Source organism: Lathamus discolor, chromosome Z (genome assembly GCF_037157495.1).
Source record: "Lathamus discolor isolate bLatDis1 chromosome Z, bLatDis1.hap1, whole genome shotgun sequence".
Taxonomy (NCBI): domain Eukaryota; kingdom Metazoa; phylum Chordata; class Aves; order Psittaciformes; family Psittacidae; genus Lathamus; species Lathamus discolor.
The window spans coordinates 102750936-103904368 of NC_088909.1; the positions used below are offsets into that span (position 1 = coordinate 102750936).

General features: G+C 40.5%; 1 protein-coding gene across 37 annotated transcripts; it reads right to left on the bottom strand.

Annotated features, from left to right (window-relative positions):
• Nucleotides 1-69370: 69370 nt before the first annotated feature.
• On the bottom strand, nt 69371-756150 carry CELF4 (CUGBP Elav-like family member 4). Of its 37 annotated transcripts, none has more exons than XM_065663974.1 (15): nt 755871-756150; nt 661472-661554; nt 349401-349449; nt 201894-201920; nt 163257-163259; nt 147915-148040; nt 143417-143496; nt 127188-127328; nt 116548-116695; nt 111409-111558; nt 99320-99382; nt 99053-99058; nt 97563-97643; nt 91412-91495; nt 69371-69498 (listed from the first exon to the last, which is right to left on the bottom strand). In XM_065663974.1, the coding sequence occupies exons 1-15, from the start codon at nt 756148-756150 to the stop codon at nt 69371-69373; spliced, it is 1449 nt and encodes a 482-aa protein (XP_065520046.1). The 37 variants fall into 37 exon arrangements, with proteins under 37 accessions (XP_065520046.1, XP_065520045.1, XP_065520040.1 ...); XM_065663973.1 differs by having other exon boundaries at nt 127185-127328; XM_065663968.1 differs by lacking the exon at nt 99053-99058.
• Nucleotides 756151-1153433: the final 397283 nt, after the last annotated feature.

Genomic DNA, 1153433 nt, shown 5'->3' on the forward strand with positions numbered 1-1153433 from the left:
CAGGCATGGACTGAATTTAGCTGCTAGCAAGGGATGGTGTTGTGGACGTAGGTGACAGAAGAATGTGAGACTGGATATAGGAAGAATCTGAATAAGGGAGAAACAAGCAAAAGAAAATTTGCAGTAACCCCATGAGCTGTGAAGGTTTGCTGTTAAGGAATGAGAGGAAAAGGCTTAGCTATGCTTGAGAAAGATTGAGCCTGAGATATCTAAAAGATATCCGTTGAAAGCACACATGAGCCCGGGGTTAAACTCTGAAAGTTGCAGAAGAGATTTTCTGAGATACGCCCTGTAGGCAGCGTTTGAATTTGTACCATCCGAGGGGGACAGAGCACAGCCAGGTTGGTTGGAAACCTCCATTTTCACCGTTACCAAATTTATGAAATTGTGTGCTAATTAGTGTGTGATTTATAAATTTACATAACTGCGTGCTACATGAGACAGCACAGAATATCAAACAAGGTGATTTAAAGCAGCAGAAGCAGGGGAGTCTGCTCTGGCTTGGTGCCTCTCCTCTGGATAATGCCTCTCCCAGTCCGTAGCTGCGCCCTGCATCTCTTGAAGGCTTATCTGCGCACAATGACAATAATACAACATTGTGGATCCATGTAACTGTAAGAAAACAGGCTACCTTGAGCACCTGTGGCATGGTTGTGTGGCAGAGTTTTCAGTGTGATCCTTGGGAGGATGAAGCCCAAGTCAGCTGAAAAAGAGCAGGAAACCCCGCTTGGTCTGGTAAGTGTTGGTGCTTGATGTGATAAGGAGCTTGTTGGAGGTTGATGACTCCCCAAGTTGTTCACAGGGATGTAACTGCATTACAACTGCAGCAAAATGATGGGGACATGGGAGAACTGAATTTGATTCCCAGCTCTGTGGAAGCCACTTTGCCTCCCTCAATAGCATCCTTTGGGTTCTGCTGGTGAAGCGTGTTTACTACCGCATCTCAGAGGGGCTGTGACTTTACTGTTAGTGTATGCAGCAGAAGCTGCTGGATATACCCAGGAACAATTTGCCTGTGAACTGTAAGCTGCAAGAGCAGAGGCACATTGGCCAGTCATTCCTATCTAAAAGAAGACTAAACTCTCAGACTTTATCTATTTTCAGGCTTGAAGGGATGATTCTAGGCACTAGGGGACTAAACTGGAGAAGCTCGCAAGTCGGTGACAAGTGAGGCCCTGATGTACATGAGTTGAGAGATGCCCACGCAGTCCCACAGACAAACCAATCCACAAACGGCTGTGGGAGCCATACATTACCAGCTTCCTTGATTCGGGAGTCAGCCTGTGTATGTGACCAAAAAACCCTCTATTCACTCATAACATTCAATAACCAGTCTCAAAGTGTAAGTTCATTCTTTCTGGGCTCCTGTCTGAAGTCAGAAGGAAAGTGAAAAAGTGGAAAACAATATCCTTCCTGGTTGTTTACTGGCAACTCAAAACCTTGCAGCGCAGATCGGATCAAAGCCATTGTCCAAACACAAAGTGTCATGAGTTTTAACAACAATGTGGGAACTCCTCTCCTCTGCTGGACCTGGTAAGGAAGGAAAGGACAAGATGAATTAACAGGCACAAAAGCTGGTTCATTCTCAAGTTAGAGCTGATAGTGAGAAAGTTGCATTAAAACTTTAACAGCACCTTGTAACAAGTCTGTTAGCATTTAACCATCTCTGCTGCTATGAAACTGCCTTATTTTGAGGCTGAGTTTGTCTGATTTTGCTTCCCAGCTGCTGGATTTCTTTGTGCCTTTGGAAGCAGGATGCAAGATTCCCCTGCTGCCAGTACCCCAAGCACAGAGATAAACTCAGCTTAGCCTTCTCTTTACTGAGGTGGAGCCCTTTACACCTTGCATGTTTGTTTTCCAGCCCCTGGATTATTTTGGGGGCTTGTTTCTGAGCTTTCTCCAGCATTTATGCATCTCAGAGTGTTTACACTAGAGCAGAAAGCCCAGTTCCAGGTGCTGTTGCTGTGAATGGTGCAGTGTGGCCTCATTCTGCACAGCATTTCCCTTTTGACGCTTCCAGGAGCCGTGTTTGAAGGTGTTGGGCTGGGTACTTGGTCTTGTTGCAGTTCTGTTTCTTGGAAGCAGAAAGTCTGTGAGTGAAACCAGGAGACCCTGTTATTTGGAAGAGTTGAGGAGGAAGAAATGATATGAAGTAGAAATACCAAGCAGGAAAAATGCCCAAGATTGAGAGATTCAATTTAGGATGGAGCACAAACCTGGGGTGTAGCATCTGTGAACTCAGCCGCCTTGAAAACAATGTGAAAGACACATGCTTGATGGGATGGGGGAGACCCAGACAGCAGAAACTCTCTGAAAGGGAAAAGTGAACAAAGCAAGAGGCAATGATGTCTGATAGCAACAAAAACAGACAAGAAGGCTCTCGAGCTGCAGGTGAGGAGGTGATGATAATGCAGGGGAAATGGCTCCTTGTCAGTGGGTCTGGTGCCCTTCTATTTGCAATAGAGCCTTCAGCACAGGGATCTCATTACCAGAGAGTTTACTGGCAGATTGGAGGGATTTCAGTGAGGAGTAATAAAAGTGATCAGGGACTGCTAGAATTGACATAATGAGGAAACAAGATGAGAACAGTCAGATATTTATAGCTTGGGTGAGAGAGACAATTAAAAGGTGGGGCGGGAGATGGACTGGGTAACCTCAAAGCCTTGTCTGCTTCTAATAACTTCTCGTCATCTGCTGTACAGAGGACTTGAATTTACCAAGGCTGTCAATCTGACTCCTAACAGCCCTAACTTCACATGTTGAAAAGCTCAGGTGGGTGTTCTGTGGCTGTATTGACACTGTCAGAATGTCACTGGTACCGTACTTTGTGTAAAGAAAAAATAGTCATCAGCCATGCTGTGGGGAAAAATTGACACACTGACAGTAAAGGGAAAGAAATTAGACCTTCATAAAGCAAAAAGGCATAGCAGACCGCGCTGAGAGCAGGGCTGACTGGGAAGGGCTCCCAGGTTGTGATGCTGACCCTTTCTTGCTTGGTCCATGCAGAAGGAGCAAGTGTGAGCTGCCTTCCCTGTGGGGTCAGTGCTGGTGGCACCCAGCTGTGCATGCAGCTGCACAAGTCCACTGCTCCCCAGTAGGCACAGATGTGCACAGATGTGCACAGGCTGCTGTCCCCGACTGCTGCTGAGTGCCAGGGGTGGCTCTTGGGCAAGTGCTGTGCCAGCCACAGTCCCGATGGTCTCACTAATGGCTATGGTCATGCGTGGGGTTTCGCTTACCTCCCTGCTGCCCCTGTGCAGCCCCTTGGCATGGGCTCACCTATGGGGATTCCTGCACCTGCATGCAGGCTGCTGTTCACACACAGGTTTTCTGTGCCGATAGTTCCCCTGTAGCTTTGCACAAACCCACTAAATACGTGTTTTCACATGCATCCTGCAAACCTGAGCAGCTATGGCGTTGTTCTTACCAAGCTGGAGACCCCTAAGAAGAGGGAAGGTATAACATGCTATATAATTACACAGCAGCTTCTGATGAGGGTTATTTAAAGCCTTAGGCTCGGACCACGTCTGTCTGAATGTTCCCCAGCACTGCAGAGCAGAGAGCCCCAGGTTTGCTCTAGACGTGAGAGACCGCGGCAGAGCTGGAGGCAGCCAAGCTGGAGACATCTCAGTTCCTGCAGTCAAATTAAAACACCGCTACCAACAGCAACGGGGCCGTGCGTGTTAGAGGCACTTGGGGAAATACCAGAGCGGTGTTTGTTGAGTCTGGTGGCGGAGTAGCCGCTCTGTTTTAATGATACCTGTGTGCAAAGGCCACAGCTGCTTCCATCCATTTCACATGAGTCTGACTTTCACAGAACAGACATAGCCTAGGGTGGTGGAAGGGAGAGAAAGGTGACCAGAAAAAAATAACCCATCCATTTCTCGCTACTTTCTGCATCCTTCTGAGCTGTGATACCGGGCTCTAGCTAAGCAACAGTAATCTTATCCAGCATACTGTTGATTTAAGCCTCTTGGATTTATATAACTTTGGAAATGGTAAACTATATTAATTTGCTGTGTTTTCAAGAAAAAATTATTTATGAGAGACATTTTTAACTCAAGTGCCAGGAGCTTTAAATCATTATAATAAATTCATGCTATTCAGTGTTTCTTACATTGTAATAAATTTGTTTTAAACATGAATGAGGAGATCCATGATTTCTTTAATATACTGTTATGTATTTCCTTTCAAAATGACACAGCTCACTATATCAAGTGGGAGAATAATAGTGAGAGATTTACAGTACTTAAGAATAACACAGCCTGGGAATGTGACATGTGAACCAACACAGGGCAGGGGGCTGGAGAGAGCAGGGAGCCCACCACTGCTCCCAGTGGCACAGCCAGGAGTTATACCAGTGACAACAGGTCAATATCCATGCGCAAAACTGATAACTGGGTGGAAAGCTCCCCACAGGGTGGGAATCGCAGTGCAGCCTTATATTCATAGGATGGTTTGGGCTGGAAGGGACCTTACAGCTCATCCAGTTCCAACCCCCTTCAATGAGCAGGGACCCCTTCCACTGGAGCAGCTTGCTCCAAGCCCCTGTGTCCAGCCTGGCCTTGAACACTGCCAGGGATGGGGCAGCCACAGCTTCTCTGGGCACCCTGTGCCAGCGCCTCAGCACCCTCACAGGGAAGAGCTTCTGCCTAAGAGCTCTTCTCGATCTCCCCTCTGTCAGGTTGAACGCATTCTCCCTTGTCCTGTCACTACAGGCCCTTGTAAAATGCCCCTCTCCAGGTTTCTTGTAGCCCCTTTAGGCACTGGGAGCTTCTCTAAGGCCTCCCTAGAGCCTGCTCTTCTCCAGGCTGCACCAGCCCATTTACCATGCAACACACAATCAAAACACCCAAAAGGTGATGCAGAGCATCCTCTGTGAGCCGGTCGGGTGGCTGCTGAACTGCTTCCTCACTGGAGCAAGACCTGAGCCAGGGTTTGCTTCCCAGCCTGGGGCCATCCTCCCCTTCCTGACCTCCTTCTCCCATGGTCCTCATCATAGACAATGGTGTATGTGGAGCAGATCCCAGCAGCACACTGATGTGTGGCGAGGAAGTGTCAGATAAGCAGAAGTAAGATAAATTCCAGTCTCTGTTGTTAATCCTTGACCCCTCATTAAACCTCTGCTGGCGTTGCTGCTTGCTGCTACACACGTGGATGGCTCCTAGTGCAAGAGGATAAACCCTGCGGCTGGCTTTGCATCAAGTCCTCCCAGCTTCACAGGCAACCTGATGGGCATGGAGTCAGCCTCAGTGATGCCAGTGTCTGTGGTATGAGGCAAATCTGCTTCTGCAGCACAGCTGTGGCTACCTTGGAAAGAGGGACCCGTCTGCCCCGTGTAAACAGCCGCTGAGTGCTTGTGTCCCAGCCACTGCATCTCCCTATGGAGCACTGGATGAACGGGATCTCATGTTTGCCATGATCTTGGGATTGGGGTTGACAAAGCACCACAGTGCCCAAAATGGCAAATGCCAGTTGACTCCTTAATATCTAATGAGAGCGATTACCCTCCCTGAGATACCTAAATCCTTCCAGCTCTGCAGTGCACAGCTTTGATGTGGAAAGATGAGGAGTTTTGCAGTGCCATCCCGCTGTGCTGTGAAAGTCTGACCTTCCAGGACACCCATGCACGGAGACACGAGCATTTCCCTGGATTCAAAGAGTTAAAGGGTCCTTGGTGGACGTGGCTGCATCAGGGGGTAATTAAACAGCGCTGGTTCTGTGTTGGGGAGCGCAGCCCTGCTGCTGCCCCTCGCCTGGCTGCAGGTGAGATGTAGGACACCCGCGGAGTTCATCTGCACAGGAATGGGGATGGCGGAGCACAGACGATGTCCATGGGCTGCCACATCACGAGGCTCGAGGCTCAGGAGAGGGGAGGAGGGACGGGAGAGGGCCCTGCATGCTCACAGAAGTGATGGCAGGACCTCATCTGTCAGCGCAGAAAAATGTCTGGCCAATAAACTTGCCAAACGTCCCTAATAAAGGGCTGGATGTGTTATCATGTAGAATGGTTTTATAGGGGATGGCCATAAAACGTGCACATTGCCCTTTAAAATGCCAGGACAAGGATTGATTCCAGCAGGGCGGAGGGAGAGGAGGAGGGGGAAAGAGGCTAATTGGAAAAGGGGGATAAATCCAGGGGCTCGTGTCTCTGCTGTGGGTCCCCAGGGTGTCAGGAAGCAGTAACAGAGCGGGAGGAGTCACTGCCTTGCTAGCTGTGCCTGGACCTGGGCTTCCCCACTCTCTGGCTTCCAACCTGTGTGTCCTTTCTGGCTCAGTCCAGCCCTGCTTTTGCTGCTGATACCCAGCCCAGGGGAAGCTGTGGAGATGCCTCCATCACCCTCTCTGCTGGTTCCTCCTCCTCCTGCTTCTCTTTTAATCCCAGGGGTCTAACACCCACTTTCCTCCTCCTTGTCAGTTCTGGTATCCATGTCCTGCCTGCCCCATCTCTCCTTCTCTGCCTTGTGAATTCACCTCACCATTCCCTGGCTGTGGAAGTCCAACACTGAGAGAGGAACCGGAGGGCAGCAGCTATGGGTCCCCTTATACATGGACAGTATCTCACCCTGAGGATGCAGGAGCTTGTGTGTGCTCTGGGCTCTGCTTGAATAAACAGGAGAGGGGGAGCTGGAAGAAAGTCTGGGGTGTGTTTATTAGTGATCAATAAATTTATTGCACTCAAGCTCACTTTAAATGCTGCAGAAAACAGGCAGTGATTTCACTTAATAAATGTAGACAGTCTTGCAGAGCTACACCACCATCTATTCTGCTGGACAATTTCTATACAACAGGACTGCACATGACACAGTGCCCAGTGTTACCTACAGCTCAGACTCATCGGCTGCCTAGGGCAGAGGGGCCTGCCTGTGGTTTTCTTGTTTTAATTTCCCTGATCAGGGATATTGGGCAGCAAACCCCATGAGATCTGGTACAGGAAGAAATATAAACAGTCTTCTAATTAAAGTCACTGAAAGTGGAGTGGATTTAGGCACTGGGTGGGAGGTGGGCAGATATTGGAGAGGTAGAACAAGAAAGAGCCAAGAAAAGTCAGGTTTGTTGGTATGTGCCAGATCTCACTTGTCTGCCTGCTCTGTGCATGTGGTGCTGCCCAGTTTCCAACGTGCAGTGGCCTTGGCAGTCCCCATTGGAGCTGATGGTGGCTCTGGTGGAAAGGAGGGGTGGTGCAGGCTGTGTGCCTGGGCTGGCAGCCTGTCCCTCTGCCCTGAAAATCCTCCTTGGCCACCCTTGGTGACCAAACACAAGCAAAGCTGGTGTTTGCTTCCATCAGGAGTACGAAACATGATGGCACTTTCCCCATCAAAGTTGGAGGTGAGTCAATATATTATGGTGCAGACCCACGTGCACCAACGTGATTAGCGGAGGTGATGTATCATGAATCTGGATGAGAGAACACTTTGCTATTCAACTGGTTCTTCAGGAAAGCAGATGATGCGAAATGCAGCCAAAGCTGAGTGTCTCATTGGACTCTTTCGTACCATGGCCTCAGCTCATGTTGGAGCAGTTTATCTTCATCCAGCTGAGCAGATTCAGAAGTGTCAGAGGCCGTGAGTTCTCCAAGTGCTCAGGTCCACATATTTAAGTCTTGTTACACAGTCATGACATTTGGACCAACGTGCAGGCTCCTGAAGTCCGTATTTGCTGCTTTTCTACATTTTGGCTCAGGCCCATCTCTGCTATACCCACCATGGTGAATTTTTCATTGAACGCAGTTTTAGTTCTGGGTTTCTAATTAAATTTAAAGGCTGGTAAATTTTTCTAAGAACATTTTTCTGGCTCCATTCCTAAGCATTTGGTCTATTCAACTAGTACGTGGTGTTTTGCAGATGCTATTGTATGTTACATTGCTACCCACAAGTATGAAAAAAATGTGTGATTTAGAAAAATACCAATACATTTGAGGTCTTGTTTTTGCTTTTATGATCACACTTCAGAGGTTTTTTCAATGTTAGAGCTCTCAACTTGTGAGGCAGGTGGGAATCTCATCCTACCACTTGACTGCAAGAGCTGTGACCTTTCTAAGTCATCATCAGGCTTATGATCAAACCGTGGTCATGACAATACTTTCTGAATTAGAACATTTCCTCTGACATCCAGCAATAAGGAAAACGAATCTTTTCAGGTAGGGTTTAGTAGCTCACCTTGAAAGAATTTCACTTCATGCTAAACATTAAGCCATGTAGTGATGTGGGGCACTACTTTTGAGACCCATGGGAGAATTAACTCAAGTTCATTTTAGAGGGGATTAATTAAACTGCATCAGGACTCTGTTTCAACACTCGGAATTAAGATAAGTTGAAGTAAGACCCCTTTAATTAACTGAAAGAGATGAGAGACCTCTTTGACATCAAATAAAAGTGTCTGAGGAGCTGCTGGTGCGGTTTGACTAGTCTGGTTTACATTATACCTTATTTAATTCAGACTGAATGACCTGGTGCAGACAAGCCCTGAGATGTTGAGACTGGATATGGTACTGGGAATATCTGCCTTCCCAGCTATTTTGTAAGGGGATAGGAGTGGTGTAAGAAGTAGGATGCTCTGTAAAATGAGACAATCCATCTTGGTCTGTACAGAGCCATAGTGATGCTGTGGAACTTTCACAGGCTGAGTAAATGCCCAGACATACCCTTAAAAAACACGAAATTGCAAGTCTTTCATCAAGGATAGGAAATCTCAATGAAAGAGGTAAACTGGAGATAACAGCCCCACAATGTTTCCTCTTCTGACCAAATTTTGTCCCATATCACTTTCATTGGGGTCTCTTTATTTTTTTATATAGGTTGTTTATTTTTTGTTTATTTTTTATTTATTTTTTTGTTGCCTTTTTTGAAAATTGGGAAAAGTTTACTTTTGAGTGAAGACTCGGGCTCATTTAGCTAATCAGGTAAATGGCATCAAGGTGATGCGTGCACTATATATGCTTCCAACAGTTTCTCATTCTTTGCTATCAGTTGCTTGGCTGTGAAGTCTGATGCCTGCAATCTTGACAAGATTTCTGAATGGAGTTACAGTTGTGGGATTTCTTCACCGTTTTGGTTTCCATTTCAAGACAAAAGAAGTTTTATGTTTACTTTTTTTTTAATTTATTTTGTTTTACCCCTTTCTGTTTTCTTCAAACTGGGGAACTGAGATTGACCCTCAGCATCTTGGGCACAACCTGTAAAGTATCCATGGACATTTCTTTTTAAAAGGCCAACTCACTTTTTTGAGGCAGAGGGGTTCAGAGTGTGGTGAGAGTAAGGGATGCTCATGAGATTGTTCCCCCTACCGTTGTGCCAATGCATATCTGTATAGGATTCTCCTAATATTCAGACAAAGCTGTTACTGAGTTTGAGTGCATGTGGGGCATCTGAGGAGCATACTGAGGCTTATAGAGGAGCTAGGACAAATCTATTTATTCTGTTACCCTATCACGAGAAAGTCTTCATCAATGACTGTAATGATAGGACAAGGAGTGATATGTTTAAACTGAATCAGGGCAAGTTCAGGTTGGATATAAGGAAGAAGTTCTTTACTGTAAGGGTTGTGAGGCACTGGAATGGGTTGCCCAAGAAGTTGTGAATGCTCCATCCCTGGTGGTGTTCAAGGCCAGGTTGGACAGAACGTTGGGTGACATGGTTTAGTGTGAGGTGTCCCTGCCCATGGTGGTGGGGTTGGAACTGGATGATCTTAAGGTCCTTTCCAACCCTAACTATTCTACGATTCTATGATTCCTGTTGCTACTGGTACAGTGCTCCCCTGGCACAAGACCGAGCCTGGGATTGAAGGGCACATGGAAATGTTAAAAGATGCAGGTTAGCTGCAGGGGAAAACCTCCCAAGAACAGCCTGGGAACGGTGGTTTCGCTGGTCCTGGGCAGGGAGGCTGTGGACCTTTTCTATCCCCTCGCTAAAGGAACACAGCACAGAGTTTTCTGAGCTGGAAAATTAAACTATTTACATCAGGCAAAGCCAAAGCCAGGAATTCATTCTGGAAGAAAGGCTCCCTATTTTACAGACTCCAACTGCATCCAAACAGGTTCACTGTGGCTTTGCTAAATGCTTTTCTGAGCCCTGACAATCTTTGAAAGAGAACCCCATCCTCCCCGCCAGCTCCCTGAGAAGGTGAGCATCAGTGTGGGATGCAATTTCTACAACCTCTGCACAAAGCATCTTAGCAATGGGCTCAGTGGCTGGTGCAAAAAGCTCCTGGTGCTCCACTTCGTGTCTCTTTCCTGAATGCCAGTCATGACTTCACAGGGAATAGCTTGCAAAAAGGCAAATGGGCACAAAGAGAACATAGTAAACGTAGCCTTGCATTATAGTAGGGAGTTTTAGGATGAATGTACTCCTCCTAATATTAGTACTGCTTTGTGCAGAGTGTGCTTTGGGCCATACACTTTAAGAGCAGCCTTGTATTTTTCTCTCTTCCCATCACCAGGCACATCTACCCTTGGATGGGGTAAAATTGCTTGGTACCTGGGACTGTAGCAATATAAAGCAGACATCCCGTATCTCAGTGCCAGAGACATGTTCTCACAAATTAAACTGGAGCCAGAGTCTGTTGTTTTTGCTTTCAAATGCTAATGGTATTTTCTTTTCTTTACAGAAGCAGTTGATTGACCAAAGCCTGAGTTGGCTTTGGGGGAAGAAAGAAAACAGAGAAGGGCTGGATAGGGTAAAGAGTTGAGAAGAAAGAAGAAATTCTTTAGGCTTTTGCAGCTTGGTACATGAATTACTAAAGATTTAAGCTGACTATGCAAATGAGGGGATAATCTGAGGATGTTTCATTTTGACACGGAGCAGGAAGAACATACAGGCTAATAATTATAATAATAATTATTCCCAATTTTGGTTGTCACAGAAGTCCTCAGTAGAAAAGAGCTGTATGATTCCCAGGACCATCAGGATGTTCGAGTGGACAGAGATGCCTTGGCTGAGTGACCTGAGAAGAGAGACATCGGCATCTGATATGGATCACAAGATAATTCAGGTTGGGAGGGACCTCAAGATGTGTTTAGTCCAATATGAGATTAGACCAAGTTGCTCAGGAATTTATCCAATTGAGTCTTGTCAGCCTCCAGGGAAGGAGATGACAGGCTCTGGGATGTCTGGTTGTCTAGGCTGCCTTCTCCAATGCTTGACTGACTTCATGGGGAAGGAGTTTTTCTTATATCCATCTAAACACCTCTTGTCTCAGCTTAGCTCAGACTGCCCTCCTGATCTGGCATCATGTGTAAAGTCTGTTGCCTGCTCTGAGTTGTTGTGGAAGTCAAACCAGAACAGACCACTGCAGTACTCCATTTGTCACCGGCTTCCATGTAGAGCGTGACCCATCCACTGTCACACTCTAAGCCCAGCTGTTCAACCATCTTTTTACCTCTCTGGTTACGTACCACCCAGACTGCACATCCTAGCTCGCATCCAAGAATACTGACATGAAAGGCATCTACTGCTCTCTGGCTGGGAGAGCTCAGAGTTGATAAGGGGAGATACTCAATCCAGGCAGGTAGATCTGAGCCAGTGCAGGACCACCTACGGGGCCCCCAAAGCAATCCTAGATACCTGCTGGAGAAACCAGTTTTTCCTACCCCTCTATATCCCAGGACATGGGCTGTGGGGACAACCTAGATGTTTATCACATCATTTGTCCAAAAGCTAGAAGATCCCCCTTTCTTTTAATTAATTAGTTTCCATAAGAGCCAGCTAAAGGTAATGGCTATTTTCAGCAAATATTTCCCTCTCCTCCCTCACCATTATTCCCTCTGCAAATGAAGGGAGATGAAATGCTCATAGGATACCAGGTGGGGAAAGCTGGGCTGAGCCATATTTGGGTGAGGCAGGATTTATTGGGATCAGAGGGTTATGAAAAACGGAGCGCCAAAATGCTAAGAGGAAATTACAGTTGTTCCCTTCCCACCACCCCTCTTTTCTTTTTTCCCTCTTCCTCTCCTGTCACTGGTTTTCCTGCTAGGTGTTAGGGTATTTTCAGAGGCAATCGTTACTGTTAATGATTTTAGCTTGTTGGCTATTATCACATTTGTGCCTGGGGACTGCAGGTGGCTATCTGGGCTCTGGCAGGCCTTGACAGCAATCAGCTCCTTCCTGCTTCACACTAATTTTCTCAGGGGAGCTCAGAAGAAAACACTTTTTTGTTCCCCTCCTTTCCCTGTGTCCCTCCTTTTCGCCTTCTCTGTATCTGGCCTCACATCTCCAGGAGCTCTGCCATAGGAAGAGTCCACACTGGGGAGGCTGGTGGAGAAACCTAGAGCAAGGTGTGGGGCACTTGGATGCAATCAGGAGAGGAAGCATCTCCTGGGAAGAAGCACCCTGGCTTTTGTTATTCATGCCGTGTTTGGACCGTCTCTGCATTGCTGCTGATACCCCAGCTGTTACAGGGAAAAGAAGGGATCATTGTGGTTATTTTATGAAAAGTGTACGTGGATCTTTTTCAGTGGCTGAAGCTGAGAGCGGAGCTTTTACAGCTTTGAGTTTAATATTCTCTTTTTTCCCTCCATCATCATTTTATATTATTCAAAGCAAATCAGACAGCCTTTGAAGAAGAGCTCAAAGCTTTTTTTCTTTCTTTTTTTTTTTTCCTGTTTTTTCTCTCTCTCTTTTTTTTTTTTTTTTTAAAGGTGGGAAAGAGTGGGAGCCACCTGGTACATTTCCTTTCTCAATTCTGTGATTTTATTCACTGGGGAAGAGATTGCTTTGCATCTCGTTCTTTAAAAGAGTGTAAAAGGCAGGTAAGAGCTGTATTTCTAAAAGTCTCCAAAAAGAGTGTTTTTCTGGAAGGGTAACCGGCATATTTCTTGCACTGAATCAGCCTGGCCGGTGGAATTGTGACTCCTCATGTGTGTAAAAGCTCTGGCCTGGAACCACTGTTGTGCTCAGAGCTGCTGATCAAAATCATTGCTCTGAGACACTGCAGTGGCAATCCAGACTAATCTTGCAGTCTGAGAGGCTCCAAAGACCACTGGATCAAGTGAGGTTGCCATCAGGAAATAGGTTGTCCTGCTGCAACTTACTTTCTGGAGGGCTTTTGGTGCTGGGCAGTGCTTTGGTGAGCTCTTTTAGGGGAAGGTCTCTCCCTCTGCAAAGAGAAGTGGCTTGGAAGCAGAGATCTCAGGTTGTAGCTCGGAAGGGGTCAAGGTAAATGCTCCATAGAAGTGGTAAATGCCCCATCCCTGGCAGTGTTCAAGGTCAGGCTGGACAGAGACTTGGGCAACATGGTCTAGAGTGAGGTGTCCCTGCTGATGGCAGGGGGTTGGAACTGGATGATGAATGGAACTTGGTCTTTTCCAACCCAAACTATTCAATGATTCTATGATTCTAAGGTGTCAACTCCCACATTTGTCCTAGGACCCACCAGGGTGGAGGAGGAAGTGTGAAGATTTACTGGTTTTACAAATGTCATCCTGTTGCATTGCTCCCCACCTTTTACAGGTGATAAGAGCCCCATCACCAGAGGATGTCCTACCTGCTTTTTTAGTTGCCACTCTCCTTTTGCCTCAATTTTGGGGAGTAGACAAATTGCTGACAAAGAGAAGTGCTCCCTCCCTATCTTCTCTATGTCTGTTTGCCCCCAGTTAAGGGCTGCTGTCTGGGGCTTTCCAAGGCTCACTGTGGTTCTGCAATGTGCTGGGGTGAAAGCACTGATACCCCATTGCACTGGAAATATGAACATGTAGAGATGTGGAGCTTCCTCTGGCTCTTCTCTCCATGACTCAGGACCTTCCAGATCTGCCCGTCTCTGTTGCTTTCACCACTGTGAGAGAAGCATAAAACAAGTCATCAACCCCAAAGGTAATGGCTTCTCTGGGCAGGTTGCCAATCATTTAATATCTTTGCTAACCATCTAGAAGTGGAAGTAAACAGCATGTTAATCAAATTTGTGGGTGAAGCTAAACAGGGAGGAGCCAGAGGGGATGGTTTGGACAGAGGAAATAAAACAAAAGGATGTGGGGAGGCTGGAAAGAAAAGCAGGGAATTACAGCTTGATGTTTGGCTTGGGAATAATTTGCCTGGGGGTGGACGCGGAGAACAAATTCAACTTCTATCTGTTATATAGCTCAGTTGTAAACTGCTGAAAGTGTCCATAGGGTGATGGACAAAGGAGCACACATCTGGAATAGTGCCTTTGGCCAGGAAGGTATTGGGAAGGCTGGCAGCGAGGTGCAGGAGAAGAAAATTTGTAAGTAATGTCATAAACCACTGCAATAATAGGTCTGTGTCCCAGATGAGTGGCCTTTGATGGAAGACCTTTGAGTGAAAAACACTGCCAACCCTGCTTGAAATCGCAGCACATCAGGGGAGAGCAACTTGAGCAGAACAGGGACACTTAGAAGCAGCTGTATAAAAAGGAATGCGACATGTCAATTCCTAACGCAGGACCTGCTATTAGGAGAGTCATGGTACCTCGGGTAGAGAGGGTAAAGAATTTAGTGTGCTTACCTTAACTAACTGGGGGACAAGAGGGGATCCAGTGGTTCTCCATGAGTACCCTCGTGGGCAGAGTGGAGTAGAAAAGGTTTGTGGCAATGCTAGAGCAGAAACAAGCTGTTGTAAATGGGTCATGAGTTAAGTGAGGATCCTAGATGTAGTTTTCTAGCCCTTTAAGGTGATGGTTCAGAGCAGCCTTGTCTTGAAAAGAGAAGAGTGAAGAAGGAGCATGTTCTGAAGATGACTCAGAATTAGCACTGGAAATCATGGGTCCCTGCAAGACCCATATGGATTGTACTTTCAGGCTAGGTGTGCAAGGAGAAGATGGCCAGCAGCCCAAGGAGCAAGTGTGACAGCAGTGGAAATATGAACAGAGATGGTAAAAATCCTCTGAATTAGAATTTTCCAATGACTTTTCTGTTGACCTTTTTGGTAGATATTGGAAGACTTTTAATGTGTCAATTTCCTTTCATATCTCCTTTCCTCCTGCTTCTTCTGGCCAAAATCACCCAAAAACCCCAACCCATATTAGAAAGAAAAGGATGAATATTTAATGATTTAATGTAAATTTGCAGCCAGTTCTCTGCTCTGTTCACAAGAGAAGAGCTGTTGCAGGGTGTCAAGCCCCTTTGCCCCTGTCTAAGCTTCATCCTTACTCCACAGATTGTCTTGGATTCATTTCATACACGGCCTGGATTACTAAAAGGATTTTCTGAGTTCCTGAGTTAAACCTAAACTTTTCCTGTATCTCTGCGAAGATCCTTGGAGGAATTTGCCTAAGGGAAGGATATGGAAACCTCAGGAGTTTGAGTTGTGGAGGTGAGTTTTCCTGCAGGGAGTTAAATCCTTGAACCAAAGCAGGTTAGATGATGATCTGAAACTGGTCAGTGAGTTTGTTGCCTCAGCTTTCAGCTGGAAAGCAGCAGGGATTTGTGATACAAGGAGCCTGGAAAGAGGTTGCCCTAAAATTCCGTCCTACGTATGGATTCATTGACTCCAAGCCATGGAATTTTAAGGGATTGAAGACCTGGCAGGGGCTTATTTTAAGAGAAGGGTCCACATAAAGGTAACAGAAGCACGTCTGTGACAGGAGGACCTGAGTGAGGAGTTTCAAGACAAAGCAGAGAGAGTGATTTAGTAGTAAAGGCAAGCACGACGCCTCTCTCATCTCTGCTCCTGGCTCAGTCCTTTCCACGTCCACCCATCTCTGCTGCTTTTGCTGCTCTCTCAGGGAGGGAAAATAAAACAAGTCATCAACCCCAGAGATAGCAGCCTCCCGGGCAAATTGCCAGTTGTTTAATATTGTTGCTAATGATCTACAAGCAGAAGTAAACAGCATGTTAATGAAATGAGTGGAGGAGGCTAAACTGGGGAGAGCTGCAAAGAGCTGGTTTAGAGAGAAAATTAAACACGAAGGTTTGGGGAGGGCAGAAACACACTGGGAATAATTAGGACAGGATTGTTTTGGGGATGGGAAGAAGGGATATAACAGTTTTAGGGCTGAAGTTAAGGAGGGTAAAGCAGTGCCAGGCATTTGGGCTGCAGAGGGTAGCTGGTGAAGGCCCTTCAGTAGGCATGAAGAGACAGCTTTTGGTAGAGAGATCAGATTGTTCATGATAAGCATAGCTCAGTCTGTTGCCTCCTCTCCGTTGTGGTGACTACCCGTAAATTTTCCTCTGGCTCACAGGAAAGAGCGTGAATCTGAGCAGTACATAACGTTGCTCTAGCCTAGTGAGGAGTGCCTCTCATTACAGCCTTTGCAGCAGCATAAATCACTGTTCAAAGCCCTTTTCAGTAATAACTAACCGAAAGGAAATGTCCTTGCCCAATATTGTCTCCTGGGATTGAATCAGGGACTCTTGAGTCTCTAGCCCAGTGAAGCTAGTTGTGAAGATGGCAAGCTTTCTACAAGCAGATCTGGGACTAACTGGTTTTATGCTTGTCTTGAGTGTGCATAGTGGGAGATGGAAGCTTTCTCTCTTGCCACTATCTGAGCCAGCAGTGGGACGGGTTTGTTAGCATCCACTTCTTGTGTGGCCTACAGGGATGGAGAGGTCATTTTGGATAAACGCCCTCCCCAAGCATTTCATTTCCCTTGTTTTTTTACCCCTCCCTCCACCTCATTTGAAATTCATTGGCTCTAATTGCAGAGGTAGTCAAACTTTGGCTGCATCTGAACTGCAGGTCTTTGAGGGGACTCGCCCGCTAGACAGTGAGATGAATGATTTATTATTATATTATTATTTATTCATTTAAATTCATGAATGCTTATCCAAATCCAAAATTGCCCAATTTCATCCAGATCTGAATTTATAGATTTTCAGGCCAGATGGGACCGTTCTGATCAGCATCCTGACCTCCGGCATTGTGCAGGCCATAGAATGCCACTCGACAATTCCTGCAGTGGGGGGAAGCTTTACCACTATGTAAATCAACATTATCAAGCCCAGTGGCTTGTCTGGAATGGTCTCTAGTGAAATCTGTGGAAATTGCCCAGTGGTTTTCGGCTCTGCTTCCCAGTGTGCATCCCTATATGCAGCTCTGCTTCCTTGTGTGTGCTACAGAAAACAGCTTCAGCCCTTCTCTGTCTGGAAGACAGCTGTGGAGAGAGCTACCACCAGCAGGAATGGGCCAGGGGATCAGCCATGGTCCTTCCCTACAGCCATGGGATCCAGGCTTGTTCTCATATAATTACTGCAGCAGGAAAATAAACTATTTTGGTATCAGCTCCTACAGTGCTAACATGAAAAACATTGCTTTAGCTGTAGAAACTTATTCATGAGACCATGGGAGGTGAACCCACCATGCCAAGGGGAGTTCTGCCAAGTCAGGCTTGCTGGCTGATTGCTCAGGGGAGGCCTGCATGGACATCTCATTTGAGGACAGATAGCTGTGGGCTTTACTGTTCCCATTTCCTCCATCTCTTCAGGAAAATCCTTTTCATTTTCCTGACTTGTTTCCCTGCCTGTGTTGAAGTCCATGGAAGTGACACACCACTGAAACCTCAAATGGCAGTTAGTGATTTCTGTGGGTTGACAGTTTTGAAGGAGTTTAGGGTTTGGGGAAGAAGTTGGGAAGTCACATACAGGCAACCAGTGAGTAATTAAAGGCAGACTAACTTATTAGGAAGCAAGCACAGAATGGGATTGAGAGTGCCCTAAAGAATGGGATAAGCACCCTATCTCCAGAAGCTCATTAAAATGTGCCTGTGCATATCTCAAGGAGGGGTTAGAAATCAGGAAATTACCTCTGGCAGCAAAGAGAAGATAAAGGAAACCCCAGAGAGATTATCTCCATTCTGTTTCCACAGACTTTGTGCTTTTGCTGTAAACCAGCTACTCGGAAGAATTTCCCTCAGTTTCCAGTCCCTGAAACACCAGTTCTCCTCTCCTCTTTGCAGAAGGGCCTGGGATGAGTTTGTGTCTGCTCACCTTTACTGCACAGGTGCTGCAGTCCTCCATAGCAAGTGGAGACTGTGAAGTGAGTAGGAGGGTTGGCAGGGAGACCCATTCTGCATTCAGGCAGTGGTCCCATGCAGCCAGCACCATGGTTTATTGGGCTTTAGGTAAGAGGAAGCCCAATACTGGACAGCTGGGTTTGCACACCAAAGACACCACTGGTGAGAAGACCGTATTTATCCTCACAAGTCCATTAGGGTTTTTTTTCCCATCCATCCAACTTGTGTTCTTATAATTCATAAGCTGTAAAGACATCTGTGCTACCATGATGCAGGCTTGTAGGTTGTTCTTATCTCTCCAGCTTGGGTAGGATTTGTTATCTGCCAAATTACAGTAATGATTCTAATTGTTGGTTCTTTGTGGTCTTTAGGTGACTAGGGCTGCCTTTGTGGGCTCAACAAGAGAGACGCGCCAGTCTTGCAAAACAAAGTATTGTTTTGCATATTTTAGCACACATAAAACAAAAATAAGATAGAAAATAAAGGGACTGAAGTGGTTTATGCTGCAATCATATCTCCTGTGGCCCTTCAAAGGAACCCCAAACACTTCTTTCGTTCCTTAACTTGCAGAAATTCAAAGATCACCTTATCCAGGATCAAAACCCAGAAACATTTCAATGGTACACAGAAGCAATTACAGATTGGAAGCATTGTGGCTTTGTTTTGCATTTCAGGTCGGTGGAATTGAAAGGAGGATGCAATCATCAGCTGGATGCTGTCCAGGATTCTGAGGCTGCATCTATACCTGTAAATTAACTGTAGCTAGGTCTGCTCTCTTGCACAGAGGCCAGCTGGCACAGGATATCCTGCATCTGTACTATTAAATTCTCTCACTCTCCAAAAAAGGGGGAGGGGAAGAGGCTTTGCATCCAAATTGCCTACTGAGAATGTGCACTAGTCTGTGCTAATTCCCAGGCTGTGTCTAGGCATCATTTGGGAAAATGCTAGTTAGACTGTGCCAAGAACATGCCAGGTAGTGTTTTAACAACTTACAATACAGAAGATAAGTTCTAATGTCCAGGGACATTTTTGCAACTGTTCATTCTGGTGGTAAAGATGTAGTCTGGGACTTTATGTTACAGCTCGAGCAAGAGTACCTCTGGGTTCTTTGTGAGTACTGCTGATCAGTTTCATGTCCTCAGGCCCCCTCTGAAGGTCAGTGCACTACTGGGACTCTTCCCATTACCCATTGCCAGCAGGTTTTTCTAATCTCTTGTTGGCAGTCACACGTATGGTTTTGCCATGGTGTGGGCAAAGCAGAGGCACTGGGGACTCAGGATTGAATCTGGCGTTGCAGAGTTCTTCGCAATAGCACTGGGGCCGTGGGAGTTGTTGGAAGTTGGTTGTTCATGTCTGCAGTGTCTGTCCAGGCTGATTTATAGAGAGGCCTGGGCAGTGCTGAAAGCAATCCTAGGGCATAGGGGCTGCATTGTGGCTAAGCGCACCAAGGAGATGGAAAGCAAACTTGCACAGGCTATGGACAAAGTTTATCCCATAAAGCTGTCCCTTGTACAGATTCGCATTTGCACTTTTGTGTGCTAAGAAGTCTCCCATCCCAGAGTGTTTCCTGTGCTACAGGAAAAGATGGCACCGTGGTGCAGGATCTGGACTGCAGTGTGCTGTGAGCTGATGACATCTCCCTGCTCCAAAGCTGGGGTGAAACGAGGGAAGGGTCACAGGCTTGACTGTGAAAGCTGTGACAGTAGCTGTTAAAGGCTTTTTGGGAAGGAGCAGAGGGTGAACTGACCCCTAACACCCTCCCTGACATCCCTGTACCCTGCTAATGGCAGCCGAGATGACTTTCTGCTAATGCAAATGTTCACAGCTGTACACTGGATGTTGCTGAGTGGATAATGGCTGATGAGGTTGCCTGTAGACAGTCACTCCACTACCAGTGTGTAATTAATTGCTATGTAAAGTGCTCTGAGATGCGGTGCTGCTGAAACATAGGGTGTATAAATGCCATCCCCACACAAAAGGGAACAACATGCAAATTCCCTCAATATATTTTTAAATATGAGCATTTTTCAGCTGTTCGCTCTTTTGTAAAATTTATTAGGCCCCCTCCTGGGAACTGGAAGGCAGCAAGGGCAGCGTGCATGGATGAGCTGGCTTCTGGGGGCTCCTACTGCTCCCGCTGCTTGGCCCCAGACTCTGGGGTGTCATCTGTTTTTCATTCTCCTATTCCCTTAACCTCCGTTTAACTTCAGGCTCCCCTCTTGCTTGCATGCTCACATGGTGAAATGCTGCCTGCCTGCCTGGGGAGGGCAGCAGGGATGAAGGAGTATGCTTCTTTACAAAGGGCAGAAGCTTGCAAGGGCTCCAGCCTATGTTTCTTTGTGAATCAGAGGTTTCTTGTCCTGCTTCCAAAGGAAATGTGTTGTCCCAGCCGGATGCAACCCAGATAGAAGCAGTTGCAGGCCAGCTGGAGCTGGAAAGGCAGTGGGGTGGGATGGCAGCCCTGGCTGCAAGGAGCAGCGTCCTGCTTGTCTGTCTGCAGGGGTGTAACACCAGCTCTGAGGACCCAGTGTGAAGGACAGACTGTCTTACCTGGGAACAAGTCTACAAGGTGATTGACAACTCTCAGCAAGGTGACGTGCATGGAAGGCAATGAAATCTTGAGTGCTACAGGTTACATGAAGAAGGCAAGATGACCCAATGCTTCCATACTGCAGAGAGGAAGGGACATCCAGAGGAAACATCATACTAGATATGAGAAGACATACAAAGAAAAAAGGTACTGTTCCTCAAAGCATTCAATCCTTAGAGAATTCACCTTGACAGTGAACAAGTAAAATGTAAACAGGTTAAAAAGAAGCAGACTAATTGAGGCCCACTGGTGGCGGTAGGACACAAAGGTTTTATTGCTACCACTGCTACAAGAACTCCTAAACCTCCCGCTGTCACAGGGTGGAAAAATATGTGGGGGAGTGGGTGGATGTTCTTGCAGTCATTTCCTAGACGTCTGTTGCTGTTAATGGGTAGAAACAGGACATAGAGTTTATATGGACTGGAAATCTATGGGGTTTTAATGTGCTAATATTCAATAGATTAAGCAATGGGTAGTTGACAGATCTTGGACAGAAACCTTGAGCAGGAAATCTGTTTAATGAGCACTTTTTTATGGTGTTCCAGAGAAGGCATAAGTCATAGCTTAGATGCAATTTAATGTTTCCATCAATGGTCTGGAAATAAATAAAAACAGTGCTGCTGGCTAAAATAGATAGATAGCCTGAAGTTTGAAGGAGTGCTTAATATGGTTTGAGAATGTGTGGAAAGGACTCTGGGTCCCTCAGTAGCCCAGGCACACAGAGCGTACATTTTCACAGCATCAAACTGGGAAACAGAATAGGAACCAGGAGGGTAGGTTGAAGCTACAGAGTGGTGGACAGCAGGATCACAGAGCAGCTGAAGTTTGATGCTAGGTGGCCCTGCCTTGGCAGGAAGGCTGAACTAGATGACCTCCAGAGGTCCCTGCCAACCCTAATGATTCTGTGATTCTGTGATATCTCTGGAGATCATTTACTCTGACTGCTTCTGCTCAAAATAGAGTCAACCAGAACAGGTTGCTCAGGATAATGTCCTGCTCTGTTTTGAATATTTCCAAGGATGGAGACTCCATAATCTCTCTGGGCAAATTGTTGAAGTGTTTTAGCACCCTTGGAGTAAAAGAAAAACAACAGCTTTTTCTTTTCAATGGAATTTCCTATATTTCAGTTTGTGCCTCTTGTCCTTTCACTGGCACCACAGAGAAGACTCTGGATCTGTCTTCTTTACGTGCCCCCACCAGATATTCATACATATTGATAAGATCTCCTGAGCCTTCCCTTGAACACACAAGCCAGTCTCAGCTCTTGGTCTTTCCTCACATGTCAGATGCTCCAGTTCATTCACTGTCTTTGAATGGCCCTTTGCTGGACTTGCTCCAATATGTCTTGTACTGTCTTATACTGGGAAACCCAGAACTGGACACTGCACTCCAGATGTGTTTCACCAGTGTGGAGAGGAGGAAAAAGATCACCTCTCTTGGCCTGCTTGAAGTGTTCCGCCTTAGGCAGCCCAGGAAGCTGTTGTCCTTGTTTGTGACAAGTGCATGTTGCTGGCTCATGGTAAACTTGGGGTCCACCACAACCTTCAGGTCCTTCTCTGCAGAGCTGCTTTCCAGCTGACCAGCCCCCAGTGTGCAGTGGTGTGCATGAGTCCCTCTGGAAGGCAATGTCTCCAAAGAAGATCAAGAGGTCCTGAAGAAAGGTCTTTCATCTGACCTGTATTCTCAGCAAGGTGGTGGGACCAACTAATGCCACCTTGAAAAAGACTGATGAAAGGACTAATTTTAGCTCAATGTAAGTCACAAAGGGACAGATAACAGAAAACCATCTCCAGCTCTGGGACATGTGCTCAGTGCACATGAGAAATTGGAGAGGATCAGAAACCCACATAAGTATGGGCTGGAGAAAATGCTTCCAAGAGAGCAATTTGTTCAGCTCATCAACAAGCTCAAGTGGCAACTTGCTGTGTGCATGCACCTGCTATAAAAGGACTTCTAAATCTAACAGAGAAAGAAAGGCTCAAGACAGACCAGTGCCTGCAAACTGAACACAAATAGATGTGAGCAGGAATCCAGGCACTTGTTTTGTTGGTCATTATCTCTCGGAATAAGTTGTCAATGACCTTGGCAATGATTTCATCTCCTGATGTCTTTGAGTCGAGACTTGTGACTGCAGTTGAACCCCACTTTCCCTGTGGCTCACTGTGGTGTGGTTTGTGATATCCAAGGTTGCAGGCTGGGCTCTTCTTGCTGTAGTCTTTACCTTTGTCTAAAGTGGTCCCTGGAGTGGTCTTGAGCTCAACACATGACATGATGACGTTTCTCTGCTCCCCATGTAGCTGACAGGCTGTGGGTGCCCTCTCTCACTGCATTTTAGTCTGCATAGGCTAGGATTTCAGGTAAAGCAGAGGGTGAAATTACAGGGGAGATTGGTGCAGAGGGTGGATGTTGCAGATGTTACTTGGGAATTGAAGAGGTGCCTTCATTCACAGGAGGGCAAGAACCCTAGAGAAGGTTTGTAGATCACCCAAGGGGACAGATGTCTGGCTGTAGTCCGTCTGTCCCTGGGGACAGGAGAGATCAATTGCAAGAGTCCACCATTAACTTTAGGCTTTGATTGGGCTGCTGAACTTAAAAGGAAGAATCTCTGGAGTCTTTGCATAGCGTAAGGATCACTGTATGGTCACTAATGGATTTCTCAACTCATGCCTCTATTGCTCAAGTTTTCCTTGGGATCTCAGCTTTTGTTAACAATACCAGTATCCATGTCTAGTAGCAGTTGTCCTCTGCAAGGAAGACCATACACTCAGCGATGACCGGACTCCAGGTTTTCAGCCAAGTGTGTCTTTAAACCAGCAAGGGCCACTACCCATTGGTACTGCTGTGGCTTCCTGCAAATGGAGCAAAAATAGAGCTACAGATGTATGATGTGAAGAAATCTATAGGCAGAAATGTCTTTTCCTTTTCCTGCGATTTTACTCATCACCTACAATAACATCTAATTCTAACCTGGTGTTAAAAAAAAAACACAACACAAAACAAACCCCTGAAAGTCAATATTTATTTTTCAGGCTCCTTCTCCCCTGCTGTTCATCTCTGAATTTAATGCTTTCGAAAGGTGAATGATTGACGATTTACTGAAAATGAAGTTAAAATATAAATAATTCCACGATTTGGCTGCTGTATTAAGCAGGCATATAAGAAAAGCCCAGAAGACCAAGGTTGGCTTTTATTATTAACAAGGAAAAAAAATTAAATTTAAATAAATGTAATATTTATTAAAATTTCCTTTCACGCTGTTACCTGAGGTTCATAAAACTTTTGAGCTGTGTCAGCTTTGCGCTCCCCAGTACATTGAACTCCAGGGAAAACTATAAGCAAATTCTTAAGATCAATGCAAACTACTTCTCCATTACTCAAAAAAGGGAATTTTAACTATTTTTGAAGGCCCCAGGACTCCACTAATCCAGATATAAAGACTTTTTTCACCTTCAAACTTCACAGTTCCAACTCCCCTTTCACCTTCTCTCCTCCCATTGCCACCTCAACACACAGCCCTTTATAAACTGAGGAAAGCGAATATACATCCTTCAGCTCATTTTCTGTCTTCCTCATGGCCAATCAGCATTTGCCAAAATATGGAGAGAGTTGTGTTGAGGCTGCTCCTGTACCCAGCCTGGCCCCATGTCAGTGCCAGTGCCAAGGAGAGGTGATGTAAGGCTGTTCTAGGTGAGGATGGCAGGAAGAGAGACCTGTTCTGGGATGAAGAAACTGGAGTGACAAAGCCAAGTCATGTGCCGTGAGCATGACAAAGGAGAAGAGTTTGGGGATGAAAGCTTTCTTAACATCCAGCTGGGATCCAGGTTTGGATTTTAAAGACAGTGAAAAGATCCTGTATGTCTTGCCTTGGTGTTTTAATGATAACACACTAGGACCTGTGTGAAGCAGTTTTGTCTGGAACACAGTTACAGATCAACCCTGGGCTTAAAAAAAAATCTTCCTATCTATACCATGCAAACACACTCATGCTTCTTAAGTTTGATGGAGCATGGCTGAGCTCTTCCTTAACATGGAAAAATACAAGGGGAGAAAGAGTAGGATTAACTGCAGATACTCAGCTTTGAGAGGATGGGACTAGAGGCTCTTATCCTTGGGTGCAAGTTTGCCTTCATATCAGTGTGTAGACACATAATCCTAGATTGTCACTTGAGGAAGCCTGATGACCCAGATTGGAAGGAAACACATGGTTTCAGCACCTTCAGCATGCACTAGCCATGCCCTGGAATGAGGATAGGCTTATGTGTGCTGTGCTTGGTCATGAAATTGGTCTGGAAGGCCTTGATCATTTCTTGCCTTTATGGGAGAGGAGACCTGCAGGTTACCCAAGCTCAGGCTGCATGTGGGGCAGTGTGGTGGCTGTAGGACCAAGCCTTAGGCGTCTCTCTGGTGATCTAGTTCTCTAGCACAGAGCTAGAGAACTGTCTGGGATGAGCATCCTGAATGCAGCCTACAAATATAACCCGTGCACACCTCAGGCTTGACTGGGAAGGCAGGGAAAATTCGTGGATGGGAAAGCCATCAAAATTTATTCCAGGCACAGAGAGATGCAGGAGTACCTAAACCAAATATTCTGTCTCTGATGAATTCACCTAGAATCTTGGTTCCTGCATTCGGATGTTGATACTGCCCAGAATTTGAAGGAGAATTCATTCACAGAGGCAAGTTTTCCTTTTGGTGAGGTTTCTGGGTGTGGAGAGAACAAATAGTTTGGACATTGCAAGAGTGGATTCAGAGGGAAAAACTGAGCTGTACGAGAATGTGCTTTGATGTTGATAAACGTGCCTTGTGGAGGCGTTAGAAAAAAGAATAAGCGAGGAAAGAAAGATGTTGAAAAGGATGATAAAGCAAGAAAAAGATGCATGGGATTTGGAAGCATTTGAAGAAACCTTTTTATAAAGCTGTGCTAGGCACATCCCATCAAATCTCTCCTGCTGTGAGGAATTTTCATGTTACTTTGCAGATAAACTTGTTGAGAGCGTGCTGTCTGCCTCCATGGTGACAGAACAGCGCCTCTAAGGAAATGGCCCTGCATCATCATTTCTCCTTCAGTTCCAGGCAGCATCTGTCACTGCAGAGCTGGGCTGTGAGCTGAGAATTAGACCCATGTCCTCCCTGGCCTTGGGGAGCTAAGTGAAGCAGCATTTAGTTCATTTTAGGCTGACTTTGTTGAGGTTTCTTTTGGGCTTGGTTGCGCAAAGTATCTCTTGTTCATGAGGGGCTAGTTGCTCTGGTCTCTGTTCCAGAAATGGTGTCCTGATAATCTTTTTAACTGCTGTTTTATGTCTCTGGTGGCTTTTGAAGGGGTAAAAGGGAAGGGAGGAAGCTGATATAAGATAACCCAAGTTTGGAGGCAGCAAGGCAGAATACATGAACTGACCATCAGGGAGACAGAAGAGGCTTCTAAAGGATGGAACGGTTAATGCAGTTGTACTGTGTGTGGTGATCTGCTGCTTGGGGCCCCACTCATGTTAACTTTTAATCCACTTAAAGAAGTTCTAGGTAGGGGAGAAAGAAATCTCAAAGTTATTAAGCTCCTGGAAGTTTTGTGAAGAGAGGAACCTTCATGGAGGAAGAGTGTCCCCGTAACTGCTGCTATGCTCACAAGTATTATCCCCTCAGTTTCTTCCTGCTGATGGATAGGAGATGGAAAGCACAGAATTCCCATAAGACAATGCATGAAAGACACACACACACAAATATACACATACACACACAAAAGATCTTTGCCTTGAGTCATGGGAAATCAGTGTTGGTTGTTCAATTCACAGAAAATCTTATTTTGTGTGGTTTGCATGATGAGGAGACACAGGAAGAAGGAAAAATGAAAGCGGGAAGGCAGGAATGTGTAACTGAAACTGACACAAATGGGGAGAATATAGAATCATAGAATCAGAATCATAGAATAGTTAGGGTTGGAAAGGACCTTAAGATCATCTACTTCCAAACCCCCGGCCATGGACAGGGGCACCTCACACTAAACCATGTCATGCAAAGCTCTGTCAAACCTGGCCTTGAACACTGCCAGGGATGGAGCATTCACAACTTCCTTGGGCAACCCATTCCAGTGCCTCACCACCCTTACAGTAGAGAACTTCCTCCTTATATCCAATCTGAACTTCCCCTGTTTAAGCTTGAGCCTGTTATCTCTTGTCCTGTCACTACAGTCCCTAATGAAGAGTCCCTCCCCAGCATCCCTATAGGCCCCCTTCAGGTACTGGAAGGCTGCTATGAGGTCTCCACGCAGCCTTCTCTTCTCCAGGCTGAGCAGCCCCAACTTCCTCAGCCTGTCTTCATACGGGAGGTGCTCCAGTCCCCTGATCATCCTCGTGGCCTCCTCTGGACTTGTTCCAACAGTTCCATGTCCTTTTTATGTTGAGGACACCAGAACTGCACACAATGCTCCAGGTGAGGTCTCAGGAGAGCAGAGTAGAGGGGCAGGGTCACCTCCTTCGACCTGCTGGTCACGGTCCTTTTGATGCAGCCCAGGATACGGTTGGTTTCTGGTCTGCGAGCGCACACTGAAGCCGGCTCGTGTTCATTTTCTCATCGACCAGCACCCCCAAGTCCTTCTCCACAGGGCTGCTCTGAACCTCTTCTCTGCCCAACCTGTAGCCGTGCCTGGGATTGCTCTGACCCAGGTGTAGGACCTTGCACTTGTCATGGTTGAACTTCGTAAGGTTGGCATCAGCCCACCTCACAAGCGTGTCAAGGTCCCTCTGGATGGCATCCCTTCCCTCCAGCATATCAACCGGACCACACAGCTTGGTGTCATCAGCAAACTTGCTGAGGGTGCACTCAGGCCCACTGTCCACTGGAGTAGAAAATATCTTTTACCTTGGAAGAGATTTACAGCTCAGGGTTTTTCTTGCTTGTTCTCATCTCACACGGAGATACCTAATAGGACCAGCAATTCAGTTCTCCATGGAGTTGAATTACAGCGTATAAGGATGCCTGTCTTTATCAAGGAGCAGTGCAAGTCAACTGGATGTGTACCTGGGAGGAGAAGGCAGCTCACAATCGCCTAGCTGCCTATTTCCTGTTATATCCATGTCTACATCCTGGCACTGCACTGCCTCAAGTTCTTTCTGAGTTCTATCTTTTCATAAGATCCCATTAAAGACTCTGTTACTTTCAAGTTACCTGCATGGAGTCAGCCAAGGCATAGCTGGCTGAGAGGCACCTATTTGATTTCAGTACTGCACCCATGGGTTGTTCTCCTATGTTGTCTGCTGTATCTGTGGGATCTTGTTATTGTACCCCCACCCCATTACTTGTTACACTCAGCTCTTCCCAAAATGAGACCCCAGATCTGTGAGACAAAAATTGCTTATTGCTCCTTTGCACAGTGTCTAGCACAGGGGATGTGAGCTGGGGCATCAGTCAGAGATTGAAAGGCAAGAAACAACTGACAGTCCTGACTGAAATGAATCCCCTGAAAATATTTCTCATCAGAAAATGGGCTTTTTCATTAAATTGGATCTTTCTATAAAACACTATCAGTTCTGTAGAAACTTTCCATTTTTTATTTAATAAAAAGTTGTTTATCTTTTTGGTTTTCTGTTGGCATTTTGAAAATTATTTATGTTGTTCAGCTTAAACCAGGAAAAATCATACAAAAATGTCTAGCTGACAGAAGTTTTTAACGTTTTTCTTACTTCAGATTTGAAAGTAAAGTAGTGAATAGGCCTCTAGTACAAGACTAGCCAGGCAAAGATGAACTCATCTTCATCTAGTGAATGTCATGTGCTTAACGTAAATGGATGAAACTATCAGTTCAGTAGAGCTCTACATGGTTTTTGAGGAGATTAGTTTTGAATTTGTGGGCTCAGGTAATCCTTTGGACTGCAAGATATTTGAGCTTTGCATCTCTTCGGAGTTTAAATCAGTACCCTGAAAAGGAGGAAGGGGAAAGGGAAAGGAAAGGGAAAGGTCATGGAAAAGGGAAAGGGAAAAGAAAGGAAAAAGGGAAAGAAACAAGTGTGTGTGTGGAGAAAATCCATTGCCGGTTTCATGATTCCTATAGCTTCTTGACTTTTAAGGGATCAAGTCTTCCAGTTCTCGCAGGATAGTTCCTGAGGCTATGTTAAGTCACCCTTGCAATTACTGTCTTTAAAGAGAAAATTTGGAGTGCTTTAGAAGCAGATTCCCCTATATTAAGGGACTGTAGAGGTATGAAGCAGTGTGCTCCAGTGAGCTGGAGTTAACTCCCCATTTTTCTACCTCTGTGCCTCTGGTACCAATATCTGAAATTTTGCTTTAGCGGCTTGGTTGCGGAGTGTTAACTTCTGCTCTGTGTGGTGAGAATACAGGGGATATCACTGCGGACCATTGTGCTGTGCTGCCTCGCAGATATGCTTGGCTGGGAGGGACTGCAACTCTCCCCACATGTCACAAAGAAGCATTTCAGGCAAAGCCTTTATGATAAATTAGGGAATGTGGTCAGCCAGAAACAGCCGGAGAGCTGTTTTATTAATCTGCGGGTGGATAACAATAAAAATGATGAAAGATCTAATCAGCTACATTATTAGCTTAGAGGTTGGTGGGGCCAGGAGAGGAAAGTGATGTGTGGGTGATGTGGGTGCTGGGGAGGGTTCAGACACAGTGAGAGACGAGAGCTTTGTCTGCAAGCACTGTCAGCCAGTTAAACTGAGAGGTGAAAACATTGCTGGGGATGATACCTCCAAAATTTCAGTCTTCCATATCCCTTTCTCATTTACCATTTCCTTTGACAGCTTGTTACATCTGGGAGCACCCACATTTTCAGCAGCCAAGTTTCCCGTCAGTGCCTGATGCTCTCTGTCTCAGATGCACCTTCCTGCAGTCCTCAGCATCTCCTGGAGTAAGGCCATGAAAGGATAACAAGACAACATTCCCTTCCTGCTCCCTGGTGGGGAGATGTTTCCTTTTTGGACTGCGTTGTGGCATGAGCTGATTTTTATTGGTGTGTTTTTATCTTTTCCAGCAATACCTAGGAGACTTTGTTCATAGAAATGACGGAGGAGGGCAACTCAAACCCCTTTGGCATTCAGCCTTTGCTTCTGGTGGTAGATAAAGGCTTCTGTGTATTCTCTGTGCCCTCTTTCAATCTAGATCCTTTTCTCTTTCTTTTGGCATAATAAGGTATGTAAATAAGATATAGGAAAGCCCTGTCTAAGTACGTGGGTATGGAAGAACTGGAAGGCTCCAAGTATTCATTAAAGGTTTGATTTGGCAACATCACAAAGTCCTGCAGTCAACACACCTGTATGCAAATGCATTATGGGCAGTTAAAGAGCCTCTGTTCTTCCCTTCCTCTGACATATTTTGCAATGCATATTATTTGCTTACAATTCAGGCCTGTCTCATAGTCTCTGTGGTAAGAGCATATTGAGGAAAGTCATCTCCTTTCCCAGCAATTTTCTCAGTTTCTCTTGATCATTAACATGCTGGAAACCACTTGAAAGAAACACTGCAATTTTTTAAGGGATTTTATTCATTTATTCATCAAGGTTAAGGACCCTGAAAAACTGCTGTCTACATCTTTTAGCACTTACTTCTTTCAAATCTCATATACATTATAGCCTTCAATCTGGAGTTCTCTTTTGCTATGAGGTTTTCTCTGCCTGTATCTTTTGTTGCAGTCTAAATGTACAATAAACCCCTTTAAAATTACTTATACTGCTACAGTTGTCAGGAGAACTCAAGTGATCTGATGAATTTAGTAAGAATTCCAGGCTGTGAAACAGACACAATGAAATTCTCTCCTTCAGCCTACTTGCCTCATTATTAAACCTCCAGTTTATAGCGTGCAGACAGTCGCGCACTATAATTGAGGTTGAATTGCCATTCTCATTATAAATCCGCTTTCCTCGCATGCTCATAACTTCAGCCAACATGTGGGCTGAAACTGTTCATGCTCACTTTTAGCCCACAGTAGGATATTTAACTCCATGATCTATGGGCTTTAGCTCTGCTGCCATGCTCTGCTGCCCTATATATTTCACCATAACACCAGCTTGTGGTGAGGTTAAAATACAAAAGCTGAGCGTTAGCAGGTCTGCCTGGCTCAGGCCCTGGGCTGACATCTGTATTTTAGGTGGCTAGTGAAGCCATTGCCCTTGTGGAGGCTCTGGCATTTGTTAGCCAGCCATCTGCAAGGGTGTTTTTTCAAGAGCCTGCCTGCCAGCTCAAGCAACAGAAGTCTTTCTGAAGCCTTGAAAAACACCTATCCCTCCCCATTGGTTAGGAGGAAATTTAGTCATTTCTTTCATTCACTGCTCAGAATTCGGGTGCAGGTGAGTCCCAGCAAAACCATTCCCCTGCTTCCTTCTTCTGCACCAATGAAGTCTGTAAGTTCAGTCTGAATTTCAGAAGGGGATATAAAGTTGTTGACTGGATCCTATTGTACCCCAAGCAATTCTGTTAAGCCCTTGATGCCAGGGATGAGGACCTCCTTTTCTCTCTCTGCACGCTGTACTTGTTCTGTGTCCCCTCCACTACCAACTCTGGCATTTAGAGGGAAGTGCTTAGATGCAGACTTACATCCAAGAAGAATGGCTGCATCACTCAACAAGGATGCAAATGTTTGAGGTCTGGAGCTTTTTCTGCTCTTTGCTAGAGGTTTTGTGTGTGCTATCGAATGAAGCAGCTAGGTCTGTTGACTAGAGCTCTGCTGACCCGAATAGTAGTGTAGCCTCAGGCTCAGATGTAGGCACTGGAAGCTACATGGGACTGTTTTCACCATAACTACTCTTGGAGGAATGCATGCATTAGAGGAAACCAGAATGTCTATAAAGACTGTGCTCCTTGTCTGATGCGTTCTCCACAGGCAGCGGAAGTGTTCCTCTGCCCTAGCTTCAGCACAGTAAGTTCTCCTGAGGTGCTTCAGGAAGAGGACTTTGAGAGCTGAGAGTCTGCAGAAGTCTTACTGAGAGTTTGTGGAGAGGAGAGAGGTGTGAGGAAGAAAGAAAAACTAGTGCATGTTTGTCAAGAAACCAGAGCCAAAAGGATTTATGTCAAGAGATTTTTATTTTTTTTTGGCAGTTATGAGAGATCACATAAAAAACAAGAGACACATACTCTTATATTTATAATGGGCAGAAGGAGGTGGAGGGAAGAGATTTGTGCTAAAAGGAAATTGTTGAGTGGGGAAGTATGAGGTAGAGAAATGAATGACACCCTACAGCAGACAAACTATGGGCCAAGACCGGTCCTGTCTGGAGGCAGCTGGCATAGGGGAGTTTCTGATGCATGCTGTCAGAGAGGCCATAGCTGTTCACTAAATCCCTCTCTCTGCCCTAGCTGTCACGGTCCAACAGCTGCTCATGGAGTAGGCAGCAGCAGTGATGGAAGGTGCTGCCATTTATCCCCAGCGGTTTATTACCAGCCCTTCATTCCTGCAGCAGACAGGGAAACCTCTGCCCCTAGTCAGAGGAGCAGTCTGACTCCAGGCAGTCTGGCATCTTATCAATTTGCTTTGGTCAGCACTCCAGGACATGCCTCCACCACCCTTGATGTGTGAGGGAGCCCATGATGGGGCCTGAGTATGCAGGAGCACGTGGCAGGACTTGTGGACACCGTGGCAATGTCTGCAGAGCTCATCTGCTGGTGCCCCAAATCCTTGCTCTCCTCCAGGCATATGGCTCAGCTTTCTCACACCTCTCCCCCACTTTCTTTGCATTCCAAGTGCCACTTGTAGGAGTTGAAAGTGAAGTGATGGAGCCTGAGGGAAAGGGGAAAATGCAGTCTGTGTCTCTGAAAATGTAAAAGGGACCCTCCTGCATACTTCATTCCTTTCCTGATTCCCATCTCTGTTCCCAGCTGAATTGCTGTGACCAATTGCACTGAGAATTTTGCTCCACGAGTGCAGCGGAGATGAGGAAGAAACTAAAGAGAGGTAAGCAAAACAACTCCTACGTTACCAGCATGGGGGATTTTGTTTGACATAACCTTTATTTTGGGTGACAAGGCTTAACATGTTTATTAATGCCATTTCCTGCATTTCAGGTCCACCCACCAGAGCCTGTGCTCTCTGGAAGCTGCTGGTGTTTCCCACGTGCACTGAGGCAAAGCACTTTTGAGTGCTATTTTCCTCCGCTGTAATGGCAGAAGGGGCTGAGCGTGAGCTCTACAGGCTGCTCTGTATCAGTAACCTTAATAACTCCATTCAAATCCTTTTCCTGATAAGTGCTTCTGGCAATCATGGTTCACATGTGACTGGACAGAGTTTTAAGAAATAGGTTCCCTGGAATAATGTAGCTCTGCGCTTTGCTGGCGGAGTTATCCCTGGGAACCGTGTGAAGAGTTTATTCAGCCTCCAGAGCTGTTCTGAATTTGTAATGAACTTGAAAATCATGCCTTGTGCCTGGCCTGCTCCAGAGACAGTGTTTAACAAAGAGTCAACTGCAGCTAACACCAGGCCCAGCAAATGAGATCGGGCACTTTGGGTAAGTCCAAGTTCTCCCCTGTTTAAACATTGTCACAAAGAAAATTCTGCTGCTCCCAAGTTTTGACCACCTGCAGGAAGGCTACACCCAAAACAACTAAAGACACACATTTTAAACTAAGTGGTTGTTCTATTTCCAGCAAATGACTGGATGCTAGATTGGCGTATAAATTTATAGATGCACAGACATAAGAAATACATGAAGATAACATATGGATCTAGTAAGATAAGTCTCATGGAACTTGGTTTACCCATTTCCAACTCATGATTGTGCTCCTCGGATTCATCCTTCCTTCAGCAAACTAACCATCCTCTGTAGGAATGTGGTAGCAAACAGGCAGGCAGCGTGTTATATCTGTTATTTGTCAGGCACAGTCACAGGGTTTTTCTCTGTTGACCTGAATAGTTGGTATCTATTTTTTTTGTTCTTGTTACTGCTACTTGGTTAGATTTTAAGCTTTGTGGTCTTTATTCCTGCAATGAAGGGTTTTAGGCACCCTTTACAGTGTGATGAGTGAGATTATGGCTGCTAGAGAAGGACAAACCTTTCTTGATGAAATACTTTTCACAAAGAAAGGTCAATCTTGATTCCCTCTCCATCCTTCACATCCTTGGGAATTTCTAGTAAGAAAAAAAATCCCAAATTTAAGCCTGCTGGACTTAAAAGGCAGTGGTATTTGTTGCACATGTCAGGGTCCATGTGTACTGCTGCAGTACCTGACAGGAGACTCAGCTTGTGCAAGCTGTGCTTCCATCCTCTGACACTGGTCTTCCTCCCTCAGTGAATGCTCTTTCCCATAAAATACTGAAATATCTTGCTAGTTGGCAACTTTTCTGGAAAGTTTTACTGCTAGTGAATCAACAGTTTACTTCATTAAAAGCTTCTATATTTTGAATGTTTTGGCTCCATATGGGCTGAAAAATGTATGTTTTGTAGGCTGGAATTCGATCTTTTTTCCAGTGAGGTCTGCTAGGGAGACATGTGGGAGGGTCGGCTCCTTTCTTCCTTCCTTCCCCACAAAGTTCAAGTAGGTCAGATGCTACCGTTGATGATCTAACTTTAGCTTTACTCCTTCAGATCCCCACCAGTCTCCTGGACTTGACTTTACAAGTCCTTTCATGTCACTTCACACTGTAGTGGGAGGAAGTGAAAATTACAGGCCACAGGCAGGGTTCCAAAAAGTGCTCTGTCTCAGAAAAGGGCTGGCATCTTTCCACAGGCCTTCATTGTATTTTATAGCCATACTACAGTATTTAACAGCATAATTTAGTAAGTGTCGATACTCCGTCGCAGAGTGTGGAGAAACCGTATTATTCAACCTCTGGCGACGTGCACTGATTCAAATAATGCACTGTGAGGTAACATTAATGTTTTCTGGAAACGAAATTGGAGTCAGAAATGCCCTTATTGGCCACCAGCATAAATACTGGTGTCATCCTGATCAGCACAGACAATTCAAGACCTTTTGCCCTTAAGAAGTGACTCTCTCTTATCTTTTCATTAATTTCCCAACAAATTAGGAACCCCAAGTACAGACAGACATTCCACTGGTTTATACCTTGTACGAAGACAACTGGGTTTGTGCTGCTGTTTGTGTCACACCTTCCCCAGATTTTGAGCAGCACCAGACCATTTATTCACTATTACTGCATATGGTTGTATCTGAATTAGTTCTTCTCATTTACAACATATATGAAATGATTCATGAAAATCAAAGCCCTTGCCATGGATTAAAAATGTATCTTAAAGATGTCTGCAGAACACAAAATCTGAGTGAAACTCTTTCTCACCCTGACAGCTACGGTGCCTCTCAGTTTTTTGCATGCTTTAAATGCTTGGGGCAAGATAGGTCTGGCTGAGATCCTAGACTGACATCTGATTTAGGGAGTTCCAAGCATACAGAGATGGGAAAATAGTGACTCTTCCAGGCTATCACAGCGACCATTTCATGTTTACCCCAGCTGTGCAGCCACCATCTGTATATTACCATATTATCAGGGAGGTCAGCTGTCAAATGAAATATAAAGAGGCAACAGTTGCATCAGAAGCTGGTCAGATATCACCTCATGAAGAGATTTTAACGTATTCTCCAGTCCAGAAAGCTGTAATAGTCCATCATAATTTCTAGCAGCTGTACCAGATTTTGTACTCAGCATAAAAAAAAACCATTGAATCCATGTAATATCATTCTTCATGCTTGCAGTCACAATGTCAGGCCCTTCCTGAAGGACTGGTGCAGTTTGATTTATGCTGTATTGATTTTTGACTTGTAGCTGGGTCTAAGTTGAAGCTTCTTCTGTGTGTGAGCCAAAGGATAGTGACAGTTCCTCAAGTCACCCTTCTCTTAACTTAGAGATGAATTCTAGTATCTGGGCTGTGCATGCAATATGTCCTGGATTCAATTCACAGGTAGTGAGGTTGGACTTGGCCTGATGAGGGCAGCCAGTGATAAGCTATCCAGTGAGCACGTGGGAAATCACTTATTCTCCACTGGGTGGAACTGGAATTAGTATGTGGGGCAGAGTAATTCCACAGTCTGCACTGAAGTCCTTGCCCTTCTGTACACCCCAACATTTGTTTGGGTAAATCCTTTGTTCTCACCACCCTTTCTACCCACATTGGTTATCCTTGTAAAGAAACACAGTCCAGAAAGGAGATGTAGCAAACCCTGGTAGATCTACCAGGTTGGACAATGGTGAGAACACGCCAGCATGGGGTGACTGTCGCTCAGCATAGGTATAACTGCAGTTGTGCGGATCTACCTGTATAAGCTTTGATACTTTTATTTCATGAGAATAATAAAGGACATGGCCAGAAGTCTGATCTGCTGTGAGTAGGAGACTGAATGAGAAAATCACAGAGTTCCCTTTCCATCAGCATTGCTGTGGTTTGCTATACCTGCCCTGTTGGATAGGTATGTTGGGTGCTGCCTGTAGCAGGAACACACCCATAGATTTACGCATCTCTACAGCAATTATAGAGCTATAGAATCATGGACATCCCACATTGGAAGGAACCTTGAAAAATCACCTGGTTCAGCCTTTTGTGGGAAAGAGAGAATAAATGAAATTATCTAGCATCCTGTCCAATTGCATCTTGAAAATCTCCAGTGATGTGAATCTACCACATCCCCGAGGAGGTTGTTCCAGTAATTGATTGTTCTTACAGTAAAAAATGTTTTTCTTATGTAAAAAATGAAACCTTTCTTGGGATAACCAGTGCTTTTTTCCTCTCATCTTCTCCCTGTGGTTCTTTATGAAGTGAGAATGTCCATCCTTTTTGTAGCCACACTTTAAATTGGTAAGATATTTCTCTATAGCCTTCACGTGAAGTTATCAAAACAGGTGAGGTTGCATCTTAACAAGAATGAGCTGACTAGGCGGTGGACTCTCTTTTGTATTTTTAAAAAGCTCGTTTATGAACCTCAGAACTAATATTAGGCAAAGGTACAGGTCGTTTCACAAATGGGTATAGTGAAGTGATGCAACCCAGAAATGGTGAGGTGTAACACTGCCATAGGCTAAGCACCGGTCCATATACACCTTTCAAGATGGCATGTGGTTTGGTAACTGTCCAGCCCCACCGTCTGCAGAGACTGAAACTCAATTGCTCTTAATGAGAATGAAATTATGGTGATATTAGCATAATTAAAATGAGAAGAATCCTAGTTCAAGGATGATTGATGCCCATGGAAAGCTTTGGAGGGAAGCAGAAAAGGTAGGTCCAAGACTGTTGGCTCAGACTTCATTTACCTGCGCAGTTTCTCCAAGTACAGGAGGATTGTCCTCAAAAAGAAAAAAAATGTTTAATGTGGCTACTGACTGGTATTAAATAAGTTATGCATGTTGGCAGAGCGATAGATAAGAATAGCGGAAAACACATTGTGAGAGGAACGAGAAGAATTGCTGTCATAAATCTCGCCAAACTATTCTAGTCAGAGAGAGGCTAAAAACTAAGCAGGTTAACGGGAGCATTAGGAAGGGGACTTTGGAAGAAACCCATAGCTCTGTAGCTTTGCTGACACGAGTTTTGCCCATGTGTCCACCCTCTAAGAAGAGGAGCAATGGATGGGCAAGGAAAAGAATGGGTTGTGAAGATGTGACATTGCAGCTTAGGTTGTTTGGCTTTTGGGTTTTAGTTTTTATTCGAGGGAGGTTAAAAGGACTCCAGGTGTTCTCTCTAGAAAAAAAGAGATTAGAAGGCAACATTAATCAAATTTGCAACATATTCAAACAAGTAGATAAAGAAGAAAGAAAGAAAAAAATGCTCTCAAATTTTTTTTCTAATGAATGCATATTTTAGCTGAAGAATTCACAGGGGTCAACATGGAAAAAGACACGTATATATGCAAAACTAAGGTTAGAAGGCAAAGTGGGATTATTTTCAAAGCTTATGAATAATTTAACTGTTGGAAGAAAAATGCAAAGGTTTCTGTTGATCTTATTGCCAAAGGAATGACTTTAGGCCTGATAAAGTAAGGGGCTAAAGGGGTTTTCACACAGAAGAATGGCAGAGTATAGCTGTTTGTCTGGTACAACTTGTCACAACAGTCATGGTTTTTATTGGGTAAAAGATGGGCATGTTGGGACAGGATATTCTGGCTCCTGTGACACACTAAAATGCCTGTATCCAATGCTAAATGACCTTTACATTGGAAAGCAATTGCGGTTTCTTGTTGACTTTTGTAAAGTGTTCACTGAAAGCAGTTGTTCAGTGTTCCTGTTAACTTTTTTCTGCAGAAAGAGGCCATTTCTGAATGCTTTTGACAACCCCACTTGCACAAACCTGGAAGGAGCTTTACAAAGGACCAGCCACTGGAAAAAAAATGAGAGGCAGCGTGCTTTCTTCATTGCATTTCTAGTTACCATAAAAACTGTGCAACTTGACAGTGATAAGGACAGGTCACGTAAGAGCTTTGTATCTATTTTACACACCATGATCCATGCCACCACCACACCTCAGTCTCTGCATCAGTCGCTTTGTACAGTTTAGTCATACAGTCAAGTGGCTGCAGTTCTCAAACTCCCTCTTTCATATCATTTCTATTTCTGCCAGATGACGATGACCAATAACTGCCCCTCTGGCTCATATTACAGTTTTGTTTTAATTAACTGATCTGTATTTAAATGTACATTTCCAGACAGTGAGAGAAGCTGGATTGACTGCCCTGAAACCTCCTTTCTGTGAAGCTATAGTCTCTTTCCCTTAACACTGCTCAGGCCTGTTGACTAGAAGTCACTACTGCTCAGCTCAGGGAAGAGATGTGTGTACTCTCTGAGGCTATTTCAAACTGTAGGTACAAACCATGGTTAATCTGTTTTACTTTCCACTGCACTTGGTTTCTTTCAGTTATTGCCTTCCAGCTGACATTTAGTGGTTTCCATCTGTACCAAAAGTGTTTCCTAATTCAGCCAGGTGTAATGCTCGGCCATGACCAACCGTCCATCACCCTGGGACAGGCAAGACAAGTCTGCTTGCTTAAGCCTTGTAAGACTAACCCCTGAGCAGTGAGATCTCACTCACTGGGCTTGTTTAGCCTGGAGAAGAAAATGATCTGGGGAGACCTTGAGCAGCTTCCAGTGCCTAAAGGGGCTGACAAGAAACCTGGAAGGGGCTTTTGACAAGGGCCTGCAGTGACAGGACAAGGGAGGATGACATTAAACTGAAAGAGGGGAGATTGAGATGAGCTCTTAGGCAGAAGTTCTTCCCTGTGAGGGTGCTGAGGCGCTGGCACAGGGTGCCCAGAGAAGCTGTGGCTGCCCCATCCCTGGCAGTGTTCAGGGCCAGGTTGGACACAGGGGCTTAGAGCAACCTGGTCTAGTAGAAGGTGTCCCTGCCGATGGCAGGGGGTTGGAACTGGATGAGCTTTAAGATCCCTTCCAACCCAAACCATTCTATGATTCTATGGTTTATTTCTTGGCTCCTCTCCTGAAAGACCAATGAAATCACCAGGCAGGCTCATGAACAATGATATAGACCCATATGATCTAGGACCCTCAAAAGATTTCACATAGGAAGGCTTACTAACCAGCTGAAAGGCAAGCATCTGTCACTAGTGACCTGGTATAGAAGCAAAGCAAGGTCCAGTCAGGCCAAGTTTGTCCTTTCATCCCAGCTGCACAGACCTCTGCCCACTTTTCTTCACCACCTACAGTCATCTTTAAATCTGATGGATTAAGACCCCTCCTATAGGCTGGATTAGGTGGCATCAACCCTTTCACAGAAGGAAAAATTCCCTAATCTTCAATTAAATTGGATCTGGACTGTAAGTCTTTCAAGCAAATGTGTTACTTTGTGTAGATTTTCTACCTCTGAGAAAATAAAACACCTTAAGTGTCCAGTATTTCGCTCAAACTCAGCTCTCTGTCTCCACTGCAAAAGCATGGTAGTCAGGGAGAGAAAATATTTGCTTGGCGAAGCTTTAAGATCAGGCTTTTGGACTGGAAACTGAAAGGTATAAATAAGCCAGATATAGGGAAACTCCTCCTTAAACTGCAGAGCTTAATCTGCAAAGCCAGCTTTTTCTCAAGCTCTTTATCCTGTTTTGGCTTGGATGGCACCGTGCAGCCCAGTCACCAGGACAGGAGTTTTGACATTCACCTACCAAGCCATCTCCTGAGTGGGATGCTCAGACTGGGCAGGGGAAGCTAATGACTGGTCCCACGCATAGAGCCAGCCTGCTCTTCTCTGGTTGCAATGTGTCTCAAGCTAATCACATGCTTCTTCTCATATCCAAAACTTGGCTGCTTCCTGCTTATCAGCTAGCAGAAGTGTTCACAGGGACTCAGACCCCCCATGTCTTTGGCATTTGGGCTGCGGAAAGCTAATACAAATGCTCTGGGTAGCTGTCCCTTGGGGCTGGGAGAATATCTCTTTGTCATCAGTCCCCTGGTTACCTACCCTCAAAACCAACCAGGCAGCTCCCCAGAGCCAACTCTAGTGCACTTCTATGAGCCATGATACAAAGTGCTAGCTCGATGATTATTGTGCTAAATCAGAGTGAGAAATACTCTTCAGAGTGTGCTCTGATTGCTACAGAAAGCAGCAGTAACAGAACAGACCAAGGAGAAGGAGTTAAAACAAAGAAACATTGGGCTGACACTTTTCATCTGTGTTTATATGCCATTGTAACAGTGGCTGGGGCTTCTCTTGTCTCGGCTTAAAAAAGCTATTGCGAATATCTAGCAGTTGATGACAGATGGTTCACCAATACTGCAAGGACCATTGTCTCACTTAATAGCTCTTTGTTCTAGCTGAAAGAAGTTAATCTTTCGTTGTAGGAGGTGGTAGGAGGACCTGTGTACAATGTGCCTTCTGACAACTGTTCCAGTTTTGGAGTTTGTTCTGTAGCTCACTGAACTGGAATCGTCTCCCTTACCCTCTGGAGGAGGGACTCACAAAGGAGGCATCACAGTCATCACGCCTAATTTGTGGGTGCTTTGCTATTTGCTAGGACTGGCAACACTGAATTAAGTAATTGCATTCTCTGTGCTAAGTATGGAAAAGTGAAACACATGATGCGATGTGCTTCAAAGGATGAGGGAAAGTTTAGGGCCTCTGTCTCTCCCAGGAGGAGAGGTCCCCATTTTTGGGATGCCATGCTGTGGCTCTCCACTGGGGAGAGTTAGCTCACCCACTCACCAGCTGCCTACAGACTTGTGTGTTGTATCTCTTCTTTTTAACACCTAAAAGCAATAGCTGACACCCAGCAATGCATACATCCCAGGAGAGTGCCATGAGCAGCAGGCTAAGGTGTACCAATGGGGGGACTCTGTGTCCTTCGCTACTTCAATGTGGCCTGTGTGATGTACATTCATAGGAGCACTGTTAGGAGCCTGGTTCTCTTAGGAGAGATTATGGGGTCATTCACTCCAACTTTCCATTTCTATTTCCACCTTTTAAACCAAATGAGTAGTTATGAATACCTATCTGGGCTGCTCTGCAGCTGTATAATCAGGGCCAGCTTTTATGTTATGGGAGTCTCAGGGGACAAATCCCTTCTTCCAGCTGGGCAAAGGAGAATCTGAACCTATGCTCATCATATTTCATGTGCATTCATTGCATACCATGAGGGTGTAGCTTACAAGAAGAGGGAATGCTTACCTGTATGTGTACAAGGAACCTCCTTCCCCAGACTCTGCTTGCTTAAGGTGACCTGTGCCAAGTTCAGAACTTATCAGATTGAGACCCAGAATTGAGAATGGTTTATGAATGCCATGGTCAGAGGATATGTGCTCCCAAGTGTTTCTTTCCACCAGAACCCAGTGTGTGTTTACCAGTAACATTGCTGTACTGGGTATGTTTAAGGTTGGATGGTCAATAATACAAGCGTTTACAATAGCAGTGGTGAGTGTGAGTGTGCAAAGGGACAGGGGTTTGTGCAGCTGGGTCTAGTAGCAGGTGTCCCTGCCCATGGCAGGGGGCTTGGACTAAATGACCTTTAACGGTCCCTTCCAACCCAAGCCTTTGTTGATTCTATGTTTCTATGAGACATTGGAGTGATCTCATTCCCTTACTAAATGGAGAGCAAGGGCTCTGATTTGGCACCTTCTGAATATTTTCTTGGGATGTGTTTGCTCTATTGTGCTCACTGCCATGAGAAGGAAGCTGTGCAATTGAAAATCTCTTTCTCTCGACAGATTTTAACCAGCAAGTAGGACAGCAGTGCTATTCCAAAAGGCATTTTCAGCCTCTGCAGCAGGCTGACTTGAGACTGTGGCCTGTTCCTGTTTCATTAGCTCTGAAGCAGTAGGACAAGCCAGATAGTTTCTAAAGAAGTTTGTTAAGAGACTTTCCTAGGCCACAGCATCAGCAGCTTCCTTTTCCAAGTGATTCTGTGCACAAGCTTGCACCAGCTGCTTGGGCAGTGTCTGCTCAGAAGCACCCAGTGATGTGCATTTCCCCATCTGCCAACCCTCTGTGATGTGTGAGTTCTTCCTGGGAACACACATGTGAGCACTGCGCATGCTTCTAAACCCATGGGGTGGTCACTGCCCTGGTGTATTTGGGATTGGAACAAATATGCTGTTGGAAACAGGAATATTCAAGGAGTAAAAGTCCTCACCCTGCTTCACAAGGACATCTCTGAGTGGTATCACAATGTTAGTTACATGAAGGGAAAACAGGCAGAGCTCAGATCATCTTGTAATAAAAGAAAGCTGTCTCATGGACATCTGCCTGGAGTGGGGATGGGGTGGAAGTGGGGAGAGGAATTTTTTCCTCTTGTGTTTATTCAAAGAAAGAGTGGCTATTTCAGTAAATGGTGGTATGAAGAAGTGACTCAAGGAAGGCATTTACAGCTTTCTTAGAGACACAAAAATGTGATTAGTGGCTGAGATGTCTCCATGGGACTCCAGAAAGAATGACTGTAAACCCTGCCGTGTCCTTGTACCAAAGGTTACCCCCAGCTATTCATGGGGGTGGCATTGCAGTTTACTGTAATCATACTGATACCAAAGAGTGCTGTGGCAAAGGATGGATGTTTGGCCTTTAACAAACCTTTAGTTTCATGTAATGGGATTTACTCGCCTCAGATAAAAGACAGGAGCCAGCATCAGCCAGCCAGTGGCTTTAGAACCTCTGTCATAGAGTGCGGTGCCCAGTCTGCTGTATCCTGGTGCACATGGGCAGGCAGCTACAGGCTTTCAGGTTGGCTTGGCCTCTTTCTTCATTTGCATTACTTAGGACTGAAGGTTTTTCTTGGCTGCTTGCTTGGCCCTGCAGGTACAGTCCCATGTTGACAGGGGCCTATTGCTTTGCTTTACAGAGCCTACAGTGTAAAGGGATGACCTTTCTTTAGTAAGGAGCATGGATTGTCCGTATGACAAGTAGTTAAATCTTAGAACAGGGCTGATATGTTTGTACAGCCCAGAGAAGGGTGCTTAAACCAACATAAGACCATATCTACATTTGTGCTTCAGCCCACCCTGTTTTGGTCCATGTGATGATCAGGGGACTGGAGCACCTCCCGTATGAAGACAGGCTGAGAAAGTTGGGGCTGTTCAGCCTGGAGAAGAGAAGGCTGCGTGGGGACCACATTGCAGCCTTGCAGTACCTGAAGGGGGCCTATAGGGATGCTGGGGAGGGACTCTTCATTAGGGACTGTAGTGACAGGACAAGGGGTAACGGGTTAAAACTTAAACAAGGGAAGTTTAGATTGGATATAAGGAGGAAATTCTTTCCTGTTAGGGTGGTGAGGCACTGGAATGGGTTGCCCAGGGAAGTTGTGAGTGCTCCATCCCTGGCAGTGTTCAAGGCCAGGTTGGACGTAGCCTTGGGTGAGATGGTTGAGTGTGAGGTGTCTCTGCCCATGGCAGGGGCGTTGGAATTAGATGATCTTAAGGTCCTTTCCAACCCTAACTATTCTATAATTCTATGATTCTATGTGTCTACCATAAATGGAGTTTTGAGTGTGGCAAACAAGTTCAGGCAGCAGTGTGGCCACAGCAGTGCTTTATTCCCCAGCACACCAGGGTAAAAGAACCTCCAATGGGCTAACAGCAGGCCCCCTCTGTTTTTAGGGACTGGACTCAGAGATATGCCCTCTCTTGGAGCTTGCATTTCAATTCATGGGGAAGTGCTGGGAGAAAAGTGAACACTGTGCATGCTCCCTCCTGTGTTACCGGTTGTCCCCACTGGTCCCCATAGTCAGATCCTCCAATTCAGTAACGCCAGTGGTGTTTCTGAAAAGTCAGTTATTTTTTGGGGTACCGACCTGTGCCATAGAGGCAGCTTTAATGGTGTTTTCTAGCCTCCTCTTTGGAGATGGTTTCTCCCCTGCACTGGGTATTTTGTCTTTCGTGTATTGAAGGCTACCTGAAACAAGACTCTGAAATCTAGTCTCACAGTCATCAGCCCCCAGCCCTCAGCTGTGTCCCAGTGGCCAGAAGTGTACCCAGCTGGATGCCCCAGGGATGCAGCGCATCCTGCTCAGACCCTATGGCCATCTCCTTGCAGATGCATCAGGATATACCTCACAGTCCCAAATCCACTGCAGAGGCATAGCATCTACCTCAAAGCAGGCAAGGAAGGGCTCTGGGGAGTGTGAGAGTCACAAGGGAAAGTGAGGAAGGCAGCCTTAGAAATGAGGAGCGAATCAGGCAGCACCTTCTAATGGTATGTTTGCTGTGCCACTGTGGGAAATAGAGCCTTCCCAATTTGTTGTGGGGTTTTCCATCTTCAGAGGGTGATCTTCTCCAGCTCCACCTCAATTCTCAACCCAGACCAGTCAGAGAATGTGTCTCTGTTCTCTTCATCCCCACAGCTCAGGGCAGGATGCTGAATAGCTTTTGGAGCAGAAAACTCTGCTTCCTGGAGACTTAATCCTGATTTTCTGGCTAAGTTACATTTGATGCCAATTCCCACATCTTTAGCCTACTCAGCCCTCTCCAGAGCATCTTGTCTGCCGAAAAGCAGAGATGCCAAAAGGCAGAGATGGGGTTGGTGTGTGTGCTTTTCTGTATTTGCCTTTACCTTCAGATGAAAAGAAAATACTGACCATATTATCTCCTTGTATTCACCACCTGATTCACATTTCATTTATTTCTATAGCCCTGAACAGACATTAGTAACTCGTAATAGTAATAATAGGAGTTTCTACTAATAGAACTCCTTCCATCTGTGGAGTTCAAATTATGGACAAGCACCATTAGCCCCATTTAGAGATGGATTTAGCTGGTGCAACTTGTCCAAATGCAGATGTGGCTGCAAGAATCAGGAAGAAAATGCAAAGGCTTCAGCTTTCAGCCTCAGCTCAGCTCATCTGGTACAGCCATTTGGGGAGCAGGGGAGAAATATAATCATTCAAAAGACAAGATGTGAGGGATGCTCAGGAAGAAATTGAACCTCATCTCTGGAGACTGCTGAATTTCACAAGGTATTCCCAGAGCAGCAAAAGGAGCAATGTCCTGAGCTTTGGCCTCTATACTTATCAGCATGAAAAAACCATGAGTGTGAAATCAAACAACAGGCTTCAAATGGGAGCTACAATGACTCTAATTTCTATGTACCGTTATTTGATCTTCTAACCTACTAGGTTTAAGGTAAACCACAGTGGAATATCAAGCAGATGTTAAATGAAACAGTGCCATTAATTCAATCCAATGAGATACGTTTCATATAACAAAGGGATTTGTTCTGATACTCAAACAATGTATATTAATGAAAGAGTCGAAATGGATTCATTTTGTTCTCAAAGCAAACACATTAAGGAAAGCCATCAAGAAGTAAAGAACATGCCTTTTTTTTTTTTTTTTTTTTTTTTTTTTAAACTGTGCTTTATTTAGGGCTAAGCTGGAAAGCGTCATTCAATAATTACAGAAGATTACAAGGAGTTTTAGGGAATTGAGAGTGAAAGAGCAGTTGTATGGAACTGCAGCTGCGTTACACATCTGTACTTCCTAGCTGTGGGCTCAGTCTGACTGAGTTCTTACTCATGTAGAAAACCCTCTAAATCCCCATGGGAGTTCTGACAGGAGAAGGACTCGTAAGATGAGGCCCATTAGGGAATTAAAATTAAAATAAAAATAACATAAAATAAAAAAAAAAAAGAGAAAGGAAGAAAGTTTGAGATCAAGATAAAAAACAGTAAGGAAACCAAACAAGAACATTAAAACAGTAAAACCATATAAAGGATCAGAAACAGTTATCACACTGCTCAATCAATGCAACAAGTGTGAGAATGATGTAAATCAAGTTTTAAGACTGTGAAAATAAATTATAATAAATATGATATACTTTAAAATATATGTGTTCTTAAATAATTCATTGTTTTTCTGAGTCAGATTTTTTAAAGCAATGTCTTATTTTTTAACTGCTCTAAAGTCATTTACCAAAGATAAATATCGTGCTTTCATTAAATAGTTTTCCTTGTTTTTTCTCTATCATTACAATTAAAAGTCCTACAAAATATGCAAATTTATTTACAGAGAAACAGAGCCAGCATCTTTATTTTTTTTAAACATCCCCCTGTTTTTTCAAAATTCCTTGTAAACAGTTTCAGAAGTTCTTCAAAGAGATTGTTTCCTTATGTTTTTTTTGTTATTTTTTTCTTTTTTTAATTTTTTTTATTATTTTTTTTATTTTTATTTTTTAAGATTAAGGTTCTAGGCTAACACCTTGCCCTGAAGGTTTCTAGAGCAAATATGGAAGCTACTAAAGCATAGGATGATGGGAATTTTGCGGACAGCAGATCATGAAGACATGAAGCGTTTAGCTGTGTTTCATTGTTCAAGTTAGAACTAACGTCTGATAAAAAGACAGCTGTTTTTTTTTTCTTTTTTTCCCATTTGCATTGTCTACAGAATTGAGTTTCGTTTCGTTTATTTTTTTTAATAGCTGGAATGCTTGCAGTTAAAAAAGCTGCCAAAATAGCCATTTCTCTCCTCTTTCTCCTCGATAAATAACAGCATCCAACAGCAATTGGCAGAGAGTAGGAATTTATGCTCAATCTAAACTCTACAAAAAATTACAGTTCTACAACATCTTTGTTTTTAGCAGTAACGCTAACTTCTATGTAGTTTTTTTTTTGCTTTTTTATTTTTTTTCTTTTTATGTTGTCTAATTTTTTCTATTATATAGGTATTTTAAACTTTCTTTTTTTAAATTCTGTACAACTATTAGGATTTTAAATGGGGAGAGTTAGAAGCATTTACAAACCTTTTTTTGTTTTCCATTTAATATCAACCATCTTTCCTTTCTCTTCTCTATGCCTTTTAATGTATTTATTTATGTATTTATTTATTTACTTTTTTGCTTTTCATAGATATCCATCTTACCTGCCTTTAACAGCGCGATCCTTACGTATTATACAGAAAACCATATGAAAGCTTCATAGACTCTAATTAATGTATAACCAAAGAACCTCCCAAAGTATCAAAGAACTATTATCTTGCCGTTTTAAAAGCATTTAAGCGTTATTATTAATTTTTTTTAATTTTTACATATTTCTTATAATCGCTCTCAAAAACTGTTTTAGGAACAGCTCAGAGAAAAGGAAAGAACTTCCATATTTTACATACAGCTACAAGTCTGCGGTAAAAAGTTTTGTCCTTTGGTCCCCATATAGCTAAGGAATGACAGATAAAGATGCTCAGTGACTGTTACCATGGGTCACACATGATAACCGCATCCTTGGTGGCAAACAGGCACTCCTTTGCCAGTATCCAGGTTTGCATCTCCTGTTTGAAGAAAAGCCGCTGTGGTGATATCAGTGTCTCTTCAGAAATCCTGGTTGATCTTGATCCTGTTCTGATTTTACTTATGTGTTTGTTTGTTTGTTTTCAAGCGCATGTCCTTCGAAGTCAGCAGATGTGATACTTTCCTTGAAGAAATGTTACAGTCTAAACAATCAAAGAGAGAATAATTCTGAAGTCTTCAGCTTGATTGATATTTGCTGATATGTCAAAGGTGTAATCCAACAGTTCCTGTTTTTTTTAATATATATATACTTTTTTTTTTTTTTCTAAATGTAGCCCATTCAGCTGCTGCCCTAAAAAATGAAGCAGATCATTGCAAATTAAATCAAAAAGGGGAGGAGGAAGTAGGGAAGGAGGGGGGATATTTGGAACTGGGGGAAAAAAGACCTAAAATGAAAATGAAATTTTAAACAAGCCTGTTCTTTTGGGCCCAATCCTGCTCCTTTTGAAAGTCATGGATGTTTTCTTCTCCCTTCAATTGGGACAGGATGGGGCATCTGGTTTGGTGTTTTGCTTTTGGAGGCATTGGCTCTGATTCTGCTCCCACTCAATGTCAACAGAAAGATTCCCCTTGACTTCAGTGAGAACTGGATCAAACCCAAAGTGAGCAAGGTAGTCGTGATCATGATAGAGAAAAATACAATTGTTCCTAATAATTGCAATGACAATAATAAATCAAAATAATAGTAGGGCATGTCTACTTAAATCTGTATGTACAGATAGCTGCATTTTAATTATTTTTAAGTGACACTTTACAATGCCAGATCACCATCTCACTTGGTGAGCTTTTGCAGTGTGAAAGGCATTGACAAAGAATTGTTCTACATTTTAATGGGTGCCATCTATGACAGTGTATGAGCTTTCTGTGGAGACATAGCTGCCAATAACATCTACTCCTTTGTGAATGTCAGAAAGTAAGACTTTGAACAGGCAATTTATAGGAGGTTAAATAAAAAGAAGACTGTTGGAATAAACTTTTTTTTTTGAAAAAGTAAAGCTAACATTTCTTAAATAAAAAAGTTATTTAAAAAAATGTAATCATGATCCGACTAGGCTTGACATTTAAGTAGGATGCTTAATCATTAAGGATTAGCTCTTATCTCTTTCTAGCAAGCAGGTTCTTCTTATACACTTGGTGATTTATTACATCAAGAAACTTAGAAACTGCAAAAGGTCCACTCTGGTGGAAAAGTGTCATGCGGAATATCAATCCATGCTGGCAGGTTTTCACACTGTTGGTTCAACAAACAGCAAACCGTACACAGCAGTCTAAACAATTACAACACCAAAAATAATAATAGAATAAAAAAATAAAAAACACTCGTCAAGGACCCTTTTTCAGTTGTAAACAAAAAGATGCATTTTGCTTTTTGATCTGTATGGGTTTTTTCCCACTCAAAACCATCCCTCCCTCCCCTGAGCGATTAATTTTGGCTGGAGTTGCTGTAATATGGAACCTTAGAATTAGGAATTCTTGAAAAGACATACAATGAGGCTTTTCTTGGGGTTGCTTTTTTTGCATTGCTATAGTTTTCAAACTACTGTTACTATCATTACTTATCATTACTCTTTTTTTTTTTTTTTTAATTTTTAGAGAGCGATTTGAAATACCCTAAGGGGAAAAAAAAAATGGTGTCAATTGAAAAAGGCCCCCAATTATCCGGAAAAAAAAAAAAAAATTAATCACAAGTTTTTCAGTGCAAAAAAATTAACCACGCATTTTTTTCTCTCTCTTTTTTTTCCAAATTATCTGTAGTTACAACAATCCCATTTTTTCTAAATAATTAGGAATCCATCTTTTTTTTTCTTTCTATGTGACATCTAAAGAAGCATAAAACGCTGACGAGAAATCAAACAACAAATAAAGAAACCACTGCAAGCACCAAAAACGAAACGAAAATGAGCACAGCAAAAAATTGTGGCAGCACAAAGTCAAAAAAGGCACATGTGATCATGACTGGCCAATCATCAACTGATACAACATCCAAGAAAAATGCTTCAATCACGGCACCTGCACGAAACTTGACGGCATGTCATGCAACCAATTCTTAGCTTGTTACATGACGCCATCATGTCACACTTTCAACTTCGAGTTGATTTGAACTTACGGCCTGGGGGACTGTATTCTCCACTTTCATGTCATTACGTGAACTTTTTTCCTAGCTCAGCGCGAGACTGTGGTGGATTTGACTGGCTCTTGGTTGGTTTTGTTGGAATTTGATTGAATGACAAAAGAAGAAAAGATTTTTTTTTATATATATATTTATATATAGTGTGGAACAGGGGAAAGGTGGGGAAAGAAGATATATATAAAAATAATAATAGAAAAAAAAAGTTACAAACACAGCATCAGTCAAAAAGATCTAATGGAAATACTTGGCATTAAACTATAGAAAATGAAAAAAAGAAAAAGATAGCAAACCAAGCTAACTGAAGAGAAAGAAAAGAAAAAAAAAGAAGAAAAGAAAGAAAAGGGAAAAAAAAAAGGATGGAGGAGGCCTAGCCAGAGACACACACATAAAACACACGCTTAAATGTAGACACACGATCAACAGTGAACAGTTATGCAGCGGCTGTTGAGGAGAGCATGCACTGAATGAATGAGCGCAGACACAGATCGTTTTGCAAAGTCTGGAAAATAAATACATTTGCTGGCAACCAGAATGCTTTCGTTAGCACCAGCCTTTCCCACACCACCCCCAGCATCCTGGGCTTTGCTGGACAGCTAGCCAAACTCCTCCAGGAGCCTTTCCACTTCCTTGGATGGACTCTGGAGCAGGTACCGCTCTAATTCGATTACATCCCGAGTTTTAAATGGGGGAGTAATAGACCAAGAGCTGCTTTGGCTACTGAGAATAATAATAATAAAAAAATAAATATCAAAAATAAAAGTAAAACAAAAGAAAAAGAAAAGCAACTGCTGCTGGTCGCTGCATGTCCATTTAGCAGTTCACAGGACGGCGCGCTTTGAAACACAGCAATGCTGGTATGGTGTGGGAAGCAGACTTGTAGGAGGACTTGGATGGTACAATGGTCCCTAAATCAGCACCATTAATAGAAGAACATTTACTCCTTTGGTGTTTGGCTCTGGCCTGAATTTAAAAAATAATGGAAAAAAAGGAGAGAAAGGAAGAGGAAGAGGGAGAAGGAGGGGGAGGTGGAGAGAAAGGGAATGTGGAAAAGAAGAGATAGAAGAAGACAAGTCAGAGAAGAAGAAGGGAAAGGAGAGGAGAGGAGAGGAGGAGAGAGGAGAGGAGAGGAGAGGAGAGAGGAGAGGAGAGGAGAGGAGAGGAGAGGAGAGGAGAGGAGAGGAGAGGAGAGGAGAGGAGAGGAGAGGAGAGGAGAGGAGAGGAGAGGAGAGGAGAGGAGAGGGGAGAGGATAGGGGAGAGGATAGGGGAGGGGAGGAAGAAACGCAATAAAAAGTAAAAAGAATGTGCCATGGGCTGGTTGCTACAATCTCCAGAAATACCCTGTTCCTTTCCTACAAAGGAAAATATCCCTTCATCGGCCCAGTGAGTTTTGCCTCTGTAAATACCAGAAATCACTGCACACAACGGTACACTTGTCTCAGTCAGTAGCTCTACACCCTGTTCTTCAGGTATTGCCTTTCTCTCCCCTTGGCAGGGCTCATATCTCTCCTCCCAGCCTATTTCTGAAAAGTCACTGCACACGACTGAGATTTCGCCTTGCATTGGGGTGTTACAAGAATCCTGTTGGCAGTTCTCAGCCTGAAGTCATGCACATTGGCTAGAGAAGATTCTTTCTCTGGCTTTCTATTTTTTACTCTTTCTATACTTTGTTTGAGATGAAACATGCTTTCTGGCTACTGCAGTTGTACTCAGCCAACAAGAGATGATGCTGAACTAAGCCCCAGCTCTGAGCACTGGCTTCAGCTCCGCACTTTTCCCACAGTTGGCTGCTGTCTTCATTGGAGCCAACTCCTTCTTGATGGCCTAGCCCCAGTGACCTGCCCTTTGATGGGCTCTAAGTGTCAGCTTGAGCTTTCTGGAGTTCAAGCGAAGGAAGAAGACTGGAAACACCAAGGCAGATGTAAGGAGTGGGTCTACAGTTATTTCACAAGACAAGAGGGAGAAAACTGTCTTTTTGAAGATGGCCCAGGGTGGAGCTGTTGTCACTTGTGTTGCTGGGTACCCAAGGATAGGTAATGTCAGCTGTTCAAGTCCAGACTGTGCATGAGGAAGAGAAAAAGGCCTGTGTAGCATTCCTCTTATCCTTCAGGTTTTTTTGGCTGTGTCATACCACAAGAAACAGCAGGTTGGGGAGGAAGGAAAGCTGTCAGCACCATCATAGGAAGACCTGTCTCTTTCCTTACCTTGGCCATGCCAGGAACATGGATTAGGATTTATGAGGAAAGGTGCTAACAGGCTTTGCTCCCCTGAACAGAGCAAGGAGGCAGCAGGAATAGGAGATATCTGGCAGAACAAATAATTTCCTGCTCTATCCCCAGGAATTGGCAGCAGCACACATCTCCAGTCTGGGACTGGAATATGTGATGGTACTGGCTGCAGTGCCAGGCATAGCAGCACCATTGGCAATGGTGTATGCAAGCCCCAAGCAACTACCAAGATGAGAAGTGGTTCTTTGACATAATCTTGACCAGGGAAAGTATTTTCCCTTATAGGTGGAGCAGGAAAGACCAGGCTGGTCAGCCAGGCACCACTGGCTTTGGAGAGGTTACTATCATCCCTCTGCCTGTCTTCTGCACACACCTTCAGACACTGTGAACGTGACATATGTACATACACACAAACATATATATAGAGGTGAAAGATTAGGACTTGATCAAGCTAAAAGAACAACAACAACAACAAACCAGAAAATGTAGTTTCACATGAAAGCCACATGTGATCATCTTGTCTGCCTCACTTGTGTCTGTATTTCAAACACCAAATGCAGCAGTCCTTTGAAAACATGGGACTACAGCACCTACCTAGTCAGTAGAGAGAAAACTCTATGATGGTCTCTAGGGACACATCCTGCCCACACAGCTGTTGTACCTGAGTTTAAGCAAGGTTTGTAATAAACGGCAATATATGTAGGTCGATTAAGTGAGCTAGATGAAACAGGATTTCAAGTACACAATCCCTTTTTCAGGCCTTAAACTTGGGCAGACAGACTTTCTTTCTGGAAGGCTATAGAGGCAAATGCATTTCTCTGTTGACTAGGCAGAGGAGTTAGATACCTATTTTATGAGGACTGCTTCATCAGTGGCCTGAAATTGAACAGCAAGTTAGGCATCTGTGTTAGATAGGCTGAACACCAGCCAAACTTATCTGTTAAAGGAAAGCAATTCACTTTTCTGGGAATAGATATAACCTTTGGGTATTGCTGAAGTAAATTTGTGGGTAAAATTGTTAAGGTTATGAAGACAAGTATATACACCCTAGTTCATAAGTGGTGCCTCAGAGGTAAAGAAGCAGCATACTTCCCAAGCAGTTAGGGTTTGTGCACAAAGACAGATTAAGAAAAGTATCTTTGCTGCAGGTAACACTGATTAACAAGTTGCTTCACTGAGTAAACCATAGCCAAATGCATCTGGTAAATGCCAAAGCTCTTCCAAGCCAGCTTCTTCTTTGAAGCATATTAATGAAGCCTGAAACTATTCCCCTTGAACCTTATATTGAGGTCAAGGCTTGAAGTCCTAATGGTGGAATTCAAGATGCAGGTATCTCCATCTGAGCAAATTACTGCCCAGCTTCAATGTGGGAAGGATGGCTATTCTTGTTAGTGTGGCAAAGCCAAGCTGTCACATGGACCAAGATTTGTGTCCATATGTACAACAAACTTTTGAAAGCAAGCGGTCAGGTTTTTCCTGAAAGCTTTATGAGCTAAGAAAGTGCAGACGATCTCCTTTGGAACTACACAGCTCCTGTGCTCTGTGACCTTCACCATATAGCATAGGGACTGCTGTGTGCATGCAGCATCTAGCACACACATCTCAGGTCATCTACCTGCTGTCAGGATATGAATGTATGTGCTAAGCTTGCAGATACAACCAGCTACAGCTGCAGGGTTGCTCTTTGTCTTTGCAGGACCACAGAATTGGCCCAACACTGCCTTCATCACAGTGGGCTACCATGTTGAACTTCTTCCACCGCAGAAATCTCCTACCTCCTAATACTCTTCCTATTACTGTGCCTTTCCCCCTAGTCCTTCCTGGTCAAGTCTTCGTGGATCATCTTCTCTATCCCTTTTAATGTGCTGTCTTGGGGGCAAGGAGTTTCTTCTCCCTCTGAAGAAACTCAAAGGCCATCACTTTTTCCAGTACTAAACTAGCAAACTCATGTGCTCTTTTCCTGTGCTTAACATTGCTCATGTGCCCACCACATATGTAGACTTCTTTACCTTTATGCTCTGTTTATACACATACACACATGCATGTGTGCTTGCAAGCCCATCCAAACCTGCAGTCAGGACCCTATCCTTACATCTGCTGGAGTCTGTGCCCAAGTACACCTATAGCCAGGCTGTGGAGATATTTTCCCTGCAGGTGACAGATCTTTACAGCTATTGCATCTGAGGCTGATCAATATTATTAAAATTCCAAGCAATGTTTTCCTCCCTTGCCTTTTCCTTGTTTCTATAGCAATTTCTCTCTCTGTTTTATGCCTCTGCACCAACTTTCTTCCAATACTGCACTGTTCTGCTTTCCTTCTGACTCAGTCCCCCTCTTCACCATACCCTAATACCAATCTGCACCCATGTCCCCTTCCCAGGTTCCTGCCTGACTGCTGGGCAGAGGTGGAGTAAAGAGGCAGAGCCCTCTAAAACAGGCTCCATCCCTGTGGCAACCACTGCAAAGGCTGTCATGGGGAGTCCAAGATCAGGAGCTCAAATGTCTTAGAGTGGGAAGGACAATGTAGTGAAGGGGACTTTGCATCCATGCTAGGATTAAATGAGGGCTGCTCATAATCAATACATTTACCTGAACTCTTGGGATGCTATTTTTAGGGGGGGGGGGAAGAATATTTTTGTTGGATGATTCAGTTCTAACATCTGAAGGTTAAAAAAGAGACAGATTGTATATATGAATCTTTATATACATGAATATGCACACATACATATCATACATATGTATACATACAGAGGTACTATACATACATATTAACAGAGACAATTAAACATGTACAGACAGAGAAGCTATTGTGATCTAACAGGGAGATGGGAGTCCAGCATTTCAAATGCTAATGTTTTCTGGGGTGTTTTTTTAGGGTGATGATAAAAATTAGCTCTTAAATGGCAATGCCCTTTCTTCAAATAATCATATGACTTACTTGCTGTGCAGTGTTGTTACTAGGATTGTTCTCATTTAACTGTGTTACATTAAGAGCTAGTTGAAAAATGATAATTATTTTCCTGGGGAAAATTGTCATTATTTTGGCTTTCTTTCCTGTGAATACTTAAGTTAAAACCCAAAACAAATCTGGGGCGGGGGAGACGGCCAGAGGAACGGATTAATTTTTGTCTTTTTTTAATCAATCTGAAACCCAGTCAATTTCTAACAGGAATTTAGTGTTTTTGAAGGCCAACATTTTTAATCAAGACAGTTTTGTTTTTTCTGCTGTTGGCTTTTTTTTTTTTTTTTTTTTTTTTAATCTGCTAGAATGTAAATTTGCTGCAGAAACATCCAGTTTGGTCAAAATGTCACTTTTTGGTCACCCTCCCCTCCCCCAGCCATTTTGATGAAAAAATGTCAAGCAGCAATAGCCATGTCATCTCTGATTTATCTGTTTTTCTAGAGCCATTAGTCTCAAGCAGCAGATGAAAAAGCACCACAATGAAGCAGCCACTCATGGAGAAGCCAACCCGGACAGTCAGATAATGTCTCTGGTTCACCTCGTGGTGTTGTTTTTTCTCACCCTGTCCCTGATGGTGGCAAGAGTGTGATGGGGATTACAGATTGTGGAGACACCCCAAAAGAGATGTGGGTTGGGAGGAAGAGCTGGGCTGCAATACGACAGAGCCAGGATGCAGGGTGGGCTGGTGCAGGAGGGAGTTCCAGTCTGCCCAGAACCGGGGTTGCAATAGGGAGCAATGGGAAAGGGCTGAGCATTCACAGCCCCAGTTGCCTTCCTCAGCGATATCCAGGATTTACTTGCTCATGCAAACATACCTATGGCTTCCTATTGCTCTCTCAGCTGTGTTTTACCAACCAAGGACTTTGTAGGCAAAGGCCAGTGCAGTAAACTCAGGTCATTTTGGGAAGCAGTGATGGTAAAGTTCAAATGTATGTTACGTGGCTACTTTTCCAGCAATGCCTGTAGCTTCTTTCAGTCCTGATGGCCAGCTTGGTGGGTCTTACGCCCCAAGGAGCATCTGCCCTGACTCATATAGAGTGCTTGCTCCTGTTTTTGCTGCTGGTGAACATTAGGTGGGAGAAGAAATTAAGCTTCGTAGTAGCTACCTTTCTGCACATAATGAAAGATTCTTTATTACAAGGGGGCCTCAAGGCGTTTGCTATCTCCTGAGCATTGTACAAACAGTTTAATTAAAAAAATGTACATGGTTGAGAACCAAATCTAATTGGGAAGCTGTAAGTGAGCTTCTGTGCTGAGTATCCTCTGATTCTGCTTTTTCCCCCTTGTAGATTGACTCGAGCTTATCAAAATGCTGATGAACCCAATGCTTCACTCTCCTGTTCTTATTGCTGAGAGTTAGATAGAGATGCTATACCCATTCCCCCCTTCCTTTTCCCCACCAGACCACAGCACCTCCCAGGATGATCTCAAGACTGCTAATGAAGCCCATCATATGGATCTCATCAAGTAGAGTTATGCTGCCAATGACCTCCATGTAGGTTGCCTGATACAGCCTACCTGGGTCTCAAGTGCTTACCTTGAGACACTACAGCCCACGGGTATCTGCCAGGATGGGGATGAGGAGTTGGGTCTGTAATTGCTCACCAGGAGCAGGAGTTTTTAGGGTGGTGCTTCTGTGGGGTTGCATCCAGGAAAAGAGAAGACCCCAATTCTCCCAGCTGAAAACCCTGGCAGGGGTCCTCAGTGACTCCCAGAGCCAGTGGCAAGAAGATAAGAGATACCTGGCCTGCCCATAACTGGAGTGGTGGGGTCACCTTGTCCCCCACTACCATGCAAGACTTCTCCGAGTACATCAAATACTCATCCACAAGCATTACTGTCCTGCATGTCAGTATGTGCACCTTGCACCATCTCCGATGAGAAGCCTTTCACTTCTGGGTCTGCTTCTGTAATGGGACCATTCCCCAGGGGTGAGATTTCAACCTTTTCCTGCCAAGCCTGTTCAGCACCTCCCCTAGCCTCTACACCCCTCTAAATCAGAATGCAGCTAGGAACGCATACTCTCAGCTTGCAACACTCAATTACTCCTTCTGATATTTTATTTTTTTTGCCTGCAGCTTCAAATTACCTTCAAGGTGCACAGTGCAATTAGCTAAAAATATTTCCTGCTTTATTTTAATTGCACTAAAACTCTAATGTACCTCCAGTGAGGAGCAGTAAGGTAGAAATCAGTGCCCCAAGTATTTCAAATTGCTTAAAGCCCAGGATGACTTAATAAGCTTACATAGTTCTATTAATTATTAAATGTTATTAATTTTTTTTTTATTAAAAAAAAGCCTAACACCTTCCTGAAGCTACATTCTGTATGATGTTTGTGAAAGAAGATACTTTTGCTAAGGAGATGATAACTCTTTCTGAGTTTTAGAAAGAGATGACAAGAATTCCTCCATGTAGTTGGAGCAGTTTCCATCTCTGAAGTATTCACAGCTCATGGCAAATTTTAGTATCTCAGAATTTGATTTTGAAAACACTTATGTGTGTGACTTATGTATGTGACTCATTTCACTGCTATAGCTGAGGTATTTATATGGTTCTAATTTAGAGCTAGATCACATTTTTGTTCAAAGCCTTTCTTGGTGGAAAATGCAGGTGATCAGTCAAACATTATGATTGCTTTAAAAATAATCAAAACTTTTTGTCTGAGAATTTAAAAAGAAAACCAAAACAAAACGATTTTTTTTGTTGTTGTTTTTAAAGCACTGAAAACCAATGTGCTGATTCCTTCATTCCCATGATGGTGAGTTCATAAGATTACTTCAATATGCTTTGAAAAAAGTATTGAAAATAAGCCCCAAATTCCATTTGCATCCAGTGGAGTCTGATCAGCCTCTGTCCTCTGGGTTTCTGATTCATCATCAGCCTGTGCTTATGAAGCCTGTCCCCTTGTGCTTGCAGCTGTGCTGGCTGGATGTGCAAACATTCCCTGATCATACATGGATGAACCCCAAGGCTGGACCCCTTCAGCTCTGCTGCTGAGCTTTGCTTTGTAACCTGTTTTAATTCCAAGAAATCTGTTCACCTTAAATGGCTGATACAGTGGGTCACTGCTGGTCTAGCTGTCTTTAAACTCATCAGGAAGCTACCACACAAACTGTTCAGCTGACAGAAGTGAGGTGGTGGGGGAGACACTGACCATCTGGAGGTGAAAACCACAGCTGATCTAAAAGCCGAAGTGTGGCTATGACCTTAAGCTGTAGAGGGGTGTGTGATGTTCCGGTTTCATGTCCACAATTTCACTTCCTAACGCTAATATTAATGGTCTCGTCGGTTTGAGACTCAGGAAAATACTGTAGTCACTTGAGATCCTGCAATTTTCTCAAAAGACCTCAAAAGAACTGCAGAAAGGATTAATACCTGTCCTCACAATTTCTAAGACTATGATCTATATAATGTAAATTTGGATTGTTTTATTTTGCTTTGTTTACATTTTTAGTACCAATATGACAAAGAAAGATGGCTATGGATAGACTTTGGCAGTGAGAGCTTTCAATGGCTTATGTGCCTAGAGAGGCTACCCCAGGGGTGCAGCAGGTTCTCACCTCTCTTCCCTCTTCTAGTCTTCAGGTCTCAAATGCCCTCGCCAACTTGAGTAGCAGTCAGGGCTTACATGTTATAGAGATGTGTTTAGGAGGAACCAAGGTGAGACCCCAGAGCTCATTTCACCCAAGCCATTGGTGAGATGTCAGTTGATGTTTTCTGTGCTGCTATTAATTCAATGAATTTTTCACCAGTCTCCTACAAAGGACAGGGTCATGTTAGCCTAAGCCTTTATGTTCCTCCCTGTGCCTATGGGTTAGGGATTTACCTGACTGAGGGGGTAGAGGTGGGATCGAGTGCAGGTCTCACCTTCTTCTATAGCTGTGAATGAAGCCTGCTAGTGATGGTGGGGTCCATGGCAAATGTCAGAAATATGCTGTCAGTGTCTGCAACTCTCTCCCCTTCTCCTGCACTCTCCAGAGCAAGATAAACCTTTGACTGTCTCCAGAGCAACTCATGTCTGCAAATTATTCTTAGACAGTTTCAAGGGAAATTGAAGGCATTCAGCCTCTTGACAAAGGACACATTGAGAAGATGAGCCTCTGAAATAAACCAGACGAGCCCTCACTTCTGGTGTGCAGGTCCATTCACTTGCTTCCTCTGAAGCAGAACTCCAGGAAGGCAGGTACTGGCTCCTCCTTCCCCATGGGAATAGAGGAGGCAGATTATAGAGAAGGGGGGAGAAGAAATAATTTCACATCTACTCTGCCCTGAACAAGAAAAGGTTCCTGACACCAACAAACTAATCAACGCTGAAAGCTTATGAGGTCAAGGTTTCCCTTTTCCTCTATTATTCTTTTGATTTTTTCTGACTGGCTCGGACTTTAGCGCTGCCCTGGCAAGTCTATAAATATAAAAGCCTTTCTTGCCTTCCTCTGGGGTACACCAAATACCATTTGAATACCTGAGAGGAGAAGGTAAAACTAAACAACACCAAAGCAACTCACAAAACCCAGGTTGTCCAGCTAATCTTCAAGTGCTGACCATAAATTTCTGTAAGTCAGGCCCAAGAAACCTGTCTCTGCTCAATGGGAAGTGGGGAAGGCAGCTCCCCCTCCCAGGGGCAAGCCCTCTAGATTCGTTGTTTCCTGTGAAGCCTTATGGCCAGGAATAGTAATGCCAAGCAACAGGGTGTGAGCTGTGCTCGAAGGAGGTGGCTTGACGGATGAACTGTGAACATGTGAGCTGCCTGGAGCACCTCAGTGCCTGTGTCTCCTCTCCTGTGCTCCACAAGTTGATGCTGAGCCATCTTGGTCAGCCACCAGGGCACGGCTGCTAGGAATTTCCCTGACCTGGCCGCTGAGAGCATCTCAACCTTTGCAGAGTCTTTTCCACTGGCACCTATAGAGTGTAAAATGCTCCTGAAGGCAAATGAGGAGTGTTTCTAAATCCCCTTGGTATGAAGGGAAAATGGCAGAGGATCTGAGAATATCTACAATTGGTGCTGCATGGGTAATGTCAAGTGTCTTTGTCCTGATGTGCTACCGGTGTCCTCTGCACTGCAGCACAGGGAACTTTACTCCGTGGTCTTTTCGTGGCAAAAACAAGGGTGCTCTCTCCATCTTTCCTGCCCTTGGGCTCTCTGCTGGGCTCTGTGCTCCATCAATGCTAGGTTTGATTGAAAACAGGAAAAGAAAAATGCCCCATTTCCTACCAAGGTCTGACAAACAGGAATCATAGCTGCAGCATAAGCTTCTCTGATGGATTCTGCCTCAGCTAAATGAAATTAAGATTTCAGCAAACAAGCCCCAATTCCGTGGTAACAGTAGAACAAATGACATCTGATAATTGCTAACTTCTTTTGCTTATTCTTTGCTCTGTTCACCCCATCAGTCTCTCCAGATTATATTTTCAGCTGAGTTTAATGAACACCATTTATTAAACTAACACCAGGGTTCTGCTCTGGCCTCAGACAGATGTGCCTGCTAATATGAATCATTTTGTTAATTGGATTATTCTGATGGAGAGCGGATCCCTGCCACTCCAAGGAGCACAAACAAATGGGGAACAGCTCGCCTCCAGTTGTGACCAGCCGCTCCCGTTCATTAGGAGGCAGCTCCAGGCTCTGCAGGCAGCCTGGCAGGGTGCTGTCCCTACCGATCCCATCAGCTGGCACTTCTGCTCCGTTCCCTTTCCCCCTCATGTACTGAGAGAGCCCAGATCTCAGTGTGGCCCCCAGCCTGGCTTGTCGGTGGGACATGAGCATCGCTGCTACCCTTCCTGTGTTTGCCACATGCAAGGGATTTGCTGCCTTCTTTTTCATGGTGAACAGTTCTTTATCTGAATGCAAATCAGAACCCCCTAACAGCGTATTCTTCCCAGTGTGCCATGTCTGACCTCCTTTTACATTGACACCTGAGAAAATGAAGACTACTTATCTGTTCATGATCCTTCTTTACTCTGATCTTCTGCAATTATTTGGGCAAAGGGACAGGGATGATACACTTCTAAAGGCTTATATTAATCAGAAAAAAGAGACAAAATCCATCTGAAATCTCCCAGAGATACCCTTAGTCTATCGTTTGGGATTTTAGTGTTGAAAATTTTGGGTCAATCTCTGTAATACATTGTGTTCAGGCACCAGACATCCATCTATCTGTCTATCTCAATACAAATCCTACCTTCTGTGAACCATAAAACTCCTAGCAGAGTGACATTACCACTTCTCACATCGACAGAACACACTGAGCACACATAACTTGGGGAAAAATTACAGAGGCAATTTGAAAGATCAGAAGAGAAAAAGCAGAAGATTTCTGCTCCCTGAATGTAAGTGACCAAATCCCACAACAAGTCTTTAGCTGGCACAAATCATCATCACTCCATTAAAGCCTGGTGTTTTTTTTTCGCAGGTGAAACACAGGCCCGCCACTTCGCCAGCTAAATGCGATCCTCAGGACAACTTGTTTCAGGGCATTTCTGAAGGAAGAAATGATTTGCATTTTAATCCTCAGCAGCATCCTGGAGTTACTTCCAGGAATCACTGGTGAGTGCCAGAAATCAGTCAGAATGTCTGGCTGCACTAAAAGAGAAAAGACCCCAAAGCCAACCATGGTGCCAGTCCAATGCCTTTACTAACAGCTCTTTAATATGCTCTTCAACAAAGCCATCTACTGAGAAGTCCCACATTCAGGTTAAGTTTAGGAATGCTGCTCCAGGAACGAGGTATTCCTGTACTCTTGACCAGGGTCTGTAAACCTTTCTCTAAATCACATTACACTGGTCTTCACGGGGAACAGGAGAAAGACCTTTAAGAATTCCTGATGGGATTTTCTCTAACAAGGTCTGTCCAGTTTGTACCAAGTAATGTCCTTGTAAGCTAAGAGGAGAAGACAGAAAACACTCGTATTTACCCCCTGCAGAAAGCACCAAATCTTTCAAGAACTGGCATGTTAGAGCCCAGTTTTCCAATCAGGTGTTGAGCTGCCTGCTTGGCTCCCTCTCCCAGTGCCCAGTCTGTCATGATGGAGCAATGTGTGCCATGCAAGCAGAATGCACAGAGAGTAATAGGGACCATGAGCATGGAAAACATTTGCTGGTCATATGTCACAGGAGAAGGGATGCAACCTCTCCTGATGAGTGGAGATGCTTCAAGAGAGGAAAACAAAAATAGTATCTTATCCAGGAAAGGCTAATTTGCAGCTGACTGCACAGCCCATGGGTTTCATTGCCCAATCATTTCCAAATCCTTAGTAATGAACGCAATGAAAACCTATTTCTTTTACAACAACCTGCTTTTTAAGACTCCGCCTTGACAACCAAGGCCCTGGTCCACACCTAAATCAGCCACAAGATGTCTGTGAGCTTCAAGTACTGGCCTCATATAGCCAGAAATCTTAAAAGTAGACATCTTGTTGCTGTGAGGCTGTTAGTTATCCTGCTCTGCGTAGAATGGGTGCTTCACACAAACCAGTTCTTAGATCTGTCCTAGGAGGAAAAAGGGGACATCTGAAGAGAGTTGAGGAGGGAGAATATCTCTCCCAGTAATGGGAGAAATCTTTCAAAGAGGATCACTTGAGTGTGCAACTGCAGCTTTCCAGGGATGCAAGAGAATTTCTGGTCTTTCTAAGTCATTGTTGTATAAAGAGATTTTTAAAATAAGCCATAGTGATGTGTTTGGAGACAAGCACGTTCATTCCTTAGTCTCTCTGCTCTAAAAAAGACCAGAGGATCCAGAATGGTACCATTGTGTCTCCCTCCAGAACCACAAATAATTGAAACATCTCTGCTAGGAGAACATTTAGAGCTGAATAAGTAGTAGTGAGCCTGAATCCTTGGCTGCCATAAATCAGCGTCACTTCACTGACTCCAGAGGAGCAGGTGATTGACGCTGCCTGAGAACTTTGGCTGATCATGGCTGTGGTTAGTACCTTTCCAGGCAGAGCACTGAGTTCTCATTTAGTGTGCTTCTTGGTTGGGAAATGACTTGACTGCTGTTCTCCTTTCCCCTCCAGCTCAGCCTTCTACCAATATTTCAAAATGTTGGATGAACCTCAGCTAAGTGGAAAAATGAACCATTTGAAATAAAACCTGTCTTTTCTCTAGCTGCAGTCGCAGGGCAGGATGAAAGACACATGAGAAACAGGGTTTGCACAGTAAACCTTCAATTCTCTGCTACAGCTGAATCAAACACTTCAGAGACCAGAGTTTTGATATTCACTTGTATCTGGCCAAAGTTACTGTACCCATGAATTATTCAAATATGCAATTATTGCATTTGATGTATTACTGGGTATAACGGTGGGAATGAGAAACAGTGTTCTAGTGCAGCTGATTGTATATGCCTTCCAAACTATAAGGACATCACTTTAAGGTGCTCACAGTGATGGAGCACTCTGCAACCCCTTATTAAGATTCTTGCCAACTCTTGTAGCAGTTTTCCCCTGCAGAGCAAATTTCATGGAGTTTTTTAGCCTCCCATTTCTTTATACCTACAGTGTAAGTGCCAAACACTACCCCATACAGCCTCAATTCATGATTCTGCAGCAGCTCTCAAAGGTCAGTGGCAAAAAGATCAGATAATTTTCAGCCTACTGATCAATGATGCACAAGTGACCTGTGTCCTGTGAACCATGTGTTGGAGCTAACTTATAATGTTAACTTTATTGAGAGTTTCCAGTTTCCTGCATTAACCTTCTCTGCTAATTCACTTTTCCTTAGGGCCAGAGGGCTGTGCCCTGCCTTTGGCCTATACTGTCCATATCATCTTTATTTGGACAAAAAACCATGCTCATGACACTGATGTTTTCTTTTGACTAACCACACCAGAGACAGATTTACCATCTTGCAAGCATATGAAGCATAGGGTCATCTTAAGAAGAATATCTCTTGCCTGAAGTCCTAAGTCCTAGACCTTTATGGTTTCATACACTGAGCTTCAAACAGCTTGCCCTTTGCTCTCTCCCTAAGTACTTGCATTTGCAAACTGGTAACTTGCTGCTTTCCTGTCTGCTCTTTTTGTGTACTGCTCTCCCCAGTGTTCCAGTATCAAACGATTTTGCTGACTCTGCTTTTATTCTAAGGTCCTGTAGGAAAATGACCACACTTGTTTTTAAATCTCACCCGGGATTATCACTAGCCTCTTATGTTGTGGGTCTCTCCTAGCACAACCTCCCCCCCCCACCCCAGTTCTCTTTCTACCTATTTTATTTAGCAGAGGATTCATTCAGTCAATGTTTGCTTCTGCTGGAACAAATGTTTTAGCTCTGGGTGTCTCCTGTGTTTTTCCATTTCTTGGTTCTTATTTCAAATCATGGCTGCTTAAAAAATCTACCCTCTTTTATTTTATTTCCTAGCTTTTCTACAAGTTGCAGTCCCTTGTGCAGTGCCCCAGCAAATCTCTGTGCTGGATGAACCTAATGGAAAAGTTCCTTCAAAGGCTACTGTTTTCAGCTTACTGCTGCTGCCCATTAAGTGACACAACCAAAGTTCACACCATTTAACTCAGAAGGGCTTTAAATCTGACCTTCTCTGGTAACTTATGTTACATGGCCCATATGAGATCCCATAGTAATCTTGTTGGTCAATTGGCTGAATGTAACATTGCCACCCTCCAGTCAACCCTGGGGCTTTGGAGCTTTTGCTGTTGGAAGCCTTCAGACGTGGCACAACCATACCAAGCTCATGGTCCTTTCACAGCAGGGACAACTCAGCAGGCTGTTTGCTGGCTGAGTCATTGGAAAAAGTTCTTACAAGCCTATGAAAGTTTACTTTAGAGCATTAGAACCAACAGCATCACAGTGGGATGAGAAATGAGAGACTGCTTCTTATCTATTATTTAACTCTGAAATAATTGCATTATCTAACATTTTGAAAAAATGGGGACATGGGTTTTAATGAAGAATTCATGCTCTGAAGTGAAGGAAAGTGTTATGGCATTGCATTGTGCTGCTCTATCACTCTCATGACAAATAGTGCGGATCCGTTAGTGACCTACATGGACTCATTTAGATGCAAACACAGCAATACTCCTGAAAAGCTGCCCTGCTTTGAGGAAGAACAAGTTCCAAATATTGCTGAATAGAATTCAGTCTCGGAGCAGTAATTACTGATTGTAATTTTGGAGTAAATGCAGTAATTAATTATTGTCGTTTTCCATCAGTGCATTATATTGTGTGCCAATCTTAGAATAACTACAATAATTAGCAAATGGGATTTTGCATGCTCTGGTATGGAAACTGTGTTTTATAGAACAGACATGAGAATTTTACTATAATAAAGTTATTAATAATTTAAATGGGCAGACAGGTTAAAATTGATCAGCCAGAGAAGAAGAGAGTTTCCTTGTCAGTTTTGCAAACACCTTCAGTAGTTCCGTTTCAGCCTTCCCCAGTAACATTCACTTCCATTCTTTCATGTATGAGCACAATAGCACAAAGTTTAGGCTACAAACACAGTGAAGGATGTTAAATTTAATCACAATTGTCAATGGAAATTAAAAGCAAAAGTAATCCAAAGAAAAGCAAAAAGTATTGGCTGAGTTGATGTTTTTCCAGTACCTAAACAGACTTTCCCAAACGAAGCTGTGCTGATTTTGTTCTCACTTTATTCACTCATACTAAAGCTTGTGCTGGATAACTGTTTTGATGTAATTATACTAGTGCAGATTTCCATAATGTAAGCAAGTCCTAAATGATCTAAGTGATGACTAAAGGAGGGAAACGACTATAATTTGTACAGGGGGAAGAGAAATTGGTTAGCATGACCGTAGGAGCATAACTACAAGAAATGGTATTAGATCCTGATAAAGGATATTTAATGTGAATCTTAAGACAAACAGCCTAAAAGAAAACAGTGAGATCAATGCAGCTGCAGAATAGCCTCTCACTGGAAGTAATGCAACCCTATCTGAGAGGTACAAGCAACCAAAAATTCAGTAAAAAATACTCTTTCAGTAGGCTTTGCATTGAACTGATCAAAAATGACAAAAAAACCTCTGAAATTCTCCATTCACAACCTTGTTGTTTATGGGCATTTTGATTTTTCTTGCTTAATTTTGGCTGATCATGTCTGCTTACTTTAAAACAAGGTTGTTTGGTTCTTTTCTCTTATCAGAACACAGAAAAAGGGAAATGGAAAGTTTTCCAGTCTGGTAAACTATACATTCCAGTAAAAAGTAAAGAAACCAAACATTTCCTCTGGGAAGAAAATATCACCTATTCCAGCTAGCTGCAGAGATGAGCATCTCACACCATCTACAATAACCCACACATAAGCTCATGTTCAGGAAGGTGGGAAGGTGCGAAGGAGGACCTGAACTTTGGGGTTTTGCATTTGAGCTTTGGCCTGTTATTTCCCCTGGCATTTTGGAGAAGCAAGTTGCCTGGACAATGCATTCTTTTAATGTTTTGGCACTACTCATAGAAGCACAGCTGAAAAAAATATATTACTATTGATAATTTTTTGCACGCTTCACTTTTGCCTCACTCAGTTTTCTTCACTCACACTCACTTTGTCTCACTGTTTCATGCCAGTCAGTGCTCCAGGTCAATCCCAAACAAATTTCTCTCCATCTTCAGCTTCAAATGAATCCTCAACAGCCAAGTATCTATCTGAGGTGGTAAGTAACACTTTGCTAATGATCAGTCACTGCAGTGTAGCTGCAGAAGGGGAATGGTCAGGATTTTTTCTGCTCTTCTGTGCAATGTTTTTTATCGATCTATCAGCTAGATGCTTCTGTGCTGCTCTGTGAAGTCCTTAACACTGGAAGAGTTATGGGGCTTTCTAGGCAATATTGTCCTATCATAGCTCCTACTGGCTTAGCATGGATGTGGCACTGGGGAAATAGCTTCAAGACCCAGTGTGGAGGGCTGGAATCACATGGATCACTGCTGCTCCCATGGGGAGGATCAGGGGAGCTCATCTTTCTGCCTGTCCTAGTAGTCCTCCATGGTGTTTGCCATGCAGAGAGAGGGCTCACACATGCCTCTTGGCACATCACAGAGACCCTTTCAATGTTTGACAGCACTTGCAATGAAAACAAAGGACTTCAAATCACTGTGGCCAAGACTGCTTATGTCACAAAAGTGAGATTTATAAGTTAAAAAAAAAAATGCATATAAAATAAAAATTGAGTGAAGATCTTTCTTGGTTAGGGAATAACATTCTGGTGGATTACATAAAACTGGGTGCTTCTTTTTTTTTTTTTTTTATTGGCATCTTCTTATTTTTTGGAAAGAAATTCAATAAAATAAAGCTCTTTCTTAGAAAAATCACAGTTAAAAAGTTTCTTCAGCATCCTCTTGAAGCACATGAGTAATTGCCCTGATGTCAATATGGTTATGTGCGTGCTTCAAATTGGCATCAAGGACCCTGAAGAACTATGACCAAAGTAAAACTAGATGAAAAACATACAGGAGTTATTGTGTTTCTGCCAGGTAAGGGAGCTGCCTGCTATCAAGCTTTGTAATAGCTATCTGTTCTGAACCCATGGGACTAGCTGCCTTCTGTCCTAGTGTTTTTAGGAGACTTCTTGTTGCAATAATAATGCTGAGTGGGCAAGTCAGAAACTTCCGATAGTATTTTGGAGGCTGACTGGAAATTGCACATCAGACCAGCCATGAGGGCACAATAACACTGTGCTGAGCCAAGCTCCTGCAGTGGGCTGACCAAGGTGGGAGTCTACAAGAGAAGAAGGACCTATGATCTGCATTTATTCCATTTCAGTAGGGACTGTACCTCTAATAAAGGCTCCTATAAGCAGAAGATGGGAGTGATCTGGTGGTAACACCTTAACTGATTTTGCCGGATAGCAAATTACTAAAATCCAAGTAAAATCCAGAAAACCAAAAGGACTTCCTATCTAAGAGGCAGCAACAGAAGACTGTTCTTGTGCTGTGCAGAAGCAAAGAAAACAAATGCTCAAAGGGAGATATGGAATTTTACTGCCATTTTACCAGCTGATTCCTTTTTTTATAATTTACTAGTGAAAAAAACCCACCCAAAAGCCAAACAACAAATCTTATTTCTACTACTGAGTCATGAAAAGGTAGAGACAGAGCACTTCATAATGATCCATGATAATGAAAACACTGTAGACTTATACCGGTGAATCTTTAACAAGACATGAGTCTACAGCTCTGCAGTTTCTTACATGACCATAAGAAACAAGCATATTTTCAGTGATTACAGCTATGCTATGCTATAACATTATTGCTTGGCACCAGACTAGGGAGGCACTTCTGTTCCTTGATCTCTTTGCTTGTGTCATTGAAAATCTCCCCGACAAAGACAGTCCCTGCTGTAACAAAATTGTATGCATGCATCTCCCACTCTCCCCCAGCAAAACCTGCAATAAAAAGCCAGTGTGATGAAGCAAAAAGCATTTGGATATAGAAACGCATTTTGGTTTCAAGCTTCCAAAAGGCTTTGTCATGAGCAAGGAAAAGAGAGGTATTTGAAGAGGAATAATGCATTAATAGTTATCGTCATGTATAAAGGAGAGTCTGAACTATAGAAGCTGTATGTTGCATGTGCATCTAGTAGGTTTATTAAAAGATTTCTTCATGCTGCTTTCAGGACAGCAATTTTTCAAACATATTTTCATCCCATTTTTAATTCTGCATGGAAAGGGTACTGCTCTGAAGACTGAAACAGTACAATTTAGAAAGATACTGGAGATATCAGTGAAAAATTAGAACACTTTATAGTTCTTTTGGAAGTTTGAAAATAGGGATTTTCTGCCTACACCTTAGATGGGTCAAAAATGTTCTGAATCAAAATCACTGAATCATAGACGTTACAGCTCTAATGGCCCAGGAAGGTCACCTAACCCATATCCTTGTCACTAATTTGGGAGTACAAACTGCTTGTTGGAGTTTATGGTCACCCTGGGTACTTGGGTTTCTTGTGAAATCTTTAGTCTAGACAGTTTTAACAACAGGGAGAATTCCTGTCTCTGTAATAAAAACATGAAATTTTATATTTCTGTTTCTCAAACAATTTTCTAATGGAAAATCCAGCCAGTAATGGAAAATATTTCCACTTTTGGAAACATCTCCATTTTTATTACTGGGATTCCAACACAACAAGCTGGTGCTTCTGATATTTTTGACACCGTTAAATGTATTAGAAGTTCCCTTGGAGCATCAAGCTGGCTCCTTTCCAATAATACAAAGTACATGAGTCTAACAATAAGACCCTTGTTCAGATTTGTCTAGGTCCTCCCTCACTCAAGCAAATATTCCTTGCCTTTGCTTGGGTTTTGTCTAGACAGCAAAGTTAACGTTAACTGAGGAACAAGTAAGCATGGATCCTTCTATTTATTTCTTGGTCTTGGGAAGAAAGAAATCAGGGGTTATTTAGTTGTCAGGGAGACATATTTACATAAAGTTATTATGCTGGGATGAAATTGGATACAGACTATATCGCATGAAGAATGAGGAATGCTTTGAAACGTTTGCAACACAGAGCTGTTGAGACAGACACTGTCCCAGACCAGTCACCTGGGATTAAACTGCAGCTCAGTCCCATCTCTTAATTGCAGATTTTCTTCAGCCACCAGAAATGCTGTCTTTGGCTGAGTGAGTGGAATCAAGACAGCTTCTGGCTCTCCTCTAGTGACCAGGAAGACTTTCTAGAGATGTAGGATGCCCTTGGGTTGGGGAACTTGGCTCATCCCTTGTTAAGCATCCTTCCACCTCTTTCTCTAAAGAGGCGCACACACAAATGGTTCCTGGTTTATGTGTGCATGCGTATTTGTGGAGTGTGGCTCTAGCCAGAGGCCTAAGTGGAAAAGGTAGAAGCTAGAGAGTCACAGAGTTTTTTGAGGGTCTACAACACAAAGAGAGGCTACAACCATAGCTGACACCTCTTCCCCATGCAGTTACCTGTGCTAGTGCTTTGTATCCAGTTGTTCCCACAACTCTTCAGTAGGGACGATTAGCATCCTTTGGCCTCTTCAGCTGCACCTTCAGCCTCTTCATGCCAATTTGGAAGCCATTCATAGCCTGGATAGCAGCTTGGGCACTGGCAGGATTGTCAAAACTCACAAAACCTGTTGAAACACGAGGCAAGGCAGGGGGCTTAATGATCTGAAGGGAGCCAAGGCAAGTACATGCAACGACCACTGAGAATGAACATGGGGAAGGGGTGAGGGTGGTGGGAGGGAGGGATTAAGCAGGGAGAAGGGTGGGCAGGAGAGTGAGGAGAGGATGGTTGCCAATGAGGGACAAAAGGTAGGAGGGGTTGTGACAGATCAGGGTCCCAGGACATAGTGCTGGTCTGAGTGCCAGTTTGGACACAAGATTATGTGAAGCACAAGGATCCAAATGTTGGTGCCACAGCACCAGAACACACAAGATTTGGGTCACATTTGAGCTGGGGTGTCAGCAGATATGATGAATGGTCTCAAGGAGCTCTGTCTTGTTCTTTTTCCCTCCATCATGACTGGGGTAAATCTCTATACCCTCCTTCACTCACCAGCATAACCTTTCCTTTGCCTTCCGATACTCACTATGAGGGGAACCTGATACACCTACTGCTACATCTTTATTATGGCAATATAAGTAAAATGTGAATTTAATAAGTTCTCCATTATGGTGTTCATTGGCACGAATAGTTTGATTGTTGGCCACTTAAGCAATATGAGGAGCTTTATTAACTGGCAATTTCTGCAGACTTTATGTTGACTCTGCAGCTGAGAAAGATGAACACTGCTGCTTTCCTAACATGGTTTCCATAAGTAGTTTCATATCCTGCCAGCAAACCATCCAATCAGCCGTGGAGTGTACCCAGCAGTAGAAACATATAGTGACTGAATATTGTACCTGCAGGCCACCTGAAATGACATTTTTTTTCTCAACGGAAGTCTTGCTCTCTGGAGATCAGAAGACCGAAGACAGGTCAGGACCACACAGGATGCAATGCACCCAATCCATGCAGCTTTGGGAAGGGTGTTTGGTTTGTTCCTTTTTTGTTTGTTTTGTTGATTTTTTTCTTTTTTTTATTTTCATCTTTTTTTTTTTTTTTATTTTTTTTTGTCCCTGATGCTAGCTCCAGAAAAAGGCCTTATTTAGCCAGACTGTATATAACTTTAGCTAGAGTGACCATGGGTCTGAGTTATTAGTAAGGCAGGGGGGCATCATGTTGTAAAAGAATTGCCTCTTCTACCATTGCCAGAAATGTCCCTGTGTGCCAACAGTATTTCTGAGCACAAACCCTGGTAAGACTAACCTAGACCAGCCTGTGCTCCAGACAAAGCCATATGTTTTCCCACCCCTGCAAAGCTCTGGCAGCACAAATCAACCCTAGGAACCCAGTGTGTCTCAACAGACAGGCTGAAATGCAGAGAGTTTGAGAGTCCTTCACAAAGCTAATGCTGAGCATTTGCTGCCAGGTATACACCTGCTCCAGACAACCGGGCATGGCTTACAGCCTTGGGCTGTACTGCAAATGCACTCGGCAGCCCCTCCTCCAGCACTTCCTCCATGGTCTAGTTCCTCCTAGTCTCACAGACGACACAGGGTAGCTTCCATTTGCAAAAGACACCTCTCACTCCTTGCTTTGGCTAATAGCATAAGTTTATGAGAAATCATAATACTTATGGTCCTAGCCTCAAAGTGAGACAAAGAGTTTTACTGAATATGGCGAATGTGGCTTTAAAAAGGAGGCTCATGGGATAAACAGGCATCCCTCTTTGTCCTCTCCATGAGCCAAGGCTCCAAGTAATTGGCTGTCCACGCAGCTTTCCTGCCAGCCACCTGGATGAGGAGGTACCAACAACACTGCAGCTTGAAGACGTGAGCAAAAGTGTTGCTCAAGCCTCGCAGCAGTCATCCATCTCCAGACAGAAAACTGGAGAGTTATTGTGAATAATGAGCTGTAGTATTATTCAATGGCAATGGATCTGCTTTTGCAGTCACTTTTTAGCCAGTAAGCACCTGGTAATGTTCCCAGTGTACAACTGACTAGCTGAATAATCTATTAGTCAACAAGGTTCTATGACTTGATCTCAACAAAGTAATAAACTAAACACCTCCTGATTTCACTTGAGTTGATTCAGTCTTTAAATACTGCTGGAAGCATCCTTGTAAATGTTTTACTTGTATTTAAAACTGAAATTTGCTGTCTATCTACCCCACATCTCTCAATATAGGATGTTGTGAAAACCAGTTCTTTTTGAAAACACCTCTGGTTTGCTAATACTCCTGCCCAAGACCTATCAGCTACATCTATAAAAGTAAACTAAAACTGTGCCAGGAAAGTTCAGATGAACTGGAAACAAACCATTTGTATGACTGAATTTTTAAAAAGGTCCTTGCCATAGTTTTGGCTTGTGCCTAACTATAAACAATTCCTGGACAAAGTCTGACTGTTGAACAGAACAGAGGCTGCTTTCAGTAGTTAGCTTGGATGTGGCCATGATATTCTGGAAAGTGAGAGAATTTAATAGTTTGGGTGTGGGCTATTCAGTGCCAGCTGGCCCCAGTGCTAGGGGAAAGTGCCAGGTATGTTTACTTTACTAATATATACACAGCTATCAAATATCAAAGCAGAGTTGGCTGCAGTTTATATCATGTCTATAGGGAGCCTAGCTTGCCTGGGAACTTTGATTTTTACTCTTCGATTTCTACAGGTCCTGTTGCAAGGCACCTCCTACTGACTGAATGTGCACATATAGAGTGTGTCTACACATGCTTCCATGTGTGAGCAAGTCATCTTGGGATCCTAAAATAATGAGCGTAGGTCTAGCCAATATAGTCAGTGGAGTATAGGATATGAAGTAGCTGAGCAGCTGCTCTAGGTTTTATGACAATTTCTGAAAAATTCTGAAATAGTGAATGACATTTATTAAATGTCATACACACATTTTAAAAGACAAAGTGAATCCAGGCTTTTCCTACAAACTCACCTTTTAGGCATGTACAAGGAAGAAGACAGTGGCAATACTGGGGTAATATTTGGATGCGATGATCTGAAAGGTCTTTTCAAACCTACTTGATTCTATGGTTCTATGATTTCTTCCTTTTTTCAGAACACTCCTAGATGTGCCTAAATGAATCAAGTTCCATTGGCTGTGTAGCAGGGACCAGTGTTGACTGCAATGAAAGCTGGCATCTAGCTTAAATCTATTGTGGGACTTACTTGTTTCTGTAGTTGGGAGTGATGTCTCAAGGTAGTAATATGCTGTTAGCTGACTAATGCCTAGGTGAGTCAGTCCCCAAAATGATGTTAATTGCTGAATCAAACTCCTAATGCATGCAAACCCCACCAGAAATGCTGCTAAGTATGATAAAAATCCACCTTTGCCAAGACTGGACATTTAGTTGGGTCATGAGCCCTGGTGCTGGGATGCTAGTACAGCTGTATCTTTGCAAGAACTTTGCCTTTATGTAAGCTCACAAAGCTAAACTAGTTTTTATCACCACTGCTTTCGAGATGGAATTCTAAGGCCATTTCCTTACACTGTGCAAAGCTGTAAATAATACAGCATTTTAACAAATGGGGCTAATAAGAGAGATCAGAAGTGCATTTGCTCACTATATTTCATTTGGACCAGATAATGAAGCTGGGAGTTGTACTCTGATGCTATTGGTATTAGTTACCTACGGATTAGGACGACATTTGGATTGTTATTTTTTTTCTCCATAGTTGTCCTGATATCCACTGCTATAATATAAAAATCCCCACTGGCTAGCTGCTGAGGTTTGGGGGGGCTGGGGTGAGAGGGCAAATGCCAATAATTGTGCATCTTTCTTGTGAGCACATCCTAGGGACAGAGCAGCTAATTCCTGTGTCCTCATACCACCGTTTTAGTTTCAAGAGTCTTGACATGCTCAGATGTTGTTGGTGCATTTGGCTCTCCCCCTTTTCCTGTCATTTATGTGGAGCTGTATTTCATATTATTGAAGGTATTTGGATGGACTCCAAAAAGAAGAGCTATGCCTTGTTCTGAGAGTTGGGATGTCACAGTAATAAGGGATATGCAGATAGGTAGACAGACAAGCTGTGCTGGCAATATCATATTCCTTTCTCTTTACAGGTCAAATACCTACTGGTATATTATATATCTTTGTTGTTGTGATATGCACTATTGGCTGTTAACCATCTTTGTTTCTCCATGTCAAAGTCAGCACTGTTAATGGTGCTGTGCAGGTTTAAACACGTATGACAAGGAACAGAATGTAAGTAGTGGGAAAATAGCTTAAATACTTGCTTTCTGAATGGCTTTAATGTTTGAGTCCATGAGTATAGGGCTCAAAGCATGTTGATAGTACTACAGTTACTCAAGATATTATCTGCATTTTGAACACCGCCGCTGCATTGTTATCTACCTCTTGAAGGACAAAGAGAAAGGGAGAGGTTAAAAAGCTTGAAGCTGTTCCTGTGCATCAGTTAATTAATAATCAGAGAAATATATGTGCTGGTCTGAAGATGGTTGGTAGGAGGACAGGATTTTGTGATAAATCTATTTTATGGGGGGGATGTTGTGTTTTTTTTTTTCTCTCCACCCCGGGATTATGTAAAAAGGCTGTTCTAATAAATGATTTATAAGAGCAGCAAAGAATGAAGAAATCTGCTAGGACTGCAGCTCTGGGTATCTGATCTTACTGATTCTGCAAAGCATATTCCAGGAAGCTACTGACGTTGGAGTCCATGGCATCTCCTGGCCTGTCCTTTTCCTGCATGACCGTATAAATGATTACTGAGCGGAAATTGGGGTAGCATCTTAAAGGTTGTTTTCACCCCATTTCTTCCACAGGAAGTCTTGGTCATGGAGCCTGCAGGCCGTTCTCATCACTTCAGCATGATCAACAATGGGTTTATAGAATCAAAGTAAAGTGTAACTAGGTAACTGATATTACTCAAGGGCTGTTTTTCTGTTTTTAATCAACTGAGATGATAAAGGAAGGAATTAGCCGTCTATCTCAGAGTGAATTTGAAGACTGTTTTGCAACTGTAAACTTTCCATTCACAGTAAGTAGTGTCTCTGCATGGCCATGAATTAGTTTGTGTACTAAGTGCAGTCCTGAATGAGCACATCGTTAAGTTCCCATGGATCCTTAATCGGTCTTTCTGGGTTTGCTGTTTCTCTTTGCACACAGCAAGGAGAATTAGCGGTTAATGTGCGAAACAGCCTTTTGATGATCTGCTACCAGGTTAGAATAACATGTTGCCTCTCTTCAGCAGAAGCTTTTGTCTGGATGAAGCCCAGATTCGTAAGTACATTGAGCATTCCCTAAATCAAAAGTCAAGACCACAGTGGATGGCAGGTCCAGATGCAAGCTTTTGACCCAGAGTCCTGAACTGGGGGGCAGATGGTCCTACAGCAGGCCCACTCATGTAACTAGGCTGGTCCCAGGCAATGGAAAGGAAAAGAGGAACCTCAAAGAAGCATTTTACTTATTTTAAAACTCAGAAGAGTTTTTTGATTCATGTTCCAGATTCTTGCTGCATACATGTTCCAGATACTTGTTGCAGATACTGCCACCTCAGAGAAGCACTTTGAAAGAGATTGCAACAGAAACAAGTCAGTGCCTACTAGCTTTTTTTCAGGCCAGAGATGTATTTTCTGATTCTGTCAGTGTATTTGCCCAACTGCTAAGAGGGATCTTTCTTGGCACTTCTTGTTCCTCCAGTTATCAAAGTCACTAAGGAGAAGGTCTCATTCTTCTGATTTTTTCCCTCTTGACATTCAACCCACGTTCATTTCACTAGAGGGAAATAACAGAAAAGCAGGGATCTTCCTATCAGCCTGTGGAAGGCAAATTCCCACATGATAAAAGAGAAGAAATGCCATTCACAAGGGCTGGGTGCTAGCACAGGAGAAGTCCATGCCTCTTGCTTCCCTTGCATTTGAATTACTGCTACCCAGGACATAAGACGGGACCTCAGACAGACTACTGAGATGGACTAAGCTGCAGAAAGTCCTGGAAATTGGTTATACCTGAGGCTCCACTCCTTTCTTTCCCCAAAACATTTAAGTTAGCAATTAAGTAATTAGTTATTAATAGAATTAGTTACTAATATAACTGCCACTTTAGTGGATGGCTTCCTTGCTTTTGTTGCTAACTTGTGAAAGGTGAGATCTAGGAACATCAGGGAGGTATTGCTGAGAGAGCAATGAGAAGGTGTTCAAATCCAGGATTCTCCTCTGCTCCTGCCTTTATCCCCCCATCAGAACCTGGCCAACTACCCCTCCGCACTACCTTGATATTTCAGTCATTTTATTCCAAAGACTGCTCATTTCTTTTACTCCATGGTTTGGGTTTATTTTAGTTTTATCAAAGAATGGAGGTTTTCCTTTAATTGCCTTGCAAGGTCTTTACTGTGCTGTGCTCTTTACATGATGTACTAGCTGCTGTCTTGCAATTTTCTAGTGCTGTAAAGAATTTCAGGATACAATCTGTGTGTAAGTAGCTCTATAATGTATGTGTGCATTGAGAGGTATTATATTGTAAGGTGATTTATGGGTACTGCAATACTCAATAAAGTAGTATGTCTGCAGACCTACGGCATAGCACTTCAGCTGTTTTCCAGTGTCTATTAGGGTTGTATGACTTTTTGGAATATTTAACTTCCCACCGATGTTTCATCACGTCCAGGCAAGATCCACCTATCCAGTTATCCATCCATCCATCCATCCATCCATCTGCCCTTTTTACTTAACGTAAGAACAGTCAGTAACTGGTAACTATGCTAAACAACTATTATTAAATATTTTACATCTGTGGGATGAGATAATTGGAACCTTAGACTATTCATATAATTGGTTTAGAAATTTACTGAACCATTAATGTTCGTTTTAGAAATCTATGGAATATTAGAAAACCCTCAGTGCTCCATAAGAAAAAATCTATTATTAATTTTTAAGGATGTGAACTAGATGACCTGGTAAACTTATTTAATGTTTCATAAACCTAAGTAAAACTATGAAAATTTTGATATGAGATGACATGGCAAAGAATTAAAAGGTGTACAATGAATCCAATCACTGTGGTTTCATGGAAAATAACATCTATCAAATGAAACTGATTGCATGAAATTGCAAGTTTGGTTGATAAAGTAGGTTTTCTTAGAGTATACTTAAACTTTTCTGTAGTATTCGAAGCTTTCTTTACAGAAAATGAAAGCAGCCCACACCAAATTTCTTAAAAATTGTATAATAGATCATAAAAAAATTGAAAATTGTGGCTCACAATATTGGCAAATTTCTAGTAGGTTCCTCCAGGACCATGCTGAAAGCTCTGTGTTTTTCAGTTTCTCTAGCATTACTCAGAATCCATCAAAAGTAATTATAGGTGAAATTTGCCAATCATACAAAAATGGTGAAGAAGTAAATTATAACAGTAATAAGTCATGTTGACCTGGGTCACTGGGGAGGATGGACTCAGTGTTCATTTTAATCCAACCAAATGCAAAATAAAGTATGCACAGGAGAAATCAAGTGGGTCACTCATAAGAAGGGGAAATCTTCACTAGAAAACAGTGCTTCTAAGAAGAACATGGGTGTCATGATAAGAGCCAAATGTGAGCTCTCAGGATTATGCTGAAATATTCAGCACAGCCTTGGGATGAAGGCAGTCTGTGGGGAATGTTCTCTGTAAGTAAGAAGGTAATGTTACCTCTGAGTATGGCTCAGGAAAAATCCTTAGTGGAATTCTGCATTTAGTTCTGGTGGTTTTAAGAATTATTCAGAGCTATAAGAATAATTCTAGATCTGAAAAAGTAATGAGTTTATCGACGAGTATGTTAAACAATCTTCTGACCATAGTCCATATACTATAAATGATTTCTAATAGAACTTGTTATTTTTTTTTTAATATAGAAAAAAAAAAAAAAAGACTTGGTAATTTCTTCTGTATGGAAGCAGACGTTTGACAAATTTAAAATGGAAATAAGACACTGAGTCTGCATTTTTTAAATAGTGAAGGTAATTAACTATTTTGGAACATCTTGTTTAGCAGTAGGGGTGGAGCACCTATCAAATGAAATCTTGATTAAGGTATTTTCTAAAAGGGATGCTATGACTCAAGCAGAAGGTTTGAACCTGTCATATGAGCTGAGGTATCTGGCATATGTTATTTCAGAGTTCAGTCCAAAGGATCAGAATGGTCCCTTCTGATCCTGCATATCTGTCTGTCTATTGTTCGTTTCACATTTCAGATATTTAGAAAATCAATTCTTGCCTACTAATCTGGCGTGGACTCTAGTAACAGTCATGATAGAGGTGACAATTGATGTTAATGCCTTATAATAAATGGCCCCAAAGTGTGGGCTACAGACCACTGAGACAGCTGACTGGTACTCGTTCTTCATCTTGCTTCCAGCTGAGACAAACTGAACAGATGGGAAGGGGAGATTAAATGAAGAGTGAAAGTAGATGGCATGATTAACTTTCTCTAAAGGTCAGAACACCCAGTGCAGAAGGTACCTTGATATACACTAGCATCTTCCTTATGTCACCTTCCCATCTTCCCATGCATCAAACTACTTCTATAGGTTAAGGCAGGGTGAGCTAGAATGTGCAGAGAAGTGGTCCCTGTTATTGTGCAGTGTCAGTTGGAAGTTTTCCAGATAGAGCCTCAAACAAGCAGTATCTTCTCTGAAGAAGGTTGAAGGCTGTAAATGCTGACCCTGAGCATGGTGGTTCAAGCCAAGAAGGACTTTTCTTCCTATGAGTGTTGTCTTTCACAAACTGTTTTGTTTTTTTGGGTGTTTTTTTTTTTTTGGGGGGGGGGGGGCACGTAATTTAGTTCTTTTTTGTTGGTTTTTTTTTTGTTTTGGTGGGTTTTATTTGTTTGTTTCTTTGTTTTTACACAGAAATTACTGTCATGACTCACATTGAAAGTACAAGACTGAGACTCAAGATTAGGCCAGAATTTTGACAGTTTAAATTACTGTATGGTCAGATCTAAGGTTTTGATTCACATGTACCTCTGGAACCAGGGCTCCTGATCAGTAATAGCTTTTTCTAAAAAGTCGTAAAACCAGAAAAAGTCTGATATAGAAAACTACAACAGATTTCACATACTAAGAATGGAGTTAACACTAAACCCTCATCTTTTTGCTTTAAACAGGGCTTGTTTAAAGGATGAGCAACTATTTGTCTGATTCTGTGGACTGTGGTTCTACCTGTTCTGCTAGGTAGGAGTTGAAGTAAGTCATCCATTGAATAAATCTAATAAGTGAAGGAGGACAAGTTCCTGTGTGATGTACTGTAGGTTACCCTGCTCTTGCAGGGGGGTTGGACTAGATGATCTTTTTAGGTCCCTTCCAACCCTTGGGATTCTGTGATTCTGTGACTCAGGTTTCAGCCATTCTTTGGAAACCCCATGAATCAAATGTTGGACCAACATGTGCTGTGGACAAGAAGCATTGCGGTTCTTCTAAAGAAAGCATAATGTTCCAACATAGATGATAGAGATGGTCTTCCTCACAAGGAACAAACTAGTCAGTGAGGAATTACTCATAGATAAATGAATAGCATTTGGTCTTCTTTGAATGATGATTAGAACTGAAGCGATTTCCTACCTGTTTTCAGAAATGGAAGGAGCTCTTCTTAACTTGATTTCTGAGCCTCCCTTGTAAATATTTGGCATCACCATAGGTCAATCTAAGGTTTATGGGGAAAGTACATGGTTGGAAAAAGCAGTTGAGCTTTTGATGAGACAAGTCCATGTCTTTGTCAGTGTAAAACCAGAAGAAAAGATTGAGCTTAGTGTGCTTTTTACACAAGTTAGGAGTGGGATTTAAGTAGGTGCTCTGTTAAGGATGCCCTGCTGAATCAAGATGAAGATAATTTTTTCATTGTTTTTGTTGAGCTGTATAATATAAATAAAATGAAAATAACTACTGAAGCTCCCACCAGTCGTGTCACAATCCATTTCTTATCTTACTATCTTTGCTCCCAGGTTCCCTCTTGGATAACACTCCTTGCTATTTGTGGCTTCTTGAAAGAAGCCATGTAGGAGCACTTCAACTACAGAAATGACTGGTCGTCCTTCTTGGTCTATAAGAGACAAGCATCATCAAAGGTGACCTTCTTTTTCATAACATTTTATAGTGGGGAAGCAAATTCCTTCCTCGGCTGATTAAGGAATAAACAAACAAAACAGCCATAAACCCCCCCCAAGGAAACTAATCACTAAGATGCACTGTGAATTATACTGCTGACTAGTAACTATTTTTTTTGTCAGTTCTTTCATGGCCTGGAAAGTCTCTGAAATAGATCCATTCTTAGTGTGGCAAAGTACAGAATCTCCCCACTTTGCTCCTGGTGATCATTGCTTAGATGGATGACTAACCACTTCGTGTTGTGGCACAACTGATACCTCATTACGGGTAGGTTGGGGCAACCCAATAGATATAGAAAGACTTGAAGCTTCTCTTGTGGGACAGTCTGGAAGTTCCTGTTCAGAAGCCAAAAATAGTGATGAACAGTTTTTGGCCATGTTTTTCAAACCAATGCTTAACTTTCTATAAAGGCCACTGTATGAAAACCTGATAACAAAACTAAATGTAAAAGAAACTTCTCATACATTGTGAGTCATGGGGAAAGAAAAAGAGAAAATCTATCTATTCCAGGAGGTTGTGAACTGACACTGAACTATGCTGGGTACCAAAAAAGGAGAAAGAAAAGAGTTAGACAAATGCTTTTTAAGCTGGAAGGTAACATACTGTTCCAGATCTAACCAGCTGTTACATCTGTGGTTCTTTCAGCATGAATGTTTTCAACTACCCACAATAGACAGGGAAATGATTAGCTGGCTTCTTCTGTTATCAACATCAATGGGAATGAAACACCTTCATATTACAGTGTGGGTGTTGATAAATTCCTGTGGGTCTGCCAGCAAAGCAGTCAAAAGCATATCCTAAATCCTTCAAAAATGTATTTTGAACCCTAGAGATCTCCATGAACTTCTGCAATCCATCAGAAGAGTTATGTTTAGTTTGTGGGACTTGAATCTTATCACAGATTGACTAAATCTTGATCAGATTCTGTCTTCTAGACCCCCTGCCCAATGACCTGCCTGAACTCTTGATCCAGCCTTGGGTGGGAGGAAGGAAAATTAACTTCTGGTTTAGTCGCTGAAATAGAGCTCAGTAGAAGTATAGCTGGAAAAAACATTTATGAAAATGCCTTTGATTAAAAAAACTGAAGACCTGAGAAAGGCAGGGACAGGGTTCTTAATTTGAAGAGATGGGGTGAAAATATTAATTGCCTCCCCAAAAGCGGCTCTTGCATTGATTCCTAAAATCAACTAGCAAAAATTCTTTTCTCGTAAGCATTTTCAAAAGCCCAATAACATAATAATCTTCTTAGAGCCTGTTCAGCCATGCCAGGAGGTCCACAATGACGGAGGTAAATACTTTAGAATTTCTGGAAAACCTTCTAGACAAGGATTGTAAAGGGTAATGAGAGATCTGTCTTTATAAGAATCATATAATTTCACCTTTAAATTGTCAGAACTCAATTAGATTTCCAGGTCATGTTGCCAAAAAAGGGAGGAAACTTGTTGCCTGTGAAAGAGCAGAAGACCGCAGAAGCTCTTGTATGTTAGGTACACTGCCTGCCTTTTACAATGATGAACATGCCTGGCAAAATATTTGGGCACTGGAGGTCAGCTGGTGAAACGGTCATAGTCGCACTGTCTCTAGGTTTTCTATGGCTTACATCACTGAGGATGTCATTAGAAATGTTAGCTGGCCTGCAAGGAAGACCGACAACATCCTGAGCTCTATTAACAAAAGAACAGCCAATTAGTGAAGCGACTACTGTTTTCTACTCGGCACTCATTAGATCACACCTGGACATCTAGTTTTGTATATCCCTTCTCCCCAGCATAGAAAAGCCAGTGACAAAGCAGAGTGAGCTCATCGCAGGGCCATGAGGATGGACAAGGAGCACTGTGAGAGTAAGTAGACTGAGATAGCCTCTTCACATCAGGGGAAGTTCAGATTGAACACTAGGAAAAGGTTCTTCACTGAGAAGGTGGTCAGTCCATGGAACAAACTCCCTAAGAAAGTGGTCATGGCACCAAACCTATCAGAGTTCAAGTAGCATCTGGATTAGCATCATATGGATTAGTTTTAGATAGGACTGTGAAGAGCAAAGAGTTGGACTTGATTCCAACTCAAGATATTCCATGATTCACAACTTGAAAAAGGAGAGACTGGACATAAGGAAAAGCTTTTCCACCTTGAAGGCTAGCAAGCATTGAAGCAGGTTGCCCAAATTCAAACTACTTGCTCAATTGTTTTCATTGTTTTTAATAACTTGCAGACATATTGGTACTGCAGAAATATATATAATACTTATATAATGTACACACCTATACATACGTGATATATTACAGATGAAGACTGAGGAGAGTGGGGATGATTTAAATCTAGTTGGGGATTTGAAACAGATGAAAACATATATGGTTAAGAAAGGCATACATATTTTTAAGGGGATCTGCAAGTTGTCACCCTGTTTACAACCTTTGAAGATATCAATATATTCTATCTGAAGATGTTAATCTCGTCTAGGGACTGGTTTTTATGCCGGTGTGCTTACTTGAAAAGGGAAAATATCACATGCACCAGTACATTAAAACAATGCTAAGGTTGCAAATTGAAGCACTAGACTTAGAAATGCAAGGAATTATGTTACCTATAAAATTTTAATTCTGTATTGTTTTGTATATGCATTAAGGCGCTGCTTCTAACTACACATTTCTGTATTTTTCTTCTTCATGGCATCCTTGTTTTAATTACTGTAGAGAATGAATAACATAACAGGGTGAGGAAAATGGCAATGTATCAGACTCATTATTCCATGTGTTGGAATGTAGACAGTAAATAAGGCAGGGAAAGGATGGTTTTGTAGTTGTACAACCAAATGCTGCCTTGGAGAACTGGAATTGATCCCCATTTATGCGATGACAATCCCAGTTTTGCTGGGTATATCATATATCACAAAATTCCTTTCATAAGATCTAGGCTTCTTTTATATTAGTAAATAAAATAGTGCAGGCTCTGAGTGCAAATTGTACATCATGGCTTGAATCTACATGACTAAACCCTCTTATCCCTCAAAAGAGTGGCCTTATCTATACAGCTGTCTAAGGACAGTCCCAGCCCTTGCCACTGCTGAGCCATGCCCAAGAAATGTCCAGCCGTGTGTTAATTGCCATGACCCAAATACAGCCAATGGCACACAATGTTAAAAAGATGCAGCACGGTGTCTGAGCAGATGTGTAATGCCTCTCTAGTTTGCCAGAGAAGACGAAGCTTTAGTGTGTGTTTCTCTTCTTGGTGCTCAGTGCACTGTCTGAGATTTCACTGATGAAAAAGTTGCTGCCCAAACCTGCATCTGGAGTGAACATAAACATAGCATGCCCTGCGTTGTGCTGAATACTTTGAGAAAACAAGCAAACAGACTGATCAGGCTCATGCATCTCAGATTAGTCACTCAAAATTACTAAATAGTTTTAAATATCTTTCTATGCCTCATCACCCCCTTGGTGAAATGAAGACACCATGAGCACTGTGAAAATGCTGTTACTTAACTCTGTGAACCTCTCAAATGCTCTGCTGGGAAGGATGTTAGGAAAACAGATGAGGAAATAATAATAAATTCATATTCATAGCAGGGTTTGAATATTGTGCAGTAAAGAGGGCCTGGGGCCAAGCACAGAGCTGTAAGGATCTATTGAACAGCTTCTCAGTTACTAGTTAGCTGACAGACTTCAAAATGCTAAAGAGCAGCCCTGTGCAGTGAATGAGACAGGATAGATGGATATAAAGAAGTTGAAGATAGATATACGGGGGGAGGGATGGATGGGTGGATGGATTTGTAGAGACTCATCCATTCTACAGCTTGAATTCACCTTTCTTCAGAGAGATCTTGGGGGAAAGAAAATAAAACCAGATCCAATGGGTAACCAAAATGCTGTGGTGGGTCTGCAGTCTCACAAAAGCAGGATGTGGTAAGTTTGCGCTCCGCAGATGAAACACCCTGAGTTCAGAAATGGCCCTGCTCATTATTTCTGACTTCTGAACCAAAACTTCTGGCCTGAGTGAAAGTAGCACTAGGGACCCTTCTCTGTCACTTTTACACACATGTGTGTTCATGTTTGAAACAATCGTAGCCTTGGAACACATATAGGACCAGATGCATACGACCTGGGTTCATATACCCTATCGAACATCAAAGGGTTTTTAGCTGATAGCAGCAGATAGCAGACTGTGTAGGCACACGAGGGATCAGTCAGGTTCTTTTCCTAGGTCCCAGAGCTGATGGACTGATTTGAAACCCAGAGCATTAAGATTTTAACCTCTTTAAAAAGTCTTTTCATTTTGTCTTATTTTTCACTCCTCTCTTTCTTCTGGCATTAACTCTTAACATCAGTCATTTCTATTAGTCACATAAATGGCCATTCCTCCTTTTGAAGGGTCTTAAATGAGTGGCCACAAAGATCCTACAGTAATGAGCTCCTCCATCTAATTACCCCATAAGTAAAAACATTTATAATGATTTTGTAAGTGTACATGTGAGTAGGTATACACAAACATATCCGTAACCTGAAAATATTCTGGATGGACTCTGTCTATCACTTGTGTGGAGAGATGGATAGAACTGTGATAGACACATGGACAGAACTGTGATAGACACATGGAAAGACAGAAAATAGAAGACAGATTCTGAAAACATATTCTTGTCTAATAAATTGTTAAGCTACAAAAGAAAGCAGAAGTCCCTGTGTACAATCTATAGATTTTCTTTACTGTGAGTTATTGGGGAAAGACAGAGCTGTTCCTTTAATGCGAGAGCTGCAAACAGCTGTTCCTTATGCATACATGCTTGCTTGGTCTGAAAGTTTTGGTAAGTCAGTGCATAACTGACAGTTAGATTTATCTCCCCAATAAGCAGTCAACATTATAATAAAGGAAAAATGCTTTCAGTGCACCTTTGAGAGTGCATCAGAAATTAATCTAAACATCAAATTAATTATAGTTTGTAAATGAATAGTGGCTCACAGCCCTAATACTTCTCCTTCTCCTCCTCCTCCCTCTAAAGCCTCCCCCAACAAACTGCAGTGGCTGGCTGTGCTGTGCAGCAAGTTTGATGAACAGCTCCTTCCCGTTTTTACTCACACTACTCTTCCTTTATCAGCTGGAGAATGGTCCTATCCTTACTCTGCAGAGCTGAAGTCTCACGGTGTGGCTGCTTTGGAGTGTGACAGAGGGCAGCTAGCAAATAATAAACTATTGTGCCTTCTTCCCCTTTCCTGTGGGAGCATTAAGCACCCCTCTAATGCTTCCTATAGGAGCATTAAGAAACCCCTTCCTTTCCCTTACTTTCCAGCTAAGCTGGGCACCTCATTAGCATCTCCTTGGCTGTCTGTCTATGCCAGGTGCTTCTGAGTGGAGAGGACCACAACAAGTGCTGATCTGACAGAAACATCCCAGTGGGCAGGCATGCCTAATGCGCCTGGAAAATTGTTCCCATGTTGCCTCAACTCAGACACTCAAATTAGTGGCTTCTTCCATTACATCCTGAGTTTTGGTCCATAGCCTGTAGCTATAAGGGGATGACAATCTGACATTGTTCAGGCACCTGAAGCAAAATGTGTTGCCACCAGATCAAGCAAAGTAAAGGATATAGTCTAATTTGGTGGGCTACAGGGAGAAACGCTCAGGTAGAGACTTTTCTTAGGAAATTTGCAATCAGGTTGAGAGTAAGAAGAAGAAAAAAAGTACAATTTAATTGTAGTTCTGGTAACAGCCACCATCCTACTTTCTCCCAGGTGTTTCCTCATAATTCATCTATCTGATGTGAATCTTCCTATTTCACAAAAGAAGAATCAGAAAAGAAACCCCGAAAACCTTTGAGATGATAAATAACTCTCTTCATCCATGGATCCTAAATCTCTGTGAAAAGAGTCAAGAGTCCTGCTACAAGAAGGGGAACCCAACAGCTAGGCTGATCCATGGTTGCCCACATGAGGCCGCTATTTCTTACCCTTATACCACCTTAATCCTGCATCCGCTCATTTCCCTCGATGAATTTAAGGAGAGATTGTGGTTTTATTATTAAATGAGAAACTGCCAGCTTTGGCAGGGCATGTTGGAGGCACGTTGTGAGCAGGTGCTGAACAATATTTTTCTGATGTACCTCAGGGTCTGTTGTTCCACTCCTGTGTCTTATGGAGTGCTGCCAATGCACTTTAGACCTCATCTGCAATGCCCCTGTTCCCAGGTCCTGCATAGCTTTGCCAGTGTCCTGGTCCCTTGATGTTCCTTTCTTCTTTCTGTTTCAGCTTCCAGGCTGAAACTCTGTAGACCATCATGACCTGCCTGCTGCCTTGCGTCTCCCACTCCACCACACTGCAGTCTTGAACTGTCAGTATGTTTTTAACAACATGATACAAGCTCTACCCATGCTTCAGCCATTCTCCTGAGCTTCACAACCTCCTGTGTCCAGTCCTCATTTCTCGCTGCATTTCTCACCTTTAATCTCTCCCCTCTGGCTCTCCTGTTTCTTTCATAAGCTAGGAGCCAGAAGAATTTTAGTGGGGGAATTAAAATATGTAACAACTAACAAAATTTAATACTATCCACCAATTGTTGTTATTTCCTCTCTTTTGGTGTCTTCAGAGAAGACAGGATGTTTTTCCAAATGGGGTGGCCCACTAGCAGCTTTCAAGTGGACTCCATACAGGCATCTGCGATGAAACTCGATGTCCATGTTGTACCAAGAGCCAAACAGTATATTTCCTTTAGGCCATATAAATCTATTGTCCTAAGAAACCCACACAGTTTGTAGTCAAAGCTAGAGTACTCTGTGCTACTTTTGATGTGGGGCACTTCAAAAAGGGGTGGGACATCCCTCTGCAGTGTGAAAGTCTATTTGGAATTCATAGAAAAGGAGAACATAACACCAGTTGTGGCTGCTCACACCTGGGCTGTCAGACCAACTTGAGTTGAAGTAGAGGGAAACCAGCTCTGTGATGGTGCTTCTGTGGGCATAAAGGAGGTTCTTCACAGCCTCCCCATGGGGAGAAGCTGAAGTTGCCACACCAGCGGGCATTGGGAACAGGCACATGCCAAGGAGGCACATGTGGGAACAACGTAAGCGTATGGTGCAGAACTGTCCTGACAGTGTCTTCTGCTTGATAGCGTGCAAGGAGCCAGCAGATCCAGGTGCTCACTGCTCTCAGAAAGTGGAGGAATGAATTTCCAAGTGCACGAGTAAAGCAATTTCACCAGCTTTAATTTATCTACATCCTATTTGACACCTTGGGGTAACCAGTTGGCCTCTGCTGCTCCATCCATATCTTCGTTTTTCTAATTTCTGTCATGTCTTCCTAATTAATATTGCCCAAACCTACGCTTTTCTCTCTCTTCTCTGTTAAAACATTTTCCTAGGACACATCTGTCTCTGTATTTCACTAGTTTAATGTCTTCAAATGTCTTCTTAAAATGTGTCTTGTGTGACAACAGGGAGTGCTCCTGAAATTAGGACTGTATTGTAGCCTCACTCTAACACAGGTAGAGTTAGCCATGACTGGCCAGTGTGAAAAGCCTTCCTCTCACATTGACTACTTGCTTTAGCAGCCTTAACAGTGTCATTTTACTGGAATTTTCTGGGGTTTTTTTTGTTTTGTTTTGTGGGTTTTTTTATTTCTTTTTTTTTTTTTTTTTGCCTTGCGCATAAACTGGTCACATTTATATTATTTGCATAACTGGGCTGGGAATTATCACCAGAACCATTGAGATCAGCACATACGTGTATGTCACATCCTCTGATATTTAGCATACCTACACACAGCAGAGCTTACACACATGCAATGGGAAAGTGAGAGACCCAGTGCAGTCTCTGCCTTGCACAGAGGGTGCCTTGCTCCAGGGTCCTGCAGAAGTTAATGTTCAGGCTGTGGCACACTAAGCCTGTGTGCAAGACTTCCTAAACCAGCATCCTGAGAGAATGGGAGTCTTCAAGGAGTGTGTAAGTGTAATTTTTGCTGGAGTGAGACAGTGATTCCTTGCTGTGATCCTGCCATTTCACTGGGAATGATCAGCATCACCCAGTGGGAGAAACATGCTGGCTTGCCCTGGTTTCAGCTGCGATAGAGGTTACAGGTGTCAGCTGGGCACTGAGTGAAGGACTAGTGAAAAAGGAGAGAGAAGGGCAGAACAGTGAATAGCTGTGAAGAAGAACTTATTGAGTCTGAATATGAGAGGGTGTATAAGGCAGTGCGTGAGGACAAAATGCAAGGAGATGCTGATATAGTTGGTGTGATGGAGGCTCAGGCCATGGAGATAGACAGGGTGCTAGTGAGTGGGAAGGAGTGAGTGTGATCTGCACTTGGCCATGTTACAGCTGTGTCAGGATAGGGAGGGAAATAAAAGGCAGAGGTTTAAATATTGTAAAAGAAAATGAAGGATTTAGGTCTAGCCTGGGTGTGTGCAGCAGAAGAAAAGTTGAAGGCAAAGAAGCTTTAAATGACTTTTTTAACTTAAGAAGTCGGGGTTGTTTCTAAGCCAGTCTTACACATTAGAGCAAGCTGTCCTGCTATGAAAAACAATAGACATATTTTAAGCATTTTCACATTTATACATGTAACTAGTGTTTGCTGTAGCTTGCATTCCTTGCTCCTCCTTCTCAGCCAGGAGGCAGCAGCATCTGAATTGGGAAAGTCAAAGGCTTCATAACTACAGCCTGGTTTCTTCAGCACGTTCAGGTGCTAGGTTCTCTGCAGGATCATGGACTTCAGAAACCAGGACAAAGGCCTGTGGCTGATCTTGCTTCCTTCCTAACATGCTGCTGGCTGCTCCTACACTATCCTGAGAGCAGTGGTCAAAGGAGATCATTCTGAGCTTGAAATGCAGGGAAGAATTCAGAACCAACAGAAAGGAATAGAAGTCCTTTTTTGAGATGCTGCTGTACTGACTCACTCCATTTGGACCAGCTGCTTACAGCAATCCAACAGTGAGACATGAGCAGCAAATGAAATACTTTCTGTTCCCATGGAAAAAACATGGTGACATTTTTCTCCATAGAATTTTTAAGGTTTGTCTAAAGCAGGACTTCTTGACAATTTCTCAACAACCTGGGGCTAGATTCTGTTATGGCAATTTACTTGGGATCTGCATAGCAGATACATTTTAAAAGGTCATATAATGGTGGAATATCTTTCTGGGGCCAGACAGAATTGTCCCCCCAGGCTACCAGTTGGAGAGCAGTAGCTGAGTTTAAAAAAAAAACTGAAACAGAATGCAAATGCTATGTTTTTACATGTTGAGTTTTGGAAAATGTTTAAGCAGAAAGGGAAAGAGTTTTCTTACTTTCAAAGTTAATAGAATCCTTTCAAAGTTAATAAAATACCTTTAAGAAATGGTAATCTTATTTTTTTGAATTGGCTTTCTGAACAAAAAGTTATATTAATTGGTATTTTCAGGGGACTCAGCAAAACAAACGAAAGGCCTGATTTTCTGTAATACATGTTTTTGAGTTGCTTTAAAGTTGAGGGTCAGCTGGGTGCAAGGGTTTGAACAGCAACATGGCATGCTACCTGTACTTCTGCTATTTATGTACTTCTGGAGGTGGTGTACATGGCAGCATTGTCAAAATGTTTGTCTGAGACCAGCAGTCACAGCAGGCACTACAGGAAATTAAGCTAAAGCCAGAGAAAACTGGGGCTTGATCCCTGGGACCCCAAAATGACTGTACTTGGATATTTGTGTCTCTAAAGCTAACATGGGGTGACTAAGATCTACTAGCAACCTTTAATTCCTGCTTTTTCTTGCCTATGCAATTGAGTCAACACATCCAAAGAGCCCCTTCCCGCTTTTGGGCTGGAATATCTCACCATTAGTTTTTGAGTTTATTTCATCAAGCAAACTGTTTAGTTTCTTCCAGTAAGATTCCATGTCAAGAGAAATTTCTGCTAAGATCCCATAATTCCTGCTCAGCTATCAATCACAATCTCCAAGTACCCTGAAAACAGCCATAAAAAAGCCCCACAACGCTACCCAACAAGCTAGATTTGTGTTGCTATCCTTGTGAATCCTTGAAGCTAGAAAGCCGTGAGCTAAGAGGAGGTAAGGTGAATACCTGTCCAGAAGATACTCTCCCTTACTGGAGTTGACTCTTAGCTTGTGTCTCTATTTACCTGTGGTCTTCCCACTTGTCAAAATGTGGAGAACCAGGCTCAGTAGTCCCCTAAACATTTATGATAGGAATGGCGATTTCATTGCTGAAGGTCCAACTAGCGGATATCCTGGAAACATTAGCTCTCAATGTCACCTAGAGCTTTGCGGGTCTGCTTATATTGTTACAAGCTTTCATGCGGTTAAAGCTCTGAAAAGCAGGAGGGCTCTGGAGAGAATGGAGCTAATAATGTCCCACTTGAATTTCCCAACTGCATCTTCACACCAAACTCTTTGCTTGAATTTCCCAACTGCATCTTCACACCAAACTCTTTGTCCTCCATTCATCTAGTGCATGAAAGTGCAGCAACCCAATGACTACTGGCGGAGAACGCTGTGTCGCCTCACATCAGGGTACAGAGCTTTTTCAATCAAAGGGAGAAATAGCCTAACCAGCCCCTCTGTGGGTGGGCAGGAGGAACTGTGGATGGGCAGGAGGAACTATGGATGGAGAAGGCACATGAAACAGTTGGAAGTACTGTCTGACATGCACCATAGCTAGCAAGGAATGAGGTAGTAGTCCTGGGGAGTGAGCTGTTCAGGAGGGGAAAGGGGAAGGCAGCATGGAAGGGAAGCATAGTGTGGAGACTGAGAGTGGCTTTAAAATCAAATGAAACTCCAGTGGGTATGAACTCTGGAAGTTTGAGAGACAGAGTCCCAGTTAGCTGCAAGTAACAGGAAAAGAAAAGCAATAGTTTTTCTGGTTGCACTTCTCAGGGAAGGTCTACAAAGAGATGGCAGAGGTAGAGAACCGGGAATTGCATATCCCAGTAGAGGGCACATGGATGGGGGAGACCCACTGTCCACCAGATGGAATGGGATCCAGAGCATCAGGGTCCCCATGCTGCCATACTGCCACAGGGGACCCGTTGCAGCAACACCTTCGTAGACAGCAGGATCCTACTGAGACACCGTGGATACGTCACCACATGGCTGCTGGCCGGCTGAGCCCTCCTATGGGTAAGCCACCAGCTAGGGAGCATCCCTAGCTGGTGGTTCACAGATGGCTCTTTCCATTCTCCAGCTGGTAGGGTTGAGCCAGCAGCAGGGCCAGAGATGTGTGAGCATGGTGCAGCTTTCACACCCAGCCTCTTAGCGTGGTCTATCAGCTGAGGCACAGGGTTAGCTCAGTCTGTCTGTATCTGCTGTGATGCTGACTGGGGTCCATGTCTACTTGCAGTCCACCGAGCAGCCATCGCCCCAGAAGACTAGGCTTTCAGCTGATGTTCAGCCCTTGTCCCATTGTGGTCTAATGGAAGCTGCAATCACAGCTCTGTATTCCCTTCAACCCCATGGCCTGTTTTTCATTTTGATTAGGTATAGAAATTCCCCTTCTGTACATGCTCCCACTGCTGACCCTGACAGCACTTCACTTACCCCTCCATCCCCCTCCATTTTGCTCCATACACTTTAGTCTTTTCTATACCCTCCCTACCTCCCCTTCCAAGGGGGGTACATTTTCCACCCCACCACCAGCAGCCTCAACACCTTGCTGCTGGTGAGATGCCAGTCCTTCACTTCTAAGCAGTGCATACAACTCTGAGCATGAGACAATTAGGAGAGAAAGAGGGAAGGGGGAAAGTATTGACAGGAGTAAATTGAGAGAAATCATAAAGCTTAAGCAGAAAGAAAGCAGTTTGAAAGGTAAAGTATTTAGAGAAAGCCCCTTCCTGGATGAATCTAATTGTTTTGTTATCTTTACCCACCAAAGCATTTACTTTGGTTTGTCGCCCGATCCACAAACACTTTCGAGGAGATGACATTACCGAAAGGCAGGAACATCTGCATCAGCTCAGCATCCCCAAACTCCTGGGGCAGATGGTAGATAAACAGGTTACAGCCCTCTGGTCCTGTCAAGAGAAAAAGAAGACACATGAATGAAGAGAAATAGGATATGAGAAAGTACATGGTGATTTATGTTATCCACTCTCTCTGATGGATAACGTGTCACCTCTAGGAAGCAGTGTGTAGGCTCCCAGAAGAATGGACAAAGCAGAAGACCAGCAGCTCAGAAAGTCACCCAGAGGCTATGCTAACTTCATTAACCTTCCCAGGACAGACACTAGGATAAAACCCAGAGACAGAGGAATGCAGCAGCACATGTGGCCATGGAAAGACAGAATGGAGGAGCAAGAACTAAAAGAATTCAGTAATACCATCCATAGTTTTCCTTTGCTCCTCACAATCTCATTTAACCCATAGAATTTTGGGTGACCCACACTAACCTTTGCCTCTTCTCAGTGTCTGCATGCAGAACTTTCTTTATCTTTGTCGTATCTGTGTGAGAACTGTGTAAACAAGTAGACAGATATGCACAAACCCACAGGCTTATTTTGTTCTGCAGAATTTTACATTCAACCCGTCAGCTTGACCCAGCCTGAAGATTCACCAAATCTGCACAGTTTGAGCATGCCTCCCATTATAAAGGGTCTCAAAGAGAGATTACAAATCTTAATCACTGGACAAGAGGACTTGCCTTTTTTGCCTCAATGCTGCAACGTATACTCTTACAGACTTCAGGGAGTGCATGAGAAAATATTCAAGCTAGAATATTCAGTTATGTTAAAATACAGACCTTCAGAAAATATTTGGTGAAAATCGTATTTTGGGGCAAAAAAAAGAGAAAACCTGGCTCTGATCAAATAACTAAGAATGAAGTTTTTCAGTGGGAGTTTTATTTTTAAGAAAGTTGTACTTGGGGAAAAGTCAAAAGCAATGGGAGCCTCCAAGTGTTTCTGTTGACAAAAATAAACATTTAAACCCCTTGCAGTGTCCACTAGCTGAAAACTTTATAGTTTGAGGAGGCAAGGATTGGTTTCTTTCATGGTCTAATTTTCAATGGTACTTACAGCTGCTGCCCAGCTCTGCACTGACCTGAACAGGTAACTCCATCTCTGCTTTGTTTGGGGGTTAAGATGAAGGGAATATGGTATGTGCTTATTGATGCAAGGATAATAGGGCAGAGGGAAGGAGGATTTCCTCCTTAAACCAGCCCTTGTGCCTACAACCCTGTGACCTGGCTCATCCAGCTTCCCCCCATTTACCTCTGGGACACAGTGTGGGGAAGGAAAAGGTTTTTTAATACTGTCGTTTTCTTCATCAGGGCACAATTACAGTGTCATAACACAGCAAATTACAACTTTGCCTTTCCTGTTAGGGAGAGGAGTTCGCCTAGATGCTCCCACCTTTTATTAGCCATTACTCATCCCCCCGCCTGGCAGGAGAAGTACAGCGAAGTCAGGATTCTGGCAGATGCCCATTTAAAGCTCATTAAAATTCCTGGGCCTCAGCGTGATTGAAGTCACAGGCTTTCCACATTTCCTTTTGGATTAATGGAAAATGAAGCCCTAATGAATATTTGCTAAGCACAATTTTCCCCACTAATTTGCTAAAAGGACTGTCACGAAGGAACAGCTGATCCTTTGCATCTTGTGCATTTCCTAGAGGTCATGAGGATGGTAACAGGGTTTCTTCCAAATGGGGGGGATAGTGGGATAATTAACTAATTAGGCACCCGGTCATCTGCTTAGCTAAATTACTTTTGAACCTCAGTGGCCCACAATCAGGCTCCCCTATTTCATGCCAAGTTTTTCCATCCTCCTCCTCCTCCTGTCCGCCTCTTCCTTAGCCTCCTCACAGAGCAACTATCCCTTCTCCAGTCCTTGCTGCAGTTTATTTCCACAAAATGTGGAGTTATTGGCATGGTAAACTAGATCTGAAACAGTCTGAAAGTGTTAGACAAACATCGACCCCCTTAGGTGTCTGTTAGAATTGACAAAATTCTGCCCAGGAGAAGACCACAGGCCAGAATAGCAGGCAAAAATTCATTCCTTCATCTGAACATGCCCCAGAGCACTTCTGCTGTGGGATTTGAGATGCACATTATAATAGAATGGGTAAAATCTTGGCTTTGTTGTAATTAGTGGCAAAATTCCCACCGACATCACCAGAGCCAGCAGTTTGCTCTGTAAAACTGGCAAATTCTTTCAAAAATACCAGCTGCATTTCCTGGGGTCTTGGATGTGTTGTGCATGAGTAGGGATTCTGCCTGTGTGTGCTGAGAACCACCTACTAAGGCATAAGGTAGACCAGGAAGCACACAATTTCATCTACACTAGGTTTAAATGTTGGTCTCAAGGAGAGAACAACCCTTAGTTCACCTTGAAATCAGCCTTGTTTCACAATCCTTGGAGACCGAGAGGAAGAGACCAGGGAAGATGTGGAAAAGCAGAGACCACCCTCAAAGCCCAGTTCAGCTCTGAAATGTGTCTGGGAAAGCCATACTGCGGCTTCCCATATAAACTCAGACATTCAAGGCCAAACTTGCTCTGTTGCCAGCTACAGAGGGTTTTCAGTAATTTTAAATGCTGAAAACTCCACTTGCTACTAAGAAAAAAACATGGGATAGTTTGATTTGTTTTACCATCCTCACATATGAAAATTCTGCCATTAGAATTTAACAGGCAATTTCTTGTTAAATCTATTCATCTATAACTTACCTACCATAGACTCCTTGATAAAGAATGCACAAAACAAGATCTGTCTGCCTCAGCTCTTCTATGTTGTGTTTTGGGTTTTTTTTTTTCCTAACTCAAGTTAATCTGGGCACTCTGTGGAAGACTATGTGCTTATGTGTATGCCAAACTCTTCATACATTCATATATATTTTTAAGAATTTAAAGGCACGAATTGTTCACCTCAGAATGTTGTGAAGAACTAACTTAGCTCTCAGTGTACATATGCAATGAGTTTTAAAGGACTCTGTTAGGGTCACTAAGGCAAGAGGAAGATCACAGCTGGTGTGGCAAAACCTTAGTGACAGAGTCCAACTATCTTGTTGGAGAGAAACGTATTGTTGAGTTCGAGGCCAGGTTGGATGGGGCTTTGAGCCACCTTCTCTAGTGAAAGGTGTCTCTGTTCATGGCATGGGGGTTGGAAGCAAATGATCCTTAAGGTCCCTTCCAACCCAAACCATTCTATAATGATTCTGTACTTCTCAGAGACTGGAATACTTGGCAGTTCTGTGCTGAATACAGTACTAAAATTATTTACACATACTTTGGTTTTCAGAAGGGATGTAAGTCAGCTCTAAACCTAACCCACATGACACATCATGAGAAGAGTATCAAGGACCATTTCTACTCTGACACCTACAACAGCTCTTGGTTTTATGGCCTTTACTTATAGATATTACTGTTCATTAATACATAAGAAGCACAGGTAGACTTGATTCAGACAAAAATGAAAGAAAAGGTTCAAGGAATATACAATATAACAAGGAATATATCAATAGTCTGTAAATTACAGGCAGACCATACTCTGTCTATGCTCTTCACCTTTCAGCTCCTTGTTAGTTTGTGGGGGGTGTATGGTGGACAGCCGCAAACCCAACCTATCACCGGCATGTCCACTGTCAACATGAGTAAACTCTATACACATACCTGTGCTGACATCAGCTATCTGTTACTGCATCCTCAAGACCAAGAATCAGTGTTATAAGGAAAGACTATGACTAGACTGGTCTTCCAACAGTAATAAAAAATGGGTTGTCCCATAAGGTTGCATGAAGTTGGTCTGTAGTCCTTCAGTCAGCTGCATACCTCACCTCTACAACAAATACTCAGAGGCTGGAATTTCATTGCCTGTTCTGCATCTGCTTGCTGTTCGGTCCCAGCATGTTTGAGCATAGAACTTATGGGAGTCGAAAGCCTGCAACACTTTATTTTAATATCTAAGTGTACTTAATAGTTTCAGAAGCTATGTCAAGATGAATAATACCATTCAGATTTAAAATTAGACCCAAGTTTTGTCTGGTTGATATGGCCCAAATCAAGACTTCATCTCTGTGGCTTTGATTGTCCTGAATCTGTTCCACCCTATGCGTCCCGTCAGCTGCTGGCAGCCTCGGTGCTTCTATGGAAGTAATGACTAGTCTCTATAGGAATGTTGCAGCAGCCAAGTGGCTCTGGGCTTGTTATCCAACCGGGATCTGGGAGCGGAGAATTAGCGTTGTTATTAACAATGTGATCATTGATGTTATTGTTGTGGTAGGGCTGGTTCATTAACGAATCAATGTTTGTGCACATCCTTGCAAACACAAAGTACTCTTCTCAGCACTGAGCATTATTATTATTAGAGTTCCCTCTTGCTGTGTTTTCCTGTTAAGGGTTGGAGATGCTTAAAAATCTCTGATAAAAAAGAGTGTAGTGCCTTAGAGATTCTCCCTTGAACAACCAGCAGAGAAAGCCACAACATCTAAACCCTGCAGGAAAATGGAGAATGCTGGGAATGGCGACCTGTATCGGACTGGTGGTTCATCTCGTATGTCTGGTCCCAACTATCCTCGGTACCAGCTGCTTACAGGAAGAACTGAGGAGTTATGAGACAGCTTGTCCACTGGGTGACACTCACTGTCAACCCACCGCAGCACACCATGCACTGGAACACAGGGGGCTTTGGGGAGTGGGTCTTCAAAGTGTTCACAGCACTCCTTTGCTTCTGATGGCTCCTGGTGCAATGCTGCGCTGAGCAATGATCTGCTCACCATTTTGTCCTGTGCTTAATCTAACTCCAGTAAGTAATAAAAAGCAAAGTCCTTCAGCATGGGGGAAACATCTCTGTAATGATATGTTAGGTCTGTGCATCTGTTCTCACAGCAGGGACATGTACTAGAGCTAATCAGGAGCTGGAAGTTGTGTTCCCCAGGAAATTCTGACATCGGAAAAAAATTAATTCCAAATTAGATCGAAATGCTGACATTTCTAATTTTCTTACAAAATGAGATTTTTCCCGCAAAGTAGTTCTAGTCCACTAGAATATTTTAGTTTGATGGTGTAATCCTGATTCATTTCATTCTGTTACACTACATTAAAATATTAGATGTCATTATGTATATGTAGTAACACGTATATCATAGAGTATATCTGAATTAGAGATCTACTGGAGGATAAAAGTTGAAATGTAATTATTTAAAATGAGGGTCTCTAAACTGAAGCACCTGACTTAAATGCCTCACTTAGGCAAGCAGGGTCCTCTTGTCCAAAGGGAGCAGTGATTCTCTGGAGGATGACTGGGACCACCTGAGCGGGTTGCCTTTGAGGATCCCACTGCTCCCCACTGCCTGTAAAGGGAACATTACATGTCATGGTTGCCCCCAAAAGTATTTATATGCAGTAGTGGGAGATTCACGTCTCCTTATATTTCATGTCTCCAGTGAAGCCATCCAGTCCTGCGGCCTAGATAACCCAGCTCCTTTTACAGTCAATGTAGAGAAATAGGTACTTTCACTACATGATTGTCCTTTCCAACCCTAACTATTCTATGATTCTATGATTCTATGATTCTATGATTCTATGATTCTATGATTCGTCTCCTCCTGATGTAGAGATTTTGCTGTAAAAGGGCTTATTGGTGTTTCCAGATTATCAAAGGGTGCTGAAAGGACCAGATCAGCTCCTCTAAATAGCATATCCTTGTTCTCTGAACAGCAGGTGTCTGAAATCATGTTACTGGTTTCCAACAAAAGGCCACCAGGGCTTTGTTCCTTGTTAAATTCTTTATTCTAATAAAATTGTTTTTTTGTCTACATTCTTGTCACTTCTCTTGAATAAAGACCCCCACTGGACATTACTGCCTATGCTGCTAGCAGGTCTTTCCATGGCCCATGCACATCAGCATGCTCCCCTTCTTGGGGACTGAGGATATCTCAGATACAATTGCCCATGAGGATGTTCCTGCAAAATACTGTTAGTGCCAATGATATTGTGTCACATATGGAAACAGCGAAAGGAGTCAGTGGGCCAAGGATTCAAAGAAGTTGAGTGTTTAATGGATACTCCTCTAGGTGTATGAGGAGCGGAAACCATGTGGAGAGGATGGTGTGTTGTGGCCAGAAAGGAGGACAGCCTGTTTACTCACCTTCTCTCTGTTGCTGTGGGATCATGGGAGGTGGCTGTGGGAAGGCTTGGCTAATCTGGCCATAAGCAGCAGGATAAGCAGCTATAGGGGAGAGAAAGGGAGAGAAGAAAAAGGAACAGATTTCAGTGCTGGGATGCAAGGAGCTTTCATTTTTCATTTCAAGGAGTGTATGATGGCTTTGAAACCGTCATATCGAGCTAGAGGTGGGCTTTTCCCTGCATTTTCTCTCTGCGAAGGGTAGCCTGCAGGAGAACTATGGTTGTGCTCCAGGAGGTGCCACATGGCCCTGAGCACCCACCCTCCCTTCAGTTTCATCAGAAATAACACTGGGGACAACCATACCATGTAAATAGGGGTCTCTGCTGAGTTCTTTCCCAGCAGAGTTGTGTAAGCATCCCAGATGGTACCACAAACACATTCATTCATGAGCTCAGTGTGTCGATGCCCATGCTGACAGCCACGCAGAGTGCATGCACACTTTTCTATGTCTAATCTCCCTCGCACCCTGGTTAGTTCATATGCTTATAAAAAGAGTTCACACATGTGTTTCCTCCTTTACTCAAACCTCCGTATACCCACATCGTATAAGCGCAGTTGCACATACGCTCTCAGACGTACATTTTCTTTCATGTCCACAGAGACTTCCTCTCTCCAACACAAACACGGTGGAAACAGTGTGCAGCAATTAAACAATTTTCCCCATCTCAGCTCCCCCACCAAGAAGACAAGGGGAGCCATTCACTACCACAGATGGTAGATGATGTGCCTTGCTGCTAAAAATACAGAGTACAGGTCGCCTGTGAGCCCAGAGAGGGGGGATAGGGGCCATGTGTGTGCAGAGGGGTTAATTAGCAGCTCAAAGGGTTGAGCGGCTTCCCATCTATCAAACCTCACAAGCAATAAATGACAATAACTAAAACACTGGCAAATGAAGCCCTACATGAAGAATTAAATTAAGTTTCCAGATACAGTGCTGACATGAGATAATAGCCATTCCTCAGTGGGAGACCACGATTGCTCCAGTTACCACAGGAAATAATGACTTTGGGGTGGCAGCTTCCTTGCAACGCTGGCTATGGACACCTCATGAGGGGAGGCTGAACACAGTGGGGTCATGGTCTGCACCAGGTCACTTTGGCTGGTGTCAGCCCATCAACTGCAAAGGATCTGCTCAGCAGACAGGGTGATGCGAGTGGAAGCTGACTTACTGTGAGCTGTGGAGAAAGCTGCTGAGAAGCAAAACGTATGTCTGCATAGCTCTTAAGTAAGCCTCAAACTACATAGCTGGGGTATGACTAATGTAGATGCACCCTGAAACATGGTTGTATGTGGAGATACCATGTCCTGCCAGGCACAGCAGCAGTGGCTTTGCAGGGTCTGGCTGCCCATCTCACCTACTCGCTGCAGTACGAAGGAGACCTGTTACAGAAAGTGGCCTCCAAACCAGTGGGCTGACTTGGCACTTGTGCAGTGTTCTAAGCAGACTGGACCTGGTCCTGCCAATGAAGCTGCACCAAGATACAGGTCGATGGAAGCCATCCCCTGAGGTAAAAGGGGAGGTTGACCCCACTGGGAGAGAAGACAATGGGCTTTATGTTTTCACAAGAAGTGCAAATTTAACCTGACAGTCTGTGGCCCCCAGCTTGCCCCTGTATCACCAAACACCTCCCTTTCCCCAGGCTCCTTGGGTGTGTTCAGAGATTAAAGGCTTTACAGAAGAGAAAAGTTTATTGAGAGAAAGTGTTAATACTAACGACCTGCGTACTGCTGCACTCCAGCGTAGGCTTGCTGCAAGGGGTCTGCTGCAGTGGGGCTTTGTGCTGTGGAGACACAAGAGAGAGAAGGAATCACCGGTTAAAACATGACAGGCATTGTCCTTTTCCCCTCCCTATCAGTATGTGATGTGAGACAGACAGACCCCGGGCTGAAGGTCCCAGAGTGGGAGCAGCTCACTCACCCGACAGACAGGACAGCACAGAGCCTCCCCATCATATCCAACAGGGCTCTGTCACCCAGCCACCAACCACCCTGTGACATTTGGAGCAGAGGACACACAAACCTCTCCCCTCCGTTCACAAGCTTAAATTACAGAGCCCACCTCTGATCATGTGCATTTTTGGCGTGGCAGTGATGAACCCCAAAGAGCCCTCATCTTAAGCCAGGACTGATGCTGTGCTAGGTGCTGTGCAAACTCAGATCTCAGTGACAGCTATAGTCACATGGAACTTTCAATCGGAGCACAAAACAAGAGGGGCATAGCAGGAGGAAGGAGAAGAGAACAAAGCAGTGGCTCCTGCCATCCCAACATCCCTTCGAAGGATGGTGTTGCTGTCAGGCAGCCCCCCATGAAAAAGGAAATGCTGCTTGGAGGGGAGGAGGATGCCACTTGTCTGCTCCAGGGAGGATGCTGTGAATTGCTGCATAAGGCATGAAGTCCCTTGCTGGCTTCAAAGTGCATTTTCTCTCTTTACAAATGTACATTCCTCCCCCTTAAAAACTGTTTATTTTTGAGAAACTTTGAAGTCTAGCTCAAATACAACCAAAGCTAGTTAAGATTTTTGTTTTCCTTTTCCCCTTTGGTTGATAGGGAGAGAAAGAGAGAAAGGTGTTGTATGAGCTCTTTCTTTATCTGCAGCAATAAAAAATTTAAAGCAAAGCTTGGCTGAACCTCCAGTCCAAATGTCACCTTGGCCCTAATATTTCACTTCTTGTTATGAGTTTAATTTGTATTTATTGGTGCTGCACGGCTCTACATTTATGTGTTCCCTCCAGCTTCTTACTTGGAGGATAATCCCTTAGGGAGTTACTACTTTCCCCCCCTCCACCCCACCTTTTTCCTTCCTGCTAGCACAGAGGTGTGGCTGGAGGGAAGGGATTGGAGGATGCAAAGGTGTGGGAATCATGGAAGGGAATCTGGTGCATTGATCTACCCAAGGAGAGACCCTGGCTGTATCCAGAAATGTGGGGGAGGTTGGCACGAGTGTTAAAAGACCCAGGGAACATGGATAAAGTTCTTTCTTACAGATGTAAATGCCAGCGTGAAGCTCATTTTCAAAGACCACCATTGATCATGATAGAAGCTTGTAAGGTCCTGCACTTTTCTCCCAAAATATGAGGAATTTTGGGAAGACCAAACTTTGAGGGGGAAAACCTAATTAGCTGGCTAAGGCTCAGAGGCTCCTGCTCGTTAGGGCATAACTGAATCGTAAGGTCTTTGAGGATGGGGAAGTCACAGGAAGAAATAGGTGGGGTTGCAATCTTAGGGAGCCTGTGGGACATCAGTGAAAGGCATAGTAGAGGTGCAAAGCTATATCTTTAAAGAGTAGATACTCCAGGAAACTGCAGGAAATTCTTAGAAAATGTAAAAAACCATTTCCACTTATTCCTGTCATCTTGAAACAACTAAATCCTGCTCTTTTTAACCTCTGCTCTAAACTGTTTTCCTCTAAAAAAAAAAAAAACCACTGAGCATATTGCTCCAGAAGAAAACTGAATGGCTATGAAAGGTTAAGTTATATACCAGTTCTTGCACCCTTTTGGGAGAATGGATCATAATATCTTGAACCCCCAAAGTGACCAAGTCCTTCCAAGGTAGAAGATATCTCCTGAGGAAGGTGAGGGGATATGAGGTAAAGGGAACAAGTCTTTTCAAGACTATGTTTTTTTTCAGTCTGCAGTAAAGGAGATGATCTGCTGTATCTGCCCTGAAAGCAACTGCCTTTCCTTGGTTGCACTCTATAGAGCTAGCAGAAGAAACTGTCTCTGCTGCTTGGGAGATACACTCACAGCATTTCTCCCCTTTCCAGCTGTGGCTGGATCAAGCATGCTCATTCTCTGCCTGATATGCTAATGATTAGCAGCGATTGCCTCTTTGTTGATATGGATAGTCACTGAGCAGTACCTGTCAGACTGTGGTCCTTTCCCTTACTCCCTGCCTTAGCGGGGCATATGTAGGAACTGTTCAGTCTCTCAGCCATAGCTGAGTCTACGTCCTTAATAGGGCTGCTGGGCTCATGACCGAGCTCCTTGCCTTACCCCATCTATTTATATCTCACCTGCCTTTGGAGCTATACTCTGTCCATCATAACTAAGCCATTCTGCTTAGGAAATATACACTGAAAATCACCTTTAAAATTAAATATTAAAACTGGACAAATGCTTTATTTAAAGGGTTTACGACAGCAAGGCTTTAAATGCAGCCTTCTTACTCTCCCACACAAAGCTTTTAGATTTCATTATTTTCCTGCATCTTAGGAACTTGTCAGCAAGGGTAGTATCTAACTGGATGTTTCCTTCTCAGGAAGCTGCCTTGTACCCTAGACCATGTAGGAAATTTCTTCCTGGCTCACAGCACGCGCATGAATTTTCCCTGGCTTTAACCAGCTTTGCTCCAAGCTGGGAATCACTTGCTCATAGGTGAAGAACATCAAGGTGGCTGGTCTAACACAGAAGACCCTAGCACTGACACAATTGTTCCTTGGTGCTTGTGAAAAGGAGCAAATAGAAAGCATCCCAGGGCTGTAGGAACAGACAGCACAGGGAGACAGCAACCCTGGTCTGGGGCTCTGTGTTTTACTTGTAGTCTCATACCCTACCTTGGCTGTTTAGGAACAGAAGTTGTGGTGAGTCACCACCTGCAGGAATTTAACTTGGCAGCTCTTAAAAACAGAAGTGATGACTTGTTCTCACTGAAGAACTTGCCTTCCTTAGCTTGAGGAGTGCATTTACTCAGCCAGTGAAGATGTGGTTTCAGTACAGTAGATGTGACCAACAGATGCTGACCAACACAGCCTGTGAAGGTGCAGGGACACAGACTTCAGTGCCAGCTGGGTACCCCGGCATGAAGCCAAGGTAGCTTGGGCAGCCGTGAGCATATCTTCATGCTGCTGCTCACTCTGCCAGATGAATTAAACCTAGTGAAGGGCATAACTGCCTGCGCTCCCAGCTGTAGTGTGGATGAAGCCAACGGCTGGTATTGATCCAGAAATCTCAAGACACAGATTAAAGGTTTGAGGAAGTTGTGGCCATGCTGTGTTCAGCAAAGTGACAGTCCTCCTACATACTAATGACCCATAAGAAGTTCAGCAAGGGCTCAGATGTATGAGGGACTCATGATCCAGAGCCAAACTGCCCCAGGGATTATGTGTGGCTGCAGGATGGAGCAGACCGTGTGCTAAAATTCAAAGTGATGGGTAGACATGAATCATTTCTGTGTTTCCACACAAGGACATGACGAGGGAAGGTGGCTTTATTCCTCCATATGATACATATAACCTAATAGGGTTTGCACCCCTGTGGCCTTCACACAGATCATGCTTTAGTAAGGTAGGAGTTACCCTTCTTCAGCTACCCTTCCTCCCCATCCAGCTGGCCAGTCTTCTGTACTGCAAGTATTAGTTGAACATGGGCATGTGGGGCTGGGAACGGACCCCAGCTCCTCTGCATGCTGTCTGTGCCAGGGTGTAAGCCCACTGTGACCCAGATGTAAATAGCTGAGTACGGGCTGGTACCATCTATAGGCATACAGAAGACACCAGATGAGGGACATGGATATCGTAAAGCACATTAAATGTGTTTTTGGACCAAAACTAACATGTATCTAGTTTTACCATCATCAAAAGACCATGGATATGCTGGTGATAATCTGCGCAAATATGCCTATAGGTTGACATTTGAAATAGCTTTCCTTGTGGTCAGACTCATGAAGATCTTATGTCCAACATACAGGCATTTAAGAGATTAAATATGATATAAGATGTGCACTGAGGATCAGCTGGTGAAGTGAAAGAAGGAGAAAGGCTGCTCAGTGGCCAAAGGACAGCTATCAATCACATCAGTCCTGCCGAAGTTAATGTAGCCTTGCTGCTTTGCAAAAGCTAAGGATCTGGCCTTGCCAGGGCAAACTAAAGGTGTACTGTGAAAACAGATGCTAATAGTAACTTCATTTGGCAGCTCAGGGCAAGAGCTTTATCCCTGGACATCACGTTTATATTAATTTGATCATTTCCATATCTCCATGGGAAAAATCCTGCTCAGATACAATTGTCTCTTTGCAAGACGATTCTGGCCAAGATGCCACAAGGTGACCATGGCAAGATAACCTTCCATAAACCTGGAGACATAAAACAAGCCAATGACCTACTATACGGCCATAAATATAAATTTAACGAAGGCAGCACTTATTCATTAGGCAGAAGTCAAGAAATGACTCCCTAGTCCTTCAAAGAAAGTAGATCCGTTAATGTCACTTTCCAAATCCTCTGCCTGATGCCAAAACCCAAGGATGATTTCCCAAGTCAGCATGAAATACCAGTGCTTTAAAATTAACACCAGGAAGCTTTCCTACTACTGATATATCTCAAGATTGAAATCAAACTTTTAAAAGGGGCATTCAGCTAGTGTTAGACCTGACATTTAACTTTTGTCAGAGAATGAAAGGATGGAGGTAGCAGAATGAAGCACGTTGTTAAAAATAAATAAAATCAGTTTAAGTGATGTTCTATAAAGAATCCCTCCTGAGATGCCTGTAACCCAGCTACAGTGTCTGGCCAGAACAAGCTGTTATATGGGTGCTCAGGTGATAATGGCAGTAGGCGATAGAGGGCTGTTATGGGCAGGGGTGTAAATCAGGAGAAGCTGCACTGAAGCCAGCGGTAGAGGTGAGGTAAAAGGATGATGATTGCTGTCCAAGCCATCAAAAAGCGGCCTTGCATCCACCTCAGTGGGGTATGAGATAGTGTCAGGATATGAGAAAGCCAAAGAATCAGAGAGGCCCAGTGCTTCTGAGAGACAAAAGCAGTGTCTGGCACATTTTCAGCCCCTAAGATCGTTGGGTCTTCCTTCACTTTGGTGGAAGGAAGCAACAAACCTTACACCTACATGACACCCTCTTTGGTCCTTGCTTCTGATTGCCTATGCGGTTCCCAACAGACATGTTTTATTCCATCAATATCATTCTATTTTGTAGCGCTGCTTGCTGCACTGGTCTACAAACACGTTAACACCCAGATCCACAACTTTGTTCTCTGCCCCATTTATTCTTTCCTCTCACTGCCCTGGAGGTATTTTACACTTCTCCCAGGAGCAGCAGCTTGAACACTATCACCTCTGGGAGGGTGGATGAGGTGGAGGGTGGTCAGAGGCCAGGCTGTTCAGTCAGTGGTGAGGAGAATAAAAAAATGATAGGAAAGAAAATCTATGTGAAGGCCAGGGTTAAAATAAATAAATAACTAACTGAGTGGGAGGGGTCTATTCACCTTCTCCTTAAATCCAATTTAAATCACTTTCTACAGCCCTAATCTATATCCATAATTACATCATTTCGTACAACAAGCTTGAGAGAGGTCTTAAGAAATTTATGTAGATTAAAATTCATGGGTGCCATAGTACAGATTCCATATTATTAAGATTGATTAGGACAGCTGATGCTGTGATTAAAGAAGCCAGCGTTTACTGTTGTAATTAATTAGGTATTCAGACACAACAATAACTGCAATAACAGAAAGAATGTGCTGATCTGGCAGAAAACAGAGGCTGATCCTGTGTTTTATAGTCTTGTTTCGCCATTTAGAGGCTGGACACCACTCAGTCAAAGACATGTTGTCCCACACTTTCTTTTCCCTTACCTCAAAGGAACAAGAAATCCAGGGCATTCTACTCCATCCTGTTAGCTGGAAAAACCCTTTTAGTAGCATCCAAGGTATTGTAGTTGCTTGTTTGGGACAACATATGGGCCTACTATGGAATTCATACAGTCCATTCCTGGAAATCAGGATTATGTTTATTATTTTCTTAATAGTCCCACCTCCAAGCCACATCCTTAATAAAACCCCTGCTGAGACGGATGCTTCGCAAAAACATGACAGGGGTTGTGTCTTTCAGTGAAGGGATTCCAGTGGGCAAAGAAAGAGACGGAATACTCAGAGATGCAGACTGGCAGAGGTGGCTGGCCAAGGTGACAAACTAATTCAGTGTCAGAGCCAGGACCATGACCATAAAGACATAAGTCAGGGTCAGGTTTTAAAAGCTATTAAGGCACTCTAACACCATATTGTTGGGGAGCTCAGTTTAAGTCACCTTTAAAAATAAAGCTCAAGGTCTTAACTCACTTAGATGCTTCTGAAAACATCAGCACAGAGCCTGATTTGTGTTTACACCTTCTTCCAGATCGGAGGAGAAAACACTTTGGCTCTGGAAAGGCTCACACAACTGCCTTAAACAACCCCATTCATTATGGCTGCAGCATGATCGTTGGAAGTACATGGCATCATTAAAGTGGCTTAGACTACAGTTGAAGATGGCAACTTGCTATTATGCTTTTAATGAGTGCATTCCTTCACTTATTTATTTTACCAGTACATTGTGGTTTATGGCATGTGGCAGATTGCTGCAAATAGGTCAAATAAATGCTTCCCGGTCATAATGATGTTTCAGGTGCTCACTGTTGCAGTTTTGGAATTGCTGATACAAAATATGAATTGGAAAGCTCCCACACAGAGATTTAGGGCAGACAAACACAACACAGCCAAAGATTTCCAGTAGTAACTTAGTCTCAGGACCACTCTAAGTCTTCTACAGGAGCAGGCAAGCCAATCTTTTTCTGATCTCCCGTTTCATCTTTTCTTTAAACTCTTCTTGTCTGACATAGAATCATAGAATGGTTTGGGTTGGAAAGGCCCTTAAGATCATCCAGTTCCAACCCCCTGCCATTGGAAGGGACACCTTGCACTAGACCACGTTGCCCAAGGCTTTGTCCAGCCAGGCCTTGAACACTTCCAGGGATGGGGCAGCCGCAGCTTCTCTGGGCAACCTGTACCAGGCACCTTACCACCCTCACAAGGAAGAACTTCTGCCTAATGATTAATCTAAATCCCTCTCTGTGAGTTTAAAGCCATTCTTCCTTGTCCTGTTGCTACATTTCCCCTTCTCTTCCTGCACAAGTGAAGATCTGATCTTGCCGAGTGCCCCCGGATGGTGCCTGTCTTGATCAGGACTGATCCTGGGACGGACTGGTCCAGAGCAGCACCCTGCCCATCAGCAGCACTGCTAGCCAATTGAAAAGCTAATAGGTAAGCCTGTCATATTAGCCTACCGGCAACTCCTCCCCTACGAAATAAGCTTGTGTAATGATAATAATTACAGACGGAGTTTGAATCCTGACTCTGCTGGCAATGGGTGAAGTTGGTTGCTGCCTGATAGCAATTTGTTGAGCCAAGGAAAATGAATTGATGGTCTCGGTTCAGTTCCTAAGACATGAGTTTCTACAGCACAGGAATTCACCCGTGGGGGACACCTTCACTGCCAATCTCAGCAGTGGCCCGTAAATATGTGGGCATAAACGCTTGGCTGCCCATTCGTACTGACAGCTAGTCCTCACCTGAGAGGGCTGAACCCCAAGTAGGGCATGGAGTGGAGCTGGCTGTCTTGCTAGCCCAGATGTACCCACAGTGTAACCAAAGAGGAGTAGGGGAACCTCTGCTGTCTCTGTAGAGAGGACAGACAGAGCTAGTCCTGGCAGTGGTGGGCAACCACTGTGTGCCTGTGAACAGTAAAAGAGATGACACGTTTTTAATGTATTATGAGCAACTGAGGGAACTGCTTTTGTTTTCCTCAGCAAAAGCACTGAAGCACTCAGCATCCTGGACAGCATTCCCTGTCTGAGCCTTCACAAAGCTGTCATACTACTGGTCCATCCATGGCTTGGGTCAATCTGGACATCCCTTGGCCCAGGAGGAATAATTTTGTATGGGAGCTGTTGGATGCTATGGGCACATCAACAGACAGAAGACCACAAAGCAGTGCTCACACTTTTCTGAGGAGCCTGCTTTGTACCTCCTTCCAATTCCCACTTTTCACTGCTCCTTTGACAGCCAATCCCTCCTCTCTCTTGCTTGCTGCCCTTTGGTCTCTTCATTGTTTTTCATTTCTCCCTCCCCTTCCCTTTCAAAGGAGGCTTTATTTTTGCAGCGAGCATTTCATCCAGTCTCTCACAATGCAATCCAGTAGGGCAGAACCTGTTACTGGAGAGCAGAGTGCTGATGGTGCGAGACACAGCACAAACCAGTGCAGATGGTCTCCACTGTTATTGTATATCACACACTGTTACAAGAGAGGCACTGGGCAATGGGTGGGTAAGAATCTTTGGCAGAAAAACACAATCCCTGTTACTATGGCTAATGTGGAAATGGCAAGCACTCTTGCGCTGCTGCAAAGTGACTCACAAGATCATGGCACAACAGATTATGCTTTTTTGTCCCAACTATATGTTGTGACACATTGCCATGTTCAATAGCTCTGCAAGCGGAAAGACTAAAGGGTTGGCGTTAATACACAAAAAGGTCAGCTCTCCAAAGGGGCTTAGACTAGTGGAAGGTGAAATATCTACTCCCTTCTGTTCATGCCAAAAGTTGCACTATGAGGCATTATATACTGGCTGAGCTTGGAGAAGGTGAGATCATGGCTTGCTAAGAGTATGCCTGCAAGGAATGTCTTTCTAATGCTACTGCATGGACCCATAACCTCACCAGAGAAAACAGAAAACAACACAGAAAAATCTGATTCCTGTATGGACAGGGGCTGTGATCAGAGACTTAGTGAGTGGGGACTTTCAGCCTACTCTTGCCTTTGCCTCAAAGCCATGGATGGTTCAGCAATCAAATGCTACCATGTGTGCCCCTGCTCCAAACAAAGGGAACCTTAAAAAAAGAGCTCAGGGGAAGACAGGGGAAAAAAAAAAAAAAAAAAGTAATGAAACTACAGAGTAAATACAATTACATGATATGGACCTGTTTTTACAGTGCAAAGACTGTGCAGTTCTGGAGTCCTTTAGATGCAGCACCAAAAATATTATAGCTAGACACAAAGGTGGATGTGTAGACAAACTGCACAATTAATAGGATTTATTTGGGTCTGAATTATGTGTATGTCATTCCTCTATAGATTTTGATAGTTCTGTTTTTGCTATTTTCAGGCAGCAAAGAACATTCTGTTACAGCATAGAATGGTGTGAGCCCACATTTGAGATTTTTGTGGAGTATGAAAGAGTATCTGAGAACAAAATTCAGGCTTTAAACAATATATGGCAAGCCACAATCATAGCAAGACTATGGTTATGTACATAATACTGCAACGCTCTTAGCCACTTTCAAAATGAGAAATATACCATAAAATAAAGTTGTTTGGAAGATGCTGACTTTGGATGGGGACTGGCATGGTCTTTTGTTCTTTATAATGTTAGTGCCATTGCATACTGAGCTTTAATATTTTATTCTACCCTTGCATTTGGAAGCACCCACAAGCAGAATCACAGGGCAGTGCCAGTAACAAAAGCTACAGAGGAAAGTGTGAAAAATCCCGTAATGAACAATGATGGAATAAGCTGCCCAGTGATGAAAATTTCTTTCTAGCCCCAAGCAATTAGTGGCTGTCTTATATCATAAAGCATAAAGGTTTGTGTCCTTCCTACATTTTTATCCAGTCTAATATGGCTGTGGATGCTCTCATTACCCATGTAAATGTCTAATTTTTTAAAATGCTGCTAAGCTCCAGGCCTCAATAAAGCTTGTAGCAAGGAGTAACGTTTGGGAGAGTGCATAAGTGATCATGAGAAGGAAGTAAGATGGAGCAAACACATGATGCTCATGAGCTACACCCAGACTGCTACAAAGGCGCTTGCTTTCAGGGTTTCATTGCTAGTGTGGACTGGCAGAAGTAAACTGAAAGGTGAGGGAGAGAGCTTACCACTGTTCCTTTTACACCTCTGCTATAACTTCAGTTGTCATTAACTTATAGGGAAGCTGAGCACCGAGAAAGACCAATATGTTGCTGAAGACACACTGGGATAAATTGAAACTCTACACAAAGCAGACTGTTTGGATGTCAGCTTCACTGGTAGAAAGGGACCTCTCTGCCTGCAGCAAAGTGGAGCAAGACTGATTGTCACCTTTCAGTGTGTTGAGCTGCTTGTATTTGTGCAGGGATGTACTGTGAAATGCTGGCTGAGCAAGTCCCTCCACAACTCAGAGAGAATCAGACTAAGGCCATTGACTTTTATATAGCCATGGATGAAATACCTAACTGAAAGCTTGCTTTAATTATAGGGGGTAGTTTGAGATAGTAGCAAAAGCTCAAGTTGTTAAGATTCATCTAGAATTACCATCTTTTCTCTGATACCTTCAGTAATGGATCATGCAAGATTACCTAAAAAGAGCTAGATAAACCAGGAAAAAGCCAGAAATGGATGAATAAACAGAGAGACGATAGACTGGCAAACAGACAGATTAATAGTTGAACAGATTGTTGTAGAACCTTAGAGACAGGCTACCATGGTTGAGCTCAGAGAGCATAAGGGCTCTAATATGTTCTAATGCCTCCATAAGCCTCCAAGAGCTCCCCATCCCTCTAAGCTACTACAAACATGTATATACATGCCTAACTTTTAGCAAAGTAAGGCCCTTGATTTTAATTCTGCTTAAAGCTGAACTCATGGCTGAATGTCTACAAAGTGTATGTGGGCAGGATGGTAATTATTGTACAGTACTCTTGGTATATCTGGACTTCGTTGCATTCACAGGGTGGCTTTCTTTTCATTGACAATGAGCTGTAACTAGACTGTAACTTTTGTATTTCTATGTTATGTGGTATTTTTCCTTGCAGCTCACAAAGTCCCCTGTGATATCGAATCTTCTGAGTTTTCAGGACTGGTGAGATTGAAAGAATTCTTTTTCTTAGGGGTTTTGTGGGCTTTTTGGCTCAAGAATTTGAGTCAGTATTTGATTTCCTAACAAATTAGATCAATCTATGTGTCCCTCAGAATAAAACACTCTTTTGCCAGCTGGTGGGTAGGATAAACTAGTTACATTTACTTAAATTTTTACTGTTATAATTGTTATCATTATTATGTGTACAGCGATAGCGAGGAATGTCTTCCTAGCAGAAGTACAGCTTGGAGTAAATGGCTACCTCAAATACTGAGGATGCTGAAAAAATGTAGTTGTTCATTAAGGTCTTGTAGACTACTGAGGTCTTCGTTATTACAGCATCACAGTGTCCATATTATAAGTATGGGTATAGAAGCAGGTATGTATCCTTTAATGTCCCTCATTCATTTCTGACTGCCAGGGCTTGCAAAATCACTCCTTCAGTGCTGCCATCTCTTGAGCTAGTTGCAGTCTGTATCCCAGGAGCAGTTCTGTGGTGGTGTCACAAAGAGGTGAAACTGAGCCCATTCTGTGGCTTCAGTCTCCAGGCCAGGTAAGGCAATAGGGTTTGGATGCAGTGAGCATTTCGGAGACCAACACGTGCTACTTGCACACATAGTCTGAGGCATGGAGCAGTTTTGGTCAGCAGTCATGTGGACTCCCTGGAGTCAACCTCTCAGAGCCATCCAGCTGCAAAGGGAATCCCAGTAGGAGATACTGATGGTGGGTGCTAGGAGATGCAAACAGGCTTAGCACAGCTCTTTCAAGGTGAGTCAGGAACAAGACCTTTGGGAATGTTGCTGGGAGATCTGTCAGTATGAACTGGTCAGGCCTCAGACTGAATTTTAGCTAAAGCAAAACATGCTGGGTGTCCTGATTGTATTCAGGCAAGTCATCCAACAGATGAGAGCTCGATTCTTCAGCATGAAATTTTTCCACCTACAACATGCCCTTGATGCTTCTCATCCAGACTTAAGTGTATAACAACTGCAGCTGGGTAAGATCTAACTACACCAACGGTAAAGTAAGCCGCAGTGGTGTGGGGTATAATCCTTCTGAGGTGGATCATGCTAGATCAAGCTTGTGGATTGGACAATCTCCCTAAGACTGACAGAGCAGGCTGTGGGCACAACACTGGTCTGACTTACCTGGGTAAGGGTGAATGCCATTAGCAAACACGGCTTCGGCGGCGGGTTGCCCATTAGCCTGCGGCGGGAGGCCAGTGAAACCATTCACCCCAATTGGAGATGGGATGCTAGGCACAGCTGGTGCAGTTATGCCAGGAGGCGTGCTTCCACCTGCAAGCGGGGAGGACACAAAATCAGAGCTTGTGAATACTGGAAGCAAGAACTGCATAGAGAAAATACACAGAAACCTTCTGATAATAAATGAAAGATCTCCCAAGCTGTTGTGCAAAGAAAGGGACTTCTTGCCAATTGTTTCTCTGTTTGGAAAGCACTTAAGAAAGGCTTGCAAAACTTTCTTCAACAGAAGGAAGGTTTTGCTTGGTGATCAGTCTCTCTAGGCTAGATCCACAGCTAACATCAAGCAATAAAAAAGTATAGAAACATGACCCTTCCTCCTCAACTTTCTCCCTAGAGTATTACCTGTTTAAATTGTTAAATAAGCAGATGTTTCTTTCCTGGATATCATTTAACACCAGAACCAAATGCTCAGTCCCACCTTTCTACAACAATCCCTCTCAGTTTCTCTTTGGAGATCTCAGCTTTGTGGGTGTACTGATTTCCAGGACTACTCTGTCTGCATTCCCTCATGAATGTGCATTTTATGCACAAACTCATTCTGAACTTTCTCAGCACCAGGGATTTAAAAGGTTTGGCAAGTTGACTTGTAGCCTAAAGGCAGCCAGTGATACATTAGTTTTTGTCAATGTTTGGCCATAACTTGACTTTTGTAGAGTTTTGCAGAGATCTCCCACTCAACAGGGGCAAAATTTGGGCTAGATTTCTTTCTTTCATGGAATACTCCTCCTCTCCCTCTTCCCAGGCACATCCTGTGGGGGACTGCAATGCTGCTATTCAGAAGAAAAATGTAGTCTTTGTGTTTTGGGCAGGATCCTGTCACCCACTGGTAGAGAATTTTTGCATTTCTGAGGGGAGAATTATATCCCTCTGCTACCTCACTGCCTGCTCCTATGTATGTTTAAAATGACTGGACAGTCTGTGCTTCTTGCAATGTATTCTGGATGTTTTTAGGGACCTAAAATGAGTTTTCAATGGGTGAGAAATTGTTTTTCTCTTGCTAGCTGTGAGTGGGAAGTTAAACTACCTTATCTCCACCAACGTCTTTCTGTGTCAGGGTATACTACTGATTGAAAGCACCGTTTTTGCAGTAACCCCTTTTTAAAACCAATTGCAGAGATTTTCTTCCCCATAGCAGTGCTCCATGATAGGTTAGTCCAATAACACACTTTAATGACTACCTAAATCTGTGTTGGTGCTTTAAGAAAGCCAATACAGATACATGGTATGCTTTAATATACTCTGATTTGAGTAGCCCCAAAAGAAGGCAATATTTCAGCTCTTTTCCTATACCCTGAGCAGACAAGCTGCTGCTTCCCCTTTGCTTATTTAAATGGTGTTGGCCTTTAAAAATGTCCTCTGTGGAGATACAGGGAGCTAGCGGTGGCAACTGGAGTCCAAAGGCAATGCTCTTAGCATATGCCATCGGCTTGCAAATCACAAAGGCTAGTTAAAATTTCAGTTGCTTTTCTAGATCTCTCCTTTATTTGCATAGACAATGTAAGTATTTTTTTCTAAAATCACAGCAAGGGATTTGTGCTTGCTATTTTCTGCATGTCTAAGGAAGTTTAGGCATATTCATTGGAATTCTTTAATTTTCTTCTTATAAAGAAAGATCCCCCCTGGAGAGGTCAGATCTGTAGTAGGAGTTAAAACTGGCATAATGCCACTGCAGGGAACAAATGGTGGTGGTGCATGCCAGTTGTGGATTTCACCCCTGGTTTGAGGTCTCTTGTTGCAGCTACACCAGATGCAGATTTACAATATGGAGGGAGAGAGAAGATAAGGATGGAGAGATGCTTAAACGAAATACCATTTCTAGTGTCTCTGTGCAGTTAACAGAGAAGCAGCCCCACTTTTCACCCAGATTATACCAATGATGGGAGAAATGCAAAACTTCAACCAAACTTTCAGAGACGTCAATTTAATTGCCTCACAATCACGGGCTGTTGTGTGAGATAAACCTGACTCTTGATGGGAAACCTGACCCTTGCTGTCTAGATGCCAGCAAACGGCATGCAATCTTTATGGTCTGAATTACCCACTGGGACTACCTACTGCACTCCACTGACTGCAAGCAAACCCAGTGACTAGTTTAAACTAAATGTCTAACTTTTGTGTGGTTAAACCGGGTGAGATGGATCCTGTCTCTAGTCTGTTAGGTTTGCCTGGAACCAAAACTCTTTCTTACGTACCATGGGAACTCGTGAGCCTGAATGAACTCATGGCCATGTCCCAAGGAACCCACTCTCCTAGAGGCAGGACACACAGAAAAACAGCTGGATTAGGAGGCCTGAAGATAGAAGCACAGAGGCACTGTGCTCAGCTCCAAAGCTTCTAGGACTTCTGGGTTACCAGTGTCCTTTTTCTAGCACAATTTTTCTTTTGCTTAGGAAAGATCAAAACACTTCAATTTTTTTCAATGTTCCAAACGCTTTTTCTAATGTCTGTTTTTCAGAGACCTTTGAAATGTTTCATTTTCATTCCAAGTCAGAACAAAGATACACTTCAATGACTGGAAATCCTGCTATGAAGCAGAATGATCATTTTCCATTTGGCTTTCTGAATGCTAACAAAAGCCAGCAGGAGAATTCATGTTAGGCTTCAGATATCTCCTGGCTACTCAGAAATCGCTGCTAGTGTTGTAGGCTTGCTTGCTCAGACGTTATGTGAAACATTTTCTACGCATCTTATCACAAGCTTTGTGAGTGTTGTACTAATACAAGGAGTCATTTCAAAGTATAAACATTTCACCCAAGGAATAATTGTCAATGGACATTTCCACAACCCATTACAGAGGTTTTTCGTGAAAGGAGGTACCCATTCAACATAAATCTTCAATAATGCCAAAGTGTGTAGACTCCATGACTGAAATTATGTCATGAGGAGGCTGCAAAATCTGCCACCATGAACAAGATCAAGGGATCTTATTTACAGTAATGACCAGTCATGGGTGCTCTGTAAAGCATGTAAAAACCATGAGCTTTCCTCTCCTGTGTTCTGATTATAAGAGTTTAACAGTCCCCAAAAGGCACAAGGCACACCAGAAGGGGAGAAAGGGTTTAAAACAAAGAAGGGCTGGGATATTTTTCATGTCCTGGATATCATAGTAGGCACAGGATTTGGCTGTTGTACTGGTATTTCCACAGCTATTTCATAGAATTTGCTAATCCTCAAGACATTTATATGCACAAGAGTTCGTGCTCTTTTGTGGTGGGGATATCGTAAACCATCGACTGGATTCAGTTCTCCCGGCCCTGAGAACATTTGAATTCCAGGCAGTCTTTGTTTGACGTTCTCTCTGCTCCCACCAACACAAAACAAATCTAGCTAATGCAAATATGATAATCTTTCAGGCAGCGGGTTTAAAGGGTGCACATATAATTAAGCCACTTTTCTATTTGGATTTGCAGTAGCTCCATCGACTTGTTGTTTATACATTTATCGTTGTGTAAACATATATTTTGAAATGTGTGGTATGAAATTTTTGAGTCAAGTGTTTTTCCTTGGGTCTTCATAAGTTTGTGTGGAATTAAATCTGTCTTTCTTTCTCTCCCCTTTTCCCCTCTTTATATTCTAATACAAGCAGAGGAAAAGACAGGTATCTGATCCAGTAGCTTCTGACATTGTTCCCAGCCACCCATTGCAAAGAGGTGCTAAGGGAGGTTTTCTTCGGCAGATAAGTTAGCAGAACTCAGTTGGTCAGGAACAGCAGCCTAACCTGCACTGCTGTGATGCTCTTGCCCTGCCATCCAATGCATCTTTCCTGGCTTCTCTGGGATAGCCTTTTCCTACTCCAGGGCTGCTGCAGAACTCTTTATCTCTGTCTTCAAGCTGTCCCATCCTCTCTTACTGCTCTGCTCTGGAGTCCCAGATCCTGCTCTGCCAGGGCTACGTGCACACAGCTGGCTCAGCCAGAGCTAGCTCACTCCTCCTACATCCTATCTCAAACCTTTGTCAAGCTTATCCCATCCAGGCCATCCTGATGCTTCGAGGTTCACACAAAGGAATTGCTATGCCACATCTGTCTAAACACAGTCTCATTCCTAGTGCCTCTCCCAGGAGCAACCTGCATCACCCCAAGGGACCCTTTTATCCCAGCCTGTCCCTCCTGGGTTGTTGACCCGTTCCTGCTCGTATCATCCTGTTGCTCTTCAAGCCCCGGGAAAGCCACTCCTCCTTCCATCTCATCTTTATTCTCTGTCCACTGCAGCTCCTACCATGGGTTTCTGTGACACCTTGCAGCCTAGCCAGATCCTGGCAGCACTTCGCTGACTACCTGTCTCTGCTTCAGCAGCCAGAAATACTCTCTCCAAACACTTTCATTCTAGAGATCTTCCCTGAGTACCTCCTGTTCTATTTCACAGCAGGAGAAATGCTTATGTGTCCCAATGACATAGTTCATCTTGTTAATGATATTTCAGCTCACAACTAACCTTATTTCCTTTGTCTTTGTACCAGCCTGGTTGTGATAGCACCAGCACTGACACCTTGGATACCTATATGCACTGGGGGATGTTTTGTGACATTTGAAGGTACTCAGAGCTAAAGGAAAGTACTGTAAGGGGTAAGGCTGAAAGGAAGGGTTATGTCTGAGGGCCTTTTCCAGTGCCTTCCCTGTCAACACCCTTTCTCCTCCCAGCAAGCCCACTGTGTCTTGGTTCTGATGGGTTTCAACCCTCTTCTTCTCCTCACCCACCAGTAAGAGCCATTCAGCATGGGGCAGATAACCCAACAGCCCACTGCTGGTGAGCCGTTTGTCTTTACCCTTACAACTACTTCACAATGCAGAAGCTGACCTCCAGCTTGCCCAGCCCTGGAGGAGGCAGTGACAGCCTTCCTCTGCCACTTTACTCTTTTTCCAGACCACAAAAGGATCTGATCGGCTCCACTCCTCACTTCTGGTGGCCTTCACCAACAAGACCAACTTTTCAATAGACAACCACTGAGGGAGGACCTATCAGTTAACAGGTCTCTTCTGGGATTTTCCCACCCTTTCCCCTCTCCATCCCACTGCCCCCTTACCTGAGGTTGGTGTCATGGGAGCAGCAGCCAGCCCATTCATGTTCAGGGCTGCCATTTGCTGCATCTGGGCTGCAGCAAAGGCTGCCATGGGGTTCAGGTAGCCGCCCTGCGCCACTGACGCCATGATCGCGGCTTGCTGCTGCATCAGCTGGAACAAAGAGAGAGAGCAGGGAAAAAACATCACGCGGTCACCGGTAAGATGGACTATGGCACCGGCACCAGCATGGGGACCAGGGCAGGGTGTGAGGCAGGCTCTGTTATGAGATGCCAGCTCAGCATGCCTGTGGTACACCACAGCCTTGGCCTTCTTTCCTCATACAGGAAATGGAGGCAAAGTGCATCTTTGCATCTTGGCATCTTTATACTCCCCAACCCTATTATGTGTTGCCCAGTGTGGAGGTTTCCTGTAAATTGGACTCAACCCTCTGAGTCCATGGTACTTCCCTGAGAAAAGCAGAGAAAAGCCTTTATATGATCATGAGCAGAGAGGTTTGGTGGCTTGTATCAAAGCTCTGAGAAAGCACTGGGGCTGACGATGGGAGACCAGTCTATGCTGAGTGATGGGGAGAAGAGATAGTTTCTCCAGAGCAGCAAGCTTAGCTCGATCTGTAGGGCAAGCTTGATTTGTATTGGTCTGTCAGTAACAAAAATAGTTTTCTCATATATTGTTGGGAAGTCTTTAGAGGGCACTAGACAAAAAACATAACCAGAACTTCCAACAAGGTTACAGCACCTATTTCCAACACAGCCAAGCAGAGGATCCTGGAAGAGCTGCTCAAGAGAGGGGAGCTCTCCTACTTTAGCAAGATTAACACTGTGTAGTTGGAAAATCCTTTCCTTGTGATTTTGATCTGGAATGACTTCCCCAATTATTTTAGTTTTTCCAGAAAGTGGTGAAAATGCTGCCTTTTTTTAGGACAGATAGACAGAAATAACGAACCCAGGCTATATTTGTTTGAATGGAAGGATAATGAATGGCTATGCATGCTGGAAATGCTTCTTACATTAAAACCAGACTTTGCTGTCATTATCTTACTCTCTGAACCTAGTACATAAGTCAGTGCAGTTCATGTGTACGAAATGACTGAAGTGGGCTTGTAAAATGCTCCTGGTGTGAAGGAGACAGAAGCTGCCTCTTGTCTTCCTCCCTGGCGCTATATGAAGACCCAAAAGAAGTAAGTCTGAGTCCATATACCACCTCCACTAGTGACCAGTAGTGGATCCTTAGAGAAAGTGTGTGGGAAAGAGGATCAGCAGAGAGGAAAATCTCTGTTCATTTCCAAGCCTCTGGTAATGCATGACTTGATGATAATTGTGGAGAAGGAAAGTTTTTCTGCAGTGATTTTAGAAGTGACTTGTGGCAGTGTTGGGTTAACGGTTGGACTTGATGGAATCAGAGGTCTTTTCCAACCTAAATGATTCTGTGATTCTATGATTCTATGTCTGCTATTTCCAGAATTCTAGTAACTGTTTTTGTGCTCTCTGTGGTTTCTCTCTCTCATCAGGAAATTATCCTCTGATGCTGTTGTTTAAGCACACAAGACATGCTTCTCAGCTTTAAACAGCCCTCAAAAGTCATGGGGAGGAACAGACTGTTCCCTACTGTTCGCTTTAATGTTGAAATATTATCTAAATTAGCTGTTCATACACATACACACTAAAACAAATCCTAGAAATCTCTGTGCTTATTCTAATGCTGAAACTGTCCTTGTCACCATCGGTAAAGAGACCAAAGTAAAGGATGCTCTGCCACTGATCTGCAGTATAACTGTGCACAAGTTGTGTAAACCTGTCTTGGTTTCTTATGTGATATAAGAGGACAGAGGATAGCTGCTTCCCCACTGAGGAGTGCCTTCAGATCTACAGATGGAAAGTGCTATACTAGAGCTGAGTACTATTATTTTTGAAGCCTAATACAGATCGGTGGCAAGGTGGTGGCTTTCCCTTTGATTGTTAATTACCCTTTTTTATTATACCCTGCATAAGACACTTTCACATTTTAATTAGTGATATCCTGTTCTTTGTAATTACTGATGGAGAGATTAGACAATCTTTTCTATTATAGCACAATGCTGATTCCCTTTTAAAGAGTACATTTGTTTCTAGGCATCATTTGCGTTTACTCTCCAGAGGAGGCAATAAGCAGGTGATTTTAGTAAGTATGCCAATGCAGGTGAATAAGGAAGGGAGATTCCAACCATCTTTAATGCTGGATTGATGCCAGTGTTGGGGGTCTGGACTCGTACCTCATTTTCTGTGCTGGGTATCTTCATCTGGGGACAGCTGAAGAAGTAAACAGCTGGTTGCAGGAATGGTAGCCTATAGCAGAAATGGTAGCCTATAGGAACTGTTCAGAGCTGCTGATCAAAGAAGCATGTCTCTGAGATGGACATGCTTGCAAGGGCTGGGAACAGCCTAGTTTGGTCTTTGTTGACTTTTGTTTGTGTTTCTGCAAGCTGACTAGAGCTGCATGAAACAAACCCACCGCAAACCACGGAGTGACATACATCTGGTCATGTGTGTGCCGTGGTCAGTCTCACTGTCAAATAACAGTCTGGTATTTGTACCACAAACCTTCTAAAACAGGCAGGAGACTATTGTTTTGTCATTTCCCACCACAAAATTTAGTAAACTAAATACACATGAGGTTTTCTCTGAGCTGGACACCTATTATGGTTGATGTGATAATGGGCAAAGGATTCTAGGCCAAAACTCATCTCTCCCTTTTGTACACTAAAGCCTCTGGGCAGATGAATTGCAGCATTGTTTATCGAGAGTATGCAGAGCTCCAAGTGATTGGTTACAATGCACATGGCAGCACAGTCAGATGAAATCATTCGTACGCCTTACCTGGCCCTCAGCAGATACTTTTGGACTTTGTTTCCCAACCATTTAAAAGAAAAGTGTTAATCCTTTTTTTGTTAGAGAGTTTCATATGTGCTGCAAAAGAAACAGGGCTCTATCTAAAAGATACCACATTGCCAGTAGTATTACAAATGATTGTGGTGCTCTAAAGACAGTCTCCATTCCGTACTAGGAAATCACTTGTGATATTATTGATGGCTTATGCAACTTCTTCTCCTCCTTATGGATATCTCTAAACTGTTCAGAGTTAACTCCACAACAGAAGGTGCTCCTCCCGGTTTGCAAACCAGGGAATCTGAATATGCGACTTGTGTGTTCAGCAGGCTTATAAATTTGCACTGGAAGATGCATGTTTGTAGAATATACCTTGGCTACATGCGTGCTCCTTTTTGTAGTGGAATGTCGTTCATGCAGTCCTGCCACAGATCGTCAGAAAGACGAACATATTTTCTCTCTCCTTACGGGAGGAACTAGATAATCCTCATCTCATTATTAGTGCTGAAGGTGCAGGGTCTCCAGTCTAAAGCCTGGTGAGTTTTGGTGAAATAGTCACTTAAAACTGGTTGAACTCCCACAGAGACTGACTTAGGAACTTAGAGGGAAGAAGTTAAGTTTAGCTTGGTGTTAAAACGCTAGTGCAGTTAAAATAAGAACCTAACCTATGATTTGGAAAACAAGATTCAGTTGCTTCTGTTACAGCCACCCCATTTCTGTCATGCTTAGTGCTCTGGGGTTGTGCACTCCAAGATGCCCTGGAGACCTGGCAAACCCGTTGGCATGTTGAAATGAGCTGGAGCCCTACACTTTATGACCCGGAGGATGTACACCCCTCTGCAGCCTTCAGAGCAAGCCCTTGGGGTAAGCCAGGTTGTCCTCCAGAGCTGGAAGGATTATATCATCCCATACCTGAACATAGCCATGTACCCCAGTTAACTGGCTTTGTTTCTTTGGCTCAGAGGGGACCCAAAGCATGTACCAAACGTGTCTGGACTCCACAACCTTTGTACTCCTGCCACGTTTTTGCAGTCACGTTTCCCATTCATACCTTTCCTAATGGGGTAGAGAAGGGAGGTCCTTCCCAGCCCAGCAGCTGATGGCCACAGCTTGGCCAAGTGCAGCGGTATCACTGAGATGAGAACACAGGGACTCGGTCACCTTGAAAGAAGCTGACAGGACAGAGCTACCTCCTTCCCCCCAGGGTGGCTCTGAGCAAATTTGCAAAAGGAAGGCAAGTCCTGTGAGGGTCACCAGTGTCCCTTATAAAACCTCCAGGCATTCCCTATAAAAGTCACCCCACTCCTTCCCCAGCTCCCCCTGACGACAAATGTCCCATCCACTCTCCTTTTACTTTGAAAGAGGCCCAATGTATGGTCCCAGTTAATAAAGCTGTAGAAAGTGAGGCAGTGACCCCGCTGGAGGCAAATCAATAGCAGCAGGGCCCCTGGGTATTGTGTTCTTTAAAATATGCCATTTGAAATGCAGATTTTCCCTGCCTGGGCTGGGGCCACAAAGCACTAATCAGAAAGGCAGCAGCCTTATTATCTAAGACTGGTCCAAGGGGATAGAGAGGAGCTTTTCAGCTTCCTCAGCTGAAAGGATGTATTTCCTTTTGCTTCTCTTACTTCCTTGGCATGATCTATACCTCAGTATTTAGAGCTTTTTCCCATCCAATTTTAAAGATTCATTTCCTCTTTCCTCCAACCTGGACTATACTATTGCTCAAATATTTAACTTCTCAGGAGACCAAGAGATTTTAACAAACTGCTTCATGCCAATGGACAGCTCCTCAAGAGCTAAAATCCTGCAGTCCCCATCCTAATGCTGGAGAAATGATGGAGCAGCTGGGGAAGCACGGGTAAGGCCATCCAAAGCATGGAAAGGAGTGGTAGTCATGGACTGTCAACAGAGAGAGGTAGAAGGATTTATCTCACACACCTTTTTGCTACCTCAGGTTGAGGTGATTAAACTTCAGGCATCTCTGCCACCAGTGAGTAGACAGATACCTCCAACAGGCTTATCCACTCTATCCTAGCATGGAAGATTAGGACAAAAACCAGAAAGGGGCGAAGTTTTACAGCAGAGCTGCACCAAGGCAAAAGCTTGCTGATGCACAGCTCCTTCTCAACATGTTGCATCAGGACAGATGCACGCCTGACTCCAATGAGCATCAGCTGAGGAACACCAATGTTGCATTAACCATACAACACAAAAGTGGCGCTTACTGCCAGTTTTCTTCCGAGAAGTGGTCTCTGAGTGGCTACGGGGAGTCTAGTGGTGTGGGTTGAGGGCATGTGAGGGCTCCACATGTGGTGGCTGTCACACAAGGAATATCCTTTTCTCAGAAGACGAATAGTTATATGGAGAGATGAAGAAACCTTCTCAAAGCCCAAAACTCCTGCTAGAAATAGGACAAAGATGCTACTGCTTGTTCTCCCCAGCCACTACAAGAACTGCATGTGAAACTGAAGAAAGAGGAGATGACCCTTTTGAAATAGCATGATCATTACCCTTGCAGAAAGCTGACTCTGAATGAGCTGATGTCCTTCTCATTTTTTGAGAGTTATTTTCTGTCCTTGTCTATTATATAATGTTTTTCTTTGACTTTTCATATTCTTCATTCAGTAATAATAATAAAAATAATAACAACGTCCCACACTTCCCACCTCTAACAATTTATACAATCACTTAGCTAATTAAATCTCACGTAATCCCAGCTATAGAAAGAGGTAAGTAAGTGATCAATCAAGCAGTAAGAGGACTCATATTTGGTAAAATAACCAAACTGATGGATTCATGTCTGTTTTACTTAACCGGCCATTGGGAAATATAATAAAAAATACCTCCCAAGCCTTCAAGCAAACAGAAGATATTCTGTAAAAAAATCGTACTGTTTTTTCAGATATTTTTTAATGTCTTTGGGAAACAGAATTTTCTGTTTTGAAAATAATATTTAAAGTTAATATTTTTAAAAAACCTAAACAAATGAGGAACACGTAGATTCCTGTGTCTTAGTGTCTTTACGAAGCCTGATACACAAGAGTTTGGAATTCTAAGTTCCTGAGAACTCTGGATAAATACAAAAAGCTATGAAAAAAATAAAAGGTATAAAAAACCTAAACCTGAGTGTTCATTATTTCTGAATTACCAGGGAGCTGACAATCAGAAATATGGTATCAGCCCTGCTGCAAAGTGTTATGGCTTCAAAATAACCTCCTCTTCTGGAACGGATCAGAACAAGTGATTTGCATAACAGGTAGTATACTGTCCCATTTTGGTCATTTAAATATAATAGCTATTATATGCAGAAGACATATTGAGTAAATTTTCCCCGATTTCATAGGGCTAGCTGGATTTTTTTAAGTATCTTTCCAAAATAATTTCATAGTATGAATTGAAAAAATATTGGAGGAAGCGATTCTTCCCTTCAGCTTTAGCAGAAATATCCTTTCATCTCCACAGGAGCTGGTACAGGGAGGCAGAGGGGGGCACTGGGGTTTTTATGGTCAGCATGGTGGTTGCTTCTGCCCTAGCTTCCCAAGGTGACCACTTAGGATGATGAGTGAGAGCTTTCCTGTGCTGGATGTTCCCATATTTGTTGCAGTTATTGTCTACAGTTCACAAACTGCAGCCATTTGTACTTTTTCAGTGAGGGGATTCACTGATGGGAAAGGACTTGCTCCAGGCCAAAGAGCAAATGTTACCACTGCCTATGTTGCCTCTGTATCCATCTGTCTGTTTTTACTCACTACCTCTATGCCTGTCCCCTGCTGCAGGATGCAATCAGTCCACAGCTGGAATGTGGCCAGGAGACCATGGCTAACACTCCCACCCCATTTTTTATGCAAACTTGATTTATGACTTTGATCTTATTTTAAATAATTTAAAAATTAAATAATTTATACAGTATCTGTCACTTTCCAAGGCTCCTTCCTTTGTTCTTGCTTTGCTCTTCTGCATTTTCCCATCTGCCCAACCCTTTTTGATCTGTGCACATTTCCTTTACTGCATGGTGGGGCAGCAGTGGCATGAGGCAGCAGCTAACTTCTTGCCACTCTCTTCATAGAGAGAAGACCTGAAAGAGGTTTTGCCACTGTTGCTTATTTGGACCAGGACTATACTATCACCATTCATAATCTGTATTGATTTTTACGGCCTGTGATTTTGGCCTTGGCCACCCCACTTACTAGGGTCTAAGAAGATGTGCTGCTCTGAGCTGGAGTGTGTGCCTCCAGGTTCATTCTCTACTGGCAGCAAATCAAGGGTAGTACCAGTTAACATCAGTCTCCTTCTATCCAGGCTGTGTTCAGATCTATACCTCAAGCTGGCTGTAACCGAGACTGCAGAAACAGCTATCAATACCCAGCTGATGTACATCCACAGCAACCTGACAAAAAAAAGAGTTGGTGACCTGTATATGTGTGAACCAAAATAAATAATAGCCCACTAAAAGGGGAAGTTAAATGAGTATGGGAAAATAGTGCTGAAAAGGAAGAAAAACCCACTAAACCAATCCAAAAACCCTGAAACAAATTAGTATAGGGGCTCTGGGAGCTTTAGGGAGCCATGAAACCTGACTTGCCTTAAGCTGCATACAAAAGAGGTGAGGTGAGTCTGATGTGACTTTCTGTGTCACTTGAACAGAGCACAGAGTTGGTGCCAAGCAATGTCTGGTGTGCTTGCAGGTGGCACATGAGGAGGGGATGTAAAACCACACACTGAGGAGAGCTCCCTTTGCTTCCCAACTTTAGTTTTACCTCTGGATCTGAGGCCATATGGCTGCTGAACCCAAGGACCCTTTGCTTAGCTGATGTGATGCCGCTGCTGCTCTCAAGGTTAAAGTTGCTCAAGCTGAGGTTGAGTGGCTTGGCAGCGAGCAGCAGCAGGGAATGAACTGTGACATGGCCATTTGCTGAGCTGCAAAGGAGATAACTTAAAGAGGACCTGGGGCCCAAAGCAGGCCTGGTGGCAACACTAACAACTATCAGTCAAACACTGATGGATGGAGACCCTTGCTACCCCTCAGTGCTGCTGTTGGTTTGCAAATCTATGGCTGCCCACCAGTCTCTCAAACAGCTGCACTATGTGGGTTCCTGCTGCACAAGCTGATGCATGAAGACCTTTTTCCAGGAGCTAATCCAGTGCTGGTGGTATGCATTATGCATCTCTGGGGGACAGTCAACAAGAAAATGCTGCCTATGGGACTTGGCAGCTTTCTCCATGGGGACGGACCATTAGAAACTCTCATGGGATTGCTTGAGATATCTTATACGGAGACCTCAGTGAAGCTTAGACTGCAGTGGGATAGCTGGGGGGACAGGTTATGAGTACAAATCAGAGAACCTTATGCCTCATGCTAGTCTTGGCCTTACTACTGAGCACTGAGGCAGTTCCTAAACTTGCGTCACTGTCATAACCGCATGGAGAGACAGCACAAGAGAGAGCTGTGTCCCTGAGGGAGAAGGGAAAATAAATAAATCTGATCACCAGCTTTATTTGGACATGGGGAAGTGAAACCACGGGGTCAAACAATTCACCCAAGGTCGCACAAGTTGCTGGTGGCAGTGGCATCAGCTGTCATCACTGCCCTGCTCTTGATGTTTCACCTTCCCTCCTCTTGACTTGCCTTAGCTCTTCAACTTCAGTTCGGGCTGAATAAAACTACCCCCCCCCCCGTCCCCCTATCGATCGCTCCATCTCCTGCTGGCATTTGCAAGGTGCCAATCACCCTGATATCTAAGAGCCAGCAGTCCGGGGTGGATTAATCGGGACCGAGGGAACGTCACAGAGCCACAGTGCTCCCTTCCTTCTCTTTTGTGTGAGACTGTGAGATGAAGCAGATAGGGAGGCTGATTGAGAGACAGCATCCAAGCACGCTCTGGGTGTACAGGCACCACACGGAAATGTGATCCCATCATTTAGACAGCTCTGAAGTCCCCAGGGTAATTGATGTCACCAGCTTGTCATATCCAATGGGTCAAGATCTAAAACTTATTCTTTCTTCCTTATTAGCATATTTACCATAAAAAAAAAAAAAAAAAAAAAAGAGGATGGGTCCAATTCTGCTCTCACAGAAATCAATAAGAAAAATATTCGTTAGTTTCCAGTGGAATGGAAGCAGACCCAGGAACTGCTTTCACTCTTCCTTCAGCAATAAATCCTCACTCAAGCACCTACCCTCATAATGTCCTGTGCTACCTGGTGAGAAATAGACGGAGGGTGTAAAGGTGCAGGCTGCATCCTCTTTTATATCAGTATTACACTAGGTTAGCAATTAGAAGAATTACTCTTGATTAAAAATAATGCAAGAAAGTTTTGGACCAGAGCATCAGGACAGTGGTGCTTTTACCACTCTCCTGATCAGTGCCTGTAGTGTAACACTGCAGCCACATCTCCTGCCTGACACTCTGTAGATATTTGTCCTGAGCTGCCTGTGGGTTGCATCCTGCTAGTTCCTTTGTAACATGGGGGCACAGATGCTGCATCCCTCTGCCAGGCTGCTGGTCATTGACCTGGGCTCAGCTGTGATTTACCCTCTCTTACCCTCTTCCTGCAGCTTTCTCTGGCTGGGAGGACAGTTAAAACCAGCCAGGCTGGAGAGGGACAGCTCTTCTACCATGTGAGGAGGGGAGCAGGGGACAAAGGAAGAGGTAAAGTCCTTGTGAACAAAAATAAAGAAGGCAAAATGAAAGGAAAAACAGAATTTGTCTAGTAGGGAAAGAATAAAGTGCAGAATAGCACCAGGAAGTGCAGGTGGGAGAAGAACGGGAACTTCGGTGGAGCTCTATGGCATGTCCTTAGGACTCTACACAACACATTCAAGGCTTGGGTTGTACAAAGCGTTCAGTGAGGCACAGGACACTCAGTCAAGGCCCCCAGGTTAAAAACAGATCATGTAGATGTGATGGGAAATCTATGGTGCCAACGCAACGGAAAGAAATATGTAGGCAGGAAAGCAGAGCCTTGCAATGGAAGGGAGCGCAGGTATACTGCAGTGTGAATCCTAGGCTGGCCCTAAGGCAAGGCATGTGGTCTCTGTCATTCAGGAAGGTGTCACTCTGGTAAATGGGATTAATGGCATTTCCCTCCTGCACACAAATCTAGCAGAGTACAAGAGGGACACATGACTCACTGCCACTGACTGCAAAGTCACCTGGCAGTGTTGTGTCTGCCTGCTTGCAGAGATCAATGCTACTTTCCTCTTCAGACAGTTCTGACATAGGGCAAAGAACTAAGATAAGCTGAATCCAGGCCTATTTTATCCAAATTTTCTAAGGCTAGTTGTGTTTGGATTTGACAACAGTGGCTTATGCCCCATAGGAAGCAACTTGCATAGGTTTTCGCATGATCACAGGGTGGTTACTGCTAGAATTAGCTATTGCACCTCTGAGACTTTTCTTTGAGATGCCCGTCTCTAGCCTTGATGGCATGGCTTAGTTTTCTCCCATCATGTAACCAATTTAAAGGAGAAATCTCTGTCTCCTCTGATCAGTTGTTCCTCTGCTCCTGTGCTTTGTTGCAGCTCTAGGTGCTATTCATAGAATCATAGAATCTTAGAATCATAGAATCATAAAATCATAGCGTTGTTTGGGTTGGAAAGGACCTTAAGTTCATTCATGGACAGGGACACCTTCTGCTAGACCAGGTTGCTCCAAGTCCAGCCCAACCTGGCCTTGGACAATGCCAGGGATGGGGCATTCACCACTTCCTCAGGCAAACCATGTCAGCTCCCCACTGTTCCCTTGAACATGCACAGAGCCAGTGTCTATACTTACTGCCTGTGCATAGGCGCCATATGCTCCAAACTGGATGGCCATGGGGTTGAACATGCCCATTTGTCCTGCCATTTGCTGCATGCGTCTCATTGTACGCTCCTTGTCCGTATCTGCAAACTTCACCACCAGGCTTGAAGAGGCTCCCTGCAGGACATGAAAAAAAAAAGAGACACACAAGGGAATTAGCTTGGTACACATATGCTTATGTCTAACACAGATTTAGTAGCATGGGATCCAGCTGAGACTTAGCTTCTCCATGCAACCTCTCAGGCCTTTTGAATTTGACCTTTGAAATAGGCTGAGAGCATCAGGAAAGAAGTAAAAGACACTGGAGCGTAAATAACTGAGGCCAGAAGCCTGGTTCCTAGTTTCCTCCAAAATTTGAGTTTCCAGATTGTCATTAATATTCTCTCTGCAAAAGTTGTTTCCTTATTGATTCAATCTATAGACAACCTTTTGGACCAGAAGGCTGTCCTTACTAGAGAATCTGGACTCAGTGCAGCAAAATGTAGGAGCTTTTGCTGAATAAATGTTAGGATTTGAGAACTGATCTATTTTGATGGAATATGTTAGCTCAATGCATGCCAGACACCTTGAGCTGGATCACCCCTTCACATTGCTGTGTCTTGAAACGCTGATGTCCAATGAGAAACCTGTGCCTCTCGGAGACAAGATTCAGTACACTGAACAGAGCGTATGTCTCATCATGCAGCAGCATTTCTTCAGCACTGTTAAACTAGAGGAGGAAAAATAGTACTTGATGGACCTGAGCTTCTTTTCCACAAACAGTAAGAAAGAGAGGCTACCACAAAAGAGCCCACATTTAATGCTAAACATTTCCAGGAAAGCTTTACAATGTTTGAGTTATATCTGCAGTCAACACAGGTGGAGAACTACAGATGATCATCAGATTTCAGAAGTCTGTGAAAAATACGGACCTTTTGGGAATGAAAGAAATCTCTGTTTTCCCCCAAATGAGATGAAAGGTCAGTAAGTGCAACTCTAGAACTTCTCAGAGGGGGCTGAGACGGGAAGAAACAGATCTGCTTAGGAAGGCAGGCACCAGCTTCATGGGTTGGCTGATTCCCCACAGTGCAGTCTCCCTGGGGAAGTGGGGTGCAAGGGCAGGGGGATGCGGCAGCAGCCCCAACAGCAGGCAGACAGTAGCCTTTGGAGCTGGGCCGCCACCAACCCTGGGGAGACGGGCAGGTGAGCAGGTGAGCTGTCAGGAGACTGACAAAGAGCAGCCGAAATTACTGTGCTCCCATGGTGCGCATCCCTTTTGACACGGTGATGGAAATACAGTCAGTGGGGAAATTGCCGTCGCAGCCTCCGGCTGTGGTGGTAGAGGAAGACTAGGTCCATGCTAGAGGAGCTGGTCTGTTGTGGAGCCCCTGTTTTTCTAATGGAGGTGAGATTGCACAGGAGGAGTGTTATTAACTGGCTCACATACACCCTGATGTATCTGTAACCAGAAAAATGTCTCGGTGAAAACAGAGTTGCCCTCCTACAAATTGGGAATAGCACAGTAAACCACAGCTATGGTTGTACATATATATAAGTCCTAGCTATGCATATTCAATAGCCTCTCCAGATCCTCAGTTATGAATAAAGACTTAAGGAATTAACTTGCTTAAAAAACCCACCCCAAAACAATCTAAGGCTACACAATGAGCAATGTTCCACTGGATTAGCAGGCTGTTCTGGTAGGAAGTGATTTTCATTGGCAAAGAATCTTTTTGACCTGTTTGTCTCTCTGTAATAAATCTATAACCCACTCAAACAATCTGGTGAAGAGCAAGCAGCTGAAAGAAGTGCTTCAAGAAAACAAAGGGATGGAGAGATGAATGCTCTATTCAGTGGTGGAAAACAGTCTACAGAAAGTGTTATAGGAGAAAAACAGAAAGAGGGTGAGGGGAAGAGAAAAAATCCCCAAACACTTAGCTAAAATTTTCCTGCATTTCAGCTAAAATCTGGGCAACTTTTAATTTTTTTTTTTAAATCACATGATGTAGTTATTGATCCTTCCCCAAATCACACTCTTAATTGCAGCTCATCGACAAATGAATATTTTAATGCATACATTTCCTGCTAATTATCACCTGGACCAGTCTTTAATTAGATTTCAGCACTCATTTAATTAACCCTGATCCAAGAGACTGTTTGGTAACCTGAATCTAATGATTTAAACCTATTTGCAGCTGTATTGGAGGGAGGCACTGGTCCCCAGCAGATTCAGCTGTTCAGAGCTGCTGCTGTTGCAGAGCAGAGGCTGCATTATGGTGGGCACAATGCAGCATGGAGGATTTTGAAACTGAATAGACTGAGTGGGTATTCATCTCTGCAAATGGGTTTTGAAGAAGTGACCTGCACTAGTTAGCAGGACTGAAAAGTGTATACAAGTTAGTATTTTCTTCCCTTCCCTTTTCTTTCTGTCTCTATTTGCCCTGGAAGTCTTAGTGACAGAGGACTGCCTCGGGAAATTGCTGTTTTCTCACACTGTTGAAAATCAAGATATTACTGTAGATGGCATCATGAAAACATGGGTAACTGCCACATGGAGTTCTTGCCCCTGGAGTGCTCTTCCCTCCTGATGTGAGTCACAGTGACTGCACAGCAGCCATTTGACCTGATGGGATCAAGGACTGCTTCTCATGAGATGTTTCTGCTGGGTTGCCTGTCGCAGCAGGACTTCAGACCTCTTTGAACATCACTGTCATATACAGAGGGCAGAAAGGCCATTAGCAAATAGAAGAAAGTTAGAGGCCACACTACAAAGAAAGAGGAGAAAAATTATGTGTTTTTAAGAATCCTCTGCAATGACATGTGCATGGAAGCAGTTAGAGGCATGTATCCAGTAGAGATGCTGCATTGCACTTGAATATGAAGATTGACCTTGGGATTGACGCTTTCTGTATATAGTTCCTCATGTGTATCCTTCTCTTGTGGCCCAAAGTAAATCAGGCAGTAAACTCTATCAGATCACCCAGTGCAGGATTTTTAGCAGAGGAGCCAAACAGTGCTGTTTACATGCAGCCGGACAAGACTGCTTTCTACTTCAGTGACTGCTACTAATCCACTGGATAGCATTAGAAATAGACCAGAGTGGGCCTGATTTTCTATGGGGTGAAAACTGGAGAGCCGTTCATCTGGGCTATTTATTGTTTCTGTAAGCAGTTAAACCATGGTGTAAATCAGCCATTGTCTGCTGACAAAGGCGACAGGTCTTGTCTGCTCAGTCATTTATTAGTAATACATAATCTCCCTTTTGCTCTCTCCGGTTGTTAGACTGGACCTTATATTTTGCCAACCCCCAGGAGAGTCACAGTGGGTAAGTCAATAATGTTTTAAATGTACTTTGAGATTTCTGTGTTAATTCTGCATTTTATTGAGGGAAGGACCTATTTATTTCTTTACCCTGCAGATCTACAGTTAAAAAAGAGTATCACAGAAGTGAGTATTCCTGCAGGTGCCCCTGCAATAGGTTATTTGGAATTAGCATTTACCTCCTTTCACATCAAATCAACCTCCTTTTTCAAGTGCTTTGATATCTACTGATGAAAAGAATAATATAAGGGCCAAGTATTATTATGCTTTCCCCATTCTCTCTTGGGCCAGCAAGTCTACTTAACACACCTATCTCACCTCCTGTCCCACTCGCATGTGCGGTAATGAATTGCTCCCCTTAGTCAGCAGAGTCACGTGCTCTCTAGGCTGGCAGGGAGAGGGAAAAGATGGAGGAAAAATCACTCTGCGCCACACTCACTTTGTAATCCCTAATCAGAGTCCTCTGTGGGAAAAACTAATTTCCCAGCCTGTCTTGATGTGTGAAATAAAGTCATTCTTGAAAACGGGAGCTTGACAGGTCGCTTGTGAAATTTCATATTCAACTAAAAATAAAATATCCATCCATTGATATTTAATTTAAAGGCAAAGGAAAATAAATATTTTGCCTGGTTGTTGGGACTGTTTCCCATTAGTTATGACCTTCCAAATGGAGTGCATACACAAATTAAGCAAAAGCTTTTCAGGAGACCAAATAATACTACATGGCCTCAGGGAAAGTTGTTTCTCTCTAAAACAATATTCGTAAGAAAAGTTTTGTGAAGATGTTTCCTTGCAAAATATATGTCTGAATTTTCTTTTCCTGTCATCCCTTTAAATTTCCTCTGACTCAGTAGGCTACTGATCTCTACAAATTGTTACATGTCTTTTTCTTGCAAAATGGCTGAGTCTGGGCCTAATTCGACAAAGCCATTAAACCATGTTTCACTTTATGCTTTGTGAAAGTCCCATTGGAGGTAAGTATACAGTTAAGTACTGTACACTTATACTTACCTATGGAGGTAAGCATACAGTTAAGAACTTTACTGAAAGGGTGTCTCTGTCATATAGGTGGACTTTTACACCTCGGTTATCTCAAATGGAGCCAGTTAAATGTTTTAGTCCAAAAATATTTTTTAAAGAAGCTTATTATGTTAAAGGTGCAATGAATGAAACTATTGAGTATAAGAGATCTGAAGGTGCAGATCCTGTTAAATACCTTCCAAAATGTCAGCCATACACACCAGCTAAAACACTTAAATGGAGAGGTGCTGCTGGATGCTTCTCGTTGGGGCAATCACACTACATTCCTAGGTGTCACCAGCTGAATGGGATTGCTTGTGGTGGAAATTTTGCCTTAGTACTCCCTTTGCAACTGCAAAGCGGAGCTGCGAGGATGCTGACCTTGGGCAAGCCATTCAGGGTAGCATTTCCACACAGGGATCCTTGATATAAGGGCCTTAAAGCCAGAGGAGAATTTCTTTGCTTTGGGCTCTGTCAGATCAGGATATCTGGTGTGATGCCTCCTAAGTATGAAAACAAAACCAGGTATTTTTAGTAAAATGCCTGCGTAGCTCTACTGAAAATAGGGCTGCTGAATTAACCAGTGGGGGGTTGACCCCAATGTGGGATTTCAGACAAGTGCAAAACAAACTACTGTCCAATTAAAACTGTAGAGCAGAGGGAATTTTAGCTAGGTAGAAATGTAATTACCCGTGCTGGAAGATGGCCAGAAGAACAGTACTAACATCCTTCTCCTCTTGTGAAATATGCTATGTTTTTCTGTACTCATGGCTTCAATTTCATGTCTCATCTGAAAGATGAGTACGATGGCAGTCACCAGGAGCTATTACCCTTGCACAGTCCTGAGAGCTGGTTTAGACACACTTGAGATGAGAGTGGCAGAGACAGAACAGGGAAAGGAAGTATTCGTCCAGGGCTGGAGTGACAGACCCTTTGATAATGCTGCTCCTGTAGTAGAGGGTATTCTTCATGCAATGTGTAAGCAGAGAGAGTTGCTGCTGGTACTTCCTTTCAGAAGTCTCTGGAGCTGTAATTTATTTGGAGTGGAAGCCTGATTCAGGTTTTACTTGCCCATACACTACTTAGCAGGTGTCTCTCCTCTCTGAGCTACAGTTATTGCTTTCCACAGGGCAACAGACTCATTGACTCCGGATGGCGTCATACCCTAGTTCAAATTAGAAAGAACTCAATATGTAACCTGGGTATTAGTATGCCCCTCAAATCAAAGCTAGACATTCAAACAAGCTAAGCTTCAAAGCAGAATTCCTCAAGCAGCTCTGCATTTTCCAGCTCAGTCTATGGATGATAAAAGTCCTCACAAAATCATTCGCCCTCCTTAATGCGTTATGAAATTGAAAATGTTGTTATACCAATAGACTGGAAATTCTTGCCTGCTATTTAGGAATATGAAAGCAATAAATAATTCTTTTGTGTCTGTTTGGAGAAAAACTTACAATCCATAATTAAAAAAATGTTACAGGTTTCCCTTATGCAGTAGGAGTAACATGGTTGGAAGATAAGGTGCGTTTAGTTCTGTGTTTACTAAAAATATACTTCCCTTCAAAATATTCTTAAGCAGTGAGTGATGGCTGAAATAATTTTATTTTTATAAATTACTACTACTATTGAGAAAATGTTTGGTAGCTGCAGCATAGAGCCCCATGAAAGCTAGTATCTCCTTGATCTCTCTTTCTGGTTAAATAGGCAGGGATGAAAATAGGAGAATTGGAATAATTTCAGAGCCATAAAGTGAATTGTATATTGTTACAGCAAGGAAATACCACAATCAGGTATGGAGCCTCTGATAGTTCAGGGTGCTGCTCACATGAGCTTCACTCTTCCTTAGCGTTTGAGAATGAGATGAAAAACCTAAGATGACTTGGAAAGAAACAGATGTTGAGAAAGGGCTGGCAAGCTGGGCAGATACATTTCAACAGTGCATGTGACATAAAGGAACGTTTTAGCAGCACTGTGTTCCAAACATGCTGCATATGACTTGGCATCCCAGACCACTGTCATGCTCTATGACGTGGTGTAAAGTGTGTTGCTGATTGGCATAGCAGGGTATTTGAATTTTTGCAGCGTATTTAAACTGAAGATCTCCTAGCACTGCACAGCAAATTAAAGGTTCATTAATGGATAAATGATTCTGCCTGCAGCGTGGTATCACTCATGCTTTAGTGCGGTGAAGCAGGTGGTCAGCTGAAGCTTTAAGATAGTGTAAACTCAGAAAGCTCTGTTGGTTTTAGTGGAGCAAGAAGCTGGTTTATGTTGAAGGATCTGCCCTTACGGTATTCCACACCACCAAGACTGAAATGTGCCTCCTTGCTGCTAGCTAAGACTTTCCTGTGAGCACCACTCAGACCTTGGGGATGGGAAGTCAAGCTTATTCACCTACCTGATTTTACTCGCCAGCAGATATCCGAGGCAAAGATATTAGTGTCTGGTATGTTGCTTTGAATTTGTGGACTGTGGACTTCATTGTGGACTTCAACCGAGGGTATTCTCTGAAAGTTGATCTTAATAGTTGCAATTTCAAAACTTGTTTCAACTTTTACAGAACTGATTTTGATAACCACTTAATGTTGTCTGTGTTCTAGATAAGGATAACAATCTATCCATTGCTGTGGTCTTTCTGTTTTCCTTACAATATGTGTTATAAATCCAGACCACACACTTGAGGAAGGCTGGGAAGGAATGGATTAAAGGGAAACAAGCTGAAGTATCCAGAGTGATTTAATGTTGGTACAGGGCCCACTTGAATCAAAGGGAAGATCTTTGGAGCAAAATATGGACAAAGAGGGGGCAAGAAAGAAGCCCCTCTGAAGCAAGCAGAGCAGCAAAGACCTAATGCTGACATCCTCATTTCTCTCTGTGGTGGGAAAAGCATGTCCCTGTTAGAGTGAGTGAGTAGTGTTGTCCAGTGAAGGGTGATGCTCTCCAGTAGGGCTGGAACACTCCTGCACTCCTGCTAGGCTGGGACTGGTTTATGCCTCCCAAGCTTATCAATGTCTCTGGTATCACAGAGAGGTCAGTTCTTGTGAATTATTCTAGCCCTACAAGTCCTAATGTTACCCAAATGAGATGAGTGTTGAGTGTAGTGAGCTTTGTGGCGGCTGCTGCTGGCACCAGTACTTGGGCAATGCTTGGCAATGGCACTGTCCTGCTCCCACTTTCTCCTGTCCACCTCCATAACTATTGATTTAGTTCCCAAGTTCCCTTGGACTCGTAAAGAGACATTACAGTGCCAATTAAATCCTTTTGTCTAGACTGAGGCCATCTGCCTCATAAGCAGTTATCCTTCTTATCCCATTTGGAGGCAATGAATGCCGCAGTTCAGGGGGAGCAAGGAAGCCCTTGGAAGACAACGAGTGAAGCCTGTCACATCCCAATGGTCTCTTTGCTGTCCTGCTGGATGCCTGTGTGGCTATGATGTTGTGGCTTGAGAATTAAAGAGCATCTTCGGCGCCAGTATGATTCATACCCCCTGTCAGGCAGCCAGGCTGCCTGTATTTCTGTTCTGGGACCCTGAGACATGTGATTTATTAGTTCATTTATGCAACAAGGGAAGAGGCAGGGAACATGGTCTTATGATTTTTTTTTTTTTTAATGGAAAGAATTAAGGGAAATTGGGTAACCTCAGCAAACTGCTGGCTCAAATGTGCTAGAACCTGTCGTCTTGGTGGCAGCAGTTGGGTAGGACGGCCTGCGAACCTTAGTCCCCTTCCATCCAGAACCCAGTGACTAAAGGAAAACAAGGTTGAGCTATCAAGAGCCATTGGATTTTTGTGGAAGAAATTATTTCAAATTAACATCTAGATGTTCATAACCATTTCCTTTGTCATCCCAAAGGATGAAAGAATAACTCGCGACTTCTTAAATAGTGTTTAGGTATCGTATTCAGAAAAGTCATTCATTGCTGGAAGGAGGGCCAGTTCTGCTGCTGCTGAGCTAAGAATGGGTTTCTGATGTATTATTTTTTGATAGAAGGAATGTGTGTGCTGTGCCTTAGTCAGAGTTAAAGAAGCCAGCCTTTGTGTTACACAAAGGCATTGCATAGAGTGTGTGTTCTTTAAGACAGAAGATCAACAGTGAAGACAAAAAAAATGGGTCTGAATTGGCATCTCTGTTCTCTTCCATTAGTTTCTCCAACACCAATAAATGTAAAACAAGGCCTCAGCCTTCTGCATTAACTTGAGCAGATGGACGTGCATTGATGATATTCCACTGAGCCCTAGGCTTTATGACTTTGGGCAAGTAACTTTAGAGCAAATTCAGCTGTAAGGCATGAAGGGCAATTAGATGCTGGGCTCTAATCAACTTTCATCTGGAATTACCTTTGAAAATCCTCCCTTTATGTTTCTGTTATCACGTAAAACTGAATTCTCATGACTTTCCCATTTCCTATTTACCCCGACTGCCTGAGGGGGTCAGCGACTCTATCTACTGACTGTCACAATGAGGCTTTTTATTAACTGAGAACTTGCACCCATGCTGGAACCTCAATGTGAGTAAATTTTGTGGGTTAATTTATACTCTGAATCATGGTTTGTTTAATGGTTATCTATTTGTATTACTGGTTTGACTAAGGTTCTGTTGACGTTACCTGGATATTTTGAAGACATCCATGGGAAGAGAGGTGATGGACTGATGGCTTCGCGTTTGACCTCCTACGTTTTCTAGATTTAAGTAAATACTAAGGTTTAGACGATCAGGTATTCACTGGTTGTTATTTATCGAGTGGGATTAGGAATAAGAATTGCTGTGACTGATTACCAACTGGATAAATATACTGATTAACTGTGTGTAAGACCAGTTTGTTCCCAGACATTGTGTTGTTGCTTCTTTTGCTTATCACTTGTGTCTTGTCCCTTAGAGACACTCTTGGATGACCTAATTGCCACCATTTGGGGCATCTGTTCTAAACTATCAATTAGTTTAGACAGATATGTGTCTATCTGAGCTCCTAATCTCTCTCCATTCAATGTAAAAGAAGTATAGACTATGGTAAACCCAGAAGTTTTATACTTTGACCAACAATTTGATGTAATTCAGCAAGGTCAATCCTGGCCTTTAGCTGGTAAGCTGCTGAGTCTGGGAACTTTGCTGTAAGAGGTTTGCATGGTGCTTAGCACACCATACTTCCATGTAAGATCAGCAATAACCACTGAACACTACTGTTTCCAACAGCAGTAGGGTGAGAGGAAATCCCTTTCTAAGAGGGTGAAGAGCATGTTCGTTTTGAGGTGAGACCTGCGAACATGACGTTGTGGCTCCTCACATCCGGCTCACAGATTTGCTGACTTCCTGAAGATGTGTCTTACTGCAAGTGGAATATGCTGCAAGTTTTGAACTGGAGTCGAACTCCCCCAACTTTGTGGAAATAACAAACCTTTCTTACGAGCACTAAAGGCTGCCGTGAGCCTGAAGGGAGAATGGGAGTGTGCAGCTGGATGTGCATGCATATTTGTGAAGAATGGAGGAGAGACAAGGAAAGTTTCTCCTATGAAAGAAATGATCTAATTTAAAGCAAGTCCCTCATGGGAAGAGCTGTGACAGAGGCTGCTCTGTTCCTGTTAATTTTCACAGTGCAGCTGTCAGCGGGTCTGTAAATAGTACTCCGCGAAGCCAACACTTCCTATCCACACATCAACCATTCAATTAACAGAAGAACAGAAGAAGGAAATAAAGTGCACCGCAGCCTTCTATCACGGCTTTGATGTTTCCCAGCAATTTATGAAAGTGTACACAAATCTAATTACAAGCCCCACTGCTTCCCATTTACATGGAGCTCCTCAAGTTCAGAGCTGTTTATATCAAAATAATTGTTAAAAATACCTCAGCTGATCCACGGCATTGTGGCCCCCCACTCACCGGAGCTGCCACGCTGCTCCTCTCAGGGAGTTTCTGCCGACTCAGCGCTTTGGTGCCAGCCTGCGTGCATCATAACAGCCGCTTCCCGCCGCTCCGCAAGCGAGGCGCCCAGGATACAACTTCATCATGCCCACAAAGGCCTATTTTCCTTCTTTCCTCCACCTGCTCAGAGCTCCTTCTGCAGGCTCTCACTGCTTTCCCTCCCATCCCTAATTCACCTCTATACTCCTCCGCTGTGTTGACAGGGGGTGAGAACAGCTGCTCAACCAAGTTTTGTGATGAGACTGTGTCTGAAGGCAGCTTTGTGGTGCTTTGCAAAGTTGTAACTGCACCATAGCAGTGCACAGCAATAATAACAGCAGTCACAAATGAGAGCTGGGGCTGCTCCCTTTGCCAGGGTGACTGAACGTTCAAGCCAGGAACATGAGAACTGGTGCCCCTTTTTTGCCCCTTTTCCCATTAGTTTGAAAGAGGGCCACTGCACATGATGTTCTGACAATGACACTTGTTTCCTGGGGTATTTTTTTTGATCACTGCATATTTAAGTCACTCCCACTTGGTAAACAGGTGAAAAATTTCCTCCAGCTTAATTAATGGCAAAACTTTCTGATGGTATGAGAGGGTAGATAGTGCATTGTATAAGGCAAGAAAAGAATCCTTTCATCTGACCAGAATCAAATTTCTCTGGGTATTTTAGTGCTAGTCTGACTTCCGAAGAACATGGTGGGTGGAGGCTGAAAGTCAACCTTGTTCAAACTGTTGTGTCATTCATACTCTCTTAATTAATAAAAAAAAGTTAGGTACAACAATTAGAGATCTAATCACTCTGTAGCCTAAGAACACTGAGCCATAATTGCATAATTCGATAAAGGTGGTCCCTGAACAGAGGCTTGAAGTTGGTTTTGTCATTTGTGTTGATAAGAGCTGCACAGAAAAATGTTGAGATGAAACCCCTAAGTTAACAAAGTTTTGGGTTGCAGACTTTTTTTTTTTTTTTAAGTTCAGCTAAGTGGAATCTTTCTCTGAAAAGCAGACATCTGTTCAGCGCTTGTATCCAAGTCCTTCATTTCCCTTTCTTTTCACAAAACCAAGGATAAGGATTCCATTCGAAAAGTAATTTTCATGGAAGATGTTCAGCCAGGCACAGATAGACTTGGGATGCTATTGCCTGAGCGCAGAAGAAATGCTGTGGTTTGACCAAGATGCTGCAGACTTCTATATAAAAAACAAAAGAGGGCTTGGCCTGTGTGGCGTTGGAAACCACTTTACAGGGTTCTGGAGGTCTTAATGGCATTAAATGTCATGAATTGAAGAAAGATATAGAACGAACGTAGTGCTGACAATTAGTGTGTCAGACAAGTCAACAGTACATCTAGCAGATCAGGATTCAGAAGACTTAGATGTGGGATGCCTGTTTTCTGAATCCCAAATTGTTTTGCTTGGGCAGCAAGCACTCAAAGTAGGATTCAGCTCCCCTCACATTGGATGTGAAGTTGGGTGTCCACTCTAAGCTGCACAATCAGTTCAGCTCCTTCCATACTCAGCTGGGAGACAGATGCCTCCATGGCTCAGTCAAGGCAATCTCAAACTACATGTTTGAGCTACGTGTGAGGAATCACCATCAGACAAGAGGCCAAGTCAACAGCTTTAATATCTGACTTGTAGGTGGCTAATATCTGCTGGTATAGAGTCACCTGAGGTCTAGAGCTTCAGCTCTAGCTGTGGCAGTGACAAGTACAGCAGAATAATTTCAGGGTAGCAAAGGCAATTGTAGGCTCCGAGACAGCTGCAGGAAACAAGTATTTTTAGCTTTTAAGAAGTATGGGTCCTTTTTCATTCTAAGTTGCACTTTGGATGAAGAACACTATTTTGGAACTGCCAGACCACAGGAATCTGACACCTCAAGTTAGCTAAAAAACACACTTCTATTTGGGTTTTGGTATGACAGGTTTCAAAATGTATTTCTGTAAAATAGAATTTCTCCAGAGGTATCTATTTCTCTCTGTTGATTATAGTAGAAACTTAGATGACAAACGCTTAGATGACAACCTCAGACATAGTTCCTTAGCTTCTGGAGGTTTCAAATTAGGTGAGATGAGTCCCACCTCAGCTATTCAGTGTAATGCTGTTATGGAGCTCTCCAATATAATTAATGAAAGGGACAGGCATGCCCAGGAGGTGATTTAGCTTATCCTAGCACAGACAGATAAAGGGAAGAATGCACAAATATATAGAAATGTCTCTCTCTCTTTCCTTTTGTAGGAATGCTAGATGATGTCTAGAATAGATTACAAACTTTTAGACTGTTAAAGGTAAATCAGATGAATCACACTCTTCACTTCTCACCTCTGTGCAGAAAAAGTAGATAAACAGTAGTGTTCTACCCCTTCCAGGAGTGAATTCATAACCAAAGAAATTCCGAAGTGCCACAGTGGGAGAGATACTGAGAGAGATGCAACAGTAGCATAGTTTTTAACCCTGTGTACCTTCTGGGTGCAGGATAAAGGCTACTGTGATTTAGGAATGTATGATGACGTGTAAAGCGGAGTTTATTCTGTGTGGGTAGACTGACAAGGCCGTATCTTAGACGCTTTAGATGTGTTTTACGGAACAACTCTTCAACATCTGGCTTAAGCTTATCTACGAAGACATGGAGAGAAACAGAAAACCAAGACGAAGATGATCTAGATAGGAGCATGACTGACAGGTAGGATGGTAATGTTGTCCACATTGTTTGAGAATGGAGGCAAAGGAGAGAGGAGAGAAGCTTGATCTGACAGCTAGACATCCATTAGGAGATGCTGGAAAGACAGGCCAAGATTTTAGTTCGGTCAGGAGTCAGTCTCGCAGTGGACAAGTTGGATCTGCAAGCTGTCACTATAGACTAAAGCTGAATTTGTGCTGGTGGACAAGGCTGCTAGGGACATGGCTTGGATGAAGAAGGGAAAAAAAATCACATGAAGAGACCTGTATAAACAAGCTCCCATATTGCTGGGGAAGAGAGACAGGAGGTGACAGAGTGGCCAAGCTAAAAATAAAAGTTATTATAAATAGATGCAAAAGTACATTATGATCTCTCATAAAGGAAGACATGGAGGTTATGTAAAACACTATTATAAAGCCAATGAGTTGACAGGCAATATGATTGAAAAAAAAACCCCCAAAGCTCTTTTGGCAGGTAGATATTGAAGGAACTTTGGGCCTGCTCAAAAGCAAGGGGTTTGGGGAAAGTTATATTTAAAATTAACTGATTGTGTGAAAATTGTAAAGCTGTAGATCTGTTTGGTCGGCCCTTAGGAGAAACAAGTGCCTTACACAGAATAGTGGCCTTGTGATGGATGGTGGTCAGGCACCTGTCCAAGGAAAGGTTAATTAAAAAAAGAAAAACAACCCCAAAAAAACTTCCACAAAAGAAAGTTGCCTTTTGAAACTATTAGGCAACATATGTTGTGTGAACAGGAAGTCACAGTAGAGCAATAATCCTGACAGCTGTGGAGAAACAGGAGTCTGCCGCAGGAACGAACGGCTCGAGACCTGACAAGAATGATGATGGATGCCCCGTTGGTAGTACACAAGGACACAGCAAGAGACGTTTAAATTGGCTGAACCACAGGAACAACTTTGAGTTGGCATCGCAGCCGGACAAATGAGGCCAGTCCTAATGGTGAGAGAAATGGGAGGGGGGACTGAAGGAAGATGGCAGCAATGCACCCCTCCTTTCCAAGGACGAGGGCTACATCGCCATCTCACCACGAGGTGGCTGCATTTCCCTGTGAACGTTCAAGCCCTGAAAGAAGCTGTATACCCTGAAGCACCATGAAAATGAGCATGGGAAATGAGTTCTGCAGGATCTGGCCCATCTCATTCAAAACGTCTGAGAAATTTTGAGGTTCTGTGAAAAAAAAAATGCGTGTTGCAAGTCTTGATCAAGTGGTGGTCATTCAACAGGTCCTCACTAGTCTGCTGCACTGTGGTAACTGCCCATGCGCCTGAATGTAGTTCATGGGAGATACAAGGCAACACGACATAACTGAGCTTATAATGAAGAGGATGAACTAAATAATTTTCTACTTGCTTCTTCTGTGAACTAAGAGTAGGTTTGCGGACTTTTTGCACAAATTCCAAAATTTCCATGAATTGCTGAGGTTCAGCCAATTCATGGGAACTTGTTAAACCATGGAAACTTGCTTGTGAGCCTGGGATGTGTGTCTGGTAAAGAGTTAAATTGTGATACTTTTCCAGATGCTCATATCTGGTTATTCATGATCATTTCTATAACAGGTATTTCAGCCAAGTAAGTCAACAGTAAAAATGGTAACATAAGAACCCAACCCACGAGATGGCCAAATTCTTCATTGTTTTGCACATTCTAAGCTCAGCTGGTATCAGCAGGATTGAACAGAAATTTGCTCCCAAGTTGTTGAGAGTTTTTTTTTTTTTTTTCTTACACAAAATGTGCTGAAAGTAGGATGGGTAAGGGCTGGGGAACGATAAGGATATTTTGGGTACCCTAGATCTAGACAAAATCTTCAGCTCTTTTTGGGTTTTGTCTGATTTACCATGTCTTCCTGCCACTTCTGTCAGAAGAGTTTGCAAGATTTTCAGGACAGAGACTGGATTTTTCTTACTCCTTTCTGTGTTACCACACCCAATGGAACTCCAATTCCTTATCTGCCTTTATAGACATCACCACTTTGTGTCAAAGTCTGAAAGAAAGTCATTAAAAGTAGCTCTTTGAACTGTCTCAGGAAAGATGTCCATTATATTTCACTATGGGATGTCAACATCAAGCTCAACATCTGGTTCGGCTGGAAAGAATCTTTCAGAAAGAGAATCCTAAAGGTATCGCTATGCTTCCAAAAACTGAGACCCCTATCATTAATGAGATTTTTTCAGTACTACCACTGGTAAATATGTGCAATTTTTAAACTGATTTGTCTAAGATGGGGTTCCAAAATATGAGAACTTGATGATTTGCTGCATTTAGAAACATTTTCCCTTGAAAAGAATATTACATTTTCGTCCCTGCAAAGATCTAGAGACAATCTGCAAGGCCCACTTTAATCTTATTTGGATAAATTAATGAATTTATGTTAGAGTCTTTTACTGAAAGGGAGATTTTACACTGTTAAATATCCTTTATTGAGTTTTCCTGTGTCTTTTCCAAGTTGTCAACACGCTTCTTAGTCTTTCATGATTTATGCTGTGAATAATTAATAATAAAAATAATATACTATTATAATAAACCAAAACATATTGCACCAGATTGTCCTTCTAGCTGACAGTGGCTTGTCTTACATTCCTCTGGGTCTGTGTGATGGTGCTTAAATATCTTTTTGCATAGAAAATACATCTTCATTTCTACTTTCCTGAAGTATCAGGCTCAAACCACATATTATTAGATATTTGTCCAAGTGGAATGATCCCTCAAATGTTTCCTGGAAGATGCATTAGTTAGCCTGACTGTCTTTCAGAAGTTGAATGTAGGGACCACACTTATACTACACTTTTGCAGTAACAGTGAGAGGCACCCATTACTGTGTGATTTGTCTCTAGCTTCTAGTGAAAAACCTGCTGTCTGCTGAATATATTGGCAAAAGGCTGTCTAAGCTTCACATAGAGGCAGGGATTCTTTGGGAAGGGAAAAAAAGAAGCTCTTAGACAAAGGTTTCTATTTCATTCATCCCTCTGCAACTTGGAAGGTTATACATAGACTGAGTTTTCCTGAAAGTTTTTGACATACGTGAACCATATATAATTTTTTCTGGTCATCAAAACTGCAAGTAGCAGAACACAACACCCCTTGGTGTTCTGCACCTATGCGAAACAGTGACATCCCGGCCTTTCCACTGATAAGTTAAGAACACCTAAAGCCCTACATGCCTGAGCTGCTACCCATCTTTCCTGGAAGATGAGTTGCAGAACACAGATAAATTAGCCCTCCTCCATCAGGCCACAGGGAAGCAAAGGCTGGGCCAATCCTCACTTGCCCATGTCACAGAGCTACTCACCGGCATTGTCTGGCTGCCATGCAAGGCATTGATGGCTGCTTGGGCCTCTGCATGTGAAGAGTATTTCACAAATGCACACCCTGGAAGAAGAAATAGAAAGACATAAGAAAAGTTGCATGGGTACCATGAAAGTCCACCTAGCTGAATATCCTGACCTCAGAACTGGACAATAAAGATGGTTGTGGAGAAGGTATAACAAGTGAATGTGCCTCTGGTTATTCTTTTCCAAAGTCCAGTCATTAGCAGCCTGAGAACCTGTTAAGGCAAAGCTGCGTCCAGAATTCCCACACTTTGTATAATGGGCATTGATGGACACAAACTTAGCAAGTACATTTTGAATCCACTCATGTTTTGACCTCTGCAGGTTCCCATGGCACATTGCTGCACAATTTTACCACTTATTGTGTGAAAATGAGTTTTATTTGTATTGGCCTTAATGCTGAATGCTTCTCCCTCTGGGGTTGTGAGAAACAGCAAGGAAGTGTATAAAAGTTGTCAGAAAGCTAAACATACTTGTTGCAAACAAACACAAGCCAAATATGCAGAAGGCATTCAGGTTACTCCAGACCCACAAGGGTCATACCACTGTCTGGTAAAGCTTCATGACAGAGTGGTCATAGTTTGTCTTGGCTCCAAGCAGCTTTCGTCTGACATAGTCTAAGAGCTTCTAATGGAGACGGAGGGATGGGGGAGATCTGTATATGATAATTATCAGCTCAGCATCACCAAAATTTGGATCTTTCATTGCTGCAGAGCCAGTGTCTGTATACGTGCTGTCTTCTGGACATTAGAGAAATGTAGGCAGTGCATCCCCAGCCTGCATGTGAGGTACTTTCATACTGAACTCTTACATAAGGTTTTGGGGCAGAAAGATGCTTTTAGGAATACATGCTAGTGTGCAGAAATGATCAACACTTCAAAGGGTCACATGCACCACTGGAGTGGGGGAAAGCATTGCTAACACTCTTAGCTACAAGCAAACTGACTCAGAGAGAGGAAGAGTAATTTCCATATGCTAAGGCGGTTTTTGGAACAGATTGGGAGAGATCTGAGAAGTTCTGGCTTCCATCTCCTTCTATTACTACTAAAGACGTTTGAGCTTTTAATCAATTTGCAAAGCCCTAGCTGTTTCCCTGAAGGGGTGCAGATCACTGCAAAGGGAGTGCCAGTCCTAACAATGGGACAGCTCTCCTTTATCCCCGTTGCAGACTCTTTAGAAGGTCTACACACCCTCATGGAACCATACAGTGCGGGGTAAAAGCTGAAGCATTAGAACACCCCACTTGCAAACACGAAGAATGAACTCCGAAGGTCCCCAACATCATCACTGCAGGCTGATAGAAGTGAGATTTAAAAAAGCAGTGATCGCCCCTTCTAAAAATAAGCAGACATAGAAAATTAGCTTACAGTCAGGAGCCCTTCACATTGCATTACTCTCTCAGCGCTGTGCTCAGACTGCATTTCAGGAAAAGCACAATGATTGTTGCTAATAGTTGGATCTAATTTATAAGGAGCTGAGAGGAGACAATCATGAGAAAATGAGATAGATAAACTTCAGCTGGAAACAATAGGGATCAATTATGACATAATCGCAGCCCAGCATTCCCGGGCTCCTGAGATACTGTGCCTTCCTCTTCATTAATCAGAGATAATCCAGAATTAGGGTGTTTAATTATTTGCAGAGATTCTTTTGTACTTTCTGCCTCTAAAAAGAAGATGCTGATTAGCAAATATACAAAAGCTTTCCAGCTCCAGTCACCCATTGCATTTAGAGCAGGATTTTTGGCTGCAGTGTTGCTGTCATGCTGAAGGCTTCACTCTCATCAGGTGAAATTCATCCCTGTGCTGAGGAACCTGACAGATCAGTGGAGCTGGAGAAAGGTGGGAATAAAAGGAGTAGAAGGCATTTATCTTCTTTAATGGCCAAGATGCTAATGATCTCCCTCCTACTGCTTCCTCTTATTGCTTCCAGTAAGTTTTGAGGTAGCTGGACAAAGGAAAATTCAGCTTTTACTAGTGAATGGTGGCAAGTTAATAACAGAGATCCCAACTTTTTTTGTCCTTTTGTTTGCGCGTTCAGTGTGATGGCTTCTGTACACAACACCAAATATGCACACAATCTCCTTCCTTCCCACTGACTGCAGGACTCATGAGCCATGGGACATGAGTCATGCCACTCTCAGAAAAATGGTGTCTCTTTTTCAGGAGCAGCTCTGGCCTTTGAAGGGGTTTTGACACACAGATTTATAACCTGTGCAGAACAGGGACATATATGTGCTTAAGTTTTTTTGTTTCCTTACTTCCAGATTATAGAGCTGGAAGGACTGTTCTTACTGTCTTGTCAGCTTGGACGAGACTGCAGAGTCAGGGCCTAAGGTTATAATTGCAAAGGGTGTTAAGACTCCTCTTGTGGAACTTCTGGGAAAATCGTTGCTTTCTGAGTTACTGAACTAGACAACTGCTGAATAGAGGGGAAAAAAGGGTGATTAAGGGAAGATGCTATCTAGATAGCAGCAATGCAGGTCCTGCTGGCTTGCTGAACTGGATCCACTTCAGCTTCCCCACCTGAGGACTCCTTCATAGAATGGTTGGGCGGGATTGTGGTCTATGGGATCTGATTTCTCCCTGGCACTTAGACAGTCTCCTTAGATATTAATTTAGGTAGAATTTAAGCCTTATGGGCTTTACTCAAAATAAGTAGCTCACAAGCCATGTGTGTCACATATTGGTTTCTAGCAGATGGAAAACATTACAGACTGGGAATAACTTTGTGGGAGTTGTGGCTTGCCCGACTGTCTTCTAAGATAAGGGCACTAGCCTTAAGTTTTCTGTTGGATTGACTGCTCCGTGTGCGTGTGTGCGTGTATGTAACTCTGTGTGTGTAAATTAGGAGCTTCACATTCTCAGTAAATAGCACCAGCAAATGGAAGCTGGTAATATTAACTCTGTCAAGGCTCAGTATTGATCCTGAACAGCTCAGTGAAATGCAAGCCTGAGACTGCAGCCCGCTAGCACTAATAATTAAACTGGTTAGCAATATGGAGCTGCCACTCAGATTCAGGCTTGTAATGAAATCGTTTAAGAAAAGGATAAAAAAAGATAGAGCAAGTATGAATACAACTCTGTGGGTTGGATTTACTTTGAAATCTGTTTCATACAGATCTTAGACTTTATTGCCTTTATTATTACTCTGTTTAACTCCTTTGTCATTAGATTTTGTTCTGTACAATTCTAAGCGGAGGCAGAGAGATATACTTTTTTGCTCTTCTCTAATTTACTGATTTGTTCAGTGAATGAAGTGTTTAGCTGCCTGCCGCTATGATGGTTGGAGGTCTTCTAGTCCAACCTAGCTTACTGCTTTCCAGTGGGGCAGCCCCTGTCTTTGGGTCTCATGGGAACTAAAGTAGCTATCTAATTGAAGGAAAGTGCCCATGGTTTATTTTCAGCCATTTATATCAGGAAGGCTGAGCTTTACTGGTGTATATCAAACAGCTGCCCTGTAATGCTGGCGTGAAGCCTTTTTTGTCCGCCAATGATTCTATGGAACAGCAATACCGTTTTCCAGTGTATCACTGTGATTTGGATTTTTGCCTTCCCATTGCAAAAATATGCTGGCTGATGTTGTCACATGTCAAAATATCTATTGAGATATGAACTGCACCTGCAGAACTGGTCTCTTCTCTGGTGCTGCACATTCCAACACAGCTTATGATATATGATACGCAGATCAATATTTAATGGACACATTACACTGTCAAGAGAAAAGGGCTTCCTATTCAAATTGAAGTTACTTTGTCTAGACTGATGGGGAAAAAAATGACCCTCCTATTCAAGACAGAAGCCTCATTCTTACACTTTGGCTCTAGCAGAGAATCCTTTGTGCTCTCCAGATAGCAAGTGAAGCCAAAAAGTTGAAGGAGATACGGTACCTAATTTTGCAATGAAGAATTTGCTTGTTTCACATGGTAAATGTCTGCTGGGTGTAATATTTAAATAGGCACCTATACCTTTGCAGTTGTGATCACCAGCTAGCATGTGTCTATGCAAAGACCAAAAGAAAGAAGGGGGAACATCTGGGGCTGGTGGGTGAGAAATAAGCAGAGGTAATGTTTGAGCCATTGAGTCAATACGTAAAATAACAACCCTGGCTTTGTCTAAAGAAAGAGCTGACTTCTTCAACAGAGTGGGAAGAGCACATCTTGAGTAAAGGTAATGGCCCTGTGTTCAGAGTATAGGCTCTGTCCTGCAAGCAAGTAGTAGCCATCAGTTTGCACATGACAAGACGTAGCTCATAAGGAGCATGTATTTTTAAGTGCAATCAGTTTTTAACTCTCACACAAAAGCAGACAGCAACCAGCAAAGTAATGGCTTCCCTTGGAATATGTGACCATTCTTAATGTAAGAGATGATTCCTGGCAGCTAGACAGTGACTTTGTCATTCCAGAAAATGATATATACCCTGAAACTGGGTCAAGCTTGACACAAGCCATCACCTTACCTTTGCTGTTGCCATCGGGTCCCCGAAGGATCGTGCACTCTTCGATGTTGCCAAACGCCTCGAATAGCCTGCGCACGTCATCTTCTGACTGCTGCTTATTGAGCATGCCCACAAAGAGTTTTCTGTCTTCTGGAACAAAATAAAGAGATGCTTACCATATTTCAGGAGGGATATGAAAGCCAAGATGGCTCAGTATCACATGCAAAACAAATGGTGATTTCATTGAGGTGACATGTTTAAGAAGCTGCTAGTCTTTTCAGGTGGCTGGCTCAAAAACTTTAATAGCACTTGACTTTCAATGAATACCTGAAAATAATTTGGCAATTTAAAAATGCAAACAAATAAACCCCTGAAAGATTTACTTATATATAAAATCTCTAACTGCTTCTCAAAATCTAGGCACTGAAGTCTTCCAAATCAGCTTTTTCTGATCAATTTTTGCAGTCAGCTTGCAGTAACTGAAATGACAACATTGCTCAGACTGCGATCCAAGAGGAATGTGGATAAAGATAGCATATAGGAATAAAGTCCAAATGAAAAATAACATAAGTTAGTAGCCCTCGCAATACTAAATAAGTTGCAGAAAAAAAAAAGTCAGATTTAACATAAGCTGTTTATAATCAAGATATAAATCAGGAAGCCACAGCCTGTAAATGGAGATTTGTCATTCGTACCCACTCACAGACATATACATACGAGTTTGGATGAGGTTTTTAATATATTTTTTTAAGTTATTTGAAAAAAGTGAAAAGTTTTTGAAACATAAAGTAAACTTATATGATTGCTAATATCTGAGATAGCTCAGGCAGGTGGTATTTCATGTCAAAACAAGACATGGTCTGCTAGTAGATAGATAATTGTATTTTGAATGAGGAAGCTCAACGTGACCCAGCAGTGTGCGCTTGCATCCCAGAAAGCCGACTGTATGCTGGGCTGCATCAAAAAGAGTGTGACCAGCATGTCGAGAGAGGTGATTCTGCCCCTCTACTCTGTTCTCATGATACCCTACTTGGAGCACTGTGTGCAGTTCTGCTGTCCTCAACACAAGAGGGATGTGGAGCTGTTGGAGCGAGGCCAGAGGAGGCCATGGGGATGCTCTGAGGGCTGGAGCAGCTCTGCTCTAGAGCCAGGCTGAGAGACCTGGGCTGGTTCAGCTTGGAGAAGAGAAGGCTCCTTAAGGGGAGACCTTACACATAGTTTCCAGTGCCTAAAGGGACTACAAAAAGCCTGGAAAAGGACTTTTGACAAGGGCCAGTAGGGACAAGAGGAAATGGCTTTAACCTGACAGAGGAGAGATTGAGATGAGCTCTTAGGCAGAAGCTCTTCCCTGTGAGGGTGCTGAGGAGCTGGCACAGGGTGCCCAGAGAAGCTGTGGCTGCCCCATCCCTGGCAGTGTTCAAGGGCTTGGAACAACCTGGTCTAGTGGAAGGTGTCCTTGCCTGTGGCAGGGGGTTGGAACTGGGTGAGCTTTAAGGTCCCTTCAAACCCAAACCACTCTATGGTTCTATGATTTATACCTGGTCTTACAGCAATATGGGGATCTTCAGTCCAGAATGAAATACATTAAGAAAATGTTGGTGAAAACAGATTAAAGTAATGATTACTGAGCTGGTAGAAAGATTTCAGAAGGCACTGAGTGATACCTTTATATTAGGTTTATGTTCAGAGACTAGTATCATTACAGCAAGAAAAAAAGAAATTTACGTAGGTTACATCGTGTATGTAAACAGGCCATTTGCACATGATTCGTAAATGTCGTATTTATCATTCATTAAACACTATGTAAATGTGTGAACCAAGATTTTTTTTTTCAGCTTACAGAGCAGATGTAACCAATTTGAATAAATACATGTAAATAAATAAATAGTTTGGTTTTTAAAAATTTATTTATTTTTAAAGCTCATGTCACACTAGAGCTTAACAAAACATTGGTTTGCAACAAACCTTTCCTGGCTGACTAATTGGGTGATTTATGTCACTTTTGTTCACTGAGAAATCATTCATGTAAGCAATCTGTCCTGATTCAACTAGTGCTTGATCAAAATTCCTCTCTCCATGATGCACCTGTAAATTGGAAATTACTTTATAGCCTTGGATGAGGATAATCTTTCATGTAGTGGATACTGAGTGAGGATATTAGGAATTTTCAATCCTGCAGCCAAGTTATCTGCGTGAACTTAGAGTTCACTGCCCACAGAAAACAGAGTTATGTTGCCTTCAGTTTGGCTGCAGAAATGGTAGGAAAAATAGGTTGAGGAGGATACATGTGAGTTTTGATAGGGGAGAAAAACAAGAATAGCCTTGTGATAGACATGTTAAAGTAAGAAATATGCCTGCTTTATGCTGGAATTGATTAAGCAAAGGGACTTTCTGAGGTCCTTGCTCACAACAAGAAGTTCAGGATTTACTGATGCACAAAGCCCTAACTGACACTGTGTACATTATCCCCTCTCAAAAGAAGGTGCTCTGGACAACTAAGAGGTTTGTTTTCTTGATGGCCAAACTGACCTTCAAAAGAGACTCTCTGAGGTGAGGTACAAGCCTTAGAGAAGCACCTACTGAAACTGAAGGTGGGGACACATTTGTCTTTCAGTGTAGGCCTAGACAAAGCCTCGGAGAAAGAGTTCAGTCCAAGCTCCAGTGGTTGTTCATACATTGGAGGAAAACCCACCCCGTAAATGAGACCAGCTGTTCTGGAAAAATGGGAGGTATTTTAGGAATGAGGCAGAGCAGTGGGAACAAACTAGGAACACCAGCAGCAAAAGGTTTTGCCTAGGAAGACTGTGTCTAGTAAATACTTCCAGCACAGAGGAAGCTGTTATATTGTACTTCATACAGTTTTCCCTGTTTCAAATAAGCTGCATCAGCAAAAGCACTCCTATAGCTGTGTAACCATATTTTCACCAAGTTTTTTTTGCTAATATAAATGTATCATTAAAAAAAAATCACATCCCTCCTCTGTCAGCAAAACTCTCTAGTGTGGAACTGTCCTGAAACTGCCTTGTCTGGTTTAGTTTATGCAAAGCTACAGCCAGGTGTTTTAGGGATCTTTTCATTTTACATTCTATTTTACTTAGTTTAGATTTTTATCCCCCTTTTATACATCTCTGCAGGACACTGGGAGTGATGATGCCTTTCTACAGCGCTGGCTGGCAGTAGATGTGGTTCTTTGTTGAGCTGCCTACGAGGTGGCCATCAGACCACCAGGAACAGGCTCTGCCCATGGTGTGGATCACCTTTGCCAGGAGCTGCTGGTCCAGCTGCTCTAAGGGAGGGAGCATGAAGAGTGGCCCCACGGCTAGCCAGAGCTCAGCACTGCGTAGACATCACCTCCAGCCCCGTCTCCAAATCAGCACCCTGTCTGTCTCCTGAAAACCCATGCCTTGGGTTGTCAGGGGAATCGTTTGTCACATCTGCCATCTGAGAAATCTGCACTATCACACACTCAGCTGATAATAAATGAGTCAGTTTAACAAGCTTTTTTGTCTCTGAGAGCTGCTTCTAACAAAGTGCTGCAGTTACCTTCCACATCCCAGCCCTGCCAGGGAGCTCAGCAGTGTGTTTTAACAATGCTCTTCACATATCTTGGGTGGGAAGAGAGAGGCAAGTATCCAGCAGACTGGACCTTTCAGCACATTCCAGGTCTTGGCTAATGAGTTTATCCTCTAATGGACTTATATAAGCCTTTTACACCGTGAGTGCTTCCATACACTGCTCTTCCAGGTCCCAAGTAAAAAGCTGACATATCACGGAGCAGGGCAACTACTCCTACTTTGTAAATATGTCTGAACAAGGCCATGAGATGACAGAATAAAATGATGATAGGATGCGCTGGTGTCAGCAGCAGCCTGAGCAGTGCCACTGCCCTGCAGTGTGGGGGCTGAGTGTGGTGTCTATCTAAACCTCTGCTCCATTTTTGTTTTCCCCGCGTGGTTATCAGTCTTTCCCCACAACCTGAGTCCATCATACCTGCTCGGCTCATGGAAATAAGCATGGATGGCTACTTCTCTGTGCTGTGGCACTCAAGAAAGCTGAGGAGGCTTTTGATGGTGCACCACAAGGCCCTCACCATGAGTAAACTGAGGCACTCCAATGATGTTGAGAATTAAATTCATCCCAAGTCTACCCCATTTTGCCATAAACAAGCTACAGCAACAACAGGAGCCAGCACTTCCCTATTCCTCCTAGGAGAGCAGGTAAGTAAAGAAGGGCCATCACAATGGCATATGAGTTCCTAGATGTCACCCCTTGGTGATAATTCCAATACCCCCATGAAACCAAGATTCCCTCTTCTTGACCAGCAATGGGGGTCCGTACCCATAGGAAAAGCTGGCTGCAAGGCACAGTGGTAAGAAATGTAACTTGTCAGATAAATATACAGCATCTATAAATCTCCCCGCCTGTGTTTATACAAAGCCTCGGCACCTTCCCCAGTGCAAATAGGGGTTAAATTATTCCCTGTTCTATTTGTATTTAAATGTTATGTTTCTATGATAAGTGTAAGGCAGAGGTGTCAGATGGGCCCGGGCGAAGGAGACGGCACGCATGAAAGGTGAAATAATAGAGCATTGCAAACCAAGTGCTGAGAGGAGATGGGAAGGGGGGACACGGGAGTGAGGGGGAGAAGGGGGAGGGCGGGCACTAATTAAAGAGACAGAAGGGACAATGAGATGCAGGATGTTTGACCCTCTGCTGAGCAAGAGGACAAGAACAAGAATCACAGCAATTGTGAAGGGAATGGGAGGAAAATTAGGGTCACTCACAGAGAGACATGACACAGGTTTGTGTTTATAGCTCTCGCTAATGTATGTGTGTGCACGGGGGTACATTTAGATGAGAGTATATAAATACACTTGTGTTCTCGTATTCTTCATGCAAAACAAAGAGGTTGAATCCTTGTATCAGGAAAGCATAAGCCGGCTTTATCATCTAGAACATCGCATCCAAGGCCTTGGAAATAAAGAGGGACAGATCTATCACCTTCATGGCCCAGGCTAATTAGGAGGGCAAACCAAAAGACGGCTATGGTCTCTTCTAGCCATGAAACCCCTTATTCTAAAGCCCATGAGTTTCTCTGTTTCATCCTGAGTTCATTGCCAGGGCACCACACATGGATGGTGTGTGTGCTCATTCATGCAAGAGCAAAACGGGTATTTGCATATTTCTGTATGGGAACAACCATCTTCTGTATGCACGCGGTATTCAGCAGAGCAGCTCTCTGATGTTACTTGGTGCCTTTGGCTTTCTAAGCTTCAGGACCAGGTTGCTGTATGGCTCTGTTTCAGAAACCAGATGATAATTAATTCCATTATTTATATAGCTAATAATTATTTGTCCCTGCTGCTATTCCCCTCCTTCCCAAACACTGCCTGCACACACAGTGAGGGACCAGCTGCAGTGCCTCGGTCCAGGCATTGGGAAGGACTTTAAGCTTATCTCCTTGGCACCATGACAGAACAAATGAACAGTGCAGAGATGTTTTTTGTGCAAGTGTGGGTAAGAAGAAAGTGCTGGTGCATAAGACCAAGTACCACATCTACCACAGAGTATGCAAGAGGCAGAGTGAATCTTCCTTACCCGTTCTTCTGACTGGTCTTTGTCAGAGAGGGCAGAGGAGGTAGAACTGAAGGTGTTCATCATAGAATAATACAGGATCATGGAATGGTTTTGGGTTGGGAGGAATCTTTAGAGGTCATATAGTCCAACCCATGCTGCAATGAGCAGGAACATCTTCAATTACATCAGGCTGCTCCGAGCCCTGTGCAATCTGACCTGGAATGTTTCCAGGGATGTGGCATCTCCCATCTCTCTGGGCAAGCTGTTGGAGTGTTCAGCTGTTGGAGTGTTCAGCATTGTCATGGTAAAGTGTCTTCTTAGTATCTAGCCTGAATATAGCTTCTTTCAGTTTAAAACCCTTATCCCTTGTCCTGGACAGGACAAGGGATTCAAAAGTCTGTCCCTATTGTCTTAGAAGTCCCCTGTAAAGAAAAGGACTGAAAGGCTTCAGTAAGGTCTCATTGGAGCCTTCTATTCCTCAGGCTGAACACCCCCAACTCTCTCAGTCTTTCTTCACATAAGGTGTTCCACACCTCATATAAGTTCTGTGGCCATCCTCCAAATCCACTCCAACAGGTTCATGTCCCACAGTGTGATCAGGAATCTGCCAGAGTCACAGTGGTGGAAAAAAGCTATAAACCTGGGTTTTATGGACAATCATGGACAACGTATCCTTTCGAGGCCAAAGAAGAAAGGAAGAGCTATAGAGCAGAGGGGTGATCTGCAGGTGTCCCAAACATTATGAACGTTTGTGTTGAGTTCTGAACTCAAATCTACAAGCTCAAGCTGGATCCCCTCTTCATCCAGAGTAGCCCAGCACCACTCTCAACACATGCTAATCCGGTGGATCAATAGGCTAAAAGCAGGGCATTTCCTGGGGCCTGGGCTGCGCACTCCTATTGCCATTTTCACAGCAGTCCTACAACACCATGATGATGATTACAGCCCTTTCCACAGGGGAAGCAATTAAAAATTCTGTTGTAGTTAATTGTAAATTAGCTAATTATCTTCTTCGTGGTACCTTGCTAGAAAATACATGAACCTTGTAGAACGGACGTGTTTCAGAAATTAAGACGGGGATAAAAAACCAACAACAACCAAAAAAGCTCAACCCAATCTGGAAAGAACAGAAACCTACTGCTACCTAACTCTAAACAATGGCAAACGAGCCCTCCTTTAGTCTGCACAGGCTCCTGTTCCCCCCCCCCCTTTTCACTCCTCCTCCCCATATCAAGCAACACCCACAAGGGGCTAATTCTGCTGCAGGCTTTAAAATGTTTGCTGAGTTCACCTGTTCCTTGCAGCTGGGTGTTGTGGGGCATCCCTAATCACATCTTAGCAGGAGTGATTTCTTTGTGCTGATCTCTTCCCCTCCTCCCTCTCCAGTTTGGTTTTACTTAACAGATTCTTTATATCCCATACGTTAGCAGATATGATTGCACAGCTGCTGGTCTCCAACTGCTGGAAACAGAGGCTCTGAGACACCCGGGCTAGGGAGAATAGCAGCTAATCTGAACATCTGTGTGATAGGGACAAGCACAAACGAATATAAGACCAGGTGTGGGAACATAATTCTCTTGCACAAAGAAGGAAGCTTCATCCCACAGGTGCGCTACTCTCTACTGTTACATCTGAAAAACTTAGTTTGAAGGATTTCACTTATTTAATCACTTGGCTTCACTGTAAGACTCAACTTGGACATGGATCCTGCATACAGAGTGAAAGAACAGCTGTACAATAGACACCAAGTCTAACTCAGTGTGCTGCTTCTGGCAGTAGCCACTTGTGGATGTCTTATGGAAAGTCTACAACAGGGGAAGAAATTTCGTTAATCCCCCCAGATATTCTCCTATACCCCAATGATCTGCAGTTTAGGGACTTACAGAGTCTATTGTTTTTTCTTCATATGTAATGGTTTTTAAAGTGTCTTTCTTTAATGTAATTGTTCAGTTGTCTTCAGAACCCATGTGAACTGTATGTATCCAACATCCTGCAGCAAGACATTCTGCAACTTAATCATTCGTTGAGTTAGGAACCTTTTACTTTTGTGTAATTTGAACATGCTACAACCTATTTTCAGTAGGCAGGACCTAGACCTTCTTTTAGAGAAGAGTGGAAATCACTCCTGATCCAGTTATGGAAGAGTGGACCCATGAGGATAGACAAGAGCTTGGCCAAAGTCTGTACATTCCAGACTGGTGTTTCAGACTCCTGAGTCCCATCTCAAGCAATGATCTCAAATATTGTGGAAGGCAAAATCACTTTTCCCTTAGAGTGATTTGCTATTCCTTGTACTAGTGAGATGGATGACCATGTAGTTACTGTTATTAAACACCCACAATACATCTCTGCCAAAGAAAGTGGCCTCAGTGGAAACATGAGCTACATAAATAAACTAGTGCAAAAGACAGCCTCAGTTTCCCCATCTGCAAAAAAGAATTATTGGTGCTTACATGAAGCAAAATTAAGCACTGCTGAGGTTCCTTGGTGTTTGCCACAAGGCATGAATACAAGGAGATCTGGCAGTAATAATGAAGGGCACCCATGAGGCTGGTGCTGATTTAACAATCTATGGCTGAACCATCTCATGGTTGCTATCAGATTGGAGTGGCTGGAACTTCTGCAACATCTTTTTCTTACAGGAGGAGTCCATGGTGGGGCTGTAAAGGCAGGGTTTATTCTGAATGGAAAACCCTGCTTTTGCAAATGACAATTACTATAGATCTCGGAGTCGTCTTCCAGGAATAAATTTTCATGTCCCTCAGTGGTGTGATCCCTAAAGACAGTGCCATGATCATTTAGGTGCATGTGGCCATGAGAACACGGGTATTGTTTGCTGTTGACCCTAGGAGTATCTGGGAAGATACTTAATGTATTGCCAATTGGTTAACCCAATGTCTAAGTTTATATTTTTCAACTAAATGTGTCTGGGTCTATTCTCTACTTTTGGGGTCCTCATCTATACTACAGCCCTACCCTCCTGAGCAAAGACCTGCTTGGCAGGAAACTGGAAGAGGTTGTTGGTCTGCATGAACTGCTAAACCATATCTAAAAATCGTTTGGGAGAGAGCAAGCATGTGAGCAGGATGGATAAGGTGTGGAACCAGGACAAAAAATGAAAGGAGATGTGAAAGGTGGTTCAGACCAAGAGGATGAATGCTGTTTGGGCTTGACTGGCCTGGGCTCCTGTGGTCCTGATCTGCTGTCTACCTGCACTGATGTTAAAAATCAACCTTAAACCTAGAGCCTCATCTGGACAGTTCAGATGAAAAAACACTTAGGCTCCTCTGTGCAGACAGGTTATGGACAAAACTTGGTCAACAGGCCAAGCAAACCCTGCCAAGAAAACATAACCTAAACAATTCTTTTAATTGAAGACTCTTCTTGTACAGCTGAGAAAACTATAACCCCAAGACAAATATCAGTAGTTCTGACTTGCTGAACTGCACCGTCACAACTGTCCATTGCCAAGAGATGCTATTCCCTGTGCAGATCGTAAATGACAGGTTTTATGGTGTTCGACAGTGAGCTGGGAAAACAACAGGCAACAACCTGCTTTATTAGTAGCCATTGCTTGGATGGTGAGAGCCATCTAAACCTGGTGTCATGCAAAGCACAAAGACTGCCTGATTTGTGCCTGGCAGATCATAATTCTTCCACATTTATTCATTATCTGAAACAACCAACTGGAATATTTTTGAGAACTATTCATAAGGCAATGCTTTTTAGGAAAAGACTCAAGAGTAAAAATCTAATCTTTCTAAATTCAGTTTATAGTCCAATCACCCACTTTCTCTTCACCATCCCTACACAATAAGACGAATATCTGAATTCAAAACAGCCTTCCAATCTTGAGGGAAGAAAAAGCCCCACAAAACCTCTTTCCCTAGATATGAGTAGCCTGTGCTTATAGTTCCCATTTCCTAGGAACAACCCCTGGAAATGTTCATAGGAGAAAAGCACCTGAAGAGATCTAACACTGAAGTGCAGATGTATAAAGCTGTACTGTAACTAAACTCTGAAAGATTTTCCAAGAATGCTTGGGCTTCTTCCTCCTGGAAATCTATGGATATTTTGCTGGTCCAAACTTTACGAATTTCCTGAAGAAGAAGGAGGTGAAGGAGAAGACTGTCTTGTACTATCAAATGACACCTCAAGTGAACACTGAATCATACTTTTACACTTGTTTTTTTTTTTTGGAAGCAGCTCGGATTTGAATACAACTCCTACCACCTTTGGTTCTAGGGAATTTAACACATCTTAATTCCTATGTGTAATATCCCCTTTTCACTCTGTGGCCACACAAGGCTGAGGCTGAGCCTGAAGGGCCGTTTGGTTTTCACGCTCACTCAGAGTAAAGCTTAGAAGCTTCTTGACAAACTCTGCAGGGTCAATGGTGTCAAGGCTGGTATGTCAGGAAAATAAGTTTCAGTTCCTAAACTCATCTCACTGGTGACCTGTCAGGGCTCTGAAACCCTTTCCAGAAGCCTAGAAGGCCAGGACATTAATCCATGGTAACACTCCAGCCTTGAGCACCGAGGACTATTGAAACAGCACAGACATGGGCAGGAGGAGGGTGGGAAGGACATATTTTCTCTTGCAGGAGATGGGACGACATTTCAGATCAAATTAAACTTCAGTTTTTAAAGACTTCAGTGGAGGTAATTGAAACACTTCCTCACAATTGCCTGAACCTAAGTGTTATCTCTCTTTTCCTCTGTATATCATCCCTTTTCCCCCAAGCCTGAGACAGCCCCGCATGGCCACAGCCTCCTTAATATTAAACACGGTGATTAAATGGGATTCGCCAAAAGACAAAGGGCTGAAACCCTGCCAATTGTTAATCCCTCTTTCACTGTGCTTAAAAATTCCATTTCCTTCATTTGAAGAAAGGGGGGTGGGGGGAAAGAGAATTATACGCCTATGTCTAATTTAAATTCTGGTGTCGCGGGTCCTGTTCCCTTCTCCCTCTCTTGACGTCTGAATATATTCCTTTATTACCATTATTACAGCTTTCTGATTGCATTAAAATTCATCCACACGCTTCTCTCCACATTCCACTTTTCTTTTGCCAGTTTTTTTGCTAATTCCCTTTTTCTCTCCCCCTTCCCTCCCCACATTCAAATTATACAGAATGTCATTAAAGATCTCCACAAAATGCCTCAACTCCTTTTTCTCTTGCTTTTATAAACTTGCTGGCTTTCTTCCTCTCCATCCCCTTGTCTACAAACAAAGAAAATGAAGAGAGGCAAAAGAATATAATAATAATAAACAAATCCAAGCAGCATGTCTTGTAGGTCTCAGTAACACCTTTCCTACATCATACAGCTCCAGGCCTAATGCTCACTTCAGTTATGAAGCTGTATTTCACACAGAAGTTTTGTGTATTATTTGTTTGACGCTTGTACCTGGAATGCTCAGCTAAAATCAAAAGTGGAGTGTGCCAGGCTATATATGTAAGTGTGGAAAGAGGCAGTGCTGCTGGTAACCAAGTTTTGTAAGCAGAAAAATAAGGAGGTTGGAACAAAAAGATGATTTCACCCTGCTTTACAGAGGAAGACCTGAACTCTTGTAAGGATTTGCGTATGGATATAAGCAGTGGAGCTGGGCATGCAGTGGATATGCCCAGTTGCAGGTTCAAGATATGAACTTTGATGGGATCTACAGATTAAATCCTTCAGACATCCTACTGACTGCAAGAAGACATTAAAAGTTATGTTTTTTTCCCCACAGGGCAGATCACCTAAAAAGAAGGCCTGTCTTTGCTTAAACCAGTCCCACTTTATCTAGGTGTAAGTCCTAGTCTGTCAATTTTAGAGATAAAAATGAGGGTAAGAATTGGACTCCTCTCCTACATGGAATGTCATGTGCCTTATTTCATCTATAAGGTGAGGGTGTGACATAGTGCCAGTGTGATGAGGCTGGGGTGACTGATCCCCCTAAACTGTCCTTGTGACGTTCCTACCCTGGCATTAGGACGAAGCTGTTGTTGAGAAACTTCCATTCATTCTTGCCAGTTCTTCCTAGGGTCCTTAAGTACATTTGTTGTTGTTTCTTTTTTTATTATTATTTTTGTTGCTGTCGCTCTTAATTACTGACATAATGAAATGACTGAAACCGACATGAAAACATAATTTTCTTTCTATGGGAAACACTGATGCCTCAGAAAATGTGCTTCCACTTTTAATTGGAGAGGCCAAAGTTCTTGTGAAATGGAAATTCTTCAGTTGTGAAATGTTACAGGGCATTGTCTCAGAGGAATAAAAATCCGTTTGTCTTAATAGCCTCAAAACATTAAATATATAAAGCAGAATGGCTGTGGTTGTCAGCCAGACAAAAGAGAGTACATTTTCATACACTTTATGAGTAACTGAAAAACATTTCTGCTATGGGATGTTACTGAATGTAAAAGTAATAAATTAGCTTCAAGGAGAATGAGACAGATTACTAGTGGTTGTGTCCACTTGCTGTTATTAAACATGAATATCCAGATGCGAAATATATCTAAGTCACTAAAGCTCTGCCTGCTGGAAGCCAGAGGATATTAACGGTATTAAGGGAAGGGTCATTTTTATGAAAGCCCTGTTCTTACTCTTTCTAATGGGCACTGCTGGAGCAGAAGATGCAGGACTAGACAACCCTTTGGTCTTACCCAAAATGGAAGCTCTTATGTTCTTAGTGGTTTAATACAATGCAGACTTGAAACAAAATTAATCAAAAAGATCCTGTTAAAATGACAGGTTTGTACCTCCTGAAATGAGAACTCAGTGCATTAATTTAAAAAAATGTCCCCTGGCAAAAATCTCATTGAAATAGACCCATTCCAGGGGAGCTCTTTGCCTTTTACAAAACCACACATTCAGCTAGATAACTGTTCCTTTGAAATGCTTTGGCCAGCTCAACAAATGACCCAGGAAATGAATGGGTCTGCTTCAGGATGCCACCTGGCAGGATCTGGCTTGACTTACGCACATACTTATTTAGACTGTTACCCTAAGGTAGACGGAACATTATATTCCAGTGATGCTACACCAGTGCTTGAAATAAACATCAGGGATTCAGGTTAGAGCTGAAGCTTATTGAAGTTAATGAAAAAGAGTGCCACGGAGCTGTGGCAGGCTTTGGATCAAACCCTCAATTTGCTGAACTACTGCTCTGTATGTCCCTACTGCTGCTGGGAATTGCAGGCTCTCCCTGATGCAGAACAACATATTATACCTGTGCCAGGGGAGGTCTGGTGGGGACCGAGCAGAAGTACAGCAAGAGCCTGAATGGTGTCGGTCACACCTATGGTGCGTTAAGGTTTGGGGGTTTGTATGCATTTCCCACATTTGGCCTGTTTTCTTAGCCTACTTTCACCACTCTGCTGCAATAAGGAAAAGAAAAATAAAACCCTGTGAAATTTCCAGCAGAGGCAAAACTCATCCTTGCTCTGAGTGGAAGACTTTCCTGCAAGCCTGACCCCAGGTTTTAAAACAGATGTGCAGAGCAGTGAGGGAATACAGGAAAACTGTGACAAGACAGTGTGGCCTGAAATACCAGGCAGGAACAGCAACACTGGGGTTGGATGGGTTGCAATAAAATTTATAACCAAATAACCAACACACTCACGGAAGAACCTTCTTTTGGAGAAAACCATATTCGACACCCACTTCGCTGGAAGTCAGGTGTGATGGGCCCATCAAGAAATTGCCCATAAATGTGGATGTCCGGTGCTCTGGTCTGGAGACCCCGAGGCACTTCATATCCCTGTATTTGAGCTGGTTTCAAGCTCAAGGAGGACTTGTCTCACTCAGCACACTGAGACAAAGATCTCTCCTCTAGCTGGGGGAAGTGAGACTCCTTTGATGTCACTTAACATCTCCCTGCAAACGTTTTATTGAAGATTATTTCTTCCACCCACCCACCTCCCCAACCCTCAACTCCGGCTGGCTTTAAATGCCACTGTCATTTCCATCCGCTGACAGAGCTCTTTAACTGCTGCGCCAAATGGCATTCACTAAAACCAACTAATAGAGGGAAATGAGGTTAACCTTTAAGAAAGGTGAAAATGAGCTGGGTGCTATGCTCATTCTAAAGAATAGTTCATAAACAGCTTCTTGCTTCAGAGGCAGCTTACCCTAGGCACTGCCATTGCTGGTAGCTCTGTTTGCAGGTGGTTTCAGGGATGAGGTTGGCCAGGAGAAGGCACAAGACCTCTCTACTCACATAGTTTAGTCAGTTCTTGCCTGACAGGTCTGTGGTGACAGTCCCATGACTCTGATCTTGCTTGCTGTTGTCTGAACTCACAGCAAAAATGCATGGGCTGTAGTGGATGAGTACGACGTAACGGTAACTTGCACCAATGGAGGTTTTCTCCACCATTTTCCTTCCTAGCATGCAGGGAATTGGGAGTGCTCTTGGCTAAATCCGGCCTTGTCTATCTCTTTGATGAATTGCTTCTTTTCCCTGGTCTTTTTAAGTCTTTCACAACTCAGCCTAACACTGGTACTGCTGGGTGGCCCTGCAGTCTCTGAAGGACCATTATTAACCTTCTGTTTTCCTGCAGGCTTAATGAACCCGTCTCCTTGCTCATCCAAGAGTTAGATAAAATCTTGGCTTTAAATCACAACTTGGTCCTACTTATGCCATTCCGAAGCTCATACCTGATACCCTGTGCTGTTCAACTCATGAAGGAGAGCAAAGAGGGAGAGCTTGGGAGAGACCATGTACTTCCATACAACAACTGCAAGAAGAGGGATATCACTTAGTTTGCACAGAAGATTAATAGCAGGTGAGTTTTATAGAAAGGAACTCAATACCCTACCAGTTTGGGTACCAGAAGAAGGAGATGCAGCAGAATGCCATGATAGGAACAAGACAAATACTTGTTAAGTAATTTTCTATTGTCAGCACTCTATTTCATCTGGTTTTAATTAGACCAGAGAGCCTGAAGCATGCATATACTAGCAGCTATATTAACAGCAACTGTCAGTATAAGAATGAATCCTTATGAAGTGGGGATGTTGGTGTCCTGTTTTGAGTCAATTTTCTCCTTTCACTTTTTTTTGTCTGTTTTTACAGAAGTGGGCTGAAGTTGGTCCTTTGTCTTACCCCTACACAGTGCTCACCATGCTATTGTCTTTCTCCATGCCAAAAGTATTTGAAACAGAAAGTTATACACCTAGACCAAAAGATCAGTAAGAATAAACCTAAAAAGCTTCCTGAAACAGGGTCTTTAGTAGGTATAAATGAACAATACACGCACACATCGTCAATGATAGAATTATTCTCCTACCAACACAGTTACGGCCAGCTCAGTAAATATAAAAACAGTTGACCCATTCCTACCTGAAGTCAGTACCTGGAGAAATTCATCCCCTGATTCAGCGTAAAATCTGAGTGTCAGAAACACAAATTTTCAGCTGCTAAAGTTTCACTGTCCACATGGGAAAACATAACCCTCAGTAGGCTCTTTCCACCTCAGATTTCATCACTGTAATAGTGCTTTTTGGCTAACAATGCTTTTTGGGGTCTATGGAGAAAGCACGGCTATGCAAGCCAGGTTTGAACCTGGCTCTCATCCCTATTACTGCAACAGTACTGTAACTGTGCTAAGGGGAGTCATCTCTTCTCTTCATCAGTAGCCAGGACTCAGAGACACGGAGAGAGACAGAGAGCGAAGGTGCTGTTTTATAGCAAGCCTTTTCTGAGCTTGAGAGCTCACTGTGCTATTATTTCCCCCTTTTTTCCCTCATTTCAAGCCTTTTTTGTGTTTCATGTTTGGCCCTCGGCAGGCTGAGAGACGTGCTGACAAGTTGTAACTCTCACTCGGCTTTGCAAGGGCTTTGTTCTCTGCGTGCGTGGCACAGACTCGCTTCCTCTTTCTAAATGTGACAGTGAGCGATAACATTGACACAGAGAGCCAGCGCGTGGTCTCGGCATGCTCCCCATGCTAAAGACCCTCTCCAGTGATCTGTGGCATCAGTCAGGAAGCAAAGATGGGCTTCATACAGGGAAAAATATAGAAGCGACAACCCCTTCTTCCCCAAAACCCCTTAACCCTGAGCTGGTCAGAGGCTTGCATAGCTTGTCATCAAAAATGGATTTTCAGCGGTCTGGTCTCTCTGCCTCTGTACTGGAGATGCCCACAGAGCTCACCCCAGGAGCTTCCCAGCCCACAGCTGAACCGACTTGTTTAACCATTCTGCTGCTGCCCCACAGTTATCCTGTAGACTGTTTTTTGGACGTGTGTCCTGGTGAGGGGCCAAGCCTTACTATAAGGGCAACAGGCAGAACAACTGTCAGCATCATAGTTTGCTTTGATGAGCATTCTCTTGCGACAAGAGCCTGTCTCTGACTTCTCACTTTAATGTGTTTGACGCCATGTTCAAATTAGAAAAGTTTTGGAGAAAAGTTCAGTCTCTCTCCAGCTGATTAAAGTGCTCTTTAATAGATGGGCTTTTTTCCTAGAAAAGATACTTCCATAAAGAACCAAGTCTCTTGGAGGTCTCTCAGGCAAGGACAAGCACAACTCTTTAAGCCTGACACTTGGAGGTATCTGTTTCATTTATACAGGTCTTTTAAAAATCTTTTACAGTTTTCAAAAGGTGAACACCGAGAGGGAATAAGTTTGCCACAGTACTTTCCCCATCAACACTGCCTGCTAAAGAACCATCTTTGTCCTCCAGTTTCCTTGTTGATACAGTAAGAGGTCCCATTAGATAGTTTTGCCCAATACCACACTGAGAGCTAATGTTAACTTCCTCAGCCATTCTAAACACTTTCTAGGTCATTGCTTAGGTGCTTTTCTAGGTCACTGTCTTATGAAATATAGCCCCTCATTCTTTAGACCTGTATTTAGCCTTATTCCTCCATGAGACAGCTTGGATTTGGTCCTGCAGAAACACGCAGATAACGCCCCAAGCCAGCCAGAGTTTGTTCAGAATGACCTAAGTGACTCAGACGACTCTGTATCAGAGACCTGTCCTTACAATTTTCCATTTTGTGTTATCCACAGATTTTATCAGCCAGGATATTTAACTCCACATCGTTCATGACAATGCTGACTAGCATCAGAGCTGGTACTGATTCGTGCAGAACCCTGCTGCAAATGCCCTCACTCTATCATGCTTTCTCTTTGACAACTACATTTTGAGATTTGTTCATTACCCACTTCTTAATCCATTTAATGTCTGCCTTCTTGAATGCTGTACTCAGCAGAAACTACAAGGAAGTTCCAATTCTAGAGATCCAACCTTTGCAGCTCACGATAGCTTCTACTGATAAGGAAAACACAATTGGTCAGTTTTGCAGAGGGGAAGATAGGATCTCAAAGACACATAGCCCCTCTTCTTCCTTCCCTTGCCTCCTCACCAGCTTGCACAGCAGGCCTTCACCTCTGTTTCAACACAGTTCTCTATCATTTAAGGAATACTGTATTTTCCTATATAGGGGCCATGTTCTCCAAATATTGCCACAAAAGCTGGGCATAGACCTTAGTTATTTCTGTTCTTTGCTGTCAGCTATTACAGCTTATTGTTAATGCCTGGTTCATTAACAGGTTTTGTTTGCCATGCAGATGTAGACATTACCTTTGCAAATACAGTGACACATCTACTGTAAGAAGGACCCTGCTCCTTTTTATCATGCCTTTGCCACTATTACTTCTGTAGGACCCTGGGATGAAGTAGCTTTTACAAGTTATGCCCACAGAAGGTGTGAGATCTGGAGGGACCAGCAACTAAAAGAGAACAAAGTCACATATCTGGAAAATGTTTCATGCAATGGGAAACACAAGGAAGTTTTTCCTTTCCCTATCTTAACATCTTTTTCCTGGAGCAAAAATAATTGTATTGAATGAACTCAGAGATTTCCCTGCATGGTGAAGCAATGTAAAGGCAATGGGATTCTTATCATTCAGCTTCCCTGAACATTTCTCTGAGCCAGAAACAAAACAGTCCCAGTTCGGATGACATTTATTTAGCGTATGTAATGTTAACCAAAAGAAAGTCAGGGAACCTACCCTGAACCCTGCTTTGGCTCTTCCACTTTTTAACTATTGGCTTGTCCTGCCTCATTTTTGACCTGTTCCAGCCATTTTGTCCCAGACTGAGGAATGTCTTGCCCTGGTATTACAGGCACCTACTGGCCTTGTCTTTCTTTCAGGTAACAGCATGCACCTTGTCTGAGTGGAAGTTAGAACCCAGAGAACAGAGGATTGAAGGATTTGGAGCTGGCTTTCCTTAATTTTAACAAAAACAATGAGAATTCACCCATCAATAACCCACTCACGAGTAAGATACAACAGCTCCTCAGGTAGTGGTCTTACAAGCAAGAGAAGCCTTTTATCTCCCTCTTATGCTATTAAACGTGAGACTAGTTATGGGTAAATCTCTTTATTTTCATACTTTCACCTCTCCATCTCCAGTCCAGGGGAATTTTGGCTTTGGTTGTTTTGGCATCCAATTCAGAAAGCACATGTTGTCACAGAAATTATAGCAAAGCCATAATGTTGTTCTAACATATTCTTTCAAATATTGCCCAAGTAATAGTAAGTTATGGTGCTGGCCCCAGCTCAGGTTCAGTGAAACTGATACATAGTGAAGTTAAAGAGGAAAGCAGCCTGGAATAGACTCTGGGACTTGTGACCATTTGCCTTACAACACAACCTGGCAGAAAGCACAATCCTTTTCTCTGGGTCTGGACATTTCTGTAGCGCTTTCAGAGCACTAATCCATTATCTGGACTCCAGAGAGCTCTGCAAATTATATTAAAGCACAAGATTCAGAGTTCAGTTCACTCAGAAAATGCGTGTGTATGTCTGTGTGTTTGCATATGGATGCGCGCAGTGTGTGGGCGTCACTCCCTAAATATGAGGCGAAGTGCCTATCACAGAGAATAGACTTTAAAAGGGGTTTCTGAGATGTGAGAAACCAAAGCTGGGAAGAAAAATAAAGCAAAAAATGCAATCTTCCCACCTCCACCATCAACTCAAATTAAAAATCAATTGTGTGTGTAAGAAAAACTAATCTTTGGAAATACGGGTATAAATGACATTTGTTGTGAAAAGCCTCCCCCACTCCTGTCCCCGAGTGATAAGGAAATGATCTGGATGCCAGGCGAACTTCAGGTTGGATTCAGGCAGCAGAAACATTTTCAGGTCAAGCTTCATTTGGCGTTAGATTGAGTTCTCCCATTAACTGCTATTGGGAGATGGTACCACTGTCATTGCTTCCCCATCCTGTGTGTCCACACAACTTGATGGAGATGCAGACAGGTGCCCATGGGTAGGCAGCCCTTTCATGCCTTCCCCTCCAGCAAACACTACCACAAAAATGCCACTCCAGCCTCTACTTTACATGAGGTCCAGGTGTGTGGTGGCATCCCAAGATCCTGGCACTACTTCAGGGAGCAAAGCTGCAGGAGGGCTTGGGAAAGAGGAGAAACCGCTCCTTCCCAGGAAAGCAGGTGTGACCCAGGACGCTGCCAGGACTCTTCACTGCTCTTTACGGAGGAGCAGGGAGCCAGGCTGGCAGTGCTGCCAGCTTCTGAGGATCCAAGGTAGCTGATGGTTCTAATCAATGCTAATACAAATGAGAGACACCCAACCTAATGGTACACCAGCAAGCATAGTGGCTGCCTACCATATACAGAAGAAAATCAACTGATGTATTTAAAATGGCAGAGGGAGTGTGAGAGAGGATGTTTTCCTTGTCTTTGGTGGAGTTGAGGTCACTGCCTCATCTCCATTCCCATCACCCAGTGAGTGCTCAGAAATCTCTGCATGGTGTCGGATCCAGCCCAGCACTGAGCACTGCCTTGGAGGTGATGAAGGTCTGGCAGGATGGGGACTGCTGCTGATTTACTTCCTCACTTCTGTTTGCATGAGCAGCAAGGTAGGAAGAGGCGGATGATTGAAGGGAGTGGGGAGAGAAGAAGAAAGAGGGAAGAAAAGATAATAAGAAAGCCCCCACTGCCCTCTGCCATTGTGCTGTTCACTAGAAGGCTCCCTACAGAATTACACTGTCGTCTTGCAGGAAAGCATGTAATAACTGAAAATACAGTGTCAAAAGGAATTTTTCAGGCTTTGACAGCTCATAAATTACAGTTCGTTGACTTCTTCCTGGGTCTAGATTTAAATTAATAGGCAGGCAGATATATATTTCTTTTTGCTCCTTTCTCCTGAGCAGTAGCAGTTGTGGAAGTGACGCAGTTTCTCTCATTTCTGTCTCCCCCTTCTCTCCCTCCTTTCCTCCCTCCCTTACAAGCAGTCTCAACCCTATGCAGATCAGCTCAAGTCTCCCAGACCCCAGGGTCTGGCAGAGCAGTCCTCCTGACACCTCCTCTCACAGGCAGAGAAAGCAAAGGCAAAGAATTTCACTGTTTCTTATTCAAATGGTGTTTTTGCAAAATCAAGCCCTTTCAGATGAGGTATTTGGCAAAAAATGGTCATAGGCAGTAAAGGTCAGAGATGCTCAGGTAAGTCAGTGATGGCTGCAGCATCCAAAGTGAATGCAAGTAAAGTGAATGCAAGGCCTGCCTTCTATATAAATCAAGATGAGATGGCTATCGATGAACAAATGTGTATTGCCCTTTCCACTAAACCGTAGGTGCTCACCTATAGTGAGAGTAAAACTAGCTGTGTGGATGGATAGGTAGATGGATGGGTGGATGGATGGATGGATGGATGGATGGGTGGATGGATGGATGGATGGATGGATGGATGGATGGATGGATGGGTGGATAGACAGGCAGTTGAATATAATGGCAAACAGACTAGACAGGAGATCATAGCTCCAAAAGGTAGTCATGTTCTTAAACACAATCACACTCTGCCTGACTGACATCTCTTGCAGATATTTCCTTTTGGATGTAATGTTAGACTGGTAAGTCTGCAGGTCTCAGTGGAACAGTTACTAGCATTTTGCTGCTAGGGGAAATGATCCAGGAAGATGGAAGTTTGCACACAACTTGCAATGCTCTGGTGATCAGAAATGCTCAGCTTGGCTCTGTCTGCACAGATCTGGAGTTGTCTGGTGGTGCATTAAAGCACAGTAAGTAGCTGGAGTGCTGGAGAAGACCTGGTTTTCTTTTGTATGGTGGTGCATTTATGAGCTTGGGGTGGGACAACCTGAAGTCTCTGTGTGCTCTTGCTCTGCACTTCCAAGTAACTCAGCCTGCATCAGTGATGGCTATGAAATTCCTAGGAGGATGCATAGTTGCAACATGTAGGTTGTAAAATGAATCAAGTGATTTTGGGTCCTGAAATTTGAAAAGATCTCATGTAAAAGGGGGTTATTAATAGTATTAATGGTTCCTGCTACAAGTCGTAGTCTGTAGCTGCTTAAGAAGCTAAGGTGGATACTGGGCTGCGTGCTTGTCAGTTCTTGTGAAAGAGCAGTCCAGGACATGTTTGTCTTTGGGAAGGCGGCAATGACTCAGAGCTGGGAGCTAAACATCTCCCTTGTTTGCCATAGTAACACAGCGAAAGGGAGTGGAAAGCACAGAGCCAGAAGGAACATGGATCCTGGCTGCCCTTACGGAGGTGTGTGAAGGGACGAGTGCGATAATCACACATTTAAGTCATTTGAAAGGTCTTTGCACTCTCACTACTGGCACTCACAGTGCAGGCGCTGAGGGGTGGTCACGTCCCTCTGAGGGAGCAGCTGCTCGTGAAACACTGCGGGCTGTGCATTGAGCTGCCTCCTGGCTCAGCGGTCCCTGTGAGATGCTCTTTGCAGTGGGGGTGGATGAGCATAGGAGGTGAAGAAGGGAGTGAGGGGCTCTGGGGGTCTTCCTCAAGCAGCACACAGCAAGGGAAGGAAAGCCGGAGGTGCCAGGGGTTTGCCCTTTGGGGAGGTCTCCTGTGTGGTGACACAGGGATGTTCCTCACTGTGGGTTCTGGTGCCATGACTGCAACGATGCAGGAGGGGCAGAACTCTATTTCACTTAATCCATGAGGGAAATGACCTTTTTAGTGCTAAAGTCTCTAAGTAACTGCAGCTACCTTAAGCTCAAGCTTGACTGTTTAGAGGGAGGTGGTGTTTGCGTGTGCTGGTGTATTGAATGGGGAAAGTATTAGGTCTAGGTGCTTAAATCTGTTGGCTTTATTTCAAGACTTATTTCAAGAAAACCTATTCTGAGGAAGACACTTATTTTCAGTGCATCATTCAAAGGAGTACTGAGTACTCCAGAAATGCTCATCCTATCTTACTGGGGGAAGGGGGGATGATGGGTGATATTGTGCATTATAGATGCCAATTTGTGCAGCAATGGATATCCATCAGCCCCTCTCTCAGCCCCACATGTGACTGTATCAGCACTCTTTCAATTGGAATTACTAGGACAAAAAGTGCAAATCAGTTCCAAATAAGTAAATGAATTCTTCGTCTGTTTCACAAACCCGCTGAAGTCCCTTTTCTGTGGCTTCCAGACCACCATAGACCACAACAGTGGACAACCACTTTCAGCTAATGGATAACACTGCCAAAAAGACTGCACTGATGTCCAGCCTATGTCCTTTTGTCTAAATTTCAGCTCACAACTATTTCCCATCAGCTCTTGCTCGTGCCCCTCACTGGGACTATCCAATATGTTATGCCCCTACAGCCTTCTGTGCCTTACTCTGATGAATAGTTACTGCAATCCCCAGCTTTATGATTTGCAAAACAGCATTTTGCAGAGGACGCAAAGGCAGAAATGGCAGAGAAATAAGGCAACCTTTCAATCCATTTATCAAAGTCCTTGAAGTCCCCATTTCAAGGAAACAATCAGAAACAGGGAGCATAAAAATTGAATGTGAAATCCAGGGCATTTTAAATAAATGGAAACGTTAACAACAAAGCAGACTCCCCTTGATGATAATAAGAGAAAATCAGTCTTGAGACCTGTTGATCCTGAATGGATCTTGTTTATTAGGAAAAGCCAATTGAATGAAATCATGGAAGAAAGACACAGAAATAAAATGTTTATTCATTTCCTGTTTGTGTTTTCTTAATTGAATGTTTTGCTTTGCAAAATGCAAAAAGAAATAAGGCTAATATGCTGTAGCCAAGCGAGATCCATTTAATCACACTTGATGTGTCAGAGTCTACATTAAGCCGTGTGCTGTTAGGCTGCACCTGTATTTCCTTTGCAAAGGCATCATTAGCTGGCAAAGCTCATCCTGACATTGCTGAAGACAGAGCAGCATCACAAACTACCCCGCCGTCGCTTAGAAATGGCATGAGTTAAAGCAACAACTAAGCAGGAAGCTCACAACTGGACTTAGGAGCTAAGAAGTCATGGCCATTAATTTACTGCTGCCCATAAGACTGTCTCCTGGCTAAGGAGAAGTTGTTTTCATGATAGTTGTCTGGCATAATTATTGTCAAGCTTAGAAAATTTAAAAAATGAAGCTCGGAAGGCATGATTTTTGAGCTGAAATCTCGTCTATTTGGGTGTTTACAGCACACACGTCATGATTGTATCTCGGCTTCAGGCTTAATGAACCAGTGAGACTTTTAAGAGGTCCTGTCTTCCCTTTGCTATGAAATCTGCAAGGTTTCTTTCATCTTCTTCTAGAAATTTTGATACAGTCTGTTCTAAGGAAAGTGATGCTGGGCAACAGGATAGCAGGACAACAGGTCCCACCATCTGCTCATTAGATGTTAACAGCTCCATGCTAAGATGAGGCATGGATGGAGGAAGCCCACACATATCTTCTGGACAAGGAACTTGTTAAACAAGAGACAAACAATTAATTTACCCATCGTGGATTTGCAAAGGAGCCTATAGGGAACATGGGCTACTTCAGGAACAGCTGAGTACCAAACTTTCTCAGGCTGTGTAGGAAATCTCTGATGCTTTTCAATATTTGTCTCATGTAATATTGATCACAGTCTCAGAGCTTAGTGCCACCACTTTTTTCGGTGACTGCAACGATGATCTTCAGGAGCACCTCAGCCACTTAGGATCATGTTTCTCTTTCTCTTCATCTGGATATCCTTCTCCTAATTTCCCTTGGTAACCTGCACCATTATTTCCCCTACTTGCTGCCGATGTTTAAGGTTGTGTTGCCTGTGCTCAGTCCTTGCACATATTTGCTTGCAATGGCCTCAGCCAAGCATCTGAAAAGTGAAAGTCTGAAGGATCCTGAGCTCCTTTTTACCCTTTGGTTTTGGGTCCTCTGGGTCAGGCCCACAGAAGACTTGTGGGTAAATTACTCTGCCTATCTTGTGGCTAGGCAGAGAACTGTTATGCCGAGGGCACTCAGTCTGACATCTCTTACCATCATGAAACGTACTAATTGGGCTTTTGTGTGTGTGTTTTTTTATTTAATGGTCCTCTAGGACACTGAACCTGCATTATGATCAGAGGCTGATGAGATAGGGATATGGGGAATTAGGCTCAGCTGGGCATCTCTGCCAAGGGCTACAATAGCTTATGACAGTCTGTACAGTATTTCCAGCAAAATGCTTTGAAATCCTAGAGCACCTTCTGTGTGAGGGACAGGGAACTCTTTACCATCAAGAAGGCAATGTGGAAAAGAAAGCAGGAAGCTTTTAACCCCTGTCAGTCAACTGTCTGCTTGTCAAATCAAGGCCCAGCAAATCTCCCCCTCTAGCTGATGGGATGCCTTTGCCATGACGTAGTCCTGACAGCTCTGCACTTACCCAGCAGTGAAGTACCCTGACTGCATGCATCTCTCTGTGTGTATTTGTGTGTGCACTTAAACCCAAGCTGTTCAAGCAAAATCTGGCATCACCTACTGAGCATCCTTTTGGTAACCAAATGAAAAACCCAACCCCCCCCCGCCCCCAACATGTATTAATGTCCTACTAACCCCCTACTTCCCCACCCTGCTTCGCAGAACAAGTTATTTACCTTGGCTTGTAGTGCAAAGGAGTTTTCTCTGCTAGATTTTGTTCCACAAGGACTAGCTGTTTCTGAGACTTGGGAAGAGACACATATCTATTACACAGGATGAAAGCCAACTTCTAATTCAGGAAAACTGACAAGAAACTGGTTCGTTGTAAGGATATCTTAAAACTGCCTTCTGCTTCTTCTAGAGCACTAGCACTTCAGAAAGCTTGATCAAAAACAAACTACTAGATCCAACTTCTGTTTTCTTTATCCAGTGTTGCTTTAACTATTTCATGTAATGTGCTCAGCTTCATTTCTCTTTCTCAACCTAACGAAGCATCTATGACCTGAAAAGGGGATGGCTCTGTTGGAGGGGATGACTGAGGTTCTGCCCCAGCAAAGGACAAGGCTGTGACATCAGGCAAACGTAAAGCCACAAAGCTGTGCATGTCATCTGGCATCAGATGAATAGCCCCACAGAATTTAGTGAGGCATGATTAAAGCAGGAAAAGGAGAACTGGAAAGAAAGCAAGCAAGGGAGACTGAATGTGATTGTAGTGCTCAGTCCTGCATTTCTCTTTTAGTACGGTGACAAGCATCGTGAAGATGTCTGAGTCTGATAAAGTGGACATACAGAGTCAGGTCAGGGAACAACTGTTCTTTAATCCCCTTGCTTGTCTGCTGGTCCACTGATTCAGGGTCAGGCTCTGCAGAGACTGAGGGCAAGTCTTGGGCAAGAGCAGGAACTCCTGTGTCTCTCTACATTTAGTATTCTTTTGGCTGTAGAATAGGTGATACCCTCTAGCAAACTAGAAAAACTCCTTTCTTCCAAGAAAGTAAGGAATAGGCAGTGTATTTTGAAACATACTGATTTTCTGTGTTTTTTCCTCAGAGTCCTTTTGACTCCTGAGGTCCCTGGGGAGTAGGAGTCTTCAGAGAAGCCAGGTCGTTTGAGGGAATGTGGAGCAGCATAGAGACAATAGCTATGCAGCAGGGTCCAAGCACAGCCTAACAATCAGTCTAAGAAATGCTCCAGTGCTGTGAGTGCAAAGATGCTTTCATATTTATTAAGAATTAATTCAGGTGAGTTGCTCACGTAACTCCTGTACTGTATCATCTCACCGCATGCACACAGACACAGGCTTGTGCCATCTTGTAAAGGGACTGCAAAGGTTTATGATAGTTGCAGCACCCTGGTTTTTATTGAACAGATATGGCACATTGCACTGGATTAAGTCATTTTCCCCCTTCGATCTTGGAGGGTCAGAACCAATTAGCATAGTCCTTCCTACCTTCCTTGAGGGCAGGATAGAGTGTAATGTAGCCAAGGACTGATCTTGCCATGCAGTATCATTGGGGGTGACACAGCTGAGCCCCTGATGAGATGTTTGCTGACATGTGTCAGGAAGGATCATGACATGCTTCCCTAAGTGTCCAGCTGGATTGTGGGTATGCCAAAGGAGGCAGGGGGTTTGTAACATTTTCTAATATGGCATTTAAGACAAAAAAGAGTGAGCTGAGGCAGAACAAGACAAATTAATGTAGGATGACAACTGCCTTAAGGAATATCAGATGACCAGAGAAAAGCAAAAGAATTCTTCTCCCAAAGACACCAAAGTAAATGTATATATGTATCTGTATATGTAACCATAAATACGTACATCTATGTGTGTATGTGCGTATAAAGGCAGATCGTCAGCTGGTAGTCAATGGTAAAGGTCCAATGAAGTAGGTAAGGTATATGAGGATGCTTAAACATTCATTACTTGTTTGTTTCCTGCATGTATGAATTGAACGCATTGACTATATATGATTTGTGTAAATAGGTGCGTGCATGTGTAAATATTCTTTTCACTCTGTCATAGATCATGAATAAAGAAATTTCTCAAAGGTGACTGGAGTTGGCGAAGATTAGGAAGAAAGCCTGTGAAAGTACGGATGTGGCAGTTATCTGGAGATGTTATCTCTAAGCATCAACAGATGGAAGAATTGAATGATGTGATTCATAGCAGTTTGACTGCATGTAAGAGAGAGAAACTAAGAAAGAAAACTTCCACTGAATGCCTTCTTGGCATTGAATTCCTAAAACTGAAGAACTGTCTTTAAAGAAAGGGGGTGGGAATACCACAGGCTGAGAACTTTAGACTCAATACAAGTAACATGCACAGTTCTGGAATGGCTGAAACAGGCAGAGATAAGATCTGGTTCTTTGAGTCTGATTTACAAACACTGAGATGCTTACAGACTACTCAGTATTGCAGAAGCCATTGCTGTTTAGCTGTAAGAAGCGTGCACATCAGCCTGTGTCAAATAACTCAGTACTCATCCTTTTAATGAAGCCATACTTCTGGAGTAAGATTTAAATCACAGGTTAAAATAATACCCACATTTATTTCTACAGATAGATTGTCCATTTAGGTTGCCATAGACAGTGGAGAGAGAGTTGTACAGTTAGAGGAGCTTAGTATGCTATTCCTATATTTGGTTAGCTGCATAGATCTCTAGACTCAGTGCTGCACCGTCAAGATCTCCAATGACTGCAATAGGAAACATCAGCTCCTAAGCCAGCCAACCAACCTCTCTTTCAGTGTAATGCTGCTTATTCTGCCAGGGCAAGGAGTGTCTCTAAGGTCTTCAGAACAGGATTTAGCCTTTTAATATCACAGCAATCTAAATCTAAGTCCATCACCCCCATATTCTTTCACAGTCAACAGAGGTATTTGTGCCTCCAAAGGCTGATTCATCCTATCAACACTGTCACCTAAGAAAGGCCGGGCAAATTGCTCTGGGGAAGTGCCCATCTCTTTCAACTCAGTATGAAGTAAGTTCAAACAACAACTTTAGACTTAATGGTTAATATTCAAATAGCTAAATTTAGGCGAGATCAATCCTGCCCATAGCACATAAATTAAACTCATGTAATCTTCAGTCCCTAACTGTGCCTCCAGGTATGCTCTTGCTAGAAGTTGTACAGATATGTATATATCACAGTTTATCTGACTGATCTGACAAACAACCAACACAGCTGGAACAGCCAATATCAAGTAAACACAGGGATTTTCTTAGTGATAAAATCTACAGAGGTATAAAAAATTCTCAAAATACGTGCCTTACTAATGACCTGAAATTACTGCTTGATGAACCCATAATCTGCTTGCACATCGTGCATGAAGAGAAAAACAACTCAAAAGGAATTGCGAAAAAACTGTTATTCGCAAAGCATTCCACCATTAACACAATATATAATTGCTATCTGCAAAACAACTTTCTTAGACAAAGAACAAAAGCATTTCAAATTGTGGTGATAGCCAGCAAGACTCTCAGCTCCTGAGGTTTCTGAGATATTTTAGAGAAATACTTTGCACATATGCAGCAGGTTTCACCTGAAGATCTCAAAGCACTTTGTAAATATATATGCGTTAATTAATCTTCACAACAGCTCTGTGAGGTAAGCACTGTAAATATAATTATCTTGATTTTACAGATGGTGAACTTGAGACTCAGAGCACTGAAATAACTCCCGCAAGTTCACACTGTGAATCAGCAGCACTGTAGTGACTGCAATCCAGTGGTTCCACTGCTACTCCACTTTGCTAACCCAGATAATAAAAGTCCCTTTGCTTATGGTAACAATAGACTCCACACGGAGAAGAGTACTGCTCTGGGATTTCACATTTTCCTGCTGGTAAAGCATTTTCTACCCTTTAAACGAGGGACATGATAAATGCACAGAGTATTTATTATTAGGAAGCTCATTAACATTTGGATTGTTACCACTGGATGAACATTATCAATAGACTTTGCTGGTCAGCAGGTGAGATCCTATCCCCACTACTAAACATGGACAGTTCTGGTGACTTTTTGCTCCTTAAAAGGATGATTTCTCTAATAAGCAGTTCTTAAGAAGGCTCAGACAGTAATCATGCTTCCTGCACATCATCTCTTGTCTTCATTTAGTGTGATATTCGTGGTGTATCCTGTAAATAATCTGTGGTTGTCCTCACTGGGGAGAAACACAATTTGATATAATGTCAGCCTGGTCTGAAACTGAGAAAGTTGAGTTTGCTGTGAAGGGGAGGGTCTCTCAAGCACCCACATCTGAAATCTTTAACCTGTTCTTACATTAATAAAGTCAACCTGCCAGCATGTAAGTGTCAGTGAACAAAAAGGGATGGCATATGGCAAATACCAGCAGTAGCCAGTGCTAACGCTTGTATATGATGGAGGCACTTGGGCTGCCAGAGCCAAGGGGCTTCTGCAGGGGCAGCTGGTAGTCTCCTTTCTTCTTAGAGTAATCAAAGGACTTTTTGGGTGGGTGATGCATTTTGAAAGCATGTAAAGAGGAACACTTTTACTGTTTTCGTCAAAACTAAATTCTATCAGATCACAAGATCTGATACGTTCCTTACATGGAGTTTATCTCCATGGGCTACCTTTGTTTATGGCAATCTGCTCTCCAACAGTGTGTCTGAATTTTCTGGTGAAAATTATCTGTATTCTTATATCATAATATTATGTCTTACTGCCCTGTGATTTGGAAAGTTATTTTCACCCAGTAAGATCTCAGCAACATCACTGCAGAGCTGGGGTGGATCTGGGTGTCTGTCTGGCAAACCTGAAGGTTCATACTCTTTCAGACTATTCCCAGTATTTTCTTGTTAAATGGCACTAGATTTCACCCATTTCCTTCAGTGTATGGCAGCTCAACCTCCATCAGAGTGTTATTGTACTCTCCTTTCTGATGTGGCAGAGAATGAAGAAAAACCATATACCCCAAACCACCAAGAAGGTAATTGGACCTTGCAAGGGTCATCACATAGGGGCATTTTGGGTTGACGTTGAAGTTCACAGCTAGTTCCCTCTTAACTCTAGGAAGGCATCTCCCCTGCAGCTCATAGACAGCTAGAGGTTCCCTAAGGCCACTTCTGCAGGGGACTGCGATGACTCCCTTGCCCCCATGCAGACACTTGGCCCTTATTGAGGAAGTCAATGGGCAGAACCTGTGTTCCTGCATTTTCTCCTGGGCATCTAAGTCTAAATGAGGAGACAGCCAGCTTTGCTGAGAAGGTTAGGATATGTCCACCTTCCTTGTAAATAATGAGGAAATTGGGTTTGTGTGTGGCAAGCCCTGAGGACAGAGGGCTGTGAGAGTAATTCAAAGCCAAATCCTGGCTTTGGCTGTGGTCAGTTCCACCCTTTTGAATGTGTGCTCTTTACTCTTCCAAAGACGAAAATTCCTCTGGATATGAATTAGTCTTCTATCAAATCCACTTCTCAGGTGTGGCTGCTGGGAGTTCCCATTTGAGGCCAGTAGTGGATGTGTAGGCATATCTAAAAGCAGGACATGTCCCTAAGCTCCTTCCCATACACCATCCCTGTGGGGATGGACCTTGACTGCTAGGCATCACACAGGCTCCCTGAAGACATCACATGCCACTTTTACTCATTTATCTTTCTGGAAAGATATGTAGTGGAGAAGGTAAGAGAAAAGAGAGAGAAAATGCAAGAGAAGCCTCCGAAGTCAGGTGAGAGATATCTGGAAGCTCTGTTTGAAGCATCATGTGATTCATTCCCTTCCATTTCTTCTCTAGGTTTGAAAGATCCCTGAGTTAGGTTGCCATATTTGCACAGATTTACATGTAAAGAGAAAATTCTGCTACTGCACATAACCCTGTTGATTGCCACATTGCTGTGGGCACCTGGGGAGTCCATAGTGAAATCAAAGAATAAAATGATAATAATAAAAAGTTTAAAAACAGCAGACAACAAAAGCCATATTGCATTTCCCAGGAAGCCCTGAAATAAGGATGTTTCAGAGAGGAGGCGCAGGAGTAAACCCAGCACACAAACACAGCTCTTGACATAAGAAACAACCCCAGATTTGCCTCCTATTCTAATCACCATCTTTGTTTGCAAGTGTTATCTGCTTGTTCAGATCCTTCCAACTATCTTTCATTTTAGTGCAGATACTGATCGTAAAAAGCAGTTTGAAGACTGAGCAAGGGAAGAGAAATAGGGAAAAAGAACACCTCATCTCCCAGCAAAATATGATAACTACCCACCCCTTCTTAAGAGAAGAACAATTTCCTACCTGTGAGCTGGCATACTGCTCAGGAGGAATGGGCACAGCCTGCGATCTGTATAGCCAGCATTGCCCACCAGCTATTAGAAAACACTGCATCTGGACAACTTGCACATGACAAAGGTGCCACAGGACCTTCTGAAAACCTCATCCTCTTTGTCTTGTTGCGAGTCACAAGAGAGTCACATGTGGCTACAGACAGCTTTAACTCTGAAGGATGAAATCAGTTCACCTGTACATCCACCCAACCATGACTTGAGGCTTCCCCTGTTGCAGGGCTATTGCAGTTGTTCATGCAATAGATGTTGATCTCCTGCAGGTTACAGCTCTCCTACAAAGTTTAAACCATCACTGATTTGGGATTCCACCTTGGGCAATGACATCCAGTAAGCATCATCACCCTCTGCAACCAGGACCCATGTCTCTTCTCTCTGAAACTCTCATACTATACATCTACGCTCTAGCTGCCAGCACTTTGGAAACTGAAAAGAGGCTTCAGTGCATTATTTTGTGATTTTGCAAGTTTCCAGTCTTGAGGTTATTTGACTAACTTCTGCCTTTTCCATGGACAAATTGTCCTGCTGAAACAATGAGAAATGGCACTGGGGCAAAACCAGCATCTAAACCATAGAATCATAGAATAGTTAGGGTTGGAAAGGACCTCAAGATCATCTAGTTCCAACCCCCCCATGAACTCAAAACCAACAGGACAACACATGGAAGAAAAATCCATTGAAAACTACTCATACAAAGAAAGTGCCTCTGGCTCAGGAAACCACTTAGCTGCCAATTGCAGGAAGCTAGGAAACTCTAGCTCTTCTAATTTTTTCTCCTTTCTATGATTGACTACTGTAGAAGATGGGATATGTGTGAGAGTGACTGTTGATCTGACTACAATTGTTCTTATGTTCCCTTGGAAGAGTGATTCACTGCTCTTGGGAATAGCTAATTACTGCAGCACCCCATGGAGATTTTTCCCTAGGAGAGGATTTCACCATGGTAAATTTATAGCTGCCTCCTATGACTGTCCTATCTCACACTGCCAGGAACAAGGAATGGGAATAAGGCGTTCACTTGTAGGACTAAATCAGGTGCAAAACACAGATGGTCCCCAGGATGGCGCCAGTATTTGTTTGGGAGGAGGAGTGGTGGAGAAGTGGAAGAAAAGAGGGTTTTCTTTCTGACCTTCTCCTCTCAACAACTGCTCAAAAAGTTTCCATGAAGAATATTTGCGGAGAAAGCACCAGGCATTTAGACTAGCACACAATATGTCGCAGAAGTGTCTCTTTCCCAGAAAAAAATCCGGAGATTTATTTGTTTTTTTAAAAATTAAAACTCAAAACCCAAAAGTCTTTCCAGCTGGAAGTGGAAAGCAAATAACTAGTTTTATAGGAATTCGTTGGGTCCACAGGAAAAAATGTCCCATTTTGCAAGCCAGTCTATTTGCAGCACGTGTCAGTGAACAGGAAAGGTTGCTGCAAGATTGGAAAAGCACGTTGTTGAATGATTAGATTGTCAGCATGTTAATCTGGATTTGTACCAGAATGTGCTCAAAGACCATCAGAGGGACAGAAATTTCTGTATGTGGTCACTAGTTTTTACAGTTCCTCTAGTAAACAGAAATGCTATTGGAGTAAGTTAACACCACCCTCCAAACCCTACAAAAACCCTTCTTGCTTTAAAAGCCTTCAAATTGTTCACCAAGTTCTTGAGCACCAGGTCACAGTTAGTTTTTTCATACACACTGGGTACAAGGATGTTACTAGAAGCAAGGAACAGGCCTCTATCCCCAAACCCCAGTCTTGATTGATTGCAAAAAGCTGAAACCCAGCATTTTAAAGAAGAGGGTGGTTTAACTAAGGAAAGTGAGCCAAAAGATGAACAGATAGAGCTGGAGGTTGTTGAACTGATGTCGGATCAGGGAACTGCATAGATGAAACCTGACTTTTGAAGTCAATAACTAGGTACAGACTTAGCACTGTAGACAATTACTAAGATAAGATGCAGTTTTACCAATTGTACATCTGTATGTCAAGCAGAACAAATGAAATCCTTGACAGTCTCTTATAGGATACCAATCCAATTTAAAGTGCATGGTACAGGGACGAGAGCAGTAGACACAGGTTAAGATAAATCTTGCCATTTTCCTGTATTTTCCCAGATAATTTATTCAGTCTCTTTATTTATTTTTTCATACTACGGAAATTTCTGTGCATGCTCCTTCAATAAATTTGGGCAAGCTGTCGACACAAAAATGGGGATTGACAGATTGATTCTGCCTTTTATGATGAGCTTGTTTTTTACTCTGAGGAACAACATGCAATTTGTTGGTAGTCCAAAGAATTGCTAATTTGATATTAATTTATACTAATTTTATATCAATTTACACTGAAGTTATACTCCCTTGAAAGCTGCAACTGTTAGAGCAAAAGGTTAACCTCACTGCACAGCTCAAGAAACCGAAACAGAGGCTCACAGCACAGACAATGTCCATAGCCAAAATGCATAGGGGTATTAGAGAGAGTGTGTTTGTTTCAAACTTTGCTTTTCTGCTGGCTTCAAGTGGACAGAGTTGGGAAGGAACTGCTAAAATGAGTGTCACTAAAATTGCTGAAGTTTCGGTGCAGGAGAAAGTTATTTCCTGGCTCCGAGTTTGCTGTAACACAAGATGTAGTCTAAAAGCAATACCCTAATTGCTAGCCATCACTCCAAGGTCTTAATGAAACACAACCTTGGCCAGGCTTGTCAAAATTTTAAATTAATTAGCCAAGCTCATTCCCCCCACTGGTGTAAAATAGTATTTTGCAGTATTTTTTTTCCAAATCAGGAGCTCTGCACTACTTACTACCACCGCAGAAATGGCTGCTTGCTACTGGTGTATGACGGTTGCTGAGCTCTACCCCAAAGGGACAGTATTTAAGAGCAACTAGGTGTTATGTCGCAGTTTCTCTCCTACGAACATTCTGTATGTCTGAGAACTTGCCGTTTCATAGTAACATTTTCTGTTCCTGTTTCAATGGTTCTTTGGAAAAAGCTTCTCAACTCTTTTTCTCCCTGTTCTTTTCAGGAACAAGTTAAGTCTTATTTCAATAAGAACATACAACTGCCTTCCACTTGGATGAAAAACAACTCCCATCTAGGTTATTCCAGATGAAAGTACTTTCCTTTGGGTTTCCACTTTCCCCTCAACAGCCATTAACTCTCACTGTTATGGAAAGCCGAACGGATGGAAGGGGAGGCTGGAACTATCAACTGCATTATCAGCTACCCTATACCAGCTGTGGTCATTTGTATGACACCAAAGCCTCCTTCTAGTCTTCACCTCAAGCTGTATTAAGTGAAGGTAAGAGGGTAAACCCTGCTGATTGCAGCTATCATCTGTAGGAAACAGTGTCCCAAGTGCCAAATGCTGGAAACTCACTTTAATGTTTAATTTCGTGTTTAATTTTTAAAATTTGATTTTAAATTACCATAAACATTAAACAATATTTCCTGTTTAAATATGAAAAGGCTGCATTATTTGATTGAAATGAGTGTTCAGATGGCTAATGTGTTTTATTATGGCCATAGAATTTTACTGTTATTTCCCCTCCAGCTGCTGCTGTTCCAGGGAACTTGAAGAGATTCAGTTTTCAATAGGACAGGCTCTATCGGATGGCACGGTGTGGTACACAAGCTTGCCAAGAAGAGTCTTCCCCAGCCTGGGGATACTTCTCCTGGTAGTTTCATAACACTGATGAGTGGCTGTTATGGTTCAATGTCCATACAGGGACCTCTGAAATGCTCTTCACAGACTATCTTCCCACTACCTAACATCTCTCATTTGCCGCTGAAATGCCAACCCCCATTTTTGGTTACCCTGTCATAAGATCATCTATCATTCAGTAATTGAAATTTTCAGACAAGTATCTCATTGTTTTCTCCCATGCTGCCCCTTCATTGATGGTAGAAGCTCCTTAAAGAGAGTTGTAATCCCATCTCAGGATGTGCCCTGAAATTTCTCCAAAACCTGTCCCCCTTGCTATGATGCTCACATATGACTTTGACAACACTGAGACCAGGAGTGTGTTGAAACCGTTTCCCATCTTGCTACGAAAACTTGTCTCTTTTTTTTTTATCTCCACTCTATTTTCTGATTTTGTCTCAATCTTCTCTTTTACTAACATTGTGCCATAGAAAGTTTGTAGCTTGGTGTGCTCTTTACTGGTCTCCGTAAGGGCACTAGGAAGGCAGTCCTTCCCCATGACAAGCATTTCTCAGCACTATCTTAATTAGGATGAGGTGGAAAACAAGAATTCTATTTAGCAGAAAATGTCAAGTTTTCATATGTAATTTTTGTTCTGGACCATGACCTTTAAAAAATGTTTGGACTGACATCATCACTCTTCCCTCTAGAACAAGCTTGGGCACAAACATAAGGATAATGCAGCAGCGCTAGTGTCTCCTATGCCATCAGAGTATGGCTTACATGTGGGAGTGCTTGCCACTGCAAAAAGTCCATCCCGGACCTCAGAAATCTGCCCAGTAAAAGCTATATCAAATCCACGGTTTTTGTCCCCAAAGTCTGAATCATGAAAAATTAATTTTTTTTTGCCTGAAGAATTATCTCCCTCAGCACTAATTATCATGTGGATAATAAGTACTTAAGAAAGTAGCTTTCTAGGAGGATGTTTCAATACATCCAGACCAAATTTTGCTGGCAGAGAATAATGGTTATTGGAGCTGGAAATCAGTAACAGCTCATTTTGATTAAGAAAAGAGCATATCCAACTTTTCTAGATGAAGGTATACTCTGGTTCGTTTTCTCAAGAAGGATTATAATAAGGCAACAAATCCTTACTGTAAGGTCATTATGAAACTCCACCAGAACAGATGAAGCCACTTCTTATGTCAGGAAGCATGATTCTGTTCTATTTCTCAGCATTTACACATGAGAAAAAATTAGTTACATATTTTAAAATCCAACATCTTTATTAAAGGGAATTTTTCAATTGCTTTGACATGGAGTAGAAATAGATATTAAGGGAGGTACTCTTCTCTAACTTTTGACACCTAGGAATTTACTTAATATGGGCTGGCCAAACTCTACTGGAAATGTGGAGAGATACACTTCCATAAGGGAAGTGAACTTCCATAAAGGGATTCATCCTCACCTGTTTCAGGAGTGAATGAACGACCCTGTGGGGCTATCCTTTACCCCTGTATTTCCTAGGATTAATTACAGGCCTCTAAATTGTCTTATTGCAATAGCTCACATGCACGTCTCATTCGATCTTGTGTTTGCCAGCGATGAAAACCACATCTTAAGCAATCAGAGATGCTTGCAGCAAAAAAGGACTTTCCTCCTGAGTCTCTGAAGGTACTAAGTACTATTAATAAATAGATATGATCTACCACACAAAATCCAACACAAGAAAACTAAAGGCTGAGACACTAAAGGTTTAAAGCAGATGTCTACCTGTGGACATGTGTAGTCCAGATTGTATTTGGTAATCAAATCTGCTGCTCCACTCTGGTACTGTACAGCTGCTAATTCAGAATGAATATAACAAATGGGTTCACTATTTTTTAGCGCACTCCTTGATTTTTCCCTAAACCCAGTGTGAAATACTGCTGGTATATATGATCCAGGAAGCATTCCCAGAGCCAAGATGTTTATATCTTGGGATATGAATGGAGATTATTGGGAGAAATAGGATTAAGTTAGTGGAAATCATTCCCACTTGCATTCTGAAAGTATCTTCTCTTCCATCTAATGCGTAGTATTTTAAAAAGAACTGATTTCCCTCTTTCTTTCTCCCTCCCCTCCTCCCTGCTTTTTCAGCATGTCTATTACAAGGATTTTAATAGAAAGACATTCACATTGTAACACTCAGCAGCCCATGAGAATCAGTTATTATTTTTTTTCTGTTACCAGTTACCATATTATTTTGTATAATTGTTGATGTCTGTCGACTAAATTATCTCACCTCAAAAGCGATCACACACATAGCAAAATAAGAATAACAATAGCAATAAAAAAAAGCCTATCAACCCTTCACAACCCAGACTCAACCTTGAGTGAAGGAAAACATAAAACAAAAGAGAAAATAATAATAATAATCGTAAAAAAAGAGACCAGCCCATCTAACTAATTCATCTGCCCAGTAAGTGAATGTGTGTGGTGGATCAGATAGGCTTGATGGCAGGTGATGGGGGTCGGGGCATTGCACACACTCTGAAAGGGTTTTGATGATTGCAATTATTCGCCCACGCTTTGACATAGCACACAATGAAAGACTACAATTAGACAACTATTATTCCTAACTGCTGATACCAACGATGTCCATACAAATGCAGCTCACTTTGTCATTGCATTATTCACACTTGAGGTGCATTTGCTTAGAAGAGTTTGTGAAGGGAGAGGGGTGGCAGTTGTTTGTATTTGTGGCATTGTATAAATTATACAGATCTATGCACACTGTAAATCTCTGTTCAAGCACACAGTTATGTACATCGTTTTCCTGCCTCTATCTTCGGATTCACACACAGAGGTGCAGCAGGATCCTTGAGATGGCTCTGGTCTTGCACTCAGAGCCCACAGAAGGACTTACACTGACATTTCTGGGTTTTGGATGAAGCCCTGGTTAGGTACGTGGGAGATGGGGGTGCAGTTTTCAGTCCTTAGCTTGTGCCTTTTCAGGCTCTCTAATTCTCTGCACCACATATCCCCAGTGTTGCTGCACGCTGAGCAGTGGCTTCTGGATATGGTCTTGTTACAAAGAGTTTCACTTTCTCTGCAGAAGGTTTTTAAATTGACAGAAGATTAAGGCAGAAGATTTTAAAATTTATTTTAAAACTGGAATTACGACCTCTGCACAGCAGACACAACCCAGTGCTGTTGGCAAACTCTTTAAATTGGGAGTGTGGGGACTTTCACTGAAGTCGGAGCACACTGGCCATTGTATGTCATTGGAGACTCTGGGATATAACTGAATGTGGGGAGTTATTCTGGAATCATTAATTTCTAATAACTAGTATTAATAATGTTTAATAATAAGATGAAGTAATAGCTAACAAAGATACCCGAAGTCTACTAATCCAATTTAGGCTACAGTAGTCTGACTAGAAAAAAAAACCACTCAGACAGGATAATTAATTAAGAAAAGCTATTCCATGTTAAATGTACACTATACCTTAACCTGAATCAACATATCTGTGTAGGGAGCACTTCTGATTTATTTTATCCTCTGGTAAAGGGGATCCTAGTCAAATGTTGCCATAAGGAGTTAAATCACCAGTGGGACAAGGATTCTGTGCTCTGTGTGGGAGCAGAGCTGCAGGATATGCTGCGACTGGGTTTAGTCCTTGCTCTTGCTTTAGCTGCGTGCATAGCAGTTCTCACTGTAGATACCAGCAAGACAATCACTCCATGAGTAAAACATTGTTATACAGCCTAACTCAGGTAATGTGAAACCCAGAGGTAAAAGCCAGTTTGCCTCTATTTTACAATCAACCATGTATTTAATTGATTTACTGCTACATCGTCAGGATGAAAATATCCATACAGCCCTGCAACACACTCACGCCTCCTGCCAGTAAACATTTATTCATGAGCATTCTTGGGCTGCATTGAGAATTCCTCCTAGGAAAGTCAGTCACAATGAAATGAAATGCAAGTGTACCCGTTAATGACCAAATCAGAAGGCATAAAATAATACAAAACAAGAGTAATAACCCTCTCCAGGGAATTGCATCATTGTTAACGAAGCAAGTAATCAATAGACCATTGTTTGAAAGCGTTGCTTATTGCATGACTGCTTAGATGGAGACTTGAGTGACAGCAGCAGCCTGAAAAATTGTGTCCTGAAAGTAATTGCTCTGTGAAGATTGTTTGGGAATCATGAAATCTAGGAGATTTAGGAGGTCTTTTGCTGGTGTTGAAGATTTGCAAACCTACAGGTTTGCTTTCCTAGAACAGGCAACACCCAGCCTTCCTTCTCTAACCCCTAAATTCCAGTTTGTGATTTAGCAGCAGGAAATAACAGTTTTGCTACCAATAGCAATGAAGAACCAGTGGGCTGGGACCCTCTTGTGTTGGCATGTGCTTCCATGGGTCCTCCTTGTGGTTAGAGGACACAGGCCAGGGGAAAGCAGGAAAAGCAACACACAGGGAGCCACGAACAGGGGTGACGCAAAGAACTGCAGTGGCTCATGCTGCTCCCAGAGTTGAGGGGGTCTCAGCCAGGGGTTTCTCTTCTCTCAGGAGGAGAAGGGAGAAGGAGGAGAGTTGGGATGACTACACCAGCACTGTCTGTCTTTCCCTTTGTCTGTCTGCTTGCCTTTCCATGTTGTTTTCATCATGCTGTTTCACCCAGGGAGCCAGCTGCCAAGGTTTCCTAACACAAGTGCATTTGCCCTGAGTCAAGGCAGTTCCTTGTCGTAAATCTCTGGGGCTTTCTTTTGGGAAGCTGGAGTTGTTAATAGCATGTGTGGCTTTCCCAGCTTTCGGGGTGGCCACATCAGGCGGCAGGTGACAGGGCTTGTCATCAGTTGTAAGCAGGGAGGCCACGCGTCAGAGTTCAGGGCCAGGTAAATGTACTTTGCCCCCTGCCTTCTCGTAAACTGTCCAGGCTTCCTTCATCTGCCCAGCGGGGATTCCAGCCGCAGATGTCCCTGAGATCTGACAAAGCGGTGACAGCCCTGCTGCAGGGCCAGGGGATGCACAGAGCAGTGGAGAGGTGACTCGCAGGGATGTTTTTGCATCGGGACTGGGTGGAAATAGGGGACTGGGGATGTTTGCATAGGGTTGCTTTGGCAATGCAGGTGGCACCCTGTACAGTAGCATCCTGCACCACTGGTACCTCTTCCTAAGCTGGTTGTTTCCAAACAGCCTTTTGCTTTTACAGTGCCAGGATTAGAGCTTTGTGAAATATGTATCTATCCATCTGAAAAGTAGCGTACCACGTTTTCAGTGCCTGCTCCACAAGAAGGAAACTTTCAGGCTAAAATCTCCAGCACTCCAGAAATGAGTGAAATTTCATTAGCGAAAGTTTCATCCCAAACACCCAGATCCCATTTTGGGTCCCCATCTGGAAGCCACATGACAGCAAGGACAACTATTCCCCAAACTGAACATGTGGGGCACTTTTTCTTGTCTAAGGGAACACTTTTGGCTTTTCAAGACCTGAGCATGGGAGTTCTGAACAAAGGAACTGCCATAGCAGATTGTACCTTGAACCTTGAGCAGCTTATGGGCATCACAGTTTGTGCCCCATAATTATACACCTTCTTTCAGAGGTTAAGGTCCCAGCACTTAAGCCAGGTATGCCAGTCTTAAATACAAGAACAGTTCCCTTGGCTTTGGGGAGATGGCACAGGATTTAAACTGTGCATGTGTTTAAGCACCTGGCATACGAGCCTTTCTCTTCAGTGCACTTCTCTCTCCCCTGGGCTTAATTTCAGCTCCTTCCACTTTATAGTCCCTGGTCTCTGCTGTAAATTCAGAGACCCAGGGAACTGGTTTTTAAAAAACACTTTCTGCTTGAAATATTGCAAGCTAAGAGCAGATGAGAATATATATCAGTTAAATGCATTTTTAAAGGCATATATGACAAGACATGACACATTGGATTCTCAAATTAAGTACAGTAGCAAGGAAGCCCCAGCTGGAATTTCCCAAAATACTGCTTTCCTCCTCTGAAACCACTTTTAATTTTAAGTGCTGACTTTCCTGACCCAAAATACAGTTACAGGCCATGTTTACTAGCCAGCATAGAAGGGAATTGCTCCCTTATTGCATTCCAAGCATGCAAGCCACTGAAAATCAATATAATGAAGTAGGAAAGAAAGCATAAGATTATACCCACTCATCTGCCCCCCTCCTTCACATGCAGAGACAGACACATCCATAGCCTTGTCTTTCTCCTCCGCACCATGACAGGTAATGGCCCTCTCTAACCTTAGAGGCTGGCAGTGAAGAAAGATGAAGTTTGTCACAGTGTTCCTGAGCAGTGAGTTGTACAGCTAGGTCACCTCCGATTCCTAGCAAGTCAGTCAAGGCTACCTTTCTACGAGCAGCGCACAGCTGCCATTCCCCAACAAATAGTGAAATGATGAGTCCATGTCACCACAGAGGACACCATCTAAACTGCTGGTATCCCCTTCAGTTCGGTAACATGATGGAAGATGACAGGGACATGAGATGGGGCTGATGCGAGGCAGGAATCTCCATAACAGGTCTCCTTGTGGAGGCAGTGAGGGGCTGACCTCTGGACATTTCAGAGACACAGGGAGATGTGAAGAGGTGGGAGGTAGTGTCTAAAAACTGCTACTCCAGGGCTGGAGGATGGAGGAAGGGGGCTGATCACTCTTTGATGCCAGACCCTGAAGGCAGACAAGATGCTACAGGAGCAGCAGTGATCCAAGGAGATGTCTTCTACGCGTCTGGCTTTGTTAATGTACTTCAGTGCCAACGCGGGAGAAAGACGAGAAGAAGGAAAGGAGGAATGACTCACTTGTCGATTCTGCACCAGATGCTAAACTTTCTGTGGAAAGTCCGTACTGCTCTTAAAAGGGGTCGGATCTTGTCTTTGGCAACAAGGGTCCTTTTGATTTCTGTATACCTCGCAGACTTGTTTGCAGAAGAAACACATGGTCTTATCTGCTGCTTTGAGGTCTATTTAAGTGCTGCTCTTTCAACACCAAAGTAGGCATCCAGTGCAAAAGTGATACTCTCCTCTGTCTCACAACATCATGGTGTAACGGGGGGTGTGCTTTTAAGAACAGATTTTGTTTGCTGGAGGGGGCCTGAAAATGCTTTTGAACCACGGTGTCCTGCAGGGCAGATGTCTCGAGAACCAGACATCATTTGTGGGGTTAGCAGCAATCACTGCATGCTGAAGTTAGCGTAAGTGGCTCTGTCATCTCAAAAGTCTAATGCAGACGAAGGAGAGAAATGCAGAGCCCCGATTATTGAGTACTATGAACTTAAGACTAATGAAGGATGAAGTGTCTGCAGGATCAGCAAGCCCACCCTATCCTGAGTGTCTTAGATCTGCCCTTATGCCCTTAAAATACATCCCAAGACGTATCTCTCAATGACACAATCCCTGCCATTCCTCAGTGGCTGTAGCCTTGCCGACAGCCTGACAACTTTATCACCTCTCTCCCTCCCTCCTGCTTTCTCTCACTCGTCCTTTGGTGCATGGAGTATTCAGGGTGATGGCTAGTGCCAATGTTAATGGGAATAACACTTGGAGGCTGCTGGAGGGAATCAAGGCCTCTGCCTTCCCCAGCTACCACTGCTTTGCAAGCTCTGGCTCTCACCTTTAATGTGGAGTCAGCTTTCTTGGCACATGGAGGATTCACCCTGTGGGATACTTTGCTGACTTTTCTCTTCACCTTGACTCAGACATGCACAAAAGAAATAGCAGCTGCGGACTCCTATGGTTTCAGACCCTGCCCTGTTTCAATTAGAGAACACAAGGGTTTGCAGAGGAGGCTTTCAAGGAGGATGTGTGGGTTTGCTTTTGAGTCTTAATGCATAGGAAAAAAAGAGTTGCACTGAGCTGCCTGTTTCTCCTGAGCACGTCCAAGCACCTGGCGAGCAGTGAGTGGTTCTGCTATCCTCCCTTGTCTGATGGAGGAGCATAAAGTGAGCTCAAAGAACATTACTGCCTCTTCATACGAACACAAAATGGTTGCATACTGGGAAAAAAACATCCCCACACCTTTGCAGTGAGTTCTCCCACAGAGGAACTTGGGGGCAACACCAAGAGGTGAAGGACACCAGAGGGAAGAAATGGTGTCTCAAAGGCAGTGTTTTACACCTCCACCCTTGTAACTCCAGGCAGTCTGCATCACAGCCGTTGCAATGAGGAAGTCACTTCTGTGCGCAGCTCAGCCCTGGGACTGGCAAAGAGGTGGCTCCATGGCAGTGAAGAGCATCCTGCCAAGGTCTGCAGGAGAGTAGCATTTCCCAGTTACCCTGCTGCATACTCAAGGCAATAATTTCCTAGCCCTGGTACCTCACACTCCTGGTGTGGAGCTAGGAAGAAGCTAATTTGGCTGCTGCAGAGGATATGGGAAACTGTTGCAAGGGCAGTAAGTGATGCCCGATAGCTGACCTGGGCAAACTCACACCACAGCATACTCAGCCTTAGGATATCCTTGTGTCCTGGAAGGTCTCTCAGAAGCACCCAGTACAACCCAAGAAGCACAGCATCATCCCAGAAATGAAACCACTGCTATGTTTTTTCAGAAGTGTTCTTGTTACTGAAGTAAGAGCCTCTCCATGCCCTACTCCTCAACATCCCTCACTAGTCTGGAGGGAAATACAATAGATCACCTTCCTCACTAAGCACATCCTTAGCCAGGAGAGAGCGGAAGAGGAGGAGATGCTAACTGCAGAGATGTGGAGCTAGGGTAAACTCAGAAACTGTTCGAGCAGCAGAGAGAATTAGTTTTGTATTTAGTTTCCCTTCCTTATTTCTTTATGTCTTTAAAGAATTTTATATGAAATTGCTCCTAAGAAACTCAAACTAGCATCTTCCCTGAGACAGTCACCACTCTGCCCTGGGGAAAGGATGCCTGCTCTGCAGCCTCCCAGAAGGAAAGTAACCTGCTATGAGGGGTACTGCCTGCTAGAGGGTTGTGGCAGTGTTAGGGCTTAGAAACCAATCAGGATTTTCACAGCAATCTCAAGCTGTTTGAGGCCTTGCCCTCTTCTGTCATGTTCACGCTTGAGGTTTTTTTTCTTTCTTGTTCGATAAATCCCTGGTTTTCTAGACCTCAGGAGTGTACCAAAGTTTGAAAGTGACCCAAGTTCAAGCTAAAGGCTCAGCAGGAGACAAATAAAGGAACCTCAAATCTATTATTAAATAAGTAAAACCTCAAGACATCCTTAGGTCTGACTTACATTTTCTGAGTCCTTGAAGTTACTAATAAAACACCAAGAAAATGTCTGGATCTTTGATACTCAGCTCTGATAATACTTGGAAAATAACCAGAAACACACTCTTCAATGTTTGGAGACTTTAGAAAATTCTCCATATTTTCAAGTCTGGGCAAGCTTGTGTACAGTAGGGGCTTTGCAAAGTTGGAATGTATTGGGTTTGCATAGAAAGTGTTTTGCAGTGGAGGGGTTCAGGGCTGGCTTCTATGAGAAGACGCCAGAAGCTTCACCCATGTCAGATGGAATTAATGCAGTTGACTCCAAGCTGGCCAAAGCCAAGCCCATTGGTGATGGTGGTAGTACCTCTGAGGTAACATAAGAAGGTAAAAAAAGCTGCTGTGCAGCTACAGCCACAGTGAGGATATGTGAGAGCAACAGCCCTGAAGACACAAAGGTTAATAAAGAAGGAATGGAGGAGAGGCTTCAGGTGCTGGAACAGAGATTCCCCTACAGCTCATGGTGCATGGCTGTGCCCCTGCAGCCGATGATAGTCCATGATGGAGTAGATATCCACCTGCAACCCATGGGGTATCCCGCTCCAGAGCAGGGAGATGTCTGAAGGAGACTGTGCCATCGTGGGAAGCCCGTGCTGGAGCACATTTGCTGCAGGACTTGTGACTTTGTGGGGGACCCACACTGGAGCGGTCTGCTCCTGAAGGGCTGCAGCCATGGAAGGAACCCACGCTGGAGCAGTTCATGAAGAACTGCAGCCTGTGGGAAGGGCTCGCATTGGAGAAGTTCAAGGAGGCATATCTCCTGTGGGAGGGACCCCACAGTGGGAGGGCAGGGGAAGAGAACGAAGAGTTCTCTCCTGAGAAGGAAGGAACAGCAGAGACAACGTGTGATGAACTGATTGCAACCCCCATTCTCTGTTCCCCTGCACCACTCAGGGGGAGAAGATAGAGAAATCTGGAGTAAAGTTGATCCTGGGAAGAAGGGAAGAATGGAGGTAAAGTGTTTTTAAGATTTGGGTTTAATTTTCATTATCCTGCTATGATTTCATTGGCAACAAACTAAATAAATTTCCCCAAGTTGAGCCTGTTTTGCCAGTTACTGTAATTGGTGAGTGATGTCTCCCTGTCCTTATCTCTACCCACAAGCCTTTCATTGTCTTTTTCTATCCCCCATTCAGTTGAGGAGGGGGAGTGATTGAAGGGCTTTGGAGAGTTCCTGGTGTCCAGCCAGGGTCAGCCCACCACACAGGCCTTGATATGTGTATTGTTTTTCATATCTCAAATATGGAGTCATTTGAAAAGAGAAACAAAGGAGTCTTAGGCAAAAAGACTGCAGCAAGGTTAAAGAGAAGATTTTCCCTAAACCACAGCTCTATTTATTGTTATTATTTCAGCTGTTGTTCAGTGATTACAAAGAAAAGTTCTCCCTCGTAGTCTTCAACACAGCTTTACCTTGCAATCCACTTTCTGAAATGGCCTAAATAAAACACATAGTCGTGGTTGCATAGAACCTTGACCTACGGATATTCAAAAAGCAACTTCTAGTCGGAATTTGCTCCCTAAAGGGAGGGATAAATTTAACCAAGCAGTCCTCCTGACTGAGTCTCAACAAGGACCAACGCCCCTTTTGTTAAAGGTATCAGAATGACAATGTTGTAAAGTAATCATGGCCAAATACAAACTCTGAGAGTCAATTAATTGGCTTTCAGCCTATTGAAGTATTTTTCACATATTAATTAAACTTTAGATCACCTGGCTTAAATCAGAATAACGGAAATACTTCAAAACTAACTCTGAAGTGTGCCTGCTGTGAGCAGGAGGCTGGACCACTCGTCCTCTAGAGGTTTATTCCAACCAAAGCAACATGATTTCATGCAACCGACACAAGACTATTGTAACCTGGAAAGTCAATTGCTGAGACAGAAACACTTGAAGTTTCTAACCACAGGCCACTCTATTCCTCAAGAGACTGAGTGCCATAGAACTGCCTCACTGTTGGCCATCCTCATCATTCAAACGCCAGACAGTGCCCTCAGCACGAGCCTGGGGACTCAAGCTGTCTCTTTGCTGAACAATTGCATTTCTTTCAGAGGAAGTAAAAGCATGAAGTGTTTGAAGGTCTCTCTGTCTGAGCAGATTTGACTGACCAGCTCTGTTAGCAATCATGCATCTCTGGCATGCCTGGTTAGTTAGATGCTCTTCAAAGATTTGCAGTGGGCAGTTTTAGCCATGCATCTTTTCATCTTTTATAGCTACACTCCTTATGTCGAAGCCATTAGCAATATCTCTAAACTCCCTTTCAATCGTGTTTTACGGTGACTGTGCAGTACATTGAGGTGCCTTTTATGGTTGAGATGACGCTTTCATTATAAGCTGCTGTTTTCAGTGGCTTGTAACTTTCCCCCCAAATTACCTTTGGGGGTTGAAATTTTCTCACATTTTCTTATTCAGAGACCAGCAGTGAATTTATTTAGAAGTTGGAAGATAATCTCTGCAGTAATTTGTAAGTTATCAAAACTTAGGGGTGGAAAAAAAACTACAAAGGGAAAAAGATTTCATATATTTGATCATCAAAAAGAAAAGGTAGGCATGTACTTTCAGCATCCTGTAACACAAAATCATAAAGTGAATGCAGGTTCCATAAGACTCCTGTTTATTGTGATTAAATTTGGGCAGAGGAAAAAATGAAACTCAATGAGGAATTGTAAACCACTCAGATACATTGCAATCCTAATAGTAAGAGATGGAAAATTTATTTATGCCCATTGGAGGTTGAAGAACGTTTTTTGCTGGCTTTAGCATTTTGAGTTTCCTGAGCTTTGTGTGGTCAGCCCTTACAACAGCATCAATAAATGCCTTTTGAATTCATAAGCTAAACAGTCATAGTCACTCAACAAATATATAGCCAAATGCAGCTAAGGTATTTGCCCACTCTTTTGAAGGTATTTACTCACTTCTCAGTACATGTGTGCTATAGCACACTTGATAGTTCTCGTTGATTCCCATGAAAATACTTGTTGATACCAAATAATTTCAGACCTTATTTTGGCTAAAGAATAGTAGTTACAGTCTGGGCACATGCTGTTTTCAGTTGTGTTTATTTTTCTTTTCAGGGAAATAAAATGTATATTGTCTTGTTTCCTTCTCAGTGCTTAAACCTGCTCTTTGGATATGTTTTTTTTTTTTTTTGTGTGGCATTGGCTTTTATATGAAAACCTAAACACCATCAGAGCAAGGCTGCTGGGTGAGATGGACACCTGCTTTGATGTAAAGGTGAATAATCTTCACCACAAACAGGTAGATATTATGGCTGCTGCAGATCTACCTGGGCTTCTTTTAGATATATATCAAGAGGAAAATAAATATGGAGACAGATTCAGTTCAGATTGTTCTCTGTGGATCTGCTCCAATGTTGGCTCCAGCCAGTGGGTCCTTTTTCATTGGCTTTAATGGCTTTCCAATCAGGCTCTAGGGTCTGATTTTATGTTCAATGATCCTGTTATTCATGATGAGGTTTCAGCAATTTCAAAGTAACTGGAGTTGCCAAACAGTTTCAGATGTGAATGGTTCACTTCCCTCATAAATTTTGCAAAAGCAGCTCCACCTACAGGATCCCCAAAATTAGCAAGAGTTGAACAACTCCTGCAAAAGGAGCTATGAAGCCTTGCCTGAGCTTTTGCAATTTGCATTAGCCTTCTGTTAGGATTCCCCTGTGCATTTTAACTTGTGCAGGACTGTCTTATCAGCATCTCCTCTAGACTCGCAATAGTACCTCTCTAATACAACTAAACCTGTAAATCACCACTTTGTGTCTAATATTTTAATTGAGGAAACTCTTAGCTACACCCCCTTTGAGCAAAGTACTTAACTACCCCACTTTAATTTTCAATATAAAGAAACCTGAGCAAATGCCCTCACTTAAATATTAGGTAGAGCTGAATGGTTTCAGCAGTCTGATCCAAAGAGAATGCAGCAAAAATCTTTCCCCACATCAGAGGTCACAACCAAGATGATGTTTTCTACTTAAAGGTGAGTTACTTCATCTTGCAGTATGATATGCTGTATTTAACGCTTCATTTTAAGCTGCTTTGGCTCAAATGAATACAAATACCCAATGGCCATTCTCTTTATTAAACCGGAGCTACACAAAGGACTAATAATCTGGTTGTCTTGTTGTTCAGTCTAATTATAGTAGGGAGTGTGAGGAATCCCATGTGCCTCCTAACTTTGGATGAAAACAATTAGTCTGCAGATTTCCTCTTTTTTGGCTTTTATTACTATCATTATTACAATTAATAAACTTCATCTTCACTGCCACAGTCTACCGAAGTGTGCACTGCAAACCAGGAGAGAAAAGCAAAATGAGGCATTCTGTCTTTTTCACATGATTTCTGTCTTGCTTTCCTGGGTAAGATTCGCTTTGTATATCACGGCAGTGATCTCAAAGGCTGGATCCTGGAGAAGTACGTTAGAACAAAATGCTCAAAAATGCTTTTGGTAATGGAAGCTGCTGTCAACATTTCTCAAGAATATGCCAAGCACAAACCTTGAAGAGGGGCCCTGGGGAATGATTTATACTATGGACTGATACAGTAAACGCGATTTGTTTTAATTAAGGTGATGGCTTATTGCATAATTTACATTGCGCTGGCTGAAATGACCACACCAGGCAGTTTCGGAGAATCACAAGCCGTTCACATAAATTCCACTAACAGTAATACAGCAAATGTTGCAGGAAACAGTTTCATCAAGAAACATAAATGCAACGTTCCTCCTTCTCACAAGTTTACACCAAAACTAATTCTGCAGTATGTCTTCAGCTTTTAGCTCCTATATATTATGAAGTATGGTGTTGCACTCTCTTCCCCTGATAAACTTAACAAACCTGCAAATACGATCAGCATTCAAAACACCCTGCCAAAGCAGCAACAAAAAAGCCTGCTGCAAAGGAGGCAATCATATCTCTAAGCCCATCTAGCTGATCATGGCCTCTAAAGCTGCAGAGGATGTTATGCTGATGTACTGCAGCCTACAAGCCACCAGTAACAGCATAATTTTGAAAAGTGATTGCTGTTTTTATTTGAGAGAGGGTGTCCAGCACAACCTGAGATATCTGTGCTATTCAGAATGAGCACACCAAGCTGATTCACTCCAGTTTTGGCTTTTGTACTCTCAAGCTAGTAGCCCTCAAAAAAAACCCCTTGCAATTGCACAATTAAAAAGTGAGTCATGAAGTAATGAAACAGAAATACAATTGAGCAGAATTAAATTTGCCTAGGTCAGCCTAATATTGACATAGTCAAATGTCTTCAGAGACAATTTTATAATATTTACTTTCTTTTCATGTCACTTTATACTTCTAAGACAAATATAAATAGATATATTGTTCCGCATGTATATGGTAGAGAGCATACATAGAGACACTGTAGTATTATATGTAATATAAATAGAACTAGAAAAAGCCTAGGGATCTGGTAAAAAAGGGTACCATTTTATTGTTAAATATTTACTGTATCAAATGAACCACTCACGCACTTCAGTTACCACAGTCCCAGAAAACTATAAAAATCATGCGCTTAAAAGAAAACAACAACAAACATCTTACCACATTAGTGAGGTAATTAAAGAGAGAAGGGAAGGAAGGAAAGAAAAAGGATCTCAGATCAGCACTGGAATTGATGATTAAACAAAATGACTGTATATATTTTCTCAGAGAAACAATGATAAGCCACATAGAAGAGTGAATCTGATTCCTACTACGCTGTCATAGATTTAGCTCACTTAACAGCAGCTACCTAAAACTTGCATGCCTATTCTGTCTATAAGCAATAGCAGTAGGTTTCCAGAAATCTATTTATGATCTGAGGATAGGGGTTTAAAATAAACAGGATGAGCCACTCATGATAGCAAAGAAATGACTTTATATGTGATCTACTCCCAGTCTATTGCATGGGGTTTGGGGCAGAAGAAAGCAATGGGGTACATGTTGGAGTGTCTGAATCCCTCTTTATGAAACCAAGCAACAGAGTTGTTGCCACCTTGTTCAGGCATCCAGTGGCACTGCCAGCCCAACACCATCTGGCAGTGGGTGTTCTATGGGCACACCTAGCAACTGCCTTCTCCCAGGGGTAACTGAATTGCCTAGAGCCAGCCCCAGGACTCTCCTGGAGACTGACCGCACTGGCAAATGGAGAGCACGACTTCAACACACCTTTGAGTCTACGACTGTCTAAACAGAAAGGTTTCAAACAAAAATCATAGGTTTGCAGTGCTCGTGTTCAGCTGCAGTTTCCTTTTGCAGCTGCCGAACGAAACAACCCTCCTTACTGTGTTGCTTTTTTCTTCAGTGCTTGCTGTATCTATTTATTTTGTTCTCTGCTGGAGGACACAGGCCTTTTCTTTATGTTTGGGCAATGCCTCGATCTCAATTTGAGGAGGCAGAAGAGGCAGATCTAGGTGCTGCCCGGCTACAGAGGAATGTCAAATTACAATATGTTGGTAGATGTGCTCTTTCCTCCCCCTCCCACTCTGCTGCCTGTGATGTGATGTTATCAGTTTGCCTCCTGTTTTTCCTTTTGGAATACCGTAAATATAACAGCAAGCCAGAGCTGGTTTTGAGCAAAGTTCCTCACTGCATTATTCATGAGTTTGAAAACAAGAGGAGTTTGTTCTGAATCCCACTTAGCCTCATGAACTTTCACAGGTGAATTTCAGGCCTATTCGGCTAGCTACAGATGAAGTTTGAATTATGAAACAACAGGGGAGGTGCTTTGAATATCTTCTGCCAGGAAGACTGAGGGAGACAGCATTTTATTTTTCAGCCTTATTAAAACTTCTCTATAGAGAGGAAGTCGATCTTTTCAATTGCTCTTAATCTCCAGAGAAATCTCCCACTGATCCCTAAAATGCCGAACTTGCAATCCTGGAGCAGTTTTTAACCTGCAGTGCTGGAATGCTTCTAATATTTCCAATACTGCTTAAATGCATCTCCCTTTGCCAATTACCATGCTGCGGCTGGATGCTTCCAAAGCCTTCTATGGTGCTAATTTGCACAAAGACAATACTTGTTGTCTACAGACTTCTGGGACCACCTGTGCCAACCTATGCAAAGTGCTGGACCCTGTGATCCCAGGTATTTGAAAAGGATGCTGAAGGATGAGCCTGCAACTCAATTTCAGTCTCATTTCTGAGAAATGAGACTGGGAATGTAATTTGGCTCTAGCACATCTACTTTGGACAAATATCTTTGTTTTTATGAGGCTGTCTCCAGGTTTTGACAGACAGATCAGTCACATGTCCTACAGCATGGTGTTATGTTTGTCTGCAAACTGTTGTCTGGACAGGAACCCCTGTGCCCAGCCAGATGGAGGGGCAGAGAGACAAAGAAGCAGCACTCCTGCGAGAGCCCGGGAACTGTGAGAAAACTTCCTGTGATGTGGATAGGATTTCTCTCCTGCCTATGAGCAGGAGAGTGGGGCTGAGGCAGCAACTGCACTGGGATGAGATGTTCTGCCTGAGGGGATGGATGTGGGAGAGGAAAGTGAGGGAGGGAGCGAGTTGTCAGCATCTGGATCAAAATTGCTTTCTTGAAGACAAAAGACAACATCCAGTTCAGTAATCTGAAAGCATCTGCCGAGTTTTACCTGCGTTTTTACCCTGTGCTCCTTAAAGATGATGAGGGTGAGATTAACAGCCTTTGTTTTCAGATTTTAGCTGCTTCTCTTCCCTGGCCTAGAGTGATTCTTTATCTCAATTGCCAGCTTTACATGTCATTCAGTTCAACTTAATCGCAAGGATCCACAAATCAAGCGATTTCAGGCTGGGGGCTCTGACTTACAAAACCTTTGCGCGTCAGCAAATAGGATTTTCTTGCACTTCCTCATGGTCTTAACAAAGACATTTGCTCTCAGTTTACAAAATTTACATAGTGCAATTTGGGCATTTCACACTGCTGTTTACATGAGGATCCTTTTGAAGTCAGAGAGCTTGGATGGCCTGTATGAATGAACAGGGATTAGTACTTCATATACAAGTTGCTTCCAGGCTGGAAAGCTCCTAATTTAATAACCAAGCATTTAAACCAGATTCAGAGTCAAGATTTTCAGCTGATTCGAATTAGTGAAAATCTTGCACGCTTAAAGTTTAAATGAAAAATTTCAACAACAGATAATTACACCCTAATATTAGGTTATTAAACTGAGTTATTGTGCAGCATTCTCTATGGTTGTTTCACGTATGCTCAGACCTTCATGCAAATAGCTAGCGCACCTCAGTGCACATGGATTACCAGAACATTCAGATGTGGGAGAAAACCTGGATGTAAGAACATTGTGAAGTTGGACTTGGTTGCCTCTCAGTAGTCATCATACAGTAAGAACACTTCAATAAGATATGAAAACCCAAGGATACATTGATACATATCTGGCTGAGAATTTGTGGGGTTTTTTTTTGTCAGCTACCACATTCAATGGGAAGCAGAGCTTTGCATGAAAATTAAAATTATGTGTGATTTTGGATCAAGGAACCCTGACCAGTCTGATCTTTTCAATATTGCCCTTTTTGGAGCAAATGTCTGATTCTGGGACAAAGCGTAATTGTTGGTGAATTCTTTTTTCAAAGAAAAAATTTTAATTTTTATCTAAAGTTTGACCTGAATTCTAGAAGGACATGAATGGGTTAAATAAACCCTGATTAAATAAAAATGTATATTTAATGTAAAAAGTACATTTTGGGTTGACCCAAAATTGAATTTTTTTTTTTTTTTTTAAAGAAAGTAAAAGACAGACTCGCTCTAGAGAGCACTCTGTAATGTTCAGGGGATTTATATAATTTTAGCAGAAATAAGCAGAGAGATGTAAACCACAAAGACTTTCAGGCCTTCTGATCCAGCATTATTATGTACCCAGCAGAGATCAATGCCTCAAAGAAAAGCGTAAAATCCCCTGCAATGCCCTATTAAAGACTATACATTTGATAGTGATTAGTATATGGATGACTGAGGTTCCACCTCTTCTCCTTGTTATTAGCTCCATCTAATGTAATGTTCCCTATAAGGGCTGCTGTGATCACATGAATTTGTGCAGAATTGCACTGGAGGAAAGCAGAGAAGAGTCTATATCACAAAAACCTGTAGGTCATTTTGCTGTCAATCCAGTCGATGCCTTATTCTTCTTTCAGGATTAATCACTCTTGCCTAAAAACTCAGTTCCTTCTGGGGGAGTTGTGGTAATGCTTTGCACCAGCATAACCGAGTGTTTAGAGTGGGATGTGAAGTGTGATTTTGCAGCCAGTTGCTGTGGTTGTGTGGTGCCGAATGGGTATGTAGGTAGGCATAACGGACCCTTCAAATTGGAATTTGGCTCTGGAAAAGGCGTTAACTATTGCAGTCTTCCCCAAAGTGCCATGTTATCTGTAATGGCCACAGGCTTATGGTTATAGGCTGCAGGCTGTGCCAAGGAATTAGGCACTGAGCTGTTTCACTGGAGCTATGAAAACTGATTTCTACAAAGTTGGAAGCTTCATTGTTTGCAATCATCTGGGATCAAAGATAGAGAAGATGGGTTTGTTGTTGCTTCTTGGTATCTTTAAGAGTCCTAGCATTTTATTCAGATAGGCTGATTTGTCTGTCCTTGCTGATGTTTACATAGCTCATCAAAACTGGTACTACACTGTGTAAATGAATGAAGGGATGATACATGAAACTTCTGTCAGGATGAGAAAGCCCAGCATGTCTGAATATTGCTGTTCCAGCCTCATCACCCCTATCACAGATAGTGGATTGGCAATGGAAGAGGAGGTACAACACTTGTTTATGTGGATCTATGGCAAGCGAAACCTCCTTGCTCCATCCAGAGCTTTAGAAAAACAATTGTGGCCACATCACTGAGGAAGAAGACGTTTGCTGTAAGAGGCTGTGAGAGTTGCAGGACTATTCTACCCAGGATCTATAAAAACATGAAGAAGAGAATCCAACCCCAAGCTGACTAACCCTTCAAAATGGAAGAGAGCATAGTGAAAGGTGGGAACAAAGATGCTTTGCAATGACCTCATTTCTGAACACACATCCCATGTTCCCTGGAGAAGGATGTCAATCTTTTCCTTCTCCTTTTTGCTTGCCAAGTGATTATTTCCCTCCTAGTGCAATAAATGTGGATGCAAAAACCTTTCATAACTGATCAAGTCTACAGGCTCCATTTCATGGCTGCTGAAGTAAAAACAGTGGCATTTCTTTGCCCCAATCTCCCCGCAGAGACAGCTGAAGCCTCGGTGGTCCCATCGCACCATCAGGCTTGTCAGCATAAAATCACATCCCTCAGCGGTTTCCACTCACTCCGTAACTGAAGCAAGCTGAGAAAAACTCTTGTTTCCCAGTTGAGAGTGGTTTTGCCAGGCAATCTGAGCATATTTGGCATGAGCTGTACTGAAGCCAGTGCTTCCTGCTCTATGAACACAGGTGAATTCACGGACACTACAGGAGAAGCTGCTGGCAACTACATTGACGCTGTTACCATAAAAGAGACATTCCACTCTGAGCCGCAGAGCAGCCTGTCATGCGGTTTTACTGTATGTTTGCTTTTCCATATCAGCTGTAAGGAAAGGCAAAATTAAACATCACACAAGGTGCAAACATGGAGGCATGCTCAAACATGTAAACCCTGCATGCAAAAATAGCTACACACACGCACACATACATACTTGCACACGGTCCCCCTTGCCGAAGATGGTAGCGTAGACCATTTTCCGAGGCATTTAAATAACTCCTAGTGCGAAGACTGTTTTGTCTTTAGGAAAAGTTGCTTTTCTTTTACAAATAGAGGCTATCCGTTTAAGCTGTTTTTTGAGGTGTCAAACATAAAAATGAGATGAGACGTCAATCAGGGCCCAGGGGGATGGGGAGACAGAGAGCCTGAAAAATGCTTTCGACGCAAGCGGCTTGTTTAAGAACAAGAGCGTGTTGCAGCTAGCTGTATCTTTGGAGGAAAAGATGAATTTCTGCCCATTTAAACATGAATAAGGTGAGATGAAGGGAAGAGGAAAATCCATGAAGGTGAAGATCCTCTTTTTTTCTTCCTTTCCCCAGTTGTGATGGATGATTCCAGCCTAAAGTGCTGAGACTCCCAGTGAAGAAAACATGGACAGTGATTTTGATAAATAAATGTGTAGACCTTGCTGTTGCCACCTTGATGTTGGAGGGAAAGATGTTTGCACTTCATAGTGGGGTTTTTTGTGCATGGGTCTGAGAAGGGGCTAGGCTGGGGCAGTCCTACTGCTCCTGCGCTAAGAAGAGGGACTCAGGCATCATTTCCCACTGTTTTTAAAATTGCAACACCCACAGAGGCTGGTCGTCCAGATAACAACTTATGGCAAATTTGGGATGGCATATGAGGCTGCCAAGTGCTTGGAAAAGGGAAGGAAGTGGGCCATTCTGTCATGTTGACCTCCAGTGCTGTTTTCTCTCTTTACCTGTGTTAGTGGCATGATGCTATGCCCTGGGTGGTGTGCAGGCTTCCTTCATGGAGCTGTGATAAAGCACCTTTGGAGCAGAAATACACTCCCAAACCTCAAAATATTTGTTAGTGGAGACATATGCATATATCACTCACATGGATCGAGCTTGCAGAGTTTCTGAAGTGCAAGAGTTCCCTGCCACGGAATGTGGCTGCATTCACATGTTGTATGAGTCAAGGCAGTCCTTGAACCTTTTCTTCCCTTCAGACTGTAGCCCCTTACTCAGAGGAACTGTTTTGCCACCTACAGAATGTGGCTGCTTCTAAGAGTATCAGGGGATGCACTAAAAACTGTTGTATATCTGTATGGTTTTGAAGGGTAGTAAAGAAAAATATTCAATCCCATTGTACTTATGATTGGCAAAACACAATAACCCAAATTGAAGTACAGGTCATGTCACAGTGAATCAACTGCACATGTGAAAAGAGAAGCCTTTGAAGCACTATTGTTTTACAGCCCAGCAATGTTTCCAGGGCTGCTCTGCAGAAGTGTGCCAGGGAAGTGGTATACAGTCATTCACCAACTCTGATTTCTACATCAGCAGTGTTTCTCCCCTGAAGCACTCCCAATTCTGTCTTGGCCAGATTTAACACTGTTTTGCTGATGAGATGTGAACAGACCAGAAGTGTCAAACTTGTCTTGGAGGAACTAAACTCCGGTGCTTCTGTCAGTCCCTAAATTAGAAACAAGCATTGCTGGATTGCCAACCCAACCTTCATTTAAAAAATAATAATGAGAGTGGTAATGAAAGAAAAAAAAACATTCCTTAGCTTTCAGCATACTGGGAATCTGCTCGCATCGCTTGTACCCCGACTTCAGTTTCCAAAGCCCATTGAGATAGTATCACATCAGCACATGGGAAAGGGCAAATGAGGACAAAGACATATTCAACTGGAGCATATACCCAGTCCTTTCATTCACTTCCCCAGCATGTGGATTCCTGATGAGGACAGCCACGGTCCTACAAAAGGCAGTTGTAATTCCTCTCTCCCATTCCTGCCCAACAATGAAGGGTTTGAGCCTGCTCAGCTTGCGTGTGGAGCTACAGAAAACCAGACAAAAAAGACTGAGCTAAATAGAGAACACAAACACATCTCTGAGCTACACTAATGAGAACATAACTAATATGTTACATATTCCCAGCAGCACAAAGGAAACCTAAGGGAAGCACAGGCAGTCAGAGGTATTTCACTAGCTGTAAGCTAGTTTTATTCACACAAAGGTCCATCTACCCGTGTATTTAAGTTCCTCTACTGGTTTCTTATACCCTCAGAAATGCCTTAAACTTTGAATCTGAGACTAGCTTGGCTGTCTGCGCACAGCTACATCAAAACCCAGGATCCAAGGTATAGTGGGAGGGGTGAGCTTTGGTTCAGTAAGGGTGTGGAGAAACTCTTGAAATCCTACATGACCCCTTTTATTCCTTCTGAAGTTTGCTCAGTTCAGTTAGTAACCAGAGAGCTTCTGAGAGGCTCCAGATTCACCCATGCTGCAAGATGAAAGGAGGGTTAGAAGGAAGGCTATAAACAAGATATATATCTAATTTTTTCTCCTCTGCAGCAAAATGTGGCAGAGACAGCAGCAGATAAGAATGCAGATGTCCATGTCGTTTGCTCCCCAGTATATCAGAGGAATGACAGGTCAACACTTGGGTTTGCAGTGATTTGCATTTCTGAGATGAGCAGGTTTGAGGTGACATGACAGCAGGAAATGTTTGTAGCTGTATCAGCCCTTAAGAAACTGGGGACAGGACAGGCAATGTGACATCTCTTATTGGGCCAATGGACGGACCCATTCAGGGGAATGTTTCCAGGAGTGGATGCTCATCCTAACATGTGAAAGAGATGCAGTTAAGCTTTTCTATTGGACTTGTCACAGGGTTTCCTTGTTTTGTTTCCTTGTTGCCTGCCCTCTCTTCCACATTAGTGCAGGCCTTGGTGCAACAGAGTTGTGCCAAAAAGCCGCTGTCACAGGGACTTGCTGGCAAACACTGTGTGAAGTCACTGTTCTGAGGCTTGTATGTTTCTATTCCCTTTCCACACAAGTGAAGCTGATTTGCACACTGGGGTCAACTGCCTCCACCAGTGCTTTCTGCAGTAGCAGCTACCTTGTGTTAAATAAAAGGTTTTACTGAGGGACGGGTGGGTGAAAGCAGCAGGGAGAGGAGTGAGACATCGGAAAGAGACAGCAGGCTTCTTTCGTCACCGCTCTCGCCTGCTCTCCCTTGCAGATCCTCCTGATGTCTGATGCTGCTCTGCAAACAGCCAAGTGCAGCTCATCAGGCTTCCTGGGTTTTGCATGCTCTTTTTGGAGGACACTTACCCTTAAACAGTGCACCTTAAGCTGGCTGAAGGACAGGGAAAGACTGAGTGGCAATGTGTCTTGGGCTGTGAGCAGGGAGATCAGAAAAAAAGCCAAGTTTATGCCTGTGAGAACTTCTGTCAGAATATTTCTCCAATTTCTAATTGGAACACAAGCTTTTCAGAGGAAAATATTAATCAAAATTGTGAAAGTTTTCCTACCAACACTAGCCAAGGTGGAAGATGCTGTCCAAATTGAATCACAAATCCCCTCAGGCCTTTTGGCTGGTCTGCTAGACAGGTGGGTTGCTGTCCAGGAATACAAAAAAAAAAACAAAATGCCCTTACTATGTAGGCTGCAAAGGCTTCCCTGCTTTGTTCTTCATGTCGTGTTTAAGGGATGCCTCCTCTGCCCAGTGGAGCATCTCCACTGACTTACAGCAGTTGGAGAGCAGACGTGTGGCTTTCCCTTGCTGAAACAACTGATGTATTTCATCCCAGAGAAAATTGCCTCCGAGTACCTCATAAAACAAAACCAGAGTGTACATAGCAGCATATTTTGAAGTCCTAACTCAAGCAAAAGCCCATGGCAGGGAAGAAAGATTTAGCTGAATGGGAATAAAGAATCTGTTCTTTGGAGGTTGACAAGACATTTGGGATGTGCTACACTGAATGCTGGAGTGGAAAGGACTAGGCAAATGTAGGGTGTTGTAACTACTATTCGAAAAAATCTGTACTGGAAAACCCAGCTCAGCCACTAACTAAAACATGAGCCAAGAGTTTCACAGAGCTTAGCGCTGTTGGAATTTGGAAACTCATGGTCCAGCTCTTTCTTAAGCCGTGTTAAGCACATTTATTTAGTGGTTTTATGTGGCACTGCAAAGGAAGTTGATTTACCAAGTTCCAAAATTATTTAAAACATCTATTACAGAAAATAACATTGAAGAGAGAAGGAAAGGAATCCAAAGCAAAGAGCTTAACATTTTAGATTTAAGTGACTGAGTCTCTCTTTGTGCTGAAAAGAAAGACTTTAAGATGAACCATTGACTGCACAGCAAACCGCTGGGCAGTTTTGCATCTTTCACTGTAGTTTCTCATGGATTTGTCACTATGTGATTTTGGAACAACAGAAAAAAAGAAATACCTTGCCAGAGCTGGGCTTCTGTGGGTTAGAATGTGACTGCAGCAGAGGTCCTGCATTGCAAGCTGGGACTTCTTGAACCAGAAGAGTGGTTTGCAGGAGCAAACCATGTAACTTTCTCACCATGTAAGGGTGTATCAGACCTCTGCTCCTACATTTTACAGTGCCCCAAAATCACCTGTCTCCACCACTTTTACTCATAAATGCATAGAACTGTTCAGTTTCTGTCATGGAACTGTAGAAAAGGCTAAAAATGAAATTAATCCCACAGCTTCTCTCTAAAATGTATTTACTGTCTAGTATTACAGGTAAGGAGCAGGGACAGACAAACTTGTCAGCCAGACCAAACACATCCTTTCTAAGGCTTCCTAGGATACCATACACCATTCAAAGCCCATCCTGAATTTCATTTCCCATGACATAACCAAGTGCTGGTGGCTGTAAATCTGAAACACCACTACTGATTTCAGGACAGCTGGGATGGATTTGTACCAGCCTAAACAAACTGTTCAAAGAAGAATGTATCCTTCAGAGGTAATTTTATGCTATATAATAGCATATTTTCCATCATGTTGCCCAGTTAATTAGATAAGTGTGATAACTGTTCATGGTAGGGGGATCTGCCAGGTTCTCAGGCTGACTCAGTGCAAGCAAGCTCAGGGGCCAAGACTGCAAGACTCCATTCACTGACAGAACACTTACTGCTTGGACTACATGGCAAAAAGCACTGGTCTAATGGAGAATCTGTGTTAACCCAAAAATGGCATGAGGCTTGTATGCCTATAACTCCATTTAATTTTCAAGGGATAGCATTCCCAAAATTATTAGCATATTAGCATCTTTCTGGTCAGTCCCAGCAAAGAGGACAAGAGCTAAGATTTGGCTTCATCCATGCCTCTTCTTACTCTTCTGTACTACCAAGTAGTGCAGGTAAATTGGTGGGAAATATTGCAAAGGAACCACTCTTCTACTTCTCACTCAATGTATTGATGGAGGGCATCAGTCTGCTGGGGCTGGGTGTTCACATCATGGCTACTCCCCACAACAAGGAAGGGCAGTTTGAAGCCTGTTTGTTTCTGCTTTGGAAAATTAAGTGGCATCTGTGCACACATGCACTTGTGTATGCATGTTCTGTATGCAAATGCATGCAGAAACACCCCTGGTGTTTAGTTTGGCAGAGCCCAAAGATGTGACTCTATTTCTGAATGGTTTTTTTCCTCCAGAATGGTGGCTTTTTCCGTGCATATCCAACAGTTATATTTTGGTCCTTTCCAGCTGGAATGAAACTTACAGTCCAAAAGAAATGAAAAAGAAAAAAGAGAGATGGGAAGAGTAACCGAGGCAAATATGAAGAGCTGAGTGCCAGAGGCTGCCATCCAGAGATTTCTTTTGGCTCTCCCTTTTCAAGAAAACAAGAGTGAAGCAGTGTGCCAGTGCTGGGCTTCAGATTCCTCTGGCGCAGAAGGACTGGCTGCTTGGGAAAGATGTCTAGGAATGCCACGAACATCTACGTAGTCCATCTAATTTTTAGGGAAAGGGGTTGATTTAGGGTGAGCAGAACATAACTTTCTTCATCCACCTTCCACCTATCCTATTACAGGCCAGGACATTTAGACATGCTCAGTGTTGGTCACAGTCAGGCAGCATGGACCTTTTCTGTTGCAAAATCTGTTCTTCCTATGAGGTATGGCAAAATTTGGGGATTTTGGAGGTCTGGATTTAGTCTCTGGCTCTGCCAGAGATTTCTGTGGCCTGGAGCAAGCCACATTTTTGCTTCAGCAATCAAATTTTTGCGACCAGCTTTGCTTACTTTTCCTTGGAAATCAATAGGATTTACCCTAGCTCTGTAGTGAAGTATGTTTATACATGCTTGGCTAGGCTAGGCGAGATTTGTTCAGCATCCTGTAGCCTTGAAGCTGAACTAGAAACAAATTGTTTTGGAGCAGGTTCTATTTGAAGATAACTGTTTCAGATGGAAGTTGTGCTGAAGCAGGTGCACAAAAGCATCTCCTTTACACCTTGCAGCACCTTTCTTCCTCATCTTGGAATCACTAAACATGCCAAGATTAAGAAAATGCTTTCCTAAAGACCACAGTGAAACTTGGACCCAAAGGGTGACAGTCTTCACAGTTATAGAAAATCTATGAAAGTTCCTTTCTACTTTGAAATCAGGCAGTGTGCTGTGCTTCATCACACTTCCTGAGCTAGTTATCCAATAACAACTTCTGGTTGCAGATAAAAATAATTCTTTGTCTATGCTTGTCTGCGTACTTTCATCTACCCATCACAGGTAGATGGAAGAGGGCAGAGAAGAGGGAGAACCCAGTTCTTAAGGAGGGCAAACACTGACTGGATCTGGAGCAGGAAGTCAGGTAATGAGGGCTATGTTAAAGATTGCAATCAAGCAGGACATACAACATCAATGTGGTCCAATTCTGAAGGTGAAGCTGAGGGATTTCTGACATAGTTGCTTGGTGGATATGGACTATGAGTGGCCTTACAAGCAATGTTATATACTGAAGAAGTCATTGTCTGGTAACCAAGAAGTACAGATGTCTCATCACTGTACACCATTTGAACTCCTTACACTTTGGTTTTCCCTGAGTATAAAAAGTTCTGAAACAGTCAGATGGGTGGACAAATAAAGCCTTTTACTTTACTTGATTTTCTAGGTTTCATTTCATGAATATTTAGTGGGCTAATTCACTCTGTGATGCCTATGTATATAAATGCATTTTTGCCTCTGTAAATATACACAAAGAGCCTATTCTATGTGCACATGTTCACATCTGTATGCAAATACATACACAAAGTACAGAATTATGTTTTTTCATGTTACATATATGTATATACACACAGAGGTCTGTCTGTCTGTCTCCTTGAAACACTTGTATTACAAGCATAATTTTCTTCCTTACCCCTTATACAAGTCCTTTTTTAACCTCCTCTCAAAACACCTCTAGTGCCTCATTCTAGTGCCTAATTGGCCTTATCATTAAGATTTTTTCTTTAACTAATGTCTAAGCTAAATGTTTCCTTTTTAGGATCCAAGCCATTGCTTCTTGTTATGTCTCTCTCAGTCACGTCTACATAATGTGGATTGATACGCTAGTCAGGGATGGTTTCAAAAGAAGCAAATAACATCCATTAAGAAATGGTAATATAGGAATGACTCATATAAAAATATCCATCTATCTGTATATATATTTCTTTCTGTGTGCAGGACACACAAACTGTTTCAAGTATAGGCACACACACACGAATAGGACTGCTGCATTTCAAGGATTTACAACATTTAAAATCCACAGACCCATAAGAGTATGTTATCTCACCCTCTGAATATCCCAAACAACTACATGCGCATGTCCTTGCAGAAGCCCAGTAAGTTGTGACTGACTGTTGCACAGCTTGTCTGTTGTTAACTATGCCAGTCATGCTAATTTTGCAACCTTGTGATCCCTGCTTTTAGATAGTGAAAAGTTAGGTGAGATAAATCCCACCCAAAACCTTTAAAACTGTAGGTCTGAAACTCCTCATTGTTTAAATTATACAGGTTTGTGGGATCCAGTGAAAGAGGCCTCTGGGCCCTGATTAAGATCTCTATTTGCTGCTCTAATTCAAAACAGTATTATTAATAGTGCTAGTAATAAGCAGTACAGAATGCAAATCCTGGGAACACATGTTATCAAAGCCTGCACAGACTTTAATAGTTGAATGTTTGTAAAGTACTTTTTGATTTAAAAAGAAATAAAATGTGCAAGCAAACTGACATTATTATTATTATGTCTTTAACTTCACTAACCTTGCGGTTTTCCTTCACTTTTCTAATTATTTACACAGTGAATAGCGATATGCTGGTGATGGCACCAGAATTTCCTCAGACAGGATATGATTGTGTAAATACTGATAGTGAGCAGTAAGGGCTAATTTTAAGATGGATAATGTAGCTATTAAGATCAGAGTTCACTCTCCATTGTAGGTGATTGGGGTGTAGAACGGAAAGGACAGAGATAGGCTAACGTTGCTAACAGGACTTTTTCTTGCTGGTGCTCAGAAATGTTTAAGTATAATGATTAGACAGAAGTTGTTACTATTTTTAATGAACAATTTGTTGCACAGTGCTGCCCAAACCGAAAGTCTTTGATCATTACAGTAGACTCTTCCCTCTTTCTGTTCCCAAAGCCCATTAGAATAATTTAACTAGCCTCAAGTTTCAGCACAGCTTGTTGTTGCTGGAAACTAGCTACTTTGTCCAATCCAACTTCAAATTAGACAACATAATTAGAAGAGCATCAGCCACTTCATTGGAAGGACCATACTTTCACCATCGAAAACATCTCATCATTCCTATACTCTCTCACGTTTTCTTCATTTTCAGCCTTCTCTTAATTGCCATTTGTTTGGACTTCACAGGAACACCACAGCTTAAATTTGCCCCTTCATGCTCATAGAAAGTTATCATGTCTTCACTGCTTAGAGTGATAAGTACCTCTCCCTGAATACTTTTGCTATGCCTTTCTCTGACTTGTCCAGACAGTTATACTTCTTGTTTTTTTTTTGCCCCAAAAAGAGGACAATCTTTTACACACTGTGTCATATCACAGCTACACATAGCTGGACCTTTATTCTGCATCTGCCACATATTTACAACAGAGATCTTAAAATCTGGGGGAAGCTTTTTCAAAACCATTTCATTGCTTTGTGGCTCACAGCTGGTGTGTTTCTGAAATAACAGAAGACAAATGGACCTCAAAGACTGGACCACGTGAAAATGAAATAATAAGCAGTATCTTTTCCTTCTAATCTTAGACTCTTACAGAAGTGGAAACAAGGTGCTTCTTGCATCTGACATAAGAGGGATACAAAATGAGCATTCAACAAACTTCATTTCTGAAGATTACCTCCCACAAATCAGAATATGAGATCTTAACTCTGCTGCTGTAAATTGATAAAAAAGCCCTGTAAGATCAAGCCGTATCTGCTATAATCCTCCAGTAAACACAATTTCACTCCGCAAAAAATCCCACAAGTGAAAAGTGTAACAAAGGAACAGAATCCCAGGATGAACCTAACTTTGGGCCAGAGAGATACAAACTTTGGCAGTACAATAATCACGTTGGGGGAAAATCCCTCTCAAACCCATGGCAGAAACAAAGAAATTTATGGTTGTCTGGAAGAACACGCAGAGCTGAGGTGCTGTAAGTCAGCACTGCTTTCATCAAGAAATTCTCATCCCATTGGTTAGGCTACTATTAAAGGTTTCATTCTAATACTGTTGAGTATATTGTGTGGTTTCTTTTGTTTCTTTGTTTCTGGATGGAGACTTAGTTATCTAATATTGGAAAAAGGGGAAAGAAAAAAAACACCCTGTTTCTACAGTGTATTATATCGACATATTGGGATTTCATTTTGCATAGCTGAACCATTTGCATCTGACAGGTTCAACTACATGGAAGATGTTGGACTTCACAGATAAATTAATTCTAAGGAATGTTTATAAATCTAAAGAGCTGCACCCGTTGACTTCTGCTCCACGCTGAGGCAGAGTAACCACATTTTCAGAAAATGGCTTTCCTGTTTCTGTGACAAAAGAGTTTTTGGTGGAAGTCATTCACTTTTTGTTGCTTGAAGAAGACTGTGCCAGGGTGAAAAATTTCAGTGTAATGGTCATGATATTAATGAACATAAATCAAAGAGTGATTTGGCCAACTGTAGCATCTCTGGGAAGGCTTTTGTTAGCTAAAGGGATGTGTTGTGCTTTTGGCATCATTTGCTTCAGAGGACAAAGAAACAGGAATCAACCTTCTCCCTTCACCGTGTACTGAAGACCAGGTGCTCCTGCTCTTGGCTAAGGGGGATGAGTGAAGGAAGAGCAATGGAGGTAGCAATGATGCTGAAAGCGAGCTGTAATAATAGAGTTGGAAACTGCCTTTGATTTGGAAGGTTTGAACTCAGTCTGTTTTGACTGGAATCATCTAACTGCCTCTAGTCATGGTCATCTGCCTACAAAGTGCCTAACAGAACCATTTGATAATTGATGGGATAAAGACTTCCCTGGGCTATAATTCTATGGTTTACACTAAGTAACAATGGAAATGTAATCGCTGAACTCATGTCTTTGTTCATCAGTCTGTGGAGCTTGAAGAAAAAACAGTTCAAATCTAAATCACTTCTTAAAAGGAACGATAGGTGTGAGAAAAGGGAAGGAAAGGGAATTAGTGCTATTAAACCATGCTATATATAATTTGTGTGTTTTCTCAATGACATATAATTACACTCTTTCCTGGTAGGTTGGAGCTGCAGCAGGGTATTTCTGATGTTTTATTTCTATTTGAGTTATGTCAACTACATTAGTGCATATGTGCACACACATACATACTTCCTTTTTTGTACAACTATCCATTCCTTCATCAAGTCCATAATCATTTCTTCTACAAAATTTTCATGTCCTGGAAACAGTCAAAACAAAGATTTTGTCAAATTAAAACCTGTGGCTGAGAATCAAGCTGAGTATGAAGAAAGAGAATGAAAGAATTGTAAGGTACCTTTTATGGTCTACTAGCTAAACTACGTTGTCCCTCCAGCATTCTGGCAAAATCAATGCACAAATCAGCTCTTTTCTTATTTAACTTACTGGTGAATGTGGAAGTGTTTCTGTGGTCACTGGCAGCTCTCCCAGAACTAAATTCTCTGAACATGTCCTATAGAGCCAGAGAACTGCCTCAGTATGCCACAGTGTCAAGCGTGAACGTAGACTAGAGGCAGGTAACAAGGAGAAAAGACAGAGATAGGTAAATAAATTAATGTTTCTCTTTTTGGTGTATATGGATATGAAGGTGAAGAAATCTCATCTTTCTCCATGACCTAATGCTAATCTCTTTCCTTAGACAGGAGCAATCATTGGTGCATAATGCTTTCTAAATTGTGGACCTCACCTGTGGAATCTTCCCTTGCCTGATCCTCATTAAAATCATTTCACAAGTAGATCTGTTCTGCATGCTGCCGTGTTCTGAAGAGAACAATTTCAGCTAGCTTGCATTAACAATGGGGTCCAGGTTGTGGGTTAAGAAGGTGGGTTAAGATTTCATGTAAGTCAGTCCTGACCTATGCCTAGGACAGATTTGTGCGATGATGCTATTTAGTATCAATGGACTTTGCATTATGCACTGGGGGGGGGTGGGGGGGTGGTAGAGATGATAACCAGAAGACCTTTATCTAGCCCAGGAGATAACCCTAGCAAGTTGTCTTGAAGGTAGTTGTCCCAAACGAGTTGAAAAGAAAAGCCAAGTCAAATGGCATGACTGAATTTACCTAGAGGCCAACAACAGTGTCAAGTATCACAGACCATCGAAAGTCAAGATACCCAAGGAGGTCAAATATCTCTTCCAGGCTCCAATATAGAACTGCCTGTATTTCTGAACAGTCACAAGTCATTGCAGAGGTGATGGTTACTTCTACCTGGCAGACAAACACTTGAGAAGTTCCCCTTGTTCCTGTGGTAACTCTTTACATAACTGGACAGAGCAGGAGATAGATTTCCCAGAGAGGGAACCAGAACTTTTAGAGTATCTTTGTCTCCCTATCCCCATGCTTGTCAGTCAGCCCATAAGATTTCACCATCGGTGGACACCCTCCACAAGAGATACCTGCCTGGAAGTTTCCCTGAGGTGAAGAGTAGGCAAAGGACAGACAAATGGTGAAGAACAGATAAGAAAAACAATCATCTTACAAAGTGTAGAGCTACCTTCTCAGAAAAGAGAGCAGTGAGTAATATTCAGGAAACATGACTGCAAGTGCCTCAGGTGCCTCCTGAGTTGGCAGGTTTTACTGAGTGCCAAATTCCCTCTCTGGCTAGACAGTCACCTACAGGAAGCTCTTGGCTAAGGCAGTGTTTCTGCTGGGCAGACAGAAATCAGCAATGCTGAGAGGATGGTCCCACAGACTGGTAATGAAATGTCTTGCTAATGAGATATGAGTTGGGCTGGGTACAAAGATCATTGCAAGGTGCTGCTGTATATGAGGACATCTGTCAAGTGCAGTTTACCTGCCAGAAACAAGCCATTTTAATTGGATGTGACTCAAACTTCCTCTGTCTCTACATGATATTTGTATGCTTTATGGAATAAATGCTTCTTGTTACCTTCGTTAGCATGTGTCATTGAATATATAATGTCCTGTCACTTTCGCTAGTATGTTCTATTGACTATATTGCTGCTTGCAAAGCTCATGTTGAGTTAATGTACACGATTTATTTATACAATTCATTTTGCTTTATTTCCAGAGACATGCTGTGACCATACTGTGGTGCAGATCCTGTGAGAGTGACTGTAATAAATAAACCCAGTGAACAATTATCTCCCAAATACAGCTTCACTGACACAAATCAGTGGAGTATAGTTCTTCACTTACATTTAAGAGCTGGTGGTCGCATACCAAATGTGGAGTTTAACCAACAGGGAGTACAAGCAATGCATTTGTGATCAGATTTGGAGGGGCAGAAGGAAAAAACAATGAAACAGCTCCACTAGTAATAATTTGGAGGGGAAAATCAGTTTTTTGGTTTGGGTGTACTAATAAAAGCAATCTTTCTGAATATCTATATTTTTCCCAGAGTTTCTGGTGCATTAATAGATACACAGATAAATGGATAGATGAATAAATACAAGGATAGATAGATTATTTTTTTAAATGGGATTTTTGTTTTACGGTGCGTGCATTTGGAATTGAAAAACACCTTGTCCTTTGGCAAGAAAAGTACACTGTTTTTTCCTTCTGGCTGCAAATCTTCTTTTTGACTGTGTAACATTTCATTTTCTGTATTTATTTCTTTTTTAACTACTCTTGCAGTGAAACTTCTCTATATACCAACTGAACCAGTATTATTCAGTCAAAGGAACCTCAGCCCTTGTTCTGAACTAAGTAAAACTAGAGAAGATGAAGCTTTACTATGCAGTCTTCATTATCATCATCATTATCATTATTACTATTATTATTATTAAATAATGACCATAGTGGGGAGTCTTCTTTAGTCCATGACTTAGCAGTTACTTTACATTACCCACATTAATGCCTGTAGTTCCTCTAGGCCTCCTGGTGACAATACAGCATCAGTGAGAAGACAGCAGCTTTGATTGCAAGATTGCCCCAAAGCCCTGAAAAGCTAACAAACGTCTTATCCACTGTCATTCTTGTCACTTTGGGCTTTGAGCTCTGAGATATTTAACTCCCACTATGCTGTTCTGCCTTTGTGGAAGATCTGTTAGGAGAATAGTGATATCTTCACATGGGCATCAGCTGCCACCTAGGTGAGACCTACAACACTATTTCAAAATGAGCAAATTTCCTTTCCCCTGATGTGGCTCCATTCATTAAGTCATGTTGTGATAGAGGAAAAGAAGAAAAGTAGGAGTATATGAGAAGTGGGGAACAACCATACTTGGAGAAGTTTTATTCTGTTAGGGCTTATTTGGGTGATAAACTCAGCCACTGAGAGCTAAGACTTCTCCCCACACACACTGACCCCACACATCCAGAGTGTGGGTCATAGCTCAATGTGTCCACCTGCATCAGAGTATTCAGGATCATGGTGCTAAAGGCAGTGGTACACCCTCACAAACATGGAAGGTAGGTCCTGGCCTTAATCAGGCTTGGAAGAGTGGACATTGAGCATCAAAGCAAAGTCAAGCTCTGACCCTCAAGCTCCTGTTATCAGCCATACTGTGGCTTGCTGATACTTGAGCTGCTGGCAGGAACAAAAACCCTGTTTTGCCATGGCAGTCATGCGCAGCGTGTCTCCTGAAAAGCCAGAGTACAGCCGGGCAGAGGGAGGCTAGGATTTCAACCTTCGCTCCAAGTTGCCTCGCTTTCCTGGGTTTATGTCAGGCCCTTAGCGTTATTTGAACATAGTTTTTGTGGTTTAATTTGCATAATTGATGAGATGGAAAATTATCTCGATGATTGATGGATGTTCTGCATGCACCAGAGTTTGTCGCAAAATATAATGCGTCTGTAAGATGAGCCTGCTGCTGCCATGTTATTTCCCAACAGGGCTATAAAATTCTAACTTAACCCTGCAGGTTTTTAGGTTTCTTTTATTTTTAATCTTTTACAATATAATGTGCAACACAGTAAACAAACACAAAGACACAGCATCAACTAAAGTTACCATCTTTCCTCATTGTACTCCAAGGACATGCAATAGTAAATGGAAAAAAAATAGTATCACACTTGTGGAATTGCTCCAAGACTTTCATACACTTATTCTCAGTAGACTTGCACTATAGCTATACCTATACCTATACGTTTCCACGTTCTTGAGTATGGCATATCTCTGATATCTGCATTACTAAAATTATCTTTTAATTTTCAGTTTGCTAACAAAGTTTAGACCACAATTCATGCCAAGAGTGGACTTTATTTTGGTAATTGCTTGTTATAGAAATTTTTATAATCAAAAGAAGAAGCCAAGTGCAAAATTACTCTTCAGTAACTAACAGTGTTTCTTCCCAAGGGAAATGTGACTTGGTCCATTCCTGTTCAGCAGAGCACTGACACATGCATGACTTGAAGCCTGTCTTCAAGTTGAGTGTGAAGTAACAAGTACTTTATGTCTATCATGTGTTAAAGTTCTCTGTGGAGCAGAGATGGACTCGGGGCACAACCAGTTTCTTTGCTGAACAGTGAATTTGAAGACATGAAGTCTCTCCTGTCTTGTCTGCAAATTAGTGGCCAGGCAGAGCAGCGAGTTATACAGTTTTCGTACATCAGAATTATATGGTGAATAGAAGCGCTTTGTGGTATGTGTTCTGTGTAATTGTATCACCTATTAGAACAAGGCAGCAATGATCTCCTACCTACACTAAATCATGGACTAGACCCTCTGGGCAGTCTAAGATGGCAGCCTGGGACGAGCCCTGACACCCAAAACCACCATCCTTCAGGGAAAACAGAAAGTGAGACACCTTTTAGTCCTACATGAGCTATATTCAGGGGGGATTTATGAGAAAAGAAGGGGGAGAAGGAGGAGAGAAAAGATTTTTCTTGATCCTCAAATTGATCATACCCAGAGATCATGAACAACGTTCCTAAGGCACTTTCAAATTATTTTAGCAGGCTAAAAGCATAGGCTAAGCCTAAGATTATCACAGCTCAAAAGGACAGTTTTGCTGTGTCAGGTGAGTTTCCTAAACAGCTCTAGTTTTGGTATAAAGACTACACAACTGCACTGGTGTCAGAGAGGCTGTGGAAGATGAACAACACTGGCAGTCCTCCCGCCACCTAAGAAAAGGTACCAGAATGAAGGATTTACCCCAGGAACTCTTTACTGTGTCAGCTTGTTGCGCTGAACAAAAATTTTCTTCAATGGGAATTTGTTCTCTAAGCTACATATAGATGCCTCCAAACTGTGAATAGGCCTAATCTGCTTTTCGCAGTGATTTAATTTAATACACTTTAATGCATGTTTACAAGAGGATAAAAACATGTGTGCAGTATTAAGCCTGTATGTGGTACTATGCACTTTTCCTATTGTCTAGCACACGTCATTAACATTCCCTGAAGAAAAAGGATAAATCAGACAAAGAAAGAAAGCAAAAAAAAAAAAAAAAAAAAACAAAACAAACAACCCCCCAAAACCCCAAAAAACTAACAAAAAAACCCCACCACCTAAGAACTGGGGAGGGCATTATTGACGACATTATGTGTGTGCCCTTAGAAAATGACTCTAAAACTGAAGCTATTCAGCTTCTGATCACTGAGGTAGAGAAATCATACGGTATCGGCCACGATTTTTTCCAGCAAGGAACTTCTTTACCAAGGAAAATGAAAGACATTCTTTCCATCCCTGGTCCATGCATGATGCTGCTCCAGTTTGAAGTGACAAAGGGTAGATTAGTTATGATCGGCTGCTACAGCTGAAGCGATAAAGAACTCCAATCAATTCCCCAGCAATCAATTTGTTACACCAAACTCTCTTTTCCTCCATCTGCAGCTGCCTGACATCCATCAGGGCCCCCTTCTCTTGCCTGCAAGTCCTGGTGAGTGTCTGAAGATAGCTCAGTGGGCTGAAATGGAGATCAGTTGCTTGGCGTGCTGTTGGGCAGATAGGCTGGCGGCGTTAACCCTCTGGAGCTGAGCAGCTCAGCTGTGCACTTCAAGTTTCCACGGTGATATTATATTTGACATTCAATTTGAAACCCTAAACTCCTTTAATGCAATATCTCAGCACAATGATAGTAATAAGGCAGCACCACTTGCTTTTGATTTAACTACCAAACACAAAGTGGAGAACGGGAGAAAACACCCCCCAGTTATGTTAACCCCTTCACTGCCAACTCAGTAGATGACTTGCTTTATAAGTACAGACTTCCTTGTTAAAATAAACTGAGGAGAAAGGCAGGAGTAGTGGGTTTTCAGATAGCAGCTAAAATGCTTTCTTTTACTATGTTTTGCTCCCTGAAAGTGCCAAAGGCTGCATTTTGCTCTGAAAACTTCAGTAAAAGAGTGTGGAGATGGTACTGGTTCCCAGTAGAGCCATCACCTTGTATATTTGGCAGAAAATTAAGAGTTAAAATCCTACTTTCCTTAATTCATTACCATGGTGCACTCTGATGGGGGCCCTCGCCAAGCTGCCTCTGATGATTCAGAAATCTGCCTCCATGGTTTTGTCATCATCCCACATCAAACTAGATGATAGCAGTACTTTAAAGCTCTCTGAGAAATTCTCCAGCCGAGGGAATGGGTGAAAATCAGCTCACCAGCCCTCAATATCTCTATTTTATAAATGGGGAAACCTGTCAAAACTGGGGTCTGTTTTTGATGGAAAATGGAGAATTTGTTCACTGTTCATGCTGAAATACTGACTATTCACCTCTAGGGTTTCTCAAGGCTCAGATTTGGAGCTGTCAGTTCTGGAGAACTTTGAAAGACCATTTCTAGCCCAAATTTGCCTCTAATCCTAAGGCAAAGTAGCACTGTCACCTAAATTTTTGTCAAGTTTCCAGGCTGAGAAAATGCAAAGTCTGGTTGTCTTACACCAAGTTTTGCTCAGCGTTTGTTACTGGTGTTCAGCATCCATTGGACTCAGCAGATCTAAGTGCAAGTCAAAACAGGGATCAGAGTGTAGGAAAGGGGTCATAGACCTAACAAATCAAGTCTGAAGGTAGTTAATATTCCTACTATGCCTGGGCTTGTAAAGGTTAGCTTTTTTCCTTCTGGTAACTTCATTTCTTTCTCTTCTAGTATTTTCCCATCTTTTTTTCCCCATGTATAGAGCAGTGTTCTATAAACTCTCTTTGACCATGTTTCTGTGTGCATGATCTGCACTGTAGTGGATGACATTAAAACTCGCCCTGTCTGCCTCTTCCCATTTTGTCCTTAGACACCAAGTGAATGTCAGAGATCTCAATTCAAAACTATTTAAAAACATTTAGCCAGCTTTACACAGCAACTCTTCGGTCAAACTTTCTCTGCTTTAGGAAAGGACATGTCGCCCCTCTTGGCAAATCAATTATTCAGACGCTGTGATAGTCCAAGGCATCGTATCAGTAATAAAGTAGTGAATTATTAATCACGGCTTGTGCCATTTCGATTAGATTTGGGAAATTCAGGATTAAATTTCTGGCACCCTGTGTCTCGGATTGAGCTCAGCCCAGCTGGCCTGACAGGCATGAGCTGGCTTTGTACTTCAGAGGAGGCTGGTGGGTAAAAATTACTTGAAAAGCCTCAGAACTTCAATTATTATTATTAGTATTTTGGAAGGAACTGGGATGACTGAAAATAGATTTCCAATCTGCAGGGCAGTTTTCGTTTCACACAAAACTTGTGCTCAGTAATTTTTTTTCTTCCCCCAGTTCCTCTGAGCTCATCTGCTTGCTGCAAGAAAGACTAACTTGGCTTGAAAGACGAGGCAGTCTGGTGAGTCTGTGTGTCTGCGTACAGTATTTACAATTTCCACATTTTATCTGGGCTCTGAGTACACTCTGGGAGACTGAAATCATTAATTAGAAGCACAGGACCAGCACTCCTACTGCTCTGGCACTCTCTGTTGAAGGAGGGAGAGTCTTAATGTAGGAAGTGCGAGCCTTGGCATCCAGGAGACTTTGCTTGCACCCTGCTCAGGGCCAGTATAAACGGGGTTTGACTTTATCCGCCCTGTCCCCAGCAGAGAGCCATTCCCTGCAGTGCCCTGTTGCATAAATTCAACCTGGTTTCATTTAACTGCTATTGTTTAGCTCTTTCCTGTGCTCATTGCATGCTACAAAGAGCCTGCTCTGAAGTACTGGTGAGCACTGCCTTCACTGGAGATGGGCTTTCTGTAAGTGTGCCAGCTACAGAGAGGGGAGAGAAAAGTAGGAATGGGAAAGGCAGCAGGGAGAGAGGATGCTGTTGGGAGCATGTGGGAAATGCCAGCTCTCCAAAATGTGGCTGGAGAGAGTGTAGAGAAATGCTGGGAGGCAAGCCAAGGGCATCAGTGTTAAAGTGGTATATCTGAGCTTGGTACTGGGCAATGCTCTGTGTGAGAGCTTGGTACTGCAGGGTGTCAAGTGCATGAGCTAAGAGGGACCCTAGACCTCAAAACCACCTGTGAGAACTAGGGGAGGAAGTTCTGGGGTGCCCAAATTGGAGCAGTTTATGTGCCACATAGTTGTGAGGAAGGAGCATTTCCTCTCCAGTGTATTTCATCCATGGATGTCATCTATTTTTTTCCATGTTGCCTATAGGCATAGCAGATTTTCAGAAGTTAGTAACTTCTCCAGCAGTTAGGCTGGAAAGTTAAGTGACTTTGTCCAGGCCTTAAGGAAATCAAAGAAAAAACCCAGGTGACCTGACCCTATGCTCACATCCTTGTCAAAGTGAACTGATAGCACAGGTCTGAAATGAAGCCTACTGGGTTTCTCTCTATGAAGTTGGCCTTTTGCTAGACATACAACTGAGGGAACAGCTTTTGCCACAAATGTAGTCCAATTCAAACCCTGAACAGGACTCAGAAGTCACCGAGTTGAAAACCCTTGACATGAAGGAAATAACATTTCACTTGGTACAGTTTTAATTTCATCCCTTTGCCCTGGAGTCAGAGGTTTCTGAGCAGAACAGGGACTGTGGCGTGCATGTGCATTGTGGAGAGGAAAGTGTGTGGGGAGATGCTTCATGTAGTTAGTTTCTTACTCTTAGAAGCCTTCATGACTTTGGGGGAAAGGAAAAGCAAAAAGAAAAAAAAATAAAAGATTTTTTTCGAAAGGGGAGCTGAAAAAGACATCAAAACAGATCAAAGAAACTCATGGAAGCGGGGAAAAAAAAAAAAAACGAAAGAGGGGAAAAAAAAAGATGGAAAAACTCCTGCAGTAACATTGGATGAAAATTAAGCTTCTCAGATCTGTTTAAAAGATATTCTGTTTGATCTTTTATATCTTCTGCTCTGATTATCCAGGTTCTTTTTGATGTTGCTGAGCCCTATAGAACTGATATGTAAAAATACACATACATATGTATTAATAGTGGGTACACATGCACATGCACGCACCCTCTTATTCTGTCTTTGCTGCCTATGAATGGGAGATGTGGAGCCAATGGAGATGAGGCCTTGTAGGAGTGAGGTTCTGTGCCCTGACCCTGTGTTGCGTGTCCCATGCCGTGATATTCTGGGGAGAAGGAAAAGCCTCTCTGCTCCTCTCCCTGGCAGCACCTACCAGGAGAACCTGTCCTCTGAGATGCACAGATTAAGGGTGGTGTTGGTTGGCATTTTGAGTTAGGAAATTGTAATTTTTTTCTGGCACACCATATCCTAATCTGTGCACCTCCCAGTCCCGTGGAAGACATGGACTGACAGTCATGATGATGCATATCCATGAAAAAAAGCCTTTCAGAGACTGTTCAGGAAGACTTCCACAGCCAAAATGTGCATAAGACATCTCTGGTCAGTTTATGCCACCCCACGGTCCCCAGCAGAGTTGTCCCCCTTTGGCCTTTCCTGGTTCCATACTGCTCCCTGTGCATTCCCACTGAGACAACTCCAGACTCCTCATCACTGTAGGAGAGTGGTGTTTTTCCTACCCTTCCCTTAAGGTACCGGAACAGGGCCAATCCTAGGATGGGTCACTGATGCTATCATGAGGATGGGGAAGGATTTTGCACAGAGCAGCAGGGACAGCCCAAGCATGTCAAGCCAGCTGCTGTTTCTGAGGTTGGAGGAGGGAGGTGGATAGAGGCTGCATTAAAATCCCCTTCTTGGCCAGGCAACAAGCCAGCTTTACCTCAGTGCCACCACCTGCAAAGAGCTACTCATGCTGCATGTGAAACATGGACAGTTTGGATTCAGCAGGACCGAACACCGTGGGGATGCAGTAAGACCCACGTTCCCCCCTTCCCGAGCCCAGGATACTCTGCTCTGGCCTCTGGTCCCCACTAACAAGGTGCCCACTCGCTTCCAAACCTTTAATCTGCTTACCCTCAGGAGGCCCTGGGAGGCAGGCAAAGTGGTGTTAAGCTCATTTTACAGCAGGAAACACAAGTGATTTCCATACTTATAGCAAGTTGACAGTAGAGGTGGGACAAGCACTGCATGTATTGAGGCTCTTGCTCTGGGCCGGAGGACAGCTCTCCCCTCCCACCTTCATCTCTGTGTGCTTGACATATCTTACAAGGAGAACTCTGTCCTTCCCGTTCCCCCCACTCAAGGACCAGCTATTTCCAGACCACTCATTCCCCAGTCCTCCCGTGATGGTGATCATGACGAAGCACTCCAGTACGAATTTGGGCTCAAAAGCCTGCTTTCCTGCAATTTCAATACACCAACATGCTTTTAATCATTATAATTGTTTGGAGAGGAGTGTAGGCAGCTGGGACCAGTAGGCACAGCATTTTGGGTTTTCTTAGCAGGGGCTCGTACACTTGGTTGTTTCAGCCCCTGGGTGCTGACAATGTGATCCCACCTCACTGGCTATGGTACTGTGTGTTAGTCTCATTTCTCCTCAACCTGTTCTCTCCCTTACCCTCACTGGGATGTTTCCCAAGCAGATCTATCTATTGCCACTCCCCTTCTAACATTCTCATTAAAAAAAAAAAAAAAGAAAAAAAGAAAAAGAAAATACACAGCAAAATTATTTTAGTTTTACAGACAGCAATAAAATGATCAAAGGCTTATTTGTAGCTAGCAGCAGACATACACCATTCATTGAACTAAGATCGGGAGGGGAAACATTTTCTTCATCTCCCTACAAATGTGCTCCTTTTAAAAAAAATCAATGGAGGCAGATTTTTTAATTAAAGCAGATGCTGATCCTGCCTGCCCCTGATGCTGCTACATGTTTTGTTGTTGTTTTGGCTGTTATTATCTAATCTGGGCCTTTACTTATTTATTTATTAGCCCCTGACAATAAGAGATTGTAGCTCTGATTTCCCTGCTAGACCTGGGAGAAAAGAAGGGAGATGGGCCTGTTGGAGGAAAGTGTTTTTGCATTGTCTCCAATATTTTTGCCACCTAGGTGAGGGTCAAACACCCTGTTCCCAGGGCCTTAACCTCCTCCAGCTCCTGTGATGGATACAAAGGCTAAGCCTTGCTGTATCCTTCTCTCCATCCTTTTTACAGATGCAAATCCCCTCTGCTCAACCTCAAGACTGTCTCTGGGAATAAAACATTCTCTGTGGAAATGCCTTCATTTGAAAATATTATAGAGATATGCAGCTGAACTGCCATTGATGGCTTTTCTTTGTTCTTTTTTTTTTTTTTATTATCTCTCTAATTTTTTTTTTTAATAAAACCCACCAATTTAGTCTCTGATGAAATGATCAAGAAAGCCACTTCCTAAAACGTTCGCCTTGCATCCTCACCTCGTAGAACTGAATCTCCAATTTCCTTTCTCCTTCAAACCCTTTCTCGATGGCTCCAATTACATAAGATGTCAAAGGTTCCCTACGAGGTTTTCTTAATGAATGTCCCAGCAAACATGTTTGCCACAAGTGTGCTGCAGTTGGACTTTGTGGGGCTGGGCAGGAATTAGCACATGATCCATCTCTTCTCCCTTACTATTTCTTTCCCTAATGTCTACAAGGGTCTGGTCTTTCATTCATCAAATTCACACAAGTGCATAGAGGTGGGGGTTCACGAGCTATAAACAGCTGGCAGTACCTAGCTACTTCAATCATCCTAAAATCCAAAGCAGAGAGCTGAAACCTCAGAGAATCTAAATTAAGGATAGATGCATTCTCCATTTCAAGAGCTCTTTCTGAGCACTGATCATGCGTGATGGAAGGAGATGGCCCGAGCCTGTGCTATCCTCCGCTGCAGACCCTTCCTGAAGGCCATATACAAGTCCCCAAAGATGCTTTTTTCCAATGGGACTCCTTGCCTATATCCATGGGTTATGCCTAAGCTCTAGACTAAGGGGCTCTTTAGACTAAAGAGTTGTATTGTTTCTCTTGACTCCTTGCCTCTTGACTTTGCAGGTGCAAAGATGACCTGCATCAGCCAAAGATTTAGCCAGAGCTTTGTCTTTATGTGTGTCAATAGGATGTAAGTTCAGTGATGCAGGGCCTCAGGACAAACTTGTCCTTTCTGCCCCCCACCATTTCATTGGCCAGGTGCTACTTCACACACACCAAGCACAGACCGCTGCTGGAGGCATGGTACCTGGCTGGATGGATCACTGGTCCCATCTGCTATACATTTGTATGTGAAAGGAAATGGATAGTTAAAAGTATCCAGGGAGTGCTTTTTCTTTTCATCTTATATCTATCCACGTAGTATATACCTGTTTAAGACTTCCCAGGCTCCCCCCACCCATGACCTTCCCTGATCTTAAAGGCTGCTCTGGGCAAGCAGGTCTTTCCCGAGTCCGTGGGTAGCTGCTGCAGCGGTACACATGGGTTGAGAGATGTGTCTGAACACCTAACAGTTTACTTCAAAATACACGTCAACAAAATAACTTTTAAAAATTATTTTCCAGTTTGCAAGAGGGGCTCTTCTGACCCAAAATGGAACTTTTTTTCATCTTATTATGTCTTGTTCCTTTTTCATTAAATGCAAGCAGATTAATAAAGGAAATTGAGAAAACGGAAAAGAACAAGCTTTGTTTAAAAAATACCATGTCAGCAAAATAGTAGTTCACAATTTTACTCAAATGAATAGATTGTTGTATCTTATTATTTGATAGGAGCATGCATGTATTTCCATTGAATATTTAACTACTTTTTTTTTTTTTTTTTTTCAGTGAATAAAATATTTGACCAAAATCCTTCCTCACTTGTAATCCTTAATAGCATCTTCTGGTATGCCTACAAAGAAAACTAAATATTGACTTCAAGAACCTGCATATTTGGGTACTTGCTTTAGAAAAGGTGCGATCCACTTAGAGAAACTTACATATTTACAACAAAGTATACCTACATCTGAGATAATCACTCTCAACTTTGCAGACCAGATGTAGCCAACATCTGTTGGACATAAAGAAGACATCTACTTCCACCCAAGTCACACCTCCCCTAAAAAAGAACTTTTCCCTGTGTGTTCCATATTGCAAATCTTGATCAACTGGCTCATGGACATGGACAGTGGGATTGAGTGCACCCTCAGCAAGTTTGCCGATGACACCAAGCTGTGTGGTCCGGTTGATATGCTGGAGGGAAGGGATGCCATCCAGAGGGACCTTGACACACTTGTAAGGTGGGTTGATGCCAACCTAAAGAAGTTTAACCATGCCAAGTGCAAGGTCCTACACCTGGGTCAGAGGCACAGCTACAGATTGGGCAAAGAAGAGATTCAGAGCAGCCCTGTGGAGAAGGACTTGGGGTGCTGGTCGATGAGAAAATGGACATGAGCCAGCTTCAGTGTGCGCTCGCAGCCCAGAAAGCCGCCCATATCCTGGGCTGCATCAAAAGGAGCATGACCAGCAGGTCGAAGGAGGTGATCCTGCCCCTCTACTCTGCTCTCCTGAGACCTCACCTGGAGTATTGTGTGCAGTTCTGGTGTCCTCAACATCAAAAGGACATGGAACTGTTGGAACAAGTCCAGTGGAGGCCACAAGGATGATCAGGGGACTGGAGCACCTCCCGTATGAAGACAGGCTGAGAAAGTTGGGGCTGTTCAGCCTGGAGAAGAGAAGGCTGCGTGGAGACCTCAGAGCAGCCTTCCAGTACCTGAAGGGGGCCTATAGGGATGCTGGGGAGGGACTTTCCGTCAGGGATTGTAGTGACAGGACAAGGGGTAATGGGTTAAAACTTAAACAGGGGAAGTTTAGGTTGGATATAAGGAAGAAATTCTTTCCTGTTAGGGTGGAGAGGCACTGGAATCAGTTGCCCAGAGGGGCTGTGAATGCTCCATCCCTGGCAGTGTTCAAGGCCAGGTTGGATGAAGCCTTGGATGGCATGGTTTAGTGTGAGGTGTCCCTGCCTATGGCAGGGGGATTGTAACTAGATGATCTTGAGGTCCTTTCCAACCCTAACTATTCTATGATTCCATATGGAAGGATCTACATTTTAACTAGAATGTCTTAGATAGAGGTAAATTTAGGGAACATCAAACCTGCCCAACTAGTTTAAAAGAGAGTTCTTTCTTTAAAGCTGTTCAGGACACTAACACGATTACGCAGAACCTCGTAGGGCTATGGTTTCCCTAAAGCTGGCTCTGCACCAGCACATAGAAATAACTGTTTCTAATTTCAGATTGAGTGCGTATGAGTAGAGGCACCAAATGTGCACAACAGTGCACGATTTGTTATTTGCAAATGCAAATATTCACTCTGTAATGGAAACACTATTAGCTGTATCCTTTCTCTACTGAACCCTTCTTTTTCTTAATATTATTAAGACCTTAAAACACATAGAAAAATTAGAAGTAGTGAGATATAAACAGCTCCCCTTCCCCCACCACCCACACTTACATAAGCATGCACATTCAAGAGAGGTAAACTATATATATGTATCTGCAAAAGATAAAATCCACTTAAAAATGCAATCTGTAGATCCTTTCCAGCTTTTGCCTTTATCAGGTGGCAAGTAAAGACTTTCACACCAGTGGAGTGTAAATTCTGTTAATAAATTCTGCTACAATATCCTTGAAAGTGTGAACCAATAAAGTGTTATACCTGGAGATTAAATTATACCCAGGCTCAGTAGAACAGCAGTGACATCTTTTTGGTGGACCTGAGTTAAGGTAAAGGGGGTTTTAAGCATCTCGCTGTACCTTTCAAAGTGATCTGAAGAAGCATGCTCCAGTCATGGTACCTTGGGATAGATGTATCTTTCACTACAGCCCCTTACAGCTATCCATGTTTGGGCGCTATCATGGGAGTAGCTGCCTTGCTGTATGCATCTTTTCTCAATTGCATGGTATCGATTGACAGTGCAACAAAGTTTTTGAGTGATAGCTCAACAGAGGAGAAGTTCCAGACTCCCTTTCTCTCTTCCTCTGTCAGTGGAAGGGAAAATGTCTCATCCTCAGCATTAATTAAACTCTGTGAAATCTGATTCTGCTATGGGAGACCTGTCTGTAGATACAGATTGTCTGACAACATCTTAAATTCACTGACTGGCATTTAATAGGTAAATAAAAAAGAGGATCAACCTGGCACTACTGTAGAGAGATCAAGCAAAGTCTTTGGTCATTTTACGAATACAGGGGCCAAGTCACCTGTTCTTAAAAGCCACCAAAGTTGTAGCTTACCGTAGCTTATTGATTTATGCCATGAAAGGGCGAGCTTCTGTAAAAGATTAGCAGCTGAGAGAAGTCTGAACCAAAGAGTGTCTAAGAGTGAGATAACCAGAGGGACCAGAAGATGCAGGTTTAAATCTTGCTTTGGAAAACATGTACTGATCCATATGAGTCCTAGGACCATTTTATTATCTATACCTTTTTCTTTATGTGTTCTGCCTTCCTGTAGCACTGTTTACCATGCAGCAGATGGTGTACAATGCTACATGTCTAAATGTACTTTCAAGTCAGACTTTCAGAGACTTTACCCTCAAATTTCCAATTCTTGGCCCATCACCATCATTCTGCCTAAAGGTCTGCTTTTGCCTGCATGAATTTCACAAGGATGTGAATGGAGGTCTCAAGGTAATTAAAAGAATGACTACCTATGTTATTATTTAGATTAATTGTTTACACTGGACCAGAAAATAGGCTAAGGCCCATGATTGTCAAAAATCTCGTTTTGCCAGCACAGTGGACAACACTCTTCTGAACCTCTCCAAAGCAGGGTCCAGGAGAAAGCCCAGGCGAGAAACTGTTCCCAGTCCACAGTATGGCTGTGGGCACACTTGTCATTGGTGAAGAAGAACTGAGCACTCTAAATGTGAACATAAAACAATTTGTCCTTATCTACAGGGAATGCACTTACAGTGATACAGGTGTAGCTCTTGCCTACATTGATATATATTACCTGGGCACTCAGACTTTCTCTGTTGTGTGGATGCAGTATCCATATTATAAGCTCCTTAAACAAAGAAGACATATCTCAGAATGCTTATTATATTTTCCCTGATTTTTATATAGTTTTGCTAAACATCTACTGCTGTCCACAGCTTGTGAAAGGGTACTGGATTACATTTTATTTTGATCAGAGGCACTGTGACAACATTTACATCCTAAAATGTCTTTGCTGTCTTTAAGGACGAAGCACTTTTGAGTTATTTTTTAAAACTCTTCCATCTCCATATATACATTCCCACTTAATCAGCCCATTCTAACCACTGCGTTTCTCCCCCTTAAAAACCAAGGGTGACTTTCAGCTCTCAGCATGATTGGAAAAAAAAAGTCTGGCAGAGAATAAAGCAAAGAGTTGCTTTTCCCTTTCAGAATCTGTGTGGGAGTATGAGATTGGCATAAGCTACTGGCCAAAATATCACTTATGAGTGGCAAAGCTCTTCCTAGGACAGTCTCTTTCACATCCCACTTACAATAACAGTAGCCTTGGTATTATTTTAAAAGAGAGAGCAGAGAAGGAGTGGGGGTGGGAAGGGCAGGAATTACAGCCCTTATATTAATCAGATAGAAAAGCTCTGTCTCCCACAATTCTTTCATTAGCTGGCGAGACAGGTGCCCTCCGACCTCCAGCATCACTTACTTCCTTCCTAACAACTACTGCTGGCAGATGATCCCTCTTGTAGACTTCATCCATATTCAAAGAGTTGTCACATCCAACTGATGCTAAGAAGCTAATCAAGTGGAATTTTCTTTTCCTTTTCTTTCTCTTTTTGTTCCCCATTTTACTCCTGCTCTCGTGCTAGAAAGTTACCTCCCCACCACGCAAGTCAAGTTCTTTTGAACCCTGGGAAAGGGCCAGATCCATGGAGACAATCCATTTTCTGTTCACACATGAAGTTTCTGATGATTTTTCCCTTTTCACATGTCAAGCATACAACTGTTTTTCATTCCTATTAACAGCATTTAAGAATGACCAACTACAACAAGGGGCTTGACTAAAACAGCATCACACTTGCTGTTTCAGGGAAGGTTGAAAATTTCCCATCAAAACATTTTGAGATAGAAAAGTAAGTTTCCAGTGCTATTTTTTTTTTTTTTTCAGAAGAACATGGTCTTCCTAATGCAGTTGATTTTGCAACAGATAGATAGAAGATGAAGGAAGTTGAGTTAAAATTACATTTTTCACAAAGAAGGATAATATTTTCACTGATGTTTCCATTTTGTTTGCTTTTTTCCCCCACAGCAGGCCCACCAGCTATGCTGCGCTTCCTTCCTGTGTTCAGAACCAGACTTGTCAGTAGGCTTCTGAAGTATCCAGCAATAACTTATATGAAAATGTTTAGAATAGAATGACTTATATGAGACTATTTTATGTGCATTTGATATATTTTGTACAAAGAAGTATTTTTCTGACAAAGACTTCATGGTGATCTCTTCTAATCACATGCAAAGACTGAGAGGTAATTTCAGACACTGAGGGTGAGAATGCTGATTCTAAAACAGCAACAACATAGGAAAACCTGACATCGTTGATGAGGAAAAAACAAACATAGGAATAGTGAAGATACCATTTTTGCACTTTTCCATTCTGAGATTTATGGGTTTCTGATCATTTGAATATTCATTTAGAGGAAAATCTGAGGCCAGTGAGTTTATGTATACAGTGAATCTTCATTCAAAACTTCATATCAATGGGTGTCAGTCAAACATGAGGGAAACGGAATCAAAGTCAGAAATTTCTGCTCCAGAAAATAGAGCTCTTTATTTCAGTGAGAAACTCCTGAACACCTGAAATACCTTATTTCCAACTTTTTAATGTATCATTAGTTAGAGAGAATTACTAAAATGGTCTCAGAATTTTCTGCAAAATTTTTATAAGCAACTGACCTGAAGAATCTCTAATAAAACCCCATCATCTATAAACAATAGCCCTGTTACAATGCTACTGATTTGTACAATTCAGAGGAAATGCTGACATCCTCCATTCAAGCACTATTTTCAAGCTACTGAAAATGTTTTAAATCCTGATGGCATCTGTTCCTCTTCCATGAGTTAATTCAAGGGGAATAAATGTGCAAAACAAAGGAAAGAAGGAAGGCAAAGGCACACTGGTACCAGTCAAACACTGCTCCCACAAATCTCCCTTATTTTTACCATCCTCTGCCAGGTTTCTTGTTAAAATGTGCAATGCATAATTTACTCTTCATGTCTTTCCTTTCGTCATCCTGTGAATACAGATTCTTCCAAAGGCATCCTTGGTGTTACTGCCATTCCTGTCACTGGTGCAAACTGAAGCTGGCTGGTGGGTTTACTTACATGAGTGTGCACTCTGCGGGATTGCTGCTGCAACTCCTTAGCAGCCTCTGTCTTCATGACACCTCCCTCTCACTCTCTCTTGTCTAGCAACGTCTCGTCTCATGGAGACTGAAGAGCTAAGTTCATTAAAATGGAATTTGGTGGGTTATTGCACAAAATTACCTCTATTTACATCTGCTGCCTGTCACTTTCAATGCTCTATGCCTTTTATCACTTAATACTTCCACTACCTGTCCATGCCAACTTCCAGTGGGCAGCAGTTGTAAACTCGAGTTAGCATTGCTTGCTGAGCGCATTTCTTCCTACAGAAGCTGCCTTTAATGGGCTGTGTGAGCTGGTGTCTTGGCCAAGAATATTTGTTCATGGGTAAGACAGAGCTACAGCTGTGCTGATATCCAGAAATGCCAAGAATATCCATAAATTATTTTTCTAGGCTGAATTACAGCTCCTACACTGTTATTAACTCTTTGGCTACTGCAAAATGTCTTTTTTTGGGGATCAGCTGGGAAGAAATAATAAAACTGAAAGTAAGCTTTTGGCTGGAATGAGCGCTGAACCTGAATCTTTCATATCTCAAACTGGGCTGCAATATTACAGCTAAAGTTCTGAATTTTTTGCTCATGGAACACAGCTTAGCAGTGAGTCAATGAGTGACTGCTGAACAAAACTCACACCTGTGAGACATTCAAGGGATGGAGACCCAGGGCCTGGAGTTAAAAAGCCATACCTGCTTCCTGATTAGGCACTTGGCAGACTAGTGGCCAAGTCACAGCCTACAGAGCTGTGTGCTACTGGAGTCTAGTACACAGTGCTGGCTGTGCAGCATTGCCCTGGGCACTAGAAAATCTTGAAAACCAACCCATTTTCCTGTTTTAACATGCCACATCCATCACTTTCATCTCTGTTTACTTGTGTGAGCAGTTCAGCAGAGGTGCTGAAAGGGTGAGGAGAAGCAGAGTGTGTTTTTTCCACAGACCTCAGCAGGCACTGTCTAATGTCCCACATCTGCAGTAGCTCAGGCAATTACATTTTTCTTCTTGCTTGCTGTTAGCATGACACACAAACACCTAACTCGCTACCACAGCAGAGCCAGGAAATCCGCCCTGCCGTGAAAATTAGCCATATACCAACATGGGACAGCTCAGATCTGCATCAGAAACAATGGCTTTAAAGGCTTCCTTACTCCAACTTTCTTACTGCCTTCTTGTCAGTGAATTAACATGGCATCAAAGTGTCTGCCATCCTGATCTTTGACCACGAGCCTATTAAAATTGCATTGGAAGTTAACAATGAGGACAGAAAACAAAGATCGAATGAATAATGCATAAACAAGGCCCTTCAATTAGATATTGAAGAAAATAATATAAATATATTAGATAGCAAAATATCCTGAATTATAAAGTAGATGGAAAATTATTTTTTTTTTTTTTTTCCCCACTGGGGGAAAAAAAGTGAAAAGAAATAAAGGGATACGTAATGTTTGGTTGGCTGATGAGAATAAACTGTAGGGATATTTATACTTCTCTGCTGTTCAAGTTTAGTAATTTCATGTGTTTTTTGCAAGATAACACTTAGGTCATGTGATTTCATCAACCAATCAAGCTGCCAGGCTCTTCGCTGACACTCAGTAATGAAGTGATATGGTAGGGTAGGACACAGTCACCTTATCTTTTTATAAATGCATTGAGTGGCATTTGGGATGCCTTCCTACCTTTACGGTTCATTTGCATTACACAAGAACCCTCTAAATGTTAAAGCTTTCACTCGCGGTGAAAGTTTGACGCTTCCAACGGCATTCAAGGATATCTGTCTTGGAGTGGCATAAAAATAATGATGTGCAGTTGTGTGTGCGGTGATGGGGCTGCGTACGCGTGTGCGCAACAGCCGGCTGAGAGGCTCCAGAGCTGTCTCCGGCACCAAAGCAGCGCGTGGCGTCCATCCAAGTTGACAGGCCTACCCAACCTGAAATCATCTGAGTGCAGTTTCTGAAATCGTTTGAAAGTGGAGTGTCAGGAAGATGTTTGCATGGCGGCTGACATCTCCTCCCGGCGTGGTTTAATGACATCCCTCCCTTGTCATAACTCTCCTCACGCTTCACAAATAATAACAGCAGTGGAAGGACTTGGCAAGACAGAGTTGGGAGCAGGAATGGGAACTGTGGGGAAGGGCTGGGAGGCAGGCAAGTGCAAATCACTGTAGACAAAACTACTTGAAAGTGCTTGAACCAGCCCCAGCTTTCGTATCTGGGAGGGTTGTGGGTATTTCTTGCTTTCCACATCATTCTCCCATCTTGTTAAGCAAAAGATATAGATTTACCTGCATTTGCCTATTAGCCAAACACAGAGGGGCAGGCAAGGATGAAATCTCTTTGATATGGAGGGATGTCTATAAAGGTGCTAATTGTCTCTATGTATTTATTACAATATATTTTTACAGGGTACAAGGAGGGAGAGGAAAGAGAGCATGCTGCTGCCTGCAAAAGTTTTCTCCTACCCCCACTGTGTTTCTGGCTCTGGTGGGACTGTCAGAGTATAGAGAAATTAAAATAAGCACAACAAAGCTAGAGCTGGGGGCATCAAAGTGCTTGAGTTGAGGGGTTTGGACTCCTGACTTCTGAAACAAGCTCTGCCACCTTCCCATGCCTCTACACCTTAGTTTCCCTATTTGTAAGACTGGAAGGAGAAAGCAGTGCAAAGATGGAGGGATGAAGATTAATCCCAAAGCAGACCAAACACATCAAGATGACATGAAACATGTTATAATATTGTCACATAGGGGATGAACATGGTTCTTTTAAAATGCCTCATCAGCACTACATACTCTCAATTAAATGCAATTACAGCCAGGAAAATGATGAAGAACTAACTGACAGAGTCTATACTGATTTGATATTTCCCCCCTTTCAAAGAAGACTCAAATCTTCCAAGTGTCCACTAATTAGTATTGCACACTTGTCAGAGTAAGATTGCGAAACCAGACTTCTGGCCCTGTTTTGGTCAGCTCATTGCGTGCAGGAAAAGTGCTGCCTCTGTATCTCTGGCAGGGGATGCACCCAGCAGAACAAACCACACCACCCACCAAGTCTGTGTGCTGCCAGGCAGAGGAAAGACTTGTTTCTGTCAGGCGTGAAGACAGTGAGAGAGTTGAGGAGCTGGGGAACCAGGTATGCTCCTTCCCGAGTCTCCAGATGGCTGTCTCAGCTGTCTCTGCAGCAGTAAGAGGCAGTGCAGGAACTGAAAGCCTGCACCTGCTGCTGAAAGAAACATGATGTTGTAGGTGCTCAGTGTCTGACGATTTCAATGTGCAATAAAAAGATAATTTATAGTAATCATAACAATCATGGGTGAAACCTTGAGGCCTTTAATAGTCTTTTGTAGGGCAGAACGACCACATAAGCTGATGACAAGTTTGGTTGCTCAAGGACTAAGTAAATGACTGAACCGCAGTCCAAGGACTATCTCAGTAATAATGTGGCAAAAGGAATGCAAAAAACTTCTCTTGCTTTAGCTCAAGAGCCTGAGAAAAGGCTTTTGTGTGCCCAGATTTTGTCATCTCCCCCTCTCCATATGAAGCTGTCTTTAGCATGCAGTCTAATAAGAATTCATGAATGGGTTTTTTGCTTATTAACTTTGTCTAAAACACAGACATGACTGTGCTTTATAGAAAACACAAAAGCTTTTTGGGCCAAATGTGTCTCTGATGTAATGCATTTGAGAACAGAACAGACCCATATTAACCACCGTGTCCAGCTATGCAAGGGTATCTGAGGCATGCGTACAGCTCCCCATTGCCCCTTGGCAACAGGTAAGTGCAGAAATCTCCCAAGCCCCTTTTTAAAGGTATTTCTGCAGTGAGCTGGTTCCTCTGAGGATGGAAGGCATCTTCTGGAGGACAGAAGCCTGCATTCCTGCCTTTGGAGGGATGAATGACACAGTGGTATCCTCTCAGGCTTACACGTGCTCTGCCAGACGTTCAGGAGTGACACACTTGTAAGGCGGGCTGATGCCAACCTAAAGAAGTTTAACCATGACAAGTGCAAGGTCCTACACCTGGGTCAGAGAAATCCCGGGCACAGCTACAGATTGGGCAAAGAAGAGATTCAGAGCAGCCCTGCGGAGAAGGACTTGGGGGTGTTGGTCATGTTGGACATGAGCCGGCTTCAGTGTGCACTCACAGCCCAGAAAGCCAACCGTATCCTGGGCTGCATCAAAAGGAGCGTGACCAGCAGGTCGAAGGAGGTGACCCTGCCCCTCTACTCTGCTCTTGTGAGACCTCACTTGGAGTATTGTGTGCAGTTCTGGTGTCCTCAACATCAAAAGGACATGGAACTTTTGGAACAAGTCCAGTGGAGGGCCACGAGGATGATCAGGGGCTGGAGCACCTCCTGTATGAAGACAGGCTGAAGAAGTTGGGGCTGTTCAGCCTGGAGAAGAGAAGGCTGCGTGGAGACCTCAGAGCAGCTTCTAGTATCTGAAGGGGGCCTATAGGGATGCTGGGGAGGGACTCTTTGTCAGGGACTGTAGTGACAGGACAAGGGGTAATGGGTTAAAACTCAAATAGGGGAAGTTTAGATTGGATATAAGGAAGAAATTCTTTACTTTAAGGGTGGTGAGGCACTGGAATCGGTTGCCCAGGGAAGCTGTGAATGGTCCATCCCTGGCAGTGTTCAAGGCCAGGTCACACAAAGCCTTGGATGGCATGGTTTAGTGTGAGGTGTTCCTGCCCATGGCAGCAGGGTTGGAACTAGATGATCTTGAGGTCCTTTCCAACCTTAACTATTCTATGATTCTATGATTTACAAAGTAAATGAAAGAGACAACAAGTTTGTTCAGCTAGCATCCTTCCTCTTGTTTCTCTTGGTTTTCTGACGGATGATAAAGGATCCCAGTGCATTTTCCTTATCTAAAAGATTTAGTCCTACCACTGTGCCATCATCCCCTAGCTCTGCAGAGCAGACTCCCCTCTCCAAGGCTGTGTGTGGGCAGCTATATAGTGCATAGAGATTAACATTTGTCCCAGTCTGCACACTGCTCTTCCAGGTTTCAGAGTTTACAAGGAACACATGGTCACACCAGTGAGCAGAGCTGCAAACCAAAGCAACCTCTCCTGTTGGAGTAGGTGTCTGTGCTGGTACAAATGTGTCCCCTGAAAACTCTGGGGGTGGACATAGCCCCTGGTTGCTTTTTTGTGCCATGAATGTGGTCCAGGTTTGAGGAGGTGTTTGTCAGAGTAATGGACAACTTGGAGAGGAAACTGAATCTGAAGTTGCTGAGGGCTTAAATCAAGTCTGATGTAGTTAATAGAGCCCTTCCCTTATCCTCATTGGAAAGAAATCTCCATACTCTTCACTGAGAATCTCTGGTACTCATTTCACTTGAATTACTTGAAAATTTTGAGTAAAGGCAACAGAACTATGCAAGCTGTCTCTACTATCAATGGAAAAATACAGACTCTTCACTCTGGAGGGTGACTCCTGCCCCAGATATGGAGGCATAATTCAAACTCCATGCCAAAAATTTATTCAGCAGTCTAGAGGAAAAATGCACAAAACATCAGTGTGAGTCTACCAGAAGAAGCATTAGTAGATGCCAGAATATTCAGGTAAGTCTTGAGGTGAGACAGATAGACATAATGCAGTAAGTCAGCTAATTTTAAGCATTACTGTTAAGTGCAGAATGACAGCTAAAAGTAAGGCTTAAGTGGAGATCCCTGTGAATTTCTTACGTTTCATATGGCTTGGGTCCCTTAGATGTTTCCATGACCCCAGCTAATATTTCCTGTTCACCATACAACAGCAATATGAAAAGTAAAGTTTAACTGTTATTGCCAGGGGGCGTTTAAGGTAAATACTATGCAATTCCCCATATTTAACTAAGTGGGTGAGAAGGGATAACACATCTATCTTTACCAATATTTTTAACAGAGGATATCCAATTCCATTACAGATATTTTGGATAAAGTGCTGAAGTGACTTAAGGTGAATTTTGGTGGTATGTGTACTTTCTCTTTTTGTTTTTGGTTTCTTCTTAATATAAAATCCTCATAACCAAGGAGGGATTGCAAACAAGATGATAGAGCAACTCTCCATCAGAGGTGTTGCATATAAACTAGGAGCACAGTTCATCTAGTGATGTTCTCTTCACCTCCTACCCCGCACCCAGAGGACACTGCGGTCAATGCTCTACATGGGCATACAGAGACTCAGTTTTACTTACACTATCTTTTCCACCAGAACTATCTCTGCTTGGTTTTGAAGCAACTCTGCAGGAGGACTTTGGGAAGCTAAGGTGTCTTCCTTCTGCAGCCGGATCTGCCCAGGCACATTGAGCCTTGTTGTGGGCTCAGTGAATCTGCTCCACAAACCAGGCAAGGGAGCAATCCTTTCCGCTATTGCACCATAACACGTACACTATTGGGTATTTCTTTTCTCCTCCCCACCCCCTGCCCTGCCACATGTGAAATTTCTAAAACTTTTTTCATTTACGAGGAAAATTAAATAAACAAATAAATAAACCCCCAGAACCCAAAGAGTTCTTATTAAAGTTCTGAACATATGCTACTTAGGAAAAAAAACCCCAACAAGTGAAATTGGCTGATAAAGTAAGAATCCCACAAAGGGCTGTTCTTCCAATCATCCAGTATTTCTCTTATAATTTCCTCAGAGATTGTGGAATGATTTTCCAGATGTCTCCGCTCCTTCCAGGTGGCGTGTTCAACATGATTTGGATCAAGGCCAATCTTATGCTTCTTCTTATACAGGGGAGATGATACTGCACAAGGTACATATCTGCACACTTCCACATTTTTGGAAACATAGTGTGTTTTCTTAAGTGTCCAAGTAAAGCACAACTCTGAGGAAGGGTTGTGTTCAATTTGCGGCTGACAAAAATGCCCTGTCTAAGAAAAGTACCACCTTTTATGATCAGGAAGAAGAAACCCAAGAGCAGTTCTTGCTAAAGGAACATTTACTGGTCAGGAACTGGCACAGTTTGCTATCGCTCTTTAATTTGACTCACATAAACCCTGTTTAGCCTCAAACCTATTTTGATTCCTTCCCAAATGCTGTACCTCCTTGCTTGCCTGTTGAACATAGGCTGGCAGCAGAAATATGCAACCACAGAGCTATGGATGTAGGGGATGATATTTCTCCCTGGCTAAGAAAACCTATGGCAAATTAAAATAGCAGCAGTAAGTCTGGGTCAGTATATAGATCAGGCCAAAAAACGTTGCATAATATGCCTGTATTCAGTATCCTGACAGTTAGGGCAAGGAGATCTGTTGATATCTCTCCTGGAGGGCCTAATGTTGTGGTTGGTTTCTGCACTAATGTTTACAGGAGCTGTAGGTGTGCATCTGCTAGTGGGAATCTGCATCTTTCTCAGCACCTCCTAACCTGTGAAAGAGCAGACGTAGCTGCAACTGGGCAATTCCTCAATGGAGAAGTCTGCTCTGCTTTTCACCCAATACACTTTTCACCTGGCAAATTTAACTGCTTCTCTGTAAATGAGAACTTTATTTTTTTTGGTACCAGCTCACAGCTCTGCATCATCAGAGAGATTAAGCTGATCAGTTCTATCAATGGTCCCTGACTTCCTGTAATGGACAGATACAGCAGTAATGTAAATGCCATGGGTGCATTTTAATGCTTGTGATTTTCAAATGATGATGAGGATCCTCGCTGGGAGGACAGGCAGAGCTGGACTTTGTGTCAGAGAGAGCTGAGCACCGCCCTTGAGCAGGACTTTCGTTTTGCCTCCTCCCAGCACAGTTGTTAGTAAGAGCAATAACAACCTTGTGGGTTTTGAGACCTTAAGAAGGGAAAGCACTCCCCCAGTCCTTATTGGCTCCTGTGATTTATTTAAATGCCTCCAGCATGCCAGCATCACAAGCCAAGTGTAAGTGATGGGCTTTGGGTCTATGTCGCTTCAGCTCTACAGTTCACTATTGCAATTCCCTCAGCTTGGACTCTATGTACATGTTTTTGCCATTTTCACTCATGTTTTTTCAATCGAAGCCCAGCCTTTTAATGGGCAAGTTTTCCCATCAAAGTGCCCAGATGTTGTGGAATAGACATTTCTCTTTCTCCAGAAAACAAGTGTGATTTTCAGAAAAGCTCCTTAATCTTGTGCTGTCAAAAAGACCTTGATTTATTTAAAAATTTGTATCACCAATGGGAAGCCAAATACTCATCATCTATTTGTAATGCCTATCTATCTATCGACCAGGAGTGTTCTATAAAGCAGTGAGTCTTCAACTCAGTGGAGATATTATTATCTTTGAAAGAAAATCAGGAAAATTATGAGTGGTGTAAATTCTAGAAATTTCAAAATTTCTTTATGTATCGGGGTCACACGCACAGTATTTTTTCTGAACTTCTCTAAGAACAAAACTGAGGAATAAGAATGAACTCTTTCCTAGCTTAGGCCCACTGAGACTTTTCATTTCCACAATTATGTGAATACTGGAAGACTGTGCTATGATTTTAAGCTTTTACATATTTTACATCACCCCTATGTCCCTATGTTTCAGTATGAGGTGTCCCTGCCCATGGCAGGTGAGTTGGAACTTGATGATCTTAAGGTCCTTTCCAACCCTAACTATTCTATGATTCTATTTGATGATTCTATGTCAAATCCACTGATATCTGCTGACTCCTGGGCATTGTTAATGGGCAAATGAGACCATGTCTTTATATCTGAGAGCAGTGTGGAGAGTACCAAGGGATGTCACCTGCAATACATAACTTCCTTAGAAGTGCTGCTGAATGGCCAGAAAGTTTGGAGACTGCTTTGTACCAAGTCATCAAAGAGAGGATTGGAAACAGACTATATTTGTCTCTAAAAATCCCTTTTTCATTTGCACCTCAGGTTTATTTCCCCAGAGTTTGCAACAGCCGGGTTCTAATTTTGTATACGTGACTATCTTTTACTGAGACGATCACCAAGAACATGAGATTGACAATAAGTTTTTGGATGTGGGAATCAGCCAGAAATTACTTTTTGAAAGTAATTTGAGCAACTCTGAGTAGCTGATAGATTCAGACCACAAACTTGAAACAAGACAACCTCCAAAACAAATACACCAACCTCGAAGAAAAGAGCCTTCTTGTACTGGAGGGATGATTGGGTCACCTAGTATAGTGGTACTCATTACAGATATAAAAATGTATCAGGAGGGATAACAAGGGAAATCTTCTGTGGTCTAAGGAGAAGGGAGTAGAGGGAAGTGCTGAGGATGCTTCAGTTATTCTAGCCTGTAGAGATCTTAAACAAAAACCAAAAGGACGTCTGGAAAGATGAGGGAAAAGAGCAGAAAATACAGTGAGTTTGGCATCTCTGATCTCGGCTCAGTCTGCAGTGAGTCTGAAAATTACCTCAGGCTGGAGATCTCCAGCTGTGCCTCTGGTGCCGATGGTCAGCCTTGCCATCAGTGGAGAGAGGACAGAAAGAGTAATGGATAGCATTTCCACCCATGTATTCACTCCTTACTTAAAAAAAAACCAACCCCTCTGCCCTAAGGCAACAGTAAAATTTGCCCTTTCCTCCTGCTTCTGCAGAAAGGGAGGAGCGACCTTGTGAAAACAGACCCTTGAAGGAAAGGATCTCATGCTTTGAGGCCTATGGGATCATTTTCTTTCCCAAAAATACCCTGTGCTGACCTGATCCTGCTCCGAAGGAGAAGGATGATAACAGTCTCTCCTGACTGGAGCGAGGATAGACTGGCCAGCTTTGGAAAGCACTGACGATCTTATGTACAGCTGCCCAGCAGGAGACGGCTGTCTCTCGGCAGGACCTCTGTGGCTACATCTACATTACTCTGAAAGGGCACCATCTGGAGCAGCAGGAAACATGGCATACTGCACCTCCTGCAGACTGCCTGCCTGTGGAGAGTTTGTTTGGGCCTGCCTGGTAGCGCACTAACCCTCCAGGTATCCCTGGGCATGTGAGGTCTTGTGCAGTGTGAGCGAAGTATACTTGACACACCTTAGGCCATTCTTGCAGGCTCATTATCTGCACAGAGGGTGATTTCCTGGTCTTGAGCACTCGGGGCTACCCTTAACAGCCAGTGTAGACATCTAACATCAAGTGTTATTCAATTCCACCTGTTCACAAGCAGTTCTTCCTCTCCTTTGGACAAGAAAGCATTTTACATCTCTGTCTACTTGGGTCATTTCTGCCCCTTTCACTCCACCCAACTATGCAAAACTGCTCACAACATCAGAGAAGGAAAAGCTGGTTTACTATAACAGATCAGAGTGTGGGTACATTGCATAAAGTATGCTGTTTGTGACAGAGGGAGCCATCCACCAATTTGATAGCTCCTCTCCCAAGGGATTAAAATACCTCCTTCCTCTCAGCAGAGAGCTTGAGTATGGAAAGAACCTGAATTAAAATCTACCTTTTGCTTCAGAGCCTTCAAAACACTGCTGCCTCTCATGAGCAAAGCCAGATATAATCCTAGTTTCAGTGTTCAATCTCAGTATTGTCAATTTGTTATCTTGTCTTGTTATTTGTTCCATTCACTTGTTGTGTACCCCTGACATGTAGATAATCAAAATCTCTGGAGGGGGTGAGCATCTTTCTGGCTGTAACGAGTGGACCTCTGCCTGCACCCTGATGATCCTAGGCAGCCATCAGTTTCATGTGGCTAATGGGTTTGTGGTGGTCCCCTAACCACAGCATCTGAACACTTTCCCCGTCTTAAAAGACAGCTAGCTCACACTGAGCTCTGTCTTTAAACTGGCTAACATTAGGTAAGGTAAATAAAAGTCACCCTAATTGACTGGATCAAGTTAACCCAGGTAGTCTGTGATAAAATAAACCATAAAATTTACACCAGAGGCCAATGTCCTCACCAGCCTCAGTTCATGCCCCTGAAGTGAAATAAAAATACATCAATACATTGTCCCTTCCCACGGCAGGGTGTTCGAATTGGGTGATCTTTAAGGTCCCTTCCAACCCAAACCATCCTATAATTCTGTGATCAAGGGCTACCAAATACAAAGACACTGCCTTTGGCTCGGAGATCTTTGAAATACAAATCATGGGAGATAGAATGAATATTTTAGGGAAGAATCACTGCCTGATTTTATATTTTTTTCTGAGGCATATACTCTTGGCCATACTCAAATACAGGGTGCCAGGCAAGGCAGATATTTGAGCTACCAGCCTTGCCATTACTGTGTTCCTCCCTTTGTCAGACTTCGAATTACACCTTTGTAGTGGTGACATTGTTCCCAACTTCCTTGACCAAAGTCACTTTGGAAGTCTGTAAAGTGTCTGAGAATTAATTCCAAATTGCTCAAGTGAAATTACTACACATTGGACTGTCCACCCCCTGATTCATGGCTGCTACAACTAATTTCAACTACAGACTATCAAGCCTTTTCAGGAGCTGTCTCTCATCAGTTGGTAGTGCTAAAAAAAAAAAAAAAAAAAAAAGAAAAATAAGAAAAAATAAGAAGGGGGAACACATCAAATAAATTCAAACAATAAATAAGCCAGCTGAAATCGAGGTCTGCTCATGGATATTCAGTAAGCTGCAAAAGAATCAAAATCTGTTGGATAAATTATTCATTGCAAATTATTTGTTCATCTTGACAGTCATAAAATTATACAATCCATTAAGAAAAAAAAAAAAAAGTCTAGTCACAGTATTTGACTCCAGCCCTGTGCTACAGAGAAAACTCTACTAAGTCAGTATTTGGGATGAATGACATATTTGCACCCCTGCTGATGGGGTCTGGGGGTGTCTAGAACCTCCTAATTCAGCCTGGGAGATGGACTACCACATAGAGAGACATTCATCACCTTTGGGAGGAATGGTTTCCTTTGTTCTTAGGGGATCTGAGGATATTCCTCAATATTCCTCCCCATTAAGCAGAAAAGAGAGGGTGTGGAAACCACCACTCCCACATGTCTCAAATTCACTCAAATCCAAGTCACACAAATCCATTTCAGCTTTGTGCCAATGGGCTTTGTTCAAAGAAGGCTGTGTTGCAACACTTCCTGCATGGACACATCTTTAGCCTTTCATGCCACCTTAATACAGGTGCTAGAGGAAGACTGTTGTCATTGTTGTCACCCCACAGGGTTCCTATTTTATAGGTGGATCCTTGGGTTTGTTCCAGCAGACAAAAAGGAGAGCTGGAGTATGTTACTCGACTTCTCTCTCTGGCCTCCTCTCAAATACACACCTGGGACCTTTTCTCTGCACAAGACAATAAATCTGCCTCTACACAAGTAAGGGGCATTGAGCTATGCAGATAACTCATGGCCAGGCACACTCTTTGTGTTCACTTTGCATTGCCAAGTGTAGAGGGGTTGGACTCAGGTTGATAAGCACAGAGGCCATGTCAGCTGTCACTTTTGTGTGATTCATTCTACTTCTTATGGCCCAAACACTGAAAACACCCTTTATTTTCAAAATAAGAAATACAGCAGAGCCCTTATCAACATCCAGCAAAGTGTACCAGAGGAGCACACAGTTCAGTGCAGTGAGCCCCACACCAAGCTCTTACATTCCACACATGGGTTGAAGCAACTGGAAATGCCTTTGATTATTTTTACACAGAAACACAAGTTCACAAGCACATACTTTTATATATCTATGTATACAATTATATAAATAAACATATATTTCTGTGTGTGTGTTTACGAAGACTAGTGTGATCAGATTATTATTAGAAAAAGCAGAAAGAAAATAGATGCTATTAATCTGTTCTATCCAGCATCTTACATACTACATTCATCACTGTGGCATTTATTTCTGTCTCTGATTTTTCTTCTTTTTAAGGTTTGATCTGAGGCCAGGTTTTCTAATGAGTTTAGTGAAAGGATCAAAGGGTGAGAATCACCATCTGCCTAAAGAAAACAATAGTATTTCCAATTGCATGATGGTATCTGGCAGGGAAGGCAGATTGTTGGGCTCCTCAGCTACATCATAGAAGAGAAATGGGAAGAACATTAGAGAGAAGGAAACCTTATCTAACCAGATGCCAGAAAAATTTTGAGTCCTCCCAAACACCTGCCAATTGTTTTATTTTGGCAGCAACAAAGAGGAAAAATAGATTGGAGGATAGAAGAAGGCAGTAGAGGAGAGGAGATGAAAGAGAAAAAAGGAAAGGACAAAAAGAAAACAAAAGAGAAAAAGTAAAAAGAAGACAAAAAGAAAATAAAAGAGAAAAAAACAAAAAAGAAAAGGAAAAAAGAAAAAAGAAAAAAGAAAAGAAAAAAAGAAAAGAAAAGAAAAGAAAAGAAAAGAAAAGAAAAGAAAAGAAAAGAAAAGAAAAGAAAAGAAAAGAAAAGAAAAGAAAAGAGAAGAAAAGATAAAAGAAAAAAGAGAAGAAAAGAGAAGAAAAAGAAGAAATAAAAAAGGAAAGAAAAGAAAACAGAAGAAAAAGAAGAAAATAAAAAAGGAAAGTAAAGAAAACAGAAGAAAAGGAAAAGAAAAGACAAGAAAAGGAAAGAAAAGAAAAGAGAAGAAAAGAAAAAAAGAAAAGAAAAGAAAAGAGAAGAAAAAAGAAAAGGAAAGGAAAGAAAATAAAAGGAAAAAAGAAAAAAAGAAGAGAAAAGAAAAGAAAGAAAAATAAAAAAGAGAAAAGAAGAAAAAAAAAGAAAAGAAAAAGGAAAGGAAAACAAACAAACAAAAAAAAAAAAAAAAAAAAAACAAAAGGCAATCGATGTGGCCATAAAACTGCATATGTCCATACTACCAAGCACCCAGAAATCTCAGAGGAATGTCCAGACACCTCAGATTCTTTTTCCACACAGAAACGAAGGAGATTTCTGAGGGAAAATATGTATGTATGGTCATCCTATATAGAAAGGGATGATGGGGTTTCTGCTTTCTCCTTTTTGGCTGCTTTTGAAAAGACCACCAGACATCTATGCTCCTCATTAGGAGCTTCACGCCCTCTGGAAACCTGGACCAACGTGGTCTGTGCATGAGGTGTCATCTGAGCCCATTCTCCATAAGAGACAGTGAAGGCTGTGTCCCCAACCCTAGGTATTGGAGATGTGTTCTATTCAACCATCTCTCTTTAAGAGTATAATACTCCATGCTAGCAGAGTATTTGTATATTTTAATGTTTGTGTCAGCCTCTTCCTTCTAGGCAAGTTATAGGTACAGAAGGGTAAATAAGCTAAGCAGTCATGGCATGAAGGGAGAGACATCAAATCCACAGCCTTAGAGAACAAGCTAAGCAAAGGGGGACTTGCTCAGGCCTTTAGAGCAGCATCCTCTCCCCAGCCAGCTACTTGGCATTCCAGGAGGGTGGGTTAATCCTTTGCCTTTGATGAATCTTTAATCTTGGCACCTTGTGGCTGAAACCGGCACTAACTAGCAGATCCTGGCGATCAAAGTGATGCACTTAAATATTTCATTTATAAATAAAAAATAATAAAATAAAAAATAAAGACCTGGCTCCATAATAGCAATAAAGCAACTCCAGGGGGGTTGTTAGGGCCAATTAATCACACCCTTGGGACTGAAGTGGAGCTCCAATGCTACTTGTAACTCTAATTGCCCTATGGGTGCAATTATCCATACCCCCCTCTTCCTCTGCCTGTCCAGCCAGATCTTATGGCTTAATTTCAGTGTAGGCTTTCCAGTTTTTAACCTCTGTTGCTCTAAGCCACCCTCCCCATGATCCAGGCTGCAGATGGAGAATGATAAGACTAATTCTTCTCTTGTGCATATCCACTCTGGCCAGCTGTACTCACACCTCCTTCCATGCTTAGAGATTCAGGTGGCCAGAGTGGATACCCAGAGGAAGTCCTGTGCTGCAGAAGACAATCCAAAAGCACTATCTTCTCGGATAGCCTCTTCAGCTCACGTCCATGAAAGCACTTAATTCTCACCTCCTACTCAGGACCTCAAGCTTCCCACAGAATCTGTAGCCTTTCCTCATATGTCAGGGGCTGGACCCGAGCCATGAATTTTTCAGCATGGAAAGGAGCCTCCTCGTTCCTATTTGTGATAATTTGAATGCTTGGCAAATACTAGAACTAATCCTGTTAAAGACACATACCCTTTTCTTCATTATCTATTATTGAAGCATTTCCCAAATTGAAGCTTGGAGCTGACCCACAAAGCATCTAAACCTACACATAAACGAAAGCACATGCAAAACTGCCATGGGACTGGCAGGAAGAGATACTTGCGGAAAGCGAAGAAAACAGGGTGAGGGTAGCACATCTAATTTTTTGGCTTTTTATGCTTTCCGCAGAAGGGAATTTTACCACCTGACTGAGCTGTGTTAAAAATGAACTTCCCTGGGTCCATTTTAAGTGTGCTGTCCGCAAATTTCCGATGGCCCCAGTTGTTAACACCAGGAGGCAGGGGATGACTATTCTCTGTTCATCTTCCCTGAGATGCTCAGTTTTACATACATCTGTCATATGCCTGTTTTCTGAGAGATTAAATGTACCAGTTAGCTCCTCAAAGAGAAAATTAAGAGCTGAGTTAATCACTTTCTGTGGAACAGAAATGTGAGAATACAGGGCTCTTTTTGTTAGCAGATGGGGATGTAGAAAGAACCAAATCCTAGAAGATGAAGCCTGTCATGCAAAGAGGAAATAAGGTGCCCCTATAAAAGAGTAATTAACTGCTGGAAGTCTTTACCAACGACTATAGAAGGTAACCTGTCACTAGATAACTAGCTACTTTAAAACGGGATTGGATGTTTCTCTAAAATATGTATTTTAATTTGACAATAGCTCTTGGACTTGAAATGGGAAATAATTCAGAGAAGTTTGGAGGCTTGCTTTATGTATCAGGCTAGCTTAGATTGTCACACCAGTCTCTTCTGGGCTTAAAATTCATGAATTATGGAGGTCTGATACTGAGTCTCCACGTCAAAGGTTGCTTTTTCTGAAAAGCTCATGCCTTTAAAGGTTCACTCGTAGCTTCTTGTAATGTTCATCACCCGCTGTAGTAGAAGCCTAAAGCTTTGAATTCAGGTCTTAAAGAAAAAAAAACAAGGACTGGATTCAGACTGTACGTGTTCTGTGGCTGATCTGAAGTTGGTCACCCTGCTATGCCTAACCATGTGAATTGAGGGCTGCAAAAAAGAGCTGTCATACTGCAAGTTCAGAACTCACTATTTCCTTAAAGAAACCTGGTCTGTAACAATAAAGTTTTCCTCATATTTTTATTCTTTAATATATCCTCAGCTGGTATAAAGGAACAGAGATTCCTTAAATTCAGCCAAGCTGTAGGAACACCAGAGAAAATGTCTCATGTCACCTCTCCAATGGTGAAACTTCTTGAGAGAAGAAAAAGGAGAATTTAATTCCCATTACAAGTTCATTCCTTGCTTTCACTGCTAAGGCAACAAACAATTATCGCTGATCACATGCACATACACACAGAGCTTTGCAGAGTACCGCTGCTGTTCTCCTGTAAAGACAATGCCCTAGCTTTTATAAAAATCAGAGATTGAACTGCTTCTATGCCTTTTCCTTTCCTCTAGCATTTAAGGCCCAGAAAGCTTGCTGCTTGTGTTGTAATCTTACCCAGCTACAGGATATGTGACTATGTTGCTTATTCCTCCCTTGTGTAATGTAGAACTCCATGCCTCACATGAGCCAGAGCCTTGTATGAGTTATACGGCTATTATAAGTAGGACTGATGTATTACAGAATGCTGCCATAGATCCTATTAATGGCACTTGGGCTCCATTTTTTTCTCCCTGTAGTAAATTCTGCACTTTTTTGGAAGTGGACAGCTTCACAGAGATGCAAAGACCCAGTGCCTGGGAGGGGCTTCGGCAAAGTTAGAGGTTTGCAGGGTTAGATGTTAGCAGAGCACCTCACTCCTATGCAGTGGAGAATTCTATATTGACACAATCAGCCCCTGCTGATAAACTAGCGCCTTGTGCAACCTTGAGCAGCACTGCTGCAGGGAGGTTCCCACACATTTCCACACACTTCAGTCCATCCTCTGAGTTGCTTTTACCATGATAATGTTTTCCCTTGTTCTGAATTTACAGTTACCTCAGCCCCTCGCTACCATTCATTCTTTTCTGATGATTAACAGATTTGCAGGTATCTCCACTTTTTCTAGCACTCTTCTGCTCAGGAGTGAGATGTAGCGTGATATTCACATAGGGTGGTTTTTTTATGCAGGGTGATCTCGATAAGAGATCCATTTTTCAGGCTGAAACATCTCTGATCTTCGCTAGATACACATATTTCTGGGCTGCAGTCCCATTCTGTTCTAAGATCTTTATAACAGGAAAAAACCGTAAAGCCCAGGATACACGTATGTAGGGACTTCAAATCTCTATCTAGATATAAGTTAGGCTCTGTTCTGGTTTTCCTCTTGGAACTGTCTTTTGTGAAGTTTAGGTTTTTCTTGAATTTACAGATAGGTACTCTTGGAGGGATGTTAGCAGATATGAAAGGTAATTGGGTGGGCTTTTCCTCCTCTCCCAGATTTTGAAATCATGGACAAAAGCTTAACACCGTGGCTTTGTCCATACCTATCAGTTAAACCAAGTCAAGGCATGTACCATATCACTGTAACATGGCCATACAGATTACCATAGAACAGGCATTCTTTCCATGAAAAAATACAGATTCATTCAACATGTTCTGGGTGGGAGAGAATTTTAGGTAGGTGGATGAAAGCTTTAATGTGGCACTTGTTCCTTGGGCCAGAAAATGGGCCTTGGTTAGTTTAATTTACTGGAGTAGATATGTGTTTTAAGATTGCATCATGTGGTAATGATAACAGGACAGGAAAACACGAAAGTTTAAAGATAACAGTATCTGCCTCAGTCCTGCTAACAGCTCACTGTGACTCTCTTGTATCTTTCAGTTCATTTTCTTATTTCGTACCCTATCTTCTCTCCTTCCTAAACCCAACCGACATGCTCTATGTAATTTCTTACTGGATGCCTGGAAATGGGTTTGAAAAGAACCAGGTTCTTTGCTTAGAGGAACTGTGGGACTTAAGTATATGCGGCGCTGCTGCTGCTCCAGCCTAACTAAATGTTCAACTGCACGGCAAGTGAGTGAAAAAGCAGTAGTAAACCCATGATGCAATCCCTGCCTGCCACATCTGATTTAGCAAAATGAGATGGTCTACAAAAAAGAAGAAAGAAAAATAAGCACAACCAGGTGCTGCTGTGCTGGATCTGAAACATTAACAGTCAGAGACAGCACTGAAGCAGGGCAGCCAGCATATTTGTGTTAGGCACATCAGACCAAATAGTGATCCACTGCAAACAGATACAAGAAGCCTAAATACCTCAGTATCAGTTAGAGAAACTCAGACTGATTATGGGGAAGCTGGTAAGATACAGAACTGGGGTTGTAAAGCTGGTGTGCATAGTGTGAAGAAAGCAACTCTGACCAGTGGTTGGGATTCAGGACTGGTTTAGCTGACTAAGACACAAGGGATTAAGAAATGCAGATCATCTAGAACACTGAATTTAACACTAAATGAGTCAAGATATTTTTTTCCAGAGCTCCTATGTACATCTTATTGCTACTGAAATAAACTATAACGTGTGGGGAGAGTTCACTGAAGGGAGAGAAAGGAGAGGTAAATGAGACTGAAAAGTATTTGCATTCATATATCTGCAAGTGACTCACATTGGTGGCTGGGAAGAAGCCCTCCAAGTCCAAGTGAGTGTGTAAAACACAGAGCCTCAATCAGAGCCTCAATCAGAGATGTGCAAAGGAGCATTGATCCAATGACTTTTATCCACTTGCCTGGTATCAGATAAAAATCTCACAAAAATTGCTAACCTCATCTGATTGCCATCATGATGTTGGGAAGTTTCTGTCACTTTGGAAGACAATTTATAGGATCTTGGCAATGTATCCTTCTTAGGAGTATGCTTGTTGTGTTCAGGTTCAGCTTTGATCCTGACTCCTGCGTTTGGATATGGTTTAATTCTTAGTTGGTGTCTGTTTTACATGTGTTTTACCCTGAACACAACAATCTCTTTTTAATGAAGGGAGAAAAAGACAGATGTAACAGGGTAATTGGTACTTCTGTGTTTGTCCTCTTGGGTCCAGAAGGGAAAAGATGACTGGTGGAGTAGAGAGAGGGTAGAAAAGAGGAAATCACAGCCAGTTTGTCAAACTAGCCTTTTTCTCCATTATTCTCAGGTCTGTTTTTTTCTCTCTTTTTCTTTATTACTAGGGACATTAAGATGAAGGCAGTGTTCTGAGTGTCTCTCTCATGGCTCTGGCTTGCAGAGCATCTCTGAATGCCTCACTGACACGACCGCAAGAATCTTCACAACACCCTTGTGAGACAAGTCAATATCATTAAGGATGATTGTACATTACGATACATTTTCTAAAGCTCCATCTATGTTACAATTAATCTCCAATTCCAATCCAGTATTTGGGCTTCCAAGGTACACATTTACTTTTCATCGTGTGCAGTAATGATTTTCTGTCCCTGGTCCCAACTTTCCACTGGTGTAAATCTATACAGAGACTGCTCCAGCTCATTTTACACTGGCCCATCATCTCAGACTCCCTCTGATATTTGTTGTCTGGTGGTGTTGTGGGTCATTAAGATAGATGCTTGTAGCTACCTCGGGACTGGCAGATGTCAGTGTTGGGAAGATGTGTTTCCTTATATATGGTTTGCTGCCCACAGTGGGATCTTTCAAGGTGGGGAAAACTGCCTGAATGCAAAGTGCAATTGAGCGCACAGACTGTCACAACTGTTGGGCGAGAAGGCACCTAGAAAGAACTGATTTTTCTTGTGAGAAGACAGGATCAGCTATTATCTGTGTTGTTTCAGACAAAAGTTTGTCTATCCTACACTTGCAAGTCTGTGGTCCTGGAAAGGCTGTGTGAGGATTTCAGCTTTTCACTGATTTTGCCATTGTAGAGTGTGTTGTTTGAAGTACTAAATTTTACCTCATCATAAATTTTATGAATTTTAGCAAACTTTTTTAAAACTAGCACCTACAATCCTATAATGAAGTGAGCATTATACACTTTTTTTTTACAGTAAGTTTCAAAACATCATAATCACTGTTGGAGGAACAAAAAGAAATAATGAATAGATAAGGCAAGACGATGCAAACTCAAAGAATGACATATCTGCCTGTTAAAAAACACCTCATGATTTTAAACAGTTTCTGTGCTTCTGTAAAGCTTGACTTTTGATTTTTAATGTTGGGGATCTGGAATACTACAGGGAGAAGCAGGAAAGAAAAGCATGGGGCAATTTACCTGCTGGCTGCACATGAGAACAGAACGTTTCAAACTGGAACAGGACAAGCTGCACAAGGTATCGTATCACAGGAGATGAATGCAGCTGTCACTTGGTTAAGAGGGCATGGAAGGGGGACAGGACACAAATGCTCTTCTGCAGCTTTTGGCTAAGTCAGTGATTCACCCATCTAGGGTCACATCTTCAGTCTCTGGAGGAACATCACAGCTTATATCGTGATGCTGGGGAGCCCATCACCTATGTCTGAGGGGAGAACAGGGCTTTTAATTGCCTAGCACGTCTGCATGAGAAAGGTGTATGGTAATAATAATGATGCAGTAAATGAGAAAACTGGCTATTTGAATATGACATCCTTTGTCAGCTTTATTCCTCTTAATAATGTGACATGGCTTGGGGAGGGAAAAAATTATTAACCTTGCCATTTTTAAGCCTGAATTGCTGGGAGTTTTTCCGCTGAAATTCACATCCTTAACTACCTCTGATATTTAACAAATTCCTAGTTTTATCACCATGGTAGCCTGTTTCAGGAAGGGTAAGAGCTAGATGTTTGGGAAGGGGAGTAAGGAGGGGAAAGTGTACAGCAAGCCACCATCTGGGAATTGGGTGTAAAGTAGCATGGTACTGATTAACATCGTTAAAAGAAAGTGGGAGGGGAAGCGTACTGAAAATGAGTGAAAGAGCGGTATTGTAATCTGCTTTATTGCGTTCCCGAGAAGCTTGACTTAGCCTCATTGTCATAGCAAGATGATGTGTACCCTATGAGTGTATAAAAATATATGAACTCCTGGGACAATATAGTTCAATCTGCTCTGCTATTACCCATCATGCTCATCTGAGCACACTACAGCTATTAGATCTGTTTGTGAAACAGCTGAGCCCATGGATGGATCTCCTGCAAACGGAGCCTGAACATACAGTTGAGACAGGGTCTGAATGTACAATACTTGGAAGGAGAAACAATGGAAATAAATGTACAACAGGGATGGCTTAACAATGGGAGGTGCAAGAGGAATGAATCTGCTCCAAATGTGGATATGTAATCGTGAAATAGATTGTCATGTATAATTCAGGGTGTTTGCTTCCCCCTTCCCCTTGTCAGATAGCCCTCAATCAGTTTGACTTACACAACATATTCTTCACTACTGAAAGTTGTTAATAAGTTGTCGTGCTTAACCCCAGAGGAAGCTGCATTTAAAACACAGAAACTGAGCTATGTACATACAGAAAACCATGTCCTGTGCTCTTTCCTTTTCCAGAGGGGCCAAAGTAGGGCTACCTCTGGGCGAAGAACAGCACCACGAAAGCAGCAACATCAGAGCAGCAACATCAGAGCAGCCCACTGCAACACACATACAAAGGCAAAACAGAACAGCATGCAGGAAACCAAGCTCCCTATTAAAATTATGTTAAAGGTTAAGAACACATACCAGAAACTTAACATTAATATTCTTAAAAGGGTTTAATCATCCTAATAGCAATTTAATTTTTGTGTCATACCCGCTACTAACACCACTAACACTGATGCTTGGTCGTCAGTGACACCATGAAGGAACAGAGTCATGTTCCTCTAATCCCATATTAAGACAGTTTTAACAGATATGTGAGTTTTTTTTTTTCTAATGATGGCATTGCTGAGCAAACTGAAAATACTAAAGTGTCACACATCTGTATCTTTGTAACTCCGTCTGTAAAATAATGTCCTGCATTCTTACTACTTCAGTTTGGAAGAGCTGTAAAATGCTCCAAATGCTTTTTCTTGTCTATTCCTGGGATGCTACTCTCCAGCAGGAGAGGAAAGGGAAAAAAAAAGGCAAATAAAAAAGCTTGTCTTGTTATTTCCTTCTCTGGGTAATTGCATTTTCCATACCTCTCCCTTCAGAGGCATTTACAGTGAGTTCTGCCTTCCAATGCTTCTATTGATTTGTAGCTCTGCAGGGTGAAAGCCAGACCCTAGCAAAGCCAAAGGGAGTTTTGACTTCATTCTTTAAGAACAAATCCACTGGTGTGCTGGATCAATGCAAAGAGTCAGAGCGCTGGCCTGTTAAACTGGATTTGTAACTGCTGCTCAAAGCTACAGCCATGCAGGCAGGCAACCTGTACTGCTGAATTTAGACTTTACTTTTTGACTGCCTTTTTAGCAACTGGGTAATGTAGGTAAGTGGCAGTTGAATGTCTGCAACATCCCTTTCCACTCATTCAGTTAGTTTGTGCATTGAGATTTGCCCACTTTGTTTAGCCTTACAGGTAGAGACCTGGTTCAGACTTACCAAAAGATGCAGGATGCCCCTGCCTTGGGCAGAGTTCAGAAACTGCTGCAGTGCTGCCTAGTGGTGGGAGGTGCAAGGACATACAAAGTCTCTTAAACGCAGATTTCCACACTGCATGCAGTGGTGGACTTTGCATGGTAGAAGGTAGATTTGGACTGAATAAAGTGACATAACTCCCAGTACAGCCAGCAGAACTCCAGCAAGAAAATTCATGACAGAGGAAAGGACAGAGTCTTTTGCATCATCTCTGAGATCACATCAAGATAAAGAGCAGAATAAGTTGTTGACCTTGGCCTGTTTGTTGTCTATACCATCAGATCAATTAGATACAACTGCTAATACCATAGCCTAATTACTTCCTAATTTCTTCAAGAATACCCCAAGCATAAGAATTCAATTAACTGCAACTATACAGGAAGTTTGAAGTCTGAGCTATTCTTTTATTGACAACATTTGGATGAATAGAATGTGAGCACAGATGTTAACGTTTCTTAAAGAATCAAATTTTTAATTAATTTTAACTTATAAGCTAATGAGTAGGTTTCTCTCATAAATTCTCTGAAAATTACTTCCATTCTCCAGAAGTAAGAACACTAAGTTTGATAAGGATAAGCTGCTGTTTTCTTGCAAAACGACGAGATGGAATCCCAGCCTTCACTGTAAAGCAGAAAATTTAAAATTACTAAATCAAGGCTATATTCCTGCTTTTATTAGACTTCCTTATGCTATATGCTCTCACCCCAAATGAAAAATATAAGGCTGTCAGCAGCTTCTAGAAAATCTATGTTATTAGGCAGTGTTTTGCCAGATTTTCCTTTTTCTTATGCTCGCTCCTCTTCCTTAGTGGCTTGTTAATGCAGCTTTCTGTTCATGATCCCTAAAACACTCAGAACACTGCTGAAATGCAGGGCACTATCATAAGATACCAGGAAAGGGATCTCATCCAGTGTGTGTGGTGGAGTTTGCCTCTGATGATCAAGACTTGGTTTTGGCAGGAAATACGTGGAGGTGAAGCAATGGGAATATGCAGTAGGCAGGAGTTAGAAAGCAAATGGGCTAGTCACAGAACCCCAGATACTGGTAAGACAAGCCTTACCATGGGTGACATCATCCGCTGGTATCACTGCTTGGGGAAATCGCTCACTGAAGGTCCTGACAGGCAAGTAGGAAAATTGGCAAATTCACCCGTTGTATGATCATTGGGGGAAAATCTCATTCAAGTCCAGCTCCCCTTGGACACCACACTGCGGTACTCACATACACAGGTACACACAGTGCAGACAGGTTATAAATAGTGGTTACTTCAGCTAAGACTCAGCGTTACTCCTTAGTTTGAGTAAATTCACCAAAACATAGAGGCTGTAATTGCTTCAATGAGGATCAAAGGTGTGTGGTTATTTCTTTTTAAGCCTGGGGATGTTAAGAAGCATCTATGTCTTTCCCTTTTTTCAGTTTCATACATGGGCAGGTATTTGGAGAGGGTTCTGATTTTGTTAGCACTGGTGTAATAAAGAGGTACTAGCTTGGAAGTCTTTCATACTCTTGTCCCAGCAGAAGCTTGTGCTACTTGAACATGCTGGAAAGTAAAGGCAAAACAACTTTAATGTGAAAAGAAGGCTCTGGGATTGTAGGATACACTGCTGCCAGCAATACTTGTGTGATGTGGTGGACAGTAATCTCAGGTGTACCCACACAGACTGCACCCCTGCGCTGTGGGCAACTACTCAGCTTAAGCCTGACCTGTGTGGTGCTTTCAGCACGTCTTCATTGTGTGACCCCGAGGCTCGAGGTTCCCTGGGACCTGTGAACAGATGCTCTCCATCTCCAGCTTGCCAAAGGAGGCAAGAAAAGGAGGATTCAGGTATTTGACCTTACTGAATTTCTGTAACACACTTGTGAACTCTGTAAATTCCATTCATGTACTCTTGAGACACAGCCAGACCACTGCACTGTGAACCCAAACACATGTGGGTGACAACCTTTCTTTGAAGGGACCAGAGACCTTTGTATATCCCTTCCCACCAACACTCCAATGATTTCCCTGCAATATTTAAGCTGATATCTCCTTGTCCTGCAAGGCAGGGGCCAGATCTGCTCTGGTTTGTGTCCATGAGCTGGCCATTAATCCTGATGCACTGACATCCTCCAGGCAGGAGCTCAGTCCCATAATGTGCTGTTCAGCACGTGGCATGAACGAGTTTCATTTTGAAGGATAATATCCCTGTTTATTTATTTTCTCCTGTTTTGCTAGATTTGAAGGTTAACATCCCTGTTTATCTATTTTCTCCTATTTTGCTATATTTTAATATAATACCTTTAGTAATTTTTTACTCTAGTGAAGAGTGAGAAAAAATAATCCACCTTTTCTATTTGGAAAACTGAATCATGTTTGCTTTTAGGGTTTGCTACAGAAAGAGAAAGCCACCTGGCATTTGAACCCTGACATAGAGGCAATTCTCATTGAAGATGGGCTGGTATTTTCACTAGATTGCAGAAAAAGAAGGCAGGAGGAGGGGCAAAGACAACATTTCAAAATGTGGTCATGAAGATGCTCACAGGAAAAGTTTTACATCAGTAAATGCACTCTAATGGCATTCGCACTTATTTAACATCGCTTTTACGCATCCAGTATGGCTTAAAGGAGCCTTCGTACAAACACAAATTCGGGTCATATAGAGAGAAGCAGACACAAGGAAATGGGCGCAAACTCAGAGCGATGCTCTCAATGGGGATGCATTGGCGTAACTCCGAATGTATGTTAGGTAAAGACTCGGCCATAGAGAATGCTCCAAAACTACAGATGCAGTCACACAGATGCACGCACTTTTCCTTAAAAATAGCAAGCTTTCACTTGGCCCCACTTCCCATTAAAAAGGACTTGCATCCTATGAAAATTCATAAACTCTGCAGGCGTTTCCACGGCGATTTGACGGAGTAATCTCCCGTCATCTCAGCTTCTTGGTGACAATGACAAGAGGAAGATGGATTTATCAAATACACAGTGACATGTTTATGACCCTGTTTTGCATAAGCAGGAACCTGAGCCAAAGGCTGTGCAGCTTGAGATAGCAAGAGGGTTTTTATAAATATTGTGACAAGCAGAAGTGATATTTGGAAGAACATGAAAAAAAAAAAAGAAAAATCTTTCATTTTTTTAGAGGCAGACCGCATTTTGTGTTGGGGTGCAGGAAGAAAGCCTTTTTCCCCACTTCTTCACAGTTCAATTTCCCTGAAAGCATGAAGGCTTAGCTCTCCTGCTCACCTTGGAAACTTTTTCTGTTAACCCTTCTCCTGCTGTGCAGGATGCCCTTTTAATAAACGTGCTATTAGGAAAGGGGATGGGGGAAATGCTTTCCATCTTTTTGTGATACAAAAATAATGTGGAAAAGCCATAGGAACACAGATGGCACCAATAACTCCACTTATAACAATCATGCAAACGTGCCAGGTCCAGCTTCAGACACACTGTTACCTTCATCAGCATGGCTTTTACATGGGGAGCACCACCAGAGGGCCAACAAACCATTTAAAGTGGTTTAACCCTATTCTTGCACTCAAAACCTTACTATTGAGATTATTCTTAAGGCACGGTCAAGGCACGGCTACAGACTGGGCAAAGAAGAGATTCAGAGCGGCCCTGCAGAGAAGGACTTGGGGGTGCTGGTCAATGAGAAAATGAACATGAGCAGGCAGTGTGCGCTCGCAGCCCAGAAAGCCAACCACATCCTGGGCTGCATCAAAAGGAGCGTGACCAGCAGGTCGAAGGAGGTGATCCTGCCCCTCTGCTCTTGTGAGACCTCACCTGGAGCATTGTGTGCAGTTCTGGTGTCCTCAACATAAAAAGGACATGGAACTGCTGGAACAAGTCCAGAGGAGGGACACGAGGATGATCAGGGGACTGGAGCACCTCCCGTATGAAGACAGGCTGAGGAAGTTGGGGCTGTTCAGCCTGGAGAAGAGAAGGCTGCGTGGAGACCTCATAGCAGCCTTCCAGTACCTGAAGGGGGCCTATAGGGATGCTGGGGAGGGACTCTTTGTCAGGGACTGTAGTGACAGGACAAGGGGTAATGGGTTAAAACTTAAACAGGGGAAGTTTAGATTGGATATAAGGAGGAAATTCTTTCCTGTTAGGGTGGTGAGGCACTGGAATGGGTTGCCCAGGGAGGTTGTGAGTGCTCCATCCCTGGGAGTGTTCAAGGCCAGGTTGGATGAAGCCTTGTGTTGGATATTTTGGTGAGAGGTGTCCCTGTCCATGGCAGGGGGGTTGGAACTAGATGATCTTGAGGTCCCTTCTAACCCTAACCATTCTATGATTCTATGATTCTATGACAAGCCTTTGAGTAACTTGGTCTAGTGGAAGGTGTCTCTGCCCATGTCAGGGGGTTGGAAGTGAATGAGCTTTAAGGTCTCTTCCAACCCAAACTATTCTATGGTTCTATGACAGCTCACAGGGTACTGCACAGGGGACCCTCTCAGTTTACTTGGGGCTGCAGAACGTTTTTGTCCCTTTGGCTAGATCAGTGGTGATGTGGAAAGGTTTTAGTGCCCGGGTTAAGCAGGGTCTTGCAGAGGCACCATATCTTTACCACCAAATTCTCCCATTCAGTATCCCAGGCTGGGCAGTAAGACATGAGGACAGTCTCCCCTGTTCAAACTTAGGGGCAGACAAACTGTTTTGCTGCATGTCCCCTTAGAAGCCCTGCCTGCATGAGAAATAGAGCTGTCAAGAGATGGAGAGACAGCTTCAGCCTGAGGTCTCTCCACCAGAGGCTGTGGAGATGCTCCAGACTCCGGAGTCTGTGTTGCACTGAGGTTTGCACAGCTGTGCCATGCCCGGGGGGGCGATGCGCAGCAAAGACAGGAGCAGAGATGAGTGATGCTGCAGAGCCGAGGACAGAGCCCCACAGCTTTTCATCCACAAGTCCCACAGCAGGGGGTATCCTGGGCACTGCCAGATACTCTTCTGGAGGCTGGCAACGAGATAATAAAACGTTTGAGCTGCCTTTCAACTTCTCTTAAAACCAGGAGGGCTGGTTGAAAATTCAGTAAATGAATCACAAAGAGCTAAAGAATGAAAACATGAGTAAGAAATGCGCTTGGATGTGTTTTTCCTCTCTGGATTGCATAGTTTTTGTGATAATTTATACACCAAATTAAAGGATGAAGCTAAGAGAGCAACTGTGTAGAAGGAAGGGTTGTGGGTTCCCAGAGAGCACATGTGCTAGACAGACTAATCCAAGACCTCTAATGCTCAATGCAAAATACAATCTTTGTTTTAAGTTTGTTTTCTTCTTATTTTTATCTTCCTCCAGATAAATATATTAATTAAATGACTCTTCTTTAGAATTACACAGAAAAAAAGAGTTCAGGAACTTTTATTGAACCAGCCTGTAAAACTAGAGCAAAATCAGCTTCTCTGTTGTTCTCACTAAATGATTTTTCCATTGCATTTCACATCTTATCAGGGACTTGTTTGGGCTCGAAGCTCTGAAGCTTTTTCTGTAGGTCAGTTCAATAAGGCACTCAAAGCTGCTTTTCTCTCAATTGATTGGGTTGCTGGGTCTGGTTTTGGGTTTTCTAGGGGCTTTTTCTGAAAATAAAATAATAATTAATTTTCTGTGTTTTATTTCTTGTATCTTTAAAGGAAATCAGACATATTCTCATCCTTGGTCCACCACAAAAACAATCCCTTTCTTACAATGAACTCATCTCATTTCTTTACTTGATATTGAGAAAGGATTCTAGTGTGTCTATTAACACTACAGTGTTAAAAATTTGGCTCATAGTTTTGGATTCAGATATTTCACCAAACAAGAGAGAGGAACGAAACAGCAGCTTCACCAGCAGTTCTACCCCCAGGTAAATTGACTCTCTCTGTATCAACAATCTATAGCCTGTTGCCGAAAAATTTCATTTGTCCCAACTTCTCTTTTTGGTGTCATCACATCTAAGGAAGAGGTGGACACATGGGCTGAGATGGGGTGGAAGAGACAGCAAGTGAAGACTTTTAGGCAGCCTAAATTAAATAATAGCCAGGGATGGACAACACAGTGGCAGATGAGGATAACTGCACAAGTCTGACTCACGGCCCATGAGTCCCCAGGATTTTCTCTGTTTCTGGGTAGGGGAAAGTGTTTAGAGAAGTGTGGAGCAGCAAGACCTTTCTCTTGTACCTCACCAGTCTCCATCTGACTTTACAAACAACAGTCCGCACAACAGGGTCAGAGGTGGGCTCCAGACACTCATATGACCCTTGATGCTGTTTTCCTCTGAAAGCCCTTCTTAATTTCTACCCCTAATTCATAAAATCGTATAATCATAGAATAGTTAGAGTTGGAAAGGACCTTAAGATCACCTAGTTCCAAATCCGCTGCCATGGGCAGGGTCACCTCACACTAAACCATGCCACCCAAGGCTCTCTCCAGCCTGGCCTTGAACACAGCCAGCAATGGAGCATTCACAACTTCCTTGGGCAACTGTTTCCAGTGCCTCACCACCCTCACAGTAAAGAACTTCTTCCTTATATCCAATCTAAACTTCCCCTGTTTAAGTTTGAACCTGTTACCCCTTGTCCTATCACTACAGTCCTTAATGAATAGTCCCTCCCCAGCATCCTTATAGGCCTCCTTCAGATACTGCAAGGCTACTATAATTAGTCTTATTCTTAAATGACGCACCACCAGAGCACCGCATGGATTCAGACAGCCCAGCAGCCCAGCAGCTTTACAGCAATGTGCAGGGCCACCTGAAACCCCACGGCATCACTGTGACACCAACAGGGGCTTCTGTGGGAGGATAAAATCTGAAAGCCCCTCAAAAACCAGCACTACACACACACCCCAGAGCTCCTCCCCACAGCCCTTGTTCCATCTTGAGGCAGCATTATGATATCCCAGGTGGCCAGATTCAAAATTGCTATAGCTCTATGTAAAAGTCACCTTTCTTGCTAGGCATTAGTAAGAATTTCCTATCTCCAGTTGACTGATTACACATTTTATCTGTTACATTATATTTCTTCTTCCTCCCCCTTCCAGCCTCTCCCCCCTCACAGCAAACAGTTTCATGCAAACCTTTTAAGATTTCTGTGGGGAACGGTATGCAATAGAACTCTGTTGTCTAATGGGACTTCCACCGGCATTTGGCATCCTTCCTGGCATTTCACCCTTCATATTATAATTTATAGTGTAATGTAATTTTTTTTCATATCACGCTATAACATAAATTATTGCCTGTTTGTCCTTAACACTCAAGGAGACAGTCTAGGGCTTTTAGAACCAGGAAAAAGAATGAGAGGAGGAAAGAAAGAGAGAGAAGGAGAAAAAAGAGATGGAGGGAGGGACGGAGAGGAGGGAAAGTAGTGAATGAAGAGACGGGAGGGAGGGCAGGTGGCAGGGAGGAAGAGAAGGAATATGGGAGGAAGAAAAGAATGAAGAAAAGAAGGAAGGAGGGAGGGAGGAAAGAAATATATTTACAGAAGCAAAACCCTCAAAACCAAACCATTTCCTCCAAAGACAAGCTTACTAAATACAATAAAATAAAAAGGACAACTTTTTGTCCCAATAACTTATTAAAATGCTCTACTTCAGCCTAGAATATATTGATGAGTCCTCAGTGGATCAGACAGGAGACAGTCTGAGGAAGAGATCATCAGGCTGAAAAATAATAAATTTTAAAGTTTCCTTATCTTCCTCACTAGTATGTCCCTTAAATTATTAAAAGTGAAAGACATTTTAATATCACTTGGAGGCTGTTTGTTCATTTTTGGCATCTCATTTAGCCTGGAGAATAACATTATAGAAGACAGTTTTACTGTCTATTTACTTTATTACTATATGTTATTTCTATTATGGTTGCAGTTAGAAGCCCCATTGGGTTAGGTGCTGCACAGATGCATCCCAAGGCATGAGCAGCCTGTTTAGCTAAGGAGACTGCAGGGATGTGCTCATGTACCCTCCCCTCCAAGCTGGCACTGCTCCATGGGCAAAACCATGCCCTGCAAACAGCAATGCTGGCAGACGTCTCCTGCATTTGCATCACACTCCATTGGCTAAAGAATCAAAGAATCACAGACTGGTTTGAGTTGTAAGGGACCTTAAAGCTCATCCAGTTCCAAGCCCCTGACACCAGGGATACCTTTCACCAGATCCAGTTGCTCAAGGCCCCGTTCAACCTGGCCTTGACATGCAGTCCTTCTGCTCACATATTCTGAGTCTCCTGCTGGAAGCTCCACCGAAGCAGTCAGGGAGAACAGCAGAGGCCCTCTGTATTCGTCAAGCACTTGGGGACACTCTACGGGTAAGTCCCAAGCTCCAAAATGAAGGGGCAGAGTGCTGCCCTCTTCCATCATTAACTGGGGCCCACACATAAAGTGTGCTGCTATGTGCCAGGTGGACCTGGTTGTGTGCTAGAAGAGCTGGAGTTAAAAGCTGTAGCCAGCTCCTGCTTGCAGCATCGTGGGACATTTACACACACCCTGTACATGGAGACATCATGACAGTAAAGGAGTTTTTGAGCCAGTCACTGCCTCCTTCCCCCTTATTTTAGACAGTGCTTATGAGGCACAAAATTCTGGGAAATTCTTTGGGCTTTCGGATGAGGATTTTTGCTAGAGGACAGCTTTTCTCTTCCTTTACCTTCATTTCCTCCCCTTCCTTCCCAGATTTCAGCAGCTGAAGCAGAGCTGAGAGGTTACAAAACCACCGAGAGCACTCCAGCTGCAATAATCGCTAGGGCTTGCGTAGGATTTACACTCTGCAGTTGTAGGATTACACCTATAAACAGCTCTAAGAAAAGAAAATGAAAAGAAAATATACTTCCCCATCTCCTCATCCCTCTCCTGTCTCCGTGCTCCGAGATCCACACTTCCCTGGCCTGGACCTGCAACCACCCATCTCCGCACTGGAGTCCAGTGATTTTTCTTTCTCTCTCCATCCTTACCTTCTCCCGCACCCTTGCTCAGCTACTTGAGCACAGTCTTTTAGGGCAGCACCTCACTCAGGAGTGCTCTTGGGATGACGAGTATTTGCCTTTTCCTCACATGGATGCAGTGTGGAATGCCTGTGGTTTAGTAAATGTCTGTGGTTTAGTAAAGCTGAACACTTCAGTATGTGACAATCAGCAGATACTGAGTTTGCCACCTTTCTGATGGGCTACTCCAAGGTTTATACACCTTTTATAGGATTCATTTTTTAAATATCTTTGCAAAATTGCGAGGTTCTTTGAGCCGTATCAGAATGCGACGTATTCACTGGTTTTTGGGAGAGAGAATATGGATACCTCCATTAGAAACAAAAGCAATGAGGGTAGGAATTCCTCATCAATTTTATACTTCTGATTTTTTGAGCAGGAATTTGTAAATTTCACCTTTCTTTTCAATTTAACAAAAAATACATAAAATCTGTCTCCCACTTATACCAAATGTCATATTCCTGGCCACAGCTGGTCTTCAAGCCCTGTTTCTCAAGGAGGGAATACAGGTAGAATCCTGTTGAATCCTGTTCTCATTCTGCTGTTTAATCCATGGATTTTTCTGGGTTTCACTTTCTGCCTGATTGTAGATGATGTTTGTCCATCCTAATCTTCTCTGGGGGCAGCTCATGAGAACCACAGATGTTTTCTGAGCCTGTAGAGATTCTCAGAGGAAGGATTGTGAAGTGGAGCTGCACTCTTGAGACAGAGTCTATAGAAATATACACACTTGTATTAATTACTTTGCAGAAACCACACACATGCCTCAACTGATGCTCACTGCATGGACCCAAACAGCAGTGGTTCTCTTTCTTCCACCACTTTACTAATATTTTTTCACTCTGTAAGTCCATGTCCAGGTTTATTTCCTTTGCTCTGTCTTCAGACCCTGAGCAAAATTTAACTCAGTGTGTTTGCTTAGGCATTTTTTGTCCGCCAGCTGAGCAGAACCACTACATTATAGAGATGCATGCCAGCCCCTCTTGGACTTAGCCCACTCCCTGTGTTTTTGACGCAATGCTTTTGACTTCAATCGATTAGTAAATTGCTAAATAGTGAGAGAAATTGCTTTCTCTCATTACTCTGCATGGCTGTGTCATTACCCTTTAATATTGCATTGTTATTGACTGATGCAGCCTGTCAAGACATGGCCAGCGGGATGTAATGCAGTGGTAGAGATGTGCAAAATATTTCATTCAAAGTTTGATCCTCTAATGGAAGGCATATGTATGGCTGACAGAGGGACAGGAGGAGAAGGTGTGAAAATCCTAGCCACCAAAATGGACAAGCCTGCTGTACAGCTTGGCCGGGGGTTCAATCTGTGATGAATGCTGTGGCAGAGAGATAACCCTGCTCTTTATCATAAGGAGTAGATCGTATCTAAGCCATTCCATTAAGGCTGGCTATCCCCCAGGCTCATTCTGCCCCTGACATGCCTGTTCCTTGATGTAAGAACTCTGCAACTTTTCCCTTTAAATGCTATTATGGCCTGATGTGACCGGTTTGATGTTGCTGTGTCTCAAGCCAGAAAAACAAGATAGTTTTCTATTCTTGTTGAGCTTCCCAGGTCCTAGAAATTAAACAAAAAAAAAAAAAAAAAAGAAAAAGATTTCTTCTTTTTCTCCTAATCTTTTTACAGCACAAGTGTTTTGAAGTTGTTTGCTACCTGGGTTTGACTGCCAAACTCTGTGTTTCCTGCCTCACTCACACACAGAACATGACTTTGGTATTTGGAAACTTCTGCAAAATAGTCTCTTTCCACTCAAGACTCTAGTTTGCTGCCTCCATGTCTGAGCTATGCGAGATGTCATACACAAGTGAGAGCTGCCAAACACAAATAGGGGAAGACTAAAAAACCCAGCCCAAAATAACACTACAAAAGAAAGATGAAATAACAGAAAGTGACAATATGCCATAAATATAGTTATGAGCTCACCTGTCCATGCTCAAAAAGTATCTATGATTGCTCATTGCCTACTAAATGTAGTAATCTCTAAATTAACCCCCAAATACTGGTGTTGTGTGGGTATGCTAATGAACACCAGGAAAACACTGTTCACTAATCCATGGAACCTCTTGCTGCAGGGAATCACAGAATCACAGAATCCCAAGGGTTGGAAGGGACCTAAAAAGATCATCTAGTCCAACCCCCCTGCAAGAGCAGGGTAACCTACAGTACATCACACAGGAACTTGTCCAGGCGGGCCTTGAATATCTCCAGTGTAGGAGACTCCACAACCCCCCTGGGCAACCTGTTCCAGTGCTCTGTCACTCTTACAGTAAAGAAGTTCTTCCTGATGTTAACGTGGAACTTCCTATGCTCTAGTTTACACCCATTGCCCCTTGTCCTATCACTGGATATCACTGAAAAAATCCCAAACACTAACAGTTTATATGGGTGCAAAAAATTACTAGAGAAATTCATGGGTGAAAAATCCACCCTGGAAACTAACTGCAAGGAAATGCTGAGCCTGTATCACAAAGAAAGTAGTGCAGTATGCCCTTATTCTTATACTCCTAGCTGCGGACGGCTCCTGTGGGTAGATGGTGCTGGGTTAGATAACCTGGCTTGATGCAGTGGTTCTTATTTCCTTGTGTTCATGTAGAACATGCATTTTGAAATAAAACATAATATAGATAAAAAGACAAAAGTGTGAAAAAAGAGATTTGAGCTATCGCTTAAGAGAGAAAGAAACAAAGGGAAAATATATATATTGTCAGTGGGCTGGCTGTCTGCCCTACTGCTCTGTTTCCCATCCCCCTTGCCATCTCAGCCCTCGTTTGGGAAAGAAGACCCGTCAAATTAAAGATGGATAAAAACTCATTAAGAAACAACAGGCCTAGATGAAATTGCCACTGGGATTACACTGATGGGATGGTTTCCCTCCACCCCTTCTTTCATTCAAAGATTACAAAACCTTTTCTCCTCCAGGGCTCTTGCCTCCATCTTGGTCCTGGCTAAATCCACTCCTTCAGGAACCCCTGGGTTTGAAGAGTCCATGTGGGTAGAGAGGAGCAGAGAATGGGGGTTGTTTGTTATTCTTCCTTTTGTTTTTAATTAACCTCCGGTGTTTTCTTTGCCTAGAGAGTAAATCCTCTCACCCTGATTTTTTACACATGCCTGCATTCAGACTGAAGGAAAGGTTGATGTAGAGAGAGAAAACCTGAGAAAGTTCAGGGGGAAAAAATGCTTCTCCGCCAAAAGTAAGAGCTTTAGATGGAGAGGGAATTGCAATCTGTGTAAGCTTTACAGGCCAATCTTTGCTTACCAGTCCTGATGTGAAACAAGCCCAAGAGGACAACATCACTCACAGGTTGATAGTGAGCTACCAGGCTTCTACAGCACAGGATTCCTGTAGCAAACCCTCACTTCAGGGGCTTGCACAGGAATATCTGGACTGGGTTTTAAGACAGAGATGTGAAACATAATTTGCCCTCTTCTCCCCCACCCAAGATTTTTAGCTCTTTGTCTCACACAATTATTAAAGGTGGTGATGGTTCAACAAATCATAGAATCACAGAATTGTTGAGGTTTTGGGGTCGGAAAGGACCGCTGGAGATCATCCTTTCCAACGCCTTGCCAAGGCAGAGTCACCTAGAGCAGGTTGCACAAGAACATGTCCAAGCATGTTTTGAATGTCTCCAGAAAGGGAGACCCTCCAACACTCCTGGCAGCTTGTTCAGTGCTCTGACACCCTCAGTGTAAAGAAGTTTTTCCTCCTTTTAGGTAAAACTTCTTTTGTTTTAGTTTGTACCTGTTGCCCCTTAACTTGTTGCTGGGCACCACTAAAAAAAACTGTCTTCACCCTTTGTCACCTGCTCTTAAGTTATTTGTATGCATTGGTAAGATTCTCTCTCAGTCACCTCTTCTTCAGGCTAAGCCGGACAAGCGATCTCAGCCTTTCATCATAGGAAGGATGCTCCAGTCCTCTATTCATCTTTCTAGCCTTCCAGTGCACCCTCTCCATGAGCTCTTTGTCTTTCTTGAACTGAGGAGCCCAGAACTGGTCACAGCACTCCAGATGTGGCCCCACCAGGGCTGGGTAGGGAGGGAAGATCACCTTCCTCAACCTGTGGGCAAAGTTTTCCTAATGCATCCCAGGATACCATTGGCCTTATTGGCCAGAAGTGCACATGGCTGGGTCATGGTTAACTTCCTGTCCAAGGTCCTTCTCTGTAGAGCTGCTTTCCAGCAGGTCAGCCCCCAGCCTGCAGTGGTGTAAAAACTGAAGCAAACACATTCAGTAAATTTGCTTTCTCTGTATCCTCTGTCACCAAGGCACCCACCTCAGTCAGCAGCAGGCTCTCATTTTCCCTAATCTTCCTTTTGCTATGAAAGTACTTGAAGAAGCCCTTCTTGTTGTCCTTGACATCCCTTGCCAGATTTAATTCCAAATGGAATTAGCCTTCCTCCTTGCATCCTTGCATACTCTTGACAACATTCCTATATTCCTCCCAAATAGCCTGTCCCTTCCACATTTCATAAGCGTCCTTTCTTTTGCGTTTTGCCAGAAGATCCTTGCTCATACCTGCAGGTCTTTTGCCCCCTTTGTGGAGTTACCTTCTGAAATACAGTAAAAATACGAACGTCAGTTTGTGGATGGACCAGCTAGAGCCAAAGAAAGGTATAAAATACCCAAGATGCCACTTGAACAGGAAGATAATCAACTTGACTAACTAACTCCTAGTCTGACTGCGATTAGAAAAGAAAAAGGAATATTTCAGATATGTGTTGAAGCAGAAAGATGGATGGAGGGCAGGACACGGGGAATTTTGCTAAGCAGATTAACACAGGTATAGTCAAAGCCTGGAGTCGTAATTTATATTTAAACTTTAATTCTATGCAAATTTAGATTGAACATATCTGAAGAAACTGAAAACCAGGTTTCCCTAAAAACCCATTATTTGCGTGGACTTGTTCAACAGCAGCACAACGTCACACTGTGAAGAGGTTGCTTGCTTCAGCACTCTGAACCTTTCCATGTGTATTAGTGTCCCCATCTTTTTTGGTCTCTACTTTGCTAACAGTGCTGTTACATAAGGGAACATACCAAATAACAGCTTTCCTGTGAAAAGCTTTATCTTTCCAAGGGAGGGACAACCCAGCAAAAAGCTTTCTGTCACTTTCAATAGGGACTTTGGGCTAAATTCTCAGCTGATGTAAATCAGTGTAGCTCCACTGAACTTCAAGTTGATGAAGCAGCTTGAAAACACCTGGTGTTGATCTTGGAAAATCCACAGGAGATGTTGGCGCACAGGCTATGTATTAAAATAATAATGGTAATAATGACAATGACATAAATGGAATTTGCTACGGGGCTGCTGGAACAGCAAGTTGAAAATATGGACAGTATAAACATTTGAATATGAGCTTCCTATTCTGTAGATCAGACTTGGGAATTCAATGCTTTGTGTATCTTCACTGAGTAAATAACCATTCCACTGCTGTTTCTGCTGTCACTGCATGACATTTGGAAGTAAGATGAGTTATATGATACAATAAAAATGAAACTATTTAAAATCTTGTGTAATTGAATCCGAAACTCATTCACCGTGTCTGCTATGACAAATTCAGTGTAAAGTTACATGTAAAGTTATCACGCATGCATACACACTATACTGAATACCTATAGAAAACAATGCTGAAATAGTTAATTTTCACTTCCCCAAACCCGGACTTCTTCCCCTTGCCCTAAATTGGGAAATCCAACCACTGCTGATGATAGCAGGATCTTTGCTACAGCCACCACAGTACAAGGTTACTCACACACCAAGCGATGCAGTGCAATAGATTACATGAAGTATGTAAATGGTTATGGTAGCCTTAAATCTTGTGAAATTGAGTACACTTCCCAGTCTTATGAAGCACTTGTAAACTGTTCCTCCTATTTTTCACTTCCTTAAGGACAATTTCATGGCATCCCAAACTCTCTGCTCTTTAGATACCAAACAGACCCTGAGGGCTATGAGGTTAATAAGCTCTTCACAAAGCATTGGGTGTGTTGCTTATGGAAGGAGGGTTAGGATCCTGGAGAAGCTGTCTATCTCAACTTGCACAATGCAGGACTAGCTTCAACTGTGCTATTACTGACACTTGCATTTCTCTTATTTTAAATCTACCTGTAGTGATGGAGAGCCTCAGCCTCCCTAGACAACCAGTTCTACATCTTTTCTTTCCTCACCATTAGAAAAGATTTCTTTTAGTTAGAATCTTTCTCCATTCAATTTCCTGCCTCTTTCCAGTGGCAATAAGGAAATGAATAGATCTTCAGACAAACAACAGAAACCCTGTTACGTCCAACGTAACATCTGTTAAATGACTAGTGCCATGAGATGCAGAGATTGATACAGGGCAGCAAGTTATCCTGAAAGGGACAAAGGGAAGGACATGTCCTTCCACTTTCTTTTCCAAAACTTCATCAGGGCCAGTCTTTGAAAATTCAATATTCATTCTGAGCTCCCTCATAACAAACTTGGCAAACCTGACATTTTTAAAACAAAACCATGCTGTTCACTTTCCCTTTTCATTCTTAATTGGCCCATCTAAAAGCAATCAAGTGAACATTTAGCTGTGGTAGAAAGAACTGCAGGAGACCTCTCCTCTGAGTGCCATTATTCAGGAGTGTGCAGGAGTGTGGATATGTTTACGGAGAGTGGGAGGCACTCTGCAAATTCTCTCTCAACAGTGACAGTGAAGCAGGAGGATACCCAAGGCTGGAACCATGGGGCATGTAGGAATCAGTGTTGCAGACTAACTGTCCAGGGGAAGTCATAACCAGCTACGCCTGTGGCTTAGGCTTCCTCAGTGGTGGCAGGGGAATTAAGACATTAAAGTATAAACAGCACACTGAATAGGTAGCTGCTAAAACTTGCCAAAATGAAATACTACAGAGAAAGGGATCTCTTAAACCCCAGGTCTCAGATACCAACCTTCACTATGGGATCAACGGGCTGGGTTTTATTTAGGTAATGAGACCCTTTGCTCCCACCCAGAGGAGGGCCCCCTCTCAGCCAGCTGCTCAGTGTAAGGAAAGGTAAATACCAGGCTCTAGAGCAAGAGAGAATGCATGAAGCATGGCTATAAGCCCCTCTCTCCCATTGCTAAAAATGTATGCTTGCTAAGGCACTTAGTGTGTCTCATGTGGTAATGGTATTGGAGGTGCAGCAATCTTGGCTAGGCTGCTTGGAGCGAGTGGTAAAATACATCAGGTGTAGATCAAGTTAACTTTCCACAGCAGGTAATACAGTTTCTAGAAATACACACACAAGTGTGTCTAGGGCAGGAATCAGATTTCAACTGTGGAGCCATACAGAACGTATAATTATATTTTGCATTTTTAATAGACTCATTAGCATAATAATGCATTAGTCTAATAGAATATTAATGTAATGCAGAAATATTAGCATATTACAGATCCTTATTCATTAATATATTAGACCCTTATTGTATTAGTGGCACAATCTACTAGAGAAAATGTTGCTTTGTGTCTGATATTGCAATCCAAGAAAAAATTGAGATGGCAAATAGAGAGCCTCTCCGTGTCACAGCCATGCCTGAGTCTAGGTGTTCATGCAAGATCTGAGAAGAAAATGCTTTCACAGACAGAAAACAGTTAATATTTGAGCAGTTTTTCCACTTTCTCTGAATTCAACCTAAAAACTTTTCATCAAAAAAAAGTTCATCTCAGGACTGCACAGTGGGGATAAGCAACATGACTACCTGTTTATCTGGTTTTCTGACATTGCCCCACTTTCTATACTTCTCAAGAGAATTGAGTAGGCTGTCCAGATAAAAGCTGGAGTGGAAGTGGCAATGACCTATGAAAAGACCTGGAAAATCTTAACGAATTAAGGCTTCCAAAACTCTGTATCTTTGCTAAGACATTGTCGGATTGACATCAGTCCGAGAGTCCTGTCACTGATCCATCCACTCCTTAACAGGATTTGAGACCTCTGAGCTTGTGTGCAGGGCTTCTGTACTGGTGAAGCAGAGGGCATTTTTCAGGCATGCTCCTAGGACAACCAGAATGTTAAAACAGGATCCTTTTTTGATAGAGACTCAACATCCCCATGAATGGGACTGTATAATGCGGTTGTCTGCCTAAGCTGCATACTGGGCTGCATGACCCCCATGTCCTTATGACAACTGAATAAACATTCTCTATAAGCTACGGAAAACAAATATCATCTAGCGACTTAATCCCATGTCTCTCATTCACAGACATACTGACAAACAGGACTAACTCCTCTTATTAATACTTTGAGTATAGGCAGCAGCACTGATCAAGATGACTCACAGGCTGGATTATGTGCTTTTAGCAGAGTGGGAAAATGTGCTAAAAAAGAAAAATGAAGAATGTCAGCAGGGATGCAGAGTTTTTAAGTCTGTTTCTTTTTTCTATTTGAAGAAATGCAGTAGAGTCCTTCTAGAAACATTCTCCAAACTCCAGGCAACCCTCCCAAGTAAGGACACAGAGAAGGTGAAAATCATAATGCTTACTCTCTAGAAATCTTTTATATCTACCCAGCATCTCTGTGGCTTCAGGCTTCTCTGACATTCCTTCTAAGATGCTCAGCAAAGTAGGTATTTTGCTTTTAAAAATAACATACTAGATCCCAAATAAACAAAGCTGTAGAGCTGAACTGACCGTAGTGCAATTTTTTCTTACTTCAAAGCCAATGGGCTGTTTTCCTGAGTCTTTTTTTTTCTTTTTCCTTTTTTTTTCTTGATGCATTTAAACAGCAGCTTTTCTCTTCTTCTTGTGATCATGTTAAATGTTTAATTGCTCTTTGCATTGGCTGATGCACAACATAAGCCCCTGCAGTAAAAGAGATTTGTGCTAAAACTCAAGTGCTTAAGAAATAAGGAAACGGGTTATGTTTTGGGTCAGTTCAATTATCTCTATTTTTTTTAATTATATATTAATTTTAATATAAGCTGCAGCACAGAGGTACAATTAGTATTCAGACAATGTGAGAAAGTCTTGCCTGAAGTTAACTACTGTGTACAATCCATGCAAGGGATTCAGGGAGGTTAGACAGTGCCGATCATAGCCATAACATAGCTAAGTCAGGTCCCCAGATGGTGTAAATCAGCATCATCAATGGAACCACTCTGATTTACACTGGATAATTATGTGCCCCCACTGCTGTTTGAGATGGGCTCAAGATGACGGCATTGGGGTCATCACTAGGATACAGACTTTTTCCAAGTTACATTAAAGCCACCCAGTTAGACTGAGAGCTAGCCTTTTATTAGCAGGCAACAAGCTATTCAAAACCAATGTCAGTCAGTCCAAATAAGCCCAATTTAAGTAATAAGGAAAAAGCTTTGCCTCCCACTTTCCCAATAGTCCAAGACAGATGCTTTGATCCCATTTTGAGTTAAATTGCTGCATTCAGTTAAAATAGGAAAAAACGCAGTGCTCTTAATCCTAAACCCTCAAGAATCATTGAGTATTGTGTGCACGTCCAGCATAAAAGGGATGTTGAGCACAGAAAAAATGAACTACTCTCCGGTATGACCCATTTCATCCCAAATTAATGCTTCAGGTAGTAATTGGTAGATATTTACCCTCTTTACCAAGTCTGGCTCCTCATATCTGAATCCACTGTAACCCCTCAGCAGTGCTGACCTAAGTGTTTTGCTGAGTTAAGACCCTTGTCTGGTGAAAAAACGAGCAAACAAATCCCCTTTGTTTCTATTCTCAAAACTCCCAAACAATTCGAGCTGGGAGGTTTGCTCAGCAGTTTTGTGAAAGAGTCTTGACTGACAGAACCTCCCTAAACTCAGAGAATTAATGAGCTTATATTCTGTGATGGGCTGGGAAAGGAAACTAGCCAGAGAGACCCTCAATACAACTGTTAATGCTGCTTTGTTACTGTTCTTTGTTCAGTGCTTGTATAGAGCCCAGCAGACAGGGGCTCCACTGCCTTGTGGAGAGGGGCCCAGGTGATCCTGAAATGCAATTAATGCCTAACAGCTTCAACCAATCCATCTAATTTACTGCCTGCATTTCTCCTGGGCTTGCTTTTGCCTTTGTTTTTGCCTCTTACCATGAAGAATAGCCACTCATCTTAGAAAAAAAAAAAAAAAAAAAAAAAAACAAGTGAAAGGGGGAAAAATAAAAACCAAATAATACCCAAGAAATAACTTCTCCTTTTCTGGATTTGCCCTGCTTTTTCCCTTACTGAACACTGTTTGGGGACTCTTTTATTTAACAAAATAAGGTCAGCTCATCAGCACAAAAACTGAAGTTTTCTCTGGGTCCAAGACTGCTTCCATCTACGGAATTACTTTTTAACACATTCTGAGTTAAATTATCCCCACTGAGCCAAATGCAGATTGACAGCCAAACACCAAACAATCACATTTTGTTAATCCATTTACAGAGGTGCAAATGCCTAATCCAACACTGGTTTGCTCTGACACCACAGCAGTGTTGTGGGTTTGTTTGTTTATTTGGAACAGACGCACACAGATTTTGGGAAGGAGACTCTTGTTACTTTTTAGGGAAGAAAAGAGGATCCTGGCAACCCCACCTAGGGACTGTGTGATTTCTTGCCACCATCTCAAGCCTCTTTTGCCAGTTTATAGTTTGGACTGTAGCTTCTGTGTCAAAACCTGAAGCTTTTAGCATTTTCAAAGCCTATCTTCCTCTCAGCCATGGTGTACATGCTGATGGAGCTAAACAAGGGCACCCAGAGTTCAGTTGCTCTTATAATTGGACCTAAACTGATTTCAGTCTAAGGTCAATTTGAAAAGGAGGCTTCAGGTGTCATTCAGAAATGACAGGAGAGCCCGATGTAAGCCCTAATATTGCAGGAATAATATAGCACTGGTCTGCTAGAAATCCTTGCTGGAAAGTTGCTGTCGGGATTGTCTTGCTTGCACATAAGCTACGGATCTAGATCATTTAGACAGAATGATAGACAGACAGATATAGGTAAGGAGGTGAAAATTCATCCGTGCCACTCAGTGATCCAATTTAGCCTGATTTTCTTCTATTTAATTTTGTGTGCCTTACTACAGAGGTGTCTATAACCTCATTATCTAAGCATGCGAAATATGAAATTGGACTAATCGGTAATAGAGATAAATAGTTATACCATTCAACAGATGTGCATTTATTACTGCATACATAACTGTCCTTGCATATTCTTCTATTTATGCATGCATCTTTCAGTTTTTATGCTGTTGGAAAGAGAAAAATTCAAGGCTTAATATTTGTCTGCAGTTTTTTCCTAAGCAGTCGATACACACACAGACACATACACTCACAGCTCTGCAGCAAACTCAGCCTTCTTGAAAATGGTTCACTGAGCACCTCTAAAACATCAGTGTGAAAGTATTAGATCACACATGGGATACCCAAAAGCTGTGCCTAATGCTGAAAATTCACCTACCCTATTTTCTCTGCCTTGTCCTGCACATAGAAAAGCCTCCAGCCCATAGCCTGACCTTTACAAAATAGCTGTTTTCCACTGTAGTTTGAAAATACATGTGCTCATGTGGGGGCTATTGCTTTTGAGGATAAATAACAAGGCTGGGAAAAAAGAGGGAAGGTATATAATGTGGCCTTTTTACAAACTAACAGGTGGCTTGGTTGACATCAGGCAAGGTTAGAGTGGTGGAGCTGAGAATGGTGTCCCATGTCTTAAGCAGAACCAATTTTTACCTTCCACTTCATCTGTCTTTACAGAAGAGAAGGCTGAAAGGGATCTGCTGGCCACCCACTGTCCCAAGGACTCAGGAGCTGAGTTAATCCCATCACACTAACAGAACATAACAATGTGTTGAGAGTACTTACCACATTCCTTGAAATTGAAGAAAGTTGCCATGGTTATTAGAAGCTCCTAATGATATTTGCGTAGATTAACAGACTTTAATGCAATCATGGATGCTACAATCCCGGAGAAAATAATGAAGAAATCCATTATGAGGTAATAAAGTAACTAAGTCAATACAGTAATAATTTGATCCCATATTAGTAATAATTTCATCTCCTGCTGCAAGGCAATTTTAATGCACATACCATTTCTGGACAGTTTTATAAATATCACCTTTGTTTGAGATAATTAATTAGCAAAATCAAAAAATATATTGCTGGTATTTTGTACAATAAATTAGTCATTAGGTTTAAACTGGCAGGCTGTAATAAAACATATTAAGATAAATGTGCTGGGATTCTTAACACTTCAGAGAAGCTGTTCTCTGTCTTAAGGCTCTTCTGGTGCAAAACTATTATCACTGCTGGGTGGTTTCTACATATGTTAAAACCCAATTATGAAAATCATGTTTATAACCCTGACTAGCTTAGCAATAGGAGCTGAATGCATTAGCCCATATGTGCCCAGTGGAAGAGCCTATGGTGAGGGTGAGTTGCTGAGGGCCCTATTATCTCGCTTCCCATCATCAGTCAGAGCCCAGAGCCTCCTGCAAGCCTGAACCAAGCTAACTTCACTTCAGAAGAACTCAGGTCCAGGTCATTCTGCTGATATTGCATTCAGAAGCAGGAGAGAGGGAGCACATTAATCATTAGGAGGGTGGTTACCAATTCTAGTTTTCTACTTCTGCTCTTATTTCATGATTACTGAATAATTTCATGCTCTCCAGAAGTGCCTGGAAACCACAATGGACTGCAGCAACATCTGTGACAAAGTGGCCACTGGAGCCCAAAGCTATTACACTTCACAGTGACCACCGCTTCCAGCCTCTGAAATATTCTCTCCATGTGGCTGAGGCTCTGAGAAAGACTTCGCTGTGAGTCTGGGGAGCTGTCCCAGCCAGATGGCACAGGCTGGCTGAGACTGTCAGAACTGGATGGGGACCAGCTTCTTGCAAGGAGTGCAGATCTTGCCATCTAATGAGCGGGTCTTGGCTCCCTGGAAGACTGTGCTGTGTGGCCAAAGCAAAGATTGCCATTCTGGTCTTCATAAGACCACTATTCAGGTACAGGGGTATTAAATCATTCAATTGTCTTTTCAAAGGGCATAGTCTGGGTCTTGCTTAGGTATCCCCTGAGCCAGTTTGCTGTCATCTTCCCAAGGCATTACTTCCCACTCTGGCCAAACTCGGCCCTGTCCCCACAGTTCCCCGTATAGCTGAGGTTTCCAAATCCATGTCCATTTGCATTTGGAATGGTAGTAAATGATGTAAATTGATGATCCATCAAATTCTAGTTTTCTGTATGGGCCAATTCTCAACGTAAAATAGGAATGTCCCCAGAACTTCATTCTCATTTATAAAAAACTCAACAGAGAGTTCAACATTTAGCTGGGAGCAGGCCGTGAGTGCTGCTTAAATCTCCTATTAAGCCAATATTGTAGCCAAGTAAACAGTCAAAACACAGAGCAAACCCCATTGTTCCACCATTCAGAAAACCACTTCTGGTATAACATCATTAGGGCAGAACAATACTTTACAGAGGTAAGAAACTCACTACTCCCTTTCCTAATACACCATGGGCATCATTCTTGAAATGAAATGATAGAATCAATACTTTGTCATAGTTGCTTAGCTTCTTTGGGGAGAACAAATGTTTTTCACCACCAAGTAGTAATGCCTTCCCTTCATGGATACCTTCTCATTGATACACAAAGCACTTTATGTATAAGTTTGGTTTAGGAATCCCATAAACTCTGGAGTGCTGGAGGCTGGAAGAGCAACTGGGGCAAAAAAACATTGTACAGGCACTTTGTTCTGACAGTTTTTCCTAAGCATGCTGTACTGTCCAATGTCAGGGAAGGCTATAGGACTACATGGACCTTCGATATGACACAGGATGGCAGCTATTATATAATCATGTCACATCCTGGTGACAATTGTCATGGTCCATCGCATTCAGTCGATAGGCTGTATGCTTTGCTTTTCAATGAGACCTTATTAGACTTGAATTTCCAGTCCCGATATTGGGCATGTTAATTGGAAAGCTGTTTAAAAGTGTTGTGACACAAAGAAGACTGCAAGGCTGCAGAGATTATTCCACTTGCTGTTACTTGTGGACACATGTCAACCCCACTGTACTTTCTGTTCTGTCATCACATGTAAAGACAGGCTAAGAAAATTGTGTCTGTTCAGCCTGGAGAAGAGAAGGCTGCATGGAGACCTCAGAGCAGCTTCCAGTGTCTGAAGGGGGCCTACAAGGATCCTGGTGAGGGACTCTTTGTCAGGGATAGGACAAGGGGTAGTGAATTTAAATTGAAACAGAGTAGATTTAGGTTAGATAAAAGGGAGAATTTCTTCCCTGTGAGGGTGCTGAGGCCCTGGCACAGGCTGCCTGGAGAAGCTGTGGCTGCCCCATCCCTGGCAGTGTTCAAGGCCAGGATGGATGGGTCCTTGGGTGATATGGTCTAGTGGGAGGTGTCTTTGCCCACAGCAGGGGGTTGGAACTGGATGATCTTAAGGTTCTTTCCAACCCTAACCATTCTGTGATTCTATGATTCTATCTCTGATTTGGTGCTTTTGAATACACAACTGCTCTCACTCATCAAAGGGGAAGGCATGTTTTTTTGGACCAGCTTTTTGGCTCTGAGCACTTTTGAGCAAGTGTTCTGAGTTTCCTAGCTCTCCCTTGGAGCTATTACTTTGGCTGATCTCTGTTTTGCCTGCTGTGTGATGGATGTATGTGAGAGAAGTATTTCTCCATGACTGTGAACCACAAGTGATCTGGCCCATCCAAAGTGATGTTTCAGTAATGTCTGTTAGGTGTACAGTGACGTCAATAGGGGTAGTACACTTCTATCCCCTGCTTTACTTGAAATATGGGACCATTTTTGAATTGCTGCTTGAAACTACTGATCTACTGGGGAGAATTGTGGCTTATTATCCCATGCCTCTCAGTAAGGCCTCCTGGCTACATAAGGTGAGGTGACAGAGCATTTAAGGACTGCCTGAGTAGTCCTGCGGTTTCTACTCGATTTGGCCAAGTTGGAAAAGCTCTTATGCAGTCGGCAGTTTTAGGCTTATTTGGTTCATGTGTGTTTTTGCAAGCCTTGATGCTCAGACATGCTTTGCATCAGAGATCCTCAGCTCTGTGGTTGTGCTCAGCACTGTTAAATCAGACAACCTCAGAGGTGAGGATAGGGAGGAAAGGGCCTAAGCATAATCCCTTCAGCATCTCCTGTGGAAAACCAGCTTTACCGACAAGTGTCTCACAACTGCCATTCCCACAACTGTTCCCCTTGTCGATACGATGACCTTTCAGAGGCAGAAGCTCCTTTTCATTACTCTGTACACTGGGGTAAACCAGGCCACGCTGTGTTATCTACCCAATTTATCAACACTATTTACAGCAGGTCCATTCCACTGTCTGGCTTAACTCAGTGCCCAGAGACCCAGCATTGAGAGAGGAGGCGGCTGCTGAAGAGAAAGAAATGTCAATTCCAGCCTAGTCCCCTAAAGTGAAATAAAAGAAACAAAGTAAATAAGGAAGGAAAAGTAAATACAGTATCTCCAGGGTGATTACGTCTATCTAGTCCAATACAGGCAAGCATGAAACCAATAGAAACACCATCTTATCCTCTTAGTTATCACCACACACAGAATGTCATCTCTTGGTGGCCTAAAAAAGAAAGAAGCATGCCACATCCATCTTTAATGAGTATGACATATCTCTCACCTGCTTGTATTTCAGCAACCCCAACTGCTGAGAAATGAGATAGGAGAGTCTGTTCTCCCTGTTTGCCCTGAGTCACAAGGATGGATAAAAATAGGTTTTGTTCTGCTTTGTTTTTTAAGGATTACTTCGGGTAATTTTATTTCGTTTCTGCTCTTTTATGCTTTAAGAATTCAGGTTTGCCAGGAGCTCTCCACAACTCTGTGATCAAGATGTAGTCTTTTATGCTTTTTAAATGAAAGTAAAACAGGTTGTCATACACACAAACACTTGTAAAGGCTGAGGTTAATTGGAAAACACCAACTATCATGAGACACACTGAAATCACAATGGTGGCAATCTGCTCCCTCCACCAAACTCAAATAATCACAGCCTTGGGCCTGCCTTTCTAGCAGGTTCAAATTTGCTGAACTGGCAAAACAGGCCATACCCTTTCACCTGTGGTACCAGTGCCTGGTCTGTAGGATGTTTTGAGCCATACAATGAAGAGGATGCTGCTCTGATACTTCACAGCATGTTTCATCAGGTCTTTTTAACATCATGTCCTCTGCCATGTGATCTAAACTCCTCTCTCCCTTCAACAAGGATCATGCCATGGCCATTCATATGTTCTTCAAATGAGTTAATATATTTATTATATATTTCTCTGTCTTACTCCCTTGCACCCTGGATTGATACCAGTCGTTGATAGCTACACTAACTAAGCAAGGTAGCCATCAATATCTTGGTTTTTGTCTTGTATGTTTAGACCAGTGGATGGTTTAGACATGGATGGTTTAGACATGGATGGTCCATGGAGACTGTGTCAAAAAGAAAAGGAATTAATTTGTTTCCCTACAGTTAAAATATGGCCCTCACAAACCCCACAGCAGTGATGTATCAGAATGTCTGGGCATAGTCAGAAATCTAACTCAACCGTGTCCTCACAGATTTACAAATCAGTCAGAGCAAAATTAGGAGACCTGGTGGAGGCTGCTTTCTCAAATCGTATTTGAAATGTGAAATTAAGTGAATAGCAATAATAAAGCATTAAAGGAAACATATGCATATAAAGAAAAATTCAGAGAGGTTCCACTGAAACTAAGGGCTCTGTACAAGTTTCCTGTTATAATTACACTTTATTGTTGCCTCTGTCTGATGATTGCCTAGGAACCAGCCTTTGACAGACCCTCTTCTAAAGCAAGCCCTAGTTTATTGCTTGCTTGGAGTTCAGAGCCATATTTGTCTACTCCAGACACCTAAACCAAATATCTGGCTGAAGCCCTAAAGAAGCAGTCTGCTTGCACATGCCTTCAGGTCAGAGCTTCATTCTAGCCACCGTAGACTTTGGCTATGGAGCTGATACAGCAGATGACAGGACAGAAGAAGAGAGTAGATATCAAGACGACATTCATGTTCATCTTTATAAGTACTTCACCAGCGGAGAAAGGATTCAGATCAAGATAATGTCTCATAGGGGAAAGGCCCCTGTTTATCCCCTCAGGTTCCCCATAGCAGGAGCATTAAGCCCCGGGTGCATCCAAAGACAAGACAGAAAACATTTAAGAGTATTAGCTTGCACCAGTTCCAGAATACCCATTGCTCTTGTTATTCCTTTTGTAACTCCCTCCTTATTTACCCTGGAGAGCAGAATGCAGCCCATCACTAGTGATGAGCTGTTCCAGCGCCACCATCATTCAGCTTTTCCTAGCTGTCTCCTAAAAGCCTCATGGTCATTTGGGCACTGCCAATGCTGTGAGCTACCTTTAGCACTCCTATCTGATTGGCAGTGAAGTGTGACACCACTGAACTTTCTGCAGTGCCTGTTGAAGATAAGGTGGGGAAAAACTTGAATAATTTATGTAGTTAGTTTAAATTAAATAATTTATATGCTAAGCATTGCAAACAGAGCTGGAGTTGATAATGAGTCTGAGAAGCACATTTTGAACTCAGTTGCAGATTCTACTGCATTGTAATTCTTGCAGGATACAGGATTTCCTAGCAGTATAAAGGCCGGGGAGTGTAAACAAAGTAGTTGCTTGAAGAAGTGTCTCTACAGACTCCTTCCTTACCAATTACCACCAGATCGTCTTACGTTCTCTACAGCTGGTACTGTTTGAACCTCCTGAATATATCAAGAGCTGCATGTGTTTCCACAAGCCTCAGAGAGAAGCCTGGCTCCACTGTTTGACAAATAATGGTTTGTAACTGGTGTAATCCGTAATCAGAAATCAATTAAAGAGATATCAACAGGAAAGGAAAGATAAGGGAAAACCAGGAGAAAATCAATGAACAACATAAGGGAATTGATCATTCAAAGGGTCTTTCTTAAGCCACTGGGTCCTTTCAGAGGACTCTTTGCTGCATGTCGCATAGGCTTTGTCTTTTCTTCTTCAGGGTTTTTTTGACCCTCTTACATGAGGAAACCTTCTCTTTAGCAGTGATGTGTAGTGGAAATATATCTAAGCCCTCCTGTGCTCCAGGTTCATAGAGTGGCCACTGCCTTTTACACTTATAATGCAAGTGAAATACATCCACAAGGTTGCTCAGAGCTAAAGAAAATTGGTGTTAAACTTTGTGAATTCTTGCATGAATTCACAGCGAGTATCTCCAGGAATACTTTAGAGGATGTGCATATCCTCCTCCGGGATGCAAGCATCAAAGAGATTACTAGCACATACCTCATGAAAAATAATTTTCCACAAATCCTTACACAGCTTAAGAACCATCTTTGCCATAGTAGAATGGTTGCTACTGGCTTCTTTTAGCTAGACTTTTTCTTTTTTTTTCAGCTTGGATTTCTAACCTCCTTAAAACATACTTACTGGTTTCAAAGAAACAGCAGTAATGAATCCATATTGCCAACTCCAGAAACTGCTTTGACTGTCAGGATATTTTATGTTGATCCATGACTCCTCCCAGAGTTCTGGTGTTATGTGTGCAAATCACAGGTTTCAGTTAAAAAATGCTGTTCGCAGTATTTTGTTGTACTGTGAACAACAAAAGCTTGAAAGTGAGAACAATGTCCAGAGCCCTGAAGACTTGAATACCTCAATAGAAGCCACAAATCACGAATCTAACCATGCAAAATGAAAAAGAAAAGAAAAGAAAAGAAAAGAAAAGAAAAGAAAAGAAAAGAAAAGAAAAGAAAAGAAAAGAAAAGAAAAGAAAAGAAAAGAAAAGAAAAGAAAAGAAAAGAAAAAAGTAATGTATTTTAAGCTGATCAGTGTTATGATTTTTAGGAGGTCCTATTCATCGCTTTTGAACATCAATCTGCAGGTTGGCACAGGTGCAAAACTGTAAAAGGTTTTGGAGCTTTTTCTTGTAAAATGCCAAGATTTGTGTAATTTTCCCTTGTCAGTTGTACAATAGTTGGGAATTCACATGCCCAGTGAAAGCAATACAGATGGTAGAGCACAGAACTTGTTTCAAGGGTTTTCCAGGATACCAAGAGGGTCAAAGACAGGAGCTTAATGTGAGGAAGCCCACAGGTCACCTTTCTCCTCAGACTGCCAAGGAAGAAAAAGGGAGCCCATGTGGAGTTTGAAAAGGTCACACAGGTACAGAAGACATGGCTGTGGGAATAGCTACCACAGATGAAGGACCTAAAAGTCATAGAAGTTCCTAAAAGTACAAAAGGCTTTGGAAAGCTGAGGTCACCATCTCTGGCACCAGCTTTTGCTAACTGCCAAGATGTACATCTTATCGTATCTCAGTCAATACTTGACTTGAGCAAAGCCAAAATGAGGAGTGTGTATTCAGAGATGATCTCCTGCAGACCACACCTCATCTTTTCCACTGAGCCCTCTACCCTTACTTCAAAAGCTATGTACTTCAGTACCTAAAGCGATCAATCTACTGTTGTCCGCCACTGAGTTTTAGGATCCCACATTTGACAGGAATAGGAAGGTATTTTCTATTTTGGTAAACCCTGCATTTTTCTTTTCTGAACAAAGTGCGGGATATGCGACGAGGAAACTTTTTACTAACCACAGATAAAAGCAGCAAAGCGAGGCTGTCTCACATCTCCTTAGTTCTGGTAACTTATACTGTAAAAATAGCTTCAGCCCCTCTTGGTGCTGAACTGGATGATCTCCAGAGATCACTTCCAACCCTGACCATTGTGTGATAAACTGAACCTAGCTTACCAATCTGTAGAAACTGAAGGGGAAAAGGGAGGACCGGAACTAGGTTTGTTTCATAGCATTTAAAAATGCAAAGGTAGCTAGAAATAAGATTTATCATTTGAGTTAATTTCTTCTCCAATTTGCCAGCAAGCATTCTCAAGAATTGGATTTACACTACTGATCAGATTTCAACCTAGCCAGGGATGAGATAAAGCCTGGCAAAGAACAGTATAGTTACCTACATTAACATTAAGCATTTTAGGGTTTGGTTGATGTCTCTGCAGATGAAATATTGTGGTTATTAAAAGAGACAACAGAATTTGCTGTACTGAGCTGTACAGTGTTGGTCCCTCTCTTTTGCCCAGATGGTGCTTGCTGCCTTGGGAGACAGTCATCTCCTCACCTCACCCCATAATTCACAGGGTCAATAATGCAAAGGCAGTCAGAGAGAGCAGGAGAATTGTTTCCTGACCCTATGCACCACCAGCTGAGAGATTCCTTTACCTGTAGCTGGTGATGCCTTTATACCAGCTGATGATGATGGCAAATAAGGGCATTTAAACTTCATTACAGCAACATATGTAATGGGCTTTTTTTCCCAACAAGTTCCCTTTGTCATGTTGAAAACACAAACAGGGATGAGCCTTTCTCCCGGTGGTGGGTGTTACTGGTCAGAGGTCCTTTGACCTCGCATTTGACATCCCTTTCTCTGTGCTTTATATGGAGGAAAAGGTTAAAGGTCACCTCTGACTGTTTTGCTTCCTTCCTTGTTTCTTTCTGAGAAGGAAAGACCTGAAATTCATATCAGTGACATCAACTACAGGGTCTGCTCTGCTACCACAAATTAACAAAGCACCAAGATTGTCTCTCCTCCCATCTCTCCTTCTTTCTCCGCCTCTTAGTTTCTTTCTTTCTCCTTCAAAGCTAAGCTGACCAAGTATTGCCTTTGCCTGATTTCCATCTAGGACCGAGTATCCCTATGCTGCCCTCCCAACAGCAAGTGCATCTTTCCCTTTCCTCACTGATGATGGGACTTTAGCAAAACAGTGGGAAGGAAAGATGTAGGGGAAGCTGGGCATGTCTGTGTCTCTAGAAAACCCACATGCCACCACACAATACTTCTTTCACTTTAGTCTGCAAATCCATGTTTCTAAAATGATTTCCAACCCACCCAACTCATTCTTTTCTTGCCTTTCCCGCTTCCTTAAAATGCCTTCACACAGTCCCTACTCACTTGCTCTGAGGATCTAGAGAAATGAGGTTGAGTTCACCAAGTTGTCTACTTAATTCTTTTTCTTTCTTCTTACTGTATTTCTCACCGCCACCAGCACCACCATCATCACCAATGTGGGTGAGTGATGTTAAAATCCTGGCTAAGCCAGCATGAAGAAGGTAGAAGAGGACAATGCACAGCTCAGGGTCACCATGGCAGTTTTCTTTAGCAATCCCTCTCAATGTTGGAAATAGCAAATGAAAAGAAATAGACAAGGAATTTGAAGGAGGCATAGAAAAGGTTCCTCTATAAAGGAGGCATAGAAAAGGTTCCTCTATAAAGGAGGCATAGAGAAGGTTCCTCTATAAAGAAGACAGGTGTTTACCTAGGCAGATGATGCGATCCACTTGAAATTACTGATCTTTTGCTGGATATAAGAACCACATAGATGTGAAATATAGCTCCTTCCTTTCTCCTGAATGCATTCAGGACATGTGCTTGCGTACGTTGTACAATTACAACTCTGAAGCTCCTCGCTTTGTAAAGAATACCCATTACTTCCCTTTCCTGGACTACTCTTGCCTACCTTACTGGTGAGATGTAACTCAAAGCACTTTGTAAAAGACATCTGAGAGACTTCAGGGTATTCTTGGTTTTTATTTAAAACAAAGACTTACATGGAAAGTCTAAACAAAGTAACCTGAATTACTCAGGTCACTGAGTTTGCTCAAGCCTGAGAACTGCATTTAATTAGTAATAACACATCATCATAAATTATGCAACTGAAAATAAGTTGTGTTCACTGCCATTAATGTCTCAAAACCTAGTAGACAAAATGTTTTATGGAAGAGCACTGGTCAAACAAACTGAAAACACAAACATCACATCAGATGCAGCAGTGATGGTTTTTTTTTTTTTTCTTTTTTCCTCCTCTTTCTTCAGAATTATGCACAAAACACTTAATTCTACCTTTTAAGAATGTGTTTTAGGTCAAATGTCTCCTTTTCTCTGCTAAACCCACAGATCATTTTCTCCTTTAAATGGGGGTAATTTTCTGTTGTTTGAAAAAAGATAATTGTAGGACTTCTGATGAAAGCAGAATCTTCCCACAATTCAAATAATAGTGCTGAGAGCCATTTCTTGTGAGAGCAATAGTTTAGCTGTCTCACATCCCCATCCTTCACAGGGCTGGGCTCCCCTGCCAGGCTACAAATCCCATGGTGCCCCCCATCCACAGCATTTGCCGGAGGCACTGCGACAGCTCAGGTCTGGCTGCCTGGAAATTGAATTTCAATTTGAGAAAAGTCTAAATGCTCTTCTTCAATCAAAGATGTCAGACTAAAAAGTTTCAGTATTTCTGAAACTGCTTGTGCCAAGATGGGTTTTGATATTCTGCCTTTTCATTCCAGTGCAGGACAAAGCCAAATGTTGACAAAACTGCAATTTCTTAAGTCAGCTTTCTTATTTAGGTTCGTTTGGTTAAAGCAAGGCAGAAGATTGGGAGGACATTTCTACTTCTGCTTAGCTCATTTAGGAAGTCTCAAAATAAGGTGGAATCAGTTGTCTGCTTAAAGGAATAACAGTGTTTGATTTAGCTATTTTAAGTAAGACCCTGGTTAAACGGTACGGTGATCCAGGTATATGGCACCAGCTAAAAGATTAGAAAAGCGTTGGGCACATGAAATAAAGTGCTGATCTTATATGCTGCTGGTTCAAATGTCTTTGATGTTTTTGATGTTTTAACTGTGTTTCAAAAAGTTTCTGATTGAATCTAAGGTTCAGATAGAATCTGAGATTAATGCCCAGTTGCAGAAAATCTATTCTCTATTCTCCTATGGAAAAAAACAACGTTAAAACTTGAAATCTGCAGCAGTGCTAGCTAGCTCACTGATGTAAATGTATTATGTGCTCAAACCTGATCTGGATATATTAACGCTGCAGTGTTTTATGCATAGTTCCTGTATTAGGGATTTTGGCACCATACATAATCAATTGCCCTGTGTCAGTTAGCCTGATATAACTCATCAGATAAGTTTCTTTACCTTTGCTACCCCTGCATGCAAAAAAAAACACCCCAGGAGAAGCCCAAAAGGTGGATGGCAACATATAAGCACTGGTAGCTGGTTAACTTTGTACTGTGTGACCATACTTCAATCCAGTATGGTTACACTAGTATGAGTTGCAGGTGAAAATCAAGGTTCATTCCTGATTTTAGAGCCATGGATGAAAATAAGTACAATACTACGTAACTGTGAGATGGCACCAGTAATGTTTAGTCATCTCCAAGTTAAATATAGATTTTCTTAACTGCTAATGCTGCCCAATCCAATTGTGATCTGAACACTAAAGCACCTGGATCAGCATTTGACATAACTATAAAGAAATAAAGATGCCATGCTTCACAACCCGCAAATGGCTATGCAAGGGGAGACATCAGATGCAGGTTAGCACATCCTATCTCTGACAAAGGCCAGTGGTGGATGTGTGGTACTGATACTGCCTCAGGATACCTTGAAACTTAATTGATAAATTTATTGATAAGGCGCATGATGCAGAACACCATCATCATGCACCTTCTTACAGGGAAGCGGCTGAAGTGAAACTGTGATCCTTCTACCAGCGATGGACTTGGCAACACTCATTCAGCAACCAACAGTCAGTCTTTGGGCTTTCACATCACAGCAAGGGAAGGAAAGGCATTTTAAAACATGTTTGTGAGACAACAGAAGTCAGCAAAGGATACTCAAGGGCAAACATAGCACCTGAAACTACTTGTAATTCACATTTTGCTCCTGAGGAGATAGTGCTTGTTGGCAGTGCCCCCTTAACTGAATTGACACCACAGAGCCAGCAGCAGCAACAGATTTCTGCTGCCAGTAACGAGTCAGTGACTATTCAAAGACACTCTGGACTATGGCAAATGCAAGCATGCTACTTTCAGTGCCTTTTCTGAAATAGCTCACTCTTTAATACTATTCCTTTTCAGTCCCATGTTTCTCAGGGCACTTTGTGTCTGGACTTTTTCTGGTCTCACAACAGTCGTCACAGCGACTAACCCATTTCCATGTGGAGGAATGAAAGCAGGAGGAGATCAAATGCCTGTCCTCAATGCACCTGAGACCCAGCAGCAGCAGGCGTACATCTCCAGGATAACATGGGCTTGAATAACAGACACCTCCTTTTTTTTTTTTACTTCTTAAGAATACCCCCGTGTACAGCTTAAATAGTGCTCCTATGCATTATCGTCACTTAGTTGATAGTGACATATGACAGCTGCTAATTAAACAAAGTAACATAGGCAATAACACAAATAATGTCTTTTAAAACCAATCTAGGAACTGAACAATGAAAGCAAGGCCTTGTTGCATGGGTGATTATACTGAAGCAGAATGAATCAGGGAGAACCTACCTATACTGCCCAAAAGTTCAGCTGATCTGTTGTGTCAATCAAAACTGTTCAGCTGTTCCTTTGAATACCTAAAGTTGGTGAGGTTAAAGTGCACTTACAGTTATACTTCTGACTCATGTGGAGAAACTCATGTTTCCAAGTTATAACAAAAAACAGAGCAGCTAAAATATATCTTCCCATTTACTCCAGTGTTTCTGGAAGATGCTCAGCAAGAACAGAAATGACCTTTCCAGAACTGCACAATGTGACTGCCTAACAGCTCTCTCACACCTCACTGAAGGTAACTCTTGATTCTGTGTGGCAGGTATCCTCTGTTCTCTGCAGACCACCTCAGAAATCACCTGAACCCACGCACAAAAAAGGTGACATAGAGACAGTGCCACCTCCAGTCTGCTACTCAACATGGGGAATGACAAAGCAAGGCATTCTCCTGCCCTCGACCTAAGGATAGCTATGCACTGGACCCTAGTGAAGAGATGCCTTCCCATACAGGATGAGCATTAGGATGGAGAAATTGGCTATGTGTTAGCACCAAGGACATTTTAGAGCAATTTACTTATCCGTGGAGACTTTGGGCAATTCTTTCTTAGAAATGCCAAGGAATGCTTAGCTCCACTACTTCTCAAAATACCTATTAAAATAAACCAGAGACTGTAATGGAGAAGTGAGAAATAATCCATGAGCCATGTACTGACAATGCACTGGCAATAAGCACCAGTCTCAAGGCAGTCATTCTGTTTTGGGGAGACGTTTACCTTCTTTCCCACTATAACTAGGACCCAAAGTGTGGCCAAACAGCCAAGTGGCATGGTCCCCATTTGAGAAGGGGCCTTCACAGCCCAGTCTGGATAACTATGGTGATAGAGGAAGATGTTAACCACAAATTAAACTGTTACAGTCAAAAAGGCCGAACTTCCTGTCAAAGTGAAGAATGGATTGTGGGCAGTGTATTGCTTTCATTAGGAAAAGGAAGTCAGTTTTCTGACTGCCTATGAGTAAAAATCCGGTGAAACCAACAAAAACGAACAAACAATCAGACTAATCCCAGGGAAAGAAAGAAAACGGGTCCAAGTGCGATGGTAAAGTGTCTCTGTCCCTAGACACATAAGCACCCAAACCTGTCTTCTGAACCAAAATCCTGATGTTGGAAGCCATGCAAGCTCAGAGGAAAATAACTATAATCTGTGTGAAAAGGGCATTTGCAGCAATTCATTATAATTCCTTGCCTGTTGTCACCCGTCTCTAAAGTCACTGGCAATGCAGTATTTGTGTGAAGTTATTAAGGCCAAACTCTCTTTAGATTCATGGCAAGTGCTGAATGACAAGGCGAGAGCCCAGGCAGTGATAAAGCGAAGTGACATGCCATACCCCCTTCCTCTCCTGCACCCCATCACCACCATGCCACTATGGATTTTGTAAATGAGAGCCACCTCTCCCTGCCCTGTGCTGGGCTCTGCCTGCCACACAAACATCTCCTTGAAGCAGGCACCTAGAGGAGGGGGCAGGAGGGAGTGGAGGAAGGCAAAGGAAAGTGTGCTTTTCCTTACTTCCGCAAAGATCACAAAGGTTTCTCTCAGAGGTTTCCAGATAGATGGCGTGTGTGTGAGAGACAGTGATAGGCAGGCTGTGCAGAAAGATACAGGTGGGAACTTTTCAGCTATCTGAGATAAAGACACCTCTTTAAAAGATATAAAAAAAATTATGTATCTATATATACAAATCGATTGCTAACTTATCTATATCTAGGCTTATCCCTCTTTCTGTTTTTGCTGCTCATTTCAGTACCCAGAAACACTAAGAGAGACAAATCTCTTACACCTGTACAGAGTGAAAGCAAATAAAATATGTAAGCAAAAGGAGATCACTTTAGAGATCAGGGCTCCTTTCAAACTGCATTTCTCTGTCCCCTCCATTTTTTCTTGCATCCTTGGCCTCTACGTTTTTTTGTTCCTCTGCCTCTCCCTTCTTTTCCTAAGCTGGGCAGAAAAATCAGCTTAAAGGATAATACTGCTCAGCTTTCAGTAGGATAACATAGCCAGCCCACAGGGAAGAGAAAACCTCAAACCCAACCAGAACGATGAAAACAAGCGGGTTATTAAAGGTCCTCCTAAAGCAACAGCTAAACTCGTGTTTGCAGATACTCACAGGCTGTTGCTCAGCAGTGAGGATCTCTGGTTCAAATCCAAGGGCTTGCCAACAGCAGGATTGTAGTGGAAAAAAAAAAATCCTCTTCTCTCTCCTAGCCCCTTACACTGGAAAAGGCATATGCTATTTCAGCAGTGTAGGATGCTCATAGGCTCTGAGCATAATCTGTCAGAAGTCAAAGAGGAATCACCTTGCCCAAAAGATTTCTACAAGTTAAATTAACCTGTAGTCAGCTTCGGCCCATGTAAGATTGGAAACTGCAGTAAAACCTATACTGTCAAAACTTCAAACAGACGAGCAAGGCTATTACTTGATGGGACTACATATTTAATGGCAGTTCACTGTGTTCTCACACACTGGGTCATGTCTATCCCGTATGTTATCCTTCATGTTATGGTACCAGTGGACCATCTCACCTTCCTTTAGGAAGAGTACATAGACCTTTAGAAGTATGTCTGAAAACTGGACGCATCCAAAATTTTGGAAAAGCGAGTTTGCAGAAGTCTTTGTAATCAGTGCCTGGGAAAAGTCTATCAGGAGCCACCCCTCGCTGTTCTCCTGGGAGGAAACACCAATGCTATTGACTTTTCTGATCTTAGCACAGGGAGAGAGGTTTGCCCCTCCAACACCTGAGGCTTTCAGATGAAGTCACCCACTTGATTGAACCAAATAAGCCGGTGGGGCATGGATGCTCCATGACAAGAAAGGAGAGGGGCCCTGACTCTACCGAGGAGCAAGGCACTCTTAGTCCTGAAGGCAACAGGAGGTGGGTCCTGAAATGTATGGAGGAACTCAGGAATAAGGTAACTCTGGGCAAAGATTTAAAGCTAGGGCACAGCATAAATACACCAACTTGTTTAAATTAAAATTGCCCATAACCCTTTTATTTCCTTGCATCTGATTCTTCCCTGACAAGAAATTGCTGGTCGTTTGTGGTTTTTCTTGCAGTGAAAAGCCACAATCAATCACACTTCCTTTTGACCCTGCAGTTACAGGGAAACAGAATGACTCTGGGCTATATTTTCAGACTCCACAGGTTACTCTGACTCCGTATCTGGTGCCCCCTCCTCCCTCTCTGCCTCCGTGTTATAAAAGATCAGGACTCTCTTTTATAAAATAGTTCTGGCATTTCTATTATCACACATGCCTGAGAACAGGGATGAGATTGCACTGAATGGTGTGAAAAAAAGAAAGGAAAGAAGAAAAAAAAGAAGAAAAATCAAAGCACAGCCGAGTTGATTATTTAAAGAGCTGGGTGAAATTTGCCATCCTTTTAAGGCATCCTGGGCTCTGGAATATCACTGTGTCACTTAATGTTTGCAGTTAAGTATTTACAGATCTGTTTCCATGGCAACCGATTCTTCAAAGTTACTTTTACAATTCTGTTTTCTAAAATGTGTTTCTTTGGTTGATTGCACAGGGATATTTGGAAAGCAGCCAGGTCTAAATCATGATTTTTTTCCCATTAAGGAGAGGTCCTTTCTAATCATGTTTAGTTAGTTCTTTGATGGCTTTATCTTGATTCGAAAATGTATTTTGTTTTTTGTTAGCAGGTGGGAGAGGGAAGGGGGGAGTATATGAACAAGCATCGTGGGGCTTCAGCTTAGAAAAAAAGGTGTTGGAAATTAGGAATGTGAAATAACCTTGTCTGAGTTGATTTTATTTATCCTCCCATTGTTTAGAAGAGTGCGCCTTTAACAACAACAAAATAAATAAATAAATGCCCCACTGACAGTTTGAATGCATTTCAAGGCCACAAGAGAAGATGACTCACTTATTAATTAGTCAGGGAGATGGCAGCATGGGGAGGGATGATGAATACCAGAAACAGAGCAGAAACTGAGACAAGCAAATCCAGTATATGCGAGGGTTGGTTATCCCCAGCTATGCCAAGATACACACATGGGTCCGGAGAATACTGACCCCACCACCAAGGTAAACCCCTTGTGAAGCAGTAGCAGGGAAACAGTCATGGGCTTGTACAGCTTTCTTTGAACTGTAGAAAAAGTCATCTGAAGTGTGTCTTTGTGAAGGCATAAAGAATGTGTGCAAGTGCCCTGAACCTACCAACCTATGCCCCTCTCATCACAGCAGCACCATCTCCTCATCTGTCCATCTGGGACCCAGTCCATCCCAAGCACACAAAAGGGAGCACAAGAGCTTAAGCTGGAACGTAACATGTCAGGAGCCATATGAGCACTTGGGATAGAAAGAGAAGGGATGTACGTCTTCTTGTCATAAAGAATTGTCCCTACCTGAAGTCAGAGATACATTTAAACCTGTCAGGATATCTGGGAAGTAAGTTAGCTTAGCAGTGATTTAGGAATGGTATAAAATTTGGGCATATGTTGGAGGGAAAATCAGGTCAAATGTGCTTGTAAACCTCACCATAAGCAAGGAGTCCTGCAATGCTCAACAAGTCACTTCCCAGGCAAAGATGTCCCTGCTGATGAGTAACTTTAAACAGGGAAATGACTTACTTGGCCAGACCCCCTAGTTGGGGTAGCTGAAGGTGGGCCTTTAATAATCATTAATAACCCACTCCTGTTTTCCACCATGCTATAGCAGGCAGGGGCGTATATCTCAAGAGAAAGGATAGGATCAGAAGGCAGAGTATTAGAGAGTAATCAGAGTATTGCAGAGCATTAACCAGAAAAGACTGGTGGGGAATCTGGTGTTGTTAAAGTAGATTAAATATGGATAGATAATTACAATAGGGTGAGGAGTGATGGGGAGAGGAGTAGCCTGATCCATATTTTCCTGTGCCTTGTGTGAGAAAACTTCAGACAGTCAAATCAAGGAATGAGGAGTCAAGACACCTGGTCTCTCTTTCTAGCTCTGCCACTAATTAAATATGTGACCATTCAGGCACTCTGTGCCTCCACTAACCTAAACTTCCAGGATTGTCATCAGGTTCAGTTAATTACTGTCTGCAAAGAGCTTAGAAACCTACTCAGGAAAGAGGCTAGACAGGTAGCATGGTTTTAATGTTATAGTTCAAATTCTTATAATTGGAGAGCTGAAAAACAGTGTGGATCTGAAACTTCAGCAGCAGAATTACAGGATAACTTATAATGTGAAGGAAAACTAAGGTAAAAAGTAACTAGAAGAATAAAGAAAGGAAAATGAAGACTCCTAGGCAGGTAAGAGGCAGGGAAGATTTTGGCTGAGGAAATCAGCCATTCTTGAAACCTTTTTCCTTTTCCTTCTTGTTGCAGGAATGCTCCATTAACTCTGAGGAAGATGATTTACCATTTGCCCTTTATAGACAAAGCTGAAATAGCAGGAACTTCATAGCAAAACGTATGACCCAGCTTTTGGCACACCCTGTGGCTCCAAAACTTTAATGCACAACACAGAGTCTTGGCATCTGAAGGGACATGATAAAGAGACATTGCCTTGCTATGATGTTTATTAAATGGACAACAGCTATTAAGAGGACAGGGAGAAGTTGCAGGTGGCAAATTCCTTACTTGAGGGGAATGAAGAGACTTGATTTCTCCTGATTTATTTACCCTTTGGTCTATTGGGTGAAAAGAAATCTTCATGATGCCTGACCTTGAGGACAAAGAAGCAATGAGGGACGAGCACATTCACCTCAAAGAAAATTCAGGAAGGAGAATGAAAGAAGAAAAACAGAAAATAAAAGTTGAACATAATAACAGCAAAATTTGGCAGTGACCTATTTTATTAATTTTAGCTGGCAGGTGGGTGTTTATAGCTTCATAAAATGAAACCCAAATCACAAAACCAACAGGTAATTATAGCTGCTCTTACCAGCTCTTCTTTATTTCCCTTGTTATTTGTTGGCTGGTCCAGCTGAGTGGCCTGTAAGTAAATGGTTGCTGTATGAAAGAAGATGATCTAACTAGCTCTGGGTAACCAGCTCTTGAGCCTTGAGGTTTAAGATCACAGTTGGAGAAGGAACAAAAGATCTTCTTTATGCTCATAGATGCAGATATTTAGCTGCTGGAAACTAGTCCTTACCTCCTAAAGGCAGCTGAGGCACTGGGTATGGCTGCATGGCTAAATAAAACAGGGTTAGGGACAGTTCTTTAACACCAAGACCACTGATATAGTCTGACCACACTCACAGGTGTATTGTTCTGTATGGTCTCTGCTCAGAGTAATGGGAGAGAGAGCTCATAAAACAGACCAAGGTTTTCAAAGCCTGAAACTGAGGGAATGTGCTAATTCCATGAGCTATGACATAAGGATGTGTCAGCGCCCATGAGCATAAGAAGTCTCCTGTAAAACAGAGTGGAGGACAGAATAGAGTGAAAAGAGACAGACCTGGTAGAAATTAATCCACACTGCTTTTGGGAATGGTCCTTATCATGACTTATGCTCTCATGTAGAAAGGCCAAAACTGCCAAAGTATGTACTAACGATTCAGTAGTGTGGAAAACTGTACAGCAGGGCTCATGCCAACATCCTGACTGGTTTATTTATAGGTAGCGATGTAGGCATTGTTGCCTATAAAGACAGCAACCTGTCAGCCTTCAGTCGTGCAGCTGCTCTTTGCTTTACAGTCTGCTGAGAAATGTAATCCCAAAACATACTAAGATGTAGATTTTCTGAAGCTTTCTTTAACATTGTATGTTATGATTTAATTATGATACAAGTAAAATTTTGTTTATATGGGAAATAAGTCGAGTCAAGAGAAGCTAGGTTTTCCCTCATAAACCATAAGCTATATAACACATTCATTAGTGTTATGTAGACATCTTGGAAATAAACTTTTCTAAGCTTGCAACTCCTTAAGATTTTCATATACAGTATAATAAGTCTTTGTCCAGTCCTTCTGGAATGAAATGAGCCGACTTCACTAATAGTCTATTGAGTTCTTGCATCTCTATTGTAAATAATTTTAGTTGCAGACATTTAATTAATGTTATAAATATGCTATTTATGATGTGCTTTTGCAAATGACTAGTTCTCTCAATATACGTCATGTTTTGGTTTATTGTTTTACTTTGCCTTGCTGCAGTGGCCGGGTGCATTGTGGGTTCCCAAGCAATCACATTGCCTGTGCAATGGGGGGGCTGTGCCTTCATATTCACTCCTTCACTGTAGAAATGGGACTTTACCATCTTCTTGGAGTTTTTAGGCATCTAACTTACATGCAAATGGGAGCGTTTGGGGTGAGTATCATACAGATAAGATTTATCTAAGGATTAAGTGCCTAAGAGTTAGATGCCTACCCTGAGCTTGTCACTTGTCCTCCCTATGTAGTCAGAGAATAGCAACAACCTGGATATCTGCCTAGGACCAGCTGAGTGACCCCCACTCTTTGCTTGCCCATTTTTCTCTACCGGTGTTAAAAGAAAAGCAGCTCAGACTTCTTCCACTGACTTGTAAATGCTAAAAATAAAGGAGACGAATCCCACCCCTGTATAATGAACAGAGACACACAGAGGCTTCCAGGTTTTGCAGGATTTGCTTCAGATAGCTACAGCTAGACAGTATTAACACTCCCCTCTGTGCTCAGGCTCTGATCCATCCCTGTGGCTGTTTCCATCTTAGAAATGTGCTGTCAAGCTTGGATTTCCAAAAAGAAGCCAGACGACTGAGAAACTTTGATGGGATGAAAGTGCCCATCTGTACCAGGCTCCAGTGAAAAGTCTAGCCTGAGTTTTTAGAGTAATGCCTTTCCTGAGAAGTAGGATTGCATCCAGCAGTGCGGTTTTTGTAGGGAAAAAGTTTGTTGGCTACTTTGAGTAAGTTCTCACCATGCTTTATGCATTGATTTCCATCAGAGGATCTGAAACATCTGACACATCTCACTCTAGCAGAGCTCAAAACTCATACGATAACGTTGTCATGATTTGAGGCTTTCTTTTCAGAATAAGTAAACTGAGGCACATTAAATTTTCAAGCAACAAGGAATGTACAGTGACCCAGTAAAACATCTGACACAATAGAAAGTTACATACATTATCCTGTGGTTAAAGTACCCACCCAAGAATTAAAAAACAGTTAAATAGATTTGCATTTTGCATAAACACCCATTATAAAACATTTCAATTGCTCTAAATGCATCTCTAATTCCCCTCAAAGTGCATGAAAAGTCTCACTTTGTCTTGACTAAATAAATGTGTTTGAGTGGTTTTACAGGTTTTACTCTGGCTGTACAGCACCTTGAACACTGTTCTGGTTCCAGCTGATGTTACTGTTGTTGCCATTAAATGAAACAGGAAATTGGCAATAAGGAATCCCTTCCCAGGACTAAAAGTACAAACCTGTGTTCAGTGCAAGTGTCCTTGATATCAAGTTTTATACATGTACAAAGTGCATTGGTGTTCCTTGCATTTGTGAAAGCTGATGTGTTGCTGGAGCCTGTAAGCTCCAACACGTGCAATATGCGCGTGCATGCATGTACACACTCACTCACACGCACACACGCAAGATAGAGTCTTCTGCCACTTTATGTCTGGCAACATATTAATCTTGTGTTTCACATTCTCTAAAAGCTTCACCATTATAACATAATTACTGCTGAAATTGACCTTTAAAATATATTCCAAATTTCAAATGTCTTTAAACCCCTCAGTGAGCACCATTTTTCAATTTCACATATTGTTTTCTTTTTTAGGAGAGGCGGGACAAAAGATAAGAAAGAGCATTAGCAAATGAATGTCAGCATGTAACATATGCATATAGTAATGAAACAAAACCTTGCAAAAATTTACCTGGCTGTTCTTAATACCCATCCAGTCTTCAAGCAGGTATGATTTCCCTTAAGGAAAATGAAATTGTAACAAGACTAACTAAAATGTTGCATTTGTGTCTCACCCTTCCCTAAAGTAATTCAATCAATCAGTTTAGCTTCACTAATATTCAAATGTATATCTGATACCAGCAATATAAAAGTTCAAGTACTCCTCAGCCTCTAAATACATTTAAACTGTCTTTATTAGAACACTCACTTTCCTAAATTTGTATTAGTACCTAAAATTGGTTGTGTTTCTAACTATCCTTAAAGGAAAACATAACCTTGCCTGCAAATGAGATGCTGAACTGTGTGTGGAGGAAGATTTCTGTAACACAGCACCTAAAGCTGAAAAAGTGCATATTGTGATGCACACAGATGAATTTGTGTATGCCCACATTACTGTGCAAATGAGAAAGTATAAAAGCATCTGGTACAACTTCCATGCAACATCATTCGTATCCAGCTTCATTCCTTTCATCTCCCTAGCCCCAAGAAAGGGAGCGCATAGGGGTGGAGGAGAGGGGAGGAAACTCCTATCTCCTGCAGGAGCTCCTCCGCTGTGATGTGTCCCCGGATTGGGGCATCAAGGAAGAGTGCTGTCCATTTGGCCAGTAAAAAGCTGTTGTAGGTTTATTCGCATGGTTCCAGCTGTAGGCTATCCTAGGAATATCCCAGGTGGAAAAGACAGTTCATGGACCTCTCTGTCTTCTCTCACAGAGGGAATCATATGGTCTGTACACTGGGACCACTTATGCACATGCGCCTCTGCTCACACTTGGAAGTACTCACTCAGAGGATGCTTTGCAGTCTCACGCTAAGAAAGCCCATTTGGGCTGGGAGGGAGAGGGATAAAAAGCGAAAGGGAGCTGTACTCACAGAGGGCCCCGGTCTGTGAAGCACATGCTGCGCTTCAGAGGTCGCTTTGAGTGCACCATTGGTGCAGAGTGTCTGAAGCCAAGCATAGCTCTGGCTTTACACTCAACTTCTCAGGCCCCTTGTGGTGTCTCAGGTCCTTCCTGTTGGCAGAGCTGCCTGCATCCTCCAGCAAACTGATGGGCCTGAACAGCAGATGAGCCGAGCTATTGCCTGCACGCTTTACAAACCTTCCCTAGTGTGTTTTCCAGACCCTTTCCTAACTGGCCAAGCGCAACACCCCAAAGCAATGCAAGTTCAGAGGACCAGCTTCAGCCCTCAGAGAGATGCACGCAATGACAGGCAGGCATTACACCACTAAAACATGGGTTGGGCAGCTCCCCAACAGAGGTAAAAGTGGACGGCCTCGCTGAAAACACAGGGTTTGTGTTCATTTACCCCAGCTGAGGATCCAGTCCATTATTTCCAATTAGGTTTGATGGAGAATTAATCCAATCTCTAGTGTCAGTTCTCTGCCCCCTGACAGATGCTTATGGCATGACGTGTGCTGTAACCTGCTGTCCCACCTTACCTTTCACTTTATGAAAAAATGCCATGCAGAGTCAAGCTCGCTAGGAATGAAGACAAATGAAAATCATCAGAAATCTCATTAGTGACCATCCAACAGCTTTGTTGAAAGGTAGAAAGCTTTTGCTTTTCCCTTGCGCACACCTGTTTTAGGCTGTGGGGTTTTTATTATGCGTGTTTCCCCCCCCCCCCCCCCCCTTAGTCCCATCTATGGGATGGTGAGATAATGCAAATAAATTGCTTTGCCTTCTTTGCACAAAGGTTTACATATTGTTCTGTTCACAATATTTCTGGTATGCCTAATAGATGTAAAAGAGAAATATCTGTTTCTATCACTTACAAAGTTTATGTATTATCTAACTAGAGTTTTTAAGCCCTCCATAAGATGTCCTTTTGCCTGTGAATCTTTTATGTTACACTTAGGTGTCCTCATTATAAGGGCTCTACTATTTGACAAGCAATGCTTGTCTCTACAGTCGGTGATGAACACAGCATGACAGGCAATGTGTGCCTCTGTCCAAGGCACTGAATCACAATAAAATGGTAAATTACTGTCTGTCATAGCTAGAAACTGCAGTGACTAATATCCAATTCCCTATTCTACATAAGATGAGGTATGTGGAGGGGGAGGGTGCACTTGTTTGGTGGTGGTGGGAAAAGCGAGTGTTACATTCTTTTTTACTGAGTCCTTGCAATTGAAAATGTACCTGGGCACTGAGAAAGCAAGCAAAAGAGGGATTTTAGCAGGAAGAAAAGGATGAATTGCTAGCAAATGGCATTATTGCTGGAATATTTTTGGACAGCTCAGAATTTGTTCTTGTTTGGGGACCATCAGGATACAGATATTTGCAAATGGGATTCACTCTTCTCACTCTCTGGCAGAAATACGGAATTCAGTTTTGATTAAAATGCAGTAATAATTGTGAGTTGGACTGTGTGTCACTACTGCTCAGAAAGGCCTCCATTAGAGAAGCCTCTATTTTAAAACAAGCCATTCATCATTGGAGTATAATTTCCAGTAAATATATTGTTTGTTCAACTGTAATGCTAGAGATAATGTTTAAAATTCTTCCCTCATATCTCATTATGAAATAATTGATAGCAACATGGCCATTTCTTTTCATTTGTGAGGCTTTTTTGTTGTTGTTTTTTCTCCCCTTCTTCCTTTAAGGCAACCTCTTGAAACAATCAATATCAGCAGTTTCAAAAGTGTGGTACAATAAATAAATCTCTTAGACAATGACAGAGAACATACTTATTGTAATATATTTACCATAAATAAAATTGTGTGTGATATTCCTAAGAGCCATTTTACATGAATGCCTTCAAATTTTGTGCAAGGAAAGAGAGAAAAACGATGATGAAGGAAGAGAAGAGGAAAAATGAATGTATTAAAAAAATTACTTCATTCTCAAACTATATTAAATTTGGCTTGCTATTTGGTGCGTACAGAGTAAAATCCTCCCCCCCAGCAGAAATACACTGCATGGTTTGGTGTTGTTTAATTAATATTTGCCTTGATTGTCATATATATATATATGGATCCTCTGCAACCTTTTAAAACAAACTACACTGCTACAGCAGAGATTGTAACTTATCTATTGTCTCACAAAACACTTTTGGAGTATTTTTAATGAAATATTGTAATGATCAAAATCAATAAGACCAGCTGCTTTTACCACTGAGGTCTAGCTTTGGAGTGACTCAGCAAGAACATAATGAATGGGTTTAAATACCAACACAGGTATGAAATGTAGTTTATACCCTGCTTGGTACAGCACAAAATTTCCGATTTTGTAGTCTTTGCATCTAATTTCATACACTGCAATCCAGCATTCCATGTGATATGGAACTTTTGGAGAAAATATATCTTCTCCCACTCTTTCACATCTCTGCTGTCTTTCAGTAAAACTGGAGCTCCATTGAGAACGTGGCACGCAGCTTTCTCAAGCCTAAAGTGTGTACTTGGAGTATGTGCGTAAGTGATTTGCTGAAGAGGAATCAGGCAGATTGCTAACCTTACAGAGATGCCTTCTTTGACTTTGAACAGAGATGCTTCAGGTGTCTACACAAAAGACCAGAAGAAGGAAGGGCGGATTTTTATGTAAGACTTGCAGTCTGCTAGGATTTGATACTGCTATTGGGACACTGTGGTATAGAGGTGGTAAAATACAGGAAGACAAGCAGAAAATGGGCTCCTCTGAAATTTTGAATTGCTTAGATCAAAATACTTCTTTGCTGGAAGTCTTGTGTTTTCCTACCAACTTTTCCTGGTGTTATTTGAACTTCAGAACTATATTACTTAGGGAAAAAGAAGAAATAATACCTGGTAGGTGGTATATGTTTTGTTATTAATAGTAATGCTTGGCACTCAGATGTCACTTTTCATCTCCAAAGTGCTTTACATAATTAACTAATTCATCTTTACCATCCCTGCATGAGATGGAGCTTGTCACTGAGGCAGCACAGGAGCTCATGCATTCAGGACTGATGGTGCTCAAGAGCAATCAGGCTATCCAGATAGGACCACTTTTGGCTGAAAAATAGCTGACCTGTCCTAAGGACAAGGCTGTGTTAAAATGTGCATGGATATGTGTTAAAATGTGCATGGATATGTGTTAAAGGATTATCTACTTTGAAAATATTGGCATGAGCTTCCCCAATACTCACTGCTAAGCTCTGCATACCCATGAGGAGAGGGATGCTGTACAGAGCCTCTCCTGAGGACTCCCCTTTCCAGGGCTGTCTCTGCATCCTGTTAACTCCCCAGCCCTCTGGGTACTTGAAGGGCAGTTGGGATGTGTTACCAGTCTCATCAATGTCTCCACATCTATAGGATCTACATATCCATTCAGAGCCATCTTCTGCCTTCAGTGGTAGATGGTAGATAGAGGGTACTGCTTGGTCTAGGTCTGTTGGAAGAACCCTCATGGGAGGAAATATCATATGAAATCTGCCTTTCCTCGTGTTTAGACTGGCACCAGTGTTTCAAAGCAGATCACAGCAGCGACAAAGTACAAGACTTGACTGGAGGCTCCTTGCTCAGCAACTGTATTTGCCATTGTGATTATGTTATTTCCTTCTACTTTTTTTTTTTTCTCTATGGGATGACATAACTTTTGTATAAGGACCTAATCCCAAGCACCTCGAAGTCTGTTTTCCTACCCTTTATTCAATGATAATATCTATGGGTCAAATACAGATACCTCTATTCTCTCTGCAATTTAGGAGGCCTGTTTTAATCCTTCAAAAAGCCCAGGCATGCAATAATGTCCTTGGTGACACACGTCCTGACCCTGCACTATAGATCATAAGAGGCATCTCCCACTGTCAAGCTCAGGGGAATAAACTGAACAAAACAGTACAAGCTAGTTTGAAGGGACAACACAGAACAGAAACCCCATGCAGGCACCCTGCTGTTTTCTCCTTCTTCCCCATTAATGTAGAAAGCTCTAAAAGAAATTACTTTTGTCACACGCTCCCTGGTGTGGCAAAAAAAATAGGCTGCACGATCTTCCCATGGGTTAGGCATGTGCTCTGCTGAATGTGGGAAGTGATTAGGTTTTTCTTTGGTGCATAGCCATTCACATGTGCATGGGAGGAGCTCTCTGCAGACAGTGATTTGTCAGAACTTGCAATGAAAGTCAAACCCTGCAATTAGAAGGAACGGCTGTACTTAAAAGAGAGATGTAGAACATCCCAGTGTGCGCTTGGATTTATCATATTGAAAGAACATAGTCCTCTTTCTACGCAGTTGCAGTTTTTGATAAACGGCCTACATTAGGACACCTCAAAGGTGCACTGCATCATTAATTACCAGGGTATATGCTGAAGAGGAAGTTAATAAAACTTGTCTCTTGTATAGAAGTGAGAAATCTTACTACCTGATGATTCCTGATGAAAGAAGATGTTTCTGAAGCCACATGTGCAACCTTGTACAGGTAATAATAGCAAAACACTCAGGGGAGTCTTTTATGTTTGAGGATGTCATTTTTCTTTTTGATGTATAGGATACTAATGGCTTTTCTCTCTCTTTTTTTTTTTTTTTTTTTTTTTTTTTTTGAGCCAAGAGCCATGGTAAAAATCAACTGATGATGTTCAGATTCAGAGAGAAAAACAGAAAAGAGAAAACAGAACAGAATAAAATGGGACAAATACGAGTCTCTCTGGGAGGAATGCCAGCCGCTAGCTTCACTATTATTATACTGGAGAATCTTATAAAACTCTAGCCATTAATAACAGGCTGCTGCCAGATATTGATAATTTATTCAAATTGTAGGTCTGGATTTGAGCGAGCAGATGTTCCTCATGCAGACACTTTCAGAAAATGAATTCCAAAGAAACAAAATAACATTCCATGCTATCCGTAGAGAGGAAAGGCACTATTTTAGTGTGCAGTAAACATCTGGACTGCCTTCTATTTTTATTGTCTCTCACCCCTGGTTCTTTCCTACCTATCCACCCTTACCACTGGATGATTCTGTTGCTCCTCTTCTTTGCTGTCAAATAAATAAATAAATACTCTGTTTAGTCTCCTGCTTGTGTGCGAATATGCCGTGACCAACTTTAAATCACTTTGAAAAGGAACAAAGCCTCTAAACAACCACCTATTAGGAAGAATAGAAATTAATTTTGATCCAGCACAAATTCCTCTAGTCATTTCAATGTTTTGAGGCTGCTGTACCCAATATGGGGCTTAGTTTTACCCTCTAGCAAATTCACAGATGTTCTTTCTTTCTTTCTCTCTTTCTCTGCCTTGATAAGCTGGAGGTAGACTGGGTATTCATAACCCCAAAATCTCACTGACGCAGATGCTCCAAATTGAAGCAAGCTGTTCTATCATCTTCTCCAGTTGTTGGCTGTTCCATTTGAAACCATCCTAGACATGGTGCAACAGAATGTGCTGTGTGTCCAAAAACTGTTAAACATATTTCCTTGGGCACAGTGACAACCGTTGATGAACACTAAACTGCAAAGCTTGCTACCAGTGGTCCTGTTCTCTCCAAAAGAGAAGCCAACCTCTAGGACCAAATCCAGAGGTCATAGTGAGATCACATTGGCCAGATCTTATCCCTAGGAGGTCACTTTGTTTTCTACAGATCTGTGTGGTTCTGCACTGCTCAGAAAGTTAAGTAGGTCCAAGACAGCCAAGGGAGCTAGGATGGTGGTCTAATTTTCAGCACTTTACAAATGACTGTATAGACTTACATTTCCAACCAGTCTCATTTTACAATTCCCTTCCATTTCCAGCTAATCTCATGCAATAATTTGTCTTCCAACCAGTCACACATTGCCATCTGTCTCTGCTCCTGACTGATCCCAAGTTGCCATCTGCCCCTGGCCAGCCTTTTTTAGCTATACCCCATTTGCAAAGGTATATTAACAATGATGTTCAAGGGCTTCAGTCCTTCAGACTGTGTAGCCTAAGCCTCTGTCTGACACCTGGCTTTCACAGCATACAGAGTCTGAAGGACACCCTCTTGACCCCTCCATCACCACTCACATATACAGCTTCCCCCTTCACATTGCTACATAGGGCTGTTTGTTTGCAAACAAAGGGAACCAAAGATGGATTAGTCCAGGGCACTACAAAACAGGATGTGAGATATACCAAGGAAGGGAAAGAATGGTCACAAGCAGTTTATTTGCAAATGGTTTGCAGATGCAGTTATGGGTCAATGCACACGCTGAATAACCCTAAGTCTGATTAAGAGTCTCTCTTTGATCCTTACTGCCCATTGTCTGTAATGACCGGCATCGAGGGAAGGCTTTTGCAGAGTAAGAGGCTAAAAGTGATTGCGTCTAATTTCCCCCCAGTGCTTGAAGTATGAGACTTCTTCACGAAGAATTTCCACTACTTCTGAGGCTTTCTTGCCTGGAGGTCTGTTCCCTTTGTGGGAAAAACAGAGTGTAGCTGTCACAACATTCCTCTGGGGCAAATTGTCTCCATTTTGTCTTCCCTGTGTTTAGATGGAAGCAAAACCCTCAAAGTTTCACTCTGACAATGACAGCACTTCAGAGTTGGATAGTAGGAGGGGAATGGAGTTGTTAACTCGTTTCCTATCTGCCTTGGCCTCCTATGCTGTACTTCGAATGCATGACATGTGGAAAAGAGTGGAAGGATCAGGGCTTAAAACACCTCTTAATTTCCCTATGCCCAGTTATCAGCTGCCACTGACTTTGCAAACTTTATTGACTAGTGCTATGTCTGGTGCTAAGTATCTTCAGTCTTCATTCCAAGTAATGGGGAAAAAAACTAAGGGGCAATCAGCTAGTTCCATGATGAATGAAGCCCATGTCACTCAGAGAAAATGAATATTTCTTTGCAATAATGACCAGATGGTAGCGAGACTCAGATCCAAATTAAAACATGCATGATAAATGCCAAGAAAACACAGAAAGACAAAAACCCAACCTGGAGTGAAATCTCTCTATAAATCTTCCCCCCCCTACAACACAGGCACTTCTAATGGGAATTAAATTATTAAGAGATGTTGCAAGGAGAATACAAATGTGAGAGTCTTCCTCCTTCTTGGAACTTTTTGAAAGAGTATTTCAGCACAGCCAGCTGGCTTTTCTTCTCCATATGAGACAGCACTGGGCTGAATGTGATCTTTTCATGTAAAAGCACAGGCAAAATACTAATCCAGAAAATAAATTATACATTGGAGTTGGCATAGATCAAAATATATCTTGCCTCCTGCAGATCTGACCTATGGAACTCCTTACTGCAAGAAATTGTTGCAGCTGAAGGTCTTCAAGGTCTTAGAAATTTGGTAATATTTGCAGATAGTAATACTATTCAAAATTATACTAAACTGAACAGATATCAATAGTGGTTTTACAATATCTTAGTTCCAGGTGGATGCCAAAATAAATTAACGGTATTAGAAAGAAACGCTCTTATAAAAACTTTAGATTTCTTCTGATACTTTTTCATGAGCTATGTGATATTTAAAAGTGCTATGATCGTGATAAAGGACAACAAGGACGGCTGTAGCTGATCTTTCACGGCATTTGCATAGATATCTGAAGGAAGTCTGTGTTTTGGCGTCTTCCTGGACAACTGCTGGATGAACTAAACCTAGCCTTTCATTGTCCAACCGACCCTCAGAAACCTTACTTTTATCTGTTTATTTCAGATCCTGCAAGAACCCCTCTATGTCTCCTTCCTCCTATTTGCAAATCTCATGGTGATACAAAATGGATGGTGTCTCAGGGGGCTGGCTGGCCCCTCCTTGTTGGCACTGACACCTTTCCCCAGCACTAAGTTAATGAGAATTATTAAATTACAGAGGCACATGCACACCTTGGAAAGAAACATGATGTTTGATCCCCCCCCCCCCCCCAAACTGCCAAGCTCTACTTAAAACCAATAACAAATGTTCTTCCCCAGCAAGATGTGATTAGCTTTTATACCTGTGCAGATTGTACAAACACACAGGAGGGAGCTTTTAAATATCATTGATTTGCCTATTTGAAATTATTAATTTCAAATTCGGCTGGAACAACCTTTGCTAAATTACACTGTGCCAGTGGGAGTTAGAGGACCCACAAGTCTAAACTTAACTTAAGAATGTGAAGGGGGAGGGCTAAAGAAGAAAAAAAAAGCCCTGAACCAACTAAAAGTCCATTTAAACTCAGTAGGTTTCCAGTTAATTACATTTTCACACCTATCCTAGTAGTTACAGATGTATTTATAATGTATGCCTGCCTCAGTGGTTACTGAATACTGCATTCTCCATGGACTCTATGAGGCAGGATTTAGTTCCTACATCTAAAAGACCTTCCATTTTAATTGCAGTCACATCCAAATACTGCCTGGGTTCAATTGTAATACTCAAACTAATTTCCTTCTCTCCCCCTTTCTCCCCCCTTTTGCTCCACTCTTCTCCCCTGCATAAAGGGAAAAACCGGATGCAATATGTGGAGACATCACTGATGACTGGAGAAGCTTCTTTGAGGATATGCCCATAGTCTGGCTGTGCGGTGGAACAGATCCACATGACTACTCATCACAGCATTCCCACCCCATCCTCACAACATACCCCATCTCTCTCATGTACTGATACACTAATTCATCCCCTCTACGCCTTCTTCCCAGGATGGAAATGCACCCTTCTCCCTCTGAAGGATTTCTTTTTCTTCTTAACCCTGTGTGATCTGCTCTCCATGTTGTAGGTCCCACATGAGGGGCCATGCCTGAGATTTAGCCCTTCATTACCAAGTCACAGCCGGTGTTCTATGGCTCCTCCAGAAGACAATTGCTCTATCCTATGTTCTAGGTGGAGACCTATCACCCTTTGGACTTATCTTTTCCTCTCTGCTGGCTCTAAAGGGAGCCACATGTGACTAGCTTGCTTATAGCTCAGTGACAAATAAAGTTTCACAATGCTAAACCAAACCCAGATAAAACCTACATTAAGGGATTTGCCAGAGTCATTTGAGAAGGCTGTTACAGAGAGAAGGACTGAACGTCAGTACACCATAGGAGACAAACCAGTGTTACTGAGCCCACTCTGTATCTGTGAAGGGTTTCTGCACCTTTAGTACGGAGGAACGAGAAGTGGAGGTAGACTTAGTTCTGTAAATGCTCTCCACCCCACTGTCTCTTCCTGTGGAATGATGAACTATTTCTGAGGTTGTCCCCTAAGGCCAGAAGTCCCAACTTTCCTGAGGAATACTGGAGAAAAACCTCATTATTACACCTCTTAGCCTGTATGCATTTGGTCTCCTTCAATATCCAGCATATTCATCTGGAGCCATATGTACAGCATCTTATCACTGAAGTAAGAAGCTCTAAATGACAGTGTCAGCTCTGAAATACGAAGGCTTGCAGCATCGTCAAAAGTTTCTCAGGGTCTCTATAGAAGCAGCTTCCACAAAAACTGTGGCCATCACAGACTGCAGCCATCTTTCAATTGTAGAACTAGGGATGCTTCCTCAGCTTGCTTTCCTGACTGCACACCTCAAGTGTAGACATAAAGACAGACTTCAGAAAAAAACCCAACAAAAACCAAAGCGATCATGTACCTAAATTTGCCCCCCTGAGAAGAAAATGACAGAAGAGGCTGCACTGGAGAGAAACTAGTCATATCACTTAATGCATGACTAGAAGGCACTCTGCTATGCTGGTGTTGAGGATGGGATGAAAACCTATTTGGAACACAACAGCACTCAAGAGATTATTCACAGCCACAGCATAAACAGCGAAAATTTACTGGACTATACAGACCACCCAAGTGTGCAACTAAATGAGCTTCATAGTAATGAAATTGCCATATCCCCCTGAATTGTACCTCAGTACAAACCCTGCTGTTTCAAAAGCAAATTTAGACTTGATGATAGGAGACCAGGTGATTAGAATACAAACCATAAGGAGAAGATAAACCATCTAAGTTGATAAGGATAGCGTGGACTACTCTGACTGAGAAGAAGCAGTGTGAGCATTAAAGGAGACAAACAGGTTGTAGAAATATGGCAATGTTATAACTAAGGTTGCAGAAACACTCACCTGAAGCAATATTGTACTATCTGAAAAACCAACCAGTGATTGCTGCAAAAGGCAGCTATTCATCTGGTGTCAATCTGTATAGCTCCATTGATGTCAGCCTCTTTTCTCGGTAGTGTAATGTGCCATTTCTTCACTAATATAATGCAATATAATTTCACACTTTTTTAAACTTCAATGGAGATACACAGGCTTACATCAAGTGAGGGTTTGGTTCACAGCCTTGTGATGCACATTCAGAAGAAGGCAGAGTTATGATTACAGAAGCAATCTTAACCTCCTTCCTCCATGCCTGAGTGTTTGACTGCAGAATCACAGGATAACTGTGGTGTGGTTTCCTCCTAAAACACATTACCCCTTTCTAACCACTTCCATTTACAGTCCTCTCCCTTCAGGTCTCAAAGAGCTTTATGAATGCAACCAAATGCAGCCTCCCTACTCAACTATCACAGCTGATGCGCAGGTGGCAAAACTGATGCAGTAAGGTGCTGGCTGGTTCACAGAGGTCACACAGGTTGCCTCTTTTTCTTATTGTTTTTTTGCTTTGTCCCTGATTACACTTTCATCAGCAACAGTCAGCATGAAGCCCTATCCAGCAGGTTATTGCTCCTAGGGGTAGTTCTAGAGGGTGGATAACGACAAAACACCATGCTTCTCTCAGTGTATGAGGAGGGAGCCTGGGTAAGGTGTTATGCTCTGGTTGCACTATTGTTTTGCTGCCACTGTACAGACTGTCATGGTGCTAGCCTGGCCAGCTAGCACACTCATAGACAATATCTGGGCACATTTTGGGGGATAACACAAGCCAGGAACCTTTCTATTAGGAAGAATAGATGATGCCATCTGGTTTTAGGGAGAAAAGTATTTCTAGATGCATGGGCATGAGTTATGCTAGTTCGCTTGCCTGCAGAAAAAGAGGGCTCTGGGGCTACCGCAGAGGTAGCTGCTCACATATCCTTCCTCTGGCACTAACTTTAATACAGTGACTCCACCTTTTTCTAACCAGAGCTGTTCAAGTAAGGCACCTCTACTAAGACACAGGGACAAAGTCCTACAGAGCGGTTTGCAAAGTGGGGGGTGCCTCTTGATCCTGAGAACAACCTGCTTCTGAGATGCTGGTCAACCAAAGGTTGAGTTTCTCATACCCAATGTCAGCTCATAACTCCTGGGTGCTGAGGCCAAGAATGGCTGAGCAGTTCCCTCAGGGAACAAGTCTCAGTCACTCTCCCTGGCTGAATGCCTACTCAGCAAAGGGGAGAATGGGAGGAGGGAAAGACAGCTAGGAGAGAAAGCAAAAATAAACCCTACCAAGCCAAACAAAAATGTTTTCAGTTCCTGCCAGGAAAAGAAAGATTGGAAAAGACATCAAGTCAACACTCATTGATTCTCTTTCGCTATAACCATTATATAGAGCCTTCCAATTCCTTATGTTTTCCTGACTGGCAAATGCTACCTGAGCACGTTAATCCAAAGTCTCTGGGCCACCCTCTTCCATCTTTTCTTTTAAGATTATTATTATTGTTTTTTTTTCTCCTCATTGTTTTTAAATCACTCTCTATATAACAGTTGTTTTTCACATTAAATAACATCAGATGAGAGCTCGCCATAGTCAGAAGAATGAAACTGTCATCTCTAATTTGCCTGGCAGAAGCCGTGTTGACAGGAAGTTGTCTGTTGTTTAGAAATAAAATAATGCTCTGAGGAGAAGTGCAGAAACTTAATAGGACTTTAAAAACAACAGGAGCCATGGGGACTGCAGATGGTTCCTAGGCCTAAGGACTAAATAAACAATGATTTTATAGGCAAGAATGTAGCCTAGGGGAGATGGCCTCTAAAGAGATGTTCACACATATTGTGTCCAACATCATTAGACTACCCGGTGGGAGCACACGTTCGGCAGTGAAAGACATTTTGAAAAGGAAAAATCAGCCTCAAAAGATGTTTTAAATGAACAGGAGGTGGAAGAGCAAACTGTCTGAAGAACTTCGTGCAGCTAAATGACTCACCAAACATCTGTCTTGGGGACCAATAATTTGAAACTGATTGACTTACTGGGTGTAAAATATATAGATAAATGTAAAGGAAAAAAAAAATAAATCTCAAAGTGAAAGTGGGATTTGCTGCAGGAAAACAAGAGATAGGCTTGGTGAGGGAGGGGGGTCAGGAGAGGGAAGATTCATAAATAAGTAGTGATAAAGGCAGCAGGGATGCGCTTTTCCAAAGGTCCAGAGCACACGCCTCCCATTTGTTCCCTCTCTGAGGTTTCATTTAAGCCTGGCACATCCGAGTGCAAGAGATTAAGAAAAAAAAAAAAAAGAGAAAGAGACAACCTGATATTCACTGATTGAAAAAGCAAACAGGGGGACTGGCTTCGAAAGAGCTCCAGCGCTGCGATTTTGAAAATAAGGGCCTTGGAACACCAAGTGCAATCTTCTACCCAGGGCTGCTAAACCTTTTCTGCCAAACCATTTACATTTATAAGACCTTCAATCATATGTGGGGTTTTTTCTTTCCCTGTTCCCCTCTTTTCCGCCCCCCACCCCACCTCCTTCTCTCCCTCTCCTTTCTGCAGAACACTCATTTCAGACTCTTTTGTTACACCTGTTTGCAAGTGGGTATTTTGCAGTTAACTTCAGCTGGCCTCTTTATATTTATGGCTTTCAAGACAGGCAGAAGGTGGGGTGTACAGGGAGAGCTCAGCCAGGCTTTTCATAAAGAGGTATGGTAAATTCTATGTCTAGCATTTTCTGGCTGGAGGGTTTGCTGCAAAGAAAGGAATACCGATGTTGCAGCTGCTGCTGGAGAGGCCTTTTTCTGCTACGGATTGAGAAGAATGGTGAAACTCTCATTGTGTTAAAGCCAGACCCTTATTTTTTAAACTTGATAGCTGTAAACATAGATCTATTAGATCCCAAACATTTTCTTACATTAATTACCTGGGAACAAGCTCTCATTTCTAAAGTACTAAGTTATTTTCTAACTGGAAAGATCAGATTTTTTCTCTTAGCAGCAATGTCAAAATACAACATCTTTACAAATTTCTGAGATTTCTTTCTGGATCCCCCCCCTTTCACTTCCAGTTGAGAGGCTCTTTTTTCAATGATCTGCCCTTTTCCTAACAAACTTAGCAACAAAAGGAACCATCCAAGCCAAGCAAAATACAATCTAGTGGAAAATTTGTGACCCTCTCACTGGGCAAGGTCTGCTTTTGTTACCCAATCTTACTTTTTAGCCTTCCCCTGGAGTTGGCAGTTTAATTGATATGAACCAGGTTGACCTGTTTTTTTGCTCATTTGAGGGTACTTGGATCATATTCTATGTCCCTTGAAGCAGTAGAAAAATAGCACCAGTGCTCTTGAAACTTAACAGGATGCTCATCACCTTGAGTTTGTAAGACGAACACCAGATAAAGGGAATCAATAATCTATCTCAGAACAGCAAAAACATCAGAGCAAGCCCTTCCACACAACCCTCAAAGGCTCACAGTGAGTCACCATCAGCAAATGCGGATCTTGTTTATTCCTCTCACGCTATCAGGATAACATGCTAGAAATAACAGTGCTATTTAGATCTCACGTAGCATTTGTAGGAGAGAAAACAAGCTTCTCAAAGCTCTCAGCAAAGGTGGTGGAAGCATCACTCTCCCCACTTCACAGTCTGGGCAAAATCAGGACCCTCAAGAAGGGGCTGGGAGTCAAGCTGGAGACTCCTAATGAACAGCTTTGTGCCCTACCACCAGCCCATGGGCCCCTTTACTGTCCATGTCACCAAAGGCATTGGTGGGGAATCAAAGTCATCGGTGAGGAAACCAGCTTTGGCTGCAGGCACTTAGGGTGTACAGCCATTTCCAACACTCACTTTTGAAAGCACCTGACCTGTTTCCACAAGTACTCTGTTCCAGTGAGCCAGCCATAGCCATACCGAGACAGAAAGGGTGATTCCTAACGCTGAAGGTCTAGGACGTCGCTAGAGAGGGAGCAGGTGAGTACTGGTTTGAATAGGCATTGAGGAGCAGGCTTGGCTCTGTCCCTACTGTTCAGCCACCATCTCTACATGTGGTCTTCATTTCCTCTACTACACTAGCGCTTTCAAATGTGGGCCCCTGAAATTAAATGCCTAAATCCTTATACAGACATCAAAATAGTTGTCTTTCATCTTAAAGTTGCTAAACAACCCTTGCTCATTCAGGAGCCAATGGGATCTGCAAATGCTCAGTGGTGCACACCACCTCCAATGAGCAGGTCACTCCACTGGTCCTTAAGTGCTGGAGAAGGTTGTTGCATTTAAGCAATGGAAGAGGAACTTTCTGATTTTAGTTCAATTGTGCCTCAGTGTTCCTTTCTGTGAAATGGTTATTGCACCCCACTGAGCATGGGGATCATTCCTGCAGTGTGTTTGCAAACACCTCAGGCTGCTGTGGTAAGGGAAATTACAAGCAACAGTGTGGATATGAACACTGTGGTTTAGAAGCTAAGACTTTGATAACACAAAGTCTCCATTTTAGTTTGCATTAGTGATTGAGAGAGGTCCCAACACCATTTATTTTAGCAGACATGAGAAAATTGAGAATCCGGACATCTTTCATCTTGTCCAATCTCCTGAATAACCCAAACTGGAATATTTCACCCATCTGTTTCTGTCCAGTTTTAACCAGAGCATCTCTTTAGAAGAACACTTAACAGCAAATTTTGTCTACGGTTTCTTTTGTCCCCTGCACTGCTTTCAGAGATATTAGTCAAGTGAGCTTCGCAAAAACACCAGTGAGGTCATCTGCTGCGTTTATAAGCATTTCATAAGCATAGGAGAGGGAAAATGTTCCACGGTCCCGATCAAGTAGAACCTCAGCAGAACCAGGAGCAATGATGAGATGCAGGGATTCAGAGTCTGCTCTGCAGCACATCTCTGGTGGATGAAACTCAGTCCTGAGCTGGTGAGGAGGGTGCTGTCTGGTACAAAGCAGTAGGGTGGAAAACTGTAGACAGTGGGGTACACCATGGTCAATGGTGAATAAACAGAAAAAGCATTGTATCAAGAAAGGAAAGGAGATGAGGGGGTATGACTATGGCTGTGCCTAAAGAGAAATCAGAGCACTTGTTCTATCCCAGATATCCCTGGCCATTTCCAAGGAATTATTTCTTTGCTCATTCAGGACTCTTCCCAAACTCAGAAATTCCTCCCTTTTTATTTTCTGTCTGCCTTTGCCACCTCTATCTTAGACTGGGTTTAAGTAGCGCAGGAATTTCAAATAAATGAATACCCCACTATTTCGAAAGCACCAGATGTAAAGGAAAAACTGGGTTTGGTGAAAGAATTTGAGGCAAATTCTTACTATTTGCAGACTCGGAGAGAGCAGTGTTCAAGTGGTTCCAGCTCTCTGGCCTGACCCCACTCCTCCTTCCCCTCTTTTATAGAAAATAAATAAGGAGAGATTCTGATGAGCAAGGACAGGAAGAAGCTGTGACATATAAAATGGCAGTTTCTGCTAGGCTGTGCTTGCACAAACAACCCCCTGATGCTCATGAGGGGCGAAAAAATGCAGGAAGAGAGAAATCAGAAGCTATAAGCAGCGTGGCTATTTTCAGGTCCCGTTCCAGGCAAAACTGGTACTAAATTATTTACCAACCAATTGTGTGAAAGAATCAAATCCAGTGGCATCCACATGCGGCACTCATAACCTACTAACTGCATTAACGCAGCTGAGGATTAAGGGAGATTTGAATCAAAGTAATGGGAAAGAAATCATGTGCTGAAGTATTTAGATGTAGTCACTTTTCATGCTGCTTTGACGCTTAGGGATCCATCTTCCCCCTTCCCTGGCAAGTGGCTGCAGCCAGTTACTAACCATTGGTGCTGACAGCTTCCAGCTCAGCCAAGCTTCCATTTTGGAGATCGAATTTGCAGAGATGCAGCTGGGGCCAGGAGGAAAAAAAAAAGAAAAAAAAAAAAAAAGGGAGAGAAAAAACAAACCACAAGAAAAAAGACAAAGAGAAAGCAAAATAAACCAGCAACGCTTTGGGGATTATCTGAATTAGTAGCAGGGTGCTGGCAATGGGAAGTGGAAGTCTATTAAGGTTCTCCCAAGTTTTCCCAGATGATTCTGCTAACCAGCAGACATCTTCTGCTGGATTCGTGCCTGATGGGATGGGGAAAAAAATCTGAATAGCAATAAGGCAGAGAGCTGGAGCAGTTAGTCTGTGAATGAACAGCAAAGTGCTGCAATTGTAAAGACAAAAAGTTTTCTCCTTGACTGAGGGAGGAGGTGGAGGGGAAGGATTTTATGATTTGGGAAAGAAAAGGGGGAATTGGTGACTGTCCCTAAGATGCCATCTCTCCTTTCACCAGTACTAAGGAGCTGCTATACCAAAGCAGGCCTGCAGAGATTCAAATTTAATAGCCTGCCTATGGTACTGATAGGCTATATCAGTGTTGCATGGTGAATGAGAAACCTGAGCATGGCACATTCCATATCTTTGCTTTCTGCTCCAGAGCTCACCCATGCTGAGGAAGAGCTTGATGAGTGAGGATTAGTCATAGGATGAATCAAACACATCCAGCAACAGAGGTAAGATTTTTACAAAGACATATAGTGACAGGGCAAAGGGGAATGGCTTTAAATTGAGAGAGGGTAGATTTATATTAGATATAATGAAGAAATTCTTTAATGTGAGGATGCTGAGGCACTTGCACAAGGTGCCCAGGGAAGCTGTGGCTGTCCCATCCCTGGCAGTGTTCAAGGCCAGGTTGAACGGAGCTTGGAGCAACCTGTTCTAGTGGAAGGTGTCTCTGCCCATGGCAGGAGCTAGATGATCTTTAAGGCCCCTTCCAACCCAAACCATTTGGTGAGTCTATGATATAGATAAATGCTGTATTACCTTGTATATATACCAGCATCCCATTTATTTGTTGTTTTCCTTTTCTTTTGGGCAGGAAGAAGTCTGGAATTTGGGATCATGCGACATCTTAACACACACTGAATGCAAAGGATTTGGTAATAGATGTCAGAGAGGTCTGGCTTTGAGAGCAGGCTTCATCCCATGGATCACCATCCAGACACTGCATGGAGGGTTGTTTGATAACACTGTCACTGAGGAGGGTTATCTCTGCAGAGCCTGTAAACCAAAGACACAGTCTGGCTCTGCATAGTTAAACCCTGGAAGTCATCATGCACTCAGCTCACACACGGGCCTTGAGTTACAGGGAGAGTGAAACATTAGCAAAGACACTGAGGTGACATCTCTTCTGGGAAAGTTACACTGGGATCTTTTTAAGCTCTTTTTGGACAGCAGCCACTAGAGATGGGCAGGACAAGGGAGCTCTGGTGAACTGCTTGTTTGAAGGACACCAGTTCTGAGCATGCAGACCTCCACTCCGAGGCACCTCTCACTGGGCCAATGTTAACTGCAGGCTGTGTAAATCTGAGCCTGAGATCTTTACTCGCTCCCGATACATTATGCAATGTGAGATTTTTACACGGCAATCAATGACACAGTTTCCATGGGTTGTTTTTACTTTTGCCTGTAAAAGGTGTCAGGATCAGACCTTAATGGTGGCAGAGGAAGGAGCCAAGAAATGCATGAAGGAGTTGAAAGCTGCGAAAATAGCAGCAGTCTGGACTTCCCCCAAATCCAATAGTAAATGAAATCCAATGGGACTTTTCACTCATTTAATCTTGCAAATGCTTCTTTTCCTCTATCTTGTGAAAACTCTGTAAGTCAGATCTATACACTTCTTTTGTTCTTTGCATAGATCAGGAAACTGAGGCATGGACAAGAAGGAGGGGGACATAGAATCATAGAATAGTTAGGGTTGGAAAGGACCTTAAGATCATCTAGTTCCAACCCCCCTGCCATGGTCAGGAACATCTCACACTAAACCATACTACCCCAGGCTTTGTCCAGCCTGGCCTTGAACACCGCCAGGGATGGAGCATTCACAGCTTCCTTGGGCAACCCATTCCAGTGCCTCACCACGCTTACATCATATGACTTGTTCTGGATAGTTTGTGTTCAGACAGGCACCTTAACTTCAACCTTGTCTCAGGAAAATGCCAAATGAACTGAATGAAATCTCTAGAGCTGGTCAGTGTTAGCTGAAAACAGTACTGCTTACAGGATAAGATAGATGCATTGTAGAAACTGGGTGTAGGAAGAGCTGTGAGAGCTGAGTGCATATACCTTTACATAACTATATGCAACACCAGCTATAACAACAGATTTTCCAAACCACCCAACACCCTTCAGCAAATCCTGTTTGAAAACTACAGTCCATTTCTGTCTGCGTGAATGATTAATGCTATGGCCTTGCACGTAAAGACAGAGGCTCATCAATTTCTTTAAATGGCGATGGCTCTCGAATGTTTCACCTAATTTCAGTGAATTTGCAAACCCCATTTCGTTTTACTTGAGCCTGTCCCCTAAGGGCTTGCGTTGTGCAGTTTCTCTGAAAATGTGTATTGCTTTTGATCTGAGCTTCGTAATCAGTTAACCACATACTTAGTAGTGCTTCTCATTTGGGATTTTGGTTTGGCCTTTTTTTTTTCCAAGTCTTAAATCTGATCAAAACGTGAGTCCTAAATAAAATTCCTTCTGCTAACTAGCAGTCATGGAGTCATTACCGGAAAGGGCAGCTAGTGGAGGATAGCAAAGCTGAGCTCAATGCTGCTATTTGGAACAGAGAGCTTTGTACTCAAATAATAAAAGAAGTCACTGAGTGTTTAAACACTGTTTTTCTATATCTCTTAGCATGAACCCTGATTCTTCTCTAGAATGAAACAGCTGATTCAAAACCAAACACCTTCTTTGGTTAATGGGAATAACACGAAATTCATGGGCATCTCCTTAATGAAAGAAAGTATGTAATTTTGTGCACGAGTTATTACATTCCTTTAGGCCCACACTTTCTGAAGCAGGCTATAAACAATCAAACCCAAAATATTAAAGCAGAACATACTTTTCATATATTTAAACTGCTAACCATCTTATCAAGCTGATTAAATAAACAAAGAAAGCAGAGATTTGTCTGAATGAAAAAGGTAATAGGGAAAATTTGAATGCATTCAAGGATCTGATGTGGTGCCAAACCAGGAGTCAGGTAGAGAAGGAGGTATAGTTTAGTCTTTCCTTTGTACTACCTGGGTCTCAGCTCACCTGTGGCACATGGTGAACAAACATCAAATTCACAAATGGCACAAGGTTTAGCTCGCAGTATAAATTAACCATCTGCCTACTATCACACTTTTGAGGTGCTGAATCATGTCCAAAGAATGGCCACAAAGCTGGTGTAGAGTCTGGAGCACAAGTGTGACAAGGAATGGCTGAGGGACCTTAGGCGTTTAGTCTGGAGTAGAGAAGGCTCAGGGGGGACCTTCTCATTCTCTACAACTACCTGAAAAGTGATTGTAGTAAGGTGGGGTTCGACCTCTTCTGCCAAGTAAAAACTGATAGGGCAAGAGGAAACGGTTTCACGCTGCACCAGGGGAGGTTTAGACTGGATATTAGGAACAATTTCTTCACCAGAATGGTGCTCAGGCATTGGAACAGGCTGCCCATGGCAGTGGTGGAGTCCCTGTCCCTGGAGGTATTTTAAAGATGTGTAGGTGTGTTGCTTAGGGACACTGCTAAGTGGTGGACTTAACAGTGCTAGATAAGCAGTTGATGATATTGATGCTCTTAAAGGTCTTTTCCAACCTAAACAATTCTATGCTTCTATCCTAGCGTGATACCACTGAGGCTGACCCTGGAAAGAAAGCCTGGATTAAACCTAGCAAGAAAGGTGCAAATATGAGTTCCTATTTCAATATTTTTGCTGTTTTGGGCCCATATCTCAGCATCCTAAACACTGTCACAACTTAGAACAAGAGCTTGGGACAACCTTTACTCTTCATATTATTAAATTTCCATCTGCTGTCAGATATCACCTTTAATTTTGTTTTTACCCCTTGCACTTGAGAGTTACAGTTTGAGTAACAAAGGCTGTACAAAACAGAAATGAATCATAGAGGCAGGTTAGGGTGAACAGCTCTTGTATTAGTCACAAAATCCTGAAGAACAAGATGAATTATGTGCATGCCAGTCGTTGGGAGAAGATTCATTAGACCACTAGGCCTTGAGCTTGGTTAAAATCACACTCTTTTAAATCACCCTGCAGAGGTTTTCGGGTGCAGGGGATAACTCACGAGAGAGAGAGACTGAGAGAGCTGGGGTCTAGGCAGGCTCTGACACGGTCAGTAATATGACCTTGGAAAAGTCATTTTCACCTCTGTGCCTTCTTCTCTGTGCTTCCCCTCTTATCTTCTCTGTATGGCCTGGCAAAATCTACAGATCAATAACTGCTGTATCTTATTACGTATAAATATGTCACTTGGGACCCTCAAACCACTCGCAGAGAGATCCTGGAGTTGCTACCAGAAGGCAAAACCAGTGATGCTGAGCGCACACATGCACAAATTGGCAGAGAAAGCACAGTACTAAAGCATGCTTCCCATTGCAAAAACATTTCAGAATGACAAAGCAGTGAGGGAATTGTACTTGTCTTAGTCATGAACACCAGGATTTACTTAGTCAAGCCAAAACTAACTGGAAAGATGGAGGTAGTGGAACATCGAAGAACTGAGCCGTTACCTGCCATATGAAAGTCAAGGCTGGCCTGGTAGCTGCAGAAATTTTACAGAACTTTCAAGAAGAAACAGATAGACAGGCCAGAGGCTGCATGTAACCAGTAAGATGCGAGGAGCTTATTAAGCGTTAAGTATAAACAAATACAAAATGAAATTAAAAAGAAAAAAGATCTGAAATCAATACTCTCTCAAATACCTGTCTTATCAAGCCTGGCATGTTGATTGCAGCCCAACCAAAATGACCTGCTCTGAATGATTCCCAATCCTTTTCTCCTTCATTTTTATTTTTTCATTCCTGCACTCGGATAATCTTTTATTGATATGATACACGCTTGTAAGAACAATGCTGCAGAGATAGTGGGCTTGCATCATTTCACAGACAATGTCATCTTCAGGACTTGTGCATCCTGTCTACCAAAAGTACAGAGGGACACAGGCAGGATTTTCAATGGAGCCTAACACAAAACCAAATTTAAGTAGGAGTTGAGAAACCCAGGAAGGCAATTAAATTTGCTGTGCAAAGGCTGCTTGGAAGCAGGCTAGAGAGGAGGTTTTGTGCTCAGTAGTGTTAATTTATATCAGGGGATGATCTGGCTCTTTGTTTATTACTTCCATTTTAACAAAGGTAAAACTGGAGCTCAGAGAAACTAAATTCAGGAGGAAAAAAGAACCCAAACTCAAAGCCATCTTGTTGTAACTGAAGGGAACTAGTGAACATAATTAACCAGTGAGGGTAATTAACCATTAAGACTAAGGATGTGGCAACTTCTCCATTGCTCTGAGGCTGTTCAAGGTGACTAGATACCTCTGGCTGAGCCAGAGACTGTGGGACGGATGTAGGAGTCACTAACTGAAGTTCTGCACTGTGTGAAAGGCCAGGTAGAAGTGTCAAACCAGAGAAGAAGAAGAGTAAAAGTGGGAAGAACTGTCATTATTTGTACCAGCCCTTTTCTTTATGCTCCCAATACAAATGTCCAGAGCTTATCCATACAGTTGCAGCTCGGTCTCTTTTCTAAGAAGTTACAGCTTCTGCATATACCTGGAATTTCTGAGTTTTCCATCCAAAGTTTCTCCATTAACATAAAAATAATAATAATAAACTCCTCTCTGCTTGCCTCACGTTTGACTCTTCATCTCAAAGGAATTCACAAAGGAATGCCAAGTGTATTTAATGGCATTATTTGGAGATGACAATCAAACTGATTAAAATTAAATGATTGCATGAATGCCTTGCATGTATCCAACAACCCATGAGCTATTACACCCTCTAATTGTATGACTTTGGTGTGCTGGATGTTATGAGGTGACATCACTGAAAAATCATGGAGCTGAACAAGCAGAACCTGAGGTCTGAAATACTTCAGAGCTATATGATGTTTTGATTTGATTCAAAATCACACTCACTAGCCATGTTTAGGGAAAGCCTTGTCCATTCCTTGGTCACATGGATGAAAGGGTATTCAGGCAGAGATGGTTTTTATGCTGTCCAAGCAGCAATATAAAGTCATTAATGCTATTTGATTCCAGTTGATGTCTTCCACATCTGCTGCTTAGTAAGGGGTCAGAACTAATCTCTCCACTGACTTTCCTGTCACATCTTTGGACCCCTTGCCCCAAATTCTCATAATCTTGTCAGTCCCTCATGCAACCTCTTTTCCTTACCAACTATCATCCCTTCCTCCTCTTCAACTTCACTATCAATGTGCTCTCTCTGTCTGCAACTTTCCTTTAGCTCCATTTCTTTCCGGGGGCCTTAAAGCCTCCCTCAGTCTTTGATATGAGGCATTTTTTTGTATCTGCAGCTGCTCAAGGTTTACTCCAGGGCACACACATGTTTTTAGGATTTTTTAAAGAGGTTCTGAACCAGCACATGCTTTTGAAATCACCCACGCTATAAGCACCTCAACCCATTTAGCAGCCCATTACTTGCCAAATGGGATCTGTGGGCTCCCACACATTATTTGTTGTCCTTAAGTGAAGCATTTTGGGCCTGCAGCATGCAAAGCATGCTGAGAGACACAAAGGACAAACCTGACGACTGCTGGTCCAAGGGAGACAGATTTTCCTTTCCAGTGCTTTCCCTTGGTGTTTTTTTTTTTTTCATGCTTCTATCCTTGTCTTCTTTACATGACAAAAGAAAATAAAAAGGTCCACAAAAATGTGGAAACTTGGAAAGTATCCAGAGAAAGAAGATCAAGGAAGAACCTGATAAGGATGGTGGGGTCAGTCTAGGAAACCACCCACAGTAAGAAGTGAGGGACAAGTCCCAGAATATATGCCAATTAATTTCTGCAGCATCAGTGCATGGGCTTCTTTTTGCAAGAATGGCAAATGCAGAGAGGTTGGGATCACACCTGGATCTGTTGCTGGGAGTTGCAAATGTTCCTGTCACTGAACAGAGCTAAAATGGGATTATCAGTTTACATTACCATCCTTGAACAGTGGACTGGATAAGGTCCTCAGGAGCAGGTCAATTTCAAACACGGCCCAGAAACACCACCCAGCTCTCAAGTGCATGCACAAAGGATAGGACAAGAGCACCAGCCTTTAAATCACTGCAGACCAAGATCATATCATCCTGCAACCATCATCCTTCCAAATATAGAAGGGGATTCACTGACAACCTCAATTTCTTATCTTCGCTGCTGACCTTTACTGAGTTACACAATTGGTTTCCTTCACTGAAGAGGACTCAGATTCACAGTTTACTATGCACCGGCTGTCTCCACTTTTATGGTTTGCACTTTTACTTTATTATCTTTAATTTTCTTCTTCCAACTCTTGAGTGGGTATTAGAAAGTCAATACAAAACCTATTCCGGCCTTTTATTCTAAAATAACAGCACTAAGCTTGTTTATTTACACTGAGACAAGATGATATTTGTGACAGCCTTGTCAATAGTTCAATGGCATGGTGCTAACTTTTTTCTTTAAACTCAAATGTGCTTTATTTATGTGTGTCTGTCTGTCTCTCCAGATTAACTCTTGTTTTCCAGAATCAATATCAATATTCTCCAAAGTGTTGAAAAACTGCTCAGACAACAGCTGCTGAGCAAAGCACGTGGCCTTGGAATGCCTCACTCTAGGTTACAGGTGTGCTGATTCCCACCAATGAAGGGTCAGCTACTCATGCACTGAATTTACAGTTCTCAGCTTTCTTGGTGTAACAGGACCACTTGGCAGAACTTGTTTTTACCAGATAATGGGGAGTAATTGGGAAATTATAAAGTACCCATGAGAAGGATCCCCAGTGTGCCCTCCTCTCTGCAAATTCAGGCTCTTGGTCTCCTTCCACAACGTTCTAGTGCCCCCGTTGCTGTCGACTGAAATCTCTTTTCCTGGGAGACGATGAGAAGGAAAGACCAAGCAGGCGATACTGCCCAGTGGTCCCTTTGGGAAGAGGTGAATCATTCATCCTCTCCTTGATAGAACTTGGTGTCCTGCAGCAACTTAAGAAAAAAAGCTCTGTCAATTCTGATAGCATTATTTTTCAGTCCTACTATGGGTGGACATCTTAAGCCAAGTCCTATGCCCTTCTGTGCCTCAGTTTCCCACTTACAAAATAGGATGGATGCAAACAATGCTTTGGTTGGTTATAGATAACTACATATATTTTCAAATTTTAAGTCTCAGAATGAAAGGTTTGACTTTTAGAGGAAATGCACACCTACTTTTCCCACAAAATCAAAGTGAAATGTTTCATAGCAGTGTCAAAACCCCAAAGCATTAATAGTTGTAATAGTTTTCCTACAAATGTTGGGGTTGGGGTTGGAGCCATCAGGACCAGAGCACCCCTTCATCAAAGGTCTTACCCACTGCACTGCAGAAGTAGATGTTTCTCAGGTGTAGAACTGCCACCACTGGACGCTTTTTCTGCTCTCTTTTGGGGTTGGTGTAAGGTGCTTAGCTTGTCTAGGAGTCACTGAAGAGAGAGGCAGTCCCCCAGGGTACGACTGTTTTTCTCCTGAGAGGTTTAATGTGGATGAGATGCAAAGGCACCTCTATCTGCAAACACTAGTAAAGCACATCCTCCAGACTGGCTAGTTTAAAGGTGACTATCCCCTTCTCCACTGCTGGCAGTGGAAGCTGGAGGAGACCTATAAGCCCACTCAGCCTGGGGCTGTTTCTAATAACCCTCTGGGAAGGAAAAGTTGACAGGACAGCCTGGCCAGAGGGGAATTCATTCAGATCAAAAGGTTTGACTCAGATCAAAAGCCAGAAGTGAGGTTGCTCATCTGAGCTGTGTGAAATCCTCAAGCCTGAAGAATGGGTGTCTGAATTGAGAATGCGCTGTCAACCACCCTTTGTTACCTGATATCAAGGAAGTCCCCAGCATATTTCATCTCTAAGTCCCAGGCAGCTGTGAAGAATAGTAGGAGGTTCTCTTATGGTTGTGTTATCCTTTCCTAGATACGGGTTATCTACGCCTTGCAAATCCAGACAAATGGGCTCTTTGCTTTTGATTTAGACCTGACTACTCTTTGAGTCACCAGCTATGGCTCTGCATTTTGTTGCCATTTTGTGGAAGGACCATCATCTGACTTCTTTCACGTTACTATGTCTGAAAGACACAAGTGCTGACTTCCTCAAATACACAAAACCAAGGGCTCTGCCTGCAGGTTTCATGAGATGTGGTCTGTATTACCTGGTCTTTCAGATCCCTCTCACCAGCTCTGAGATAAAATGCAAAAGTGAGGGTTTGTCACGTTATGGTGCAGATCTTTGCCAATGGAAATGTGTTAGCTGCGATTCTACAACCACATTCTTCTTGTAGGGTCTGGGGCGGACATGTGCATTGATGATAAGGGGGTTATAAACTAATCCAGCCGTTTCTTGTGATAACGTCTGCAGCTCAAGACTTATCAGAAAGTGCCAATGAGGTAGGCAAGGTTATAGGCCTCCCACTAAGTCTGCTGCACCTGAAGTAGTTTGTGCCTGTGCTACACTGACTTAGCTTTCCTATTCCTGGTGAAGCGTTTGCCTTTGTCAAGTGTTATCTATGTTTGCAGAACCTGGAGCCTTGTCATCCTTTAAAGCATGACTGTCAGAAAAGTTTGACCCCCTTTCATAAGGCCCAATTCTGATGCATTTTCATTTAACTTGGACTTTGGGGAACAAATGAGCTCTGTAATGACACAACACTTATTCTAAGTCTTTAAAAACACCTGATGTTCAGCTTGAACATAAGCTATACCCTCAGAATTGCGCTTGTCCCTGCATACTTTTCAGGTTCTACCTAGCACACTTATCTGTCTTATCTGCTAGTCCAGGGCATCATTGTGCCTGAAGCTTGTCTCAGACCTTGGATGTGCTCTCAGAACTTACTGGATTTTCTGTACTCCAGAAGTAGCTGCCTTTTGGTGCTGGGTACAAAACAGGAGTCTGCCAGTTTCTGTAAGGACACTGTGGAGAGAAAGCTTGCAACGAGGGCAGAGGTGGGTCATGAATTATTTTTGAACTCTGATTAGCGGTAAAGTGGTGCCTGGGAGTAAATGCTAAACTGTGGAATTCAGATGTGGATGGCTGATTATTTCCCATCTTCTGTTGACCTTAAAAGTCAATAAAGCTCCCATAATGCCCTGCTTTGAGATTCCCCTTTCCTCCCTGTAACAGTGTGATTAAAATACCATAGTTCAGGTCCAGCATATTTGGATGGTGCCATGTGCCTCTTCCCCATGGATTTCTTCACTCTGGCTGTCAGCCAATCAAGGCTTCAGCAATCTGATCAGCTGCATGATTTAAGGAGCCCTCTTTTCGTGGAGAAGGGCACATTCCTTTATAAAAACTGGTGAGATATCACATTTCACAGGATGACCTCAGCTTTCATAAGATGATGGGAGAAAATTGGTTTTGGAAATCGAGGAAAATTGCATCTTGTGAAACAGAATCCAGAGACTGACACAGAGACCACCTTTCCATTCCAGTCCATTTAATTTTCAGGGTTTGGTTCTGATGGGGACCTAAATATAGTTTGGGTCACTAGACCAGAAACACAAAAAATTAACAACAGAAGAAACCCCTCTCCCACTCCCCTTTATTCCAGGAAACTCTCACAGCAAATGAACTATGCTCAGAGCTGAATAAAGAAATGGAGCTTGTCCTCCATGCTACAGCAGCAATCTTTGAGGGAGAGGTATACTTTTATTAACAATATCCTGCAATATTGTTCTGCTGCCATTGCTCTGCCCAAAAGGCGTACTTGAAGAGGCAAAATGTAATGGTCTAGACACTAAGGCCTTCACCCAGAGGTGTTTTCTGGAGTCTGAAGTGCTACGTAAACCTGAAGAGTTTGGCATCTATTTAATTTCCAGGGCCTTATCCTGAATGCTTGAGGAAAATAACAAAAATAGTCAATGTTTATAATAAGTAGAGATTAACTTTGAGAGCTGTTTGGAGAACATAAGAAAGATTCTCTTTCATGAGGTCATAAACTTGATGCTCTAGGCTAAATAGAGTCTGACAGGCATGTTTGTTCAGAATGCATTTATTACTGAACTATCAGGGACATCCACAATTACTGTCATGAGTCGTCTGATGATTAAAGAGCAGAACGAGCAAAATGGAAGATTAAAGACATAGTACAAGAAGAAGCAATGTCTGTCTTCACTGAGAGTGTCCAACTGACAGGAAATTTTGAGCCATTGAGGAATTTGCTTGTGTGTGTGTATATGCTGAAAATTGCTGTACATTTCTTAGCCAGTGCTCTGCTTGCATAACCTTTTATATGTATAACATACCATCAAATGGCACAGATCTTATACTCTGCACATTTAGGTCTTCAGAGGGCCCAACGTGCGGAATTTGGACACTAACAGGGATGTGCCAGTGCTGCTCACACTAACAGGGATGTATCAGTGCTGCTCAGTCTTGTGCCCCTTCAGTGATGACTTGTAATCCCTAGTACCTACAAAATGCTTTGCATATTCCTTCCACTTTCAGTATTCCTGTCAGAAGACTGGACGTGGCTGAAGTTCCACTAGTTTCTACAACCTTGCATCTTTCCCCAGTGTCATCTGGATTCCAGTTTACCCTCTATGAACTTAACACTTTCACTGCATCACTGGGTGAAACCTCTGCAGGTGTATTGTGGTAATACCTGCTTTACAGTGGAAGCGCAATGACTGACCCCAGAGGTGGATAGAGAAAGGAGGACATACCAGATTCCTTCTGAAATTGAGGACAAAAGGTTTTCCTTGTGTGCCCCTGTGTCATGAATTTATTCACTCCTTCTGTTGCATCAGACCTGCCTGGACTTTCTTCTCCTGTGGAGCTCCCTGGAGGTGACTAACAGTGACAAAAGCTTGTTGTAATTTAAGATGTGATTTGATCTGAATATGTATAAGGGACAATAAGTATGCCAAGCCCTACGTAATCACTGAGGTCTTTCCTGAATAAAGAGAGAGAAAATATAAGAAAATATAAAATAAGAACAAATGATATTCAATCAATGAGGTGTAGGGAAAAATAGGGTGTCCCAAAAGTTTTACCTCTTGAAATGTGGAGATGACAGTAGAAGAGAGCCGTTCTATAGGACAGGCTATAGTTGGGACAATTCAGCACAGTTTCATCTATTCCTTCAGAAATCCTTCTCTAAGTGAATAGAGAGGTCCATATAGATACATCCTAGAAAATGCGTGGGGACACCCATGAAATGGCCCAATCAGAACAAAGTATATGAAGGGCCAGATTATATGATTGTCTGCTAATATCTACCTTTTCATTTCTTCTTTCCCCAAAGAATATTTTCCCATTTTCCTTACCTAGAATGGGCCTGGAGAGCACCCTGCCTGCAAATGGGATTGAAAGAAACAGAAGAATAAAGAAAAAATAAAATCCTTGTCCCCGGAGTGTCTTCACCTACAAACACTTTTCTTTCTGTGCATGCACAGCTACATGTACTGCAACTTTACGACTCTGCTGGGTTCCCTTGGGGAACTTCAAACTCTCTTAATGCTTATGACCCCCAGTCAATTTCCATCCAGAAATATCCTCCATAGAAAAGATGTGAAATAGGCAAGGAGAAAACAAATATTCATTACTCCAGGAGTTAAAGTAGCATCCATTTGGATTGCACATCTGTAAAAGGCCAATAAATTGAAGGCAATGCTCATAATTACATTGCAGGCCAGGCTGAAAAAATGATGCATTCCTCCAGAGCAATTTGCTATTGTTCTGGATTAGGAAACTTCTCCCTCCTTACTGCTGCCAAAAGGGAAAAAAAAAAAAATGAAAGAAGAAAAAAAAAGATACTTCTTTTCTTGGATGTTGATGATTAAATAAAAGAACGCTGAATGGCAATAGTCATTAGACCAGCAGGAGGAATAAATAAGGAACATCATTGGTAGTTGTAAATAATAGATGCCGTTTTGAGCACAAAGCAACACATCTGGTAATTATTCTCAATTCCACTCCAATTGCTTTGATTTGGCGACGTAAGGTGCCACAATGAATTCTGCATTTATTTATTTATTTATTTATTTGCAAATCAGTGTTTAATTGTAAATTGTCTTGGAGGAATCGATGGGATTTATTGCTTCTGCCTTGTGAGGTGTGAAATGTTTGCCATTACTGAAAAATGGATTATTTTTTAATAATCTCTGCCTAACTTTCTTTTTTGCATGTAATAAGGTCATTTTGGCATGGGCAGAAGTTTCTCAGATACTTATACTTTTCATCTCTCTGCTTATACTTTTTTATAGCAGCTCATTTGATATCTTATTAACATCACTTCCTTTATTAAGCAAAGCTTAAACAAGACTATTCTGCTAAGGTCTCTTTATAAGACCTGCCAATTACTTTTAGGCAAAATTTTTAGAGGGGCATGTCTGGACCTAACCAACACATGGCTCCTTATCTATGACATGGTAATAATGGACACTTTTTGTCTGAATCATCTGCTGAGATTATAAACATGCCATGACTTCTCTTTTATGACTGTGCTTACAGCCCTTAGCAGAACATGGACACAGTCACAGTTGCTTTCTCCAGATGATATTGTAATTACCACATTAATTTGTATAACAACCTTCAATCCTCTGTCTGGGACACTCCTTCCCCTGAGCCACACTTATTCCTGTACTAGACTGACAGATTCTCTCTCTTAAGGAGAGGACTGAGTTTGGTTAGCTTTTAATTGGAAAAGCAGAGGGGGAGAGAAAGATATATATATATATAACATATATATATATATGTATAATTTTAATTAAAAGCACTGATTTTAATGAAATCAGCTTTACTTTAAACAAAGAAACAATCCTCAATCACCAGGCCTATAGTTTGAAGCTGATGATGGTATCTGTGGAGGGCCAGAGCCGAGGCGTTTGCAGGGACAAGTCTCCAGACTGGACTGCAGCTCCCCAGCCTTCAGTGGAGCCCAGCAAGGTCCAGGAACAGTCCTAGAAAACCAAGGGGAAGGGGAGGACCCCCCTCTCTACCTACTGTGAAGACTCTGCTTCCCTGGGGATGACTAGAAAGCTGCCTCCTTGAAAGCCACTCTTTCGCAGAACAGCAAAGCAACTGGAGCTGGGCACAAAGTCCCTTCTCTTCCTCTGGTGACAATCTCTACGTGTTTAGCTAGCTATGGGTCAGAGTAGGCAAGTTAATTAAAGCAATAATTCAAAAAGATATGGTGGCAGTGGAGAAAATGGAGCTGTGTGAGCTGTGTTCGTACCTTGTGCACTCCTTTTGTCGTGAGACCCTGGATGCATGATGAAGAATGACAAGTGTTAACCCCTCCAGTCTAGCTGTCTCCGGGCTCTCCTGCTGCAGTGGTCTCATCCCATTTTCTTTCTCAGAATTACAGCAATTAGCAACAGAAGAGACTTATTAGTTCATCTGTCCCACACGCTCACTCTTCTCCTTGGATGGAGTGAAATGAATCCCTTATATTCATGCAGTTCATTGTCCAGCCAATTTTTAAATTACTTGAACAATGTGGATTCCTTCAGAAAGCTGCTTCATCGACTAATGTCTCTCTCTCAGATTGATAAGCTCCCATACTTGAAAGAATAAAATTTATTTGGGGAAGAGGTGAAACTGAAACATTCCTCTTATGGAGCATTCACCAGATGGCTCCATAGGGCATGAGTTAACCCTTTAACCAGCAATCATATATTTCCAGCAGTCTCTACTTTGCCTGTGGGTTACGTTTTGTACCTAGTCAACACTTTCAGAACTGTCATGAAACTTCTTTTGAAACACAGAAATCAATCTGGAAGTCACATTGCAGAGAATGGAAATACACAGTCCTGATGATGTTCCCTCAGCATGATTAAGCTGGGTTCCGGGCTGAGTATGGCTCAAAAAAACACACACAGAGTCACATTTTAGACGTAGTTTCTTTTTTTTTTTTTTTTATGGATTGCAGTACTTGAGTGTGTGGGAAAAGAAGGAGGGAAAAGAAGAGAGGAGAATGGAAGAAGAAAAGATTCAATATGTTGATCCAGATCCTCCAAACTCAGTGGCTTTCAGACCCTTATTTCCTCCTTGCAGGAAAAGAATAAAGATATTTCCTATAAACAGCTGAATCAGAGGATCATCTTTGATATTTTGCCTTTTTTTTTTTTTTTTTGTTGAAGTGAATGTGCTTGTTAAAATTCTATGAAATAGTATAATTGAGGACACATAGAAAAGCCAGGTAAATTCCAAGCACCACAACCCTTTGGGAATGAATGCCGTTTTCAAGTTGTATTGGTTTTTGCATTTGTTTTCCTTCTTTATAGCTAACAGTGCTTCATACTTAAATATCCCCTGCAGGGAAAAAATATTAAAACCTACAGAACAGATGACATAAAGAAAAGGACTGAAAAGAGCACCTGACTAAAATGGTTATTATTATTCACCCTGATACACACTCTCACACATACACAGACATTAATCCCTAGCAACCTCTTTACTAACAACTTCTCGTACAGTTAAGAATGTTACACTTCAGTAGTAAAAATTTATTGTAGTTTATCAATAACAACATCAAAATTGCCCAGGAGAATCCCTTCAACTCCAACAGATATGTGTGCACCCAGACATTCTGTAAAACTTAAGGGGTTCGATACAAAGCTTACTGATATCCACATTGTGTCAGCATAAACTGTACTGGGTGTCAGATGAGATCTTCAGGTTTGTTTTACAGCCTAACTCATAAAAAAAAGAATAAATTAAAAGAATATTGAACATTGAAGACTGATTCTGGCAAATGGGAAAAATCCTCAGCCCCTGGATGGGAACTTTTTATTTAGTGAATTATAGAAATGGGACAATTTGAGGGAAGGAGGGAAGGAACTGTGTTTTTTACATAAAAATTAAAAAAGAAAATAAACTCAAGATGATCACAAGAATAGTTCATACCACATATTCCTGTATCTAATTCCTGTATCTAACTCATGGCTTATACCCCCAGAAGATAAGCGAATCAGCCATCCACATCAAGAAATGTTGTCCATCACAAATTCAAAGTGCTCACTGTTTCTAGAGCTTACTAGTGGGTCTGAGCAAACCCATCAAATCGCAAGTGAGAGGAAGAATTGTTTCCAAGTCACAGCTGAATTTAATCCTTAATGAAGGAAGAGACCTGAAGGTGGGCATAATCTTCAAGTGCAATGATGCTGTTATATGTCATTACATAGGAATACGGAGACTCTGGGTATGCAAGCCAGGACCTCCACCACTTGAGTGAGAGAACAATTTCTGCAGAGCTTTCCAGGGTTGAGGAAGTTCTTCAAGCAATCTCAGTAATATTTCTCGAACATGGACTTAATGTCTAACCTGTAAAAATCAGTCCCAATTACTGTAAGGGTTAATTAATCTTGGGAAATATGTACTCCCACTAACAATATGTGCTTGATCTGTCAGAACAGGTATAATAAACACGGACTGAGGGAAACTGGTCACTGGAGCATTGCCCCTGGTTTCCTAGCTTAGCAGTGTATTCAAAGGCTCAGTGTAGGATTGGGAACAGGGAAGGGGAACTTGTATAAAAGTGGAAAGAATCTCTACAAAACTCCCCCAAACCCCCAGACATTTTTTGCCCTGTTATTTTCAGAAAGCTCTGCCAGGTACTGGACGACATAGAGATTTTGTCTGCTGTATGGACTGTGGTGTCTTTATAGTTCTGTTCTTTTACCATAGAATGTCTCGCAGGGGCTGGTGGACATTATCTTTGCAGCATATCAAAGAACAAGACAAGTAATATTACTGTTTTAACATCAGCTGAGTGCAAAGGTGGTTTTCCCTTGTGTTGGCTGCTCTGCTAAATGGCAAAGGCTATAATCCGGTGCTACTTGGCTTGGATATTGCTCTGAGGTAATTCTCCCTCCAGTGGGGCTAAGTTAAAATAGATAATCATAAGGTTTAGGCAACTCAGGAGCAGCTCTACAAACCTCTGCCCTCCTCCTGACTTGTTTCTTCAGTCAGGAAGCACTAGATATACTCAAGACAGACATTCCTCACCTAATTCCTAGCTTGATGTTTCAAGTGAATATATGAGATTATTAGGTATTTAGATAATTAGAAATAATTAGAATAATCTAATTGTGAGGATGGGTGTTAGTGGTGGCCACAGAAAGTGGCTTACCTTCAGCAAATAAACGTTGGCTACTGCACTGATGGCAACACCTGCAGCCAAGCTGCTTGCTTACGTCGGGTTCATTGTTTCACACACAACCACTTATAAAGAAGGTGGTCCATGATGTGCAAGAGCACCATATTGAATCCTTGCCACCAGAAATACCCTCTTTAACACCTGGTGGAATTGCCTTCCCTTCCTTTCCTTTGTCTCCTCTCTTCTCCCATTTTCTGTTTCCATGCATTGAGAAGGGATAGAAACTAGCTTTTCTTTCGCAGTTTCATCCTGTTGGCCTTCCACACATATAAACAACTTCTGTGGCAGGATAATATATACTAATGCCTGCTCTAATGTACCCCACAGTAAATCAAACTGACTTTTAAGAACTTTTGTGGAGTTACTGCTTAGTCACTACCATTTAAAAAGAAGAAAACCTTGTCCTATTCTTTTGCCTGCTTGTTATTGCTTCTAGAAATTATAGTGATATTACCTGAGAGAGGCATTCAGGCAGGCAAGCAGGCAAAGAAAGGAAGGAAAGGAAGGAAGGAAGGAAGGAAGGAAGGAAGGAAGGAAGGAAGGAAGGAAGGAAGGAAGGAAGGAAGGAAGGGAGGAAGGAAGGAAGGGAGGAAGGAGGGAGGGTGGGAGGGAGGGAGGGAGGGGGGAGGGAGGAGGGAGAGGGACAGTGGGAGGGACGGAGAGAAGGAGGGAAGGGAGGAAAGGAGGAAGGGAGGAAGAAGGAAAGGGGGGAAGGGGTGAAGGGGGAAAAGTGGAAGGAGGAAGGAGGGAAGGCAGGAAGGGAGGAAGGGAAAAGGGAAAAGAAAGGGAAAAAGAAAAAAGGGAAAAGAAAAAAGAAAAAAGAAAAGAAAAGAAGAAAAAAGAGAAAAGAAAACAAAGAAAAGAAAAAAAAGAAAAGAAAAGAAAAGAAAAGAGAAAAGAAGAAAAAAGTAAAAAGAAAAAAGGAAAAGAAAAAAGAAAAGAAAGAAAAGAAAAGAAGAAAAAAGAAAAGAGAAAAGAAGAAAAAAGAAAAGAAAGAAAAGAGAAAAGAAAAGAACAGAAAAGAAGAAAAAAGAAAAAAGAAAAGAAAAGAAGAAAAAAGAAAAGAGAAAAGAAAAGAATATAAGAGAAAAGAAAAGAAAAAAAGAAAAGAGAAAAAAGAAAGAAAAGAAAAGAGAAAAGAAGAAAAAAGAAAAGAAAAGAAGAAAAAAGAAAAGAAGAAAAAAGAAAAGAAAAGAAGAAAAAAGAAAAGAAAAGAAAATAAGAGAAAAGAAAGGAAAAAAGAAAAGATAAGAAAGGTAAGAAAGAAATAAAAGAAGTTATTCCTACTTCTCTAAGAAAAAAAGAAAAAGAGAATATTCTAAAAAGAAAAACACTTTTGCAAATTTAAAATGAGACTAATAATTCTTCTGTAAAATTGTTACTTTTAAAAAATCTAAAAAGACATAGGACCTGAACAATGCATGTGCACACACAGCCCACATAGGACCTAGTTATGTGCAAATTCCGCATATCCAAATTCGTATGATTTTCTTTAAAAGGAAGAATTAAGCTGACTTTTCTTTTATGCAGGAAGCTACAAAGAGAACAAATAATATATGTATGCACTTAAAACTCCCTTGATCTAAAGAAATGAGGGGAGGAAGCATTTTCTGATGCTCATAAAGAGAAGTAACTCTATAGTATATATATATTTATGGTTTCTAAGTCCACTGATTCCTTGCACTTTGTAGCCCAGGTATATCAACTCTACATCAAAAATCTTTTCTGGAGAGTTTCACCTATAGGTTGCCTGTAGTACATTGCACCACATACTATGAACACCTCCGTCTGCATATCTGTGTCCAGAGTTATGCTTAGGTAATGCCCAGAGATTTGACTTTCGTCCAGGAACATACGGGGATTTCAGAACTAAAGCTAAAGCACCGTCTTTCGTGAAGCTACATATACTGGCACACATCTTGGGCTTTGGAGGTCTGCTTCAGAATATGTTTTCCTTCACTTTGTGACAAACAGAGATGTTTTGATTAACAGCTCAGATTTGTTTATTCCACATGACAAACAGACAAAATTCAACACTACTCATGCAAAAGGGTTTGGAAGAAGAACTGATACAGGCTGGACCTGCAAGAAAAGAAAGATTTGTTCATACACTTTTCTTAATCTTCAAGTCCTACACAACGTGAAGATGTGATTGAATAACAGATGCCAGTTTGTTTGAACAGTACTTTTTATGCTGATATACCAGCACAATTTCATAAGACTGTGTTGTTTTTCCTGTTACCTCCTCACTGAAAAGCAGCCACCCCTGAAGCTGTGCTAGCTGTTTAACAATGCACAGGAACCTTCCCTGGTGGCTTTGGCTGGGGAGGGAAGGGAAATGCAACAAGCAGTCTTGACTTTTCTGCTGTGTGAAGAGCACTGTTGAAATCAGCAGAAAGGAGCTAGGAAATCTGTCTGACATCCTGTTAAAACCAAGAAGCTGCTACTACAGGAGGCCTCTTGACAGGGTATCAGAGTGCATACACTGAAACAAGTTGCTTATGGGCAGCCGAATGTGTAAACCTTATTCCAATGCCCCTACCCCCATGAGATTATTGATGTCTAATAAAAGATGGGCTTATAAGCACTAATGAGAACTCTCTCCTCTGCCTAGCTGACTATTTTAACGAAATTTATAAGAACACAATAGGTCTGGGACCTCTTCCACCCTATCAACAGTAGGTTGAATTATCCAGTGGGTTCAAAGCTCAAAGGAGGAAGCCTTGACAGATTGACTGGTAGATGGGCCCAGGCACACACTTACAAACAGCTTGATTGTACAAGTCTTATTTCCTCTGGAATGAAGGAGCAGGAGTCTTATTGGTCCCAGCCAATAGACGGTATAACTTAGAGCAAATTGCCTTCTATTTCTTGCTTAAGATGTTGCTTTAATGACAACTCAATGGCAAAGCATCTTCTGGATTTTGAAGATGTCACTTTAATGCCTTCCTAGGCCAAGTGTTCTTTGAGAAGCTGCGATACCATCACTGAAGGTGGTACAGCTGCAAGTGTGCCGAAAGCAAAGGTCTGAAAGAGAAGGAGAGTTTTTCAGAAGCATGCCCTTCATTTTAAAGGGCAAGGCCGTGGCTTTGAGAAGCTGAACAATTTCTCTGAAGCACAATTTTGTTTGTGCTGCAGGGGTATTTACTGTTCTAAGATTTCCTGGCATTTGGGTTGTGTAGGTAGAACAGATTTACATAAAAAGGGGGGAGGAGGGGATCAGACCTTGAAAGGAGCTTTAAAAGGACAATATCCTAACCCACTGTTTGTCTGGGGGATTTTATTTGGACAGAGCTGTTGCTGAGCCTTTTGTGACCAGACATTTTCACGTGTTTTACTGCATGTTTGAACGGCTGCACGCAAGAGATAATATAACTGACAGGCTAGTGGTGACAGAGTCTTACAGCACAGAGGATGCAGGGAGACTTGGAATGGGGTTACAACCTGTCCAGTACGGTAGCACCATCTTTCCCTTCTTTTCCTGCAATGCCAGCAGCAAGATGTTCCCCATCCACAGGGAAGAGGAACATGGACGGGTGCTAAAGTCGTAACAGGCTGGGCCCAGGGAACTCCCTTCCAAACTATCCGCAGACGCATGCCTATGCCCTCTGATTCACTTTCTAAAACAGCTATAAAAGCCAGGAGGCTCTTGCAAAGATGAGATTGGGAAAGAAGACAAAATGAATAAAGAAGGCCAGATATAAGCAAGGCACGAAATAAGATTTAGAAGACATGACTTCTGCTCCAAGCTGTGTAATGAGGTGCTGCTCCCAAACCACAATGACTCACTGTTCCTTAGTTTCCTTGTCCATAACTGAGTAAGGCAAAGAGGCGGATTTCATCTGAAAGTGTCTTTGAGAGCCACTGACAGAGCTGCAGAAGGGCTCAGTATTGACTACATCGCCCAGCAGAGTAGCACCCATTTTAAAGCCATCTTTCTGCCTTCTTCACTTTTGGGGTAAAACTGAGGAACTTTACATTGCTGGTTACAGGAACAGGGAAATGAAGGAGCTGCAGCTTCAGTTTGCACTCCATCCTGCTCTTTTCTATGGTCAGGTGTTTGCAATAAGCTTACGATTTGAGGCATGTCCATAGGAACCAATGTCTAAGTGTGGAAAGCTACAAGAAATGAAGGACAGAAAAAAGAAAAAGAAAGAAAATCCCCCAAACAGTTGGAAGCATACACACATACAGGGAGAAGCCTTTCTGCAAATTTCTGTGCCAGTTTCTGCAGCCCTCAACCTATTCTTTTCAACACCAACTTGCCAAAATAAACAATAGTTTGCATTTTCAGTGGTTGCTTTTTTGGCTGTAACTTTTCCTATGCTCACATCTCAGCTCTAAATAAATTTTCAGGAGGGGAAACGAATGTGTGCCCTTCCTGGTAGCAAATCCACTAACTGTCTCTGCACTTCATCAGGCTGTGAAAGGCAGACTTCACACCGTGAGAAACAGCGCAGGATAAATCAGCCCATTCACTCTCTTCATTCATCTTTTAAGTGTCTTTTGCATGTGTTCAGATGTATCATGGTGTAGATAATACTGAAACACTCTTCAATATTCGCTTTTAACTGTTTATTGTTACAACATTCAGCTTTCAGGGAGGGAACATGATAGGTGAAGAAAATTCGAAGAAGCCAACACCAAACTGATAGGAGAAGGATACATAAGGCTCAGGTATGTGTACCTCCAAGGCCTCTGGAGTCTTAGTAGGCTTTGGAGCAAATCTTGAATAGATTCATTAAGTACATTCTGGTTTCAGACCTTGTCTTTGTATCTCTGAACACTTGTGAATTCTCAGAGAGTAGAGAGAAAACCTTACCCCTATTCAAGATCAGACTGCTTCCCCTGGCTGCAGAAAGCCCTGATGGCAGTGAAAGAAGTTGCTTACATGGACTGCTAAGAGACTAGTTCCTGCATTTCACCTGTCCTTTAATGAGTGGAAAAAGAGACAGGCACAATCATGGAAGTCAGTGCACATTACACCCTGTCAAGAAACGCTACCAAATCTAAGCATTTATGACATGCTTCTGCAGACGTAATTGAGCAATTGGTTTGTGGACACCCAAACTGTAATTTTTCAAGGACATCAACTGGTGAATATGAGGATTTCCCTGGATTTCCATCTTTACTGTAAAAGCAAAATATATGTGGTTTATGAGCTCTTATGTGATTGCAATGGGTTCAACCAAGGGCCATGTATTTGTTTACGATTTGCCTGGAGCCGGTAAAGAACTATCTTCTGATATAAAACCTGCAGAACTACATCCTGTGCCAACATGTCTTTCCCTTTTTCTAGGCTGCAGGGGAGGACAGTCTTATAGCAATCTGCCTGTTCCAAGCTTCATGTCCTTTAGAGCAGCCTGTGGGTTTCCCTGGGCCACTGTGAGGTGCTGTCAGAGTCCTGCAACGTATTTGCTGGTTTTCCTGCACTTAATGGTAGGATCTTGAAGACAGCTATGAGGAATAATGAAAACCTCAGGGTGGAACTGGCTTCAGGACTTTCCTTTGAACACTTTGCAGGCTGGAGCACCAACTTACATAAACAAGAGTTAAATAGAATATTCTACCCTGGCACTGCTAAACTACACTGCCTGTGAGAGTTCCTTCCCATTCTGCTAATTGAAATAGCAGTTATCAGGTACATATGTATGCTCACTGGTGTAAACCCTTCTGCTCTAAGCAATGGGAAAGGTCTCACACAGCATACTGCCTTGCACACTTAATCTTCACTGCACCCTGAGCTATGGGGAGGTACAGCTCTCCCTTGCTCCAAAGAAGCCAAGAGATATGGCCAAGGTGACACAGGCTGACAGAGACAAAGCAAACACTTCAACAGAAAGTTCAGGTTGGTCCTTTAACTTCTGGGCTGTCCTTTTCTGCTCAAAATGAAAGCAAGTGACAGAAGGAGCCCAGCAACATCTACCAGCTTAATAACAATCATTACTATGCTGGGAGACTGGATGGATAATGCAGTCCCAAACCATGGACATGAACTAATGTCATCAGCATTGGTATAAATAGGGTGTCTGCATTTAATTAATAAATAATAGGCTGCAATGCTAATCTCCTTCTGCTAACTCTTTTCTAAAGGTGCAATCTATTAATCACATGTCACTGCCAGCTTGGTCACTTCTTTTTTTAGATTCAAGACAGAAAAATATAGCTAGAAATAAATGGATCCTAAATACAGCAGGGCGATTGAATAGCACAGCCAGCTTTATGATCCACTGCTGATTTCAATCCTTAGCTACAAGCTTTTCCCCTAAGGACGGATATAATACTTTAAAGAGAGAGTGAAGGTTTGCGATGTTGTTAAAGGTCAGCATGTTACTAATGTCTGCAAAAATGGAAGGGTTTTTTTTTCCTCTGATTATTTGCCCATGGAAATTCTGTCACTCTACAATGCCTATGCGCAATAAGACCCATTTCTATGGGCACTGGACAAGTCAGGTGAGAAATTCCTTTAGAGAACAACAAAACTTGTAGAAAAGCACTGGAAATGTCTCACCTTTTTGGCAAAAGATAAGATTAGGAGTCTAGAAACTCAAGGAGAAGAAACATTTGTATTAGTATGGAAATGTGGTAAGAGGTAAACAACAGCATTGCTCATCTGGGACCATATAGAAGGAGCCGTGCAAATTGCTTCCTCTTCATTGTGACTATCCACTTGCCTGGAAGCTTCCTTCTCAGTGCTCTGAATGAGCTCCATTTTGTCCATAGATACAGTGAAGATTTTCACTTGTTCAGCTTTGGGATTATCACCCTGCTGTGCCTTTTCTAGGGTCTTTGTAAAAAACCTGGAAAACTTTGCCCCAGGAAAACACTGAATATGGTTTTGTGTGCAGAAGGTGGGGGACTTCTGTGTATTTAGGTCAAAAATCAAGTTTCCACTCAAATTATTTTGATTAGAAAATATATCCTGCTATCTTCACTTGTTACATATACTTGATTGTAAAAATGTATTCTTACTAATTGAACAGATTTTCAAAATTATTAAAAGCTTTTCAGAAAGTTCATCCTCACAATTCCAACCTGTTTGGTATCAAAGTTGTGCTGAAGCCTCAAAAAAGTTATTATCTGACTAAATTTCTCTATTCTTCAATCAAATGCAAGTCAGAAGTCTCAGCACAGAACATCTGGGTGAAATTTTACAGTCAGTTTATGCAGAGGTTAAATGAGATCTAAAGATTCATTCTAGATCTAAACCCTATTCATTTCCCTTTAATCTAGCCAGAAACACCAGGAGAATGGCCAGTGCTCCAGTGTTTTGGACTTACCTCTCAAAGTCCAGACTTCAATAAGGGAACATTACAGGTTCTAATAAAAACCACATTGCCTGTAATACCAGGGAAGAGTGCTGGATCACACATTGAGATCAAGGAGAGGCAGGGATAAATTCAGGTTATTGCAAACACTGGATAATATACTTGCATCAGGTTTTGAATTTCTGTTGTGCGACATGATGTTTGACCCCTGTTTTTCTCTAGGTGGCTCTGGTCCCTTTGAAGAGTTCCCTGTAAAGACATAGTTGGTATTCATGGTCCGTTACATCCCAGTTTCCTCAAGCACCCCTGTTTCTCCCACAGTATGCACTGACCTGCCACAACAGGCTCCATCAGCGCAGCGTGTCTCTCAGGCATCAGCTGAACTTCACTTTCCTTTCCACTGCCAAACTTGCACATCAAAGACAGCTGCTTGGCCTTAGCTGTGACCAAATTCTCCAACCAGGACCATGCTGTGTGAGTGTGTGCAGAAAGGGAGGGTCCTTGTCAAGAAGGAGGTCATGCTATTAGCTTAAGGTCTTGCATGTGTTATTCAGGATGCCACTTGCTTTGTTTTACAGAATGTGCCCCCCCACCAAAAGTTTTACTTGTAAGCCATTCTTAATGTTTTCTTACCCCAGGTAGACTGTAACTCCATAGCCCCTGGCCTGATGTATTAGTTTCACTCCCAATTGTGCAAACCACCATCTGGGAAGACACTATACGACAGGTTTGCATCCAGACACTGTATCTGGTCTTATCTTTACAGAGTAAGCTCTTGAGAAAAAAAGGGCTTCTGTCTGTTCTGTATTGTACAATGAACCTGGTGTGATGATTCATAACTGGTCTTCCAAGCACTGCCGCAAGATAGATAGTAAATAATTAGATTTCTGATCTAGGGATCGGAGAGACTGCTTTGGTTTAGTCCAATCTCTGAAGTCATTATATTTGCACTGTCTTCATTCCCCCTTGCCTGAGGTTCTGGCCCATTCTCCCACATCTCTTCTTCATTAGCTGTTCAAAATAATATTAGTCATAGTCATTTTGGAAAAAAAAAAATCCAAGAAAGCAAGTCATCCAATGTGCTTTACATTGTGGCAACACAATTTCATGTTAATTGGATGGCTGTTTGGAAGTGTTGGCATTTTGTGGTTTACAATCAATGAATCTAGTCATTCATCAATGACTCAAGAGATGGATAAGATAAAGACTTGGGGGAATTAATTACCATTCGTGTGGCAGTTCATGGACAGGAAGTATTTTGCTAACTATGAATTCCTGCATGCTAGGTTTGGTGCTACAAGAAAAGATCCTTCCTTTAAAGCTGGTCCCAATATACGTGAGTTACTTATGCCTTATTTACAACATACTTCTAGTCCTGGTTGTTGGGCAATCTTGACTTGCGTTATGAAACAAACCTGTCCTGACAGGGGACATGTCATGCTGCACTTCCCACAAGCATGAGCAGGCAGCGTCTCCTACAGGAATGAGTCTGATTTGACTCCCCTGTAAAAGTGCAAGGAATCAGCCCCACAAAGGTGGCTCAACTATTCAACACTATTATATGGGGAGATTTTCAAAGGGAAAATTTAGACACCCAAGGCCCATTGACTTTATGTGAGATCTGAGCAGTGAAACACATTTAACACTTTCTAAGATCTCTATTTATCTAACCAAACTACTTCCATGGAACAAATTAGAGAACCTGAGCACTTAATAATCTTTAATGCATGCATTCTTGAAACACCAATGCTATTTTACAGAAGGAAACTGGAACATGATGTTTGGCCAATTTTATGTCTATATTCAGACAGTGAAAGACAGTTATTAGTCACCAGATAGAAAAAGGATGAGAATAATAACCTGACCCTAAATAACCTTTTCAAGGTCAAGGAGAATATCTATAACAAGTCAAGAAGTTAAACTTCAGTCTTCCAAGCTGCAGTCTATTGCCCTGTGTAGAGCTTTCCCTTACTCTGTTCAGGATCAGGCTGCAAGACTGTCTTTAAAATTGAAAAGAAAGGAACCAGTCCCTCACTAATTGAACTTAACTGTTTATCTTCCCCAGGGAAAAATGTTTCAGTGCAATGTTGCCTTGAAACTTACCTCTCTACAAATGATTTACAAGGGCCACATCAATTTTCCATCACAGATTCCAAAGCAAGCAGGTTTTAAAGATAAAAATATATTCCTTAATTATGAAAACACATTTTGAAAATACTGATGTCACACATCGCTTTTAATTTGAAGCCCTTTTTTTTTTTTTTCTTGCTTGCTTTTTCTTTTATTTCATTTCACTTTCTGCCCTGAGAATGGGAGTGGTAGCAAGCCAAAAATACAAAAATAAAAATGGAATTTGACTTTCAAGAGGAATTAAAATTGATCAGATTATCTGTATTGCTTAGGCTGATTGGGATGCAACCCCTCTTATTTTTCCTCTAACATTATGAAGCAAACACATTAATGGAGAAAACTACCTTCTGTTTTTAGGACAAAACCCAAGCGTCTCCTATAATCCATAGGTTTTATACAGCAATTTTTATTCATAGATCTTAACTAGGGTTTCAGAAAAGTCAAGTACCATCATTCATACGATACAGATGGAAAACTGTGGCATGAAAAGGTGAACATTGCGATTCATCTTACCTCTCTTCAGGTGTCTAAAAGTGAGATATCTAAATCTGACTTAATTGCCGTAGGTTCATTCCAGATTCAGTGGAGAGAGAGAAGGGAAACTTTTGACCACCATCTATCCCACCTGTTTTAGGACGGGATTAATCACAGTTTTGAATCACCTATCTCCCTTCATTGTCCATAGGAAGAGCCTAGGTGACTTCGACTACATGCCTAATATTTAGTGGCTAAAGGTAGATAAAGTGAATTCTGCTTAAAATAATATTTTAAGGACAGTGGCATAGAAGCCCTGTCTAAAAATTCTTCTATCCCTAAATCCACCGCTCTTAAGAGGCCCAGTTTCTGGGTAAAAGTACTTGATACAGTATACTGAGAGAGCTTAATTATTTACATGGGGATTTTCTGCCTCCAGAAGTGATTTCACATACATACTGCAAACACTATATAGAAATTGCAAAATGCTGTGTATGTCATGGAGAAAAGTTTTCTTGACCTCCAGTATCTCCTGAGTCTTGAAACTTCTTGCAAGCTGTGATACTATAATCTGGGATGTCAGCAGGCAAGGGGCAAAACCCTTCTTGCTGAAATTCCCACCCAGAGAAGATAGATAAGTTCAGTCTGCATCAAAACTGCAGGATTGAACCAGTCTTATTTTAAATTGCCCAGTTGTAACCTCTGTATGCCAACTGCTGAGGTTACTGACTACAGTCCAGACATTTCTTAGCTCCTATGTCACACTAAAACTCAGTTTCCAGAAAGACCCTGGATTACTCCAGAGCCAAAGGTCTTTGCAAACATGCAATAAACAAGTGGCAGTCATGAAGAAACAGGCTGCTAAATGCTGGACTCACTTTACACCCTGGCGATACTTCAGGCAACAGTATAACTGTATGAACAGTACCAGATCTGGAAGCAACACTTATTTATCTGGACCCAAGGTATAAAAGTGCTTAGGTACATAAATGACACAGACTTAGATGAGTAAAAATATACACATTAATTACATGTGTATATCAGATACATGCAACAGTTAAGTTGCCTGAAAGAACTGAAATTAAGACCTAGAGAAATTATGGGAAACAGGTGAATAACTTTGGATACCTTCTAGCATTTTCTGTTGTTAACTATAAAATGGGCTTCTTTCTATCCCAATTTTAAGCTGTCTGTAACCAGTGAGTTTTCTGCCAGATGCCTCAGTTTTCTTTCAGAGTCATAAAATCAGCTAGGTTGGAAAACAATATTTAAGATCATGAAGTCCAACAGTTCCCCAAGGACTGCCAAGTCCACCACTAAACCAAGTCGCTAAGGTCCTCATTTACATGTTTTTTAAACACTTTTAGGGATGGTAACTCCACCACTGCCCTGGACAGCCTGTTCCAATGCCTGAGCACCCTCCCTGTGAACAAATTGTTCCTAATATCCAGACTAAACCTCCCCTGGTGCAGCATGAAGCCGTTTCCTCCTGTCCTATCAATTGTTACTTGGCAGAAGAGGCTGACCCCCACCTCACTACAATCTCCTTTCCGGTAGTTTTAGAGAGGGATAAGGTCCCCCCTGAGCCTTCTCTTCTCCAGACTAACCCCCCAGGTCACTCAGCCGTTTCTCACCACACTTGTGCTGTAGGCTCTGTACCAGCTCTGTTGCCATAGACCTGTATATGTAGTAATTCTTCTCTTTGTCATTCCTCCTTACATCTCATTTTGCACCAGACCTCTGCTAATACCTCTGCCTTCCTGGCACAGCAATAAGCAACAATTCTGGCATGGGAGAGAGACTGGACATTATGCATTACAGGTCTTGCCCAGGGGTTGCTTGCGTGCTTTCATTGAAGAATCACTTGGTAAAACTTGGTAAAATACAGGAAAAGAATCCACACAGGAGTAAGAACAACATTAAACTTCTCATACCTAACTCACTGCTTACTGTATAGGGGGTGCTGCTGAATCACCACTCCAAGAGCTGGGTTTGGACTCAGTGTGAGAACATTTTGATCTTTTGTGAATGTCAGACCAAACACACAAGGAAGAATCTTGGAAAACCTTAACAAGCAAATGAAATCTGTAAGGCGTGCACCTCAGTTATCATTTATTCATCAGGCAGAAAAATGTCCTATATGTTCCCTTTCCCCCAAATGTTTCTCTGAAAGAACAGCAAAACACGCCTTCCATTTTTAAAAGAAATGCCCATGTAACCATAACTACAAGTTCGTCAATAGAAAAATACATAATAAATGGCTTGCTATTTCGACTCTTTTGTGAGACAGTTCATTAGAAACTTCATTTGTCTACATGGATTGCACTTATTCAGCTATATTCTAATAAAATGCACATTGCTTCCAATAAAGGGAATGCATTTGCTATTGATGTGCTATAAACTACTATACAGAGAGGTGTTATTATATCCTAGTGTAATAACAAGCCAATTATAATGATCAGCAAAACCTTTACAATAAAGTCAATGCACAAGGAGTGATTATCATAATGCATTCTAACTGTTCAGTACCATAAATGCTTTGCAATTAATTGTGGAGAGTATCTATAAATGTATTATTAATGCTGTATAAAAACCCATTGACAAGCAACCTTTACATTAAAAAAGATACTAGGAATGTAATGTGTCCCTGAGTTCACCTAGGAGGTTGAGCTGTATTTACAAAGACAGATTTTTTTTATAGGATTGCATTTTTTGTTTCCTCTGCTCTCCTTCCCACCCTTACTTTTCCAATTTTTGCCCTATTATTAAAAAACCTCCAAATATCACTCTGCAGTGTGACAACCCTCGATCATCCACCTTACTTGATTTTTGATCCTGTATACATCATTTTGGGCACAGCTACAGGCTTTCACTAATGTCTTAACCCCATGACACTGACAGCCTTAGCCCTATGACACTGACAGCCTGACATGCATGAAAGCCAAAGGCACTAGCCGCAAGAAATAAGCAAATAAAAGCATATCACAACACAGGCAGGCAAGACAGGAAGGGTGAGAAGCAGAAGGGGAGTGAAGTTACGTAGCTGATCAAACGTCGCATGGTAGCAGAGAACAGAATGGATACTGAAACCTCAAGGCAATGAGCTCCCCAACCTCTCCCCAGGCTTTGCTCTATACTTTCCTCCTTCTTGTCAGTAAACTATTAGGTTACAGATGCTTTATGAAAAATGTTTGTGGTTTTTTTTTTTTTCCCTTTACTACTTGATTTCAAAAGGTTGTCCTTAGGACATATGCTAGAACGCAATGTCCTGTGGATCTTTTCCAGTTCCTATTGATAGGCACACTTCCATCAATTTCAACCACAATGGAAAGGGCAGATGTGAATAAAAGTTTGATGTCACTTACATTCTTTCAGCAGGGGAGGAATGGAGCATATCAGCCTTCAACAGAGTCATCCAATATAAAACACTACACATAAGGATCTGTTGGAGACTTTTTTCTCCCCCAGAATTAAGTTTTACCAGACAGTGGAGAGCACAAATGGAGTCATCCAAGGCCACTTTGAATTATTCGATTCATTTTCATGCTGGTACATTCTGTCTGCTTGAAAATACAGCTTTGTAAGGACAACAGGATGTCAGCTGTCAGTAGGGATATGCAATCCTGAATTTCCACAATAAACCAGGAGATTTTAATTTCCTAATGCCTGTAATCAGGACCACAACAAGACACAGCTAGAAGGAGATTTTTGTGAGTACTAAATTGCTCTTTCTAAATCAGGTTTGTCTTAGGGCTGAAGTAAAAACATTATTGATTTTAACAGATTTTCGGACCTGGAATAAAATCCAATGGACTGATTCCCTTTGGACCCAGTGGGTTTGGGCATTGCTGTAGAAGGGTCCATCACACACAATGGGGTCTAAAGCTCATCCCTGCTTTTCAAAGACCTGATCTGAACTGAGAGAAAGGAAGAGTGTCCGAATCTGGCTGAGTTTCTTGATTCTGCCCTGGAGTTGATGTGTCCCTATTTACATGGGAAGAGAAGCAGGACATATAGGCCAGAAAGGGCCAGAATGATGCTCAAGACTGTGGGATATCTAAGACGGCCTTCATGGTCTTAGGTGCAGCTCACAACTAGACAGGCAGAGAGGAGAATACCCTTGGAGGCACTGACATATCTCCCTCCCAATACTACAGCACTTCCAACAGTCACTCCTCAGAAACCCAGCCTGTCAATAACACAGATTTTTTGTTGCTCCTCACACTTCTGCAGCCTCTGATGCAAGAAAGCTGCCTTCCGGTTTAATATCAAGCGCTTTTTGTTAGGTTCTGGATTTCAGTTTTTTCCCTTTCACTCATGAACTCCTCTCCTAGTTGGCATTTTTAATGAATATTAAAGATATAATTTTTAATCAATTATTCCTTCTTTTTACCCTCACACTGAGATGCTGCAACTCAGCACCAGTCTGTTGTTTAATATTGGATATGTAAGCAATAAACAAAAGATATTTAGATTTTTGGCTGGGGTTGTTTTAAATAACTTTTTTATTCATTTTTCATTCTTCCTGCAAGAATTGTAAAAAAAAAAAAAAAAAAACAAACCAGTGGATTAATGATGTTTGGGGCAAATATTAGGATGAGGAGATATATGAGACTTGGGAGGAGGATCTGGCATGGAGCTGGAAATCTCCTTTCAAACAACAAGGGAAGATGAAGGGGGAGAGAGATGTTGTGGGCACAGAGGAAAAGAAAGAAGAATATAAGGCCCAGAGCGTGGGCTAGAGCCTCATTTCTCCAGAGTTCTTGAGTTCAGGATCTCCTTACATATCCTTAACTCCCTTCTTCACACCTTCCATAATCTGAAGGTCTGAGCAACTCTACTCTTTCCACTTCCAAAGAAGAAGGAAATAATTCCATCTGGCATTGTTATGCCAGTGTGAAGCCAAACTAAGCTGAAGGGAACTAGTCTTGCTTAATTGTGGCACCTAAACAGGCCTGGATCTGGTTAGTTCCTGGACAGGAAGCTTCCTGAGAGATTTTGGCCATCTGCACAAGACACAGAGTTCTGATCAGTTAAATGGAAAACAGCTAAATGCCAAATAGTTACTGGGACCATGGGCTGTGTTTGTCACAGTAAACCCTGCCAGCTATAGCAGAGAGCTAGTGAAAGTTAGAAATTACCTGGATGAAATAAGACTTTAGTCCCAAAGGAAAATAAGGCTTAGAAATTGAGGAGAGGCCATTCCAGCCCTATCATCATTGCTGAACTGATGGAAGGGAATAAAAAAGAAAAGATCATAGAGCATGAGCAAGGCACCACTTTTTCGCTGTTTACTGTAAATAAGTGCTTGGACTCTGAAGCTGGAATAAACCATAACCAAGCAGATAATTTCAGAGCCTGCACACTGAGTAATGGGTAGAGAAACAATGCAACTCAGCTGAAATATGAAGTCCAAACTTTCCAGCTGCTGCTATCATACCCTCCAAACAGCAGACAAAAAAAAGACACAATGCACATGCCTTCCCCCAAACATGCACAACAAAATCTGCTTGAAAGCACAAACACAGGCAGAAGTGTTGGTAGATTTGTGATGTCTGTCATGTAGAAAACACTACAATGTGATGAACTGCAGACCCTCCTGGAAATCTCTCAACACCATCTCTGCACCCTTTCAACTCTAAACCGCTTTGGACTTTGCTTTTTCACATTCTTTAGTTTAGGGACCTTCTGTATCTCTTCCATAAAATGCAAGAGGGCCCCAAACCCACTATGAAGTGTTTCTTGGTAGAGATATTAACACTGGGCCAAGGTAGCACACTGTGCATCTTTGCATGCCTTCCTTTATGGACCTTGTTCTCTCCTTTGAGAGGAATGTGGGAGCAATGGAGCATCTAAGCATTACTAACGGAGTGCAAGTAGAGCAGCAGGAGAGTCTTTTCCTTTTAAAAAATGTTTCTCCCTGTACAACCTAGTGGGACCTCGGGGCTGTGTTTATCATGGGTTAACCCTGACAGCTGCAGAGAGAGTTGTCTAGTGAGAGCTAGAGATATTGTGGATAAAATAAGAAATGGCTCCAAACTTTTGCCCCAAACCACAAAACAGGCTTGCAATCTCTCCCTACGTTTGCAAAACTTCAAGTCACTGATATCTTCAGACTATTTTTAGAGCTGAATATGAGACCAGGAACCAAGAAAAATCTTGAATAGAATGCAAATAATAAAGTTCTCAGGTTAATTGAGATTGGGCATGTTCAGAATTTAATGTGGAGCTATAATTTACAACCCTAAAAACATACTGGACTACCTAATCTGCAGCAAAGTAGCTTCTGTATCTTCAAGCTAAAATTTGAACAAAACAAAGGCCAATGAGAGTTTTTAAGATACCCTTAATAGAGCTAGAGTTACACTCTGACTTTTCAGAACGAAATACAGATTTGTTGCCTTTATATCACATTCTATCAATTCCATCACTGCTAAAGTCTCTATAAAATGTCAAAGGACTCTGACCTTCTGATTGGGTATTTGAAGATTCATGAAGCATTTTGTAGTAGGAATACCCCTATATAACATTTTGTAGCTTGACTATACACACACGCATACAAACAGGAACATAAAATGCAAAATTTTCCCATTAATTTAGGCTGTTTCTCTAGAGAAATGTACTGAGGATACATTCATTTCTAGTTCCTGTGAGATTAGGCAAATGTAAATAATGCCAGTTTTTATTGAAAAGGATTGCATGCTTTGTCTTGTTCTTAGTCCAATATGGGGATTAACAAACAAAATAATAAAACCAGCACAACTAATAAGGGGCAGTCAGCATTTCCATTTTGTTGTGTTGAGTGTGATTTGTGCCAAGCAACATTTTGAATTCTTCCTAAACCTGATAGTCTAAATTCTCGCTCGCACACACTAAATGCTAATATACCCATTTTCAGTTCAGCTGAGAATAAAGACACATGAAAGGTTAAAGACCAACAAAATCCAGACTCCAGAACAACAGGAAAAAATGGAATCTTATTGAAGGAGAGAGTTAAAAAAAAAAAAAAAGGAGAACTTGCTGGAAATTTTGAAGTTTTGCATTTTGGCAAAATGCAGGTATTTGCTCCTATACAAACCACAATCTCGCTTCCTCAAGAATATTGCTCACCATTTCCAATAAAAGCCTCCTTGTAAAGTACGGATTGAAAAAAGGCTACATTCATTACATTCTTTCTTTAATACCTTAACCTCACACCAAAATTACCCATAAGTCAGAAGATAGTATTCTAGGTGTATTCAGGCTGTATTCAGGTATTCTTGTGCTATGCGGAAGAGCCGCTTCATCTTCCAAGCCCTATTCTTCCCTCACATCGCATCCTAATATAAGGATGGGGTATAATAAGCTACAACTTAAGTTTCTTTGTTGTTGAAGCTGACCTTTATCTTCCAGCCCTAATGAAGTCTTTTGATGTGTTCCTAATATACACAGCCTCCTTTTTAGCATTCTGTTTGCCGTGCCTGCTTTAACCGGTGGGCTCACGAAGAACGTAAGTTTTCATACAATGCTTCCCTTGGGTGCCAATTGTTCTTTTCTCCCATAGTTGCCCTTGAGTCATACCAACCTGAAACATCACCAGCCCAGAAGCATCTAGTCATTGGGGAATTAGGACAACATGCCTTTCACGTCAATGATGAGTGCACCCGCTTGACTACTGCATTGTGATCACCACCAGTAGGTGCAATATGGGATGAGGAAAGATGATGGTTCTTTGTATTGTGGAGATAATTAGCTAAAATACAATGGCAAAGGGACTGCTGGTGTGATGGATATTGTGGAATCAAACCACCACCGGAATCCTTTGCGGTTCAAACCACCTCTCCTGAAAGCAGCTGCTCTTAGCAAAAGAGGTTGAAAACCCTTCCCAGAAAGCCAGGCATGTGTTCTCCATTAGTGATTTGCATTTTTTTTTTTTTTTCCAAAAAGAGTGATTGGGAGCTATATACCCTGTAGGCGCACTGAACAAATTGGCCAGCCTAATTATTATTTTTTGGTATGTCTAATTAAATAGACAAAAGGCCCTCCCTTCACTCTCCCTGTCGGCACGAGCTTCACTGGAATGTGCATAATGTCCCCTCATTTACCCAGGCAGCTGAGCTTTTCCTTTTTCCCCTAGGAGACTGGCATTGACAACTGCTCATGGCTTACCCGCTCCTACTCAGACACAGAGCCAGATCGTCAGAGAGGAAGGGGAAAAGGGTAAACTGACCTGGTTCTGTTAAAAACCACCAATGATGCTGCACGATGTGAGATGCGTTCGCTGTGACTTAGACATGTGCCATGGCCCTTGATAGCAGAACTTGCCATTGCAGAGCCCATCAAATACTTTCTGCCCACTGTTGGCCAAATTCCCTCGAATCTACTTTACGGAAACACTAAAAGTGCAATATTTATCTTTGAGCTTTCTGGCAGTTTTCCAGTACTCAGCTCTTCTCCTGCTCTGCAATTACACAGCACCACATCCCTTCCTCGCAGAGTCTGTGTCATCCTGCTGGTTTCACCACTCCGTAACACCAGCCCTTTAACTACAAGCTACGTACAAAGTCTTCCAATGACTTGAGTCATTGGAGAGTTTCAGCCTCACACTGATGCAGTCAGAGCCTCTGGAATCCAAAGCTTTCAACTGAAAAAAGAACATAATTTCAGTGCCCTTTGTGTGTGAGGCATTTTACTCCTTTAAGTACTTGTTGCTGGAGATTTCCACTAATGCCAGCATATAGACAGTTGTCCTATAAATGAGGAAGAGTTTACGTCTGTGGTGGAAATTAAAGAGTTTTCACACATCTAAGAGCCACCTCATTACTAGATGACAAAATCTACTCCTACGTTTACAAGATACATAAACCTCAGGTTTTTACTGCATATATGGTTAAAAGTCTCTCTTTTACTTCCCAGAAGATAAGGATAGAGAGTAAGGAAACACCACACCATTATATATGTGTGTGCATATGTATATATATACAAATATATATAAATGTATAGATACAAGAAAAAAAAAGACAAGAATATCCAGAATAATGGGCCATTTCACACTTTTTCAGTGAGCTCTGTTTTTGGCCTGACAAACAGGCCCCTGTTAGAAGAGTACAGTGAAGTATCACCACATCAGTTCTGGCAGAAAGCCTTTTACAGGAAACATCTTATCTCTGGTGATCTATTGAACAGTCACTTAGCAAAGCCTTCCAAATCCACTGTGCAGGATGGAAAAGCAAAAGACCAGCTCCTGATTTCAGCTACACCTGTGCAAATCCTGAATAACTCCCTGGGAATGAGAGAAGTCTTCAGTTTCCACAACAGGTTTATCCAGATAAGCTGATACAGGTGCAGAAAACCGTTACCTCAGAATTTGCTTTTTCCAAAAGCAGAGGTGCTTCAGCCCAAGCAGAAGCAACACAATCAGAGAAAACGTATCTGCTTCATCCTAACAAAATTAAACATTTCTGCAGCTCAGTCCAACATGGGTCAGAAAAACCCACATTGCCGTACTGCTGTTAAACTTTGTTAAATCAGGGCCTGATGCTTCACTTCTTAACGAGGCAGATATTTGTTTCCCAGGCAATTGCTGGCACCTGTCTGCCTTTTAAAATCAAATAATAATTGAATATGAGGAAAGTGAGACGAAGTGAAGGAGATTTAATAAAGAGAATCTTTGCTGCAGAGGGAATTTCTTTGGCAGTGATTACGTTACTAATTGATCAGCACATTGCCTGAGAGAAGCCAGAGACAACAATTATACTTAGCACAACGGCTGAAAGCAATGCAGTCAACTACCTCCTCGGCTTTCGCTGTCCGCTGGTTTCACCTGGATCGGTCTGTTCATCTGTAAGAAAAAGCAAAGAGAGACACATAATTAATGGTTGAATCAAGCATTCATATACTGAGGGTTGTTTTGTTTTGTTCTTTTTTTTCTACCATGCATCATAGTTAGCAATAGAATTTGCACCATGACAGGGGAAAAAAACAGTAAACAAGGTAGTAACCACCGAGTACAGGCTGCTTCTTGGTCTGAAGTAAATCAGTGTCACCTCGTTTACCTGACAGGGGCTCTGTTGAATCATGCTGGGAGAGAGACCTCAGTGATTTCACACAGGTCATGAAATTTTAAACATAATTTTTTAAATTTCTAATAGTTTCCTCTGGAAATATTACTGTATCAGAACAGAAATGCTTTGTCCGGGTGTTGGAACCAGTGAAACGTTGATTGCAAAGATTTCTTGAGGTTGGCATGATGAACAGAAAATGGAAAAGTGAATTCCACCTCCACTGTTAGCTCATTAGGATAGTCACCTGTAAAACAGCAGACTCCGTTTCATACTTGGTGAATGGGATTTGGATCTGATTTGTCCACATACTGCAGGAGTGCTAGTGAGATTTTTTTTTATCTGGAGAGGGTAGGATATGAGTCAAAACTTCTGATGTTTTGTCAAAAAATCTTTTTCCTTTCTTACATCAGGACAAAAGCAAGTACCAGTGCCTTGCCATTGTGATGTGAATAGGATTTCTGTTCTTTAACTTATCTCTCTCTCACTCAACAAAAGCATTGGGGACCATAATTTTCCCCAGAGCTGCTCACTCCTAGGAGAGAGGGCAACAGATGTCCATAATCTTCTTCACTGATAGTGCCTAACATGATGTGAGTATCTAATGAACAGGGGTCAGGATATACCTCTACTGTTAGTAGCTGGAGATGCAGACTGGATCAGAACCAGCTGAGATTTTTGAGATTTTCATCTGCAAGCCTTCCCTCCCTCTTCCTACATGTCACTTAGAGCAATCCATGCACTGTGTAACAGACTGTACAAAATATCTTTCTGTGTGTGACCACCTATGAGTGACATGAATTTATCACTTAGATTTAGCAGCCAAGGAAAGTGCAAACAGGCATCACAAGGAGCAGGAAGTCAGAAGGCACTGGGAGTCTCCTAACATGTTGCTTCCCAATGATGTCAGACCACAGACTGGCTGATGAGTATCACAGAGCACCTTCAGGTTGATACTGTCCCCCCCTTATTTGTTGCTATCCCTGGTACCCTTCGTGGGTAGCAAGGCTGGTAGGTTTAGAGTTTCCTTTTTTGTAATTTCTTGGGTTTGTTCTTTTTTGGGGTTTTTTTTTTGGGTTTTTAGTTTTTTGTTTTTTTTTTTTTTAAAGCAGTTAATAGTAGTTTAGATTTATTTTAATTGCTCTGCACACATATTTAGCAATAAAAGTTGTCATGCTGGCTGACAAGTAGGTTAAGACGATGGAGAACCTAATAGATCTTGCTGCATTGCTGTCTCAAGAGGAAAATGTACTTAACCATAAACTGACTACAGTTCGACTCACACTTGGGAGAGAAGGATCAATGGTTCCAGACGCTACTGAGCAATTTCTGCTCCCCTGTATGCCTGTATCATCCAACAAACTCCAGACAGATGAAGTGTTAAAATCAACAAAGAATCTGGTACTGGGTAAACCTTGCATCAGCCACTGCTTCTGTGACTGTAAAGACCTGTCGCTCACACGCTTATTACAGTACATTACCAGGACCAGAGGTGATATACTTAAAGGCAGCAGGATGGACATCCTGTCAAAGGGCTCCTGTAACCACATGCGAGCAGCTAGCTTTTACAGGCATTTAAAGATCCAACATCATGCAGGTGAAGAGGGTAATTTATGTCATGTCCAAATGTCTAAAAGGTGTAATTTTAAGGCACTTTTAAGCTTGGTGTCTGAGATGGCAAGGATGAGTGGTCTTCTGTAATGGCTATTTCTCTCCACTGGTCATAAAAGTAGTCTATGCAGTTAGAGTTAGGTGACGTAAACCCCATCTTGTTTCTCATATTCAGGATAGTGAAGCCAAACTACCCAGTTAGTGTGCTTTAACTTCTGCCAGCTACTCAATCACTGCATTTGATTTGCATTTACAGCAGGTTGGTATTAACGCCATTTATTTACCAAGGACTGACTTGATACTTGTTCACTTTTGGAGCTGCACTTACACTGTATATCATGGGTTCCTATGGTGGACAAAATGGCTAATCTAACTCCACTGGCCAGAGAAGGGTGGGCAGAGGTCCCTGGTACCCGCTCCAAGAGAGTTGAAACCCCAAACCTAAGCAGTCACTAAGAGCAGCCAAGAATTTATAGGAGGTATGCTGCATACAGCCCTGACAGGCAATGCCTGGAATCCAAAACGGGTACAGCTTTGCAATGCAGAACACTCCATAAATCTACCAATGTACATACTGATCAGAAGCTTGCTAAAGACCATGAAAATCCACACTGAATTTCAGTATACTTTAGATTCAGTCTTTATTGAAACTAAACAGAGCCCTTCCTACATGTAGAGTTGCATGTGGTCAGTTTGCAAAAGGCAGAGAAAATCATCAGACCCATTAGCAAAACATTTGCTTGAGTGTCTTTTAGGGTTTCTTTTGTCTTTCTATCTGAGATTTGGAAATGAGAAAAAGTAGATGATTCCCAAGAAAAGGTAAAAAAGAGAGCGTGAATGGGCATCTAATAAAGAAAGAAAAACCTGGGGAAATTAATAAGTAAAAGGCTAGTGTAATTTAATGTACACTATGATTTATACACTTGACAATTTCTTTATAGACCAAAGAGAAAATGCTGCCTGCACGGACCCCATAATAAAAATTGAGATCATCTTGACATGAAAGACACCAGCTATAGGAAGAAACACTGAGAGGAAAATAATTATGTTTCCTCTCTTCATCTATGGAACAATTTTTTATTTATTTATTTTTTAAACATAGACATTCTGGGAGCAACTAGGTGTCACAGGGAGCAGAAAAAGACTAAGTGCGAAAATAAAATGGCAGAATGATGTACCTTCCCCAGTCTGTGGAAATGCCTTTTTAGGGAGAAAGGAATTTAGGGGTTCAGGCTCACTGCTAGGAATTGTCATGGGTTTAGTACTTGTCCTGTCTTGATGGACTCTGAGACTGTGATAGGAGGAATAAGATTTGCCAGTCATCAAATAGGATTAATACCATGGGTATCTGCATGAGATCACTGGAACTACAGACACAGCTGTGAGGTTTTATTCATCCCTATCACTAGAAGTCTTCAAAAGAGATTTGGCAACATGAGGAAAGACCTTGGTAGGCTGATCCAGCATTGAACTGATAGACAGACTGGATGTATTTGGTTAGGCTCTTCTCTAGGGTGTGCTATACCTCTGTCCGTTGCAATGGTCATTCTTTCCTCTGCCCACGGGTGGTCTTTGTGCTCTCCTTTGAAATATGATCATGATTCCTTGTTCTATATTTTCCCTGTTGGGCTGCCACATTGAGAAAAGTATACTGATTTACCATTGGTTAACCCAGAAAGAGTTTATCTCCTCCCTCCTATTATCTAAAACCTGACTAAAATTGTTTATTCTCTATATATACTACGAAGATTCCTGATACCATGGTACCAGAGTGCTTAATAGTCATAAACCTATTGTAAATCAGGACAACATATTTATCCTCATTCATGATTCAGAATCCAAACCAGCCACAGATTTACTCTGAAGTGCCTCACTCAACAGTGATGCCATAACAAAGGTGTGATGAGGACAATGGAAGCACAAAGATATTTAGGCAAGAGACAAAAAAAAATAAATAAAGAATTAAGTTGGGTTTCTGGTTACTTATGAAAGATCTAATTTTTAAAGAAGTGGCAAGTGAATGGCAAACCAGAGTTTCACTCACCGCTGCGTTCCCAGTGTTGCCTCAGGCAAAGCTGGTGTCTGAGATTCCCTGTCTGTATTGGAACTATGGGTACTGCATACCACTACATTTATGAATTGGCCCCATAACAGGAAAAGGGGTTGCCACAAATGCCATGAACAATTTGGTTCTTGGAGGATTTAGGACATCAGGTTCTCATTTTTTTTTGATCCTTTGTACATTCTTCCCTGTTTAAAACCAACTTTACTTTGTGACCTTTGCACACGTGGGACAAGATGATTGTACTTTACACTTCATACCCTTCATTTTGGATTTTCCTACCTTTTGCCTAAAACCAACCCATTCAAATAATGCCAGATGTCATCATCTCACACCAACTTGCCACTTGCCCCACCTACCTCCACCCCAATCCTCCCTGCAAGTAGAAACACGACATCATTTTTCATGTCCAATTACAGCCATTGTGGTGCCACTGTTAAAAGACAGCACAGGTACTCCTGTCAAAAAGGGTTTGAGTTACAAGAAGCAATGAATTACAGCAAGCCCTTTTTCAATTCTCCACAGAAATGAAATGTCAGAGCTTGCCACTGTATTTTTCTCAGCACCATCAGCTACAGGCCACTGCAGGAATTAGACAGGGGACAGACGCTTTTCTGCATCATGATTTTTCTTTTCCTAAGGTTGTCATTTTCTCCCCCAGCAACCTTTTTCTGCTCCCTCTGGCTTTGATATTAATTTAGAGCAGGTAGAAGGATCACCTGGGAAAGAAGAGTAGGAAGCAGAGACAGCTGATTCCTCATTGTCTCCATCTTTCTTCCTCTCACTGTTCCTACTACACTTTCTTGTTTTACTCACTTTTACATTTGTCATTAATATACCTGGTGCTTCTACCCAGGACTAAGGCTGGAGAATGGACAAACACAGAAATAAATAGCAGAAGAAATGAAAAAACAAATAAGGATAGAGACATCCTGAATAGCTTCAAATATGATCTGAGAAAGGAAGAAAAAGTGAGGATGAGACTGATGAAGATCAATGAAATGCCGTTAATGGTTAGGAAGATGATGTCCGAGGCAGAAGAGAACCATGTTGAAGGTAATTTGCTGGTTGCGCTTAAGGAAGCTTAAGGAAGAAGTCACTTCAGAAGAAAAAAATGTTATTCTAGAGCTTGCATGATCTATAACGGCATGGAAGATGACCACATGGATCATCTATCTCATAATAGTCTTTCCACTTCTCATTAGAGGGCTTAAGAAGTTTGAACGCTCTCTAAAAACAGATTAGGAGAGGTGATTAAGGCTTTGTATTAAAAACTGTGAGGAAGGATATTCTGTTGCCCATGTTTCCTGAAGTTCCCAAAGATCCATTCTGGTAGAGTGTAAAAAATAGGTGTTAACCTTAGGGGAGGCCTCTTTCCAGCTCCATATTGCCCTTCTGGATGAGTCTGGATGTATCACTACAACTACATCTGTTTCTTTCTCAGCCTTCTCATCTGCCTTTTTCTCAGCCTTCCTTTCTGTGCAATAAAGATAAAAGTACTCTGAAGGTGGTTGATGAAAAAAAGGTATCTAAATGTTGGAGTTAAACAAACAAGCAAGCAAGCAAGTAAACAAACAAACATACATCCAGTCATTTCTATGTCTGGATTAGGTAGACAGATATAATGTCAAATAACTAACTCTTCTCGTGTACGTCTCTAAATCAATGATGAAACACTTCTGTGACCTCATCAGAAAGAATAAGATGCTGATGTGGTCTAGAAGGTCTTAGCAAATGCTTATTGGGCACTCCTGCATCTTTGAAGATGCTGGCTAGCCTCACAGAAGAAAATCCTATCCCAGATCACCCCCTTCCTAAAGAAATTTCCAGAAAATAGTTACTTATTTCTTCAGTGTGAGAATTTTTCTGTTTAAAGTCTCCCCTCCAAAACACTAAAGAGAAATTTCATTTTACCACTTTTGCCAACTTTCTGGGGGTTTGCCACACACACAATTTTTCTGAAGCCAACACAGCTATTTATATGAGTGGCAGCAGGAACGCGTTTGTAGGATCAGGTCATAACTTTTAAAACAGTAAGTAAAACCTGCTGTGATTGAAGGCCCTAAGGAAATGCAAAGTATATTAGTGTCAAAGTTGGAAAGGCCAAGAAAATCACCTACACACAGAGGCCAAGAAAATCACCTACAATCGAATTGTGTGTGTAATTGCAAAGTTCAAGTAAATCACTCTGTACCTAATTCTGAGCGACATAATTGAATTACAGTGATCTAAACTAGATAGCCATAAGAGTGAATCCAAAGCAATCTCCTCTCTCAGAAGGAAAAAATAAACCAACCCGAAAAGCAAAGTCAGGGCCTCATCTCAGGGAAATTTCTGTGAATGTCACAGAATCAGGAAAGCTGCTTCAACATTATTTTGCTGCACAACCATCCTTCTGCATATTGCAACTGTAAGGCATAGAGCAAAAACCTTCCTCCACAGGAATAGAGGTAAGTGTTGTGGCCATATGAATTACCATGTGATTACACATTAAGCATACATTTGTGTGGGCAGTACAAACTGATACGGTGTTGGATTAATGAAGGAGCAGATAGAGGAAATATTCTAGGACATTTGGTGAAAATCAAGTCTGCTTGCCTTGTGGGAAGCACTCACTAGTAACACATTGCATCTGGAATGACTCTATCCCAAACCCTTTCTGGGTAGCAGACTCTTAATTCTTACCTACCACCCTCTTTTCCTGCCTGATGAGATGTGTGCCATAGACATGTACACAAATAGATGAGAAGACCTGAAATGGGAATGTATGAGATACAAAAAAAAAACAAAAAAAAAAAAAAAAAAAAATCTTGAGGGGTCTGACCTTTACAAATCAGTCAATGCTCTGGTGCCTACCCTGAGAATGATTGCTGCCGGCCATCCCTGAACTCTGAGAGTATTTTCTATATATCATATAAAAGACATTATAATCCATCCATCTAACTATCGATTTATCTCTCCACTTGTCTTGCGTGTATAGATGAACCTTAAATTCAGTTCAGGTTTGTGTGTAGAAGCCTATAGTTTCAAATCCAAAACTTTCTCCCTAGAAAGCAGTTTGGGCTTGAGTTAGAAGAAACAGCTGATTTTTTAATAGCAAAATAAAACCATTCCAGTACAACAAATACTTTGTTTCGTATGTGGGGAAGCTGGGTCTGTAGCAGTCAATGTCATGGTGCCTCTGGTTTTAAATGAAGTGTGGAAGGGTAAAGGGAGACCTCAACTTGTGGCAGGTTTGAGGTCAATAGGAGGAACAAAACACAGGATGCTTGGAACAGCAAAACCTTATTTTCCAAAACAAGAGAAACAGCACTGCTTATAAATACCATTTTCAATTACAAATCTGCGTGTGAAAGAAAAAGCAGGAGATCCCCTTTGAAGCTTTGGGCAGCCACACAGTAAAAATGGTGTTTCACCTGCTAGACCATGCCACCACACACACTGTATGCCCTAAGGTAGTGATACCCTACCCATCCAGATGGGTATTTATTTGCACTCGTGGATCTTGCTTGGTTTGTGCACTTGACCTTTCTTTCTTGGGAAGAAGTGTCTTGCTGGATGCTGACTTTAGTTTAGGAAATGTGTCTGAAGTCCCACACTCCTTACATATTTGAATTGTTCCTGGACATTGACTGTACTTGACATGTAGAGTCCCAGGATTGGCCCACTGGTGATGGTAAGCTATATAAAGGGTCTATTTGTCTGTGTATCCTGGCAGCAGAGTGTAAGTTCTCAAGGGGCACCCTGCTCATTAAAGCCAGTTAGTTGCTGTTACCATGGACAATCACAATGTAAAATTCTGTTCATAAACACATGAAATTCTAATATAAAATTAAGTAAGTCTTTTGCTGTCATTTCCTCCTTTCTTCCCTAATATCAGTAGGGATAAGCTATTCTGCAATCTCACCTCTCTTCTAATTTCCCACTTGAATTTATTTCAAGATAATTTACATTCAATTTTAATATGTGCCCAAACCACCTTTATCTAAAATAGTTCTTCTATATCCTTGGCATTTTCTATTAGCAAACTCTAAACGCACTTAGTAGAAAGAAACCACATTCTATTTTAGGCTAGATATTGTGCTCCCAAACTCTTTCATGGCAGAGCAACACCATAATCCACACATATGAAAGTAGCCACAACCAAGATAGCCTTAACCTGCCCAGCGTGTCTAGTGAATAAGTGTATCTTGGTGACAATGTAGAACTGAAATGAGTCATGTGAGTATGCGCCAAGGTCCCAGACTGGTTTTGCAAGGTGTGCTCAGCTTGGGTGTTTGTGGTTGTAGGTTTACCTATGTCTAGTTAAAATCTTGCTCGCAGACCTTGTATCCGAATTGTCTCACAGTTGCTGTCTGCGTTGGTCTGCTCTGAGGTTCCCTAGCCTTGACTGCAGTTTGGAGTATGCTCAGGAGCTGCCTTGGTGAGGAATTTGGATAAAGGCACAGGTGAAGTACCCTCTGTGTGTGGAGCAACTCAATGTTCTGTGCATGTTGGGCACACTGCACAGAGGCCTCTCCAACATGAATGTGAGTGGGGCAGGCAAGCAGGCCAGAGAGGCAGATGTATTACTCAAGGCATTATAGACATAACCCATACCCCTTCACTTAGAGATGAACAAATGTTCTTGTCTTTTACTTATCCTGAGCCCATGACCTCTGGCTGTTGGCGCTTCCCTGCTGTGCTCTTCATTCTGTAGGCTTTATCACTTCTTCTGAAGCAAGACCCAAATGCCGCCTTTGCCACTAATGGTTGCTTGGCTTGATTCTGCAGACTTCAGGCAAGGCCAAGCTCCATTGACTTCAGTGCTTTGAGTGCAAAAGGAGCTTGGCCACCGTCCATCCAAGAAGATTAGACCTTCTGTGCTTGTGGATTTGTATGCCTGGCCACAAAGATAAGAACCACAGCCAGCCCTTTTACCCATGGAGAAATGCTTTCCACAGCACTGCCATTTAACAAACAACTGAGTAAGCAGTGTAAATTAACTAGCTGCTTTCACCCACTGCCAGAACCATGAAATAAAGGCTCTCTTTGACATAAATGTGCAGATAGCCCCAGGGCTAGAACTGAAGCATAACCTCCCCGGGAGCTGGAATTGGCTATCACAGGGTTAAGGCTGAAAGCAGGTTTTTCCTTGGTACTGGACTATATCCACTATGAGCCAGAAAGTGGTTTTCGCCCCCCCCAAAAATGGTCCTGCTTTCAAGGGTGAAGTGTTCACTGGCTTCCTCCTCCTCATTTCCTTTCTCTCAAGGGTCAAAGTCACCTATGGGATAGTTTGCTTCAGTAATGGATTACCTAGGTCCATTATTGAAGTTCATTCCTCAGTCCTCACCCCAGGTGGACCAGAGTAATCCTATTCCAAGTAAGACATTGTGGCATTTCTGACTCTCAGGGGCTTCCTTCTCAAGTCGTATCCCTATCATTATACACGTGGTATGGTTGTGCTCTCCTTTCACTTCTATTAATGAACAAACACAGTATAACTATTTTAAGATAACCAGAAATAAGTCCCATTTGAACAGAAAAAAGCCCAGCAGCCATGCTACCTTCTACACTCGTTTCTCTAAACTGATTTGAAATAACACCTCAAATTAGATGTGTGAAAGCCTTGCCTAAAGATAAAACCCTTAGCTGTGTACCGGAAGAGGGCTGCAGTTCCAGAAGGAGCTGGCAAAATGAAAATAATGTATAATAATAAAAATCCCCAGAACAAACCAAAACCAAAACAAAACAAGAAAAGACTCAGAGCAAGAGTAAGATTATCTTAATCTTGACAGTGCCCCTTTAAAGAAAATCTTTTGTGAAAAGGCTTACAGCATTAACTTTTTCTTCAGTCCCCTTTCACATCTAGGAAAAACATAGTGGGGGGATTTTAAGCCCAGCCAGCAGCCCAAGTTAGTCCTCTGTTCTTTACAGCAAAATAATAAGCACAAGCAGGAATCTTGCAAGTATTATCATAGCTTTCAGAAAGAGGTGAAAACAAAAAATCTTAGCTTCCCAAACATTTTCTGAGTTGGGAAAAGCATGGAAGGCTTAAAAAAGATCCCCAATCTTTCCAGATTTGAGATTCTCAGAGTCAATGCAATCCCCTATACTAGTTTCTGTCTGTACAGAATCAGGCCCTCCAATGAAATAGGAGCTGTCCCACACCCTCATCTATGTGTAACTGGTATCATCTGGTCCTATGTTTTGACAATTATCTATAACGTAATTGCCAGACTGATGAGTATTGCTGATTAATTATGCCATCCTTCAAAGTTAATCTGGATACTTACAATAAACAAACACCCTGGTTGGGTAACTAGGGTGATTTTCTGTGTCTGTTCCGCACAACAAAGGCTAGCAGTCTCATTCCACCATGTAGGGATGTGGCTGGAGACTCCCAGGGATTCGTTTCTGATCTGTCATTCATGTGGAGCTATTTCTCTTCTGGTCCCTGACCGCACGCTCATTTTCCCCCTCCTGAATGATAAATATTTCCTCTCTGCTGAGAGCTATCCAACAGGAGTGATGTCTGATACTAATGAATCACTGATGCTTTCCTCCTCTAATTATGCCTAAACATTGCCTTTCTTTCTTTTACACCCTGAACATCCACTTTTTTTCTTTTTTTCTTTTTTTCATCAACATGTACCAAAGCATTAAACAAGACATTCCATTAATTTCTTCATCATCATAACTTAAGCCTGGGACATACCCTTTAAATATTCATTCAGCTATGAAAACTGGGCATTAAAATTTTAATAATGTCAAGCTCATTTGAACTGAGCTCCTGGGGGACTATTACGATACAATTAGAATAAATATGATGATTGATTTGGTGTAAAGGTTCACCTGTCCACATCTGTTAGTGGCCAGAAGCAGCATGCCACCTCTGGCATCACAGCCAATAGCTCCAAGTTATTTACTCCCTTCTTCTTCACCCCCATTTGCTTTTCACTTTCCTGCAAGTTTGACCCCCTCACTTACTTTTGTGTTCAGTTTGGATAAAGTTGGAAGAGGCAAACCAGAGAGGCCTCATTGAGAAGAGACAACTCGTCCAGCTACATTTTCCTTCCTCCTTCCTCTTCTTCTGCTGTGGCATTTGATTAAAGACAGAGCGTTGATCAGATCCACTAGAAGTTCAGCTATAAACTTTCTGGTGGTATTAACCATTAACCTTTTTACAGTGTGTGTCTGAACTCCCAGGGACTGATATTTCTGTGTGGATCAGTATTAAGCCTAAGCAGCACTGGCATGTTTGAACCAGCGTGGAGGAACACAAGGCTTGCTGCTTTCTGGCAGCCTCCTTTCAAAATCACGGCAGAGAAATATTCTCAAGATGTGACACAAAGCAAAAAAAATTCAGAGAGGGAAACCGAGCAAGAAATCACACTACTTAAGAAACCTTCTGTTTCAAACACAGGATGTTCTCAAATACACAGACAGATAATTAAAAGATTTTGGTCCACTGGGTGATAAGCATATTTGAAAATTTGGGCCAGATTGTACTTTCTCTCTCTGCAGTGTGAATTGGGTGCTACATGGTATAAATAAGAAATGAGATAAATTGGAGCCATGACCACTGAGAACAATTATGTTTGTTTTTTTTTTTTTTTGTTTGTTTGTTATTTTTTTTAATTATCTACTTTAAATAAGTTACTTATTAATTCTTTGAATTAGGGCATAATGCAAGCCTCTCTGTATTTAAAAATGGCCCTGATCTAGCTTTTCTTACAAACACTGCCAATGTTTTTAGCTTTTGAAATTTTACCCCACATATATGTGCTTTCCTTAAATCCTCAAATTCTGGACTCAAGCAAGTTTTAAAAACTAATTTTAATTCCAAAATAAAAGAAATTCTTAATGCTCAAAACACAGCTTAAAGAAAATGAATATGTGAAAATAAAATCTCTGCTATTTGTATTATCATACATGGTTGCTCAAGATAATTTAGGATTGATGTATCCTTACAGTATGCAGCGGTTATTGTTAGAAGTATTATTGGCTTTTCACTGTTTTAAGCTGTTTCTTTCCTCTCTGTAGTTTGCTTAAAGCAGATATTAATCCTAAATCTGTCATTTTGTTTCTCAAACTCAGAACAAGCCTAGTTCTTTTTTCCTATTCATCCTCTCTGCAATGTTTACTATTAAAAAACTTGTAAAAATATACATAATTGTCCAAAAAACCTTTTTCTTATAAAAAATAAAGAAAACAAAATAAATCTTTTGCTAAATTTTATAGAACAAAAGCACATGTACATAAATCTTTAGACAAAATCCTTACATTTAGGATCTGTTCTTGATGTCAGCAGGTCATTGTTCTGGTTACAAATCAAAGGGGTTTAATTTGTGTCTTTAAGGAAATTAAGCCAAGGTTGGATGGGGATCTGAGCAACCTGGTCTAGTGGAAGTTGTCCCTGCCTATGAGATTGGGTGGAACCAGATGATCACTAAGGTCACTTCCAACCCAAACCATTCCAGTCTAATTAGATGAGCTCCTGCGATCATCCTCCTTATTTGCCTTCAGATCACATAACTGAGGTGACACAGGTGAGCTTGTGGGTGTTTCTGCCCTGAGAAGTGAAAAGTAGAATTTCCTGGGTTAACACAGCTGTGGGAAATGATGGCCATGAATTGGCACTCACTTTTGAAACTGTATCTGATTCCCAAAACCACCCAGAAGCCCAAGACAACCATAGGGAGTACTAACACAGTTACCAAAAGTGCTTATGTGTAATGGGTGTAACTTCTGTAAGATTTCTATATCACGCTGGGGTCCCCCCCCCATTCGCTTCACCCCCAAAAAAGGAAGAGATGTTTTAAGACAAATAGCCTATTATACATTAGGAGACAAGAAAGGGAGGTAGTGGTCACTTGATGTTGATCTCAGAAAGAAAGCAGTTTGGAATTCTAAAGTCTACTTACTGTAAATGCAAAGTGTGGAAAGGTATGGCCTTGAACTGTTTTTCAAAGTATATAACCTATCGTCTTCTTCCCCACTTAGTTTCCTCCACGGAGAAAGGGGTTAGACAGTAATCTTTACCTTAAGGGCCCATTGTAAGGATTAATAAGGTATTATTCCTACAAAATTGTAAAGTTCTAAAATGCTATATAAGCTCTCAGTGTTATTATAACGTGCCATAGTCTGCATAACATATACCGCTGCTATATTACCCCTTGGTTGTTCAAGACTACAGAACTGCTGCTTCTAATTGAGTTAATGGCTTCATAGGTTGGTAATTTAATAAAACAGACTGCTTAAACCAGCAAGGTTTTGATTAAATGGGGTGTGTGCAAAGGGGAATTTATATTTGTTAGAAGCTCCATAAATCCAAGGTATCAAGGCACAGATAATGCTGGTATAATAGTCAATTATAGAGGGAGGAAGGAAGGACAGAGCTGGAAGCCATAGAATTGTAGAATCATAGAACATCTTTAGTTGGAAGGGACCTATAAAGATCATTGAGGCCTCCTCGCAGGACTTCCTCACCCTAATCATTTGACTGAAAGAGCCTTCCAGACACTCCTTGAACTCTGACAGGGCTGGTGATGTGGGGAGCCTGTTCCAGTGACTGACCACCCTCTCAGTGAAGAACCTTTTCCTAATGTCCAATGGGAACTTCTCCTTCATTCCATCTCCTCATGTCCTGTGGCTGGTCACCAAAGAGGAGATCAGCTCCTCCTGCTCTGCTGACCCCCTTGAGAAAGTTGTAGACACATGTCATGTACCACTGTTGTTAGATATTTTGGTCTGTTCTAAGGACTATGCACAAGTAAGCAACAGCGTGCACATACAGATGGGACACTGCATTTCTCCCACTGCTCGCACTGATTTTTTGAGAGACAAGGGTCAAGCTCCTTGCCCGACTTTAGAGAGAAACTCAGTTGTTTCTTTAAAGCTTGCCTTACCCCTTAGTTTAGCTCTAATACGATGAAAAATTGGAGATTTTTGGAGAGATCCTTTTTGCTTAGTGAAAAGACTTAACTTGTACTTAAATCGCAGATCTCATGAAATTGGCTTTCAGAAGTAAGCACCTGGCCTTGCCCATGAAGAGAAACGGGCTGCTTAAAGACCTCCAGAGGGAGCTCTTGCCTGCCTAAATTTAGACAACTAAATTATGCAGACCCAATTTCCTAGACGGAGAAATTAAGGATTTACTCCGGGAAGCCTGCTTCATTAGGTACTTAAAATGTACTCAACAGTTAGTTACTTCAGTACACAGACCTTCAGTACACCTTTGACTCCAGCGATTGCCTGTCTGTAGTGATTTTGATCTGTGGAAGCAGCTCCAGGAACCTCTACTGCCTATGGAGGCAGTAGAAAAATATGCCATGAATTTAGAAAAGCAAGGAAATTAATCCTTGCATCTCGACACTTTTTTGTGCTGTAAATGCCGATTCATAGCGGCTTCAGCACCACAGATCAGCACCACTGAGAGTTAAAATTTTGTTCTTGTATAATCTCTCAGGAACTCCAAATAGACAAATCTGAAACAAAAGCAATCTTTTCTTTGTCCATCTGAACCTGAAATACAAAGTGAACAGTGAGTCTGGCTATTTTGTATATAAAGAACAGCACCCACAAAACTAATGAAAAGCTTTTATGGCTGTCTGTTGAGCACTGATAGATAATCAGGAACAGGTCCAAGCTGCAAAGTTTCATCTGTCAGAAGCTGGGCAGAAACTTTCCATAACAGGGGCCAGCCACAAAATTCAGATCCTGACACAAGCGCAGCCAGCTTAGGAGGGCATATGGCAGTTGTGCTAGCGGCTGGGATTATATCTGATTCAGAAATCTGGCTCAATTAAACAGTTACTCACTCACATCTTTATCTGACCCAGCCAAGCTCTCCAGCCCAGACATCTGCATTTCTACAGGGCTCCATTCAGGCACAGGAAGCTGTGAGGGTTTCAGGGATGCCTGACCCTGCAGATGCAACCAGATGATGGGGACCTGAGGGCAGGTGTGAGCCCTGAGCAGGACTTCTGGCAGGACAACCAACATTTTGTGGCTCCAAAGGCGCTGATGTCAGCGCTTTCACTTTGGAGGGGAACAGCTGGCTCAGCAGAAATGGAAAATAATAGAGTGGGAAGTCTGGCATCAAATCTGGATGGTTTTCCTTCTCCCTAGATGCTGTGCTCCTGTTCAATGACAGGTTATTGGTCCTGCTAGTTGTTAATCTCCAGCCTACCATAGGGTAGGGGTCAGGCTGCTTGATGAAAATTGTCCTCCTTGGCCCTAAAATCTGTGAACTTTGCTGTAGTTCAGGAAAGGTTTGTGCCTTCACAGAACTTTAAGTAAAGACTCAGGACAATTTGCTTATGGCTCCATGTGTTATGCTTATTCCTCACAAGAATCTTATTAGATTGACATCAGAAATGTTGTTCTGATTAACATTAATTTCTTGCCTGCTCAAAATGTCCCTCTCCCCTGCCCTGTGATAAGATCCACTGAGCCAGTACTGGACAAAGGGAGCTCAAAATTCAGCTCCTCCACATGAGGTGGTGTGTCTGTGTGTGTGGGTGTGTGTGTGCTTTAACTAAATCATTTATGGTCAATAATGCCAGGTTATTATAGGTCAATAACTTTCCATTATTCACTAGCTTTGCTGTGCTCCCACTGTCAGGCAGCACACCGGCATGTCGGCTCTTGAGAAGCAAAAAGCTCATGATGGGAGCTTTGGAAAAGCAAGCACGAACACAGCTTGAGCATAGAAAAAAGAAAACAGAGTCAGGAGAGAATGTGAAAAGTTCTAGTTGCTCTCAAGATTATCTTGGGGAACGTGTGTGTGACATCCTCTCTCTTTCTCACACATGCATGCACACTCAGCCACAAAATTCATTATTCCTGTGCTCCCAGCTGGTCAGATGTGAGGCAGTCCAGATCTCAGGGCTGCGTGACCACAGAGCTGGTCCTGGGTGTACATTATCTCTCATTAAGGTCTACAAGCTTGGGCTCAATGCCACAGTAGCCTGTGGGTTGTCTAAGCTTTGTGTGTTTATAGTTAATGCTCACAGCTGCTTGCTCTGCACTGGGTACCCAAGAGAGGAAGAGTATCAGTTTTTTTTTTTGCCAAGTCAGGGTGCAAATATCAATAAAGAAACAAAAATGAAGAAATCAAAAACTGCAGGACAACATGAAAATTATATTTGCCCCTGTCTGTTGTGCATTGGTACTAATGTGTTAGTACATTGATACCCTGTGTTTCACGAGAAAAGCGGTCAGGAGCCTCAAATGGCAGGCATATATAAATAATAGCCTGTCCCTGTGGAGACTGCAGGAGGCAAAAGCCAGCCCTGTGATTTGGCAGAGACTCATTTTTCCCCTGCACAGGGTCTGAGCATGCTGCTCGCAACCAAACATTTTGGGATGACAAGACGAGATGCGGGAGTTGTGGGATGGACTCATCTCTTGTAAAGGGTGGTGAGTGGAAAATGAGCTTCTGTGTGGAAAGTGAAAGCAGAAAGTAAGTCAAAGCCTGGGACAGGAGACAAGAAGAATAATTCTGTTTTTTTTCCTTGAAAGCAGGGTATGTGTCTAAGCTATCTGCCTAAAAGCCTTTTGGCTTTCTGCTGAGTGTTTTGTTGACCCTATTTCCATCTAGCACTGAGAAGGTGTGTCCTCCATGAAACAGCTTGGCACTGATAATACTCTGTACATGGAAAGTGACTTGGCTTTGGGGAAAAGTGTTGCCTTTTCCTCATGTCTCAGGTAGCAGCCACTGCTAAGATAACAACCCCAGCAGCCTTAGCTACCATGCCTGCACAGCTCCCATGGGCAAGGAGGAGTTAATAGGAGCTCTGAAGATCTGGTCCGTTTTGAATGTGAATAATGGAAATACTCTCCTTCAATCGTGTATTCAGCGCAGGGATGTACAGAGCTATAAAGTTAATCACTATCTGGGCCACCCCTATTTCCAGAAAAAGAACTTTAATACCTCCTTTATCCAATGAAGTACCATTGTTATACCTGCATATTATGAAGGGTTTATTAAACCGGTGATAATCTATTCAAGATAAAGTGATCTGTATGGCCAACTGAGCACAGATCAGACAGAATGATGGGAGGTTATTGTTAAAATATGCAAATTCACATCCTATTGAAATGCAAACCCTCCAGATAAGATTTTTTAATAAATCTGGTCTTTTTTCACTGCATGAAGGTAACCTAATGTTTATTGACTTCAAGACCATATAATGGAACGTAATATCTATTAGTCAGATCCTTGCCTCTCTTTTGATTACTGGAAGTACATGTTCTGGCTCCCGAAGAATTTTTGTTTTATGGTTTGGTACAAAAGAAAAGATTAAAACCCCCAAAATTAATTAACTTCTTTCTACCCAACACCCCCCTTTCTCCTCAACTGCTGTCACTAGTTACTCAAGTAAAAGGAAGCAGTACCCATCAGCTGAGAAACTGTCCACTATTTTCAGTGTTAGGAAAAACAGCCAGAAGAAGAAATGCTGCTAATGCAGAGCAGCTCTGTACAGCATAAAACAGAAATTAAGACTTTTGGGTGCCTTCCTTGGGTTTGCTTATTACTATGCCAGAGAGAGTTGAATAAAGTTTTACTTCACCCTTCTGTAAAACAGGCCTATGAAATAGCTTGACCTGACTTCTGTGTGTGTGTTTCTGTGTGTAAGACTTGTTTAATGCATACATTCATTGTGATTTTATGAACTGTGAGGGACAGGTGACTGCAGAACCAGATGCAGCTGCAGATACCAAAGAAGCAGCTGAAATAAAGGCTTTTGGTTTAGAGAAATGCTAGTGCTGTAATAGCAAAAGTTGAGAACCCATTTCTGCTTAAAGGTCCCTTCTCCTCAAACCGTGTAAAATCTACATGCTGATGTGGATTGACAGGAGATTTGGCATGTCTTTCTGGTGGAGGTGGAAGGTTTGTTTCTTACTAGAAAGCAAGGGTCAATGGAGTGGAAATATCCTGAAATTCAGCTTCCTAGCTCCTTGGGAAAGCCCTGCCCATCTCAAATAGGTTTCTTCATATTGCTGATAGGCTCTCCCAGCTGTTTTGCGGTCAAATCAGTATAGCGATCATGTCTGAAGAGGTCTCATCCACTCAATATTTAACCCAATTGGAGCTAGTGATCGCAGTGTAGACTCAATGAGAGAGAGGAAGGGGCTGGGCAGGGGCTGCTGTCACTGCAGGGGATGGGGCTGTTAGCTGCTCAGCTCTCAGCATGTAAAGGAGGTATTCCATAAGCAACCAAAGATGTGCAACCTGGGATGTGTGAATAGCTGCCTGCAGTTGGTTTTCTGAAGCAGCTGCAGCCTTTTCTGACCCATGCTGTCCTGCACAGGCAGGGCTATACAACAATGCAGGGGCACATTATTCAAGTACGGTCAAAAACCTTTATAAGACTGGTCCTCTCTCTCACAGCAGACCTTTGCTTCTGTCACAGCTGAAGAACAGCTGAAGAAACGAAACCTTTCTGGACAGTTCACGTATTAGGCTGACGGGGATGTGCATAAAATGTGTTGCCTGCCTGCATGTCTGCAGTGGAAACAGCACTTCCCATCCCCAGTCTGCATCGTTGCAAAAACAGACTCTCTGCCCAGGTACCCTTCTCATCAGTCACTTCGCTGAGTATACCACCAGTTACAAATTAGCACTTAATCAAGATAAATCCCATAGGAAGGATATGGATAATGTGCAATGAATTAAGCCTGCAAATTAAGATGGTCTGATTTAGCCCTGGCTTTAAAACTCCCAAGCTTGCATTAGGACTAATGATGAATGGATGTACGTCCCTGGATGGACAGGAGCTCTGTCAGGACGATGTTGCCCAGCAGTGACAACACCAGTGCAGAGCAAGTGCTCTACTTAATGTTTATTAGGCCTTCTACACTCCGCCTGCTTGGGAATGTGCTTTCCCTTGCTGTGGATGGTTGCAATAGTAACACTTCTCCAGCATCTATTGACTTAATGGTCCTGGAGTTCTTTAATAAAACCTCAAGGCACTGGTTGCTGGCATCATTTGCCCACTGATCAGAGTGGGGAAATTAAGGCACAAAGGGCCATGTTTGGAAAGGTTGAGCTGTCCAGTGCTCAGGGCTTTCTATTCACTGGCTGTGAACAGGAACCTGTACATCTTCTTGCTTAGGCACTCTAAATCACACTTGGGAGTCTCTTGTTCTTTCACTAACTAGCTGCAGGGATGTAGGTGACGTTTCAGCTCTCTAAGTGTGGCCCAATGTAGTTAAAGCTCAGTGGCCTGAATTCTCCTAACACATTAGTGGAGGAGCACAGAAAGGAAAGTCCTTCCCCTTCCGTCTAGTGGGCTTCAGTATGGATGATGGAGCAAGTCCTGGTGCTTTTTGTCCCGGGTACAAATACAGTTGTTTCTAATGAGCTCCATGGTGCACCACACTTTGCAAATAATGCAGTTGGATATTCCATTCATGTGTGACTGAGCAGCCACAAAGCTCTAGTTAACCTCTCTTCTTGCCCCAGCTCTTGCAAGACCTGAAAGAAGTTTGTTACTGGGACTCCCATCTACTATATATAGTCCATAAACTAAACTCTATTTGAGATCAGGGAGGAATAAAACTCCTTAGCAATTTGTTTACCCATTCAGGGTCTACAACAGCTGGAGTACATGAAGGTGTGAATTCTGCAAAATGCAGGGGAGCTGCTATTATAGGGGAGGATATCTGTGACGGAAACTTCAAGAGAAATCAGCTTAGTCCTGGTGCTGGTGAGCATCAGGAACCTGCCACAGTCTGCCAGGGGTTAAGGGGCTTTATTCTGGCTGCAGAAGTAGTTTACGAAAGAAAAATCCTTTAAAATAACAAGCATAGCAACATCTGTGGTTTTAAATGTACTTTTCTTCAGATTTGCACTAGTGTGCAAGCTTGTCACAATAGGGTACTTTCCTGGATGTCATACTGCACTTATTACTGGGAACGACTACTTTCTACAGTGCATCTCTACTTTATGGCTTTTTAAGATATGGATGCTGTCATCATATTCCCCAGCGATGTGTTCTGGTTCATGGAGAGGCTGTTTTATATAATCTCCTGTGAAAGATTAAAGCAACAGCAGCAGGAACAATAATAATGCAACAAACTACCTCCTGAGGAAAACAACAAAGTAGTGGTACAGGCAACAAAACCTCATCTCCTGCTGCAAAGTGGTAGGCTTAACTAAGCTCACATGGCCATACTTGTCTTTCCATAGGAAGGTTGGATTACATTTATCCCCAAGAGGACCAGCCCTGTCACCCTGTCCTGGGAAGAGTTAATATATATTACTTTATCAAATGACATCAGAATTTTTCACAAGATCCAGGTAGCCTGGGACTGAACACAAAGGTCATGATTGCATGTGATAAAAACAAGGCTCCAGCAAGACTTAATGCCTGTTTGATTGCCTGTTGTGTCCACTATGCTCTATGTATGCACTATGTATGTGTCCACCTGGTGCTCCTGGTGCTCTGTTAGTTGTCCTCACCTCTTCCCAGTCCACCTCACACAAATGAAGGTTTGGATTTGCTCAAACCAGTTGAGTGTACAGTAACAAGCACACTACTGATGTACAATAAAGCCTTAATGCTACTGAGTGTGCGAGTATATGCAAACAATGGAAATCCTGCCTCCACCAAAGTGTGCCATCTCTCCACTGCTCTTTTCCCCTCCAGTATCACTGGTCTGTTCTGCACTGCCATCCTCCCTGATGTGCCTCCATCCAGCAGCTCAGACCAGGTACCAGTGACTGCAGCTTTCTGCCAACCAGTCCAGCTCCTGATGATACCGTTTCTTTCCTAGTCAGAAAATGTTAAATTTCAGAGTTTGTGACTACACTTCTTATGCCTTCCTCTGCTCCTTGCAGAGCAAACCCCAGTCAAAGCAGAGATAATAGCAGGAGAGAAACAGAGAGAGAAGATCCACTATTAATTCATAAAACACTACTAATGAGGGCAACAGATTATCCTGGGGTGCCTCACCCTGTGATCCATGCTGTCAGCGTGTGCCAGTCTAAGCAGAGAGAGAAGCTGTGTCCAGCCAGAGATGCACAGCAATTTGCCAGGAATTGCCAAGGCCAGAGTTCTTCTTATCACTGTGACTTTTCCATTGCCAGACAGCACTTTCACCACATATCAATAACAAGGAAGTTAGTGTGCAGCTTATGCAAGAGGGGAAAGGTGTCTTTTTTTCTTTTCCCTTTCCTTTATTTAGTTCCTGTCTAAGATATGAGGCTGGTAGCTGCCAGTCCACAGGAAAGAAGAGGGCTTGCAATGGGGGATAAGGATTAATGTGGCTTCTTGTTAAGTTTGATAGTGACATTTTGAGCTGAAGGAACAGCATATGGCTGTGCCATGAGGGTGTGTATTTGTATTTTTGTGTGCATGTTTGTCCAGCTCACAAGCTAGAGAAAAAGAGGCCAAGCATGAGAGATCTGTGTGTGCTTGCACTTGACTGTAACATGTTTCTGGCTTTACTTCAAATCCAGATTAAGACCATGGATTTTAAAGTTTGACCATGAACATGTGAATTAAATACTCAAGGAAAGCTGTCCCAGGCAGATAAACAAATTGAAATTGCAAAATCGATGATGGAGGAGCAGGAAATGATGTAAAAACTGGAAGAGATGAAGAGCAAAAACCAAAGACCTGTGGTATAATGGAGCTGAAAGCTGAAGGTTGAAAAAATCTCATAAAAAAAGAAATATAACAAGTGCTGTCACAGATGATTATAAGGGTTTGAACCTGTCACCTACAGCAACAAGAACACTGGCCTTTCTCAATTGACCTGAGGAGATAATGCTGTTAGCTGAGGTTAGAGAGGGCAGGTGATGAGTTGCTATTCAAATACCAAATAAAGATGTCCTTTCACTCCAGATAATTAAACCAAAAATGTAAGCAAACACGGCCTGAAGTTCTGGAATTGCCTGGCAAAGTCCCTGAAATCCCTTAAGTAATGCTGCTAGACCTTTTTACCTCAACAGCATCCACCCATTCTTATGAAATACCATCACCTTGCGGATATGCCGTTCCCTGGTACCCATTTAAAACATACCAGTCTAGACACAACCAAACTACACCCACAGACACATTCCAAAATGTCCTGTGGTACTTTATAATAACACTGAATTCCTGCATGACACTGTTGAAATGCAGCCATTTCTAGGAGGTAACACAGATGTCATTTAACCACGCACCATTCTAATGTGCAAGACAGTAAAAGTGGTGGGAGAAGGTAAATTCTGTCTTTAAAGGTCAAGAGCAAATTGCTTATAACTTTTTCTTTACCTATTTTGTTCACTTCCTATGAACATTTGAACAGTTGTGTTCTATAACAATGAATATTCAACACTCCCCCAAATTTCCAAGACACATATATACAAATATTAAGAAAGCTGAGTGCTCCATTCTCACAGATACACGTCAGCTTATTGAACCAGGAATATGAAATAACATCATATAATTTCACTGATCAGTCACAAGTCACTGACAAAACCTTGAAGAGTGAATATTGTAGATAACTATCAAATATGCAAAAAGGGGCAGAAAATACAACTTATAGTTAAGAATAATTACAAAGGATGAATTAAAAAGAAAATGAGCCAGGCATTAATATAAATTCTTTGGGATGAGGAAATATATGGACCAGCTATGAATAATTTTACCGTAGAAATTAGGAGCAGGGTTATCTCCCATCAACAGTATGAAGTCCTAGACCAGTAGCCCCACAGGACAAGTAGGGAGCAAGGTTTAAGAAGTTCTAGATGGACCTTGACTAGTTCATGCAGTGGCAATTGATTAAATTTGTTGATCCAGGAATCTTTTTCCTTCTTTTCCTTTTACTTTTGATTTTATGCCAGTGCCATCAAATCAAGAGCGCCTCCTGCAATACAGTTGCCAGCTCTGAGGCTTGACTTTGAAAATGCTCACATTTGGAATTTTTCTTGATTTGAAAGAAAATGTTGAGGTTTTCTACAAATACTGATGGATAGAAACTTAAGTTACATGTAATAATTGTTAAGGTGAATCAGCACCAATGAATATGACTCCAAAGGCAAGCCATTTAGGAAAGAGATTAGCAAATGTTGTTGTTGTTGTTTTTTAATGACAAAAATATTGTGAGAACTGGCAGAATGGCTCAGGAGTTTCAGTTTTCAAAACCAGTTTCCAAAAACCTGGACAAAGATGTTTTGATTATCTCTTCATCTGTTCATGATACTTAAAAGTCAAATAAACCAATGTCATTTGAAATGAGAGACACTGCCAGACGCATATGAATGGGAGTCAAGGATTTCTGCACAGAGTGGTTCAGAAAACTGCCAATTTGTGTGTGTGCAAGAGTAGTCACCACCCTCTTGACAAAGCGACTGAGTCTGAATCAGGGACCTCTGGAGAGGTGGGCTCTAACTCCACAGCTTGCCTTGAAAAGCTGGCAGATGCCAGCTGGAGGCTTTAAAAACTCATATCTTCTCAGATCCATAAAGGATGGGGTTCACAGCACTCAAGTTTCTGATGCTTTTAATTTCTCACACATATTTTGGTAAGGAGCAGAGAGGAGGCTGAACAGGAGAAGGATTCAACAAAAACTACAATGTGCAAATTATTTTTCTCCAGTTTCCTGCAAACATTTAAATTATTATTATATCTATAAAGAATAATAACATTTGAAAATACAAAGCCCTTATTTTTTTTTTTTAGTTGAAAGCTGTTGTTTTTTTTCCCTGAAGTCCCTTCCCCTGGTATTTCATCAACACCCAGACAACTTAAATAAAACAGCAGCAACAAAGGCATGCATTTCATAGTGTTTATTTTGGCAGAAAAGCTGGTTTTCAAACCCATACCCACACAATTTCAATCATCATTTTTGCCAATGTTGCTCCTGTGTTTATATCTCAACTCTATTATTGTCTTTTATACCTCAGTTTCCCTACACAGAGCATCTTAATTACCTTTCCCCTTTTCAGGTATTAAATGAATCATTTTAAATTGCTTTGAAGATGAAGAGCAGAGATGTAATCTTGAACCCTGGATATTTACATCTATTAACTTTGGGAGGTGGAATCTCAGTTTTGAAGTGTGGAATTATATAGGATGCTGTAAGTAACATTTCAAATCCAGGGATAGAGATTTGTGGTGGAGAAATAATCTAGTGAACAATACAGTGCAAAACAAAAATATAGGCAGATAGAGAGATAGTTCCTGGTCTAAGGATTCATAAGACCTTTTTTTAAAAAAAAAGAGGAGACATAAAAAAAAAATCAGAAAAGAAATACTATTGAGATGTGCAACAGAACTGACTGCAAGTAGAGGCTTCCCAAAGACGTCTGGTTAGGCATGATTATTTCTGGCTGGGAGAAAAGCCCCATTAATAAGTATTTCTGCTTCCTCCCCTGGTTATGGGACATCATCCTGAAGACAAATCGTTGACAAGCCTGCCTCTTTCTAAAAGTGTTAGACAAGTAAATAGTCTTTCTCACCAGACCTCCTCTAATCACTTCTGCCTTTTTGCTTTTCTCTTTTCTTCTAGTTAAGAGTGAACATTTTGGCACATTAATTAAAATATAGTAATAGTCACAACAGAAGAAAGAAGACGAGGGTTAAGGTGGGGAAGCTGAAGAGGGATGGTAACTGCAGCCCTAATTAATAGAATTACTCTCTGTTGAAAGCTAGTCTGATGAGGACTCTTGTCCTTGAATAAATACTCTGTGTGTCTGCGTATGTATATATATGTGCATATATATAGATAAATGTACACGCAAACAGAGCTACTCAGTTGTTTAGCAGCCAATAGTGTCCTTTCATAAGTAAACAAAATATATTGTGACAAACTGCCTCAAAACCATGAAGTTCCATGAAAATAATTATTTTCTCGTAGCTATTCAAAGGTAGAGAGTGGCCCTGAAATTAATGTCTCATCCAACAGACAAAGGCAGAACTAAGTTAATTGAATTCCCATCTGTTCCAAACATAGTCTCAACATCACACAATAATAATAAATAATGTAGTAATCATGGCTAACAATTAATCTTTCAGTTTGGATTTTTATAGGGTACTGAATGGATCCTAATTTCATACAAGTACAGATTGCTGTCTGGACATATCGTCTGGACAAAAAAAAAAGAAAAATAATCATGGTCTGACCATGCACAGTTGTGTCAGATCTTTGGGAGAGCAGAGGCTGACTAATTTAAAAGCCTTTTACAGTGAAAAACAAACTGGTTGGCCCAACTACCATCTCCTGATCTATACCAATGTAATGGTGGCTTCAGTGCAGGACTTTACAGCTGTAGAGGTAGTAAAGAAAGATTAAAACCTGAGCAAATTAGCCTTGTAATAAAGCAGCGAGAGATTACAGAACTGACATCCCATGCTAGAATAGAATCATAGAATCATAGAATAGTTAGGGTTGGAAAGGACCTTAAGATCATCTAGTTCCAACCCCTTGCCATAGGCAGGGACACCTCACACTAAACTGGACTCATGTCCAGTTACAAGACACTGCCCAACTAAGAAGCCCTTTTGCTGAGTCCTCTGTGTGGACCTTACAATAGGAAAGCTTCCAAGGGCACCCAAAATCCAGCTGTGATGTAAGGGAGACTAGGTCTGCTGAAAGTAATGTCCCCAGAACCATTGCAAATCTCTGTGGCATAGCTGGGTGTGGAACCAGGATTTACCACGAACTTGTGAGCTTCTCCACGTATCTATTAAAACTTTAAACATCTGCAACAGCTGGTTGCAATGAGATGCCCAGCTCTGCATTGCTATATGGAAAATCACCTCCTTGTCTTTTTTCACCTGGTTCCTTAGGTTTGTTTGATACCCCCTAGATTCAATTCACACCAAAGTCAACAGAGATACAGAAGAGAAGCAGAGCTAAGCCATGAAGTTGTTACTCCACATTGATGTGAGCTCTTAAACATCTGTTACATCCCAAACCCAAAATAGCCACCCTTTAGTGGTGAGAGAAATGCTCTCTATATGGCTATAGCTGTAAACAGATGGATAGATACAAGGTGATATGTGGAGCTGGAACAACCAGTTAATAAAGTTTATAAAGTACTTAGGGGGTCCATCTGGACGGATGGTACTTCATAAATGTAAGGCCATTATCAGTGCCTCCTAACAGCACCCGACTATCACTCAGCAGTTTCTGGATGGACAGTTAAAGAAAACACATAAAATATACTCCTTGGTAGATATTTCACCCGGAGTCTTTTACTTGCAATAACAGAGATCTGGGCTTTCATCTGTACAGACCATTCCCATTTGCAGTCGCAGGGAAAAATCCACAATAGCTCAACTCATGAAGCTGCTGGATTTATTATGTTTGAAGAATGAAGCTTCACAGCACAGCCCTGGAAATAAATGAGTGGTTGGGGAATTTGCTAGTGGCAGGTCTCTTGCTGCAGTAGGGGACTGGATAACTAAAGGGATAGTGATGGGAGAGGTATAGGGTTTTTGTTGTGGCTTTTGTTGTGGTTTTTGTTCTGTTTTGTTTGGCTTTTCCCCCCTCAGGGGCACTGCCCGGAGTTAAATTTAAGTTGGTAATGAATGAAAAAATAGATCACCTTTCTGGTGACAGGAGGGATGCTGACGTTGGACATCAGCAGAAGTTATCCAAAGTGCTCATTTTCCTTGTGGTCTCCCTGTGGCTGGGGAAGAAACTGGAAGATAATGCTTCTGGATATGACTTGCAGATGTATATAAAGATCCCAAGGATCTCACTGGGACTTTTCAACAAGACTGGGACACTCTTACTCATCATAGCACTTCTTTGTCTAAAAGAATCTGCGGGGAAGGTGGGTGGCTGCATTTTGGAGGAAGCCTCTCGTCTTGGATCTCGATCACCATTTACTGTGAAATCAGGCTGCATTTTTCGGAGAAATTTAGGGTTTGAGCTTTATGGCTTTTTCCATGAAACAAATCTGGTATCTATGGAGAATCTCTTTTTCTCTTCAGATCCTGAATACCCCAAAGAATTCAGTCTGGAGATGCTGCCAGAGGAAGTGTGGTTTCATTTCTTATGCTGCCATCAATCTCTGTTTTGAGATGGCTTCCACGTACATATCAAACCTCTCAGGATACTTTGTAGGCAAAATTTCCAATGATGAACTGTCTTTCCCACTAAGACTAGAGACTATTATACATCCCATATCCACATCGTCTGATTTAGGATTACAGTTTATGGAAGAAGATATAGGAATAAACTGCCAAGATTGCTATTCACAACATGGTGGCCTTTTCAAAGATAAATATTTGTTTATGCATTCACCTATTATTTGTCCATGGAATCCAAATATTCCATGGATAATTTTAAGGACTTTATATAATTGGTTTTGTCAATATTTTTTTTTTTCCAATGGGGAAATGGAGCATAAACTGAGCTGTGTATATTTTTACTACAGACCTAATTTATCTCTATTTGTGTTGTTACTGATGTGTTATTTAATCCCTTAAATAACCAAAGTGAAGATGGTAACTTCTCAGAGGTCTGCCATAAGAGACCAGCATGAATTTATCATTTGATTTCTAAAAACCTGTCCATCTGCCTTTTATTAGCCTTGACTTAGGGATGGAAAGGAGAAAAGCAGACCTATTTTGATAACGGGGGAGCTTCACAGTCCTGTTGGACTACTGACATTTATGAGGGTCTTTACATTTGACAGCTAGGAGACTGGATTACAAGCAAGTAGACAGATGAATAGACAGATAACAAGTGTTATTAGTTGCATGATAACGAAGATGTACACAATCAAAGTAATAAAGCATGAGGAAGGTAACACGTGGTGGTCCAATGCTCACAGGTGTAGAACCACAATAGAAACCATTATCATGTGAACATTTACAAAACACACACATAACAATAGTAGTATATAGATGTTGAGTGGCGTGACGAGTCAGTGCAGCATTAAGGAGTTTGCACACCCAGGAAAGTTACACTGATTACACAAGGAACTGCAGGAGGAAGAGTGGCAGACTATATACAGGATATGTACTGTATGAGTAATTGCCCTCAAAGAGGACTGGACAACGAGATGAGAGAGAATGTCAGGGTCAAATTATTATTCGTTATTTTTACTACAGCAGCCAGACAGCTCTCAAATGGTTGATTTGACCAGCTCTAATTGAATAATGTCATTAAAACCCAACAGCCAGTGCCCAGGGAACAACACTGCTGAGTTGCTACCGATATCTTGCCAGGTGGATATGAAAGTTCATGCCATTAATGACTTGCATTTGTAATGACTGCTTTACTTGATTTCAGCACATGCTCCTTTTTCAAAGGACCCCCAATATAAGGATGGGGAATTGAATCATCATATATTTTAGGCTCATACAAACCAGCAGCCTTTATCTTGGTCCCAGGAAGATTAAGAAGAGACCCTTTCTACATTGTCACCCGTCCGCTCTCAACGTTGTTATTTCAATGACTTTCACATCTGTGTCTTTTCATCTTAATAACACTCAGTGTTTGCATTGTGAAATGGATTCTGGCCCCCACTTGTAAAGGGGCCATTGCCTGCACACCATCGGTGGCATGACCTAGGTTCGAGATTCAGCAGAAGGCTTCAGCACATGCTTAATTTCAAACATACAACCTATTCAACTCAGCAAGCCAGGAGCGTGTATTAAACCTGCAGCATGGGTCAAGGAGAAAGCAGATGGGAAATTGGCACAGCAGGGCCTGACACGTCATGGTTAGTTACATGGGGTTTGGGTTATTTATGCATGTAGGGATGACTGTGGAGGGATGGAGGGAGAAAGGAATAAGCAGGCATGCCAACAGCAAGAATAGAAAAGGAATGAAAACACATTACTTGTCCAGGTAGAAAGACTGAGAAAAGTTCTCTAAAGAGACAGATTCCCCATTCAGGTTTGGGTCCTTTTGTTTTTCCTTACAAGGGTGTCATTCAAGCAGCACAGTTGGATGCTGAGGCTGTTTGCTAATAGACATGCAGAAGTTTGGTCACTGGAGTTAGACACTAAAGAACAGGAAAGATAGCGTGTGTGTCTTATGTGAATGACAGTGTTCTAGCAAAGCTAACTAAATTCTGTGGAATAACTCACGTTTTCCAGCAAGTACCTGCTAGCAATCAGTGAGATAGATGCTCAGACTGGTTTGTGAATGTCTTGCAGAGAGCTGAGTGCATAGTACTGTGCGTGGAACAGCTAGCTCCACATTCACCATTGCCACTGGTGCAACCTGATTAAAGTGTATCTCTTAGCAACACACAAGAGGAACTGTAATTGTTTGCTTCATGATTCCTCTATGACCTTCTCTGTGCGCAGCTTTTCTAGGTCTAGGAGAGAGATAAAGCCTTCAGTGGTCTGTCTTTCCAAAAGTAGCTGCTTACTTCAAGACACTGGGAATGGATACTGATCCCGTGCCACGTAAAGGCATGGTCCCGAGTCAAGCCAGCATAGGTTTAATGCTGATATCATCATTGATAGCTCACCTGCTTTTAGAATCAAAGGCACTTCTCACTTTCCCTATGGAAAACAAGAATTAGTACTGAGGAATTAACTACGACAGATAGGAAGGACCTCTTCCTCAGGGTTAAGAGGCAAGGAATGTCCTGCTATGCTAGCCTGTAGCTCTTTTTCTCCTGGCGTATGCAGAGCACTCTCTTCTGAAGGCACTTTCTGATGGGATTGACCCATGCAGGAGGACTGTGCCTGCATTATGACTGTGCCCTAAGGACAAACTCCCACCAAGTCAGTGCACGCCGAGACCTATGTTTGAAATATAAGAGTCAAACATGAATGCAGAGTCTGTAACCTACATATGCAATAGATGGGAAAAGGGAAACGTGAGGAATACAACAGACCCCTTCATAGCCTTCACTCGTTGTGGTAAGGAAAGGAACTGAACCAAGGACAACGATCCACAGTTTAACACCCTCCCTGGTAGATGAGGATGGGCATTTTTGAGAGACCCATGCCAGGGGCTTGTTTGCAAGGTACTTCACCACTGACACTAAAAGCCTTTGGGAGTATGCTAGGTACACTTCAGAGAGCCCTGATGGTGCCTAATCTCTGCATGAAACCAGCTCTGATAAAAAGCATTCTGGTAGCCAAAAATGCCGCACCAATTTTCAAGCAGACTACAAACTAATCCCTAGGATCATGATTAACATGTTTGTTTTGCTCAGTTAAACAGATTCTAATGTCCAGGGCTAGGTGTAAGCATTGCTAAGAACACAGTCACTAAGCTGCCAGCTTTGGGCTGCCTTTGGTGATCTAGATGGCCACCCCTGAATCTATAATAACCCTGAGCTACAGAGTGGAGAAGTGGGTTTCTTTCCTTTTTTTTTTTTTTAATTTCATTTATTTATTTATTTGCTTATTTATTCATTTGATTTTCCAGACCTAAAAGATCTCTGGTCTGCCATTGATCACTCTTCCTAAATATAAGGCCATTATTCTTTTTAATTAGTCTTCTCTTGTCCTTGGTTTAGGCAATATATTTTTCTTTTCATTGCTCATCTAAACAAATCTTCATAGCTTGGAAAAACCATTCTTCTCAGAAGGCAATAGAAGAGAGGAAATTGAGATAGTTGGAAAAAATAGCTCTCCTCTACTTGTCCAGATGCTACCAGGTTCTCCAGCCAAGGTTTCCTATAAGATGAGAAGTGAAAGGAGCTTGGTCTCTTGGATGACTGTTTGCTTTTTGCTCTCAGAAGAGCAATTAAGTCATATGAGTAGGAAATAATAATAGCTTTTGTGATTGGGGGAGTGAAGGGAGGAGTGTCCTTTACTCTCCACTTTCTCCCACAAGCATGTGGTGGAAGAAGAAGGGATAAAACACGAACCAGGTGTCAGGCAAAGGGCACAGCAGTGTAATATCAAGAAAACCAGACCTTAGCTGGAGATCATGAAGTGCAGAACAGGAAATTTTCTCTGGTGCTTTCTGCAAAACACCATCCTGCTACTGACATAGTCCAGATACCTCAGAAACTTTCTGTGCCCTTTGGATACCTTCCCACAACCAGCAATTGGTCTGTGTTGTGCATGAGCCATCACTAATTGCATCAGAGGAAATCTGAGCTTAATTCAAATTGGACTTGCAATGCCAGATCTTTTCTTCTCATCTTCCGAGATCTAGTCAAGCCAACATCTCTGTCTTCTCATGGCATCTGGTAGTCACTGACATGCTTTGTGGTATTTAATTTCCCCTGTTTTCCCAGACCACCATCTTTCTTTAGATGACAGGGTTTCTGGAGTGGGGAGCACAATGTGTGTTCACACCATCCTCAGCATTTTTGAACCTGAGTCACAGAGATGTCTATTTAGGGATAAGACCCCGCATTGGTGTAAACACAGAAATTGCTCAAGAAGACCAAGGAGATGCACAGCTTCAGCCTCTGTTCTACACAGACTTTTTATGTGGTCATGGAAAAATGGATTTCATGTGCTAGAGACAAGCATATAACCACATGGCTCTTCAGCACAGCCAGGGATGTCCGCATTGTCCTCCTGTTAGCCTCTATACTGGCTATGATGTGGGGCAAGCAAGTGTCTTTCCAGGCAAAGAAACTACTGCATGAACCAGAAGATTAGTCCATAGCAGTGGTCTGCTCACCTGAACACCAGTGGCTAACACCTGCACACTGAAATTTTGAGCCCAAACTCAAATAGTTTGAGTGGCCCTCCTCAGAAAGGGCAGCAGTCCAATGTCACTGAGGGGCTACATACACTCAAATTGCAGTATGCTGACACCATGGTAATAAGTCAGTTAAATGAATATCTGGGTAGATGCTTCTTCATTAATCAAGCATATGACTTGGAGAACAGTTGTTGAAAACACCTAGACAATAATGGAAGTGTACAGCTATTAGCACTGCATACTGCATTATCACCACATATTCAGATTGTTATTAAGTGAACTTTAAGTAAGGCATTCTCCATTTGTCATTTTCCCCCTGGTGAATTCAGCTACCAACATTGACTTCTTTTTTTTTTTTTTTTTTCTTTTAAATCTGAAAATTTGGCTATTAACTTTTCAAAATTTATTAACCTGTTTTCACTCCATTGGTAGCAGCTTCCCCCCACCTTGAACTTAGCTTGTTAAAACTCAGAGTTGATTAAATATGACACAACAGTAAAATATTACATAAGCGCACAAGAAAATTTTTATTTCATTACTGGCACAAAGTGAGTCATCTTGAACATGACACTGGCTTTGGCTCCGTTTTCTCTCACTTTCTTGCTCTGGTTTTATATTTAATCACAGCTTTTTTCTCCCTCTCTCTGCACATATGATTTTATTTTTCAAATCCACAGCAGAATGATCCAACTTTGTTCTTATGCTATTAATTAACACCACGCTCTAGTTTCCAACATACTTAAATGATGAATAAGGTTAAATTCCAGACAACGTTCTGTACATTGCCATCAATTAACAATTTTCAAGGCAGCGCTTCATTAATAAACACTGATCAGCAGAACCCGTGTGTGGAGTGCATCGAAGCTGAGCATTTGTAAGAAAGCATCTTTAATATGTGTGCTGGAGTGTGTAGTGTGGTTGAACATGTGCACAAGCGTGTACGTGTGTGTGTGTGAAAAAAGAATCAATGCAATATCTTAGGAAACTCATCAGCACATCATCTCCTTAAAGGTTAATTAAGAATTTGAGGAAGAACAGAGGGGCTGAAGCAGAGGTGATGGACATCCGTGTCTCTCCAGATCATTAAGTACTAATTAGGTTTGGAAAGTCTATTGAGCTTCCTTGGTTTCATCAAACCATGTGATGGTCCCTGGATACCTCAGTGTGAAATGCCGTCAGCACTATATCTCCCTTTATGAACAGGATGCACTTCAGTCTCAGGTGTGCCTGCTGTCTCTCACTCTGTGTGTGTGTGTATGCCTCTTTCTGTATGTGTCTGATTAAGTTATTTTATATGCTGCATAAAACCTGTGTGGAGAACACAGACTGTTTCAGAATCATGTGTAATGCAGTGCATTTGCTGGAAGGCATACAAGTTTGTTTTGTTGTTTTTTTTTTTTAAAAAAGGTAAAAAAAAAAAAAAAAACCCAAAAAAAAAACCCACCAAAAAAAAAAACTAAGAATAGTTCCTGTAAGGTAAAAATTCAGAATGAGCAGGGGGAAAACTTGCAAATCCATATGAACCCTCTTGCTGTGCTAGAAGTTTACTTAGGGAGAACTTCCAAACTGCCTTCTTATTACTTATGCTTCCTAAGCTTGAGATTGAAGTGGGAGAAGACAGGGGCTCCACAGTAGAAGTTATCGTAGCAAGACCCCACAATGAAGCTTCCAAGAGACCATAATATGTATTTTGTTAATTACCTCTTTCAAAACTCTAGCAAGAAGTGCTGCACAGCTAAATCCCAGAAGAAGTGATGACAGTTTTTAAGAAATGGCTTCATGGAAGGTGAGATTCTGCTTTTAACTTAATTTTCTGGCTTTTCAGTATTTCCCAGTCTACAGGGACAGGGACAGGCTTTTCTCAGGATGTTTCCTTTAAATTGAATTGGAAACACAAATTTAGATGCTCAGCTATGGACAAGGATCCAGCAAGCAATCCAATCTGTGCCTGGAAAAAGCCTTTGAGGTGCCCAGGGACTGAGTCAGCTCTCATGTTAACGTGCAAAGTAATTCAAACCAGATGCCAGTGACCAGATAGGTTTTTCTGGCAACCAGCCTTGATGGTGCTATTAGAAAAAAAAGCACAGCTGGCTCTCTTATGAGGGTTCCCTGAACTCTGTAACTCAATAATATTTGTTTTTTCTCATTTCCAGGCAGTCTTAAACCAGTCAGATGGCATAAAACTGCTGAAAAGTAAAGGAAGAAGGGACATGGTAGCACTTTGGCATTATCAGTCAAAAAAAAAAAAATCCTTATTTGGGAATAAGTTAGAGGTGTCTTACTTATACATAAAGAGCTAACCCACACCGAGTAACACACGTATTCCCTTTGTTAGAATGGAGAAAACAATACTATACCTTAAGATGTTAGCACTCATTTAGTAAAATGATATTGGAAAGGGTTTTCCTCTGAGTTGGGGACTTTCAGAGAATACCCAGTATAAAGGAGGATGATGACACTGGGGATAGTTGCCATTGCCTTTTTGAGCCCGCTGAACTTTGACTTTGATTGCACCCGATGGAATGGAAGTTGATGGTTCACTAGCTCAAACTGCTGCCCTGTCGATACTCTGCTATTAACATTTTGGTATGAAGAGCAAGTACAGTTGCATTAGCAATATCCCAGGGGTGAAGGAAGCAGTCTGGGAACCACTAGGATGTGGGTTCCCTAGGAAGCTTCTGGAATTGGAATCAACTGCCTTCCACTCCCACCACTACTACCACCCAATTTTCAGCAGGAGATGGCTGAACTGAGAAGCTACTGATAATGTTACAGCGTGCATGTCTGCTCCAGAATATCAAGGACCCCTTGATAAACCCACTGCAATGCCTGGAGCACTTCATCTGCAGGCGACTTGCTCTCTTCAATATGGAGAGGATTGCCACTAATCCTGGTGCATTACTGTTCACTTGACAGAAGTTGCCTGAAACAACTTGCGTCTGTTCTTGTCCTGATTTGCTGTCGGTATTTATTAAGAGCACTGTGTTTAAAATGGCACACAATGTAGCCTGCAGATAACATCTTAAGCTTCCTGGCCATACCAACAAAAAAATAAACACCCCCTCCCAATAAAATCTCTTCCAAACATTGTCACTCCCCACTTTGCTCAGCCATGTCGCTCTGCAGTTTCCTCCCCAAGAGCTCCCGGAGAGAGTGGTGATGGTAGCAAGAGGCACCTTATCTCTGGTTTTACTGATAACCATTCCTGAGCTGCCATAAAATATAATTTTAAAACCTGGAGCAATATAAAATGAAATATTTACCACTCAAATCAGCTATATTTTCATTACTTCAGCAGAGAAACATATTAGATTGACAGTACCTGTGGTCTTCTATTGGCTAATGAGACCTTCATGTTACTCCCCTTTCTTGTATAACTGAACATAAAACTCCAAGGGTGTAACAGCTTCTCTGAACATTCAATCTTAACCATTGTGCTTAGAAGTAAACAAGAATTACTGTTGAAGGTTAAATACAGTGATGGTTATATGATGTGGGCATTTATTTACCAAGAATGTGATTAGGCTCAATGGCACTGCTTTGTCAAAATGACTGGATCTATGTAGCTTACCTTTTTGGATGGTAAAGGCCATTAAACATCTCCACTAATTCCTGTGTGGATTCTGATTTGTCTGGACAAGTTTGTAGAAGTACAGTGAGTCCTCTGAATTAAAAACAATGCCTGCTATTATGTGGCTCAGCAACATACATTTTCCAGTTTCCAGCAAGTGTCCTACAGTATTTCCAGCAGGGTTGCTTACAACCATTTCTCCTAGCTTTTGATATCTCTCGGTTTCAATATCGTCATAGACTGAGAAACATTATCAGTTTGAGTAGCAGAATATGGTTCTCAAGCACACTGGCAGAGAGGATCTACTTTTCTGTGTCTCCTACACAAGAACTGTGGTTCTACTGCCAATTCAACTGTCACACAGAAAAATAAGTCTGGGAGGAGATGGATAATCAGTTGGGTTTTTTTAAGTAAGCGATACATTAGAGAACCGAAAGGATATGCCTGTGTGTTTCCTTTACTGGTCCTGGAAGATTTTCTTTTGCTAAACTGACACTACGTTGTTAGTGGATGAAATTTCCAGTCCTGTTAGGTCCTTAAAGACCTATTTGTTTTACTTGGTGCTTAAGGATTTCGCGTCAAACAAGATTTTTCTTGTTCTTTTTTGGTCCCACCACATTGGTCTCGTGAAAAATTTCAACACTTATGCGTGAGAAGGATGTGTGTGCATGTGTGAGGGTATGCATATGTATCAGTCTAGCATAATTCAAGCAATTTTATATACATATGTATATATATACATATTTGTGGAGAGGACATGTATGTGTGAAGAGGGAATTCTGTCATATCTGGTTGGATGTTTCTGTACTTTAGGCAGTGTGTAGATACAGAACACTGTGAGTTAAAGGTTTATATTGTGGTTAGCATCCTAGACAGCAAAAGGAGTTAATATAAAGTGTAACTCTTCTGATGTCAGTAATGTATTGGAAGTCAAACCAGTGGAGTATCTTTCCTTCCACACTTAAAATAGAGGTTTTCAAAGCAAGGTCCTGTACATCAACCTAGCCCATACAGTATCTTGACATTTGTCTGGGACAAGCAATATTACTCATGGCAGACAGTAACAGTGCTTTCAAATATGGCTGTTCAACACTGACACGGCAGGTGTCTGAGACTTTCAATTCGGTTTCATTCAGTAGACCTTTTGCTCTCCAGTCCCTTGCTACTGCTGTCAGGCTTTTCCAGAAGCAAGAAAGAGTGTAAGGACAATGTGGTAAAATTATGCAAGGTAGTAGAGCCATTTATTAATCAGTCAGAGAAATCAGTCCATCAGACAACATCCTGCTTCACAAACTAGATCTCTGGGAAACGGGCATGGGTACTGTTTGTGTGTATCTGCAGGGTGGTGGTGGAAAGCTGTGGATGCAGGAGAGGGGACACAGAAGGGAATTAGCTAGCAAGCTTTAGGGTGAAAGGTGAGGAAAATGACAGCCAGACCCTGACAGAAAATAACAGCGTGTCTGAAGAATAAAACACAAAGTGTGCTGCAATCCAGCTTCCTATTGGTTTTGTTTGAAAACCTCAGTTCAGAGAGGGACACAAGTTCTCTGGCATCAAAGAGCCTCATCTATCAATGTCCTTGTAGGCGCCAGTGTGATGAGATGCAGAAGAATAAAGGCTCCCTTGTCCTTTATTTCTTTATCCATTTCTGCAATGAGTGCAGTACTCGGAAGATTTAAGCACTTAAAGTTACAGATAGGGATGTCCCTACCAGCACCAGGCAAAGTCCTTGGTAAGCCTAGCTCTGGCCCTGTGAGTGGAAGCTGCCGTCTGTTACTTCTGTGCACTGCTCACCTTTCATTGTGATGGTCCTTCTGAGAACATGAACCTGCCTGCAGCTGAGTGTTTTGGGAGCCCTCTATGACAATAGGTACTCTTCAGCTAGCCTGATGAAAGTTCAGGGATGGAATAACCCTAAGCAACATTTCCTCTTGGCTAGTTCTAGGTAGACACCATGTAACCCTTGTATGAAAAGAGACAGGAAGAATCTGCCTTGTCTGGCCAGCCATAGCCTTCGCAGAAAAAACTTCTGTGAGCTCTGAAGACAATGAAGCCTGGCTTCCTACTGGATTGTACCATGAGCCCTGATCCCATTTGGATTTTCTGGTGTCTAGTGAAGGGGGCTCTCCATGTTGCCTCTTTCTGTACAAGCATGGTGCTCAAAACCGCACGTTACAGCTCATTCCTCTGTGTCAGTCCTCAAAAGAATCTCCTTTGGGAAACAGGGTAGCTGGGCTGAGAGGAAGAAGGAGCTTGCTTTATGTATCTGCTCACTTCTTCAGGGATACCAGCATTGTGAGATACAGTTCTCAGTCCAGTACTATCAGGGTCAAAGTCTGTCATGTTACAGGTTCATAATCTGCATGGGCTATAGATCTAAATCACTGTATGCATCTACCATCACTGAGGAGAGGGAGAGGAAGAGGAGTGGAACCATAATTGATACCTGGGCATGTTGATTATTTATAAGGAGGAATCTACAAAAAGTATTTTCCCAACTTTTAGAGAAACACCTTTCTCCAGAAATCAGAAAACATCAAAATAATTTCGGAAGCGTCTTACTAAAGATAGGTTTGTTTGGAAATGTGTTTTCCATTATAAACCAATATTGCAAATGGTCACTTTTGACCATCTTCTTGACACAGCTTACATAGAGTTGCAAGTCCTGCTTCACCTTTGATGGAATGACATGAACTAAAAAGAGGTTTTATTTTAATTCCCTAAGTATAAGTGTACTTCATTATCCTGGCTGCTGGGGATGTTAAGCTGTCCTGCTTCTCCAGAGACCGGCAATGCTGCAGGGGTATATTCCCACCCATACAACCAAAGTGCAAACCATCCTTCAAGCACTGTTCAGGGAAATTGCATCTAGCATTTTGACAAGGCAAGTTCTTAACACTACAGATGAACTAACTCAACTTTACATCAGCAGTTTGTTCATCATCTCTGCAATTTCTATATATATATATATATATATATATATACATTTATTGGATGAAAGGAGTCAAGATTTGGTAAGATTTGAAAATTCAGATGCTTTTTTACTTTCCTGCATCAGAAGCAACCCCTCTGCCCCACTCCAGGCCTCACCACTTTTGCCTGTCTTTAGCTGAGGTGAATAGCCTGATTCAGATTTTTGTACATACACTTCAGCTGGTCTCTGAGAGGTTCTCCGCACTGCAGAGGTATGAGTCACGTTGTTGCTTTCACTTTTACACTGGGGATACTGCTCCTGCCAGGATCTTGCCATTTACTTGGAGAACTAGTCAGCGCTCCTTTCGCATTCCAGATTGTCATCCTTCCCTTTCCTTCCCGCCCCCCCCTCCCTCCACCCTCTGGGAGCTGCATCTTTCTATTGTCCTATGAAGATAGACCTTGGTAAGTGATGTTGCCTGATCTCTGAAGGAAGGAAAACAAAACCCCAGCAAAACAAAACCTGTTCCCATTCACACCCCAAACTGTGAGAATGGTCCCTTTGTGCCAGCTGCACCATCTCACTGCTGTTTTCTATCTTGCCTTGATTTTTTTTGGTGAAAGCTGCCTATGCAATCTGTGAGCACTGTTGGAACAGCCCAATTTTACAAGCATAAAGTATTATGATTGCATTGATTTCCATCATAAATCATATTTTCCATCCTCTGTCTCTCTTTCCTTGCACTGACTGAATTAAGCCTTGGTGTTTTCTTTAGCTGCTGCCAGAGATGAGGCTTGAGATGATATTAGGGTAATGATGATAAATTTTAGCCTCAAGCCAAACCATTTCCACATTACAGATAATGTTTTTTTCCAAATAAGTTCTGTTATTGGAATCCAGGATCCACTACATCTGCAGGCTCGGAGGCTGCTTCAACACAGTCTCTTTGCTGTAATGGGTTTATAGATTTGAAAATTTGCTCTAAACAAATAAATGAGAGAAGGGAGGAAAGAATGAATGACGAGACGGAGAGGGAAATCAGAAGGAAGAGAAAAGGAGGGGGAGAAAGGAGAAAGAAAGAAGACAAAAACAAGTGAAATAAGAAATAGAACAATAGGGTAGAAGCAAATAAGGAGAAAAATGAGCCGATGCACAAAGCAAAGTACTAGTAATCCAGATGCTAGCTTTGTGTGTGTGTCTGGGAAGGAGTAAAACTGGCCTTACAAACAAGCACAAGTGCCACGCAAGCATGCAGATCCACAGCTATGTGTTTCAGATTTCACCCCTGCCTTCTTAAGGGACCATTCCCTAACATCTCATCTCAGAATGGCCTTCGACAGACTAATGTAATATTACTGCAAAATCTCAGCTGCCCTCACAGTGGACTGGGATGAAACTGAGCTCACCCTGACCCAATATTAGCATCTGCAATATGGCCTCAGACTCAGGTAGTGTCTTACTGGTCTAAGGTTATTCTCATTTTTCTAAAACTACTGCAAAGCAAGTCATCTTCTAGCTTTTGTTTGAGGGGAATTCAGTTTGTGTAATCAGGCCTGAAGGACAGTGTCCTGTGCTCAGCAGAATATAGATTATGGGCATGGTGACCTTCAGTAGAGCAGCTGAGGTAGGCCAAATCCATTACTTAGTTGTTCTTCAGTCACTATAAACGGAGGCAGTTCACCATGGCATTTCACAGGAACAATCCTGTAACCCTCACTGGTGTTCTACCCCTGATTTGGAGCATGGCTCAGTAAACCGTATGCTCCATGTGTGGCTGTTAGGCGCCTATGTGCCTCTCTGCTCTGCTCTTCGCATTCACCACACCATACCTGCTTGAGTGAATGTTACTCTACTGAATGAGTGAGGTCCCACATGGAGGAGCACAGGCAGAGTTGTCTGCTTCAGCAGCAGGCAGCCCTTGGAAATCAGGCTTGTTCAGAGCTACACAGAAGTTCTGAGGAGCTCTGGTTTGGGGAATCACCTACACACAGAGACACTCCCATGGGAAGAAGCACACCTTGATTCCTGCTCTATCTTTCTCATGGTTTGTCCTGCCAGGTGAGACTTTCTAAGGAAGCTGCCTTGCATCTGCCACCCTTTGTGCATGCAGAGGAAGAACAGTTTCAGATTCCTAGTTCATCCAGAGCTGTAAAATTGCATCTCATTAGCTTACACTGTGACAGTGGTTTTCATCTGAACAAAAGCAGGTATCTGTGACACAGGTGTCTCCATCAGAAAGAGCCACGCCAGACTCTTTTTAGAGTCAATGGATGCAAACATGAAGTCCAGCTTGCAATTGGTCTCATCTAATCATGGACATCTAAGTCAGATGAATCCCCCACTAGCTCTAAAGGGAATCTGGGATGACTTGCTTAGATATTGCAACCTACATCTGAGACCAGATGAGTTGAAGGCAGCTGTATCTTACTTCTTTCTGGTCCAGCTGCTTACAAAGAGACTTGTGCTGTATTTGTGTGGCTTACATAAGCATCACAGTGTGATTCAACCTGGCAAACAATACTACTGCACGATGAAATAGGTATACTGCACAGAAGAAGTGAAGAGGTGTCTTTCTCAGGAAAATTAATTTAATCACAGTGCTGGAATATGAAATGAAGGTGGAGGAAAAGTGAGTCCCACATGGTTTGCTAAAGATATTCCTTGTTGTGTTCTAAAGGAGGCATGGCCTCACAGACAAAGGCTGACTTGGCATGACAAGCCTCTGGTCTAAATTCTCCTGAAAAGGACAGAGCAGAGCCAGTGGTTTTAAGCTCCAGAGGGGTGTGGAGTCACAGCTCACTGCACTTTGCTTTTAAATGCTGGACAATTTTATGGGTCTTCAAACTACCCCAATAGCTCTTTGCTCTGAACCCACACAAGTATTTCAACACAATCTAATGAGCTAAGGGGAAATAATCGACTCAAGATTTTTGTCTGAGCATTCTGACACTGCAGAGACATCGGAGTAGTCTGGACTTTACTCTCAGTAGAACAGAAGCAAAGCTGGTGATGTTGGCTCTACGACAAACCTTCTCCTGAGGTGTCTGGTATCTCATGCCACAGTTCCAGCAGTAGATTAAATAGGTCTGGGCACAGGTTTAGACACTGCACTGAGAGCACCCAACCAGTTTTATTGTTAGCATGATACTTGGCACGATATTAGTTGGTGCCAACTAGTGCTCTCCCACACAATGCTTTGATAAGAGGGATAGCTCACACTGGGAATGATTCCAGATGAAGTCTGGATGAGGCCACTCCATTTTGAGAGTATGGGAGTTTAGCTACATGGATGAGGTTTGTTTTGTGTTGCTTGCGCTTGGGTCCAGAAAATAGGTTCTGGCCTGTCTGACTTAGCTGTGTATCTGTTGCTTTATTAATTCTGCCCAGTTTAACCAGCAATCTATCTCCTGCAAACTTTTTTCTTCCAGCCTCAGGTTCCAGAAAAACAGAGGAATATCTGATATCCTGATTCATATTCCTTCCTTTGGAGCTCAGAATTATTGTTCTTCTCAGCCATAAGCCAGAAGCCCTCACTGCAACAAGCCTGGGCAATGCTGAAATACAACCTGGTGCAGATGGCAGGGGCCAACTCTGATTCTGGCCAACATATTTACAGCAGGGAGAAGGCAAAAAAAAAAAAAAAAAAAAAGAACCTGCAGGTAGGTAGGCAGGTGGCAGGCAGTTTATTTCACTGGCAGTGCTGGAGTGCCTACTTCACGGGATGCTAAAGGCAGTAAGTGGGGAGGAGAACAAATTTAAGAGGGAAGAAGGAGGGGGTGAAGCAGCCAGTGCTCTTCAAGGTACAAAAGGTACTTCCTGTACTTCCAGAGCAGTCTTAGAATAAGAAACTGCCCTGCTGCCTTTGCAGGGTCCATGTCTTTATTATTCATATCAGCCCCTGGAGAGGGGCTCTCTCTGAGGACATGAATCATCTGGGGAAAACAACAGCCCTACCACGTCCCTGCTGCAAGTCAGGGTTGGCACAGACAGCAGGTCTAGGCTATGAGTGCCAGATGATAAGTCCTTAAAATTGGGCTAAACCATTTTACTTGCTTACTTGGATGAATCAAATTGTGATCAGTTTGACTTAATCAGACTGTCTGGCAATCCTACCAACACCCTACGACAAAAACTTACCTGATATCCTGCTGCTTCAGCCAGAGCCATCAGAAATCTATGCTATCCTCCATCATTCCTCAAGGCTAACTGCTTCCTGTAGTGCTGACTAGCCAAATTAGACCTCCACTTTGAATCTATATTCCTAGTACCAAGTCCAAAAACTCTCTGAGAATGCTGCAGGATGCCAACACACAGTGCAGGGCTCAGTGATTCATTTTCCTTTATCCCTTTCTGTCCCACAGTTTACAAAACCAGCAAAGGCTTTATGCGTGTCCTTTCACCAGCGGAGTGCCTCCTTTTTCACTATACTTATTGCAGGAAAGAAGGGATCACAGCTGAAATGCGGAATTTAAGTTCAATAAAGCACAGCTTACAATGCAAGGCTCCTTTCAATGAATGGATTGACCACACGGGAGGGAGATCAGCAAGATGAACAATGCAGCCAGTGAACTGCATGGCAGCTGCTGTTGTAGTTGTGCAAACTGAAGCAGCCAGAAAGGCAAGCAGCACTTAGGGTTTAAAGCACAAAAGTATGAACCTTCAGACACCCAGAATGACCACCTGAAGGGAGTTGAGCTTGAAGCCAAGCGTCCAGAAGCTTCACATCCCAAAAAGGATTTCTGCACAGTTCTGCCTCCTCTGCTTCCGGAGATTGACCAGAAATAAAGGCACTGCATTGCCAGATAACTACACAGCAGCAAAGGCAGGAGTTTGATCACCATTCCTAGGACCTCACAGACAAAGTATCTAAGAGGACAAAGTCACTCTCACATTTACTAACAACCAGTATTGCTGCTGGCAGGGACACCACAGGGAAAAGGATTAGATAAAGCACAGAGAATAACCGCATCTTCCACCTTATAAAGGAGCATTTATAACCAAGTGCAATAGAGACATATAGTTACTATGGCTATACCAGACATCTTCAGCCTGCTGGGCAGTGATGCTAGGCCTGTTTTTGAATTAAAAGTAATACTAAACTGGATTCAGACTATTTCATGGGTGGTATTTTATTTTATTCCATTTAAACAGTGTTTTGGTTTGTCTTGCATTTAATTTGAAAGATTGAGCAGTTTCCCAATAAATCCCATAGTAAGATCTACATGAGAAATACATTTAAAAAAAATCCCAACCCAACAACAATAAAACCCTTTCTTCTGCTGCTGCTGATAACAAGGCCTATTACTTCCCAGCCTGTGTTTGGTTTCAATACTGTATAATCTCTCAGCTGCAAACAAGAGAACAAGACAGCTCTGACTAGAGCTACCCTATAAATGATTTTGTCCTTGATGTTTGTTCTCACTGGAGAGGTGCCAGACTCCCTGCCACATGTTTAGGTACAGGTGGTAAATAGGCTTTTTGGCTGGTTCATAGGTAATTCACAGGTAGCTTGTTAGAGAAAACCAGGTTTGCTCCCAATGAGAAAGTAAAACAGTTTAAAACCCCCTGTATCCTGAGATTAAAGCTTTGGTATGAAGCTCCTCACTTTCCCCCCCCCAGTTTAGACACAGTGGATGACGTCACCACCTCATGGTCTATTTTAAAGCAAATCACCTAACCTGGACAATAAAACATTGCCCAGGCAATGTTCTTTGTGTAGCACACAAGGAGCCACACTTATCCTTTATGGTTGCCTCTTCCAGGCACTTTCTAACATTTCCCTCTTGACCTGCCCCAAAGCTGACAAAGGCTGACAGCAGCCTGCAGCTATTTGACTGCCCAAAATCATAGACTTATTTGGGTTGGAAAAGACCTTTAAGATCATGAAGTCCAACTGTTAATCGAACATGGCCAAGTCCAACATTAAACCATGTCGCTGAAAGCCCATATGCATGTCTTTTAAATACCTCCAGGGATGGTGACTCCGCCACTGACCTGAGCAGCCGGTCCCTGTGCTTGGCAGCCCTTTCAGTGAACAAATTTTTCCTAATATCCAATCCAAGTCTTCCCTGGCACAACTTGAGGCCATTTCCTCTTGTCCTATCGCTTGTCACTTAGAAGAAGAGACCGACCCCACCTCACTACAACCTCCTTTCAGGCAGTTGTAGAGAGCAATAAAGTCTCCCCTGAGCCTCCTTTTCAAAATGAGTGAGAGTGTTGCTGTTTAAACTAATGGATATGGACTGACTATGATTAAATTTAGGCAAGAAATGAAGAGGAGATAGAGATGTGGAAAATCCTTCCAAAACAGAACAAAGAATGGGAGCGATCTGAACAAACGCTGATGCCTACAACTAAGCCAGGCCCCTTCTACTCAATGGAGAAAATTAAGCAACGCTTATGAATCATCTCACTCTAATGAGGCATCCACTGCAGGTCAGATTGGAAAATTCTTGCAACAATCGGTTAATAAAAAATTACCTTGATGAAAACTGCTCACAACCACTGTCATAAAAATCCAGATATTTTCCTTTGAAACTAATGCAGCGCTTGGTTTATATTTGGATAGTGAGGAAGTGTGTCTTCCCTGTTAATTTGAATTTAAGACCTAAAGACTACAGTGTTTCTTTTCTCTCCTCTTCCCTCTTTAATTAATCTATTTTCATCCAATATTCTTGTAATGAACAGAGATGAATCAAGGCGTTGGTTTAAATAAGGAAGCAGAGACTTACTCAGTAGTGAGGGTTCTCTTTGTTCTCTTTTCCTCAAATTTGTCTCAAATGCCACCTTTCAAGACTCCTTTCCCCTTGAATAAAACCAACTTTCCACATGGTTATTTCTGCTAAGATTGCTGCCTCAAATCTCATAAAAAAAACATTGTTTATGTGAGGTTTCACTTGCCAAAACTAATGGGAAATGGAGGGAGCTGATGGAGAGGAAAGATGGAGATTTTGTGTTCTGGGTACCTCTCTTTAACAAAAGAACAGCAACTGTTTTTAGAAAAGCCCCAATGTGCCTTTGGCACAGGGTGGATCCATGGTACAGACAGAGGTGCATCCCAGCAATGCATCTCAGCACGCACACAAGTTAACTGAGACATGAAGGGAGCCAGCACACATGTTCTTAAAGGTATTGGTAGCTTCTCCAACCCAAGATGTAGTCCTGCCTTCCTGCTTTTGCCATGAGTTAATAGGATTAAATCACACTTCTGATATTAATGGGGATTTTTTAGTTTACTGGGCAAGGAAGCATCTCAGATCTGGCAAGAATATTCCCCTCTTGGTGTCCTTGTGTTGAATATAATGATGATGGGCTCTAGTTCTTGCTTTTAGTTTGGAAGTGAGGGGTGAGTTTTTTGAAGCAGCACGAGAACTGTAATAATGAGTTTCTTCACGTTGATTCACAAGCCACACCACAACCACACATAGAGGACCCCTGCCACAAGCCTACATAGGACACTAGGTCTGAACCTAAGGCTGCATGCTTTTGCTCAGAATTTGGCCTAATCACTCAGGTAAACAGATCCTGAACCTGGTGTGACTTCAGACCCTGAGTGATGTGATTTCTTACCATGCTTGTTCCTTTACTCACATATTTCCCTCACTTTGTTCTGTTTCTAGTGTTAACAACAAAATCTGTGTATGCTGTCCAGCTTGCCCAGCATTTCAGGTGTCCTGCAGGTTCCCTCACAACTCTTTCATCTTTCACAACGGTGGCCAGCACACTCTGAGTGTGGTTCCTCTCTGACTGCAGCCTGTTTTGAAAGCCCCACAATAGTACTGCTCCTGCCTCGTAAGAGATAAAACTGAATGCCACGTTTTCCATTTCTTCTTTGGAAACAGGATCTCTCTAGACTCCCTCTCACTACAAAGCTAAATTATCCAAACATTTTCTAAATAATAATAATAATTAACAATAATATATTTTTATTATATCAGCTGGCACTCTAGTTGATGTGAAAAATGTGTCAGAGAAGTCTGCTGAGATTAGCTGGATGTAGGTGGTTTCAGAGCATTATTTGGGTCCCTTATCAGTGTAAGTTATTGTATGGGGAGAAAACCACCACCCACAGCCCTCCGTGACCCTGACACAGGGGGGGATGATCGTAACTCACTCCTTTTCCCTTTTCCTCCATCCTTGCTCATCTCCACCTTTACAGGGTAATTGCCTCATTTGGGAATGAACGTAACAAACAACCGACTTCATGAGTCAAAAAGCCACAAGATGGCATTACAGAGCAATTAAACGGGAAATCTGTGCTGGAATCTGTTTTTTCCCCTTGCCGGTGAAGCAGGAATTACGAGCAGCAGAGCAAACGGTGCTCGCTGTAAGAGGGGACAGGTGTTTTGGAGCAGCTTCCAACACAGCCACTGTCCCTTCTGTTGACGGTCTCACCTGGTTAACTCTTATTAACATTTCCAAGATTTCAGATGAAAGCCCTTCAGGAGGCAGAGAAGAGCACTGCTTCTCCATCTAGCCTTTGTTAGTGTTATTTTCCTCTTAATGTATGTTTTTTTTCCCTTTTCTCCCTCATCCATAGGTGTATGTGCTTGTCTTGGCTTTGAGGGGTGTGTGGTGTACCAGTTTGTAGTCCCCTGAGGCTGTGTTTATGATAGAAACTTCATGTCTGAACACATCATGTGCTGCAGATATAACTATGTGCAGGCATGTGGATTGCTGTAAGGCCTGATGGACCAAAGGAAAAGGTAAGCAAGACAGTGTGTAAGGTGAACACACGTGTGAACGGTGTGACACACGTTAAGTTACGTGAAGCTCTCAAGGTTTATGCAGCTGAAGCACATGTGTGAACAGTGCGGTGGTATGTCTGCAGTGTGTCTGCCTGCCTGTGAAATAGAAAACACTTTTGATGGAAAGTTGTCTTGGGAAATGGTTGTAGGTGCAGTGTGCATTGTTTTTGTTGTGCTGTGGCAAGTGACATCACTATCAAAGCACATTGCGAGTGCATGGGCATCTCTTGTGCCTTGTGGGCTCTGTGGCACAGAGTAGGATTGTGCCTGTGTGGCGGTGGGGTGTGAATTATTCAGGCAAACAGTGCCTGTGCGGCCATCCTGTCCATAGCCATGCTGTCTTGGCTCTGCGGTGCAGCACACAGCATGTGTGCACCAGCATGCCTGTGGTTTATGTGTCTGTGGAATGTGTGATTTACACATGTGTGAATGCTGCGGGGGGGCACATGCAGCTGGTATTGGATGGTCACAGCCCACTGCAGGAGTGCTATTGAGGAGGGGGAACTGTTAACATTCGGTTTGGTCCTCTGGTGCTTGGCAGCATTGAGAGGGAAAAAGCAAGGGTGAAAAAAACATCTACGCAGTTGCTGACTTTCCCTGCAGTTTGGCAGAAATTGCAGCACCCGCAGAGCTGATCCCCAATACCTGACACCAACTAGCTTATTTTTGCAAATAATATAAAATCTCCTTTATTTCACATCTTGCACTGTTATGGGCCAGGCCAGGGAACGCATTAGGGCTGATTCCTCAGAGCACCCTGCAAATGAGACAGAGCTCAGGGTGAACACGCTTCAGAAATCAGCAATTTGAAATAAAAGCTGGGATCACCAGACCTCTCCAGTGTCTTCTTTCTCTACCTTACAGCCAGTAAGGGTAGGTACTTTACTTGTTGGCTGCTAGTGAACAAAAGGCACAAATGTTGCTGATTTATGTGCAGTGCTGTTCAAAGGAGTGTGTGAAGAAACTATTTCCCTTTTTATTAGACGTCATCTTAGTATTATAATCTTTATTACTCCTACCACCATTTTTATAATTGTTACTATTATTAAATAATTTCAATTATTTCTTAGTCAAATTGGCTAAGGGAATCTTTGATTTCTTTTTTTTTTCTCCTTTTCCTTTTTTTTTTTTTTTCCTCAGCTAGAAAAGATCTAATAAGTTGCTGCACTGGAGCTCCAAGGAATTGATGCAAGATTATTCCCTCTTGGATTACTTTCTTGGTGCTTTGTCTGGCTTCATTTAAGTATTAGCCATCATTGTTTCATATTTGTATTGTGCTCCAATCAGGGATCATTTCAGCACTGCATTCCCTTAAACGTGAAACTCCCCAAAGCCTAAAGGCAGAAAAGAGCACAGGGGCAAGGTGATAGTTTTCATGGCAGTCTGTGTCACAGTGTTGTTCTTTTGATTTTATTTCTGAACTTCTCTATTTTAGAGGGACACTGGGCACTGGAACTCAGCCTGTGTTAACAGCTACCTGTCCCCCACCAATTTCCCTGTGGCCATGTGGTCCTGCCACCCTCACCTAATCCAGTTTTGGTGATTTTTAGACATAGAGACTTTTGTCCATACTGTGATCTGCCCGTTTGCTGTATGCCCAAATGTGCCCTGCTCTCTTGTCTTCCGCTGAGCCTGCTTTGAAAATCCTGTCTAATCCCAACCACACTTGATGAAGTGCCATCAGCTTCCAGGAGACTGGTTTCTGAAATGGGTTATGAGCATAGGTGGCTGAGGTTGAGCAGAAGGGTCATATCAATGCCCCTGTTAAAGGGTGTTCACTGAGTTCTCGTGCCATAGGCATGAGGGCACTAAAGAGTCAATACATGATTGGCAATGCAAAAACCTGTAGTGTACTACTGCAGATGGAGCAAATTGTTTAGTCTTTTACCCCCTAGCCCTTCCAAACGCAGAAGTATCCAGGTCCTTACACCAAATCCCAGCCTCTGTGTTACTACTGCTATTGCTACAGTATTGCTGCTGCAAAACACAGACGTGAAGCAGAGAATCAGAGCAAAAGGGAGATGTCTGGGGAGCTGAGATCCCAGTAAAATGATTCCTTGGCATAACTAAAAGAGGAAGGCATCTCTAACACTAAGAGCCCAATGTCACGGTTATTCATGTGATATGAAGAGACAGCTCTGCACAACGCCTTAGAAAAGAAATCCCCTCCCAGGAACACTGAGGTCCTGATTTAGCACAGACTTAAAAATGCATTTGAGTCTCACTATCTCGAGTGACGCTTACTTCTGTGCGTACACCACAGCTTTCAAAAACCACACCAGGGCACATAACAGCTTACACCCAAAGAGAAAGCAGACGTAGGCACAACACAATTATTGAGGCTGCGGATTTAGGCTGCCTGAAAGCCTTCTCTTTAGTGGCTATCCATTTGCTGTACATGACACAGGGAGACTTTTCTGGTAGGGTATCATCTGCTTCAGGCTGAAACAACAGCCATTACGAGGATGAGATGATCACCCTCGTATGGACGATTTCTGCTGAGTCTCTTTCTTGTCTCGAAGGGACTCAATCTTTACTCTTGGGAAAAGTTCCTTTCTACCAGGCTATAAGCTACATCATAAGAGAGGGGAGAGAGTTGCACCCTCTACATCCTAACACTGTGAAATCTGTGAAATAAAGATAGAAACATATATGGAGGAGAAGAAAGGGGAGTGAAAAGGGTATATCTCCAAAGCTCGGAGATTAGAGATCCCACCTTTGAGTAGGAAACTTAATGAAACTGCTTTTTATCCAGTGCTAATTTAAAATAAAATATATTTAGAGATTTATTTAAAAAAATAGAATGTGAAATAGAGGCTGAGCTATTCTTCAAGAGCATACCCTATGTAGATGGTTACAAAATAAGAAAGGAGTATTTTATGCAATTATTATGGAAGACAGTATGATTACACAGCAGGGAAAGATTCAGCAGACGGGCTGAACTATAAAAGAAAAAAGTGGGAGAGCTAGATAGCTGTTACGAAAGCTGGGCATTATGAGAAATTATTGTGTAAAGTAGTAGCCGTGTAGAACAATAGATTAGGGAGAGAGAACCCTTAGCCTGTCATTGGAAAGGAAAAGTAGCGCAAGTTCAGGATGCAGTGAAGCATCCAAAGGATGGTTGAGTGGGTTAATAATGTCACAGAGACATAATCAAATTAGTAATGCTATCTTGGTGATGTGGTCTAGTCTATCAAAGCATTTACCTGGTTACATTGTTCAAAACAATACTACTCGAGAGGCAGGGTAGTCCAGATGTCCTTCATATTATGCATCCTATGCAGGCACACGCCATCCACTCTTACGTAAACCTCACTGAGGGAAAAGGGAGTTAATGGGGCAGAAATTGCTCCCCATCCTCCCTACCTCTAAGCCCCATGCCCTGTATGCCAGCTCCCAGCAGCCTCACTGAGGCAGAGGTTCGGGGTTGAGCAGCCTCACTGGCACAGCAGCATGATGCCCTGCCCAAGACAGCTCTGTGGAGCAGTGCTCGCTGCAGGGAATGGCATCAGCCTCCAGGCATGGGTAAAGCCAAGGCTAGAGGAATGAGTGTCCTTGAAATCCTTCCTAAAGGAAAAAGATCTAGCTGGGGAAAGATTAGAAGTTTTATTATGTATTCCCACTGCTCTCGCCCCAATTCGTACCAAGCAGTACAACCCTACTAAGGCTGCAACCCCCCCTTTTCTTTCCCTATTATCCTCTGTGATTCTCTGAATATTCACTACTGTGGGGCTTCGAGTCTGACAGCAAAGTACCCTGATAGGAAGAGACCTGAGCTAAGGTGAATCTAGGTAACCAGGGGAATGAGATAGGAGTAATGGGATAAGGACTAGTCTGAAATGGTGTGTCAGAGCAGAGACATGGAAAGGATGAACCAGAAGAAAATGTAAAGGAATGGGTCGGTGGGATGAGCACATTTCACAACACTGTATATGTCCAGGCTAGAAATTTTCATAGAAAAGGGATAAGCAAAAACACATCTTACAAGAACAGTGATATGTGAGAGGGGTGTAGAAATATTTACAGATTCAAAGACCTCATTTGGGCTGCTGCTTTGTAAGAACAAATTCCCACATCTCACTTAATCAGATTAAGATTAGAATTATATAGTTATCTTCCACAAAGATGCTGCATTTAAAAACATGTCTGTAGTGTATATGTGTATGTATATGGGAATCAATAGGTATAAGGGTCTTTTCTTCAAATCCCCACAACCTAGATATTATTGTAAAGGCCATTGATATCTGTATGAGAAAAGACCTGTCCGCAGCCCCTTCCATCTGCTCTTTTCTTCCAGGACAGCAGGAGGAAATGCAAAGAAATGCAATTCTCCCTGTTCCACCTCAGTGAGGAGGAAGCAGCACAAAGAGTCCCCGTGTCTGTCGGCAGGACTTGGAGACGGGCATGGGACTCTCAGGGAAGGAAATAGAAAATAAAATCAAATGAGCCTTAATCCGAAAAGCAAACGTTTGCAGGGACAAAGCCACCATAGGGATTGTCGTTTCACAAATTGTATTAATCTGGGCAAATAGTGCTTCAGAAACAGTAACCGTGGTGTTTATGCTCAGTTCCCCCTCCTGACCTTATCTCGCCTTCCTTGCTCCCCTCAATATGGGGCAAACCCTTATCACTGTGCCACAAAGGCCTCTTCTTCAGCAGTGCAATCATGCAAACCTGGAATGTGTGCATGGATCTGATATGGAAAAGAGATGACTGAAATGTGACTTTTTTACTTTAGTTTAACAAGTAGTGGGAGAGATTAGTGATGCAAGACGACAAAACAACTGAGCACCCAGGTCCCCATGGAGCAGTTTTTGCACTTTCTAGGAGCTGTGTGCTTGTAAGTAGGATTGTTTTTATCACGCTCTGCATCTTAGGTCCAAATGAATGTGCAAGATTGAGCAGGTAGAAGGGTTGGAAAACTAAACCATATGCAAGTGAAACAGGGTGAGCAGGAAAGAGCAAGGAAATCATTATAACCAGGCTGGCAACACTTCCTACGCTCCTTTTTGGTCCAGCCAACACATTGGCCACCTGTTTGCCTTTCAAGATGCTTTGCTGTAGTCCTTCTTTTCAGAAAGGAGATGAGAGGACAGGTTGTTTTTCTTCTGGAAGCTGATGGAATCTCTCTCCACTTGCCTATCTAGTACTTCCACTGATCACTTGCCATCTGGACACCTACAGATCCAAGAGTTTTCTATGTACAACTTTTGCTGTGAGGAAAAGGAAAGGATAGCGGAACTTCAGTTCTATGGACAAAGCCAGCATAGAAACAATAAAAGAAAAACAACCTTTTTCCCTGATAAATACTGACCGAAAAGAACACTGGGAAAAGAGCTTTTTGGCTCGTTACATTACAAAATCTACCAGACCTGCTCATGAGCTGGGGAGGTGGAAGCAATTTGGTTTTGCTTAATTTCAAAGCCACTAAAACATCACGGGTTTGAACACTTCAGTTCAATCTCTAAAGCTATTGAGTTCATGTTCTGATTAAGAGAGGCAGTGAACAAAGGAGCAGAGAGTGTGTGGGGGAAGGAAGTAAGAGTAAAAACTAACATGGTGAAAAATACATTGAAACTGTGAAAAAAAAAAAAGAAGAAGAAAGTGTTAGAAATGTGGAAAGAGAAAAAAGTTATAGAAGAAAAAAAAAGCTATCCCCTGTATCTACCTAACAGTTCCCCCTAATCTTATCTGTCACACTAATTGCCAGATATAGGTGTTTGTACATTATGCAAAGACGAGGGTGTGTGTGAGCTCATGTGCATGACTTCTGACAATTCACACGTACAACCTTCTGATTTCCCCCTTTAGCTGGAGGAAAGATTTCTTTATTACTTTTTCAACTGAATCACCGTCAGAATGAGCTGAATTACAGGAAAGACGAGGTTAGGCAGCTTTTGAGAAATCCAATAAAAAAATCCAAAGGATTCCCCAAACCCCTGAACTCCAGGAAATGTGCTAGTTCCTGTGTATTACATTGTTTCCTTCCTAACATATTAATGTCCAATATGCGGCAATATGCTATGGCATGCTCTGGTTTACCTTTTTTGCTAAGGCTTTCGTTCAGCCTGCAGTTCTATGCAGTTTTCTGCATTTGTCTAAATTTGCACTGAGTTTGGCATCCACTTTTATCCCCTCTATACCCCCAAAATCACTATACTTTGCTAAACTGTGCTTTAGGATGTAAATGGAGCTTAAGCAGTGGAAGGTGTGCAGAGGGCAGTTGATGCTGGCTTAGTAATGTGGTGAGGTATGCTCAAGTGACAACTACTCATCAGCAGCTAATCCAATCACTCCTGCTAATCCAATCAGCCTGAGTAGCTAGAGTCCTTGCTTTGCGAAGGTGGACGTTTTGCTCTCTGAAATATCCCAGGAAGTTAAGTGAGGAGTAAAGGCAAGACAAGCTGGCCCAGGGCACACAGCAGGTTAGATCCTGATGTTGGAGACATCACCTGCAAACTGGCCTTGGAGCCACATGGCAAAAGAGCAGCAAGCCAAAAGTCAAGGCACCCCTTACAGTTTCTTTGCAACATCACAAACAAGCTTCTCACTAGCTCACTCCGAGTGCTGGGGGCTGGAGGCTGGCTGGGGTAAGGAGAAGAAGGAATGGGTTAGCCTACTGTTATTCCCTCCCTGCCCACCCCCACCCCTGGCCCTGAGCAAATTGCAATCCCATACTGAATTCTTTTAGCAGCCACATTAATATCATTCCACCACACCTTCATTACCTCCTGATCTTTTAATAAGGGCCATTTGGGCTCAGAAAACGTTATGTGGTGCTGTTACAACTGATATAAACCACCAAAGCAGCCTTTTGCCGATGAGAACGAGCAGAGAACGAGCAAAAACTCCGCAAAATCCTCTGCAGTTGGGTTTAAACGAGGGCTGTAACTTCTCACACATACCCAGTCTACAGGAAGAGGCTGATTAATCCTGCGTTAGGCTGGAATATTGCATTACTGGAAGCAAAGTAACCCCTTAATCATATTGCTGGTTATGCCAGAGGTCTGTTTTCTCTCAAGTGCATCACATTAACAACCATCCCTGGGCTACAGTACAGTCCCAGGCTATTTTTCAGGTTGCAGCACTACACACAGTCTTTTTTATTCTGGTTTTGTTTTAATGGCTGACTGTCTGGTCTGTCGTTAACCTTTAGGTAACCATGAGTAGCAAGGAAGTTTTCCAGGGGAGAGGAAGAGGGAGTTTTATCACCTCCCATCCCAAAAAGAGATACTGATTTCCTAAGAAGAGCCTTGCTCCTAACTTCTTTTTGTTGTTTGCTCTAAAAGCAGGGGAGTGAAAGAGCTAATGCCACATACAGGAATGGAAGTGGTGCTCCTTCTGTCTTCTATCCTGACCTGAAGAAACAGAGGTATTGCTCAGGGAGGACTGTTATCTGCACCTTTATCCGTTTCTGAGGGCACAGTTCAATCCTGATTAGGCATGTGTAGACTGACAGGGCATCCTCCCAAACCCACTCCCTTCCAGTGCAGCAAGGCTGGTCATTAGCAAAAGGAAAACAGACTTACTGAGACCATACTCACTTGGGAAATATGGAGCTTAGGGAGTCTGTAGTTTGCTCCCAGGGCCATGATAGGAGTGTACAGGGAAAGAAAGAACACTGTCTTGTTGACACAGTCCCTCCCTAGAAAGCACAGGGGAGCTCATGAGAAATGCAGACGTCTTCTGGGGTGACACACCATGCACCTGATCTCAGTTCTTTCTCCTAAAATATCCATGCAGAAACACTTCCCTGTGCCAAGGAATACAGGATTTTCTTCTGATACCACAGGAAAGTTCTTGTTCTCCCCCACCCCCCCTCCCCACCCCCACCCTTAAATAATCCACTGCTAGGTCCTTTCCAGAGATCCAGCAACCAATATATAAACATAACCGGCATGGGAAGTCCTGGCAGCAGCTTCAACCATTACAACACATAGACAAGACCTGTGGCAATAAACAATGTCCCACAAAACATGACACTAAGAGGAAATATCTTTGGGGGTGTCTGATTACTACACATAACCCCAGAGAGGAGGAGGTGACAGAAGGAAAAGAACCTCTGTTTGTACATGCTGCTTTGGACTTCCCCTTTGAACAGGGCGCAGGGGCACTGAGTCTTACGGCCTTTTTAATAGGAGCATCTGCTCTTCTTCCCATCCCAGCTGGATGGCATCTCTGCATGTCTGCTGTTAGCTAGATGTGCCATGTGTCACGAGGAGGAGCGTATCCTGGGCAGGGAGCACACTCACATGGCTTAGAGGCCTTTCCACCACAGCATCAGGTCCATTTGTTTGGCCTGGGTGCTTGCTTAGGGGAAGCAGCTGCATTCTCTATCTACTGTGGAATTTCCAAATGGTAAAGCCCCCAAGGTGGATGTCAGTATCAGAGGAATGCGTGTGCAAGCAAGAGTGTGGAAGGAGGGGGCTTCATGGGCAACTTCCACTTTATCTTATTTTATTTTACTTTATTTTATGTTATTTCTTCCACTGACATCTGGAAATGAGAGTCGTCTCACTCCACAGACCCTCTGAACTCAGGCCATCTGTGGGAAACATCTTTTCCTCCCCCCTCAGTGATGACCTGCCCTGCAGGAGATTGATGGTGATGGAGATGGGGTGTAGGAAATGTCACAGAGATGTCCACATGGTCAATAGCAAATTTGCCAAAATGGGAAATTCTGCCTAGTTCAGAGGCTTATTACACAGCTTTAACACTTCAGTAGGTGTTCACAGGGACAGAAATGCCAAAGCCACTCTTTTTATTTGCCCTGTGCTCTCCTTTATCCATCTATGCCCTTTCCTTATGGAAACATCCAGCAGCCATTTTTAAAAGGCTGTTCTTTATAGGGTAAGCAGGGGCAGATTAAGAAGTTCATTCAATCCTATCCCTTGCAATGGACTTCAGGGACACCATGGAAACCTGCAGCAGTCTCTCTCCTCTGCCTGTCAGAAGCAAATTTAGCTGCCCCATCTGCCACCCCAGCCCTCCAACAGAACGTAAAGTGGGACAGCCCTTTCAGCTAAAGGACTGATCATACACAAGCTACCATATGCAATGGATTTTACAAGGTTTAGTGCAAAGGACTTGCACGCGGGAGTAGTCCTAGCCTGGTCAATCACTGAATTTGAAGTAAAAGCTGCCAAAGAACAGGGGAGAGTTTGTACTTTGTAAAGGAATCTTTCCCCAGGAACGCTTACTATGAGGTTTGTAAGAGGAGACTGCATCGATTCAAGCTGGGTGTTAATAATAAACCCAAAGAGCTACAGCACTGGCTCCCTGCCACCCACCTCGGCGAACCTGGCTGAACCCAGCAGACGCAAATACAAGTCGAACTCCGTAGGCTGGATACACAACAAGATACTGTTGTCCCATCTGTAGCAGTGTACATGCCAGTGGATATCAGCCTAACACAAGGCAAGGAGATACATGGGGAAGCGGTTGCTTTTCTCCGTCCTTCCCACTTTTTTTCTGCTCTGAGCTGGGAGGAGAGCCTGGAAGTAGGTGCCATGTCCATGGTGTTCCCAATAGACTGGCTTTGATAGGGCAAACAGAAGAGGATGTTCAACATATGCTCTGCTTGTGCTATGACACAGGGACAGACTTTATGGGACACATGTAAGCGCTACCTGCGATGGTGACACCCCAAATTGTTCACTGTGCCTTAAGACACTGATTAATTGGGCTCCTGCTTTTTAAACTTCAGGGGTGCATTTTCCTCAGGAACCCCCAGCACCCACACCAGGATCAACACCCTTCTGACGGCCAGTGGGGAATTCATTGGACATGACCTGGTTAGTGTCTCCGAGGCCTAATTGGCATCCTCTGCAATCAGTCTGCCTTCAGCTGCCAGAAGAGAGTAAATCGTCTCCTCCTTTCACAGATGGGATGGGGGAAGGGGTGACCACCGCCTGTCTGTGTGTCGGTGTCAGGGGATGGCAACAAAGGATGTCAAGAACATGGCGCTGCCAAGGCGCTTGCATATTTGGCTTATAACCTGATGAGTACAAGGCAGGTGGCAGAGTCTATGTCATGCCCTGTGGGGAGTGGGGAGGGAAGGGAAAGAAAGGAGGAAAAAATAAGACTGGTGCAGATGGGAAGTGCCAGCTCTTCTCACTGGAACCGAGCTGTTCAATTGGGAAACCCAGCCAGAGAAACTTCAAAGGACCAGGAGGGAAAGAGCTGGTCAGCATCAGCAAGAATCTCCTGATCCTTTCCTACAGCCTTCTTTGTTGTTGTTTTAAAGATCTAATTTTAGAAGGAAAATAAAATAAAAAATGAAAAAAAAAACCACAATTAAAAAATGGAAAATGAGGAAAATCTCAGGTATTTCAAATATATGGGTATTTAACATAAGTGTATGTGAGAGGAAGAAAGAGAGGAAGAGAGAGATGGAGATTTGGGAAAGGAATAAAAGAAAACCACAAAAAACTTCTTGGAACAAAATATACACGAGGCAATGCCAAAAACTTGAGAAGGAGAGTGGTTACACACTAATTTAATTCTCTAATCCCCCTACTCCTGTCACTGTTTACTCACTGATAAATGTGCAGTAGCTTCAGCAAGACAGCCACATTTGCAGAAACTGACAGCCTGACTCAGAGACTATTTACCTAAAGACCATGAATATTAAAACAGGTTTCCAAAAGGGCCCTGTCTTGAAGGAGAAGATTAGCATGGGGCCTCTTGCTGACAGACTCTTCCCTCTTCACCCCTCCTTCCCCCACTCCGTGATGCATCTCTTGTGCAAACACTCGAGAAGTATCACCTAGCTGAAGAACTGAAATGTTGGAGCAATGCCCTGGAGCTGTGCATTCAGCTTTATCCTGGCAGTGAGAATACCCATCCATCCAAGACAGAAGTTTGGGTTAGCTTTGGGGGCAGTTTTGGTTTTGCTTTTCTCCTTATTTTAAATAATCAATAATTTTTAAAAACCTTCCACAATATGTTTTGTTATTTTTTTCCTCTCCCTCTTGAAGGTGAACTCTAAGCATAAAGTCCATTAATAGAATTGAAAATGCAACAAAATTATATTCTAAAGTCCTGATCCTTAAATGAGTTTGGCTCTGTCTCCTAGGATGGTGCATGGAATTCACCAGAAATCTGGAAAAATAATAACGTAGAACTAGAAAGGGCAGAGCAAAGGATGGCTGATAAGATCTGAGAGAAGGAATATTTTACATAGGATAGGGAAGATGAATTGGTCTAGATACCTCAGCTGGAATGAGACAACAGAGTGGAAATCAAATTGATGCACACAGAAAATACGAATGCAATGTGTCAAAGGTATTTTTAAATGGAGAGTTAACAGTCATTTATTTGTTTTAAAAAAATACTATCTGAGGATAAGTCTGAAATCAAAGTAAGAATTTTTGTTTGCTTATTCATGCAATGTATATTTTGCTGGAGGAACTCTTAGCCACACAACATTGTGGGGACCAATATTATACATAGTTTCAAGAGAACTTCAAGAAATTAGTGAAAACAGTGTAAAAAGTGCTTTTAAAGGCAGTTATGCAGAAGCAAAAAAAAAAAAAAATAATCACAGATTGCTGGAAGAGGAGAGGCAAATTAGGCTTGTCCTATAGCTATTTGGCAATGGAGTGGGAAGCAGAATTTATTTACATGTACTTCTGTTTCTCCCTATCCTTATTACCCCTTCTCTCTTCTGTATATGAGGAGCACTCCCTTTCTGGAGAGAAAGCCTTCACACACATAGAAACGGTGGTGTGCACATACAAGCCATGTGGACATTGAGTATAACTGCTATCATACAGCCTGGGATAGCAACGCATAGCCTACTGTCTAACCCACCCTGGTCAAAGCAATATGATCCATGTCTCCTACAATGGATGACAATGCTACAGTGCGACGGATTTGCCCTGATACAGGCAGTACTGCTCATCCTTGGAAATGGGTAAATATCCTGACTCTGAAGACAATGACATTCAGCCTCTCTCTTAGGTCAGTGAACTATTCAGACAGAATTAGGAGTTTGCGATTTTTCAGCCTCTTAATCCCGCCTAAGATGGCTTGATGTAGATGCTTAATTGGCACAAAATGACACAGCTCTGTTAAAGTCAGTGGAGTTATTCTGCTGTTTTTGTCACCAGCTGAGGATCAGGTGTTTTGAATATAAGTCTTTGGGAACATTACTGCCACTGCATGATGGACAAAGCTAACAAAAGGTCGAGCATATTTGGCTTACAGGGAAAAAGGGCTAATAGTCAGCCTGTTTGCATTCCCTGAGCATCTCTGGACAGCTTCTCCACTGCAACCAGCCAGTCCATGCCTAGAAATCTGCTGTCAGTAAGGATGCTCCTCAGCTTTGTCTTTAGCAGGAAAATGGATTTTAGTAGATCAGTTCCAGGGACTGCTTGGTCTGAAAGACTATGAGAGCACTTCATGACTGAGCATGTGAAAGGGTTAAACCATGAGACCACAAGGCGCATGGCTCTTCTCTAGCTAATATCAGTCTTCTAACTCAACGCCAGTCCAGGAACAACCCTCAACCCCTTCAATATTCATGGTTCCCAGCTGCAACAAGGCTAAAAGTATATCTAGACACAGGAAGACGGAGTCTTCTTGTGGATATACTGAAGGCTACTGAAAGACATCTCTTATCCTAAGAGGATGGGGTGAGGCAGGAGTCAGAGTAAATGGAAATGTCCCCTGGAAAACCTTTGATGAAAACTTCTTGCAATCTGGACTTGGTATATCATTAAACGAAGAGTTTAGTTATAACCAGAGCTACAATAATGAGCAGGCAAAGGTGGAATACTAAGAAGGTCTCCTGGAAGCAGAAGTGCACCATGAGAGTGCAGATGAAGTGAGTCACTCCAGCCTTGGAATTTGGCCCCAGGACAGAGTGGATTCTTCCAGTTTCTCTTTAGAGCCCCTCACTCCGCAAAACCTTCTCCCACTACCTGAATGTGCATCACTTTCTTTGCTCCCTACAGGCTTTTAGAAGCTGAGAGCTCTGTCCTTACTAAGGATATTCTTGCATGGATGAATAAAGCCTGCTTCAGGGCCAATTTTAAATGAAAACTTTAGTCTACTCTCAAAGGTTAAAGAACAAACGCTATGTAGGTTAAAATGTATAAGCAGTGTTTTCTGATCTCACAAGATGTGTTTTCTTCTCTGGGATACCTTAGGCAGAAAAGGTGTTGGATGCTCTCTGGTTTGGTGATTGTCAGAGCCTTGGAGTGGCTTAATGCAGGCAAGCATCACTCCATGCCACATTTGTTTCTTAAACGATTCTTCTAAGCATTCCCTTTTAGATCATTGAACAGATGGGTCTTGGGTATGTCTCTCCAAAGGAGGCTGAACAGGTATGTTTTTCTGTATTGATTGATAGCTCATTGTGGACTTTATTATTTGGGGAGCTTTTATCTGTATGCTGTTTTCTCTCCATTAGATATACATATCTACACATGGAGAATTACAGCATCATGGTTTTATAGGCAATGTCCCCATGATTTAGGAGGGTCCTGCAGTCTTTATGAAGTAGAGCCATGCCCTGACTATCAAAGGGTAGACAAATCTCTGCCCGGGTGGTTCATCCATCTCACTTGCAGTGGGTGCTTTCCTGTTGCATACAACATTGTGCCTGTACACCGAAGTGCCACAAACCCTTTTCAGCTCAGTGTGCCCATGTGTTCTGTGTTAGACAGACCTACTGTAGGCCCTGGGGTGTGTGTAATCTGTGTGATGTGCAAGAGAACCACTGCATGGTGGTGTTACTCCTAAACTGGCTCCTTGCTTGGAGGAGATCCTGCGATAGGTATATTGCCCAGTAACGATGTGCACAGGCCATTGCTCCATGATGCGCCTTAGAAGAACAAACATACATCCTTCTGCACATTTTTGTGTTCCTCAGGCAGTTCTGCACCCCTGACACATGACAAGACCCCATGTAGAAAACTTAACACACTGGGAATGGAGAAACTGAGCGATCTGCAAAGACATCCAGGTATCTAACTTCTATTTAGATATTTTAGTCCAATAAAATAAAGGAAGATTAGGGTCCTAAGGAAGAATTTAAACACATAAACATTTTTATGGGTGTAGGAGTCTGTCAAAGAACATACCTCCAAGACTCTGAAGAAACAGTTTCTGCTTTAACACCCGCAACCACGCATTCATCACCCAGTAGACATGTAGACAGTCCTCCTCTTCCCTCTCCTTTCCTTCCTCTACAGCAAAACCACACTATTCAAAATTTTCCACTATCAGTAAGAGAAGCTGCCATTTACACATTTACAGAGCAGTAGACACAACACCAGTTTAATGATATAAGGAGGGAAAGAAATAAGGAGTGATCTGTATATAATGTATACACATATATTTTAAAGACTCAGCAGGAGAGACTCTGCTGTCATTTTAGGTTATTGAGAAATAGCTAAATATTAAAGAGGGCCAGGACTGATGGAACTGGATGGAATGTTGTATCTCTGAATTTATTTGTAATCACCTGTGTCTCTGCTTCTTTTCTCATAACACCTGCAGAGACATGACATACTGCTAGTTACCCCTGGAGTATCTTATAAAGAATGCAAGGGTTTTCCGGCTTCTGGTATTAAGGTGGTGTTGGACTGGAGCACATGTCGGTCCCCATAAGGCAGGAGAGATCAGTTCAGACCAGGCGCTTGCAGCATTTGCTCTGAGAAAGAATGTGTGATGGCTACTCTGCAGGAGGGATCACAGTGTCAGCTGCTGCGGTCTGACTGAGCTGTGTGACTGTAAAAGACCTTTAAATCTCTAGCTCTTGTGCTATGATCCACACTTGCTCTTTGCAGCTCATGTGCCTGGACAAATCCCAGTCTCATGCTCTTCCAAGCTCTCCATGTGTACGCACCATGTGCATTTCCTTACCTCTGTGTTCCAGCCCTATATTTATTCTTTTATAACAGCTCCAGATGGGTGTGATTAGCAACACATAGGCCTCACACACCTTCTGTGGGAAGAAGTTTCCAGCAAATTTCCCAAAATTGCCTTAATTTTACAGGTAGGCAGAGGGAAAATGAATAACTGAAATCATGCAACACGCCCAATGGAAAACATAATGGAATCAGAATCCAAATTTCTTTTTTCTTAGATTTTCTTTCTACTACCAGGTAACACTGAGTCCTATAGTACATGCCTCATTTTAAAAATCAGTCACAACTGTGGGGTTGAGAAAAAGACTGAAAATGTTCTTTGAGTTTTTTTTTCTCTGATATACATACTCCTACCGAATTATTTTTTTAGTAGCTACTGACTCCATCTCTTTGTAAAAACTATCCATGAAGGAGCATGGGAAAGACATTTCTTGCACTACAGTTGGATTGCAGCCATTAGTTAGCAAAGCAAGACACTGGGTACCCCATTGAAGTGGATGATTTTGATAACACAAGGACTGCAGCTGGAAGAATGGATACTCAGCTTTAGAATCATAGAATTGTTAGGGTTGGAAAGGACCTCAAGATCATCTAGTTCCAACCCCCCTGCCATGGGCAGGGATACCTCACACTAAACCATCCCATCCAAGGCTTCATCCAACCTGGCCTTGAACACTGCCAGGGATGGAGCACTCCCAACCTCCCTGGGCAACCCATTCCAGTGCCTCACCACCCTAACAGGAAAGAATTTCCTCCTTATATCCAATCTAAACTTCCCCTGTTTAAGTTTAAGTCTTAGTTCAATTCCCAACTCAGCCATGTGACTTGTCCTGTCTCTAATTCTCCATATTTGAATTAGTATTTTCCTGCTTTTCCAAAGATTTTGGGGCAGTAAGTCATGTAATGATCTGGTGGCACTCCACAGTCTGATGTGGGAAGTACAAGCACTTAGGGCAGGCAGATAAATTGTTTCTCTTCGCCTGGGAAAGCACAACTTCTGCAGTTGTGTGTTTCCAGTAGGAGCATTCATAATTATGAATTCAGCAAGTCACTGCACTGGGCATATTCCACAGCTGCTCATGGAGAAATCATTGTCTGTGAGAAATGCTGCTGGTTAACGTGTGTGCTGCAACAGGCATAAAAATTGAGTGCAAACTGGCCATGAACAGGCAGAACAAATTCAATTCAGGAGTCACAGGGCTGTTTTGTCCTGCACAATGGTCTGTTGTCACAGAGCTCTGCACAGGATCCAGACACAGACATAGGAAACTTTGACTCAATTTTCAAACTATTTTTAGTTTTGTTTCCTAAAGAAATGAGGGATTTGGGGATTATTCTGTAACATAATGTCTATTTACATATCTCTCTCTCTTTTCTTTTCCCCTCAATAACTTTGAACCAATTGGCATAGGAGGTTTCATTTGCAGCTTGATAGATATGAGAGAAAGTAATCACAAGATGAAATGTGGGATAATGGGCTCTGTTTTGTTTTTCACTCTCCAAGGAAGGCATGTTTTATAAAAACTTTCCCAGGGAAGTGATGTTTTGGAATATTGTCCTCTCTCGCCATTAAAAATGTAGTGAATAAATGAGGTCCTTGTTTGAAGTAATTTCTGAGCTGAGACAGCTTCTATTTACCATGCTTACATAGCACAGAACTGAGATCATCCAGCCCTGTGCTGACAGTAAGCCCAAAGTGTCGAGCAAGTGTTGTCTCCAGTACTTGGCTTTAACAGATTACTCCTTTAATTTCCCATTGCTCAGACTGATGTTGAGGGATCTTAAAGGCAACAGACTCTGAGCTCAGTTTTAGGAACCACTGGCCTAAACTCATCTGGAAATCACCAGTCAGCCAGTCATGTCTACTGCTCTATTGCCTGTCAGTGAAAAAAATTTGTCTGGCTTCAGATATAATTCTGTGATTTAGGGCCAATTTTTCAGTCATCCTCATAACTTTCTCAGGCTTTCCTGTGTCTTGTCAATCCTTAAGGCTAATATAAATAACGGTAGCCTTCATGCTATTCTGACTTTTACGGAGCAACAGATTCAGCCAGAGCCCAGTGTAGAGGATGTACACAGCCCATCTCCTCCCTGTCTCTGTAAACTCTTCACTGACAGATCTGGCCTGACCTTGCAGCAGAAAGACCCAGAGGGTAAATAACCAGCATGGGACTGAGCTGTGGGCAAAATATTAGCTGTTTTCAGCTGCAAGCTCATTAATTTCCATAGATGCCTAAAAGCTTTCCAACATCTGGACTTTTATACAGGTTACTTTGGTTTGACACCTACGAAATAGGAGCAGACCCCACTGGTCTACTTCACAGGAGGACTGATTTCAATAACGAATTCCTATCTTGTAGTGCCCAGGTACTACAAAGATGGCAGTGCTGCTTAGCGCTCGTAGCAGTGCACTTAATTCCTTGTAGACACTCTCTTTGCTCCATAGGACAAAATTCAGCAAGGACGTAGCATGCTAGGCTCAGTCCTTAGCTGGAGTACGTTGTTGTAATGAACTACCATTCTGCACCAGCCAGAATGCCACCTGCTTGGCTCTAGAGTAAGATGATGAGCTGTATAAGCTGGGTGCTTCTCCACGCTCCTAGCAAAACCAGTCAAGCAAGAATTCAGATTAAGAGGAGTGTGCACAAATGTTTTCTTAATAATAATTAATACATGATTAATAGGAACAAATTCTGAAAATAAATGATTATAAGATGTCTCTATAGCATGCCACCAGGATGATGGGGATAAATGATGCCGAGGCACCTGAAAGTTGAGAGCCCATTACTAAGCATTTATAAATGGGAATGCATAAAAATATTTATCCACGTCTTTCTGAAACATGCTCTAATGTGTCTTCGAGCAATTTATCAGCTAAAAAGCTAATTTTCATTAATCACTTATTAATTATTAATAAAGTGTTTGTAAGTGTCACCTTAATTTAAAGTGCTTCTGACTCAAGGTGCACTTCCAGACTTTCTTTCTTGAAGATCATCTTGACTCCCAGACCTGAGTCCTTCAGACTCAAGTGACCTTGGTACATCCTCCTTCACCCAATCTACTCTAGGCCTCCACAACTGTTAGGTTTGGAAATGGGACTAAGTCATGTTTCTGGAAATCACAATTTGTCATTTCAGAAGGAAACTTGATCAGATCCTCTCTCCCCACTCACAAAGCTGAATGCCTAGGCCTGGAAACGCAGCATTCAAATGTTTCAATTTATCATTACAGTGGAACCCTGAAGAGATCACATCTGCTAAGACCATAAATTGGACAGAATCCCACTTCAGAAGGAGCAGGCTCAGCTCGATATTCCCATTCTTGAACAAGGGTCCAATTAGGCAGGCGTATTTACCTGCCATAAAATGAGATGTTAGCCAGTGGGAGAAGTCGCTTAAGGACAACAACAACAAAAAGTCTTTGTGATCTCTCTGTTAGAAATGGCCAGCTTAAGAAACAGCAGTTCTTCACAGTCTCACTTCAGACTCTATGTCTTCTGTTCCTCCTGTTTCTTCAGTCCTCCTTTCATATCAGTCCCTGCCCCTCTCTGCCTTTTCCCCTTCATCTTACACATTTTATCTCCATCTCTGTCCCCTCTCTCTCTTTTACCGTCTTCACTCTTCCTTTACATAATTTTTCCTCTTCCTCTTCTGCTCTCATTTTTTACACATGCACACATCCAGATAAGATTTAATTTTGAGCTTTAGTACTGAACAAGCAATCAGAAAGGTCTTACATCTCTGAAGAGAACCTGGGAGACAAAATGAACAAATTGCTCACACTACCTTCCCTTCATAAGATTTTACAGTGAGGATCAGATCTCCCACTTGCCAAAAACTAGATTTAGGCCCCAAGAGACAGCAAGACGTAAATCTTCAGGCTTAAAAAGTTATATTTTCTGCTTCTCCTCATAACCTTAATTCGGCTTCTTCACTAGACGGATAATGGTGTGAGAGCATCCAGAGTGGAAGCAGAGATAGGCAGACACACATCTGTCAGGGATGGTCTGTGTACATTTATCCTGCCTCCATGCTGGGGGATGGATGAGATGACCTCTTGAGGTCCCTTCCAGATGTACTCGTCCATGAGTCCGTGATTAATTGCCTTCATGATCTGCAGTTTATCTATCCAAAGAAATAAGCCTCAAAATCTCCTCCAAATACATATCGGGTTGCCTGAGGATATAGCCTCTCCATCCCTCGAGTGCTGCACCCTAATTTAGACTCCACAGAGTCTCCTTGCTGATCCCTGCAGAAATATAGCCCCTTTCACATTCTCTAATAGCAAAGGAATTAAAGAATAAAGCTGATTTATCTCAGAAGAGAAAAGAAAGGAAAGTCAGACACTAAGAAAATTTCTGTAGTCAGCTTTCTCTGAAGACAGAGAACTGAATCTTGGTGGAGTATGTTGATGGCATATCCTGGTTTCGCAGTACTGCCTCCCCTCCACCGTAGCAAGATTAATGTGTGGCTGCCTTCCTGGAACAATAAGATGTGGTGTGACACAGAACACTACCATCCCTACCAGAGGGAAACCACAGGAGAGAAGCCCCGGGACTCCTCTTCTCTGCAGTCAGAGGGTGTCCTTTGCTCACACTGAAGCAACGTTCATCCATTTAAGGAAGAGCATGGAAAAGGGAAGACGGATTTTGCCAAAGTGGGCTATTGGGAAGAGAAGTGAAAACACTGAAAAGGAAAGGAAAGATGACAATGAAGAACAGGCTGGGCAGAAATCTACCATGAATGTCTAATGACAAACATATATGAAGGATGGGAACCTCTTCCCTATCTGAAGAGATACAATTGAGAACGCCTCCACATGAAATATTGGACATCTCCAGGTGATGTATTCCAGGTATTTATTTAACAGTGAGATATATTTAACCCTCAAGTCATCTTTTTCTTGTCATAGGCTGTTGTGGACCAACTGAAATGGATATTGCTGTAGTATTGCCATTTGGCCAGATACAACCTACCTAAAGAGAATTTAAACTGTCTTAACTATGGCAGGTAAGACTTGTAAGTAGAAGAGTGGGTCTTTTCTGGCTGCTGGGTCTTTTCTGGTTGCTGGTTATATGACACAAATTTACTGAAAAAGTACCTGGTTAATGAATACAATGCATAATAAAGATATTAAAGGCTTAATCTTGCATTTTCAGGCTGGCCAGATCTAGGCTATGAGGAATTTATATTAGCTTACCCTTTCAATAATCATAACAAAACTAATAAAGGAAATTAGTTTGGTATCACACTTTCTGTGTCTTCTGAATAATCAGAATTCAAACTGAGTTAAAAATTAATAGGGGTGAGATCCAGCTTATTAAACATAGATACCTACAGTAGTTGTGTATATCTGACCTAGTCACTCTTAGCCTCCTTTTTAATCAAAAGAAAGAATTAGACACTTCCATGCACTTCAGCAATTAATTTCCTCCTACGGTACATATCTAAACCAGAGATCAGAGGATTATATAAAAAAAAAATCTTATTTCCATCAATTGACCATAATAGGAACTTACAGGACACAGTTCAGATGCAGATTTCTAAAGGTAGATGGGACTTCTGATTTGTAAATTCCAAATATTTATTTATTTTTTTCGCAATAAAAAAAATGTCTAAATTGACAGTATTTTCTGTTTCAACAGTCTAGCAGAAAATAGCATCATCTCTGTGGAATCCCCTCTTTAAGAACTATAGATAAAAGATATGATTTTAAACTGAATGTTTCCTGGTAATTAGACAAGCCTCAAAGTTTTAACTTCATGGTTTTAATTCAACTTTCCTGACCAATTTTTCATTACTTTTCTGTATTCCTTTAGTTTTCCCTGTCTCCTTACAACAATCTCACCACTTGTTTCTTTACTTCCTTTTCATCTTGAGTACAAAGAGCAGGTTGATCCCAGCTCTGGCCCTGGAAATGTCAGGCTGAAAATGTTATTCTTGGAGTGATTTGCATGCATTACAAAGTGACAGGTGACAGGAGCACACAACCTCGGCTAATAGATGATTAATGATGTGATGCTGGCCAGCACTGTTGACTCGTTTTCTTGCTCTTCGGGAAACTTCAAAGGCAGCTGGCATTTCTATTGCCTTGTGACAGGCTCATAGGTGAGTATAATTGTTTAGTCCATATGTGCATAGCATAGGAATAACTATGAGCATGTTTAGGGAGCGCATTTGTATGTGTGTATATGAGGGAATGGGAAGAATTATATGCATGAGCTCCTGTGTGTTTCTGTGTGCATACGAGCTCCTCATATACAAGCTGCCTGGTTTCTATGGGTTGCTGAGAGCATCATTATCCAGCTACTATAATCTGGATAAAATTCCATGGCCCATTTGGGGTTACAGTCTAAAGGAATGAAAGAAACTCACTGGAATTTTAATCTGAATGGAGAAAAATCAGCCCTAAAGTAAACAGTATGTTTGGAAGGGAGCCCAGTAACTAGCAATCAGAACAGGATTAGAAATAGGTCAAAGCTGTAAAGTTGGATCTTTTCTTCACACCCCTTTATTTGTCAGCAAAATCTGGGAGGGTTTAGGTCATTATAGAGACTATGGATAGTGAGAAAATACGAGTTTCATTTCAATTCTACCCAGAATTCGAGGCATAGGCTCACTTCAGATGCATGCATTATCAGTCTGGAGTCCGGCTAAAGAAGCATTCTAGGAGCATACCTGTAGGCAGCATCCTCCCAACACATACAGATGTCAACCTCTGGAGTTAAAATCTTTGTACTTGGTAAAGGTGAAGGAAATCTTATTTCCTATTCCGCACATGAAAACCTCTGACTTCTGCCCTGCATTTCCAACCCTCCAGCATGCCCTATTCAGGAATCTCTTTCAAAGAGCTCAGCATTAGTGGAAAAGCAAGAAAACGGAAGTTGTAGACAAGAGTTAGGGTTTGCAGTTCTGAACAAGGATCAGCTAAAGCATCCTTTTTTAAACAGAAATTTGTAGATAATATTCTGAATATTTGTAGATAATTTCTGAATAAAAATTCTGCACCTAAAGTGTGTGGGGTTTTGTTGTTGTTTTGTTTGTTTGGTTTTTTTTTTTTTTTGTTTGTTTGTTTGTTTTTTTAATTATTATTTCATATGGAAAATAAAAAATGTGAAATCTGGTCTCTCTTTAAAAAAGAATAAATTCTGAAGTTGCAAAATAGCATGAAGTTCCTGTAGCATAAAAGAAAGAGATCTTAAAAGAAAGCTTAAAAAAGACACATTTTGTCTTTGTCCTTGCCACAGCTATCATTTGGAAAAGCATAATGCAGATGCCAGAAGTTAAAAATACATTCCTAAAATCAGAGACAAAGGGCCAGAGGAGCCCTTGGAAGAGTTTTATCTTCTGTTTGAAATGGGAACACACGAGTCACTGACCATTGATTGAGATAAATCTTCTGCACAGAATCACATAAAATTGAATTTGAAAGGTCCTTGAGAAATCAGCTGTATCCTAGGCAAGAAACCTGTCCTAAGCAATCGATGCCCATGTCTGAGCTCTGAGTGAGCCCCTACGTAGGACACACTTGACAAATCAGCTGGACTCAGGACAGACTTGGACCTGTGTGTGTCTGCCTGAGCCCATTCACATTGTGGTTTCTCACTTCTTTAGCTTGGCCACAGATGGGAAATAGGCTTGCTAGCTACTCACAGCTTGAAGCAGAGGCTGTGGTGTTTCTGATGCTATCACTTTTTCAGTTCCCCTTGCCTCACAGATCATTCAGTTTGTTAACTCAATCTGAAGACTTGCCATGTCCACTTCACCTTTCCCAGCCCTCACTAACCCTGCAATTTACAGGACATCACCCACTCTAACTCAGACAAGTCTCCAGACAGGGCAAGACATTAAGTGTCAGGACTCCAGAAAGAAGAAAGAAAGCAGGGAGAGCTTTGATCTATTTCAGACCTGTCAGATTAAACAGGTCTGGAGGTTTGGGTGATGGCACTTGTGCTTCATGCTTTCTTAAGCTGAATTGCCTTGGAGAAAGATAAGCTTTCTGTGTGGTTGATGGAAGAAATTTGGTGGGACCAGATTAGGTCAGCCTTTCTGAATCCTTCCCCCCACCCCAATTATTAATAGTCTTGTAAAGGAGTTTTTCATCCCAGTCCCAGATATAAAGCTGGTCTGCCTTGAGCTAGCTGGCAGATGAAGATATCCCTTTGCTGCTTAATGTAGAAGAAGCCAGATCCAGGCTTACTGAGGTGATAGTCTTTTTTACCAAAGGGAAAGCTTATTCTTACTTCTGTCCTTACTATGCTTGGCTTTCCATCATAGTGAAGTCTGTGTCACTCTAGCTCCTCCTTTAAGCAGCAGCAAAAACATCTTAGCACTTTAGGCTTGTGACAATACCAGCTCCTAATTTGTGACATCCGTGTCACAGACTTTCAGTTAACTTCATTGTATAGGTTTTATTCAAAGTCTATTGAATAACATGCATACACAAGATTTTCTGTGTGAATGTGTCAAAGGGGGACGTCAAAGTGACAGAAAAAAGAAAGGTAAAAGTCAACCCACAGAACTAAATGTTTTTACTTTTTAACATTGTTATGACACATGAAACTATATGTATTTTCATGGTAGAGATGTAGATACGTATACATGTATAGACTAAGAAATATCCTCTGTGGAATTAAGATTAGATACTTTTCTAAAATAGCAGCCAAGTGCTGTAGAAACAGTAGTTTCCTTTAAAGTATTTCTAAGTCTGCTTAGCTTAGAAAGTTCCTGGCATGCTCTAAGACCAAAAGGCTTTCACTCCAAAAGCTTTCTGCTGCTCTGTTGGACAATCCCAAAACCAAGCTCCCTTCCCTTGGCTGGTACAATTTCAAGAGTGGAAGTGTCAGTACCATGAAACAATGGAAGAAATTACAAGCTCTTGAAACATTTCACTCTTGTGAAAAGTCAGAAGTAACATCCTGAAGTTTGTCCTGTGATCTCAGTCATAATTTCATACTGTTACATCTGCTACAACCCAGCTCCAGAGGGCTTGCCAAAATGCTGCTCATTGCTTTTAGACGCTCAGTGTGTGTATCTGATCAATCCATTTGATTTGTAGGTTAGGATTAAATCTTACAGTCAGACCCAATGATCTCACTGCTGCTGGTGTGAATACAAAATACTTTGAGAGAAAACAAGGGGATTGATCTAAAAGGACACAGGTAATTTAGAACAAAAGTTGGGCTTCTGTGTATTAATTAAAAAGTTAGCTGTGACCTATGGGACACATCAGCTCTCTTGCAAAGGTTGTCATCTCTGCGCAGCCAGCCATTTGTTTTGCTTTCTTCCTAGAGAAACTTGATTTTCTTGATGGGCTATGCCTTTTGCTACAATATCCTCTGGGAGAGAGGTCTGGTCAGATGATTAACATTATCTTCTCTCTTAAATATTGTATTATTAAAATCAGGCAGGTTTTTTTTATGGCAGCTGACTAATTAGCCCCACGTCTCATCTCAGCTGTCAAAAGTCTTTATTCATTGACAGTTTACTTTAAGTGGCTCAATTAGCATAACAAATGACTCACCAAAAGTTCTGTAGGCATCCTGTTGATTAATGTCATTTATCTTGCAAACCAGCAGTGGATGCCTGAGTTGCTCCTAACAATTATTATATACATTATGTGTCACTCTGAGAGAAACAATACAACTTAAGAGTTATTTGCAGATATTTAATAACACTAAAGAGCCTTCATCAGCTGCAAGATGGACTATTTCTCAATTAGGAATCAGATAGAGGATGAGGCCAAATTCCATTGCACATCACCCTGCATACACCCGCGAAATACAATAAACAGAAATTTCTAAGAGCATTTGATAGAGTTGAGGAGGAAAGAACCTGATCAGAAGCCTTAGCTTCAGTCTTTTTGACTTTTGCTTACAACTGCATCTGTCTTTTGGCACAGTGGCCTGGTATATAGTACCTTTGCTCATGCTTTACTTGCTCCATGGGTAATGCATAAAAAAAAAAATGGCTGGGTTCTTCAGTTCCAGCTTCAAAGACTTGAGTTTGGATTTATGCTCCTAAAACTCTTATGTGATTTTGAAAGCCCGGTGTCCTAAGCCCCATGGCCAGAGCTGATAGCAGATCAAGGGGCACAGTACAGCAGCAGGGCAGCTAATTTCCTATCAAAACAGGATCCTCAATGAGTGACAGTGCGGCAGTACTGGGCAAAGAGTGGAGAAGAGGTTTTTCTTTTCACTCAGCTCTGCCACTCACCTTTGGCGTGGCCTTACTTAACCTCCTTTCTGCCTTTTTTCCCTGTACACTTTGATTTTATCTGCACTGCTCAAGAGGGCTATGCTGTTCTTGCCACAGCGACTGTCACTCCCTGAATGTTTACGCAGTGCTTTACCCTAGCTAAGGTCAGGGCCTCAGAAATCCACATTGTTTAAAATACAGCATTTCACCGCAGAGCAAACTCCAGGTATTTACCACTGTGGGGGAAAACAGGCTTATTATCAGCTCCCATCAGATGGTGTCTATGAATAGATGACATTCTTCTGATTCAATTTTTGCAGATAGAGGTTTTCTGCCAATGAAATAAGAGATGGCCATGTCTTATGCTGAAAGGCGTTAGTATGGGTGCCTCTGTAATAATTATGAAAAAGTATGTGTGGGTTTCAGTTGTTTCACAGTAATTCTCCTAGAGGAAGAAGCTTTTATCACTGAACTCTTTAATAAGGGCTCTTTCCCCCAGCCTCAGGAGGGACTGTGCAATCTTTAAAGAAAGTACAGAAAGTGCTCTCACTACTGAAACCACTAGGAGTATATTTTATAAAGCAATATTAAAGAAATACTGAGAGCAGAATAATTTAATCAGATTCATGAAATCAAATACCCCCAAGGCAGCGATGAAGATGCAACTCAACAAGTGCCAGCATTTCATTCCATAGGAAGCAGAAAATTCACCAGTTCTTTTTTTTTTTCCCCCTTTTTTTTTTTTCCTTTCTCCTTATAGAAGTAAAACTTGACACTGAGTAAAATTAAAGTCAAATAACCCTAGGACATGAGGATTAGTGCAAAGGCACCTTGGGCCTCCACTCACTCACATTCTTCCTAGTCTTTTCTTGTTTAGGAGCTGGAAACTATTCACTGCTAGGGAGTTGGAAGGAAGGCTGTCAAGTGTTTCTTTAAATGGCATTTTTCTCCTGATCACACAATCAGTCACTAGCGTAATATTTCATCACCTTCTATCTCTTGTGTCATGTTGCCATGAATATATTCACTTCTAGCAAACAGCAGCACAGCAGACCTTGATCCCAACCTGGGGTATTGTTATGCTGTGGAGAGGTGTACTAATAATATATGAAAATCAGATTGAAAACACCCTCTAAATCTTGAAACTTATGGTGCCCATGTGTCCTAAGTGTAAAACAATCTCTTTCAAGGAAAAAGCCTATAATTTTTGTTCTTTTATGCTGTTACTCGTACCTTCAGCTGATGGCTGATGGCCTTTTTGGGGCTGATGCAGGAGCAGTGTTTCTGTAATTTTTTCAGTGTAAGCTATGAAAACGAAGAGTAAACTGACTTTGATGGCTAACTTGTAGAGCTAACTAGGCCTTGGGAAAAACTCCTGGAGGCAAAAAAAAGGCATGGTTCCTCAGCACCTACTCTGGCCCACTGAAATACTAAATAAGCAACAATTATGAGTGTATGTGTTTGAAACACCTATGGAGTAGTCAGTTTTTTCTCATTTGCAGGGTACACAATAGAGGCCAAGAGAGAAATTCATTCCACTTAAATGTAACCATCCAAAGTTGGACATAGGGTTCATTCCAGGCATCTCCACTTGCCATATCATTAAGAGAGAGTCAGATGTCCCATGCACTGAAATATCCTGTGCTGCAAGAAGTGGCATCCACTGCCTTACAAGGATGCCTATCTTTCCATGTTATCTATACAAAGAGCCAAGAATAGTAGCTTAGACCGAACATGTTCCTTTTACAAAGCTAATATTAGCTGAGAAGATTCCTATCTAGCTGTCTTCTCCAAAGTAACACAAACGAAAGCAGATAGGAAAGTAAATTGTGCCTTCAATTCACCAGGCACCCATGTTGTGCAGGGTATCACCCTTCCTTTATATATGGCTGTCAAACCACCTCTGCAGTGAAAAGATGGAGTTGGAACATCAAATATATGTACCTGAGGTCTGGGTAAATGCAGTCCACAAGTACTAAGGCAATTTGGAAAAGCTGAGTGAGTACAGAAAAGCAAAATGTTTAGGCATTGCATGATCCTGACAAGTGGCACCAATATACCTAGGACAGACTTTTTAAGAGTATGGAGAGTACAGCCTTCAGTACACAATGCATATTTAACAACTAAAATATAGCAGCACTATTGTCTTGTCCTGTCTCAACAGCTTATTTTTCGACAAGGCCATCATAAATTCTGCCTTGAGCAAAGCAGAAAATTTATTCTTCTTTAAAATACACACACAAACACATTCACCAGGGAAGGATATAGAAGTTCCAGGAAAGAGCCGTAACTTAATTGCTATTATAGAACAGAAAGATAATTGAGTAAATGTTGGCAGGGGATAGTGCTGAATAACTTTAACAGAATGAGTTCTTCTTTGCTTTGCCCTTTGCAGAAAGTATACTGCAGTCTCCAGAGACCCCACCCTAAATTGCTTTGGATAGCTTCCTTTCCCTGAAGGAAATCAGAGAGAACAAGGCTGAAAGGGAACTCCAAAGGTCAGTTTCCCTACTATAAGGCATGATCAGCTCAAGCTACTTTAGCAAAAATGCATGGTTTTTTTCTGCAGGATGTGGGCAGGAGGTTTGTCTGTTTGTTGCTTGGTTATGAAGCTAACTCTTCCTGTATCAGCTACATGGAACTTGGGGAGATCCAGGTAACATCTGAACCATTTTGATCCACAGTTTGGAGCAAATGAAAGATTTTTAGGAGTAAGTGAATAATAAGTGAGACATAAGTAGACATCTTGAAATATAACTAGGTCCTGGTTGTGCCTGAGTACCCAGAGTACAAGGAAGCATTGAGCTGCATTTACTAATTATTTCCAAGGGCAGATAAATAACAACTCTGTTTTTTATTTGTCCCATGTGGTGATCCACTGGGTTTGTAGACTTTGGCACATTTTATGTCTCAAATTTATCATGAGTTTATAGCTAGCCAGTAAGTTAACAGAAGAACAAAACCCCCATATTGTAAATCTTGTAAGACAGTACTGTTTTTAACTAGAATATGAAAGAGCACATGTAAGAAGAAAAGAAAGAAAACAGAACAGTAAAATGCCAAATTGGCAAGTCTGAGTTCACTCTCATTGAGGCAGGCTGGTTTCAAGTAAGATAGCTTCTCTTTGATGTCAATCAGTTTTGGACAATGAATTTGTTGTTTTTCTCTCTGAGTTCATTGAAATAATTGTATATAAAATGCTACGCATGTGTATGTGTGTATGTGTATATGTACGCATCCACTTTTAAAATAAATTTATTTAAGCAAAAATCTTAGAAATAATTTATCTCACTTTCTATCATGGCAGATTATTCACACTTCTTGGTAATGAATCTTGTCTAAAACATATTCTGCAATCTTTGCATAATCATGTCACTATGTTTCATGGACTACACCTTCAAGAATCACCACATGATGTGTGAAATGAAGCAAAAATAGCAGATATCCTTAGATTTACTTTGATACAGCAGTGCTAATTTCTCAACCTTCAGAAAGACCAACATAATCTCAAAAGTTTTAAGCATATCAACAAAAATATCTTTGGGGAGAGGGGGAACAGAGATGTACAAGTGGGCTGTTTTCATTAAAAAGGAAAATTGACAAGAAGAAATTTTGGGCTGTCACCACACCTGAATTCTATGATAGGCTCAGGATGGGAAGAATGTTTCATGATTTCAGAGTCACAGGTAGTTTCCCCCTTGCATGACACGTTTACTGCTACATTTTGTATCTTAGGTCTATTATGACAACACCTGTTCAGAAAGCCTCATTTAAAAAAATTGTACTCCCAACAATGCTGCCCTGTACTTATATGGGAAAGAGAAGACTATCAATAAGAAAAATACATCCTACTGAATCAGCGAAAAAGCAGCAGGGTTGTGCTTATCCAGAGCATTGAATAAATAATTAAAAAGTATACCCAGTATACACTCTAAACAGTGTAAGTATTTAGCATATGATTTGTTTCATCTCAGTCAATCCTAAATTTAATGGTATAGCATTTAGTTTGTCCTGATCATTCCAACTTCTTTCATGATCAATGCGAAGCACATACCTCCAAAGAAAGATGCCTGTGTTCTTAGGCATAGCTCGAGGATATAGAAAACTTCCTTTTGCAATAGTCCTCTTTTTCCATTGGCTATAGAAAGAATCTAGACAACCAGATTAGCCACAGCACCTGACTTCTTGGCATCTAAAGGCTGTGTGTGTTGAATCTAACCCAGTAAGATCCCTCACCTCAGCCTGAAGTGGCTAAGATAACAGTGGTTGAAAAGGAGCTGAAAAAAAGTAGATGTTTTTGTTTAAATGCAATATTGAAGAGCATGACCTGATTATAATTTATGATTTGTATTTTAGTGCTACCAGGAAGCTTAAGCTGCATAAAGGCTTTAAAATGTAAGCAGAGATGATGGATAGAAAGGATGGAAAGTTACAGGAACTCCAGCACTGAGATTAAGTGACTTCCTAAAGGTCATAACAGCTATCTTGTCCATGGAAAATATGGGAATTGGAGCAGGATTTACTGAAACTTAGTGCAGGGACCTAATTGCAAAGTTCTTTTTCCCTCTTTATATCCTGCTAAACTTCTTAAGGTAGAACAACAATTCCTCACATATGAATTGTGAATCAGAGTGGCATTAAAACACTTGTAATCATGATCAAGATCTTTAAAAAAATACATTGCATTGTGGCTGGAACCTGCAGTTAACCCACAAGGTTGAAAGTGAAATCAGAATGAGAAAAGCCTCTCAAATGGGAACAGCATCAGCTCCTAAATCAGCAGTATGTGTTGGTTCCGATGAGTAGTTTTTCCACCTCAGTACTATGAAGCCATAGAGACATTACAGCAAAGAGGAGCTGGAGAGGAAATGGAGAGCATTGGACACATCCCTGTGTTTATTCATAGAACCACAGAATGGTTTGTGTTGGAAAGGACCTTAAGATTGTTCAGTTCCAATCCTCTGCCATGGGCAGGGATGTGTCACATTAGACCATGTCACTCAAGGCTCTGTCCAACCTGGCCTTGAACACTGCCAGGGATGGAGCACTTACCACTTCTCTGGGCAACCCATTCCATGCCTCACCACCCTCACAGCAGAGAACTTCTTTCTTATATCTAACCTGAACTTCCGCTGTTTCAGTTTAAACCTATCACCCCTTGTCCTCAGTTTACACATAGGACTGCCGCCTGTTGTTTGAGCCTGGGACAGGCACCAAGGGATGAAGAGGATATTTACATGTGGTCTGAGCTTCAAATAATCCTGTAGGAGAAAATTACCAGCAGCAGATCTCTGTATCTGAGGGTTATCTGTCATAATTTCTTAGAAGAAATGAGGGAAAAAATCTGCCAAAAATATATATGATGGATCAGACAAATTGTTTCTAAATGGTACCTTAGTCAGAGATCTCTACAGGGGACCAGCAGCCAGCTGCACTACACTATAGAGTAAATGGTACTGCGTTAGAAAAGAATCAGTAGCAAATGATTTGCATTAAACATTTTTTTCTTTTTGTTGTTGTTGTTTTTGTTGCTATTTTTGGCTAAGACAGAACTGCATCAGCATGTGAAATTCAGAGAGAAAGTGCCCAGTTGCTGATTTCCAGTATATTTTTCATCTCCATATTTAGAGATTGTACTTCCAACAGGAGAGGAGGAGGGGGGAAGTAGCAGGGTGGAGGTGGTGATAGGGAATCCAAAAAACCAAGCAACCAGAGAGACCATTCAGAGCCAGAAACAGCTTTTGTTTTCCAACATTTTCTTTCAAGCTCTTGAATAAACAGAAATCTGTGAATTCAGAACACCTGTGGTTAGCTATCCTGGGAAAGAGGATCAGAAGAGGGAGAGCTAGACCTACACTGAAAGCCACTGAACTCAGGAATATGAACAGGGGGCATAGGAGTAAACGAAGCCCAGGCATGCAAGGATCTTGTAACAGGCTAGAGATGCTTTCAGCATATGGCTTGTATGCAGCAGGCTCTGGTCATTTTCCTGCTCTTTAGGCCGCTTTTGGGACTGCTGCTTTCTTGCTTAAGGTTTTATGGTGTGGTGAAATTCATATCCAAGCACTCACAGGTATACGTAGGGATGGCTGTAGCCATAAGCTTGGTTGCTTGCCCAGAGCAGCACATTGTTAAGGGCAGCAAGATGGCTCTGCTTGCCTGCTCTCATCCAGGGAGGTGTTGGATGTGTTGGGAAGAGGTTACACTCATCCTGCAGTCACCACTCCCTGACTGCTGACTTCAAAGGCAAGGAGAAAGATCAGATTTTCAGGGCTCTGTCCCCATGCTCCACTCCTTCCCTGCATGACAGAAGCATCCTGTCCAAACCCAGCCCCGCATCTGAGGAGGAGAAAACATCTGGATGCTTCCAAGTGTTAACTTTATGCATATTTTTCGTATACCCAGACACACATGGATTTATCTCTGAATATAATCACCTAAACACCTATAATGATATAAGAAAAAATACGCAGGTAGGTGTTACATTAACATGCATTATATACATAGACATGTAAAAAAACCTAAGGCAGGAAAAGAGCATAGAAACAACCCAAGAGTCTTTCTGCCTTGCATTAACCAGTCTTTATTACCCAAAGAAAGCTCTGTTATGCTGTGGAACATACTGAAATCATACAGTATGATGATGATGATGATCAACAAGAGCAAACAGTGAAATATTTAGTATCCTCTAGTGGCACTGACACAGTATTTAAGCACAGGGCAGTGCATTAACACCGTTCACTGTGCTCCTTAACTCAAGTGACTAGAACTCAACTATGGGAGACAAAAAACAGAGAACACTTTTTGCAGTCCTTCTGCAGTGAGAAACCTGAGCTGAACTGAGGCATGGACACTGTACTTGAAATATGTGGATTGATCAGTGAATTCGGAAGAGAAAGGGTTGGAAGATGATTAAAAAAACACCCACAAGAAACAGTGAAAAGAATTGTGCCTGCTTGGGGTGCAGAAGAGAAGAACGAGTAAGGATATGAAGAGTATGTATTAGAGTACATACAGCACTCTACTCAGAAAACAGTTATGAAGAGGTTTTAACTGAAGCATAAGAAGCTTTTTGTGTGGAAAAGTTATATATCAGGATAAGATAGCTTCTGTCTTCTTGAGATGTCACTTTCTCTCCACTGCCTGTGGAGCAAGCCTAGCCAAAATACCTAATTTTTGCATGTGATAATGAGAGCTCTTTCCAGGTATGACAGCACTGTCTGAAATACAAACGTTTCATGAATCAGTGCCATCACTACCAGGCTACACTTTCTTTTTGTTACCTTTTCTCTGAGTATGTGCTACTTGCCACAGTTAGACAGGACACTAGGCTGTGAATCTTTAATCTGACTCAACAGGACAGTACATATGTTCTCACATAAAAAGCCCTACCAGAATATCGCTGAATTTACTTAGGACTGATGTGCGCAGCATGAACATGAAACTATTCATTTGAGATCCTTTGCCCCGCAGATGGTGGAATTCATATCTAAGAAAAGACAGCCACATTTTAAATACTCTGCAAATTCCTGATATTCCAACACCCGTTTATAAAATTCATGAAAAGTTTGACTTCTTGGGTAAAATGACAATGCCCAAGTCTGACACAAAGTCATTTCTTACCTTTTAAAATGTTCCTAGAATCATATACAGGCTTTGATGCCTTACAGAGGAAGCTCTGTTGGAAGTATTTGTGCATTGTAAATTTTTGGGCAGTTTTGTTTTGTGTTTTTTTTCTTTTCCCCGGGGAAGTTCCAATACCCCACACCTTCGCAGTGAGATTTTTTTGGTTACCACTTCTTCTTTGCTGCACAAGAAACACGTTTACAAGTCACTAAAACCAGCTAAACCCTCTAGCAAAGTACTGGTTTCCTTGGCCTGCCCAAAACATACTACTTGTGTGTATGAAAAGGACACAGGTAAAGTGATTACCAGATATGCTGTTCAAGAAGGCCTTTTCTCTTTAGATCTATTAGTCCTGGATTAGGATAGTTTGGTTTTAGATCCATGTAAGCAGACTCAGAAGAGTATGGCATTCATTGTAGCAGAGCAATCAACTTAAAATTCAAACACACTAACTCTCAGCTGATTAAAGACTCTCCTCCTGAGTACTCTTTCGACCACCCCACCTCATCTCTAAGGTATGTATCTCAAAGGCTGGCAGGAGCTGCCATGCACTCAGAGCAAGTTTGGTAAATGAGATCCAGTGCTTAGACTGCAGGTGAGCTAATTTGGTGCCATTAGCTGCAGCCAGGCCTTCATCTCCTCATTAGGAAAGAGATAAATTATACAAAGTGTACTCTCGGTACAAGCAGCAAGAGCCAACAAAGCCATAGGAAAGAGAGAGATGGAAGGAAAAAATAGTCTGCAAAGCAGGGCAGAGCAAATGCAATGCGGCTTTGGGAAAAATGAGAGAGAATCCTCATGCTGCACCAGCACCTGGCTTTCAATACATCTTGAAGCAAAGGATTTTATCTCCCTTGGTGCCCACGTCACACCTCCTAGCTGCAATGATAGTCAAGCTGAAGCAAAGACTCTCCTCTTCTATGCTTGCCCATCGTCCAAAGGCCCCTCACTAGTTACTTTTAATGTAGCTTTAATGAGAAATTGAGTTACAGAAAACTCCTGATCCCATGAGGGAAAAGCTTTATCTCTTATATCCCAAGCAGACCCTCCACAGGCAGCTTCTTCCCTGACACCACTTTGCAAAGCCTGTTGTTTTTTTTTTTCTGATGGCTGTCCCTTGAAGCATAATATCAATGTGAGTTCTTTTCTGGGGTTTTGTTTATTTTATTTGCAGAAAAAAAATACAGTAGTGAAGAAAATGAATGTGTGAAATATCCTACAACCACCTGAGCATGATAAAATATACAAGGTATGGGCAGGAAAAAAGATGGTTGACATTAATTTAGATACCAGACCCTTCTCAATCCTGGCCCATGCAGGAGCAGACTTTGGCCTCTTCAGGAACCTGCTTAGTAAGGTTTCATGTGATATAGACCTAGAGAGCAGGGGGGCCCAAGACTCTTGGTTGTTAGCCAAGGATCACCTGCTACAAGCTCAGGAGTGCTGCATCCCAACTATAAGGAAGCACAGCAGGAGGGCCAGGAGACCTCCTTGGATAGATTAGGAGCTACTGAGGAAAATTCAGATGAAAAAAGAGGTGGAATATATATTATAAAAGGTGGAAGCAAGGACAGGTGGCCTGGGAAGAGTACAGGGATCTTGTCCGGGAAGCTAGGGACCAGCTTAAGAAAGCTAAGGCCCAGTTAGAATTAAACTTGGCTAGGGGTGTTAAGGATAACAGGAAGGGATTCTATAAGTACATAGTGAATAAAAAACAGACTAGGGACAACATAGGCCCCCTGAGGAAGCTCTCGGGAGAACTGGCTACGCAGGATTTGGAGAAGGCTGAGGTTCTGAATGACTTCTTTGCCTCAGTCTTTACTGGCAAAGGCTCTGACTGCACCACCCAGGTCTTAGAAAGTAGACGCAGGGACTGTGAGAATGAAGACCTTGGGCCCACTGTAGGAGAGGATCTAGTTCAAGGCTATCTTAAAAACCTGAACGTGCACAAGTCCATGGGACCTGATGAAATCCATCCGCGGGTCCTGAAGGAGCAAATGAAGTTGCTAAGCCACTGGCCATCATATTTGAAAAATCATGGCAGTCAGGTGAAGTTCCTGATGACTGGAAAAAGAGAAATATAACCCCCATTGTCAAGAAGGGGAAAATGGAAGACCCGGGGAATTACAGACCAGTCAGTCTCACCTCTGTGCCTGGCAAAATCTTGGAGCACATTCTCCTGGATGGCATGCTAAGGCACATGAATAACAACAAGGTGCTTGGTGACAGCCAGCATGGCTTCACTAAGGGGAAATCCTGCCTGACCAATTTGGCGGCCTTCTATGATGGGGCTACAGAACTGATGGACAAGGGTAAAGCAGTTGATGTCATCTACCTGGACTTGTGCAAAGCGTTTGACACTGTCCCACATGACATCCTTCTCTCTAAATTGGAGAGACATCAGTTTGATGGATGGACCACTCGGTGGTTAAAGAGCTGGCTGGATGGCCGCACACAAAAAGTTGTGGTCAATGGCTCGATGTCCGGCTGGAGACCAGTAATGAGTGGTGTCCCTCAGGGATCCGTGTTGGGGCCAGTCTTGTTTAGCATCTTTGACATGGACAGTGGGATTGAGTGTGCCCTCAGCAAGTTTGCCGATGACACCAAGCTGTGTGGTTCGGTTGATATGCTGGAGGGAAGGAATGTCATCCAGAGGGACCCTGACACGCTTGTGAGGTGGGCTGATGCCAACCTTATGAAGTTCAACCATGCCAAGTGCAAGGTCCTACACCTGGGTCAGGGCAATCCCAGGCACAGCTACAGGTTGGGCAGAGAAGAGATTCAGAGCAGCCCTGCGGAGAAGGACTTGGTGGTGTTGGTCGATGAGGAAATGAACATGAGCTGGCTTCAGTGAGCACTCGCAGCCCAGAAAGCCAACCGTATCCTGGGCTGCATCAAAAGGAGTGTGACCAACAGGTTGAAGGAGGTGATCCTGCCCCTCTACTCTGCTCTTGTGAGACCTCATCTGGAGTATTGTGCGCAGTTCTGGTGTCCTCAACATAAAAAGGACATGGAACTGCTGGAACAAGTCCAGAGGAGGCCATGAGGATGATCAAGGGACTGGAGCACCTCCCGTATGAAGACAGGCTGAGAAAGTTGGGGCTGTTCAGCCTGGAGAAGAGAAGGCTGTGTGGGGACCTCAGAGCAGCCTTCCAGTATCTGAAGGGGGCCTATAGGGATGCTGGGGAGGGACTCTTCATTAGGGACTGTAGTGACAGGACAAGGGGTAACGGGTTCAAACTTAAACAGGTGAAGTTCAGATTGGATATAAGGAAGAAATTCTTTCCTGTTAGGGTGGTGAGGCACTGGAATGGGTTGCCCAGGAAGGTTGTGAGTGCTCCATCCCTGGCAGTGTTCAAGGCCAGGGTGGATGAAGCCTTGGGTGAGATGGTTTAGTGTGGGATGGTTTAGTGTAAGGTGTCCCTGCCCATGGCAGGGGGGTTGGAACTAGATGATCTTAAGGTCCTTTCCAACCCTAACTGTTCTGTGATTCTATGATTCTATGGTGACCAGCCGTTCTGGCACCCTTCCGTGTGAGAGAAATCCTGCCAGCAGCTGGGCTGGGCTCACATTAATTTTCTCCTGGCCAACCAAGACTGACCAGATTGCAAAGACTGTGAACTCACAACCTTGATTTTTTCCCCCTCCAACAGCTCCCTGGAATGTCTGATTTCTCAGACTCCTTTCCTCTCTGCCTTCTCCTCTTTGCCTAGAAGCCATTATGAGGGCAGATAAAGCCCTGACAACAAACCCTGGTAGCAAACTTGCCCCACCGGGGTGCAGGAGCAGCACTGGATGTTAAAGTGGCCAGAGTCTGTCATTCGTCCCCCCAGCACAGGTGGGACTGGGCTGGAAGGACGGGACATCAAAGACAGACTATATTTAGCTTGATCCTTTCCTTCAATCACTGCATTAGCTTGTGCACATTCTATAGTTAAAAACAGATATTTATTCTATCACTACACCCCGCCAAAGATATATTGCACCAAGTCAGCACCTACAATTATTATAGTACAGAAAACCTTTGCTGTAGCACGTTCAGTGCTGTTCTTTGTCAGACACAGCTATTACATCCTGGCTTCCAACAAAGCTATACAATTCTGGCACCCAGGAAGACAGCAGGTGCTCTGAATTAAACTAGAACCCAAAGACTTTCTCTTCACCTTCCTCTGGCCTTCCTCAATAGTCTAGCAAGGACTGTGGTTTATTAGGAAATAAAAGGGTTGCAAGAAAGCACTGTTTATCTGACACTATGTCTTGCATCATGAAATATCATGTGTAGGGGGGAGAGGTTTGCTGTGCTGTGAGAGAAGTGATGGAGTCTCTAGAACTCAGAGAAATCAGAAACCAAGTAGGTTATACAGTTCGTCAAGGTGCCAAAACCACAGCATTTAATTATAGTAGAAATTTCTTTGTGAAATGCTTATCCAATACTACCTGATACACACAAATATTACACATTACAGTTCACCTGCCTATCCAGTCATCAGAAAGTGTGCTGATACCACTGCTGCTCCATTCATATGCAAACCCAGGGCTCTGGACATCTGTCTGGTATCCTTCCTATATTCCTGAAACTTTTCCATTATTCCAAGCAAAACTACTTTGCCAATGATTTGCACTTCAGATTATTTTTTTTCATGACTTCCATCAGAACAGTATTTTAGAGGGTAATTCTTAAAGAATCCTCTCCAATTTTTGAACTTCAGGGTTGCTAGTAAACTGAAAATTTGCCTCACAAAATATACAGATTTATTGTAATGGTAAAAAAAAAACAAGGAGAGAAGGAAATGCTAGAGAATAGCTGGCTGATCAGCAAAAAGGGAATTGTTTGAATACTTTCCTGAAAGTTTGCCATTCCAGAGTTCTCTCTCTCCCATTGCCACTAATACTCAAATGAGATTCAGACCTAAATCTGAGACTTCCCTGATGACTTTTTCTGGGGAAAAAAAAAAAATAAAACCAAAACAAACAAACTAAAAACAATTAAAAAAACCAAAAACAAACAAAAAAAAGAAAAAAAAGGCTTTTTTTTTTCAAGCACAATTTTCCAATAGAAAAATGTTGCCTAAATTACTTTGACCAGCTCTTGTCAACATCCTTCCAGCCCAGACCTGCCAGCAGCTACATGGAGTAACTTGGGCATGTAACCTGGGTGTGTTCTCTGCGGAGCTGCAGAAAGCACAGTTGCAGCACCTACACGTGTTTGAAACTCCGGGCACTCCATGCCCGTCAAGTCCAAATGTTTGTAGGGGCAGAAGTAAATCTTGAGAATTTCTAAGTTCTATAACAGGGCCCAAAGGCTGAGAAGAATGTATTGGAATAACTGGATGGGAATCAATACCCAGCCAGGTACACAGGACTAAATAATAATTTTCACTGTGGGCTAGATGCAGAGTGCTTTGGGTCCCTGCTGTCAAGGATGTTTTCCTTAAGAAGTTTTGAGGATACTTTGAGACAAACAGATTTGTCTTTGTTCTCACCACCTTCCTGCCAATGGAATCTTTTCAAAGTTGCTCTCTAAAGCCTTAATCTCCCAGGCCTTCTATTGGCAAGAATCATGTTGTCATCTGAAGGACCTTGTCATCATATTACGGGGCTACTACTGACCAGAGCTGCCTGATTGTTTTGGTTTTGCAACATGATAGAGGTGGTTTATGGGATTTTGTGTGTTTCTTTTTATTTAGGTTTGAGATTTAGCTCTGAGACATTTTGGTAGAATTAAAAAATTAAAGGAAAAAGTTATGTGACAAAGGAAAAGGAAATTAAAATATTCTCAATAATAATAGCAATATTAATAACTAATGCAAAAGGAAGATTTTGCTTCTGGCCATCGTTGCTGATGTACAAGACACACATATTGAGTGGATCTATTGACCTGATATTCCTGCTTACTGTGCAAGTGTTACTAATGTTAGGGTGACTATATTTAAGAGACAGCAGCCCTTAAGAGGCATCTGCTGATGGAACTTCAGGCACCACCAAAGATTCATGCTACTAACTAGGGGAGGGACCCAGACAGTGGAAATAATTTGCTTAAAAGCATGTTGATTTGGACATCACTAATCTCAGCATTGATCTCTGCCGGCATTAACTTTGCTGTTAATGCAAATAACTGAACATAAGTATGTCATTAATTGTATTGATATAATGGGAGGCATTGCCCTTGACTTCAAGGCCCCCCTCCTTGATTTAGTGCTTGCCAACGACTCAACATTTTTGTCTTCTCTCCCCCTTTCTGCTTGTCCAAAATGATGTCTCATTCTTTTTTTATGTCCCTGTTATGCTTGGAACATCCTGTCTCCACATTCTGCTCCTCCAAATTCTCTTTTCTTCCTGAAGGTCCTGCAGTCACCTTCCCTCCTTTTCCCAGGTGCAATCACACAACTATAATGAAAAGAAAGCAAGACTCTATATCTAGAACACAGCAGCAGCAACACACTAAAAAAAATTGAGTAGTACTTTTGCGATTCCCCGGATCAAGACGATTGTTTGTTGAAGGAATGAAGGCTGAAATTGTGACTTATCTGAATGGCTTTACTGAGGGTGCTACTTCAAAACAGTGTTTTTTTCCTACTGCCCAGTTTCCAAACTAAATGCTAATATAAAGTGGTGGCTCCAGAAAAGTTAAAAGAAGAGTTTTGGACTTAAAATCCTTCCTTCAAGAATGGATTTAGGGATTCTACATATGTAGCTTCTACAAAGCAAAGTTAGGAAAAGTTTATTGTCTTTTATTATTGCCTACTTGAAGAAAAAATTCTGATGGCAAAGGGCATTTTATTTTAGGAGGTAATGACACAACAAAATATCACACCAAGTTTAAAATTACAATACAATTAATTTTAACTCTGAACCAACTTTCTAAGTCTTAAAATCTTTAAGTCAACTTTAGTTTTCTACAAGGCATGTTCAAGATGCAAAATAATAATAAAAAAGAAATGTAGTAAGGGGAAAGCTCTTTTTTTTTCCCAGCAGAAGTGCTAATTTAAACCAGAGGTTTACCAAGTACACATGAGAATCACTTTCTCTGACCCAAAGATTTTTCAGTGCCAAAAGGCAAGACACAGGAAGAGAAATACTATTGAAGATCTATCATGGGCAATTACAGTTTTTATTGAATAGTAAAACAAGCATCAAACTTTGCATTTTTCTTAGTCATTATTAATTGTTAGATTTCCTGAGGGCTCCATCATGATAGAAACTGGTATTGAGTAAATCCGAAGAAGTGACGGAATGGGGAAGATGTCATATGTGTAAGTGGCTTCCTGGATCAGGAGGCCTGCAGGCTGTTTTTTTCGACCAATCACCACAGCTTAGTTTAAAACAGGGTTGCTGACTGTTTGAAATGCTGTCAACTTTGAGATAATCAGAGGCACAGCCTCTGGAAACTAGCACATTGTGGGACTGTAAAAGGAAGCCCCTGCAGGGAAGAGTAGCAATAGTGTACGTAGCAGCATTAAATTGGCATCTATTTGTCAAAAACATCCTTTTCTACCTCTTTTCCATAGCAAAAAAAAAAAAAAAAAATCCACTGCAAAAAAGCCCACTCATTCTCTGGTTCCTCAGTTAACATCTGAATTATAATCAACAACTTTGCAGCCCAGGAATCTTTGAAGAGATGGGAAAATAAAGGCTGTTTTTCCAGCTGAACCTGAAAATACAGTGATAATAGTGGGATTATACTGGATCTGCATAGACAGTAGGAACCTTGAAGGGGGCTTGATCCATTCCAAATCCAAACCCCTCTTGGTCCCTTAATCCATAAAGTTTACCAAAGAAGTATGTTATTGTGAAATAGTTAAGTTTAGGATTTGCAGCTGGATTTTCATGTACAATTTTCTACCATCATACATCTGTAAATGCATCTTCAATAATTGCTTTGCACTTGCAAAACACTTTTCTCTTTTCAAAGTAGTAGCACAAATGTTAATTTTGAATAGCAGATCTGAATGTGGGAGATATTTATCAGCTCTACTTTGTGGATTAGAAAACTAAGGGGCAGTAGGATAACTCAGCCTAGTTAAATAAAAAAAGCCTTAAATTATTTGTGTCAAAAAAACACATAGAGATCCAGAACTGAACCCAAACCCTTTTATAATCAGCACTGTAAAGGAAAAAAAAAGAGAATTCCTGTCTCAAGTGGCTTTCACCCTAACTATTAGACTATAGCTTATAGACAGGCAGTTTATCGTAAAAATAACAAGAGCAAAAGTTTTGTTGTTCTTTCTGCTTGTTTGGACTGCATGGTATCCACATTGGTCTTAATCTTTCCTGGTTTGGTGAAAAGGGAGGAATTTCCTGGTAAACTGGTGAAACAGGGGCATGCCCTGAAGTTTAACCTTAACTTACTTCAATGTGGCTAATGCTACAGTCACCACTCATCACAGATTTTCTTTAGAGTCAGCTATGAGGAATGTAGTCTGGGATGGTCCTGCCCAGCAAATCAGCAGGATCACGGTAGCTTCTACTCTTTCATTAGCACATAGATTACAACATGATTTGCATCTCTCTCAAACTAAGGAGCAAGCCAAGTCACTCAGAAGGACCAAATTTCATACTGCTTTGGCTCCACAGACTTCAAAATCCAAGACCTAACAGGGAGACCCCAAACACACCACAGATCAGTCAGATTTTAGTGATTCCACAGTTCCTGGAGGAGGAACAGATGGACAGGAACACAAAGAGGCTGATTGCATAATTACTGTTTCTTAAGAAAATGGACAAAAATTAAGTGGTTTAAAATCCAGATCAAGGGTAAATTTTGTTTGCAAGTACGCGCCTGAATACTATCACATATGTCTAGGACATAGTAGCTGTTACTGTTAATATAAACCAAGTTCTTATATACCACATTCAGTTCTGATATATCAGACTGCTATGTTAAAAAATGGCATAGCTATGTATATCCAAGTAGGTAGGTAAGTAACCTTTATGGTCATTTCCACTTCAGATATGCAACCTGTTAACAATAACTTCTGCTTTCAGTCAATTACTTTATAATTGTTTTAAAGTGTGGTGTCTGATTTGAGCCAAACACTTGGCTTTTATCCTTGCCAAAAAGACTGCAACATGAAATTGCAATATTAAAAGCAAAAACTCTGCCACCTATACTGGTACTCACAATTCAGTGCTATATTTCTATGCATGAGTTGGAGCATGGTTCCACAATAGATATTCTTCCATCACAGAGCCCTCAGAAAAAGTTTTAACTTAACTGTTTGTGAAATGATCCATTGGCAAAACAATAAGTATTAAAATAAAATAAAATAAAAAAAAAAAAAAACAACCAAAAACCTACACCTCCAAAACACCCAATACTAAATAGGAAAGTGACCACCAATAGATTTAGTTTGAAGTTTAGCCAAACAAGCAGTTTTGTTGGTATAGATGAGAAAGAAAGTAACCCTTCATATAACAGTGGTGAGGACAGGAGGCTCTAACACAGGATGTGTATGATGATAATGTATTTAACCCCTTTCTGAGAGGCCAGCAAATGATTATCTATTCTGACACACACCCATATCTCTCAAAATGTCACAGAGACTCCTTGATTTCCTTTTGTCGCCTACCCAGAGGAAAGGTTTTGGCCTGTCATGAATTCGCACAGAATTATGAAGAAGGTGAGCATCTCCAGTGCTATCCCGGAATATCCATGCCATGCAATAGGGTCAAAACCTGCTGCAAATCCTGATGCAGCTGCTGCCTTCCAGGGCTTCCACAAATTTTACTCCTGTCACTTCCCCTAGAATTCCCCACCACATGCCCTAATATGAAGCATCCTTCACAGTAGGAAAGGAAGATGCTGACATCACCTAAATATACTGGTTTAAGGACTGGAATTGTAGTTCTGAGTTTATTCTTCGTTTGCACAAGGCCAAAACACTTCATGCTGAATAAACCGTTAGGATTCCCACTACCTGTGTATTCATGGCACGCATATGCATCTCAAGTCTCTATTGTAGCTTTGAAAAACCTACACCCAGTGTTATTCCAACACAGCTGCTTGTCTCCTTGTGAACTTGTAATGATAATAAAGATAATAACGATAATAATAATGACTGACTTTTCGTAGAACCTTTCATCCAGAAGGATCCCAAAGTGCTTTGCAAACTGATTTACAGACAACCGCATACCCATATTAAACACGCAGTCCCTAAGTTAATGCAATGTTAACATTGCAAACGTGAGGCAGCAAAAAAACGGGAAATGCAAAGGTTATAGCTTCAGGAACAACATGCCGCACATCTTGCCTGTGAAGGTCTACCATTCACAACATCACCTGGCAAATGCTGTGCAACAAATAATACTTCCTGAACCGAGGGAAAGATGCTCAAAACCCTGTGCATCTGGGCATGAAGGTAATTGGATGACTGAGGTGGAAATTTCACTCAGACCCCTTCCTCAGGGGCTGACGTGGAAATCTAAGTTCTCTAATTTTCTATTTTCACATGCTGCAATTGAGAAGACAATACTAGATGTAGATGCCCAACAGTCAGAAGTAATGTGGCTAATGGTGCTGCAACTGGGCAAGGGAGGGAGTGGAAAGAATCATGCTGACTTCAGTGAATGCTGGAACAAACATTTGTTGAATTATCTGAACAGTAGCAAAATTTCACTCTCTCTTCCCTTCTTCTACTTATTATTGATACTACAAATTGCTCTGTTTTCACAAACAGGAAATAATTATTTTCTTTTTCACCCCTTTATTCTTCAAACTACAGGGAGGATAATCTATTTTGGAACCAGATCTCACACAGCAAGTTTCAGCTGAAAGGCGCTTTACATCTATTTGAACTATGTTCCTCTGTTGATAGAACAGATGAGCCCAACGTTAATGGTGCAAACGGTGCTGTTTTCAATGCACAATTAACCAGGTCAACACCGTGATGAATGAAAAATAGAGCTGGCATCAGAGAGGATTCCATGGAAGTTGAAATTAGTTGTTTAGGTGCTTATGACTCCCAAAATATCCTCATTTTTCAACTGACGCTTTCTTTTTTTTCCACATAATATCAAATCACCTGCATCGAAGGACTGAGGCAGAAGAGTTTTAAGGAGAATGGTCTATGTTTAAGAGTGAATGGTTTAACAAAAACAGCAGCTCCAACCCTTTTGAATACTCCAACCAGATGTCAGTTGCTTTTTGGACAATGTGGACAGAAAAGGATGGGGTTATTTTTTTTTTTCTCTATTGCAAGATGGCCTGGTGAACAGGGCAAAAGTGCATAACCAAACACAATAGAAAGTGACTGTATGTACAGGGCAAACACCCATCAGCTCAGTGCTGTAGCCTCTTAAAAGCAAATATTAAAGTTAAATTATCTGTTAGGACAGCCATTTCTCACAAAAAAAGGGTGAAGTAAATTATGACTATGTAGGTCACTTAGTTGCTCTGGCATGAGTTTGGCTTAATTTGGACTTGTGTGTCTGAGCTCCTGCCATACCTTTGTTTTCAGGTTAAATCTCTCAGAAGAGTGGGGAAAAATAAGTGCAATTTTATCTATCAAGTTCCTCAAGGCTTTTCTTGCTCTGTTTTGAGAGGATATTTCCTGCCATCTCTGTGTATCTTCACATAGTGATGGCACCCAGAGGAAAAAGGAAAAGAAAGAAAAAAGCAAGAGTAATACATAGAATACAAATTATTTACTTCAAGAAGGACTTCAAACTGTGTTTGTTTCAACATCCTTATTGGTTCACAAGGGTTAAAATTCACTCCCCATCAATCTTGAAATGAAATTATGTGGCAGAATTGCTTCTTAAACCTTTTGCATTTACCCTGCAGGTGACTTTAGCTTATCGTTTCTGCACCGTGTCATGAAGATTTTCACCCCATTTTAGGTAAGATTGTATGGTGGCTGGCTTTGCTCAGCTCTGGGAGAAGGGTGGTTAATTTTGGAATAAATAAAATGTCATTTTGGAATTTCTTATTAACAGGCCACAAAACCTGCAAAGTTGACAGTGCTATTAAATATAGCAAAGTCTTCTTTAAAACACTGACTGTTTGACTGGTGGGAGAAAAAAAAGGATACCAAGGCATGATTTATACCTGGTTGTACGAGTCACAGACTCTCCTTTATATCTTGTGTCCAAGGAATGATTGCTCATCTACAGTCTGCAATGTCCTCAAACAGCTCATCACAAATGGCTCTTCTTGACCCTATAACATTGAAACACGCTTGTGTGTTGCCCTGCAATTTACTTGGACTAGCTACCCCCTTTTGGCTCCTAACCCATAGGAGGGTTTCCTCCCATATTGAAGCACTTGTAATTGATCCCTGCATTGGAGAGCTCACTGTTCAGAACAGGAATGTCATGTGTATAAGGGTAACATCAGTCTTTGGGTTGAAGTTTTCATATCTGGATTGGTAAGGTGGGGGGGTGTCTCAAATCAGAAGGGCACTTTCAAATGGGATTGAGGAGTTTATTTAAAAAGACTTTATGCGTATGCTTGAGACTTTTTGAGACACACAAGAAAAATGCATTAGGATTAGTTTAGATGAGATTAGAATACACATAATAGTAGACCAGATCAACAGCCATTCCTAGTTCAATAGCTTGTCTCAGACAGTGGTCAATACTATGTTCTTCCCCTATAACAGGCAGAGCACCCTTCAGTGGGCAGCTGCGGGGATAACATACTCATAAGGACAACGTCTTCCTAAACCCCATTAATTAGAAGTTGGTTTAGGCACTGAAGCAAGAAAGCTTTTCTCCACTCTGAAGCTCTGGGATTTTTTATTATTATATTTTTTTAAATCCTCACAATTGTAAATCTGGATGTTCTTGCTACCTAATGGAAGTCTAATCCCATTCTTCCCCTTCCCCTCCTCCTAAACTGTCAAAATCTTGGTTTCATAGACTAGGAACATTTTTTTTATTATTATTTTGATTATTTAAAACTGAGTTGTGCTTTTTTCTTGGGCAGGATTAAGAAACCTGTGTAACAGCATGCAGCAGCTCTTTCCAGCCTTGAAGAAACAAGGGAAAAGAATTATTTCAGTCACTGAAATCAGAGGTGACTGATTTTGTGTTATCTGGCTGTAATCGTTAAAGCAGCCTGAAAAATGTCCTTCCATGTAGTTTCACATTTCCTTTATGAACTAAACCAGCTTGGAAGGGATGCAGGGGACATGTTTAGCATTCTGTATTTTAGACATAATTAAGTGTATGTCTCTTGGCTGGGCCTCCGTTTTTATGCCCCATTTGAATAATACAAGGTTTTACTGAGAGGAACAGGAAGAAGTATTATGCAAGAGACTAAGGAAAGATATCAGCTTTGCCTCATTTCAAATGACAGTCTAGTGTCTCACTTTACTGGATGAGTTGTGTAAGGTCAAGACCACAAACACTGGTCTCAGGAAGAAAGGATACTGGCAGTATTTTTCTGCACGAAGCTTCAAAAAGATTTAAAGACATAACTTAATATCTTTTAGGCAGTATCTTACAACTGTAAGTGGAGGTCTTGTAACTGCCAGTAGAGGTTTTGTTAGTTTGGCCAATGTCGCCTGTTCGCATTTTCCAAAATCTTTGAAGTGTGTGTGTAGGTTCAATTTTTGGTGAAGGAATCTCTAAAGAAATCCTATAAGCTACTTTTCTTGCACTTTTTGTGTTCTTTGAGGTACTACATTTCTGGTTGATTCAGTTATTGTAGTATGTCCTTTAATTTGTCCAGCCATTCATCTGGCTACATATAAAACCTTATGAACAATTTGCCTCCTAAAGAAAATATTATTTTGGTTTTGAACCCCTGAGTTTTTACAAAAGAGACAAAATACTCTGATAAAGGTCTCATGAGCTAGTGGGCAATTGCATGAGGTCTCCTTTCCACTCTGTGGGCAGTTATCTCCAGATGTACTTCATATCTGTCGATGAACTGCTACTTTTAAAGCAGAGGAGACAAGAGATGCAACCTAAAGACAGAGTTGAGCCTACAGAGGTAAATGAGAGTATGAGTCATTCCAGCTCCCACCAGATGTTGCTTTGGCATTCTTTAATAAGAAATTGCAGCTTTCAGATGAAAATCCTTATTTTTAAACTGTACTTGTACATTAAATGTTATTTTTTTCCAGGTGAACGGAGAACACATTTTGAGTATGCTTTAGTATTTGCCCACTGAGTCCCAAATTTAAAAGGCAGGACTTCCCCTGTTGCCATCCAATCATGAGGATGTGGATAGGATTTAGCAGGTCAAATCCAAAGTGGTATAGAGGTCCTGGGAGACAGCTGAAATATCTATACCCAGAAACTGTATGAAGAATATGCCTCTACTTGTGTATATGTTTGCATGTTTATGTGGGACTTTGTTTTATTTTATAACAAGATGTATTGACTAACTGGGAGGATTTTATTAAAGAGAAAAGTCTGGGTAAAGCCAGCAAACTATTCACTGCCAAAATTTACCCAGAAGTTTCTGTGTAATTGAATTTGGCTGGCTCTAGCAAGATATTTGATTTTCTATAATTGGATTGGCTAATGGGGGGAAGAGGGTGGGGAAAAGGAGGAACTAGAAAGTTATCTATCTCCCTTGACAAAATGATCCAGTGACTTGGGAAATTTTTTTGCCCTCAGGGAAGGAAGAGACAGATAAAAACATGAAAACAAAGAAAGTGATGGACTGAAGCAAGAGGTAGGGCTAGACAGCAAGGGTTAGTCCATGGCTCAGCTACAGACTCTTGGGATGCTTGTGGGCAAGTCACTTAATCTTCCTGTGCTTAAATTCTCCACTCTGTGCCTGTCTTATTTCATATTCTGAGTGCTTTGGAGGGCAAGTGCATTGTGTGCTATAGTGCAATTGGATAAGAACTGGACCTTGCCATATTACATAGCAAAACCAGTCTCTCATTGAATAAACAAAAGCCAGTAAGTAAATGAGGATGTAGATAATGGTTTCTGAAGGGCTACCACATCTCCTTCATACATCTGTTTCTACCACATTACTGTAGACACACTGGATTAGAGGAGCTGGGACATTTATTTTGGGGCATTTAGTAGTCCTGGACCTATTCTCTGCATGCGAGTCTACTGTGTGTTTTTCATGAAGTACCCTAAGGTTTCTCTTCATCTCATTTCTATGGTGATAGATGCCATTCTGCTATCACAGGAGACTCATAATACTGAATGCTATTAGGTATTTTTTAAGGAATAAGAGCAGCTCTACCTGATCAGAGAATAGGCCCATCCGGCTAATGTTTCTCTCTTCAGCCATCCCCAGTAGCTGGTGCATAAAGCAAATGTAGGTAAGAAAGATCACGTTTATCCTGAATAATCTCCTAAATGCCAGCAATTTTCAGGAGATTCCTGAGATATAGAAACTGTATAGAGAGTAACCTTCAATGTATTCTCATATCCATCCTGGTCCATGTTGACCCGTGAAAAACAAAGAGAGCCAATCCCATCTTATGCTATAGATATCTGATTGACAAAACCCTCATTTTTAGAAATATGGAGACTACAGTTGTTACCACAACAAGATCAGACAGGATGGGAGCAAGAATTTTACAAAAGGTAAAAAGACAGATACCAAGAGTTTACCTAACCCCTTCTCACCTATGTATAATGTAATACTTTCATTCTGGTGGTATGAATATATTATGTTTGGCAGTATTGTGGCAGTTTTTGATAACGGTGTCAAGAAATACTCTAGTGCTATCCTTATTCTTCATTAAAAATGCAACATTTTCATTTTAAAGGATCTTAAAATGTCTAATCAATCTTCTCTAAGACACAAGACAGATTTAAAGCCAAGATGGAATAAAATCTTTGGTTCTTGGAGACAATTGTGGTTTGAAATGAGTGCAAGAGTTCTTTTTTTAGTAGGTAAAGTTCAGTGTTCTAAAGAAATGAAGCTGATGTGTTCAAGTTGTGTGTGCGATAGTCTATGACTCTTTCCCAATTGCATTACTGTATGGTTCAGCTGAATGTACATCAGGCTAGAAAAAAAGAAAAAGCCTCAAACAATGAAACACAAGCTAGCAATGTCACTGAGGGGGAAGGGTTATGTTAGTAGTTCAGTCTTATTAGATACCAGAGAATCCAAAATATTGAGAATCATCACGAACATCTTTTGTAACAAGCAAAGATTCAGCCACTGCATGCACCTTTTTAGATATCTGAAAAATCTAATAAACAGAAACAAAGTCAAAGGAATTCCAGGTTCACATATGCATGGCTTACAGAATAAATGCTATTTTATTCTGCAGATAGATGCGCTGTTACACTGAGGATTGTAAAATTTTTTTGAATTAAAATAGAGGAGGAAGAAAGAAAAGGAACACATACCTAAATCTTTCTTTAAGATTTAATGTCAGTCTACTTCTAAGAACAACCTGTTGGGAGGGCAGGTTTTATAGCCTCACAAAACTGCAGTCTAGGCTACCCTTAGTATACCGTTTCTTCCCTGCCTGCTCTTTGTAGGAAAATGCACCCTCCACTATCAATATACATGAAGTAAACTTCCTTAATCAGTTTAAAAGCCTTCTGAAAATGCATTTTGTGGTGTCTCACTAGCTGAATCTTTTATTTATGGGCTTGTACTGGGATGGTCATTTGAATTTTTGTTGTGAGTCCGTATTTTATTATGCATTTTATTTGTTTTTTATTGAAAGCTTTCTGAAGCACTAAGAAAGATGCTGGGCAAGTGATTGAATAAAAGCAAACTCATTTCAAAACCCCTTCCTGATCTTTCTGCTTCTTCCCACTGCAGATATGCACTCACCTAGACTTCTGCCCTCTATTTCATAGCACACATCACTACTTTCTTTTATTTTCATCTATGAACACTAAAGCAATTTGTGCTATTTCTAAACCAGCATGAGAATGTTAATAGATGTGATAGAAACTTCAGTAAGTTTATTTATTCTGAATTAGACCTTCAGATACAGAGGAGTCTCCTTATTTTCCTAAAATTTTATTTTTTTTTCTTTTCCTTATCAGGTGTTCCCTTTGTGAAAGAAGTTTCATAAACAATGAAGTTAAATATCACCTAAAGATTTTTTGGTAACTTTTCAATTTTAAAGAAGATAATTTTGAGATCATTCTTTCTCCCTTCTTTTGTAAAAAGAAATCCTTAATATCACTACAATATTTTTGCTGTGAGGAAAATACATTTTTCTTGAAAAGAGAATGAAAAAAAAGTATGTGCTGTTTTCTGATTTGCTTTGTATTTCCCTTGCTTCCCAAATACTGGTAATCTTTCGAAACAGGCTATTCCACAGACAGATGAAGTCATGGCATCTAAATCCATGAAGATACTTCCCACTCAGATTTTTGGTTTACTCTCACTTTCCTTTAGAAAGTGACAAAAGAGAAAATCTTACAAGAAGTTAGTGGTTTCTTTAAGAGCTTTTGACTATTGGCTGACCATGCTGCAGGAGTAAACTGGTGCACCATGTTTCAAAATGCCATCAGTTTTGAACAGAACATCTGCTGATAGTGTTACACGCAAATATAGAAAGAAAAATGAAAGATGTAGATGAACACCAAGGAGAATTTTCTTAAATTAAAAGTATGTTAGGTTGTAACTACCATGGAAAATAAAGAAAGCCTTTTTCTTTGGGTTCTTGAACACTCAATCAGACAGCTCAAAAAGAAACACATAACAGAAAATAACTGGCAAAACTGCATCCTATATCACCTGATCTGTTGCTCCAGCTCTTTTTCTTTCTTTTTTTTTTTTTTTTTTTTTTTCAGGAATATTAGGATACCTCCTGAATGTGGCATTCCACAACCATGTTATTGAACAGTTACTCATTAAGTGCCTCTTCACGTATCTCCACTTTTATTCTAGATCATCCTCCTTTGAGATAAAAGGAGCCCCTTTATGTTTGTCTTTTACTTAAAATGTTAACAGACCTTAGCATGTTAGGCTATAAGATATATACCCAGCTTATAAAAAGCCAACTTCATAGGAACATTTTTTTCATTTTAGGACTCTGCTACCCACATTTCATGGATCTTTAGCACCAATGGCCTGCAAGTTTGTCAATAGATTTAGAGTAGAGATCTTATATATTACACAACCACATGATGAAGAGCAGAACTGATGATTAACTGCATTAGCTACACACCTTTGACCAGGTCATCTGCACTCTGTTCACTGATTTATCACCTCTGTGTCAGAAAACCAAACCCAGGATTTAAAGAAAACAGTAGAACTGCTGACAGGTCAACCCCCAAAGTTCTCATACTAGTATTTTCTTCAGCACTTGTGAATGAGAGTCATATGCTGAAGCTAGGCAGATGAATTATTGCACTTCATCATCACACAATCCAGCTGGACACAGATCAACACATATACAGTTCATGTGGGCTTTTTTGTTTTATTTTGTTTTAGTTTGTTTTTTTGTTGTTGTCTGTTTTAACAGGGGTAAAATTCTGAGACAGCTTGAGAGACTGAACACCCGTAAAGAAAGTTGTGATGCTTACTTTGTACAAAAATAAATGTTTCAGTCTGACTGAGCTAGAAATCTTCTAAGAACATATTTCCCCTAAGTCTTTTTTTGCATAAAACTCAGATCAGGAGGAGCTTTTCATCATGCTGCTATGTAAAGGCATGAAGAAGGTACCTGGAGATTAAATATTGTTTGGAGCAAGCACCTTTGACCTGGCAGGGAAGGCGGTGTTGAACTCTAAAATGACAATTATATTGTTACTACACAGTCTGATGTTCTTTCCAAGAGGAGGGTGCACTCAAACAAAATATATCCAACCCCTTTTGGTAAAGCTGAAGCCAGAGAAGCACCTAGGACAGGTCTACATGATTTTTCATATGCAGATGCAAATGCACCTTCACTAAACTCTAAGTACACAGGAACTTATAACAACATGAGTATCACAGTGTTGTAATGAGATAAGGAGTGCTGCTGAAGTGTAGCAGATAATTGTTTGGGTTTGGTGCCTCTAGGACATTTCTCTTTTAGAAGGCCAGAGTGAGTTCAAGTTTATCCAGCCAGATATGGTCACTGGACATAGATGACTCCATCTGAGCTAGTCACTTTTGATTTTCTTTATAATCAACAAAGAGAAATGAATGCTTCTGGGACACAATTCATTTGACTGATTTTAGATTTCAATATTAGGATGAAAGGCATCACATCATAAAAGAGTGTACTTCTCTCTACTGACCGTAACAGAAGCTCATGCTGATTAGCTCAATATATATAAGTAAAAATCTCTGCAGCTACAGATGCTGTGTAGGACGTTTGTATAGAGAGGCTATAATGGGAGTTCTAGTAAGAAAAGGTGGGACAAGGGAGTAATTAAATAAAATTTCATCTTTTCTCATTCAAAATTTAAATATAGAATATGGTAAAGTGGACTAACAACAATTAACTGACAGAGTCAATGAGATGGGGGGAAAACACTCCAAACAGAATGAGCACCAGGTTTGGTGTATCAGGATTCCTGTGAGTATCTTGCAAATTTACAATGTCAAATTGACATAGTTTGAAGGAGATGGTGGGCATTATCCTAGGGGAAAAAAAAAAATAAAAAAAGAAAAAAATGCAGCATGTTTGCAATTTGCATATGCATATTTATTTATTCAATATAGCATCAAATTCTGCTGTTCTCTGAGTGGCACCTTTGCATCTTACAAATTTCTCCCCATTTGCACAATTAGTGCTGGCAGATAAATGTGCTGGCTGGTGAAGCATTCTTTTCTATCCTCTCCCCTGCCAGGTGCACAGGTCTCAGATATCTTGCTGAAACACAAAACAGGAGCATTATCATTGGCAGGTTACTCTGCAAGCTTTGGATCATAAGTCAGCATGAAGCTGTGGGTCATGCAGAGCGTGGAACCTCTAATTTGCACTCTCCAACAAGGTGGACATACAGGCTATAACCTGCATGAGCTACAAAGAGGTATGTGAGGCCACAAAACACTATCTAGGACAAGGTGAATGTGGTATGGATAGTGGTTAGGGTTGCAAAGAGTTCCCTAAGACATCAACAGCCCAACTGCTCAATAGTCCACAAATCAGAACTTCTGTTTGAGCTCTACTTCCAGTTTTGATCTGTTCTGTTAATTTGAGCGAAAGACCTGTTTTCCTCAACAGACCTGTTTATTCATTGGTACAGCAGTTGTGTACTGTATTACAGCCTGTGAAGCTTAATGGTTACTAATTGATCCTTACTGCACTTTCCCAAAAGAATCAAGCACAAAATATATATGTATCTTCACATAAGACAAGTTTGAGGCTTTTTTTGCTCTTTCTCCCATTGCTGAGCATTCCCAGAAATATGAGTAAAGGAAGAATAGGTTAATGGAGACATCATCTGTAGGGGCCAAGATGTACCCCTTTGGCTACTTTTCCTAGGCCACACAGACCTCTCCGGAATAAGGAATGGATTTTCAATTGGATATCAAATTAATAAGGCACTTCTGATGCTCCATTCCTGCAGGAAGACATTAGTAATTTGTTTGTTCCAAAGGCGCCACTCATATTCACACAAAATGGCATTTAAATGTTAATCTAGTCAGGGGATGGGGAGTGCTTGCCAATCACTACGCAACTTAAGGTCAAGGTTTTTGTCTTAAAGGAGGACTCAATGTTAATTTTAAATTTAAAATTCTTGACAGATAGCAGGTTTTCAAATGCCTGCTACAATCTGGCCTGTTTGATTCATTTTAATAAGTAAGTAACTCCTGGCAAAGTGAAGGTTTCCCTATGTCTTCAAGGAAATGGAAGGGCAAAGAGTCACAGTGGACTAATCCCGCATCCACTACAGGGAACAGGAAGCAAAACCAATTTAGACGCCCATTCATCTCCTTGCTCCCCACATAGAGACCAAAGAGAGTAATTTGCATTCCTACGAACACTAAGCAATTATTGGGGTTTTCTGTTTAAAAGGGGGGGAAAAAATAATAAAAGAGTTCTCAATATTAAATTCAGCTTTGACTCTGTGCAGGAGGAACATTTTGTGTCTATGTCTGCTGCTTGTGTGCTTCATACTCTTTGATAGGTTTGGATGGGTTTTTTTGTTATGTTTAGTTTTTGTTTTTTAACCTTCAGACTGTGACTTTTAAATAGCATAAGAAACCTGTGATCTTCTCTGCCTTTTTTTCTAAATATGTCATCCCCCAGAAAGTGCCAGAGGGCTTTGCTGTATTTACCCCTGGCTGTTGCAAGCTGGGGATAGGGCTGACATCCCTCCCAGGCAGTTTTCACCACCACTGCACAGGTACATGACAGACTGTCATATTTCCTAGGCAGCCTTGCAGGGGGTGATGGATTCAGATTGCCACTAACTCAAACTTGTGACCTGAGTCAGGTAAGAAGATACAAGGACTACCTGTGTTGATTTCCTCTCTGAGAGAAGCAAGATCGGAAGGGAGTGAGTAAGGCTGTGAGCGATCAGTAAAATCAGTGAGATATCAGAAGTTTTGCAGATGTATTATGAAAAGGGGTGAAGTTAAACTGTGTGTTTCTAAGATACAGTGCATGCAATGGTAGATAAAGGAGGACACATGGATCTCTTAAATGAAAGAGGTCATAATAATGTCACTCAAAATGACTTATTTCTTTCTGTTGATGAGATCTTCCATGCAATTAACTCAGATACACAGATTGCCATTAGCTGAAATTAACTCCACACTATTGATAGGAATAGTAGGAAAGAATTTACTTTGATCTCTTCCTAGATCAATGAAACTAACTTCTACCCTTCCCTGGTTAGAATGGACTGTCACATCTGTTCCACTGGAACTGAAGTTATTGATGTACAGATATGTAGGCACAAAACTCACGGACCTGGATACTTAGTGCTGTCTAAGCTTCTGTGGATCAGTCTTTCTCTATTTCATTCTTCCCCTCACTCACTATAAAATAAATGAACAACATTTCTATGACTCACCAGAACATTTAATGATGTTATGATGCTCAGATTAAGCAACTGCAAAATAGCTTTAGGTAGATAGTACTTGAAAAATTAAAGGTTTTGACTGGTTTTGCCCCACCCAATTAAGGGTGACAAGACTCCATCATTTGCCTTTATAGAAAATCGAGAGACATGGGTGGAGTTAAGCCCCTCTAGGGAGCTCTTCAGTCCAGGATCTGAATTGACCTCCAAGAATGCCAAGACTCCTCGCTTAGGTGGAATGAATCTGTACATTAAAAAGTGTTATGGGGATGTCCATTATATAACTATATAGTACTCAACAGAGAGGGCTCTGAACTGTAATCTTGACCTCCACTTATTTCAATAACATTTCACAACCCCATAACACACATGACTGGCTCATTCATATGCCATCACCTTAGGCATATGCCCTTTTCGAGATTACACTGGAAAACATACCTTCTCTCAATGAGCTGGCTTGCAATTGTATTGAACTGAGCTGTTGACAATCTCCCAGGTTTCTTAAAATTTGCAGGGCACGAGAATGCTAAAATCTCCTAAAACTAACCAAAATTTAGCAGGTGGAGTCAGAAAAAATCTCAACAAATCCACCTGAAGTCATGTTGTAGTCCAGCCTTCAGCTAATGCAGTAGTTTTCCCCAAAAATTTTCTGTTAATTTTCAAATTAACTGCTTAATTTTCCGTTATTTCAAAGCAACCAAAAAGCTTTGGTAGTTCTTGAGCTGTGTGATGGTGCTAAGGGAGAACTTTCTATGGATATATATAGCCCCTAATTATTGGATTTTATTTATTTATTCATTATAATTCTTTTTATTTTTCCTTACTGTGTAACTCATTTTGAACATTTTGTGTAACTTTTCATTCACATGCCATCACTTCTTTTTATGGAGTCACCTAAATTCTTATAATTGTTCAGGAGAGAGATTGATGAAATGAGTTTGCCTTTATCCAAGAAATGGGTAAGTTCAAACACAGAAATAAATTCCTCATTGGTCCTGAACACTTTCAGTTGTAAGTGACAGGTCACTTACTTTTTATGCAGAGTAAATACCAGTAAGATGGTAAGATACAAAAGTATGGCACTAGTAGATGTCACCACTGCTATCTTTTCTTCATTTCTCATTTAAATAAGCTAAAAGAATATCTCAGGAGACCAGGCTGCCAAACAACAATACAAAACTCATTGCTTAAGGCAGTAGTAGAACAACTGCTTTGAATAAAATGAGATCAGTTATGTTTTTCCATTCCAGGAAAAAGGAGATTTATAGGCTCCATCACATTTGGTTAGTTACAGAAGCAGTTAAGTCGTGTCCAGCTATTAATACAAACTGCAACCTAGCCCCTGTGAGTTACCCACAAGAATTTCTAATCGACATCTTTCCTAGATGACTGTTTATATAATAATCATGTCTTTGAATAGGTCTATGTCAAGACTAGAACTAAACTCAGAACTAGAGTGGAAATGGAATGAACAAAGTTCCTATCCAGTTTGCCAGTAACCAACCATAACCTTGGAAAATAAATTTAATTTCTCCCAACTTCTGCTTTTATTCCCTGACTTAATGATTGTTAGCTTTATGGGATTGGACAGTCTTTCAGTGGGGACTATATTTGAATGAGTATATGTGTACCACTTGGCACAGTGGCATCTTCATCTTTGTTGTGACCACTGGGCACTACTGAAATACAGATCAACAGTAACAGTCAAAGCAGCTCTTCTCCCAACTTCATTCCACCTTCCTCCAGCAACAAGGAAATAAAAACCAAACCAGGAGAAATAAATGCATAAGTGAAAAAAAAACAAAACCCAAAAAACTCAAACAACCCACAAACCAAAAAAAACCCTTAACAAAACTGTAAAAAAAAAAAAAACAAAATCCATTCCTTTTTCAGATTATTATACAAGAAAAAGTATTAAAAAAAAAAATAGGAGTTCTTCAGATACCAAGGTCAGAGAATTTAAAATTCAAAGAGAGACAGAAAACATCAAATTACCCTCAAAGAAGAAATTATTCTTTATCCTGACAGTTTAAACTTTCTGGAATTTGGTTTTCTGCTTTCTTTCAGTTAACCATTTCGTATTTAGAGTGAAGGCTTTGTAGGGACAAAGCCAGCCATGTTTTTCAATTTTTTTGGAGCAAACTAATTTGTGTAGTGTCTTATAGCCTGAAATATTATCACTTCTTGGTAAATGCAAAATCTAGGGCATTTCACTAAGTGTGGGAAAAAAATTTACTTTTGCTTTGTCTTGGAAAGCAGGAGAAGGAGTTAAAGTTAAGATGAACCGAACACATAAATGCACTGTGCCCGCTGGGGTCTGGCTGTATATTCATTATACAAGGTCAGGGTCTCACTTCCATTCCTCCTAGTGTAATTTAGGTAAAGCCACCACACAATGCCTGACCTTTCCATGGGACAAGCTCCCTGCCTCCCACCTGACATGCTGCAGTAAATTTGTGTGTAATTAAACATAGTGTTCCAACACGCTGGGTCTCTGCGGCTGCCTGGCCTCCCCTCTCCAGCTGACCTTTCAGATTGCATCCAGCACAGACCACCATACCCGGGAAATGGCTAGCGTTGGAGTGCAGCGCAATAAAACAAGGATGTCTGTCCAGATTAAAACACGGTCCCTGTTTCCCCCTCCACTTGGGCCAGCTGAGCCTGCATCGCATTGCATGATCCCTGTTGAATCATGGCAGAAGAGTAGAAAGGCAGTTTTGCTCCTTAGTGATGCTTCACCTACCCATTGGGCACAAGATACTTTCAGGTCCCAGCCACAACAAGAATCCAACAGGCAAAACATTAAGTATGTAGGAAGACCAGGACCTTCTCTAAGGGTTTCCTGATCTGAACCGTCTCTGGAAGAACTGAAAGCTTTTCACAGCAGGGCCGTCACAAGGTTACACATGTTGTTGCTGGCCTGGGCTGATCTCCTTATTTGTCAGACAACATAATAGCTCAAGGGTATGAAGGTGAGAGGAGATGGGGATTGGCTGGATTAAATATCTAAGAATTCAGTGCAAGAACCTCCTCTAGTCCACAGAAGTTCACCTAAAAAAAAGGACTTCTGCTTGTAGGAAGCTATGGGAAAATAAAATGATATGGTGCCCAAAGGTGCATGTTTCAAAATACAGCTGCTTTGAGAAAAGCCCCAAACACAACTACATGACAATACCAAGCATCTAAAGACATTCTGTAGATGCTGGAGATGCCTTTCTGAAAGGACTACAAGAGAAAGTAGTTGGACTTTGTTACAAAACTGTGAGTCAACTCACTTATCTTCATTCATCCATATCAGTATTTGAACTAGTCTTCTAGTTTTACTTTACAGTCAAAGGAGAGAAATTGAAAATTCCATGCATCTGACCAGCCTAGACAGCTACCAGCTGAAACCTGGGTAGAAGTTTTAATCACTTAGATTTATAAAAATCCATTGGAGAAATCCCACCCCAACTTCTTCATTTATGTGCTGACCAGTGAGCACCGTTGTAGTGATATAAGAGGATCTCGAAGGTACTTTACAGCCCTGAAAGTCGGACTGTCTGTTCCCAGCTATATCAACCTCAGTATATTCAAGTGAAATGACCTCTTCGTGCTTCATTTTTTTCTAATAAATAAAAGACAGTGTAACAATAATATGAAAAACTATATTCCTCTAAATTACAGTAGTATATTACCACCAGCTATGACTAGCACTGTCTAGAATAATCTAAAATGTGAGAAGCCTAAAAATGAACACTTTTGAAATAACAGTCCTTCAAGCAAATGGCACTGCAAATCTGTATACATCCCTTGGAAACATTTCTGTGCCATGACAGGCTTTTAGGACTAATATTAACTTCCTGTTAGTAGGAAACATCATTATAATGCTGGTTCTTTTCTGCATCAGGAACAAAGGCACCAGAAGGGAAAAGGCATTGCAATATGCTTTCAGACCAGTATCCATTATTAGAAAATCTGCTGTTTATCATCACCTTCTTTCACAGACAGTCCTAACAGGGAAGTGGTGGTACCTAAGATGTTTAAATGACCTTTTTGTTGTTTCAGATACGCTATATCAAACTTATTACTAAAATCCTATCACATAGCCTTCCCTCCACATTTACTTTACACTCTGATGTTACTAATTCTCAACCCCATCTTGCTCGCTGCTCATGATCCCACCGTCCTCTAGAAGCTTCATTATATTTTCTCCGTCTCTCCATTCCATTATATTTCGTTGCCCAGGCAGACAAGGAGGCCAATGACATCCTGTGGCCAGAAGGGCGAGGGCAGTGATCATCCGCCTGCACTGGGCACTGGTGAGGCCGCACCTTGAATCCTGTCTTCAGCTCTGGGTCCCTCACTTCAAAAACGACATTGAAGTGCCAGAGCAGGTCCCGAGAAGGGCAACGGAGCTGGTGCAGGGCCGGGAGCACAACTGTGATGAGGAACAGCTGAGGAACCTGGGGGGTTTAGTCTGAAGAGAAGGCTCAGGGGGATCTTACCACTCTCTGCAGCTACTTGGAAGGAGGTTGTAGTAAGGTGGGTTCAGTCTGTTCTCCCAAGTACAAGTGATAGGATAAGAGGACATGGCCTCAAGCTGTGCCAGGGGAGGTTTTGATCAGATATTAGGAAAAATTTCTTCACAGAGAAAGTGCTCAGGCACTAGACCAGGCTGCCCAGTGGTGGAGTCACCATCCCTGGAAGTGTTCAAAAACAGTGTAGATGAGGCCCTCAATGATATGATTTAGCTGTGGACTTTGCAGTCCTGGGGTAATGGTTGGACTTGATGACCTTAAATGTCTTTTCCATAGTTTATTCTATGATTCCATAATTATTTTAAAGAGAAGTTATATTTATAGGATGGTAATTACCAGGACCAGAAGTAAGAAAAGACCTATTTTTTTGTTTAGGTCACCCAGCCATTTCCCTTGCCAGTGTCTGAATGCTCCTTCCTGCATGTGCTACTCTGTTTTGCCCAATGTGTCTGCTAGTCTTAGCTATGGATTTTCCATCCTTTCCTTTGAGAGACCATGAGTTGATATACTTCAATGACACTAAGTGTTTTATTCCTGATATTTATTGTGAGTATTTCTTTGCTTAATTGTTTCCCATTACTCTTAGTTATGTCCCCATGGACCATCTTAAATAATTCCTTCAGTCATTGGCATCTTTCCCCTTCAAATTTGTGTATTTATTTCTTTTCCTGTTAATCACCCTTCAAGAAATAAACAATCTTTCAGCACCTTCATCCTTGAGATATAGAGGAGATTTCTCTACCTCTGCCACTTAAGGTCGTGTTTCCTGTTATGAAAATCACAGAGATATGTAGGTAATTTCCTCTGCTTATAAACACAAAGTATACTCAAGAGAAAATGGATAAGCTTTGCCATATAGTGAAAGGGGAAGTGTTAGAAAAAAAAAAATCTGAAAGAAAAGGATTTACACTGAAGTGACCATATCCACCTAGTAATCTTGAAACCATAACTGAGGCAATTGTCTGGTACTATTTCCTTGTGGGGTCTTAGGAAAAGTGACCCACATTGAATTGGTCCCTTTAGTAACCTTTACTTTATCCTGCATGGTTAATGATATACTGCAACTATACTGCCTAAAAGATAAAATAAAACCAAAGACCAAAAGAAAATGCAGCATTTTGGAAATATCAAAGCAAAATATCTGGGCTGAATCAAGTATTTTGGCTCTTCTTGTGCTGCCCCCCTCTGAAAATTAGTGGCTCATTAACTTCTTTTATATAGACTCAGAAAGAAACAAATTTTTTCTGGATGAAAAATCTGTTTCCTGCTAACTTTGAGTTTTAAGTCTATATTTTACAATTTCTAATGATCTAAAATACAGGATTTCAATTCAATTATGTGGTGCAGATTTGGTTTCAAAGTGTATTTTAGTGCTAGAGAGTGTCAATACCACCATCATACTTCTTATATCACCAAGGTGCAGGGAGGATTACTTAGTAAATGGCTAGGAAGTGCTGTTTAAATGTTATTTTTATGAACTCTTCAAGTTTTGGGGCTGGTTTCATTTCTGTTGAAATGATCACTAATACTTCCTTGACCTTTTGATTCAGCTGTAGCACCTTTGGCAAGAGAACTCACTTTTGAGCTGGTGATATTTCATACCTTTGATTTACCCCTGATCCTGAAACACACTTACTTACACTAAGAATTAAAACACGGAATAGGGGATATTGAGCTATTTTCCAGCCCTGGCCAAAAATCTGTAACATAAAAATTATCAAAAGAGACGGCAGAAAATCTGTAACATAAAAATTATCAAAAGAGACGGCAGAAAACAGAGACAAAGTGTGTCTGTGTAGAGTCCCTCTTGCCAGCATCCGTCTTTTGCAGTTTTTGAAGTGGGAGGAAAAGATGTAAATCAAATCCAAGAGAATGTTAGATAGAGTAGGACTGACATTTGAAGCTGCAATACCTTAAAGTCAATATCATTATCTCTGATATTTACTGTAGCATACAATGCTTTGATGAAATGGTGAAGTTCACCTATTTTTCCTGTACACACTACATTGTTATATATGCTGTTGCACATAGACTCACACAAACGTAACACAAACACGGACACACATATGGAGAAATCAGAATAAGTTTCACCTAAGCAAGCAGTATGCACTTCCATTAAAGGACATCTGCTGCTCAGACTCCTCAGAAGTGTTGTGTTGATGGGTGAGACACTTAAAAGGTGATAAAGCTTATGTGCAGGTTATCTCACTTAAATGCTTTTTCCAAGCATAAATACTGGTGCTATTTGACATCTACAATGAGTGAAAAAGATTAAAATTACTAAAGACATAGTATCTGAAAGGAGCAAGCTTTGTGAATCATCGGGTAGGTGCAAGTTAACAAGAATCTCACCTGTACTGAGACATCTGCAGTTGGACAGTTGGTACTTTTTGTTTGTAGTCAGTGGAAAGAAGCAAGCAAGCCTTGGAAATGGCTGAGTTATCCAAGACGTGTATCTCAGGATGTGATGAATTATTCTCAGGAGAGGACTGTTTCCCTCCACTGACAATCCAGGGAGTCTAGAATAACTAGTCTGGACTTAGATGTCTCACTTTTGGCCTTCAAGGATAGGACAGATGGATCTCACCCCAGGTGAAGGGAAGATTATAGATCTTTAATACAGGGCAATTTGAGAGCATGGGACCAAGGACTCCTGCGATATATTATAGAATCACGGAATCATAGAATACTTAGGGTTGGAAAGGACCTTAAGATCATCTAGTTTCAATCCCCCTGCCTAATCCCCTCACACTAAACCATCTCACCCAATGCTCTGTCCAGCCTGGCCTTGAGCACTGCCAGGGATGGAGCATTCACAGCTTCCTCTGGCAACCCTTTCCAGTGCCTCACCACCCTTACAGTAAAGAATTTCTTCCTTATATCCAATCTAAACTTCCCCTGTTTAAGTTTGAACCCATTAACCCTTGTCCTATCACTACAGTCCCTAACGAAGAGTCCCCCCCCCAGCATCCCTATAGGCCCCCTTCAGATACTGGAAGGCTGCTATGAGGTCTCCACGCAGCCTTCTCTTCTCCAGGCTGAACAGCCCCAACTTTCTCAGCCTACCTTCATATGAAGATGAACTATTCTTAGTTCTTTGATGAAGATCTGGAGTCGTCTTCTGTAAACTTATGAAAATGGTGTGGAATCTCATTCACCCAACTTAGGCATGGGAAACATTGAATTATTTCTAAATATACTCATCAATTTCCTACTTTACAGTGGGGTCTGCTGCAGCCTCTGAAGACTTCCAGAGAAAAAGCTCCATTAATTTAACCCCTGGACCACTGCTAAGTGACCTGCTAAGGTCATTATACTATTTATGGTGGAATTGAGTCTAAGGTATTATTTGGTTGTCCTTCTAAAAATAACCTTTCAACAGTATCCTGAATACTATTTTATGTTTATTTAACTACCTGTTATGATGTGACATATATTCCTTAACAAAGGAAGACGAGAACGGATGCCCAAATTCCAAGCGAACTCTACATCTGAGTCCTTTTTTCAGTGAATCAGTACATCTTTCTATTTCTTTTTCATGTCTGTAAACGGCATACTATGCATTGTCATCTGTCTAAATGCAAATCTTACCTCAACACCAATTGTGCCAAGCTGAGCTGCCCCACACTGAACTCAAACCTTCCTCCTGCAGCCATGCAGAGTACAAAGATCTCACTAAGCTTCTGGCATCTCAGACACTCACACCCTACTGTTACCACATAAAGGACCCAGAAGCTTGGAACAGTCTAACAGAGGTACCTGAACTCTTAGTGGTATATCTGACTACTGCTGCTGGCAGTGTGTGAAGGCTATGTGGAAACTCCTGGACCATAACAGGTGCAGGGTTTCCACCTCCTACATGCTCACCTGAAACACAAGAATGTTGTAGGCTGAGAGCAGATTCTGCTGGTGACTACAGCGATTGACTGAGACAAGAATGGTTTTGAGCAAATAGAAATTCCAGTGTTGCTTCAAGGGGGACCAGTGCTTCTAGATGCCAGAATACTCCATACTCCAAGTGCATTTGGTTGTTTTTCAGAAGAAATGGAAAAAAAAAAAAAAGGAAAAACCCCCAAAAGAACCCTCCCTCCCCAATTCTCAATTTCATTATTAATAAGCCCAATGTTGTCTCCCTGAGAAATGACCACCAAGATGACGTCAGCGGTCTTGACTTCAAAAGGAATCCTGCTCATTTTCATGCCTTTGTAATTCTACATGAATTAAACACTTTAATGTGATAAAGAGATGCATTCATCATGTTTGGCATTTCTTGAGAGATGAAGGTATTTCCTTTTTCCCTGTTTTCTTGACCGAAATATTCTTTCCACTATTTTGGAAATTTGTTATTTGAACATTTGGCCTTCAAGAATAAGCATTCTTATTACTACAGCACCAGCCAAAGTGAAAATAGCAAAACATAGAAAGAAACAGAGAAGATAACACTGGAATGAACAAAAAATATCCTGCAAAGCATCTTCAATTTTTTAAAAGGGATTTGAAAAGCTGTCAGTTTTCTGCTGCTAACTGATTAATTCTCTGTTTCTTTAGCCACAGCAAACAACAATAATGAAGCTTTCCACTTCTTATTTCTTATTTCTTTACCCGAGCTTCTCAAAACTCCTGGCAAAATCTAAATTTGGCAATCTGGCGTTTAGGAAAGCTAAGTAGGCTTTGCTATGAGTTCTTTTTCAGATGCTCTTAGGATTCATTATTCAAAGACATGCGCTTGGATGGCAGGAGTTGAGTTTTTATAGGACAGAGGGTCAGTGATGGACTAGGTTTGTTTTTCATGACAGGGAGAATAACAAACTCTAGTGAGAAATGGTATTTCCTGCCTCAGACACATCAGCTCCAGTGAAAAGAAAATGATAACATCTCCTTTTCTTTTTTGGTTATACCAGGGCTTACCCAGATGCCTTCCCACAGACCCTGGATCTCAGCTTTCCATTAAAACAGCTTTTCTTGCTTTAAGTATGTGCTGGTATCTGGACACCAGTTCATTCCCACTTTTTTTTTTTTTTTTTTTTTCCACTTGTCTATTTACCAAACACTAACTGGTTTTCTCTATTGATGAAGAAGCCTTTCTCACTTCAGCTCTTGTTCTCTGAACAGCAGAGTTTCTCTTACTTTCTGCCTTGTGGACTCCCTTCGAATCACACGTGTATTTTTGCTTTTCTCTATAATAGTGGGTCTACACCTGGAGGTTCTGAAGGTCAGTTTATGTTTTATCTATTAATGCTCCACTTTCTCACTATCCCCATCTTGAGGGAGCTGATATTTCATTCACCTGGAGTGTGACAATTTTCAGCTCTTCTGGGACACTCATTCCTCAGAAGCTGTTCTGCAAAGTGTTTGTATGTTAAAGTGCAGATTAATGTTTTCCTTGTAAGAGCATCAGGTCCCTTAACTAAGATCATTCTGCTTGTGCAGACTGCAGTCTTTTTTTACTGCAGTAGGTCTATGAGGTCCAACTCCTGCCGATCCTATCGATCCACTCTGGCATCCTGAAATAACTTTACACTGGATGGAAATCACTGAAGGAGAAATCCCTCAGACCTCTGATAGGAGGAGGAATGTAGTGTGGCTATACAGCTCTTCTTCATGCAGCTCCTGATGGAGGTATAGGAAGTAGAACCTAAGTTACGAGCCATAGCAGGTTTGTCTAGACTTGTCCAGGAATGTTTCAGCCAAGTCTCAAGCAGTTAGACACACAAAGATAGACAGCTTTTATCCTACAATCCTCCTTCTCTATAGTCTCTCTTCTTAACAGGGGAATAAGATAAAAACAAGAACCAGGGCTTTTAATTTGTGTGCTGAGACTAAAGTCCATGCCTAATACCAAATCTTTTGGAATCACTTGTCCAAAAGCTTCAACTGTATTTTCTTCAGAACTTTCCCAAAGCCCTGCCTGCTTTCCTGATCAATAAGGAGAATGAATGGATCAGATCTCCAGTGTATTGTTAGATCATCCTGTACATCTATTGTGTTAAGTTAAAAGTTTTGGATAACTCTTCCCATTCTTTTTTATTGGATGTCATGTTTGATTTTGCCAAAGAAGAATGACACAACATAAAGCTGCAGGAAGGTTCCTTGCTTTCTACTGCCAGTGAACAGCTGAACAGGAGAGAGCAAGCACCCCAGCTGTCTGTTGGCTGGATGCAGGCGAGGGCAAAGAAAGCTAAGAGACTCACCAGTGAACCACGATCTAGTTCACAAGGGCATCTGGCTTAGTTAATAGTGTTCTGAGTGACCTTCACATTTTGTGACCCAGTTGCCCTCCCTAAAAAAAATACCAAACATAAATTGAGACAGTTTTGCTGCTTCAAGAAAAATAATGTTGACTTCCTTTGGAGTCTGCAGTTTGGGGCTTTCTTGCTGGACAACATAGCTGCCTCAGACCAGATCCTAGTCTTGAGGAGGATACCATCAGTTCAACAGTTCCCAATACCATGAAGCCTTGACCTCAATTAAACCCATATCTTATGGAATTTAATGGTAATAGCATGGGTGTGCTTTATATGGAATTCAATCATGCTTATAGCTTAATAAACAAATCCAGGTGAAAAGGGGCTAATAAACAAGAGAATTACTGTAAGAACAAGCTGCCTTTCACAGACAGAAAAGGGCCCTAAAACAATCCAGAATTTTAGTTATGATGGCTACAAAAAGGATTTTTTTTTTAGGTAAAAGCAAAAATGCAGCTTTGACAGCGTTTTATTTACTCCTTTAATTGATATTCACTCTCTGAGCTGACGCATTTTTGCATCAGAGGGGGATGATATATTACTTAGCAAACAGAATGATCTAAAGTAGAGATGGAAGAGATCTATTGGGACAGATTTTCAAGCAATTTACATACACTTTTATATATAGAAAATATGAGCACCGTTGCACACATAACTACACATGCAAGTCTCTATGAATGCATATGCAAATTAGGCTATTGTGCTGTGTATTATGCCCAATCAGCGTTTCAATTGGTGCAATTAACCAATTTCTAAGCAGAACTCTTGTAACCGGGCATGCAAATTAATGCAACTGCATGCAAAGCTTACACCAGCATTTGTGTACCTAAATGTTCTGTGTATCTGGCCCATTAAATCAGGGCCTGTTTTAATTAGAGTGTGTAATTCAAGCCAGACCAGATCACAATGTACTTGGAAGTCCAGTAAATAGAAACAAAAACGTATTTTCTGATATGTTCTATCTCTCAAAGACTCCATGAACCCCCCACTACTTCTCTTGGATTATGAAATTGCAATCAGAGCCTATCAAACCTCAACATGGGAAAAACATTTCTCCTGATGTTCCATCTTAATTTTTTCCTTGCCTAACTTAATCTTATTTCCTCTAGTCATCCTCCCACTCTAAACACCACCTCCCACAAAATCATAAAGTGGCTGCTGTGTTTGCTTAACTCAATTACAATATTTCTAGGAAATGAATTTTGTCTGTATGAAAAAACCCAAGAGATCAGCAGATATAAAAGAGGGATCCTCTTCTGTGGGTCTTGCTGGTGAAAACAGCCTTATTTTGACGAGTCTTGACAGTGTCCTGCTCTAGGAAAAGTAAACTTTGAGTGGTACTCACTAAGCCTTGTATAATAGTGCTCTATGCTTTTCCTTAGTTCGTCTCAGAGCCAGGATCAGATAAGGCCTTTTCTATGAATGGAGAAGGTAAAACATGGAAGTAGAAACAACTTTCATGTGGTCTCACTGTGAATCGGTAACAGAGCAAGGGTAAAAGTGTACATCTCTTGAGACTGCAGCCAGCAACAAAATCCATGAGTGGAAGGATTTTCCAGAAAAACATATCCAAAAAACATTTCCAAAAAAACAAAGCCCTGTTTTTAAATCTGGTAGATTGCTGTGACCTATGTATGTACATACCTACCTACCTACCTAACAGGAAGGTCACTGCAAGCTTAGGCTGTGTCCAGAAACAGTGGGCTGATATCTGAATTCAGTGGAGGAGCATTTAAAATTGTACAATTCTGCCCTCAGCTGCAAAATCACAGGGTCATTTATATTGGAAGGGAGGCGGCCATCTGATCTAGGCTCCACTTGAAGCAGTGCCTTCCTGAATACACATATATCTATATAAGAGTTAGTTTTATACAGTTTCATTCCTTTGATAAATGTGCTTTCTGTAAGTTTGGAATGATTATTTTATTAATGCAACTGTGACATGACAAAACTGGGAAAAAATAAAGCCTTTAAAGATAAAAATCTTGTCTAGCTAAGTTACAAATATGATGCTTATCTGTGGCTTTTTTTTGTATGGGTGATGGTACTAAACCAGTATAAACTCCTGGTACACCAGTGAGTTAACCCCCATTCTTATAAAACCTGCTCTGGCTAATGACATAAAAACATTCTTCTTTATCAGACTTAAGTAATATTATACTTTGCAGATCACATATCTTACAGCTATACTAGAAACACTTATTCTAGGTTCAAGGTCCCCTTTCTTATATATCAAACAGCACAATAATGAAGAGTTATACTGAGTTGCTAAAATATTAGAGAAAAAGAAAGAGGGAGAAACACATTTTTATAATGTTTTGAACCCAGTGTCACTTTTTTTTTTTTTAATGCATAAGAGGCAGAGTAATTTTGCTCTAGATCCACATTAATTCCTGCACAATATGCATTGGGGATATTATTTTTTTACAAGACATTTTAAGACCGGGCCTGAAAACAAGCAAAATCCATTACTGACTTACAGTAAATTCCTAAAGGATTCTCTGTACTTCTGTTGCTACTTCAAAATGGCTATACACACACACACACACAAACAGATTCAGCAAATGCAGCAGTATATTTTAAGATTCACTAAGCTGAAGAAAATACAACAAGAAACAGTAGACTCTATTCAGCAAATTTAGTGCTTTTTCCTAATTTCCAAACCTCAAAAGCACACTGGGCACTTACAGTACATGATCATTTTTAATTCCTAGAAAATGTTTAAGGTGGGAACATTCCTAACAGTGACTTCCAACACACCATTCAAACATGTCCCTGTTCCTAGCTTTGAATGCTCTGGTAAGGCTTGTAACCTTATTGATACTTCATATTTAATATGAAATAAACTCTAAAAGACTACTTTTTGCTATGAAGTCACGAAATGTTAGTAGCTGAGCTACAAATCTATGACCATATATATTCACATATATATACACACATGCAGTATAATACTGCACTAATGGAAAAGACAAATGATGAATATGCTTTCCCTTGAAAAAGAGAAGGGAAAAATGAAAGAATAGATGCAGTGTTCTATTTCCTAATGTTATACACATAAGGAAGGAAAACTGGAGAGCCTACATAGAAGCCTGAAAAAAGTGTAAAAGCATGTCTATTGAAGATATTCCTTGGGATTAAAGGGTTTTGGACAAGATCCTAATGAAAGCTGTGGCTGAAGAACTGGGAAACAAGTTGGAAGACTGATGAAGGAACCTCGGCCTTCAAGACTGAGAGTGAGGAGCTGAATTTGCATATCTGAAGGCCTGGATAAAAAAAAAAAAAAAAAAAAAAACAAAAATCCAAAACCCCCGCAGAAACAAAAACTAGCTAAAGAAATTACAAAAGTTTCTATTATCTGGCAATAATAGTTTTACTTATGACTTTTGGAAGTGCTGTAATATCTAGAAACATATGTACAGGTGAGAATGAAATGGCACAAGTGTTTAATGTCAGCACTGTCTAGCTCTTACCCTGTGTGATTTGGCTAAGGTTGGGGGTTAGCCAGGTGACAGAACTAGCAGTCAGACTGCCATGTCTCTGCCTGTTGTCAGTAGTTGGGATAGTGAGTAGCACATTTTACCGTCGCTGCTCATGCTCACAGAATGAAAAGCATGGTAGATAAGTGCATTTCAGAAGCCTGCTTTTGAGCTTGCAGATAGGAAGGCAAGATAAAGAGAGATGATATTTTTCCAGGTTTTGACTGTAGTTCTGGATGACCAGTTAGAGACTTCTAGAGTAAGGTTACTGTTGTCCTGATGTCTCTCTGAGCCCAGATTCCTGATGCTTCTCAGCATCTAACAATGTCTTTTCTATGCATCAGCTTTAGCTCTGTTCTTTTCACCTCAAGAAACCCACTTTAAAACCACAAAACCAGAGCCCACCCTGATAAATATTGCTCAGAGTCCTGAGTGCCCCAAACACAGGAAAATCTCCAGGGCTGGGGTTTTAATTAGGAACCTGACAACTTTTGTTGCTCTGTCATCTACAGGTGCCTAGGCATGACAAATGTGGCAAGATGAGGCCTGATAGGCTCTCCTGAATCCTTCATCACTTCACTTCCCCCATAGTCAATGCAGGGGACTGGAAGATACTAGTCTCTCCCTCCATTGCACATTCCACACTAAGCCAAGGGTTTGGAGATTAGAAGCAGCAGCTGCCAATTCAAGTGGAAACAGCAGAACAGAAAGGCATTTGTTGTCACAGGAAAGATTTTTTGGTCTCTCTCCTACTACTTCCCTGTAATGTTTTATTAATGTATAAGCAAAATCTAAACAGCCACTGAGATTTCCTCATCAAAAGCAGGGGAGGAGGAAGACTTCAATTCAATTCTATTTTTAAAGAAAGAGAAGGAGGGGGAGAATGGTTTTATATTTAGACTTCCAGACAAAGAAAGGGAAGATGGAGCTAGTAAAATGGTACCTCCAGAGTATGTTTTGGGTTAATGACATGCTGATATTGCAAAACCTCAGCCTTACAAAAATAAAAGATCACTGGCTTCTCCTATAAATTGCTGTGTCGTTTACATATAAATGACTCCCCTCTATTTAGCCCCCTCCTCTTTTTTCCTTTGGACATTGTATCATCTCCACCTATTCTGCCAGACAATAAACCAGCTGAACTTATCACCAGAATTTATAGGCCAATGATCTGCTCTGGTCACCAGCCTAGGGCAATGCAACACAAAGAGGTTCAGTCAGGTCTAAAGAGAAGGCAACGGCATGTGTACATAAGCATGTGACAGGGGAAATATAGGGAATCATTTTCAGTGATAATTCTATAAACATTAGAAGATATGTGGCTTCTATGTGTATGATCATGTATATACAGCTGAATTTGGGTTTGTTGAGTAGGAGATTCCTGAATGTCCTATATCCAACTTTCTTGTGCAATAACAAATGTAGCCTGCATGTAGAAGTCAGGTATAAGTATATAAACTGCACACATTTCCTGTTGGAGGTGTGATCCCCATTCTACCTTGTCCAGTTGTGTGTAGGGGCTAGGAGGCTTTATTCTGGAGTCTGGAGACCATCTGTGTGTATGTTACAGCTAACATCTGTTAGCATGTTACGACATGCTGAAAAAAGTCTTTGAGGACTGCCTGCGAGTACAAAGTCTACATGCTTGGCAGAAAGTCTGTATGATCATTAGTGTGCGTATCTGTGTATTCAAGCACGTATTGGTACACTGACTTGTATATGGTTATGTCACATTGTGCGAGTGCGTTTTGCCTTGTTTGAAAGTCTCGGTGAGAGTGTATATATCTGCCTTTAAAAATTGCATTGCCGCAGCATATAAATATTTATATATGTAACTGTCATAAATCTGTCAGCTTGGCAAATGTATGAGTCGCCAAGGTAACTTTGGGAGATTTTTATTGAAGAACTCATAAGCTGGAGTTGAGGAACAGCTGAAAGAAATGAGAATTAATGGCTACTCAACATCACTATCATAAAGTTAGTTATCCCAAGTTTCAGAAAATGAAGCAGACAGCATGTTAGTGACTACAGACGCAGTTTAAGTACACCAGCTTTGCTAAAAGCTTAATACTTTAACTAAATCAGGCTATTAGGTCAGTATGTTGTGTGTACCGCTGGGGAACCCTGGGCAGCCAAACTTGGAAACCAAAGGCTCTTCCTCTCCTATGATATACTAATATTGTTTTTGGAAAAGCCTACAGGATTTTCAAGTGCTGTTTGAATATGCGACCACTTACACATAATCCTTCAAACAGAAATGCTTTTTTAATTTAAACATCACTTCTATACAGGCAAGTAATCTGTCATTTTGCAGTTATTTACAAGCATTTGGTTATGAAGTTAGCTTTGCAAAGTTTTAGTTAAAGGACTAAGTGAAGTGGTTTAATATTACAGAGTTGTTATTAGAAACTAAAACTACCTTTCCCTTATGGCTTGTCTAGACAGGAAGGTCTTTCCAGAGTAAGCGGAGCAGTATTTCTTCACTTGTAGGCCTCTGGCTTCTGCTGGCTCCCATAAAAAGCAGTTCAGAATATAAACATAATTTTTTTAATGCGCCAGTTCTCCCTTTAATTCCCAGTCCAGCTTCCCTGCCTCACCAGTTTCCCAGTTCAGACAAACCCTTTGGCCATGCTCATTCACAAGGTACCTTGCTGTTGTAGGCTGAGATCATGTTATATGTTTACCATACCTGTTTTCAACTGGATTTGACTAAAATAAGAGAGGCATGTTCTGGTTTGCTACTAGTGGCTGCTGCTGCCTCTAAGATCCAGGGGTTATTTCTGGTAGTATTTTGATATAGCACTCCGATAGCATAGAGTTACAATATATATTTAGTTCATTACTTTGCATGTACATGGTAGTTTCTTAAATATGGGAATGCTCACAAGTCTTTATCTTCCACTGATTACTGTCTTGATAAATACTACTACTACTGCTAATGACACTACTACTACAATATCCTTGTGCATTCTGTGGGGGGGAAATAAGGAGGGTGAATTTTTAAAACTAAACAAAAATAAAATTAAAATTAAAAGTTGTGCTTACACTCCAGTACACTACCTTAACAAACACACCTTAAAATCTGCCAGCACAGTTGGTGTTGGGTTGTCTTATGGCTCTTGATTCAACAGTACGCACACAGAGCCACAGGCCCTGTTCAAATAGGAGGGTTGATATAAATTTGGAGCGTATCCTCTAATATTTGCAAATTAGCATAAGGATGTTCAAAGCTGGGACCGTTTGCACCCTGTGAAATAGTGCAGGGACTCATGTCTCCAGAGACACCTCTGTGTTTTGAGGAGCCCTCTGCAATGCTGCTGATACTGCTGTAATAACATTTAAATATAGTAGGCAACCTTTCATTTCTATATAATTAATTTAACTTCTATTGCTATTATTACTTTTATTAGGTATCCACTACAACTCCTGTTTCACGTCTCATCTTAGGACTAAGCACTGCAGTGTCTTGCAGGCAGCTTCCACTTTTTCTCCTAAATGCTGCATCAACTTATTTATTTTTAAGTACATATTCTTCTGAATGTCTGTCTTTAGGTAGCAAAAGAAATATCATGAAACTAAGTTGTTATCTCTCAACACACACAGAAAAAGCACACTTAAATGATTTTACATCTGAGGAAAAGGCTTTTGGTGGCCTGGAGAATTGTTTTCAACTAGTGAGAGCCTTCCCCATGGTAGGGAGCAGGATGAAAAAATGGTAAGCTCAGGGGTGTGTAAAATCTTTCCCTTTCCTCCCAGCAGGTTCCTTAGTTGTAGACAGGTTCACACCTCAGGCAGTAAGCTTACCCGCAGTACCTGCTAAACCAAAATGCAACATCAAGGGCAGGTAGCAGCGGAATGCCAGAAGCCGATGGGATTGTGGTGCTGCTCTCCACTTGTGCTTGCAGGGAACAAGCACCTTTCCCCCCTGCTTGGTCTACCTGGCTGAGCAGAGCCTGCCTTTTAAGGCGCCACTGTGGGATGCCTCACATGGGGACAGCTAGCCATATTTAGCAGCAATAGCAAATAACTTATAGAGCTCAAAGGAGCTTTCAGCTTATTTTCCATGTAAGATGGTAGATAACTATTCATCAGACCCGACACCCTTCCCTCCTTCTCTTGGCATAACTAGCCAACATTTTTTAAATATGGTGGAGATACCCTGCTTACTGGGCAGCGTGGCAGAGTTTGGATAGCAAGGAATGGATGCTTCCTGCCTGTACTTTTCCCATCTCACAAGCAAAATGTGTCTGTTTCTTTACGGTGAAAAACAAAACCAACCTCTCCAAGTCTCGGCCCCCATCTCCCCAAACAAAAACCAGCAAAAGCTGAGGATGCAAGTTTTCAGACAGGAACTGAATAGTGCAGCACTATATCCAGCTGAATTAATGGCATCCCAGAGTACAGGACAATTCCTTAAAACACACTCACAGTCAGGAAAGTGACTGTATAAAACACCATCTGGGCTTTCCATATTTTATTCTCTCTTTCTCTCATAACATTTCCAGGTTGAGTTTGTTAAGTCAAAACTGTTTTTTTAATTCCAATTCAGCTCTGGCACACTCCCCTACAGATGGGTCATGTATTATTGAGCTCCTACATCATCTTAGAAGAGAAAGATTCTGCCAAAAAAATGCAGTTAGATCGTTTTAATCTTTACACCTTGTCTGTCACCTTGCAAACCTGTGGAATATCTTTCAAAGAGCAACAAGAGTCTAAATACACCAATGCTTCTCTGAACCTCCTTCGCCTTGGGAAATCTATTTTAACTAAAAAGGTAGAGAGTGAACAGAAGCATTGGATTTTTTTTTTGTTTCAGACCTTTTACAGCTGAGTCATTGAAACTTTTCATTTTGAAATTTTTAATTATAAGTAGCTCTCTGAAAGTATTTAAAAATATTTAAATCAGAAAACTGCAAGGATCTATCACAGCTTAATTGAAATATTTATTTTATTGTGCCAAGAAAACAAAGAGCTGTTGTGCTAGGAGGACCACAAGATACCATTTTGGTCAATCCAAAAATTTTTATCATATATTTTCTTTGTCACTAAAATAAACACAAGAAAAAATAGCTAATTGTTCCTTGCTACTTGTAGTGCTCCAATTTGGAACCGTGTGAAGAATGAGAAGGAATCGATGTTACAGACCAGAGGGAAAAAAAAAAAAAAAAGTAATTTCTTAATTAAAAATTATGAATGTAACTTTTGTTGTGTATAATTCCCTACAGAATAGCTTAGATCTTCCTCACTGTGACTTCCAATACCTACTTAGAAAGCTGGCCTCGACATCAGTACAATTATGATCTTGTTGGCTAGCTAAAGTGAAGGGAGAGGCATCTCTTTGTGCATTGAGCCTTTAATTAAGCAATAATAAATGAGATCTACCCATAGTTCTGTGTGTCAGGCTTTGACTTAGGAAATATAAAGACTGAGGAGCTGTGATTCATGTTCAAATATAATGCATGGTTAGGTAACATCCAAACTTATCAGAGAGGGGAGCCAAGGTCCTGATATAATCCAACCATTCATCACTTATGAGCTCTAACCTCTTGACTATCAGGGCACCCCTCCCTCCTTTGGTAATAGGTTAATTAATTACCAATTTAGAAGTAATCTTACAAATCAGCTGTTGTCCTTGATAAGAATTAATTGCAAATACTTTTTGGGGAGGAACAGATTAAATGGACCTTTCTTTAAAAGAAATTATCATCAGAAAGCAGATGAGGAGCAAGACTCCTAGAGAGGTTCCAGAGATAGGAGAATTATCTGAATCCTCTTCAGTAGGGATGTGGGTGACAACAGAACTCATTAATTTTATTTATTGAGGAATTACCAAGATAGTGATAAAACTGTTCTAGGATCATATACAAGCCTCCTTAGCCCACCCGTGCTCAAATCCCTCTGAAACAGAAACTTCACGTACTCTTCCTTACAGAGAAGGATTTAAATGCACCCCAGCTCACATTGCATTGATATTAGTTAAACTTTTTAATTATCTCGGATAGGATTCCTGTCACTTAAGTTTAGGTATCTGAAGGTAGATGTCTGGCTTCTCCTGTAATCAGTGGAAATCTCTTCAGTCTATTCACACAAATGAAATAAGAGTGTCCACTTGGGGGTGAGGTGAACTGTGGCCTAAACTTCAGTAACTGTCCTGTCTACCTACCCACTGACTTTAAAATCTTGGATCAGTTGTTCAGATGGACACACACATATTTTAGGTAAACTACTCTTTTTAGACAGCACTCAACTTGAACCCTTTACCATATCTACACTTTTTTGTTAGTACTGGTGGCATTTGGCTTCCTTTAGCAGCATTAAAGAAAAACAAGTATCTTCCAGGGTGGGAAGGATTCTACATTTTAAAAATCTGCTTTGGTATGAAAATCGTCTTGTAAGTGCTAACTCTTCTCCATGGAAAACAGAAGCTTTTTAGAAATATAGGTGGTTATACTACATGATGTCTGTATTTGAATCCCGATCTACAGTCTGGTTACCATCTATCTCAATGCCACATTTTCTTTAATGTAATAAATATGCTACAAGACTCTTCTCCTAGGCAATTTCATTGAGACTCAGCTCTCTTCATAAATGACCATAGGCTGAGGCTGATCTCAGCACAAGATTTGAAATATAAGATAATCATGACAATAGCTGATGTCAGACTGCAGTACTGAATTCCAGAGCCAGATTTTAAAAATACAAGGCTTTTTCAGCTTTCAGAGGCTTTGAAATCTAAGATGAAACCCGTTAGAAAAACAGGTACCAGCTATAAAGAGTTCAGTGAATCTAGATCTAAAGTCTTCCAGAGTTGGAAGGGTTTTTCACTAGTAGTATTCTCTAATAAGAATTCAAACTCCCTGGACCTCCTGATGTTTATCCATTACTAGAAAAATATATGCTTCATTTCCCATTCCCATTAACATGGATAGCTGTGGCAAAGGTGCACGAGAACCAGCAGGTTTATAGATCTGTAGCCATATGAATTATCAGCAAGATGCTTCAAAACCACTGGGGTCCTATATTTACATCTCCTGCATAGAGCCGTCAGGAAGTCTCTGCGTCACTTGAGTCCTTCCCAAGCACTCAGCTGAGCTCTGCTGTTTCATATCTTGTGCTGCAAAGTGTTCAACCCAACCTATTGTAAACATCAGCAATATCTGGTTTAAATTTTCAGGAAGAATTTGAAGATTGGTTTTTATTTTATGGTTGAGTTTACTTATTTTTCATGCTAACATGATAAGTAAGTAATTAAAACAGAGTGGCATCTAACAGTCTTATACCTCAACATTATATTGTCCTATTGGATAATTATTAGACTGATGATCTGATTTTTCTTCCCATCATTTTTTTGAGTTTTGTTGATCAGAAAAAATTAAAATACCTGCAAGAAAAATTACTAATGAAGAAAATCTCCCAACCTGTGCAGAGAAAACTGGAAGGGGAACACCCCCACCCCCGAACACCAAAATCCGACAGCAGAATGAGAAACCTCTCACTTTTACATAATTTAAAATTAATCATGATTCAATAATTTTAAGACAAGAAATGCTGGTAAATGTCACTAGAAAATTACTTTTTGCTTTGAAATTGCAGTTTGTACCTAAAGGACTAATAAACATAAAAAGTAAATTAAACAGTTAAAAATCACAATCTTAAAATATATTCTCCTGATCTAATCTGATTTTCTAAAATGTTTATTTGCCACACTTTTTTTCCTAATTTTACTTTCCATCACCACTAGATCAGAAAATACTATATAAAAAGCAATATCAAAATGTCTTCTCTAATGGAAGAAACAATTCCTGTCCAGCTCTGATGCACCACTGCCCTGTTTTGGATATATAATTAGAACAACATCATTTAGCCATCCTGTTGCTAATGAAGATTCTCCCTGAAGTCAGTGGTAAGGGGGGAGCATTTCTGACACAGACAAACCTATTTTTTGAGCTTTTCTGTCACGATGAAATTCTAAGTAGCTACAGAAAGAAGTGTAAGAAACACCACAGAGTCACAGACACCAACGGCTGTGTTACAAAAGCATTTGCTGCTAGGAATATGAACAGCATTGTTTCTATTTCTAACTTCAGCACAGTTCCTAAAATGTTTTCCCTAGAGCCATGCAAACCTGTTGTTGCAAGAAAATGAGTGGAAACTAGGTTTCTTAGGTATTGGGTCTGTTTTATTTTTGTTTATTTGCTTAGTTTTGTGTTTTTTTTGTTTGTTTTTTTTTTTTTTTTCCTGATCAACATATGGGGTTGAGATTTGGCCCCTGTTGGTTTATAAGACTTTTGAGCTTGATAAAAAAAAAAGAGTTGGTATCAAATCTGAGCAAACCATTTATTGTTTTTTTGGTAAGATTCAGAGTTTTGTTTCAAATTGAGAAAAATCTGCCAGTGAAACCCAACACCTTTATGAGTGTCAGAGTAAACAAGGGTATGAAATTCAGAAAGAGATTGGGTTTTTTTCTGTCCATGAACCTGTCCGAAACTGGAACATGTCCTCCTCTGAATGGAATCCCTAGAGATTCACATTCCCTGCTAACCCTTCAACCCTGCATTCCTCAACAAACAGATGTTATACATCATTTCTGAAACTCAAACTGCAAATGGATGCATTTCCTAGAGGCAGGAGTAGATGATTCCTCTGACATCTCTTTCTCATATATGTCGTTCCACCACCTATTGTCCACTCCGTATGCTTCCTTCTGCCTGGTATTACCCCCAAGAGATGGTTGATGTCCCACAAAATAACCAGAGAATGCATCTTTAATTGGGTCCAGAAGAAACTTTATTACCCTGTAGCTAGCTTCTTTGGTTTTTTTTCTATAACAAATTATCCTAATGATCTGACCCAGGACCAGATGTTAATTGCAATGGAAAGTAATCAATTTCCTTTACTGAGCGTGAACTCATTTGCAAGGTTAGTCAGTGAGCAGATATGGAGTTCTTAATGAGGCAAGAACCTAGCAGACCTTCTGGGTTCCTCGTGTCGATTCCAGGTTTACTGCATTGCACCCATTTTCACTCTACCCATCTTTAGCCAGGCCACACTATTAAAAAGTAGCAATAAGAAAACCGCAATCTATCTCTAATAACTTGGAAAAGGGTGGAAAAAAATAATAATACAACAACCACAGCCATCTGAGAGCGGTAGATTCTGAGAGACAAAATCACCCTCTGTATATATATAAAAAAATAAAAATAATAAATATGTAAATCACACAGGAAATTATGGCTAACGGCATGTTGTTTAATAGAGGGCATTATTATAAATATGGGAGATGCTCAAACAACAAATTAAGCCTGCAGTATTCCGAAAAAGAGCTCAGAGGACTCAACCTAAATTCTAACTTGGCTGCTGTCTTCGGTGCTTTTGTGCTTTCATCTGGGTTTTATATTACCAGGGAGCACAGCTTTAAGAGAGAAAGGTTGGGCCATCCAGAGAGATAAAAATATAAAAAGGGGAGGGTGGGAGCAGAAGGAGGTACTTAATCTTCCAGTGAACTTCACAAAAAGATGATAGTTTTGTAAGAAAAAGGGCTTTCAGCATAGTTGGGTGTGAAAAGAGTTTTCTGTCCTGGGGAGGACAGGGTGAGGAAGTTTATCTGTTCAGCAGCCACCAGGACAGCTGTAACAGTGCAGCCTCTAGTGTATTTGCACCAGTGGAGCTGAAAATTGGAGTAAACACCATAGTTGTGAACAGCAGTTTAGCCTGCCTACCTAGGGGTTGCAGTGGGGCAATTACACCCTACCGCTGCTTATTTTAAGTTTCTAGTCTTCACTGGCTCTATGAAACAAGACTTTTCCTTTTTTTATTTAAGAGAAGATAACCTTCCCTTCCAGCTTGCTCTCAATTCCTAATTCTAAAACAAGCCCTGCTGCTTTTCAGCCCAGTTTTTGGTGTACAAAATCCCATATCCACATTTTATGTGTGAAAGGGGACTGTAAATTTAAAATCAAGGACTCTTATAGCTTTGGTTTTAAATATTTAAGAATTAGCCCCACTGCATCAGGATTGAACCTCATATTTCTGTTTATTGGGAAACTTTGGATACAAAATCAAGTAGTTTTTTTCTTACAAGGTGTTCTTCCACAAAATCCTCCAAGGTATACCAGCTGTCAGAACAATCTCTATCCCAAGGATCTATCTGGACAGGAGGAAGAAAAAAATGCTACCAAGTATGTGATAACAATGTCTAGGACCATCACTACCTTTCAGAACAAGGTGTCTCACATCTACAGTCCCAGCAAATCATTCTGTGAAATTCACAGTTTTGGGACTGACAGTATCACTCGGGAGGTGCACAACTCAGGTGAGTTCAGACATGAGGACAATGTGCTATGGAGGCAGATGAGCAAGAAAAATCTAAGAGAACAAAGATTAATTAAAAAGGAGGAGGGAAAAAATATCCATCTCCATAATACATTTTTATGCATATATATTGTAGCAACTAGTAACAAAAAATTAAATCTTGGTGGCCCCCAATGGAATTACATAAAGCAGTAGTAATTTTCAGTGTATTCAGCTAGAAAGAGGTATCGGAAAGTGCATTCTACATCTGTCTACGTTAGTAAATAGCAGTTCAGAAGGAGACTTTCTCAGTGATGAGGTCACAGCCATGTTGTGCCTCTATTAGAGACATTTTCAAAGCACACACAACAGGTTGTTTTGCTATGCCAAGTACAGTGTTTGACGAAGCATAGTGGCTTCCCAATTTGTTTGAGGTGAATATGCACTCTGGAGATGAGGGGGGATGTATCCATGGCTGAGGAGGAAAACGTGATTATCACTGTTATCTCTGCATTTTCAGGTGCAAAATACGAATAAGGGATTTAGCATAGGATTGCTATTAATTGAGTTAATTGGGAAGGATGCTTAAGGAAGAAAATATATCATTGCTCTGGCTGAGGGGAGAGAGTGTGCATCAATTCTGCTCATAGCCCTCTGTATGCCCCAGAGTTACCTCAACTCAGGCAACAGTAGCAAATGTACTTTGTAAAAGTCCTTTCCTAACAGTCTTTCAAGCTCTCATCTGGCCTGTTTATACATTTAAAGTGGAAATCAGATGATCAAGTGACTGTCACTGAATTTATGAGAAAATGGGCCTGATAATTACTTGTGGTGTTGTGCAGACGAAGAGTTTAGACCATTGTGCTGCAGAAACAGCCCTGGCCATAGCCAGCCCAACACCCCATCACACCCCTCTCTTCCCTCAACAGGGAAGGAGGAGCTGTCCCTGGGGCTATTTGGCACTGAAATGCTTTGGTAAAATTGATAACAGCACAGTGAAGACCTCAAACCTCTTCACCTGAAGTTTGATCTTATCTACTCACAGCTCTGTGAGCCCTAAGACTGTTCATCTGCCTGTCAGACGCCAGCCCAGATATCTGCATGAGTAATCACTGCAGATCCAAAACACTGCATGTGACTTAGATGCCACTTTCTCCCTCGTTTCTCCTTTCCCCATCTCGCCTAAAATAACAATGACATGACTGTTATTTTCACTCATTCCCCAGAAGACACATCCAAAAGCACTTCCCTGTCTACTTATCATGTCTCCTTTCTCCTCAGAGTCTTTGTATGCACCAAGAAAGAAACGTTTTTTGCTGGACATTCAGCAGATATGCCTTTGTTTTTGTGAGGTTTCTTATGAAAAACTTTTCGTCAGACGATGCAGAATGTTACCAAGGAATGCATTAAGCCCTTAAAATAAAGCTGCAAAGAAACTGCAGGAAATATCATGAGTTCACAACCTGAACCATGAATCCCAGGCTCCACACAAACCCATTTTCTTTCTCAACAAAGGGTCAGCTTTTGACAGACTCCGACAATTTGAGTGAAGTCTTATTAGCCTGGGCTCCCAGCCAGCATTCTGGAGCTTGTGGCAGGGTGCAGAGGCAAGGTGTGGGCAGTGTGGGAGGTGGGAAAGTTCAGATAGCATGGAAAGAGGGAGGTGGAGGCAGAGGCAAGAACCTGGGGTGCAGAGTGAGGATGCAGAGGATGCTCAGGGAATGAGGAGGAGGGGTGCGCCAGGAGATGGGGCAATGCAAAAGCAGCAGGAGCACATGGAGGAAGAGGAGATGGCAGCAAGAAAGAGACTGCCATTACACTGGGCTTAGTCACCCATTCCAATGTAGCCAATGTGCTGGTGTCCCAGCAAAAACAACTCCCCTGCATACGGCACTTAGCCAATTGTGAAGTGCTGCGTGTGGGGAAAAAGAAACTTCTTCCTGACCCCTGCAGGCAATCAGTTTATGCCCTGAAGCATGAGATTTGATTAGCCTCATTATCTCAGCTTACATAACTGTAAAAGTTATTAATGGTAATAAAATTATCTAGCCTGTTTTAATAATACAGCCACAGTATTTGTCTCAATGACCTCCCGTGGCTGTAAATCCCACAGGGGACTAGCACACAGCATACTGGTTCTTTTTATTTATTCTAAATTTACCAGCCATTAATTTCACCAAGTCACCCTTTATTCTTCCATTATAGGATGGAGTGAGAAGAAGCCGATTAGGTCTCAGTGAACTCTTCCTAATGCGGAACACAAGTAGCTCCAAGTCTGATTAATAAGGTTTGAGTAGACACCACCAGGCTTTCAAGCCTTGGGATTAATCCCCTCTCCCCAGCTGTCAACTAATGTATTCCCATGATGTTGTGGGAGTTGGCCAGGCCTCTTTAAAGCTCACCATGCAGTTAAGGCAATTTAGTATGCTAGATGTGAACTTACTGTTTACTTGAAGCCTACACTGCTACTTTGGCTTCCCAGTATCCTGAAGTAACACAACTGCCCTGATCTCTGCAGAAGAGGTCTGGCCAAGAGAGCTGCGACAACATCAGATTTCAGTCATAATCTTACTCCATCTCTGACGTTCTGCTTTCTGCCTCTGCTGAAGCAAACAAGCAACAGTGCAAATCTCCCTTGTAGGTTTTCCCCAGCATGTACTCAGGAAGTGTTCAAGAGAGGAAAAGCTGGAGATGGCCATAAACTCTTTAGGTGGTGCATGCTTGCTCCATACTATGAGAGGTGAAGGAAACTCCTGCCTTGTCTCATCCTATGCAGAGAAGTATCAGTTGAAGGATGAGAGAACAATCTATTTCTTGTCTTCCCTGCAGCATATTGTACTGCCTGCCTATATATTTTTACAGAAATGCCGAGAATCTGCTCCCATACCACACTTTTAAATGTAAAGGATAGTATTATGGGACAAAGTTAGGGATAATTTGGAGGGTACAGGAGCAATAAAGAGTAACTATTTCACTATGCTTCTGTGTACATGCTGTACTGAGCTCTCACATAGGAACAGTTTTTCTTTCAAGAGTAAAGATACAGTGATGTAATCCATATTCTCTGGTTGTTTTTATTTTAAAAAGAAAAAAACCTAGGTTTTGCCTGCTTGTTAAAAATATTTTATGTAAACATTTGCTCATCCTCCCAAATGAGGCTGTCCCTAAGTGACTAAACCAAAATGAACCTAGTTGAAAATAAACAGTAAGGTCAACATGGAGGTTGTGCTGTTGGTTAGCCTAACATAATTCACACCCTAGTTTAAAACCTTACATTTCTTGTTTCTCCATTTTTAAAAACCATTTGTAGAGCCATTTTGATCCAAGTGAGAAACTGGGGTAAAGAATTTTTCTGGTCTGTAGGGAAGAGGGTAATTCTTCAGGGACAGGGAAGCAGCAGTGTGGTGAAGGATGAATTTGCTCTGCACACCTTGGCTGCAACATTTGTTCAGCTATAGGATAGACACACAGGGCTCCATCACAGAAACAGTTGTGTGCTATTCCCTCCTGAGGATACCACGGGTTTTAGAAACAAAAACTGTGCAAGATCCAGATCAGTCATAACAACACCCCTGACACATTCATCTACATACCCCCAGTAGTTCTGGGAGGAGGGAGTGTAGGGTCCTGCCTGGGGGCACAGCTGCTAATATTGCCATTGCGTTGCTTCACGTTCACCTGTTTGACCAACAGCTCTTTAATGTTAGATCTGAATCAAGCCAGTGTCCTCAGGTCAGGGTGAAGGAGAGTCCCTTGTTTCAGGCAAGAGCAGTAACAGCAGCAAGAAGCAGAGTAGTTCCCATGAACCCCATCAGCTTTCAGAGCAAAGAGCAGGTCCGAGTTAGCCTTATGGAAAGCCGGTGTCCTCCAAGCTTTCCCCATGCAAATACTGCTCCTCAGTATCACAACAGCATACATCTGTGTAGCTAAACTCTCCAAACTGAAGGCAGAGATGAATTCCCAGTCCACGGCATTGACCTACTAGTTAAGCACTGCAGTGCCGTTTTCTGGATTCCCAATGCAAACATATGCTTTCAAACACAAATTGGGATTCTTCGAGCAGATTAAAGCTGTTTTCCTTCCCTGGAAAACAGCCTGTAAGGAAGACAGCTAAAGGCTCGGCTGCCTCACCATGCTCTGTGGCTCAAGAGGATTTAATATTCAAGTCGCTTGTCTTCTATCCTCCCCTACCCCCCTTTCTCTTCTCCCCCCCTGCAGACCAGCTCCACGTCTGGTGCCTTCCTCCTACCGATTTCCCTCAGGTCAGAAGAACTCTGTCATCAATCCCCCACTGAGACTTATTTCCAAAGATCAGCACTGACCCAGAAGTCACTTGGCACCGCACCATCAGAACAGCGTGTGCCGGCGCTGCTGAGAGGAGAATCTCACGGAGACCGGATTCAGGATGTCGGGCCGTCTGCTAAGCACTTGTCAGGCTCCCATATTTCAGAAAGAAGTCTTTATGCGGCTGACCTGGTGACTGGAGAATGTATTTATAAAACAACACACGAGGGCCAGGCTGGTTGACCCACTCGTAACACTCTGCACTGCTGAGCAGAAGGGCCTGTGCTGTATTCCTAGTTCTCATTGGTCTCACTGAAAGGTGGGAGCAGAGCAGGAGGAGGCTGTTCAGAGCTCCGAGGCAGGGATAAGGAGGGCTAAAACTCTCCATGCTGGGGTTATATTGTGGGATGAAGGCCTATGATGAAGATGGAGAGAGATGCACGTGAGGTACTTTTTTGAATTCTGCATCTGATTGTGGGCAGAGGGCTTCCATGGGGTCATACAAGAAGAAGGACTGCTGTCTCAGGGCTGGTGTGAGTTAGGGATCAGGTAAAAAGGATTCTTCAGCTCAAGAGCCCTCTCTAGAAACCTTACACAGCACCAAGTCATCTTTCCTACTCTGTTTCTTAGTGGACCACATGCTCATTAGACACCTCCATTTGACAAAATCCAAGGACAAGGGAGAAGCAACAGCACTGTCCTGAAGATATGCTTGGTTCAGAAACCAGCAGGACAGTATTTATATGAAAAAATGTTAGCATCAGCCAAAAGGTAGCTTAGACGTTGTGGAAGAAAGAACAATAAAACTCTATGTTGTAGGTTAAGTAGAACTTTCCAACAAAATAGACAATGAAAGGAGATACCTTGGCATGAAGGAGCTAATCTTTCTACCCAGAACTTTGTATCATATTGGGATTTCATCTATGGCCTGCAGCAAGTGATAGCCCCACCCAGTTCATGATCCCTCCAAGCAACAATATCCCTGCAAAGGAAGGAGCCTTCTCCACATGACCATCGGTAGGATTTGCCGGCATCCCTCCCACAGCCTCTGTGGTCAGAGCCTCAACAAACATACGTTTTTCACCACAGCCTAAATACACCCCTTGGTGTTTGCCAGCACAGAAAACACAGTTTCCCAAATCTGGGCCACTGGATTGCATCCTGCACGCAGATGTGGGACAGCTGATCCCGCAATCAGAACAGGACAGATGGAGAATCGTGCCTTGCTTGGATACATACATGCCAATCATAAGGGAGCCTTACAATAAAAAATGATTGCAGTGACTGTGTTCAGAAGCTATCTGGGACTAGGTTTTCACTGCATAAACAGAACCCATGCGAAGGAGCATCAGTGATGACTTTGCCACTGCTAGCTGGTATTTCCGAGCAGGCAAGCACCTAACAACAGTGATGTTTATTCAACCAGTTTTGGAGATGCAGATCTGAAATGTGAACCACAGCTTTCCACTGTGCTTGGTCAGAGTATGACACATGCTATTATGGTTCTGTCTTCCGGAGTGAAGGAAATACATTTTTGTGGTGATATTTCAAGTTGTCATGCTCACAGCTTTGAATTTTGCATTCTCTGAATACTGTTAAATCCTCAAGGGCTTAAGCATTCAGAATAAAGGAAAAGACCACTAATGGGAGATGGAGAAAATTAAAAGGAGACACAACATAATGCACAGCTAAACACAGGCATACACAAACACACACACACAATCAACTCAGTCCTACTTTGAATGGAATTACTCTGGGAAGAACAATTCCTTTCACTCCAGGAATTACTGGGTGAATTTCTCCAGCCTATGTTATGTAGGTCAAAGCAGATTATCGCAGTAGTCCTCAGGGCTTTAACATATGAATATACCCAGCTTATTGCTGAGCAGGCCTTTAGAGTGGCTTGGTGTAACGTGTGCTGATACTGGTCAGACACAGAGGGTGAGTGCGTGCCTGAGCTGAGAGGACTGTGATTTCTTACTTATAACTCATGTTTTTCAGTGCTGAGATTCACATCCTACTTCACTTGCTTTCCCAGCCTTCACTTTGGTTTCTGTGCAGTCTGTGAAAGGGATATGGGAGTTCAGCTGTCACTGCAGACACACAGGACAGATTTTTCTTGGTAAAATCTGATTTTCAGGAGTTAAAATCTCTTTTCTTAGCCTTTTCTCAGGATGGCACTGGTGTTTGTCTGACTTCAAATGGGTCCTACACCAAAGCTGGTCAGAGCAGCTACATGACCTGATTCACCTCAAGCCTGATGAATGCTGTGCTGGTGCAGCAGAGAGAGCACAAACACGCAGCTAAGGGCAAGGAAACAACATTGCCCCTTTTTGTGGCAGCTCGCCATTGGAGCTATTTACTTATATCATCAAAACCTGTCCTTTGCTGTCGTGACTTAGGAGCTCTGGTGATTTATGCAGGGCTGACTTCAGACATCACTCTCCTCTAACCCAGCTAAGTGGCTCAATAGCAACAGCATGAGAACCAGAGCTTCCCCTTTTCCCAGTATCTCAGCAGAGGACAGCTCCGGCAGGAACCAGACCTGGCATCTGTTGCATGTTGTGTTAGGACCCCGGGCTGTGAGCTGTAGCAGCATGGAGCAGACATGCCTTCTGCTCCACCGCCTCGTCTGTGGGGAGCAGCAGACGCTGGATAGAGAGGGAGACAGGCACCGCTACAGATTCCTTATCATAAAACGCCAGGAGTCCTGAGTCAGAGCAGGGGCCAGGTCTCAAGGCATTTTAATCTGCACTCTCCCAAACACTGGTCCAGCTTTCAGGGTCCTCTTCTCCCCCTCCTCATCCACATAAAGACTGAATTATCAGGACCTCAGTGTTCATCCCACAGCACAGGTAAAACCAGCATTCATTCTTTGTTGTGCCATCTCACCATTTCTATTTTGGGAGCTCTTGCTGCCTTGGGGTGCAGCCCTTTTACTCTGAGTTTAGCCCACAGGTAAATCCTCAGAGATGGCTGTATCTACTTTTTCTATGCCCATTGCCTTAAAAAAAAAAAAAAAAAAAAAAGATACCCACATTAGTATGCAGAGAAAGCCAATTTATACAGGGCATTAGACATGCAGTATAAATGAGGGTACAGGAAGAGCAGAGTGGATGGTGAATGTTTATGGAATAAGTTAACAACTGGGAATGATGTTGCATTTTCCGTGCAAGCAGACAGACAGATATAACATGGTCCCAACAGGGAAGAATAAATCCCTGTAGTTTGTGGCCTACTTTCAGCTTCATTAATGGAATAAAGGCCAGGAGGCATGATGTCATGAAATTAGCTTCCTAATTAAACATTGCCTTTGCCTCTCTTCTCCTCCCCTCTCTGAATGAAGTCAGTGGCTTTGCTGGCTCAGATAGCTTGCTATTTGTCAAGGGTTGAAACTCCTTCTGAGCAGGGTGTTTAGATGCCTTTTCCAGTATCTTACAACAGCATGATCTGCAGTTTGGAGCCCAGAGGCTGGCATCCCATCTTCTGTTTTCAGGATACCTTGGAAGCCAAAGGCCTCTTTGATTCTCAGACAGACCCATCTTTCGAACACGTGTCTGTGACACATTCTCCAAGAACTTCTGAAGAAATCAAGTATGTTTAGCCATTTAGTATCCTAAAACAAATTGCCAGCTGGGACATTTTAGTCATATATTCCTTGCTCTGAATTAGTTCTTTCACCGCAGTGTTTCACATGAAGAAGAATGAGAACACCGACTGTAACTTTGGACTGTACAAGCTAAACTGAGTGATGAACCTGCTTTGTTAAATAGTGGGAGATTGGCTCTTTGTTTTCCTGTCCTTTCCTTATAACTGCATGCCCATCACTGCTGAAGAACCAGCCTGATTGCCTGAGGAAATGGAAGCAGATTAAATAACATTTTCTTTTCTTCCTTCTTTTTTTCCTTCCTTCTGCAGGCATATACTATGATGTTGAGGAGCTGAGTCTCTGCTTTGTGAAAAGAGACTAGAACCAGGTCATACCCACTCTATCCAACCTTGATTAAGAGCAGTGAAGAAGTAAACCCAGAGGGCACGCTAGGAAAGAAGGGAAGTTCTAGCCTTTTCCTCTTATTCTACTTTTGCAATATATTAATTGGCAAAGCCACTGTTTTAATCCACAATTTGTTCTTACTGTTGATGACTAGTACACAGGAAAAAGAAAAATTATTTCCCCCCCCATTGTACAAATTTCAGTACTATCATTAAAAAAATTGGTCACAGACTTTCAAACTAATCCAAAGATCGTGGTAGCCTGGTGGGTTCTTTCAGTACAACGTCCTTAAATCAGATCCTTAGCATAGTTACAATCATAAGCGAACTAGACTTCTCCCGAGTTTCTGCACATCCATCACTGCCAGGAACATGTTTGTTACTCTTTTCTGAATGTACAATATCGGGGGTGCACTGACCTTTATCCCAGAAAATGCCCGTGGCTTTACTTTGTCCATTCAGCTAAAAATGCTGCAAGTACAGTATGGCCATGAATAATAGAGAGCCCAAAAGTTGATGTTGCCAAGAATGGGGACTCAGGAAGTGGTTCAGGCATATGCATGAGAACATTTAGCCCTATAATTCATCAAATGTGGATGTGTTGCTCATATCTATTATTTTTATTCCAATACCAAAGCAGAATTTACTGTATTATTAAAAAAGTAACAGCCCTTGCAGCAAAGCAGTTCCCTGAAGATAAGCATACACCAGCATGAGGCTAAGTTCCTGCTCTCTTTGTCTTCCTCACTCAGGTTGCAAGATGGGGATACACATGTCCTGATACACTCCTGTGTTAGGGCTCATGATGTGGGACAGGAATATCCTGAGTAGTTTCAGAAGGGATAAGGTTCTAGTTTGCTCATAGTAATCTCTGTATATAGACCCCACAGCACTTTCACAGCTTCAGCTTCTAAATTATCACCTGTGGGTGCCCTACAACTCCTTAAATCCTATGTGTAATAATCTGGGGGTTCAGGTATGAGCTGAAGTGCTCTGTAAAGGTGAATGCACCACTGGAGTGTGCTGATATTCAGGGACTCAAAATCCTTTTTCCTCAGCTGCCTATCCCCACTGATACTGGCAAACTGAGGCAGAAAACAAGAAAATGAAAAGCACAAGGTCGTGAATGGAAAGGCTAAATGAGTCTGTGTGCCAGTGCTCCAAAACACGATCTATAGCCTTAACCCCAAATCAAATATCCTATCTACCCTGCACAGCTCCTCCCTTCTCCCCCTTCCTGCTCTGCCATACAACTCCCAGTGTGATACTACTACAGGGCATCCCTGTAATGTATGTTAAGTAAGTGTGTGTCTCCGGGTGCGCTTGTCTCCCATCGAGATGCAGCTATTTTCTCTCACTCGGCATCTTTTGTGCAGGTGCATGCTTTACAAACAGAAAAATCAGCACTCTGCAAAAGTGTTTCTGTTAACATTTATCACCCCTTCCCTTAGTCATCACCACAGCAGCCCTCCCCAGGGAATGGGAATGCTAATTCAAGGGAAGATATAATGCTAGTCCTTTGGGAGCCCTGGATTAGAACAACACCACAAAAGAGAGAAGGAGAAAAAGAGACACAGAAAGGGAGAAAGAGTCCCAAAGACAGAGGCAGAGAAAGAGTTGAAGTCTTATTCACTTTTATTGCAGCCCTATGCTTTTTAATTGTTCCGCCTGAGTAAATCCTTCCTCTGTGATCCTGTTGCTAATGAAACAGTCCATTGCGGTCATTCTGCTGGCTTTAAGCTTATGCTTGTCCAATGGTTTCTTGAATCCCAGAGCTGTTAATATATCTGGAGTGGAGCAGCTGCAGGGCAACCTATTTCTATGATAATGTGTATACAGAGGTTTATCTTTTTTTTTTTGGGGGGGGGGGGAGGGAGTAGACAAAGGAGGAAAGTGATGCTTAACTGTTATCCCCTCTCCTCACCTCTGATCTTACTCCTAAATATTTCTAGAAGGTCTACCCAGAGCCCCAGGTGCTACAATAAACTCCAGTTTTGATAGGCCACTGTTAGGGGCTAAGACTTCGTCTATAACTGAGTTGTATAAGGATCAGTGTTGCCACTGCAAAATCATGTGTACAATGGTTAATCTCTATAAAGAACTAGGCTGGTAAAATGAAAATCCCAACCTATTCCAGAGTGCTTTCAAACTGCAGAAAAACTCTGGTTTAGCACTAAAATTATTTCATCCTCCAAGAGTTCCCATAGATACATGGTTGAAGTTGAAATCTGGACTTGCACCCTATAAAACTGTAAAATGCTAAAACATGAAGCTAAATAATTTTTCAGACTCCATCCAAAACTTCTAGTATCTGTGTATGAGGCATCTATGTGCCGCAGTACCACATGGAAAACTATTATAATTGATGTCTACACAGTTAAATTTAGTGCTTATTTCCTTACTACACAGGGTGGTCAAATAGTATGTTCTCTTTTCCCCACTGTTCCTCTTTCTGATGAAAGTTTTGAAAATTCACATGAAGCAAGAAGCTGAAATCTTCCAAAACATCTCAGATGTCTCAAAAGACAGCCACAATTTTGTTTGGGAAAATATCCCAAACTTTAGCTAGTTTTCTAGTACACAATATTCCTATTTTTAGCAAGAAGTGTAGTAGAGATTGCCCTACAAAGCTAAGCAAGGCATGTAAAAGTAATCATCACATCAAGACACAAAACTTTGATGTATAATCTGTAGAATTCTTTGAATCTCATCTATATGAGAGAGATTTCCTTCAGTTTTATGGATCAAGACTGTAGCACACAATATCTTCCTTAAAGCTCCGTTAAAACCAGAACTACCTGTGCGGGCAATGAAGAAGCAGTAATGAACTCAACTCTTCCTCTTTTACTTTTTAATATTGCCCAAACCAACCAAGCCACAAGCTTTTTATAACTGCTGGTAGCACAATCTTAACCTGGGCTAAGGGTGGCCAAAATGCAGTAAAAAATCAAGCTGTTTCCTTTTTGTTTTCTACCATACTATAACATGGATGATTGCTCTATCTTCCTCTCATCCCCACCCCCCAGTAATTATTGTGATGATATCATCACAGAATGTTCAGAGAATGGAAAACTTGACTCAGTCTCTCATAGATACGTTGGGTCTAAAAAGACTAATGGCACTTATGTTCACTGAAGAAAATCTAGAGATCTTACTCAAAGGCTTTCGGGATACAAAATACATTGACTTATAACACAACCGTGTAGCAATGTAGACTTTTACTTTTTTTCCTGTACTTCTATATTTTAAGGCAAATACTCTTCTGATAAACCCAGGAAAATTACTAACATCCTGCAACTTTTCATTTTTCTTGATCTAAAGACAACATTATGCAGTAAAAGGTCCTGTTTAAGCAGCTGGAGACCTGAAGATTTACATTTTTTGACTGTGTAGAATAGTTTGCCAATAAGAACAACTTTAAAGGTGACCAGAAAATTCTATCTGAAGCTTATTCAAATCCTTGGCCTCCATTTAACTGTAACAAATCTAATGATCTTTAAGAGTGCTCTACCTGTCAGGTTGTTGTGGGTTATACTCTACTAATCCTTCCCCATACTGAAATAAAATGATGCTGTATTTGCAACTAAAAATAAGTGTAAGAGAGCCACAAAACAAGAGGAACCCCTTTGCCAAACAGCCAATGATTCAGTTGCAATCTCATTTATCAAGCACACCGCCTTTACAGTAGTGACAGGTGCTACTCAGTCAAACTTCTGTTGCCATGTTTTGAGACAATTCCTTTCTTCAGGTTGTTTGCTCGGTCCTAGAATGCATGAGATTAGAGCTCTGCTGTTTTGCACACTGTATAAGCTCCTATTAAGGTACAGTGTCTGGTCTCCAGAGGACTTACATTAAAACAGACATGACAGAGAATAGGAACAGTAATAAAAGCAAGGACAAAAGTTGAAGGGATAATTTTCAGAGAAGACAAATACTAGAATCTTTAGAGACCATTTCTTTTGATTGTTGGGCAGAGTACAGTGGAGTCTGGTAGAGACACCAATTCTGGATGAGGGGACAGGACAGCTGGGTTTGCTGCTGTGTGGACATACCTCCTGGCTCCAAATGAGCTCAGGCATTTGTACCTCAGAGCTCTCCTCTGGTGCAGACATTGCTTGGAACCACTCTGAAACTCTGAGGTCATTTTGTTGCTTTTGGAAGCCTTATTAAAACACTAATGCACAAGGTTGGCTATCAAAATCCCATCAGAACGGGGATCAGAGTGGAGGTTTCCAATATGTTAGGCCAAAATCACACATTAGGGGAGAGAGAAGGAAGAAAATCCCTACAAAATCACTGTGGTTTTTAAAAGGTGATTTTCGTCACTAAAACTATGGCTGGTGAATAGTGTGAGGTAGAGCTGAACTGCAACCTGCACTGCAGGTTTGAAGCTATATTTGTAACTCAGACAGCTTTCTCCAGGGATTGATTTTTAATGTTCCCTATCAAAGGTGCAGAATTCACTTCTAAAGTCAGTATTGGAAACCAAAGTCTTTTGATTTTAAATGACAAAACCCAAACAAAAATCCGTCATGGATCTGACTGAGGCTAATATATCTGGCTAGTTAAAGGGCCAGGTCCTGGCACCTTAACTGGATCAGATGGATTTGGAAAAATATCTGTGTTTTGTTTGCCTACTTCTGTGTAAGCCTTGAGTTGGAATGATGATGCTTCCAGAAGAGCTGCATCTGTGTGCAAGGGGAGGAACCACTAACTCAAGCCCAGGATGGTGATTCCCAATGTACTGAAAAAAAAAAAAAAAAAAAATACATTTTTTAAAAAGTAAAAGGAAGCTGGACCAGCACCAGCTCAGCCTTTTCAAAATCCAGGCTTGGCCTCTACCTTGCTGCAAGACAGAGATGAACAGAGCAGTTCCCTCTCCAGAGGGCTCTACCAGTGCACATTGCAATGGTACCAGCTGAGATGCAGATGCTTTGTAGCAGGTAGCCCTTAAGGACCTGGGAAGCCAGCCCACTGTCTTATTGAGCTATTACCTCCTATGCAAACACTACATTTACTATCCACATCCCTACCAGAGGCATGTGGTTTCATTCTGGCTTGCTAGCCACAGTAACTGCTGTTCCCCTCTCAGTTCTCCTTTTTTGGGTTTCCCTGCTTCATGTTCTTGCTGTCCTCAGGAAGCGTGGAATCTGGGACACTGCTACTTGAAAACCCACTGCTGTCTACTAATCAATGCAAAACTGTAGATACATGTTTCCATTTGGTCTTTATTGTCTGCTCTGGATGAGCAAACCAGATTAGCTTTTCTACTGCCAGTAACTTTAGACCTTGAGAAAGAAAAAGCATTCCTGCCTTTAGTTTAGAATTGCAGTGAGTATAACTTTATACACTCATTGCAAAGCTATACTGAAGCATCATGGCTTTTTAGCTACTGCAAGGAACACCAAATAATAATGAAGCTTGCAAATTATAATTTTCAATACAGTAGTTGCTGGCTCAGGCAAAGCAAGTGTGGGGGGGGGGGGGGGGGGAAGGGGGCAGAAAATCCAAAAGGATTCTGGGTACTTTTTTCCTTTTACCTCATTAAGCTTTGCTTCCAATTACATTTTAATGATGCTTGATGTCTTCTGTATGCTAGCATTTACTGCAGTCTCTTTAAATTTAATCGTCTTGATAATGGGTTACTCTGACACTGCAAATTAGGGGCTGAAAGAAACCTTTTGCCACATCCAGAAAAAGCTGCATGTCCATATGCAGCCTGTTGTAGGCAGCCTGTTGCTACACAGCAAGAAATAGAAAGCTTGTGTTGTGGTGGTCTTTCTGCCTCATGTCTTCCTCCTTCCTGAATGATGAAATCAGGATGAAGAAATCAAACAAGAGAGAGATTTCTGGAAAGCTGAATGCTATCAGCATGTTTGAAATCACTTTGGGGCATGGGGCATAACTTCAAGAAGCTAATTTTCTCCAAATTTTGCCACCCTCATTAGGAGCTCCAATTTTTTTTGGCTGTAACTAGTAGCTAAAGAGAATTTAAAGAATTATTTTTGAAGATAGACTTATGTTTTTCCAGCACCTCTCATTCTCATACAACAGGCATCTAGATAATATCCAGGCAAGCTGTAAACTCACAACCTCATATAGAAAAATGAAAAGAATAAAATTAGAGGCTCATCACCCACATGTTTTCACACTTACTTGGACTGTATTTTGGATACTGCTTTCGTTATCAGTTTATATGACTTACCATCATCAAAACATCTAAGCACCTAGCAATTGCTGGGTCAAAACCCTTTCTAAGAATTGAAAATTTTCTTCTCCTTTTTTATTCTAAGAGCACAGTGAATGGAATAATATCTGCAGGAAAAAGACAGAGGCAAGGAGAAAGAACATTTATTAGAGAAACGGAAAACCCAACTGCTACAAATCATAAGTTATTTGAGTGGTGTACTGGGATTTAGGTCAGGTCCAGGTTCTGTCAAGATCTCCCCTTCCTTAAAGTTTAAAATATTTATTGAAAAAGCAATTCTGAGCAAAGAGTGTTTCAAAGGACCTTAATGGATTTGGCTCTTGATTCAGAAGTTGGTTTCATTTCCCAGTTCCATTTTGGTAACATTTTACTCTGCCAAATTATTATTTCACTAGAAAGTGGCAGCACCTCCCAATAGCATGACTCTTTGGTGACTCAGTGGAATAAGTCCCTCTTCAGCCACAGGAACAGGGTAACAGCACTTCATTAACACATCTGGTTTGCCATTATAAAAATGAACCTATAGCTTCAGCCTGATCCCAACCTTCCAAGTGTTTCTCTACACGTAACTCACAAATCGCACTGACAGTGATGCCAGTGTGCTCAAAGAGAGGGGAAAATAGGGCAAAGACAACAATTTTTTCACAGCTGTCATCTCCCACTTATAATGGAGCACAGTAGTAGAATAGAAAGTAGTGGTGGAATCAATTCCCATAGTCCATCTCCTAACAGTGTCTCTTCTGCAAAAAGAGGAATGCCACTGAGATGGTTACATGATTTTGTTCATAAGGCAGGCTGGTGCAAACAACGCAGATCCTTCTCATCATGTTTACAGGAATTAACTAGTTCACTTAATGGCTGTCCCATTAAAGACAATAGTTAAATAGATTATGGAAGCTGAACTAATCTAACAGCCTCTATGACAAAGACAAACATTTATTCTCTTAGTCTGATGGATCATTTTTTTCTTTTTGTAAGAAATTACTCTCTCTTGTCTCTCCTGTCTTTTTTGCCTGAGGGAACTGTTCTGGTGTAACAAAGGCCATAATTCCAGTCAGCACTGGAGGTCATGGTTGAGGACTTCCACCTCCGAAGGAATGGAAGGGATGACTCCAGATGTCCCCGTAGAAACAGCTCTTGTGGCTACACGCTAGAAAGAACTAGTTTATATTTACATTATGGTTCTCATAAGTGATTTTTATAGTTGTGAATTTTATAAATTCTAATCTCTATAAAGGTAATCAACTGGATTACCTTATTTTTCTCAAACAGGGAGAAGGTCTCTGATCCACTACCCTCGCACCTCCCTGGCCCTGCTTCCTTGGAGGACTGTGAAAGCACAATGGGATGACTGTGAATAAAAATATGTTTATGCAAGTGTTTGAAATTTCTAAAATGAGCATGAATTTGTCCCTGAAATTTGGCAGTGTTTCAAGTGTCTTCATCCCTAAACTTTTCCAACACATAATTTTTACCTCTATTGCTTTCATTCCAAGCATCACTTTTGTGCTAAAACAAATATAGAAAATAGAAAAAGACCATTCAGAGCTCACAAACCTTCTGATTTTAACCTTATAAATGAACTTGAAAGAAAATAATATCTGTTACTGCCAAGATGTCTCCCTTACAAGCAAGCACTACTATTTTGGGAGGCAGAAGGAAAATCCTGGCTATATTCTCAGCCCTAAAATAGCCCTTTATATATTTTTTATTTGTTGTTTTTTCTTTTTTTTTTTTTTTTTTTTTTTTAAGGGTTGATTTTGTGTTTTTAAGGATCTGATTTAGGTTAAGTACGGTATAAAACCCAATCAATATCTCAAGGAAAATGTCTCACTTCAAACAACGCTCAGCCTAACACATCTCCATTTGTTCAGCTTCCTTTCCATTTCAGTGCTATTTTAATGGGGTCTCCTCCCTTTTGCTCTAAAATAATCCCCTTATGTCTTTAGAATCAATTTCTCAAAGGCCCCAAATGCCTTCCTGTTGCTTCTCCAAAACCCTCGGAAATGGACTGGAAACCAGAGAGGGTCAAGCTCTCTCTCCAGAGGTTTCAAATGCCCACTGATTCAAGCAGGCATTGCTTTATTGAGGAAGGCTGTTCTCCTCAGCACATTTTTATTTCTGCTTAAGTGCTACCCCAAGAAGTTGCATGAAAGCATAACAGTGCTTGCCTGCCTCCAACCCTAAAAAACAGGTTACGTTTCTGGCTTTGGACAAACATGACTCTAACGAACGTGGTTTTCATCTGGGCCAGGTTCAACATTGATATAGATGTGAGAAAAGTTCAACCGAATTCAAGAAAGTTTTGCATTTACATCAGCTGCAGAATTTGTGCTTACTTGTGCTATCTACACTTGTTTTGCAAGAAAACAGCTACATCCTGCTATTCACAAGGGGCGAAGTTAAAGGATTTGGCAGCGTGCATTAAATAAATCCATGGCAAAATTAGGACTAAACCTCCATCCTCTGTTATAGTCTTTTCTCTGAGTCTTGCTAGGTAATAAATTGATCTCCTACCACCAGTTGATCTAGGGCATACATTCTCTTAATTATCAGCTGAGCTCATATTCCAGTCTAAAATAAATAAATAACTAATGAGGAAAAAGGATTCTTTCTTCAGATTCCCACTACCTTTAGTCTCATTTCACTTTTCACCCTCCCATTTGTCATTCAGGGAACATAAATAATTGAAAAGAATAGTACATAAAATTAATTGTAGAAAACACAGGCTTTTAAATTCTCACCTGCATTAAAAAATAAAACAGTAATGCTTGAGCATTCCATTTTGTAAAGTCACTTCCAGCAGACTTTCTGCATCTGCACAGAATGAGCCGCAAGACTTAGCAGCACCATTCATCCTGTGAAGATGTTCTTATCTGACACCCATAGATCTTTATCATAGGAAAACATTAATTGAATATTTATTGACGAACACCAGAGAGAGGCGAGAAAGAGAACTGATGGAGTGGGGGTGGAAAGAGACAAAAAGAGGTGAAAGTGTAGTTGGAGAAGTGGGAATGAAAGATTATACAGCTGTTCTTTTTATAGATGGCCCTGGCTGGTCTCCCTACTGCTATACTCATGCACTGTTTGATAGCAAAGGAATAACATTTTTGCAGTGAGTTTCTGTTCCTCCAAAAGACCTTACTGTAGCAGGACAAAAGAAATGTTATGACTTAAAAAAGGACCTGAAAAGAAAAGCTACAATACACTCAGATGTTCCTCTCACCATATCCAGACAGAATGGAGCTGTCCAGGACACAAATCACCATGATCACTTCCATTTGCCCTCCATACAAGAATCAGCAGGGGCAGTCAACAAGCCCACCACAGGACCAGGCTGAATCCTGAGCATCCTTTTCTATCCAGTTTTCCTAAGGAAACCGTGCTTACAGAGCCACACTGTTTATTACCTATCTCCTTGTCCCACTCTTTGTCAACATTTCTTATAGCAACTGGGCAGTTTTAACCAAATTTGACAAAGTGAGAGAAAGAAAATTCTTCAAGACAAAAAAAGACATTACTTGCCCTAGATGCTTATGAGACTAGGCAGCTGAGTGAAGGAAAGCTCCGTAAATCTCTTTTGAGAGAAAGCTGAAGTATGTTCACCTCTTTATATTAGACATTGGAGAACCCAGAAAAAAAGAGATGTGATGAGAGAAAGCAGGATAACACTGCTTTGGATAACACTGGAAACTAGGCTCCATTCCTTCTGCTGCACAAAGATAAGTTATTTTTGTCACCAGCACTTAACTGCCTTCCAACCATAAATAAAGTGACATAACTGACGTCTGTCAAAAATATTTTGTGCCCTCTCTCTTCTACCTCCCCCACCCGAGGGAGAGGCTTGTGTTAAGAGCAAAGATTTCAGTCTGAAGATTTTATGGTAAAAGTGTTTTGTGGGTTGCTGTAGAAGATGGGCTGGTGAAGGGCAGCTGGAACAAAACACTACAGGGTACTCTGGAAAGAGCAAAAGTACAAAGGCAGGTAGAAATTGTGGTAAAGCAGGAAACAAGGAATAAGGGAAAGATAAGGAAGCAAGGTTTATAAGGAAATCCTGTTTGGATCAAATAAATTGACTTTAGGATCAGTGAAATCAGGGCTGGCAAAAATACATAAGAACCTGCTGTTCTGTCACAAGCTCAGTATGGACATATAGTGTCCAATTTCCTCATCTCTCAGGAGCTGTGGACATGAAAGCATATACCTTTCAGACAAGTAGAGATGGATATTGAACTTGAGGATACAAGCACTGGGGTGGTAGAACCCATCCACAAGAATGTGGCTCAGAAAGGGACCTAGAACCACAACTTTCTGAAGCAATTTGTACCAGTGATGGATTATTACAAAGACTAGTGGGGTGGCATTAAAAATGGGAAAAATGAAGGCTGAATACCTGGGGGAAGACTCATGGTGATGACATGGTACAGTAGATTCCTGAGGGAAGTGGTGAAGGCTGATTTATTTGAGATTTAAAAAAACAAGCCAGATAGAACACTAGAAAATACTCATCAGGAGATACTCTCAGATTGTCCTCACTATGACTGTCCTAGCAACTTTCTAACTGTAGGTGTAGAAAACCAGATTCCTTTAACCTTTTATTTTTTATTTTTTTTTTTTCTGGAACAGCTCCCAAACTTTCTTTCAGAAGACATTTAGATTCTCAGCTGACACTCCGCTATTGACAGAAGATCTCAGGTTTGTTTGCACCTTGACTGGAAGTCAGATAATTCTGACAAAAGCATTGCACAGACACGGCAGCTTTACTTTTGCCAGCAAACTCACTGATGTGTGGCCCAAGGGTGTTTATGCCACTGTTGTGCTCCTCTTAAGTCTTTGCTTTTTTAGTGAAGGAATAGTGAAAAGACAGATGATGCCAGCATTGGCATGGGATTGCCTCTCTCACCTCCTTAACTCCACTTGGGGTCCTCCCTGCTTATAAGCCTCTAACAAAAGGACATGTCCCTCACCATGTTGCCATCCATGAGTTCACTTTTGCTCAAAAACTCTTAAAGGCTGCTAGGAGAAAAGATGGTCCAGTGGTTAAAGGCTAACCAAAGGCTCAAGAGATGTGGTTTTAATTCTCTCTGTGGTTTCAGGCAAGACACTTAGCCCGACATCCACACTGGAAAATGTCAAAACACTGTATTTCAACACAATCAGAGACAAAGTGCTTCATGGTGGAACTGCCAAAGGAAAAACAAAACCAAAACAAAACCTTTGTGTTTGGAAACTGAGTTTTTCATATCAAAATATATTTGTTAAAAACAATAAAAAATACCACCAAAAAACAAAACAAAAAGAAACCCCAAAAGCACAAACCTCTTAAATGGTAGGCAAGACCAGGGGCATTTAGAAAAAAAACACCAAAATTGCGTAACTTTCCATTATTTGTCCCATAAGAAGCAGGGCAAGAACAAAGCCTTTCAGGCTTCCCCTAGAATTATAAAGATTGCAATTCTTTATTTGTTTCACACAAAAATTGCATATCTTGATTCAACTAAAACTGTAAGCATGTTTCTCCACACTTCAAGTTGTAATTCTGCTTTGACCACAAACTTCAAGCTCCAACTCAGTATGTATAAAAGAATTTGGAAGAGCAGAGTTGACAATGGGATAATTTCAAATTGCTTTTTGTTTGCAGTTGATTTTTCAATCGTAGATAAACAAAAGTGAGACAGGAAGACAAATAAAATAGGGGTGAGAGTCTCTTTGAACATATGTTTTTGACACAGAGATTTCTGATATAAAATAGACTGGCTAACAGCCAGGTTATCTTCTTAAGACTAATGTGACAAGTAATTAACTGAAATGGGGAATATACTTTTAATGCACCAGTTACGTATAAGTTTCTCTGTTTATGTATCTGTTCCTTTCCTCTCCTCCTTCCCCTGTTTTTATGACCACTAGACTACTTGCATGAGTCACTTTGAAAGCCCATTGCTTGAGAAGATTTTGATCACAATTTTCCTGCGGTGGTGGAAGAACTCTGGGAGGGCACTCAGCATTTTATCCTCAAAGCATTTAAAGGAAGAGAGAGAAAAAGAGAGAACGGAGGACAGAAAGACAGAACTAAGGAATTCAGAGGGATGCATTATTCAGCAAGCTTGGAAATAACCCTTTTCACTGGCTCCACTAAGCCCAAATGCCCTGGAGGTTTTCACTATCTATCTTTCTCCAATGCAGCTCGGAAAAAAAGCTCACATCTGTCAAGATCACAGTTTCAAGAGTCCCAATTTATTCACTGAATGGGATAAAAGCGCCTGTTAGAAAAAGATTTGAAAGGTGGTGGGGGAGGGAGAGTGTCCAGTTCTTTCATCTATCTATCTATCTATCTATCTATCTATCTATCTATCTATCTATCTATCTATCTATCTATCTATCTATCTATCTATCTATCTATCTTTAACTCTGTGTGCATGTGTGTGTGTATAAAACACACTAATTCAAATATACACACAAGCAAAGCTGTCCGCACTTCTACAAGCACAGAATTATTTGACTGCCTTCACGCAGGGCAGTTCTGCAAATCTCACATCTGTCAAGAGCTGAGGCAGATTTACATGCATTGACCTATAGATATGCAACCTAAGCACATATGGATATGGTATAAGGAGATACAGATATATACAGGAGGCTGGGAGTGTGTGGAGAAGGAAATATAAAAGAAAAGCTTAAAAATCTTGTTGACTTTTTTTAATCTCTGCCCTTCTTGATCTGCTAAATGCTGTCACAAAAACATTTATTAATATGCAAATTCTAAGTAGCAATCTGGAGCCAGTCAGGTTGCGCTAATTTGCACATTAATATCCCTCTTCTGGTTTGCCTTTGCTCTCCAGTGAAGGAGAGGAGGCAGAGGAATCTCGTGCTGTATCCTTTTAAAAGGCTGCCACGGCGGTGGTCCAAAGTTTCATTTGAAATGCTGATGCACATTTGAAGATGAGAAATACAAACAGCATCTAACTCAGATGTGGAGAACAGGGCAGAGAGAAAGAATAGAGAGGGTATGAGAGAAACCACTGCCAGATGCTTTCCCCCCAAATCCCATCATTACACCATAAGTGCAGGCTGCAAAGAAGGCAGCACCATAATGAAATTGGTCTTAGAAACTGGCTTTGGAGTTCTGATTGTTTTCTTTTGTGAAGTGACTTGTGTTTTCTACGCCCTGGTTGCCTCCTGGGTTGGACTTCCCTATAGCTCACAGATGGAAGGGGGCAGGGGAAAGAAAGAAAGAAAGGAGGAAAGAAAAATAGGAAAAATAGAGGAAAAGAGGAATGGAGGAAAGGAGGAAAGAAGGGAAGAGTTAAGAGAGGAAGGGAGGGAAGAAGAGGAGAGAGAGGAGAGGAGAGGAGAGGAGAGGAGAGGAGAGGAGAGGAGAGGAGAGGAGAGGAGAGGAGAGGAGAGGAGAGGAGAGGAGAGGAGAGGAGAGGAGAGGAGAGGAGAGGAGATGTTACAGCAGAATGACCCCCTTTCAGGTTGGAAGAGGCATAGCTGAGGCAGGAGGCAATTCAGGTCTATAAGATTCTCAGTAGCGTGAAGAAAGTGAATGATATCAAGCAGATGATCAGTGAACGGTTGATGTTCTTTCAGTATAGAAATTAGGGTCTGTCACATCAAGTTAGCATGTAGTGTGTTCAAAATACAGAAAATTAATTGTTCCTTCACACAGTACTAAACTTATAAAATGCCTTGCTTCTGGATGTAGGTACAAAATATTTGCATAAGTTCAAAAGCTACTGGAGAATTCAAGAAAGAAAAGTCTACCCAATGCTCCTAACTACAAAGAGCTCATCTCAGAAAATACCTCTTACACCTTGACACATCTATTTACAACCAGTGTCGGAGAAGAAGCAGTTGGATGAGATGGATTTTTGGTCTGAGTCAGTCAAGCCCTTCTTAAAACGGCTGGGCTTTTGCTTAGGTGAACAAATATGAAACAAAACCTCTAAGCAGTCATGAGAGCTGACCACCAGAGTAATAAAGTGGCTGACCCTGTAATTATGGGCCCATTCCTGCAACTTGCTTAGATAAATCATGCTCCTACGCATGGTGCATTTCCTCTTGGGGAAGGTAAGGCTGGAGAAGAGTCTTGAATTAGGTACTACACTTTATTAAGGCAGTTGAATGCTTTAGATGTTTTAGACTGGCAGAGTTGTGGAACATCTAGTTTTAAAAAGTATTTGTTTTTACAGGGAAACTGAAATACTGAAGCAAGATTCTCTAACAGTCCTCCAGAATTATGCCAGACTGGGAGACGAAATAATTGTATTCTTATATATTCAGTACTGAAACCAAGAGAAGAGTGGTTTTGTGATGTGAACCTAGTCAGCCATTCTTAGTGTAACTTAAATAGATTGAGATACCCATACCCTGGACTTCTTTCTCTTGAGACTATGTTGAGACCTTCAACTTGCTGTTATCATATGATAATAGATGCTTTTGCTCCTGAGTGCCCTAAGTCAAACGGAGTCCAGAGATCCCAAGGTGAACAGATAATTTCCAACCAACTTGATCAATAGCCTAAGTCTGTTTTGCAAAATTGTCAGGCACATTTACTAGCCAGGTCACCAAGTGTACTCACCCAGACTTTCACTCATGATGTTGATTGTAAAGCTAATGGTATTTTATTCACACACTGCAAAAAAAGAAAGAGTCCCGTTATGGGCTCAAGCCTTAAAGTCCTTGTTGGTACAGGCTGTTCAGTCCCCATTACCAGCTGTAATCTTCTGGTAAGTTGCTGCAACATTATCTGCCTTTACTTTACATATATACATAAAGATATAAATAAGAATGGAAGAAATGGATCTACTTGTCTCATTTGTAAAAGCAAGGCAGAAATAATGAGGATGAAACATGTCTTAACTAATTTTAGCTACCTTGAACATGAAGTATCTACTTTAAACTAGTTGTCTATATTTCTCCTTCCTGAAATAAGGACCTCTTCTCTCCCAGAAAAGATTTATCCTGTTCTGAAACTGTTACCTGCAGTGAGTGTGAAAGTAGAGGCACCTTACTTATCACTGTCTGCAGGAGAAGCACAACAGCTAGTTTGTATTGTATGCATAATTTTGAGCAGTCTGAAATCTGATGATATGATCGTCTCTACTCCCAGTAGACAAAATGGTTATGATCTTAATTCTACCCTTTGGCCCATACGGGGAACCTGCACCTTCTGGCAACATTTAGTGCAAAGTCAGTGTAAAAATGCTACTAAAAAAAAAGGATTTTCCTTGCTTTTACTTAACAATATTGAAGCATGTTTGTAGAGAAGAGTACACCCACCATTACTATCACAGGGTCTAATGCAGAGATGGTTAGAGAGGCAGATGCCTTTCATGAAAGCTGGACCCACTGACAACTATCCCAGACAGACAAGGGAAGGTGCAAGGTCAACCTGTAGATTACTGGAAACTAAGCACTTCCAATCCATTAATTAATTACACAGCTGGAAAGAGGGAACTGTAAAAAAACAAAGGTGAACACAATGACATTGCTGTCAAGAGGAGCCCTCTATTTATCAGTCATAATGAGCTTTTTCTGCCCCCCTGCATCCTCCCTCCCCCGGTGCTACAGCTGGACTGATGTGACTGAGCACTTGGGCTCCCCTCTCCGCTCCCCAGCCCGCCCCCTCCTTGCCAATGTGAAGGTGACTGAGTTATTCATGTCAGTTAGGCCTGAGGTATCTCAGTCTATACCAGACTGCTTGGAAAGTAAACACCACCCTACCGATGTAACACATCTGCCGCTCTTTCCTTGGGCTCCTTCGTCTAACAGCTCCATTTCCTCCTCTCTCAACATCTTGTGCAATGAGCCCCTGGCTGGAATAGGAGGGTTGAAGGCAAAAGTGTCACCACCTGCTCTGAATACTTAAAGCTAATGAACTGAGAATACAAACAAGTTGAAAGCAAGGTCTTTTTTATGATTTTTTATTTTTTCTTGAGTAGTGCATGAGGTAGATGCTGAGGCAACCAACGACAGCAGCAAACTTCAGAAAGAGAGACTAAAGAAATTCACAGGTCTATCATTATCTACTGAGCACAATGACTTCAGAGCAGAAAATCCTTACAACTTCAATTTCAGGGGAAAAAATCATAGCCTATTCTGATATTATGTCCCCGATCACCTACAACTGTTTTTAAAAGCAGAATACTAAGGATAGACGAACCTGGTGTGATCCCACCCAACTCAGACCTACTCTTAAGCTTGTATGCTATGAACCCAACAGCCATAGCATGCAACACACAATTTAGACCTGAGATGGCACAAACATTTGTTCTGCCCCAAAATGTTCAACTTTTCCAGCAGAATCCTCCACTGTGCCCGATTGCTTGAGAACAGCCTTGCTACACATAAAGAAACTGAGGCAGAGATACATGATGCAGAAAGATAGGAAAACCCACTTTTTCAAGGCAGAAATGAGAGCACATCCCTTTCTGAGAAGTGTACACTTTTCAGCTGATACAATCTCTCTTTTCCAGTGCCAACTTCATTAGGTAGCTCAGAGTTCATGTTGAAGAGAGTTGTGCAACAGATCAAATAAAACTGCATATTTCTAGGAGAGGAGTTGCAAACTTGTGAGTGTTATCCCTGATGAGCAAAAGAGCAGAAAGGTGTGAACTTGTCATTTGGGAGAATGGAGGTGGGGTGCAGATGGTACAACTTTAATAATCTCCTCTCATTTGCAAAGGCTAAGAAAAGGAACAATGCCCATTACTGTCTCCTGCTTACTCCACACTAATGGATGCTTCTGAACTAGCAGAAGTCGTTCCCATTAAATTCCTGCATTATCAGGCCATTACTTGACAGGGCAAAGATTAATCGCAAACTTCCTGGGGACCATTTATTCCATTTGCTAATCTATCTCTCCCCGTTATGCTGCTTTGGTTGTGTTGTCGGTTTCTCAAGTGCCAAGGAGTTCGGACTGATCCAGTTTTCTGTCCATCCATCTGTTACACACCTATCAATCTGGTTCGATCTGAATGCGCTGTTTGCTTTAGGAAGGAGGTGGAGGGAGGGAAGGTGGGCAGGATGCTGACTGGTGTAGGAAGCAAGAGGACCATGTTTGAAAGATAAACAGAAAACAAATTAGCAGGTGGTGTTATACAGAGAATGGAGGATTCAAAGAAGTAAGACTGAAAATTCAACAACATAAATTTAACATCTCCCCTGGTGCTGCAGGCTGGCTCGTATCGTTAGTGTGAGAAACTATGAATGTGGTACCTCAAAACATACGCGGATTTATGGTTATAGTTCATTTTATTGTACTGCTCAGTACAGGGCAGTGTGTGAAATGGATTGAATGGGAGAACAGATCTTTTAAGAAAATAAACTTTTAACTCAGTGGTCTAAGTCATTATTCAACTTCTTCAGAGCTTAGCAACAGGAGTGCTCAGGAAATGTAGCAGAGGGAAAGTGAATTGTACAAACACTTGAGAGAGGAGTTAATTACCCATCCTGATTTCCTTTTAATCGGTATGCATTAAGGCAGTGAGTTTGTTCGCCGTTAGCTTGGTTTTGAAGATGACGACCTTTCCTTTCTAAGCTGTTCTACTTCACCACCAGTGTACTTGTCCCATGACTAAAAGGTATTCTCACCTCACTGGTAGATATCACAGAAGATCCTGCTGTTCAGCTCAGCTCAGAAATAACAGCCTGTGCTTTGCCATGCAGTTCATACAGATTTGTAATTTGGAAATAGTCTCGGTTCTGAATTACAATCAGGGTGAAATCCATCTAGGTTCAAAACTGATTTAATTGGACACAGTGGCCCAGATCCTTCCATGTAACTTCAGGTATTTAACTAAAATACTAAAGCTTGGAATTCAGCCACCTTAAGCTCCCAGTGTAGTCAGTGGAGAAAAAAATAAGCAATTCAAATATTAAGTGGTTGTATTCCCTCTGGGAATTACCCTCTCCTACCTTTAATGTACTATAGTTTTTAGACAACTGGTATAAGTTCCTCAGGTAATTGTCTAAAGACTAGGTGTTTTGAGGCTAAGGCACAAGTCCATCTGGGATCCTGATCTCTGTGAAATAGGAAGTCCTATTCAGGACTCTCTTGACACTCTTGTTCATTCACTTCTTCACATCAAATTTGATAGGAAGCACATGGCAGTGATTATGTTGTTTTTCCTCCCCCATGAAAATTATCCATACTTTGCAGATAGTTTAAATCCAGTCCAAATTGGTCTTACAGCCCTTGTGCTAGAAAGTTGGGGACAGCTCTTTCAACAAAGATGTCCTTATGGAACAGCATTTGGTTTAGGATCTTTAGTGTGACAAAATAGTAAGACCTAAAGTTTGCAAAAGAGTCAAGTAACTGACAACCCCAATGAAAAGATGATAAAAAATTACGGCTTACAAAAAACAGGTTCAAAACATTTCATAGCAACCTCCCATGAATCACGAATGATGTGTGAAATCAAAGGTGCACGACAGATACGCTGATCCCAGACTCGGATGAGCTGAATCAGGTAAATACCCATCCTATGAAAAGTTTCAGAGCCATGGTGTGCTGTCATTCAGAAGTACCAGGGGTGGAGGACAAATATTTATTTTTTGTTTTTAAGGTTTCTTCTTTCTTTATCTGCATGCAGCAGGTAGAAGACAAATTTTAATTTCTAAACTTGCCTAACAGTAAATGATTACCACAGAGTTTATGCTCGTGAAGATCACTGTTTCAGAATTAGCCCTTAAGGGTCTTTGCCCCTTCCTTTTTGCCTTTTCCCCATCTTTGGAACTTAAGTTTAAAAATGAGACAAAGTGGAACGATGTCCTTAGACAAGTTTGAAAAATCAGACCTTCCAGCTCTAGTCCATCGCTGTGGAGTGCCACCTCCACTTTCATCAGCCTATATTAAGAGTTCACATCTTTATTCCATTCAATCAAGGGAAAGCAGTGCAGGCAGGTGGAATAGGAGAGTTGATCTAGCATCTACAGAGTCAGATTGGAACAATCCTTCCACAAAGCCTCCATGGAGGTGGAAAACACAATAAATTAGAAGAAAAAGAGCTCCTTCTTCATTCTCACAAATAACTCATCCTCTCACCTTTCATCACTTCTATTGCATGAAGAGTCAGAGAGCAATGTCACTATTTCTGTCTTGCACTAGAAATCTTTCTGTAAAATGAAGGAACGTGCAGGGGATTTTGGAATATTTTACACTTGTTACGAAACTTACGACCATGCATTAGTTGTTTGAATGAAGCTAAAAAGGACAAACATAGCCTATAGTAATATTAAGGTGACTTATCTGGAGTAAAGTTGGCACAAGTTCTAATGGAGAGCTCTCCATTAGAGAATGGAACTTCTACTAATTCACATCACTTACAGCTGCATGAGGACTGTGGGAGAGAAAACGACTAGATGATATTGTTGAATATAGGTGCTTCAGGATGGACCTGAGATGTCTGGAATGAGGACTGGAGAAACACAGCCTGGTGAGAAAATCAGTCTCCAAAACTGATGATCCCAAACCATTCATCAACAGGGACATACTCAACGTAGGATATTTGGGAAAACAAAAGGTGTAACAGCAGAAAAACTCTAGAAATGCCCCCAGTAATATTCTTGGTGTCAAATACAGGTGAAGTCTGTAGAGCTGCCTCCTTCCCTGCCTCCAGGCTAGCACCATGAAAGATCCTGGAGAGGGCTTTCTGAACACAACATTTCATCAGGACTACCTGTCGCCCTATGCTTCTTTTCAATTTTTTCCCCTTTACTCCAGCTCCTGGTCTCCCCCTTTCTGCCTTTAAGGCGTTGTTTTCTTTTTTTTCCCAAAATGAAACATACTTCTGATATCCCCTTAATACTCACATCTTCCTTCCATTCAAAACTGACATACTGTGCCTTTCAGGCTTCTTTTTAAGTACTCACTCAATTTCCAAGCTGCTTTCTACCTTTGTTTCTAAAGCACACTCTTTCCTCCATTTATGAATCCAGGTTTCTTGTTATTCTTCCAGCAGAAATGTCAAAACTTTGCACTTTAAAGCAATGCAAGGGGGGAAGTTGCACATTTTTCCCTGCTGAATAAGGGAAAAGACTATGAGAGAGTTGTAATACCTATCAATGATTTAGGACAGGACAGGATTTTGACATTTCTATCTCAATTTTAACAAACAGATAACATGTTAAAACCCACTACACAGCTGAAGCAATAAAAGATGCATTACTACTGCATCTCTTGTACACAGGAAGAGTTAGGGACAAAAAGAGTTTAATCACCTACTTGCATACCCAAAGATGCCTCATGTCTATATTGTTCTGGCCAATAAAATGCCAAGAGAAAGCTAGATTCCTAAGGCACTGTATATCCACACAACAAACATCCAATGTAGCAACACCTTGTTTGCTTACATCAGCTAGGAAGAAGTGATGTAAACTCTGTATAGCTCCAGTATTCAGGTTTTCTGTGCACAGCATTTCAGGCATTAAGAGACAGCACTTTAAGCTGTCTCTCAGTTGTACCTTACCATCTCTCCTGCTTTCTTTCAGTGCCAAATGGCATCATTGAAAACACAGGTCAACAACTGATTGTGCAGGTGCCAAAGATGGCATGGAGTGAGCCAGAAGAGTGGGGAGATGTGGTTTTTTGAAAGACACATTTGTGAGAGGCAGGTGCCTCACACAGCAGCAAGATACTGCTGATCAGCTGCGTGTGTCTTTCAGTGGCAGCCTTCTGGCTCCTGTTGGGTTTCTGCTTGTGCATGTAACCTCTAATTTTGGAAATAAAATGCCTTACACCGAAAAAAAAACAACCAAGAAAATAAGTCAACATATCACTATTTAATGGTTTCTGATTCCATAGTTTAATTCATTATTGAAGTTTCACCTTGCTCTGAAGCAATTAGCAGCTCTCATATGATCAGTTACCAAGTCTCAGTTGGGAAGTAACAATTTATGGCTGAGAAGCTGGAGGTAAAAACTTTTGAAAGTGCCCTTCAATTGCATCTCCCCTCAGTTGTCATAAATGCATGTCATGATGTAAACATATATTTAAGTCAAAAAATGGTTGAGGAAGAGTGGTGTTATACAAGAACCATGACCAATAGTACACTCTGCTGTGTGTATACTGTATTATGTGCAGCATAGCAGACTCAAATAATTGCATGTGTTGTCAGAGAAGACAAGCACTGATGTAGAAATCTAAAGTAAGTCCAATTCTCTAGTTGAAGAAACATGCAATGTAAAACCTTTTGTAAACTGGTCATAACTGCAGACTTACATGAGGTACTGAAGAAAGATACCCCATGAAGACTAAAAATCAGTGAGAAGGGGTTGAGCAACTAAGCTAACAAGTGCCATAACATGAACACATGCTGCTAACATGAACCCATCCTTTTAGCTCAGCAGAGAGTTAAATGTGCATCAGGATGGCGCCAATAACCTTGCCCAACCACTCTTGTGTGCTGCATTCCCACTGGAAACATTAGAATAGGTTCCAGGAGGGTGGGGATGAGCAAAGAGGGAGCAGGTTGCTAGTCTTCAGCGATATGCTGTTTATCCAGCTTAGCCATAAAGCAACGTAAATCAAGCATGTCATCCTACCTAATAGCATGTTCATATAGGACTTAATTGGTAATATTCCTGCAGCCCAGCTCCTCAACCTTCATGTTGCATTGAGTTCCTTTCTGAGACTAATGAGCTTTATACAACAACAAACATTTAGGTCTGTTGTTCTAATTCATTAACATAATGGGCAATACAATGAGCAGTTATGATAATAAACACTAATAAGAGGTACTAGCAACATGCATTCCTAGCAATGCCAGAGCTGTATGGTGTGCTTGTACAGTCGCAATGGTGTGACAGATAGGGGGTACAGTCCTTCCAGGTCCTCTACCAGTAGCTACCCAGAATACTAGCTTCATATAGGCCATCTGAAAGTGACAAAACTCTATAAATAAATCCTATCTTAGATAATGAAATAGAACCAAAACATCACAAATGTATCTTTTTTTTTTTTTTTTCCTTTTCTTTACAGCGGAAGAATTTGGGAAAGGAACAGGAAAGAAGGGGAAAAGAGTTGTTGAGTAATTTTGTGGAATATATTGCCCCACCCCAATACGTACAGAGTTGCCTGCTGCCTGAAGAAATTTAAGCTGGTTTCCTGTCTGTAAATGCACTCTAGAATGAAGAAGTAAAACACTAAGAAAATTTCTAGTTTGGTTTTTTTTCTTGCCACTCAGGTCAGCCATCTTTGACCATAATTAATTTTCTGTGATCAGCTGACACTGTAATTAACTGCTGGGATATTAATGTCTCAAAATGCACATGTATGTGCACACAATCAGTTGTAAAAGACATTTTTAAGACTTCGTTAAAGATAAATCTGAATCACTGCAGCTTAGTCCACTCTTACTACCAATATCTCTTGGATTTTGGATTATGTGTAGAACACCACATTACCATCAGGAAAAAAAAAATCATTCCCCTTCTTGTTTCTCAGATAAAACCAGGTAATAATAGGAACCTTACTGTGTACTACGTGATACTGATAATCTTCAGCATAAACCCATACCCACTGCTTTGTTACATGTAAGCAACGATCTAAAGAAGTTCAGATGTTACACTATTCAGCTCCTTCAAAATTTACTAATCTCTGGCCTCTTCCTCATTTTCAGATTATGGGAGGAAATGTTTTAATCTAGTTAGGGTGGCACAGATGCACTGTACTGCAGGTAGGATAGAATCATGCTTTGCTCTTTGCGTGTCAAACCACCTTGATTTAACAGTTGCATGCTTGGGGAGCCAAGGTATCATTTACCTTTTAACTTCATTGCTAAAAATGTTACCCTATTCACAGAACTTTTTTTTTCTTCCCCTCCCTTTGCTTGTCTATGAAAGGAGACCTTTCGTTTCTACAGTCATACCCAGGTTCCCAATGACAGACATTCAATGAGCAAAGAAATATAAGGATACAAAAAATGCATGATTTCTGAAATTTATGGCCAGAACTTTATTACAATGGAAATATATTTTTCTAATTGAAATCTACTCTGCTGTTATGACACTAATTCAATTATTTCTTATATTTCATCTATCATAATTTTATCTTCTTGTAAAAGAAAAGTCACTTGTTTCCCTGGCATAGGTTGGGTTGTCTGAAGAAGGAAGGGGTGAATGTGCACTCCAACAACATAATTTTGCAATTAATTATAGGAGCAGTATTAAAATAAAATCATAGAATAATTTAGGTTGGAAAGGACCCTTATGATTATTGAGTGCAATAGTTAACAATAAAATAAAAAAGAATAAAACCATGTGGAGTAAATATTAAATATCCAAAAGTCTTCTAAGAAAACATCATGCAAAAAACACCTGACAGCTTAATGTTATATACCTGAAAAATTGATACTTCTTTGGAACAACTTAGGTCAGAAATGTATCGGAGTTTAGAGAAGGCTGAGAAACTTTTTGCTGCAGTAAATAAGAAACCATTTCAATCAAGTCACAAATCACCATCAAAGACTTCTGGATGGTGTTGAGAACCTGTGATCTGCAATGCGTGGCATAAAATATGTCTTGTGCTGGAGGGGCATCATCTTTTATAACTCTGCCATCCCTCATGGACCCTACATATGTCAGGAATCTGTACAATGACTCAGAGTTTCCACATGCTTCTTGCCAGTAAACAGTGTTTCTGTACTCATTCTGCACAGGCAATGACTTTAACTATAGTGGGAGTTAATATCTGTAAGGACATGAAATGATCACTCTGTTGACAGTCTCAGATATTTATCTTCTACACCTGTGACTCATGCATGGTGGCAATTTCACCCATATGTTTGGATATGATATTCCCTCACTGGGAAGCAAAATGCCATTGGTAAAGTTATTTTCCACATAAAATCACCAATGACTTTCTTGCTATGAATATCCTGGGGTTGGGGGTTAAGCCAAACTGAGGAGGTTGCTTTTTTCTCTTACAAGATTCAGAGAAGAGAGGGAAGAGTCTGTCATCTAAGCTATCCAGATTTTAAGCCTACTCTCTAAGCTAGTCATTTAAGCTAACACTGTAATCAATAAAAAGTCATCTGTACCTCCATGAAGGACACTCATTCCATCTTAAAATTGATGATGCCTTAGAAACACAGGTAAAGTTAGGTATATGACTTTCAGATAGAAAGACGGAATCTACTATCTTCTGTCAGCTGCAGAGGCAGCATGGATATGGCAGTCCAATGTTCAAAGATTCAAATATTCAATGCTCCTTTGAACTCAGATGTTGCATAAGCCATAGCGTTTATGTTAGGCCTCTATAGCAAATCATCAGAACATGATCATCTTGGCCTCTTTAGTAAGCTGAAAACCCAGCTTATTTCCCACAAGGAAAGATACCTACAGCAATGTTTTCCCTGAATCTCATTCCACTATGTGTCTTGTAGGAAACAAACTCTGCAAGGCAGAAGATACTTCTTCATGTGATTTGCACGATTTGCGTGAAAATTTTCTGACAGCCATTGCCATCAAAGCATGGCATTACAGACATGGATTCATCAGTTCATGTAGCCATTCACAAAGTCTGCTCATTTGAGGTGAATGCATGCCAAATCTCGCTGGGAAGGGATTTTTTCCAACCCTCTGCCAATGTTTCTCACTAACCTGCAGCAGAAGCAAGCCTGTGATTCAAGAGAGAGCTTATTTCGATTAATGGGGTATGAGGATATGAAAAGACACATTCATTTGTAACCTGGAAATTCTGAGGGGTAACTTTGCCTCAGGATCAATACTGCTGGTGCCACAAATGTCTCTGCCATCCTGCCCTCCCCTCAACAAAAATACACATAATTTTTCTTCCTTTCAGGTTTCTTTCCTGCTTTTCCCAGAAGCTTTTACAAACCTTACACCTTCACATCAAAGGGAAGACATAATGTAGTTTAGTCTTGGGAAGGGGGAAGTAGGGAGAGAAGTTGATTGTTTTAGAAAGCAAAATTATTCTCTACGTTCTCCCATTATCCTTTGTTTTCCATCTGGAAAAATACATTGTTTCTGAAAGGAATAATGGTATTTTGAAGAAAAAAAAATAAAAAAAAAATGGATAGGATTCATTGGTAACTGAAGCCCATCTTTGACAATCTCACCATCCATTTGTCTCCAGCTTGAATGTGAAAGATGTATTGGTGGCAGTTCACTTAATGATTTTAGAACTAGTACTGCTGGTGCCCCAAGCCAATTTGCCATTAAACAGCAGAGACTTGGAGCCTTTCCACTGTACAGTCTAATTTCTGGAGGGAGAGGAGATGGGAATTGGTTTCTCTGCGTGTGATGAAAAGTTGATTCTCAATAGTAAAGATTAGAAAGCTTAACAGTTCTTCAGTTTCCTGATGTATATTTTAGAGGCATTTGGCATTCAGAGTGCAAATCCATGACACACAGAAAATCTAAGCCTAGCCAAGAAGTGTTAGCTGCCACAAAATCTAGTGTCCTTTCTTTATTTATTTATTAAGGAAAAGTAAACCCTAGAGTTAGCTCACAATAGTGTTTGTAGCTAGAAATGATTTTTCTAGACTGTCATGCTTCAGAGACATGAGTATTAATTAAACCTTCAGGTGGGATGTCTCCTCTATAACTGTAAAAGAATTGGGCTTTGATATATGATTTACAAGATGTTGAACTGTTGTTAAGGTGTGCTGCTCTTCCTACATCATTCCAAAAGGACTCTGACCAAAAACCATAGTTGTGTTTCTAGAAAGTAAATGCATTCATTCAGAAATTCAAAAGAACTCTAGCTCCTTCAACTGCCACTGCAAGGTTTTCAGGCACCTCTTGCCAAATTTACTTAAAATATGGCATCGCAAACCAGCTGGTGTCAGTCCATGTCTCCACCAGTGCCAGACACAGCACCAATGCCAACAGTTCTCCATCACTGTTTTTGTCTGACCTCCTACATACACCAGGGCACTGAGTTTTCCCATTAGCTTTTATTAAGTACAATGACTTTTAAAGTTGAAATTTATCTTTCAAAAGAGCCCTTTAATATTTTTTTTCTTTTTTTAAAGGCAAACCACAAACTAATGGAATATATGCCACTTGCTTTTCTACAGCCATTGTATTCACTGCTTAAAAACAAAAATCCAGTTGTTTAATTTCAATTTCTGATCTTTATTTTCTGCAATGCTTGGTCGCTTAGATTAAAGAGTCTTTTACTGCTTGGTATTTTCTTCTTTTTGAGGGCTGGCTGCATGGGTCACATGAGCTAACAAGTGAGTGCATTATGTATTGAGTCATCACTAGGATGGGCACATGCTTTCACCTCAGACCTTTCACTTGGTGACTACTGTGCAATAATAGCATGGCTGGCTGGACGCTTTATCACGAGGGTGGTCGTGACTTCTTCAGTGGCAAAAATGTTGCTTGTGATCGTGTAATTGTGCTCTACTCCTTCCTCTCTGTCTCCACTTCCCCTCCCACTCCTCATCTGTTTGTGCATTTGGACATGCTGTTCCTCACTTTTTTCTTTCTAAGTTGGACCTCACTGCCACCATCTTCTCCTCCTCTTCCTTTCCCATACTCCCTGACCTCTACTACTCCCAAAGCCTGCTTGCCTTGCAACACCACCTCCTCAGCTCCTGTTGGTGGGGCTGGCAAGTTGTTTATTTTAAGGACTCAATGTTAATAATGGCAGAAAATCTCATTAACTTGGATTCTGTGACTTTGTTTTAGTGCCATACATTCAGTGAGCTACATTTCAACATCAGGAGCCAGTGATTAAGACTGCAAGCTTTGTGAGACAGGGTCTTTTCTTACACACAGTAATGACATCTTCTTGCTGATGATGGTTCTTATGACTTCTGGGGGCCTAGTCACAATTATAATAAGTGCTTTAAGTGATGATCTGTGTAAGTAATTAGATAGCTGTCTCTCCCCCTCACCTTTCCAGAACCTCTCTGCACATGATCCTTGTAGCCTTTGATTATCAAAATTATCAGGCCCCTTCCTTACTGTCTGTGAACTTGGGTTAATTCAGTCTATGTCTGCCTCAGTTTCTCATGGTCCAAACCATTATTATAGTTCATGCTTCAAGTCTATGATGACTAAAGTTGTGGTGTTCCAGTCATGCTTTAGGACTGTTCAGTACAAAGGCTCCAGATAAATGTAATGTCATGTTGTTACAGAATCTTAATACTGAACAACCTCATTATTTTCATTCCACTTATGTTTCCAATGTTAGTGGATTTTTTGCATTTCCAAGAGCATATTTTCAATGGCCCCAAGGAAAGGCAGAGAGAGGGCTGCCAGTGAGTTTCATTGGAAGATGGAAGTCAATAATGTTTTGTCCTTTTGGAAAGATACAAAGTATTACAAAAAGACTGGTAAATCAGATAAAACTTTCCAGCAATAATCAGGAATTCCTCTTTGAGGTCAGAGAAGGCACAAAATCCTAACAGCAAGTGGCATAATCCGCTGTGAAATGAAACACCTGAATTTCACAAAAAAAATTGTCACTACCATTTAAACATGGCCATGGTAAGAAATTCACAGGTTTATCCAATCGTAAAGAACAATTTAAGTGGCAGGATGCAAACAATGGCTCAGTCATCTTTAAAGCAGTGATACTCATTCCTGATTAACTTCTGGCATGTTGTGACTGGAACTCACTCAGATGCTCAGACTAATAATTAATTCTTAAGACCAAGCAGAAATTGCCAAGGATTTATTCTAGACAGAAGCTGGGGTTGGGAAAATCAAGTTCTGTGTGATTTTGAAAGGAAAATCCCTAGACCTGTGTTACTGTAACAGAATCTGGCTCACAGGCTTTATGTACTTTTCAAATCTCTTAAGATTTGTTTCTTTCATTTATTTTAGCTTTAAAAGAAAATTAACCCTTTAAAGTAAATAAAGGATTTATAACTAGATAGAGGCCTAAATTCTGTACATAACTGATATTTGCTTGAAGCCTTTGGCAGTCCTTTTCTAGTTTATAGGGTAATGAAATAGATACAATTTTTACATTGCTATTTCAATAATAATAGTTATCTTACTAAATTCAGATTCTGCTCATGATATCATCCCATCATCTTCGTCTAAACTCTTTGGCATAGATCATTCTGTCTTTCTAGTGTTGGTCTAATTTAACATCTGGGAAATATCTGTTACAAATCACATACAATTTTATGATTGACAGACAACAAAAATCTGGAAATGGCTGCCATGTTCTAAACAAGTTCAGAGATACTCCCAAAGAAAATTATAGCATATATCTTCAAGTAGAAATGATACCTAAATGTTAGTATTAAACATCCAACAGAGTAGAAATATCGCCTTTAGGAATGATCTGAATTGGTCTGGGAACTACTAGAGGATGACTGGGTCATCCCAATAGCTCAATTGGGTCATCCTACTAGCTCAATTCTAGTACCAGAGATGGAAGCAAGAAGCCCAGCTATTTTTAAATTTATGCAAGATACCCAAGAAATGTATATGTTTTTTATCAGCATTGCTACCCGGTTTCCCTTTACTATCCATATTTGAATTCAAATATTTTAGATCTCTTCCAGAGGAAGAAAAATGTTTCTCCTTCATTTAGTCTTTCCCCAAAACATGGTTAAGTACTTTTTGCTTGAGTAAGTGGTGTTTGTTTTTTGAGGGGCAGATGTTGGAAGGCAGAGGGGGCTGATATATCATTCAGTAATGTCAATTACATGAATTTTATTTAGTAGGTCATAAAGGTAATGTGCCTAATTGGAACATAACAACAGAAGAAAGAATCAACAACAACAACAAAAAGAAAACCTCGTATTATCCTTTATGTTTCTTTCCCTTTTCTTTTTAAGAATAGCCTATCATTAGTCATCATGAAAGCTCTCGGTGAGAGCTGAAACTGAGGAGGGACCTTTGACACAGCTTGATCAATCCTAATTGAATAGACCAGAGGGACAGCAGCCAAAAGGAGAGGACCCATTCTTTGCTTTTGACAGCCTCGTCCTTTTTAGTTTGTCAGCTGTCAGAAAACATTGGGACACTCTCAGGGTGCATGTGAATGCTTTAAGTTGCCATCCAATTTTCTGCTACATGAAGAAGATTGTTTTAAGGCTTGAGAGGTGTCTGGTCGTCTTTGAAAATCTAAGATCCTAACATATGTGGTACCTGCTGGTGTCAGTAAAATAGACAGGAACTTTGCTAGGTGAGGCCTTGCAATTTTTCCTCAAATTAACATAAGGTTCAGTTGCTTATCCCATCCCATGTATCCCAGTTCAAGTTGATCGTAATTACCCTTTTATCATTGACCCTCTGCTTCACACAGGAGTAGGATATGAGGCAGAGAAGTCCAAGACTCAGTATTTTCTGTGACACATCCTCTTTGATGATGCCTTTCGTATACTTCTGCATTTCTCTTGAAAAGCTAATAGCTGAAGAGGAAACATGAACTCTTAGAAAAACTGCATGAATGGGAGCACATATTCATTGTGTTTGCATTGCTGTAAATGGGCGACACCCTTTTGACTTCTAAGTGGCTGTCCTACATAAGGCCTAGCACACCTATCACTAGACCTAAAGAAAGGAATATAGACGTGATGGAAAAAAGGGCTGGAAAATTACAGCCTTCATTCTTCCTGCCCTTCCATTCTTTCTCACCCAGCTGTGCTCTTCTAGCATCTCTGCAGCTGAGGAAGTAGTTTCCCATGAGAAATTTTTAGCAGTAAATAAGGGAGTAGAGTAGGAAGATGTAGGGTTGGTTAAAAAAGAAGAAAAGTCTTAAACTAAAGAATGTCAGTGATGACCTTCATTTCACACTCACAACAAGCACCTTCACACTTAGCTCTGAGGTCCCTTTACTAGCTCTGACTTTTCAACCTCTCCTCTTGCTTTCTATTATATGTAATTTTGGGGGATCGGCTTTGTCCCTTCTGACTATTCTTTGCATCCAAGTGCGAGAACACTGAGGGAATTGGCTGCTTTCACATTGCTTTCACCTTGATGAGAAATTTGAAATGCTGAAGATCTCAGAAACTTCATCCTGACTGGGTCTTTGTCCCAGCTGTAAAAATCCAAACTATTAAAAATTCCTGGAGGTGCTACCATCTTCTCCTTCTATATTACTCGAGGCTCAGCCACAATTGCATTTCATTTCTTCTCACACATTTTGACAAGACCGAAACTTAAGAAAAGTCCGTACACTTGTCACTTCCTGATCACCTTCCTTACTGCATTGCTTATAAGCCACTGTCTTTTCTGCTATAAGGACTGTCTACCTCTGTATATTTGGCAGAGAAAATGCACACAAAAATCACATCTCCTCTAGCCATCAACTGCCTAAAGAAGACACCTTCTTCATGAGTTGTAGGTGAAGTGAAAATTGTCATATTGACAGTTCCTCTGGGCAAAGTTTGGAATTTTGTATCTATTTCAACAATGAAGGATTTGCTGAAAACTCTTGTTTTTTGCATTGTTCTCAAAAGAGCCCATCTCTAGGGAATTGAAGCACTGCACACCATTAGTATCATTAAACCAAAAGAGTGACCACTACAGCAAAATCGGAAAAAAGAAACTCTGAAAGGAAGAACAAATAACTTAAGAAAGGTCAAAATTATCCTTAACACTGTGATGACTACTAAGGTCTTAAACAGAGCCTGCGTGGCAATGGAGAGAGTTGACAGACATCCACAGGGAAAAGTCTGAAGCTGGGCTGTGATTGTGAAAGTTCCTGTCATATTCTAGAATATGTCTCAGCACAGAAAAGCCAGGTGAACTCAGCTGAACTGTAAGTACCATGTGAGTTCTGACAGGTAAAACTTAACTCAGTGTAAAGAATTCACAGGAAACTGCTCTCTCATTATTCAGCTTATGCTGAGAGATGTGAATTTCACCTCATTGCACTGGTTACTCCTGTGACAGCTGAATGGGGCTATGTGTCCAGGAATAGCAAAATGTTATATTCTCATACTGTATTTTCACTGACAAATGTCTCCCACTGTGGCAGCTTCACAAGATTTTAATTTCCATCCTGAGCAAATCAGGTACTGATGTTGGCCACCAAGTTCCTCTAGTCCCAGAAAGGGAAAAGGCCACGAGGGAGGTAGTGTAGACTATTTCCAAACTCGTCTCAGGTTGCAATTTAGAAAACTCAGGTCTCTGATGAATTTAGTCCTCCAATAAACAAATAAAAAAAAAAAAAAAACAACAACAACAAAAAAAAAATTGATGTGAAACTTAGGTTTCTTTGCCTTGGTGTCTCCAGCAGAAACTTTTGATTCTCCAGCTGCCCATGATTCACAGAGATGTGTTGAAAACCAATTTAAGACCCAGCATAACTGAATACTGCACCACATTCAGCCAGCTGTGGAGATTCGTGCCAGTGCTTCTGCCACAGGACAGATGATGAATGGCTGGTGGTGTTTGAGAAGATTCTGCAACCCACAGCATATTGTCTTGATCTTGAATGTCAGAGGGCAGGTCATCATACTGTTAGCAATAATGGGAATGCCTGTTTCTTATACCTTCTCTTTTTATCATAGCAAAGAGAAGTTTAATATTAGGAAAAGCAGAAGAGAAGGGAAGTGTAAGGTTTGAAGGTGGGTGGTTATAAAAAATTACAAGCATGAGGTGCCAGGGTTCCTGGCAATGCTCCCTTCCAGCTTAAACTGGAAATTCAAAGGTGCAAGACGACTCTGTCTATAAGTAACACATCTCACACTTGGCTTTAAGAAGAAAACTCATTTTACTCAACATAGATACACCTTCTGGAGAAAGGAGAAGAAAGTCATCTGCGGCTATAACCATTGATGATCATCTGTACAGTGATGAAACCGTTCCTAAATGTGCAGACTGTTCCACGTGGGTTGTCCACCTGCTGCAGGAACCATGAAGTCAACCTCTATAGCCTTTCATGAACCGAAATCTAACTAGACAATATCAGTTGTTTTTACTGACCTTGACATGAACCAAAGGACATAGTGAGACATTTTCACATATGACGACATTTTCTTTCTAGACTGTGACCATATGGGATTTCCTCCTATCTTCCCTCACATTTCTCAAGTATTTGAGCATAAAAGTGTTGGCTCATATAGAAACATTTCACAGTGTTTTAAAGGCTTCCTTGCCCCTCAGCAAGGAAAAAAGTTCCTAGTTCACATTCTCAAAAAGCACAAGAAAGAGAGAAACCATAGGAATAAAGTTGTCTTTCATACATATGGAAATATCACAGCAGGGGGTTGAGGGCAGGACAGAGAGAGTTTCAGAAACTAGAATGAGCTGGCTGGCAAAGACACATACTGAGTGATGGACAGACAGAGAGGGACTGTAGAAAATGAGAGACCCAAAACAGCTGCTTTAGAAAAGACACAGGTTAAAAAAAAAAAAAAGAAAAGAAAAGAAAAAAAGAAAAGAAAGAACAAATATAGCTTTATGGGCAATTTGTATTTCATTGGTTGGATCTATGATGTTCTAGAAACAATTCTAAAAAATTGGTAGAAAGCATTCCTTACTCATGTATTCTTTGAGTAATTTGTTTGGATCCATGATGTTCTAGAAACAATTCTAAAAAATTGGTAGAAAGTATTCCTTACTCATGTATTCTTTGAGTAATTTGGTACTGTAAGTTTTACGAAACTGGTGAAGAATTACTGAAGATTTTATTGTGAGGAGAACCTTTGATAATATTGAGATGGCCACGCCTTTAAATTTCAGCTGAGGAGCAGTAAATTTGGGTGTAAATGAGAAACAGTTGCTTAGCTCATTATAAAATCGGACGTGATTTTTTGTGGAAATTAATGTGGAGACAAGAGGAAAAGGGAAGGGGAAAAAAAAAAAAAAGACAGGAGAATCACTATATGGCTCATTACAAGTAAATTTGAGTCTGTTCAAACAACCCTGACTACAGAGACATTTGAATCAGCAAAATGAGATACATAAGAGGGGACCGGTACATCTCAGTCTTGCTGGACTGGCCTAGCTCTTCATCGCTGTAGTAGTAATCAATTGAAAAGACTCATTCATATTTCACATCTGCTTATTACAGAGATAGTTTTGTGTAGAGAGTCTAAAAGTCCTAGATATGTTAGTTCCAAAGCAGAAACAGAATAAAGAATGACACTCTTATTCTACAAAGCCAACAAAAAATCCCTGGGAGCAAGTTCTTGCTCCTACTGTAGCAAGAGGAGAATTTTTGCAATTTTTTTTTGTAGTGTTCCCTTCCCCCTCTTCCCCTTTTGCATATCACAAAGCTAGCTTTGTTTCACTCTATTTTAATGATAAAGTCAGTGTTAGTGTATTATTTCACTCATTCAAAAAAACTGGGTAAGAGTAAAATGACAGTTTTCTGCAAATGTAAGTACATTTCTCTCACTCTAGTTCTGCTGCTAACAGCAAGAAAGTCCATGAGAGGAGATTCTTAACCCAGACATCAAAACCAATACTGACAGGCTATAACTTGTAATCAAAGACTGACCTCACTCAGATTGGATAGAACTCCAGGGAGAATCTAGGAAACTAAAGACTGGTGAGTATGATTTCCATCCCTGGTAAGATGACAGAGCCTATAATAAGTAATAAAATCATAGACAACATTAATTATACTTTCTGTTGGGGAAATAGCTTGGCTCCTGTAAAGGGAAACTCTACCTCAGTAACCTACTGGTCTTCTAGCAAGGTAACAGGAAATGCACAGATGAAAGGAAAGCTATATTCAAGAGAACATATTTTTCAAGAGAAAAAGTCAATAGGGAATGGTTCTGGAAGCAATCCTGTTCAACATCTTTGCCCATGACTTGGAGGAAAAAAAAAAAAAAAGCAGATGAATATCCAACTTTGTAGATATGATAAAAAAGCCAAAATGTTTTCGTGTCGGCAAGGAATTTCAGAGAAATCTCACAAAACTATATACATGGTTGACAAATAAACTCCAATGTGGATAAACTGAAGCTAATGCAGGTAAGAAAAAAATTATACCTAAACTATGCCTAATAGTTCACAATACTAAACACCAAATTGGCAGTTACAGTTCAGGTAAGAAATCTTGGCTTTGTGTTGACAGGTGTCTGAGATCTTTATCTCAAGATGCAGTGAAAAAGCCAATAAGATATTTGGGACTATCATGAAGGTGTTGATAATGAGACAGGATACATTATTTTGCCTCCCCAGAAAGGTGTGGTGCACCCAAATCTTGAGCACTGTGTACTTTTCTGGCTTCCCACTTCAAGATAAGCATACTAAAATTAGGAAAGGTACAATGAAGGGCAAATACAAGGATCAGTGTGATGGGGCAGCTGCTCCTGAAGGGCAATTGAAAGACTGGAACAATTCAGCAATCTGAGGCAAGATATCACTGAGATTTACAAAAGGTGAAAGCACTGGATGAGTTGAATGTGGAAATGTTGTTCAACACATGTAATAAAAGAAGTGAGGGAACAATGAAAGTAGCAGTAGGTTGGTTTTAAACACACAAAAGAAAAAGCTTCTTCATGCAGTAAGTGATGAACCTCTGGAACTTGCTACCATGGGAGATTGTGTGGAAGGACAATATCAGCTGGTTTATAAAGGGACAAGACGTTCATAGCATGCTTGCAAAATGAAGACCAATAGGATGAGGCATGGGAGTACAAAAGGAATAGTCTGCAGAGAGAGGCTGTTTTAGCATGCTTTCCCTCAATAGCATCTCTTACTGCTTCTGCTGCAAACTGAACAATGAGATAGATGAACAATTAGTCTGCTTCAATGGGCATTTCTTATTTTCTTATACGTATGTGCTACTTTGATGACAGACATGATTTCCATGCCCATATTCTAAGGCACAACCTACACGCCAGTCCTGAATCAAAAGCCATGTAGCAATGGTTGATAGTCTGGAGAAGAGAAGGCTCAGAAGGGACATTATCACTCTCTACAACTACTTGAAAGGAGGTTATAGTGAGGTGGAGTTAATCTCTTCTCCCAAAGAACAAGTGATAGAATAAGAGGAATGTCCTCAAGCAGTCCCAGGGGAGGTTTAGATTGGATATTAGGAAAAAATTCTTCACTGAAAGGGCGGTCAAGAACAGGCTACCCAGGGCAGTTGTGGAATCACCATCCTGGAAGTGTTCAAAAACAATGTAGATGAGGCCTTCAGTGATACGGTTTAGTGGTGGCTTTGACAGTGGGAGTAATGGTTGAACTTGGTGATCTCAAAAGGTTTTATCAACTTGGTTAATTCTATGACTCTACAAGCTAAACAGCTATATGGAAAACCAGGGAATACAGGCCAAACTCAGTATCATACTAACGCAACTAGATTGCATAGATGACTCAGCCTAGAGATGATTTACGCTTGGCCAGCTCAAGGTTGTGTGAGAACTAAGATCTATCTGTAAAATATTTCATGGGTATATTTCATTACAATCTGATATTTCCAGGTTCAAAGGTCTAGTGACTATCTCCTGGGACACTGAGTCAAAACTTGTGTTCCTGCAAACACCTTGTTATCCATGGCTGGAGGAAGTTTAAGGGGATTATTTTTCTGAGACTTTTAAGAAGTCATTAGGATCCATACTGGCTTCTGGCTGAGGATGTATTTTGTGAAACATTAGCTCATTATTTATCTTCTCGATCTTTTATACCCCAGGTGGGCCAGTGGCATGAATATTTCAAAAGAGGCTTTGTTTATCACTCTGAACATAATACAAGAAAAAAATGGCCCTTCTCAGAAGCAGCTGCTTCTTCTGATCCAAGAGTTTAGGATGACCTGTAGCTGTCATCTTTATAAACCTAGTCAGCAAGGACACTGAAGTCTAAATGATACTGACTGGTACTATGGAAATAGCTTGTCCTTTTTGAAGACATTTTATCATAGCACTCATAATTGTAAGAGTGAATGTATAGATCCAAAGCAAAGATTCATCAGGGAAGTCCTGATTATGCTGTTAGAAAAATCTTCATCATAAAAATAAGGTAGAAGTCACAACTATTTTTGGTAACCAGCACATGATTGGGAATAAGGAATGGGAAAAATCCTTCATGAGTCTTGGAAATAGTAAGCCCATTCTTGTTCCACTGCAGCTATGGAGATAGGCCTGGCTTAGGTCTACAGAGCAGTGGACACAGTAAATTAGGGTATATTTAAACTTCGTACTTTGGTGAAAGTCATCCTTGTCGTGATCCCAGTGAAAGATTTTCAGCAGACAACAGAATTACACATTCAGCCTATTTGGCTGTGTGTAGTAACACTAGTTCCCTTTTAAATTCAGAAAGGCTACAGACTCTGCCATCTGTTACTGCTAATGAAAGCTTGAGTGGCCCAGGGTACCTGTCCCTCAGGTGGAAGTCTGTCCACAGCTTCAGTTTTGTAATCCACTGACAACAACAAATGCTCTGAGCTTGTGCTAGTCAAACTATAGGTGTGCTCCCCATTACCCTCTTCTAATGAGACAACTTCATTATGAGCTCCCCTCAAGGATTTAGAATGGCCACTGTACCTTCTTTGCTTTCATCTCCTCAGAAGTACAGGTGTTTGACCTGATTCATGCACCAGGAATGAGAATACCTTGAAGCTCCCTGTTGTCCGCATTCACAGCACTGGTATTACTTTATGGAAAGATATAGGTAAACCTCTGAATTCTATCATCTCTTCTCAAAAAAGACAGTAAAAAAATCTCCTCGAAAACATTCTAAAAAAGGCATTAAAGGGTGGGAGTGAAACAATAAACCTGTTTTCCTATAGAATTTGTTCATCACTCCCAAGAATAAAACACAAACAGGAAAGTGCAATTAGCAATAAATAGCAAAGGAGTACCTGACTGACACATTATAGTTCCATATGCAGTTTTTGAATAGTTTCTCAGGAGGACCTGAAATGCAGACTTTGAAAGGAACTTAGGGGACTAGCTTGCTACATGATTCTGCTCTATGTATTTAAGTTCAGGAGACATACTAGACTATTATGTATGTCAACTGAATACATCTTAGTTGCACGAAAAAACCTATTTCAGCTCCAGCATAGCATGTTGCTAAATCTCGTGAGGATAAAGCTTGCTATACACACTACAATTCTCATCAATAGACAGTACTAATACTTATAGTAAAAGATATTTTTAAACTGGCCATGTTCTGATGCATCCTTTCTCATATTCATTCCTCAGAACCTCAATAATGATCTGTGAGAACTCCTTTAAAACTCACCAGGCGTAAAATCATCTGCAACTGAGTTTTTCAGCACAAAGTATTCTGTAATAAATAGATAACTTCTGGGTCCCATTTTTGATATACAATCTCTGAGATTGCCTCTGCTTGCAATGATGATAGCATCAGATCAAAAGACATTAGGTTGTGGGGAAAATTTGGGTGAATACTTTAACTCTTTAGAATTATAGGTGATTTTATACTTGTCTTACGCACGTTCTAAGTTTTGTTATGATAGTGTTACTCCAGAGCCATTCATTTATCTGAAGTCTTTTAGATTTATTCCAGTGAGACCAAAAGGAAGACAAATTAAACTGACATTCAACAAATAGCCTACCAAATATGTAAATCAAGAGATATGAATCTGAAGTTATTGATAGGTACAAATTACCAGTAATTGGCTAGATGAGGTAAGAGTTTCATCCTGTTCCACTTACTCTTTCTCAAAATCCAGACAAAAGAAATGCAATGAATCAAAAAACCTGAAAGCACCTAAATACTCATCAGTCTCTTTCACTGATAATATGCATTATTACAGATAAGTCTTCCCAGTGTTATTTCTCACTTCGATAAAAAAAAAAAAAAAAAAAAGATGTTACAACCATTAAATTTGCCTGAAAATGGGTAAGAAAAAAAAAAAAATAAACAAGTCTGTGTTTGACCAGTTTCCAACTCAGCTGTACAGACCGCTAAGGTTTGAACAGTTCAGTCAAGAAGTGTTTGACTACCTGAGAGATTTGAATTTGTGAGTGAACAAGTTGAGGTTTGGTTATCTGGTCAAAAGAAAAGAGATTATTTTTTCTGATTTCAGATACTGCTTTTCTTCCTAAAGGTTGAAGTATAGAATGAATACATGAGCTGGACCATAATAAGAGCTAGAGACATACAGTATCTTAAAGCCCTGGAGAAGTCCTCATTTGAATTCTGTTCTGAACTTCTTGGCTCAGGCATCTGTCTAGATCCTCCTGTTTTTATTCTCTTTAGTTGTGCACTAACAACTTTAAGGCTCGTGCAGCACATAAACTGATTAAAGCAGAATTTAGGTTCCTACTCATAAATCATAAAAGGAAGCATAAATTCTGTGTTTTACTGGAGATTTAAATTCTTAAATGGGTTTTATAGGAGCCACACAAGACCTATTGACAATACCCCTTTACGATAAAAAGTAAATAGAAGTGACAAAGTCAGAATTCAAAATGCCACTGCTTAGTTCCCACTTGCCTGAAGACCACCAAAAATGTCTGGAGGAAATCTCAAAGGGAAACAAATGATAACATGAAATTAAATGTGTAATATTCCTTTTTATGCTGTGTGTGGGAAAAAAAAAAGCACTCACAGAATGAGCTAGTACATTTGCATAACAAAGGAAATCAACAACAACAACAAATTGCCATCGTGTTCAAAGCTGATAATTGCACAGATGACAACAAGAAAGAGCCTTTCTTCTCAGCTCTCTAGGGGACGAGCCTTGTCGAGATGAGGAAAAAAGGTGGAAAGTGACCCCACTTGCTTTCATGAAAATTAGCAAGCTCAGAAAATGTCTTTGGTGCAAGGGGGTGGCCAGTGAATGGTGTGAATGCTAATGAACACAATCAGGGCAGAAGCGCAGCCAATATTCCCATCAGCTTCATCATATGATCAACAACTGGCAGCAGTCTCTTCTTCAAGCTACCCACATCCAGCCTATCAACATCTAACTCACCTTGTTAACAAAGTCTTTTTGGAGCAGAGATTTTTTAGGGGCTTCTGGGTGGCTTTTGTTTGTTTGTTCGATTTTGTTTAAATTGATATTTGTTTCTCTGTTGATGTTTTCTTTCAGAGTTGCACTGAATCAGTATTCTTCAAGCCCTGTGAAACGCTTCTGTACAGCATTGACAAGGTATTTGCAATCACTCCCTTCTCTGAGGTTCCCAAGCCCTAGAAAAGTTCTTGCTCTGGAGAAAGAAGTACTTCTCTGAGCACCAAAAGATCACCAGTTGTAACTGGTTTTGTCAGCATGAAAATATGTTTTTGCTTCCTCTGCAAATTTAGATGTAATTTAGTTTAGCCAATGACTTTTAGAAGTACTGTGACTCCAGAAGTCTACTGAAAGTGCAGAACAGTGATAGGTTTGGTGGTTTTGTTTGTTTGGGTTTTTTTTAATTAATCAGTTGTAGTATGTCCTTGAAAAGAGCACTGAAACCCTTCAAAAGTATGTGAGTGATGCCGAAAGTCCCAGACAGAAAGACAGGCTGTAAGAGACTAGGACCAACTGATGCATCCTTATTTAACTCCCCACTTCTTCCTCACTATCAATAATGCAGCAGACAACGAAAATGAATGAAGTCACAGAGTTTTATTCTAGTGCTTCTTATTCCAGGACAAGCTCTAGTAGCACAAAAATAGCTCCCATGGGCAAGTCTCCATAGACTTGAAAGGTTTAAACCCCTGAAATCTGTCCTGTAACTTATGGAAAAGATCTATAAAATTTAACAGAGTTTCAAACATTCAATTTAAGAAAAAGTTCTTTTTGGGTCTGAAGAGATTAACAGAAGTAAAAAACAATTCTAGGGATATAAATTATTAAAATCAGTGTATATTCTGTAAGGCATGATAGGTGCATGTATTTTAATGTCTTTGCTACAGAATTCAGCAGCAGTTTTAATTTTCTGTCATGGTCAATAGGATTGATTAAAAAGCAAACAGCTCCTCCTTCCATCCCCCTCAATACTGTGGAGAAGAAAAACACAAGTGTCTAAAATCAGTCAGGTATTGCTTTGTTTTTAAATCCCATGGGATTTTTGTATTTGGTGGCTGATGTCTAATTTGGTTTTATTCATTCCAGAATAAATGGATGGCAGTCAGAGAAACCTTGAAGAGACAGCCTGTTAAGGTACTCAAATGAGATCTCTGGGTTCAAGCCTCTATCGCAGAGAAAACAGAAACTTTTGCCTGAGGCTTTAACATCCTATGTACCATAACCTGTCAGTCCTTACAGTTGGAAGAGTTTCATCTTGTGTAAATAATGAAACATTTGTAAGGAAAGGGGGTGAAGGCATGAAAGCTCTGTCATTGGGGGACTCATTTAGGAAGACTGAAAGCACAGATTCAAATTCTTCTTCACCAAAGGAAGAAAACAGCAGGTAAAAGGATTTCCTATCACCTAGACAAAAGCAGTAAGACACTGGGCTACATTCAATCTCTCTCAATCAATGTAGGTGGGTTTATCTCTCCCCTTCTTCCCCTACCCTGTGACTAGTAAATATGAGTGATCATGCAATTATTCTAAATGATAGTTAGAACACCTTGAATCCTCAAAAATCTGTCACTGGGTATAACAGCTCTTTCTTTGCAGTCAAAATTAGGCTCTATGAAAAAACCCTGAACTGTAGTAGGAATAGAAGGTTAGCTGACCAAGACAGGAATAAACACCTATGTGGAACTGCTGATGGATCTTCTAGCTATCTGCAGAATTCTGTTTAAAAACAGTCTCATTGTACTTTCTGAACATACTTAATTTGAAAGCAACTCTGGGAGGTCACTCTAAGACAAAGAAAAATTTTGTGTCTAACTGCTCTTCTAATAATCTTAGATGTTTGCAACACAGGACCATCATACTCATGCTATACAACACAGGCAGCTTGGCTTTCTTCTCTGCTCTATTGCAAACAGTCAGCTGAAAATGAAGTAAAGACCAGTTTCTCATGGGAGCCTGGGAGAAATCTGAGATATTCACTGCTGAATATTCTACATCTGTGACAAAATGAAAATGTGAATCTGAATTATCTCAATGGAATCCAGGTTGTAAAGTGTTTGTGTGTGTGTGTGTGTGTGGAGTTGAACGCTTTGTTGTTTACTCTGGTTTTGGTTGGTTACAAGAACAAGACTTTCTTGTCTGAAGCTTGTAGAGCAGCTCATGAAGATTTAATCAGATAAGTGGGTTCTTTCTCTCTGGTCTTCCTGCCTGGCTGATGGAGTTCAAGACCTGTAGGCAATGGATGAAGCACCAATTGGCACCTCTCTGGGTGCTGGTTCTGCTAGATGCATCCTTAATGTGCTACTCCTGCCAGGTTTCAGTTGAAGCAGCAAGCCTACGGTCTGCAGATAGAAAGTTTTTCTAACTGAGGACAGCAGGTGCACAGACTGGACTGCAAAAACAAGAGGGAAATGGGACTGTCTTGCATTGATCTTGGCTGAGTGCAGCAACCTGAACCAGGGACAACTCTCACTAATGGGCTGTGGGAGTTGTACCTGGAGTGATGAAGATGGGGGCAAGCAGAGGAAAGGCTTGAAATGCTTTGAAGTGATAGTTTTCAGCTTAAATCCATCACAGTGCATAATCAAGCACATATGTTAAATCAGTCTTGAGGTGCTACCTAGAGACCTATAAAATCAGTTGTCTACAGTGCTGGTCATTAGCAAAAGGTTGACTGTTAATGCTGTTAATTTTCTGTAGTGTACTTCAGTTTACTGGCATGACAAACAGAGCTGGAAGCACCTTCCTTTATATTTTAATCTGGTTCCTAAACAGAGACAAGTAATTTCAGACTTTGTGAAATTAATAAGGTCTGTTTGCTAATGGCTTGCTTGTGACTGGATTCTCTAATGCCTAATAAAGGATGAGATCAACTAGCTGTTCCTTCAATAAAAAAACTGATACTGCCTTTCCACCACCATTCTACCTGTTTCCAAAATTCATGTTAGAACAGAATATATTTAAGCCTTCTTACTCACTGATAAATTTATCTGAAATCAGCTCACAGTTCAAAAGTTGAAGGACAGACACAGACTGCGATCATATAGTCTTCCTTTCCCTTGAAGACAGATTTATAATTTTAGATTAAGTCAGAGCTGCTTAGGGATATCCATGGCAGTGTGATATAATTTGTCCAGTGAGCAGACTGAGATAACAAAATCATCATGACTACTCCTAAACTGGGCTAGTTAGGCAGTCCCTGTATGGGGGTGTGATCCCACCATGCAGGCAGACTCTGCCCATGTATATAAGGAAGTAGTCCTCTATGTTTGGATGTGTCTGGCAAACATTAAGAAGTTTCACAGTTTCACCAGTGAAGAAGCTGGGATTCAACCCTAACTGGCAGATAAGGAAATGGGGGGATGGGGAGGAAGGGAAAGATGAGTTGTGTGAGCTGTTCAAGGAATGAAGAAGATCTGTGTCATAAAACTGCCTTTATCTCCCAAATATCAACTTAGTACTTCCAATGATATCTTATCTTTTAAATGTTAGTGATCTGGTACAATACTGAAGTACTTGGAGACTTGTGTGAGGGTTTGGTTTTGTTTCCTTTGAACCAAATTACGATCTTTCAAGTGACAGCTTACAGCAGAAGCAGGGCTATTTATGTTTCTCATTAATTCATCCACATAACAGGACCATTTCCATCATACAAGAAAAATTTCAACACCTGACCTGTGTCCTCCAGACACAAACCCAGACCCATGCCATCACTGTGTCAAGTCTGCAGCAGAAGAGAGAAGGCAACCCTTTCAGATCCCATGTCCCTGTTCCTAATTCACACTGGATCTCTCTCCCTTCCATTTATTTCATTTCCTGTGCTCAGTGCGCTATGAACCTCTCCAGGTTCATTCATTCATTTCACCTTGGCAGCATGTCACTATGCAGACAATCTATTGAGGATGAGATGGAAATAGTATTACGCTACAGAACTGATAATACCTGACTTTAATATCTCTTAGCATCATCTCCATTGTGCTATGTCAGTGAAACAGATCAGACAGTGTAAGTCTCTAGTGTAAACCAAGGGGAGGGGGGAGGAAATACTTCTGCTATCAAAATTAAACTTCTAATACATCAGCAACAGCAGGTGAAGAGACAGCAAAATTGGTAGCTAACAGATCAGCTATCTTTCAAGTAGTGCCTCTGAGCAGGTAGCTAATAAACATCTGCATTTAACTCCAAGCACTTTTCCTCCCTCTCTTTTCTCCCATCTCCTTGTCTTGTCTGCTCCCACTAATACACTAGGTTGGTTATATATAGCTCATTTTAGTGACATCATAACCATTCTGTTGGTCATTATCGTGTTACTTAAACAGATTTACAGTCTGGGCCTTTGAATAAAAAAAGGACAACAGGAGGATGTTCAAGAAGCCATGAGGAAAGATATTCAGGAAGTGTGCTTAAGTCAACCTTAAGAAGACTGTGACTGTCTTCCCTGTCTAAATCAAGTCAATAAGTCTGTCTGGTAGGTAAGACATGGGGCAGGGAGTCTGGGACAACCTGAGTATTTTTCTTGCTCCTTACATTTTTTTGGCTATCTCACCTTCAAGGTTTGTTTAGCTTTTCAGTATCACTGTTCCTGCACCTCCAGCTTGCATGTGAGAGAACACCTTTTGTGTTTAATGGCTAGATGGATGTGTACAAGCTAAACATATTAAGTCCTTTGATGCCTGAAAATTGGTATGGCAGCAGTGGAGAACTTGGCTTAACTGTTGTCTTTATTAGACCCTGATCATAGGTCAGATTTGATCCTGAATGACAATAGTTTCACCTGAGGATGAGGATGGAGTTGGACAGAGGGATATTTCTAATTCATTAAATATCCTCTGCTGCCTCAGCAAGCAGTTCGTCAAGGGAATCATTAACAGCATGCAATTTTAAAATGTGTGTTTACAAATGATTCTGTAAAGAAGATGCCTGGAAGAGCCTTTCAGCTCTTCCAGGTGAATTTCAATGGCCACATCAGCTATGGATAAAATGCAGAAGGCTTAAGAGGTCAAGTCTGAAATAAGTGGACCTCTGTTTAACTCTTTATGTCCTGGTAATGCTGGCTGACTTCCTTCTGCCTCTGCAACACTCCTTAACATACCTCTCTTGTGTTCCTCTTTGTGTGCTGATAACAACTTATCCCTCCTACAGCTATAGCTGGCTGGTGTACCACTGCCGTTTGTGCCTAAGACTGTAAACTGTGAGTATGGAAATCAAGTTCAAAGAGTTAAACACCTGCATTTCTGTTCATAAAATCATAGAATCATAGAATTATTTGGGTTGGAACGCACCTTAAAATCATCTACTTCCAACCCCCTGCCATAGAGGTTGGAACACCTCACACTAAACCATGTCAACCAAGGCTCTGTCCAACCTGGCCATGAACACTGCCAGGGGTGGAGCATTTACCACTTCTTTGGGCAACCCATTCCAGTGCCTCACCACCCTCACAGTAAAGAACTTCTTCCTTATACCTAACCTGAACTTCCCCCTTGTAAGTTTAAACCCATTACCTCTTGTACTACCACAACAGTCCCTGAAGAAGAGTCCCTCTCCAGCATCCGTGTAGGCCCCCTTCAGATACTGGAAGGCTGCTATGAGGTCTCCACACAGCCTTCTCTTCTCCAGCCTGAACAGCCCCAACTTTCTTAGTCTGTCTTTATACAGGAGTTGCTCAAGCCCCTGATCATCCCCCTGGCCTCCTCTGGACTTGCTCCAACAGCTCCATGTACTTCTTATGTTGAAGACACCAGAACTGCACACAATACTCCAAGTGAGGTCTCACGAGAGCAGAGTAGAGGGGCAGGATCACCTCTTTCGACCTGCTGGTCACGCTCCTTTTGATGCAGCCCAGGATACGGTTGGCTTTATGGGCTGCGAGCGCACACTGAAGCCAGCTCATGTTCGTTTTCTCATCTACCAACACACCCAAGTCCTTCTCTTCAGGACTGCTCTGAATCTCTTCTCTGCTCAACCTGTGGCTGTGCCTGGGATTGTCCTGACCCAGGTGTAGGACCCTGCATTAGGTCTGGTTAAACTTCATGAGGCTGGCATTGGCCACCTCTCAAACATGTCAATGACCCTGTGGATCCCATCTGTAACCTCCAGTGTATCAACTGAACCACACAGCTTGGTGTAATCGGCAAACTTGCTGAAGGCACACTCGATGTCCATGCGTCATACCTGTTTCTAAAGGAACAGTCAGAATAAGGTGGTCTTGTTTGCTATATTTTAAACCTGGTGAAAAGTGTGAATGAGAGATGTGTTAAGGCAGAATAATTTACTAGAGAGAAAAAGCCAAAGGAAAGAAAACAAAAAATTAAGGTTTTTATGTGTTTCTGAACTTTCTGAGAGGCTGCAGACACAGCATCCTAGTTTTTGAGATCTATGCACTGATGAGTTTTACACTTTTTCTTTTGCTGTTAAACTTTCTCATGCAGCCAAAATACAAGTGGTCCCTCGGCACTGATTTATATTATTTTTAGAGATTTGCAGGCAGCAACAGTTTTAGGCCCTTAAAGCCTAATAATATTTTTTTCCTTTAAAGAAGAAAGGAAGAGAGAGAAAGAAGTGGTTCTCCATAGCAGATCGGAGCAGGATGAGGTGACTAATGAAAGTTGAGACTGGCAGATTCAGTGCCATACCCTAATTAGATGGGAACTTGTCATTTGCAGTGTGACTTCTGCCCTAGTAAAGCTCTCCTCTGACTAGAAAAGAGAATAAATTCAGCACCTTTTAAAGCCGTCATGGTCTAAAATCTGTCCAGCTCTGTGAGTAACCTCAAATTTAAATGATCTTGACTTCAAACTCCCAAAAAAACATGTTCTGAACTACAGAAAACAGCTAATTTTAAGGATAAGTACTGGAATAAGATTCAGGACACTTCAGTCTTATGACCATAGTAATAAGTACCAAAATTTCACAGTCACACTGGGCAAGGCATGTAACTTAAGCCACATTCATTGAACAGGAGTATTCTTTTGCTTGTCTTGTTTCTTCAGACAAAAACAACTTCGGAAAGGGGTATTCTCCAGACATATAAGTCTGTGATCTCAGACTTTAAAGCATGAACAGCCAGAAGCAACTCAGTACTGGCATATCTTCATCAGAACATTGGGAGCAGATTCATCACTACGGATTTGGTCATCTACAGTATTGACATTTACATCTGAGATAGTAATCTAGGTCACCTTCACAACCCACAAGAAATAGTCAATTTTAGAGCACGATCCATTTAATTCAAATGTAGATGTCAGGAGAATCACTCTCTGGAATTGCCTGTTTCTCTCCACTGACAATGTATAGAGTCTAGGCAATTAGGTCAGATGTGTATACATTATACACAGTTATTGAGGAATCCTAAGTTATGACCCCTTGCAGAAAATACCCTCTTCAAAGCATTGCGATAAGCCATGACTGGGATTGTGGTTGGTCCTCAGCTGTGGGATATTTGCTGACCTATGAAGACTCCCCAGAAAGCCCAGGTTTTGCCATGATCTGCTAGAGCTCAGAGGGTTACAACAGGAGCAAGATAAGTGGTGATGAAACAAGGACTAGATTTACAGACCCTTTTAGGCAACAACTTTGAATTTCTTCCTTAGGATAAAGAAAAGCAACACCCACACACCTCTAAATGTGAGTAATTCTGTTGGCAAAGGAAGCAATGAACCTTGACTTCTTGTGAAATCTTTCTTAAAGTGTGAGTGACGGTGGGCATTCTCTATGGTCTACTAATGCATCCCTTTCAAAAAGTGGGGTAGTAAAAAAACCCAACATTTCCTCTACTCAGGAGCCTGTTTTCACAAAGCTGATTCAAAACTTCACATTTAATTGAAACTGTCCAACAAGTTCAAAGGTCACAGCCAGGGACAAAGGCAGAAAGGAAGACTAGCAGATACCCAGAGAAAGATTTCTTAAGATGAACTGGAAAAGATTAAAAAAAAAAAAAAAATTACAAAGGGAATGGAGCCTAAAGAAAATCAACAACCCAGCCAGGAAACCACCCCACTGCCACAAAGGAAACCATTCATTTACATGTGCAAGGAACCCAATGGCAGCTGGAGGTGTCTGGGTACTGCCATTCCACGGATGATGTCAGGCCTGCAGAAGATTTTTCAATTAATCTCTCTTGACCCTCTGCCTTGAACCTTCATTCCTATTTTTAACAACCCCATTCTGTTGGATGACCTTGGGACCCAGTGGCCAATAACACCCATTTAAGTAACTACAGGGGTGTTGGTAAGTATGCAAGGAGAATTTGCAAGGCGCTCATTATATAGAGAGTTAGTTACCACAAGGAAAGACGTGTTCAGTCTCTCTCTCACTCTCTGTTTTTCATTCTTGCCTGTAGTCTAGTAGTCAGAGACCTTAAACAGAGACTCAGTCATGCTAACCACATGAAAGATGCTCTAAAAAAAGCCATTCTGCATGTAGACTGTTCTAGAACTCAGAGAAAAGGTGAAAGAGCATATGAATATATACCAATTGAACTCAACAATATCCTGAAGAAAACCATCAAAAACTTCATAATCCTTCTTTCTACTAAAATTCTAGATAGACAAGAATTGCAACTAAAATAAACAAAAGAAGCCCAGATGTTGTTGTGCAACACACTACGGAATCCAAGCTATTCCTGTTAATCATTTTGAAAAACTAACACAGGAAGGATATGGCTCCAAGTTCATGCATGTACATCAAATGTAGAGAACAAATGTGTGTCACAAGAGACAAAAATGCACTAACCTGCTTTGCCTCACCAATTTTACAGAACACAGCTTTATGCCCACAAGACACATGATTCAAAATGTCCTGACAGAGATTCAGCAATAAGCCTTGAATGCAAACTTAACTCTTATTCAATATAAAAATACGTGTTGTACCCTCACAACTGTTGCAAGATTATGAATGTGTTCTCTTTCCTGTCGTTAGTACATGTTTTTGGCATGCTGAAAAATAATACATTTCTCTGTTTTTTGGGGTGTTTTCATGTGGGGTTGTTTTTTTTTTTTTTTTGTTTGGTTGGTTGGTTGGTTGTTTTGTTTTGTTTTGTTTTGGTTTGGTTTTTAAGGAAAAGAATTTTCCTCTGTTGAATAATGTAATGATGATAACATGGGAATTGACACACTTTGCACTGTGATGCTATGCAAGCCTTTCTGCACTTCTTTGTAGATAGCATAACAACTCTCTTGTTCCTCACTCTAGGTCTCAACCAGCTATGCTTCCAGTAAAATTCTCTGGATCAGAGAAAGGGAATGGCAACATGTAAGGCTGGGCTTAAAGGAGAATAAATGATATCCTGATAGACTGGGATGAATTTGAAGATACCCACTGCAACTGAAAGAAGAATTTTCTTTGTAGTGTCCCCATTCTTGGGGCTCTGGTAAGTAAGAGCTGAAGAACAGGTAAGAGGATTTATAAGAGTTTTGTGGGCGATGTTGGATTAATGTGCTTAGTCATAAAGTAAAATCTGCCATCCTGGGTCACACTAAAATTCTGTAACAAAATAAGCTGTTTCTGACAGTGACCTATAACAGATGTTTGGGGAAAGTGTATAAAAAACATGGCAAATAATGACTAATCTTTTCCCTGGCTGTACTCTCGTGTCTGCAGTCAGCAGTTTACAACCTTCACAGGTTTTTGTTCCTGAAGTTTTCTGAAGGTTTACATATATCTTTCAATACAAAATCCATCAGTAAAATCAGGCATTGTTGATGAGCACTGGTGAAAATTCTTCTCTGAATGAATGAAAAGTGGACAGCTTGATAATATTACTCCAAACAGGCTTAGGTCGTTCACTAAAACCACATTTGGCATATAGGAAGAGCATGTTTTTTTCCTCTGGGATGTCACTCAAGCTCTATACCCATCTGATGATGCCAAAATGCATGAACCTAGCAGATTACATGCTGAAAGTCTGGATACACTACCGGAGCAGGAAGATTTCAAAGCTTTCTGAAAGTTAATAAATTATGATAAACCTGTTCATCCAGCATCTCTTGATGCTAGACAAACTCTTGTCCATGTAGTTGTCCTTGTACCACTCTAGCTGGGTCATCAATTGGCAAGGCAGACAATGTGCCCTGCCCTAGTAGCGTTACACAAAACTGATCCTAAGCAGTGATCAAAGGAAAGCAGAAGGGCAAAGCACGACCAGAACAAAGAAGATAAGACCCACAGAAATCCATCAAATTTTAAAATGTGTCGGATGAACTACCATCTCAGAGGAGACTCAGATAAGGACACAACTAACTCTTCTTAAGTATTCCTTTGAGGCTGAATTCTGATGCACAGCCCCACCAATTCTCCAACAGGCCTGCTCACCTCCTTCTTTGTTAAAGAGCCTTTCTCTTTTAATAGAGGGATTTCTTCTTGCTGAACTTCATTTATTATTGTTAAAAAATAAGGACTAAAAGTCAAAATGCCACTCTGTGGATTTCTCCACCATTCATACAAATTTCTCTTGCTTCTGTTTGCTCTTATCACTCTAATTTCATCCAGGACAGACCTTTTGTGTGTGTGTTTCCAAAACAATCTTGCCACTGCTATGTTCAGACTTTGTTTCTATATTCTGTATTTCCTGACATTAGGCAAAAGCTTCCTTTTTTCTTGTCTACCCCAGTTAGTTTCTACTGTAGCTCGTTCCTGTCCTTATACCTTTTAATTCCCTTTCTCTTTAATTCGCTAGCACTGTACTCGTGTTGCTTAACTATCAGGAAGTATTTTGGGACATGCTTGATTAAAAAAGGTAGAGGAGATTAAATTCAGGTAGGTCTGTATTTTTATTTTGGTACTTCCCCTTTCGTTGTCAGTATAATATCTGTAATAACTGAAATAATTATATATATAGCATTTTATCAATATATTTTTTAAGTCCAAATATCTTAACTTTACTGTGTTAAAACTAAGAGACAGGACCTTACATGGCGGATCTAAAATGGATTCTATATTTACTCCTTTAAAACATAATTTATTGTTTTAATTGGATTATTATTTATATAAGAATCCTCATGCATTCTGGAAATCTAAAATAAATTCATGTCAAAGTTACAAGATCTCTTTGATGTCGTGTGGAATGCCTAAAGTATTTTGGGTTTGTATCTCCTGTTTTTCAAGTAGAGTTTGAGACACTAATGGAATCAGCTGATTTATAGAGATGGAAGTTTCAGGGGAAAAAAATAACTATATTATGAGGCTTTGGTCATTATAAGTTTAACCCTCAGATAATCCTCATCTTCCTTAACTGAAAAAACAACTTTAATGGATTTTATTTGCATTTCATACTTTCATTTCACACATATGGAAAGGTGAGTTTTTTCGCTCCTTAAAAAGCTGCATAGCTCTTTAAACACAACCCTAGGGAAAAACAAGTCAGTCTTCCACCTGGAGTTTTGACTCATATTCTCTTTTTTTCAAGTCATATGCCTGACTTATTTGTAAAAACTTCCAATAAACATGAATTGGACAGTCAGCCTAATATGCTGAAATCAAAAGCTGTTATTGACTTTGCCATATTGATCAATGGTGACCCAAGCCCCATAATAGATTACAGCATTTCTCTCTGAACACTGCTTCTCAGCCATTCCCTCACTGCATTAAACGAATGTTCCTCTGTCAGGAAGTGTCAAAATGACCCAGTTCAGAGCCTCCTGCTCCAGGCCTTAACCTCCCATGGATTGGGCACATGATGCACTTCCACAGCCATGAAAATGCAAAGGCAGCAAGTCACTACTTCTGTTTGTGGATTTTATGTGGTTCTTTGTCATACATGCCTGTTTCACCTGCTCTTAGCAACACATCTATCCGCTTTCCCACAGCACATCTCACTAGCATTTGTGCACTTTTGCTTACCGCTGCACTGTGTGTGCTATATCCTCATTGTATTATAGACTGGGAGCAGAGCCACTGGAAGGCTAATTGACTTGTCACGCAGAAAGCTCATGTATAAGAGGGAGTTTGTGGTCATTTTTTTCATGTCAACAGTGGGCATACATAAAATATTGACTAGCCCCCTTCTCCTTCTGTTCCTTAAACTAATCTCCCAGCTCTAAATTCCAAGACAGTCACTGGGTGAAAAATACCTCTTCATCTGTTTCATAGGTATGGCAGGATGACTTTTCCATGTCATCAGCCTGAGCTCACAGCAACACCAAGAAGGACTATCATATGCCTAAAGGAGACTTACACTTCAGCAGACTGTGTACACCTGAAGACCTTATTGGTGCCCTGCAATACTTTAGGGGGGCCTACAAAAAATCAGAAGAGGGCCTTTCTACATGAGCATATAGTGACAGGACAAGTAATAATGGTTTCAAACTGAAAGAGGATAGATTCAGATTAGATATTAGGAAAAAAATCTTCACTATGAAGGTAGTCTGACATTGGAGCAGTGGGAACCACACTGACCCTTCCAATAAGCAACATCAGCAGCGATCTGGAAGGCAGACCCTTCACTTTGGACTGCTCTGGGCTGGTATTTAGGTCATCTAAGTTCCTAGTGAAAAAAACCTTTCACGAGGGGTACAAGGATTCAAGAAACACACAAAATTCTGCTATTTCTATAGCTGCCCTTTCCCTTGAAGCCAAAAAAGGAAAAAAGCAACAACTCGTGTGTTGTTGAAATATACAATTCAGAAATGTTTAACTGAAGAAGAAATGTCTATGGAAAATTTCTACTTCTCTTCTGAACAAAAAAGACGTAATCTGTACTGAACAGCCAGTTGCACAAAGTGCTTCAATATTATGTTTTCACAGGAAAAAAAATATATATAATGTTCAAGAAAAGTGAAATGAACACTTAAATGCTGTTTTCAGTGAAACCTTCTATTTTTCACAGATTATTTTCGTAAATTAGAATATTTCCTCTGGATTTAATCAGGAGAGAAGGAAAAGATTAAAAAAAAAGCAGAGCAGTTCAGTGACCCACTCAAGACAGGTCATGATTTATGAGTGATAACCAGACAGGTGAGGAAAAAGGTATGTACAGGAGGAAACACAGCATTGCTCCTCCCTTAAAGTAAGCCCACAGCCAACATTTTCAGTTCTATTAACCAACATCCTTTCATTCAAACTGGGAGAAAACAAAACCATACTGTGAAGCAAATAATGGACATCAGTATTGAAATGAAAAGGATACGGAGAACATGAGAGTTTTAGAGCAGGTGGCATCAAACCCTTCCCGAGCAAGTCAAGGGCTCGGCGTCCCCAGAGCTACTCAGCAGAAAGCTCCCCAAAGCAATCTCTTACACAGTCTTCTGTAGTATGTAAATTTATTGAAATACAGTCCCCTTTGCCTACTGGGAGATGAGTGCGCTGTGATCCGTCCTCTCAACCCACACTGACACAGGCAGCTGACATTGTGGTTTTGAAGATTTCCCTTTTGTTTTTGCTGCCAGCTCGTGGGAGGGGGGAGAGAAGGAGGAAGGGGAAAGAGGAGGGCGTAATGCACCCGCAAGTGTGTGTAGGCAGGCCAAAAGAATCTGTGCCACCGAAACACCCAGATGGCAGGAAAAAGTCACCTTTTACTAACTGGATCCAAGGCAGATTTTTATAGTGTGTGGGTGTGAAAGAGGGCAGAGGCTGTGAGGAGGATGCAGGAAAGCAGAGCATGTAAATGCACATATGTTTGCCCCAGAAAGAGGGAGAGAAGGTCACACAGCGGATAAACAAGCTTCTATCTGACTGTATAGTGACAGAGTTGCACAGGGGTACAGAGCCGAGTTATGGAGGCGTCCTTCAGGAGCAGAAATTCAGCCACCTGATGAGCCTCTCCTTTGCCCATGGGAGGTCTCTAGCTTCTCACTGCCCTTGCAAGGTATGTTACAGGACAATTTTTTCCCCCAGATCCCTTGAAATGGGATTTAATAATCGTGAAAATCTGTCTTGACCTGTACGATCTCTACACATCTCAATGGAGACACAGCTCATGTGCAAGTCCAGGGCCACATTCTGTGACTTCATGCTCTTGACTGTGAAGCTGAGACCCTCCCTCTTCATGATCTGAATTTCTGCCTTTAGAAAGACAACACACACTATTCAGGTCTACTATTCTGTGCTCCCACATATATGCTAATAAACTAAACCAGGCCATTGCCTGTTCTTTGACCCCATGAGCATGAAAGCTTTGCACATGTAGTTAAAAACACAACTCAGAGGGACAAGAAAGTTGGCTGGGACTGGTGGATCCTGTTGTGGCTGGGAGTATATGGGATACACACAAACAGTTCTCCAAAGATGTAATTAAATACCTCAGAATAAGCACATTAACTGGATGCCTGGATCAGTATTGATGCTCATCCTAGAGACAATTGCAATTGTCACCATAATAGGAGGTGTAATGAAATGCATGCAAGATCACTGAAGACCATGTCTGTCTCACTTCAGTGTGGTTTCTTAAAGACTTGTAGTTAAGACAGATCTCATAAAAGACTGACAAGTGTTTCCAGTGAGATCTCACCAGACTGGGGAAGATGTAAGGCTTTCAGTGACTGGAAAGAGAAGGATTAAAGGTATCATTTCAACCTCAGCTGGAGTAAGGATGCAAAACCTCACAAAGAAAATCTGATAAAGAATGATGTTAAGAGCCTTGCACAGAGAAAATGCTGTGATCTTACATGTCTAATGTCCACAAGCTACGGGTTTTAGGTGTTGTGCTTTGAGCTAAAATGGATGATTTTGGTTATTTTGAATCCCTGATAGCAGAATTTAAGTCAGTAGCAGAACATGCCAAGCATAAAACATTGCATCTGCAAACAGAGGTATTTTGTCTACCATCTTTTTTTCCAATAGCTAGGCAAGAAAAGTCTGGATTCCTTATTTAGCCTTAACCACCAAAGAGATGCCCTGCATTGCACTGACAGGGAGGTATATAAAGTCACCTCACACACTGGGATGTGCCATGGGAAAAATCCACTGGGCATACCTGGACAGTGAGTATCAAGACAAACCCTTTTCACTTTCCTCAAGAGAAACCAAAAAGCAAATGAAAGTGGAGAAAAATAATCCCCTCACGTCTCCTTCCCTGAAGGAAGCTGATGCTTTAAAATTCACCAGGCAAGGTCTGCAACGTATCAGAAGGTAGGGAAAAGAGAATGGCTGCTCTGTACATCTTCCTCTGCTCCCCAGGCCTGCTCCCAACCATCGCACCTGCATGTACAATTCTGGTGTTTCAATATATCTGTTTGATATGCAGATCTCTGGTATGGGGAGCTGGGTTTGTTCCCTGGCCTTCCGAGGCCCCCCCTTTGCAAGAGAGGGAACCTTGTGCACAATAAACAGCACACCGTGCTGGCTATTAGTAATTCACCAACTGGCCAGTGACCAGGAACCTCTGCAAGCAGTATTACCAGCTGACGCCAACGCTTTAATTGCTCACTCTGTCTTAAACAGAAATGCATTAGGAACACAAGGCCTGACACTCCACCCTCGCCTCCAGTGTTTTTTCCTTGACCTGGGGCAGGTTATTCCTTCCAAGAGGAGACACCTTGTTGTAGAGTTTTGCTGTGATAGCAGAAAGGGACACCAGATCATCAGCGTTAGTAATCGAGGGCATGAACCTCAACCCTCATCCCAACCTCCCATCTAGCACATGCTCCTGCTCACATTAAGTGAGAGCTGATCCTAGCTGGGTATTTCCTGCTTTCCTTATCATGAGCTGCATTTTAATAAGGGCCTGATTCAAAGCCCACTGAAGCCCATTGAGAGAATCCCCATCTTCACTATAATGCCCATAAGGAGCCATCTTCAATGCAGCCAACAGACCGGGCCATCAGCGCAACAGCACCGACTCCCATGAAGTGAAGCCAAAGGAGGAGCTCCTCTAATAGATGAAAGCAGTATTCACTGTAACAGCACAACAAAGCTGCAGTGCCTGGACTGCAAGTTCTGTCAAGCCATTCCTGTATCTCCAAGTCCCTTCCAGGAAGTTTTTTGTGCAGTTTAGATCTCAAAAAAGATCACATAAAATAGATGTGAATGTCACTTGCAGAGTGCTTATTTCTTTGCTTTTGGGAAAAAAAGAAAAATAAGAAAGCAGTTTTTGCAATAATGTAAAAAAATATGTTACAGATGCTCAAGTCAATACTTGTTTACAGATGCGGGTATGCAAAAGTCACACCTCAAAGCATTTCTTTTAGTGAAATATATATATAGTTAACTGCCTGGTCTGACCTCTTATAACACTGATTCAAGTGTCACTTACTGGGTGAGTTACTCAAGTCCACTGTAGGGTCCCCCGTGAAACATGACAGTATCTTATATCAAGTTGCTATCCTTCTTCGGCACTTGAGGTGTTGTAATAGGCTTCCTAAATGGATCATCGAGGAAGCTGCATACTGAGCAGATCCCTTCCTGCACATGCTACTTTACCAGCTCATAGTGTTAATCAAGGATGTATCGCATAATGCCAAATTCTGGCAATATAGAACAGATTTAATGAAAAATGTATTCTATACTGTCCACTTCATCCTGAACCAGAAAGCAAAAGTCACTCTTTTCCCAAATACAAGCATAGGGCCCCGCTGATATACTCTGCTGTAGGCTTCAAAATCTTTGACATGTGAACTTGAGATAGTCATCCATTACAGACAATTCATTTGGAGTGAACTGTTATGGAACCCAGGCATTTAAGACGATTATTTTAAGGTCAGGCTTTTCACACCCCACATAGACCACAGAAGAGCTGGAGATAATCAGCAGATATTTAAACATCTGTCTTTCAAACATTTAAATAAATCCTATCCCTGAAACTCAGCTTGAGTGGGAGACCTATAGGCTGCAAGTGGAGAAGTGCTGCAGATTTCTATGGACAATGGTACCAGCAGAAGACCCGCGATCCTCACCATGATGCAGATGAAGCTGCTGTAGCCAACTTAAGAGCTTGCTATGCTCATGAAGGGCGTCTTTGGCTATTCCTTTACCGCGAACAGATTTACTGTTGCATGGGTGTCTGTGCCAAGAAAACTTATCCTGGTTTCTGGGATGTGTAAAGGCTCATATCATGGATGAGACTGAACTGGCATTCATAGATTTCAAGAAAAAAAGTTATCACCAGAATATTTTAATCTCTCTCTGAATATGCTGGCTTTTGAGTCCAGGTTCAAAGCAGGATCTCCAGCATCTGAGCTCAGCCAAAAAACACAGAATGGGTTTGACAGAAAACTGCATCCAGTTTCATGTGAAACCAGCCAGAAGAAAACAAATCACAAAAACTACAAACCAAGCAAACAAATGAAAAAAATAAGCTGACTTAAAAACTAGGAAAGAAAAATACCAAACAAAGCAAAACAGCTGTGCTGCAAATAACACAGCATTTCTCGTTTTCATGTAGAAAGTTTCTTTCAGCAAAATAAAATAAAAACAAGAAAATGAGGAAAAAAAGTATTTTTCTGTGTCCTTATTCAAGATGAACCTCCAGCTTCTCTGAGTACCTAGACAAAACTCTCCATTTGGGGTTTAAACCATGGAACCACAGTAGTGTCTTTTTGTGGACATTGGCAATGAGAGAGACTCCTTAGTGCAAGACTAAACTGGACTCCCACCTCCCAGCTTTACCACCCAGATGATTTCCCCAGGCACTGATGCAAACATCTGGGTGTTTGTGTGCACGTTGACATTTATTTCTTTATTTTTTAATGCTGTTGGGAATTGCTGTGAGGATTAGGTTTGTTATTTCCACTAACCATGCATTAAAATACCTTGAGCTGATCACACCCTTACTGAGTTTCAGCTGAAGAGCACTAAGCACAGGGAGGATGACACAGCCTTAGGAAATAGTAAGAGAGATTAATGCAAACTGCAGTGGCAGCACAAACAGCACCCAGATGTAATGCATGGAATAAACTTTTTTTTTCCTTTCTTTTCACGTTGTGCTAGATAGCCACCAGAGGGAGTCCAAGAGCCCCCCTCCCCCCCACCCCCATCCCCCCCACCCCCGCCCCAAAGATAAACAGATCAGCTTTTGGTAAAATAAAGGTAATTAAACATTTTCTGCTGGGGGCTGCAGAGTTCAAACCAATGTGAACTGTCATAGGTCAATGTGATATCTGCACCACAGCAAGATTTCTCAGAAAAGCTAAATCAGACTTAATTTACAGTTTAACTTCACCAAGAAAACAAAGGGAATAAAGAAGCAAGTAGATGTTAGTATTATTGTTGATGCTGAAAATGGTCTTCTCCCTGTGTTTTTCTAATTAAATACTATTATGTGTTTACAGGTCAATGGAATGGAAAAGAAGGTCAGGAGACCAAAATCTAAAGGGCAAATGGTGTCTCATCTGTATCACTATATACTTGCTCATGTGTATGGAAATACACACAGATATTTAAACACAAGTACATTAGATACTGTTCTTATTGTTTGGTACCAGAGAATGAGACATGGGATTTCACACTGCTTTGCATCTCCCAGTCTTACCTCAACAATTAAAGAGGAAACCAACTCTCCCAGGAGACTTGGAAAGGGGAAGGATGTCACAGGCTGCTGCTTATGGCCACATCAGGTTAGAGACACATTGTCATACACAAATTTAAAACATGTACCTCCTTATGAGACATGGAAAGAAGTAACACTGGTAGGCCAGAAGTATTGGCGTGCCAAAAAACCTGGGATGTGATCTTTTGTAGAGCTTTTGTGGCAAAAAGTAGCCACATAAATGCCATGAAAAACATCTTCCCCAGAAGCTCCTACTGCTCTTTGCTGGTCTAAATTGGGACTATCACCTTAATGGCCAAAATCTTCAACACTGAACTTATGCTTAAAATTTTCATCTCTGTCTTTCCCTTAGAGCTTGTTGTCTGGAGAGTCAAAAGGTTCGTTTTTCCACCCCTCTCTTTTGTCCTACTGTAATGAAATTTTCAAGACTGAAAGGTCTGAAAACAGATGGGTTTCTGTGGAATATTGACATTTTAAGCAGGAAATGCATATATATGTGGAGGAGGAAGGGACTCTTACTATTTTAGGGTAATATGGGGCAGATTGTGTTTTCAGTATCATGCCGGTAGTGGTAGCTGAGCTGTCCTGTCCAAGAACATATAGCTGAAATAAATAAGGCAAGGGAAGATTGAAACATGAGGTAAGAAATGTGACTATGGCCATAGAGTGTATTGGTGGCAGAGTACACCTTCGTCCACTACACAAAACAGACTGTTTCTTCAACATGTTTGGGTTATCCACCTATTAATAACTCACCCATGGTTGCATTGGGTTGAATATGAAGATCTATAGAGCTCTATACAAGAGTTAATCGCTGAGATACAAGAAAAGATGTACGATACTCAGGACAGTGATTTGGGAGCAATCTGTCAAGATCAGGCTGTGGTTGGAGACAAATGAATAGTTCAGGCAACACCGCCTGGACCAAAATCCTTCCAAAGTCTGTGAGGTGACTTGTAAAAGAAGCTTGCCCTCTTTCTCCTGCACATGAGGAGTGTGAGATAACATTCCCTGGCAAGCTGTCTGTTCTCTGGTTCAGCAGATTAGTTGGAGTGATTACAAGGAAAGAAAGGATATTTTAAACTCAGTTATTTACAAATTGTACCTAATGAATTATTGATCAGGTGAGTAGCCTTCTGTATGGGTCTCTAGGAACCCATCTTTTCCAAGTCACGTTCATGGCCCCCTAGCCTACTAGAGACAGCGGAGGTGTTTCAGCCCTTACACTAATAGGTACCTGGCTGGTGAGGCCACTGTTGTTTTTCTATTGCTTTCTCACTGCCTGTCTGCAAATTAAACTTCATTAATTTAAGTGGAAAGCAATAGAAATTGAGAAAAAAAAATGAAATTTATGCATCTGTATAGGAAAAATATTATATCCGCTGTTCCAAAACAGAAAAAATATTTTCCCCATTGTTGAAGTGGATGAAGGATAAACAAAAGATTCACATTCAGGAGACCTGAGGTCCTTTCTTGTCTCTGCCACTGAAACACTGAACAGGTCACTGACTGTACTACCCAATGTAGTTAACATTAAGACCGTAGTTACCCAATGTACACCTTGTGCATGTCTCATCCATTGCTGTCTTCACAAACACTGGGGATGGGACCAAGAGCCTGACCAGTCTAGAGTGCAAGTTATCCAACTAAACACAAGTATCTGCTCAAGGCCAATGTGAGTCATGCCCTGAACCTCACCATCTGTCTTTCCTACCTTTCCATTAGCTGTGAAGGGAGATGAGAAGTGGAAGCCTATGCTACATGGCCATCAAGGTAGATCAAATGAATACCATGATCAATCTGTGTCCCAGTTCTCCAGCTGCAAATGACACTTAGCCTTTAAAGTTTTTCTCTGTTTTGTCTCTATGGCTCTGTGTAAATCCTTAGACTCTATTGTCACCTCTATGCAGATTAACACAATGCAGTTTTATCTACATCATTTTGTTTCAGTACTTCTTTGAGATAGAAGTGCGGTCTTTGATTCCGCCGTACAAAATACCGTGAGGCTCCAGTTTTCATGACTGTCCTTTAGCCTGCACACTCAGATGATAACAGCTTGAGCTGTTCCATGCCAGACCTTTTACCAGCACAAGGCAGACTATGGCTCTGAAGTCAATGGCACTGTTCTAAATTATATGGTTGAATACCTGTTTATAATCAACACGACAAACATTTATGCTTCATGTAACTTCAGCTTTATTTTTTTTTGTAAGGGAAAAGAATTACTTTTTATTTATAATCATCATTTTTTTGCATAGCTGGCAGGAAGGTTAGAGTCAGTCTCTTTCTTTCTCCACCTCTCTGAGTACCAGCTGTTCTTCATGGGGGGATATATAAGTAGTTTTATACAGTTTTAATATCCAACAGAAATTACATCTCACTGCCTTTGGGACTGAACCTTTAAAATTCAATTTCAAATAAATATAATTATAAAATAAGGTAGGAGAAAAAGAGCAAGAGAAGGAAAGACAGTAACAGAATTCAGTTTCTCGCTGTAAGAGCTTCAAGGCACAGCCAGTGGGTTGTGTTCTTTACCAACAGTAAGAAAAAAGGCCCAGGGCTCTGAGATTAGCATGTTGATATTTTGGCCACCACTCTCTGTATGAAGCCAGAGATGGCAAAATCTCATGCTGCGAATGAGCAAGGGGAACAGGAGGATGCAGGGGAAGTCTTCACACTTTCCCAAAATCTTTCGTAATTGGAGAAACACTGGCAGAAGAGAACAAGAACACAACACAAAACAGAGCTGAAAGGAAGAAAGGAAGACTGCTGCAGGGTTTTTTCCCCTGAAGATACCCAGCTCCAAACAAAGGAGAGTCTCAGAATGCACAGCTGTAATCCTGGCAAGAAAGAATCCCCAATCATCCCAAGGCCAAAATCTTTGCAGCTCGATTTCCCTCCAATATGACACAGAGGAGATGATCTTGTTAAAATGTAAGACTCGTGCAACTGTGTGGACATGCTACCCCTCAGAGAGGCATTGAATCTTATTTGCATGTGCAGAGTTTCTACCAAGCCAGCATTTTTAACTCTAGAAGACTTCACATAAAATTAAGAAAGTCTTTGCCTAACGGATCTGAACAGTCCTGAGCTTAGGGTGCTCTTGTTCAGTGAAACAAAGGGAAACAAAGTATATTTAATATTTCCCATAAGTGATTATTTATTGCTAGTAATACATAACACTGTGCTGGAACACCTGTTGGGACCCGTTGTATGCACATCCTGAGCATAACAGTCAAGTAGACACAGTTAGAAGGAGAAACAGAGGCACAGAAAATGCATGTAGGTGATGATAACGTTGTGGAGTAGGTCACAGGATTTTGTGCCCTGTCCCTCAAATGGCACTGGGTACAGGGAGCACAAACATACTGGGACACTTATTTGAATGATAAGGATGGATTGGTTAAAACTGTGGCTCGTCAGTCTAGTTGGAAATAAACTGATGCTATTGAATCGTAGAATCATAGAATAGTTAGGGTTGGAAAGGATCTTAAGATCATCCAGTTCCAACCCTCATACCATGAGCAGGGACACCTCACACTAAACCACGTCATCCAAGGCTCTGTCCAACCTGGACTTGAACACCACCAGGGATGGAGAATCCATGCAGAAATTCATGTTTGTTGGAAAAATCCTTGAATCAAAAGAATACAAAGAAGTGACTTTGAGAGATGAGGAGCTACCTGCACACACCGCACCGGCAACAGACACTGAAGGTGCTCAAAAACTTGCAAGAAACCTTTTGCATGTAGGTGCCACATTCCATGTCCAGCCCTCACCACTGTGTCCTCTCTCTGCCTCACTTACCAGGAGGAATCTGCTCTACCCAAAAGGCAATGTTAACACTTAAGGAAAGATGCACATAGGGGAAGGCATATGGTCACAGACTGTTTTGACCACGTGGAGGCTGGCCTCCAACAGCTTACTTCTGATTTTTTGAGTTAAATCTAAGAGTGTATGTTCTCTGGTAATCAAGGTAAAGGACACTTTACGGGAAGAAGTTTCCTTTTCTTTCATTTACAATTCTCAAATTTTAGGCCAACCAAACGACCTGTCTGTGAATGACTGAGCATCCCTGACGATTTCTGAGAAATCAGAAGAAAAGAGGGAAAGAGGATGCATGGCACAAGTGGAACTACTAAGTCAAGAAATTATTGGGTCAGAAACCTTGCATTGTTGCTCAGAGGCCCAGGTCTTGCCTGGAACAGATTTTGTTATAAGATCTTGGTTTTGGACCCAATAGTCCCAGGAAACATTTTTCCTGTTCTGTTTTGCCAGTCGCTGCTGGGACTTTGGCGGAAATTCTTAGAAGCAGATTTCCTCTATACTCTTTCTACATCATGATCCAAAGACCAAAGTTTCAGGGTCCAATCTGCCCAAATGCAGCAGGACACAGTCAAAAATCAGTCTGCACTTTGGGATTCCGTTCTCTTTTACCACACATTTCTCCCCGTCTGCTCCCTTCCCAGGCTTTCTCCTCTCTTACACAACTTGTGTATCATCAGATAACCAAGTAAATATAATTTCGGAGATGTGCCCCTTTTTGCCATGCATCTTAATAAGCACCAGGTTTGCAGTTATTTGTTTAGGCACTGAGCTGAACAAATTAGATTAACAGAACACATGCAGTGAAGGGAGGAGGACACGAGATGGGGGGGGGGGGCTTCTAACAGAGAAGGGAAAGGTGCTGGGGAAGTGTTGTAGTCATGGCAATTAACCCTGTCTTGGCAACGGTGTCCTTCGTTCCCCTGGAAAATCTGCTAGGTAATTCCTCTTTCTTCTTTATGTGCATTGCAGAACTGGGGCAGAGCTGCACAGGATCAAAGCTGTGTTTCAGAGCTCAGAAGGTTGTGACAGTTGCATTTGTGCGAGGGGAGATGTGTGGGAGAAGCTTCCTTCTGCTAAATTCAGTGACACACTGTTAACAAGACAATACAACAGCAGGGTTGGTTGCTGTTTTCTCTCCCTCTCTCTCCTTTTTTTTTTTTTTTTTTTACAGCCCAATGAGACCTTTCATTATATTTCAAATGTGTTTCCTTTAAAGCTGTTGTGAAGATTCCCTCCTACTGCTTCCACTGCTCTTCCTCTTCTTTCACTGCAGCTGATAAGCATCTCACTCTATCAGGTCCTGCTTTATACATGAGACACACAGTATGGGGTTGTGGCAAAACAGCTTGCTCTTCTCCTTCAGAGATGGGCATCTTACAAGAAGTCTTCTCTTACCAAACCAACTAGTCACCCTCATCTCTAATTTCAGGGAAATTCAGCATGTTATTCACCCACGGAGTTGGTCAATAACATTTCCAAGGCAGACTCCCTCTTGGTGTAAATGATTACAGCTGCTTGGAAGTCAAAGCACTTACAGTCAAGACCAGATTAAAGCATGCAAATGTGGGAAAAGTTATCCACATTTTATAGATGGCATAGCAGATTCAGGGAAGGGCGATTCACATGGAATCACTGTCCTGAGAGCAGCCAGAAATTGCCTGCATTATAAACCAACGAGTCAAAACCAAAGCATCCCTGGTATGAAACATCAGTGACCATCTTACAAACAGTGCTCTGGAAAGCCCAGAGCCTGGTCCGTTTCCCAAGACAAAATTAATAAAAAGACCATAGGGAAATTCCTGTGCAAAAATCCATTTCTAGTAACAAACCCACCTAAGATCAGAAAAAGGGCAGCTGCACCAAGGTGAGTTAATCAGATTTGTCAAAAGATAACTTTGACTGTGCTCTCCAGCTTTGACTTGGAGCTGGTACTTTATTTCAACTCTCTGCCCTTCTAATTGAAAGGTCTGGAAGCGGTGACCTCTCACTGTTGGAGACACAGCACTGAATTGTGATTTTCTGTTTTGAAGTAAACTCCTCTGCAAAGATGGAAAAGGTCCCCCCCAGCACGTGAGAACACCTCTGCGATTCCTCTTCCACCACAGCAAAGAGTGGGCAAGTGCTTAAGTAATTGGAAAGGGGATGAATCTAATTGCAAGAAAAGCTTTACTAGATTAATCAATTTCATGTCACCTCTGATAATTCTTGAAGCAATTCCATGTAGATAATCAGGATGTATAGATAATCCAAGCTAATCAAGAGGTGTGGAGAGATGGAAAAGCCTTTTTCCTTAATGTACTGTTGTTACAAAAGACACTTTTGAAAGAGTGAAACAAGAATTTTCCTCTTTTTTTTTTTTTTTTTTTTTTTCTTTTAATGAATGAAATCTATCTACAGGTAGAGAAAAACTTTCAAGGCTCTTTGTTTATCTAATCAAACTGGAAAAGTCCTATTCTTCTCCAGGTTTTTCTCAGATTTTGTAGTATTTTCTAGTGGTCTTCAAACTGAAAGAGACCTGCAGCCAGAAGGAATTAACCAGTCAACAACATTAACATCAAGAATTCTTTGTTTCTGAGTGGAAACTTGTAGGGGGAAGTAGTGGACAGGGTGGCAGAAGGGTGACCTTGGAGTTAGATAAAACCTGTAAGGTGTAGTCAGTTGGGAAGCATCGAATCTGCACCCTTATGAATCAACAATGCCAGAATGAATTTGCTCTAGGGTCAGTGAAATGACCAGTGTTGGAGAACACTGTGGGATTTTGGACACTAAGTTATGGTTCATGCCAGATTTAGGAGGGATGATGTGTGTACAAGCAATGGCAGAAAAAGCAGGGTGAAGGTAACCATTTCTCAGTGTTTTCCCTGCTGCAGGTGCAAAGCAGGGTGTTAAATGGGATGTCTGTGAATACAAAGCAAAGAGTTGACTAGCTTGTCTGCCTCTTGCAGACTGAATGGTCCTCAGAGGCACTAGTATTTAAAGAGGCTTCCAACTCTTAAGTGCTACTGCAGAGGGAGGTTCCTGAACCACTATATTTATATACAGAAAACAATACTCCCTCCCCCCCAGAAAGGTGCTGCATGTTTCTGCTTTTGCAAGAGAAGAGATCTGACAATGAGAGGGAAGATGCATACTACATGGCTGATATCTCCCTGATCTGACATTACCCAGCTGAGCTCACTTCACATACTCCCCGGAGCAGTGAGAAATGCAGCTAATGTGGACCTTTTGGGGATGGATTTACTCATTTAAAAATATTTCTGGGGAAAAGTCTTCATATGTTCAAGGTTCCCCCCTCCCACTTTATTTTTTTTTTTTTTTCAGGTATTTTCCACTGTAGCACCTCAACATTCAAACAAACCAGTTCCCTGGGAAAAAAAAAATAGGGATTTTGATTTCTTTCATGTTAGCAGATATCTTGATCTTTAAAATGGTAAAAAAACCCAAACCAAACCAGACCAAACCAAGCCAAACCAGACCAAACCAAAACTTGCTTACTGGATTTCACATGTAATTCCTTTTAGACAACTTTAGCAGAAATCCCTGCACTTTTCCATAACCCTCTAGGCTGCAAATCTCTGTTGTACTGCAGGAGAAGAGAGGGAATGTAACTGATGTTCAAGGGAGGTACCTGGAGAGCTAGACTCCAAGGTTTTGTGTCTGCTTCTGTCACCAACACGTCAGCAGCACTTTTGTCAAATCTATTATGAAAAATCTTTCAAAACCAGAGTGCTTAATCCCAGAGACCTCCATAAGTCTTGTGAGGTTTGAAATCATCAAAATTAAGGCCTTTAGGTGCCCTGTGAGTGTCAAAATATGAACAAAGGCATTTATGCTTTGTCTGTTATTAGCTTTAGGTAGCTCTGTCTTCTCCAGTTCTAAAATTAAGCTAAAAGTATACCTCCAAAAGGCTACTGTGCAGAGCTGAGATGCTTGCAATGGACTTTGGTGGAAGTGCCAAGAGGTCTGAGAAATCAACTTCCCTTCCTTTCTTTGCATTCTATGGGTGTAAAGTCCCAGTGTCCAAAACAAAGTTTTTTGCAAGGCTTTAATTTGTCCTGGATAGTCCCCAGCAAACACCATTCCCGACGCCAAAGGTAAGCAGCAACCTCCACAGCGAGAGCTGAAATCAATTTGCAGCCAAAGTAAAAAGGCCTGAATATCTGTCCCTGGCTCCTTCGCTTTCCAGAAAATCCATGAAATGAGCTGCTGCCTTTGGTTACATGGTTAATTTCAGAAATGAAAAGACCAGTAGCAATAACAGCATCTCTGGCTACATGGTGTGGAGCTCAGAAAGAAGATGCCTGTAGCCTTTGCAATCCAAGCTGCCATATACCCTCTCAGAAACAATTTATTTTCAGTTTTTGGAGACGATAGGGGTACTTCTGGGAAGAAATTAAATCTTTAAAGCATAGATTTGGGTGAGTGAGAGAGGCCTTAGATAAACAATAGTGAATACTGCTGTGGGCCAAAGAAAGGGGCCAGAGATTATAAAAAGAGTGTCAAGATTTGAGTCAGAGAAAGGAAAAGAGAAGTAATTTTAAGTTTCTGGGGAAGAGGAGAAAACCTTTTTTTTTTTTTTTTTCCTGCAAGATAAATATATTTCCTATTATGACATAAATAAAACCACTCCCCAGTGGGTCTGGAACTGGAAGAGGGGCCTTTTATTTTCCTCTCTCTCTCAGACTAAGAATGAAACAGAAAAAGGAAACTTTGTTTTCACAGTTGACTAGAACAGTCCAAATCTTCTAACTGTGCTAAATCCAGCAAGAGCAACGCCTGATCACCAATGGCACATCTGCTGTTTGACACATTCTTCTCAGAGACCTCAAACACCAGGAGTCTGCTCTCCTGCTAAGTGAACTGTTACATCTGTTGTTCGCTGTTCATGTCATTCCTCTGTCATTTTAGGCTGAAGAGGACTTGGGCTTATATAGTTTAAGGAGGAAGGGTAAAGCTTGGGGGATGTTTTGTTGCGGGGGATTTTTTTTTCTTTTCTTTTTCATTTTTGCTGAACCAGAAAATTCTGGATGGTAGGATAAAAACAAGAAAGAAGTGATATGCCTGGCATTCAGGAAGGTATTACACTTAAACATCTAATATTCCTCCAAGATGAGTTTATCCTGGTGCTGAGCACCGCAAGCAGGCCTGTACATGGAGGACATTTCCCATCTATTGGGTTGTAAGCAGGACATGGCAGGTGAATTGCACCAGCATTGGGCTTCTACTGCTTATCTACACTATCCTTTTAATGCCTGTTTCTTGGTGTCCCTACAACCAGTTATACTTGTTGCTACTTTGTACCTTAACAGCTTTGGAGAGCTGTTATTCTACCTGCTGAGCATGGAGACCGGTCAAAACACAGTGAAGCAACCTGAGTTGACTGTATGGATTTACTGTGTCCAGGCAAACATTGCTCTTTAGTGTATTAACATCAATGTACATCAGTGGTGAAACATCCTCTCACTTTATAAATAAGACCCAAACACAAAAGTGAAGGGGTACCAGATGTCCCAAATCTCATGGTGGTACCTTAACTGCAAAACAATCTAACCCTCATGGGGTTTTTCTGTGGAGGAAAGCTCTTAGAAGTTGATTTCAGAATAGTAAAACCCTAAATAGAGCCAGCTGTGTTTCAAACATGTGGTACAACAGAGACAGAACTGCCCCAACCATGTTCTAGCAGAAATACAGAGTCAGTATAAGACACAGTAAAAAAAATAAAAATATCTCACCACTGCCTCGGTCATCCATGACAAATTTGAATATATAGAGCTGTAGACTGCATGGATCCCCTACTATGAATGCTTCTTGGACTGGCAGATGAAATACTGTAACTCTTTAAAGGCTAGCCCAGAAAGGAGACTGCACTGACACTCCACTGTATTTAAAATCTTCATATTTAACTCAAACTCTGGTGCAACTTACGCTGTATATTTATGGCTGAGGTTAAACTGATTCATAATGATTTGTGCCTCTCTCCTGCCTAGTAACTTTACATTAGACACATGGATGTCTTGATAACACTGGTTTGGCTTTAGCTTGTCTTCTAACCCCACTTCTTTTCTTCACTCTCAATGCTTGTGCTGGTGGATAAGGATGCCTAAGAGATTTATTTCTTTCTGTTGCATGTGGAAAGCATTAGCTACTGAAGACTTTTTTACTATCACAGCAAACTTCCTTTACTGTTAATTCCCTCTGTAAAATTCATTAACTACAACTTCTTTTTAAAGGGGTGCAATAACTGTGTGGCTTATATTGGGCGCTCTCCTTTTCCCCACTGGAATAGCAAGCAACTAACCCCAGCCTCATGTAGGCTATGTTGGCATCATCACACCAAGAAAACTTATGCATGACTGGAAGATCTTGAAATCTTACATACAAAAGATACTACTCCAATTCCTACCCCACACATCCTTAGGATTATCAACTGCCTGTTTAAAAATGTGATCAGAAATGAAACTGAGTAAGATGGTTTTCCAGAAGTCTGGAGACTCAAGGGTCCCAAAGAATCAGTAGATCTGATCTGCGGTTTACTATAGCATTTAAATAGCCTCAGATATTTACGACAATGCTGTGCACTGACCATCTTCAGGATGGCCAGTGCCATCAATGCTGTAAGCATTGACTCTTCATCAGATGTCTCACTCATTCTTCCCCAACTTTCTACCTGGACACAAAGATTTTCCTGCCTTCCCCACTAATTTCAAAGCTCTTTAGGGCAGCTCCCAGCTCGTCCTTGATGTCTGAATAATGTTTACTGTGTTGAGGCTCTGACTATTGGCATATTCTCTGCAAACCACCACATTACATTTATGAATCAAGAAACTGTCAAAACCACACACATATACATGAAATGAACAAAAATAAAAACCTTTTTGGGATAATTTTTATCATATTGTGAAATTGTGAAGAAAGAAAATAAAATCCTGTGCTGGCAGTTCTAAAGTGTTTTGAAGGAAAACTCAAGGGGCGGAAGGAAGTAGAATGGGCCCCTGCTCTTCTGCATTATTAGTTTCTAGAACTACTTCTCTTTTCCTTTATTTTTTTCTACTGGAGGATTGGGAGTGGAGTGAGAGAAAAAGGAGAAGAAAGTATTATAAAATGAGAGTTTAACCCCATCAGGACCTCTTTATAATGCTTGCACAGCAAAGTCTGTGGCAGCAGCAATAAAAATAATGAAAGGCTTTGTCTCTCAGTTGAAATGACACACCATGTTTTGTAAGCATTTCAAACATGTTCATTGAAAAATTGTATTTCAACAGAAGAAAAGCAAAAGATGCCTCAGCAAGGTTCGCAACACTTCCATCTCAAACAATTTGCCATTTTATTAAAAAAAAAAATTGTTAAAAAGTTGTGTTGTGGTACTCATTGAATCCCTTCTAGCAATGATGGTGATGATAGGGTTTTTTAATTCTTCTTCACTATGCCACTTTCTGGATAAATCCTCCCATTCTGCTCCCCAACTGAGAGTAAAGGCATTGCCTTTGACACAGTGGCTCTGCACTGGGACCAGTATTAGTGAGGCCTGAATGTGATTCAATAAATTTTCAAGTGCTTTAATTTTGAGGACGACATCTCACCTTGGCTAACATTTCTGAGCTTTTTTCACTCTTCCCTCCTCCCCCTTCCCTTTCCTTTTAATATGGTTAATCTGCTCCAGGGTTTTGCTACAATAAACTCTCTAGATTAGTATTATTAATAAAACCCTACCATCCACCCCCTCATTCAATTAATCTATGCATCGTTTTTTTGTGTGAAGGTGTCTGGTGTCAACTTGGATGATTTAGTGGCCATAAAAAGTAAAAATAAAATAATAAAATCACCCAATAAGCTCTTAAAAAGTAAGGGGGGGGGGGGTGAAGAGAAGGAGACCCTGTGGTACAAAACTATAAAAGGTTAGATTAGACTTTAGCAGAAAAGTCTCTGTGATAATTACTGTTATCTGCTGATCCATAAACTCTTCACACAAACTGCAACAGTAAACCAAAAAACTGACACTTTAATAGCAATGTGCTTTGTAGCGCGGGGACATCTCTCCTCCTCCTTCCCACATCTCCGTGCCTCCGAATGCTCCATTTCCCCGCAGCCCTCTGACAGGCGGAGCTGACAACCGGGATTCCTAGCAAGCAGTGAGCAGCTAGAGGTCGGCACTAATTATTGCTAAACTTTTGCAGACTCACAGCGTGATATAGTTGGGAAAGGAGGAGGAGGACAGGGTGAAATGGACCATCACTATGGTAGTTTGTGATGTGTTTTTGGAAGGGAGAAGGGAATAAGAGGATGCCAAGAAGGTTTAGGAAAGAAGAGCTGAGCCTGCCTGAAGTGCAAGTCCCAACAAGTGTCTCCCATCCTCTGCTGACTCTCAACTGGCATAAAGCTGCACAGATCCACTGATTTGAGCCAGTTTACATTGCCAGCTGTGCACCAGTCACCAGTGTCTGTGGCACAGCCATTTCACGGCTCACAGTAGAAAGGGATCTGGCCACCACACAGATGGAAAGGGAAAGATCCAGAAGCATAGGAAAATCTTTCTGGACTTGGATTTTGTGACACAATATAAAGAGCAGATTTATCAATGCCAACTTAAGGATGTAGCTCTGAACATGGAAATTGAATGCTGTGTTTCTCATGTTTGAAAATTATTTTATGAGTCACAACTTTGTGCTGTTCCTGTAACTTCACAAAGTGTTAGCCCCTTGCAGACAACAAAGGAAGAACTGGATAAAGTGAGGGAATAATATAGCTATGGAAAAGCAAATTTTAAAAAAAGAATTTGAATCAGAGAGCTGTCCTAGAGGTTTGCCATACAAAGGTACTCACAAGTTAATGATTCTATAAAACAACTAAGAGAAAATTGCAAATTTGAATTATCAATAAGAACCTTATGCTAAAACATCAGCTAGCATAAATCACTAAGGCCAAAAGACCTCCACTTCCTTCCACAGTCCCCATCTTTGTATCATTTTTCAACCCATTAGAATTTAACATGAACTATCAACCATGCCTAAATATTTTGAACCACACAGTAAAATTTGAGAGAGATTCATATCAGGTTTCCCATGTCCTGTAAGAATAATGAAAACTCCCCTGAAAAGATCTTACTTTTTATTTTATGACATAAGGTTTATTGACTCATTTTCTATAGAACACTTAAAATTTGATAACATCCTACTCAGTTCAAAGGGAATTTATTCTGAACAACAACTTCTGCAACACTTTTATTTAAAATACCATTATATGACCCAAACAAACCCACCGATAAATTTCTAAGCTAATCACAACTGAGACAAAACCAACTCAACAACTTGGAACAAGAGATAAACATAAAATTGCCCTAAGAAATTTAATTAACATCAGTAACAAAAAATATTTAACCATTTCTCCTAAATTCAGAAACTCTAAGAATACAAGAACACCCAATGATTTTTAGTCTGACCTGATACACAAAACATTCTTATAGAATCTCATGCCACAATTTTTGCATCAGCCCCCTCTATTTTGTCTAGGATGTGGCACATCTCAAAAAACTATTCAATTTTCATGTGAAGATCCCCTACTGGTGGCAGATCTATCATGTTCCCAGGTACACTGCTCAGCAGCATCCCTTTTTGCATAATCTTTCAAACCCTTTTTTTTGTTTTATCACAACCTGCAACTCCAGAATCATGTTACATAAACTGAAGGTACCTAAATCTATTACTTTTTTCATGTGGTAGCAATATTCAGGCAAGCACATATGCTCAAAATTTGAAGAAACAGGTGCCCAGAAAGAAATTTCTGAGATCAGAAAGCACAGTCCTCATTCTTCCAGGAAACCATTATCCTGATCAGCAGGCTTTCTGTGAAATTCCTGCATAAAATATACGTATGCATATTTTACCAGTTTGAGGGAGACTCTTAGTAAACTGAAAGGGAGAATGCATTTAAAACAGACAAAAGATTTTTATTTATTTTTTAACTACACTGCATAATTACCCTGGGCAACAAATTGCCACAAGGTTCTATGGAAGCCAAGACCTTACTGTAATTCCAAATAGGATTAGACATTTATATGCATAATGAGAACATCCACAGTTGCACTGTGTCGGGTAAGAAATGCTAGGGAAATAACCCTCGTGCTCCTAGGCATAAGTCAACAGCATAGGAGCAAAGTTGAGAAGTAACTCAGTTTATTCTGTACTTATCTCTTATGTGGATTTTAGCACTTATTCTGTAACACCCAAAGCTGAGCGTTATCTGGAGGTAGAAACAGTCAAGCACTCCTAGCATAATTCAATTGTACGAGTATCATTTCCAAGTGACTGCTGAACACACAGGGTCCTCTCCTCACTGGGACTGACTTTTTCCACTTGCAAAGGTGTCTTGTATATTACAGATACCCATACTGTTTACAGAAAATATGAGAGGAAATCTGGGTGTATACATATCTGTAGGATTGAACTGAGTATGATCATAATAAAAACTTCAGGATGTATTGAAACATTCATAACTATCTATCCATGAAATCAAAACATTATCAAATAGATTGTATGCCCTCTCAGAGTTGTTTCTATAAAATCCTGATTATTTCATTCCTATTGAGTTTCATAAGACTTTGCCATAAGAAACTGATACGTCAAGAGTACAGTTGAATTAGTCTCATTATGCTTGTGGTAGGCAAAGAGTGTATTTTCATCAATGGCTGATAATTAAATGAGAGGAGTATTATGAAAAAATTAAACAATGCATAGATTTGAAGGATGAAATATGCTGACAACCACCTAAGACTGCACTCAGCTTCCTTGCTAATTCTATCACCTTCACTTCTTTGAGGACCAGCCACCAGGCTTATGCGTCCACTTGTAGTTCTGCTAATAAGTAACTTCTCCAATGCAATCCAGCAACACTTATGCTTTTAGATGGGGAGATCCTAGATTAAATACCAGTAGATTACAAGACTAATGACAGATACATGTCCATTGTACAGGACAATAGATGACATCTATCCCATTATCTCAAGTGTTGCTACGTTGTTGCTACGTTGTCTTAAAGAGCTCAGGCAGAAGATTCTCCAGCAATGTCTTTTCTATCTGTGCTGAATATCATGGCATGTATTTCTGACTTTTCTGCTTGGTTCTTCTAAGACTGACTTTTTTTTTCTTTACATATTAAGGTAGGGCCCAGCAATGTGGATACATGCCTTCCCTGAGCTCAGTGTACATCATAAACAAGTGAGCCGTAGCAAAGTGAGAGAGAAAGCAACACAGAGCAATTTGCCATTCAACCAGGTCAGTTTTGCGCAGCCCCCAAGACTGCATTTAAAAACTCTCATTATCAGTATGCTACTTGATTACTTCTAAATTGTGAGGCTGTAACAAAGCTGGCCTTTAAAATCGCCCTCCTTCGCCCAGCTGGTACCCTACAATGCACACAAGCCCTCAATGCAACAGTCAAATCCATCTCTGCCCTCACCATGAGCTTTCCATTACAACAAAGTCTCATTAGTCTAGACCAAGACGTACACAACAGCACCCAGCAACCAGCAGACCCCGCTCAGAGATGAATCAAAACAAAATCAGGGGAGGGAGGAGGAGTGGGTGGTTAAAAATATCTCAGTACCTCAGTCTCTCTCCCGGGCAACTTTCAATCCCATTTATTTATTTATTAATTAAAATCATTTAAGCCACGGAAACGATCTCTGGAGACATGAGTCTCATTTAGACTTTTTTACTTTTTTTTCCCGTTCTCCCTGCCTGCTTGGAGCATCCTGGAATGATCTCTGCATGCCTCCTGAGGGGAAACGTGGCACTAGCAAAGCCAGAAGCAATTTTCAGGCTCTTGTTTGGCCATGAAGGACTCACAAGACAGAGCCTGTTTTTCAAACTTTTCTGTCTGACTACAGCTTATGAAATTAGCCCTGAAGTTCTGGTTCCACTGAAGTCAATGGCAAAATAGCTACAGCTTCCCTGAAAACAAAATTATAGTCAGGGCTTCACAGCTTCGAAGATGGCCTCAGAAGCAAGAGATAAACTCTGTCCACCTTCAGCTACCCCTTGAAAAACAATCTTGAGGCATAACAGCATTAGGGTAGTGGAACTAGGTTTTGGCTGGGAAATAAAATAGAAAATATAACACCTAGGTTCAAAACACAGCATGACTTCTTGACATAGAGTTGGCCCAGCAGCCACTGACAGCAGAAACGAAAGAGCCAATAAAAAGTCAAAGACCCAAGAAGCAGTCCAGTAAATGGCTTCATACATTTAGTTTGCAGCTTCCTAATTCAAAGCTATGACCCTTCTGCATGCCAGTAAATGAGCCAGGAAAACACTGACACGATAGCTTTTGATTTGGATGCTACAGTCACACACCCCAAAACTGCATTTAGCTCTACCTCAAGTTACCAGCAAGTCTCCAAGTCCCTTATCTCAGGGAAAACATGAGGTGTGGAAAGAGGGGGGGAAAGAGACTATTTCAGTGCAAACACCCTGAACTGGAGTGGGGGGAAGGAGGGAAAGAAGGAGGAGGGTAGTGGATAGCCAAATCCAGTCCTGATGTATTCTCACAGGGAAATTAATGAATAGAAATCTGTGCAGGTATTAGCTTAAAATTACTGAGAAACAAGAAACACCACCCAGAATCTAACCCTTCTCTCCAGCTCTTTGCTCAATGCCTGGACTCCAACACCACCCCACACCCTTCCTTCAGCCAGGACACACATTTATCCATTTCTGAAAGCTACTGTAGTATGGTTTAGCTCCACTCAGCTACAGTGAGTCCTTTTCCAGCCACAGAGATCACTGCATACCTCCAACGAAAAGCTTGACAGCATCAAAGTGCTTTATAAAGTCCTCCCTCTGTCTCCATCTCTTTCTTGTTCTTTCCTTTCTCCCCACCCCCTTCCACAGCCACTCACATTATTCATCATAATCATAAAACATTCATTTGCGCTTCTGACCAATTGGAAGGCCCTCGCGGGAGGCCATAAAGGGGGGGTGTCAGGGTTATAATGAATGTAAATGCCAGGTGTTTAAGCTGGATAATGTGCAATTTGCAACTCAAGCAATCTGCACAATAAGCAAACCTAACGTTATGGTACCTGATAGGGGCACGATGGCCATTCAGAGAGAATGAAACATTTTACGACCTCTATGTTGCCCTGATCTCATGATCTAATAATAGTCCAGACAAAATTAGTTCCTGCTATAATGTCTTCGAATGCTTGTGGGGAGGCGGATGGGGAGGAGGGAGTACAAGGAGTTAGAGAGGGGGATGAAAATTATATCAGGTGGCTGAGCTGAAGTTTCAGAGGATCAAAGGGAATTGTGATCTGGATGTGCTATTTAAGACAATAACCTTCTGCTGAAAGCAAGGAGGTCAAAGACGGGTCTTTCATAACTATCTTGCACACATGTATATATGCACAGGAAGAGCTGTTCCCCAGGATTTAACTCCTGATGTTATAAAAATAGGTTTATCATTGTGAAAGGGTTGATTTTCTGGCAGTGCAGTGCTGGACAGCTTGATCCCCCAATGCCTAACAGAGTGTCATCACTCATAAATTAACTAATCTCTGCCTGGAAATAACTGAAGAGTTGTTCCATCTTGCTCACAGATCTCGAAAGCAAGTTTCATTTACTTCCTTTCCTCCCTGCAAGACAGGGCCTGGCTCAGAGAGGGAAGGGGAAAAGCAGGTTTCCATCCTCTCCCTTCTTGCTCCCCTGATCCCAAAAGCAAGTTTAATTTCAGCTTTTCTTCCCTGCAAGACTGAGTCTGGCTCAGTGAGGAAAGGGACAGGGCAAGTCTCCATCGGCTCCTCTCGCCCCACCAAAGAAACCAGTGCAGCAGCTGGAAGGGGCACCCCAAGGAAAGCCTCTCTTTGTTTCTTTGCAGTCTGTGCAAAGCTCTTTAAAGTGCTGCTCAGAGTGTGAGGAACATTGGAAGGAAAGAGAAAGGAAAAAAAATAATATTCCAAACAGCACTGAAAGCCTCAGAAAGTGTGATTCTCTTTGGGGAATTTGGTTGGGTTTGTTGCTCTAACACAGATGATACTAACCCTTCCCTGCCATGGCACAACAGCTCCAGACACTGCTTACTGTACCCCCACAGAGCTGGAGGGGAGTCAGAGGCTAACCTGCCAGCTAGGGAAAGCTGTCAATACTGCAGGACCTATCTGAACTCCACCAAACCCCCCTGCTTACCCTTCCCTATCTCCATTTCTGGGCTTCACTTTATCCACCTCAGCCCTGACTTTGCTCCTCTGGGTGAGCTTCATGACATACGCATGCGTTCCAGCATCCTGATGCTCAGGGTCAACAACTTTACTCCATTTAACCACAGCAGCCTCAGGAACAGTGCCTGGACTTTGGACATCACCATTTGTGTCTAGGAAGAAAACCCAATCAACCCTTCTTGAAGGCATCAAAACATCAAAATCATATCAGAAATGGTAACATGGATTGGATTTTTTTTCCCCAAAGTAATGTCACAGCTCAGCACAGCCTTATGAGCAGCAACCAGTAAGCTGCATATTCTCCAAGAGTCTACATCTATTTAATTTTGTTTCATAATGTCGCTTTTTTATCATTATCATGTGAATCCAGAAAAGGAAAGCTAAAGCCTGTTGGTTTGGTTTCCTTTTTCCTAAACACTTTATGATAGATTCTTCCTCTATGTCTTTTGTGCTTACTATTGAGTAGAAACTTTCCTATGTGTGGTAGGCAGATAGATATCCCACCTGCCTGACAGAGCAAGATAGCTGTATTTGTTTCAGATGTTGCAAAGCTAGGTTCACCACTGCAACTGTTGACGGAAATCTGGCATTCTGCTTTCACGAGTTTTTTTGGTTTGCTTTTCAGAAAGACCAGACTTTCAGGATATCTATACTGGACTAATATCATTTTAAAGTTACAGGTTTTTGCACCAATCCTCATTAACATTTTTAGAGTTTTAGGAGGGAAATGATGACAGTTTAGCCACAAACTCCCCCAAGAAGCTCCAATCAGATATTTCACACATACATGAATACTATTGCCAAATTAACTGGCTTGTTTGGGATTTTTTTTTAGGTCGGTTGGTTTTGGGTTTTGGTTTGGTTTGTTGTTTTTTTATCCTGAACCTCTGTGAAATCAGAGCAACAAGCTGAATGCAAAGAAGTATCTGCCATGGCTCTGATGTTCTTAATAGCATCACACTACATTTTATACCCAAAGCTTCTCAAAGTTCCCTCAACCATTTGTTCTTGCTGCATTTTTCTAAGTTGTGGATCAAGGCTCCTTTCCTCACAACTTTCCTGTCCTTCCAAAGTCTATAGATTTAGGTCTGAAGATTATTTCCTACCCTATATAGTTCAGCACACCGGCCTTCCATTCCAGCCTCAGCTTCCCAGAGGCCTTTCCACTGGCATTTAACCGCCCTGAGCATAAAAACCCTGAGAGTTCAGCTGCATGCCATTGCCCCCCTTCTACTTCAGATGCAGAGGACTTCAGCCATTTTATGGTCATAGATTGACTCATAGTGAGGTGCCATTTCACCTGAACCTCAGGGTGCCCTAATCCTCAGCCCTTTACTACCTGAAATGTCTGTCCCAGGAACTACATAGGGCTTTAGCTAGCCTCTATGAATTCACTGATTTCAGACGACCTGCAAATAATAACATTTAGTTGCACCCAGGCATCTCTCTACAGTTCTAAAGACAAAATCTGCAGGGAAAGGTGGAATCACCAAAACTATTCATCATAAGGATTTTAAATTTGAAAGAGATGTCCATTCTGGTGCAGACCAAAGTGGAGTTACTTCTTGTCCTTCTTCAAGCTCCATCACAACCACTGATGATGGAGTCTCCTTCCTGGGTCAGTATCAGGTATCTAACATTTGATGCCAAAGGGATTTAAACACTGAACAGTAAACATGACAAAGCTCAGCAACTTCTCTTGTGTTGCCCTGTCTTTCAACAAGATAGCCCTAAGCGGCTGACATTTTACCAGAAACAGGGATGGAAGGAAGCTTGCCTGATTTTCTGTTATAATTTCCTGGTTTGGATTTTTAATTGCATGCGTGTGGGGAGAAAAATATATCAGATCTTGGCAGGGCACAAATGCCCCTTCAGAACTAAATTCTGACGATTTTATTTTCTGGAGCAGATGATGGTCTTTGTTTGTAAGGAAAATTAGGCCAAATCCAACATTTTCACAGATGGAGGAGGCTGAATTATTTATCAGAGGTTCAGGATTTTTTTTCTCTCTTTTTTTTTTTCTTTTTCTTTTTTCCTTTCCCCCTAACTGGTAAATAATAAAGTCCAAAAAGGGTGATATTTATTTCAAGTCTGGGATCAACTCCACAACAGCATTTTCCTCCATTTTACTCCCTTCTCTGTTCCTCTCCCTCTCTTCTCTTGGAGGTATTCCACTTGTATAAATAATTAAACATTCTTTGGGCCAAGAAAAAAGGAGGAGGAAAGAAAAAGAGACTGATTTTTTCTTGTTGCAGTTGAAACATACAGAGAAAAAGTTTCATACAATAAAAAACAAACAAAATGGCATAATTTAGCTAGTTCCAGCTGTTTCAGCTGAGGGCGCAAGGAATACTGAAGTAGAGACTGAAGAGATAATATGTTCCCACAGAAACTTTCCTCTTAATGTCTAATCATTAAAAGGTTGGTTTAAGTAATGCATTTAGAAGCACTGCATTACTTTGTCTTAAAATATTTCCTCCCTTTATTTACCAGTTTCTCTGTGCATTTTTATCTTCTTTTTCTGTGTTTAAAGCCTACAGAAATTATTCTCATCAACTGTATTCATATGACAATGAGTTCCACTGGATCAGAGTCTAGAGAGACACAAATATCCCTGGAACTAGAATAGGGAGCATGTTTATAATAGGTCTCAAATGAATTATAGCAATTTTTTTTTTTAACCTATATCCTGTCCAAAAAACACAGAAGTTGCAGACTACATCTGGAAGTTTGAAAGAGAGACAATAATAGAATGAACGAAGGAGAAAAAAACCCCAAACCAAACAAATCAGGAGCCCTTATGAATCGAGGCTAATGTGAATTAACAAGTACTTTGCACTGAAACCTTACACTAGCATGGAGATCTGGGTTAGAGTCTACTCAGATTACTCATGAGGAAAGCTGACCAAAATCACACAGGAAAATGCAATCATTATCAGCTTGATCTATCCATATCATACTAGCCTGGAGGTTCCCAAACCTTTTTGAATCCATGCCGATGTATTTAACCATGCCTCACCAAAAAATAAAACAACTAACCAACCGACCAATCAACCACCACCACTAGCATAGAGCTGATGCTCTCACATATGGTCAAGACTAGATCCCATTAGCAAAGACCAGTTTCAGAAAGAGGAAGAACCACATAGAGATAGCTAAAAAAATAAAGAAATTATTTGTGCAAAATATCTTATTTAACTTTAGAACTCTCTCCATGATTGAAATGGATTTTATATCCAGAAGACAATAGTTTGAGAAAATTGCCGTATTTCATTTGGTGATGCTTCTTTGGCACTTGAGATAAAGAAATGCAGGACTTTCAGCAGTTTGAAGAAAGGATAATCTCTTATCTGTACCACAAGAGGGTGACATGATAGTCCTCATGCATACACATAAGTCCAGGCTTTGACAGCACCTCCTGTGAAACACCCAGTAACTTCTTTATAGCACAAAGCACCGGTAGTAAAGGAACAGTTGTGAGTTGAAGTTTAACAAAGACTTGGCACAACAATCACAAAAAACCTCGTCTGATCAATCTGCTCAAGGTCCTGCAGATGCACTCCTCTCAAAGCAGCTGAAACTAAATTGGTTTTCTCTTTGACAGGCATTAAACCTGGGTTATGCTCCTCTGATCAGTTGATCTAATGGAGAGGTCAATTTTCATGAAATGCAGTGGACTGGATGACTAAGGAGATAGGTCATTTTTCATTCAAGTATCTGTCTTTGGCTTTAAAAGAAATTGTTTTGCAAGAAAAGTGAGATAAACACTGAAAAGTTTAATGAATGTTCTAACCTCTATCCCTATAAACTTCAACTCCATCACACTATTATGCTTTGCTTAATCTCAAGGAAATAACCTCAGAAGAAACCACAGTGATGTCTGGACCAATCACAATCAAAATACAACAAATGATATGCTTGCCTATAATTCATCAACCATCCCACTTGCACTCCAGAAACTTTTTCCTTTGCTCATCTCTTTGCCAAGACCTATTCACTTCCCTGCAGAGCATGGAAGGGATGGCTCACTTGGGGATGGGTGAAGCAGGCATCTCCGCAGCAGCAGTTTTTGTTTCCCAACTTGGAAAATTTTGAATCAAAGGAAGAGGTACAGAGAGACTTGAAAAGGGTAAAAGTATCTTAAAGTCAAAGCATCTGTTAACTGAGAATCAAGTGCACTGGAAGTGTAATCCAGTCTTACAAAATGCCGAACAATCACGACTATCAATACAGCAAAGGGGAGAGGAGTACTTTGCAGGGATAGGTGGCAAGAGATCTTTTCCATCTAGATAACTGTGAGTTCTGTCACCCACGGATTAGGTACAGGCTTTGCACACTGTCACTGACCAAGGAATTTTGGCTATTCAAATGAATTTGAGAACATACTAAACAAATAATTATTCCATGTGAATTACATGAGGGTTTTTTTCAAAGATACCAGTTCAAACTAGGATATTTTATTTAGCAAGAAAGCTAAATGGGTATTCTGAGATCCAAATGACTAACAATTTGAAGTCACATTCATTAATCTTAAATGAATTTAAACAAAAAATAAAAAAACAAAACCAAATATAGGTTTTTGAAGTACTCAAATACTTTAAAATAGCATATTATTGTTAAACACACATTTTCCCAAGGTTGCCATGTCAGAAATAACTGAGTAGCACTCTTCTGCAAGCATTTCTGGTCTAGCTGACTGTATCTAAAAACCTAAAACTTCGTGAGCTTTATTCTTTGAATGAAATATCAGGAACAAACTAGGATAAAACTCAGTGTGTAGCTAAAATGCTCTTTTTACATACCATTTAACTGTCACCACTCAGTAATTGCAATTACAATTTACTGTAGCTTTACAGTCACCAATCTGAGATTAAATACTTGGGAAAAGTACTGAATAGACACCCCAAAGTAAATGATCTCGGCCCTACTTTGCTAATAATTTAGGCATTGAACTGTTTCGATAAAACAGACTGATTCAGTGGGCTGGGAAGACTGGTACAATGAAAGAAAAGGAATTTGCTAAGCAATCCCAAATCATAGATTGTCACTTAATCATCAAAGGACACATGGGAAACACCTCAAAGGTATGGGCTATGTGGAAGTGACCTAATGCTGTGTGTTATAAATTGAGAAGCTCTGAAAGCCTGACAAACTTTTTCTCCATATGTATAACTAAATTGGGAACCATAATTTTTGAGATAAATATAGTATTTTGGAAGAAACACAGCAACAAAGGAGTATTCTGTACACATGAACTTCTTGTAGCCAATTTAACCTCCTCCTTCAAATGCTCACATGGATCAGCACACGAATTGCAAAGGAAGAAACAAATGAAACCCTATCAAAACACTAGCCCACTCTGCTGGGGAGATGATGATAAAGAAAATTAGGTGACATAATAGTGTCCATCTGGTTAGGACACTATTGGAAAGTGTTTAGATACAGCAATGAGGAGATAAGAAGACTAGAACTGACAAGAACATTGTTGTGGGTAAAAGTATTCTTAGGAGGAATTTATGAGATGAATAACGTATCAGCTTTAGAAATGGTGATACCAAAATAATCCTGCTTGTAAAGCTCAGAATCCAATCTGTCTTAGAATCCTTGGTGTTCCACTGGCACTTCTGCTCCTGCCTACAGCTCAGCCACTGCACTGAAAAACTAGCCATCAGCACTGGTCCTGTGCAGCTCTGCTTTACAAGTGTGAAATCAGCATTTGTATTTGAAAGCCCTGTTCCAAAGCACCTGAAATTTGCGTCTGCAATTTTAATTGACAGAGACCCTTAAAAGGAGGGAGCTAAGCACAGCCTGCAGGTACACAATGCCTGAGAGCCAGTGTTAACAACTACATATTTAGCTTGCCTGAAGAAGAAAGAAACAAACAAGCACAGAATTGATAACTATTTCATGAATGAGTGTAACGTGTTTTAAAAGACGCTGTCAGAAGAAAGATACAAACAAACCAGCACATGTTATTGAAGGGCAGTTGCTATTATCTGGGCTATTAGAAAATGGAAAAAAAAAACTATTAAGCAGAAACAGTGTTAGAAATCTCATTCACTTTTCAGCATTAACACTATTTACTGCATCACTCTTAAGCTGGAACAGAGAAAAGGGACTAATCAATTTTCTGTCCTAGTCCTAGTACTATTTCTTAGCAATGCCTGAAACAGTGTGGTTTTGGATTGAATACTCAGAGCTTACAAACACGACAGACATGATCTCAACAGAGAAAAAAGGTTGTAATGGATGCGGGCAGTTTAGGAGGACATCGGCGGCAACATCAGGCTCAGTTGATGCCATAATTTCTGGGGTAATTTAAACTTTCCTATAATTTATAATTATTTTTTATTTTTCAGTTCCATTTAAAGTTCTAAAAATGATCAGGACTCTGGTGTGTCCAAAATGGTTCCTAAAAGAAAGCATATTCCCTCCCATTCACATTGTCTAGCATATAGCTAGACAAGATAACTAATGAATTTGTGAAGACAAATACCACCCTTCTCCCTAACTCCTCAATTTCATAAAGTTCTCCTGTCCCACTCAGGGCTCCAAAAGCAAATCTGTAGCACAGACAAAACCCAGCTTCTGAACCCCATTACTTTAGCTAAAATCTCTTTGCTTATGCTCTCAGTTAACTTTAACATCTGTGGACCTTTTGAATGTAGCAAACTATGTAAGGGGGAGAGGAAAAAGTAACATGGCATTTGGGGCACAAAGAGGACAAAACCATAAACTAAAATAAGATTTGGGAATTTTACTGACTTTTTATTTTTAAAGTTTGTAAGTGCTTCTGCAGAACTTAAGTTTGTGTAAAATCATGGGCATTTGAAGCACAGGGTAAGCACTTTAAATGCAAGCCAGAGGAAAGCAATATACCCTTAGTACTATTTCCATTCAAACTGCTTAGCCATACACTTGCAGACATGAAACAATTCTGCTGAGGTCCTCTTGTACTCAGGAAATTCTTCCTGGGTCACTGACCATCATTTAAAGGGCACATCTCAGCCCAGTGTCCAGTGTGAATTTTTCAAATTAGCCTTCAGCTGCTGCCTCTGCAGTACACATGATTGTGCTCAAAAACCCTGAGCTTTTCAGAAAGCCTTTATACCCGTTTAACAGTCAAAACCAGTTCAAGAATATATACTATATTTCACATGCTGTGCAACCACATACACACGCCCTATAAAAGTAAGATTCCAGCTCCCTTGAAGGCTCTTTATTAGGTTTGTATGACTTTCTGAGAGAGTTGCTGTGATTCAGCCCAAGTGACGGGGGCCTGATGCAGGAGTCACTGTAATCCCATGGCCTCTATTACATCCAGAAGGTCAGGAGAAATGATGCCTTCTGTCCTCAAAAGCCTCTGAGTCCTTAATATTGAGGTAGGCATGAGAGAGCCTTTTGCAATGGTTGGTTCAGATAAACATCCTAACAGCATGATAGTGTTGGCTTAACCCCAAAGCTATGTCAGCTGTTTCTACTGTCCAGAGACCTCTGTGTACGAGGGATGTGAAAGTCCTGCCAACATCAGAGGCATTTACTACAGAGTCCGCCTCGCCATCCCTCCTTGAAACTCACCTTTGCAGTGACACTTCCAAACCACTCAACACCCATGAGGCAGCCAGTGTGCTACCACTGCAACTTCCCTACCAAATCATAATCCGTTCTATATTACCCTGCTCTCCCTCCATCTGTTTGCTGTGGCCTCTCTCAGGCGTTCAGATCTCTGAGCAGTTCAGGTCAAGGACCATCTTTCCATTTTGCATATGGTAAGCACTAAGTACTTCAGGTCTTTTACCTTCAAGCAGGACCTTCTGCTTTCATGGCGGTGCACGTTATAATAAATCACCACTAACAATAGTCCTGAGGACTGACACAATTATTGAATAGGACTGGAGTAACCCATGCCAGTTTCGAAACCCTTCAGGTTATCCACTCCTTACTGGTTGATCACAGCACAGCAGATATGCTGCAGCGACACCAGGGCAGTTTCAGAAGCACCCCTCAACCAGAATCATGACACATGACTTGCAGATACAGACAGAAAACCATCCCTCCTCCTGCACCATGCCCTTGCACTTGGTCCCTTTGGACATCACTTCCATCAGGTCAGCATAGTCAGGACTGGAATCCTTGTTCTGTGCCAGGAGAGAGTGGAAAAATCCATTAAGTTACTAACGTGGATTTAAAAATAACTTTACATGTATTTCCCCCCACTGAAAACAACAGCAGCAATAAAACCCACTACTTTCATATTTCACTGTCAGATGTGTGATAACCTGCAGCACCAGCTTGTGTCCTCATTTTTCTTCTTCCTTTAATTAAAACAAAACAAACCTCTTTGACCATCAATGATTTAAAATGAAAAAAAAAAAAGTTAGGAAATTACATTGGAGAGGTTATTTTATCCTGTTCCAGTGCACTTAAAGCTCCATTTTCTCTAGAGGAATAAATTAAATTAGATATAATTCTTGTGTTTGCTTTAGAAAGATCAAGTGATGGCTTAAATCAGATGTTAAGAGGGCATCATCTTTCCCCAAAGTCCTTTAACTGGTATCCTCTTCCCTGCTCTACATCAGCCCATCTCTCTTTGCCCACTGCAGAACAGATAATACCTTTCTGACTATTTCACTTGCCTATTTTGATCCTAACCTCTCTGGAGCAGGATCCATCTCCTACGTATTTGTACTGCATCTAGTTCAGCAGATGTACCTGCAAGAAAAACTTGGTGTTTCCACATTTTTGCCTGTATCCCATGGAAGGATTACCACTGTTAAATTTAAGGCATATTCATTTTTTTTATAGCATTGTGAGATATTGAAGCAATGGGTTGCTATGGGACCTAATTTGACTTTCTCGGAAACCCTGTCCACTTTCTGGTGTATGGACCCCAAGAACTTGGCCTTATATTATGCACACAGATATCCAGATTTAGGAAAAGGTGGTAAGTACATGAGTAAATCCTTGCCTCTTCAAGACAGTATTTAAGTACATCCTTTATTTCATAAATTGTGCTGCTATTTATAAGCAGGACTATGCTATCCTTGTAATTTAGGTTTCTTTTTTTTCTCCTAAGCCCTTTGTTTTATTGTCACTGCATGTGCAGGGAAAGGCTTGCAACCTTAAAAGTATAGAGTCTCTCTCCTCTATTTCCACATTTCAATCTCATGATTTTTAAACAAGCCTTGTGATTTTAATGTCCCTGATACTATTCTTGTTTTCCAAGCCTGGGGTTCAAACATGATGACCGACAAATCTCCAGCCCAGGTTCCATGGTGGACCTACCAGTGAACCATTCAGTAACACACTTAAATCAGCCACAAAACAGGGCTCCCAGACTGCAATGGGGCACATTGGACTTCTCAAACTCTTCTCCTGAGCGGGCATAAAATTGAGTCGTGTCCACTTGAGGGTAGAAATACTGCAGGGTCTTTTTCACAAGCATGCCCCAGTGATTGGGAACAAATTCTTTCCTTTCAGTCTATCCCCCTGGATTCTATGCATGGGGTTATGACTATAAATATTCTAGGGACCTGGGAATTAGGGGCTGATGTAACGAGAAGGAAGCCAAAGAAAATACATTTTAACTAGCAAGGACAGTTGCTTCTCCTCTTTCTGTCACCTTGTGGGCTTTTGAAATAGAAGAGATATTTTATTTGTATTTAATAAAGCCCAGCGGTAGAGCTGCTTATGAATCAAGCTGCATCACGCATGGAGCTAGAAAAAATATATATTGGGATTTTCTAGCTCGCTAGAGTTATTAATCTGGCTCAAAGCCTGCAGTAGGATTTAATATATTAAGTGAAATTGCAGGCCTTTGCCCCTGTCTTTTCGCTAAGACAACAACATACATACGCCATATTAGATTCCATTTTTTGTACATTTCAAATAAGGAGTGGATTAAATAATGAATGAGATTCCCATTAGCTTGAAATTTTGCTTATTTCAGGCAACCTCCTCCTCCCCCAATCCTTTTTTTTTTTTTAATCAAAATGACTCCACAGTGGAATATTTTTGCATTGATTTGGAGGGATTGTTTTAAGTGCTCATTAAATTTGCATTTACACATCTGACAATACTTTTTTTTTTTTTTTTTTCTGTCCCAGACACTGAACACTGCATTAAAAAAAAGAAAAAAAAAAAAAAGAAAAAAAAAAGATTAAGAGAAACCCACCCTGCTTTCATCTTGAGTTGTGTGAAACATTTCTCTGGCAGAGTGTGTAAAGATCGGAAGATCTTTGGGATTCCCCATTACTTGACAAAGTCAAGTGAAAGACTCCAGTGTGGCTTTGGCAGGCATCAGATGAGGGTCAGTGTTATTGCTATGAGATGGAGAAGACACCAGTGCTTTCCATGCTACATACACTTATCAGACTTATATGGGATTGTCCCTTGCAAAGCACATCCTGGTATTGTCACCAGAATAGTGACATGCCTACCTCAGGCCCTCAGATCCTCAATAACTGGTTTTCCATCATCCTATTAAGAAGATGTGTTCCCCTGGCTGGTGTTGGGAAATTCCTGTTCAGTTCAGTGAACACTAATATGTGCGGTGAGTTGATCCCAGTTTGGAAAGCAGCGATGCTGGCTTCAGTTTATTTACCAACTAAATGGCAAGTTTTCCAATGTTATTCTGCATACCCCTGCCACAAGAAGAAAGCCACATCTTGTGCTTGAGCTGCCTAGGAAAAAGTTCTAACAATCAGTTTGTCTTTACAAATGTCAGCAATAGATGACTAACAACTGGTTTGCACAACACTCAACCAGGCAACGCAGTTAATGCCTAGACGAGCTACTGCTAGAGTACCAGAACTACTTACACATAGACAAGGATTTTTACTCATCTCTACTTCACATATTGGGTTGATAACTTTTCCTTCTCTGCACTAAGCCTTTTCTCAAACAGCAAGCCAGGCTAGAAAGCAATACTTCCCTATTGCCTAGAAACACTGGATGCCAGAATCAGCTTGCCACCGTTTACCCCATCTACCTATCAAAACGCTGTATAAGGATTTATCATTGTTATCGTACCCTTAACAAAATTCTCCTGACGTTCAGCTGAAAACTTCCTTTGCTTAATTTCCTACTACAACTTCTAGTAAATCTGCCTTTGTACCATCACAACCAGTTCATCTCCTGCCTTGGAATTTACATCTTGCAAAAATAGGGAGATAAATAACACATTCCCTTCCTCCCCCTCTCCTCAGTTACCCCTAGATGTATTTTGTTCTTTTAATCTCTCCTCATAAGTCAACTCTTCACTGGCCCTTCATCATTTTTGTGGCTCTTGTCTGAACTCCCTCCAATTTGCCCGCATCTTACTGGTGAGAAGATGTCAAAATGAAAACATGGGATGAGCTGCTTTCTATCATAAGTACTGTAAGCTCTCTACTAACAAGGATCCCTCCGTAGTCCATGGGGCAGGTATCCTGGAGGATGGTTCCTCCATCATAATATTCAGCTGACATGAAATGGTGATCTGATAGTCCATGTGAAAATGAAGTGGCTGGGAAAAAAAGAAGTGTTTTCTATGTCAAGATTCGAAGTATTAAAACACTGATGTATCAGAGAACATATTTTCATCAATATCTGACTCAAGCAAAAAAAAGGTGATCTAGTGTTAGGAATAGGAATTAACGAATGTGCTACTTTAGGTGACAATAGGACCTATGCTCTGTTCCTACCTTCTCCCCTTAAATTCCCTTTTGGTCCAGGATCATGCAACTCAGTGACAAAGAAAAAGGTCCTAAGTGGCTGTATTCCTCTGTATTTTAGGGAGCTGGAGGCTTGGTTCACTAGAGCAGATAAAGCACCAAGATCCCCAGGCAGGCGTGCAAATCCTTTCTTAGCTATTGGGATATACTGGCTTCTCTCCGGCTGCTTAAAGAACAAATGCAGTCAGCACAGTAATGACTTACTACCCAACACAATTGTGCATTTTTACTATTGCAATGTCCTCAAAATATTCCTTCTGGATCGGAAAATCTCTGTGCTGGGTGCTGTACAGACATGGCACAGAGTAAACAGCCAGCTGCCACTCCACACACACTCAAATTCTGTTTCAGCTCAGTGCCGATAAATGACAGAGGTGTATAAAAGGACAGTTTGATTCAGCTTGAAAATCAGTGATTTCCACATGGTTTGAGCTGACTGTGGTTACTGGAGTTTTATTTACCACAGTATAAGAGCTTTTTAATTGTGCAGGAAATAAAACACCAAAGGACTCCTCCCCTCTATCCCTTTTTTTGAAGAACAAAGATTTAGTTTGCAAATCTATCCTGTAACAGATCCTTTCCACTTTTATTTTTCCACCAAAAGGTATACTGGTTACTTACAAACACAATTAGATGTGGAGAGGAGGGACTGTAAATTGAAGGGAGTCAAGAGGAAGGTCTTGAAGCCAGGCCCAAATTTAAAAGCTGGATTCAGCAAGTATAAAGTGTGGCAGTTCCCGTGCACTTTCGTGCACAACTGCTTTTCAGAAACGGGGCAAAAAGCATGAAAAGTTGGGGAAAGACAGGATATCTGGGTTGTTTTCATATCCCAGTATCTGTGTGATAATTTAAAGTCATTTACCAACTTTGGTACTCAGCTCTTCTGCACCTAAAAAGCCAGATCTTCCCTCCATAGAATTTTTGGGAGGTACATCATATGCATTGTAGCAGGTAGGGTGAAAAGAAAATTAATGTCCTGTGTTTCCCAGCCTCTCTCCCTTCCTTCTTGGCCCAGATGAGGACTTTGTAAGGGTTTGGATGCATTCAGAAACATAAACCACAGAGCAAGGAGAGGATTTATTTCAGCAGCTGGGTTAAACTTCCTGAATGGACAGGTCTCTTTTGGGATCTTCATGTTTTCGCCCTCTCCTAGGGTGTCATCGCAGACTTACACCCACAGATCACGTTACTGTTTAGATCAGAAGTTCCCACACGTTTCCCCTGATGACCTACTAAGCTGGAGTTTCCAAAACTGCCATTTGGGAACTGCTGCTCCAGCATCTGTGTCATGGTGGATAAAAACCTCCGTAGTACACTGTCCAGCAAAGAAGTCCATTGTGCACTGTGCTTCCTTGAGTCCCAGTGCTCACTCCACTGATGGTCATTGCCCAGTTCTCTCAGGGCAGGCCAACTATCAAAACAAATGTGTCATGGTTTTGAAAGTAAAACCCAGAACAATCAGGTTAATATTTATTAGCCTGAGCTAAAGAGACTGTGGGTCTGAGCAAAGCATTCCTGAGATGACAACTGCAGTATCTGAAGCCAGTCCTTGTTAAGAATAACTCAGCAAGAGCAGTTTAGAAATCTAAATCTTCTGATGGATCTACTCATAGACTGCTGGATTCTAATTACCCATCAATTAGATACGTCTGGTCCTGCCTTGCAGCTGAACAGATACCCTTTCAAGATCCCTTCCAGTTAGTGCACTGTACTAGTGTTTTTTCTCAGTGATGACTATCTGTGATGTAAAGATGTTATATAGAGCAAAAAGGGGTCGACAGACATAAAATAATTATTTTTATTTGAACAAGAGCTGGGAAAAAGGTCAGTGGGAGCAACAAGGTGAGGGGAAGCTCTTTCCTATTCCAGATTTTGAGCAAACAGCTTCCCTGCATTTCTCCCTTTTCTTGCAGAAAGAGACCCCTTTGCAAAACTCAAAGGCAGCAGAACTCTTTTTGTAAGAAAACAGGAAACGAGTGATAAATATGGCTCAAAAGCAAAGGAGCTGAGCTGGCAACTACTTACAGATTGTTCAAAAACTGCTATTCACCCAAAAGAAAGAGATGGGAGGAGGGTGGGAGTGGGTAAAGGGGGAATCCACTGAAATGAAGACAAATAGATAAAAGTAACTGTCATCTGCTTTCATTCTGCGCTCATGATAAGCTCCTGTTTCAAACTCCAGTGCCCCACACTACCAGCTTGTTTTTCACTTTAACCCTAGAAAAAGTACTGCTGTCAAAACCCCCGCTGCTGCAGCACCACAGCCTTGCTGGAACATCCTGCTCACTGTGGACAAGATTTGTTTGCTCTAAGACTAGGACAAGAAAATGCATGGCTCTTCTGACATGCTCTGGGGGAGCTCTGGACAGCCCCCTCTGTGCCTGGGCCCCCCATTGACCCTCTATAAAAGTCCCATGTCTGAGGAAACAGGCAACCCAGGGATCCCTCAACATGAAGTAGGGAGCCAGTCAGCACCCAGTCGGGCTGGTGGCAGTGAGGTTTGCAGTGCTGTTTTGCTCCTGACTTGTCTGTATGGATGTCCAATCAGCATCGCCCCTGGATTCCCTTTTCTTGGCTGGAGGAGAACTGGTGGGGAGCAGTGATGGAGAGGGTGGAAATGCATCCTTCGAAAGGATGCTCCAGAGGGGTGCTGGGATCCAGGATGGAAAAATGGCCTTGGGGAGAGGCTGCATCTGGGGTACTGCCTCCCCGTTGGGACCCTCTTCTTGCTCATATTAGGTTATACAATCCATACTGTCTGGTACAGGGTTCACCACCCTTCCTTAATCTTGTCCAGGGAGTATCTGCACTTTTCACACCAATGTTGTGCTCTGAAATGTAAGATGAAGTATGCTGTACCACAGGAACAAAAATCGTCATGACTACAAATGGTACCTGGAAAAGCTGTGGGCTGGGACCACTGGATTTCTAAGGAAGCATTGGTTCAAAGCTTATAGGGAGCTGTAACCACTGCCCTTCACAGAGGTGACACAATGGGCAGAATCATTCATTTGCGTGCTGCACAGCCTCTCACTATACCGCTGATCAGTTACTTGGTGGTTGCTCATCACTGTGTTCAGCAAGTGGCAAGTCACTCCCACTGAGTTCTTATAAAAATAATTTCAGCTTGAATTTGGAAAGAAAAATATATTTAGCCATAACACTGACAGAAGAGACTCTAAACACAGGATTTTTTAAATTATTTTATTTTTTTAAAAAAGCAAACTGTGAAGTTCACCACAGACTTCTTCCAGGATGTCCTTTCAACCTTCTTTGCCTCAGTTTTCCCACTCAAGCACTAGGGAAGTAACAATTTCCACTATCTCCCCAAAGTCTTAGCAGCTTCAGTACACTGAAGATTATAAACCCTAAGGAAATCTGCTACTCTTTTCATCAAGCTGCACATTTTTTTCCTTTCTTAAGCAAAATGCTTCATATTTTCCAATACCTTGAAATTTTCAGATAGCTTTGTAGTACTGAAATATTTTATGATGTGAGAATACCTCATTACCAAGTTTTTCTTGTTTTCACAAAAAAAGACTCGGTGGAACCACAGACAGAATATATCAGAATATATCAGTGAAACTCTGCTGATGTCACTGTTTAAATAGTCAGATTGTTACACACAGGGAACACTTGGCTCTTTGGATTTAATCACTGCAGTTTTCTCTTACCCTGCTTCATTTTTGTTTAAAACACACCTTTGCAGGTCCTGCAGGGACTCTGCTTGCTGGATCCCTGGTGGAAAGTTGTCCTGCTTTTAATGAAGTGTGAGAATAACTTCTTCGCCTGCATGCTTCTCTGTTATTTGAAGCTCAGTCCTTGAGATCTTTTTAGATCAGACCCAAAGGAAAGTATGTCACCAGGAGGAAAATTTTTGCACACTTCAAAACACCCTCTAACATTATTTTTAATCTCTGCAAAAGGGTTAATGGCTTCCCTCTTGAATTCAAGGTTCCAATGCCTGTTTATAAAGGCCATCATAAATCTGGTACAACTATCAGTTTCTCACCCCACAGCAGCTTTGTCAATCTCTTCATGGCTCCTTCCCAATGAGTACTGGATTAAACTTCACTCTTTGCCGTAGTAGCACTCGGATTATCCAACAAGTGAGGATGAAACAATAACAACAGTAGTGCTAACCTCAATTAATGATTCTTCAAGCTCAGCACCTATTTCAGACAGAAATCAGGATGTGTTTGTGGATGAAGGACAAGTAAGAGCACAAGTCAAGCCCTACCAGCCACAACCTCTTATCCTCTGGATATAAGCAATTACAGAAATTTCTCAGAAATAGGTTATGAGGGTGATGGTATTTGAGATCACCATAGATTCCTTTGCTGGAAATTTGCCTAGTACAAATTTGCCTAGTATTCTATTTATCTATTTATCTATTGATTTACTTTTACATCCCACTCCAGGAATGCTTTTTGATCTTCACAATGTCCTGCAACTTGTTCCACATTTTGATTATTCCTTGGTCAAGATCTCTTCGATAGAGCAACTTCTGCCTTATGTTTAAATCTTAATGTCTACACTACAAACTCAAGGCTGACTGTACATATCCCAGGTCTTTCAACAATATTGGTATTTTTCAGGGACACCACATTTTCTTAAGCGGCACACCCTCCGTATACTGTTGAAAGCTTTGGAAATAGTAATTGCTTTCTCAAGGTATGAAGCCAAACTAATGAAGCTTGGCTTGCTACAGATTTGTATCTTAAGCCTCCCATGCTCTCCCATCTCAATAATTCACCCTCTTCCATAAGTTCTGCTATGTCCTGAATACTGCAAGCTCTGTAGCTAGCACAGAGTACTGTGCATGCCAGTTGCATTGGCAGGTACACGGGTGCAGACTGGACAGCTGCTGCCCTGGCTGAACTCTGCCCACCATCTCGTCAGCAGGGAAATGAGTTTGTATCCCTTTTCTCAGCCAATTTTTGCACAAGTGGTGGAACTGCAATTATCGCCAAAACTTCATTTTTTTTAAATCTAGTTGAAACCAATCAATAAGTTCAAAAATATCACAGGGGTGTGCAGACAGAAATGGGGGTAGTGTGGAAGCAGGTGAAAAAACAGATGTGGGTGGACTGCGTGACTGAATAAGCTGTCTTTTCTTTGGAAACAAAACAAAAAGCATTGCTCAAATCCAAGCAAACTGAAGGTTTGCCTCACTCCATTCTTCCCGCAACACCACTCCACAACTGGAGCCAGTCCGAGCATTTGCTGACTGCGCTCATACGTGTTACAGGCTACTGCAGCTCTGCGAGAGACAGCAAGAGGGAGCAGAGCTCTAGCCTTTTCCGCAATCTGGGACTAGCCCCTCACACACTGCCTCTCTGAGGAGCAAATCCTTCCTCCCCCTTATGCGTCTGGTGTGTCAGATGTCCCTTCTCTACACCCACTGTTGTTTCCTACTGAAGAGGACGAGCAGAGATGAAACTCCAGTGACAGCATGTAGCCTTACCACAAGGGTCCATCTAGAGTGGGCAGGGAAAGGACACATCTCCTTCCAATGTTCCCTGCTATGGAGGATTCTCTATCAGTGTATTTCCATTTTTAATTCTTTGTGTGGGTCGGTATTTGGGTGGGTCAGTAGGGAAAAGAAGGGGTGTGAAGAATTTAATCCTGTTTGCCAAAAAGCAACACAAAATCTGCTCTAAACAGAAACAGACATATTTAAAAATAAAATGAGAGAGAAGGAAAGTAAAGAATACTGGGAGGGGGGGATCTATTTCACAGCTACTACTGATGATCAAGTTGAAAGGGCTGCATGAAAAAAGATCACCATCAAGAAAGAAGATTTCACGTTAAGATATTGAGTGGTCTCAGCTCCTACCATGCCCAATAGTAGGATCCCATAACTTGTCCTTCTCTGAGGTTCTGCTATTTGAGATGTTTCTTTGGGGTCTAAATATGAAAATGCTAAAAACTGTTGATTATGGTGACAAAGATGAATCAGGAGGATCCTTGTCCTTAAATACTGTGCTGGACTATAGTAAGGAAAGCAGTGTTATCCCAGCAGTGGTTCTTTCTGTACCCCAAATCTTGCCTCATTTCCTTCTACAGGTTTAAAGCAGGAGCTTGCATCCTTACAGGTTTCTCCCTTCCTCTCCCACTTGCAAAATTACAGCTGGAATCAGAAGGTCCCATTTCAGATAGTCTCTGCTTCTGCCCTCCTTCCTCTTAGTCTTTCTTATCCCCTCTATCAGAAAGTGTAAAACAATGGCCCTTTAGGTCAAAATCTTTTGTTTAAATCTCTGAAAGATGAGACTCAAAATGGATTTTAAAAAGGTCAGAGATCTAAGCTTCCAATTCTCTGTGAACATGAAAAGCCTGAATTCGCTCCAAGACTCCACTGAACAGAAAGACACAAGGATGGGGAAAAATTTACATGGAACTGCTGTTCCTGAATCTGCTTTATCATTTTCCACCTCTTCCACTTAGAGCCTCCATATAAAGGCCACAGCAGCTACCCTGTGCAACTCGCAAAAATCAATAGAGAACAGAGAAATTTGTATTCTTCCTCTCCATGATGCACTCATTCTCTTTTTCTCTAGTGGCAATGCAAAATACTCCAGAGGTACCTGTTCTTGAAGACAGCTAAAGTCAGAGGGAAGGGGAGGGGGAAAGAAAAAAAAAAAACAAACTGAGAATAAAAGATAGGAAAAAAATAATAATAAAAAAAAATCTGGAATCATTCAACAGGGAATATATTTCACAAATTTTAAAGGATTCGAATCACAAGTGTACCTGATTACCACAAAGTACATCACTCACTTTGAACCAGATTTACCCACACAAACTTGGTGTTCTTTCCCTGTTTATTACTGTAAGTTATTGCCCTCTGAAATGCTGACTCATGAAACTCAGCTTATGGAAAATGTTCTATAAGTTAAGGCAGCAAATCCTCACACAATCTCTGCTGCTGCAGTTCGTGTCTCTCCTACTACAAGTGTCAGCCAGGACATAAAGCAAGGGATTTGGTACCCTTGCTTCTTATTCTTGCTTTTAACACTAACGATTTATGTGGTATGGGGCACAATACTCTAAATCAGACTTCTCCTTTATCTACCCACTTGTCTATAAAATGAGAATTGAGCTCCCACTATCCTCAAAACCAAACATTAAGACATACTGAACTACCTCCCTCAAAAAAAAAAAAAAAAAAAAAAATCTTCCTTAATAAAGACTGTACAGGTTAGGAATTTATTTCCATAAAAAACGTGAAGTGGAAACTCAGCTTTTTATATAATCCTGCTTGTATCAGGTGAAGTTTTATGGAAGGCCCAAATATCATTATGCAGGTGAAAAACATTTACAGAGTCAGAAAGGGAGAGAAGAAACAGCAAATCTGAAAGCCTGTCCTCAACAGAGGAGTTGCCAGGTCTCAACAGTTAATGTTGTCAAAAGTGCTTTAGAAGCATCTCAGGAGAAAGGTGTAAAAAAGTGTACAATGGTTGTTATTTGCTTTCTGAAAGCTAAATATCACATTTTAAAGGCCAGAAATGCATGAGTCCAGAAGGGTTTAGGCACCAAGAGGATATTTCTTCCAGCCAAGCCCAGACAAACTAGAACTGGGAAGACTTACTATTTACATCTACTTTACAATTAAGCAACAGTACAAGCAAAACAAAATACTACAGCTTGCCTTAACTCAGTGCTAAAGCTGCTGGTCCCAATCCTGGTTGGTCCTCCTGCACATACTTGGGTTTCATTGAGTTCAAAGGGATTACTCACGCATGTAATGTTATTCACACGAGTGAGTGCTCACTGGATCCAGGGAGGTGGGAACCACCCTTTTCAAAGATTCAGAATATTCAGCAGCCTTTATTACTGATTAGCGCTCTGATTTACTTTTAATTTAATATCATCCTACCTTTCTTCTTCATATTTTATAAACATGCACATGGAGGTCAGAATCTGATGATGTAGATTTCAGCAGGACCAAACCCAGTAAACTACATGAGAGTGTATTGTCTCAATTTTAATTCTAGGTCAACAAAACCCAGGAAGCCCTACAAGACGCAGGAAGCCCTAGAAATCTCTCTGAGATAGACCTTCTTAGTGACTTTTAGTCACATGGAGTCTGGATTAGGTCTGACTGAGAAATAGATTTTCCTATATACTTGAAGAGAAAGAAAGATTGAAAAATAACATGTAATTGGATTCAATCTATGAGAAACATCAATTTTTCATTGAAAATCAAAATAATTTTTTTGGCTAAAGTCTGACTTCTTCTCCACATTCCCCTTTTAACCTGTCAATGTTAAATCACTATTGTCAGGGAAATTTTCATAAATATGTTGCTAGGTCAAATACCTACTTACTCCCAAACACAGCTCTCATAAAAGGTTTTTATTAATCCTTATCTGGACACAACTTACAAATAATTCTCTGCTTTCTTTTTGAGGACTTCTTTCCAACTGATGCGTTTTCTGGTAGGAAGCTAGAAAAATCAGACTTAACTCACTTACCTTATATGGGTGATCACTGTTTTCTCAAGCATGCCTTGTTGATTTGTCACAGCTGCTCTACGATCTTACACAGGTTAGGAATAGTAGAACACAGATTTTTTTGGGGGGTAAGAGGTACTGTTTCTAATGTATATTTTCAAATGAGCTTTCTTTCAGAAATATGAGAAAATATCATTGTGGTAAACCTGTTCGGTGCCACAGCCAGTCTAAGAAGTCCTCTGCCAGCACTCAGAATGTGATGGTGATATGGGTCATCTTATAAACGACAAGGGGTAGGTCTTCCCTGTGAAAAAGCAGTTGGGGTTACTGCTTCTTCAGAGTGTTCAATCCAGACAGGTACTCACACACACACTTTATAGGAGCTTAGTTGGACAAATCATGTTCTCCACAGGAAACAACACCAAGTTTGTGCACTGAGAGCTTTCCCCTAGGAGAATTTTGAACTCTCCACTAACAGTACAGTGAAAGGAAGGACCTCTAATGCTAAGCTGTGAAAACACCCCTTCCTGATGCTCCTCGAAATGTGATTTGCCCAGGTTCATGCAGTAAGTCAGTGGAAGCCTACATCTTCCAAGACTCACACCAGTGCCTTCCGCACAGCTTTATGCTCTTCCCTCTGTTTTAGCTGATGCCCTCTAAACCGACAAGCCCAACTTCCAGAGCCCTCCTGGCCCCGTCTGTCATCCCAGCTGAAAGAAACTCCATTCAGGCTGTCCAACTTGGGCCAGCCCATGCAAGCAGAGCTCACAGATGGTTAAATGCATTTGACATTTCACTGCAGGGCTTGCAGAGGAAATCTTTGCCTGCTGTAGCCGGAGCCCCGGATAGTAGCGAATCAAGGCTCGTGCCTCCAATGCTGCGTGTGCACACTCTGCTGTGAGTTAATATTATTGGCTCGCCCCTCAATCATGCCTTTTCCAGCTAGCTGCTCCTGTCAAAGCACATCTCATTAGGCCTGAAGGCTCAATGAAATGGAAATTCATGTTTAAATTTAAAAACAACATATTGACCCTGGGAGCCAGTGATGTCTACATTTTTAATAACTTACGGAGAATAAAAGGAGTCTATGTATGGAGGAAGGGGGAGGGCTGTGTGGCAGGAGAAAGAGGAAGCGTAAATGTGGAGGGAGACAAAGTGGACAGGGTGAATAGCCAGCCAAGGACTCTGGTCCTCTACACCTTCATTTTCATTTTATTTATCCCCCTTACTTCATGAAAAAGAGCTCAGGCTTTGCTTAAAGGGACATTATAGCCTCAGCAGAGCATGTCCATTAATCGGATACTAATATGAGGAAGGGAGAAGAGCGTTGTGTAATGCAGCCTGTAGGTATACATATATCTGCAGGCATGTGCACACACGTGTGCATGCTTTTCCCCGAGCATCCCAGAGAGATGTGTTTTATTTGTACAGAGAAGTAACGTCTGCAGAGAGCGAGTAAACACAGAGCGCTTTGGAGGAGGATGTGAAGACAGCATGCTGCATGTGACTTGCCATGTGGCACCAACCCCAGCCCCCTACGCCTCGCTCCAACGTCATTCCCAGTGAGACACGTACAGCTACTTTGCTTCTTACACCATGCCAGTTAGGTAACCCTGGGGGAAGGCAGAGAAAGCATGACTTTTCCTCTGTGATTACAGGAGGAGTAATGCTCATTCTGCTGGGCTACACTGCTCTCTGCTAGCACTCAGGGAATGGGGAAAGGGGAGGTGGAGGTGGGAGGTCCCCTTATTGTGTGATCACTGTGGACCCCATGGCAGTATTTTTTGAAAGCAAGCAATCTGACAACGTCATCTTGGCTGGCATCCAGCTTGGGAAATCACAGGCTGCACGGATAAACCAGCTCTGGCTTCTGTGCCTCCAGACAGAGACAGGTTGTTGTGTTCTTGCATGGTAGCAAGAGTCTCCTGGTGCAGATTACATCTCAGCAGGAGGCGGAATTCAAGACTCCCCATTTTTGGGAGGAGCTTGGAAAGACGTTTGTTTTTTCATGAACTTTTGAGATCTTTATATGTAATTACTATAGATGAGAAATGTGTGACTGCCTACAAGGGATAGATGAAATCAGTTTCAAGAGAGCTCAGCTGTTTCTCCTGTGCTCCCTTCACTTTCTCAGCACAGTATCCATAGCCTACTGAGCAGTCCTGTGGTGATGTCTCTGGTCTGTAGCTCAGACCTATTCATCTGTTTATGTCTGAAGGATATGCTTGTCTGTGTACCAAGAACCTGAACAGAAAAGGACTGAAGACTTCCTGACGTAACATTGCTGTTCAAAGACGCTCATTGCAATTCAAACTAAGCTCTACACGTTGTAGGCATGTGAATTCCTCAGGTTTTCCTAATTTTAACACAAGGTCTCCTATACAGCTTATACCTCTGTTGCCCTGCAAATTACCCTACTATCCTTTCTTCCAGACTGCCTGCCATTAACCCTCAGTTCTGCACTGCATTTTCTGTCTTCCTTCTTTGCAGCTTTTGAATATTTTGATAATTCCCCCCCCCCCATTTTTCATTCTGACACTGATGGTTTTTTGTTTCATACTGTTGTCATTTTCCAAATGTATTCAAAGATTGTGTTCAGAGTTTAAGTCCAGATTTCTCTATCTCACCTCCTTGACCCCATACACAATTTCCACTCAATTACTGAACACTTAGCTCTTGGCTAAAGCATCTTTTCTAAGAAGGCATCCAAATCTTGATTTGAAAAGTCGAAACAATAAAAAGTGAAGTAATGACAAAGTTCAGTTGTATTCGCTGATTAAAAAAAAAAAAAAAAACATACCTTATAGTTTTTGTCTGGCTTCTTTTCCCAGAACTTAGTTCTTAGTGTCACTTTCTCGGATAAGTTAGAGAAATTGTGTTGCTCACATTGTCTAAGATATGAAACTCTTAAGCACTTCTCATTTTCTGCAAGCCTGATCCATCTGCCCCACCTTTTCCTTTATGGCTCACTGAGTAATTCTCCACTGCTAACACCTTTGTCCTGACATCCCAGATACTACCACAAACCTTCACTTACTGTTCCCCATCACCCAGGTGCACTTCACTGAGGTGAAGTGTTTTGCATACAGAAGAACCTATGGCAATCTTTCAGACTTGTGTTTAGGGGCTGTGAATCCTCTCAGTATACCAGATACTTTGGAGTCCCTCCAGACAGGAGCCTGCATATCTTACCAAAAGGCAACATAAGTCCATGAAGCTTCTTCTGTATCCCACCTAACTCTAAGGCCTCATGTCTAAGCAGAAAGAGGGGGAGGGGGCAGAAAATCTGCAGGGGTCACATGTGAATATTGTTAAATAGCCTTTGGGCTTCTATTTCATTTATTTATTAAGCTAGATGAGGAGTGCAAAAAGGGATAGAGGTACTTTGTTTCTCAATTTGTGTCTATTATCTATTGAAATTTGACATAATGTCTCCACAGTTCCCCTTAATATTCCACTGTATATAGAATGTGACTAGCTCCACCATCTAATGTGACAGCTTAGGAAGATTAAAAAGAAAAGCTAAACTAGCAGTAGTTGGAGATGAGGAAAAGTAGCACATTTATGAATAATTTCAGCTGAATTCTAACAACATTGCATTCCCTGGACAGGACACATTTATTATCTTATTCACCATGACTACTGCAACATTAGTGATTTGTTACTGAATTAATTATTAATTCATATGAGTGAATAAGGCTCTGTCACTTAACTCTTCAGCTGGTCGTGCCCGCTATATACTGATTGCAATTTTTAACTGTTTTCTCTCTTCAATTATCATACTTATGTTTACCCACCCTGCACAGCTGTAGTGAAACAAAATGATACTTTCAATTTCAGAAATACATTTGACAAAAGCCACTTCTTTTCCTTTTAATTGTGATTCTCTAACCTGCAATGCTCCTCTCCTGACACACCAACTTTGCACCTAAATGGCCAAGCAGGCAGTCTCAGAAACTGGCTGGGTAAGACCTGAAACCTGTGAAAGAAACTCTTCAAAAAGATCAGTGAAATGAAGACATCTTCCCTCAAAAGTTTCTTAGGTTATACCACTGAATTTGCAGGAGCAAGACTTAAATGGTTTGATATGTCGGGTCACTAGGATACAAAGCATGCTACAATAAAACATGTAGATGGCAGATTTTATTCTCCATTGGTGAGATACACGAACAGACAAACTCATGGGCTCAACCAAGGCCTTAAACAAAAGCAGAAGCAAAGAAACAAGTAATACCCACACCATCTGATCTTGTGCTTGCAGCTAATACACCACTGTGTCGTAGTTAGAGAAACAGGAAGCAAAATTGAAGAGCTGGATTGTATTCAAGGCTCTGTCTCTGATTTACTGCCATAGGCAGTTATGGTTACATCTGAATTTTGTTACCCATCTGCTTTTAAAAAAAAACACTAGAAAGAAAAGGGAACATGCTAAAATCTTCACCATATCAATTACAAGCAATTGAAATTACAGTCATTACTTACTCCTTGTCATGTGCAAAGCACAGCCTACGTATCAATGGTCATTAGGTAAAAGGTAAAAATCATTTTAAGAGCAACTACTGTCAATGAAATACGCTGTGATTAAGCTCTAAGCTGTGCTTAAACCTTATGTGAATGATGACAAAAGAATGCAAGGTCCAGGCCAGAACTAGTTGTTATCTCCTATAGTCCGCTGGAGCAAGCTATAAGCAAGTTATCTCTGCCTGATGTAGGTGGGGTGCACCTCTAGCTGAATTCTTGGTCTTACAGGTCAGACTGTGTCTGCTCAGGGTGGCAATTAGCCAATCTTTAGCGCTGACCAAAGCAATGGCTGTTATACACCAAGTGATGTAAATATAGCCATCTGTCCATTACAGTGACCAGCAACATTCAGCCCTAAGGACAGGAAAATGTTGCAGTGCCCCAACAGTGTTCTTGCATGTCCCAGAAGGCTTGAGTCTGTTCATGCTCATCATTCAACAGCAGAATCTTCAGACAGTGCTATAAATGATATGTATAGTCACCAAACACCTTGAGCCCCATACCAACATGTATGCTGAAACTTGCAAGTTTTGTTTGATGGAAAAGTGGGTCTCACCTCTCAAACCTTTAGGAAGGGTGAAAGGTTTTACTTTTTCTCTTTACTCTGCCATTCTTAGTCTCTCCAAGAAAAATTTCAGCAGGAGTAAGTTTGAAGACAAGGAAGAATAATTTGGTGGAAAACCTACACCAAAATCTCTCAAAGGGACTTGGGTATGTTTATTAGAACTTGATTTTCTAGAAAAAAGGTAGTTTACATGTAACACCTTCACACCAACGTAAGGCCACCCTCCAACACTGATGGCTGAAAATGGAGGGCCTTCCAATATCTACCACAGAGGGATTCAGTCTCTGATTAGTAACAGCCTGGCATCTTTTGGATTAGCAGAATTGCCCAGTAACATAGATCAGTATAAAGCTTGAGAGATAACACTGAAACAGAGATTTTCCAGTACCTAAATGGGCCTTCAGGAAACCTGGGTAGGGACATTCTAGTAGGGCATGTAGCGACAGGAGAAGGGGCAATGGCTTCAAGATGAAAGCAGGTAGATTTAGATTAGATATTAGAAAAATATTTTTCACTATGAGGGTGGCGAGACATTGGCACAGGTTGCCCATAGGAGCTGTGGATATCCCAGTCCTTGGAAGTGTTCAAGACCAGGTTGAATGCGGCAGCCTAGACTAGTGGAAGGTGTCCCTGCCCATGGTAGGGGGTTGGAACTGGATGATCTTTAAGGTCCCTTCCAACCCAAACCATTCCATTACTCTATTAATTGACTTTACTGCTACCACAAATGAAGCTTTTAGGTCACATGACTGACATGCTTACTACCATAGTGTTTCTGTTACAGTGTGCTGTACATCAAGGATCAATGTGAAATAGTGCTTAAAGATTTCCTCAAATTATGCTTCGTAGTACTTCAATGAGAGACCAAAAAAACAAGATGGCGTTTTCAGGGAGGCGATTCTACATCATTTTACTCATAGCTGGTACCTGATGGTGTCAGGTGCTACCATCTGATAAAAAGGTGAACCACAAGAAATAAAGTAAATAGCCTAAATGATGACAGGTCAATTAAAGGATAGAAATCGTGTCCAATTTCATAATCAGAAGCATTATAAGTAACACAGGCAGGATTTGTTGACATGTGTAAGAGTAAATATTTGATTTTTATCTTGACGTTGTCCTTTCAAGGAAAGTCAGAGAAGGGAACAGAGATTACAAAGAGGATACTAATGTATTGGAAAGCAAATGGTTTATGGTTAGTGGTTAGGTAGCCTAGGGAGAATGCCAGCAAGTCACTGTAGTTGCCAGAGAAAGGGACAGTAATGACCCATTCAGTCTACTAATAGAGATTAAAAGGGCCTTGATTAACCACGCCACATGGCATCAGTCTTATGCAGTCACAACCAATGACTACTGCCCCACACATCCTGCAGTCATACAAGATGATAAACAGATTAAGATTCATATGCAAACACAAATACTCATTGCACTGCTTCAAAGAGCGAATTTGCTACAGTCACATGAGGAAGTCAATGGCAAAAGAAATAATACTCAACCCTCCACAGTCCCATTTTGTCCAAAACTGGTCAAAATCTGTCTGCTTATTGTATCTTTTTCTTTTTTCTTTTTTTTTTTTTGTCAAAGTTTTGCCTCGTTTTGTTGCCTTACACCTGCCTCAATGTTCCCCAATATTCCAGTTCTTTCTCATTTTGATGACAAAAAGGAGTTATAAGTGTTAAAAGTCATTTGCAAGAGTTTTGTTCCATGCTTCAGAAACTGAAATTCACCTCTGTTTTCTATGATTCTCATTATAATTAAAGTGTCTGTGAAAGACAAGCAAGGTCTCTGCGTCAGCTGAGCTGGCTTGACATGAACCTCAGGAAAACAAAGCTACTCATGGAAAACGTTTGTTTATAAAAGCCTTAAAGGACAAAAAATGAAAAAAAAAAAAAAAAAAAAGAAAAAATCCTCCATCATTTAAGCCTGCCCATAAATCTCAGTAAGACTGCAAAGTTGCAGCTTGCTTGGTATATTTTATAGACAGAGATCTTGCTGACTTGGCTGACACTAGCTAGGAGGTGGGGGAAGCAAGAAAGTTGAGATTTGGGGTGGGTAAACATTCCCATCCATCAGGCAATTGGATTTGCAACTAAAGCTGTGAAAGCCACATCAGATTAACATTGCCAGGGCAGGAACGATGTGAAAATCATCCGTCTTTAATGCAAGTGACAGTGAGGACAGGAAATACACATGTGGGGCCACAGCAGTTCTGGCCATTCTGTACCTTCAGACCAAAGTGCAGGAAAAGACTCCTGTGCAGATCCACACCATTTCTACTACTGGAGCATTTCTTCATCTCTTCGCAGTTAGTGGGAAGCAGGGAGGGAAGGGTGGAGGACAGGATCCAACAACCAACCCTGCAATCTCCCTTCAGCCTCACATCTCTTTTCTTCGGAGCAAGATGCCCCAGTTGTGCTGAACTGTGTGAAAGAACACCCATGGAGATTTTTGTCCTCCACACTCTCTTATCAAAGGAAGGAGCTGAGACTGAAGAATTTAATTCACTTGGGAACTTTGTGTCTTAATCCACAGAGCAAGGTTTTCAATCAGCTGTGGGGGGGACAGGGGAAGGCGGCTCTACACTGGCTCCCCAGGGCGCAGGCAGGTGGGTGGAGGGCAGAAAGGAAGGCGAGGAGCTGAGCTGTGATCAGTCACGGAGCTCCCACCCAGCCGGAGAGGAGCCAACCAGGCATTACTGCATGCCAGCCTTCAGGAATGCAAAGCAGCTTTTGCGTGTAGGTTGTTTCAGGACAATAAGGATAATTAAAAGGAACCCTAAAACACACTTGCACACCAAATCACGACACGGGAAGTGGAGTCCGTGGGTGAAAAGGGAACAGGTCCAACTCTTATCTAGGGGGCAGATGGAGGACATGGAGGAAACAAATTATCTTTTAGAAAAAACGCATACAAGGAAAATCTATGGAAAGGATGAGGCAAGTAAAGAACACCCCCCCCCCAAAAAAAAAAAAAAAACCAAAAAAACCAGCAAAATAAAAAACAGAAGAAGGACAGCAGACTTCTGGACTGAAAGAGCAAAAGAGCCAAAGAAAACTGGCTGAACAACAGCCCAGGCTGGATGACTTGGGCAGTACTTCAGGGTATCTAGGAGCTACCTGCATTTAATCCTCAGTCCCTTCACATTTAAGTAGCCTTGCCAGGGCAAGGACCAGGTTGGATCTTGGCACTGAAACAGACAGAAGTCCACTGGGGTGTGGGAATGTGAAATCCAATCTTATGGAAAAGTGAACAGCAGAATAGTATATGTTTTATCCCCCTTCTCACCTGCACCCTGACTTTATATCTCCTGCTACCTAATTATCAATGCTTCTCCTCTCTGCTTACAGTTTGGTTCTGCAGAAAAAGGACCAGAGACCAAAATTTGTACAGTACTTGTAATCAGAAGCTGGCTGAGGAAACAAAGAAAGACTTTGTTCACATGTGCATATACACACACATAAACCCGCCTGCAGACATACAAAACTATTCCCCTCCACCCCAGCTTAATAAAAAGTTTGCTTCTACTTTAAGGACACAGTTCAGGAAGGGCAGCTGTTGAATCACATTTCTCCACAGAGCACACAGCTCTGAAACTAAATGTTATCATGAAAATCCCTGTGGGCCGAAGCTGGGAAGGAAAAACAGACTCCTGACCTGCAGTTGTTAAAAATGGCTTTTTGCAGATGAATAGTAATGTGAAGCGCTATCTTATAGAGGGTAAAAAAATAACACTGAGAGCTCAAACTGTGCGTACTTTTAGCACCTTGAAAAATCAAACAAAAAACCCAGCACAGCCTGCAATCACTATCAGAAAGTGGTATTGGCACAGGTCTGTGGTTTGCGGCTCCTCAGACAGCCCAACAGCAATACCACGGTTAGAAGTTGTATATTGCTATTCAGACCCTGATAGATCTCTATTGCAACATGCACATGTGGCATGGTGGTCAGGCCTACAGCAAGGTGGTGAAAGAGAGGAGCTTGAGCAAGGCAGAGAAGGAGCTAGCCCTGGTTCCTCAGGAGCTTTGAGTGCTCAGCCAGCAGAGAAACAAGAGCCTTAAAGGTCTAGATGGGTCACTGCAAATGTCTTGAAGCAGCCAAGCTTATCGGTCAAAAAAGTGACGTCAAGATTCGGCGGCAGCAGCTCAGCAGTATGTTCGAAGATCATAGGTCCAGATGCTGACACGACACCCTGTAGCAGTGCTTCGTCTGCCTCCTCCCCCTAGACATAAAACACCAGCATCTCTCCTCCTTCTCATTGGTCTTCTCTACCAGCAGCTAGGACTTGTGTAATACCTACAGGCAGATCATGTTCTCTGAAAGAAAACTTTGTAAATTATGAAATATAAGTGGCACTTTCCATAAAAGTAAGAAAGCCAGCTCAGTGTTACTGTAATCGTTTGAAATGAGTTAAATTCAAGCATTAGCAACTGTGTCTACTATTGTGGGCTGGAAGCAGAATCACTGCTTACATCAGGCGCGCACTGCCTCTGACAATCATACCAACTCTTCCTTGACAACCTGGGGAAGAGAAGTGACCGTCATCCATGGTTTTCACAGAGCAATCAAGACCCCTGTGAGCCCAGAGAGCTATCAAGAGTCTGATCTGAATTTACTGCTGCAGACGGAGGGGAAAGTAAATGGTGCTTTATGAACTCCATCATTTACTGACTTGCCAACACTGTTTGCTTTTGGGGAGGCTGGTGATGCTTTTAAAACCTATTTTTCTTCACACTGTAAAGGGAGCTGCATTTGTCTGGCTGTGCTGGCCTGATGTAGCCAGCGTCACCACTTAATGCTCCATCTCCCTTGTCCAGATACTGAAAATGGTTCCTTTCGCAGCTGTTTTACTTAAAGCCTTCTGACAACCCCTACAAAGACACTGCCTGGAAAGCCCCTGCTTCTGCTGCTCCAGGAGCAGGCTCTTGTAGGTTGAGCAATAGTAACTGGGAACACCCAGAGCTACTGGGAGCCTCCAAAGAGGTCACAGTGTCCCTCTGCAGCCTGTCTGAGTGCAGCCACAGAGAGCTGCAGCAAGCATCCACATCAGCTCTTCCTACCTCAAATGCTGGTGTAGCACAGTGACTCTGGGTTTCGGATCCTTGTGTGACCTCAGACAAACTGATTCACATGGGAATCACCTTCCCTAACTGCAGCCAGAGAGAAGTTAGGCTGTGGTGAGTTGACCCCAGCTGGACACCAAGTGCCCACCAAAGATGTGCTGTCACTCCCTACCTCGGCTGGATGGGGAAGAGAAAATATAACAGAAGTTTGTGGTCTGAGATAAGGGCAGGGAGAGATCACTCGCCAGTTGCCATCATGGGCAAAATGGACTTTGGGAAATTAGTTTAGTTCATTACAACTCAAATCATAGTAGGATAACAAACCATTAAACCAAATCTTAAAACACCTTCCCCCCACCCCTCCCTTCTTCCCAAGATCACCTTTACTCCTGATATCTCCCTCCTCCAGCCCAGTGATGCAGGGGGACAGGGAATGGGGGCTGTGATCAGTTCATCACATGCTGTCTTTGCTGCTCTTTCTTCCTCAGGAGAAAACTTCTTACACTCTTTCCCCTGCTCTAGCATGGGGTCACCCCCAAGGGTGACAGTCCTCCATGGACTTCTCAATGTGATTCCTTCCCAAGTGGGTCCCTTCCATGGGGTGCAGTCCTTCAGGAACAGACTGGAGGGGTCCTCCATGGGCTGCAGGTGGGTCTCTGCTCCTCCATGGGCTGCAGGGGCATGGCCTGCCTCAGCATTTGCTGCACCACAGGCTGTAAGCAAAATCTCTGCTCTGGCATCTGGAGCATCTCCTCTTCCTTCAGTGACCTTTGTGTCTGCAGAGTTGTTTCACTCCTTTGTCCAGCTGCGGTGATCATTACACAAGTTTCTTTTTCCCCTTCTTAACTATGTTATCCCAGAAGTACCATCATCTCTGCTGATGGGCTCAGCCTTGGCCAGTGGTGGGTTTGTCTTGGAGCCAGCTGGCATTGGCTCTATCAGACAGAGGGGAAGCTTCTGTCAGCTTCTCACAGAAACCACCACTGTAGCCCCCCTACTACCAAACCCTTGCCACCTACACCCAGTACATAGCCTCTGCTATAAGGTAGTCATCTAGCTGTTTTCAAAAGTTAATAGAGACAGCAACCTCAAGAGATGCTTTGCCCTGCTTTTGAATGGGATGGAGACTACACCCCAAGTGCTTATTCCAACAGACAACAGAGCAGTCTAGATGACTAGCTTAGACTAGATAACATTCCAGCTTTTAGGGGTTTAGAGTTCAAGGAGGCAAATCCTGCACCCCTAATCTCTATGCCTCACTTCCCTACTCAGAGAGCTCTTATTTCTACACTCTTGCTTCAGTTCAGTTAATGTAATGAAAACACAGCCCTGAATCCAAGATGGCTAGGAAATAGGTGGATAGGTGCCTATGGCAGACACAAGAAATCATTGCTAGAGCTATAGTAAAAAATTATGACTAAAACACCCCCAAACACCTTGTGAAGCTGCCTATGAACAAATAGGAGCGATGTGAAGGATGATTTAGTAGAAAGCCTCCAGCTACCACACCTAGTTCTCTCCTCCAACTCCTCAACATCTACATGAGTCCAAAGGACAACAGGGGCAAAGATCTTGGACTTGTCTTCATTGCTGCCAAAACTTCATCCAAACAAGGGTCACTGATTATCCACACTCAAAACTTCAAGGCCCAAAACCCTGCCTTGTTTCCAATGGGGCAGGGCACTAACTACTCTGGGCAATGCTTGGACTTTCCATGGCCCACATACGTGGCCAAACAAATTGGTCTTTGCATTATGGCCTCAAGGTACGAATATCTCCACAAATTTTGAACTAACAAATCCTAATTTCTAGTTCCTAAGTATTTATTCATTGGGTTTCTTGATGTTTATCAAAGATAAAGCAGCAACCAAAGCTCCAGGAGTTGGACAATGTAAAAAGCTGCTTTTCCACATGTCTGGAACAATGAAGTCAAGCTGGGGCTTGGTTTTTCTGCAGGAAGCTAAAGGATGGTCTTTTTCTTACACCAAGATGAAACATGTAGGAACTAAGCATCTTTTAAACCAGTAAAGAAAGTGCTGTCAAATTAATTAATTTCAAATTCAGCAGCAAATTCAAAAGCCATTGCATGGGAAGGGGAGGTGGGAAGAGATGGAAGGAGAGGAAGGCAAAAAGAGAGCTAAGAAGTGCTGGAAAATTAGATGTTTATTAAGGAGGATTTCTGCAGAGCTGCTGAATTACCCCAGAAAGAGGCAGGGCTGGAAGAATGACTAAAAGATGAAAACTTCAGTAACAAAAGGAAATAGTCTCAAAGCCCCAGGCACGCCCTGTTCCCCCCATGTATGCTTCCACTCTGAGGAAGGTGTGGGAGCAGTCTTGCTGGCTCAGTGCTGAGGGACATGTCTCCTGTTCAGCTCTTCAGGTCCACTCCCACTTAAGCTGCCACAAAATAACCTTGTGCTCCCCACTGTGCCACTGCACAAGGGCTGGCAGGGGAAGGGGCTTAGGGATAATGAATGAAGCTCTGTATTAGCCACAGAAGCACAGGACAGTCAAATGAAAGGCTAAAAGTATGGTCATGAAAGACAAGCAGTCACTCCGACTGTGTGCTGGAGGTAATTACTGCTATATAAATAAACCAGAGGGAAAAAAAAATCTTTTAAAAATCTAATTACCATGCAGCACTGTGGGTTTCAACCTTGGTCAAGTACAGGCAGACCTGATTTATGCTCCATCATAAAATCCTAAGCACGAGGCTGGTCTCTCTCTCTCTTTACAATATGAGTCAGGGAATCAGCACAGGACACTTCTCAGAGAGGAGCTGCCTGATAGATGGATGTGCCCATATCTGAGTGGGTCAGCATCTCCAACAAACCCAGGACTACATGAGTACACCATCTGCGCATATATTTATCACAGTTTTCCCTCAGCAAGATATGGCTGAATGAAAATCTCCCAAACTTCTGTTTCACTGGACTTTCAGTATTTCTCTGTACCCTTAGTAATGACATTTCCTTTTGGTGTAGAGCCGTCTTCTTTCACACAAGTCATAAAGGCATTTCTATGACTCTTACAATTGTCTAGGAAAGGGAAACTGAGGTAGAGGCTTAATTTATCACTGAGACTTTCAGCTCCTCCTACTCAATCAAGAGTTTTGTGATCTGCTTTTCTGAAAACCTCTATGTGAATGCTTCACCCATCATCCCAAAACAAATAATGATCCAAACTTGGATCCTTATTTTCTGTGCCTTTGCCTGTGGCAAGACAGATTTCATCCAAGAAGAGCAGGTAAGTAAAACTCAGTAGCTAACTTTAAATATATCATCATTTTGAACTTGCAGAATTCAGGCACATTCAACAGCAAAGTAAATCCTAAAGCACATCTGATTCTCCTCATGTGGAACCAAGTGCTACACTCCAGCTTCCTAACTGAAGAAGCACTTCTGACAGCGAACAAGTTCAGACTGGATTTGCAGCTCCATGTTCAAAGCTGTTGATGTAAGTGGACAGGAAGCAGACTTCCAATCATGAGTAAACAGAAGACGTTTTTGTCCCATCCCAAATTGAGAGAAATCAGAATCAATTAAGTCAATAATTTGTATATCAGTAGAAAGCACACACACACATATCTATAATGACAAATGATAGGTAAGTGAAATCTCTCTTATAAATTTCAAAATATAATATTGTGTTAAAAAAATGCTACTTTACTCACTTAACAAATTTCATACCTCAACATTGTTTAAAATCTGAAAGCCAAGCATTTTGCTTAAAGCCATATCGAAACAATATGCTTCAATAATTTCTAAACATAAACATAGATCTGAAAGCAGTAGGACACCCTAGGGAAAAAAATAATTCATTGTGTCATTTAATTGTTTCCAGCATTTCTGGAAAACAAACAGTGAAACCAGAATAACCATTAAACTGTGAAGAAAGTTAGGAAAAAATTAACAGAGTTCAAAAATAAGACAATTTCCCTATCATCGTTAATGAGATTTATTACCCAGCATCTGTTATCCTAACTTTAAAAAGTCAAAGCCCACTTTTAATAATTGCCTCTTGCTTTTATATGGTATCTGGCACTCGCACAGCTTCCTTGATTAAACCTCAAAGCAGGTAAGAACTGTGATTCAGAGGAGAGAGGATTCAGAGGTAAAACGAGTTGCTTATAGTTTCAGAGAAATCAGCACCAGAGCAAAGAATCAGAGACCCAAGCTCTCATCCTGTATAATAAACCACCCTGCAGGTAAAGTCTTGGCTACTATTCCCCACCATTAGGCATTACTCCCCACTATTATTCCTCACATTCTACCTTGATGGCAGGGAAACCTCTGTAGCTGGAGTAGTTACACACAAACAAATAGCCTCATCATAAGAGACCCTGGGTGTTTAAAAGGACACAATAAAGCAGGTGGGCGCTTCTGCTTATGGAGCTGGTCATCCATAATACCACCAGAAAAGTTAATAGGTGAAAATGGACTGCAAATGTCTTTAGGCCTGAAGATTTGCATCCCACAGAGGAATAAAATTCTTGGAGAACCTGAGTGAATTAATACACAGCTTTACCAAGTGCTGTGCCTTGGTAGCAGCACTAGGAGCGGGGAGGAGTTGGTAACTGAGATGCTCCATCTAGTCTCTTGTTAAAGATATTATGGGAGAGTGTGTGGGGCAGGCAAATAGCTCGCCCCATCTTGCACCCGCTTCTGACAATCATCTTTTTTTGCTTGTTTTTAAAGTAAGATTTTACCCCATTTTGATGAATTTCATATTAGACAAAGCAAACAGAAGCATTTGAGCTGAAATTTTACTATCAATGAAAATATTAACTGTAACAGATAGCAATCCTGTAGCAGCAATTCTTGAAACGTGTTTATCAAAACCATGACCCGTGCCTCTAAATTTTATCCAGCCTTTCCTGCAACTGTTTCAGTCAGGGAAAACGAAAGCAGAGAGTTCAAACTGTCTACAGACCCACGTACATTATATTAAAAACTAAAAAGAAAGGGACATATTAAAGTGTTTCCACACAAAGAAAAAGACAGAGCTCTAAAAACAACTGGAATAGCTCTTGGGAACAGCTCTTGTTTCTTGAGTAAATACTTTGCAGTTTACAGCTTTCTATATAAAAAAAAAAAAAAAAAAGATATTTTCTTTTTTCCATCTTTCTTTAAGCTACATGCAAGCTTTATGCTGTAAAACAATGAGTTTGAAAAGCCCGAGAATAGGCTGCTTCTCTGTGTGTCTGAATATGTGCGTTTTGAGTCTAGGTTTAAGAAAAATTCATAGAATCATAGAATGGTTTGGGTTGGAAGGGACCTTAAAGACCACGTATTTCCAACCATCCTGCCTTGGACAGGGATACCTTCCACAAAGCCCCATACAACCTGGCCTTGAACACTTTCAGGGACAGGCATCTCCCATTTCCTTAGGCAACCTGTTCCACTGTCTTATCACTTCATTTGCAAGTTTCTTCAGTACCTGAGGATGCACCTCATCAGGTCCCATGGACCTGTGCACCTTCAGGTTCCTTAGGTGACCTTGAACCTGATCTTCTCCAACAGAGGGAGGCTTTTCATTCCCCGGTCTCTGCCATTGCCTTCTGTAACTTTGGCAGTGTGGCTGGAGCACTTGATAGTGAAGACAGAGGCAAAAAAGTCATTGAGTACCCTGGCCTTCTCCATACCCCAGGTCTCCTATTTCGTGCCAGAGAAGATCTGCATTTTCTCTTGTTTTCATTTTATCACCAATGTACCTGCAGAACCTTTTATTGTTGCTGTTGACATCCCTGGCAAGATTTAATTCTGTCAGGACTTTAACTTTCCTAACCTGATCCCTGGCTGCTCAAACAATTTCTCTGTATTCCTCCCAGGCTACCTGTCCTTGCTTCAACCCTCTGTAGGCTTCTTTTTAGCATTTGAATTTGTCCGGCAGTTCCTTGCTCATCCATGCAGGCCTCTAGGCTTTTGTTTCTGTCTTCCTCTTTGTCAGGATACATCGGTCCTGAACTTGGAGAAGGTGATCCTTGAATATTAATCAGCTTTTTTGGGTCCCTCTTCTCTCAAGGATTTCATCCCATGGTACTTCACCAAGCAGATAACTCAGGAGGCCAAAGTTTACTCTCCTGAAGAAGGTAGTGAGCTTGCTGCACACCCTCCTCAACATCCTAAAGAACTCAAACTCCACCATTTCAGGGTTACTCAAACCAAGGCTGCCCTCAAGCTTCAGATTCCACACCAGCTCTTCCCTGTGGGTGAGGACAAGGACCAGCATAGCTCCTCTCCTTGTTTGCTCCTCTGTCACCTACAGAAGGAAGTTACCAACAGTGCATTCCAGGAACCTCCTGAATTGCTTATGCCCTGCTGCATTGTTCCTCCAACAGATATCAGGGTGATTCAAGTCCCCCATGAGGCCCAGGGCTTGTGAACATGAGGTTGCTCTTACCTGTCTACAGGGGCTTTATCTACACGTGCCACATGCTGAGACTGTCTCTGCTCTAAATGTTTTCATACATGCCTACAGTTCAAGGAGTGCATGACATACATGCCTTGGAGCATCACAGATAAAAGAAACCAGTGGAAGGCAGAACTGCAGGAACATTGACACTTATCTATTTTTTATTAAACTTAAATACCTACTTTTTCTTCCCCTGTTCTCTGCTTACACCTTACTCTTTCTTCTCCACTGGACTGTGGTCCCCACACTCTAGTTTTTGCAACATTCACAGTTCACTGAACTTTTCCCAAACAATCCTTTTTGCTTGCCAATAGCTATTTCATTAAAAAAAAAATATTTATGTGAACACTTCAGGAAGGGTTATTATTGCTTTAAAAATTAAATAAATTTATGGAAGCTGATTTTGAGGAAGACAGGCAGCTGTCAACTCAGAACAGAATAGCCCAATGGTCACACATGACTAACAACACTCTTTATCAGGGTGATCTCTCTTTATAGACCTGCCAATGAGCAGTTTTGTTGACTTATGTCTGATTCAGCTGTCCTCAAGCAGCCTTCCCCCAACTTGTCACAGCATGAGAATTGTCTGGTAAAGAAACTGCCCCTCTACTCTGCTCTTGTGAGACCTCACCTGGAGTATTGTGTGCAGTTCTGGTGTCCTCAACATAAAAAGGACATGGAACTGCTGGAACAAGTCCAGAGGAGGGCCACGAGGATGATCAGGGGACTGGAGCACCTCCCGTATGAAGACAGACTGAGGAGGTTGGGGCTTTTCAGCCTGGAGAAGAGAAGGCTGCGTGGAGACCTCATAGCAGCCTTCCAGTACCTGAAGGGGGCCTATAGGGATGCTGGGGAGGGACTCTTCGTCAGGGACTGTAGTGACAGGACAAGGGGTAATGGGTTAAAACTTAAATAGGGGAAGTTTAGATTGGATATAAGGAGGAAATTCTTTCCTGTTAGGGTGGTGAGACACTGGAATCCGTTGCCCAGGAAGGTTGTGAGTGCTCCATCCCTGGCGGTGTTCAAGGCCAGGTTGGATGAAGCCTTGTGTTGGATGGTTTAGTGTGAGGTGTCCCTGTCCATGGCAGGGGGGTTGGAACTAGATGATGTTGAGGTCCTTTCCAACCCTAACCATTCTATGATTATATGATTCTGTGAAAATTTGGAAAAGTTCAAAAAAACATCAGAGGTTTTGATTTGTTCTTTTGAGGAAACAGGATGTGACACACTTATAAATGGTCCTTTATGTTCCTGAAGTGCCTGACCAATACAGTAAAAGAGCAAAGTGATTAGCTCCTACTGTTATCCAGAGTAAGTGATAAGATGTTGAAGTCTTGCAGGCAGAATATCCATGTGAACAATAGAAATTGCTTAGTAAAAAGCACAATCTCTAAAGAAAAATGTACACTTCCAGGGACCTAATCTAGGACAAACAAGGCTACGTATTTAATATCCAAGCTATTACTGCTCTTCTATTACAGCATGTAACTTATCCTGTGATGCAGTTTTCCCATCCTGGAAAGAGGGTTAACATATTTTTGTTTAAAACTCACAGTAAAGTTATGTGGACACAATCCACTAGAATTTGCTAAGAACTGTGGTTGAATTTCTGAAAAGAAAAAAAAAAGAATTTTCAACAACTTTTATTCTGATTCTTAAATATTTTTATATATCTTTAATCTCTTTAAATGCACTGAATTCAACAAATACTATTGTTCTTGCTTCTTTTACCAACACAATAATGTATATTTTTAAAGAAAAATTAAATTTTACATAGTACTTCCTGACATATGCCTCCAGTGCTGCATAAAATTAATAATATAGGTTCTGAATTGCAAAACAGAGAAATAAATTCTAAATAAAAGCATAATTAAAAACGTGGAAAGACAGAATTAGGCTATGAGAATTCTACTACAAGAGCAGGAGAATGGAGTCCAAATCTCAGATGGAAACCTGACCACTGAGCCATAAAGCAAAACTCACATTTATCAAACCATAAAATGAATCCTGGTCTAGTGGAAGGTGTTCCTGCCTGTGGTAGTGGGTTGTAAGCAGATGATCTTTAAGATCCCTTCCAACTCAAACCATTCTATGATTCTATGAATATATTTATTTCAGACTTTATAGGCTACAACAAGGACAAATGTGCACTACTAAGTCTGCCATCTTTCCCTAACAAAAGATAGGAAGAATAGTTGGGAAGTGGTTCACTTGTACAGTAGCAGAGGAAAGCACCAAGCTACATAGCTAACTTCATGAGAGGACTATACTTAAATGGTTACTCAAATGCAGCAGAATCAGGTAATTTAGCAGCAGTGTCTCAGTGGGTAAAACCTTCATCACTCCATAACACAGTTTAAAAGCACCTTGCTCTGAAAGCCAGTAGTACTTAGCTATATGATACAGGCTTTAAATGTGCCCCTAAGTTTCTGTCCCTTCCTTCTGGCAAGGGACCTCCAACCCCTATGATGGCATCCCAGCATTGCATAGGCAGCACACCCTGCTATTCATGAGAGATTTACAGCTGTGTGAGACTAAAGGAGGCTGGCTGAGGGCAGCCACACAGCAGAATATTTATCGTGCATCACTTAGGAAATGCGGAATATTGCTTGGACACTTTAATAGATGCATCAGTGTTAACTGATTTGCTCTGAGGCACCATATGCTAATCAAATGGTGTGCGATGCATAATGTCACATTAATGTCGTAATAAAGGAAATCTCTATGTGTTCCATAATGTCTTTATGATTACCTTTAATTTTAGATAGCTAGTGAAGGAATGTGTGTTCAATACCTGGATCTGCTGTCTAATTACCTAGGATATAACAAGAACCAAATGTACAATAAAAGGCCAGGGTTTTTATTGGAGATCACTGGTGACAACATAAACCATAAATAAGTCTTACAATCTGCACAAGCCTGTAACACCATGGTCTTATAGGTATGTGAGATTGTTTTAGGCATATTTTGATTTCTTTTAATCTTTAGTTACCAACCTGGAAAAAGAAAATATGTAAACACAGAGAGATATAGCTTCAAAGCCGCTCCCAGGAGGATTAAATACATAGGTCCAACAGATGTTTTACATTTACTTCTACAAATAAACGTGCAGTTCTGTCATTAAATTCAAGCCACCCCTCATGCTTACGACAGTCTTTCAGGTAAAGTCACCTTAAGCCTGCTCATCTTTTTCATAAATTCTTGTATTAGTTCCTTTCTTAGCACACACACGCACAAATACACCTACTACTTTGAATGAGCTTCTGAGAGTTTTTAGCAGTACACAGACTAATCTCTTATTAACAGCATTTGGGTTTCAGGTTTTTCAGTTTATGTAGTTTGCCTGATCCTCAATGTATTCTGTTTAGGAGAATGGTAACTATTCCCCTTTTATAACAGGAGAAACTGAGGCATAGAGTTACAATAACCTGATGTGTGTTACAGTGCTTTAAAGATGGGATTAGGTGTCAGGTCTCACAACTTCTAAATCAGCATCTGAGCAAATAACAGAGTGCCTCACATCAAATAGCATGTGGTAAAAGAAAATTTTGGTCATGTCGTGCCAGGTAGGAGAGGGATTAGAAGTCTTCCACAATAGAGGAATTGATTTAAAGTCATATCCTTGTTATCAAAATTTTCACCCAAAATCTGGTGCTTTTGCGCAAATGCATAAATCACTTTTTTACCCTTCTTTTGTAGCATAATCTTTTAAATCAGGAACCCAGAGGAAAGGTTTTGCAGCTGAGGTGGTGAGACTGAGAACAAAACATCACTGAAAATTTATGGAGGAGTGTTCCCAACCAGACCTGCTCGATGGTGACATTAAGTCACATAGACAGGCTCCAAGGTGGCTCTCCCCAAGATACATTCAACAGGTGTACATGAACAGATTATTTCAGGCTGATGTTGATTAAACTAAAATCAGTATCTGGCTAGCATGACTGAAATGGAGAGGAAGGATAGGAAAGAGTGAATTCCAGATCTCTGAGTTAATCAGCTACACTAGTATATATCGGAGAAAAGACTCTACAGGCCGGTGGAGTCACACCAGGGTACAAGTAGTATAAAACCAGATGAAAACTAGGCCCAGGAATTAGAGCAGCAATGCTGCCTGGGCCCTAAGAGACAGCTAGAAACCCTTTGATAGAGCAAAATCCTGATACGCTGCAAGAAACAACCTGGAAGTGTGTTCCCTACCGGCATCATTAATGCATTCCCCAAAGCAGAAATCAGAAGACGCTTTCCAGAGGAGCAAAGCTGTAGAAAGAGGCTTCCTGTTTAATGACACCAGTGAATGTTTTGCCTGATGTGGATAGAGAGAAATTGTCTCCTGCTGACTTGTGTATCAACACAGATTTGAACTGACCTGAAATTCATGGTCAGGATGAGTGTGAGGAAGAGCAAGAAGGGGTAAGGAGGACCCATGTAAGCACTGGTCCAACTAGAGAATGGTTTTACAATTTATGGCCCCTTCTAGCCCTTTGGCTTTCTGGAGCATGGGACTCGCTTTTATTATAGTTTCTTCTTCTGTCTTCTGGACTGATGTAAAAATGTGGAGGACAATAAAATCAAACATCCCTGGAAACAGTCTCAGCCTCAGAAGAGGAAGGGATTTGAACTCTAAACTTAGGCTAAAAGTCACATTTTCAGCTGTTACAGGATTTTAAATCTGGACATTGTTTCCAGCCCTGCTCAGAAAGCATAATGCTGTTACTAGGTACAGAAGATTTCCTTCTCCTCCTCTTCTTCAAATCTTAGGTGTCGTATCAATGCTGCTGTTTCCAAACCTAGTGAACAAATCTGTGAGGAAGCCCAGAAGATTAGGTGAACCGAAATGAAAGATTAACTTTCAATCATTCATTGTCTTTAGAACCTTTACAGACTGAGACAGTACAGCAACCTTAACCAACACCATTGTACCTAATATCATTGCTGGAAAGTTCCACATGATGATAGCCTTCTGCAGCTCTTTTTCTGTGTATTGCAACTTACTATTCCCAGTAGCATCTGTAAACCATCCACACACAGAAGTTAGCTGACTCCATAGAAGCACATCTAACTTCTATGCTACAGAGACCAACAGTCTTTCTCTGTCATCCTTATTTTTTTCTAGTCCTTAACTCGAACCTTATGTTTAATGATTCTGCTTTCCCCCATCTGACTAATATAACTTGTACAATTTGCATGGGATGCTCTGATTCTTGACCTCTGTGCACTTCTTCTGTGCTGGATACAAATATATTGGATTTATCATCTAAGTCAGATAGATGTTCAAGAAGGAATGTGTCACTGGTACATCTGAACTCCTCAACGTTAACACTGGCTGGTGAGTGATTTTGGAATAATCTGGAGATAATCAACAATAGAAATGAAAGGTCCTGGAAGAAACCAGAAACACAAGCAGACAAGGAAGAGGGATTATAAAAATATTCAGTGTAATGACTAGTAACTAGTAGTTAGTTTAATTTTTTTTTTTCCTGATGCAGCACTGAAAAAACACTGGCTAATCTAGATACAGCAGTTTCTGTTTATCCTACAAATATTGCCGCACCAGAGTGAAAAATTAAAATAGCACTTCAGCCCAACTCCAGATGAAACTTAAGATGAACCTGGATATTTCTGGGTTTGCCTAACTTGTGTTTCTAATGTTGATTGTTCTACATCAGAAAGCCCTGGTTTCTACAGGGAATGTTTGAACTGAAGTCCTAATCCACATGAACAACAGCAAGAACACATAAGAGTGGGAAATATAAATTTAAAGCCTTTTATTTTATTTTTCATTGCCTGCTAGTTCCACAGCTCTAAGCATTGTGGCTTCCACAGAGGGTAACAGTTCATTGTCATCAGCATACCTAATTAATTCCTCCTTGCCTGTTCCATGTGGCTTCCTCACCCCCAATCCAGCTGACCTATTGCTTCTCTAGATAGGCTAAATTAATAACAGTGGAACTAAGGAAGAAGTGAATTATTTAACTCCAGAAAGTATCAAAGTTTACATGAGCCCAGCATTGACTAGGCCAGAAGGATCAGTCCATGCCCTTGGGATTGTTTTTCTGGGCTCCTTCCTGTCTTCTCATCAAAATCAATGGGTATTTAGCCTGGTCTTCAGTGGGTGACCTTTTGATTCTCAAGAGGTATATAACACTTGGCATTTACTCTGCATAGTGTCTTTCATGAGAAGGGCTCAAAATATCTTTCTACACCAAGTCTCACAATATCCTCAAGGGGAAAGTAAGCATTATCCTCATTTAATTAATGCATTGCCAAAGGCTAAAATACAAACTAAAGGAGACTGAACTTTCAAGGTACACCACTTGCTCCTATTCTGGTGGAGCTGGTGGGGAGCTGTGTACACTGAGCACCAAACAGGATTAGCCTCAAAGACCGAGTCAGTTTTTTGGATCAGAAATTCAGGTCCAGCATGCTTCATCCAATGTTTTAATCAATATTAAGCTTTCACCCACTACTGCATGAAGACCCAAATGACAAAACTAGAAGATATATTTTAAATTAATTTGTTTGTGGTGGTGACTATTCATACACAAGCTAGACAATGCTGAAATGAGCTGCAGAAACACAGAAACCAATATGGCTCCTTTGTCCTGTCAATCAGCATAGCACAGCAAGCATAAAAGCTCTCTAGGAAGCCACCAACCTTCAAAGGACTTGGATTCCATTCCTACACTGGCCAGGGCTTAGCATATGTCCCTGGGGTAAGTCACCACTCTCAGATCCTCTCTTCAACTCCAATCAATCACCATCACTTTGAAGATGAGTATCTTACTGTCAGCAATGTGCTGCCTAAAAGCAAGTAAGAGGGAAGGGGAACTGAGACACAGACAAGCCAAGTAATTTCTGAAGTCATGTAGGATGTGTGCTGCAGCCAGGTGGTTCAGCAGTGTTGACAAAAGTCTTTGTGGAATTAAAGTTTTCTCTGTTGGACTACAAGGGAAGTAGAAAAGTGACAACATCCCTTTGCTTATTCCAGTCTGACACCTACTATTTCCCTCTTCCTTTTTGGTCACAAAGCTGCTTCTTTTCACTACAACCTAAAGTGCTTTCAGGCTTTCTCTGTATTTGAAGCAAACTTGATGGCTTGACTGAAACTAATAACAAACGTGTCAGCAAGCAAATCCCTAAATTAGCTAAAGAATACTGCTATGAGCATGATTATAAGACAAAAAAGGGATCAATGTGGGGAAAGAAAACTTCAACATTGTACAGACCAAAAGTCAAATGCCCAGAGTTCCACCGAAACACAGCATCATTTTTTTCTGCATAGCATCTGCAAAACAGAATTAAGTTAGTGTGTCACTGAAAATAGGATCTCTCCTTTGGGGGATAATGCCTACCATCATCTCAGAGCAATTTGCTGTTCCATATTGGAAGAACTCCCAAGTTTCTACAATAGGCAGTCTAATTGCAAACATTTGGTGTTAATACTTGATGACTAGACACACAGAATAGCCAAGGTGCATTTCAAAGCAGTATATGTGCTTTCTTTGCTTCAGGGCCAGGATAAGACATCCATTAGAAGGTGATGAGCTAACTGCAATCTTCTTGGAAGTTTTTGCGACTCTACCAGTATTGAAAGAGGTGTTACCAAATACACTTCAAATAGGCCCAGGTGCAAAACCAAGCCACATGTAAGTAATCTGGCAGAGTCACTTTAAAGTGAGGAGCAAGGATTTCAAGGTCTGAAGCAAAATAAACAGGGCAATGAAGAGGAGGGACAGTCCAGTAAGTCAACTGCCAGTCATAAAACCGCTGAGCATGGTGTATGATGTAGGAGATTGCTATCAACCAGTTTTACTGAACTAGCCTGAATTTCTTCAGCACAGTCCTGAAAATGTTCATTTTGGGGAACATGATGGAGGGAAAAAAAAAAACAAACCTAAAAATCCTAAAGATGTCAGATTGATTAATGCCAAAAAGTTTCTTCGAAACTTCATTCTCCAGTTATGTGTTACTTGTTTTTCTGACCACAACTTCTGTTGCTGGTAGAATGCAGGTTCTGTTACAGCAAATTTCAGCTGTAAGAACTTGAATGTTCTTTGGAATATTTATGAAAATTTAAATTTAGAGTTTCTGGAATATTTTTTTTTAATTGAAGCAATAAAAAAATCTTTGTATAACTTGGTAATGAAAGCTATTAAAGCAAACAGAAATAAAACATATTTATATTTTGATCAGGTTACCATGTTAGTACATGCTTAATACTTATAAAAGAAAAGGACTAATGCAAATCTTCTGACAGGGCACTTTCCTTGATTGTTAGTTAAGTATTCCTTAGTGCGTGCTCCAACCAAGTGCCACTGTTATAAACCTATAAACAACCCAACCCATAAAAATTCTACACTAGCTTCTAGTTATATATTGTTACTTACTATTTTCTTTATTATATTAGACATCTCCCATGCTCCAGGTATTTTACAGCTCTTAGGATAGTTAATGCAATTTAAATATATATAGTGGCTGTACCGAGTTCTTACTTGTGAAAGGAACTGTAATCTATCAGCAAAAAGGCTAATTGCAGTTTATCCCATTGATTTATTTCTCCCCAAACCTCCCCTTCCAATTTTTTGTAAGTATCACAAACCTTAGGTTGTAATTTTGATATATGCTGCTAGATAGATTAAATACCAACTAATTCTCATATAAAACTGGTAGTTTGATCAATATAGCTAAAAGTTTCATTCTTCATATATGTATTTCTCAGTTTTAGAGCTATCAATTTTATCTCATACACTGGGATTAGGTAATAAAAGGGCCAGGAATTCAGATCCCCTGAATCCAACAAAACTTCCATTCTGCAGTCAGAAAAGAACAGTTGATCCTTCTCTGGCATAAGAAAGAGTGACTGGATAACCTCAGCAGGTTCTGTTCAGGGCTACACTCTGCTCTTCTACAATTGAGTTGCCTTCCTCATTCTCCATCTACTCTCTCTCTAAAAAGTTACCTCCTAGAAAAAGATGAGAAAAAACACCCAAACTGAGTTAGAAAAGGCAATTTCTGACATTATTTTTTTTCCCAGGCTGGAAACAGAAGAGGAGGCAGTGGAAAATCCACCAGGGTTTGCCCTCACGTTCTTCAAGGAGCTCAGTAAATCTGTTTTGCCCTTCCTGCACGATACAAATGAATTTCTTGCCGAAGTGAGTCATTTCATTTCCCAGATAGCCCCTATGTCCTTCTTATGAAGGAGGGCACAAGAGAGAAGGGAAAAAACAATAAATAAAAATCACTTGGACTCAGCAGCAATGGGTGTGATGTGGGAACCCGATTAGAATGCCGTAATGTAACCCTGATGTAGGAAGCTATACAGAATACAGTAAGCAGCCTACAAAGCTTCTGCTTTCAAATAACATTTACTATAACACACACACACACACAAAAAAAAGACAAAATAAAAGGAAATAAAAAAAAAACGAAGCAACAGAGCTCGTGCTGGATCTCTAAAAGGTTTTCTACAATAACTTTGAAGAAGGTCATGTGGAGAAGAGAGGAAACTGAAGCCCTTTCCCTCCACAGAGAAAAATAAATGGGTGACACTATGCTAATGAAGACAATTCACTCCCAGAATGAGTCATTCAGCAGCACCAAGGTCTCTGTCCTGCCTGTTGATTCATATTCTTTTCCCTCTAGCATCTAGAGGTTGTCCTAAAAGGGTTGTTTGGGTGACCTACCCACTAACAAGTTTGGGTTTGATTTTGTTATTTATTTGGTATTAGCATAGTGTCACCCCCAGGAGATTTTCCCTTCAGTGATGGAATATCCTCTGGGTTATCTGCTGTGGGATGGGACAGAGAGAAGCTTGAAGCAAGATACGATGCCAGAAGAGCTACAGCAGAAACAAGACATGAGCTGGCAGCATGTCTCTTGATGGGAAGGTCAGCTTGGCCTCCACCTTGCAGTGCAAAAATTAAGATAGGATTTTTCTTCCGCTTGAAATCTCATTGTCGCTGTATGCATAATTCCTAACAGTTCTATTTCTCTGCTTTGACACACAGGAGCTTTTAAACAGATCAGCCCCGTGGATGAGAGTGCCCAGATCTGAACTAGCACAGTGATGGGATATAGGTGCAATTATGCAAAGCTTCCTTGAGCAAAATTTTTTAAAAATAAAAATAAAATGAAGATGTCCACAATGCTTGTTGTAACAAGAGTATCAGCTGCACAAGGACTCTACATCTGACCTGACTGACTGCAGTGGAAAAAATTATAAACATTGTCCGTCAGAACTAGAGCACTTTATTTTCATTCAATGACAACTATGATGGTCTTTTTAAGCAGCAAGCAAAAATTAAAGTACTATTTTTAAGTGTGTATTTTTTAAATTTATCACTTTATAGAGATATTATTAACCAGATAGCTGGTATAAACTGTCATATTTCTAGTGGCTGAAGGCAGCTGAATCAATACTTCAAACTAGGCTCAATATTTGAATGCAGCAGTAAGGAAGGTAGTGTAATCCACTGTTATATGTTAGATAACATATCAATCCTAAATTGCACATTACAGAAGAACTTTTAGTTAGAGAGATTTTTCTGCTAAAGATAGCTTTTCTTTTCTGAATAGTAAATATTCTTTGTGCTAAGTCATTTAGTCCAAGTTTGCCTTGGTGTCGTACAATACAGAATTTGTCTCCTGCATCTATCACATTGCCAATAACACCCAATAAAACATCAAATTAATTATGAAAAAGTGTTTAAGATCAAAATCTTTGATTGCCTATAATGAGATGTCCAATGATGCTAATCGCAGAAAAAGTGTCTATTTAGAAGTAATCATCAGAAGCACATTTCAATGTGAAATAAGCAATGATCAGTATGACAGAATAATAATTAAAAAAAGAATCAATTGCACATACATTAAACAGAGGCTTTTGTACATTAAATATTCTTTCTATACTTCACATTAACACCTCTAATCTAGTAAATAAATTTTAATATTTATTGAGATTTCTTAACTTTCAGCAATGATATTTTGAGAGGAAAAGGCAAATCTGTTAAGAAAACTCTTTGAAAAGGTGACTTTCAGTTCCATAATTCAGACGAATAATTTTCCTCAAAGTTGTTAGAACACTGATAAAAAGAAATACATCTCTACATTTTACTCTTTTTGGCTTAACAGGTTGATTTTCTATAATCCAGGGCCCCAGTTCTATACTCTGTGAAATTGAAGGTAAAATTCCCCATTCACTTCAACAGAACAAAAAGAGAAGCTTGAATTCATGATCTTTCCCCTGCCCAGAGAAGCTGATGCTATATTGCTTAGACAGAGAATTAAGGGACAAATAGGCACCCAGACTCCTGTGAGATGGTTTTTCACCTTTTGCTATACCAGTGAGAATCCCAAATAACTAAATGAAAGCTCAGCTGTGCTGTACCAGGTTTACCAAGTCTCAATGGCAGCAGTTCCTGGCTCTGATATTACATATGAAGCCACTGGCATAGACAGATCATTTGGGATGGGCAGAGCCTAGGTGAGCTTTGGAAAATTCCCTCCTCTCTCATATTTGAATAACAGAGGCTGTGCTTGCCTAGAGCTGCTGCAGTAGCAACCCATGGATTGCACTCCCTTGTATCATTATTAGCCTGAAACAACATGTGATCCACACTTCAATTTACCAGTAAGGACTGGATAGATGTCTCTGTTGAAGGCAGCTATATCCTGGCAGCTTTGCTGCAGCAGCAGTGAAAAGTATCATGTGCTCAAGTTGGATCAGCATATCTGCTCTCTGTGAAGGTTTAAGATGCAGGAGGTCCAGGAAAGCTATTTTATTGTTTGGATGGGGATTGCTTGAGAAGGGCACATTGAGTGCATGGGACCTCAGTGAACTGTGTTCAAGTTAAAAGTACAAGCTTGTTCCCTTTATGGGTAGGTGCATCATGTCTCCACAAGTTCCCCCATCCACAGCTTTGAGTGGCTCGTTGGCCTCCGTCTTACACCTCTGTGCAGAATTAGGTGCTGGTCTCACACTTAGCAGAGTCAGCTCCTGTGGGAAACACTCATGCAACTACTCTCAAGTCAGCAACAGAGCCCCTGTTTATTTAAAAAGGGAAAAAGCATTTAATATAAAGCTCTAGTAGTATTTTTCTGTACCAGTAAATAGCTTGTTCCTGCTCTCCATCTCATGGAGGCCTGACAGTTTTGAAGAAAGATGCAGTGACATGCCCTGGTAGAAATGCTTGCATAAAGTCTTGGTTTGAAACCACTTTGTAACGTTTGTTAAGTCAAACTGGACATCCAGGTGAAAAGTATGAGATTCTGCCTGTAATCAGTATACAGTTCTTTTACTCATTTCTCTCTGTGGCGTTCTTTTTTAATTCATTATTTATCTTAATAATATTGCATCTCTAAAATAACAGACTGATCGAAATTATTCAAGTAGATGCAAAAATGATAGAACCAATGAACATTAATTTTCACAGCCTTCCTTCCAGTTTGGATTCCCTCGTTTCAAAATAATGTGCTTAATCCCAACTAAGACTTTACACTCAGCTGGAATTAGGCTTTCCATCCTCTATCCACTGTCTTATTTTCATTATATTTGTAGGAACTGAATACCTTCGAGAAGGCTTATTCCAAGCTCAACTGGTCACTCAGTTCAACAGTTTGAAAGAAGACAGGAATGGAAAATAGAGCTACAATGCAAAGTTTAAAACTTGTGTTCTTAGAAATCTAGGTTTAAGAATGAATCAGAAAGTATTCTGGTGATTTCAAAGTTGTAGCTTATTGACCTACCTGCTGCTAATAATATCGGCTCTCATTTTTTTCACTTGATTAAAAAAATTGCAATATAGAAAGCAAATAGATTATAAACCATGGCAAGAAAAATGTATAATCAGTTCAAACAAAAAAGCTGTTTAACTGGTTGACTGGTTAAACTACATTGCACTGTCATATCCTGAATCCTGACGCTGAAGTCTTCTGTGTCTGAAGACCTCTCTTGTGTAGTTGTCCACCTTTCTCATTATCGTACATGCTGATCTAGGTCTGGCATACTTTCTAAACAACTTCGAAGTGTTGAGCCTCGGTTGCAACCACTGGCAATGTTATAGGTAACCATGACTATTTCTGCCCTTAATTGTGAAAGGCTAGGAAACAGTATAAGAATTGCAGACACAGCAACATGGAAAGTCAAAGCATCACTAAAGCAAGGAGATCTGAGTCCTGGCTAGGATGAAAAAGACTCTGTATGCCTAAGATGGAAATCGAGCTCTTTTCAAGACAGAAAAGCCTCTGGCCATACACAGTAAGTTAAAAGTACAGACCTGCCATGCCAGAGTTTAACTTGTGGAAGGAAGCTTATTCCTGGTTTCGGTGGGAACATGCTGGGGAAGCACTAAGCCCATAGGTGTTTCACAAAAACTGGAAATGAAAAACATTGTTTCTAGCCTAGCACATAGAGAAATATAATTTTTCTGATACCTGTCTTCTCTTGGTAAAACTCTTCAAGTAAAACATTTTTCCTGCGCAGTCTAACAAAAATGACAGCAGCCTCAAAAGTTGTATTTTGTCACTCTCTGTGACATCTCCTGTCTGCTCAATTATTCAGTGACCCAAGGGACCAAGCTTAGACTGGTCTTGTTAAAATGTCCATGGTCAAAGACAACACTTTTATGCACAAGTAGTAGAACAGCGAAGTTTCTGTTGAGAGAGAAGCCACCTAGTGCTAAAAAAGTCCGATATTCTGAGAGATGGACACCCTAGTACCAGGCTGAGGTCTCCCAGATATTGTGGGAAGAAGGGAGACTGACAATTAAAAAGAAACTAAAAATGTAAATATTATTTTAGACCCTTCTGTCAAAACAAAATTACTTATTTTGAGTCAACCAGGAATATGAATTATTGACTTACTTTCAGATTGTCTTGCAAGTTTAACACTTTTAAAAGATGAAAAAAGAATGTTTCTGAAAAGAAAATGATACAATTAACTTTCTAAGTTTGCAATCATTTTGTCATCTTAAAAATGAAGCTTTTTATTATATTTCACATCTTGTTATTACCCAGAAGTTATCAAATTTGACCCAAATTAGTTCAGTCCCACACACTTGTTGAGCTAAAGATTTAACAGATATATACAAATCTGCCCTAAAATCACTGGGAAATGGGAAAATATTGGCTTTATCATTAGCTTTTTGTAAATGAGGAAATTTATTGTTCATCTTATATTAGCTTGTCCAGCCCTCTGGCTCATTCTGGAATCCCACTATGCAAGCACACTCACAATCCCTGAACAGTTTACAATTTGATTTCAGGATACAAAAGCAGAAGATAAACAGGAAGGAAAAACAATGAGACAATACCAGAAGATTGTCTCTGGCAATAACTAAAAAAAAAAGAAAAAAGAAAAAAAGAAAAGAAAAGGCTTCAGACCAGATATTGTGCCTTACAGAACCACAAACGCAACAGATCACAACACCTAAGCAGTACAGGCAGTTTCAGCTCCTGCCAATAAGGTCTTTGAAAATATATACCTGTTTCTAGATTTTGCAAATTATGGAAAATACACAAAGTATTGTGCATCGTAAAACTAAAGGTACAAGCTTTAAACACAGCAGGTAGTCTTCTTATGCCACCGTTCTTTATATGCTGCAAAGAGAGCAGCTGTTTTGTGCTGGGCATCTAATTCTTGTGTTCTGTAAATGTTTTAGGGATGTTTAGTTCTTCATCTCAGTTCTCTGTCACACCTAAGCCACTCTCTTGCACTGGACAGTATGAATCCCTAAATACGTACTTTAGTGTAAAAAAGACATTTCTCTTTAAGGGAAAACTAAGCTACTTTACACTCTGCCAGAATGACCATATTGCTAGGCGGGGCAGAACAGATGAAGGTCAAAAATTTGCCCAGGGCTAGGATGGCTGATGTACCTAAGCATCTGTAGCCAGCAGCACAGTAGGCAGTGGCTACCACAATGTCCAGGCACAAGATAGATGCAGAACATGTAAATTCATGCACTTGTTTTGCATATATTAAATAAAATTTCTAGACAACTTATTAACTCATTACTTGTTAGCTAGAATCACAGAATCATAGAATAGTTAGGGTTGGAAAAGACCTCAAGATCATCTAGTTCCAACACCCCTGCCATGGGCAGGGACACCTCACACTAAACCATCCCACACAAGGCTTCATCCAACCTGGCCTTGAACACTTCCAGGGATGGAGCACTCACAACCTCCCTGGGCAGCCCATTCCAGTGCCTCACCACCCTAACAGGAAAGAATTTCCTCCTTATATCCAATCTAAACTTCCCCTGTTTAAGTTTTAACCCGTTACCCCTTGTCCTGTCACTACAGTCCCTGATGAAGAGTCCCTCCCCAGCATCCCTATAGGCCCCCTTCAGGTACTGGAAGCAGTCGACAAATTTCTTTAGAGTTGTTCTTAAAAGGTATCTTTTTCACCTATTCCTGCCTCTTTTGTTTTTAAGTCTATGCAACTGCTATTGGAGGTGAGGAGCAAATTTCTAATCAACACATTTAATCACACTCTCTCTTCGGAGAGGCCACTATAGTGTTCACATAATCACATTTGCGTGGGTTCCTGGAAATTACTTGAAGAACAATGGTGTGCAGTTGCAGAAGTGCTGCAGGGTGAGCAGGAAAAAGAGGTGCTCCAACCTCTTTCTCAGCTCCAGCATTTCTTCAATTTACAAAATGCAGAGGATCCAATTAGCAACATTGAGTCAGGTTTCCAGAGTTATTGATGTGGCTCTGCATGGAGCTCTTCACCCAGGTAGAGAAGCAGCATATTGAATCCAAAATGCAACCCATACTACTAACACTTTTATATTGTATTGGCTAACTGGTGTCGGAGACAGTGAAGTCACTATCACTGTTGCTTAGGATTTGTCATGTGAGCACATCAAATACATGTTGGATATTTCAATGGGCAAAACTGACACCAACTGAAAGAGGCACCAACTGTCCAATTCATCTCATTAACTTCAGGCTCATAAGTAACCTGTCCCTCAGAAACACCTCTACAGATTTCATTGCCTGCACAGTGAAGGATATTAGCTCTTAACTTGACTCTTCAGCAGGAGTGAATCAGAGATCAGCAAAGACACCAGACTGTATCATCAGTTCTCTTCACAGTTGTACTGCTGGTTACTTGTGAACAAACCTTCTTTTACCCTGCTTCTCTGCCATCCCTCCCTGCTCCTTCCCTAGACTGGAAAGCTCCCAAAGGCAAAAGGATATCTGTGTGTATTTATGAGACACTAAACCCTGTGGTGTCCCAACATTCACTGGGGGCTGCAGCAATTATTGGCACATAACTTTACAATCTGAATTACTACGTTATCATGAGAACTCATTTTGACAAGGCAACAGTACACATTAAAAAAAAAACATCCCTTGAATTACATGATTCTAATGGAAATACAATCTTTTACATCTGAGTAGAATATTAATGTGGAATTGGAAACAGCATCTTAATATTAGGAGCCCAGTCCCTAAGTTCACTATATATTGAATGAACAGAGACTGGCATAACCAGATGGCAATTCAAATCCTAGGTAGGCAGAATTGACCCCTGGAAGTGTCTGTGAATATTAACAGTTCTGCTCAACAATTTGGAAAGCACGTCTTAATTTACACTGAAACCTCTAGTGTATTTCTTTTCTTTCCCACCCATCTCACAAAATATCAACAGAGAAGTCACCAAACCAGAAAATCCCCCAAAAAACTTCCAAAGATTTGCTTGAATCTTTTTCTTTTTGGAGCTGTCTATGCAACAGATTGTTTTAACCCATTTAGTTGCACTCTCTGGACTAAAACAGCGTTGCAAAATAACATTTAATAATTCTAGATTTCAAGTAATAGATCAAAATATATTTAGGTGCCACACAGCGCAACAAAAGGGCAAATTCTGCATTCATTGACACAAATGTCAAAGGTCTCGTTCTTTTGCAGGTTTCATCTTTAAATGGTAGGGCTGCTACAGCAGTATCATCAGATTTGGACTACTGTAAATGGTGAAAAGAAAAAAAAAACCAACATGAAATGAAGTTTCTCTTCAACCGATTATTTTTTTTTCCTGTTTCCACAGAGTACAACAGTTGAAGAGGGGAAATCTGGACATAGGCCTATTCAGATGAACAGCTGCTCCTGCTAATTACCTGTCGGTTTCTAAACTCCTCATCAGAAGGCAAGGGAACAGCATTCCCACCACTGGAACTATTAAAAGATCATCTGTTTCTATCATCAGACCAGAAATGTAGACTCACCCCAGCAGGATGCTTAGTAAGGAAATTTAGGAGAGAACTGTAGCAGACAAGGATTCATTTATCTCAAACTCTGCCACTGTATTTCTGTCTAAGACCTTTTCTATTCCCACTTGCTACAGTCAGAGATTCTGCTCTGAGAATACCATGACTGAGGTCCCACTAGGGGCTGCACATCCACAGGTAGCATAGAAAGAAAACAAGGCAGGACCATACATGAATGACCAGAGGCATAAAAAAATGAGATGGGAATAGCACTCTCTAAGAGGGGGAGCACAGTTCTCAGTTGGAAACTTTCCTGTAAATCTTCATCACTACTCCCTCCATGTGAGTTTCAGCCTGGGAAGTAAAATCCCAGGCCACTTGCTTTCATGGGCCAGTTACAGTTCTTTGAAGCCTCTGCCATAACTGTTTGTAGGTGGCAAGTATCTGGGGTGGTGAAAGTAGAAACACAAGGCAAAATACAATAAGACCAGTGTCATTTCAAAAACTTAAAGAAGAAAATCTATTGGGGCCAAGTAGATTTTTTTTCCTAGTAGACTGTCATCAAACCATGGAGGAGCTGTTTGGATCTTCCAAAAGCATCTTGGAGATAAAAAAAAGTGAGGTCTGGATCAAATCCATTGAAGGTAGTAACAGGATTCCTGCTAACAACAGTGAGGTTTGGAGCAGCTGCTCATTAGGCACTTGCACCAATGGCTTGTTAAGACCCTACGTTAGGCAATAATGTAATGTACCCACAAAGTCCGGAGGATTTAAGGAGATACTTCAGTCATCTCCTGGCTCAGACTTTGAATATACCCAGTCTCATCCAGCTTATGTAAAGAGCCCACATCATGAAAAATGTAATCAGCTCAGGAAAAGCTTAGTATTAGCCACTGTTCAAAGCCCACAACACTTTTGTTCATTATCAACATATAATATCAAATCTGACAGAGGAAAAGACTGGTGGATACTGCATACAGTATGTATTTTTCATGCTGCCAACAATTAATTTCTCCCACAAATGAAACACCTTTCATATTATTTTGTCAGGGAAATACCAACTTGCCATCAACTAAGGTCTTTTGGCAGTGTAATTTCTACATACTTTTTACCCATCTGTTAACATTAAGGCTTTCTGTTGTTTTGGAGATGCAGGGTTTTTTTGTACCCTCTTCCAATTCTCTTTGAAAATTGAAAGGGATTTGTTTAGAATTAGGTTAGTGGTTTAAGTGAAAAGTCACAAAGATGGATGAAGACACTTTCAAAGAGATGATACACTGGAGGTTCCTTGCTACAAATTGTCCCTAGGTGGGAGGATTTTCCATATTTAATTTCTTTAAACCTCTATATAGTTTATTGTAATTTTTTGCTGCTTCTGTCAAAGTAAACTGGTTGAGCTACCACTTAGCTTCATTTCCTGAGACCTGACCAAGGGTCAGCAATTACCTTGAACTGATGTCTGACATTAGCAAATAGACAATCTCTTCTTGTTTCCCACTTGGTGAATCAGCAGTCCCCATGCTAATCGTGTCGACAGATTTTGCTAAAACAGAGGAAGGGGAATTCCAGGTTGACAAATAAGTCTCTGGAGAAATGCACCTGTCAGTTACAGGAGAGCCTACATGGCACCACAGAGGCAAAAGCAACAGGATGGATCCATGCCACTGAAAGTGATATTCACAGGGTCATGGCTAGAGCAAGCTATGCTGATGCACACAGTTTACTGGGGCCGCATGCAACCAATAAGTATTATCCACCACAGACCCCAGAAAGAAAAAACAAAGCAATGCTTCATTTCAAAGCACAGCAGTGCAGAAACAGAAGATGCACTGGTCAACTGACCTTTGGCTCCTTTTGTTGCTTTTTTTGCTGTATCTTTATCAAACACATTTACACCATAAACATCCTAATACCCTTTAGCTCCCTGTTACCCAAAAACATTCCTCCATCTAGTCACCCCAGTTATCCCAGAGAAAAATACTAAACCTTCTAAAACTTGTTACCCTTCTACAAGGTTTCTTTTAGAAATATTTGAGAAAAAGACTCTCCACCACCACCACCACTCTCTCTCCTAATAGGGTCATTGCTTCCTCTCCCATAGTGAACACAAAACAGCTCTTGGGCCATATCCTGAACCAGAATCCACTACAGCGTTTGAGGTTTTAGTCTTGCAAGTAGGAAATTTGGAACTACTACACCATTCATGGGAAGAAAAATGTGACTACCTTTGTGACCTGTTGTGGGAAGGGTGATTCTAAAAAAGCAGCAGAATTTATGGAAACAAAGTTAGAAGATTGGAGATGGGAAGAAAGTGGCTGGGTCATGGGTTGAGGTCTCTCTTTTTTCTTCCTCCATGCTCTCCATAACCCTCTTACCCTCTGTCATACCAGGGCAAGCCTGGGGACCTGACTATACCCAGACAACTTCACGCCACAATGGGAGCTGTAGCACTGAATGTACAAAATTACTCTGCTCAGAAATCTCCATTAAGTCCCCAGTTCTGTTGCAGCTCTGGTACTGTAGCACCTTGTTAAGGAAAATGAGTACCACCATGAGCTGGAGAGACCATCTCCTGAACATCTCCCTCTCCCCACAAAACAGAAGGCCTGTATAGTCCCACAACTAGCACATAGCAGAATAACGCAGAGTGAATCACAAAATTAACAGCACCAATATTGCTATTATCACATTAGTACAGGCTGCACATCACTTTGAATTACAAGATCAGCCTGGGATCAGCCTTCTGAAACAAGTCATGGAAAAGCAGGGAATATATGTCTCCCTGGCTGTCAACTTGTGCTCTTCTCTAAAGCAGAATTTAATTTTTGCTTTTAAAGAAGTGAAAAAAAAAAAAAAAGGGAAGCTAGCATTTCTGTTTTAATAATGAAATATACATCAATCTAATTTTCCTCATTAAGAACAGAGAGTCTTTAAGAGTGCCCTGAATTTCCAGTATTCAGGTGGCCGCTGATGCCCAAATTAGCTCTGTTTCACAGCTGTTATTAGTAGTGCTTTGTTCCTGCTTCACAACTAACAAAACAGTTTTATATTAACACAGGGACCTAAATAGATTTGTCCATTAAACGCTAGTACATTAGACCCAAGGTGTCCCTTACAAGTATCCCAGTGGAGTTTTCTAAACAATCTTGGCTAGAACAACCTTGGGAGGCGAGTTTGCTGAGAAACATCACTATTAATAATAACCCTTCCAGGGCTGAATCCAGGATCTAATGCAGAGCTGTTCTGGAAGTGTGACTAAAGCCATGCCATCCTAGTGGGAAGAGGGAAAATTAAAACTGTTAAAAGTAACAAAGAAAAAGAAATTCTCAGCAGAGGATGATGCGATCAAAGATTCAGATTCAAAATTCGTTACATTGAGTAAAATCTCCACCTTCCTCCCCCACATTAACAATTATATTGCAGCAGCAACAAAAAGTAAATTCTTGACAGATCGAAATAAGATTTTTATCTCTAGAGGGGAAAGACTTGTTAATTTCTTGGTGGGCTGGGCAAAGCAATGAGACTCACATTGTTGTAATTATTCAGTGCACTTCAGTAAAGTGTGAAATCTCTGGGTACTTTACCTATTGGCTACATTTTTTTTGTATTTCCAGCAAAGATATTTAATGTTTCATCCTCTCAGAGGAAAGAAATCTGAATGGAATTTAAGGTGCATAATCACAGCTAGCAAAATAAACAGAGACAGAGGGAAAAAATTAAAGCTCTGATAATTCAGACTGCCCAGGAACACCAGTGGAAAAATGTTTTCTGCAATGCCAATTTGTACTTATTTAGGTAGATTCTTTATCCTGATCAAAGCCTTTTTTCACCACTTTGGTTGAGCCAATGAGTAGATATTGTCTGTATCAGACCAAAAACATTCTCTAGAAAGAGATACTCTTTCAAGATATTCTTTCTTTACCTAGATGTAGGGCACGCACATAAATGTACCCAGCCTGAGTACAAACATGCATGTACCTGATTTCTTCCCACAATTCTATTCTAAAAAGCAGCCACTGGTAACTTTGGGTCTTGATAAATTGTGCTAGGATAAGGACTTTGTGGCTCCGTATTCTAACCTCAGTTCTCCGCCTTCCTGAGAAAGCTGTCTTGTTACAGCCAGGGGGTGTAGGCTGGACAAAGAAAGGAAAGCTGGAAGCCATTGTCACTGTCTCTCTCTGCTTCACTCCAGGGAACAAGCCTGATGCAGTCCCCTTTGCCTCCAACTGTGACCTGCTGTGGCGATCTGTGGGAGGATGGGATCATTATGGAAGGTCTGGGATCAGTAGAACCAGTTGTTTGGGACGCACACTGGGCAAGGAGACCATACTGCAGCAATGCTTGCATCCCCCCATTTCCTAGACATAAGCAAGGCCACAAGGAAGTGAATTCGAACTCCTTTCATCCAAAGCTAGTGCTATCCTACAGAGGATAAACATATCATACTAGGCAACACCACTAAATGGCAGTCTGAAACTTCCAGCAAATATTTGAGAAATTCTCTAAGTCCCAATTAAGGAATTTGTCCATGCCTAATTTTTTTAATTTTTTCTTTTTTTTTTTTTTTTTTTAGTGCATTGAAAATGCCAAGATGATTGTGCTGTGGGACAAGCCAAAAGGGTTTTCCTCTAATATTTTCTTTTTTTTTTTTCCTCCTTTCTTCTTTTTGCTTGCTCAGTGGTATTCATAAAGCATTACCACCTAGGGACAGGTTGCAAGGGGTCCAAATGTGATGATAGTTTCCATATCAGTACTTCAGACTAGGAGAGGCCAAGGGGGAGCGTACTTCCTACCAAGCTTAATATTTTCAAGGAACAATGCCCGTTACAAACCCACAGTGCCTCTGGGCCCCAAATTCTCCTTTTATTAAGAATCAGTCAATGCAGCTCCACCTTGGGAAAAACCAGTCTCCAAGCCTCAGCCACGAGTCTCTCTCAGAAAAGGGGGCTCTTGCCATGCCTTTTTGGTTCCCTCCTTTGGCCTCACTGCAGCAGACCAGGATGTTAATTGGAAAAGCAAGGCTAATTAAAACCAGAGAAGTAAAAGAAACTGTGGGGGGAGCAGAGGGGGAAAGGGAAAAAAAAAAGAAAAGGTAAATCCGAGCACATAATAAGAACATTTTTGCCCTGCTGTTCCTAGGAGGGATCTCATAACAACGGTGCAACAGCCCAGAGGCTACAAGGAAAAAAATTAAGCTACTGTGTATAACAATGAAAACATCAAACCCTTTGTGTACCATCAAAATGGAAACCAAGAAATAAAGTTAAGATGCTAAACATGTGTTTGAGGAGCACTGAAGCATGCGGCATGTATTTGACTTCCACCTTCTGGGGAGTGCAGGGAAGCATGACTGAGATCTATTAAATCCAGTGATGGCCGAATGCTCTGCAGGTGCATGCAGCTCCAGCCAGGGCACAGACCCTGAAGTTCAGACACACAGGTTTCGAAGGGTCATGCCCCCAGGCAAGCACACTGCTTCCCTTTCCTCTTGAGAGAAGTATCCATCATAAGGTATTATGAACTTTCTTAGTGAGGATGTTTAGAGGTGCTACATGTGTTCATCCTTCAACTAGGCACATTTACCTCTCACTGTGGGAACACCCACCACAGCTGGGAAGTGCCTTTGATTGTAAGGAAGTCACATAAGACCTGAAGTTTGTGAAGAACCGTTTCCTCACAAATGTGATATCCCAGTTCCTCATCACTTCTAAAACACTGGTGTGTCCTCTCTCATTAAAAAAGACCCCTTCTTTGTGCTTATCTTCTTCAAGAAGGCTTAATCTCATGTAATGTATGAACTTTCTTTTTTTGTCCAGCAAGTCAAAGGGCAGAAAGAGGTGATGAGGGGGTGAACACCGACTGATTTCCCTCCTTGCACATCCTCTTCTCCCTTCCCTGTCAGGGAGTTCCAGATCTCCAAGTGTTCCTAGTGCTCTAATCCCTTTGCTGGCTCCATACAGAGCTCACTGTGTTTCCTGCAATTCAGTGGATTCTTCATGTCCCAGCCTGCACACCTGAAGGAAGAACTTGTGGCAGCAAATATGGATGAGGTCATACTCCAAACCACTTCTATTTCAGCAGCCCAGAGGTGACTGCCTCCTTCAGTAATATAGCTTGAGACTCATTTTAAGGCATTCGGACACAAGGAAATTTAAAATTCCTGACTAACTCCAAAGTCTGTAGGAATATATTCAGGCCTCTATAAACATGAAGGAAGGACTGGTTTTCCCCTACTAGACCACTTTCATTTCAGCTGAGAAAGAGACCTGAATGTTCAAAACACGCACAAAATACCAATATGAAAATGAAACATATAGTTCACTTTCCTCCCCTCCTCTCAAGGTAACTTTTGTTATTAGCTTAAAAAATTCCCTCATTAATTGCCAGCAAGGAACATGATTCACAACATATTTAGCTACTGGAGGTAGGAAGGAAAAGAAAAGAAAAAAGAAAAGAGAGGGAAAAAAAAGAAATATATATTGAGAGCTTGAACACTATTTTATGTCACGACGGACTTGATGGTGGGAGGGTACATTAACTTTTAGTCTGTGTCCTGTCCTGTCCCCCTGCTGCAGTCAAATCACCCTTCCCAAGCCTGTTTCACCAGCTTAGAAAGAGTTCCTGTTTCTAAGGTATTTTGACCTCACTCGCTTTCCTTCCTCATCAGGATCACAGTAAGTGCGATAGGACCTTAAGGACAAGGAGTGGAAAATAAATAAAAGCAGGCAAGGACAATTGCAGAGCGGCCAGTGTTAATGTCACCATATAAAGGGTCTGTCAGCATTTCCATTAGAAACTCCTATTTTCAAAGGTTTATAACTTGGCCATAAAAATTCACTCTGAGCAGCAGCTGGAAACTTGGCAAACAAAATCTCACTCTGCTTCGATTGATTTTTCGTTTTCTTTCTTTCCCTCTGTTCCCCATCCTCCTTCATCCTCTGTCTTCCCCCTCTACCCAAACCCCCCACCCCCACTTATTTTCTCCTTCTAGACAGTAAGCTTGGGTTGATTTAATCAAAGGCGTGCAGGCATCCTGTCCCACGTGATCAGATGTACTAACATTGCTCACATTTTGCTTTCTCTGTTTCCTACTGTTTTGTTTATAGGGCCTGCAATACTTTGAGGCTTTTGCTTTTCTTCCAGATATTTGGAATAACATGTTCTACAAAATCTTCAGGACAGACCTCTACTTTGACAGACTGCAAGTACCGTGTGCCGATAGATCAAAACCCCTCCACTTTGAAGAGAAATAATTCATTAAAAAGAGAGACGCACACATCATGAAAGTGCATGTTGCCATCAGTCCTTTGTGGCGTCGTAGCCCAGTCAGAAATGTCAGGATAGCTCAGTTAGAAACAGGAAATGCTGTGTCTCCTGGTTTGTGGTGGTTTTGACCCACCAAATCTTTTCTCCTGTCATACGAAGGGCTCATCTACATGGGATGTTTAAGTGAATATGACAGCGGCCATCTTGGCTGACGCTTGAGACTAAACTGGAGACTCCAAGCATGACGCTGAGCAACCTGAATTAAATTGCCAAGGCGGATGGACCAGGCACGAAGAGGGGATGCATAACATATGCTGAGCAGCAGGAAGGCAGCTTTGTAGGTGTAAAGAGTGACTTGAATTAAATGCAGTCTGCCCTGGTACAAGTCACTCCCCAAACAACAGCTCTGAGTATTCACGAATAAAGACAGGGAGAGGAAGGAGGAAAAGAAAGTAGATGCATCACTATCACTGGACAAGAAGATTTAAAAAGAAGTTAATGTAGGCTTTTAAGGTGATGCCAAGCAAACAAACATTGTGAAAGCAGAGCAAGGAGACTGAAAATCGAGGCACAAAATGCTTAGAGGTCAGGTTCAGAAACATCCTGGTGTTTGAGAGGCTTCTCTGAACAGCCTAGGTCAGCAAAAAGGAGATGATGATTGGGGAGGCAATGGCCTCTAGCATGAGATTTTCCATTCCAGTTTGCATTGGCAAGAGCATAAACTCATACACAAAGTATAATAAAAAGATATACTAAATGAGGAGCTAAAAAAGACAAAATAACGATGGTCTGAATTTTGGGTCATCACACACTGGGAGGTGTGTGGGATTATATTTATGCCTTCACACTGGGTGCTGAATCCTACTGAAGGCTTCTTTTTTTTTCCCCACCATGTGTCACAGTAGAATTCAAGCTGGACAAAATGAGGTGACAAGACTGAAAATAGCCACAGTGAGTATTATGGAAACCCTGAAATATTCAATACACTCTATTTTTTTTTATTAATCAAAGAAAAACAAACAATTATATTAGAAAGGCATAAGGAAATTACATCAGTACGGAAGTAGCCTCTTTATATCATGATCTCATTTTTCAGACTCTGCACACAGTATCATCTTTAGAGTGAGACATCTCCCTCTGCTTTCTGTTTTGTACATACTAAACTGCCTAAGAAGGAATTTAGGGCAGTGTCTTGTGCTTCCTTTAAGTATTTTACATTTCTGCATCTGTTAGACATGAGAATTGAGTTTAGATTTGCAGAGTTCAGATTTGAATTCAAAACTCATATACATGAGGTTTTTAATCCAAATTCCATAAAATCATGTTTGGTCAATGACCTGAGATGTAAGCCTACTTGCACAATGGCTTAGAGTTTGTCCAACAGAACATATGAACTCATCTAACTGAAATTTGTATGCCTCAATTACCTTACATGAAACTGATAACAATACCTATGTATCCTTTGGAAGAAGTGCTATAAAAATTAGCACTTTAAAGAGAATAAAAAGTCAGTATCAAATTAAACAAGAAGACGAATTTAGTTAGAACTCTCACATTTCTTTCAGATACGTAAGCTCAGCAAATGCTTGTTTTCCCTTATTACAGTAGTGGTGTCCCCTAGCAGTGAAAGAAAGGGCAAGCAAATAAAATGTCAGGAGAGAATTGGGGCTGCAAGGAAGCTCACAGAGAAAAGAAGGAACACAGTAATTAGGAGAAGGACTTAGGGAAACAGTTACACCATCCCATGGAGTAAGAGATCAAGTGGAAAGGAGAGGAACCAGGAGAGACTTTGTTTTTGATGTTTTTAATTGATGCAATGCATGGCTGATGCCTGAAGATTTGCTACCAGTTTTGTTATTCTAATTAGCGAAGTGTACAGACAGGCAAACCGACATCAAAACCCTGATCCATCGAGGCAGACCTCAGGCAGCTTCAGCAGCAACTGAGGAGATGCGTAAAGCACTGTGACACCAAACACCTACACAATGAAAAAAAGAGATTTATGGGCTAGTGTGCAAGACTGGCAGGGAGGCTGTCCATTACTGTTGCATGGAGGCACCTTTGGTGAGCTGTAGCTGCAGCAGCAAAGTAAGGCTGAGCATTAAGAGCACATACACAGGGCTAATAGCTAAAGCCTGCACTTGAGGGGGGTGAGGGGGTTTGCTTCCCCCCCCTTTTTTTTTTAACAGAGGTTCATGAATATGTTTGATATAGAGATACAGATTTATATCACTTGACAGGCTAAGTAAAGTTACTGGATAAGAGAGGCTAAGGAGGTGTATGGTTAGGGATTAGAGTGCAATGATAAATGATAATATGCTTTTGTAATTAAAGCGAACCTTATGCTTAAAAAGGACTGGAGTTTGTTTGACTGTTAGATAGGGGTTTGGGTCTATTTACAGTCCAAAGGCACATTTAAACTGCTGAATCTCCCAGTTTCAAGTAGATCCTTTGACTGTGTGATGAGCCTGTTTTTCATTTTCTTGCCGACTTCTCTCCTTATTCAGGGCACATTCTTGTTTCTGAAGGGTGAGGCTTTTCTTTGTGATTGCTATCCAGAAGTTAAGCTTGGAAAATGTGACCTAGTTCTGTAAATATTTGACCTTTCTATCCCTTGCACATCCCATCCTCACCTTCCTCTGTCTCCCCGCACAACCTGCTATTGAAACACCTTCCTGATGGTGTCATCTCTTGTGGGGCAGGACAAGGGTGACATAAAACCAAAAATTGCACACAAAATGTAGTGCTGCTGATGTTTTCCTTTAAGATTATTTGCTTTACAGTTCACAAAATGGCTACCCAACTATAAAAACATCAGTGGGGGATTTAAATGCATCATACATATCTACCAAGACAAAATAAACTTGAATATAACTGGGTATATCCCAGTCCCAAGTAAATGACTCAAAGCATTGCATCTATGTAGGAAGCTAATCTTGGTACATTATTTCTTCTGCTTCTATTCAGAGGTGGATTTTCCGGTCTGATAAAGCATATGCCAATTTGAAATTAGGAATTAGTGTTATTCAGATGTAAAAGCTGGACCTGAAAATTATTCTTTATATTTTAGTTTGGAATTATTTTAACTAAAAATTAACCCTGTTTTCATAATCAGGTTTTAGTTTTGTTGTTTGTTTCGGTTGCTTGGTTTTGAGGTCTTTTTGGGGAGCAGTATGTTGATTATACACACACAAATGAAACAAATTACTCTAACAGTGATCTCCGCCCTCCACACAGAGATTTCCTACCCCATGTCACCCCAATCTTCCCACCATTCTTCTTTTTTTTCCCCCTAAATAACTCCAGGAAATTCCATTTGGTGTTTTTGGGGTATTTGTTTGTTGTTTTGGTTTTGTATTTTTTCAGTGCTTCATATAAATACCAGGAAATGCTGAACAAATTTATCTCTAAGGAGTCCTTTAGACCATTGCTAGAGGCACATAATGGCATTTGTGTGGTTTTAGTTTCTTTGGATTCAGGCTGACTTGTGGTACACTATTCTCAAATTTACCTTGTAGCTTTAGCTAGACTATTAGTGCTCATTGTAGTATACCTGCACTCAGAATGTGGGCACTGTCGTATGCAGGTCTGAACACAATACCAAGTTACCTATGCTTCTGCATGCATGCACATGTATGCACATAGATTCAACACATTCATAGTGGATTATTAAACATCTTTTAATCAGAGTCCCTAATATATTCCTTGGAAGTCTTATGATCACCCCAAAATATCTTCCTATAGAAAGAAGGGTTTGCCTGACATGATAATTTGCAGTGGAAACAGGAACCAAGACCAGTAGAGTGCAGGACTGAAATAACTAATTTCAGACAAAGTGATTCCAGGTGACTTGCTTTTCAGCAGCCAAGCAGTTTGAAACAGAGCTGCAGAGGATTATCTGACCTCTGAGAACTGTGTCCTAGACACTGGCCCTTATGGCCATAATCACATACTGCTGGTTTATCTGCCTGAAACCTCCAACTACCCTGTCCCCAGGCAAAAAGCATTCAGAGATGTAACCCCATTCACTTACTCAGGGGAAATTTTGCATTCCCAAAAATGCAGATCACAATGAGATTCTTTCCCAAACCAGAAAGTTCACAGAGTCCCTTGGCACCTATAATTTTATACACACAAAGGGAAAGAGCAGAACACAGCTGTATTCACCAGCACAGATTATTATAATTTCAAATAAATTAAAAAAAAACCAAACAAAAACAAAAACAAAACAAAACACACACAAAAAAAAAAAAACAACAAAAAAACCCAACCACCCTAGATATCCCAAAGGCCAGCCAAACACTCTCTGGACATCCACATTTGCATGGTTGATGGCAGGTGCAAACCTGGAGGCCATTAAAAAAAGTTCAGCTTTTAGAAGACATGTCCAGAGCTTACTGTCTTTTGAATAGCACTGTTGCCTTCATTACACTGCATGTATTTTTGTGAATCATATTTCCCAAGAGCAACTCTTCATTTTTAACTCCTTATGTTTCTTCTTTTTCCCACAAATGGGAGACTTAAGCCCTTGAGCATTGTTTCCTACCAAAACAAGAGTCATCTGTGGCACTCAATACAGACATCAGGTAAGAATGATATTATGATGCTTTCCATGCTTCACTGCATTACTACAGGCAAACTTACTAACAAAGAGTTAAACTCCTTTTCTAGAAATGATGTGTAACTAAACCTGTGTGGGAGTCTAGTGTATTCACAGCCTCAGACAAGTTATGTGTGGTATCTCACAAAACCCCACGTTCTTTAACAGTCAAACTTGCAGCAAACATGTTTACTTTAAGCACAACCAACTAAACCACAGCATTATTAAGTGATATTTCTGTAACACACATGGACACAATGAAAGGTCTTCACACCATCCCAGCAGACACAGTGCAACTTCTTCAATAGGCAGAGAAAACCAGTTAGTGCAAAAGAGTGATTTCAAAGCTGACAGCAAACATATCTGCTCTGAATAGTTCTCAAAAGGGTCCTGTCCCTGTTTACTACCAAAGGACATCAACCACAGACTGGCACTTATATTTGAGTTATCTGAGTATCTATTCACCCAGATCCCATTCCCTGTCCAGTGAACTGATATCTGCAGTAATTTATGAGCACTCCTGTCCACTGCGCCAAGGACCCTGGTTCTTTACCAGGCAGAGCAGCACTGACTTTGCTTTCAGATGCAGAAGGTCCACATTCAGCCTCAAGATGTGACGCTCCAACAAGCAGTCTGTCAAGACCCACTACAGTACACACTTACTATTCTGAGTCCAGAAGCAATGTGTGTGTGAGGATGGCTGCTAGCAGGAAGAGTAACCTAAAGGTTAAGTGACTTATTTCAGAACTAGATGCATTTGCAAGAGACATTTAACACTTGGAAACAGCTCTTATTTCCTCCTTAATAGGAAGAAAAATTAATCTCCATCCTTAACCTCAAAAGATGCTGGAAAGTCTAACCCTGGAGCAGAGGTTCCTTTTCTGGCTATGGATGTTTTTACCCAACCTTCATTAAAGTGGGTGGTTGTGAAAGGAATGGCAATAGAGAAACTCCTGTGCTTCATCATTCTTCAGAATAGCAAGGACTTTCCATATTGCCATATCCAACTCAATTAATATGGATGTACATAGGGGCAGCAATTTAGGTGTGGGTTTATGTACCGCTAGATACATACAGATATCCTTATAGTACACTTCCATATAGATATATATTTAGCTATGTATGTATATATAAAGTCTTCAAGACAGTTAAATGCACACAGCTGTTAGCAGCTGAAGCAGGTCTTAATTACACTTAGGTTGTCATGGTAATGTCTGACAAGCTTTGCCTTCCTGGATGGGAATGTTTTCCTCTTGGAGTTTCAGTATACCAAGAGAGAGGTTCTAAGGAAAATTAGAATAAAACACACAACTTTCCCTGGCCTTTGTGTCTTCCTGCCAAGGCAAAAGGTCTGGGAAACAGTATTGCTCCACAAGACTAACACATCAGTAAAGTGATACAGGAATTTAAAAGATGTTGGCATTTAAAATACTTTTTTTTGCTGAGAACTAGAATCCAGCCTAAGATCTCAAAGGATTATCATCATTGTTTTTTAACATATGTAAGGCATCGTTAACGTCAATATGTCTGATACAAAAAATCGTCAGAGGTAACATCTTTTATTGCTATTATTCAAGTAAGAAGACTGATGGGAGAAACATGTTACCATTTCACACATCATCTTGTATCAAACCAGTAACACAGATAGTAAGGGAGTTTAAGTCTGTTCTAACTACAAGTCCATATTCTCTGCTTAAGGGCAGCTGGTTTAATATGCACTCATCTATGTCTCACAGCTTTTCTGAATAAATTCTGCCATTCATTGAAATAACATTAAAAAACATCCAGAGCTAAGAACAAAAAAAAAAAAAAAAAAACCCAAAACCCAAATAGTTATGGATCTGATTTAGGAAAAGACAAGAAGCCATTTGGACTGTTTATTTCAGCAGCAGATTGTTAAGAAAATACTAAATAGTAGGGACAAAACCCTTTGGACCTAAAAAGGAAGTCACAAAGCAAAACTCTTACCTTTCCCTGTGTCAGAATTAAATAATTATTTGCTTTCCCCTCAACTGCTTTGCAAACGATTATTCCTATGAATAAGATGTTCAATAATCTTCCCCTTCCTTCCTTCCCATGTGTTAAAAATGTAAATATAACCCAAATATGAGAAAATCACATATCTAAAACATCACACACTAAGACTACTTTAGTTCTTCTGGATCACATACATATTTGCCTGAAAAGATAGCAAAAAGCAGCACCATGATACACCACCCTAGTGTTAAGCATCCAGCTGCTGAGAGTGGTTTCAATACGTCTGGGATCCACAGAACGGGAGTCAATGATCTGAACTTTGACCTCAAGTTTGAGTTAGTCAACCTAGCGTTTTCTTATAGGCAATGAAGATGAAGAGGCACAAAGAGAATGTGTTTCTGAAGGTGTCTGTCCCTTTCCTGGCTGTAAAATGGGCCCCCAGGAGAGCCCACTTAGGCATGGACTTTCAGATGTCATAGACTGGGCAAGATCAGTCTCTTACAACAGTTCTACAAAAGCTTACAAAAAATATACCACAAGTGAGCACGTGAATGGCAGTTCTGCTTAAATCATGCTAACGTGGCTCAACAGCCTTACTTCACTCTTGCACAGAAGGATGCTAGTGATGCAGAATTCATGTGTTTGTTCAGCAGGCCTCTGAAAACTACTGTAATACATCTAAGAAAGAAGAACTGAAGATCCTAATGAAAGCATATTTGCATACAAATGAAAGTTATTTTTGTATGCACTATTCCCCACCTCCAGTTTCATTCTCTTCTCAGAACCTCAAGGATGCATAAGACACAAGGAATTGCTACTGGACAGAGACATTGTTTCCATTTCCCACAAGGAGAAGAAACAACAAGATTTCTCACAAAACATACTTGGCTATCTCTATGAATTGATGAGTTTATATAAAAGGGGGACAAAAAGACTTATCTTTTTTTTTTTTTTTTTTTTTTTGTAACTTAAAAAAGGGGATGAATAATGAAGTAAAAATGAGAAAAGACATAATCGTTCTGGGCCTCTCCCCAAGTTTCAAAGGCCACAATGCTCTAAAAGGTTTTATTGCAAGATGACATTTTAATATTAAAACCTCTGCTTAAAATAAAAAAAAAAATATTCTTTTTTACTGAGCATTGAATGTGTGTTATTTTGTCTCTGAAGGCTTCTCACATATTAACTTAGAGCTTTTTGCATCATCCCTTCCTAGGAACCTATGTTCCTAACTTCCACTTTTCTCTCTCCTCCACCCCCTCCCCTCAAATTTTATTATTATTTTTTTCTTTCATTTCATAAGCTCTCAGCTTTTTAATATGAGAGCCTTTTATTTCTATAAAACTGCAGCTGCTTTCATTTAGTTTTATGGATTTAATGTATTTAGAGGTTCCAAGAGAAGCTTGGAGCTGGCAGTATTATCCAGACGTTTGCTGCTTAGTGCCTTTTCTAATGACAAGACTTATCTGATTCAGAGCATTTCATATCTGTAGAAAAATTAATTCTCTCTCCCTTTGTCTTTAGGCCTCAAGATTTAATTTGTTCAGGGGATTCTTTCAAGCACCTTTTTTTTTTTCCCCTTGCAGATACCCTGATGACTTACTTTCAATGCTGAAGTTGCTCTTCCTGCTGGCATTTGAGTCTGAACCATTTGCAACTTGGTACTTATGTGCCTTGACATCACCATGGCATTTGAGCCGCTTTCAGTGTTTAATGTATTTTGTCCTCTTGCTTTGGGATGTAGAGGTTGCTATTCTCACCCTTTTACATACACGGAAATGAAGCAAAGAGGGAACTAGAGCTCATATCTACAATTGATCCATATTGATTTCAATATGAGCTACACATCTAAAATACTCTTCTGAATGTAACCCTAAGTGATTTACTCAAGGTCAAACAGGAAGTTTGCTGAAGGAGTAAAAGTGAACCTGGGCACAGTATTTAAGGTCACTATCCTTTCTACCAAAATATGTTCCAATCTGTGGTATGGTTTCCTGGTGGCACTGTGTGTGGCAAGCCAAAGAAAGACATCCATCAGAAAAAAATGGTCAATGAACAGTTGAAATTTTTTTGGACATTGACCTCAATATTGAGAAACCCAGTAAGACAAGTTCTGTAACTTGTGGAAGCTCTGAAGATGAAGCTACATGAACTAAAACTGTCCTGTGCTTGCTGCACGTGAATAGCACATGAAGCAGACCATCAGCATTCACAAAAAAAAACCCCAGATTCTTTTCATGGGTTTGAACGTTAGACAAGTGTATTCAATTTAAGACTACTTCGTCCTCCCATCAGAGAAACCCAAGGACAGCAGCAGGATGCTAAGGCATGTACCAAGACTTTGCAATTACTGAAACACCATTTTAGTTATCACTTGCTATTACTCTGTCACCTCTGTAGCACAGGAGAAAACTGCACCTGTTCAGAAGCACAGTTATTATCCATATCTATTTTCTCTATTTCATCTCTCTACTTTTTGTCCTCTGCAATAACTCCTGAGGACCTTTAGAAGCCCTCATACTAGCCTTCCTCTTCACCCCATCTATTAACCTGATCAGCAATGAAAAAGTTCATTGCAATATTCATCCATCATTTTTAGGCTTTATGGTTAATATCCTTTAATACATTTATGGGGAATTCACGCCTTGCAGAAGTACCGTTTCTAATCACCTAAGACAGTTCACTGCCTTTCTTGGTTAAACTCTTCCTGCATTTTTCTTGCAATATTAAGAACTAGACTGGTGATAATTGAGATTCCTTATGAAACATTCTCAAGATATTTCACCCGCCCTACTAAAAAATAAATAAAATCACCATATGCACATTTAAACATTATTGGTTTTGCAATCTAAACCTGAAAATGTGCATATTAAAAATTGACAATAAAAGCAGTTGTAATTAGATCTGAATTTAAATTTCTGAAGTTGTGAAATATTTCAAACGCAATATCCAGGGGAAAAAAAAAATCAATCTTAGAACCAGACAATAAACTTTCTTCGAGATTATAAAAAATTTTCTTTGTGTCTTTCAAGTAAGATACTTGTGTCTCCTCCTTTTTGGAAAACAAAAACTATAACAGGATTTGAATTTGGGAGTGGCTGGGACAGTGACTGGCTCTAGAGGTCAGAAGAGAGAAAACAACAGAATCAGTAAAATAAATTTCTGTGCCACTTTTCCCCTTCTTCCCCTTAAATCTTAAACGGAAATATAAACTTTAAAGTATTCTTCTTTAAAGAAGAAAATACACTCATGTTTTTATTTCCATTTTTTTAAAGATCTGGGGTTAAAAACCTCAAACCCCAATATGTCAAATCCCTATCATCTCTACCCCTTTAAAAACTTACATCTATAAGGCATTTCAGTAAAATAAAGAGGAAAAGATTTGATACTTTGCTAAAGAACAAAATCACAAAAAATACCTTCAGGTATACATACCATAAGGAAGCTGAAGGGCACCCCTCTAACCCTATTATATGCATTCCCATGAACCTACTTTCAAGACTCTTGATGGAAAAACTCATAAAATGCTTGTATGCTATCAGTCAATAGAGGCAAGCCAGTTATAACTGCATGTGCCTGCACCCCTGAAACAGGAGAAAAGACTAGAGATAGGTATGAGGCTGGCTTTGTATTTCCCATCGAAGTCCCTCAAGACTATTAAATATGTGTGTTAAATGCCTCACTGACCACTGAAGAAAGATTGTGCTAGGCGCTGCACAGAGGCAGGCAGCATCTTTTAGAGCTTACAACCCAAAGAGGTAAGATGGCAAGAAGAGGTGACAGCAAGCGGCTTTTCCAGGATCACAGCCAAAAGGTCAAACAAAAGATGAAGTGGAAACAAAAGCCAACTTGTCAGCCCAAGGGAGTCCTTGAGTAAGGTGGAGAGAGAGAAAGTGTCTTTCTAGTTGCTTGCTCCACACACAGGCACCTTCCCTGAATGCACATATTTGGGGAGAACCTGCACGGGCAAGTGCTTTCCCTCCCACTCTGGGGACACGAACAACAGAGAACTTTCTCCAGCTTCAGGATGAAACAGATGCATCCTCCCTGGAAACCCACCTAACTAACACAACCGTCACTCTTCAGGCCAGTGCAGTCCACAGGACAGGGAGTTTTTTCCTTTAGGGAGAAGGCAATACTGTTGGGAATAGAGGGGGTCACAGCAGCGAGTATTCATGTACATTGCAGTTCTTCCTTGTTTAACATCCCAACAGAGCTGCACACATAGCTGGACTCCATACACTCCATTTCATATCCCTCCCCTTATAAACCTTTATTAAGGCTTTATGTTACACAACTATCACCGATACAAAACTATTGCATTTAGGCTTCCAGGCGACCGAGTGCATTAAAACTCCTTGCGCAGAATGGCAGGAACCAATTCCTCATTTTTACTGGCTGGGAACTGAACCTTAATAGGCCACAGAGCACAAAACTCATAAACCACTGGAGTAAGGGGAGGAGGGGAGAGGGGGAATGAGGAGGGAGGAGGGGGAGAAGTTTGTTGCTGAGGTTATGAAATTATAACAGAAGAAAACAAAAGATGTGAAGCAGGGTGCAGGGAGGAATTCTCTCCAAGCATGGCAGAGTTAACCTTGCCACCACTGCCCAGCAGCTGGAGGGGAAACAAATAAAGCAGGACCATGCTCTTAACAAAAGAAAGCGTTGCTCCTTGACACTGGAATAGCAGCAACCTTCATCTCCAGCCCTTGTGCTCCTCGGGAGAGGCTGGGGATTGCTAGCTCAGGCATGAGTTGCCTTTGCCTAGCAACCAGCGCAAAGTCCGTCTGTCGGCTTGGCCTACAGTCACTTCATCCTGCCTTTTCCCCCTTCTCCATGCACAGTGCAAGGTCTCCAAGCTCATTTGTCAGACTTCAGCTCCATCCACCTTTAAGCCCATTGGAAGAATGTGCTGCTCCCATACTGACTGCAGGTAGCACAATGGATTGCATCTTTAGGTAGTTCACCCTGTCCCCCTTCATCTTATTCTGCTTTTGCAGCCCCTCATTGGGAAGCTTTCAGAGGAGGGACCAACTGTTTTGGGAAGGTACTTAACCCAATGCATTTACCTATGTGGCAGTACTGGACATTCATGAAAGCACACACGTCTTTTTCTCCCTGTCTGTGATGTTAAAATGCTTGTTTCTGCCGATGGAAACACATTCTGAGTAAAAGAATGTTTTAAATGCAAGGACAAAGTAAAAAAAAAAAAAAAAAGTGCAGTTAGAAGCTACTGTCTAAGGACTGCCCTCCCCCATATACACCATGTACTGGAAATGCAGAAACTTCAGCAGACTGGAGAGGAAAAGTCAGATCTACAACTCTAAACACTTCTCAGGTAAATTGAATTCTGCAGACATTTACTGTGGTGATGAAAGTTACTGGCGGGATCCCTCCATGCTGTGTCACTCTGACCTGAATCGCAACAGGCCAGGGATGATACTGCTTCCTGGCATAGTAAGAAGTCCTTTCACTCCCTCGCCCAAGAAAAGAATTTATTAGGAAATTAAACAAGCCAAAATGCACAAGACAAGCCCAGCAAACACAATTGTGCTCCGGTCAGCATCAGAAGGGCTGGCTGGTCTCCAGAAGTTAGTCCCTGCATCAGGATTTCTTCAAATCAGAATAAAAGATAATCACCTATTTCAGGCACCAGAAGGATATTTACTTGGTGTGTTCTGACTTTGAAAATGGGAAATTACAAGAAATATGGCACCAGTTACCTTCCAGAGCTTAAAGTTATCATAATGCCATTATTCTAATTACAAATTGGACTTTTAAGAGCAAGAACCAAAAGGAGCATGATTGCAGGTAAGAGAAGTGTGTATCAGGTGAGCTTACCCCCCTGGCATTACATCCCAGTTCACCATCAGGAATCCTCACCCCTCATCATCAGGCTCCTCTTTCAAAGCATTTTTAAAACTTACAGGAAACAATTTTAAATTACAAAATCTGTGTGGACAGAGGAGGAACATCTGCAAGCAAGGAGAGATTTTTGTTGGTGTGTGATTTGGGTTTTATTCCCCTTCCCTCTAAAAATATTTTTCATTTGAAAAGAAGATGTCTTTTACTTCTTTGAGGGATGTTTTAGCAATACAGGGAGGTTGTTGTGCAGGTTGGTGCTTGGTATACACCAGGCCCTGGGAAATTACACCCATAACCCAGTCTACTGGTCAGCCTAAACGCAGTGCTACAAGATGCTGAATTCAGCCACGCTAACCCTGGACCAGCATCGGCAGGAATAAGGCAGACAGTCATTCTCACCCTGCTGGGTTGCTAGAACAGCACCAAATTTTCTCATCAAAAAGCTTTTTCCTATAAAAAGATAGAAAGGATATTGGTTGTCAGGGTTTTTTTACATTTTTAATGTTATCAAATTCAATTGAAATGAGCTACTTTGTCATCATGGCTTGTTATCGATTGCAAACTGAACATTCTCGGCAAAACTGGGATGAGCAAGAGTAAATCTTACATAAAAAGCACAGTTCTATTGATCACAGCAGCTGCCACTGGCCCTCCACTGAAGCAACAACCAGTTACTTTAATAAAAACGTAATCCTCCAGTAGAGAGGAATCTGTCTGCCTTCCGATCCACTCTGCATCATGCTCTCCCAAACACTCTAGAGAGAGAAAGCAGACCACTCCATCCCCCTGATGAAACACTATTACTATGCAGTGACACCACCACACTTGATTTAAGTGCATCTGGCATTTTCAGGTGTAATGCCTGAAGCAATAATACTAAAAACCCAGAACAACCCTAGTTACGCCCTCTGGGAGTTGTGTGTATGTGAACTAAGTAACTTATAGAGTTCCTATTTCCATAGTATCAAGCTCTTTACATTCTGTAATGTATTTATCCTGCTACTACCCAGGGGAAGGGGAGGTTGGTTCTATTCTTCTTCCTTTCCCAACACTTACTTCTATCTTTATTTTCACCCGAATCTTGCCATGGGAGTAGGGCTACAAGGCTTGCTTGTGGGTCATGCAGTAAGACATCGGTGTGGCTGACAGCTGGCTTTGACACCAGTCACAGGTCAGACTTTAGGCTCTGCTGGAAACCATTTGGTGAATCCAAGTGTGGTAATTGCAGAAGGTGTCTGGACTTCTATCTCTGCCACCACTGTTAAGAAATGAAGTCCAGCTCCAGAGACACTGTTGTACACACTTCCCTTATACCGCTCATATTTTTAGGCTAAAAGTGTGGAAAAGGAGGCCCAGAGCCTCCTGCTCTCATGCTGAACCCCATGAGATGTCCCTTGCCCTGTCTGGCTTATTCTCTTCCAGTGTTTAGTCAGAGACCTAGTAGTTTCTGCCTTCAAAAGATGCTTGGGAAGGAACTGTGGTGACCCTCTCTCATTCGCCATCCTTCTCACACTCTCTACAACCCAGTCTTTATACTCAAATGGGCCCATTTCAAAGCAAGGATCAGGACAGCAGGCACTCATATGGTTTTAAGCTTGCTTTTTCACACAGTACCTGAGCAGCTCAGATTCAATAGGTAGAAGAGGTTCAGGAGATAACTGGGGACACATGGAAACAAAGAGCAGGATTTTGATCTCACATAGAGTGAACAGACAGGGAGACCCGCAGACCAAGGGAAGTCCACAGGGACAAATGATTGTGCAAGGACAAAGACGGAACAGGGGGAACATCTGCCCTGCAATCGCGACTTAAAAACAAGCCTGACTCCCTTTTGCTGGTGTCACCCAGGAATGCTCCCTGCCAAAGAGGTGGCACCACTGCTCCAGAGGAAAAGGGATGAGGAGAAAGAGGAGAAACAAGAATTCCCTTCCGTGACAAGCTGGACCCTAGCACAACAAAGGACACACATAGCTCCTGTGCGGCCATGTGATGCTGGGGACTACAAAGCCTCTGCTCAGCAAGCCGAGGAGTTAATAGAAGCAAAACAAATCCCCCTTATTTGCTTCAGGGTTAAGGGTCAGTGTAAGTAAATCATTAATTAACACGCTGGTGCCTCAGTGCTATTGACAGGGTTTTGTGTACACAGTGGGACTGTGGCACCCCCTGCAATTAAGCAGGCAGTGAACTTTCCTCCTACTGCTGTCTCCTGCTTGGCTCAAGCAGGCTCACTTACTCCCTGTCCTCATTGGAGACTACTCTCTGTTCTTCCTCTCAGCACGGGGTACAAGCCACCCCCATGATCATGCTTCTCACCTGACCAGCAGAGCTCTCTTCAGAAACCAAGCGTCCTCATTTTGTTGCTTTCCAACTTTATACAGCACCTGCTGCTTTAAAAAGCTCACTGACTATGCATGCATCAACATATGCATATATTTTACCTCCCTGCTCAGGTAAAGCCTCTCCTACAGCCTCTAAAGGGCTCACAGATGCTTGGTGGTAACCCATCAGACTTGAGACATTGCAGTATCTCAGACAGGGAAAAGATATTCTTCACCCCTTAGACCCTAGATTTTAATAAAAATATGAGATCCTAATACCTTACTAATGTCACCTGGGGTTTGGTTTTGTTTTGTTTTGTTTTTTTTTTCTAATTCTCATCAAAACAGGTCTGTTGACAGCCTGATTTCTATGCCAGCTGGGAAACTGCCACGTAAAGAGCAGTCATATCAGCGACTCCACAGTCACAGATTCTTTTAACAATCGGGCCCAACAGTGTCAGAGGAGCTTATGAGAAATAGGTTTCACACTTTTCTTTGCAGAGGAGTCTGCTTTCTTTTATTTGCTTTGGGTTTCAGAAAGGTCTTGGTCTACTGTCGGAAGGTCTGAGGTTGATAACAAAGACCAACCACCTCAGAGCTGCATCATGCTGAGATCAACACTGTTTTTGAAGCTGAACTTTGAGTCTCAGGGAACTTCAGCTGGAAACCCAAGATTAGGGTTTGTCATTCCAGACTTAGTATTAAACATCCCATCAGAGTTATGTGATGGGACAGCCTATGTTCTGCCAGTTCCCAAATTACAAATCAGAGACTGTCCTGGCAAAATCCTAATGTGTATTTGTGTAGTTACTAATCAAAAACAATTACAGATGCTCTGATCTACTGAAACACTTTTGAAATAAAGCAACTGGACAGCCACTTTCCTCTACTAATTGGATCATATTAGTTTAATGTTGTCTTCAAATCTTTGACATATATTTCACCTGAGATAGGAATGAAATGATAAACGTGATCGTAACACAGTAAGACCTCAGAGAATCTCCTCTGGCCAACACACACAAATTGTGATCATATTGATCTGATTGCCACAACAGTTTGCCCCCCAACTTTTATTTATTTCAGGAAATTCAGGTAAGTGCCCCGTTATTTCTTAACTATGCCATTGAAATATTGCTACGTTGGGGAAACACTACAGTAAAAACCTTCTGGTACAAAGCTGCCTATCTTTCCACAGCACTTTCTAGAGGGAGAACAAAAGCAGTCTGTGCAGAGCCCCTTTTCTACCTGCCAGTTGCAGGCACTGGAAGGTCTGATGAAAACTGGGAGGGGGAGAAACATGGATGAGCATCTCCAGAAGCTATGCAAAAGCTTTGCTCATATTTGGAGGCACCTCAGCTATGACAGACAAGTATGTCCTCAAGAATTTAGATAACTCATAAGTCTGCCTCATTTCGAAGCTTAAATGCTAAGAAGCCAGTTTTAAAGGTGCCTCCAATGCATTAGAAACAACTAAAATTTCAAGTGTGCTGATGGGACTAGCTTGTCCCAACCTATGCCTCCCTGCTCCTCCTTAAACCTCTTTTAGTGTTTACAAATTGTTACCAGAAGTAATAATTTTCACTTGTATACTCTATGTTAAGAGACTATCCACATGATGACAAAATTTCTCTGTTCAGTGTACTTGTGGATCATTCATCCTGGTACTTCTGCCCAACAGGGCAAAAGTTGAAGGAATCAACACTTTCCTCCTCCTTCAGTGTATTCCACTGGTATTTGCCATCTTTGTCTTTCAGCATCCAGTTCACAGCCCTTTCACTAGTTACATGAAAATGCCACCCTGTACAGTTTCTGAAGCCAATGGATGTTAAAAGCAGAAAGCTGCTAGCAGCCAAATTAACAGCACATAATTAGTCTGATGCATAAACCTCTTAAAAAAGTACAGGGCATTTGGTGTCAAGATTAGACAATTAACTTTGTCAGAGCACAGGAGAACGCGCTGAAGCGCTTACATTTGCAACATAGTATTAAGTCTGCAATTCTCACTGGGACTCCTGTGAGTAAATACTCTAGGTCAAAGCCTTGACAGCCTTATTTAGATTTTGCTCACTTAGTGCAGGCTCTGCTCAAGTAAAGACTACATATAACCCAAGCAAAGACTTGAGAGTTTGGCTCTGTGTTTTGACAGCCTATGAAAGACCTGCTGGAGTGTAAGCAGGATCAGCAAAAGTAAGTCCTTCCACATACACATCTTGCCTGAAACCAGTGCTGTTTTGCATGCTAGCCAAAACATGACTGTTCAGTGCAGCATATTCTGCAGTGCCCCAGCCAGCCAAGCTTTAAAAATATCCCAAACTGGGGAAGGGCTTCTGCCAATTCCCTTTATGTTGAGATGTGGCATCAATAGAGTGATCCATCAGCAATTCGTAACTACGATCAAATGGGCTCATTCCCTGGGGAGTGGCATACCCAGGGAGATTAGCACCTGTCTCTCCTGTTTGTCACTGGCAGGTGCTTAAATGAAGCAAGATACCAGCTCTGCTAAAGTGAACAAGGCTCACAAAAGATAAGATGGATGTGCCAAGGCCACTGAGCGAACGCTCGCTCAGGAAACAGAGCAAACGGGTTCTCCATCTGTTTCCCAAAGGTGGATTTGTGAGCTGATAGGAGGAACATGGTAATTCATTAATATGGTGAGTATTAGGAGCCCATGTACAGTTACTAGGAAAAAGCCTTCTGCAGCACAAACAAAAGAAATTTACTGGCCCTTCAAAATGTTGGGTACCTCAGTGACTCTACAGTATCAGGAGCAGAGAGGCAGAAGCTAACTCTGCTCAAGCTAATCCCAGAGTTTAAGATCAAGAGATCCCAGGGCAGAGGCATGTATGTAAGCCTACTCTGATCAGGAGGCAGTCGGGTCATATTCACACAGCACCTGAGCTAGCAAGCCCTCATTCTTCCCAGATAGCACTCCATGCACCTTAACTCTGTCAGCTTGATAGCTGGATCTCTGTATCATATTCTAATTTGCAACCATCTGGTTTAAATACCAGATAGTAAACCACCTTTTGTAAGTAGAATGTCTATTGCAGGAGTCTCTTCAGTACTGAAGAACTCAGGTGTGTGGAAGCGTGAAAGCAAGGTGAGAACTTAGCCAATAGGCTTACTGTTTCATTAAACCATGTAAAAGCTAGAAGGGGATATTGTCATCACCATGTAAGGAATGGAGAAGAAAAATATATCCCCATTCTTTCAGTCATATTTAAATGTTATCTAGACATCTTCAGGAGCATATGCTTCTTTTCAAATTACTGGGCATATAGCAGCAGAGCAGTAGAAAGGTTGCACTCATTAAACTGGAAGCAGAAAGTTTGTGCTGTGATGCTGCTCCTTGCACCACTGAAGCCTCAACGTTTTCACAATTCAGATACTTTGCAAAAGTTTTAACTCACAAGCACTAAAAGGTTTGCTTCCCACAAGAATAGATGTGTCTGCCAAAAGCTCTTACCTAGCATGTTGGTGTCTAATATCTTTGTAGAATATGGATGATACTTTAACGTAGTAAAAGAAGATGTCATTTGGCCTTCTCAGTTTAAGGAAAAATTAGTTCCTTGTGAACTTATTTAATGTAAATAAGCCCTCTATTTATCTTTGTCTTTAATAAATTCATACATTAAGAGGAAATTCTTTATACAAGAAGACCCACTGAGCTATATAATCTCATTTTAAGAGATTTCCTGTTGGTAGAAAACAAAGCAGCCACCTGCAAAGGCCTAGTGCTCAAAAGGATTTAAACAAACACAGATAACTAGATCAGTTAACCTTGCAAATTAAAAAAAGCACATTATATTATCTCCAGTTTATCCTAAAAGAAAATATGAAGTTGCCTCAGATAAATAGTATAATACAGACAGTGAAGAGCTTATACAAGCAGCATAATGCTGTATCTTCTAAGCATGTGGGCTAATAGGATGAAAACCCACTTTCTGACTAGCTTCATTTTAGAGAACTAGCTACTGGTTTGCACCAGAACAGAGGACCAGATTTAATTCACAAGCCATGTAGCCAGAGCAGTTTCACCTAACATCACTCAGACAGCTTAAGCGTTTGGTCTTGGGTCGCTATTCAGTGGAAAAGAATAGGTAGAATCACTGGCACATTTAACTAATGCTCTCCAAAGGCTGCAGAAGGAAGCTAAACCTTTAACCTTCCTTAGACTGGAGTTAGGGCAAATGAAACACAAAATTTCATTTTATGACTCAGGCATCCACTTTGTTTTTGCAAAGTAATAATTGCAGTTGGGGTGAACTCCCTTACACAACCAGAAAGCTTGGTGCTGCTCATTAGATATGATACAGAGAAAAAAAGTCCAGATTTAGAATTGTTCTAGCAGCTGGGTGACACCAATTATCCATTAACATCAGTATGCCAGCTTGGGCCACAGTAGGTCATGCACCAGCAAAGTTTTCTTTGTGGTCAGCAGCTTAGGTGAACAACGCACAAGCTGCGCCAACAATTGCCTATCAGTGTTAGTGTGCTAGAGCTGATCTGTGTGACCAGCCATGACTAGGGTTGGCCCCAAAAATAACTACTCCGTTTAACAAACATTTCAAGGCTTTGAAGTGCATTTCTCTCGTGTGAAAAGATGGATATTTTAAGAGAAGAAATATGATTGCATACGATCCAGAGATTAAATGTAATTTTAGAGAAGAGTTTTCAACTGTTTTCAGAGCAGGTTTACTTATTGTTTTTTAATCCCAGATGCCATCAAAACAGGATAAACAGAACATTTTGGTCAAAATAATGTCCTGGATTTGAGAACAATAAGAAATATGCTGAAAGCAATATTGTTTCAAAAAATATTTCAGTGCTTTCCAGGAGAAGTAAAAGGTTTGTTTGCTTATTTTTTCATCATCTCTGATTGTAAGATTTGCCAGCATCTTATGTTTTAGACAGGAAAGGAAATAGCTGCAATCTTACCAATGAACTGGACTGTACTACAGATTCTGAACACAGGCCACTTGCTGCTCACTGCTGGAAGGAGAAGACGGTTGGTCCTTACGGCTAGGAGCTGCTATTCTCTGGCAGTTCCATCACTGCTGTGGATGGAACCTGTTTCTGTGATCAAAATTTCTAACTTCTAGAAAACACTTAAAAAAAAAAAAAAAGCTCTAAATGACAGGTTTAATGCTCTTTTGGTGTTTAGTTTGTTTTGTTGTTTGGAGTTTTTTGTGCTGTTTTGGGTTTGTTTGATTTTTTGGTTTTTGGTTTGCTTTAATTTGTTGGAATGTGTGTACTTATATATATATACACATATATACATATCTTCATCCTATACTGAGTCTAGTTAGCAGATCTACAGAAAAATAAGCTAGTTCCCTGAATAAAATAGACATTTAGAGTGAGCACTTCGTGCTGTATCACCTAGTCTGACTTACCATGTTACACAGGCCACTGAGGTTTCTAAAGATACTACAATCTACAGCAGAAATGGGTACCCACACAAGTAGACTTCAGAAAAGTAGACTGGAAAGTTAGTATGTCCCAGGGCTGAAGTGATTTTTTTTGTTCAGGGTGCCTTCAGGTTGCACACCAAGAACATGCTGGAATCTCAGTTTGATCTTCAGGTTTGTTTCTGTATACATAATGAAATTCCTAAGTCAAGGCTTGATTACCGGCTGCCCTTGGTTGCCAAATTGTTCTGGTTAGCCTAGCAAACAAGCCCAAATTTGCATCTGCTTCTCTGCAGATAAATCCCCTGGGCTGGCACAGGAGAAGGTCATGGCACTTGGAGTGCATTCCTTAATGCCACAGGCTGTTCTATGCAGCCCCATAAAGAAACACAGGGCGTTTGGTTACTACGGCTGTCACTACTGCCTCTCTTACCAGAACTTAAACATTAAGAGGAAAAAAAAGAAAAACTGAAAAAGAACAAAACACAACACGAAGATGAAAAAAATAAATAAACAAATAAATAAACAAACAAACAAACAAATAAAAGCACCAGAAAATAATTTGGTAGCTGCAATGTTAGGAAATGGATCTTCCCTCATTTATTTTAAATGCCTGCTTTTTGCTGCAGATCCAGCACACTCAAGTTTCATTTCAGAAAGTAAAGCTGCTAAGCAGCTACCAAATGACCTTTGCCTCTCAGATGAGTATTTATGGCAGGCAACACATACATCAACAACAACAAAAAGTTTCCCCAGTAACGAAAATGTTTCTGCCAGCAATGTATCTTTTACAAGCTTGCAAGATGTACCAAGAGTATAATAATCAGATTAAAATCACATCAAACTATGTTGGGAAGTCAAGGTGAAGGCCTTTGGATTGTTCTCATGAATAGCCCTATCCAGACCTATCAGGTGATGATAAATTCAGGGTTTTGCTTGGTTGGTGTTTTTCAAATTTGTTTTAAGGGCTTACAGTTTTTAAGAGCCAAGAGGTGGGAAAATAGTTGGTGTTTTAGCAGTTCTTGCCAGTAACTGACAATAGTGAAATGGTCAAGAAAAAAAAAACCCATGATTCCTCCTGTGCAGGGTGTGCAGCAGTGCTCGTAATAAATGCATTCTATGCCTCTTTACAGAAGACTTCAAGAGCTTTTTCTTCCCTTCACAGGTGGAAGCCCAAGCTTTAGAAAGGCAGTGATTTGCCCAATTTAGTTCATATTTCTTATAGTTAACCTAGGAACAAACTTGAACCTCAAGGCCCATGATGGGGGTTATATTTTCTTCCAGTATCATGGGGACTCAAATTAGCAGATGGGTTTACTGCTTCTATTTACCACAGAACAGGAACAGAGTTCTAAGTTGCTAAGCACAGGGAGAAATACTGGACTCCCAGTGCTTTATTTCCATCTGCATGAAAAGCATGCTTGAAAGTCTGCCTTGAATCTTTCATTTTCAGATGGCATATAGCAGCCTGTGAATAGGCACTTGAAATGGATACTACGTCCATGTTGCTCCCTGCTTTCCCCTCCCCACAGAAGGCCACCTGGGAAATACAGACAAGCACTGACAAAAGAAATGCTGTCATCTGTCAAGGTGGATTATCAAGTGTGAGAACAGGAGTTCGAAGTGTTAATATCTGCTCTGCAGACGTAAAGAATAGCAAAAGCCTACCCAAGTGTCTGTGATACCCGAGGTGAGTGGCATCTAGCCAGTCTAGCTGCAGCTGAGCGTCTAAACTACAAAGCCTTACCCATCTTACAGCAGCAATGCCACAGTCACCTATGCATCTCTGTGAAGTACATGGGGGCATCATTTTTGCTTTCAGACTCAGATTAACCAGGTTTGTAGAAATCAGCAATTTGAAAAGCTTTAACCACTCAGCTGATTATGTGCAAAGCCAGTTTGGGAACATTCAGGTGAGATTTCAAAACCAATGAGCAATAATCTCATTCACGCTTTCCACTTAAGGCAACAAATGACATCTGCCCATAGCCTGTAGGATCACACATCAGGGCTCTCTAGGTTATAAAAGAGTCAGTGAACCATGAGAAAAATCTGATGCTTAATACACCCAAGAAACTATAGGATAGCCTTGAGTATTTATAAGGATGCCTATAATTTACTTTGCCCTCTCTGGCACGTGACAGCCAAACCAGCTAGTCTGGAGTTAAAGTACTAAATCTCAGGGAGAGAGGTTTTGAGAGCGGGAAGGGTTATAGCTGGATAAAGAGGCTGGAATCATTGAACTCACGCAAAAACACTGCAATCCCAGAATATCACACCCACTTCAGCTCAATCTGAAAGTCAAATCACATGACTGCATTTTCCAGTTTAACTTGCATGTCTGCCACCACCAAGCCAGCTTCTGAGAATTCACCTACTCGTTGCACAACTCCCACCAGCTTCCCAGTATAAGAAAAAAAGCTTGCTTGGAAATAGAAGAGTTCTGTCATTAGTGAGACAAAGTTCACTAATCACTGTTCTGCTTCCTCCAGTGTGTACTTCTAGTAGACCCAAAGCTCACACAAAAGGAGGGATTTATCATGCCATTGACTTAGATCTACTTCCAGGAAATCCAGATGAAGTTTTTTTCACTGGCTCCAGTGGGAGGAAAACAGAAGAGGTGCTGAATGTATATTTAACAAAAACCTACCCACCTATTGCCAGAAAATCCAGTCTATTTCATCCGTCCCCTGGTACTAAATTGGGTTCTCTGTACAGAATTGACTAATCTGCAGAAAGATATCAAGATCAGCAACAGAAAAAGCCCGCAAAGCCTCCTTAGTGTCTTCCCTCTGGAAAAGTAAAATTGTGCTTTAATTCCAAACTTCAAAGAGACTCTACTTTTTCTACACAACTGCTTAATCTTATGAACCCCTGAGATGACATCAGACACCACATGGAGAGGCAACCTCTCTTAGACACGTGAGTGCTGGTTGCGGAGGCATCAGTGAGTCAGCAATGAGCAGATATACTACGCGCACACACAGGCCATATGCTACTGGATGCATCATCTTTCTGTAGTAGATCTCACAGGCTTCAACATGTTCATAGAGCTCCCCGCCTACCCCAGAGAAAATTGGTTCCTTACATCATTAGAGCCTTACCCAAAACTGATCTCACTATGACACCAGAGGTATCTTAGCCCTCTATCACTCCAATGCCTGTGCTGAGCAACAGGGACAGGTGCCATGCATTATGAAACATTTCACCCAACCCAGCATCCTAAGCTTACTTTTATTTAAGTAAGGAAATTTGCAGTTAGTGAAAGAGATGCTTCAGCAATCTCAGGTGTATAGAGCAGTTTTAGGTCTGACCAGTGGAAAGATTTGCCTGTGGTGATGAATAAGTATGTGGTGGCAAGTTGTCAGTGCTTCCTGTGCTAGCCCTTTGAGGACTATGCTGAGCTGGCACACACAGTCCTAGTCATAATCTAGAGAGTTTAAATATAATAGGACTTCACCAATCTCTTCTTCCTAGAGTCTTCCCTTCCCAACTGAAAGATATTTCAGCATTTCTTGATGCACTCCAGTTTAGTGAGTGTCCGCCTTTTCTTTTAAATTACTTTTAAATAATTTTTTTATTTTTCATAAATTTAAATCTTAATCAGAATTACATCAGTATTTTAATTTAAATTAAGCTGTTTTCATTACATGAAATTGCTCCAGTGTACTTTTGAAGGAGGTTTCTATAATGCTCATTTTCATAGAGAATCTGAACAACTATTCATGCATTCCTTTAAAACAAATCAAATTTTATATCTATTTAACCATACAAGCTTTCATATTTCTCATGAAACTGTTTTCCTAGATTTTCTGTTTAATGTGTTTCTTTGAGAGCAGGCAAGGAGGTGAGGTCTTGATCCAGAGGTGTCTAGTCATCCATAGAATGGATTTCAAAATATGTTAAAATTTAAATAAACTTATTGAAGTTCACATCAACTCACTCTTTGTCTCCCAAGTAGCATGCACATTTCTTCATATTAAAGTGCATATATACACACTACCATTTGTTTTGTGTAACCATGTCATGCCTTGGGAAAGTTCGGACTTTAAAGAATGTAAGTTCGTAAATATTTCAACAATTTTTATTCCGTGCGTCTGTAAGTCTGGCTTACCACTTCAGAGATCTGTAATAGTCAGTGGGGATTTTTTTCTTGTGAAGGAAACTTAGACCCTAGTGTGGTTTACTTTGCAAGACACAAGAGGAAAGTATTAGAATGAATTAACTGTGGGAGAGAAAGGCTCGCTGGCCTCTTTCTTCAAGTATATGCTGATTAGAAAGCTCTCTCCTGAATGTCTCATCCAACAGAATAAACAAAACAACTCTTCAAAGTGGAGATGAGTACCTCCTCACATCAGAAAAGACCAAAAAAAAAAAAAAAAAAAAAATTTTACATAGCGAGGAAATTAACAGTTATTTACCCCGCATGCACTCTAAAAGAGCAGCCATTAGGGCCAGCTAGCAAGTATGCGATCCCATAATAAATGATCACAGACTTAAATGGATTCGTGACTTTTACTTCCCGATAAACACTTTTTCAGAGGATATCATCAAATTTTCTTCTTACTGTCTGAGGACCTGTGTACTGACTACTTGTACCCTGAGAAGAGTGGATGCTCAAAATTAGAGAAGAAATACTAGCTAGGGAAGAAACTAAGACTCTTCTGGCAAATAAACAGACTGATGAAGTGGGCATCAAGGGAGGATTTCTAATTTTCTTCTTGAAAGCACTATGTTTCATCTGTATGCCACTTACAAGTAAGTGCTTCCTTCCATTACTATGTAACAGGATGAATAAGAACAGTACCGAACCCAGTAACACTATGAGTAAACAATAACATCCCTGAACTTCATTATTAAAAAGAGCTTTTTTATTAGTTGATTTTTAATAATAGAATGTGAATTATGGGAAATAGGGATTATTTGTTCAGAAATATTAATCAGTAATTATTTTCCCTAGCAAAAATATGTATTTTTCTTGCATTAATGTGGAGAGGATATTACCCACTGTTTACACTCCTTACTTTTGCATTTTCCTGACTGTATGAAACGGCAAAGTGAAAATATTGGGTTTTTTTTTTCCAAGGTCCAAGCAGAATTGTCTTTTAAAAAGAATTTTTGAAGTATTTTTACCAAATGTTCTGAAAAAATAAAATAAAACAAAGCCCCAAGCAAATAGTGTTTTCAGAGTACAGGAAATTAATGTGAACTTCTACTAATGGGATTTGCAAAATTATTATTTGCGTTAAATTTTTAGTGTCTATGTCATTTAAATTTTCAGAAAGCTTTTCAGAAGACCCAAGAGAGAAAATATAAAAGATCCAAGTTAGTCAGAAAGCTGTACATTAACACTTATATTTTCAATGCATCTCCTTTGAAGGTTTGGTTGAAGCTGTATGAAGAAAAGACTCATAGGAAATAGTTGCCCATAGTAATGAGTATCCTGTGTTGAAAACCATTTATCCAACTTTCAAGACATATTCTGCACCCCCTTATTCCTTCAAACAACAAAGCTCTTACACTGAAGGGCTATTTGAACAGTAAGAATCTCATAGGGAAATGAGGACCACAGATAATAAAACCAGCATCAGAATGATGTAACACTCAGGTAAGTTTCTCAGTCCTCCTTTTCTTACTTTTCACATTAAATACATTTATCCTCTACTAAAGTTCTTTGTCTTCTACTTGACACAACAAACTGTACAGCATGGGTAATCTAACTCTCTCTCCAAAGTTTTAAGAAAGCTGTTCTGCCTTTTGTTTCAGCCAAACTGAGCTTTATTTTCTCCCTCCCCCTCCTTCTGAAGAACTGAGGGGAAGGACAGAAGAGTTTCCTTGTGAAATCAAAAGCTACCTTTGAATCAAGTCTGATAGACTGCTGAAAATGCAGCTGAAACGTGTTTCTGTCAGTGAAAGACCTTGTTTGTAACCACGAGGATTGCATGCAGCACGTTGTTTGATCCTGGGAGGACTTTGATCTACACTAGCACCTCAGATATGGCAAAGGATGTCACTAGGCTTTGGAAAAAGAAGGGATAGGAGAGAAGGAAAGGGAAGGAAAGTGCAGGTGTGTTGTGCTAAGCAGGTGACTGAATCCTTGATGCACTGGTCAAGTGAATACAGGTTTTTGACTGGGGAAAGTAGGTGTCACAACTTTGAAAGGAATTTCATTTCACCACCTACCCCAGAAAATACTATTCAGAAACAGGAAAGATTCACTGAAAGCATCTCAGAGCAGCTATGGCCATGCAATTTGAAGCAAATAATTCCTTTACCTGTATGGCCTGACTTCAGAGCTTTTTGTGAGGAATGAGTGAAATGAAATTCAGTAGTCTCTTCTTATTTCCAGTTGTCTCACTAAAAGTGAATGAGGCTTCACTAAAGTTCAGTGTTGAAAGTGTTCTTGAGGACTAGAAACAGATGTTGATATATGAAAAGGTAAGTACATCAGAACCCCTGGGCCACCATGCTGCTGTGGGTGCTGACCCAGAATTGGTAGGGCAAGACGTATGAGGCGATTAAGGCCAAGACCAATTCTTATATGTGTATAGGTCAGAGGTGGGTGCAGGTCTGTGACAGAACATGAACTTCTCTGGTGTGAGTGGACATCATACTGATGTGACAGGAATCTCAGTGCTAAGATAATGCAGACCTATTCTACATACAGGCAACTGCTTAAAGTTTGTGCATCTATGAGCAGTGTAGGAGACCTTCAGCAGACAACACTGGTTGTCTTCCTAACAGCCTAAGACCATCTCTTTCATATGCCAATGTGTCATTCTCTCATTTCTACCCAGGACACTGTTCATTCACAAAAAGCTCATCACACAATCTCCACAATAGCAAACCTGCCCCCTAAAATTCCCTTTGACAAAAACATTACTTCCTTCCTGCAATCCTCACCCAGGCAGAGAAAAAGGACTCATACAATCAAGCAAGACAAAGAGAACACTTCATCTTTTCCCTGTGCTCATTGATGCTGGAAGTAACTTTGAGGAGCCTTGCTCCCTGCTAATCAGCTTCCCTTTCTGTGCCCTTTGGTGAGAGGTGGAGGAATATGATAGGCATGTTGTATTATGTCTCATAGAGAAGTAGAGAGAAGTGGGAAATACTTAATACAATGCAGAGATTCAGTACAGTGACAATAGTCTCTATTATTCTTGACATGACCCTAATACAAGCATGAGTCTGTTTGTAGGATGCCTCTTTATATTGAAAAGTATATCTGACCCAAAAATTATTACAGATGTCAAATACAGTATGTACAAGTGCAGCACGAGTCCAACAGATATTTTCCTTTCTTAAAAAGAAAAAAACTCCACTCCACAATAGTAAGAATGTCACTCTTCCCTTATTTATTTTCAGGTCAATCATGAGAAAGAAGAAAGAGACAGACCCTTTCTGAAAAGCAAGAATCATCCTGAGCCATCACCTTACATTGGAAGAAAGCTTTTCCCTCCCAATAGTTATCATCCTTTGTCAGCATCACAGGAATGTCTAGGACACTGTAGTCAAAAACAGGACCTGTCACTACTAAGCACTGTACACAAATACACCTGCATATCAAAGGAAAAATCCCACTATGGAGAACTCTAAATGTCTAATAATCAAAGATGTAAGAGTGGGAGAAGGTTAATTATCTCTATTTTGTAGGTAGGATATCAAGGCAGAAGTTGGTTCATTGACTTCTTTTACACGGCGAAGTACTGAGACTAGATTTCTAGGTTCTGTTTCAGCCCTCAAACACTCACTTCAGCAATATCTTCTCTCTACACTTTCTCATGGCCTCACTTTCCTGTCTAAAGGAAGACAAAAGAGTTTGTCTTTTGGAAGACCAGTTTTGAGATGGGCAATTGAGGAGCTGCAAACCTCATAATGAAAACTGAGTTCAGCTACAGGAAACAGTCTTTATGCCTGGTTCCCTTTTGTCACAACGCCTTGAGACCCTATATATTCTCCTTCAAATCAACAAGGTCAGATATTGTACCTCAGAGATGCATGCAAGAATACCATCCACTCAAAAAATCCCCTTTGTATTTCAAGGTAAATTGCTTAGTAGTTTCTGTAAAAATAGAGGAGAAAAGAAAACAAAAGTTTTGTCTTCAAATAGCCAAGAATCAGGTGAGTAGGAAACTTAATTCAGGTGGACAGAGGAAAGTCAATCTCTGTTCACTTCTTAGTTTGAACTAGGTTAGGCAGGGATTTGTATCAGGGAAGCTCTGTATGTCAAGCAAATATCATGCTTGCCGGTTTGGGTTGATTTCTGCTTTTATGGCCTTATCATTTGAACAAGAATTTTCTAACAAATCTAAAAACTCAGTCTGATATAAATGCATGACCAAAACCACCATGATCCCTTAAATGGAAAGGTCTTGAATTGACATTTTCTAGAGAAAATACTTTCATTAAAAAGAAAAAAAAATCATATATAAGGCTCTAGCAAGAGTCATGCATTGCCAAGTAAGTGTGCAGTCTAGGCTAAGACAAAGTCGGGTAAGAAACATAAAAAAAAAATAAAAATAAAAAGAAGAACCAGATCATGAGATGGCAGAGACTAGCAGACCTCTGAGTCAAGACAACAATGCTGTTTTCCTCTAGATGTGTAGAATTAGTATCTAAGCACAGCATTTGGGAAGCTTGAGCATTGCCTATAAGTGTTATAATTGCAAGTGTGAGGGAAGCAGAGTCACTTCCACTTAAGACTTCTTAAGGAGCAATCAAGGTTAGGTGTTTTATTTGCTTCAGCCAAAGGAGAAATAGTATGAAATGTTCATTCTGCAAATGTGCCTTTCATCACAGGTTTAAAAGTCATTTTAGAATGAGCCAACTGATATACATGATAGCTCCAACTCCAGGTTCAGAAGAGCAAATCCAGGTTTTAGGAAATGGACAAAATAGTGATTTTAGTTTACATGATAGATACTATGGACTTAGTGGTTTAGGATTTCTGTATATCAGTCACCTGTCCCCTCCTTCAGAAGCTAATCCCAGATAGAGAAAAAAAGGTTTATTCAAGTGGAACAAGGAGAAAGTTGGAGCACAGCTTCTCTAAAAGCTGATAGTGGACACAAAGAAAAGAAATGGGTATGCAAGAAGATGTAAGTAGCTATACCTTGATTTAGATGGTTGTGCAGTCACTCTATACTGAATGAAGCTGGCTGCTAACTGTTGCTGTAACTGTAACTGTATTGAAGCAAATGTTCCATGCCTAAAGTCTTTATGGGGAGAAAAGACTCCAACTGTCTTCTTTGATTACCTGAGTTTTGATGAAGATTTTCTGGGGAGTTTTTTGGTACATTTGTGTGCACAGGCTAGCAGAAAGAGAATGACAGAAAAGAGAAATATTTCCAGGGAAACAAAATGTAAAAGATAATTTTCTCTGATGGGATAAATTATTCCATTTTTAAACTTCTTTTTTTTTTTTTTTTTTTTTTTTAACAGTGTTGACTCCACCTGCTGCAGATCTGATTTCATCCCTGTAGATTTAAGTGCTTGAAAAATGAGGTAAGGAAAAAAGGATCATTCACTTTGATTAAAAGGACATTAGGCTAGATTTCAAAAAACTACAGGGTAGCATATCATCTTAGTCTAAGTTCAAGGTTAGAGCTGGTATTAAAAGGCGAAGCAAGTAAAATCAAAAGGGTTGCTGTTAAACTTGGCTCTCACAACAGTGTCGGCTTCTGTTCAGAACTCTCTTGGCCTCTGGACAAGATACTGCAATTCAATAACAGCTATCAGAGACTTTCTAGGACTCTCAAGGATGTTTTCCGAGATATAAATGGAGAGACCTCCAGTGGCTCTGATCTGTATCACCAGGCCAACATGGTGCGACACTTCAAGCAACACCTCAAGGCCAGTCCTGGCTGACTGGATGGGCTATGAATAACCATAACAACGATTATAAAGATCATTTTGAATATCGGAGCAAAAGAATAAGGAGCAAAGAGGATAAATGTGAATCTTAATCTTCATCTATCTGCATGGAAAACTATGGTTAATAACTACAGAGGCTTACCATAACCTCCTCAGATAGCGAGTGAGGTAGCCTCCTCCAAGTCCTGATTATCCTCTTCTAATAGGCTCCATTTATTGTTTAAATTAATAACCAAGGCCTAAGCACTGCACACTCCAGGATCTACAGGAAAAACACTGGGCCCAAATGTGATTAAGTTAGTAAAGATTGCCCAGCAACAGTGTGTTGCTTTAGCAGGGGGAAGGACCAGGAAGAGGGAAGGAGAAACAAAGAAATGAAGCAGAAAGTAGCAGCAATCTGCCTTTTAGCATCAATCTGTCGGTATAAGTCTCCTGCTTTTCAACTGGGATTGCTATGAATTTTCAGCTGGAATTAGTAAAAATTCCAGCTGAAAATTCTGGGAGCCAGAATACGGCCCCAAGCTGCTAATACCATGGAAGAAAGGCATTGGTAATGAGGGGATCTGATTGCAATGCTATCCATTATGTCAGCAGCAATGCCAGATCTGGAGAGTAACTTGAGTTGTCAGTCAGAGTTTCAGTGCTGGAAAGCAAAGAAGCTTTCAAAGAAAGCTGGATTCCCCAAAGTAAATGAGTTCAACAAGACAACCATGGCCTAGGAAAAAAAAAAAAAAAAATAAAAAAAATGACCTTCCAGCTCCCCTGGCTGTATCTCTAAAATGCAAGCACAGCTGAAGGGAGGCAGCTTTACAGGGCATCTGAAGAAAGAGGGTAAGATTCTCATTTGAGTTGCACTGACGTAAAGAATCTTAAACTCCGCAAGAATCCATGCAGTTACTCTGAATTTGCACCCGGCAGAAAAGAGTATAGAATGAGAGCTCCCCTCCACTGGAAAGCATATTTCTTAGCTGCACAATGAACATCATATTAGATTATCCAAACTGAAATAATTGTAAGTACCCAATTTATCTGGACCCATTTGTGCTGTCTGCTTAATTGTTGCACTTCACTCAACAAGGACAATGAAATTAGTTTGGACAGGCTCACTTTAGAGGCATTACCACTGTGCTATGGCAGCTTGGGTTCAGAGTGCTGATGGAAAAGGTTTAAAGCTTAATAGAATAAAGCTTAATAGAATAAAAATTATAGAGAAACACATAGCAATATAGATAAATATGGGACCTCCACTGAGACATGGGACACTGTCTTTGAAAGGAGTCACATCTTTCTTTTACTTTTTGTGGTGTATCCACATTTGTAGAGCCTGTACTATAGTTTCCAAAAAACACATAGAGCCCACAAATATACAGATTTTCTTAGGATCTCCTCAGCAGTAGTCTGCCTGTTGGATGCTACTGACATATTGTGCATAGCTACACCAGGAGTGTCTTAACCTCTCCCTTCCCCGGTGAAAATGTATGTAATATCAGGCAATATGAAGGTGCAGTGGTAGAAAAAATAACAAGCTGGCAGCAGCAGGCTACTATCACCAAAACAGCCTGCAATGTTCACCACAGCACCCCCCCCCCCCTCCCCCCCACATGTACCCCACCTCCCTTTCGCTGCGCAGGATAAGCATGGACACAGAAATCAATCCCTAGTCACTCCTCAGTTGCTCTAAGGAAGAACAGGTAAGAGAACACCACATGAACAAACCTTTCCTGGCTGCCTTGTTTCTCTTGGGCAATATGAACATACACTGAAAAGCTCACATGCACCAAACCTCATAATTTCAAGAAACATCAGATTTACAGCAAGCCAACTCAACTATCTATATATGTGTAGTGTCAAAGAATGTGGAAAAGATCTCTCTGTTTGTATAGGAAAAAAAAAAACATGGTCTCTCAGGCAGAAGTAGTTGGGAAGTACTGTGTTCCTCCTTAACAGCTGTAACCCCAACTCATTTCAGCAGGCAGGCATTATGCGATCACAGAGTAATGTTTCCAGCAAATCTACAAGGGAAGTAAGAGATGGCAAGGACAGAAGTGCAGAATGAGATAGGACAGAGGAGAAAAGAAGGAGAAAATGCTGTTCAGCCAGACATGAGGCACTAGTGTGACTTTATTGAGAAAGGACACCAGAAAGTAATGCAAAAGACAGAAGCAACGTCTCAGATGTTTACCAAGGAAGATCTTGACACTAAGCCAGACATAAATAAAAAGACCAAGAAAAACCTGATTCAGTTTTACCACCTTGGAAACACAATACTATTCCACTGATCAAATCTTTAAACGAAATCAGAAACTGATTCCAGCATGCCTTATAAGTTACATACTTACCATGCAAAGTCGCTATAATAGCATAGAAATGACCGAGCCATTCATAGAACAAGAGAAAAATAAATTCACTCCATCTGTTTGAAAGAGAAACCTGAGCTTGGAACAGATTAGTTATAGCTGGACAGGACTTGCTCTGCCAAAACTTGCCTACAAAGCCAGTGATCAGAACAGTCAATTTTTGCAACATGCTAAAGAAAATATGTACTAGAAAGTAGCAGAAGCTTTGAGGACTGTAGTTTACCATAGATAAGGGTAAAGGAAGGAAATAACTTAATTCTAGGATTCATTTAATGTTGAAAATGTACGCATATCAAGGTCAAAATATGGTTCAGAACTCAAAGAAATTTGAAAGCACATTTTTTTTAAGAAGAGTTGCATTTTAAAAAGATGAGTTTTGTTGGTTTTTTTTTAAGGGGTGACATAGTGGGAAAGGCAGGGTGAAAAAAAAAATACGGGAAACAAGATATAAGAAGTTCTCATTAAGGTGAAAAGTGGGAAATGCACGTTTCTTCTTTGAAAAATAGGTTAAGCTTAATTTTGTCCTTGTACTTACAGAAACTAATCAGAGAGATTTGACATTGCTGGGAACCGGCCAACTGCAGCAAGTTGTACATGCAGTGCCACTGTAAGTCTCTCACTGCAGCTACTCAACAGAGCAAAGTCACTTCAGATACCTACTCGCCTGCACTGATAGTGCAATCTCATGGTCAGTCATTTCCTACCACTTTCCCCCTGCCAAAGTAAAAGTGCAGCAGAAGCAAAGCGCAGAAGCTAAATGGGTTACATCATGTCAGGTCATATCAAAAGTTATTCATAACTGTAGAGATGGGACAGTTTTTGCCACTCCCAAAAGCATTGCAGTTCAGCTAGTTCTTTAGAAGGCATTTTTAACTTCAAGCACAGCTTTAAGCTTAATGCATGAATTGTGATTTTAGACTATTTAATAGGGGATACACAGCTTTTTTTTCTTTCTGATCTTTTTTAAGATCTGCAGCCAGTGACTGGATTTCCTGTAGTAAAGCTTGCTGTCTGTCTGCACTGCAACTGAAAGTCTGTTTTCAAATGCATAGATGTTCCTAACCTATATAGCATAAGTAGCACTAACAGAAATAATGTTTCAGGCAAGATTCAAGTCCTTATCATGTAATCATACTCCAGGAACTGGAGTCATGGAATGTAGTTGCTCCATGGCATTAAAGTCTATGGTTTTGTGTTTCATTGCCATCATACATGCTATTTAAATTAAACTAATCCAAAACACACCACTATATGTTTCAACGATAATAATTTTGTGACAGACATACATACCTGATCCGTTACTCCCATATATGCTCTACAACCTTTGTACTTTAGAAAAAAAATAAATCACTTTTGTCTCACTGAGTAGACATGTACATACTGCATAAAGAAACACAGGACAGGCAAATTACACCAATGTAAGCTATGAGTAGTACCATTACCATTTTTAAACTTATGGTATAGGTTGGCATATTGCCACAGATGGAAGTCCAAATCATATAGTTAGACAGCATCTTCATCTAAGTGCTTTATTGCAAGCTTACATTGCATTACAGATTAAAACTAGCACATGCTTCTCCATAACTACATAATGGAAATACAGGAAGCTGGTGTCTAAGGAAAGGTTAGTCTATGAACAAGGACCCCTGGACTAGGTAATGTCACACAATATCACCCATAGATCTGAACAGATGAAAAGTAAATTGCCTGTTAAAAGGTGGCTGTTCATCTTTCCTCTATCTCTCTGTGTTTGAGAACAAGGGATGAGAAATGAAGGCTTGCTGCTTGCAAATTATTTCTGTGTGTATCCTATCACTTGAATCAGTAGGGCGATGCAACTGGGAAGCCCACTGTTTAGGATTTGTTAGAATCTTAGCACAGTTGAAACACCAAGGCACCAACCATCTCTAATTGCTACAGTTTGGAGCTAGGACATCTCTCTAGTAAAAACCCAGTGGGAGTTACTGAGTCGCCCAGCAGAAGTTAGGGATGCTCAGCGTTTTATGAGATCAGATATTCAGATGCAAAGATTTTCAGTAGAAATATGTTTCCTCATTTAGAGCTATAGTACTGTTCACGATGACATCATTTCAGCAGTGACAAATATAGCTGAGTCTGCTCTTTCCTACGCCATATAAATCCCTTGACCTCAATCAGACCACTGCTGATTTACACTTGTGTAAATGAAGTCAGAATCAAACCCCTAGCATTCACAAATGTAGGCCAGAGTAAGCATTACTTACAGACAAGAGACGAGGTAGGAAAAAAGATCATTTTCATGCAAATATCCTTAATAATAAGCAACAAGAGATAGAAATAAGAGTATGAATGAAATGTAATCAAGAACTGCTCCAAGATCAGATTTGCTTCTAACTTTATGATGCTGCATCAGCTGCTCTTAAAGTAGCTTAACCCCAAAATTTGACCTACCTGAAACTTGTGTATAATTTTTCATCAAGGATCTGTGAGCTAACTCAATCGCTAGGCTTGGCTTCAGAGGTAGCTGAAGGTGCTCAGCTACTTGGAGGATCTGAAAAGATTTGATTGCTGTGTTCTATGAAAATGAAAGCATTTTTTTTTTCCTGGGATCCAGCTTTGCCCTCAAATTGTTACACATTATCTATTTATTTATGCATAAACAGTGGCATTATGGTTTGGAGAACAGGGGCCCTTTCATGGGAGGTAAGCTTGACTAGCCTATGGGAGTTTACTGCTATGCATATAAATGAGGCCATACATACAAATATGTGGAACAGACAAGAGAAAATATACAGCATCTCTTTAAAATGAAATACTTTGATTGCTCCAATCACAAGACGTTGTAAAACTACCCTGAAGAATTAACAGCCTCAGTACATGCTAACTACATCCATCATAAATTCGTCTTTAGTTTCTGTTATCATACCACTGTCTCCTGGGACCCCCAGTCCTGTCATCATTTGCCCTTTATAATTTATTCAGCTTGTACTTGCCTGAATCCTTTCTACTTATCATTCATCTTTACAGTTGTACATAAAATTAGATTGATCCTCCTATGGCAGAGACGTCAGAGAGAAAAGTTGTCATTGAATAACACATAAAGCAAATGAAGGTCCAGCAAAATCTTTTGTTGAATAACTTGGAAACCATCTTTTGAGAGCCAAAAGGTTTCAAATTAGAAAGACAAGACAATGATACTTTTATCATTTATTTATTGTACACTATTTTTCAATTACCACCAAATCTCAAACACAACTGAGAAGTCTTGTTCCCATTTAACATGTCAGGATAAGCTTGGTTAGCCACCACAATGTGATGAATACACCAGTCTCAGCTGATGTAACAGCATGCATCCAACACACTGGTTCTTTCAGAATGCTTTTACGGTTTCCTTTTCCTCTAAAGCCCTTTGGACTGGGTGACAGAGAGGGAGAGTTTACTTTGTATTTTAGAGGCTGCTGTATAGGGATACAGAAACTAATCTTTAACTAGTGAAATGGAACTTCAATGTTTACCAAGCAGATAGGACCCAGGTGTTTCATCTCTTCTGGTGAACCGAGCAGCACTGTCAAACTACAGCAGATTTTAGAAAATGAAAAGTGCATACACTTTCCTCTCCCTCTTTTGTCACCTCCTTTCCCTAAAGCAAGATCCAAAAGTCCTTTTGCTGGCTGGTCAGTTAGGAAGAGAAAACAAGGGGTAAAAATAAAATAAAATAAATTTTTTAACCATGACATTGACACCCAAAGATTCTAAAGCACTGGAGATTTTCTACACGACTGGTTTTTGCAAGTCTCTTACCTCAAATCTGGTTTTATTCCTTTTCATCTTCATTTTTAACTTCAGAAAACAGACATGTTTCTCCCAAGGGAACAATTAAATGTGTTTTCTTTCAAAATCTAAAGGGCATGGTGAGCAGGCTGTGTGTTCAGCAGGCTACTTTAATCAATGGAACCCATCCAGCCTGCCACTGCTGACCAAATTGCAATTTACATTGGTAAAGAAAATTTTGGAAATGGGAAGGTGTGGAATATAATACCATTTTTGGAATAACACAGTATGGAGGGTATTATGTGGTTTAATGGTTTTCTAACAAGCTTTTTTAAAAACATTTGAAACCTTAAAAAAAGACAATAAGACTGCAAATTACAGAAAGATCTGCTTGAACAGGGAAAGACATGCTATATGCACAGGACTTCTGAAGTCCACACATCTCATCTAAGCTTTATTACAAGGACTCAAGAGGGGCTAGATTTTGCAAGGCACCTTATCCACCCTTTAACCCCCTATGCTCAGCTGTCTTTTCTCACATATACAGTAGAATTTGAGCTAGATGAAACCAATAACATTTAAAAACTTTTTTTTCTTTTTTTTTAAGCTGAGCACAACTTTAGCTTCATTAGAGAAAATTTTTTGTTTGTTTAAAACTGTGTTTACTATGAGGTTTATGAGCTCACCTATCTTCTAATATTAAAGAAGCATATTTTTGTATATGATAAATAAAGCAGAATGCATTTTTTTCTAGATGGCAGAAGAGACAAAAGATCTCAGAACAGTTAGGAAGAAAACTAATTATGTTACAGACTGAAAAATTTAGCATACCAGTAGTACCACTCTCTTTTTCAAGAGAAATAGATACAGGAAAAAAATGCAGTCTATTTCCCAGCCTGAATAAGCCCTGCAGATTGCTGAGGTTAACAGTTTCTTAGCTACTTAATTTCATAGTTATTCTTTGCAAATCTTACTGGGAGGTTTTAACATTATGCAAAGAGGCAGTGCCTCCACCAAGTATACGTGGACTATTCACTCCCATTGCCTGAGAAAGCCACAAAGAACTAGAGGAAAGAAATGTTGCTGTGCTTATCATACATGAGCTCAGTTTATTTGTGCTATAAATAAAAGTAGATCTTGATAGCGTAATTACATTTCTCAGCATTATCCTCTGCCATTTGCTTCAGAAAGAAAAAAGGAAAGGCAGAAAAAGTTGGCTTCACTATAATTTGTAATCAAAATGACTACACTTAAAACATAATTTTATTTCTCTGATTTCATTTCCTGTGCAGCTTTGTGGGGTAAATAGATAATATTATACCAAATCTGCAGGCAGATAATTCTCACATCCCCTGCACTGTTATTGTCTGGATCACTTTGCCCTCCCTCCCTGTTCTTTCCCCGAAAACCACAGGCTGTGTTTTTGATATTGCATTTTATCACTGAGATATACATCAACATCAGAAATTCCAAAACTGAGTCAACTTTTACTTTTGCTACTTTTTCTCTGACACTCCCCTAAATTATTCTTTCTTTTTCCTTTTTTTTTTTTTTTTTTTTTTGCAATGTTGGAGATAAAGAAAAAAGGGAAAGAAAATGTATATAAAAAATAAAGTAGTGGTGGTTTCCCACTATAAAGGATTAGTGCAGATTATGGTGAACAGTGTTAATTATAGGTGGAGAAAGAGAATAGTGCATCTCTCCAATCTGCTCTTGATTTCCCCCGTGTCTGTCTGTCTGGTAATAAGCCTCCTTTAATCTGGCAGTCCCCTTGGTGAAATCAGCACCACGGACACAATATTGATTGCTTCTGAGAAACCATCACAGCTGCTCAACCAAATTACCTTTGATATGTGACCTTTAATGTAATTACTGCAACATCAAAGCATTTCTATAAATTATTAAAGGACTAATATACTTCATCATCCAGATATTCTATTATATGTAAAATAAACAATCACAAGTAAACGCTAGAATTTGAATTGTCTGACACTCACAAAGTGGTCTTTACACATATATACAAATCCTGCTATGCTAGCATTCTCTTTTAGGCAAGACAATTTTGAACTGTCCAAAACAGCCTAATTAATTTAGATTAAGAGGATTCAACAAATAATTTTATGGTTTACATTCTATTCTAGTTACTTCAAAACATCTATCATTATTACTTCCTGCCCAAAACCAAAGTGCTGTAAAGACTTTATTAACCAACACATACCTGCTTGGAAGTCTTTTGATTATTCCACAAGATGACTTTATGTCCCACATATAACATAGAAATATGTGAAACATATTTCTGTCATCTTACAAAGCACATCCAGAAAGTAATTACTGTAAAATATGTGCATGTAGCCACTCCACTAAAAACAAAGTGATACATAGCTAAGAGGCAAGGCGTCTGAATCTGGACACAAGCTCCTCATGCCTCACCATTTCCATACATTAGCATTCATGTGCATATTATTAAAAATGATTCAATTCTGTGTTTTATAATACAAAGAACACAAACAGCAATATTGCAAGAGCAGACAAATACAAAGTTATGAGGGGATGGGAAAGAAGTGTCTTGATTCAATGGCTCATGGTAATACTATTTTGTTTTTTCTTATACCAGGCTTGTTAACTATTTTTGATACCTCCTTAGTAGTGCTGTTCGTATCACAGTCAGTAGGGGGTCAAGAGAAGGTGTTATATATGTGTCATTTGTGAACTCATGTGAATGAGGACTTAGACCCCTGACCTTACAAGTGCTTTTTATTTTATGGTGATGAACTATGCTTGATATTGTTGGTGCAAGTTATCAAGAAGAGTCAGGTAAGTCATAAATAATTCTCTGCTACGCACATAGAAACCATAAAACAGTAGCCAGGCATGGTAGTTTATCAAGAGACAAGACTGGTTTCCTTAAATAAACTACAGTGACATCATTCAGAAGATGAGTTCAGAAACTTGGCAGAAAGCTCTATGCAGAGCTGGATTGCTGGTGGAAAGTAAACCTTTATCTTGAGACAAATAGAACTGGAAATAAAAAGGATGGGAGAAGTCAGTGCTCATAACACTAAAAATCCTGGGTGCTATTTTAGGGAGAGGATTCACCATCTTCAATTCAATGAGATCCTGATATGTTACCTCAAAGTGTTAAACAAAACAAAAAAGCCTTTTGAAGTTATCATGGTCATTATGAGTTAAATGTGATGGAAATTGCATAAACCAAAGAAGAAATGTTTTGCCTGTAGTCTAGAATCAGTCAGTATAATGTCTGAAGGAATTATTGATCCTAACGGAAAAGGTGGTTGGATTTAGCCACTGTCCAAGACAACAGTTTTGACTTCAAGAGTTTTGGAATTTGAAAATGCAGACTAAGATTCAGAACTTTGGACATAAAAAGAAGTCATTAAATAATTGAAAAGAAATCCTAAATCATAATTTGCCCTCCCTCCCAAACTCTGAGTCCTCAGTCTCATTGACTACTGTCTTCTTGAAGATACTCCCATCATACAACTTCAGGATGATATTTTAACCTCAAAAAGAAGATATGAGCTCCATATGTAAGTGAGTGGTCTGGCTCCTAGTGAGGGTAGTAAGCAGTCTTAGTGAAAACAATTGGAATTCCTGTTAGTATCTCTTGAATAAAGAACATCCTGCTCATCACAAGCATATATCTAGTTTTGACAAGTACATATATTTAATTTGAAGCAGATTCCAGAAAATTTCAGGTAAAATGTTATCTGAAACATCCTTACTCAACGTGTTTTTAATTCTTGTACATCCAGTTCTATCATTCAGAGGAGAGAGGAGTAAAAAGAAAACATCCTCTGTTGGGGGTAGGGAAAAGAAAAGTAAAAAAAAAAGAAAAACCTAAACACGAACAAGAATCAAGTCACTTTCAATCTGCAGCTAACAAGTTTCTCGAAAAAAAAATGATTCAGAAGGAGTTGTCAGCTGACAGAAATGTATTTTTAGGGAATGAAGTATGTATATATTTACATAAGGTATGGCCTTTAAAGCAGAGATAGATGTAGATGAGCAAGTGCGTGGGCATCTCCATACTGGCAAGGTGGCATAGAGATAGGTAAATAGACCCAAGATGATGAAAACAAGAGACCAGAATCAACACTTTCTTCAGCAACACAGAGCTACTGATGTATCTTATGTTTAGCGGAAAGGCAGGTTATGGGGTCACAGAACTCAGTCAATCAACACCAACTAATAAAAGCAGACATGTGGAACAATTTCCACCCAGTTTAGATGCAGCATGGAACCCTTAGGATCCCATTGGTTATTTGGTTCTTGATCACTGACTTCTGTGTTAGTGTAGAACCAGTGCTTTTCTAGCCGCAGGAGTACTGCACTCGGCTATTTCCAACTCATGTACCCTGTCTGAATCTAAATAGTCTCTATCTCTCCTCCTCCAGGTTACTGCTAAACTGGAAACCCATTCCAGCATGGCAGGTCTTCCCCACAAAATACTGATTCTATTTTTAGTTCTGCTTGTGTTGTCTGAACCTTAGATCTTGCTCATGTGAATAATTTTCCTCATTATCTTGTGTTCGTCTCTCCTCTCTCTCTTTTCTCCTTGTCTCACCGCCTTTCCAATCTGCTACAGCTGCTTGAATACTAAAGTAACTGAGTCAAACCACTTTGTCATCAGGAATATGTTTTCATTCTGTGATAACTCAATAATGTTAGAGATTGTTTCTTGCTTTCTTGCTGCCACACCTTACTTCAGAGAAGAAAAATAGTCAGACGTAGCACCTGGTGAGACTTCTAATATTTCATTTTAGTGGTCAGAATCCTAAAAAAAGACATTCCTCAGCTAAGTAAGGCTGAATCCAGACCACAACCAGTTAATTACTGTTTTCCTGACTCCTGATCAGGAGCAAAAAACATTTTGTTTTGTGCATGGAAACTATTTGGGTGATTTGGTGATATCTTTATTTTACTAGCACAATGCAAATAGTGAATCATCCAAGCAATTGGAGACATTATGCTTTGAAACCCAAGAGGAGAGCTCCAAATGTGACCCATTTTATTTATTCAGGAAAAAAAAAAAAAACCACAAAACAAAACCAAAAAACAAAACCAAAATTTATCAATCTGGACTCACCCCTGGCAGAGTCTTCTGTTCATGCAGGGCACTCTGGGCCTTTAGAGCAGACTCCCTTTCGCAGTACGTTAGGAAGGCACAGCCTGTAAACAAAAAAGCAAGTCCTCGGTAAGAGCAGTGTTTCAGAGAGGATCTGTTCAAAACTGAAACACAAAGCAAACCACTTTTCTGTCATCACCCCATTCCCAGTAAATCGATCATAAAAATATCTTTTTAGTAGGTTAATAGTGAAGAGTCAAGAAGTGAAGTTATTATCATTGATGAAAAGTAGAGCAACACAGTGGCTCCAAGTGCTTATTTTTGTCTGAATATATGCTGAAGTGTCAGATACAGAGAGCTGTACAGGATTAGAGGTCTCAAAGGGACCACATGGCGACAAGGTGGGGCATGTTATTCCAGTCTTTCTCCAGCAACAGTACTGGGAACAGGTCTTTTACTGGCATATCATGGTAAAGGTCTCGTGCCCTTCTTTTGCACCAAATACTTCAAGTAAAAGGAATATAAAGACTTGGGATTCCCTACTGCAGTGAACTATACCTGTTGTTTAACCTGACTTGCACACACAGGTGGTATCCCTGTTTGTATTACTCCACAAGGCCACCATCCTGCAGTTGCTGCTGCAAGGTCTCGTGGGCTTCCAGCCACACAAAAAATATAAACACAGCAAACCCCAGTCGATCTATCCAAAACATCCATGATGCTTTACAGATCATTAGAACTTCAGAGAAGCTTCAAGAGATCATGTATTTGATTCTTCCCCAAAATTCTCTTGCCAGCTACAAAGGCTAAAGCCTTGTCATAGTAGGGCAGAGCAAAAAACCCTACTCTGCCTTCTCTTTCCACCTCCATGCTTGCCTTCTGGTAAAGCTGTTCAGTGTTGAGATGTGTTATACCAATTGTGTTTGTGTCTGATATGATCAGATAATTCCTTCTTACTGCAGTATACTGAAAACCTGCCAGTTCCTGCAGCAAAAGAAGTGCTTGTTATGCAGAGGACATTTTCTCTGAAACTTCTACAGAATGTTGCAACATCACCAGCTCCTTGAGATGGAGGTATCACATCTTTCAAGGTTCAGGCAGTATGTCCATCAAACTGTGGGCATCTTCCAAGAGCAGCACAAGTGCAGAGAGACTGCCAAGAAACAAATGTGTCCCATGACCTCATCTTGACTCACACACCTTTTCCCCATGAATATAAAATGTATGCAACAGGCAAGTAAACAGTGGAGTATGAACTTTTTCAGCTCTGGTCACCACTATGATTCAATGTTCACCATTTTATCCAAGCTGGCTCCTTAGACAATATTATTGTTTTCTTTTTCACAATGTTTTAATAGACTAGCATGCTCAAGAGACTGATGAGATCCTTTTTTCTATAAATATATATATATTTTTTTTCTTAAAGATTTTCTTGTGGAAGTCACCTTACTCCTACTCCTCTCACAATGATGCCACAAGATGGGTGACTTCCAATCTGTCATGGCAAAAAATCCTAGGCTTTGCTCTATTTCTTACCCTATATTGCTTTCTGAAGGTCTTGTTACTTTCAATTTATTCAAGCCAATCACATATATTACCTCTAAGTAACAGACTCAGAAGCAGAAGATGACAGTCGAGGAATGTGACTGAGCAACAGCAAAACTTTGCATACTCTAATTGGAATTATTTAGATTTGTTCCCTTCTAAATAGATGAGGTTTTGGTTAGTCTGCATCTTCAAGAAAAGAGGAAGAAACTGGCAGAGAGTTTATAGCTCTTAGAAGTAATGGATTGAAAAGGATCCTTAAAAGTCACCCATAGTTTGATAATCAAATGGGAAACTATGCTTAAATTTAATTTCAGTGCTAAATCACAGGCTGAGAGCTCTCTGTTGACTAGACACAATAAGAAATTCTCCCTTTAGTAGCAGACATGGAGCAGCTGATACAGTCTAATTAGGCTCATCATAGTACACTGTTATAAACTATGCAGTGTAAAGCTCCCATAATGATAGCTATATTTTTCTCCTCATTGTGATGGTCATGACAACAGTTCAGGGTAACAATGTCCTGCAACTCCTACCATACCACAACTGTAATTCAGACTGAGTAGACAGATGACTACTCCTCTCTGAGGGATCAAAGTTTCCTTCCAAGATGCCCATAAAGTGTTTCTGAGGGCAAGTTCTCATCAGGGAGATTTCCTTGTTAAGTCCTTTACAAACATATTTGTGAAAGTGGTAGAAGTACCAAACTCACAGAAACAGTGCTTAGTAGAATGCCTCCTAACATCACTGGTTTCCCAAACAAGGTGTTAGGGACAGAAAGACTTTCAAATGGAAAAGAAATCTACTCTCTTATATGGTCAAAGAGAAAACATTATTTTTCAGGGACAAAAAATGTCTTGTGGAGATTTCTTTCTTTCTATTGCCATTCATATACCATGTACACGAACCACATTGTCCTACTCCTCTTGGCCAAAAAGATAACTTGTTTTGAAAAAAAAAAAATTACTTATTTACTTTAAGTAAGCTCTGATTGCTTAGAGACATTAAAAAGTTCTGTCCCTGCAGTGGCTAGCTGGATTGAAGTAGATTAATGTACATAATGGCCTCAAACCTGAACTTGGAAAAGACAGTTCATGGCTTGCAGTAAAATAATACTGTTATTCCATCCTTCAAGAATTTCCATATTTCAAATTCCCGTGCATTAGAACAAAAGGCAATAAGACTTTTTGCCCCTCCCTGAAATACCAAAATATTTGCCCTGTGATGCTTAATAAAATGACAACTGTAGTACTTTTTTCAGTTGTTAATTTTCCAAAGCTACAATGGGCACTCATATGACCCCTACAGCGGATTTCTCCTTCTTGGAGACAGCTGTTTAAACAGCAGAGCACTGAACACTCAGGTTAACTTTACAGGACTAAACAGCCAAGTCTTGAAATAATGGGTAGAAAGCACCTATATTGGGTTATACAGAGCAAAAAAAAAAAAAAAAAAGAGAAATCAACGTGGGGAAAAAAAAGTTGGGATGGTTTGTTAGCTTTTTTATGTTTGGGGTTTTTTGGGGGTGGGTATTTTAGTTTTGTTGTGGTTTTTTTTTTTTTGTTATTTTGATTACTCAATTGCAAAACAATTTCAGAAAAAGTCAGTCTTCCCCACTGAAGCTTTTGCTGGTGCACAGAACCACTTATTTCAGTGGGAAAAAAAAAAAAAAAAGCAAAACCAAAACAACATATTTTGATAGTAAGCTCTCAAGTAGCTCAACAACCCATCTGCCATTAGCTGCTTGGGCTGGATGTGAATTTGACTTCTAGGTGAAAGGCTTCATATTCCATTACAAATCATTTGCACTATCCAGCCCCATTGAAAATCCTAAGTTTAACAGTAAAACGAATATTTCCGAATGCATCCCTTAAGGAAAGATGAAGCAAAGATTATGCATTATTTCTGTCATCTGCTTGTATGGGCAATGACTGAGTGAGTGCAGTCCTTGAGAATTATAACTGAATTTGAACAAAAATATCTAACTGACTAATTATTGATAATGAAAGATTTTCTCATAGATGCTACTAATTTCAATTCCATTTCTCACAAACATGCCAAGTTTTCCAGACATGTGTCAATCAACTAAAAGATGCTTTATTTAGATAATGTCTTTCCAGCTGTTCATTTGCTATCAGTGGACAGCTCTTTGGGCAAGCATATAAACATCTGGAAATTCCCAGCTGGCAATTAACTCTCAACCTATTGAACTGCAGTCTCTTAGAAACATGAGGACATATCAAGTGGTCCCCTGGGAAACAAGGTTGTTAAAGAGAAGGGGGAAACAAAAACAAGAGCTTGAGATGAAAACTGAAAAAAAAAACCATGAAAAAACAATCTAAAAAAACCCAAACAACCCCAAAATTTAAAAAAGCTATATTTTTATTTTCTCTCAAGGGAATTCAATAACATGGATAATAATTGCACAAAATACAGAAGGATAATGATCTTGCTTATGACAACTTCAATCCCACAGCAAGTTTCCTGAAGATTTTTTGCCAGAGTCTGGGAGGCAAAGCAGTTAGTGGACATATTCTGACCTGAACAGAATAATTCTGGAAAACAAGAGCCAGCTCACGCTGCAGAAGGCAAAAGCAGAAACTCGGAGAATGAAGTTCCACCTGCTGTAGAAGATCAGGTTCAAGATCATCTGAGGAACCTGAAGGTGCAGAAGTCCATGGGACATGATGAGGTGTATCCACAGGTCTTGAGGAAAATAGCACATGAAGGAGCTAAGTTACTATCTGTCATATTTTAAAAGTCCTGTCAGTCCACCGAAGTTCCCACTGACCAGAAAAAGGGAAACCAAACCCCAACTTTTAAAAAGGGAAAGAAGACCCATGGAACTGCAGGCGAATCAGTCTCACTCTGGTGCCTGACAAGATCATAGAGCAGATCCTCCTGGTAACTATGATAAGGCACATGGATAATAAGGAGGTGACTGATTGTAGCCAACATGGCTTCACAAAGGGCAAATCATGCCTGTCAAATTTGGTGTTCTTTTAAGACAAGGTTACAGCACTGGTGAGTAAGGGATGAGCGGATGATGTCATCTACCTGGACTTGTGCAAAGCATTTGACACTGTTCTGCACAACATTCTTGTCTCTGAACAGGAGACATATGGATTTAACATATCCTGGGCTGCATCAAAAGGAGCATGAAACCTCATGTGGGGAACTGTGTTCATCTCAGTTGCAGGCTTTGCCTCCGGCTTACATCTTCGCAACATCAGCTTCCACCTCCACCTCTAACCTCCCAGTTACCTTAAGTATATGCATTATCTGTATCTTAATTAATGCTTGTTATATTTGGTAGGGAATGAATACGATGCATACTGGAGATCTATTAATAACTGTAATTAAGAGATTTTTTTCCCCTTTCTTGTTTTATTCTGGCAGACAGCCACAGGTATCCTGGCACAGGTTCTCTTTTTTGCCCATTGTTCAGATCAAAGAACAAGCACTTAGCAACCTATGACCCTTTGGTGCTGCAATGTGCTTTGGTGACATCTGATTTTATTAGAACTAGATAACATAACACAAAGCACGCCTTCAGCTTTTCCATACATCTAGTTCCAGAGGCACTGTCTAAGAGTTAGACAATAAGTGACCATTTCCAGGTATTTGCTGTCTGTCCAAACAAGGCATTAAAGGTCTGGTATAAATCTAATGAAAATATACTTACAGACTGCAAAAGGCTTTGGGGAAAGGGCCCTTCATCTTTGTAGACCTATGTTTATTCCTTGGCATTATAAGGGAAAATGAAAAAGATTCTTAGGTGCTTTAAGACTCTTGGATGAGACCCAATGGTTAAAGCAGATTCTGAGCTCAGGGGTGTAAATCCAGTCAAGCAGAGAGGTTGCATGTAACTCAACAGAACTATGCAATTACACCAACATAAAATTAGGTTCATGATTTGATCCATAATCCATTGCCTCTCTCGGAAGAATCCATGGCTCAGACACCAAACTCAGTTCAATTGGTGATAATCCAAAACAGTTAGGATAATCCTAGGCTTTGAGAAATCTGGCCTAAGTGGTCTTAAGCCAGTTTTTTACTAAAAACCAAGGCTTTCAGTTTTTTTTTTCCTTTGATTTGGTTTGGGTGGGTTTTTTTTTTTGCCTTTGAATCAATTAGTGTCACACTTCTAGTTAGAATAACACGCAATGACTTTAACAGTGAGGTTTCCTAAACTGGGCTACCTATATTGTTTCATGTTAGACTCCTGTATAACACATGAACTGGTGAACTTCTGTTAAAAGTTACACAAGAAAGAATCAAGAAATCAATTCATAGCATCTACTACACTAGAACCTTTTCCTCTATACCATCTAACTTCCCAAAACCCCAAGTCAGAGGATATAGGGGCTTTACTCCAGCACAATGCTATGGAGTTCTAGAAAGCAAACTGCAATTCAAGCACAATTATCCCAGACCTTCGTGCTATATACAGAAAATGAAAGAGAGTAATAATATTGCACACTTTAGACTATATGCTAACAGTCATGCTCCAACTTAAGAATAGCTACAGTCTTGTAGAGGAACTGCTCTAAGAGGGGAAAAAAAAAGAAAAAGGAATCCCTTCCATGTCTGAAAACAGGAACTCTAAATTGGTCACAGGGCTGAGCATTTCATTTAGTGATGCTTCAGTCTCTCCATGCCCTAATTACCTTTAAAGCATTTAGACCCAGGCGTACCAGTTATCTATGATGGACCAGAGATCTCTCCCACATCTTCAAGGCACTAGGTTTTTTGTTTAAGACAGCTGTTTGTCTGAAAATAAAATTGTTATTTGCTTCAAGATTCAGGGATCTGTTACACAGAGAAAGATTGCGGCACTTAAGAAAACTCTTGCCTTAAAATCAACATCTCAGATTACATCTCCCAGCTAGGATTTCAAAATGAAAAATAAATCTTTTTTTGCTTTGACTATCTTAGGTTCACATGTCTGGTTTTGAAACAATTTTCATTTGCTCTGTCCACAGTGGACTGCCCAAGGTTTAATCACTTGAGGGTTTCAGAGATTGAACTGATTTTTCTTGAGGGGGACATAATCAATAAAGACTTTTGGAGCTGGAAATGTTTTATCCAATTTCTTCATCTGTTTCTCTCTCAGTGATTAACTACCTTCTGACGAAAGTTAACATCTTTGCTGCTAAAGAACAGTCACTTGGAAAGAACTTTCTTTTTCTTCATCTCCCCTGCTGCAAAACTGCTAAACACTAACTGTTTACAGAAAAATATGATAGGAATAAAAATCTTCCCAGATATCAGATTCCCTGTCAATTATATTGCAAGGCAGATTAACATCCGAAATGCCCTGCTGTGTGGAATGCTAATTTTCTTTTTCCTCTTATTTTTTATTAATTATTATGATGTCGTCATTTTCCTACTACAGATAACTTGATGCGGTCTGTATGTAAAAGTCTGCATAAAGCATACTCATAAACCCATGAATCTATATTAAAAATCAAAAACAACAACAGAAAAATCCCAGTCCAAATCTGGAAATGCAGATTCTGTATTTACCGAATATTTGTTCACTTAAAATGTGTTTATGATATTTTAAAACAAGACATGGATATGCACAATCCAAACCAGCATCCTTTCTCAGACTAGGCAGTGCTTAATTACATTTAGCAGTGCCCAGGCAGACAGCAGTAACGGCATATATAAGCATTTTAATAAAACACAGACAATGGTTTCATCTTGATTTTTGGTAGCATGTAGGCTTTTAATAAAAACCCCAGTTTTAAAAAACAAAAATTTCTCATAGGAAGTTTCAGTGAAATATTTCACCAAGAAGTATTTCTCAGCTACATGCTAAAATTTCTAACCAAAGCCTGTAACAAGAGAGGCTTACTCCAGAACAGCCACTAGTCCAGACTCTAGTCTGAATCAGGTAAACAGGATCTTGAGCTCAGGGATTCTATGTATCAGAGCAGAGTGCATTGCCACTGGCAGACCCCTGAGGAGCTTGCTTTTTAAGTAACTCTACAGCTACCTTGCTCCCATCCCACTGCAGAACTGGAAAGCTGTTCATTTCTTAAACTTTCTTCCCCAGGATAAGGGAACAGTTTCTGGCTCCTAGCCACACAAGTGTGAGTTTCCCCTGGGGTCCTGAAAGTTCCTTGCAAGTTGCTTTGAACCATCCTTTGCCAACTGGTGTACTCAAGATACAGAATGAAGCATTGATTTGACATAGCATATACCAAGTCCTGTTTTCTCATAGTTGCCAACATTTTAGCTTTAAATTTCACCCTGAAAATTTCTGAGATACTTTTGCTCATCTGAGCCTATCAACCCAAGATTCACAGCTCAAGTTTCTGCCAGTCTAGCCATCTAGAACATTTTGCTTCCCGGAACAGATGTCTGATTTCCATACACACAGCAAACCATTAGTGAATAAACTCTCAACCAGAGAAATAAAGTGGATTAGTGCTTAAGGTAGTTGTCTGCCAGAGAGTGCTGGTGTGCCTAATACGGCCTGCAAATATTTAGTGTTTTCAATTACAGTAAAAAACTTACTTTTAAACAGACCAGCCTCACTCCAGATTCTCATTTGTTACCCACTAACTGTAGAGTCCATGTTGTAAAAGGAGATGCATACCCTCAGGCCTTATCCATCACATAACTGGTACACACTTTTGATTTTAAAATATAAAAAGCTGACTTTAAAGTGAAACTCGTGATCAAGTGGTTTTCTGGACCAAGCAACAGTGTTCCAATTATTTCAGAACTCAGTCACTGATGAGAGTCACGGCCCAACTCTAGGTATCACCAAGTGAGAATAAGTAGGTTCCAGCTTCCACTCCATAAGAAAACATCAAGTTTAAGTTAAAATCCCAATTACGTCTAGCTTGGCTCACTTCAACCCATCTATTATGGCAAAGAAAAATCCAACATATTTGTGTTATCCATTTATTTTGTAGTCTCAGGGGAAAAAATAAAATATCATGGAACTTTCAGGACTTCTTTTTTTTCACTGTGGCGATAAACAAATTAAATATAATAGCTGGAGCTTTTCTTTGCCTTATGATCCACTTGTGAAAGTCAGGAATAGAGCTAGAAACAATCCTGCTATTGAAACACTTCCACTTGCATTCAGACAGCTATGGGTTAAAACTCCTTAGAGTACATGCATTAATTAGAGTCTGTACCTGCTGTTCTGGGTCCTGCCTTTCAAGTTCTTTCTATTGTTAGCAGCATATGAATAACTCAGTGGATTTTCTAAAACACTTGGCTGCTTCAGAAACTTTATCCCCTCTTCTTCATTTTATTTTGATTTTTGGATCCATTTCGTTTGGGGAGACTGCATAAATTCTCAACTAGTCTTCAGAGGTTATGCTATCACTAAACAGCATTCACCTTGAATGCCTTGAGTCTTCAGAACATAAAACTAAGGCAAAACCATCCCTAAACAAATTAGACTTCTGCCACATCATCTTTCACCTATCTCTCCTCTTTAGTGTTGTAACAGGTTACTTCATCTTTTACTGCTCGTCATTTTTTTCCTGCATCCACATACGGTTGTTTTGCTTTTTGTTTGTTTGTGTTTGTTTTGGGTTTGTTTTTTTTTTCACTATTCATTATCTTTCACCACAGTGAAGAATGAACATTTCTTGGAAAACATCATCAACACTGTGTGCATAAAATGTGTTTGTACTTAAAAACATAAGAAAAGATGGTATTTTCACCCTTAAAGAGGTGTCAGGGCCATACAGTGAACATGTTGTTGATAGAACCATCAAATGATCACTTATTTACACTTTTGTCTCAGGAACATGCAAGTCATCTGTTCTAAGTACAAACTTGTATGTACTCCAAACAGCCTCATATTCTTTCTTCTCTGCAACAGGGAACCTGTGTCAATATAGACTTCTGACATTTCCAGCTCAAGGGTCAAAGCAAAAGGCACTAAAACAATTGCAGGAGAGATCTATTACTGGACAACTTTTAGCTCATTCTATAATTACCTTTCTAGAGCTGTTGCTCTTACAAAATTTGCTAGCCCACAGTTTTGAATCTGAACACCTTGAATTGGAGAGTGGAACCTTTAAGACACCTTTCAAAATCAACCTCAATATCTTTCTGTTGCTTACGATCAAGTTTTTCTCCTCATCCCCTAAGCAAAAACTGTAAATGGGACGACATTAGAATCTCTTTGATAAGTTCCACAGATTTTTGTGAAGTTTCAATTCAGGTAAGTGCATTTGAATCCACTTTAGGACTTTTATATTACAAAACAAATTGAAACCCACAAAGAATATATTTCCTGATTCCAGCTGACATAGAAGTGAAAATCTTTAAGCAGGAGCTGTTCCTGCAAGATGATCATCCAAAGACTGACTAGAAGTCTCCAGAAACCTGTAAGAGTCACAGTATTAACCGGCTGATTTTGTGAGATTTTTGGAGAAATTTTCATCTGTCGGAAAAATTAACATCCAGGATCCCATAATCAGATGCTGTTTTCCATGTCTTGACTTTGGATAGTTTCTTGTAACCTCCAAGTGATGTTAAAAACAAACACATATTGTCTCATCTCCTCTTTCTTTCTCCTTACCCTTCTTTCTCAATTTGACTTGTTCATTAACTATAAGCAGTGGAAGAGCATGAAGTAGGATCAAGTTCTTATGCAAGCAGTAAAAGATGAAGTAATCTCCTTAATAAACAGACTTCCATCTACTTAGGGGTAAGGAACATACTCTGTGTCTTGTGCACTTAAGAGAAAAAACAAGGTGAAAGGAGGTGCTCTTGGAATATAGCAGGAGAAAGATAACAAAGGCTTCTCAAGGGTCCTATCTGTTACAACACTAAGGAAGAGAGATAGGTCCCAAAAACAAGGGCCTCCACTGCTTCTCTGGCAAAATGCTTCAAGTTGAGCCATTGCTGCATTGTACAAGCTTGCTTTAAGAGACTGGCTCAGGTATAAATTATTTAAGAACAAAAGAAGTAATTCAAAAGCTTGAAGAAGGTTTAACAGAGTCTCCAAAGCCTTGAATCAAAACCTCCCAGAATTCTACCCAGAACTATGAACACTAGCAGTCTGCCTTTTTTAAGCATAGACAAATTCCTGCATATACTCACAAATACTTTACTTTCCAAGTAGATTCTCTCAAAAAAAGCAAACAGGAAACACTATTGACATTTGCATCCAGGTGCACTTTCCTATCCACTATTGTGGACTGAGTTGCTGGGTAAGAAGTTAGAAAACAATATTATGTGAATTTACATCTAACCCTTCCAATTCTTACAAAAGGTATAACGATGTGATCTTTGAAGTGAAAAAAACAACAGTGAAATTAATTACTAGATCTGTGTAATTTACAAAGCTTCAATGCACTGGGTTTGAAAGAGCTCTTGTCTGCATGAAGTGAAGGAAGTGCAATTTCCTGATGAACAGAGAACGCAAGTTAAAGTGTGTAGTAATCACTACCAGAGAGAGAATTTGATCACTTTATTTTTTGTTGATCAACTTAAAAATTAGTGAACACTGCAGATATTGCAATTGTTTCAGTTAAACATTGCAACTGTTTCAGTTAAACTTCTGAAATGGCTCCTAGGAGAAGTTTTTGCTTTGAGAACAGAATTCATATTAGATTCAAAGCACTGAGGACTGCAGGAAGAATGTGCATGATAGATGTCAGCTTATGGTAGAGCTATCTAGCAAAGTAGAAGATGTGATCTTAAATCTAAAGAGCGCAGCAATGAAGATTTCACATATAAAGAGGAATGGAGATTATCACAATCAATATTAAAGGGTGCTAAACCCTTAATGATTTGGCCAGTCACCTGAATCCCTGCTGGGGAGGGTTAGCCATGCCTAGCACCTTGCAGGGTTCAGCTCTTAAAATACAGATAAAGAATAGCTGCAGAGGCAAGCGTCGGAATGTTTAAAAAGACATATGAAGCTGGAAGGCAGTAATGTCAAAAGACATTTTTAGATGATAGTGGACAATTCCACATACAATAGCGTATATGTTACTTCCAGATCAAAGACACCTCCTTTCTTTGGTGTCAATAGAAAATCCACATCTAAAGTGATCCTGTCAGCTGTGATCACCTGAAGTAGTTCAGAAACACACAGAGGGGAAAAAAAAAGGAAAAGATGCAATACAAAGATGAGTAATAGAAATTCTTAATGAGTTGGAAGGACTGGTTTAAGAGGGAATATTAAGAGAACTAATTATGTACAATTTTAGTAAATAATCACTTAGGGGGATAGACAGTAACCAGCTACAAGCCTTGAAGTTGTAAACACAAAGTATGGAAAAAGGTTGTTCAGGATGATACCAGAGGATAATAACTAGCTGTAACACCATAAAATTCAACAACAGAACATTTAGGCTAAGCATCAGGAATGCTTCCTAACTATTGGGAATATCAGTGTTTGGTCCCTACACAGAACCCTCAAGGTGGTTTTTGCATCTAACTGATCTGTCAAAAATGTATTTAATTGAATTTTTAGTCAAGGTTTCATGCACGAGTGTCATTCATGACTATATAACCTAAGGTTTTCCTGATCCTATAAGTTCAGAGGCAGTAGTGGTATAATCACCTAAAAATAGTTGAGAAGTATCTGTGTGTGTGAGTGCTGGTGATGGAGCAGTAGAAAAGACAGGGAGAAAAAAAAGCAGAAAGAAGAGTTCAATCAAGACAGGGAGGGATGGAGGGGTGCCTTTCAGTGCAAACTTTTAAGTCAGCAATTTTCCAACACCATTGATGTTGCTGTTCCATTTGACAGCTTTTTGTTTCCCTATTCCATTGTGAGGCATAAGGAGTGAGAAAAGCTTGCAACCTTAGAACAAAATCATGACCACAGATCCTTATGAGATTTAGGACAATTGCAGGTTAGAAGATGGAAGTTTATGACCCTACAGAAGATGAAAGTAAACATTCTCTCCCACCCATTAGAACAAATCAGCCCTTCATGGAGTTTTTATTACTCAAGTCACTCAAAACTATAAACAAAAGTTAATACTGATCCAAGAGCAAATGCATTCAGAAGACTTCGATTTTCCCCCCTACTTCCTACTTCTAACTTTTATAATTCTATCCAACAGTTTAACACAATATCTAACCCAAGAGAAAACTCATTATTTTAAGATACCAGTTTCAATAAACTTCCTTGGTGAAAACAAATCAGAATGTCAATTGACTGGGATAGAAAGTTGTACTAAAATGCAATCCATCCATAGCCAGCTGCACAATTGCCTACAATTTTTAAGGGGTTGGACTAAGCTGAATAAACCGCAAGTATTTCTGAGTGTTGTATTTTTATTTTATAAAGAGCAATTTATGGGAAATAAATTAGAGTAATTTGTAAAAAGCAATTATAATTCTACTATTATTTTAAAACCTTTAGTATGACATCTTGTTTGATAATTTTTTCCTCATTGATTTAATATAGATGAGAGAAGCTCTAAACCAACAATGAACGTAAAGTCATGTCTCCATCAACACTGTAGCAACAAACAGTTCCCAATGGGAAAGTATGGAGACTGTAGTGCAGCCTCCTCAAAAGAGACTAGTAGAAGCTATTTTGCCCAGTTCCTTAAAGATGGATGAAAGAAACTTTCTAGGATACCTCCTGAATACAGTGACCTACCAAAACTTTCTCTGTTACCAGTCTATGAATCACTGGCTACTGGATGCCTGGAAATAAACACGCATTAATGATGTGGTTTCACTTTATTATTTTTTCCCATCAGGAAAGCTAAAAATAGTGAACCAGCTGCTGAGCATCTCTGGGAAGCTAAAACTCACTGGAGAATCCCTGCTGATGTCAGAAAGTAGGAGAGTAGAGTTTAATGAGTTTAAAAAAACCCAAACAACAGATAGAGTTGTCTTCAAAAAGAGTGGATTAGAACATTACATAAGCACAGCAGTACTAGGTCAGACAAAGTCCATCTCATACAAAACCATGTCTCCAACTATGGCCGGAAGCAGATACCCCAAAAAGGGTATAAGAGGATGTGCATGTCTCCTCCAAGAATTCTCAGTCTCCAGCCTTGTGGCTTAGGGACTTCTGGGCCAAATGCCATCTCTGTGTATACAGTAATTAATTCTGAAACTGAATCTCTCATTTTGCACAGCCATCTATTTAATTTTTAACATTTCAGTTGTTTTTGCTGTAAACAGATTCAAGCAGGTTTGTTTGTTTGTTTTGTGGAGATTTTGTTGATTTCTTTTCTTTTTTTTTTTTTAAATGATCTCTAGTGAAAACGTTTTCCAGGAAAAGTAGTAGTCTCTTGCCCAACAAACTGAAGTCTTGAAAGCATGCATGCTTCCAGGACAATCTATAATCCGATCTCACCGAACAGCCCAAAAGGTGGATCAAGAGGTTACAGCTTTAGAAGTGTGATCCACAGGGCTCCCAGCATCTTACTAACCCATTAACAAACAGCCAGGGAGCCTTTCAAGACCCATGAAGATCAGCTGGCAGAAGCTTGCAGTTGAAGCATTTGTTAAATATTTTGGTTCCAGTAAATCAATGTTGTTTCATATGAAGATAATTTATCACAGGATTTTTTCTCCAGTTTTACCTCTGCTGATAAGCCAAATTTCTCATGATAATATGTGCTGCATGACAATAAAGAGAATACCCACAGGAATACTAAGTAATAGTCCCCCAACCCCAAGCAAAAAAAAGATTCAATACACTTCTTCTCTCCCCCTCTCCCCACCAATGCTATAAAAATCTCTGCATGGTCCTTTCATTTTTACAAGGCAAAATACAGGATTTTTCAGTTGTGGTGGTTTTCTTGTTGTGGTGTGAGCTTTTTTTTGTGTTTGTGTGGTTTTTTTTTTTTTTTTTAACGCAAATCAGAATTCAGGAAACATTATAATTTAAATTGCCACTATAGCAAATCTACATTAATATACGTAGGCCTTATATGAGTTGTCAGCTACATGAATACAAACTGTTTTTCCATTCTCTGTACTCTAGGTGCAGGGTCACTGGACTGTCATTGTTGCGTACTTGTACAAATCCTAGCAGATCAGCATCCTCGTAGAAATAAATACATGCAGTCACATTTTCAATTATAATTAAGGTAATTCACTGCCTGAATTGAAACTTGTGATATGATCACCATGTGATTTAATTGAAACAGATTATCAGTATATGTAGAATGTTATCCTATAGCTAAGAAGGCAGAGTTCCTTACCTTGAGAAAGGGGCAAAAATGTGGAGAGCAGAAACCTCTTATCCTAGATGTTATTGAACAGCCTCAACACTGGATATCTCCAAAGGGCACACCTCTTCCTCACAAACCAACATGAATACAACCCTTCTTCACACCACTCAGACTCCACTCATGAACTACTTTGGGTTATTTTTCCCTCCTGTCTTTACAAAGATGCATTACTAAGAGTGCATCTTATTAAAATTTCATACTCAGAGATGATGAGGACATGTTTTGTAGATGTTTGTTTCAAGGCTCAAGTATCTTACAAATTTTAACAGCTAAATGGACAAAACATAGCATGTATAGCTCACGCGATATCAATATATTGCTTTGATATCCATATACTATGATGTAATACAGCAGTGAGATAACATGACGTTGGGTGATTCATGCTCAAGCCTGTCCAGCTGAAGAGAATTCTTCAGTGACAACCTGCTGACACAATGGACCGGAGGCTGATCTTTATAGATGACAACTGTGTTACTCCACCTTGCCATTGCCTTCCATGGAATACAGCCAGGTATTCACAAAGTCTCTCATCTGTTCTGCATTACCCTGTCTAAGACTTTCGCAGTTCTTGAGCAAATGCCCTGCAGCTATACCACCACCACCCCTTTGGCTACATTTCCTGCAGAACTCATGAAATTATGTCCCCAGAAGAACTCCACTTGTAAAGGCTTTACTTGCAGCTTACATCCCACACCAGGAAGGACTACATGACATGGATCTTTTCTTTCACACATGGATTTGCACTATGTGTTACTTTGTAATTGAGAAGCAAGCCAGAACAACTTGCAGATAATCTTTCTTCTGGTTTTGGTCAGTATTCAAGATCCATATAGGTCTTTGCAAGCTCAGAGACTACTTGGGAAGGTAGCAAGTCAGTGGTCATTCAGCAGCATTACATGACAAGACATGTTATGATAATTTGAAATTCATGTCCAGGGGTATTGCTATCCCAAACTGGTCATTTAAGATCTGATAACATCCTTTCATTGAAGTGCAAGAAGAAAATGACAGTGGCTTCATCTCAGAGTGTTGCTTCAAACCTGCCTCCAGCAGTTAGAAACAAAGCCTGGGCCAAGAGGAATATTCAAAAATCAGGGAAAAGAGTATCGCTGCCATTTACAAGTCTGGTAAGTCTCAGCACAAACAGGGTGTGCTATTCTCCACAACTGGGTTCCAAGAGGTGGAAGACAAAACCTGGAGCCAGAGACATCTTACCAAGTTTGTGTTTTAGAACTAGGAGCTTGTCCTCTCTGTTTAGCAAAAAGAAATAAAGCTCAGCATAGATAGGATTGCTAGCTACATACCCACGGTAACTATGCAGAAGAGAAGAAGCAGCATTTAAAATAAAGGACAATGTTGCACAAGGACAAATAAGTATAAATTGACCATGAATAAATTTGATTTGGGAATTAGAAAAAGGTTTCTAACCATCAGAGGAGTGATGCTGTGGAACTGCTTTCCAACAAGGATAGTGAGAGCAAACGACCTAATTAGTTTAAAGATGAGGCTCGATAAACTTATGAAAGGGATTATGTGGTGCAGTTTTCTGCAACAGCAGGGACAGATCCTGATGAGCCAGGATTTCCCCCCAGTCCTGCTTTCCAGGACGCATCCTGTCAACCTAAATTCTAAGCTACAGTGCAGTGATTTACCAGGCATCAGAGAGACTACCCTGTTCTAAAACAGGACTGGCTTCTGTTTTCCAAAAAGCATAGGTTTCAGTTTACAGAGAAATGGAACATATTCTCCTGGGCTGAAAATGCAAAAAAAAAAAAAAAAAAAAAAAAGGAGGAACCCCCCTAGAAATCTTTATAGTAAGAACAGAATGTGAAACTTAGAAATTTGTCATTGAAATAAGGTGGGGAAATAATGGAAAGGTTATTTCTATTGGAAACTCAGGCAAAGCACTCTATTATTTAAAAAAATAGTCATATAAGCAGAAAACCATTTTGATATTTAATAAAAATCCGTCCATATATTTGTAATTTCTGTTGCAAGAGATGGCATATCTAGATAAGCGTATTAGTCATGCAAACTGTATTTGTTGTTTGACTATACAAATTGAGAGCAGCAGTCTTGACTACATAGCATAGTAGGTGAATCACTGAACTATCAGTTCATACCAAATGGAGCATGGGAGGTCAGTTCATCCAACCAGCTACCGAAATGCACAGCATACATAAACCACTTAACATCTTTTTGTTCAATGTATTCCCAGAAGCCCTCAGGAAAAAAATAAAAAATAAAAAAATATTTTTGAATCATAATGCCATATATATTTGCTCAGTCTGAATCCTATTGTGCATTAGGGTGGCAGGTGGAGAAGATTTAGAATATGACTATTCCAACTTTTTCAATAAAACCCCCTTATGCTGTACTTCTGCAAAGTTAAATCTGTCCCAGGATTGCCTCAACAGTAGTCTTGACATTAGCCATTACTTTTCCTTAAGATAACTGGTAAGGCCTTCAGGAGATCAGGAAAGTCTCGATATGCAAAGTAGTCTCATGCTGCAAGGAAAATTGTTTTCTGATAAGATATAAAACAAGTGCCTCTGGACTCGAGAGATCTTCAGGTTGTCTTAGGTTCACCAAACAATTCACAAGAGTTGTGAATTGTTTGAACCTTACCACTCAAACACCTCATTATTTCCTGAATTAGATCACTGCAATAATGGCTATTAAAGGCATAGGACCATTTCTATCATTACTACAAGGAAACCAGGCTGCACAGACTTGGTCCATGGTGCAAGTTCTTATCTCAGCTTTCACCTAACATAACATGTCATCTATACAAAAACACAATAGTTGATGAGTACAGTGTGTTAAACATCCTAAATCATAACGGGTTTCTAGCTGTTTTGCAAGAGTATTCTGAAATTTTAATTCCTCTTCTGAACAGAAAAGGGAGAAATCGCTGCCCCCATTTCACAGATGTTGAAAGAATGCTTAAAAGGAAACAGAAAAATTCTGACTACCTTTACCAACCTATGCATCTAGAGTACTTAGTAGGTCAGGGCTGTTTATCCTAGATACCAACTTTGTTAGTAGCAGTATTTTGCTTCATTCAGCTTTTCCCAACTTGTCCATAGAGCATTTTACCTTCTCTCAACTTAGTCCATAAAGAGATTTGGGATCTTTTCTGGAATGGAAGATGTTCTACAACTACAAGCTGTTATAGCAACCAGCCTGACTACTGCTCTCCTGGGCACCTGTATTATGCAGAGCTTGGTATTCTCACTCTTTCAGGACTTGGTGTGACACTGCTGAAACAGAGCAGACTAGAACAGGATATCCAAGAGATAAAAATCCTTGAGTAGCTTCAAAAACTTAACTTTTCCAAAGTTTTTAGGAAGAGTTTTGAAGCCAAAAGAACTACAGATGTGTTGGAGAGAAGCACAGACAGTAGGAGGGATGTAGAGTGACCTAGTGGCAGGCACTAGTGTCTCTCCACCTTGTCTCCCCTGCTTTGTTTTCACACATTATTAAAGAAGAACGGGTTCCTCTGTAAAACCTGTCATCCATCTCACTTTCACGACGCAAAAGCAGCTCTCATTCAGAAGATTATCCAAACCCCTCTGATTGTGTCCCATGGAAAAGGGCTGATACTTCCAAATACATAAATGGTTCTTGAACATTTAAATCCCTTCATGAAGTGCAAACAGCTCCTTCTTTCCCTACGACTGCAATATCAAAGTCTTTTTGTAGCTCCCTTTTACTTCTGCCGCACAATACTCCTGAGCTTTACTTTAAAGATGAGCCTGTTTTGGAATCACACCATCCTAGCTCCTTCCCTCCCCTTCCTTCCCCTCCCCCATCTTCCAACCTTGCAGGGTCAGAATAGCATATATTCTGAAGTACACTTACAAAGATGCTTAAATGTATGTGTAATGGCTCATCATTCTGTATCTTTAAGAGATGAACAATAAATGTCAGAATCTTCTTTAAATTCTCTCAACTCACTTAGGAATCACTTTCTCCAATCACTCTGGAAACTTCACCCGATGTTTTATTCCTTTACTTATGCCCTTTTAAAAGCTGCCAAGTTGCATCTTTAAAGATTGGGCTTTATTCCACCAATCTTGTGAACACAAACCATTTGTGACTCAACTCCCTTAAGCATGCAAGAGTCAAAGAATAAAAACATACGCTAACCCAGACAATTTCAGGGAGGTTAGTTAAGAATAGGGAAAGAGGGAGAAGAAGGTACAAGGCCAAAACTGTCACATTATTTCTGAAAGAAAAGTCCCAAATTTTAAGTTTAAGGATCATCACAGAATCAAATGACTGTGGTGAATGGGTTTGTCCAAGGCAGGAGGCAGAAGGACAGAAAAACTCTAAACAAAGATTCATTTTAGTGTGAGTTGTTCTTCGGTGTTAGCAACCTACTGCTGCATCTGTAAGTTCACAATAGTGGGACAAGGAATAATTCCTGGGTTTGCCTCTGAGCTTGATTTGCACTGAAATCTTAGTGTCAAGCTTAAAGCAGTTGAAGGACCGTTCCAAGAAAGCTATAGAAAAGAAAGAAGGGAAGTCCAACCCATTCCCAATCTCACGATTTTATGCTGATGACATGAAGCACATGGCGCATAAGTAGACTTCTGAAATACTTACGTCGCTGCTCAGTGGCATTCTATGCAGTTTGAGAGTGTTTCTGTGAATGGAGTTCATGCACTTAAATTCAGGCATCTCAGACTAACTCCCACTGAAATCAGTGAAGATACAAGGATCCTAGGTCACTGAAACTATGATTTTACTTTTATGATATCTGGGGCAGCAAAAGGTTGATGGCTACTTCCTTCCATGCCCACTTTCTACCCTTCCATGCTCTTGCTTGGGGCTTTAGCTCTTGATGTCCACTGACATTTGATTTGACACAGAGATTTGCTTTAGGACAGGTTGCTTACGGATCCCATCTGCTTTGCAGCAGCAGATGTCAGTCTCTTTCAGGAATCATTTGGCAACACCTTCTCCACTGTTTGGTGTAGATCAACTAGCATGGCTGCAGGAAATATCAAATAACAGAAAGAGACAGGCCAGATGCAGCAAACTGGTCTTTCCATGGCACAGGTAAACATTCAGTCTGAATACAAGGCTTTTATTCCTTCTTTTTAACCTCTCCTTAGATCAAGCACACCACAGACTTGCACATGCCTTGTACTGATGGCCAGCAGGTTGTGACTTGAGTGAGGGCTTGGATCCAGCTTCCTTACCCAGTGCAGAGGTACCCTGAGGCATTTGAGGAAAAGCTATAGTAAGGCAAGTTCTCTTGCTTCCAGCACAGAATACCGACAAAGCAACAGCAGATCTGGATGGGGAGCAGTTGGCCTTGGTACAAAGTGTAGGGAGTGAGAACAAAACTAGGCTCTGGGCCTGCCCAAAGTTTGGCTCCAGTCCTCCGTGGCTTTATTCCTGCTGCAGCTACAAATGTGTGAGTCTACAATTTAGTAATAATATACTTCTTGACTGACCTTTTCTGGCAAGTTAATGACAGGAGAGAGTAATAAGGACGTGCTTTTTAATCTAACGTCAGTCAATAATAGTATACAACTAATAGACTTAGACATCATACATTCAATAATTGTTTTTATTTAAAGCCCTTACAGTTTGCCCACTGAGACACAGCGTGTCAGCAGCAGTTGCTGCCTACTGAAAAGCACCAGGGAGACGTTTATTCATACCTTTCTGGCTAGTTTACCTTTTCTCAGAACATCCATCATGCATCTATCTAAGTACCGAGATATACATTTATATACACACGTATTTTGGCTCAGCTGTCACAGAAGCTGGGATCATTATATGTTTCTCAATAGAAAGCTAACCCCCCTACAAGTACACCTATTTATTTCACTTCACTGCAATAGGAACTTATTTATATTTTCTAATACCTAGAAATCCCACCCAGAATCAGTACTTTCTTCATGTTAAGAGGCATATGCATACCTGGGACCACATTCAGACAGGTTGAACACAAAGGTTTTTCTTATATCTATGTGTGTCTCAATTTCTTTTCAGAGGATTAAATAAAATAGTGAAGAGGGAGACAGTGAATAACAAGCTCTTGGGACTCCAGAAGGATTGAGTTAAACAGGATATGACCTCGTCTATGACTAAAGAGTTGAAGGATCCCTCCACCAGGTCCTGTAATGCTACAAGAGAAACAGGATGCCTCAGCCAAAGTCACCCATCAGGGAACAGCATGCAGATTTTCTGTCATCCACCACTGATCCACAGCACCCCTCAGCTATTATTACCATTTAAGCACCAATCTTTTCAGAGAACAAAGAACAAATTACCAGGGGTTCAGCTAGAACTGAGATATCTAGAATGACAACGATTAACTTTCTTTTATTTTTTTCCATATATTACTATTATTCTTCCTTTTGATAGGGGGCAAGAAAGGCACATTAATAGTTAGTTATTTAGATAGTAGCTGCCCTAGGGTTAAATTGCTAAAAACACCCTTCTTGCTTGTTATCCTTATTTTGTCATAAGGATTAGGTTCATCTCATTTTACATGGGAAAGATAAACGACCCAGTCCACTGGCAAGGTCTAAATTGCAGCCCTTTGCATGTTGAAGTCTTCCACCACTTACTCTTGTCACAAACAGCACCCTGCAATCCATTTAGTTTCATTTACAGCAGATTAATTTCTCTCTGACCTTTGGCTCTGCTGTCAAACAAGCCTGAGACAGACAAGAGCTTAGGAACAGCAAGTGCATTTGATGATGTCAATCACTGGACCTCAGGGATATTCTTAACTTCTTATGTACCAGAACACCATAAACAAAACCTGTCTCCTTCTGGATGCCAGCGTCTACACCAATTGTGGGTTCTGAACAAGTCCTACACAGCACCCACAACTGCCCATGATACAAGGCAAATATTTTACTTATTTTAAACTTATTTTTCAAATCTCACTCCACTCCTCTGACAATTAGATTTATTTTCTTTAGGTCAAGTTTTAAAGGCAAATTCCTTAACATAAGGGTCATATTGCTCAAATTGCTACTCCAGCAATTTTATTGCCTTATTGCCCTTTGCATACCATTACCCAATGGAATTTGCAGCATCATTACTTTGCTTTCAAGACTCCATCTCTAAGAACAAGTTATAGTCACCCTGCATAAGGAGAACAGCTAAATGTTGCCTGTCATATTCTGCAGTAGAAAGGTCTCCTTCCCATTTACCTCCATCAGGAGTAAATTCAGCTGAATGCCCATACAGAACAGATATTTTGTCCAAAAGAGTAGGAAGATAATTTTTATTTCCAATCCGCAAGGATTGCCTATGTTTGGAAGCTATGAACTACTTTCATCCATCTTCATTCCAAGAGGAGAAGAAAGTATTCTCATCAACTTTCAGAGCTCTACTCATCTTTGGACTTCCTGGAGACATAAAGTAAGGCCAAAAAGGAAAGCAGTTGAATTACTAGACCTGGTTGGGCTTATCTGTAATACTTTGCTCCCAGCTCAGCAGAGCTCAAAAGCATGATGGGAGCTGGGCTGCTGACTATTTCCAGGGCATCACCTGGAAGAATGGCAGGACTTCTCATGTCACCTAGCCTCAATGCCAGTCTCTTCCTGCAGCACTATACAAGTTCTTAGGTTTTCCTTCTCTCCTCCATGAATTTTTCATGGGGACTTCAAGGTTTACTGCAGCAAGTTAGACATTTCCATTAAAGAGAACACCCTGAGTGGAATCAGAAGCATCTTTTCAGTCTCCGTTCAGGAAGTCCTTCTGCAGAGTTGGCAATTGCTTGTGGAAAATTATTTTCCAGAGCACATCCAGACCCTCTTCCTGTAGCCATATGCTAAAAATCACGCTTCATAGTCTGAAAGGCCCAAAATGATTTGAAGGTCTGTCATTTTTCCTTTCTCACAACTGTAAAAATTCTTAAAATAAGTTCCCCATTACCAAAAGAACTTAGATTTTTCAAAAGCAAGCAATAAAGAGAAATATGCAGAACTGAGTCATTTCTGCCAGCATATTTCTTGAAAATAATGATCTCCCTCCTCCAGCAGATCCACTTCCTCTTCCAGAAAAAAAGAAAAATAAAAAATCCATGTAGCTAATTCTCTCATAGTTAATTTTTAACTATTAATTGTTACACTTGGGACTAAAACCAAACATGCAGCAACAAGAGGTTTCTGCCATTAATCTATTACAATAAACAGTCTTACACAATTTTACACTAAGCAATGTCTTTGGCCAGTTTTCCCTTGTCTCTTCCATTTACAAAATTTGTTAGAATTAATTTTGTTTAGTAGCTAGTACAGTGGGGCCACTGATTTCAGATGGTGCTCTACTACACTAAGTGATAAGTTAAAACATTAAAAAAATCCAAACACAGAAGCACACTTTCTCAAATCCCTCTTTTTTTTTCAGAACACCTGATTACATTGGGTTTCAAGAAACATTAGGAACTTTCATTGAAGATTATGTCTTTAACTCAAGAGAAGCCTTGCCGGAGGTGGAAGAGAGTTATTTCAAACTCTGTCAACACTTATCTAACTTTATATGTCAGGTTTCTGTGTGCGTGAGAGAAGCTTTAAGTGTTTTGATCTCCTTAGACAAAAGGCCCTGCACGAATCTGCAGTGATTATTATTAACAGTACTGTACAATGTTGTATGTTTGAATTTATATGCATGACACTCCAGGCATATAAATGTGGGCAGAAACACAGACACACAACATTGTACAAACCCACAAATGCTTAGCATTTATGTGGTGCCTTTCAGTTAAGGATTTTGAAAAGCTCTCCAAAGTTAAAGGAAGCTTCTGAGCATAAATTGCACAGGTAGAAAGAGAAGCAAATTCAGTGCTAAGTGTTAGGTCATACTCAGCCATCTGATGGATATGGTTGTGTCCACACCAGTCCACCAGCCACCGCCTTCTCTAACCAGGAGTTCTTGTTTCTAAAGTAGATGTGTGAGGATGAGGACAAGGGTGAGTGCTTAAAGAGGTCACCAAAAACCTAACCATTTCATGCTCCTCTGATCAACATGAATATCTTTGTCCTCTTCCCCCACCCACTTTATTCTCACATCCCCAACCTTCCCAATTCTTTAAGAAGAATCTTATAAAACCAATCTAAAAATTGAAGCATGCATTTATGCACTGCTCTTTTTCCAAGGCCATGAAAAAAATGAAAAAGGAGTTCATGTAACATATTGATGTGTGCCTTCTCTCCATGCTCCCCCCACCCCTTACAAAGATCTTCCAAAAGCAGCAGATGCACAAGTGCCATAATGCAACATGGGGATTTGCTCTGGGGAAGTTGTTTTATTTTTAAATGGCTGAATACATTGGGGAGTGAAAGCTTGCCTACACCCCCAACACACGCCTGCCTCTTACTGTTACACTGAGGTTTCTGCAACTTGGTTTGTAAAAACATTTCATTTTTGTGATTGCCTGAGTTGGAGTTTCCTGTTGGTGGCTGCTTTCCAGATATGGGTGGTCTCTCATGGTGCCAAGCCTAGAGGACACTTATGGGAGCAGAACTGCAGAAGGCGGAAATTTGATTTCAAGTAGCTTGGTAGAAGAATGTTTTGTCAGTTTGATTGTTTGAAGGATTGACCCTCTACTCTCCCCACCTCCAGCTGAAGAAACATACTACAGAAGTTATCTATATCAAAGTTATAAAGTTGGCTGTCACATGTTAGATACACTACATTTGTACGAGAGGAGGTTACCCAGCTCCTCCAGCATTGTCTTCTACAGTTAAGAACTGGACAGTTAACAGGAGGTTTTAGTGCTCCACAGGTCCATAGACCTGGAATTCAAATCCAGGTCTCCCAATTATTTCCCCACCCCCAAAAAATTCAACACACAAGCAGAAACAAGTGTCTTGGTTTCCACCTAGGAAGCCCAAGAATTACCTCTAACCTCTGAGGTGGTCTTCTAGGTCTCATACAGGAGATTGGCAGAGAGCAAAGTCAGGATGACTGTTGCTTCTTCAGAGGAAATCTAGAACCTCCCTACAGTCTATAAAAGCTGTTACCTGAAGCCTGTGCACTCACCCTTGCTTTCATGTGTACCCTCTGTGTCACTACAGGACTACTTCAGCCCCAGAGAAATAGCTTTCTCTGAACATTGCTATAGATGCTCAGAAGACAGTGTCAAGTCCTAAATAACATCACCCTGCCTTGCACCTAGGTCTCTTCCAACTTATTTTCAAAGAATGGATATTGGTTTCTGAACAGTGGCAAATTCCGTAATTATATACATTTAAATATGGAGGGGGAGTCAAGAGCAATTTTAAGGGCACGTGGATCTGGTCTTCTGCCAAAGTGCTTTATTCTATAATGAACTCTTCCTTTTAAGCCACTTTGCAGACACTTTGGTCTGAACCCAATATCAATAATATAGGTTAAATTTCACATGCTTAACAATATTTAACCCTGGGGCCTCTTCTTAGGCTGTTAAGCACCAGACAGTACACCAGCCCAGGGTACTGGGATAAGAGGTGAAAGCTGGGAAGGTAGCTCACCGACTGGTAACTAAAAAGAGAAAGGAAAGCTTTGACCTGTGCTGTATGAGTTCAGCATTGCAAACAGTAAAGCAGACCTTCTCTTTCAGGATGTTTGTAGTCACATTTAAATAGTCAATAATTCATCACTTACAGTGAGAATGTTAAATGCAGAAAGCAGCAGAATCTAAATTGAAATAGCTAATCCTTTTTAGCATGATCCATTAACAACAAAATATTAAAGGTGAATAGGAGAATGAAAAGAGACTTCATGGGCGAGTGGATTGGCCTTTTGCCTCTGAGGAAAGGTCTGTACTCAAAGCTTCATTAGGTTACAAGCATAAGTGGATCACACAGGCCTAACAGACATTTGTCCATATCACAGGACCTGTGACAGTCTGCAAGTAACATCTAAAGCCTCAGATAAAGCCAAGGTTATGAGAGGACCCTGTTCAAGTCTGTGCATCCCTGAAACTGTGTGTGGTACTGAGCATGCTGCTTTGTTTCTTTAGCTCTGCCTCCTGTCTGCAAGAGAATAGTAATTCCTGTGCATCTCCATAGTGTGGGCAGGATTAACAAGTTAAGTCAAATGCTTGGGGATTGTCGTTATGGGGACGGGAGAGGATATTACAAGTGGAAATGACACTACCTAAATACTGATGTCGCTGTGTATGAAAACTGGGATGTAGCAGCTGAGCTGCAGAGCAAAGTAGCATGAGAGGATGGAGCTTAGGACACAGTTTTAAACTTTTACTGTGTTTTTATTTAAAACCCTAAAAGAAGAGATTAAAACCCTACAGAACAGTGTGATGTCAGAAGTAAAGCAGCTTAACAAGTACTCCACTGTCTCCAAACCCTCAAAACAAATCAAAAGATCAACTACCCCATTTTAGCCAGCATACTGAAAGACTAAAGTCTAGCTCTGAAGGTGGGCGTTATAACCTTTCTGTACTTTAGCTTAACCTATTAAAATTGAACACTGACATTGCTGCAGATATTCGCTGCAGGACCAGGGGCTTTGTGCTAAAATAATGTTTCTAATTGTTTTTTTGAGAGACTAGAGTTCTAAAGAAGCAGAAAGCATTATAAGAACAATATCTCAGAATAGGGCTTGAGGGGTTTTTTGGGGATTGAAATGTATTTCTCTGGGACACTGCTTATTCAACATCTCTCTAAGAGAACTTACTCCAAGATTTTGTTGGCTGTTCGTGATTTGGGTACCTTCCACCCCATCACCACTTCTGAAATCTGTGTTCTGAAGCTATTTCTTTCTAGGCAGTGCTCCAGAACATAGCATTTCTACTGGGAAATGACGACTGCAAACAAACATAGCATCTACTTAGCAACAGAAAGAAAAAGAAAGAGAAGTAGGTTTTCTTTTACTTTTTATAAGAGGCACAATAATATCTCGCCTGAAGAGTAGTATAAGTGCTTCTCATAAAACATCATAAAACAATACAGTCCTGTAAAACCAAACAACATGTCAAAGCCCTATTTATTCCTTTCATTAACCTGATCTAATCCCAAGAAGTTTCTAATGGAACATGCATTGAATTGATGAGGCTTCCTCCAGCCCCTCAACTCACCCAGAAGAGATGGAACAAATATAAATATATCTATATTTTACACTCAGTCTTAATTTGTTTAAAGCTTGGAAGAGCTTAAAAACCCACTAGTGCCTCATGGAAAACTGACAAATATTCTATTTAGAGAGATTTTGGCTGCTTATGCCCTTGTTTTTGCTGTGGTGTTCCCTTCCCCTGCAACAAGAGCTCATTCACGATGGGGACACCAGTGTTTCATTGACATTTGTTGAGGAAAGACCCTGCCACCCTGCACAGACCACCCCCTTACTACTGGGGAGCTGTTCCTTACAGCCCTCAATCACCACATAATTAGTCAGATAAACTACATTTCCCCTTTTCAACACCTCCACACACACCACAAAAGAAAAGGCAAAACCAAGAGCCATGTTTTTCTCCTAAGAGAAACATATCTATAATATTCATTATAACAGCTTCTCTGCTCTTTAGTTTCATCCCCAATTCTTTATGAATCCCAGTTCAGAACCCACCTACCAGTAACTAGTTTTTTTCAAAGGTCTTGCTGCATAATGTCATACGGAAGACAGGATGCGGTCACTGGAAGGGATACTTCCCCATTGAGGAAAAAAGCCCTCAAATTTTAAGCAATCATCTTTGCAGTGCTATTGGTTGCTGGAAAAGAAATGGATGCGTTACATCCAGTTCAACCTGGGAAGAACAAGCAAGCATGTTGCATTTCACATCTTTACCAGAAAGCAAATGTTAGCAAGGGTGCTGCTCTGTGGAAGGCAGCAAGAGTATATAAGCAGATGGTGTTTGAGCATTTAACCACCGCAATCCAAGCATGACTTGGCAATGAATATACTAGAGGCCTTGTTTACCCTAGAGCTTTGGACAGAGCAGCTGCTGCTCCAGTTCTGGTAGAAATTTTCAAGCACAGGTATGCTTGGCGTGGGGCAGGAATCACTACCCTAGATGGCCAGGATGCACTGTCTCAAATTCAGCAGTGCACTCAGTACGCAAGCTCTCCAGACACTCTCCATTGCTGGTGTGCATATTGAATATCAGAATAGCTGATCAGTGTCTGAGAAATAAGAAATATTCGACCCACACAAGCTCATTCAACCAGTACTTGAGGGACTGTCTTCTCAGCAACCAGGAATGTAAGTGTGTTTTAACTGCCCAATGGTAAATTTTATCCTACCCACACCTTCCTCACACATTTCTTCTCCACTATATGTATGAGGCTGAGAAGGAGATCTTCAACAGAAGCCTATCTCCTTTTCTGTCCATGATGAAAATAGCCATGGATGTTTGGAAATGCTACTTACACATGCCTAAAGATGGGAAGAGAGCATGATGGTCTGTACAGGAATAGAAATTCATAAAATAACCAATAACTCCACTTTCTCAGGCAAGAATATAAATCTCTGAATGAATTGCCAGTGATTTAGTCTAAGCCTATTTCAACAGAACCCAGCAGAACTCTAGCTCTCTGCTGAAAAGCCCACACCCTGATTGGATCCCAAATATCCCATATTTCTTAAGCAGCCAACCAAATATAAGGAAATGCAAAAACAAATCCAAATTGCCTTAACATCACACTGCCTGCACTGCAATGGCAAGGTGATCCCTCGTCTCCCATTACCCACCCCAATAATTCTTTTATATGGAGTGTGAAATAATTAGGAGCACAAAAATAATTTAGGAAACAAGAAGAAACTAATTGTATAAGCTTGTTTAGGGAAAACACAAAGGACAAAACCAAACCTGGTAGAGATGCTGACAGATACAGTACCAGTATATTAAAGCCCACACATGTATTAATAATAAGCTAACTAATGGTCCCTTGCACAATACACGATGAATTTACTACACAGCAGCCTGCTGGTGTGGTGCACTGTGACTCCATACCACAGAGAAGATCACAGTTTGTGAAGCAGGAGACTTTAATATTGTGTCCAGTCCAATGATTTTACACTGTGTTTAGGGAGAGACCAAGGTTTCAGAGTACAGCTCTGGGAACCCAAAAATCTTGAAGCCAGCAATGTTGCTGATTACATCCTCCGGATCCAGGCAAGTTGCAATCTACCTCAGTGCCCACCTCCCCAGTGTTAGATCCACATGCCAGTAAATAGTATTATTCCACAACAGCACTGCTCAGGCCTTTAACCAGTGCTGTGGCTCAATCTTCAGGGATTAAACTCATCTTTTCTGCTTCAAAATACAGGCCGTCTCAACTGAGCTTCTTTTCTGCTTCAAAATACAGGCCTTCTCAACTGAGCTAAACTATGCTTTTGATTGACAATACAAGTCAAAGGAGCTGTTTGTTCAGATCTAAGGTTGTTTCAGTTTCCATAGAGCATTCTGGCAATACAGAGGTTATCTCAGCTTGCTAAATTGGGAAACCGAGGTATGGTATTAACTGGAAAACCTCACTGAAAATCACAGAAGAGGCTAAGGTTGTGAGGAGGTGAATCCATAACTGCTGCATTCATGTCCTAACTTAACAGCACAAAAATCTTCTAAAACTGGAGAGAAAGAGCCTGACTGCAAATAGTCTGTACCTGACTGCTAAGCTAAAGCCTGCTTGACTGGACCAGCAAACCCTGACCTCTGGCATTGTAAGTTCTGTTTGATAGCGGGTCATCTGTAGGCCAGACCATATTTTGATTTCAAGACAAACATTTGCACTCTCTTTAACACTGTTTTGTATCCTGCCTATTTCTGTCCAGGGCAAATGGGTGCAAGATGCAGATTTGCTGATGTAAGGGGTCTAAACTAGCCACAACCGTTCTGGAAGACACTGTTTTCCAGGATAAACTCTCCCGCATGAAGAGGCTCTGCTTAGAGCCTTGAGCTGCAACTAAACAAAACAAACAAACAAACAAAAAATCCCAACAACTTACATACAATCCTATAAAGTAGTTTTGGCTTTATTTTAAAAGAGACAGCAAATGGAATCCTCATCTCACAAAAAATAATCAGCTCAAACAGCTACCTCTTTAGAGGTCCGGTCCTATGCATTTTAAACTCAACCAATGCTAAAACTGCTGTCTATACAACCCAGCATAAATTTGCTTGCACTATTGTATTCTCCAGCACCTAAACTTCACTGGTTGAGCTCACACTGTATCCTGAGCTTTAGCTGTTAAAAAAAGCCCTGTGTTGTTTGAGTCAGTATCTGAAAGAAACTAGCCAAGTACAGTTGATCCTCCAGAATTACCTTTCCTGATCATAAGCTTCCTAGCTCTACATACTGGTTTAGAAAAAATGTGCTAACATACTTAAAATCTGTGTCCCATGTTTGAATGAAAGGCATTCGCTCAGGCGTGCTATCCAGAGTCACCCAAGTTGCCTACCCAAAACTCTTCCGCCACTTCTGTGCATTGTTGCATCTTTCTCCATCACCCACTGCAGGTGCTGGGCAGCACTGCTGTCTACCCACCTCAGTGCACATCACCCCAGCAGCAACTGAATGTCAGTGCTAAAGTTAAAGGTTTCCTCTGTGCACATGCACAGTTTTGTAAAGCACTTCAGGATCAAAGGTGCCAGTGAAACACAAGGGTATTATAAAAGACCACAGTTTCCTCACAGCCAGCTTGTCAACTAATTACAGTTGTATGCTCTGCTGAGAAGCTCTGAAAGGTATCAAGAGCAAAACCCCATGGCATCATCTGACATTGACAATGCTGTAGCTGAGAGTGCTGCCATTTTTTATGCTTTCAGGACTGGCTATGAGCTGGACATGAACTTGCATAGATATGTGCCTGATGCACAACTCGAGTGCACCAGTGCAGTGATCCACCACACTTTCCATCACTTCACACTCAACTGCATGCCAAGCCTCCATAAATTACACTTGCTGCTTTCCAGTCTGCCTCTGACAAGAGCACAGTTGACCTCGATGTCACTCGTGCTAGCGGCACAGAGGACAAGCAGCAGTTTGGATGGAGGACAGCTTAGCAGAGCTTTCCCTTCTGAAGGACCCATCACAAACTCACTTCTTTCTGCCTTTCCCTCCCAGAAAAGCTGCAGGTGATCTGCAGCATTGATGGACTGATGGTGTAGACCTTGACAAGAAAATGATTTGTCTGAGGTTACTTAGGAAGAGTCCAGGACGAAGCCAGAAGCAGAACTTGGACACATGAATTTCAAAGCACCATCCGAGACTGCAAGGGTCTTCTCTTGCAAAAGGACTGGTATTTCAGCACCAGATATTCTTTGATCCTGGCTAGTCTGACACACATGGATGACACATCCAAGCAGCCAACTGCACAGGTTAACTGAGGAAAGGAAACCAAAGGCCCCATGTTTTCCAGCTTTTTATTCTAAGTGCTCTAACATCACATCTCCATTTATTTGCCCTCTGTGTAAGAAACATCAGGACCTGAGGTGTTTTCACTCCCCCTCCTTCCTCACAATCATTTAAAAAGTGATTGTTCTGGCTTCTAGCAGGTAGCTTATGAAAGGAATTAAATGACGCGATTCCCTGCAATAGCAGGGGGGCAGACTCACTGACCCAGGGGCTCCTTTCTAGGGCTGTGTCAGCCTATGACTAACATCAATAAAAATGATTTCATCCCAGCTTTTACGTGTAGGCAGGAGCGCAAACAGCAAATTAATGAGAACAAGAAGCTCTGAAAAGCTGGAGGGAGGGTGGTGGAAGAGAATGGCGAGGCACATGTGCGATGCTCTGTGCAGGGGGAAGCAAGTGTTCAACTTGGACTAAAATATGACTTACGAGGCTTTTTCATTTCCACCCCTACTCCCACATACCTGAAGGGAATAGAATTTAAGTGTCCCAGCTCTGGCTTTGTAAGTGATCTGACAAATTGTTTTGTGCGCTGCTGCCACAGTCACACAAAATAGGTAAAATATTTCATTTCGGAAAGGAAAACATTTACATGAGGACTTGACCTTTAACTCAATGTCAGGAGCTCCCCAGGTGGGAGGCGAGACTGATGGGAGCTTCAGCAGAGTCTAGAAACCTCCTGGAGTAATTACTGTCTCCATGGCAACAAAACACTGACATGGGAAGAGGGGGAATGGAAGGAGGGAGTTACAGACCTAAAAAACACAAGGGTTCCCACCCACATGCAACTTCTATCCATTAAAGAAGCTCGAGTCACTCCCATGGAGTGACAAGGGCTTAAATAGCCCAGGTGGGCTTCTCACTTGGCTGAATGAGGGCCTTAGTATGGGTGCACCTTCAGAGTACCACCCTGTGAGGCAGAACCCCAGGAGAGACAGAGGATGAGAACCTCCATCTCTACTCGTTGCTCAGCTTTCTGCTGAGCCTCCCATAAAAAGGGTGAAGAAGGACAAATACAGAGAAGCTGCTACTAGCTCTAGAAACCTTAGTTCACCTGCAAGTGGAGCTACAAAGCAGCCAAAAAGCCTGGAGTCAAAGTAGTACAAGTTTTCAGTCAGAACTAGTCAAAAACATTCCATTTAGAGGAGAAAGAAAAAAGAAAAAGCTAGGGAAAAAAACAGACTTCATTTAAGAGTACTGTTGGCCTGCGCATATCATTGCTTACCAGCCAAGCAAACTGACTGATTTTTAGGTGCTTCACTGTAAAATTAGTTTCTGGTCAGGAATTCCACAGGACAGAGGAATACAGCAAATCACCAAGACAGGGAGCAAACCTAAATCCTCTCAAAACAAAGGAAGTGCACACACCAGTGACCATCTTCACAATCACAGAATTGTTGAGATTGAAAGAGACCTCTGGATGGGTCTAGAGATGTTTGGTGAACTTCATAGACAGCTTCTTCCTTATTTCTGAGGGGTGGAATTGCTTTACATGAGGATTTTAACTGCTAGCTTCTAACAAAAAGTACCTTGTCCAAAATCACTGGGAGGTCTCGCGCAAAATGATCTTCCCCCTCTTTGGTCTGTATCAGCTCACTCAAAACATGGTGAGGTGATGTAGGGTCTGCTCTAACTCCAAAGACATCTCTATTTCAGAAAATGTCATCTGCTACAGAAGCAATGCAATGTTGATGTCTTGTGTGACACTGTGCACTCAAATCTCCCAACTCAGATTTCTTGCTAATGGCTGGAAGTGATTTGAGAGGAGGAAAGAAGGCAGAGGGGCAAGAACAATTTTGCTTCCCAGTTTTTGTACAGAGAAGATAATTTTTCATCCTGGTGCTAAGCAACAAATGCTTCTTCCTCTTCCATTCAAGGTTTGCATTTTAAGCCATTTTCTACTCTTTACTCACTTCTTCCCGCCCCTCCCCTCCCCGCCCCGTTTACTTACAAAAGCTGTTCCATTCAGTTTAATTGGAACAGATGGAAATATAGAAAGTTCCTTTTAAAAATATAAATAAATTATATACACACACACATTATGATCTGGAGAAGAAAAAAAAAATCAGGATCTCTGAGCAGAGAATATGAAGAGCTAGTACTCATTGTTCTGATGCTGAACTCTAATTTTAGACGTGTTTACAAATGTGTGCCTCAAAAAAATTACAGAAAGTGCTGTTCCATAATATATGGGTTTGCTTCTATTGCAGCTAATGTTTTTTGCTAGAAGCTAGCAGTTGAAATCTCCACGTAAAGCAATTTCACCCCTTAGCAACTGGGAAGAAGTGGTCTATGAAGCTCACCAAACACTTCCCTACACACACACCTTCCTTCTCCACATAAACAACTTATCTTGTTTTCCCACCACCCCCTCTTTTGACCCTGTTACATTTTACTTTTTCTACAATTATACATTTTGAGTCTGAATTTAGTGTTTCTGACAAGTGACAGCTACTGCATTGACAGCCTGAGAGAATGACATCCTGTTTATCCAGAAAAGGGGTACAGGAAGACACAGTTCTTTACCTACAGTGTTAATCCTACCATGCTCTTGGAAAGGATTTTTCCTAGGTAAATCTAAAAGCACTGAAGTATGTGCGTATATTTACTCCACTTGCTAATGATAAGACAAAGGCTTGGAAGAGCATGAAGTGATGTGGCTAAGGTCAACAAAAAGAAGCATAGTAAAGTTGTGTATGCAGTTCACCTCCCTCAGGGTTAATCCTCTGTCCAGCTTGTTCACCCATCCTGTGTTTCCTTCAGCTCTTACCCACAGCCAAAGTGCACTTCGAGGTCAGATGAATACACCATGGAAAAGGCAAACCACAAAAACCACTGGAGCTGTCAAAGGTTTCTTCATGGTGTCCCTCTGCTCACCATTAGTAGTAGGATACATACTCCCACTCATTTTCTGTAGGCTATTAAGGCAGCAATTAATAGTACTACTGCTGTTGTGAATAACCCCAATTTTTTATGTTGCCTCTTTTTCAGGCATGAGAATTTTCAGGCAAAATAAGTCTTAAAAATCTAATTCCATATCTCCTCACACAACCACTGAGACCTCTGAGCAAGAATGTAACACCTGAGAGATGCTAACGGACAGAAAACCAGAGCAGAAAGCTGTATTTCTCTCATACCAAGAAGTTCAGATGAGCTGGTTTTAACTCACTTTTTAATTCAATTGCAAGAGCATTATAACTAACAGTGCCCTTTATTTATAAGTCTTCTTGACTACCAACTCTCTTTGTTCCTATGTAACTACAGCTAAAACCTCAAAGTACTGTCCAGAAATCAGAAAAGATGATAAAGAGTGTGGGGGGCAGAGGTCAAGATCTAGTCTTGTTTGGGATATTTTGTTCACTTTTTGTTCACCCTTTACCTTCACTGTTCTACTTAAGAGTGTAGCATTTCCCAAAACCTGCAACTGAAAAAAGCTGAACTTTTTATAATCCTTCTCTCAGTGAAGATTTCTCCAACTACAGATCTTCAAAAGGAAGATGAGCTCTGAGATGTAGACTAGCTAGGAGACGTAACACCAGCCCAGGCTAGCAAGACTCATAGACTGAACCTTGAGTCTTCTCCAGATGACCCAGACAGCACCCAGATGAATGTCCGTCTCACCTTTGCATCTTATATCGAGACCTTCATGGGCAGCCAAGATTTGTACTATGTTGAAGATGGATCAGAGGTGATCTGGGTGATCAGGAAGTAGGGGTGCATAGATGATCTGAGGGTTCAGAGGGGCAAAAGAAAGATGGTAAACAAGTACATGTAAGATGCACACAGTCAGCAAGGTCAGATTTCATTGTTCCACCACACATCACCCTCTGTCTCCCAAGGAAACAACTTTCTCCCCCAACCTCTCAAGCAGGATGCTTCAGTCTCTGCTGCAAAAACACAGTACAAACAAGACAAAAATACAATATGACTGACATATCCCCACACTTCCAGTCCTTTGTACAAAACTCAGAAATATTCCTATCATTTCTAGACCTCTCCCTTGGGCTTTCTGTCACTTTCTGCTAGTTCACATCATTAGGTCATTTCCTGGCTAGGGGAGACCAGAGGAATTGATGTATATTTGCATTCTCTTGATGCTCTCCTAAACCAACCCTCTCCCTCCTTCAAGGTGTTCCAGTGAAACATGGCACAAAATAAGATCAACGTCACACTGCCTGCTGATGTGGAAGATACAAGTTCAGTTCCCAGCTTCACCACAAGCTTTCTGGGTGACAGGTGGGTATTATTTTCCCCCTCTGTAAAGCAAGCATTGTGTTTCATTACCCCACAGGAGATTCTGGAGGATAAAACCCTGACTGTTTCAGCAGCTCAGATTCAAAGGTGGTAGAGAATTTTTTATCAGAAGTACTTCGGAACTGGGGGAAGGGACCTATTTTGCCCCCTCCCTCTGCTCATGATAGAAGGACTGGTAGTGGGCTTGTGAGAGTCACCCCTGCACCAATTTATTCAACTAAAAAAAGACCAGAGCCATTTGAAGAGACACATGCCAGCACTTCTTTTTGGTAGACTCCATAAGACAGGTAAGGGCCACCCTAAACCCTGTCTCTCTTTAGAGGTATCTAGAGACAGGCATTCTTTTTCTGCTCCACTAACAAACAGCACTGTGGAACTAATGGGTGAAGATCAGAAAAGTTTTCCTCTAAACAAGCAGGGCTCATGAAAATAGGAGTTGCAAAATACCAGTTGAATGAATAGAGAAGACAAAAAAAGAGTGCGATTTCATCCAGAAACAGATCATTTTAATCAGACAGACAATTTAAAGATGTATTTTGTCTTTTCTTCTTTATTGGTAAATGAACACAAATTGCAAAAGTAACAAAATCCTCAGGTCTTCCCCTCCCCACAATTACCTGCCCACAAGCTCAAAAACAACAGAAAGCATGAAAGAAATTTTGGCATGTTTTATTTTGGACCATCAGGCAGCAGTTTGTACTGATAGATGTATTTTTGAGAGCATACAGCTGCCTTATTCACTAATTAAGGCTTCTGAGAATGTAATGAAAAACTGTGTGATTTCAGTGCATGGCAAACGGCCAGCACAATTTGTTCCAGATACACAAAAGAGATCTGAGTTGCAGATTATCTGGGTATGGGTAGGGTAAGTTTCATGCAGGTGTGCAGCAAAGGCAAGGGAAAAGGGCCTGGCACCTTATTCCCAGCACACTTGCAAATCCTACCATTGAAATTTCTCCAGAGGAAAAACCCCACAGGGTACTGTTGAAATGTATTTCTTATTCTAAAGTAACAACCCTTACCTGAGCAGCAGATAGTGTACGCCATACATACCGGATAACTACAAGGAGCATGTTACATTTTTGTTAAAATTAGTAAATTTTCAAGCTAGTGTAACTTTCATAATACAGCAAAAAGCATATTCAAGTACAGGACAGGATCCCTCCTTTCCATTATTTCTCTTGATACATATTATCTGATGCAAAAGTCTCCAACCATTAAATATCTTTTGTTCTTGTTCTCAAAAGGAAGAGAAAAGCCTCTTTCCCATTGAGAAAGGGACCACCCAGAAAACAGTTTAGATGTGCTCAAAATTGAGGAGTCTACATGTAACACAATTCAGACAAAACAGTCTCAGACAATGGCTGGTATATGAACAGATCTGTGAGCAAAGTTGGCATTTCAACAGTCAAAGAAACAGAGCATAGGCAAGATGCCAAGATGAGGAACCCCAAGAATTGCTGACAGGCTAAAACTGTACTACTCCACAACAGCATCTATCCCAGAACTTCATTGCAGTATATCACCCTGACCACACTGGCAGCAGCCCTGAGCGAAGCAGAGAGTGTGAAAGATGCACACTATCAAATTTACATACATCAAGCAGACAACAATATGATCAAAACTGAAAAAGCTACTAACATATAAGCAATTTGCCAAATTGAAATTTTGGACTCTTTGGATATCCAACTCCATGTCTGTATCTATTATGTTATAAACATAATCTCTATGACTGTCAGCAACTGGAACATACAAGGTTTCCTTTCCCCAGTATTTGGAAGAAAGCCTCACTCTTTATCCCAGTGCTCCATAAATAACACTTTTCCCGCCAATTTCTCTGCACTATAATCCAGATTATATCCCAAACCTTTAGTCAGAAGCCATCAGTTTTCAGATATTAAGGAGAATACTGATCCATAGAGAGAAAACATGTCAGAGAATCAGACTCCTCTCACTGATGGAGATGAACATATTTTTGGAGATGAACTCCAGCTTCAGGCACAATTTTGACAGTCTGATCAGTTCAAGGAAATATCACTAAAAACATGCAGGATCTTTAAGGGAAGGCATTCTTAATCGGCAAAGGAATAGGTCACTTCTTACAGTTTCATTTAAGTTCAGCAGCCCGGAGAGCAACAAGGCTGCCATAATCTACTTTTTTAGCTACACAGTTTTATAACTCATTGGCAGTCATTGAAGATTTTAGAAATGATGCTGTACTTCCTAGGAATGAATTGTTAACAAGTTATTCTGTTGGGTTGTTTTTAAGGGAGTTTGGGAGACAACAGCGTTGTCAAATATTGGACACTACTGTTTAATCATTCCAAATTCCCTGTAAAGGCACCTGTCACTTATTAACATAGCTGCAGAGAGCAATTAAGTTTCTTTTGTAAGTTTTTATTATTTTTAAAACATGACAACTTTTGTTTGGTTCTCAAAAAGCTCCTTTCTCTTAGCTGCCTTTCAAAATAATTGTTACTTAAAGGAAATCTCATTAGAACTTGCAATGCATTTGATTCCTACTTTATTTTCCCCTTAGAATATAATTTACTAGTTTCCTGCCTTCCCTAGCTCACAGTGAAATCAGTCAGCTGTCCCATGCCCCAACAAATCACAGCAATTAGCAACAAACACCACCATAGCATAAACATTTCTAAAGACTGTCCACGAAACACGTCCAGAGACAACAATTCAGAACACATGTATCAAGAAGCTCTTAACACACCCGTCATGGAAAACCTAATTAATCTGATTCAAAACAAACACTGTAGCCAAACACTAAGTGACATTAAGTGGTCTCCAAAAGACTTCTACAAAAACAAAGTGAACCTTTGACATGGTCAGTGAAGCAGTACTGCAGTTCAGAGAGGGAGGGAGGTTTGGGGGATGGACTGGGGCTAACTACAGTGTGCAGAGAATAAAACAAGCAGGAGAGAAGCTCCTGTTCAAAACACTGAGCTCCATACAATCCTGGCCTAGGTGTATCTTACCATGACATATTATGGGAACCAGAAATCAATGCTCATACTAAAACAGTGGCATGATTTTTCAGAATTGCTGAGCTCAAAGATAGTCCCATTGATTTCAGTGGGATCTGCTGTGTATTTGGTACCTCTGAAAGCTAGGCCACACACTTAGGTGTGTGATAGCATTAAAAGTCTAACTTAAGGCACCTATTTAAAGTAAGTTATAGAAATTTCAACCTCCATTCCTGGAACTACTATATTTTCTCAAAGAGGTGAAGTCCACAAGGGATCAACACTGGCCCTAGCATTTCAAATCCTATTATCCTTCTCAAAAAGGTAGCATTCAAACTGCTGTTGTGGCTATAAAAAGTCCTGGAAGATATCATGGGCCTGTCTGTGTTTATGTTGAAACAATGCTTCATGGTTATGAAGGAACAATGAAAGAAAGACCCCTGCCTGTATTACTGAAAAAGGTGGCAATATTGTGATGATGGTCAAAACCAAATTCTTCAGTCTGTTATTCTGGTCAGGCCGTGTGTCCTTAACTACTAAGGGGATAGTGATAAGGAACAATGCCCCAACATGGTTAACAACCTATTATGCACCATCCCAGAGGTGCATTTCCCTTCTTAAAAAACAAAATAAAACAAACTAAAAATCCAGTTTATAAGTAAGAATGGCAGGTCACCTTGAAAACATCAGAAAAGAATATACTGCTGACAGCTTTACATGATTCAGAGATGTTAACTAGTGACTTTACCAGTGTGCACAGCTTCGGTAGCGCGTTAGGTGCTTAAAAAAGTTTATGACACTGCCTGTTTTTAAGCATGATAATATATGAGGATATTACCTCTGAAAAACTACTATGCTCCATTTTACAGGTCATAATGAGCCTTCACTTTACACCTTTGAAGCTTTGAATCAAGAGTATGATTTTTGTCCATTTCTGCATTAAAGCTGCTAAAATTGAGATCCCTTTTCTCTCCTCACCACCAGAGCCTGCATTTTTTCAACCATCCTAAAGAAAGTGCATACTCTTAAATCAGGGACATGCTGTTCCAACACCTAATATTAAGCTGTTGCAACGCTGAAGTAAGAAAGGATTTAACGTACTGCTGCAGTTGCCACACTGACGAACTAAGGCTTTATGCAAGTTCAGTATTCTTCAGTAGCCTGCTTTTCATTACCAAAGCAGGGCAAAATAAAAGAGCACAAAATATACTACTTTGTCCAACACCAGTTCTGGGTTTTGGAGAACATTTGCTGTTCACTGTTATGGTTTTAGTTTTTACTTGACTAGAGTAAACCTGGATACACAGATTCCTCTTACCTTGCTTTAAAGGTATAGCTGAGGCTCTCAGAACAGAGTGTGATGGCCCAAAGTTATTTATGCAGCCAGTGAATGCAGAAAGAGGGGTCTCAGGAGAGCTGTTTAGAACCACAGCCTGCTGCGTCAGGCCCAATGTCCATTTACCCCAGTATCCTGTCTCTGGCAGTGGTCAGTAATAGCTATTAAGTGAAAAAGCACAAGAACACAACAAATATGTATGTTCTATCCCTAATAAACTCTCTTAACTTCTGCTGTCTGCATCTTGAATACTTGCTGACCTCAAAGTAGCAACATTAGACTAAAATAAGCCAGACTTCAACCGAGTTTTCTGAACATTTGCCTAGTCACTTTGAATTGAGTAACTTCTGCCAGACCCAACATACTGCAAAGAGCTCATCAGTGCATAGGCAACTATGTAGAAACAGCTGCCATAACACTACTGCTTCAAAATCTTAGAAGGATGCTCATACCCCACAGCAAGTTGCAACTAGGGAACTCCAGCCTCTGGAAGCAAAGGTAGAATTGCCACAGAACTAAGATCAAACTACTTTTTGAGCACCCAGACAACCCAATAATGGAGAATCACAATGCATGCTTCTAATAAGAAGCTATCAGCATTAGTTTTGCTTTGCTAGTGAGAGGCTGACATTCTGTCTTGCGGCTTCAAGTTGCAGAAGAGTTAGGAAACAATGAGACTTCTTATCCTCAGCTGTGTAATCCCCAGTCCAGTCCTCTTCTGTCAGGCCTAGAGCAACTGTTTATGAGGAGCAAAGGCACTGCTGGAAAGGTTTCTGTGAGGCTTCCTTGGGAAAGACTTTGAGATACTGAAAAGCTGTTTTCAAAGGGTTTTCTAAACAATGCATTTACTTTTATAAACTCAGATTAAAAGCCTGAAATAATTACAGGGTTAAAAACAAAACAAACAAAAACCAAAGAAAACCACAAAAACAAACAAAAAAACAACAGAAACCCCACATAAAAACCACACAAAACCCCCTAAACAAACAAACAACGAAAACCAACAAACAAACCAACAAACAAACAGCAAAACAAACAAACAAACCAAAAAAACCCAAAACAAAAAAAAACACCACAGAGGAATTTCAGAAAAAGTTATTTGGCAAATCATTTTTCCACAGTCCGTCTTTCAGCTACCAAAAACCAGTTTTACCACTCTTCAAAAGGCTTGCTGTGAGTCATCCAGATACCTCCACTGCATGCTGTCTACAATCCCCAGCATCCTATGAAAAACACTTTCAGGCCTTGCTACTTTTTGCTCCCAAATAGATACACTGATCCTAAGATCAGGTATCATGTTATCTGTTTAGCCTGTCCCATCGATACTTTGCTATTTAAGCTGCATTATCACCAAGATATATTTGGTACAACATCTGCAGGGATTGTATTACAGAAGACTTAATTGATTGCTACCAAAATGCAGGGCTATTCAATCTGCCTCATGCTAGTCAACAAGAGGCCTTGAAACACAACTCTATCTCACCCCATATCTGCATTGCTCTCCTCGGACAGCTTTAGGGACAGGACCAGATCACTAGCCTCTGGACTCCGTCCCTGGGTGCAACTGCAGTGGACTGCAGAAAACACAGGACTTGTATGTGCATAGCTCAGTACCGAAAGATACCACAGAGCTGCTAGCTGTCCTTACCCTCCTCTAAAACATAGGATGAGTTGAAAAATCAGTGATGCCCAGTGTGATTAATAAACAGTACTTTAGGCCAGAGTGAAAGAGGAAAGCAAATACCACTAGCAGATGGCAAACATTTAAAAGGCAGGATTCAGAGGGGAGAAAAAAAGTAGCATTTTAGATTAACTCTGAGTGAGCAGTGTCCAACTGAAAAAAGGGAAAGCTGGAGTCTTAGGACTAACTACCTCTGAATGGATTGGCCAGCCAGGTCCAGTTATGAGTGAAAACGCTATTTTGTTATGCTTTGTGTAAGTTGTTTATTAGCGTGTCCGTTCAAAGCCTCCCAGACAGAGAAAAATATCTTCCACCATCAGTCTCTACTGAAGGTGATATGGTTGCTGGGAGACTCACAGTTGCAGATACCTACTATGGAGAGGTAAAGAGACAAATCCATTCTGCATGTGTGACCATGGCTTGTGGCTCAGCCACTTCCAGCATGCTGCTGGCAGCCTGGATATTACCTCTAAGATAAATGAATAAGAGTTTAGGTCTTATTGGATTACTGTTTATTGAACTTTATAAATTCCAATTAACAGACCCCTGAGCAATAAGAGACATGTAGTGTACTCTTCATTTTATAGTGCAATTATTACTGAGTTTATCCTCAGCTGAACAAGAGGTATTAATGGATAAAACATGGGAAAGAAGACATACTAATAGATAAAAGCAGATATTGGAAACAAGGAGATAAACAGATACAACAAGGAGAAAATGCACAAGGCAAGAAAGAGCATGCGCATTTGGCTGATTAGGTTATTTCATTGTTTATGCTACCATGCAGGAGGCCTGCAGGAAATAGATGAGACAAGTACATAGATGAGCAAGAGTCCTAAATGTGCAAGCAGGAGAAAAGAGGTAGTGAGGAGAAAAAAAACAACCAAATAATAAAAATGAAGAGGTAAACAGCAGTCAAAATAAGACAGAATTTGGAATTTATTGTTTTTACAGTATCTCTAGAGACATGAATACATTGAGAAAGATCTCCCTATTCAGCATTTTGCCAAAGTGCAGAGAAAGTTGTACTAGTGAAGCTATTTAAAAGAAGGAAACATGCTCAAGGTGTTCATCCGTTAACTATTTTATGCAAACAAGATGCAATTCAATCTCTTCATATCCACCCCAATATTGGACAGAAGCCAAGCTGCTAACATAGGATCTGTGGAAACTCAACTCCATTAAAAGCCATGATGAAAGGAGAGTGTTTTTAAAGCACTGCAGATACAGTTTTTTTCAGGCCATCCTCACCCCCCTCTTCATTTCAACCTGCCCCTTTTTCTTTTTTTTTTTTAATTTATTGAGCTTGTGCACACTGTCTTTTTCAGAGATAAGAGGAGTATGTATGTGTATAAACTGTTGCAGCAACTACATCGATCCAGTCCTTATCACCAGGGTTTCCTGGTACTTTCATGTGCTAAATATAAGAGCTCCCCTACCTGTTTGCTGCAGGTATTATGAAGTGGAAAATGGACAGAGATTCACATTGCCTACTTTTCACGCATGAAATTTCACATAAGATTCTCTGCTGGTTGGAATATTAACATGGTAGTTTCCACTTTCTTCTCCCCCATCCCACCATGGCACCAGTGCCCAGGTGCCTTCTATGAATTTAGGTGCCCCTCAGAGAACCTGCAACTTACAAGGTAACACTAAAGGTGTGTGATGCATGTTTTGCTTCCTAAAGCCCCAAACACAGGTAGTGTCAAAACAAGGATCCAAACAAAATATCATTTCCAGTGCTGGACGGCATCTTATTGGACCAGCAACACTAAACCGTACTAAATATGTGGTTTCATCAGCAGGCTTAATTCTCCTCCCTGTGAACTGATGTCAAGGGAGATGAGGGTCAGGGAGATGATCAGACATGCTATACAATCACTAGCAAGTTAAAATAAGATCAAGTGGCTACACCTAGTTGTACATACTTGTGATAAAAGACAACCATGTCCCAGCAAAGTTAGAGCCTGAACATAAGGCTTGCAAAGAAAGGACAAGACAGCAGAGATACACACAAAGAGGAACACCATTGTTAAGATATTTAACTTCTATCCCATCTGTGACAGAGTTTAAAATTGGTCCTAGGTAGTTCACCCAAAAATTATTTCTTCTAGTCATACAGGAGTTGCAAGGGAAAGCTGGCAACAATCTTGTTCAGACCTCCTGCTCAAAGGAAAGTAGATATAGTTGTTGCAACCTGGTCTGAGCTTCGTTTTCTCCTAAAGGTCCTGCATGTGAACTTCACTGGAGCTGCTGGTATCAGCTATCTGGGTAATAGACCACAGCAGCAAAAAGCCCACATACCAGGGAAAGATGCAAATCTCAGTCCTCCTCTCTGAATACTATCTGGAAACTTCTGCCTAAAGGAGGTGTAAGAAGCTTGATTTTGTAATGATTTCAATGACTGAGCCTTTTTTAACACAAGGAAGAAGATATGAAAAGGAAAAGGCAACGCCTATAAATGCTTTTTAAAGCCTTCATCCAATTATCAGTGTGATTTTCCATGATACAGCAACAATTAAGTTCAAGAAACTTGATGGCCTCAAACTTCTTTTTGCAACTCCCATACCTGCAGCTACCTCCAGCCATGCCAATCCCAGGAGCTACTTACACTTCGTCACTCCTTTTTTACATTTTCTTCTCCTTTAGTTGCTTGGAAGCTGTAATGGCCATCCCCTTTAAAGCTATTAAGCAGCAAATGGAAGCACAGTATTTCTCCAAGAACAACTTTTATTGATGAAATACAATCTACTTATGCATACACTGACACAACAGAAGACCATTAAAGCACCTGCAAACTTCTTCAGGTTAGAGGTCACATAACACCTCAACAGTAACATGAAAGACAGCAAACAAGCCCAGGTCAGTGGGAGTTAATCTACTCAAAGAATTTAGTGTATCTAAGAAAGTAATGCAAACTAATAATGGAATGCCCCTGCCTACTTGCTGCACACTTCCCAAGCCCCCCGATCCTGCAATAGATCATACAGAATGGATTACATTAATTTTCTATAAACTATATCAACTTGAGTGACATGTCCTTAAGGGTTAGGTGATTGATATCCACAATGAAGTCTTATAATCTAAAATCATATTAATATTAATATTAAAGATTTTCTGTCCTTTATGTGCATCATTAAATTCTGAGTATAAGGTGAAATTGACAACATACATTTTGACAGCTTATCTATAATAAATATGCAAATCTTGATACCAGCATGTCATCATAGACTTTGCTGCTCCTTGAAATATCAGAGATCCTTTCTTTACATGACATTTACAGTAAAAGATCAGATATAAAGCATTTTGTATGACTGAGATTTTCATTGGTTTAATATTCAAGCACAATGATAGGTGCTTCATATTCCATTGCACCAGCATCATCCCTCCTTCCCATCTCCTCTTCATGACATAATGGTGGGGAAAAGAATTTCAAGTGTTTCCATTCTTTCTTTGCTCTTCTTACAGAAAATGAATTAAAAAATACCTCATACTCTCTGAAGGAATCTTAGCAGCAGCTTCCCTTAGGCTCACGTACACTGACGGAGAAGATAGTTCAACAGGAGGTCTATACTTAACACAGGAGAGGAATTAAACGAGTCACTAGACAAGGTTGCCCTTAAAACTGTGAAGACACCTCAGACCCGTACATTGTTTTCCCACCTAAATACACAGCATAAAGAATTTGGAAACCCATCCTTTATGAAAGCAGTATTTTAGACCAGTACCCTGTGTGTTCCTGCCCAATAGTCACAGAATCTCAGCTCACAGATACCTATTGCATCATACGAGCCAGTATGATGATACAAGATACAAGCTTCTGTGTTCGCTGAAGTTCAGAAGTCTGGCAACTAAATCATTCTTCATTGCACCCTGTTGCTTGCTAGGACTCTGCACATTGAACAAGGCAATGTCACTCCAGGGCTGCCACACAACTCTTGCAGGGAACGGATCCATACCAACTGTCCTGTGCTAACTTTTATGTATTTTGGAGCCTTTAGCCCTTTCCTACCGCCACTCTCCTTACAGAAGCTGCTGTGGCAGGAAGAGTGCTTTGTTATGTGAAATTGCTGTGACTAGCACAACAAATACCTAATTTTGATTGGGAATTTGAAGCAAAACTAATCAAAGTAACTAATCACAGTTTTTACACTACCTTCAGAGAGAATATGTACATGTTCATGTGCACATAAAATTGCTCTCATTATCTCCTAAATTAGTCCTCCCATCGTCTTGCAAGTATAAAAAGAAAGGAAATATAAAGAGATTTTCAATGATGACAATAATTCATAAGAAACCAACCTGAGGCTATGAAATATATTGTTTCAAGGTCTGTTGTAACCATTTATTTCTGACAAGGCGAGGGCACAGGTAGAATAGGAACAAAAAGATCAAAAACCACTGATCTATCTTTACTTCTGTTATTTTCTGGCCAAAGCCCAACACTGGCTATGAAAGGTGGGATATGAACAGAGTAACATGAAAGCCTGAAGTGTACAGTAGGGGCTTTTCTGTAGAGTCCATGTGTATAGGAACAGTTATGTTGAACACAAGGTGGTAATGTAAGATAGCTTACCCTACACTTATTGAAGGATTAAATGCTGAGGATTTACTATACGGCAAAAGCATGAACCCTGGCAGTTTGAACAGAATAACCCTCTTCATCTTCAGGGAAGACAGAAGATTTAGAATTTGTTCAGGTGTTGAAACCTTCCTGGTCCTTGATTTTCAGGAAAAGATGTAGGGATTGGCCAGGGAAGACAAGACTCATTTTCCATAGGTTTTTCAGTGCAACCTTGCAACCACCACTACACCTTTCTGTAAAGTCACAGGAATCTATATTTAAAAACATAGTTTTACTTAGCAGCATCTTCCCTGTCATGAAAAGCTTGCATGGAGAGCTTTAGTGCTTCAGAAACTCTACTTTTCAGTACAGCTATGTTGTTTGGAGCCTGCAAACAAAGTCCTGCTGCCAGAGAAGAAAATCTGTGTCAAATAAGGCATCTCCTAAATCATCCTATCAGGAGCCAGCCTCTGCTCACAGCCACACCACCAAATGCAAACCATGAGATGTGGTTGAGGGCTGCCACCTTGCCTGCCATCTAGGAACCAAAGCAGGAACTTCCTAAGCTAAGAGGTGCAGTTCCAAAACCTGAGCTGTAAAGAAAGTGAGCTCTAAACAGAGGGCTGCAATCTCTGCAAGCCGCAGAGACACATATCAACAGGACATGTTGCCAATGCTGACTTCAAGTCAGGTTGTGTCTTCAGAGAAGAAGGGGGCAAATAAAGGAGTTTTCATTCGTTCTTCCCCTGCACCATTCTCACAGTTAACACTCAGCTCTTGTGTTGCATTCATCTCTGGTTAATCCTCCCCTGCTTAATTTTTTATTTGTGTTGACTTGACACGCCTTAATCCCTGAGTCAGCTCCTATTTCTTGCTAAACCAAAGGTAAATTATACCAAGTCCATCCAGCAATGTTAAAGCCAGCAGGATTTATAATTCAAAGCACCTGCTAAAAATACCCAGGCAAGCATACCAACTGCAAGAGCTTTTCTCAGTGCCAGAGACAAACCTGTCACACCCAGAAAATGCAAAACAATACAGGGGTAAAGCAATGCAGCATATAGGAGACCGGTTCTCCATCCTGCACCCAGGGACTAATGGAGGAGAAGGCAAAGAAAGGTGAACTTCCCTCTCAACCTCTGCTCATGCAGTGATTACTCACACTCCTTTCCCTTGGTACTATGGTAGTGCCACCTCTCACGTGAGCGTCACCCACATCACCTGCCACATCACGCCTGCATGTGGTTGCTTTCCGTCACGCACGTATTCCTCACTCTCAGGGACTCCACACATAGTTGTTTCATCTCACCCAAGGCGCTGCCTGTGTGTACTCGCTCGCCCTCAGCTCGCACGTGTTCCATCAGTACCACACTCCTGTACTCTATTTTTGCCTCTGTCCCCATTTGTATCACTATCTCTGTGTCCAGCACCCTGCCTGACTCTGCCTTCTGCACTTGCACACACTGATGTGTTCCCCCTGCATCCATGTCGCAGGTGCTGTGCAATCTAAGCTTCCTCTCCCTTCCTCCTGCCTGCCGACATCAGCCTCTCTTTCAAGCCTGCAAAAGCCCATGTGCCAGGCAGGAAGATGTTTTTTTGATTCATCCACATTATCAGCAAAGTGCATCCAGATCTGAACAGCCCTGTCAGCTCTTGAGAAATGAAACAATAGCAAGTATCTGGTGAATTTCATGGTTATCAACACTCCTAATCAGGCAGATGAACTGGAAAAAAAAAAAAAAAAGCATTCATTACTCTGAACTAATGATTCCTTAACATCTTTACTTTTCGAGACTTGACTTGCTTCAGTTTCCCTGTTTTTATTTTCAAATGAATTGAAAACTAAGCCCTTTTTGTAAGGAATTCTTGCAATACCTGAAGCCTGAGGTCTCATTCCTTTCTCCCCCTCCTCTGGCTTCTGTTTGCAGAGCATCATTATCGTTATGTAATGATGTTTCTGTCGAGCTGGCAGAATTGCATTGTAAAGCGCATTAACCTGGCGATAACGGATCACTTGCGTTTTTTATCATGATCTATTGCCGAGTTAGCACACTGGGCCACTTCCAATAGCTCCACGCACTCGATAAATTAGTGTGCTGGCCTAGAACCCATGATGGAATATTGTTTGGATTTCTGGTGGCTCTGCAAGTAATCGTATTTTTCCCCATCTGTTTGCTTTGCTTTGACTCAGGGCTGTCAAGGGAGGGGGAGTGTAGGGGATGAGAGAATAAGAGATCTGTCTGTGTAAGATTTATCCCTTGGCACTAATTGTCTCACCCACTCCTTCATTAGGACCACTCTCATCAACTCATTCCTGCCTGACAGCTTCCAACTCTGCCTAATCCAGGCAAGGTGCTGAGCCTTTCTTTTCTGTTTTGAGAGACAAAGTTTTCCCATAGTTGCGAGCAGTTTCTGCAACTAGATCATCTCAGGAGCCCTACACCTCTGAAGTTGTCTCAGCCAGCCCTGTAACAGGGCTCTCCAAAGTTTTGACTGTATTGGTCTCATTCACAAAAAAAACTCCAAACTGTCAAAGCATGCCTCAAAGCCAAAGGAGAAATTAAACTGCTTATGTCACCAACAGCAAATCCCATCTGACTTCTATATCCTCAACCAAAGCAGAAATTATAATGTTTTTTGAACTCAGTAGGTTTTTGTGAGGGCAACAACAGTGGAGATCCTTTACAGGTCCCTGCACAGCAACAGCAAGACCTCGAGTTAGATGCTTGCAGTCATCGCAACTGACCTTTGAGGCCAAAGAAAGGAGATAAATATTGTTATATCCTCTTTGCTCTTAGTTTCTGCAGTGGACACACCTACCACAGACAATACACGGGGGGGGGTGGGGGTGGAGTGATGTTTCCATTTTTGTGAAAGCTTTGTTTATTTTCCTTTTACTTCAACAATTGGGGGCGAAAAATAAATTGAATTGCCACTATTTACACAGGGCCTACAAAGCCAGATTATGGCATTAGGTATCTCTCTGCATAGTCCATTGAGAGCTGCCCCGTTATTACTGCAAGCTAAGCAGGTCACTAGAGAGACCTAGAGGTCCCAATTCTGGAAACTTATGCATGTAATCCTTATGCTGCTGCTGACCACAACAAGTTTATTTGTGTACTTAAAGTTAAAAAACTTCATGAAGTGCTTGCAGGATCAGAGTCCTATTTCCCTGGATGGTAGTTCTGCTGCTGGTAAATAAGTGCCAGGAAATAGAGCAGAGACATGCTGGTTTGTGCATCCCCAGGCATCCCCAGGAAGACAGAAGCAAACTCTAATATTTACCAACCTGAAAAAAACGTAAAAACCTGGAGTTTCCAGCTTCTTTGACAGTACTAGCAGCAGAAGAGTGAAATAAATTAAATAATCATGCCATAAATACTAATTAATTGCCATTAAAAAGTACTCAAATCGTTTAAAAGAAAAATGCAGCCATTAATCAGAATAGCTCAGGTACCTAAATAAATATTTACTATTATGTGTGCATATTTAATCTACCTACCCATCAAAGACTAACGCTCTGTTCCTTGCCAGTGAGGCTTATTAACATCCTAGAGGGATAAAACGGTGCCCCAGCACTGTTCAGGAATAGGGCTCCAGGATTTAAGAACAACAAAGTTGCACGGGTAAAAGTATAAGCCTGGAAATGTGGTCCTATATATAGACTTACATACAGGAATAACCTCATCTTATTACTAGTGTTTAAACTAACAGCTCTAGGCCCTAATACACAAACTCATTGTCCAAGGCAAGCGCTTCTTAATGGATAGATACAATCCTGGAGAGCTCCTAAGCCCACACATCAAAGTCTTCTCAAGATCAGGATTTAACATATTGTATTAATGAGAATTACTTTCAAGCAACTGTGCAAGAACAGGTCTATCTATAGCTTTCAGAAAAAAAACAAAAACCCTCCATGTTTGAAATCTGCTCAGAGATGATTTGTTAGGGAGGTGGGTTGGAACAATTTTCAGGAGAAAAAAAAATCAGCTAGGAAAGGAAAACAGAACATCTACGCTTTAAAGAAGGGGGGGGTGGGGAGGGGAAAGACATAACTGGCTTTGTTTGAGAACACTCAATCCAACTCAAAGCTCACAAACAAGAATTAAGGATACTCACCATCTGGAACAAAGAGATTTAGCAGTCTACTGCCTATTACAAATTGAACTCTTTAGGGTCTTTGCAATGTTTCTGCCCCTCATTTTAAAGGGTCATCCCCCCCAGAAGGAGACTAGAAAGTGCTCTCATTGAAGGGAAACTTTAACAAGATACAGCCTGGGGAAAGAAATGATAAAAAAGAAAGGACATTGGGGGCTTGTTTAGATGCTGTTATGTGATGCTCCTGGGGTTGTCCTGAACTTGTGTGCTCCTACTTTCTGAGCAAATTGCTTTTCCAAGTGTCTTTAGGGGAAATTAAATATAAACAATTAATAAGTATTGTAAAGATTACTTTAAAGTGCTCTCAGTAGGCTTTTGCTATGATTGCTATTATTTCTAATAAATAAATGAAGTGAGAAGGTTTAATATTTTTTTTTTCATAATAAGGCTTTGCTAAAAATTATGAGGGTTTGTTGTTTTGTTTTGGTTTTTCCCCCAGTGAAATACAAATAGGTACTTTAGTAGTGATAATGCTAAGAAACATTCAAAGAACAAGGAAAGTGTGTTAAGCTTAAAAGTAGGGCTTATTACAATAACTTTTTTGGTATAGTTTTCTAAAACTTTTGCTAACTTCATACGTAAAGAGAGTTACCAAGTTGTAAGCAGGTAGAGCCTAGTCTAGGAACCAGCATTTTTAAATACTGCTGCCAATAGGATAGCAAATGGCTTTTCCACTTCATAACTTTCCTGATGTTCTGTTTGCTTCTGTTGAGAGTTAATTTCAAAGCTTATATGCACTCCTTAGCAGTTAAAACAGTTACCAGCCAATAGCTCCAACTTACCAAGAGAAGCTCCTATATTTCCTGAAAGAAAAAAGTTAGAAAACTACATTCTAGGTAGTACATAGGATAGATAGACATAGATATAAACTTGCATTCTTAAGTTAAGAGACAGAAAGTACTTACTTCCTCATGACTAAGAGCTAAATCCAAAACCAGAGTCAAGTACTTATTTCCAAAAGGATTTCAACAACACCTCTGCTGTCTAAATGACTTTAGAGATGCAACTCTACATAACACTCACTGTGTATAGACCATCAATTCATGTAGAACAGTTCCAGAGAGAGACAGCTCAAGAAAATCAAAATAGCCTTGCAACTAACACCTAGGCTGTATAAGATTTCTGCAATTCCATTGACTTTGGTAAAGTAATGCTAATTTACACCAGCTGGGAATCTGCATGACAAATGCAGTGAGTGGGAACCAGATCTGATTTTGCAACAAGCCCCTCCCCCCAAGTGAAATCACTTCAGCCTTAGAAGGTGTTTGGGACAGAAGAGCTTTGCAAAGAAGCCTGACAAGGTCCACCTTCACTTCTGAGTGAAGCAAGTGTATTCCCTGCAAAAACACCTTTTGCCCTAACCGCGCATTGCTGCCCCTTCTTTAAGTAATCCTGATAGAGAGAACAATTTTCAGGAGATATCTAGGTGGTTTTTAGGGGAAGCAGTGGAAAGTGCTTGAATAGCAAAGACACCAGTTGCCTGGCTGATAACTTCGCAGAAGTGAGACGAGTTATACCAAGAGAGAAAGGGAAAAAGAAAGGGAGAAGGAAAATGGGGTTGACTCTCAACATTGGAGGGAGAGGCCTGTGCAGGTATTTAGTGTCAAGGAGCATGGACAAGAAATATCTGTTGACAACATGTGGGTAATGTCTTCTAAGCAAAGTGTCTATTTTGTGACTGCATAAAACTCATATTCCCTGTTCTTGGGTTGCTGAGGTGGCAGTGGAGGGTATAAGTGCTGTTTGGGCACAGAGGGAAGAAAGAAGACTCTCTTGTCACTCACCTTTCAGTAATGTTGAAGTCTTTCCTGCTTTTCACTGATGACATCGTGATTTTGTTGCTTTGTTTTCCAAACAACGTATGTACTGTCTTGCCTTGTGACTCTGAGCTGTGGATGTACTGCCCAAAAGGGGGGCAGAACATGGAAATGGCTCCAGGTAGTTCAGATGCTGTCTGGGACTTACACATGCAAAGATGGAGCAGGTGTGACATGTCATTTTAACTGCACTTGGTCTCTTGCATGGGCAGTCCAGTGTGTGTGTCTGCCTCAAATCTAAGTCTTGGCGGATGGCAAAGGTCACACCAATCTATAAGAAGGGCAAGAAGGAGGACCCGGGTAATTATAGACCGGTCAGCCTTACCTCCATCCCTGGAAAGATGATGGAACAACTTATTCTTGACTCCATCACTAGGCATATCAAGGATGAGGGGGTCATTAAGAACAGCCAACATGGTTTTATGAGGGGGAAGTCATGTATGACCAACCTTATAGCCTTCTATGAGGAAGTGACTAGGTGGAGGGATGATGGTAGAGCGGTAGATGTGGTTTTTCTTGATTTCAGTAAGGCATTTGATACTGTCTCCCACAGCATCCTCATAGATAAGCTGAGGAAGTGTGGGCTTGACGATCAAGTAGTGAGGTGGATCGAGAACTGGTTGAAAGGAAGAAGGCAGAGAGTTGTGGTCAATGGCGCAGAATCTAGCTGGAGGTCTGTGACTAGTGGAGTTCCTCAGGGGTCTGTGCTGGGACCGGTGCTGTTTAATATTTTCATCAATGACCTGGATGAGGGAACTGAGTGCACCCTCAGCAAGTTTGCTGATGACACAAAACTGGGAGGAGTGGCTGACACACCAGAGGACTGTGCTGCCATTCAGCGAGACCTGGACAGGCTGGAGAGTTGGGCGGGGAGAAACTTGATGAAATTTAACAAGGGCAAGTGTAGAGTCTTGCATCTGGGGAAGAACAACCCCATGTACCAGTACAGGTTGGGGGTTGACCTGCTGGAAAGTAGTGAACGGGAAAGGGACCTGGGGGTCCTGGTGGATAGGAGGATGACCATGAGCCAGCAATGTGCTCTTGTGGCCAAGAAGGCAAATGGCATCTTAGGGTGCATTAGAAAGGGAGTGGTTAGTAGGTCAAGAGAGGTTCTCCTCCCCCTCTACTCAGCCTTGGTGAGGCCGCATCTGGAATATTGCGTCCAGTTCTGGGCCCCTCTGTTCAAGAAGGACAGGGAATTGCTTGAAGGAGTCCAGCGCAGAGCCACAAAGATGATTAAGGGAGTGGAACATCTCCCTTATGAGGAGAGGCTGAGGGAGCTGGGTCTCTTTAGCTTGGAGAAGAGGAGACTGAGGGGTGACCTCATCAATGTTTACAAATATGTGAAGGGTAGGTGTCAGGATGATGGAGCTAGGCTTTTTTCAGTGATATCCAGTGATAGGACAAGGGGCAATGGGTGTAAACTGGAACATAGGAAGTTCCACGTTAACATCAGGAAGAACTTCTTTACTGTAAGAGTGACAGAGCACTGGAACAGGCTGCCCAGGGGGGTTGTGGAGTCTCCTACACTGGAGATATTCAAGGCCCGCCTGGACAAGTTCCTGTGTGATGTACTGTAGGTTACCCTGCTCTTGCAGGGGGGTTGGACTAGATGATCTTTTTAGGTCCCTTCCAACCCTTGGGATTCTGTGATTCTGTGATTCAAGCTTCAGCTGTGTAAGAGGATAAACTGGTATTTGAGACTCTGTGCAGGAGGGGAATAAACTAACTTTTGTGGCTCTGGCATCCCTTTTGAGGAGAATAGCTCCCCTAGGCTGGCTCACCAGGAGGACCTTAACATGAGCGGTTTAGATTTACAGTAAAACTCTGTGAGTTTTAAGATGATCGGTGTGGTTTTAGCTGATTTGTTCTTATGATTTATTGTCTTTTGCTTTAAGTGTAAAGCAAATTCAAATCAATGTTTTTGAAAACAGCACATTAGTTCTCTGTCCTTGACCCCAGCCTGTTTTCCTCTGCAAAGAAGTAAGTTTTTTTTCTGTCAACTCTTAGAGAAACTAAAAGCTTTGTGTTTCCATGACCTAGCCTGTTTTTTAGTGCTAAGGAGATTTTAACAGAAAATCCTAAAAAAAAAAAACAATGCTGTAAATGTTTTAGGTGAACATTTGTCTCATCTATGGATATGGAGAGAGAATGGTTTTGACTGGGGATCTCAGGCATAGGGGAGGGCAGGCAGCTGACCTGGGTGTGCTAAGCATAGCTAGGGGATGCTGGTGTTGGTTCTCTGGACCAGTACAGGTGAGCAAATACCCCACCAAGTATGTGGCAGTGATTTGATGTGAGAGCTACTACTGTTCCCAAAGCAAACAGTGTGCAGCAAAAAGAACCAAGATGGTGCTTTGGATGCTGCATTAGCAGGAGATAAAGATATTTTGTGGCTTCTTGTACCTTAATTCTGGACCAGAGTTTGAGAGAACAGTGTTCTCATAAGGGCATTTATGTAGCTCAGGAGAGACCTCAGATCTGGGCCCTGTTCCAAAATGTGGATTTGTTAGAGAAGACGTATTTATGCTGATGGAATAGGTACTTTTGGGGTTGAGTAGAAACTGAACAGGGCATTTGAGGTTGGGACATAAGAACCACAAATTATGGTCTAGCCGCTTTTGTTTATTTATTTATTTATTTGTGGACATGGCTCCAGCTTTTTCCTGTATCTCAATCCCTCTTATGTAAAGGGGAACTGAAGCAGTTTTTACTTTCTAGGGACAAGGTAAGAATATAGGTTGTGAGGTGTTCTTGCATGATGATGATATAAAGTGTAAAAGAATATAAAACTGCTGACCTCACTGGTGGCACAGTGTATGATGCAGCATAAGGAACTCTGGGCTGGTGGTCAAAAAACTTAGGTCTATTTTTTCTCTTGGCTGCTGAGTTGCTGCATGGCCTTGAGTGTATGACTTCCTCTCTTCTGTTTCTTTTGGCTTGCATTTTTGTTAAAGCATGAACAGCACCCTGCACTGTAGGGCATTGATTGCAGCTGAGCTTTCTAAACGCAACCGTATTGCATAAGGCAAACTTATGAATTATTTCTATTGGTTGTCTGATAGAAAACAAATTTATTCTTACTCTTGTAGTAGAATGTCATTACTATTGCAAGGAAATGGAGCTCCTCCCAGCTGTGCAAAGCTGGTGACAGAACTAGGGAGCTTTGAACTTCCCATGAATTTCCTAATGCATGGGTAGTCACTGACTGGCAAGTAGAATTTTCCTTCATGCTTGTTTGTGGGTGAAATTCATTCCTCTCTGTTTAGGCTTATATAGCTACTTAAGCTGAGGCTGATGTCGAAGGCTTAAAGACTGCACAGGTGTGCAATTGCTCTCTGTGAAAGAGTTCAAGCTTTTAATTTCCTATCTGCTGTTAATTTTCCTTTAAGGTGAGATATGTGGTGATGAAGTCGGAATCTCTTCAGATCATCTGGAGTTTGGAGCTAGAATCATACTTGGCATGAAGAGTTAAACAACACTGATATCAATGGAGCATCATCTCTGTACGGCAGTGTCCTGAATCAGACACAGGGAATTTAGTTCAATGACTCTGGTTTTGTATCAGTTGAATGGAAGTCACATACTGTTTCCTACCTGCTGTAAGGCCAGAAAGTCCAAAAGGTCTGCTTCCCTTTGCATACCAACTTCTTTTCTAATGCTAGACAGAGGCACCCAATCAGACCCTTACCTCACTAATATTGTCTTAAACTCAATGACTAGAATAACTCTATGCATGTGAAGAACTTAAAGACTTCTAGATTGCTCACAGGAAATTCAAGGTACTGTATATCCTTGCAGATTACCAGGAACTGTTCTGTGGAGGGGGATCAAGACAGCTTGTGTGGGGCAACCTGCCTGCCAGCTGATGTTACTCACCTCTGAAGGGAAAGAGTGTATTTATAGCTTAGTTTTCAGAAGACAAGGCCTATATGGGGGTGTCACTGCCTCTGACTCTCCACTTCAATGATTTCTAAACCTATTATGCAACCTCAAATAAATTGACTAAGTCCAAAATCTGAGTGACTAAACTGGAAGAAATTTCAGGAAAATGTGTCTCTGGGTAGAGAAGAGATATTAGAATTAAAAATGCTCTAGACAGAAATCACATGCATAGCTCAACCATATTAGCTTAAAGAACTCAAATGCTATTGGTCAAAAAAGCCTTTCAGTTTTTCTGCATTTCCCATTACATTTAGCTGTCTCAGATGGTACCTATTGAAGGAAAGTTATTAGCGAAGCATTTCATAATAAGAGCACTGAGGAATAAGACAAGAGCCAGCGTGGTGTTCCTTAGTGGCTCCAGTGACAAGTAGGCACAGCCAGCTCTGCTTTCTACCAGGACCCTTCTTGTCCATATTGCATACTTAAGGGTCAATTTAAAGCCTCTGTAGATCAGACCAGGCATGGGCAGGGATTGTGATTTGGTGTTTCGAGACAGTCAGCGTGGCTTCACCAAGGGTAAGTCCTGCCTGACCAGGCTAGTGGTCTTCTAGAACGGAGTAACTACATCAATGGACAAAGTAAGGGTTACAGATGTTGTCTATCTGGACTTCTGTAAAGCTTTGACACAGTTCCCCACAACACCCTTCTCTCTATATTGGAGAGAGATGGATTTGATGGATGGACTCTTTGGTGGGAGGGGATTTGGTTGGGTAGTCACATCCAGAAGGTACTGGTCAAAGGCTCAATGTCTAGATGGACAACAGTGACAAGTGGCATCCCTCAAGGATCTGTACTGGGACCGGTACCATTTAATATCTTTATCAGTGACATAGACGGTGGGATTCAGTGCACCATCAGCAACTTTGCAGATGACACCATGTTGAGTGGCGCAGCTGATATGCCTGAAAGACAGGAATCTGTCCAGAGGGACTTGGACAAGCTTGAGAATTGGACCCATGAGAACCTCATGAGGCTCAACAAGGCCAAGTTCAGGGTCTGGCACCTGGGTCAGATCAACACCCAGTATCAATAGAGGCTGCGGGTTAAAAGGATTGAGGAGAAGGACTTGGGGGGACTGGCGGATGGTGAATGAAAGATTGGACATGAGCCAGCAATGTGTGCTTGGAGCTGAGAAAGACAATTGTATCTATCTTGGGCTGTATCCAAAAGAGCATGGCCAGCAGGTCAAGAGAGGTGATTCTGCCCCTCTACTCTGCTCTGGTGAAATCCCACCTGGAGTACAGTGTCCAGCTCTGGAGTCCTCAGCACAAGAAAGACCTGTTGGAGCAGATCTAGGGGATGGCAATAAAAATGATCAGTGTTGGTACACCTCTCTTATGAGGAAAAACTGAGAGAGCTGGGCTTGTTCAGCCTGGAGTAAAGGTTCTGGCGAGACCTTGTTATGGCCTTTCAGTTCTTTAAAAGATCTTATCAGAAAGATGGGGAGAGACTTTTTAGCAGGACCTGTTGTAATAGGACAAAGGGTGATGGTTTTAAACTAAACCAGGGGAGATTCAGGCTGGATGTGAAGAAAAAATTCTTCTCAATGATGGTGGTAAAATCCTGGCCCAGATTGCCCAGGTTGCTGGTGGGTGCACCCATTGAGACATTCAAGGCCAAGCAGAATTTGGTTCTGGGCAACCTGATCTAGTTGATGATGTCTTTGTTCATTTCAGGGGGTTAGACTACATGAACTGTGAAGGTCCCTCCCAACCCAAGCTATTTAAAAATTCCATGATTATCTACAGCATGGTCTGCTATGTGCTTTTACACTGCTTCAACTCATTCTGTGCCAAGTACCTCTTACCACAGCATAAATTATGGTCTCACTCTTAACTTAGGCCTTTCTTGGGAAGGGATGCACTGGTGGCTGAATGAGGCTGTCTGTCAGTTTGGAGAGACCAGCATGGATTTAATCTACAGAAACAAATAAAACACCCTATGGCCTGTGTTCTCCCACTGAGTGTATGAATGTTTTACTATTTCCCCCTGCCTAGCACAAGCCCTGCTTGTATTTCCTTCACTTTCTCATGCTTATTGTTTTAAATTCTTCTTCTGACTCCAAATTATCACATGAAGCTTCAATGCCCATGGCAGGGCAGTTCATTCTGATGGACTCTCTAAAAATGCAAAAGCAGCAGCTGAAGCAGTGTACCTGTGATCTGAGGTTCCTTAAATCTTTCTAACTAACTTGGTCCAAGCTCATGAAGTTCCTTGGATGCTTGATGAATCAATATGTTGTATACCATGCTAGGAAACAAGCACTGAATTTTTTTAGGAAAATATGCAGGAGCTGGAATGTGCCTTCCTCATCAGGGATGCATCTGCATGAAAAGATGACTTGTGGCAATTATGCTAGTGGATGTCTTTTAAGCTGATTTCTTAAAGAAATGTGGCATTTTTTGAGTACCTATTCTGTCTGCCTAACTAGGGATGGCTCTCTCTGTCTGTCTGTCTATGTAACCCTGAAACTCACTGGGCAAATTCAGCACAATATGACAGAGGAGAGGTTTCGGAGACTATTATAAACTTCATTAATGGGATGGCTGATAGTGAAATCACTGAAGAAAAGGCTGCTAAGCTCATCCTTTAGTAAATATTAGGGAATCTACATGGAGAGTGAAACATCAGAAGTGAAGTGTCACCAGCTTTTTCTGCTCTCCAAACAACTTGTTTTTAACTCTGCTGGACCTGAGTGAGACAGGGGAAGGACGGATTTAATTCCCCCGCCCTGACAAAGGAATATGCTTAGCCCCTGACATCATTATGGATGAATCCCTCCAGGGATATTAAAGATGGAGAGCATAGTTCAATCTTGGTGGCGTCATGTCCAGAGGGCCAGTGGGAGAAATCCTCCTTGCCTAGTTAGGCTTAAAGGGAAACTTAACACGAGGAGGATGACTAAAGTGCATTTAGAGAGAGTGATTTATGTAAAACTATAACCTTTACAAAATAGGATTAAGTGCCAATGTGCTTACATTTGGATGGGGAACGCTTGTTATTTGCCCTGCAAGAGTTATGGCCAATAGGTCTCTGCAAACGGAGACTGAGGAAGAGACAGAGAGTCTCGGTTGCTTTTTCTTTTTCCCTTTGCTCCTGCCCCCCTCCTTCTTTCATTAAAGCTACACATCATACGAAGTGGCACCAGCCTCAGAGAGTCTCTGACAAAACCATTGCATGGAGCCTCAGGACAGAACTTGCTGCAGTTCATGTTCTCTCCCTCTGCCCTTCCTCTCCCTGCCTTTTGCTTTCCGAGTGTACATCCAATAAGTCAGATGAAACTTAATCTTGTTTGCTCTGTCTCTAATTCTCTCTTCCTTTCTCTATTCTCCTTTTCTCTTGCTGCTCTGCTTCCTTGTCCCTTCTCTGCCCTCCAGCTTCAAGCTGTGTTTTATGTTGCTCTAGAACAGCAGCATTTTTGGGGCTTACCTTTATTCTTTCCTGTTGCTGGCCTTCTTCCTTAGTTGTTGATCAATAAGTGTGAAGAGTGGGCAAGGGAACATCAGTGGAATAAAAATGAATTGACACAGCTCAGTCCCTATTTTGTGTCTCTTAAATTGTTGAATGGGCTGATTTTACAGCAGAGGTGTGCTTGGAGTAGAGGGAGAAATTCTGCTTTTTGGCTCTGAGGCTTGCAGATACTGGGTGCCTCTGCTCAGAGACCCAAACACTGTCTTAAAGACAATGAATCCCTTCCTCAGAAAGTACAGACTGTCAAGTGAAATGATGCTGTGATCTGTGATGATTAGTTGGGAGCTAATATCACCAGGCTTGATTTGCCACCGCCTCTCTATTCACATAACACAGTCCTGGGCACTTCGGTATCTCCTTTGGGTTCTTTTTCAAGTTCTGGCTACCTGTAAAAATCTGTAAATACAAGAGACCTGTTCCTGCAGCATGAACTTGGCTCTCTAAAAATATGAGCTATCATAATCTTTCATTTTTTATTGCTTCTTGCTTTGGGGTTTTTGGTTGGTTGGATTAGGGTTGGGATTGTTAAGGGTTTTATTTTTATTGTGTTTTTTGTTATTGTTTGGGTTCACTTTACAAAATTATCGTATAATTAGCGGACAGGGTGTGCTATAATCACTGAGCTGGGAACTCTGTCTTGTACCTTTATTTCTGTGAAAAAACTTTCTCCTTTTTGATGTCTTCACCTGTGGAAAATGGAAAACATCACCCATCTGAAATGATGAAAGTCGAGAGCTCAAAACACTTACAAATAACTCCTGTCCAATGAAATCTAACTGCAGTAATTTCTTGGATTTAGGAAAATCCCTCTTTTCTTACCCTTGTGGGAGAGCAGAATTATTGGTAGACTTTGCTTTTCACATCCACTACTGCAATCTTGGAAGCAAATTGTGAGTGTAAATCAGCTGGGGGCTCTGATCCACCTATTCTCTTCTCTTTTTGAGTGCAGATTGCTATGTTTTCCTCTCTATGAAATGGGAATTAGAATCATGGAAATGCAAGGCCTGTAAAGCTTATTCTTTTCACACTCTAGTTTTATGCTGGTATTATTGCATTGACTTCTGTGTTCTTTGCTCCTGGTATATATCGGGATTTATAAAGTGTTGGTGCAATAAGGTTCCTCAGTATTAGCTAGAATAATTAATTTCCAGGCTGAGCCCTAACATGGCATGTGCCAATTATTGATGGATGAACAGTAAAAGGGCCAGAGGCTTTGCTCAATTTGAATTCTTGCTCCTCCAAATCTTTTCAATATCCTCTCAACTTTATCCAGGAGCTGTAATGTTACATTTCTCCAATGAGGCCTTTCTCAAATTTTTAATCTTGACTCAGTGTAATCTCTCTCTCTAATGGCTACCTGCAGCTGTCACTATTAGGAGCATTGATCTGCTCTCAAGACAAAACATGAAGACACTTCCAGGACCTCTTTTTCTTAGATTTCCTCCTGCTCTTGGCCAAGCTGACCATACTGTCACATTTCTTCCAGTGATGCTGCTCTATTGCTGGAGCTCAAAGCACTGCATTGAGCAGGGAGCCTGAAGAGCACCGAGACAACTGAACTCCCTCCTCCCAACACCCGAGACATCCCAAATCAGTTTGATTACAGTTTTGCTTGAAAGCTGCTGGGTCCCTTTGAGCATAAATGGTTGTCATGTTTTACAGATGGATTATTCTAGATCCTTAGGGAGGGTAAAAAATTAACAAGGAGGATAAAGTAGAAAACCACTGTTGCAACAATCGCTTGCTTCAGCTACCTGATGGCTGCTGTTGTGTAATGCAATCCCCGTATACGGCGCATTACCGAGTTCCAATATGCGGTAATATTTACATTAGCATTAGGACACCATCAAGCCTTTACTTATCCACATAGTTAAAATTGTTATCTGTATATGAACCCCAGAGATGATATATCTAATTGTCAGCAGTGACCTGATGATAATAGCAGTACAATTTAGTTACAATATACAATATCATTAATCATCCAAATGTAGCATAAACAGAATGGACCATTTGCTAAGGTCTTGCCAGGGGTGGGAGAAAGGTCCTTCACTTATAGCAGCTGTATACACTGGAGGCTTCCCTCAGGAAAGGGACTGGCAGTATGGGGGGAGAGATCTTCCACAGAAATCAGAATCACCTTCAAGGGTGGTACATGCCTCTATTTATTAGCATTATGCTACATATGCTAATGGCAGACTGTACACTATTTCTGAGCATTAACATCTGCTCAAAGCAACAGACTTTCACTTACAGAAACTGATTTAAACTCAGTGAAGCAGATAAACACAGAAATCTAAGCAGGTGGCTGCAACTGAAGGAAGAATTCTCAATTCCTGCACTCAACCGACGAACTTCACTAAAACCATAATTAATATTCAGATAACTATATTCCAACACGCAGAATAAACAAGATCATTTAAAGGATGCAAATGTCTACCTGGGATGAGGGGAGGTAGAAGCTCAGGTTTGGAATACAGAGTGGTTTGAATAGCAATCCAAAGCACTCCTTAATTCATACTGCTGCCTTTAATGTTGGCCTGGGCCAGAAAACACAAATAGCAAGAGATATTATTGCACCATTCACAGACACAAAATAGGAATTAAACTTTTAAATAAGCAGTTTGTGGAAGGTAATCACAGAAATGAATCTTTGCTTGTAGAATGTTAGATGGTGTAAAGATTTTGTTACAGGAGTACTGGCAAATTTAGTCACTACTTTAAATACACCAACTTTTCATTCCGGAAGTGTTGTACAGGCATGATAAAAATATGAACAAAAGAAACCCTTTTTCATTCTCTTCAGTCACACCCGCTCAAATTTTGTTCTGGCTACTAATATATGGTTCCAAATGAAAGACTCACCAGTGTTTCATCCACAAGATAATTTTGCAAAAGAAAAAGTCCCCATTTCTCTCAAACTCCAGACTCATCTTAGAGGCTGGATGGACTTTGAATCTATTCTAGTTGAGCCTAAATCTTGGAGTGAAATGTTAAACTGGCTGATTTTTACATGGATTCAGCTTGCAGGAATTTGATTTGGTTCCAGATATACCATTTCTCCAAAGAATTATGCAATGTCTCTTTTTCTTATACTAGGGGTATATATCCTTATAGGTAGTCCTAAAAAGCATATTCTAACTTTGTAGGCTCCAGCTAGACCTCTGGACTGGTATTTTCCCTTGGATGCTTCCAAAAGGCTCTGCTCAAGGCTTTATTGTGCCTCTGAATTACTTTTCTATTGACCAGATGCATGGGCTTAGGTGGAAAATGTAGGGCACGTGCAGTACAAAGTTTTCAGGAATTGTGGATCTGATCCACACAAGGATGAAATAAATAGCTCATTGTAGTTCATTACATGAACAAATGAACAACATCAGGCATTGGAAATCACTTTGGCAGGAAATGAAGGGAGGCTGGAAGAATGAAGAACAATACTGTATACACTTGTCCTGATCTTACTGCTCTCCAAACATATGTTAATGGCTACTGCTGGGTGCAGAATGGCTTTGGGTGCTCCATACATCTGAATCAGTATGGCTGTACTTGTGTTCTTAAGAAGGTAAGATCCTTCTTTCTTTTTTCTTTATTTCCCCTTATCATCTTTAATGGTGAAAAGCTTTTCTAAGCAACACTCAAAGATGTAAACTTCGTTTATAAATCTGGTAACTCTGTTTATTGCAGTTCAGGAGTAGGTGAATGGGAATGCATAGCAAGCAAAGCAAAATTTAAGGATAATTTTGACCTGACCCTCAAAATAAGTAAATGTATCATGTACATACTCAAAGAACCAATTTGCTATTCTTTTTTTGGCATTGCTATCTCTTCCAGCTTCTACAAGCCTGTATGCTTTGCTGTGCTTCCTCACAACCAGTTCCAGAATGTGTGAGAATATATGAGAATCTCAACTTTTTTTTTTTTTTTTTAGGTACATTTCCAGCCTGTGTGTTAACTGAGAAAATCTGAATCTTAAAGATTAAAATATTGCAAAACAACAATTAAAAATCCCAGAATGCACTGTTTTGAGCTAAAATGATTGAATATGTTTTGGTTTAAGATTTTTAATCCAACATTATAATTTTGGAGCTTGTCTTCCATTTTTCTGAATGCATCAAAGCTGGCAATAAAGCTCTATTAACCTTTGAACTCCAATTCTTGTTTCCTTTGAAATCAAAAGTAGCAATTTCATGGCATTCCAAACTCTAATAGCAACTCCCTCTTCTGTGTACACTGGGAATCACAAGGTAGCACTATGCTATCCCATTCTTTTGGGAGGGTATTGGGTACCTAAGAGATCTTTATTGCTGTGAAGATACTAAGATACTGCTCTTGCTGATCCATCCTCCTGCATTTTCGTTGCTCAAGTACAGGTCCCCCTGTTGTCCCTCTATGGATTCTGGATACTGGTGTCTCCTAGACATTTTTTATATTACACATTATCAGAAATTAGGGGAAAAACTGTGCTGCACCCGTGCAATCCATTTGACCTGAGTGAGGCTGCACCCTGTTAAGTACTTCATCATATGCTCAGCAAAGTCAATAATAAGGCTCCTACTGGCTTCAGCTGCGCAGGATCAGGGCTGAAATGGGGGCAGAATGAATGATGCTATTATTACTTTAAAATTATTGACTTCCGTATGTTCCTAAATTTGTTGGTATTTAAAATGACTATTAGAGGCATGTACAACTTTTTGAAATTCTGTTCAAACTGATTTGTTATTTCAGAATATTAACAATGTGGAGGATTTTTCAGATGAAATTATTAGGCTGTTGTAGCTTTTTCTTTTCCACCTCCACCCCCTGCCTCCCCCCCCCCCCCCCCCCCCCCCCACCATTTGTGCTTGATTGTATGCACGCAAATGGTTTCATTGACTGCTTTGGAGGGGTGCAGAAAGATCTGCCTGAAAAAGTGTTCTATATAAAATCACAAGGGGGACATGAAAAGAATGCCTACCAATCTGTTAAAAAAAATAAAATCGCCCAAGTGTGTGGTATCAATTTCCAGGGAAGAAAAAAAGGGTGTTTTCAAGAGCCCTAATGCAGTCCTAAGTAAGTCTTTGCTGCCAGTTTAAAAGAAGAATTTGTCTGAAGAAACACAAAGTAAAAGCAGTCACCAAAGAAGGAGCATGCCTGAAAAATCGAACTTTCTTTACAAAGCATATTCGCAGCTGTTGCCAGACCACGCTGCAAATGCGACGCAGTTACAGCCATCTTTTCCCCCTTGAATTCTCCTACCTTTCTTGTGTGTGTATTAAATGCCTGGCTGTTATCCACTCAGAGCAGTGGGGTCACTAAAGATCGGATGATATTCTTTTAGCCAGCCATGACTGAGTGAAATACAGCATCTATGCTTGGAGACAGGGCCCTGGTTCTTCACCGTGTTGTTTATCCAGCCATCAGGGGACACAGACTTCTGTTGCCACCAACAGGAACAACTATGGGGTTAAAGTAGAAGGTGTGGAGAAGTTTTCAGGATAGAGGACTGCTAGTGTAGAGGACAGTAAAGTGTGCATAATGGGTGGACTGATTGCAGCTAAACCATCCTACTGTCCGCAATATGAAATATGTGGGTTGTTCTGTGCCCCGGGGTACTCCTTTGGGTACTGGGAATGCTGCTGCTGCTTTCCTCCTCTTTGCAAGCAAAGGAGAAGTAAGGTTTGCAAAGCAGTTGGAAATCTCAGTTTGAACTGTAGGACAGCTGTACGAAGATGTATAGTTATTATAGACATATATATAGCAAATAAACCCGACTGGAATCAGGACATCAAAAGACTGATGCTCTCTCCCAAGTATTCATCCTTTAAGTACTGTGTCTTTCTTTCTTTCTTGTTTTGTTGACTGCCTATTAGTGTGCTAATCTCTTGGGGGAGATTACTGAGCAAATAGCTGTTGGACAAAAATAATGACAGGGAAGGAAAGCATGAAAAAAATGTAAGAAATGGAGGAGGTTGCCAGTGATGGCAGAAGCAGAGGCATATGAAATCACTCACCGGTTTAAGAGTGAAGGGGACAGAACACCTAATTTTCCTATGGGTCAAAGGGAAAGGGAAAGCAGCTCCACACAGACAGGACTCAGCACCCTTGCAGGGTGTGTCCATGCCTTTCTCAAAAGGTGTAAAACAACGTCCTATGTGAGACTGGTAGCTGGCTGTGTCCAGTTCCTCTCTTCACTGTTCCTGCAGGGGCCACGGTTGCTGTCCTGTGAATACTTCAGATTAAAACCATGACTTTCTGAGCTAAGCCTGTGTGGGAGCTGGCAGCTGTGACAGACTTATGTCCTCTGTGGATCTGACATAGAAGGGGTGCATGCAGTATACCCCAAGCCATGGCTGATGGTCCCCCACCAGTGGGGACCTCCACCAGCCCTGAGCTCGGCATCTGCAGCCCCTGCTGCTGCCCAGCCCCAGCCCCACTGGCATTCACAGCTCAATGCAAGGCAGAGCCCTAACTGATTTTCCAGCTAACTAGTTTAGAAAACAAATCTATCGTCCACATTATGCGTACCACAAATATTGTTGCTTCCTGGGAGGAGCTATTTATCTATATTTGCCTAGGATTGCTTTTGAACTGGACATTGTACCCATTTCCATGCAATGATTAACACTGGTGGCAAAGCAAACAACGGGAAATAGCTTGGAGTGAGCTGTTGGGTTTTTGTGGTTTTATTTAGGTTGGGTTTTTTTTTTTTTGAAGAAAAAAATCCCTGTGGTCTGATAACGCTACAGTCAAGGGAAGGCATTCTGTAATCTGGGAACAGTCCTATATATAGCAATATAACTGAGTGCCTCTGGGGAGCTGAAGCACTTATAAATATCACGTATTAGATGGAGGCAGAGTACAGCACTCTCTCTGTTCATAGGGAGGTGGCTGTTTCTAGTGGTTCTTGTGCAGCTTGGAGTAATATACCCGTACTCCAGGCTGCTGCATTAAGAGAAGAAGAAATCCTTTTTTCTTGTGTTCTGGCCTCTTTGGCTCTTTCCTAATTTCTTCTTTATTTTGTCTACTTTCTGTTTAGTTTGGAGAGATTGAGAGCAGACCGTTAACTTGATGACTAGACTTGCACGATTTTTTTTGTCAGCTGATATTTGTAGAGGAAAAATAGCTTAGAAGGAAGGAAAGCTGTTCACAGATTTAGAGGAAATTTGGCAAGTTGTTTCGAGCAGGACATAAAAAGGATAAAGTCAAAACATTTTATTTTATTATTAAAAAATAGAGTTTATCTGAGGGAATAATTTCTCTTCTTAAATAGCCAGGACTTGGCTTTTGTTGTTTTTGAACAGTAGTACAGAAGTTACCCCAACATGAAAGTGCTCAAAAGCAAAATACCTTGAGATATTTTTTTTTTAACTTATAAATTCAAACAAATTAATTTTGAACTTAATCTAAACTTTATTTTTCTTCTTTTTTCTTTCCCCCTTTCCTCCCCCAGTAAAAAATATCCCAAACCTCCCAAGCCAGACTCCATTATCTGTTTACAGGTCTGCAGCTCTTATTTCTCCCTGGAGCTGCAGTCCCTGGCCATCACTGCCACCTCCATCACTGACGTGCCCTATGTCCTTGGTCAAGTCATCAGATGCCTCACTAAAGATTTATTTCTCCACAAGTGCATGTGCAGCACCTTGCACAGAGGGGGTTGGTTTTGGTAGTGACCTGAAGGTGTCACTACTACACAATGAATACTGGTACCCTCCACCTCCTGTTCAGCAGCAGGGTGGCTGCACTGCAGTTACAATGAATTTGCAAAAAAATTGCAATAGGTATCACAAAGTACAGTTTTAGAACTTAGAAGACACCAATATATTGACCCATCTGTGTCGATATTTATTCCTCAGCAGCTGCATTACATTGGCATATAAGACCCTATCTAGCTTCCATTAAAATCGGTGATAAACTCCTATTGACTTAAATGGTGCAGGATAGAGCCCTAAATCTTTAATGTAGTCGTACACATGTCTCTTTTTTCTAGATGATGCAACCACTACCATGTAGAAATACATCTATTATATGTACTTTTTCCAAATATCTGTGAACATAACAGTAATCACTCTTTCATATGTTATGCTGTATATCAACAAGTTATTTCTACTTAGTTAGGAAGAAAAAAAAGTTCTTACAAAGTTCTTTCCCAGAAATGCAAATGTTCCTCATATAGAAATTCCCAGCTAAGATTGTCTATAAATATTAATTCTTCATAACATATACCAAGGCTGTCTCACACTAGGAATTTCACTCTGAAAGATTCAATACTTATGCAGTCACTGCATGCAAATATTCCTCTGTGCCTATACATTCCCTCATTAACAGTACCAGTTGGGTTAAAATAAGGCTGGCACTTACACCAAATGCTGTCCCCACAGGTGCCCGACCCTTTTCAACTCACTGCAGCCTGATCCTGCACTTAGGATCAGGTTATGGACAGTTTTACTCGCCATAATCAGCAGCTGCTCCTGAAGTGCCTTCCTCGCTGCCACCCTGCAGCTTTATTTCCATCCAGCAGCACCGAGGAGGTCTTCTGGGCTGCCATAGCTTCCAGGCTTGATGGGGAAAGTGTGTCACACTGGTGCCTAAATGTTCCTTTTGCTATCCTCACAAGGCCAAATCCTCAGTGGGTGGAAAATCAAGAGCTTCACCCTTTCACCTGCCAAGGGTTTGGTCATCTTGAAAACACTTTCCCCAGACATATTTGCAGCCTTTTTTACTCACTGCCAGCTCCCCCTGATTCCCTGCCCCATCCTGTTTGTGTACATCTGCAACTCTTGATTCCTTAAAAGCTAACAGTGAAGTGCTGCTGAGGCATTCACTGTATGAAGACACATGGGTAAAACAGCCCCCCCTCTCCTAGACCAGTTATCTCCCCATCACTCCTATCAGAGTGGCCAACATCCAAGGACATCCCTCCCTCCTGCCCTCTCCCAGGTAGGGGTAAAAAGTGCTGGAAGGCCAAGAAGGGACCTGGTGGGAGACATCCCAGGGTGGCTGTCACGTTTGCTGGGTTAATTAGCCAAGACCAAAAGCCGTCCCTGCAGCTGCCACTGAGCCCCTCCTCACCCCTGGCTCGTGCCCGGGCACGGAGCGGTCGGGCCGCTGCGATGGCTGCCAGCCATGTTGCCGAATAACGTCTCAGCGTCTCCTCACACTTCTCCCGTCTGCCAGTATCCATCTGCTGTCTCTCGTCCCCTGCTCAGCATCCCAGTGCCTTGAGGCAGGAGGTGTCTTTTTGTCCCCCATCTGTGCAGTACCCTGCACAGGGGGGCTCTTGGACACAATGAAGGTGACACGGAGACACCTCCAGCCCAGAGTCACGGCAACCCCATAATGCGACCATGCAGCATGAAGGAAGGAGAGTGTGTTTAATGCAGAGAGGGGGCTGAACTGCCCTGCCTCTATTTGAATTCTTTACATGATCATGTGGGTTTTCTTGCACCCTAAGAGGAGGCACAGGCTCATACTGGGCATTGAGGCGCATCTCAAAACCTGGCTCACAGCACCCAATAAGAGAGAAACAGCCTCACAGAAATGGAGCTGGTTCCCCTGGCAGTGGTGTCTTTAGCCCTGGTCCACAGTAGGGTTTCGAAGATAGGAGTCAACATGCATTAATCCTGCAGCCTTTTTAAAGCAATGTCTAAATCATATATACGTATTAAATGCTCACAGCCTTTGCTGCCCGAACCTGTTAACTGCCTTTCAGCTAACAGTTCTAGAGAAGGTCCTAACCAGACAAAGACAGAAAATGAAATAAAACTTAAGTTTGGAGAAGGATGGTTAAGGGCACCGATTGCACCTCAAGTGACACTGATGCTCTTTTAACTGGCAGGTTTCCTATCATCCTGGCAGGTAAATGCACAGAAAACCACAGCTACAGCGGAGTGACTCATGGTCCTCTAGAAAACTCTCCCTGCATGCTCCAAATCCTCACTACAACCCCGCAGTATCAGAGAGGAGCCAGCAGGCTTGTAGGAGATGCCTGAACTTAAATCAACAACTTCAGTATAATTTTTTGGGTAGGCTTTAAACCTGTTCCATGAATAGAAGAAGCTGTATCGGCTTCCCCCACCCAATCCCCCTATATAACTGCATCTAAACTAGTTATCCATCAGGATAGCTGTGATTATTTTGGAGTGTACAGCACATATGTTCAGCTTCTGAAATGTCTTCTGGCCCTGTTGACTTTGCAGTGGCTTTCACAAGGTTTGTATCTGGCCCCTCCTATTGTTCTGTAGCTGTGTCTCTGATTGTGTGAATGTTAGTGTCTGGGGAAGTAAGATCAAAAAGGTCCCCATCTGTCCTGAGTCTGAAACGCTCAGGCCTGATCCTTTCCTGCTATTCACTGTGAGTAACACTACCTTACCAGCCAATCCCAGGCAATAAGGGATTGCATGTGAGTAAAGGTAGAAGAAGAGGATGTCAGACAGCCCCCCCTGGAAAGATTTATAAATGCACCATAACTGACTTCACAGGCTTAGTACCTTGGAGAGTAATTGAAAGAGATGTTCCATATTGATCTTTTCAGAAAGTTCAGTTTGTCTAATCCATCCCCTCCCTAGAGCCAGGTGAAAAATGTTTGAACTTGTAGTGCTGGGGTTGGATTCTGCTCTCTGCCACCTGGGTGTAAACCTAGGAAGGCAACTCCATAGGCCATGTCAGCTTCCATGGTGTAAGGGAAAGCAGAAGCCAACCCCAAGAGCAGGCAAAGTGTACTGGTGTGTCTGTAGCTGGGCTTGGTTTGGAAAAAACTGCTTTTGTCACTGCAGGTTTCCAGTGATTTTATGGGATGGGCATTATGTACCCATATTGTGATGTGAATGCTAGGGATTTATTGCATGAAATGTGGTGATGAAAGATGATTTTGTGATTAAGAAATGAGACTGGGACTTGTATAATCTGTGTTTAATTCCCAACCCAGATGTAGACTGCTGCTCTGCCCTTGGATAAGTCATTTATGCTAAGATCCATAAAGCTATTTAGGTATCTTACACCCATTGATTTCAATGGGAACTGGGCTGTAAGTGTCTTTAAGGATCTGAGTCTTAATTTCAGTGAAACTCCGGGTTAGGAACCAAACCTATAAGATCACTATCTGGCACTTCCTTTCTTCTACTGTTTGGGTCCATTTGGAATATGTTAGGTCTGTAGGTGTTGGTATAGCATCTAGCACAGTGCGATCCTGGTCTCAGCTGTTGCTGAAAAAATGTAATACAAATGTGATCATGATTATGGAAAAAAATAACAAAATCATTGAGAGCTAATGTCCTGGGTTCAGCAGCAGCAGTTTTTCTCCTTCTTAGTAGCTGGTGCAGCACTGTGTTTTGACTTCCAGCCTGGGAAGAGAGCTGATAACACCGATCATTTTTAATTGTTGCTAAGTAATGTTTATTCTGGCTAAGAACTTTGTGAGTCTCATGCTCTGCCAGGGACAAAGGGAGGCCAGGAGGAAGCAGAGACAGGACACCTGACCTAAGCTAGCCAAAGGGGTATTCCATACCACAGCACGTCGTGCCCAGGGAGGTAACTGGGAGTTACCCGGAAGGGCATGGGCTCTTGTCAGAGGGGGTCGAACTCATTCGGGGGTGGTATCGTATTCTCTTCTCTTGTTATTTTTTCTTATCAGTATTATAATTGGTGGTAGCAGTAGTGATTTGTGTTATACCTTAGTTACTGGGCTGTTCTTATCTCAACCCGTGGGAGTTACATTCTCTCGATTCTCCTCCCCATCCCTCCGGGAGCAGGGTGGGGATGGGGGGGGGGGGGCACGGGTGGGAGGAAAGAAAGAGGGAGAAAAGGTGGGGGGGGAGTGAGTGGATGAGCTGCGTGGCTCGGTTTAAACCATGACAGCTAAACTGGAAAAAAATAATCTAAGAACTTTAACATTACAGTTTATTTTTTTAATGTTCTCTTGTGCTTTAAAGAATACTAGCAAACCCCATGTCTTCTGCTGTGCGTTGATCTCCGGTGGTCTTTTAAATTATTCAGCGCTTCTAGAGACCCTTCCTCAAAATATCTCAGTTTGCTATTTTACAACTGTGAATTATGCTTGGCATCCTATCCTTCCAGACACAGGGTTATCGCTTCATTTATTCTGCAGTTTAGGAAACTGAGTCACAGAACTTTGACCCTCCAAAAGATACATTAAAAAGTACTTAGGTCTTGAAACAGCAAAACATCCCTGTAAATGGTAGCCTGGAAGAGACTCACAGTTCTCTTATTTCAGTCAGAGGTACAAGTATCTGAATGTTAATCAGGTGTACAGGGATGTGAGTCCCAGTTCCTCTCCTCTGGTTACTAAACCACTCTTTTCTGCCACCACTTCCCACTCCTCACTAGGTTTGTTCTTCTCATGAAAGTATTCTTCACTCTAAGATTGTCCCTTTCCTTTAGTAAGAGCAGGCAATGTGTGGTCCTTCGTGTGATTTTATACCAATAGGGATATAAACCTAAACAACCACAGAGAACACACTGTTTTCAGGGTTGTTGAGTGTTTGTACAGCATGAGGATGGCAGGTACATCCTTTACTAATACCTACCAGGGAGAGATGGAGAAATGACAGAAGGTTTTCTCCGTTCTTATTCCCCCAAGCCACCCCACACTGCATAGGAGATGTGGGAAAATTCCCTGCCTGCAGTCAACGGTTGGGGTTCATAGGGAATTAGGCATACTGTATGTTATCACACTGGAACATTAAAAGCCAACCTGAAAATCTAAGCCTTTTTCCAGAAAGAGTAAAACTGCTATTAGCAAGCACTGGATTATTCTTGTCTGTGGCATGTGTTCCCTGGAAATAGTGACTACCCTTAATATTCCTATACTTTTTAAAAGTGCAAGATCCAAAACTTGCTGCACTGCCCTCCTGCTCCTTGGATTTCAATATCCCCAAAGGCCAGATCATCTCTGAGGATTCACTGCACGGAGGCAAACAGTGCCGTCTGGGGAGCACTGGGGATGAACAGGTAACCAGAGACATCCAGTGCTTCCTGGTTGTAATGGTTCATATCAACCTAAAAGAACAAGAGGGGGCTGTTATGGCTTTGTTTTGAAGCAGCTTTTTGGTATACAGCAATTAATTAATTTCCTGAATTAAAAGGAGTCTTGGAATGCCTAGTGGTGCTGCAGTACACCTAAGACTTTCTTAACCAGGACGAAATGGGGAGAATCACGCCAGGAGGAAGCCATTATCCTTATCATATTCAGGGAAATGGGAGCAGTTCCACCTGGCGTTTAATGCATGTGAGTGTTGCTGATAGGTTTAAAGCTCTTTTGGTTTTCTCATGTGTGAGGAAAAAACAACAACCAATGACAAAGCTCTCAAAATAAATTAAAGGACCTTCTTTCCTCTGTTCAGTTGCCCTCTCTGTCACATCTCTCACCTTCACTCCTTCTTTTCTCCCCTATAAAATATAATCAGTGCAAAATAAATGAGTGAAAAGCCAGCATCTTACCAAAGCATCTTTGTTGAAAAGTTTAATTTCCTGCCCTGCTGTGTTTTTGTGTGTGTGTGTTTTTTCTTTTCCCCAAAGGAGGGAAGGAAATAAAGAAAAAAGCAATGGGAGAAAAAATAAAGAGAATCAAGAACTTGACAGCCAATAAAGAGAAGGGCTGTTTAGGGAGGGATGTTTTAGTGTGAAGTGTCCCTACCCATGGCAGGGGGGTTGGAACTAGATGATCTTAAGGTCCTTTGCAACCCTATCTATTCTATAACTCTATGATTCTATAAAGAAGGAAAAGAGTGGCCTGATGCTGCCTACATATCCATGAGCGTATTTTCTTCACACCAAAAGCATCAGCCACATCTGTAAGGGTGAGAGTGGTTCAAAATATAAAGCAGGCTGTGTCTATCTCACAAATGAAGTTTGTAATTCCTACACCCTCCTTTCCAACTTGGAGCATCTTTGTACAAAGCACCAGCAGCCGTATGAGACAACCAATACAAGCAAGCAAGGGGCTTGTAATTTATGACCACTGCTGGGGGGGGGGGGGTGTCAGTCTTTTCTTATTGAGGAGGCAAGTGGGGCTGGCTGGCATCCCTGACCATGAAGCATGAGAGCTGGAGTGCCATGGGCCCTCCAAGAAGTGAAAGCCAGGATGCTCTCTTGCAAGATCCGAGCACCGGGTGACCATATGTGGTAGAACAAATAGGAATGAGCCACAACGTGGCAGCATTGTATCTGGCGTGCTGGAGAGAAAGCGGGAGTCAAGCTAGGCTGACCTTGATCCTGCCCACATCAAATCTGAGCTTTCTTATTAGGAGAGGGTTAGTGCTGAAGGAGACACACGAGGAGTATTGTTTGCTCGTAGGTACTGGTGCCTCAGTTATCGTCCCTTTCTGAAGAAGAGGAAAAAGAAGTTAAAAATAGGGGTAGCATGGTTGTTACTCACAAAAAAAGGCTCAATGCCCCTGAGCAGGAATCTGGCAAAATGCTGCTTGTTAGGAAGTATTTGTAAATACACTATGTGCAAGTCCGACAAGGTCTGATCCCTGATGCTTCAAGAGAATGCCGATTTGTTAACTTTCTGGAAGGTCTCAAAGTTCTTCATGGGGAAGCTTTATTTATCCAGTTTTTAGATTTTGTAGAGCAAGGATCAGAAGCACAATATCAACAAGTTAAATATCTTGATTTTTTTAAATCAGCCCCTAATTTAGAGTCCGGCTTGAATCACCAATTGCAAGTAGGGACCCCCCTCCACAAAGCATGTATACATCAAGCATACAGAACAAGCAGGCACTAAAAAAAGTGACAGCCACTTTTAATTTTTCTCTAGAAATGACTTGCTCAGCGTCTGCGGAGTAAACCAACAGCTGAGCTAGGAAAAAAAAATCCATCTCTTTGAACTCCAACTTTCAACAACACCGTAATGGTGTGTTAAAAGTTTTGATACGGCTGTGAATCAAAGTCTGTCCTCGTGGTAAGACCCAGTAAGGTGGGTGGCTTTTCTGGGCTCACCTCCACAGCTCACCTGAAACAGAGAGGGTACGAACCACTAAGATAGGCCACTTGCTGGGGAGGTTCATTTTGTCTGTAGCTCCTCAGAAGGATTTGTGTACTTCTCTTTCTCTAAGCCTTAGAGTGAACGGCTCCCATCAAGAAAAAAAAAAAAATAAAGAAAAGAAAACACATTTGGATTGCGTAATTTCAGCGCAAAGCCAACATAAAAATAAGGGCTTCAGCATCTGGGTTTGGTAAGGTAGGGGAAGAGGAAAGAATTAGGAATGGGTGTGTTAAGGATATAAAAATTTGCTGTCACCTGAAGTATTGTTTAATGCTTTACTTAAAAACACTGACAGCTTTTGCACAGCTGTATCCATGATAGAAGCAGCCTGCTGGCACATTGATAAAGTATTAAGACGAGTGCAGATTGGGCATGATACAAAGAGATGAGAGTTCCTTGCAGATGAATTAAGGCAACACACACAAAGTCACTGCTACCTGGCAAAGGATCAGTTTGATGCAGATGCCTTTTGTTTTGATTCACATCAAAGGGAGGCTAGGTGGTTTAGGGCTGGTGCTCTGAGCTGCATGGCTAACTTATCTGTGCCATTCAAGCAGGCATCACATTGTCTGCTTGTAAGAAGAAAAAGATCTGAAACACATGAGGAAAGGATGAGGAGACAAGGGAGAAAAGCAACACCAGTTCCCTACTGGGAAGATGTGCAATCTCAAGTCCTGCAGAAGTACATTCAAACAACTGTCTTCTTTACAAAAGTCTGGGTGCAAAGTCCTCCTGCTGTTCTCAGTCTGGAAGGTCTCACTCCAGATCCAGATCTGAGGTTGTCTCTGCTCTTCCTCTGAAGCTCTGATTCCTGTGCTGGGATACCCTCTGGGTATTTACAGCCAGAGTAACAGCACCTTGTCACAGAAAACATTATTCCAGTAGACACTGGAGTGTGGGCACAGGCATATTGGTGTAAAAATGCCTGATGACAGCATGTTTTTACTTTCTTTCTGCTATTCATGTGTGCCTGTGTGAATTTATATGTATATGTATTTATGTATATATGTCTTTATTTGTATTTAAATATGGCCATTTTATACAGGTAATGCCTTTAATGGAGAAGTTTTGTCATCCCTATCATGCTGCTGCAGTCAAAACAGTGCAGTTGTTCTGATTCAACAGACCTAAACACAGTCCTGCAAAGTGTTAAGCCCTGTCAGTTCCTGCTGGCTTCAAGGGAACCTCAAAGCTTCTTTCGAGAGGGTCTCAGCAACTTTTTCTGCACCCTGAAGGAGAACTGGGCCTCAGGTTAATGAAAAGTAGGGCAACATTATACTATCAGCTGTCTGAGAGGATGCCTGGCATTTTGAGAAAGAGAGACAGAGAAAATTCAAGTCAATGGGCAACCTCAGAATAGCGAAGGTGCATGTAAAAGTAAGGGCAGAAGCCAGACACAGCTGCTTTGAAATTATGTTCTTGCAATAGTCCCTGCCTCAGTTTCCCTTCAGCTTTAGTGTGGAAGACAATGCTGCAAATCAACACAATAAAGATGCTGTAGTCAAGATTTCTGATACGCTGCTAAGTGACCTGCTATCTCTAAAGCGCAAATATCTTGTTTCTGTTGCATCGGAGTCAAATAGATTGGCTTTTCTGCTGCCCCTGCTGGAGCCATCACAGAAACAAATTGTGCAGCCTACGATCCCATCCCAGCCCATGCACACTGTGAAGGAAAAAAGACAACTCTGACTCTTTCTCTCCTTCCTTTCTCCTACTAGACTGGGCCAAATCCTGATCTCATCTATATTGCAGTAATCCTGGAATAAATTCATGGGAGCCAGTTCCTCTAGATTTACATGGGTATAACTGAGAGCAGAATTCATCACCACGTCTTCATCGATGGCTCCTAAGCAGGGAAAAATACTAAGGCCTCCTTTATCTTGACAGCACAAGATGGCTCAATAAATGTAAAGCACGTGTTATATAACAGTAGAATAATCTATGGTATTGAGGTCTCACAGATCCTGAAAGTCTTTTCCACTTGAAAGGAGGGGGGGAATTAAATAAGGAGAAATATATATATTGAATAAAGTGCTTGTTGCAGAATATTTTTTTTCAAATACTGAACTGTGAAACCTAAAGTAGGGCAATACCCTCCCTTTCAACAATACTTTGACTTCCTACAGTCAGCAGATGCAATATGCATAGGATTCAGAAAGATCCCATTAAAATTCATTAAACCGTGTTTCCAGCTATTTAGTAAATTTTGAAGAAGAGAAACCTATTGCCTCTTCTGCTCCATACGATGGCCTCTTTGAATGTAATTAACCCTTCATTCATGGGTCTTTCTATCCAACTAATCTCCCATCCCGTGCCTTCCGATGCATTTTTAATACCGCAGCTAATACCGCCACCTAAAATCCTCCAGCAGTCACCATGCAATAGAGCTCTTTGCACAGGCAAGGTACTGTAAATCTCCATAAACAGTGCTTGGATGAACAGCAAATTCAGATAAGTGATGTGTTCTTTTTCATGCCTTCCAGTTACAAACGGGGGATGCTCTTCATCCTTCAAGGCAGAATTTTATCCGGGAATGGTGTTGGTTTCATACCTGCCCAGGGGATTCAGCCACTGGGTTTGGGGAAGCTGGGTAAGGAGTGGTGTAAGGAGGGGCAAGAAGGCATAGATAAATAGGGAAACAATAAAAAGGCACCTAATAATACTCATGCAAAAAGCTCTAAAATCAAAAGGCAAAACAATAATGGATCCAGAAAAATCAAGATATGTTATACAAAGTGTAAACTTTATCTGTCTAAAGTGTAAAACTCTGGTCTCTTTATTACATGGTTGACAGAGACTCAGAACCCAATCTGGTCTAGTCCTGAGTGCGATAATCTGTGACCAATTTCAGATCGGAGCTCCTATTTACGGAGGTGCTAAGAGGAGAGGGGGATTATATCATGCAAAACAGAAGCAACCAAAAATATTCGTTCCCCCCTTCCTCTTTTCCCATCTGATAAATGGTTTGTCAAAACAGGGAGTGAAGCTGGAAGGGCCAGGGAAAAGGGTTTGGTATAAAAAAAGAAGATGGAACATGTGAACTGAAAATATTCCGTTGTTCCCTCTGCTTGGAGAAAATCCTATTCCCAGGCCAAATCTGATCAAAATCTGCCCAAAAAAAAAAAAAAAAAAAAAAAGAAAAAAATTGGAAGGAAATATTTTGAAACATAGAAAGGGTTTGATCCACACTGCAAAGCATTCAAGGTATACTATGTTTCATTCATGATTTTGGTGTTCGGTCACAGCTACGAAGTAGTGTTATTTCTGAGTCGAAGAATTATGCTTTTCACTTGGCTTCCATAAACCTCTACACTTAATTATTTCATCTGAACTGCAGATTTCCATGGATCTAACAGTGTTTAAGCACCTGCTCAACTTTAAGAACCTATTGTGTTCTGGGAGGCTTTCCACAGTTTGAATTAAGTGCACACTTTGCTGGATGGACAGCTCTATACCGTAACTACATTTCGTCTGGATGAGATACAGGCCCTTTCCCAAGGGGTTTTGTTCCTGTTTAGAATGTTGGTCTAAAATTTGTCCATGAGCATTTGTGCCTTTTTTATTGAAGATTCTGTCATATCTGATTGAACTCTGGCACAGTGTTTATGATCAGTCTTGGACAACTCAGAAAAGTCTAATTCTGGCACTGCAGGACAGAACACAAGCGTTACAGCTTGTGTATCAGATGTAAGTATCACCCTAAGCCACCGGGAAGCCAATCTGAAGTCTCAGTGCCATTGCTTTGCTCTTCCAAATCGGTGTTTTTCAAGAAAAAGCACAGTGATTCTGTTTAAGATGCACAAGACACCTCTACAAAGAATGAGAATTTCGAAGTGTGGCACAAGTCTCACTTTTTGGGGGAAGTATTATTGTCATTGTTCTTCCAGAGCTGGAAAGGGAATGGAAAAACATGTATAAGAGCTCAACTCCGCAAAATTTGCAGACCTGAGTGGCAGGCTAAGTGCTACACAGCAAGCTGTGGAAAAATATCAGTGATCGAAAGCCAAAAATCTTGTTTCTGAGCTTCCTGTTCAAAGACATGAGAGGTTCAATCCTCCTACCCAAGAAAGAGTAACAAGTATGCAGTAAAATACATATCCCCCCCGTATAGGGGGATATGTTAGCTGCTCCACACTACACTAGCACTGGGCATGTTGCCTGTAATGCCATGGAAATGCATGTACAAGTTAACAGCAAAGTTCAGCAGTTGCAAGATGTGTATGGATTCGCCCGCTATAATTGTTTCCATGATTTAAGCGTTAGGCACTAGGAAATTAATCTGGGCAATAGTCAAGACAATCTGCATAAAGCTGAGTCCAATGTTGCTAAAACAAGCTGGCTGACATGAAAAAGTGCAGCTGTGACTCTTTCCGTGATACCAACACACACTCATACAAACACACGCAGGCACACAAAAATGGCCCCAATTATTATTCTTATTATTTATGGACACAGATAAAAAGCCAAAAGGGGCATGGTAATGCACACAGATGCTGATTAGCTGGAGATTATATTGATGATGTAATAAAAATTCACTTTGTCTCTTAAGCTGTACCAAGACAATCAAAGAGATATTAGATAAAAATCAGAGAGAATGAATAATAGAAGGGAGAGGTAACATCGTAAAACATAGCTCCCTACAAAATGTTCTACCTCTGAGTGCCCCTAGTCAGAGTAAATAAGGGCTGGAGGGTGTAAATACACCCAAATGTACGTAGGAAGGAGGCAGATGTGGCTTCATACATTTATTATTTATCAGAAAGCAGCCAGATACGAGCATCTACTTGCATGGGTTTGCAAATCCGCACATTTACATGTGCGCACCTTTCTAACTGTTGAACAGATGATGAGAGGGAGCGAGAGAGAGAAAGCATTGTATTTGGAGAGGGACAGATGGACAGAGAAAGCATATGGGGTGAACTCTTAGAAGCGTACGGGAAATTATCTGAGTGAGAAAGATGTGAACTTGCAGGGAAAAACAACTCAGTCTCTACTTGATAGGGTAAGAGATACACATACAAACCCCCACATACACATCTTTACCAAGACATACAACAGTGTGGGTCCCTGTCTGAAAAAAGGATCCACAAACCACAAAAAAAAAAAAAAAAAAAAAAAAAAGGATTTCTCTAATAGGAGAAAACTTTCTCTTCTTCGAGTGCTTGCTTGAAAAGGAGCAGAACTCCTGCACATTCAACGTTGGTTTAAGTTTACTGACCATGTTTAATATTTGATTAAACCTTTGGCATAGCTGACTATCCTGATCTGAATAGATGATCCAATGCTTTCCTTGGTAGTAAAGCCAAGCATAAGGAATAGCTGTCCTCTGTCTACTGCTGCCTTATGCATATGAGTAGGATTTTGCCGTGTGTAAAAACCTGCTACCTGCCCCTGGATTCTTTTCAGCTGCTCAGTATTTTCAGCTGTGCTTTATGAAATCAAACAACAAAACCCAAAATGCTTCTCCCAGACATGGAGGGGTCTGCAATTTATTCATAGCTGAGGGAAAAATCCCTTTCTTCCAAAGTCTTCCCAGGCTTAAGTATCTTACCTGTTCTTCTTGCTGTCCTTTTCGCCTGTGGCTTGCAATATTACTTGCTAAATACATTAGAAAATGCTCATCAGCTTGATCGGCAGCTTAGGGATGTTTGTGTGGTTGCCCTCACACACACGTACACACACATAGACACAGCAATTTTATAAATAAATCACAGTCACAGGGGTGAGGAGAAGGCATGTGGTGCTTCATAAGGGAGCAGAACAGCAAAAAAGAAAGGACATCTCCAGGATCAGAAAACAGGGGCTGTCAGAGTTTCTCTGCGTCTATTAACGTTTGTGAGATGGCCACTGCTGCTGATCACAGAAGGTGAGAGAAGGGACCACCAGCCCAAACTGCTATTCCCATGGCCACCTAGGTGAGGAAATGTCTGATCCCTCAACACAGACAAAAAACAGGCCTAAATAATCAGCCTACATGCTTTACACCTCAAATGAGACAAGGCTTGCCGGGAGAGGTAATATCTTTCATTAGACCAACTGATACAGTTGGAAAAGATTAGACAAGCTTTCAGGCACACAAGGAAGTCTGTCATTTTTTTCCTCACCTATATCAGCTTGACTAATAAAAGCTATTACCTCTCCTTACAAATGTTGTCTCATTTATAACCTTAGACCATCACCGCTAAAGCTACAGCACGGCTTCTACCTTAAATACACACAAAGCTCTTTGCAAAGCTGGATTTCATAAATTCCTCTTTACACAGCAAACTGAAGAAGAGCAAGGTCTAGGAGCAGGATCTGGTGAGACAGTTAAGGTTAGTAAGAGGGCTGGGCTAGAAACAGGCCTCTAATCCCTTCCTACCTACCTCTGAATGAAGAAGACTCTGATCTCGCACTACATGAAAGGCTTATTTTGCCTTCTTTCTTTAACTTGGGACTGCTAGAAAAGGGTCCTAGAGCTGAGGGGTAGTTTTGCTTCAAAACAGCAGGGAAAAATATTTTTAAAGAAACTGAGCTCTAGTCCCAGAAGTGGCTGCCAGGAATAGTTAAGAATAAGATCACGATTTTAAGAATTCAAAGAAAAATATATGCAAGATCTTTGTTCAGGTGTGAGAAATCTGCTGCTGATTTAATGAAATAAGAAAAGTAAAAAAAATATAAAAAAAAGGTGCAATTGCCTTGGCGAAATTATAGACTTACTGCACTGTTTATGTCTTTTTTTAATCTTTGAAAGAGGACATCGTGCTTTGAACCTCAAATAAAATAAGAAAAAAAAAAACCAAACACCTTTACTGTCTACTCTCTCAGTAGTTTTTGCACAGAAATACGTCTGTGTATCTCCATGTGTGCATATACTTTTTGAGTGTGGGTTTTTCTGCTACTACTTGTGTTTTTTTTTTCTCTTTTGAAAATACTTGCCCACTATGGCTCTTCTTTTTCCCAAATCCTATTCAACGGAGAACTGAGAAAGGACAGGAGAGGTAGTTAATGTGGTCTAAGAGAATCAGAGTGGTGACTTGCGATATGAACCAGTGAAGTGTTTTCTACAGGGGTGACAGCCAGTGACAGCACAAGTGCAAAACATCGGTGCAGAGCTGAACTGAGGGAAGAGGAGTGCTAGCAGCAACGACAAGAGCTAAGGAAACAGGTCTGGAGCAGCAGAGGCTGGAAAACAAATTACTATGAGGACAGGTAGGATGAGAAGGATAATGTGAGAAATAGGCAGTGAGCCTGTAGTGGCACCTGAGTGAGGGACCTGACCCTGGGGATGGATCTGAGCACATGGTCCAAGCACCCATGCCTACACCTGCAACCAGAGGAGGCTTGGGAAGAGAAGATGAGGAGCTCGCCTTGGCAAACCCAGCCAGCAAAAGCCTATGTGCAGCACTTGGAGAGCAAACACAGTGGCCAGGTTTGGAGAATCGAGCCTGATAGTGAGCCACTCACCAGCAGTTGGATAAATGTCTTTTCTCGGGTAGCATGGAGCATGAATGCTGCATTGACTGATGGCTCAGTTATTAGGAATTAAGAAGCTGCTGCGAGAAGTCTTGTTCCTGGATCAGTGTAGGGAGAAGACAGGGAAAAGACACACCTATTGTGCAGCTCCTTTTATGAATATACACATAAAATGCAATTCTAGTGACACCTTTTTGGCCTTTTTCAATGAACCAGTTAGTAAGAAACTATCATTTAACAGCATAAAGCAGCCATTGCGTAGAAGAACAGATTGAGACTAATATAAAACATGTTCCCCTCCAAACAAGAACCCATCATTCCTTCCTCAGTTTCCATATCACACACACACACACACACACACACACACACACCACTATCTGCAAACACTGACAGTAAAGCTGAGTAAATATATAAATAATTAAACAAACAAATACTTTCCCTGCTGCCCCCAGGCCTTTGAAACTGAGACTTAGTTGGATTTCAGGCAATCAAACAACATCACGTTCACACACTCACACTGCAAGCACGCTTCCTCTCCACCTTTGACAGAATACCATTGACTTGAGTGCACTGTGATGATTTCAAATAGACTAGGGGTTAGATAATCAACACATGCACACTCCAGATCCTCCATTTATTTCATAAAACACATAAGCTCAGATGGGGTGGAAACATGAAAATAAACAAAAAAACCTACCCCATCTATGTTGCTATTGATTAACTAAAGCTGCAACTGAAATAATTAAAAAGAAAGAGGCAGCCTGACTCATTTGCTTGTCAGATCTTCAAGGCAGATGATCTCCTGAAACCCTCCTTTTAAATGAAAGGGTTTCTAAATTAATTTTGTTGCGTCTGGATACTTCAGGTCACTGAAATCTCATTTACTCCCCACAATAAGATACCTCTTGGGTAACAGCAGTCAAAACTCCCTTCTAGTCTACCTTGCTCTGCCAAAGTCAGGGACGTTCATGTCCCTACTTAAGGATTCACATAGTGTCTGTCTGTTGTTTGTGAGGCTGGGTCAGAGTCTAGCTATTGACTTCAGAGAGGGTTGGTTTGGTTCTCAGTAAATGGATGGCAACTGCCAACTGCATCTGCACATACAAAAGGCAGAAGTACCCTTGTCTAGAGGGAACTTGGTCTTTTTACTGACCCAGTGAAGGCAGATCCCTTCAGCTTGATACAAATTATATTGCAAACAAGAGGTTTGGATCAGGCCCTTGGAGAAGAAAGGTGGCATGCAGCCCTTCATCAAATCCTTGAGCTTTGCAGCTCCCTCAGTTGCCATAACAATGAAGAGTATATATGTGATTCACTAGAAGAAAAAAAAAGATCAGGATCCTGAATCAGTGAATGATGATATTCCTGTAGACAGAGAAATTACAAACGCTGAATCCTACTCACGCAAAAAAAAAAAAAAAAAAAAAACCTGACAAAATTGCCATTGTCCCTTTCTTAGCAAAGCAGGAGCAAATATATATTTACAAGTGAAATGAGCAAAGCTAATTTTCCACCTACCCACCACGTGTTTTTTGAAAGTGTGTTTTCCTGATCTGCACTGGAAGAAGCCCTGATGTAACACATTTGTCATCAGAGATGCACCAAAACCTTTACTGATTAAAAGAGAAACATCAATTTTATGTCATTAAATTCTCCTAAAAAAAAAAAAAAAAGAGAGAGATAGAGAAATAAAATAAAATAAAATAAAATAAAGAAATACAACTGGCCTAATATTGCAGATGAGGAAATGAAAGATCAATAGCACACTGGAACCAATGGGAATCTTTCCACCGATTCAACAGGTTTCAGATCAGGCCTGAAGGCACTGAGCTTAAGTGACTTCATCAGAGAGTGTTGGTAAGTAATTATCCACACTGCGATTAGGACCCAGGCGTCCTCACTGTCGGCCCTCACCCACCAGATAATGCCCTTCCTTTGAATGAAGCTGCAGACACAGGCAGCAATTTAAAAGGGGCAGCTCTGAGGTGTATTAGCCACTAGCAAATAACCCAGAAGAAGAAACGTATTTTTTGCTTCTCTTTTTTATTTATTTGTTTAGTTAACTTGGTGTTAACTTTTACTAACTCATGGTTGAATGTAAAACTTAGCACCGCTCCATCACCCTTATCTCCTGCAAGATCTTTAGTGTGTATTTCCTTCCAGTGTTTCTATAGATTGGCTTTTATTTTTAGTTTTTAGTTCTCTGTCGATGACTAAACTTGGTGTTAAATCTTCTGTAAGACACTCTTTTTCTTCAGTATCAAAATTGAAAGGATCCAGACTCTTACAAATAAACATGCAGAAATGGAATGCCTTTAAAAACTTTGCCAAAGGATTTTTGTTGGTTCTCTTGCCCGTTCCTCACTTCCACTCCTACTTTTTTCATTTATTGCCAGTATCTGAGGTTTCTTTCAGAATGAGATTTCTTTTCCTTAAAGGGGAAAAAAAAAATCCATAATAATAAAAAAAAAGGTAGGAAGAATAAAAACAAAGCAAAAAAAAAAAAAAAAAAAAACCAAAAAACACCAGACTCCCTCCAAATGGAAAAACAGAACAAAACTAGCAGAATGGCATAACTGAACAACAGTATATCTTTATAAAAAAGGGTGAAAAATTGCATCCTCAACCGTGTATTATTGAGGATGGGTTATGACCAAATAAATTGCTTTTAAAAGCAATTAAAAGTTTACAAAAGAAAAACACTTCCCCTGTAAACTGAAAAAAGGCGTAATTAAGTGCAAACCATCTTCAAACTACCATACGGAAACTGGAACAAGACACTTCAAGCTGAATGGTATAGCAGAAGGAGTGAACTAGCTTACCTAGATAAGGCAGCCTATTGCTGAAGAGGGAATCGTTAGGGAATTCAGAAGTAAGCAGGTCTGTGTATCTGGATTTAGATGAGTAACAACCTTAAGGCAGTCATATTCATATTATTAGTTGTTCCTGCCTCAAGGAGAGGTATCTTGCAGAACTGCCCATAACTTAGAGCCCAATCCAAACACTGCTGCAGGCAAGGTAGAGTTTTCCTGAAGACTTCAGCAGGCTTTGGAGCAGGTCAGTAGCTGCTCTGCAGAGTCCTTTCCTATCAATTATTGATAATACATATCATAGAAATAATTACTTTCACCACTTCTTCACATTCACACACACACACCTCACCCCCAATTTCTTAAATGCTGATAAAGGTGTGAAAAAATAAAATCTATAAATCACTTTCATTGCACTGCTGTGTTGAAAAACAGCTCTCTGGGATTAAACCTATTCTGACGAGAGCTGAACTGGTTGACAAAAATTGTCTTGACTGCCCTGAGTTACTCACACCCTCGGCTTCTCTGCAACTGCCAGGCAAAAACACGATCCTAGAGAAAGGGGTATCTTGCTTCTGTCTGGGCCAGGTGAAACAATGGGCAAGAAACAGAGCCCTGTATGCAAGAGGAAAGAAAACTGAGTTTCCTCTGCGTTAGCGTTCACGGAGGTGCAAAGCCTGTTTAATCTACTCAACAAAGGTATTTCCCTTTCTTTTCCCGCCACCCATGCACCACTTCAAAGAAGTGCATCTTTACCTTATTATATTATTAGAATCAATCAATATTATTAATATTACATGGGGGCAATTCTGTAAATTCTCTACAGTTCTCCTCCCTGACTGTTAACAGCAGGTACATTATACAGTCTCTAGTTAGATTGGTCAACCAGGCTATCAATAGTCTTAATAAGCAATATCTGTATTGTGACCTTTGCTCACAGAACTGAATCTCTCCTATAGGGCTGTCAGATTCCTTAAAGAAGTATTGATAAGCTCATTACTCTGTTGCTACATATAATTTTAGGTGTGAGTTTCACTCACCCTCAAGTATCTAGGAACCGAATACTTTTTTTTTCCCTCCTAAAACACCGGCCCTTTTACAATTGATCAAATAGCGAATTAGAGCATTATAGAGAGGAAACATAATCAAGGGATTTCTACAAGCACACTGTGATATATCTTTTGATCTCCTGACAACCTTCATCCCTCTGGATCCTAGGAAAGAAGCACTGTTTTATAGGGATATTATTAGGCTGATACTGCTTTATACATCTATCTGCAAGAAGCTACTGAATCCAACAAAGATATTTGTGTGCATTTGCAGCGAGCAATGCATATTATGTGATGCGAATCTATCCTTAGGGACAGAAAAGGAGAGGAACTATGTGCAAATATAAGTCTGCTCTTTCGATACATGTGTGCATACACAGTCTCTGTGTATTATATACACAGGCATTTGAATTAGAAACAGGCCAAATATGCAGTCAGATCTCATCATACCAACTCTGTCTGCAGAGGTCCATTTTTATTCTGTTTGAAGAAGATTCATGCCCAGAGTTATCTGCCCCAGCACACTGGGAAGTCAGCCTGGTTGCCTCTAAAATATTTTGGAGACAATGTACAAATAAACCAGAGGTAGATTGATTAAGTGTGACTGTATCATTAAATTAATAATGAACAAACAACTATGTATCATATTAAACTCTGCATATAATTCCAGTAATAGCCTGTTAAGTCACCTACCACTTTCAAGCAAGAGTATGATAACTTCCTTTTAGAAAGGAATTATTTAGAGACCTATATCATCATATTTTCCTTTTCATTAATATGCATATATAATAAATGGTTTCATGTGTGTACGATACACAAATGTGGTAGGCACACTTCTACCTCTGTGTATGCCCTTTTCATGTAGAAGTCCATTCTTTGCTGCACCTTTCATGTAAACTATGCATTTTTCTGTTTTTCGTATTTAAATAAGGGAATTACAAACTTGAGCATGTAAAGGGGAAAGAATAGCCTGCATTACAAACTGTGTCTGCATTGCACCATGGTCTATTGAACCGTAAGCAACTTTCTGGCATTAAAATACTTCTAGAGAACTAACAGCGAAGGCCCCTTTCACTGGCAAATATATACCCCTGGAGGCATCAACAGTGCCAACAAAGACATCTATGAAATAGTTAATGTTAAACAATGATTGTCCATGTTCAACAAAGGAGGAAGAAATAAACAGATAAGGGTGAGGTAGATCGAAATCTGCATGCCTCATTGGCTGAGCTGTCGGATATTTCTAATGATTCTGAAGGGTTTGTTACTAAGAACCTGTTAAGTATCTTTAAACCTTTGATCTGTAGCCAGTCTTAACAAAGGTGGCAATTAATTAAAGGAGAGTACATTGCAATAAAGTTACACTGTGGTCAGTTTATATACACTGTCCAAAGCTGGTTCACAGAAGTCACTGTCAATTAAAGTCTTCTTGGAGTCCAGTTCATTGTCAATTTTTCCCCTTTGCCTTGATCAATATTTTTGGCTGCTTCTGCTTGACAAACTTAACACAATGCCTATATCTATATGTCTTGCCATTCATTTACATGAAATAGATGGCAGTATATTTTTTATTTTTAGCTACTACGTATGGTCAGGCACTTTATTTGAGAGGTTTAGAGCTCTCATTCATCTTTATTTTAAGGAGCGACAATAATAAGCCCTCTCTTCCTTCACTGGAATGTCAGTTGGATATAATGAATGCACATTAAAAGCTGCATTCACCTGTGTGTGCATTCAGGCTGTGGCTCAGAGTGACAAAAGCAAACAAATGCAGTGTCTGTGTGACATCCTGACTCCAGCCCACACCAAGAGATGCAGTGCAGACAAAGTGATTCAATAGATCCTGCAACCCCCAAAATGCGACCACGCATCTTGAGAAGGTACGAGTTAAAAGAGGTCCCTATAATATAAATACCCCAGCTCAGTCAGGGAAGCAACAGTGGAAGAAAAGTCATAACTTTAACTCCACATGGTTATTATTTTTCCTTTTTTTCACTTAGAATTTTAATACATAAGGGTCAGTCTGCCATGACAAACCCCAGCAACAGTCATACTGGCATCAGTGGAGCAGTTAAGTGAGTGAGAAATGTGGCAGAGGTCAGGCTTTTATCAGTTCCTCAGTTTTGTTTTAGTTTTAGTTTCACTTGCAGAAAAAATAGCTAAGTTAAGGGACAAGCTAGCAAGCGCAGAATCTGGTAACATTAACTGTAAGCGTCATGATTTGCTATGTAAATCCACAATCCAGAATTTTAAAGAGAATGTGAAACACTGCGTAACTGCAAGCTTGCACCAGGATTTCCAAGCACAAAACAACCGAAGCAATGGCAAAAATCTCACTGACTTCTGCCCAGCAAGCAGGCAATAAGCCTTCACTCCCTAAGTAAAGATGATGCTGGGATTAATGAAACACCAGCCTATTTGTTAAGGCTGGGATTCATCTTAGCTCATTTAACACCTCACCTGCTTCACGCAAACTCTTACGGGGCAGAAATGAGGCAGCACCTGATGGACAGGTCATGTTAAGCTCTGCAGTCCTATGCTTTTATGGAATATTATTTTAAGGCTATTGCCAATAATTACATGAGTCTTTGGGCATCTGATGCTTTTTTTTCTATTTTAAATGCAGGTAAGCAGCCCAACAGCCTAGATCATCTCCCCCACTTTTTCTCCCTTTGAACCATTAATGCCTGTCGCATAAACCCGCCTCGGTTCACACTTGATTGACGGGAGGGACGGTAACAGCTCCTTTAGTGTCGTTATGGTCTGTCGGGTCAGTGCGGCTGGTATGCACACACACAGGGTATGAATGATAAAAACCACCCTGTTGTTCAGCTGAAAAATGTGCCTGCGTATTTCCAGCTCTTAAGGCTCAGGGATGCCCTCCTCGATCATCCAGCCCCTTTTGCCCCTTGCTCTTGACCACCGTGAATAGAGAGTCCTCTGCCCGCCCTCCTTGACAAGTGCAATTCACTTTTTGGTTGAGCACAAAACACTTTCCGCAACCTCACTCACTCTTTACCCAGGCAAAATTTCCAGATACTCTCTGACAACTTCCTTCAAAAGACTATTCCATCAGCTGCCTGGCTTTTATTAGACTATGTAGTTTCAATCCCCTTCTAAAGAAAGCTCTGTCTGTGGCACTGGCCACTGGCCGATGCAGGATACAGGACCAGATGAACCACGTTTTTCATCCAAGGTGACAAGGATCCTCAATTTTTCCCCCTACTTCAGTGCTGATGTTCACGATCTCTTCTGCTGAATACAGGAAAAAAGAAAATATATGTATAAAACAAAAACTAAAGTGTCCCTGTTATACTTCGTAAATTAGAAAGTCCTTTTGATTAAAACCTTGGTTTGGCCAGGTAAATACTATGAAGTCTGGTTGCTGATGGTATTTTTTTTTTTTTTAAGAAAGAAGTACCTTTTCCTCATTCCCTAAAATGTCCAAAGGCACCAGTATGTGCAGATATTGAGGGATAAAAACAATCGTAATCCATAAATGTGTAGAAAATATAAGTCTAACCTGAAGAAAGGCAAGAGAAGAAATAAAATCTCTAGAAACACAAACTTTAATTTCTTTCTTTTGTCCATATTATGTAACTTTAAAGCAAATCCACTCTTGTAAGGATTATTAGTTGATGTGGTAGTAGGGCTAGCTGAAGAACAGCTTTCAGTGCAAAACTTAACAGCCAAGCGAGAGATCCCAGAAAATTGGAGTTTGTATTGGAAATGCTGACACAACCGTAACAACAGCATCATAACTGGATGCAGCTGCTTTTAGAAACCAGAATCCATGTCCAGACCCCTAGAAAAAGAGTTAAAATGCAGCATTCTAATTTATGAAGTGATCAAGGCTATCTGTTTGATATTATCAAAACACATGCATGCTCAACTGTATGGGAGATTATAATGTACAGAGGGCTGTTTTTTTCCTCTCTCTTCCATCAACCTATCCAATTACATTTTGATTGTTTTAAGGGGTTGTTCTTTAGACCTAAGGCAAAAATTCTCCTCTGTTTTATTCCAGTTTATTTGTGCATTTACCTCCCTAAGACTTGTTTGGTTTACTACCATACTAAATGCTGTATGTGTTGCTTTCAGCCAGGCAAGCCTTATGTTTCAATTATGGAGGAGTTTATTCAGCACCTGTATTGCGTTGTGCTTCTTTTCAACTGAATTTCCATTTCCCAAAGGCTATATGCATGAATATGTGTACATCTCTTTTTCTGTATGTATACACACATATAAATCTATACATTTATACATATATACAAATATATCATCTCAACTGAATGCTCATTTTCATTGCACCTTCAAATTTCTAAGACATCCAAAACCTTCATAAACATCTTTAGACTTAACAAGGTTTTCATTTTTCTATTATCTATCTTTGTAATCAAACAGAATGAATATAATGAATGGAAACCTTGATTACCTACCCCTGAGGTGTCTTAAATTTAAAAATTATTTATACTTTTAGAAGGTAAAACAGGAAAAGAACTAAACTATTCTTTTCATACTGCATTTTTCTAGCTTCATTGAATGCTTATTGAGTGAGGTTCGAGTCAGGTAGAAACACCATTCTAACCACAGGATCTGCAGTAGTGGATTTCAGGGAGGTTTTGGGATTTTGTGATTTCCCCACTCTTAAATAAGGGTTGAAAGACTGTTGTAGATCTCTGGTCTATGAAGAGTCTTGCTTCCCCACTGCACACTATCTCCACTCTCTAACTGCACTCACACGCATTTGTTTCAGTAAACCTCAGTTAAGTGTGGAATGCTCATTTCTTCTGACTACCTAAATAGAATATTATGGAGACCTGTATGTTTTAAATTAAAACACATTTTAGGCCTTGGGTACAAGCAAGCTTAGATAGAAAAGGCTGTTTAAACCTATGGGGACAGTCTTATATTTAGATTACATTAATTCATAAATATTATACTAAATACCACTTAAATTGGCCTTAAATGACTTCAAAGATAATGCATTATAATATGGCTGTCCTGAGAGCACTAACCTTTATGTCTCCCAGTAACTCAGCCTTTAAGCATACTCCACTGCTAGATAAGAAGGGGGGAAGTTATGAATGAATGGCTTCCTAAATGGTTCAAGTGTGATTAGTGCATATGTGTGTGAGTGTGTATATGTGAGCGTGTGGGTGGGTCAGCTCAGCCCCGGTAGATTTCTACCCGTGGATCTCAGCACACAGACTCTTCCCAACCCTACAGCAAAGTACCACAGCAGAAGCTTGTTCCTGCCCCGTGTGGAGAGAAGTAAGGACGGGGGAAATATGCAGCAGCAATGCTTGTGCCACAAAAGCTTGTTTTCTCAGGGATCTGGCAAGCCTTTCCCGCCTTCTCTCACATGCTGCTTCCCCCGTACCCTTTTCTCTCTTTGTATGCCTGCAGGAGAATCCTGCTCCCCTGCCTCTTCCTTGGTATCTGGCCTGTTATCAGCTGGGGCTGCTGTGAAGTAACCTGGGACTTCGCTCTCCTTTTGTGATAGTGTTTTTTGGGGGGGGCATAGTCATGTACTTTATCTTCAGGTTCTTAATTTTCAATTTCCTCCTGCTATACAGAAGCACCAGAGTATCTCTTCATAACATTTTAAGGAATACACATACTGTGCTCTCATTTCAGTGTATTACACCTGAAATTACTCTGGTTGCTATGTTTTTACTTGAAACTAATTCCTGTCTCTTGCCTCCTCCTAGCACAAACCCAGCTTCTCTCTCTCCACACCCAAGGTTTGCTCTCCGTACACCTAAATAAACTACAGCCCAGTATTAACTCTTCAAGGTATACCTCTACCACAACCTCCTCTCCTGGATTAGGAATGAAATCAACTGAGAGTGATGGATCAATTAATGTATAAGCATTACGCATCACTTATGGAAAGCATCTTGGGGCTTCGTATTGCCAACCTACCCCTGAGAGCCAAGTTGGACTATCTTTATACAATTCTTCACTCATGCCTGCAAAACAAAGCCATAATGAGGAGATCTGAGTGAATACTATGCTTCACATGACTGCATTTAGAGAATGCAAAAGAAAAAATAGATTAAAAATTAAATAAAATGGAAAAGAAAATAAAACAAAAACCAAACACAATCTTCATCCTTCAAAGCCCCATCATGCTTTTTGACTTAATAGTAATTAATCACTACTGGCAAGAAAGTAATTTTTTTCCAGGTAGCCAGAGGCACATTTTGATCAGGATTAGCTAATAAATCAGCGGCATCGCTAGAAAGGAGTTCAAACTCTTCTCGGATGTACTAAATAAAACCGATCCCTGAAATGCTGCCAACTCAGTGCCTATTGAAGCTTCACTCAAACCCTAACCTGCAAAATAACAATCATCATCATCATTTTTCCTTCCAAAGTCCAAAACTTCTAGGAGGTTAAAAATTGCTGTTTCTGTCAAGATGAACTCGTGCAGTTTGGTTTGATGAAGTGACAAGATTTCCCACCTGGCTTTTTTCCTAGGTTGCTGCTTTAGAACAGAAATGAAATGAAGGGGAATGAAGTTAGTATCTTGCTTAATTCAGGAATATGTGTTAAACACATCCAAGCAAGATAAATGATCCCTCTCTCTCTTCTTCTCTCCCCCGCTTCCTGAGTTTGTCTCTGTGAATGCAGGCATACAGTAAAAGCAAACTGAACTGGAAGAGGAAGAATTCACATCTATGAACTAGAAATTAAAGTTAGCTCATAGATTGATTAATTACAGGTTTAAGCTATAGCATAACAAAAGAATAAAATCTCACCAACCAATCAAAATTACCCTTCCCATCACAAAAATCCTTTATCAAGGTGTTAGCTCAAAGATATCCTCTGCACTATGTTGAGTGATTCTCTTTAGTGTAGCTTTTACTGTTGTTATTTTTGGTTTATAGAAACCTTAGATAATTTTTGCAAACACATGTGCGAACACATGAGCTCAGTGCCTACTCTTACTATGCCTTGTATATTAGACAAAACCTCTCAGGACCTTTCCTTCCGTGTGCTTTTTACTAGTATTTTTATTGTTATTAATGATTATTATAGTATGGATGTCATGTTTAAATGATGCCCATCAGACCTTTATGTGGCTTCTAGGAAGCTAGTCCGAGAAGAAAACATGGTTCAAAAGTGCTACACTGATAACTGTAAATATAAGAAGGGTGTTTAGAGCAACCGGCAAGCAAAGAAGGAAGAAATATCCTCCAACTTAGACTGAGTCCCCAGTCCCCGAGTCCTGAACATTTTCTCTAGCGTGTGTGAAACTGGTACTTTGGACCATAAGGGTATATTTTCATTCGCGTTTCCTGAGGGTGGAAGAGAGGAGGAGAGTGATTGGGAAGGGGAAGAAATGCCAGCTAAACATGCCTTTAAGTTCAAGATATACAATTTGCCAAGGCATCTGGAAAGCTGGGAAACCAGTAATGCCATTACCAGTGACTCTCCCTGCCGCGATTCCATCAAGCTGGAGTAGACACTGTTACTGAATCCCTTCTATAAGACATACAACTTCCACTCCCCCTGTATATCCCCTGCAAAATCCTTTCTCCTCTCGTGCTAAATCTGGAGTCACACCCCAACCAGTTCTGATCTGATCTTTTGGGTTTCAGTTTTCTTTTTCTTTTCCTTTCTTTTTTTTCTTAATAACTACGTATTCAATGAAACAAACACACACACACACGTATATACAGAACCTGAGTTAATAAAGTGGCTTGCTTCACTCCTGAGTCCCTTCTGCTTCTAAGCAGGGCTACCATTCAAATTATCTTCAACTTCCTCCCTGTGAGTCCTACTTTCTTAGACGAGGATCCAAACATCTCTCCCCCACTACACACACCCTCCTCCACCCCCAAAACGTAGCATCATCTAATCTGAAATGCACCTCCGGAAAGCCTGAGCTAAGCAGAGGAAGGAGCAGGCAGCGGATGGACTGAGTGAGGCATTGCAAGGGGAGTATGCCTCCACTGCCTTTAAAGAAAATCTTAAAAGTTCCCGGGATGGACTTTAAGCACATTAAAGTAGTGCTTGGAATATGCCTGCTTGGAGACTTCTCTCCTCTGGAACTAAACTGCCACCTGTCCCTCCTGGCTCACCCTCTCCAACACACACACAGCAGTCGTGATTTCGTACACACACCCCCGCCCCGCTTGAGATAGGCTTTTTTATTGTTGTTTAAATCCCTGTTCCCACACTGAGCAAAGCTAAAATTAAATACTCCCCTCATCTCTGGAGCAACTCGCTCCCTTCCACTTTTGGCTTTGGAGTGGACTGCAGATAACAATTGTTAACAGAAGCAAAAGCAAAAGTGAAATAAAAATAAGAAAAGAAGAAAAAGGGAAGGTGCTGGTTCCCGATACACAACAGTTATAAAATAGGGGCTTCCCAGCTCAGCGCAAACACACGGGCACTCACACGGACACACACACACCCCGGGGTGGAAAATGTGCGGCTCCCACGGATAAATAAAGAAATCCTCTTCCCGGTTTTCAGCACCACCGGCGGGCGGACAGCTCCCCGCCAGCCCGGCCGCCGCTCTCAGGCAGCCCGGGCGCCCGGTGCCAGCGGGCAGCTGCACCTCACCCCTTAAAACCGTGAGTAAAAAAGTAAAAATACTGATAAATGACCCAAACTGAGCTTACTTCCTCCCCTGCATCTCTCTCTTCTCTTTCCAGGAAGGTTTATTACTTCTTTCCCTGCCCCCGTTGTTTGCCACCTCCACCCCCGGGCCAATCGAAAATGGAATAAAATGAAATGAAATTGAAAGGAAAGAGGGAAAGAGAGACCTGGAGAGGAGAGGGAGCCTGCCTTCCTCTCCCGGTCTCTCCCGGGAAAGTTCAGGAGGTAACTCACCTTTGTGCATGCCAGTGAACCTGTCCTTCAGCACTGTCAGTTCATAGATCTTCCCGAACTCCTCGAAGAGCGGTTTGAGGTCTTTCTCGTCCAGGTTACGGGGGATCTGCCCAATAAAGAGCTTAATGGCATCGTGGTCCTTCATTGGGATGGTGGATGGGTTTCCGGGACTATGGTTTAATCCGTTCATATGCCCGTTGGTGCTGGGGTTGCTGTGATTGCTACTCAGGCTGGTATTGTCTGGTTGTCCGTTTGCTAACGTGGCCATCTTTATATACATAGAGAAAATCTTCTTTCCTTTTTTTCCCCCTCTTCTTTTCTCTCTCCCTCCCTCTCTCTCCCTCTCTCTCTCCCTCTCTCTCGCTCACTTGCTCCCTCTCCCTCTTTCACACACACTCTCTCACACACACTCCTCCCTCTCCGTCTCTCTCTCTCTCTGGGTCTGATCTGATTTTTTTTTTACATTGAAGATCTGTGTCCTTTCCGTTTAAACAGGCTGGATCGGTTCAAATTCCCAGCCAGACTAGGGGGTGGGGTGTGAGTGTGTGGATGTGTGTGTGTGCGGGGAAGGGAGGCTGGGGGTGGGGGATCGCTTTTGCCTTTACTCTGGCTAAACCCCCTCCTCCCATCCAACCACCCCCCTGTCTGTCTGCCCGGGAGAAGCTTAATGGTATCTTCCAACACAGCCCCTGGCTATAAATAGCACTAGGCGCATGGCTCTTTGAGAGACAGTCCATTTCTATTGTGCCAAGTGAGCAAAGGGGAACGGTTGCGTTTTTAGGACCAATGATGATGATTTTTTTTTTTTCCTTTTCCTTTCCAAGCCCTCCGCTCAGTCGCTTTCTTTATAATTTCAGTGATCATCGTGAAATCCGCCTTTTTATTTGAGAAGGGGAAAAAAAAAATAACAAAAACCCAAGGTGTTCTGACTTCTTCCTGTTATGATGGTGTCTCTTACTTATTATCTACTCCTATTACGATTTCGCAATTGATAATAAAAGCAGTCCAGATGCGGACGAATCCTCGGGCTCAGAGGTTGCTTTTGCTGTTGTTGTTGTGGTTGTGATGTTACAAGCTCTCTTTACTATATCTGTTCTTGTTGCATCTAAAAATAAATGCATGCTCTTTAAGCCTTTCCTTTTTTTTAATTATGCCGATTATGATGATGACATCAAGCTAGGAAAAGCGCAAACAGCATTACTGTAGCTCTTTGGAGGGAGACGAAAAATACTGAGATGACTATTGTTAATTTTCATGCTGCCGACATTTATTTCGTGTAAGATCGGTACAGGCGTTATCTCCTATACGAGCTGCCGGGGGGGGGGGGGGTGGGGGGGTTGGGGTGGGAGGGGGGTGGGGTGCATGAGAAAGGGATTGATTAGATAAGATTTTCTTGCCCGACTTTCAAGTCATCAGGATATTCTGTCTCCCTGATGGAAACATAAATTGTATTTTGTAGTCATCAGGGATCGGGAGTTGCTTGTCCGAACAATGCTCTCTAGACAAAGTGTACTGTATGGTGGAAATGAAATCAGCTCTCCTTTCACAGTATCTGGGGGTGGGGAGGGCAGGGAGGCTCGGATTAAGGACACAACTCCCCCCTATCCCCCAAATAATAATAACAGTAATCCGGGCAGTAACAAAACAAGGCTCTGCGTGTGCTCGGAGCAATTTTTCTTTCTTTTTTCCTTTTTTTTTTTTTTTTTTTTTTTTTTCCCTCCCCTTTCCCCCGCTTCCCGTGCAAGCTGTGCGGGGATGGAGCTCGGAGAAACACCAGCAGGCGAGCTCGGAGCATCTTGCGAGTTACCTGGTCTGAACCCCCGCCCCAGCCCCGTCTCCGGTCGGGCTGCAGCAGCTCTGTCCCCTTCTATCCCCTGTACACGGGGGTGCTGGCAGGACCCCTGCCGGGGTTCACAGCCATTGTTCCCCGCGCCCCTTGCTTATCCCAGCTGCGGAGGCAGCGGCTGCCCCGGGGAGCGGGAATGGAGAGGGATAGTGGGAGGAGTGGACTGGGAACGGGACCCCCACGGCCGCCCGTCCCCCGGGAGCGAACGGGCAGGGCGCCGGTAACACGTGTGACTGTAAACGGATGGGGGGTAATCAGCTTAAATTTGTAGCGTTCCTGCATGTTTTATTGACCGGAATTTGTTTTTATTTCTGTTTTAAAAACAAACAAGGCAAAAGAAAATAAAAACCCCAACCCACCCAACCAAACAAAAAAAGCCCACCACAACACCTTTGTAGCAGTTTTCACGTTATTTGGCTTTCGTTTTAATAACAGAGCAGCAAAGCTGTGTCCGCCACCTTCAAAAAATAGATATTATAAAAAATCATTATTAAATACGAGCGCGGCGCTGGTGGCTCCGCTGTTACAACTACTCCGCTGACTGCGAGTCCTCCCGTGCCTTAAACGAGCGCCCCTGCCAGGGGAGCAGCGAGGAGGGGACCGATCCAGGCTGTGCGGAGGGGTGCGGAGTGCTGCGCCCCTCACCTGGACAGCCCGCGGCCCCGCGTGGGGGAGCGCGGCGGGCGGCGGCGCGGGTACGACCCCACAGAGCCTCCCCGTTGGCGGACCCTTCTTTTCCCTTCTTTTCCCTTCCCTTTCCCTTCTCCCGGGACCCGCACCTGGGGGCACACCCGAGCTTTTTAACCCCGGTTGCTTTTTAGTGGCTCTTTAAATAAATCTCTTTGGCCGGTAACAGAGAGGTAGCTGCTGTCAGACGCCGAACGCCGGGCTGGTGGCAGGCACCGCGCATTGTCTGCTGCCTGACCAGGCGTGCTATTTATTGGGGTCTAAAGGGGGAAACTGTCTGTCTTCCTTCCCTGGGCACGCACTTAGAACGTTTGAAGGCTAAAGACACGGGGATCTGACAGCCCAGGAGTTGCGGGGAGGGTAAACCCCTAATACAGCCCTCTCCCGAATTCCCAGCCCTGTGACTCACCTGCTTTCATATCCTGCCTGCTGCCTCGGACTGTGATAAAAGAATGACAACAAACAACAAAACCCGCATGAAACAAAATCTTCCTCCACCCCCCCACCCTGAACCAGGACGCCACAAATCTTGATGCCCACTCTTTCTGAGCCTTAAAACCCCGCAGAGCTCACTGAGACACGACTTGTTAGACCTTTTTTAAGAAGGAATATCTGCTATACTGAAAAGTGAAACAGTACCAGGCACTGATCCATCCCAGGGATAGCTCTGTTAACACCTTGTCCACGAGCAGGCCACTCTGCCTGCAATCACTGCTTATCCCAAATGTAAAGCCAATTAAAAGAACACGGCAGTGAAAAGAGTCATTTTGCAGCTCAGAGAGGGTGTCCCTTTTGTAACAACATATATTTTTTAAAACTTTGAGCTGGTCCACGCCCCGTTTCCACAGAGCTGTTAAGTATAGTCATTCAGAAATGGATGCTGTTCAAGTACAGCCCCCTGGTGCACAGGCACAGCTGCGAGGGGTGGCAGGATGAAATAACACGGACACAAATATTGCTCCAAGGGCTCCAAGATGAACACAGCTGCTGCTGCGGATGGAAATAAGCTATACCCCATAAGCACCTTTACACATGTACAAGGGGCTGTACTGGATTTTAAACAGATACAGGCAAAAGGAGGAGTGAAACTGTTGTCTATAAAACAGCCCTTGCTGAACAGTTCCCAAGTGAGAAATGTTCCCAGTGTAATCACAGTGAGTCCAGTTCAGCAAACCGTAAGCAGGGTAGTCCATATTTTTTTGTAAAAATAAGGTCTTTTGTAACAGGCTTCAGTTTCTACCGGAGACTAAAAATTATTTGTCTACTTGGAACAAAAATAAAGCCCGTTAATTTTTTTCTTCTTTTTATTTTTTAATGTGTCTACTTGCAGGAAAAAAACAACCCCCTCCCAAGCCCATTTACAGCCCATTTTGCTCCTGCTGCTCACTCTGGTCAGTGTCATTTTTTGGGAACACAAACACTATTTATTCTGGGGGAGATTACCAGCAATTTTTACCTCCTTGGAAGAAATGCTACCCCAAATTGGCACAGCTGGAAAAATGCACTGATAACCCTGGGCCGGGAGCAGAGAGATGCAGCAGGACCAGCTACAGGTATACGCACACCTCGTCTGAGAGAGGGCTTGCAGACCAGGCTTTGGCTTTTAATGTATCTTTCAAAGGGCTTGATTGATTGCTGTTAATCTTGTGAACAACTTCGGTGTTGTTAACAGGACTGCCCGCATTAGTAAAGGTACTGCATGCATTAGTATGCTCCTCGTCCCCATGACGTCAATAGACAGCTTCCCAATGACTTCCAGGAGGGCTGGATCAGGCCCTCGCTAGCAGCAAGTTTTTAATGAACACTGCTTGGTGCAGGGAAGGGGGGCACAATGATACATCAGTCCTGACTATCTTCATTCTCCAGGAAACAAGCAAGTGAAGAAGAAAGGCAGGAATAGGCCGAAAGGTTGCTGGAGGGGGATTCTTCTGCTGAACTTCAAAACCCTGGGCCCATGGCACACCGAACCATCATTCGCTGAAGGATTTAGAATAATGGCAGGCAAGTTTTATTAAAAAAAAAATAAATTATATATGTGAATTTTGGTTTTAAATAGTAATTTGTTTTTGCACCTAGGTAGCTCTGTCAGCCTCTATACTCCCAGATTCTCTGCTAGCTTATTTTATTGAGGTTTTCCAAATAAAACGTGAGACTGCTAATAGCAAAGATACATGTTCTGATCACGATTCGAAGATACAGCTCTCAGCTATTATTAAAGGTCCCGATCCTGCCAAGTCTTCTAACTCAGCTGGGGTTGTTTACATCAGCTTGTTAGTCTTTATAGGGAGTGCTGACAGGATCAGGGCCTATTAGCTACGTAATCAAATAAAATAATTGAGAGCTGCATGTGGGCCTTTAATGCATCGAACAAAAGGAGCGGGACCATCATCCGCTGAACTTTGGGTGAGAACCTAAGCACCAGGGGATGGGCCCAATCCTGAAAACCTTAATCTGCATTGTTGTTAATCAGTCTTCTGTGGTCAGAGGGGTTATTCATTTGAGGAAGGATTACTCATGTGAACATTTGCAAGATTGGTCCCTGAATTAATGCATGAATCAGTGTGGGTTGAGTTTTCTTTTTTCTTTATTTTTTTCCCCCTCTGCTTTAGTTAGAATCAAGGAGGTTGATTAAGGAGAGGAATGAAAAACTATTTGTATCTAAAGGAGCTTAGTACAGGGTTGTAGTCAATGTAGGCAACAAAAGGTATGACTGTAATAAAAAGGGATCTTTGTTTATAGAGGCCTTTTGTTATTTAAGTAGCACTGGTGAGTTCCAGGTGGTAAAGAGGTGGTAAAGTGAAGGCTGCATAAGTCCCAGGGGTTAATAGAGAACAGGAAAATAGGAGAAAGTGCGTATGCATGCGTTTGCATGTGCGTTTAGACACAGGATTTGTGCAGACACATACATACACATCATTACATTCCACCCAATGGATTTTGCTATTTAAAAAGAGCTCTCCAGAATATTCCTATTACCCATGCTGTGAACACTGTAAATATGTTGTAGTAGCCCTTTGAAAAGAGTATCAAGTTTATTATCTCCCCATCCTTTTCCATAATACACATGTCCCTGTACGTAATGAATATTGAAAGCAGGAAAGCTTGTATTGTGGGGACAATAATGCTTCATGTTAATATGGTCCTTTTCATCATCATTGCGATCATTAACAAATTAATGCTCACAGCGCCCCTCTGAGGAAGGGAGATTTCAGTTTAATAGAACCTGGTAGCACCACCAATTACAAAGGCTGCCTGAGATGTCGTATAATAAAATCCTGTTCAGCTTTGATAAACTGCACATGTTTTGGCTGCAACTCTAAGTTGGGTGCCTACATTCAGTTCAAATTCTTTAATTATTTCAGGAAAATTTCAGCCAGTGCTATTTGTCGTTCCCTGAAAACAACCCCGAGGAGAACTTGGCTGGTTTGAACTAAGTCAAATGATATGTTTTGCAAAGCTCTCCTGTCCCCATGCTTTACAGCATGATGCTGAGACTTGACAGGAGGTGAAGCTCTTTCTCAAGTCTTTTGGCTATCTAGGGGAAAATCTGTCCCAAAGTGTCCAATTAAAAGCCTTGGGAAAATGGCAATTTTCACATGCTCACTAGAGATACAGATTTCCAAAACCAGATTCCCCAGTGACTCAGCTGTCACTGGTATTCTCCAGCAGAGATGAGAGTTATTCCTGTCACAGCACTGGCCTGGGACAGGCCAGGAAAAATTGAAGTCTGGATATTTGAGACAAAACCAGAGAGTTCTGTCTTCCCTGTGCTTTTGGGTGATCTACAGTGAGACTAGAGCAGAAACTAATCAGAGATAGCTGGGGGAAATTTGGGAAAGCTGGAAAGGCAGAGGGAGTTGGAGTATACTGGGGTGGATTGAAAAGAGGCAGAAATGGGAAACAGTTTGAGGTTCATACTCAAAGGTGGTATCTGTATTAGCAAGGAACCGGGACCAGAGCATATGTTTAAGAAATTGATTAACTGCCTTAATCTTAGTTGCCTCGTATCAGCCTCCAAGACACTTTCTGGGTGCAGTTTGGAGGTAGTTACAGTATTGTGTTCCTTATAGGCACTACAGACAAGGTAAGGTGTGTTTCGGGGAAAAGTGAGTTTAGCTGTATCTGTATGCGGTGTCATGCCGTTTAGACCCAGGGTTATAGAATTCTCCAGCTATTTATTTGTATTAAGTCAGTTAGCCATGGAGTACTTGGGAGGAAAGATTATACTGAGATGCAGCAGTTTGCTTCTCAGAAAGAAGATTCTGGGGAAAACTGAGAGAAATGGGAGAGGAGGTAAATCTAAATCAGAACTGTCTGTGGTAGAATAACAGGGGAAAGGGAGGGATTAATATACAAAATGCAACGTAAAAATATACTGGAAAATAAACTGTGGGAAAGCACAGAGGATCTGAGAGCTTGTGAGGCTGGTAAATTCTGGATCAGGGTACTGGGAAGCTAAGGCAGGAAAAAGATCCATAAAGTGAAACTGCATACATAACTGAAACTGGAAGAGGGAATACAGAGCAGGAAGGAGTGGATCTAAAACAGGGGTGGGTTAGAAGAGCAAGAGGTCTTGCCTGGAGGAGAATATTTGCCCCACAAAGCCCACTCTCCTGTTTGTTTGAAAGGTGAGGCAGAATCCCCCAGTCCTCTGCAGTCAACAAACAGCACTGCACATGCCATCTACACTGTGAGTGATCATGTAATTAAAGGCTGAATTAGAATGCATCTGTACAACAAAGGAAAATCCAGGTTGTGCACGTAACCTCAATTCTGGGGGCTCTTAATATTTAAGTGCTTGCCTTTACAACCAGAATAATTTCCTTTTCATTAGGGCTTGTGTGCAGGTTTTTGTGTGTGTCTGTGCTTGCATATATGTCTGTTCACAATTATATGTATTAATTAAGATGATGAACATGAGGCAAAGAGCTGCAAAAAAAAAAAAAGTTAAAGCTTTTTTTTTTTTTTTTTTTTTTTTTTTTTTTGTATGGGTGTATATCTCCAGTTTAGGGTTTGGAGACTTTAACTTTATTTAAGTTAAAGGTGGATTTAAAAGCAGCTTTTGGACAGTGTTTCCTTCCCAGAACTCTAGTCATAGTCAGTACATATTCTTGAAAATCAGGCCTAAGTCTGAAAATTACATGAAGCAGCTAATTCATGTTTGGGTACCCAGCTGCTTGCTAACTTTAGAGAGAACCAAGCAGGGAGGTGAGGTGTGTGACATTAGCATCCTAAGTCAGTGGTCACTTTTCAAGAGGTTCTTTACAGCCCCAGAGGAAACAACAACAAAATCAGTGCTCAGATTCAGAACACCCTGATAGCCTGTAGCATGTTTCACTCCTGAAGGTATGCCCAGTCTCACTTTGAACTATGTATGTTATAAGCACAGTCTCAATATTGGATTTGTTTGCATGAATGAATACTTGTTTTACAAAACCCATTCCTGATCCTATTTTATTCTCTAAGTAGCTGGAGGGAATGTCAGTCAGGGTCCAGCATCAACGCTGCTGATTTCATATACCTCATCCTAATGTGGATTCATGGATGATGACCAAGTGTTGACAGCATGTGTGTGTGTTTGTGCACACAAGTATGTATGCATCCACACATTCACATGTATGGAAGTACTGTAGACAGGATGACACTTTACAGCCAAATGCACAAAAATGGTTCTCCTCATTTTTCTGATAGAATTTTGTAGTATCCTTAGAAAAAATACTTCTTTTTTTTTTCATATTTTGTATTACCTCTGTCTGTCTGTCTGTCTTTCTGCTTATTTTAGTCTCTCTCTATGTGTATATCTATAAATCTATCAGTTCTTTGCTGTCTGGTAAATGATATCTCTACCTGCTTTATTTGTTACTGGTGTTGCAAATATGCTCAGTTTCTTAATGGTCAATTTTCTAAATCCATCCTAGAATTTATGAATGTAATAAACTTTAGATCTGGTTCTATGCCTTTTTAAACTTCTATTTTGTATTATTTTTGTTCCTTACTGTCCAGGATAGTAAATCACCTACACCATGGGCTATCTTCTAAAGGCTAGACATGCAGATGGTGGCTATAAAGGAAATAAACAAGGATATACAAACCGTCCAAGGCTTCAACAGCAAAGGGAGAGACTGCTTATGTTTCTAGTTAACTGTTATCCAACCCAGCATTAATAAGCTTATGGAACAAAACCAAGAAATTGCCTGGCAGCTGTTTGTGCATATAAGTGTGTATTCTCTAGGAAAGTATAGGATCTCAGTCACTTCAAAATGATTTTTCTACTTGGAAGCTGTTTTCATCTCACCATCTCAGGAAAACTACTCATTGTACGTACCAACCCATGATCTTGAAGTAACAGCTACAGCACAAGTGACAGCATAATACAAAATTCAGGCTCCATTCTTTCTGTTGACTGCAATAGGAGGGTGAAGAGGTCTTTTCCTGTGTTTCCAGCTGGTGGGCTGTGCAGGGACTGAAATTAGAACGGACAGTTTTTCATCCTTTGTGCTTTCTGCATGTACCCATTTAATTTAGGAGCCCCAGTTACCTCTGTAGCTGATGCTGAAAGATAGGTATTATTGAGAGCTGTTCATCTTCCAGACCTTTAGCTGAAGAGCAAAAGGTATATTTGAATTCTGAAAGCAAAAGTGTGAGATCTCTAGGAGGGAGCAGGCAAGAAAAATACTTGGAGAAGGTCAAAGCAGGGACTGAAATTGAGAAGGAATGCAGAGGTGAAGAGAAAACTGTCTCACAGGGAAAGCAGAAGGTAGAAGAACTACAGTTTCCTGGAAGAAGTAGAAATGTCCTGATAAGGAAATGGGTGGGAATAAGAAATCCAGAGGTTAACAGAAAAGAACTGGGTAGGTAAGGAAACTGAGGTCTTTCTGAGGAAGCTCTGAACAGGCGCTTAAGGAAACCAGATGCAGCGGCTTGAAGGGGTAAAGGCATAAGGAGGCTGAGCATAAGAAGAAATAGGAAAAAAGGTGTAGATTTTTCCAGAGACCATAATGATATATGAAGTCTCTGAATCTTGCCATGCTTCCACAGTCTTCAAAGTTAGCTAAAAGTCTCACACAACGTTCCAGTTCCAACCACAATGGCTCCTCATGGAAACCTTCTATCACTATCAGCTCTCATGTGACAGAAAATAAGGCAATGAGTCTAAAGATGTTGTGACTTTGATGAACAAAGACAAATGAAATACTGTTATCCAAAGAAGGATCAGTTGAAAACTCAGAGTCAAAATGGGGAAGTTCCTGTCCTGTAGTTCTGCTTCCATGAGTTGGCTCATGCTGTGCTTCTGCTGGTGCACAGCCAGAGAGGCACTAAGAAGAGACCTAGGAGAGCCCTGCTAAGTCCCAGACTGACAATTGCTTTCCAGGGGCAATTGATTTTGAGCAGAAAAGGCCTGGTCTTCTTCCCAGTCTGTGCAGAGGAAGGAAATATTATCTTTCTTCTTGGTTTTAGCTGCAGGAAATTTCCAACTCACTAGTCAAAGGGGAGCATGATGTCTGTTTGTTTGCAAAGCAACTTGAACCAAACCAAGACCCCACAGAACAGGACATGAAGGTGAGGATGTACCATTCTTTCATCAGAGTGAGAAATGCATAGCACATGGAAGCCATGTGTATTATTACTATTGCCTGAGAAATCAGTGGGGAGAGAGGCTTCCTTAGCAATGCACCTGCAAGAGAATTCTGAACCTTTGAAGATCCAGGGTCAAGCCATGCAGAAATCAGCAATATTTTTTGAAGATTTTATATGGCTGAAAAACATGTAATGAAATTACATCCCTGCACAACATATTCAGTATCCTTGGGGTTCAGTTTTTATAGAACGGAACTTTTTTAGCAAAGAGATGTCTATCTCTAGGTGATCTTTTTTTCCACACACACAGCTGAATCAGTTGAACTTCTGTAACTCCATATGGCCTGTGAGCCTCAGGCCTGAGCAACATGTGGTCCAACAACATGTGCTCCAATCAAGCTGTAAGAGCCTGAAAGCTTGATTGTCTTCCACAGTCATCTCAAGAGGTCAAATTAAGGCAAGAGCCTTGTTGGTGGCTTGTGTGTTTCAATTACAGAAAGGGGACTAGTCTGGGTTTTAGAACACGTAGGAGTTTATGCTTATCTGAAGTTTTAGGTACAATTTTTGGTGACAGTATTCTGAAGGGAATTTGCTTTCCAAGGGAGCAAGTGCTGCTGTCCAAAGGCCATCAGCTCTATCTTTGCCTTTTCTGAGCTTTACAGAAAACCTAGCTCAGGTTTCACAACCCTTTTTAATCTGAAAGCAAGATTCTTTTCAAGCAAATGTGAATTCTGTCTCAACGTTTGTTATAAGTTATCTTCTTCTATATTGGCTCAGGATCTGATTTTTAGTGTCAAGCAATTCAATAAGAAACCTTACTGTCATTCAATTCCTGTATTGCATTTGTTATGAAAATAGGAACCATGTGAGGGTGAAACCTCTGCCTAAGCACATAGGACCCAAAGCCACCAGAACCCCCAACATGCACCTTGGTTTCAAAATATGAAAGCTCATCCCAAGTGTTTCTAAGCACCAGAAGTTGCAAGGAATTCTTTATTATTACCCATCAAATATACGCTTCAAACATATAAGTATACATTTTTAAAGAACTCTCTCCACTGTCATACTCCCTTTCCCTTCTTCCAAAGCACTCAACCTGGTCAACAGCAGATTATATACCAAATCATCCCCAGTTACCATATTTCATTGATTCTGCCATACTTGCTGTAGAGCCTATTGAAAGTTTGAAAATCAGAACTCAATAATGTCATGTGAGCTTGTGAGGGCAATGTGCCTTCTGATAAACCAATTCATCAGCTGAACAGTCTCAACATGCACCATAATATTGACCTTAATATTCTGGGACATTTCTGCTACATACAGCTTTCAATGGTTTTAATTTCTATTGTGACATTAGTAAGATCACATTTTTCTCATACTTAAGCTTGTGTAAACTGGAAGACACTGTTCTTAATGGATTTGCATGTGAGTTCAAGCCAGTCTAAGTATAGAACATCTTCCAGATCCAACAATATTCCTCTGTCCCCAAGCTCCTGTTCAGGACCTTAGCAAGGCTCCTGTGCCATGGTTTCCGTGGAAAGAAAAGTGAAACATGCAGTCTGGATGGAAACTATTGTGTGTTTTTTTCAGATCTGTCTGGCCTGGGCAATCAGGGGTTTAGAACAATGAAGATTTAGCAACAACAACAGCAAGAGTATCAGGTTATCAGTTTGGACACAGTTTCTATATATATCAGCCTAATATGAAACATTAGTGGTCAGTAGACTTTCCAAGGTTTCTCACATTTGCATTGTGCTGGAAGTGAACAATGTGAATGATAGAAACTGAGTTTCACTTCTGAATCTAATGCTGCTCTCAGTAGAGACATCATGTATCTATGCTGACCTCTAGTTTCCCGTTTATACTAAACAATGGACTCAATAATGAGGAGTCTCTATGTGGTTTTAATATGAAGAAATTTAGGTTTTGGTTTATACAAGACCTCAGTAAAGAGGAGGTGAGCCTCCAAACGAATCTCTGGATGACATTTTCATCCTTGACAAGTCAAAATTTGCTGGTGGAGATGCTTTTGTCTATTCAAAAGAACACAGAATGTAACATGGCAAGACTCTCAACTAGTCACTAACACTAGTGAACTAAATCACCTCAGTCCTAAGTTCATAAGTGGTCCATGAGCTCACAAAGGAAAGATCACTGCAGTGCATAAATACCATATGACACATAGGAGCTTCCTCTGACACAATAATTTCCTGGGAGATAATTTGCATGGTGATGGACTGAGGTGCCTGGGAATCTTAGCAACAATTAAACGTTGTTCTGCAACACGACTCAACGCTTGTAGATAAAATGAAGGCAAAGGGCTGAATGTAATGCTGTTGTTGGCCCTTATCCAGTTTTTTGATTGAAGAACAGTCGGGAATCCATTACACACTCAGTCAGCCAAGGTCCAAGATGGAGGAAAAGAAAGAAAAGACCAATACAATCAGAAAATCATTGTGCAACAGGAAGGTTTGGACACGATGATAGCAGTCTTTTTCAAAGAGGGTAAAAGGTATGACACGCTTGAAACTATCCTCTCAGAGGCTGTCCAGGGGGAAGTTCAGCATCCCTCGGCAACAAGGAAACAGAAGAATATAGAGTTAATAATGTTCCCAAGGCCAGCATTCTCCTGCTGAAACAGATTCTAATACAGAAGGCTACACGTGAGCTATTTTTGTGCCTACAGTGACTGCTGTGTTTGCCTTCACTCCCGGCATCACTCTCATTGTACTGTATGTAAAGCACTTTAGGACACATTGGCTATGAAAGGAAGTTCAATTTGTGAAACCAAATTCTATTCTACCCTCAGTCACTGCACACTGAGCTGGGTCAGCTATGCATTCATTTAACTTCCTTTTTTTTTAAAAGAATTTACAGCTCCTGCCTGCCTTCAGAGTTACTGGGGAAGCACACACATGATTTTATATAAGTCATACAGATATTATGTTTTTATGTGTAAAAATATACACACGCTTACACACAGACTCTGTAGAAATGACTCATAATGAAAAGCAAGCAACAGGGGGAGAAAAATATCAGTTCATGCCTTCCTTTGCTTGAAATTTTCTATTGCTTTTCTGCTGAATGATGTTCCTGTACTATCTACATAATAAGTACCCTCTTTCTTCAGATAATTAAAGAGATGCTGCCCATATCCAGCTAAAATTATATATTTATACATAGCGACCTTCTATTAATAAACATGTGAGATTGTTACAGCTGAACAAAACCTCACAAGTCTTCATTATTTCCCTCCACTTAGGCTCTTTATTATACTTCTCCTTATGCGTTTGGCACTGGTGAGATATGCCAGAGAAATGGTCTCGGTAAAAGAAAAAGGCAATATAGCCTGTTGTCCCGCATCTGGAATCTGATGATTTGGACTGACTCCTTCATTCTGATCTCTGGCATGGCTGTGGGCAACTTTGCTTTGTGTTTCATGATCTCTAAAATGGGAATAATATTATTTTCCCCTTACCTGTATCCCACACACAGAGTTTTTCCAGAAAAATTAATAGAAAAGCATTACCTTTCTTAAGGCCAAATGCTTGCCCATGAAAAATCACTGGTTGTCTTCAGACTGTGATCTTATGTCCCCTCCTCCCCCAGGGTATGAAAAAATCTCCATCTAAATGTGATGGCTCAGTTTTGCAATCTTCTCTGTAATATTAGAACCAGAGGAAGTTATATTAGATCAACAGATTCAGCTGGAAAAACCCCCACAAATCAACCACTAAACCCCCAAACTGAAAAACTCACTTGCATGAGCTTGAAGAAGGCCTTGAAAAAATCTGATGGGTGAGGAAGTATCTATTGTCAGGTTTCTGTTTTGTCTTGTTGTCCTTAGCAATATGGCTGGATTAATAAAAAATGATTTATCTGTTTTATTCTCCAACTCACCTTATTCTGGTGCTTAAATCATCCTTTACAAAAACAGTACCTTCATAATGTATTGCACCTCTGAAAGAAGAAATAAGCAATACTTACCTCTGTAAAACAGTCTATAAGAAAATTAACTCTTCCTTTCTCCACCTCCAAAATGACAAACACACAGAAAACTTGCTGCTATCTTTTCTCTGCACTAGGACAGCTGACATTAGCTGTCCTTGCCCCAGAACCAGTGGACTCAGGCAACCCACAAGGAAGAACTGCTCTTGCAGAGCGGAAGAAGAAAACTCTTCTTTGAGTTTCCCTTTAAATTACTACATGAACAGTATCTTTACATACATCCCTTGCTTTTAACATGACTGTGGTCAAGAAAAAATGCAGATAACAAAGCATGGCCAGTTCAAATTTATTCAATATGGTGTTTACTTGTTTCCCACAGCCTGGAGTAAAAGGATTTGCTCCACTTCTGCCTTTCCTGCTCAGCATTCATCATTTCATCTTATCTTCCTGCTCCCCTGCTAAGGTGTAAGTTGATTTTGGTTTGATGTTTTTCTTTCATTTTTTCTCTGTTTTGTTAAGCCTGTTTACAATCATTCATTCCTTCTCTTTTTCCTCTCTTGTAATCTTGGGCCCAAAAGTTCAGTTTTCTGAAGACTTAAATTGGTGTCCCTTGTTTTGTTTGTTTGTTTTATTTATTTATTTGTTTTATACCCAACTCATTTGGTAGACAGAACCCATTTCAATTCACATTTGACTTCCCCAATAAATCCTGTTATCTCTGCCCAGTTACCTGCCTTCTCACTCACTGTCATTATCAGCTATATCCTATTTACCCTAATCTAGTTACATAGTCTTTTTATCAGCTTATCTTACCAGACTCCATCCAAGCAAAAGTCTTTTGGATCCGCTAGCAGGCAAAGGCACTCCTGTCTTATTTGGAGTGCACAACTTAAAAATTCAAAGTGTTTGACAAGACAGTTCTGAAAGAAGACTTTAAAAATATTAATGCAAAATATCTTAAGACTGTTTCTCCCCAGAGGCCAGGTAGACTAAATGATTCCATCCAAGCCATGAAACAAGCATTAGCCTGGGAATAAGATCTCTGAGACTTTGCTCCATAGAATCACATTTTGGAGCCAACAAAATACTCCACTCCTCCTACAACTGGCAGCAGTATATTTCTATACTTGCCCACCTCCTAGCCTGTCCCAGACTCTTCCAGGTATTCACTGATGAAAAACACTCTTTTGGCAGAGAACTTTTTGGCAAACTACACACTGTATCCCTATTTCTCATGAATAATGTTTCTCATCCACCTTCATCCACTATTATGTGCATTTGAGCCTGGACTAAAATTTTGTACTAAACCATTGCTTCTGAGCATCTAAAAGGAACATATTGAAATGTTTAAATTTGGTATGCAAAAGACCAACTTTCACATGCCAGGGTCTTTGGAAAATCTCCTCAGCAGTTCTCTGTGTTGAATCAATAGTCCAGAAGTGTATGAGATTGCAGTGAACTATTAGACATGTCTTTCTCAGATGAGATGTAAAACTGTGGTCCTAAGTGGCCAGAGATTTTTTTAGAACAGTGTCCATTTAATAACAGCTGACAACCAGGTAAGGTTTTAGATCTAGAAGTGAAGGGAAATTCTCTTTTGTTGATAATGCAGCATCAATGAATGGAATGGCAATGTGATTATTCTTTTTGGACTTCGGGTAGGACAAGCTGTGGGATCTTCAATAAGTGTCAGTAAGCAGGACTGGATTTGAAATCTTGTTTGAAGGAAGGCACCTGCAAGATCACAATATTCTTCATGACTTCAGCAGAGTCCTGCTTGGTAACTGGCATGAAGTAGAAAAGGAAAGAGGTCTTTTACTGACTCATTTCCATTTCCTGAGTCACTCAAGTTTCCCTTGCAGGTCTCCAATTAAGCACTACTCTAAAGTTGCATTACTGGCAATCCCATAATTAAAACTGAATTGTGATACCTGATAATGTAAATTTCTCCTGCATTACACTTTAGTGATTGAATTCTTTCTTCAACTTTTGGCTCAAATTAACCAAAACAAAAATACATTTTCTAGCACATTTTTTTCTCTTCTGTATTAAAATGTACTGATGCCGTTAATGAGAAAAATCTTTAAAGATAACCTATCTGAAACTGTGAATATATATATATTCCAGATATTTTTCAACACCACTTTTAATTTAATACAATCTCTCAGTGCTTTCTATTTCACCCTCTGACTCATCTTTAGGATTTCTCAGTCATCTGCTGTGCAGTGGGAGTTGAAATAATAAGCAAAAAAGTTGGGCTCTTGTCTCTCTTTTCCTTTTCTTCCCTAATGTCATAACCAAATCAAGATAAGCCAAGAAAAAATGAGGGGCTCGACAATAACATATTAAAAAAAAAAAAAAAAAGGTACAAATAAGAATCAGTGTTAAACTAAATGAATGCAGCAGAATCAAATTAACAATAATATTGTTTTTCAACATTTGGCTGTTGTGGAGGCAACCGATTCTAACAACATAAGAAGAGACAATTCAACAGCTACAATCTACGACATGGAGAGACAATTTGCTCCTCAAGCACGAACTCTCTGCGTGACTGTTTCTGTTGCCCATATGTCAGGGAAGAATTATAGCATCTCTTTCCTTCACAGGAACGTTGGTAGGATAAATACTTTGAGGACTGAGAGGCATTCAGGTCCAGACTCATCCCACTTAACTATGACACCTGTCTGTGGAAACCAAGAAAAAGTTTGGTTGTTCAAGGATATATAAATTTGAGGCAGAAAGACAGACATCTGCAGAAGGCAATTCCTCCTGCTGGAGATGTGAGTCATCTTCAGGAACTGTTTATCATTTTTTGTTGAACCCATAGCAACTATAATTAGGAATGGGATGCAGTTACCTAAACATATGTATCCATTGTTCTTTTAAGTGCCCTATAGAAGTGAAGATCTATGCTTGGGGCAGATAGATACGACACAGAAAATCCAAGACAGAGTGGGATGTCCCACAGCCCTTTCCATGATGTTGAATCTATATGTTGAAATAACTGAATTTCACTCAAAGTGGTTAGCATGGCTAAATAAATTTGGCCTCCAGGACAACTCTAGTGAAAGCCATTTAGGAGTTAAAATAGGAAACTCTATTAGATAGAAAGACAGCCAGTTGAAGACTTCTGACAAGAGGATATTGTGGCTACCTTCAAAAGTGTGTTGAGCCTCAAAGGTATATTTCTTGTTCTGTTTCCCCTCTTCTTTCAGCTTTTATTTTCACCTAAAATGTTTTCTAACTGGCAGTTTACCTAGGAATAAGGACAAGTAAAAGATGAAACTGGTAACACCATGGTATACTACATATGATTTTTAATGGGGTGTTAAAGCAGTGACATTTCCCAACTAGCCTTGAAGAAAGTGTTTTCTATACCTCTGTTTTCAGACTGGTAACATCTGCTCTGTGTGTATGGACAGACATAGCTGTGTCCCTAAGATGGTTTGTTGTGCTGGTGAAAGTATGAGTGATCTCATTAGAGGTCTGCTAAGAGGTAGCAAAGATATTATGTAGAAAAACATAGATCATCACTGGAAATGTCATGGAGGTGTTCCTCACAAATATTTAATGAACCTGTCATTCACCATCTTAGTCTCTCTCTAAATGTACCTGTTGCTGCCCTCTGAATATCCCCCTCATCTCAGATGGTTGCTGGCCCTAAGATATTTAAATTAGTCAGTTTCTCTAAGCTTCCTGTAAAGTCAGTGGTTCAGCCAGATCTAAGGGCTGAATTCCTCTCCTGAGGTGCTGTCTCCATCAGCCTAGAACACCTCTGCACCCAAACTGCATACCCCGGCTCAGCTACAGCGAAGCAGGCCACAGTGGCTTAAAAAATATATATATTTAGAAACTGCAGCTAATTCCTTTGCCATCAGTGGAGATACAACCCTGGTGTACAATGTAATTCCCTTACCATATCATTGGCTTCTTTCTCCATCTCTCAGTTCCAGAGCCTTGTCTCTGTTCTGCTGTATCTGAAAGATTATCAGCTTTCTTCTCTGTTCTCTTGATTATTCCTTCCAACCTTGCTAATAGCTGACCAGCTTTTTGCTGTACTCTAGCACAGTATATAATAACCTGCAATTATTGTCCATTTAGGCTTTCCCCTGGGTCTGCTTTATTCCTTCCACCAGTGGACCTGTACACTGTTTTTCTGCTGATCTTACTACCAGATTCATTGCTGCTGAGAGGAAAAAAAAAAATCACTGATGATCTAACAACCCGTCTGTTGTTCTTACATTTTTTTTCCTTTCAGTCCCTTGGCCTGCTGTACGGACTTTATGAAAATTGCTTTTTAATAAGCCGTCCTCAGCTGTTGCATCCTGTTCTGTACTGGATCACTCTGTAAGTATTTTGCTACTGTGTTCTGTACAGCAGTTACGTTTACGTGTTACCTGGAAATCAATGTGCGCAATAGCTCAGCTGTGTTTTCACCTTCTTTAACCTGACTCTTCTACCTTCTTTTCTGTTCTGGAGAACCGAGGTAGGTATAATCCTTGGTTATTACAGTTTATTGCCTTTGATTTTCATTAGGAAGGAGGAAATTACTAAACTAGGTCTGACCTATTTCTTTGGATATGCACCTGAGATCTACTCAATCTAGAAAGCTTCTATCTCCTGTCTTTCTTCTTGGTCTTGAGTTATGCTCCAGGCCTATGTTAGGTAGGCTAGTAAACCTTTCATCCAGTAAAACTCCTGGACCCAAATGTAATGAATTTCTCAAGGCAAAGTCAAGTGACAGTTTTGTGATTTGTAAGCCAAAGGGTTATTGGTGGGAGTAAGATTTCTAAATGATTCAGAAGATGCAGCTATCATACATGTGGTTGTTACACCCACTTCTTTCTTCTTCTTTATTATGTGTCTTTGTTTCTTTTACAATATAGAACTGATTAATTCTACCATTTTAGAATTTATCTGGAATTTATTCCAGTAAACATTACAGTTGGTATTCTGTGCACTCTCAATGCAGGCTCACAAATACGCTGCTCAAAGGGTTAAACATATACAGTTGCTTATTTAAACAAAACTAACCTCTGCTGCAAATCACTTCTATAAATGTGTATGTACTCTTATTTAGCTCCCCCAAAGTACGCTTATGACTGGTTAATGGGCATGATCATCCATGTCTATTCAGTCAGTTCAGAGGTGGCTTCACTGCTGAGTTGAGCAGAGGCAAGGAGTGAACTTTGATCTTTTGTTCACAGCCCCACAATACTGCTTCACCACCCCGCTGTGCCTCATCTGCGCCCCATAGGCTTCCTGGGGGTACTTGGACCTTCTCTCCAGGAGGCTGTTTGTGCTACCCTCTAGTGGCTAAAGAACAAAGAATACAGCCAAATTAAGAGCACATACCAATACTTATGCAAAGGTGATCATGGATATTTTTTCTTTTGACAACATGAAATCAAAGCAAACCATTTTGGAAAGTGGAAAAAAACCCCACCCAACAAATAAATCTGTTTGAAGTTAAAGGTTGGGAATGAAATGGAACTTCTAAAATACTAGTGTCTTCTAAGTATGTGTAATTTGCATAATACAAAACCTTGATGAAATGCAAGGTGATTTTAGAGTCTAGGCAGGGACTCAGTATTTTAAATATACCAGAGATTTCTTGTGTGAACAGAAGGCAATAGTTTGATGTTCCCACTCAACCTCAGTAAAATATGACAGAAATACTGAGATTCCCCCACTATTTGTCTCTTGTCAACTATAAACTTGCAACAGAAACTCTCCTACACTGTTCATATTGCTCAGTGAAGTTCTTCTCTTGGCTGAACCCTACCACAACAGTGAAAGTAATAAATAATATTTGATGAATTACAAGGCTGTAGAAGGTAAGATGGAACTCGCCAATGGAGAACTGCTGACCAAAGGCAGATGTCTGAGAGCTGTAGGGGAGCATGAGACAGGGTTTGCAAGCCTATTGAGCCATCTGCGGTGCTGGATACAACTGCAGAACTCATGTAGGGCAAATGATAAAATCCAGGGAAAGATAAGGAAGGGTAAATGGATAACAGAGCTAACTGACCACTGAAGAAAAATGGGCAAAAGATGTGAAGCTTTGAGAGCTGCAGAGTCCCAGCTGGCGCTGAGATTTAACATTTATAACAAAGTAACTAAACATCCTGTGATGTTCCTCTCCTTCCTAGTCCTCACCAACAATTCTTTCAAATGTCGGTTTAGAAATGGGCCTATTCTGACTCTTAGAAAGTCATAGATATTTGTAGAGAAAATAGACTCAACAAGAAACATGCAGAATGCTGGGGGATAGAACCAGCAAAAACTGTTTTCTCTGTCTTGCTTTTCAAACAAGTGGAAACAACTTTTGGCAGAAGACCTGTTTCAATCCCATACTTGAAACACGGGTTGTATGGCTTCTTGTAATGTTGCTGGGATCTATGGAAGAAATGTTTCCATATACTTATAGCTGGCATAAAGTCCTCCCAAAAACCTGAAGGCCCTTTAGCAAAGGGTTTCAGAAATCTCAGAGGTCTCCTCTGTGTATCTGCAATGAGGAAACTGAATTACTAGTTTTTTGAATATTCAGATGTTTCCAATTACTTTGAAAACACCAGTGACACTTTTTTTCTCACTAGGGATAAAATCAAACTACTGTTGAAATGACAAAGGAGCAACTTAGATGGAAACTAAGACCATTAGTTTGAGATAGAATATCCTGAAATAATTTAAACTCATTTAGGTATTGTGAGGCATCACCTAATTTTATTACCTGGTAGTTCATAATAATCTTACGGTAATGTTTCCTGACATATTTCTTCTGCTGGGCATTTGAAAGAGGGTTGCCATTTTGATTGTGCTGTGCTACTGGAGGCCTGTCTCCTGTGGGGTTATTTTAGTCTCATGAAATAGTAACCCTTAATTTGAAGGGCTTGGTGCAGTAGGCAAAAATCAAAGTAAGACTTACATTCATAAAAAACTCATGAGTTTGGCACATAGAGGATAAGACAGCAGCTGAGACTTTTGAATCGAAAGCTTAGTGGGTAGATCACAGTTGCTTAGTGTTTGTCTTCAAAGCTGTAGTCCCAGGAAGGAGAGCAGGCAACCTAGATATTAAGTGGGAGATCAGATTAACCCTGACATTTCTAGGTCAAGTGAAGAACTGAGGTCATGCCTTTCTCATGCCTACCAAAGTCACATCTGTGCTGATCAGAAGTGCTCCTGGAAGTACTGATACAAAATTCAGGAGGGCAAATGGTGCTGCTACTCTTCAAAATGCAACATGTTAACAATTACTCATGTTTTCACTCACTACATCACTGTGTATGTTCTACCCTGTCTCTCTAAAGCAATCTTATAAATCATTAAAGAGAATGGTTCTATTTTTGCCTCAAATATCCTAGCCTTGAAACCTTATGAATATTTCCCAAATTAGGTCTCCAGTTTACTAGATCATTTTATTACTTCGAACAGTCTGCTGGTCCTTTTTTGCTGGTCCTTATTTGGAGAGCAATAGCTTGGAGGCAGAACCATCAAGCAACTAGCTACTATTTGATCTAGCACGCTCATCCTTTCTGGTTTCTGGAATACACTTATCTCCTGGGTTTTTATGTTGTGGAGAGCTTCTGCTTAAGAAGAAACAAAAAGTTGACTTTGTTTAGTAACACATGGGAGATAACTCACAGCTAGAATGTTGTGAATGTAGAACAGTGAAATAATCTATTCCTTTGTCCTTCTAAGGTAGATTTTCTGTCCGTATCAGGCCTGATAGTTTTTCAGTGCGTTTTAAAGAACCTCGAGTAAAGGAGATGTTACACACTTTCCAAACAATTTACTCAGCAGTTTAACTATTCTCTATTGAGAGAACTTTATCTTGGATTCTAATTTAAATATTTTTTGCTGCAATTTAAGTCCATGCTTCCTTTTTCTACCCACAATGACTTTGAAGAATAATTCATCACACTTGCGTTGGCAGTTCTTGAACTGATGAACTGTTACCTTGCTTCCCACTAGTCTTCTCTTTCCTAGACCAACTGCACCAGTTCCTTCAATCTTTCTTTTGAAGACAAACAGGTCAGGTATACCTTAAACATGTAACAACAGGCCCACGGCCCTGTTTCTAATATTTCATTCTGTTCTTTTTTCATTAGGATATTTTTTTTGTTAATGACTATTTCACATATCAAGGTAAATAGAAATAATTTTTTTATCTGGCCTTGATTGACTATAACTCTGTATGTCACCCCTTATCATCCAACCGCAGTATTTAGAGACGATGCTACAGCATATGTAGTGATGGGTCTTTCTGTAACTTCAGTGCTATCAGATGCAAGGACTTTAAGAGCTGTATTTTACCCTGTGTGTAATAACTGTAGGTTGCAGCATGACTGCAGCTTTTCATTAACAGAAATGCAGAATAAGTACCCAAACTATCCCACCCAATAAGTGAGGAAATTACTGCATTCCATTAAAAAGCATCGAGCCCTGCTGCTTTGTTCTTTGTGTGCTCACAGACCGGAAAGCCAACCGTATCCTGGGCTGCATCAAAAGGAGCATGACCAGCGCGTAGAAGGAGGTGATCCTGCCCCTCTACTCTGCTTTCCTGAGACCTCATTTGGAGTACTGTGTACAATTATGGTGTCCTCAACATCAAAAGGACATGGAACTGTTGGGACAAGTCCAGAGGAGGGCCACAAGGATGATCAGGGGCTGGAGCACCTCCTGTATGAAGATAGGCTGAGGAAGTTGGGGCTGTTCAGCCTGGAGAAGAGAAGGCTGCATGGAGACCTCATAGCAGCCTTCCAGTATCTGAAGGGGGCCTGTAAAGATGCTGGGGTTGGACTCTTCATTAGGGACTGTAGTGACAAGACAAAGGGTAATGGGTTAAAACTTAAACAGAGGAGGTTTAGATTGGATATAAGGAAGAAATCCTTTACTGTGAGGGTGGTGAGGCACTGGAATGGGTTGCCCAGGGAAGTTGTGAATGCTCCATCCCTGGTGGTGTTCAAGGCCAGGTTGGATGAAGCCTTGGGTGAGATGGTTTAGTGTGAGGTGTCCCTGCCCATGGCACGGGGATTGGAACTAGATGATCTTAAGGTCCTTTCCAACCCTAACTATTCTGTGATTCTATGATTCTAATACTTACAGAGCAGAGAACAGTTATTGTCCATGTTGCTGATGTATAGCCAGTTTTTTGGACAACATTGCCATGGACATATTACACAGAAACCCTCTTCAGCTACCTTCTGTGCTACCTGTGTTACTGTGGGTAGGTTGTTGTGTTTTCTCTTGTCTAAATTTCTTCTCTCTTGAACATGAAGAAAAAGGCTTCTTGATCTCATAAGGATAAAATAATTTATACCTGCATAATGGTACTGAAAAAATTATAAGATGTGTAAGTACCATTACAGTAAGAACAATCACTCTGCTCTGTAACAATCTGCGAAGCAGCGGCACCTTTCAGGTTATACACAATGATCTAGATATATGAGAGTAAAGGAATACATTACAACGACTATCCCTTTCAATATCTAACTCAGAAACAAATTCATTTGCCCTAGGAACAAACCATTATATGTAAGAAAATACATGCCAGTTTACCTTAAATGAGATTACACATACATATTAATTTTGCAACAAATTTATACTGTACACATTTCTTATTTTGTGGAGGGTGTACTTAGGTAAAATTCATGATGAGAAATAAATTAAAAAATTAGATTCTTATTGTCACACCACTATGAATATCCATTTCTTGATAACTAACATGACTCATACATTTGTCTGCTTTGTGGTCAATGTGGAAGTCTCAGAGCTTTCAATAGGTAGGATTTTTAAACTATGAAATTTTTATACTATGCAAACTACAGCAATTTGCAACTTTAAATGTTCCTTAAGTGGAGAGCTTGGCATTTTGTAAAACAGATAATAGTCCCAGATAATGGATTCATTAGATGTTATCCGATCTTGTCACCTCTAACAAGTAGGTCATTTCCTTCCAGATAAGCAGCTCTGCTTGCTGTTTCCTCCTAAGTGTCATGGCACTTCCCATTAACAAGGCCCTCAATCCAGTTTCTTACAGCTTTGGGTGCTTGCTTGTCTTGGGAAGAACCCCAGCAAACCAAAGAAACCCCCAAAACCTTAAAGCACTAGATTTTTGGAAGAACAAGACTAGAGAAAAATACATTACTTGAATTACTGGTACTGTGCTGGTAGTTCAGCAATAAAGTTCTGATAAGCTGCAGTAAAGATTCAAGATCTCAGGGAATGGCCTTTGGTTTAGAGACACCCCTGTTGCTGTGTCCATGGTCTGAATCATGTACAGATTCCCTAAAATCTGCAAGCTCACTGAATAATTTCAATAAATTTCAACTGATAAATTTCATTTCAGCTCCAATTGGAGTTCAGCATTTTGGACTGTGACACCTCAATGCAAGGTCTCTCCTGTGCTTTCCCTGGTGTTCCCCAGGTGGGTCTTGCTGGAGAAGATGAGGAAATCGTTTAGTGCAAATGTGGGAGATAGATTTGGCCTGAGAATGGTGCAATCAGCTCAGGACAAGGAATTTTTGAAGAAGGAGGTAGAGAGAAGGAGAAGGAGTGAAAAAGGAAAAAGAAACTGCAATTAGGTACTGACAGGAGGGAAAGAGAGAAAACTAAACATAGACTGGACAGTTGAAGGAAATAGGAAGATGGATTTAATTAAAAAGGAGTGTGGAACAGGAAGACAATAAAGGTCTGAGGATGGATGCTATGCTGAGGGAAGAAACCATTAAAAGCAGAGAATATATGCAAGGAGGGCAATTATTTTCACTGTTGAAACTGCCGAGTCTTCAGTGACAGATTAATTCACTATAGATGAATTTTGAACACGCAAAATGCCATATAAAGTAAACCATGCTGAAAGGTAAAGTACTGGCCATCTGCATGCACTATGTGTGATTTTAAACTTTAATATCTCAGTGCCTCAGTTTCTTACTATGTAGGATGTGCAATCAAAACTCTGAAGAGCTGTAAAGCAAATAATACGTATGCACCGAAAAGGAAGGCAATTTTAAATAAAAAATGAACAAAATATTTAAAAGGAGAAAAGTTTTTTTTGGTTTTGCTTTTGGTTTTGTTTTTCCTCAATTAAGATGTTTTATAATAATAATGACCTTTAGCATTTGTTATTTAAATAACTTTTTAATATTTTAAAATATCTCACTTAAAAATACACCTCTGAACTTCCCACAAGTATTTAATTATATAAAAGACTCTAGCTTTCAGTTTTGCTTATATATGCTGCCTGTTTTCCTTACAGTCATGTGAGAGGAGCTAGAAATAAAACCTAAATCTTTGAAGCTGCTTTGTTACAAGCCAGAAAGCTGCCAGCACAGTGCTTCTTGATGCAATGGGAATGGTGGTTTTTCTGAGATGAACATTTGCAGCATCTAAACTCACTTCCCCAAGCAACCATCAGATGGTAGCAATGCTTGTTTGCTATCTACCATGGACTAGATTCAAACTGGGATGCAGAAATCAAGGCTGTTACTGCCAGCCCCTGCAGACACCCGTCGCCTTTCGAGTGTGCCTTGATGTTAGCATTTCGGAGGACATGAAAGCCGCAGATCTGAGTGTTAATGCTGAGGTAGACACTATGTAAAGCAGTCTGATCTTATATGCACAGAGTTGTAGCCAATAGCCACATGCATGAGGGAACAGATGAAACCCAAGGGAAATGCAGATGTCCTGTCCCTGGTTTTGTTCTCTGGATTTTGGTTTGCTGCAAGGAAGGACTCTAAGGGGTGTGGAAATAAAAGTAGTGAGAAAATTAACTTGGGACCTTGAAATTAACTGTAGTAGAGACTTTCAGGGAAATCAATCCAGTGTCGCAGAAGGGTGATAGAGCTGACTCCTGTAGCATATAGGAGTCCTTGGTGAAGTGATAAAAAGCTTTCTTATTGAAGGCCTCGCCTAAGGTCACTGGAAACAGCCCTCTACTATGGATACTGTTAGTCAGGCATCACCCTCGAAGCTGAGGACAAGATTTAATGCCCCTGATTTTAGATGGCAAACAGACACCTACACCTGACTTCTCATCTGTGCTCTCTGTATAGACTGAGGGGAGACAGACACCACTAGAGAGAGAATAAACTTTGCCTAGGCTTAGGTTCCTGCTTTGAGGTGTGACAAAGCAGCCTGTGAAGGTGTTTTTTTCTCTCTACTAACCAGAAATGGATCCTGTTTGATCTGCTTAGATTTTGTTTTATTCTAAAATGAACAACTAAGGTGAGATAAATCAATCCCTGTGAACGCCACTGATAGACACAGTTCACAATACTTGTTGCGCTTTCCTGTCCTGGGCAAAAAGTAAGAATAACTTTATAAGGTGTACAAAACCAACATGCAGTCACGTATATCTGTAACTATCATAGTCAGTTTATTAACAATTTAACATTAATTTTTTCTCTCCCGTTGTTTAAATTGCCAAGTTTGTCCTGAGATTTCAGTGCTACTGGAACTTTAATCAGGAATTACGAGGTATGTTTGTTCACTAGTGCTATTTTTGCCAGTTTTCTGTTATGTCCAGGACTGAATCTCTCAACATGTGACATTGCTGATGTGAGATACCTGATCCAGCTGTCCTGGGAGAGTTGCCTTTTTGGATTCTCCTTGCTTTGCTGCTTTGTGCTCATGTGATCGCCCTTTGGCAAAACAAAAAGGATTTATTTCCCCTCTGTCCACTTTGTCTGCAAATGTCTCCTGCTCAGTTTTCCCAAGGTCACTGAGGTGAGCAACTCCGGTGCCAGTAAGATCACAGCAGAGCGCTCCAGTGTGGTGCACAGTGGGGTTTCCTAAATCAGGGGAACGTCACGGTGAGGCAAAATTGCTGCCAGGAGCCCACAGCTTGTGCCATTGAGGCTGACGGGAGCAGAAGCAATGGCAGCCAGGACCCTCTACATATAGAAGAAGACCTTAAGGGGTACCGGTGACCAGGACTGCTGCCAGCAGTGTGGTCAAACAGGGCACAATGCATCAACCAGGGCCTGGCTTGGCAATTGCACGGAAGGGCACTCAGGAAAGGCGCTATAGCCTTGAAAGCTTGAACAGGGAGCAGTGGTATCAACTAGGCAGAAAGCCATGGACCCTCTAAGCTCTGCACCCACCAAAACTAACACATCTATCTAAACAGAGCTCTGATGGGAACACGCTGCCATCCCAGTGCCAGGTGGTAGGCTCTGCCTTGCTCTTACACAGGTATCAGATGAGCAAACATGTGGGAGATGTGCCTAGGTAGACGAACTCTTCTATCTGGTGAAAGAGGGCTGGGAAGAGGTGAATAGGGAGGGAAAGTGAGGGAGAATACTTGAAATCACACCTTGCCTTTCCTGAGGCAGCCCCAACACACAGGCAGGATGCATGGTATAGATTCCCTGTCCTCTCTCTACCTCACTGAGCATAGGGTTTAAGGAATAGGGGCCAATGACAACAAGCTCCTGCCCGATGCAGCAAGGGCATCTCCTGTGAGTACCCTACCTGCCCGGGTGTCCTGTCTCTGCAAGTGCAACCAAATGAAGACAATGGTTCATTTAGCACAGAGGTGTTGCCAAGGTTAATTTAGCCTAACGCCTGTGACAAAACTGCTTCCATAAAGAAAAAAAAAACAGTTCATTGTCATAGGAGACTCCTTTCTGAAGGGAACAGAAGATCCAGTATGCAGACTGGAACCACTTCTCAGGGAATTATTCTGCCTCCCTCAGATCCAAGTTGAAGACGTGAAGTGAAAGCTTCCTACCCTGGTACAGCCCTCAGATTATGATCCATTATTGATTTTTTCAGATAGGCAGCTGCAAAGTTGTAATAAGAAGCCCAAGGGCTATCAAGAGAGTCACCAGGCCCTTGAGACAACTGGTTATGGATGAGGAGCATAAGCAGTGTTCTCTATTCTTCCAGTTACAGGGAATGCTGAGGGAAGAAGCAGGAAGAACCAACAGATCAATACCTGACTCTGAGCCTGGTGTCACCAGCAGAACTTTGTTTTCTTTTGATAATGGGTCAGCTTACATGACTCCAGGCCTGCTGGCAACAAATGGGGTACACTTGCCTCAAAGGTGGAAAAGGATCTTTGCACAGGAGTTAGCAGGTCTCACTGAATGAGCTTTAAACTAAGTTTGAAGAGTAAAAGGGACAAAACCAGTCTCATTAAAGATAAACCTGAAGAAAATATGTGTGAGGGATGGTCTGCTAACGAGGTCCTTGGGTCTGCTGTCTCAGTGGAGGTAGGGGATGGAGATACATGTGGCAACAAAGATGCAAGAGATATTGATGTGTTAGAAACCATGGAAGCACCTGAGAATGGTCACAGAGGAATTAAGGCTTCTTCCCTCAAAAGCATGACAGGATCAATAGGCCAACTGAAGTGTAGCTACACCAATGCATGCAGCATGAGGAACAAACAGGAGGAATTGGAAGCCATTGCACAGCCGGAAAATAATGTCATAGCTGCCACCATGGGAACACCTGGGGATGTTGGTTGACCGCCAGCTGAATATAAGGCAGCCAAGGCGGTCAAAAACATTGTGGCCTGTATCAGCAATCATGTGGCAGCTGGGCCAGGGCAGTGATCACCCTCCTGCACTGGGAACTGGTGAGGATGCACCTCGAATCCTGTGTTCAGTGCTGGGCCCCTCTCTACAGGAGAAACACTGAGGTGCTGCAGCAGGTCCAGAGAAGGGCAAAGGAACTGATGAAGGGTCTGGAGCACAAGTGTGACGAGGAACGGCTGAGGGACCTTGGGGGTTTAGTCTGGAGAAGAAAAGGCTCAGGGGGGACCTTATCGTTCTTTACAGCTGCCTCAAAGGAGGTTGTAGTGAGGTGGGGTCAGTCTCTTCTCCCACGTAATGAGTGATATGACCAGAGGAAACGGCATCAAGTTACACCAGAGGAGGTTTAGATTGGATATTAGAAAGAATTTCTTCACTGAGGCGGTTGTTGAATATTGGAACAGACTGCCCATGGAAGTGGTTGAGTGACCATCCCTGGAGGTATTTAACAGACGTGTAGACATAGTGCTTTGGGACATAGTTTAGAGGTGCACTTGGCAGTTCTAGGTTAATGGCTTGATTTGATCTTAAAGGTGTTTTCCACCTTTAAATTTAAATAATTCCATGATTCTAAGGTGGCAGCTTCATTAAGCCCTTCATTAAGGATGGACACATGGAGCATGTTTGCTGTTTGAGACAACTAATCCCCATCAGTTAAGTACTTAACTGTAGTCCACTGTAGACTTTTTGATGGCAGGTATACCATATTTAACAAAAATGAATTTGGCATGCCTGATTACCTGTTTAACCACGGTGTCTCCTAGTAAACTCTCAGGGAAGTGAGAATAATATCCTAGAACAAGTACATTTTTTTCCTGTCAGCATAATCAGACCTATGTCGGCTTTGCTCCAAAAAACCTTTTCTTTTTTTCTCCTGAGTCATTGACATTGGATTTTTCCTTACTTGATCTGGGCTTATATTTTTGGTGTGTATAGTAAGTCTTGACAACTTCTTAAATGTCATTTTGTGTTTGTCTAGCCTTTTTTTTTTTTTTTAATAAGTCTTTGAATGTTTTCTTAGATTTTTTCAGTTCTTAACTGGCCTTAGTAACTCTCCAGGATTGGTTACATCTAGCTGAAGCAGTGAACTGCGGTGAATGGAAAGTGGTCTGAACTGGTTGCTTCTAACCTACATGCTCATCACCAGGCAGGTCAGCCTTTTTGGTCGCTCTGGTGGTGTCTCTTCAGGACTGGGATATTATGCTGTGCCTTCCTAAATGCGCAGGTTCTTCTTCTGAGTTTTTTTTTTTTTATCATGTATATTATGCAGGCATTTTTCTTGTGTTAAAGAATAAGCTCAGAGAAAACCTCTCCATTGTGCTTCTTTGCAGTTAAAGTAGATATTCATGAAAGAGCAAATGAAATTTTAGCTGTCTGTAAAGTTTGGTTTTAGCTTGCAAACCCTATCAAAACCAACATGTGTTGTCAGCGCAGTGGTGGGCTGCCATGAAAAGATTACATGCAACTTGTGGTCATGATGGAAAGTAGCTGTGTCTTATAACTAAATACATGTTATTTACTACATCTATGTGCAAAGACTAAAGCGTTATTCTCCATTTGAGTTCACCAGTGCGATGAACCCTGTGCTGCTCACCTTTGGTTTTCACCATGCTGTAAAAGATCATTAGTAGTGCCTTCCATGAGCACTGTGTTCTACATTTCTTGTAAAAACACCTTATAAAGTGGGACCTTTTAAATGAAAGTGTTGTGTCTGCAGTTCTTTGCTGAGAAATGCATCACATTTTCATCCAAGGGGCATTTCTTCTTATCACTGGTTTGGATAGTTAGACTGGTGGTTACTTTTCTCTTTCTTTTTATTTTGCAACAGGAGGACTAGTGATGACTTGTGTGATTAACTTGAATACCATCTTGAATTCAATAATGTACTTGCTTTTATTTTCACAATCTTTCGAGGCTGCCCAAAGCATTTAGTTATGCTGCTGTGGTGTCCCATCTCAGAGCTGTAACTGTCAGCTGTGCTGACTTCTCTGATGTCCACAGTGCTGCTTGTGTGTAGTGAGCTGGGTCAGGTGCTAGAACCAACATATAGGCAGAATGTGGGAATAATGCCTCCAAAAAGATGAGATGTGAATGTGCAGAGATGTATGTCTTTTTCTTGTGGAGGCACATGGCAAAGTTCTGATTTCTCAAGCGGAAAATATTTAGCCTTAACCCTAACTGCTGCTATTTTTCTCTTTAAGGATCGGAGGAAACATTCTCTTTTTGCATGTTTCTTTGATTTGGAAGAACCTACAAAAAGGAAATATTTCATTCTTCCCAGTATGCTTATCTGACCCATTACTCACTGGAGCAGCCTCATGTCTATAAGGCTACCTCTTCTTTTAGCTTCTTCTTTAATAAAAAACATCTTTAATAAAAGAGTTGTAGTGGCTATGAAGTTCATCTGTGTCCTGAGAACTTCTCTGTTCTTCTGTTCATTTTCAACCTTGTTTCGGTGCCCTGCTTCTGTGCTGTATATACATTCTTGATGACTTTAAAATTTTATTGAATTTTAAACCAATTAATGAAGGTGGTTTCTGTTTGAATAGTTGTATTTTCCCCCTGTGGATATGACAATTCCCATATATCAGGGATTTCTGCTAAATAACAAAACATTTGCTTGTGTGACTTCGTTGTAAGCAGAAAACTTTAAACTGTTTGTTAGCTGTTCTATTGTTTGAGGTTTTTGTGTTTGGCTTGGTTGATATTTTTACTTCTTGATTGTTGGCAAATGTTTACATAGGAAAAAAGAATAGTTCACACAGGTATATATCAATAATGGGAAGTTAGTACCTTGCAAGTCCTTGTTGGTTAACTACATATATAAGCCCCTGCTAATTCTTCCCTCTCAGCAGTATAGAAATTCAGAAATACTAATTTATACATACACAGGCCGCAAACTTATTTATGGCTATGTGGCTTTATTGCATAGCCTGAAGCTGAAGAGTTTCTCCCCAAGATTGCCCTAGCTGGCTCAAACACAGCTGAACCACCACACTTTCTTAAAGTTGTGCCAGCTTTGAACTTTTTGCTGCCATCAAAGGGAGAGAAGTGGGTATACATGATGCAAGTGCTGATGATTTGTGCAATGTTTTTCCTTTTGTGGCAGTGATACGGCTTATGCCATGATGTGGCTTTGAAAATCCCAGCTGAATCTCTGAGCATGAGATGTTATGAGTCTAAGCAAACTTCTGGAAATGGTATTCTTTTTACTTGAAACAAGAATAGCACCAGCTGATATATATCAAGGCCTCTATTTTAGCCAATTTTTCTGTTGTTGATAGAATGATGACTAACATTTCTTTCTTGATGGAGAACAAAATAGGGTGGATAGCACATAGTGAAAAGTTAAATCAAAGGCATCTGTGATTACTGAAAGACAGCATTCATTAGCTGGGAATCTGGGAGCACTTTGATTTTAGTGCTGCAGTTTAAATGTCAGCCTTCAATATGATATTTTTCTGAATCTATAGAATTTAGGTTCAGAGTATTAAAAAACAACAAAACACCAAAAGACAAGAAAAAAAGTTCTGAAAATTTCTGGTCCCTGTGTTAACGGTCTCATTTAGCCTTCACTGTGTTATCCAGTGTAGATGGGAGAATAGTCAATGACATAAGTGGGGGGTTGATACACATGTGAAGGGCAAGGCTTCTTCTTACTTGAGACAATGTAATTGTCCAAGGAAAGCAGCAGAGACATCAAAAGAGGTGATTCATGGTTTGAAGAACTTGAAAGTTACTCAGACTTTTTTTTTCTTTTCAAATAAGAATAAGAACAATACAATGTAGAAATTTACAATTTAAAAGCACCAAGAACATTCTCTCTTGAGTAAAATAACTCAGCTATTTGTGTGGAGAAAGACAGAAAGGGCTTGCATCACCTTCACTGTTGGTAAGACTATCCCATTTCAAAAGATAGTATATTTGGAGCAAGAACAAGAAACAGGAAGTCCTAAGGAGGGAAAAAATCATGGGCAAAGAATACCCAGTGACATCTGTCAAACCAAGGCACGTTTCTGTCAGTCCTGCAAGCTTGTGGATTATAACAAGTCAGATTTCTCAATTATATTGGACATACTTGATGTTAACTAAGGAAAATTCTTAGATGCTTTGAACTGATTCTGTAGTAAACATGAGTAAACCTAAATAGCTGCTTTATTATAGTTTATTGCGTAAGTGTTGTTTCATAATAAATCATTGTACTCTTTAGAAACAAGCTTGAAACAAGTGCATAAATATTAAATGGCCTCAGGAATAAAGACATTTTTAGCAGAATTGTTGAGTGTGGTTTCCTAACTCCATTGGGTAATCCAAAATCCCCATAGTCATTTACGGACCAACATGAACTGCCATTTATAGTAATGTAAATCCAGTGTAACTTTGTTGAAGTCAATAGAGTTATTTGAAATTAACATAAAAAATATGAGTTTGGCCTATGAAATATAAACAACATAATTGCCTGAAATTCTGTCCATTAGAGTAAAAGAATAAAAATTCTATACCTCTGTAGAAATAGGAAATAAAGTGATCTGTATTATGTGTGTAAATTTAGGCAAAAAGATTATACTGATTTCACTCATGTAATAAAGATGTTATACCCTAATCAGAAACCTTGAAGCAGAAGTTATTCATTTAAAGAAAAATTGCTATTCTACATTTTAATAATTCTATCAGAAAAAGAAAAGGACTAGCTTTGTGGCTTTTGCAAAATAGATGTATTCAGACCAGTTTTGTTGTTTGAAGGCCCCTCAGGAGGAGGTGGTAGAAGAATTGAACAGTTCCTGTTTCCTTAGTTTCTGATACCCTGTAGGTTATAGTTCCACATAGTAGGCATATTTTTGGGGGGTATGGTCATGCTGTGCCTCAGTTACTCTAAGCTTAAGCCCCACTTGCACATGGAGAAACAACACAGTGCATTTACTTGTACACTTGTAGGTAGTTAGTGCTCAATTCAGACCACTTGGTCTAGACTACAGAATCTGGGATGCTTTTGCCCATACTCGTGGACCTTGTTTGAGGTCCAAACAAGGACCCAGGGTCCTGTGGGTGGACTTACAGAATACAGTGGACACCATTGCTGAAACCTCCCATGCTAGGACACATCTCCTGACTTACTTTCTGCCCTGCTATCCATCGGCAACAGACTTGGTTGCAACTACAGGGGACAGGGGACGACTTCAGGACATCGTGTCATATATTTGAGTGCTTGATTTATGAAACAAAGCTGGAACAACATGTCCACAGGAAAACTCCTTGCGCTTCAGCTAGGAGACATGATTTGAAATGCAACCTCAATACAAATACAATTTGTACTGTATTCAATAATGTTTTCAAAGGTTTGTCAACCTCTGTCTACAGGTACTTTTTCTTACAACATTCTCTCACCTCCTCCACTAATCGTATAAAATAGATATGCATTACAAAAAATGTGTATAGGTTTGCTTCTATTATAGTCACAATCAAAAGGCTATGATATATTGAAATATTTGCTTTGTACAAACGCATCTGTTATCAAAGGGTTCTTTAACATAAATGGTGTATTTTCTATAATGTGCTCCGTCTAATGGATGGTTTGGTGAAGGCATGAGAACAGAGCTATGTGGGGAGAATGCAGTAATTTCTCTTTAACGGGCAGGAATTCTGAATACAAGTAAATGCATGCCAAATTTTATTGCTTCTAAATCTGAATAATTGTATTTCTGAGCTGTGCATCTGCGTAGATAATAAAGCCACAAAACAACTTAATGAAACATATAAAAAAATCAAATGACATTACTAAATATTATAATATGCAGAAAATATATTTTGCATATTGTCACCTAATCTTTCATTCACATACTAACAAATAATGCAACAATAATTGAAAGTCTTATTATCCATCTACGTAAATTGAGACCAAATTTACCTTGTTTCCTTTTCTTTGTGTGTGTGTGTGTGTAAACATAAAAGTGAGATTGATATTATTGCCTTATGTTTATGGTACATATTTTCCATAATAACTAAGGTGACCAACATAAGTCTTTTCTCCATTCGAATCAGTCCTCAGTTCATATTGTGATTATGTTACCTAGCCAAGTACTTGCAAGAGGCAAGACCTGAATAAGTGGTCTTCATCGTTTCCTCCCTTTGATGCATAATTCTGCAGGAATGAAAACTGAAATACCGTAAAGAATGTGGGAGCCCACACATATAAATTCAGTGTCTAAAGTTCATAGAGATGAGGTGCCCTCACCATCCATTATAGTCAAAGGACAGATACGGGTGATGCAGAGGGCAGTACTGCTGACTCATTCTCGAAGCCTATTTTAAGATGAGGTATACTGCCCTTCTGGAGGTATGCATTTCTTTCCTTTGATTCTTAAGGAATCCTAACCTTAAACTTAGATCTCTGATTTTCAGAGGACCATGTAAGGAAACAAGAATCTCATCTAAAGAGGTTAAAATACTTATAGGCATCAGGAGGGAGGAATCTCTTTTGTTCTTGCAATGACTCTAGCACTTTATCACTAATTTATTCTTCTCTGCCATGGAAGAAGTCACTGAAGACTTCCAGCTGGTTGTAATGTCTGGATTTAAAGGACAGTGATCTGAAGTGTCTGCTGCAAGATGCTTTTTGCAAAGGTGAGACTGTATCATCAAAGGCCACGCAAACAGAAGGAAAAAGACTAAATTTCCCAGAGTTTGGTAATGATGTTCTGGCATTGCTCAAGACAGCTGTCTCTCCTGTCTTTCCTTGTGATGTGTTGGCCCAGACTTTGACATGCTTAAAGAGAGAGCAGTGTCCTATACCACCAGATGCCTAGGTGAAGTCAGTGCAGGAAACTGTGCCAGGTTACAGTGGGTAAGACTCTGCCTTGTGTCAAGAATATATTACCATCTGCTTTTTGATAGGTACCACCTTTATTCACAGAGAAGGATTACTAGATCCATCCCGTCTATCCCTTCACTGTTAAAAAGAAAACTGGTCTGTCCTGTACTCTTTACTCGGCTTTCTTACACATATCAGGTGAAGCTTAAGTCTTGAAACTTACCTTATAAATTCTGAAAAGGTAAACTGGGGACTAATAAACACCCTGGACCAACTAATGAAAACACTTCTCTCTTTGTGAAAGAGGAAACTGCCCTCAGTGAAGACATAAACTTTGTACTGCAAAGCGTTTATTGTACTGGAGACAGGACTTGTTTTATAGAACCACACTGATTGTGGAAAAAAATTCTTTAGTAAGAAAGAGGTGTTGTATATATCAGGACAATTTCCAGTCTGGGCATCAAGTGCAGTTCTGGATTCCTTCTGCTGTTCTTACAAACAGCTCACACTGCCTTGATATAAGTAGTAAGTTAAAAGATTAGAATTTTCTTGTCAGAAGAGAGAGTGAGAAAGACCCAGACATAACTAATCCTGGTGACCACATTCCTTGAGGTGCTACTGGAATGAGCAAAAAGTGCTTTGGGGGGAATATAAGTATAAATATGCTGAAAAATAGAGATTAGGAATTGCCACATAGAGATTTGATACAGTGAAATAGTGAGCAGAATAATCAATGCATGCGAAAATGTTCTGCTTTCTTGATGTAGGAATCAAATGCCTCTAGACAGTTTTTTCCTCTTATTCATACCAGGGTAATTTATTGCACTTCACAGAATGCGGAAGAAAACTTGGCCCTTAATCTCTGAAAGGGAGTTTTCAGGATGAGGAATTTGATTCGACTTTCAAGAATATGAATTGGCTCTTTCTATTCTGTAATCAATTGTTTCTCCTTCCTTCCCTCCTTTCCTCCCTTTCTCCCTCCATCCCTCTCTCCTTTCCTTTTCTTTATTTCCCTCCCTCTCTCCCTCACACCCTCCTCCCCTCCCCCACCCCCTCCCTCCCTCTCTCCTTTCCTTCCTCCATCCCTCTGTCCCTCCGTCCCTCCCTCCCTTCCTGCCTTCCTTCCTTCTATCCTTGCTCCCCCCTTCCCTCCCTCCCTCCCCCCTTCCTCCCCTTCCTTCCTCCCCTTCCTCCCCTTCCTTCCTCCCCTCCTTCCTTCCTTCCTCCCCTCCTTCCTTCCTCCCTCCCTCCCTTCCTCCCATCCTCCCCTCCTTCCTTCCTTCCTCCCTCCCTTCCTCCTTCCCTCCCTTCCTCCCTTCCCCCCTTCCCCTCTTCCCCCCTCCCTCCCTCCTTCCCTTCCTTCCTTCCTTCCTTCCTTCCTTCCTTCCTTCCTTCCTTCCTTCCTTCCTTCCTTCCTCCCTCCCTCCCTCCCTCCCTCCCTCCCTCCCTCCCTTCCTCCCATCCTCCCTTCCCTTCCTTCCTTCCTTTCTTCCTCCCTCTCTTCCTTCCTCTCTTCTTTCCTTCCTTCCTTCTTTCCTCTATTCTTTCCTTCCTTCCTTCTTTCCTCTTTCTTTCTTCTACTTTTCTTCCTTTTCTGTCTTCCTTCTTTCAAACCAACATTTTTCCAACAATTTATTGAAGATTTATGTAGCCAGCCACTATATAAATCAGAACTAAAATTCTGGTAAAAGAGTCACGATTAAATCTTTGAATGTTAAATGAAGGAAGTTATATTGTCCAGTATGTCTAACAGAAGATTTATGCTTCAGATATTTGGTTTATATATGATTTATGATGTCATATAATCTTGAAAAACAAAAGCTCCATCAGGTCAAGATCTGGGATAAATAGCTGTCTACTTTCTAAAAAAAGGTATATATTAAAATAATAATCCATTTTAACTCATTAATTCTAAATTGAATTAATTTGGATCAGTACTAACTGTTTTTATTTTTTTTAGTATTTAAAAGTATTAAAGCAGTCCATCAAAATCTAAACCATAAATAATATACTTTACTTATTCTTTATCCAGTACAAACGTGGGGCACTGTATGCCTAAAATAAATCTCCTTGCAATTTCCATTTGTGATGGTATTGAAGGTGAAATAGTTTTTTGGGGTTTTTTTTAGGATTAATGTGAAGTAATATGAGGTTTTGAGCAGGGTCTGAATTACCGGTTTTTATAGAAAAGGTACATTTGGAGGTGAAACATAATTGTCAAATTCAGTCTTAAATTCAAATTGAATGCTTTTCTGAAGGTCTGAAAGATAAGATTTTGCTGCTACGCTTTCAAAAATGTAAGTACTGAGCTTTCCCTTCCATATTCTCCTCTGCCCAGATGTGAGCATTTTTAGATGTTTAACTAGAAACAGATCCATTTAGAAAACCTTTCTTATAGTTGTAAAAACTGTGTTTGTAGCTCAGGCACACGGACACTGTAAATTTAATTCAGGATTAATATGTAGGTTTGATACACTTGCTATTTTCTGTAATTAGCTATATCTAATCCATCTTTCACTCAGCCATAAAATCTGGGAAATACACTCTAGTGGATATTACAAAAGGGTTATCAAAATGATCAGAACTTGTTAAGGAAATATGATTTCTTTGTTTCAAAGTGATGTATAAATGGAGTGTGGAGAAGAAAAATGAAAAAAAAATTACTCTTAGTTTTTACGTATTTCTAAACTTTCTTAACAGTACATTAAAAATAGCATTTAACCTACTATATCTGAAGTGTTAAATATCTCCATATGATGTCTTAAATGCAAACATCAAAATATTCCAAAATTGGAAATAAGGAAGTGAAATAGATTGTAAACCTGAACTTAAACTGATTTTCCAATTTCAGTGTCCCATTATGCAGAAGCATAAAACACAACAAGATAGGAGATCAGATTCTTCATTAAAAAATTGAGAACCAAATTACCCTGGTGCCACTATTTGGAAAGGAGGAAGGTTGCAGATGACTTGGGGGATTCATATAGGGAGCAGCTATGCCTACCCTTTCCTATCTCTAGGGTAGAGTGAAAGCTTTGTATTTTTTATTCTTGTTATATCGCTTCATGAAATCAGAAAAAGAGAGAGATTCTGTGATCTAAGGTGGAATTTATCCAGACAAAGAAAAATCTCTTTTTTAGATACTCAGCTTTACTTTCATGTTCTTCCCCTTTAATGTTAAATGGGTCACAGGATCTACAATCTACCCACCTTTTAAAACCATTCATGTTTCCTTCTGGTGCCTGAGATAGCCAAAAGTGATTACAATTGTTTGATATTTCAGGCACAGGTGTGGGGTGCAGATGTTGTAGTTTATTGGTAAGCAAAGTAGGCAGCACTGGTCTTACTGGTAGCAGAAAGATGAGTGGTTTAGCATCAGACATTATATACTTGGAAGAAATAAAAAAAAAATCAGGAAAAATATAAATAAAAAAGAGTGCAAAGTTTTATTGTCAAGCGCGGCTGTCACTTCGTGAAACCAGAGTCATATATAAGATATATGTGACATACTAATAGGAAGTAATTTACCCAAGGATGTTTTTGTGCCTTGAAGTGCCTTCAACATTTCTGCTTTGAAAACTTTGCAAGTGTGTATACATCAGAGCAGTTACCGAGGCGCTGAAGTTTCCAATTTGTGCACAATGTGACTTTTATAATGCTATTAAACTCATTTCATGGAAAGCGGTGTGCACAAAACAATGATACATGAGATATCAAGGAGGCTGCTGAACGGGGGAGAAGGCTAGAGTGAGGAGAAAGCTTTCATAAAGTCACTTTGAGAATGTACCTCTGCTCCAGAAGCCTTCTGTTTATTCACATTGGAAATTATCTCCTGCTCCTTGGGCTGAGCTTCATGCTTGTGCTTGTTTTGGCTGGGGCAGTGTTAATTTTCTTCCTATTAGCTAGGACGGGGTTGTGTTTTGGATTTGTACTGTAAAGAGCTTTTTCTTCTTGTTGCTGAGCAGTGCTTTACACACAATCAAGCCCTTTTCTGCTCCCTCATGCCACCCCATCAGCAAGCAGGCTGGGGTGCACAAAAAGTTGAAAGTGGACACAGCCAGGACAGCTGACCCCCATTGACCCAAGGGGTATTCTATACCCTATGATATTCTTAGCACATAGAGCTAGGGAAAGAAGAAGGGAGTGGAGGACATTCAGAATGATGGAATTTGTCTTCCCAAGTAACCATTATATGTGGTGGAGCCCTGCTGCCCTGGAGATAGCTGAACACCTACCTAATGATGGAAATGAATTCCTTGTTTTGCTTGGCTTGCATGCACAGCTTTTGCTTTATCTATTAAACTATTAAACCTTAACCTATGAGTTTTCCCATTTTTACTCTCCTGATTCTCCTCTCCAATCCCAACAGGGTGGGGAGTAGGTGAGAAGCTGTGCAGTGCTCAGGTCCTGGCTGGGGTTAAACCATGACAATGCAGCTTGCATACCTCGCTCCCTTAGTATAATAAATTATATGCATTTTTGTTTCCTCTCTCTTTAAAGTAAATTTAGTGTTGATGAGATTGTAGCAGACTGACAGCCCTGGTAATTGAACTCATGTATTTATATCTTGTATGGGGCAGTGATAGCCTAAGATTCCCTACTGTCCCATGAGCTCTAACGTGAAGGGATGTCCTCAGATGAGGATGCAGTATCTGTAACCTTACTAGTCATGCAATCATCAGTAAAAGCTCACCATTTTCCAGCTGAAGTGTGACCTTTTTCTCCCTTGCTTCTGCTTTGCCCACCTGCCCTGCTCTTTTATTTTTTGCATCTAGACTGTAAATACAGGGGAAATTTTCTAACCCCTGTGAGCAGTAACAAACGCCTGGAACCCAGTTCTGGGAACAAGGATTTAATGGTGTTTATCGCAATACAGATAAACCCAACAATTATACAACTGAAAATGACACCTCTCCTTGTTGTTTCATGCTGGGACAGTTGTGTGCAATCCTTTTGCCTCGTGGGAGCCAAATTTGGTGAGGGAACCAAATTAATTTCTTGAGGAAAAGCTGTGAGATGGTGATAGAACTGGGGAGAAAGGACACGTAGATTTTTGTGTGTGATAGGAAAGTTTAAAACTGTGATTTTTCTTTGTCCATTCATAAAATACAAACAAACCTTGAGAACAAACAAATAAACCTTTTCCTGCAAAGTGAAATTTCCTGGAGGGAAAAAAAATTGAGGGAGGTAAAGGTCAGACGAAATACATTTCTGTGATAAATTCAGAACATTTTATTTAGACTAAGACTATATATATGACTTTTTTAATGCATTAAACCAATGATTTTTTAAGCTATTTTGGATTTTTAAATGCAGTATCCCATGTGGAAAGTATTGCTACAGAATACTTTGTCATCATTATTGTGTTTTATTTGTTTTGCTCCTTACATGAAATTTGCTTGAAAATAACACATTTTTAGGCATTTAGAAAGATGTCATTTTCATCACCAGGAAGACTTTCTGACAGCATTGCTTTGAACAGCTTTAAATGGCAGTGTGTCTGGCTCTGAAGCACTCTGCTCAATTTAAGACATCTAAACGAAGAGTGTAGTTACTGTGGAATTCAGTTGTAAATGGAGAGAAAGAGAGAAAGACTCCTCCAAAAAGCAATTGAGGACCTTCAGATCTGACTCTCCTGTCTCTTCTGATCACGCTGGCAGAAATGAAGCCATAGTAATGCAAAACTTTAGTTACCACAAACGCATTCGTCAGATCTGGTAGACAAATGGAGCCCATGTGAACTCCCCAATTACCACTGTTTTGGCCATCCAGGTGAAGACCAACAAATGTACGGCTGCACAAATCACAGTGAAGTCTCTAGACTGCTTGGTCAGTATGACCCTTTGCTTTAAGAAGACTTAGGACAGACAGTCCTTAGTTATGGACTTAAATATTTTGGATGTACTCAGGCTTAGATTTAGTATCTAGGAACAAGTAAAACTGTTGGGTTTAGATGTAGGAATACCTGTTTAGCTAGGAAAAAAATACAGTCTTTGCTCTGTCCTCTTTCTCCAGTGGTTTACAGAGCTGATGTAGTTCAGCAGCAAATAAATAGTCTTATATTAAAGCAAAGAAAAATCAGTGGAAGACTGTGGCTCATGATAAATTAAACTTACTCCTGAGATCATGCAATTAATAAATTACCTTTGTTCATGGCTCCTTTCTCCTAAAGACACAGCTTGGGTCTTTGGGGTATGGACATGTAAATCTCTATATATGAGCTCCAAGCCCTATTTCTCCCCCCTCCCCTTCAGTTTTCTTAATAGTATTCAGGAAGAGTCATACTTTTTATTTTTCACATGACATCAAAACATTATATTGAATATAGGATTTGGGACTTGGAAAATCAGCAAGCACATTGTACACCTATGGAGACAAAGGCTAACTGAACAGTCTAGGCAGCTGACATACAGGCAAAAGTATGCTCCGGGGTAAGAGGATTGCTGGCTCTATTGTTGGGCCCACAACAGGAACGAACTTATTGCAACATTAATTTCCCATTTCACATGGAAGTTATTTAAGGGTGAAGACTAACAAGCAAACAGTGCCCACAGTTTAATCCTATTGTCACCCTGATGGATTTATATTTGCTGCTGGGCTGTAGGAGTGGAATGGGGCTGCTTCGTTATTATTTCAATTGTATTTGTTTGGGGAAAAAAACAAACCCAGGATTATGAAAACATGGCTTCTGCTGTCTTTAGATAGTCAGAACTGCTGTTCTGTTAGTGCAGGTATAAGATGACTAAAATTATATCTTAGTGATGCAGAAATTCTTCACTCAGGGATGATAGAAATATTTTTAACTGTAATTAAGACTTGTGAAATGTCTCTTTTTTTGGCTACATCTGTTCTTTCGACTTCACCTCTTTTCTCATTTGCCTTTTTTTTAATATGTACAGCAGCAGCCACAGCAGTACACGGGGCCAAGTGTAGTAGTTACTTCATGTTGTGCAGTTTCTTACTGTCTGCATCTTGGAAATATCTGTAGAAGTTCACCCCAGGATGTGACATTAGTTAGTTTTGCAGCTATAGGGAACTACTTTACTGATATTGAAGAATAGCGCACATCTCCAGTAGACCAGATATTCAAGTATTTAGTTGTCCAGGTTTTTACTAGGTTTTAGAGTCTCTAATGAGGCTCTAATTAACACTTTATTAACTAAACATATTAACACATTTAAACACAAATGTGTTTAACCTTACATGTACAGAAAGTCAGACACAGCTTTGGATTATCAAGCAGATGTACTGTAGATTCATTTTAGCCAAATCTTCAGCTGATGTTGATCATTGTAATTCCCCTAAGTAAGTGTCTCAGCAATTTACATAAGAAAACTAAATCTGTAGCTTTTATGGCTTTCTTGAAAGTGATTGCTCTTGTTCAAGGCATTCATGGTCAGAGTAAATAATACAGGGGTTATCCTTTTTGCATTGAAATATAAAAAATTCTAGGTATTTTACAGATAGTCAGTCTTTCTTATGGTTTGCAATTCCAGACAAATTTAATTTGGAAACAAAACAAAACAAACCCCTACAAATATTTTGAAAATTATGCCCTTTTTTGTTTCTTTACCTTCCTCAGAAATGCTTATAGTTTTGTTTGTTGCTTTGTTTTGTTGTTTTCTTTTTAATTTGCTGATGCCCGTTACCTGCAAATGTACACCCAACATTTTTACCTTAATTGCACTTAAGGTGAAAAAATAAAGAACAAGAAACAACCCCACAACATTTATAATTGTTTGTGAACAGTGTTTACTTATTTTTCAACCAGTTTTAACTGAAAAAAAAAAAAAAATTTTGCTGACAGGCAACTGACTTAAAGCAAAATCTTTTTTTCTTGAGGCACATCCAAATTTTGTCTTCCTCTCCTCTTTGTTTGACTTCATCAGACTAGCATTTTGTATGGCACCATGCTCTTCCTAATGCTCCTCATTACGTCTTTTTATTATGTATATGGTTTTTTTCTCATGTATTCATATTATATTTTTTGCTGCTCAATACTTTATTCCATACAGATGGAACACATGCAAGGGCCTGTCAGTCTGACAGTCTTTCTCAGTCTTCTTTAAATATAATCTAAGTATTTCTTGATCCAGATCTCTGCCTTATGCTCTTTGGAGCAAGGAACATGACTGATTTTGTAAGTACAAAGAGTTCCTTTCTACAATTAGTAAAACCATTTTCAAGGGTGTAAATCTGATATACAGTTCTCAAAAAAGCTGAAAATATGGAAATATCAACCAGTACTGTTTTCATAGCTGTAGTGGTAGCATAAAGTTTTTATACTCACTAAATACTTTCCTTTACATAGATTAGAAGCACATCTATTGGAAGTGTCAGCTTGTACCATTTTAAGCCCTGTGGAAGGTCCCCAATCTCCTCTTATAACCTGTTCCTGAAATTTAGCAGCCAGCATCTTCCACCCCAGCTCTGGAATCTCTAATCAGAAATTACTGCAAATCCCAGATCAATAGCTCAATTGCACTTAATATAATTACTGCTATTTAAAAATTAGGAATTTGGGATTCATTTCACCTGATTTTAGTTATCTTCAGGGTAAGTGCGTACTTACAAGCTGTTTTTCTGAGCTGTAGTTGCTGACACTTGTGGGTCTCTGTAGAGGGATTATTCTGGTCAAACACTGTGCCTACTTCAGGCACAGCTTGATTATTCTCCAGAATACATTGGCTGCTCCTGAAACGGTTCATAAGCATTAAGCTCATACTGCAGGTCAGAAGACGCTTGGAAGTGGTGTATCTTATCTGTCAGCCCAGCATGGATGCTTTGGATAGCCGTTTGCCAGTGCATTTAACTGAGCTGAACCCTACATAGTCAGAATTTTCTGAGCTGCCTTGGTTCCCTCTGGAATCAGCAAGGAGAGACAGCTGGGAGGTTTTGGGAAGTGGGTATTGCTCACCCTTTGCTGTAATTACATACCTAATTTTTAAGACAGCTGAAGGGATGTGAAGTGATGATGAAGTGATTTGAAGCTGAAGACAGTGAAGTGATGTGAAGTGAAACCCACCTTTGGTTGCATATGTGGGATGATGTCAACTTTTTAATAGTGCTTTTAAACAAACAGATCCTTCTGTCATGCCTTGAAAGTGAACCTCAGTCTACTTTGGTTTGGAAGATTGTTTCTGGCCTTGATTTGCAAAGGTTCCTAGGGCAGTTGCCTGCTTACTTATTTCAATGTTCTTTTACCTGAGCAATGGATAATAATCTTGCAGGGATTTTATTATTTATTATTAGCACTCACACAGTACTGATTATATATGAACATGTATAGGATCACATTATGTTAGATGCTGTAAAAATAAATCAAATGGTACAATTTCTATTCCATGGAATTTGCAGCCTGAGAGAAAATATGTAACAAAAGTGCCCTAATGTAGAGGTGAGGGTAAGGAGGAACAAAATTAATCCTGCAGAATCCATAGTCAGTAAGCAGTAGCAATTATAAGTCATTACCTGATATTTTTCAGTGCTTTAACATGCTTGGATGAAAGTCTCTAGACAGGCTAATGCCAGTGTAAGTGAATCACATAGGGGATGAGTGCTTGTAAGCAGACTCGCTATATTTGCGAGAATAAAAAAACAACAACAAAACCCAACCAAATGCATTTGCTTTGATATCTTTGGAGCCAAATTCAATTTATATTTAGTAAAAGTCATTGTTATGGAAATGAATTACTTTACATTTAATGTGCAACATTTCAGCAAAAAGGTTATGAACCTATTTCTTTTTTTTTTTAAATGAAACATATTTTGCGGTGCATATAGTAAATTTGGTCTGGTGGATTTGATTAGAGAAAAAATATATCGTGACAGGAGAAACAGATTAGCTGTGCAGGAGAGGTAATATATTTGGGACTAAAGCAAACAAATGAGACATACACAGAGGTGTACACCAGTTTAGCACACATCCTTCTCTCTAGAACAGCTTGATGCTGTCATGTGCTAGGCACTAAAGCACCCGTCCTAGCAGTGAAGTTATCCTAGATAACTCACCTATGCAGACCAGGACTGTGCCCTAAAACCACAACTGAAGTAAGTATAATCAGTTCAGGCACCTGTTTAAAAACATGATCATACTTGCATGCTGTCCTAACAAGTACATGAAGTCTAAGTACTCTAGGATCATCTGTATCACACAAATTTTAATTTGTACCCTATAGTCCATAAGTGAAGTATTCAGCTAGATGAAAAAAGTATGGGAATGTAGGGAAAAGACATTGGGAAAATTTAGGATTGGTACAAAGCACAGCTTAATCTTTCCAGCTTGCATTGCTGAGTTGGTTCTCTCTTGCAGGGAGTTTCTGCTGCATGAAGATACAGCCATTCTTCTACTTGGCTCACTGCGCAAAGACAGCTGCACATACTGACAACATAATACATACCTGTTAAAATTAAATAATACTTTTTTTTTTTTTTCCCAGCACCATGTATTACCAGTGTAACCAGTATAACCAGTCACATATACTTTATATACTACCTTTATGGGGCAAAAAAGAATGGGTAAGCGGGATTTATTTCATTAAACTTCTAGTTCCTACAATACGAGCTTCTCCATCTGAATTACTCATTTAAACAGGTGGTATAATCAATAGAGACCTATATGCTGAGGATGGAGATCAGTTTCTCATATTTTACATGTTAACAACGTCTTATAGGTGCCTATACATTGGCAGTGTAGTGAGGTCCTATGACTTAATAGAGATGGAAGTATCTACCTGTAAATGGATAATTCCCACATTCATTTTTATTAAATCTCTATGCAATACATGATATGTGATAAAGACCTTGACTGAAAAGGTTTATATTTGTTTAATTACCATCAACAAATAAATATGTTGGTCAACTAAAGCTGTTTCAGGAGTAGTTCTGATAAAGGTTGCTGCCCTGTAGCTGGCTTTGTGTGGATTCCCTGGTGTTTAATGGCAGGTGGTGTTATTAAGTTTTCATGTACGATGTCTCCTTCTTGCATTTGGGCCTACAATTTCTTCAAATGTGCAGAAACTTAGTATTTTTTGTTACTTCTATCTCTTTGGCAAAATTGGTTGAAATTAGCTAATGGATTCTAAAACTACTGAAATGGAGATTGAAAATATGACACACTTTGTGTCCATAAGCACTGTATTTCTTTAGAAAATTGCTGAAAAACTGCATCTATCCCCCAAAGTTGACCAAAAAAGTAAGAATAGTTTGACATCTACAAATAATGACATTGTTTTATTAACTTGTGTATCATATGTATTCTTCTCCCCCACCCCGTAAATCTGGTGCCTGTTTGCTTATTAAAAATGAACCATTTAAATAGGCAAAACTGGGAATGGATAGCCTCTCAGTGTTGCTTATCATAATGGAACACCTCTCTTCATTTTTTTTTTCAGGTGTTATCATACTGTGTCTAATAAACAATAGTGACAAACTGAAAACACCATGGAAAGTTGCATTGATTATAATATTAATTCAAGAACAAGCAGGATAGATTTTTTTTCTTTGATTCAGGGGAACAAAACAGAACATAGAAATTGAACATAAACAGAGTTAGGATCTGCAACTAATTTTTCTTGTTTACTATGAAATTTGGCCTAGTTAAGTTTCAAAAATGCTAATGAGGAAATAAATTAGGTAGCAATTTTCCAAGGAAATATCTCATTGGATTTGTATTTTTTTTTCTTTTATCTGTATTTATCCTTGTTAATACCTTTTTTTCCTGGCCATTCAATTTCATCCATTTTCTTTTTCCTCTTTTTCTATATTTGTTTATTTGTTTGACATGATTGCATTTATGTGTTTCTCAGAAACTAATAGCTACACTTCATAGAAAAGAAAAAGGACAGGAGTAGGAAATACCCCAGTTTGAAGGTCCTGTACTTTATTCTTATCTCACTGTCAGCTGAATAACCACATCACTCATACTGGATTTCCAAAAAGCTCTTGACATTTGACTAGATCTATTCACACTAAAGTCAATGGCAGTGCATTGATGCCAGTGAGATCAGACTTATGCCAGCAGTAATCACTTTTGAAAATTCCATCTTTAATCTCCAATAATTTCTATTGACTTTTTTGAGAAACTTCTCTGGAAGGAAACTTTGACTGTAATGAAACTTGAAAACAAGGGGCAAATTAAAATTATTTTTCTTAAGGCCAAGCTATATACTGATAAGTTTAAATGTAACTCTCCTGTATGTATGTTATGTTTTTTTTTTCTTCCAGTGAGAGACATATTCACCATCCTAAGAAAAAGTTTAAGAGTAAATTATTGCATAACATGAAAGGTGTATGGCTCAATGTAAAGTCATGGCACTGTAATTCTCCTAAGTTTTGCTTTTGGCAACATATTTAGCACATGGATATCAGTCTGGATAGAGGAAAGACTTGCACCAGAAAAAATCATCTAAGATGCAATTTCTTTCAGTTCCACAGGATTGTCACCATTAAGAAGTCAATTTTGAAACCCCATATAGTGACTTTGAGAATGGCACTTGAGGACCTGCTGATATAAAACCTATCATTATCAGGTCAATCATTTCCCAAAGCAGTGACAGATATTCAACATTATTTTCAGAGATAAATGAATAGTCTTCATCATAGGTCCTCTCCTTGTTGGCAATTTCAGTAAAGAGGCCAAGAGGTGAATAGCCTGCAGAACTTGTTCTCGTTTTTCATGCCTGGGGTAGACTTTTTTAAGTTAAAGACCTTTTGGAGAAAGTTTGCCCTCTCATAGCCTTTTTGCAAAAAGTGGCCATGTATGTGAATTTCGAGCAACCAGCAACACCCATTGCTAAAGGGCAGGAGCTAGCCAGGGAAAGGTCATTCCAATTCACAAAGGGCTTTGATATTTCAGAATAGCTGACTTTGTTATGAACTGAAGGAGAACCTCACATTTCAAATTCTTTGTGTAAAAGAAAAAATGTCATGGTCCTCAGCAAACCCACCAGAAGAGCCATCCTGAAGGTGTTAATACTGGAAGCTCTTAAGAGAGTGGCTGTGCAGAGGTTCCAGAAGTTTTCTCTTTCTTTCATCCTACACATTAAAATGGGTAGACATTTTGATGAGTAGCAAGATGAGGAGGAGCAAAGGTGTTCAGGAATTGAAGCTCTGATGATCTCGAGCTTTCATCTCCTCTTCCATGTAAAAAGGCACAGTGGGATACCAGCAATCCCCATAGCCAACTAACAGAGAAAATGGAGAGAGGGTCAAAGAGAAGACAACTTTTTATATGGAGCCCAGTCATATATTCCAAGAAAACTGTCAACATTCAATAGCTGTCATGGTTTGTTTATATTTCTATGAATCATCACCTCCTGATGGAATGAGATTCCTTGGGGAATTTCCAATGAGCAATAATGAAGATACAGCACTTGCAGAGGTTAGGCTTTTTAAAAATTTATTGCTATTCTATGTTAGATACCTAAAGAAATTTAGGGGCCACCTAAAGTACACAGACCCAGCTTTAAGTGTGTGCATTTAATGTTTATTATTTTTTTAGTTTGTTTTTCACATTATTTTACTAGCATATACAATAGACATTGAATGTCAAGTATGAGGTAGATTTAGACCATGGGGTTTAGTTTTTTTTCAGAATTTGGAAGCAAGTGTGGCTCCCTTCTATGTAACTGGGAATAGATAGAAAATTCTTTCTAAAAATAAAGCTTTATAAATGTTTTTTCAATGGTTATAAACCTCTAAGACATAGGAAGAAAAAAAAAGAAAAATACATACATGAGGAAACATGGGTTTTAGTTGTTATTATATTTCTGTTTAGATTGCACCCTCTTACATGTCCGTCAGCCAACACATTGATTAAGCTTTCAAGCAGCTCTAGGCAGACTAAGCCTTTAACTTTAGTTTTTAGAAAACCTCATTCCTTTGAAATGAAACTGGGCCATTTAAGTTCCACATGTGTATTAGATCCATCCCCTGCCTGAAACCTCTTATGGAAGCCTCTCTGCAGCTGTTATATCCCTCTGACAAAGCCAAGATACTCATGAGTTGCGGATGGCCCTTTTTTCCACTTTTCTGAGGTTTTTCCATACTAGCTCAAGACTTCCTGCCTTCCCTTCTATGCTCTCTAAATGCCTGCAACAAGACCTTATTCCCTAAAAGAAGCTTGCTGTTTCCTGCTAAGCACATCTTTGCAATCCTCATTCTAAATAAACATCATCCATCACATAACTATGTGATTTATACTTTTCATCTTGGAAGGTGTGCTGATCTAGACACCAAATGCAGACTAAGCTCCCTTAGGGAATGAATTCACCCTTATGAAACTTCCTCTTTCAGCTCTATTTCTCATTAGAATCAATGTTTCCTATTTCTCCTTTATTCTCTCCTACATTTTACTGTCACTCCCTTTCCTCTCATGCATCAAGTACTTTTACTTTACACTTCCTATGTTAAAAAAATAAAAAAAAAGCTTTACTACAAGCAACCTTTCAATTAAATTTTTAAGTAAAATGACTGTATTAGGCAAAAGTTTGTGTGGTAGCCAATAAAATGTCAGATAATATTGAACACAGGCTTGGACTAACCTTGCAACCCAATAAGTTATTATGTGAGAATGTTACAACTTGATTTTGAAGAAAATACACATGTATGATGAAGCCATTTTATGGCTAAGCTGAGTGATTGATTACACCATTCTGATCCATCTCAACAAGATAAACTCAGATAAAAGAATCTGCTGATATTTAAGACTTGACAATTTATTATCCAAAGACTCCTGTAAAAATGATTTTATAATTCCCTTCATTTGAGTGTTGTTTTTTTTAAAGTAATAAAACATATCTTCCAGAGTAACTGACTGTGATCAGAAACTCATCTTATTAGCTAGCAGGAAATTCCATTAAGAAATAAAAGTGAGACAAAACAAATATTACAAGCTGTTTCTTGAAGCTGTTGTATGAAAGGTAGTAAAATGGGAACTTGTTTTTCAGTTAAAATTTTAAACCTGTTATTATGCTGAAAATCTTGTTATGGACTAAGAGGAAATGTAGCAAATATATGAAGTCAAGAACTTATTATTAATAAAATTGAAGTTGTAACAGTATAACTAGACAAAAATTACTAGTTAGGATTTATTTATTACAGAAAAAGAAAATTAAGAATACTTTTACATTGAAAGAAATCTCAGTAATATAGCAAAACGATTATAATTGTTATACACATGGTAGTACCTATGCCTTTTAACAGTGATATGGTCACCATCCCACTGTCCCTCTGGATCTGATGCCAGCAGTCTTTCTCAAGCAAGGGAATATTTGGACCAGGTTATCAGTGTTTCAAGCACCCCAATAAGAAAAAAGACCTTGGGCCCACTGTAGGAGAGGATCTGGTTCGTGACCATCTTCAAAATCTGAACGCACACAAGTCCGTGGGACCTGATGGAATCCATCCGCGGGTCCTGAAGGAGCTGGCGAATGATGTTGCTAAGCCACTGGCCATCATATTTGAAAAATCATGGCAGTCAGGTGAAGTTCCCAACGACTGGAAAAAGGGAAATATAACCCCCATTTTCAAGAAGGGGAAAATGGAAGACCCGGGGAATTACAGACCAGTCAGTCTCACCTCTGTGCCTGGTAAAAATCTTGGAGCACATTCTCCTGGATGGCATGCTAAGGCACATGAAAAACAACAAGGTGCTTAGTGACAGTCAGCATGGCTTCACTAGGGGGAAATCCTGCCTGACCAATTTGGTGGCCTTCTATGATGGGGCTACAGAATTGATGGATAAGGGTAAAGCAGTTGACGTCATCTACCTGGACTTGTGCAAAGTGTTTGACACTGTCCCACACAGAATCACAGAATCACAGAATCCCAAGGGTTGGAAGGGACCTCAAAAGATCATCTAGTCCAATCCCCCTGCAAGAGCAGGGTAACCTACAGTACATCACACAGGAACTTGTCCAGGCGGGCCTTGAATATCTCCAGTGTAGGAGACTCCACAACCCCCCTGGGCAACCTGTTCCAGTGCTCTGTCACTCTACACGACATCCTTCTCTCTAAATTGGAGAGATATCAATTTGATGGATGGACCACTCGGTGGATAAAGAACTGGCTGGATGGCCGCACACAAAGAGTTGTGGTCAATGGCTCGATGTCTGGCTGGAGACCGGTAACGAGTGGTGTCCCTCAGGGATCGGTGTTGGGACCGGTCTTGTTTAACATCTTCGTCACTGACATGGATAGTGGGATTGAGTGTGCCCTCAGCAAGTTTGCTGATGACACCAAGCTGTGTGGTCCGGTTGATATGCTGGAGGGCAGGGATGCCATCCAGAGGGACCTTGACACGCTTGTGAGGTGGGCTGATGCCAACCTTATGAAGTTCAACCACGACAAGTGCAGGGTCCTACACCTGGGTCGGAGCAATCCCAGGCACGGCTACAGATTGGGCAAAGAAGAGATTCAGAGCGGCCCTGCAGAGAAGGACTTGGGGGTGCTGGTCGATGAGAAAATAAATATGAGCCGGCTTCAGTGTGCGCTCGCAGCCCAGAAAGCCAACCGTATCGTGGGCTGCATCAAAAGGAGTGTGACCAGCAGGTCAAAGGAGGTGATCCTGCCCTTCTACTCTGCTCTTGTGAGACCTCACCTGGAGTATTGTGTGCAGTTCTGGTGTCCTCAACATAAAAAGGACATGGAACTGCTGGAACAAGTCCAGAGGAGGGCCACGAGGATGATCAGGGAACTGGAGCACCTCCTGTATGAAGACAGGCTGAGGAAGTTGGGGCTTTTCAGCCTGGAGAAGAGAAGGCTGCGTGGAGACCTCATAGCAGCCTTCCAGTACCTGAAGGGGGCCTATAGGGATGCTGGGGAGGGACTCTTTGTCAGGGACTGTAGTGATAGGACAAGGGGTAATGGGTTAAAGCTTAAACAGGGGAAGTTTAGATTGGATATAAGGAGGAAATTCTTTCCTGTTAGGGTGGTGAGACACTGGAATGGGTTGCCCAGGGAGGTTGTGAGTGCTCCATCCCTGGCAGTGTTCAAGGCCAGGTTGGGTGAAGCCTTGTGTGGGATGGTTTAGTGAGAGGTGTCCCTGTCCATGGCAGGGGTGTTGGAACTAGATGATCTTGAGGTCCCTTCCAACCCTAACCATTCTATGATTCTATGATTTTCATGGATATCTTCTTCTTCCTTTTACAAGAACTGGCATGGGCTATTTTTATATTTGCTAACGTCTATACACACCTTGATCTTTATTCCCCGTTTGAAACTTCATATTACATCCCAATTTGCTACACATAGTGTATTCTACATATGTTAGATATTTAGCCTTTGTTGTCTTTGTTACCCCTAAACCTGATTTCACCCAGCTGCAGTTCTTCATTTCTTTCACCACTGGTGACATGTATATAGTCCCAGAGTCCAGAACTAGACTATAGAGCACGATCCATTTCTGTAACTTAACCTGCTAAAAGTTAAACCCAGTCTTTGACTGAGAAGAGTGATAGAGCCAAAGGACAAAAAAAGAGCCAAAATCATATGGACTGAATTACATACCAGAGGTTCTTGTCTTTCTGCCTTCTTTTGGCACCAAAAATACACCAGAGACGGAGCTTATAGTTCTTATTTCAGCTCAATGTTTAAAACATAATGGAATGACTTCCCACTAATCACCTGTGTTTTCATTGTGGTAATATGGAACTCAGGCTACTAAGAAAATATGAGAAGTTTTTTTCTGAAAACCATTGCTGCAGTTTACACAAAATCTTTCCCCCTCATCTTCAATATTGGCAAGTTTCCTGCCTTGCCCTCAGATTCTACAATTGTAATTTGGTTGAAAAGAATGCAAACCCATCAACCCTTCAACTTAAAGAAATTCTCTGGAAAGCTCTTGTTGGCTTCCCTGAGAACTAGTTCATTATGTATTTATTGCTATATCCAGGTTCTCTGGATTTCAGACAAATATTACCTAAACTGACTCTGGTGATCTGGAAAAAGATTGCTTTGGTGATATGGCTGCAGGAGTAAGCCAAATTTCTACTAGTGGGACTTTTTTTTTCCAACACTCTTGGTTATGCTTAGTCTCATTAATCCAATGAAACATATTGCTCTAGAAACAATTAGAGCCAGAAGGCTTTGTGTCCCTGCTCTAACTCATTTTCTCTCCCTAACCTTGGGCAAGACTTTTAATCATTATTTCCTTCCATATTTAATATATAAAATGGGGAAACTGATGTAGCCTAATATCAAAGAGAACAAATTCCAAGATTCTGGAACCATCTAACTATTACATGAATAATGATCTGCATATATTCCCTAGACATATAAATAATAATAAATGTTGTAATAGGTAATAATGCATTTGCTTGCTGTGCCTATTCTTTCAAATGGAGTACAACCAGAAGAACAGCAATAATTGGCATGAGTAATCAACCATCACAATGAAAGTTTCAACTGAAAATGAGTTCCAGATGCCAAACAAAAAATAGTGTAGTAAATAGATAGTATTAATCTAAAGGTGCAAAAACAAAAATAAATTCTGTTTCATCAACAATTTCTGAAACAATGTTTAGCTTTTTTCTGAACTGGATAAAATATGCCAAAATATCAGAAAAAAATGTTTAATCTCAAAATACTTGATGAAACAATGAAGTTCCATCTTATTCAAGTCATTAGAAGCTTGTCTATATATTAAAATCTAAGACAAAATGTTACAGCAACACAAAATTCACATTATAATATAAATAACAAGGTTTTGTTCTACAAATACTGAAAAGAGACATTACAGCACCACCAGAATCCTTCCCATATTACTTTAAATTGAATTGTAAATTAAATCAATTTTATTTCCTAAAGCTTTTCAATTTAAGTGGAACCCTGTACCCTCACTTTATACAATTTACCACCATATTTCTACCACATGCAGTCGTAACACAAACTTAATATATCCTGTTTCTGCCAGCAACAGAAGATTTTTCTTCTTCTGACATTACTGCATGTGAATGAGAGGTCTCAAATTTGAGGCCCTGTGCCTGTTCTCTCACTGGACAGACAGACCAGATCTCACTGAACAGACAGGCCAGAATTAGGCAATCTATTCTCCTAATTTAAAAACTTATAAAACTTAAAACTTAGTCTTTAAGCTCCAGTAAGAAGAATATATGATCCTTATCTCATGTTTAAAAATTTCTACTGATTTATTTTAGTGTTGGATTGGTACTAAAAGTCATCAATTTAGCTGCAGAGAACGTTAACGTGGAACTCCTGGGTTATTTGGAATGCTGTCAAGACTGGAGTGGTTTAGTGTAGGTCAAGAGTTTTTTGATCCTATTGACTGTTAAGGTGAAAATGGAGAACTTCTGCATTATCCCACCAGCCGGGCATTAAACTCCTGGGGAACAGCTTTGAAGGAAAAGATTTGAGGTTCCTTGGTAGACACTAAGTTGAACATGAGCCAGCAAACACCCTTGTGGAGATGATGGCTAACCTCATACTGGGCGACATCAGCAAGTGCATTGGCAGCAGGCTGAGGAAGGCGATTATTGCACTCAACACCAGTGAAATAAAATATGGAGTACCACATCTGCCTTGTATGAGAAAGATATTGAAAAACTTAGACTTGTCCAGCAGACAACCACCAAGATGTACGGGTGCCGAGATCATAAGACATACAAGATGAAACTGAGAGACCTGAGTTTCTTCAGTCTTAAGGAAAGCAGAATAAGTAAATGTTATTAAATACTTATTAGGTAGTTAAAGATACAGTGGAGCCAGGTTCTTTTCTGAGGTAGGCACAGAAAGCACTAGAGGTTCTGGGCACAGTATATGGAAAGTGAAATTCTGATTAGAAATTAGGAAAAAAAAATAATCTCACAATCAGGGTAGTCAGACACTAAAGCAGAGGCTCAGACCAGAGGGTAAATCTCCATTCCTGGCAGAACAAGGGCTGGAGCCAAATTATATAACTTTTAAAGGAGTTCTTTACAACTGAGATGTCTTTATGATTCTCTGACCCTAGGCTGGAGTTCAGAAATCAAGCTATCTGGCCCCACAGGTGCTTCCTCAAAGGTTTAATTGTAGGTGCTCTACTGAAAACCATAATAACCATTAAAATAACTATAAACACCATAAGGTTAAGTTCTGTCCATATCGGAATAAAATTAATGAAAAGTCAAATAAATAATATAAAAGAAAAAATAAATAATGAAGTAGCTTTTTGTTAAAACAAACAAAAGGGCAAAACCAAGCCAATGAACGAACCAATCCCTCAGGAAGATAATTTTAAATATTACATTAAAAAAATAAACCCCCTACTTAGCGGTAGATGTAGTTTTTCTTGATTTCAGTAAGGCATTTGATACTGTCTCCCACAGCATCCTCATAGATAAGCTAAAGAAGTGTGGGCTTGACGATCAAGTAGTGAGGTGGGTCGAGAACTGGTTGAAAGGAAGAAGGCAGAGAGTTGTGGTCAATGGCGCAGAATCTAGCTGGAGGTCTGTGACTAGTGGAGTTCCTCAGGGGTCGGTGCTGGGACTGGTGCTGTTTAATATTTTCATCAATGACCTGGATGAGGGAACTGAGTGCACCCTCAGCAAGTTCGCTGATGACACAAAACTGGGAGGAGTGGCTGACACACCAGAGGACTGTGCTGCCATTCAGCGAGACCTGGACAGGCTGGAGAGTTGGGCGGGGAGAAACTTGATGAAATTTAACAAGGGCAAGTGTAGAGTCTTGCATCTGGGGAAGAACAACCCCATGTACCAGTACAGGTTGGGGGTTGACCTGCTGGAAAGTAGCGAAGGGGAAAGGGACCTGGGGGTCCTAGTGGATAGGAGGATGACCATGAGCCAGCAATGTGCTCTTGTGGCCAAGAAGGCAAATGGCATCTTAGGGTGCATTAGAAAGGGAGTGGTTAGTAGGTCAAGAGAGGTTCTCCTCCCCCTCTACTCAGCCTTGGTGAGGCCGCATCTGGAATATTGCGTCCAGTTCTGGGCACCTCTGTTCAAGAAGGACAGGGAATTGCTTGAAGGAGTCCAGCGCAGAGCCACAAAGATGATTAAGGGAGTGGAACATCTCCCGTATGAGGACAGGCTGAGGGAGCTGGGTCTCTTTAGCTTGGAGAAGAGGAGACTGAGGGGTGACCTCATCAATGTTTACAAATATGTAAAGGGTAGGTGTCAGGATGATGGAGCTAGGCTTTTTTCAGTGATATCCAGTGATAGGACAAGGGGCAATGGGTGTAAACTGGAACATAGGAAGTTCCATGTTAACATCAGGAAGAACTTCTTTACTGTAAGAGTGACAGAGCACTGGAACAGGTTGCCCAGGGGGGTTGTGGAGTCTCCTACACTGGAGATATTCAAGGCCTGCCTGGACAAGTTCCTGTGTGATGTACTGTAGGTTACCCTGCTCTTGCAGGGGGGTTGGACTAGATGATCTTTTGAGGTCCCTTCCAACCCTTGGGATTCTGTGATTCTGTGATACTACTTATGTGATTTACAGTTTAACCCTTATATGAGCTAATTTGTAAATAACCTAGTCGAGCCTTTAAAAAAATCCTTGAAAACACTAGTGAAAAATAGACTTAGAAGGTAAATATTTTTCAAAATATCTGGAGGACATCTTAAAGCAAAACCAACAAAACCAAGCCCAAATTACTAGCATTTCTCGCCTCTTCAGGGACAAGACCAGGAAGACAATTTGTGTTTCTAGTCTGCGATCACATTCCTATTTCCTATCCAGCAATTCAGCTTCTCTCTAATGTCTAGCTTACGGGAGCTGAGGGCAAGTCTCTCTGCTGCTTCATAGTCGTGCAGCCTGTAAAGGATATTTCAGTTGATCATTTATCTCTCAAGGCAGACTGGAAAAGAAAAAAGGACTCAAATCAGAAGGAAATTTCTTTTTACATTTTTTGACTAGGGAAAGGGGAAACCTCTGGGGATTTATGGGATCAGGTCCAGGAAAGAACACAAAGAGGTTGTGTTTTGCTTCAGAATTATGTGACTTTTGTCAGGTGATTTTGAATTGCTTCTGCACTTTTAGTGGGTGGTGTATTCAGTGGGACTATATGGTTGCTAAGCTCTACTGCTTGTATAACATTCACTGACATGGATACATATTCCAGCAGTTCAAAAATATTCTGAGATATCTACATATATTCAGAATAACAACCTGCAGCTTACAAAACAGGGTGTGAAGTAAGGTGAATGAGCAGCATTGCTACTCAGTGAGCAGTATTCCCCTAGGTCTCAGGGTCCAGAGTTTCCATTAAGAAGTTGTGAAATGCTTTAATAGTTTAATTTGTGCTCTCATTATGTCATTACAGCTCTTACCCCCTCCCCTCTGCAGTATGACTTTGTGGCAAGGTTTTATATAGGAAAGGCAATAGATCCCAATAACTGTGTCCTGCTTATCTTCTCAACTGTTTGTCTGTTTAGTATCTCAGAGCCAAAAGAACAGACAGGAGTACACACAGAAAAGCCTGTTCCTAAGAAATTAAGAGTACCCGGTTGTGTGAACAGATGTGAAGGTCAGTGCATCCTGACGTGCTCTGGGTTTTGTATGAAGATGAAGTAGTAACTAATATTTACCCTATCCATATATCACAACCTAGAAAGGCTGAAAGACGAAGACTGGGAGGTGATCTTTGACCCCATGCAGAACTTCAACTCTATCCATTTAAATGATGGTTTTCACTGGGATGAAGGCAGCTTTTTTCTATAGTTTCAGGGGATATGGTCTCTTGGAGTTACAGCTTTGCCTTTGTGATGCAGGTCCCTGCCTTGCCTTCCTCCTAGGACCAGAAAAATACGCAACTGCACTTCCGCTGCTATCGTAAGTACTCACAGAAGAGAACTTGAGATGTAGTTTCCAGCTTCTCAGTTCTATCAGAACCATATTGGACTTTCCTAATCTGATGGGCAGGATCCCTTGGCACCTCTCAGATTCTCGTTAGGAAAGAGTGAACCTGTCATATAGCTTCATGGACATTCACCACATCCATACTTCAACTAATATTGTCTTCCCTGTGAATGATACCACTTTATCATGACTGTCTGCAGATAGAACTTTTTACTTCCCAGGGAGGCAGTTATAAAGACAGGCTCTTAGTCTTTTCTGGCCTGGAAGGGGAAGGATCAACAAATGCTGCATTTACTAGGAATATGAGACAGAATATCTTCAAGGCAGTAAAGGCATTTAACATGCACATCCGTCACTAGAATTTGACTGTCACAACTGGGGCAAATTTTTAAGTCCAAGGATTTTAGGAAAACCCTGACTCGCAAGAGGTTTAATAAATGTCCCAGGCTGGGTAAAGAAAGATGTGTCAAGTTATTAGTTCTGATCAAAACAAAAAAAAATGAATACAATACTAGTTCTACCCTGTAGGCCATATGGCACACTGTGAAAGGGAAATGTAAACTAAAAGGGGGAACAAATGGCCCCAATGCATTTATGTATCCTGTGGCAAAGAGCTCAGGGTGAAGAAAGTGTATGTCTCCAAGAGTATGTCACAATAGAAATACTTTTCACAGTAGCTGAGAACATCCATAGTGCTAGGCAACACGGTAAATAAGATTAATGAAGATTAATCAATGGCTAAGCATTTTTACCTAAATGTATCACTTTAAACTCCTTTTATAATTAAGAGAAAGAGAGATCGCTATGTCCAAAGGGTGGTTTGTGCAATCTAAAACCAGGTAGCTAAGATAGATCAGCTGGATTGCCACCTGGACATGCCACCTTTTCTTCAATGATTGTGCAAGCCTAAACTGACCTGTACATCAAAGTTCAGATGTCTAAATGCAAGTGACAAAAACTACACAGATGTGACTGTCACAATAACACCAGTCATTTAACTTAATGACAGAGTGAAGCAGTCAAAGAGTGTAACAGAACAGCCATAATGCTGGTCATTTCACAAAATGTCTGAAAATTTCAGTTATTTCATGAAATGACTGCTTTCACCATCTGACTGTAACATACAGCTAGAATTAGAAATGAACAAGCTACAACTACATTCTTAAGTTACTGCATTTGTATCTCAGCGCAGTTGTTCTCTCATTGTGACTAAATCCTTATGTAAGTTCTTATCAGGAAACTTTGCTGTTGCAGTTCCTCTTTAGCAGATAACAGTTTTTGAGGTTCTGTTCTTTTTTTCCCCCTATTGTTACCAAAATAATAATGATTATAAACATCACTTTAAAAGCATTCCATGTGATGGGTGGCGGGGATGCAGTATGTAATTCTGAACTCTGACATATTTGTTTATGGCGAAGCATTTTATGTTAATGTTTCCATTGCTTATCACAGACACTGGCATTATAAGTGTTTAAGTCAACTCAGCTCAGTTATTTATCAGGGTGGGTTCCACTGTCATTTCCTTGAGTAAAATCCTGTCCCAATTCAATGAAACCGGAAACAATCTAACACCTGAATACCCAGTCACGTGAAATTTCAGATCTCAGAAACCTCGACCCTTGAATTCCAAGTTCAACACTTCTGGGCTATTCTGATTCTTGGTATTAGATATAATTTCCTGAAATACGCTTTCTCTTTAAGGTCTTGACATTTGCTGATGAATATCAACCAGTCCAAGGCAGTGTTTACAAGAAGTTGTGCTTCCTTGTTTTCCTTGGCAGCTTTCCTGCGCATCAGTTATTATTTTTTCATAGTGAACGGCTCAGGTGGCAGCAGTGAGGTGATGTCTTTTTTATCTGATCCTTTACCTGTAAGCTGCCTTCCCTAGGCTACTCTTGAATATGCATTTTTTCCTCAGGTTCTTGAGTGCCTCCTAACAGAAAATATTTTACATTAGGGTCTTCTCTGTTATAAGCAGAAACGAGTGGAACTCAGTGAAGCTGGACCTCTTCATAGCAGCTAGTGGTTTGGCCACTTTTTATTACTTCTTCACATAGCAAATTCATGTATGTAACTGGGACAAATTTCTTGTTTAGTGGTTACTTGAATGCATTGACACTAAAATGCTTAACAGGCTGCAGCTTAGGAGTATCCTAGAAAAAAGAAAAGAAACCAGAAATGGTTGGGAATGAGTTTGTAGCTATTAGAAAAAAGAGGGACAGAGAAAGGCAATATGTAGCCAAGCCGTATCTGGAGACAAAATTATATTCTTTACCCTCTACTCAACTTCTTACCAGAGGGAAAAAAATAATCATGTCCAACTCAGGTGTGATCAGTTTAATTTAATAATGACCAAACAAGATTCCATAAAATGAGGGAAACTTTGAGGTTTCATGAAAAAAGAAATAAGTCTTGGATTTTGCAGGATTATTTGTATTTTTTTTTTTCAAAGGTATATGTATATTCTTTAAATGTAGAAGAGCTTGCTTTTCCTTTTTTTTTTTTTTTTTCTTCATCAGGAAGAATCGTGTTACAGATTCTACTTTGACTGGACAGTTTAAGCAAAAAATCCAGTGTTATTGTGGTCCATGGAATGTCCTATTATAGGGAAAAAAATAACTACTAAAATGCATGTATTGTTTGACAGCTAATCCTAACAAATATACAGACCTGTGTAACTAATTGATTTTTCACTTGGCTGGTAGACCCAAAGAGATTTTTCTTCTCTTCACTGAAGAAAAGCCTGAAACAAACTGTGAGAGAAACAAAAGGCCAATTTGTTTTGTTTTCATATTTCTTAATTTGTTTGAAATTGCTGAAAGAGCTTTTAAAAAATGAAAGTTCCATTTTTCTTTGAAAATACAGCAGGAAATAATGTGATTTTACCCATTCCGGAGGCACAAATTTATTTTTATGCATTATGATTCAATGTGTAAATAGTTGCTGTGCCACAGCATCTCAGTCCATGGGCTGATATCCCGTCTTGTTCCCTGAGCCTGTGCCTGACACTGGCTACTCTCTCGGAGCCTTATTGTTCCCCACACCCATAATCTTAGTCTAACCCTGTCACCATGCACCAAATAAATCATGGCGAAGAAAAGGAAAAGAGCTGTTGTGTGATTTTATAGAATAGAATCATAGAATGTTTAGAATTAGAAGGGATCTTAAAGCTCATCTAGTTCCAGCTCACCTTCCCCTAGACCAGGTTGATCAAAGCCCTGCTCAACATGGCCTTGAACATTTCCAGGAATGGGGTAGCTACAGCTTCTCTGGCACCCTGTGCCAGCTCTTCACCACCCTCACAGGGAAGAATTTTTTCCTAATATCTAATCTAAATCTTATAATGGTATACAGTGGACTAACCGATCTCAATATGGCCAAGATACTGAGTTCATCTTCAGAAAAGCATCTATGTATGTGTGTGATACAAAGATAGTATTCTAGAATCATAGAATCATAGAATGGTTAGGGTTGGAAAAGACCTTAAGATCATCTAATTCCAGCCCCCTGCCATGGACAGGGACACCTCAGACTAGACCATGTCACCTAAGGCTCTATCCAACCTGGCCTTGAACACTGTCAGGGATGGAGCATTCACCACTTCTTTGGGCAACCTGTGCCTCGCAATAAAGAACTTCTTCTTTATATCTAACCTGAACTTCCCCCATTTTAGTTTAAAACCATTTTCCCTTGTCGTGTCATTACAGTCCCAGATGTAGAGTCCCTTTTCCAGCATCTTTGCATTACCGGTACTAGTATTTATATAATTTTAATTAAAGAAGCGATTAAGATCTTTGCTGGGTAAAGAATTTGCAAAAATAAATCTTGTGGATTTAAAAAAAAATCTAGTAGTATAATCAAATACTGATGAGCACAAACTGATAGAAAGTCATACTGAAAGCTCAGCAGAAGAATCTATTAGTATTATCAAATACTAATGAGACCAAACTGATAAAAAGTCATACTAAAAGCTCAGCATAAGAAGAGGATTCTGGTATATCAAAAGACATGGTAGTTAAGTTTATTATTTCTTGGAGAAAGAAGTATCAAAAAACCAAATAAACACAACTGCTCCATGAAGGACTGCTTTTAAGAGCACAAAAACCTGCTAGTGCATAAAGCATGTGTCATTACTTGTCAAGATCAGCACTAACTCTTTCAATTTTATCCATAAAAAATACTTCAGAAAAGTAATTGAAAATCTGGGGAGATAACAGAAAGAGAAGAAAATAAGTACAATATGGATTTTTTTTTTTTAAAGAAAAAGTAAAAAGAATGATTGTGGTAGTTATCACTTCCTAGGCCCAGCTGAAAACTGCTCTAGAATAATGGATCAAGTACTACAAAATAATAATTAGGGAACTTTTAGATAACTTTATGAACACTCTAAGTACTGTGGGCTTATCAAAACAAAATACTGGAGAGTCTCATAGATTGAATCCTCATTGCATTGCACCTAATGTAGCATTCAGCATCTGGGTCAAGACAGAAAACGTAGATTTGTGTCACTAGTAAGTCAAGAGTTTTCTCTGAATAACCTATAAAACCATTCATAGGAGGTGTCCTGAAGCTGTGGACCTACATTAAAATTCCTTTGCTGTGCATTTTAGTAAAGCAGTTGAACATGCATTTATTGAGACAAAAATGTGTGTCCAGATATCTGAAGTTTGTGATTGTTCAGATGCCAATGAAAAATGTCTTGTGTCCTTAGTATGAAAATGGAGATTTTTTTCAAGTCCTGAGAACAGCCAGGAGATGGTAAGAATGTTTCTCAGACTTCTTAAATTTTCACTGCAATGCTGTTTTGTTCTCACCAAGAAATTAATTTAGAGTGCATTCTTTGTCTGGGACACTGCCATAGCCCTTGTAACATTACTGCATGCCACTACGGAAAAGAGTGAGTCATATTGAGAGGATATGACTGTATAGGAGATAGATATTGAATGGACTTTTGTTGCCCACCTTAACTGAGAATGTCATCGACTTGAGTCTTCACCTGAGGATGTAAACCCATGCTGGCAAAAATGATGCCTATACAACTCAGCATTCCTCACCCCACCTCCACAGCCAAGTGGCATCAAACTTTTGTCATCGTTTCATCCTCACAGAATTCATAATTATTTGGGTTGGCAAGAAGCAGTCTAGGCTAAAATGACACCTTCATAAAGAAAAAAAACCAATTTTCATTTAAATGGCACCTTAAACCTCAAGAATTGAAGAGCTTTACAGATATTGAACAAGTCATCCTTGATAATGTAGACTTCTCAGCTGAGTAATTCTACTGAGGTTGACAAAATTACTTTCAAGAGTATGTGCCGCCTCCTGAAGTAAAAGTGGTCAGGATTGGTCCATCACATTTACCATCCTGCTCTGAACTACCAAAGTTTTATCAAGGGTCATTATTATCAAAATCTCACAAATGGGGAAACTGAGACATCAAGAATTGATTTATTAAAAGTCATAGAATAAATTCTGTCTGTAGAAGCTCGATGAAATGTTTTCTAGCCCTTTAAATATAATTAGAATTTTACATCTTAAGGAATATGTGTTAATGTAAAATTTCTTAGAAAAAAAGTAATAAGTAAATAAATAAATAACTGTATGTATAGATATATTTGATCTTAAGATTTCTGAAGTAGAGACTTCTTTACTGCTTTACCCCATCTGCATAAACTGGCTAGCCGTGGAATGTACTTAGTTGAAAAATATTTTTCATTAAGGTGTTCTCTGTGTCTGTATGTTTGTAGGTAAGAAAGAAAAGGGTGATTGTTTACTTTTCAATAAATTTTCAAGTTTATAAGAAACTCCACATTGATGGTGACATGCATTTTAACATATGATGGGCCTATGGGGTGCAGGAAATGGATTGTGAGCTGGATGGTAAATGAGCAACTGCTAAAAATAAAGTATTAGGTCTAAGACAGACCAAAAGTGAAAATACTTTTTTCATCAGTATTAACAGCCATTTAGCTTAAAGATCTAGCAACAAAAGGCCCAAAGAGAGGAGGTTATAGAGAGTAGGAGACATTTTGGTTTGAGTTTCTGAACTTCAAAGTCAAAATAAATAGAAAGACCTGCAAAGACATCCCGCTAAATCTCATCTCCCTTTTCAAGGTGTGTGTCAGCTATAATTCTTAGAAAGCTTTAGGGGTCATTATGGTTTTACAGAAAAATAAAAAAGAATTTATATGTTTCAGAAGATTTTGACCAGAAGTGTGTTACGCTATATTCTTAGCTGTAAAGATACCCGTTTCTTCTTGAAGAAAAAGCAACCAAACAAACTAACCAAAAAACCTTTATCCCCCTCCACTCAAAACAGGGGCAAAAGAGAGCCTGAAAAAATTTAACAAAAGACCAGTCTTTGGTGTAAGTTGCTAACTGCTGATTTACACTAGTTGAAAGACACAGTTCCATATAAAGAAGGATAAAAAAACCCCATAATGATAATGAGCTTCTATATAGATCTTAAAGCTATTTCCTAAGCTTTGTTCTTTGGAAAGCACCTGGCACAGTCTGGGGTCTGCAATAACCTAAAAAAGAAATTAGAAAGGATCAGTTCTGTAGAGGCACAATGACTTGCCATGCAACATATGGAAGATGGAGGAGGCTTAGTAGAAATGTTGATCACTTAGATGTTTAGAAAAGAAAATCAATGACATCTCCCTAAGTCATATTACGATGTGCAAATGCTGATATTATTGTGAATCAACATGTAATACTGTAGCATTAAGTTTTAGCTAGTAGGCTTCTTAAGGAAGCTTTAGGTTGTAAGCTCTTTGGGGCTTAGGGGTAAGTTCCTTCTCTGTGCACTTCTCTGTGCTCCAGTGCACTGGAGCTTTCCAAAGGCCTGAGGCTTTTCAGCAACAGCATAGCACAAAAAGTTTTATTGTGACACCCATCTGAGACAATTATAAGTTTTGGGTAAGACAGGTTTCAATGTCTGCCGTACTATCGTGGTCCTCAGCCAATACTCAGGATATAATAATAAAATGCAATCAGTGACTACAATATTCTACTCTGAACTTGCAAGCATGAATCATGGGATATGTTAGATAAGCTGCCAAGAGTCTTAGGGGATGGCAAAGTTGTTCTGGACTTTGCAGAGTTCTGATATCTAGCTGAAAACTTACACTGATTTTCACCTTTGCTTTTAGAAGTTTTTTCTTTTGTTTTTAATCTTCCACTAATTTTGGCTTTGTTAGAGTGGCTGTATGGAACTAAAGATACTGGAGGGTGTTGAGACAGAACCTCCATATTTTTCCATTGATCCAGATTGACAATACTCTTCCCTATTCTTCATTCAAAGATCTGTTAAGGCTGCACTGTGTGTTGCAACAGCGTGACATCCAAAGAAAGGTCAATCTTTTCTCTAAATTCTGCATAAATTATGTCATGACAGAGTAAAACTGCATATGATCAAGTGTAGTAATGTCATGTCTTTCACCTATCTGGTTTACCTGAAATAGAGCAGAATTGTTTTTCCAGATAGCCGCGACCCCCTGTACAAACATTTTGAACATGAAAACAACCTCAAGGCAAACTTTTTACTGGGGTCCTGTGGTGTTTTCTCCCTCTAAAGGATATGGGGATTTGAATTCATTGATAAGTAGGAAGGAGATAGGATGGGAGAGGGGGAATTTGTGGAATCAGAATTCCCCTCTGTAAGTATAAATATGAATACAAAGGTACCTGGCAAGGAAGCACACTTTATTTAAAAATCACCTTAAATACTTACCTCGTGATCTTAGAAGTATCTCTTAGAGCCATAGGAATTTCGAGATGTCCCAGAAAAATGTCCCATGCTGGCTCCCTGTAAAGAATCACTAAATGTCAAAACAGTAACTAAGTTTTTATTTTTCAAACTGAGTCCATATACAGGATTAGAATTACTATGGAAGCACTTGCTAGTTATTGCTGATTCAGAAAGAAAAGTAAGTGTGACATGATGTAAAATTGCGTGTTGAAATTAGGGTGTACAAGGATTTGCTTTTAAGCTTGGCATGCTAAGGGACTCTGTAGTTAGGGCAGAGTAAAATCCTCTGTGAATTATTAGCCAACATCACATCAGCCAACGTTTTCTTGATTGACTGAGTTTCGGAGCCTGAAGCAAAGCAAACAACAGCATTTTCCTGTATTCTGATTTCCTCTTGCTTTTACAAATGAATATATGGTGGTGAGGACATGCATCCTAGTGAAACCTCTTGATACCCAATAATGGATGTTTCTATACACAGGCAAGTGGTATCCTATTATTCTCTACATCCTCTGTGCAGGGAGAGGGGAAAGTTAGACTATCAGGAAAAAATGGCTGCATTCATTATTTCTTGGCCTTAAGAAAATGTGTCCATCAATCCATCAAAAATGAATTTTATTCTGTAATATTAACGTTTAAGGCTATGCTCTTCTGGCATATTGATTCTCCATTGGCAGAAGGACTCTGAAATGGAAACAATTTTAGAAATGCAGTTTTCAGTTTCCTTAATATTGGATGCTTCTGTTATGAAATAAAATGGTTTTTCCTTCACTGTCCTCTCTTTCTGTCTTATATATATTAGTCACAGAAAAGTGATCCAAGTTTATCTCTTATACAAGTCCAACGATCTCTCTGAAATTTCCACAACCAGTTACTTTCTTAAATAATTAAATCCCACAATGTCCTTACTTATAAATATTGTATTAAAATCCTGGACTGAAGTCAGGATTAAAATCAGGATTTCTTTTTTGTTTTTCATTGAACACCACCACCAGCCCCACCCACCCCCCCCAGGGCAACAACTGAGTCAGGGCATTGATTAAACATATGCTCTAACTTGGACTGTGACCATAAATATCAGAGCTGCTTATAAAAGGTGGAATCAAATATGTGCTGAAAGCTTTGCTTCACTTGTATAATTGGGGATGTTTGGGCAATGGAAAAGTGAATCTTCAGCCGCTTTGGAATCAAAATCTTGTATTTCAATGAGCACTGGGGATGAGTGTCAAAGAGTGCTATGGAAATAAATGGTGTTGTCTTGGACAAGGTTTGGGGGAACTAAATTCCAGACCTCTAAAGTTAAAGCTGGAATTTCCTCATGTCTCTACTTTTGGTACCTCTATATCATGGCTAACATACATGATTGCTTCCACTGCCAGTACTTCTAGTGTTTGACGTGGTTTGAAATCTGTTTTTCCCTGTTGGGGAACAGAAGGTTTAGGTCTCCAGCTTTGTCAGTTTGACACCTCTTGACAGCACAGACCTCCTTCTTTGGCACTGTGTTTTGTAGCTTTTCTGTCAAATGTCTCCTGCTTTTTGAAGAAAGAAATCACTTAATTCATTATGGCTGAAATGCAGTCCTCTACAGATAGCCAGCATATGATCTGCGCAACCCTAGGGAACTGTCTGCCAGGATCTAACACAGGGATTCCAAAGAGAAGTTGAGATACATTTTAGAGGTGAATGGATCTTGCTCTGGACCACTGCCTACAAGAGAACTTCAGTGCAGGGAAAGAAAATACACATGAAATAATATCACAGATTTCCTCCAATATGTCGTTATTTATATACAGCTACTGATAACCCACAGAAGGTCTCTAAGCATTGCTTACTATAGAAGATCGTGTAAACAGGAATACTTGATAGACAGCTGTCCTCTTGAGCCAATAAAATGAACAAATGTAGCTTGTGCATAAACTCTGCTAAAAAGAGATCTAAATGGCATTAAAAGAAAAAAGAGAAGGCCTATTTATAAACTCTCTTCCACACTCAATAAAAGTCTGCAGGCTAAAAGTGAGAAAAGCCTTCCACCATACGGGTTTGCAAAACACATGGAAAAATAAAGATGTGTGTGTTTACAGAAAATATCCCAAACTCTCAGGCTGCTCTCAGCGTAAAGGCGATGATCACAGTTGATGGGTTCCATGGTGTCGCTGTAAGACTCATTATGTCAAGCATCCATGTTGGCTCAAAGATTTCGTACATCTCTGCCTGCATATCACTGCTGTGATTAATTCTGCAATTCACAGGAGGAGGAAGTGCCATGTAGACAAGGCAATAAAAGTTAAGTGGAAAGAAAACTGCTTCCAGCGCTTCTTCTGCAGTACTGTGGGAAAATATGGTTCTTAACATCCATCTACTAATTGTGGTCAGCACCAAATACATATCTCTGAACAATTACTCCAAGATGTAATTGTGCTGTTTTCAAACAACAGTCACACAGTTTCCCAATTTTTCCAGCTCATTCACCAGATGAATCATGGTAGAAAGCAGCTCCTTAAATTTTGGGTTTTTAGTCACAAGCTTAAACACTGAGTTACCCAGAGTTTGTTCCTTTATGCTTGGTCTGGAGCTCACAAAACAGTTTAGGGTGACTTTTGTTACAAGGGTGACCCATGTTTCCATGGTTTTGGGGTTTTTTTATTAACTACAATTGTCATTCTTTTAGAACTTAGATTGACCACATCTATATTAGAGGCATAATTGAGGAAAGGAAGAGCAACAGAAGAGATGGCAAGTAAAACAGACACTGATTTACAGTAAAGGATCTGGCAGCTTAGAAACAAAAGTATTCTCATTCATGACAGAAATAAAACAGTGACTTTTTTTTAGTATCAGGACTGTGGAGGGATCATTTTCTCCCAAATAAGTTTACTATGGCTTCTTTCTAAAGCAGGTTTTGTTATAGACTCTTCTGCAATTAACTAAGATATGGTAAAGTGAAGATAGATGTCTTATTGGGACAGCTCTCAAAGAACCGATTTAGCCAATGTTAATGAACAGTAATGCCTGATGCTTAATCAGGAGAGTATTACAGGGGGAAAACCAATGCAGCAGAGATGTGTATTTAACGTATGCCAAGTGATTAAGTGGTGATTAACCAGGGGTTGAAATTCTGAGCTCTGGACTTTTAATAAAGTGTCAAATAAAGATTAAAAGGAAAAAGAAAGAGTAGCCAAAGAAGAAACTCAGTAAGCTTCTATTTTATTACTGTCTTTTTATTCAGTGTAGGGTTTTTTTAAATCCTATGCATTTGTACTCTCACATAAAATTTTGTAATAGAGATGAACATTCAGGATGAAATATTCAAATGTACTTAATGGATTTGAAAATCTGTCTGTTATCAGGTTGTTTTCCATGTTACCTAACTTTGTAATGCATTAAATGGAACCCTAGCTATTTACAGCAACACTTTTAAACATAAATATCTTTGTTACATCATTTGTCTTAGCTATATTAAAACTCCATTGCAAAGCACTTAGTAGCTTCACAAACAGCTGATCACATTCTGCAGATTTTATCCAGCTTGGATAACAATTACTTGGGAAAGTAGCGTTACTGAAGTCAATGGACAGATGCATCAATGTTACCGTGCCATGAATGTGGGTTGTGGAATCAAAACCTGTGGTAGCCAAACTACTTTACTGACTCCAGAGGACTTATTAACATGCAGCGGAAGTTCTCAAGGTGGTTCTACTCTCCAGAGCTAATGATTCATGTCAGTTATTATCCTGCTTCGAGTGCTACTCAACTGCAGTCCACCTCATCAGATGCAAAGGATGTAATTTCTGGATAGCACCACACAGTAAGTTTTAATTCCTCTTTTGGATAGGCAAAGTGGTAGGTACCTACAACCAGCATGTGGGAGTAAAAGTTCCCTTTCAGGAAAAACAAGCAATGAGAAGTAATAAGTTAACTTCATGTTTTTCCTCATCCTCAGGACTGAGCAATCATGGGGGCTTAAAGAATTATGCTCCAACTACCCTTCTGTTTGCATAGTGCTCAGTGTTACTATGTGAAGGTAGCAAATCGATGCTTAATGGTCCATGTGCAGCTGCTTCATGGCGTTTCCCAAATGTTTCACTGCAGAAGGAGAGGATGAGTATTAAGCATCTTCTCCCAAGTAATGACTCCTAGCATGGGAACTGCTGTGATAGAGAGAGGCGTTTATCAGGAACTTGCAGTGCCAAGTGTACTCTGAAGGAAACACCAGCTGCAATTGAGGTTGTACAGTGAGTTGGACAAGTAATTAAAGGTTGCCTTAATGAACTGATTCTTTATCTTTACAGTATTTCAGAAGAAAAACCAAAGAAACAATCAAATTAAAAAGTCCAACAAAATTAAAAGATATTAAAAAAGAAATGGTAGTTTTATCACCTAGACTTTAAATTACTGTGATCACTTTATCAATACTTAGTTTCTGCATACAGACTGTTGCTTATATTTTCACTGTTCTTACTGCAGCTGAGGACTGATTTTTAGAGGATTTGGACTGTCATAATGTACCTCAACACAAGTGGAAGTAGCTTAACATTGTTGAACATCAAGCTAGTATAAAATTATTATGTCATAGCTGATGATGCCTAAGTCATTCCCCAGGCAGCTTGACACTGCAAATACCTGTGCATTTAACCTAGTGGTAGTTATATACAGAAGTGTTCTTTGGTTGAGGAAAAAAAATCAATCCAGGTAGCACATTTTTATGCTGTTTGCATTTCTGCAAATTCAGAACAGTCTGCACTGTAGAATTTTCCAGTAATACTTGTTAATTTTCATGAGTGTAAAAAGTGTATGAGTATAAACGCTCTTGTCATGTATGGAAATAGGTACTTTTTGAATCTCTGATACAGACTCTCTACTTACTCTGTTGTGTTCCTAGCTTCATTTAGCTGAAAAAGGATGCTTTCTCAAACATGAAGAATCCTATCTATATTTTATTTCTTACATTGAATTTACTCCTCGTTTCAAACCCCTTGGGATTGCAGAAGGGTTCAACTTACCCACAGTTTGAAAAGTGGAGAATTTGCCCCTACTACTAATAAAATTGAAATGCCCCAGTGGGGATCTGCCAGCTGTGGTTCAAGCCAAGCTTATGTCTTTTGCAGAAAGAGTGTTAAATGAAAAACATTGTTTATCATGATCTTGAGGGTCATCTTCCCACTTTTGACCATTCACATATCTCTATATATCTTTGCTGTTATCCTCTGGATCAAGCAGATTCCAGAATCTGCTTATTGCAAATCACTTTTTTAAAGTTTTTTTTTAGGTATACTCTTGACCAGTCTGCCTATAATAGAAGATCAAAAGGAAAACAGATAAACACAGACATTCTCACCAAGAAAATGCTAATTGCTTATCCATAAATTCTCTAAAATACATGTGTCTTCCTCTCATCTTATCCATTTTTCTATCCTTTGCAACTGCAGTCCTGCAAACTCTCTTTTGATGAAAACTTGCTCAGCTTGTCTTAACTGCTTTGTTTCTAAAGCTGAGAATATACCCTTAAGATGTGGATAAGTGCTGAAAATAGAGAGAAAAAACCATAATGTTTCCTGAACATAGTTTCCTCAACATAATATGAAGAATGTCACCTTTGCCTACTCATGTTGCTGGTTGTTGTTTCTCCTCTTTTCCAATTCATTGCTCTTACGAGACCAAGAATTTTAACAGAAGAAAACATTGCTTTTTTGAGTCTTCAGTATTCTCTCTGATCTTAATCTTGGACAGTTTGGGTGGTTATATTCATGCTCTCCCATTGGAAATAGCTTTTTGAAAATCTTTTCTGTGCTGAATTGCTTATTGCATTCATGTAAATCAGTCAGAGGTGAAACCTGTGGTTGCTGGCAGAAATGTACCTTTTCTTTCATCTCCCAGTGCCATTGCCTGGACTGCAGTGCTGGGAACCACTATCAGGAGAGACTTGTTTGGATAAGCAGATGCCATAATGCAACAGTCACAGCCCATTTACAAATCCAACTCAGGCAGCTTAACATAACAATAATAATGAAAAAAATCAAGCATAAAATAATGGGAAAATATGTGTATTGTTTGCTCTGTTTGACATCATAAAAAAGGCACACATTTGGAATGTTTATGCCCCAGATTGTTATTTTCTGATAATGTACCTGTTTAAAGTAAAGTTTTCCCTCTGGATGCATATATAACGCTTAGATAAGAACAATTCACAAAATCCTATTATGGTGCTGCTGTACACAAACACATTTTTGGATGCTTCAGATAATATCAGGTACATATATACAAGAAGAAAAGGTATTTCTAGGAATATCATTATTGGTGGCATATCTGTTTAAGTTTCCATATGCACTGGTGACTCTTGAGGCAGACACTAAAAACATCAAAAAATATGTTTTGTTTTGTTTTAAACAACAGTATTTTTTTAAACAACCAGACAAACGAAAAGCAAAGAAGCAGAAAGTTTTAGTATTCTTCCTCCCAGTAGCTGCCATGATTCTTTTCTTCCCTCTGGAAGCAAAATAATCCTTTTAAAGCTTCAAGGTACTCTGTTAGTTTTACTATATGTTTAATTCCCTTCAAGAGGAGGAACGCATGAAAATTTTGAACTGTCAGTAAGCATAAAACATATTTTTTTCTTGCCTTTTAATAGCTATTTAAATAAGTAAAATGTCTGAATTTCACACTCTGAGATACGGTTTATTGCTGTTGCACTACCCTAAAGTTTTTTTCCGTTTCCTTACCTAGCACTGGTGAAATCAACACCTGTGTTGTGAAACTGCTACTTCTTTGCTTCTACAGACCTGTACTGTAATGTCTATATCTGCCATGGACTTCTTTCATGACCTCATGCAAACAGTTTAATACATTTTTGTCATCAAGACATGAGGGTAGTCTTGAGGAAATTTTTAGGTTTGCCTCTGGTTTCCATTTGGTATGTCATTTCTCTCTTTGTGGTCTAGTTTTCCCAGCTGTACTAATGAATTTGAAAGCAGTACCAAAGGGCATTGAGATACACAAGCTTACAGCAGAATTCTAGAGGAGGAGTGTAATCACTGCTGATCCTTGAATATCTATAAACAGCTATCAAGCATATTCTTAACAGAATTTACTCTGGGTGGTTAGTAGTTTGGTGGGAAATTTTAAGATAGCTTTGTAATTGGTTTATATCTCTTCTGTGTAAAATTGGTTTAAAAGTATCTGGATGTTCATTTTACTAAAATATTCAGTCCATACAAATATTCAAGCTAATTAAAAGTAGTCCACACTGGTCTTATTACTTTCATTCAAGAATTGGTTGTACATGTTAAAGGAGATAATACCAGAAGCTATAGAACATCCAGCATTATATGAAGTGTAAAAATCAGCTTTTAGAGTTAAAACATGTTTTAGCTTTCACTGTCTTCAGCTATACTTGGCAATGTATTTATAAACATTGAATATTTTATAGCACTTACGGAAGAAAACACTTTCAATAAGAAAATCATGAACATCTTTTTAGTAGATTTAAACTAGAGCTTAAACTAGAAATTATACAAGTATTACATTTTGTGCTTTGTAGTGTATTCTATAAATGCCTGTAATTGGAAAGTTGTAAATGCAATGTAATTGTAAAGCTAGGAACCATTTGGTCAAGAATCAAGCAACTAACATGAATGTCTCTTCAAAGAACAAGACTCCTTGTACTAGACTTCCAGCTGGTATAGACATTATCATAATCTCACAAAAACAGATTTTATAAAATATGCTTTAGAAAGAATCCTGACTTTCAAAAATGTGAAGAGTGAAAAATAATGTAGGGGTATGTTAACAGAATATATAATAAACAGCTCTCATTCTACACTCTAAAAAACTTCTTGTTGAAATCAAATCAAAACTTCCTGATGATATCTTATTGAATGTGTCTTCTTTTAAAAGTGCTCTAAGTTTTTGAACTTGAAGAAACATATATTTATGACTCAAAAAGGCTCTAAAGAAGGTGATTACTTTTATAGTACTCATATTGTCTTTAATCCAATAGATGTCTTTTTTTTGGTCTCCTGATAACCTTGAAATAGTAACATCCTTCTGAGATATCTACCTGTAATTATTATATTTTAGTTTGTACATTATATGGTCATTATATGTAGCAGAAACTGATGCAATCATTATAAAATAAAAATGGGATTAATTTTACCACCTATTAGAAACTGAACTAAACCTGAACTAAACCTAGCCTCATAGGCTCCCCCGGTAGTGAGTACAAGAATAATGATGTTTTTGTCCCTTATGATTGTCATTTATGATGTCTGGCACATAAAAGAAGCCAATCAAAGCACAATCTTCTGCAACTACTTCTCTGACAAAGAGGACATCTCCACTGACCAATTTAAATGAGATGCAAAATTTACACAGCTGGAGGCAAGTGAGACGTATCTCCCAGCAGGTCAAAAAGAAAAGGTTTCTATCTTCATAGGGTTCTTTCTGAGTGCTTTACAAACAAAAATGAACTGTAGCCGTGGAGTTTGATTAGTTATTAGCAGAAAACCTTTGAAATATAACACTATATACCATCATATAGAATCATAAAATCACAGATTGGTTTAGGTTGTAAAGGACTTTAATATCATCTAATTCCCACTACCTGCCATGCGTGGGAACATCTCCCACTAGATCAGGTTGCTCAAGGCGCTGTCCAAACTGGCCTTGAAAATTTCCAGGGATGGAGCACTCACAGCTTCCTTAGGCAACCTGTTCCAGTGCCTCATCACCCCCACAATAAAGAATTTCTCCTTATATCCAATCTAAATCTCCCTTGGTTAAGTGTGAATCCATGACACCTGTCCTATCACCTGATTAAAAGTGTTCTCTGGCATCCTTGTAAGCCCCCTTCAGATACTGGAAGCTGCTCCGAGGTCTCCATGCAGCTTCTTTTCTCCAGACTGAACAGCCCCAACTTTCTCACCTTGTCTTCACGTGAGAGGTGCTCCAGTCCCTTTATCTCCTTGTGGCTCTCCTCTGGACTTGCTCCAACAGCACCATGTCCTTCTAATGTTGAGGACAGCAGTACTGTATGCAGTACTCCATGTGGGATCTCACAAGAAGAGAGGGGGAGAATCACCTCCTTTGATTGATCACACTCCTTTTGATGCAGCCCAGGATACAGTTGGTTCCTGGGCTGCAAGTGTGCACTGAAGTCAGCTCATATTAAGTTTGTCATTGACCAACACCCTCAAGTTCTTCTCTTTAGGGCTGCTCTGAATCTCTTCTCTATGCAACCTGTAGCTGTGCCTGGGATTGCTCCAACCCAGGTGTAAGACCTTGCACTTGGTTTGGTTGAGCTTCACATTTGTGTTGGTCACCTCTCAAGTGTGTCAAGGTCCCTCTGTATGTCATCCCCTCCCTCCAATGTGTTGACCACACCACACAACTTGGTGTCGTCGACAAGCTTGCACGCTCAATCTCACTGTCCATGTCACCAACAAAGATGCTGAACAAGATAGGTCCCAACACTGACCCCTGAGGGACACCACTCATCACTGGTCTCCATGTAGTGGTTACAGTATCAAATGATGACTTCAGTAAGACCATGTATTTGTTGTTTAACAGTGCATGTACTAATTAAGATATGTCTATGCTGAAGATTAGGCTGATAAGAGCTTGTTATGCTTACTGCTGGGGCATGCTAGAAGTGTGTTGCAAAATTGCACTACTCAATAAAATTCATCATTCCTTTCTGGCACTGCTTATTCATTTAGGCTTAGTGTTTTTTAAACCAAATCCTTACATGCTCTAATCAAATAAACAGAAAAGCTGAATAGCTGAATCATTCTTCTTGCTTGCAACTTATCTTATAGCTATAACTTTTCTTACTAGTTAGAAAAATAGAAAAACAAAAAAGAAAAAAGGAATCTAAAGCTTGTACCCAGAGATTACAAAGGAAAACAACAATATTTGGGGCTACTTTTCCTGGTCATTCAATTTGGAAAGCCCTCTTAAAACCCAACTTGTAAAAAGAGTTTTCTGAAAAGTGGAAGACAGTTCCTTTGCTCTTTCATAAAAGGGAAGTTCATTACTATTTACTTGAAGAAGAATTTCATATTGCATTAAGCCTTACAAAAGTAAATGGCCCAAATAAATGCAAAAAGTTAAAACCTTGCTTTGAAAGGAACTCTGAGACATTCTTGCCAAGAACACATAGATACAGAAGTCGGTTAGAAGCACACAACACATGCACTAAATTGACTGCATAGTCCTGAGCTACATTTCTAAGGCCATGAAGGTGTTAAGGAGTGGTTGAGAAAAGCTAATTTTGAATCCAGCCAAGCCTGAAAGAGATACAAGTTTTAACTTGACTAAAGTAAAAAAGGCTATAAAATCATCTGAATTAAGGAGGCAGCTCTCCTTCTCCTCAGCTTTATAGTATGGCCAAGAGCTTTGCCACATCTGGGAGTCTGCAGCAACCAGAGGCCTAAGAAGAAGGACTGAGAACAAAAGGAACTACAACTCAATATGAAACAACAGTATCCAACTCAGCATTATTCCTACCATGTCATGACATCACTCACATGACATTAGAAGTTGGGAAGCTTTGCCACAGAGCTTAATTAAAATTCTCTTTGAATAATGTTACCAGGATGCTCAAATGCTATTATCATGTAAACAGCTGAAGGATTCTATTCTTGAATGCCAGCTTTTTATAATATATATTCCTGGAGAGGACAATGAAGCTAAAATTTGGTAAACAAAGATAAGTAATGGGATTTAATACAGATTTAGGGTTCTTGATATTCATTGATTTGCCTGTCTCAAGACAACTGCTTGACTGGCTTCTTTTGATTAACAGACTTAAAGGCTTTCTTTGGTTTCACAAGGTTTATTTAAGATTAGTCACATTTTCCTGCTTATAAATTGTTTAGGTTTTCCATGATATACCAAACAGCATTCACCAGCTGTTTAATGAATTTTGCCCATCTACAAAATTATTTTAATTACCTGTGATACAGTATTACTTGTCTGCTACTAATTTTGATAATAGAGTACTTGGTTCCCACAAGAGTTAGCTGACTCTCTAAGGTGTAATAGCTTTCAAAGATATTAATGTGTACTATCTTTCAAAAGTGTAATATCTTTCCAGGTGTAATATCTTTCAAACATATTCTCTACTTTAGAGAAAATATGCAGGAGACTGAAGTAATCACTGTTTGTGTGCTGTTTTGCTTTTAATTCAGGTCCCCTTTTCTGAGAATAAAATGATCATAGAAAGAGTCATTCATATATTCTTTATTTTGCCTTTAATTATGACATGACAAAGAAGCCAGTTCAAGAGACTAAATGAAGTGAATCAACACTGATTCACCATACAGAGATGAGAGTCGAATATTAAGATTTAGCTTCTACCTCTTATAATTTCTTCAGATTATAAAGAGCCTGTAAGTTTTTAAATAAAATGAAACCTCATAGTATTATTAGCAATCAAGGATACTTCATGGCCATCTTTAATTTGTTATTAGTCCTTGCTAAACAGGAACAGTTTCTATCAGGTGTTTCTTCTCAGTTTGAGAAATGGGGATCTGCAAACCACCATGTGCGACATGACATCAAGCAAATTGGAAGAAACTGTAATCAAGAACAGAACTGGCAGACAACTAGATGGATATAATGCAATGTGAAAAAAACAATGCAAGTTTTATGGGAAGTAGTTGTCTCTGACAAAATTTTTTAGAGTGTTTTTAAAGAGTCAGCAAGCATATGTATAAAAGCACACCTGGACTTTCCATAAGTCCCTTACTAAAGGCTTTGTAAAGAAACTGTTTCTCTGGAGCAGGCTGTCCAGGGAAGTGGTTGAGTGACCATCCCTGGAGGTATCTAAAAGATGTGTAGATGTGGTGCTCAGTGGCACTGTGGACTTGGCAGTGCTAAGTTAAATGTTTGACTCAATGATTTTTAAAATCTTTCCCAACCTGAATGATTCTATGATTCTGTAAAAAACATGAGCAATATAGGGAGTGGAAAATGAGCATGAATGGTCAGTGGTTTTCACAGTACTGGACCTAGGAATTTTTATGAGCATGAATGGTCAGTGGTTTTCACAGTAGTGGACCTAGGAATTTTTATGAACAAGAAAGAGATTCAAACCTTTAAGAAGCATCGGAAATACAACTTAATTTATACTATAGCAGTGTCTGCAAAACGCTCATGTGCATGTAAGTCGTACAAACACACATGTACTTGACCATACAAAATATGACAGTCACATACTTTCCTTTTCTGCAAGAATGTCCATAATACTTATATAAAAATAATATCTATGCATTGAAATGGTCATCTGCTGGGTGTCTCTGTTTATACATGCATATATTTGTATTAGGGATACCAGGGAAAGATTCAGTCCCTAACTTCAGCAATCACAGAATCATAGAATAGTTAAGGTTGGAAAGTCCATCAAGATCATCTAGTTCCAACACCCCTGCCATGGACAGGGACATCTCACAAGGCTTCGTCCAACCTGGCGTTGAACTCTGCCAGGGTTGGAGCATTCACAGCCTCCCTGGGCAACCCATTCCAGTGTCTCACCACCCTAACAGGAAAGAATTTCCTCCTTATATCCAATCTTAACTTCCCCTGTTTAAGTTTTAACCCATTACCCCTTGTCCTGTCACTACAGTCCCTGATGAAGAGTTCCTTCCCAGCATCCTTATAGGCCCCCTTCAAATACTGGAAGGCTGCTATGAGGTCTCCATGAAGCCTTCTCTTCTTCAGGCTGAACAGCCCCAACTTTCTCAGCCTATCTTCATACAGGAGGTGCTCCAGCCCTCTGATCATCCTCGTGGCCCTGCTCTGGACTTGTTCCAACAGTTCCACGTCCTTTTTATGTTGAGGACACATAATTCTCTAGGCTGATTTAGCAAGTATTCACTGGATAAAGAACTCCAGCTTCTGCTAGTGGGAGAAAAGGGATCTAATTTTGTTTTCCTTCCTGAGTTATGAATGACACGCAGGAGAAATCTGCAATGAGCCAGATTGCAATCTCCCTCCCACCAAGCAAACCCAGGCTGACAGACCAAAGCCAGCCACATCATTCCCTGTGTACAGCAGCTGAGCCCAGAGCAGACCCTTGCCACACAGAGTCTGATGAGAACCTGCCACCACAGAGCTTCTGGAATAGGAGATTACAGTCATATAACTTAAACTCTGAAAGTTTCTGACATTTAATAACAGTAATTAAGAGTTCAGATTGGCGGCTGAATCAATAACCCCTTGCAGTTATCGATCAGAAACTACTGCCCTGCCAATCACGGAGCACAGCTGACCTTAGAAAAGCTGATCTCTGCTTCTAGTACTGTCCCTGTACCACCTCCTTATGGTCTATGTGCCTCAGAAGTGCTTAAAAAGATGTGCAGATGCTCTCACAAAGACCTGCTCCTGACAGGGAGCTGCCGGGACACTCAGTGGTGGCTGGCTGCTGTAGCTCACTTGGGTATGGAAAAATCTTCAAAAGCCCAAAAGGCAGAACCACTGGAGAAGCACCCCTTCCCCCATAGACAGATCCACCTCTCAATCTGCCATGTCTCAGCTGCCAAACCAGAGCAGCTGTCCCTTCTTCCCAGACTGAGACTGCACGATCCTTTCTCTCCCACATGAAAATGCTTGAGGCACCCTTTGCAGACCAGAAAACTTCACACACCATAGGATGAAGATTCTTTGCCATCCCTCCTTGCTGATCGCTGCCAGGGAGAAGAATTTAAGATTAAACCTCTCAGCCATCCTTCCCCACCCATCACCACTGGGGAGACATCACTGGGTTCCTCAGGACAGCACTGCAGTATGACCTGTGGACTGGGGGCACTTATGTAAAAAGTACTTAGGTGGAGAAATGACCCAGTGAGAAGTCCAGATGGACACCAGGGCAATCTTTTTCACCAATGGATCTCTAATAGCTTCCCTAAGGAAGGCTTTAGACTTTATTTCCTATCTGAGATGCAGCAGGAACAGTAAAGTTACTCTCTGACAAAAGTTAAAAAAAATATAAATGACTACTAATAGTATATTAAAAAAAAAAACTATTACTAAATGGCAACAACAGAAACAACAATAATAATAGCAATATAATAATAACAACAACAACATAAGCTATTGATTAATAAAGCATTACAATACAATATTTTACAAAACCAGTCTTCTTTCCAAAGAAAACATTGAATTTTCATTAACTAAGAATAATTCTCTGGAAAAAGCTCCCGCCACCCCAACAATTATATCAACAAATATAAATATCTTAACTCATAGATCTTTCTCTTGGACTCTGTCTGCCATGGTTAGATGTGTTCAGAGAGTTTTTTGCTTTAGTATCTCGTCTTTTAGAGTGTAGAAGCTCTAAGGTGCAATTGGAAATGTACTTTAACCAAACAACTTAGCCAATGAAGGAGAATGAACGCATGAAGCATCCCATAAAACCTGTGAAACCTGTGACTCCCATGAAACATCCAGGAAACAGTCTAAATAAAAAATTTTCAGATCTATAAGAATAGTTGTAAAATGCTAGCAAAAAAACCCAAACAACAACAACCCAAAAAGGAACAAAGAAAACCCACAAAAAAAGAGCATGTAATCACAGAATCACAGAATCACAGAATCCCAAGGGTTGGAAGGGACCTAAAAAGATCATCTAGTCCACCCCCCCTGCAAGAGCAGGGTAACCTACAGTACATCACACAGGAACTTGTCCAGGCGGGCCTTGAATATCTCCAGTGTAGGAGACTCCACAACCCCCCTGGGCAGCCTGTTCCAGTGCTCTGTCACTCTTACAGTAAAGAAGTTCTTCCTGATGTTAACGTGGAACTTCCTATGCTCCAGTTTACACCCATTGCCCCTTGTCCTATCACTGGATATCACTGAAAAAAGCCTAGCTCCATCATCCTGACACCTACCCTTCACATATTTGTAAACATTGATGAGGTCACCCCTCAGTCTCCTCTTCTCCAAGCTAAAGAGACCCAGCTCCCTCAGCCTCTCCTCATAAGGGAGATGTTCCACCCCCTTAATCATCTTTGTGGCTCTGCGCTGGACTCCTTCAAGCAATTCCCTGTCCTTCTTGAACAGAGGGGCCCAGAACTGGACGCAATATTCCAGATGCGGCCTCACCAAGGCTGAGTAGAGGGGGAGGAGAACCTCTCTTGACCTACTAACCACTCCCTTTCTAATGCACCCTAAGATGCCATTTGCCTTCTTGGCCACAAGAGCACATTGCTGGCTCATGGTCATCCTCCTATCCACCAGGACCCCCAGGTCCCTTTCCCCTTCACTACTTTCCAGCAGGTCAACCCCCAACCTGTACTGGTACATGGGGTTGTTCTTCCCCAGATGCAAGACTCTACACTTGCCCTTGTTAAATTTCATCAAGTTTCTCCCCGCCCAACTCTCCAGCCTGTCCAGGTCTCGCTGAATGGCAGCACAGTCCTCTGGTGTGTCAGCCACTCCTCCCAGTTTTGTGTCATCAGCAAACTTGCTGAGGGTGCACTCAGTTCCCTCATCCAGGTCATTGATGAAAATATTAAACAGCACCGGTCCCAGCACAGACCCCTGAGGAACTCCACTAGTCACAGACCTCCAGCTAGATTCTGTGCCATTGACCACAACTCTCTGCCTTCTTCCTTTCAACCAGTTCTCGATCCACCTCACTACTTGATCGTCAAGCCCACACTTCCTCAGCTTATCTATGAGGATGCTGTGGGAGACAGTATCAAATGCCTTACTGAAATCAAGAAAAACCACATCTACCGCTCTACCATCATCCCTCCACCTAGTCACTTCCTCATAGAAGGCTATAAGGTTGGTCATACATGACTTCCCCCTCATAAAACCATGTTGGCTGTTCTTAATGACCCCCTCATCCTTGATATGCCTAGTGATGGAGTCAAGAATAAGTTGTTCCATCATCTTTCCAGGGATGGAGGTAAGGCTGACCGGTCTATAATTACCCGGGTCCTCCTTCTTGCCCTTCTTATAGATTGGTGTGACCTTTGCCATCCGCCAATCCTCAGGCACCTCGCCCGTTTCCCACGACTTACCAAAGATGATGGAGAGTGGCCTAGCAATGACCTCCGCCAGCTCCCTCAGCACCCGTGGGTGCATTCCATCCGGACCCATCGATTTACAGATGTCCAGTTTGCATAGCTGATCCCTAACCCAATCCTCATCTACCAAAGCAAACTCCTCCTTTGTCCTGACTCCTTCTGGGGCTATAGAAATCCGGGGCCCTCGGGGAGAGTCTGCAGGAGTAAAGACAGAGGCAAAGAAGGCATTCAGCACCTCTGCCTTCTTTATATCCTCTGTCTCCAGGGTACCCACTTCGTTCAGCAGTGGGCCTATATTGCCTCTTGTTTTAGTTTTATTTGCTATGTATTTGAAGAAGCCCTTTCTATTGTCTTTAACCCGACTAGCAAGATTGAGTTCCAAGGAGGCCTTAGCTGTCCTAATTGCCTCCCTACATCTTCTAACAACTGTCCTATATTCCTCCCAAGCGGCCAGCCCCTCCTTCCATAATCCATAGATTCTCCTTTTCCACTTGAGTTTGCCCAGCAGCTCCTTGTTTAACCACGCCGGTCTCCTAGATCCCTTACTTGACTTCCTACTCATTGGGACGCTCCAATCCTGAGCTTGGAAGAAGCGGTCCTTGAATGCTAACCAACTATCTTGAGCCCCTTTACCGCCTAGTACACTTTCCCATGAGACTTCCCTTAGCAGTTGACTGAAGAGGCCAAAGTTGGCCCTTCGGAAATCCAGAACTGTGGCTTTGCTAGGTATTCTATTCCTCCCACACAGGATCCTAAACTCCACTATCTCATGGTCACTGCAGCCAAGGCTGCCATTGACCGTCACCACTTCGACCAAACCCTCCTTGTTGGCGAGTACTAAATCTAGCAGCGCTGCTCCCCTAGTTGGTACGTCCACCATTTGCATTAAGAAATTATCATCAATGCACTCGAGGAACCTCCTAGACTGTGAATGACTGGCTGTGTGAGTCTTCCAGCAAATATCGGGGTAATTAAAGTCCCCCACGACGACTAAGGCATGTAGTCGCGAGGCTACTTCCAGTTGCCTGTAGAAAGCCTCATCAACTCCTTCGTGCTGATCAGGAGGTCTGTAATAGACCCCCACAACTGTATCACCCGTGCCAGTCAGCCCCTTGATTCGTACCCACAGACATTCCACTTGCTCCTCATCCGACCCCGGACAGAACTCAATACATTCTAGTTGCTCTCTCACGTAAAGAGCCACTCCACCACCTCGCTTCGCTGACCTATCTTTCCTAAAAAGGACATAGCCATCCATGACCACATTCCAGTCATGTGACCTGTCCCACCATGTCTCTGTAATCGCCACTAGATCATAACCTTTAGCCCGCACACAGACTTCTAACTCCTCCTGTTTATTCCCCATGCTGCGTGCATTGGTGTACAGGCATTTCAGGGAGCCAGTCCTAGTACTCTTTTTCCCCTGCGGGACAGGGTCTAAAGAGCTATCCTTTCCCACAAGTGAAACAAGAGATTGATAGTCCTCCTTAGCCCGCCATCCTTCAATCCCTAGCATGTTCCTCTTGGGCTTGTCCCCAACAGGCCCAGTTAAATCCCCTCCCCCCTTCCTAACTAGTTTAAAGCCCTGTCAATAAGCCCTGCTAACTCCTGCCCCAAAACCCTTTTTTTTCTCTGGGACTGGTGTATCCCGCCTGTCACCAGCAAACCAGGTGTCCCATACAGCAGCCCGTGACTGAAAAACCCAAACCCCTGCCTTTGGCACCAGTCACGTAGCCATACATTAACCTGCAGAGTCTTCTTATATATCCCTTCACCCTCGCTTGCAACAGGTATGGAGGCAAACACCACTTGCGCTCCAGACCCTTTAACCAGCCGTCCCAGGGCCCTGTAGTCTCTCTTCATTGCCCTTATGTTCCTCGTAATAATTTCGTCACTGCCAACCAATTTTTCTTACCTGCTGCAGCACTACTAAAGGGAACTTGCCATCTCCACTCCTTCTTTCATCGTCACCTGTCAAATGGGTCCCATTCAATTAGTAGGGAGTTTTAAAAGATTCACAAGCCAGTGTTCAGTCTTCCCACTACTAAATAGTATACTTTATCTTCTCTGCATTGTGCCATACCTATGAGAGGCATGCTATGTCTTTCACATCCTCCTTCACACAATGCATCTCTACTGCCTGGTTTGATACTAGGCCCTGAAGGAGAATTAATAGTTACTTAACTTTTTGGACTAACAATGAGTAAGTATTTTTAGACTTGGAGATATCTATAGATCTCAATTTTAGTCTTTAGAGATACTAATGTCACATAAGGGCTTAGATGTCAAAAGAAAATTTGATTAAACTTTAAATTAAGAAATATCTTCAGAAGCAAGTGTACACAGGAAAGTGCTGTAGAGAGTAAAGTAAAGTAAAGAAGTGCTGTACACAGGAAAGCAGGAGAAACAGGAACAACACTGGTTATCTTCCTTTCCCCTGAGACAGCTCCCCTCTGAGCTGACCCCTCTCAGATGGGACCTGTATACAGTGCACTTCCTTCAGCAAGCAGCTGAGAGCAGTAGGAGCTGGAGGATGCTCTAAGTCTGCTCAATCAGCTAAAGAAAATTAGGTCTGCTGATGTACAGACAAGCTGAGCATGTTGCTGGTTGAGTGTAGCGAGACTTAGCTATGGATAAGGAAAAGCCACTATGTTTGCCTCCACCATATGCTGCCCAATTAAGGACAGTCATTATGTTTATCCCAATTTAGACCATGTTTCACCTTCCCCTGACAGTGAGTATGACATGCATCAGAAACTCCTAACAGAGAGGAAGGGCTGATAAGGCTTTAAAAACCTATTTGATTTTTGATCAAATATATTTGATACCTTGCTGGCATCTTGTTGGGCTAGATGACCTTTAAAGGTCCCTTCCAACCCAAACCATCCTATGATTCTATGAGCTCGTCAGCTTAAACCAAAACCTTTATGTCCTCTATCAGATACAATCAGGCTAGAAAGCTCTGTCATCATGGGAAAAACAAGGCCTAAGTTGTCAATCACCTGAGGTCTGTTCCACGATAACACATTTTAAATGAGAGAAAGGCTGAACTTACACACAAGACCCGAGACTTTACTATAACCAACATAACATAACTATTTTGCAATTTCTGTATACTATAATAGGCAAATATTAAGATAAAATCTCTGCCCACACAATAACTTATTAAACAGGCCTACCATGTAGGGTTCCAACTTCTCTCAATTATTTTCTGAGTCCCTGGGGTACAGAATATTTCCTCCATGAACACCAGGCACCTCACCTATCTCCAATTACCCTATGCTAGTGCATGCTTCGCAGAAGGAAAATTCATTGCTTCAAATCACTTCAAAAAGACTGAGGATTGAAACGTTAGTTACTATATTTTTGTGAGAACACTTTCTTTTCTGCACTTCAGGATAAAAGAGACCTTTTTCTAGCATGTGAATTTGAGAAATGCTTTGAGGATGTTCATTGAACATGACTTAGATGTGAAACAGACACTCAGCTGTTTAGTATGCCCAGGACCTAGACATTTTGGGCAAAGTGTAGGAATACATACAGGCATCTGGTGACTCTTTATATTAGCAAACTTGATCCTGCCAAGAGCCACAAGAACCCCAGGACTGAGAGAAGAGTTTCCAAAGTTAAATGTTTTCAGTTTTCTGCCCAAAATAGCAATAGGTACTAATAAAATTTTTTTTTGTTATATTCCTTTTTGTGCAGTGGCCCGTGTGGGATCAACGATAGATGTTTTGTTCACTGACCTTGCCAGGGGATAAGGGTGATTTTTTTTGGGTGGTAGCTGAAGGCTTAAGTCCACTCTGGATGAAGAAAATATGGTGTTTCCCAATGCCCATGTGAATGCACCAAACAAAAAGTTTTTTCATCACATACTTTAAAAGCTTTCTCATCAAAAAAGGAAACAGCTTGCACAGGAAAGATGCTGCGGAGTCATGCTATTTTGGTTGCAGATTTAGAATTAGATAACTAAATTCCTTGTAAGTCCTACAGGACATGCTCAGACATGCTTTTGGGGCTGTCTATTTCTCTCTTGGAAACGTACTGGCCCATGATTAAATCTATGTGCCATAGTATGGCTTCTCAACCAAACAGTGCCATTTGCATGATTTACCCTTGAAAAGAAGTTAGAAAGGATTCCCAAACATAAGTGGCTTTAACTGAATCTCACTGAAACAGGAGTCAAAACTCAGGATCCAAAAAATCATCAAGACTGTGAGTGGGCCATAAATGTTGTCCATGCTAAATCTGTTGTCATGTGCTCCTTGCTGCCACTACCTGTGCTAAGGAAATGTAGCCAGCGTGTGAGTGCCTTTCCTTATGCTGTGAATATACCTTAATCTTTTTGTGCAAACACATCCTCAGCTGTTCTGCTCCTCAGCACCCCATCTGCAGAGATGGAGATGACACCACTTTCCCATCTCAGAGAGCCTGACAGTGGAGGCCTTCGTGATTTCAGCAGATGGTGCCTTGGAATTTAGGGGAGGAAATCAGCTGGTAATCTGGATTTAGAGAGCTACACATGCTTCATTTCATGCATCACACTGGGACAAACCTCCTGGTGCCTATTCCTCAGGTTGGGAGCTTGCCCAGGGGAGAGCTGTGTAGGTACTTCATTTCACAGAGTGGCTATTTGAATTTTAGCCCCTTTCCTGCGCAGGGATGAATGGCTTAATTTCACAAATAATGGCAGAATGCATCTAAAGCAAGACAATTTAGATGGATAGATTTTGGCTGATATTTAAGAACTGCAATAAATAATCTCCTCCTCACCCACGCCTCTCCCAGAAATCTGCATACCTTTGTGCATATTTTATAACAAACCCTAATAAAGAAATAATCCAAGATGACACCCGTTAAAAAAAAAAAGAATAACCCCAAAATGTAGGTTATTGAAATATGAGTGTAATATAGAAAAGATAGCAGTGCTGATATTAATGACCTATCTGTCTCCTGGTGCACTTAAAGAAGTCTCTCATGTATTTTATTTTATTTTTTATTAGAAACTGTATCATTAGCTCTAAAAGATCTTACTGGGAAGGGTGAAGAGAAAGATCTGACTTTTTAAAAGCCAAATTCAGCTGTACTTTTTTTTCTTACTTTAAAAAAAAAAAAAAAGAAAAAGATTTTTCATAAACATTTTTTCCCCTCTGGCTGGAATATAAGGACAGTATATTAAATTCCTGCCCCCAATTCCACAAAAGGAAGACCCAGCTACATTTACATAATAATGTCCCTACTGTGCTTTTGACAGATGGGTTTCATCGACACAGACATACTGTTAGGGGCTTAGCAATAGATTAGAAAAACAACAACAATACAGTGTAACATAATAAAAGCGTATTGTAATGTACATCATAACTTTTGGCCAAGGTTAAATATCTAGTTGGTGTATGAAAGTCGTATTCCATTAGACAAAATAGATGTCACGCTGCAAAGCATTAAAGATGAGTTGACTGAGCCATTTGTTTTTATTTATATTACATTATATTTTCCTTGATTCTATTTATGCAGCAGGTAAAAAAAAAAAATAAAGAAGAAAGAAGAAATCCTTCAGTCCCCCTTTCTCACCTACACCACTACAATACAGTATTACTGACAGTGAGCGTTTCTATGCGAGGCTGCCCATGGTGCAGGGTGCTGTACAAAACCACAAGATCTACCTGCTATAACTGCATAACTCCCATATAGGTACATCCAAGCAGGCTGCAAGCTCTTACACGGGTAGCAAGCCCGCCACAGCAGTACTGCGCTCACTGAGCAACAACCTAGTCTGCCAGTACAGCTCTGCCCACACCACTCTGGTCATGTCTGCAGTGAGAACTGTTTCGTGCTCTGCTCTGCTTACTATTTCAGAGTCCAGAAAGAAGTACATGCTGCTGCCTACTAGCTAGCTGCCATGGGATCCCAGCTGTCTCTACTCCTTGCTATCATCTGCCTTAAGCCTCACTGAATAAACTGCTTTGCAATATAAGAACTCTTGGAAGGGATATCCAGGTGAATTTATCACGCCAGGACACGTAGTCCTACCACAGGTGTACTATCCACTGCAGTGCTCACCGTGGCTTAATTTACTGGTGGGTCCAGTTTACTGTGTGCTGTCCCCTCCTCGTAACACCTCTGCAGCTGCCTACAGTCCTCAGGAGATTGTCCAAAAGCCTCTGAAGAGAAAACAGAGCAGCATGTGTCTTATTTTTATTGTTGTTGGTTCTTTCTCCTCTCCCCCACTCTTAGCTCCAGCAAATTTGTGTTTTACTTCAGTTAATGGTTTTGTGCAGCTTCACAATAAAAGTCATCTACCAAAGAGACAGAGCAGTTTTCTCTGCATGTCTCCCTGAAAGGTACTCTCGGTTGCAAGAGCTTCGCAACCTCTCTTTAATGTCAAGTTATATGGTTTTGGGGGCTTTCCCAACTCCATCAATCCCCCTGATGGCACAGACACTTTGAGTGGAGTGGTGAGGACAGAGCTGATAAACTGCAGCCTCCTCCGGTACTGGACTCTGTCCAATGAGGCAGTAATGCTCTCCCCAGGAAGCGGTTTATGCTCCGTATAAAAACATTTTCCCACCAGGAGGTGGTAGCCAAGATGCACATGGTGATAGGAGCCACAAGGAGTCAAGTGAGGCTGACCTCACTGGTGACACCATCCTTTCTTTAGCAACCAGAGATAAGGAAACAGCCCCCCCGAGTTGTTCCCTCTGTTGTCATGGCAACATGCAGCCAAGGGTCTCATCCTGCTTTGGAGATGTTATTGTTATGCCCAATGAAGCCTGAAAAACTAGGAAGAACTGTGGTGGCAATCACAGGGAGAAGTCATCCCACAGCATCCTCATAGATAAGCTAAGGAAGTGTGGGCTTGACGATCAAGTAGTGAGGTGGATCGAGAACTGGTTGAAAGGAAGAAGGCAGAGAGTTGTGGTCAATGGCGCAGAATCTAGCTGGAGGTCTGTGACTAGTGGAGTTCCCCAGGGGTCTGTGCTGGGACCGGTGCTGTTTAATATTTTCATCAATGACCTGGATGAGGGAACTGAGTGCACCCTCAGCAAGTTTGCTGATGACACAAAACTGGGAGGAGTGGCTGACACACCAGAGGACTGTGCTGCCATTCAGCGAGACCTGGACAGGCTGGAGAGTTGGGCGGGGAGAAACTTGATGAAATTTAACAAGGGCAAGTGTAGAGTCTTGCATCTGGGGAAGAACAACCCCATGTACCAGTACAGGTTGGGGGTTGACCTGCTGGAAAGTAGTGAAGGGGAAAGGGACCTGGGGGTCCTGGTGGATAGGAGGATGACCATGAGCCAGCAATGTGCTCTTGTGGCCAAGAAGGCAAATGGCATCTTAGGGTGCATTAGAAAGGGAGTGGTTAGTAGGTCAAGAGAGGTTCTCCTCCCCCTCTACTCAGCCTTGGTGAGGCCGCATCTGGAATATTGCGTCCAGTTCTGGGCCCCTCTGTTCAAGAAGGACAGGGAATTGCTTGAAGGAGTCCAGCGCAGAGCCACAAAGATGATTAAGGGAGTGGAACATCTCCCTTATGAGGAGAGGCTGAGGGAGCTGGGTCTCTTTAGCTTGGAGAAGAGGAGACTGAGGGGTGACCTCATCAATGTTTACAAATATGTGAAGGGTAGGTGTCAGGATGATGGAGCTAGGCTTTTTTCAGTGATATCCAGTGATAGGACAAGGGGCAATGGGTGTAAACTGGAACATAGGAAGTTCCACGTTAACATCAGGAAGAACTTCTTTACTGTAAGAGTGACAGAGCACTGGAACAGGTTGCCCAGGGGGGTTGTGGAGTCTCCTACACTGGAGATATTCAAGGCCCGCCTGGACAAGTTCCTGTGTGATGTACTGTAGGTTACCCTGCTCTTGCAGGGGGGTTGGACTAGATGATCTTTTTAGGTCCCTTCCAACCCTTGGGATTCTGTGATTCTGTAAAGGGAAGGAAATGGCATGTCTAAAACTTTGGGAAGCAAATGTTTAAATAATGGTTAAACTGATCAGTATCTGCCCATTGAGCTAAACACAACATAGCATAAGCAAAGGGAGTTCTTATGTGAAGGAGCTCATAACCAAAGGGAATAGACTTATACCAGGAGAAAGGAAATAAATTTCTCTGCTCCACACAGAGGAACAAGAGATGGACACAGTCCACTCTCCTGTTTACACTCTGTGTCAGCAGAAGAGTGAGGAAATGAATCCCAGATCACCCGTAAGGTATAATAAGTGTGGTTTTGTTTTTATTCCACTTCCCAGGAACTCCAGAAATGAGCAGGGAATAGTAAGAGGCTATGTTTTATCCAAGCAATTTGGTGTTCCACTTTCCTCTTTCTTTCATGACAGACAGAGACAGACCTGTAGGTATCTGTCTAGTAAAACATATCATTGGGATAGATATGCACACAATGAAGCAGACACACTATGTTTATCTTCACTTCTTTACCCTGTGTTGTAAAGTATAAGAGGTCAAAAAGCTCTTTTGCTCTTTTCAGCACCAAATTCTACGCTGCCATAGCACCAGGATCATATCAGAACCACAACCTGATTTATTTTCCATTCTGGAAAGAGACCCTTTTCCTGACACCACATTGCTGAACTTGACTTCTGATATTCAAAACCACACATGCACACAAATCTGCATTTTGCAACGGGCTAACATAGTACTAATCCAAATTATTCTTTATTTATGAGTAGAAGTACATTACATATACCAGTAGGAAAGGGTTTTTGTTTGTTTTTATTTCTTAATCACATTCTGTAGAGGTCATATGTGAAACACAGCTGCGAGAAAAAAATTTTTCTCTCTGTTTTTTATCAGCCTTCCTCATATATTCTTGCAAGATTATACGTTTATCTGCTTTTAATACCCTATTTAAAGCATATCTCCAAATTGCAAATATATATATTTTATTATTTTTTCTGGTCCAAGTCAAGTTTTAGTCTCCAATTAACGAGAAAAATGCATTGAACGCCAATGCCCTGTTCCAGGGTTGTTGATAAAGTGAAATCTAATTATATTCTGGTCTTTGCACTTGCTGGGGATATTTAGAACTTGTTTATACTTAGAGTCTCAATGCAAGGTAAACCGAGACATCATAGTTTTGTTTTGAGAACCTGCATCAGCTTTCACTGTCTGAAGAAAGTATTAGCGGTCTAGCATCTATTTGCACAGGCCTGCAGATGGGGAAGAAGAGGGAGGAGACCTTTTCTGTGTTGTGTTAAGTTTAACAAGGGAAAACTAAGTCCAGTCATCTGAGGACAGTGATGCAAAACTTCCAGATAAATCCCCTTCCATGACAGTTATGTGATGCTGAGATTAGCAGCAGGGAAGTATCCAGCCATTCTGATCAATGCATGGCTCAAACTTGCAGGTAAATCTCTTATGAAGTTACATGTAGTTATTCTCTCCAACAAGAGATGAAAAGAAATTCAACAATACCTAAGAAATACTCATTGTTTCCCAAAGGAAAGAAAACAGCTTTTGTTTCGGTATCTAAACTCTAATGTGCAGTGGGTAAAAAGAGAGTCATCCATGCAGATAAGAAGATCCTCAGATGCTGCTGCAGGGCTAACTCAATTGCTTTCCTCCTGTGTTTGCTAAAATTGGTACCTCCTGTGCAAAAGCTATGATAAACAAATTGCAGTATCATTCCAAATGCACTGTCATCATCATCATCATCACAGGCCTCCTCCTGGCCTCTACAAGATGAAGGCCTGACCTTAAAAATGGAACCCCTGGCTCGGACCAAATGTGACCATTTTTGTCCCTGCCATCTGTCTATTCATCTTGGTGTCAGGCAACCCTGGCTCTGCTCACTGCCCATCCACTCTGAATAGACGAGTGCTTGAAAATGAGCTTCACTTAAATGGAGGGAGTTGATACCAGCCTCAGGAAAGTATTTCTCACATCGCAGTAGGAAAGGGACATTGTTTTTGCTCAGATTTGGGTTTTATTTCTTGCTGTGCTTATAAGAAAGGAAATTTTCTTCCTGGGGGGTAATGCAGAATTGAGTTTATTGTATGGGTAGATAGTTAAGGGACAACAGAATGTTTCAGGATGTGGTCCAAGCAGAATGGGGCAGCATGGGGCAAGGATTGGAGATAATGTTGAGAAGAGCAAATGGGTGTTTTTTTCTGAGGTAAATACTCAGAAGTAAGTACATAGGGAAGATAATAAGTCACTAGAAGGCATTTGGGATTTGTTTTGAAAATTGTCTGATTAAACCATGTTCCTCATGCAGCTAGTAAAAACACTGAGTTTTTTTCTCACAATAGATTTTACCTCCTGGGAATTAATGAAAATTTAGAGACTAGCAATTCCAGAGAGAAAGGAAATAAAGACCAGTTATCAAGATGCAAAAAGATCTGAATTAATGCCTCTGTTCTGCCATGAGCATTTTTTATAAATCTGAACAAAATAACTCAGCCTTTCTACCCAAAGTTTCACAAGTAGAGACCTGTGAAATGGATATAACGACACTTATTTACATTTCCAGAGCTTTCAAAGGGCGCACAAACAGGAAGAATATAATATAGAGTCATTACTTTTCTACTAACATCTGGGTCACTTTAATAACAGGGTGTTCTGCTCAGGCCCCAGACTTTGCCATAAACTCACAGTGATTTCTATTTCTACCAGGACTGCAGTTGGGCATAATGTGTTGTTTGACCGTATGATAATGATCCTGCAAATCTCTTCTGTCCTTGATGCACAGAGCAGTGCTGTGGCCGTGTTCCCTGGAAAAGTGTACCTGATGGACTAGAAAGGAAAAAAAGGGCAGGTGTTAGGCAGGTTGGGGACAGCATGTTTTTGGGAGGCACATGAGGCAACCAAGGGAAAAACATTAGTGGGATAGGAATAGGGGAGGAGAGAAGGCTGCAGTACAGAAAGTAGACTGGAGGACTGACAGTGAGCTGTGGGTCCTGGGCAGGAACGGGGAGGATAGCTCAGACACGAGTGCAATTTTGTGCTGCTTGGCTGCTTCTCCAGATGGAGACTTTTGCGGCCAGTCATCACTGACAGTTTGCCCATAAGTGGTGTGCCAGTGTCTGAGATATTTATTGGGTTGGCACTTTTAATCTCTCACTTACAGGAGCACTTAAGTTCACTGACAATTGTTTAAAAGTCATTAATAACATTTAATGGTGGTAAGATGATCAGCTTTTTGTTTTGCCTCTAAGCATCAGTAATGTAGGGGACAAAGCCAGAGTAATACAAAACAGGTGTTACACTGGTACAAAAAATACTGGCATTTTGCTTTCACTTAGATTATTATTATTTCAGCAGTGATTGTGTCTAGACAGCTCAGATGGGACTGGGGTCAATTGATGATCAGTTATGGAGCAAAACAGACTCCCTGGAAGAGCTGGTCATGTAAATGGGCAGGGCAAAGAAAAGATGGGAGGAAAAAAAAGAAATGCAGAGGAGACGTTTGTTCCAGGAGGCACAGCAGGTCTCTGGCCAAGAGAGGAGCAATATTGAAATCTCCTGATTACTAAACTGCTATTTAATCTATTTCCACAGACTTCTGGCATTGGACTGGAGCATGACTGTCCAGGGTAGTAGGGAAAAAATCAGGACTGCATTACAGGATGCAGACATACTTCCTCAACCGCATCTTGCAGCCCCATGTAGACACTTGGTCAGATCACTTCCTTTCTTCAGGATCTTCTGATAGAGGGTAAGTTTTGATGGTCATCATGTCAGAGGGAAGGTCTGGGGAAAATTATATGCTTTATATGAAAATACAGGGCACAAAAAGGTCATGAGGGGTCTGATTAAAATAAGAAGATAAATCCTGCAGCTCTGGACAGTTATGGTGAAAATGGTTATATCTCTGGTCTGGTCTGGTTGCACTTTACCAAGATGAGATGCCAGTTCTTTTCTGAATTTAAAATTATCCTCTCTTTTGGAGAATGTTAATGTTGACCACTGCTAACCAAAGCCACAGTGCGCAGCATCTGGGGTCTTCATTAGGCAGCTGTATTGTCATAGAAAACATCATATTCTCCTAGAACAGCCCAAATTCACGCATACATTCTGCTATTCATGCAGCTTGGGGATACCCCAGATAAACACAGTTTTGAAGCTCCCATTCTTCAGCAAGATAAGCTCTCCCCTTTCTTTATCAAGATCCCATAATGGGACCTTTCCACCACAACCAAGTCAAGGAATATTTCTCACAGCAGCAGTCTGTTGAGACAGAACTGGTTACTATGTACAGCTGGTATTTAATAGCCCAGACTACCTGAATGTTGGCCTGAGAGTCTTCATGTCGTGACTAGATCTAGAGGTTTGGTATTATGGATAATATCCCCTGATACCATTTGTGTGCCTCTAATGACCCTCTGAGGCTTTGAATATGTGTGGCTAGGAAACCACAAATTTTAATATGTGGATCTGGGAAGCAATAGGCCACAAAGGTGTTAAATCCAAGGGTAGAATTCAGAAAGAAATGGAAACATCACCTTACCAAGGAACTGTGGTCTTGCTGCAAGCCAGTGTACAGCATTTTAGCATGGCACATTACCTAGATTTAGCTGGCAGCTTGTCACTGTGGGACTTTGTGCTGCTTTTCTGTTGTGACTAATGAGCCTCTATGGCCAAGTGGGCTCCTTGCACAGCTACGAGAGAGGAAAGAGAAAGGTTATATCAGAGTTTATGGGGTTGAATAAAACCCTTGAGGGTATAGGCTCACTTTTTCCTCCTGTTGCTGCTCCAGATTTCATTTTACCTTATAAAGGAGAAAATACAAAAGCAAAGAAGTGAAATTCATTGATGTCTCTGGGCTGCACAGATGGGAAAATGGTGAAACTTTAACAGATTTCACCACAGGTGAGCAAGCATGGCCTTGGTGTAGGCAACAGATCCCAGGGGCTGATTTTCAGTCTTGGTATGCATGACATAAACAAGCTACTTCAAGAACCAACTTTCTCTTGCACAACTACACATCTATTGTCTCTTCTGTGATGAAGTAGAAAGGGAGAATTTCAAATCAAAGCTGATCTCTAAGAATGTGTGTACTTGGCCCAGGGATCATCTTTGTGATGGGGGGCTTGACTCTGAGATTCCAAGTCAAATAATAATGAGGGTGGAAAAAAGTCTATTTTATTGAGGGAAATACACAGTTTAAGTTTTGGTTTTTTGTAGTATTGTAGAAATCTACTGTCAAAACTTCTCTTTTTTCCTTTCTGCCTGTATAAGAAAATGACTCTGAATGCAAGAAGAACAAGGTGTTCTAATTAAATAGATTTGTTTACATCTCATAGCATGAAAAACTAATTCAGTCTGATATACTGTAGGTTCTTGCACTACCTTTTTCCTACTTCATGTAAATTACACGGTTTAAGCAGTATTTTATTTAAGAATATTTTCAAAGTGGCCTTGATTAAAGAAAAACTGATTTAAGTTCTAAAGCGTTTATTCCTAAAATAATAGTTTCACTTCAGGGTGCAAGAAGATGGGATAGGGAGAGCAGAAGCAGTACTATATCTACCACAGTATTTCCTCCCAGTTTTATTGCATTGCAAAGGTCCCTACCTTTACTAGTCTCAAGAACTCATAGCCTGTGGCTAGAACACATTTTTATTAAGTGAGGGTTAAAGTCAGGGCCAAAACAGATTCACTGTAATATGCTTACAAACATAATATCCTGACCCAGACCTGTGCCATAGTATCAGCTCCGAAACAGAAGCAAAGACAATGCTTCCTGATTGTAACTGCGTTCCTACCCATGTAAAGACTTCTGCACATTCTCCACCTAGACAAAACTGGAGAATCCTTAAAGGTGCTTCAATAGGAGTTACGTGGAGGATAAACACTGCAGGTAACAACAAGTCCAGCTGCAAAACAGAGAAACAAAACTAAATCTCAGCAACTATCATGACAGGCTTGGCCATCAGATAATCTTTTGTAGTTACATAGAGCAAGGCTGGATGAAGCTGCTGCAAGGAAGAATAATATCCCAATAAATTTATTCCTTGGGTTGTCAAAGTGTTAACCACAATGAGACCAACAGGAATTTTTACTACCATTTAGACAAATTTCAGTTCAGGGACAGGTAGATTAGATGACTTGCACCTGAGAGAAGCAGAAATCCAGGGTCCAGTCCATCCTTGAACCAGAAAGAGCAATGTCTGCATGCAGCATAAACCAACCATCGCATTTCTGTTTATTATAGTCCCATCTATGTCAGTTATAAGTGGTGAAAATAATGAACTAAGTATGGATGAATATCAGACCATTCAGGATTCTCCAAAAGAAATTCCCCCTCTAGAAACTCAAGAGTATGTGCATTTCCTGACACCAGCCAATGTGGCATTTCACGGCACAGATTCAAGTTGATGCAGAGACTCAAATCCTTGTTTATTACCACCAAGCCCTTTTTATTCCTTTGTTCGGTACTTTCCCAACCTGCACACACATACAACGCTCAACCTCACTGGCCCTTGTAAAACTCTCCAGGTAAATAGTCCAATCACAATGTTGCAGACCCTCTCACAACCCCCACATCCTCTGGCTTACAATTGATATTCGCGCCACAACTGCATCCTGGCCCATCCTCCCAAGGCTTGTCCTTTGACCTTCCCAGTCCTTCAACACCCCAGCTCATTGCCCCAGGGCTTGTTAAGCGCTAGAGCCTCAGAGCTAGCTCCCAAACTGCTCGCCTTCACTCCTCACAAGTCAATGACATTGCAGCAATACAACAAGGCTCAGAACCCTCACTAAGTAACTGCTGCACCATCCTTTTGTTGCTGGCGTTGGATATGGCCCCTGTAGATGTCTGTGTTCATCCTAAAACTGAGCTTGGAAACTGGCAACGGTTCTTGGCCGCAGGCTGGGGACTGTCTCAGTCCTCAGTATCCCCAGTCATCAGAGGTGTACAGTCCCTATGACAGCCATAAGAACACATCTATTTTAAGACAAGAAAATTGAGAACAGAACCTATGATGGCTAGATGTAAAGACAATCTTGTATGGAATGGAGACCTGTGTCATATTCTTCCTCTCTGTAGACTGAATAATCAAGGTAATTTTTAATATATTAAGTGCATTAATGTGTATCTATGGAAGGCATTTTTAAAATTTTTTTTTCTAAACCCTGATGCCTAAATGAAATTGAAAGCTGTGTTAACTTCCAAGGTTCTTTTTTTTGAGGGGTAAGAAAATTGTTTTTACAAGTTCTCACTCTGCTCCATCTCTCTGGCAGCCAGAGTTGCAGGAGATGTGGGGATGCTAAGCAACTTGGGCTTGTGCCTCCCTGGCAGCTGGAGCTGTAGGGAGTCTGGGAGCTGGGCGGGAGGTGGGTTCTCAGCCCCTGGCCCCCTGCCTGTAAGGCTCCTGCTTTTGTCAATTGCCTGTCTGTGCACCTAAAGTTATATTGACAAGAAGCTTCTGGAGGAAGGATAAAAAGAACAGCCAGGGAAAATCACTGACATCTCTCCAAAACCAAAAATAGAATTTAAAAGAAAAAAAAGTTAAAAAAAAAAAAAGAAAATTGTCACTTTCCACAGAAATTTCGTTTGGCTGAAGAGAGCATGTTCAACCATGAAATTGTTCCAATGAGCAAGGGAAGAAAATTAATCATGCAGGCCTCTCCCAAGATCCTGATGGTCTCGGTGAAACGTGTTCATCACCTTTCAGGATAATGATCAGCACTTTCCGAGAGACACTTACCACCCTCTGAGCATTTTGCCTTAAGTTTGTTGCAACCTAGAAATAAGGCACACAGAGGGTAAGAGCTCCAGGGAAGAGTAATTTTCACCTTTCTGGTGCTTACAGCATGATAAAAAACTTTCCTCCATGCTTTTGAATTAATTCTTCAAAAGTTCCAATGCCTGCACACCCATTTGTTTCCTCATTGTTTTTATTAAACAAGAAAGGCGAGCTTTATTACTGCACAAATGAAAGCATCACCAGAAGATAGATACTTCCCAGATTCTTATTAATCTCTAAGACTTATGAGGCTGCCTAAATTCCACAGAAATTAACATACTCTACAGATTTCTTCCAGCAAGTCACTGAGTCCTTGCTAACCTATCTGGAGAAAGAAGGGAAACCAAAAAAAACAAAACCAAAGGAGACTAAATCTGTATTATTAGGAAGTTGTTGCAAGTCAAAATGTGCATGTGCATTCATGTCTTTGTATACAGGCACAGGGCAAGGCTCTATGTTATCGTGTATCACCTACAGCACCATTACAGTAATTTACTATAGACTGGTTGTACAGACAGAACTGTGTGCCACAAAGGAGAGGTCATAATAATAATTAAAGTACAGTTGGATTTGCAATTCAAAATAATTTAAGACTAATCTCCAAAACTGTTTCTGTGCAAATCAATGTGGTAGGGCATTAAACATGTTCTTTTCCCTGCTCTTCAGTGTAAGATTACCTGTGCCTAACTGCATACACACTTAATGCCTGTATTATAGCAGTATTTAATATCCCTAACAGAGACCAAAGTCTCATACCAGTAACTACACCACATGGGACAGACCCTACCATGACCATAACAGTCAAGAAAGAACACAAAGGCAAAGCAGGTAGACAAAATGATTCAATCATCCAAGTCAAACGCTGAATATCCATCTGACTACTCAAACCAGAGCATTCTACCACTAACACCTAAAAAATCAGAATAAAAGAGAGAGAGGTAAGCCAGAAACGACAATTAGGGCAGAAGAGACTTGTGGCACTGGATATATTCTTGGTATCTTCTGATATTTTCCAGTGGCAAATTCTAGGGTTTGTAGCTTTTAGGTTCTTGTGTTGCAGGGATCCAGTTAATTACATAAAGATACTGTGCAATGCTGGGAAAGTTTTCACGTTCTTGTTTTTTTTTTTCCTATTTGAAGCAGACATTTTGTTAATTCTTGTGATGTAAGTGGATAGAACAAAGTTTCCTGAAACAAGACGAGACTGAAGTACACATTCCTCACAGTTCTTCTGAAGCCTGTGCTCCCTAGTCTTTAAGTTCCCGTTGACACTTTGGTTCCCAAAAGGCCTCACCCACTCTTCTAACTCTTGACTATGTATCACGTATTTACTGCAAGTCAATATTGGTTAGCCAGTGAATGTGAAATGGGAAATGGGAAAATTAAGGAGTGCTGATTGCTGAATACCATGTTCCTGGCACAACAGCAACAGCTCACTGAATCATATAAGGTATGTCTGGACTCTCAGTGACTGTGAACTCGTGTAGAGAGGTCTGTTACTGATGCTGATCACCAGTGGATTCAGTTTTGTAGTAAAAAATGCTAAGACTTAATGTCCTGCGTTCAGCTTAGGTAGCTTAGGTTAGCACCATAACCTATAAGGGATGCCTGGTGGGAGTAGGTGCATGGAAAGGCAAAAAAAAAAAAAAAAAAAGAACCTGATTTAACATCATCAAAGAACAACATATATAACATACCTTTGAGAAAGGATTAGGAGGGTCTGGGGTCCCCTGAGATGGCATGAAAATCATACCTTGCGTATTCACAATCTATACCATTGCTTATTTGTAACATGCTGAGATATTTCAGCACATGTTTAGTTTTTCATAATAAAGTCACACTGACAACAAAGCCACATATTGGGTGACTTGTGACATAATGTGTTTCTATTTGTTCCTTGAAGTGTCATGGCAGGTTGCAGTATCTGTCTGAATATTGATTGTACAGACTTCCTCCCTCAACTCATCTAAGTACCAAATAGTCTGCACATGTTTTCTCACAGCCATCTCCCTTGGCTGGTGAGTAACAGAGCACCACAAGTGATGCGCATCAGTTGCCTTTTGTTTGCTGCAGATCAAGAGGGCACAAAGACATTTATGAAAATGAGCTGATCGGCAGCAATTTAGAATCAGGTAAACCTACAGCTTCAGAGCTAAACTGAACTCTTTCAGATTAAAATCTTAATCCCTTGTAACTAATTTAAAATTATTCCTGAAGAAATGAGAGACAATTCTTTGGCTGCCTTCTGGTTTATGGTTTGACTGTGGGTTTTTTTTTTTTCTGATTTTGGTTTCTTTTTTTGGTTTTGCTTTTTTTTCCTTCCTCCCCTCTTCCCCACCCTCTTTGATTTTGGGCTCCTGAGGTTAGCATTTACGGTGTTCCTTCTTTAACAAAAAAATTCCAATGTATACATGTTGTGTTCCTCATTTATGCTTCCCCACTACCCAATTAATGTCACACTAAGTTATATACCTGCAACAAATTTAATTCCAGACCATTGAGCTGCTGCTTTTAACCCTCTGTAAGTATCTCTACAATATTTATGAGAATCTGTACTTAAACAAGTAATGAGAAATTTCTATAATTTTTTTACAATTCATTTTGTTATAAGAAGGAATATATTCCTCCACTGAAATCTGTGGGATAGTTCCAAATACATACAGAAGGATTTTGATATTTATTCAGTTCTCAAGGTTTTAGAATAGTTTTCCAAAACCTTATTATGCTGCTACGGAATGAAAATGGATGTATCTATGGCTAGAGTTAAGCAGAGATCTGGGCTCATTTCCAAGCTCCATTGAACTCTTCTCAGATGACCTTGAACAAAGCACTTGAGATGCGGTCCAGAGTGTTTATTTTAGTGTCCAAATGGGGTTTTGAATGAACTTAAAACCTTAAATTCCAGGAAGCTGTTTTCAAGGGATTGTCTAAGCTTAGAAACGCAAAAATCTCACTGCAAATTTCTATGATGCCTGAGCTCAGAAAATACAGGACGGTCATGAGTTACTTGCTCTGAGGCATTACAGTGCAGTGAGGCCCATCACATACATAGGCTTCATCAAAGAATTTCTAAAAATGAAATGTGTCTCAACACTCTGTTATTCAAGGTACACTTTAAAACGCAGTTGTTGTCCCTACCAAGGGCAACCCCCCCCAAGCCCCAAAATCTAAGGCCCTCATCTAATTGGGACAAACTGGTTTGTGCCTGTATTTTTTTTATAGTTCTGTCTTCAGCCTTTAAGTTTAACACTTGGAATGAAACCTAGAGGGCTCAGCATCATTCTGCTTTCATGAACTGGGCATGTGAATGGACTGTCCTCTCAATAACATTTTTGATATCTTGGGGAGAGACCTTTCATTTCCCTCCTGGTAGGATGAAACTCTCTCATACTCAGAGTGATGAACAGAAAGCTCACTCCAGTGCAAAGAGTGAGACATTTTTACAGTGCAGGCTTATCCTAAATAAAGTCTACGGGTGGTAGGAAGCTCTTGAACAGTTCCCACAGAGCCTCTGACATGAGAATCAGGAGCTTTCCCTACTCAACAACCAGCACAGAATCAATGAAATTGATTTTTGGCCATTATGATGTGAAAGTGAGCACTCTGAGTCTTGCTTTTAAACTTTATAGCTACATCTCTAAAGATATTTCTATATGATGATTTCAAAGGAAGTAGGTTTGGCCCTCTCTCTCTCAGTTTCTTTCATGTAGAATGGAAACAGATGTACTTTCACTAAATTCCATAGCTGTTGAAATGGGAAACAGGTGACACTTTAAAGAAATCAAAACCCATACTTCTAAGAACATAAGCAACTTACATAGATAAACACGGCTTGGCTTTGACACCACCAATTTTCAGAGGACTTTTTTTCTGGATGAAGACAAAATTTACCTCAAATTAGGCAAGAATCAATATTTTCAGTTCTAATACAACCTTTCAAAAGCTTTTCCGCTTTCATCTTATCTTGTCCCATGTATGTTCTGCTTTCTGCACTTTTTTAGTATTCATGTGGTGGTTAAGGTCTTTCAATTTCACCAGACTTATCTGTAGTTTGTAATCATTCCTTTGTATCTCCTTTATTTAATAAGAAAACAAATTATGTCCTGGTGTTTCTTAAAACAAACAATCAGAACATCAAAAAAACCCAAACCACCACCATCAACAAACCAAACTAAACCAACCACACCAACCAAACGACCAACCTATATACAAAATAAACCTAACCTGAAAGCATTAGTGTCCTGGGTTTAGCAGTAGCAGTTATTTTTCTCCTTCTTAGTAGCTAGTGCAGTGCTGTGTTTTGATTTTTTGGCCTAGGAACAGTGCTGATAATGCCAATGTTTTGAGTTGCTGCTCAAATGTTTGGTCTGGCCAAGGACTTTGTGAGTCTCATGCTCTGCCGGGGAGAAGGGGAGGCCTGGAGGAAGCAGAGACAGGACACCTGACCCAAGCTAGCCAAAGAGGTATTCCATACCACAGCACGTCATGCCCAGGATGTAACAGGGAATTTACCCGGAAGGGCTAGCTCTCTGCAGGGTTGGAGGAGGTATCGATCGGTGCTCAGCTGGGGGGAGTGGGGTGAGTTATCGGTCGACTGGTGTTGAGGTGTTGTATTCTTTCTTCTTGTTATTTCCTTTATCATTATTAATATTGGTGGTAGCAGTAGTGATTTGTGTTATACCTTAGTTACTAAACTGTTCTTATCTCAACCCGTGGGAGTTGCATTCTTTTCGATTCTCCTCTCTGTCCCTCTGGGAGTAGAGGGAGGGAAAGAAGCAGCGGGGGGAGTGAGTGGACAAGCTGTGTGGATTGGTTTAAATCATGACAATTAGCAAGCATTCCAACAAGACAAAGTCCACATAGGCAAAAGCAAAGAGCTTAAAATTGCATCTGCTTACACTCTACGCCAGATCAACCAAAGCAGATCTGAATCAGATGGGATTGCTCAAGCTTACCAGTATTTCTGAATGTTGGCATGAATCTCTGGTTACCCAAATCCTCAGCCAGGCCTGGCCAGTGCTGTTAACCAGGTAGAATAAGTGAGCCACCATTACTACTTATTCTAGATCTCTCTCTTAATAACTCTGTTAGTTAGCCACCACTGATGAGGAAACAGAGCAATCCACGTTTTGAAGTTTTGATTGGTATTTCATGACCATTCAGAATGACAAAGCAAATCTCCCTGTACATGAAACTGCTGTTTTTTCAAGGAAGCCCAGGAACTGCTCCTGTTTTTTTTGTACTTTTGCAATTCATCAAAGTTCTGCATAGAAGAAAGCAGTATGGTTATCTATCCTTTCTAACTAAAGGCAGATGAAAGCATAAGAAAGGGTCAAAGATGGTACAAAGGTATTGTAGTTTTCAATTAATATATCCTAATTAGCAATCTAAAAGTTAGTGGTGTGATTTGGCTCAGGGGTTAAGACATCTAATTTTAGATGTTCGCATGTGAGATAACTGCCCAAGTTCCCATTATAGAGTGTAGAGGTCTTGTCAATACAGTTAGTGGTTTAGAAAGAGATGAAGCAAATGTCTATATCTGCTCAACCAATAGCTCTCCAAGCTTAAACACCTAGCTCATATGTAAACACCTAAATTTAGAAATATAGTAGCTTGAGTCAGTTGCCCAAAAATAGAAGTCTGACAACATTTGAAGCGTCCTTGCATTTCAGAGGCATCCACACAGAGCTGGCCCATGTGGCACAGGACTTTAGGGAGATACCTGCTTTTTTGCGCAAGCCATAGGAGTCCATATGTCATACCCTATCAAAATTCGAGTGACACTAGTTGCCTGTTTGTGGTCTACTGAAAAAGTCCCCAGCCACTGAGCTTAGCCTAGATGAGTCCTAGGACTTTCAGCCATCCATGCACAAATATCTAGCGCCATTTGAGATGTTCTAGACCTTTTGAGACAGCTAGAAAGGGCTGGCAGATACTACATAGGATCAGAGGGTTGCTGCACCCAGAACCTAGATTTTGGCCAGAGTAGTGCAGGGCCTATATTCAAGCAATTCAATTGAACTCCAAGTGTTAAGGTAATCGCCTGAGGCTTCTTTTTATAGTCAGTGGAGAAAAATGTAGAGAGAAGTTCACATCATTCTAAAAAAAGGTCAAATCCAGGTCAGATAGCCTGTCCTTCAGATTTCTCTCAGCTCTGTTTCCAGTTTGGGAGACGGAGTTGGTAAAAATGCAGGTTGCATGGGAGTCAGCGTAGCATTCTAAGCAGCCAGGAAGCACCAGACTTCTAACAAAATTTTCAGATATACCATATGCATTTATACTGTCACTATATGCCTTTCAAACTCTATTACCAACAACTGACTGAAGAGACTGACACACGATGTGTATTACAAACATCTATATCGGGATGGAATCCCTGGCAACAATGCCATCAGTATAAAACAAACCACCACATCTTACAGTCCTGAATAAGATCCAGTGCATAGATAGCATATGACAAATTTGCAGACAGCTTGTTTATGATCAACAGGCCATTTTTTTCTGTGTTTGCTTCACAAGCTAATGTGGTTATACTGCATAGAGCTTTTCTCCCAGAATGACCCCAAAGCATTTTGTAAATTGAAAAGATGCAAAGAGGCTGAAGGCGTGGGGTTGGAGGTGGAGGAAGGAAAAAAAGTTTCATCTCTGCTGGGAAAATGAAGCCCTTTTCTCTGGGTTAGGAGTTTGTAAGTTAAAATTGGTAAACAACATTGGTAGGAAATATTAACTGTGAGCAACACCAGGTTAGTTCTTCTCAAATATAATGTGGGATCTTTTAGCAATATGGTGTGGTATAGACTGTAAGAGTAGGGCCAGAGGCATTTGCTGTATTTGATTTCCCTTTTGATTTCCCCCTAAGCACAAGGTCTGATTCTTGCTGCACTTTTGATCCAGTATTGGCTACTGGAGCGAAAGGAAGAAAAGGCCTAGCAAACATTTTTACACTTGCTGCTGTAGGCATCTGCAGAGTCAATCATATGCCTTATGCAATTGATTAGATGTTGGGGTGAATTTTTTTTGTCATTTACATGTAGTGTATAATTCAATGCTATTTAGGTTTCGTTATGCAGATTCATACATTCAGCCTGGAAGTCCCAGTGCAACTCCCATTCCCCATAACAGCTAAACTAACAGACATCCCGAGGATTTCAGCAGAGCATATTTCAGTCCATGTAATAGATTGTTCCCTAAATTTCACCTGCCTCGTTACTGCTTTTTGCAGGTACTAAATTTAATAAATGCTTAGAATCAGTAAATTCCCTTTTTCTTTGAGGTTTGAGTGGTCTGTACATTGGTATTACTGCACCAAAAGCTCTTACAGATGCTTTCTGAACAGAGATAATCACCAAGCCAGACACTGCTAGGCATGGTCTTTCAGATTCAACAAATGAAGCAAGAAAGCCTCTATCTGCAATGAAAATAACAAGGGATCAGAGATCTAACGTCCCAAGAGGCATATGCATGACAGGCAAAAGGGACAAGTTGACTGGGCAAGGGGGCTTCTACTGCAAACCCAGGACCAGGTTGTGTGTGCAGCCCGTGTGGCTGGAGGCTGGACAAAACCAAACTGGATCCAGAGCAAAATAAGAAACACAGTTTAGAGTTTGTAGAGATGAAAGCAGGGTTCTAGAAAGAAACAAAATACTGCAGATACACTTATCACCTGCAGGAATATGAGGTTTCTTACTCCCTTTTTTTTTTTTGGCACAAGGCTTTCACTGCAGGATTTCTGCAGCGGTGTTCTCATCCTACCAGACAAAACCATCTGAAACCACCCAGACAAGAACACAGAAGGACATGAGGATCTTGTAAGTCTACTCTCTTTTGATTGATAGTGCTGAGGCAACTGCCACAGAAACAGGAACTCATCTGTGGAAACAAAAGCTCTCCTGCTCCCAGATAAGATTGTACAGGATCTAAATTAAAACAAATAGTTCCCAAAAGGGATATCAATGTGAAAGTAGTGCAATAGCCTTACTGCAGCAATCAAGCCCAGGGTCTGCACTTCAACTCATTCTGGAAGCCCAGTTCATCCATGATCACTCACTTGCTGTCTGCTCCTGTGCCTATAGGACGGACAGCTTTGTCCACAGTCTCTCACCCTCTACAAACACACCAGCTCTTCTTTCTGCTCGGTTCCCACTCAGTGCCCTGTGCTGCAGCAGGAAATGTTATTGCACTGGTGACATTTCCATGTGCAGGTTGACATTTCCCTTTGGAAGAAGCTACTCACTTTACAGTCTCTTTTATTTATTGTTACTTTGTCTCATGGGCCACCATGGAGGTTACTTTAACATAGCTGTAATTAAGGATCTATAATGATAAGGTCCTTTAAGTAGAGATCTACTATTTTTATTCAACTTTAAAAATTGCATACAGCCACAGGGACTGTGTAAACCATAAATATAGACATGGTTGTGATTCAGAGTTCAGCAAGAGTGGTGTAAATCACGGTAAAAGCACTGTATTTAGGAGAGTCTTACTGCTGTAAATTAGAAATATCTTTATATAATATTAAACATTGTATACATATAAATTTTGGAAGATTGTTCTGAGAAAGAACCATCCTACTTTTTTTAAAAAGATGGATACAGGCGCTTTAAGGTCACATTCCAAGTCAGTCTGGTAAATAAACAGGTTTTTGTTATATCTAGGTCAAGCAGTATTTTTGATTAATATAATCAGTAACTGATGGGTGAAATGGTAAGAATACCCATTATTCTTTATTTGTTTTTTACTTGAAGGTTGAAATAGAAAACTACAGATCTGGAAAGGAGGAAAAGGTATCAGTGTGAAGCTGTTTTCATTATTTTTCAGTCGTTTTCATTCACATATAAATATACAAAATGAAAAGAACTGCAAACTGAAGATTGAAGAAAATATTCAAATAAAAAAGTTAAATTTTTCTTTCATTTGAAGAAGCAGCAGGAAGGAAAGGATTAATCTTCATAAAGAATTACAGAAAATGGTATTTTGGAAATTGAAAGCCATAATGTTTCATTCTCAAATATGTCAAAATATGGTATCATGATAAAATTGACACTAAAACTTTATTTTTATTCAGATGGAGTTTGTGTTTTGGTTTTTTTTTTTTTGTTTGTTTATTTTAAAAACAAAACAAAACAAAAAATCCAAATAAGTAGAAGTTACAAGTGATAGAGAGTAAATTTCATCAAGTTGCACCAGGAGAGGTTTAGATTGAATACTAGGAAGAATTTATTCTTTGTTTTCTTCTAAAAACAATTGTCAAGCATTGAAACAGCCTCCCCAGAGAAGTGGTGGAGTCACCATTCCTGGAGGTATTTAAAATACCTCCCGGAGGTATTTAATAGATATGTGGCACTCAGGGACATAGTTCAATGGTGGACTTGGCATTGTTAGGTTTATGGTTGAACTTCATGATGTTAAAGGTTGTTTGCAACCTAGACAATTCTATGATTCTGTAGAAAAAATTTCACTGGCCTTAGAAATTCTTCACAAATCCGTATTATTCAGTAACTGTTCATAAAAACAATTATTCTATGAAGCAGTGAAAGAGACAGAGTACTGGACTGAAAGGCTTCGAGTCTTTAATATTCAAATTGTGGTGTTCTTATATAACATTTTTGAACACTTAGGCCTTTATTAACATATTCAGTTTGAAAAAAAAAGTGATCCATTACATGTTACAATTATTTAGCTACATTAGAATCATAAAAATATTAGTTTGAAGACATTCTTTGAGGTCCCCTATCTTGCTACCCATTTGACACAGGACAGCTGCCAGCATTATATTAGGTCAGAGATGGCTTTATGTATCTGCTCATGAAAGCATCCAAAGATGGAGACTCCTTCAGTTTCCTGGATGATTTGCTCAGCCCAGCCTGAACTGCCAGAGCTGCACCTTGCAGCTGTTTGGCTGGTTATAATGTCTGCTACTGACAAGAAATATTCATCTTTGTAAAAGAAACTTTGTTGAATCATTATAATTAATTTATTTTTTCAGTATTTTCTATTTTTTTAAAATAAAATATAGGGTTAATAGAATTAGTGCCACAACCTCCTATACAGGAAACTGTTATTTGGTGCTCTTGAGTTCTGTACAGTGAATGGTGTGTTAAAATAAAATAAATAAAAATTAAAATATCAATACTATTATAAAACTTTCCATTATTTGATAGGAAAGCCTATAAAACAGAATATTGTAGGCAAATTTTTTCTGAAGTGTATATGGTTTCCCCATCTATTCTTTGGGGCAATTCAAAGGGGTTTTCATCAGATTTTAGCAGCAGAGGTAATCTCAGGCAGGCATTCTCAGATTTAAACCAGTTGTTCATTTTTCAGGAATATATTGAGTGAATCTTACTCCTTGGAAAATTTAACCCCTGAGGGGCTTATAAAGTAAATCGAGCTAGAAACAAGGAGAAACAGATTCACGTGTTTTCCAGTGTTACTGAAAATCTGAGACATTCAAACAAATCCAAATAAAAAAAATCTTGATAACATTTATCACCCTTTAATTTTTTTTTTCTTCCCTTCAGTCAAAGCTTTAGTCATTTGAAAATATATTCTCGAGGCTCCACATGGCACAAAGACTTTTACAAAAGTAAAGCTTGCAATAGTAAATTCTTATTGAAGTCCTGATCCAAAACCTTTTGTATTAAAGGTTTGTTCCTGTAGAAATTGCTGACCTTTGGATAAGGTCTAACAATAGTAATTTCTACTTCAGCTGTAAAGTCTTCGATGCCACCATTGCATTGTGTTTGGTCTGGGTAGAGTTCAGAGGAGACTGAGACCAAACTGAGGACTCCTGATGTAATCATATTTCCATCATCATCTGATGTTTACTGTTTCTTTATAACCCCAGCATCTATTCTTCCAAACAGCTTACCACAAGTACTGGGAAAAAATGGGCATTATTTATCTTAAAAGACCATTCTGTAATCAGAACCATTTCTAATGCAGTGAGAGGTGCTGATCCTGTCCCTCTACTCTGCTCTTGTGAGACCTCACCTGGAGTATTGTGTGCAGTTCTGGTGTCCTCAGCATAAAAAGGACATGGAACTGTTGGGACAAGTCCAGAGGAGGGCCACGAGGATGATCGGGGACTGGAGCACCTCCTGTATGACTGGAGCACCTCCTGTATGAAGACAGGCTGAGAAAGTTGGGGCTGTTCAGCCTGGAGAAGAGAAGGCTTCATGGAGACCTCATAGCAGCTTTCCAGTATTTAAAGGGGGCCCGTAGGGATGCTGGGGATGGACTTTTCATCAGAGACTGTAGTGACAGGACAAGGGGTAATGGGTTCAAACTTAAACAGGGGAAGTTAAGATTGGATCTAAGGAGGAAATTCTTTCCTGTTAGGGTGGTGAGGCACTGGAATGGGCTGCCCAGGGAGGTTGTGAATGCTCCATCCCTGGCAGAGTTCAAGGCCAGGTTAGACGAAGCCTTGGGTGAGATGGTTTAGTGTGAGGTGTCCCTGATGATGGCAGGGGGGTTAGAACTAGATGATCTTGATGTACTTTCCAACCTTAACTATTCTATGATTCTATGAGAGGGGAAAAAGAGGTCAGATTCATTTACTCTTTGCTTGTCCACAAACCTGAAATGTAATTACTACTACAATTCATTGAAATGATGACAATAAACAGGGAGCACTTTAAAAAAACTAATTAAACAGGTGGACTAAATAAAAAAACCAAAACCCACTGAATGAATTTTAAAGCAACTTTTGAATATGAGTGTGTTTCTTCCTTAAATCTGCACAAGGAAATATGCGCAAACTTATAGTATGCATTTGTTTGTTTCTACTTTTTTGTATCTTCCTGTTTGTTTTTTGTTTTTTTTTTTTTAAAAAGACAACCCAATTCTTCTGGAAGATGTTGTATAATGGTAACCCTGAAAATATAAAATTCAGACAGTAAGAAGGGGGGATATGTTTAGAGAAAAATAATAATTAAAAAAAAGGACTTACTACTAATAAATAAATTTTGAAATGGCCTAAGCAAAAGCCAAAAATATTTCCCACTTTTAATTACATTAATCGAAATAATCTTGTTGGTTCTTTCTGCTCATTTCACTTCTTTGTTATAAGAACCTGTTGTTTTCCACTGCCAGTCATAGGATGTAGGATATCTGGAGTAAGGGACTTTTCCCAAAAGATAGGTAGGTAGCATACATGGACTATGGCTTTTATTTGGCATGGTAAATACCGTCATCACCATCATTGTCTCAAGAAAAAAAAAGGAGATAACGATCGCCTGGAAATAATAGAGCTAGGAGACGTTACATAGAACTGCAGCAGCTGCAAAACCTCACAAGGTGCAGTCCATTACAAACCACTAGTTTTAAAGGGACTGCAGCTGTGGTTTATTTATTGACACTGAACAGCTAAGATGGATGAGTTCACCATGTAATTTTTGTTTAATTGAAGTTCTCCTAAGCTCCTGGTTAGTCTTGTGTCTTGGTTTCAGCTGGGATAGCATGCCTCACATCTGGCATAGTCTCTAGGTAATCATCATCTCTGATAGCTTTGAAGTCGGTATACTGACTGCATGTCTTAGCTTCTGTGAAGTGTCTGCTCGTAAAGAGAAATGTATCAGGTGTCATAGAATATTAAAACTTATGCCACACTTGTGCATTAGACTATACAGGTTTCCTATAGAATAAGTCTTTGAGAAATTGGCCTTAGGTCTTTTATTCAGGATACTGTGGTTCACAAATCCAAAACTCTGGTAATACAACACGCATTTTATTCATCCAGTCAAGATTTCATAAAGAAGGCAGCTCTGTTTGTTACAGTCTTGATGAATTTTGAGAAATCTTCACCTGTAACACTTTAATTTCCTAGTTTCTATGTGTTTTGTTTCCCATTTTTCTTAGAAATTTATTAAAAAAAAAAAGACATACAAAACAAAGCAAATGAAAAAACTCAGAAAAGAGATCTAGAACTCAATTTATCAGTTAACATCACATATATATATTAATTTGAGTTTTTTAAGTACAATATTTGTTCTGAAAATTAGCCAGCTGAGCTTTGTGAACTGCAAACCATGAAACAAAATTTCTGATGCTGTACCAGGAGAAAGATATGTTAATCTTGTCTCTCTTTAGGGGCATAAAACATATCCTCATTTACAAGAAAAGGTAGGGTGTTTTCTGTAGAGTGCTTCACAGACAAAATAGACAAGCTGTGTTTCCTTGTGCCAACTGGAAAGCACAAAAACAAGGCTACTGAGACTGAAGCAGTAATAAAAGAGCCAGAATCGTTAGCTCGGAGTCATCAGTGTGCTAACTACAGTCCCTCAGACTTTGGTCAGCGCAAGTCAGGAGAGATCTCCCACCCATTTGTACCACCTCAGACATGCACAGACCTGTGCTGAGCTATGACTTTTCCTTAAGAAATAAAACCTCAGCCAAAGCACATCTGAAAAAACGTCTTTTCTGATTTTGAAGATATCAAGCTATGGAGAAAACATTGTTTCCCTCAGTAGTTTCTGCTGCTGTTTAATCATCTTCTCCGTTGTGCCTAATTTCTAATTTGAATTTGTCTGGCTTCAGCTCCCAGCCATTAGTTCTTGATGTGCCTTTCCCCACTAGATTAAAGAGCCCATTAATACCCAGCGTTCTTTCCCTGTGAAGGTACTGATACGCTGTACTGCAGTCACCTCTCAGTCTTCATTTTAATAGGCTAAACAGATTGAGCTCTTTAAGTCTCTCTCTGTGAAGCATTTTCTCTGGACCTGAAATCATTTCCACGGCTCTTTTCTGCACCCAGCTCATTTTTTTTAATAAACTCCTTATTTATATTCATGCAGATGCCACAATTATACTCTACTATCAGCCCTATGAACACTGAATGCTGAAATAAAATATTTTCTTCACTCCTTCCCCCCTTCTTCGCTACTTATGTAGCCCAGGATTACACAAGCTTCTCTTCTATCAGTGCCACTCTTAAAACTGCCATCACGCTCATCCTTTTCAAAGTCTTCGGTTTCCAACATCCTGTGATTCATTCTGTGTCTTGAGTGCATATATTGTTCCCGTATATATGATTGCATTTAAAGAGCCAAACATAGCAAAACTAACCATCATGGGTTTCAGAGACCAGTTTACCAAGCAAACCAGATGCATTTGTATGGCCGCCTAGATATTGTTAATATTTACTTTCTACCAGCTAATAGAAGGATAAATACTGTGTCACCTGTGCATTTTATCAGTAATGATTTTAAACTTCCGTCTAGTTCCCTGTTTAAAATGTTGATGAACATTACACCTTTCTCTAAACTCTTATTATTCACTGGTGATTCTCCAATCATAACATTTTTTTTCACAGCTGTCAGTTAACCAGTTCTCAGGCCCACAGAAAGTACTGTATGTGCTTTTTTGACTCTTGAATGTACATACTTTTAATCAAAATAGTGTGCTGAAATAAGAAATACTACAACATATAGCATAGGAGTAGAATTACTTTTGCTAGGCAAACTTATAAACACCTCAAAATATAACAAGTTTGTTTTATGGGGTCTATTTTCCATAAAACGCTATTATTATTATTATTATTTTTATTATATTCTCTCAATTAAATTTTCTATTTGCTGACTGTCTTCTAAAATTTTCTACTGTCTTACACAGAAGTGACATAAAACTGTTTTTTTTTTTTCCCAAAAAATCTATTACAAATTCACGTTAACAGGAAAATGGATACTTACAGCCCACGATCAGGTTCTTGATACGACAATTTCAGCCCCCCAATTTGTAAATGTCTATGCCTAGAAATAAGATATCTCTTTCTTTATTAGTTACTACTGGACTGAAAACTTCTTCATGGACCTCATCTGATACAAGCTTTCAAATATGAAAGATAACTTTTTATAGAAAATGTCTCTTTTTGTGGATCCTTATTATCATTTTGTCTATTACCATTTAGTAATGGAAATATTCTACTCTTAGGATCTCTTTTGCTCCTAGTACAGTTGAAAAATTCTCTTTTTTGTTGTTCTGAGGCCTGCAAGCAACATATTTTTTCCTTGAGGCCTTTATGAATTTTCTGTATATTTTAACTTCTATTCCAGACCAACCAAAATACTCATGATTGGGATATTCAGTTAATATACTGTTAGTGTCAGCTGTAACTGGTTCAGATGAATTTCAGTTTCCTACAAGCACTGGGAATGTCTCCAGGACTGAGACATTCCAGATATATTCTTCCAAACTTTTCAATTGCTAATATGTCACTTTGAATAAATATTCTAATGTATAAAATAGTAGGGGGTTTGACTATGATGCTTCTGTAGTGTGAAATATGTTCTAAAATGATAAAAATACATAGATATCTTATGGTTACCAATCCTATTTTTATTTCTATTTTTGACCAACCTTTCATGTTATATATGACAAATTTTCCTACTTGAAACAACAAATAGGAAAGATGTAGATAATTATCCTTTTCTGATGGAGTATAGTGGGCTTTTATTACTAGAAACAGTCATTTGTAAGGCTATCTGGAAACCTATAACTGATCTACTCATGGCATTTTGAAGAAATCAGACTCTATTTCTGTTGCAGATGCTAAGTTAATTTGGTTAAATAAGAAACATCTTCAGATTCCTACATGATCCTTACTCCTCATTATTGCTACTTCCCTTAAGGCTCATTAATAAATACTATAAAAAGGGAATATTGGCATTAGCTGTCAGCCCAAGATCAGAAACAACTCTGTTCATTGCATGAACATTGTACTGATAATACATTGAAGATACAGGCATTTGCACAAGAATTTGATCCCTATTAACACAATATCTCTCCCTAAAATTAGAGTCCAGCAAACCAAAACCTCTCCTGTATTATCCTTTCTTGGACCTGGGCATTTAAGGTGTTTGAAATGCTTTTATTTTGCTGTGGTAATTTCTTATTTTAGTTTCTTTGTCACAGCAAAACATTCATCTTTTTAACAAAGACAGAAGGTAAAATATGAAAGTACTGAAAAACCCTAAACCTAATACTCAGACTTGCCCAAAATCACATAAATGGTAGTCTGAATAGACATTAATTGTAACCCTGAAATGTTTGCATGGCATGTTTCTTCTTTCCCTATGTGCATACATGTGCATATTTATATGTATCTGCATGTATTTGTATACATATGCACAAAAATAAGTACATTCATATAAGTACATACAGATTGAATACACATCAATCTGATATATCTCTTCTTCTTTCCCTTTTTCCCATGAACTATTAAGAAAGTTTAACTTTTCTTGGTTAAAACTACCTCTATTATGACTTAAAGATATATTCAGCTATGAGTAGACACGTCTGCTTTCCTGAATGAATGTTTATCGGTTATGCTTCTTAGATTGCTCAGGGAAGACTGTAAAACCTAGGTGTCTTCAAAACTGCCCTGGTCTATATGAAGGGCTGTTTGAGGGTCTGCAAGAACATGGTCTACATTGACAAAGCAACAAGTGAAAGGATATGTAATGGGCAGTGAGAGAGCAGGTGCAGGAGGTTTGTGTCATTTTACCTTACAGTCTCTCTTGACACTTTTTCTTTTGACATTCTCAACCTTAAAATAGTTGAACTTTTGTGGAAAAAACTATGCAAAGTGGGATCTTGCAGCAGAGATCATGTGATAAATGGGATGCCTCTCAGGAACATAAATCTGTGCTGGTGCATCCTGATGCAGAATTGGTGTTGATGCTAACATGTCATTTTCCCAAATGCTTCAGAGTCCTTTGGGCTTGCCAGGAAGGAAAGGATTTATCTTCTAATCTCAGAACCACTTTTCTCTGTCTGGATTAGCCATGAGCAGGAAAGTCATTAACATTTATGAACTGGGGATTAATAACACTCCAGAGCGTATTATGTGGTCTGTTTATCCCTCACCCAGCCCTTAACTTATATCTGAGATGCAAAGAAAAAAAAAAAATATAAAAAAATAGCACAAGCCCATACTCACTTGGAAACTTAATTTAATCACAAAATAGCCGAGGCTGGAAGGTATCTCTAGAAATTGTTCACTCCAAGCCCCCTGGTCAAATAAGGGTCACCTATAGTTTCTTAGAATCATGTCCAGAGAGATTTTGAGTATGTCCATGGATGGAAATTACACAACTTTTCTTAGTAACTTCCTGCAGTGTTTTATAACCCTCACAGTTAAAAAGTTTCTGCTTGTGTTTAAATGAAATTTTCTGTAGTTCCGTTTGTGTCTATTGCTTATCATGGTGAGCTTGCTGGGGGTGTGTTGTCTCATCAGTCAATTAGTACAGATTTTAAACTCTACTGGCTCTTGGCACACACCACTAATAACTGGCATCCATGGACTTTGCAAATCACAAACCCTTTAAGACAGCAATTAGGCAGTTTTCAGACCACCCCCCTATCTATCTAACCAGCTCATATTTCATCTGCTTGTCAATGAGAGATAGTGTCATAAGCCTTGCTATAGTCAAGAGAAACAAAATCGGAGGCTCTTCCCTCATCCAGCAAGCTAGTCTATCTTCTCTCCGTTGCTGTATCCCATGGGACTCATCAAAGCAGAGCCCTGAACATGGATATCAGGTCAAAGTCTGCTGGCCTGATATCCTAGCTCATGATCCTGCTGTTTGCTTTGTTACCTCCATTCACAATCCTGAAATCCACCATGTTAATCTGCCCCTTTATTTAAACACAGTACTATTCCTCATCTAGTGTCTACCTCTCTCTAACTGAAGAGTCAGTCTTAGAAACAGTGAATCACAGAATCAATCACAGAATCCCAAGGGTTGGAAGGGACCTCAAAAGATCATCTAGTCCAACCCCCCTGCAAGAGCAGGGTAACCTACAGTACATCACACAGGAACTTGTCCAGGCAGGCCTTGAATATCTCCAGTGTAGGAGACTCCACAACCCCCCTGGGCAACCTGTTCCAGTGCTCTGTCACTCTTACAGTAAAGAAGTTCTTCCTGATGTTAACGTGGAACCTCCTATGCTCCAGTTTACACCCATTGCCCCTTGTCCTATCACTGGATAGCACTGAAAAAAGCCTAGCTCCATCATCCTGACACCTACCCTTTACATATTTGTAAACATTGATGAGGTCACCCCTCAGTCTCCTCTTCTCCAAGCTAAAGAGAACCAGCTCCCTCAGCCTCTCCTCATAAGGGAGATGTTCCACTCCCTTAATCATCTTTGTGGCTCTGCGCTGGACTCCTTCAAGCAATTCCCTGTCCTTCTTGAACAGAGGGGCCCAGAACTGGATGCAATATTCCAGATGCGGCCTCACCAAGGCTGAGTAGAGGGGGAGGAGAACCTCTCTTGACCTACTAACCACTCCCTTTCTAATGCACCCTAAGATGCCATTTGCCTTCTTGGCCACAAGAGCACATTGCTGGCTCATGGTCATCCTCCTATCCACTAGGACCCCCAGGTCCCTTTCCCCTTCGCTACTTTCCAGCAGGTCAACCCCCAACCTGTACTGGTACATGGGGTTGTTCTTCCCCAGATGCAAGACTCTACACTTGCCCTTGTTAAATTTCATCAAGTTTCTCCCCGCCCAACTCTCCAGCCTGTCCAGGTCTCGCTGAATGGCAGCACAGTCCTCTGGTGTGTCAGCCACTCCTCCCAGTTTTGTGTCATCAGCAAACTTTCCAGCTAATGCTGGACCTCTTCTGAGATACTCTAGCAGAAATTATTGAGTCTGATTCAAAGGACAAGGAGGTCAACAAGAAGATTTTCAGATTTTATGCTCTACAGATTACATTTGATGACCATTTTTTCAACATAAAAAATAGAGAACATCAAACTTAATTAGTAAAAGTTAAATGCAAATCTAACAAATGAAGGGTATTCTTCTGATTGTAAAGACAAAAAGCTTGATGAGTTGTTGAACTCCTTGCTGCAGGAACATTTGGAGATTAAATATCTAGAGGTTCATAAAAAGCCCTTCATGAAAGAAAAAAACATCAATGCTAACACATAAAAAGGCTACTTTATCTTAGAAATCTCTGCACTGGAAATTGCAGTTAGTATTAGAGACTGAAAGATTATTCTCACAAACTGCCACTTTTTTAATTACCTGGGCATCAACCAATTGTCAATATTAGAGAGACAGACATCATTTTGATGTATTCCAATATGCCAAAATGCTGTTACAGAGTCCTGATGTAAGCTTCTAAACTGCTTAGGGCAAAATATATGAAATGCATGGGAGATTTGCCATTGTTTTTGATTGAGTTGGGATTCAGCTCTCACTAATTCGTTTTAGGAAGACTCTAGTACATTGATGTTATAAACCAAAGATATGTAGATCAATCCAATATGGCAATGTGAACAAATTTAGTGTTTCTTACCTGTTAAAAGGATGTACCATTTAAAAAAAGAATGGGTTGCTTTCTCTCTTATCATTAATTGTGGGAGAGATGCACCTTTCTTATCATTGAAATCCGAACGTATTAAAAGGATGGAAAAGTAAAAAGTACAACTTCTTACATGAAAATATCAAGAGTAAATACGATGCTTTTTCTTTGAGAGTTAATACACAGAATAGAATATCCCCTATGTATTTTTATTCTTTCTTTGTGCATGCATTTGTGTTTTTCTTCTTTTTTTTAATGTATAGTTTCCCTACGGGCTGAGACAAAGGTGTCACGATCAAGAAACACCTCAAAACCAGCTTAAAATAAAAAAAATGATTAAAAAATATGTGTTTCTCCTCATATTGATCAAGATTTTACAGACAGTAAATGTTCTGTTTTGTTGGACAGGTAATTGGAATTATTAGTAGTCAGGAGATGACATGTGATTATAATGATGTAAATCATAACTGGATCGAGGAAGAGAAGGTGGAGGCAAAAAGGCAAAAGAGAGAAAAAAGACAATGACAACAAAAGTAATGGACTATATCTTTCATTGTTGTGAATCATATCTATATGCTTTTATTAACAAGTATTTTACTAACGAACATAGTTTCTGGTCCTATTTGCTATTGTGTGGATACAAAAGCAATGCAGAGCAGTTTTGTATTACTACAGCTGAGGTCAGAATTAGGATTATGTGGGAGGAGTGAAGAAAACCTCTCCTCTTGTACATTGGGACACTTTCGTGTTCTGCCTGCTTTGTTGGCTGAGGATAGGAGTGACATTTTCATCTGTATTTAATATGTACTATATTGTAAAACTAAATCTCACTGAGGTTTCTGAAACTGACATGGTTACCTGACAATTCAGGCAGTTGTCGTCTGGCATTGTATGCTTTTAGTGACAGGGTAACAGCAGTCTGTTATACAGCACCAAGCAGAGTGTGGGGTTTCACCCAGAGCAACAGCACTGAATACTTAAGAGTACATGCAGTATAAAGCTTGTTGAGAAAAATTATAACAAGAACCAAAATAAAATACCCAGAAACCTTCTTGTTCTATGTCATTATTGGAACAAAATCTGTCTTACTTTCATCTATTCTTTGCATTTCTGTGCTGCAGAAACAGAATATATATATGGTAGCAGGATGCTGAGCTTCCTCTCACCAGAACTTCATCCTATTCTAAGACTCATGAAATAAATCATTTGATGACATCTATTTTTCTCCATGGATCACAGAGGCAGTCTAGATACTTTCTTAGAACTATTCACGTCTAAGAGTAGATGACATGAGACCAACCTCACATATACTTTTTGACTAATGTACATTTAAAAGTGGAGGTTGGCTGCAAATATTTTGTTTCACAGGAAATTACATTATTTCCATATTTTTCACTCTTTTTAACTCAATAATAATAATAGAACAAATGTGAAATTTATTTGGGAATGAGAGTCTGAAATAAAATAATGATGATTTTTATTTAAAACTTGCTTTTTCAAAGAAAGTAAAATGATTCACTGCAATACTCATGGTTGATTTCATGCACTGTAAGCAGCTTTAAAATGACACAAAAAAGGTTGTACTGAAATGGAAATATCTGAACATTCTGTTCCATTACAAGCTCATCAGAACAATCTTCTCAGATTTCTCCATAATGAAATTTTATTAGAATTGATAGATTGTCACACAAGCATACAGTTTTGACAAGCATTTTCTGAAAGAAAGAAGAAAAGGCTGGTAGAGGACATCCTGCTAGCTTTATCTAAGTCTTTGTATTATATTAAAAGAAAAACAAAATAAAGCAACCTCCATCAAAAATATAGCTAGTCAGTCCACTTGGGTGGTCTCTAGAGATTTATCTACTGTGGTTTCACAGAAAGATTTAATTGCTTTCTACCTAAAGAGTAGATTTTCATTCAAGGATCTTTAACTTACATAAAAATTTTAATCCTTAAAGCAACTCCAAAAGATAGTCTAATATAGCTGCTCTTATTTGTCCACTTCCATGTTAAAATACAGAGATTTGAAGTTCTTTGCACATTAGACAAAATAAAACACTGCTCCCTATCAAAAAAAAAAAAAAAAAAAGAAAAAAAATTTCATCTTTTGTGGATAAATGTTGCAGCTCAGCAATGTGCAGTTTAAAGGGAGAGGTTGCCGTATCATGTTGAAGAATCAAAGAAACAATTATAGGAAATAAAATTGGTAGAACATCCGACTTTTGCTTCTCCTGCATAAATAATGCACCCCAAGGACAATTAGCATTTGGCGAGTGGTTTCTTGTCAGATCAAGTACCACTTCAGAAGCCAAATGATATAGACGAGTCCCTATTACAATGGAAACCACAGTGGGAAAAAGGAAAATATTTCGCTTCACTAGGTAAAATCCTTTATTTAAAGGCCAGCTACAAAAGAGACAATGATCTTTGCTCCTGGACACCTACTAGCCATTAATGGGAAAGTTCCTCTGAAAACATACACATGCACTTACAACTTCAGCTTTAATGAGGGCTTTGCTGTTTGATGACGACACATCTGGCATGCTTTCAGAACTCTGCAGTCCCAATTATAAAGCTGTCCAGCAGGAAAACCCATTACAGATCTGGGCTGCCAGGCCTTCCAAATGAGGTTGAAGAAAAAAAAAATGAAGAGGCAAAAGAAAGGGGTTAAAGATGAAGAAAAAAAAAAAAAAGAATAGAAAGGAAAGTAAGGCTTGATTTGGGAAAAAAAAAAAAAAAAGAAGAAAAATAATAAAAGGCAAAATGCCTTTAAAGAAAAGGTGTTCCTAGAGCCCTCTATAATGTGACAGCACTAATTTGTGCCTTCAAAGATCTAAAGAGGCTGCTAGCTGCAGGTGGCAAAGAGGTTACTTCTGGCATGGACTGTGGGCATCAGATAACGTAGCACAGAAAACTTCTGTCCCCCGTGGAAAAGTTAATGATATAAACTCTTTTAGGATTGCCTAAAAGAGTTCCTTCAACCTCACTCCATCCACATCTCATTCTTGCAGCCAAACAAAAAGTGTCTCGTTGAGTTTAATTGGCCAACCAATGCTTTGATAACTGGTTTTTCTTTCCTTGCCCTTGGGGTTACTCAGTGCAGCAGAATAAGGCCAACTTCTTGAAACATGAAGGTAAATTTTCATCCTTTTTTTTTGTTTTGGAGGCTCTGTGCATTTTAATTGCTATTGAAAATCTAGGCTTGATAATAAATTTCCACAAATAGCAAAACTTGAAAATCTGTCAGCTTTCCCAGTGTGAAATCCCATCATTCTTATCATGGTCCAAAGAGTCTCCAAGGCAGCTTTAAACAATGTAGAAGCAGAATGAGAAGTGGTACATCTGCTTCTTGATGTATCATCTACTTTATGTGCGCAAAAGAAACATCTTCAGTCTTACATGACTCAACTCCTTCAATGCATTAAACATGCAAGCTGCGGAGTCAAAACAAGGGGGCAATTGCATTGCATGGAGTTGTGCCAAGATACCTTTCTTGTAGTGCATGCATCAAACAACAGTCTCTGCACAGAAAAACTGTACAAAGTAACTATTCAGAAAAATAATTCTGCATTTTAGAGGCTATGTTACTGGTCTCTGTCACAGACCAATAAAAGTTTAGGTATACAAAGCTAGGAGTAGTCTACATAACCTTAAATATTGGTATCATGTAGAACTATTATATCAGTGTTGTCCTTTAGCACACTGATCATTGGGACAGTTGGCCTTCCCACTATTATTTTGTATCTGTAGCTTGAGCTCAAGGCATATAAATTGACTAAAAATGTCTAAACTCAGGACATGAACACAAAGGATGGGTTGCAGGGCATTTGGTCCTGACTTAATCTTTTCTTTTCAGCCAGTGTGTCTTTTGATAGCTTGGCTTGAAAGAACAAAATGTTCTTGAATGCTCCCTAACATGGGAAATGCATACTCTGGCCTCAGTCCATGCCTGAATGGAGTCCCTGTGTAAAACGGAAAATGTGGATTAGAAGCCAGCCTTTCCCAGCAGAGGGCTATAGGTATCTTTGTGTAAGTCTCAGGAGCTGAAGCAAGTTCTCTGGTGTACCAGCCTTATGATGATAAAGCAATCTTTCTTGTTCAAGTAACCACTCCAAGTGAAATGCGGAGCTGTCTCCATTATCTTCAGCTCCTTTCACAAACTGGTTTTCCCTGGCCTTTGTGAGTCATTCCCTTTCCTGCTCTGTATCTCTCCAGACAGAAAGGATTATTTTACCCCTTTACTCACCTCTATTGTAATTTATCCAAGCCATTCACTCCACTGTCAAAGGGGCTAAGGGAAATCACCCCTCAGTGTGGGAGGCCTGGAAATTTAATCTCTCCTTTTTTTTTTTACCTCTTAGGATAATGTGAAAACATTTCCCTTCAGAAAACATGTCTATGCAGCATCAGCATCAAAAAACCATTTTCTTGTTTTCCCTAATGACTTTACCAGACACACAGCAACACAATGAAAGATGTTGTTGTTTTTCCTTTTTCTTTCCTTGATCTTTATGTTTTCATGGGAACATCATTAGTGAGGATAATAGTTGTGCCAGAATATATTCAACACATGGCCTGACACTCTCATTGTAATGTATCACCAAGAAGACTTTTTTCTTCTTTTTAAGCTCCCCAGCATTCGTCAAAAACTCTTTCAGAAGCGGAAATCCTGGGTTACCCTTCTTTCCATCCTTTAGAGGGGAGAATGCAAGAGTCATTACCTCTACCTTGCCATTGGTGTTTGCACAGGCTGGGAGCATCTGAAATATCAGAAACTTGAATTCAGTTTCCTACTCTATCTCTAACCTGCTTTGTGAATTCTTTTCTCCCTGGAGAATGGCTATGCTGACTACCAATAACATGAAGTATAATCTCCCTCCAAGTGCTAGCAGAAACCTCTACTGCAATTAAAAATTACATAAACCAACAGCTGAAAAAGCAAGCAAACAAATTACCAATCCCCCAGTTCCACTATCTGTTTGTCTTGCTATCTGCCCTGGTTCAAAGCTTTTTACAGTCAGGGATGGTGACTACAGTATGTCAACCTATGTTATCTTTTCTAAAGTACCAAAATCCATATGTAGAAGCACTTTGCTGAAAAGAGTCACTGCCTTAGCTACCTAGCAGCTGCTGAAGAAAGCAGGATTTTAGTCTCACTTATTGACCATTTTTCAGGGAATTATATACCATTTTAGCGTTCTTTATCTGCATTTTCCTGTGAGATGTTAGCAAGGAATGCCTTCAGGAAAATCAATAGCCAAAGCAAACAACTGAGCTCATCTGTGAGGCAGAGACAGCCCATGTCTTCAAGAGTTTAGAGACATGTTAGACAGTGGAAACAGCATCTGAGGACATAATGTTATACATGGAGCAGACTCAAGAGGAACTCTGCTGCCTGACTTCCAGTGCAACGCTGCTTTTGTATATAACACTTAGGGCATGTCTTTAGAGAGTAAACTTCCACTATTACGTATTCAGAAGCTGTGTAGCTTAAACTTTGTGTGAGAGAGTCCAGATAGATAAGCTTCACTTTTCAGGCATTGATAGCCCTCAGTCAGTGTTATGCTGTTGCTCAGCAGAGTGGTTTTATTCCTTTTTGGATTGTCATGCAGGAAAGAAGCAGACACAAGTCTCTGCCATCAAATGCTCTATCACCTTCGCAGCTCAGGCCCTCTCTGAGCATTGAAGGCACCCACTCAGCCATACTTCTTGGTATATTCTGGTAAGCATGTATGCATGGAATGGCTTGCTGTCATCTGAGATTGCTGCAGTAGGTCCCTATTTGCTTAACTTTATAGGCTAGTTTGAAGAGAATGATGTATTTTGGGGGTGTTATTTGTTAAAAGAAAAAGGCTAGAAATGCACATTATTTCTTGAACACTTTCTTTGGCTGGCCTCTTAAGAAGAGACTCCTGCAATTCTCCTCAGCAGTGAGCCTTTCTCTTTGTATATCACTAGAGTCCCCTGTTTACAGTTCATCTAGAGAAGAGTGAACTGCTCAGCCTGACTTCATAGCTCTCAGGTCCCATCTGAGATCTATTCATGAGATGCTCTACAGTACAAATCAAGGGACCCTTAGGGCACTATATAAATTCATAACAAGGAATAATCCATTATCTGCATTGCATGCAACAGTACTTAAAAAAAAAAAAGAAAACACAGTAGAAAACATTATGGGATGGCAGAACCACAGCAGAATGCTGTTTCAGAAACAGCAAATCCTATCCCCTGCTCTGTCAGGGTCCTTGAGCTCCATGCAGCAGAGGCAGGAACTGGACAGTTCCCTTTACAGAAGTGGAATGAAGGCACTGGAGGGCAGCAGGTTGGATCCACCCACTTCATCTGAGGATACGTCCATGTGAGAAGTGGGATGGTCCTTTGTTTCCATTAGAGATAATGGTGGGACTTTAGGGTCCAGCCAAAATCTGAACTGTGTTCTGGAGGTTTCTCTCTCTGTCTCTGTTAGTTTTTTGAGAAAATAGGGTACTTAAGCATCTAAAGAAGATAAACATCTAAAATTAAACAGGATGAGGTAAGCCCAAGGGCATTACACAAAATTAAAAACTATGTTAAAACTAAAATTATGTACAGTTTATCAGTCTCTGGAATCGACCCTAATTCATGTTTTGTTTGTAGCCATTTGTCTCATCCTGCCTTTTTCCTCTTCTGTGTTTTAACAGAGAAATAATAAGACCCAGTAAGGTAACTGGATCCTGTGACATATCAAGGTGACTGGAAAGCTCCCCTGTGTAAAGGAGTCCTGAAGCACAGGTAGAGCCCATACAGATACCTGTCTCAGATGTTGGAAACATTTTTCACTGGGGGATGGCTCAGAAATGCTGCTCCTTCCACTATGTGTGGCTCATTAAACAGTCCTGTATGCTGAATTTGTCCAGAATAAGCAGGACTAGTTCAGAGGCTGTTCTAACCTGCCCTTGCAGCCAAAAGACTTTTATGATAATTCACACACCAGTGAATCTACCTGAGACAGAAAACCTCCATGTCCTTTTTTTTTCACTAATGTTTAGTGCAGCACTATTAGTGTGTTACATCTCTGACCATAGCAGGTAGAAAAACTGTTCATGGACCAAGACTGTGTCACACTAAGTGCTAATCTGCATTTCCAAATATGGATTTTTTTGTTTGTGTGTGCTTAGAATGTCTCACAGCTTGGGTTTGTTAAGTGGTCTATATCCAGACTGGCTCAATTGTCTTTAATTGGGCTGAATTTTGGCAGTTTAATGACAGCACATTTCCAGAGGTTTGGAATTTATCCAGGAATGTAAGCTTTAAGGTATATTTTCCTTGAGTGCTTCCACTATTTCTCTTTTCAGTCCTGACAAAAGAGGTCTGGGGAAAATAAAAAATAAAATTAAAAAAAAAAAAAAAGTTAACCTAACATATGTGAACCACCCAAAAATCTCAAAACAAGCTGGATCCATAAGACAAGGAAAAAACAAGCAACAAAACCACAATCAAACAAAATAACATTAAATAAAAAAAGGTAAAAATTGCCTGGCAGTAATCTCCAAATTCTTATGAGATTGAATTTAAATCAGTAATATTTTTTCTTGTTAAAAAAGAGTAATCTTTAGATTTCTTGCTTTCTGCACAATCCACCACTCTAAAAGCTGTTGTAGCTCCGAAGAGATAATGAGCATTAGGTATAAGCAAACAGGTTAGAGGAGGCACTGGCAAAATATTCAGGGAATCAGCACCGGGGACCTCATCGAAAGTCCACTGAAGTCAATGGAAAAACTCCTATTAACTTCAGGGGACTTCAAATTAGGCTTTGAGTTCAAGTGCTTTGACAGGGCTGTAGGGAAAGGATGAAAAAGACAGGAATAATAAAGAATAAAGCAGTACTGGGGTGAATGATGTAGACTCTGATAGCAAGAAATAGCAAAGAGGTTGAGTCGTAGCAGGCAGCAGGGTTGTGAGGTGACTGCAGAACCGTGTGTGTGAATTCACGCAACATCCATTCACACCATTTCTCAAACACTTGACTTTTCTGAGCAGTGAATTCACTCAGCTTTTATATATATATATATATATATTAATTTATTTTTAGGAAAAGAAAAGTATGCTGTTGAATATTAGTGACTCCAGGATGCTGAGTGGAAAAGTAGTGATTTATAATACATTATAGGAGTGGGCATGATAAAAGTCTGCAAAAAGATTCTATTGCTCTGCAGCCGCTGGTCTCTGCATAACTTAAGCAACAAGGTACCTCTTGCAAGGCTTCATGGTTTTAACCTGAAGCTATTACCAGCATTTGAGATAACATATTGTTTAATCCTTCTAACTTCAACATGAGGTGGGGGGAAGACTGAAGGGAGGGAAAGAGAAGGACTCTCATAAGAATTATTAGAAGTGTGAGCTGCAGGATCTGATGATAAGGCAGAAAGAGCTGCTGAGCCATCTGTGAAGGAAAGGTAGAATGTTACGTGACAGCTCTTGGGGATGTGTTAGCACACCTACCAGGCTTGGATATGAGGAGCATACAGTGGCTTGCCCCTGGGCTTTGCTCTCTGTCAAAGGGTATTTGAATCCTTGCCCAATGATGTCTCTTTTGAAGCCATTATTTTCTTTCAGCAATGACGACTGCTGATGTCATTGGAGTGCTGGAGTCTTTACCCCATGGTGGGTCCATCTCCAGGGTGAATCTTTCATTGTTGCTAGCCTGCGTTATAATTAGAGTAGAGCATGAGTCTCACATTTCATACCATTCCTCTGGGATTAGACAGCGTTTGGGGCCTTGCAGTGCTTTTCAGGACTGAGCTGAGACCCCAACGATCACACACAGGTGAAGTCTTGGGGCAGACTATTTACATGCAATTCCTAAACCCTGACAAGTTTTCCTAAATCCCTATAGGGCCAAAAAGAAAAGTCAGTTGCCTCAGTCAAAACTCCACGTCTAGCACGCTGGGATGCTCCCCGAGCCTGAAGCACTGACTCTCTGCCTTTTCTTGGTCTCACTTTCACAGCCTCTTGTTTTATTTCTTTCTGCTTCAAGAGCACTATAGATTGCAACTCTTGGTACTTTTTTTACCTACAGGGAAGCCTCCATTTTACATATTCCTAACCTGTCAAGTACTCTAGTTTCAGGGCTTTGACACAATCCAGCTGTTATACTGCAAAGAACAGCTTGTTTTCTATTTTTGCTGAGCCTGAAGGATATTTTTTGGCCAAAACATTAGCTTTAATACATCAATACCTTTAATGAGATTTATGTCTGCATCCAAAATTCACTGTGGTGGCCTTTCAGCCTTTCAGTCAGGTGTTGGCAGCCTTGTGCTGTTGACTATTTGTTTGAAATTCAAGCTTGTAAAAGAGTGTTTCTACCCATTAAGGTGACATGAATTAAATATTCCCTTGGAGCTTACTTGTGTATAACCAAGAAAATGTTGGTTTTGTTTTTTTTTCCTGAAGACAGGAGAAACAAACAGCAGCAGGTATTTGGGTATCAGACATTACAGTCTCTCTCTTCTTGATCTTATTTGTGGCTTCAGAATGGAAGAAAAGACCAACATTTTTTTTCATCCTGAATCAAGGTAATTTTACACAATTGACCCATTGATCTTAAATTGCAGTTCAGAGGAATCCTTGAACCCCAAAAAATCTATTTTCAAAGTGACTCATGCGTAGATAAAGCTTGCATGTAGGACGTTTCTGTTCATTTTGTAACTCCTAAATCTAAGTGTCTGAATACTGAGCCTTAATTGCCACCTATACTCTCTTGACTGAACAAAATATTACTTTAGGTAGCCAGTCTCAGGAAGAAATACTTTTTCTGGGTTGGGAGAAGGAAATACTACCTCCTTTCTGTCATTATTTCTCCCTCCATTTCTGTAATGATATTTTCAAGGGGGGGAAAAAATATCAAAGTTTGGAACACATGCTCATTTTACTTCCATATGACTGTTATTATTACTATCAGTAGTACTACTTAGCTTTTTATAGCATTTTTTCTTATATATTTCTTAGAGAACTTCATATAACAAGGAAATGTTCTTATCCTGGATTTCCTGAGGCTATGAAGCACACAGAAAAATGAAATAATTTGCTAACAGTTAAAATGGATGTTACTGGTATAGCTGGAAATAGGTCTGATGGTTAAACGGTCAACATTTTAGAATAGCAGTTTCCAGGCTAAGTTTGCCAAATATCTGGAAAAGTGCCCCATTTTGTACTGTGACTTGTTCTTTAAGCCAGAATTCTCTGTTTCAGACAAGAAGAAAGAATATGGGACAATGGGTGAAAGGAAAGTGTTATATTAACAAGTGGGAAATTACTCTGCACCTAAGGAGAAAACAACAGTGGCTGGACAAATTAAGTCAGGCAAACACAAAAGTCTGAGTAACACTATTCTAGGTCATGCTACCTCTTACCGTAAAGGGGAGTTCAGTCCTAATATTTTGAGGATGGGAAAAAATATTTACACATGCCTCTAGCTGATTTATAGACACATAAACAGTATTTTTAATTAGGCTGAAACCAAGATTTTCTTTAAACATATTTCAAGCCCTGAATCTGTGGCTCATTTTTCAATCCCAGATACATTAAAAAAAAAGGGGGGGGGGGGCAAAAAAAAATAATAATGAAAACCTCTGCACAGTGCCAACTCCATTCGTAGGATTACAGCGTGGTAATGAGCTTTTGTACTAATGGTACATCTTTTTAATAACTGCTATCTGCACTTCCAGTTGTAAGTGATAAGTGAGGCTGTATTGTTAACGACAAAATGCCTCACCTTTCCCCTCCTGCTACCCTGACGCTTCATCTTCCTCTGAATTTGTCTGTTGAAGGTTGGAGAGGAATTAGAGTTAATTCTGAAGTCTTTCCCTGAGACCTGATGGTGTTGTATGTGGCCAGGGTCTCTTATCTGCTCACAATACTGAGCTCCTGCTCTCCTGGGTCCCTCTGGCCTGTGACACTGGGCACTCACACTGAAATGTGTTGAGGATGCTCAAATGAAAAATAGTGACATGCTTTCTTTCTTGGCAGCAACTGATAACAGCAGGGAAGAATAAAATGTAATAATGGTAATAATAATATTAATGATGATAATAATAATAATTAATAATCCTGTTTCAGAGGCAGAGATAGCTGTGAAAAGACAGGAAGATAGGAGGATAGGACTCAGGCAAAATGGATACAGCTTTCTTCTCTGCCTACCGGTGTGATGTTGGCCAAGACATTTATTTTTTCAATGTCCCTGCTAAAGCAAGGCTGACAGTGTTTCTCCATCTCACGTGAAGAGAAAGGGAATGGGGTTACAATCATTGAGTGAATGTCAGGTCATTACTTCTTGTGATGGAGATGTAAAATTGTGAAACTTTGTTGCTCTGGAGCTTTCTAAGAAGAAACTAGACAGTGTCAGTGCCAGACTGCATTGCTCATCCTTCCTTGGGTGCAGTTAGGTCTGTGTCTTATGATGCTGTAGCTGCAGCTACAACTTTGTTTAAGCTTTACCTTCCCTCTCTCAGCACCTTCTCTTTTTCTTTCTCCTTTTTTTTTTCTGGAAGGAGAGACATTCAATTTCCATTCAGATCCACAGAGGAGAAGAGGAAATGCCAGCTCACATTACAGGCTTTCTTCGCCTCTGTTCATCTGGAGGTAGCCCTCTCTGACAGCACGCTCAGTATTGAGCCAGTATCTTTGGGGTCTCAGCCTGGCTTTTATCTTCTTTCCTAGCACAGTCTTCAGTCTGTATCCATATAATCTGAGTCACCCTGTTGTTTTTATCCTCATCTCTCTTGAATACAGCAACATTTCTGTGCAAAGTTCACAGGTCAAACTGATGCTGGAGTATTGTCTGAGACCCTCTGAGCAATGTCTTCGGGCTCTGGTCTGGCTCAGCACAGCTCCACAGCCCCAATAAACTTGGTCTGCAGCATAGCAAATTGCATGGAATGAGAGCAAAAATACAATTACAAATAAGAAAGGATTTGGCTTCTACACAGAGCTGTTAATGATAAGAAGAAGACTGGAACCTTTTGGAAAGGAATTTTCATGGGTACCAAGTAGAGATGTCACCCATATTTTTATCAATTGAGCAATTCATCTTCTCACTATGCTTCATAATCAAGGAAAAGAAAAGCATTAATAAAGGACCTTTATTCTTTAAGTGATATATAAAACTTGCTGGAATTTTCAGACAGATCCAAAGTTTTAAATACTTTTTTTTTTTTTTTTTTACTTTTAATTTAGAACAAAATGTGGTCTGGAATTTCACGCAAAAGAGAATATTTGCAGAGGGAAATGTCAAAAGCACAGTAAACACAGCTATCACAACCACCTGGAACAGTTTAGAAAAATTTCCATGGAGAATTTAATCAAAATTAGTACATTCCAGAAACATCTTGGTTTTGCTTAAATGGCATTTTTGAGAGGTAAAAAAATAATATAAAAATAGTTTTAGAAAAATAGTTTGAGCAGTTTTATGGCTTATTTTATTTTACTGTTTTTTCAGTAAACCCATTTGCTTGGATTTTTAAAACTAGAGAGAGGAGAAAATCACTAGACAATGTAAGTGTGGATAATAATCCTACCCTGGGAGAGATATGGAATATTTTAATAATGCGAGGTCCTTATGATCTCTGTCTGCTAAGATTATATTGTAATAACATTTTTTTGATGCAGAAACAAGTACAGAGTCTTTATGGTACAAAATGTCATGGAGGAAAAACAGTTCCTTATGATATGAATACAAGACCTGAAAAAAAAATTATTATACCCCTCTACAAATATCCATAAGCATACTTGCTCCAAGTCTGTCAAAGCATTTTATTTAAACATATATATAATTCTGCTTATGTGTACATTTATTTATTTTTACATGAAATAATTTTCTTTGTTCAACTGTATTTTGAGATGTTAAATTTAAGTGTTCCATTACAATGTTCAAACACAACCTTCAATGCTCAACGTTTCTCCTAATGTATTTCAGGCAAGAAGTTCCAGCAGTATTTCTTACAGATGTACATACAAACATGCACACAGACAGGCACAGAATGTTTCTACTAAAATAACAATCAGGTTTTAATATTTTTTTCTGACCAGTTCCACTGAAGGGAAAGAAAAGTTGCATGACAAGAGAGTAAGCAAGTAGTGCTATTTCTCTAGAATATTCTCCAAAGATTTCTTGTTTCAGGCAGTTCTTAGTCCACAGGCTCTATCTTTGGGCACAATAACTCTCAATGGATTTTTTTATCACATTCCATCTCTTTTTTAAACCATTAGGAATTTTAGCATATAAAATATCCTGTGGTGAGGAGTTCCAAGAAGCACTTCCTTTTGTTCATTTATAAATTCCCATCTGCTAGTTCCATTTCATGACTTAGTTCTTATTTTGAAAGATCCAATGAACAATGTTTTCATAGACCAGTATCATATCATCTCTCAGTCATCTCTTTTTTTAGGCTTCAGTTTCATGTGTGGATGCTATTCTATACCTGTGATCTTTCTTGCTGCCTTTTTTCTATGTCTTCTCTGGTTCTCTTACTTGCTATAAGAGATGAGGGAAAGTAGAACTTCACATAGCATTGTGTGCAGGGGCACTGCAGACTTGCAGTGCTTTTCTCTGTCTTGTATTCCTAAATTTAACTGTGGGTGAGATGGTATTTTCTTAGAATTATCTTTTATCATCCCAAGACCTCATTTCTAAATAGTTCTGAGCCCATTATGGAGTAAATAAAGTGAAGATTTTTGTTGCCATGTTCACCAGTGAAATTTGCTCTTTTTGTGAGTAAAAAGTAAAATAAGTGACAAGAAGTTCTAGGATATAGTAATACCTCTAGATAATAATCCTAGGCAAGAGGTTCAGGTTGGAGACACTCACTGAAAGCTATTATCTACAAGAAAGGCTGAGTGAGCAGATAGATGATGAACAGCCTGATGCAAGGGTATAAATCATCAGAGAATAAAAGATGAGTAAAAAGTTAAAAAAGGAATTAAAGAAAGATTAGCATTGTTTGGAATCATATGTCTAGAAAGCAGTCTGCTAAAGCAGAGCACAATGGTGGAAAAGCATTCAACATAAAGTCTGCTTACCCAGGGAAAAAGAAGAAACTGAGGCAAAAAAAAAATGTGCCCAGAGGTAAAAACTGTCATCTCTGCTACAGAACCGGCAGTTCATTTCACAACTTTCAAGACTATGTCTTGGTATTACAAGCTTTAAAAGCTCCAGCTGAAAACAATCGCTATTAATAACCCCCTGCTTTGCAATATGAAAGCAGCAGGTACAACAGTGAGACACCTATAATCCCCCCGTGTCAGACAGCAGCAGAACAGCACTCAGCCAACCATGGAGGAGAATCCTATAAAAATACCAAAATCCATCTCTCCATGATGGATGGTCTTTGTACAAGCACTAAAGTGTATTCCCTTTAGTACCACTGCCTATTGATGCTGAGCTACTAAGTAATCTGAGGGAAACTAGGAAGCGACCGCCATGATAAAAAATAAAATGGATTGGGGATAAAGCTGGAATTTCGTCAAAACCATCATGATCAGAACAATATTGGCTGAGAAATGGGGAGCTTTACATCTGTCAACATGTCGATGTTTGGACAGGAAACCAAAGCCTTGGATATTGGTGTCAGAAGTGTGATCTTTTTCTTCCATAAGCACCATGCATGTACCAACATGAAATTCAAATGCAACCTTGCTGACTAGAATTCATGACAAGCAGCTCCTGTGAGAACAGCCTGAAATCAGTAAAACTGCTCAGATATTCCTGGAAGACTTCTCATTTTCACTAAGCATTTACTAAGCCTTTTCTCATTAAATACATTCTGCTAATTCATAGGACTAATTTTTTTTAACAATTCAGGATTTATTTCTGCGTTTCGAATTAAACCAAATCCTATATACCTTGTGTGAACTAAGAAGAAGTAATCATTAACGCTGAGAGAATGACTCAGAAGATTAAAAGCAGCAGATAGGATCAAGTCCTACGTAAATACTAAAATTCTGATAACATCAGTGGGTCTAAAGCCAATTGAAAGAAGAATTAAAAAAGAACCAAAACCAAACAAAACAAACCAACAAACAAAGAAAAAGAAATCAGGAAAGATATGTTGACAATGTGATTTTGGGAAAGAAAAACTGTCAGCAGACTCACATATGAACAAGTTGACTTACTGGGACTTGTCAGCTGTGGGCCACCATATGTCTGAACACTATGGTCACAGGAATTAATGTCCAAGGAGAGAATTAGTCATTCTGGAGGATTAGTAGCATGATGCCAGGAAAGAAAACTAGACTGAGACCTCTCTACATGTGTGTTAGGATTAAAAGCAGAGAATAATCACAAATTCAAATCATAGGTGCAATTGCAAAGCACCTCTGGGGTTCCTTTAGTTTGACCCCCAGATCAGAGCAGGATCACCTTGAGCAGTTTCCTCAGGGCTTTGTCTATTACGGGTTGGAGCATCGTCAAGGATGGAGATGCTGTAACTTCTCTGGGCAGCTTATTGTAGCATTTGACCACTCTCACAGTTAAAAGGTTTGTTCTTGTATTTAACTAGAATTTCCTGTGTTTTCATATGTGTCCATTGCTTCTTGTCCTGTCACTGGTCCTTCTTTACCCTCCTAAGGTATTCATTCACATTGATATAAGATCACCCCAGCTCTTTCTTTCTCCAGCATGAACAGCCCCAGCTCTCACAGCTGTTCTTTATATGTTAGATGCCCCAGACACCTCATCATCTTTGTGGCTGGATTTGCTGCAGTGTGCCCATGTCTGTGTACTGGGGAGTCCAGAACCGGACCTAGCTCTCCAGATGTGAGCCTGCTTCTTTTTTTCTGTGGTAGAACCACATTAGGTATCTGAATAGGAAAAAAAGCTGTAGAGAAAGATTTTACAGATTTTATCAGGATGTTTTAAAATAATGCAATAGAACCACTAGGAAGAGATTGACAGAGAATAAGAAAGTGAAAACTTTTCCAACTCTTCCACCAACAAGGTGAAACTGTCCACTTTCTGTTAAAATGCTTTTGGAATGAAGTTGCTTGAAAAGACAAGATTTCTGAAGATTCCATGTTTTTGAAGTCTGCAGAGAGACATTCGTGAACAGTAAGCCCAGAGTTCAGCTGCTCTGAACTTACAATTTTCTGCAGAGGGCTCCAATGCCTCTGGCTTGAATGTTGTCTGGCTATACTCTAAAAAAGACCCTTACAGGTTAGCCTTAGCACCTTAAGTAGTTTAAAGACTTCTGGGGATTGGGAAGATTTCTCTAGGCTGAAATGCATCTCAGTTTGAGAGCTGAATAGATTTTCCCCTGTCCCACCCTCACAAAATGCTTTAAAATCTTGAGTTATCGGTGGCTGGGGAATTGCAAGTACTTTTCATGCCTGAAGACCACTTCAGACACTTTGTTTGTGCACAAATAGTTCACTACTTGGGAGAGAAAATCTTGGCATGGAGATCACCTGCAGTGTAGAGCAAGAGACCAGCTTCTTAAGCAAATGAATAAAAGGACTAAAAATAACAAAAATGGAAATATTCAGTCCACAGGGCAGGATAGCCTGTTTCTCCTAAGGATGTCATGACCTAAAGGATGAGGCACATAATCAGACAAAATGAATTCCAAGAATTATAATAAGTATTTGCCAACGACCATCTTTGAAGGATTAAGAAAGAATATTTTCTTGGTGACATGTTATTCAGTAACCTGTAATGGCCTGTTTCATTTGTGTTTGGTTTTAATTTTTGTTTGGTTAGCTGTTTTTTTTTTTTTCGTTTCTGTCTTGTGTTGATGCTTCTGTTTTTTTCTTTAAGACAGACTGCATTGGTTAAGGGACAAAGAACACTGAACTTATTAGCTCTTGTTCTGACCCAGCGCGAGTCCTGTGTTTGTTTATTCCACATTATCTTTTTTATTTTTTTATTTTTTTTGTTCATATGGATGATTAAAATAAACCCAATGTACGGAAAACCATGTACAATGAATGATCTGTACTCCGCAGATGGAACAAGGTACATTTTCAGAGCTGGATTCACTTCATCTAGCCTTTTGCCTTTTCACATTTAAATGCCATCTCCAAGATGACTCACCTCAGTTCTGCCAGTACTCAGTAGAGGGATATGGGCAGTGGTCTATAGGTTCAGTGCACAGTGGTGTCAACCTAGATTGAATCTGTTATTGCTCTTGGCCTGTTCCTTCCATTGATATCATCACTGCTTAAATGATTAGCACAGACTAAATTGCTAGTTACATGAAATCCACCCTAAAACTTACAGAAGTGTATAACGAGGGATGACTCTGTAGTAGAGGGTGATAAGAAATCTAACTGTTTTCTGCAATGCCCAAGAGTGAGAGGAAAGGTAAAAAACACGAGGGAGGAAGAAGAAACTATTGGGTTAAAGGATAATGTTGACAAAAGAATATCTGGAGATAAATTTTTAATGAGTAAATATGGGATGAAAAGGGAAAGAAAATTCCTAACCTAAAACCCAGTTATTTTAATCGATGTTCAGAATATGGGTCTCCCAGCTCTGTAATATGAGAGTCAGGAAAAGGAAACCTAATTCTCTTTTAATTCAATATATAATAAAAGCAATTTTCTCAGATGGTACTTGCATTTTGTGATTGGAAACTACCCACTTTCCTTTGGCATGGATAGTGCAAGCAGAATTTGATTCATATAAATTCATTTCAATACCTTTCACATATCTTACAGGGGTTAATCTTTTTTTCTTCATTAGTGTGATTACTCATTGCATATTACTTTTATTTCACTGTTTAAATGTTTAACTGCAAAAAGTCAGGCAGAATACCATACTATATTAATTGAAGTTAAATTTTTCATGAAAATTTTAAAAAATTTAAATGAAGTTAGTGAGAACTTAACATTCAAAATCAGGAGCCCCACCATGTATAAGCCATCACAGTGGCTTATATGGGAAACTCCACCCTTTCAAATAGATCTGGGTAACTGTCCTACTCTATGCTACCTGGTAATTGGCTCTACAAGCCTGTAGGAGGAAGATTTAATAAAAATAAGAAAATCAGGTTGCAGATTCTTTTGGGCTTGCATGGCTCAAAGGATCATGGGCTATGTCTTACTGTCCCTCTACCAGGAAAGCTCTGCACCAAACTGCAAGGTACAATGGAGATACAGAAGGGTGTTTCACATGCCTTAAATTGGTTAAAAATAAATTTTACATTTGGTCCTATGTATCAGTGAGCTGATCGTACAACACATAATATGAAAATATGAGATTGAGAGAAGATCTGAGCAAACAATTTTGCTTTGTGATGTGCATGCTAAAGTCACTGATGAAAGCAAAATTTTTAATTTCCTGATTTTTACCCATAAAAATTTTATAGCTCTATAGTTGCATTACTTTGAATTTATTACGATTTTTGTGGTTGATTTTTATAATGTTTTCAGATGCTATTAATTTTAGAACAGAGTTTGGACGCTCAGTACACAATCCCTTTTCACTGTAGAAACCATAGCAAGATCAGTCTGTGTAACTATCATGTACAGGAAATTAGGATAGGGTTTTCATAATTCATGGGCTTGCATACCAATCTCCAATTTCTGGAACACAAACAGCATTTTCCTCCCTCAGAGCTGAAGATAAAAGCCTGTGAGTGATTCTGAGGTGTTAAAATACGAGAGAAACAAGGACCAGATAAGAAACTTGGTAGATAGGATAGACAGAAAAAAACAGTTAACCTGCATAAAATTCCAGCAATAACCTAATCAATAAACATATGGGCAAATGAAAATGCAAATGAGCCACAGAGATATAAATGTTCAGGAAGAAAGAAAGATTTCTGTAATACTTACCTGTATTGCATTGACTTCAAGTAGCCCTTAAGTGGAACTGACGGTATTACAAACACAATAAGCACTTCTAGACAAACTGGAATAACAATCACTTCAGGAGCCTGGAAGCATTCACAATTCTGCTGTTGTCAACTCTTTCAGGGGCTTTAATTTTCAATGGTAAGCACAACTCCTATATAGTGTTGTCAAAACTGCAATGAAGTTATGTCATTGAATATTAAAGTGCTGGCCTGTGGAATGCCAAACACACAGATTTGAATTTCATGCTCTCTACTAAACATCAAGACAAATATGTCTAATTTCATAAAGACCTCACCAGCCCAGAAAGGCTGACAATGAGGCCCAGTGTTACCAATTCACCAGCTGAAACAGGAGTTTTTACTGTAAAAAGAGCTGTTCCCAGGAGGCCAGAGGAGGTTAGGATGGGGTTAGGATTCATGGATGCAGCATGAGATCAAGGCATAAGGAGGTTGGAGGCTAAAGGTACAATTCATCACCAAACAGAAAATGCACATTAGTGTATGTTCTCCTGAGTTGTTAGAAGAGGTTGCGCGGAGATTTAAGAAGTACTTAAGGAATTCAGGATACTTACCCAAAAAGTAGTTTCATTTTCTCTAGTTTTTCTGATTCCAGCCTTGATGCGTGAGCCATGGTGGTGACTTGCTCAATGGGAGGAGCAATACACTTATGCTCCTCACTCTGTTCAGCCTGGAGAAGAGAAGGCTGCGTGGAGACCTCATAGCAGCCTTCCAGTATTTGAAGGGGGCCTATAGGGATGTTGGGGAGGGACTCTTCGTCAGGGACTATAATGACAGGACAAGGGGTAACGAGTTCAAACTTACACAGGGGAAGTTTAGATTGGATATAAGGAGGAAATTCTTTCCTGTTAGGGTGATGAGGCACTGGAATGGGTTGCCCAGGGAGGCTGTGAGTGCTCCATCCCTGGCAATGTTCAAGGCCAGGTTGGATGAAGACTTGGGTGGGAAGGTTTAGTGTGAGGCGTCCCTGCCCATGGCAAGGGGGTTAGAACTAGATGATGTTGAGGTCCTTTCCAACCCTAACTGTTCTATGATTCTATGATTCTAAAATCCAGAAGGTTGCTGCCTCCTTCAGCCTTTTCTCCCAGTGCTAGTTTATGCTCTCAGACATACTCAGGGTCTCTGTCTTTCCCCGTCTTCTCACATCTTTATGAGACTAGAGATAGCCTGTAATAATCTTCAGGGAGCCTGTAGTTTCTCTGTTAAATCTGCTTAAGTCTGATATGTGTTTCCCCTTTGGGGTAGGTTTCATTCTGTGTGCTATATTGCAAATAGTAACGAAGGGCTGTGATCACTGGAAAGATTCGTGAGGCCATACGTACATGGACTCTATGGTAATCTCTAGACTAGCCAGGTCATTTTATTCTGGGTTTTTTCTTCTAAAAATGGTTGGTTTGACATTGAAAGTAAAATTTTGTACCAGCTTCTACTGGATGAAATATATCTATTCAAGCAATTGATGCCCAAACGTACCAGTTATATTCAGGTGCTCAAAATAGTCTGGACACTGGTATTCTGGACAGAATGAGTTCCACACTGAAGTATTCTTGTCAAGCAACAAAACAGAGAAAATTAACTGCTCAGTGTTATTTGGTCTACAGTTTGGACTGTGGAAAGAAGTATTCACTGCGCTGAATTTGTGCTCTGCAATCTCCAGTCTGAGAATAACCGAAATCCACCAAACTCTTCACCTAGGTATCCTAAAGCTTTTAAAATTAAAAATCATTAATTACCATGACTATTGTTTTAATGCCTAAAAAAATATCAACAATTATAGTAATTAATCTGATTTTGTGAGGGCTTTTTATTTCATAGAGCACAAAAAGCATATCAGAAACACCACATTTTTCCCAAAGTTAACTAGTTCCAAGATACTTCCCTCTGATTACTTTATTTCCTTGGGGGGCATCTTTATGCTTACAGAAATATTTCGGATGCTCTGTTTTACAAGTGCTTACGCCCTCTGAGAGCTTGCATTATTAATAATACTAATTACTGCAATTATTTATTATTAGATGAAGGATGATAGAGTTACCAGCAATTCACAAAACACAAAGAGGATGTAAGCTGGATCCTGCAGGGGTGCTGGTTGAACTTTCAGACCCCTGTGTAGTGAGAAGCCCCTCAGGAACAGCTCCTAAATGGACATGGAAAATAAATAAATAAATAAAAAGACCTCATACATCACTGGACTTCCTACTCAAAAGGTCATACCATGGGGCCTAATAGAAGAAAAAGGTATAGTAGATGATACATTAACCTAGAATACAGATCAGTGCCTGGAAAGGTTGATTAACATATGATAATTTCATGAGGTATATCTTAGTTTTCAATAGGAAATGTCCTTTATCTCTTCCGCAGGACAGAGAAATGCCTAGCCACAAAGATGCAGGTATACTGAATGAATAGCCAGAGCTCACAGTGTGCACTGTTATGCAAGTTTTGTCAGGTAGAGTCAGGAGAGATTCTATATCTTCAGATGCAGAGTCAGAGCTTACAAGCCAGAAGGTAAGACTGACTTCAGATACCAAACAGCTTACAGCAATGACCCAAGATGTTGCAAGGTCATAACATAGTCTGACCAGCACAACAGGCCTCAATCAAAAAGAAAATTTCACATCTTAGACTTGCAACAAAACCTTTTGTTATTATGGAAGATAAAGAAATTTCAAAAATGGAGGATGGTGTTTTGAGTAAAATTATCTTCAGGATTTTGGTGTTAAGGAGTGAGCATGCTTTCTGAAAGGCGGGGCCACCACATCTTCTGCATCTTTCTAAAGGTTTTTTTCCTGTAATTTTAAAGTGGAGGCCTCTAATTCATTCAGTGATGAAACAAGAGCTTAAGCAGATCTAGACATGCTTGTAAGTCTCTATATTTATTTTTCCATTTTTTCCTTCTGCATGTTAAGCAGATATCTGTTTATAACTATATAACTGATTAGATAATTTAAAAGAAAATGTATTGGTCTTCAGGCAGAATTGGAAAGCAACAGGCAGCTGATATAGATCAAACATTGTGTCTTCAGCTTGGTCTAAAGCTGAAGAAACACAAATTGCCTTCTGGAAACTACAGAACACATACAGTACACGTAAGCAAAACATGTAAGAAGTCTGGAGAGAGAAAATAGACAAAATAATCTCTGTAACTATGACAGTGACATTAGTGACTTACAGAAGCTTTTAGGTATTATTACTCTCTTCAGAGGGCCAGCGTGCTTCCCCTGTTCTTTTATTTCTGACACAGGCGCTCCTACCCAAACACGCAGCAAGAGATTTTTATATCTGAAACATATTCTATGGACTAAAGAACAACAGATGTACAACTGGAAACGGATCCAATCCAGAAGGCTGCTTCTGAACAACATCTGACTCAGGAACCTTTTTTATTTTTTTGTTTGTTTTTAATTAAATCAATCCAGAAACAGAGGGATACTATTTTTTCCCCCAGTGGACCTACCCCACATGCCTGTATGCTGAAGGAGGGGGCCTACTTTAAGCTCCAAATGATTTAATGCCAGCAAAGTATGTATCAGATGCAGTCACAGAAAAATCTCATTTCAAAGGTTCTTAAGAGTATGTGTAATCCATATAGTTCTTTCCCCAAGGCAGGATCAACTGCTTAAGCCATTTGCAAGAGAAGATTGTCTATCTCTTTCTCTCAGTAATGACCAATGATGTATTACAAACCATGTATTACAAGCCATGTATTACGAACCCGAGGCCAAAGAGCAGTGGTGAATGGTGTCGCATATATTTGGCAACCGGTCACTAGTGATGTCCCTCAGAGCTTGGTATGGGAGCCAGTCTTGTTCAATACCTTAACTGATGATCTGGATGAAGGGACTGAGTGCACCCTCAGTAAATTTGCAGATTACACCTATTTGGGTGGGAGTCTTGATCTGCTGAAGGATAGGAAAACTCTGCACAGGGATCAGGACAGGCTGGATCCGTGGGCTGTGGTCAATGGGATGAGGTTCGACAAGGCAAAGTGCTGGGTCCTGCACTTGTGCCACAACAACCCCACACGCTATCCCAGGTTTGGGGAAAGGTGGCTGGAAACTGCTCATGGAAAAGGCCCTGGGGTTGCTGATTGATGGAGCTGAACATGAGCAGCTTGTGCTCAGGCAGCCAAGGAGGCCAACAGCATCCTGGCCTGTATTGGCAATAGTGTGGCAGCAGGGCCAGGGTGACAGCAGGGTCAGGGCAGTGGTCATACCCCTGTATTGGGCACTGGTGAGGCTGCACCTCGAATCCTGTGTTCGGTTCTTGGCCCCTCGCTGCAAGAGAGACATTGAGCTGCTGGAGCAGGGCCAGAGAAAGGCAACAGAGCTGGTGAAGGACCTGGAGCACAAGAGTGATGGGAGATGCCTGAGGGACATGAGAAGTTTAGTCTGGGGAAGAGAAGGCTCAGGGGTACCTTGTTGCTCTCTACTGCCTGACAGGTGGTTGGAGTCAGCAGGTAGCTGGTCTGTTCTCTCAAAAAGTAACAAGCAACAGGACAAGGGGTAACAGCCTCAAGCTGCACCAGTGGAGGTTTAGATTGGATATTAGGAACAAATTCCTCTCAGAGAGGATGCTCTGGCACTGCAACAGGCTTCCCAGGACAGTGGTGGAGTCACCGTCCCTGAAGTGTTCACAGACAGTGTAGAGGAGGCCATCAGTGACATGGTTTTAGTGGTGGAGTTGGCAGCATTGGCAGAATGGTTGGACTCAATGATCTTAAAGGTCTTCTCCAACTTTGTTGATTCTATGATTCTGTATGGTTCTATATTTATATATATAACCGTAGAACCATAGAATCATAGAACAGTTTGAGTTGGAAGGGACCTTCTGAGGTCATCTAGTCCAACCCCTCCTGTAATGAGCAGGAACATCTTCAACAGGTTTCCCAGAAGAACATCCAGCCTGGTCTTGACTGTCTCCAGGGATGGTGCATCCATCACCTCTCTGGGCAACATGTGCCAGTCTTTTACTACCCTCACTGTAAAAAATTTCCTCCTCATGTTCAGCCTGAATGTCTCCTCTTCTGGTTTAAAACCATCACCCCTCGTCCTATCACAACAGGCCATGATAAAAGGTCTCTCCCTAACTTTCTTGTAGGCCCTTTTAAGTATTAAAAGGCTGCATTAAAGTCTTCCTGGAGTCTTCTCCAGGTTGAGCAACCCCAACTCTCACAGCCTTTCCTCATAGGTATTCCATCCCTCTGATCATTTTTGTTGCCATCCTCTAGTTCCACTCCAAAGAGATTCATGTCTTTCCTGGACTGAGGACTCCGAAGCTGGATGCAGTATCTTGAGGTGGGGTCCTTGCTCTGGTGTGTTGGTACATTGGGGTACACTGATCTCGTGGGGTCCTACTAGAGCAGAGGTGCAGAATCACCTCCCTTCAGCTGCTTGATATATTACATTAGGATTTGGCGAGTACAGGTTGAAGTCTCACCTGCTGACATTGTGCAAATTCCTGAGAAGCACTTCCAGATTCAGACAGCTTTCAGACCCAGTAAAGAAAACAGCCAAGGGGAAGAGAAATAATGTGCCATTTTATTTATTTTCTATGCAATTTCTAAATTTTTAGCATTAGCCTGATCTATCTTTTCTTAAGGTTAATAGTAAAACTCCAGCTGACCACAAATGGAGTTAACAAAAGGTGCTACAACTTACACAAATATATGGAAAAGGGAAAAAAAAGTCCATATGGGACTTCTGCATAACCCAGATCTCTGACATTTCAAAATGGTGATAAAGACTTCTATACCTAGCACTTAGGTTTTATCTCACTGCATATTTACAAAAGAAAATTTTGCCTTAAAAATAAATAATAATTAAATAAAACATAGCACATGATGGAGTTTTCCCAAAACAGCATGCAGCTGTGGAGCCAAACAAGCTTATCCACATTCCCTGAGCGATGGTTTGTGTTTTGACATTGACTAACTCATCCATGCTCAGGGCACAAGCACTCAGACAATCTCCATCACCAGTTTCCCATTAGAAATCTTGATCTCTGCTGAAACAAGCTCAATTCCCTTCATTATTTCCCAGCCGACAGACAGCTTGAGAGGGAGGATATTACAAGTGTCAGTCTCTTTGCCTCCGGACAGGCCATGGATGACACAAGAAGAAGAGAAACAAACAAATAAAAAATATCTCTGTTTATGTGGCAACTTTTTAATGTGTTTGTTGTACTGCTATGCTTCATTCGCTCTCCCAAAACTAGTTTACCAAGATTATATCCTTGGAAATCCTTCAGAAAAAGTGTTTTCTCTCCCTTTTGCGTCCAATTTCTTGCTAGGCTTTTGTTATTTCACTGAAAGAAGAAGCTGGAAATCCATCTTGAAGAGCTACTTTGTTATTAGGAGGACTTATAGAGATCTTCAATTTAATAATTGTGTAAAATCTAACAAATATTTTTGAGAATGGATGGTGTTTTCTACTAAACAGGACAAACAACAATAAGGTCAGTCTTAATGTAGATTTTTCCATAAATATCTTCAGAAGAATAAATTTATTTGGTTTAATACTTTCATTATTTTGGAAATGAGAGGTCAAGATCAGGGTCTGTAAGTTAATGAGAACTGTGATAGCTCCATTAACTGCAGTAAAGGTATGGTGCTCTATGCTAAGAGTTAGCCATAAACATAGTGAAAGAGAGCCGTTGATCTGAACAACTTACTTTTTGAAGGCAGAAAATAGAAAGAAAAAAAAAAAAATTGAGGAAAGCATGAAAAGCAAATAGAGTGTTTTCCACTCATAATCATTATTGGTCATTTGAGGATACAAGCTGCTTCTGAACATATATGGAGCAATTCCTTTGTTTTCTGCTTTTGCCCTTGTGTGTTTTGTGGGTATAACTCACTTTTATGTGTGGAAATACTCCAGAAATTTTCTTATTCAAAAGCATTACCGGACTCCCTGGTTATGTTAATACGAGTAAATTAAACATTTATTGGTCCATATCTTGATACTGAATCTGAACGTCATAAAATACCCCTCATCCATACTTTTGCAGCTATTAAAACAAGTTTGTAACTGCACATTAAGAATGGTCCCTGACCCCTACCAGATGCCCAAAACATCCCAAGGAATAGCTTCAGAGACTCATAACAGTCATAATCCAAAATCATATCAGGAACTGTTCTAACTATTTGGTAGTATCAGTAATCATGTTCTAGCACATGTGAATGTTCCTAGACAGTGTTTTATTCATTAATGTAGCAATTCCCTATCTGTCCCCTCAGGGAAGCTGTGTGATGGCCGGTAAAAGCATCAGCACACATGCAAATTTTATTAAATGCATATGAATAAGACAATCTGAGAAGAAAGGTAATGAAAGACTGGTACTGTGGGGATATGACTAAGGTAGTTATCACCCTATACTACTAAGGCAGTATTCTGTAGCCTCTGAAGTATGAAAATATTAGTATGGACCACATTAAAAATTGAAACACTTTCCTTTAGCTGTTGATTTTCACCATTTTGATGAAAGTTTTCATTAAAAATGAATATTTTTGAATATATTAAAGCTCCTCTAATAACAGGGAACAGAATCAAAACATCAACATTTTGGCATTGAAAGGAGGAGGAGAAAAAAGAAATACGGAATCATCGATAAGAAAAATGTTGTAGAATAAAATAAGTCAAGGAAAACTAAGGGAGGATGTGTGTAATGTCTCAAGAAATCTGATTATGACCTACTAGAGGATGGAGGAGAAGGAGGTGTGTTTTGCTTTATTGTGTATTTCTGTAGAGTGCAGTATAAGAAAATTCTACCATCTGTCATCTTCAAGAAATTGGCATGCTATGACATTGGACAGGTTTGTTCCTACTTCCAACCTGCTGCTCGTTCATTTCTGCTGAACAGTTTTGTTCTCCACTTCTCCCACATAATCTTTATTTTTATCACTGTTATTGTTGTTATTGTTATTATAACCATTGATATTAATTATTATTATTATTATTATTAATTTGGAAGTTGGATCATATTCTATTTTGTCCATAGCTTCTTCAAGCTAAAATTAAATGAAATGCAATGAAATTAAAGAAATTAATAGTAATTAAAAAAGAACAATCTACCAAAAAATCCTAGACTGCCTCCATTTTTACTTTTCTAGATGTCATTTAAGTATACTTTTTAAGGTGATTAGGCTTCCTCAACAGATTGTTTGGGATACGGTATTAAATTAAATGTGTCATAATGAACATCAACACAACATTAGTTTTTATTTATATTAGAATCCATGAGGCAATGTATATGAAATATATGCAAGTAGGTTATATCTCCTATTAGGGAAAATATATTTCTTGAGGGTATGGCAGGAAAAGGTTGCTGTCAGAAGTTACGATTGCAAATCCAAAACAGATGATTCCCTTGTTATATGTCACAGAAAGCCCTAGACATGTGATTTACTAAACCCAGCTGGCCCAGTTAGATGAGATGTGGATATCAATTCTCAGCTGATTTTGCATTTTGGGGGATCCCTGCCTCCATTTTATGCTACAAAAGGCGTACACTATAAAAGAGCTAATTCTTTCTCACTGACAGCCTGGAGGACTTAGACAACCGTTTCAGGTTAGAGGTTCACCTTTTAGATTGTAAATGTTAGAGCAGGCAAATCTATTCCTAAACCACATCAGGACTGCCAGGTTCCTAAATCTGCTGCATCAAGGATCTGAAAGGGGAAAGCTTAAATACTTTAAAGCCTCATATTCCAAAATAAAGATTCAGTTTCCTTGATTTCACTGATGGATAGGGGAAAAGCAGTTGACATCATCTAGTTGGACTTGTGAAAAGCATTTGACACTGTCCCACATGACATACTTCTTTCTAAACTGGAGAGACATGAATTTGATGGATGGACCACCAACTGGATAAAAAATTGGCTAGATAGCCACATACAGAGAGTTATGGCCAAGAGCTCAATTTCCAACTAGAGACAGCTAATGAGTCATGTCCCGCAGGGTCTGGTGTTGGGACTGATCTTGTCCTTTGTTGTTGACATGGACAGTGGGATTGATGCACCCTCAGCAAGTTTGCCAGTGACACCAAGCTGTGTGGTTCGGTTGATACGCTGGAGGGAAGGAATGTCATCCAGATGGACCTTGACACACTTGTGAGGTGGGCCAATGCCACCCTCATGAAGTTCAACAGAGCAAGGTCCTACACCTGGGTCAGGGCAACCCCAGGCACAGCTACAGGTTGGGTGGAGAGGAGATTAACAGCAGCCCTGCGGAGAAGGAATTAGGGGTGTTGGTTGATGAGAAACTGAACATGAGCCAGCTTCAGTGTGTGTTCACAGCCTAACTGCATCCTGGGCTGCATCAAAAGAAGCATGACCAGCTAGCTGAAGGAGGTGGTCCTGCCCCCCTACTCTGCTCTCCTGAGAACAAATACTTGGAGCACTGTTTGCAGTTCTGGTGTCCTCAGCATAAGAAGGACATGGAGCTGTTGGAGCAAGGTCAGAGGACGACCACAGGGATGATCAGGGGCTGGAACACTTCCCATATGAGGTGAGAAAATTGGGGCTGTTCAGCCTGGAAAACAGAAGGCTTTGTGGAACAGCATATCTAAAGGGGGCCTATAAGAATGCTGGAGAGGGACTCTTCATTAGGGACTGTGATCATAGGAAAGGGGTAATGGATTTAAACTTAAACACAGGAAGTTCAGGACAGGTAGAAGGAAGAAGTTCTTGACTGTGAGGCTGGTGAGGCACAGGTTGTCCAAAGAAGTTGTGAATGTTCCATCCCTGGCAGTGTTCAATGCCTGGCTGGACAGAGCCTTGGACAACATGGTCTAGTGTGAGGTGTTCCTGCCATGGCAGCAGTGTTGAAACTAGATGATCTTAAGATCCCCTCCAACATCAACTATTTTATGATTTCCTTCAAACATCACAACAGGTACTGAATAGAAAAAGAGGTCTTGAATAGTGGGAAAAAAAACCAAACCAACCAAAACAAACCACCCCCACCCAACAAAACCAAACCCACACCCACACTTAAATTATTGCAGCTACAAAAGTTTTCATTAGAATTCATCTCTTACTTCATATTCCGGATTTCTAATGATTGGTAGATCTTTGTATTTCAATTACTACTTAACTAAAAGGCCAACTTTAGGAATATTCACGTGGCTTTCAGTAGGAATTTTTAAATAAATGCATAGCTTCAAGGTCAATGAAGTTGTTTTGTAGAAAAAAACATACGAGTAAAAAAATATGCAAATTCTGAATTGCTGAATTAAGCAGGTCCACATGATACATAAATATATTTGAAGTAGATTACTGAAAGAGCATTTCATTGGTGTTTCAGTAAAATAGGTTTTCAGCATTTTTAGATTTATTTATGGACCAGATTTCTTATTGGCACAAATTATAGTAGTTACACCTTCTGGCAAACTGAAATTACTATAATTATATAATTAAATTAGGATCAATTTTTTGGGGGGATGGATGTTTGTTCACATTACAGAATATTTTGTGTGTTTTTCTTTTAATCTGAAGGGAAGGCATAAAGATTTGGGATTACAAATAAAGCAAAAAAAAGCTAGAAAAGGATTTATTAGGCTGAAACAGCAGATAGACCTGCAAGGAAAAACTGAAGACTTGAAACATTGAGAGTGGTGATGTCTCAAGAGAGTTACACCAGACTTAGAGCAGTGAGTCTCATAGCACAGTTTGGCCCACGGCCTGGAAAAGAGTCTTCTTGCTGTCTGTCAATGATCAAATGAATATTCTTTAAACTTAGCACTCTTTTTATAGTGTCTTCCATCTGGGGATCTGCAACATCAAGGTGTAAGAGAGATCAAAATTTGGCCAAATAGTTTATAATTCAGAGAAAAGTGCTTCCAGTCTGGTGACACATGCTATGTAATCAATAAATAACAGTATTTACAACATCTGTGGAAAGAATTGCCTTTGTAATGAAGATATAAGTAGACACATTTGTCATAAGTCAGGTTTAACAGGTCAATTATAGAATAAAATCATAGAATAGTTAGGGTTGGAAAGGACCTTAAGATCATCTAGTTCCAACCCCCCTGCCATGGTCAGGGACCCCTCACACTAAACCATCCCACCTGAGGCTTCTTCCAACCTGCCCTTGAAGGGCACTGCAAGGGATGGAGCACTCACAACCTCCCTGGGCAACCCATTCCAGTGTCTCACCACCCTAACAAGAAAGAATTTCCTCCTTATATCCAATCTAAACTTCCCCTGTTTAAGTTTTAATCCATTACCTCTTGTCCTATCACTACAGTCCCTAATGAAGAGTCCACCCCAGCATCTATATAGCCCCCCTTCAGATACTGGAAGGCTGCTATGAAGTCTCCATGCAGCCTTCTCTTCTCCAGGCTGAACAGCCCCATCTTTCTCAGCCTATCTTCATAAGGGAGGTGCTCCAGTCCCCTCATCACCCTTGTGGGCCTCTTCTGGACTTGTTCCAACAGTTCCATGTCCTTTTGATGTTGAGGACACCAGAAATGTACACAATACTCCAAGTGAGGTCTCACAAGAGCAGAGTAGAGGGGCAGGATCACCTCCATATTCCTTTTGATGCAGTCCAGGATATGGTTGGCTTTCTGGGCTGCGAGTGCCCACTGAAGCTGGCTCATGTTCATTTTCTCATGGACCAGTACTCCCAAGTCCTTCTCTGCAGGGCTGCTCTGCATCTCTTCTCTGACCAGCCTGTAACTGTGCCTGGGATTGCTCCAACCCAGGTGTACCAGTACTAATGTACTAGTATTAATTGTACTAATATTAATGATTGAAAGTAGCTTTATTTGGTGGAGGGGAGGGGGGGGGAAACAGTTAAAAAGTGACATCTGTGGAATTTCCAGGAGAAATAACAGTTCTAGAAATTGAATCCAGTGAAAATTAATACAAACAAAGCAGAAAAACAAAGAAAAAACCCAACCAAACAGACTAAGAAAAGATAGGGGCAAAATCCTCTGTCTCCATATCCTTTGCATGATACAGTGCAATATTTGACCCACCACTGAAAGTACAGAGGTTCTGCCCACTGTCTCTGGAAGAATTTGATCATCTCAAACGACCTGATCCTGAAGTCATTGTGTGAGCTTCAACTGATATTGTCTTCCAGGCTTGAGCGGTGGAAGAAATTGACACAGACCGACTGCACTCTAAGGACTTCGAAAACTCCCCCTTTGTTCCATCCCCTTTCCCTAATTAAGTAAAAAGCATTGAAGACAAGAAACAGAAGAGAAAAAAAAGCCCAGAACTTCTTTGGATTTGCTCAACGTTCCTGGAGAAAAGTTCCTGACTCCAAGATCTGCTGCTGATTTTGACACTCAGCTCATAAGAATAGACCAACCAAGAGACGCTTCAGAAACCTCCACAGGCTTCATACCAGTATTTTCTCATGATTTGTAGCTGATGTTCAGAGAAGATAAATGAACTAAGTTATTAGGCAAGGGTGGAGAATACAGTGAGAAAAAAATCCTTCCTTGTCCATTCAGGTAGTGAGAAGAAACCATGCAGCATGGTATTAACATATACCAGGAGACAACTGCCATACCTTCTGCCAGCATTTTTCTCATCAAAACCCCTTTGTTTTTCTGACTATGACAATACTTGGTTGGCCTTTTGTTCCATTCACATCTGCTTCTGGTTATCCAGTCATCAAACTCCACTGTCATGAGCCACCACCATGCAATTTTTTTGTTCACTGTGGGTCAAAGATAACAAATAGTTTTGATTGCATCTTATTTTCTTGGTGTCTTGGAGGGGGGTGAAGAACAAACAGTTAATCTATTTCATTTTACTGATCACCATCAGGAGTTCTGGATGGGTAATTTTGTGTCGTTACTGTGTCCCAATCTCATAAAGTTTCATTTACTGCCTTTTTAAACAAATGATGACTCCAAATCTATTTGTCACACAATAGCTCTCAAACATGCCAAACAATAACTATTACTATTCTTGGCTTGTTTGATCCAAATGGCATTTGCAGACATTATTCCTCCCTTCTCCTTGATATGACTTGAATAGAAACCTTTAAATAAATAAAACAAAACCCAGAGCAAATCTCAAAAACAATAAACCACATCCAAGCCCTAGAAAATAATCACAAAACTGGTGGCTGTTACCGTTGTAAGTGGGGAAATCCAATTATGAGATGTCAATATTGTTCTCCATTCAATTGCTTCAAAAAGATTCATATGTGTGTAATTTTTAGGTTGATTTCCTTGGCTTTGTAAAAAAAAAACCAGAAATTATGTAGCTGAAAGAGGGCTTAACCCCCCAAATTCTTCCTGTACATAAACATGCAAACACATGCACACAACATGCAAACACACGCACACCACATGCAAACACACACGCAAACACTAACACACACACAGAGTGATCAATATCAATTTTCAAATGTACTATTGATTTCAGTAGCCCTTAATTTCAAGACAAACAATAGTTTCTTTTGTAATTTCCATGCTGCTGATATAACTGCCATCATTGCTGACCTGTATGTTGTCAAATAATATTGATTGGGTATGAAATGAAGCAAGAAGGGGCTGGCAGGGAGGTGTGTGATGGGAAAGGGGAATGTGGGTCCTTTCTCGTTAACTAAAGGAATAAACAGAAGGGATGAAACAACTTCATAGTCAAGTAGCTGAGAAGGCTGGGCCATCAGGCTGGGCTTTGATTGAACTGGGCTTCGCACCCCTGCACAAACTGCCCTCCTTCTCTGTACCTCTGTCTCCTTTACCTCCCATAGTGGTTTCTTCTATCTGTTCTGGCTGTAAACATGTGAGAAGAGATTTTCAGCTTGAATTCATTATATGTATTTCTGAATTAATCCAGGAAAGAAGGGTGTATTTATGACTAAATCACCACTGGTGGTTCTGGAGCTCCAGGTTTTCTGTGTTTTCTACCAGTATCTGATGAATCCAGAAGCAAGCTTCCAGACTTCATGTTCCCTTTGCATTCCTTTCATTCTCCAAGGTGAGGCTACAAAATCTTTCTCTGACTTTTCTGTTAAATTGTACAGTTTCTGTGATACAGTATAGTGATTAAGACACTTCATACAGCTCTTACAGGGCCCGGTCCTCCAGTTTCCTGAGGCTGCTGTAACTGTGGCAAGTGTCATAACTGTAGGTGCACAGCCTACACACCAGGTAGCTCCTACAGGTGGGCAGCTCCAGGACTAGACTTCAGAGCTACTTCAGGTGGCAGGAGCATTCACAGGGATTGTCAGATCCTCAGATTTACTCTGCAGGACTCCATCCAGTATCTTGTGCTCTCTAAATCAATATTAAATCCAAAGTATAATACGTATATAATATTAAATTAAATTATTAAAATATTATAAAAGTATAATCCAAAGTATAATCACATATAAACTTGGAGTTATGGATATTCGAAAGAAGCCTTTGGCTCTCACACAGAAAGGAGGGTATTTATTCACTTGTCTGGATGACATGCTGACTGGTGCAATTGCATTTTACCAGCTCAGATTTCTCCTGCAGTATCTGTTGGCTTTGAAATCATTCTTAGGTTCCCATCCTGAGCTACTTTGTAGTATTGCTGTGTGTTTTAAATCACCTGAATCACCCATGTAACTGCAGCGATGGTACCATATCTGACTCATGCATTAGTGCGCATACCTCAGGCCAATTAATCTTCTGAGGAAACAACAACAACAACAAAAATAAGATCTTATGACAATATGTTCTGAGGAACATTTTGTCCAAAAACATTTTAGTGTGTCTTGCTAAGCTATATATATACATACAAACACATACATAGTATTGTATATACACATACATTGAGAGAAAGAAGAAAGGCCAATAATTCAGCATTTGGATCCAAATTTGGATTATTGCTGTAAAAGATCCAGCTTCAGGGTATTCTGATACTCTCTGCACTTATTTACACTAACAGTTCACTTAACTGACTTCATTAAGATTCAGGAAAATTTAGATGCAATATACCAGGTTAATCTAGAGCATAGATATAAGCCTATGGGTAAAATCTTAGGCCTCTTTGGAATCATCATAGAAATTCCCAAAGGACTGAAAACTTCTTTCTGTCTGGGAATCATTCCCTTTGGCATGACAGTGCACCCCTCACTGGAGTGAGAAGCAGCTGCAAAGCTTTAATGAATGAAAAAGAATGTAATATCCAGCTAAAACTAGAGTGGGAATTATAAGTAGGCAAATCAACCAGCAGTTACTCAAATTTAAATCTATTGAGGATGCTGAGGTTAATGACTAGTTTATGCACTACATTTCCTTCCTTTAATATTATTTTAATATTGTTGTATTTTATTTTAATTACATTCAATCTTCTTTTTTCTGTTACTTTATAGAAGAAGCACATTTGTGCTTGCTAGCTTGGAAAAAAAGCAAGAAGCAAATGTCAAACTTACACCACCACATGGGATCTAAAGCTTAGTTTAATTCTGGTTAAGACAGATCTAAATTAAAACAACTTTTGTTTCCCTGTGGAGCCCTTATTTAAAGATGACGGGTCCCTGTGTGTATGTGTTTGTGAGACTAAATGCATTAGTGAAGAATCATGAACAGAGCTCAAGAGAGAAGTAGAGGAAAGGAACATTAAGACGTAATGGATTATTTCAGGTACTAAATCCAAGTCTGAATTTCCCACTTTTTTGAAATGCATCTGTCTCTTTTGCTCTGTGTGAGGATGCCTTTTACCTTTCAATCTGCTTTGGACAATAACAAAGTAACTATAATGGAGAATAATGATATGCATAGAAAGAATCTATTATGGAAGCTACTGGTCAGAAGTCTCTAAACCATGTGTTCTGGTGTAAAAAAAAGAAAGCTTACTCAGTTTCAAAATAATCACTATTATATTCTGCAAGGATTTATTTATTTAGAGATAGGGAAAGAGCAAAATGTTCTAGAGAATCACAGAGATAAAACATCTCAAATATTAGATCTTGATTGCTAACTGCTGAAAAAGACTGTTCAAATTTTGCTGCATTTTTTAGAAAGGTAAGCCAGCAAGAACAAAATGGATAAATAAATAAAGGAAAGATAAAATAGATGTGAATGCAATTGTGAGTATGAAGTTGTCCAAATCTTAGAAACAACTGACAGCTTGGAAAAGAAAACTCTATGGACAAATTCATTCTCCCCTACCCCTTAAATTTGTGTGGTCAATGAATGACATTCCTTCACAGTTTTATCAATAGAATGTAATTCTGGCCAGATCAGCCTGTCAACAATGCACAACATCAAATAATTTTGCCCATAGAAATAAATCACTTGCTGTTTATAATTTCTTTTCTTTGTTTGTGGATAAAATGGGGTTATTAAACTACCTTCTGTGGCCCAACTTAAGAATGGGGGAAGACTGCTCATTGTAGACAAAGCACAGAGTGCAGGCAAAATTGCCGTCATACAAAGAAGTACAGAATGCAAAAGCTGCAATAAAGTGAATGCAAAAGAACCTTTGATTTTCCAGTGTCTATCTGTAAAATGGATCTGTGGTGAAAGTCATATTTTAAGGTTCAGGTGTGGAGCTCTTTAAGTGTAAACATATAAGTAAGTGGACTGTGTGTAAGCACAGTAAACAAGCAAAATCATAATGATTTTTGTATTGAAGGGTTTGAGTAGTAGTCGTCACTGGCTAATATGTGAGAAGACTGGGAATGTTCAGTTCCGTGGTAATTCTTAGGTAAAGAGTATTCAGTTTTCATAAAAATGTTTCCAATTTCTCATCTCAAATGTTTCCATTTTTTTTTATGAAAATTCAAGAGTGAAGGTCTGTGTGTATCGATCAACCATTTTTTCTGAAAGCTAAATTTCAAAATCATTACAGAAAAATCAGTCTATTATCCAACCATAGTCCTTTCTCCCACCCATAGCTTGCTAATTCCTGCCTTTTTCCATCTACTTCTCAAGCCCCTGAGGCTGTATCAAGGAACCACAGAGGTAAGAGCACCTCTTTATTACCACTCATCAGAAGTTCTGTGTCATGAAGCAAAGAAATAGAAAATTAAAACTTGGATTTTTCTAACTGACATTGTTTTGAGCTAGGACCTCCCACATTTTGATTGATTCAAGTTTATTTAGTTTCATAAACCCAGTATCTTCATAATGGTTTGGCATACCTCAAGAAGACATGAATGAGTGTAACTGCCTTTATCTCCTTGTTGGTTCTCAGAATTGAGTAGCACAATACAATACAAACTGTAAACAAGGACAGGAACCTGTTTTGCTAAATAATAAGCTATATGTCATCACAAAACAAAACAAACCAACCAACCAACCAAACCCCAAACAAAAAACCCCACAAAAAACAAAACCAAACCAACAAACTGGTAGATTCATAAAGATAATGACTGTCACATCAATAGATAATTCAGGACAAGGACTGACAAGGATACTTGATATATCACAGAAAAAGAAATAAACCTAGCTGTTTGTAACCATTTGCACTTTTGGATGATCCTTGACTGATCATACCAGCAGATCTCAGGCTCTGGGACTCTTTGAAAATAATTCTAGCTTTCTAAAGGGCTCTAGAACTTGAAATGATACAATCATTGAAGTCATGAGCACAGCAGATCATAATACTTACATGAAACTGCAGCATGCATTAAGGAGGTACAGGCTTTAATAAGATTAAATAAGCATATGAAGAAATATCATAGACTCATAGAAGGGTTTGGGTTGCAAGTATCCTTACAGACCACCTAGTTCCACCCACCCTGCTATGGGCAGGGACACCTTCTACTACATTCAAAGCCCCATCCAGCCTGACCTTGAATACTTGCAGGTATGGGGCAGATGAATATCTGAATTCATGTTCTCAGTGCAGAATGTATGTAAACTAGTCAGCAGATGTAAAGTTGCTCTTCTCAGGAAGACAGATGCCTAATTCTGTGTTGCCAGAATGATTGCTACCTTATATTTGGCATTCATAGTTGCAAATGCTCTTTCAAGCCTAGCTGACTTTGTAACTGTAAGTTTGATGTCACCTCAGTAGTTGGATCACAGTTTAGTTTCCCTCTGTTTTTTTAGTGATTTAAATCCAAACCTCCTCAGTTGTGAATGACTGCACTAGCTATAAGACAATACATTGTTTCATGCATGGAAATGTTATATTTGTGCCCAAAAATTCTCAGAGGTATTCATGAATGGGCTGAGAAAGTCCAACAATCTGAGAAAGCTTCAGGTGAGTCTCTTAATTTTATCTAGGCTGGCAAAGAAGAGATATTAATGAAATTCCCTGAATAAACAGTACTCCCACTGCCCCTTTAGGTACCTTTTTATCTCTTTCAATATTTAAAAAAATATCTGTACAAATAAGGGACTGTAGCAATAGGACAGTGTGTAATGGGTTTAAACTTAAACACAAGAAGTTCAGCATAGATAGAAGGAAGAAGTTCTTGACTGTGAGGGTGGGGAGAGGCCGGCACAGGTTGCCCAAAGAAGTGGTAAATGCTCCATCCCTGGCAGCATTCAAGGCCAATTTGGACAAAGCCTTGGGCAACATGGCCTAGTATGAGGCACCCCTGCCCATGGCAGGGGATTGGAGCTAGATTATCTGGAGGTGCTTTCCAACCTTAACTATTCTATGGTTCTATGATTAAACCATTTCAAGCACAGGATTTGAGCTTAAGCCTGTTGAGAGTATCTAAAGCCACGCAGCTGGGCTATAGCTCTATGACAGCACAGGACAGATCCTTAACATGCAGTCCGAAGTGTTATATTATTGAATACAGACCCAGGTGACTTAAATGATAACTAGGCAAAGACTAACCACAAAATCCTTTCATTAATCTAACTCTGCATCAAGCAGCTGACCACTGAGCACTAGAGGCTCTTATTCGGAACCAGCTGTCCCTTAGACAAGAGCGAATATATCAGTTGCCTGCAACCTGGTTGCTGCCCTGGAAGGGAGCCAGGGTGGGATAGGGGAAAAGCAAATGATTCAGCTAAGTCAGGGTGTCTTGCTCTGGGTAGATTGGAAGACTGTGCAGAAGCCCTAGGGAAAGACAATGTTTCCCTGTACCCCAGTCTTCCTATCTGTCTTTAGATTTCTTAGTTATATCTATTCCTCTTATTTTCCACACTCCCTCATGCTTGTTGGCAGGTCTAGTCCACACAAAAATAAACTGTAAATGCCTTAGAGTTTGTTCTTTGTTGTTGTTGTTGTTTTGCTTTGTTGTTTCTTTCCTTCCTCAAGTCCCCAAAGAAACATCAAAGTACAAAGGAAAGAAAGCAATACTGAGAATAAAAGTGAAAGCCAAACAAAAAGACAGAGGGAAAAAAAAATAAAAAACAAAAAAAACTGACAAGAATAAAAGAAGCTCATGATGGCCCTGCAGAACTTTCTTCAAGGGGGTTAGGCTTCCTTCAGAGAAAGTTTAGATATATGTTTGTTTGCATTTTCAAATTGGGCTGTTTGTGTACATTCAGAGGAGAACAAAAGCAATGTAAATTTCAAGGGAGGTGTTTAGTGGAGCAGGCTGCTGGGAGGGCCACCTGGCTACTGCAAGCAGCCCATTGCCCGCTGTGCTCACCTGCTTAAATATTAACAACAAGGGGGAAGGCAGAAATGTATCAATTAAACATCAGGAGCATCTGAGCAGAGAGATGGATTGTTTTCAGAACACAAAGCAGGCAGTCACATAACCTAACTTCTGTTCCTGGTCAGTTAACCTTCTGAATGTTAACTCATATTAACATGTCTGCCCTCTCTCCCCACCCTTTCCTTACGAGGACATGATTGTGACACATAAATGGAACAACACAGGAATAGAAACCTAATACTAGGCTAGAAGCAGACTTGAGTTGACTGCAGCTCCAGGCCAGAATCTGCCATCTTTCTTCTAGAGTCTTCACCCAAGCTGTCAGGCAATTTGCACCAAGTAGAAGAGACACATAAAAAATAAGTCTTAGCAAATACAAATTAAACAACCCAACAGTGGTTGAGGGTTGAGTACTTGGTCCTGCCTTTGCTGTGTTGCATGGGAAACCCATGCCAAACCCAGGAACAAACTAATCAGTCTGAACTGGAAGCCTTTACCAGGCTAGTCTTAAAAATAATGACATAGTGGATCAGAGTTAAGATCCATCACCCCATACTCTGCATGCTACAATAGTGGGTACCTAGGGTTAAGAAGAAAGTAAGAATACATATACATGTGTCCTAGGTTCAGCTGTTCTCAGGCTAAAGTCGAAAAATACAGCACTGCACCAGCTACTAAGGAGAAAAATGACTGCTGCACCAGGACAACATATATGTGGTTTTCTTCTGTATATTTTCCTAGCATCCTGAATATAAAGGGTTTTTTTTTCTACATATTTAGTAACTTTTAATTGATTTGTTTTCTATGAACTTGTTTTTCCTTGATTGTATGTGAATTTCTGACTTCCATGACACCATATTGCAAGGAGCAATCCCATTTAACTATTCTGGTTACACAGATTAGCTCTCATGTTAGATAAACCTGTAATTGGTTAAAGCAAACACTTAAGGCTGTTAATTCTTCCACCATATACATATTGTCACATGCACCAGGTTTTGAAAAACCTGCTTATGGGAGGTTACTCCAAATTGTGGCATATCTGGTCTTAAAAAGAGGATAATCTGGAAGGTCTAAGCAAAGAAAGCTTGTACACAGCGATCTAGGTAGTCAATTGCTTGCAGCTGTATGCAGTGCTACTCAGGCAACGGGAAACATGCATTCACCTACACAGATTCACCCTCATGTTTGGCAGCCATTATGGCAGATGGCTTAGTGTTCTTAATTTTCCAAAACCCTCTCAGTTCTTACTAGTACTTTAATTTCATACCAGCCTCATTCTGGTTTAAATTTCAAGAGATTTAAATCTGAACATTTTTACCACTTCAGCTAGGCCTTTTAAAATACGTGCTGATAGTTCAAATCTGCAGATAATTTACTCTCCCAATATTTCTAAGAACTAATTACCTGTGCATATAAAATAGTGAAATCTTATTACATTTTCTTTTAAAAATCCACCATGCATTTCATTACATTATGCAGTTACTGCTGTGCTTGTATAGTACTATGCTATTGCCCAATCACAACCTATTTACTGTACAGATGGGTTACTTTAATTAAAAAAATTCAACTAGTATTACAATGCAATCATAGAATCATAGAATGGTTTGGGTTGGAAAGAACCTTAAGATCAAGCAGTGTTTATTCAGAATAAAATTCTCAAGTACTGGCCATTGATCCTGGCTTTAGTTTAACCAGTGAAGGGTGAAGTCAAGATTTGTTTTTATAGAAAGATTGGCCTTTCAGTTTCCATAATCTTTTTAGGAGCTATGACTGCTTGGAGTTTCTTCAAATCAAATCTAACTGTCTAAAGCTGGATGAAAGATTTGTGCTCTGTGTTAAAGTATTAAAAATTGTCATTAATATTTTTCTTATTTGCAGTGGTGAAATCAGATGAAGGAAGTATGAGTTAAAACATGAAGCGGAGACATCGGAACAGAGAAGACAAAAAAACAATTGGAAAGTAGAAAAGTTAACGAAGGACTCTCACCATATCAGTTACATTGGAGATGGACCTCAGTTCTCTAGAAGTCTGGAGTAGTGTTGGACCCTCTTTACCAAGCCAAAAACTTGCAGTAATCACATGGGACCAACTTATCAACTGGGAAAAATATACTGTTGACTCAGAAGAGTATTCTCTGCTTTAAAACAGCTGATAAATTGGACAATTAAATTTATTTTCAAGCTAAAAATAGAAGACGTTTTTAAATGGATTGATTAACATTGAACAATACCACTTCTTTTTTTCTTGCAGGCAGATACCTTGGGCTTGCAGGTAGTCTTCTGCTGAAGAACTCCATGACTCCATATAAGGCTTCAGCTTGTATTATGTATTGATATTACAAAGTCCTACTTTCAGGAACTTCAACCCACTTCCCTGAGTGCAATTCAGCACTGTTAGAATAGTTGTGCTGGAAACAAATCCCTTCCTGATTTGTTTGCCACAGCTCCCCACAAAGGAAATGCAGCAAAGTCTAAAGATGATGCAGCATTTCTAAAAAGAGAAACTTGCCATTATTCCAGTGGTGTTGGCAACTCTTGAGGCTGTGTGTGAGTGCCATCTGCTGACCCCTGCCATGGGAAAACAAAGCAAAACCCACTGGTCTCCTCACTGTTTCTTTGGGTCTGCAAATGCTCCCTACCACATTGAGAGCAAATCCCCATAATGTAATACATTCTCTAATGCAACTGCTTTCCCAGTTATTACCACTTACTGTCTTCCCTTAAGACCTCACAACTGTGCAATCATGCATCCACTCTATGTTGCAACTGCTTTGTAATCTAAAAGTTTATTCCAACACACAACCTCTACTTGCTGTCTTGACAGGGGTCTGAGGATTTCTTTAGATCCTATAAACACAACATCTGCTACAGCTTCCTGCCGTTAGGCCTTACCTTCCTATACCATCTCTTTTTATCTCATATGGAATAAAAATTAAAACAGCAAGACACCAAAATCTATGCATCCTTTAAATTTTCCTTATATATGAATGATGTTACAGTAATAAATATATCAACCTGGTCAATCAATACTGCTTTGTATGTCTTAGATTTGACACAGGTTGCTTGTGTGACATTGAGGTTGTCATAGAATGAAGTTTCTATCTGTAAAAGGGGGAATATTTCCTCTATTTGCTTGATCTGAGTGGATTGTGAGCTTGTTAAGGCAGGCACTACTTCTTTTTATGCATTTTTTACAGAATTTGCCACAGCATGTTCCCTCTGGCATTGTCAGAAATGCACAGCTGCAGTACATACAAAAAATATGGTAACATAAATTAATGTTACCATATTTTCCTCTTTTGAGGAAAATAAAAAAAACTCTTTTGAGGACTCACATGATGATGATTTTGGATTTTCCTTTTTTTCTTTCTTTCCTTTTCTTTTCTTTTTTTTTTTTTTTTTTTTTGAAAGACTTCTTCACAGGGGAAATTTCACTCAGAAAGAACAAGAGAGGCTAAATTAAACCATAAAACCTTTGGGACATATTCAACCATTCCAAGGAACTCTATTGATATCTATACACATGATCTAGCTACTGTGGTACAGGAATGGCAAATCATGAAAACCAGAAAAAATGTCCTAACTTACAGAATGGCAGCATGCCACCTTGCTCACAGACATAACATACTGGAGAAAACATTCCTCCTTCAGATAATCTTAATTTTTGGATCATCCAGACTCTTCCCCAGAAAGTTTAGGGTGTGAACCAGAGCAAGGATTTGCTAGCCTTGTTCCACAAGCAGGAGTGAAAGTCCAGAGGGCTAAAAGCACATGTCCAAGACTGCAAATAGTCACGCTGCCAAGAATGGGAATTGAACCCAGACCTTCGCTGGGTTATTCTGCAAAGAGACACACATGCTTTCTGAGCCAGAGGTATTTACATCTGTTTGTCCTCTAATACCATATGATTGTGTTTGCACAGGGCTGAGCCTAGGTGAATAGGCTGTGCTTCTTGGCTGGGTTTGAAGGACCAGGCCTGAGGATGCATGATGTGTATTTATACAGGTTTTAGTTGGCCTAGAATATGCGCAGCGAGAATGCTTGCTACTCTTAAAATTTAACTCTTAAAATTTGGCCACAAGAAAGCTTTTAATAATCGCTTCTTTTAGGTAGAAAAGGAAGTTGAATAACATATTTATTCCTAAATCCCACAGAACAAAGTGAGAAAGAAAGAAAAAAACAACCATCCCTTGCCTCCATCTACAAACAGCAACGAATTCCAACCTGTGTAGGCATCACATTTCCAGCCTTGAAATAAATAACAGCAGCAAGGCCAACCTTTCTATCTCCCCTATGTAAGAGGAGAAACATTCTGGCTTTGCCACATGCCCTGTAATTATGGGTCGAACCCCTGTTCACAGGGGTATCGATCTGCTGCTAGCTGAGTTTAACTCATTATGTATTCTTTCATTGTTTCCTATGCAAATTAAGTTAATGAGAATTAGGAACATAATGGAGCCCATTCACTGTTCTAGTTGGTGGAAAATGGGTTTGACTACCAATTTTCCATTACAGCTGTTTTGTAATTACTCTGGAGCACTCTGCATTCTAATGGAGATCCTGAGCTGATCTGACAGTCACTTAGATTTTTATTTCCGCTGCCCCCTCCCCTTCCCCCCCCTTTCTCCCATCTTCTCCTTCTTCTCAGAAAAAATGTAAGATTTTTTTTGTCAAAGCTCTGGAGTTTGATTTCCACCACAGTTAAAAAATAAAATAAAATAAAATAAAAAAGAAAAAAAAAATAGAACAAAATCTCTTTTCTTTCTCTCCTTTTTTTTTTTTTTTTTTTTTTTTCCTGCTGGTATACCTGTCCTTTTCTTTTTCCAGAACTACAATTTAGGGATTGCTCTGATTTCAATGCTGTGGTCAGTTTGCCCTGGAACAAAAACAAAAGAAAATTAAACCAAAAGCGTCATGGATTTTATACTTTTTCACCCTGGTTTCTGAAGGAAATGAGGCTTATCATGGTCAAAGAGCATGATGCGCCTCTGCCTATTTGTCTGTCTGTCTCACTTTACACACTGATTAGCTCATTTCAATCAAATTTAGCTGAGGGTTGGAGGTGTCAAGGATATTAAATTACTATGAGCTTCAGAGAAGAGACATCTGAGTAGCAGAGAAACACTCTCTGCACACGGCTGTTAAAGGCAGGCTGTGGTGTGAGCCCACTCTCATAGACACAAAAGAACCCACACAGAAGAACTGTGTTTTGAACATCTCAGCCACAGGAACAGGGTTTACACCTTCTTTGACATGGCACAGTCTTGCCATAATGCACAAAGCCACCTGAAAAACCCAGGCTTCGTTAGTTCTGCTGATCACAAAATGAGTTGTTTTTAAGCAATTGAGCCTAAAGGTACATTTAAAGCTACAAAGGAACTTCAAGGCTTCCAGCCTTGGAAACTACTCAGATATTTCTCTATAGAATGTATATTATTAATCATGTTAATTACAACAGTGCCTCTGGGACAATCAGGTGTAGGGCTCCACCGTGCAATTAAGCACTGAATAAACACAGAGTAGTAGCTGATTCTGGCCCTGAAGAGCTTCTTAGTCTTACCAGAGAAGTCACATAGGAGGGTGAGGAAAGGCTGGAAAATGTGGAGTCAGATGGTGAAATGGTGATGTCCTCAGCACAGCTATATCTCATCTGTGTTGAGGATGGAAGTTACTACCCTCAACTCAGGTGCTTCCCTTCATCAGACTGGAAGCATTCTTCATATTGGATGGTGAAGTTTCTTTCACTTTTCTGCTGTGAGCATGGCTGCGGTATGATCAAAATAACATTCTGAAGAATAATATAGTAAAATACCTTCATATAGTTCTTTCATGAAGAAATGGAAGTTACTAATACCAAAAATATTTTTGCTGCTAATAACATAATTTCTAAGGGCAAGGATCATAAGAGACCTTGACATAGTCTGACAAGCTGCTGTGCTCAGAACAACAGAGATGCTTGCTTCTGTACAATTCTCATGAATTGCCAATTTGGACTTCGCCACAGCTCTAGGGCTCTCCTGGAGTTCAGCAACGTAACTTGAAGGACTAACAGCTACTGATTCAGGATCCACAAGCCACCTTGCAAAGAGCAAGCCCAGATTGTTTGGAGTGTTTGTCATTCCTGACTCCTTTTGAAAAGCTGGACACATCTAATTCCACATGGTTTCATTTCTGACTCCAATTAGTGCAAGATGCATATCAAACTTGTTTATACTGAACAGAAAAATTCCAAACTTTTCTTAATGAGAGTAGGACAAGACTGAGGGTCAAGAAAGGCCAACGGCTACATGGAAGGAGGCAACAGGAATGCAGCTGGATACATCTATACAAGACCAAATGCACACAAAGTGTGTTACACCATTTGGATTATGAGCCAGGTTTAATTGAAATGCACAAACCAAAAGGTCAAATTCATGTAAAATTTAAAGGCCATTTTTATTATTTGACATGGAACAAATTGTAACTTTATATTGCCTTTAGATGCAATTTTGTTCAATGAAATTAGATTAAGCTAAAATAAAACACGCCCTTTAAAGTGTTAAGATGAAATATTAGAACTTATTATGGGTAGAAAGAGATTTTGATTTCTCTAATAAATACTGAGGAAAATATTTGGTGGAAAGTACAGCCACCTAATTTGCATTAATACAAATGAGAACTATTAAGTTTAGCTGATTAGCATATTCATATGTTCTGTAGGCACCACACATTCAAAATAGACTCTGATTACTAACCTAAAGTACTACATTTAAAAGCAGAACCTTTGAAACTCAGAATACACCATTCATTATATTTGGAACAAGATGCGAAAGCAAGGTTTTTACAAAGAAAACTAAGTGGGTTGCTTTTATTTATTAATTTATTTATTTTTTTTATTCAAAAAAACTCAGTTTAGAGAACTTTAGAAATGTCAGAAATGAAGTAATGACAACTGTTTGGGGAATCGAGAACTGGTTGAAAGGAAGAAGGCAGAGAGTTGTGGTCAATGGCGCAGAATCTAGCTGGAGGTCTGTGACTAGTGGAGTTCCTCAGGGGTCGGTGCTGGGACTGGTGCTGTTTAATATTTTCATCAATGACCTGGATGAGGGAACTGAGTGCACCCTCAGCAAGTTTGCTGATGACACAAAACTGGGAGGAGTGGCTGACACACCAGAGGACTGTGCTGCCATTCAGCGAGACCTGGACAGGCTGGAGAGTTGGGCGGGGAGAAACTTGATGAAATTTAACAAGGGCAAGTGTAGAGTCTTGCATCTGGGGAAGAACAACCCCATGTACCAGTACAGGTTGGGGGTTGACCTGCTGGAAAGTAGTGAAGGGGAAAGGGACCTGGGGGTCCTGGTGGATAGGAGGATGACCATGAGCCAGCAATGTGCTCTTGTGGCCAAGAAGGCAAATGGCATCTTAGGGTGCATTAGAAAGGGAGTGGTTAGTAGGTCAAGAGAGGTTCTCCTCCCCCTCTACTCAGCCTTGGTGAGGCCGCATCTGGAATATTGCGTCCAGTTCTGGGCCCCTCAGTTCAAGAAGGACAGGGAATTGCTTGAAGGAGTCCAGCGCAGAGCCACAAAGATGATTAAGGGAGTGGAACATCTCCCTTATGAGGAGAGGCTGAGGGAGCTGGGTCTCTTTAGCTTGCAAAAGAGGAGACTGAGGGGTGACCTCATCAATGTTTACAAATATGTGAAGGGTAGGTGTCAGGATGATGGAGCTAGGCTTTTTTCAGTGATATCCAGTGATAGGACAAGGGGCAATGGGTGTAAACTGGAACATAGGAAGTTCCACGTTAACATCAGGAAGAACTTCTTTACTGTAAGAGTAACAGAGCACTGGAACAGGCTGCCCAGGGGGGTTGTGGAGTCTCCTACACTGGAGATATTCAAGGCCCGCCTGGACAAGTTCCTGTGTGATGTACTGTAGGTTACCCTGCTCTTGCAGGGGGGTTGGACTAGATGATCTTTTTAGGTCCCTTCCAACCCTTGGGATTCTGTGATTCTGTGATTCTGTGAATGTTTCATTTTAAGTGGAAAAACAAAATGAAAATGAACATTGTCAGATGAGAAGAAAATCACAAATACAGTAGAGGCATGATCTCTTATCAACAAGGCATCTGGACATTAAGGGATTCTATCCTGATTACATTTTAAGATTATGGGAAAATTATTATCCTTGTTTTCATATGAGAGGAAGAGTAAATGCTAATGCAGGGTAAACTGCCTAAATCCACAGAGAACGATTGGAGCTCAGATAGAATTCAAATACTTTTTTTTTTATTCCTTTACATCTGCAACTTATGCCTTACTTTATATCTTCCTCTCACTAGACATTTTTTCCCATTTATCATAACATGCATCACTCCATCTAGTAAACCACTGCGGCATATATTTTCAACTATCTGAACTAGCAGAACTCTGAATAAATCCACTGACTTCACTAAAACTAGTTATGTTTAATTATCTCACACGTCTCAATAGTTTCGTGTATCACAGTGTGAAATACTACAATTTCAATCCATCAGTTACAGTTCTAATTTGACCTTAGGTAAGTGTAATTTACAAAAGAAAAAGAGTTATTTTCACACTTTGGATATTTTAGCTTAGGAGGTTTCTATTGATCTTACTGTTTGACTGTCTTATTTTCTTCCAGGAGTTGGAGGATTTAAAGAGCCTACCATCCTTCCCCTGTCATGAAGAAGTAGAGGGAGAAAGTCATTGCTGTGACTATGTCCAGACCCTTGAGGAAAAGGACAGAAGGGAAAAATTTTTTTTTCTTTTATTTTTCCTCTAATTACACTCAATACCAGTGTAGAGCTGGGGTGATTGTATAAAAACAGCCATGTAAATTAATTGAAAAACATGGGATGCTGATGTTATGTCCTTTGCTTTAAATTTTCTTTGGAAAGGATGGAATAATTATCCTGGACTTTCATCAGTGAAAATATTTTATGAATTAATAAGAGGCTTTAGGTACCATGACAAACCTTTTCAATTAAGCATATAGAATTTAAGAATATGAAGGTTTATTCATTAGTGAGCTTGTTGTACTGGCATACCAGTCACAAACTGGAATTGACTGCCTTGATGAAATCCTAGTATTGTTTTAAACCTGTGATTTTAGTGGGAACTTCGGAGCTTTTTTCCTTTCTTTTTTGTTATTATTTTATAAGGCAATCTTTTCAGCATTCAATTCCCCATCATCACCAGTTTTTGTTTGTTTGGTTTTGATTAACAAGGAAAGTGAAACAATTTTCACAAGGCTACTATGGATGCATTCAGCCACTGAACTAAGATATACCATCAGAGATTTAACCCTCAGATTTGTATTTTCGTCTCCCTCTTTACAGTAGTTATATTCAAATCTGGCAGTTTCTAGCAGAAAGATTAGACCTCCAGCTGTCATAGCAAATTTAACTCTAATAGGATCCTAGGCAAAAATAACAACAGCTACAGCAACAAATGATCCACTAGTGAATTTTCATGGTTCCACTTCTCTGCACAACATTTTTGGAAACTGGATAAACTGCTGATAGAGAATGTGAGAGTGAATCACCAAAAAGTGCTTCAGAGAAGTCCTTCTTGGGCAAATCCTATCCCAGATAAGGGAATAAGGATTCACAATAAAAGAATTTCAATGAAAACCATAATACCAAGACATATCTAACACAACAGTTGATGTTAAATCTCCTAGTGGAAAGGAAAAAAAAAATCCATTGGTAAATGCATATTAGAGTAGATGTAGCTAAAAACCTACAAAGATGCATATGATGAACAAATTAGACAAAATGAAAGGGACCTGAATGTATGCTGATCCCATTTACATAACATTTAAACACATCAGTCTCAGATACACCCATTTCCACAACATCTCACAGGAATTATCATCCTTATTTGTTTACACCGAGACACAGAAAAACAACTTGCATTCAGGCCTCTGGGCTTGAACCATGCCATCTTCCTTTCAGTAAAATTAAAACTAGCATTATCAGCATATTTTTCTCTGAAATAAAAGGAAAAGTCCAAAGCTTGGAAACCAGAAGAAGCTAAGCATGTAGGATAATATTTTGCCATGGAGACCTCAATGGGAGCTGTAGGTGTGCAGCATCTTTGAGGTTTTAGCCTGTCACTTCCAAAACAGGCAGAATGAAGCTTATTTTCTCTCATCCTCCCTCACCCAGACTGCTCTTTGTTAAGAACTCTATATTCAAAGCAAAACATAGTTTGGGATTTCTACTCAAAAAGTGTAACTTGAATTCTTGAGCTAATTGAATTAGATGAATGGTTTTCCCCTGGACCTTACTGAGATCAAAACTTGCTTGCCATTTTTCACTTCCATTAATGAGATACCAGAGATATACACTGCCAGCCATTCTAGCAAGAATTAAAGTGGAAAGAACAAATGGTCAGATTATTCTTTCAAAACTTAAAACTCTGATGGCTGCTAAGGAACTTTTCTTTCCCTGCTTTACTACTGCAGATTTTCTTTCTCTTTTCTCTAAATAATCAACCATTCATCAAAGAAGGAAGAATCCAGATGAAGAAAGACAGATCTATTATGGCACCCTTTGCAAAAGCCCATACGCCTCCTGATTTTCAATTCTTCCTTTTACAGAATAAGACAAACCTATGTGTGACCATATCTTAAATAATCTATACCTAGAACTCTTTATTAATTTTTAGCATTTTCTAAGCACAGTAGAAAGTGTTTCCCAGGAGAAGCTAAAGAGGTCTAAAGATTCAGATCAAAGCCAAAAAGCTTTTTTTGTCAGGGGGTGAAAAATATAAAGTGCATTTTGAAATATAATTTCAATGGAGACCCTGGGAAAGAAAGCAGTTATTTTTTGTATGTACTTTTTTTTTGTCTTCTAGGGTTTTTTAAAGGGAAAATAAATCATAAAGGATTTTGAGGAATTATTTGGAACACAATGCAAAGACCTGCTGAATGGACAGCATGATTGTAAGAAATAAATTGACACTTTGAAGTAAATTGGCACTGGACCAAGAAGCTAGGAGAGTTTTTGTCTTACACAGCACTAGTATACTCTCTGAGCAGGAGGAATACTGTGAATTGCTTTTAAAGACCATACTGGAAGAGTGTAATTTTGTGCTGCAGCAGATGTGATGCCAGTGGACAAAATCACACTGATTCTTCAAGAGGGAAGCTGTCTAGACTGAGCCCATTGGAATACTTCACTGATTAAAACAACATGGCCAGGCTGGGTTGTAAGGGGGTTTGTCTTCCAAGGATCCATCTCATGTGTGGAAAAGGCAAAGTGAGACTACTTACCATTTCCAACAGGATCTTGTTGCTGTTTTCTACAAGTATTGTTCATGAATAATGGCAATGTATTTCAAGTATTATTAAGGATTTTGCTTCCCTTCCTTATGTGAACTATAAAAAGCAAAGTACTCTTCTGACCACCAATACTACTACTATTCTCTCTTTCTTCTCCAAGCTGAGTAAATATTCCTCCTACCATATCCTTTGTGATTATTTTTACCTTGTGATTAGAAAGACTGTAATTTCGCTGGGAATCAGGCTTGCATTTTAATCTAGTCACTAGCAACACTGTCCATCTTTATTTCTTTGCTGGCAATCTTTAGGACGTGAGAGAAATGCTGTATTCCTGGTCTCTGTCACTGCTGTTAGATATTGACCTATGCAAAGTCAGGATTGTGCCTATTACCAGTGTTTTGAGCTGGTTTTGGTGATATTTTTATTTTTCTACAACCAGAAACTTTCAAAGAAATCTCTAGCATTAACTTGTTTGAGTAACACCCTTGAGCAGTGACAACATTTGGACTTTGGGCTGAAATGAAAAGACATTAGAGACAAAATTAAGAACAGGACCATAATGCCACAATCTATAGCTACAAGGTAAGTTAATCCCCCTCTTTTAGGCTAAGACCTATCACCTGTCACATTCAAGAGTACAAGAATAGAGTAAATGAAACCACCAAAAATTGATGTAAATTAATACTGTGCGGCTTTCGTCTGTAGAAATACATTGAACCAAACAGTCTGTTCCTAGATCCATATGATCCACGACTTTGAAGAACAGTATGTAAAATACCTCACATAATGTCCTCCAGGGAAACATTTAAGTGCCCAACTCTACTTTCTGCCTACTGCTGCTTGGAAGCATTAAATAACATTCCTTCAGTTAAGGGGCTTTAAAGAACATCCAGTCTTTTACTTTCTAAAACTCAGCAAGACAGATGTACCAAACAGTTGTTTCATAATGGTATCCAACTTTCTTAGTCCTTGGCAAGAAAATTCCTTCTTTTCTCTCAAAATAGTATTAACTACAACATCTCCTATCCAGAAGTTGCACTGCTTATAGTCAGTCATCTCTCCAATAAAAGTGAGAGTTCATTTTACTATACCAAGTCTGAACTTATTTTTAAGGCAAGAGAAGGCAAGAGAAGCTTAGGCAAAACAGAAAGAAAAATTATCTAATTTACCAGGAGATTGCCACTTAGTTTTGGATCTTGTCAGCAATTAGAAATGGAGGTGCATCAGCACACCTGTGGAAATATTGATCCACTTTAAATGTCTGTGGTACTTAAAGAAGGAAGATATATAGCATAAATAAGCCAAAACTTCAGTTAGGGGAAGCTGTCATAAATGTATGATAAAAAATAGAACTACCCTTGTTTACATCAGTGAAAGGTCTGGCTCATGATAAATGCAGAGAAAAAGCTTGAAAAATTTTGAATAGTTGCAGTATTTACATACATATATGTGTACACCTAGGCACTGCTTAGAGTTTATAAAGTCAAGCACTCAAGTATTAGTAAGGATCAGAAATAAGCTTTCCAGTTCTATTTGTCTTTTCCCTCATTGTAGCTGTTGATTATGAAGCCACTTTTAATTACATGAAGACATGTTGTTCACTCCATGGGTGTCCTACCTCATTCAACACTCAGGTTGAATAGGTCTCATTTTGTGCATAATGATCCTGTATGTGCTTTCCCACCGCTGATTACCAGCCATGGGATTCACCTTATCTCCTTACAGAGATCCCACCAGTAGATGTTTATATCTAAGCTAGCTGCTCCAGGCTTCCCCTCTAAGCAGGGGGAAGAAAGACGCATTTTAAGAGCTGACCCATTTTAAATGCGTGTTTTAAAGTGAAATAAATCACCCCCTAAGGAGAAGTGCTTCTCTCCCTTGACTATAAAGAGACTGACTAGCTCAGATAGAGCCTTCTGCGCTGTTAATGTATCCAAATGCATGTGACCCCAGCTGTTATCTAGCACATAGCCTCTAAACCCTGTTCCAAACAGATTTTATCAGCACTGGGGATAATCTGGTGGTCCCTGTAACATCCGCAGAATGATTCCTGTAGTACATTAACACAGTAAGGAAAAGGGTTCCAATCACCCAGCTTGAAGCACTACTGCTTGCTAGCAGAGTATTGAGCCTATCTAACTTCATGTCATCAACAAACAACGGAAGGAGAAATTCTTCTCCAGAGAACAGTTCTCCACTGACTCAGGATAGAGGGTATGGGGATGTATTCTGTGCTTAAAGTTGAGTGAACTGAATAACTCTTTCACCCAGGACTTCCTTTTGTAGACTACTTCACATAACATTTTACATGCTGAGTGCACAGTCCCTCTTTCCTTTCATTACTGCTGTGACCCAGCACACACCTTCACAAATCACAACCCAGAGTCTGAAGTCAGGAACCAGAAAATGAGGAAGAAGCTATTAGTGACCACACCTGAGAAGTTCAGATCTTCATTTTCAGCACACACAAGAAATAATCCTGATCTCGAAAAAGGGTCAGATTCTTGTCTTTTAACTCCACACTTCCCTTTACAACAGACGAGGATGTTATATTTCACATTTTTTTCTACTCACCAGGATAAATCCATACTTTTGAACAAAATGAAGCAGAGATTCTTAAAGCCTCAAGCCAAAGAGAAATTCTCTCCTTTGGCCTTGTTATGACATTCATGCAGACTTTTTTAAGCTAAAAAAAAAAAAAAAAACAGTAGAGAAAAGAATGCCAGCTTCCCTTCTTAATCTGTCAGGTATGGCAGAAGTGTATCTATGGCCCCTGAAATTGTGTCAGCCTGCTGGAGAGATCCACCTTGTACATATACGTTCTTGCCAATGGACCTCTATTCTCCTCAGCCAGAGAGGGGAGCAGGTTGAGGCTATTGGTGCTGTGTTTGAGTGACTGCTCTGTTTGCCTGTGACCTTGTGGCTAGACATATATGTACATATGTATTTTTATGTGCTCTGTGTGTGTGCCCTGTATGGTTTGGCCACTGGAAATATATGCTTATACTTGTTACTGGTTGGAAGAGGGAATGAGAAGCTGCAGCAGCCTTGCTTTTCTTGGGCTATTGGATCCACCACTATTTTTCTCTAATACTTATAAATAACTGAATACAACATCTACTAATAAAACATACAGGAAAATAGTAATGTTAGGTATTGGTACCAAATACTATTAAAACAATATAACAGAAACCACCCTCTTAAATCTCTGGCCAAAACTGGGGAGAAAATAACCTTTCCAAACACTACTTTTCACAAGCTAGTGAAGACTTTTCACTGAGTAGTTTGTGTTGGCAAAACTCTAGAGTAGTTTCTTTCGTGTTTTGTGAATTCTCACAGCCCAGATAAGATCATGAAGCTTCTAGACAACATTACTGAGTGTCCTGTGAAGGTCTTTGTAGACTGGAACAAAACAGTACAAACCACTAGATTAAAGCTGGAGTAAACTAGCAATTAAAAAAAATATTATTCATTTAACACTGGTAACTCACAAGAAAGTGAGAGGATATGTATTTCTACAGTTGTTGCTTCTTTAAAGAAAGAGTGAGGTCAATTTTTCTCTGGAGCTGTCAAACTCTTCAGCTGATGGGTAGCTTTAAGCTGACTGGAACTACTGGAACTTGAAATTTTTGAGTCCTGAGGAAGATGGGAGAGTTCATTAAATTATTGATAATCTCTTAGATAAATATACTTGGAAAGCTTTAGAAATAAAACAATTCTTCATTATTTATCAAATCAGACAAGCTGTCTTGATTAACCTGTTTTTGTTTTTTTTTGGGGGGGGGGGTGGTTCTCATGCACTAGCATTGTGTTTTGACATTTACTAGGATTTCCCATTGTGTAACAAGTGTTATGTAGCCTTCATCATGTCAAATGACTGCTTCTTTTGCTTCAGCTCTGAAGACACCTCCATCTCAGGTTGGATGGCACCTGGTTCCTTCTAGGAAACAATAATAATTAACACGCCCACCTCCTCGCATATGTCTCTGGTTGGGCTAGTGAATGACTTGAAAAGCATAGTCACACCAACATACTGCATCCTTTGAGTCATGTGCATTCTAATGCTTTTCTGTTTGCAAGTATGGATGGGAAAAGATACCTGGTACATGGCAAACTAACAGGAAAATAAGAAAAAACACTTTGTCAAGGCCTGTTGTGTCAGGGCTACAGCTTTAACCAAGGGCTATCAATGGTCCCTGAGGTAGCACTGTTCTGCTCCAGCTCTGATAGCAACTGGGAATCAAGAAAATGAAGGCTTTCTAGGAGATTAAGTACAGGGGAATAAGAAGATACTGAAGAAAGTTTTGAACTCTTAACTCCCATGAAGGCAATGTGGATTTAACTCACTCGGGAAACCTGTAACAGAAAATTCAAGCCCACACTAAGGAGCAGTTAGAAAGAACAGCAGAGAAATAGATAACGATGCTCCTTCAGTGAGGGATAGACTCAACCTCATCACTGACCTGAATTTATTTAGTTATGACTGCAGATTATACTTATATATTCTCTCTTCCGTCATAAGGACAGGACATTTTCTTGGTCCTTAGAAAATGAGTAACCACCTTTCTTTTCTCTTTTTAACAGTTGCATTGTAATAGGCAAATAACCCAAAGGAATGTAGCAAGTATTTGAGGAATCTTGAAAAAGACTTTCAAGTTCTCCATGCATTTCAATTTTCCTTACTCTCTTTATTGTTGTCATCAACAAGAATCACAGAATCACAGAATCCCAAGGGTTGGAAGGGACCTAAAAAGATCATCTAGTCCAACCCCCCTGCAAGAGCAGGGTAACCTACAGTACATCACACAGGAACTTGTCCAGGCGGGCCTTGAATATCTCCAGTGTAGGAGACACCACAACCCCCCTGGGCAACCTGTTCCAGTGCTCTGTCACTCTTACAGTAAAGAAGTTCTTCCTGATGTTAACGTGGAACTTCCTATGCTCCAGTTTACACCCATTGCCCCTTGTCCTATCACTGGATATCACTGAAAAAAGCCTAGCTCCATCATCCTGACACCTACCCTTCACATATTTGTAAACATTGATGAGGTCACCCCTCAGTCTCCTCTTTTGCAAGCTAAAGAGACCCAGCTCCCTCAGCCTCTCCTCATAAGGGAGATGTTCCACTCCCTTAATCATCTTTGTGGCTCTGCGCTGGACTCCTTCAAGCAATTCCCTGTCCTTCTTGAACAGAGGGGCCCAGAACTGGATGCAATATTCCAGATGCGGCCTCACCAAGGCTGAGTAGAGGGGGAGGAGAACCTCTCTTGACCTACTAACCACTCCCTTTCTAATGCACCCTAAGATGCCATTTGCCTTCTTGGCCACAAGAGCACATTGCTGGCTCATGGTCATCCTCCTATCCACCAGGACCCCCAGGTCCCTTTCCCCTTCACTACTTTCCAGCAGGTCAACCCCCAACCTGTACTGGTACATGGGGTTGTTCTTCCCCAGATGCAAGACTCTACACTTGCCCTTGTTAAATTTCATCAAGTTTCTCCCCGCCCAACTCTCCAGCCTGTCCAGGTCTCGCTGAATGGCAGCACAGTCCTCTGGTGTGTCAGCCACTCCTCCCAGTTTTGTGTCATCAGCAAACTTGCTGAGGGTGCACTCAGTTCCCTCATCCAGGTCATTGATGAAAATATTAAACAGCACCGGTCCCAGCACCGACCCCTGAGGAACTCCACTAGTCACAGACCTCCAGCTAGATTCTGCGCCATTGACCACAACTCTCTGCCTTCTTCCTTTCAACCAGTTCTCGATCCACCTCACTACTTGATCGTCAAGCCCACACTTCCTTAGCTTATCTATGAGGATGCTGTGGGAGACAGTATCAAATGCCTTACTGAAATCAAGAAAAACTACATCCACCGCTCTACCATCATCCCTCCACCTAGTCACTTCCTCATAGAAGGCTATAAGGTTGGTCATACATGACTTCCCCCTCATAAAACCATGTTGGCTGTTCTTAATGACCCCCTCATCCTTGATATGCCTAGTGATGGAGTCAAGAATAAGTTGTTCCATCATCTTTCCAGGGATGGAGGTAAGGCTGACCGGTCTATAATTACCCGGGTCCTCCTTCTTGCCCTTCTTATAGATTGGTGTGACCTTTGCCATCCGCCAATCCTCAGGCACCTCGCCCATTTCCCACGACTTACCAAAGATGATGGAAAGTGGCCTAGCAATGACCTCCGCCAGCTCCCTCAGCACCCGTGGGTGCATTCCATCCGGACCCATCGATTTACAGATGTCCAGTTTGCATAGCTGATCCCTAACCCAATCCTCATCTACCAAAGCAAACTCCTCCTTTGTCCTGACTCCTTCTGGGGCTATAGAAATCCGGGGCCCTCGGGGAGAGTCTGCAGGAGTAAAGACAGAGGCAAAGAAGGCATTCAGCACCTCTGCCTTCTTTATATCCTCTGTCTCCAGGGTACCCACTTCGTTCAGCAGTGGGCCTATATTGCCTCTTGTTTTAGTTTTATTTGCTATGTATTTGAAGAAGCCCTTTCTATTGTCTTTAACCCGACTAGCAAGATTGAGTTCCAAGGAGGCCTTAGCTGTCCTAATTGCCTCCCTACATCCTCTAACAACTGTCCTATATTCCTCCCAAGCGGCCAGCCCCTCCTTCCATAATCCATAGATTCTCCTTTTCCACTTGAGTTTGCCCAGCAGCTCCTTGTTTAACCACGCCGGTCTCCTAGATCCCTTACTTGACTTCCTACTCATTGGGACGCTCCGATCCTGAGCTTGGAAGAAGCGGTCCTTGAATGCTAACCAACTATCTTGAGCCCCTTTACCGCCTAGTAAACTTTCCCATGAGACTTCCCTTAGCAGTTGACTGAAGAGGCCAAAGTTGGCCCTTCGGAAATCCAGAACTGTGGCTTTGCTAGGTATTCTATTCCTCCCACACAGGATCCTAAACTCCACCATCTCATGGTCACTGCAGCCAAGGCTGCCATTGACCGTCACCACTTCGACCAAACCCTCCTTGTTGGCGAGTACTAAATCTAGCAGCGCTGCTCTCCTAGTTGGTACGTCCACCATTTGCATTAAGAAATTATCATCAATGCACTCGAGGAACCTCCTAGACTGTGAATGACTGGCTGTGTGAGTCTTCCAGCAAATATCGGGGTAATTAAAGTCCCCCACGACGACTAAGGCATGTAGTCGCGAGGCTACTTCCAGTTGCCTGTAGAAAGACTCATCAACTCCTTCGTCCTGATCAGGAGGTCTGTAATAGACCCCCACAACTGTATCACCCGTTCTAAAGCAGGGGTGGAGATCAAATAAGCAATTTTGCTTTTACAGTGCACTTCATAGGCATTCACCATTATGAACTGCTTTCAGAAACGAATGGTTATCTGAGTTGTTATATGTTATATGTATATAATGTACACGTTATACGTTGTTGAAGACCCTGCTCCATTAGTTGTGCAGTCTGTGGCACAAAACCAAAAGAGCAGGAAGATTTTTAATAAACATTTCCCAATTTGAAATAGTTAATCTGACAAAAAAAAAAACAAAAATTACATTCATTATGGGTATCTGAGGAACTCTACCATACAGACCTGTTTTCTCATCAGTTTTCCCACAATTTGCAAATTTTTTTTTTTTCTCCTACTTTAAACAAATTTCTCTTTTTTTTTTTTTTTTTGAGACATTTGGGAATTCATTGGGATTTTATCCCTTTGGTTAATGCTACAATCAATGGTGTGTTTGATCATTTAAAAGCCTACAATCTAAGAAACTCATTATTGCTAGTAGTGATTGGATGTTGCATCTTGATATGGACTAATGCATTTAGATTTCTTGAGTAAAATGAGTTTAGTGTTACCAAGCATATCTCACAATCTTCTGTGTACTATGGGAAACAGAGACAAAAGGAAATCGAGGGACCAGCTTTTCCACTTTCAGTCTGCCACTGCTGACATACCTGTGACTGGTGCACCCCTGTACATCCAACAATTTTCCTTTTAAATCTCTTGGGCTCCTTGACCTTCTTGTTCTGTTTGAATAATGTTTGGATAAATAGATATATACATAAATGGAATGGCAGAGAGTTGAAAATCTTTGGAATGCATTTTGATTTCCTTTGTTCATGATCTATTGAATATACCTGATGCATTCTATGTGTTCATTGACTTTTCTATTTGTTTCATACTTGTACTCATTTTTACTGATCACCATCCTGCCTTTTGTAATGTCAAGATATAATGAAAAATCTTCTACCAACAGAGGTGTCCTTTGAAATTTCTTCCAGCTTTTATATATATATATATATTATTTTTTTTAAATCTGTGCCTATTGTTTTTTTGTGAAGTTTCAAATGCAGAGCACAGAGTCATAGCTCAGGATTTGGCAACTGTCTTTTTTTGTTCTTCTTTAATTGGATTTTCTTTTTTCATAGCTATTTTATTCAGAATTGCCAAAATTGTGTAGAACATTTTTTAAGGATATTCATAATATTGTTATTATCTGACTAATGGGAAACTAACAACTGGTGAATTTACTAATGAAAAATGTAACTGAGCCTCTAGCTCAGTTATTTTGTTATCCCAATATTGACCTGAAAAATTTATTTACTTAGGAAAGACAGTGTATTTAAAAGGTATCAGTGACTTTGCAGTGAAATTGTGTCAAAAAAGTTTATCTGAAACAGAAGATCCTTATACAATTTAAAGGCTTCTTCAAATGTTTTCTAAGTGTACTATTTTGCTTTTTTCTTATTCATCTTTGTTTTTTCTCTCTTTTTTTTTTTTTGTTTTATGTTTTTATTGTTTGAACATAAAGGACAAAAGGACCCTGGAGGGCAGACTTAAAAGTGGTGTTTTCTCACCTTCACACACTGCTCTGTGGAGGAGGAAAAGACTTAGAGCAGCTTTCTGGAGAGGAAGAATTTCACTGATATTTTTACATCCTTCTTATCAAGAAAAAAAAAACAAAACACCCAAGAAGAAAGATTTGATTCAATAAAACATTTGTAAATTAACATTAGAAACTTGGTATGAATTTAAGAAAGTTGTTAGAAAATCAATAAGTAAGAACTCCTGTAAGAAACAGAAGACAGAGGTACCTTGCTGGGAAATTTCCTCTCTAAAAAGGGGCACCTACATGAAAGCAGATTGCAAGCGCCTGCCTTTCTACAGAAGAAGAGACCCCAAACAGAAACAAGAAACAAAACCTTTACTGACTGACGGCCTCAGTAACAATCGCAGGAGCTGTGAAAAACAGCAGTGATCTGAAAGGTCTTATCCCCCCATCCTGCACTGGTGTGAATCAGGTCTACGGATTCCAGTGGATTTATCTGCAGGCAAACCTACTGTTCGGTCAGAGTAAGGCATTAGTCTTAAAAGACATGTTTACCACAGGTTATTGGGTGTTGTACGTGAATTACTATGTGAAGTTCCCCTGGCTGTACTCTGCAAATTGATTGCTAACTCCTGCAATTTCAGTTCATTTCTCATGATAATTTTTCTCTTTAAACACCTGCTTTCTGGAGGTATGTGTTTTGGAAAATATCTGGGTTTATGCCTGTGTTTTCTTGAGAAATCTGTAGTCTCTGAGACCTCAAAATTAAGTTTATAGACATGACATGAGAAGGATCTAAAAAACACCCTGAATCAACCAGAAAGAACAAAGTGTTTGCTAGCACACCCTCACAATTTCAATCTATTTTATTATTTACTAGGATGAAGAACTGAGATTTGGTATTCATATTCCTGAATCTGGGAACACTGTGGGTAAGCTCAACATCTAATGGTCTCAAAATCTGTACACACAGAATATATCTTTACAAATACACTTCCAAAAAGAATGTCAATAAGAATGAATGTCTGGATGAAAAAGCTTATCTTGTTCACACTATTCCTGTTCAAAGAATAGAGGAAGAATAACAGACTCTGTGGTGTCAATCTAGTATCCTTTTTTTTTACTAGCACTAATTAATTTTGAACACAGGAAAAATTATTTCAGGTGAGGGAAAAAAAAAAAGCTTGGGAGAGCCTACCTAAATCTGATTAACTTCTTTTTTGTAATTAAATTTCTAAGAATTGACCTAAAGTGCAGTTAGCTAGGCACACATTTAATTGCTACCTGATAAATAAATACCCTGAATCAGAATCTGATTTCTTGGTAGAGGAGTAGCAGAGCTGGCAAAGTGGCTGAAACAGTGAAGGAGATTGGAGACCTTCCCTGTGGCTGGTAGAAACTACAGGCACTCTCTTCTTCCATATCCTTCAGCATGGCACGCACCTCCAGACACTGGGAAAGAATATGTTTCCACCACAACAGTTACATACTAGGGCTACAGATCATGCTGTCTCTAACTATCACAACATTCAGAGAAGAACTGTGCTTGTGAGACTCAGTCCTGTCCCAGGCACCCAGAACAAGCTAGGCTTGGAATCCTCGAGTACAGTTTTGAAGAACAAGTTCTGTTTCCTCCAAGTTCACCAGGAAGAATGGCAATACATATTGTCAGAGTGAAAAAATTGTTTTAAATGGTAAAAAAAAAAAAAAAAAAAAAAAAAAAGAGCTGACTGGTCCATATGACATTGTTAATATTTCTTTTCTTTTAAGAAAATAAATCATCTTTCTGATTTGTAAAATTTTGCTCTATTTGGTCTCTAGTTAAAACCGTAAAATTTTGAATTGTGTCATCTACTAGGAAATGGAGAACTCAGTCTTATTTCCCATGTAAAATGCAGGTGCAAAAGTGCTGGAAAGATTCTCATTTTTTAAATTGGTGTAGTGTTTTCACCAATACGATTCTTAAATGGTTTTGACAGTTCAAAGGATGCTTGCTCTGATTTTGTTGTTTTTTGCAACAGACTGAATAAATGTTTGAAGGAACACTTCTCCTTCAACCTCATAAGGCTGAACTGGAAGTTGTCTCCACATTTTGAATGGAGCTTTGAAGAAGATAAAAAGCAATGTGAGTTCACTCCAGCCTGCAATTATACTGCTGATAAGATGTTAATGAAGAGAAGCGCTGAAGAGAGTCTGCAAAGAAGTTATAATCAGGTCTTGTTGTAATTAAAATTGTCAACAAATTGACAAAGACTCTCAGTGACTTGTACTAAAGCTGCTAGGAAACTGGAGCTGGGAGTGTCTGCGCATACACTAAGGCCACTAGTTGCAGCATTGCTTTCTTTCAGGATGACCTTTTCCTTAGGAAATTTCCCATATACAGGGTCAAGCTAAAGGTCTTGTTAGTCTCAAGCATTAAGTCTACATCAGGCCAACTGCATCTCGCTTTTGAAAGTATGTTAAGTCAGGCAAGCACAGATTCTTTGCCTCTTTGTTTCCCCTGGCAATACTGTTTTCAGGACTCACTGGTCAAGACTTTGTGCAGGTGTCCAAGCTTCAAAAACTTCTGGATGCCTTTAAGCTTACAAATGAACTGATCTTTCTCTGGTCTGAAATACCCGCATGTATGTTGTATACAAATATAAGCACTTCCATATCTCAGTCTACCCATACAAAGCTTGCTATACAGATGGCTTGCTTTAGCAAACAAAAGACCTGATGCATAACATCAATGTGTACATGTAAGATAAATTTTATTCATGTAAAGGTAGCACTGGGAATCTCAAAGTCTTTTGGGGGCTCTTTAATACAGTGCAATTCAATAAAAAAAAAATCTATGGTGATTTATTTGCAGCAGAGGTCCAACACAGGGACACTATGGAATTAGTACCTTTCACGGGAATTGGACTGGATTTGGTCAGAATGCAAGACCATGGCTATAGAAGAGATTTAGTTGCCTAGCTGCAGCTTTTCTGAACCAGGTCATCTCTTCTTAGTATAATGTTATATTTTTTCCTTCTATCATTACATCAAAAGTTCATGGAAAATCATTAGCAGCAGTTTCACAACCTTCAAAAGGTATCACCCCTTTTATTCCACTGTAGAGGAAAACACACTCTGTAACTCTCAGCCTTTCATCCTCAAGTATTTGCCACTTAAAAACAAGTTTGAAAGCAACTTAAATGTACAACACATCATATATTTATAAGCCAGGAGAGAAATCAAACAGTCCAGGCTTGAGGGAAGGCTGGAAATAGCCCACATCTATGTCTATAGATAGACCTGTTTGCATGGCATATAACCTCTGAGTCCAAAAGATTCTAGCATGAAGTGAGAACAATTCCTTGCTTTTGAATAGGACAAATGCAACATGATGTGATTAAAAGGATGATTATAATATTTATGTCCCAAAACATTAATAAGCTGGCATTACAAATGTTCCCTGGTAACCAATTTTGACATCAGCATTATTAAATGTTAATCAAGGAGAAGGAATCACTAGATAAACATTAAGCAAAAGTGATCATAGAGTGTTAGTAAACACTAGAAGGAACAATGTGTTCTTACATGTGGTTAGAACTGGAATCTGCACCATGTTTTTTATAATTGTTTCTACTTCTCTGCCTCTCTGACTGGCTTGCATCACTGAGCGTTCTGTGGTTTTTTTCTTCTAATTTTGGTTTGGGGAATTGGAAGAGAGAAATTGCTTTTCTGCTTAAATTTGGCTTTGTTTTAGAATGAAATAAAAACATTACTGATAAGATTTGTAAGGCTTAGAATTTTACAATAATTTCTTGAAAAAATTTTAAGACCTTCTTGAAAGGCATCACATATTAGCCTTGCTAGAGGCAGAGAATGAAAAGGGATAGAATAATGTTCTGAATAAGGATTTTTTCTTTTTTTTTTTTTTGTCTTATTTTTTATGAAGCTCAATGTGAACTTAGAGTAAGTGTTTTCAAAGTTTAAGTTCAAGAAACTGTGTTATGTAAAAAAACACCTTAACACTTTCTATGCACCTAGTAAAAATGCATGATGTTTCTTTAGGATTAAAGGTAGGTAAATAAAAAATTAAAAAAAATAGGAAAAAAGAAAAAATAAGTGGGATGGTGCATCCTGAAAAGAGACTGAAGATTGACTTTACAGCAGAGCTCTTTTTCCCCCTGCATCACTGGTGTCTTATCCAGGCTTAAACATTTTACAGCCCATGAAAGAACAGCCATATAGTTTCTCTGACATACACTGATTAAATGTTTCTGTCAGCCTGTATCCACCTGAGAGGTGTCAGAGTCCTGCTCTACTTCCTCCCCCTTTCTACACCACTGATCTGTCCTGCAGCCTGGAGTGGTCTTTGTCAGCTGGGGATCCTTTCCTGATGGGGAAATCCTCAACGGTCAGTTTAAAGCAGCTGGAGATATCCTTTAAAATACTATGGCAGCTTGATAAGGGTGGTAGTGGTAGTAGTGGTAATGGTAATAGTAATAAATAAAGCCTGTCTTAAAGCAACTTAACTTATTTGCTTGAACTTAAGGGACAGAGCAAATTGGACAAGGAACAGGCTTTCTTCCAAACATGAAATGTGGTTTTCATGCTGTTTCATTTTTAGATTCTATTTGACAACGAAATTGGAGTCCCTCCTTTATCAGCGGTTGGTTATTAGAATGAATCATAGAATGGTTTGGGTTAGAAAGGAACTTAAGATCACTGAGTTCCAACCCCTCTGCCATGGGCAGGGACACCTCGAACTAAAGTATGTCACCCAAGGCTCTGTCCAACCTGGATGTGACCACTGTCAGGGATGAAACAATTACTTCCTTGGGCGACCTGTTTCTGTGCCTCACAACCCTCACAGTAAAGAACTTTTTCTTTATATCTAACCTGTTTTTCAAAGCTTGTCAGTAGGTGTCAAGCCCTACAGGACAAGTGCTTTTTAATACACACCATTAGGATATACAAAGGAACATATTTCTGCTTACCACTGTTCCCTATTCTCTGAGCTGCACAGCTTGACACAGTGATGTGCTTGTTGAGTTGTCACCCAGTTCTCCCAGACAAAAGCTTGATAACATGCAGTCAAGAAAACCAAAAATACTTAGTTTGTATTCCAGAGTTCATTACTGCATAATGTAAACCCATTCATTTTAGAATATGTAATCTGAATCTGCTGCAGCAAAGAGGAAGCCAAGCCTTCCATGCACCATTCCCACTTCATTTTTCAGTGCTGTCTATTTTTTTTAGCCAGACACTTGGAGTTTGTGTCTGTCTCTTATTTAAAGCAACTGACTCAGGTTCTGTACCTGAGTTCTCTGAGGCAGCACTCTAGGGAAGAGCTATATCCATGCTTAGGCACGAGGGAAAAGTTATCTTGATGCAGTCAATGCCATGAACACAGGGAATTGATGACTTGGCATTCAAGTGCCGAGTCATCAATCATAAAGAATCAATCTTCACTCCCTGAGGAGCTGGCCCAGGCAAACATAATTCTCTCTCACTGCCACAGACCTGATAGCTCTTGTCCCATTTGTAGGGAGTGTATTTGTTCTTATTTCAACATTGATTCACTTGGCATTCAGGAGTATTTTCCAGATTCCCAGAAAATGTCACCTAATTCATCCTCTCTAAAAGGACTGGTGATACTTGCATATTAGAGTATCCTGATACTTGTTTTCTCTGTAGTATATTACAGTCCAAGAAAACTGAATCAAAAACAAGACCCTGTTGGTTCCAATATTGCCTTTGTGCACATGATTTGAGAAAGGGGAATTGTAGACACACGAGGAGGGCTTTTAAAAGCTTTTGAGTGCTTTTAATCCAGTCAGGCTTTCTTTGTCAGCAGGAAGGTTAATCCGTAAGCCTTATTATTTGTATTTCAATGGCAAGTCAAAGGTATTGTTCTGGACTAAGACACCATTGGAGCCAAGACTTGTACTAACCACAGAATGAAGGATGGATTCTACATGCTTAAAGCTTATACTCTAACTTAAGAAGTTACATTCCTCTCCTCAAATGTGGGTTTCCACTTGAACTGAACTGATCTAACATTGTTCTAGGCTAAAAGGGCTACCTCAGTCATCTGCTGCTCCTGACTGTGATCTCCTGCTGCTACCTTGCATGAATTCCAGAAATCACGCAACCATGGAGTGAGGTGATGCATGAAGTTCAATTCTCTGGCTGAAAATGAATTCAGAAAAAACACAACTAAATGTTTGATTTCCAGTCAGAGAAGCAAACTGATGAGACTCCCTTTGTAGTCACCAACGGGCTAAATCTGACATAAGGCCAGGATGAGTGGCCTCATGAGGGGAAGGATGACTGACTTCTTTTAGATACAGCCTGCATTAGATCACGAAACAACAGTGCACACACTTGAGTTACTGTGTAATCAAGACTAGCAAATTCTTGTCTTTAGAAGCAGGTTGTATAAGAGGATGTGGGAGGGATGAGAGGTCTTGACAATTTGAAACACTGATGGAAGTACAAAACAATGTAAACTTTTTTTAGATGGTCATCCAGAGTATTCTTTCCTCCACTTACTGGCAAGTTAGCCAGATGTTTAACCATACTCCTTATTTCTTGCATTTCTTCCATTTTCCACAAACCAGATTTTTTTTTTAAATATATACATTTAAATGAATAATTTAGAATAAATCAAATCAATAATAATCAGTTTGAGCATCTAAGCACTGGAAAGAACACAGATTCTGTTCCTGTCATTTTTCACGTCAAGACACACTGAAGATGAGCTAGAATCTTTTTTTTGGATGGGAGGGATGGGAGGATTAAAGAGATCATACTCACTCTGGATGAAATTCATCTAAGGAGCATAATGGCAGCAACTTAGGTCTCAAAATTTAACTTAAGTAGGACTTTCACAGTCTGGGAAAATTGTGTGGGCTGTTCATATAGCTCTGAAATTCCCTTCTTACAGATAAATTGGGGTAATGATAGTGAATTTGCACCTTGTTACTCTGACACTAAATTCCTGATCTACTGAGAATTTGATCATCACATTTAATTTGCCTGGAAAAAAATTTGTTCCAACTGCTTTGCTGATCTGGAATAAATAATTAGCAATACCAAAATTTAATGAAATTTACTCACTTATCTTTATAGACTCAAGAGTTTCAAAATACATTTATATAAAGTTTAGGCAAGTCTCTAAACCGAACCTCCAAACCACTGGAGTTTTGTTCATTCTAAGCTTTAATGCTCGGGAAAGTGACCAATGAGGCATAAAGCAAATCTTATTGCTTCATCAGATGGTGAGTGCAATTTATGATATACTGACAAACCCAGCAGAGAATGCTGAAATATTGTGGTCACGGCTAATAAAATAGCAGGTACAGTCTACAGATAGGGCAAAGACTAATCTCAGCCTCATGCACTAATCTTCACTGGAGCCAGTGGGAGTAACCTTGGCCTCAGTTCAGCAAAATATTTAAGCACATGCTTAAGTCCACAGCTGTGGTTAGAGTGACTACAGGCTACAAGTGAAAGAAAGTAAGAGCGAACGCTCAGTGTAACTGGACAACTTGGCCCATTTCACTCCTTTCACTAAGCTCCATAGTAAGTGTTCTTAAACACTGTTTAAGTCTCCTTGTATGATCTTTTTTTTTTTTTCAGATTTCAAATGTTCTTTAATATGTTTTTCAAATTAAGGTTTTCCATTTTAATTAATTATTTTTTGAATAGAACACTTGTCCAACAGAACTGGGACAGTGATTATAAGCAAGTGATCAGCAGGTTCTGCTGACCAAACAAATGCACATTAGATCTGTAAGAAGTGGTTTAATTAGCCAACAAGTTTCCAGGAAACCCAGGCAGGCATTCACAGTCCTTGCAATAACAGAGATGCAGACTCTTGCTGAGACAATGAGGGACCGGCTTGCATGATGAATCCATGATTATCTTTCTCTCCACACATTTCTGCTTGTCCTTCTCACCTAGCTTAGGAGAGCTCTTTTCAGAGAGAATTTCAAGGGCTGCTTTATTTGTTAGGAGACAAGGAGGCACTAATAAATTCCTCTGTGTGAGGTATTTAATTACATAATAATGTGTACACTAATCAAGGTAAATGTGTTTGTGAAAACACCTTGATATGGGAACAGTTAATCACCCAAGGCATTGCTTCTTAACACACCTTGGAAGTTAACTTAATTAAATTAATTAGAACAATGAAAAAATGAACTGTTTATTGGTCTACAATGGCCTGAAGCGAGTGGTTTTCCACCAATGCTAGAAAATCTCCCAGACTGCAAGTCATTTTTTTCTGAGCCTCTGGTTCTTGCATTTATGGCAACTTGTGAGGAGCCTGGAACTGGTGACATTTTCCTCTACAGCCTCAACATCTGAACTCTTTGTCTGCAGCAACCAGGTGATTCATACCCAGAAGTACTGTACCTGCTGCCAAAACCCAGCAAATGAACTCATCTGTGAGCTGATCTGTGCAGCTACATGCTAGTTAGAAAAGAACAGTTAATACGCAGGGGATATGCTTGCTCACAATCAAAAGCCAACAGAGATGTGCGGAAAGACACCTTATTATATCTAGTAAGCTTTGCATTGGATCTCATTATCCATTATCACTTTCTACCTCCAAATACCGTATGTAGTACAGCCTTTTGCTATCTTGTTTTTCTGTTGGATCCAGCTAATGAATACTATTGTGTTTTCCCCTGTGGCTTCAGCAAATTCTTTTTGACCACAACTTTTGACAGACATATAGATGGTCTATAGAAAAATGGCTGTGTCACACATGAATCTGCTATTAGCTGTATGTGGACACCAGGGCTGACTTAAGCTGGAGATTCATATATAATTTAAGATGCTGTTGTAGTCCAGGATAATGTTGATGTGGAAAAAAAAACAGACACACTCTTCTAAGCCTTTCTTTACTGCTCCTTGTCTTCCTCTCCTTAGCTCTGGAGAAAACATTCCTAAAGTGCTATGGAGAGACAAATCTACTGGGTGAATTGTATGCATTTGTCTTGCATACCTAACACCAAAAAAAGCTCCTTGAATTGATTCTTAATGTTGACACATAAAGGTTTGTTTTAGCACAGCATGAGGAGGACACGCGACAGGAGATGGAAGGAGAGGCTGGGTGAGCATGCAATGGATCTTCTTTATGAAAGCAGTAGCTTATGCTGACTTAAATCATATACAAAATCAATGCTGTAATGATGTAAGTGATGTAAGTTAAGTGATGTAAGCAAAAGTGTTGGAAGTACACCAGATGAATGGCTGTGCACAACTTTTGGCCATGCACTGACCTTTTGGAAGTGAGCTAGATCACTTTCTCTAGGACACTCAGGGGAAGCTGGTCAGAGACAGAAAGACCCATGGATATCTCAGGATTCTGTTTCTTACTTGTCATTTGCTCTCAGATCTTTCTCTCAGCAGCGAATAAAGACTTCATTGCTACCAGATGAGGATTAGTCTTTCAAGTAAGAGAACAGACCTTCTGTTTTTTTCGTGGTCTCCTCTTTGTGTCTGTAAAAGGGAAGATATACTTTCTGAGTGGACTAGTTTTAAAGAAATTCCTGTAAGATGTTACCAATAATAAAGGAGTAATACTTTTGGACTTAGACTTATTTATTAATTTTTCAAACATTGAACAAAACAATGGGCTTTGCTCCAAGCTGATACTCTTGGGCAGCTAAGATGTGTAAATGTTCTGTAAACACCGGACTAGCTCCTGGATTTGCCAGTATGAAGAGCAAAATGTGCCTGTGCACTCAAAGGTTGAAGTGGATGGCCTTTCAAATCTGATGGCTCTTCTAGATAGGACATAAATAGTGGTAGCTTCCACTCCTCCACAAAATCTCTATCTTTTATAGTTCCCAGAAGTTTAGTAGCTGGTACAGCTGTCCATTCAGCATATTCTTCCCAAACTGATTTCTTCAAGCTGAACATCTAAGAACATGTGCAGATGCACAACTGGACACAAAAACAGTGTCTCTGTGTCACTGTGGCTTTGCATCCCAATCCACATGTTCTGCTTCTCAGCTTTGCAATTTGTATAGAGGCATGTTCATATAGCCAGGTTAGTATCAGCTCTGGGGCCGATGTGACCAACAGCAGCTTAAGGCTCCCTTCATCACGCACTAGGGTGAGTACTGATAAACCCTGTGATGTGGAAAGCTTGTTTTACTGACCTGGAGTGTGCTAGTGGCTGAATCAAAGGTGAAAAAAACCCCACAAAACCTGACTGTGAAAATAGTGATGGTATTTTCAAAACCAATTAATGATTTTGATAGACAGTTTCTTCCTAGATAGCGGTTGTTTCTGTCAATTATTCTTTGGTTATCAGGACCTTTGAAGGCATCTCTAACCACTTTAAAAAACAAGACAGTGAAGAAATGAACTCCAGGTACATTTCTGACCTTCATTTTTTTAGCCATGTACATTAATCTCTCACTACACTGCATCCCTTCTGCATTCCCCTCCACTATACGATCCAGTCTGCCTCATTGTTACAGTTGGAACACAGCATATGAAAAGAGGGGGGGAAAGAAAACAGGTGTGACACCAGCATTCTCTACTTGTGTTTCCTAATTATGCTTTTTCCAAAATCTCTATTTTCTTCTGTTAGCAAGTTTTGTGTTCATTGTTTATCTACATAGGTGTTGGTTGTTCTCACTTTGTTTTCTTGTTATTTTTTCTTTTCGATATGTATGTTTTGCTATCTCAGAATATTTTTCTTGGTTTCTGTGCATGTGCAAACGTGTTTACAATTTTCTTGGGACTCTTTCATCAGAACCTATTATCCCAAACCTATGTTGTTGCTATGTAACGAAGGCATGCTGCTGTTTCGACATTTTTTTTTTTCCTGTTTTATCTCTGTGCTTCTTTCAATTCTTAACTCTCCCTTTCTCTTTCTATCAGACATTTCTGTCTTCCTTCCTCTCCCCTGAAGAAGTCCAAAAAGGATACACCCCATACACATGTGTGCACACACACATGCAAACAGAAATACAAAGAAACACTTGGAGAAAAATATTCTTCAATTCCTCCCATCCTGTTTGGTGACTTATTTATTTATTTTCAAGGTCTCTCCTAGAGCTGAGAAATAAGACACAAAAAGGCATGTGTTATACTGAGATAACACATACCTTTGGGGAAGTGTGAAACACAAGGCAAAGAGTAACACCTTCAGTGACCCAAATGAGAGTTATCTTGCAGTAGCACACACCTAGATGTGTCCCATTACGGCTGCGAAAGATGGGGATGGAAGAATTGGAAATAAAACGAATTCTAAAACTTAGATTCCTTTTATTATTATTATTATTATTATTATTATTATTACTTTTAAGTTAGTCTGCAGCATGTCCTTCTGTCATTAAAAGGAAAGTAGGCTTCCAGCCAATAATCCTTGGGGAAGCTCATTATAATCTGAAAAAATATATGCGGAGATGATAAAGCCAGAAGGGACACTCACATTCACTCTTACCATGGATAGTTCCATATCACAATTTATTAAATGTCACTGAGTTACTCAGCACTGGATTCAATGTATTTGATTACATATCTTCCCAAAAGGCATCTATCTTACTTCTGGAAAAATCAAAACACAGTGAATCTATTACTTACTTGGGAAATTTGTTCCAATAGTTTATGACCCTTACTATTTAAAAGTTGTTCTTTCCTCCAAATTTGATTGTCTGCCAATTTGAATATATCCAATTGTTTGTGCTTCTGTCATATTTCATTAGATTAAACTGCATATCCTACATTGTCCTATGTTGTGATTATCACGGCCTGGTTTTCATTATAGAAAACAGTGAATTAAGATTTTTAATTCTTCATTAAGAACATCTTTAAATTCTTATGATAATTTTTAAGATTTCTTCATCCACTGCTTTATGTCAGCACCTTTATTTCCTAGGACTGTCATGACTCTAATGTCATCTGTGCCATCTACAGAAAATACAATTATTTCCCAATTCCTACTCCTCATTCTGCAGCACTGAATAAAGTTTATGTAGGTATTTTACACATACGTTTAGAAAAAAATCAGCATGGCAATCCATGATAGTTTTCAAAGGTGTTTAGGATCTTCTTTCTAAAGAAGGCAAAGTGGTTTCGGACCTTCTTTTTCAAGGTATGGCCTTGTCTTACGTTTCAATGAAACTTATTTTTATATGACTCTAATTTTCTGAGACAGTCAGATGATTTCCGTGTCCCCATCACTACTTACCAACCTGTCAATCATTGCACAATCTACAGATTTTAGCTGTAATGATTTCTTATTTACTCATTGATGAAAATATTGGATAATGCTGCACCAATTACTGAGCCGTATTAGAAACAAGTCCCTCCTAAATCCTGGGATCATACTACATTAAGTAAGTACTGCATTTTCAGATCTGACTGTTAGCCAGTTCTTAATCTATGAAGCATATATTTTATTCATATTGTATGGTGATAACTTTAAAATTAGACTCTTTTCCAATGCTAAGTTATACTCAAAAAAGGAACGGATAAAAGCAGTCTTATTGTCCCTTTTAGTCAACCAGAAAAACAAAACAAAATAAAACAAAACTGAAAGCAACCAAACTAAGGTGATTCATCTACATCTATTTGCTTTAACAAGTGGCTTTTATTTCTAAAAAATCAAGGTTTTGAAATCACGGGAACTTATCAGAGGATTTGGAAAGAAGGCAAAAGATAAGAGAAATTTGGTCTGGCCCTTCCTTTGGTACATGAACTCTCTTGATGCCACATGCAAAATCCTTCTAAGTGTGATTTTAAAACCAGCTATTTTTCTGTGTGACCTGGGTGAATTGAGTTCAGTATTTGTTGTAGTCAATTATTCTCAAAACCCAGTAGAACAAAATCCTTAGATTAATAGATTTTAAAACCAGAAGGGAACATTATGATTGTGTGCTCTGACCTCTTGCATAGCCCCCGTCATGGAATCTTAGCCAGTAATTCTTGCTTCAGGCTCAACATTTTCCAACATAACAGCCTATTACTACAGCAAGTGTTGGACTTCTTGGTGCGCGAAAAGTCAACTGGTTTTAGTATCAGTTTGCGGGTAACCAGGGGGTAGCCATGGAAAAGTCTGTGAAATAACTTTAAATAACTTCTTTGGCATTTCTTTCTTAAGAAAAAGCGGATTATTTCTTATTCCTAATATATATAAGGCAGCTTCTCCAGTCCTTTTTATCTTTCTCTGTGGCCCTTCTTTGGACCCTCTCTAGTCTGTCCATATATTTTTGAACCATTGGGACCAAAACTGGACCTGAGGCAGCCTTAGAACCGGGTAGTAGACCGAGTAGACCAGGGTGATATATCTCTGTATCTGCTAGTAAAGGACCTGCAGATGCAGCCCAGGATTTGATTTGCCTTTGCTGCTGGAGCAGGGTACTGCTGACTTACATTCAGCTTGTTGTCTGTCAGGACTCCCGGATTAGTTCCAGCAGTGTTGCTTCCCAACCACACATATCCTAATCTCTTTGGGCTTTTTGGTAATGTCAGTCCAAGACAATTAAGATTTTTTTAAGTCTAAAGTTTCTTTCATATTTCTTTTTTTGTCTTCTACATTACAGTTCCTGTGTTCTAGAGAGATAGTGTGCTGAGAGATCTCTAGAGAGATAGATGTCTGAAATGCTTGAGGACTTGACATGGCTTGGGCATGTCAGGGCATGTCTACCTTGACAATTTAGTCTGAATCAGAAGTGTATTCCTGAAGTGGCTTTCTGGATCTTAACTATTGCACTTTGCATAGAGCAAGTTTGCAGTGTGTGAACTGGATGTTTTTTGGACAAAACTGATCCCAGTGATGAAATCTAATACAACAGCCAATGTGCTCCTGTAGATTGTGTTTATGGGACAAGCCTAGGGCTAGTCTGAATTAGAAAAATCTTAAAGGTGTGTAGTGTGAATACTGATCCTCAGCAGCAGTTGATTCTGCATATCTACTGAAGTTGCATCATTCTGCCTGCTAATGTGAATGCATCCTCAGATATTTCCACATCACCCCACCCTATGCAATGGCTCTGAGGCTGAGCATACTGCTTTGCAAACAGTGAAAACTAGCCCCAGTCCAGAAGCACTCCTTTAGCTTTATCTATAAGCCAATAGGCTTTGTTGGTCTCAGCCTGCACTGGGAGGAACCTGCTTTGAAGTCAGCCACAGGGCATGATTTATCTACAGTCTGAATAATTATCTCATCAATAAATAAAAGCTGAGTTTTTTGCTGTGGTACCTTTCTACCGTCAGCTCCTCAATGTCTTTACCTTTGATGTGTCACAAACAGGAAGCTGGGTACTTCCATTAATCTCACACATGAAAGCACACATCTGGACAGTGTGAAGTTGTTCTTCCAGATTGAAATGTGATTGCACTAAGAGTGTCCTGGGGTACTCAAAAACTTGTTTCTAATACTTGCTTTTTACATTAAAAAAATGAAAGATGAAAGATTAGGGGTCTTAAAATGCAGAAAATAATGAGATTTTCAATCTCATGGTTTCTTAAACCCATGATTTCAGTGGTCAGTGGGTGGCACATATGGAGCATGTTGCTTGACTCTGTTCCTTTGGATACTGGGGTTTGCATCAAGCTGACATCCCGGTTGGTAGTCCCAAGAGTTCATATCCAGGTCATCTGGGCATGACTGGACACACTAGACACGCTAGAGGCTAGGAAGACATAGATGGAAAGTTTTAAGCTGTGACAAATGTGCTTTTTGAGCCAGCCAAGGCTTTGAACATTTAGTGGGACTGACAAACCTTGTGTAACATACAGATAACTGCTAGCAATTTTTGAGTGCCCTTTCCTCAAGGATGATGAACTTGTAATTGCTTCACAGAGAAACATTTAGATCTCATATATTCCTTTTTTAGTTCTTCACTTGATTCTCAGTGTCCTGGTCAAGATGGGAGCCTTTGCAAATATGAACAGAGTTAAAACACAGTAGGGATGTAATGAAGTGAATTCTTCAGCATGTAACAGGAACAGATTTTTATACCAGCCATGCCAAGGGCTCTCCCCATGGATGATATGCACAACATTAATTTATATTCCCAGGAACCTAGTACTTATTTTCTTTTGAAGACACTACTGGAAACAGGACATGCTAAGGGGTTGTCTTTCTACTCACTAGTAATTCTGTATCCATTGCTATCTTCAAATGTCCCTTTTAGAACTTTGCTGATCCCATTGAATATTCTGGGTAGCTGAGTTTTCAAAACATATTCATTCCCAGTAGAGCTCTATGCTCTGTTGATTGGCTGCCTCCTTTCCTGATCACGCTGTGAACTTTAGTTGGTGAAATTTTATACATAATCACGCTGCATTCTTTGCTGATTGAGCCTCCTATTATCACTGTTTATATAGCTATTACATTCTGCGCTTGCCAGTCCAGTTTCAAGCTTGTTTTTCCCCCAATATATTATGCAAAATAAACTGAACAGGAATTACAGTATTTCCAACCTGCTGTGTCTTCAGAATCTAAGATAGCAAAATGCTTAGGTTTTCTTTCAAACAGTAGGATAAACGCTTCTCCAGAGATTGAAGCTGCTGGTTATGGAAAGCTTGTGCCACTTACTATATGCAAAATAGGGAGATTTACAAAGAAACTGATTGCATCTTTATTTGCTTTATCAAAGAATCTAAAACCATAGCTGAAACTATAGAAAATGCACTTTAGTGGTCTTAAAACAAATGATATCCCCAACAGATTTGTCGACAGCTTAGTACATAAGCCCAGGCTGCTGAAGCAAAAAGCATCTGGAATTTCTACTGCTAGAATATGCACCTTAATAAGGGAAAGATTCAAAAGTTCAATGCCTGAATTGTACAGCTTGGTCAGCGGAGTTTTGCAGCTGAACAAGCGTTGTCTGTGCAGCTGGCTTTGCCAAAAATAAATAAATAAGGGGAATGAATAAACCAGAGCTGAAAAATATGAATCTTCCCTAATAATAAAATATGCAAAAATGATAGTAAACTCTCTCCATTTATTAAATTAAATTATGCATCTCAATCAGCAAAGTGTGCAACAACTGCTCTCAAGAAGGGCGTCACTAAATCAAGGGAAGATACAGCCCAATCAGGAAAATTTAACAACTTGATCATTAAATTAGGCAACACTACCAGAACCAAGGTAAATAAAAAGGAGATAAACTGTGAAGGCTGAACTTTGCAGGCTAGAACAGTGAGAAGGAGACTGAAAGACACCATTGGATAATAAATAGGACAGCCTCCCGGGGGACCAGACCTTTAGGCGATGTAAATGATTATTGCTTTAATGAAGTCACTGGAGCTGTGTCTGCTCTTCTAAAGTAAATACCTGGTACAGCAATTGTGTTGTGATTCTTTACAGAATGTTAGTTCCTCTGTACACTGATGATACTGCTACCTACACCCATCGGGAGACTGCTGCTATAGGCACTATAAAGGTAAACAAGGTAGCGAAGTTTACTTCTTAACTTATGTAGTTGAGATTTTTTGCGTATTTTCAAAATAATATCCTTTAAACAAACAAACAAAGTGGTAAAAAGTATTAGATGTACAAAATTACTTGCAAAAATCTTCCACCAGTGCTACGCAGCCTTCATGCTCAAATGTTTCCTTCAGCTTTGAAACAAATCAGTCTGCTGGACAGTTCGGTGTAGTGTTATAAATGTCTACAGGGGGCTAAAAAGTGTACAGGGAAAGAACTGAATGCAAAGAAAAAGGCAGTGACTCTGAGGTGGTGATTCCTGGACATGAGCAGAAAGTTTGCTATTGGTATGAATGAGAGACGAGACAGTCCAGGCATGCCTTGCTAATTATTTTTTAGACAATTTAATCAGATGACCTGTTGTAGGATGCTGTGCCTAGATGGTGGACCTTGAGTATTGCAAAGATAAAATCATAAAAATAGATAAGATGGTATAAGGCCTCGTGTTACAGGAGAGGCTTGCAGGTGGTGCTGTCAATAAATATATCAACCTTTATTGCTAATTTTTAAAATAGAACTAACCTGTTAACAATGCCTGCAAAGTGAACATGACCCTGGACCATAGAATGCAGCCACTGTGCCAGAGTCTACTAGGCAGATCAGACGAATGGATGAAAAGATATGAAGGGATTACATAGGCAAATCTAGGAGCATGTGGACATGAGTACCAAAGCTGCCAAATCATGCTGTTGTTACCTGGCCAAAAACTTTCATAGTCCGGTAACACAGGACTCATTAGATTGCCTTTTACTAACTTGTGTAATTTGTCTGTCATTCATCGCTGATGGCATCCTGTCCACCTGTGAGGACTGGGAGCCTGAATATTTACCCGGGGCCTCTGGTGGGTGCATATGCGATTTTTCAGTCTGCGTCAACGTGTCATTGCTATTATCTTTACCCACTTCAAGTAGGCTAAAGGCAATCTGCTTTGAAGTCATGTCTCCATTTTGCTGAGTAGGCATATGCTTAGTCAAATCCTTAAAGAAAGCTCCCACTAATACAGTGTATGGAGGAGCTGAATTTACTGAGCATTACAGGTGTTTATTTAACCTTGGCATACATGGGAAAACTATAATGATTTGTTTTATATGTGAGACCCCAGAGAGGATTATGCTGCCTGTCTACTGTCTGTATGCGAGGTGTATGAGAAAGGCAACTTAAAAGCTACCGCCAATTTCTGTGCTTCATCAGGATCAAACATTTCCATTAAAATACTAACTTTTAAACGTTAACATTAGCCCAAAATAATTATAAAATAATGCTCCCTGCGGCCATTATATCTTTAAGTGAGATGAGGTAATTTCTGCTGCTAGTGTTCTCAGCACTATTTTTCCAGCTTTCTTCTTTAAGAATTCCTTTCAATAAATTCAGTACTCTTGAAAATCAGATACTAATTAAAACAGCCCAAGAAGGCAGGTGCTACAGAGCACTGAAACACAGACATGCATAAAAATGTTCTTACTCACATAGATACACATGAAATGAATGTCCATACGCACAGAGGCATGCAGAAGCTCTCCTGCGGATTTGTCATCTTGATGATCTTATTGTATGTCATATTTTACAGGTCATGGGGCCGTAAGGGAAATGCATGCAGAGTCTAAATTCAGTTGCTGAAAACTGGCAGACACCTGAAGGACACAGTTTCAGGAACTGACAGAGATACAACCCACAAGAATTTAGCAGCCTTTGAGAGTAAAATGTCTTTTCATCTTGTGCATGTTTCAAATGGTAAATTACCATTCTGCTCCCACTACAGTCTATAGATGATGAAATATCCAGCACCTCTGGGACAGGGCTGTGTGCCCGTGAGACATTGATTCACCCAACATGCAGGCATGTGTCTCAGAGCCACTGACTTCAATAAGAACTGACCATTTGTTCTCAGCTCTTATTGAAGCCAATGGTTCTGAAGCACATGCCTGCGTGATCTGGGGAGGTAAAACCTGAGGGGTTATCATTTTCTGAGGCTCATGCAGATACAAGCACACAGACCCCCTAAACTGACTTAGAAATCCCACAAAACATAGACACACATTTCACCACTTTATCATGCTTTGCAAATCAACACATCAGAAAAAAAAAAAAAACAACAACAAAAAACCAACACCTTCTCTATAATATTGGGTAATGGATGAAAAGATAAAATGCATATAATATGACACAGTTTTATCAGAAATTATTCCCTAAGGAGCATTTAGCCTTTACTTAACAGTGCAACCACTTGTTACAATAAGATGTGGGAGTTTGTTTTTTCATTCACTTATTTATTGGTGAGTGTCATTATTTATTTCTGAAAGTATCACACAAGGGACAGAGCACAGGGGAACATTTGTCCTTTTCCTAGAAGAAATAAGAGAGAAACATATAAATACATTTGGAGAAGGATACTTAAAAAAATTTAAAAGGTTTCATTAAACAGAATCTTACCCCAGCTGTTCATTTTAATTTTATACCTTACCGAAAGGAACAGCTATGCTGCGGATAGCCAAGGCAGCTGGTGCCTTATTTGAGGTAGTTAGTTGCAAACGGACCTTCATATATGTCCACGTATTGGGCAGATTTTGTAAGCCCTCCTCAGGCTGGCTCTCAACATTGGAAACATCTGCAGACTTTTATAACTCTTGGCTCACTGCAGTGACTTAATCCTTTGCAACCATGAATCAAACAACCACATTACATTATCATTACTGCCAGGAGAGAGAGTGTAATTCATTTCACAAAATGTAGATGTTTATATATGTGATGGTCTGTTCAGGGCTTCCTTACAGTCAATGGACAGAAACACATTTAGAACACGTAGATATATAGAATTAGGTGTTTTAAAAAAAATTATTTCTTTAAACCAATGCAAAAAATGCACCCCATGTGAGCCATTTTGGAAAGGAAGGGTCAGAGTTAATTTTTCAATCAAAACTCTTTGGGAAGAGTAGAAATTAACTATGTTTCCCTTAAGCATCCTCCCTCCTACCCCTCCTCTATACACACCCCAAAGCCTTCTTACTATAAGGCAAATTTTCTCATATTAAGGGAAGATTGTGATGATCATCTTGACCACCTGTGTTGTTTATCACCTGACTGATCAGTTCATAATGTTCACAAGCTCTGCCATTGTTTCAGGACTGAGCATTTTTTATCAGAAGATGTTTTAGCCTATGTAAAACATTTGTCTGCGTGTCATAAAAATCCACTGAATTTGCTGGGCCTACGTGTTCCTAAAGGCAAGCTTTTGGTTTCAAGATTCCTCTGATTATGAGTTTCTGGAACTTAGGTATGTAAAAGTGTTGATATTTCTGATAAAAAATAGTTTTAATTAACTACCTAATTAAACATTAGCTTTCTGAGTCCCCGCAAGGTGGCTGAGTCCTTGTTGTTCAGACGTTCAGACACTTTATCGAGTACTAACTTTTGGGTACTTACATTTGCAACTTGATAATATAGTCTCAGCATAGTATGTGTGCAATTTTAATGATGTCCTCTGCATTCATGAGTTGTATATTTAGAAGGACTTTTTTTTTAAAGAGATATTTCCCCAAACAGTAATTTATTATTACAGTACCTCACAAGCTGTTTCTCAGAAATACAGAACAATTCTAAAAAAGACTAATTTTTTGTATTAATTATTGTTTGACCATGTTTTTTCCAATATGAAAAAAGGATTATTTTTCCATGTTACCTAACTTTGAACTGTCTTTTGAAAATACTACTTTTACAAAGTAAGAATGCAATTTCTTTAAAATATATTGTTAAGATATTTCTTTAACGAGAATCTGCTTGTAAAATTTATACTGTATGTTACTATCATTATATATCTACTTGGACAAGTGCACAGAAATGGAAAATGGAATTTTTCTGTAGGATGACAAAAACCATGTATGTTTCAAGGTGTAAAGTATTTAACTGTATTAATCTGCAGCTGTGTAATTTATTGCCAAGCCAAACAGGCAGTCTTACAGTCATTGATAATTAATCTTGCTATTTCATTTTAAATCTCTACATTTACTGTTCCACTTTCTCTATCACTTAATGCTATATTTCCTTCTTAGAACAGTCCCTATATAAATAGAAATTTTCACATAAGCACTTTGGTGTATAAATAATAACATAGTATCATATGATCATAAGAACAATAATATCATAAGATACAAAGGGCAGGATTTATCTCACCTACCTTTAATTTGTGAAAATTAGTACTTGGTCTAAGCTAGATAGCTGGGCTCTCTTTATTTATTCAGTGGAGAGAAATGGGCACCCTCAGAGACTGATTTGTCCTGCCTGTGTCAGACATCTGGCTCAAGTTGGGACAAATCACTATTTGGAGTTGTCTGTTTTTCTCTGCAGACTGCGGAGAGACCCTAGGTGATTATTTTAGGCCATTCACCTTTCAGACAGTGAAGGTTAGTTGAGATGAATCCTACCTCTAATTGTGGAAACCCAGATGGCAGGGGAGAGGAAAAAAAAAAGAAAGAGAGGAAGATGAAAAAAGAAAAACAAAACAACAAAAGCTAAAACATGTCTCTTGCATTTATTCGAGAAAGAGCACATATTTAAAACTAGTGCATAACGTTCTGTGCTCATCACGTAAAGGCCACAGCAAAGAAAACAGTTCTTCATGTGTGTCAATATGTGTAAAGGGACTAAGGAGTTTAACACATGCTTATGCTTCCAAAATATCTTTTGGATTGGACCCAAATTAAATTTAGTCTGGCCCAAACACCTGTTTAAGGCTGTGATGACACTGCCATATGGTGGGTCAGTTGTTGCACACATGCAGACATGATCAGGTTTATTTGATCAGTTCAAGTAATAATAACCCAAACATCTATCCAAGACCCAGAGCAAGGTTTTGGTGCATGAAATCCATAAGATTCACAGCTATGCTTCCCTGAAGTAGCTAGCCTACAGCTACCTTGGGCTACCTGCCCATGATATAGTATCATCTTGATTTGTGGAAATACCAGAAGGCAGCCCCATGCTGCCACAAATTTTGTCAACATGGGGTGCAAAACACTAACCTTCCACTCCTCCAGCCTCACCTCTACCTCCATCCCTATGTACTGCTTTACCAATGCTCACACTATGGTAACCAGTGTAGTCTCACATGCACATTCATAGAACCTGAATAGGAAGAATAAGTAGATCACAGTTTATAGGCTTTGTGGTTTCCTTTGTACTATTTTGCTTTTTTACCAAGGACAAAGGAATCAGAGTGTGATGTCATACTCCCACCCTGGATGCCTGTGTCAGGCACTGTAGCATACTATAAACAAACAAAAAAAAAAAGATCAAAGCACTTGGTCATTACAGAAAAAGAGTGGATTCAGCAATGCTTTTAAGAAAAATAAGATAATTAGAAATCTTCTTCCTCTTGGACCATAATTAAATAGTAAGCACAATTATAAAACTATTTAAAAATAGGGAAAATTACTTAAAACCATTTAATTCAGGATTTGGAAGTAATTAGCATTTCACAGACTGAAAAAAAGCCCGAACAACAACCCTAAGCACGGGTGCATTTTTATTGGTATTTTTATTAAGCTCTAAAAAAAGAGTGAAAATAGCCTGTAGTGAAACATGTTTACAATACTGTAATTTCATTTTTTTGCCTTGAAAATATGGATATCTAAACAATGAAACAAAAATCTTTGTGATGTCTGCAATATTTTTTTATTTTAAGGAATAAAATTGTATTAAAGCAGATTTTTGACAAGTATTCCACCTGTAAAATGCTTACTCATTTCAAACCACTATGAATGGATCCCAATGATTGTGTATAACCTTTGAGACCCTGTTGTTGTACATTCACTTGAACTCATGTTGTCTGCTATGTGTGACTGTGATACCACAATAATGCACGTTGCCTGCATTTTACCTCTACTTTCAGTGTTAATTTTAGTAGTAAAACATCAGTTGCTTTCAAATCAAGGGAAGATTTGCCATTGATTCTTTCTGCTTCCAGTCTTCCAAAGGGAAACTTACCTGTCAGGCTTCTCAACTTAGGATTCTCTTTCTTTCACCAGAGGGTGGAAACACTCATGTTTTTTTCTAAGTTAGAATCACAGAATAGTTAGGGTTGGAAAGGACCTTAAGGTCACCTAGTTCCAACCCCCCAGCCTTGGGCAAGGGCATCGCACACTAAACCATGTCACCCAAGGCTCTGTCCAACCTGGCCTTGAACACTGCCAGGAATGGAGCATTCACAGCTTCCTTTGCAACACATTCCAGTGCCTCACCATCCTCGCAGTGAAGAACTTCTTCCTTATATCTAACGCGAACTTTCCCTGCTTAAGTTTTAACCCGTTACCTCTTGTCCTATCACTACAGTCCCTAATTAAGAGTGCCTCTCCAGCATCCTTATAGCCCCCCCTTCAGATACTGAAAGGCTGCTATGAGGTCTAAGTTGCTGAAGACCAGATAATTTGGTCATCATTCATTGGGATAAATGTGTACATTTCCATCTGAGGTTGTTGTATACACTCTGTTGCATTCAATGGACAGAAAGAGAAACTCTTTGGTCACTGCCCATTTCATCCTGAAGTAACTGTCTAAAATTCCTAGACAAGCCATACCCTAAAATTCTAAAATTGCTTGTTTTTCTCTAATTCACTCTAAACAGCTCTAGAGCACATGGATCAGTGTTTATTTATTAGTTTCAGATAACTATAATCACATTCATTGAGTCCTACCTCTTCTGTTCTCTCAGCCACTTGTTTCTTTTCCCAGTCCTGTTTCAGTTGTGCCGGTCATGAGGTGTGGTTGAAAGTTGTTTTGCTTTGGTTATTCTTGTCTAACAGAGTATTGACAAGTGTGCACAGATACAGTTTTTGGTACAAGAATACCATGATTTCAACATGCTCGTCTGGACTAAGTTTGACTTAGCCACCTAAAAGGCTAAGAATTAAAAATAAAACTCTATTAGAGAGAGTTACTGGTAAATTGTAAGTCTGCTCCCTGAAGTGGCAACATCTTTATCTATACTATACAGATATAAATATATTCTCTCTCTCTCTAGCTATCCATCTAATCTATTATCTCTACCATATTTATATATATAAATTTACATATTTACATAAATACTATATATTTATATTTATATTTATGCATAATATATACATAGTATAATACACAATAAGTGTATTATAACAATAGATAATATTATTATATGTATGCATATAGAAAATATTTTATATATTTTATATATTTTTAAAATATTTTATATGTATAACAGGGCTGTATGAAAGAAGTGTAACTTTATAAGCAAAACAGCTGGTGCTAAGCCCTGGATGGCCATACTATAGATATTTCAAGAGCATTTACTCTGGACTAGCTGTAGTCTGAACCCACAGGCTGTGGTCCCATCAGCAGATGTAATGCATCTCAAGAACTGATGGAATATATCTTCTAGTTTAATTTAATCTAAAAGGAACACAGTTTGCATGCTCCAAGACTACTATGTAATGCAAACCAAGGCATAGTAAATGAAGACAATTGGGAAATTTGCTTCAGAAGCACACTTCTGGTCCAAAGTAAAACACTGCTGTAGATGCATCCACTAATAAGTGTGATTAGGCTTATTATTATACAAGCTGTGTGCTGTTACCTGCAGTCAAGAAGGCAGATTTAACGAATGTATTTAACAATGTAAAGGCTATAACCTTATTGGTGACATATTTTCTATATTTTCTTAGTCATTCTTATTCTGTCCATAGTAAAAATTGCATTTATGCAATCATGTAATCTGGAGTGTTTGTCCCTTGAATTTATGTTATTGTATTGTCAGGAAACAAATCTTTTTCGTTAAGAAATCTGATTACATGTTTGAGTTATTGATCTTTTCTCTTTTTTTTTAACTTTTTTTTTTTTTTTTAAGATGCTCATTAAGATCTTTTGTCTACAAAACAAGTATGTTTTCCTATGCCATAGAGCAACCAAATTCTAATTGCTGGCTTCATTATACAGAAAAGTAGAAGTGTAACAATCAAGAGCCTTATTACATATACATAATTGAGTTTCATTGCAACTTATGAAAACATAAACTGTCTTAAACACACTTGCAGAAAATGTTACATCATCAAATCAACACTTTTATTATACAAAAGTAATTGTGTTTAAAGAAACCAAACATATGTTACATATACAAAAGTAAAAACACAACAAAACAGAATTCTAATGTGATTCAGAAGTCTTAGCAATTCTCAGATCTTTAAGAGTTGTTTTGTTTTGGTTTTTAAATTAATATAAAACAAAATAAAGGTCAGTTAAAACAATTAAACATACTTCAGTTGCTTTTGGACAAAGCCATTTGAACAAGATCTCATTTGATACAGAAGATAAAATTCATTCAGAAGTTTGCAAGGCAGCTCAGTTTATTGTCTAACCTTATAGTCCATCTTAGTAGCTGGAGATACGCTTTTACTGAATGTGTCTCATTTCACTATAATCTAGATTTAAAAGAAAGAAAACAAATAAATAAAAAAAAAAAAGCAAACCAATAAGAACAAATAAGCCATTTCCTAAAATGCTTATTCCTTTCTATGCAGTCACATGTAGCTATCTGCACTGTAAAAGTCTCAAGCTAGATGAAATCAATCCACCTTCTATCAGGCTTCAACATGGGTTATTAATAAGGTTTGATCTGAGACCTGGAGTTGAAATAAAAGGTGAAATTACATTGCTGGACTCTCTTAGCAAGAATGTATTGTATGTATTGTGAACTCTTGCCAGCTGATCCTCTAATATTCAATGTTTGCGTTTTGGAGACTCAATGAATATCAATCACTTTGTCAGCTAAGATGGTAGCCTTCAAACATACTTTTTCCACTTCAAGTCTTGATGTAGGACACAGTCTCTGGTCATTTATAATGATATCTTGTGGCAGGCCTTGTTAATACAGGTGTCTAAGTTTAGTCCAAGCTTGCTGTTTTTGTTTGGACACATTTGGGTTTTCCCTTCTGCAATTTCTGAGTGAAGTAGGTGGGAAACATCTCACATGACAGTTTTTCTTCTTGTTGGCATTTTTCATGGAATCATATCATCAGCTAAGTTGGATAAGACCTTTAAGATAATCGAGTTCAACCTTTAAGTTTCTTATAGTTTCTTCGTGATAGCAATGTGATTTACATGGGGATGAGCCTTCAAGTATGAGATAGTCCCAGCTAATTTAGAAGGGAGCAGCCTGACATCTTTGGCAAACGTTTATCTTCCTACATACCAGTGCATGATTAGGGGAGCCAGGTACCCAAGTTTCACTGGGTTGAAGTATATTCTCCCTTTTGAGCGTATATATATGTATATATGCATTTAATATGTTATATTCAGTTTCCCATTGGCCCACATATTATATTTTGAATAAAGGTAGTCTCTTTCTCAAATTTTAAATTACCTCATAAAGAGACACTTAAAAATCTATATTTAGTATTTAAATTTCACCAGTTTCTTTAATTTTAATTATTATTCCTATTTATATTTACTATTAATGTAAATATTATTTTAGAGTACTAGCCTTGTTTGAGATATCACTGTGTATTGAGTAAACACATGGAAAGAGTCAACTCCCCAAAAGAAGTAGTGAGACAGGACGGTATCATGAATTTGGATGAATGAGCTTAGGCAGCAGTTCATAATACAACCATATCAAGGAACAAATTTCCTGGTTCCTAGTTCAGAGCTTTATCTGAGAGATCAAAATTCTAATTCAATCTCATATCAATTAATCTAATCATTGGGTAGTAAGTTCCATATTACACCTTTTCTTGATTCTTAGCAATAACTAATTAGTTCAGTATAAGCATCTGACATTTTCTCCTGACCATTAATAAAGAACAGTGCAGCTATTCATTCCAGTCAGTAGTACCTTGACTGTCTTCCCCAAAAAATAAATGGTGAGAGCAGGAAATAATATAAAGGGTTTTTTTAGTGGTTTGGTTTTTTTTTTTCCCTTGGACTTGCAGTGTCTCCTTTGCCTTATCCATCAACTGTTTTGCTAGTATTTGTAATGTGCCCTATTGTGACATCTTTCCTTGGTTCCACATGTTTTATACATCAGTTCCTCTAACATTCAAGCAAATTTTATAGAGACCTATTCAGAGACTGATATATGTGCACTATTAATTGTATATATTATATATAGTATATGAAGCAAGAGGGTGAAAGAAAGAATCTGATTACTCCAGGGCATCGGCTCCTTTCAACCAATAATAATTTAACATCTCTATTAACTACCTTTTGATGTTCTCTGTAGAGGGTACATACTGTTTTATATACAGGATGCATAATAAATTCCTATGAGATTATGCTGCAATTGAGTAGAAAGTCTATAATGCATAAGTGATGGAGCTGCAAAGCAGCTAGGAAGGATTTTCCTTTCAAAATAAGGTCACATATTTATATCTCATAGGGCAACATGGTGGGTGCTGAGAAGCAAGAGGCACCATTGCACTTTTGTGATGTGCTAAGCCTTTCTGTGTATTCACTGCCACTTGAAAATTAGGTGATATATGATAAGAAGATGAAGAAGAAAAAGCCACAACCTTCTGAACCTCCAGCCAAAGATTTTGGGTGATTTCCTTCAGAATAGAGAAAAGAGAGGATGAGATTAATCTCAGCTATCATTAGTGTCGTGGTTTAAACCCAACCACAAAGCTCGTTCACTCACTCCACACCCCCACACCCCCCCCTTTTTTTTTTCTCCCTCTTTCTTTCCTTCCCCGCCCTGCCTCCGCCCCTCCCCAGAGGAATGGGGAGGAGAATTGAGAGAATGTAACTCCCATGTGTTTAGATAAGAACAGCCCAGTAACTAAGGTATAACACAAATCACTACAGATACCACCAATGATAATAATGATAAGAGAAAATAACAGGAGAAGAGAGTACAATACCACCGCCAAATGAGCTCGACCTTCCCCGAAGAGAGACCATGCCCTCCCGGGTAACTTCCAGTTACCTCCCCAGGCATGACGTGCTGTGGTATGGAATACCTCTTTGGCTAGCTTGGGTCAGGTGTCCTGTCTCTGCTTCCTCCCAGCCTCCCCTTGTCCCCGGCAGAGCATGAGACTCACAAGGTTCTTAGCCAGAATAAACATTACTTAGCAACAATGAAAAGCAATCGGTGTTAGCTCTCTGCCCAGGCTGGAAGTCAAAACACAGAGCTTTCACCAGCTACTAAGAAAGAGAAAAACAGCTACTGATAAACCCAGGACAATTAGCTAAATGAGGCATCTCTTCTAAGCAGGCTAACTCTTTTAGTCACCTATACTACGTGAGATCATTTAACCCTGAGTGGTGCCCACTGTGCTACAGGCTCTCTCCTCCTTGGTGCCAGAGGGAGCCTATGGAAGTTACATAGACTAGGTGCCTGTTTCTTGCAACAGGCAGGTTGGCAGTGGGCCATCCACTGAAGAAACATATTCTACATCCCAGCTGTACCTCTGATCTTTTCGGAATTCAGAATACATTTTAATTCATTGCAGCAAAGAGACTCTATGACATAACAGGTAGTGTGTCTGCCTGAGTAGAAAGGGAGCCATATACCAGCCTGTGTTGTATATAACAGGTCAGGGACTTGAGATTAATTTTAACAACTCTACAAAGGTGATGTATTAAGCTATCTATGGAAGCAGCTGTCACTCAGTGTTGCAGATTTCATCTTAGTCCAGCCTAAAGTTCTGCTGAAGTGATACATTCCCACAGCAAGTTTTGGTTTGGACAAATCAGTGTCTTCAGTTTCAGAGAAATGTCAACTGTCTCAACTGGCTAATTCTGTTCTGAATATCTTCAGTCCCTTTCTGACAGTTTGAAAACAATCTTGTTTAACATGTGCATTCCTTAAATTTGGGAATAAGGTCACAAAATATTGTGCTTTCCTAGAGCAGCTGCACATTACAGAACAAATATTCTGATATTCTTAGCTACAAATATAACAAAATCTATTCAACTTTATTCACAGAGTCTTGAAAGTTGTCAGGTAAGAGCAAGGCTGAGAAAAAAAGTTTTTTAAAGTTTTTTTCTGGAAATATCAGTTTGCCATAACTAAAGTTGTCCATATAAAAAAAAAAAAAAAAAAAGAAAAAAAAGGATTCATTCCAAACACAGAACTGCTATGTAATTTTATATATAATGTCTATGTGTTTGTCAAAAAAAATACATATGTGTCTGTGTCCACAGTAAAGGCATATAAACGTATAACATGCACACGCCCACGTGCTGGAGAGAGGGAAACAGGATCACTAGGAATTCATATGTGTGTAGGGACTCCACAATTAATATATTTTTCTCTTATTCACAAAAATCTGTAAAGATCTGAATGCATGAATGAAATTTTTTTCAAATATAACTGTGCTGCAAAACTGACCAAGAGATATCATGTGCATGATTTCTTGAGAAATATAGGATGTTTCTATTTCTTCCCACATCTTCCTCTTATGAATCAGAGGTGGAGCAATAATACACAAAAGGTGGAGAAAATAATAGTCAAAATAAAGTATCTAAACATGGCAAAAGATTCCTGAGGGACACAACTGAATGAGAAGTTCTTCTCTCGCTGTATCTCTCATCTAAAACTTGGAGTAAAGGAGCCCTTAGATTGAGAAGAGAAACACATAAATGTTCCTCAATTCTGATATAAGTTTTAGCTGTATTCATACTAGAGTTACACATAGATTAAAAGAAGTAATCCCAGTGTGAGGCAGCTTAAAAACCAAGCAGTGTGTCAGCAAACCTGTTTTTTGTAGGGTAAGTGCTTTTTCTCAGGAAAGATGGAAAGCTTCTTTTCAGTTCTTCAACTGTTTGTGGCTTATTGGGTTTCAACAATCTCTACATAGTTGTACCAAATTCCTCAGGAAAGCCTCTGCTTCTTCTTAGGCCTAGCTGTGTCTTTATACCCTGTCCATCTCCAGACCCCACCTGTCTTAATTCTTTCTCTACATGGCTTTCTGACAAGACTAGCCTGTCCTCTAGAAGCTTTTCCATATGAATACAATAAATTGGATTTCAGGAGTAAGTTATTTCCCCTCTATGTACAACCATAACAACTGAAACTAGGCAAATGGGAGCTTTTTCCCCTGTTGCATAGATGTCTTTTAAAAGAATTTGAGCCACAGAACACAGCAAGATGACAATACATAATTGTCTTTGCCACTCTGTAGGTTTTAGGTTTCTCACTGAGAAGTCACCAAAAGACACCAGTGACAGAAACATTTTATAGAAAGTGTAAACAACAAAAATAAGAAATTATTAATAATTAAGAAAAATACATTAAAAAATGGGGGGGGGGAAGATATTAAAAATCAATAGGAAAAGAAAATTACTATCAATCCCTATATAATTTTAAAAAATCAACTTTTGTTTCAAAAAAGGTTATTATCATTTATTTTTTAAACAGCTCTTATGGTGATGCACCTAGTTTCTTACTAATTTTGACTAGTCAACTATAACAAGCATGACTACATTGTGAGCAATAGCATTTTTAAATGTAAAACCTGTGTAATACAAAAGGCAGATGGCTCAGTAGTGCAAGACTAATGCAAACATAGCTCCTTATTTCTTGTTGCCTCATGTTATGCATTCAGTCTGTCACCTGCTGATTCAGAGGCTTTTTAGCACTGTGTGCATATGAATATAGGTGTGTGTCAGTGTGTCTCTGCACACCTATATGAGAATGCATGCATGTGTTATACATGCATGTGATGTGATGTAATGTGATGTGATGTGATGTAATGTGATGTGATTATCAGTTTGGAGTCTTTGAAATCGAAGTGGCACAGAACAGAAAAACCAGAAGAAGACATTGCTCTGGCAAGAAGGAAAGCTCTGGCTTTCAATGTGTCAGGACTGAGTCAGTCACCACTGAACCTGTTACCCCCCTGCCTCTTCAAAATCCTCCTTGCAGGCAAAGACACTGCTGTACAGTGGTATTCAACTGGTAAAAATGCTTACATTTATGGAGAGTGACTGGCTGGAGGAAGGTAATGAAATGTGATATTTCACATGATGGTGCAGTGCAGAAATCATGCAGAGTGATTGTCAAGTGTCAACATGCAGTGAATAAGACCAACTTGAAATGGAAGATGAAGTCACTAAATTATTTTTGCCCTGCACTGAATATCCAGACTGAGACTGGCCTTGTCATGGCCTCAGATCTCCAGTTACATTTCACAGGTATGCTTGTGTCACCATTACTTGCCCTTAGCTTTTCAAAGCTCTGTATTTTAAAGGCTCAGACCAACAAAACCCACTGCAAGAAAATATTGACAAACTATTAACCCATAACCAAGGATAGGCTGGGAGGAATATTTTAAAGAACACATTTTTTCCTCTTCATATTCCGTTCTTTGCTGCTTGTCTTCTGAGATTCATATGTGTTTTCTATAGATTTTGGACTGAAATAATCTAACTTTCTGGGGTTTTGTTTTTTTGCTCTAGAATCTGTGACTGAGCAAGTTATGTTCTTGCTTCTCATGCTTCCACTTCCCCATCTTTAAAGGAATGAATGATGACAGAGTCATTTGCAAAGGAAGTTTGTTAAGGGCTGGGAGACTCAAGTGTGCATGTTGCTACAATACAGTTTTAGGGTTCTCCTAGCTGTCACATATTCCTTTATATAAGTTTCTGGATAATAATTATGAGCTCACTTCACATCATGAGTGTGGTTGTTATGATTATTTGGAGAAAAGGAACATGAATAATTCACTGATGTGGCTGCCTGTGCAGGCTTGGTCCTGCTTTTTCGTTGCCTGCATTTTTCTTTTGTTCCTCTTCTGGTTCAATTCCTTCATCTTAAATATCTCAAAATACCTTCTATTCTTTCTGAGGAAGAAAATATCTTCTTTTTCCCTGGCTGTACCTTTATGCTTTCTATTTTATATTTTTTTTCCTCTCTTTTGAGTACTTACAGCTAAATCTATCTCACTTCAGCTTCTCTTACACCTCTCCCTATAAAATTGTGTTATTCTTCTGCTAGTATGCAAATTCTGCCTACTCTTTACCATTTCTACTAGCATGTTACAACTTTTCTATCCCTGATACACTCTCAGGTCTTAGCATCCACAGACATTGCTTTTGTTTTCCGGAACTATTTTTTGCAACTTTTGCTTCAATTGATGGTCTTGCTTCTATTATTGTTTTCTCCTTTATTTCAGAATGAGAAGTGAATCTCACCTGAGCCCTCAGGGTTTCTCCTGCACTCTGGGGAATACTGTTTAGTCACTGACATTTTCCCTGCTAAGAATTGTCACTGTGATTGCTTGTATGTGGCATCTTTTCAGCATGAGAAAACATGCCCTAGCAAGTGACATTTACCTTTGACCTTTTGTGACTCCTCTGCCTACTATGCAACAATTGTACCTTCTTTAAGATAGAAGAATTTACAGTTTTCATGATGCCTCTCTTTTATTTTTAAGTGATTACGGTGGCCAAGTTTTCCTTATTGAATGAGAGATCCAAAGGAACATTGTTTTGGATAAGTTTACAGCAACCAGGTACTGGAATTTCTTTGGAAGTGGGTGAAGTGAGAATCTTTTGTGCTGAGCTGGAACATTGCAATGATTTCCTTGAAAGGAGGTCCATTTTCTCTAGCAAAATATTCTTCAAATCTATAATATAATATGAGGATTCAGGAATTGTTTATTAAACTGGTTCTGTAAAATGACTGGGAATTGATTTTATGGCTTGAAAATATCCCCTCTAACCATGTGTGAAATCCAGAGAATGAGCTCATGGCCCTTGTTTTGCTTATAGATGATAGCTACTGTGTTATGCTAGCTCAATCCTTCTCAACCTGTGATCCATGAAGTATCAAGACATAATATGCAGAATGATTGCAGGAAATCATCATAGCTTCTCATTTACTTAGCCTATCTAGAAGGTCAAATCTCCAAGTCAGATATCTTCATTCCATATCTGCATGACAACTTTCTTGAAGCATATGGGACTCTCTACTAAGACATGTCAGATTCATCTGCCTTACAAAATTTATGTCTAAGAGATCACTGCTAGAGCTGGGACTGAACTGGTCAGTCTATAAGGCATAGTGTGATTAGACCAGCTGACACACTGGATGGATATGTGTAGACAGTTTCTATTTTGGCATTTACTTATTCAAAGCTAATCTCTCCAGAGCATCTGAAACACTGCTCAAATACCAGGAATGGAGCAATAGATGGTGATTGATAGTTTTCACTTTGCTTGTATGGTGTATCTAGCTCCACTCATTCTCAGCCCATTTAGGTAAGTTGCTTTTTACATTTTAACAATTCATCAGAGACTGAAGTTGAGCTTATGCCATTACCAAGCTTGCAACAAAAAATGTCTTTGTTCTGAATTGTCAGAGGTTCTTTTCTATCTCCTATTGCTTCCTCACAATCTCCTATTGCTTCCTCACAATCTCCTATTGCTTCCTCACAATATCTTATTGCTTCCTCACAATATGGAGATGAGTTCAAATCTGTCAGCCTTGTTTTATTTTGAAAGTAAAGTCAAGATGCCTAAGGAATTTAAAAAAAACCCCAAGTTTAAAGGGATAAGAAAAGCTACAGAAAACCCTCACAGAGAACAATATAGATACTTAGACTGACGCAGGGTAGGCATTCATGATCTCATGGGAAGAGTAGGAGAGAGAAATGGAAATGTGCTCATTGTGGAGATTAGAATATCCAAGTTATTACCAATATTCCAGACTAGCAGAGAAAGAGGCAGAATCACACATGTTTACATGGACCAAAGAAGCCTGGGGAAAAGAAAAAAAGTCAAATCCCTCCCCACAACACTGATTATGGGCAAATTTATAATTATTCTGACATTGTTAGTAATTACTACCACAGTCTTTCGGAATGGCTGCATCCCTTAACAGGGAATAGCACGTTAGCACTGTTGGGGTAAGCCCTTCTGACATGTGCTTTTGCAGAAATATTTGAAAAAACGAAGAGTGTAATAGTTGGAACTGCTTTATTCAGTTTTAATTTGCATCTCAGATACACAGATCAGCTTGACAAGCCTAAGCAAATGCACAAAAGCAACCTCTATTTTTTTCTCTCAAGGCTTGTATTACAGCTATATGTACTTATGCCAGTTCAGTGGCTAACAGATCACATGAAGAAAAGACCTCATTTCTTCCCAAACCCTGCTTTACACCCACAACAGTCCAAATGCACAAGCATGTCTGGCTGGCTATCCTTCAGTATAGTAATAAGAAAATGATGGAAAGGTTTCTCTTAATATTGCCATTGGTATGGGGCAAATATAGTCAAGTTACAAAGTATTAAGAAAAGCTGTTAGAGGAACAAGAAATATAACAGGTAAAAAATGTTTTCTGCAGAAAGCCTAATTTAAATCAAAATAGGGCAGCCACAGTTTCACTAACATTTCCCTTAAACACTTAGCTCTCTATACTCAAGCATCAGATACTGGTTTTCTGGAGATGAGTCTGGATGAACAGAATTGTTAGGTTTCCTTACGGAACAATTCATTTCATTTCCGCTTGCCTCCTTTTTTACTGAAGAAATGGGGAGGACATCACACAAACAATTTTTTATTTATTTTTTTAATCATAGTCCCTGATAAAACTGAGTTCAGGGTTCTTCAGAGGTCTCTGGTTTGTATTAGGCTACAAAGGGCAGCAATGATGCAGGGAACCTAACTGAAACATACTGTTTGAAAATGCCTATTTTCTCTAACTGATTGGCATTTTGTTACTACAAAACACATGAAGAAAATATTGCTTTGCTTTTCGCTAGGGACATGTTTTGCATTTAAAATATTATCTGAATTAACAACTCCCCACTGCCACGCACAAGCACACCCAAGCCGTCATGGCAGCTTTGCTCCCAGGTTTCACCTTTAAATGCTTACTTGCAGCAAAGCTTCTGAGTGACCTGTGAACCATACAGAAAGTCTCTGAAGCCCTGGGGCAAAAGGGTTAACTACAGATGACAAAGTGCAACCGTCACTGCTATAACTAACCCTTCATGCCATTTTTTCTAATAGGCTCTTGCACTTTCAAATTGCTCCATTCTCAACCTGAAAGAAACAGCTACTGATCCTGGGGCAAGAGCAAGTCAAAAATAAATGACAACTTGATTTAGCTAGGATGGCCTGTCACAAACAGACTGGTGATTTGTTGCTTTCTGCAGTTGTTTAGTATATTGTAGCCAAGCCAGGTACAGTCATTTGTATGGGAATGGCTGGCAGCATTTGCTTCCATACTGAGAAGGCTCTTCAGAAAGGTTTCTGAGTTTGCAACCTGTATTTATAGCACCAACTACAGTAGTGCAAGGGCTGAGTTTTCCACCTGGTGAGACTTCCATGTCACAGGGTTTGAGAAATGAAGCCCCCTGTGCTATTCCTTCCATGCAGGCACAAAAGTGCACTGCCATGTGGCCCATCTCTACCTCCATACTAACACCTTTTAGTAAAAGGGTTTGTTCACAGTCCTATGTGCATTCAGCTTTATACTGATCTACTTTCCTTCCCACTCCCACTTAACTGCACACCACAGAAAGATGGAAATAACAGGATTGGATGACCTAGTATCCAGCTTGGCTGGTATGTTGTACCGGAGAGTGGTCAAAAGTGAAAGTCTAGGGAAGATTATAGGAACAGGAGAACTATATTTGATGCTTTCTCAAATACTCTCCCAACATGTAGCAAGATTTGTTCAAAAGTTTTATAGTCTCCAGCATTCTGAGCAACTCTTTATCTACAAATATGGCATTTAGATGATGGCCTTTAAAGAATATTTTCTGTAATTAGCGTAACGATTCTTTTAAATCTGTCATATTTTTTGTCTTTGTATCATCTTTCAGTGAGTAGTTCCAAAGCTTCATTACATGTTATTAAAAGGACACAACCTGCTAACATGCCTATGTCTTGCCACCTGTCTGTCACTCATCTCTTCATCTTAATTTTGTGTTTGTTCTCCCTTTCTTTAACAGTCCCGAATGGAGGTGAAAGAAAGAGGCCCTTGTAATTTCTAGAAATGTTTAAGCATACAAGCTTTGCATTAAAAATATTTGTCATCCCAAAACATATCATCATTTATCATTTCAAAATTTATTATCTAGCTGTCTCATTTTCCTATTTATTTGTCTCTGGCTGCACTGATCTTGGCATTCTTAACAGAAGCCCAGACCTAAGATATGCAGCTTTCTGTTTCAGCAGAATCAAGGAAAACTTTAAGTTTCCAGACAGAAAACTTCCCAGTTGCAACTAAAATGAGCTGAACCACAATATCAGGGGAGACAAACCACATTTAGCTTGTTGACTGACCTTTATAAATTCCATTCATTTTTAATGCGAAGGATGATTTTGATATGAATCTCTGAAGTTTTTCCATGTTTGCATCTAAGTGAAAGACATAAATGAGAATGTTGCAAGCACCTTTAATGTTGAATCACTCATATTTAGAGAAGATATAATGGTTCATGGACACTCCTCAAGTTGATTCATCACCTGTGGTAACCAGGCTTTTAAATTAGATGTCTTAACTGCTAAACTTAACAGTGATGAAACTAGGCTTGCATCGTTAACTAGAGACCTCTGAGAAGCAAATTCTTTACTTTGCTGTTGAGTGCAAAAATGCCCCTAAGCTCAAGCTTCTTGCTTTGATTATTTTCCATGGGCATTTACAAGTAAATGGAAGTTGTGCAAAAGGTGAGAATGGCTAGACATGACAGCTTGTAGTATATCTAAATGTTATGTAATTTTCTTAAATTGCAACGTCTGCATCAGGGACAGCTTTTGATTCCACTTTAGTACAATTCCTGGTGCTGTACAGCCTTAACCCATGACTACAGTCTAGTCATTACCATGCTAAAAATAATAATTTGTAGCATTAGTAAACAATATACTTAAAGTCAGGAGAAAAACCTAGCCAACAGCAGAGATGTGCAATGCCAAAGTGGTATTAGAAACCAGTCATCTGAAAAATAAATCTGTTTGAAGAGATCATATTATGATGCTCTGACTTTACTGATTAGAGATTCTATAGGGCAGAAACATAATTTTGTTCAAGACACCAGTAATAATTAGTGATATAGAAGTCTAATTATTTGTTGCTCTTTCCTTCAGAAATTCCATTTCAGTCATTCAGAAAGTCTTTGTTTATTTATTGCTAACTAGCGTAAAAACCCCAATTTATACCATGAAATTAAAAAGCGGTATTGGTAGGAGCTGCCTTCATGCTGCAACTCATATCAAGGAGGAGAAAAGAAAGAAGGAACATAGTGCTGCTGTTTGTTAATTAATAATAAGGCAGCCAAGCATTGCAGAACACTAAACCAACTCTACTACAGCTGAGATGTAAGTCTCATTTTTTTCTTACTATCTATATTTCAGTCATTTCTAAAAGCCCCTAACTGGTATGAGGTTGCCATAATACAGGTATAGAACTGATGCATGTCCTTGAAGAACGCCAGTCTGAATATAGTCAAACATAGAAAGAATGAAGCCAGTGAAGCAATTTGTCCATTAATACACAACAATAAAAGAAAAGAAATAAATCCGTCCTCTTTCTTTTAATCTAGGATGCAAGCCAATGGATCCCAGCCCTCCACCTATGTAAAATTTTAAGTTCATTTTTTTGACTCACATATATTTTCTGTTTCCCAGACATTATTGGTTTATGCTAGACTTAACACTTTCAAAAGAATCCCTGTCTTTATTACTGATTTAGTATTTTGTTTTACGCCATTTACTGTAGGTTATAATATTAAATTATTCAATATTAGAATATATTAAAAACAATCTAAAGTCAACAATATAGATGATAGATTGGCAAAGAGAGAGTAAAACTTCAGGAAGCATATGGCCTGCTTGTTTTCAGTTGTAATAATATAAAATAAGGTGGTTCTTTTTTAAAATAAGGATTTCTCAGAGCTGAGAAATGGGCTAGAAAATTTCTGTGGGCTGCGATCCGAAAGCATGCTTAAAGGCAAACCATCTTTTGCCTTCTGTTCAGTAAGATAATTTTGTACTAGCAACAGTTACACATATTTTGAGACAGTTTGTTAGACATTGAAATTATGATAGTTTAGACTTTGTAAAAAATATTTTTCTTCATGCTAAGAATTTTTTTATATATTTTTAAGTTTTTAAGGTTTGAAATGGTGTTTCTTTGACACTGACTCCTGTTCACACTATGATTCATGTAGAACAGATCATGTAGATGTCCCAAAACTTTCCTTGAAATTTATTTCTCAAATACACATTAACGAGATAAGATTTTTTTCTTCTGTAATAGATTGGCCACTTTTGAATAATTGTCAAGGTAAAGCTTGAATTTTGAATCTGAAAGTGACTTTTTCTTGTCATTATTTATCCATATAATTAATCACTTCACAGAAGTCTTGAAGTTGTTGCATGTGAATTCTTTATCTCTTAGTTGTACTGCATTGTTCTTTAATTAACCCTCAGGATTTCATGTAAGTGTTTGTGGTTTGGTTGGTTTTTTTTGTTTGTTTGTTTTTTTGTATGTTTGTTTTATAGTATATTAATAGCTTCCTCTAAAAATCTCATTCCTCTTTGCCTGGTTCCTTGAATTTTTAGATTATATATGGAAATTACTGTCAGTTTGACTTGACTTTTGTAAACTTCTGAAAATTTTTAATGCTCTCAAATACTTTTGTTATTTTTATTTTCTTTATTTTTATTTTTTTACTTTCTGTCCATCATTAGAAACAGACTGCTTCGATATAAACTTAAAATCATCATAATTCCTACACACATCTAATACAAAGTCGCAGCTACCTATGGACTCACTTTTTTATAAATTAAGAACCCTGGAGATCAGTTATTATTAAAAAGGAAAAGGGTCTTTTGTTTATTCATAAGTTTGCATTATATGGTTGGAGCTTTTTTTCCCCTTAAACATTTGCACGTATTTATTTCTCACACTCTTTTCAAAATAAAAATTAAAAAAACCCTAAACTCTGAAGTAAGCTAAAAATACCCTTTATGCTTTGGTTTCCTCTCACTGAATTCTAGGTGGTCAAATTAGAACAGTTGCCTTCGTTACTTGTTCTGATAAAAATGGAAAAAGACTGTCCACCAGCTGGAGGTGCCTCAAGTCTCATGTGTTCTCAGAGAGTCTATGGAGCTGCATTTCCTCTTCTATTGACTATAGAGAAAACCTAACAGGCTGACATTCCTAATTTGAAACCACTTAACATGTCACCTCTGTTAAATACCTTTAAATGTGCACGGCATTTACTTTTCACCTTGCACCAATGCATCTGGATATAATTTTTGGACATCCTTTGAATATTTTATGGACTATGGAAAAAAATGTATAATTCTTTGGCAAGTAACTTAACTTCATAACATAATCAAAAGTACAGGTGCTGAATATCGCAGTGCCAAATATAATTTGCCTTAACCAGACAAGCAATCTAGCAAAGAATGAAATGACACATGACCAAAGATGTGATTTATAAATCACATGCTCTCCCTACAAGTATTTTTTTGAGACAATATGGAAACAAAAACATATTGTATGGAAGACAATATATTTTGGGCTTTGGTTTTAGTGTAGGGTTTTTGTTTAGTTTTTTTTTCTGTCTTGTACCCATTTTTACTTCTTTATTTACTTTTCCATAGCAAAATATCAGTTGACTGTTACGGCTAGAGCCAAATTTGAAACTCCTAGCTAAACAAAGCATTGCATTTCATAAGAATGCGCTTAGGAAAATAAAAATAAAAACGATAAAAAAGATAATTATAGATACTCCTAATCTGGTTATTAATATATTCTAGCAATAAGAAAAAAGAAAAGAATCTGGAATAGCATTTTAATAATAGAAGGAACGGAATTGAAAAATTGACTGATAAATAAAAGTACATATAGATGGATTTATAAGGTGTAATTGCATGTGGTATCAAAGGACAGGATTTGTCATCTCAGATATGTTCTCTTCTTTATGCTGTGTTTTCCTGTTATTCACTCAACACTTTAGATAAAGCTCTTTTTATCAGTGATCATAAGCAAGAGATTGAAGAAAGTCCGCCTGTTTGGGTTATATGCATATATTGCAATTTCTGGCTATATTTATTGATTTTTGAATGCCTGCTTCTCTACTGTCTGAGCCACCTGTCATTTATGTTTTTGCAAAACAGCTGATAACTCTAGTATAAGTTTGAATATGGTTCATTTTTGTCAGGGTTCTGCTTCAGCTCATTTCATAAGCAGACCCTATTATGTAAATATCATAACTAGAAATGGATGAGGAAAATTCAGTGTGGTCCTTGCTGGTAAAAGTCTCTCTTACAAAAATGTTGAGAAAATGTAAGTTATAAGAAGATATAAGCAGCCATAGATGTAGACACATCTTGATCAACAACATGTAGAATTAGAATATAATAAAAACAGTGAGTGTATTTGACTCATTACATATGCAGAGACACCGTAACTAACATGAGTAATCTAAAAGTATAAAAATCACCAGGAATGATGTTTGAGGGTTGTTTAAGTAATTTTACCTGAATATTATCTGATGGGTTAAAGGCAGAAAATAATGAAAAATAGAAATTCTTTCTTTCTTCAAGCATCTCTTAAATGTAGGGAGGTAAATTGCAGTCAGAAGACTCCAGGGCCATAAAGTCAGTTATTTCATCATTCTGCCTCCATTATCTTACTCTACACCTTTATGGAGATGATACAGAAATGACTCTGCTATCCCTGGACTTTGAAAGTCAACCTTCATTTCAGCTGATTCCTTAAAGCGCTATTGTCAACTCCAGAGCCCGAGTCAGATCAGCTGAGTAGAGGCACTAGCTCTATAAGAGCAAGTAAATGTCTTTCTCCATTCCTCTCCCACCCTTTAGTCTAAAATGAAGCCAAGGAACCACAGGAACAAGCCATGGATCAGTAAATTGGCAGAGCTGAGAGATCATTCATCCAGTCAATCTTAGGAGCAATTCATTCTTGGATTTGTGGATGCTGTGCAAAAGGATAGTTAGAAAAATCTAGGATAGGGTACCTATTAAAGGAGATTAAAGGGTATTATTGAGTGCTTCAGCAAGTTATAATTTAAAAAAAAGAGGGAGAGAGGAAGAAAGAGAGAGCGATAGAGAGAGAGAGATAGAGTAGGCTAATTTTTCCAGTCAGTGAAGTTTCAAGGATAAAAAGCCTAGTTTTGCTTTGTTACTGGCTTCAATATTTATTATACAGTCTTTTTTTTCCACTTAACAAAAAGAATCAGCTCCTTCAATCCAAATTCCCTAGTTAATTTCTTTAAGGTAATAATGCATACATAAGATACAGACTCAGTGTTTTTGTCAATTAGAAGTGTGCCAGCCTAGCACACTTGCAGAAAATTTAGCCTCCTCTGAAAATCCGGTGCCTCACGACGCATAGACAGCCTAGGTATGAATACTGTCTTCCTAAAAGGAAAAGGTAATTCAGCATTTGCTTCAATCATGCAAAGTGCTCTACAGGGAAGTATCTTTCTGTCTCTTCATATGCAAGAACTTGATGAATTTCATGATGTTACAGGGAACTTCAGACCATATAACATGATAGTTACATGTGCTGATAAAAAACTGTGTCTATCAGTCTATGTATTGACCTATTCTTTTGTACATTTACTCTCACTATAGCATCAGATTGCCCTCAAACTAAGATACTTAAAGCCACAAAGCATTATTATAAAGCCAATCATGAACATGCATCACAAATAAAGTAAAATAAATTAGAAAGTTTTTTGTTTGCTTTTTTTGTTTGGTTTTTTTTTTGTTTGTTTGTTTGTTTTGGTTTCTATAAAAAAAAAGAAAAATCTTTGGTCTAACAATACTTACCTGCTTTTATCCTAGGCAAGAAGCCAAAAGGCAAGACTTGGCTTCTGTGGTCAGCTGGAATCAGGAGGTGTTTTTTTCTTCTAGAAAATACTCCTTTCTTTTTCTTTTTTTTTTTTTTTCTTTTTCAGAGCTACAAAGAAAAATCCATTTTTGAAAGACAAAACTCTTTGATTCTTCAATCTGGTTCTGTATTCAGAGGTTGTTTCAGTTTCCAAATAGATGATGGACTATGATATGTTTTCGAAATTCCTGGGTTTCTGGACTCTGGACTAGGACCCCACCTCACCTAAAGATGAGGTTATTCTCCTGGACATTAACATTCTCACACACCCTCATTTTTCATATGCAATGTCTATGAACAGTATGCAGCCGGTTAACACTTGCTGACCATGTTGAAACATGATACCCAGAGCTAATTCATCCCCTTGTATTCAGACCACATTCAAGATTCAATTAAAATCTTCTCAGCATGTGCTGTATCTTTCACTTATCAACACTAATGATCTAGTCCTGAAACCTCCATTATATTGTGCAGTGCTTTTTGCTTCCCAGAGCTGTGCTACACAGAACCTGACATAGCCAGAGCTTGTAAAGTCCCTTTATGTCCTTAGATTCCAGACCTGCAAGGTCACTTCATCAAACCAAAGCTCATTAAAAAGAAGGAAGAAAGGTGATCTACCATTCTGACCTCGGATATTGCAGCTGAAAAAGCCCTTTGCCATTTATATTTCAACTTTCAATGAGTATATGACTCAGTACTGGAAGGATTTGTAGCTGACACTCAATAGAAGCTGCTCTCGAATTTTGACAAATCCCATCTTGAGCCGAAAAGAGAAACAGATATTGATCCTAAGTGTACCTAATTCATCTCTGCACTTGTAATCCCAAAAGAAAATGGCTTCTATGACCAGAGGGCGTTCAATATTTTTTCCATCTTGTAAAATAAACAGCAGTTATTTTGGTGTGTCTTCATGCGTCAGAAGCAACATTGTAAGTAAACAAAGCACTGATATTTTTCCTCTCCTCTTTCCTGAACAGAGTTATAAGAACCACTGGGCCTTTGATTAGACTAATTAAATTGTATCAAATAATTTAGACTGATGAAAATCTGGACGCCACAGCACCACATCTGAGATGTGTGGCTCTGAAAGGAAGCTTCGTTCCTTTATCAGATAGCTGTATTTCAACAGGGATCATGTAATAAATTGTGAGGAAATTCATTTCATCACAATGATCTAGCCTCAGCAGCAGTGAGGTGGCGCTAGCATTTGTGGGAGAGCTGAGAGTGATGATTCACAGAGAGATAAGATGCTGGGTTGCCAATTACATTGATGTAAATTTGGAGAAATTCTATTGATTTTACTTGTGATTTTTAAGATATAGCCTGAGGTCAGGATCTAGCCCATAATTTAACTTATTATTCCTTTTTATTGTTATTTCTATTATTATTCCTTTTTAATTTGTATGTTCTGTCATTAAAGAAAAACAGACTGCAAATTATAAACAGTTTTTTAAGTTCTTCCCTCAGAGTCACTTGTGACAAAGGGTTGATAGGAAGCAACCAACTGTTTCAGCTGATGAATATTTTCAGTTTGTAAAGCACACTTCAGTAGAATGACCCAACCATGCAGCATACTGTGCATGAAATCCTCCTCTGATGGAGAAGAATTAGTCTGTTTTGGGAAATAATCGGACCAGGCATTTGAACCTGATTGTCTCATCATTATTGGGACATTGAATTTTAGAGGGCAGCTGGGAATCTTTCCTGACACAGCTAAGATTCCCTAAACATGCTGACTTTCTGTGAAAAGTTTTCATTTCAATGAATCTGTCTTTTCTGACAGCAATGACAACAAATGCTGAAAAATTTCCTATCAACTCCAATAATCACGCAAGGGAGCATCTGGCTGCAAAAGACTGGTGAGCAGGAAAGAGTATTTTATAAACAGGTGAGAGGCATTAAGTGCAACTCAGCAGGTTTTTGACACTTTCAAGAGAGAGATTGTTACAGGAGGGAGAAAATGAAGAATCTAGTCTACATTTCAGATTTTTAAGGGCACTGTTATCTCAGAAACAAGGGTAACAGAGTGTACGTTTGTGTTTATGGACTACAACTGGGTCAAAGCAATCACAGGCATAGCTACAGGTTGGGCAGCGCAGACATTCAGAGCAGCCCTGTGGTTAACCTTAGAATCATAGAATCATAGAATAGTTAGGGTCGGAAAGGACCTTAAGATCATTCAGTTCCAACCCCCCTGCCATCAGCAGGGACACCTCACACTAAACCATCCCACCCAAGGCTTCGTTCAGCCTGGCCTTGAACACTGCCAGGGATGGAGCACTCACAACCTCCCTGGGCAACCCATTCCAGTGCCTCACCACACCCCACAGTAAAGAACTTCTTCCTTAAATCCAATCTAAACTTCCCCTGTTTAAGTTTTAAGCCATTACCCCTTGTCTTGTCACTATAGTCCCTGATGAAGAGTCCATCCCCAGCATTTCTATAGGCCATCTTCAGATACTGGAAGGCTGCTATGAGGTCTCCACACAGCCTTCTTCTCCCCAGGCTGAACAGTCCCAACTTCCTCAGCCTATCTTCATACAGGAGGTTCTCCAGTCCCCTGATCATCCTCGTGGCCCTCCTCTGGACTTGTTCCAACAGTTCCATGTCCTTTTGATATTGAGGACACCAGAACTGCACACAATACTCCAAGTGAGGTCTCAGGAGAGCAGAGTAGAGGGGCAGGATCACCTCCTTCGACCTGCTGGTCACACTCCTTTTGATGCAGCCCAGGATACGGTTGGCTTTATGGGCTGCGAGCGCACACTGAAGTTGGCTCATGTTCATTTTCTCATCAACCAACACCCCCAAGTCCTTCTCGGCAGGGCTGCTCTGAATCTGTTCTCTCTCCAACCTGTAGCTGTGCCTGGGATTGCTCCAACCCAGGTGTAGGACCTTGCACTTGTCATGGTTGAACTTCATAAGGTTGGCATCAGCCCACCTCACAAGCGTGTCAAGGTCCCTCTGGATGGCATCCCTTCCCTCCAGTGTATCAACCGAACCACACAGCTTGGTGTCATCGGCAAACTTGCTGAGGACGCAGTCAATCCCACTGTCCATGTCAGCGATTAAGATGTTAAACAAGACTGGTCCCAACACCGATCCCTGAGGGACACCACTCGTTACCGGTCTCCAGCCAGACATCGAGCCATTGACCACAACTCTTTGTGTGCGGCCTTCCAGCCAGTTCTTTATCCACCGAGTGGTCCATCCATCAAATTGATATCTCTCCAATTTAGAGAGAAGGATGTCGTGTGGGACAGTGTCAAACGCTTTGCACAAGTCCAGGTAGATGACATCAGCTGCTTCACCCCAGTCCATCAGTTCCGTAGCCCCATCATAGCAGGACACCAAATTGGTCAGGCAGGATTTCCCCTTAGTGAAGCCATGCTGGCTGTCACCAAGCACTTTGTTGTCTTTCATGTGCCTTAGCATGCTGTCCAGGAGAACGTGCTCCAAGATTTTGCCCGGCACAGAGGCGAGACTGACTGGTCTGTAATTCCCTAGGTCTTCCATTTTCCCCTTCTTGACAATGGGGGTTATATTTCCCTTTTTCCAGTCGTTGGGAACTTTACCTGACCGCCATGATTTTCCAAATACGATGGCCAGTGGCTTAGCAACTTCATTCGCCAGCTCCTTCAGGACCCGCGGATGGATTTCATCAGGTCCCATGGACTTGTGCACATCCAGATTTTTAAGATGGTCTCGAACCATATCCTCTCCTACAGTGGGCCCAAGGTCTTCATTCTCACAGTCCCTGTGTCTACCTTCTAAGACCTGGGTGGTGCAGTCAGAGCCTTTGCCAGTGAATACTGAGGCAAAGAAGTCATTAAGAACCTCAGCCTTCTCCAAATCCTGTGTAGCCAGTTCTCCCGAGAGCTTCCTCAGGGGGCCTATTTGGTCCCTAGCCTGTTTTTTGTTTGCTACATACCTGTAGAATCCCTTCTTGTTATGCTTAACATCCCTAGCCAAATTTAATTCTAACTGGGCCTTAGCCTTCCTAACCTGGTCCCTAGCTTCCCGGACAACATCTCTGTACTCTACCCATGCTGCCTGTCCTTGCTTCCACTTTTTATAAGTCTATTTTTAACTTTGAATTTTGCTCAGCAGCTCCTTATCCATCCAAGGAGGTCTCCTGGCCCTCCTGCTGCACTTCCTTCTAGTTGGGATGCAGCACTCCTGAGCTTGTAGCAGGTGATCCTTGAATATCAACCAAGAGTCTTGGGCCCCCCTGCCCTCCAGGGCTATATCCCATGGAACCTTACTGAGCAGGCTCCTGAAGAGGCCAAAGTCTGCTCTTTTGAAGTCCAGGGCAGTGAGCTTGCAACACGCTCTTCTCACTCTCCTGGGGATCTCCAATTTAACCATCTTGTGATCGCTGCATCCAAGGCTGCCCTGGAGCACTACATTTTCAACGAGCCCTTCCCTGTTGGTGAGCACAAAGTCAAGTGTGGCTCCTCTCTCCTTATTGACTCCTCTATTGCAGAAGGAAGTTGTCTTCTGCACAATCAAGGAACCTCCTGGATTGCTTGTGCAGGGCCGTACCGGCATTCCAACAGATATCAGGGTGGTTGAAGTCCCCTGTGAGAACAAGCACCTGTGAGTGTGAGGCTTTTCCTGTCTGTCTGTAGAGTTCTTCATTCACAGCTTCTCCTTGATCAAGCAGTCTGTAACAGATCCCCACAGTAATGTCTCTCATGGCTGTTTTCGCTTTAACCCTGACCCACAAACTCGCTGTAAACTGCTTGCCTGTCCCCAGACAGAGTTCCATACTCTTCAGCCTATCCCTAACATAAAGGGCAACTCCCTCTCCCCGTCTGCCGGGCTTGTCTTTTCTAAAGAGCCTGTAATCTTCCATTCCAACACTCCAGTCATAGGAGCCATCCCACCATGTTTCTGTGATGCCCATTGTATCATACCCCCGTAGACGTGCACACATCTCTAATTCTTCTTGTTTGTTCCCCATGCTATGGGCATCTGTATAGAGGCATCTGAGCCGAGCTCCAAATGAAGCCTGCTCGTTCGCTGGAGCGGCTGGAATATATCTACATTGCTCCAAGCATTTATTATAGGTGTTGGCAACTGACTGGGTGTGTTGGGATGGAATGACGCCACATCTAGTTTAAAGCCTCCTTGACCAGTCTAGCAAGCCTCTTACCAAAACTGCTCTTCCCCTTCTTTACCATCAGACCAGCTCCAGCAGCCCCCAGTAAACCTGGCCTACAAACTTTGGCCCCGTGTTCAAGATACCCAAACCCCTGACAACGACACCACCCTTTTAACCATTTATTAACCTGGCTAATCCTCCTAGCTTTTTTTAGGTCCTCCCCTGTGTCCTGGAGAATTGACGAAAAGACTATCTGAGCTCCAGAGCCCCTAACCACCTCTCCCAGGGTTCTGTGGAGAAGGCCCTGGGGGTGTTGGTCCATGAGAAAATGAACATGAGCCAGCTTCAGTGTGCACTTGTAGCCCAGAAAGCAAACCTTATCCTGGGCTGCATCGAAAGGAGCGTGCAGGTGATCCTGCCCCTCTACTCTGCTCTTGTGAGACCTCACCTGGAGTACTGTGTGCAGTTCTGGTGTCCTCAACATAAAAAGGACATGGAACTGTTGGAACAAGTCCAGAGGAGGCCATGAGGATGATCAGGGGACTGGAGCACCTCCCGTATGAAGATAACGCTGAGAAAGTTGGGGCTGTTCACCCTGGAGAAGAGAAGGCTGTGTGGAGATGTCATAGCAGCCTTCCAGTATGTGAAGGGGGCCTGTTAGGGATGCTGGGAAGGGTCTCTTCATCAGGGACTGTAGTGATAGGAAAAGGGGTAATGGGTTAAAACTTAAACAGGGGAAGTTTAGATTGGATTTAAGGAAGAAGTTCTTTACTGTGGGGTGTGGTGAGGCACTGGAATGGGTTGCCCAGGGTAGTTGTGAATGCTCCATCCCTGGTGGTGTTCAAGGCCAGGTTGGATGAAGCCCTGGGTGAGATGGTTTAGTGTGAGGTGTCACTGCCCATGGCAGGGGGGTTGGAACTGGATGATCTTAAGGCCCTTTTCAACCCTAACTATTCTATGGTTCGACTATTCTATGATTATTGAAAAGTGATATTACACACAGAAGCACACAATTTTTTCCCCTGTTCTAGATCTATTTCAGGGGTTTGGGTGTTTTTTGGGGGGGTTGTATTTTTTTATTTTTTTTCTCCAGTGACATATAAAAAGGTTATGATGAAATTGATGCAGGTTTCTGTCAGCAGGACAAAGATGCATCTCAATAAGATTGAAACCATGGCCCACTCAAGCCATTCTCAAGAAGGTTGCTTATTAGTGACATAATCATATCAGAGAGATGGCAAGTTCTCTATTGGCTGATCCGGAAGCCATTCATTTGAAGTAGCAGTAGAGATCTGTCTATGGGACCTAATTGGATTTCTGGATCACACTAAAAATGAATGTGATTGTCCAGCTCTGTCTTCCACAACAAATTTCAGCTCACAGGAAAGGAAGGGGAAATCCTGGGTGCCCACATACAGGCAAGCAGGAGTTCACCTTCAAGCAGTACTCTGTAGCTTCTTCCAGAAATACCAAATGCCTTCTGAGTATTCAGGTAGTAAATACGCAAATATTATCAGATCATGATGTCAGAACAGGTCTGAGGGCTGGACCAGTTCTGCTCTGGAGACAGGCTGAGAGACCTGGGCTGGTTCAGCCTTGATAAGAGAAGGCTCCAGGAAGATCACAAAGCACCTTCTGGTGCCTGAAGGGGCTTACAAGAAAGCAGAAGTACATTATATAAGAGCAAGTAGTGACAGGACAAATGAGAATGGCTTTATACTGAAAGAGGGTAGATTTAGATTAGACATTAGAAATTTTTCACTATGAGGGTGATGAGGCACTGGCATGTTTTTGTCATTTTTGTTTGGCAATATGTCACTGTTACAAGTAAACTCTAAACTGTGGGCAGCAGGTAAACTTTGAATTTCTTCATAATGGAGAAAATACAAAGTGTGTGGCAAACTGGATGTTTTGGGGAGAAAATATATAAATGGCAACACTGGATTTTCTTTTAAAGAAATTCATATATAATGTTTTGTCTTACATTTTTCATACTTTCAAAGATTTTTATTGGTTTATTGCTTAAGGCAGGATTGCTGATGACTATGCGCAAGTAAGCAAAAAAAAGCAGGACTTGATTTTCTGTTGTTTCTCATAAGTAGCTGTCAGAAACACCCATTTACTTCCTCAGACAGGGTATCACATAACTCGACTGAAACTATCAAAGCTCTGCTGCAGAAGAGCTTATAAATGATCTGGAATTAATACTGGACAATAAACAAGTGAAACTACTCAACCATGTTTGCAGACTCATGTTGCAGGGGTAGAAGAATCCAGAAAGAGGTGCGGCTGTAAAGACAATTGTTAGAAAACAGGCGTCATAAAGAGTGTGTAATAGCTAGGTCATTTAGGTATTCTGATCACCGGGTGAAGCGATGTGAAACCTGTGACATATAGAAATGAACCATTATGCTAACATTTATTTACTTTCTTTGCTATGACTAATTTCCCATATAAATAAATAAATAAATAAATAAATAAAGCCATCTGGCAAGCTTGCAGAGTATTGGACATAAACATTAATGGCAGTACTTTTACACTTGCATATCACTTTTAATCTAAGGTTCTTAAAATGATCCACATTAATTAAGCCTTACGACTCTTTGTTGAGGTCCATAAAAAAAGGCAGATAATACTTGCCAACACTCTGAATATTAGGAAGTTAAATCAATGACTCTGTTTCTCAGTTTCACAAAGGTGAGTTGGCTCAGACTGTATACACTTAAAGATTTGTATCAACATTCTAGCAAGCAAAAGTATCTATGAATTTCCCTATTTCCTTTTTGTTTATTTTTTTTAAATGACTGTTTCCAAATTTGCTGTTCCCTAATTTCTGAGACTGTTTTCTATATCAGATAACGGATGATATAAAGCGAAATATAAGCTGCCAGAAAATCCTCCAGATTAGAGTTTTCATTATCCATAGCTGGGGGAAAAAAAAAAGAAAATCAAAAATTGTAAAAATGAAGAAACTGTCCAGACTGTCTAAACAAACAGTGAGGGTTACACTGACAAAGACCTCGAGTCATTGTTCCCTAAGCCCCTGACTGGTTATAATAATACAAAATGTTCCATGATGTTAAAAGCAGGAGTTTAATTTCTCCAGAGGCTAATTCAGCCTTCCTCTGAGCTCAGTTAACTGGTGAAGAGACTTATCTCTCTTCATGGACTAGACAGGAATTCACAAACCAGCAGGTTTAGTCCAAGTCTAAGTGTCTATGTGTGACTGACTCTTTCATATGATGTTTCCATCAGACAACTAACTTGAGAGGGTATATATCTAATGGAAAATGACTCAAGTGATGGTCAAAATAAGACCAGCTAAACAGAAACTTTGTATGATTAAGTAGAATTTATTTAGAAAGGTGACAGTAGCCTTAAAATCCCAAGATGTTAACCTGGCTCCTCTGTTTCCAATAGGAAATTTTATCAGTTTTTGTAGAGCCAAGATTTCTCCTCATTTGTTACTGAAGACTCCCATTTGAAACAAACCTGGGTCACCTGAGCTCTTCCGCCCAAGTCGAGCAATTGTTAAATTGCACACCAGCAGGTTATTTTATAGGTTTTCTTTCTTCCACTTTCTATCGTGAGGTTTTGGAAAACTGCTGGCCCTTCTCTTCTCTGAGCACATTAAATACAAGATAGTAATTTTACTTCAATACAGATTTTTTTTTAATACTTGACCAATATTCTCTATTTTTATTAAGCCCATTTTTTGTTGAATTTATGTGACTCTGTTTCATGTACATGTAAGTACACACCATACTTAGATACTGTGTGTAAACACATATGAAGTACCTTCTTGTATACATAGGTTTATTCATACAGATTATATTATTCATTGCTATTCCTTCCAGATGCATAAAGTATAAAGAGTATTCTTTTCTGTTGTAGGAACTATAGCATATTGCCAATAGAAAAATACTTTAATAAGATGAAAAAGCCACTCAATGACGGTAACAATAGATTTCATAGGAAACTATGTAACAGGAAAGAGCCATTGCATTGTTTGGAACACCTGTGGTTAATTATCACAGCTGAATACATTAAAATCAGTTTCCAACCTCATATATCTTCATAGACTGTTTGGCGATATTAAGCGATAAAGGCTTAATAATCAAAAGTACTGAGTTAGCAAATGTTTTCTAATTTTAATAACTTCTTGTTGTAATTACCAAGTCTTGCAGTGAAATGATTTAATTAGAAAGTAATCAAGAAGTGTCTACTGTTAATTGAAGAGATTATAAAAGATCTACATTTTTAATATATTTCTTGGGTAATAAAATTAAAGTCTATGATAATTATTTTATAAACCATGCTGATAAGAAAAGTTTGATACCAAAATGAGATATTGTGTATAATAATTCCCATAGCTGCATTTGCCTTTGACAGGTATAACCCAAAGCAAGGATTCTTTGGACTTATCCATTATCTGTCACTTCTATCTTTGTGTATTTAAAGAATGTCCATTCATGTTCACAGCTCCTGTGGGAATAGCAATAATTATCATTATACCTATTTTCTCCATTCATACAGTGAGGTTAAATGCATCAGGATAAATGGCTATTTATAGGTTAAACGATTGAAAATTTCTATCTAATCTTGTTTTGATAGAAAACTAGATTTATAATTGACCTGTTTTTAAAAGAAATTGACATGATTCTCTTTTCATAAACATTTTAACTTTTCAGAAATAAAAAGGTACATTTCAAATCAAAACAAAATAAACAAAAAAAGAAGCAGATATTAATGCTTAAAAGATGTTCAGCTAAAGCCCCAAAATTTGAATTTGGAAAAAGTTTGCAGATCACCTAGTAGGATTTATAGTTCATACTCTTTAGCTTTTCATTATTCTCTGCCAGCTGAGTACTGAAAATAGATGGTATTTCCCAAAGTCCTCCATGGTTATGCATTCCCATGCTGAACGATGTTCAGCAAGTGGGGTGTCAAAAATGCTGAATGTGTCATAGGGATAAAACCTTTTTTTACTTACTGCTGCTATTTCTGTTAAACATTCCAAGACACTGATCATCCAATTTAAAACTTCTGTGGTGAACTGCTATTCCCTCTTGGGTGACTGTTAAAGTTAATTTGTCAATGCACAAGAAGAAGAGGATAAAGATCTTCTAACACCAGTTTGTCAGAATAGACATGGTGTATGTAGGTTTCTGAAAATGTTCTGTGTTTGCATGAAAATTTTATACTCTGATAAATAAATGCTATTAAAAAAAGATGTTTCACGTGAAAGGGAAAAATGACCTGCTTGCAGGAAAAGTGACAGAGCTAAAAACACACAGGGGTGTTTTCCAAACTGCAATAGAAATAATTGGAGAAAAGGCATATATTCTTAAAAATGAGAAATTAAGTCATTTTTGCATTATTGGTTTCTCTATTTTAGTTATTTCTTCTGAAAAGCTCATCTGGTCAATAGCAAAACCAACATCACTATTCCTTTAGTTGCCTTAATCCTGAAGGACTTTTCAGACTGCCAGCAAACGATGTAATATTACGCACATGGTGAGCACCCACTAGTGGGATGAAAAGTGACATCTGTATAGCTGAACTAAATTCAAATGATGTGTCTGGCTAACAAGACTGCAAGATGCTGAAGGAGTGATTGACAAACTGTCAGTCACTTCAGACCAGGTTCACAAATGCATGAACATTTTCATTCCTAATTTACGCATGCTGTTAACACAATTGTAAGCGCAACTAAAACATTCGCGCGACAAAAGTGTACTAAGACCTAGAAACATCTGATTCGCATACACATGTGAACTCTTTTGTAAATTGAATAGTCTTCTATGCACCCATACCTTTTTTATTTATAAACATTTATTTTATTTATTTATAAACATTTAAACATATAAAATATGTTTATATATAGACATATAAACATATAAAACGTATAAACATATAAACATATATTAAAACATATAAACATTTACTTATTTATAAACATTTAAAAAGCCCAGGCACCCAAAATAAACAGAAATACCCAGAATATTTTACTTCTCTAGAAATGTTTAGACCAAGCTTAATGTAAATGTTTTGACCATAAAGAATAACTGGTTTGTTTCTGCTCAGTCTTAGACAGAAGAAATCATCCTGACATAAGACATCTATTTGGAATTAATGTCAGGTTGGTGATAATGCTCTCTAGGTGTTCACCAGGCCATTAGCTCCTCCCAGTTCTTCGCTAATCCCCAGAAGTCACTTTTGGCCTTGATCATTACTGCTTAAACACACATATTTAAAAAACTTAGGGTACTTTTCATTTACCTGCCACCTACGTTCATTCTTCAGAGACACGGTCAGCAAAGGAGATATGAGTCTTTTTTCACTGTAAAACAAAAAAAGAAAAACCTCACTCTGTGGCATGTTTTGTATGAAGAAGAGAAAGAATAATTATATGTTAGCTCTTAAGGTTACCTTGCAGCAGGGAGTTTTTTGGATGACTTCTTTTACAGAATTAAAAAGTCCATTTTGCAAAAAGAAGTAAAAAAAAAAAAAAAAACGGGGGAGGGGGGAGTGTAGGCATTGATAAACTTTTGCATCCTTTAGGATAACAAAAAGGAGAACATTACAAAGACTGCTCCCAACTGGGCATGGATTTATAAGTTACACAGAGTACCCTTATTTACTGAAATGCAGAAGTATATGCATGAGAAATTCCCAGCTGCTGACATTTTGTGTGCTTTTAATAGTACCATTAGTCAATATATCAGTATGCAGCATATCATATTGACTAGAGCTGATGTTTATAGTGGAAAGCTATTGACTTATGGGATGAAAAAGTGGATATAATTCAGCTTCAGGCATTATTGCCCACTGGAGGTTACTTTTTCATTTACAGGGACAATAATTTGCCCTGTAAACTGAAAACTCTAGACTCACTATATATTTTACTATGCACTTTAATAAGACTTTTTTGCCCTAAGTGTGGTTTACATAGAACCTTGAACTTCAGCAATAGTGTATCTTATGTTGCCATAGCTGATAAAAAAAAACCTCAAACCAAAAACAAAACCTAAAAAAACCAAACAACCCCATCAACAAAAAAACCTTGAATGGTTCACTATAATGTCTTAATTTTAGAAATAGTCAATAACACATTTAGATCTGATATAGAGGGATAACGCCTACATATCTATCATACTGTACAACATTGCCTGCAGTCTTGAGGTTGTACTTCAAATCTTAAATTGACTACTACTCATTTATGCATCCTTAATAAGATATCAGGGTCCTTAGCATAGGATTTATCTTGGCTAACTTTGCCTGTTCCAGCCAGCCAAAGAGGTTGTGCAGTCCTCATTCTCAAAGGTTTTCTTGGAAACCTTAAGTGAGAAACCTGGTTCGACTCTACTTTGAAAAGAATTCATACAAGATAGCCACTTGAGATCCCTTTAAACCTGAATTGACAAAATTACAGAATTGTTAGGGTTGAAAGAGACCACTGGACATTATCTAGTTCAACTCCCTTGCCAAGGCAGGGCCACCTAGAGAAGGTTACACAGGAAAATGTCCAGGCAGGTTTTGAATATATTCAGAGAGGGAGACTCCACAACTTCGTTGGGCAGCTTGCTGCGGTGTTCTGCCACCTTCAGTGTAAAGAAGATCTTCCTTATATTGAGGTGAAACTTCTTGTGGTTTAGATTATGGCTGTTTTTACTCATTCTGCCTCTGAGCACCATTGGAAAGAGTCTGGCACCATGTACTTGGCACCCACCTTTGACTTATTCATGTACATTAATGAGATCCCCTCTCAGTCCTCTCTTCTCTATACTACATAGGCCCAGCTCCTGCAGTCTCTCCTCATAAGAGAAAAGCTCCAGATCCCTCATCATCCTTCTGGCCCTCCTCTGGAGCCTCTGCAGGAGCTCCTTGTCTTTCTTGTACTGAGGAGCCCAGAACTGGACACAATTCTTCCATATCAACCCAGATCATTCTGTGATTCTAGGATCCTATGAACTCAATTACTCTAAAAATTTATACAGGCTCTTCCTATTTTCAATGGATAGTTAATGACAGTTACAAAATTTAGGTCACATCAGCAAAAGATAAATGTCTGTTACAAGAGGAAAGAAATGCTCTCTGAGTCACAATAGAAGGAACCCAGAAAAGTAGCCTGGATTGGGTAATTAACAGATGGAGAAAAATGTTGATATGACAAGGCACTTCACCTTCATTACACAGATAACTGGTTAGTTGAGGAGCACATGGTAAATTCCAAGGTTTTTTATTTGTATGGGGCTCGCTTGTCCTTGATCACAACTGATGATGTAGAATGATACCATAATACGTAATTTTATAGATTAAGAATTACCATGTGCATTGACTGATGAATTAATGGACTGGATCCTACAATTTTAGTAAAAGATCAGCCTGTTAACCACAAGACACATATACTTCAGCTGACAATAGATCTTGATAAGCTAAAAAAGAATTCAGAATTAGCTTGTCAATAGCAGAAATGAGTCAATATTAGAAATACTGCTATCCACTTCTAATCATAATAATGGCACAATGGACAATATTTGTTATCCACCTGTCAAATCTTGGTGTGAAAAAAAGCAGTAATAGTTCAAGGATAATATAGAATAACAGTAACAATAATAGTAAAAGCAAGAACAGCAACAAACCCAAAGAACCTCATGTCCTAAAATTAAGTGACATAAATCAATGAGTGTTTTCTTATGTCAATTCATATTAAGACACACAGTACAAGGCATAATGACCCAGAGTATCCTAACACAATGTGACAACCCGGTTTTACTTTATGAATTATAATTTAAGACTTGATTTTTTTTTTTTTATCCACTGGATAGTTACTTACTATAACATAATGTGTTCAGGGATCTTCTTCAGGTTTCCAGGTAAGGCACCCACGTGTGTCCTGAGAGAAAACTGTTCTCTTGTCTTGACTTTTCTTTGGCAGCATTCATCTCGACAGTGATATTGTGTAACAGGATAAAATAATTTCAGTTCCAGCTTGACAGCTTAATGATGACTTCTTTTAAGAAGGAAAATCTTTTGAACTAGAGCATAAGACTGGAGAGTTTGGGGAAGTTAGGTAAGCTAGGTTTTCCTCTTTGTGGATTTCTGGTGTTGCTTTCCTGTCATAGAAATTATTCCTTTCAATACCTGTTTTGCCTTTGATTAGCAGTGACAGCATTACAGGGTGAGTCAAGATGGTGGTGCTTTAGCCATGTAGGATACCATCACTCAAATGTAGGTATCTGCATTGCTAGTGTCATATGTGAGCTGACTATCTGAGTTCTTATTATGGTCAAAGGGATTATGGTCAATATGGACACCTTACCTTACTCTAAAATAAAGTCACATTCATTCTATTTTTCAGCCAAGTATCTTTCAGATTTTTCAGTGCATTGACTGGATTTCCATTGACTTTGATGAGAAACAACATGCTATCATTACCTTATGTAGGCTTCTGAATCTGGATCTGAAACCTACCATTACTACTCAATCTTCTTGGCTAGACATCACAGTGTGTAATGTCATTTGAGATGTGTATCTGAAACATTTGTGTGGGGCTGGCAGATGTTACACAATCCATAGGTAGGTAAAATCCTTCTGTTCTTTTGGAGTAGCAACGAAAACGGACACCCAAGGGCATCTCAAATGCCATTAGATAATTATGTCTAAGCAATTTTACTTTATTCTTAGTGTCGAATTTATGACAATCATTAAGGATATGTCTATACCAAGAAATTAAATAGGATCAGGAACATTTCTGGTCACTGGGGTCAAGCTCAAAATATATTTGGTTCTATGCTGGTTAATTCTCTAAGCTTCCCAAAAAAGTGAGTGCTCTGGGAGTATTTAGCACTAGTGGGTAGTTCGAATGCTTAAAATCCTCTCAGGTGTTGTCAGTGCGTTAGCTGTTACAAACCAAAACTGGACCAGAGAAAGTCCTAATATCTCACTGATAGGGTCATACATAGAATCATAGAATAGTTAGGGTTGGAAAGGACCTTAAGATCATCTAGCTCCAGCCCCCATGACATGGGCAGGGACACCTCTTCAGACATGCTTGAGAGTCCTTCTGGCATTATTTCTTTTAACAGTTATAGCTAAAAAGTCTAGGAATCCAGCCTTGTGTAGGCATTAACAGATAAACATTTCTGGGTTAGAAAACAGAAATGGCAAAAATTCTCATCTTTCCATCTCCTCACTCCTATACAGCACCCACGTATATCCAAAATAATTTTAGCCCTTTGAGATAACATACCTCTAGATGTATCAAGTTCTACCAGATTGATTTTTCTTTTTCTTCTCTTGAAGTAATTGTCATTTAGTCCTTGGAGTTGAGATATTGCAATAGGTTTGTATGGGTTTGGTGTTTTATTCATTCCTCTCTACATCTCTGTTTTTCTCTTTTCTGTCAGAGACAGAGTGTAATAGAATTGCCACTGCCAAAACCCTCACTCCACTGGAGTGGAAACCATTCATTTGTTGTCTCAATTTTAAGATTCCTGACTCCAAATGCAAGGGTATTCTCCATGGACATAATGGGACATTTAGCAATTCATTCATTTTCTTCACATGCTACTTATTTAGACACTCAGCAGTTGGCAGCTTTGATGTGAGTGGTGGAAATTATAAAGACATTACGTATCATAAAATATAAATGAAAGAAAACATAGGCCCTGTTTTATATCAGACTAAATTGACTAGTGTCATACTCAGGATATTTTCTTTTATAAATTATAATCGTTAGAGGAGGTGTTCCCTTGAGTGAAACACTACCTGTCTGTTTCATATATAACACCAGCTCTACACCTTTTCTCCCATAAAGAAATTGCTGTTCAAGATTTAGACACAAACAAGTAAATGTTTAAACTCAAATAGTACACATATGAATAGAATAGAGTATGCCTGTGTTTGAGATCTTAAATATAATTAAGGTCTCTGAGTGTCAGTGAAGGAGAAGAAATAATATTTTATGGAGGGAGTGGTAAAACTCAGTTGGAGAAGTAGGGTATGATTGCTCAGAAATGTGTATTTAGAAGGGGGGAGAAAGAAGAAAGGCAATTTTTCATGCTGCTGTTCTGTCCTATTTTCAGGCCATTTGTAGTGAACCTAGACAGCAACTAAGCACGCATACAGCTGTACACTCACTCCCATGACTGTAATGGGACACGGAAGAAAGCAGGAAGAGCAAGAGTGAGAAAACCCATGGATTGAGGTAAAAACACTTCAATAAATGAAGAAAAGAGGGGAATAAACCTCAAGCATATGTGAAGTAAAGGCAATCAACCACCACCTCCCACAAACACACCTATTTCTTCCATGTCTCTGAACAACAGTGACCTTGGGGGACACTTCGCTCCCCATTTCAATTTTTAATTGTGGAGCATGACAAGGTCAATTGTCCTGTCTCTTCCTCCTCCCAACTTCTTTCCCAACACTAACATACCTGCTGTAGCAGGTCAAAGTGACAAACAGAAAGTCTTGATGCTATGTAAGAACTTTTCATCAATAAACAAATCATTAGTGGGTATCGTGGTTTAAGCTCAGCCATAAATCATGCAGTCGCTTTCTCACTCCCTCCCTTTTCTTTCCCCCACTCCTGAAGGGATGGGAAGGAGAACTGAAAGAATGTAACTCCCATGGGTTGAGATTAGAACAGTTTGATAACTAAAGTATAATACAAATCACTATTGCTACTACCAATAATGATAATAATGATAAAGGAAATAACAAGGGAAGAGAATACAACACCTCACCACCCACCGACTGATAAAACCCAGCCCAACTGAGCACCAGCCGATACCTCGTCCCACCTTGCAGTGAACTAGGCCTTCCAGGTAACTCTCAGTTACATCCTGGGCATGACGTGCTGTGGTATGGAATACTTCTTTGGTTAGTTTGGGTCAGGTGTCCTGTCTCTGCTTCCTCCTGGCTTCCCCTCCTCCCTGGCAGAGCATGAGGCTCAGAAAGCCCTTGGTCAGACTAAACATTTGAGCAATAACTAAAAACATCAGTGCTGTTCCCAGGCCGAAAGTCAAAAACACAGCCCTGCACCAGCTATTAACAAGGAGAAAAAATGACTGCTACTGCTGAACCCAGGACAGTGGGTTATCAACATTTTTTTCATCACAAAGCCCATGAAGAAAAGTAAATTCCATTCCTGCCAGACTCAGCACACCATTGTAAGTGCTGATGTCAAAACAGTGACCCATTTTGACTACAGAGCACATATATAGATAGACAAAACTGACCTGTTCATTTTGGGGAGTAAACTTCTAAATGTGTAAAGTAGGTCTTGTGTACAACAAAGCCCCGAACAACCCAATTCCATAACATTATTTTTTGGATGCTGCATACTCTCAGTTTTTCCTATTCTGTCCCCAGCTTGAAGACATTCTTGCAGTAACATGAATGCCATGATACACTGGTTCTTCTCACAAAAAAGGGCTATGATAGGTCTCATTTATTTTGGCATATAACCAATAATGGATTATAGAGTTCTGACAACATAATTCATTGAAATGCATTAATTAACTAAATACATTGCATTGTCTGAGCAACGCAGTTTAAACTTTATTATGTTGTCAGCATTAAGCGCATGCAAAAGGTTAAAAAAAAATCTTATGTAGATTATTACTTCTAATTAAACAAAGCAGAAATTGAAACTCTGAATGATAAGTTTCCTACAATCCATTGTTAATGAACTTTTGGTTAAAAAAAAAAATAATTCAGATAAAGTTTCTTTACAAGGAAGCACGTGGCAAATGTATAGTCAAAAAAAAGAAAGATGGCTTTCAGACTTCAAGAAATAACGTAAATATTACAAGTTCTTTTACAGATTTTCACTCACAAGTAAGCAAATCACTCATCTTAAAATTACCCGTGAGACTTTGTGCCAATCATGAATTGAACTTAACTCCATCACAGGTTTTTGAAGATTCACATACATATAGTTGATGGTCTCTTTTTCCCAAATTTTTGTACTGATGTCAGGTGAAAATTTTTGAAATGGATTTTGTGTTTGGTTGGTGTTTATGCTCTACCATTTCATTATATTTTAAATCAGGAAATCTTATTCTTTCCACAGAATTAGGCTGGTAAAATATATGGTTGAAATACATTGCAACAATAATGGGTTTGTATTTATTCTGCTTTTCCTCAGTGCTGTTTGAATATCTTAATTTTTCTTGACAACTAAAGTATATATTTGCTATTGAAGACTGATATTTTTTTACCTTAATCTTTATTTCTTTCACTTCATGTATATTGTTCTCTTGCTACCGAGACTTGAAAAACTTCAAGAATGCTTGTTTTATCAGGCTTTCAATGTCCAATACAATTTTGCTATATCTATACATTTTTTGGCATCTATTGTTTATCAGTGGTTGTTTTTTCCTTACTGATTTTATCGTTATCCTTTTACATATGGATAGTCTAGCAACATTTTATTCAAGTTCAACTTTTGCTTGAGATACAACTTTTCAGTAGTTTTCCTATGTTGGAAAAGGAAAATGTACAGGACTTCTTCATATTCATGTTCTGGATCTGTTCCATGCAGCTGACTTCTCTGCCTAATTTCCTTTAGTCCTTTATCACTGAAAAACTTAGTTACAAACCTACTTTTATCCTGTCATTTAATTTCAATAGAATTGACTTAAAATCATTCTACTCAGGGTTAATTTTCATGCCTGGCTTATCTTCTTGACTTACCACTACCAAATCTTACAGTGGGATCAGAAATCTTTCAACTCTGGCATGTGACAAACCTGTAGGTATCTAGGACTGACACGCTATCACAATGAAATTAAACTGAAGAAGAGTTATGGTCAATACAATTTTGATTTTCCACAGTGCAAGGAACGTCTACAAGTATAAAAAAGAATAAGCTGCTCTAGCCGGGATTAGTATGGGGAAGGCTAATTGGTCTTTCACCTTATTTTTGCTGTCTTTCCTTTAGGGATTAGGTTAAGCCTCGGTGTATGTTTCATCAGGGAATCACGGAGATTACACTTTGTCTCTCTGTCTATCATTCAGACACTTTGTCTAATGTTGACTCGATTTTTGTAAGCCTCACAACTCATCATGCAGTTCCTTTTAGTCAAAATTGTTATATAATTTATGGTACCAAAAGCAGCAGTTAGTGTAATAGAATGCAAGGCATGAGACAGTAACATGATTGCTAAATCTTTATTAAGTTTCCTGATTTTCCACCTTTCACCCATGCCAAGTCTCACCTTACCTATGGGATTTTTGCATCTTTAAATTAAGAAGATGGTAATGAGGTGTCTATGAGTCTGACCTCAGACACGTAAAGCATTCTGAGTAGAACTGAGATTGCCTGCTATAAAGTAATATAACCCAAAGTCATGACCTGGTCCTTTAAAATAAAGCTCTACTCAATGACAAAATAGAATTGCTGTAGGAAAATGTCGGTTACTCAGCAAAATTCAATTATACAGAGAAACCATCTCTTTTTCTTCCAGTTCCAGCTAGAAATCTTCGTGTATATTGTAAATTTGACTATTATTGTGATATCTGAACAGTCAATTATTCATAAAATTTCCTGTTAGTCTAAATGCCATGAGAAGTCATTGTATTAGTTTAGGACGGGATTCACTTCATACAGCTTCAAAGACTACAATATCTGCAACTAGAATCATAGTGCTTTCAGTTCAGCACAGTATACAAGCATTTTTAGGCAATGGCTCTCTGGCCCTCCTTAGAAGTTCATGTTAGGATGAATTGAGTTATGTCCTAGAAACACCAATTTCTAATTTTTATTATAAGATGGACTGAAGGGAAGAATGCCTATAGACACATCTGTTTGCTCTGGTAACTCTTATCCTTATGCTCCCTGTACAATCTATCATGGATTGAATAGCCATGTGAAGGTGTTAGTCTTTTTCTAATGAATATGCAGAAAACTCTTTTTACGCAAACATCTTTAACAAAAAATTTTATTTCCAGTTGATATTAAAGTAAGTTAATTGCATCTTAACTTTTAACTGCACTTCAGATAAAAACAAGACTTCCATGTTTCTGGCATGACAGAAATGTTGATAAGAGTAGTGGGCTAGATTGTGTGTTAAATGGCTGCAGGGAGTGTTGCAGCATCCACAGCTTATATTCAACCAACAGTAACAGAGCAGGGGGGAGCTAGGAGCTGCAGAAGACATGGATAAGGAAGGCATTTATAGAATCATAGAATCGTAGAATAGTTAGGGTTGGAAAGGACCTTAAGATCATGGGTCTTAAGATATGGTTGGAACTAGATGATCTTGAGGTCCTTTACAGCCCTAACTATTCTATGATTCTATGATCATCTACTTCCAACCCCCCTGCCATGGGCGGGGACACCTCACACTAAACCATCTCACCCAAGGCTTGGTCCAACCTGGCCTTGAACACTGCCATGGATAGAGCACTCACAACCTCCCTGGACAACCTTTTCCAGTGCCTCACCACCCTAACAGGAAAGAACTTCCTGCTTATACCCAACCTAAACTTCCCCTGTTAAAGTTTTAACCCGTTACCCCTTGTCCTGTCACTACAGTCCCTAATGAATAGTCCATCCCCAGCATCCCTATAGGCCCCCTTCAGGTACTGGAAGGCTGCTATGAGGTCTCCACGCAGCCTTCTCTTCTCCAGGCTGAACAGCCCCAACTTTCTCAGCCTGTCTTCATACGGGAGGTGCTCCAGTCCCCTGATCATCCTCACGGCCCTTCTCTGGACTTGTTCCAACAGTTCCATGTCCTTTTGATATTGAGGACACAAGAACTGCACACAATGCTCCAGGCTGCTCACAAGAGCAGAGTAGAGGGGCAGGATCACCTTCTTCGGCCTGCTGGTCACGCTCCTTTTGATGCAGCCCAGGATATGGTTGACAGAAAGTGGTGGGGCAGGGGAGGTGTCCTCAAAAAATGCAGCCTTCATGCATCAAATTAGCAATAAATTATATGAAGTAACTTTTAAGGAACTTGCGATTCCACTTCTCAGAAGTCTGTATTATCATGGCACCTTACACCCTGTATTTACGAGGCCAGGTTCGACAGAGACTTGGGTGACATGGTTTAGTGTAAGGTGTCCCTGCCCGTGACAGGGGGATTGGAACTGGACGATCTTAAGATCCTTTCCAACCCTAACTGTTCTATGACTCTATGATTCTAAGATTCTGTGAAGAATTCCAGTTTTCCTTCCAGGATCTATGCTTGTACAGTACATTCTATACAAAAACCCAAAGCGTTAATTACCCTATTTGGAGGTGCCAGATGATGAAAAGACAACTATAGTTCTTGACCAATCATTCTACCTTTTCTATAATTTTTGCTAATAATTGATATTTCTTTTTGGAACCAGTTTTCAAATTTTCAGTTCCTGACTATTGGATCTTTTCAGTCTTTTTCTTCTAAAACTGAAGAAACTTCTATTATCACATTTTTATTCCTTCAATGGATATTTAGAGACCATGACTAGTTATGCCTTTATCTTCCTTTTGGAAAATTAAATAGAGTATGTGGTACTTAATTGAACAGTGTTTTTAAACCTGTAATAATTCCTACAGAACTTTTCTGAACACTTTCCAATCTATTTCAATATCTTTTCTCAGCTGCAGATACCAAGACTGGTCAGTTTTCCTATAATGGTCATATCAATGTCAAGTAAAAGCTAATAAAAAGATTCCTTCCTCCTATTTGATGCATATTCATTTATATGTTTAAGGATTATATTGGTCCTCTGCAACATAACATATCGTTGGATCCCATATTCTGCTGATGAGCTACGACTGATTCTCATTTGCTCCTTCAAATCTTTTACAAAATCACAGGTTTTGAAGACAGAATTTTCCATCTAGTAAATGTAACTCTGATTTTCTGATCTTGGGGCAGAAATGCACGTAACTGAGGTCAATGTAATTCTGCTTTATGCCATTTCCTGCTAGATTAGAATCTGAGCAAGGATTTTATTTCAAGAACTTGTTATACGAGCTTGATAAAGTCTTTTGCTTAATTTTACGTCAGTAATTAAAGCTAAGCTTAATGTGCTCCTAAAATCATTCCTCCTGAACATCTAAACCATATGATCAAATTTTGACTTCAGGAGCCATCCATGAAAATCTTAGAAACTTTGCCTCACTTCTGAGTATGCTGGTCCTATTCCCATATTTGTCCAGGTCCTCCTTGTCTGAACTGCGCTTGTGACCCTCATATTCACAACAAGCTTCAAAAGCAGGGAGTCCTTCATGTGTGTGAGACTAGTTTCATTGCAAATTGGTTGGGAAAGGGTAAGCCGCTACTGTGGGACTAGGAAGAGTAGTTTAGGTGCCTCCAATTTTTTGAAGGCAACCACAGATTCAGTTTTATATATTTAGACTTAGGTGGTATCTCTCTAAACTTCAAATTTTTAATGATGATATATTCCTGTTTCACAGTATCATTGCGGGGCTAAATCAATTACAAGTAGTGACTAAGGAAGGATTCACAGTGATCCAAACCAGAAACTACCTCCAAATACCGGGCCTGCATCGTGCAGCTGCTTTAACAGGTTTACAGCTTTCTGAAACTAATATGCATGCTTCTTTCTCCATTTTAAACAGAGAGAGCTTGAAGGAGATACTATGGTTTCCAGAGATGTGGATGTTAATTCACATCTTATTGGCAGCTATTTAATGTTATCAGGTGTACTAGGTGAATCTTAATAAAGGATTAATGAAGACAGCATGTTTCCTCCTGCTTTTGTTATTGCTCCATTAGACTTTCAATGCATCACTTTTTTTTTCTTTTTCCTTCAGTCTCCCCTCAACCCTTGAGGGGAGACTGAATAAAAAAATCACAGTCATCCAGAACCAAGAGCATCAGAATGGTATTTTCCTACCAGCTCCTGAAAAAGTATGACTTTACCTCTTCACCACAGGTTTTTCTCTTGTCATCCAGAAATCCCAGACTTTCCCTTTAATCTGTTACTGATTTTCAGAAAAACCTAGTAATTATTCAATGACACTTAGTCTCCCTAAGAAAAGCTGCTATTTCCTCCTCTTTTCTAGTCCCTTTTGGTGCTTTTGCCTCTACTCTACTAGAAGATCTCTCTTCAAAAGGCAAGACTTTTTCACCCTGTAATCTCCACTTTTCCTCTTCATAGATTTTGTGTTTTTCTCTGAATGTACTGGACTTCTCTTTCAGTTGGCAGCTCTTGTATGCACTTCAGTGCTGTGAGAACAATATTAATTCAAGAGAGGTAGAAACAGGTACCTGGTCCTCAGGGGTGAAAGCGCTGCCCTTTCTAGCAGCCACTTTTCTCACTTCCCCAGAAATTTTCTCCAACCATCTAGTCATACCCTCTTCATACTCCACATCTCTCCACCATTTTACTTCAACTGCCATTTTATAGCAGGGAGATACCAATTCTGACAAGGTCATGATGCATATGATTTCATATTGCCTTGTACTGTCTGGCAGGACTGGGCATGTCTTTCCACTTTTCCTGGAAATGCATCAGAGCAGGGAGCTCCCACCCACTGAATACATGGAGGCTGACATTTTCTGTCAGATGTGTTTTCATACCATGTGTTTTCATACTGTGCCATGGTTGCCATGTCTTTAAAATGCAATAGCCCCATGATCTCAGGAGAACATTCGACTGGCTGCCTGCTTCCTTTGGACCATGAAGTAACCATGCATAAAAATATATACATTTTACACATATATGTGTGTGTGTCTGCAAATATGAATAAATACATTTACACTTTATATATATATGTTTATATTTGTGTTTACATACCCTGCATGTGTAGATTTATACATAAAGATATGTAAATTAAACACATATAAATAAAAGTGTAGCGATATAATTTATAAAACATTCTTTAATAAAAGCTAGTAAAATTAATGATTAAAGTTTAAGTGTGAATAATGTAATTAATGACAGGTGAAAGACAGGTTCGGGGCCCACCATTTAGCAAGTCTCACAAACAAACCCTGACATGTTTGGGATGGGGAGTTCATAGGGTGGATGTCATTTGGCAAGGAGGGAATGAACTTACTGGAACATGCCAGAAAGCTACGGACCTGTCCTAGGAGGTGGCCAAGGCTGATGCATGTTTCCTCCTCCAGGGGTGAATGCACAAAAGCAGTCAAACTTTGTGGATATATGGCAGCTCTCTAAACGCACACTGATGTTAAGTTCATCGAAAAACAACAGACATTATGCAAGGATACCTGATCATTGCTGTGAAATGCAAAACAGATTCTGAAATGGCTACAACTTTCAAAGCAGTTTTAGCAGGTGGTACATGACTTCAGGAATTACAGACTGACCAAGAAAGAAGATATTTGTAAACTATCATTTAAAGAAACTGTTATAGCAATATAAATGTCACCATTTTGTCACTAATATTTAAAACTATTAAGAAGAATTCCCATTTCAGCTGACCTGTGCTGCTGTAGAATCATAGACTTGTTCAGGTTGGAAAAGACCTTTAAGATTATGAAGTCCAACCGTTAACTTAACACTGTCAAGTCCACCTCTAAACCATGTACCTAAGCACCACATTTACATTTTTCTTAAACACCTTCAGGGATGGTGACTCCACCACTGCCCTGGGCAGCCTGTTCCAATGTATGACAACCCTTCTGGAGAAGAAATTTTTCTAATATCCAATATAAACCTTCCCTGGTGCATTCAAGTCATTTCCTCTCATCCTCTCGCTTAGGAGAAGAGACTGATACCCTCAATGTCTCTGTGTGACCTCTCCAGCACATTCAAGATCCATCACTCCCGAAACACAATACATTTCTCCTATCAATCATACCTATATACAGGAGATTCTCCTATGAGACTGTTTCTGCATTTGGTGGAACAGTTTATACTGACAGTTTCCTATTTTTCTATCTTCAGCTCCTACAGACCTGGCCAGCCTGGGTTAGGATAAAGGACAGCTACAGCTAAAGCATAGCTCAGGAGAGAGATTTCAAGGGGCATTCTGGTGGTGTTTGGAGAAGTAGGTGACAGCACGGAGCTCTTAGGATGTGATTTCCTACAAGACACAGTGTTACCCTGCAACCCTGACCCTGAGGTTGAAGAGACCAGGCTACTGGGCTGGATTCCAGGGTAAAGCTGGAGGCAGCTGGAGGGAAGCTCATGAAGCAATTCTTTAGGGTACAGTCCATCCTCCTGTCTTTTCTGCCTGTAAATATATGGTTCATGATCAGCCTTGTGACCCACAGAACACACACTGCAAGGGGGATATAAAGTGGCACGAACACTGAGCACACTTCAGGTGCCTATGTAAATGTTTTTGAGGGATTTCCCCAAAAAGAATTTGCTTGGTCCTTATCTTGCCAGGTGGCAGGCAGGCCTGGAGCTGTGGGAAAGATACTTGGTAGCTCTGGAGAGGAAAGGGGCATTGAAGGGATGTGTTTCTTAACACGCAGAGAGCATGAGACACAGGGACCCATTAATGTATAGGCCAGAAGTCCAGAGAGGCTGGGGAAGGCCGTCACTATGTACTGAAGGTCAGAATGCCTCCCACACAGCTTGGGTCTGTGCCCCACATCATATCCTGCTTCTGCCTAGATGTCCTCTAAGTGCTATTCCTGCACCCTCCTCCCAGAAAACCCTACATGCTGACCCCAAAGAGAACTCCTTCCCTATCCTTGGTGATATGGTGTGTGTATCTGTAGTTTTTAATGGGTGAGGTCTGGAAAATGACAGGTCTAACTGAAAACCTGTCCTTGCTGAAGTAAATGGTAGCATATTAGAAACCAATATCTCACCCTGAGCTTATGTTCAAGCACTGGCATTGGCTTAACTTTCTGCCAATCCACGGGTCCCTGTTAATATTTTTTCGTCCAATGACCTGACTAGATTTTACACTAAGCATTATGGAGGATATTTCTTTCACTCAGTTTTAGGCATCTAGCTCATTGGTCTATCTGTCTACCTATCTGTCTATCTATCTGCCTATCTATCTATCTGCCTATCTATCTAGCTGCCTATCATCTATCTCTTTTTCTATCCATCTATTTATTTATTTATTTATAGATTCCTTTATGATGATAAGAATAAATAAGGACAATTGAGTTTATTTTAAGTACAGACCTATCTTATGATGGGATAGATCCCTCTGTGGAAGTATTTCTTCACAGCTGGTCTGATGCAGAAGATCACTTCTTGTCACTGCAAAGAAAACTGTTATAAAGTGTCATGACATTTAACAAAGAGATTTTTAAGTTCGGCTTGAGTATCTTGCATCAGATGACGCATCATCACTTTCCCCCAAAAAGCTATCAGCATAAACTTTGTACTGTTATCAAAACTCTGCATATTGCTAGTCTACATTTTGAGACTCCTATTTCTTGATATGAGGCTTTCATGTTGCCCAAGCTTAACTGCTTGAATACCATCTTTGATACACAGTGTAGAACAATTCAGCTACATGTGCTATCTGAATAATGCCGCATTGCCCGTTTGCTTGCCTCCCACGGTGGTTCAGCTCTCATCATCAGCTTCAAAAAAGCAGATAGCACGGCATGCTTTTTCACATTTGCTTAGACTGCAGTGGTCAAGCTGAACAGAAAAACCTGTGCCAGTTCTTTTCTGACATTTGGATCTCATTGACTGCCAGACCCTGTAAAAAAAAAATAATCTCCCAATTGAAGACAGTTTGTGGTGGAATATGGTGATGGGGAAATTGTTCAAACAGCTTTATATGTCTTTTAGTGCCAAAGTTTTCCACTGTCAAAGTTACTGATTATCAGCTCAGTCAGTGTAGGAGGCTTTTTTTACCTCTCCAAGCTACAGGACATTGAGTTTCATAATTGTTTACAGTCAAATGCCTATGCAATAGTTAATTGCCTTCTGTAAGCTGCTTGGTGAGTGGAGCAAGAGGAATAGTTTGATAAGTAGAGCTAGAGTCCAAAACACTCTAGAGCTTGCAGCGATAGAATCCCTGCTGATAAGAAACAAACAAAACTGCTTCTGTGTCATTGTTTTTTTGGCCGCAACAGGCAAGTTTTGGGAAAGTTATTGTCTCCTAGCATGCAGTGTAATGGGCAAGCACAATGTGCTAATTCACCAGCATCTCATCTCCAAACCCAAGCTCAAATTCTGGCTCTAGTCGTTCTTCAGAATGACTTTAGTACATCCCCATTTATGCTCATTCCAATACTTCAGTGGCTGGCAAAGTTTGCTTCAGGTTGCTGCAGTGTTACCCAAAAGGAGACCCTGAATAACTATTTGCTGACAAAGACAAGACTAAGGCAGGAACCAAACAGCAACTTTTGCTTATAAAAACAAATTATGCAAGGGTACAGTCCTGATGTGGCAGACAGTTGTAAACCAGAACTTAAGTGTATTATCTCTCCAATATGATTTCCAGAATGAGTAGAATGCTTTACAGCTTGATCAGAGAGAAAAGTCTTTATTAATTACAAACAAACAAACAAACAAAAACCACCCCAAAATAATTCTCTCTCCTTTTTACTCTAGCACAGAGCTATGTTCATTCCTGTGGTGAATGTTTTTGAAGATCAGGGGATTAGCTATGTTATTATGTACCCTGAAATCTGAATTTCTTTAAGGGATTTTTCTTTTGCTTGCTTCTTCTGAAGAATCTTGCAATTTACAAAGAGGCCAAGGAAGAAAACCAAAACAAGTTAAAAAAACCTTAGGTGCAAAATAAGTCCTAAGGTATTTTTTAATGGCAAGCTAATGCAGACAGGTAGTTAATATAATACTATTTCTAGATTAAATTATATTTAAATATATTATACCTCTTTTTGGTGCTTAGTGAGATAATAGGACCACATTTTTTTAAGATTTGCACACGTTATTAAGTAATTAGGTGGTTCCATTATTTTTATAAATATATCATTATTTAGTTCCATAGCTTTAAGCGTATTACTAATTTCATTACAACATTAACTAAATTCAAAGAAGTAATGGACTTAAGAAAAGCAAGATATTACATCTTTTCAGGAACCAAATTTTTCCATTCCATGCTCATTTTACAAAAAATCTAATCTTAGATGGCTTGGGTAAATCAATAATACAGTTTATAGAAGTTAAAAATAAAAGCTAAAAGATTGCTATAGATTTTTAGAAAATACTATTTTGTCCCACTTAGTTTTACTTGTTGAAATAAAAAGTGATAGTAATACTTAAAAAAAATCCAATGTTTTTCAATAACTTCTCTTATGGTGGATGATAGAAGAATTAAAAATAAATGCTGGATAAAGTTCTGCAAAATAACGGAAACTACTTGGGGCAAAAATCAGTTGCCAGAATATGGATGTCTAATGCCCTTGAATTGATTTTCCAGCAGTAGCTGAATGAAGGTGGGATAATTTATGATATCTAAACCAAGTGATCAAGTGTTTGGGAAACTGAATCATGGTCCTAAGATCTGTGACTTTGAAGTGACTTAGGCACCAAATGTCTGTGTTGAAATCAAGGGGAACAAAGCAGTTTGAGGGTTGTAAAGACTTGGCTAAGAAGCCTGCATTTCATAATTTTAACTCATATTTAACCCATGCTTTTATAAGTTATATAATAAACACAGTGAAAATCTAGTAGCTGGAATTTTGATTTAGTTGTCCTCAGGACAGTTTTTGTCGCATGAAAGATCAACAACCCCCTAATAAAAAAGCCCTAACAGAAATAGAATAACTTCATATAGTTTATATGCATTTTTTCTTTTTTGTTTTGTTTTGTTTTGTTTTGTTTTAACTGGGGACATCTCTATTGTGTAGACCACAGATACAGTGTGCAAGTTCATTTTTTTTCTACCTAAATATTTTGAGCTGCAAGTCATTATTGCTGTGATTTATGGCAGCTGCTCTGTTACCAATCTTAATACAGTATTTTTCTTATTACTTAATTGTTCTAGTAGTGCTTTAGCCATTAGTTTCTTAGTTCTGAAAATAGGAAACAGGAATTTTCTATTACAGATGCTTGGCTAATTAGTTGAGAGTCTGTCTAATGGGGACTATTAAAAATGCAAAGAAGAAGTGATCAAATAGTTCAAAGTTTTGTCCTGACAGAATATATTAATAAGTTTCTGCCAAAACAAATACATAAAATGATGGAAGAGAATCAGGCTTTAGATGGCACCTTTAACTATAAAGGGGATAGCAGAAAGATAACATGGATGAAAGCCAAATACCTTGTGATATTTAAATTTGGACATAGCTATAAAAATACACTTTGGGTGAAAAGGGGGGGTGGGTGATGAGTCCTGTGACAACTTTATGGTGAAAGATAAAGAACAAAAGTAAGTCAGTGTTTGGCTGTGATCTGAGATGGTTCATAAAACATCAAAAGGATGGACAATAAAAATGCAAATCATTGCATTATATAAGCACATGTACATGCATGTAAGCAAGGTAACAAACAAGGTGCTATAGGGGAACAATAATCAAATATTCACACTTTAGCTTATTTTTTATGTCTTCATCAGAAAACCATTGTACCAACTCTGCGTAAGTTATCTCATGTGCTTTTAGAACAAGTGGTCTTTGAAATAAGAAAAAAAATAAAAGTTGAAAAATCTAGCATAAATTACCTAAAAAGTGAACCTAGAACCTTCATGATGCACTGAATACACTTTTCTTCAGTGTCTTAAGAAAATAATAGGAAGAAACAGAAGTTACCTGTAAGGGAGGCAAATCTTATTTGCAATTCAAATTAACAAATACTAGTATTTTATTCACCTTAGGCAACATTATAGACATGTGGACTACAGTGTTTAAATCAACTTAGACAATAGGCTTGTTATAATTTGCACATTATGGATTGCTCAGAAAAGAAATGGTATCTGTCAGATGCCAAGGAGATTTCTTTACTATGTATTTCAGGGATACTTTTCTTTAAAGAGAAGATATTTCTAAATTAGAAGCACATCACTGCAGAAAGAATGAAAGACTCTAGAAATAAACTAGGACTGTTGTAGGGCTGGCCTGGTAGAAAACCTCCTCAAAGAAAGATGTAAGGCTGCTAATAGGTAGAATGAACCTTTGCAGTGTGTGACTATTCGTATTTTGCTTTGGTTGAGATTTATCTCACCTTTGCTGTCATCTTTGTCTAGGTCTTCTTGCTTTGTTTTTCCATAACTGAGACGCCTTTTTATTGACACACATTTTATTTTTAGGGAAGAAGTTTTGACATCTTTTCCTTCTCTTCCTTTCTGTTCTGCTCCACGTAAATCCCAGTCTAATTCTTTACTGTTCAGTGGTCCTTTATTTGTTCCTCTTTATTGTTCCCACTGATCAGACAGTCTTAACTGATTTTCTCCTACCATTGCTACAGTGAGATTTTCCTTTACATGGCTGTCATACAGTGAAACCTCAGGGCCAAATTCCCGTCCATTAGCAAGCTGCCTTGCCCTATTTAAAAAAGGTGTTTGGTGTCCTGCCTGTCTTCTAAATAGGCCTCCTGTTGGCTGTAGCTCCTGTTGGAAGTCTCTCTCTCTGTGCTGATTAGAGCCCAGACTGAACATTCGCTAAGGAGGTCCAAGACAATCTTCTTCATGCACAGGGTAAGTCATGCATAAGATTTGATCCCAAAGGCAGCAGTACAATCAGCAATAGTTTATATACAAGTTAAACAGCCAGAGGGGAAAGGCTTTACAGGGTATAAACATGAGTAGACAGCTAGGCTCAGGACCCTCCTTTCTTTGTAAAATGTTACTCTTCAGCTGTGATCATGAGCTAAGTGGCTTTGCCTTCAAGACTTCCTGAGCATTAGTCCCTCTGGATTATTTTGGTAACTTCTATTCAAACAAAAGGAAGAGGACCTGGTGGGTTTGGATGGAAGAGTGCGTAATGAGCAAGCTGTGCCCTCTTGAGATCACAAATGTTTTCTGACTCCAGAAGGACATATGGTGGCTTTAACAAGCGACATGACCTGCATTCACTTAACAATTTTCACCATACAATCATCTTTCTCTCAATTCTTCTTGTTAAAGCTCATCTATTGTTTATGCTTATCTAGGTATATGCACATATATAAGGAAATGTGCTGAATAATTTGATAATAAAGTAACTAAGACTTATTTCAGGAAAGAAACAGTTTGGAATAAGTTGAAAAGAAACTCACATCCTCAGTGCCCATTTATCCTATCCTCTGGGTTACACCAAGATGAGAATCTTTTGCTTTCTCTGGTTTTAATCACAAGCCCCAGTGGGAAGCTGAGAAAACTTCTGTGACAAAAGTTTCCCCTGCACTGCCATATCTTCATGAAAAGTTCCAGTTTTGATTATTCATCATTTTCACACACATACAAAAAAATACATTGTGTTGAAAGATTTCTGACCAGCCCTAGTAATGAATCCATCTGCTGCAGTCAGTGAACACAATTACGAGACAAATCACCCATCTTCAACGGTAAAACTGAGAATAGAACCCTGCTTTTTTCTGTTAAAAGAAAAAAAAAAAGAGAGAGAGAGAGAAAAAAAAAGCACAGACTGTTATCTTTTGATCTTAAGGAGCTTTTCTACTATCCTCTATTAGCAGATAACTTATTCTACTCTCCTAGGCATGGCCCAGCTGCAAGAGATAGACGTGATCTTATACCCACACACAGATGCACACAGAGAAAAAGAGAGAGGGAATCTGTGTATGTCCTTTGCTTACTCTGTGATCATTAAAAATCTGATAACTCTTCTGTTCAAGAATGAAGGTTAAACCCCACCTGCTAGTCATTCTGCCCGGGTATCTGCTAAACACTGTCTTCTTTATTCTCAGTAGTATGGCTAGGTAGCTGTTATATACCTGCTGTGCCCTGCAGAAGAGATGGCTGCATACGAATGGGCAGTGAATTGCTCTTCCTTTGTGCCTGGTCTACCTTACAATGCATCAGTGTAAAAGCCCATTGCTTCTGAAAATGATAAGAAAGTAAAGAATGTTATTGAAAGATCAAACCTGAGGCCAGATTTTGCCTGAAGACTGAACTGCTTTATGAGCAAAACACTGAGGTTCAGGTAATCGATGTTCAATGTCCATTTCTACCTCAGATTTCTTTCAGCCCACCGGGGACACCATTTAATTTAGCTGTTTGCTGTAAAACAAAGATTGTGCTCATTCTGCCTCTACCCTCCAGCCTCTCCCTGGTCTTCTCTACTTACACTGTAAGATCTTCAAGTCAGGGAATTTAATGTGTTTGTACAGCACCTCACACATGGGGACCCCTGGGGTCTCCCACCTGGGGCCTCTACACATCACAAAAACCACACAGCAACCGTTTGGAAAAGAGAGTTTAAACACAGAAGTTTGCATTGCTTGCACCAGCGTAGATAGAGTTAACCCCTTCCAATAACCTTCTGCTTCCATTCCAAAAATGCAGATATTCCACTGACTGCACCTCACACTTGGGGATGGTGTGTAAACCAGGTAAAAAAAGAAGAGAAATAATCACAGAGCAGATACCACCTGCCTGGAGTTCTCCATGGGAATGAGTGATCTGACAATTATAGACTTCAGGTGCCATGAGGAATCATCTTTCCAAACTGCTGCCAGGGCGAAAAAGACTAGTTCTGATCTGATATCTAGACAGTGTAAAAGTTATTTTTGTCCTTGAAGCCTAATAGTGGGTTATTGGTAATTATAGGGGAAAAAAAAATACCTAGAAAAAAGGTGGGATGTCTTTTTTTTTTTTTTTTTTCTAACTTCCTTATCTATTCCAATCTAGAGAAATGTGGGGTTCCTATTCCATGAAGCACCACTTTAAGAAGACGTTACTCCTATTATATTTCATATTGAAAGATTCCTGTTCTGTGAGATACTGTTTTTATTTTTTAATCTTAACGTTTATACTATTATTGTAATTTCTCTTTAAACTGCTGCAGAAAGCTGCTGCAACACTGCCTAGAGAAATAAACCCCATTTCACACTGCTGTGCATTGCTGTTCAAGGGGATGGAGAGATGTACCTGCTGTTAGAGAAAGGAGAACCCAAAAATGAAAGCCCACAGCAGATGGCAGTGGAAGAAGAAGAACTGAAAGGGGAGAACTGAAAAGGGGGTGAAAGAAGATGGGGATGGAGGAGAAAGAAAAAGAGGAATAAAAATAAGAGATGGAACTAGGAGAACAGGATCACAAATGTCTCAGATGAGCTTGAGATGCCTCAGAGAAGCCTTTCTATATACTACCTCAAAATTTTATTTAATCTTATTTAGGGTTGGCTATAAGTGCAGCCTAGAAGGAAGCTATTTAAGAGCCCCAAATGCTCCTGCTCTTTATCCATGCTAACGAGAGCAGGCACCGTCCATCTGGGTCCTTTGCAGGACAGCAAGGGGGAGGAGGATACTGCAAATGCTAAACAGTAAAAAACCCACAACTTACATTTCTTTATTAGGCTTTCAGGATAGATCACTAAAAGTCACAGATATCCTAAACCCATTGGTACATCTGGAAATGAAAGGGGAGAGGCAGGGAAGGATAAGTATGAATCTGAGAGAGGAGGTGTAGAATGCTATGGCAAGGCTTCTTTTTGGAGAGTCTGCAGTGACGTCTTTGATTTACATTGGAAAAACAAGCCCATTTATCATTGCAACAGACCCTTTATACTGAATGTTTCGAAGGAAAAGCAGGAAGGGAGAAAGGGAGTAATAAGATAGTGAAGAGGAATGTGAAAGAAGGCTGAAGAGTATGAGGCTACAGAACTTAAAGGCTGTAGAGAGCCTGGATTTGAAGCAGACAGCAGAGCACTCCAGCAAGGAAATCTGGTCTCCAGCCTGATTCAGTTGCAGAGATGCTGCAGTTATCTCCTGATCTGCCTGGAATTGTTTTGAACTATCTGAGAAACCAGTGGCATTCAGGGTAAATTACATCTAATTTTCTGTACAAATTGTCGAACTATCAGACCTAGCAAATGTGTTTATTAAAAATCATGGGTCACATCTTTGTGGCATCAGATAATCAGAAAGAGACTAAGCCTACTAATATGGATAAATTGCATTTGATTTTTCATGCTGGAAATGTAACCAATAAGAGCTCCTTCATCCTTGCTTTCACTGTCCTGAACCTTCATCCTTGCTTTCACTGTCCTGAAGATTTTGTGGCCCAGAAGGAGGTGCTTGCTTATTCCAGTGCTATTGATTAATCGCGAACCTCAGTCATTGACCCACACTCATGATTATGACTGAGTAAACATTTCACTCAATTTTGTAACTCATGATGTTTCCTAGCAATGATAAAGTAAGTACAGAGAACTGAGTTAATGGTAAAAGACCTGTGTGAACAGCTATAATTCTTCAGAAACTCTTTTCCACCTTGCAGTCCATATTCAAGAGTCCTTCACGTGTTGGAGGAATAAGGACAGGTGATGAGAACCATTTTGAAATTTATAGAGAGGTTTAGGTGAGGGATGCTGAAAAACATTCAAAGCTTCTGAAAGCAGACTTGTATAATCCAGCTAACTTGTCTTATTTTTTCTGTAAAAAGGGATTGGAAAGAGATTTGTTTATTTGTCCATCTACTGTTACAGGTCATCTTGTTTTGGAATTTATAAGGTCAAAAAACCTACTACTATTAACAAACACACTAGGACTTGCTGCTGAGCTCTGGTGTAATATTCCAGTTTAAGGGGTACACAGGATCTAAACAAATTTTCTTTCCCATAAGGAGTAGAAGAATAGTTTGTCTTTTAATACAAGGACAGTCTTCTATGATAGATTTTATGGAAACCATCAAATCATGAGCTGCGAGGCAATTCACAGAGTTTGGATCCACCTGGCAGGTATGCTAAGTCACATGGAAAACAGAAAGGTGATTGATGTCAGTCAATGTGGCTTCATGAAGGACAAATTTTATGACTGACATTTGGTGGACTTCTGCAACAGAGTTACAGCATTGGTGGATAAGACAAGTGTCACTGATGTCATCTACCTGGACTTGTGTAAAACAATGGATACTGTCCATCATAACATCTTTTTATCTAAAATGGTGAGACATGAAATTGTTAGGTGAACCACTTGGTGGATAAGGAATTAGTTGGATGGTTGCACTCAAATAGCTGTGCTGAATAGCTTGATATTTCGTTGTTAAGACCTAGTTTGAACAGATCATCTCATCCGGAGTCTTGATCCAGTGAGAACTGATCTTTTGTGCAAGCAACCTACTACAGTGAAAGCTCCCCAACTTTTAATGCTGTATTTCTAGCTGTGAGTTGTTTTTTTAAGTAAAATCAGTTAAGTGCTAGACAATAGTATTTGGAATGGATAATGCATGGACAAAATTTTCCATATAAAATAGAAGGAATATTTTCTGAACACACTGAAAACTCTTAAAGAATAACTTGTAGAAACAGTGGGGAGATAAATCCAATGTGAATCATAAAAGCTATAGCTTTAATGAAGAAAACAAAAAGAGCAGAGTTAGCTTTTCACTAAGTTTCATCTCCATCTTGTTAAAAAGGGACAAACTTGCAACTGTATGGTGTCAAATAATTATATGGATCACAGTATAATTATGTACATTCAAGGTTTTCCTATAAAGCTTAATTTATTCAGAATTGTAAAGCCTATGCTTTTGATTCTAAAAGGCCTTTGTTTCAATCCCCACTTATGTAATGGCTGCCATCTTGGCTGACATTTAAGGTTTGAACTAGATGTAGCCAAGCTGAATGTGTAAACTGTTGTAGCCCTAGCACAAGTTCCAGGATTCTTTTGTTGAGGCTGGAATAGGCTCAGAGCATCTGCCGACTGAGCACACAAGGAGGCCTGTAGCACATAATCTCCACTGTACTATGAGAACTTGAATTTTGCTTGAGCATGGTTTAACACACTACAAGCATTCACAGCTCTATTGAGTTTACACAGATTTAAGAAAAGGATATTTTTTTTTTTTCAGAAAATCAAAGTGATTATCAACTCCTTTTTTCATATAATAGTTGCTTGTATGGCAAATTCATCTCCCGAATAATATTCTAAGAACTTAATATCTGGTGCAAAATATTAAACTAAAAGCCAAAGGTCTGAAATTTGCCCATGATTGTGATGCAAATGATAGATAATCAATGAATGTGCTGCTTTTGCAAAAATATGAATCATCTTTACAATGTTTTGTGATCAACTCTTTAAAGCAACAATGATCACTTATGTGCTTGTGTGCTCTGATGAAATTCAAAGGCTTGAGTGCTCAGCAATTCTGTGGCATTTGCTAGGAACTCATGACCCGTATATTGAAAACACAGCAGTCTCTAAATGAGTAAAATTTCCAAATCTACATCAATTTATAAAATTTCTGCATAGCAAAAAAGTGTACTTGTATAGATTTGCACAAACCTTTCTCAACCAAGAATATCAAGGGCAACATTTCTTTGTTGGCAAGCTTTCCAGGTTTAGCTCCTGAGAAAAGACTGAAAGCATCATCACAGAGAGGCAGAAAACATAGAAGGAAAGTAAGAAGGGTACAAAAATGGAAAATATAAATGAAACTAAGTATAATGAAAAATGGCAGTGACGTTTATTTACGTCACAATAATTTTTCTGTATTTTCATGCAAGACATAGTAGAATTAATTAGGTCCAAATATAAATGTACAAAGAACCTGAAAATATAATTGTTTCAAATACTACTGGGACCTGACTTCTGACCATATTCTTATTCAAAGAATTCTAATCCTTATTTTTGTTCATGAGAAAAAAAAACCAACCTTGTAAATATTTTTTGTCATAGTGCAGTGTTCTCATTACCCATTTTGATCTCCCACAGAACTCAGAGTACTGAAGTGACCTGTAAAAACTGACTCAAGCATTTCTTCTCTACTGGAGTTCATTGTGGTCACTGTTTGAAATGTGGCTACTCTGATGACTGAAGGTAAGAACACATGTAGGTACCAGAAAAAAATACTTTGAAAAGAGAAGTGTCCCAGGAAAGTCTCTTTTGTCAGACAGTCATGTAAGATTAGTCTACAGTGCAATTTTTCTACTAGAAATTTTAGACAAGCAAAAGTCTGTATTCTTCCCAGGATTTATTAATAACTTTTTATAATCTGCTTGTTTAAAATACTCCATTCTATTCTAGAAACTGAAAATCTTTTCTTTCAAGATATATTATAAAAAAAAAAACATATGGCATACTTGGGAATGACAACATCAATGCTTAGGGCACTTCGCATTGCCTATTTTTCTGATGCAGTTTTGGCCAGAAACATGACCTGCTATACAGCCTGTTTTTCTGTAATATTGTAAGTAAAGTACAGACAAAAGTACAAGGTTTCAATTGTTATTTGTAAGAAGCAGTTTTCAGTAAATTCAAGGTCATGATTTAGGCAGGAACTCTAATCACACATTCGTCCAGCCTGTTTGGTTGCAAGTCTGCTCCTTGACATACTTTTGTCTCAGGCTATCTACCACTTCTCAGATCAAGGTCTGCCATGCAATTTACTATATACATCACATACCTGTAAAATGAGAAAATGAAGGTGACAAAATGTACTTAATGTTTTACTGGAAGGTTCTTAGGCACAGCTGTGATAATGATATGAGAAATTAAAGTGAACAGAAAACAACCAGTTTTCTGGATTTGGTAGATTTCTGGTGTGCTGTCAAATTAAATTTCACACATTTATAGATATGATTCATAGCCAAAAGTTTACACCAGAATTTTGTCTCATCATTATATATGATACAATTCATGAGGCTTTACTGATACTTAGGATTTGAAGTAAATTGGCTGGTAGAAAAAGGTATCATTTCCACAGCATAACTATACATGTGGTTCTCAATGACAACAATATTATAACTAATGTACTAGCAAACTGTACAAGACCTAACCATGATGCTTTTCATTTTCCAGGTGTCTGAACTCAGCTAGATTCATAAATCATGAATGTTGGACTCTGGAGGGTTCCTTAGTAACTCTGCCACGTAATGATGCTTGGCAAGGTTAATTTTCTTTTTTAAAGGTCCATGTTTTAGATAGGAAGCCAGTAGCACTCAAAGTCACGTAGTACTTATCTTGATGTTGACTACTATGAAGAGAACTGAAGCCACATTTGGTTGTGGTGGCTGTCATGAATTAATTAATGATTTCAAAGTTTCTACATGTTTTCATTAGGATCACCAGGTGTAAGGGGTTTTCAGAGCAGCCCTGTGGAGAGGGACTTGGGGGTGTTGGTCAATGAGAAAATGAATATGAGCTGGCTTCAGTGTGCGCTCGCAGCCCAGAAAGCCAGCCGTATCCTGGGCTGCATCAAAAGGAACGTGACCAGCAGGCAGAAGGAGGTGATCCTGCCCCTCTACTCTGCTCTCAAGAAACATCACTTCAAGCATTGTGTACAGTTCTGGTGTCCTCAACATCAAAAAGACATAGAACTGTTGGAACAAGTCCAGAGAACGGCCGCGAGGATGATCAGGGGACTGGAGCACCTCCCGTATGAAGATAGGCTGAGAAAGTTGGGGCTGTTCAACCTGGAGAGGAGAAGACTGCGTGGAGACATTATAGCAGCCTTCCAGTATCTGAAGCAGGGCTATAAGTATGCTGGGGATGGACTATTCATTAGGGACTGTAGTGATAGGAAAAGGGGTAATGGGTTAAAACTTAAACAGGGGTACTTTAGATTGGATATAAAGAAGAATTTCTTTATTGTGAGGGTGGTGAGGCACTGGAAAAGGTTGTCCAGGGAGGTTGTGAGTGCTCTATCCATGGCAGTGTTCAAGGCCAGGTTGGACAGAGCCTTGGGTGACATGGTTTAGTGTGAGGTGTCCCTGCCCATGTCAGGGGGGTTGGAACTAGATGATCTTAAGGTACTTTCCAACCCTAACTATTCTATGATTCTATGAGGCTTAGGATGGGTGTACAAAATACACACTAATCTGTCAGTTGCACATATGAGGTAAATGAATTTTTAAAAGCCACTGTTTTCGAATGTCAACAACTTTATTCTTCATAATGTGAGCTCCTCATTTCTTGTCGCTTTTCCCTGTATTTGTCTGGACACAGATGAAAACACTTAAAATATAGTTGAACTTTTTTCATCATCAACTAAGGCCAATATAAACAAGAATTCCTTCCATTGTTGACCATAAAACTGAGTGAGAATAAGTTGTATGCTTATCCATGTCTGTAAACAATTCTTAGTAGAATGCTCATGTTGTGCAGTGTCTCTTGCTGTTGATACCCGTGTTTTGGCATCCTGAATAATCTGCAGAAGAATAGAAGTCCTTGGACTGCATGGCCACAGACTGCAAAAGAGGGACACATTGCCCTAGAAAAGTCTGGGAGTGACAATCTTTCAATGATATCTCTGGAATAACTATCATCCCTGCATGAAATCATAACTGATAACTGATAACTATTAAACAAAGGCCTTTCTAGCCTGATATCTGGTTTCCTAAGGTGACCAATAAACCCAGTATAAATGGAAAGATCATAAAAGACAGGACAAATATTATTAATTTCCTGCGATAATGTTTCAGCTTCTATCATTATTCTGACAAGCTTCCCAAGATGACTAACTTAATAGCCACTAATGACTCTATCCCTCAAAAACTTGTTCCATACTTTTTTGGCTTTAGCTACCACCGCATCATATGGCAACAAAATTCATACTCTAATGATGTGCTTCTTTTTTATTTGTTTTCATTTGGCTTCATAATTATTTCATTGGTTCATTTCTACATTGTGAAAAATACTGAATTGATTCCTGGTTGCCTACATGATAATATTCACATCCTCCCTTCATCCTCTCTTTCAGTCTTTCAGTTGGCACATAAATAACTTTTAAAATAACTTTATACACAAATATCTTCCTCTAGAAGATTTTAAAAAGAAACATTGGCAGAATCTGGGCTTTTAACAGATTAAGACAGCATTTTTCAGAGAGAAATTAATTCTCCATCAATTCCGTAGGCCTGCTGTATTTCTCAAATGGGGCACGCTTTTTGTAAGTCTGTGAATGATAGTTTCCCTAAGTGGGTATTCTAAAGCCACTGATTCTGGATATATGTCTCAAATTATATGATCTCATCATGCCAAAACAGTTCCCTTGAATAAAAAAATCTAGTCCAGAGGATATTGCGATAGTGAAAGCAGTCATTATATTGTACAGATTTGTTATATTGTACTCCAAAATAATCACATTGGCCCCTTGTCACATTCTTGCATAATCAAGTAATTATTATGACTTTACAACCCGAATGATATAAATCATCACCTTTTTTATGACTACCTTACATGAAACACACTTAGATTTCAGAAAAAATAACCACCCTCCTATCTTTTCTGGCTTACTTCCATTATGCTATCCCAATTTTACTGATGAACAGTAACCCTATGAGGATGGGAGGCTGAAAGAAGCATATTTTTTCCAGCCTTAAGAGATGGCTAAGAGGAGAACTGTAGCCTAGGTCATCTACAACTAACTAGTGGGAGGCTGTAGAGAAAATGAAGCCAGACTCTTCTTGGAGGTGTACAGTGGAAGGATGAGAGACAGTACACACAAGCTGGAGCATTGAAAATTCTGCCTAGATGTAAGGACAATATCATCTCCCCCACCCCCCAAAACAAGAGATACCCACAGGTCTCTACCCTTGGAGAGACTCAGACTTTGATAAACAGTTTCTTGAATACTGTGCTTTACTTGGACTTGTTTTGTGCTGACCTGCTCAGGTTAATTCAAAACTCTACGATTATGTCATTTTATGATTGTGTTTATCTCCATGATGCAACTTCTGCACACAGCTTAGCCGTAAATGTGTTCCACGTATTCATATGTAACAGCAGGTGGTGATAGTTTCTTACAGTTGAGGAATAATAATTTATATAGTACACAACAGATTATTTCTTACAAAAAAAAGTAAAAGGAATCAAGATGACCCAATCTCCTCATTACATCTAGGAGAAGAAAAACATAAACATGGATAAGTAGAATTTAACACAGGTTTCCAAAGAATCACAGAATCACAGAATCCCAAGGGTTGGAAGGGACCTCAAAAGATCATCTAGTCCAACCCCCCTGCAAGAGCAGGGTAACCTACAGTACATCACACAGGAACTTGTCCAGGCGGGCCTTGAATATCTCCAGTGTAGGAGACTCCACAACCCCCCTGGGCAACCTGTTCCAGTGCTCTGTCACTCTTACAGTAAAGAAGTTCTTCCTGATGTTAACGTGGAACTTCCTATGTTCCAGTTTACACCCATTGCCCCTTGTCCTATCACTGGATATCACTGAAAAAAGCCTAGCTCCATCATCCTGACACCTACCCTTCACATATTTGTAAACATTGATGAGGTCACCCCTCAGTCTCCTCTTTTGCAGGCTAAAGAGACCCAGCTCCCTCAGCCTCTCCTCATAAGGGAGATGTTCCACTCCCTTAATCATCTTTGTGGCTCTGCGCTGGACTCCTTCAAGCAATTCCCTGTCCTTCTTGAACAGAGGGGCCCAGAACTGGACGCAATATTCCAGATGCGGCCTCACCAAGGCTGAGTAGAGGGGGAGGAGAACCTCTCTTGACCTACTAACCACTCCCTTTCTAATGCACCCTAAGATGCCATTTGCCTTCTTGGCCACAAGAGCACATTGCTGGCTCATGGTCATCCTCCTATCCACCAGGACCCCCAGGTCCCTTTCCCCTTCACTACTTTCCAGCAGGTCAACCCCCAACCTGTACTGGTACATGGGGTTGTTCTTCCCCAGATGCAAGACTCTACACTTGCCCTTGTTAAATTTCATCAAGTTTCTCCCCGCCCAACTCTCCAGCCTGTCCAGGTCTCGCTGAATGGCAGCACAGTCCTCTGGTGTGTCAGCCACTCCTCCCAGTTTTGTGTCATCAGCAAACTTGCTGAGGGTGCACTCAGTTCCCTCATCCAGGTCATTGATGAAAATATTAAACAGCACCGGTCCCAGCACCGACCCCTGAGGAACTCCACTAGTCACAGACCTCCAGCTAGATTCTGCGCCATTGACCACAACTCTCTGCCTTCTTCCTTTCAACCAGTTCTCGATCCACCTCACTACTTGATCGTCAAGCCCACACTTCCTTAGCTTATCTATGAGGATGCTGTGGGAGACAGTATCAAATGCCTTACTGAAATCAAGAAAAACTACATCTACCGCTCTACCATCATCCCTCCACCTAGTCACTTCCTCATAGAAGGCTATAAGGTTGGTCATACATGACTTCCCCCTCATAAAACCATGTTGGCTGTTCTTAATGACCCCCTCATCCTTGATATGCCTAGTGATGGAGTCAAGAATAAGTTGTTCCATCATCTTTCCAGGGATGGAGGTAAGGCTGACCGGTCTATAATTACCCGGGTCCTCCTTCTTGCCCTTCTTATAGATTGGTGTGACCTTTGCCATCCGCCAATCCTCAGGCACCTCGCCCGTTTCCCACGACTTACCAAAGATGATGGAAAGTGGCCTAGCAATGACCTCCGCCAGCTCCCTCAGCACCCGTGGGTGCATTCCATCCGGACCCATCGATTTACAGATGTCCAGTTTGCATAGCTGATCCCTAACCCAATCCTCATCTACCAAAGCAAACTCCTCCTTTGTCCTGACTCCTTCTGGGGCTATAGAAATCCGGGGCCCTCGGGGAGAGTCTGCAGGAGTAAAGACAGAGGCAAAGAAGGCATTCAGCACCTCTGCCTTCTTTATATCCTCTGTCTCCAGGGTACCCACTTCGTTCAGCAGTGGGCCTATATTGCCTCTTGTTTTAGTTTTATTTGCTATGTATTTGAAGAAGCCCTTTCTATTGTCTTTAACCCGACTAGCAAGATTGAGTTCCAAGGAGGCCTTAGCTGTCCTAATTGCCTCCCTACATCCTCTAACAACTGTCCGATATTCCTCCCAAGCGGCCAGCCCCTCCTTACATAATCCATAGATTCTCCTTTTCCACTTGAGTTTGCCCAGCAGCTCCTTGTTTAACCACGCCGGTCTCCTAGATTCCTTACTTGACTTCCTACTCATTGGGACGCTCCGATCCTGAGCTTGGAAGAAGCGGTCCTTGAATGCTAACCAACTATCTTGAGCCCCTTTACCGCCTAGTACACTTTCCCATGAGACTTCCCTTAGCAGTTGACTGAAGAGGCCAAAGTTGGCCCTTCGGAAATCCAGAACTGTGGCTTTGCTAGGTATTCTATTCCTCCCACACAGGATCCTAAACTCCACCATCTCATGGTCACTGCAGCCAAGGCTGCCATTGACCGTCACCACTTCGACCAAACCCTCCTTGTTGGCGAGTACTAAATCTAGCAGCGCTGCTCCCCTAGTTGGTATGTCCACCATTTGCATTAAGAAATTATCATCAATGCACTCGAGGAACCTCCTAGACTGTGAATGACTGGCTGTGTGAGTCTTCCAGCAGTCCAACAAGTAACAAATTGCTTTAAGGGAAGAGCAGCTCATTTCATTCAAATGAGTGAGTTAAAAGAGAGGGATAGCTCAGAGTAGTCTTGACATAAATAGTTAATATGAAATCTCCTTTAATCTAAGTAGCTGAATATACAGCAGCAGGTTATGTAATTCTGGTTTTGTAGAATCCCTGAATGACTAACACTTACAACAAAGTGTCAGATGTGTTCTTGTAAGGGACCATAGTTTAGAAAGGCACTTTGAAAAAAAGAGTTGTAAAGTCTAAGAAAGAGTTCTGCCAGTACAATACTGCAAAAGGCCGAAAAGGGAACACAAAATGAGATTGCAAAGAGAATGGTTTCTAGAGCAGAAACAATAACGCAATGGCAGGAATGAAAGAGGAATGGAGCAGAAAATGAGATTATATATTTTTAGCTAATATCTGAAATGAAGGAAAAAGAAAAAGAGAGTAACTCCTTTATGACTATTGTAAAATAGTTTTTCACTCAATTATTATGGACATCACACAGTAGGTTTTGAAGTCAAGGTCAGTGAATGGCCCTGGACCCAGCTTGTATATCAGGTGTTCCTGCATATAGGATTCCATTATTGTTTATAATGATATTTGTGGCTATACCATTGGTAATTTGCCTTCTAGGCATAAAGTTATTTGATGAAAGCCCTTTTTGTTTCTTGTCTTCAGGTCTCGTTTTCCAACCAACTACATGTATGTTCGATTCAGAACAGCTACTTAGGAATGCTACTACTTGCTAGATATGAACATTTTTAGAAGGATATAGAGGAGAAACAGAGGAGTAATAGAAAAATTTCTCAGTTAAAATTCTGCCCCTTTCACAGACAGGAGTCTAAGGCACCTGAAAGAAAAACACAACAAACAACATGTGTCAGACTCTATTAAAAGCCTGACACATCACACATTCCAACCTTTTCTGGATTCCGCTCTTCCCTATACCAGAGTGGTATATACCACTCCTATATAGATTGCTTTTACCTTCATAATCTTTGGATCTTGGAAACTTTTAATAAAGTCATGCAAGGCTCACAGTTTAAAAGCAATAACTGACAATTATCCACTTAGGGGGTTAGAAAACTGCCTTGAGAATGTAAAGTACACTATCAATCATATCTTTGTTATTTAATGGAGAACTACTGTAATTTACTTGGTGCAACTGTCATGTAATGGGCCACAGTAAATTCACTTGAGTAAAGAAGACCGAAGGCAACATATACTCTAATACAATAGCTCTGAGGGTCCTAAATTTATGTTTTTCTGTAATGCTAGAGAGGTTTTTCAACTTATTTTCCTTTCCAAAGTCTAAGTTCTACAGACTGATTAAGCTATCATTTGTAAATTCACTAAGACAAACAAGAAGGCAAGTGTACTTACATGAAATATAAATTTAACAAATATTCCTCATATACAGGGAAACCACTGATATGTGTATAGCCTACTGGTGTCCTGTCGTAGACCTCTCACAAAGTGTGTTAATGTGCCATTATTTTTGGTAATACTCCTGAGAACTGACTTTTTTACCTTATTTCAGTATTGCTTTTGCCTGACATACTAAAACATGCAGAAGCCCATGCTCATGAGAATAGTGGGGAGATGCACTGGAGAATCAAAAGACTGTTTGCAGCTTAAATTCAGTGTTGGAGGAAAGATTTAAATATTTCTAATGTTAACCAATCCATTTAGTAATTCTTAATTCAAAAGTTTCCTCAGTGCTCAGGTCAACTTGTATCTTTTAATTATTAATGCATGAATAAAACTTTGGACTGCTGAAGTTCTGCCAGTTCACTTTACATGTCTGTCTATGTAGATCTGAGCCTGGAACCTCAATCTTCGAAAAATTTAATAAAGTAAGAAAAGAAAATACTGCTCTTTCTTCTGAGACTCTAAGCCTTCAGCTAAACTATTCAATAATACAACATCTCTATAATTCACTGTATGATTTGTGCTTATATTATCACACACTGTTATTACACAATTAATCATAGTGATGATGGTGAAGGAAGATAGAGAACTGAAGAAGTTCTGAATAAAAACTGCTCCAAAATACTATTTGTATATCAGAATTTTTATTATTATTATCTTATCAAAGCTTTTCAGTAAAAAAATATCTTAAATGATTATTTTTATTTGAAGGAACAAGATGATCATAATAAAATCCAATATAGTGTTACTTTTGGGTTGCTAGTTAAGTACGGAAATTCTAAGATGGAAATTCTTCTAAAGGCAGGAAAGGGAAAAAAGAAGAAGTAATTCAGTCTTCACAAAAGCTCTGGCAATGTATTTGTTTCTATAAATAATCTTGTCATCTTGCCACAGATGCAGGAGAGCTCCATTTATGGAGCAATTTTATAAATTGGTCTGGAAACCAAATTTCTACCATTTTCTGTGTTTCTATTTGACATAAATCAACATTACTTTTCTGCATGCATTCCATTAGAAATGCATTCCTTTCACAATTTACTCTTTAGTAATGGGTAACACTTTGTATGAAAGAATACAGTTTGCCTTATTCTCATTTCATGCTAATTTTGTTCAAATTCTACCTCAAAGACCAGTATCTGCCTGTAAAGAACCTACCACATTCTGGGTATAATGTGCAGTTCAAAATGCACCAGTGATTGCATGCATATCAGAGCTGGAATATTTTGAAAGCTACCTTATTCTAATTATTAATATGAAAAAATCTTTACCTGGCTTGACTATACAGAGCAGTGATTGCAGAAGAGGTTACCATTAATGTGAGATACAACAAGGGCTAATCAGGAACAAGTAAAACTGTGTCAACTTACACGAGCAATGGTGATTTACTATGAGAATGTTATTGAATATCCACTTTCATCACCCTTTTGGTGTGGAAAGAAAACCCATAGAAAATATGTTGTCTTGTTAAGCACCCCAACCACACAACTGTAAAAATAAATCTATTTGCTAAAAAAAAAAAAAAAAAAAATCACTTAAAACCCAGAAGTCTTGCAACATTATTTGCACAGTATGAAGGACACTTATCTTATTCATGAGACCATTTCTTTTCCTTCAGAATGTAGACATTAAAGATATTACAATTTCCAATCTACTTGCAGTGTAATTGATTCTTTGATGTCTGTTTTCTGTGTTACAAACATTAAACAACTTGTCTGCAGGTCAGTGATGTTTTCTATTTTAGGTTTTTTTTTTTTGTATGTGTGTGGTTTTTGTTTGTTTTTTTTTTTTTTCTATGTAATTGATGAAAGCTTTCAGTTATTTATTTATTTTCTTGAAAGTACAGTGTATGACCTAAAATCCTATGTTCACTATAAAGGAATAAGAATTTGAAGACACCTGACTTGGATAGGCTACTCTGTGCTTTCTCTACATCAGAAAGATATAGAATTGTAGGAACATACAAATAAAGCCATTGATAAGCTAAACTAATAAGAATATAAAGATTTTTAGAAGGAAAGATTAGCTTGGATAAACAACATTTTTTTATGTTCTATAAAAAATATTGAAACATTCCTTGTCCTGAGTAACATTAAGAAGTCAGCATTTTGAAAGCTCTTTTCCTAATTTAAAATGTGCAGACAAAAAGGTCCTGTGTCTATCAAACTATTTAAACATTAATGTTTTGTCTTGACCTTCAGTTCTTTTCCGTAATACTTCACTTAATTTTTGACTAAAAGCAATTTCTTATCTGGGAGAAGGAATTTTTTCAGTTTGGCAACATGAAAATGGGACATTTGAAACATTTGTTTTAAAAAATGTAATTAACCAGGAAATTTCATCTGAATCCTAACTGTTCCTTATAAAAAATGAAAACGAGAATGGAATGAAGGGAAGAAAGTTTAAACACTAGTTCTTTTATTTTTTATTTTCTTCTTTGAGGACTGCTTCTGGATATCTAGATAGGAAAAATTTTTTTGTTTGTCTGTATGCTTGTTTTGCTGTTTTTTTCTTTTCTTAATCCTGGTATAAGAAGTATCAAATACATCATTATTAAAGTATGTATTTTCTAAATAAGATACTGTGTGATAGTATATCTAAAGAAAATTTGGTAAGTGAAAGTTAAGGGTTTAAAGACAAAAAGTGTTAATATCTATTTGATAATGAAAATATCTCCAAAGGCACAATGTAAGATATCTTTTTCTTTCAGGTTTATCAAAAAAACTGAATAGTTCCTGCAGAATTCAAAGGAGAAAACTGTATTTTGACTGATATCAGGAAGCTGTTCTGAACAGTATCAAGGACAAATTCTTTCATTCTTAAAAGCCTGGTTAGACTATTCTCATGACTGAAGTATTAAGTCACTATGAATATTTTGCTTAGGAAGTCTGAAGGTTGTCTGAAGGTTAGTGCTAAATAAGACAGGATTACATTTAGTGAAATTTTTGTCATTTTAATTTCATTTCTTTTTTTATTCTACTTGATAGTCTGCTATTCCATTGTGGAACTTGGAAGACCATGTGCTAGGACTTGGATTTTGTCATTAGATAGCACCCCTTTGACCCCCCGAAAGTCAAATCCAACATCTTTAAAATCATGTAAGCAAAGTGACAAACTCATGAAAGCCAAGAAGAACCTACGATGATGCACTAAACTGCTATATTAAAGTGATGTTACAGAAATCCTTTCTTATAACATGCAGAAAAGAAAATCATGTTGTCATGTAGGCTTTAAACTTAGATATATGTGCCACTGCTGGTCCAAGTCTTGAGAATGTCTAACAGTTACTAATAATATTCAAACAGAAGAGCTATAGAAGCCAACAGCTCCTGGATTTCAGCAGGACAATTAATGGTATGATAGTAGTTAATACTGGAGTGAACTATTTATTGCTTAGGTCCCAGTGTTTTCCCCCATCAGATAGGATGGGACATATGATTAGGATATATGGAATGTAAATATGTGCAGCTTCTGAGACTATCTGGTTAGTGCCTGCTCTGCATGAAAGATTAGAATGAGAAACAGAAGTAACACATTAAACACTCAGATATGCAAATCCTAACAAACAGAAGTAAAGGAGGCACTACCAACAACCATAGCTCTCAGGTCACAGACTTGTTGATGGACAGTTGAAGGGACTGCTCGAAGCCCTACGGAAGTTCAGTCAGAACCATCAAGCAACTGATAAGAAAGAAATGAGATTATCATGAGTTTCAGGGAAAAGAGCAAATTTACTGTGGGATGTTTGAAAAGGCTTGGGATGTTGCACAAAACTTATTGTGGGATGTTTAGAGAGCAGGTATAGGGTAGGCAAAGGCAATGAGCATGCTGGATCAGAGAGAAAACATGAGAAACGGACAAGATGGGGGATAAAAGATATTATCTAAAGAAGGTATAGATCGGTGTACTCTTGCCTAACCAGTCCCTCTGCCTGATAAACAGTCTGGTCTTCTTCTTAGTATCTTCTTATCCAACTCTACTCCTACCTGTTTTCTCTAGGTTGCTTGCTTGCTTGAGAGTGCTTTTTTGTGTGTGAGGATAGTGAATGACATAGCGGAGTAGCTAGAATAATTAGAATTCTGGGAGCCAGCTATTAGAGAGACTAGGAATCTGTTAGTGTTCTCTCCCACAGCAATGGCAAAGATCTCTTTGTGTTTGTGTTGTCATGGGTACAAAATCTGATAGAAACATTGCGCCTGATTAGCTAGCAGGTACGAGCAGGATTAAGCCATTTGTGTTATTCATGTTTGAGTGAGTGCTCTTTATGTATATATAGTGCTTGTAAGTATGCTGTCCTTTTGTTTGTGTTGATTAGCTCATGTTTTATCACATGCACATTCAGCCTTGCTCCTGAAGTATGGTAGCAACCTGTAGCAGGCTAGGAGGGAGTCCTTCTATCGGAGAATTGGTTCCCAGAAAATTTGTATTCCCTTTAACATTGACTGCAAATGCGTAACAGAGCATCCTTCAAGGTTACTAATTCAAGATAACCATGTTACCATTCTGTACTTCAGATTAGCCAAAGCAGAGAATCCTGCAGGTATTCTGCAGGTACCACAGTTTCTGTTTGGAAGTTATCCAGGTGTTTCTGCTGGCATTTTTCCTTGTGGACATAGCCATAAGTTCCAGAAGATTATGTGGCTTTTCCAAGCGTGCCATGTGGCATGTGGGCACAGTTCAAGCTCCACACAAGGCCTTGAACCTAAACCTCTTGGCCAGATGCAGTAGAACTACTGAAGATCAGGGCCAATGTAGCTACATTGCCTGATGGTCTCTTCATTAGAAGTATGAAAACACGGTGAGTGTCTTTCTAAGGTTAGGAAGCAAATTGATTATGAACTGGAGTTTTGTCTACCAACAATTTTTAATATGTAATCTTGTCATGAGTGAACTGAAGTCATTAATAATACAGTAAGCAAAATGTGCTGCAGTTAACCTTAAATTATAACTTACAAAGAGCATTCTTGCAGTTTCTGCCATGATTTATGGGCTCAGTTTATTCTATGCAAATTCATGCACAGTTTCTAATAAGAGGGAGGAGGAAAGATAAAAGAGCCCTGAATATTTTATAAGCTTTTTCCACTTACCTTAATTTAGAAATATGAAGCTGAATATGTAAGTAGAGAATAATTACCTATTACTAATCTCCCACATAGTTTATCTATTTCAGCCCTGAACATCCTGAGCAATGCAAAACATAACTGTTTTACTACCTGTGCCACTGTAAATATGATAATTAGGTATACTTCAGTGCTAGTTTTTGCTGATACATGAGAAGATAGATACTGTAATATAACCAGGCAGTGCTTCCCTATTGTTTTATATCCCTTTTAAAAATAATATACACGCAGTTCAGTATTTCACTCATTGGACACAGTAAAGTTAACTTTTAAGAGGATGATGGCCTAGATAAGTTCCTTGAGCATGTTTTTCCAGATGCAATCCTTAAATTTTAGAAATGGTGTAACAAATTTGGGATTACCATAGAAATCCATGTAAACAGCTACAGCAGAACTCAGTACTCTTTACTTTGTAGAGCAAGTTCTGGAGTACTCAGTACTCAGCTGAGACTTTGACTCTTAAAAGCACTTGGGCCCCTACATCATATTAGACAGCTGGTTACAACAGAGTAATATGCAAGCCGTCTAGCTTTAAAAAAACAGTGTGCAAACCCTCTTCCATTCTGTTCCTCCAATTCCTCAGCTACTTGGGTAGCTTTTGATTGACTCAAACCAGTGTCTCTTTGGAAGACAGCCATAGTCCCAAATCCTCATGTTGTCAGTGACTTTTGTCCAGTGACAATACACCAGAAGGATAAAATATGTGGGTTGTATTTAACTTACAAAAATCTGAAGGAATCTAAAGCTTTCTTTCATTATTGTTAACACTAATAAGAACCTAGATGGTGGGGTCCACTGAGGGTATTTTAAAACTCACAGCAGAGAAGACCACTGATGATCTTATTCAACAAATAAATCCACTTTTAAATTAAAGAACTCCAATTTTCCAGGGAACCTGACAGTAAAGTTTCCCCTAGTTCATACTTTTTTTTTTTACATCACCGTTGATAGAAGAACACTTGTGTTAATCAACTGCATTATTGCTAGGAAGGAAGGAAGAAAGAAAAAAAAGAAGGAAGGAGTGGGGTGAGAGGGAATCTTTGTTTATCCAAAAGTACAACGAACCAGTGTTATACTGAATTGTATTTTTCATTAGTTAAAAAACAAATCAAAATGTTTTTCTGTTATCTCCACTTCTAGCTATCACAGTAAATTAAGATCAAATCAAATGGCAAATAGACATCCTCCAGTCAGGTAAAAAAAATAATTTATTTTCTGTAAATCACAATCACATGTTGCGTTATCACTCCCTGCTCCAAACGGTTTGGTACTCATGGTTTTTCATGCACTTGCATCCCTAAAGCATACTAAGACCAAGAGCTACCTCAAGGTGAACCTTAGTTATGCAGTAGTCTTTATCTTTTGATGGGATCCTGAAAGACCACTAGCTGTCTTTTCTGGTTTAAGTCTCATGGCCTTAGATACTTTGCCATACCTCGCTCAAGACACCTATTTTGCGATGCTTTGTGATGTTAAGACCTTGCCTTAGCCCTGATAATATCTTCAAGATGGATTTTTTCTTGCTGCTTCTATCTCTGAATCTGGATCCAGAGCTGTTTCTCTAAACATGGCTTCTAAGGCATGGCATCTAAACATCCTTCACTCAAAGGACAATGAGAAAGATCTTGATCAGAAAGAATGTTATTTTATTTGGAGAACAGCAGGAACCCCCAGTTTGAAACTGCACTTTCTGTGACATATCCAAAAACCAGGACCTATATAACATCACAAGTGTTAAGACTATCAGATGTCCACACGTGTAAGCACAGTTCAGTCAGTGAAGATGTACTGTTGGCTTTTCTCTATACCATCCCTCTTGCTCTTAATGCATCTGTTATGGTTATCTTTTGTTTAAAAAAAATTCAGATTCAGTCTTAAATGAAATCTGAGGGGGAAAAATATACTAAGAAAATCAAAACTATAAGATTATTCCATGCTCAGAGTTCATTGGGATCCTTCTAGAATATTTTTGTTGAGTGATGGCTTTAGCTGATTACTGATTGGCAGTTATTCCCTGTGGCAAATTCATGTTTCACTGGATAGCTTACCAGTTATTGAAATTTTCCAGTGATAACAGAACCCAAACAATCATCCTGGATATTTTATTTGTGCCTTAACTGGAGGGTGAAACAAACAAACAAACAAACAGAAAAAAATTAGCCCCTAGCTCCTCAGTGGCATACAAAGGCTTTTTCTTTTCCCACCGGGGAGCAGCAAAAGTGGCTTGGAGTGAAGAAACCCAACTTCCTTGACTTCATCTCTCTTCTCAGGACTTATGAGAGTGACCCTGCAAGGTATTAGATGTTCTTTTCCCAGCAGACTCCAGTCACAGCTGAATAACAATTCCTTCCATCTGACTTTTGGCAGCTAACAGCTACCTAAATTATCAACATGCTTGCCCTCTGGCTTTTACTATAGTTAGTGAAAAGAAATAATCATCTCTAGATATTAGATTCCCATGCCCTACTTTTAACTCCTAAAGCAAAATTTATACTCATTTGTTTTATAATTTTAACTTAGTTGATGCTATAATTAACATAATGAAATCAATATAGAATCTGAAAATGGATTCCTAATTCTTTTCTATAAGGTGTGTAATTACATTTGTGCAAAATGACCAATGAGTCATCCTGGTTGAAACAATAGCAGTAAAGTGGCATGGACACTAGCATACTTTGTGAACTCCATGAAAGACTTCTTAAACAATTACCTTTGTCACAGCACATGCTTTTCTGAAAGCTACAAAAGCTTTAAGACATATAACAGTTGGTTTATTCTCAGCTGTCCCAGATACTGATGTGTGTTTTTTATCTGTCCTTCTGTTCAAGAACATTTGTCCTGTAACATTCGGAAGTTTTCACCTTTTTGTCCAAGATTACCAGACATGCAGAAATGCTTGAAATGGCTACAGAGCTCCTGAAAGCATCTAATTTGTTATACTTTTTGGATAACTACAGGCTGGAATTGGTAGCTTTAGCTGCAGACTGCTGGGAATACTCACCGCAGTCATTTGTGAACTTTGGCTAAAACAGTTTGTCAGGTCTAAAGTCAGGAAAAGACTTGAGAAAAATGCAGTCCTAAGACACCCACATGATGAAGAGATACGTAGAATAAATAGAGGTTCTAAGTTTTATTTGTGCAATTAGTATCACTTGCTGTCATAGTCTCCCTGATACGCTCCTGAGCTCTGTCTGGAAGAATGCTAGGTCTCATGAGCCAAGTACTAGAGATCATGTTGAGAGCTGACCTGAAAGGTCAGTCATGAGGGAGTACTTGCCTGTAGTGGGGTTTATTAGTATAGAGCTAGTCTAAGCAGCTCAGAGGCTGAACTTCCTGGGCAGAAAACCTGTCTATCTCCTTTCCCAAAGATTTTTCACAAAAAACAAATTCAAAAGGTCTTAGTTTGCATGGAGTGGAAAACATATTTGAAAATTGGGACAAATGTATGTATGTAAGATTACACATATGTTGTCACTGTTGGCTTTTAGACTATGTCTTGCTAATGAACTTGTCAGCACTTGCCAGTTCTCAGGTTCCATTCCGAGAGACAGTAACAGAGCAGAAGCTGGTAAACAAAAGTGAAGCACACCAGGAACTAAGAACTTCACTGGAGATTAAAAGCACTGCCATTTCTAACTGGAGAGGAGCCAGCATCCTGTAGGATCAGACCCATCAGTCACAGGAAGAGAGGTGGGTGAAGACCTCAACTTACTGCATTGATTGCCAATGACTGGGGAAAGAACAAACAAATTAAACAAATTAGCCCAGTTTTATGGTAAAAATTAATATAACCTGAATCCTCAGATGAATGGAACACTGTGAATGTCTCTCTGTCTTGCACACACTCATGCACATATACAGGCCTTCATTTTTTTTCTTTTTTCTTCCTAAGATATAACTGCTTTGGGAGAAGGAAGATTGCATTTCTTCAATGACTGCATTGTTTGTAAGAAGCTGTCAGTATTGATCAGTGGTTAAGACCAGCTGCAAAAAGAACAGTTTACACTTTCTATTTTAAATGTGTGAAGACTAAGTAATCTAACAACCAGTTCTGGGCAACAGCTCCCTCTCACTAGCATTTTCTTTGTTTCTTGGGGGTTGAGTGTACCTTCAGTAAATTTGCAGATGACACCAAGCTGGGTGAGAGTGTTGATCTGGTAGAGGGTAGGAGGCTCTGCAGGACAGGCTGGATCCATGGGATGTGTTCAATGTCATGATGTTCAATAAGGAAAATTGCTGGGTTCTGTACTCGGGCCACAATAAACCCAAAGAATGCTCCAGGCCTGAGGAAGGGTGGCTGGAAAGATGCTTGTCAGAAAAGGACCTGAGGATGATGATTGATGGCTGCTGAACATGAGCCATTGTCCTGGGTTTAGCAGCAGCAGTAATTTTTCTCCTTCTTAATAGCTGGTGCAGCACTGTGTTTTGACTTTCGGCCTGGGAACAGAGCTGATAACACAAATGTTTCAGTCTGACCAAGGACTTTTTGAGCCTCATGCTCTGCCAGGGAGGAGGGAAAGCCGTGAGGAAGAAAAGACAGGACACCTGACCCAAGCTAGCCAGAGAGGTATTCCATACCACAGCACGTCATGCCCAGGATGTAACGGAGAGTTACCCGGAAGGGCAGGGTTGGACTAGGTATCGGTCGGTGCTCGGTCAGGGGTGGGGCGAGTTATCGGTTGGTGAGTGGTGAGGTGTTGTATTCCCTTCCCTTGTTATTTCCTTTATCATTATTATTATTGGTGGTAGCAGCAGTGATTTGTGTTCTACCTTAGTTACTAAGCTGTTCTTATCTCAACCCATGGGAGTTGCATTCTTTTGATTCTCCTTCCCATCCCTCCAGGAGTGGGGGGAGGAAGGGGGGAGTGAGTGAACGAGGTGTGTGGCTGGGTTTAAATCACGACAGCCATCAAGATGAGCTCAACATGACCCAGTGTACCAAGGTAGCCAGGAAGGTCAACAGCATCCTGGCCCTGGAAGTGTTGAAAATGCATGTAGATGAGGCCATTAGTGATATGGTTTAGTGGTGGACTTGGTAGTCCTGGGGTAATGGTGGGACTTGATCTTTAAGGTCTTTTCCAACCTAGCTGATTCTATGATTCTATGATTCTATACATGTACTATACATGTCCTAAAGGAAATTCAGCAACTGAATCTCAAAATCACAGAGAGTAGTGGCCCCTTCTATTTTCCACTGCTCCGCTAGACATACACTCATACCTCTTCAGCAATAATAATAATAAAACACAAATAATTTTTGTCTTAAATGTTTGTCTTATATGAAATGAGGACAACAGTGGGAGCATAATGTCCGTAATCATAGAGCATTGGTATGAAGTAGAAATTCCATTATTTTTTTTGTTTGGTTGGTTGGTTTGGTTTGTTTTTTTTTTTTTCCTGTCTGAACAGAAAGGGAGTAATATTTGTTTCATTTTCCTTCATTTCAAAACAAAATTCTTATTCTGTTTTTATTTAATTCACTTTGGAGAAGTCAAATGAACAAAATTTTGGTCAAATATAAATAGTTTTATGATACCTTGATCTGAATTAATTTTTTTTTTTTTTTTTCTGCCAGGGGAAAAAGCATTCCAAAATAGTGGGGTTTTTTGGTCTCTCCTCCAAACTTAGCTTTTTAGCTCTGTCTCAGGCCATAATATAGAAAATAGATTTTCTGACATGTTGGAATTCTTATCTAAAGTAAACTATTCACTAATGTTAAAATAACAACCAAAGATCATATGTTTAAGAAATGTAAACTTCACTTAACCTGCACAAAACTTCTGGAGCACCAAATTTTGCAGAACAGTGTTTGAGTGCTCAATTGACTTTGTGTGTGTGAAAGCTAGTGTACACCACCGGGAGTTCATCTTTTTGATTTTCCTGGCTTATTCTTATTACAACTGATCCAGAATTGGAACTTTTTGAATGACTGATTGCTTTGGGGATCATTGAACATAAATGTGGCCAATCAAAATATTTGCTAGCCATAGCAATTCCAAACTCAGACTGAATTCAAAGGAATAATTTATCTGTTTATTCTCCACTGTTCTTTTGAGTATTTCAGCGTAAAATGAATGAAAGAAAGCACTTTTTTAAAAACCAAATGGGTGCAACTAGCAGGGTTCATATATGAATTTTTGTGGGAATTAACATAAAAAGGTTAAAATGTCACTGGCCTGTTCCACAAACTTCCAAAAAAATACTTAATTTTCCAAAATACATGCAGAGGATGAAGTGGGGGAAAGAAACAAAAAGGGAAACCTGCTATAAACAAAACCACTTCTAGGAGGGAAATGAGAATGCCAGGTAAATGGTGGGTATAGATGGTACCTGTTAACCAGACAAGCTGTTGATAGTACTTCTCTGTAGACCCAATGGGGGAATTCGTAACACAAGAAAGAAGGGTTAGCAATAACTTCTAGGGCTTTTATGAGGCTCACTATTGATCACAAACCTTTGCTGCTGAGGAAAAAGGTAAAGGAATAACTAGATAAATTGGAATTGACAAAGCTAAGCAACCTAGAAAGAGAAATCTCTGGAGCTGTCTGTAGTCAAAGAAGAGATATTGAAAGTGATACAATCAATGTAGCACAGGAAGACTCTGGGGAAAAATGACTTTGCTCATCAAGTAACCATAGTCGGAGGCATGTGGGTGGTATCAGTTTGTTTTGGATGATGTGCTAACTGAGTCTTCTATCCTTTCTACATTTCATGCTGTAATTTCAGGATTACTTTGGGGTTGAAGGGACACCACATTAATAACTTACACAATTCTACAGCCCCTTTCAATTCTGGTGAATCCAGCATTATCTTAAGCATTAAAAAACTAAATCTGGCTGAACAAATAAAGAGATCCTAGCTATACAGAAGTACTGCACTTGAACCATGGCCTCAGAGACACATTTTAGGAGCAGAATGAAACCATTCTTCTTCATACAACCATCTCTCTCTATTAGTCATAAAGAGATAACCATTTTCCCACCTTAAAGACTCAGTTACACACTTAAAATTAAGCGAGAAGAATAAAAACTTTTATTCATATAAACCTTTATTCAGATAAACATTGATTTATTAAAATTAACTGTCCTAACCTCAGTTCACCCTGCCACAGGTCCCAGCCATTCTAGTTTTTGAGTATTAAGTGTTTACAAAGGAGAATTACTGCCATTGAAACATCCAATGGGCAAGATTCAGGGTTGTTTTTTTGTTGGTTTTTTTTTTTTTTTGTTTGGTTTGTTGGTTGGTTTTGGTTTTGTTCCTTTTTTCCCTGGGAATGGAAAAGGAAGTATTATTTGATAATTTTTCTTCAACAATGCTGTGACAGCCAAGCCAAGACTCCTAACACTTTCAAGGACTATGCACATATGTGAGTCCAGCTTTGTTATCTGTATCTGTGTGAGGATTCACCCATGTCAGTCCAAAGCCAAGGATGAAGGCACAGGGAACTGGTACAATTGCAGGACAATACACAGATCTGTGTATAACTTCACATTGAAAGATACAAAATTGTTGCTTCATTCGAAGAACTGCGATGCCTAGAGTGGCCCTTAGGGTATAAAACCCTGCTGCATCAATTGATACAGCCTCAGCATGTGAATATAAGGACCATAATATTGAAGGTTTTACATATCTAATTTTCTGTCAGAGATCCAGCTGTGGTGATTTAAGCACTTGTTTGCCTTATACAGGGCCATTTGCCTATGCTGCTTTTAACGCCAATTATGATATACTAAAACCTTTTGTTTGTGGGGGTATCACATAAGAACTTATCTCCTAATAGCAGCAGTTTTGCTATGTTTATGTTGTGCTTTGGTACATGAGGACTGTCATGTCTCTGCTGATTAAAATTCTCCTGAATACAAGGCTTCCAGAGCTGTAAATAGAGAGAGGTTAAGGCCAGATCTTCCAGCTCAGATGAAGTTGCTTCATCGTTTATTATTGCTCAGTTACAATCAAATTATTGATGTTCTCAACATTGCTGGGGCTGCTGCATGATGCAAGCCACACGAGTGAGATAGCTGGAAACAAGAGAAAAATAATAATGTAGAGAAGAATAGAGCTCTTAGCACCTGCGTGCAGAACCATACGGGAAATAAAGCCAGAATGGTGCAGCAAAACTATGCTTATTTTTTTCTCTTTCCTTTTTTTCTTGCATGATTTGAAAATTCTTTGCATGGGAGATGAGAATAAATAAAGTTAAACATTCTCAGGAATGTCAAAGTTCAGCTTTTTTCCCTTAAGCGCATAAAATATTAAGAATGCTCAGCAAAAGCCAATAGGGATGCTGCTTAGATAAGAAGATGAAAAATTAATTTTAATGCACAAAGGACTAAATAATACACTTATTTCACAACCTCAATCAATTTTAATATTTTAGACTTTAAAAGTAGTGTTTCTCCAGTAATATTTTAAAAGTTGCTTGTGTCTCTTTTTATTAACACTCTAAGTTGTTCTGTTTCTCTCTTTCTTTGTCTCCCTTGTTCTTATTCTTTCTTTCCAATACATACAGCTTTAGCTGCATTTTCTTCTTGGTAACTATCAGTAAATGGTGATTAATGTTTTTTTTCTCTTTCATAGTGTGGTATTTCTTCTTTACTCCTCTCATGTGTGAGAGTAAAGGTTTCTTGCATATAAACAGAGGGCAAATTCAGTGCACTGAAAACACTCATCTTCAACAACAGCCCAGCTAAGTTGCAGTGGAAGATTGCATAGACATAGCCAGAGTACCTCTCAATTAATTACTTTGAAAAAATAATCTCTAGGAACCGAGATTTCAGTGCAGGCTGTAAAAATGCATCCAGGAGACCAAGTGAATAAATGTATCTAGGCCAAACGTCTCCATGACTTTGTGACTGTACTACCGTTACTGTCTGAATTATGTAGTTTAAGCCTATCTTATATATAGCTGCATGGGTGAGTTGCTCCATTAAAATACAATCTAGACATGCTTATAGAAGAAATACTTATCTTCCAATTAAACAAAAACAAAAGCAAAGAAGATACTAGAGGAAATTGATTTGTACAATGGTAATCATGTCCAGAAATGGCCTTAGGAAAAAGGCAAAGCAGCTGCAAAAATAAATCTAAAAGCTACAAGCTTTGTGACTATTTCTAGGTGGATCCCTAAAGATCAAGGAATCTTCTTTTACTCCTAGCACTGCTTCTATTGGGTGCCTCAGAAAAAGAGCTCATTATAGTCATTAACTGCTCAGCTATCAGTGAAAAATATTGTCTGCCTTATGCCTCCATTTAGGCATTTATCTCCACCACCACATACCTGACTCATTTTGTAACAGAGCTAGCGACGGGTAAGTCATTCCCCCTGCATTTCCCCCATAATTTTATTTGAAATCAGCACAGATTTAAGTTGATGTGAAGCGAAAACTCTCTGAAACTATATTCATCTTAGATAAAGAAATGCTCTCTTTATTCGTGCCTAATAATCTTAGACATAGATGGATAATATCTAAACAGAACACTGCACATTAGAAATATGTCCATGTGTGCTATAGACAAATATACCGGCCTTTACCAATCACATTTTCTTTTTCGTTATATGGGATTTCCTAATTATCATACCATCCTAGCACTTAGAGAAAGAAAAGATTGACTAAATACTGTCTGTAATGTCATAGCATATAGGGCTGGTATTTTATATTGATTTATTTTATTTTGTTTAATTTTTTTAAAAACTTCATTCACAACAGCTCATGAATTTAGAACCATGTTCAATGAGAGAGAGAGTTAGGAAAATACTAATATCTCTGATTAAGTGTAGCTTTTTCAAAAATGTAGCAGTACCGGTGACCATGGTCACTCCCACAGGAAAAAGCTGCAGCATGTACCAAAGTGTAGAACAAGTTAACGTACCCTACAATAGCAGCAAATGGTAGCTCCCAAATATAACCTGGTCTTCCATTATTTTCTTCTCCTTGTTGATACATTCTCATCAAAATAGGAAGAGTCCATTTACAAGTGCCATCCAGGCTTTTTGTTTAACTAAATGTTTAATAGGCAATGACATTTCTGGAATTTCACAAACTATTCTACCTCACAATTCTTTTGTATACTTGTAAATTTTTTATTACAACAATATCCTTTTTTGTTGTCCATCACTTGAACAGTTTCTAGCATTATTTTTTAATTTCTTACTATACTTTTTTCTTTTTTTCTTTTTTTTTTTTTCTCTGATATTAAGGTGTCTGAGCCTGTTAGCGACTTTCTAAGAACAATTCTCTTAAGAAGGCAGCTATTTATGAAACAGAGCTCTCTGAAATGTTAGCATCATATGAATTCTGGTAAAAGTGTATCTCTGCTCCAGGGAGGTTAGTTCAGACACATCCGAGATGGATATGTAAGAAATGAGGCTAGAGATAAAATGCTCTGATGAAAAATGCTTGCATGCTTTTCTATTGAAAAATAAGGTTTCATTATATTCAAACTTGTATGTAGGTACTGTCCATTTTGATGATCTTTCTGGTTTTGGAAAACAATAATTTGGAATGGAATAAAATGTTTCTTTTAAAGGCGCAGTTCAGACCTTACCCTTTCCTTTTGAATCGGTATTTGAATTAAAGTAGAATTTGAGTGGCATTTCAATTTATGATGCCAATTTGATACAAAATTTATGCTTCACATCCACTTTTCAAAATGAAACATTTCATTTCAAATCAACGTTTTGATACCATGTTTCATTTTATCCTGTCAAAACATTTTGTTTTAATTGAAAATAAAATAAAGCTACCTCACTCTTTTGTATCCATTTCTTTCTGAATCTTAGCTTTTTATCATTCTAATCTGATGTATTTGTCAAAAAGAGTTGTAATATAATTTTTAAACACACGTAAATGATACTTTAACTAATCCAATTTATTCTTAAAATTAAATAAATAAAGTTTAAAAATTCTGAAGAGAAATTTGAAATGTACAAAAGCCATCTTTGTAAAACTACATCTCTTCCTAAATTAATATTTCATTTCCATTTGATGAATACTGAATAAATTAGACAGGTTTATACACATGGTGTGCATTTCACAATGAATTGGCTTTCAGATGACAGCATGATCTTAAAATATTGTGAAAAAATCCTCTAAAATCTTTGCAAAATGAGAAATTTTTAGAATAAGTATAATTATTATCATGTACTGAATTTTTTGCATAACTAATAAACCAGAAAAAGTAAAAATTTAGGATTGAATTAGAAGTAAAGAGGCTTTTAGTATTAGTGTTATCTATGTACTTATTGAAGTCTGAATGACATTACAATTGGTATTTTTTTAAAATCCACTTCAGTTCTACTTACAGTTTGAACCATGTTTTTTAGAAATATGGAAAAGACTGGGTTTTTTTTTCTTTAAACTTAAGTTTTCATTGTTATTTTCCAATTTGTAATTAACTTTTAAAAGCAGCTTCATGTTAAGGTTCACCAACTAAATAACCACACTGTGAAAATAACAAATAAAATAAAAAAAACCTACAACCAATTCTTTTTTTCAAACACAATTTTCTGAGCAGAGGCAGTAGGAATTATTTTTATTATTAGCCAAAACAATTTGCTCATTTTCTAATAGCAGCGTCTCTAAAATAGGATTAACTATAGGTTGCAGTACTATTTGCCAACTATAGCTGGAGAAATTAGATATCATAAAGCACAGAAAAATAAAACCAAAATAACCCTTACTCCTGTTTATCTTTTTTTCCAATTGCTTCAATTACATTCTACATAAGAGGGCCTAATACGGCCCTGCACACATATTGTGGACAATATTTTGCACATGAACGATTGTAATTGATAACTAAATGTTGCCCAGATAAAACCCAAGCCTATTAAAATATTTACAAATCTTAGCAGAAATAAATATGCATAATAGACTTCATCTTATTCTGACAGCCATTTTGAGAAGCTCTTTTCTATTTGCACAATGAATTAAAGCAATTATTGTTCATTCTACTGTAAGTCCCAGAGGCTCCATTATGTTACATGGTCTAGAAGGATGCATAAAAATATAGAACTCATCTTGAAAACTTTATGGTTTGCATAAGGGAAAAAAAAAGAGAAAAAAGAAAGAAAAGAAAAAAGCAAATATCAAAAAAAACCAAGGCCAATGAAAAATGTACAAGTGGTGAACTGATATTCTTACAGCTGCATAGGTTTCTAGAATCAGAAAGGAGAAAATGTAGGTTTATGTCCCCAGTACAGTCTTCAGGCCAAAGACCACAGCTCAGTATTTAAGCATAAATAAAGAAATGAGACTCCATTAATATTTCCTTAATTTTTAAACTAGAGAGAGTGGTTGCCTTTCCAGCCCAGGTGGGGTAGGTGACGTTGAGCACATGTTGTTGATTCTGCTTCTCACCTCTGCTAGTCCTGTGAACAGGTTTAGCACTCCAAATAAACTAATCTGCAGATCCCAGATCTAGAGCAAGTTGAAATACATACAGGATGAGGACATTGTATAGCGCAGGAATGAACAGACTTGACTGCCTAAACCTACCCTAGAGACTTTCATTTGCTCTGCCAAAACTTCTCACACGTGTAACAACAGTGCCTATGTTAGGAGATAGTTGTTCTAGAGTATCTGTTCAACAACTGCATAAAGACATCACAGGATGGCAAATAAACCCTCTAGAAGGTCCTATTTGCTACAATAAAAAGTCAATCATTGCTTTTAATACTGCATGTGACTTCTAGAAACTGAGACGCAGACAGGATCATTACAGGTAAGTTTATTAACAGCTGGAACAGCTCTAGTCTGGAATAACTTAATGTCTTTGAAAGCAGTGGTAGGTCTCCACTGATACGAACATAAATTGGATTTTGTCTTGGATTTTTTTAATTTCTTGGAATCTTGGAATCTGTTGAATTTCCTTAGAAAATGTTTTTGTTTTTCTCACGTAATTTAAGATTAATACTGGGCGTTTTTCACACACAAGATTTCAGATTATATCAAACCATACAGAAGGATGTGATACTGATATGTTTCAAAAACTCAAAATTTGACATTAAAGGTTTTGGTTTTCTTTTTTTTTTTTTTTTTTTGTGTAGTTCACTAAAAGAAAAGTTAGAAAAAAATCGCTTTGCCTTAATCGAAACAGAACACTGAGTTTCGCTAGAGACTAAATATTTTTGAAACTAATTGCACGAAAATTGTTTAATTTTTTTTTTTTTTTTTATAATTTAGAACTACAAATACACGAAGATGGTGATATTTCTTACAAAGGACATATTTTGAACTTACCTCAGTCTTGTCTTCCAAGTGTATGCATCTCTTTGTTGGCTGCTGGTATTCCAGGACAGTATTTTCAAGCTGCTTTTCTTTACTGTATAAAGCAACTACTGAATTAAGTCTTGGAAGATTTTATGTAAGCTGTATGCACAAACCACCGTGCTCCTCATTCTCTTTGTTGTTCCTTCTAGCCCTCCTTCTGCCTCCATGTAATTTGCTACTCTTGTAACCTCTTATGAAACCTGCCAAATGCTGATTTTCAGTAATCAGTTCTCTAAGTTAATCACATGCATGCAGTCAGTTCTCTTTCCCCCAGAATTTTGCCAAAGGGGAAAAAAATGAAGTAAAAAAAGATAGTTTCATATTGACTTTTTGCTTTGCTTCTTTTGTACTTTTCCATCTCTTCTTTTCATGCTGCTTATTTTGACTGGCAAGAGAGAAATATTCTCCCAGTACGGTATCCTTTAAATTATGCCTTATTTATTTTAACTGATACAATTTTCAGTATGTTGTTAAAGTCAAAATGGAAGGATTATTTGTTTATTTATTTATTTATTTATTTATTTATTATTATATTAAAAGGGTCTTGAGAAGGGCAGTGCATTCAATTACAGTGAGGTTCCATGGACAGGGCATCATTACTGGAGTTTTTACTGCAATCCAACTGTCAGCTCCTGAGTGCAATTTCCTCCTTTCTGCTACATGCAAAGAATTTTTGGAGATAGAGGGATATTTTTAAAACATTATCTTCTTTACATATACTGCAGAAATTAACCTCTGCAGCCTTCTCGCACTCCCCAGTGAAGGAGATACTAAGTTCTCCCTTTCTGCCCCATGGAATATATAAATAGGATACGCCCCACTTAATGGCATGTGATAGAAATGAGCTCCCACATCTGACTGAATTAAATCAGATACGATAATCTCTGACTGCAGCACTGCAGTTTGCTTTATTTAGCACACAACATGAAGAAATGAGAAATGTGCTTTTTTGATATGGCCTTGTAAATAGTGCAAGAATTGGGAGGGAAAAATAAAAATTTCTTTCTCAAAGATTTGCTTTCCATTGAGAAAAAAGTCCCAGTTGTTCTTCAGAATGAGTTTCAGGTTCATGACTAATACATGCAAGCTTACTTGTTTACATGGAAGGTAGGTTTCTAACTTTTCTTACAGCACCTCGAAGGTCTAAAGACAAGCATCAATTGCATTTAACTACATAGGTATATCCTGTGGCATTTGAGATGTGTTAGAGTATCAGAGCCATCCATGTGGGACTGGTAAATATGATGTAAGATTATGGGAAACCTGTGGCTTTCCAGACCATTAGTTGGAGACCAGATAAGGGTGCTTTTAGGCATCATAGTTGTTTCTATGCCCTGTACTTTAAAAGCTGAATCAAGTTCCACTGAATGTGTTATTTATAGCTCCTCTGAAAACTCTAGCTCACATATAGGACCTTACACAGTATCTTAATTTGGTTTAAGCTGTGAATTAAATCTTAGCCCTATAAAAGAAGCATGTCATGTTTGTAATCACTGTGGAATTTACATGTTTCAATATCGAACCAAAACTAAGACTAAAATAATAATTTCCTGAAGGTGATGTTACTTAGGAAGTTATCTAGATAAAATGGTTTTGTCTTAGCAAACTTATGAGATGCTTACATTTCAGAAGGGTGCTCACAGGTGGTTGTTGCTGGGAAAAAACAACTAAACAGAAGCTTGCTAGTTCAGAGATGGTTTCCATTACCATCTGAGTGTGTGCTAGCTGACTGTGGAGCATGTGCCAAGACCAGTGAATACAGCAGTTCAGCCTCTGAAATGAAGCTAAGGCCATTTTTGGCTAGAGTTCCGTTTGAATCAAGCCGAGCTGAACTGGAACGCAGATAACCCAGCATTTGGTGGTTTACAGCAGTAGGTCTCACACAGCTTGCAGATCTCCAAAGAACAGGAAGGCAATGCATTGGGTTGAAGGGATTAAGCACAAAAAAAGAGTGTTCCACCAGCTAAATCTCTGTTGCTAAGACCTTTCAGTGCTGCTCTCTACAAGTGTGCCAGTGCTCCCCTTCTTCCCAGTGTCATCGTATTTTTAAAAGATGTTGGTGCTAAAGTCTGTCAACATTGTGCCTTAATGCCGTCTTTATCAGAGACACAACAGAAAATAAGACAACCTATGTGGTCATTCTTATAGTGATAGTTTGTAATCCAAGTTTACAGCCTTATATCTGAAAACTAACTTTTTCCTAAACATTTTGTTATCTATTATTCTTTATTCCTCCTATCTTTTTTAGGTACCATGCAAGTTAATTGATGGAAAATGACCTACAGAACTCATTAGATGGATTATAACACTGTACATTGGATAGGACAAAAGAATTAATCATTTCTCTACCAGTATCAACTCCTTACATTTATAGTGTTTGCAATCAAATAATATTATGCTGGACAAGAGACTTCTACCTTCTTCAAACAACCTATTTAAAAGAAATAATTAAACATGTAAGAAACATGTTAAATCACTGAATTTCCACTATGCACTAATGTAGTACAAACTATCCATGCAAATAGATATTTGGGCAAATTGTCTGCTGGTCCAGCTTCATTGGCTTTAATCAGTAAAGAACTCAGCTGAGGTTTCCCAAGGGAAGATGCTGGATTTTAAAATGATGCTGTATTTGAATTTGCCCAAAAAGCCATGATGAATTAAATCTATATTCAAACATACTAAAGATTTTCTCTGTTCTTCATATGTCTGTGCATTTCAGGCCATTTCCCTTAAAAAAAATAAGTTAAAGCAGAATATTTTTACTTCACTGTTTCCACAACTTGAATTCATGGAAATATCCATTTGTTAATACTTAAATTATGACCATTTGGAGTGGGATACCCAGTAACAAGGAAGCATTCTGTTGGGAGAAAGGAATGTGAAACATAAAAACATCTTCCCCTCCCCCACGAATGAACAAAATCCTTACTATGCTTCTCACTTCCTTCCCAAGCCCCCCAAAAGAAAATGAAACAAAATAAAAACCTATTAATATATAGGGAGAATTTTCCTTCACTAATGATATTCGATTGTTCTAAGAAGAAAAAAATGTTACTAAGTATAATGAGATGCCAAATACAAAAAAGCCATGCTGCTCATCTCTAAGCCCTTCTGTTCCTTGAAGTGAAAACTCATTTTAAGAAGATTATGCTGCATATATTAGAAGATGGGCTGATATTCTGCATTCATACTCTACTGGGGCTTTGGCAGTAAAAGAGAGAGAGGAAGAGAAGGAAAACAACAATGCTAAAAAACAACATTTGTTCCTATTTACCTAATATACTAACATGAGGCATAAGTCTCTTTTCATTCATTTAGGCTTGAATATATATAAAATCTGACGGATCCTTCAGCTGAAAAAGAGTCATATAGTATTTTTGATTAGCAGAGAGGCTACAGAGGGGAATTAGGTGGTATTTGAATGAATTCCAAATTCAACATGAGCTACACAAATTTTCTAGTTTCAGGGAAACAAAAACTTTAAAAAATTCCTTTGATTAGAGAAGAAGGGCTCAGGTTCCCCACAAAATACTTCCAGAGTTGTAAAAATGTAAGGAGGTTTAATTCTTTTACTGCATGAGGGGCAGGGCATATTTCTCCAAAGAATGAGTAGCTGAATGTGATCTCCTTAATGAATTTGCAATGAACAAAACCTTTTTGGTTCATACCCAAGGAAGATATTGCTGGGGTTGGTGTTAAAATTTTAAATAAGAAATTATGTGACTGTTCTCCACCTTAATTAACTCTTAATAATATTTTTTTTTTGCCATGGGAATTGACTATAAGTTTTTAATCTAATAATTTGTTTAAGATAAAAAACTGCACAAGTAAGATTTTTCATTAATTTTTGAATGTTTATTATGTCAGGTTAGGACTGTGTTTATCTGTCTGTAGTTGTAAATGCAAGACTTGCTTTATCCAGATCTCTTTCCTAGACCCATCTAATTTATTTTTCCAGAAGAATTAATACAAAATTATGTCACTGACCTCATGTTATATTAAACTAATATCAAGGTCCCGCTGCGAGTGAAGAGTTGGGCCAGATGACCTCCCACCCCTCTAACATAAATTATTTCGCTTTGGCAGTTATTTTACCTAAAGACTTGTCTCCTATTTTATTTCATTTCATTATTTCTTTTCCTTTCATTTCATTAGCATCAGTAGCAGTGTTCTGGGAAGAAATAAGGGCCTGATCCTGAATAATTACATTTTCAATGATTTTTGCATTGTGCATGAGAAGAATTAATTTGAGTAGCAACTGGACAAAAATAAATTGGACATATTTCTTTATTACATTTTCCACATTTTGTAAAACTAAAATATAACGCTTTGTTTCTCTCAAAAAAGAAGATTCACTATAATAAATTTACATACACACACCTGCTCTTAGATATATATGTGGTTTTTTTTAATATATATCAGAATCATGGAAGGGTTAGGGTTGGAAAGGACCTTATATATTACATATATGTGTATATATCTCTCTACACACATACAGAGAGATATATATAGAGAGATATATACATGTGCACAGCCTGAGATAAAGCAAACACATTTTAGGTGCAAAGAAATTATATATTCAAAAAAACATCAAGTACTTAAAGGCTTTAGGGTCCAATTTAATTTTCATTTGTGTCTTTCATACTTAAAAGTCTCATTTTAATTGAAATACAGGGATTTAAACTTCTGATTATTAGGCTACCACTGAAAATTAAATTTAGGCTTCTACATCGTTTATGAATTTTGAAAAACAAAATAAAAAAAAACAAACCCTTCAATCCTTTAAAATGTGCATATGTTTATATAAGTTAAAAAGATTTCAAATGAAGCTTAGATTGGATATAAGGAGGAAATTCTTTCCTGTTAGGGTGGTGAGACACTGGAATCAGTTGCCCAGGGAGGTTGTGAGTGCTCCATCCCTGGCAGTGTTCAAGGTCAGGTTGGATGAAGCCTTGGGTGGGATGGTTTAGTGTGAGGTGTCCCTGCCCATGGCAGGGGGTTGGAACTAGATGATCTTGAGGTCCTTTCCAACCCTAACTGTTCTATGATTCTATGATTCTATGAAGCTCTTCCATTATTAGACATAAATGCTTTGACTATACCTGACTAATTAAATGAGAACAAAAAAAAGAAAAAAAAAAATATTTTACATTTTAAACTGGTCAAATTACATTGATTTTTAAAGAAAAGTTTTAAACTCAGTTTTCTGACTACTAAGAAATTAATTGAAATTAGTGTTCACTTTATAATGTATTGAGACAAGACAGAATATATTTATATTTGTTTTTGCTGAGTGACTTCTGTCCATGGTACCTCTCTACAAACTCCAAACCTATAGTGCCAGGGCTACAGCTTGACATGCAGTTCATGAAAGTTGATCAGACTGGAAAACACACAGTCCGTCTTATGTTTTATGCATACCTATAGGTCGATAATGTAATTTATCATTACAGCATACTGGCATGTAGACAGAGCCCGAGAGAGGACCATAGGGCTATAAGCGTACGGGAAGTACAAACAAATGACAGTCTTCTGCAGTGCTTTTATTTGGTAGCAATTATCAGTTTGTGAGTAACTACTGGAAAAGCTGTGGAAGAAATGACCTAATGACCACAGGTGATGCTTAGAGACCTCTGCAAGTTGTGTGGAATAATACTGGAAAAAACTTGCTAGCTATGAGACAACATAAATTATTATGAACTAAGTAAAAAAAAAAAAAAAAAAAAACCACAAACCAAAAACTGTTTCAAAGCTTGTATGTGTTATTTCAATGACATTACACAATGTCAAGAAACATTTTAAAATTAACACAAGAAACAACTTTCCAAATTAATGAGACATTATTGAATATTTTGTTTATTTATGGCTGCCACCTCAAATTTTAATCAGATAAATCAGTTGATGTTTTCCCATGGAAGTAATAATAAAAGTACTCAGGCTACATTACCTAATGTGCCACACATATGAAGAAATGAATCATTGCAAGCGCCTGTGCAGAAAAATAGTGTATCCACCTCTTGCAAACATTACTGCACATAAAGGCTAAATTGCAGTAAGTGTTAGCCATACTGTTCACAATTCAGGGCTAGGTTCAGGTTTTTCTGGAAGGTTGAGAGGAAGAAGAAATGCTTTCTGGTGCCTTACCCACTCCTTGATTACAGATGTCAGCGAAGCTGCCTTCTGCAAGCCAAGCCCTAGGGAGTTTGGAAGAGAAAAAAAAAAGACACAAGTAAGTAAACTGAGCAGTGGAAGAGAAGTTACCGGAGGTCACACAATGGGGTGACATCAGAACTAAACGGTTTAGTAATTACTTTCCCATGGACATTCAACCAAGGGATGACTTTGCAAATGTTAGTCCACAGAGTGCCCTTAGGTGTTCTCCAGAAACAGTCCTAAAATGGCAAGCTCAAGATCATCTTTTTTTGAGCTGATATTCCCTGCTTATTGGGTCCCAGCCTGTTACCCCCTAAGAGAAGCATGGGATGTTATTCTAGGTTTCTCTTGGTTAGGTATTTCTTCAGCAGGACTGTGACTGCAATTTCTTATGCAGAAGAATTCACTTTTCAAGGAAAGTTTATAAAAGAGGAATAAATCCTGAGTTGCTGGAGGAAGGAAAGATTCAAGCAATCTAGAATCTAGAAGTCTTTCCTTTGGGAGGGTCCAAACAGATTCAAATTATGGGTCATAACAGGAAAATTGCATTTATATATTTAGAAAAGGTTTGTTTTGGTAAAGTAACATTGGTCATTACATCATGCAGTCTAGCTGTCACACACAAGATACGAGAATACGTTACCACCCATCTTGAGAAACACAACTGTTTGCCTTGGTCTTCCACTCTATATGATCTATCCTAGTGAGCTGGATTTCTGAATAACTGAAGAAGGGGTTGGTTCTGATGTTATAACAACAAGGGTATGATTCTTGTCTTGCTTTCATGCTGACCAAGTCTGTGTTTGCCTTACTTTCACCATATTATGTGTTTAAACAGTAAGACTTTGACTGAAGTTCAAATTTGGCTGAGGTCTGGGAGCAGCGTTGTCTTTGACTTTTTAAATGACTTTCAAAGACTGCAAAGAAAGTCAAATTTAGGTACTTCAACTAAGTGCCTAAATTAGGATGACATGAAACTCCTTAAAGATTATGATTGTCCCTTGAAGAGCGACTAGCACAAAGAAAAGGGCTGAGTAAAACTGTAATACAAAATAATCTATAATAATAAGCTCCATAACGATAAGTGAAGTTGTTCATTACAAATCAAGCCAAGTGACATCTCTCAGCCACGAAGCTTGATTTATTTCCTTTTTCTTGGCATGGCTTATAGCATGTGTTAGCACTGTTATCCGTGCAGTATAAATATTTATTTATGTATTTATATTTTATGCTTTTACAGGCCAGTAAAAACAAATAACTGAACAAGTTTACAGGCAGTTAATTTGGTGTTTAATGGAAATAATAGTCTGCAAACGTCCTGCTTTGTGAGAACACTGAGCTGAGCTTCTCAAGGGAACCATTTATAGCAACAGTTTTTTCCCTCTGGATGCTGCGAACCCAGTCTTTTTTATTCTTTGTAAAACAATGAAAGCAGCAAAATTCTGTCAATGATACTGAAAGTTCTCAGCAACTCTTCCTTTCAAGGATGCAACTGTTGTATCATGGTAAAAAAAATAATGGACAGCAGTTTGTTATCATGATATTAGATGGAGTAATTCAGGCTTTGTTCTGACATGAAATAATACTTAGAAATTCTCCTTTACTTTCCCCTTTTTCTAAAGGAAATGTTACAGAAAATGGAAGGGAAGAAGAGGGAAAAAATAATAAAAACAAACAAAAAAAAACAAAACAAAAAAACAAAAAGAGGAACACAAATACAAAAAAGAGAGTACTTCCATGAAATATAAACTGAAGAAATGTCAGTGCTGATTTGTTTCTTTGCTCTCTTTAGTTGTGGTTTGCAGAAAATAAGAACATTAGGGAACATTAGATTTTGTATGGGACACAATAAGAAAAAAAAATAACCAAACAAAAACCCCAGCATTTGCATACCAAAAAGAAGTGGTTTTTTTTTTTTTTTTTGTATCCAGGGTGTCATGTGGTCTAACTGTCTCTGTATTACACTTTCACCACCACAAAGGGTTTTACTTCACTGAAAGATCACATCTAATAGGGAGTAGTTTTCTGTTTATCTTAGAGCAAAAATCAGCTACACAGCATGACAAGAGAAGCACAGCTGAGGAGAGGGGATGGCTGCAAACATCAGCGTTGTGGGTTCCTGCCTTTGCTGGAGGTGAAGTGTCTTGTTTAAGCCTTGACCAGGCTCAGCAAATCAAGGCAGAAAAAAAAAGAAAAATGAAAAAAATACAATATTTTTCTCATTTCTCTTTTGAGTAGTATAAATGATCATTAAATCCCCTGTGAAGAAAATCTGTGCAGCAAGTTTCTAGCCACTGCAGTCATCAACTTGTTCCACAGTGAGCAATTTTATCATAACTCTTCATCAGCAAAGACTTTTATTTCCTTAAGTAAGCTTTTTGTCGTTGTTCTTGTCTTTGTTTTTTTTCTGGTTTAGCTGTGATGGGTTTGGATTTTTTTGGGTTTTGTGTGTTTGGTTTTGTGTTTTGTTTTTTTTTTCTCTTTTGTGGGTTGTTTTAAAGATAGAGGCTATTTTTTTTTTTAATTTTCTATAGTAATAAAAGAGAAAGAACACCCTCATTGAACAGCCCATTACTTTGTCCCACCTCCTTTAAGCAGTTCAGAATTCAGCTTTCATTTCGATGGTGGCTTAATGGCACTTGATTAAGGAAAGTAACTAATCATAGTGGAAACACAGCTTTGCAAAATTTAAAACAAACCCAACAACCACATTGTTTTAGGGTTCAGCTAATATACATTCATTCATCATTTTTAGAAGAGATGTATAGGGCAATGATGAATAATCCCTGACTTCCAATCAGGAAATGCAAATTATTCTTCCATTTCTTTTTTTCCTCCTCTCTTTTTCTTTCTTCTTTTTTTTTTTTTTTTTTTCCCCTAATGAATAATGCATGCTAGTAAATTTGAAGGGGGGGAGGGGGGGGAAAGTGGTGCCAAAAATCTGGAGGGATATAATGACGAGCAAGAAATTTAATGCGATACGTTACCAAAAAAGCTTCTAAAGAGAAGTTAAATGCTGCATTTCCTTCAGTCACAATTATATCATCAACCTTGAACTTAGGGTAAAGTCTGAAAAGGCCTGCAAAATACAATCCAGAGAATGGGAGAAGAAAAGTTCTCCATGGGAAATAAAATAGATAAAATCCAACTCCTATTTGTGGAGGGATTTGTTTTGATTTGTTTTGATTTGTTTTTTGATACTGACGTCCAGTACCCAGAGAGACAAATCTGCACTCTTGGTGCATCACAGAGCTCTTAGGCTGGCTGAACTGGTTGAGCTACCAGCCTTCCTCCAGCATGGACTGAAGGAGTTTCAATTGGTTGGGATTTTACCTTAGACCATGTCTTAAAAACCTTAAAACTTGCATGGCTGAATTTAGGTTACAGCTTCATCCTGCTGTCACACACATGAGTCAGCTCTAATGAAACCACCTAATAATCACAGTTTAAACATACCACAAGAAGGTCTCAGTGAAAGATATATAGCTATGAATGTATACAAAGGACTATATAGCAAGGTGTTATGCATTTCACTGAAATCTTGAAACTCAGTGAAGTCTTATTCCTCTTCAGATCCTGCTACTAATATCTGAGATCTTGACTTTAGGCCCTTGTACTGGCATTTCATAAAGTGCATAGAGAAAATGTTGTAAATATTTAAATATTTTGGTTACCTCTTTTCCTTCCTTTTTTTTTTTTTCCTTTTTTTTTTTTTTTTCCTCTTGCTTTGGTTTCTTGTTATATTTTCTCCAGCTGCTTAAAATCTTAAGTGTGGAAGGTTATAAAAACTTTAGCCTACAGTGCCTGTGCCTGTTGCTGTTGTAGTTACAGTGTTTGAACCCAAAATTGCATCCTATAATGAAAATCTATTACCTCTAAGCTTATCCACAAACTCATTAGATTGAAGGCTACCTCCATCTGTGTTCTCTAAATGACAGGAGAACTTTGGCAAACAGATTAGACAAGAGGAACCAGAATGTAGATTTTTAATCTCTTATTATTAACCTTAGCATGGTAACCTGCAACCACTTTTCTTTTTTCCTTTTTCTAAGCAAGACTTATTTTGAAGCACCCTGATTTAAAGTCTTAAGCTGCTCAGTTCCTCTGTGCCATTTTCTACGTGAAGGAATCTTTCTGAGTTTGGTTTACCAGAGACAGTCGAGCAATACGTTATAGTACTCAAGAAAACTATTTACCTTCTCTTTTCTTAAACAAAGGTGTAATTTGACAACCTTAAATAAAAAATAGATTCATGATGAAGTTACATGAAATTCTTGAAAATTTTAGGGTTTTTTTTCTTTTTACTGTGGCTCTTAGCTGTCTCAAAACTCAAGCTTTTAGTTTCGATTTTGAATAGGTAAAATAAATTAACCATGCCAAATGAAAAGATAAATAGGAAAAAAAAAATGGCCAAAAGATTTCAGGAAGAACTGAATGTTTAGCTTAGTGATAATAATAATTTGGCCTAAATATCTTATGTATGCATATCTCATGTATGCATATCTCATTTTTCTTACAAAACAGAAAGAAAGTCTGTCTATTGCATTTCAGTCTACACTGATTCTCCTTCAGGGCTTTCTGTTTTGGGTGTTGTTTTTCTTGTTTTTTTTGAGGGTGTAACTTTTGCCAAACACCCCTCGTATTTTAAGAATTATAATTGAAGCATTTTTTTCATTTAAAAATTATTTTTTTGTTAAAAAAAAAACAGACTTAAAAAAAGCCAAAAAAACCTTCTGTTTTTTCTGAGAAATTGGTCTGGTTTATTACTTATCTTTGAAATCTACATATAATTTGCTTCTAGTCATTCAGAAGAGTGTTTGTGATGAGGAATATGACAACCCATGAAAATATAAAAGTCAACTGCAGCCACAAAAGCAGAGTTACATAGAGAAATTACTTGGGGGAAAAAAAAAAAAATCCAACCCAAACAATTTCCTAAAAATCAAATACATAAAAAGCTTTATTGAAGTGTTTGGGTCATCCAAACAGCACCAAAAAATGTTTCTTGGATTTTGAGTACTTAGAGGTAATTGTGGGCACATTTCATACTAGTTAAGCATACTGGAAGAGTTTTAAAGAAAATTGGCAGCTAAATCAGGTTGGATTTCAAAAGGATTTGGATTACTACGCTTCTGTAGATTTCTGTAACTTTCAGAGCTCTTACTACAGATCTATGAACATGTCAGACTGATGTATAAGCATTTGCATCTTAAAACCAAAACCATCTCAGCAACTACTGAGATGGACATTCCTACTGGAATGTTCCAGCACCAGACCTAGAATGTAACTGTATCTTACTCCCTATATCCTTCTTGATAGCCACCAGCACTGCTAGAAGAAATATCACAGTTTATGAGTTCTTTACAGTTTACTGGAATAATTTCCAATTCCACTGCTAAAGGATTATTCTTTCGGTAATGAACAGATGGTTTGAGTTTCTTCTGATGACCAAGTTACACCCACTTTTTTATACACAAGTGCACATTCAGGGCATAATCATTAAGATGTTTATTTCTAAACACATGCTGTTTCCAAAGCTAAGCTTTCTTCTCCTTTTGGTAACAAGATTCAAATTATAATTTTAATTCTTTGACTTGTACATTGTGTTGCTACTGCTATTTATTGTTTTTCATCTTCCTCTTTTCTATCCCCAAGACCACCACAAATCCCTGGCAACTATTGGTTATGTAAGAAAATATTTAATGAATGGATAAAGGCTAAGATCAGATTAAAGACAGCAAAATGTCATTTGTCATACCTTTAAAAAATCAAGAAATCGAGGCAGGATGGGACCTCTCATTGTGTTAGAAGCCAAAATATATTTATTGTCCAGATGTAATTTCAGTTTTATTGCCCAGATCACAGGTCATTGGTTAGCAGATGCTGGGCAGGGAATCTGGCCGGTCAGCTAATAGCTTCCCCACTGCTGAAATTAACTAACAGTCAAAAGGTTTAATAGCCAAAGGTCACAATAGGCTGTTTGAAGAATCAGTAGGAATCCAGCTGATAAATTATCTTCTTCTGTTCTGGGAGAAATGCTGTCTCACCTCCCTCCGTGATATAAAATGAGAATTAGAAAAGTAAACTCTTACTTCAGGCCAAAAAGTTGATTTTCACAGCTTGCTAACATCTTCCAAGGAGTGCATTTCCTGTCCTAGACTCTTCCCTGTGCTGTTGCTGCCAATTCTAAAACCAAACCTGATAAAATTAGTAACAGGAGCAAAAGCACCGATAAATGTATGGAGATTTTGGTGTTCATTTTTCATAAAAGGATTTGAGAATATCAAACAGAAGATACCATACAAACATGCAGAATCCTTGTAATACTCAATTTTATGTTTGCATTTCAGTTACTCTCCTAATCTACCACAACAGGGTAAACAAAACCTACTGGAGTTAGGATGAGAGTCCTCAAAAAAGACTATGAATTTACCATAAATTATACCAACCCTTGAGTCTAATTGCTAGAGGCACATAGATATATATTTTACCATGTCCCCTGTTAATTTCATCATTCCCATTCAAACTGCCAAGAAAAGGACAACACCTAGCCTTGATAAGTTGCTACTGTTTTCAGTAAAAAATGACCATTAGTGAGCAATGAATGTTTCATGCTTATTAAAATTACCTTTTTTTATCTTTAACTTTTCACCGAAGTAGGAAAAAGCTTCTTTTGCATAGCCTTAAACATGCATGGCCTTATGAAACATCGAGGTCTGAAACAAGTATTAACATTATGAAGCAATTTTGAGCAGTGAGGAGAGGGAGAAAACTTTACTTTCTCATTATTAACATCATCCTTATGTGCTCCTTTATTCATATATGAAGACTTGTCAGGCCATTCCAAACCCTTACATCATTCGTATCATGGGGTTTTATCCATGCTTTACAGAAAAGGTCTGAAGGGATACAGGATTCAGACTATGATATTAATACTAGTGAAGAGATGCACCAGGTTCCATTATGCTTATCCTACTGTAATGTTGGTCTAGGCTCGAGCTTGATTTGCAAACTAACTCAACTCTCATCAGTTATGTCCATGCTTCCAACAGGGGTAAGAGTTTGCATCTAAATACTCAGCATCTGGGTTGATTCTGCCTGAATTTTCCTATCTATCTGTCCGACTTCCTACCTCATTCTGGACGTGAGTCAACTCATTGTCAATGTTAAGTATGGATGGGTATGGTCTAAAGAAGGTAAGTCTGAGTACCAAGAAAGCGTAAAAACAGAGCTGCACTCTGAGCATGAGAACACAATTAAGTAACAAGAGGCGACTTGCATAGCCAACTTTTAATGATGGCCCAAACTTAGTCACAGAGATTTAATTTTAAAGAATAAAAAACTTCCCTGCTTGGAGAAATTTCATTCATAGCCTGTAGGATCACAGCTTATTCTGTACGTTTCTACATTTTCTCATATCCCTGTGCTGCACTCAGGCTAAAATAATCATCTCCTTTTCATTTTGTATTCATGCCTTGGCTCAAGGACTCTGAAGGAAATCAAATAACATGCGGACCTCTGGACCAGTGCTGCAAACTCACATGTAAAGGAGATGACCATCACTGCAAAAGAAATATGAAATACTCTGATAAACAGAAAAGCCCTTAACAAAACACAATGAACTCAACACAGCCATGTGAGCATGCAGGAGATTTATGCAGAGAGCATTGGACTAGAAAAGAAATGAAAAACAGCTACAGGACAAGGCTTGTGATACTGTAGCAAAGTACTGTCAAAAATCTGAAGTTTTCAAAGTGGCAAGGAAAGTGAGTGAGTTCAAAAAGATAGTGAGTCATTGATCCTTGTGAACTGCTGCCTACGGTTGAAAATAAGTCCTTTTTCTTAAATTTTACGTGATATGCATGGCTTCAAGTTTTCTGTCCAAGGGATTTGTGGCACTGAAATTCACCTGACACATACATGTTAGAAGAAAAAATTTAATTTGCTGTGAAAGAAGACTGGTAAAGAAGAAAGACAAGGGATGTAAAAAGTAATAATTAGAAAGCTGTGTTTCTCATGGAACAATTTGAATTACTAGATGGGGCTTATTTATCCAAACATAGATGAACTGATCAATAAACACTTTTAGGAGTGATTGTCTCACTTATATATCAAAGCTAGATTAATATAAATCAATTTCTGGGAATGTATGTTTCTCTCTATACTGGACTCTCATGAAGGAACTCTTAGGCAACAAGATCAGACTTAAGCCTCTAAATTTTAGACAACTGAAGTTAGAGGGGATACACCACAACCTTACTTATTTGTGATAAATTAGTCTCCAAATAATACAGCTCAAAGAGACATACGCAATCTGTAAAGGTAATAATACACTCAGGGGTATGGGGGTCACTCTATCAAAAAGAGAAAAATATTGAATGATTTTGCTGTTTGACAGAGTATCTATCAATTAGTTACCATTATGGATGTTGATTTGATAAGCATAAATCCCAGAGAAACCATTGCTAGTTGGGATGCAAATGAGCAAAACTACTTCTTGAAAGCATTCTGTGAATCTGTAGAAGAATGAATTGCTGAGGTGAGTAGTCCTCGAGAGAGGACGCCTTCACCACCGGAGCAGGGGGCAGATCAGCGTCCCGGAGCCTCAGAGAGGCGAGAGCTACCAAGGGAGCCTCAAGCTCTCGACAGGACCTGCCCAGGGGCCGGCAGCTCTGCTGAGGCGAGCAGGGACTCACAGGGGGCAGAGCCAGGAGCAGCGGCAACAGCCCTGAGTGGGTAAAAACCTGCCCCAGGGAGCTCGAAGGAACAAAGCGGGCAAACAGGGTGGGTTGAGGCAGTTTCTGCGGGCAGGCGAGGGGGATGGTGAGCACCCGTCGTATGACCAGGGCCCAGTCTGGGAGCTCTGCTCTGGCTGCCCTGGCGGTGGCCAGCGTAGGCACCCACAGAGAGCAGATGCGAGGGGAGGCTGCAGTGCAGGGCTCCGAGTGTAGAGAGTGCCTGCCCTGGTCTGGTGAGGGAAAGGTGCACGATGGGCAGGGCTGCGCTCGGTGCTCCCTGGTGGAGGTCCTGCTGCAGCAGGGGCTGAGCTGCGGCATGCTATTAATAGGCTGCAAGGTATCAGGGTAGCTGAGAGGAAGCAGGGCTGCTTGCTCCAGCCCTAAACTGTGCAGGGGCCTCAAGCGTCCATTGTAGCTCATGGAGGAAAGAAGGAGGCCGGTAACCCGGGAAGCTGGAATTAGTGACAAAAAAAAAAAAAAAAGCAACAAAAGAAGGAGGAAAAGGACAATTAAAAGCAAGGGTCTTCCTCCTAAATCTGTTGTCCCCATGCAGAGCTGGTTTGCTGTCCTGCAGGAGGCTAATGAGGAAACGCACTTGCACCAAAACCAGTCAGCTGATACACAGGTAAAGATCTCTACTGGTGCTGCCAGGAAAAAGCGGTGGGTCGTACTAGTAGGGGACTCTACTTTGAAAGGGACAGAAGCACTCGTCTGTCAGCCTGACCCGGTCTCGAAGGAGGTGCTTACCAGGGGGACGGATCAGGGGTGTTGCAGAGAGGCTGCCTGCTCTAGTAGGTCCCATGGGCTACAGTGATCCATGTCGGTGCTAGGGATGTAGATAGTTGTAGCCTGGGCAACATAAAGAAAGACTACAGAGCCCTAGGAGAGGTGGTTAGGGGCTCTGTAGCTCAGATAGTCTTTTTGTCAATTCTCCAGGACACAGGGGAGGAGCTAAAAAAGCTAGGAGGATTGGACAGGTTAATAAATGGTTAAAAGGGCAGTGCCACAGTCAGGGGATTGGGTGTCTGGAGCACAGGACTGAAGTTTGTAGGCCAGGTCTACTGGGGGCTGGTGGAGCTGGTCTGATGATAAGGAAGGGGAAGAGCAGTTTTGGTAGGAGGCTTGCCAGACTGGTCAAGGAGGCTTTAAACTAGATGTGCTGGGGGAGGGGGGCATCATTCCATCCCAACACACCCAGCCAGTTGCCAACACCTATAATAAATGCTCAGAGCAATGCAGAGATATTCCAGCCGCTCCAGCCAATGAGCCATCTTCATTTGGAGCTCGTCTCAGATGCCTCTATACAGATGCCCTTAGCATGGGGAACAAACAAGGGGAATTAGAGATGTGTGCACATCTACGGGGATATAGTAGGCATCACAGAAACATGGTGGGATGGCTCCTATGACTGGAGTGTTGGAATGGAAGGTTACAGGCTCTTTAGAAAAGATAGGCCTGGCGGGTGGGGAGGACAAGTTGCACTTTATGTTAGGGATAGGCTGGAGAGTATGGAACTCTGTCTGGGGACAGGTGAGCTTTCAACAGAGAGTTTGTGGGTCAGGGTTAAAGGGAAAACAGCTATGAGAGATATTACTGTGGGGATCTGTTACAGACCGCCTGATCAAGGAGAACCTGTGGATGAAGCACTCTATAGACAGATAGGAAAAGCCTCACACTCACAGGCGCACGTTCTCATGGGTGACTTCAACCACACTGACATCTGTTGAAATGACGGTACGGCCCACCACAAGTAATCCAGGTCCACGCAATCAATTGTGTGGAAGACAACTTCCTTCTGCAAGTAATAGAGGAGCCGACAAGGAGAGCTGCCATGCTTGACCTCGTGCTCACCAACATGGAAGGGCTCGTTGAGAATGTGGTGCTCTAGAGCAGCCTTGGATGCAGTGATCACGAGATGGTCAAATTTGAAGGTGAAGTTCCCGACGACTGGAAAAAGGGAAATATAGCCCTCATTTTCAAGAAGGGGAAAATGGATGACCCGGGGAATTACAGACCAGTCAGTCTCACCGCTGTGCCTGGCAAAATCTTGGAGCACATTATCCTGGAAGGCATGCTAAGGCATATGAAAAACAAGAAGGTGTTTGGTGACAGCCAGCATGGTTTCACTAAGGGGAAATCCTTCCTGACCAATTTGGTAGCCTTCTATGATGGCGCTATGGAACTGATGGACAGGGGTGGAGCAGTGTATGTCATCTGCCTGGACTTGTGCAAAGCGTATGACACTGTCCCACATGACATCCTTGCCTCTAAATTGGAGAGACATCAATTTGATGGATGGACCACTCGGTGGATAAAGAAGTGGCTGGATGGCAGCATGCGAAGAGTTGTGGTCAATGGCTCGATGTCCGGCTGGAGACCAGTAGTGAGTGGTGTCCCTCAGGGATCGGTGTTGGGACCGGTCTTGTTTAACATCTTCATCGCTGACATGGACAGTGGGATTGAGTGCTTCCTCAGCAGGTTTGCCAATGACACCAAGCTGTGTGGTTCGGTTGATACACTGGAGGGAAGGGATGCCATCCAGAGGGACCTCGACACACTTTTGAGGAGGACTGATGCCAACCTCATGAAGTTTAATCATGACAAGTGCAAGGTGCTGCACCTGGGTCGGAGCAATGCCAGGCACAGCTACAGGTTGGGCAGAGAAGAGATTCAGAGCAGCCCTGTGGAGAAGGACTTGGGGGTGCTGGTCGATGAGAAAATGAACATGAGCCGGCAGTGTGCGCTGGCAGCCCAGAAAGCCAACCGTATCCTGGGCTGCATCAAAAGGAGCATGACCAGCAGGTCGAAGGAGGTGATCCTGCCCCTCTACTCTGCTCTCCTGAGACCTCACTTGGAGTATTATGTGCAGTTCTGGTTTCCTCAACATAAAAGGGACATGGAACTGTTGGAATAAGTCCAGAGGAGGGCCGCAAGGATGATCAGGGGACTGGAGCACCTCCTGTATGAAGACAGGCTGCGAAAGTTGGGACTGTTCATCCTGGAGAAGGGAAGGCTGTGTGGAGACCTCATAGTAGCCTTCCAGTATCTGAAGGGGGCCTATGGGGATGCTGGGGATGGACTCTCCATCAGGGACGGTACTGACAGGACAAGGTGTAACAGGTTAAAACTTAAACAGGGAGTTTAGACTGGGTATAAGCAGGAAGTTCTTTCCTGTTAGGGTGGTGAGGCACTGGAACAGGTTGCCCAGGAAGGTTGTGAGTGCTGCTTTCCTGGCAGTGTTCAAGGCCAGGCTGGACAAAGCCTTGGGTGACATGGTTTATTTTGAGGTGTCCCTGCTGATGGCAGGGGGGTTGAACTAGATGATCTTAAGGTCCTTTCCAGCCCTAATTATTCTGTGATTCTATTCTATGATTCTAAGATTTGGGTGATGTATCCTCAGTTTCCCATTTAGGCTATAGCTTTGCCTACAGAAATGTTGTAAAATACTTCAAAAATGGGGAATATGTAGAACTGTCAGGCAGGTAAAGAGTTATTCCACTTTTAAAGACTTTCTCGGCACTTGCGCAATGAGTTCAGTCCAAGCTTTTGATATGAGCATTATATTAGTGTCCCTTTAAAACCGTTCTTTTTCCTAGTCAGCATTTTTTTCTCTTTTTGCCCCACACTTCCAATTACATTAATGTGTGTTTGTCAATACTGAATTTCATTTGCTGCATAACAGCTCAGAGCCCAGCAAATCTTGTTGAATTTTCCTTGCCTCTTAAGTATGAGATCTTGCATCTCCCCAGCTTTGTGTTGTCAGCAAAACTTAACGGTCTCTTGATCTAGGGCAATTACAGAGAGAAGCAATAGCAGATGCAGGAAGCTTAACAAGAGACGGATGTTGTACTATCATTGTGGTCCCAAATCCTGCATTAGTATCAGGGTTGTCAAATTGGTTCAAATTAAATTGACACGGTGGTAGAGTAGGTATCATACAGTTGTTATAAATCTGAGCCCTTCTTGGCTGTAATGCCTCAAGAGGAGACAAGGAGAAGGAGACAAATATGTGCAGAGGCAGCAGAAGGCAACAAGAGTGAATGGGAAAAGGGAATAAAAAGGGAGAAATGGAAAAGCTCTAAGAAGCTACCTACAACATCCTTGGATTGTTATCAAAGGATAATTGATGACGACGTGTGCAGTTCAGAACACAGGAAATGCATACATCATGATTCAATATTTTTTTCTATTCCCAAGGTAGAGAATGAACAGCCTAGAGCTTATAAAGGATGAAACTTGGTACCATGTCACTCATAATTTCGCTATCAGGCCATCCTGTGGAATGTAGAACCTTGACTTGAGAGCATCTGGAGCACTTTCCTGGAAAGAGGGAGCTTCTAAGTGAAGAAGAAATTTTATCAAGGTCTTCCATATCTGGAGTGATTCTTTTGGGTCATTATGTTGCTGTAAAACTGGCATTCCCTAACTGTAATTGAACACTTCTTTGAGAGATCTGATTCTTTTAGTGTTCAATAGACATTACAAGAGTACTTTAAACACATCAAACTCTTCAAAGGACCTGCTGAAAGGGTACTCCTTGTATCAGGTGGGCCACTGTAAATAGACTGGTGGGGTGGGGAAGGTGTGGGAGGGTGTCTTCTCCATAGGTTGGCTCTCCAAGTGGAGAAAAAAGGAGCTGTAATTGTTAATTGTCCTGGTTTAAGCCCAGCTGGTAACTCAGAACCATGCAGCTGCTCACTCACCTCCTCCCTTCCCTGCCACCTCTGGAATCAGAAGGATGTAAATGGTTTGGGATAAGAGCAGTCCAATAAGTATTATGTAAAACTGCCACTACTACTACTAATAATAATGATAATGGAAATAGCAAGGGCAAAGAATACAAAACTAAGGAGCAAAAGGAAAAAAAAATAAGCAGAAGTGATGCACAATGCAGTTGCTCACCACCCGCCTACTTATACAAAGGAGAAAAATGACTGTTACAGCTGACAAAGGTAAAGAGCCTGTCAGACTGGTACATTTCTGGGCACATGCAGTGAGAGGACTCTGATCTCTCAAATAAGCCTGATGAAGAGTAGGTTGTTCACTAAGCTGTCCAAATTAGGAAGATAGTCACCTTGAAGTCCAGACAAATAAATATTTCCAAAATATGAAGCAGACATTATGAGACAGCATGACTATTTCAACAAAGGAAAATGTAAAGTCTTGTTCTTTGGGAAAAATAACCCTCAGTAGCAATATGCATTGAGGGCCAGTTGGCTGGAAAGCAGCTCTGGCAAAGAAGGACATAGGGAGTTTTATGGACAAGACGTTGACTGTGAGCCAGCAGTAGGCCCTTGCAGCAAAGAAGAACAACAACTTTCTGGGCTGTATTAGAAGGAACATTGCCAGCAGTTTGAGGGAAGTAGTCTTTCCCCTCTAGTTAGCACTGCTGAGAAGCTCTGCAGCATAAGAGAGATATGGATATACTGGATCAGCTCCAGCAAAGTGCCACAGAAATTATTAAGATATTGGTGCTAAGCTGTCCACACAGAAAATACATGTTTAAGTATGCATAGTAGTCAACAGATATTGACCAAAATGCAGGTAGTCCAGAAAGCTACTTAGTCGTAAAGCACACATTTAAACACTGTTAAGTTAAATAGCTCCATTTATAATGTTTGTAACTTAGCAGTTTGATTCACCAGTCTAAACTGAAACCTCTACTGTCATTTGAGAATACTGAAAGAGTATGAAACATCCACATGGGTAAGGTAGGACTACACAATGCCTATAGCCCTCTAGACTAGAATTTGGAAGCCAGAAACAATTGTCTAAAACACATTGAACACATTAGACACCTCTTTTAAAAAGCTCAGTTAAATCTCTGGTTTCTTTAAATCAGGCATTAAGAAACCTGTTTCAGAGGTAGAAGTTTACATCTAAACATCTACATTTAGGTTTTCAGCCTGTGAAAATCCCACCCCATGTACCAAGATGAATTAAATCTCACCCAGAATACAATGGAATGAGTGTGAGCAGGAGCAGCAATTCCCTAATAAGAACATACATTTCTGCTAAAATAATATAACAAGAGGAAACGCAATACAAATATCCAACCAACTTACCCTGTGTTCTGCACAAGAATTCTGTTTTTTGTTTATCCTTTGGTTAGCTGAGAAGAAATTTACTCATTCCTATTGTTCTAAGACCTTCCCCAGAGTTAAGTGGTCCTTCAGTAGAAGTTACTGATCCTGCCTATGTCTTTCAGTTTCTGAACTCTACCCATTCTTCCTGTCCAACAGCTGGAAACAAATGACCTGCTCATGAACCAAGGTATTCGAGGATGCACCTTGTGTTTTAGAGTAGAAATGAAACTTATTCACTGACTAAACTATAGTGTTGATAAATCTCCTAAATCCCACATTTTGAAGTATCTTCATGTGTGAAGCATTGTTGTTGAGGGTACAATTGTGTACAGACTGGCTTAACTTTCTGAGGAAAGAATTAAAGCAGAAATTCTTTCAGCTGAAAAGAATATTAAACCATTAAAGTCATTATCATGAGATGGACTTTCATTTCATCTCTATTTGTCTCCTTCAAAACCCAAGTCCTTTCCATAAGGACTTATTGAAGTTACTATAGATTGAGTGCCAAGCTCACAATATTTATCTTTTTGATAGATTTACTCAGGCCATTTTGTTTAATTTTCCATATGTTTCACTGCAAATTGATTATTTCGCCACCATCGCTCACCTGTTATTTCCCCTCTGCATTTGACCTTCTCAGCTTCTAGGCTGCATTACAGTTGCAATTGTTTCATCCAAAGGTTTGCAGAAAACTGAGATTATAATCTCTCAGTCACCTATCCAGAATATTTAAGAAAGTGATACACACACAGAGACACAGACAGACGCACACAAACAGATCATATTCATACATCGTAGCTATCTTTTGGTACCCTACAGAAGAAAATCTGTTACTTAAATATAAGTCCTTTTGTAGTTATGTTCTGCCTTCTACCACATTTCTGAATTCTGACATCAGAATAAATTTTACTGTCGTGCACTGAAATGATCACTCATTTGTGTGTGGATTTAATGAAAGCACATGTATATTTAGAGTTATTTTAAAATGCTCACAAACAAATCCTGCCTGCTGTTTTATAGACTGCAAAACCAGTCTGTGTGTCTACAAGAGCAAGGGAGTTTTCCAAAGTGTTTCTAATAGTATTTTGTTTAAAATAATGTATTAGTTTTTAAGAACTTATATATTTTAAGAACTATAGGCATTAGGAATAGTAGAAAATTCCATTTGTTTTTTACTCCAACTCAAAACCAGAAGGAAACCTTTATAGAAAATGCTTATCTATACTACTGAAGTACAAAGCTGTCAAAGCTGAAAAAGTAAAAATGTATATGTTATATAAAAGAGTGTAGTTGTGATGGAAGACTCAGAGAATTGCATAAAGCAAATGAGAAGATGAAATCTATACTGTGGAAATATTTGGTTGGCTTGTATGATTCTCCCAGGGAATGTTGGGATATTCTCCAGCAGATGTTTCATTGTTCAGATATTTAAAACTAGATTAGGAAAAGCAATAGGAAAGCAAGTGCAGTGAAAAATAATTATAAAATGGATCAGATTGGCGTAGGAACACATGAACTGGTTCAGTGTTCTTGTTAAATATTAAATGTTCAATTCTTATGATCCTAACATACCCTATAATTCTTTATAACATTTTTTGTATTTTTTAAAGACATTATCAAATAGAATAAATAGTAGGAATGTTGATTTAATTAAAATATATAAACAGATGATACCTTTTGGATATTTAATTGAGAATTATTAAACCAATACTCTGTTGAGTTCATGTCCACATTACGACATAGTTTGCAGGTGTCAAGCACCTTTATACTGAATGTTTTATAAAAATTACCTGTCTCCTTCACATTGTCTTCCTCCACATTACAAATTCCTACAACATCCGCCTAGCAAATCTTTTGGTTTTTCATATCCCCATGCTATCTCTAGGCTTCTAGAAGACATTATAGTCTCTGCACCCTGAAAAATAAATGTACATCAGGTACCATCAAATGGAAGCAACTCAAGACAGAGCACTGAAGCATAAATGATTCTTTCTAGTCAAGGCACTGTGATTTGTGTGCATATGTGGGTGTGCAGACTGTGTATGGTGATATGGGAAAGCTGAAGACTAAGGAGAAGAAGTAAGACTGCACTTGAAAATTAAAATTGCAACCTCACCAAATGCAAAACAGAAAGAGAACAGAATTTTAAATAGGTTGGTAGATAACATCAGCTCATTAGCAGTTCTATTATAGCTTACACTGGTTTGTTTTCTCTGAGCACAAAAAAACTCAAGCGATATGTTTGTGTGTATGTGTCTGTGTATGGAAGAAAGTAAATTAGGCAGACATAGCACAAGATATTTTAGGACAGTATACAAATATAAATGGACCTTTCAAGAAAACTTGGGGTGGATGGAGGAAGACTGCTGAAGCTGATTTCCCAAAATGTCGATATCTCAGGTAGACCCATGTCTTGTGCAAGACTTCCATTGCCTCAAACAGACCATAATTTCTTCCGATTTTAAAACTATGCTGTTCAAAGTCAAGAACAGTTCCAGACAAATGGAAGACAGGGCCTTACTCCTCCAGCCTGTCACATTGCAGTCAAGGTCAAGAAGGTAAGGCACAGCAGAACAATGGAAATAATATGGAATCCGTTTTCTTTGCATTTATAAATAAAGATACACCACAGTGGTTTTGTGGTGTTTTTTTTTTTTTTTGTTTGTTTTATTTTGTTTTGTTTTGTTTACTTGTTTGTGGGTTTTTTTTGTTGTTTTTGTTTTTTTTCTGGGGGGGAGGGGATCAGATTTCCTTAGAAAAAGTGAAGATATTACAGTACCAGACAGAAAAAATCCCTTCGTACTTTAAGACTGAGTTTCATTTCTGATAATATATGTTACCATGGAAGTTCCAAGAATTCTGTTTGCATAAGATTTTATTGCTATTGTTTCTATGATAATAAGTCAGTACGTATCAGCTTAATAAAATGAAAACAGAACAACAGCTGCATGCAAATATTAAAGCCAGATCACTGGGAGATAGAGAATTGATTGTGAATGACAGAAATGTGAATGGGTCTTGGAAGATTTTAATGGGATACCAGAAGGAAGAAGCAGTGAATTTTCAAGGAGTTTCAAATAAACTGAAAAGCATAAGATAATATGTAACTTTTACTAATTTATTAGCTTTCAATTCATGTAGATATTTGTTTACAAACTTTAAAAAATATCTTTTTTCAAAAGCTATTTCCATCCTAAATTTTGCAAATTTGTATAGCTGTATGGAGTCTCATAATCAGAGTGATCACATTTCGACTGATGCATCTCACAGTAGCACAATTAATTTTTCGGTAAGGTCACTTTGACTTAAATTTTATTTATAAGAGTAATATTTCCTTTGGTTTAGTAAACTAATTAAAGGCATGGCATTTATTGCTCAATGTACATACATTTTTTTTTCAAAAAGTATTTTAGTACTTAGTTCACATTGAGTAAGCAAAACTGAAGCTAAATACAATTCATTGACTGTGGCTTGTAAAAGCAGTGTCTACTCATAGTAAGAAAGACAATCTAAATTTTAGATACAGACACTTTAGAGTGGGCTGATCATGTCTTACATCCATTTAAGCACAAATGTGGTCTTGTCTGCTAGATATTTCATACTGAATATAGACACCAGAACGAGTTTCTATGATCAGACTAGTGTTCTTAATTGCCTTTTAAGATTTTTTTATTCTAGTTTTTAACCACTGGTGTCAAGGATGCTAGGCAATAAAACACTCTGACAGCTTCATATTGTTGAGGACACAGGTAGATTTTTACAACCTGCCTCCTTAGGCACCAGTATAGATATGGGCAAGCAGATTTTAATTGTCTCCCGTTATGTCCCATTATCTTTAATTCTTACCCCCATTTTCAAGAAGGGGAAAATGGATGACCCTGGGAATAGTAAACCAGTCAGTCTCACCTCTGTGCCTGGCAAAATCTTGGAGCAGATTCTTCTGGAAGGCATGCTAAGGCATATGAAAGACAGCAAGGTGCTTGGTGACAGCCACCATGGCTTCAGTAAAGGGGAAATCCTTCCTGACCAATTTGGTGGCTTTCTATGATGGGGCTACGGAACTGATGGACAGGGGTGAAGCAGCTGATGTCATCTACATGGACCTGGGCAAAGTGTTTGACACTGTCCCACATGATATCCTTGTCTCTAAACGGGAGAGACATCTATTTGATGGATGGATCACTTGGTGGATAAAGAAGTGGCTGGATGGCCGCATACAAAGAGTTGTGGTCAATGGCTCAATGTCCGGCTGGAGACCAGTAATGAGTGGTGTCTCTCAGGGACTGGTGTTGGGAGCGGTCTTGTTTAACGTCTTCGTTGGTGACATGGACAGTGGGATTGAGTGCTTCCTCAGCAGGTTTGCCAATGACACCAAGCTGGGAGGCTTGGTTGATACACTGGAGGGAAGGGATGCCATCCAGAGGGACCTTGACACGCTTGTGAGGTGGGCTGATGCCAACCTTATGAAGTTTAATCATGACAAGTGCAAGGTGCTGCACCTGGGTCGGAGCAATGCCAGGCACAGCTACAGGTTGGGCAGAGAAGAGATTCAGAGCAGCCCTGCGGAGAAGGACTTTGGGGTGTTGGTTGATGGGAAACTGAACATGAGCCAGTGTTGTAGATTAAACAAAGTCACCCATAAATCATACAGTCGCTGTCTCACTCCCCCACTTCTTGCCCTCCCCCTACTCCTGGAGGGACGGAGAGGAGAATTGAAAAGAATGCAACTCCCATGGGTTGAGACAATTTATTAACAAAGGTGTAACACAAATCACTACTGCTACCACCAATAATAACAATGGTAAAGGAAATAACAAGAGGAAAAAATACAACACCTCAACACCAGCCGACCAATAACTCGCCCTACTCCCCCCAGCCGAGCACCGATCGATACCTCCTCCAACCCTGCAGTCCCCACCCTTCCAGGTAACTCTCCATTACATCCTGGGCATGACATGCTGTGATATGGAACACCTCTTTGGTCAGTTTGGGTCAAGTATCCTGTCTCTGCTTCCTCCCGGCCTCCCTCCTCCCTGACAGAGCATGAGGCTCAGAAAGTCCTTGGCCGAACCAAACATTTGAGAAGCAACTAAAAACATCGATGTTATCAGCACCATTCCCAGGTGAAAAGTCAAAAACACAGAGTTGCACCAGCCACTAAGAAGGAGAAGAATTACTGCTACTGCTAAACCCAGGACAGCCAGCTTCAGTGTGCGCTCACAGCCCAGAAAGGCAACCATATCCTGGGCTGCATCAAAAAGAGTGTGACTAGAAGGCAGAAGGTGGTGATCCTGCCCCTCTGCTCTCCTGAGACCTCACTTGGAGTATTGTGCACAGTTCTGGTGTCCTTAACATTAAAAGGACATGGAACTGTTGGAACAAGTCCAGAGAATAGCCACGAGGATGATCAGGGGACTGGAGCACCTCCCGTATGAAGACAGGCTGAGAAAGTTGGGACTGTTCAGCCTGGAGAAGAGAAGGCTGTGTGGAGACCTCAGAGCAGCCTTCTAGTATCTGAAGAGGGGCTATGGGGATGCTGGGGATGGACTGTTCATTAGGGTCTGTAGTGACAGGACAAGGGGTAGTGGGTTACAACTTAAACTAGGGAAGTTTAGGCTGGATATAAGGAGGAAATTCTTTCCTGTTAGGGTGGTGAGGCACTGGAATCGGTTGCCCATGGAGGTTGTGAGTGCTCCATCCCTGTCGGTGTTCAAGGCCAGGTTGGACAGAGCCTTGGGTGACATGGTTTATTTTGAGGTGACCCCGCGCATGGCAGGGGGGTTGAAACTAGATGATCTTAAGGTCCTTCCCAGCCCTAACTATTCTATGATTCTATGATTCTATCTCCTGATTAGAAAAGAGGAGAACCCTGAGCACGTATAAAATGAGACAACTGTACCAGGTTTGGTGGAATGACATTATCAAAAATTGCTGTAGAAGCATTAGTAATAGGTGTTTTCTTGCTAAAAGGAACTATTGGCATATTGTATAATCTCCTTCCATGCTTCTAAGCAGATATAGGACATTAGAGACAAAGAGGCACTAGAGCACTTCATCTAGTTTAGGTGGTAAGATTCATCTTGGTAGGTGCATTGCATTTAGTCTGAAATATCCTTTAAACAAACCAAAGCAGTTGTAATTCATGCTACTGAGGCAAGGAATCAGGGCTTTAGATTCAGTTTCAAAGCCAAAAGGCACATCATTTAATCTGCAACACATTTCTGTTCTTTTAGATAATAAAAGCTCCTGTGAGTTCATGGAGAAGACTGCACAGGTTTAAAGGAAAAAAAAAAATTAAAAAGAAAAAAGAAGGCATAAGACAAAAAAGGAAAAAAAAATACAATAAAATAAACTAATAAAAAATAAAGAGATGGTTACTAAGTAACTGAAAAGTACTCTTTTTTAGGAGCTTAAAGAATTTGGAAGTTAGAGAAATCTTGAAAGAAATCATGCTTGTTTGCATAGGTTACCATAGAGAAGTCAAGTGCACCTCAGTGGTGACCCTAGTCATTTGTTTATAGATTGTGTTGGATGGAAGATTCTGGACAAAATTAAATTTAGTTCTTACAAAGTACATTTCCCTCATTTATCATGTGCATAAGTGTCATCCAATAATGGGAAATCTGTATAGATCTAGATAAATTCAAAGTAAAAATTTTCTATTTTTTTATGAATTGCAAGGAGAGTTACGGGTAGTTCAGACTTGGGTTTTGTGAAGTAATTTACTAGTACTCATGTATCATTGAAACGTTGCTAAACCAGGGAATATTTGCAGCATTTCATCGCAACTATGTGCAAGAATGTGATTTAGGTCTCAGTTCTAGTAGAATCAATATGGAACATCTCCCCATCTGGGGTTTATTTTTCCAGAACTGGCTGTTATCTACTGGTAGTGGAAGAAAAGTTCCTTGGAGTATTTCAGAAGATAAAAAAAAGGAAACAAACAAACACTGAGAAGCAGTCAAGTCACCACAGTGACCGCACTCCTGTTACACATAAGTCCACTATTCTGTAATTTACCGCTAACTATATTACATGGTATGGACACCACTTGCTCACCAGTGCAAAGATACAGAAAGACTAGAGCAAATTTAAGAAGGCATGTGTTGAGTCAAACCCCCATAAAAATTAAGGCATTTGGAAATCTTAACAAAAACAAAGAATATTTGTTGCACTCTTGTTTGGCAGAAGTTATTCCAAAACTTTTGCAGTCAAAGGCAGATCCATATATGAATGAGCATAATGACAGGGGAAAAGGAATTGATGTGGGTGATAGTATCAGGAAGTTGTCTTTTATATGTCCAAAGAAAGGTTTCTTTCCCAATAACAGTTATTGGAACGGTCTGAATACTTTGGCATGTTCCACACTGAACTTTAATCCTATGATTTCTGGTGCCAAGGTATTATTTTCACTTCAAAGAATTGCTTTGAGTTGGTAAGAAAATACTCAATATTTCTCATAACTTTTGCTTTATAAAATAAAACCTGTGTGGAGGAACTTGTAAATAAATATTAACATCAGCAAAAGTGAGGTGGGGAGAAGGAAATCAGGAAAAGCTGGGCTTTAGGGAAAATTAAGACACTGGAGATGGTGGGAATCAAGACAAGGAAGTGATTATGGGAGAAAGAATCTCAGGTAAATTTTTCTTTGTATTGCTTATATGGACATACATCCTGTTTTCTTGCTGAAATACTACTATTATTTATTTGAATTTTTTCTTTCCCCCAGAGAGGAAAGGGGTAGTCATAGAAATATGGATAGGTGTCTTGCATGAGTTGCATTACGTACATTCATATATTTCATTTCTGCAGAAGCATGGCTTTGAACATCCCCTGAGGGTCCAGTAATTCTAGTTTACTGGTATTCTGAACACAGTAAAATCCCCTTCCTAAGTCCAGTTCCATACCACTCTGATTCTATTTTCCCATAGAATCATTTGCAATTTCCTATTTAAAATCAATGCCTGTATTCATCCAGTTTTTACCAAGAAATCTTACTCAGAAGTAACCAGGGAAACCTCTTTGTTTTCAGCGGATCTTCAGGGACTCATGCCTTCCAGAGTTCTGACCCTTGAACCCTCTGTGTCAAAGAGGATAATTTTCCTCTACGAAAGTAAAGTCAGATCCCTTAATCCAGTGGCCTTGAAGATCCACTAGTGATACAGATAATGAAATTGCCATCTTAAAGAAGTGTTTAGGTGTTATTTTCCCATCAAATACCTGTAACTGATAGTAACTCCTGAACCTGATTGTTTCCTTTTTTCTTTCCCTTCCTCCATTCTATGTTTGTGCATCCCTGTGCATGTATCCACCCTTCAATAGATTTTTGACATGCAGAAATACTGCTTTAAACTTAATCAAAAATCCATCCTGACTAAGTATTAACTGAGATATTGTCTGTATATTTTCACAGTTAGTTTAATTCTGTTGTATAAAACTGTGGCTATAAAATAGTCGAACTCACCAGCTTTAAACTGAGATTGCAGTTGAGCAGAGAAACTGGTGAAATGGAATTACACCAATTTTACATCAGGATATCTGAGTTTAGTCTTCTGATTAAAATCTGAAGTTGATAGCATACAGATGACTCTTGTACTACCAACCAAATTGTTTGTTTGATATTTCTGCAGTGTCAAAGCGCAGGTAAATATGGTCGTTCTGTTTGTTCCCAGAAGCATAACCTTTTAAAAAGACAAAGCAACTAAAAAAGTCTGGAAGTCTTCTCTCCAGACTTCAGAGACAATAGTAATATTTGTCAGTGCTTGCACACAAACACAACCTGTGACCTGAATACTCATGCGCATCAAGGTAGCTAAAATAAATCAGACTAGAGATCTGCCCAGCTCAGTCTCCTGTCTCTGACAAAAGCGTAAAGCAAATATCTCATGAAGGGTGAAAGATCAGGACAAGTAGAAGTGGAAAGTGTCTTAAAGTAATTTCTTAGCTCCTCACCACTTCGGGGATCAAGAGATTCCTGAACTGGTGCAGTGCCTCAGTGTTCAGTGGTCTGAGAAGGATTTCTCTGCCAGGAAGTTTCCCATTCTCCCTTGAAATGTTTATCCTGTTGGTATTTAAAATCTGGTTGCAGATCTAACAAAGACAAAGACATACACTTGTATGTTACACTGAGCATTCCAGCCATAATCTAGCAACTCTCAAAACTTCTCTTAACATAAGAGAAGTGGAGAAGTAAAGCCAGTGACTTTGAGAAAAATGGCGCAGACTCTCCTCTGCTAAAAAGCAGGGCATTCACTTAAATTTGTGAGTGATTGAGCTTACCTCAGATGAACATTTGGTTCGGTGGTGGCACTTCAAACTGTTTTAACCCAGTGTAGATGCTACAAAGAGCATAACACAGGCATCAGCTTCTTCATAGACATCACAGCTCATATCTAAAGACAGCAATGGAAATAAATAGTATTTTTATAACATAACTCATTTAAGCAATTTCAGACACCTAAAGCGAAGTTAGTAAATCACCTCCTAGGAGTGTCTATTTCCCTCCATTGAATACAAAAAAGTCTTGAGTGGTGAGCTCAGCAGCAAACAAGATTTGCTCAGCAGTAAGTGTTTTTGTCTTTCAGTGATGACAAAACTGAAATACAGTAAAGTTTAACTAAGCAGGCACACTGCTGGAACACAAGCCACCTTGGTAAGGCACCTGCACTATATACTCCCTCATGCTGGACAGCAATGCACAAGAGTATTCCACAAGTTTCATGCTTCTCCAAGACAAGAAAGATCTGGAAAGAGCCTGCTTAAATGAATGTTGTTTTTTTGTTGTTTTTTCCCCCCCCTTCTTTCTAGAATGGCGCTATGAGTTGCTCCTTCCATTAACTCTGGGAAACAAACATCAGTTTTAATAGAGCTTGACGTGTTTAATAGCCAATGTAAACTATGCCTTCACATTGATTATGTGCACTTTGGACAATTTTCTTTCAGTGAGGACTTTATGGGGAGAATAACATGCTTTTCACTTTTCTCAGTGTGATGCAGCTACATCCTGTAGGGCTTTGTATATCATGTGCACATCAAAACACATTTGGCTTCCTTGACAATAATATATTTTGGTCTAGAAGAAAAATGAACCACTGCATGACTCATTTAAACTCTGTATACTGGGTTTATTTCAACCTTTATAAACCTTACATAGCCAAGCCCAAAATTAGCTGTAAAATGACAGTATGATGTTTTGTGGTTTTGGGTTTTTTTTTTGTTGTGGGGTTTTTTTTTCCTTTTTCTGTCACTTACAGGAATTTGAGCTCTGAGTGGGTCCAAAATTTATTGCTAGTGTCAACTGGTCTGCCTTCATGGATAACGGATCCTTTTATTGCTTCAGAAGCTAAAATTTGTTTATTTAATAATTTTCTTCACTGGAATAAAAAAAAAAAAAAAAAAAGAAACAAAACAACAATACTATTCAGCTTTTTTAATCAAGTTTCAATTGCAGGTTTCAGTCCTGTTGCTGCTGGATAGGTGCATCTGTCAAAGAATCAGCCTTCTGTTGAATCTGTCAGTGTAACAGCGCAACCAGAAATTCATCATGCGTGCACATACAGTTCTCAGCATGTCACTAGACCTGAAAGTCAAGTTTCCAAGAGCTTGTAACATACCTACTTTGACTTAAATCTACTACCAAAGCCAAGGCAGTCAGAAGAGTGAGTGGAATAGCTGTTAGGATGTTCTTTGCCCTTTTCTGGATCTCCACCGAGAGCCCTTGATTATAAAGAATAAAGTTCACTGGACATAAACAGCAAACATCAAGAGCAGTGAAAGGAAGAGACCTTATGGAAAGCTTTATGTACTGTTCAAATTGTTCATGGCACTGTTAACTTCTTTCCTTCTATGTAATTCTTTCAAGAACTCAAAGTTATGATCCGAGTGTTAATGACAGAGTGTAGGAGAGATATCATATGGCTTTAGAAGCATACTAATACTGCAGAATTGTCAAGATTTATTTTTCTACAAGGGTCTTAGAAATGTAAAATAGTTATAAGTTGTGGTAATAGTTGCCTGAGTTTATAGAGAGACTGAGCGCTTTCCTGTTGTCTTGTGGATCAGCAAATTTGCACTCCACCAAACACATTTCTCTCTCCCTATGTAATATATAGAACTATAAAGATAGAAGATCATATGGCTGTGATTCAGATGCCGAGTGATTCAGATGCATGGCAACATTGGAATTGTACTGAGCAGTTCCAGTCTCCCCAGTTTAGACTGCTGAGCAACTCCAAAGCTGCAGAATATGTAGAGACATGCATGACAGCTAATGCAAGAAGCTGGACTGTTCTTAATGATTTATGTATCATAGGGCACAGTGGTCATTGAAGGAAGAATTAAATGGAAAGCCATCAAGCATAAAGAAATGTCTTTTGAGAAAAGATTTACAGAATGACCCAGTGGATGGACCTTGGCTGATTCCAATCTGCATATGAGCACAAGGCAGGGGAGAAAGGGACTAAAAATCAACACTAGAGTAATTTGCCTGATAATAGATAATTAAAGAACTGGAGAGGCAAGCAGCAGCCTGCAAAAATCATGCAGATTTGGATCTACTGTATAATTAGCCACAATAGTTAAGCTGAAAAAAATAAAAATAAAAAAAAAAATGAATGACATCAAATTAGAGAAAGATTTCTGTAATATACAATAAAATGGCAGAGTTTATATAAAAAAGGAGGCTTAGATAGTGGGGAGAAATTAAAAAATCTAGCAAAGTACTCATAATCTGAACACTAAAAAGTTTTGATATGATTAGACAAGCATCTGTGACTTTACAATCAGTACAGGTTGTAGTGTGATAATGAAATAAAATTGATGTACAATGTGGTTGCACAGAACAAAACTACCATACAAGAATATACTTCAGGGATGGGTTTGAATGACACTCAAAAGAATGCAGTGGTAAGGGAAGGATTTGGAGTTTTGTGCCCTGCATACATCTTTAATTATATTCTAAAGATGAAATGTACCAACATCTTATCCTTTTTGGGGTGATGTATATGAAAGCTAAGCTTCTCTGGAAATTAGGTCAACATAGTATAATACTACTGGCTTTGTCTGTCATTGAGACAGGTTCTTCCCATGGGGTGAACTTAAGTCCTGATCTGTGAAAGCTTCTGGCCAGAGGTACTGCTGTAATATTTTTCTTGTGCTGTCACCCAATTTCCTACCATAGACGAAAGACATAACATTCTTTAATAGAAATAGGACTTGATTGGGATTGAATCCAGGAACCAGGACTGCGTGAGGCACTTAAGACTAATCTGCCCTTGAATACAAACACAAAAATATACACTTATATTTTCTATTCCTCCTTGAAGTAGCAGGGTATTGGTGCCTTCACTGTATATTTTCAAAGTAGGTTGCCAAGGACTTTGGGCGCTGTAACTTTTATTATACATCAGCACGGATGTTTATCTTCGTTCAAGTGAGTATTTGATTTAGAATATTTTTAAGGACACTCTTGTGCTGTGTAGTGACCAGAGATGCCTGACCATAGCTCCTGGGCCATCAAAGGCTGTAGACTATAGTTTGAAGACAAGAGAATTAGGAGAAAAATAAACTAGCTTTCCTAAGGCCCTAAAATCTGTAACTGAAGACAAAAATCTTTAATTATCAGCCCTTCAATCTAACATCTGTGTCACTTTCCCCTTTTTGTCTGCTTTTTTCCTATTATGTTAAAGCTAAGAACTGTATTTTTATTTTTCAGCTAAGCAAACTCAGTATGTCTGTCTGATTCTGCTCATTCTTCTATGGTTTCTATTGTGGTTGGTGAAAAAATAATTTTGCAAGTGTGCTTTGAATTAATATAGGTCTGTAAAGAGCTGATTCATAAGCAACACACTTACTTAGAAATATGCTGAAGAGTCTCTGGGTTTTGTAGAGCATCTAATATCTCTGTGTTCTCTTTTGAGCATCTGAGTACTTGAATAATCTAATACCAACACCTGGCTTCGAGTCTAGGTACAATAAGGATACACACTCAAACACGGTTAATTACAGCAGATTAAAAGTTTTTCTATGTTTTTGGTTTTGTTTGCTTGTTTGGTTGGGGTTTTTTTTTTTTTTTTTAATTGGACCAGGTGAGTGCTGAATGTATGTATTCTTGCACCAACTATTATTTAAGCCAGCCGAAACTTAATCCTATATTCTCAGGACACCTATCTATACATTTTAATGATCAATCTAATTTCTTTTTTTTTTTTTCCCTGATAAACGTCCTTTCTATTTTTATTATTATTAGACAAAGGATAAAAAAGAAAAAACACAATAAATGAGCAGAATTCTGAACATTCACCTACTGTCCATTAGAGCTACTATGAGACCCTGCATAGCATGGCCACAGGCAGTTTGTGCAAAGTAGAAGTGTTGGTTAGAGAAATGAAATTTAATTTTCTCCCCCCTCTCTCTCTCTTTCCTTCTTTGCTCTATTTGTTAACTACCTATTACTAAGAAGGCAAAATGAAAGGGGTAAGGGTTACTTGAAACTGACAGACAGCTGGTTCAAGTTGACAGAAATAAACTGTAGATGAAGTCTACCCTTGCTTGTTATAATGACTTCTAGAAGTTAAAACTTCTAAAAGTGTTTAGAAGTTATAACTAGACATATTTGAACTTTCCACTATCATTTATGCATGCATTCAGTTTAAAATAGAAATTATTGTGCACCATTTCACATGGGGCTAAGACAGCTGCTGATCAAATTTTTGAGCACCATGAAGCACAAGGTACTGCACAGACTAGATCTGGTCTTGAGGAAATCCTTTATAATTAACAGGGGTCAGAAAGAACAAGCTTCTCTTTATTGAGAGTTAAAGAAAGGGATGAGTACTGGAATTTCAATAGTGTAAGATGTAACTGCACTAGATAAAATAAATAAATTCTCTAGTCTCAGTTTCTGAAGAAAATTAACCCCCTTCATACTATGATCAAAATCATATCTTAATTCAAAACTGAGAGTCATTTTAATGGGAATAGAGACTGAATAATTTTCAATGTGTAAGAAAGTCCCCGGTTATGTTTCCTTTGTGACAGTGATAAGAAAATAAGCTTTTTTCTAGGTATAGTTGTTTTCCTACTGCATTTCCTTGTTTGGATTACTCTGGTTTATATGCTTTACAGAAAAATGTTCTTTTTACCTGTAATACCACTATAATACTTCATGTTTATTCCCTATAAAGAATAATCATTCCATTTTCTTTTAGGAAACTATAATCAGAATTTTGATATCTAATGTTGTTCATATAAAAGCACTTTTCACAGTTGGCCACTACCAACTGACAGTCAGAAGGCAAAGCAACTGCTCATTAATCTGCCAGGAGTTTCTCATTAAGAATTTTTTGTTAAATATTTAATCAAATCAGGACCTTTCACTTGGGACTGAGTTTAGACTTTCTTTTCCGATTATAATATTTTGTAGCCTTTTTAGTAAATTTAGAAGTTGGCCCTCTCCTCTTCTGTACTGGTCTCATATATTTCCACTCATAAAATTTAGCAGAACTCCACTTTTCATCATCACTAAAATATTTGATGGAGGGTAGAAAGAAGAAAGAATTAAACAAATGTAAAAAAAAATTACCTGCAGTAACTATATTTCATAAATTAATCTATCTAAAATATTCTAGTTATTAATCTATCCATCAGCCTATATATCTATCTTAACTAACACTGTAGAATAGATGAGATGAAAGAATATATCCCATCAAATATGAAAATCCAGTCAGTAAATTCAGACAAAAACCTCAGATATTCCACTTATTCAAATAGGCAGTTGAATAAGATTTATTTCTGTTGTAAAATATCAACAAAAGATTTTGGATGTTGTCAAAGTTAAGAAACCAGCATTCAGCCTTATGAGATATCTTCACCTACTTCCAAGTAAAGATCTTCATTTCACATTCAAGATTGTATTTAAAGAAAAAAGAGGAAGATTTTTTTTTTCCCTGTTGTGTGTGTGATGTAGTTACCAAATGTAACAAAAAGTTCTTACTTTTCTCTAGAAATAGAAGAAAACAGTTATGCAAAATTAACACAGTGGGCATTTCCTAAGTTGTAATCAACAGGACTAAACGATCAAGAAATAACATGAAATTTATTTCATTCTATTTCCATATATCTCCTGACAGTTTTGACTTTTATTACACCTATTTTCTTTCAGATATTTTTGGCTTGGTTTAAAGTACTATATTGATCAGCCTGTGGACTTATCTGATTGTCTTTCAGACTAAAGTCCTCTATTGAATTAATAGTGCAAGTAAAGAAAAAGAAAAAGTACTATCAGTTGTACTACGTGCGCCACTTCCAAACAATTGGATCAACTTTCTTTCCACAAACAAGGCAAGAATACAGGAAGCAAACACATGCAGACAGATCTGCATTTTGATATGCTTTCACAGTTTCCCTCCACCAATAAGTAGAACCCTCATGATCCTCAAATATGCATGAGATCTTAGTCAGTGATGGGACCTAGCACCTGTATGCTTGTCCTAAATACTTCTGATTTAAAATTTACAATTTTGGATGTGTCATGACATTCTCACAGTGAGTTTCACAGTAAAATACCTTGTACTAGAAAGTTCTCTGTGGTACTTCGTTATTTTACTGGACACCTTTTATTATTTTTCATGTGTGGAATAATCTTGATTTCAATTTCTTTACCAATCAGGGCTATATATGAATGGTAAAGAACAAACATATGCCCTTCCATCTGTTCACTCTTCAGCCAGAAGATTCCCACATGGTTTCGTGTCTCCTCATCTGATAAGTCCTTCAGGCATTCTACCATCTTCACCTCCCTTCTGGTGATAGCAGTGAAAGATATCCTTACTTGAGAATGATGGTTTAGCAGTAATGACTTGTAGAGAAGGACCTGAAAATTGCCCAGTTATGGTGCTCCCATCTGAGTCCGTTGCATTTGCTCTTCTAATTGTGAGCAAGTCAGTCCTGTCTGTAAATTTTTTTCCCTACACATAGTAAAACTTTTTCTGCTGGATGTAGATTTTCTTGTTGTTTTGGTTTTTTTCCCTAGAAAGAAGTTTGAGACTTTGAAAACAGGCCACAAATTCAGTCTGTGTAGGTTTTATCTGGATGTGCAATCAGAAATTACAACTTTCAGTTCAATCAAGTTTGATATAAAGAGAAGAAGATATATTTCCTTAACATATAATTCCATTTAATGAGTAACTGCTCATTATTACTAAAAGTTAGTTGAACCATTCTGGATATTAGACTGATCAATTAATTTTGTTCCTATCACAGAATCACAGAATCCCAAGGGTTGGAAGGGACCTAAAAAGATCATCTAGTCCAACCCCCCTGCAAGAGCAGGGTAACCTACAGTACATCACACAGGAACTTGTCCAGGCGGGCCTTGAATATCTCCAGTGTAGGAGACTCCACAACCCCCCTGGGCAACCTGTTCCAGTGCTCTGTCACTCTTACAGTAAAGAAGTTCTTCCTGATGTTAACGTGGAACTTCCTATGTTCCAGTTTACACCCATTGCCCCTTGTCCTATCACTGGATATCACTGAAAAAAGCCTAGCTCCATCATCCTGACACCTACCCTTCACATCTATATCTAACTAACTTTTTTATAAGACCAAAATAATTATTTTACCTAATAGTGGGATATGCCAATTTTCCGCCTTTGTTAAAAATGAAAAGTCTGAAACTCATTTGTATAGTGAGGTTTTTTTGCTATTTCCTTTCACTTTAAGACCACTTCTATCTTACTTTAAAGCAAGAAAAGCCTAATATCTATACATATCAGTACATAGCGAGTGTACTGAAGGATTTTTTGCAGGACACTTAAAACCAGTCTCCTTTGGCTAATTTCCAAATACAGTTTTTGATTTAAAATAGAAAGATGGCATATCCCTCCCTGGGAGAAAACTCGCAAGAGCTAATGTTCCTCCAGAAGTAAGTTATGAGAAGAAGCCTCAGATGTATTGGAGATGAAGGTTAAATTCCAAGGCACTAATTTGTTGAAAAGGTGAAGGTAACTAACTAAAGAAGAAAAAATCGATACGTCAGGTCTGAAATATCTTTCTTCCTCACCAAATATTACCTGGTAAGTTACAGATCTCAAGAAGAACAAAGGCCATAAAATTAAGCAAGTTAGTTTCACTTACGAAATGTTGGTGCATAGCTATTGTAAAGGTAAACATGCATATTTTTCCATGTTAAGATATTTCTACATGAAATATTGATTCTAATTTAATAACTTGAGAATGTTAATGATAGAGAAATAATTTTAAAAGCCAGATAACTTTTTTTGGCTATTTTGTCATTCCTTTGCCTTCCTAATATTTCTCACAGGTTTAATGGCCCAGCTTCTGGTGTAAATCAGCATAGCCCTAATTATGTCAACTAATTAAGCAGATAATACTAACCCAGTATTTTATTCACAAGTATACACGAGATCAAACTTACCTGGGAGTTGAAGGTCAGCAGGCAAAATTCTGACAGAACACAGAAAGGATGTGGCTGCATAGGACGAAGTGGACAAGGCTTCCATAATATTCCATGAAATTTAATGGCCCATGCTTAACACTTGCTCCTTTCCAGACATGGGTGTTTGAACAATGTTCCAATGCACACCGCAGTGTTCCAGCAAAAGCAGGGAACAATGAGCCTTCAAATCGTCAAATCTGAAGAGCATGTTTTTACTGCTTCACAAAAAAATAATCTCTGTCAGTGATATAGAAGCAAGCAATGTCTGTCCATATCTGCCTGAACTTAAGCAGCTAGAATTTAAAAGTCTAAGTTTGAATTAGACCCTTTCAGCAATTTTTAAAGTCAACAGAGAGACAGAGGTGTTTGCATAGCAGCTGAGCCATACTGCTGGAAATTCTCATCCCAGAAGCCGGTTTGAAGATTTTTTCTTTTTTCTCCATCTTCTAAAAGCCCGTTTGCCTTCTCTTTCCTTCCTATCTTGCCTAAATACGACTTGGCTTGTTTTGCTTTTCTTATGCTTGGCATACCCTCTTTGTTCCTTCTCCCCATGCTGCAGAATCACCCACTAAGATTCCAGAGACAAAAAGCTCCTCTTGCCTTCCTCATGTTTTGCCACTAGTACTGCAGTCTTCTGAATTATAGCGAAAGGTGCTTGAATGAAAAGATGAAATCTTCTTTCATATGTCAGTCCCTTAAAAAAAGATGATATTTGTGTGTATTTGCAGAATTATATTAACAGCAGACATGTGATTTACCATATTGAGTCAAAACCTGCTGTTTTTTCTGGGTGCCTTGTTTTAGGGCCCCTACATGGCTCCTCAAAGTAGGGGAAATTTCCAATCAATTTTGGAATTTGGGGACATGGCAAACCAGTTTGGTCAATCAATATTTAGACTGCTACTAAATCATATTAACAGAACCACTGCAGCTTAAAACCTTCAAGTCTGCAAAACTCTTGGAATAAATTCAAATGTAAGGTATCTGAAAATACAGGAGTTCAAATGCTGATTTTAGGAGGGACTGTGACAAGTTATCTATCACATTGCTGTGTAACCTTAACTTTTTTAATTACCCAAATTACTTTTAAAATATATCTTTACTTCTTCTTGGACTTCCTGTCTTTTTAGATTTGAATAGCTAAGAAGCTTATCAGCCTTTCTGGCAGCTTCCTAGAGCAGTGGAAGAAAAACAATAGCATTGAGACCTGGTCCCTGTTCAGACCCACACCACTACAGTTAATCTCTATTTCAAGCAGGGTAAATTAACAACCTGCTTATTACCTGAGTAAAACCTCATGTATAGAGAAATTTTAGGCCTCTACCAATCAATTATTTATATGCTTTTCCACATTTTAAGCAGATTAGCCTGCAAGCATTGTGTATATAGAATCATAGAATCATAGAGTCATAGAATGGTTAGGGTTGGAAAGGACCTCAAGATCATCTAGTTCCAACCCCCCTGCCATGGACAGGGACACCTCTCACTAAACCATCCAACACAAGGCTTCATCCAACCTGGCCTTCAACACTGCCAGGGATGGAGCACTCACAACCTCCCTGGGCAACCGATTCCAGTGTCTCACCACCCTAACAGGAAAGAATTTCCTCCTTATAGCCAATCTAAACTTCCCCTGTTTAAGTTTGAACCCATTACCCCTTGTCCTGTCACTACAGTCCCTGACGAAGAGTCCCTCCCCAGCATCCCTATAGGCCCCTTCAGATACTGGAAGGCTGCTATGAGGTCTCCACGCAGCCTTCTCTTCTCCAGGCTCAACAGTCCCAACTTCCTCAGCCTCTGTTCATACGGGAGGTGCTCCAGTCCCCTGATCACCCTCGTGGCCCTCCTCTGGACTTGTTCCAACAGTTCCATGTCCTTTTTATGTTGAGGACACCAGAACTGCACACAATACTCCAGGTGAGGTCTCAGGAGAGCAGAGTAGAGGGGCAGGATCACCTCCTTCGACCTGCTGGTCACACTCCTTTTGATGCAGCCCAGGATACGGTTGTCTTTCTGGGCTGCGAGCGCACACTGAAGCCAGCTCATGTTCATTTTCTCATCGACCAGCACCCCTAAGTCCTCCTCTGCAGGGCCGCTCTAAATCTCTTCTTTGCCCAGTCTGTAACTGTGCCTGGGATTGCTCCGACCCAGGTGTAGGACCCTGCACTTGTCGTGGTTGAACTTCATAAGGTTGGCATCAGCCCACCTCACAAGCGTGTCAAGGTCCCTCTGGATGGCATCCCTTCCCTCCAGCGTATCAACCGAACCACACAGCTTGGTGTCATCGGCAAACTTGCTGAGGGCACACTCAATCCCACTGTCCATGTCAGCGACGAAGATGTTAAACAAGACCGGTCCTAACACCGATCTCTGAGGGACACCACTCGTTACCGGTCTCCAGCCAGACATCGAGCCATTGACCACAACTCTTTGTGTGCGGCCATCCAGCCAGTTCTTTATCCATCAAGTGGTCCATCCATCAAATTGATATCTCTCCAATTTAGAGAGAAGGATGTTGTGTGGGACAGTGTCAAACGCTTTGCACAAGTCCAGGTAGATGACGTCAACTGCTTTACCCTTGTCCATCAATTCTGTAGCCCCATCATAGAAGGCCACCAAATTGGTCAGGCAGGATTTCCCCCTAGTGAAGCCATGCTGGCTGTCACCAAGCACCTTGTTGTTCTTCATGTGCCTTAGCATGCCATCCAGGAGAATGTGCTCCAAGATTTTACCAGGCACAGAGGTGAGACTGACTGGTCTGTAATTCCCCAGGTCTTCCATTTTCCCCTTCTTGAAAATGAGGGTTATATTTCCCTTTTTCCAGTCGTCGGGAACTTCACCTGACTGCCATGATTTTTCAAATATGATGTCCAGTGGCTTAGCAACTTCATTCGCCAGCTCCTTCAGGACCCGCGGATGGATTCCATCAGGTCCCATGGACTTGTGTGTGTTCAGATTTTTAAGATGGTCACGAACCAGATCCTCTCCTACAGTGGGCCCAAGGTCTTCATTCTCACAGTCCCTGCGTCTGCCTTCTAAGAACTGGGTAGTGCAGTCAGAGCCTTTGCCAGTGAAGACTGAGGCAAAGAAGTCAATAAGAACCTCAGCCTTCTCCAAATCCTGCGTAGCCAGTTCTCCCGAAAGCTTCCTCAGGAGGCCTACATTGTCCCTAGTCTGTTTTTTGTTTGCTACGTACCTGTAGAATCCCTTCCTATTATCCTTAACATCCCTGGCTATGTTTAATTCTAACTGGGCCTTGGCCTTCCTAACCTGGTCCCTAGCTTCCCAGACAACATCCCTGTACTCTACCCAGGCCACCTGTCCTTGCTTCCATTTTATATAAGCCTCTTTTTTCCTTTGAATTTTCCTCAGCAGCTCCTTATCCATCCAAGGAGGTCTCCTGGCCCTCCTGCTGCACTTTCTTCTAGTTGGGATGCAGCACTCCTGAGCTTGCAGCAGGTGATCCTTGAATATAAACCAACAGTCCTGGGCCCCCCTGCCCTCCAGGGCTATATCCCATGGAACCTTACTAAGCAGGCTCCTAAAGAGGGCAAAGTCTGCTGTTTTGAAGTCCAGAGCAGTGAGCTTGCTACACGCTCTTCTCACTCTCCTGGGGATCTCAAATTCGACCATCTCGTCATCGCTGCATCCAAGGCTTCCCTGTAGTACCACATTCTCAACAAGCCCTTCCCTGTTGGTGAGCACAAGGTCAAGCATGGCACCTCTCCTTGTCGGCTCCTCTATTACCTGCAGAAGGAAGTTGTCTTCCACACAATCGAGGAACCTCCTGGATTGCTTGTGCCATGCAGTGCCATTGTTCCAACAGATGTCAGGGTGAAAATATAAGAGGGATGGATATGTATGTAGGCTTAGACCAATAATCAAGTTACCGAAGTTTAACAAGTTAACACATGCTGTATTTCTGCTTATGTAAGTCCTTAGCAAAGGTGAGATAATGAAAGGGCTTTAAGATAACTTTCATTATGATTCATCTGTTATAGACTCATAACGTGCACATTGAACAAAACTGAATTTCAGCTGGTACTCAGTTATCTGATGAGCTGTAGGGACTTGACTGTGTTTACACCCTGAGAATGGCAAATGTATCCATCAAGGCAAGGCTTCTATGCAAATAAAAAAGGAGCAGCATTAGAGAGCAAGATTTGATCAGAAATATTTAGCAGTTCTCATGTTGGTTGGAAGTGTAATAATGTTAAAAATGTAAAGCATGACAACAGCAAAAACCTTCCTGAGGTTTAAAACCAATAAAAAACCCTCTTCTTTTTCTTTCCTCACATCCCTGTCCCCAGCATTCCTATTTAGCCAAATATTACAATTTTAGGCAGTAGAAGAATTTAACTAATAGACAGGCAGATCATTAGTGCTGTGCTATTCTAATTTCAGGCCATCGGTGATGATAATAAAATATAGAACACCAAAGTTTTCAGTAAGCAGAAGTCTCAGGCTCTGATATATACTTAAGCTTATTGATCACACTGGTTTATGTGATAATAAATGTGCAAACATATGCACACACCTTTTGCAAATAAGAAAAATCATTTGTCTTTGGCTATCTCCTTCTATGTGCTTTCACAGCAATTCAAAAGTCATAATAGATAATGGGAAAACAAAGTGTTTGCATTTCATGAATGACCTTGAAAAAGTTGCCAGATTTCTCTATATTGCAGTTCTAACACTGGACAGAAAGCATCATCCTTATATAAACATTTGTGAGATCCTCTAATTCTCGCTGGGATGAAAAAGACTTTATTAATTTTATTTCAGTTTTAATTATTACAAAGTGGTTAAACTGATATATTATTGTGAGCATACATTTTTTTTATCTAAAAAAGAAAGTATTTTAAGACCCAATATTTTTTTGTCCATTTCAAAAAACTATTTCATTTTATATTTCATTTTATTTTATATAAGAAAGTTAAATCTAAAGTAAATATACTACATATATGTATATAGGAGTTTGAATGAAAAATTATAAGCAGACTTTTTATGTTAAAAATATTCAATTTCAGTATCTGAGTGCTTTTAGGTGGCAAGTTGAAAAAATATTTTAAGAAGAGGTTCTGATCTACCCTCTGCCTATAAATGGGATTATTTTTACCTGCATGTTCTTTTTTGTAATTTCTCCACATTAGCTTTGATACTTTAGAGAAGTAGGTATGTATTTCTTCTTTGACTTGCAAGCAGATCTTCTATCACATTGAGATCAGTGTGGTATTTTCTGTATATTCATATTTGCAGGACATTATATGCAATTTAAGGACCATAATGTAAAAGATAATGATATTAAAAAAAAAAAATTAAAAAAAAATTTGCATGAGAATTAGCCAATCCTAGACACTGAACATATTTTGCCTATAATGGAAATTTTATCCAAAATTTTGACAACAGATTTAGCTGAGATCATGTGTCTTAGCATTCATCCTGAGATACCTACTTATATAGAGCCCTAAGCAGGATGGTTGGGTGGATCATGGTTGAAACAGTGCCACTGTCCATCCAGTCCAGGGGATCCAGGGGATCTCTCCTTGCTCTTGACACAATTGATAAGGGAATTTTGCTCTTTTGTTGCAATTCAGATGTCACTACAGGTGCAGGCCCTTCCCCAAAAGGCTTATGAATATAACTTGTCTGTTGTATTCACGTGTCAAGTGTTGTTTGACCACCAGAGGGTCAAAAAGTAGATAGCCTGCCTGCTCTGGTGCTGTAATCTGTTTTTCTGTTATTACCTTCCACAGGTGAAATGGAAATACATGTTCTTGCAGCTCAGACTTGAATGCAGGTGAAATGGGAGTTATAATACTTAAGCTGTGGCCTAATTAGTGCATCTCATAGTCTACAAGGTGCTCCTGTGTCTGTCTAGTGCAATGCAGACCTGTCTAGGATGGAACAACACACACACAGCCAGACTTTGCTTATCTTAGTATAGGCTAAGCCCAGCATCTTTTATGCATCTCTAGTTATGACTTACAGAATTCTGTGGGAGAGTGAAGCACTGGAATTCTTTAGGGCAAGTAATGTTTTCTATTTGTGGGTCCATTTTATTCTTTCACTTTTATTTATTTTATTTAATTTCATTTTCATTTTGTTATAAACCAGATTAATCAATGAACTCAAGCACCTAGTAGAAACTGAGACTTCTGTTTATGGTGAAACTTTTGAGATTTATTTTGGCCATTTGTAAGTAGGCCAACATCTGAGCTCTGAAGAGGGAAGAAATGGAAAATAACTTGATGTGGGTTTTTTTTGAGGTGTGATGAGTGAAAATTTCCTCTTTTCCAGGGCCTCTACAAAGCACATAAGTGCCTGGATTATCTTATTTATAACGTTTTCTGTTCATCTGTGTGAAAGTAAATAGATTATTTTATACAAATTCAAAATAAAATAAATGTCAAAAGTAAATTTTACTTATGTATATTGAACATATTGACTGAAACCTTGTCCTTACAAATTCCCTTTTTTGTATAACACAATTGTTATAACTTGGCTGAAAAAAAAAAGAGATGTGGATAATGAATTTTGGCATTTCATATTTTACTTAACAGTGAACTGAAAAACTTTTATTCTTCAGAGATTTGCGTTCTGATTCCCAATACAGTGGTGACAGTTGGGGGGATACTACTTATTTCTCTCTTTTTTTTTTTTTTTTTTAATAGTAAGACTTAGAACTTCACTGAATAACGTTTTTTTTTTTTTCTGCTGATCAAGCTCATTACCATTTGTTAATAACTATAGAAGGGCAAAAGCCAGTGCAACAGAAACTAAACCCCAAGATGCCTTAGTCTGCATTCTCATGGGGGTAAAGTTAAATTACTCCCACAGTACTCAGCTGAGGTGTTGGCATGTTTTTTAGGATTTTGTCTCTTGCTGCAATCACCTGTCTTCATCACATGCAAGGTTATGTATCTCCTCACAGGAGAGCTTAGTTACAAGCATAATCATAAGAAGACAGTAATAGCTACTTAAAATCTTCAACACCTGCAAGACTGCTTGTCTTCCTCTCAGCAGACTCCACAGAGTAGCTATTCTTAACTCAGATCCTTAGGCAGCCAAATGAAGACAAGTGGAAAGAATTTGGACCAGTGTTCCCAGCAAATATTCAGGAATTGGCTGCTAGCCCACAAGACATATTCCTAGTCTAGAGAGAAAGAAGCAGCAGAAGTAACATTTGGAAGATTATGTGAGGTTCTACACCAACCAGCAGATCATGCTCAGTAGGTACAACATTAATTATATTAGAGCAATAGGTACAACATCTGGTTCACCACAAGGCTCTACAAGTAGAAAGCCAGTTTTCAGAAGAGTTAGTTTATGTAGACATGGAAGCTCTGTGTGGACCATGGGAAAAAAAGAAAACAAAATAAGTCATCTAACATAACGGTTCAAAGTCAATTTAACTTAGTAGCCAATTAATACATGTTGATGATAATTGAATATGCTGTGTTCACTGTCAGTATAGATGAGAGTTGAGGTAGTGTGGGGAATTTAACCTAAAAGTTTGAATCTGATTTATTTATGATTCTCTAGTTTTCAACTTCTAGTTTTAAATAGGAAGTTTCAGGAGTAACAATGGCCAAGCTATGATTTATCTTATTATACTGAAAGCCAGATTCAAACTTCACTCCATTTCAATGTACTTTTTTGTCTGCAGTTTACAATATGCAATAGTTCCCAATGTTCAGAACCCCTCTGTCTCTCATTGTTCTGTAATTATACAGAATAGGAAACTTTTTCACATTTTACTGTCTACAGAGACAACAGGCAGAGGATGAAAAGAACTAATTGGCCATACACTGTAGCTGATGGGTAGCTGTCGGAGAAACTTTTCTTTCACATAAACCCCTATCATCTCCTAGTCACATGGAGGGCTTATAATCTGCAGGCTGCATACGTGGGCAGGCATGAGCAGGGTACAATTTGCTGAACTAACTCAAGCTTGAAAATTTGCATATATTCAAGTTCTTTCTGAGACCATGCAAATATATATGTATATATGTATGCGCACATAGAATCATAGAATAATCAGGGTTGGAAAGGACCTTAAGATCATTTAGTCCCAACCCCCCTGTCATGGGCAGGGAGATCTCACACTAAACCATGTCATGCAAGGCTCTGTCCAGCCTGGCCTTGAACACCACCAGGAACGGAGCATTCACAACTTCCTTTGGCAAAACATTCCAGTGCCTTACCACCCTCACAGTAAAGAACTTAGTCCTTATTACCAATCTAAACTTCTTCTGTTTAAGTTTTAACCCGTTACCCCTTTTCCTATCACTACAGTCCCTAATGAAGAGTCCCTCCCCAGCATCCTTATATGTCCCCTTCAGATACTGGAAGGCTGCTATGAGACCTCCAAGCAGCCTTCTCTTTTCCAGGCTGAGCAGCCCCAACTTTCTCAGTCTGTCTTCATACGGGAAGTGCTGTTCATTTTGTCTTAAAGAGCCTGCCTTCCGTAAATAGTTATGGAGATCCACTTCTTATACTGCTGCGTACTAGGAGCCTAAAGCACCTGGCAGGTAACTGAGTTCATCAGGATCAAAAATCTCGGGCAGAATCAATGAGATAAACCCAAGTATCTTCAATTAAAGTTTTTGTTGCCATGTTTTTTTTTTACCTGTGCACACACCAGTTTGGTAACAGTGATGGTGATTTTAATATTTGGAGCCTGATATTTGACACCCAAATGTTTCAAAGACAGTTCATCCTTGTGCCATGAGTACATGCCTAATCTGTGACTTAGTTTATTGATCTGCAAAAAGGGAATAGACTGAATCTGGCCCTAATTCTAGCAAAATTTGTGTCAAATCCATTTACTGCATATAAACGTAAGAATTTGGCCCTGTTCTGACAGTCAGTAAGCTGGAGTGCAAATGTTCTACATGTGCTATTTGACCTCTACAGTTGAGGATTTAAAACTTTAATTATCGGAAAGAGAAGATGGGAACAGATTCTGAGTTAGCTACTTTTTTTTGAATAGATATTCAGACTCCAGGGGGAATAGTGATTTGCAGGCTCATTGAGGGAGAAAAAGGATGTCCTTTCTTTCCCAGGTGTACAGAGGAAGGAACAAAAGGGGCCTTGATACTGTTCCATTAAAATAAATCACTTCTCAATCCAGGCGAGAATTTGTATCAGAATATTTGATAATCGAAACTTTACCAACAAGAGCAAATCAGAGAGGGCATTTGATTATGCAGGGCCAGATCCTGCTAAGCCTCCCTCAGAAGTGTCTTACTGAATGCAAGAGCAGATCAGTATGCAGAAAGCCACCTGGATAAGGCTGTTAGACAGGGGAGTCTATGGAAGAGAGAGCTGTGTTGTTTCTTCATTCTGGTGAGAGTCGGCAGTGGACGTATTACAGGAGTACTAATCGTATAACCTGACCTCCAGCTGTCATTAAAAACAGTGAAAAACATTTTTCTTTGACTTCAGCAGAGACAAGACAGGATAGTTAGGGTTAATTAATTAATTACTTTTCAGAAAATACTTTGAGAACTGCTGATACGGAGATTGTACATAATGGCAAAGTTGCATTGTAACCCACAGAGATCTTTAGAGAGCTGTCATTCATCGATACCACAATACAATCATAACTTACTAAAACTGCTCATTTCCTTTCATTAGGGCAGAGGTATATTTTTAGGGTTTAAATTCTCTAATCAACAACAGTATTGTGGGAAGAGGGGAGAGAATGAAAGTAGTGAAAAAGAAATGAGTTGATGGGTCTGTCTGAAAAGAAAATGTGACATAAATATGCAGAACTAGTCAAATACTTTGCTGAGGCATTCTCTTAAATTGTGTGTGTCTGTGTAATATGCTAACTTGATCGGTAGGTTATTTCATTCTGGAAGTGAGCTACATATGATGCAGATTTCAGGGGGGAAAAAAAAACAAAACCAACATATATTAAATCCAATATATTTCAAAAGATAAAGTCCTTCTTCCTTACTTTGTTGGGGTTTCTTTGGTAATGTTAGAAGAAAAAAGTAACTTTGAGTACCACAAAGCAATGCTTCACTTCTTATTAACCCACCTACATTTTAAAAATAAATACACTAGTATTTCTTTGTATGCATTTGCATGCACACCCATTCACTTACACACATATTCCCAGAGCTTTAGTTTCTGTGTCATTTCCAGATCTTAGAGATAAAGTAACCCAAAGCATCCCTAAAAATAAACTTACAAGCCTGATTATATATAATTTTTTTAAAGACATAATGAAAGTTAAAGTTCTTGCCCCAAATGATTATTAGAAGTAACAAATAGCCTGTCTGCATTCTCTTTCAGATGTAGATTGCAGTACAATTTACAAGCAGTCAGTTTTGTAACCCCCTGACAACGTAGTACAATATTACCATTCCCATTTTATAGATGAGAAGAACTAAAGCAGAACAATTAAACAAGTCACCCAAAGTTATACAAGGTCTGGGGCAGAGCCAGGAATAGAATCAAAGTCTCTTGAGTCCCTGACCTTCATATTAAACACAAGATCATCCTCCCTCTATTTCTAGTTATAGCATTCAATTCACCCCATCTGGTGTGCATGTGTAATTTGTACCGGAGGGGTAATTCATCCCTAGAGGAGGGCAGGCGGGGCTTGCAAGGGGTGTCAGCTGTGAGCCCAAGATTTGCATAGCCTGTACAGTCAATGAAACGAGAATTTCTCCCAAGGAGCATCTCTGGCAAACACATTAAAAGGGGCAATGGAAGATTCAGTTCAGACCTCTCCAAGCTTTTAGAAGGTGAATTTCCTCAACTCTTTTCTTGCTTTGATTGCACAGCTAAAAATGAAGTTTAATCCTCAATAATTTAGGCTTCATATACTACCTTGAAACTGTCATTTGGTGTTTGGGACAGGGGATCATTTAACATCTTCCTCTTAATCCTGCAGGGGACAGTCTGTTGATGGCAAGTGTGTGCTGTTGGAACCAATCCTTTACGTGGCCTTCACATGCTTAATTAGCCAGTGCGAAATGAATGCCTCTCAGCTATTAGCGTCATCATTCAAGCTCAGGAGAATTCTTTTTAAAGAAGTACTAAATGTTGAAAGGAAATAATTGTAATAACATTAAGGAGAACTTTAAATTATCTGTGTGTCTGTGCCTGCACATACATATACAGAAAAATACATACAAAAAAAATGCCCATATTGTTTGGAAATTATGTGAAACTTCCCACTTCATGTTTTAGGAAAACCTCTCCGGGAACTGAGGGGTTATTTGCTAGTTAATTGACAACTTAATTGATTATTGTTTCTTTTCATGGCACTAATTAGGATACAAACCTGATTTAATGTGGTAGGTTGTCCTGGGAAGATTCCCAGCCAGACAGCTCAAACTTGGGAGCTTCAAGTTAGGATAAGAATCCTAACTTTTTGATGCTTACCTAAAACAAAGTATTGAACTTGTCCAGGTTCACCTATAAATAAAAGTTAAAAGCAAGCATCACCAGAAAGCAGACCTGCCCCCTGTGAATCTGAAACATTTCAGCTTCAGCATTTTCAAAAAACTCACAAAAAAGAAGAGGATTGACTCATCTTTCTCATCACTTCACTGATGATGTAATCCTGCTGTCATCAAAAGCTTTCCTCCAAATATCTGTCACTGTATGGAAGTGGGAAGAAAATCAGGCTCAGTATCTGTGCTTAGAGCAAAAAGCAAGGTTATTTGATTTGTTGTTTGGCATTACGACAGGCAAAGTGTCACTCATTTAAGTCCATAAGTTTTACAGTAATACTGGGCCATTTCCTGCTGAGGTTGAAGTCAATGAGTGTTTTCCACACTAGTTCAACAGCCAATAGGCTCATATTTTCTTTAATATCGCTCTTTCCCAGGGGGGGAAACCACTTCTGTTGACTTCCCTTAAAGGGTCTAATCAAGCAAACCACTATTGACAATGTGCTTTTCCAAGTTTGGCAGCTTGGAGCAGGAGGTGAGAGTGGCTTGGAGCAGGGGAGTTTCCTCTCACCTGTGTGGAGCTGCTAAGTCCTCATCCCTCTTGCAAGCCTTCCATGCCATCCACTTGATTCAGATGTGCGGAGAGGGGATTAAATATACCTTCAATCTCCTTCAATACCTTGGCAGAGACTGAAGATTCCACCACAGCCAGGTCCACCTCTGAAAGGGGCATCTCAGAGACATAATAATTTGGGGGGCCAATACAGGTGGAGACTGTGTTCACCCTTTTTCCTTTCCCATTTGCAGCTTTTCCCTGGATCAACAGCTTTGCAGAGATCTGCAGAAACCCTTGCTCAGGCACAGATTTCTTCATAGGAGATGGAGCTACTCACATGAGTAAAAGTGAGCCGGATTGGGCCTAAATTTAGTATTAAATCCCTGCAGTTCCAGAACTGTAGCTTTAACAAGGCTTATCTGAGATGAAGGCACATTTTTCAGTGCTCATAACAGCAGCGAGATTCTTATTATACAACATTTAAAAGCAATAATTTCTGCAGATTTAACCTCATAGATTTTCTAATACAATAAAATTAAATTTAAAAAACCCTGAATGCAGCAGATATAACCCCTTCATGTGCAATTAGCAAATTTTAAATAGAAACCTTAATATTAACATTATTCTTTATGCCTCGATGAGTGGAATATTATTTAAATTGATATGACATAAGAGGATATAAATAATTCCTAAGTGTAGATCTAAACTAGAATTTCAGACCATATTGAAATGGCAAAACATTATCTATTCCCTATTTCCCAATCTATCATTCATTACAAGCCTGATGACACATTTTTCTCAAAAAGATTAAATTAGCACTAGAGTGCTGATAAACATTATAAATAAATACAAAAAGCTATTCTGAAAACTTAGTGTAACACAAAATAAATGCCCATGTTCCACCAAGTTTCATCAACTTTCTGGTAGCTGAGAAAGTGTTGCAAGCAGACACATAAGTTCAGAGTGAACTGCTGCTCTCTTCGCTGCAATAAGAAATGTAAACGTATTAAAAAAGGGAAATTTAATTTAATTAAGGGCAATTCATTATTCCAAATAAACCTATAGTTCATAATGGAGAGAATTACGAATGGCATTTTTATAAAAGAAAACTAAAAATGTGCTCTGTGTTTCTTTGTACAAATTAGACAAAATAGTGGTTTTCTCTCTACAAGCTATAAGATTAAACCTATAAAATCATGACTGTCTATGACGAGAAAAATCTCTATAATCTATATACATTTTTTATCAAAGCAAGGGGAGAATGAGATCAGATGCATTGCTCTCTGAGTAGCTTCTTTTCATTGGCTACTTGTCTTCACAGTTTCAGGACTTTGAGGTCTTGGGGTTTTGTGGGTTTTTTCACTCATTTGTTATTATTTTGTTTTGTTGGTTTTTCTTTTTTACTAAGTACTGCATCAAGAAATATACAGCTATAATGATAATAATAATGAATGTTATTTTTGTGTGTGTGTCATGGCAACTCATTCAGCAGGTAGAAAACCTGTGTAATTTTCATGCAGAGTCACTTTGGGCTACAGGTGGTTTAAATCCTTTGAGGTGAGTAGCTTAGGGTACAAATCCAGCAATCCTGTGTCAAAATTCCCTGCAAATTCAGTAGGATCTGGCCTTTGCAAAATGACATTTTATTGCTTCATTTTATTAAGAGATACGAAGCAAATGACAAGGGTCAGGCATTACCTGAAACTTGCTTTCTTTGAGATGCTTCAATAAGGAAGCTTATGTGAGTAAGGAAAGCAATACCTTGCCTAAAGCTTCTCCCTCTGTTTCCCACAATGGTCTCCAGAAAGCCAGAATACAATTCCTTTCCTAATACTATCAGGGTAGAGTAACTAACTCATGGTACAGTTCAAGATTGCTTGATATCTACAGCTGCAAAATACACATAGCCTAATACTCTGACATGAGCCTCATTTTCTCCATACCCTCAATCCAAGGCTGAAGTTTTGCCCAGTCCACTTTTGAGGCTGGAATGGGCATAACCGGTCTGTAGTTTGATATTATTTGATAGTGAAAAATACATTTTCCAAATTCTTTGAAGCCTGAATCATCTGGTATTGTCTGAACCCAGTTCACACCATGAGGAGGAAAGTGAAGAAGTGTTCTCAACAGACTATGCCTCACCAAGGGTGCTGGATGGTATGTTGTCTGATGTGATGGACAGGTCGGGTACATGCTTGACTCCTGTCAGTAAGGCTAGGCATGCATAGAGATGCTTATAGGTCTTAAAATTACACCGCAAATTAATTGTGCCTTAAACTCTTCATGAAATTATAAATGCCTGTAATTCCAAGACCTTGCTATCATAAATTCTTACAGGCCCCATGGCCAAGTCTTCACCAAGAGTAAATTGCCAGAATGCTAATGAAGTTGAAAGAGCTGTACTGAATGGACAGAGTTAGTGCCTCTTGGAACCTGAAAGTTCAAGCAGCTAAAAAAGAAAGAAAAAAATGCCAAAAATAATAGGTAGGTTAACACAGGACTTTGAAGATAAATAGAGTGTTGAGAGTCTCCTATAGAAACAAGAGAGAGGGGAAAGGAGGGAGGGAAAAAGAAAAGGTTGGGAGTCTTGAGGACCTTGATTTACTTAAGTATGAGGTTAAAAAGCAAAACAAAACAAAGCACACAACACTTTCCCCAGTTTACTTTCTCCATGAGTTTAATCACAAGTCAAAGATACCTTAATATTCACATTCCATAGGTTGAAGGGGGAAGAGAAATTCATAGAAGAATAATCCATTTTTGGTTATAAAGCTTCATAGAGGGTGGGCACTTTTACAGTAACAAGGAAAAAATGATTTTATTTTTCATATGTATCAAGACTTTCAGCCTTCCTAATCTCTCTGTCAAAATAGAGCTGTTCTGCACAGAGCACTTCTCAGTGCTACCAGTAGTTTTTTAAAGTTTCTGTAGCAAGAGAGTAATGGAAAAAATAACAAAAATATCCTAGAACCAACATGAACTCTGTTCTTTCTGCAGCTGAGAGTGGAATGGCAAATAAGAGGAAGTGCTTCCAGACGTACAAGCTAATCAACCATATACTCTGAAGCATAAGATTTGATTAACCTTAGTGTGTGCAGGTAAAAAAGCTGCTCTGAAGGCAACTTTATTTTTCTTTTCTTCTTCTTTCCTTTGAAGTGATAGGGCCAGGTTTTCAGTCTAGTTCTGGTCAGTATTCCCTATTCTGTATGATCAAGCATACAGTCTTTGTAATGACATCTACTATGCACACAGCTCTTTGAAAGCATAAAATAGCTCACCAAATCAGTCTAGCCTTGTTAAAGACAGGCACAGATTTTTCTGCAGACCAGGATAAAATTAGGAGAAATGAGTGTTAGAGATTCTAAAATACGTTACCAGCCCCATAGTATATTTGGCAATTTACATACCTCAAATATAAGGAAATCCATAAGCTGAACTATTAGATGTTTGAAGGCAGGCAGTGGAATTGTGTTTGGCCTCATACAGTGTTTGAAAAACTGAGACACACAGTCCCACTTGGCTGTCTGTAATCACTATCACACCAAAGTACATCAGCAGTGCAGCAAGCTGCTCGCAATTTTAACACATCAGCAAAAAATTAATATGGTGAAACAAAAATGGTTCCAAATTCCTGTCTTCTATTTCTTCTTTCTCTGAGTTAACAACAACATCACTCAAAACTGTGCCAGATCCAAAAGCCAGCAGCATTATCCTTCAGCTGTGGTGAAGCAGGAAGGTTAGCTTTGTTTTCACTCCAAAGCTGGTGTCACGTAACTGGCCAATGTCTGGTTATGCACTTTCATGGTTTGACATTGCCTTAAAGAAAGAAATCCAGACTTCTGTGGATTTGCCTGTCCTAGTCTTAAGGGAGTCTCATAGTTGGCTGATGTTGCACTGAATGGATAATACTAAGTGATCATTTAATAAAATACTGAAATGTAAATACTTAGGCACAGTTAGTCGCTCAGATTTCCTGAATAATCACCACCATAGAGGGAATTAACACAGCTCTACACATAAAACATTCAAGGGAAAAGCCACCAGAAAAGGTTTCTCTTTTTCAACATCATGCAAATTAGTTTCTTAGCTCTGTAGGGAGGAAACAGAACCATCCCTGCAGTCTGAGAGAAGAATAATATTCCTGAGTGCCAAACAATACCTCCCTGTGATATTGGCTGGACTGATAGACCTAGTTCAGTATTTGAAAGAAATGTGGGAGGAAATAGATAGAAATGTTACCTAAAAAGATTTCTAGACAGGTGGATAAAGACCATATCACTTCATCCCGAGCTGTTTGGGGGAGATTAATAATACTTTTTCTCCCTAGTTCTATACTTAGTACATTTTGCTATGAAAACTGGCATCCTTATAATGAAGACCTAGCAGCTTATTTAACACATGCACACCACACTGTCCCGCTTAAAATGGGTTCTCTAGGTTGTAAGACTGCTCTTAGACAACTCTTGGAACATGCAACAATGAAAAAAAAAATAAAAAAACCTGAGCATTTCCACAGGCTTTCCTTTGCTTAGGACTTTTTTCTTTCCATCGTTCCCACAACATACTTTTGCCCACTGTGATGTTTCTGCCATTGGAGCTATCATTGCTTCTGGCATGCCTCCTCTTGGCTTAGTCCACTGTACTGTACCAGCTCCTTTTTGTCTTTTTAGTACATGGAACTCTTTTCTAACTCATTTGCATTAGGGTCTCTGTGTGTCCCTTATTCTAAACTCTCATGTCTCATTTTCTTCTATTTCCCCCCTGAAGCAAAGATGCTCTGTGCCTGCCACTCAGTTGGCTTCAGATCTTGATTCCCTCATTTGTTTTCCTCTCTTGTCCTTCTTCACAGGGAACATTATATATCCGCCATTACCATTTCACCTCTCTGGGGAGGACAGAAATTTCCCTCTGCCAAATTTCTCAATCCCCACATTACCAACACACACTGACCCTAAACTGCTCCATGCTTGCATTCTCATTTTTATTCCTGACCCCACCGCAAATTTTATTAATTTTCAAACTCTGTAAGAAATAACTGACAATTTTAGACAACAGTAGGAAGAAGGCTAAAAGTGAGTTGTAAGTGTTCACAGGAAAAATCATAGAATCATAGAATATGAAAGGGAAATATATTATTTTTCTATTATTCTATTTAATAAACAGGACTGACAATAACCAATGTTTACCACTTGAGCAGTAACAAATTTAAAGAAAAAAACCCCAAACAAACAAAAAAAAAAACCCCACAAAACCCCAGCAAAACCCACTAACAATAAAATGGTAGCAGCAGTGGTAAACTCTATAGTGCTGGCAATTCGAAAATATATTGTTTCTTTCTTTTTATTTCCTCCTCCTCCTCAATCTCCCATTCTTCTTCTCCTTCTTTAATATACATTCTAATTACATGAAGAATTAACTCAAAGCTTCATGAGCTAATTCTATGTTCTGTTGAAGATTGTGTTGCATGACTACAGTAGTCTGCTTACATTATAAACCATGTAAAAGTTTATAGCAGAGGCTGATTTTAATGGCTGCCATGAATAATTTCTTTAACTCTTACAAGTCTGTTGAGTCTGGTCAGCCTACTGAAGTGATGTGAGAATTCTTGTGTCCTTTATTGAAAGTACAGGTTTTCCCCAAAGCCTGTTAGCAGGCCAGATCAAATGAGAAAAAAAACAAACCTTGCCTTAGAATGGAGCAGACTTCTCTTTCTTTCTTTTTTTACTAATAATGATATTTTGTTTTCTAAAATACCCCATGTGACCAAAACAGTGGGAAAACTTAATTAATAGGTAAATTTCTGTTCATTTTTATCCTTATGAATATTTTAATTAATGCTAATTAATATTAGATTTCAGTATTGCTTAGGAACCTCAGTCATACATTAGGATCAGACGCATGTACATCTAAAATACAGAACATGGTTCAGCCCATCAGGCTCTTCTTGTATGCTACCCCCACTGAAGCAAAAGAAGCCAACAGTACCCATAACTACGAGAAACTCAAGGAGTAGGTGGAAGAAAATCCTTTCATTTGTAGTAAGAAGGGTAATTTCCTGATAGTTAGGTCCATTAGGATTAAAAATAGTTGGACAAACAATACTAGGAAACCTCCCTCACCTAGGAAGCTTAAAACTGAGATGGAACAAGCCCGGAGGAATATCCTTAGGGAAGAACTCCGCCTTGATGAGGGACTGGAGCAAATAAACAATTATAGACTGTGGGGTTAAGTACTGTTAGTCTATTTTACCAAGTACAGAACAGAAATCTTCTATAAAGAAATTTTACTTCTGAGTATTTCTTTGCCATTCCTACACACTAAGAGGATTATAGTCTTTCAAACTAGATCAGTCTTACAGCACTCTTGCTAAGCTTTCAGTCTCTGCCTAAAAAGTTCCTCTTCAGTTTCATCATTATAGCTTGTGCTTTCCCTTCAAAAGTGTCTTCAATGACCTGGCTTCAATGACTAGGCAATTTTTCAAACCTGTGACAGGTTGGCTTCTTTGTAGTCTGTCGAAGATTTACTGAGATCCAAATGCTCTAGAAACAAAGCATCCATACCTGAAGGGTTACGATTGATCTAGGTTTTGTCAAATGCTCAGAAGCAGGTTTTCCTTTTGCTTGAAAGACCAATGATAAACAACTGTCCAATTTATTAAGGCTTCTTGGACTTTGGAATATTTTTAATTCCTCCAGCATGGATAATTTTGAAGTTGACAGGAGTATAGGATATCAGACAAAGTAAATAATCTGGAGTCTTAAAGGAACCCAAAGAACATTGATCTTTATTTATTTGATGGTTACTTTCTAATATATTTTGAAACTGATCACTAGACAACTCTCATGACTTTTTTATGTCTTACAGTGTTAAGGGTTGGGTTTGGTTTCTGCAACTTGTCGTTGATGACTCCATATGGCGGCCTTCCATCTCCAATGCTTTCCCACAATAAGGCAGGACCCATCAGTAAACAAAGTGTATGGTTTTTCACTTTCTGACAGTTTGTTATATGGTGGGGCCTCTTCAGCACGCCTCACCTCCTGCTCTGGTGACATTCCAAAATCTTTGCCCTCTGGGCAGTCCATGATGACTTCTAGATTGCCTGGACAACTGGAATTTCCTATTCGAGCTCGTTGTGTAATTAGTGCAGCCCATTTACACCATGTAGCATCGGTTGCATGATGTGTAGAAGAGACCCTGCCTTTGAACATCCAGCCCAACATGGGCAACTGGGGTGTCAGGAGGAGCTGTGCTTCAGTGCCAATCACTTCTGAAGCAGCTTGAACCCCTTCACAGGCTGCCAGTATCTCTTTCTCAGTTGGGGTATAGCTGGCCTCAGATCCTTTGTATCCCTGACTCCAAAAGCCGAGGGGTCGACCTCGAGTCTCCCCTGGAGCTTTCTGCCAGAGGCTCCAGGTAGGACCATTCTCCCCAGCTGCAGTGTACAGTACACTTTTTACATCTGGCTCGGTCCGGACTGGTCCAAGGGCTACTGCATTGTCGTGGTTTAAACCAATCCACACAGGTCGTCCACTCACCCCCCCCCCCCCCCCCCCGACCCTCCCCACTCCCGGAAGGATGGGGAGGAGAATCAGGAGAATGTAACTCCCACGGGTTGAGATAAGAACAGCCCAGTAACTAAGGTATAACACAAATCACTGCTGCTACCGCCAATGATAATATTGATAAGAGAAAATAACAAGAGAATACGATACCACCGCCAAACGAGTTCGCCCCCCCCGAAGAGAGAGAGCCTGCCCTTCCAGGTAACTCCCAGTTACCTCTCCGGGCATGACGTGCTGTGGTATGGAATACCTCTTTGGCTAGTTTGGGTCAGGTGTCCTGTCTCTGCTTCCTCCCGGCCTCCCTTGTCCCCAGCAGACCATGAGACTCACAGAGTCCTTGGCCAGAATAAACATTACTTAGCAACAATTAAAAACAATCGGTGTTATCAGCTCTCTGCCCAGGCTGGAAGTCAAAACACAGAGCTTGCACCAGTTACTAAGAAGGAGCAAAACGGCTCCTGGTAAACCCAGGACATGCATGAACTATCTCGTGTTTAATTTGCTCAAAGGCTTGTTGTTGCTCAGGGCTCCATTTAAAATCATTCTTCTTCCGGGTCACATGATAGAGAGGGCTTACAATCGAACTGTAATTTGGGATGTATATTCTCCAGAACCCCACAGCACCCAAGAAAGCTTGTGTTTCTTTCTTATTAGTTGGTGGAGACATTGCTGTTATCTTGTTGATCACATCTGTGAGGATCTGTCTATGTCCATCTTGCCATTTTATTCCCCAAAATTGAATCTCCTGTGCAGGTCCCTTGACCTTACTCTATTTTATGTCAAAACCTGCTTTCAACAGGATTTGGATTATTTTCCTCCCTTTCTCAAAGACTTCTTCCACTGTATCACCTCACACAATATTGTCATCAATGTATTGCAGGTGTTCTGGAGCTTGCTCCTGTTCCAGTGCAGTCTGGATCAGTCCATGGCAAATGGTCGGGCTGTGTTTCCACCCCTGGGGTTGTCGGTTCCAAGTGAACTGGACACCCCTCCAAGTAAAAGCAAACTGTGGCCTGCACTCTGCTGCCAAATGAATTGAGAAAAATGCATTGGCAATATCAGTCGTGGCATACCACGTGGCTGCCTTTGACTCTAATTCATACTGAAGTTCTAGCATGTCCGGGATGGCAGCACTCAATAGCGGTGTGACTTCATTCAGGCCACAATAGTCTACTGTTAGTCTCCACTCTCCATTAGACTTTTGCACTGGCCATATGGGGCTATTAAAGGGTGAGTGGGTCCTGATGATCACTCCCTGACTCTCCAGTCTATGTTTCAGCTTATGGGTGGGAATCAGGGAGTCTCGGTTGGTGCGATATTGCCACCGGTACACTGTTGTGATCGCCATTGGCACTTGCTGTTCTTTGACTTTCTGCAACCCCACAACAGAAGGATCTTCTGAGAGACCAGGCAAGGTGGACAGCTGCTCGATTTCCTCAGTCTCCAAAGCCGCAATACCAAAAGACCATCGGTACCCTTTTGGGTCTTTGAAGTACCCTCTCCTGAGGTAGTCTATGCCGAGGATGCATGAAGCCTCTGGACCAGTCACAATGGGGTGCTTTTGCCATTTCCTCCCAGTCAGACTGATTTCAGCCTCCAGTACAGTCAACTCTTGAGATCCTCCTGTCACTCCAGAAATATAGATGGGCTCCACCCCTTGACAGCTTGATGGCATCACGGTACACTGTGCACCAGTATCTAAGTAAGGTACGATATATCGAAGCTGTGAGATCAAGAGGAACAACTTTGAGAGCCAATAAATCAGCATTGTGATGAGTGACTATTAATCTAAAACAATGAATGCTTATCACAAATATGATTAGACAGGCTCCAGTCAGATCTGTCATTATCTCAACCCCTCGTGCCCCACGTTGGGCACCAAAGAGAACTGTCGTGGTTTAAACCGAGCCACACAGCTCATTCACTCACTCCCCCCCCAACCCCGGCTTCCCCCTTTTTCTTTCCTTCGCACCCCCCTCCCCGCTCCCAGAAGGATGAGGAGGAGAATTGAGAGAATGTAACTCCCATGGGTTGAGATAAGAACAGCCCAGTAATTAAGGTATAACACAAATCACTACTGCTACCACCAATTATAATAATGATAAGAGAAAATAACAAGGAAAGAGAATACAGTACCACCCACCAAACTAGTTCAACCCCCCCAAAGAGAGCCCATGCCCTTCCGAGGAACTCCCAGTTACCTCCCTGGGCATGATGTGCTGTGGTATGGAATACCTCTTTGGCTAGCTTGGGTCAGGTGTCCTGTCTCTACTTCCCCCTGGCCTCCCCTCCTCCCTGGCAGAGCATGAGACTCATAAAGTCCTTGGTCAGAGTAAACATGACAGCAACAACTAAAAACAATCAGTGTTATCAGCTCTGTTCCCAGGCTGGAAGTCAAAACACAGCGCTGTACCAGCTACTAAGAAGGAGAAAAACTGACTGTTACTGCTAATCCCAGGACAAAGGCTAAACTTAAAAATTATACCACTTATCAGTAATGTACAGGAGTAATCTCTAATACAGAAAACAGAGCTGGAAGTTATGTTGAAAAACCAGCTAGTCCACCTTCAGGGACTCAAGTTTACTTCCTCAAGAAAAGATCAATTCTATCCACATCATTCCTGATAGTTGTTAATAATTTCTTGAAGACCTCCAGTGATGAAAAACCTACAGTTTTCTTAGACTAGCAATTCCAGAACTTCACTATTGTTATCTCAGGGATTTCTCTTCTTCATTTGCTTTTTCATAAGTGTCTCTGTCCTCTAGTCTGCTGTCTGTGATGAACTGATAATTTCCTTCCTTTTCAGAGTTTAAAATTACAGGCAAAGGCTTACTACTTCTGAGTGTCTTCTCTGCTATGACTTTGTGTCTTCACACAAAATTAAGTCAAAAAGGCTTTAAACATGAATCCTTTCAGAAATTGATTTCTAATTCAAAGGAATATTCAGAGTCCTCTCCTGTTTCAACCAGATTTTTCTGAAAAAAAAAAAAAAATTTGTTTGTGAAAGATGTAATACAAAGCACAGCACATTTTCCTATCTCTTCTCCCTTTCCAAATTTTTCCTACAATAAACAAAACCTCCCAAATAAATAATTAACAAAAAAATGACTTATTTATAATCAGAAATGTTTGGCTACCAGATGGTCCAGAGTATTTCTTTGTATAATAGGATCTCGGATACGGTTTTAACTCTGTGGGAACAAACAGCAGAATATTAATAAAATGTCAATTAGTTTAATTTAGTCTCATATCTATTGAATATATATATTGGCACCTACATGGTTTTAATTTCATTTTGGGATTCCAGCTGCTATTGAAGGCAGATAACTTTTAAACAAGTAAATTAAAAGAAAGTGCTCAGAAAAATAAATATGTCAAGGGGTGAAAAGAAATAATTTTAAATGGAGCTGAGAAGATACTTTACTGGGAATAGAAGAACTTTTTCTGCATCTGTATTGTTAATGTCCTTTATTGCTTTCTTTCTGACATTAAACTGTAAGTCTTAATTTAAAATAAGTTTCATTATCAGCACAATCCTGAAATATTCCTGAAGTCACTGTCTCTCCCCTTCCACATACTTCTCGATTTCAGAATCTTAAAGTTTGTTGATGCACGGGTAGATTTTTTGTGTATTTTATGCAAGTTTATTTTCTGCAGACTTTGTTGACTCTTCTGTAATCCATTCTTAGATCCTAGATTGAAAGTCACTGTTTTATACAGTTTCCTGAATTACACTTGTGTTAAAGGCATCTCAAAGAAAAATAACTAATATAATAAACTGGCTGTGATTTAGCCACAAGATTGCATTTGACCCTCCCTCAAACTCAAGGTATTTGAAGAGTCAGGCTGAGAATGGATGATGAGAAAAATGTGAAACTGAAATTCAGCTTCAGCTGTTATACTGGATCTGGCTGGGATAGAAATAACTTTCTTCACACCAGCCTGTATGGTGCTGTGTTTTGGATTTGTAACTAAAGCAGTGTTGATAGCACACCAGTATTTTTGCTGTTGCTGAACAGCGTTTGCTGTGTCAAGGTTTCCTCTGTTTTTCATTCTGACTCTTTGCAGTGGCTGGGGGTGGGCAAGAAGTTGAGAGGGACACAGCTGGGACAGCTGACCCTAACTAAGTAAAAGGATATTCCCTACCCTATAACATCATGCCTAGAACAAAAACTGGAATGAGCGTGTGGCTTGTCTTAAAAGTTCGCTGTTGCTTGAAGAGCGGCAGGACATTAGTCTGATTGTGGGAGGTGGCAATTGCATTTGTATCACTTGGGGTTTCCTATCTTCTCTTGAACTATGAGTTTTCTTGCTTTTGCTACTCCTACTGTCTCTCCCATATCTCTGGGGACAGGAGTGAGCAAGAATCTAGGTGGGTGCTTAGCTGCTGACCATGGTCCAACCACCACAGACTTTCATCAGTTGCAGTAAATTGCAGCAAAATCCGGCTGGGAAGTGAGTTAGTGCTTGATGATTAGGCAGTGTTGACCTCAATGCCATTGTAGAGTTACTATAAGTAGAGTCCATCGGTCTATAACTACAGCATAGCATTGAATTATATTGATTACCAAGACCCTTTTGTTTTCTGACACGTGCTGGCTGTCTCAAATCTTGGGATTGATACACATTGCTCCTAGGAAGAACAAAGGTGGTGATTCTAGATACAGGGCTAAGCTGTCATATGTCAGGCTCCATGCATGCCTATTCTGACCAAAGTTCATAGTGCATACATGGGTCTCATTTTGGGGTCTGAAGTAATCTAGTATTCATTCCACTCAAGTTCCAAAACTTATGCTGAGGTGCCCTGCTTTCTCTGAGGTAAGAAAAGTTACTGTGTCACTGGTTATTAAACTCTGAATTAAGAATAAACTCAGATTTATGTTTAAATTACAATGTAGTCTTAAAAACCCTCTAAAACAGAAATTTAGGATTACTTAATTTTCTTTATGTGCTACTGTGTGAGGTTCAAGCCATGTACTTCTCTGAAAGTTCATCAGAGAACATTCACAACTGTGTCCTATGTAGGAAAACTCCCACATTTCAGCTTAAAGTGCTGTGCCATGAAAGTCTAACCTCCTGTCCTTGTAGTGCTATATGTTAAGAATTATGTAGATAGCTCTCTCTTTCCAAGTTCCATCTTCTTTATTTTCACTTTTTCCCATAAAGACAAAATACACAATTTCACACTCTCTGTCTATAGTAATTTCCTTTAGGGAGGAATGAATTGCTAGGGTGAACACAGCTACCACTGCATTATCTGAGGCAAAAGCATACCCAGTACATAGGGAGATGCTAACAGAAGGGACCTCTGTCCCTTCCTTCCCTCCAGTTTTTTCCTGAGAAGAAATCCTTTCCTGTCTTTCAGGCATCGTGTGCTTTTTTGAAAACCAGGCTGCTTCATTTAGTTTTGTTGGGTTTTTTTGTTCTTTTTCTTTTTTCTTGGAACTCATATATATTTTACCTCTACATAAAATCCCATATGCTTGTAGTCTTATTAAAGACTATGCTGATGTTTTACCCAGGACCCAGAGTTTTGCAGTGCTGCATTGCACAGGAATTACTGATACCACTTCAACCCTGTGTTGTCAGGGGATAGCTTATTTCTACGATCTAGGTAATGCATATAACCCAGAACCATCTGCAGAACCCTGACATGTAGATCTTGGAGGTTTGTTTCAGTTATTATTTTGTAGGATGTTCCAACATAGAACAGAGCTTCTTTGCACTTGGGGCTGTATAAGCATGAAGCAAGGGATGGTACTTAGTCTTAAGAGTCCACAACATAAATAGACAGCAGAGTGAGGAGGGAAAGCTTGCTTAGAGACTAGCCTAAAGTCACACTGCAGGAAAGATCTGGGAATAGCATCTAGGTCCCCTGACCCCCTTAAGTCTGTTGCTTTATTCACTAGGCCATGCTGTATCCCTTCTCCTTTATTCTACTGGATAAAATTCATCAGCAAAGGTCCCTATGTGCAAATAGACATTGGTGAGGCACTGGAATCAGTTGCCCAGGGGGGTTGTGAGTGCTCCATCCCTGGCAGTGTTCAAGGCCAGGTTGGATGAAGCCTTGGGTGGGATGGTTTAGTGTGAGGTGTCCCTGCCTGTGGTGGGGGGGTTGGAACTAGATGACCTTGAGGTCCTTTCCAACCGTAACTATTCTATGATTCTGTGATTCTATTAAGGGGGAAAAAATCCCACAAAAAACAATCCTCTGGAAAAACACCTTTCTAAACCACCCCTTTTTTTACATTGCTCTTGGAATGATGTAGTGGCAGTGTTCATGATTTTGGGCTATTTGTACAGAGAATTTCAATATATTTTTATTTGTAGTCCTTGAAAGAGTTGTAAGCGGGAAGTGTTGTATTATATACAGTACGCTCCACCTATATTTTATGCATGTGCATGTTTACTGGGAACATGTGATCTGTGGGATAAATGAAAAGAATGGCACTGGAGTGGGAGGAGAATTAAAATAATTGCCTTTCAATAGTGCTTATTATTTCTTTTAAATCCAGTGCAACATAAGTTCAAAGAATTACCCTTAAGTTTAACACTGATTGACATGGTATCCCCAGACATCTCCTGGTATTGCTCTACAATTCTGCTGGAAAATGTAAATTTTTTTTTTTATTTATTTATCTTGATTTTTCAAAACAAGGTGAAGGTTCAAAAAGTCGTAAGTGAAATTTCTGGGACCCATGACACATTTAACTACTGGGCATTCCTCCCATGTCTTTTCTGCTTATTTAGTGATCTACATAAGTGTAAATAAAAGTCATAGAATCATAGAATGGTTTGGATTGGAAAGAACCCCTTGCCATGATCAGGGACACCTCACACTAGACCATGTCACCTGAGGCTCTTCCAACCTGGCTTTGAACACTGCCAGGGACAGAGAATTTGCTACCTCTTTCGTAGTAAATCCAGTACCAATTTGAGCAACATGTTCTTGTGCCTCACCACCCTCACAGTAAAGAACTTCTTCCTCATATCTAACCTGAACTTCCTCTAAGTTTAAACCCATTATCCCTTGTCCTATCCCTAGGGTCCCTAATGAATAGTCCCTTTCCAGCATCCCTGCAGGCCCCCTTCAGACACTGGAATCTTCTCTGAGGTCTGCATGCAGCTTCTCTTCTCCAGGCTGACCTGCCTCATCTTTCTCAGCCTATCTTTGTACAAGAGGTGCTCCAGCCTTTAATCATTCTTGTGGCCTCCTCTGGACTTGTTCCGACATTTCCATGTCCTTCTTATGTTGGGGACGCCAGAATTGCACACAGTGCTCAAGTAGGATCTCATGAGAACAGAGTAGAGGGGCAGGATCACCCCCTTTGACCTGCTGGTCACACTCCTTTTAATGTAGCCCAGGACATGGTTGATTCCTAAGCTCAAGTGCACACTGAAACCTGCTCAAGTTCATTTTCTCATCAACCAACACCCAAGTCCTTCACCACAGGGCTGCTTAGAATCTCTTCTCTGCTCAACCTGTAGCTGTGCCTGGGATTGCTCCGACCCAGGTGTAGGACCTTGCACTTGTCTTGGTTGAACTTCATGAGGCTGGCATTGACCACCTCTCAAGTGTGTCAAGGTCCCTCTGAATGGCATCGCTTCACTAGAATCACATTAATGCACAGGTTGTTTTATAAACACAGTATCTTGTACAGTAATGAGCACAGGGAGCTGTAAATCACTCTTCTTGGATGCTCCTCACAGGAAAAAGCTTTGTTGGAGATTTTTGCAGAGCATGTTTAAGGTTGTGCTTTTAATAAGTACAATAAAACCAAGATTCCTTCGTGGCATTTTCTTTTGAGTTTGTCTGAATTTTGTGTAAGCAGAAGCCTGAATTTCAATAGAGTCACTTCAGTTGTTGTCCCTAAAGCACTTTCTTAGCAGGTACTGAGCACACCTGTAAGGTGGGCTGTGTTGTGATCACTGTTAGCAGCGAGTTTCCTTACCCTTTAACAGAAGTCCCATGACTTGCAAGAGATGGTCCAGAAACCCCACTGAATGTTACATCCCCAAACTGAGTTTGAACAATGTATCTGAGAGAGGACTGTTATGAGGCATCAGGAGTGAAATCTTTCTATGGACTCAGGGATGTAAGTGTGAGAAAAATACTACAGTTGGTTTCTCTTGTGGGGAAAGCTACCTATTGATCAGAAAGATGATTTCTTAGCTAGGTAATCTGATATCTGAGTTCAGTTCTGCATCTTCCCACAGATTGGTTGTGTTACCTGGGACAAATCAGCTTCCCAATCGTATGGCGTCTCTTCCTTCTGTTGCAAAATAGGGAATAACAACTACTTTTTCCCTTGTTTGCTTAAACAGCAAGTTCTGCAGGCAAGACAGGATTCTTTATTATGCATATGAACAACATCTGGCCTAGTGTGCCAGGTGCACAAATCATTTATTTGTGTAATTAGTTAAAACATGAGCTAAACTGTGATAACAAATCCATGTAGACAGTCTTTGTCCAGGATGAATATAAGGTAAGTAGAGCAAATTTTCTTTCTTTTAAGAGCTTAGTGTGTATTACCTCATATTTGCTACAGGCTCAATGCACATGAGTTGTCCTTTACACAGCTAGTTATAATGGTCCTAGTAAAGCAAGGTATGTTCACAATGTTGGTTGTACTATACTTGATTTTGCAGGATAATTAAGGCTCCTCACCCTTGCTTAAGCAATGTCTCTTATTGCCCCTCCAATACTTTAGGAATAAGAAAACTGCAGGGAACTCAGTTTCTCCAGAGGAGCTTTTGCTCTTTGATCTTAAGTGTTGACAAAATAAGTAGAAATTTGGAGAAGTAGGAACTGACAATCAATAACTTCTTTTTGATGCACTCGTAAATGGATTTGTGTTCATTTATCTTTTGATCCAGAGCAAAGTCAAGCAAGCTACCTCAGACCATCTGTGCTTTGCATTAACTTGTTTGAATTCAAATTAGAATGGGACAGAAGAGACGAACTTTTGCATCCAACTACAGTGTTTACCTGAGATCTAGCAACTGAAAACGTAATTTTCCAGAGAATATGATGCCTGTTGTATTTCAGCTCAGAGATGTGTGTGCTACAAACACACAATCTACAATTTGATCTAACAGAACTAGTTAGGTCAAGGATTAGATCAAGGCCCAAGCAAGCCCAGGAAAAAGAACAGTATGGAAAACTGCTATGGGTTTTCATATAATTAATAGAACAAGTAAACATACAACCTCAGATATCTCTGCATCAAATCCCAGTCTGAAGTAGTTGATGTAAATCTAGGTAAATACGCTAAATATTACTGGATTCACACCAGCAAAATGGTTGATTTTGTAACATCAACTACAGATGCTTAGCAAGATCCGTAAATATTTGGTTTTTCATAATAATGCAATAATAGCAGATTCTTGCTGTGTGTATAATTTCTTCCCCTTTATATTCTCCAACTCGGATTAAGTACACCTTTAATAAAATTAAGTCATTATTTTTCACTTGTACTTCCTCCTTCCTCCTCCCTATGTTGCTTAAGCTAGAAGGTGGTGTGTTTTGAGCTTTTTTTCCTTGTTTCTTTGTTTTTACTTTAGTTGTTTTGACTTTTTCAACTGACATTAAGTGTGACTGGCTCTTCTTTGTATTTTTACTGACAAATCCATAATAATAACAACATCAATACTGTCTTAAACCTGAACTGTGGGAATAATTTGTAATCACACTGAAATTAGCAATGTCACGTATCACATGTTGAGTTGTAGGGTATGGGAAGTGCAACTACTATTAGCTTGGGTTATTATTACCTTATTATTTCCATTTAAATCAGCTGTAATTCTGGGAATTTAAAGGTCATTTTGATTTATTCAGTTTAGTTTGTTATGTGTTTAGAAAACTAATTAAAGAGCAAACAACATGGTTATATCCTTCTTAATGGCAAATATGTGCAAAGAGGCTACTCATTGTGAAACCCAGCAGAATAATGAACATTCTTATAATTTTCAACATTCAACATTATTTCCTCTCAAAATTGGTTATTTTTCCCTTGCATTAAAATGGTTTCATGCAATTTTGAAAAGGATGTCCTATGAATATTTCCCCCCCAGGCCCGAAAGACTAAATGATCTCTTGTTAGTTTGAGCTTTCAGAAAAATTATGAAAATAAATAAATATGGAGAAAAATAATCATCTCTGAAATAGCCTTTAATCCCCATGACTGACCTACAATTTTTTCACAGAGTAATGACTGTCATTGCTTAATATTTCCACAAAGACTTACACTGTGATGACAATTCTTCTATGCTGTCTATTCAATGAATTACCTAAGCTTATACTTATGCTCAAAAACATACTGTGGTGTCTTCAGCTTCAAAAGTCTTGAGCACCTATAAGATTGCAAGCCAGCTTTAAACACTTTGTTGAGTAAGGAAGGATGTTTACTCTATCTTGAGTATTTTGCAGAATTGGACCACAGTGAATAATGTTGTTTAATATGGCTCTGATTTGAAGCCTGAAGAACAATGACAAATACAGACCCACATGAAGCCCAGGGCATGACTATGTAGCATATTCATGCATAGGTTGATGAAGAGGATTGCAGAGAGATTAAAGTTATGGAAGATATTTCTATTTAATAAGTACATAATTCCCAAAGAAATTAGTGTAGTCATGACAAGAAAATTAACACTGTGATTTTATATTAAAAAATGTCATTTTTCTTTTGGTCATTAATGGCAAAAAGTGCCTGTTTCTTCAGTTCAAGTCTGATGTTACAATGCTTCACTCCCACCCCGTTTTACAGCACCAAGATCAATGTCACATAAATGTTCCTTTTTTTGCCACATTGACATTCATTTGAAGGACTCCTATCTGAAATGAGCCAAACAGAAAAGAAGTGTATTTATTCTTTCTTAAGAAGTCACATTTCTGACAACATCAAGTAACATTCTTCTTTTGTGGTTTTGGTTTAAAACTAAATATTTCATTTGGAAATGTTCCCCAAGGTTGTGGGGCCCTGGAATTCAAAAGTCATCTACTTTTCTCAAACAGGAAAGGTACAAAATATAACTCAAGATCCTATTTTTTATTTCTAAAAAATAATAATAACAACAATATTATGATAGATTTTTGGGTTATCTCTCATTGGTCCAATTCTGCTTTCACTTAACCATAAGGAGTTCTTCTAGAATCTCAGATATTAAGGCTGCAAATGATCTGTCATGTCAATGCAATCCATCTTCCTGCAAATATACAGTCAATATCCAACATGAGCACATTACACAACACCTGATGTAAATTCAGTCAACTACTCGTGTAGACTTCCATTCCCTTCTTGAAAGGGAGAAACAAAGGCAGCTTCCAGGGTGAGAGTTATAAAATATGTGATAAAGATCTCAAGTCAGCTTTCCATCCAGATGGAATTACAAGGGACCAGTGAGCACCCAACTCTGTTCTACTTTTGTAAAAGCCATAGAACCTGTTGCTAACATGCATAATTATTCAATGTCTCATCTAGAAGGTGGTGTTTCTTCAAAGCTCAAGATTCTGGTGCTGGTGCCAGACACATTTGTCAGAGGATGCCACTTGTGCATCACCAGCAGCATTTTCCACAAAGTTGGGGGATGTCACTGTAGCTGTTACTCAAAAACTTACCCTCCCAGCTTATCCAGGGAGAACTGACAAGGTTATCACCAGAGGCAGACTGCTAGAGGCCCCAGCTGACAACAGAAATGAGACTATGTGAACATTAATACACAAAGAGACAGCTACCTGCTGGAAGCATTTGCCTGGAAGAGGTGCAGGGACTGAAGGTAATGTTTGTATAAATATAACCCTCTCCTTGTCTCATCTCAGGAAGTTTTGAGTCCATCCCAAATCTGCAATAGCTGGGATCTGAAAGGTAACAACAGGATCGTCCTTTTGTTATTGTGCTCTTAATAAATTCTCCATGTGAAAACTTGTTAACCCTGGCTGTTGCTTCTATGTCTGCTTATATGCGAGACCTCTGCCAGCAAATCAATCCTTACATTGTAATGGCACTCACTTGACAAGATATATTTGGCTTAGTTCACTGCTGCTATTTGTTTTGTGTGCAGTGTCACACAGGGATGCGATGTTTAAAAAATCCATTCAGAGGAGCTGGTTGATATGCACAAAGGATGGAGAGACAAGGCTGTGCAATGGGGTGGCGAAGTGGCAAAGAACTTAATTGTCTTTACTAGTCTGTGATATTCTAAAGGTACCCGATGCTGGTTTAAAACAAAAATAGAGATGGTCACTTCTGAGGTCACTGTATCTTTCACAAATATCACTATTCATTTCGTTCTTTGGTGATGCGCCTTTGGTTTTATTCATTCATCCTCATTTTTCTTTTTTTCCTTAAAGATTTCCCAAACAATGGATTAGGAAATAGATTGCATTCTTTGAGAAACACGTGGAAGGGAATTTGACTGCTGACTAGATAGTTGCTCAGGGCACTGCTCTAGAAAATGCTATGTGCTCAAGATTTCCTGACACAGGAGGCACCAGCCCTTCGAGACATTTCTTTGAAGCATTGTCTCTCCAATGCTTCATGCTTGATCTGTCAAGTGGAGGAGCAAATGTAAGGGGAGAAACTTCCTACCTGGAAAACTGAAGTCTACCACCAGACTAGTTCAACCCCAAACTGGCAGTGCAAATGAATATTCTCTCTGTTCCCTCAGTTCAAATGCTGCCTCGGAGCGCGTCATAAAGGTACAGCAGAGGTTTTGCAGCAGTCTGGGGTCAAAGGGTGGAACAGGCCTGAAGACATGCCCCTTCCACTTCGGCCAATCCAGAATCAAGGCAGTGAGAGAGGAACCTTGAAGCAGGATTTAATTTGGTTTAATATTTTAGTTTAGTTTATTTTCTTTTATATTTTATTTTCTTTTATATTATATTTTATTTCATATTATTTTAATTTTTATTTTATTTTATTATTTTATTTAAATTTAAATTTTATTTAATTTTGTTTTAACATGACTCCTAGCATGAAATTATACTGTGAAGCGGGACTCCATTGCTTAACCCTGAAGGATACTTTTTTTTGTGCAGCAGGTTAGTGCAGAGCTCCAGAAATGCTTAACCTGGGCTTGGGTTTTTCATGCATCAAAAGACACTGAAATGCAGAAAAATCTTGGGTGAAATGTGGAAACAGTAACAGAAATCTCAGTTCAGTTTTTATTTACATACAAATATTTTCTTAAATATCAGCAGAGAAGTGGAGCATACAACTTAAAACTCTTTCCTTTCAAAACTTTTGGGCCAGCCACTCTGCCTAGGCATGAGAAATTCTGAGCTGTCCTTGTTTCTGTTTACATCCCACTGCAATGTCAGTGCAATTCCTTCTTGCAAACTGGGATTCAGCTGCATGTGCCCTGTATAAACGTTCCTTGTCATGAGAAAGAAAACTGAGCTAACCCTCACCTGGCACCTCTAAGAAACTTATACTATGTTTCTGCCTGCTCTTTTGCTCTTTTTATTTTCACCCAAATTCAGAAAAAAAAAAAAAAGAAAAAAAGAAGAAAAAATACACACAAAACACACACACACCAAAAAAAAAAAAAAAAACGAACAAAAAAAACCAACAGAAAACCAAACCCAAACTAACTAACAAACAAAACCAAAAAGCCCCACAATCCAAACAAAATCAAGTGTTAGAACAAAGGCTAGAGTTGGTGGACCAAGACTACCTTTAATATAGGATATCCAGTATGACACAAGTGAGAGTCAAAGGGCAGTCAAAAGGCAGTCCTCTGCACTGACCATGATTTATTCCATTCCTGACATGAAGCTCTGGAATGTATCAGTTTCCCTCTGCCCTTCTAGTACCCAGTCCTGATTACTTTTCTGCACCAGAATCAGAGTTCATACAACTTCTGACCATAGCTGCACGATACCAGATGATCATACAGGACATCAGGGCTGTTTTTCTGATGCTTTCAATTACACCTCCAGACATGTTTACAATTTCATTTTTTTAAAAACAATGCCTTCAATACGAGTTGACCAAGCTCAAGCCAACTTCAATCTATGTGTCACCTGGCTGTTTTACAGTGGAATTACACTTTAAGCAGCACTGCAGAACAGCTAATAAGCTGTGCTAATGCATCTCTACCTCATCCAGGAAGCTCAGAGGACAGAGAGGGTAAGCTCCCATCTGTCTGCAAAAGACTGTATAGACTTCCACTGAGTCATGAGCTGGACTTCGTTAATGTGTAATGAAATTAATTAAAACTTCTCCCTTCCCCCAATATTGGTTAAATATTATGACTCACCTGATTGCCTTCTGAGCATAATAAAACTTGACAAGATTGGAGAAGGGGGGAGATGCAGAGGAAGGAGGGGATGTGAGATGTTTCTTTGTGTTTTTTGGCTTTTCAGTGCAAAGTCACATTCTGTCATGTTACATGCACACCAAAATATTTAGAAACACACAGGGCAAAGATCAGCTTGCAAGCATGAGTTCATGAACTCTGCCAGCACGCAGATCTCTCTGCCAGAGCAGCATAGCATCCCAGAGGCAAGTCAAATGAAACCAGTTGGAATAACAAACTCAGGTAACAAAAAAGGCAATTGCACAGCTAGGACTGATCCTGAACAGAAACACATTTTGGCACGTATTGAGACCTTGACAAAAGGAAGTCTCCGAGGTTACTAGCAGAGTTGACTTGGGTGGTTTTTTTATCTACTTTTTTATTATTTTTTTAAAGGAGAAGGAGTGTTTAATTATCAGTTCTCAAGCAAATGGTGGTTCGGCAAAATGTCAAATCTCCAGCTGAGACGCCACCAGTTTGTGCTTGGGATTGTGTGCCAGGCGGCTGTATGGACAGGCAAAGACCTCCGACTGTTCACTGAATGAATTTTCACTCGTGCCTCACGACATTGATTGAAAGCGAAGGCTGCTGTTGGAGCCCTCAGGCTGCCTCAAGAAATCCATCCCCCCCCATGATATATCCTTGATGAGTGTAACTCCAGCTTCAAGAGAGACCGGGTGAAGTGAGAGGAATTTAACCCTTCTGGACCCTGGAAGTGGAACACTATCATTGGTTTGGGCTGATAATCAAAGAAAAAAAAAAAAAAAAAGAAAAGAAAGGAAAAAAAAAATTAAGAAAACTTAGGCCAGAAATATTATCTTTTTTTTTCTTTCCCCTCCAATAAGACACAAAAGACATCAGCAGAGAATCTGTTGTAGATAGCCTTTTGTTTTGTAAGTTTAAGGCAGGACTTCCCTGAGGTAATTTCAATATCAGAACAAAAAAGAAGGAGAGAAACAAACTTGTGAATTTGGCATGGAGAGTTAGCTACAGTCTTTGCTGAAGGAAGGAAAGTCAAACTAGATATAAATTGGTGTAAGTCTATCCTAGAGCTCACTATGGTAGTGGTGCTTGAACAATTTGTACTTACTGAGCATCAAATTTATGTGATTCGCTGGCAATACAGCTCTGATTGTCAAACACAGAGTCTGAGTTAAATAGCATGCCACAAGGTTAATGTATGTTCTAATAGAAACACCTGACAGCCAGATCATACCAAGGTATAGATGGGTGCTGTCGCATTAGTGCCACAACAATCCATTCTTTGCAGGAATATAGTCTATGAAATTTAGCAAAAGTGTTTTTTAATCGCAAGCAGCATTTTGACTTGCTTTTATCACACTGTGTAGCATTTCTCCTACAACATAGTCCTTTACATTATATTTTCAATACTGGGAGTGAATTGCCATGAGATCTAAGTGGGACTGCAGTCTATCATGTCAATCAGCTAATGGTATAAGTTGTTCCTTTTGTTGTGCTTTGGTTTGGGGTTTTTGGTTTTCTTTTTGTGCTCCTCTCTCTGTATTCTCTTGCCTCATATTTCAGGGACCATATTTTGATTCAAGAGTTGTACATTATGTAGTGCAGTGGGGTTCTGATGCATCACTTGGAAATGTTACAGTAATGGCACTAACAACTGCAACAAACCAAGAAAGTCTCTGCCACTGTAGACCACAGACATGCCAGGTAGGAAATAAACCAAACAAATGAACAAAAAAAGAGTGAAACATTAAGGAATAATTTCCCCAGTTAGTAAAAACAAAAAGCACAGTACAGCAGCAAAACATACTAAAAAAGTAACAGATACATACAACTGTCTTATCATTGCTGAAGCTAATAATTTGTTGATAATCAATTTTGTTTAAAATTCTCCCATGAATTCATAACTTAGGCATTCCCTTTTAAATCAAGCTGCATAAACACCTTTTCCACTGTGCCTTTGATTTTTGGTAAAAATGTTTCACATAATTAAAACCTAAAATGCAAATAATAGCATACAAAACAAACAAACAAAAACGGGATCAGGAAAACAAGTTAATTTGCTGTGCATTGTTTTGGTTTTCAGATTTCATTAAATTTCAAAAAAGTTCTTATTTTTTTTTAATATAGATTTATTTGTCTTTCCTTTCCCTGGCAGAAAACAAGACAAGTTACATAAGGGTGAACATTTTCACTCAAAGGATAAGTTTTCTAGGCAAACAGCCTTTCAGTATAACACAAAACCACCCTCATTTGCTTCATTGGGAGATAGATACAATGCTAATTAATGTTCTTGTGATATGTGAAGCTTAAACTACTCCCTACTGAAATGAGCAAAATGCCAGCTATTGACTCAAGTGCATGTTGGATTGGTCCCTAAAACAGACTGATGGAAACAGGAAGGAATCTATCCTTGGTTTCTGCCCTGGATATCCCTGAAATCATTGAAAACTCTGACATTAACCTCAGCTTCTGGACCAGCAGTTTCTGCTCACACATTAGAAGCATTTAGCTTCACCAAATTAGAGCAACTGGCGCAGATGGGATGGAGAAGCATTGGTGCTGTTTTCCAGTAGTGGAAAACTGTCTTCAAATGCATAAAACCACTGAAACTTCCTCCTTCACCAGAAAGCTTACCTTTAGTTATCTCCTCTGCCACAACAGACAAGGCCAGGACAACAGGCAGACAGAAAGTTCATCCTCCTGAAGCAGTGGAGGAAATATCTGACTCCCCTCCCACATCCCAGCCTCCAGCAAAGGACACAGCTGCAGTGCTGTCACTCCCCCAGGAGTGCTTACCTTCCATGAACCCATGTGGTGGTTTCTGGTCTCTACCCCAGGATTGTCTCAGTTTCCCATTTCAATTTGGGGAAGTCTGGGGAACAAACAAGAGGAATTAGAGATGTGTGCACATCTACGGGGGTATGATATAATAGGCATCACAGAAACATGGTGGGATGGCTCCTATGACTGGAGTGTTGGAATGGAAGATTACAGGCTCTTTAGAAAAGACAAGCCCAGCAGGCGGGGAGGGGGAGTTGCCCTTTATGTTAGGGATAGGCTGGAGAGTATGGAACTCTGTCTGGGGGCAGGGGAGCAGTTTGCAGAGAGTTTGTGGGTCAGGGTTAAAGGGAAAACAGCCGTGGGAGACATTACTGTGGGGATCTGTTACAGGACGCCTGATCAAGGAGAACCTGTGGATGAAGCACTCTACAGACAGATAGTAAAAGCCTCACGCTCGCAGGCCCTTGTTCTCATGGGGGACTTCAACCAGCCTGACATCTGTTGGAACGATGGCACTGCACGGCACAAGCAATCCAGGAGGTTCCTCGATTGTGTGGATTGTTCCTTCTGCAGGTAATAGAGGAGCCGACAAGGAAAGAGGAGCCATGGTTGACCTTGTGCTCACCAACAGGGAAGGGCTTGTTGAGAATGTGGTACTACAGGGAAGCCTTGGATGCAGCGATGACGAGATGGTCGAATTTGAGATCCCCAGGACAGTGAGAAGAGCGTGTAGCAAGCTCACTGCCCTGGACTTCAAAACAGCAGACTTTGGCCTCTTCAGGAACCTGCTTAGTAAGGTTCCATGGGATATAGCCCTGGAGGGCAGGGGGGCCCAAGTCTCTTGGTTGATATTCAAGGATCACCTGCTACAAGCTCAGGAGTGTTGTGTCCCAACTAGAAGGAAGTGCAGCAGAAGGGCCAGGAGACCTCCTTGGATGGATAAGGAGCTGCTGAGGAAAATTCAAAGGAAAAAAGAGGCTTATAAAAAATGGAAGCAAGGACAGGCGGCCTGGGTAGAGTACAGGGATGTTGTCTGGGAAGCTAGGGACCAGGTTAGGAAGTCCAAGGCCCAGTTAGAATTAAACCTAGGCAGGGATGTTAAGGATAGCAGAAGGGATTCTACAGGTACGTAGCAAACAAAAAACAGAGTAGGGACATCATAGGCCCCCTGAGGAAGCTCTCGGGAGAACTGGCTACACAGGATTTGGAGAAGGCTGAGGTTCTGAATGACTTCTTTGCCTCGGTCTTTACTGGCAAAGGCTCTGACTGCACCACCCAAGTCTTACGAGGCAGACGCAGGGACTGTAAGAACGAAGACCTTGGGCCCATTGTAGGAGAGGATCTGTTTCGAGACCATCTTAAAAATCTGGATGTGCACAAATCCATGGGACCTGATGGAATCCATCCGCGGGTCCTGAAGGAGCTGGCAAATGAAGTTGCTAAGCCACTGGCCATCGTATTTGAAAAATCATGGCAGTCAGGTGAAGTTCCGGATGACTGGATAAAGGGAAATATAGCCCCCATTTTCAAGAAGGGGAAAATGGAAGACCCCGGGGAATTACAGACCAGTCAGTCTCACCTCTGTGCCTGGCAAAATCTTGGAGCACATTCTCCTGGATGGCATGCTAAGGCACATGAAGAACAACAAGGTGTTTGGTGACAGCCAGCATGGTTTCACTAAGGGGAAATCTTGCCTGACCAATTTGGTGGCCTTCTATGTTGGGGCTACAGAACTGATGGACAAGGGTAATGCAGTTGACGTCATCTACCTGGACTTGTGCAAAGCGTTTGACACTGTCCCACACAACATCCTTCTCTCTAAATTGGAGAGACATCAGTTTGATGGATGGACCACTCGGTGGATAAATAACTGGCTGGATGGCCGCACACAAAGAGTTGTGGTCAATGGCTCGTTGTCTGGCTGGAGACCAGTAACGAGTGGTGTCCCTCAGGGATCGGTGTTGGGACCGGTCTTGTTTAACATATTCGTCTCTGACATGGACTGTGAGATTGAGTGCGCCCTCAGCAAGTTTGCCGATGACACCAAGCAGTGTGGTTCGGTTGATATGCTGGAGGGAAGGGATGCCATCCAGAGGGACCTTGACATGCTTTTGAGGAGGGCTGATGCCAACCTTATGAAGTTCAAGCATACCAAGTGCAAGGTCCTACACCTGGGTTGGAGCAATCCCAGGCACGGCTACAGACTGGGCAAAGAAGAGATTCAGAGCGGCCCTGCCAAGAAGGACTTGGGGGTGCTGGTCGATGAGAAAATGAACATGAGCCGGCTTCAGTGTGCGCTCGCAGCCCAGAAACCAACCGTATCGTGGGCTGCATCAAAAGGAGTGTGACCAGCAGGTCGAAGGAGGTGATCCTGCCCCTCTACTCTGCTCTCCTGAGACCTCACCTGGAGTATTGTGTGCAGTTCTGGTGTCCTCAACATCAAAAGGACATGGAACTGTTGGAACAAGTCCAGAGGAGGCCACGAGGATGATCAGGGAACTGGAGCACCTCCCGTGTGAAGACAGGCTGAGAAAGTTGGGGATGTTCAGCCTGGAGAAGAGAAGGCTGCATGAAGACCTCATAGCAGCCTTCCAGTATTTGAAGGGGGCCTATAGGGATGCTGAGGAGGAACTCTTTGTCAGGGACTGTAGTGACAGGACAAGGGGTAATGGGTTAAAACTTAAACAGGGGAAGTTTAGATTGGATATAAGGAAGAAATTCTTTCCTGTTAGGGTGGTGAGGCACTGGAATGGGTTGCCCAGGGAGGTTGTGAGTGCTCCATCCCTGGCAATGTTGAAGGCCAGGTTGGATGAGGCCTTGTGTGGGATGGTTTAGTGTGAGGTGTTCCTGCCTGTGGCAGGAGGGTTGGAACTAGATGATCTTGAGGTCCTTTCCAATCCAAACTATTCTATGATTCTATGATTCTAATTGCAGAAATAACTTTAAATTTCCATTTAATAATTTTATTTTTTCCTTTTCCAATTGCAAAAAATGTGTACAGCCTTAGGCACCATAGCTCTACCCTCAGAAGCATCCTGTGCTCCCCATGTGCACACCTTCCACCCACGGACCCTCACAGTCTATGCAGCACAGCCTGTGGGATAGGAGATGAACTCTGTCAAGAATGGAGATTTTAGGCCCCTGGAGAATGTCACAGCCAATGAATGATCAGTAGGGAGGTGTGTAGTAAAACACCTCTTGCCGCCCTTAAAATAAGTGAGCCATATGCATTCAGTTTGAAGAAGAGATGTATGAGACAGCTCCCGAGGAGGTCTCCTGGCTACCAGATACCAGATGACTGAAGGCAGCTACTTGCAGTCTTGATCAGGAGTCTGAGCTCAACATATGGTCAAGATTTTCTGACAAACCCCAGTATTCAGTGTGGGGTTTTTTCTCTTTTCTCATCCCTCCACTTTTCTTTGTGAAAACAGTCTTTGAGGTGCATTAAGCTTTTATTTCATCATACAGAAAGGCTGAGGTGCTATAGAGGCCCAATAGTTTACACTTTGAGGCAAAGACTGTTAAGTTGCCTCCTCTTTTTTTACCGAGCACCTTCCACATTAAGTGATTTAAATGCCAAGTAAAAGGACAGTTATTGGGACACAGGTAATCTAAATTTGTTTAAGGAAATAACATGCATGATAACTTCAGCTCATTCTTACTACTGTTTTTCCCTCCACCGCTGTCAAATATGAAAGTCTCACTTTTACATAAATCATACCAGAATTTCTCTTTCAAAAGTTTTCTTTGGTATTTTTGTTTGAGAAATAATTTATCTGTTAAAAAAAACAAAAAACAGAAAAAAACATAAGAAGGAGCCAGTAAATTCATTGCAGGTATTGATTTGTACTCTTAGGAAATCAGGCTGTTTTCATTACAACACGTGCCTCTGTATGTGCTGTCTCTGACCATCCGAACCACCACACCACCAAGGAAGTTGAAAGGAATATGTCATACAGAGAGTTACTTTGGCTCATGAGTAAAATTCAGCATGCGAATTTTCTACTGCTGAAAACAGTATTTTACAATGTTGAAACATGAAAAAACACTGATGCAAAGTCTGCTTTCATGCTTACTGCAAATATAGAGAAGCATCTTGTTCATTTGGATTGGGACATAAAGACATCGTAGGTTTATACACATGATTGAAGCTGGAAGTTACAGACAAGCGAGGTGAGATGGCAGGAAACTGTGTAAACATGTTCTGAGATCAAGTTTATAAGGCCTTAATAGGAGTATAATAGCTAAGATGGTTTCTCTTCTAGTTAGAGATGGCCTGTGCCCTCTGGCTCAAGTATGATTTCCCAAGTATAATGAAGAAATATCTCAAGAAGTAGTCCTGCAAAATGTAAACTCCAGTTACGTGTTTACTCACATCAGCAACCTTATTCCTGCAAATGGACTTAGATGAGGCAAGTGTGGTCTAACCTTAGTATAAAGACTGTGAGTGAACTGAGTTTTGTCACTGCACAGATTTTTAGAATCCTGTAAAAAGGTCAGAGAAATGAAATTTGGAAAATAAGGACACAAGGTTTCTTCCTCAGCCTTCCTAGGCTGGACCTACACTGCACATTTTGGACAAAGGGTGTTTATCAACTGCAGTAGAAGTTTAGAACAGTAATGTCTTAATTAAAATGGATCCCTGTCCTGCCTGCTTATGAGAGACACTTTTGCATCTTATAGGACAGCAGAAGTAGTTCAGTTAGCTCATGTAAGGTTTTTGAAGATTCCATAGTAAATAAGTGGCACTGTTGTATGTGACAAGCCATTAGAAAGTGAAGCCTGTTACAGCCAGTCTAGAAGTTCTCATGTTAGATGTGTCTGCACACAACACATTTTTCTTCAGAAGGTTTTATCTGGAACACGGAGAACTAATTGTATTAGACAAAGCATTAGACACACTAATGAAACCCTCACTGCTAACTTTTCATTTTCCAGTTTGGGGCCCCTCTTTTGCTCCTGACCCTTGCCTTCCCCATCTCTTTAGCTGAGCAGTTATCTAGCATGGAAAAATGAGAGTCCTAAAGTAAAGATGAATAGTCTACCCTGATGAAGAAAATGAGCAATGTTTAACTTCTGTCTGTTACCTCTCTTTTATCCTTTGGACAACTCCAAGAATAGTCTAACTCCATACTTTTACAAGTTCCTATGGGACAAAGACACACACAAAAATATTCCCTCAGACTTCTGTCCAGAGTGAGCAACCACATCTCCATTAGCCTCTTTGTGTTCAACTTGTTCTCCAGATCCTTGACCATCTTGATGTACCCATTTCTCTTATGCCCAGGGGATCAGAGCACTCCAGATGTGTCTCGCCACTGCCAAACAGAGAAGGATCACCTCCCACAACCTGGTGGCAATGCTTTGCCTACATGCAGTCCGGGAGGCTGTTGGCCTTTGCTGTAAGGACATGTTGTTGTTTTAAAGTCAACCAGCTGATCAGGACCAGCCTAGGTCCTTTTCTTGCAAAGCTGCTTCCTATCTCCCATTCAAATAAAACAGCTATTATAATAATAGGAAGAGCATACAGACAACTCTAATTAGCAAAATTATATCAATATTTCCTTTCCCAGTCAGGAAGCCAGACACAGTGAGAGCAGTACAGCAGGGGAGAGATGTGGCCCTCCTTCCTCTGGGGAATCAGGGGCTGGGACTGCCAGCAAGAGCTGCATGGCTGCCTCCTGTGTTTATTTTCCATAAGGCGAAGGAAGTGTTTGCTCATCTGCTGTGCCTATGTTTAAACTGACTTTAGGAGTCTAATTGCCTGGTGTTTTCTGGAGTGTGTTTCCTTGCTGTCTTGACTTGGTTTGGACCAGAGTGTGTTTGTTCTGAGCAATTTTGGAGTTTGTTTGCTTTAAGGGAAAGTGGGGATTTATCTAGACTGAAACTTGTGGTGTGCCTGTGCCAGCTGCTTCATACAAGGAGTTTCTCTTCCCTTGGGCACCATTTTCTCTGGAGCTCTGTCCTTATTTTTCATTTATGCAGGCAGGGGTACCTCATGCAGAAAGGGGTCACTACTTTTTTCCCTGTTTGAGGTCCATTTCAAAAGGAATTCTTCACAAATGAAAAGAGAAAAATGCATTTAAGATAATTTCTAAACAATTCATTGATGTTCTTCCAAAACAACAAACTGGATCCTTTTTTTTTATTATTTTTAAACATAAGTACAGTACCTCTAAAACTGAACAAACAGCCACAAATTTATTTCCTGGGAGGAATATGTGAATTAGAACTGATAAACAGAATACTTAGGATTAACTATATAGAGCCAAAAGGTTTATATCAACAAATAGCCTGCCATTGGTAGGGAACACCCTAGTTTTTGACAGGCAAATTTGCTTATTAATAAAAAACAAACAAACAAATAAACAAAACCCAAACAAACAAAACCCACAAACAACAAAAGCACAGACAAAAGCTCAGAATCTGAGAAAGCCTGGACAGAGAGGTGGAAAAATTGAGCGGCAGTGGCAGGGAACATAAAGAGAAAGAAGAAGAAAAAAAAATCACTATTTCTATTTGCTCTTCTAATCAGCAGTAACATGCCAGGGAATTTTCAAAATAATAGAAATCAAAGTGAAACAGAGTAAGAAACCAAGATATTTTTATTGTTATGGGAGAAACCTTAGCCCTATGACTTCTCCACAGTGAGAATCTTCCACTGTTTTTTCAGGATCCAAGGAAATAAGCTTTAATTGCTTCTGTGTAGCTTTTTTATTTTAATTGTTTGTTTGCTGAATTGCATTGTGAGTGATTAGACAGGAATACATTAAGCAAAGCATAGACCAAGGAGGCAAAAGAGGAGCCCTAAACTTTCCTACAGGTGACTAGTAAAGGAAGAGAGCTCTGAAGCATCACCTGCAGTTTGGTGAGTGAGGAAAGTTTTTTTCAAGGAGACGAACCCCCAGTGTCCACTTGAAAGGACTGAGAGAAAGGGATCCTCAAAAGGTAAAGACAGCTGAAACTGTTTATGTGTCTTTAGTGCTTACAAAAGAATAATATGCATTACATGTTTATTTGCAATTTATCAGTCAGCCACTAGATGTCTCTGATTATTGCACACAGTTTCAGGCCACTTCAGTCTCTGGTAAACAAAGGAGACAAAAGAGGATTTAAAGAGGTTTAGAAGGCTTTTTACATAGATCTCGACTTATATTTTCTGTGTTAGATAAATATACTCCTTTTAAAATACCCATGACCCTTTGTATTACAGCAATATATTTTTTTTTCATATGTACGATCTTCCTTTTATCACAAAAGATCCAGGTGTGTTTCTCCTCCATCTTGTAACTTTCGGATTGAGTAAATAAGTATTTTATTTTCTTTTTTGCACGAAGTGAAAACAATTTTAAGATTCCACATGGTAGCTATTGTATCAGTTTAACAGAACACAGCACTGCTTTCATGAAACCATGATATTTATTTACACATGTGCCAGTTAATGAATTAAATGTCTTTAACTAAATACTAATTGTCTTCACTGAAAATGTCAAAGTACTTCTCATGACTGTGCAATAAACAGTGGAGAATGACGTACTGGCCAAATTCAGTTGAGGTCATAGTGTGTATCACTGATCCAAAATCTCCTGGAGCTTTTGATTGAAAAGACGCTATACAGCATTTTATTCCTAAATGGAGTCTATGATGTTATAGGCCAAGCCTTTCCAGTCCTGAGTTCTGATGATAAGGAAAATATGCTTATACACACATGAATTCAGATCTATGAGTTTATTTTTTGTGTAAGCTTGTAAATATAATGGCCAGCTTTTCACTGCCTTTTACTTGCAAAACCATAAATAGCGAGTTTCAAACTGTGTATAAAATGGAATTACCTTGGACCTGAGCTAGATACAGCCATATAATTTAAAACAAGAGGGAAACCTAAACAATACACTGAATATAATGGCATGTTTACTTCAGGAGCTATTCAATCTGTATCTGTCTTTTTGTGTTCCCTATGGGTCCAAACAGGAAGCAATATCTGGAAAAGAAAGGAGGCAGGCTTGGCACTTTGTAAAAATCTACAGGCTTAGCTGTTTACTTTCCTAAATAATTCCCTCCAGAGCAGACAGAACCTGAGTCTGACAACCAAAGTGCCACCTCCAATTTCACCAATTCCTTAATAATGTTCTGGAGTGGGTTAAAGCCTCTGGGATGTGTTAAATATATCACTTCATCATGATAATGATCATTTGAAAGGTTTATTCATTGCCATTGTTGGCAACAAATTTTTCTCTGTGCTGTGCCAACCACACTTAAGGAAGGCATCTCCTGTTCGACGTCGTGATTAAGTGTGCTGGGATGTCAAACTAGAAAGAAACTTCTTGGTAGAGAGCAAAAGTGATAGAAATAGGAACTGAGATTCTCAGGGAGATAAATGTGTAGGAGAGATTTATTGATGAAGCATAGATAGTGCTAAGAGTAGAAGTTAAAATAGCAGAAAATGAGGTTCAAGGGAGTAAATTGAGGGAAAAAATTTGTACTACAGGGAGAAGCAGCAAATGGAAAGTGTGTAGCCATGATAAAAGAACATGAAAAACATGGGTAAGTAACTGACATGTGAAGCTGTAAACATCTCCTGGGCTTCCCATGTGGGTAACCCATTTTAGCAATCTACTTGCAGTGTCATTGCTGGAAATGAAATCTGGTATTTATGGCTTTGAAATGCAGTGGGCCACATGTATTGCTACTGTAATCCCACTGGTGTCACCACAGACTATGAAGTTCCTCTGGGAAGAGCACACTTGGATGTTACACCTGCAGTTAATAAACCTCAGCATATCTCAGCCCCTCCTTTCTGATCCAAGACAGTGGTTCATGATAAACGAGACAGAACAGCTGGCTTGAGGCTTTTGTGGCTGCTCGTAGGAAGAAGCTCACCAGCAAGCTTGGCTCCACTGCTTAGGTAGTGTAACTCTTACTCTATTCCTCAATTTACATCTACCACAGATATGGCTAAAAGCTGTAAATACTTAAACAGCTTTCACTCTTGTTATTTAGCTCAATGATAATTGTTTAGAATAGTTTTAAATGCAGAGTGTCAGTAGAATAAAAGATTACATTTGCTTGGATGTGTCTACATATAAGGCTTATAACATAATTGTAATGAGCTTTGATGGAGAAAGTCTCAGCTAATTCTGTGCTATTGAAAGGCAATAATTCAGTGCAGAAACAAAGGCATTGGATGGGACAGGTGTCATCTAAACTGTAAATGTAAAGAGGATTGTCTCTTGCAAGAGTAAACCAGATGGATGAACTGCAGTTTGCATTACAAGAGAATAAACTTGATGTAACTATTTCTTCATTGGTGAAGCTGGATGAGAGCTCATTGTGACTCAACTGGATGCTAGATCTCATTCAAACCCATGGCATGATTCTTACCACTGTCTCAGTTTAATACTGACCACAGTATTATAACTCTAAATATACTATAATTAAAACCAAATTACTCAAAGTACCTAGGTCACAGATTTCAAACTAGTGCAGTACTGAAGTAGCTAGCAGGGCAACATGGTTTATCCTGATCCAGTAGAATTAGGATTAGGTGCTTCCTTTGTAGTGGAAGCACAGTCCAGAGCAGATGTTACACCTGGGAAAGAAAACTTCAGTACCTCCAGGTCACAGAATTAACACATTAACTACCTAAAAACCGCTAAGGACATGGGTCTACCAACCAGGACTTAAATGCCTTAGTCTTTGCTATAGGCATGCAGGTGAGGCGTAACATTTTCATTTCAAAGTCAGAATGGGTAAAACCTATTTATGCAGAAGTCGACAAGAGTAGGCTTCAATCCCTTCTATTATAGTGGTTAGACCTGCAGGGATCTTCAGATAATAATTTCAAAGCAAATCCTACCTGTATGAAGAAGTCTACCTTATCATTCAACAGGTTATGTCAGGCTTGCTAATGTTTAACAGATTTATAAATTCTTGACTGTTCTTAGTTAAGCCAAGGTAAGTGGGAGAAAGATTAAAATTAAACCTGAATATTCAACCTGGCAACAATGTCATCCACCTAGGAAAAATACATCTTGTCAGCAACTGGAAGCAATAGATTGGGTCTTAAGCTCTGTTCTCATGATCCTGAGGCATCTAGGTTATGCAGAAAAAAATAAGACAAGAAGTTAGCCTTCTATCCACTGGTCATTCCAATAATAATGTTAAAGGTACCTCTATTCGTATCTTGTCTGAGCAGTGAATTCCTTCAAATTAGGCTGATTTTCTGGTCTAGCCAATGCTTTCAGATAAACCAAATTCAAAACCAAGTGCAAAACTCAACTCTACCTCAGTAATTTCTTCACATAAGTACCTGTAGAGAAACAGCCACAGCCACAGCTCAGCAAATCAAGCAATTTCCCTCCTCTGGGAAAGAAGAAAAAGAAAAAGATTATAGCTGTCCTGTCTAATCTGAAATATTTGAGACATACTGAATAACTGCACTGATGAGACCTATGATTTCCACAAGAAAATGAGACATGTAGGCTCCCTCTGGGAAGGTGTTTGACTTTAACAGAAACATGCATGTTCCCCCAGGCTGGGATGCGACTGGCAATGTACCATCGATCCGTAAACTGACTGATTTCTTATCCTGCTTACCATGCACAGTGTTATCACCAAAGAAGCTGTTCCACATTTAAAGTAAGAAGCCACTGCAGGCCAGCTCTGCTGGTGGGTCATGAGTGTATCTGATATCCTAGATGCCATATTTCAGGAAAAGAGAGAAGATTAATGCTTTTCAGAAACTTCCATCTGCTTATGCTGTACTCATTTCAACATTTTTTGTGGGGTCTATCAGTCCTATGCTTTCTCCCAGATATTTATCAGCCATGAAGAGAAGTCGTAGGAAGGGATGTTCCATCCCAAATCCCTTCCTGCATTCCCTCTTTACTATCTGTATCCTCCACATTGTGAAAAAAGTGAAATTTTCACTGCACAAATAAAACAGTAACGCCTAAGCTGATGTCCAGGTGAACCATCAGGGATAGCCTGACAATCTTCTGCATTAAGAGGACATAAAAAATAGTAAATTAAAACATACTGGACGACGTGAAGTATTTCGCAGTGATACATGCCTCACATCTGTGCTGGTACCCCAATGTTTTATGCTTTGCTGGAATGCTCTGCTCTGATAGACCAATCTCAGCTATCCACTAACAGTATTTGTCACCTCCTTTCCTCCTCCAACAGTGCTGATTAGCCTTTAATGCTGAATCACTGGACAGTCTGTCCTGGAATTTGGGATGAAATGAATGATAAAAGATAAGCCAATGAAAAAATAAAATAAATTAAAAGGCATAAAGTCAAACCAAAGTACTGTTATATATCTTTCAGAGGAATATTTGTTACCTCTGATGCAGATCACAAAACTAGGATAACAAAGTTCCGGTTTGGCTGTTACTTCACCATTTAACACTAGTCAATACACTCCATGTCTCTCTCTGCCAGATTCCTTATCAAAAGGGAAATCAAAACCCCAAAACAAGACAGGTCATAAATCTCAAATCCTATTATTGAAATTATTTGTAAAATGCTTTAACATCTATTGACTACATTTTATCAGAGTTTGATAGGTTAGCAACAGTCCAGGTATGAACCCCATGTTTTCATCTGAAAACCTACAGACAGTGGGCTAGAGGTGGAGAGAAAACAATGCTCTAGAGGAATGATTGAATGGTGAGAGAGACTAACAATGGATGGATAAGTAGAAAGAACCAATTTTCATCACTGGAGGTAAATAGCATGTTCACTTTAATTTCAGGCCAACAAAAATGGATGTGTATGGGTTAAAAAAAGACATGAGGCACAAAATGTGGGAACTTGTCTTCCAGCCCGCTGTTCAGGTGACAGATGACTTTGTAAATGTCACACAACTTTTTCCCTTCCATATGAAAATAGAAAGACTCTGATCAATTCCTCCCCACTACCCCCACTTCCCTAGGCAACTTCTGCAACCGATGCAAAGCATAGCATTCAATGTCAAAGCCTGTTACATGCTGCTATCTCCTAATAATATTAAAATGAAAATGAAAGTAGCTCCCAAACAATCTTTAAATCAATCCTAATGTGATCAAATTGAATATCTTCTTCTTTCTTTTCTTCCTCTCTTATCCCTTCCCTGTCTCTTGAGCGTTTACTGCAGCATTTTGTCTGCAGCAATGGATTCAATTGTCACATTGCTGATTGGTGTCCAGTTTCCCAAGTTTGGCATAATTGTTAGTTCAAAGGCTTGATGTACCTATCTTTCTAATGTGATTTCTTTTTTGCTTTCTGACCTGGAGTTGCAGCATGCTTTTGCTGTCATTGTGTAATTGAACTGACTGTAAGAAGGTAAGAACTTTTATAGAGACAAGGAAGTATCTTCTGCCTCTTCTGGCCTAAGGTTATTTTCCAGACTTTGTCTTTGCATAGCTACCCTCAGTGCTTACCAGAACTCTTACTTCTGGTCACTTCCTCCCTGTTTTTTGATGCTGTTATGAAATAGCCAGAATAAAAGTATCTATTGACAATTTTCATAATTTCCATCTGCATTTGACTTGCTCTGGAAAAACAAAGCATTTGAAGAAAGCTGAAAAAGTGCATAAAATAGTTCCCCAAAAAAATAGTGTATTAAAAAGTTTCCCAAAGGAAACTAATAACTGATTTTTTATGATCAGACATTGAGAAGCAGACTAAATTCTTTTTAATACATCAGTCATTATAGACTGGAAGGATAATGTTATGGTACGCAACCAAAATTTCAAAGTCCTGGCCAAAGGTTGGCTGATTATAAGAACATTCTTGCAACAAGAAGTCAGAACAGTTCTGTATGAAGGGGAAGAGGGAATTGGTAGTGCTGATTTTAATTATTAATATAGCTTAATTTGCACACATGAAAAAGATATTAAGTCTTGGATCCCACAATATCACATAAAGTGAACCACCAGCCCTTAAAAACTCCTTTCAGTGGAATTCCAGAGAGGTCATGGTTCATACCTATCATTATTAACTAGTTTTAACAAGAACCTGGGGAAAAAAAAATAAATAGAAAATCATTACTGAGAGTATTTTCAGATGACAAATTTGGGTATAGCAGTAAATAATGAGCAAAATAGATGATTGACTTAAAGCTCTCTAGATTGCTTGGTAAATTGGGTGTAAGCAAACAATTGGGACCAAGGGTGCTATTACAAATCCAGGGAAGAAAAGGAATTAAAGCTGACTATACAAAGAGAAGGATAATGCAAGGAGGTAGTGACCCAATTTTTAAACATGACTATAAGTGCTGCTCTTCCAGATTCTCTTTGTAAAATCTTTTTCACATCAGGGTTCAGACATAACTTTTTCTTACGTGTCCCCATACAAATTCAATATTGCATTTGATTTGACTTGGCAGAGGTAAAACACATGTGAAGACTTGATTAGTTTGTAAGTAACTACGTAAAGAAGATTGTGGACAAAGTTGTTGCAGTGTTCAAATGCCAGTTGTTAAAGCTACAGAAATTCAAACTGAAAATAAAGCATAGATTTAAACTGCAAGATGATTAACTACAGGAGCTATTTACCAATGGTGATGATAGATTTTACATCTCTGGGTGTTCTCAAAATGGGTTGCTTTTCTTTCTCTACTTCATAGATTTTGGACTCAATGTAGGAATTAAAATAAGGAACTCCCAGGGCTTAATTTGTGGAAATAGGTTTTCCTTTATACAGAGAGCTAAAGAAATTACACTGTCAGCAATGCCTTGTTTGGCCCAAGATTTAACCGACTGGAAAAGTGACTGTGAGGCATTCACCCACATGTATTTTACACCAAGCCCAATTCAGCTAATTCTGCGGACATGACCCAGAAGACTAAGGGGTGCACTATTAATTGTCTATCTGCCTTTAAGGTAACACCTATTTTCCCTGATGCACTCAATCTTTTCAACTTAGTCTGGAATTTGGCACTGCTTAAAGCTATTTATTATGATTTAGAAAAAAATCCTCGAGTCTCATGACACAGCTGTTTTTGTCACAATAAATACCTGAGCACAACATGTTCCTGTTGTGAAGCTTGATAGGTTAATTGAGCTTCACAATGCTTTCAATGGGGTTTGAGATGCTTGGATAAAAGTAATAAATATTGGGTGAAATTACTGTTAATATTCTTTAAAATCTTTCAGATACAGTATCACCCAGACAGACATCCTGAGAACATTAGCAGAGTATTAGTCTAAGATATTCATCAACACCTTTCTCTCCTCAACCTTCTTTTCTATTAGAACAGAGATTTTTTTATTTCATAGATTCAGCACTGAATCATTAGGGCTGGAATGGAGACCATAGTGGGTGGCATATCTTGTGCTTGTGCTCCGCAGCAAGACTGAATTCATTTTCCTTAAGCCATTACTGTTAGACTGATTATAAGTCCGCCCTTGAAAGCTTCTAAGTGAAAGTGGTTTTGTGACCTCCCTTGGCAGTTTGTTCCATGGCTCTAGCTATCCTAATAGTTATAAAGTTTGTCTTAATCATTAACTTAAATTTCCCCTTTGTTGCAGCTTCATCCCATTACTTCTTGTTCTGACCTTGGTGACTAATTAGAATAATTGGCCCCTGACCTCCTTCTATTATTCTTTATGTATTTGGAAGAGAGATGGGTGTAGACCAGAAAATGTGGAATCATATCCTAGTGCCTTGACAGCCTCAGGAAAACATACAGTGTTGGGACTTCTCTTTGACTTACGGCAAGGTTAAAAGCCACGTGTAAAAGTTAGAACAGATGTCCATCTTTAAAGAAGCTCCCTTGTACAAGAGCTGCTATGTAGGTTGATCAAATTGTCCATCTCAGCAAGCCAAAATGGGCTTGCTGAACAGAACTGAACTTATAACTACTTGGTTACTCAAGTCACATCTTCCCTTACTCAGCCACACAGGTAACAGTGAGACATTAGACGCTTAGGGTAGTACAGGGATTTCCACCAGAGGAACTTGCCTGGAATTCACTGGTATAGTACCTGAACAGTGCCAAATCTTAGTAATCCATCCAAGAAGGGTGGGATTTCTCACCATCCCTATTTTATGGAGGAAGAACAAAGAAAATCAGGTTCGATGCTCAAAAATATTTTAGGATATATTTTTGTTTGGTTTAGTAGAGAAACTGAACCCATGACACTCCTCAAGATACATTTTTTTACGTTAATTACACCCTTCTCCTCACTCTGAAACTTAGATACTGATTTAAGGAGCCAGCATCTTCTCCACAGCCACAGGTATAGGGTGTTTTTTTATTGGACTCAATTTCTGAGGTTAAGTTTTGTTCAGATTCAAAATATTTGTCTTTTCTATAGCAGTCTTTTGTCTAGGTAGTAACAACTGCTTATTTAAAAGAGTAATTTTTAGTAGTTTTATATATCTGTTGTCTTACTAGGGTGGATCTTGGAAGAGTCAGAAGGGACCATTTCTTTCCCACAGAGTTTATAATTTCTGTTCCATATAACTGGCATGTACTTAACGCTTTTCCAATGCAATGAGCTGAACTTATACCGAAAAGATACTCATGACCCTGGGATCATAGAAACTCTAGTAATCTCCCATTGCAGAGCATTGGTATGTCATGTACCTTCAGTCTTCCCATACAGAAAATATGATGATTTTTGAGGAAAATGAACTTCTATCTTAACCTTACTGGATTAGCACCCAATAGTTAAATGAGCCACTGACATTGCCTGAAGTTGTCTTGAAAAGCTGTAGAAATTAGGTCTTATTAATAAGACTTATAATACTATTCATAAACAATTCTACCTTATCAACTAATGTGTTTTTCAGAAATTAACAAAATTTTGTAGCTGCTGTATACTTTTGCTTTATATTATGCTCTGTGGCAAGGAGTTACATAGGATTGTTATGTTACTCATGAACAAAATATATATATTTACTCCAGTGTTATTGTTTGCTCCATTGTTCTTGTACTGAGGGGAAGAATAGTAGTTTTCTTTATACCCTTCTGTAGCAGTTTCATTTTAAAGACCTTTTCTGCTTCCCTTTATCTGTGGAGATATAATATTGTGTTTGACTATACTTTTTTGCCACATTGACATTGCTGGTGTCAGGGAAACCTGCAACTCATTGATTTCAAGAGGAGTATATGGGAGCAGACCTTTCTTGATCTTCTAAATGGTGAAGGAAAATGGTGCATAGAACAGCACACTCAGATTCAGTGGCTAAACTCACAAGTGATGTGTAAAGAAATTGAACAAGATTTCCTTAACTTCTGCTCCGTTAACATGATGCTTACCTGGGATAACACAGCAACAGCATGTTGAAGTCTTGTTCTTAAATTAGGTAGGTAGATGAGTAAATCTTATCAGTGGGACCAGATTTCATGTCCTGCTTGATGCTTGTAACGGAAGGTAACTTCTGAGTTACAGCACCTTATCATTCATGTCATGTCAAAAAATATTAACACACTTGAGTATGATTAAGTAAGTGGCACATCATAATAACTTATCATATACCTTGAAGTAAATCAGAAGTCAGTGCCAGCCTCGTTTGATGATCTCAGCTCCTACCAAATATGAGAAAAAACAATATAATTTGCAAGCTAAACCAACATGTCACTAAGGAATCCAATGAAAAGCTTCTCCAGTAATAATTAAAATGCAATGGAAATAGCCCTATAAAAAGTAAGGAAGAATTATGTAGCCATCAACATAGTTCTTGTCTGTGCAGTACACATTCTTCTGAAATGCAATGATAGCATTTGCATACAGGTCTTTTAACTGGGGACAGAAGAGTCAAAAGGTCTGAATTCTCCTTGACCGATGGTCATTGTCTTATCATAGGAAGGAGGTTTCCAAACTGATCTATGGTCATGAAAATATGTTTGCTGTGATTTGAAGTCGACCCAACAGAGAGCGATACTTTTTTTTTCTCTTTTTCTTTATTCACAGTACTCTTTAGGGTTGTTAAGATGTAGCTGATGAAGTAAAATAAATTTCTGTCAAAATTATATGCTCTAAAAAAATAGAATTCTGAAAATGTTACTTACAAGTCCAATACTTACGAAAAGAACACTAGTCCTTTTTTTTTTTTAATCAAAATAATGATTTTTGCTTCTCAAAACCCCAGCTATTTTTACCTGTTCATTTCCTGATCACTGAAAAAGACTGCAGGTTTATGGATTTTTTTTTTTTCCATAACATACTGCAGACAACAGTTCTGAAGAAGATTTTTGATGAAAAGTAAAATAAAATATCTATTTTTCAAAAGCAGTCATACTAAAATGCAGACTTTCCCAACAAGCTTTTATCTCTATTCATTTGAAACCTTCAAAGGGAGGTATCAAATAGTCTTAAGAGTGTATTTTCTATCATTTACTTTAGTTACTTTGCAATTTCATATTTCATTATTCTGTGCAGCTTGTATCAAGTGTCCTGAGATTCTTTCTGTTTGTATTATAGAGTGTCTTGATCACAGTTCATCTTAGGTAGAGGATCATTTAGCTTTTCTTCACAGGATTACAGCTGTGATCCACATCTCCCAAGAGACCATCTCTGATACAAGGTAAGTGACTCCCAGGAGGATGTCACACAAATTTACATCATTTAGTGTTTTCAGAAATATTTGGTAGCTTGTGATGGGGAGCTAAAAATAAAAAAAATAAAAAAAAAAAAGAAAATAACCCCTCCTCAAGATTCAGTAATGTCCTTTTTGAATTAGTCTGCAGGACTATGAAACTGCAATGGAGACCCATGACCATGGAAGAGACAGTACTGTCTCTGATTGTAATGCCACGGACGCATGTTTTTATAAACTTGGTTCAAGGTTCATATATTTAAGCAAAGTGCACTGTACTCCTGTCTCTCCAAGTCAAATAGCACACCCAAGATCTACAAATATGTAGTCTCTGATTAACAGTTTAACATCATGACCTTTTTTTAAGCTGAAGACTGTGTAGAGGTGGTTAAAGATTGTATAGAAAGAGATGGCCACACATGGAGAGCCCTCCCAGAAGAATTTTTATCATCCCAAAGTTGGAAGAGCAAAAAATTTAATGTTCCACTTCTTGAAATGTCCCTAGTGCCAGCTTAAATTGAATAAGTGCGTAAAGTTTGAGACACGAAGTGTAGCACCCCAAGTTCATACAAAAATATTCCACTTTAAACAACAACAAAAAAAATAATGTATTGCTATTTTCACTTAGAGTCTTCCATTATCATATTCAGTCTCCACATTAACCCTTAAAATGTTCCTAGTCATATATTATGATATGGGCTAGAGATGTTATCTCTGAATACTGAAAAAAGGAGGAGAAAGAAGTCTGCCAGAAGAACATCAAATTACATTTATTGTTCAGAAGTGCAATTGTCATTGCTGATTCTATCAAGCAATCTTAATTCCAATGCCCCTGTGGTACATGTACACTCCTAGCTTATTTTTGTACCACTTTCCTAGAAGGCAGAAAAGTACCATGATGTTATTGATTAAAAGAAACTCAAAATAGAGAGAGTGAGATTAGTCATGATCATACAGAAGGTATGTGGCAAAGCAGGAACTCATATGAGGATCTCAGTATGACAGCTTTGCTTATCTAACTACCTCTACTTCCTGAAACTTCAGATAGATGGGAATCAACCAAGCAAACTAGAGAGACAGTGTATTAAAAGGAGTCTGCATGGGCTCAAACTGAGGAAATCAATTACTCAAACTGTTGAAAGCAGATGGATAAGTATAGGTAAAATCTTTGCATCAGTTATTAACTCCTTTGAGGTTTTTATTTTATCAGCAGAATGAAGGAAAAAAATAAATGATTCTATATTAGGAATGATCAGATTATTTTTATTTATTTATTTATTTATTTATTTATTTATTTATTTTTTTCCCCAAACGAAAGGTGTAACAAAGGTTCATCAATTATAAACCAAGAAAGACAGGGTCAAGTAGAACACTTGGCAGGTTGTTTCTTTTTTTTATTGTTCTCCTCCCCCTCCTTTGGTTCTTTCTTTGCTCTTTTTGCTCTTGTGCTTCTTCCTCTTCCTTTTTGTTCTTCTTCCTCTTCCTTTTTGTTCTTCTTCTCTGTTGACCCCTCTGCTTATATCAGATTTCTTTTGAATTTGTCGGTTTTATTTTCACTTTCTAAAACTCATTATTTCTTTTGATGACCACATTCATCCTTCTAATAATTCAACTATAAAGAAAAACAGTATGTAAAGAGAATAGCTAATAACTTCCCCTGTTAATGTTTCAGTCTGCAAAAGGAGCCGACATCCTCAAGAGGACATGGCAACAAGTTTTGGAGAACTTTGTGTGGGACCTGCCATGGAAATAAACAGGAGAGACCCTAGTCACAAAGAATGAAAAGCAAATTCTTCCCTGGGCTAGTGACAGCCCCTTATTTTAATTTTCTTCTCAAAGGCACAACAGAAAAAGCCTATGGATGGGAAAATGGGATGCAAGGATTGATGTTCAAATATCATGAAAATGGACCAGATCCTCAGCTGGCATAAATCAACACAGATCCACAGGAATCAGTGTAGCAATGCCAGTTTACACCAGGTGAAGACCTCGCCCAATAAATCTATCATGCTCTGTATACAAGGGTGAATGGGAAGGAGGGACAGACTATGAATTAGTGTCTGGTCAAATAGGCAGTGAAATAGAAACACATCTCTTGCTTGTTGCGGAGGGCTAGCTGTGTAAAATGTTTCCTTTGAAGAGAAGGCATATCCTCAGCGGCTCCCTATGCCCTTTGGTCCTGTTCCTGTGAGGGGAACAATGGCCAATGTAGCACCAAGAGTGCTTGCACAAAGGTTCAAAGGTGATAAAGGCATTGATTCCACATTACACGGAAGTGCCAATAAGAAGTATCTTTTTAAATATAAAAGAAGTAACCTAAGTAAGGGCTTTTCCTCACACATACCCACTCTTTGCCCTGAAAACCACACCCAGAGAATGTTGTAAGCTGGCGCTCAGTGTATGGCATCTACTCTACCAGCCACACTGTTCTTAACCTACATCTCTCCAGTACTTCAGAATTTTGTGATGATTAAATGAAATTACTGCATCTGTTTCTTTACCTTTGGAGTTTAAAGGATGGTTTGGGGCTTGCTTGTGTTTTTAAGCCGTGATGTGCAGTGTGACAGTTGTGTTGGCAGTGTGTTGGCAGTGTGCAGTCTCTGAGTTGTTGCTGAAAAACTGAAAAACAGATAAACAAGGATAACAACCACTTTATTTTTTTTCACTGGTGTTTTTCTAATATTTATTCTTCCTCACTTTCCATCCTCCGTAGCAATCAATACAGCTAAGAGGAAAGTGGGAAGCAGGAAAAAAGAAGACTAAAATAAAGCAGACCGGAAGAAAGCACATTTGAGTAGTAAAAATCTCAATTAAGAATATTACAGAAAAACCATGCAACACAATCTGAAGTTAAGTTCAATAGGAAGTTTTGCTCAGTTTTCAATGTTCTAGGTTGACATTTGTTTTGCAAGAGCAAATGCTAACGGCTTAAAAGAAGACTGGGTAACTCCCAGATATTTTCAACGATGTTATGCAATATTGAACTCTATAATTTGCTGTAAAGTTTCCTTTACTTTCACTTTCCTTTGCCCTTTCCTTTTCCTTTTCCTTTTCCTTTTCCTTTTCCTTTTCCTTTTCCTTTTCCTTTTCCTTTTCCCTTTCCTTTTCCCTTTCCGTTTCTTTTTCTCTTTTCTCTTTTCTCTTTTTTTTTTCTCTTTTCTCTTTTCCCCTTCCCTTCCCTTCCCTTCCTTTCCCTTTCCCTTTTCTAATGCAATTTAAATCTCAGAACAGCAAAAGGAATACAGTGCATATCAGCCAAAACTAAATAGCAGCTTGTCAGATCCTAATACAGACACAGTTACTTCTCCGTATCAAAAGTGAACAATTCCTCACTTAGCATAAAAAAATTACTGGAAGAGAAAATATCAGATCTAAAAGCAGAAGATTGAAAAGTAATAAACATAAAATGGCAAAATTGCATTCAGACTCCAAATGAAAAGTTTCTGTTCATCTCTGGAAATCTCATAGGTAATGCTTCCAATTTTATTATTGATAAAATTTGAAAAATTAGGAAGGTTCAAAAATGAACAGTATCAAACCATCAAAGCAGGGAAATTGTGTCACAATCAAACCAGTACAGCAAACAAGCAGAGACAACCATGTTTAGCAGGTCATGAGGATCTTTAGCAATTTAATTAAGAAAACAACAAAGGAAAATAAGGAATTGACCTTAATGACCAAGAAGGTCCTCTCCAATTTTAAATCCTTAATGAATAAAAAGCTGGTTTTTTTGAAGTAGTTTGGGGAAAATTTTTCAATGTCTGTAGTTAAATGCAAATTCAGACAGACCTACCAGGGATGAAAATTTTACTGTATAAATGCTGACACTTTGTTTTCCTTCAGAGACATCTCAGGGATGAAATAACCCCTGTCCACCTACACAAGCTCTCTACGATACAGACAGGGCCCCATATATCAATCCTCTGCAAAGACAGCAAAAACATAATTCCCCTCACCCAAACAATTCATGGAAAGGAATAGAATGGGTCTGGATCTTGCTTAACTCCAGAAATGAAAAGGAGCAAGACGCTGACTTTTTTTCCTGTTTATTGACTTGAACACATCCATAAGCTTGAGTTCTGAACATAGGAAGACTGGAGTCACGGAAAAAAAATAATCATAGTTCCCTTCTTTCTTCCTCCCTCAATTCTGTCTTTCTTTTATCTTTTTTCTTAGCCCTATTTTCAGGCCTTTTCTGTCTGGATTTCTCTTTCTTATTACTTCTGTTTCTGCTTCTGTCCCTTCACCCTTTTCTTCCCACCCTTTCTCTCTACAGCTGCAAAATATCGACACTCCCCTATCCCCACCACTGCTATATTCTTATTCAGACTACTGTGATTTTTTTCATTTTCCACCCACATAGTCCGGTTCTGGGATTTATTTTTTGTGCGACCTGTATTGGGGCAGACTCTAACATTGTTTCAGCTGCTTCCAAACAAAGGGCCATTTAATTGTTCCCTCATTTAGCTCCAAGAGGAGGTGGCTACTAAGCACACCCGCTTCACTGAGGTTTTGCCCAACATAATGAAGCTATTTTCTTATTTTATTCAAATTTAAAATGCAAGACTAAATCTATTTAGATGAAACACCAATGGATGAAATATCAATCAGTAAAAAAGGAGAAAGAAAGCAAGACAAAGTGACTACTGACTAGAAACAAAAACGTAAAGATAAATGCAGATTTAAGATACAAAAATATTCTAAAATGTCCCCAAGGAGAGATGCAGGACTTTATTCAGAAGAAGGCAATCTTATCAGGGGATATAGTATATAAATATTGAAAAGCTCCCTAACAGGTTAGCCACACTGCTAGATGTCAGCACGTTCTTTTCAAGATCCAACTTGCAGCAAATTGGCTGTGAAAGGAAGGCAGAAAAAAAAAAAAGAAAGAGGAAGAAAGGAAGTAGAACGGCTTGACAGAAGGCCTTCAACCCCCTTTCTTTTTCTCCTCATTGAGCCATACTGCATATAAATGCACTTAAATATCTCTGAAATGCCTTGTTCATACAACCCCCTACAACTTCTGTCCTTGGCTATGATTTTCTCAGAAACCTGCCTCTTTCAATTCTGGAGGAGAGGAAAAAAAATATTCTCCCTGCCAATAACACCTCTGTGAAATCTCCTCAAAGGACAGCACTTCTTGCACCTATGCTTTTCCTCCACAAGCTACCATCTGCTTTAATGCATCTCTATTTAAAGCTTTAGAGTCATGTGACTTAAATCCACATAAGTGTTGATTGTACATGATTGCCTTTATTGATTCTTCCTGGGACACAACTCACCTGTATCCAACTTCATATACAGTTTTACTCTGGACTTTTCTTCCAGTGTCTCTCTAATACTTTCTTTTCTAATCCTTCTATTTTTATGATTATTCTTTTACTGTGGTAGAGGCTGGGAATTTCAGGCAGTTAGAAAAAGCCCTGTTTTGCTATATGTGCAACAGAAGTTTCTCCAAAAATGTAATGAATACCTCTGTCTTGCTCTGAAGAGTACCTTACATTGTAATAAAAGCCAATAAATCTTAAAAAAAAAACAAAACAAAGAAAACCAAAAAACCCCACAACAAACAAATAAATAAACCCCTCTTTACACACAGTCAAAAAAAAAAAAAACAAAAAACCAAAAACAAAAAACCACCATGATTAATCTAAAATTAGGGAGAAAATAGAAATTATTTTTGTGAGGAAAAGTGAAGTTATTAAAGGGAAGGGAAGTTTGAGACAAGTATTTCTGTGTTTTTGCTGAGGATAAGTAAGTAAGACTCATAGGTCTCTTTTTTTCAGATCATTACATTGCAGTAGAAAGTAGATATCAATTTTTTTTTCTACCTGTTTTTTGCCAGACTACTTCCCGGTTGAGGGGTCTTTTGGCTGTCTCTTATGATACTTAATTGAGGCATTTAGACCAGTGGTTTCAGGGTTTTCTCCAGGTTTATTTTTCTGATCAGCAGAATATACCAACAACTGCTCAGTTATTTCTGTGCTTTACTTTTGTCCTTCCTTATCTCTAACAAATTCAGTGGTGAAACTGTTTTCAATATTATTGCTATTTGGATATCCCTATATGGACCTGAATTTTTATATATAAACTCAAGTTCAACTTCCTTCAAATTTTCTTAAAACTGAAAACTGACTAGTGCTTCTTCCACTGTTTATAATTTACATCCTTTTTTCATGCATGGATTGATCTGGTATCCTGGGTGCCAGAGCAGTCCTGATCAAATCAGCATGTAACTCATATGCTTAGAATTAGGCACCTGGTTACAGTGTCTGCCTAGTGAGCAGCTAAGTGAAATGGCTTGTGAACATCCTCAGAACAAATCTCCAGATTTATCTCCAAAAATAGTTACTAATGCTTGCAAAATATAATTTCCTTGTATCCAGCCAAGAGGGAGTGTGACTCCTCCTGGGTAGGATTTGACTTCAGAAAGTAAATAGACACTTCAGAGAAAAGATCCAGAATGTTTCCTGCTTTTATTTTATACACTTTTTTTTCTCCCCCTTCTCTCCCCTTTCTGTTCCTTAAATGATGGACTTGAGCTCAGATCATTTGCAAGACTTTTGGATACAGATCAGCAACTATACACAGAAAGTATGAATCTTAAATCTTCCATTTCACACTCTGCCTGAACAGGGTAATAGCTTGAGGTGCTGTCAGGACCTTCATCTGCAAGAAATGATGAGAGTAGCAAACTTTCTGTGATTACACAGCTGGGGAACAGGCCACAGGATCTTTGGATGACTGAACCAGGGAGAACTGAAAAAGCATTTGATTTTTACTGATGCTTACATGTGTGCACACTGGGGCTGATACATTAAAGGAAGGATTTTGTATTCCTTCTCTGGACAGGAGGGAGATGAGAAGATAAACTACGAGGCTGAAATTCAACTAATCTGGGGTATGATATTGCTATAGGCTGCTTAGTAGTCTAGTTTAAAGTTGGGGTGAAGATGGAGTAAAGTTGGGGTTTGAACCTGGTGGTGGTTGTGGATGGATGGGAAAAGGGAAAGAAAAAGAAATGATAACAACATGTGACTCCCAGGTTTATCAGAGAGAATACGTCATTGAGGGGTGTCCAGGAGCTGGGAAAAATGCATATTAATGTATTCTTTCTTTGAGAATTCCCCCCAAAAATTGGAAGCCAGTATATTTTGGATTTTGTGCCAGAGGATTTAATAGAGATTTTTGCTCACTGTTTCATTATAGATTAAATTTAAAGAAAATCAAACATCCCTCATATTTGAGTGAAGAGATCCTGTGGAGTTTAATTCAGAAGACAGTTGATGTACTGAGCTCAAGCTGATTGTCTGTGCTTTTTCCCCCAGATTTTTTCATCCAGGACTAGTAAAATATATTTTGTCTGTAGGTAGCATATAATCATATATCAAAACTAGCTAAAGAGAAAAAAAAAAAAAAGAGGCTATCTTAAGGAATAGCCAGTTCAACACATCTGCTGCAGCAACAGGAAATAGGATTTTGATTTTATCTTTAAAGTGGGAGAAACATTAACATTTAAGTAAGTTGGTTTCAAGAGGAGTCTCTGAATCACATTTCTTTGGCTCACCATGACACATTAAGAATGGGATTCAGAAAGCAGTCTTGGATGCACCAGGCCCAGCAGAGTAGTTGTGAGTTAATTCATTATGGGTGGATTTTCCTTTTTTTTTCTTGTTGTAATTTAGAAGAATGCAATTAAAACTGAACTTGATAATTAATTCTGAACCGGTGAGAACCAGTTCCAGAGATTATGACTATAATGCTATGTAGCCATTGATATAAATATTCATGAGGTTTCATTGTTTTATGGGTTTTTTTTGTGAAGCATACAGCTTATCTGAAGAAGGAGAACTAAAGTACTATTATTTAACATTACAGTGTAAACAAGACTCAACAGAGAAAAACAAAAATATATGTGCAGTAAAATGTAACATACATATTCTCTAAATATGTTTGTATTTGGGCTTTAAAATGTGTGTGCTGTGTGCTGCATTATGTAATTCTCTATATCATATACATAAATTCCATAGCTGGATTATTAAGCAGTCTTTTGGATACATAAAGTTACAACATATGAAACTATTGCACTCAAAAGCATGTGTGCACATATTCCCATAATCTCCATCATCCATAAATACAGCAGAGAATTCAAAAAGGATAAAAAAGTTTGAATCTCAATCTGGGCATTACCTGGTGGCTGAAATTCATAGAAATCAATTTATCACTAAAAAATCAATCAACATATAAACCTAACCATGTGTAGTTGATGACAGTAAGAAAATGGCCTGTCTTAGTCTGTTCTTGCTCAAGATGTTCATCATGTCTGCCTCCAGAGCAAAATCCCTTTTAAACATGGAATCTTCAAAAATCTTAGAAAAATCAAAATAAGCTGACAAATGGTGCCTGAAGGAAACAATACAGCTCAATACTTGACTCAATTGAAAAAGGCCAGAAAATAAGAGAAAAGGAAAACAAACTGCAAACAAGTTTTATATTCAGTATACATTTTTACTTTTTTTTTTTTTTGCTTTGTTTATATTTTGTTTATTTTTTTTTTTTTATAAAAGTGGAGATATAGTGATTTAAACGTGGCTCCATGTCATATCAGAGACCTAAGGAAGCTGGCTGTAGCATAAGCACTCCAGTCAGTAACTGCAATATTCAAATTGGAACAAGATTTAAATCCCTGCACTGGTATGTTCAGTTCATTTATTGTGAGGCACTGAAAAGTCAAATTCAGTATTATGTGATTAAGGTACATCTGTCTCAGCACAAGCAGTAACCATATTTCTTTAAGTTCAGCAGGTGTTTTGCAAAGAATCTAAAGGATTTTGCACAAAATTAGTGCCTATAATAAAGTGCCAGTGATGAAGAGACAGCTCTTTATATCACTGATATATTATAGTTTCTTTCTAATAAATGTCATTGCCAGATATTTCAAAACCTAAAACAGGTTTGCTGACTGAACTATTTTGCAAGCATATTTGCTATGCCTTATTGCAAAGATGTTCTTTTATAGACATACAGTTTAGAAATTTTATTTGACACTGCTGACTACTAAATTGGCAGCTTTTCAACTTTGCCAGACTCGTGCAACACAATTGAGATAAAAGGTAATATGCATAACTTCTGCGTTAATTCTTGCTTGCAGTGTCATAAGAATCCTCAAGATGTGTTAATTGAGTCTAATGTATGTGAAACAAATGATAACCCCCCCCACATACACCTTGAGATCCTCTCTCCCCTTCCTATCACTCTGCCTGTTCAGTCTGCACTAAGCCTACTGTTACAATATATGGCTGGCACTGAGACGTGAATCTCCGCAAAGAAAACAAGTCTTTGGTATATTCTGTTTCTTGTGAAGGTGTTTGAGAGAAAAGAAGTGACCTTTCCAGCTTTCTGGTTCTAATTTCTTGCATTTACTACTGGGGAGTTACTCTGGGCTATGATTTTAAGCGTGTAAACATAGAGTTTCCTAATTCATCATGATCAGGGATACACCCTAGTAGACACAATCATGTTGAATTTTCACTAGAAGAGACACACAAAGTTCTCACAGAAGTTTGCAAAAACACAGAATTTAAGAGTGATTTGTCTTTATTTAAAGTCAGATTTGTAATATGAGTGTACATTTTCATTACTGATTTTTAAAACAAAATTAAAAAAATCTCTTAAAACATAATTATCATTAAGGTTTCTTAGCCTTTCAATAAAAGGTCAGAATCAGCAAGCAAACACAAATTCTCTAAATTTTATGAAAACTTCAGGGTTTGGGAAAGACAAATAGAGGATATGCTTTCTGTGGTTTTTTTTTTTTGTTTTTTTTTTTTGTTTTTTTTGATTGCCACCCTCCCTTCCTGGAATCCTGAAGCAAATTTTTATGATATTTTTTTTCAGTTATTTGTGACCTAGTTTTCCATCAATGTCCAAAAAAGCGTAGAAGATTGAGATTTTGTGATGATGAGTATAAAACTGGAAAATTAAACCATTAAGTGGGAGGTTCTGATTCCACTTGAATTCCTTTTCTGTAAGATCTTACTGAAAATTATTTTCATTTTCTTTTTTTTTTGGGGGTGGGGAGGGAGAAACAGCTTTATTGACTCTCTTTTGTCTCCTGTAAAGTGCTAGAGTAGGCAGATTAAACCAAGCAGATTCAAGGAAAGGCTGCTTAGGCTATTTCTATAACTTTTAATTTCAATTGGCATACAAATACACTTTAACAACTTGTCCATTTTTTATTTAATCTGTGAGGGAACAGCAAGAAAAAAATGTAATTTCTGGGTGGGAAATGTAACCTGCAAACAAAAAACAGCAACAAGAGGAAACTGCAGCTCAAACCTCCAGAATTCTATGTTAAAATACGCATCACTTTCTTGAATGTTATTTAGCTCATCATTAATTTGCTGTATGAGCAACTTAAACACCCAGATTCAACTGACATAATATAAAATATCTAAGGTATTTTAACTAGGGATGCAACTACTTTAGATTCTTCCCATTGTCACTGGAAGGAAATGCTTCTCAGTTCCTGAGTGAGCCAGTCCACCCTCCATAGGCACCTGTTTCTTTCCATTGATTATGAAGGGATCCCACTGTGGCTGTGCTTCTGACTTTGGTATCTCAGGTTCCCATAGCTAGGTAGGATGAATTCCAGCCAAAATCAATAGTAATAGCAAAATATATGTTGGACTTCTAGAAAGAAAAGAATTTCCAGTCTTTCCCTCTCTTCTGTCTTTATCTGATAACCATGTAAATGGGGAGCCTTCCTTCACTGTTCACTTTTTCTGGAACACTCCAGCTGTTTCTGCCAAAAACAAGGAGAAAATGAAGAGTGTAGCTCCAGAAATAATGTCTGTAAAGTGTCCCTAGTATGCAGCTCCCTCTGCAGAGAACCTTTCTGGGTTTGATGTACCAGCTCTGCAATGACTGGTGCCTGATGGACAAGATTAAGAAATCCTGTGTACATTTTATGATGTTGCTGTGAATAAATGCCTGGAATATACTTTGAAAAGAATTTTTCTGCTGTGACCCTGAACTACTGCGCAAGAAGTACCTTGCCTACCCGCTTGGCTACCAGGGTTTCATTAAAATACATAAAAACGAACACCAGGAAACCTTGTATTTATTGTTTTCTTCTAAGAACAGAAGTAAACAAGGTGAAGCAGAATGCCAGACAAAACTAGTCGTAAGTTCTGTTCCCAGAAATGTCTTTTACAAAATACTTTAACCACATTTTAAATACCCTGTTGAAAGTGATAAAATTTTTACCTACAGCGCACATTTATGGAAAAGCAAAATACAGCAATCACTAAAAAAATGAAAGTTCTACTTAAGCATTTTGTCTATTATGAGGTAGGTCTTTTCTATTTTATATTTAAAAAGTTTATGATAATATTTTCAGCAAACTACTCTTTTTTGCCAGGGAAAACCAAAACACAATGAACTAAAATGTTAAGGAGGTTTCCATCCTTGTCATCTACCTAATTGTTGTGACTTGATGAAAGTTTAACAATGGGATTTGATAACCTCAAATCTTATTTTTTTTTTTAATTTCTTTTTCTTTTCTCAATAGAAAGGCAAAATATATGATGACGAGTTTCACGTATGAAAAACACACCTCATTTGTACTTAACACTCTAGCAAGAAAATGTATGAATACAAAACCCAAAGCTATAAAAAAAAAAAAAAAGGGAAATGTGTTAGAATTAATGCTTATGCTAATGTTGTAAAAAAAAAGAATATATGAATCTCATGATTTCCACACCTGCTCATAACGCAATGTGTCAGAGAAACGTCAGATAGGTAGATGATTTTGTCTCTGTAAGACCAGAGTTTGCAGTTTAGCAGAATCTTTCACCTTGTTTTCAGTAACATATCTCAGGAAATATGTCCCACATCTGTAGAGATTTTGGAAGAAGAAATTATTGGTGAGCTTAGAAATATGTCTTTGGGGTGAGACAGCGCTGTCAAGTCCTACAAAAGATGAAAATAAACCCTTCTCCCTATTATGACAGACAGGGCAATAGTTGCGCATTGAAGGTGCTTCAAGGGAGATATCAACGAGTTAAGAAACTTTTTCAGTGGTGAGGCTAGTTAGGGGACAGAATATAGTTTTAAAAGCAAATGATGGGGTTTTTAACTTAGAAAGACTTTCAGAATAATGTAGACAACTGTTGACTCAAAACAATTGGGGTGGTGTTGGATTTGGCACATGCATGGCACATAGAGTCAGCCTGTCTGACCTCTTGACATCTTTGAGCCATGTTCTGTGATTCTATGAGGAGCCATCTGGGGATAAAGGTGCAAAGGTGAGCATTAATAATAAGAATTCAACTTCGATATCTTTGTAGACTTTGTGTGTCTTGCAGCAGTTATCTTTCAAGTTTTTCATAACTTAGCTTCATAAAATAATGCAAATTACCTGGTTTATCAGGCCATAAAGATGCTGATGAAATAGAATCTGAAAAGGTGTCCAGTATACAGGTGACTGAAGTTGCAGAAGACACAGGAAAGATTAAATATTGACAATTATAATGATCTACTCAGCCTGAAAATAGGTTGTATTTGCATAGTCATAAATAGATCTAGCCATGAAAAGGAGTATTATCAATCCTGGTTTACAAATAAGAAATTATAAGTCCTTTAAAAAGAAACTAATACTCAGAAAAGGGATTTGGGGAATATATTTAAATATTTGTAGTGGGTTAATTTAAATGAACTCTTTAATTGTATCAATGAAACAAATGGAATAATAGAATCATAGAATGGTTTGGTTTAGAAGGGACCTTAAAGATCATCTATTTCCAATCCCCTTTCCACAGGCAAGGACACCTTCCGCTATAGCAGGTTGCTTCAAGCCATGTCCAGTCTGTCCTTGAGCGCTGCCAAGGATGAGGCAGCCACAGCTCCTCTGAGCAACCTGATCCAGTGCTTCAACACACTCACTACCCTCAACTGACTGGATAAAACAGGTAAATAGAATAGATATTGATGCCAATGGTTATATTTCACTTATTTCAAAGGGCAAATAATTTTAAGTGTACAGATATCTCTTTCTTTCACCAAGAATTTAGCTTAATTAAAAATCCCGGTCTTATCCCTTAATCTCTTTTATGAGAGTTGGGGTCCATTGGCAAGCTGTTTGAACTACTCCTAGGCAATATAACCTGTGTTTTATTCCTGAAAATGTTGTGTTTGCATCCCTTTCATAGCTGCTTGAGTCTGGTGACTAGAAGGCACCTGTCTTTGAAGTTCAGAGCTCGGATATTGAATGCATCCTGTGCTGAGTCTTAGTGACTAATAATGAGAAAAGGGTAATGGTGATGTATGAATGATTGGGAGTTTGTTTTGGAACAAATGTGAATTTAAGTTATTTTTGTTCATGAGCTTTTTTTCTTGGGTTTTTTTTTTTCTTCTTTGGTTGGTTGGGATTTTTTCTTTAGATATGAATTCTCTGTTATTTATGGAATACTGGCTACATAAAGGGCGTATGAAATTTTAATGAATCAGGTTTCCAAAAAAAAACAGAAAAACACAAAACAAAACCAACAACCAAAACCCCAACAAATTGAAAGTGGACCCTTTCTATGTTATCACAGATACAGGGATATTCATTATTTAACAGTAAATAATGTAACTCAGACATTGAGTCACCACATTAGGATGAAGTAGTGACTCCACTACCAAAGTGCAACTAGTGGTTCATTATAAACCTAATTCTGAATCACTCCTCCTACCCCTTCTCCCCAGACAACTATAGGAAATGACTTGCAGATAGCTTGCTTTTATTTTAAAACTGTTTTACAAGTTTTGAAGCCAAGGAAGGTTTTCTTTATTTTGACAACTTTTAATTTAACCAAACAAGTTTAATCAGAAACTCAGGAAAGGAGTCTGAGTCATTTTCCCCATTAGGAAATGTTTATGGAGTGAATCTCAATGATCAAAAATGACCTTATCCTATGTCAGCAAACGGATTACATTTGGGTGTCAACAAGAAAGAACAGTGACCTTTTTTTCAAGAGGGACTAAATGGGTCTGCATTTCCTGTGGAAGAACAAATCTTTAGAAAATTCTGAAGCCGATGCCCTCTGCCAAGCTCATAAACATCAGTCTGCAAAGATCTACTTCCTTGAAGCTGTGCGTAATGACAGTAACTGTATTTAAGCTCTGAATGGATATTAGTGGGTCGTAAAAACAAAATGAACATAAAGACAGCTCTACAAAGCCAGACCATGCATTTGCCCTGTCTCCAATGTCAGTCAACCGTAGATGGCTGATAAGGCATATGAGAATCTATAATTTTTATTTATTTTTCTTTTTTGAGAGAAGTGGTATATTTGTATTTAGTACCTTAAAAAATGTTTCAATAATTCCTTTGTCTTTTGAAATCATGTAAACTCTGAACATTCATTAATTCATTTAAAATGCATTTTGTTTTAAGAAAAAATCTTTATTTTGTGTTATGTAAAATATAATTGAGGGTTTCATTAACAGAGTGATGAATTGGAAGAGACTATGAGAAACTGCTTTTTATTCACCTTTTCCATCACCTTTTCCATATCACCCATGGTTTCCTTTAGTCTATCTTGCATAGTCCTGTCTTGTACACATGCAAGCTTGGCTGCCTATGTTAACTGAGTTTATATAAGTAAATAAATATTTTCTTTGAACTTTAAGAGGTGCTGGACAATTACCTGCCTTAAACACCATTGGAAACCTCAACCCTAAAGACAACATTAATCAAAAAAGTCCTCTCTATAGTGAAACAATTGAAACCCATGAGAGAGCTATGTTTGTGAATTTCATTTAGAAGCAGATGTACACAGAAACAGGAGATAGAAGTCACAAAATGCCTCATGACTTAAATATGGTAAAAAAAAAAAAATAAATCCCGAAACATGCTTAAACATCTCAACCAGATAGTTTGTATTGAGGAGCAAATGTTTTTTCAATTATGAGTGCATATACCCTTTTCTCTTCAAAGTAACTCTTCAGTTTTATGTTTAAATGTATAGATGGCTCAGCATTATGTTTTTATTGTATGGTTTACTTGTGCCTGAAGTCATGCTTTTCTAGGTCTTATGCCCCTTTGCAAAACATCCGGTTAAATGAGGCAAGAACATAACGTCCTGGGTAGGGCTTCATAAACAGAAGCTACAACCATTTAATTAAGAATGTTTGCAATAGTTTGGACAAAAAATCATCTTGTCTCTGTCAGTGGTCAGTGCTGAGGCAGTATTTGTCAGAAATTAGATGGGCAGATAGACAGAAACACACATGGGCATTCACAGAGGGTCAGAGGTATGGATATATGTGTGTGTATATCATGATTATTAACCTGAGACACCTCTAGCTGCTGACAGAGACAACTTGGGTCCAGAGCCTGGCTATTGCTTAATATTATTATATGATCTTTAAGTGCCTTTTAATAAATAATGTCAATCCCTTCACTATTGATTCCCTCGCTTTTCTAAAGTTGTACAAGGATGCATTTTTTTTCAGATTTAGTTTTTAGTTTTGTGCTGCTTTTTTTAATCTTCCTTTCAAGCACTGCTGGCTACCCATTGTGTCCTATTACATTGTGTACTGCACCTAGCACCATGGAAATGTGGTATTATCAGGGGATTCTAGACATTACTGAAATGCAAATTATGATAATTACAGTATTGCAGCTGCTCAGCTGGTATTTTAGTTTGGATCCAAAAAAGTTCCCCTTTTTTCCCTCACTCTCTATTTCCATCTTTATAGATTTTCAGTTGAAAAGAAGAGAGAAAAACAACAACAAAAAGCCCTTGTGATTGTTTTCTGGAGGGAACAATACTTTTATAAATCCCCCTTGAAGCAGTACTTGATATTGTAATAAGTTTTTCTTTCTCTGGCACTGTTCCTTGGAAGGGGACACACATCTTCCAGAGGGTGGGGAGAGAGGGAGAGGAAGGAAGAGGCAGAGGAGGGGAGGATGATAGATTTGTAAGTAAAAATGATGCCCGCGAACAATTTAAAAAAATCTTCCATGACCTCAAGCACCCACTGCAGATCAGACATTTGCAGCCTTGAGTGCTGAACCTGCCAGATACCTTTTAGGAGGTGCCGGCTATGTCAGCGATTTCAGCATTATTCATGTAAGGAGGCAGAATTAAATTCCTCAAGTCCTGGCAGAGCAGGGTGGAGGCTGGAGTTTACCTACCATTGTTCAAGCATAGGGTGATAGCAAGACTGCAGCTGCTTGGCTCCCACTTAAACAAACCTCCTAACCAGCCACCATGGAGCATCTTTCACTCTGTTCCCATGGCAACATCTCTATCCTCTGGTGCCCATGGTGTCTCTAATGCTTTCGACTAGTTGGATTCCTTGGCACCTGCCTCCAGTGCCAGGTCTTGTCAAACCTTATTAGACTGAGAATCCATTTTGGCTGCACTAGTGGGAAAAGAAAGCAGACAAATTTAGTTCACCTGAGATCTCTTTCAAATCCCAGTAAAGTCAATTTCTCAAGTTTCCAACTAAGAGCTGAACTTGCCTAAGGGAAAGATGTGCATGTGCACTCACACAAATACGCAGAATCTCCTTCCGTCACATGCACTGTCTCTTCCTTCTTCTGTAAAGTACACATGTACAATCACACTCCCTTGTGCTTACAGACTAATATAGATTCTCTTACTTTTGTTTGCAACAGGAAACCCTCTAAAAGATGGGGGTTTATGTATGAGCAAACTGTCAAACACAAAAAGCTTGGCCCTCAGGTTGTATGCGTTATCTATCACACATATATACTAGCACATAGGTAGTTATAGGAACTACCTATCCCTCTGCTACACTGACACACAGAAACTTTCTCTCTTTTGCAGTTGTTGATGTGGCTGACAGACGCATGCAGATTCAGAATACCATGCACTTAGTCTTTTCACACACTCACTCTTTTACACTTACTATAGCTCCTATAAAGTCATTCTGTTTGTCTAAATACAGATAAAACTTCATCAGTTTAACAGAGAAACCAAAGGCACATTTCTAACCAACATGTATGCTTACTGAGTAGGAGGAATAATGTTGTAAGTATGATTATATCCCATGCTCATAACCCTCATATCTGAGTTCCTATATACATATAAGCATGTTAATATGCAGGAATGACCTATATGCTGGTACCTGCACTGCATTTTTTGATGGGCATGTTTTCCAGTTAGAGAGATATCTGTCTTTACCTTGGTTCCCAAGCTGACTTTTTCAATCACCATAAAATTCAGAGTTTGAATTTAAATGTTTAACAGAGACACACTGTAACTCTGGCCTCCATCTGTATTTGATGTTGTAGACTGATAACTTTGTTTAGTCAAGTCTGAACAAGATCTGTCTAATGGTGCCTAATCTAAATAAGTTATCTAAGCTCTTTCTACTGAGACAGAAAGAAAAAAACCTGTTGAAGATGATTCAGTACACTAAAGTTCTCTTTTGATATCTTCTTTTTAAAAGAACTAGATGATTATATACTTTGATAAGCATATAAGTTACATGGCTAAAAATTAATCTAGGACAAAAAGCTATGCCTTTAAATCTTATTTCATTAAAGACCTTCCTGTCTTTTGAAGTTGTATTTATTACTGTATGTTTATGTTCCATGATTTAGAGTACAACTGGTCTGGATTATCTCCACCTTCTAGAGAATGTTTAAATCTTAAGTGTTGCTTCTAGCTCTGTCAATATGCTGGGTACCAGCTTCTGTAGTCATGTAGTTCCAGAACATATTTTCATAGAAATATCTGTCTATCAGACCTGTTCTCTTAGCTATGATCTTAAGTAGGATTCCCAGGACCAAACAGCAGAAGTATGAAAATTAAAAATATTTTTTAATTTATAGGCCATTTCATTGTCTTCTTGGTGTTTACTCAGGGATGTGGTAGATGATTCAATCATGAAGACCAACCTGTACAGATACTCTTGTGCCACCTTTCCCCAGAAGAACAGCGATATCTAACATGCCTGCCCGATCCTAATGAACTTCACTGTGGGGGGGGGGCACACAGGAAGGATACCAGACTGCCTACCCTGTAATTTTTCTCACGTGTCAGTTTTCTGTAAGTTCATGCTTACCACTGGACATGTTTAAAAATAATTGATTTTATTCTATCTATAGTAAAAGTTAAAGGGAGATTTTGCTTTTTGGTGAGCTGGTTGCAGAAGAAAATTGATAGTCACACTAATTGCACAACATTAGTGAGGCCTGTTGTCAGTAATGACTTTGACACACCACTCACCAAGGAATGATTCAGTCTCCTTCCAAATGCTTTTGACAGAGACTGATTATTTTTTGGTGGAATGTCACCAAGCACAGGATACAAACTCCATCCACAAAGCTTCCTCAAATTCTCCTGCTAAGCCACACTGGATAGACTTGGTTTTGGAGGCTGAAAACAACCTGTGGCTTAAAATTGTGTTTCATATAATAAATTTCAGGACAATGATAGCTGCTACAAGGGCCACAGAGATGACGAGTGGGCTAGAGCACCTCTCCTGCGGAGGCAGACTAAGAGAGCTGGGTTTTCTCAGCCTGGAGAAGAGAAGGGTCTGGAGAGACCTTAGAGCAGCCTTCCAGTACTTAACAGGGCCAAAAAGAAAGCTGGGGGGGGGGGGGGGGGTGTTGGTGGTTTACAAGTGCCTGTGGGAACAAGACATGGGGGTATGGCTTTAAACTGAAGAGAGCAGATTTAGATTAGATATTAGGAAAAAAATCTTCCTTGTGAGGGTGCTGAGGATCTAGCACAGGGTGCCCAGAGAAGCTGTGGCTGCCCCATCCCTCACAGTATTCAGAACCAGAGCCGACGTGGCTTTGAGCAACCTGGTCTAGTGGAAGCTGTTCGTGTCCATGGCAGAGTTTCAGAACTAGATAACCTTTAATGTCCCTTCCAACCCAAACTGCTGTATGATTCTATGATTCTGCCAGAAGCATGTTTTTCTAGAGTATTGTGGGCATTACACACCCGGAAGCCCTGCTTGCCTGCATCAGAACTCTAAGTAGGAGTTTCTGACATACAACTCTCTTTCCTCTCATGTCTGAGTAGCAATACAATGCCCCTCTGTTTTCTATTTCACTCATAACTTTGGTGGAACTCACAGTAGCTGGATTTCAAACTAACCTAATTAACACTAATCATCAAAGAAAGCCAGTGAACCTGCTTACTTACAGAACTCAGTGTCTATGTAAATATATTAGCTTCGGATATTTTATTCTTATATTCTAATTGAAAGGCTTGGTTTCTCCCATCTCTCTAATTCATCCTAAGACAATCTACAGTTCAGCTTTTCTAGTTGAATCAATTATGTATTTTAAAGATAATTACATAAAATCACAGTAGTATCACTCAATTGAATTTCTCCTTTAGAATTTGTAACACAGAAGCATAACAGGCAACTAAATTAAGTGTAAGGTATTTTGATTGTTTCTCACTGACAGTTTAGGATAGCTTTTGTTTTTCAAGGCTTCCCATTGGCTATGTGTCTGGGAGCCCCAAATTAATCCAGAGATCTCAAAAGTTTTAAGCTTCTAGTTTTAGGCAGTCCACCTTAGGAGGGTAATGTATTGATTTCTGAAGTAGAAAAGTCCTTTCTGTAGGAAGTGCTAAAATTCATTGCCTTCAAACCAATACGTACACTTTTTCTTCTATTTTTTTAAACTCCTCTTTTCTTCTGAAATAGAGTCGTGAGCTTCAGACACCATTGGCTTACTCCTTGTGCTTGTGTGCAGCCAGAAAAAGAGGTTTTTCCTAATCATATTCTGTTTTGTAATCTGTCTCATCTGTGCATTAAGATAACCTGAGACCATGACATTCTTATGTTAGTTGAGTTTAGCAACGAAGTTCTTTTCATCAGAAAAGTTTTAACCTCTGGAGAATAGGGCCTCTGTATCTCCCTCACAAATAGTTTAGCCTTGATAACTGAAAATTCAACCTTGCAAATATTCATCTGCTGTAATTTTTACATGCACTTATTCATTCCATTCAAAGCTCTGGCAGTGATGTTTCAGAAGCTTCAGTGCGTTTAGCTAACCTAAATTGTAAATTTTATATTCAAGACTTGAACTGAAACAATAACATATTAAACTAAAATTTAGAATCCAGGAATGTTAACAGAAAAACAAAGATTGCCTAACAAAATTATATTATTTTTTAATAATTTTTTTTGAGGGGGTTGCTCTCCACTGTTTCTGAAACCCAATTAGCATAGGTATAAACCTGCAGTATTTCTTCACTTTGCCTTTCGTCTCTTTTGGTCATTTTAAAACCTAAAAAAATAATTATTCCTTCTCTTTTGACCATTTTGTAGCTTGTGTTTTTCTTCCCGCCCATTTTGCTCTGACACACAGCAGAAAGGCTGTGGCTGCAGTGACAGACAGGGTAAATACCAGCCTTCATTTTAGCTACAGGCTTCTCCACTATCTGGGAACAAGTGATTTCTGTCATAATCCTGAAAACACCCAAATTTAAGCACAAGGAGCAAGTGAAACAGCTGACCGAGTGCTAGTAGTGTGACTGGTAGACAATTCATGCTGGTTGGTGATCCTGGTAGTATAGGTTTCTATGTACTTCAAAACTACAAATTTGGTATAGCCTTTCCTTAGCAAAATGAGGTATAGCCCTACCTGGATATTGAAGCCCACTGATGGTATTCCAGAACTGGGTCTTCATTAGCAATTTTCTATTTACAAGAAAGGCTGCACCATCAAATGGACACAACAGCTTTGCATCTGGACCCAGTCTTAGGAAACTTTATGGTTCTGTCTTATGTCAAGCCACCTGAGAAACCCACTGAGTTTTATCTCAACCATTTTTGTTATGTTTCACATTGTCTGATGCCGATACATTAATGTGCTTGTATAAAATTTATTTCAATGAGGGGTTTGCCTGGATTGTAGCCTCTAAGATCAAATGCTATGAAGTCTGAACTGTTCTTATTCCTTGAACTGAGGTCACATAGATATATTCTCTGGTGCATTTCACTCTCAAATGTGTGCTGGAGAAGTACTTTAAAATATAAAAAAAGTAAGGACCCAGATGATATTGGAGATGGATATTTCAAATGGCAATCACCCCTAGAGATCTCTTCTTGTATTAGTGACTTCACCAGCTTTAGCTAAAAACCCTTCCTTCTGTAGAAGTGAAGAGTACATACTAGGCTCTGTCTGCAGCAAATTGAGAGGGAAAGAGACCTTCAGAGATGCTTCAGCTCATATATCTTAGGAGGGGATGTTTCCAGGGCAAATAGAGAGATCCTCTTTGTGACCAACTTAGACTCAGCATCTAGCATTTACACAGATAAGCAGGTGAAATTAAACACATAATTGACTCCTTTGATTCACCTAGAGTAGGTACATACCACCATATGTATGAATTAATTTCTTATTAATTTTCTTTTCTAGATTTTTTTGATAATGGGCATTATAAAAGAATAGTGTTACATAGTTGAAAATAATGTGTATTTGTCACTGGCATTTGAAAATTTATATTCCTGCCCAAATCTGAGTAGTTCTTTATCACAAGTTGAGAGCATGCTTACCTCTTGTTAGTAACCCTTATTAAAAGAGATTACATTAGGATTCTTTAATGAAGTATGCTTCTCTGTAGATAATAAAATAATAATTATTATTACTATTACTTTTATAATCTTTTAATTATAATTTTAATTTTAATATTCACACTGCAGAAACAAGAATTAAAATATTAAGTTGAATAATAGCAATAATAATGGTCAAAATAATAACAATGACCGTTGTATATCATAGTAACAAAGCTATGAACAACCACTGACAGTAGTAATTAAAATAATCATGCTACTCTAAAACTTAGAGCTGAACCAAGGCGGTACTGAGCAAACTGTCTCTTCTCCAATCCTGAAAGATCTGAGTGCTGAATGTTTTTAAGTATTAAAGTTCATCAGTGGAAATACTTGAAAACAGAAGACAAACAAGTGAGCCTTAGAAAGAGTTTTTTTGGACACAAGTCATCAAAGTTATGGAAATTTGCTTAGTTGTTTGCTAGGACTGACTGCAATATGTTATCCAGATGTCCAAGGTCTTGGTCAGTGTCCTGGGTTCAGCAGCAGCAATGATTTTTCTCCTTCTTAGTAGCTGGCGCAGTGCTGTGGTTTTGACTTTCAGCCTGGGAACAGTGCTGATAACACCAATGTTTTTAGTTGCTGCTCAGTAATGTTTACTCTGACCAAGGACTTTCTGAGTCTCATGCTGTGCCAGGGAGGAGGGGAAGCTGGGACAAAGCAGAGACGGGATACCTGACCCAAACTAGCCAAAGAGGCATTCCGTAACACAGCACATCATGCCCACTATAAACTGGTGGCTGTTACCAAGAAGGGTTAGATCACTGCTCGGGTCAGGCTGCGTATCCCTCGGCAGGTGATGAGAGGTTGTATTCTCTTCCCTTGTTATTTCCCTTATTATTATTGGTGGCAGCTGCAGTGGTTTGTGTTATACCCTAGTTACCAGACTGTTCTTACCTCAACTCATGGGAGTTACATTATTTCGACTCTCCTCTCCATCCCTCCGGGAGTGGGGAGGAGAAAGTAGAGGGGAGGAAGGAGGGAGGAGGGGGGGGGTGAGTGAGAGAGCCACCGTGTGGTTCTGAGTTACCGGCTGGGCTTAAACTGTGACAGTCAGCCACGTGAAAGAAACAGATCACCAAGATTTTAGAACATTTTTGTATCCATCAAGATGGATGTCATAGTACAAATGCAGTGTATCAATTACTATTATTATTGCTGCACATTACAAATAATGTTTGTCTAGAAATTTTTTTGAAAGAGACTGACACTGGTACAATCACTGATGTTCTCTGTAATGGGAAAAACAATTAGCTTTCAGTCATTTGTCTTCCTGGGAGTGCTACATGTGAAATTAGATCCCCCATTTTTCAATGATGAGAATTTCTGTTGTAAGACTTTCAGAAAATAAGGGTGGGTCAACTTGCTGTCTGCGTCACTGATTTTGGAAGCTATAATCACACTGCAAGCATCTAGGTTTGAAAGGATTCTCTGATGATTTTCCAAAGCCCCTGCTGGTGTTCTGGGGAGTCAAATATGTGAAACTCTGTGAGCAGCCTCAGGGAATACCAGTGACAATGTGACCTGGATGTCATTGTAAAAGACTGCCTTGAGCACATCCAGGCATAAAGCATCTTGAAAGAATTCTTTGGTAAAATTTTTTGTCTTATGTTACATAGGAGGTCAGATTGGACATTTATTCATTTATTTGAGCCTTAACAAAATATCTCTCTAACTGCTAATCTGTGGTCCCCGACAACAAGACATGTCAGGAGGATATTTTGAGAGAGAAAGCATACACACATTTACAGTGGAAGAAACATGCATCTATTTCCAACAAGCACACAGAGTTTAACTACTTACCAGAAGTATGTCTGTAATCTAGACCTCTCAGGAGTTTCTGTGCTCTGGTGGAAATATTATTCATGATCTCTAGAACAGTATTATCTAAACCCATTTATAGATGAGGCAGTTTTCCTTGCCCTTCTAATCCAACTGAGAATCCAGGACAGATGGAACACAGTGAAAAAGCCTCATAAACAGCAGTTAGAACTCCTTTGCAAAACATGGTGGCTAAGTCTGAACTAATTATCCTAGACTCTCCTTCTAAACACCTTATTGAAAAAATTGCTTGGCCTAGATTATGCTGTGTGAGGGTGGAATTGGAGGATTGTGTAGGACTTCCTTCCTATGAATAAAAATATTATAATTGTTAAGTAGAGAAACAACAATCCTGATGATTTCAAAGTTCTGTATTCAGAGGAAAAACAACAAAGCCTTCTCTAGAAATGTAGTGTTGTTTCTTCATTTGCTCTTTGAACAAAGTTTATGTCCTGAAGGTATTTTCTGGGTATAAAATGTTGACATAAAAATACCGATAGATCAAAACAAGACATTTACATACATATTCAGATGTTACTTGAACCAAGAACAGGTCTTTACAGGTCTCTGATAAATCCTACAGTAAAAACAATCCTGGGAAAGGAGAAGAGGACAGGGGAGGGGGAAAATCCTAAAGGCACTGTGAGACCTTAAGTCATGTTTCAGTATTTTTGGATGTTATTTGCTGAATGCTCTGAAAATTAGCAGGTAGATACTCTAACGATTAGCTAGGTTAGTCACAGTTTTGTTCATAGCAACACTTTCAGATACTTTAAAGAAAGAAAATCCAAACACTGAAAAGGTCATAACAACTTTATATCTATCTAGTGTGAGGTGTCCCTGCCTATGGCAGGGGCGTTGGAACTAGATGATCTTGAGGTCCTTTCCAACCCTAACTATTCTACGATTCTATGATCTATATAAAAAGCCAAGAATTTATTGTTGGTGTAATTAGAAATCTTATCAGTCTTATTAGTTTAGATGTAATTATTACAGAAAAAAAATCCAAAAACTTTTGTGCAGAAAAAGTTTCAGCTGTAATGACAACAGTTCTAATGTTATAAATCACTTAGGTTTTAATTCTTTTCACGGTGTTATGTTAATCTTTCTACTTACTCTCATGGCCCCAACATAACCGAGTTCATTCACTTGTAGTAGGGTGTTACAATGAGTTGTCAGGATCAGAAGTCCTTTGTTGCTTTTTACTGTCGCCTATATAAAACATATGGGTTTATAACCAAACTCAATTAAAAAACCAAAGAAACAAACAAACAAACAAACAAACAAACAAAAAAAAAAAAAAAAAGAAAATCCAACCCTAAACACTTGAAGTTATACTCAGTTTTAAAGACTAAAACTCAGTACATCCTACTGGCCTCAGCAAAATTTGTTCTGGTATATTGGAAAAGGAGAGAAGATTTTCTCATAAAACTCTAATCATACATGGCTAATTTGTTTAGAGTGTCTTTGGCACTCTACAGTTGTCTATCCTTCTAGTAGATTAAACCAGCTATTCAGTGTTGAGACAAATATTCAGGCCTGATTTCTGCTTCAAAGAGCTTACTGTCTAA

Coding starts and splice junctions, on each gene's coding strand:
- CELF4 (XM_065663954.1), bottom strand. CDS start 756,150: ATGTATATAAAGATGGCCACGTTAGCAAACGGACAACCAGACAATACC. Junction 661,555..755,870: donor GTTCACTGGCATGCACAAAG/GTGAGTTACCTC, acceptor TTTTGTTTACAG/GCTGTGCCTTCCTAACGTAC. Junction 91,496..97,562: donor CCCACAGCAACAGAGAGAAG/GTGAGTAAACAG, acceptor TTCTCTTGACAG/GACCAGAGGGCTGTAACCTG.